The 1,032,032-nt window shown below is 42.9% G+C and overlaps 5 protein-coding genes and 1 long non-coding RNA gene across 16 annotated transcripts; 4 read left to right on the top strand and 2 right to left on the bottom strand.

Moving 5' to 3' along the window:
* The first annotated feature begins 20,546 nt into the window (after window positions 1-20,546).
* LOC116876073 (nucleoside diphosphate kinase A) lies at window positions 20,547-28,421 on the top strand. Of its 2 annotated transcripts, none has more exons than XM_032872041.1 (5): window positions 20,547-20,659; window positions 22,572-22,701; window positions 26,046-26,147; window positions 27,172-27,284; window positions 28,111-28,421. In XM_032872041.1, exons 2-5 carry the CDS (start codon window positions 22,576-22,578, stop codon window positions 28,226-28,228), a joined length of 459 nt encoding a protein of 152 aa, XP_032727932.1. In that variant the 5' UTR covers window positions 20,547-20,659; window positions 22,572-22,575; the 3' UTR covers window positions 28,229-28,421. The 2 variants fall into 2 exon arrangements, with proteins under 2 accessions (XP_032727932.1, XP_032727931.1); XM_032872040.1 differs by having other exon boundaries at window positions 20,636-20,659; window positions 22,558-22,701.
* Window positions 28,422-32,119: 3,698 nt separating this feature from the next.
* On the top strand, window positions 32,120-36,165 carry LOC116876072 (nucleoside diphosphate kinase B). Its single transcript, XM_032872039.1, has 5 exons — window positions 32,120-32,246; window positions 32,524-32,652; window positions 33,419-33,520; window positions 34,235-34,347; window positions 35,904-36,165. Exons 2-5 carry the CDS (start codon window positions 32,527-32,529, stop codon window positions 36,019-36,021), a joined length of 459 nt encoding a protein of 152 aa, XP_032727930.1. The 5' UTR covers window positions 32,120-32,246; window positions 32,524-32,526; the 3' UTR covers window positions 36,022-36,165.
* Window positions 36,166-41,873: 5,708 nt separating this feature from the next.
* MBTD1 (mbt domain containing 1) lies at window positions 41,874-108,653 on the bottom strand. 9 transcript variants are annotated; one of them, XM_032872030.1, is made up of 19 exons: window positions 108,512-108,653; window positions 107,524-107,583; window positions 83,492-83,693; window positions 75,927-76,066; window positions 74,505-74,619; window positions 73,355-73,437; window positions 63,897-64,014; window positions 60,687-60,821; window positions 60,305-60,393; window positions 59,856-60,090; window positions 59,186-59,241; window positions 58,739-58,843; window positions 54,111-54,258; window positions 53,163-53,245; window positions 52,446-52,680; window positions 51,867-51,944; window positions 47,987-48,178; window positions 47,743-47,827; window positions 47,001-47,652 (listed from the first exon to the last, which is right to left on the bottom strand). In XM_032872030.1, exons 3-19 carry the CDS (start codon window positions 83,643-83,645, stop codon window positions 47,580-47,582), a joined length of 2,124 nt encoding a protein of 707 aa, XP_032727921.1. In that variant the 5' UTR covers window positions 83,646-83,693; window positions 107,524-107,583; window positions 108,512-108,653; the 3' UTR covers window positions 47,001-47,579. The 9 variants fall into 9 exon arrangements, 8 of the variants coding, with proteins under 8 accessions (XP_032727919.1, XP_032727926.1, XP_032727923.1 ...); XM_032872029.1 differs by lacking the exon at window positions 108,512-108,653 and adding an exon at window positions 108,226-108,488; XM_032872031.1 differs by lacking the exon at window positions 107,524-107,583.
* A 210-nt stretch (window positions 108,654-108,863) lies between these two features.
* UTP18 (UTP18 small subunit processome component) lies at window positions 108,864-151,420 on the top strand. Of its 2 annotated transcripts, none has more exons than XM_032872037.1 (14): window positions 108,864-109,318; window positions 111,484-111,596; window positions 112,697-112,795; window positions 117,303-117,370; window positions 121,349-121,437; window positions 123,523-123,648; window positions 123,982-124,156; window positions 129,062-129,162; window positions 129,610-129,700; window positions 132,966-133,089; window positions 142,848-143,022; window positions 148,260-148,402; window positions 150,422-150,460; window positions 151,230-151,420. In XM_032872037.1, the coding sequence occupies exons 1-13, from the start codon at window positions 108,980-108,982 to the stop codon at window positions 150,444-150,446; spliced, it is 1,668 nt and encodes a 555-aa protein (XP_032727928.1). In that variant the 5' UTR covers window positions 108,864-108,979; the 3' UTR covers window positions 150,447-150,460; window positions 151,230-151,420. The 2 variants fall into 2 exon arrangements, with proteins under 2 accessions (XP_032727928.1, XP_032727929.1); XM_032872038.1 differs by having other exon boundaries at window positions 150,422-150,467; window positions 151,222-151,420.
* A 251,129-nt stretch (window positions 151,421-402,549) lies between these two features.
* On the bottom strand, window positions 402,550-893,640 carry CA10 (carbonic anhydrase 10). Its single transcript, XM_032872027.1, has 9 exons — window positions 893,323-893,640; window positions 810,671-810,745; window positions 688,415-688,557; window positions 511,849-512,034; window positions 426,969-427,064; window positions 422,632-422,704; window positions 407,800-407,954; window positions 405,205-405,379; window positions 402,550-402,775 (listed from the first exon to the last, which is right to left on the bottom strand). Exons 1-9 carry the CDS (start codon window positions 893,381-893,383, stop codon window positions 402,753-402,755), a joined length of 987 nt encoding a protein of 328 aa, XP_032727918.1. The 5' UTR covers window positions 893,384-893,640; the 3' UTR covers window positions 402,550-402,752.
* On the top strand, window positions 504,575-514,978 carry LOC116876069. The gene is made up of 3 exons (XR_004384317.1): window positions 504,575-504,615; window positions 504,786-504,861; window positions 514,863-514,978. It is a non-coding gene; the product is annotated as an uncharacterized LOC116876069 (long non-coding RNA).
* Window positions 893,641-1,032,032: the final 138,392 nt, after the last annotated feature.

Below are 1,032,032 nucleotides of genomic sequence, written 5' to 3'. Positions count from 1 at the left end.
TGAAAGACAGGAGAGAAGGCCTTAAGATTTAGTCCCTTTAGGGGTACCTGGGTGGCTCAGTGGGTTAAGCCTCTGCCTTTGGCTGGGGTCATGATCTCAGGGTGCTGGGATCAAGCCCTGCATCAGGCTCAATGCTCAGCAGGGAGTCTGCTTCCCCCTCACTGCCTGCCTCTCTGCCTATTTTGATTGCTGCCCGTCAAATAAATAAATAAAATCTTTAAAAAAAAAATTTAGTACCGTTAGTCAATGTTACATTAATTACGTAGACAGTAATCCTACCTCCTATACTTGACCACCTGGATAAATTTCCAGCACCCACTAGGGCTGCGATTATTGTTAAAGACTAAGAGTCATTCAGGAAAACAGGTCATGTTATGGACTTTAGAGTAAATGTTTATTCTTGATTCCTAAAAGGAAGGAAATTCCATTTTAAGAGATTATTCGGCCTTACAAAAATAGTGAGGACACTAATGGGGGCAGCAGAGGGGAGGAGTTGATGGAGGCAGGAAGGGAGGTGTTTCTTCCTAAGCACAATAACTATAATCACGGGAAGACTGAAATTACTAGTCCTGTTGTTTGTCTAGCCTTCTCGAACTTTTATGGTTATTTCTAAGTGAATCAATTTCTCTGCTTTCACAAACTATATTTTCCCATAGGTGGAGAGAGGGTCTCTGAAAGAGGAAAAGAAAAGGCTCCTAGTTCCCAAGGCCTTCCATCTATGGCAGTGTGAAATGACAAATAATCACAAACTAGATCACAAACCAGAAAGTCCTTGAGGACACAGTCTTGCTGTGGAATTCAGAGTTCTTGGAAAGTTCCAGAGGACTTTTCTCACCCCTCAGTTTTTCCTTCGAAATCCTTTTTAAGGGGTGCCTGGGTGGCTCAGTGGGTTAAGCCTCTGCCTTCGGCTCAGGTCATGATCTCAGGGTCCTGGGATCGAGCCCCGCATTGGGCTCTCTGCTCAGCGGGGAGCCTGCTTCCCCCACTTTCTCTGCCTGCCTCTCTGCCTACTTGTGATCTCTGTCTGTCAAATAAATAAAAAATATAAAAAAAAATAATTTTTAAGGTGTCAGCATGAGATGGATAAATCTGTCCAGGTTGTAGTTGCAAGAAGGTCTCTAGGCAAGTGCTATTACATTCAACACTCCCCACTTGGAACTCTGGACTAGCAGAAATTACCTCTAAAATGAGGAAGCTGGGGTACCTGCCTGGCTCAGTTAGAGGAGCATTCAACTCTTAATCTCAGGGTCCTGGATTTGAGCCCCACTTTAGGCCTAGAGTTTATTTTAAAAAAATAAAAAAGAAGGGGGTTGGGGGATGAGTGAACCTGGTAGTGGGTGGAACACTGGGTGTTGTACATAAACAATGAATCTTGGAACACTGCATCAAAAACTAATGGTGTATTTTATGGTGACTAATAATAAATAATAAAATTTTAAAAAATAAATAAAATTTTTTAAAAATTAAAAAATTAAAAATAGGGGCACCCAGGTAGCTCAGTTGGTTAAGCATCTGCCTTCGGCTCAGGTCCTGATCCCAGGATCCTGGGATAGAGCCCTGCCTTGGGGCTCCCTGCCCACTGAAAAGCCTGCTTCTCTCTCTTCCTCTGCCCCTCCCCCCCCAGCTTGTGTTCTTTCTCTCTCTCTCTCTCTCTCTCTCTGTTATGAATAAATGAAATCTTCAAATAAATTAAAATAAAATGAGGAGGCAGAATATATGGCTGAAGCAAGAATCCCAGTACATAAGGCTGTTTTTAATGGGTCCAAGGAATATCGGTCATATTTGTATTAAGGGCTATTTTTTTCTCCACTTCCTTCTGACTTGGGTTAAGGGAAACAAGAGGCTCATTGCCCACCTCAGCATACTTTTTACACATAGAGCTGAAGTTCACTCTGGGAGTAAAAGATTTTGGTTTTTTTTTTTTAAGATTTTACTTATTTATTTGACAGACAGAGATCACAAGTAGGCAGAGGCAGGCAGAGAGAGAGAGGGAAGCAGGCTCCCTGCTAGGCAGAGAGCCCGATGCAGGGCTTGATCCCAGGACCCTGGGATCATGACCTGAGCCGAAGGCAGAGGCTTTAACCCACTGAGCCACCCAGGCGCCCCAAAGATTTTTTTTTTTTTAAGACTTGATTTATTTATTTGTCAGAGAGAGAGCAGGAGCAGGGAAGAGGGACAGAGGGAGAAGCAGAGCCCGGCTGAACAGGAAACCTGAATCCAGACTCGATCCCAGGACCCTGGGATTATGACCTGAGTCAAAGGCAGATGCTTAACCAACTGAGCCACCCAGGCATCCCAAAAGATATATTTTTAAAATAGCAAGTTGGGGGCACCTGGTGGCTCAGTGGGTTAAAGCCTCTGCCTTCAGCTCGGGTCATGATCCAGGGTCCTGGGATCAAGCCCCACATGCTTGTGCCTCTGCTCAGCAGGGGCCCTGCTTCCTCCTCTCTCTCTGCCTGCCTCTCTGCCTACTTGTCATCTCTGTCTGTCAAATAAATAAAATCTTCAAAAAAAAAAATAGCAGGTTGGATTTTCCCTCCAATTACAGACACATGCAGACTCACTATAGAATATTTGCTAAATACAAAGAAAATTAAAATCACCCATAGAGTCCCATCTTCCAGATGTCACATAGTTAACATTTGACAATCTGTAGAGTGATTCAGGAAGTCTTCATTGTCCTTGGGGAGAAGAGTCAAGTATGTACAAGAGGACTTCTTTCTCTGGAGTGAGTAAGCACCCAGTGAGACTTGCCAGCAAGAAACCTGAATATTGGTCCCCCACTCCACCCCCACTCCCTCACTTGAGTCTCTTAAATAAATAGATGAGAAAGACATAGATTAAAATTTTAGGAAACATCAGACAAACCCAAAGCCCATTTCCAAACATCTTTAAATAGATTTCATTGGGGATAACATCGCAAATTCATTCTAGTTTAGGAATTAATTTTGACACACTAACAGTCATGCTGGGAAAGGAATGGAGGTGAGAAGAAGCTATTTCTTCTAAATGCAGTTCATTTGTGTATATGATTTGGGGGGAAGATCCCAATGATCTAAAACATCACTCCTGAAATCCACCATCTTTAAGAACTCAGTGCAATTCAGCCAACACTTACTGCCTAGGAAGTGATGGGTCCTGTGCTAGGCCCAGGGTGAGGGTTCTAAGCTAAGATGAACATAGATCGGGCATAGTACTTGCCCTCAAGATGAGCAGTCTAGTAAGGGAGGCAGGCCTGGGAGGCATAAACCATGTGCTAGTGAAACCTACATACATACAAAGTACCGTGATGGCAAAGAGAAAAGAACAGTTAGGTCTGGAGGTTATTTAGGCAAAGGCATCCCGAAGGATTCTGCCAAGGGGAAAGTAATCTCGACAGATGCTTGGCTTGGAGGTTAACTCTCCGATTCAGATAAACAATGAAAAATGATTTATTTGTTTTGTCTCAACCAAATCTGGCTTACTCCTGAGATCACAATCACAGAACAGACCTAGTTCAAAGGAAAGCTTGGTCTAGAAGGATTATTGAGGGGCGCCTGCGTGGCTCAGTGGGTTAAGCCTCCGCCTTCAGCTCAGGTGATGATCTCAGGGTCCTGGGATCGAGCCCCACATCAGGCTCTCTGCTCAGCAAGGAGTCTGCTTCCCTCCCTTTCTCTGCCTGCCTCTCTGCCTACTTGTGATCTCTGTCAAATAAATAAGTAAGATTTTAAAAAAATAAGAGGATTATTGAAACAGTCCCTTTAGGTCACAAGCATGTGTGGTCTCTTTTAAATAAAAATAATGAGTCCTGGGGCACCTGGGTGGTGGCTCAGTTGGTTAAGCATCTGCCTTGGGCTCAGGTCATGACCTCTGCTCCGCACAGAGTCCGCTTCTTCCTCTCCCTCTGTGTATCTGTGTTCTCTTTCTTAAATAAATAAATAAAACATCTTTAAAAGAAGAAGAAGAAGAAGAACACCATCTTTTGGCTAACCCCTACCCCTCCTGAAACTCCCCGTAAGAGCACCGACAGTAAGAGGGCTAAGTATGTCTTTAGGCACTTGTTGGAGGAGGGTAAAGGTGAATGGTCTCTGGCTGGTCTTAAGCAAGTCATATTCTTGTGTGCCTGGGCCTTCAGAGTTAAAGTTTTGAGCTACTACAGCTCGTGCCCCGCTCCCCATCCCCCATGTATCACTCCCTGTTTCATTTGGCCTCCTTCGACTCTGATGTTATGTGAGATGTCTCTGAAATCCGGCTGGGGTGGCAGCCTTCCCTGCAGCTCTCACCTCAGAGCCAGCTGCTGTCTACCATCCGCTTCTGCCACCAAGTCCCCAGGCTCGGCTTGCAGAGCTAAGCCTCTAGGCCTCCCAGGGCCTGACCCCCCAGCACAGACAACTTGATGTACCTGCTCCCTAGGTTGGTATGTGGGGTCTTCAGGGAAGCATCTTCCTGAGCCCCAGATGCGGTGAGGGTAGAGTCCTTAGTGGTACTTTCCACTTATTCAACACCCCTCTTACTCTCTAAAACAAAGTGTGGACTTCCAAAAATAAGGATGAACATCTGATAGTTTTATGGTCTTCATACCTGTTCTCCTTTCCTCTATCCTACTGATGTTCCAGTCTGAATAAGTGAGGCCTTTTCCCATTGTTGTTTCTCCATCTCAACTTCAGACTCCTGGTTAAATCTTACCAATGATCAGTGATTTTCTCTACACTTTGGGTGACCTGCTGGCAAGGCCACTAATATGCTGGAATGGGGGGTGGGTAGAGAGGGGGCCAGAATACTGTGTGAGTAAGGGGCAAAAATTTTGTCTGGTTTGCCAGGTTAATGTCTTGGTGTATATGCTTCAACTGATTTCAGATCTTTCCCTTAGCATTCCATGGGCATCTGTCACTCTCTCTCCCTGCCTCCCCATCCCCATGTTACTTAAGGTAATAGCCATGGTTAGGGGTGTGAGAAATATTTGAAAGAGTCAATGGACAGAACTTGCTAGATGTAGAGGGTGACAGAAAGGGACCCACAGCTTTCTGGCTTGGCAAGTGAGTAAATGGTACCACCAATCAAGAGAACTAATTCAGGAAGAAAGGTTGCTTTTTTTTTTTTTTTTAAGACTTTATTTGTTTATTTGACAGAGAGAGAGAGAGATCACAAGTAGGCAGAGGCAGGCAGAGGGAGAGGGGGAAATAGGCTCCCTGCTGAGCAGACAGCCCAATGCGGGTCTCCATCCCAGGACGCTGAGATCTTGACCCAAGCTGAAGGCAGAGGCTTAACCCACTGAGCCACTCAGGTACTCCGGAAGGTTGCTTTTTTAAAAATAAAATAAGTTTGGGGGCGCCTGGGTGGTGCAGTCCATTAAGCGCCCAACTCTTGGTTTCAGCTCGGGTCCCTGTCTCAGGGTGGTGAGATCAGGCTCTGCATTCAGTGCACAGTCTGCTTAAGACTCTCTCTCCCTCTGCCCCCACCTGCTTGTGCTTGCTGAGTCTCTCTCTAAAATAAGTTAATAAATCTTTAAAATAAAATAAGTTCGCTTTGAACACTTTTGGGCTGAGGAGCTTCTGGGCTGGATCACAAAGAAAGATAACAGGTGGATAAACCATTCAGAGTCATTCGTTTATGAATGTAGGTAAGGCTTATCTGTGGATGATACTGCTAGGGTGAATCATTTAAACACATGGTCCAATTTCACCCCTTATATTTTTTAATTTTTAAGACTTTTTTTTTTTTTTTTAAGTAGTCTCTGCACCCAACATGGGGCTTGAACTCATAACCCTGAGATCCGGAGTCCCACGCTCTACTGACTCAGCCAGCTAGGCACCCCCTTAGCCTTTATATTTTGTTTAATCAACTAATTTCTAACAAATAGCTAGATGAAATCAGCAACCCCAAGGGAATGGGTATTTTATTGGGGAAGGGAAAGAAGCCTGAACTAATTTTGGAGTTTATGTCATTGTTTCTTAGGAAGGCAGATCTGGGGGAAAAAAAGTTAGGTTAAGAAAGAATGTTAGTTGGGCGCCTGGGTGGCTCAGTGGGTTAAAGCCTCTGCCTTCAGCTCAGGTCATGATCCCAGGGTCCTGGGATTGAGCCCCACATCGGGCTCTCTGCTTAGCAGGGAGCCTGCTTCCTCCTCTCTCTCTCTCCGCCTGCCTCTCTGCCTACTTGTGATCTCTGTCTGTCAAATAAATAAAATCTTTATTATAAAAAAAAGAAAGAAAGAAAGAATGCTAGTGAGGCACCTTGGATGGCTCAGTCGCTTGAGAGTCCAACTTTTGGTGTCTGCTCAGGTCATGATCTTGGGGTCCTGAGATCAAGCCCTTCACCCAGCAGGGAGTCTGCTTCAGGATTTTCTCTCCCTCTGCTCCCCCGACTCCTCTCTCTCTCTTTTTTTTTTTTTTTTAAGATTTTATTTATTTATTTATTTGACAGACAGAGATCACAAATAGGCAGAGAGGCAGACAGAGAGAGAGGGGGAAGCAGGCTCCCTGCTCAGCAGAGAGCCCGATGCGGGGCTCGATCTCAGGACACCAAGACCATGACCTGAGCCGAAGGCAGAGGCTTAACCCACTGAGCCACCCAGGCGCCCCTCGACTCCTCTCTCTTAAAAAGAAAAGAAAAGAAAAAGAAAGAAAAGACGTTTAATGTCTTTCTCCTCCCATTTTATAGCCAGTGAAACTAAGGCCTAACAAGTGAGAAGCTTCAGGGCACCTGCTCTTAATCTTGGGTCGTGAGTTCAAGCCCCACATTGAGTGTGGAGCCTACTTTTAAAAAGAAGAGAGAAGCTTTGATTAGAAAGCTGAATGAGGGCACTGGCCACAGGGATAGGGGGTGAAGAATGGACATCCCAGAAATGAAACAGAAAAATCCTCAGAAACGAAATAGAAAGATCACCTGAAAACAAAACAACATTACTTTAGGGGTGCCTGGGTGGCTCAGTGGGTTAAAGCCTCTGCCTTCGGCTCAGGTCATAATCCCAGAGTCCTGGAATCGAGCCCCACATTGGGCTCTCTGCTCAGCAGGGAGCCTGCTTCCCTTCCTCTCTCTGCCTGCCTCTCTGCCTACTTGTGATCTCTGTCAAGTAAATAAATAAAACCTTAAAAAAAACCCCAAAAACCAAAAACAAGACAACATTACAATTTCGCCCAGGATGTATCCTGTCCTGATAAGACTTTACTCCCTCTAGAGAAAGCTGGGAACTCGTCCACGTGTTGCCACGTCGCCAGGGCCGTGGCTGACTATTCCAAAGCAACTATGCATATATGCATATGTAATCACTATGCAAACTGTGGTCGTTAACACCAACGTTAACATCAATGTCTATTCCCCCAGAAAAGTAACAAATCCAGCCGTAAGGACGAGGCCAGTCCACAAACAGAGAACAGGATATGAACAAACTGAAACACAATCAAGGACTGTTGAGTCGGTTTTCTATTTAAGGTCTACGGCTTATCTAAAATAAAACAGAAAAAGAGAGGCTGGTTGGGAACAGGGTGCAGTATCTGCTCAGAAGGGAAATCATCGCACGCGGGGCCACTGTGACCTTTGTCACTTTGTTCCTCCACATAGGCATGTATGAAAATGACTCACCCCTCACACCGGCTGCTTATTTTTAGTAAGAGCAGCAGAGCCAGTCAAACACCTAAGCATGGCACCGCTGCCCATCAGCCTCACACACAAGAAGCAGGGAACAGATACACAACACTTGTTCATTTCAGCTTGATCTGCGTGACTCAAGAGGCACCAGAGAGTCCGCCTCTTTCAAGGTAGAGATTTGCTCTTGCCTTCTGCCTCGGTGCTGGGAACTCCCCGCAGAGATTTAATCCTCTGGACGTGAGATCTGAGCAGGAGGAGGTCCCTTCGCGAGCAGTGGAATCCAGTTCCTTCCTTTTACAACTGAGGAATCACCCACGGTCACCTCTGGCTGCAACGAAGCTCATATCAAGAACACTGGACTCAGCTCAGTGCCCTCTTTCCCCCTCTGTTGTTTTTTTTTTTTTTTTCAAATTCTGAAGTCAGAAGCCAAATAATATATATCTGCTATGAGATCATAAATCTGGAAGAAAAGGACATATTCTGGCCTGTGTCTCATTCTACTATTATATAAATGTTGCATATAGGGGTGCCTGGGTGGCTCAGTGGGTTAAAGCCTCTGCCTTCAGCTCAGGTCATGGTCCCAGGGTCCTGGGATCGAGTGCCGCATCGGGCTCTCTGCTTAGCAGGGAGCCTGCTTCCTCCTCTCTCTCTGCCTGACTCTCTGCCTGTTTGTGATCTCTGTCCATCAAATAAATAAATAAAATCTTATAAAAAATGTTGCATATAAGGGAGTTAACATTTTGTTTACTATCAAATTAGCAGAAACCAAGACTCAGAGAAATACATGCTTTACTGTTTTGTAAAAATGTTAAAAACTCAAAATCTCCGCCAAGCACAAGACAATAAACACCAGTGACTGCGAGTATACAAGGGGTTTGGAATTAACTCCTGGGCTCTGAATTATGCTTCTGCCACTTACTGGCAGCACTGCTTTAGACAAGTTACTCTCTTGTACCAGTTTCCTCTTCTGTAAAATGAGGTTGAGCATAAGAGTACCCATCTCCTAGGGTTGTTGTGAAGGTTCAATGAGACAATACACATAAAGCACTTTGAATAATGGCTGGCACATATGTATTCAGTAAATGTAAGCTACATTATTAATTCCTGTCAAATTATTAGCAAGGTGCCAAGCCCAGCTCCATCTCCTATGGGTATCTCCTCTTACTAGGAGTCACTATTTCTGTCTCTCTCTCTTTTTTTTAAGACTTTATTTGACAAAGAGAGCATGCGAGAGAGCATAAGCAGAGGGAGAGGCAGGCAGAGGGAGAGGGAGAAGCAGACTCTCTGCTGAACAGGAAGCCAGATGCGGCCTCAATCCTAGGATCCTGGGACCTTGACTTGAGCCTAAGGGAGATGCTTAACTGACTGAGCCACCCAGGAGTCCTCTAGGAGTCACTGTTTCAAAATCACAGCCTGTGTGTCTGTAGCAGTGTCTCCTTTCTCCTGGAAGGATTTCTGCAGGATGAAATCACCCCTGGAAAACTACAGACACCAGATATATTCAGGGGGCAAGTGGCCCAGCTGGAGATGGGACTTAAAGTCTTGACACAAGAATGTTTGAAGTAATTGAACCTGATGAGCTTCCTGAAGACAGCCTCTGAGATTACAGAGCTGGCTTCCAAAAGCGTGTATCCTACGGGAGGACTAGAGACAGGATTATAACCGAAGAGATGAGGGTTGCAGGGTTCTCGTCCAGGAAGTCGAAGAATGAATCTCAGGGACACAACAAGGTAGAGTGATAGTTTGTTAAGTGAAGGTGAGAAGAGATAGAAAGCTCTCTAGAGTGAGAGTCGTTCTGCATGGGTTACCACTGAGGGCTTTATGGTTGGTCTTTTACAGAAAACTGACCCAGGAACTTGAATCTTCTTCTTTTTTTTAGATTTTATTTTTATTTATTTGACAGAGAGAGAGCATAAGCAGGGGGAGCAGCAGGCAGAGGGAGAAGCAGACTTCCTGCTGAGCAAGGAGCCGCATGAGGGGCTAGATCCCAGGACCCTGGGATCATGACCTCAGCCGAAACCAAAAGTCAGACTGAGTTAGGCCCAGCAGACTGAGCCACCCAGGTCCCCCTTTTTCTTTTTTTTAATCAGTGGGAGTTGTCCAAAAATGGTTGGGAGGGGGCAGCAGGCAGGGGGTGGGGGGAGGTAGTGGGGGCCCCCTGGCCAGCTCCGTCAGTAGAGCAAGTGACTCTTGTTCTCAGGGTTGAGTTGGAGCCCCCCACTTTGGGTGTAGAGATTAAATAAATACATCTTTTTTTTTTTTTAAGATTTATTTGTTTGTTTGAAAGATTCAAAGAGAATGAGATAGTGAAAGATCACAAGCAGCAGAGGGAGAGGGAGAAGCAGGCTCCCCGCTGAGCAAGGAGCCCAATGCAGGACTCATGAGGGATCAGGACCTGAGCTGAAGGCAGACACTTAACCAACTGAGTCACCCAGGAGCCTCTCAAATAAATAAATAAAATCTTTTTTTAAAAAGATTTTATTTATTTATTTTTATTTTTTAAAGATTTATTTATTTATTTGACAGATCACAAGTAGGCAGAGAGGCAGGCAGAGAGAGAGAAAGGGAAGCAGGCTACCCGCTGAGCAGAGAGCCTGATTCGAGGCTCGATCCCAGCACCCTGAGATCACAACCTGAGCTAAAGGCAGAGGCTTTAACCCACTGAGCCACCCAGGCGCCCCAAGATTTTATTTATTTATCTGACAGAGAGAGATACATCGAGAGAGGGAACACAAGCAGGGGGAGTGGGAGAAGGAGAAGCAGGCTTCCTGTGGAGCAAGAAGCCCAATGCTTCCTGTGGAGCAAGGGACCCAAGGGGTCCCAGGACCCCAGGATCATGACCTGAACCGAAGGCAGATGCTTAACGACTGAGCCACCCAGGTGCCCCCAAATAAATAAATCTTTTAAAAAAATCATAAACATATTTAAAAAATCATTTAAAAATCATTTATAAAAAAAATCATAAACATATAAAGGCTGTGAATGTGCCGCCCCCAAAAGAACACCTCTTGGGCATGTGGATTATTTTGAGCTAAAGGCTATTAAGAACTGGTAGACATTGGGGTGCCTGGGTGGCTCAGTGGGTTAAGCCTCTGTCTTCTGCTCAGGGTCCTGGGATCGAGCCCCGCATCCGGCTCTCTGCTCAGCAGGGAGCCTGCTTCCCCCTTTCTCTCTGCCTGCCTCTCTGCCTACTTGTGATCTCTCTCTCTCTGTCAAATAAATAAATAAAATCTTAAAAAAAAAAAACTAAAAAACTGGTAGACACAGGAATAGCTCAAATACAAGGTGCAAGATTTCCTGTTGTAAAGGAAACTTCCACTTATAAAAGAAATTTCCATTTGTAAAAAGTGTATCTCTCCTTCTTACAGGAAAGAGGAGGACTTTTGACAGCTCCTATTATTGGAGAAAGTTCCCACTTAAATCTGCATAACGAGCCTTCCTAAACAACAAATATTTACCAAACTCTTCCTGGTTACCTTCCCATAGCTTGCCTCCCCTACCCAGAAGCCCCAGCCCCCTCTTCGTTTGTTTAGCCTTAGATGGGCTATGAACCCCAATTTTTTTTTTAAGATTTTCTTTATTTATTTGACAGACAGATCACAAGTAGGCAGAGAGGCAGGCAGAGAGAGACGGAGAAGCAGGCTCCCTGCTGAGCAGAGAGCCCGATGTGAGCCTCGATCCCAGGATCTTGGGATCATGACCTGAGCTGAAGGCAGAGGCTTTAACCCACTGAGCTACCCAGGCACCCGAGGATGCAATTCTTGAACTCGGGGTCATGAGTTCAAGCCCCACCCTGGGGGTAGAATTTACTTAATTAAAAAAAAAAAAATATATATATATATATAGTTTATATAGAGAGAGCTTATATATATTTATAATTTATATATATGTCTATATAGTTTATCTATTTATATATATGTACACACACATATATAAATATGTATATATATAGTTTATCTATTTTTTTTAAAGATTTTATTTATTTATTTGACAGAGATCACAGGTAGGCAAGAGGCAGGCAGAGAGAGAGGGGGAAACAGGCTCCCCACCGAGCAGAGAGCTCGATGTGGGGCTCGATCCCAGGACCCTGGGATCATGACCTGAGCCAAAGGCAGAGGCTTTAACCCACTGAGCCACCCAGGTGCCCCAATAGTTTATCTATTTTTAAGTAATCTCTTCTACCAACATGGGGCTCGAACCCACAACCCCGAGATCAGGAGTCCCACATTCCACCAACTGAGCCAGCCAGGTGCCCCGTACTAATGCTCAGTCTGATCAGCAAGTAAGTGAGCTGTGGAAGAGGGAGACCCGTTTCTACCAGAGAGCACTGGTGCCCCTTCCCAGAGGTCTTTTTATCTGATCTGTATTAAACTTTCTTAAGGAGACAGTGAGCCAGGGGAGGCTCCTGGACCTGTCTTCAGGAGAACTGGTTCACCTTGCTTTGATCCCTTCAGTGTTTCTTCTGTCTCACTTTCTTTACTCCACTCCAGAGAGAAAATGTCTCTTGGGCTTAATAACTTCAATTTCAAGTTCAGGAAGTTTAGGAGGTCTTTCCAGACCACTCTCTGCTGGGTAGGTCCTGGAAAATGACTAGATGCAAAACAAAACAAAACAAGACACAGGGATAAGGGAGACAACATTCAAGCTACAAGGCATGACAGTGAAACACAGGGTCATCTGGCAGGAGATAAAATACTCCAAAGAACAAGCACTGGATTAAATTATAATTTGTTGATTTGGAGGTAGAAGGTTAAAGTCCAAGGTACAGGCTAACAGCTGGGACCGGGACTGGGAAAGGAAAAGACAAGATTGCAGCATACAATGCGGGGATGAGAAGAAAGCAAAAGACCTTTCCTGCTCACAGAATGCCATGTGGTCCTCCCTATTTCCCATCTCCCTTCACGTTATGCAGGGCCATTCCACTAGTGCTGGTCCATGGGCTCAAAGGAGCAGTGGCATCCAGGCCAAACCAACAATTTAAGAGCTACCGTGGGACCCTCCCTCTCCCTCAGCTTTCTCTGTCCTGTGGTTTGGCATCATAGAGGCCTTGTACTGAGATGGTGGGGGAGTGGTAACAGCCTCCTGGAATCACTGGAAGGCGGAGATTGAACTGCAGAGGTGCTGGCCCTACAGCAAATTTGGTTTTGTGCAGTGCAAAGGGCTCGGAGTCCGTGTTTCTTCCAAAATTCATATAGGGAGGAGCGCCTGGCTGCCTCAGTCAGAAGAACTTGTGATTCTTGATCTCTGGGTTGTAAGTTTGAGCCCCACATGGGGTGCAGACATTACTTAAAATCTTTAAGGGGTGCCTGGGTGGCTCAGCCCTTAAGCATCTGCCTTTGGCTCAGGTCATGATCCCGGGGGCTTGGGATAGAGCCCAGCATCGGGGTCCTTGCTCAGTGAGGAGCTTGCTTCACCCTCTACACGCTGCTCCCCCTGCTTGTGTGCATTTCTCTCTCTGACAAATAAATAAAAAATAAATAAAATCTTAAAATAAAATCTTTAAGAAAAAGAAAACATAAAAAAAGCAAAATTCATATAGTGAAATCCTAACCCCCCAGGCTATGGTATTAGGAGATGGAGCCCTTAGGAATAGGATTAGTGCTATAGTGGGTCAAAGGCCAGCCACCCCAAGGGGACCATTTTAGCATGACTTTTTCAGAGCTGAAGGCAATTAAGACCCTGTGTGCTCACGAGAAACTTTTTGCCCCTCCTTTAACTACCTAGAAGAATCTAAAAAAAAAAAGAGAGAGAGAGAGAGAAAAGAAAAAGTTTCCAAAATTGGGGGTGTTTTCCAGAACAATGATTATTAGCTGGGATAAATTTTATCTGAGTGACTCATCTGTAGGGCAAACATCTAATTTCCAAACATATGCTCTTTTTCTTACTGCCTTATGAATTGCATTCCTTCCCTTAGAAGTTACATACCCCTTCCCCCTTCTCCTTAGTTCAGGCTGACATATAGACCTCATTTTGCTTGATCTGTATTAAACTCTTTGGAATTTCCATGTCTGGGTGGATTCCCTGTAGGAATGAAATTAAATTTGCTTTTCTCCTGTTCATCTGTCACATGTCAGTTTCATTCTTCGTCCAGCCTTCAAAGGACTTTGGACGGGGACAGGAAATTCTTGCTCCCCAACACTGCCCTTCTGGAAAACCTCCTTCTACCACATGAGGTTCCAGTGAGAAGATTGCTATCCATTAAGAAGGAGCGTCTCATCAGATTCAGTGTAAGCATTCAGTTCATTGCACTGAACAAAACCAAACTTACCCAAGATCTGCTGATGCGGAATCTGTCGGCATCATGATCTTGGACATCCCCCTGCTCCAGAACTGTGAGAAATAAATGTTTATTGTTTATAAGTCTATTGTGTTTTTGTTACACAAACCTGATGGACTAAGGCATTAAACCACTGAGACTTGTGATTGACTTTTTGCTCTAGCACAACCTAGCTCATCCCAACTAATACACAAGGCACTATGATCATAATATTACAGAAATTACAGATTATGTGATGTTCGTCCCCAATCTAGAGAGCCTGGGGAGACAAACTGAACTGAGTCCGGTATTACAACCATCTTCAGTGAAGACAGAAGGCACCAGGCCCATGACTCCCAGTAGGGGTCCTGGAGAATCAAATCACAAGAAAGTAGGAGGGAGATGAACATGAAATCACTGCTCTGGACCTTGCACCTCTTTAGCCACGAAATCCTTCCCCCAGAGAGTTTTAGTCTGAAAGACTAGACCAGAGTCAAGGCAAGCAGAGAGACTGTTACAGGCAAAGAGCTGGTGTCTTTGCAAAAGGCTTTATTATATCTAAGTTTAGAAAGTGGAAACGAGGAGGGTTGTAAGAGAATGTAAAAATAAATGCGATTGAAGAGCTTAAGGAGAAAAAAAATAAAAGGTATTAGAGTCATCGCTCTCGTAGTTAAGAGCAGAAAACTAAGACTGTCAGAGGAAGGCAGTGTTGATGAATAGAAAAAAAATAGATGACTGATCTCGCTTGGGTTGCCCAGTGATCCTTGGGGGGGTCTCATTGGGCCGGGAAGTCTAGAATTCCTGACATGATGTTCTATGGCACAGTGTGGTGGTTACGCGCACAGGCTCTGGAGTGAGAGTGACACTGATCCACAAGCAGCCTCGGCCTCTTAAGTGGTTTTGTGGTCTGGGCTAAACTATTTAACTTTCCTGGGCCTCATTTTTCCCCATCTGTAAAATAGAACTTAGAATCGGGCCCACCTTGTATAGCTGTTGCACCAGACTATGTGAGGAATCTTTTAGGACTTCCTTCCCCAATTAGCAAATTTTGTAGGTTTCCCCCCAAACCTCTTCCTCCCCTCCCCCACCAAGGATCAGGCCTCACTCAGAAGACTGAGAGGTAGTTTCCTTATGCATATTTCTCAGCCAGACTCAAGACAAGGGACCTGTGTGCTTATTTTTGTTTTGTTTTGTTTTTTTCAAAACACAGGCAATTACCTTCACCAAATGATCCTGCTGTTTGATTTGTAGTTCGATTCTGGAGTCAAAAGTGGGAGGGTTCATACTTCATTCTTGATTATGGGCAGTGAAGATTCCCTCGGGACTCATTCCTAACCAGTATTATGAATGGCCTCTCTTTGCCCTGCATCCCAAGATGCCTTTCTGTTTCTCACACGTGGGCATAATGCATTAGTTGCTCTGATTCCTTAAATCATTCATAGCAGGACAGTCATGACCTGAATCAATTCTATTCTGTGCGCAGTGTTAGAGCTAGCTGTCTTGTTGGTTTTGAATGATGATTTCTTCGCACCTCACAGTGATCTCTCCTGAAGGTGAGACTCTGGAATAAAGCCTTCCCCATGGTGAAGAAGGACACATGTAATTTAGAGCCAAACCGCTGGCCCTGGGCGGACTGGCTTTAAATCCTGTATCCACTTCTTCCGGCTGTCTGAGTTTGGGCAAGTCATCCACCCTCCGTGAGTGGCAGTTTCCCCACCCAAAACACGAGAACAATAACAGTATTTACCTCACGAAGGGGTTGTGCAAATTACTATAAATAAAGCACTTTGTGCCTGGCACAGAGCAATCTTTTTTCAAGTTGTTTTATTTTATTTTTTTCTTATTTTTTAAAGATCTTATTTATTTATTTGACAAAGACACAGCGAGAGAAACACAAGCAGAGGGAGTGGGAGAGGGAGAAGCAGACTTCCTGCTGAGCAGGAAGCCCTAAGCGGGGCTCCATTCCAGGACCCTGTGATCATGACCTGAGCCAAAGACAGACGCTTAACCACTGAGCCACCCAGGTGCCCTGGCACAGAGCAATCTTTCAATATATGTTGTCTATTATGGTTCATTTTTGTGTAACAAATGAATGGCAGTCATTGCTTATTGCTCCTTTTAAGATAATTTTTAATACTTATAGATCACTGGGTGGCTCAGTCTTTTAAGCATCTGTCTTTGGCTTAGGTCATGATCCCAGAGTCCTGAAATCAAGTCCCAAATGGAGCTCATTGTTTTGTGGGGAGTCTGCCCCTCTCCCCGCCAGCTTGTGTTCTCTCTCTAGCTTACTCTCTCTCAAATAAATAAAATCTTAAAAAAATCTAAAAAATAAATCACAGTATAATTAATGTCAGTTCCAGATAATATATATTATAATACTAAAATTATTTTTTATAGAATTACATTTCTTTTCATTTAAGATTTATTTATTTATTTATTTATTTGAGAGAGAGAGAGAGAGAGAGAGAGAGAGTGAGTATGAACGGTGGATGGGGCAGAGGGAGAGAGAGAATCTCAAGCAGACTCCCCGATGAGTGGGGAGCCCAGCATGGGGCTCCATCCCACAACAATGAAATCACGACCTGAGCCTAAATCAAGAGTTGAACACTCAATGGACTGAGCCACCCAGGTGCTCCTATATAATCTCATTTTAAAGACTCTAGGCTTAGCAAATTATAGCATATAATGTATCATTGTAAAAATTCTAGAGGACACATTTGGCATATTGTTAGTATGCATATTTGGTTGGCAAATACCATTGGAATTCATACCTGCACCATCACAAGAAGTCTGCCTTTAAAAAAAAAGAATATTGTCAATGCTTTCATGTTCAGCTTCAAGGTATTTAGAGATCATTTTTATGCAGATAATCCCCACATGTCTCTCCTTAGCATCTCCTCTGAACCCCAGATAAATGTCTTTAATTGGTTACTGTGTATTTTCTCTCTTGCATCACCCTCCAGCAGATGCATGACAGGAAGCTCATCCTCCTCCAGCTGGCTCTTTCTGGACTTCCCTACGTCTGTTAATGTGATTATTATTATTTTTTTGTGTTAATGTCATTATTGTCACAATTGTTAGGTATAAAATTCTGTCACCCATAGGTATAAAAAACCCAAGCAACTATTTATTATTTACAATGTGCCATACACTGTGTTAAATATTGATTACATTACTTTATATAATCCTCACAACACTCTTTTGATGGAGTGAGGATGTAGTATTTTGATGGAGTATGACTCCCATTTAACAAATGCAGAAACAGAGTTTGGCGATGTTGAGTATCTTGTCTGAAGTCACATAACTGATACGTGGTTGAGCCAAGAATCACCCCCACATCCCTTGAAAACAGACTCATGGTCTTCAGCTCTATCAGTGCTATGACAGAGTTCCTCTCCAGCTCTTTTAATCATATTCAATCAGTTCCCAAACCTTGTTGGTTTATCCTATGAATTTTAGCACAAACATCCCTTTGACCGCTTTAATCCTCATGCCTTGATTACTGGTGATGTCAGCATCTTCCTTATGGGCCTCTTTGCTTCCAGCCTCTCCCTATCTAATCTGCCCTCCACACCATAGCTAGATTCCCTGTTCTAAAGCATAGCTTTCCCTATGTATTGGTGTAATCTTCAATAAATCGTGTCATCTCTTTTGGTCTGTGTGTATGTCTATAAAGGGAGTGAATTAGATAGCCACAACAGTTGTATTGAGTTCTAGAATTTAAAATGTTTTTCAGGTCACTGTTCTACCCTCAAAGATTCCATGAGTCTGCATTAACTATGACCCCCGCTTCTTAGACTAGCGTTCAAGGTTTGCCATTCATCTTGTGGTCTTATCCCCCACTATGCTAGAGCACTCTATTGGGAGTATCTAATCAGTTTTTCTGAATTTTTCAACTTTTCCCTGCTTGCATCCTTTACACTTGGCTGTTTTCCTTGTCTCCCAGTACCTTTAGACTTATCCACATCCTGATCATACCTCTATGAAACCTTCCCCCTACTCTACCCAGGCAACGCCAGTGACCACTCTTTCTCCATAATAGTTGAAGTCATTAGTGCAATTCACTAAACATTACTCCTTTTATTATTTTTTTTTGGGGGGGTGAATATATTCAATTTGCAAGTTTATTGTTTCACTGTTGCTGTTGTTGCTGTTTAAGCAAGAAGAGGGTGGAAGGCCAGGGATCTGATATTTGAGGTAGTGAATTCCCATTCTTGGAAGTTTCAAGAAGAAACTGAAACCCTTTACCAGGGTTTCTGAAGAGATTGGACCATATGTCCTTTAAGATTATTCACAGTTCAGGGGCGCCTGCCTGACTCAGTCAGAAAAGCATGTGACTCTTGATCTCAAAGTCATGAGTTTGTGTCCAATGTTGGGTGCAGAGATTACTTAAATAAGTACATAAAACTTAAAAAATATACTACTGTTAGCTTTAAATTCTTATGGTTTTCTGATTTGGTTTGCTGAAACATTAACCTACAGGAGCCTGAAGGGTTGTGTGTAGGGTTGGGCAAGGAAAGGTAGGGTGAGTCATGTAATTAGGATGGCTTCCAGGAAGAGATGAAATCTTCCCATTTTCTAATGCCCATTCCCCTTCTCCAGCATCTGCCTGGGCAAGATCCTCCTGCACCTTCTGAGGCTTATAACATCTTTAAAAGAACCTGGCTCTAGGACATGGTCTTACAAAGTCTGTCAGTCAACAACATTGGAATCATCCAACTCTCAGGCTTCACTAGACCTAGTGAATCAGAGTTTGCATTTTAACAATTCCCTGTGTGATTTGTTTGTACACAGAGTTTTTAGAAGCACTAGTGCAGTGGACCCCAACAACTTATAAAGGAGCTTTGTAGGTAACTATTGAACTGATATTTAATGTACCTTCTCCAAAAAAAAAAGAAGGAAGAAAGGAAGGAAGGAAGGGATAGAAAGAAAATTAGGAGGTACCTGGGTGACTCTGTGGTGGATAGTGCAACTCTTGAATGGAGGGTTGTGGGTTCGGGCCCCATGTTAGGTGTAGAGATTGCTTAAAGATAAAATCTTAAAAAAAAAAAAAGGAAAGAAAACTAGGAGCTAATATCTATTTTTTTCCTCATGTTCCATATTCTATCCTTCAGTAAGACCTATGGCCTTAACCTTGAATATATATCCTGTAACTAACCCGTTTGTCTCTTTTTTTGTCATTACATAGTCCAAACCACCAGCATCTCCCACCTGGACTAACAGTGTAGTTTCAATTAGCTCTCCTGATTCTGTTTAAATAAAAAAATCCCCCCCCCTTTTAAAAAGATTTTATTTATTTAATTGACACAGAGAGAGATCACAAGTAGGCAGAGAGGCAGGCAGAGAGAGAGGAGGAAGCAGGCTCCCTGCAAGCAGAGAGCCCGATGTGGGGCTCCATCCCAGGACCCTGAGATCATGACCTGAGCCGAAGGCAGAGGCTTTAACCCACTGAGCCACCCAGGCGCCCCACATTTTTTCCCTTTTTAAAGTAAACTCTACACCCAATGTGGGACTCAAACTTACAACCTCACCACAGTTAAATCAAGAGTCCCCTGCTCTCTCCTCCCTGTGCCATTCCCCTTACTTGTGCTCTCTGGCTCTCTCTGTCAAATAAATAAATATAATCTTAAAAGAAAAAAAAAGTCTCACGCTCTACTCACCGAGCCAGTGGTGTGCTCTTAATTTTTTAGCCATTAAGATAGGTGTGTAGTGATATCTCCTTGTGCTTTTTTTAAAGGTTTTATTTATTACAGGAGAAAGCGAGAGAGAGCAACCATGAGTAGAGGGGAGGGACAGAGGGCAGAAGGAGAGGCAGTAGCAGATTCCCTGCTGAGGGGGGGCCCTAGGCAGGACTCCATCCCAGGACCCTGGGAACATGACCTGAGCAAAAGGCAGATGATTAACCAACGGAGCCACCCAGGTGCCCCTCTTCATGGCTTTAATTTGCATTTGCCTAGTGATTAATGATGTTGAACATCTCTTTATGTTCATCTCATGCCATCCGAAAATCCTCTTTAGTGTAATGTCCGTTCTTGTCTTTTGTTCGTTTTCTTTTCTTTTCTTTTTTTTTTTTTTAAAGATTTTATTTATTTATTTGACAGAGAGAGATCACAAGTAGGCAGAGAGGCAGGCATGAGAGGGGAAGCAGGCTTCCTGCCGAGCAGAGAGCCCGACACGGACTCGATCCCAGGACCCTGGGACCATGACCGGAGCCGGAAAAAAAGAGGCTTTAACCCCCTGAGCCACCCAGGCGCCCCTGCCCTGCTTTTTCTTAATGGCACTAACATAAAGCAGTGTATTACATATCAGTTTGCTTGTTTATTCTTTGTCCCCATTCCCAACCCCACCAAAGCCTCCTAGTTTACTGCCATAACCTCAGGCCCTGGAATAGTGTCCCGCACACAGCAGGTGCTCAATAATGCAGCGTTGATGGGCTGGGAAGAAGGAGCACACGGAAAGTGAGAAAGACCCACTTCTAGGTCAGGTGCCCGTTCGGACTTCGCGCAAAGTGGGAGCGCCACCTCTCGGGAAGCCAACCTACTCGAGAACGAAGGAAGTGAGTCAGAGAATCTTCAGGGGTGGGGAAGCGAGGAAGGGCCGCGTGCCGGAAGAGCAAGAAAAAGCAGTGCCGGAAGTTAAACGTCGGAATGTTGCTCTCTAGAATGACATCCGACTCCCGAGAGGAAGCGTGGTCGAGTGGTGTTCTGCAAAATGGGCTCCCTGGCAGCCGATCCGGAAAGAAGCGTTCCGCGCCTGTGGGTGCCAGGAACCACGTGGGGCTGGGGCGTGTTTCCGGTGCCGGCGTCCCCAGAAGGAGTTGCAGCCTGAGCAGCTGGAGGGGTGAGAGGGGTATGGGGTCCTGAGAAGGAGGAGGGATACTGGGATTGGGGGAGGGAGGAAGGCGACGGGATCGCATGAATTCGGCCCTGAGACGTGGCCAGAGGGATCGGATGGGAGGGCAAGGCAGGGCAGCGCGGGTGGGCAGGTGCAGACCTGTCAGCGCACGTCCCACGCCACGTGGACTTGCCTTTGTCCGTGGCTGGCTTTCCCATCGGGCCGCGACCACCCGGGTTGTGCCTTATTTGTCTCTGTCGCGTGCAGTGCTGGGCTCGGAGTTGGGGTTCAGCGAGTTCTTCCTGAATGAATGAATGAATGAATGAGTGTGTGTGTGTGTGTGTGTGTGTGTGTCTCAGCTGGTGTGGAGGACATTTATAGGTGTACAAGGTATGGGTATAGAGATGATCTGTGGCTCGTTAGCCCGAATCCATGCTTGTCTCGAGCTTGCATTGGGAGTTCCTGCCAGTCCTTGGGTTTTGTCTCTTTTTCTTGGAGGGGCAGGGCGATTACGACTTAAGTAAGACATTTTCCTTGCTCGTGTCGAATGCCAGGCCATGTGGCTGGGTACCAGGGAGAGACACAGGCACAAACCAGCCCCGTATACAGGCCGCAGGCCAGTGGGGAGACAGCAACTCGAACAAATTAAAATATATTAAGGTGCTATAAAAAGAGATTAACTGAAGTACAGGAAGATAGAGCCAGGAGGTGGTCTAGCTATCCTCATTAGGGATTGTCTTTCAAGGTCGGGGGCCTCCTCATTTCCCATCTTGTGGAATCACAGCAGGTCATGAGCCCAATCTTCTCTGTAAAAGGCAGGGTCAGGGATGGAGGTTGTCTGGGCCTCTTTCCTGCCTGATGTCCCATCTCAGCTATTACCAACGTCTCTAGTTCTCCCATCATTCCCCTTTTACCGGCCTGAATATTCATTATGTCTTATGATGTAGCATAAATTGTATTGGTTTGGGAAATCGGGATTTTGGACCTCATTCTGGTGCTCTAGATTTGTTTGGTAGTAAAATTAAGGGGATTATAACGAAATCCTCTCTCAAACCTCTTCCATTTCTAATACCATGACTGTGGCAGTGGGTCAAACTGTTTCACTCTGCCTTGCACCTGACTGCCGCTTTATTGCTGTAGTTTCCGTTCTCTGGGTAATTCAGAAAGCGTCTTTTTTTTTTTTTTCCATGTCCCCTCCCTTAGTTCTGCCACAGTATTGAATACAAAATAGATGTTTAATAGTAGCTTTTAAGCCAAATGGGATAGAATTAATAGTCCCCGGTTTTTTGTTTTTGCTTTGTTTTTTGTTTGTTTTTTGCTTAGAGAAATTTTTTTTTCCTCCTTAGGAACATTTTTTACACATGTGCTAGTCCAGAGTTTTTTCAGTGCTGCTCCTTGTGGCGAACACATTCATACTGTGCAATGGCGCGCTATTCCTTTTTTTTTTCTTTCTTTTTTTTCAGGTTTTATTTATGTGTTTTAGGGAGACAAGAGCTGGCACGCCTGAGCAGGGAGGGGCAGAGGAGGAGGGATAAAGAATCTGAAGCAGACTCTGCCCTGAGCGCAGAACCCATTGCAGGGCTTGATCCCCGACCCTGAGACAGGACCTGAGCTGAAATCAAGAGTTGGACACTGACTGGACCGATGAGCCCCCCACCCCCAGTCGCCCCTATAGCACACTATTCTTATTGGCAAATACAACTACCATTGTAGGAACGTTGTTTATACCTATTTCTTTAAAATGTGCCTTCAAAGTAGCACAGTATGGTGAACACACTAGGAACTGGGTTCTTAACAGGGAGACTTGGAGTTGGCACGACAGATTTAAACCAGCTTTATGGGGTAATCCGATTGAGAAGGATAATGATGTAGGCAGGATAGTCAGTGCTGTTTCATCCTCCCAGCTGTTTATCCTCAGGACCATGGCCAACTGTGAACGCACCTTCATTGCCATCAAGCCTGATGGGGTCCAGCGCAGCCTCGTGGGAGAAATCATCAAGCGTTTTGAGCAAAAGGGATTCCGCCTTGTTGCTATGAAATTAATTCAGGTAAGTGGACTTCATTCTTCAAATTTCTGTTCTCTTGGAGGTCAGAAGATGATTATAGGTTAGCCTCCTTGTTTTTCCCCTTCCCTCTTTTTTTTTTTTTTTTAAGCTTTCTCCTCAACACATAAGTCCAGAAACCTGGAAACTTCTTGGTGCCCAGTAGGAATCCTACAACAAACCAAGTTACTGGGACTTTGGGAAATAGCCTCCCTTTTCCCTTAGCAATGCAAAGTTCCGCATATTACTGCAGCACTGTGATTTCTTTCTTTTTTTCTTTTTATTTATTTTTTATTTTTATTTTTTTAAAGATTTTATTTATTTATTTGAGAGAGAGACAGTGAGAGAGAGCATGAGTGAGGAGAAGGTCAGAGGGAGAAGCAGACCCCCCATGGAGCTGGGAGCCCGATGCGGGACTTGATCCCGGGACTCCGGGATCATGACCTGAGCCGAAGGCAGTCGTCCAACCAACTGAGCCACCCAGGCGTCCCTTTCTTTTTCATTTTTTTAAGATTTTTATTTTTTTACTTAATTTAATTTATTTTTTTTTTAAGATTTTATTTATTTATTTGGCAGAGACAGAGAGAGAGCACAAGCAGTGAGGAGCAGCAGAGAGAGAGAGGGAAGCAAGCTTCCTGAGGATCAGGGAGCCTGATGCAGGGCTCAATCCCAGGACTCCAGGATCATGACCTGAGCTGAAGGCAGAGGCTTAACCCACTGAGCCACCCAGGTGCCCTTAAGATTTTTATTTTTAAGTAATCGCCACACCCAGTGTGGGGCTCAGACTCAGCCAGGAGGTCGGGAGTCACATGCTCCACTGACTGAGCCAGCCACGTGCCCCTTTTTTCTTTTCTTTTTTTTTCCCTTCAAATTTTTTTTTTTAAAGATTTTATTTATTTATTTGTCAGACAGATCACAAGTAGGCAGAGAGGCAGGCAGAGGGAGGGGCGGGAAGCAGGCTCCATGCTTAGCAGAGAGCCCGATGTGGGGCCCGATCCCACTGGGATCATGACTTGAGCCGAAGGCAGAGGCTTTAACCCACTGAGCCACCCAGGCGCCCCCCCTTCAAATTTTTATTTAAATTCTAGTTAGTTCACATACAGTGCGATACTGTTTTCAGGAGAGCACTGTGCTTTCCGACTCAGAGTCCTGGTGGGTGTGTTTGAGCTCCTGGTCTTGAGCTTCCTGAGCAAATTTCAGAGAACTTCTCCCCCCTCCCACACCCCCCTCGCTGAGCCAGGTTGATCCTCAGCAAGGAGATCTTTCCATCCTTATTTACAGTCCACTTAGTGTCTAATGTCTAGTAGGCATCATCAGGGCATGTTGGGGGGAAAGCTGTGGTTTTGCCCTTGGGAGGCCTGCCTGAAAACAGCAGAGAGCAGAAACTCTTGCAAGACACCTACCTGCAAGGCAATATTTCAGAAAGTGAAAAGGAGGGGCCACCTGGGTGACACAGTTGGTTAGGTGTCAGACTCTTTGTTTCAGCTCAGGTGGTGATCTCAGGGTCATGGGATAGAGCCCCGTGATAGGCTCTGTACTATCTGTACTATTGAGGGGTGGCCCTAAAATATTTTTTAAAAATTAAAAAAATAGGGGCGCCTTGGTGGCTCAGTGGGTTAAAGCCTCTGCCTTTGGCTCAGGTCATGATCCCAGGGTCCTGGGGTCGAGCCCCGAATCGGGCTCTCTGCTCAGCAGGGAGCCTGCTTCCCTCTCTCTCTGTCTGCTTCTCTGCCTACTTATGATCTCCGTCTGTCAAATAAATAAATAAAATCTTTTTAAAAAAATTAAAAAAATAAAAAGGATGTGGGCTTGAGGAAGAATGAGGGGAGGGACAGCTGCCAGGAGTTTGCCAAGTTGTTTATATCTGACATGGGGGAGGGAGGGGAGGGAAAACTTGATGTTCCCCCTCCAAAAAAACCCTGTAATCTGTCCCGCAGACTAAAGATAACCAACACTGGGGCACCTGGGTGGCTCAGTTGGTTAAGCATCTGCCTTCAGCTCAGGTCACGATCCCAGGGTCCTGCCCCGCATTGGGCTCCCTGATCAGCAGGGAGTCTGCTTTTCCCTCTGTCCCTGCCCCCTGCTTATGCTCGCTCCCTCTCTCTCTCTCTCTCTCTCTAAGTAAATAAGTTAAAAAAATCTTAAAAAAACAATAAAGATAACCAGAACCCCCCCATCCCCCCAAAACCAGTTTGAACCAATTAGTAGAATTGAAAGAGTGTTGAGGGAAGGACAGGAGCAGTGAGCGTGTGCTGGGAGACCACCACTACCAGTCTTCCTTTGGGACTGGGGCGTGGCCACGGGTGAATTGCTGAGGGGGCATGGTCACTTGGCTGTGTCCTTTTACTCTGGCAAGGAACGGCCAACCGGAGGCAGAGTGATGGGCCGCTCTGGCTGTGCTTTCTGGCAGCGGCTGTCTGCAGTTGTGGGTGTGAGTGCAGCGTGCAGGGTGCAGAACTGGGAGAACGAAGGGTCCTTGTCAGACCCTGAATGAGCCTGTGTGCCTTGAGAGAGCCTGGCTGAGGGAGTTGGAATCGCCAAGCAGCTGGTTTGCTCTCTGGCTGACTTGTTTTGTCCCCACACACCAGCCTCGCAGAGGGAGTTTCTAAGTCCTTCTTCAGCACACTTCTTTATTGCTGGATGTCATGTACTTTTGAGTGGTTTTTGAAATACTTGTGGGGACCACATAGTTGTCCCGCCTGGTCCCTGGCCTTCCTCTCCTGAGTAAACGTGCCATCTCCCTGGGACATGGCTGGGTTCAGTTTGCTTCCTGTCGAATGCCAAGACCCCACCACCCCCGACTTCCCTCTGACATTTGAGCTGAGGCTTGCTCTCAATGAATGGAAATTCATCGTATTGTTAGTTTTACTGTCTAAAGTGGCATGGCCGGATCTGATTCTAATGTCCTGTGGTTTTATTCCCATCAATCAAGGCCAATAGGGGGGGAATTGGCACAAAGCTGAAGCACTTTGAGTCTCTCTGGCATCACTCGCCTCTGGTACTGGTGGGAGTAGATTGCGTTACAACAGAATCCGTGAACTAAGAGCTCACATTTTATTTTACTGATTTATTTTTAAGATTTTATTTATTTGACAGAGAGAGACACAGTGAGAGAGGGAACACAAGCAGGGGGAGTGGGAGAGGGAAAAGCAGGCTCCCCGCTGAGCAGGGAGCCTGATGCGGGGCTTGATCCCAGGACCCTGGGATCATGACCTGAGCCCAAGGTGGACGCTTAACGACTGAGCTATCCAGGCGCCCCAAGTGCTCACAGCAGTAAGTGGGAAATAACTAGATTGTTAGTTCTTAGAAGGCTTGGGGGGCCATTTCTCATTCTTTGTCCGGCACAACAGGCTTCTGAAGACCTTCTCAAGGAGCACTACATCGACCTGAAGGATCGTCCCTTCTTTGCCGGCTTGGTCAAGTACATGCAGTCAGGGCCCGTGGTTGCCATGGTGAGTGTGCATGGGTGAGATATGGATGTGAATGACTCCACTGGGAGCCGAGTGTGAGTCATGTGATTCCTGCCTCTGATGTCAGGTCCTCACTGATACAGAGGAAATGGGGGGTGGGAGGATTGGGCAGTTAGGATATGAGTTAGCTCTCTGACCCACCGAAGGCACGATGCATTTGTTTGCTAAACTGAGGACCCACAGTGACTCATAGCTGGGAGCAATCAGGAGACGTAGGCCTGATTCTACACTTCAGGAGGGCAACGAGATTGTGTCTTGCTTCCTGCAGTAATTTTCCTCCAAGTATGTATTGGTTATCATTGTACCAGGCTCTCTTCCAGACACGGGGGATACAGTCATGAATGAGACAAATAAGTACTTATTTTCATAGCTTTGCTCACCTACACATCTTGAAGGCAAATAATGAAGAAAAAATACATATGTATATGCTAATGATTAGTGATATGCACAGAAATGAGATAGGGTGATGGGACAACAGTGGGCCACTTTAGATTGGGTGGTTAAGGAGCACGCCTTTTGAACTGAGATCGGAGTGAGAAGAAAGAGCCAGACTTACACAAAATCACGCTGAAGAACAGTCTCAACAAGAAAACAGCATGTGCAAAGGGCCTGAACTTTCTGAAGTACAGAAAGAAGGTTGGAGCAGTTGGAGCCTGGTAGGTGAAAGAGAAGGTCAGATGACAAGAGTTCAGAGGCATGGGCCTGGGGCAGATCAGGCAGGGCTGTGCTGGCCATGCACTTCCTGAGCTCGGACGGACGCTAGGGTAGGTCTAACGAGGCATTTCTAAAAGGCTGCTCCGGCTGCTCTGTCAGGAATGGATTCTAGAAGAGCAGGAGTGGGAGCAGGGAGACTAGTATTCCCGGTGCTGGAACAAGTAGCTGCTCCATAATTATTCCTTCAGTGTTAAGGGGGCTTTTTGTTTTCTTTTTTTTTGAATTGATAGATTCCAGATTTTCTGCTGGGGTGGGTTTTCTTTCTTGATCATATATTCTTTTATCCTTGGAGGTCTGGGAGGGCCTGAATGTGGTGAAGACAGGCCGAGTGATGCTCGGGGAGACTAACCCTGCAGACTCCAAGCCTGGGACCATCCGTGGGGACTTCTGCATCCAAGTTGGCAGGTGGGAGTGGATGCTTTTGCCTTTTTCCAAAATCTGAGTTAGATGACATAAGCATTTGGGTTCCTCGGGCTCTTGGCTGGCCCAGTTGGTAGAGGTAGAGCATGTGACTGTAGATCTTGGGGTTGTAAGTTAGAGCCCAGCCCTACTATGGGTGTAGAGATTACTTAAAAAAAAAAAAAAGAAAAAGAAAAGAGGGGCACCTGGGTGGCTCTGTGGGTTAAAGCCTCTGCCTTCGGCTTGGGTCATGATCCCAGGGTCCTGGGATCGAGCCCCGAATCGGGCTCTCTGCTTAGCGGGGAGCCTGCTTCCCTCTCTGCCTACCTCTCTGCCTACTTGTGATCTCTGTCTGTCAAATTAAAAAAAAGAAAAGAAAAGAAAAAAAGATCTTAAAAAAATAAAACAATTGGGTTCCCGAGGTCGGGATGGACAAGATACCGTAGGCAGATCAATCTAAAATCAGTTCTTTTGTTTCTTTCTCTCTGAAATTGGTGCTTGGCTTGGTGAGTTCTCTGCCCTCGACCATCAGCATCCCTGTGGTTGCGCCTGGCTTGGGAGGGTAGAACCGGGTACAGCACAAATGCCGGCCAGAGTCCCCTCTCTGCTTGCGTCGGTGTTGCTCCGAGGACGGAACACAGAGAGGGCAGTCTTCACCCTCATCTGAACCACGGCTGTGGGGTTTTTCTTCTACTGTGGACTTGGGTCCGGGGGCCTCTGGCTTTTTCTGCTGCAGGGGGCTGTCCCCTTTCTGGCACTGGGAGCCGGCAGGCTTCCGGGCTGTTGAATCCTTTGGGTCTCAGTAACGGGGCCCTCTCTCTCCCCCATCCAGGAACATTATCCACGGCAGCGACTCCGTGGAGAGTGCGGAAAAGGAGATTGGCTTGTGGTTCCAGCCTGAAGAGCTGGTGGATTACAAGAGCTGTGCTCAGAGCTGGATCTACGAGTGACCGGAGAGCAGACCTCCATGCTTTGTTCATTCCGTTCCCTCTCCCAACCCTGAGCTGGGGGCCAGGCTCTCACAAATTCACTTAATGTTGAGACCTTCCTTCTAACCTGGAGGGCATCTCCTGGAGCTGGGTGTGCTCACTGTACAGTATTATGTGCTGCTGTCAAATTAAAATATTTCATCCCAACATAGGATTCATCGAGATGGTTACTTTGTAATGCCCTATTGCTTTGTATTCTTTTTTCTTTCCCATTTACGCTGGGTAACCTGAGGGGACAGAGAGTGTAAATACTATGTAAATTATTTTTGTTGGCCTGAGATCTCTTTCTCTCTCTCTTTTTCTCTTTGCCCATCCTTCCTTTTACTCCTGTATCCCATCGGCTTTTGGCACCGAGCCAGTCAGTAGTTATCTAGGAAGATCTGCTTGTTGCCGAGATTGTACTGGGGGCAGAGGATTCCCTGGAAATAAGAGATCTCCTTCCTGCTCTTGAGAAGCTTTCAGGGCCTCAGCGGGTGGGGGAGTGTGAGAAGTTGTAACTCCTCCCAAAACAGAAAAGCCGGATGGATAGTGGGCCTGGCCCTGGAAGAATGTCAGAAAAAGCAGGTGAAATCTTGTGAGTAGCTTTGATTTGTTAGGGCGCTGATTTGGTTGCTTTAATAGAGGCAAGATGAAAATTTCCTTCTCTTTTATTTAAAAGTCTAAACTAGAAATCTAACGTACAGCCCTGGGTCTGTTGTTCACAATGCTACGTCGTGTACTTGAAATTTGCAAAGAGGATAGATCTTAAATGTGCTCACACGCACACAAATGAACATGGTAATGATGTGAAGTGTTACGTTCCATAGCTTAATTGTGATCATTGCACAGTATATGTAAATTACAACAGGTTATATACCTTAAATACGGAACGCGTTTTGTCAGTTATACCTCAATAAAACTGCAAAAAGTCCAAGTGGCTAAGTAGGGGTGGTGATGGCAGTGAGGTTCTGATCCTTGAGGTTGTCCGGGGGCTGATTCTAACCATGCCTTGTCCCCTACGTGTGCCTAATGGCAGGTTGGTAAGGAAAGTGGATTGTTCCTTTCTTTGAAGGGCGTCACCGTGAATCTACCACCTTCACTCCCCCTCCCATCTCATTGGCCAGAACTTCACGTGCAAGCCTCCTGCTGCAAGAGAACGTGGAAAATGTTTTTATCTGGGCACCCTCGTGGCTAGAGAATACTTCAGAGCTCGCCTATGAGAAGGGGGAAGCTAAGAATACATCTTGGGGACAATTACTTTTGCTACAAACTTCAAGGTTTCTTTCCTGCTGTTTTCCCTGTTCACCTGGCTTTGGTAGAGGCAGGGGAGCTGAGGGGAACTGGGTTGGGGGCTGCTGTGTTTCTCCACCTTCATTGGGGTGCACCTGACCAAATCGTAAGATTACTTGAAGGGTGCAGGGAGAGTTGACAGATGTACACACTTCCTGACAGCGTGCAGGAGAAGAATGAGGCACAAACAAGGCAGCTGTAAGAGAGAGGGAGCTGGGACACAGCTGGAAGGACTGTCACCCGGAACAACTCCTCAGTCCCCTGTTTATCAGATACAAGATGACCAACAAAGGAGAAGAAGATTATAATTAGCCATAGGTCTTGTAGGTAAATAAGAAGGAATGGGAGTCATATGTTGATCACAAGTCTTACAGGTAAACAAGAAGAGGAGAGGTATGTCTGGTCCAGCAGCATGGAATTTGTTGAGCAAGTGCAGAGGCTTTCTCTGAGGCAGGGGAGGCTACGAGAAAGGGACGCAGGCAGGGAAGCAGGGGGTAGTCTGCCCTGAGAGAGCGGGGCATCCCTGGCTGCTCTGGCATCCCCAGCAGCTAGGCTTCAGGGATGGCTTCAGGGACGTGTATCATCCTCTCCACCAGAGGCCCGCTGGTAGTACATATTTTTCTCAAGGTCATCTTTTTTTTTTTTTTTAACATTTTTTTTTTTTTAGATTTTTATTTATTTATTTGACAGAGATCACAAGTAGGCAGAGAGGCAGGCAGAGAGAGAGATTGGAGGAAGCAGGCTCCGTGCCAGGGCTTGATCCCAGAACCCCAGGATCATGACCTGAGCTGAAGGCAGAGGCTTTAACCCACTGAGCCACCCAGGTGCTCCTCTCAAGGTCATCTTTAAGCATGCTTGCGTGACCAGTAAAACTTCTCATTAGTTTTATTTATTTATTTATTTTTAAGATTTTATTTGTTCATTTGACAGAGAGAGAGATCACAAGTAGGCAGGGAGGCAGGCAGAGAGAGAGGAGGAAGCAGGCCCTCCGCGGCGCAGAGAGCCCGATACGGGGCTCAATCCCAGGATCCTGGGATCATGACCTGAGCCGAAGGCAGAGGCTTTAACCCACTGAGCCACCCAGGTGCCTTTCATTAGTTGTATTTTAAGCAGTATATTATTCTGAGGTTCTAAGGGACAGTTACATTGTGAAAGGATTTCCTCCATGGGGTGGGGGGGGGGCAGTGGGGGTGGGGGAGCTACTTTCCTTCCAGACAGCTGAGAACTAGATGCATTTCTGTTTCCCTGTTGGGGGAAAGTACTCGCACCTTTGGGGAATGATTGTGTGTGCAGGGAGGTGGCGGGGTCACACCTTGCCCAGTTAAGGGCTGTCTTTTCAGGAAGGGCAGGGAATGTGAAAGGCAGAAGGCTGCTATGGTCCATACTGCAGGAGCTAGAGTGACAGGAACAACGGGGCAAACAGCTCTCCAGAGAAATCTCCAGTGAAATTCCCAGACCCTGTCCCACAGTTGACATTGGATAACTCTGAAAAGGAAGCCCAAATTAGGGCTCTACCTTGAAGCCAAAGGGAACATTGGCTGTCTCTTCTCCAGAAGGAGAATTGTGTTTTAATGCTTTGCACCTAGCAGTGTGGGAAGGCAAGAAGGTGTCACAGAGGGCTGGATTGGTCCCTTGCAGCCTAGGCCAGGTTTGCAGGTTGGCTGGGGGGTGGGTGGGGATGGTGGGGCAAACAGACCAGGTTCCACACTCCGCACTGACAAAACCCAAAGGCAGACCGGTTGAGGCGGAACAAGAAGAGAATTTATTTCTGGAGGCCAACAAAGACTAGACCAACATCTCTCTCAAAGACTGTCTCCCAAGTGCTGAAAATACTAATAGGTTTCCATATGGAAAGGGACAAAGGTCGGTGTGTACCTGCAGGTGGGCACTGAAGGTCAAGTCCATCAGTGTCTTGGGGTTGGTTCTGCAGAGTCCTCCCTGCTGCTTGAGGGGGTAGTATCGGTCCCCATCAGGGAATGCTTTGCCCGCAGGGGCTTCTCCCAGAGTTAAGTGATAAACTAGGAAGAGTTTAGTCACCAGGAGCGTTTGAGGTCAAAATGGAGGTAGCTGAAGTCTCTCTACCCGGCGGGTACTGGTTATCAGGGCGGTCACTGCCAGCAGTCAGGTGAGGCCCGCGGGGCCCACCGTCAGCTCACGGTCCCGAGCAGGGACAGACACGAGGCCTGGGACCATCTCAGGGACAAGCATTGCTCGACTGCTGTCCGCACCGGCGGTAAAGAGGGGCTCGCGGCCTCCGCACCGAAGCCGAGCACCGCCCGGGGGTGGGGAGCTGTGTGCGGACGCGCCAGGTCTGATTGCTGGGAGACCATCTAGAACCGTGTCAGGATGTGTCTCCGGCTGGGGCAGCTCACCGCACAGGGAGTATGAGTGTGTGCGCGCGGGCCTGCGCGGAGGGCTGCGGCCCGGACCCGCTGAGTTCCCGCCGCGGGGCAGCGCCCCCTCCCGACACTACCCCTCCAGGACACCCTCCCCCCCAACAGGGAGAGGAAGCCACTTCCTGCTCCCGAGCCCCCTCGCCTCCTCGCCTGCCTGGGGCGTGGACAGCGGTCTCGGGCCGCGTCGGCCTCGCGGGTTGGGCGGCGGGGCGTCCGGGGTGTGGCCGTCGCGCGTCCCTCCTCCCGATCGGCTCCCGGCCCAGCCGCTAGCTCCACGTCTCGGTCTCCCGCCCCGCCGCGCAGCCTGCTTCCCGGTAAGGCGCTGGGGGCGCTTTTCCTCGCCGCCCCTCGGGCACCCCTCCTCCGCCCCCAGCGGACGCGCTCGCCCCCACCCCCTTGCCCTCCCCCGGGCCCTGCGCCGGGTCCCGTTCCGCGGGGCGGCGGCCGGCGGGCTCGTGTCCTCGAAGAGCGGACGGAGGGGCCGGAGCGCCCGCGGGGTTGGGGGCGGGGGGGGAGGCACGGGCCGGGGGAGGGCGGCCGGGGTCCTGTGTCCCCGAGGCCGCGGGCCCTGAGCCGACCTGTTGCCCGCAGGCCATGGCCCACCAGGAGCGCACGTTCATCGCCATCAAGCCGGACGGCGTGCAGCGCGGCCTGGTGGGCGAGATCATCAAGCGCTTCGAGCAGAAGGGGTTCCGCCTCGTGGCCATGAAGTTCCTGCAGGTAACGCGCCCCCCCCAATACCCGGCTCCTCTGCCGGCATCCCACGGCTGCCTCCCGCGCCCCGAGGACCTCCCTTCCTCCCCCTCGCGGCCCCCGCGGCGATCGCGGCCCTGGGGCCAGCGGGCACAGGCGCCCTCGCAAGGTTAAGCGGAGGTGACATGACGGCCAGGGGAGCAGGGCCCGCGGGGAGCGGAGGAAACTGTCCTCTGGCCCGGCCACGCGGGCCACACGTGCCCACGGTGCGGGCAGACGGAGCTCCCTCCGGTTTAGGGCAGAGCCCGGTATTTCCACACTTTACATGTGGGCCACAGATCTGGACCTTTTGGGAGAGGTATTGAAATCTTAACCAAGCCCATCTGGGATGAGGAGAACATTCTCGGTTAGCGTGTGAAATGTTGCAAAGGGAGCTAGAAATGGGCCAGAAGAGTTGACATGATCTCTCTCAGCCGTATCTTGCTCAAAGGCAGCCAATGCTTAACACTCCACATCCAGATTCTCAAACCACGTGCTTCTTAGGATGATAATATCCCCCCTAACAGCATGGACATTTTGAGGCTGTCTTCATGATCAGACCAGTGTTTCGGCTACAGAAGTATCAGTGTCGGGGTTTGGGTGGGATTTCGATATATACCTTATGAATGTGAGCTAACATATGGTACAGGACTTGGCGAACCTGTCTTTGGGGATGGGGGCTTCTGAGGATGGGACAGTCGTACTTCAGCCTTTCCAGCGTACTTCCTAACGGCGACCTCCTGTTGCATGCCAGGCCTCTCAGGAGCTCCTGAAGCAGCACTACATTGACCTGAAGGACCGTCCCTTCTTCCCGGGGCTGGTGAAGTACATGAACTCCGGGCCGGTTGTCGCCATGGCAAGTGCTTGTGGGGGCCTGGACTAGGGGCCGGGAATAGGGGCTGGTACAGAGCCAGTCATCTTCCCCAGCCACTCCAAATTCCTTGTTTTACAAATGGAGCCTGCTGGAGTTACTCAGTGAACAGAACAACTAGGAGCTTGGGAAGAAAAAGCAAGGAGAAGCAGAATCAGACCTTAGAAAAAGTTCTCTATGGCCCCATGGTAGAAATGGAGCGGTCCCTTTCCTCCTCTGGCACTCATGTCCAGCCGGGAATGAAGAGGAGTAGAAAGTTCAGGAGGGAGGCACTGAAGTCGGGCCCCGATTCTCAGAGGACAGCTCTTGGTTCTTCCTGTTCTTCCTGGACTGCACCTAGGCTTCCGTGGGAATCCTCACCATGTCCTGTACTAATGTCCCCTGACCCTTCCAGCCCGATCACTGGCCTCTACCCCTTCATCACTGTTTGTTCTCCTGCTGGTGGCTGCCTGAGGTTCTTCCGTCCTGTTCGGGTGGGAAGTCCCCAAGTTGGGTAGCGGGGTTCTCTGTATGGGAGTAGTATACTGGGCATGGAGCCCGGAGCATCACTACAGGCCTCTGCTGTCTAGTGCTGGGGAGAGCTGCTTAATGGGTCATGGATGGGTCTGCTGGAAGCGAGCCCTGAGGCGGGGGTGAAGGTTTGTACCGAGGGGTCCCAAGTGACAGATCTGATGCCGTTCCTCTTTCCGACTGTTCCAGGTCTGGGAGGGACTGAATGTGGTGAAGACGGGGCGGATGATGCTTGGGGAGACCAACCCAGCGGATTCTAAGCCAGGCACCATTCGTGGGGACTTCTGCATTCAAGTTGGCAGGTAAGCCCTAGGGCCGCGGATGAATTTTTCTCAAAGGCACTTCAGTGGGGGTGTGAAGCATGGTTGGCGTATACCAGATTTAGGAACATTGGAACTTCTAAAATTAGGTGGTGGCGATCACTGGATGGAAGTTTCTTCCATAGTTACTTCCCTAGGCTACCTAAAATTTTACCTAAGGCCTCGCACAAGGGATCTGCGTGCGGTAGGTCCCGTGGGACACAGCAGAAGGCGAGGAGTGTGGGGAGAGCCTTGGCCCTGCTCCTAGTGGTGCAGTGGCCGTGGGTGGGCTACTTAACTTTTTGGTTTCCTCACTGTATAAAATATGTACAAACATGGGGCGCCTGGGTGGCTCAGTGGGTTAAGCCTCTGCCTTCAGCTCAGGTTATGATCTTAGGGTTTTGGGATCGAGCCCCGCTTCGGGCTCTCTGCTCAGCGGGGAGCCTTCTTCCCCCTCTCTCTCTGCCTGCTGGTCTGCCTACTTGTGATCTCTGTCAAATAAATAAATAAAATCTTTAAAAAAAATTTTGGACAAACACTTGGTACAGAGTTTTAAGATCCAAATGGAATAAAGGGATTTCAGGGAGCATGAATGTTTGGGCTGGGCTTTGCAAATGAGTGTTGCAAGAAAACGCCTCAGAGATGACCCTTGATCCTGTCTAGTTTGGTTATTGGTCTGGTTATCCCTGTGTTTCAAAATTCAAGAAGTAATGTTTTGTGGCAGAGCAGTCTTGGGGTACAAGCCCTGTTTTAGAAATTTGGGAGTATAAGAAAGTTGAGCCAGGGGATACTTTTGATCGAATACATATATAATTTTATCTATTTCCTTTCTTTTTTTTTTTTTTTTTTTTTTTTTTTTTAAAGATTTTATTTATTTATTTGACAGAGAGAGATCACAAGTAGATGGAGAGGCAGGCAGAGAGAGAGAGAGAGAGGGAAGCAGGCTCCCTGCCGAGCAGAGAGCCCGATGCGGGACTCGATCCCAGGACCCCGAGATCATGACCCGAGCCGAAGGCAGCGGCCCAACCCACTGAGCCACCCAGGCGCCCCTCTATTTCCTTTCTTTAAGAGAGAGCATGTGTGCAGGGGTTTGGGGAGTGGGTGGGGGAGGGACAGAGGGAGAGAGAGAATCCCAAGCTGACTCTGTGCTGACTGCCCAACTCCCCTCATGGGGCTCGATTTCACGACCCTGAGGTCACGACCCAAGCCGAAATCAAGAGTCAGATGCTCAACTGACTGAGCCACCCAACCCTCCCCAACCTAATATTTTAGTTGCTTTTAAGAGGAAATACTTTGGGGGTAATTCAAGTGGCAATTTGGCCAAAAAGGTCTGTAGTGACCATCCTTTGCCTTAGCCATAAACACTTTGGCACTTTAAAATGTGGTAACCCGGGGTGCCTGGGTGGCTCAGTCAATGAAACAGCTTGACTCTTGACCTCAGCTCAGGTCTTGACCCCAGGGTTGTGATTTCAAGCCCATGTTGGGCTCCATACTGGGTGTGGAGCCTACTTAAAAAAGAAAAATAAAATGCGGTAACTAGTAATTGTTGTTTTTCTTAGGAACATCATTCATGGCAGTGATTCAGTGAAAAGTGCGGAGAAAGAAATCAGCCTCTGGTTCAAGCCTGAAGAGTTGGTGGACTACAAGTCTTGTGCTTTTGACTGGATCTATGAGTAAAAGGTGGACAAAGCCTCAGTCCCCTTTGGCCCCACTTGACATGTCCCTGGACACAGCTCTTCATTCCAGTGACTTGGAAGTAATAGAATCAAACTTTCTTTTCTAAAACCTACTTACCAATAAAGCCTTTGGAAACTGGTGCAACTTCCTGTGCTTACTTGATATTACCCTAGAAGAAATGACTTGGTTCCTCGGCTTTCATAGCTTTCCAGAACGAAAATGCTTGCTGCTTGCTGTAGAAGAATGATCTGACCCTTCTCAGCAAAGTGCCAGACCCCGGGAGGTAGAGTAGGGAGGCTGAAGAGGACAAGCGTGGCACGGACCGTGTGTCCAAACTAAGAAGGAAATAATGAAAATATCCTGACTACCTTAGAGGATGTAGAAATGCCTATTTTTGTACAGTGAATTTGTTGAAACCCGGGTGAAACACAGAGTAGTCAAGTTGTCCAGATTTACATCTTTGTTGACTGATCACTGGGCAAGTTAGGAGGAAGTGGAAGTCTAATGATATCTGTAACATGAGAATCACACGGCTGCACTGCAGGTTTAAGAGAAAGAATGCACGTAGTGCCTGGCCCCAGGTAAGGTGTGCCTGGCAACCCTACCCTACTTCTTCCTTTTCCCTGGGGTGAGATACTTAAACCTGTTTTCTGGGCTACATGCAGTGAGTGGCTACAAGATTCTTATTGCCTGCTTTTAAGGTTAGTTTCCCCGGGACGGCACAGTTGTATGGTAACACCAAATAGTACCCCTTACTATAAATGATTACTATCAGGTTTATCAGACTGGAGTCTTGAGTTTTATAGGCCACCTGGCTCAATTGGTTTTAAGTATCTGACTCTTAATTTCAGCTTAGGGCATGGTCTCAGGGTTGTGAGATCGAGTCCCGGTTGGGCTCTGGACTGGGCATGGAGCCTGCTTGAGATTCTCTCTCCCTCTGCCTCTGCCCTTTTATTTTTTTTTTTTAAAGATTTTATTTGTTTATTTGACAGAGATCACAAGTAGGCAGAGAGGCAGGCAGAGAGAGCGGGAAGCAGACTCCCCACTGAGCGGAGAGCCCGATTTGGGACTCCATCCCAGGACCCTGAGATCATGACCTGAGCCGAAGGCAGCGGCTTAACCCACTGAGCCACCCAGGCGCCCTGCCTCTCCCCTTTTAAAAAAAATGGAGATGAGAGAAATATGTGGGTTTATGAATAGCTGTTTTCCGCTAGGCATCTGGAGAAAGCTTCATATGCTAGTGGCACATAAAAGACTCAAAAGACACAATATTTTTTTTATGCATATGGGTTAGACGACAAGACAATGACAAAAATACAGTGACAGTTTGGTGCAAAACCTGTCAGGATTCTAGCTTTAAGTCAACACTTCACAAGTTTTAACATTTTCTAAATTATTTTTCAACTTCACATTTAATATATCTGTACATGCTACATGTTCTTACCACATTAAGTAGTTTGATTATTACAATTATGGATGGAGCAGGCTCACAGATCTGCATTTTAAAAATTATTTTAGAGAAAGAGAGGATGAGTGGGGGAGGAGGGGCAGAGGGAGAGGGAGACTCTCAAGCTGACTTCCTGCTAAGCTGGTCTTGGGGCTTGATCCCAGGACCCCCAAGATCATGACCTGAGCCACAACCAAGAGTTGGACACTCAACTGACTAAGCCACCCAGGCGCCCCATTGGATCTGCATTTTTTTTTTTTTTTTTAAGATTTTATTTATTTACTTGACACACAGCACAAGTAGGGGGAGCAACAGGCAGAGGCCGAGGGAGAAGGCGGCTTCCTGCAGAGCAGGGAGCAGGATGTGAGGCTCGATCCTGGGACCCTGGGATCATGACCTGTGAGCCCACGGCAAACGCTTAACTGACTGAACCGCCCAGGTACCTCTGCAACTTTTTAAAAAGACTGTATTTGGCGGTGGGGAGAGGACAGGGAGGAGGGGCAAAGGGAAAGAGAGAAGCAGACTCCCTAAGAGAGAGAGAGAGAGGAGGGAGGAGGGGCAGAGGGAAAGAGAAAAGCAGATTCCCTGCTAAGCATATGCAGGGTCCGATCGCAGGACCTGAGCTGAAGGCAGACACTTAACTGACTGAGCCACCCAGGTGTCCCTGGATCTGTATTAAATTAATTAATATTTTATCTATTTGTGAGAGAGAGCACACAAGCAGGCAGAGCAGCAGGCAGAGGAAGCAGCAAGACTCCCCGCTGAGCAAGGAGCCTGATGAGGGATTCGATCCCAGCACTCTGGGATCATGACCTGAGCCGAAAGCAGATGCTTAACCAACTGAGCCACTCAGACATCCCCAGATCTGCCTTTTAATGTGTCTGGAAGTCTTGCAGTGACTCACAGGCTGAGATACTTGGATGGACAGCAGTTACGGGCTTACTCTGTGTCAAGGCTGTTCTAAGACTACACATATGAATTTATTTATAATCCTTCCGACTCCTAGGAGATTGGGCCCAGTAGCCCCATTTTACAGCTGAGGAAATGGGAGTCAAGTTATAGAATTAACAAGGATTGTTTCAGTGAAAGCGGCTGGCTTCGGACCCCATGCTCTTGGTCACTGTCCTTTACCACCTTCACCTTTAGTGAAAATTTTGAGTTTGGAGGGTAACTGAAATCAAACTTGGAGTGGGCAAAGCTGAGAGGAATGGTGTGAACTTTGGAACAAATAGTGAGTGAGAAAGGGTGGACTGTGGTGAGATTAAAGTTACTGCCTCTGGAGTAAGTTTGGATTTTGGACCTCATCCTATCACCCAGCTAGGTGTGTGAGAGCAGACACCTCCTTCAGAACCTTTTATGCATTCCATGAGACTTTTTTGGGAACGCATATTAAACGCACTGGCCTCAGTAACAGTCTGCAAGAAGAAATCCTTTACTGTTGTCCCCAGATCTCACAAGGCTGGATAACACCGCAAGAGTAAAGTTAGTTTCAGGGAAACACTTGGTACTCTCAGAACGTATGTTGGGCATAAAGCACACCAGGAACCTAGTTTTCCCAACGGGCATGTAATGGTTTCAAGAATAGTACGTGTATCTCAAAGCTCATGGGACTGTAAATGAGAGCCAAGCTGGGAATTCCAACGTACTAGGCAACCGTGGAAGCCATTTAAGGGAGAAAGCAGGGCAGAAATTAGGATCTACTTTTTTCTTGCAGTGTGTTAAGTTTTTCTCAAGTGTGATGATGGAATTAACCCCGGAAGCCCCAATCCACCTGTTATCTTAACATCCGTAAAATTCTCTACAAACTGCTTTTCTTTTTTTAGTAAAAGTTGAATAATTTACTAATGACGTAGTTGTTGGTAAAGGAGGGAGTCTTGCATTTCTTCCTCATGGAAACAGCCAGAGCCAGCTGGGATGACTTATTTACATCTTAAGAATTTTGTCTGCTGTTGAGGTTAATGGAGCTTAAAAAAGAAAGTTCCCCAGCAAGCACACCAACCCTGTGCCCCCATGTTCTAGCTACAGTGATGGACTCCCCCCACCAGCGGTCCGCAACCCCTCTGCCGTGCCATGGCTTGGCCATGTACCTTTGTGCAATCCTGGCTCAAACGCAGCCACGTCCACACAGCTCCCCGCATATTGTTCCTCCCCTGCCATCCAGGAGTAAATGTGCCTGCTTTCCCCTCATCGGGTCACAGGTTCTGTGAGGAAGGCAGGCACCTGGCTCGCCTGCAGAAGGCCACTCAGTATCTTGAAGAAAAAAGGAAACCCCTCAAAGACCAAAGTGTATTAAAGAATTGCTCCAATACAACTTAACTTTAACGTTTTATTTTGTGTAAAAAAGGGCAATTTAGTGAATTATTTTCATCTTGTACACAAAGTTATAATTTTAATGCTTTTCACATCCATGCTGAAAATTTGCAGTTTGGTAAAAATGAAAGGAACATAAGTTTCTCTGAAGGAATTTTTCACGCCATTATATACACTTCATGAGAAAGTCTCAAATACTTCCTCAGTGATCACAAGTTACCAAGAAAATAAAAGATTAAATTTGTACAGATATTGATCTATATATCAAATACATACAGAAATGATGTAAAAACCTTATGCAGTTTACTTTGACCTCTGTCCTCAAAAGATTTGCCCAGGGACAGATGCTTTTCTTTTGTATAAATGACTGTGGCTTTATTTAAAATATGAAAATCAAAGGAAGCAACCCAGTTTCATCACAGTATTTTTAAAATCCCTTCCCAATAGTAAAGGATCATTACCAAATATATAGCACCATAATACAAGTATTGATGGGAGAGGGTATTCACATCACGCAAAATTAATATAATAAAAACAAACAAACACTGAAAACCCGTGTTAGTATCCGTAGAATAAGAAGATAACAGCTTTAGCTTTCCTCATACACAGCAAGGAAAAGGTTAAAGAGTTTAAACTACCAAAAATCCCCAAATAATTCTAAGAGGAGAAAAATGAAAATAAACCCAAGGTCAGCAGTACGTTTTGAACCGTAAAAGAGAATGGGGCTATTGGGTCATACGACTGGAATTATGGCTAAGACATCACTCTCCTCTGCACTAACTTGTTTTCTGTTTATCAGCAGCAGGAGTTAGAGCCTGAACAACAAGGAGGGCTTCAGACTGTGTTGAGACCACAGGAAGTCCTTGCCAACCTTTAACTGTTGGTCATGGGATCAAGACAAGAAACATTTCACGAACAGGTGGGACATTCAAAGACACTCAGAGCCTGGTTTTGCGATATGACTGGAAGCTTCTAAGACCTGGCTACAAATGAGCATTGCGCACAGAACTAACTACCAGGCTCCAAATCAAATCCCTCCTGGTTTTACCCAGTTCCCCACAGGGCCCCTAAGCCCCAGGTATGGCCAAGCACGCCCTGCAGCTCCTGTCATGGAACCAGAGCCTGAGAATGAAGACCGTGGTTAAGCCCTGCTGTGGAAGTCTTCTTCTAGGCTTTATGTTTATGGGAAGATTCTTAAAAGTTAAAGATTTGGGAAGTGTGAGGATGTCACATTTACAGTAGGTCCCTCTCAGTAAGGTTGTTTAAGATAAATATCCAGTAATTTAACAGCTGAATTCACATATATTTGACACATGAGAATCAACTTGGCGTTGATATGATCTGCATTTATGCCCCTAAAGAGTCAGTATTAAGAAATGTTGACATGCGATTCCATACATTCTTACACTATAAAGTAACAAATTTTACTTCCAGTAGCAACTACAAAACCTTATGTTATTAACCCCTCTTGCATAGAATGAGGTAAACCTGTGCGTATTACCAATGCTATTATTCCCAAAAGTAGAGCAATATTTTAGAAAATAAATTGCTGGTTTTTAATGTTCTATGCATTTTAAAATTCAAACAAAAATCTTACCTAAAATGGTCTCCTGGGGCTTTCCATTACCATTTTTTTTTTTTAAAGCATTCCATAGGCTGAAGGACTTTAGAGGTTAATCATTTTGATTAATTTCTAATTAGCCCTACCTATATTCCAGAGGAGATGGTCAATGTTACCACTCTAAAGAGGCCAGGCTAAGACCCAGAAGCACTTCTAGAACAGATGCAATTAATTCCTGAGAGTTTAGTTTATGAACCTCACTGGTAAACGCTAGAGCTCTCTCATTCAGTCACAACTCAGAAAGTTAGAAAAATGCAGAGAGCAAACCTTTCACCAATTTACCCTTGTATCCTTTTGTTTTTTAAAGGAAGCCATGTGAATTTTACAGTAGGGAATGTTTGAAATGGTCCAAATCAGTTATTACTGTTAAAATTAATTTTGAATACAATTAAAAGACGATTCATACCATATATACATACCTATATATATGGAATTTTAAGAAAATTAAATTCTCTTTCTAATTAGTTTTTTTTTTTTTTTTTTTTTTAAACAAATCCAGGATAGTTAAAAGCAGAGCTGGAATGATTTTGAATTCTAAACTGATTTTTGGCTTTAAACAACTTTTGATTTGATTCTACTGGTTATACAGAAGAACATCTGTTTTGGGGTGTGGTTATATTAAGTATTATCTAACAGATGGAGGGAAATGGCAGAGAACTGATCAGAATCCCTCTTGTGGGGGGTCTTTTAGTAAGGAAAAGAAAACGAACGAAGGACAATATTATACTTTCCCCAACCCCTCAACGTGTACACTGAGATCCTGTTCATCTGGTCAACCATTCCAGTTTAACACTTTAGTGTTAGGATAATTTTAATCATTTTTTAATTAAAAGAGAACATATAAAAGTATTAGAGTTCTTCCAGTTTCATATAGAACTCCAAATAAATTTTCACAGAATGAAAAACATTTCTGTACAAACATTTAAAATGGGCTACAACAAAATGCCACCAAGCGGATTTAATTCCCCTTCCATGATCTATGTGGTGATGAACCCTCCACGAGAGGCGGGCTCAGTTGCATATTTCTGCAGCAAAGGAAGCTGGAGATGTGACTGGCCTAACTTCTAAAATCCCCAAGATCTCCCAACAGGTACCAAAAAAGGTTCATTTGTAATGACAGTTCATTTGCATTTACAACTATATCCTTCTTAAATCATTTCCTTCAATCCTGCTACCTAAACTTTAATCTTACCAAAAAGTTAGAATTTCAGTTGTTAACAATGCACATAAATCCAAACTTGGAAAATATTACAAAATTCTTTCAAAAGCTTCAAATACAACACAAAAATTGTCCATCTTTATAAATTGAAAAATTTCCCCCCACGACTAAAATAGTTTCCCCACCCACCTGAAAAATCTGGAACTGAAATTTTCTATGTTTAGCAAAATGTCCCAGTAGAATAGCCCCGCTGTACAGCTCGAGGGATTATAAATCAGTCCTGTGTAAAATTCTTCCCCTCCCGCCCTCAGTTTTGGAGCCCTCTCAGGGCTCTTGTTTGATGTAGAAGTTGGCAGAGCCATTGCTTTCCTGATCAGATGCTCCTTGGAGGAAATTATAATCCTCTCCGTCTATCAACTCCTCCTTCAGCTGCAATGTAGTCACTGCATGAAAGGGATAAATGTATGCGATGTTATTAAGCCTTTCTAGAATATGCAGATTACTTTCAATCTTCAGGTTCCACCAACTTTACATGTCTTCAATAGCTCCAAAAATTAACCCCCCAAAGTAGGAACATTTAATTCATTTTAATTTTCGAAGTGTATCAGCAGTTAAGGAAAGTTCCGTAAAGGAACTGTAAGATACTGCACAACAGACATCTTCAATGAAATGGTCAAGGTCATAGCACTAATTTGGCGAGAACACTTAGAATTTTTCTTACAGTGAAGTATTCACTTTTATGTCAAGGTCTGTACAATGACATATTTCTCACATTATTCTGAACTATAATATTTAAAATGAGTAACAACCCAATAAATAGGACTTCAATGCAGTCTTATTATTTCCAAGGAGTACCTTTATTAAAAAGACTCCCTGTAGAAAAAAAGATATAAATATGATAATATTAAAATAGTACTTATAAATAAATAATACAAAGATTTCTATCATCTATAAGATGGGTATTATGTATATATATAATTTACATATTTATAAAAACAAATGATAACTGATATTAGATCACCTGTATTAAAACTAAAATCATGGAAAACTTGAGTCATCATTTTAGGCAAAACGGAACTTGTCTGACATTGGCAATGAGAAAATCACTGGTGCAAAACAGTGAACACTGCCAATGGCATCACCTAACAGCAGTACTGCTGGAGTCCTTATCTGAGGACTTCCTTTTTTCCTTTCCTCCCCCCTCCCCAAATTTTAAGTAGGTTCCACACCCCACAGGGGGCTTGAACTCTTGGCCCTGAGATTAAGAATAGCATGCTTTACCCACTGAGCACAAACCCAACAGTACAGGCAGTCCTCAATTTATAAACAGGTCATATTTCAGGAGGTCTTTTGTGGACAACTGTTTTCCAGTTTCTTTCTTTTTTTCCTCCAGTTTCTAATATTTTCAGTGGGGCTTAGATTTCTTTATAGCCACTGAAGTCATACTAGTTAGTTAGAATCCTCAGGGACAGGAGGGAGGGCAAAGATGATGAGAAAGAGAAATTTCTTCTTTGGGGGGCCCAGCAGTAGCCTTGGGCAAAAACTTCAGGCTGTTTAATTCTGAGATTTTCCTATCGACGTCCCTACTTTTTAAATAAAAATTATCTAACTACCAACCTTTCAGAGATGTGTCCAGGTTTCTTAAAAATATTACTGTTTAACCAAAATTGAGCTGGTCAAATTCCAAATAATTGAAAGGATGGGTGATCCAGCATGCTAACAGTAACACTGACTGGAATCTAATCCTGTGGTGAGCAGGGCTAGTTTCCTTCTCCAATTTCTTCAGCACACAGATGTGTTCCATCAGAGGTCACAAACTGTGTCCTTCCTGCTCCCTGGCCTGTGTCCCATGGTTCTTTTGAATTTGACTGACTGCTCTGAGACAAGAGATTTCACCTAAGACCTGGGAAAGCAGGGAGACTTGGCACCAGGAGGCCAGCCATCTCCAGGGGCTGTGATCAGTGGGAACTCCCTGACTGCTGTGCTCTGTAGCTGGGCGGCCTGAGCCTCCCTCTGCCACGGTGCCTGCCACAGATGTGGATGCGCTGCATGTGGCCCCCGCTCGTGCTGGTGTGCTCATGCTCCCTGAGAGTAGCTGCCTGCTGCCCGCAGGCACGAGCTCCAAATAAAAAGTGCGGACTTTTTGTTTCTTCCACTGTGGATCTTTCCATCATGACTGGAAAGACAGGATGAGCACATACACAGGATGTAAACTGGGAACTGCTTATACAGAAAAAAGTTCAATTTATGAGAAGAATTAGGACTCATAGAGTATTTAGATAAATAGTGAGCTAAGTTTTCATGAAGTACTAACTAGACAGTGTCACCATGTGGAACCATATTAAAATGGTTACAATTTTACTTTCTTATTTTTAAAGATTTTACTTATTTTTCCGAGAAAGAGTGAGAGTGCAGCTCATGCGCACACAAGCGAGGGGGAGAGGGAGAAGCAGACCCACTGCAGAGCAGGGAGCCCAATGAGGGACTCCATCCCAGGACCCTGGGGATCATGACCTGAGCCGAAGGCAGACACTTGACCAACTGAGCCCCCCAGGTGCCCTAAAATGGTTACACTTTTAGAGTCAAACAGTACAGTCATAGAAAAATATTTTCCGTCCTGATCTTAGTTATAAAAGATTAGTTCCAAAAATACTGGTTTCTGGGGTGCCTGGCCGGCTCAGTCTGCAGAGCATGTGACTCTTGATCTCGGGGTTGTGAGTTCAAGCCCCACAGTGGCTGCAGAGGTTACTTTAAAAAGAAATCTTAAGGTCTTTGACACCTTACTTAATAATTTCAAAATACTCTTTTGAGAGATGTCAATTCATTTCATTTTACTTTGGTACTTGTTTTGGTAATGGTGTTAAGAAACTTCATAGCCCAAAGACAGAAAAGCAAATACACTATTCCTATAATAGCAACAAAACAAACACGAATCAGACTATTGAAAGTCAAAGCAAACAAGACTGTGCAGTTCTTTTCTTTGTAAAAAAAAAAAAAATAATAATAATAAAATTAAAAATGCTTTTATGGAGAGTATCAAGTATATATATACTAGTTATCTTTCAAATCTAACCAACACACATTAATTGTTAAGGACATTTGAACAATGCTGTGAAAATAAACACATGGGAAAGAAAAACCCAAGGTCATTAAAGGTGCAGTACCCACGATAAAAGGTTGGTTGAAACAGTATCTTGTTATAGGATGGTCAGATGGCTATATGAATGAGAAAAGAACTCCAGTGCTTCAAGACCAAACACGTTCCATTCAAACCGATGTTACTTTGTTTTTTGTTTTTTTTTGAAATGTAAGAAAGGTAAGCTGAGATTCTAAACAGTTCTGAAACTATTTGCATTTACTATTAACAATGAATTTCTGGATTATGCTTCTACACATGTTAAAATATGGAAACAATGTGCTTAAAATAAAGTAACTTAAGATAAAGGTGAAACCGTTCACTCAGATGTAGAATGCTTTCATGCAAAGTTTCACTGTTCATGGAACCTAAAATAAAGCCTGTCTGGTGTCTTCAGACTAATCATTTCTCTTTTCCAGGCCTTATTCTCAATGAATGATGGATGAAATAAAATGCCAACTTCCATGCAAGTGCATCTCCTGAGCACCGTTTTTTAAAAGGAAGTCACTTTGTGGGCTCTACTCACTAACATCTCAAGAGATAAGCTAATGGAAATCATATTTTCCTAGCTGGGGAAGTCCAGAAATAATAAATTTTCAGTGGCTAATGAAACTGCAGCTTTCAGGTAGTTAAGACAGGAATGCAGTCCCCCACACACTTTCAGCAGAGAAAGATCACACCATGTCCCAAGAGATGTGCCCCCAGCTGAGGCTGCAGTACAGACACCAGTGGAAGAAGGGCATCAAGGAGACCCCCTGGTTTCCATCCCACGCGTCTACTCTGAGTTCTTGGGTTTTGCCAATCCTAGAAGTTCTATTTTACATAAATCAGTAACCTCTCACAGAACCTGACACACACCTAAGTTAGTCCAATGCTTAAAGAAAACACCTAACACCCAATAAAAATTCAAACATATTCAGAGCTCACAATATCTATAGTTAATGACTTAGGTTAAAGAAGAGTATGTCATAAATAACAAGTACAAAAACAAAATCAGAGACAAACAAGAGAAACTGAAATGTTCTTCAGACTTTGAACGTTTTTCCACCCAGGAGCAGATAAACTTAAGTTTGCAGTCCTAGTCTATTTTTTTTAATACAAAAAAGGCATAGTAATTTCCTCTAGATATAAGGATATCAGAGTATCTTCAGAGAGACAGACTAGGAAGGATGAAGATGACCTAATACACTGGTAGGGAGGCAAAAGCTAAAGAATACAAGGCAAACCACCCCCCCCAACCTCCTCCCACAAAATAAACCAAAACCAAAAGAAAAAACCAAAATCCACACCCATGAAAAAAAGCCAAAAATACCCCACAAAAGCCAAAACCCCAAGAAACTTCAGACATAAAGACATTATCAAACAGAGGAAGAAGAAAACAGAGCTAAGTATCAAGTCCCATCAGGGTTTCCAACACACAAAAGGCATTGTGAAGACCGCCGACTGAATAAAACCACCGAGTTTAAAAGCAACAGCTAGGATAGAGCAGAACACATGCCAAGGCCTGTAGGACTCAGGCTGTGAAGCCGTCTCTCCCGACTCACTCCTGAAGTTCATCACATGCAAGGGAAGCCTCTCGGGTACTCTATGATAACACGTTTGCTCTCAGCAACTACGAAGGGCTAAACCTTTTGCAGTTTTCCTTACAATGTACTAGCTTGGCCAGATCAATTAAATTCAAATTAAATGTCACTTACTAAATCGGTGTAAATACAGAAACATGAAGTTATGAAATTTTACTCAAATTCAACACCAAAATTATACAAGTATTTAGGTCCAAGTTCACGTTATTCAACTACAGTGGTGGTCACAGGGTTACCACCAGACCCCAAATTCCACAGGAACACAAAACACATCCTTCCTAGTGAGTGAGAGACGAAAAGCCTCATCTTTGGGTCTGATTAATCAGGCTGATCCCTCGTGGTGTCCTTCTCCCCCAGGTCACACCACATGGAATTCTGCAATGGAAAATGTTCAACTAATTTAATGAAACCACGGAACACTACAAGTTGTCTCACAATTCCAGCAACTGAAATGATGAGCTTTACTTTAAAGTGAGGCTCAAGAAGTGGTTTAAAAGAAAATAAAAATCCCTCCCTGATGATTCAACTTCAGTGAAGTGACTCCCAAGGACTAGTGAAGATGAAGTTTTTAGTTGAAAAAAAAAAAAAAAAAAAAAAAAAGAAAAATTTAATGAGTCAGCATCTGTCATGCCGGACCATGCTTTGTCTCCCACCGCCCTGCCCAGACTTTCAACCCCTGTAGTACCTGAGGTGCGGAGGGGACTATTACCTGTTTTGAGGCTGGGACTGAACTCTCGGCTAGTGCTGGGAGGTGGGAAGGCCTCTGGGGCTGTCTGTGCTGGAAGGGTTCGATATGGAGGAGGAGTCAACTCTTCGTCACCAGAGAAGCTCCTCCGCACCCCACCTGTCATGGGCAGGCTCGACAAACTGACAGGCTTCTTCCCAACTGGCATCTTCCTCTCTAAATATCAAGTCAAACTGAAGTAAGCTTTTACTTACATGTGTGGTAAGAAAAGTGCATTACAACTAGGAAAGACTGTGTTGCATAGGATACTCTGGAAAGAGAACCGACTATGCAAGGTCTGCATTTCGGGAAACAAGGACTGTGAGGGTGTGTACGTGTGGGGGTGTGTATGTTCAGGGTGAATGATGGGGGAGATTACTTCTGGTCTCTGAGAGCCTGGGAATCCTGGTTCCTGACTCTTACATCAACTTAAAATACAACGAAGTGGGGCACCTGGCTGGTACAGTCCGTGGAGCACACTACAACTCTTGACCTCGGGGCTGCGAGTTCGGGCCCCACATGGGGCCCGAACTCGCAGTTTAAGTTTTTTTACTTAAAAACAAAATCTTAAAAAATAAAATGAAATAAAATACAACAAAGCAAAATGAACCCCCAGAACATTCAGTGTGGAGAATAGCAGGCTAACTTCCTTCAAGAAAATTTTATCTTGAAGGAGGCTGAAAATCCAATGGAAGAGAGAGAAAGTTTTAGAACCCTACTTGTAGGGTAGCATTTCACTGCCATATAAAGTGAAAGGATTGGCTTTTGGGGAGAATTAAATGGCTGAAAAAATGTATTATCTAGGTGGCAGGATTTACTGATATGAAATGTGCTCTCCTACCTTTCGGATTACAATCCAGTCTTTTAGAAAACACAATTCTTACTCTGAAAAGCATTTCTAAAATCTAAAGCTTGTTGCCTGCAAGTACTTAAGCAATCTAATTTCTTTTGAAACACCTTTTGGTCATAGTTTCATAAGCAAATATAAGCCTTTGAAGATTTATACAATGCTTTCACCAGCAAAAAATACTCTAAACTTTGCAAATACTGAGCCAACATACTGCGTTAGTCAGGCTGAAAGCTGAAGGATACTTACATACCTCTGGGACTAAAAATTATATCTGTCTTCTTCCAGAGCATATGAACGATCAAAGCAAGAGCAATCAGAAATTACGCTTCACGAAATCAGGACTAAAAGATAAATCTAAGTCAGACAGTATTCTTCTGTAAAATGGTCTGGAGACTAAGCTAGTAGTGAGTACACATTCAACTCTCAACTGCCGAACCAAAATCACATGCAGCAAAAATCATTTAGACTTTTCCTAATGTATGACACACTCAGAGGTAAAAATCCAAGGAGGATCTCCAGCTCTCTACTGCTTCAAACAGTCCCCTAAAGATGGTTCAGAAATTAGTGTGCTGGGTTTCCGGCTCTCGAATTACTAAACCTTGAAAAAAAATAAGGCTTTTCATATTGGACAGACCACACGCACGCAACTGTCTATCTGATTCTCTTGGCAGAACACTGTCGTTATTCAAAAGCACTGGTCAATGATTATCCCTTTGTAGCATGAACACAGATCACTTCAAAACAAGCTGGAACAATGAAGCCAATCAACTATTTCTGCTAAAACAAAACAAAACGCAAAACAACCAAACAAAAAGCAACACTACCAAAGAACACACCAATGGATGATTTTGAGTACAAAAAGACTGAGGAGCCCGAAGATGAAACCAAAGAGCCCGAATACAATAATCTGTAAGCAAACTTAAAAAGAAGAGTCTGTGGCTGATCTGCTAATGATACTGCATGCAATGGATAAATTACATTTATGGACTCCAAATTCTTTCTTATTTGGGCAAGTTTTGCAGGAAAAATGTCTAATGAACTATATGGTGAGCTATACAAAAACAATAAAGGGAACAGGGAGTTACAATGAAGACTGCTGCTTCTTCACTCATATGGCACTGTAATTCCTTATCCTCAATTCCAAAATTCAGCTTTCCTATAAAACTTCGGCAACAAAACCAGACCTCACTTGGTGATACTCTTTTTAATCTTTATTTGGCCCACTTAATGTAAACATTTACATATATTTTGCTTCAGAAAATGTGCCAGAGTCTGGAAGGGGTGTTATGTGATATATGCTATGCTGTACTTTCCTAAAATCTGAAGAATTCTGAATTCCAAAACACATCTGGTCCCAAGGGTTTCTAATAAGGGACTGTGGGCTTACTGTCCTTTTCCTTCCTATGCCCAAAGAACGATTTAAAGGCATGAGATGATGCCATAATATTAAGAGCTATTACAAAACATTACAGTTAAAGAACACGGTATATTTACACATAAATTCATTTCCCCAACTAATCAAGAAATGTGGTACCATTAAATGTCCCTATAAACTGGCATACTGATACTATCATTTCTTTAGTTTCATACTTCTTCCCATGTGCCTGGCCCAATTAATTCAAAATCGTTAAACCCCTTAAGGTGGAAACAAACCCACAAAAGTCACACAGAGGGAGGCATGTGAATGTGAGGGAGGCATGTGTACCCAATGCTCAGATATTTCTAAAAAATATGTCATGTAATAATAAATGTTCTTAATGCAACATCTTGGAAAGAAAATTCTGAATCTCAGTCTTGCCCAACAGAAAGTGAAAAGGCGGGCTAACACAGCCTGTGCTATCCAACCTCACAGAAAGCTTAGTGACCATGTGTGCTATGGCTAGTCCACTGACAAGAGCCTCCATGTGAATTCTTCCTCCGTGTTTCCGGAGGCATGGGGATTGCTTCGATCTGCCTGCCTGGCAATGTTCTCTAGAGTTCTTTCAGGTGAGTATCGAACCTGACAAGCAGCTAGTGGGAAAAGCAACTGGACAAACGGGAGGCCTGTATCTCTGATATAAAAGAAAGAGTGAGAGAAAGGCCTGGAGGTTATCAGTGTTGAGGCGGACGTAATTTCATGCTGGAAGGACACGAGAGCACCATGGTAGTGGCTGGTAGAAGTTTTTTGTCCCCCAGTGCGGAAAAAAACAGCAACTATAAAACAAGTGACTGTAATGAGAAAGTAAGGGTATGTATGATTCTTCATGCTGCTTCAGTCTCTTGGTGGTTAATGAGACAGATTAAAACTTATCTGAACATATGGCAAGTCAGCTGGAAAAATATGTTTTAGTTTTAACCCTTAAATGTACTCTTTACTTTTAAAAGTATCTTTATATAAAAATAATCTTATCTCAGAATGAAATAGTCCATGAGGAGTGTCATGAAGAGAAAAACCTGTGGCTTCCTATGTGGGGGGAAAAAAGATGTTAAAAGAGTAAAAATTAAGGGCTATCAATATAGTCTATATTATTTTGACTATTAATGCCAATAACCATTCATCGTAAGGTAAAAAATAATACAGAAAGCATATTTAGAAAAAAATTTTTAGGCCTTTGTTAGCCACCAACTTGAATTTCTTATAAAATCTTATTCTAGAAGGAGAGTTTTGATTTGTAAGGATGGGCTTCTTAGGCTCTAAGTCACTGTAAATATCAAGTGCTTCCCTTTTTTAAGTTTTACAAAAAAGATTAAAAAAATTAATTTTCAGTAGGTTTACATATGATTTCGAGAACTATTTGTGCTCTCTTCTTCACCATACATGTTTTAAAATATTACGGTGATCATTTTTCCTGCCCACTAATAGAAGTGTTTCTCATTACTGAGGTTTGCCTTTTATGGCATACTGCACCTTTAAGCAAAATACATAATGAACAGTCACCGGCTCTCACAAGGGATGTTAGTTTCTGTGCGAGAATGCTGTGACCCTAACTGGTTAACAGCTTAGGAAATGTATATAAACACCATGTGGTGACCCACTTTTCTTATGTCCTTTGTATTGCTGGGACTTAGCCTTTTTCTTCTGTTTTGAAGAACCTGATTGGCTTTCTCTTGACGCTGAAAAATAAAAAGGAAAATTGGTACCAGATAAGCACTCTGAGCACACGTCTCTAAATACAACTTAGACGAATTATCTTTACCAAAAACCATTATGCTTATAAAAGTACATGATGCTTTGAAAATAAGGGCACCATGTTCCTGTAAAATCCAAGATACCAGACAGATTCCATTATTTATTCAGTAAGCACTTATTCTGTAAAATACATTTTAGCCTATCATTTCAAACTTGTTAACACAAGTCTAGCTGCATTTGGAGGTTGCTCTTACTATGGTGTTTCTGTCTAGAGTCATTATGTAACTGGCTACTGGGTTCACACTGCTGTGGTACCCATGGTCTGAGTCTGTGATAGCGTTGTTCAGTCTTACGACCTTACCTGGCAACCAATCAGACAAAGGTATATTCTTGTCCTGTGAGCTCACAAGATGACTTATGTGAAACAGTCCTCTGGAGAATTGCTGATTTTTACAAAAGGACACCTTTTCTGTATACCAACTTACACTGTGAAGCCGGAGGCTGTAGCTGATATCCAGTTAACTGACACCACCCTACAGGATAGAGGTCAGGGGACTCACAGTCTACCCACTGATCGTACTCTTCTTCCCATCCGTCGAAGTGTATCCTCAAGAGACGATGAATAATTCGAGTTACTGTGGCTACACATATCAACCGTGGCTCCATGAGATCTACTGCTTCTAATTTCATTCCTACACGAAATCCGTGATTTGGAACATCCTGACATAGAAGAAGCAAAACATTACCACTGGTGAAAAGAAGGCAGCATGAGTCCACTATCACCAAGAAAGAAGGGGGGGAAAAAAAAAAAAGCAACGTAACCAAATAGCCCAATTTAAATAAACTAAAAATCCCTAAAAAATTCTTTAATTATTAAAACATATGAAGGTGAATAATCCATTATATGTTAATAAAAAAATTTAAAAATTAAAAAAAAACACATGAAGGTGAAGTTACATAAGAAACTAGTTGGAAAATGTATTCATTTCTATTTTACTCAGATTAAAAATGAAGCCAACTTTGAAAACGAGCTTCATATCCTAGGTAAAGAAAATATATTGTTTTATTACTGTATATTTGTTTATGTAAATCTCCATTAATAAACTCTAATGCAAAGCAAAGACACTTTGATCAACAATGATTTGCATTTGCGAGGCATCAAAAAAACTCCACATAATTATTATGCCATTATTTCAACTTACCTTATTAAATAGTTTTACTGGTGCTGCAATGGAGCCAGTTTCCCTGAGGTAGTCAAACCATTTAAAAGGAAGTTTTGTGTAACCTGAAAAACACACCTCATTTAACTAGCAGTTCATTTAAAATTAGTGAAAGATTAAAATGTAGATAAAAACTTAGTATACACTGAGAGCTCAGGTTTTAGATTATATAATAAACTTTTAACTCTTGCTCTAATATATTCAAATGCAACCATTCCTCCATGTTTCTTTTGTTTCTAGACAGACATAGGTGCACTTTCGCACCTAATTCAAAAGTGTCTCTCTCCTGTCTACCACAAGAGTTCCAGAATTTTGCATTTAAAATCCTAGACTTAGGACAATCTAGCATTTCATACTTCACAGTGATACTTTTCTGTCTTTCCAAGAAAGAAAACTGGTTGGGGAAATACTATTTTTACAGACCTCTGTTTTAGTTTCCCCCCCTTCTTTTCTTAAGAGAAAAACCCAAGGCTCTGATACTGAAATTAGGAAAGACACTGGTTATGCCTTGAGAGATATTTAAGGGTATGCCTTTTTTTTTTTTTAAGAGTCACATGATACTCTAAAGATGGAAACTTGCTTTCCCTCAAAGGCTTTAGCCTGTATCTATTTTTAACAAAAGTTTATGTGTGCAATTACCTACCTCACCATCTCAATAGGGCTTGGAGAATACCAATTCATATTATAAAATGTATAGATGTTCAGGAAAAATTCTATACTAATATAATTTATTAAAGCTAGCTAGAATACAGTGCTTTATATTTTCAGAGCACCCCACACCTCTTGTGTATATGCACGTTTATCTACACATAAGCACATATCGTAGGTTCACACAGCACCAAATTCAGGGCTGGGTTAAATGATGTAAATAGATACCATGTAAAAAGAAGGTAAGGATGAAGAACCAGTGTACATATTAGGATGAAGTACCTCTAGGTGGAGTAAGTTCAATCATGTTAATTTCACAGAAACCAACAGGGAAAATAGAAGGGGAGGTTGCATGGTAACAGAACCAGTCAGATCCATCTGCTGCTTCTGAGCCATCGATCCCAATCATCAGGAATCCATCAGCCAGCACCTTTTAAATTAAGAGAATTCCAGGTATGTGAAATTAGATACCACTATTATAAAAGCAACCCTTTAAACTGACATTCTAAAAGAAAGGAAAATCTATTACATAATGGTCTCTTCAAAGTGAAAAACGCTTCTTCACTGAATTATGTTACTAACTGAAATGATAATGAAAAACCTCTGTAGATTGCACCGTGTACCAGAACAAAAGCAGGGTTACATAGAAGTGACTTCAGAGGTCTAGGACAAATTGTGCCTTTGCCAGTGGGTAAAGTGCTGGCTGCTGTGGCCCCATGAAACAAGGCTGAGTTCTCCTCTCCAATTTAACTGTCCTGTCTCGGTGAGCTTTGAAGTTCCATTCATCATAACTTTACTTCTTTCTTCTGATTTAGCACACAGAGGAGTTTTTCCAAACCTTTTCCAGCTTTGTCATGCCTCTGTTTTAACTCTCTTATGCTACACACACCCATGCTCCTTTCTAACAGAAACTAAGGTCACCCTGTGCAAGGGTTCCCATATTCCTTTCTTTTCCCCTGTTTTAAGACGTGGTACCCTACACCCCAAGACAAACTTTTCTATCTTGTCCTATTACCGCTGGTACTTTTCTCCAAAAATACTATTTCTTATCTTCTAACGTCTCCCAATTTCCATTACACTTAAGCTATTAAAGATACTTTGTTTTGAAACATGGAAAAGGTACAAGAACAGTAAGACGAACTCCTAGACACTTCAGAGACCCACTTGCAGGTGTGTACTATATGTCTTTGCGGTCTGATTTGTCCTGATCCCTCTAGAATGCTAAAATCACCAGTGACCAAGTCTGACCAGAGGGTGACCAAGTACCTTTCCTCCAACTCGCACCCTCCTCAAACCTCAGTGTCCCTGAAGTATTCCCACACCTGCTGACTACTCTCAACTTTCTGAAACGGTTTCTCCCAGACTCTCATTACATTACAGTCTACTGCCTGTTCCTGTTGGTGGTGTCCTTTTACCTCCAACCCTTACATTTCTGATCTTGGCCCTTTTCTGTTTTGGCAACGTCATCTACACAATTGTTTCAGTAATCAACCTCCACGCCCACAACTCCTCTCCAGGTCTGCTGGAAGTCTGTATCCCTTGCAAGGTCTTAGTCCTGCCTTTTCCCTGTGTGCTAAACATGCACATGTCCATGCAGGGTGTCAAAGCCAGCTTTAAAGGTGAGCAAGCACCAGGTCCCACGACTCCTCCTTCTATCTGTGCCATGAACTCTCTTTCCACTACATGGTATGAGAACTGCTTTCAGCCTTCCTCTTTGGACAGTTCCCGTCTTACACAGCTTAACATTTCATTGGTATGACCTCTGTTCACATCAGGAAGCTCTGTTCACCAGAGAAAGCTCAGAGGACCTGACCACATATTCAAAGCCTGCATGACTGGGTGTCTGGGTGGCTCAGTTGGTTAAGTATCTGCCTTCAGCTCAGGTCGTGATCCCAGCATCCTGGGATCGAGCCCTGCATTGGGACTGGGCCCTGCATTGGGACTGAGCCCTGCAATGAGCTCCCTGTTCAATGCGGAGCCTTCTTCTCTGTCTCCCATGGCCATGGCACCCCCGCACCCCCGCCGGCTCATGTCTATCCCTCTCTCAAATAAATAAATAAAATCTTAAAAAAAGAAAAACCAAAACAAAGCCTGCCTCACTTGGTTCCACATTATCTTTTAGTTTCTATCCCAAAGTGCCCTTTTCCCTAGTTGTTTCTACTATGTTGGATATGTACCCAGTGAACTTCCTCTTTGAGTTTAACAGCCTTGCCTACACTTTTGGAAAGGGCTACCCTCACTCAATAGGACTCCTTTCCCCTTTTCCAACTACAGCTGACCAGAGTGGGGACTAGTATCTAACTTAGAGGACCGAGCCAGAGGCTGGGCTCAGCTAGACTCTCTCTGGGGATTAGGATTAAACTACTTGTCAAGTCAGGGGCTGGAGCTGGAAGCCCGTCACAGAGAATGGAGCCAGCAGCCACACACGGAGACTGAGTGAGCAGAAGCCACCCACAAAAGTGAAAGAGCAGAGAAGAGGTGGGACAGAGGCCCTGAGAGGCGGAGAGAATTGCACTGGGTTTACGGCTTTCTGGTTCTCTTCCTGCATCCTTGCATGTCTATGAGACTGCCCTGGCCTCAGGGCAACTTTCCTAAAGCTAACCTGAGTGGGTTTCTGTTCCTTATGTAACAGAAGTTTTGGCCAGAATACTCAGCACAACCTGTATTTTTGGGGGAGGGGGCAGGCAGAGCAGCGCGTTCGCAGGGGAGGGACAGACGGAGAGGGAGAAAAAATCTTAAAAGCAGGCTCTGCCTGTGGAGCCCAACACGAGCCTTGATCTCATGATCCTGAGGATCACGACTTGAGCCAGAATCAAGAGTCAGACGCTCAACCTACTCAGCCCCCCAGGCGCCCCCCAGTGCAACTCGTTTGACGTGTACTGTGTGAATGACCTGTCTCTTCCAAACCTGGCCTGTGCTTTCCTATCTTCATGCTTTTGGTCACACCCTCTTTCCACTACAGTTTCCTCCCTGCATCTCTGCGGGGCTGTTTTTCCCAATGCTCAAGATGACGTTTTCAAATACCTTCTCTTCTATAGAGCTTTACCTGATTCCTCTGAGACTATGTGATCTCTCCTTTATTTGAATTCCTTCAGTACTGTGTACCTTTCTTAAGTCACAGTCGATCCTCAAACAAACTTCTCTTCATGTATCTTACCTTATTTTACAAGACTGTAAGCTTTTAAGAGTCCAGACCAAACCTAGCACAGCCGAGTATTAACTAAGCAATTCCTGAGTGAAGTCTGATGCTATACTCACTGGACACTTCATTCCATTTCATGCAACAGAGCATGGTACAATGGCACTGGTTCCCAAACCTGACTAACAGAATCACCTAGAGAACTGTATCTTTTTTAAACAAATACATTATTGTGTAATACTTCTTGTGATTCTGACTGAGTAGTCTGGAGTAGGTCATGGAAATCTATTATTTATTTATATATTTATTTATTTTTAAAGGTAATCTTTTTTTTTTTTTTTTAAAGATTTTGAGAGCGAGAGTGCATGCATGTGGGGGCAGGGCAGAGGAAGAGAACCTCAAGCAGGTTCTGTGCTGAGCATGAAGCTTGACGTGACCCAGAGATCATGATCTCTGAATCTCATGACCCTGAGATCATGGTCTGAAACCAAGAGTTGGACACTTAACCAACTGAGCCACCCAGGTGCTCCAGAGATCTGCTCTAAATCATACTGGGTGATTCTGATCACTAGTCAGGTAAAGAGAAGAACAAAAGCTTGGAGCAGGTCTCATCTAACTGTGTGATCTTGAGCCTGGGACATGGCAACAATCATTACTGTTTTTAGTTCTTTTGGCTCAAGGCTTTAAACTGGGTTGAAATGCAAATAACAATTCAAGCTATGCTCTTATATAAGCAGATTCTGATCAGTGGTTCTTATGGCTGTAACGGACAATTACCTGGGGACTTAAAAAAAATAAGTCAATACCAGGGCCCCCCAGCAGATTGATGAAATCAGAACAGGGATGGGGTAGACACTTAAGAGGTCTAGTCACTTTTATTTTTTTTTTTAAGTTTCCCAGGGTATTCATATTCTTATGCCTACTTGAATTGAGAACCAGTCTTCTTCTTCTTCTTCTTTTTTTAAAATTTTATTTACTTATTTGGCAGAGAGAGAGAGACAGTGAGAGCAGGAACACAAGCAGGGGAAGTGGGAGAGGGAGAAGCAGGCTTCCCACCCAGGAGGGAGCCCGATGTGGGGCTAGATCCCAGGACCCTAGGATCATGACCCAAGCTGAAGGCAGACACCTAATGACACAACCACCCAGGCAGCCCAAGAACAACTCTTCTAAAGCCTTTCATAAACGGAGCTTCAGGAGAGAGGAAAAAAGAAAGAAATAAAGTATTATCAAAAGAAGAAAAAAGGCACAAAACGAAAAAAACCAGGAAGCTGAAGATAAACTTGGTCTTGTTACAATTCTGTATTGGATTAGCTTTGACCAGGAAGTAAACTCAAATATTCTTTAACTCAGGATATACAGCTCCATAAATAAAGGCAGCAGACTCAAGATGAAAATCTTGACAAGCTCTAAAAAACACTGATATGAAAACTGGAATTTATTTTACTAGTATCCTTCCCCCTGGTGAAGGTCAAGATACATACCTTTTATGTCAGAAAGAGTATTTTTTTTTTTTTAAAGATTTTGTTTATTTATTTGACAGAGATCACACGTAGGCAGAGAGGCAGGCAGAGAGAGAGGGAAGAAAGCAGGCTCCCCGCTGAGCAGAGAGCCTGATGCGGGGCTCGATCCCAAGACCCTGAGGCAGAGGCTTTCACCCACTGAGCCACCCAGGCACCGGAATCGAATGAATATGTTAAGGGCCTCCTTCTCCTATTACCTTAAACCCAATTCTTACAGTTGCATTTCTGAATTTGAAAACCTATAGTCTTACCTTTCTAATAGTCGCGACACATATTGTGGAAAGATTTAACGGGTCTATAGCTTCCAATTTCATTCCTTCCTTGAACCATTCCCCACTCTGGTCTACTTCTTTTACCTAAAGAATTACATGAAAGCACAGCCACTGTTACAAATGTTATCATTCTAACAATTAAAATATTACCAATTTGAAAACACTTATCAGATGAAAATATCAAATGCCTTCTCCTACCTACCTAATATTATAACTCAAACTTCCGTTAGAGAATAGAGAGAACTCAGGCAAACAGAGAGAATTTAAGAAAAATTATAATCAATAGTTGTGACACCTATGGATCACAAGGTCTTAATTCCTTTTACGTGAACAAATGTAATTGTGATTTCCATAATGTTAGGAAAAAACCCACAACCCTCTTTCAAACCTAATTTACAAATGAGGGTTCTTATAAAAACTTCTTACCTTAGCAAATAAATGTGGTGGTGTATCAAAATGTCCATCCTGTTTCTTTGTAATATCTACAAGGAAAAGTTACATACTAATCTGTCAGCATTTGTGAGAAGACCAAAAACCACGTTTCTTTGAAGGTTTCAAACTCACAAGGTATGTATACTCTAAAACATGGCAGAAATACATGCCTTCCACATTTATGGTGAAAAGTATCTTCTAATAGTCTTTCTCTCTTCAGAGTACATGTGCTATTAAATACATTCAGCCAGTCAGAATGCTGGTAATTCCCTAGTTAGGGAATCACAACTTCAGAGGTATGCTTTAATGTGTTTAGTATTAAGTCTAACCACATTTAATCTTGTTCTTTTGATTAGAACTGAATGCAAAGGGAAAGGCTACCTTTAGATCTTTCAAATGGGCCGGCTAGGAAAAGTGTTAAGACAACAAGTGTAGTTGTGACCGGAAGTGCATTATATTTGAACTGAGAACAAGTGGAAGGAATATAAAGGAGTCAGGACACTCCTATTCTGGTGTGAACCTTCCCTAATTAAGGCAGAATGAGCAGCCCAGACAACTAGAATGCTATTTCTGATCTCTGCTATTCTGTAGAGCAAAAATAACCAGGTAGTACAATTTAGCCTCAATGATGTTTTCAACAGGTGGTCCTGTGATAGGTGCTTACCAGATCTTTTGAATCGATGGCCTATGCTTCGAGACCAACCGATATGATGGATTAACGGGCTGTGCATATGGCACCAGAAGTCATCTGTTCTATCTTCACTCTCTTCATACACTAGTCTTAATCTTCCTCCAATTACACTTTCCACCACTGCCACTCGCGTGCGACACAAATGCCTCTTGTCAACCACTTCTACTCTCATGCAAGGTTTGAAAGGATACTGCATACTCTCTGAAACCTTAAACAAAAGCAAACAAAGACTGTTCGGAATTCATGACAAAGGTCTACAGATAATCTCAATATTATACCATTAAAAATACTGAGTGCACTCGACATTTAGCTAGATCATCTGGCTCACTAAATTAAAATAATTCCTTAAAAAAACTTCCAGGCTATTCCTTTTTTAGAGCTCTCAATTGACACTTCAGTCCTTTCTAAGATCCTGTCTTTACCTTCTGTGAGAAATCGGGAGGAAGTGTTTTGGCACCAGTAAGTCGTTTCACTAGAAAAGCTTTCCAGTTTGTATACTTATGCTGAATAGCTAAAACAAAAGAAATAACCAGTTACACTTTAGCAAAGAGCAGAATTGCTTCATAAACTATTTTTTCAAACCACAACAATTTCCCCTGTAATTCAGAGTATTAAGGTTCTGTAAGAAGAGTAACAAAAAAACCCAAAAAACAAACAGAAAAACCACAAGTATATCTTGCGAGCATGTAAGATGTGAAACCAAAAAGTATTATTGTAATTTTGATATCCCTTGAATATTACTATGTGTGACACTGCACTGAAGTACAAATATTCAATTACAATAGGGGTCAAGAGGCCACTTACTTCTGGGAGGGACAAGGGGCTTTCCACTGGCTGCACACCAGCCGACTGGATGGATGTCAGAGCCACAGACATTGCACCAGAAGTCCAGCCCAGGGTCATTTTCAAATCCTTCATATCTTAAAAGGGCATTGTAACCTGAAACCAACAAACCAATCACCACATAATAAGAAAATGCGATGAAACAGAACACGACCTAGCTGCTGGCAGTGGGTGTCAGCTGTTAGCTGTACCCGCGGCAGAACCCCGTGCAGGGTGTGCGAGCGGCAAGATGGCTGCCCATCCCCAAACTCTGACACTCCACAGAGCTTGGGGCAGAGTGAGAACAGGCCCTGCTAACCCGTCCCCAGGTGAAGCTGCTGCTACTGCTGTACTGATCAAACTTTGAGAACTGTTTGTGTAATGTCATTAGTTTAGCGGTTTTCAGAGCACGGCTTCCTCCCCTTTAATGTATTTTAATTTGACCCTGAGTTTCTTAAATTCTAGAAAAGAAATTCTTAGTAGAAATGGGGGTGGTAAAGTCCTACTAGAATGTGTAGTTTTGAAAATAAAAAAAAGAAGGTTACGGTAAGTCACAGAAATCCAGGTAAAGTAACAGCTCACAGAAACTGCTTTGTTGGGGTGCCTGGGTGGCTCAAGTCTGTTGGGCGGCTGCCTTTGGCTCGAGTTGTGATCCCAGGGTCCTGGGATTGAGTCCTGCATCGGGCTCCCTGCTTAGCAGAGAAGCCTCCTTCTCCCTGTCTCCCTGCCTACTTGTGCCTTGTGCTCTTTATCTTTCTGTCTCTCTCTCTCTCACACACAACTTTAATTAAAAAAAAACAAAAAAAACCAAAACTGCTTTGCTTAGATGAATAAATATTTTGGATAATTTGGATGTGGCTACCTCAAGCGCCTAATTTTTTCTGTCCTATTTATTTGGAAATAAAATGTGAAAATGCTAGGTAAAAAAGTTCAAAAAACACAAATAAATGTATATGAAAGGACTTAAAGACTGTACATGCTAAGCAAATGGGAAGCCTTACTTCTTAGAAAGAACAAAAAATGTTACGATATATCCTGTTTATAATAAACCTTCTGTTGGTAACAGATTTCAATTTTATTTAAGGCCTTCAGGGGAGTAAAAAAGGCCCAACAAATTTATATTTCGGGCAGGGAGCTAAGTTCAGTCAGCATTTTCTTTCTTTTTTTTTTTTTTTTTAATTCATTTATCTGACAGAAATCACAAGTAGGCAGAGAGGCAGGCAGAGACAGAGAGAGGAGGAAGCAGGCTCCCCACCAAGCAGAGAGCCTGATGTGGGGCTCGATCCCAGGACCCTGGGATCATGACCTGAGCCGAAGGCAGAGGCTTAACCCACTGAGCCACCCAGGCGCCCCCAGTCAGCATTTTCATGTGTTAAAAGCTATGATGAAAATTTACAGCATTAAAACCTTAAGTTTTAAAATTCAGTAATTCACAGACTATGAGTCTGCCAACTGTTGTTGAGTTCTAGTTCATGATTAACATCAGGCTCAATTCTAAAATGTCATTAAAGTGGCTTAAAATAAGATATATGATAGGGACGCCTGGGTGGCTCAGTTGGTTAAGCAGCTGCCTTCGGCTCAGGTCATGATCCCAGCGTCCTGGGATCGAGTCCCACATCGGGCTCCTTGCTCGGCGGGAAGCCTGCTTCTCCCTCTGCCTCTGCCTACCACTCTGTCTGCCTGTGCTCGCTCTCTCTCCCTCTCTCTCTCTGACAAATAAGTAAATAAAATCTTTAAAAAAAAAAAAGATATATGATATAATTAGATAAAATCGAAATGTAAAACTGGAGATGGAAGGTATAAATAATTCTTGGATATTAAACACACTGATCTTTAGAGCTATTTAAATATAACTGCCTTAAACACCTAAGACAGAAAGACTATGTTGTTTCAAATTACAGTGCAGAGAACAACACAAGCATTTAGAGAATACTTGTATAGTTGGGGGAACGTTTCAAGGAAAAGCTGGGAAACGAACTGGGTAAAATGTCTGTGCAAAGGCACAGAGGTGCTAACAGGCTCTGTGAGGGAGGAGGGAGAACTCGCCTTATCCGAACAGAGATAGCATTTCTGCTGGGAAGCAACCAAACTTTGGCCAGGGGTCTATGGAGAAACTCATCAATAACTATAAATGCCAACCACCTCGATTCTTTAAGGATGAAGAAGTGATTAAAGATGCTTGAGCAGGAAAAAAAAAAAAAGACGCCTGAGCAAAAAAATACAAGATCATCTTTAGTAAATCAAGTCTGTCTGCAGTACGTAGCGAGCAGGGTGTTTGGGGGAGGATGGCTGGAAAGAGGACTAGAAAGAGTAGGATGCATCAGACCTCTGACTAACTGAAGGACAACTTAGCTGAGTGGTTGTAGGCCCCATCCCTGCGTTCCGATGAAGGGACTACAGTGCCCTACCGCACCACTCACCGAGCGCCTCATCATAAATGCAGGGAGCGTTTGGCAGATGGCAGCTCATGGAATAAACGAGGTGTTATACTTCTGCAATCACCTGCCCACAGTGTGTAACAAAGGACATACCTAATGCATTTATGTGATAAGTAATAAGGTAGCAAGGACTAGGGGACATGGAAAGCAGTGGGAGTGAAGAAAAAGAACCCAACATAGAGGAAATTATCAACACTAGTTTACTTTTGGTATTACGGACCTCACCACTCTTCTTAGCACCTCAAATTTTTGTTACTTTTCCAAGTATTTCCCTACAACCAGGGTGTGGCACACTATATAGTGGCCCACAGTCTGGCCTACTGCCTGATGTTTCTTACAGTCTGCATTTCAGAATGGTCTTACATTTTTAAATGGCTGAAAAATAAAATCAAACACAGAATAACATTTCATGACACGTGACAGTTATATATGAAATTCAAACTTCAGTGCTCATAAATAAAGTTGTCAGTAGCACATAGTCATGCCTATTCATTTATGTCTTGCCAAGGCTGCTTTCACGATATGATTGTCAAGCTGAGGAACCATGACAGAGCTTGTACTGCCAAAGCTAAAAGTATTTACTTGTTCAGTTTTTTATTAAAAAAAAAAAAAAAAAAAAAAATTGCTACTCTCTACCCTATAACCGCATTTCTCATTTACTTGGCAATATTTGTGAAATTTACAAATATGCTTTCTTACAAGTTAATAAAAACATAACTGGCATTTTCTGGTAAATTATTACATGTGCTTTCACCTGCTAATTTTACAATTCCAGCAATCCAGAAGACTTTGGTAGGTAGGCTGCAGTCTGTATTGGGAACTTCTACTCTCACATTTTCTGAGATATCACCCCAGCAGGTCCCCATAGGTGCCTGTCATATAAAAATTATTAAGTTATCATCTTATTAACATAAAGCCCAAAACACATTATGTAAAATAAGCATTCCCATCAGTAACGGAAATATTAAATTAAAAGTGGCATTTAATTCATTCATTTTTCTCTAAAAATAGAGTTGTTATTTCCCTTTTCACAGAATTCTATTTGGAAAAAGCCAGTGTGAGGGGCAAGCTTAAGATGAACAGAATTTCACATATATTAGAATAGATCCATGCCAACTTCAAAATTCAATATTGTCCTAATATAAGACCCGAGCAGCAATTTTTGTAAAAAGCTATCACAAACTCAGTAGATTTCACAGGACAGAGCAGAGAAACTTATTACTTTTAAAATATATGCTTAATGAATGCACTTTACCTTAACCTCTAATTTTAAAGGGTCTGTCCAAAGAGCAGAAAGAAAAATACTTCCAATCAGCAATGGGGTTTCCAGTAACAGGAGAAACAAAACTTAGTTATCCGTATTTTCAAATTAAGATAAATTCATAAAACAGAAATACAGTCTGTTCAAGTGGACATGTGGCAAAAGCACCAGCTGAAGTTATTAAAAAGGTGGAGTTGAAGAGTTTCTGGAGATGCATACCATGGGGCAAATTGTTACATAATTTATTACTTATAAACAAAGAGGAAACATTCAATGTTAGAACTGGTAATCACTAGCTTCCACACTACTTGGTTAGGATGAGGACTCAGAAAACTGATTAAATAAGTATCATGAAGAGATTTTCCCAAGTCTAACATGCCCAAATTACAATTTCCATTACATTTTGATCCTTAAAACTTGAGGCCATTTATAATTATTTGAAGTTTAGGCAACGGTTAATTAAATCAAGTAAGTGAATTTAGGAATGCTGATAATACTAAACAGTCTCTGTGGCTCTGACAATCAGCTCCTTGTTAAAAATAATTTAGAACCTTGAACATAGAGAAAAAGATATCAAAGACCTGATCATATGAACAAATCAGGAAAAGACAAAACAGCTTCAGAGCTCAAAGATGACCAAAGACATCTAGGAGTTACACGATCTAGCCAATTTGAACATTGGGTAAATGTCTTCCATGCAAGGCTTCTCATACTTTGGTGGATGCCAACCCAACAGGAGGGTTAGCCTAAAATAGTACTCAACCCCTATCCTCTCAATAGTTCATGGCATTTCTGAAGGAGAGGAAGAAAAAGTCAAATAATCCTGAACTAGAGTACATCTGGGCACCAAAGACAGAATCAAATTATGGCTATTACTTTAAGTAGCACAAGCAATGAAGTACTTGGAGACAGCGGCCTATCTCAAATATTTGTGATTCTGGAAGGGTCCACGTAACTATCTCCCTAACTCTGCAAAAAACAATCCATCTGTTATGACTACCTCTTTCTGCTCTTTTTGAATTGAAAGACTGGACTCTTCAGGCTCTGCTATCTCCCCCTATATCATTCTAGACTGTAGGGCCATCCCTATTGCCAGCAGATAGGATCAGAAAAGGAGAGGCTGGAAAGATGACAGGTAACGTAGGTTAAGCTAAGATATATTAACATAAAGACCATGTTTTCATTTCTGTGAGGATGAACCAATTAGAGCAGACAGATGCAGCTGAATTTATGCTACAATAAGGCAGGGTGTTCGCCCCTCTTTGTTTGGCTGCCAAATCTTGTGGAATGGGTTTATTTTTTGTTGAGAAGAAAGAAGCCTGGTTATGCTGATAAATTGGGGGTTAGGTTGGCATACTGCTAAGTGAATTTGGCATAGAGTACTCCTCTCAGAGCTAGATATGACAATTTCACCAACTTTTTTTTTTTGGCCTTAATTATTTGCAGAAAATAGTTTTTAGTCATTTTATTAAAGAAAATAAAGGGTCAATAGGCTTATTAAAAAATAAGGATAATATTCACTTTATTGGGGGATATTCTGTTTTTGTCCCTACAGTCTGGATTGGTATAGGAGAAAGTAGCAGAAAGTGACATTTGTTCTTGCCTGTAAGGTTGTGGTTCTGCTAGGCCCTCTTAAACCAATCCATATGGTTCACTCTAAGAAACAAAAAATGAAGAAACAAAAACAACCAAAAAGAGCACCGTAGTTTCTACATAGCATGTGCTCAATGTGTTGAAATAATAAGGTAATTTCACCGATATATCTGCCCTTTTGTTTAAAATGAATACTCTTAATTGTGGAAGACGAAATGACCCAGGGCTTGACAGCCATCTTCATCCAAGTCATCTGTCTTCTCTTGCTGGCAGGAGGGATACCTCTGAAAGTCTGGATTGGCATAGCATGAACTAGCAGAACCATAATTTACAGGTAACAACAAATTTACCTTCCAGACTCAGGACGAGAGGTCCACCTCAGGCTCCTCCCAAATCAGGAAGATCTGCTTCACCACTTCCTGCTCCAGGGCCACTCGTGAGGGCTATCTGGGAGCGACTCTCCTTCCCTGCAAGGTAAGCTGTCATCAGGTCCTGCAGGACATGGCCAGATCCAAACACTGAGGGCTCCCCAGCACAAATGAATGACAACCTCCACCTGACTGTCTATAAAAAAATAACTGGGTGGGAAGTCTTATTTCCTGCACTTCAAGAACATTCCCAGACAGTCCAACAGCCCAGATGGCTAGACTCTCAGAGGGCTGATACATTGTACACATGATGCCTCATGGCAGAAATACAAATTTCCCTCCACAGAACTGCCAACCTATTCTGATAACCACCCACAATCTTCAACAAGTGGGCAGAAGTTAGGCCTGAAGCTGCACAGAGGTAACCAAGAAAGAATCTATCCCAGCGATGGTATGACAACTGTACAAAAAGCCACCAATGAAAGACTAACAGGCATATGAGTATTAAGATTCATCCAGTAGAGAAAGATGAAATACTTTTTGGCCAAAAAGGGAAGAAAACATTACAGGAAATTAACTAGACAGAAAGGAGAACTCCTAAATGCTACTCATTGGAATTGGTTGGTTGAAATAAGAAAAAAAATTGTGCCTTCTCCGTAAAGTCCACTCACCTTTTGATTTGAGACCAGAATCTACTTTTTGAGGTGGTGGCAGCAGGATGAGGGGGAGTGTGAGAAGAGCATAAAAGGAAAACGGGATGCGTGGGGTGGAAGCAAGATTAAGAATGGGAGAAGGCTATGTATGTGTAAAAAGGGATAGGAAGCAGTGACTACTAATTTGAAAGGCGTAAAATAGCCCACCATTAAAAAAACCAACAACAATGTATTAAGTCAATACTGTTGAACAATCAGGAGATCAAATCCAGAACCACTTTAGAGAACAGACTAAAGTTAAAATAATCTAGACTATTTAGGCTTTCTTTAAAACATAAAAACATGACAGGTGATTTCTCTTATTCTAGTATATGTGCTGCCAAAGCGAGCACGATTTCTCTTATTCTAGAGTCCACTGTTTGCCTGTACAAATTCTACTGCACGGTGAGACCCGTGACAGCTAACTCAGCTGGAGCACTAATAAATGCCAGGAACTAACTGAAGCTTTATTTGCATTAGAAAGAAATTCTGCAATCTAGGATGACATCTTGGAGGTTCTCACTTAAGTGAGAAAGGACATGAGTAATTCAAACTTTTAGTGGAGTCCTGTGTATGTGTAATCAAGGTTAAGGGAAAAAAGCCAAAAAATAATTTTACTTGAAATGCATTATTCTACTAATAAACACATACTTGAGAAATGGATCGTAAGTTTTACTATGAAGAGAAACTACTGTTACTGTACATACACAAACAAAAGTACTTGTGCTTTTGACCTTAAAATCCAAAACACACTTGTGATATGTGTTGCAAAGAAGTGCAGATAACCTTACCTTCTCAAAACACCTGGCATATAGTTCAGGTGTCCAAGAGAGGATTAGAATGTATCATGTAAGTGATACCAGATATATTTGTGGAGGCAGTAAAGTCAGCTTTATTCTTTTAAGTTTTAAAATTTTTTATTTTTTAAAGATTTTGTTTATCTATTTGACAGAGAGAGAGATCACAAGTAAGCAGAGAGGCAGACAGAAAGAGGGGGGGACGCAGGTTCCCCGCTAAGCAGAGAACCCGATGAGGGGCTCGATCCCTGGACCCTGAGGATCATGACCTCAGCCAAAGGCAGAGGCTTAACCCACTGAGCCACCCAGGCACCCCTAAAGTCAGCTTTAAAGTTATGGTATACATGTGTACAAAGGGCCTTTTAAAAAAAACTAACAAAACTACAACTATTATCAAGAGAGAAAAAAGAAGGATGATTTCTGGTCTTAGCAAAGACACCAGAGTATACAGTCCAGTACCAAATGAAAGAAATTTCAAATCTGTAAGTACATGACTAAAGTCATGTGTGTTTTGGATTTTAAGGTTTGGTTTATATGTTTCACATCCACTTGATAGTAGCATATTTTGTTCTGTGCTGTAATGTCTAGAAAGAAATGTTTACTTAACTTTAAAAGGTAAGTCACGGGAAATAGGACTGCTTCAATTTAAAAGACTAAACTCTTGTGGGGGTGCCTGGGTGGCTCAGTGGGTTAAACCTCTGCCTTCGGCTCAGGTCATGATCTTAGGGTCCCAGGATTGAGTCCTACATCAGGGTCTCTGCTCAGCAGGAAGCCTGCTTCCCCCCCTCTCTCTGCCTACTTGTGATCTCTCTCTCTGTCAAATAAATAAATAAAATCTTGGGGCACCTGGGTGGCTCAATCAGTTAAGTAGTTGCCTTGGGTTCAGATCATGATCCTGGGGTCCTCGGAGCGAGCCCCACATTGGACTCCCTGCTCAGGGGGTAGCCTGCTTCTCCCTCTCCCTCTGCCTGCCACTCTGCCTACATGTACCCTCTATCCCTTTGTCCAAAAAAAAAAAGGACTACAGTCTTTAAAAAAAATTAAGATTGCTTTAAAATTCAATGTTCTGCATACACGCTGATCAACTGGAGGCTCTCTTGGGTTCAAACATAAATTACTAGAAGAAAATCACCTGTGAATTTCATGAATGTATACTGTACACCTAACTGGCATTGGTACTTCAGTAATATAGTGGATTTTTCCAGTTAGGATAGATATGGATAGTGAAACAATAGGAAATATATATTGAAAAAAATAGAAATATATGCAGATACATATATATGTGTATGTGTGTGTGTATAATCAGTCTCTGCTCCTGTTCCTGGCACAGAGCCCTTAAAACCCTTGTAATTTTCTAAGTGATAAGAGCACTAAGAGCATCTTTTGTTCTTACATTTGGTTTCTGACCTGGGTCCTGACATAGAGCTCCTCAATGGTTTGTAATCTCTTAAGTGATAGGAGCACCTTTTGTTCTAATGAGGAGACTCTAGATGGGCTCCTAGATAGCCTCAGGATGGGACTGGTCACCATGAAGACCAGCCTATGAGTAGAAGCTTAGAACTCTCAGCCCCAGTCCCCAATCCCCTGGGAAAGGGTGAGGGTGTGGAGACTGAGCTCATGGCTGATCATGCCTATACAATGAAGCCTTCATCAGAATCCTAAAATACAGGCTTCCCCTGCCATCCGGAAGTAGATAAAATCAATCTTAACTATAACTGTTAAACCTTTTGCAAGCCAAAACAGCATAAGGTGAGGAAATGCTTTTTGTTTCCTGAAAGCAAAAATCCTTTTCTGGTTTCTTTTGGTTGGTGACAGCGAGTACTAATGCAGGCCTTTTGTAAAAGTGAAGTAGTAGAAAGCGGACATTTGGATAAGGAATCTGTAGATGGGGCTCAGAGAGCTTCTGGGCTGCTGATTACATGGGGCTGGTAGGAAGTGGCATAACCCAGAGAGAGCGGGAAGTTCCATGCGCCTTCTCATAACCTTGCCTTATGTATCTTTTCATCTGGCTGTTCACCTGTATTGTTTATTATCCCCTTTATAATCAACTGGTAAATGCAAGGATTCGTTTCCCTGTAAGCCATTCCAGCAAGTTACTGAACTCAAAGAACAAGTCATGGGAACCCTTATCTGCAGCCAGTTGGTCATAAGCATAGGTAACACCTGGGACTTCAGATTGGTAACTGAAGTGGGGCTAGTCTTGTGGGACTGAGGGATATGATTAACCTGAGGGATATGATTAACTCCAGGTAGACAGTGTCAGAACCAAGTTGACTTGTCAGACACCCAGCTGGTGTTGGAGAATTACTTGATGTATGGAAAACCTGCACGTCTGGTGTCAGAAATACTGTGTGGTAGCAGTGTATGAGTAAAAGAAGCACAGGAACGTTTTCTCTATAAAGGCTTAATTAAAAACTATGAAAAAAAACCCCCAAAACAAAATTTAAATTATGGAAAGAAGGTCAAAGCCCAAAACTGAAATATAATCCAGCTACTGAAAAAAGTAGCAAGAGTCTCATTTATAATAAGAGACAGATTAGATGAACTAGATGATTTTTAAGATATATTACAGTTTTGTGACCACATGATTTAGGATTAATTAAAAATGTTATTACCCAGTTCCGTGGTTTCCAACTCCTGAGACCGCCAGAAAAGGGGAAGCCAAGGGTCAGGGGCCAAGGTTTTGGCTACCCCACCCCATCCTTGCCAGGGCAGTCAGTACAGCTTCCTCTTAACCTGACTATGTCTATTAGGGAAAAGAGTAATAATTCTGAAGCTTACACAAACAAACCCCCAAAAATCAAAAACCAGAAAAAAGAAAAAGTCTCAAAACTACCAAACTACGACCTACACAGAATGAAAGATATACTAGGTACATGGCAATCATGATACACAGATTGGAAGCAGGTATATTTAATAACAGTTGAGGCTCAATTTCCTTTGCTAATTATACAAAATGTCAACATTGCTGTAACTGAGTAACTCAGTGAAGCACTATGAATAATTACAGTAATTATCAAAGAGGACACAGTCCTACGATACACTTCGCAGAAACTTTATTCCCAGAAGTTTAACGATAGACTGTGGAAAAAAAGAGATCCACTGCTGAAATCCTATGATTTTAAAACTAATCAGAATCACACTTAAGTGCCAGGAAATATAAAGTGTTTGTTTCCCTATGATCCTTACTCCAGAAGAGGTTGGGTTACCTTAAAGTGGTAAGGCACTCAACTCAGGGCTCGGACACTGCTCCCAGCCCCAATTTTTGGTTCAATCAGAATAGTTATGCTTTCATCTTACACACGGGATGTTTCTTAAAATTATGTTTGGAAAATAATCCCCTATGAGCAGGAAAAGGCCCCCAACGTGTGCTCAAGTTGGGGACAAGGCAGAAGTGAATCTAGAAGAAGTTGGCCTTACTGATCAACCAGTGTTAGGGCAGGCAGTTTGAGTCTTAGAACACTAGGAGATGGATGAAACAAGGCAGGGACTTGCGCTCCCAGCAGCTCCTGACAACAGACTTCCTAAAGCCAAAGCCAGTAACTCTCCTTGGAGACCTAGAAAACTACCTGGGGGAAGAACGAGCTCTGAAGGATAAAATCAAGTGCAGCATGAGGTCTGACCGAAACCAAAGGGATTCAAGTGAAGATACTGGTTAAGGCAACAAAGCAAACTCATTTGTACTAAAATAAACTAAGAAATTATCGTTATCAGTCGCTTTCCTACTCAATGAGAAAAAGGCAGTAAAGAAAGATGAGTGGAGAAGGAAGACACTGGGTGACAGATGCTTTGCTCCTGAGTGAGAAATGGGAGTGCACACAGTATCATTACTGATAATACAATAAGGCTAGCTGCTTTAATCTATATGATAGAACACTTTAATCTTAAAAAAGCCGAGTTGAAAACAAAACCAGTTTCATTATTATAGTAGAGATTTTTCTTACAAAGAACTTTAATAGACATGGACATGAAATTAAATGTGCTTCTGGGATTTTGAAATGCTTTTAAAAAAAAAATATCTTGACTACTTACATAACACAGCTTTACATGGTTTGTGGTATCAAAATATAAACTAACCCCAGAATACTAAAGACAGGAAAAGAGATAAAGGCTATTCAGAAGAGACAACAAATTTCCAGGTATCTGAGATGAAGGAGTTAAATTGTAATTGAGAACTTATGCTGAGTTTGAGTTTCTCAAAAGCACAAAGAACTGTAGAGAGAAAGAGAAAGATCTGCTTTGCCGTTCTTTTCTGTTGCTGTGTATTTATTTAATCTATTTCACAAACGTGACACTACTATCTACCATACGGTGAAGGACGTCACCTACTTTGCACTGAATAAAGTTATCTAGGATCCCACTTATACCACCAACTAAGGCTGAACACCTGTACTTTCAGGAAAAAAAACTAGCAAATTAAGGAACTCAGCTTTAGTTTATATTTCTACCACTGCTTTCATATGCTCTGCCTTGATCAAGAGTCTGTATTGGCCGTGAACTAATGAAAATTCATTTGAGTTTCCACAGCAAGAACTCAAGCTCAGTTTTGCCCACATGCTGTTATTTGAAAGTGTAAGTCCTAACTTAAGAAAATGTTTAGTGTAAGCAAAATTTCATTCATTAATTTTCTAAATTCTCTTTTCTTTTTGTACATAGTAGCAAACAGATTTTTTTTTTTAAAATAGCAGATAGAATCTTTAAATATAAATTAAACTTGTAGTAAGGTCAAAAAAGTATTGGAGAGAAGTAATCACAGATCATTTAACAAAAAGGAAGAGGAGCAAAAGGAACAAACTTATCTTTGGATAATGTTTTTAACCTAATTCTGAATTACTTCATATACTCTATAAGAATCTACTTGCCAAAAAGGACATCCTGCAAAGGGTTTTCTGGTATGTGTCACATATTTCAGCCCACAATGCTATATTACTAACAGTTCCTTCTTTGTTTTTGTGATTTTACCTTTGGAGGCAAAAACATAACTGGAAGAAAGATCCTTCCTTTTCTGAACTATCAGGTCAGCTCACAAAGATTTAGGTAACGTGCAAGATGGACGTTTGTGTTACGCTGAACCATACAACACTGCCAATACACATGACATACAAAACCAGCAACTGTATATGGTTCAGCTTAATATGAAAATTAGAGAAGACTAGTACTTTTTCCTATTTGAGTAATTTCAAGTTATAATTTACTTTTTTATTCTTTTTGGTGGGCAGGAAAGCAAGGTTTATTGAGCAATAGCAAAGTGATAGCACAAAGCTCCCAAAGAGGGAGGTCCTGGGACCTGAGAGGGTTGCCCACAAATGATAACTTCTTTAAAGAACACTTGCACAACTTCTAGAAATTGTTTTTATTACTAATAAGTATAATAAAAAGTAACATTTTTATGACGAAGTATAAAATAAAGACCTTCTAAAGACAAGATACTTCGATGTTATTGTATCTTCGGCTTTAAACAATGACTACGCGTTTCAGTAGGTGAGAAATTCCGTACTCACATGTTTAAAGCAGGTAACCGGAGCTGCTATAAAGCTATTGCTATTGATGTAGTTACCCCAGCTGAAGCCCTCCATGGATACTGCTGTGGGGAAAAAAAAATACATGTAGATGTATTACAATTCTCAAACCTTTTATTTACAAGACAATGTGAAATGACACAAAATTAACTTATCACCTTGAAAGAAAATTTTCTTTTTTTCCTGTAAAGATTTAAGAACTTCTTTGAATAAACATGAACTTTTGCATAGATCATACCTGCAAACAAATAGCAGTTTAAGTCTTCCATACATAGTATAAGCTGTGTGGAAAGCGAAGGAAGAAAGGCTCTTCAGTAATCAGCGGGGAAGAACAGCTGAGAGCAGAAGTGTTCAAAGAATGCCGTGATGGCTTTTGGGTTTTTATTCCCAAGCAGCTTTTACTGGGTACCTCAATGAGATCTCTATCCGGTATCTGCCACAGATACCTTCCGGAGGGTTTTTCATTGCTTTACTCCCTGTTACAGCTCCCTACTTCTCTGCTTTCCTGTCAAGAATCTTCTTCTTCTTCTTTTTTTTTTTTTTTAACATTTTTATTTATTTATTTGAGAGACAGGGAGAGAGAGAGCATGAGAGGGGAGAAGGTCAGAGGGACAAGGAGACTCTCCATCGAGCTGGAGCCTATATGGGACTCAATCCCAGGACTCCGGGATCATGACCTGAGCTGAAGGCAGTTGCTTAACCAACTGAGCCACCCAGTCACCCTCCTATCAAGAATCTTCTATTAGAAATGATGCTTTCCTCAATCTCTTCTTCTTGCTAGTCTCTTCTCCCCACTCCCTGCAAATATTGCTAAATGTCTTATTTTTTTGCTTTTTATCTCCTCAACGTTCCCCACCATCCACAGCATAGAGAACCTGTACACAGAAAATAATAAGCCAAATAAAAAATGCTAAGGATACTGCCCCAAGCACTGTGAACTTGGGAATACAACTACTCTCTTCTAGAATAATTTACTGAAACCAAAACAACCATGAGGAAGCCTAATGTCATAATACACTAGTTGGGCCTAGAAATAGCTTAGTTAACAAAAATGCGAAATTAAAATGTCATTAAGTCAAACTAAATGAATCAGTATCAAATATTTCACCTCTATTACATTCGCCGATATTACCTGCTTTAGTCTTTGCTTGATTTTGCAAGGTAGCTTGATACTGAGCATAGGCGGCTAGTTTAGCAACTAAAGGTTGTTTCTGAAGAACTTTTGCTTTCTTTGTTGGAGGCTTACCCTGAAACAAGAAGAGTTAAGTAAATAGGATTCTTTCTCATCCACCCCCCCCACCGAAAAAATTAACCTGATTGCATACTACTCATTCTGCTTAAGTAACATCAAGGGTTTAGAAAATTATTAAAGCAGAGGAAACATACAAGATATTTTAATATGAGAAATTTTTTTTGAGTTCTGCTACAGTGTAGACATCTAACATGGGTAGCAGAGCTGGCACAGACTACAACAGCAATATGCAAATTAATATGTTAATAAAAAATTATATCCCATAAGATGTTAAACATAGGCTGTGGTGGACTTGATTCCTTCTTCTACTAGATAAAACCAGTGGTTATTCACTCATGCAGGTTGCAAAGCATTGCTATTTATATGGTAAGAGAAGATAATTTAATGTTTAAAGAGCAAGTGACTGAGGTTTATACCTTTAGTGCTAACGCAAAAGATCAATGACAAAATGATCATGGGCCAAATTCACAGTGTGACAAACTGCCATCCATTTGGGTACAGACCACTGCTCAGGATCTTACGTACTGTCTATCTGAAATATAGAAATACATCTAAGTGATGTATTTCCTTAATCTGGGGAATTTATATAATCCTTTCAGTGCTATGTAATGATCACAGTAAGTTAAAGCAGAGTAAGCAAAATGTGATCAAATAAAATATATTACAGAAATCAGTTAAGTGCCTTAATAACATTGTTTATATGCTATAATAGTAACAACTTAGTCAAACGGTCAAATCTCCATTTTGTAGGCATTGCTGTGCATTTAAAGAAAGATGAATTTCTTTTTATACCATGAACGTTCTCAAAAAGGTTAGTTGGATTAACCAAACACATTTGTTCAAGGTATCAAACAGGCTGCAATCTGGAGTACAACGCAAAGATGATGGAGAAATAACACCAAAGGGTAAATCCTTTCCCCCCAAATACTGAATGATTCTACCTTGATATTAACTCAAAAGAAAACAGGGGGAAGAAAGGCTTCAGTTCCTGTACATAACAAGGTGTTTATTATATTTATGCTTATTCAGAAAAAGAAGACATTTTTTCATTCACTTATAGAAACAGTTCATAGTTTACTTTGGATAGTATGCCTTGTCTATTTATAACAGCTGCTCCATTTTATGGACGGAGCAAACTCTGGGGACCATATATTTCCAAAAAAACCCCCAAACGAACAGTGGGGTATAAAGTGGGAACTGGCCAACTGGGTAGAGTGGAGTGCAGTGAATCACAATCAAATGAAAGGTAAACAGTTAAAGCCATAGAAATAACAGATATTAGGAACAAGAAGGTTTCTGTACCGTTACCTGAAGTCTGGCCAAAATGCTTGCCTTCTTGGAGTTTGACGAATAGCTTCGTGAACATGAAACGCTACAGAAACGCTTTGTTTTGGAGTAAAAAGCATCTCGCACACCAACCATCCCACACATTTCGCAGGTAGCTAATGAAGAAAACGAAAACACGGGTGTCACGGTCATAAAGTAAAACCATTTTTTAATCTCACAGTTTTAATAACTTATTACCTAAAGGTTTTATTTTAAACATGAGACATACAATGTCTTCTGTTACACAAACGATGGAAAAGCCTCCACGAAAGTTAGAGAAAAGACTGGTATGATGCCATGGCTATGGAGCCAGAAAGTCTTGACCGTAGCTCAAAGTCTAACAGGTTTTACAAAGGGTCCGAACCCACAAACAAATATAAAGCAGATTCCACTTACATGTCCTTAGTGCTCACCATGTGCCAGGCATTTTCATAGACACTAAGAGCACTAGCCTTTTGAGAGGATTATAAACAAAACATAAGCAGAAGTGCAATGCAACGTTTAACATGAAGCACGACCTTGAAAGAGCCAAGTCTCAGGAAAATGCTAAGGGTAATACACAGATTCTTTCACGTTATGTTCAGAGGACAAGAAGGAAAGGACAGGCTCAAAGCTTGAGGTAGATGCTTGATTATTCCCTCTGATAAGAGGAAAACAAGACTCTACTTCCTAATGTGCCTCTTTTGTAAATTTGCACACTGGACAACAATCTGAAAGGCAGAATTAGAAGAAGGGTCACAAGAACTGAAGTTCAAAATAGGTAAGCAGATATGAACTGGGGAGTGGGACTGCTGGGTCAGGACAGTTCTAGTTTCAGTTTTTCGAAGGAACTGCCCGACTGTGTTCTGTAATGGCTATATACAGCTTTACATTCCCATCAGCAGTGTGTTTCCTTTTTTCCACATCCTCACCAGCATTTGTTATCTCTTATCATTTTGGTAACAGTCATCCCAACAGGTGTAAGGTGGCATCTCACTGTGGTTTTGATCGTTATTTTCCTGATAATTAGTGATGTTGAGCCTGTTTCATATACCTGTAGGCCATCTGTATGTCTTCTTAGGAAAAATGTCTATTCAGGTTCTTGTCCATTTTTCATTTGAATTTTTGTTTGTTTTTTGCTACTGAGTTGTAGGAGTTATCAGATATGATTTGCAAATATTTTTTCCCATTCCGTAAGATGCCTTTTCAATTTACTGCTTCCATTATTGGGTAGATCTCCTTAGTTTGTTATAGTCCCATTTTTTTTTAAATTAAGATTTTTTAAAAAATTTGACAGACAGAGATCACAAGTAGGCAGAGAGGCAGGCAGAGAGAGAGAGAGGAGGAAGCAGGCTCCCTGCTGAGCAGAGAGCCCGATGAGGCAGAGGCTTTAACCCACTGAGCCACACAGGCACCCGGTCCCATTTGTTTTTGCTTTTGTGTCTAAACCAAGAAATCACCAGTGTTTTGACCAGTTTTGTCAAAAAGCTTTCCCCTATTTTCTTGTGTTTTAATTTTAGGTCTTACGTTAAAGTCTAATCCATTTCAAGTTAATTTCTGTTGAGTGCTGCAAGGATCCAGTTTCATTCCTTAGCATGTGCATATCCAGTTTTCCCAACACCATTCATTAAAGAGATTGTCCTCGTCCTATTCTGTATTCTTGTTGCCTTTGTCAATAATTAGTTGATTGATAATCAGTATTTCAATCAAAACCTGCATTCCCGTGTTCACCGCAGCATAAGTCACAAAAGCCAAGATAATGAAAACATTTACATGTACTCTGATAGATGGAGATATAAAATGTGGTGTGTAAATATATATACACACACACACATATAAAATACTATTCATTCACAAAAAAAGAAGAAAATTCTACCATTTATGACAACAGGGTTAAACCTGGAGGGCATATGCTAAATGAAATCATGTATGGGATTATTTACACGTGGAATCCTTTAAAAAAAAAAAAAAAAAGGCCGATTTCATAGAAATAGAAAACAGGATGGTGATTGCCAGCCTCTGGGGGGTTGGTGACATGTAGGTTAAAGGGTACAAAGTTTCAATTATAAGAACAGTAAATTGTGAAGATCTAACATACAGCATGGTAAGTGTAGTTAATAATACTGTACTGCGGGGATGCCTTTTGGTTGAGTGTCTGTCTGCCTTTGGCTCAGGTGATAATCCCAGGGTCCTGGGATCCAGTCCCACATGTGGCTCCTTGCTCGGCAAGGAACCTGCTTCTCTCTTTGCCTGCGGCTCACCCTTGCTTGTGCACGCTCTCTCTGGCAAATAAAAAAAATCTTAAAAAAAAAAATACTGTACTGCATACTGGAAAGTTGCTGGGAGTAGATATCATGTTCTTTTCCACTACCCTACACACAGAAGAAGAACTATATGAAGTGATGGATAGGTTACTTACCTTGATCTTGGTAATCATTCCACAACATGTATGTATGTGTGTGTGTAAATACAGAATCATCATGTTGCACATGTTAAATACATACAACCATATTTGTCATTTATTCCTCAAAAGAGGGGGGAAAAAAAAAACAAACCCAGAGGGGCGCCTGGGTGGCTCAGTGGGTTAAGCCGCTGCCTTCGGCTCAGGTCATGATCTCGGAGTCCTGGGATCGAGCCCCTCGTCGGGCTCTCTGCTCAGCAGGGAGCCTGCTTCCTCCTCTCTGCCTGCCTCTCTGCCTGCTTGTGATCTCTCTATCAAATAAATAAATAAAATCTTTAAAAAAAAAAAAAACAAACCCAGAAAGTAACACAGCAAACAAATGCCTGAGTGGGTTTAAATCTCCACCCAGTTAAACTGGAGGGAGCTGAAGTTGCATCAGTACTTAAAAATCTCTTGTGAAATCATGAAAGAAAGATAAGGTACCACAGGATTAGAGATGAAGAAAGCATGTTTAAAGAGAGAAAAAACGGAATGGTTCTCTGTTGAAAAAATTATAGAACAGATAAGTAAAAAGGTCTGTGACCATCTAGATAAAGAAGTAGTGATCCCAAGGGACAGTGAATCTTTGTCAAGAATTCTACATATCCAACTATGATTCCCAGGACGAGTCAGTAAGCACCACCAAGGCAGGCGCTATTCTGTATTGTTTCTCTCTGCATCTCTAGTATTTAAAACAGACCTGGACACATAAAGTCTCAATAAGTCTTATTTCCTTTTGTGATACTAGTATTGGACTGGTAAAACTAAACCATGGCAAGAGTATAGAGTTGACCCTTGAACAACATGGGTTTGAACTACGTGGGTCCATCTGTATGTGGATTTTTTTCAATAAATATGGTACTGTAAATGTATCTTCTCCTTCTTATGGCTGTCCTAAAAATCTTTAGAGAAGCTTACTTTTTTGTAGGAATACATTATATAATGTAAAAAACATACAAAACATGTTAGTCGACTGTTAAAGTTATCAGTAAGGCTTCTGGTCAACAGTAGGCTATTAGTAATTAAGTTTTTGGGGAGTCAAAGGTTACACACATATTTGACTGTGTGAGGGATTGGCACTCCTAACCCGTGTTGTTCGAGGGTCAACTTATGTATTAATAGTTTTTTTTTTTTTTTAAGAGTTAACACATTTAGGGGCGCCTGGGTAGCTCAGTAAGTTAAGCGTCTGCCTTTGGCTCAGGTCATGATCCCAGGGTCCTGGGATCGAGCCCCACGTTTGGGCTCCCTGCTCAGTGGGAAGCCTGCTTCACCCTCTCCCTCTCCCTGCTGCTCTGCCTACTTGCACTATCTCTGTCAAAAACAAAACAAAACAAAACCCAACTTAAAAAGAGAAGAAAAAGAGTTAACACTTTGATAAAATCTCAGGCAGCTTTGTCAATAGTGACCAAGAAATTTAAGGTGAAGTAGAAGACATCCAGGTAGGTTTTAACTGACCACATGACCATACCTAGTTAGTTGGTCCTGATAAATGACAGGAAGTTTTTTTTTTTTTTTAAAGATTTTATTTTTAAGTAATCTCTATACCCAATGTGGGACATGAACCCACAACCCCAAGATCAGAGGTTGCATGCTCTACCGACTGAGGCAGCCAGGCAACCCCAATTTTTAAAAAGTTTTATTTATTTATTTTTTAGTAATCTCTACGCTCAACATGGAGCTCAAACTCATGGCGGCCCTGAGATGAAGAGTCACATGCTTTTCCAAGTGAGTCGGCCAGGTGCCCCAGTGATGGGAAATTTTTTGATACGGCCTACCTCTCTGTACCAGGCTCTGTGTTGTTCAACTTTTTAATTGAAAGACTAGAATATGACCTATAGGGCATTATCATCAAATCTGCAAATGGCACAAAACTAGAATATTATACAACACAACCTTCAACATTAAATGACAGAATCAGAAATAAAAAATTTCTAAAAAGACCAAAATTTAGTAAGAAACAGGTTTTGTGAAATTATTTATTTATTTATTTAGGAGTGGGGAGGGGGTGAGAGAATCTTTTTTAAATTTTTTAATTTTTATTTATTTATTTTTAAAGATTTTATTTATTTGACAGAGAGAGAGATCACAAGTGGGCAGAGACGCAGGCAGAGAGAGAGAGGGGAGGAAGCAGGCTCCCTGCTGATCAGAGAGCCCGATGTGGGACTCGATCCCAGGACCCTGAGATCATGACCTGAGCTGAAGGCAGAGGCTTAACCCACTGAGCCACCCAGGCCCCTAGGGTGAGAGAATCTTAAGCAGGCTTGACTCTGAGCTGGATCTCATGACCTGAGCAGAAATCAACAGTCAGATGCTTAACTAACTGAGCCACCCGGTTGCTCCCAGAATAATTTTAAAGTCTTAAGCCTTGGATTTAAAATATCAACTGCAGGGGCACCTGGATGGTTCAACTGGTTAAGCAGCTGCCTTCGACTCAGGTCACAATCCCAGGGTCCTGAGAATTAACCCAGTGGCGTGCCCCCAGCTCAGTGGGGCATCTGCTTCTCCCCTTTCCCCTGACTTGGGCGTGCATGTGTGCTCCCTTTCTCAAATAAATAAATAAAATCTTAAAAAAGAAAAAAAAAATCAACTGTAGCTGGAAAGGGGTTAGAAGGTTTGTCTCAAAAGGAAAGCCCCCAGAAACTTTTCTGTTTCCAAACCCAGAGCCTGTCCTTTGGGGACTGAGGAAGTGCCTCATTCTTACCAGATATCCTGCCACACTCAGAGAGAGGTCTCCGAGGACCAGCACAGTGTGCAGCTCATCCAGTATCCAAAGGGGAAAACTCTGCAGATATACTTGCTGCCCATCATCCTGATGGACAGGCCTGCGGAGGTCAGCGCCAGTCTTTTGCCCTTAGACCCATGGCGAGGCCTCGGAACCTGGCTTTTGGCAGCTGAGGTTCTGACAGTTATTTAAGCTCTGATCACTGCTACTCTGCTTCCCTTTATCAAGAGAGCCATTAAGAGAAATGTGAAACTAATTTCACTACAGCCTCAACCTGGGAGTAAGTTTGAAATCATTCCTGGGTCCTCTTCAGGCCCTGAATCATTCCTCAATTTTAAAATCAGGATGGTATCATGGCGGACTCACTTCAGAATCTAAGTGGTATCAAACAAGGCTGGATCCTATTCCCATTCGGTGTTCTCAGGCATCTCTGGTGTATGCAGCCCCAGATGGGGCTTTTGGGGATACTTCCCTTACCCCTGCCTTCAGGCCACTCTGCCTAGCAGGTAACCACAGCTCAACTGTACAGACAGAAAAACAGGCTCACTGGGTTAGAACCCTGCCCAAGGCCAAAAATTTAACTCCAAATCTGCTTAATCTACCTTCTTTCCCCTGTGCCTAAGTCTTTGTGATGTCCTTGGAGATGACCTTGTCTGGCTCCCAAATGAAGTGTGAGTGTGTCCCTTAGCTTTTGCCAATATGAAGCCTTTTTGCTGACAGCAAGTATCAGAAGCCTGTGGGAGGCCCTCAGTGAGCACTGACTGATTTAAAAATATGTTTTCAGGCACTGCAGGACACAAAATGGTTGTATTTCCAGGTCTTTCATCTCTCAGTGATGTTTCTTGTGGTTAGTCGCCTATGTGTCTGCCATAATTGAATGGCCCAGCATTATTCCTTCAAAGTCCTACCTCCCAACCTTTGCTAGTATAGTTCCCTCCTTTCACAGGCTTCTCCCACGCCTTCTACCTTTGTCCTTCAAAGCTGGCTCAAAGGCTGCCTGCCCTGTGAAGCCTTCTCTGGTTGGACCCAGTGAAGATTCAGCATGCCTTTCATGCTCCCATAGCCCTTGCTTGTGCCTTTCCTAAAAGTATATTCAAATTAGCCTCATACCATTTATTGAAAAACAGAAAGCTGCGGTCCCTGGCTGGCTCAGTGGTGGAGCATGTAACTCTTGATCTTGGGGTTCTAAATTCAAGCCCCATGCTGGATGGAGAGATTACTTCAAAATCTAAAAAAAAAAAAGTTAACTGTAAATGCACAAAACTGGTTTAATTGGTTTACTGGTCAAGTTGTAGAAAAGATGAAAGAGTTTCAGCTATATGCAAAATCAGTGCTACTTTAAAAAAAACTAGAGCAGGGGCCCCTGGGTGGCTCAGTGGGTTGAAGCCTCTGCCTTTGGCTCAGGTCATGGTCTCAGTGTCCTGGGATCGAGCCCCTCATCGGGCTCTCTGCTTGGCAGGGAGCTTGCTTCCTCCTTTCTCTCTGCCTGCCTCTCTGCCTACTTGTGATCTCTCTCTCTGTGTCAAATAAATAAATAAAATCTTAAAAAAAAAAAAAAAAAGCTAGAGCAATTCAGGGGCATGAGTGGAAACACAGTCCCGAGAAAGGGAGATGAAGGCAGAACTACCTTCTGTCCTAATTACATAGGTGACCAAACATTTGCTTGAGGTGCTTTCTAGGGTAGAGGACTTTTAATCCTAAAAAGAGGACAGTCTCAGGCAAGGCAGGACAGGCTGTCACCCCATTACCACTAATTCAAAGTATGCCTAGAAGATGGTGAGCAGGACATACCGATGAATTAAAATACACTGTAATATTATGAGAAATCACTGAAGCAACTAGAGTTACTCAGAGTGTTCTAGTGGGAAGGGAGACCACTATAACAAGGATTAGAATTATTCTGTGTAGCTCTAAAAGGCAAAATTAAGACTCAACAACAAAATCCAGAGCATGGATAATTTTGGTGCAATATAACGGATATTCTGGTAATCACAGATACCGTATCAATGGAAGTGTTAACAGAAAACATCCCATGAAGAATTTCTGTAGAGAAGCAAGACTCTACCCTGCAAGCGTCTGTTAACTCTACAAGCCTGTGATCCTACACACTTTCAGTTACATGGGGATTTACTATCTGATGACTGAATTCATGTCCACATTATGTTTCTCAGTAGCCTTTTGTTTTTATTTTGTTCTCCTTGCCTTCCGCCAGAATACGGCAGGTAGGCAAGATAAAGAGTTCAAACCGAAATCTAGGATCTCATCTCCCAACTGTAAGCCTCAGACTGTGTTTCTTTTTTCCTTAAAAAATTCTAAGGAAGGGAAATGACAGAAGAAATCAAACTAGAACATAACCTCCATCATGAAGCTGAGTAACAGTGGAAGGCTGGAAATACTCACCCATGCCAGATTTACCATCGGGGTACGTGTACACTTGTCCATTGTTTTTGATAATTGGGAGGTTCGAAGGTAAAGGAGCAACTTCTTCTTCACTCTCCTCAGAGCTGGAACTGCTACTCGTGTCCTCACTGCAGCTATCATAACCGTCAAACATCCCGAATGAGTCTCTCCTTTTCCTTTCAGAGCGTGAAGAATGTTCGGTCTTGAAAGTAGAAGAAATCAATGATCCATGACACAGAATGAATACGCCCCCAACCCCCTCAATTAACTTAGTTCAAATTGTAGTAAGTGGTATCTGAAAAATGAAGATCTAGCCCCCAGAAATGATAATTTTATTTTGTAATGAAACGCTTGTTTCAAAAACAGAGGCTTCCCTTTCTATAAGGTGCAACTTCATCAGCTACCACGTTAGCGAACAAGAATGTCAATGGTGACAGCAAGAACGCTGAGTAGGATCAGAAGATCACCACGTAATTAAAGCTTTGCCATAAACTAGGTGGGTCACTTCTCTATAAAAAAGAGTAGGTTAGGGGCGCCTGGGTGGCTCAGTGGGTTAAGCCTCCGCCTTTGGCTCGGGTTGTGATCTCAGGGACCTGGGATGGAGCCCCGCATTGGGCTCTCTGCTCGGCGGGGAGCCTGCTTCCCCCTCTCTCTCTGCCTGCCTCTCTACCTATTTGTGATCTCTGTCTGTCAAATAAATAAATTAAAAAAAAAACAAACTTAAAAAAAAAAGAGTAGGTTAGATGGTTTGTCTTTTTTTTTAAATTGTGGTGAAATATACGTAATAAACAGATAAATGATTTCTCAATTTGCCTTTCAGCTCTGAAACTGTAGATATCTACAATAATACAATAATACACCGCAAAACTTTGAGATTAGTGAGAAGAAAGTAGAAAGAAAACAGGAAAATAAAGAGAAACAAAATCTTCAGGAAACAATAATCTATAAGGAAATAGGAGCAATACAGGGAACAAAAAGAAAACTTCAAAAAAAATGACATAAATATACACAGTGAGTTACAACTAGAGGGCAAAGTATCAACCAATCTTTAAAGTCTGGCACCCATCCTTATTCTTTTGCTTCATTTAGTATTTTTTGGGTATCATTTTACACTTCTTGCTCAATTTCTTTCCAGGTCTGGTTTAACTTCCTACCATGACCAATAACCAAGCTGAAATCTGTTATTCAAAGCCTGACAAAAATAAAATCAAGGAAATGCATCTTTTAGTTTGAGATACTGAGCTACTGAGCAATTATTTTTAGGTACGCAGGTATGGGAAACTGATTTTCCCATGTATCAGGTATAACTATGAAAGTGACACAATCCGTTTCTAAATCCACACAATGGAACTATTTTATACCCAAATGAATACTTTCTTTTAAGAAGGCCCCTTCTTGGGGCGCCTGGGTGGCTCAGTGGGTTGAAGCCTCTGCCTTCGGCTCAGGTCACGATCCCAGGGTCCTGGGATGGAGCCCCGCATCGGGCTCTCCGCTCAGCGGGAGGCCTGCCTCCACCTCCTCTTTCTCTCTCTGCCTACTTGTGATCTCTGTCAAATAAATAAATAAAATCTTAAAAAAAAAAAAAAAAAAGGAAGGCCCCTTCTTCTTAAAGTATCCTTCTTTTAGAACTCTCTTTTAGATCTGGTTTTAAGAAGAAAACCGTATTGTATGTGGCTACTTTGTAATTCCATTTCCCTCAACAGTTTTCCCTAGCTTGACTACCTAACAGAATAACTTCCAGGTATTTAAAAAAAAAAAAAAAATGTATTTTCAAAGAATCAAAATCTGCTACCACCAGATTTCAAGAGTAAGATTCTGAGGGTAATGCCAAAAGAAAGTCTAGCCACATTTTGAACTGATAAGGTGGTAAGGAATGGGATAATCCTTGTTAGAGTGAGGGGTGGTGCTAACAGCACAGAATTCGGATAGCCCTAGGTTTGGGTCGTGGCTCTGCCATTCATTGGCTGTGAACTCAGCTGTGAAACAAGTTTTAAGCTTCTTTCCCTATTCACTGAACATGCAACAACTGTTTATCAAGCATTTGTGTGTCTCACAGTGGCAGAAGCTAAAGACAGAGTAATGTAATAAAGCATACAAGACTCACGCTTTTTACACGGGCTACCAGTCTACTGGCAGGGGGGAATCCAAGCAAGGCCACGTGAAGTCAGAGTCAAACTGAGGCAGGAGTGGTCAGCTAAGATTCAGGGGTGAGGAAAGGCCTTGGTGAGATAAGACCCTGATGCCAAAAAAGGCAGTCAATTGAATATTTGGTGCTGGAATATTCTAGGCAAAGAACAAGAACAAGGTTGGAACATATGTGGCACACTGAAAGGCCAGTGTGGCTGGTGCTGTGTGAGAGGTCTACGAGATGGGGTTGCAGGAGGATATAGAGGCCACATCATGAGAACCCTTGAAGGCCAGGGCAAGAAGTGATACATTCTTTTTTCCTGAGGGGAATGGAAAGACATTATGAAATATTTATCACAGTGTCTGGAATGCACACTTAATAAACACTGGCTAGAATTTTAAGTTCTAGTAGATTCATATGGCTCACATCCATGCAGAGATGATCTTTTATACCCATTTTCCAGCCAGCCCAGTTAGCAGCTAATGCATATTTACTGACCCCTAAATGTCAGTGCAGAGTATCTTATTCGGACTCTACTTGCCAGCGAATATAACCTTGTCGTTTCAGGGGGTCAACAATGATAAACATTTCGGTTTCAACATTACAGGCTGTTAACGTAAAAAAAAAAAAAAAGTATTAAAAAAAAGTATTACGCTCAAATACATTTAGAAAATTTTTCTTATTTCATGGCCTCTTTATTTATTTATTTATTTATTTATTTATTTATTACAAGATTATTTATTTATTTATTTGACAGAGATCACAAGCAGGCAGAGAAAGAGGAGGAAGCAGGCTCCCTGCTGAGCAGAGAGCCCAATGCGGGGCTCGATCCCAGGACCCTGGGACCATGACCTGAGCCGAAGGCAGAGCCTTAACCCACTGAGCCACCCAGGCGCCCCTCAAGGCCTCTTTAAACCTTTAATATACTTATGAACATCATGGTAATTTAAGAGGGATATAGAATATGCAGTCTTTTCTGTAGTTCCAGCACACAAAGAAAATGATCAACTGTACAATGCAAGGGTTATAAGCCCCTGAATGTACCTAGTCTGAGGCCTCTGACTATATCCCAAGCACTGCAGGGATGAATTAACTTGACAAATCCAGGACACACTAGGTGGGGAGCTACATTCTACTTGGGAAGTGGTGTTCCTTCAGTATTTTTTTCTTAGATTAGGAAAGAATACTAATGAACTATACATATGAGCTATAATCAACTTACTCTATGTTAAACTTACCATTTACTGCACGGGAACTTAATTGGAAACCCCCGAGTGAGACCAAAATCCCTAAGGAGGCTGCGACTTCAATGAAAGGGTAGGTAGGGAAAAAAAAAATCTGACTACATGCAAAAGAGGACCTACAAGTGAGTCTTTTCTGCCCATGTTCTGGGTGGAGAGGCTACTCTGGGACTTTATAATCACAAGCCTGCTCTCCTGTACCTCTGAGGATATAACTTACACTACCCTAGATGGTCAGGGAATCCCCAGCTCAGGACATTAGTTTCAGGCCACTAGTGCCCCAGGAAACCCAGCAAAAGCATCCTGAATCATTTCAAGAAACAATCACCTACAATTCAGGCCTTTTAGCACTCCCACAGATTTGACCAAGTATGAGTACACAATCAAGAATCCAACCTATAATAAGCAATCCATCACAAGTGTCAGTAGAAATAGATTAGGAATCCCAAATAGGCACGGAAATTGCTAGACAGAGTATAAAAGAACTATTCAAGAACTGTTTTTCGTTTTTTTTTAAAAAGATTTATTTACTTGACAGAGAGAGGGAGGAGGAAAGAGTGAGAGGGAGAAGAGGCTCACAGCTGAGCAGAGAGTCCAATGTGGGGGTCGATCCCAGGACCCTGGGATTATGACCTGAGCTGAAGGCAGATACTTAACTGACTGAGCCACCCAGGGGTCCCCAAAATTGTTTAAGATGAAATAAAAAGGGGCACTTGGGTGGCTTAGTCTGTTAAGTAACGGACTCTTGATTTTGGCTCAGGTCATGATCTCATGATTTGGGATGAGACCTGCATTGGGTTTCTCATTCAGCAGGGAGTCTGCTTGAGATTCTCTTTCCTCTCCCTCTGTGCCACCCCCGCCCTCCTCCCACCACACATGTGTGTGCATGCTCTCCTCTCTCTCCGAAATAAATAAATCTTGGGCGCTTGGGTGGCTCAGTTGGTTGAGCAACTGCCTTAGGCTCAGGTCATGATCCTGGAGTCTCAGGATCGAGTCCAGAATTGGGCTCCTTGCTCTGCAGGGAGTCTGCTTCTCCCTGGAACCCTCTCCCCTCTCATGATCTCTCTCTCTCTCTCAGTTAAATAAAAATCTTAGGGGCGCCTAGGTAGCTCAGTGGGTTAAAGCCTCTGCCTTCGGCTCGGGTTGTAATCCTAGGGTCCTGGGATCGAGCCCCGCATCGGGCTCTCTGCTCGGCAGGAGCCTGCTTCCCCCTCTCTTTGCCTGCTTCTCTGTCTACTTGTGATCTCTCTCTCTCTCTGTGTCAAATAAATAAATAAAATCTTAAAAAAAAATAAAAATCTTAAGAAAAAAAAGAAAGAAATCTGAAAAAAGGAAATTATTAAAAAATGAAAAGAATAAAAAGTCATCAGGCAGACCTGAAAAGAATCAAATATAACTTCTGTGAATGAAAAATATAACTGCTGTAATGAAAAAAACACCCCCCACCAAAACACCTCAATGGATAGATCAAACATGGCTAAAAAAGAAATAGGGAAATGGAAGATTAAGAAAACAACCAAAACACAGCAAAGAAAAACAGAAATACAGAAAAGAGGTTAAAAGGGCATAAAATGTAAAGATCTAATAAATGTCTAATATGAATTCTCAGAGGAGAGAATATGGAGATGTTGAATGAAAGACTGGCTGAGAATTCTGCAAAAACACTGAAAACAAATAAAACATGAGAAAAAGAAAAACACCTTTAAACAGATCATAGCACCAGTGCAAAGCACTCAAGATTTAAAGAGGGACCAATCACCGCAGTGAATCTTATTCCTTAAAAAGACCAACCTCAGGCTCATTCAGTACGATCAGCAGCTTAGTGACAGGCAAGGATCACCAATCATTTAAGAGAAGCCTCTGAGGGGCCCCTGGGTGGCTCAGTGGGTTAAGCCTCTGCCTTCAGCTCAGGTCATGATCCCGGGTCCTGGGATCGAGCCCTGCATTGGGCTCTCTGCTCAGCGGGGAGCCTGCTTCTCCCTCTCCCTCTGCCCCTGCTCGTGGGCTCTCTCGCTCACTTTCTCAAATGAATAAATAAAATCTTAAAACAAAATAAAACAGAGGCCTCTGAGAATGTGAAAGACCAAAACAAATCTTCAGGAAAAAACAACCTATAAGGCAACAGAAGCAATATAAGGAGCAGAAGACAAAACAAAACCAAACCTTCAAAAATAAAATTAATGGGGCACCTGAGTAGCTCCGTTGGTTAAACATCTGCCTTTGGCTCAGGTCATCACGATCCTGAGGTCCTGGGACACAGCCCTCCATCAGGCTCCTTCTCTGTGGGGAGTCTGCTTCTCCCTATGCCCCTCCCCCCTGCTCATGCACACGCTCTCTCATAAATAAATTAAAAAAAACTTTTAAGAAAAAAATGAAATTCTTCAGGGATGTAAGAATAGAACACCGTCAGTGAACAAAATCTTGAAATATAAAAACAGAAGGGGCAAGATAACCTCTATGTTGTACACCTGAAACCAAGGTTAACATTGTGTCAACCACATCCAATTAAAAAAATTAAAGAAAAAAAGAGAAAAGGTAATTTGGTGGAAAAAAAGATAGTCTTTTCAACAAAAGGTGCTGGACTGAATAGATTACAAAATTAAGAAAACAAAAAGAAAACCCAATTCTGATCTATACTTCACGTCATCTACAAAAATTAACTCAAAATGGATCACCGACCTAAAAGAACTGAAACTATAAAACTTCTAGGGGAAAAAAAAAAAATTGGAGAGAATCTTCATGACCTTAGGTAGGCATAAAATTTTTAGATATGACATCGGAAGTATGATACATAAATGAAAAATGCTGACAATTTGGACTTTATCAAAAGTAAAAACTGGTCCTTGAAATATACTATTAAGAGAATAAGATAAGACACAGACTGGAGAATAGTTACTTGCAAATCACATGTCTGATAAAGGATTGGTATCTAGGATATACAAAGAACTACCCAAATTCAACAACCGAAGCAGTCCAATTAAAAAAACAGGTACAACAACACAACAAACTACTCACAGATATATGGATGGTAAACAAGGTCAGGAAAAGATGCTCAAGAGCACTGGTCATTAGGAAAGTGCAAATTAAAACCATGAGACACTCTTGTACATCTATTAGATTGCCCCAAATTAAAAACAAAAACAAAAACAAAAACACCAACCCTCTATGGTCTAGGCAGCAAACAAGAACTCTCAAACACTGCAGACGGGAAGGTAAAATAGTACAAAAGTATTTTGTAAAAGAGGCAGTTTGTTAAAATGTTAAATATATGCCACTTATCACCCATTCCGTTCCTATTTACTGAAAATAAATGAAAAGATAGATCCACACACATACATGTGTCTGTGCGTGTACACACATACATGAATGGTCGTACTAGCTCAAAATTGGAAACAACCCAAATATCAACAAGCGAATGAGTAAACAAATTATGGCATATCCACATAGTGATTCCATATTGCTGCTCAGCAATAAAAAGGAATGAGTTGATACACACGACATGGATAAGTCTCAAAATAATTACAATGAGCGAAAAACCAGACAAGAGCACATGCTGTATGACTCCATTTATATAAAACTTTAGAAAATGTGAACTATTTTTGCATTTCCTTCATTTTTACTTAATGTTCTATTTCTTTTCCAAGCCTCAAATAACATTGAGTTGTCATGTCCCCTAAAGCTCCTCTTGGCTGTGACAATTTCCCAGGTTTTCCTTTCCTGGTTTTTGATGACCTGGACAGTTTTGAGGAGTCCCTGGTCAGGTATTTTGTTCAATGATCCTCTCCTGAGAGTTGTCTCATAATTTCCTCAGGATCAGGCCAGGGTGGTTTTTTGGAGAAAAGATCAGTGGTACTGAGAAGTACCCTTTTCATCAAATCATATAAGGAAACCTACTACTAACGTGATTTACCCCGGTTGGTATTGACCTTGATCACCTCTACCTGAAGCAGTATTTTTCAGGTTTTTTGTATAAAATTACTCCTAACCCCTCTACACACTATACTTTCCGGAAGCGACTTTGTGAAGTCTACACTTGTGAAGTGGGGAGTTGGGCTCCCTCTCCTTGACAGCTGTGCATCCACACAAATAATCTGGAGTTCTTCCACACAGATTTCCTTTCAGGTTTATGTGAGTTTTTCTCTCCTGTTGTACGTCTTCAGTTAACAAGGTCTCTCAGGGTAGCGGTAGCAAAGCCAGGTGATGGGATTTCCACCTGCGTCTTATCAGTGATGAGAAGTTTGAAGACCTGGTCTAGGCGTGGTCTGGTTTTCCACTGCAGCCCTACTATTTTCCCTCTTTTAATAAGCAATCTACAGGGAGATACTTAAAGTCTATACAAATACTGTTCATCCAAATTTCACTCTAGATTTAGCATCCAAAGAGGATCTTGCCCAATCTGTAACTAGATTTGCCAGCCTCAGAATTTCTTCCATATTCTCAGTTGGCATTCTTCTGTAGGGAAGATCCTTCTTTTTTCTCTTATTATGGGTATTCACTCATGGATTCCTACTTTTCAGTGCCCTATAATTCATTATAGTCCTTAGTTTTCTGGAGCTCCAACTGTTCAGATTTAGCCAATGGGAGCCCATCCAGCTGAGTCATGTCATTCTGACAAGCCTGTATCATTGTTTGAGCAACTCCCTACTTTCTGGCATAACAAGATATTCCAGGTTTATCTGACACTCATTTTCCTGTCCCAACCCTAGAATCAACCATTTCTTCAGAGAGACCCAGTTTCTTTCAGTGGGGGCTATCGGAAATAAAGATGTGGGGACTCCATATGCTCAGCACTATTGAAGTCTCTGTCTCTGGGTCCTTCAGTAGATGGAACTGGAATATATCATACATAGATATGCTATCTCAGGAAATCATGAGTTCACACTTTTAACTCCAATTCCAATCCATCCTTTAGGGCTTTCCCTTATCTTCCCACATCTGTATTTGGAGCTCTCTTCTTCCACAGTGAAAACCCTGGCTTCCACCCAAATTACACGTACTCATTCGCTCAGTCCTTCCATACATTTTAGTAGTTGCAGGATTACATCCATACTGCTGAAAAAAACAAACTTATGAGTCCAGAATTTCTTTGTAGTCCCATCTCCTTAAATTAATGGTCAGAGTATTGAGTTTTAGAGTTGCTTGGATTGTTTATTTCTCCCGCCTTTACTGTGGTTATGTTACTGATTTGAAATAAACTGAGTTTGGTTTTTAGTCTTCCCTGCCATCCTTACCGAAATAATTTCATTTCTGGGGCCTATCTAAAACACTGTTCTGCTTCCAAATATAAAGAACTATAAAAAGTTGCAACTTGGAAAAAATCTTCTGCTTCACCATCCACCTTTGCAGGCAGGTAACCAACTTTATTGCTTTCTGGTTCACCCTTCTTGTGTGTGTCTATTTTGAAAAGGTAAATAGGTGTATTTATTTCCTTATTCTTCTTTCTTACAGAAAAGGCCACACACTAAATTTCTCTGTCCTTTGCTTTTAGTAATTCAGAAATATATCCTAGAAATTGTTCCATTTCGGTGCATAGACATCTTCTCTTCATTCTTTTTTCAGCGGTACAGTACTCTGCTGTGTGTGTGTTTACTCAATCAATCTCCTTTGGACAGACAAAACATCAGTGGTTTGCTATTACAAGCATTGCCTCAATGAACAAACTTACGCATTTATGTATACATATACATTTAAAACTGCCTGAGGTATACTTTCAGAGTATATTCTTTGGGTAGAAGAGTGAATGCGCATGTAATTTATTTAGGTATTACCAAATTTTCCTCCATAGAAATTTTACCATTTTGCATTTGCATAAGCAACAATGAGATTATTTCTGCCAATGTAACAGATGAAAAATGGTATGTTAGTGTAGTTTTTTTTTTTTTAAACTTTCTACTTGGGAAGAACTTCAAACTTCTAGGGAAGTTGGACAATAGTACAATGAAATCCTGTGTACTCCACTGAGATTTGCCAATTATTAACATTTTGCCTCATTTGTTTTATTCTTCTCTCTAAATACATAGACATTTTGTTAAGCCGTTTGAGAGTAAGTTGCATAATTAATATCTATTTGTCCACCCCAAATTCAGTACGCATTTTCTAAAAATAAAATTGTTCTCTCATAACTACCACAGAGTTAACAGTTTCAAGAAATTTAACATTAATGAGATACTTTCCCCCAATTTACCATCCATAGTCCAATGGACCCAATAATGTCCTTATATAGCCTTTTTCCATTCCATCCAGGATCCCATGTCCTATTTGTGTCCTTAGCTTCCTTTAATCTGGAAGATTACTTCTGAATAATGCAGGCTCTCTCTCCACCTTCCTAATAGAATGTTTCTCATTTGATGCTCCTCCTGTTTCTGCATTAGATCAAGTTATATCCCCATAATGCTACATAAGGGAGATAACCTTCTCAGAACATTACATCCAGAGGCATAAGATGCCTATGCGGCCCTCTCCACTGGTGTTAATTTTAATCATTATTTCAAGGCGTTATCCAGTTTTCCACTGTACACTTACTATATTTCTCCTTACAACTAATAAGAAATCTTGCAGACGTATTTTAAAATGTGCAAATATTGTTTCTCATTGAAATCTCACTCTACCCCACCCCTAAAGTTAGCATCCAGTAACTCCTGCCAAACCAAACATTACTATGATGGCTACAAAATAATTTTGTAATTCTAGTACTCGTTTACCAGTCAGCACAAAATTCTTCCATCATCCTCATATATTTGCCTACCTATCTAGCTTTATTATCAGTATGAATTCACACCTCTTTTTCACCCCAATGGTTTATAATCCATCACTGTCCTCAATTATTTTGGGGCTCAAATCATCCCATATTCAGCTGTGTACTCCACTGAGTACACATGGTACTTGGATTCCCTCAAACTGGCTCCTACATCCCTGTGACATGCTCCCATCATTACTTATTAAGTGTTGACTTACTTTCTGGCATATCAAGATATTCCAGGATCATTTTCTATCTACATTGTTCAACCATTTCTCCAAGGAGCTCTCATTCTTTTCAGTGAGGAATGGTATTAAAAACCAACATGTGGTGGTGCCTGGGTGGCTCAGTGGGTTGAAGCCTCTGCCTTTGGCTCAGGTCATGATCCTAGGGTCCTGGGATTGAGCCCCACGTTGGGCTCTCTGCTCCGCGGGGAGCCTGCTTCCTCTCCTCTCTGCCTGCCTCTCTGCCTACTTGTGATCTCTCTGTGTCAAACAAATAAAATTAAAAACAACAACAACAACAAAACAACAAAAAACAAACCAACATGTGCTCAGTATTGTTTTACACAGAGCCATTTTTTATTTTCTTTTGTATGTTGATGCAATGTGTGTTCTTTTACTTTTTTTTCTTTAGGGTTTTTAGTCTCTTAGATTTTTTTTTTTTTAAGATTTTATTTATTTATTTGACAGAGATCACAAGTAGGCAGAGAGGCAGGCAGAGAGGGAGAGAGGAAGAAGCAGGATCCCCGCCGAGCAGAGAACCCGATGTGGGACTCGATCCCAGAACCCTGAGATCATGATCTGAGCCGAAGGCAGAAGCCCAACCTCCTGAGCCACCCAGGCACCCCAGTCTCTTAGATTTTTTTTTTAAAGTTCTGTGTATTTAGGAACTTTGTAATATATAGCAAGTTTTGATTTTGCTTATAAAGTTGTCATATAATTAATATTTTAAAAATAGTAAAATTTATCAGTATTTTATTGTAACTTGGTTTTGACTCATTGAAAACTTTTCCTTATAACCACTGTATAGAAAAAAGTTCACCCATATTTTGCTATCTGTACATTTTTTTTAATATGTAGACCTCTGATCCACTTGGGAGTTTATTCTTATGCATGATGTGAAGAACTGACCTACGTCATCTTTTCCTAAGTGGCTGTCTAATGCTGCCACGTTATTAAAATGTCCCTTTTGGGGGCGCCTTCGTGGCTCAGTGGGTTAAAGCCTCTGCCTTCAGCTCAGGTCATGATCCTCAGGGTCCTGGGATGGAGCCCCGCATCCGGCTCTCTGCTCAGCAGGGAGCCTGCTTCCCCTTCTCTCTCTGCCTGCCTCTCTGCCTACTTGTGATCTCTGTCAAAATAAATGAATAAAATCTTTGGGAAAAAAAAACATGTCCCTTTTGTTTTAGTGATTTGAAATACCACTTCAATAAAGCATTAGGTTTCCATATGTAGCTGTGTCCGTATCTGGACTTAACAGTGTTTTACTGGTCTATTCATGTGCCAGTATCTTGCTTTTCAAATTATAGAGGCTTCCTAATATATTTCGATATTTGGTAGGGCTATACTCCACTCAGAGATCTCCCCGCTTAATGTTTTGATATTCTTGCATGTTTATTTTTCCAAATGAACTCCAGTACTAAGTAGTTTAGTTCTACACCAAAAATCATTGATATTATTAGGATCTCATTAAATTTATTAACTCAGGAAGAAAGTGACCTCATGTGGTTGAGGTCTTAACCAAAAACAAGGAATGTTTCCCCAATTGTATACTGTGTCTTTAAGAAATGTTTTACAGTTTGCTTTATGTAGATTTTCATTGTTAAAACCAAATTCTTAGGAATTTTTTTTTTTTTGCTTTATAAAAGCAATTTTCTCTCATTATATTGTGTAACTGGTTACTGAGTACATGAAGATTTATTTTATAACCTTCAATCTTGCTAAATTACTTTGAAATAGTTTTGTCATTGATTTTCCAGGGCTTTCCAGATGAACTATCATGCCATCTGCAAAGAGACTTTTATTTCTTTTCCCATTACTATGCCTACAATTGTTTTCTCTTTCCTAGCTGCACTTTTTTCTTATCTGCAGTACAATGTTATATACCAGAGACAATGCACATCCTTACTTTGTTTCTGCCTTTAGTGTTTATCTTAAGATGCTGGCCTTAGGATTTAGGTAAATGTATGCATATATGTGCATGTGTATTTATGAAAATCATGTTAAGGATCTATCCATTCCCATTTTTTTAAAGGAATAGGTGCTGAATTTTGCCACAGACTTTTTCAGCAACTATAAAGAGAATGATTTTTCTCCTTAAATCCATTTATATGGTGAACTGTATCAAGTATTCCAAATACTGAATCATCCTTGTACTCCTACTATAAACCTCACTTCATCATGATATATTTTCTTGATGTAGTGTTAAAGATTGCACAATATTTAGGATACTGCATTGATATTCATAAACAGATCTCTAATTTTCATTTTTTGTACCATCTTTAACAGGTTTAGAAATTGCTATTACTCTTGCTTCATAAAAATTGGAAAGTCTGTAAAAAAGAAAATTGAAAGTTTTTCTTCATTTTCTATGTTGTGAAGTAACTGATGTAGTGTTTGGAATGTATGGTCTCTAAAGGTTTTACAGAATTCCTTTGTGAAATCACATAGGTTTGGTGTTTTGTGGGCTAGCTCCTTGATAAATGTTTCTTCCATTAAGTTGAAAATAATATTTTATAAAATCTCTAGTGAGGTTTTCTTAAACTGTATTTTCCTAAGAATCCATTTCATCTAAGTTTCCAAATTTATTTCCCTAAGTGTATAAAATGGTTGCGTATGATTTTCTCAATTTCTTATCAAGTTCTTTTTCCTTTGTCATTTATTTTGCATATTTTGTGCTTTCTCTTCCTCCTTGATTAAACTAGCCAGTAGCTTACCAGTTTTGTGGATATCCCCCTAAAGGTCCAGGACTGATTCATCAATCTGGTGTACAGTTTTTCTGTTAAGTCATATATTTCTAATTTTATCTTTAGTTTTCTGTGTTGTTGTTGGGTTTTTTTTTCCTTTGGTTTACTTTGTTCTTTTTTCATTTCTGAGTTGGGATTTATTAATTAATATTATTACTATTACTTTTACTGTGATAAAGTAACCAGATTAGGTCCAAGATGGAGTTGCTCAGGCTAAGCCACCTCAGCAAACCAAGAATTTAGTACCGAAGTTTCTATATGCCTCTCTCCCTGAAAAGGCAGGCTTTGGTAAATTATCAGTGAGTACCCGCTCAGCATACAGTGCCTGACCTAGGTCCAAGACTTCCCTTTGCTCCAATAAGAAAAGCAACCCAGCTTTAACCAATTAGCAAATACCCAGTGTACTTCCTTGTTCCCACTCAACTTGGGTCTATAAAAATATCTGCTAGATTGGATGTTGCACAACTTATTAATGACCGAATAAAGTAAGATTTTAAAAATTTACTTGAATTTTATTCTTTTTTTTTTTTTTTAAAGATTTTATTTATTTGTCAGAGAGAGAGGGAGAGGGAGAGCGAGCAAGCACAGGCAGACAGAATGGCAGGCAGAGGCAGAGGGAGAAGCAGGCTCCCTGCAGAGCAAGGAGCCCGATGCGGGACTCGATCCCAGGACGCTGGGATCATGACCTGAGCCGAAGGCAGCTGCTTAACCAACTGAGCCACCCAGGCGTCCCTTGAATTTTATTCTTTAACAAACATTTAGGACTATGAATTTCCCTCTGCTCATTATTTTCAATGTATGCCACAGATTCTTATATGTAGTATTTTCATTATCATAATTTTTTAGGAACTCTGTAATTTGTTTATATTCCCCCTTTACCCAAGGGTTTTTTTTTTTTTTAAATGAAGCATCATTTCGAATGTGTATTGAGATGGAGAAGTTATCTGTCACTCTAAAAAGCACCCTCATGTCCTTTCCCATCTTCCTCCTCCCCCAGAAGTTCTAGTACTATGGGTTAATTTGGCATACATTTAAATGGAATAAAAGGCTACAGACATTTTTATATCTAATTTTGCTCATACAGCATAATATTTTTGAGATTTATCCATATTATCATATGTATGAATGGTTCATTGCTTTTTACTGCTAATATTGCACTTTTTTAAAAATGAAGATTTTATTTATTTCAGAGAGTATGTGTGCGCACAAGCAGGGGGAATGGCAGACAAAATGAGAAGCTGAGCAAGGAGCCCAATGTCCCAGGATCCTGACTTCATGACCTGAGCCAAAGCAGACGCTTAACCAACTGAGCCACCCAGGTGTCCCGCTAATAATGCACTTCAGCAATATATTTGTTTATCCATTCTCCATCCGTATTTGACTACTCTGAATAAAGTCACTATGATCATTCTTGTACAAGGCTGGAAATTCTTGTTCAAGGTGGAAATGCCCTTTTGCTTTTTGTTTTCTTCTATGGGACCTACTGATGTTTTCTTAACAATGAAAAGACTTTTGTGAATATTTTGTGTTTAAGAGAGAGTATATTGTATTTAGGATGCTATGATAGATATACCTGAAGACGTGTCTCATTATGTTTAGATCTTTTTTATCTCTACTTTCTGTCTACCGCACCTATCTTGTGGTGAGTGGGTCAGTGTCCAATTTTTAGTCCTTTTTATTACTGGCATTTCTTTTTTTTTTTAATTTTTTTTTTTTTAAAGATTTTATTTATTTATTTGCCAGAGAGAGAGAGAGAGAGAGAGCACAGGCAGACAGAATGGCAGGCAGAGGCAGAGGGAGAAGCAGGCTCCCTGATGAGCAAGGAGCCTGATGTGGGACTCGATCCCAGGACTCTGGGATCATGACCTGAGCCGAAGGCAGCTGCTTAACCAACTGAGCCACCCAGGCGTCCCTATTACTGGCATTTCTTCTAGCTTTTGTTTTGTCAAGATTATTGCTGTGACTTAGTGCATATGTATTTTTAAGTGTTAATATCTTTGTTGTAAGTTGTGGGTTTCAGTATTACAAACTATCCTCCTTTGTTGTTTAATGCTTTTGGTTTGGCTTCTACTTTGGTTTCAGCATTGCCAATCCTGCTTTCATATTATTTCTATTTGCTTGGTTGATCTTTGTCCGTCTTTTTAACTGTTTTTAAGGGCCTCTTAAAGTTGGATTCTGATTTTGTTCCTTTTATTTTTATTGAAATATAACTGACATATAATAATAGTTTATTGGATTTTGATTTTTGAGCCAATCTGAAAATCTTTTTATTGGTGAGAGAATCCTCATTGATGTGACTGGTAGGTTTGATTTCAATTCTGTCATATTATTTTGTTATACCGTGGGCATCATGATTCTCCATGATGGTTTTCTTTGGCCTTTTAAACATTTCAGTGTTTCTAAAGGTTTGTATTTTTTTTTTTCCTAAAGCTTACCTTTAAATCTTTTATGTTTCCATATATCATTTTCCTTAGCTAATCTTTGCTTTAGGTTTCACATGAGTCCCTTGTGATAACTAATCTATAATTATTAGTCTTAGTTCTTTTCCTTTCCCCTCCCACATTTTTTAGCTGCCCTTTCTACTTTGTCTGAACCTGTAACATTTATGTACTATTCTACCTATGTCCCTACTCCTAATTTTAACCTTAATTCAAATATACATGCAATCACTATCCATCTTTTTTGCAGAAAATTTCCCACACATCTTTAGATGAAACTTATACTTCAACAGTTTCCTCAGGAAGGGCTAGTGAGTGCAGTATTCCCTGAATTCTTGGCATGTTTAAAGCTTTTTCTATTGTCTTAACCCTTGAAAAAAGCTGAGCGGATATAAAAAATCTTTGCTTAGCATTTTCTTTCCTTATGCTACTCCACTATTGTCTTGCTTTGTATGTTGCTTTTGAGAAATCGAATACCAGTCCACTTCCCCGGCCCTTTTAATGTACTTCATCTTTCGCCTGGAAGCCTGGAAAATTTTTCTGTATCTTTAAAGTCCTACAGCTTTACTAGAATGTATCCTGCAGTTTACCTTCTGGTATGAACTTCTGATGTAGAGATTCAGATCTTTATTTCCAGAAAGTTTTCTTGGATATTATGGCTTTACTCTTCTTCCTTCTTGAGAGGCAACAACTACATATTAGACTTTTTGGACCCATCTTCCACTTAAAATGTCAATTAAAAAATAATCTCATTTTCATTCTCTTGACTGTCTTCCTGCTGCTCTTCCATGTCATTTATTACATTTGCATTTGAATCTGTTTGGTATGAACCTTAAAACTTAGTCTTCAGTTCTGATATGTGTTTTTCTGAGTTTAATATACTCTGATCTTTTCCTTGTTTCTTGCTGTTTCTGTTCTTAGTTTTATATTTGACTCAAGGTTTTCTTTTTTCCCCCATACCCCAAACACTGGTTTGAGGACATTTATTTTATTTTGAGTGTTGTGTCAATTTTCTTCTGCCTTATGTTTTTTTGGGTGGGGGAGGGTAAGATTTTCGCTAGTTGAGATGTTCTGATTCACATTTTTTCCTGTAGTAGAAAAAATTCCTATGTATTCTGTCTACGTGTAGTCCCTTCATTCCTATTGCCATTCATTTCACAGTCAAGAGTTCCTGGTTCAAGAACACTCCTAAGTTGACTTTCTCTTTCTTTTTCTGAAAGAGTATTAATTTCTCCTCTTCCTTCTTTCTCCTCACTGCCATGTGTCCACCCCTTCCCTATAAAGTACTGCTTGTAACTGAAGTTACCGATTCTGGGCACTGCTAACTTTCAAGCCCCCAGCTGTGGCTAAAGCTGCAAACTACCAAATTTCAAAGCTGTGTTCAATACTTTGGACCTCAGTGGCAGATTCTCTTTTGGACGTGATATTCTGGGCTACATCGAAGTCTTGCATGGCCCTAAATTCTATCAGTGAACCTGCTAAGCCTTCTCTCTCTTCCTCTTCACGTCCACAGGATTGGGCAGAAGTTCTTGGAATCTGATTTATTTAGAGGTAATCTGAAGGTCTTGGTAACCTGTTTCTTAATAATGCTGAAGGCATGGGTGATATGTGATGAATATGCGCTCTCTGTTGGCTTTAAAGATTTACAGAAAGGTGGATGGGAAAATTGATCAGGCTGCTGCCACTGTTCTCCAAAACTGTAAGTCTACACATACGTATTTAAGTATTACTACCTTAGAAACATTGGTTTTCCCATTTTCTGAAACACTTTACCTATCATTATCAGATTCACTTTTTGTATCACCTAACAGTTTCCTAGAGTAAGTCGTCTTCATTTTCATCTAATTTGGCTCAGAAACACATTTTGCTCTATGGGAGTTTTTTCATAAATCCCATAATAGTGTCTTACTGGACTATTTTTGCTAGTGATTTGTAAAAGGTCTCTTATGATTAATATAACTAATATTTGTAGGATGCTCAGTATGTGCTAGGCACATTCTAAGCACTTAATGTATGGTAATGTATTTAAATCCTCACAACTATTTTTACTCCCATTTTATAGATGAGGAAGCAGAGGCTCAAATAAGCTAAGCAACTTGTCCGAGGTCATATAGCTAAAATGAATACTAGCAATATGAGTCAAGAAAATAATCTTAGATCTATGTTTAATTTCAACCTTTCTCTTTTTTTCCCTCTTAATTATTTTTCTGTCAGCTACCTTCTATAAGCATAGGTAATAAGGATCAAAACTATTTCAAGTAATGTGCCTTTTTGAACACTTTGCTCTTCAAAATAAAAGTGAAAAATCATGTTAGGTAACTATTTAAGATTTTGAGTAGATGCTGATGGGATGATTGGAGGACGAAAAACCTCACCTAGTATTTGGGCATGTATGGTATGGGCATATATGGACCACAGAGAAAGTCAAAATACCTAGGATTCATATGCTGAGTGATGTATGCCTAATATTTAGAATTATGGAGATATATTCTAGGTGAAAAAACTGCAAGAATTATAAGTACTTGTTTTATGAGGGCTGTATAGGGAAGAGAAAGAGACTGCTGTAAAGGATCCTGTTTGGGGGGCACTTTTAACCATTGTTTAACATTGTACTATCGAGTACATTCATTATTCTTATAAAAATAAAGGTCAATTTCTACAAAGCATAAATTACCTTCTTAAAATTCAAGATACTGATAGGAAGGAAAACTTATGCTATCTTTTTGGAATGCAATCTGACATTGTTTGTGAAATCTTTAAAAAAAAAAAAAGGAGTATGCCTTTTGACCATGTAATTCCACTTTTTCAAGTCTGCCCTTCAGAAATACTCACAGGACACAAAAATCTATATGGAAATATGTTTCTTGAAGCAATAACATAATAGTGAGAAACCGGAGGCCATCTAACCACCAGTAGGGGAATGATTAGTAACAGGCAAGATACTGAGGGCAAAAAATAAATTGCAAAATAGAAATGGTATGACTCACTTTTTATTAAAAGAAACAACGTATGCTATATACGCACAGACTAACATATCTATGTTCACATATGCATTTAGGAAGATCCTAGAAGGAACAGCTAAGCTATTAACAGGCTGACAATGGAATAAGAGGATGATTTTAACTTTTCTATGGTTTTCATTTTCTTTTTTTAAACAGTAAATGTGTAATACTTCTATAGTGAAAAAATAAAAAGGTTTTCATAGCGACAAAATGTAAGGAAGAGTCACAGTTAAATTTCACTTCCCTACTCTAATTATCACCCTGAACCTTCCACCCTATAAAATCTACAAAGGAGTTGAAAGATAAAACTTTTCTAGGAAAAATTTTACAGAAAATATTTGAGATTCTAAATGCAAGCACAAATAAATATACAACAAAGTAATAAGAGCATAATTTCAACATGAATAAACTCATCATTAAATTAATCAATCCTCCCATTATCCAAACCAATAGGGTTCAGTAGCCCACATAATTTCCCAGGATTTAGTCATGAAGTGTCCTAAATACTTGAATTTGTGAAGGTTTTATGTGTGAACTCACAAAGTTAAAACTAAGAAATTAAGGGATCTATGACAGCTGGACTCAGTACGAGCTAGAGAGCTATTTCACTCTTGCTGGTTTTCGTCATTTTACCATCAGGATGAAAAGCAGTCTGGCATGGTGATACAATTCACAGGCCTTAAGAGAAATGCTTTCCTTCTTTCCCACCTTACTATTAGGAGAATGATAAATGGTGAGGATTTGGGATTACTGGGTTTTTGTTTTCCACAAGACCAATGTGAAAGAATAAATTCATGTCAACGATACAATCAAGAGAAAACTGAAAACAGTAATATACTAAATAACTCCCTTAAAGAAACTGAAAAGTAACCAGGGAATGACAGGAGAGGACAACATTCTACACAACAGTATTCTACAGCTTAAAGCAACAGTGAGCAAAAGGAACGTTTTCTTGGATATACAAGAAATACACATTTCTGTCTGGGTTCAAGTTCTGGTTCTATCACTTATGACTCTGGATGGAACAATTACTTGGGTATCAGTTTCCCTCTCTTCTAAATAAGGAAAACATCACATACTACAACAGGAGTGATGTCTGATAAAATAACTCACATAAATGGGCTTTCAGTTTTTCAGAAAAAAACTATGAATTCTTAATTATGAACCTAAAAGCTAATTAAAAAAAAGATGACCGCATCAAAATTAAGTCTGAAAAGCAGTAGCCGAGAGGGACTTTAAGATCATCATTAGCTATCTTCTCTACCATAAATAACAGAATTTGTACTAAAGCTGGGGCTGCAGTGCAAATGCAGTCTCAGCAATCAAATGAGTTCATTTGTTAGTATGTGAACACAGCAAAAAATAAGTTAAACAGATTTGATATAACCTAAAAACACTGACCTAAGGTGATGATATTCTCTTGGTGTTTATCTTTTTTTTTTTAAGATTTTATTTATTTATTTGTCAGAGAGAGAAGGCAGAGAGGCAGGCAGAGAGAGAGGGGGAAGCAGGCTCCCCGCTGAGCAGAGAGCCCAATGTAGGGCTGGATCCCAGGACCCTGAGATCATGACCTGAGCCGAAGGCAGAGGCTTAACCCACTGAGCCACCCAGGTGTCTCTGGTGTTTATCTTTTGAAAATATATTTGGAGCTGGTCGTGTAAAAGATACATTTTCACTGGATAATAATAACCATGGGGTATTAATAATGAAAAAATTAAAAATAGGGTTAAACACATATGTGTACAGAAGGAGGTCATCTGGTGTCTAAAATAATCTGCAACCAACTAACTAAAGTTTTGAAAATTAAAAGTAAAGCAATGGGCTATATCATCCAATATATATTGAGCAATATAAACAAATCATTATGCTAAGCAATAGAAATACAACAAAGTGTTAGATTTACTACACATGTCCTCGACACAGACTACAAACTATAGCCAAATAGTTGGGGGGGAACACGAAATTACTAAATTAGGGGCACCTGGGTGGTGCAGTGGGTTAGGCCTCTGCCTTTGGCTCAGGTCATGATCTCAGGGTCCTGGGAGTGAGCCGGACATCGGGCTCTCTGCTCAGCAGGCAGCCTGCTTCCCGGCCCCCGCTCTCTGCTTGCCTCTCTGCCTACTTGTGGTATCTCTCTGTGACAATTGAATACATAAAAATATATATATATAAAAAAAAAAAAGAAATTACTAAATGAAGTGAGTTACTGTATGGGACCTATTCCATAAGAAGTAGTAACAGGTTAGTAGTGAAAAAGGGAAAAGAAAAAGGGATTTTGAGAAGACATCTTAATACTTTACAGCAGCTCACAATTTCTTATATGCTGGTTATCACATCTGATTGGCTTTACAGAAACCCTGGGAATTGAAACTCAATCCAGAATTAGGTGAGAAAGAGGACGCCTAAAGAGGTTACGAAATTTACTTAAGATCAGAGGTCAGGAGGTGGCAGAGCGAGAGCCTGGCCAGTTTGCCAACTTTGTCCACAGCTTATTTCCACTATATTACATTTTAAGTCATCAATACTCAAGTGAGAACTGGGGTACCTCCCTAAGCAATCTGATAAAAACTTTGTCAGGCATGCATCTATAGGCCCCACTATAGACCTACTGAATGATAATCACTGGGAGAGAGGTTTTGTATGGTTACAAGAGCCCCAAGAGGTGGTTTTAATGAGTAGTTAAGTTTGGAAAATGCTCTTGTATATCTGCCATGTCCAACATGGCAGACCTATGGCTATTTAAATTTACACCAATTAAATCAAAAGGAAAAACTGGGTCTTTCTGCTGTACTAACTACCGTTTAAGTGTCCAACACAGCCATGTGTAGCTAGCTAGTGGCTGCCATACTGGATAACACACACCTAAGACATTCCTATCACCATACAAACTTCTATCGGACAATGCTGGTTCTAGACCAGCCCTTCAACTATGAGGATGAGAAAATGAGGCCCAGGATTTAATCTGACAAGTACTGTGAAGCTAGTCAGTGGCAGAACTGGAACACTATCCTAGTCTGCCAGTACCTCTCTTACTGTATCATTTCATCCCACCTCAATCAGGCTTTTTCATATGGGAATTATTTCCTTTCCACCTCTTCCTGGGGGCTCCAGCAAAGTAAGAAGCAAAAGTCTAAGTGTGTGTGTGTGTGTGTGTGTGTGTGTGTGTGTAAATCTTAAAAAAAAAAAGTCATTAAAAATGATTAAATGTAAAAAAATAAAATAAAAAAATAAATGTAAACTGGGGTGCCTGGGTGGCTCAGGTCATGATTTCAGGGTCCTGGGATAGAGCCCCACATTGGGCTCTCTGCTCAGCCAGGGGCCTGCTTCCCCTTCTCTTTCTCTCCCTGCCTGCCTCTCTGCCTACTTGTGATCTCTGTCAAATAAATAAGTAAAAATCTTTAAAAAAAATGATTAAACGTAAACCAATCTGCAATTTTTGCATAAAACTAAAGGTAGTGTTGGACAGTTACCAATATCCTAGTGTTAGGAGGAATATTTTACCTTGCTTATTTTAATTCCTTCCTCTTCTGCTGACCTCATGTTTTTATCTTTCTCTTGAATCGAAACCCTGAAGTTAATGTTCATTTTAACTGGCTTAACCTTAATATTTAAATGCGAAAAGGTTACATCTTATTCAGCAAACATTTTAAAGATGAAAACGGAGAAAGAGCAATCAAAAAATAGTGACGACTAATTTTAGAATGTGGTCACTCAAACCACTGAGCACTCCTGGCTTTCAGTAATCTAGTGGTTTTGTATTTATGACATTAATATGTTGTTTTCACTTGTAACCTACAGCTCTACCCTCTTTTGACTATTATATCTTCAACAATTTGAGAGCCTAGAAGCATCTGTGTAGGAAGGTTTAGACTCTAACCAGGACAACATATAACCAGTCACAAAAAATACAACAGTGTCTTCTTTAGAAATAAAACCAGTTGTTCCTGTCTAGTATGATCAGAATGCAAATGTCTCCAAAGTCAGTCAGCTTAAGTCATGACAGTTCATGTTTAAAGTGAGCAGGAAAATAACTTGGAATTCCATGGTAATTAGAACTTTAAAGACAGAATTACACAGCTCTATCAGTTTTTTTTGTATACCTAGTATTCATTTCCATGTTAAATTCTAGTCATTAGATTAAGATGAAACTGACATCAAACTCTATAAAATTAAAAACTGGATTGTTGAAAAACATGGCCCAACATAAGATACTTATGAACAAATACTTATTCAAGACAGTTCTGCTGTAATTTGCAAGGCAGCCAGAAGCCTTGAGATGGGGTTCTATATAAATAGAAGTTACTTGTTATTCAGAGAAAGAGATGGTGCAAAAAAAACAAAAAACAAAACAAAAAAAAGACCCCCCCGCCCCCCAAACAGCTATTTTCTTTCTAAACACTCACTGATGTTGAGGTAAACAAACAAAAAAAATAAAGTCTAAGTAAGCATAGTAGAGCAGAACAAGAGTCTCAAGTCATGACAGGGGGAAAGAGAAAAATGTTTCAGTATTTTAAACAGGGGACTGGTAGCTTTAAGAGGAAATTTATTCTCTGGCTTTTAGACCAAATCATTAATTCTACATCTTATCTGTTACGTCTTGACTCCACTTCACTATATTAGGAAGAGAAAAAACAAGTGCCCTGAAGATTTTATGCCAACAAAACTACTTTTGGAGGCAGCACAGCTCACCAAATGAAGAACATTAGAAAAACCTTAACTGACAACAGCAGAAAGGGAACCATCTCAACGACTGAGTGATAAATGGCATATACTAATGTAAAGAACATGAAAACTATTGCAAACTGTACGCAAATAGAAGCGCTACAAAAAATTTAAATCTCATCAAAGAACCACAGAAGTAAGTAATAAAAAAGAAATGAAAGTGCTGTGAAGGAGGGACTTGAGAAGGAAGTCCAGTTTGAAAGGAAGACACAGGTCAAAAGGAAGGGGGAGGGGCGCAGTACTGGCCACCTCTGTACGAAGAGATGCTTCTAAAAGCCGCAGTACTACCTCCCAAAGACAATTTTAGACAGCTTTAGGGAAAATTTAGGCACAAACAAATGCACTTTGAGAGAGTAATACAGAGTTGCTGCGGACTTTTTTTTTTTTTTTGCCTTCGGACAGATGCACTAGCGAGAGAAAACAGCCATGAAATCCCAGACTGTAATTCCCAAGCTTCCTGTAGAAAAATATCAACCATTCTCAGGCATACAAACCAGCGCATTTGAAAATGACCCAGCAAAGTTTTCAGCTGGCCCTCACTCTCACTCAAACCCTCCTTCCTCCACTTCCCTGCTGTTCTTTCCTGGCACACAAAATATAGGCCAATGAGCGGTGGGTGGGTGAGGAGGATGTGAGAGAAAATTTGAGAAGTAAAAAAGGGAGCAACTTAACAAGGACATGAATGAGACTAGAGGGTCTAATAAGGGTAGGCAAACAACAATTCAAAAGCAACGGGCTTTCCGGGGCAGCAGTGAGCGTTCAGTGTTGGTAAAGGTTTAAGCAGAGACCAGACTACCTACCACTTGTCAGGCTGCAGAGGGGACGGCTGCTTTGGGTGACCTCTAATGTCTCTTCCGACTCTGAAATGTTAGGATTCTCATTTCACAAAAGAGAACGCAACGGTCCCGAAAGCCCACCGACCTAGACCCCTTTTAAATAAGCGACCCAGGTGGCTGCTGCCCAAACACCACTCCCACCTCTCCCTCCCACACGTGCCCACCCCGCCCCCTTTCAATATTTCCACCTCCACGTGCAAAATGCCTCGCGGCACTCGCCCCGGGGCCGATAAGCACCTTCCCCCGCAAAGCACCCAAACTAGGCCCCTCTGGGGCAAGGGAGGACTCCACTCTCCCACCTTGGACGGCTAAAAAAGGAAAAGTCTCCAATCCAGCCTCCCTCTCCCCCCGACCAGCAGCCAGAGCTGAAGGGGGAGGGGGGGCGGGACGCAGAGAAAAACTTTCTTCTAAAATTTTTCTCCCAAAGAGTGGAGGGAGTAGAGAGAACCCCCGCCAAGTCCGGGGCTGAGGGGGTGGGGGGAGGGGAACCCCCCGAATCGTTTAACGGCCGGTAGGGGGAGGGGGACTCTAGAGGTTGAGGGGGCGTGGGATGGAGAAGCAGGCCTGGGAGTGGGGCTCAGGGAGCTGCAGGGGTTGCTGGGGTCGGGGAGCTGCAGGCGTCCCCCCCACCTGGCACACAAAGCGGCTGCCGCGCTCGGCTCTCACCAGATCCTTTGTGTTTTCCATCAGGGCCTCATGGGTAGGGGTTGTCCGTGCTCCCCGGGCCCGCGGCGCCCCCTCCCCGAGCTGGGGGCAGGCGCCTCTCCCTGGGACTACGGCGACTACAGGGGGGGCCCCCGCTGTGCCCAGACCGGCGGCGGCTGCGGCAGCCCCCGGATTTCCCCCCTTTAACTCGGGTGGCCCCAGGATATCAACAACATTAGCATAGCCCTCCCTCCCCAGCGCGCCTGCGCCGTGACCCGCGCCCCGATTGGCCCACTTCCCTACATACCCTCCTCTCTCTCTCCTCCAGCGTGGGACCCTCTGCAGGCTCCGTACTCCAAGGGCCGTACCAAGACAAGGGGGTGGAAAAGGCAATCGCGGCTCGTGTTAAGTCGAGTGGTTAAAAAGTAAGGAAGAAGAGAAGTTTCATTCAGTCATCCCAGCTTATACTCTCGCTTTCTTGTGCCCCCTTCAATCAGTTGCAGCTGCGAAGTTGTGTTGGAAAAAATTTTCCACTCCAGTCACGCCGCTTCCCCCTCCACCCGGAAAATCGGTCCTCCCGGAGGAACTCCCCTACGGGGAGGGGTTGCTGAGGGGAGTGGGCGTTACGTAGGGAGAGAGTGTTGGTCACGTGCTAACAGGCCGCGCAGGCTCCTTCCGACCCCGCGGGGCCTCAGCGGCGGCGGGCAGCAAACCGCCTCGGCGCACGCGCAGCGAGGTTCCACGTGAGCGCCTGCGTTTCTTCTCCAACCCAACGATGCCGCCGGAACGTAGAAGCCGAACGAAACCGGAGCGGAGGCCCGGAGTGAGTCTGGACCGGAAGAGGCGAACGAAGCCGGGCCGGAGAGCCGGAGCTGGGCCGGGCGGGCCGCCCCGAAAGGCTGCTCCTTCATCCCAGCGGAAACCGCCGGCCCGGCCGAGCGCAGCAGCCGCTGCGATCGCAGTCGCGGCGGAGGAGGAAAGGCGGCTCCGGCAGCGGAACCGCCTGACGCTGGAGGAGGACAAACCGGCCGTGGAACGGTGCCTGGAGGAGCTGGTGTTCGGCGACGTCGAGGACAACGAGGACGCGTTGCTGCGGCGTCTGCAGGGCTCGCGGGTGAGGGAGGCCGCGGCGCGCGGGCTGGGCGCGCTCAGGCGGGGCGCACGGTGGGCGGTGAGCCTCCGGGGGCGGAGCCTGGGCGACCTGGGGCGCCGAGAGCGCTCAGGTCGGCGGGCGCCCGAAAACGCGGGCGCCGACGGGGGCCAGACTGGAAGTCTCCACTGGGCGGAGACCTTGCTTTTCCCCGCCCCCGGGGTGGAGGGGCGGGGGGAGCCCCTGCGCCGGGTATCCATCAGGCGCTCTACACGTCTGTGTAGCCTAGGGCAGTCGTGAGCATTTTTTCGCGGCTCAGATCGAAACCCTGTGTTTCTTTCTTTGTGGCCATTCGATCCCCTGCCTCAGTACCTTGTTGGGATTCAGGAGTTACGGAATCAGAATGTGCGTTTTTAACAGCTTCCCAAGTGATGGACTCGCCAGCTTCTGAGAATGATCGTGCATTTGTTCGCCAGATCATTGTTCGTTTGTTGGGGGCCACATATTTTTTCGAGCAATGAAAACCCTGCTTGCTTTTTATTATCATCCCTTTTTACTCCCTTTGCACATTTTTTTAATTTTTTAATTTTTTTAAAGATTTTTATTTATTTATTTGACAGAGAGAGATCACAAGTAGGCAGAGAGGCAGGCAGAGAGAGAGGAAGGGAAGCAGGCTCCCTGCTGAGCAGAGAGCCCGATGCGGGACTCCATCCCAGGACCCTGCGATCATGACCTGAGCCGAAGGCAGCGGCTTAACCCACTGAGCCACCCAGGCGCCCCCTTTGCACATTTTTAAAAAGAGATTTTATTTATTTGACAGTGAGAGATCACAAGTAGACAAGAGAGGCAGGCAAAGAGAGAGGGGGAAGCAGGCTCCTGGCTGAGCAGAGAGCCCGATTGGGGCTGGATCCCAGGACCCTGGGATCATGACCCGAGCCGAAGGCAGAGGCTTTAACCCATTGAGCCACCCAGGCGCCCCCCACCTTTGCACATTTTAAGTCACTTTTTAGGAGCCACTTTTAATCATCTCTTTTATGCTACACCTGATATTTCTTCCAAGATAGGGAGTTCCAGGTCTTGTTCTAGGCAATGGAGGAGGCACAGCAATGGACAAAAACACAAAAGTCCCTTGCTGTTTTAGACCATGTGTACTAGTGGCGCAAAAAGAAGATAAAGTAAAATGCAAATATGTCAGAGACATATGCTGAAGAGAAAAAAAAAGCATTAGGGAAAGGAAGACAAGTGTTTGTAGAGGCCAGTGAAATTCTACGTGGTGTGGCCAAGCAAAGCCTCACCGAGAATACTGTTTGGTGAAAGAATACCCACCTCACAAGTGGCCAGTGTCATTTGATTGTCAGTATCTCCTTTGGGTGCTTATGAGGGAGTCTGCAGAAATCTCTTTGGCAGATAGAGAACTGTTATTGGAAAACTGCTGGCCTTTGGGACTTTTTATGGTCAAGAACAAAGGAACAGTCTTTGTGAGGTGGGATTTATCGGGCTTTGAAGGATCATAGACTGGTAACAGAAGAGCGAGAAAATATTTGGACATGTCTATTAGCGGTTTTTGGGAAAGCTCGAGCTCAACTTCTGGGAGTTTTCTGTGGTGTGGATTTAGATTTAATAGTCTAGGGTAAATTTTCTTAAGGAAGGGGGTCAGGAATGGTTATGAACAATGGAGAAGCAGTATGTCTAAGACTAATGAAATGCCAGTTAGTTATAGTATTCAGTCACATAATTTTTGGTGTTAGTCTGCCTCTGGTCCCATGATTTCTGTAGTTCCTGGATTTTTCCAGCTCATTTTCCTCTTTTGTCAACTTATCTTTTGTTTTTCTTATCTTACTTGGTCCTTTCTTTTCAGCATGTCAGCTTTTCCTTGACTGTTCATCCTGCCTGCCTGTCCAGCATACGGTGCCATTCTCTCCGCATTTTCTATTCTGCTTCCAGCATTTGCCATGGTTTTGGCGATGTTCCTAGGAAGATGTTGCTGCGGCTGAGGTCGAAGAGGTTGCCGCCTCTGTTCTCCTCAAGGATTTTGATGGATTCCTTTCTCACATTGAGGTCCTTCATCCATTTGCCATGGTTAACATTCTGTCCCATTACTCCATCAGAGGGCCTAAAGAAGCATTCCAACTGTAAGGTGTGTGCGTCTGCTGAAAAACTCAGTGCTTGAGGGCATCTGTCTTCTCTAGGTTCAAGTGCAGGAAGACTCAGGTGACTCGGAAGTGGAGAATGAAGCAAAAGATAATTTTCGGTTTCAAAAGAAGCCAGTTTGGGTGGATGAAGAAGATGAAGATGATGAAATGTAAGTTGCCTATTTTTTCTTCCAGATTCCCTCTGGATATTTAAAATAATATTTTGTAAGTTTTAAAGAAGTTCTCTTTACAAATATATGATTACGTGAAGATTTGAAAAATACTGTAAAGCAGAGAAAGGAAAAGGTCATTCATAAACTCACATCGAGGGAGAACCGCTGTTAGGTATTGGCATTCTTCTCTCCTGCCCTCTTCTCTTGTGTGCTGTATTGAATGGCAAAGAAAGCGTAGTGTTTGGTGTCACGTTTGAGTTTGTCTTTTAATGTGGCCGGTTCCTAAGTGATCAAGGGCAAGTTTGAAACCTGCCTTTTCTCTTTCGGACAGAGATAATAATAATAGTAATATCAGAAGGCTCTTGAGATTAAGTGAAATAATGTATATGGAGCTCTTAGCACAATGTCTGAAACTGAGAAAAGGCTAGAAAAAAAGCTAACACACTCAATACTGTGGTTTTAAGAGATGAAAATGCATTGTCTTGCAAGCGTTTATCCCCACTGAAGAATAAAAACATTTATAAATGATTTTAAATGTATTATAGTCTATTACATGAATTAACTACAATTTATGTAGGTATTGTCAGATAGGTTTTCCTGTTTTTCCCTTTGATAAGTTGATGTTGAGACAAATGTTTTTCTGCATAACCCTTTTTCTCCTTTCTAATTGCTTCTGTAAGAAGGATTTTCTGAGGTAGAATTACTTAATCAAAGGGCATGAGCATGTGTCAGAGTCTTGATAAAAACTGCCAGACTGACCAGGAGGTTCTCCCAGTTTACCTTCCCATTGAAAGGTGTCCATTTCACTCCATTCTTAAAAACAATGCTTATCTTTTTTTTAGACTTCGTCAGTTTAATGGGTGGGAAATAACTTCTTTATTTGTGTGATTTTTGTTATTAGTCATTGGTATTTTTTCAGAGCATTCTCTTTTACGTGTTTATCTTTTTTCAAAAATTAATGTGTATTTGATACTGTGCACCTCACAGATCTTGACCTATATTTGGTTAAATGTGTTCTCAAATTTTTAAAGGCAACAACTAGTTACGACAAATCTTTCAAGGTCGTTTAAAGCATACTGTTGTTCTGTTTTTAATAGGGTTGACATGATGAGCAATCGGTTCCGGAAAGATATGATGAAAAATGCCAGTGAAAGTAAACTTTCAAAAGACAAGCTTCAAAAGAGACTTAAGGAAGAGTAAGTGTCCTTTTCCTGGTGATTTACCAAGCTTTAACTTACAATGAGTGGTTTATTTGGATTCACTGAGTCTTTGGCTAGAACAGTTCCTTGGGTAGTGAGTTTCCATTTTGAAGTAGTAAGAGCATTGCTACTGGAAGAAATGGTTGAAGTTTTAGTATTTTGGAGGGAGAGGGAATACAAGTACAAAAGAGTTTTTGGGGGGTGCCTGGGTCGCTCCGTCGTTAAGCGTCTGCCTTTGGCTCAGGTCATGATCCCAGGGTTCTGGGATTGAGCCCTGCATCGGGCTCTCTGCTCAGCCGGAAGCCTGCTTCTCTCTCTCCCACAACCCCTGCTTATGTTCCCTTTCTTGCTGTGTCTCTTTCTGTCAAATAAGTAAATAAAATCTTTAAAAAAATTTTTTTTTTGGAAAATCTTGTAATCCTACCACCCACATATAATCAGTGATGGTATTGCTTACTTGCTTGTTTGTTTGTATGTGGTAAACCATCTCTTTTCCATTACTTTTAGGTTCTTTTAGTTAAGCAGAGCTGGGAAATGTATGTATATTTTAAAATAATGACTTCATGGGGCGCCCAGGTGGCTCAGTTGGTTGAGCTTCTGAGTTAGGCTCAGGTCATCTCAGGGTCCTGGGATTGAGCCCTGCATTGGGCACCAGGCTCAGTAGGGAGCCTGCTTCTCTCTCTCTGGCCACCTACTCCTTTCTCTCTCTCTCTCTCTTAAATTAACAGATGAATAAACTCTTTAAAAAAAGCCTTTCTCTCTTTAAAAAAGATAAGTAAAATAAAATAAAATGATGATTTCATTGTGATTCTTCCAATTCAGACTTACCGATCTTCAAAAATATTTTTTCTTTCAATATTTTATTTAAATTCAAGTTAGTAAACATGTAGTGTAGCATTAGTTTCAGGGGTAGAATTTAGTGGTTCCTCACTTGCACACAACACCCAGTGCTCATTGCGAGTGCTGTCCTTAATCCATATCACCCATTTACCCCATTCCCCGACCATCTCCTCTCCAGCAACCCTGTTTGTTTTCTATACTTGAGAGTTTCATGTGGTTTGCCTTCCTCTGTTTTTTTTTTCCCCTTAAGATTTTATTTATTTATTTTAGAGCTCAAGTGGGGGAGAGGAGAGGCAGAGGGAGAGAGAATCCCGAGCAGAATCTGTGCTGAGTGCAGAGTCTGACGAGGGGCTCGATCCCAGGATCGATCGATCGATCATGACCTAAGCCAAAACCAAGAGTCAGTCACTCAACCAACTGAGCCACGCAGGCGCCCTTCCCTTTCTGTTTTTAACATACTTTATTTTTCCTTCCCTTCCCCAGTGTTCATTTGTTTTAGTTATTAAATTCCACATGAGTGAAATCATATGGTATTTGTCTTTCTCTGACTTATTTTGCTTAGTGTCCTACATTTTAGTTCCCATCAAAAATAGAAATTTTAAAAATTTAATTTTACATTATAGTGATTAAGTAACTGGTTTCAACTTTCAAGAATATTTAAGTATTTGAACATTGAGTATTTGAAAGCTTGGTACTTTAACTTAACCTCATTTATTTTTCTTCTAAACCTTTATTTAAATTCTAGTTATGTAATACACAGTGTGATATTAGTTTCAGAAACAAAATTTAGTGATTCATCACTTACGTATAACACTCAGCGCTCATCATAACAAGTGCCCTCCTTAATGCCCATCACCCATCTAGAGCATCCCCCATCAGTCTCCCTCCATCAACCCTTAGTTTGTGTCCTATAGGTAAGAATCTCTTACAGTTTGTTTCCTTCTTTCTTTTTTTCCCCCATCCTGTAAATTCATCTCTCTCATTTCCTAAATTCCACGTATGAGTGAAATGATACGGAATTTGTTTTTCTCTCCCGATTTCACTTGTGTAATGCGTTCTGCCTCCATCCACATTCTTGCACATGGTAAGATTTCATTCTTTGATGGCTGAGTAATATTTCACATATATGCCTATATACAGCACACCTTCTTTATCTGTTCATCAATTGATGAACACTTGGGCTCTTTCCATAGTTTGGCTATTGTTGATAATGTTGCTATAAACGTCAGTGTGCACGTACCCCTTGAAATCTGTATTTTTGTATCCTTTGGGTAGTAGTGGTGCAATTGCTTGATCATAGGGTAGCTCTATTTTTAACTTTTTGAGGAACTTCCATACTATTTTCCAGAGTGGCTGCACCAGTTTGCATTCCCACCAACAGTGCAAGAGGGTTTCCCTTTCTCTGCATCCTTGTCAACATCTGTTGTTTCCTGCGTTGTTAATTTTAGCCATCTGATGGGTGTGACATGGTATCTCATCATGGTTTTTACTTGTATTTCCTGATCATGAGTGATGTTGAGCATTTTTTCATTTGTATTGGCTCTGAACTCAGAGTCCTTGTATGCTAATTCTTTCATGTCTGTCATTTCTGTGTCTTTCTGTTGACTGATTTTTTGTTCTGGTTGTGGTTCATATTTTTCTGCTTCCTTGCATATCTAGAAATTTTGATTGGATTTTGGGCAGTGTGAGTGGTAAATTGATCAGTGTCTGGATTTTGATTTTGGCTTTTAATGAGTGTTTAATGAGTGAATGTTGAATGAGTGAGTACTTTTAGTGACTTTGTCTAGGCAAGCAGTTGATTGGCTTGGAGATTAGTTTGATCCTTTCAGGATTTGTTTTTAGTTTTGTTGTAGAGTAGCATTTGCTCTAGGCTGGTTTAGCCCCATGTCTAAGATGTCTTTTGCCATTTCTTCTGAATGCCCTGCGTTTTCAGTACGGACCTTCCCATGACTGGTTGGAACTTAAGTGTCTGAACTCTGGTGTTACGCAACTTACAGCTCCCTGCTGGTTCTCTGCCTGGTCTCATGGAGTTTCATCCTGTGAATGTACAGCTTAGTATTCAGCAAAAATGTCTGTGGACCCCAGTGCAGATTTTTGGAGCTTTTTGTAGGTTCCATACCCCGCATGGAGCCCAATGCGAGGGCTTGAACTCACGACCCTGAGATCAAGAGCTGAGCTGAGAGAGGAAGAGTTGGATGCTTAACCAACTGATCCTCCTGGGTGCCTGCTTATTCAAAAAAATTTACTCTTTTTTCTTTCATTTATATTTTAATAAGGTGAATCCTTTTTAAAATTAAAAAAAAATTTTTTTCTTATTTTTAAGTAGGCTCTACACCCAGCATGGAGCCCCAGTTTGGGGCTTGAACTCAAAAGCGTGAGATCAAGACCTGAGCTGAAATTAAGAGTCAGTCACACAACCTGCTGAGCCACCCAGGCACCTGGAGCTGTTTCTTTTCTCTTCTGTTGTTCAGTGCCCCTCAAATTCCAGTTCTCTCAGCCTCTTTCAAGTCTGACTTTTTCTCACTGGTTCTGTGCCAGGGTCTCAAAAAATTGCCCCCCGGGGAGAGATCCTGGGATGGCAGCACTCACCTTGTTATTTCCTTTCTCTCAGGGATCACAATCTTATGTTTTTTTTCCAATTTTTGAAAACAGTTTCAGATGTTTTGTCTCATTTTCTAGTTGTTTATGGCCAGTGGGCTGAGTTTGGTGGTTTTGTCTGCACATCTGTAATAAACAATTAGAATGACTCTGCACTTTTCCGGAAACCGGCATTTCAGAATATGCTTCTCATAAAGCTAGCTTTTTTCAGAGTGAAATGCTCCAATTTTATTCGAAGGATTTGTGATTGTGTTTTGTATGTTCTTTTTTTTTTCTTTAAAGATTGTATTTATTTATTTGACAGACAGATCACAAGTAGGCAGAGAGGCAGGCAGAGAGGAGGGGGAAGCAGGCTCCCCACGGAGCAGAGAGCCCGACGTGGGGCTCGATCCCAGGTCCCTGGGAATCATGACCTGAGCCGAAGACAGAGGCTTTAACCCACTGAGCTACCCAGGTGCCCCTGTTTTGTATATTCTTACCAGTCTTTCAGATGTGTTTTACTGTGTATTCTGTTACTGTAGCTTTGGTTTATAACCACATAGAGAGTTCTTCACTTAGTTCCAAGATCTGAGAATTGTTGATATGAGCAAATAAGTAGACCTGTAACTAGACAAAAATAATTAACAAGTATGTATCCAGGTGTTCTATATCCAAGACTAGTTTATACAGTTAGAGGTTCACAAAAGTTTCCCATATTGGCAAGTTGGGACTATTCTTTGTGAGTACCCTTTCTGTTAAAATTGATAATTTTTTTTTTAAGGATTTTATTTATTTGACAGAGATCACAAGTAGGCAGAGAGGCAGACAGAGAGAGGGGGGAAACAGGCTCCCTGCTGAGTAGAGAGCCCGATGCGGGGCTCGATCACAGGACCCTGAGACCATGCATGACCTGAGCTGAAGGCAGAGGCTTAACCCACTGAGCCATGAAGGTGCCCCAAGATGATAATTTCTTTGGCAAGATTGTATACATGCTCTCAAGGGTGAGCTAATCTATACCCTTTAAGTCTTTGAAGTTTGGTGAACATTTATTAGTTAACACAAAATTTCAATTTTGTATTTCGCTTAGATTCCAGCATGCCATGGGGGGAGTACCTGCCTGGACAGACACTAGTAAGCGGAAGACATCTTCAGATGGTGAGTACTGATACCCGTTTAAGTTAGTAAACGAATCTCTGTTCCTGTTCTGTTCTATGAGCTTTCTCATGAGGCTCGTTAAAACCTGATGTTTCAAATATGTCCCTCCCTTCCCGCCTTTAAATGTTTGGTTTCAGAGTCTACCAGTTCTCTGAGGGAAGCTCTTTTACAATATGTAAGATTCATTTTGTAGTATGTTCTCTGTTGTATGGGCAATAATGCATGAATTTTATGTTGTTTGGTTCACAGTAGAGCTATGTTGCATTATGACATGGGGTTAAAGAAAAGTAACGGTTCTTCATCCAGTGCTCCTTCTGAAGTTATTGTCAGCTAGTACGGCTGTCTACTGGGAAATGGGATTTCTAGGGAGCACATGTCCAGTCGGGCCCAGATGATCAGTCACTTTGTAAAAACTATTCTTTAACTCCAGATTTTAAGTTTGGCTTGTCCCGTAACTGTTCTCTCCTTTTTAGATCCTTCAGTTTGGGTATTATAAATGTGGATAGCTTCCCAAGATCTGATTTGTGTGCTTGCAGTTATACATTTTAGACTTGCAATTGACTTTTGAAATCCTTTAGGGAGTCTGCAGTATATCCTCCCACACGATGCAGGAGCTCTCTTCTTAGCATCCTTGATTTCTGATGAGCCTCCGTTTGGTTATCACTACCACCTCTCCCTCCCTTCTTCCCGGCCCTTTGAGTCCAGGCCTCATGGTATTCAAGTACAAGGAGTCCATTTAAAGAACCAGTTGTTTTCTGCAATTCTGTTAGAAAACCCAATCTGTTACTAAGTCAAAATTTACCTTCTGGTTTCCAGCCAGATGCTTTTAGAGGTGGGAGGAATCTTAGTGATACAGCCTGAATTTATCCACTGCAGGAATCTTTTTCTACAGCATCTGTTAGATGGTAATTTAGCCTCTGCTTAAACACATCAAATAATGCTGTTTACTGGACTGGTTTTCCCTCTTCTCTGTTTCTAAAGGACTAATTGTTAGAATTTTTTTCCAGTTTCGAGATTTATCTCCCTACATTCTGTAGTCCTACCGTTTAAAAGTATACAGTTTAAAAAAAACTAAAAACAGCATACAGTTTATTTTACTTCTTGTTTCATGTAAAACTCTGTTGTTGAAGAAATATCTTTCCAGGTTTGTTTTTTAACAAGTTTAACATCCCTGATCCTTTAACCTTTTTTTACATTATATGATTTTAACCTCCTTAGTTACCAGTTTGCCCTTCTCGATGAAGTATAATTTTATTACCCATTTTAGAATGCTGCATTCATAGGCCATTTTATTTTATTTATTTATTTTTAAAGATTTTACTTGTTTGAGAGAGAACATGAGCAGGGGTGGGGGTGACAGAGGGAGAGTAGCAGACTCCCCGCTGAGCAGGGAGCCCAACACAGGGCTCTGTCTCAGGACACTGGGATCATGACCTGAGCTGAAGGTAGACATTTAACCAACTGAGCTACCCAGGTGCCCCTTCATAGAACGTTTGGATCTGTGTAATTAATAGGTAAGGTTATGTTGGCTGTTGAAACAGAAAACCTTCCATGTCCCATTGGCTTAATCCAATAGAAGTTATTTTTTTCATGCATGTAAAAATTGTGGTGAGGAGGGGTTGGTGTGCTTTAGGGACCCAAGAGATTCTGACAGCTTCATGCTGGGTTTTTCAAAGTTTCCCAAGAGGTTGACCTCCAGGTGGCTTATAGGTGAGTGGCTCACCCAAAAGAGACTTTTATTGGCCTGTCCTGGGAGTGGTACATGGACTTTTGACTTAGATTTTATTGGCCAGAGCTCAGTCACAAGGCCACGTTAACTTCATGGACTCCCAGGAAATGCAGTTTGTCTTTGTATTCGTGAGAAAAAGGAAATGGATTAGGTTACTTATTAGCCAGTCAGCTACCATCAGGATATCCTGGTCTACTACCTAGGACCAGGGAGTGAGGTTCAAAAAGATAAAAGTGACTTGTTCAAGGTGTACTTCTTATTGACACAGTGCTGACCAAACCCCAGCTTTACGTGTTATCTTTATTGGTAAATATTTTGTACAGTGTCTTTAAAAGGGAAATATTCCCCACTTTAAACATAATTAGAATACTATCATCATAGGCCTTTGGAAATTAATAGTAATTCCTTAATATGATGGATTCTTTTATTATTGCTATTTTGTTCATTTATCTCCTCCCCCTCACCCCCCAACCTTGGATCCTTCTAGCTTGCTTTGTATTCTGCCTGGTCTTCACAGTGCTTTTGAATCTAGCGTGATGTCTTTTTTAAGTTCTGGAAATTCTAATTGTCTTCAAATACTGTTTCTGTTCAGTCTTCCTTTTCTCCTGGAACACCAGTTGGTGTGTGTTGAATGTTTTTATTTATTCTTTTAAATGTGTTTTGTGTTCTTTTCTGCATTTTCGATCCTTTTTGCTTTCTGTACTATAGGCTGGATGTTTTTTCTGATCCATTTTCCAGACTACTAATTGTCTTTCTAGCTAATGTTTATATGCTGTTAAAAACACCACTGGGATTTTAATTTTAACTACTGTAGTTTTCAGTTCTAGAATTAACATATGGTTCTTTTTTTAATAGTATAGTTCTCTGGCTCAGTATCTGAATATTCATTTTTCTTGAAAATATTAAACATAATACTTTAAAAGCTTAAGTCTGAAAAACACAATTATTTATATCTCCTGTGGAAATTGTCTGTTATTCCTTAGGTTTTTCAATCAAGTTACCTTACCTTGTCATTATTAACCTAGTTACATTTCATTGAGTGCTGAGCACAGTATATAAAAAATAGTGCTGCTTAGTAAGAGGACAAGGATATCTTTCTCCAGAGAATTTGTACATTTGTTTCTAGGTAGTGGCTGGGTAAGGGGCACTGCAGTCCCATAGCATCTTACTCGAGTGAGAGGTGGTAAGGATTCAAAGCTGGGTTTCAGTTTATGGAGGATTTTCTTTTCTTTTTTTTTTTTTTTTAAATTTATTTGACAGAGAGAGAGAGAGCACAAGTAGGCAGAGTGGCAAGCAGAGGGAGAGGGAGAAGCAGGGGCTTGATCCTGGGACTCTGGGATCATGACCTGAGCCAGAAGGCAGACGCTTAACTGTCTGAGCCATCCAGGTGCCCCTGTGGAGGATTTTCCTATAATTCTTACAATTCTTTGATTTCACCCTTAATCCTTGGTGTAGACTTCTGTGGCTCTAATTAGAAGCCTGATAGTTTACCAGACCCCCTTAAGAACCTTAGAGGGCTTTTAGTGCTGGCTTTTACCCTCTTCTTCCTGCGGGTGTTTTATTTATTTCATTAATTAGTTAATTTTAAAAGATTTTATTTATTTGACAGTACAAGCACGGGGAGTGGCTCCCTGCTGAGCAAGGAGCCCAGTTTGGGGCCCGATCCCATGATTTTGGGATCATGACCTGAGCTGAAGGCAAACACTTAACCACTGAGCCACCCAGGCGTCCCCTGTGTGGGTGTTTTAAAAATGTTGCTCAGCTTTTTGGCCCTCTTTACTAGAATCCTCAGGAGAAAAGCAGCCCTGTTAGCTCTCTTTGAAGTTCTGATACACAGTTTGCTGATCTTGATCTCTCAGTCAACTAAAAGTGCTAGTCCTTGTTCATGTGGGTTAAGCCAGATCTGCTGTCCACCTTATTGCCAATTTTGCCATAATTATGAATTGTTCTTTTCAAATTAAATACTGACTTCAACTTTTATTTTTTTCATCCTGTTTTAGTCATTGTGAATGTGTATCTTTCATTCCAGAGTCAAGCTTGTATTTAACCATATATACTGGACTCTGTGTCATTTTCCCCTCCCTTTCAAATTTAGTTTGTTTTACTTTTACCAATTGCAGTTGAAATAAAGTGATTGAGATTGGAGGCTGGAATGGGGGGAGTCGAAGTTTGAAATACGGAGTTGTTTGGGGAGGTAATGGCCATCTCATTGATTCTAAAACTCAGCCTTGTGGGTTTGTTTGACTTAGATGAAAGTGAAGAGGATGAAGATGATTTGTTGCAAAGGACTGGAAATTTCATATCTGCATCAACTTCTCTTCCTAAAGGAATCTTAAAGGTGAGAGTCAGCCAAGTTAGGCCCCTCCAGCTGACTATCTCTGACACCCAGTGTATGGGTTCATGTTCTCTGTGGGATTAAACATGTTGCTGTCATTTATTACTCTTCTGCAGAAATGATCAAGAAGATTAAATTATGTTCCCAGGGACCTTTTACCAATTGTTTGATTTCTCCTTTTGCGTTTCCTTGAGTTTCCATGGGCACTAGCCTGGTTCATGCTGCCATTCTCTGTTAGCTCGTGCACTGCAGTCACTTGGTGACTGGTCTCCCGCTTCCACTCTCCTCTTCCTGTTCTTCATTAGTAGTAGCCAGGAGGGGCTTCTTAAACTTCAGGTCATGTCACTTTTCATCGCTTTTTGAAAACTTCTGAATTCTTTATCACGGTCTCCACTGCTCTTCATAATCTGGCGTCTGCGTATATCTGAACTTCGTCCCAGAAGTTTCCCCTTTGTTTCTGACCCAGGTTCCCTCAGGCCTTCTTTTTGTTTCTTGAGAACACCGAGTCCTTTCTTGCCTCTGAACTTTTGCTCTTGCTCCTGCCTGTCTGTCCTTCAAGCACTGCTCATGGCCAAACCTGTCCGTACCCTTTTGCTCAGAGGACACTTAGGAAGGTTCTTCCTGGCTCTCTTGTGTAAAGTGGTCTGCACTAGTTAGACTGTATCTGACTTGTTCATTGTGGTAATAAGTACCTGCCCAGCCCAGTGCTTCAGTTAGATATCTGTTACAGATCTCTGACATAGGTATTTTTCTACATTATAAAATGGTAGCCTCCTTTAGATGGGGGAGGGAACCCTATTAGGGCGGGTTACTAGGAGACAGAGTGATTGTGTTTCCCCCACCTTATGAAGACAGTTCAGTCAGCTCTTCGTAGGGTAAATTCACATCCACTGATAATGCAGTTACCGTAAGAATCTAAGTTCGTTTCTTATAAACAAAACATAAACTTAGTACTCTATTTTTTCCTTTGAGTTTTTTTTTTTTAAAGATTTTATTTATTTATTTGACAGAGATCACATGTAGGCAGAGAGGCAGGCAGAGAGAGAGAGAGGAAAGGAAGCAGGCTCCCTGCTGAGCAGAGAGCCCGATGCGGGGCTCGATCTCAGGACCCTGAGATCATGACCTGAGCCGAAGGCAGAGGCTTAACCCACTGAGCCACCCAGGTGCCCCTGAGGTTTTTTGTTTTTTTTTTTTAAATTTTATTTATTTATTTGAGAGAGAGGCAGTGAGAGAGAGCCTGAGAGGGGAAAAGGTCAGAGGGAGAAGCGGACTCCCTTTGGAGCTGGGAGCCCAATGCAGGACTCGATCCCGAGACCCCAGGATCATGACCTGAGCCGAAGGCAGTTGCTTAACCAACTGAGCCACCCAGGTGCCCTATAATTGAGTTTTTAATGGAGAGAGAGCAACCTGTAAAAACTAGGAAATAACTGAAAATAGCCTAAATGCATGATATATGAGGTCATCATTGCTTTAAGCTAGGAACCATGTATTCTGAGAGGAGAACATAGCTGTCCATGCCAACCACAGAATCATGGGGACGATTACAGAGTGCCTTTTATTTTGTGCCATGAATGCAAAAATGCTAGAGTAGCAATTTTAAGTAAAATATCCTTGAAGTCAGTCTCCTAATCTGTATGGTATATCATGAGGAAATGACTGTCCTGGTCCCCCAAGACCTTAACTATTTCATCCCCTTGTTAGAAAGATGGTAAAAATGGATTATTATTTAGTAAAATGACTTGCTAGTTGGTAGTAGAGCTGTGGTCTTGTGGTTACCATACCAGTGTACTTCCTTCTCAGCATAAGCTATGTTGAAATGTCTTTCCTTCATGCTTTAAAGAAAAGAATGTTGGGGCTCCTGGGTGGCTCAGTTATGCATTTGCCCTCGGCTCAGGTCATGATTCCAGGGGTCTGGGATCAAGCCCTGAATCTGGGCTCTCTGGTCCATGGGGAATCTGCTTCTCCCTCTGCCTCTGCCTGCTTGTACGTGCTCTCTCTCTTCCTGTCAAATAAATAAAATCTTCCAAAAAAAAAAAAAGAATGTTAACTCATTTGAATTGATAGAGTTGTCACTGTCTTTTTCTACAGCTAAAGAATTGTCTGCATGCTAACGCGGAACGTCCTACCACGGCTCGGATCTCGTCCGTGCAGTTCCATCCTTGCGCGCAGGTCGTGATGGTTGCCGCGCGAGATAATGCTGTGTCGCTGTTTCAGGTGTGCATTTTTATTTATTTATTTGTTTATTTAAATTTATTTATTTATTTATTTATTTATTTATTTGACAGAAATCACAAGTAGGCAGAGAGGCAGGCAGACAGAGAGAGGGGAGGAGAAGCAGGCCTCCTGCTGAGCAGAGAGCCTGATGCGGGGCTCGATTCCAGGACCCTGAGATCCCGACCTGAGCCGAAGGCAGAGGCCCCAAGCCACTGAGCCACCCAGGCACCCTGTGGTGTGCATTTTTAAATGGAAACTTGTGGTGAGAAGTATTTACTCACAGGATACAGTCTATGGAAATAACCAAAAGGAATGTTTTGCCTCTCCTTATAGGTTGATGGAAAAACAAATCCTAAAATCCAGAGTATCTATTTGGAGAAGTTTCCAATATTTAAGGCCTGTTTTAGTGCTACTGGAGAAGAGGTTTTAGCCACGAGCGTCCATAGCAAGGTTCTTTATGTCTATGATATGCTGGCTGGAAAGCTAATTCCTGTGCATCAAGTGAGAGGTAAGGTTTCTATTGAACGTGTCGCCCATCACCCCTCTGCCCTGTCAGCCCCACAGCTGAGTTCATTTAACAGTGTTTACGACCACTTTTCCCCCACAGGATTCTTAAAAATAAGAATCTCTTTAGTTTAGTATTCAGAAAATGTCATTGTGTTGAGATGATACATTTGAATGAAAATAGTGAACTTTTTATAGAGCACTTCTGGGAAAACTGGAATTTGGGAATCTGTATCTCCCTGAGCAGAAAAGCAGTTGCAAACGCAAGGCTGTAAGATTGGCAGTGGATGCCGCAGAAAGAGCCTGGGCGCTAGAAGACCCGAGTCCCAAGTCCTCAGACAGAGTATCTCCCCTCTCTAGTCTTCTGGAGATTTGGATTCTCTCTTGTCCTTCTGGTGTCTGTTATAATAGATTTTTGGTTTATGTTTAAAGGAAATAAAGCACTGCTTTTGGAGATCATGATGTATTTTCAAGACTGCTTAAGAAAATGTTTTATTATTTGAAAATTTATCTTCTTCTGCCTTCCCCATTCTTCCCCTGCATGCCCGTCCCCGCATCACCGCAAAATTCGGTGACACCTTCAGGAACCCTCTGTGGACCAAAGCCCTGTAGTGGGTTGGCTGGGTTAGCGCTTATATGCCCTGGGAGGTGGTGATAACAGCGCTGTGGCTTCCTGGCAGTCTCCCTGTTAAACTGGGTATATGTTTGGGGCTGTAAAGGACAGGGGTAGCTCTGTACAGCCTTTTTTCTGCTAATGGTTCAAAGTGAACAAGCTCAGCTTCAGAAACATTTATGGGGTTTATCATCAGTGTTTCCAGTCTTCTGCTTCCTGTGTTTCCTGACAACTTCGGTGACCCTTTCCGAGTGGATTCGTAGTTTAAGTGTGCTTTACAGCAGGGCCTCTCAGACATTAGTGTGCACAGAAGCCTCCTGGGGATCTGGCTCAAGTGCAGAATGTGCTTCTATAGGTCTGAGGGGGCCGGATTCTGCATTTCTCACAAGTTCGTGGGTGAGGCTGGTGTTGCTGGTCCGTGGACCTCACTTTGAATCGAAGAGCCTGAAACAGTTTCCCCATACTGAAGCAGAAAACAGTATATAGTTATTAACTGTTTTCACATATTATTCCACTAATGAAAAGGAGTGGGCTTTTGTCCATCCTTGCCTTACATCCTCTTGGGAAAAGCAAATCCCCGGGGTTGGTGAAGATAGAGTCAGTGATGTTGACGGTGGATCTGCAGGTACGCCGGAGTGTGCATCTGATCGCCAGCTTCTAAGATGTGGCATTTATCTTTCCCTCTATGCTCTTTCCTCAATGAGCATAGCTTGGCAGTAATGATGATAATGCTAAAGTAAATGTATTTTTTTTTTTTGTTGGCTTGGTTGTTGAACGCTATTTTCAGTCTCATTATGAAACACTATAACTAACTCAAAATTAATTAAGGACATTGGTTAGAATATGCAAACTTATACATTTGTAAACTCTTTGTCTTAAATGTAAGTTTGAAAAATGAGGAGTGCAGAATTGATGCATTCTGAAGAATTCTGAATTGATGGTTTGTCCCATTAACCCGATGGGGTTCATAATGGGGTCCACGGATTTTCAACATTCTCTGATAGAATTTAGAGGCCAATGAAGTCATATGGGAAAAACATTACATCTATTTTCACCAACATAGTACTGAAGTTTAGCGTTTCCTTTGGTTATTAAAGTTTTTTTTTTTTAAGATTTTATTTCTTTATTTGACAGAGATCACAAGTAGGCAGAGAGGCAGGCAGAGAGAGAGAGGAGGAAGCAGGCTCCCCGATGAGCAGAGAGCCCTACTCGGGGCTTGATCCCAGGACCCTGGGATCATGACCTGAGCCGAAGACAGAGGCTTTCACCCACTGAGCCACTCAGGTGCCCCTGGTTATAAAAGTTTTTGAACAACCACAGACTGACACACGAAAAGGTTTGGAACCCCAGATTACTAATTGAGACTCCAAAAGCAATTTCTGCTGCATCATTTAGAAGGACAAGTCGTAAGAGAGACACCTTGTTCTAGGTAAACACATAAGGAATTTGACCGTTTGGGAATAAAATTAGTTGGTCAGGCCACCATTTTGCTTATAGGCATTATGGTTTGGTAATATCTGAGCTTCAGCTTTCTCTTTCTATAAAGTCGAGGGTCCTAAATATTAAAAGAGATCATTTTTAATTTTTTTAGTTTTATTTTCTAGTTCTTATTTTGATTCCAGTTAGTTAGCATAGTGTTTTGTTAGTTTCAGGTGTACAATATAATGATTCAACAATTCTATGCATCACCTGGTGCTCATCACAAGGGCCCTCCTTCATCCCCATCACCTCGTTCACTCATCCCCCCACCCCTCGACTCTCCTTCCCTATAGTTTATTCAAAAGAGGTAATTGAGCGCTCGTGGCACTTGGTGGGGGCTGCTCCCACAGCAAAAGCAGCGTAGGGTCTATCCCAGCACAGCAAATCCACTTGCTGTCTTGGGGAACCTGGCATTGTTGTAATAAAATTGGCCATTCTTTTTTTTTTTTTCTTTCTTTTCTCTCTCTCTCTCTCTCTTTTTTTTTAAAAGATTTTATTTATTTATTTGACAGAGAGAGAGATCACAAGTAGGCAGAGAGGCAGGCGGGGGGCTGGGAAAGCAGGCTCCCTGCTGAGCAGAGAGCCTGATGCGGGGCTCTGTCCCAGGACCCTGAGATCATGACCTGAGCCGAAGGCAGAGGCTTAACCCATTGAGCTACCCAGGTACCCCAGCCATTCTTTTTCTTACCACTTGCTCTTTAGTTGACCTAAAAATGTCATTCACAGTTCTACAAAAAGATTTATATCTGACATCTTCAAAGCATTGTATCTTCTTTCTCAAAGTCATACGTTTTGTCTGGTTCCTATTTTGGAAGGTTCAGTGTTTGTAAAAAGCAATTACAATATTGATATTAGTGTTTATTATTTTTTGTGAGGTTAAAAGCAAAATGCTGTATACATATTACTGGTATTCTGTAAGTTTTGGATGAAAATGCGGTGGTTTTTTCATTTAATTTCTATATCAACTGCCTGTCTTTATTTGCTGCAAGTCTAGTATTTCCTTGTGGAAGACACTCTCCTTCCTGAATTCCCTCAGAACAACAGGATTCCTTAGGCTACAAGCAGGAGGTCTTCGAGCCACCTGTGCCAGAGAGCAGGCTTGATGTAACGAGCCCTCTGGCTATTGCCTCTGTTGTTGCCACACTGGGTCTGTGTGCACAGAGTGAGGGAACTCTTCCCTGCTGCTCTGACAATCCGTGCACAGTCTGTAGCCCTCCATGGCTGTGGGGATCCCCAGCTGTAGGCCTCTGAGTTCTCTCTTGCATTCCTCCTGTCCAGTTCTGTGTCAGTAGGGTTAGGTTGGGGGTGGGGTGTGGTTTCTGGCTGCAGCCCCACACTGCGAGATCTAGCCTCCCTTCCCTGCTTCATCATGTGATGGGATTTTCCTTATGCTTGGAGCTGTTTCTGTATATTGTAGTCAAAGCAAAAAGCTTGCCCAGAAAGGGGGATGAAAATTACCCTAGAGAGGAGTAGGTTCAGAGTGAACCCCATTAGCTGGAAATATGTGTCTGGATTGAGTTCCCTCAAGAGACCTAGGGTATAGTCTTTGTGGGCAGCACTGGAGTGGGAGGCCTGGTTTGTAGGATTGTGAACCATCTGGATGAAAACTGTTCATAGGATGGAGGCGGTCTGTGGCAGCCTTAGCCAGCATTTTCCTGTAGGGGAACAAGGATTTCTCACTAGAGTTTTCTCAGTTTATTTATTCTGATGAATGTTTTAACTTAGCAACTTAAATATTTTTTGAAATAATTTTTTTTTTTAAGATTTTATTTATTTATTTGACAGACAGAGATCACAAGTAAGCAGAGGCAGGCAGAGAGAGAGGGGAGGAAGCAGGCTCCCCGCGGAACAGAGAGCCCGATGCGGGGCTCGATCCCAGGACCCTGGGATCATGACCTGAGCTGAAGGCAGAGGCTTTAACCCACTGAGCCACCCAGGCGCCCCTGAAATAATTTTTTTTTGACCAAGCAGAACATTCATGTGGTGCAAAAATCCAATATATACAAAAGGGTGAGGAAGGAAAACTTGACTCTGCTCTGTTTTCCCTGGCCACCTGCTTCCCTTCCCTACAGGGGGCCAGTGGTATCTCTTCATTCCTTCAGCACCCTTTCTGTCAGGCAATTTCGTAATGAGTAAGTTTGCTCACTAAGCAGTCCTGATGGAAGGAGTCTCCTGCATGGTCAGTATGAGCCTTTTAGGGATAGAAAAGGAACGTGTCCTTTGGGAAATAAGTAAATTGACTGGTTTATATTCTTAGCTCATGTGATTAGGTTGCATGAGTCACATTTTGGGAAACTAATCAGCTCTTGAATATACTGACACTTTTTGAGTTCTTTTTTCTTTTTTTCCTTTTTGGATCCACGAAGTTAAGACTAGACTCCGTCATGGGGTGTTTAGTTGGTGGCCAGCAACTAGTCTCTACATGTTACTGTGTTTTAGCTGTTTCTGATGGCCGTGCATTTCCCTCCTGGTAATGAACTTTGTGACAAAGAAGTATAATTTATCCTTTTAGTTAATTACAGATGTTACCGTTCACATTTGGAAAATTAGTTGGTATGTTTACTGTTCATAGAGCTGAATCTTTGGCCGCAGTTCAAATGGTGACTGTTAACCAAGACAGGTAAAGGAAGTACGTGGTAATGACCTTATACTTGGGTCACACTCAGTGATCCATAGGGTCAGACTTATTCAGAGTCTGAGCCTACTTTTGGTTTAGTTTGAGGCAGTTAGATATTTTAAAAGAAATTCTCAATTGCCAGTGAAAGATAACATTACTGAAAATCGTATTAATCTTTATTAATTTATCTCTTCTCTCAGGTTTGAAAGAGAAGATAGTGAGGAGCTTCGAGGTGTCGCCAGATGGGTCCTTCTTGCTGATAAATGGTGTTGCTGGATATCTTCATTTGCTGTCAATGAAGGTCAACTATTAATAGTGTCTGCTTGTTCGTTCAGGATAAGACATCAGTGTAGGGATAGTCTTTTTTTTTTTCTTAAAGATTTTTATTAATATATTTGACAGAGATCACAAGTAGGCAGAGAAGCAGGCAGAGAGAGAGAGGAGGAAGCAGGCTCCCCGCTGAGCAGAGAGCCTGATGCGGGGCTCGATCCCAGGACCCTGAGACCATGACCCGAGCTGAAGGCAGAGGCTTAACCCACTGAGCCACCCAGGCACCCCAGTGTAGGGATAGTCTTGAATGAAATCTGCATCTGAGTGGAGGGGCACAGTGGGACTTGGGGAGAACTTGTGAGTTTAGGGACAAAGTTTAGTAGGTGCTACAAACCAGAACTAGATTGTTTTTATTCCCAGTGTGATTCTTCCATGCACCTGCTAACAATTGGATAGGTAATATTTGTTATTCTTTCAGACCAAAGAACTGATTGGTAGCATGAAAATTAACGGAAGGGTTGCAGCATCCACGTTCTCTTCAGATAGCAAGAAACTATATGCCTCTTCAGGTGGGTTAATGACATGATCACCTAAAGCTTTTTTTTTTTTTTTTTTAAGATTTTATTTATTTATTTATTTGTCAGAGCGAGAGAGAGAGAGAGAGAGAGAGAGAGAGCGCGCGCGCGCACACAAGCATGCAGAGTGGCAGGCAGAGACAGAGAAAGAAGCAGGCTCCCCGCTGAGCAAGGAGCCTGATGTGGGGCTTGATCCCAGGACTCTGGGGTCACAACCTGAGCTGAAGGCAGCAGTTTAACCAACCGAGCCACCCAGGCATCCCTCACCTAAAGCTTTTTAAAAGCTTTGGATGTGTTTACGTTTCAGATTTAACCCAAAACAGTGTTTGAGTTTAGATTTCTTTGTGTTAGAAAGTAATTTTTATTTTTATATTTTTGTCATTGCCTTTTGCCTTCTTATTTACTAACTAGTAATAGTGAAGAGCTAACCATTTAACCATGTTACCGTGTATGGGGAAAAGACGGGAAGAAAATGATTATTTAAAAGATGATTCATGTTCAGTCTTTCCTTTTGAAAGTCACCTTTTTCTTTTAGCAGTACCTTTTCACTTGGATAGTGTTCGGAATGTTCTTCATTATTGACTGAAAACAATTCCGGTTTCACCCTCTGACATTCCTGTGGTGCAGTAGAATAGCTTTCACCCCGACAGTCTCTAAATCTGGCACTTTTCTGCTCTCCTGCCTTGCTGATTGTCCTGTGCCTTCTTGGGCTGTTAGTCCCTTTCCTATAGGATCTTGGGGCCATCATAATCTCAGTGTAGCTCATGATGCTTGGTAGTGGGAGGCATCAAAGTGGTTCTGCCTGTGACTACTATTGTCCAGTCTCTGTGGGGCTCTTTGGCAGAATTTTTGCTATACCTCAGCTAGCAGCACTTGAAAATATATAGCGTTAGTTTTTTTTCTTTCTTTTTTTTTTAAAGGTGTAAAAAAAAAGGTGTAAAAAAAGGTGTAACTGACATACAACATATTAGGTGTACAACGTAATGATTCAGTATTGGTGTATATTAAAAATGACCACCACGATAAGTCTGGTTATCATTTGTCACTACACATAGTTAGGATTTTTTTTTCTTGTGATGAGAACTTTTAAGATCTACTCTCTTAGCAACTTTCAGATGTGCACTACTGTATTAGTAACTGTGGTTGCCATGTTGTACGTTGTCTCCATGACTTATTTTATAACTGGATTAAAAAGTTGTGTATGTGTTTTTTTTTAAAGATTTATTTATTTATTTTAGAGAGTGCACGAGTGGGGGAAGGGGCAGGGGCGGGAGAGAAAGAGAGAGGAACTTCCCTCCTGAGTAGGGAGCCAGCCATGGGGCTTGATCCCAGGACCCTGAGATCATGACCTGAGCCGACACCAAGAGTTAGACACTTAACTGGTTCAGAGTCAGAGTTCTGTGTTCCTAATGAAATCGCTCTCGGATCCTGGGAGGGTCAGAGTGGGAGAGAGGAGATGGAGGGTCAGAGATACTAAAATTTCTGTATGAACTGGATGCAAATGTAAAATATTTACAGATTTGGTCGTTACTGTGGAGGTCTTATTTTCCATAACAAAGGTCCTAAAAGCATAGGGAAGAGTAACCCAAAGTCTGGCTTTGGTAACATCTAGATGACCTTCCCACGGTTGATCCCCTTTCTTCCCATTTTAGTCTGTTGCCAGCTGGGCTGATAGTAAAACTACAATGCCCTCCTTTATTGTAACATTACTGTACAGACAAATGCAAAGATTTTCAAATTTGACCCTGTTTAGTTTTTTCAAACGTATTTTACTACAACTTAATCTACACCCTCATGTCAGCCTGGGAAATCATCTTTGTCAAGGAAATAGTTGAAATAGTGAGCTTAATTGAATTCTCACTGGGAGGATAAAAATACAGAAAAGCGAACTTTAAGGGTGCCTGGGTGGCTCAGTTCATTGGGTGACCGACTATTGGTTTTGGCTCAGGTCATGATCTCAGGGTCCTGGGGTCAAGTCCTGCACCACCTCACACTCTGCTTGGAATCTGCTTGTTCCTCTCCTTTTGACAACCCCCTCCCAATAAATAAATAAGTAAATAAAAATCTTAGAAAAGTGAACCAGAGTGCAATATCCACAGAAAAGGCAGAGATGAAATGGGTGCGTGAGGAACACCTTTGTGGTGAGTGTAGGGTCATTAAGAAATCTTTAAATGGGCGTGTGAGGAGGAGAGTGATCATCAGTATCATGGGCCCATAGGGGAGGGAAAAAAGAATGAAGGTGGACTTTGGCAATAGTCATCTCTTTCTTTTTTTTTGTAAGTTTATTTTTTTTTAGTAATCTCTTTACCCAGTGTGGGACTCGAACTCATGACCCCCGAGATTAAGAGTCGCATGCTTTTCTGACTGAGCCAGCCAGGCTTCCCAGTGGTCTTTACGGTCATGAAAGTATTCATGTTCCCTTCACATTTAACATACTCCTCAGTCTTACACACATTTTCCCTTCCCTAAACTGTTGTGCTTATTGGTCACAGCTGACATTTATCACTTTTTTAAAGATTTATTTATTTAGTTTAGAGAGAGAGTGCATGCACTTGAGCAGGGGGCAAGGGGAGGCCAGAGGGAGAGGGAGAGAGAAAATCCCAAGCAGACTCCCCTCTGAGCACAGAGCCCAGAGCAGGGCTCCATCCCACAACCCTGAGATCATGACCTGAGCTGAAATCAAGAGTTGGAGACTCAACCGACTATGCCACCCAGGGGCCCCTCACAGTTGGCATTTATTATTGTTTAAATGACTTGATAGTAGGTAAGTTGTATGTATCTTAAATCATAATTCCCTTGTGGTCTGGATCCCTTCATTCTCCCTTCATCATGACTATCATCATCAATTTGGTGTCAGTATCCTGGCCGCACGTGAAGGTGCTCTAGTGCCTGTTAATGGAGGTTGGAACTTACTATGGTGGGTATTTTGTTTTTTTGTTTTTTTCAGATTTTCTCCCCATAATTCATCTGAGTGAAATGTGAAAGTTTTTTCTGGAAGTTCAACTCAAGCCAAGAGTTTGTGATTTTCACTCTAAACTAAAAGATACTTTTATTAACTACTGATTAATGTGCAGTTTTCTATATATGGGAATGTTTACCAGAAATATTTTTAGGCCAGTTTTCTAGACCTAGGACATTTATAGTGACTTTTTGTTTGTAGTCCCTTCTAGTATTAAAGAGGGGCTAAGAATGGTAAGTTCACTTGGCTTTCAAGTTTAAAACAAAATTAACCAAACCCTTTCTTGGCTCTTTCATGCAGGCGATGGGGAAGTTTATGTTTGGGATGTGAACTCTAGAAAATGCCTTAACAGATTTGTTGATGAAGGCAGTTTATATGGATTAAGCATTGCCACGTCTAGGAATGGACAGTATGTGGCTTGTGGGTAAGTATAAAGAGGTTTCTGTGACCTTAATCATGTGCTAGTGAGAAAATGCTAAAGAATCAGATATACTAGGGGCATCTGGGTGCCTTAGTTAAGCATCCGACTCTTGATTTTTGGCTTAGGTCATGATCTCAGGGTCATGAGATCGAGCCACACATTAGGCTCTGTCTAGGCATGGAGTCTGCTTAACATTCTTCCTCTTCCTGTGCTCTTCTCCTCGGTCGTACTCTCGCTCTCTCTTTCTAAAAGACATACGTAAGTAAAATTAAAAAAAAAGAAATATACTAAATAGTGCCTAACTAGTTCTGTGTATAAACTCTTCAGTAATAGAGAGTCAGTACACCCAGGTGTTTTGCATTTTATCATCTTAATGCAATGTTTAATAATGTTAATGGTGGCTTATGAGCACTTTTGACAAGGAAATACAGGACTGCCTTATGTCATTATATTTTTTCCTTATATTTGGAATATTCATTTGATCACATCAAGTTTTCTTATTGCTATTTTGGCTTCTTGCCATTGACAAGGAAACAGAATAACTTAAACCTTAGGTTTAAGTTTTAAAGGTACTTAAGCGGTTTTTCTTTGTTTGGCTAGTGGTACAAATCAAACATAGGTTCCTTAGAAATACTGTTCGTTAGTATTGTGGAAACTTTGAAAATATTATCTAGAACATGTTACTGTGTTACCACTGGAAGGAAATGGCTATTACACTGGGGGAAAGATGGCTCTGAGACTTACCTGGATTTCTGAATTATCTTACCGACCAAATCACTTATCAGTCCCTGTAACTTTAGAGCTGCCAACAGTGGATTTTTATGACTTTCTTAGACTAGACACAACTTTAGTCAAATCTTCCCAGTTGAGAGATGCCATCTGGAAGCACAGCATAGTCCCCACTCCTTCTTCACTCCCTCCTTCAAGGTTAAAATTGGGGCAAATCCTCATAAACATCCCCACCACCATTTGAAAATTGGTCACCTCCTACCTTTGGGGCATGTGGGAAGTAGGACCAGGCTGTGGAGCTTAGAGATCAGGTCAAAACCAAGGCCTTTGGAGATTGCTCAAAATGTTGAAAATAGAACTACCCTATGACCCAGCAATTGCACTACTAAAGATACAAACGTAGTGATCCGAAGGGGCATGTGCACCCAAATGTTTATAGCAGCAATGTCCACAATAGCCAAACTATGGAAAGAACCTAGATGTCCATCAACAGATAAATGGATAAAGAAGATGTGGTATATATACACAGTGGAATACTATGCAGCCATCGAAAGAAGTGAAATCTTGCCATTTGCGACGACGTGGATGGAACTAGAGGGTATCATGCTTAGCGAAATAAGTCAATCGGAGAAAGACAACTATCATATGATCTCCCTGATAAGAGGAAGTGGAGATGCAACATGGGGGGTTAAGGGGGTAGGAGAAGAATAAATGAAACAAGATGGGATTGGGAGGGAGACAAACCATAAGTGACTCTTAATCTCACAAAACAGAGGGTTGCTGGGGGGAGGGGGTTTGGGAGAGTGGGGAGGGTATGTGCTATGGTGAGTACTGTGAAGTGTGTAAACCTGGTGATTCACAGACCTGTACCCCTGGGGATAAAAATATATGTTTATAAAAAATAAAAATAAAATAAAATAAAATTAAAAAAAAAAACAAAAAAACAACCAAGGCCTTGACAAGGGCCCCTTCATCTCCTGTGTTCCCTAGTCAACGTACCTGCTACAGACCTGTAGGGAGGGATATCTTAGGGAGGAGGGGGGAGCCCAGTGTTTGCCCAGAGTGTGTGCACTATGGCAGCGGCCCATGGTTGCCAGAACTTCTGGCACTAAGGCTCCTTTATTTTTTTGTTTTTTGTTTTGTTTTGTGTTTTTTTTTCCCCCCTCTGGAACTAAAACTCCTTTAAGATGAAGACTGGTTTGAAACTAATTTTAAGCAAAATTGCCCCAAAATGACCTTCACTTAAATTTGTGTAGTTTTCTTCTGATCCTTTGCCTCTCTTTTTTGAATCACTTTTATTATTTTAGTCATTGGGCCCTTCGAAGGACCCAAAAAGGAAAGAATCTAATACTAGTTTAAACTCATTTGATTTTAATTGTGCTCAGTGTAATGGAATTCTGGTTCTGATATGCTTGGTTAAATTATTAGTTTGTTATTGTTATACCTGTAGAGAAAGGCCTTAACCTTGTTAGAGGAATTTCTGAGGTTATTAGGGAGGTGGGGAAGAGTTACTGGTATTACAGAAGCTAGAGGCAGGAGAAGCTGAACTCCACTGGGCTGGCTTGCGTTCTCTCCCCTTCTTCCTCATTCTTCCATCTCTGCCCTGCTCCTCCTCTCTCTGCCCTCTGCTGCCCTCTCTGCTCTCCTCCTAGTACTGCTGTGAAACCCCTCTGTCTTGGCCTCTGCTTTTAGGAGTTGATGCCTTTGATTTAAAAACCCACGTTTTGTATCTTTTAATTCTTTTGATTCAGTGTCCTGACATAAGGTAGATGCTTTGTTTGTAGTTTTGCTCTGATAGGGGAGTAGGCAAACTGTTGAAAATAGAGAGCTCTCTTCATTTATGTTACTGTTTTTTTAAAAAGATATTTATTAATTTGAGAGCGCGAGCAAGTGCATGAGCAGGGGTGGGGCAAAGGGAGAAGCAAACTTGGTGCTGAGCAGGGAGCCTGATGCGGGATTCGATCCCAGGACCCTGGGACCATCACATGAGCCGAAGCCAGATGCTTAACCAATTGAGCCACCCAGGAGCCCTGCGTTACTGTTTTTATGCCATTTGTTAATGTAAGGATTACTATATACTTTTAGAAAGCTTTCATATTAATTCCTGCAATATCAGAGTTAGAACGTACTTGGGAAATCTCTGGACTACACTTCATTCTGTAGACACCCACTGATGTCAGGATTGTCCTGGAAGAGACCCCTGGAGTCGCTGACAGAGTGATCTGGAACCCTGCGGTCTCACGGTTTCAGGGGCGGTCCTCTCACTCCACGGGGTGCAGTGTGTAGTTAGAGTGTACCTTTGCTGCATCTTGTGTCAGTGTGTTAGGGTGTCTTGTTTTGTGACTTCCTAGCTGGTCTGGAAGTCAGTCAGTTCAAAAAGGAAGAGACACGTGACTGTCCACTAGGTACAAAGCACTGTGTATTGAAGAGTGGAAAAGAGTTGAGACATGGCATGTTCTCTGTTGTGTGTGATGGCGCTTTGTGGGCAGGGGCCTGTAGGACCTCAGACAGCAGCTCACCAAATTCAGATGACCATGTAAGGTAACTTGGAGAATCTCTCTTGTTTTATTTTATTGTTCCAGTCTCTCTGCTACTGTGGGGGAATTGGGAATGTCTCCTGCTGCAGCCATGGCCCAGATCACAAGATTAGTCTCCTGCCTTTACTAGGGGTGCAAGCTACAAACCACTTTGGGGCCTTTGCATTGTGAGAATTTTAGGTCAATGCCATTGAAATACCTATTTTTGTATTTTCAAATCAAAGTTTTATCAGTGATGAGAGATTTGTTGACTGTAGTCTTCATCAGCTTCTCATAAATACACAAATTAAAATTGCCTTTTTTGGGGCACTTGGGTGGCTCAGTCGGTTAAGGTCATGATCCCAGAGTCCTGGGATCAGTCCCCTCATTAGGCTCCCTGCTCTGCTTCTTCAGAGTCTGCTTCTCCCTCTTCCCCTGCCCCTCCCCTGCTTTGTGCACGCTGTCTCTTTTGCTCTCAAATAAATTAAATTCTTTAAAAAAAAAATGAAAAAAATAAAATTACCTTTTTATTGTGGTTCCCATCTAGTAGTTTCAGACTTTGAATCATAATTATAATAAAGAGATTTAGCAGCAGAGTTTTTCCCAGTGTTTACTATGTGCTAAGGACTGTTGTTTTTTTTATGTAACTATATATGTGCATATATGGGTGTATATTGATTAAATATGTATGTGGGTGTGTGTATATATTTTTTACATATAAAGTAACTCTCATTTCCTGCTTCACAATATAGGTACTAGTCTCTCCGCCTCATAGGTGTGGGAGTGGAGGCACTGTGATTAGGTAACTTGGTTAAAATCGCACAGAGAGTAAGGGAGAGCCAGCTGTTACAGCCCAAATAGTCTGGCGGCAAAGCCAGAGCTTTTAACCCCTTTACATCTGTTTTGAAGGTACATCTTCCTGCGTCTATGTTTTTAAATATGTGAAGGTACAGTGTACTAGGAGTTTTGTAAATTAAAAAATCTTATAAGAAACAAAGAGAATTTATAGTCCAGTTTGTCTTGAGTATGAATCCTTTTGTGCCATGTATGTAATCCCTTTGGAAGATCTACTTCAAGCATTCTGTGTTTCAGGTTTTCCGTAGCTTTATCTTTTATCTCTTTAAATCTCTAAATGTACCTTGGATTGCTGTTTCTCCTACTTACATCTGGGTTTTAAGCCCTCAGCTTAAGACTTTGCTTTAGGATTTTTTTGATTTGAGTCACCTCTCTGGCTTTGGAAAATATGAGAGCTAGTCTTCTGGAACTTAAAGCTAATAACCCAGTGTCTCTTTCATCTTAGTGCTGTAGGATATTTTCAGTGTTTTTATTGTCTTGTTTCTGTTCCCTCCCTTGTATGTATCTGGATGGCATCTTAACCCATTGAGCCACCCAGGCGCCCCTCTGGATGGCATCTTGATCTAATCCTGCACGTCCATCACAGTTGCCACTGGCCACATGTGGCTAGTTAAATTTAAATTAATCAAAATAAAAATGTGTTCCTTAGTGACACGTGCCCCATTTGAAGTGTTCGGTAGGCACACGTGTGTCTGGTGGCTCCCATGTCAACAGTGCAGGTGCAGCGCATTTCTGTCATCACAGGAAGGTGTGTTGAATCGAGCTAGTTCAGTCCAGTCACTTTATTGATAGGGAAGCTGAGGTCTAAGAATTGGGTAACTTGAGTTTTCTTTATTGGTTGTTACTCATTAAACTGATTATTGGCAGAGCTGGGTCTGGAACTCAGGTTGTCTGGTTCCCAATTCTGTGTTCTTTCCACACTGCACCCCCCTGAAGTTTTTGATTTTTATATTCAGAAAATACTGGATAATTCAGGGCTATGGGAAAATAAGAAATTCATTGGTATTTAGGGCCTGGAGTTAATAGTCCTTTAATTTTAACTCTCTCCTTGAACATATAAAATGATTTTCATTTTAGTTCATCTAGAGAATCTTCAGGACATACATGTTTTGCAGTGTCAGAAAAACCCATTTTATTCGGTGATGTGTTTCTGCCTTGGTTTTCTCATTTATAAAAATGGTGACCATTTAGCTAGGGATTGTGAGATAGAAGAATGACAGCGTGCCATTGCATTCTCATAGTTCATGGTCCCATGGTGAGGACAGGTGGATCCATGTGGCTCTTCCCAGACAAGTCATCAGGAGGTCTGTGGTTGAGATACAGTGTCTCTTAAAAGTGTAAGGATTGGGTGAAGGCTGTTGTAATAGTCACTTGGAAGAGTATTTTTATAGGTATTGGCACTTGAGCTAAGCTTTTGGAGGGCCAGATAGGATTTAGAGAAAGGTGTTGCAGGTAGTGGAAAGGAAAGGTATGGAGGGGAGAGGATTCAGATTTGGTTTCTGAATGGAGTGCAGATGGGATGACTCCTGAGGGCTTAGGTGACAAAGGGAAGCAGGAGGGGGGCAACTTCTAGAGGTCTTCTCACTGTGTCGAAGAGTGTGGACATTACATTGAGTGGAAGGAGAAAACATCAAGGGTTTTTTAAGTAGAGGAGAGTCATGATCATATCTAGATTTTAGGGTTTGAAGTAGATAATTCCCATGACAGCTTTTGGGGGGCAACAGGTGCAGGGAGCTTTGAGGTCATTGCAATGGGGCCATCGCTAAGGACAGTGGGAATGGGAATACGAGAGAGGCAATGATGTTTGTGATGTAGATCAAAGCTGCTTAGAGAATTGGGATGGGAGAGAAGCAGTGACATTCTCAGGCTCTCGGCTTGAGCAGCTGGAAGGGTGGGCTTGTCCTTGCATGAGGGGGGAAGAGGAGAAAGAGTGTGGGAAGACGTGCATTCGTGTCCACAAGCAGTTAGAAGTGCGGTGTGTCTCAGAGTAAAGGCACTTATTTATTTATCTATTTATAAAAAGATTTTATTTATTTATTTGAAAGAGAGACACAGGGAACACAAGCAAAGGGGAGTGGGAGAGGGAGAAGCAGGCTTTCCGCTGAGCAGAGAGTCCAATGCGGGGCTCGATCCCAGGACCCTGGGATCATGACCTGAGCCGAAGGCAGATGCTTAAGGACTGAGCCACCCAGCGCCCCTAAAGGTGCTAATTTAGATGTGATTGGAACTAGGTGGTCCATAGGAGTAAGCGAGATATGAATGAGATACTAGACGTTGAGGTAGATGGGAAATAAAACCTTGGGGACAAGAGTCCATGGAGAAAGAGGTGACTGAGGATAAGAAGAAAGTCAGTAGAGTTCAGTCTCAGAGTATTCAGCAGAGGAGAGGATTTGAGTTCTGTGTTCGGCCTGTTTGCTTTAAGTTCTGTAGGCTGTCTATGGCTATGGTGACCCCCTAGTTGTGACAGTTAAAATGTCCTCCCAGGGGCAGAATTGTCACTCGTTGATGACTACTATTCTACTTTATAGTTTCTTCTTGCTCATAATATTAATTTCTTTGTGGCCCCTGTGTGCTCTTCCTTTATGCCTTTTTAGCTTTCACACCCACCACCGCTGTGGTTCCCAGTCCTAGTCCATAAGACAAACCCTGATCCGGCTTAAGTGCCATCATTCCTCTTTGTGAAGATTTTTGTGTACCGGGACACTCTGTGGTTGCTGATCTGCTAATGGATTGACTGCCTGTGACTCAGGAACTTGCTTCTAGCCCAGTCAGCTGTGGTTGTGGGTGGAAGGGTAGGAGTCATGTCTGTCGGCTTCTTTAGGTTATGTCCTGGGATCATGAACTGAGCCCAAGGCAGACACTTAACTGACTGAGCCACCTAGGTGTTCTGTTTGTTTGTTTGTTTTTTAGGATTATTTATTTATTTGACAGAGCACAAGCAGGGGGAGTGGCACGCAAAGGGGGAAGGAGAAGCAGGCTCCCAGCAGAGCAGGGTTAGCCCGATGTGGGGCTCAATCCCAGGACCCCGGGGATCATGACCTGAGCCGAAGGCAGTTGCTTAACCAACTGAGCCACCCAGGTGCTGTCCCTGGTTTGTTTTTTGACTTAATGTCTGCCTTCCCCATCTGGAGTCCTGTGTTGTCCACAAACTTTAATCTGGTCCAGCTTCACTCATACTAATTTCCCTCTCTTTGATGTTATAGGTCACAGACAGACCTTAGTGTGCTGTATTCTATCCTCTTGTCTTTCTGGCTATTTCATGCAGGTATATTTTTTTCTGGGATAAATTCTTTCTGATATTTTGTATTCCTGTATTACATAGTGTTGGATATACAGGTCTCATTCAATAAATACTGATTCAATAAATACTGTAATATATATATATTATATATTATATATAATATATATTAGTTAATAAGTAACTATTAATACATTCAATAAATACTGATTACTCTAAATGACATATTGGAATCAATTATATCCATTTTTTAATAAAGATTTTAAAATTTATTTTAGAGAGAGTGAGCAGGGGTGGTCGGGGAGGGCAGAGGGAGAGGGAAGGGGAGAGAGAAACTCAAGCCGACTCCGCCCTGAGCACTGAGCCTGATGTGGGACTGGATCTCATGATCCCTGAGCCCAAACCAAGAGTTGGATGCTCGACTAACTGGCACCCAGGTGCCCAAGAATCAATTATATTTTGTTAGCAGAAATACCACTAATAGAATAAGTTTCCATATATCAAAGTAATCAACTTGTGCCATTTTTCTTCCATAAATTTAATCAATAGTCAAATAAGAATGGGTAGGCATTTAAGGAGCCTCTCACATTCATGATGGTAAGATTTGATATAAGGGGGCATCTGGGTGGCTCATTCGGTTAAGTGTCTGCCTTTGGCTCAGGTCATGATCCCAGGGTCTGGGATCGAGCCCCATGTTGGGCTCCCTGCTCAGCAGGAAGCCTGCTTCTCCCTCTGCCCATCACCCTGCTTGTGCTCTCTCTCTCACTGTCTCTCAAAGAAATAAATAAAATCTTTAAAAAAAAATTGACGTTTAGAAGAGAGCCATATGGATTATAACTTTTTGTCCTTAGTTAAGATGGATTTAGCCATAAATCAGTGTTTAGCAAGAGAAGAGATTTGGTATAAATACAACCAGTAGATATTTTGATCCAAGTCAAAAATACAAATAAGGAAAAGAGGAAATTTGTCTTTGTCCTTTCAGGTTGCTATAATGAATACCCATAGACTAGGTAGCTTATAAACAACAGAAATTTATTTCTCTTCCTTCTGGAGACTAAGGTCAGGGTACCAGCACAACTGGGTTCCGTGGAGACCCTCTCCCAGGTTACAGACCATTGACTTCTTGTGTCCTCACGTGGAAAGAGGGAGAGAGTCTCTGGGGTCACTTTTATAAGGGCTCCACCGTCATGAGCTTAATCTCCTCCTAGAGGAGAGGCCTTCTCCTGGAGGCCCTACCTCCTAATAAGGGGGTGGTGCTTAAATTTCATCATAGGAATTTTAGTGGGGCACAGATACTCAGTCCATAACAAAATTAAATAAACCAAGGATATTTGTTTTGTCTCCCGAGTGCTTATGGTTACCTCCTCTTAAAGGGTTCTGAGAATCAAATGAGAAAATGTCTCTGTAAGTAGTTGGAGGACTCCGAAGCACTCACATCTCGTTTGTGTGGTTGGCTGTCATTCAGGTGTAGAACGCTGTGTGTGACCTGAGTTGGTCTCGTTAATGCAGTGTGTCTGGCTCATTGTAAGCAGGCAGTATGTACCGAGAGAATAAATGAGGATGTTTGAGTGGGAGTGAGAGCACATTTAGTGGAAGGTCCGTGTGTCACCCTTGTCACTTTGAGGCTTTAGCTCTTGCATCTTTCAGGTTTGTGTTGCATTTGCTAATGAAGTTTGATCTAAGTATTTGAGTTACAAGTACCTGGTCCCTGTTCCTTATAAATGGTACCCATAACAGGAGGTCGTCTGAACATTTACTGAAAGTTCCTCTCTGTGAATGATTGTGTTAATGGGCAGGTCATCAGGATTTACTTTTTATGAGCACTGGATGTAATTCGTTGCTGTAAACATTTCAGTAAACAGAGTGCGTGGTCGCTTCTGTAATTCTTGACTCTGGATATTCCCAGGAGAGCGGAACTAAGATACGTGTTACAGATGCTGCGCGACACCGTTTTAGCAGTTCTCCCAAATATGATAGAATAAAAAGAGAGAAGAAGAACTCAAATAGGGAAAGGACGGCTCTCATTCTCATTTTCAAATGTTTGGTTGGCCATAAACACCGTGGGAGTGGCAGGCGTGGTCTCAGTCTTGTTCACCTTTGCATCTAGTGCCTGGCATAAAGTTGACATTCAGTAAATATTTATTGAAGGAATAAACAATGGAGAATCTAGGCTTTCTTGGATTCTCTAGCTCACAGTTGAAAAGCCATTGGAGTTAACAAGAGTTTAGCAAGACTGTGGTAGAACTGGTAGAATGTGTCTGGCTTTTTGCCCTAGGTTAAGGCCTACAGCCATGGTCCCTTTGTAACACAACATGCTATGAGTTCTGCAGATACCAGTGTGTGGGGTTCAGTCTCTTCATTTAGGTTGCGAAAGCCATTTGGTTCTTTTTTTTAATTGGTTGTATTCCCTTTTCTTTCCGCAGTTCTAATTGTGGAGTGGTAAACATATACAATCAAGATTCTTGTCTCCAAGAAACAAATCCAAAGCCGATAAAAGCTATAATGAACTTGGTTACAGGTGTTACTTCTCTGAGCTTCAATCCCACTACAGAAATCTTGGCAGTTGCTTCAGAAGAAATGAAAGAAGCAGTCAGATTGGTAATATACCTTTATCTTTAAAAAAATCAAATCATTTATAATCCTTAGGCTCCACACCTAGTGTGGAGCCTAATTTAAAAAAAAAAAATTTGAAATGTACTGAAGGATATGTAGTAGCTTCCTTCCTCCCCCCAAAATCTTAGAACTAAGTTGAAAACATGGAAAGATAATAGGAAAGAGTGTTGGATTATTTTAAAAAGAGTAGCTTCTTTTGATGTAGAAATTACAAGTATTGGGGCTTTTGGGGGTGTGGTTGTAGAAGTGGTGATGCACAGTAGCCCCCAAATTTGCCTTAAGGAATTTGTTTACGGCAAGCACTTTATTTTTCTACAGTTTTCTTTCCTAATCCCTGCCTTTTTTAAGGCCTGCTGTCATAATGGAGGAGGGGAGGCAGTTCTTAGATTTTGAACATAAATTGAGCTTGAAGGCAGACTCTGTAAGCAGATTACACTTTAAATGGCTAGCTCGTACTTGTGCGTTTGCCTCCCTGCCAGTGGTCCCCAGGACCTCCCCCAGGTTTGTTGATTTCCTAGGACTCAACAGGATTCAGTGTGTGGTCTCATTCGTGGCTGAGAGTCACTCCAGGGAAAGCATGCGCAGTAGAGTCAGCCAAGGGAAGGCACAGGGGGCAAAGTCTGGAGGAGACCAGGCACCGGCTTCCAAGGGACCCCTCCTAGTGGAGTCACAAAGGCCATGTCTCATTCCTCCAGCAAGTTGTGACCACGTGGGTGGAGTGTGTTCTGTCTGGCAGCCCCTCATTAGGGGCTGTGCTCAAGGTCTTTATTGGCGGTTGGTCATGGAGCTACCCTCCGCCTCACATGCACCAAAATTCTGGGCTCCCTGAAGTAAAGGCAGGGGTTCAGCGGAAACCACGTTGTACAAATCCTTCAGGCCTGGTGAGCCTCCTTATCCGTTAGGGAAAGTGTCGCATCAGTGCAGAGAACTGTTTCCCAGTTAAGTTGCCAGACGTGATCGAAGGGCCACCCTTGCAGCTAGGCCTCTCTGAGGATAGCAGCCTCAGGTCTGTCTGAACTCCTTTCTGCCCAGCCTCAGAGCCCAGCTGACACGTCCCTGCATCTCTGAAGCTTCCTATGCTGTAGGCAGAACTGGTTTCTTCGTTATTGAACCGTTCTTTGCCGCAGACACCAGGTACCCGCGTGGCCCAGAGCTCTGAATGGTGGTACTGCCTGTGGCGGTATTACACGTATGCCGCCAGACTGTAAGCACCCTACAGACACTCTAACCTTTATCTCGTTCGCTTGCCGGAGGGTCTTGCATACTTTATTAGCTTCGTGTGATAGTGTATAGTTCACAAGGATTCACAAAGAGGTCTTCAAAAAAATTGTGTGCCAAGTGACAGTCCTCCGAGGATGAACTCACCCAGGGTCAACAGCCAGTAAAGGGCATGTGCTTCTAGGTTCTCCATTCTTCCTGGGACATCCGTGGTTTCCCAGCTGAATTCCTGTGCTCCCAGAAGGTGTACAGAACTTCAGTGGCAGGTGGCACAAAGGAGGAGGTGAGGTCCTACCTGTAGCACACCGAGCAGCTTCGCTGTTGTCCGTGGTGTCCGTTGGCATTCTCCAGAAGCTTTTCTTGGAGGGAAGAAGGATTCTGTTGGAAAGAGTGGGAAGTACAGTACTGTGTTTCATTGCCTTTGTGCTGAATGAGTCCTTTGATGAATGAGAAGGTTCTCATTCAAGTCAGTTTTAAAATCCCCATTCCTCTAATGGGAGTAGTGGACTAGCACACATTAACCTTTTATCATTTTAATGGTAGTAAATTGTTTTAGAAAACCATGGGCTCCACCTCCTGTTGACATAATACATCTTGCGAGACACGTAGTAGTTAGTTCTGCCTCGGTGGTTCAGTGATCACGGCAGCATTTATGGTTTTTTTACTGTGGCAAAGTCACACAAGGAATTCATTAGTAACAGCCAAATCCCATTTTTTAAATGGTAGTCAACCGTAATATCTAATGGAAAGAGGCCAGGCATGGCAGGCTCAGAATGCCTCAGTGAAACAGCCTCAGTGTCATTAAATGCAGTCTCTCAGAATGATCCAAACAGCTCTGTTATCCCAGCACAAAGCAGTGAATGTAAATCCGAGCCGTTGCACCAGTAAGAGACACAGAAGTTAAATTGTTACTGCATCTACAGTCTTTGATGTAGTAGGAAGTTGTGGAACTTCTTACCCATTAAATAAGGATGAGTGAGCTTTTTACTTGTTGAATTTTGATACCTGGGCCCTTAAATGTAATGACAGATACGGTGTTGGAGGGAAAGGGAACTTTCTGAGGTAAAGAAGTTAGGTTTTTATGTTTTTTTCCCCTTTCTTTTAAAGATTTATTTATTTTAGAGAGCGCGCATAAGCACAGGGCAGGGGTGGAGGGTACGGGCAGAGGGAGGGAGAGACTCGATCCCACAACCCTGGTATCATGACCTGACCTGAAATTAGGAGTTGGCCTTTTAATCGATGAGCCACCGAGGAGCCCGTGGGTTTTTGTTTAATTAACAGTTCAATAATAGCTTTTAATACAAGGGCCATAAAGAGAATTTCCTCTCAGCAGGTGGGTGGGAGTTTGTCTGAGGGAAGAAGTGCTGATTCAGGGGGAGACTCCACTGGGGAACTTCAGAAATAGATACAGCTGGGTCTCTTGGGAGACCATTGTAAACATGTTTTTGCTTTTGATATTCAAATCTAGAGGAGGTAAAATGTAAAAATAAGTTGTTGATGAGGTGGGGTTTCTCCTCCATCAGAAGGAGCACACTGGCCTGTTGTGTGAAGTTGGGGCTGCTGTGTACAGTTGTGTAAGTTGTGAGGAGACACCATTTATATCACATACTTTATTAAGTGTGTATATTTACCACAGTATTTCTGATACTCTCTTCTGTTCATTTGGCTACAAAAATAACACCATGACCTTCTGGTAAAAATGGGCTTTAAAAAATTGAAATGTGTTTTTTGCCCCAATTTTTGCCTCACATTGAGCTCCCTAGTTGTAATAAGCAGTTGACCCAAGTTTGAAGTTACATGAATCCAAATTAGGAGACTGTTTTTTCTAATTTAGTTTAGAAAATAAAGGGCGTGGTTTAATATAATTATCTTGAGGAAGTCGTTCAAGTGGAAAGGTGGTTCTGGTTTGTTTTGTTTTGGAAGAGTCAGAAAAGCGGCTTCCAAGACTTCAAAGTCACGCCAGCAAAGTTAAGGAGCAAATATCTGGGGCATAGTGTACAAGTACCAGGTGACATATAGGGAGGAAGCAAAAGTTGGACATAGGACAGTCCTCTTGTTGGCACTTGTAGGAAATGGTGATTTCCTGATTGTCGGATCACCTGTTCAAAGTTGGCACATGGTTGGAGGATGCAAATTTCCGCTAGCCTAAGCAAAACACAATTGAGAAGCCAACCACTTACCAAATTCATATAATTTCCACATTGCCAAACTAAGTGTAAATAAATTCTGCAATATTTATATTGTGGCTTCTTTCCTAAAATAACTACTCTGCTTTATTAAGTACTTCTTTTTTTTTTAATGAAATTTTCAAGGAACCTTTATAGAGAGTGGTTTTTAAGAAGTTTAAAAGTGAAGATCAAGGGTGCCTGAGTGGCTCAGTGGGTTAAGCCTCTGCCTCTGCTCAGGTCATGATCTCAGGGTCCTGGGATCGAGCCCCGCATCGGGCTCTCTGCTCAGCGGGGAGCCTGCTTCCCCCTCTCCTCTCTCTCTGCCTGCCTCTCTGCCTACTTGTGATCTCTCTGTCAAATAAGTAAAATCTTAAAAAAAAAAAAAAAAAGTGAAGATCAAGTCTAGGTACTGCCAACTCCGTGGCTTTAATGGGTCTAGACAGTTCTCATTAGTACTGATGCCTCTGCCTTGATGCCGTGCCATGCAGGAAGAACCTGCTTTCTGGGACAGTCGAGAAGAGTCGAGATGGCTTGGAGATTCCCTGTGCGCTGTACTTTCTTGAGGAAAGGCTCAGTAGGTCTCTTCCAGAAGGGGGAGGGCCTAATGAGTCATCCAAACCTGTTTACTAGGTGTGTATATCACTGGGCTTTACCCAGGGTTGGTCTGTGAAAATCACCTTGGTTGGATGTCTTAAAGCCTCATCTTAAAGTGTGGCGGGTGACAGACCACCAGGGTGAACAGCTGCGTGATAGCTGTCCGTGCGCGCCGGAACACGAAGGGGCTGTGCTTTTTGTTTGTTTGTTTTGTTCTGTTTTGTTTTAAAGATTTTTATTTATTTATTTGACAGGCAGAGATCACAAGTAGGCAGAGAGGCAGGCAGAGAGAGAGGAGGAAGCAGGCTCCCCGCCGAGCAGAGAGCCGGATGTGGGGCTCGATCCTAGGACCCTGGGATCATGACCTGAGCCCAAGGCAGAGGCTTAACCCACTGAGCCATCCAGGCGCCCCAGGGGCTGTGTTTTTTAGAAGACGTGGAGGGTATTTGAAAGCTAGAGTTGTTGACCTTCCAGTCTCCTTCAGGTGACTGTTTTTGTGCCGGGATTTGGTTTATCCACAAATCGGATGAAAGCTTGTGTCAGCCTTGGGCTGGGGCTCGGGCTTCTTTTCCCCAGAACTAGACTGTCTTGGAGAAAGAGACTGTGCCTTCTCTTGTCTAGGCCTGGCCCAGAAGTCAGCTTTTGGCTCTGTTTAAATCAGAACACAGTTGCACTCGATGAACCAGGTTTTCTCATGAGTTTGTCCTTCAGAGGAGATTGGAAAAGGCAAAGAATACATAACAGAGGTTGGAAAGGAAAATTGTAGAAAGGAAATCATATGCTATTGGAATAGTAAGGTAGGCCTTTCCTGGGCCTCAGTTATGTAAAATAAGACTCTTTATAATTAAAGTGTCTGTGTCCTGTGACCAAATTTTAGTATTGTTCACTGTGGTTGTTAAGTTAGAACATTAATGGGTACCGCTGTTGACTTTTTACTTGAGTGTGTTCTTTTTTTTAATTCACTTAGCAAACACCGGAGTCTCGTAGAACACCATGCTAGATGCTAGATTAGAAGGATCAAGGAGATACTTTCTTCTCTTCCCTCCTTTCCCTCTCTTTCAATAGCACATGGAAAAGCCAATTTTAATTTCAGGACACTTTGGTTCTTTGAGATAATTGTACATCGTGTGTACTGCAATTAAAATGAACTTTTTGTTCCAGCAGAAATATAGATGAAGCCTAAAATTTAAGAAAGATGAGTTCACAGTTGTGATTTTTAAAGCTTTGTGTTTTTTCCTACAGGTTCACCTTCCCTCCTGTACAGTATTTTCAAACTTCCCAGTCATTAAAAAGAAGACTGTTTCTCTTGTTCATACCATGGATTTTTCTCCCAGAAGTGGGTATTTTGCCTTGGGGAATGAAAAGGGCAAGGCCCTGCTCTATAGGTGCGTATTATTTATGTTTAATCATCAGAAATACCTGTCACCTCCTGAAAATATGAAGAGATACTGCTGTTACATTCCCAGTTCTGCGTTCACATGTAGTTTATTAATTCTATAGCTTACTGATCAGCTACTTTAATTATTTAATTAATAATCAGATAAATTATTAATTGTAGCATGTTTAAGTGGACTGTCTTCATTATCTAACAAATTGTGTTTATTTATTTATTCAAAGATTTTATTTATTTATTTGGCAGACAAAGAGACAGTGAGAGAGGGAACACAAGCAGGGGGAATGGGAGAGGGAGAAGGGACCCCAATTCGGAACTTGATCCCAGGACCCTGGGATCATGGCCTGAGCCAAAGGCAGGTGCTTAACTGACTGAGCCACCCACGCGCCCCTGAAATGTTTTTCTTTTTTCTTTTTTCTTTTTTTTTTTAAGATTTTATTTATTTATTGGACAGAGAGAGATCACAAGTAGGCAGAGAGAGAGAAAAAGGAAGAAACAGGCTCCCTGCCGAGCAGAGAGCCCGATGTGGGACTCACTCCCAGGACCCTGAGATCATGACCTGAGCTGAAGGGAGAGGCTTAACCCACTGAGCCACCAAGGTGCCCCTGAAATGCATTTTTTTACTATAAAATGTGACTAGCAGAAAAGTTCACCTGGAGATTTATTTATTAATTTTTAAAAAAAATTTACTTATTTGGTGGGGGCACCTGGGTGGCTCAGTGGGTTAAAACCTCTGTTTTCGGCTCTGGTCATGATCCCAGAGTCCTGGGATCGAGCCCTGCATTGGGCTTTCTGCTCAGCAGGGATCCTGCTTCCACTTCTCTCTCTCTGTGCTTGCCTCTCTGTCTACTTGTGATCTCTGTCAAATAAATGATTAAAATCTTTAAAAAAAATTTATTTGGGAGTGGTTAGCTGTGTTTTGAGAATGTCAGTTTGAGGAAGAGTAGCCACTTTAAAAATATTGCCACTTTGTTGGTGATTTCTGTTTAGATTAACCTTTGCTGATTTGACAATTCACTATTTACTCCACTAGATTTAAGTGATTTTTTGTTTATTTGTTTTCGGAAAGAGGCGCTGCTTTCCCTGCTTCCCTGCCAGCTGTAGGCTGTAAATAAGGGTGTCAGCCACAGAGATGTCTAAAAGTTATGCTCTGCCCAAGTTCTTTTCTGCACTCAGCATGCTTGGCTATAAAGCAGGAACAAACAAACCCTAGTTGCACGGTTGCTAGAAGAAATAGGTGACAAGGCGGCTCTTCCCGGCGAGCTGACGAGCTGGGAGCCTGTGACTTCACTCAGAGCACTTGTCCTTGCTCCCTTGTGTTGGTGGTGAATGCTGCGTAGGACCCTGTGTTTATGTTTGTATCAGAGAAGGCCTGCTTTCAAAATACTGAAATCTGGTGTGAAGAAAAGGAGGATTATAAATTGGTTTTGAGGGGATAATTGTGAAGAGAGGATATAGCAAACAGTAATAGGGTCTCAAGTTCTACTTTGAAAGGAAAATGGGATACACTGGGAAATTGATATATCCCATCATTCTCAGTCCCAATCATTTTTGGAGTGATTCTTTCAGTTCAGGTTTTATAAAAAGAATTCAGGTTCCTACTATGCCTAGAAATTCTCTCCCAAAGCTTTGGTTTTATTATAATTGAATCTTCTTTCCTCTAAGTTTAAGCACCAGAGGCCATTAGAGTTTTCTTGAAAGCATTGCTGTCTCGTGAGACTATTTCTAGCAGGTGGCTTGGACTGACACGTCTGCTGGGTATGACTGAGCAGGTATTTCATACAGTCCATTTGATGCTTTGCAGTAAGCTTAATGCTTTTACTGAAATCTGAGGAATTAGCTTTAGGATCCTTCAGGATGTCAGGTTGAGAAGTCTTAATCTAGCTGCCCCGTGAGAATGATTATGATTACATTTTTTTCCTCCCAAAATCTTCCTAACATCATTTTCATTGACAGTACTCTGGGTAATCATTTCAAAGTTACTTAGATAATTTGTCTTTTACTTTTTCAGGTTGCACCATTACTCAGAATTCTGAAGAGAATATTTGAAGTAAGAAAATCCTTTTTTATTGATTCTTCAGGTTTTAGGGTTCACACCTGTTGCTGTCATTTGGCAGAGGGACCACATTGTCTGGTCTTTGTTTCTTTGCCGCTGGGTTGCTGTATCTTCGGGTAGGGGAGTAGGGTGGAAGTAGATCAGGAAGAGCCCAGTTGGACCTGAACCTTCCTTGGGCATTTTTATTCCAAATCACAACAGTCTGGATCTGTTTTTCTGAGGTCTGATCTCTAATATGGTGTTCAGTAATGGTCATCAGAATTGTTATTACTGAACATTTAATCCACAAAGGATAGACATAATCACAAGAGATACATCTTAAGATATAATTATAGCTTCCATGAGCTCAAAACCCCTTATTTTGTATGTTTCTTGAGAGATTAAAAGTAGCCTGCCCCGTGGCTAGTTAATGGTAGCTTGTCACAGAGCTAGTTAATGGCTGGTCATTAGTATTGCTGCCCAATATTTAAAACAGTGGGATATGCTTCCCTTTCCGTGGCTTGATCTTTGACTCGGAGATGTGGTAGTTCTGAGGTTGAGCTTTGCAGTTGGCCTATTTGTCTCTTTTCTGAAATTCGTAAACATTTTCTACAGATTGAGGAGACTCGGAGCGATACAGGGTTAATTGTTGAGCCAAACCACATTAGCCAAGAGGGGAAAGCAGCCTAGCTGTCCTGCCTCCCCAGTTACACAGCCAGCCGTACATTTGTGGGTGACCAGCAGCCGTAAATCAAGTGTGTAATTTCTTCTGTTCTTTTCTCAGATCCAGTTGAGCCACAAGAGAAACCTGTCTCAATAGATCTTCTCAGAAGTTTTCTGAATGTGTGATAACATATGTATAATGATGTATCGAGCCAGCCGTGCTTATTTAAGTCAACAGAGGTGTCTTATAAACAAATAGCAACTTTTGTTTGAAAATAAATGTATGTTCTTTCCTTCCCTCCTACACACAAACACACTGTCTTGGATGCATTTCTTTTCAGACTGAACATGAGAGATTGGAAACACCTGTCTGTAGCCAGAAATAATACAGACAGATATTCTTCTGTTTTACCCTAATTGCTATTTCCCCCTTTCCCAGCAGAGAGCTCTCCATGTTTCAGGGTATTTCAGGGTATCAGCTAACAACCTCTGTTGAGCTAGTAAGGTCATTTGGCTTCATGTGAGAGCAGTGAGAAGACTGCATGGAATGAATTTTGAACTTCTAGGTTTTCTTGAAATGGTGATAATGGAAATGAGAAGACTCTTCTGGGCGTTTTTTTTTTTTTTGTTTTTTTTTTTTGTTTTTAAAGATTTTATTTATTTGTCAGAGAGAGTGAGCACAGGCAGACAGAGTGCAGAGTGTCAGGCAGAGGCAGAGGGAGAAGCAGGCTCCCTGCTGAGCAGGAAGCCCGATGTGGGACTCGATCCCAGGACGCTGGGATCATGACCTGAGCTGAAGGCAGCCGCCCAACCAACTGAGCCACCCAGGTGTCCCTGGGCGTTTTACTTCAAATGGTTGTCATTGGTGTTTGTTGGAGAGGGGTCCCATGAAATCCTGGCACATGTGTCCTACTGATTTCCTGGAAATATTTAGTACATCAATTTAAATGTTCCATTTAATTTAGGTTCTGGGGTTGGCAGTTTGGTTGCACAATTCGGCTGTAGTATAACCTTGCTTTAAACTGATACTAGACCATGTATTTAAGGAGTATTAGTTGTGAAAAGTATCAAGTAGGGCTACAAACCTTCACCCCACCTCCTTGCGAACACCTGAGAAAGTCAAGTTAGAGGAGGAAGTTTTTCCAGTGACAAAGAATGGCTCTGATTCTGCCCAAAGAAGTGATGGATCCCAGTTACCTATATTCAAACAAACAGCTCAGGGAAGGGCATCTTCTGCATCTTCAAGGCCTTTCCAGGTCCGCTGGCGATGACCTAGAGCAGCCCTAGATGGTGTGTTATGGAATGACAGGATCTTTCTGAAAGGACATTTTCTGTTAAGGTGGGCTATTTGTGTAATTGTAGAGGCCCTCCCCTATCCCCTCTTCTTGGCAACAACTTCATAGTAAATATTGGTGCTAAAAATTTCAATCCTGAAACCAGTGGACTTGTTAGTGTTACTCCTCTCGAGAAGTGCTAGAGGGCAGCATTGGACCGTGTGTGTGCCAAGGCAAGGCTCTCTATAAGCTGTTTACCATACTTTGTGTTTAACTTGAGCTACATCATTGTTTATTTCAGATGTGGACACCAAGCCTTATATGTGCTTATTCTGCATATGATTTTCAGTTCCTAAGAGTGTAAAGATTTACAGGAATTTATCATTCTAGAGAAAATGATGGAAGTCGGAGTTGAAATCTTAACTACTTTTTAATGCCTCTAGATCATTTTTACACTCTCCTAGGGGCAGAGCAAAGAATCCCCAGTTCTAATCTCTAAGATAGATTAATGTGCTCTTTGTTCTCCAGACAGTTACGCCACTGAACCTGCATCTTGTCTTTTAATGTTTATATACCCTTGATGAGAGTTGGGAATTTGAGTCAGGCTCTCATCGTTTCTTGTTGTTGGTGCCAGGCTAAGTCCTCGAGGAGATGAGAGCCACCGTCATCTCATTTACACATTTCGCTGTTGGCACTTGCTACAATAGCATGGATGTGGCTTCTGTGTGTTCGGGGGCAGACGTTTTGAGCTTTGGGGTGATATGTTGCCATCCAGAGCCTCACAGGATGTGCTCAGTTTATCTGGAGTGATGATGAGTTGAGATCTTTGGTGTATCCTACTCTCTCCCCTAGCCCCACTAATGGTCGGTGAGCTAAGGAATTATTAGTCTATTGAAATCGTTGGTGTTGTTTGAACAAATCAAGGTGAGAAGTCTTAGCAGGTGCTAAGCGTGCATGTATGTGTCTCTGGTGAGGATAATGGGGCCCTTTTCAAGTCTGCACAGAATGTGTGGCCCACTGGAGGGCTTGTAGCCAGCATCTCTGCGCTTCAGCCAGCGGGTGGGATGGGAGCAAGCAAATGCTCGTGAAGGGAAGCGCTTGCCACACTTGTAATCAGCTCCCGATTGGCTACTTGGCCTCCCATGTACATCTCCAAAATCATCACAAATTATATGAGACACAAGCATCGTCTATTCCCTTATGAGGAAATGAGGGCTGGGACAAGAGGTGTGGGGAGAAGGTAGAACGTGGGGTGGGAACAGCGTTTTGGAGCCCCTGGCACTGTACTTTTGCTGATGTCAGTATATACATGTAATCTCATGAAATTCACATTGTTCCTCTTAAGGAAAGTGATAACTTTTTTTTTAATAGTCACAACTTTTTTTCTTTATTCATTTATTCTAGTGCTTGAGCAGGGGGTGGGGCAGAAGGAGAAGGAGAGAGAATCTCAAGCAGACTTCCCGCTGAGCCCAGAGCCTGACACAGGGCTCAATCTCAACGACCCTGAGATCATGACCTGAGCTGAAACCAAGAGTCCTATGCTTAACCTACTGAGCCACCGAGGCACCCCGATACTTCCTTTTTATAGGGAAATAAATTGAGGTTCAGAGACGAACATCTGAGTCGCTAAAGCCATCATCCTTACATTGATCACTGATCGACAGAGCAGGGCATGCGTACTCACAGTATATGGTGCATGATTGTGGGAAGGAAATAGAGCTCCCGTGTTGTGCAAAATGTGTTTATACTGCAGATCATGTGGATAATCTGTAAACAGATACGTTTCTTTGGGGGGTATATACTCAAGGGTCTTCCACGAAAGGGCCATTCGTTTGGAGACCCAACCTATTGCCACAGCAAACTTGACACACCCCAGCTGAACACATTTCCACACCCTTCCTTCCACTTCCCCAAGCTTGTTTTCGTATTCCCTTTAATGTGAGCAGTTCCTCCATTAACCCAGTCACTTCTAAGCTAGGTACATGAGACTGAATTTAAACCTGAGATTTTTCTCTGTTTTCCACTACAAACCCTAGTTACCAAGCAATTTAATTTTTCTCTCAAAAGTCCTCTTTATTTTCTGTCCTGCTGCTTCCCCACCTCTGATCAGCTTTCATCTATTAATCCCCTGGCTGGGTGTCATTACTTCCTGCTTCACGGTTTTCAATTGTATGTTCATACTGCAGTTAGTGATTTTTTTTTTTTTTAAGATTTTATTTATTTGTCAGCACAGGAGAGCGAGAGAGCACGAGCAGGGGGAGCCGCAGGAAGAGGTAGAAGCAGGCTCCCTGCTAAGCCAGGGGCCAATGTGGGACTCGATCCCAGAACCCTGGGATCGTGACCTGAGCTGAAGGCAACCACTTCTCCAAATGAGTCACCCCATCAGCGATTAAAAAAAACAAAACAAAACAAAACATTTATTAGGAAAAACTTCAAATGTATACAAAAGGAGCGATACTAATATAAATCTCTTTGGAAGGATCACTCTGCTTCGACCACAATCAGCTCCTGGAAATCTTCATGTCCCGCCCACAAGCTCTCTCGTTATTTTGAAGCCCAGCCAAGATGTATCACTTCATCTGTAAATATTTGAGTACGTATAGAGATGTGCTTCAAAAATACAAATCTTAACACTCTCCTCTTGCTTAAAATCCTAAACAGCTCATTTCTCCCAAACCCTTTAGTTTCCCCAACTATGGAAAAGGCGTAATAACAGACTTGCCTTCTAAGACTAGTTATCAGGCTCAGAACAGCCCCTGGCCCAGAGCGAGCGGTCAGTGAGTGTGAGGCGCCACCATTATAATCATCACGACCGTAGTCCTGTAAGAGGACACTCAAGCTCCTTCGCTTGGTAGAGAGGCCCATTATCTTGGTCTCTTCCCATCTCTCCAGCATCCTCACTTACCTTGTGCTCCAGAAATCTTGAGCTACTTGAAATTTCCTTGAATAAGCCCAGCTATTTTTCTGCCCCATACCTTTGTTCTTGCCAGTGCTCCCTCCTTGCCTTTTCCTTCTCTGCCTTTCAAACACTGTGCATCTAGCAAGATGGAGATGGACTTTTGTCACACTACCTACACCCTTCGTTGTATTTGTTTCTTTGTTTATATGGTCTCTTTTTAAAAAACATTTTTGTTTATTTGACAGCACAAACAGGGGGAACAGTCAAGGGAGAAGCAGGCTTCCTGCTGAGCAGGGAGCCTGACATGGGGCTCGATCCCAGGACCCTGTGACCATGACCTGAGCCAAAGTCAGATGCTTAACTGACTGAGCCACTCAGGCACCTCTCTTGCTTTTGATCAAAGGAGAAAATCTCTCCTAGCAGTCTCCCTGCAGACTTTCCCTCATGTTTCCTTGGCAGAATAGGGTCACAGGCTGTAGACCAATTACTATCAAAAAGGATGAATTTTCCATAAAACTGATCATGCTTCATCCCGTGGGCTGGCAGTGGGGCCTCCTGTCCCTGAGCACATAGCTATTTGCCTGTTGCTTGCGGGGACAAAAAAAGCGCTAGGCATCTGTTTGCAGGAGGACAGGGGAGTAGGGAATGACTTTCGGGAGAAAACAAACTGCTTGCCATGGGTACACACATGCATGCTTTTTATTTATTTTTAATTTAAAAATTTTTTTAAAAATTTTTTGTTTTATTTTTAAACATGAATGGTCCCAGATTTTAATACTCTCCAACAGCTATTTTCTTTTAATTTCACTTATCTGGCAGAGGTGTTAGTTAATGGATTTAGTAACTTTTGTATCTTTGAGGAGGAGAGTAACATTCTTATACTGGTCTCTTAGTATGCATGAGTATTTCTCCAGGAGAGACACCTGAAGTGGAATTGCCAGATAAACACGTTTAAAATTTTGATAAAAAATTTTGATAGAAATTCTTCTCTTAAGTGTCAATGACAATGACATTAGCACCGACAGTCAATGAGAGAATTCCCAGTGAAGCAGTGATAAAAATGTTATCATGAGATATTATTATAACCTAATGAGTGAAAAACGATAGCTATCATTCTAGCTTGTGCTGTGATTTTTGATTTCACCCCCTGAAAAAGGGACAACGAACGCTTTCTCCTTCACACTGTCTCTAAGAGAAGTTAATACCAGTTCCTCAGAGAGAGCAGTCTCCCCTCCCTCCTTCCTATTTGTGAAGACGTTTCTCTCCTGTTACTACTTAATTCATCTCTGTCCCTCCAACATTTGGTTCGATGCTTGATCCATATGTTAGATGTATAATTTTATGAGCTTAAAAAAATCGGACTTAAATATGGACAGAACATATTCTGTAAATGTGGGGAAATGATGACTGAAAGCACGGTTCCTGAATCCCTTATCAGGATATATGGCCTGACTAAGGGTTTTTGTGCTGCTTTCGGATGTGAGAAGCCAATCTGAAGGTATAACATGAAATTAGAAATGATGAAACTGCTAAGGTATTTTGATGGTTTATGTATTCAGCAGGTGAGAATATTTGGAATTGGGACTATTTGAGAGGTTAAATTGTAAAGTAGAGTGTAGGAGGGAATCCTGAGGCATAAGGAGAGATGAACTATTAGGAAGCCGGAGGCGAAGCCCAAGTCAGTAGTTTTTAAAATAGATGATGAGTTGAGAATAAACCGTGAACCTTTGAATCAGCCAGCAGCCGGCGAAGGCATTTTCTCATTGACAGCTAAGCAGTGATAAAATTCCCTCATTGTAGGTCCTGCCTCCCCATCAGAAAGCCTGGCATAGTAAAATGAAATAACATTTCCAGAAGTTCCAGCAAGATGGTATTCTGTTATTTTATACGCTGCTGTTCTCCCCTCACACCCCTACTTCTTCAAATGTAGTTTCTTCCTCCTGTTGCTTTCTCATGTGGATTTTCAGATCATCCATCCCCTCTCCTCCCCACCCCCATCTCGAGCCCCAGAGCATCTCAGCTGAGCCACCATGTGTGTGAGGCTCTCTGTTCATGCAGGATTCCCAGCAGTCCTGGGCGGATACAGCTCCCACCCTCCTGGAGAGTGAGTCACACCTTAGACCGATAATTACAAGTTCCAAGAGTGTGGTCACAGGGGATGGACGCAGCACTTTGGGAACATGGCGTGAGGGGGAAACCTGACTTGGCCCCCAGGTCCCCTAGGAGGCTGTGTTGAAGTTGGGTTTGGAAGAGTGAGTAGGAGTTGGCCAGGACAGGAGTATTTCAACCCCAGCCCTCCAGCCACCTCACTGCCCTTCTCCCCAAGGCATGCCCTGCATGCTTTCTGGGATCCCCAACCTCTTGCGAAGACTCCCTGTGCATTCCCTGACTGCTTCTCTTTCTGTGGCAGCCTGGGTCCTCCCTGCAGCTCCTGGGTCTCCCTTGAACCTCTCTCTCCTCTTTGATTGCTCTGCCCCATCCCGCCCCCCTTCTTTGCCCTAACATGACTTGGAAAGAGAAATCATTTTGTTTCATTTCCCAGTTCTGGATAACTTATCTTTACAACATTCATAAGACACTTCAGTATTGAGTCCAGCACAGAGGAAGCCCTTGGAAAGTTCTATTACTGCCATTATTGTTATTATTATTTTTAAAGAGGTTTTTTTTTTTTTAAAGATTTTATTTATCTGACAGATCACAAGTAGGCAGAGAAGCAGGCAGAGAGAGAAGAAGGGAAGCAGGCTCCTTGCCGAGCAGAGAGCCCGATGCAGGGCTCGATCCCAGGACCCTGGAATCATGACCTGAGCTGAAGGCAGAGGCTTTAACCGACTGAGCCACCCAGGCGCCCCTTAAAGAGTTTATTTATTTATTTGACAGAGATCACAAGTAGGCAGAGAGGCAGGCAGAGAGAGAGAGGAGGAAGCAGGCTCCCTGCTGAGCAGAAAGCCCAATGCAGGGCTTGATCCCAGGACCCTGGAATCATGACCTGAGCTGAAGGCAGAGGCTTTAACCCACTGAGCCACCCAGGCGCCCCTGCCATTATCATTTTTTTAAAAGACAGTACATTGCACATTACAGACACATCGTAAGAGCGGAGTCCCTTCCTCTGTCGCGGGACTGCATGGCCCAGGTGGGGCAGAGAAGATGGGACCATGGGAGTCACATATTCAGTAGGGCACTTGGAGCTCTTTGGGTCCCCCCAGCGGATACCTAAGGTCACACAACTTGTTAATGTCAGAGCCGACTTAGGACCAGGTCTTCATACTCCCCCTGCGTGTCATGCGTTCTCTACTGTGGTATCCGTGCTCCGCAGTCGCTGTGGGGACTGTCGGTGGAGCTTGCTGTCTTATCACCCAAAGGGTGACAAATGCCTTGAGTCTGCGCTCTGAGAAGCTCCTCTTGTCTCCTCTGCAAAAAGCAGACTGTCTTGTGCAGCCCTGGAAACTCTCTCCTCTCCTCTCGAGAGCGCATTGCTGGCTGCCCCTGGGGGTGGGGTGGGACACGGAGAAGACGCAGTGCCCACTCGTGCTATTTGCAAAGCTGTTCTGTAATGTGGGTGTGGAGGACTGACATTGCTAGAGCTCCCTGTGCCCCTTAGTCTTGGCTTGGAGCCTGAAGCCTCCCTTCTGCTTTGCTTGTGAAGAAGCCCGAGTGTTGCCCGGTTTTAAAGACACGGGGCCTTCTTTAGGATGGGTGCCAGGAGGCAGTATGGCCTAACTGTCAAGAGCACAGAGTCCGTGAACTTGCTTTTAAATAGCCCAGATCCTTGACGCTCTCCAAGCTTCAGATTCTTCTCCTGGAAAAGAGGGACGCCAACAGTATACAAAGAGGCACAACAGTATACAAAGCCACGCCCCATTCCTGGGCACAAGGCAAGCATTCAATAAATGCCAGTTATAATTATTTTCTCCTGTGATTCTACAGCAGCCTGGAAAGGTAGGCAGGGCAGGTGCTATTAACCCTTTTATACCCTGGGAAGGCTCAGGTTCCGAAAGGTTAAATGACTTGATCTGAGGTCACAAATCCAGTAAATGGCTGTCAGGACCCCAGATGTCCTGACTCTGAGTTCAGTGCTCTTTCTGCTCTCGCAATGGCCTTTGGAATGAATGGTATTTCCCTTGGGGACCTGCCTGACCCACATTCATGTCTGTGAATTCTCTTTTCGGCTTCTCCTCTTCTGCCAGAATTTTGCCTGGTGCTCATCTCCAGAAACCCAAGAACCAGACTTCTGCCTGTGGCTCAGAGGCTGCTAGGACGGGGTGGTCCTGTGGATGGAGGACGCTAGGTCTCTCTCAGGAGGGATCAGGAAGGGTGCTCAGAGGCTATGAGGCTGGTAGCTTCACCCCTAGAGAGAGTGCATTGAATCTTCAGCTGGGCATTCACTTGGTTGTCTGTCGAGTGGATTTACTTTGAGTCCCTTCAAGGACCTATCTATTTGATCATGCATTTAAAAGTTTCAGAATCATTTAATACTTAGATGTTCTAAAAAATATCTATGATACTGCTGAAAAGATACTAATGAATTTTACACTATTGCACTTTCTACAAAGGATAATTTCTCATGCAAGACCTCTGGGCTTCTTGCTCGTATATGTCACCAGCAGCATTCCATTTTGTTCAGTAAATCATTGGGTTTCATCCTTCTTCATTATTTGATACATTGACAGGGTAGATACTAGTGTTTCCTTGTTCCCTTATGTCTGGAGACCTAGTTTCTGAAGTGAGAAGTTCTTTCACTTAGCTATGACTATAGTCTTGGCCAAGTTGGCTGTTTGACTCTGGGTAAGTCATTGAACCCCTCTGAGCCTTTGTTGCCACATTGGAAGTGATGATAATTATCTCACAGAGATGTGTAAAGGGCTCAGGGAGAGGATGTGTCCAGAGTGTGTCCTGAAGTACTGTCCCTGACATTAAGTAGGGGCTCAATTAGCCTGTGTTCATCTTTATCTGGGCATGTCTGTAGACCTTCACATTTATCCATCCAGAGCCACATTCATTATTTTATTTTCTTCTGACCCTGTGAAGCCCATGGGACTGGTGTTAATTTGTATAGATAGATATGGCTATATTGCCTTACAAAAACCTTTATCGGTTAATATCCTCATTGAACCTTCGTGAAAATCCCTAACTGACTCATTACTAAAGCATATTGTAGCTTTTTATGGAAAAAGAGAACACAGATACAAAAAGCCACACGTAATGAATGCATGGTTTAATGAATTATTATAAGGTCAATACCGCCCAGGTCAAGAAATAAAATTCTGCTCCCGTGCCAAGAACCCCTCCACGTGCACTGTCCCAATCCAACACCCTCTCTCCCCATAAATAACCACTGTCTTGATTTGCATAGTAGCTAGTTCTTTGCTTTTTTTCATTTTCTTATGCAAATATGTGTCCTGGACAATGGACAATGTCAGTTAGTCTTACCTAAAAATGTTAAAAAATGTGATTTCTTTTTGGGTTATTTTTAAGATTTCTTTTTTATTTGAGAGAGAGTGAGAGAGAGCATGGGCTGTGGGGGGAGCAGCAGAGGGAGGGGGAGAAGGAGAAGCAGGATCCCCACTGAGCCAGGAGACTGATGTGGGACTCGATCCCAGGACCCTGAGATCATGACCTGAGCCAAAGGCAGAGGCTTAACCCACTGAGCCACCCAGGCGCCCCCTGGTCTTTCTTTTTATGCCTAAGTTCATTAATACTTGCAAAATGGTGATATTCTAATTCCATTATTTCTTTTTCATTTATTAATTGGAAAACTTTTGTAGAGTGATACCCTCATTTATTATTTGGTTATGACGTGTTGGTAAGTAGTCATATAGGAATGGCAGGATAAATGCTGGGGTATTTCTCCCTATTGAACAGTTTTTAAGACTAGTTATTTTCCTATCATCCTCTGATGGTTTCCAATCTTTAAAAAAATGTATATATATAAAAAATTATTATATATATTGTATAACATATATATAATTATAAACCTACAGATTTAAATATATTTGATGGGTTTTAATCCATTGCATTTGTTGTCTTGGGCCAGTGGAAGCTTCTTCAAGTTTGTCCCCGAGTCCTTTCGATAAACTCTAGTGGTTTGTTGTTGTTTTTGCTCTAGTGGTTTTTTATTATTGTATTATTTTAGTTTTAAAGATTTTATTCATTGATTTGACAGACGGAGAGAGTGCACAAGCAGGGTCAGCCGCAGAAGGAGTGAGAGGAGATGTGGGGCTCGATTCTAGGACCCAGAGATCATGACCTGAGCCAAAGGCAGACACTTAATGAAGTGAACCACCCAGGTGCCCGTTCTAGTGGTTTTTTAAATTGTTTCCTCGCTGTTTGGTAGGACAGAATGTCCCAGGTTCATCTTGCATATTTCCTGCTCCAGACCTCACGGGAGCCGTATCTCTGACAATCACTGCTTTCTTTGAATGAGCAATTGTATTTTAGGACCTTATACTCTGGTTGCTAGTGTTGCTTATGGCTACTGAGGTTGGTTACTGTGCCTAGACATTTTCCGTAGACAGAACTGGGGGTGGGGCGGTGAATTTAGTGCATGTTGATAAGTTTGGTCCTGTGTCTTTGTTGGAAGAGGTCACTGAGAGGATGTGATCATGGGTCCACCTGTCAGCTGACTGGGGCAACCAGAAGCCCCTCACTCCCTCCGCTGTCCTTGGAGTGGGCCTCCCACTGGCCTCGCCCACCCTGGAAGCTGGCAGCAGGTCGCAGCCTTGAGACCGAAGTCTGTTGCAATCTGGATGAAAGACACGGTTGAACCCCATGGAGGCCTCCACAGAAGCTTTTCAGGTTCCGGTGGGTGGAGGTGGAGATCTGCTCGTTTTGCAGCTGCCTGAGACCAGCCTAGGAAGGAAGTTCCCTTGCTTAGGAACCCTGCACCTGGCTCTGGGGGTGGCCTGCCTTTTCCCTCTGGCTCTCCTTGCCCACCCTGTCTTGGGGCCCGGTTTCAGCTCCCATGCTGACAGCCATCAACGCGTGAAGGTCAGTTTTACCAGACACAAAGTCTTGGCCTCTTACTTCCATTCCTCATGTATCTTAAAGACGTCACTCCTTTTCCTTTCTGCATAAAGTGTTGCTGTTGGAAAATCTCATAATAATCTGAAATTTTTTCCCTTATGAAGTCCAATGCTCTGATTTTCCAGATGGTTGAAGGCGTTTTTCTTTTTTCTTGAAAAGTCCGGGGTCATCATACCAGAATGTCTTGGTGCTGGTCATTCTGGGTCGGTATTCTCAGGTGTGATGTCTGCTCTTTCAATGGGAGGTTTCAAAAATTTTTTTTTTTTTTTAAATTTCAGGGAAGTTTTCTTTGTTTCATTTTTTTTTTTAAGATTATTTATTTATTTATTTGACAGACAGAAATCACAAGCAGGCCGAGAGGCAGGGAGAGAGGGAGAGAGGAGGAAGCAGGCTCCCCGCTGAGCAGAGAGTCCAATGCGGGGCTCAATCCCAGGACCCTGGGATCACGACCTGAGCCGAAGGCAGAGGCTTTAACCCACTGAGCCACCCAGGTGCCCCTCTTTTTTTTTTTTTTTTTAAAGATTTTATTTATTTGACAGAGATCACAAGTAGGCAGAGAGGCAGGCAGAGAGAGAGGAGGAAGCAGGCTCCCTGCTGAGCAGAGAGCCTGATGCAGGGCTCTATCCCAGGACCCTGGGATCATGACCTGAGCCGAAGACATAGGCCTCAACCCGCTGAGCCACCCACGTGCCCCATGTTTCTTTCTTTCTATTAAGTGTTTTAATATTCTAATTGATTAAATTCCAGTGTAGTTGACATGCAGCATTCTATTAGTGTCAGGTGTACAATATAGTGACTGAGGAAAGTGTTCTTGAATTCTCCTTCACGGTATCTGTTCTGTTCCCTTGGGTGGATTTTCTTCAGGAGCTCTGCTCTCTGTCTGATATTCTTACCTGTCTTCAGTATTTGTCAGTCTTGCTTTTTTATCTGTTCTTTATTTCTTTTTATTTCAATGCTTCCCCACCCCTGCCACCCCCACCCCCCGCCCTCGGCTGCTGTTTTCACCTTCTATTTCTTTTAAGAAACATGTGTCTATCTGATCTTGTGTTCCCTCTGGTCTAGTCTTTATTTCTGAAATGCTGCTTTCCTTCCCTTTTCTGTTCTTTCCTGGGTATCTCACCTCACTTTTGAGTCTTTCTAATTTGGACCCATAATGTTCTTTTATGTCTGGTTATTTGAAAAATGTGTTTGAACTTGATTGGAACCAGTCATTGGTTCATTTTGTTGAATGCACATGCCTTTCGTGTGCACCGTGTGTCCTCGAGAAGTAAGCCCTTGGCCTTCACATCAGACCCCTTCCTCTCACCCAGGCTTGGAGATGGCCAGACTCTTCCCCATGGCAGCTGCTGTTCTGAGATTGGCCCTCAGTGTCTCTTAGAAAACACCTGTGGCCTCTATCAGGGTTCTCAATGCTTCTCTCTACTTCCTCCTGGTGGATACTCACAGTGCCAACAGGGATGGTCTTTGTGGCCATTGTGGTTTGCCCCCATTCATTTGTATTTTGGGGTTCACGAGTATACCTTGTCACATTTTGATGTAAATATTGGTCATTTCTGGTTTTGTTATCTAGTTGCTTCTTTTTTCTTTAACTTGGAGATCATTGAGAAATTATGATCCCACTTCTACCATCTTTCCAGAATCCTTTTTGTTTTTTTAAATGTTTTAAATGTATTAATTATTTTTATTGACATATAATATATCATTTGCCCCAGGGGTACAGGTCTGTGAATCTTTAGGCTTACACACTTCACAGCACTCATCATTTCATATACCCTCTCCAATGTCCATAACCCAACCACCCTCTCCATACCCACCTCCCAGTAGCAACCCTCAGTTTGTTTTGTGAGATTAAGAGTCTCTTATGGTTTGTCTCCCTCCCGATCCCATCTTGTTTCATTTTTTCCTTCCTTAGCCCTCAACCCCCCCCGACTCTGCCTCTCACATTCCTCATATCAGAGAGATCATATGATAATTATCTTTCTCTGATTGACTTATTTCGCTCAGCATAATACCCTCTAGTTCCATCCATGTTGTTGCAAATAGCAAGATTTCATTTCTTTTGATGGCTGCATAGTATTCCATTGTATATATATACCACATCTTCTTTACCCATTCATCTGTTGATGGACATCTAGGTTCTTTCCATAGTTTGGCTATTGTGGACATGGCTGCTATAAACATTCAGGTGCACGTGCCCCTTTGGACCACTACATTTGTATCTTTAGAGTAAATACCCAGTAGAGCGATTCCTGGGTCATAGGGTAGCTCTATTTTCAACTTTTTGAGGAACCTCCATGCTGTTTTCCAGAATGGCTACACCAGCTTGCATTCCCCACCAACAGTGTAGAAGGATTCCCCTTTCTCTGCATCCTTGCCAACATCTGTCATTTCCTGACTTGTTAATTTTAGTCATTTTGACTAGTGTGAGGTGATATCTCATTGTGGTTTTGATTTGTATTTCCCTGATGGTGAGGGATGTTGAGGATTTTTTCATGTATCTGTTGGCCAGCTGGATGTCTTTGCAGAAATGTCTGTTCATGTCCTCTGCCCATTTCTTGATTGGATTATTTGTTCTTTGGGTGTTGAGTTTGACAAGTTCTTTATACATTTTGGATACTAGCCCTTTATCTGATATGTCATTTGTGAATATCTTCTCCCATTCTGTCAGTCGTCTTTTGGTTTGTTGACTGTTTCCTTTGCTGTGCAAAAGCTTTTGATCTTGATTAAGTCCCAATAGTTCATTTTTGCCCTTGCTTCCCTTGCCTCTGGCAATGTTTCTAGGGAGAAGTTGCTGTGGCTGAGGTCAAAGAGGTTGCTGCTTTTGTTCTCAAGGATTTTTATGGATTCCTGTCTCACATTGAGGTTGTTCATCCATTTTGAGTCTATTTTTGTGTGTGGTGTCAGGAAATGGTCCAGGTTCATTTTTCTGCATGTGGCTGTCCAATTTTCCCAGCACCATTTGTTGAGGAGACTGTCTTTTTTCCATTGGACATTCTTTCCTGCTTTGTTGAAGATTAGTTGCCCGTAGAGTTGAGGGTCTATTTCTCTATTCTGTTCTATTGATCTATGTTTCTGTTTTGGTGCCAGTACCATACTCTTGATGACAACAGCTTTGTAATAGAGCTTGAAGTCTGGAATTGTGATGCCACCAACTTTGGCTTTCTTTTTCAACATTCCTCTGGCTATTTGGGGCCTTTTCTGGTTCCATATAAATTTTAGGATTATTTGTTCAATTTCTTTGAAAAAAGTTGATGGTATCTTGATAGGGATTGCATTAAATGTGTAGATTGCTTTAGGTAGCATAGACATTTTTGCAATATTTGTTCTTCCAATCCATGAGCATGGAATGTTTTTCCATTTCTTTGTGTCTTCCTCAATTTCTTTCATGAGTGCTTTATAATTTTCTGAGTACAGATTCTTTGCCTCTTTGGTTACATTTATTCCTAGGTGTCTTATGGTTTTGGGTGAATTGTAAATGGGATCGACTCCTTAATTTCTCTTTCTCTTGTCTTGCTGTTGGTGTAGAGAAATGCAGCTGATTTCTGAGCACTGATTTTATATCCTGACACTTTACTGAATTCTTGTATAAGTTCTAGCAGTTTTGGAGTGGAGTCTTTTGGGTTTTCCACATAACATATCATATCATCTGCAAAGAGTGAGAGTTTGACTTCTTCTTTGCCAATTTGGATGCCTTTAATTTCTTTTTGTTGTCTGATTGTTGAGGCTAGGACTTCTAGTACTATGTTGAATAGCAGTGGTGATAGTGGACATCCCTGCTGTGTTTCTGACAGCTCTCAATTTTTCCCCATTGAGAATGATACTCAGTGTGGGTTTTTCATAGATGGCTTTGATGATATTAAGGAATGTACCCTCTATCCCTAAACTTTGAAGAATTTTGATCAAGAAAGGATGCTGTGCTTTGTCAAATGCTTTTTCAACATCTATTGAGAGTATCATATGGTTCTTGTTCTTTATTTTATTAATGTATTGTATCACATTGATTGATTTGTGGATGTTGAACCAACCTTGCAGCCCAGGAATAAATCCCACTTGGTCGTGGTGAATAATCCTTTTAATATATTGTTGGATCATATTGGCTAGTATTTTGGTGAGAATTTTCACATCTGTGTTCATCAAGGACATTTGTCTGTAATTCTCCTTTTTGATGGGGTCTTTGTCTGGTTTTGGGATCAAGATTATGCTGGCCTTATAAAATGAGTTTGGAACTTTCCCTTCCATTTCAATTTTTTGGAACAGTTTCAGGAGAATAGGTATTAATTCTTCTTTAAATGTTTGGTAGAATTCCCCTGGGAAGCCCTCTGGCCCTGGGCTCTTGTTTGTTGGGAGATTTTTCATGACTGCTTCAATCTCCTTACTGGTTATGGGTCTGTTCAGGTTTTCTATTTCTTCCTGTCTCTGTTCCTTTTTGGTGTACTACTTTTAGGTTCTCTCTTTGCTTAGAGGACCCCTTTCAATATTTCCTCTAGGGCTGGTTTGGTGTTTGCAAATTCTTTTAATATTTGTTTGTCCTGGAAGCTTTTTATCTCTCCTTCTATTTTCAATGAAAGCCAAGCCAGATATAGTATTCTTCGCTGCATATTTTTCTCATTTAGTGCTCTGAATATATCATGCCAGTCCTCTCTGGCCTGCCGGGTCTCTGTGGATAAGTCTGCTGTCAATCTAATATTTCTACCATTGCATGTTACAGACTTCTTGTTTTCAGGATTTTCTCTTTGTCACTAAGACTAGTAAGTGTTACTATTAGATGCTGGAGTATAGACCTATTTTTATTGATTTTGATGGGTGTTCTCTGTGCCTCTTGAGTTTTGATGCTTGTTCCCTTTGCCATATTAGGGAAATTCTCTATTATAATTTGCTCCAACATACCTTTTCCCCACCCCCTTTCTTCTTCTTCTGGAATCCCAATTATTCTAATATTGTTTTGTCTTATGGTATCACTTATCTCTCGAATTCTCCCCTTGTGGTCCAGTAGTTGTTTGTCTCTCTTTTGCTCAGCTTCTTTATTCTCCTTCATTTGGTCTTCTATATCACTCATTCTCTCTTCTGCCTCATTTTTCCTAGCAGGAAGAACCTCCATTTTTTATTGCACCTCACTAATTCCTTTTTTGATTTCAGCTTGGTTAGATTTTAGTTCTTTTATTTCTCCAGGAAGGGCTTTTATTTCTCCAGACAGGGTTTCTCTAATATCTTCCATGCCTTTTTTGAGCCCAGCTAGCACCTTGATAATCATCATTCTGAACTCTAGATCTGACATATTACCAACGTCCGTATTGATTAGGTTCCTAGCCTTTGGTACTGCCTCTTGTTCTTTTTTTTTTTTTTTTTTGTGGTGAGTTTTTCCGCCTTGTCATTTTCTCCAGATAAGAATATATGAGTGAGAGAATAAAATACTAAAAGGGTGGCAAAGACCCCAGAAAAATGTACGCTAACCAAATCAGGGGAGACCCCAAACTGGGGGGAAAAGAAAAAGGGTAAAAATAAATTAAAAAAATATATATATATTAGACTGGTGAATAGAACAGAGCCACCCACTTGATTTTGGGTGTATTTTGGTCTCTTAAAAGAAACTATCTCCCAAAATTTTAAAGATTTTTTTTTTTTTAATTTGACAGAGAGAGAGAGAGAGAGAGAGAGATCACAAGTGGCAGAGAGACAGGCAGAGAGAGAGGGGAAGCAGGCTCCCTGCCAAGGAGACAGCCCGATGTGGGACTCGATCCCAGGACCCTGAAACCATGACCTGAGCTGAAGGCAGAGCAGAGGCTTAACCCACTGAGCCACCCAGGTGCCCCCTTCCCAAAATTTTAAAGAAAGAAAACATATATATACAAAAACAAGGGTAAACACGATGAAGGGATAGAATATGACTGTAAAGATGAAAATTACAAAAAATTCTAAAAAAGGAATTGATAAGATAAGTTGGTTGGAAAAAGAAAGTGGAGAGAATGTGCTCAGGCTGGAGACTAGAACAAAGCCCTGTGCTAGATTTAGGGTATATTTTGATCTATTAGAAAAAATTGTATCCCAAAAACCTTATATGTATACAAAAAATAAAGTGAGATGCAATGAAGGATATAATATGACTATAATAATGAAGGGTTAAAGAGATTTTTTAGAAAGGTATTGTTAAGATAAACTAGTTTAAAAACTTTAAAAGAGGAAAGAGGAAATTAAAAAAAATAGAATAAGAAAAAAATAAAATTAAAAAAAATTTTTAAAAGATTTTTTAATTTATTTGACAGACAGAGATCACAAGTAGGCAGAGAGGCAGGCAGAGAGAGAGAGAAGGGAAGCAGGCTCCCTGCTAAGCAGAGAACCCGATGCGGGGCTTGATCCCAGAACCTTGAGATCACAACCTGAGCCGAAGGCAGAGTCTTAACCCACTGAGCTGCTCAGGTGCCCACAAATTAAAAAAAAAAAATTAATTAACTTTGTAAGACTAAAGAATCATGAGACAAAAGCCATGAATTCCATGTTTTGTTTTCCCCTCCTCTGGAATTCCCCTGTGCTCCTTGATCAGTGAGCTTGGTCTTGGCTGGATGTTCTTGCTGATCTCCTGTTGTAGTGATTCTCAAATGTCTTTGCCTGAGGTGGAACTGCACTGACCTTGCCAGGGGCCAGGCTAAGTAATCTGCTCGGGTTCACTTTCGGGAGCTTTTGTTCCCTGAACACTTTCTGTAGAGCTGTGGAGGACAGGAATGAAAATGGCAGCCTCCCAATCTCCGGCCCAGAGGAGCTGAGAGCTTGGGGCCCCACTACTCAGTGCACCCTTGGAGAAAAGCACTCAATCCCTCCCATCTCCCTGGTCTCCGGCCGTGCCCCAAGCTCACCTGGCCTGTGACCGAGCATTTCTGTCTCTGGCACACAGCCCCATTTGGAGTCTCCAAACCCAGCTGATTCCTGTCTGCCTCCATAGGAGGAAGGTGAGTATCCCTGGATCTGCCACTTGTGGGGACCCTGCTCAAAGAGCAGTGGTCTGATTGTGCCACAGATCACAGTTTAAGGTAATCCCAAGCTGAGAGCTCCCTGCTTGGCTCCATCTCTGTAGCCGGCTTCCCCGCTCTAATACCTGCGAGCTCTGCTATACTCAGACACCCCCAATCCTTCTGTGACCCCGCAGGACCTGAGACAACACTGTCTCCACAAGGGCTGCACCCCCGCTTAGCCTCTGGAGTGATGTTCCTCAGTGGAGCAGACTTCTAAAAGTTTGGATTTTGTGCTCCATTGCTCCACCACTTGCTGGGAGCCAGCCCCTCCCCACATGGTCTATCTTCCTGTCGCTTCGGATTCACTTCTCCACATGTCCTACCTTTCAGAAAGTGGTTGATTTTCTGTTCCTAGAATTGCCTCTCTTCTTCTCTTCGATCACCTGTTGGGTTTGTAGGTGTTCGGAATGGTTTGATAACTATCTAGCTGAACTCCTGCTACCTGATGTCACTTCAGTCTGCTACTCCTCCGCCATCTTGCCTCTCTCCCAGAATCCTTTTTATAACAATTTAAGCATTTTTGTGTTATAGCAAGTACTGAAATTAGGCCTAACCCATAAATAAATAGACATAAGATAGATATAAGAAGATATAGTATGTAATAATTACTATATAACATATAAGGTATATAATCATATATGTATATCTATATACATATATACAGTTTTATCCCACAGCAAAATGTAACAAAGGGAAAGAAAACAATTACCCAAAGCCCCTAGTACATAAGTTGATTTCTGTTCTTCCTCTAGTCTTTGTTCATCAGGCTTTTTGTTTCATGTCATACTTCACTCAGATTTAAAAATTTTTGTGAAAACAATATGTATGATTGAGAAATCAAGTGATACCAGGGCACCTGGGTGGCTCAGTTGGTTGGATGACTGACTCTTGATTTTGGCTCCAGTCATGATCTCAGAGTCATGAGATGGAGCCCTGGGTTGGGCTCTGTGCTTAGTGTGGAGTTGGCTTGAGATTCTCCCCCTTTGCCCCTCTCCCCACTCACATTCACTCTCTTTCTCTTTCCCTCAAATAAATAAATAAATCCTAAAAAAGAAATCAAGTGATAACCAAAGGCTTGCGGTGAAAGGACACTCCCTGCCTCACCTCTGCTAACTCTTGGTCCTAATTCTTGGAGGCTGCCATTTTGAATCCCCTTAGTCCTTCCTTCTGGTAGTTGCTTCTATATCTCTAAATAATATGCCCATGCTACAATTTCATGATCTATCAGCTTTAGCCATTTTCTGTTTTCTTCTTGCTGTAATAAATGAGGATTTATGTCTGTTGCACCAGTCTCCTCTTCCGTATTCAATCCTTCCAATATGGCAATTTTGTTATTTTTGGTTAAATGGTATTTCCATTATTATGACTATAAATATTATTTACTGTAAGTGGAAGTGGTGTATTTTTATTACATTTAATTTCTTGCATTGCCTTCCTTTATATTCACCCCACCCCACTCCCACCCCAAGCTGTGCCATTAAATCAGGTGTCTGCTTCCTTCCGTCTACCCCCATCTGGAATCGGGGATTCTCCTTCTGTTCTCTTGGTTGGTATACCTGTGTTTCCTGGTCCCACATTTTTCTTGGCTTGGCTCCTTGTTTTGCTCTAGCACATTCTCAAACAACTTCCTAAAATAAGGTGTATTAGAGAATTTTTTAAAAAAGATTTTATTTATTTATTTGACAGAGAGAGAGACAGTGAGAGAGAGAGAGAGCACAAGCAGGGGGAGGGGGACAGGAGGAAGCAGGTTTCCCACTGAGCAGGGAGCCTGACACAGGGCTCAATCCCAAGACCCTAGGATCATTACCTCAGCTGAAGGCAGATGCTTAACCACTGAGCCACCCAGGCACCCCAAGAGAATTTTTTTTAAGAACGTGGATGTTTGAAAATATCTACGTAAGTCTAAAAATTAACTCCCTTAGAATTTTAGGACATCGTTCTTACAACGTACAGTATTGTTACTGAGAAATTGGTTAATATTAAAGTTCTCTTTCTTTCAAGGTAACTTAGAAAAAGATCTTTTCCTTTGGAAACTTTTGGAATCTATTCTTTATTTTTGGTAACACAAGGTTTTCTAGTGACATGCCTTGATATGTGGCTTTCTGCATCCCTTGTTCTGGGTACTCAATGGAACTTTCTATCTGGAAACATCAGTTATGGGAATTACCTTGAACTATTTCATTCATAGTTTCATTCCCTCTAGTTTCTCTGTTCCTCTTTTCCAAAACTCTTAAGTCAATAGGTAGACTTTGGACCTTTTTGTGTACTTGCTGGGTCTGGGCATTTGGCTGGTTGCTGGGCATTGTGAGGGATATGAGGTAGCCCCTGCCATTAAGCATCTTGCTGAAGGCATTAAATCTTTGGAGAGGAATTTATGGTCAGAAGGATCTTTCTGGAAGAAATACTAGCAGGAAAACCCACTATCTCAGAAGGTGCTGTCTCATCGGTTACCTTGTTTGAGTAAGTTCAGGGTCACAAGCCAGGAAGTGGCAGGTATTCGGACAAGGACTCTGAATTCTAAAGCATCATTGTCCCTACCTCAACTCATCTACTCCTCAACTGTGGAGCCTTGGCCAGTGGGAAGAGACTTCCTTGGGTGTTCTCAAGATCTGACAGAAAGCATTTTCTATGTGGGGATTTCTGATCCCATTCCTCAAGAAGCAGTAGGTCAGAGCATGCTTTTGTAAAATAACTTCTGGATATTTTCACAGTTGGAAAGGATCAAGTTTTGGCCGTTCTGAAGACCCCACTTGGATTCCAGTCCCAGCTCTCAGGAATCTCAGGTCCCCTCCCCACCTTGTTTCTTCCTGGGTCTCATTGTTTACTTTTTCCATCCATGATGGGGAGGGATGCCTCCCCACCTCCATCCAGCCTGTGGGACTAACTTGGGAGAGGATGCTCTGACCTGTAGTTTTGTGATTGGTAGCTTTGATCATCGCAAACCTTAGGGAGCTGGAGGGACGTTGAGGGTGGGGGGAGTGGGTGACAGCTCTTTTTTTTTTTTTTAAAGATTTAATTTATTTATTTGACAGAGAGAGACAGTGAGAGTAGGAACACAAGCAGGGGGAGTGGGAGAGGGAAACCAGGCTTCCTGCCGGGCAGGGAGCGCAATGTGGGGCTTGATCCCAGGACCCTTGGATCATGACCTGAGCCAAAGGCAGATGCTTTACCATATGAGCCACCCAGGCGCCCTAGGTGGCAGCTCTGTTAAGAAAGATGAGACACACGTAATTGCCACTGACATTTACTGCTACTGTAAATCCTCTCACAGAAACCCTGTGTCCCTAATGGGATGCTTTCATAGAGAGATGAGACCCAGCTTGATGTATCAGTTGTGGCTTCATTAGTCTCTCCCTGATATTTAATGGTAGCTGATACCCAGCCCTCCAGGGGCCAGGTCAGGCAATAACACCAAGAGGAAGAGGATCAGGCTGGGAGCATTCAGATCAACATGGGAAGGGGCTGGTTTTGCTTGTGTTGAGAGCAAATCCATTTTTTTAAAAGATTTTATTTATTTAGGGGCCCTGGGTGGCTCAGTGGGTTAAAGCAGTCAAATAAATAAAATCTTAAAAAAAAAAATTATTTATTTATTTGACAGACAGAGATCACAAGTAGGTAGAGAGGCAGGCAGAGAGGGGGGGGTAGCAGGCTCCCTGCTGAGCAGAGAGCCCGGGGCAGGGCTCGATCCCAGGACCCTGAGATCATGACCTGAGACGAAGGCAGAGGCTTAACCCACTGAGCCACCCAGGTGCCCCAAGAGCAAATCCATTTTGTGCTTCATTACTGAATCAGTTGCTACAAGGGAAGATGAAGTACAAAGGCAGAGAAAGAAGCAAAAAACTCAGGTAGAAAGATAGAAAGTAAGGGAAAGAAGAGAGGACATGTGAAGCACTCAATTTTCTCTGGAGCTCACTCTCTGGAATCTTCTGGAACTTCTGTTACCGACATCACCTCACTTAATTCTCACCACGTTCCTGTGATTATCTTCATTTTAGAAGAAATGGAGATCCAGGGATGGTAATAGTTTTGCCTGGCTCCCCAGGTGTAGGACTGTGGAAAGGCAGAGTTTCTTTCTTTTTAAGATTTTATTTTTATTTATATATTTGAGAGAGAGAGAGAGTGAGTCGGTCAAGGGCCAGAGGGAGAAAGAATTTCAAGCAGATTCCCTGCTGAATGTAGAGTCTGACCCAGGGCTCGATTGCACGACCCTAAGATCATGAGCTGAGCCAAAACCAAGAGTCGGACGCTTACCAACTGAGGCACCCAGGCGCCCCAGAGTTTATGTTCTTTGAACCGTTCCAACATAATACAACCCATCTCTCAAAAATCAGAGGTGGGCAAACTGCCACTGACAGGCTAAATTCACCTGGCTGCCCGTTTCTGGACTGCTATGGCCTAAGAATCATTTTTATATTTTTTTAGTGGTGTAAAGAGAATCAAAAGCAGAATCATATTTCATGACACATGAAAATTATATGGAATTTGAATTTTGGTGCCCATGAAGTTTTGTTGGAATACAGACCTACTCATTTTTTTTAATTTGTTTTAAGGATTTTATTTTCAAAAAACATTTTTAAAAGACTTTATTTATTTGAGACAGAGAGAGAGAAAGAAAGAGCATGAGCTGGTGGGTGGGGAGGGGAGGGGAGGTAGGGAAGAGGAGCGAGGGAAGCAGACTCCCCACTGAGCTGGGAGCCCTACCTGGAGCTTGATCCTGGGACCCTGAGATCATGACCTGAGCCGAAGTCAGATGCTTAACTGACTGAGCCACCCAGGTGCCCCTTAAAGATTTTATTTTTAAAGCAATCTCTACGCCCAGTGTGGGGCTTGAACTCATGATCTTTCTATCAAGAATCACATGCTCTGTTGACTGAGCCATCCAGGCGCCCCTGCTCATTTGTTTATAGATAACCTATGGCTGCTTTTGCCTTACCGTGACAGTGTTGAGTTGTCATGACAAAGACACTGTGGTTAGCAAAACATAAATTATAAAAAACATAAACATCTGGACTTTGATAGAAAAAAGTTTGCCAACCCTTTTCAGACAGATTCCTAGACACCTTGAGTGACAGAGGCAGAGACAACTGGAGTTCAGACATGGATGCACACTTTATTGATAACCGACTTGGTTAGACATGATTAAGCACCTGAAGTTTCAGAAAACACCAGACGCGGTTCCATTGCCAGCCAGCAATGGCCCTGTAGGGATTTTAGGATTTCTAAGTCTCATTAAATGTTACAGTAGAGATTGTTCAGCCATTCCAGTGATTTGCCTTGAAGGTGCTTAATGTTTTCATGTGAATGACAGGGATGGGGTTTTGAACGCAACGTGAAGGGTTTGTGAATTTCTTTGTCTCTTGATTATCGTGTGTGTGTGTGTGTGTGTGTGTGTGTGTGTGTGTGTGTGATTAAAGCAAAAAAATAGCTGCTTTCCCCAAAGTTGCTCAGCTCAGGGTTTGTGGCTGTCTAATTTGTCAGTGTGGGAGGGATAGATCACATTTGGCCATTACAGGTAAAAGGGGAAGCAAAGGAATAAAGAAAAGAAGACAACTCATTGGAGGCTCTTACCAGATCCTGGGTTTGATCACAACGTACTTTTTGAAAGAATGTATATGAGCAAGTGTCTCCCTTTCCAATCCAGGAAAGTTTGATTTCTCTGTGCTGAAAATACCCTGACCTGACGAGCAAACACCCAGAGAGGAGCTTAGGGGAAGATTCTTTCTCTATTTTCCAATATGGTTTTGATTTCAAGAAAGCTGTCCTGTCATCAACATCTCTTTCCCGCTCCCAAACCCCATGAAGATCACAGGTAGACTGCGCCTGTCCCATGCCTTCTCCCTCCTCTCGCTCTCTTTCTCGGATTCTGGATAAATCTTATCCCTCATGGTTGCCATTTTATCTTAAATACCCACCTGCCCTATCATAAGATACATGTCTTATCATGATACTTGTCTATCGACCGAGCTATTTACCCCCCAACCATGGGCTTCTTCAAATGCGCTGTCTTTAAAAAAAAAATCTGCACCCCTCACGCCCAGATGGTGGCCACCACAAAACTGATCCACACTAAATATTCACCCACCATATGAATGGATGGGGTCGGGGGGCCTTGCCAGGGAGAGAGCCCACTGGGCTGAAATTCACCACCTTCTCCTCTGGATGAGAGAGAAGAGACAGGATGTGTCAGGCCTCTGAAAACGTCTTCTGTTGACCACACTGCCCCTCTGAACAGAGGGCAGTGAAAATATGGTTGAAAAAGGTGAACCCGAGGACAGAGGCTTTAAAATGAGCCCACAGGGGTTAAAGCTTGGGTGGCTCAGGGGTTAAAGCCTCTACCTTCGGCTCAGGTCAGGATCCCAGGGTCCTGGGATTGAGCCCCGCATCAGGCTCTCTGCTCAGCGGGGAGCCTGCTTCCCACCCCGCCCCCACCACCGGCCTCTCTGCCTGCTTGTGATCTCTGTCAAATAAATAAAATCTTAAAAAAAAATAAAATAAAATGAACCCACAAACCTGATGGCAGTAGCAAGACTCACTTGTGCATACAGTGGCTGTCATTGCCACAACCCCATTGGGACCTCATAAGGACCCTGGGGGCTTGACGTTGTTTTCTGTATTACAGGGGAAAGAAAACAAATTCGGAAAGATTATCTAAATTCCCTGATCCTGTTAACTTAAATAAATAGCTGAGTGGGGACTCAAGCTTGGTCTTTGTCTAGAACCTTGTTCTAGAACCTAGAATGAGAAAATCTGCCTATCTTTACAATGATGACTTTGCAGAAGAATCTAAACACTTCCCATTCTTACTTTCTGGTAATCTGGAGTCACATAGATAAAATTGTCACATTCTCACACATTTACTGTTCTTCCCCCAAAACAAAACCAAAAACTGATGCCTCCCTGCTCTGGATCGCAGGGATTTTTAATTATTCTCTTACACTTGTCTTAACGATAGAAGCCTGCCTTGCAGGAATAGTGGGATGAGCCAGAGGAAGAACAGAGTCTGGCCTCATGGTGTGCGAGGATGGACAGCCAAAAGGCCAAACATAGTCATCAGATGGGGGCCCTAGATGAGGGGCTGCGATGGGGATATGGACAACGCGTGAGAAGATACTGGAAACTGGTACAGAATGGACGCTGACAGCAAGGTCACAACAGCTAAAGGGGCTGAGACAGTGGCTGACAGTGCGTCAGCATGGGAAGGAAGGTCCACCTCCACACGAGTGTGGGAGCCGTGCCTCTTGTCTACACTGAATCTAGAATGGGGCCTGGCATTTTCTGGGACAGATGGGACGTGAGATGCACTCTGGCCCGGTTCTGAGTACAGTCAAGGGAGTAGTGAGAGCATCCATTTCCCCGGGTCCAAAGCCAACCACCTATCCTGGCTCCGCCTGTCACTCTCTGGTCAGTGATATGGCTGTAATAGCTTGTAACTGTGTCCATTGTTCTCCACCCTGTAGCCACAACCCTTGTCCAAGGAAATGCCACCTTTCTCCGGGAGCTCTGTATTAGCCTCCTGCCTGCTCTCCTCTGACTTCCTAGAGCACATAGCTTCTCCTGCTGCCACCACTCCCCACCTCTTGTCCCAGAGCCCTCCTTCCAGCCCCATTCTTCAGATCACTTTCCCTAACTGGGTCAGGTCCTTCTGTTATCTGCTCTTAAAGCATCATGATTATTCCTTCCAAGCCCTTATCATGATTTCTCTCTCTCTTTCTCTCTCCATATATATGTATATATATGATTAATTTCTTTCTCCTCCACTAGAATTTAAATTCCACAAGGAGAAGGACAGCATCTATTTTTTGCTCATCTGTGACCGTGTTTCCCAAGCAACCAACACACTCGATGACTTGGTGATTGTTAGATAAATAGATAAATACATTTCAGCGAACGAGGGAATTAACCAGTACCTGAGTGGATGATGCCATCGGGAGTCACGACTCGAGGCAGCCTGCTGGGCAGGGGTCAAGGGCAAAACTGAACGAGGTAGAACCCCAGGCTATGACCTCTGGCCTCCTGCAAGAAGATGGAGACTCATTTTTGAAACACTTACTTAAAAACATGTTTCATTATTCTGAAATGCTTTCCTAAATGGAGGTAGCGAACCAAAACTGGGAATCACATAGTGAATCTAACAACAAAAACAACAACAAAAAAATGAAGCAAATTGGTTCCTATCTAGGCAGAGATAAGGAGACCAGAAACTGAAATATAACATTCATGGACCTTTTAGGACGGAGAGGAGGGGAGAGCGGGATAAGGAAGGTGAGAGTGTAAGATGAGCTTATACTGTCCCGTGTGAGCTTTCTTCAGCCGCTTGGTGCTCAAATGATTTTGGCTTTGTGCCAAAGGTGCTTGCCTCGTGGGCTACTGCTCTCCAGAAACCATGTCCTCCCTCCGCCTGTGCACCTGCAGGATTCATTGCCTTTAGGGATTCAGGGAAGGGTGAATTGACCACGCTTTACAGATGGGACCCCTGTAGCTGGACAAGCACAATAACTAGGCCAGAGGCAACAAAAACATGTTTTCTCCTTCGTCCAAACCCTCCTTCATCCAGGGCATACATACCCCTCCATAAATGAGAACCGTTCTTAGCCGTGGCCTGGAAGCCATCATTTCTCACTGGTCTATTCCCAGCCCTGTTTCTAAGCCCCCTTCAGTCAGTGCTTCGTGAGCAGGCTGGGAAGGGGTCGGGCAGTGGAGGTGGAGAGGTGGGGGAGAGGTACACAGTTGTGCCAACGAGTGTCGACAGTGTGGTGGAAAGATCCCAGGGTTTGGAGTCAGCTAGACCTAGGTCCGGATCACGGCGTCCCTTGTGGTGATTTATGGAGCCTTTCTGAAAGCTTCTGCCTTCTCATCTGTGAAAGGAGGATGATAAGATGAGCCTTGCAAGATCCCTGTAAGCACTGAGTGTGCAAAGTGGCCAGCCCAGGCTTGCTTCTGGTGGGGACCCGCTCGTGTGTGCTCGGTCCCATTTCTGTCATCTCTCCTTTAGGAAGGAGCCTGGTCCAGAGGGTGGGTGTGAGTTTCACAGCCAGACCTACCGGGGGTGGGGGGGGGGGGGGGGGGAGATCCCGCCTTGGCCACGGACTGTGCAGGTGTGGTCCTGTGCAGGTGGCTTAACCTCTTAGATCCTCCCTTTTCTCATTTGTAAACTGAGGATAGCAGGTGGGGTGGGAGGATTTCCCATGCAGGCTGAGCCTTACACAACCCAATACAGGCTCAGTGACTGGGGCAAAGTTGGGAGTGAATTCATTCCATGCAAATTTCCTCTTCCACAGTCCTTTATGGGTTGATGGAGCGAATCCTGGCTATTTGCCCACCAAGGGGTGATCAAGTCTTACAACACACACACACACACACACACACACACACACACACACACACATTTTCAGCAGGAAATGTGAGCCCTGGAGCTGCCCCGCAGCCTATGAACCGAGATGTTGGCTCTCCCAGCCTGTCTGCGCGGAGGGCTGTTTGTGGACCGCCCCCCCCAAACACACTGGTGTGCCAACTGGGTACCCACATCACGCCTCTGTGCAAGGCGGAACTCCTGCCGCGGATGAACACGGCTCTGTTGGAGCCACGCAGTTTCCGAGACATCCTGATGGCAAAACTCCCTCTCTGTTATTCCACGAAGTGTAGCTCCTTTCATTTCATTTATAAAAGTCTCTATGAAAAAGGACCCAGCTCGCACACCCTGAGCGAGCCCTGAGGGCATTTTTCTACATTTTGTCCACTGATGGGATAAAATGTTCCCTTTCTAAAGGTGTCCTTAGTGCCAAGGTTTTCTGAAAACAGGGGAAGGACCGAGTGTCCTCCATGCTGAAGAGACAAGTGCTTTCCTCTAGCACCGCAAGTTCTCTGGAAGCTCCCAAAGCATCCATTTCTCATATCCTCCCTGTGAGAGGCAGAGAGGCGTGGGAGGGCTGTCTGCTGAACTTCTGCCTGCTTGTGTTTTCATGAAGCCTGGGCTTTGTTCTCAGACCCACCTGCGTTTAGAACCTCCCTCTGCCATTTCCTTACCTTGAGCAGATGCCTTAATCTTTGTGGACCTCAGTGTCCACATCTGTAGAATGGGGGAGGGAAGAGAATGGGGAACGGCGTCACCACTTGGCAATGTTCCTCCGTCCTTCCCCTCATTTCTTTAGGGTCTGTTGAAAGGTGAACTATGGGGCGCCTGGGTGGCTCAGTCGGTCAAACATCTGCTTTCGGCTCAGGTCATGATCCCAAGGTCCTGGGATCGAGCCCCGCATGAGGCTCCCTGCTTGGGGCAAAGAACTTGCTTTTCCCTCTGCCTGCCGCTCTTTCTGCTTGTGCTCTTTTGCTCTCTCTCTGACAAATAAATAAATAAAATTTAAAAAAAAGGTGAACTAATGAGGTATGATAATGCTGAGCTTCCCGATACAGGGAATGATTCTTGACGGCCCCTGAGCCTAAGACGACAGCGGCTCTCCAGATCACCTCCAGGCACAACTCGCAGGGGCCCAGGACCTGCTTTCTTCAGGCTAGTTTGTCTCCACGGCCCAGGCTCAGCACCTGTACGTGTAACTTCTGGCCGCGATTTAACCTTTCCGAGTCTCAGGGTCCTCACTGGCAAAATCAGGGGAGTAGGCCCGTCTCTGCATTTTCCAAAATGTCTTCCATGTGATCCTGGCTTGGGAGGAGGCTACAGCTGTCCCGTGAAGAGTGTTCCTCGATCAGGGCAAGATAAAGACTCTTCTTTCCTCTCAGACTTCCCTTCAGGCAGTTTGAATCTTAAAGAGGGGCCTGGGATATGGTAAGAGTTCTCAGGTTTTCTTACCACCATAATATCCCCTGAGACAGGACAGGAGATGTAATGTAGTGTAGTGGGGCGAGGACACAGACTTGGGAGACAGATCACCTGGGGATAAGCCCTACCTTTGTCACTTACTAGCTGTGTTGGTTATGGACTGTTGTGTAACGTCTTCCCACACACCTAGTGGCTGAAAATAATACAGATTTACTATCTCACATATCTTTGGGTCGGGAATCTGGGACCAGAGCTCAGCTGGGTCATCGTTTCCGCATCTTTCACAAGGCTGCAGTCAAGGTGTTGGCCAAGGTTGGGGTCTTGGCGGAAGTCTCTGCTGGGGAAGGATGGGATTCCGAGCCCGTGGGGTTGTTGGCAGAAGGGAGTTCCCCGTGCACTGTTGACCAGAGATTGCCCTCAGTTTCTTGCTATGTGGGCCCCTCTGACATGACAAACCGGCTTCCTCAGGGGAGCAATCTGCTAGCAAGGTGGATGTCGCAATCTTACGTAGCCCGATCATGGAAGGGACAGCCTGTGAGTTTGCCATATTCCCTTGGTTAGAAGGAGTTACTGGGGGACACCTAGGTGGCTCAGTCGGTTAAGTGTCCAAATCTTGGTTTCGGGTCAGGTCTTGATCTCAGGGTCGTGGGATCGAGCCCTGCATTGTGCTCTGTGCTCAGCATGGGGTCTGCTTGAGACTCTCTCTCCCTCTCCCTCTGCCCTTCCCCCTGCATGGAGCAAGCTCCGGGGACGGCTGCTCTCCTCATCCTCAGGATGCTGCCAAGATCAGAGGCCGTGAGTGTGTGAAGCTCCCGGCACTGTCCCTGGCGCACCCCGGGTCCCCAGTTGATGTTAGCTCCCTATTCCACTCCCAGGTTTGTCTGTCCAGGCTGGGTCTTACTGCCTCAGAGAGGTCAGGTCCTGTCTTCCCCTCTGTTCACCTCCAACCCCTGCCCATTCCCCGCCATCCCCCCCACCACTCTCTCCTCCCCCAATAATCATTTTCTTGCTACAGTGGCTGGGATGAGGCCCGAGCAGTCTTGTCTCACGGGCCGCAGGGTGAGGCTGGCAATAACAATTAAGTCATTTGAGGTGCCTGAGCAGTGATGGAAATGAGATGAATGGGAAGAAAGAAAATAAAGGTCTAAAGAAGTGGAAAAAAAGAGACAGGCAGGACCACTTGGAAGAGCAGGGCTGTTTTGTTTTTTTTTTTCTCAGTGAAGTCTGAGGTGTTTTCATCTTCACATTTAAAATCTTTTTTTTTTTTAAGATTTTATTTATTTATTAGTCAGACAGAGAGAGCGAGAGAGAGTGGGAGAGTACAAGCAGACAGAGTGGCAGGCAGAGGCAGAGAGAGAAGCAGGATCCCTGCTAACCAAGGAGCCCGATGCAGGACTTGATCCCAGGACCCTGGGATTATGACCTGAGCCGAAGGCAGCGGCTCAACCGGCTGAGCCACCCAGGCGTCCTTCCATCTTCACATTTAAAATCTTAGAGACACTGACCTATGTTCTTTTCTTCCATCTTACCTGCTCTTTTTTTTTTTTTTTTTAAAGATTTTATTTATTTATTTGACAGATCACAAGAAGGCAGAGAGGCAGGCAGAGAGAGAGGGGGAAGCAGGCTCCCTACTGAGCAGAGAGCTCAATTCGGGGCTTGATCCCAGGATCCTGAGATGATGACCTGAGCTGATGGCAGAGGCTTAACCCACTGAGCCACCCCGGAACCCCCATCTTACCTGCTCTTAATCACTGTATTCAAAGCAGGTATCCCTTCCCAGGCTTCTCCTCAGCACATCTCTGCACAGCATCTACCTTTAAGTGAATTAAAATCGACTCACTTTGCAACTTTCACGACACCCCAGGAGTTCACAGAGAGAACTGACATCTGGCCCATGCTCTGTATTTGTAAAGTACCTCCGTGCCCAGTACCCTAGCTGAACTTTGCAATGACTGGGCCGGGTGTGGATGGCTCTTGTCTTTGTTTTGGGGGTGGGGGAGGGAAACCCTGGGCGACTGAAATGAATGACCTTGAGCGGAAGTCAGCTCCGGACCCTGTATCACAGCATCCACGTCCAGCCAAGGCATGCCTCTCGCTCTGTTAGTCTGTTATCCACAGGCTGTTACTGGGAGGTTAGTCAGAAATTGTGGGAAAGAGACTCAGGCCTTTAGACAACAGTGTCATTTGCTGGTTGCCACTGGAGGAATGATCAGTGTCGAGGGAGTGTTCTGACACTGTCTGCTAGGCCTCCCTCAGTCTTCCAGACACACTTACCTTTTATTTTTCTTTTTTAAAGTAAACTCTGCACCCAACGTGGGGCTCGAACTCATGACCCTAAGATCAGGAGTCACACGCTCTAGCGACTCAGCCAGGCCCCTGGAAACTTTTCTATTTTAAGCTACCTTCCTTCAACAGCATAGGAATGGCTGGTAGGGCAAGGGGAGAGGCTCCCAGGATAGTTTTCTTGGCTTGTCAGGAGGGCTGTCTGACATCTGTTGGCTTCTGTCTCCCACGCTGGCTGTGGAGCACATGCCTTGCTGGGATGCCAGCCACTGGGCCGTGTGTCCTGGGACTCAGGCTACTCCTGTTCCTCCCAGTGCCCAGAAAAGTGACAGCCTCTGGAGAGGCTTTGCTGTCTGGGAGAGGCCAGTCGGGAGCACGGTTTTCTCCTGGAGTTGGTGCTGGAGTCGGGGGGCTGGTGGGGACGCCTCCCCCAGGCCCATGCTGCTTTAGTCTCGTGGTTCTCAACCAGCGGTGACTTTGCCTCCCTTCCTACCCCCTGGGGACATTCAGCAATGTCTGGAGATGATGTGGGAAGAGAGTTTGGGGTGTTATCTGGTGGCTGGAGGTCAGGAATGCTGCCAAACACCCCACGGCGCCCAGGACAGTCCCATCACAACAGAGAGGGACCTCACCCCTATGTTGGTGGTGCCAACGTTGAGAAACCCTGCTTTGCTCTATTCTTTTAGAAGGTTCAATGGGACTAGGGGTTCGGGTGGAAGAAGGCAGGATACTCTGTGGGGTGGGCTCAGACTGCTAAGTAGGTACTTGTCTCCAGGGCACCCCACTGCTCCCCACCCCTTCTGCTTATCAAGCCCTCCCTTGTCTGTTTTAATTCTGTTGGAAAGCAGAGCTGTTTGACAGGGCAAAAATGTCTTCCTCCTACTTTCTACGCCTGGCCTGCTTTTGGCCGTGGCCTTGAGGCTCTGGTTGGGAATTCATGTGTTACTGTTTGGAGAGAGTCATATTTTTTACAGCAACATAACCCATTTTACCTTTATAGTAATTGTTTTGGAATAAGAAGTAATCATCCAGGACTGACCAACTTGCTTTACTAAGCGTTCCTTTCTCACTCCTGGCAAATTGCTTTGAGAATTGAACAAAGCCCGGCTCAATCATGCAGGATATCCATTCCAAAGGATGCCAGGGAAGTAAATCTCTGTTAAGCTAGCCCGAGTTGTGCCTCCTCCTCCTTCTGCCCAGGGATCAAATGGGGAGCACGCACTTCATTCTGTATGCCCATGGTCTCTGGGATGGGTGCCTTAAGCCGGGGGCTTGACTAGGGCGTATGTGATACTCACGGGACTGCATGGGAAACGTGTAGCAATAGACTGTTCTATTAAAGAGCTTTCAGTCCTCGGGGCTGAGGTCAGAGTCGGCACTTTCCACGTGGCTGTTGAAATCAATTTGTGGCTGTCTTTCCCTGACAGGGTTCTGTGGAATGTTAAATAGGTACAGAGTGAAAGAAGTGGTCCAATGAGTTTGTTCTTTACTGCAGGACTTCTCAGTGTCTTTACATTGTTAATAAGCTGTGTGAAGTGTTGAGAGGAGATACAGGCTGGGGGGGGTTGTAGGGGTTCCCCAAATTTATTTGGGCTTGGAACCCTTATCAATATGGAGCCTGTCCCATCATTAGTGATCTGCAGAACAGAATTTTGGAATGTTAGAAAGGGGAGGGATGAGATCTCCTCTCTTTTTCCTCCCCCCACTCCCCACCACGCCTGAGCATTTATTTGAAGTCCAAGAAGAGGATGGTGATTTTTCAGTGCTTGTAGGATGCTGGCGAGGCTAAGAATGGTTGACAAAGTCTGGTCGTCACAGAGTCCCGTGCTGTGGGTGTCTTTGTCCCCATAGCAGCCTCTGCCCCTGCCCAGCGGTGCAGGGAAAGAGCACTGGAAGGGGAGTCAGGAGTCCAGGGCTCCAGGCTAAGTTTTGAATATCTTCCCAAGGCCTGAGATCTGTGATTAAGCAAGAGGAGTTAGACCTTGATCCCTTGAGTGAATTATCCCCATTTCTGTGATCTCCCCATAGACCCTGTTATAGACACTGCCACTGTCTCAGTTGTTCACGACATGACTGGGGTCAAAAGGAGCAGGAACAGCATGAGCTAGCCTCCCTGAAGCAAATCTCAGCAGCCCCGGGGGCCTGTGGTCTTAGGACACTGCTGAAACCACAGGTCTTCTCTTCATTCTCTTAACCACTCAACAGATACTGAACTGGGTTTGAGTCTGAGTCAGGCTCCCTCCGTGCTGGGTGCAGGGGACTCAGATATGAATAGGAAGGGGTCCTTACCTCCAGGGGCGTCATCATCCATCTCTTTAAACCAGATACTCCACTCTCTCCCCAATGGCACCTCTGATCTGCAGCCAGATACCAACAAACCTCTCAATCCATTCACTTTCCATCTCTGCTCCTGGGCTTTCTAGACCTTCCAGTTGGCTTCTTGCCTCCGTGGCCCAGCCCCTTCCTTTCCAGGGGAAGAAACTGAGGGTTCTTTCTCCTCCTTTGCCCAGGCACCCAGCTTGGCCTGGAGAGGAGGGAACGCCTGCTATCACGACTCTCCACTCAGGGAAGGCGGCCCAGGAGCATCCTTTCTCTGGCCTCTTACTTATTTTTCTTTACTGAGGATTGGTTTGGTCAGGTTTTCCTGGTGAGTAGGGCCCCTGGGGTCTTTTTGACCTGTTCGCCCCCACAATCAAGGAACTCTGTCCTCAACCATGCCTGTCGGAGGAGACAGCCTCCTGTCCTGTGGGTTTCTAAGCTCTAAATTTGGGAGGGATGGGAGGCTTCCACTCTGCCCTCTGTCCAATTGTGTTTGCCCTTCTAGCTTTGTCAGAAGGCTCTTCCTTTTGGCTGTTATTGGGTACAAAGCTGGCTATTAGTACCAGACTTGAATTCCTCATGGGTCCTTGGTGGCTGGTCAGCCAGAAGCGAAGAAGGACAGGCATCCATGGTCCATCTCCAAACCTACCCCAGATCGCTAAACTTAGAGGCAGAGGCAGGGAGGGCCTCGCTCAAGGTCCTGGGGACTCTCGGCAGATGCGGGACTTGAACTGTGGTCTTCTGACTCTTGGCCTGGTGCTCTTTCCCCCCCCTTCTCCCTCCTCAAAGGAATAGAGCTCGTCAGTGATGCTCTGCTTGCTGAAAAGAGAATGAAACTGTCTAGACACGGTAATAAAAAAATGGGCTCTGGATCCAGAGAGAGCCGGGTGTCTGAATTTCCAGTCTCCTCTCAGTTCTGTCCTCTGGATATAGGCTTCATTGTGGCCCCTTCCTTGGGGCGTGACGATGAGCATGAGCTGAGGCGACCCATGCCGAAGGCACAGCCCAGTGCCCGGCACAGACTACCTGCTCGGTCAATGTTACCTACTTTCCTTTCCTACCAATGAAAACAATAAAAAGACTTGCAAGACAGAAAAATGCAGGCCAAGAAAGGAAAACAGAGTCTGGCTGATGTAGAGGAGTGGCCGAGGTGTTTTCCTGAAATTTCCTGGAATTCCCACCTGGAATTCTTCTGGGCACTGTAACTGCTCCCTGCTTGCTGTGTTGCACAGGCCTGACGCTCTCGGTATAGACATCTAGAACACCACGGGCGCTAATACCTATAAATAGAGAGGAAGCCGTAAACGAGAGCTCATTAAGTTCTCACTGACTGCTGAAAAGTAAATTAGAAAAAATAAACGGAGCTGAACATTTGTGTAAACCTCAATCTTTCTGATGTTTTTCAATTAGCAGAGTCATTTTTCATGTGAAAAATTAATGGCTGTCATGTGCCACCTGGCTATAGAATCAAGTGACAAATTTGTTTTAATGACCACTGTTACATCTCTGGACTGAGAAAGGAGGACTAGTTACTGGCCATCTGGGGTGGGAGGAGGCGAGAGAAAGGGAGTTGGCCTTTGGGGAGCCCTCCCTATGTGCCAGCTGTGGCGTTCCGCGAGGATGCGTGCCGTCCCTTGAATTTTCTCCATGGCCGGGTGAAGCTGTTGTCCTCATTCTGTAGACTAGGTTCAGAGAAGTGAAGGAACTTTCCCAAGGTTGCACAACAGATGGGCAGGGCAGTCTGGTTCTAGAGTCTGTGTCTGTTCCCCTAAGCAACACTCTGCAGAGGGAGAAAGATGTGGTGGGAAGGTGAGAGAAGTCCAGTGAGCTCTGGCAGGCGGCCTGAAACAGGGGTGGGGCTGGAATTCAGTGAAGAGGGTTGACGTGGGCAGAAACCAGCTGCAGGAACCCTGGTGAGGGAGATCCTTAGGATTCTGTAGGTGTGGTGGTCTCTCTCTGAGTAACAGAGCACCTGCCACCAAACGTCTCTGGGAGAGGGTCAGCAAGAGCGAGGCTGGCACCAGGCAGGATAGGCTGTCTGTGGGAGGAGGGCCCTGAGCTGACAGGTGCTCATTAAATATTCAGTAGGACCAGTGAGCCATTTACGAGAGCGCGCTATTACAGGTGGACAATGGGGTGAAGGCCTAGCCCCAGTGCTGGAACCTCCCCTCCTGGGTGGGAGGGCAATGAGGAAGGCTGGATGGTGAACCTGCTCTTCCATTCTGAAGCTGATTTTGCTCTGGGGCGTGAGGGAGCCATGTGGACTTCCTAGACTCATGTAGAGCTGCTGGACCCCACTATTGCTGCTTACTCTCCGTTTTGGAAGTACATGACTGGGCAAGAGCAGGAACCTGCCAAAGCGATCCTTTGATTTTGGAGGGTTTCTCCAAGGTTTGGGGATGGGCCCCTGGGACCTGAGCAGGGGTGAGCCTCTGCTCTGGGGGAGGGTGGTTAGGAACATCTCGGCCATGAAGCAGGGCACCCCCTTGTGGCCTTGGTAGGATTTCTTGGAGCTGCAGCCATCTCTCAGGGGTTTCCCGGATTGGTTTGAATTTGACTTTGAACCTGGTGGTGGATAGAGGTATGAAGGTTTTTCATAGGTCTCCCCATTTGGCTTCCTCTTCTGTTTCTTCTTTCTTTCTTTCTTTCTTTCTTTTTTTTTTTTTTAAGATTTTATTTATCTATTTGACACACAGAGAGAGATCACAAGTAGGCAGAAAGGCAGGCAGAGAGAGAGGAGGAAGCAGGCTCCCTGCTGAGCAGAGAGCCTGATGTGGGGCTCCATCCCAGGACCCTGAGATGATGACCTGAGCTGAAGGCAGAGACTTAACCCACTGAGCCACCCAGGCATCCCTCCTCTTCTGTTTCTAATTCCCAAGGTTCATAATTACCCTGTTTGCCGTTTTGCAGTTTGGTGACTGTCATTTCTTGTTGCTGCCATTTCTTTTGAATCAATTTGAATATTTTTTGATGTATACCCCAGTAGCTTCCTTGAAACCACACTGTTTTTTCCTGACATTTCTGGGGAGACAGTGTTTGTTCCAGGCCTGACCTTGCTGGTCGACTGTTAAACATTTGTTCTCCCTGTCTCTGTCCCTTTCTCCTTCTGCTTTTATCTAACTACCAATTTATCCAAGCATCGATTCGGTCATTTATCTAGCTAACTACCCCCCTAGTCCCCTGTGCATGCCACGGCTCTGAATTAGCAAGGATTAAGGTGCTTGGTTAAGGGATAACCCTTGTAGATCATTCATGCTTTCCCGTGGTCATAGAAAGCAACGAGAATGAAAAGAATAAAGAAAATTCCATTAGTCCTAATCCTCATCTGAATTTATAGCCTCTCTTTCTTCCCCTAAAATGTTCTCTTCTTGTCTGCGTTAGAGACAGGAAGAAAGAAGTCAGCCGTACGTTGCCTGGGGTTTTAGTTGTATCTGTGGGATGAGGCGAGCTTAGGGTCCTCCTATTGTGTCGTCTTCCCAGCCTCCTTTTTTGAAGGGGATTTTAGATCCCATTTGTAAAGGGCAGATTTTTAAGACTGAAGAAAGGTGGGGAAACACCCAAGGACCTCGAGATAGGATAATCAGGGACAAAAGTTGCTGTGATGACCGGGCTCAATGATTTCTCCCAACTCCCCACCTGCCAGGCCTCTGGGGCTTGTGCCCGAGGTGAGGGTTCGGGAACCATTGCTCAAACTTGACGAGCTTGTCCCTGGTTTTCAGTATAGCTCCTCGATATCCATTTCTGATTCTGTGATAAGTAGCCTTGGCCCTGGGAGGCTGGCAACGGGACCCTAGGACATTGCCCCAAAGCCTCTTGTTCCCATGTCCTCGCTCACCGGCAGAAGGATCAGGAAGAAGCTCTTGGCCATCCAAATCTTGGGCAGGTGCCTCCAATCAGCAAAGCCTACGCTGCAGCCTGAACCCTCACTGCAAGGGCGTCTGGCAAATGTAGATTTTTAGCTTCCCCAGCTCTGCAGCATAGGAAGACAGCCTAGACTGAGTAGGCCCTCCTTTATGTGGTCCTGGATTCTGACTCACGGTGATAGGGCTGCACTGTGGACCCAGAAGTTCTAGTGTCAGCCTTAGGGGAGCCTCTCCCGGAGTCAACCAGTCCTCATTCGAGAAATCAGTCTTGGGCACCTAGAGGAGGACCTACTCATCCTGACCTTCCAAGTGAACTTCGCAGCAACCCGTTTCCTTTACGAAATCTCTCCTTGCTTCAAAGATCCAGAGTCGCTGAAGTCTTCTGCACTGACTTGGGCAGATCCCAGTGCCCCCTCCCCCGATCCCCCACTGGTTGGTGGGAGGGTTCAGGGAGGTCCCGAATGCCTTCCCTTCCTGGACCTGGGGGTACAGCTGAAAATGACAGATCAGGGGCACCTAGTGGCTCAGTCAGTTGAGCGACTTCAGCTCTGGTCGTGATCTCAGGGTTATGGGTCTGAGCCCTACGGTGGGGAATCTTCTGGTCCCTCTCCCTCTGTCCCCCCACCCCTGTGCTCTCTCTTTCTCAAATAAATAAATAAATACATAAAATCTTAAAAAAAAAAAAAAGAAAATGACAGACAGGCTTCAGCTTCTGAAAGATCTTAGAGTCCAGAGGACTTAAAATGAGATTCACTTTTATGAGCTGATCTTCATGTTTAATCATAATTCTTTTATTCTGAGTTCCCTCACCTTTTATTTTTTCCATGACCGTGGGGTCCCCAAGCCTGGGCATCTGTGTCCTGGATGCCGTCCTCCGCTGCCTGCATAGCCTCGTTCTCAGAGGCCAGGCCTCATGGCTCCGGGAGCAGATTGGTGGGCTTCAGGATGCCAGGGAAAACAGAGAGCACAGCTCCTTCTATCGCCCGCCTGCACTTGGCCTGTGACGGACAGGAGCCAGTCTCCGGGTAGGAAGTGGGATGAAGGAATGACCTTGCCTGCCACTGCTCCCCGCCGGACATCTAGGCCGGCGGGTTTCAACCATGCCTGGGCATTAGAATCATGTGCCGGCTTACAAAATTCTGATGCCGAGCACTCAGATTCGGACGTCATGATTTAATTCATCAGAGGTGTACTGTCGAGCTCTGAATTTTTAAAAAACCCTTTGATCCCTTGCCTCCCACCACCAGCCTTAATCATCACATGCTTAGCTGTAAGTATGTTAATCTTAATCCTATTAGAAGCCATTGCTCCGGTCTCAGTCATCTGCTGGGAAGCAGCAACCTTAACCAGTTTGATTTTGTCCCTTTAGGGACTTTCCCGCCCTTGGAAGGGCAGGCGTCACAAGGTGTGCGGTGAAGACCCAAGGACCCCGTGAGTTTATAGAGGTCCCCATTCTCTCCGTTTCCAGGGTCTGTGCTGGGGCCTCACTGAGGCAGTCTTTCTGGTACCTGCTGAAGAACTTGGCTCATTCTGACTTGTTGGGACTGGCAGGAGGGAAATCCTCGGGAAAGACAACTCCCCACCCCTCAGGAACACAAAGTAGACATTCTGCTATTAGGGTTGAAGGTGTGATTGTTGCTGGAGCCTTTCATGGGTTCCTAATGCAGGGAGAGGAGCAGCTTTGCCAAGAGTCTGTCTGCATATTTGCATTCTTGCATGCTTGTTCCCAGAGTCTCTGGTTTTGGGGTTTGGGTCCCTGTATCCATGCAGCTTGGTGGGCAGCAGCTGGAATTCACTCCAGTCCCTGGAGCCAGCCTTTTGCACCTGCTCTACTGGGGACTGGGGAGTCAGAGGTGGCCAAGAGCCAGTTTCCGCCTTTCAGGCATTCATAGCCTGGTTGGAAAGGGCAACAATGAGAGGGCAACTGTGGCATCTACAACCCCAGACACAGTTACAGGGAAAGGCAGAGATAGGCAAGATTGACTCACTCTTTTCTGGTTGAATAAGGCTAGAGACTTTTGGATATGTGCCAAGTGGAGAAGGAGGGGAAGGGCATGTTTGCTGGAAGGAACAGCATTGGCAAAGGCACAGAGGCAAGTTGTAGGGCCCAAAGTGGGAGGGATGGTAGCAGAAGTAGGGAGGGGCCAGGTCATGAGGATCCTCCCAGCCAGGCTCAGGAGCTGGGATTTGGGCCTGGGGGAATGGGGAGCCACAGAAGGGTTTTAAGCAAGGCAGGGACATAATAGATTTGTGTAACGGAGAGATTCCAGGAAGAGCTGGTGTGGCAGAGAGGCAGGGGGCTGGAATCAGGTCCTCTGGGTCCTTAACCTGGCTCTGCCGTGTCACCAGCTGTTCTTGGATTAGTTGCTTTCCTTCTTGGACCCTCAGTGTCCTATAAAGTGGGCACAATGATAACTTATAATGTCCTCCCAAGGCTGTCCAGGGGCCCCAGTACAGAAGGAGAGGAAAAGGGAATGTGAGAAACTGTGCTTGGGCAATCGGGACTATTGATGGTGCTGAGGTCCAGGCTTTAGAATCCTTCGAAGTGCCAGAAAGGAGGAGGTAAGACGTGAAGTGGGCTGGCCCTGCTTGGTGGGGCAGCCAGGGTGAGGCCGTCTACACTCCTGGGAAATCTGTGCCTCCCCATCTGCTCACCCTTGCACGGCTCCTGTCCCACCATAGCTGGCTTGTCTGGGATGTCCGCACAGAGCCCATTTCTCGGTGGCACATTTCTCCTTCCTCCCCCCAGAGAGGGATGAGGTGGGGACAGTCTCAATGACTTGACTGTCCAGCCGGGTGTGTGGAAGGGGTAAGCGTGGTGGGCAGGGGCCCAGAAGAACTTCATCATTCCAAGGATGCTTGCATTGAAATGAAGGGAAACCCTGTCAAGGAGGTTCTTGCTGAGGCCAGTGGTTTGGATCTGGCACGGATGAGCCAAGAGGTGGCACAGAGAGGCCTCGTGGGCAGCTCTACAGAGAGCCCACGTGGGCCTGCTACCGTCCTGGTCACGTGTCCCTGTGTGGGGCAGTCAGGACTCGCATCATTCCAAGTCCCTGCCTTGCCACCTGTTTGCTGGGGGACCTTAGGAAAGTCCCACAACCTTTCTGAACTTTTGATTCTTCATATGCAATTGGAGCTTTTGAGCGTCTTTGCTGTTCTAAAGATCTGTGATAATAGTAACTGTCCCTAGTAATTGGAAATAACAACTGGACTTCAGGAATAAGAAATTACACATGAATTAAGACGCTGGAAATAACACAACACTTTCTTTCACTATGTTCAGGGGTCCTGATTCTTTGTTATTGTCTATTCCTCTCCCCCAGTCCTCTGAAAAGCCTCTAATTAGCTCATAGGCCTTTGGTATGATCCGCGATTGAACATGCGTGTGAGAGGCATTCAGGCCCAGTGGAGGGGTCCCCAGGGTAGCACGTCTCAGACAACAGCAAGCTCCAGAATTATCAATGCCCAATACTTGAGGGGGCCTGAGGGAGACCCTTACTGTATTAGTCTACTAGGGCTGTGGTAACAAAATGCTACCCACAGGATGGCTTAACAACACATTTATTTTATCACAGTTCTGAAGCTGGAGGTCTAGGTTGAGGTTAAGACAGGGCTGGTTTCTCCTGACCCTCTTCCCTTGGCCTGTCTCCACTTTGTCGTTCTGTTTTCCCATGGCCCTTCTTCCGTGCATGCTCTCTCCTGCTCTCTCTCCCTTTTCGTGCCACAGACCTTACAAGGTCTATTGCGTTAGGACCTCACCCTGATGGGGTCACTTAAGCTGTAATTACCTGCTTAAAGCCCTACTCCCCGTATAGTCCCATTGGGGGTTAGGACTTCAAACTGTGAATTTTGGCGGGGGGACACAGTTAGTCCATAACACCCACAACTGAAACCCGTGAATTTTGGTGGGGGGGACACAGTTAGTCCATAACACTCACAACTGAAGAACTGTAGCGTTGTGGGAAAGTAGAATTCAAGCTAGAAGACCTAAGTTCAAGTTGATTCCTTCCCAGACTCTGTGATGCTCTTGGGATAGCTCCTCCCCTCTCTGGGCTTGGTGTTTGAGTAAAATGAGGGGGTTTGAGCAGAAGACCCCAAAGGGCCCTTCTCGCTGAGCCGTTCCAGCATCTGGAGGGTGGGGTTTCTTTGTCATGCTCATAGCCTGACGGTTTCTGAGAACCAGTCCCAGTCAACCCCGTTTGGATGTGACAATCTTACAGAGGCAAGCGAAGGAAGGAAGGATTCTTCTAGGAATCCTGGAGCAGGCTGCGCTTGGAAGTCTTAGGGCCTAGCTCTGTTACATATTTGCTTACACAACCTTGGACTTGGATAGTCTTCCTGGCTTTGGACCTCATTCTCTCTACTGTAAAATGATTTTGGTGAGCTCATTGACCTCTCAGCAGGGGGAATGGGAAATGGTTTATTGAGATGTACAGTCATCTCCCTTTATCTGAAGTTTGTTAACTGTGGTCAAGTGTGGTCTGGAAATAGAGGATCCTTCTGACGTATTGTCAGAAGATCAGTAATAACCTAACAAAACTTCATAACACCTACGTCATTCACTCACTTCCTCTCATCGCGTGGGCATTTTGTCATAGCACAGCCCCACAAGAAGGGTGACTATGGCACAGTGAGATATTTTGAGAGAGAGGGAGAGAAAGCACATTCACATAACTTTTATTACAGTGTATTGTTATAATTGTTCTATTTACTATTAGTTAATCTCTTCTTGTGCCTCATTTATAAATTAAACTTTATCATAGGTATGTATGTGTAGGAAAAATCATAGTACACATAGTGTTTGGCATGATCTGTGGTTTCAGGCATCCATGGGGTGGTCATGGAATATAACCCCCATGGAATGGGGGGTCTGCTGTAATTGACACATGACATTGTGTAAGTTTCAGGTGCACACTTAAATACTGTGATATGATTACCACCGTAGTGTTAGCTAAGTCCTCCTTCATGTCGCAGAACTACAATTTCCTTTTTGTGGTGAGAACGGTTAAGATCTACTCTCTTGACAACTGCGAAGTATCTAAGGCAGTATTTTTTTTTAATATTTTATTTTTATTTATTTATTTGAGAGAGAGGGAGAGACAGAGAGAACATGAGCGAGGAAAAGGTCAGAGGGAGAAGCAGACTCCCCGTGGAGCTGGGAGCCCAATGTGGGACTCGATCCTAGGACTCCAGGATCATGACCTGAGCTGAAGGCAGTCGCTTAACCAACTGAGCCACCCAGGTGCCCCTCTAAGACAGTATTATTGGATTCCCCCAAACTTATTCATCTTGTAACTGGAAGTTTAGACCCTTTGACCAACATCTCCCTATTTCCTCCCCACCCCCCCAGCCCCCAGTAACAACCATTGTAGTCTCTGTTTCTATGAGTTTGGCTCTTTTAGAAAATAAGCATAAGGGAAATCATCCAGTGTTTGTTTTTCTCTGGCTTATTTGACTTCACATAATGCCCTCAGGGTCCATCCGTGTCGTTGCAGATGGCAAGTTACCCCTTTCTCATGGCGGACTAAGTTTCTGTGGTATAGATTAGAGATAGCACACCTTCCTTATCCATTCATTCACTCATGGATCTAGTACGTCATTTAAAGCCTTTATTTCCTGGCGCCTGGGTGGCTCAGTGGGTTAAAGCCTCTGCCTTTGGCTCAGGTCATGATCCCAGGGTCCGGGGATCGAGCCCCACATCGGGCTCTCTGCTCAGCAGGGAGCCTGCTTCCTCCTCTCTCTCTGCCTGCCTCTCTGCCTACTTGTGATCTCTATTATGTCAAATAAATAAATAAAATCCTTAAAAAAATAAAGCCTTTATTTCCTTGTTAATCTTTTGCTTGGATGATCTGTCCATCTCAGTGAGGGGGGTGTTAAAGTCCCCTACTATTATTGTATTATTGTTGATGTGTTTCTTTAATTTATTATTTGATTTGTTATTATTGTTATTATTTGTCGATGTGTTTCTTTGATTTATTATTTGATTTGTTATTAATTGGTTTATCTAGTTGGCTGCTCCCATGTTAGGGGCATAGATATTTAAAATTGTTAGATCTTCTTGTTGGACAGACCCTTTGAGTATGATATAGTGTCCTTCCTCATCTCTTATTGTAGTCTTGGGCTTAAAATCTAATTGATGTGATATAAGGATTGCCACCCAGCTTTCTTTTGATGTCCATTAGCATGGTAAATTATTTTCCATCCCCTCACTTTAAATTTGGAGGTGTCTTTGGGCCTAAAATGAGTTTCTTGTAGACAACATATCAATGGGTTTTGTTTTTTTATCCATTTTGATACCCCGTGTCTTTTGGTTGGGGGCATTTAGCCCATTTACATTCAGGGTAACTATTGAAAGATATGAATTTAGTGCCATTGTATTGCCTGTAAGGTGACTGTTACTGTATATTCTGGTCTGCTACTTCTAGGGTCTCTCTATGCTTAGAGGATCCCTTTCAATATTTCCTGTAGGGCTGGTTTGGTATTTGCAAATTCTTTTAATATTTGTTTTTCCTGGAAGCTTTTTATCTCTCCTTCTATTTTCAATGAAAGCCTAGCTGGATATAGTATTCTTCGCTGCATATTTTTCTCATTTAGTGCACTGAATATATCATGCCAGTCCTTTCTGGCCTGCCAGGTCTCTGTGGATAAGTCTGCTGTCAATCTAATATTTCTACCATTGTATGTTATAGACCTCTTGTCTCCAGCTGCTTTCAGGATTTTCTCTATGTCGCTAAGCTTGTAAGTTTTACTATTAGATGCCAGGGTGTTGACCTATTTTTATTGATTTTGAGGGGGGTTCTCTGCGCCTCCTGGATCTTGATGCTTGTTCCCTTTGCCATATTAGGGAAGTTCTCTATTATAATTTGCTCCAATATATTTTCTGCCCCTCTCTCTCTTTCTTCTTCTTCTGGAATCCCAATTATTCTAATATCGTTTTCTCTTATGGTATCACTTATCTCTCAAATTCTCCCCTTGTGGTCCAGTAGCTGTTTGTCTCTCTTTTGCTTAGCTTCTTTATTCTCTGTCATTTGGTCTTCTATATCACAAATTCTCTTCTGCCTCATTTATCCTAGCAGTAAGAGCCTCCATTTTTGGTTGCACCTCATTAATAGCTTTTTTGATTTCAACTTGGTTAGATTTTAGTTCTTTTATTTCTCCAGAAAGGGAGTCTCTAATATCCTCCATGCCTTTTTTGAGCCCAGCTAGCACCTTGATAATCGTCATTCTGAACTCTAGTTCTGACATATTACCAATGTCCATATTGATTAGGTCCCTAACCTTTGGTACTGCCTCTTGTTCTTTTTTTTGTGGTGAGTTTTTCTGCCTTGTTATTTTATCCAGATAAGAATATATGAGTGAGAGAGTAAAATACTAAAGGGTGGCAAAGACCCCAGAAAAATATGTGCTAACCTAATCAGAAGAGAGCCGAAACTGGGGGGAGAAAAAAGGGGGGAAAATAAAAAAATAAAAAATAAAAATAATATATATTAGACTGGTGAATAGAACAGAGCCACCCACTTGATTTTGGGTGTATTGTGGTCTCTTAGAAGAAACTACCTCCCAAAATTTTAAAGAAAGAAAAACTTATATATATAAAAGTAAGGGTAAAAGGATGAAGGAATGGAATATGAAGGAATGGAATATGACTGTAAAGATGAAAATTAAAAAAGATTCTAAGAAAGGACTTGATAAGTTGGTTGGAAAAAGAAAAAAAAAGAGGAGAGAATGTGATCAGGCTGGAGCTAGATTTAGGGTATATTTTGATCTATTAGAAGAAATTATATCCAAAAATTTTAAAGAAAAAAAACCCTATATGTATACAAAAAACAAAAGGTTAAATACAATGAAGGGATAAAATATGACCATAACCACGAAAATTTAAAAAGATTTTAAAAAAAGGCATTGATAAGATAAAATAGTTAAAGACCGTTAAAAGAGGAAAGAAGAAAAGTTAAAAAAAAGAGAATAAGAAAAAAATAAAATAAAAAAAAAAAATTAACTTTGCACGACTAAAGGATCATGGGGAAAAAGCCATGAATTCTATGTGTTGCTTTCCCCTATCTCTGGAGTTCTGTAGTTCTCATTGAATAGTGAGCTTGGTCTTGGCTGGATGATCTTGCTGATCTTCTGTGGGAGGGGTCTGGTGTACTGATTCTCAAATGTCTTTGCCCGATGTGGAATTGCACCACCCTTGTCAGGGACTGGGCTTAGTAATCTTCTTGGTTTTGCTCTCAGGAGCTTTTGTTCCCTAAATGGTTTCCGTAGAGCTCTGGAGGATGGGACTGAAAATGGCAGCTTCCCAATCTCCAGTCGGGAGGAGCCGAGAGCTCAGGGCCCCCACTCCTCAGTGCGCCCTCAGAGAAAAGCAGTCAATCCCTCCCGTCTCCCTGGTCTCTGGCTACGCTCTGTGCTCACCCGGCCTGTGACTGAGCATTTCTGTCTCTTGCACACAGCCCCGTTTGGAGTCTCCAAACCCAGCCGATTCCTGCCACCCACTCCTGCACCATTCCTCCTAGGGAGGAAGGTGAGTCTCCCTGGATCTGCCACTTGTGGGGTCCCTGCTCAAAGAGCAGTGTCCCGACTGTGCTGTGGATCATGGTTTAAGGTAACCCTGAGCTGAGAGCTCACTCCTCGGCTCTGTCTCTGTAGTCAGCTTCCCCGCTCCAATACCTGGGAGCTCTGGCACACTCAGACACCCCCAATCTTTCTGTGACCCCGCGGGTCCTGAGACCACACTATCCCTGCAAGGGCTCCATCCCTGCTTACCCTATGGAGCAATGTCCCTTAGTGGAGCAGACTTCTAAAAGTTTGGATTTTGTGCTCCGTTGCTCCACCACTTGCCAGGAGCGGGACCCTCCCCCGTGGCCTATCTTCCTTCCTGTCACTTTGGATTCACTTCTCCGCATGTCCTACTTTTCAGAAGGTGGTCTATTTCCTGTTCTTAGAATTGCTGCTCTTCTTCTCTTCAATCTCCTGTTGAGTTTGTAGGTGTTTGGAATGGTTTGATAACTATCTAGCTGAACTCCTGGGACCTAATGCTATTTTAGTCTCCTATTTCTCTGCTATCTTGCTTCCTCTCTATTTATATATTTTTAAGATTTTTTTAAAAAATTATTTTACTTGAGAGAGAGAGAGTGAGAGTGAACATGAGCAGGGGTAAGGGGTGGACAGAGGCATTGGGAGTGGGAGAGGGAGAAGCTGGCTCCCCGTTGAGCAGGGATCCTGTCCTGGGGCTTAATCTCAGGACCCCAGGATCATGACCTGAGCCAGAGGCAGACACTTAACTGGCTGAGCCACCTAGGTGCCCCCTGAGCATGCTTTAACTCAGGAATTCCTGCATCACATCTTGGTGCCTATCTTGGGCTGAGGGAGTGGAGTGTTGAATAGCTGTTGGCTGGCCCAGTAGGAAGGGATGGGTGAGTGATAATGGTCAAAGTCTAAGCTGGTGGTTCTGGGGTGGGAGCTGTGTTTCTGCATTTCTAGCAAGGTCCCAGGTGACACCAATGCCATGTGTCCATGGAGCCCATTTTGAGTGACTGGCTCCCAGAGGCCATCCTAGATAAGACACAGTGGCTGATGAATCAAGTGTGGGTTCTTGATTCTGGCCACACATTTGGACCCTGGTGAAGTTTTGACATACCAATCTCCAGGTCCCATCCCAAGAGAGTATTGATTTTGTAAAAACCTGTTAGGTAATTCCATTGTATGGCCAAGGTTAGGGGCCACTAAGAATGCACATGCAGAAGGGGGGCCAGCTCTTTTGTTGCAGTGAACTTCTTCCTTTGGAAACCCCGTGTCTGGCTGTACTGACTTCTGTTGCTGATTTTGACGCTGACTTTGGAGCCAAGCAACAAGGTCTGGCTCACCTGGCTAGAGGGGATGGGATGAGGGGCTGTCCTGTGCTGTAGAGCTGTTTATGTCAAACCACTGCATGCCCAGTGGCAGGCTGGTGGGTGTGTGAGTTTCCCTAGGGACCCCAGAAAGCAGAATGTTGTTATTTTCTGGCTGGAGTTCATGTCCCTGTTGATCACCTGAAGTGTCACCTGCCTTGTACACCAAGCCCCGGCTCTCATGTTCACCAACTCACGTCCCCCACTCTTGGGGGGACTCTGTCACTGGATAAAGTCTGCTCCAATGGGCAGTATATGGATTGTGATGCTTTAACCTCTTTCCCTAACACCCCCAGCCCGTTTAACCCAGATTTCACCCCTGAGTCTCTGCTCTTGACCATCATAATCTATTACAACTCCTTGTGGGACCCCATAGTGGGAAGTGGCTCAGAGCAGCAGCCCAGAGCTTTGGCCTCAAGCCTGTCTGGGTTTGCAGCTGGGCTCTGTCTCTCTCCAGCCCTCATCTGTACAATGAGGCGAGTGGTATCCCTGTATCCCAGGGAGAATGAGAACTGAGTGGCATAGCCTGTGGAAAGCAGTCTTACCATGGAGCCTGCACACGTAAGTGGGTATGTCTTCAGAGCACGAGCGTGCTGGAGCTGGGGTGAGGCTGAACTTCCCCAGCCCCCACCGCCCCTGAGTCAGGATACTGCCTCTCTGCTTCTGTGCTGTGAGAAAGTGCAACGTGGGCAGTTTTGCAAAGGGGTGTTTGGGTCAACTCATTTCTCATAAGGTCTGTCTGTTTCTTTCCATTTGTCTCTCCTCTGCTTTTATTTTGATTGATTGATTGATTTTTTTTTTTTAAAACCACCCTTCTTAAGTAAATGACATTGTCACTCAGGGAGAAAATAGGGTGGAGTGGTTAAGCCCATTTTCTCTGGAGGGGCCCCTGGGTGGCTCAGCTGGTTAAGCATCCGACTCTTGGTATCAGCTCAGGTCAGGATCTCAGGGTCCTGAGATCGAGCCCTGTGTTGGGTTTCACGCTTGGTGGGGAGTCTGCTTGTGGATTTTCTCTCTCCATTGGCCCTCTTGCCCCTTCCCCTGCTTGTGCTCTCAATTTCTCTCTAAAATAAACAAATAGAACTTAAAAACACAAAAAAGAACATTTACTTTGGAGCCCACCCTGTGGCCTTGCCATTCAGAGGCTATGTCATTCTTGGGCAAATTCCTAGCTCCTTGGTGTTTCTTACTCCTTGTCTATGGAAACAAAGATAATAATGATACATGTCTCCTGGGAGATTGTGGAGATAGTACAGGTAAAGTGCCTGGGACAGGGCCTGGCTCCCTGAGGGCACCCAGTCTCTGTCGGCTTTTATGACCGACTGCCACGTCCCCTAGCAGCCTATAGTAGGAGGCTTTGCATCTCCTTCGATCCCACAACTGCCTGTGAGCTAGGAGGTATTATCTCACTTCACAGATGAGGAAACAGAGGACTGGGCATTTGGGAACTGGCCCAAGTTCATAGAAGTAGTAAGTGGTAGCATCAAGATTTGAACTTTGGACTTTTAACTAAAAAGCCCAAGTCTTTTTTTTTTTTTCTCCAGAGTTTTTAAGAACATCTAGTCGATTATTTGTAGGTTTCCCTGGGTTTGGGGATTCTTTTGAAATGCTTTAAAATTGGGTGTTTTTGTTTGGGAGGGCAGGATCTGTTGCTTTCTTTAGACCTACAGAGTGAACCATTGCATTGTGTTGACTTTCTTATACGATAGAAAAACTATTTAATTAACTCCAGATATAAGAAATTGCCATTGCTGAGGTCATGTAAATAATTGGGCTCTAATACATCTGAATTCCTAGAATTGATGATTTCCACATTCTTACTCTGTGCACGCCGTATTACTGCCGCTAGCACCCTTTTGACCCCACTGGTCCTGGGAAGTCTGATTCAGAAGAGAGGATAACCCAGAAAGCCTGAACCCACTCCTGAAGGTAGACCCGGAGTCCTGGGCTTCACTCCCAGCCTTGTGTCTTCTTCTGAGGGCTTTATCTCCCTTGTAAAATGTGGGGATTGTCCAGATGGCCAGCAAGTCTCCCCTGACCTTCTGTGGGCCATTTTGCTTATGTCGTTCTTTTTAAAAAAATTTTTAATTTTAATTTAAATTCAATTTAATTGACATGTACTGTATGATTAGTTTCAGAGGTAGGATGCAGAGACTCATCATTTGCAATGAGCCCAGGGCTCATTCTATCAAGTGCCCTCCTCAATGCCCATCCCTGTGACCCCCATCCCCCTACCCTGCTCATGTCCTTCTTATATGAAGTCAAGGCAAAGATCAGACATGTCTTTTTCAATCAAAATGCAGGCATATTTTTTGGTAGACAGGATGAGGGCAAACAGAACCAGTTAGTCACCCATTTGGTACATCTAGGGATGAGCTCAGCTGAGTGGGAGCCTCAGGAGAACTCCCCCTCTCCAATACCCCACTTGGGTCTCCACAGAGGACTGTAGAGTCCGATTTAGAAGAGGCCACGGAGGTAGCTCTTCATTTATCCTCTGTGCTCCTGAGCAAACGAAGGCCCAGAGAAGGGGAGTGATTTGCATAAGGTCACAAGGCTAGTTAGCAGCTGGATTGAGACTTGAACCCAAGTTTTCAGACCCTGTATCCAGTGTCTGTTTACAAAGCCAAATGAGTACACAGAGATCTCGGGGCCCCCTCGGGGCTACCTGAATGTGATAAATCTATGGGCTAGTGGGATTTCTGGGAATGCTCTTCTTCTCCTTCCCAGTGCCTCATTATACGGATGTGGTCTTCCACTCCTTGGAAGGAGGGAAGCAAAGGTGAAGGGGACAATGTTGGCCCCAGAGTGTATGTCCCTGTCTTGGGCAAGGGGGAGTGCCCATGTCCTCAGCCCCTGGGGCCCTGATCAAAGGCTGGCCCTTGTTGGGAGCCCATTAGCTTGCTCATCTCCTTTTCTCATAGGGCTAGGGCTCTATAAGAGGAATTAGACATAATCCTTCCTGCCTCCTTCCTACGTGTCAGATCCCAGAATTTCCTTATTGATTACTCTCCCTTTGCTATAAGAACGGGATCCGTTGGAAGAGCCTGGGAGTCAGACAGCATGGATCCTGAATTTAAATCCCCAGCTGTGTTACTTACTAGCTGTGTGCCCCTAAGTAAATTTCTGACTTTCTGACCCTCAGTTTACCTAACCCGCAAAATGGAGACAGTAAGTCAGAGGATGAGTACTTCCTGCTGGCACTGGGTTCGAGCTCTGCGTTATGGATCTCATGTGTTCATAGAAAGCAGGAATCCCGGCGGAGTGACTTCTCAGTGAGGGACATGCCCTGCAGGGGGCTCTCTAGGCCTGGCCTTCCAGGTCCAACTACCAGCCACTGGTTCCTTCAGTACACGTGTCCGAGCATCCATGAGAAGCCAGGTGAAGAGAGAGGAGCCAGGACAAGGTGCGTGAGAGCCAGTGTCCGTGCTCAGGGACTTCAGAAATTTGTGCCAGCGGCACGATGGCTTTTCTCTCCTAATTCTGTTTCACCCAGGTTGGTTTTTAGCACTCCTTTTTCCTGCTGAGTGAGAACTGCTTTAGTGGGTATTGGTCCTGCCAGGGGCAGCCTCCCTGGGGCCATGCTGGTGGCTGGGGACCAGGAAGCAGCCAGGAGACACACAGCTGGTCTCTTGGGGACCTAGGGGGATTCAGCTAAGCTAAGGCTGGGGACACATGGCTGGTCACCTAGGGACACAGGGGGATTCAGCTACTCTGTTCTTCACCTCTCCAATTGTGGATTCTCCATCCCTACCCTTACCGTGGTCCATACTTCTGCTTTTCTTGAAGTAGTATTGCAGATAATGGTCTCTTAGTTTCAGATACACAACATAATGGTCAGATATTTGTACATATTATGAAATGATCTCCGCAGTAAGTCTAGTTGACATCCATTCCCACACATACTTACACATCTTTTTGTGTGTGATGAGAACTTTTGAAAAAGATGTTTAAAAAAATTTATTTGAGAGAGAGATTGACCAAGAGTAGGGGGAGGGCCAGAGGGAGAGGGAGAAGCAGACTCCCCACTGACAAGGTACCCGACACACAGCTCGATCCCAGGACCCCAGGACCATGACCTGAGTCACAGGCAGGCACTTAGCCAACTGAGCCACCCAGGCACCCCTGTGTATGAGAAGAACTTTTAAAATCTACTCCAAGTAGCTTTCAAATACGCAATTCAGTAGTATTGGTAGAGACACTACACTGTACATCACATCTCCATGACTTACTTGTTTAATAACTTCTAACTTATTTTGTATTTTTTGACCGCTTCCCCCATTTTACCCGTCCCTGACCCCTTGCCTTTGTCAGCCTCCAGTCTATCCTATCAGTGAGCTCCTTTTTTTTTTTTTTTTTGGTTTGTTTGTTGTTTTACATTACACCCAGAAGAGAGATTGTATTTTTCTTTCTCTGTCTGGCTTATTTCACTTAGCATAATGCCCTCAAGGTCCATCCGTGTTGTTGCAAATGGAGATTTCCTCCGTTTTTTAATGGCTGAGTAAAATTACATTGTGTGCATATATATAGATACACTACATTTTCTTTATCCATTTATCTCTTGATGGACACTTAGGTTGTTTCCATAGCTTAGCTATTGTGAATAATGCTGCAGTGAACACGAAGGTTCATATGTCTTCTTTTCTTTTCTTTCTTTTTTTAAAAGATTTTATTTATTTATTTGACAGAGATCCCAAGTAGGCAGAGAGGCAGGCAGAGAGAGAGAGAGGAGGAAGCAGGCTTCCCGCTGAGCAGAGAGCCCAATGTGGGGTTTGATCCCAGGACCCTAAGATCATGACCTGAGCCGAAGGCAGAGGCTTTAACCCACTAAGCCACCTAGGTGCCCCAGTCTTCTTATTTTCTTCAAACTAATGCTCAGATGTGAAACTGCTAGATCATATAATGGTTTTATTTATTTATTTATTTATTTATTTATTTTTTTAGAGAGTGAGAGAGAAAGAGAGAGAGGGTGGGAGGGGCAGAGGGAGAGGGAGAATCTCTAGCATTCTCCTTGCTGGTCTTGGAGCCTGATGTGGGGCTCGATCTTATGGCCCTGAGATCATGACCTGAGCTGAACTCAAGAGTCGGATGCTTAATTGACTGAGTCATCCAGGCGCCTTGGTAGTTCTATTTATTTATTTTTTTAATGTAAGAAGTAACATGTGTAGTTAAATGTCCTTCTCAAAGTCTACTTTGCTCTCCATCTGTTTACCCACCTACCATAATAATGGCTGCTGTGCGAAGGTTTTCCAGGGCTGTGCCCGTGCTTCATATTTCAGGGTTGAGCCCTCACAGCCATACGGAGAGGGAGCTGCCACTATTACCTGTGTTAAGATGAGGATACAAGAAATACAGGGGGTAAGTAGCTTGCCCAAGGAAGTGGCACAGCCAGCCAGGAACCCCTGCAGCCCGAGCTGCTGGAAGGCACTCTGTGTCTCTGCTTGAGGGTGGCAAGGAGAGACGCCCGCAGTGACTTAGCCCAGGTACTCATGCGGGCAGTTCTGAGTGGTGGATTTGACTGTCTTCTTCAAAGTGTTCAGTACTGCTTTAACTTCCTAATAATGTGCATCTACCAGTTTCATAATAATGAAATAAACTAAAAGAGGGTTGCAGAGAATCCACAAAGTGTATGATTTGCGGGAGGCTAGACTGGAAGCAAGGATTTGTGTTTTTATTTTTTTGGTGTTTTTTTGGTTGTTGTTGTTTGTTTGTTTGTTTTGGGGGGGCGCAGGCAAAGGAAACGGCTTTGAGAGGCAGTGGGAGGAAGCAATGTTGATCTTGACCATCCTCTTTTGGTGCTCTTTGTTGGCTGGGTCCTCCTATTGCTTACTGGGGACACTCTGCTGCCTTGCACTCTCCCTACCACAAGATGGCAGTCACAGCACATCGATGGACCCAGCCTGCGGTCTCTTCGAGGGACCTCTGAGCCTCCCCAGCCCACAGTAGAGGAAGGGGCTTTTAGAGAGGGACTACAAAGCCGACGTGCCCCACTCACCCAAATGCTGGGCAGCTGGGCAGATGTGTTTGGATGTCCGCATGCGCAGCAACCACGGCTCTCCCCAGAACAAGGCTCCATTATCCATTTTGCTTGCTGATGAAAGAGATGCAGAGACAAAGTGACACAGAGGCTTCTGGGCAGGAAGGAGAGCCGCCGAGTCTGCTGAATGGGTTATTTGTAATCTCTGGGGCTATTTATCTTGTGGCTTGTGTAGATTCTTTTTGCACCGTGGAAAGAAATTGGTGCTGGCCGCCCAGGTGCGGAGGCTCCTGGGCAAGTCCCTAGAGAGGAAGCTGGTAGCATTCCTCAGAGTCTTGCAGGGTGAGAAGCTGAGTGAAGCAGCTTTGGCTGGAGCTCAGCTTTTTGGCCAGTCCCCAGGGAGGAAGACTGCCAGGTACCGGCCTGGATCATAGGCTATGCAGTGAAATAGGGGAAAGTCACGTGTGACCAGGGGATGGAAGCCTGGAGTGCAGCGGGTAGGGGAGGGGGACACTGCATGTCTAGCACCTGAGATGCTCAGGAAGGACTAGATTCAGGGTGGAGACGGGATTCAGGCGGTGGAGACGGGATTCCTGTATCAGTCCACACTAGCTGCTGTAACAGATGTAGCTTCCAATCTCAGCGGCTCACAGCAAGTCAAGTTCATGTCCTCTACGCGTGATGTTCAAAATGGGTGATCCTGACCAGCGAGGAGTTAGCTCTTCTCTAAGTGGTGATGCAGGGACCAAGCTTCCTTCTAACTTGTGGCCCTGCCATTTTCAACATGTGTCTTCCGAGGACTCTTAGAAGAAGGGGAAGGAGGGTCACCTGGTGGGGGGTGTATTCAGCTGAGTGTCCGACTCTTGGTTGTGGCTCAGGTTGTGACCTCAGGATTGTAGGATCAAGCCCTGTATTGGGCTCCATGCTTAGCCTGGAGTCTGCTTGAGATTCTTTCTCTCCGTCTCCTTCTGTTCCCCACCCCTCCTCATGCTCTCTCTCTCTCAAATAAAGAAAATAAATCTTTAAATTAAAAAAAGGAGAGAGACAGAGAGAGAAAGGGAAAGAACATGGGAGAACATGCATGGGAAGTTTCCTGGGCCAGGCCCAGCCTGAGACATTATTAAAAGAGCCAGAAATGAGTCTCAGGCCCACACCTCGCTACAGAGGGCCTGGGAAACGTAGCTTAGTGTGTGGCCAGGACGACGACGTGGGTTTTGTGTATAACTAGCCAGTCCCTGCCAAGACTCATTATTGAAATGATCAGACTATAGAGTGATGGTCAGGTTTGCACACAGATGCTCATGCACGAAGATGTTCATCACTCTGTTATTATAAAAGTGAACTTTTGGAATAGGCTTTAGGATTTAGCAATAAGGGATAATAGACCTTACGGTTTGTTCACACAAAGGAATTCTATGCTGTCCCTAGGGATGCGTCCATGGTCCTCAAGTGCTTTATTAAGTAGTAATTCCAGGAAGCCAGGACTCCTGTGAATCAAGGATAAAATGCAATCAGGCATTATTATTACCATTGAAACGTTCTACCACTTAGAGTCAAATACGAAATATTTACTTTCAATGTAACTCTTTAAGATATTCTCTCTGCATTTTTAAGAACAGATTTCCTCAAAAGCAAAATGTACAATGGAATTAAACGGCAGATGGGTCAGAGGTTATTTCTCTTTGATCGCCCTGGTTCCATGTCTGAGCCCCCACCCCCCCGGAACAGGCAGCCCCCCAGGGCAGAGACCACATCAGGCTTGTTCGACGCCCCACACAGCACAGGACTGCTCATAGGCATGTGGCAAATATTTATTGACTAACGTTGAATTGAATGTGATGACGTCAAATAAAAAAAAATTCGAGTGGGAAAATAACAAGAGAACCCCCCCCCCCAGACATTCAGCCTGAGGCTAGTTAGGTAAGAAGAAGTTCACAGATGTGTCTAAAAAGATGGCAAAAAACCATGTCAGCCTCCTTGCACTGTATCATGTTCTCTTATTTAGAATTTTCTCTATTTTCTAATTTTTTTTACAGGAAATTATTTGCATAATCATTCACATCTATCATTTGCATAGTCAAAATGAACAGAAGCAGTTGTTCTTAGAAAAGACAGCTGCTCCGAGGCTGTGCCTTGGAGAAGATGTCACAGGGTGAGCAGCACAGGACCTTCTGGTGATGGTGGCTGAGGTTTGGGGGGCTAAGTAAGTTATTTATGCTTAGCTCCTTGGTCTGGGTGCTGGAGAACCCAGCCTGGCTGTGAGGAGGTAGGGAACACAGAGGCGAGGAATACGTTGGGGAGGCTACCCTTTCTCTCTTGGGTACTCACCCCGAGACCTTGACATTCCCTCTGAAGTGTGAGCATGTCCCTCGTCTGCTCTGAGGCTTTTGTGGGTTGAGTCTCTGGTGACAGGTGTGGGGTAGAGGGGCTGTCAGCGGGGCATTGTGTATCCTTTCTGGGAGCTTCCCTGCCCTCTTAGGGTTGCTAGATAAAAATGCAGGATGCCTGGTTAAGCTTTAATTTCAGATACACAATGAACCATTTATTTTTGAATAAATATGGCCCAAAGATTGCATCCTTCACGTAACCCGTTGCACAGTCCGTTCCCACGGTGTGCCAGGCACCGGGTGGGGCATGGCTAGGGAGGGAGGGAGGTGGAGGAGGAGGGAAGCAAGGCACAGACACTCCCCAGCTGAGAAGCCAGGCCCAGAGAGAGGCCTGCACCTGGATCCATGGCGGTGGTGGGGAGACTTGACGAACTTGCCAGCACATGAAGCCAACAGAGGTTTGGATAAGGGTCTGAAAAGGCCAGCTGTGAGCCCCCCCGCCTGCCCCGCTGTGGGAGCCGTCAGGTCCTGAGTGTAATTGGAACAGGGCTTGTTTCTCCCAGGCCCGTCGCTGACACTTGTCAAATAAAAACCAAACAGTTCTTTTGGGTTGCTGGTTGGTTTTGAAAGGCAAATTTTCAGAGAAGGGCAGTGAATAAATCGCCCAAGAATGTGGAATTTTCTGTTTTTCAAAACATTGGGTCAAATCAATTGAAATTGCCAGTAGTTCTCTGCTTTGGACTTTAGATGTCATAATTAGAACACTACACCCATCCACAAGATACCCAGACGTGCACAAAGACATACTGTCGTGTAAAGACAGAATTGTGGGGGGTTAACGAAGGGGCTCAGAATGACCAGCCCTGCCCCAGACCACTGTCCCAGCAGGTGAGGAGATAGGTATCTCCTGGCGTTTTTCTCAGAATTGTAAACTGAATCGAACAAGTGTGTACCACCTCCTCTGTTTACTCCGTGCCTTCTTCTGGAGAAACCGTTGGGGTCAAGTTCTCTTTGCTGCACAGCCATGACCTTCTGAGGTGTCCGTGGGTGAGAAAGAAAACAGTAAGAGCCTAAACATCCCCAAGAACGTGGGCAGGATGGAGCAACCCCATCCAGGTTGGTAAAGCAGCTCTGGGCCCATGCCAGTTAGAACAGCAGGAGGCACAAAGTTTCAATGAGGCTGCTGATAGAATGATCTGGAAAAGTCCAGAAACCTGGGTAGGAGAGTGTTTGGTCTATGAGCATTTATGTGGAAAGCAGTCTGTTGGGAGGGGGTGGTTTCTTCTTTAACTGTCCTACCATAGTTCCTTCATTTGCAAGCTGTGTCCCAAGGCCAGTTACTCAGCCCCTCTGAGCCTCAGTTTTCTCATCTGTAAAATGGAGAGAGTAATTCCTACTTCATGGAGTGGTAGTGAACATCTGATGAAGAAAGGTAAATGGAAGCATGCTATAAACTGTGAAACCTCTATGTCAATGTCTTGTCCCGTAAGCAGTGAGAATTCCATCCCTGGAGGGGAGTTAAGGGAAAGAAGAGTTAGTTTCTGTGAGGCTTGGAGAATCAGACCATCAGGGAGTGATCCTAGTAGCCTAGGGAGAAAGAATGGACTGCCATGGCAATGGTGGGTGGACAGGGAGGGAGCAGAGTTGCTAGGGAACGAGGCTCAGCCCAGCTGGGATGAAGGACGTGATACAGGGCACCAAACGTTCACGATCATTCCAGTCCCTTCTGAGCTGCCAGCGTTGACGGAGGGTTCCTCTGCATGGCCAGGACTCATGGTGTAGCTCCAGGCTGCTTTTCTCTCGAGTTTCTGGAAACACAGAAGCCCTGGGAGTATGTGCCTTGTAGACTCTTCTCCAGTGGTTTACGGTATGTCGTGGTGTAGTGTTTCTCAAGCATCATTGACCATAAACATTTAAGAAATCATCACGTAGTGATTTACAGCAATAACACTTTGAGCATAAACGTTCAATAGTCGATACTGAAATCTTGCATATGCACGTAAATTATGGGACGAAGTACCTCGTACAGCCTGTGATCTTCCAGGAGATGCTTCTGCTAGGAGCTTCTATGTCACACTCCCTCCTTGCCTTGCTGTAGGGCTTATCCTCCTTGGAGGAAAAGGGTCTTTAAGAAAAGTGATGGAACACAACTCAAACTTGCTGAAGCTAAAAAGAAGAGAGTTTCTTGGCCCAGTCACTGGAAGCATCAGTGGGGCAGCTCATTTTGGGGCTCTGGTTCTCTCTCAATTTCTTGGACCAGTTATCTCCATGGATGGGCGGATCACCAACCTCCAAAGTTTTCAACCTTCTGCTTAACAACACCAGTCCAAAGACAGGGCTTTGCAGGATAGCAATGGCAGAGAAGTTCCAGGGAGAGCCTGAATGGCTCATTTTTGGTCACGTGTCCATTCCTGAACCAATGATTGTGATCAAGAGGTTGGCGGTTTCCTGACGGACCTCTTGGAGAGAGTGGGCGGAATCAGCCTCCCTTCTGTGCCACAGAGAACGCATCCCCTGTTGGAAAGGGGAGTTCTGTTGCTAAAAGAAAGGGAGGAAAGGATGCCAGAGGACAAAGCACAGGGTCCTCTTGTCATGCTTTAATATTACAGCTTGTTAGCTGTCCGCTCCAAGCCCTCACCAGACCACCCTCAAAGCTGCTTCTATATCTGCTGAATTAATGAACAAATGAACAAGTGAATGAGCTGCTTCGGCTCGTCAGGTGGTAAATTCTCCATCTCTAATGGGACCTCCTGTTCTTCATAGGTATAGCACACTGTTTCCTTTTTTTTAATTGAGGTGAAATTTATATAACATAAAAGTTAACCATCTAAAGATACATAGTTCAGTGGTATCTGGTACATTAACAATGTTGTGCCACCAGCACCTAGATCGAGTTTGAAGACATTTTCATCATCCTCAAAGAAAAACCCTCTACCTATTAAAGCAGTCACTCCCCACGGCCCCCTTCCCCCCCAGCCCCTGGAAACCACCAATCTGTTTTCTGTCTCTATGGATTTACCTCTTCTAGAGATTTCATGTGCTATCTTATTTCTTAAGTACATTTATGGGGTATTGTTCTTACAGTTACCAAACAAACTGAAGAAAAAATATTGTTTTTTTTTAAAAGATTTATTTATTTGACAGACAGAGAGAGAGAGCATGAGAGAGAGCACAAGAAGGGCGAGTGGGAAAGGGAGAGGGAGAATCAGGCTCCCCACTGAGCAGGAAGCCCTATGGTAGGGCTTGATCCCAGGACCCTGGGATCATGACCTGAGCTGAAGGCAGATGCTTAACTGACTGAGCCACCCAGGCACCCCAAACATGCTTTCTTTTATCTTTTTAAAAGATGCATTTATTTATTTTAGAGAGAGAGAGAGACAGAGGGAGTGTGAGCGGGGGAGAGGGAGAGATAGAATCCTCAAGCAGACTCTGTGCTGAGCACAGAGCCCAACATGGGGCTGGGTCTCATGACCTAAGCTGAAATTAAGAGTCCGACACTTAACATTACTTATAATATATGGTTGCAGACAGCACAAATTAGCTTGAGCCAGCTTAACTGAGAAAGGGTGGGGAGGCGTTACCAACCCATCTGAAGTCAAGCCTGGTCCAAGGGGCTGGTTGCCAAGGTCTGAAGACTTTCCAGAACTCTCTCTTTTTTTTCCACTTCTTCCCATCCATCAGCTGCTTCTTTCTCTGCTCAGGTGGGTTTCCTCTGCTCTTCAGAGTATGTGGCAGAAGATACTCTCTCCCCCAAAGCCAGGTTAATATCCCTTCTGTTCTCACCACATTCAGAGGCTCTGTGTCCACTTCCTAATTTCTGGGAGAGGGAATCGAGTGGTCCAGGGGTCTCATCCCTCTCACTCCCAGCCCCATCATCTACCAAGGGTCTCGGGGGCAGGGCCATCCTATAAGCGGTCGAGATTGCTCTATGGAGGGCAGAGAGTGACATGAGCCCAGGCCAGCAGGGAGAGGACCAGCAGCTACTCAAAGCCCAGGGCTTCTCATCGGGAGACCCGCCTGTTGCTCAAAAGCCGAAGGGCTGCTCTGGCCTCCCTGAGCATGGCTATAATTGATTTCGCTTCAGAGGATTTCCTGACCCTTCTTGAGATAATAAAAAGGACTAACATGAAATTCTCCCAAACAAAATCAATTGCTTTCCTTTTGCCCCCAGCAGTCGGAGGCAGTCTGCCGTTTCTCTGAGTGAGCAGACTCCTGAAGCGTGGAACCCAGGGCCCAGGGGAGGCAGGCTGCCTTGGTCTGAAAGGGGTCTGTGCCAGGGTGAGATAGATTTCAGGGGGTGGCCAGAGTCACATGGGTCTGAGCTGTGTGTCCCTCCTTGACCTTTGCCCTATAGCTTGGTCTGGATGGTTTTCTACACCTCTTGACAGAAGTCTTTGAAGTTGGTGGGTTTCCTAGAGCTGGAGGAGGAAAGGGGTGCCCCTGAGGCTCTGGCATGGCGGGGACAGGTTTAAGGTGGGGACTCCCAGCTACTGTGTTCATAAAAGGCACCTTCGGGGCAACGGTCAGGAGAAAAGTCTCAGTATCTTCAAGTGGCCATTGCTGGCAGCTAAGCAGAAAGAGTTCCTTGCTCCAAGAGCAAGCCCCAGGGGCTCAGCAGCCCACCAGGACCTGTACTTCCAAGATCCAGATGACCCGTGGCCCCCACACCAGCCCAGAGTGCCTCTCTAGACTCCCCAGGTCGAGGAGGGAGAACAAGCATGCACTTTGGAGCCAGGCAGAGCTGTGGACTCAAGTCCTGCTGCTTACTCATCACGTGACACAGGGACACTGCGGCCTCAGCTCCCGCATCTATGAAACGAGGCTAATCACATCTGTCTTTTGTTCTCTTGCCGTAAGGATCAGATGAGGCACAGAGCACAGCTTGGTAGTACAAAGGAGTTATGCTTATCCCAAAGAAACCCAAAGTGTTGAGGGTATCACTGTAGTCGGTTAGGAACCACACCTGCTGGTCTTGCTTCTCCTGTGTCTCTCTGCTGGGTCCTAGCTCATACCTGAAGCTGCTGGTGGTCTCTGGGCAAGGGGCTTCCATGCTTTTGGCCTCAGTTTTTTCATCTGTAAAATGAGGTTGTGGGAGAAGATTATCTTCTAGGTCTCTCTTGGCAGGAAAGCCCAGGTCCCGGGGGTCCTCTGGGAAAGAGCATGAGTTTCCCAGAGCCCAAGCCTCAAAGGCTGACCACCTAAAGATGGCTAGAGACTCAGCATGCCTCTCTCTGAGCCCCATGGTCTGGAAAGACCCGAGCATGGAGGGAGTGTTTTCTGTGTGTGTGAAGGAAAGAGGCTGACCAGCCATTTGACTTCCCAGATTTGATGCTTTGCTTATAGAGCTTGAAGTTGCCAGTCCAGAAGCCTTGTGAATTACAAGGAGTTTTCCGGAGCCAAAGACTACTTGAATATGCTGTCAAAGATGCCTTGTTCACACTGGCAGTTATAATGAGTATAGGGCGTTATCCTTTGAAAATGACTTTTTCATGCAGTTTCACAGTGGAAAATGCAATATTGTGGAAGATGGTTGAGAACAACAGAGCAGTGTCGCCCTCATGTAATCTTTTCCTTGGACATCTATGAAACTTTGTTTGCAACACCCAAGAAATGGGTTTGGGTGTTATGCAAGAGCCAGTTTATTTGCTCCATCCCTCCTGAAGCTCAGTTCACGGTGGTCATGCGACAGGGTCAATCATTTCTCCTGGGACTCCGGGCTGACCTCAAGCCTCATGGAGTAGCCTGTGCATGGGCATGCTGTCTGAGCAGAACTTCCCGGCGCCAGGTGAGGAGACCTACCCACGTAGGGAAAGGAGCCCTGGAGCCGGAGACAGACGCTCTCTCTCTTAGTTCTGGCACATCTCCTTTGCTGTGTGGTTTTGGGCTAGTTGTTTCATCTCTCTGAGCTTTGGCTTCTTGGTCCCCAACATAGGGAGATGGCTTTGCACTCCCTCCCTCCCGCAGAAGGGGGTCAGGAGCAGGGCAGGAGGCAACATATGTTGAAAATGCTTTGCAAGGTGGAAAGCTCTATACCTCTATGCTATGAGGTACTCTGTTTTTTGCAATCACTGTTGCTAGTGGATTATTATGGTTACCTGTCAGTACCATCAGTCTTTGGAACGAAAGATGGGATTCTGGGAAGACTTGGGGGTCTTGGGGGCAGGTTGTTACTTCGTCACATCATTGATACATGACCACCCAACACGAAAGTGAGGGTGTCAGCCTTTGACCTTGCCTCTACCCACGCCAATTCAAATCCCCCCTTGGCTTTTGAGCTCTGCTCTGCGGAACCCTAGATTGCTATAGAGGCTTCAGGGATTCCACAAATATCTGAGCATCGCTGCTGTAGAAGCTGAGGATATAGCAGTGGTGTTATTACTTAATGTAATAATTACTTAACTTAAATTACTTAATAACTTAATTATTTAATAACTTAAATTACTTAACTTAGTGTTCTAAATGGTGGAGTTTGAACCCACGTGCACCGCTGTGTCCTCGCTGATCCCCAAATATGAACGTCCCCGAGGGTCCCTGAACATCATGCTCAGGAAAAGCCTCCAGACCTCTCTGACTGCATAAAGCTCCCTCTGCCTCCCTTTCCTGGGCTCTGGTGAGCTCCCGAAGAGGACGTGCGCCAATGGTGCAGCTCTAAGTTTTTGAGGTGGGCAATGCGGGGAGACAGCCGGGGACTAGTGGGATGCTCATCCTTGCAGACTGCAGGAGTCATGAACGTGGCAAAAAGAGGGAGCAGAGCAAGCGGGGCTTCATCATTTGGCAGCTTTGCCTCCTGAGAATACCTTGTGGTTCGGGAAATGACCCTTTAGGCTCGCTGTAGCATTTTTCTTTCAATAAATGACAAACATCCATCATGTAATATATCCCATGCAACATTTCAGCCTGTCACTAATGACCTTATTGGAAAGAACATTTGATTTAAGATTTAAACCTTTCACGACAACCTCTCTTAGCTTGGGTACATACATTTGAAATAAAATTAATATGGTTTTAGCCTGCGGTCAAGTAGTAAATCCATGACTTTTCCAGGAAAGAATCAGCAATCTCCTCTTCCCCTGGCCCCCACCCTCGCCTTCAATTCTTTAAAGCCAATGTGCTTAAATCAACCCCTGCTGGGTCCTGGAAATACGGTTAGATGACTTCATCCATTTTTGACCAACTGAGGGTATATTCTCCGAGGTGTCAAAAGAATTATTATCTTATTTTAGGAGTCAAGGTTGGAACAGCAAGTGTCTGTTATTCTCTCTGATGGCTGTACATCAGATTCTAAACTGATGGTCTCTGTGGCTGAGGAAATGATTCACCTCTGGGGAAAAGACACTGAATATCCCAGTGGCATCTGATAGCTTCTGTAAAACTGAAGAGATGTTGCTTCTGGTAGAACTTTTACTTTAATTAATTCACACCCACCTGCAACACCTTCGTGCAAAAGTTTTTAATTTCCGATGGCAGCGACGTGGCCCTGACTTTGGTCTTTGCTCCGGATGTGCAGGTGTGTGTACTAAGTGTTTTCTAGCTCGGCCCATCTGTGGGTGGTAGGTACAGGAGTGTGGCGTTTCTCTGCTTGAGGAACGTGTGGCCTCTCCTGGCTTCTTGCCAGCTCCTTGGGGAGGTCTCTGGCACTGGAGGGCAGTGAGGTGCTCCCTTATTGACAGGGAGTTGAAATGGGGAGCATGCCTGCGCTGGTACCACAACATTCTGGCATGTTGTGGGTGCTCTGCACACGACAGTGAACAAGGCCGATGTGGTCCCTGAGCTCATGGTCGTGATGTCCATGGCTGGGGGGAGGGCAGATAAGTCAACCGGCAATTACTAGGAAGTTGATGAACTCAGAGAAGGAAGGAAGCATAGGGCCCAGTGGAATATATGGAAGGGGAACTTACCTGGTCTGGGGTTTCTGGAGGCCCTCGTGGAGGAGGTGACATTTATGCTGGGGCCTGTGGTATGGAAGGGTGGAACAGAGGGTAGGGAGCAGAGCTGGCTGCTTCTCACATCACCTTGCTGAGATTTTCACACTGCTTTTATTCCAGCCAACCCCTCTTCGCCGGGCCTGTGGCCACAATTGCCCCCATCCCCACCAACTTTTCCCAAATGTTTATAGACCTCACTTCCTCTTCTCTTAGGTGGAGATCCCACCCCCCCACCAGGTGGCCCCCATTTCTTCTCTGCACACCGATCACTGGTGGGATGTCAGTGAATCTTTGGATTTCCCAGATAAACCTAAATCCTCTGTGTTTAACCCTTCTAAGACGTCTGTCCTGGATGAAGAAAGTATACAAATCTGAGGGCTCAGATTGACCTAACAGGTCATGGGTCCACAAGAGTGATGCAAGCTCATCGGGGGCCTCACGGGAGGCTTTGGGACTGGCTTAGCCTGAGAGCCATGGTCAGGGTTGCATGGCCCCAGACCAGCCAGCAGGCCGAACTCCTTCAGGGCTCAGGTACCTGGACCAGGCAGTCCTTGGTTGGGAGGCTTTTGCTGAGTTTGGGGTATAGTGCTTCTTCTGTGGAAGGAGAACAAATGGGCCTCCTTTTCAGAATTAATCAGAAATGTTCTTCCTGAGTCAGCCCAGGACGTCCTCAGCCTGCCTGCTGGCCCCCTTGCCTTTAGTACCCACTGCCCTGGGTAGGGGTGGAGGGATGGTGGCCGTCTTCTCCAGAACCTTTCCCAGAGGGCCTTTATGCTTTGTTGCCTCCCTTTGCCTTCCATCCTAACTGGGCTCTGTCTCTGCTCCCTACACCTATTGGTCTGGCTTTCCCCTGGATTTCTAGTCATGTCCTTGAATCTGACTCTAGGTCCTTGAATCTGACACTAGGTTCTTCCTGTGCCCAGCCTTTCATGCTGACCTCCCAACTCTGTCCTCAGCATAGGGTCTTTGCTCTGGAAAGCCTGGGACAGGCTCTTGGTGGCTGGTCCTGTCCCTTTCAGCATAGGCATAGGGTGCTGAGAGATAACCAGGTGGCGGCAAGAACTCCAGGGGAGAGTGAGCCTCTGGCCTGGAGACCCAGATGTTGGGAGCAGGAGCAGGAGCTTGGCCACCAGAGGGCTCAGATGGTGAGGAATGGGCTGTGGGCTTGGCCTAGGGAGGTAAGAGCCATGGGGGGAGGGGGAGGGGCACAGGAATGACCTTTGACCTCTAAGAATTGGCTCCTCCTTCCTTCCCTGGTCCCCTTTCAGCTCCTGCGCTCCCCCATTTGCTTATTATAGTAGAAGTAGGGAGCTTCCTTGCCCTGCCACCCATCCAATCCATCCCTGGACTCTTCTCCTGAAACTTCTGGAAACTGGTCAGCTCTATCTAGCTGCCTCTGGCTTAGCCTGAGTCCCTGTCACTGTTACCTCTCCCCAGCCCTTCAGACACATTGTCACTCCTGGCTTCTCTTTTTTCTTTCCTGAGAGCCTCCTCAGTCTAAATGAGAGGAGGTCTCTCTCACACTTCCTTGTGCCACCCCATCCTTTTCCTTCATTGCACTTACCGCAATTTGCAATAACAAACTCATCAGAGGGATGGTGGTCTGTCTCTCCTACCTCTGGACACTTGTGACGAAACAGACAAGGAATGTTTTGTTCAATATCCCCAAGCAGAGCCCAGCATCCGGGAGACTCTGGTATTTACTGAATGACAGACCGATTGAAGGAATGACACTCGACTCTGCCATCTGTGAGGGCAGCCACTAGCCACGTGTATTTATATTTAAAGGAAGAAAGTTACATAAAATAGAAAGATTCAGTTCCTCAGACACACTGACCACAATTTAAGCGCTCACCAGTGGCTTGTGGCTCATGGCCACAGCGCTGGGCAGCACAGAATGTTTCCACCACTGCAGAAAGTTCTACTTTCTGGGCCACACAGTGAGCCAGTTTGACTGTTGTTCTATCTGGGTCCCTCTCCCCTCCTCCTGTGGTGGGACAAATGCTAGGAATCTCAGGGAATGCCAGAGTTCCTGGTGGCCCTTGGTGCTGTCCAAACGGTCACTCCGGAGGAGACCTCCTCCTCTAGACGCCGGCCCATGAAGAGCAAACAGTGCTGGAAGTCTTGGAATGAAAAAAGAGTAGCACCAGCCTCCCTCTCCCCCTCCTCAGCTTCTTCTCATTCCCCCAACAGGCACCCTTTTCCATTAAAAAAAAAAAAAAGTGGTTTCTCCAGGATTGTAAATAATCTGCGTTTATGGCTCTGTCTTGATTTTTCCACTTCAGACATTTTCTGCTTAATTCCTATTACGGGAGATGAGAATTTTTTTGCTTTTGTTCATCCTCTTCAATTCTCTCCTACTTTCAGTTTTCTTTTCTTAGAATTTTTTTTACAGCACAAAGTGTTACTATAATACTATTATTGTTCCCTGTTGAATGCACTATGATCCTATATCATTTTTCGAGCAGCCCTTTTAAAAAAGTTAATAATTGTGGGGTGCCTGGGTGCCTCAGATCTTTAAGTGTCTGACTGTTGGTTTCAGCTCAGGTTGTGATCTCAGGGTTGTGAGATTGAGCCCCGCGTCAGGCTCCATGCTCAGTGGGGAGTTTGTGGGGAGTCTGCTAGAGATTCTCTTTCTCCACCCCTCCATCCCCCACTCTCTCTCCCAGAAATAAATGAATAAATCTTTAAAAATATTAATAACTGTGACTTTTTTTCTTGTTTTCTTTGCGTTCCTAGCAAAACTTCCTCACATCCTCTAATAATTTGCTAGGACAGTTTTTAGTGCAAATGTGCATACAAACCTTTTATCCACCCACTCCCCTCCCCAGAAGAAAAGGACTCTTGGAGTCCTCTGTGCTCTCAGACCACCCAGTCCTGGCCCACTGAATGGCCATCCTCCTGGGGTTCCCCTCACTTCTCACCTATGCTGGGAACTCTGTTTCCTTAACCCCGTGGCTCTATTTGTCATGATTTAGGCCCTTGTTTTGGTAAAGCACAAGCTGCCAGCAGCTCTTGAGCCAGGGGTCCATCAGAGATAAACTTTTTGAGTCTATGAATGTCTGAAAATATCTTTATCTTAGCTTCACCCTTGGTGGATAGTTTCACTGGGGCAAGAGTTTTAGGCTGAAAATAATTTTTAGCCAGAATGTTAAGGTGCTGCCTCAGTATATGCTGCCTTCCGACACTGCTGTTGAGAAGTCCCAAACCAACCCATGGAGGTACTGGTGGGACACTGAGAGAAAGAGAGAAAGAGAGAGAGGCCCACATGGAAGCTGCAATGTATCTTTTATAACCTAATCCTAGAAGTGACTTACTTCTGCTTCTGCCGTGTTCTGCCGGCCACATAGACTGACCTTGGTCCAGCGTGGGAGGACACAACACAAATGTGTGGGTAGCAGGAAATGGGGAACGTTGGGGGCCATCTTGGATCTTGGCTATCATGGTATCTTGCTCTATGTGTTCTTATTTGACTTTCAAGAAATTTACCATTTACGGTGCCCCACATTCCCAGCTATCTTTTGCCTCCGATCGTTTTTGCCTTTCTATGACTCTGAGGTGATGAACTGGTTTGCTTTTCATGATCTCTTTCTCTGGCTCTCAGCTATGACCTTTCTCTGCTGTGTCATTTTTCATTCCTTTATTCTTTGCTATTTCTATATGTCATGGTCTGACTTTATAGATAACTTGTAGCCTCATTAATACAGCGTTTCTGTTTCTGTATCTTGCTCTCCTTATTATCTTGGGATGAGTTTTGAGGAGAGAAGGCAGGGGGTAGGAAGATTTTTGCTCTACAATTTTGGAATCAGAAGTCTTTTCAGGAACCCGCTAGCTAGTCTGGTCCAGTTTTGCTCTCCTTCATGTATCTTCTGTGCTTCAAATCTACCTAGGATTTATGAATTTTCAGTTCAGAAGCCAAGAATGAACTCATTTGTTCTCTGTATTTGGCTATGTGATCCCTTCCTGGAGATGGTTAGCATAAAATGAATGCTCAGATTTGTGAAGAGAGAAGGACAAAGGGTAAAAGAAACATATGGAGCTGGGGCATCCTGGTGATTCATCAAAATGTGTTATTCTGTTATAACAGTTAAAGATGAAAAAAATTAAAGATCAGGAACTCTGGAAACTCCAGAGAGAAGCTGGGCGCTTAGTCACGAGATATGCTTTCAAATTTAAAATAGAATCCATAGGAATACTCCAATTTGAATGTTAGAAATGAAGAGAAGGAGAGCCACCAAGTTAACAAACTAGCATTTGAAGACTCAGGCAAAATCTAGCTAACGTGATCATCTCGTCAGTTCACTCACTTTGCAAATGGGGAAACTGAGGTCAGGGAAGGGACTGGACCAAGGTCAAGAGTCAGTTAAGAGAAGAGATGGGATCTGAACTTTGATTTTCACTTTGGTGCTTTTATCATTGCGCCAAGAAGACTTTGACCTTTTTGTGATGTCCCTCCTTTCTTTATCATTTGGGGATGGTTTTGACAATTCTCTCCCTGCCTCTTTATTTCTGAAGAGCAAGAACATAATTTTTGCCGATAGCCAGATGGCCTTTTCTCTGCCATCAGTCTTGATAATGCCAGTTCTGTGCAGGGAATAAATATGGAAGTTTGGGAAGTGCAGTTTGTGGGTAAACAGTCATCCTTATGGTAGGACGTCTCATATATGTCAATGTACGTGGTAGGTCTCCAAGAGACATGTGGTCAGTAGATTGGTCTGCTCAGGTCACCATCGTAAAATACCATAGACTGGGTGGCTACACCAACAGAGATTTATTTTCTCACAGTCTGTAGGCCAGAAGTCCAAGATCAAGTTGCTATCAGGGTTGGTTTCTTCTGAGGACTTTTTTCTTGGCTTTGAGATGGCTGCTTTCTGACTGTGTCTGTTTTCATGCGGTCTTTCCTTTGTGTGCGTGCCTCGGTGGTGTCTCTCTGAGTCTCCAAATTTCCTCTTCTTATAAGGACACCGGCCACATTGGATTAAGACCCATTCTAAAGACCTCATTTTAACTTCATCACCTCTTAAAACCTCTGTCACCAAAGGCAGGCACATTCTGAGGTCTTGAAGGTTAGGGCTGCAAAATATGAATTTGGAGGAGATACAGTTCAGCCCATAGCTGTTAGTGCTTTCCCGTCTTCGTGGGTGGTAGAATTCTTCACAGTATTGAGGAGTTTGTGGTTGAGGGAACATTCTTAGGAGATGGTGCTCTCGGGAAACAAAACAAGTAGGCCACAGCTTAGAAGATGTGGGACCCTCTACCAATGTCCAAGGTTTGCTGTGACTGGTCTTGTGATGAAAATCAGGAGCATAGGATGGTGGATGTCTAGGGGAAGGGACAGAGCCGGATAGAAACAGCAGCTTTTTAACATTTTTAAATTTTATTTATTTGTTTTTTAAGAATATGGGTGGCACATAGAATAGAAGGTGAGACTCTGGGAACCAAGACCCCATTTCTCTGTGTCTCTAGGCCTCTTTGCATCACTCTGATTTCTGTCTCTCTCTGCTTGACTTCCTTCAGTTTCACTCCCTTTTCCTGTGGGTGGCTTTCTCTGTGACCCCCGAACAAGAGATTATACAACATAAGACTCTCATGGCCCCACCTTGGGTTACACTATGGAGGGATATTTAGTTCTTTTATTGGCTGCGGACTGGATAACATTGAGAATGGGGGGGACATTTATTTGCCTCAAATTCAGGTAGAAAGTGACATTGCCGTGACATTGGAGGAAGGACACAACAATCCAGCGGCAGGATGTGCAGAACTGTCTGGGAAGAGATGTCTTTTCAGTGTGAATGTCATGTGAGTCAGGACTTTTTCTGTGTGTTCCTTCAGGTGATGGTCAGTCAGGAGTAGCCACGAGAGGAGACACAGTAGAGGCTCAGGAAAATAATGTTTATTATAGTCCCAGGTCACAGAAGTAGGAGGCATCCCACGCAGGGCCAAATGGGGAAGCACTAGTGTTCGTCCAGTGGTGGAAGGGCAGGAGTGAGGGGAAAGACAAGGCCATGGCCTTTATTGCAGTTTCTATGGGAACGGTAGGGCAGGGCAAGGTAAGCAGTGGAAGATTGGCGAGTTTAATAACCTTGAAGGGCTCCAAGCTGTAGAGCTGGTCCCTAGTTGTCTGGTACCTGGCCCTGGGGATGATTAAAGCAGAATATTGCCTCTTGGGGTGTATGGTCAGATAGAGGGGGTATGGCTTTGGATAGGTTAGTTTGCATATCAGAGGCATATTCCTGGCTGAATCTGCTATTGCTAAGATTTGGCTAGGTTAGGCATGAGGGTGAGTCCTGGTAAGAGATAATCTAAAGGTAACACATTTCTGGGTAGCAGGCCAAAAACACTTGAGATGCCAAAGTGTGGTTCTTTTTTTTTTTTTTTTAAAGATTTTATTTATTTGACAGAGATCTCAAGTAGGTGGAGAGGCAGGCAGAGAGATAAGAGAGGAGGAAGCAGGTTCCCCACTGAGCAGAGAGCCCAACGCAGGGCTGGATCCTAGGACCCTGGGATCATGACCTGAGCAGAAGGTAGAGGCTTTAACCCACTGAGCCACCCAGGTGCCCCGCAAAGTGTGGTTCTTGACAAAGGATTTGTGGCTGAGTGGTGGAGTCAATCAGCACTTCTGTCCCTCTGTCCTTCTTTCCTTCCACTTTTGGGGTTCCTGCCTTCAGAATCCCCCTGGATCCTGTCATGCTCAGTGGTTCCTAAATTAGAGAGCAGCAATGCCTGTCTTGCTTTGTGTCTCATTCATCCATTCAACAGTGTTCTTTTTTTTTTCTTAATATTAATTTATTTAAGAGAGAGCAAGCGAGTGGCAGGAGAGGCAGAGGGAGAGCGAGAAAAATCTTGAGCAGACTCCCCACTGAGGGTGGAGCCCAAGGCGGCCCTCGATATCACGATGCTGAGATCATGACCTTAAGATCGTGACGTGAGCAGAGATCAAGAGTTGGATGCTCAACCAACTGAACCACCCAGGCACCTCTCCAACAACTTTCTGAGAGTAGATTGCATCTTTGGCTCTGTGGAAGGTTCTGGGAATACGGTTCTGACCCTTGGGAACATGTGGTCAAATCAGAGGGCAGATGAAGCCTAGTGATCCTGTTCAGTGGGGTGTGGAGTGATTATTGGTCTTTCTCTGGGTCCCCATTGCCATTTTCAGACCATTTCTCATTCATCCTCATAGAAAAACACCTTTTTTCTCTACGGTTATCTTCATCAGGCCAAAAGACCAAAACAGCTTGAGAGAGGAATTGTCAGTGGGTGGGGCCCCAAAGGAAGGGCAGTTCTTCCAGCTGAAGAAGATGGGGGCGTGGCTAAAGAGGGGCTGTAGAGACAGAGCAAGGAGCCGGTCAGATATATCATTAGACTATTAGGCTGCTGGGAACAGCTCTGTTTCCCTTAGTTTCCAATGAGATTACCCTCCTGGTACCAGAAGAATGCCCCATTGCCCATCCCCTGGGGGGAATATCTTCCAGTTGAAGCTTTCTCAATCTACTTTACAGAGTTGAGTCTCCTAGGAATCCTCTTCTAGGAGCTTTGGTCCTTGAGGGCAGCAGAGAAAAAGGAATCCATGAACTACAGGGTCCATTTAGCATTGAGACCTACTTAAAGTGGGAACGGTACAAGGATGCATGGCTTTGTGCAAAGTGGAGTTCTTTTTCACAATTGTGTTTGCATAGATGGCTCATGGCTGAAGATTTTCCTCTGGAAAAGGTTGAGTCTTCTTCTTCTTCTTTTTTTTAAACCAGTCCCAGAAGAAGTGTAATTGACACGAAGTCTGTAGGCTCACTCAGTAGTTTAACCCATTTATAAAAGCAGATCGTAAATAAAAAAAAAATAACAATACTGGCTTGATATTTTCTGAGTTGTATGGTGGTTGATCACCCATAATTTCAGGAACACTGATGCAGTTAAGCACGAGAAGAAGCCTTTGATTAGATTTAAATGGACATCTTGAATAGAGTCTAAAATGGGAAAAGAAAGCAGAACTGCCCTTTGATTCTACAAAAATAAAACCAATTTGCCTTGAAAAAACTTATCTCATTTTCTTTTCCTTTTCATATTTGCAAGTTAAATAGGATTAAATCCCCATCAGCCTTTCATTATATACTTGCCAAATTCGTCGACTTTGACCTGGCTGAGTGTCAGATCTTCTCATGGCCAAGTTGAGTGTCAGGTGTTTTGATTTACAGGAAACTTCAGGATCCGCTTATGGATCCTCTTTTCCTAGTCAGAAAATGTGTTTTTCCACCCATCCCTCTGAATTTAGAACTCCATCTCTTGCATCTGTAGACAGCATATAACTTATGAGAATTCAGAACATGACCAGAGATATTGGAATGCATACCGTGAGGCAGCCTAAAAGGAATACATAAATTCAAGGTATCTAAAATCAATGGCTACTCACCAAGGTCTAATAGTCTATATTTGGGTAATTATTTTCACTTCTATTTCAGTTTTGAGACCCCACAGAATGAGTACTTACTTAAGGTTTTTTTTTTTTTTTTTTTTCCTTTGCCACCATGGATAAGATGTTTTGGAATTGAAGAATTTGCTCCTGTGGTGGCCAACTTCCAATGATAAGCAAAGTCCTTTCCTAACGTGGTCACCTGGGGACTGAGACATCAGAGTAGATAACTGTTTGAGAGAGGAAATGAGATCTCATCAGCAGTCTGTGTGCCTTCAGACATGGTCAGATGGTCTTTATAGGATGGAAATAAAAATGTCTCTTTTCTTTCTTTCTTTTTTTTTTTTTTTTTTTTGGAATGAGAATTTGGCTAAAATAAGGCCAGGAAGACCTCTGTGCTGAGGACTTGGTAAAGGGACACACAAGGGATAAATGTGTGTACATAGCTGGTTCACTGTACCCAGAATTTGTTCTCTGTATTCATAACCTGTGACTGCCCTAAAGGGACAGATTAAAATTCAAAGCATACAGATCCTTGGCTGTTTGATTTCAGACACAAAATTGGAAACGGGCTGATAAACATACACAGCACGCATCCTACTCTCATTCCCTCTGTGTTCCATTACACTGGGCTCAGCAGAGGCAGAACCGTGTCAACTTGGGCTGAGAAGGGTCTCCCCTTTCTTCCCTGATGGCAAGAGCCTGGTTGTTCCAATCGCCTCTCCTAGACTACTTCTGTGTCTCCGATGTGTTTGAAACAGATGAGGTCTGGAGGGACCTGGGTGGGAGCGACCTCTCATTTATTCCACTGCGTTTCCGTGGGCCGGGGGAAGCAGGGGGGGGCTTACTCACATGAGAATATCCACCTCCCCTTTGGGACAATAGCCATTGGTCATGAGACTCCCAAGATCTTAGTGATAAGTGACACCATTGGCACGGTGACCCCATCTTCATGATTTCAAGGATGAGGGTGAAGTCTTTCATTGATCAGATTCTTTCTCTTTCCCTGCCTGCCATTTAATTGTTGGCTTTTTGAGGTCAAGACTCAGCTCTGTATTTCCTTAAATGGACAAATTTTGCATTAATCATTGAAAGATCAGGCATCAGGGTTTAGGTAACTTGTCTTGCCGGCCAATGACGGTCTTAGGTCTAGGAAGATAGAAGGACATTCCTAGAGTCCTGAGATCAGGCACTTCCATCCACGTTTTGAGCTTCATGGATCCTTGGGGGACATGGACAGCGTTGCTTTCAGGCACAGAGCAGCTGGCAACATTAGATTCTGGGCCCTGTTGGTGTCTTTTACTCTACCGGGCTGTCAGCTGTAGGGCGAGGAAGTGGGGATTTGTGATTAACAATTCATGGAGTTCTCATTCTTAATGATTAGGCAGTTTATTATTAATGATTCCCAGCTATTCTGAGCACTAATAAAACTAATGATTACTGTTGAATATGAGCAGAGTTGTGTGTCCCTTTTAGGGAGGGATGCTTGTCAAGTACAGATGCTTTAGAGCAAGTGTCTAGCCCAGATTGCCTTTTTGGAAACTGCTCTCTCTCTCTCCTTCTAAGAGCCTAGATTTGGGGCCTGTGATCTTGGCCCCTTAACTACATATGGCTGATGGAATCGTGGGTGGACTCCTAACTCCGGGAGATTATTAGGGACTGAGTGTCTGTGTCCCTATCCAAATTCATATGCGGAAAGCCTACCCCCCAAATTTGATAGTACTAGGAGGTAGAGCCTCTGGGAGGTAATTTGGGGTTGGATGAGGCCCTGAGGGAAAAGCCTCATATAAGGGTTACAAGAGCGTTTGCTTCCTTTCTCTCTGCCATGTGAGGATACGATGAGTAGTTGGCCATCTGCGACCTGGAACTGGGTTCTCACCACAGCCTGACCATGCCTGTACCCCGATCTTGGGCTTCCAGCCTCCAGAACCGTAAGAAGGACTTTTCGATAGTTCTGAGCCACCGAGTCTATGGTGCTTCGCTATAGCAGCCCAAACTAAGACAGGCATCTGGGATGCATCCAGTCAATCCATTATTTCTATTGGTAAGTTGAACAAAAGGCTGTGGAGACTGGCTTGATGAGACGGTACTGGGCAAGGAAGACTCGCAAAGCTGTTGGGGCCAGAGCTGGTGCTGTGATCGGCCGGACCCATGGGCCAGCTGAAAGTGTAGGGAGAGACCCCAGAGCTGGTCTTGGTGGGGCGTGACATGGGCCAGGAGAAGCCAAGCCACAAGAGCATGTGGTCCAGAGGGAGAGCTGTGGGGACTGCCCTCAGCCCACTGTGGCTCAGGTTCCTGTCCCTGGATACTCACCTATTGTTGTTTCCTGCAATGAACGACTCCATCTAGTTCGACTGGGTTTCTCTCGCTTGCAAGCAGACAACCCATCACCAGAAGAATGGCCTCCGCTGGCCAGAGGGGACTCATCTCAGGGCCAGGGAGAGTCCATTTCAGTGAGAGGATACGCAGCTTCCAGATGGGCCAGAAAAGTCTGTCTTGGAGCTGGTGTGCCCCATTTATGCCATGTGATCAGGACAGGTCATGCTGGGTGATTGTTGCTCTGGGACAGGTGTCCTGTGGGGAGTGGGGAAGAGGGAAGGATGGGAATTGTCCGTGGGCCTTTTGGGTGCCAGGAACTATGTTAGGTGCTTTTCATATAGGACTTCTTTTGTCCTTTTATGGTCATAGTAGGTTGCATAATTGTCCCCCATCTATGTCCACATCCTAATCCCCAGAAAATGTGTAACTTTATATGGCAAAAGGGACTTTGCTGATGTGATTCAGTGAAGTCTTGAGATCGACAGTGTGCAGGTGCACCCAGTGTAATCACAAGGGTCCTGGTAAGACGGACGCAAGCAGGTCAGAGGCAGAGGGGAAGGCATTGTGATGAAGCAGAGGTTGGAGTGATGTTTCCGCCATGGAGGAAGGGGCCAGGAGCCAAGAAATACGGATAGCTACAAAAAGCTGAAAAAAGCAAGGAAATGGATCCTCCCCTCAGAACCTCCAGAAGGAACCAGTCCTGCCGACCACCTTGACTTTTATTTTTTATTTTTTTTAAGATTTTATTTATTTATTTGACAGACAGAGATCACAAGTAGGCAGAGGCAGGCAGAGGGTGGTGTTGGGGAATAGGCTCCCTGCTGAGCAAAGAGCCTGATGTGGGGCTCAATCCCAGGACCCTGGGATCATGATCTGAGCTGAAGGCAGAGGCTTTAACCCACTGAGCCATGCAGGCACCCTATTTTTTAATTTTAATTCTGGTAACGTTAACATACAGTATTATATTAGTTTCTGGTGTACAATACAGTGGTTCCACACTTCCATACACAACTCAGTGCTCATCAGGGTAAGTGAGCTCTTTAATCCCCATCTCTGTGTTCCCCCCTCCCCCCACCCACCTTCCCTCTGGTACCATAGGTTTGTTCTCTGCAGTTAAGAGTCTATTCCTTGGCTTCTCTCTTTCTCTCTCTCTCTCTCTAACTTTGCTCATTTGTTTTGTCTCTTAAAATCCACTTAAGAATGAAATCATATGGTATTTGTCTTTCTCTGGCTGACTTTTTCACTTAGCATCATACTCTCTAGCTCCATCCATGTTGTTGTAAATGGCAAGATCTCATTCTTTTTGTGGTGGGATAATATCCTATTATGTATTATGTAGGATATTGTACACAATATCCTATTGTGTATATATATATATACATACTGCATCTTTATTCATTCATCTGGGTGGATGCTTGGGCTGCTTTCACAATTTGGCTATTGTAAATAATGCTTCAATAAACAGAGCGGCCCATGTATTCCTTTGCATTGTGTTTTTGTACTTTGGGGCAAATACCCAGTGGTGCAATTACTGGATGGTAGGGTAGCTCTATTTTTAACTTTTTGAGGAACCTCCATGCTGATTTCTACCGTGGCTGCACCAGGTCTCATTCTCCCCAACAGTGCACGGTGGTTCCTTTTTCTCCACTTCCTCACCAACCCTTGTTTCTGTGCTGTTGATTTCAGCCATCTGAGAGGTGTGAGGTGATCTCTCATTGTAGTTTTGATTCGCATTTCCCTGACGCTGAGTGAGGTTGAGCATCTTGTCATGTGTCTCTTGGCCATCTGGATGTCTTTTTTGGAGAAATAGCTGTTCATGTCTTCTGCCCATTTTTAAATTGGATTATTTGCTTTTTGGGTGTTGAGTTTGATAGGTTCTTTATATATTTTGGATACTAACCCTTTATTGGATATGTCATTTGCAAATAGTATTTCCCGTTCAGTGGGTTGCCATTTAGTTTTATTGGTTGTTTCCTTTGCTGTGCAGAAGCTTTTTATTTTGATGTAATCCCAGTAGTTTATCTTTGTTTTTACTTCCCTTGCCTCGAAAGACATCTCTAGAAAAATGGTGCCACAGCTGATGTCAGAGAAGTTACTGCCTGTACCTTCTTCTAGGATTTTTATGGTTTCTGGTCTCACATTGAGGTCTTTAATTCACCTTGGATTTAATCCACCTAGACCCCCTTGACTTTAGCCTGGCGAGTCAGACTTCAGATCTCTGACTTCCAGAACTTTGAGAGAGTAAATCTATGTTGCTTGAAGCCACTAAATTTGTGGCAGTTTGTTGTAGCAGCAATAGACACTGATATGGAAGTATTTTTACATTTCCCATTTTTACAAACAAGGAGGCTCGGTGTGGTTGAGTAACTTTCTCAAGGACACACAGCTCATAAGAGATGGAATAGAGCTTTGGTTCCAAGCCTATCAGACTCCAAACTGCTGTGGCAAGTTTCCCACTATCTGATTTTGCTGCCCAAGGAATCTTTTTTCCTAAGCACATCGTTGAGCACATCAAAAGCTCCATCTGTGTGCAGCAGGTGAATGCAGCCTACCTGGAGCCAGAAAATGGGTGGGATGACCTCTTAGCATCCTCCATTCCAACATTGCCAGGAAGCGGATATTTGCCACCTCGTACAGAAGTACATGTGACCTCCCCGGGGCCCCAGTGGCTGGGCCCTCCCACCCAGATCTGGCATCCGGGTCTCTTAGGTGCCTGCTTCTTTGAGGAGCAGGAGTAGGTCTGATTTATTACGGTGCCTTCCTCAATTTCATGCCAAATGATTCAATTATAGTCACCCTCGGCACTCAGGAGAGGTTTCCTGCTGGCTCACAAAGATGAGACCCGGGTGGCCTGGAGCATGTAGGGAAATTTCACCTTATTATTTATTGGAGGGGAAAGTGACATTTCTCCCACTTCGGAGTCGGTTAGTTAATCACCACGTATGGGAGAGGAGGAAGGAAAAATCTCCCTGTTTCCAAAGTGAAGCCAGGTTTTAATGAGGAAATATGACAACGTTTTTACTTTATATTCCCCGGCCACCCCCATGCCTCTCAGCTCAGGGTTACCTCTGCTCCACCAAAAAGGATGAATGTTTACTGGCTTCTCACTAACAGAAGAACGATGGTTTGCATTTATAAAGCACTTGGTATGTGCCAGGCACGGTGCTAGGCAATTTGCAAGCAATCCTTCACCTGAGCCTGCAAAGTAGGTATTCCTGTGCTCATCTCATACACTGGGAAGCCAAGGCTCAGATAAATGAAGGAATCTGCCCAGCAACACCTAACAAACAGGTCAGCTAGGATTCAAAACTAGATTTTCCTGAAACTCGAGTATTCTTTCCAGAAATGACGGCATGGTTTTTATCTGGGTATTTTAATGCGTGGCCCTCTGCAATCCTACAGGTCCCAGATGTCAGTCCTTCCTGCAGTCTGAGCCCTCAAGTCCAGGTCCTCCTAGATCCTGGGTGCTTGTCCACTCGGTGCTATGTTTTATGCTGGATGGCAACTGTCTTCTTGTCATCCGGGTCCCCACTATACCACAGACACTGGAGAACAAAGCCTTTGTCTTTTCCACCTTTGCATGTCAAGGGCCCAGCACGGAGCAGACACTCAGTAATTGCTTGTTGATGATATAAAGAAACAGATCACACAGACACACACACACACACACACACACACACACACACAGTCACACGAATGCTGTCCCGTGAACTTTAGATATCATTTGGAGAAGACACCATAATTTGCAAAGTATGTTAAAATGTTATCACTTTAAAATGTATGGCACTGGGCACCTGGGTGGCTCAGTCCGTTAAGCATCTGCCACCAACTCAAGTCATGATCCCAGGGTCTGGGGATCAAGCCCCAGGGAGCCCCTTCTCCCTCTCCCTCTGCCCCTCTCCCTGCTTGAGCACATGCTCTCTCTCTTTCTCACAAGTAGATAAAATTTTAAAAATGTATGGCCCTTTGAGGTGCCTGGGTGGCTCAGTCGATTAAGCATCCACCTCTTGATCTCAGCTCAGGTCTTGATCTTAGGGTCATGAGTTCAGGCCCCATGTAGGGCTCCACACTGGGCGTGGAGCCTACTTAAAAAATTTAAAAATGTATGGAACTCATAAAAGGTGATAGAAATGACTCATTATGACAAGTTTATTGGAAGAACTTTTTGGTGTTTAGCTAAACCTTAAAAGACTTAGGGTATCACATGCAAGAAAATTCCCTGATGTTTGATGAAAATGTATAGCATTGGTTTCCTTAGCACCAACCTTCCCTACAGACTGGCACAGAAGGGCTGTAAAAAACACGTTCTTTGTTCCCAGAGTATATTTGGACTTCTGTTTTCAAAGCAATCTTTTGGATGTGCTCATCCCATTCGCTCGCTCCATTTCTGGCTCAAGATTTATTCCCTGGGTGCATTTGAAAGCAAGCACATTAAGGGCTCTGTCTCATTCCCTGCCATGTGCCCTGGGCACCTAGGATGGTGTCTAGTTTATGGGAGGCTCTCAATTCATATTTATTGCCTAACTGAAGAGCTCCCTCCTTCTATTCAATATGGTGAAAGGGTCAGAGAAGGGGAAAAGGTCACATGCAGGAACAGTGGATGGGAAGGTGGGAACTTGTCTCCCGGCCTCCCCAGCCAGGTGGAATCAACCATATGGAAGGATGGAGCCCCATACTCCTTTACACCAAGTCCTGAATGCCAGAGAATGTTCTAGGCAATCACTCAAGTCTTTCCTCACTACTCACTTTTGCCATTGACTTCTCCTTTTCATTTTGTCTCCTGGTGCCAAACCCCTTGACGTGGCCACAAGCTCTGGTCTTCAGCTTTATCCTGGCTCGTGGTCTTTCCTTGGAGCCAGAATGCTTGGGTTTGAATTTAAGCACACCTCCTGTCCAGCTGTGTGGCTCTGGGTAAATTTCTTAACCTCTCTGTTCTCCAGTTTCCTCATTAGTAAAATGAGGTTAAGAGCTGTGCCGCTCAGAGGGCTGTTGAGAGGAGTCGATGAGCTAATATTCGTAAGGTGCTTAGACCAGCACCCAACACACAGTAGGTGTTAAGTCCCCACTTGCTGTTATTATAATCCCGATTGCTATTATTATAACGATGTCCTTCTTGGGATCTCAGTGGGCTGTCAGAGAAAGGCAGGCAGAATGACGGCCCAGGAGGGAGTCCTTGCTAATATCCATGACATCTGCAGGGGTGTGTGATGAGGACTATTGCCAGAAGAAAATTCTTACCCACAGCCAACTACAAAGAACACACTGATGGGTAAAAGCTGTTTCTTTGCTGCTGCTTTGGCTTCTCAGTTGCCAACTCCCTGGAAGGCTCTTCTCTCTCTGACTGTCCCCCTTCTTTTCTGCTTCCGTTCTGGGATCCTCCCGGTCTTTTCAGCCTCTCGATTCTCCCCACAGAGTCCTGACTCCATCCTCTCATACTTCATTCTCATTACAGTCCCAGCCTTGTCCTCCAGGTTCTGCTGAGTCGTCAGAGTGAAGCCTCCATAAGACCAAAAATATGTGTTTTGCCATCAGAGATAGCTGCTTAGGGACAAACCAGGGGGATCATTATCCTAGCCAAGTGCCTCTTTTTTTGCCTTACCAAGGACCTGCGCTCAGGAAGGGGTGAGTGTGGGCATGAGGGAGCAGGGAAGGCAAGCAGAGCACAGGGACACCTTTCCCCGGGGTGGACCTGGGGGTGCGCTCTTCAGCCTGCCCCCCTGCACCCCTGGAGGAGTTGAATTTCAAAGCAGGCAGCTGGAGCCTGACTCTGCTGCTAACAAACACCTGCTCTCATCACCATGCAGACCCTGATGGGAAGAGGCATTAATTTACAAAAGGGCGCCAAGTAGCAGACGTGTGTCAATATGCGACTTTCGACTCAGGAGAGGAAATAAATCTCATTTTGGAATTGATGTCATGATTGACTTTAGAGCATATAAACTTGTTATGTAATTGATCTCTGAGCAAAGTGGGAATGTGACGGGCGGGTACAGGTTGCCTGGCTGACATTTTGTTCCTGGCTTTTCTTCCCCGTTTTATCCTCTTTTCTCCTTTCCCAGGGGTGGCTGGCCTGGACCAATGAGAACAGATCTGTTTTTTCCTTTGTCATGATACCTTGGGGGAAGGTATGCCAAAGTAACAATGGACTCCTTAGCCTACTGTTGGATCCCTCATTCTGGCTATAAAGTTACGCTCTAGGTCAGCCCCCTGCATGCTACGTTCTGGTCAGTTTCTATTAATTTCCAATGGCCAATGAACAGCAGTAGGTCTGAACCCTTGAAGTGGTGGTTGTCTTTGGTCTGTCCATCCTTAGACCCATCCAGCACCATCGCCATTGTGCCCCCTCCCCTCTGCTCATGTCCTCCCTTATTTCTACCACGATCCTCCCCCCATCCCTTCTCCATTAGATCAGTCAGCGGTGACGGAAAACTTGGGTCCCCCTGATGGGGAGCATGATGTTAGCCGAGAGGAGAAGCATACCACTAAATTTTAGGCGTCTGAACACCCTGGCTCTGAAGCTTGGTCTGATTTATTTATGTGCTGGCCTCTGTCACCCAGGGTACGGCATTATATCAGCCAGCGTGCTGAAGGTGCCCCCAGTGGTTTACGGCTGTGATAATGGAGTTGTTATGGGCTCCGGTGAGATGAAATTTATCAAGGCCCAGGTTTTTCCTGGTATAGTTGGCTCTGAGGTGTCCCTTCACCTCTGTTCATGACAATAATAGTAAGAATAATAAATAAGAAGACCGCAGAAGAAGTAATCATCATAATGATGATGATGGTGATAATAATTATAATAATAAAATAGCTCATGGCTACCAAGCCATTACTATGTACCTGGCACATATGTTAACATGTATACATTATTTTATGCTCCTCCAACCATCTTTACCATCTTTAAGGCTGATGTCGTCCAGTCACTAATTTACAGGGGAGGAATATTGAGGTTAAGTGATGCCCCCAAGACCACATGGGTGGTAGGATTTGAGCTGGGAATTCAAATCCAGTTTGAATCCAGTGTTTTTTATTTTGTCATTTATTATTATTATTTTTAAAGATTTTATTTATTTATTTCAGACACAGCGAGTGAGAAAGAGAGAGAGAGAAAGCACATGAATTGGGGGGTGGTGAGGCAGAGGGAGATGCAGACTCCCTGCTGAGCAGGGCTTGATCCCAGGACCCTGGGATCATGACCTGAGCCGAAGGCAGAATGCTTCACCAACTGAGCTACCCAGGCACCCCTATTATTATTATTTTTATTATTTATTTATGTATTTTAAGTAGGCTCCATGCCCAACATGGAGTCCAACGTGGGGCTTGAATTCATGATCCTGAGATCAAAAGTCAGATGCTTAGCTGACTGAGCCACCCAGGCACCCCTAATTTTTAAGAATCTTAATGGGTGTTATTCTGAGTGCTGTATTTGCTCCCCAGAATAATAGCCTCTGTGGAGATAAACAAAGGTGACTGAAGGGAGAATAAGCGCTACTTCTTGATGGCAAGGGAGTCGGCCACCACTACCGCTGGCGTTTGGTGCTGCGCCCTTAGCCACAGGCATTTCTAATTTGAACTTCATGTGCCCTGGTAGCAGGGAAGGGTGTGTGCTGGTTAAGGGACTAGAACATTCTGGTTACAAAAAGAGGAATGATGTCCCCCATGAGGAACAGGCATCTTGGCCTGATTTAGAGCTAGTTCCTTGTGAGCTTGGTTACTGGGAGTCTGTCCCATGGCTAGTTAATTAACTGTTGGTGCTGCGTGCTCCTCAGCCAGACCCAGGGGTGGGGTAGTGTGGCCGAGGACCAATCTGGCTAGAGCTGGTCAGCTGGCCTTTCCCTGGCCACATCTCTCCTTGGGTGTAAGTGGGATATGCTGGAAAGAGCTTGAACTTGCAAGTGATGGACCCACAGTGGAAACCTAGCTCTGTCATTTCTTAGCAGTATGTGCTGATCTGCTTACTTAACTCCTCTGAGACTTGCCTTTCTCATCTGAAAAGTGGGCATAAGAATACATTTGGAGTTCCTCTGGGGATCAAATCAAATATGGAATGTAAGATTTGTGGTCCCTGGTTGGCACATTATAGTGATTGGTTAGTTCCCTTTTCCTTGTTTATCTGCAATGTCAGGGAGGGCAGGGATAAGAGAGAACAATATCCTTGTTTCTGATCTTGGATCCAGAAAGTGTATGTGCTTTGCTGTTTGACACAATAAAACCGGAGCATGGCTCAGGTCTCCTTGTTGCCTACTGTGGTTTCCACTCCAACAGGGCCTTGGATCAGTCTAGAGCAGATGTTGGCAAACCTATGGCACCAGGGCCAAATCAGGCCTGTTGCTTATTTTTGTAAGTAAAGTTTACTGGAAAACGGTCATGTTCATTCATTTCTATATTGTCTATGTCTAAACAGCAGAGTTGAACTTGAATGGCCCATAAAACATATAATTTCTACTCTCTGGCCCTCTCTAGAGAAGGTTTGTCTATTCATGGTATAGAAAGTCATTGCCCTCTTAGGTGGGAGGAATTTCAGAGTGGCGAATCACAGACTCAGGAAAGTCAGGAAACCCTCAAAAGGTTGAAGGAGAGAAGCATTTGGGAGAAAATACTGGCTTCCAGGGAAAGGAGGGAGGGGAGTGAAGGGAGAATATAGACCTTCAGCAGACCTGGCAATAGCCCCAAAAGATGAGCCAGGAAATATTAGGAAATCGATAAATCTGCTCCCTTTAATTCCTTTGTCTCTGCAGGGGATGCGAAGCTGTTTGCAGAGATTATGAGAAAATATGTGTTGAATGTCTGGCAAAAGGCCAGGTCTCGAGATGGTCCTTCTGCAAGCCCGGCTGGCGACAGGGCTCGTGCCTACTATTTGTCTTCCCTGCCTCTGGGCTCTGGCTTTAGGACCCCGAACTTGATGTTTCTTAGAAATCCATCATCCTCTATAGCCAATTGGTCCCCAAGCCCTGCCTACTCTGACTCCTTAAATATATCTTCAGTCTGTCCCTTCCTTTCCATCTCCACTGCCACAAACCTAGGGCCTCATCATCTCTCACAAGGATTATTGTAACAACATCTGCCTGCCCATCCGTCTGTCTGTCCGTCCGTTCATCCATCCATCTATCCAGCCAGCCATCCAGTTGTACTGAGTCTCTGCTGTGTGCCATGTACTGAGCTAAGCCCTGGGATAGAATGCTGAGCACGATACAGTCGTTATCTTCAAGGCTTGAGAGCAAATGGTCTTAATAACTGAATTTCCCCTTCTAGCCTTACCTCCACCCAGGTCCTTCTTCCTCCTTGTTTTCAGGGTGCTCTTTTGGAAGCACCTGTTTGATTCTGCTCTTCATCTGGTTAAAACCTTCTAATAATTTCCTGGTAATTTGCCTATAACTCCTCAGTCCTTAGTGAGACATTTAGGCTCCTTTGCAAATTGATCCCTATTTATCTTTCCAGTCTTTTTTCCCCATAGATCTAAATTTCGGCGAACAATTTCTAATTATAGTTCAAGCCCAACTTGAGGTTTTGTACTGTATTAGTCAGGGTAAGTAATGATAGACTCTGCAGAGGTAACAAATAAACCCTGAAATCTCAGTGCCTTAATGTGGTAAAACTTAATATATCCCCTATGTAAAGTCTAATGTGCTGTTCCCGGGCAGCTGTCCTCCACGCAATGACTCAGGGATCCAGGCTCCTTCCATCTCTCAAAGTATCTGCAAGCTCATCCCAGGGTCATCCAGCCAGCAGAGGAGAGGATGAAAGTGCATGGAGGGGTACTCAGGAAGTGTTGGGAGCCAGATCTTGCCCCACTTTCATTGGTTAGAGTTCAATCATGTGACCCCAGTTAACTGGAGGGGACACTGGGAAATGTAGTTTAGCTGTGTGCCCAAGAGGGGGAAGAAATGGATTTGACAATCAAATAGCGTTATATCTATCATTTAAATCTGTGTGTCTTTGTCCCATCCACTTCTATTCTGGGCATGTGGGCATCTCCTTATCCTTCCAGGCCTAGCCTGACTTCACCTCTCCTGAGCCTGACTTTACCTCCCACACAGGCCCATGTCCATTTCTTTGTTTCCACAGTGGTTTGTCTATTGTTAACACTTGATCAGATTTTTCTGTGTGCCAGGCCCTGGTCGGAGCTCTTTACATACTTTAACCCTTGTGGCCCCTACACAAACTCTATGAAGTAAGTACTATTATTCTCCCCAATTCAAAGATGAGGAAACTGAGCCTTGTAGGAAAAGGCAAAGGTCCAAGCACTTCATTGTAACATCACAGTGCACTTTATGGATTCGTTTTCCTGTTTCTCACTCCTCTGGGACCACAAATAGGCAGGAGCCTGGTTTTCTTCATCTTCTATGCCTGAACATGGTGTGTCCTCAGCAACTATTTATTGTATGAAGAAATGTTACCTTTTTTTTTTAAGATTTTAAAATTTTATTTATTTGACAGAGATCACAAGTAGGCAGAGAGACAGGTGGAGAGAGAGGAAGGGAAGCAGGCTCCTGGCCAAGCAGAGAGCCTGACGCGGGGCCTGATCCCAGGACCTTGGGATCATGACCTGAGCTGAAGGCAGAGGCTTTAACCCACTGAGCCACCCAGGCGCCCCGAAATGTTACCATTTAATACGTTAATATATACTGGTGAATTTATTTCATATGGACCCATAATGGGGTATGTTCAACAAATGTGTATTCCCGGTTGGTTGAAGAACTGAGTCATCGGTCAGTGATGGATGGCTCATTCTTTTAGAAGGAGCACATGACCAGTGGGACACTCCAGTGTTGTTTGCCGATGCTGCAGCTGAAATCCATTCCTGACACAGCACTTGCTTTGCAAGCTGTTCCCCCCTGGTCATTGTGGGCTTTGCATGGCGATCTTCAAACAGCTGGGCTCCATTGTGATCCATCATGTGCCAAGCTTAGACGCATTTGCTCCTGACCCTGAGACTTGAGACAAATCAGGTGTCGCACGCCTTCAATTTGACCTTTGGAAAAGCTTGGATTCCATTCCTTAATAGGGTAGCCAACAGCTCCTTTCGGCTCAAAGAACTGGCAATGCAGTTAAATCGATCCAAATGAACCAAGTCTGAATTATGTGCTACCCCTTGAGGGAGGTATGGATGGTGTAAAGATGAGTAAGGTGTATATGGTTCTGACTTGTGAGTGCCCACAGCCTGGGACTGAAGGAGGAAATGGATGGTCAGTAGCACCTCCCTGAGAGGGTTGTTGTGAGGTGTGAATGGGACAGTGTGGCAGGGGAAGCCCATAGCCTGGGACTGGCCACATTGGTAAACTCTCAGGTAGTATTAGCCATTATATTATCATGACTATGTGGTGAGTGTTACCTTGGTGACATGTATGAAATACCTTAGGAACAGAGTATCCAGTTGTATCTGGGAAATTCTGGGAGGCATTCCCAGAAGTGAGATTGGAATAGGGCTCCAGTGGATTAGGAGGAATGCTTTTTAGAGAAGGCAATATTGAGGGTGGGGATGGGCATCGGAGGCTGAGGAAACGAGGGGTACAAGATAAATTTTCTTTTTCTCTGAGGACAACAGGTAGCTTTGGCAAAAAGTGGCACTATGGGAGAGCGGGAGGAGAAATGGAAAGTATGGTGTGGTAGGCTAAATATGGCTTTCCTACTGCCCAATGCACGTGTCCTAATCTCTGGTATCAGTGAGTGTGTTACCTTACATGGTGATGGGGAGTTAAAGTTGTCAGTGGAATTAAGGCTGCTAATCAGCTGGTCTTAAAGTGGGGAGATGATCCTGGATTCCCCAGGGTGGTCTTGGTGTAATCATAAGTGTCCTTAAAAGCAGAGACAGGATGCGGAGAAAGGGGAACCCTCCTACACTGCTGGTGGGAATGCAAGCTGGTGCAGCCACTCTGTGAAACAGTGTGGAGGTTCCTCAAAAAAATGAAAATAGAGCTACCCTATGACCCAGCGATTGCACTGCTGGGTATATATCCTAAAGATACAAACGTGGTGCTCCGAAGGGTCACGTGCACCCGAATGTTTATGGCAGCAATGTCCACAATAGCGAAACTATGGAAAGAACCTAGATGTCCATCAACAGATGAATGGATAAAGAAGATGTGGTATATATATACAATGAAATACTATGCAGCCATCAAAAGAAATGAAATTTTGCCATTTGTGACAATGTGGATGGAACTAGAGGGTATTATGCTTAGCAAAGTGAGTCAGTCGGAGAAAGACAACTATCATATGATCTCCCTGATATGAGGAAGTGGAGATGCAACATGGGGGGTTTGGGGGGTAGGAAAAGAAAAAATGAAAGAAGATGGGATCAGGAGGGAGACAAACCATAAAAGACTCAATCTCAAAAAACAGACTGGGGGTTGCTTGGGGGAGTGGGGACAGGATAGGGTGGTGGGGATATGGACATTGGGGGGGGTATGTGCTATGATGAGTGCTGTGAAGTGTGTAAACCTGGCGAGTCATAGACCTGTACCCCTGGGGATAAAAACACATTATATGTTTATTAAAAAATTAAAAAAAAAAGCAGAGACAGGAGAGGGAGTCAAAATGATGCAATGTAAGGAGGATAGAGAAAGGAGCCATGAACCAAGGGATGTGGGTGGTCTGTAGAAGCTGTAAAAGAGAAGGAAACGGATTCTCCCCTAAAGTCTCCAGAAATGAGCACAGCCCTGCTTACACCTTGCTTTCCCTCCCATGACACCTGTGTTGAACTAGTAACTTCTAGAACTGAGAGATAATAAATTTGCATTGTTGAGGCCACCAAAGTTGTGGTCATCTTTTATAGTCATAGCAGGAAACTGATGCAGATCAGGAAGATGGAATGAAAGAAATGAGTCTGAAAGTTGGGTTGAGCCAGACTATGTAAACCTTCCTAGGTTTTGTTCCCTGTTCCTGTAGGACAGAGATTCTAAACAAGTGTTCTGTCCCTTGACATGTCCTGCAAACAGTCCAGAGATAAAATGACTTTGGGTATCATCATATGCTCTAGCCCTCAGTTGAAAATTTATTGTAAACATTCATAATTTAAAGTCCCCAAGAAGTTCTGCAGCAAAGAGATCTGTTTAACTTTGTTTAATCAAATATTTCCAAAATTTGTTTGATCATCAACTTCTCTTTTTTCACATCAAGACCTGTTTCTTCACATACATTCTCTTACTTTGGAAAATCCCGCTGGAGGTGATGAGAACCCATCAGAATTTTAATTTTAATAAGTAAATTTGCTTTTTTGGAAAAGTTGTAAGATACTGTAACCTCATTTTGAAAAATAGAGATGGCCAGTGCATAGCAGCAAATTAAAGAATTGTGACCTGGAGCTGAACAGGGTTGCGACTGGTTAGCACAAATCCTCTAGAAATGAGATGAACATCATGGAGTCACTTATCAAAGACCTCTAGACTCATGTTGTCGGTAAGCGTGGAGGGAGGGAAGGCTTTGTTCTTTACTTTTGCCCCAGAATGAGCAGGGACTTTATGAGAACTTACCAGAATTCAAACATCATGTGGTAGAGAGAATATGCTGAAGGGGTGACACGGTGGCACAGGGAGACTGGGGGATGAATAAGGACTGCATGTAGTATGAAGCTATCACTCTGCTAAGGGGGTGGGACACAATTCTCTTTCTCAGTTGTAGAGCAGGTGGCATGGGCTTGCTGGATGCCATCTTGGATATTGAAATTTTGGAACCAAACAGCTGTCAGAAAGTATTGAGCCAGAGCCTTTGTTTGTTTCCATGGGGTTGGAAAACACATCAGACCTGAGGCTGAGCAGCACCATTCCCTGGTTGAAGCAGGAGTGGGGTCATGTGCATTACTGCTTGACCACTCTTGTGGATTCAGAGAGGTAGCAACTAAAGCCTTGGTGTGGCTTTTCCAGCCATTGGCAAACACCCTACAGAGTCCCAGTGGAAATACCTTGAGAGCCCCACGTAATGACTCCAGTATAGCAATGGAAGCATCTCCAGTGTACCAGAGGAACTGCCTACAGTGTGCCAGGTTTTGTGTCATTTCTGGGGGGGATTTGGGAGGATGAATAAGACATGGCCATCCTGCAAAGACCTCAGAATCCAGGATATCTAGAAAATATAGGAAACGGACAGCTTGTCTGATAAAGCTCAGGCATTCGGAGGACAAGATGGGGGCTTGTCACAGAATGTGGGAGTGTTGAAGAAAGGTTCTTGGGAGAGGTGATGCCTGAATGGGGCTTTGAATGGGTTTCATCAGCCAGATGAAATGTCTTGGCAGGTGAGGATAAAGGGCATTATGGGCACAGTTGAGAACAACACCCCCGAGGGGTGAAACTGTGAGTGGGAGGCAAGAAGCATGTCTATGTTGGCAGCAGGAAATGTGTGAGGTGGGAGAGGTAAGAATCAGGTTATGAGGGATCTGATTACCATCCCAAGGCACTAGGGCTACCCTTAGCCTATGGTGACTGTTTTTTTTTTTTTTTTTCAAAGTTTGATCCCCATACTCTCAGCATCAAAATCATAGGTCTTAGGTGCTGGTTAAAAACCAGGATCTAGGGGCGCCTGGGTGGCTCAGTGGTTAAAGCCTCTGCCTTCGGCTCAGGTCATGATCTCAGGGTCCTGGGATCAAGTCCCGCATCGGGCTCTCTGCTCAGCAGGGAGCCTGCCTCCTCCTCCTCTCTTTCTCTGCCTGCCTCTCTTCCTACTTGTGATCTGTCTGTCAAATAAATAAAAAAATCTTAAAAAAAAAAAACACAGGATCTATTGGAGTGGAAGCTTTGGAGGAGGCACCCAGAAATCTGCGTTTCGTAGAAGCTCCCAGGTGATCCTGGTGTACGCCGACCTTAGAACTGCCACTCCAGGAGAAGTGAGCCGCTGAAGAGTTTCGAGTGGTGATGTTGCTGCATCTGTGGTTTAGATGATCGCTCTAGAGTCCTAGAGTTGAGTGTAGGTTAGATTAGATAAAAGCAGGGAGATGAGTCTGGAGTCTCTTGAGATTATCCTGGTGGAAGTTTGAGGATGACCTGACCATGTTGGAGGTAGCCAGGATGCAGAGACTCGCTGATGACCATGGAGACAGGCATACAGGTGAGCACTGAGCACTCACTCACTTGGGGCCCCCTTGGCCAGTTCCTGTTTGGGAAAAAGCACCCAGCATGGACTCCCTTGGCTGATGGGGGCAGGGGGAAATTGGGTAGGGTAGGAGTAATGGTCTTTGGAAGATGTAGGCAGTAAAGTGATTCTGTATTGATAGAACTTGAAAGTCTGACTCAAGCTCAGTGTCTAGGTTAAATAAAATAATACTTTAAATGATGCTGGCATCTGAGAATCACCAACTAGCAGGATGCATGTTTATACACATGTGCATGAGGGAGCACAGGACATCGTCTTCACTTATAAAAGGGAAGATGTTCAATGTTTATGGAAAAGGTTGGAGACTTCCCGTGGGCAGAATGGGGTCAAATCAGAATGAGCCAAATGCAGAAGTTCCCAAGTGGTGGGATCTGAATTCTCTTTTTCCCTCCTCCCCCTCAAGGCCAGTCTTCTCCCCAGATGCATCTATGATTAATACTTTGGTGTCTAACCCTTCAGACCCTCTTCTATGCATGCACATAGGTATAATATATTTCTATGGAAATACATAGTTTTATTTTGCATATGCATGTGTTTTTTATGGTTGATGTAAGAGATTTTCTTCCTTTGTTAAATAACCCCCCCACACTGTTTTATTGAGATACAATTGACCTATGACATTGTATTAGCATAAAGTATACAACATAATGATTTGGTATATGTATATATTGTAAATTGATCACCACCATAAGCTTAGTTAACATTTGTCACCTCCCAATTATGATTTTTTTTCTTGTGTTAAGAACTTTGAAGATCTACTTTCTTAGCAACTTTCAAATATGCCTCACAGTACCGTTACCTATAACGTTACCTATAACGGTAATGTTAACTATAGTCGTTATGCTGTACATTCCTTCCCCAGGACTTATTTATCTGGAAATTTGTATCTTTGGGTCAACTCCACCTATTTCTTCCATCCTCCACCTCCTACCTCTGGCAGCTATCAGCTTGTTCTCTATTTCTATGAGCTTGGTTTTTTAGATGCCTCGTATTGATGACATCATAATATTATTTTTCTCTGTCCGATTTATTTCACTTTGCATAATGCCTTTCGTCACAAATGGCAGGATATCCTACTTTTAACCATTTATCCCTCGATAGACACTTAGGTTGTTTCCATGTCTTGACTCTTGTAAATAATGCTGCAATGAGTGTGGAGATACAGATATCTCTTTGATTTTGCTTCCTTTGGATATATGTTCAGAAGTGGAATTGCTAGAACATACAGTAGTTCTATTTTTAATTTTTTGAGGAGGCTCCATGCTGTTTCCCATAGTGGCTGCACAGTTTCTATTCATGAGGGTTCCCTTCTGTCCACATCCTCACCAACACTGAGAGTCATTCTAACAGGGGTGAGGTGGTATCTCCTTGTGGTTTTGACTTGCATTTCCTTGATGATCAGTGATGTTGAGCACCTTTCCCTGTACCTGTTGGCCATTTCTATGTCTTCTTTGGAAAGATATTTACTTGGTTCCTCTGTCTATTTTTAAATTGGAAATTTTTTTTTGTTGGGTTGTATGGGTTCTTTATACATTTTCGATATTAACCTCTTATCAGATATATGATTTGCAAATATTTTCTTTTATTCTGTAGGTTGCCTTTTCATATTGTTGACAGTTTCCTTTGTTGTGTACAAACTTTTTAGTCTGATGTAATCCCCCTTGTTTATTTTTGCTTTTGTTGCCTTTGCTTTTGGAGTCAAATTAATGTGTGTCTTTTGTAGGCATGGAATAGTGTAGATAAGTAGATACACTGTGACTGGCTTTTTTCTTTTAATGATGTGTTTTGGGGATTTATCCATGTTGGTTTTATGTAGATCTGATTCATTCTTTTAAAAAATGCTGCATTTTCCTTGATACAGATATGCTTTTCTGTTTCATATTCAAGGTTGATCCAAATGCACAGCCACTTCCCTTGCCCCAGCTAGGACCAGGAACATCCTTGTCTTTTCCTCCCCATAGCTCCCCCCAGATGCCAACAATAGGGTTTCCCTTCTTGTTCCTTGCAGTCTTCATCTCACTGCAGTTAAATCTCTCTCCCTGGCAGCCAGCCAAGCCATACCTTAGAGATGCCACCTGGCTATATCCGAGTGGGAACAAGACAGTTTGCTGTCTGCATTCCTGTTCTTGAAGAAAGCCCTCATGGGGAATGATTTGGGAATCCTACCCATGGCACATTGACTTGTGGGCTTTTAATAGACACGGTTTATCTGGCCCATTCTCATCTGAACTGAGACATAGAATCTCTTTCCTATTCTTTTACCACGTACTGTTCTGTAAATTCAAGAATCTGTGAACAGAGGGAAGCTATTTATTGGAGAGAGAGAGCCCACAAGGAGGAAAAAGACAAGTACTTGATAAAGGATTTCATGATTTGGAAAAACATATTTATAACTTCAGCCCTTGAAAGAGATGTTAAGGTTACAGAAGATTTGTCCTAACCACATCTCCTCACACAGACATTTCTGTGGGTTCCTTGTAACAATACCAGGCAAGGAGATGAGATATTAGCTAAAAATAATTGGAAGGTCTATGTGAACCATGGAACAAGGGTCGCTGAGACATCTTTGGCTTCTCCACCCACATGCTAATGGAAGAGTTTTGTGGGATTTAATTTAATTGAGAGAGTCAGAGTGGAAACCGCTGAAAACCTGCTGCTTCTATTTATTCTCTAGGTTTCTATGGAGAGATGAGCTCTGAGGGGTGATTCTTTTAAAGAGCGCTATAGGAGGAAAATAGTTCCCTGGTGGTCTGGGAGGAACATGGGCTTGGGTAGCTGCGGGTGACTTGAGGGGTGCTGTGTGGTGACACAAATGGAAGGAAAACAGAATTTATGTCTCCTTGAGTTTCATCAATAATAATTATAATAATAAAATAATAATAGGTTTTTTTTTTTTTTTGATTACTAACTGGATTCTCTCACTGTCTCACTGTCTCTCTCTACTATCTACCTGATAGGTATATGAGTCTCACAGTCCAGGGGTTCTTTCTAGGGTCTTACAGTATTTCATCACCCTCTCCCACCGCTTGACATCATGAGCACCCTGGAAAGTGTATATTCTCCTTAGAGACCATGGCTTAGGAGTCCCAAGTTGTCCCCTTTCTTTTATAGGGATCAGGAGGACAGGAGCACTAAAGCATCTTGAAAGGAGTGTTTGAGCATTCTGGACCAGACAGAGGCCCTGCTTCATGTAGACTGACACTCCTGAGGGTAGTAAAGAGTAGTCTTCACGGTGTGGGATGGAGGCAACATCCGCAAGTCAGAGGAGGGAGGAGAGAAAGCGCCATGAGGTCAGGAGGGCTTGGGACTGGAGCAGGTTGGGATGTGGCGTGGGTGGAGCAGCCAGTTCTGAGGTTATGAATGGGATGTGAAGGGTCTGCCTTTGATGTAAGGGTGCTCTCATGAGAGAGGATTGCTCCCTTAAAGGGGCGAGCAGGTGGGCAGGGCCCAGGACAATGCCTTTAACACAGCATTAACTATGCCTGCTATTTGCATGATGTGTTTATATTTCCAAAATGATTCCATGCAATATATTTGCTACAGTAAACTGAATGAGGTGGGATCTCTGTTACTCGGAAGTTGATATGTGTCCGTGCCCGTTATGATACTTTTGGAAGAAGTCTGTGACTCTGATGAGGTTTGGCACATCAATTCAACTTGTGGGGTAGCTTACTATTGTTGTGGTTATTATTATTATTATTATTATTATTATTATTTAAGATTTTACTTATTTATTTGTCAGAGATAGAGAGAGAATGAGAGAGAGCACAAGCAAGGGGAGCAGCAGGCAGAGGGAGAAGCAGACTCCCCACTGAGCAGGGAGCCCCATGTGGGACTTGATCCCAGGACCCTGGGATCATGACCTGAGCTGAAGGCATTCGCTTAACTGACTGAGTCACTCAGGCACCCCTAGCTTATTGTTTTGAAACAAGATGGCAGGAAGTATGTCCCTGTGACTGCACTGGAACAAGTCTACAGTCCAGAACATCATAGAAGAACATACCAGGGCTGGCTCCCTCTCGGTGAGAGATAGTGAGCAGGATAGAGCTAAGAATTACCTTTGATGTAAAAGGGGGACAAGAACTTCCTGGCACAGGGAGTCAACAGAGGGACAATACCTCTCACTGTTGACCTCTTTCATCTCTAACTCCACCAGCCTTTCATCTGGTTCTCTCTCTTTCATACTCTGTCTCAGCATATTGAAATGGAAATTCTTTGTTTTGGGGCCACCCAAGCCCATTCCTCCTTCTTCAGGTAACAACACCCAGATCCCCTTTGGGCCACCCCTCCTCCCTTACTCTCAGGCCCTGGCTTTGCATGAAGATGACTCTATTTCAGGCAGTGGAGGGACATCATGTGACCATACACAGTCATTGGTTCAGGGACGGGCTTGTGACCAGGATTTAGTGGGCACCTCGGGGAAGGGAGGAGCTCCCTGTGGCCTTGGGCCTTGACGGTGTGAGGATAGGGGCTGTGGAGGTCAGTAGCCATCTTGCCCTGTGGGGAGAGCAGGAATATTCAAAAGGGCTTCAGTGAAAGGACTATTTACAGAGGCGTGAGGGAGGATAAAGGAGACTGAGAAGCACAGCAAAGGACCCAGGGGCTGGCCACAGTGGGGGGTTATTGGTACCCTGAGTCCTGAAGGGGCGGGCTGAGGGAACAGTGTTACCAGAACCTAACAAGGGCTGGGGCCAGGGCAGAGGAAGGCAGCCACTGCCAGATTGACAAGGCAGGGAGGAAGTGGGCACGGGCTGGGAGGAAGTAAATACTCTGACGTCGCCTCCCTCAAGGCTTCCAGTCTTTTGCCAGTACTTACATTGGCTGGGCCCCAACAGAGATAGAGATCAAGCCCAGGTCAGCCTCCTTCCTGCAGAACAAGGCTTAGAAGGGCAGAAAGCAGAAGTGAGGTGAGGGAGGTGAAATGGGGAAAACAGCACAAGGCTGTTCTTGAGGTTCTGTTTATTAGGGGAGGCAATAACCTTCCTTTTGGCTCAAGCCAGGTTTGTGTGGCTGTTCTATCATCTGTATGGCCAGAGTCCCACGTGGCACATGAAGCTGACTAGCTAGCTACTGTAGTTAGTGGTTACAGCCATCCTCCTGATCTTTGGCTTTGCTTTCCATGGTTTCAGTCACCTGAGGTCAGCTGTGGTCCAGCAGCACACGACCCTCCTTCCGACTTATGTTCAGAAGGTTAGAAGTAGCCTAAAGCTGCATCAGGATGTCTAGGCGTTCAACTCACCTTGTCTCATCAGGTAGGCATTTTACCGTCTCACGTCATCACAGGAAGAAGGGTGAGTATAACCTAATAAGATATTTTGAGAGTGAGAGAGAGAACACTCACATGACTTTTATTACAGTCTATCGTTACAATAATTCTATCTCATTATTATTCTTGTTAATCCCTTACTGTGTCTAATTTATAAATTAAACTTCATTATAGGTATGTATATATCAGAAAAAAACATAGTGTTTGCAGGGTTTGGTACTCTCCAAGGTTTCATGTATGTTTCATCCTCCGGGCTATACTCTCAGTGGTGTCTGGCACAAAGCAGATATGTGGCAAATGCCTGCCGGAGTGAATCACACTGACTCCTAGGGCAGAGAGAGTGGCTTAGCCAAAACAAGAGGTGCACCCACCAGGATGTTGAAAGAGCCCATAGAAATCATCTGATAGGGTCCCCAACATGTGAAAGTGTGAATGTGGGTTTGGGGCGGGGGTGCGGGGAGCAGGATGATGACTTAAGCACTGGCATTGGGTTGATGATCTAGGATAATGTGCTAATACTTTAGGAGAAAAAGGAATTCCAAAGCAGGGTGAGAAAAAAAAAATCAAGGAAGGGTTCTGATTGGCCTGGCTGGCCTCAGTCCCTGTCTGTTCCACCAATCCCAGAGGCCAGGAGGTCTCGTGCTTCTTTCTGCACCAGTTACCAGAAGCCGTGATGGAAAGGGAGCTGGGAAGACACCAATGAGGTTTATTGATATTTCAAACCATTTCTGCCCATCTGGAGCTGAGATCTGTATCTTGTATTTTGCAGAGAGCATTGCAAAGATGGCATACTGGAGGGGTAGTCTGGGGTTTTAAGGGACCATGAAATGGTATAGGCAAGAAAGATGTGGGATAGTCTGAAACCATGGGCTAGAAATGCGAAGGAACACAGTCAAACCCTGAATGCATTTTGGGCATTCACATGAGTATGCCCTAAAGGCAGTGTTTCTCCAAGTGTGGTCCGGGGATCCCTGGGGGACTCTGAAACCCTTTCAGAGAGTCCTCAAGGTCAAAATTATTTTCGTAATAATATCGGATGTTATTTGCTTATCTCACTCGCATTCCCTCACGAGTGTACAGTGGGGAAGGAGAGGGAGATGTTCTAGGGAGTTCTGGCCTGTGCTAATGCTACACATTGAATCTAGAAGCAGGGATGACAACCCTGAAGCCAGACATCAAAGAGATCCTCGAAAATGTAAAACAGGCCACTCTTTGCATTCTCTCCTGTCTTGTTTGTGAAATTACTTTACATAAAAATAAATCATTTATGTTAACCATGCAATGGGTTCCTTGTTATTTCTGAGATTAATTGATATATAAATATTTTTAAAAAGTCCTCAGTTTTAGTTTCTGATATGGTATTAATAGATATAACCCACATAAACAAAAGCTCTTTGGAGTCCTCATTAACTTATAACCATGTAAAGGGGTTCTGGGACCAGAGAGTTTAAGAATCTTTGCCTTCAGTTTGTGTTAATTCCCCAGCAATGAACTGGGGAGGGGAATTCATGTTTTTCCCGTTTGCGTTTTTGTTGCTGGCGGTTGGTTTTAATGCTGAGGTTATACAAACGAATGATAATACTCGCCATCCTGTGGAGAGAATCCCATGCCAGGACTAGTGGAAAACATCGTGCATGGAATTTGGGCGGACCATCTTGTTTTTAAGTTCCTGATCCTTTGGAGGACGGGTCATGATCAAGTTACTTACTATTTCTGAACTGCAATTTCTTATGACTCCATGTGGATGGGAACAGCTGCCCATCTTGCTGGAATTTTGCGAGGATGAGAGGAGGTGTTTGTGAGAGCGTCTCGCCGATGGCCAGGAAATAACAGGTGTTCCCTCTCAGGTGACTCAAAGGATCAGTCACTTCAGAGTCTCCAACAGGAATTCTTGTTCTGAGTGGTTCCCAAAGAGAGTTCCACCTGGTCTCTGGCATCGTCTGGGCCCATAGGTCTTGCCTCTGAAGAATCATTTCACTGGCTCAAGGGAATGTAATTAATAAATTAATGAATTAATGAATTAATTACAAGGGCAACCCCACTGAATATTTCCATATAGATATCTGTTTGGGAGATTTTGTACAAACACCCGATCCTCTTTCTTCAGGATCTGTATTGGCCTGAAAAGGAGGGAAAAAGTCCCCCAGAAGGTTACCTAGCAACTATTGGGGTTCAGGTGAATTCTGCTAATTAGATTGCTATGAAGTGTGGTTGGCGGGGGATTGCCCAGCAACTGGAGCCTCCTGGACACCCCCTGCAGATTTTGGTGGAGGGACATCCATACCCTCCAGAAGGGTTCCCCTGAAGTTGCTGGCTCCTGGAAGATTTCAACCAAATCGATCCACCCTGACGGTCTCTTTCTGGTTCTCTCCATCCCTTTCTCTCTCCTACCCCATACCCTTTTCTCTGTTTCTCTTCATCAATCAGTCCACCTGGAAGCTAAAAGAAAGTTGAACTTTGGGGGAGGCAACAAGGCCAGGTGGAAAGAGCATGAACTCTGGAGCCAACTAATATGGATTTACAACCCACTGTGCCACTTACTGGTTCTGTGAGTTAGATAATCTGCCTCATTTCTTCGTCTATGGAACAGGACATGATAGAGCCGGGCTCAGAAGGCTCTGGTGAGGTTAAAATTCAATAAGACCCAGATTGCCTGCCACTCACTAAAACGTTGCTTCCTGCCACTCCCTCTCTTTGCAAATTAGATATTCCTGACTCTGCAGGGAATCAATCAGAAGGACTAAAATATTGGAAATACATGCCTGAGACATAAATACTAGAGAAGAATATACTAGAGTATTCACACAGAATACTATATTTTATATACATATATTGAGGCCCACTTCTCCCACCAGTTCTTCAAAACTGGACCATTGGAAATGCAAAGAGAGAACAAAATACATTTGAATATTGGCAAAGGTTTTTTTTTTTGTTTTTTTTTTTAACCATTGTGCCATGGAAGATGCTATCAGATCATGAATCTGCTTGCATCAGAAGCTTTAGAATGCTATGGTAGGCAGAAGAATGGTTCCCAAAGATGCCCATATCCTAATCCCCACAATCTGTGAGTAGGTTCCCTTATATGGTGAAAGGAATTTTCCAGATGTGGTTAAGTGAAGGATCTTGAGGAGATTATCGTAGGTTGTCATCAGGGTCCTTCTAAGGGAAAGATGGAAGCAGGAGGACATGTGGACAGAAGAGGTGACCCTGCTGGTTCTGAAGAAGGAAGGGGTCACAAGTCAAGGGTCGCAGTGGTTTCTAGAAGCTGGAAAGGGGAAAAAGTTCTCCCCTACAGCCTCCAGAAGGAATCCAGCTCTGTTTAAGAGCCTTCAGCCTGGTGAGAGCCATTCTTGGACTTTCCATCTCTGGAACAGTAAGATAATAAATTTATGTTGCTTTTAAGCTAAGCTTACGATAATTTGTCACAGCAGCAATAAGAAACGAATAAGATGCCTTTGAGAGTCTGGTGGGGGGAGGGGCGCTCAGACACCTGGAAACATGACCCCGCTGTGCTCCCACACCTGCCCCTGACTAGTTGAGACAAGTTGATTCTTTTATCCGAAGTCGTTTTTTAAGCCTCTTTATTGAAGATATTGGACTAAAACAGGTCTCTCCCAGGTCTCTCCTGGGCCCCTTCCAGTGTGACTTTTGTTTGGCTCTGTGCTCTGGGACTGTCTAGTGGAGACAGTTGCAGTGCATAACTGAAAACATTCCTAGATTCTTTGGGGGGGCCTGTGTTCATTCAACTTAGTAGGTGCCAGGTGCTGTGCTAATTGCTGGGAATATAAAGACAAATCACCTGTTTCTGTACTTGCAGTAATCATAGTCCAGTGGGAGAGGGAGACAGGAGGATAAGACCCAGGTGCTGGGTCCGGGGGGGATTCATGGGGTGAGGGTTTGGGGGGTGGGTGCTGGGCTAAGGTGCCTGACTGGCATGAAGTTGCCTGCGACACTCCCCAGAAGCAGTGAAGGATGTAGCTTGTGTAGCAGCAGGGGTAGAGGAGGGACCGTGTGCCCCGTGGGAAGGCAGGGAGATGTGAGTGCTGGCTGTGTGGGTTTCAGCAGAGCAAACGCAGCTGGATGAGTGGAGAGGAGGGAGTTGTGGGCTCCGGCTGGGGGCAAAGGCAGAAGTCAGAGCCTGCAGGGCGTTAGAAGTCACACCAAGGGCAGCGGGGAGCCCCTGAAAGCTTTCCATGGGGCGTGGCCAGATATCCTTCATGGGCTGTGATTATTTCTCGCTTTGGTACTTTCAAACCAAGGAGGCTTGCCAATGAATTACTATTTCACTCTAGATAATAAAAAATGTGAAGACCTAGAGAAAAATACATCACAGCATTAACTCTGGAGCTAAAATGCCTGGGTTTAGATCTTAGTTCTGTGGCTTGCTAGCTGTGCAACCTTGGGCAATTGTTTAGCTCTTTGGTGCCTCAGTTCCCTTGTTTATGAACTGGGATAAGAGTAGAATGGATTCAGATAATTCAGTGAAGATGATAAAATGCTTAGGACACCGCCTAGAATATAGCTAATGTCCTATAAGTCTTTGATATTAAAATTTCTCATAGGGTCCTACACATTAGAGTCCTCTTGAACATGACCCTCAAAAGCACACTGTTTGGTTTAAGGGCAGTGGTTATCCTAAACCATGTCCAAGGGGGCCTCATTACGGCACAGGACAAGGTCACCAAGGTGGTCCTTGTTAAAATACCTGTTCTCTTTTAACTCTGTTTGGCAGCAGAGACTCCAAGGAGGCCATTAAGGTGACACTCTGGGAGACGTCAGGAATGTTCTCTGTATCCTGGTGTCCCCACCTGGGCAGGCCTGCCAGGGTAGCCCAAGGCAAAACTTGTGTGGAGGTCACCCTTGTCTTTGGCTTCCTCTACTCTCCGTTAAGAGGGTGTGCCAGGCTGTGTGACCTCAGGGAAGGTACTCCACCTCTTTGAGGCTTAGCTTTCTCACCCCTAAGCAGGGGATCGTGGTAATACTGCCCTTCCCTAACTCAGAGAACCATTCATTCATCGTATTAGCTCCCGTCACTGTGTGCCAAGTTATACCAAAATGTAATGTCTGCAAATAACAAGCATTTATTATGTCTGGGTTTCTGTTGGCCAGGAAGCTGGGTCCAGCTTAGCTGGCTGGCTCTGACTTTGGGTCTCTCATGAGGTTGTCATTAAGCTGTGGACTGAGGCGACAGTCATCTCAAGGCTCAACTGGGGCTGGAGCATCTGCTTTGCAGATCACATGCATGTCCTTGGTCCTTGTCTTAATCTGTTAGAGCTGCCATAACAAATATGCCACTGGCCGGATGGCTGAAACAGCGGAAACTCATTTTCTCACCATTCTGTTGATTGGAAGTCCAAGATCAAGGGGCCGGCAGGTCTGCTTTTCTCTGAGGCCATTCTCCTTGGCTTTGCAGCTGGCCACCTCCATGGTGTGTCCTCACACGGCTTTCTCTCTGTGTTGTGCTCCCCGGCATCCCTTTCTTCCACAAGGACAGCAGTCATGTTGGATTCCAGCTTCTTCTCTTATTATTACCATTTAACCTTAATGACCTCTTTGAAGACCCTATCTCCAAATTTAGTCATAGCAGGGGTTAGGGCTTCAAGACTTGAATTTGGGGGGAGGGGAACACAATTCTGTCCATAACAGTTCCTCACAACATGGGCGTCTCCATCATCTGCCTCAGTGTCCTCACAGCATTGCTGCTGGGGAACATCGAGGGTCAGAAATTCCACCCTGAACACAGTCTTTGGGTAACCTGATCTTGGAGGTGACCTCCTGTCACTTCTGCTGTATCCAGTTTGTTAGAACCGAACCCACACTCCAGGAGGGGAGAGGACATGGGGGCATGCAAACCAGGAGGAGGGATCACCGGGGCCAGCTTCGAGGCTGCCTATCACATTCATTCATAGAACGAAACTTTACTGACTGCCTGCTCTATCTCTTGGTGCAGCAACAGCAAATAAGACACATAGAGCTTGCATTCTGGGAGGAGAGAGAGGCTGTGTATGTACAGCTAGAGCTAGAGCTAGCTATCTAGATCTGCATCCATTAGAAGAGGGAGAGCCAGATCTATCTGTCTAGAGAAGTAGATACACACACGGCTCTGTCTGTATTCAGGGTCAGGAAGCGACCAGTGCTCTGTAGGCACGTAGAGCAGGGTGGGGACAGAGGGATGGAGAGAGCTGTGTCTATTGATGTGGGCGCCGGAGTCACCTGTTAGGACGACAGAAGTCTGAGGTAAGGGAAAGGGATATCTGGGGGGAAGAGCCTGGGCTGTTCTGTTCAAATTCTGTACAAATGAAGCAACATCGCAGTCGAGGAAGTCCCTCGCCCATGCAGAAGCGTCCTGCAACTGTAACAAGGTGTTATTATTATTGTTATTGTTCACAGGTTTTGCTGCCCGGCCACTCGTGCCTGCTTCAGCCAGTCTGCCTGGTGAAGAGATTAGCTAATAAATGCTGAGAAGGTTATTTGTCCAGAGTTATTGCTTTTTTTTCCTGCCCCTGTAGAGGGGATATCTTTGCTGTTTCTTCTGATTACATAGTGATACACACTGTGTATACATTGTAAACCAAATCCAAACAATCCCGGCCCTTAAACTGTCAGAAGAATTTTGTGACCAAAAAAGCCTTGACTCAGAAATAAAACATACTGAACACTGCTGATCCTGGTTGCTGCTGTGGTAGAACATCACAGGGGAGCTTCCCCATACCCTGGAAGCTGCGTGTGATCACCCCAGCTTTATGGAGGGGGGAGGGAGGCTCTTGTGCCCCATATCCACAGTGTTGGGATGTAGACCAGGGTCCCCATCCCTGCTTCTTCCTCCAAATGGTGCTGCCCTCTGTGAATAAATGTCAGTGTGTAGACATCTGCAGACTGGGAGGGACATTGGCAAGATGTTGTTTTGAACAGAGGTGACCATGGACTTGCCAGTTCCTGGAACAGAAAGGAAGGATATGGCAGCAGGGTGTCTAGAGTTCAAATCCTGTTTTCCTTTTTTTTTTTTTTTTAAAGATCTTATTTATTTATTTGACAGAGACCCCAAGTAGGCAGACAGACAGGCAGAGAGAGAGGAAGGGAAACAGTCTCCCTGCTGAGCAAAGAGCCCAATTCGGGGCTCCATCCCAGGACCCTGGGATCATGACCTGAGCTGAAGGCAGAGGCTTTACCCCACTGAGCCATCCAGGCGCCCCGAATCCTGTTTTCTGACTCAGATGGCCCTACTGGTTGTTATCTCCATGAAGATGTTTTCTGTTATTTTTCATAGAAAAAGACAGAAGAGAAATTCCTTAATGAGGAATAGGTGAACACATGATTTGAGCCACTGTACAATATACATCATTAAATATGAGACCATACACTAGGGCAGGAAGACTTGACTACCCCACATCATCTGGCCTCTCTGCCACCAGCTCCTTTCTTTTAGAATATTAATAGTTAACATTTACTGAACATGTACTATGTACCAGGCATTGTTCTAAACCCTTTTGAGGAATTATTTAAATCTCAGATAAATGCCTACAGATGGAGTGCCTGGATTAGAGGGTAGATATATGTTTAACTTTTTAAGAAACTGCCAACCATTTTTTCCCAACTGGATATCCCATTTTACATCTCACCAGCAACATACAAGAGTTCTGGTTGCTTTATACCCTCTCCAACATCAGGTGCTGTCAGTCATTTTCATTTGATGAAGTTTAATGTGTATGAAATGGTATTTCATCATGGTTTTAGTTTCCCTCAGGACAGATGATAATTGGGTATTTTTACATGTGCTTATTATTTGTGCAAAATTCGTTTCTTAAATCTTTCTTATAATTAAATAATAAATAATTTAGGGGTGCCTGGGTGGCTTAGTTGGTTGAACATCTGGCTGTTGATTTCAGCTCAGGTCATGATCTCAGGGTCCTGAGATTGAGTCCTGTGTTGGGCCCTGTGCTCAATGCCAAGTCTCCTTGTCCCTTTCCATCACCCTGCTTGCTCTTCTGCTCTCTCTCTCTCTCTCTCAAATAAATAAATAAAATCTTAAAAAAATAAATAATTTAAGGCTATGAATTTTCCTCTGAGAATGGGTTTAGCCATACCCCAAAGGGATTAAAAAGGAGAGCTCTAATTTTTTTGATCCTAAATAATTTTGTCATTTTATTTCTAATAATTGTTTCATTTCCTAAGTTGTTTAAAGGATCATTTCCTGGTTTACTCAGTGGTTAAAACTTTTTGCTTGTTTCTCTTTAAATTATTTGCTTCTGAATTTATGACATTGTAGTCAGTGAGCATGACCTGTAAAATATTAACTTTTGAGAATAAACATACAGTTGTGGGCAAGTACATGATCACTATTTTTCAATCTTCTATAGGCATGAAGAATATATTCTTTTTTTTTTACATGTACTTGTGTACATGGTTCTCTTCCTATACCTCTATTAAATTGAGATTGATAATTATGTTGTCAAAATAATTTAAATACTTATTCCTTATGTGTCTGTTTAAATAAAAAAATTTTGAAGAGAGTGTTTTAGATTGTCTTCCTGTGTTTCTCTCTCTCTCTCTCTCTCTTTTTAACTTAATTGTCTTTGTATTCCTAAGAGCCATTGCCTTGAATATTGTTTACTGCATCAAGTTTCATGTATTTATTATTATAACTTCTTCATGGAGTGACAGTCATTTATAATATCCTTCTTTAAGTTGTTTAAATTTTTGGCCCAAAATCAGCCCCTAATATTTCTATCCCTGCTTCTTTTTGTTGGCTTTTCTCAATGTCTGTTTGCTCATCTAATGTTTTTCAACTTCACTGTGTCATTTTGTTTTAGGTCCATCTCTTTTAAATATTTTTATTTATTTGTTTATTTGGGGGGTGGGAGGAGGAGAGGGAGAGGAACAAGCAGACTCCCCACTGAACAAAGAGCCTGATGACATGGGCTGATCCCATGAGCCTGAGACCATGACCTGAGACAAAATCAAGTATTGGGCACTTAAGCCACTGAGCCACCCAGGCGCCTCCTAGGTTCATCTCTTCTAAACAACACATAATTCCATTTTTATTTTTCAGATCTGTTCTAAGAATCTTGACTTAAAATTTTTTTTTTAATAGCAGAATTCAACTCTCTTAAATTTATTTGGCTCCCCCGATGTGTGTTGTTATTCTTTAAAAATTTTTTTTAAAAAAAGATTTTATTTATTTATTTGAAAGACAGAGATCACAAGCAGGCAGAGAGGCAGGCAGAGAGAGAGGAAGGGAAGCAGTCTTCCCGCTGAGCAGAGATTCCCGATGCGGGCTCCATCCCAGGACTCTCCAATCATGACCTGAGCCAAAGGCAGAGGCTTTAAACCACTGAGCCACCCAGGCGCCCCTTTTCTTAAAAAATTTAAAAAAGATTTTATTTATTTATTTGACAGAGAGAGAAATCATAAATAGGCAGAGAGACAGGCAGAGAGGGGGAGGCAGGCTCCCCACTGAGCAGAGAGCCAGAAGCGGGGCTTGATCCCAGGACCCTGAAATCATGACCTGAACCGAAGGCAGAGGCTTAACCCACTGAGCCATCCAGGTGCCCATGTGGTTTAATTTTATGCTCTCTCTTTGTTATACTTTCTATTTGTTACCTCACTTCCCCATTACTTGTATTTATTAAATTGATGAAATATTCTTTATTTCTTTTCTTTTTCTTTCTGGTTGGAAATTGGAAGTTCTAATATGCATTTATATTCTGCTAGTGTTTACATTTAAACATTGAATAAACATATTTAAGCTTACATTTTGCTAAAGGTTACACAAAGGAAATAATAACCATGCCCCTTCAGTTCTGTTGAAATAATTAGGAATTTTAGTTTTATGTTAATTTTCTTTCTTCTTTCTTTTATCTTTCTTTCTCTTTCTTTCTTTCTTTCTAGAAAGAGAGAGAGACAGAGGAGCAGAGGGACAGGGAGAGAATCTTAAGCAGGCTCCACGCCCAGCATAGAGCTTGATTTGGGGCTCAATCTCACAGCCCTTAGATCATGACCTGAGCTGAAATCAGGAGTCGGAAACTTAACCAACTGAGACACCCAGGCAGCCCATGTTAACTTTTTTCCTTAGATCATGTCTTCTATAGTTCATGAATCCATTAACAATTGCACTGCAGTTTTAAGTCACGTTTTCATCTTTTACTTAGATTTATTTATAAATAAGTATTTATTCAATTCATTGTAGGGAGCATTTGGGCTCTTTGTTCATCTGCTTGAGGACATGGAGCATTAAAAGTATAGTTTCTTGGGGCACTTGAGTGGCTCAGTCAGGTAAGCATCTGCTTTCGGCTCAGGTCATGATCTCGGGGTCCTGGGATCGAGACCTGGGTCCTACTCCCTTCTCAGTGGGGAGCCTGCTTCTCCCTCTGCCTCTCCCTCTGCCACCTATGTTCTCTCCCTCTCTTTCTCTCTCTCTCAAATGAATAAATAAAATCTTGAAAAAGAGAGAATAGTTTCTTATATTCACCCAGAGCCTTACACATAGTAAGCAGTTCACAATGGTAGTGTGATGTTGGATACGTAGAATTGACCCTGAAGCTTGACCTGTGTTTGTCTCAGCTCTGCCACTTGTCAGTGTCATGAGCTTAAGTAAACTATTAACACCACTGACCCGCAGCTTCCTCAGCTCTTAGATAATAACACTTGGCAGGCTAGTTCATAAGGATGAGAGGATCAAATCTGCAACGATTTTGAGACCCACGGTGCACAATTGCTGGATAAACCAATGGATGTGTGGGAAATGAAGAAAAACAGATACAAAGCCTAGAGACCTGAATGTGAAGATCGCTTTCTGTAGCTTCTCTTTGCAGCCTTTGCTTTTTAGCTGACAGTGTTTTGTGGGAGCCCAGACAAGAAGGGGTTGCTCAGTGTAGGTGGTGGTGCTGGCAAAGGTGTGGGGTTTTGTGAGCCTTCATGGGCAATCAGGTGGGGTCCCCATTTAGAGGTAGCCTGCTCACGATGCAGGGTACCAGCCTATGATGTCCTGCTGCTTACCAGGGGTCAGTCTGGCAGAGGCTGTCTGAAGGGTGACAAGGGCTTGCTTCATTTCCTGTGAGTCTGCATGCTTAGATTGATTTCTGCTCACCCCTGACCTGAAGGGCCTCTGTGTTCATCTTTCTCCCCTCCCCACCATTTGTTTGCCTGATCTCTTATCTCTATTTCTTTTTTTAAGATTTTATTTATTTATTTGAGAGAGAATGAGAGAGAGAGCACAAGCAGGGGGAGATGCAGGCAGAGGCAGAGGGAGAAGAAGGCTCCCCACTGAGCAGACAGCCCCACGTGGGGCTCGATCCCAGGACCCTGAGATCATGATCTGAGCTGAAGGCAGACGCTTAACTGACTGAGCCACCCCGGTGCCGCATCTAATGTCCTTTCCTATCTCAAGATCCAGTTCACGAACCCAAATTGCACTTAGTTATCATGGACCCATAGCCTCCCCTCTTCCTTGATAGTTTCTCAGTCTCTTACTGCTTTTCATGATCTTAAAGGTTGTGGAGAGCACCTCATTTTAATTTAGGGGAACACAAGCTCTCTTGCATTTGGAAGGGAGGAAGAACAGTTAATTCATTCTTTTCCACCTTCTCAGAACAGAAATCTTCTCTTGCATAAGCCATTTTCCTGGTAGCAGCGTCAACATTCTCAGAAGGTTACTTAAAAGGCAGTCAGGGCAATGAATTTCCTTCCCTCTCCAGAAATCTGGCTGGGCAGTAGTTAATTCTTTATCTCCATGCCCCCGACTTAGTATATGAACAGAGAGTGCATGGAGTTGGCAAGTTAATGATGTCCCTGCGTGATATTATAGATGGTCGTGCCTGCTGTCCCCACAGGCTGCTTAGCTGGGCTAAGATTTGCAAAGATGTGCATCTTTCCCGGGACCACACCCCCCTGGCAGCTGGGGATACATATTTCCTTCTGTCTCTGCCTCTGTGGGAATGCAGAGTCTGAATTAGGATGACAAGCAATGGTAGCCCAGATGTCATAATCCAAGAGACCAAGAACCAACATGGCCAGCTTCATCAGAGCATGGCACCTGGAGCTGTCTCATAGAAGGCTCTGCCGACCTCCCCACATCGGGATCCTGGGAAATGTGGTTGCTATGACTATCAAGGCCACCCAAAGGGGAAAGGATGGAAAGATACAGCAAAGAAGCACGACATGAACCCTGTAGGGAGGAGCAAGAACAGGGAGCAATTCCTCTTCCCTGTCAGGTGTAATGCGTGCCCATGGCTGTCCTGTTGCTGGCTGAGGTGCCCCTTCTCTTCCTCCCCCTACACATGTGAATGGCTGGCTCCTCAGGTGAAGGAGGCTCCACAAAATCCAGAGTAGGATGATTGGCCTGATTTTCCAGAAAGTTCTCTGGAACTGCATGGCATCTGGTTTTGGGGTTTAGAATGGGTGGTGGTGCTTCTGGACAGTGGGCTGAGTTTCACACTGTGGAAGAAGCCATGGCTGGTGCTGGCTCTGCGGCTCACCGGTGGTGAGATCTGAGGTCAGACACTATCTCTGGTTTCATTGTTTGTAAAAAGGAAAGGGGGAGTGCATTAGATAATGCCAGGTTTCCTTCAAAGTCTAGCAAACCGTGATTCTTATTTCGCTCTGTCCACCCCCAAGGTAGCGCGGCTTGCCCCTCACTAGAGGACTCCCTTTCTCTGAGTGCGTGGCGTGAAAACTTCGGGGAGCAATGTGGTAGCAGAGGATTTTGGCCGTCCAGCAACCACTTTCCATTCCTAACAGCACCCGAAATCTGTTTGGACAATTACCTCTTCCCCAGTGCCTTCTAGTGGCATCCTGTCCTTCCATAAACAGAGGGACATGTTACCAAACCCGGTCAATCAGATGATCCTTTTCAGGAATTTGAATCTTGAGCAAACCAGAAAAGGCTCCAAAAGTCTGGTGTTTCCCGCTCCGCTGGTGGTGTCTTGATCTGGTCATGCCTCTCCTTCCTGCTTGCAGGAGCTGTATGTGCCCTCACGGTGTCCCAGACCGGCTCCCAGCCTTCCCGCTGACTCTGAGAGCACCGCCACCCCCCACCCGCCCATCACCTTTGGTGTTACTCCTTTTTGCATACGTTAGGCAAGATCAGTTTCTATTGTTTGCAACCACAGATCCGTAAATAGTAAACAATGTTCCACTTCACTTCTGAAATGTGAACTTGTAGCAAGAATCTTTGCTTTTTCCTTTCAGGTATTTCCAGAGTTCTGGAAAGTGCTGGTCATGCCACCCAGTGATATTCAGGCTCTGGAATGAAGCAGACATAAGCCAAATTGGCTGTGACATCTAGTGGCCTCATCAGTAGGCAGGACTCATAGCCAGCGCTCCTGCATTTTGTTCTTGAAGTGAATTTCCATTGTGTTTATTGCAAACCGTCAGGCAGCTCCTGTTTTCTGTTGGCTTGACTTCCTTCTCATTAAGTTACCAAACTTCAAGGATCGGGGAGGGCAAGCAGGAAGCGAGGTGAGACAGGGTTAAAGGAGGATTCTGTTTTCAGCAAGTAAATGAATTTCCCAGGCAGCTGTTCCCACTTAGTCCGGATGTACTGACAGGATGTGAAGATGGGCTTCCTCGCTCTGCCCTGGTTGCAGCTCTGAGGATAAAGATGGGCTCTCCTCTTGGGGAGCTGGCCCCGGGACCAGACATCTGCTGCTGAGGCCAGCAGGAGGACTGGCCAGGGCTCTGGCCGCACGCTGGCACAGCCGAGGGAGCTGGATCAGAGCCGTGGGGCGTATACATTGGCCTGAACAAATTGTCTGGTCAAGCAGCCAGGGGTTGGGGGGGGCGGTGTACTGAGAGCGTGGCGGGGTGGGGGGTGTCCACCCAGAGCCTGCTAGGACAGTGGGGGACACAGTCGCTGTCTCCTTCAATACTTACTTCATTTAATCTGCTGGTCAACCCCAACTTTATTTTATTTTCTTAGTCTATAGATGGGAAACCAAAGCTTGGGGAGATGACATGTATCTGGGAAGGATATAGAGCCAAATCAGGATTCAAGTTCAGATCTGCTGGACTCCAGGGCTCTTCCTGAAATCTGCTTTTCCTTTGGGCCCTGTGATAGGACGGCTGGGTCCTTTCTGCTAAGATTTCCATCTTCGACCATCCCTTGAATGGAATACCAGAAAGCAGATAATGGATGAAACCCACGGAGAGAGGGGAATGTCCTGGTGTTGCATGTGGTGGTTGAAGAGGAGGTGACCTCACTGACGTGAGGGGACGTCTGTCGCAAGCACAGGGAAGCCTGGACTGAAAGCTTGGTGCCTGGGCTGGAGAAGCTGAAAGAGGTTGGAGGCCCTTAGTCATTTGGGGGCAGTGGTTCTCCAATGGTGGTTATTTTGGTAATGTCCGGAGGTATTTCTGCTTGTCGTGCTGGGAGCGGAGAGGTACGATCAGCCTTCAGCGGGTAGACACCCATGGATGCTGTTGAACGTCCCACAGGCACAGGACAGCCCTCCACATCACAGAATACACTGACCTAAAATGTCAAAAGTGCCAAGACCGAGAAAGCTCGGGCTTGGTATCCACAGGTGTGTAAACAGCCTCTGAGAGGTGAGGTGCCCTCCCCTAGGTAACGGGGCTTACTCGAGGCAGAGGTGGGGCCAGAGCCTGCTTTCTTGTAGCCCAGGTGAGCGACAGTCATGCTGTGCCGAGTGGCCTCAGGCAAGGAATGCAGGAAGGGGCCTCCGTGGGAGTGAGGGGTCCAGTGGGACTCAGTTCAGACCATCAGGCTGGGTAGCCCCTGCACAGGTGTCTTCTTGGGGAAGAGGTGCTTCCGGTCTCCTGATTTGTCTCTCTGGGCCCAGGGCCTATGGGAGGGATGGGTGCTATGGGGAGTCCTGGGAGCCAGTGCTGGGAGCCAGTGCAAGCGGGGGCTTCTGAGAGGGGCTGACTGGAGGTTCTAGTTGGGTCTTCCTCGCCGGGCCCTGAGATGCCGCTTCCTATGCTGGCCTGCGGTGACCTTCACGGCCCTCTGGGGGGAAGATGGGCACCACTTTAGTCGCCAACTCCTATTGATAGTTAGAAAGTGCTTTTTGGGGTGCCTGGGTGGGTTAGTGGGTTAAGCATCTGCCTTCGGCTCAGGTCATGATCCCAGGGTTCTGGGATTGAGCCGTGCATTGGGCTCCCTACTCAATGGGGAGCCTGTTTCTCCCTCGGCCTCTGCCTGCTGCTCTCTCTGTCTCTCTCAAATAAATAAAATCTTAAAAAAAAAAAAAAGAAAGTCCTTTTTAACATCAGGTGTCCTTGACCCAGTGCGGTAGGCAGAACCCACGTGATTTTTCCCATTTTAGAGACGACGGGCGTGGGGCTCCGGAGTTAACTTGCCGAACGGGAACCCTTCTGACTCATGCCAGCTGCTCTTTCCACTCTTTTGCCACTTCCGTCGAAGGGGGACACCTTCGTGGGTGTGCTGTGCTAGCTCTTGGCCTCGTTTCTGTCCTTCTCTACATCCCTGGGTGTCCTCCGTTTCCCCATGGTGTATCTTAACTTTCACACTCCAATTAATGAATACGTTCAGTATTTAATTTTTCCATTTTGATAAAGGAATCTCCCAGTTGAGACATTGGCGTTTGTGAGGGCTGGTGCTACACAGTGGGGACACGGCATTGACTGACCCTTACAAGCTCAGAGCACAGGCAAGACAGAGACAGACAGAGAGACAGAGAGACAGAGACAGAGACACAGCGGTTTGAGAGTCAGTCGGGGGAGCCACGGGAGTGGAGCCCAGCCCCCAACTCGGGCAGTAGCGGAAAACCAATGACCTCCGATTATTGCTTTATAATTGACCCTGTGTCACTCCTTCCTCAGGACAGAGGGCGTTTCTTTTCACTCTTGTCTCTCTAGCCCTTAGGAGAGTGCTGGGCACACTGTAGTAGCCTAATAAACGCTTCTTCCTTGCTGTTCCCTTCTAGGGGGCAATATAGAGCCTGGTTTTTGGAGTCTCAGTCCTGTAATGTATTTGCTGTGTGACTTTGGAAAATAAATTAATCTCTCTAAGCTCAGGTTCCTCGCCTGGAAAATGGGGATCAAAGTGATGGCTACCTCACAGGCCTCCTGTGGAGGTTATCCGTGTCAAGCATTCAGCACTGTCATGGTGTGTGACACGTAGGAAGATGTCCAATAAAGACAGTCGCTCTGTGAGCGATGATGTAATTGGCAACGGGATCTGTCTGCCCAGCACATGGACCAGCGCTTCTTAGATCCCAGTACCCCTTGCCTGACTTGCATGGTTCTGGCACCAGCGTTGTGAGAGTTTGGATTTCACTGGTTATCTGACTTAGAGTGCTTTATAGCTGGAAGTGAGACGAGTTGTCGACATGCTAAGAGGTATTTCTAACGTCCCCCCGGCAACGTTAGAGAATTGTTGTTAAGGCGTGCTAGAGATGGGTCTGGATGAACCCGTCTGTCACAGCTGGAAGACATGGGGCCAGCGAGTCTTAGGTCCGAGAGCTTGCTGCTTACTGGTGGCCTTCCCCCTGCCTGAGCCTCTGAAGCCCACCTCTCATCCAGGAAGGGATCTGCAGTGCCGAGCTCCAGGGTGCCTGGCTTCTGTCCCAGGGGCACCTGCAGCGAGCTTAAGGAGAGCTCCAAGCCCAGCATCCTCAAGGCCTGCACTGCTAACATTCTCTGCCCTTCCCTGGGTCTGCCCTGTTCCCTTTGCTGAGCACCAGGAGACAGTTGGCCTGTTGGTCTACAGCCACCTCCACGGGTAGCCAGACAGTGGGCAGGATTGCTGATCCTGGCTAAGGCTGTGCAAGAAGCCCTGTGACAGAGGTGGAGACCTCTCCCCCTCCCCTGAGCTGTGACTATCCAGGGTGGAAGCCTAGAGTTCTGGTCGCACCACCTTGACCCACCCTGAGGTGGGCTGATCTCTGGAGCCAGCTCAGAATTTCCATGCTGTCCCCAAGCAATTGTTCTCTGCACACACATATGAAGAGATATCCCCCCGCCCGGTGGTACATGGTCAAAATGCTAGCATCTGGATGCCCCCTCCCTCTGCATTTCCAACCACCTGCTTTGAGTGTTGTTAGGCAGTCAGCCGTGAGCGCAGAGGCACTGAAGCTGAGGCAGACATTGACTTTGAAGCTGGGGACTCGGAGGCTCACTGTCAGCTCCACGCCTCCAGTGTTGTAACAACATCTGCGGAGCATGTCTAACCAGACACTGGAATGATCTTCTCCAGACCCTGCATTGCCTTTTTTTTAGAATTTCCCCTATGCCGTAGCATGCGTCTACTACTGATGAGTCTGTCGAGCCCCTGATTTCTTTCTACGCACCAGCCAGTCTCTGCAGACATGGGCCTCAGCAGGTAGAGCTGGGTAAGGATTTTTGATCAATCTAGAAAGAAACTACAGCCCTTAAATCCTGGGCCCACTTCCAGGGGCCTCCTTGGCCTGCCTTTACCAGAGGGAAATTTCTGGACCTCAGTCTACGTGTGCCTGGCTCTTGCTTAGGTTATCTGTACCCATCCCCACATTGTAAGGTTGACCTCAAAGGGGTTTCACAACTTACCTCTGAATTTTGGGAGATTTTCCTAAGGGGACTTTCTAAAGTTAGGAAAAAGGGGAAGGGAGGTGGGGTATGGACAGTGAGGACAAAAGCGGGACAGATGATGTTCTTGAAGGTAGAATCCCACCTGTCGATCACCCAGTGATCTGAAGCTAAGCCTGGGGTCCCTTGGATCAGTTGATGGAACCGAGGCTTCTGTGCTGATGAAGTGACATTAATGTCACACTAATGTCAGTGGTAAGAAGAAATCCCTGTAGAGGGCAATGAATCAGGAGGGATGTTTCTATAGGGAGAGTTAGAAGTTCATCCTTTATCTTGAATCATTTTTAGAACCCTTGCAGGGTGAAATGAAGACATCACCCATGTAGACCAGTGTTCCGTGGAATGCGGTGACCCTCCATGTCCATCTTGAGGCTCCGCTTGGAGAAGACTCTGGCTGCTTCAGCTGTACAATGTGTTTTGGGGTACCCAAATGACCCAACATGTCACCATTACAACGAGGCTCAAAGAACATGACATTTTTTTGAGCAGAGTTCAGAGGTTCTCAAATACACAAAATAAATATGAGGAGGATCTTGGGAGATGGAGAAAGTTCCAGAGACCTGGCTGGAGCCTTGAGTCTGCTGAGAGAGGAATGAAGAATAATTCCTATTGCTTGCAGGGCAGTGGCAGGGAGAGACAAAAAGATTTTCGAGAATGGCTTTTTTTTTTTTTTTTAAGTAGGCTCCATGTCCAGTGTGGAGCCTAATGTGGGACTTGAACTCACGACCCTGAGATCAAGACCTGAGCTGAGATCAAGAGTTGGATGCTTAACTGACTGAGCCACCTGGGCACCCCAAGAATGGGAATTTTTGATATGAAATTGCAAGCTGTCTTTTTGTGAAATACATCATTATCCTTTGCAACAAACCCTCATCAAAATTTTTTTAAAAAGACTATTTATTTATTTGACAGACAGAATTCACAAGTAGGCAGAGAGGCAGGCAGAGAGAGAGGAGGAAGCAGGCACCCCGCTGAGCAGAGAGCCGGATGCGGGACTCGATGCCAGGACCCTGAGATCATGACCCAAGCTGAAGGCAGAGGCTTAACCCACTGAGCCACCCAGGTACCCCGAAATTCTTCTTGACATGTGAATTGCGGTGTGGTTTTGGGCAAAGTCAGGAAAAAGGAAACTTGCTGCACATTAAGATCGGTGAGAGTAGAGGAAGGAAGAAGTGGGGGAAGGAATTCATAAACAAGATATAGAATGTGGTAGGAGCAGGGATGGAGACCAGCAGAGGTCATGACAATGTGCGTTTGGGGATTCATGAAAATCTTGAGGGAGGCATTGGATCTCCTGCAGGGTGTGGGTATGGGCACTGGTGCTAATTTTATTTAAATCGTAAAGCTTAGAAAAACCTCCTGTGATATTTGAGTATGTGTGGAAGCTCATTGACAAAGGTTGGGAAGAAAATGTTCAGGGAGACTACTGTTGAGTTGCCTCTTGCGGGGGAGTGTAACTTTGTGTGAGTGCCCTGGAAGGTGAGGGAAACTTCACTGTTCCCACCATGTATACCACGTATAGTTCAGTATTATTTCATTTAAGTTTTTTTTTTTTTTAAGATTTTATTTATTTATTTGACAGACAGAGGTCACAAGTAGGCAGAGAGGCAGGCAGAGAGAGAGAGGGGGAAGCAGGCTCCCTGCTGAGCAGAGAGCCCGATATGGGGCTTGATCCCAGGACCCTGAGATCATGACCTGAGCCGAAGGCAGAGGCCTAACCCACTAAGCCACCCAGGCACCCCCAGAATTATTTCATTTAAAGACAGGTGAATTTGGGGCACCTGGGTGGCTCAGTGGTTAAAGTCTCTGCCTTCAGCTCAGGTTATGATCTCAGGGTCCTGGGATCAAGCCCCATATCGGTCTCCCTGCTCAGCAGGGAGCCTGCTTCCCCCTCTCTCTCTTTCTGTCTGCCTCTCTGCCTACTTGTGATCTCTGTCTGTCAAATAAATAAATAAAATCTTTAAAAAAAGGCAGGTGAATTAAAAATGTACCATTTTATAATTTAACAGTGAAAAAAAAGGGTGCAAATCATTCATAGTCTCACTGCCCGGATGTGATAACTTTTAACATTCAATGTGGATTCTTCCCAATGTGTTTCTCGCTTTATGTAGAACATGTACCTGAATGTGTGAAAAATGAGGTCATCCCAGCCTTGTCATGTAGCCCACTTTTGAAACCTAATATTGTACCTTAGGCATCTTTCCGTGTCTTCAGAATACAGTCATACCCATCATCTTTGAATAGATACCTGATATCCCATTGTGTATGTGTCCCATGGCTGATGTAACTGATATTAAAGACATTAAGGTTGTTTACATTTTTCCCTACCATACACCATAAATATCTTCATGGATGCTTCTTTTCACATTTTTTAGTTACGTTCCAGAAGACATTCTGAGAGGTAGAATCACTGGATCAAAGAGAAGTCGTGTTAAAAATTTTGTTACGTATCATCCAATAAAGAACCAGTTTCCACTTCAACTAGCTCTCAGCTCTCACGTATTTTTTGAACTTGAACACTGAAATAATATTCCAGACAAATAAACATTACTTTTGCCCCAAGGGGGTTTCCATTATCTTTGGTGGCTTGTTAGCACACGCTAAGATTCCCTGTTTATTTGACAGGTACTTACACCATCCTTACCGTGAGCTGGATAGTTTTCTGAGGACCTTAAAATATTAAGTCATTTAATCCTCACGGCAGCCCTGTAAGTCAGTAGTAGTATTTCCATTTTACAAGTGAAAAAATCGAAGCAAAGACGTTAAGTAGCTTGCTTAAGGTCTCACTGGCGATAAGTGGCAGACCCAGGAGTCGAACCTACAAAGTGTCCTGGTCCCAGCATCTGTTTCTTAATCCTGTGCACAACAGGTAATAAACCTCTCAGCACTGAGATGATAAACCAGTGGCTTGGTAACCCTAGATTCAATCATGGACGCTAATAGGGGGATGGGCTTCCAGTTTGTCAAGACCCTCGCTTTAGGGCCAGGCCTGAAAGGGGCCCTCAAGGGGCGCCACTGTTCCACGTCTGGGCAGTTGAGGATGGAATGGAGGAGCAAGGATCATGGAGTTTCGCCTGGAATTTTGTATTACAAGGGTAGCATTGGAGGAAACCCAAGGATGGGTAAACTAGCTAGGGCCTTATGGCTGACAAGAAAGATGGAACTCTTTTTGGAGGTTTGAGTGGTGCACTGATTCTGAAGAAGGAGGAAAGCTAGAGTATGAAGAGGAGAGAGACAGACAAGGAGAGAGACAGGATGAGATAGGAACTCTACCTTGGATGAAGGTCTGAAGGCTAGAGTACAGGGTGTGAGGGCCAGTTGTCCTGGGAAGGGATGGCCAACCATATGGCTGGAGAGCAAGTGGCAGATGGGGTAGGTGGGAGATAAGGAAGGGTAGTTGGTTTCGAATCTTGGAAAGCTCTGAGCCCAGGCAAGGGGTTGGACTGAGGACAATGGAAAGCCCTTCCATGTTAGAGCAGAGAAGTGGTGTGACCCAAGCTACTTTAGGAATATCTTTTTTTTTTTTTTTTTTTTTTTTTTTTTTACTTTAGGAATATCTTAAAGAAAGTATGGGAAGATTTATGAAAACTGGGATGAGAGATCACTGCAATGGTCTGAGCTAGACAGATCTGGGGTTCGATTTCAGGCAGAGGCAATGGGAGCATGAAGATGGGCAAAGATACCAAGGCCAAACGAAGCTGAAACTAAGTTTACATGACTGACTTTTGTGAAGCTGGAGGGCGAGTGAGTGAGGAGAAAACATGATTTTGTGATTTTCAGCATGAGCAGGTGGCAAGCTGCTCCTATCATTAGCTGAGATGGGAAACCCAGGACTAGGGTAGGTGGAGTGTGGGGGTGAGAGAACAGAGACTCCTATTTTGGATTTGTTGGTACAGAGCTCTGTGAGCTGTCCCAGGGGACAGGGCCAAGCAGAACAGCAGAAGGACATGCATGTTTGGAGCTAGGGGACAGAAGGTAGTTCCTGAAGGAGAGTCCTGGAGTCACCAGCCCAGGGCACGGCTGTGAAGCATCTAGTAGGGATGAGGTCCCACAGAGACAAGATGCAGAGCGGGAGGAGCAGAGGACAAAGGGCTGGTCTTTGAGAAGCTCTTCTGTTTAGGGGAGTGGTTCTCAACCGTGACCCCATCTTGGAATCACCTGGAGACTAGAAAAGCTTGTGGTGCTCTGATTTCGTTGACTTGGAAGGCAACCAAGGCATCAGACATTGGAATGCTCCCCAGATAATTGTACTGTGCAGCCAAGGGAGAGAGCTAGTGATTGACAGAGGTGGCAGGAGAGGGATAAGATAGAAAGCCACCTCAGTAGAGCAGGTGAGCGTTTAAGTGTTTTCATTTGTTCTATAACATTCGCTGAGAACCTAATAATAATAATAATAGCTACCGTATGTCGAAGGTTTGGCTCTGTCAGGCCCCGTGTTGAGGGCTGTACACATGTCATCTCGTTGTAGATGACATGAGATGGACACAATACTGCAAGATGGATAGCTTTACCCTCTTTACAGGTCAAGAAAGTAAGAATCAGAGAAACACAGGAACTAACAAAAGTTGCTCCTCTGAGTGGAGGAAGCAGGAATTAAATCTACTATTGAATGTCTTCGAAACCCTTGGAGTTAATCGCAGTGCTATGCTGCCCACTGCTCCCCAGATCCTCAGGGCTCTCAAGGGCCTTGTAATTGGATGGCTACTGGAACAGTTATCCACCACCAGGTCACGGAAGAATGTACCAAGCGTCCTGGGTACCAGGAGGAGGAGGCTCCCATCATCCTGGAGGGCTTAAGAGCAAAGCTTAACTATGTGCTAATACCAAGGGTGACATTTTCTGTTTATTCCTGCACCCAGAAAGAGGTTCTGTGTCTTTTTTTTTTTTTTTAAGGTTTTATTTATTTATTTAACAGACAGAGATCACAAGTAGGCGTACAGACAGGCCGAGAGAGAGGAAGGGAAGCAGGCTCACCGCTGAGCAGAGAGCCTGATGCGGGGCTCGATCCCAGGACCCTGGGATCATGACCTGAGCCGAAGACAGAGGCTTAATCCATTGAGCCACCCAGGCGCCCCAAGGCTCTGTGTCTTGATAGGAGGGCGGTATGAGTGCGCAAGGAAGAGAGAATTGATGGCGGCCAATGCCGGCATTACACAGCTCTAGTGTTGGTCCACACATGGATGTTCCTGAGAGAGGCTTGGGAACTGGGTTAACTTTCCTTTCAGACCCTTTGGCTTCATAAAGCCTCTCTGATGGATGGCAGCCCAGTTGCTCTCTGTCTACTTTTAAGTTACCCTGGATCAAGAGCCATAACCCCTGGAAGGAGATTCTAGCCTCAGTAACATGGAAGAATTCTGCATGGGTAGAGCAGCCCACCACGTCAACCATTCTACAAAGAACAACTCGGGTAAAGTTTGGCACCTGTCTTGGGAAGGTGTCCTCTAAGCCAATGTGAATTTACTGTCTCTGGAAGGAGAAAGGGCACGTTGAGGCTTTAGGAAATGGGAAGGTAAAAGTGGGCATTAGTCAAAGTCATCCTCTTATAGATCAAAATTAAGATGGTGTTGATGTCATTCTTGACCGCATGAGTCAGAACATAATAAACTTTAAAACCGCCAGACCAAAGGTAGATGCTCATGCCTAGGATTGATGACAGAAATCACGAGGTGTTTCATTAATTTCTCCACTGCCCATTTGGTCACAAGATGTTTTCAGAGGGAACCAAGTTCGCTCATGCCTCTTAAGATCTTGTCCTTGGCTTCTGGTCTTGACTGAGAATGACACCTGTGTATTAATCACCCTGACCCTCCTCTCTGCTCTGCCCCCGAGGCTTCTCAAGGGAATCAGCTGGTAAACAAGTTTAATTAAAGTTCTTGAAAAGTCAGGGATTTGAGAACTCTTTATTTGAATGCAATCACTGTATCAATTTAAGAAATAATTAGTGACCAAGTATACAATCTCATAGAAGTGGCCCTTCCCAATTTGCAGAACTATTTTTTATTGAACTTAGTGAAATTATTCGAGTCTAAGATGTAAGGCATTCAACACTTAGATGATTGAAAAATGGCAAAAATGTCACTGTATTAAAATTAATCAGATGCGTACACTGATGAAACTTTAAATGGGGTGGCTCAGTGGGTTAAAGCCTCTGCCTTCGCCTCAGGTCATGATCTCAGGGTCCTGGGATCGAGCCCCACATCAGGCTCTCTGCTCAGCAGGGAGCTTGCTTCCCCCCCGACCCCGCCTGCCTCTATACCTCCTTGTGATCTCTGTCTGTCAAATAAATAAATAAAATCTTAAAAAAAAAAAAACCTTCAAGGGATTAACGTAAATTCTGATGACCTTTTACTAAGTGGTTCATGATTTTAAAAATCTTTTTAAACATTTTTTCAACAGTCAATCACTGAGTGTCCGCTATCGGTCACGCTTGTGCTAGGTGCTAGAGATCCTGAGCTGATCAGGATGGAAAGCCCCTGCCTTCAGGACGCTTCTGTTCTCATGGAGGAAAAGAGACCATACATGAAGCTCTGTGAGAACTACAAGATGCTATGATTGTTGGTGAAGGGGGCGTCTCCTCTGAGAATCATGTCAGGTGAATGGTGAGAGTGTGTTGAGGATTTATGGGGGGTCGAGAGCCGGAAAACGACTCTTTTAAGAGGTATGAGGCAGAAGACCAGAAGAGAGAGAGAAGGGAGTCTTTGGAGGGATGTATTGGAAGAGGGGAGGAGGGTGTTTTGAAGATACAGTAGAGTTGAGTGCATTTAAGTGTAAATATGAGGGTGAGAGGAGAGGGAGGCAGGCAGAGAGAGAGAGAGTGAGCGAGCGAGCGAGAGCATGTGCGCACCAGTGAGTGAGAGAGATTAATTGTAGGTCCCAAGAGAGTGAGAATAGTCGACAAGTCTGAGAGGACGGCATCCAGGGCACAAGTGGAGAGAGTTGTGAGTCGGGATATTGTGGTCACAATCCACCCTTGTTCCCTCAAATCTCTTCATGTTCCATCAGCTGTAAGGGGTTGGGGCTCGTCTTGCCATTGCTACTTCTTTGATACCTTACAATTCTCTTTTGTCATTTCCAGCCACCTACTTAACCATTTTTCATAGTAAGTGCTCTTTTGTACAGACAACTGCTGTGGTTTATGTCTCCTGACTGGGCCGTGCCCGATACACTAGCAGCCTCCTTCAGGGCAACTTCTGGGCTGGTTCTGGCTGGAATTGGGGATTCTGGGGCTGGGGCAGACTGCCCTGCAAACCTTCCACTGCAGCGCCTTCTTGCCCCTTGCCATGGAAATCCCTGGTCCAGGGTGCCAACCAAGATGCCCAGCTTCTGCGATGCTCTCCCTTCCCCTCCGCTGGGCACAAGGGACTTTCTGGGCCCCCTCCATGTCAGGTGTGATTGGCAAGGAACCAGGGGACATTCTTTACCATTTCTTGTCTGGAAGCCGTGCACACGGGGTGCCATCTTTTTGCTGTCCCGTCCACATCTTGTGCTGGGTGTGGCATCGGTGAGACTCTCAGTTTCTAATGTCAGTCAAGAAAGAGCACCTTAGGAGCTCCTGGTTGGCTCAGTGGGTTAGGCCTCTGCCTTTGGCTCAGGTCATGATTCCAGGGTCCTGAGCAGGAAGCCTTCTGTTCCCTCTCCCTCTGCTGCTCTCTCCTGGTCACTCTCTCTCAAATAAATAAATAAAAACCTTAAAAAAGGGGAAGAGCACCTTGGTCCACTCATTTTCAGGTACACTCAACCTCCTGGGCATTCTCTCATAGTTTTCTTCCCTTTCCCCTGCTTCCCTCTCATTAACTGGAGGATCTCAGCCACTTTACTCTCTCTAACTTGTTTCATCTTTTGTCAACCCTTGTCTCTTGTTTCTAGGCCTCTCTATCTTGCCTTTGGGCAGAGGGAAGAAAAATCAATTCTCCCAATTCGCACATTCTCTCCACCGATTTGTCTCATGTGGCTCCCTATCTACTGTGTCTAGCACCTTGGGACCTTCCCCCACACCCCCATAGAAAAGATTTTTGTAAGGGTTTCCTAGAAACAGGGCATGTGATGTCTTAGTTTACCAGTTGGCCACAGATGAATATGCCAGGTAGCATTCTGCTTTTATCATATGATACTTCCATTGGGGTGAACAAGACAGGAGTAGAAAGACCGTATAAGCGCCAGTAGGTAGCAGATCCATCAGATGGCCTGGTCTTTGGGTTCTGCCATCCTGTTTCTGTGGATTTTGAGTGAAGGGTCAGCTCTCCTAAGCACCCTAGCCAAAGCTCAGCCCTTCCGTTCCATCCAACAAAGTCCCCAGCTCAGCCTCTTTTCCACTGCACTTTTGCCCCAAATGCTAATTGCATTTAACTAATCCACAAATGAAACCTCCACACAGAATTCCATTTTAATTAGCATACCACACTCTTTGTGCAAATTTGCTCTCGGAGGAGTCCCATCGCAACCGTGTGGAGACAGTAATGACAGGGCCCCTTGATGTTTTCCCGATAGCTTTTAGCTGCAAAAGCATTTGGGCAGCCTGCCACGAGCATCCTGCCTGACTGTATTACTGGGGAGCACTCCATTGGTTAGAAGTTGGTCCTCCTGCAACTTTCTGAATTTCTTGACACTTACTCCTGAACCCCAGATGGGCCACTTCTTAGGAGGTTGCCATGAAAGGTCTAGGTGTCTAGGATGAAAAGAAGAATCAGGCTATAGACGATTTTCTTTTCTCTGGGCCATGAAATTTCAATGCTGAAAGGAGATTTTAAAATTATTTTGTCCAACGGGTTTATTTTATAGTTGGGAAAACTATGGTCCACATTCTTTTAGCTTGAACGGGGACTAGACTCTCCACTGAGGGCCTCCCCAGTGGTTCTTAATGCTGGATACACATTAGAATCCCCTGGAAATGTGAAAAAAAATTACCAGTGTCCCACTGGTTTTGGTGGGGACCTGGCATTGCTGTTTTCTCTTTCTTTCTTTCTTTCTTTCTTTCTTTCTTTCTTTCTTTCTTTCTTTCTTTCTTTTAGAAGGGGAGCAGAGGGGGAGAGACAGAGAGAGAATCTTAAGCAGACTTCATGCCTAGCTTGGAGCCTGATGGGGCTCGATCTCATGACCCTGAGATCATGACCCGAGCCAAAACCAAGAGTTGGAAGTTTAACCAACTGAACCATCCAGGCACCCTCTCCCCTGCATTGCTGTTTTTCAAAGCTCCATCTTATGGGCTGAATTGTGTCTTCTCAAAATTGAATAAATGATTGGATCAGTTTGTCCATGGGCTAAAAGATCTGAGAGCAACATAGGGCCAGAGATTGGCAAACAGTGAAAACTCAAGTAGCTGACCAGCTGCCTGAACAAATGAAGGAACTTACAGATCACGTGGTTCAATCCGTTCATTTCATAGATGAGGAAACCAAGATACATCACATTCTTCAGAGGAGAAGCTGTGGCTCATCTTTCCATCTGAGTGAATAAAGAGAGGCCACTAACAACCTGAACTGAATATAAAATGTAAATACTACAGGATGTAACAGCAGTTAATGCATGAGGCCCTTTCCCTGGTTAGCAGCTCGAATACCCACACTTGAGGGAGAATGCCCCTAGCAGCCAGCTTCAGAGAGTGGAAAGATGGTGCACTCAGGGACAGAAGACATGGTTTCTTCTCATTGTTCAGTGACCTTGGGTTCTCCTTCACTTTTATCTCTCCTTTTCCTTAAAAAAAAAAAAGGCAAAAAAAGGGCACTTGGGTGGCTCAGTTCATTGAGTATCTGCCTTTAGCTCAGGTCATGATCCCAGGGTCCTGGGATCGAGTCTCACATCGGGCTCCTTGTTCAGTGGGGAACCTGCTTCTCCCTCTGCCTGCCCCTCCTCCTGCTTGTGCGCTCTCTTGCTGTCTCTCTGACAAATAAATGAATAAAATCTTAAAAAAACCAACCAACCAACCAAAAAACTCCCCCAAAACCCAACCACAACAAAACAACAGAAAAGTAGGGAGGATAATTTAACAAATATCTGTAGTCTAATAGCACAAAATTAAAAATGATTTTATTATATTTGCTTGTCATTGAAGGTAGGAAACACCGCAGAAAAAGGTGAGCTTCCTTTCATCACCATGCACAAATCCATTCCTTCTCTCCTGATAAACAATGACTGAATTTTTAAAAAAATTGAATTTGATATTCTTCCAGCGCTTTTTTCTCTTCTCCTGTTTTTGAGCACAGCTTTGTATTTTGTCCTTTTGCTTTTTCATGTTAACAGTGCTTTATGGAGGTATAATTTATATGCAGTAAAAAACAAAAAACTTAAGCGTGCTTACGGAGCAATCCTGAGATCAAGAGAGAACATTTCTTTTACCCTCGAAAAGTCTCCTTCCAGGCAGTACCATTTCCCCCAAGAGTTAATCTGATCTGTATTCCACTGTTTTCTGTGCTTGAAGTTGGTCTAGACCCACTCCTATAATGTGTTTTCTTGTATCTGGCTTCTGTTTTTCAACACAGTGGTTTTGAGATTCACGCATATGGATACGTGTACCATTAATTTACTGTTTTGTGTGACTGAATACCATTCCATTGCATGAATGTAGGACAGTTAATTTGTTTATCCCATAACTATGTATTTTTATAGATTTAAAATATTGTATCTAACATTTCGATGTTTTTGTAGTGGAAGGCGATGTCTGCGTGCGTGTTTTTGCCTCTTTTTTTTTTAAATTTCTTTTCAGCGTAACAGTATTCATTGTTTTTGCACCACACCCAGTGCTCCATGCAATCAGTGCCCTCTCTAATACCCACCACCTGGTGCCCCCCACCCTCCCCCCCCCCCACCCCTTCAAAACCCTCAGATTGTTTTTCAGAGTCCATAGTCTCTCATGGTTCACCTCCCCTTCCAATTTCCCTCAACTCCCTTTTGCCTCTGACTTTCTTAACACTTACAAGCATTTGTCAAATGATTGTGCTGAATGAATGTGCCCCATGAAAGGACCATTCTCAGAACTGTCTTTGAAACAACTTGGAGCCATGATTTCCAACCTCCGAGTCACCTGGGGGGCTTAAAAATACAGGTGCTGGACCTCATCTTGAAGATTCAGAGTTAGGAGGTCTAGGGAGGCTTTCTGGCATTTATTCGTGTGGTTAAAAATGGTTGCCTGTGATCTCCATGGATCCCTCTCCATTCTAAAGAGCTAGACTGAAATTTTATTTTTTAATACTATTTTACTATTCATTTGACAGAGAGAGAGAGAGCACACAAGCAGGGACAGAGGCAGAGGGAGAGGGAGAAGCAGGCTCCCCACTGAGCAGAGATCCTGATATGGGGCTTGATCCCAGGATCCTAGAATCGTGACCTGAGCCCAAGGCAGACACTTAACCCATTGAGCCACCCAGGCACCCCTAGCCTGAGTTTTTAAAAGAAGCCCTCAAATCAAGATTCGCCCTTACTTTACCATGAAAAGCCCCAGTAATATAAAGCCTACAGCAAGCAAACACATAACAACGTGACAAGTATGAGAAATCAGTAGGAGGAGAAAGGGTGGGTGTTTTAAAATCAAACTGAGCCCTTTAAGATGTGTTGGGCAAGTCCCTGGCCTGGAGTTGGGAGATCTGTGTCCTAACTCTGGCTGCGTAGACTGGGGGCAAGTTGCTTAACTTCTCTGGGTCTTGGGGTTTCCCCACTGTAACTAGAAAACGTGGGGGCTGGACAGTTCCTGAGATTCTCTCCAGCTCTTGTCCTCAGTGCTTCTCAGGTTCAAGAGGAGGCCTGAGTGAAAGGATTTGGCCCTGCAGTCTCCTCTCACTGTGCGGGTCACCCAGGCGGGGCGTGCCTCCTTCCTGCTGGATTAATTCTATTTTTAACAGGTCTCCGAAGCATGCAAAGACTTTGATTCACATGACTTCATTGCAAGACAAAGTATGTAGTTTGCAGCTGTAGGAAATAAAAGGACACTGCTAAGCCAAGGAGAGAGGGACTTGCACTCTACTGCAAGGTTGGTTCACATCTCCGTCTGCCTGCGCAAGGGATTAGCTAATGATTTGCTCACAGGAGTCAGAATTTGCCCATCCCTCATGCAATAGTGGTAACGCTGCACAGAAATGTGCACCACATCCTAGAATTACCATCTGCAGAAACTACCACAGTGGTTGGCACGTAGTAGGTGCTCAAAAAATATTTGATGAATGAAAGATCGGTTTGGAGTTTCTTTGAGGATTCTCCTCTCTCAGTCTGGATAGAGAAGGTAGCTGTTTCCTCTGCTGTCACCAATGCAGTTTATATTCGAGTAACAGGTTTCACTGTTTGCTCTTGCTTTTCACTCACAGAGGAGTGTTGGAAGGAGTAGGTTTGGGGGTGGGTGCCGAGATTTAGGGGGACAAAGTTCATCCAGATTACCATCAATCTGAGAAAGGAAGTGGCTACCATGAGAATCCCTTGAAAAGCAGCCTGCTTCCCAAAGATACCTAGATCAAGCCCCATCCCATTTAAAATGTCTTTTTTACTTTTTCCTCCACCCCCCCCCCTTTTTTTTGCAGTTAACATGCACAAACTAAAAAATTGTGGCACCAGCAGTTTCCCTGGTGATACTCAGGTATCACCAATGCTAGCTATTTTTTTTTTAAAGATTTTATTTAATTTTTTGACAGACAGAAATCACAAGCAGGCAGAGAGGCAGGCAGAGAGAGAGGGGGAAACAGGCTCCCCACTGAGCAGAGAGCCCGATGCGGGGCTCGATCCCAGGACCTGGGATCATGACCTGAGCTGAAGACAGAGGCTTAACCCACTGAGCCACCCAAGCACCCCACTATTTTTTTTAAATAAGGATTTATTTAATTTAGAGAGAGAGAGCCTGAGTAGGAGGGGGAAAGGGAGAGAATGTCAAGCAGACATCCTGCTGAGATCATGACTTGAGCTGAAGCTAAGAGTCGGACGCTTACCTGACTGTGTCACCCAGGTGTCCCATCTCAACTGGTTTTAAGGGTACAATTCAGTTAAGTATATTTACATTATTATGTAACAGAGCCCCAGAACATTTTCATCTTGTAAAAAGGATACTCTCTATATCCCTTCTACTTCACTGGAAAACGCATGAAAAATACGTTCTAAAGAGGATGAATTAAGCATGCAGTCTAGGTGGGTCTGGATTTACCCAAGAGGTGCCAAGGAGGAAATTAACAAATTAATATTTATTGAGCACCTGCTAATATTCATTGAGCCCCTGCACACAGCATATCCAGGCACTTGAAGTCCTGAGATCCCATGCTTCTCATTTTTGTTGAATTTGTTGATCGGAGGGTGCTTCAAGGGGCTATAATTTCATTTTTCATGTTTTTTGGCTAAAACCTGACTCTCTGTGTGATATGTAGAACTTGGGGAACCTGTCAGTTTTTTTTTTTCCAGGACTCTGACCACCAGCATTGCCCACCAGCCTTGCTCAGCAGACCCCCTGGGAAAGGAGCCTGGGGGCGATGTTTGGGGGGCAGAGCTCATTGTCTCAGTATCTGTGCTGATGTGCCTTCAAGTCCTGGTTGTACCTTTTCTAACTTATGTGTTCCTTGCTGCATTTCTAGAAAGCATTCGGATATGGCATGAGAAACAAATACTGATCAGCAGTTTAAATAAGGGATAAGGACATTTGGACAAAGGGGAAAGAAGGCAGGGCAGTAAGATAAAGCTGAGTGGGAATGCTGGCCATAGAGCCTGTGTACAGCTTTCTGGCTCTAAGGAGTTCATTTACATCCATCAGCTCTCTTTTAAAGATGGTGGAGAGGGGGTAACTGGATGGCTCAGTCGGTTAAGTGTCCGACTCTTGATTTCAGCTCAGGTTATGATCTCAGGGTCGTGAGATCGAGCCCTACGTGGGGCTCTATCCATGCTGGGCATGGAGCCTGCTTAAGATTCTCTTTCTCCCTCTCTCTCTGCCCCTCTCCCCTCTAAAAGATGGGAACCAAAACTTACCTTAAAAAGTCATGAGAATTACTCTAGAAAGCGCTATATTAATGAATTATTAATATTTTAACAAAGATTTGACAGAGAGATAGAGAGCACAAAAAGGCAGAGCAGCAGGCAGCAGACAGAGGGAGAAGCAGACTCTGCACTGAGCAGAGAGCCCAATTCGGGGCACGATCCCAGGACACTGAGATCATGACCTGAGTTGAAGGCAGCTGCTTAACCAACTGAGCCACCCAGGTGACCTAAAATAACTCTTGTCTATAGACTTTCAAATGTTGCCTGTGCCTCAAAGAGGGCGAATTGGCTTTCCTCCCTCACTGGGAGAGAAACCAGTTTTGTTCCTATTTGCCCATTCATTTCAATATTCTTCGTCTTTTTTAAAAAAGATTTTATTCATTTATTTGACAGACAGAGGTCACAAGTAGGCAGAGAGGCAGGCAGAGAGAGAGAGGGGGAAGCAGGCTCCCTGCTGAGCAGAGAGCCCAATGCAGGGCTGGATCCCAGGACCCTGAGATCATGACTGAGCCGAAGGCAGAGGCTTAACCCACTGAGCCACCCAGGCGCCCCAATATTCTTCATCTTTAAGTGTGTCTGTTCTTTGGTTTGTTTTCTGGAACCAGGTGTCACCTTTTACTGGTTTCCTCATTTGGTAATGAGCTGAATAAAATCCTTAACATATATTTATTTAATGCCAGTAAGAGAGTCCTGGTTTTACTGTTTTGTGGGGGGACAGGGGGGCAGAAATGATCCTTTACCACTTCCTCATTTTCAGTGAATCCTTCCACCTGTGTCACATCCTGCTCTGTTTAACATGTATCTCTCTCCTGCTTTGGATCATGTCCCACAGAGTCAGAGACAGACTGTTCTATGCCAGATTGAGGGAAGGTAGTCTGTGGGACACAACAGCTTTTATAAAATACTTGTGGGGGTGCCACGTGCAGGAGGGGCTGAGCCATTCCATGTTTCCTCTGGCAGCTGTCAGTCAGAGGGAGACAGATTTTGGCTCCACAGAGAGATGGACTCCTAGATGAGCTAATCATCACCATCGTCCAGAGGCAAAATGGCTGCCTTGGGAGTTTTGGTGGTTGGGGTTGGGCAGGTAGGTTTGGGTGGCCTTTAGTGGGATGTTCTACCCGGGTTTAAGGAGAAAAGATTGGTTGGAAATTTTAGGCCCCTTCTAGTCATGTGGATTACTAAGTCGAAGATCTAAAGATAAAAAGACACCTCTTTGCTTCTCCCATTTCTAGCCCTGTCTTGCCCTCCCTACAAAATTCCAGATTCCTTCTTCCTTCTCCTCTAGACCTGTTTCCAGCTTCTTAATCATTCCGTCCATTCCCCCCTTCAATCCTGAGATGCCTCTTTGGGGGAGAGGCCCTGCTTTCTCTTCGTTAGCTTAGCTTCCCCTGGCCGCCAACCAGACGGGGGCTGGAGGGAACGTTTAGAATCTTTGTCCTCTGGGCCTGGAGGCTTCCAGTTCTCAGGTTGTATTTGACAAAGATGTCAAGGTGTCACTGGTAAGTGGCTGAGAGACACCGTGGATGGGGTGTTACCTCCTGACACACTCTCTGGGGCTGCAATCTAGCAAAACTCGGAGGGTCTAATTAATGCCATCCACATCTTGTCTAATGTCATCATAAATCTGCCTGTGATGGCTTCTCATGGGCGTTTTCTGACTCTTGGTGCTAAGCTTCAGAAGTCACGATCACTGCTTCCCAGGCATGTCATCATTTTGCAGGTTATAATTTGCAAAACGAGAGACACCTATTAGCATGGGGCCAGTTCAGGTGGCACCATGACTTCATTATACACCACACACCTTGCAGCTTTGTAATTACACAGTTAAAAAAATGAAAAAGGATTGCCAAAGGCAGTCACTTGACATAGATATACAGTTCCAGGCCACAAGAATCATTGATATAATTTTGTTTTGCCTCCCTTTATTAAAAAAAAAAGTGGATTAAAAAAAATCAGTGATCTCTGTCTGGGTACAGCAGGCCACCCATTATCTTCAGGGGATATGTTCCAAGCCCTCCTCGTGGATGCCTGAACTTAGGGATACAGACAATGCTTTTTCCTATGCAGATCTAGAATAAAGTTTAATTTATCATTTAGGCACAGTAAGAGCTTCAGCACCATAACTAATAATAAAATAGAACAATTATAACACTATGCCTTAATAAAAGTTAAATGAATGTGGTCACTCTCTCGAAATATCTTCCTGTCCTGTCCTCACCCTTCTTCTTGAGATGACATGAGATGATAAAATGTCCACGTGAGAAGATGGAGTGAGGTGAGTGATGTAGGTAGGTGACATGGCCTCAGGCTACTGCTGACCTGATGCTAAATCAGAAGGAGGGTCATCTGCTTCTGGACCACAGTTAACTATAGGTAACTGAAACCACAGATGAGGGGAAATCCCAACACAGTTTCAATGCCTGGACTTTATAGGTTAACATAGGTAGTATCTTGGGTCTTTTAAAACATTTTTTATTTAAATTCTAATTAGCTAGTGCCACCTGAACTGGCCCCATGCTATTAGGTCTCTCTCGTTTTGCAAATTATAACCTGCAAAATGATGTGTTTCAGGAGTAGTATCTTGGATCTTTAAAAAAGTGTAATTTGTGGGATGCCTAGGTGACTCAGTCAGTTAAGAGGCTGCCTTCAGCTCAGATCATGATCCTGGGGTCCTGGGATTGAACCCCACATTGGGCTCCTTGCTGGGCAGGAAGCCCGCTTCTCCCTCTCCCTCTGTCCTTCCCTCCACTCACGTTCTTTCTCTCTCTCTTAAGTAAATAAACAAAATCTTTTAAAAAAGGTTCATCTGCTGCTCTTGCTGCAATGGAAGTTAAACCCTCTCTTCATTTATTGTTGGGGATCTTTATTCTTTTGAGATGCTGTGGACATAGATTGTGTTGCAGATTTAAAAGGTGATGGTGAGCTATGCCCTTGACCAGGGGCAGGCTGCTGGTTCTGAGTCCTCCCTGGGGGCAAGTATGGGACTCTGTCCCTAAATCCCAACTTGTGAGCTTGAGTCTTGTAGCACAGCGTTGCATGGCCCCAGATCACCAGCGTGCCATTGAGTCAACCAGAAAGACACTTGGCCAGCAATCCCACAGACAGCTGACTGTCTTTCCTCATCACCTTATTCCCTCTGGAACCCTTCTGTCAGCAGCCCAGGGTCCATGGCCAAAGGGGAGTCTGCTTTACTGAGTCTTCAAAGCCAGAGGTCCTGCCTTCCTTCTTTCCTCTGACTCTTTTCCAGAAACTCATGTTTCTATCAAGTCCTAGTCCCTGGATACCTTTCCTTAATCTACTATTTATTCCATCATGTCTCATTACATCTCAGCCACAATTAGAAAAGTCACTTGGAGGTTTCTTCTCCCAGGAGATGGGTATTAAGTCTTTTCTTGTGACTTCTGGCTATTTCAACAAATTGAGAAAATTGCTGGCTCAAAGGGTATTCATACTTTAAAACTCTTTTCCTTCTTTTCTTTTTTAAATGAGTGTTTAACTTAAATAATATAAAAAAGAATCATTTTCATGCCTTACGGAGACCTAAAAAGAAAATACTATGCCTTTTTTTTTCTTTGCAATTCAAGTATACATTTATCTCCTCAGGGGTCATGATTCTGAAAAAGCTTAGGGTAAATGGGATTCATATGAACTAAGTGTTATTCACTATGAGTTTACATGATCATCTCTGAGCTTAGATTTTAGCTTAATTTCTCTCTTATGGTCATTCAGTGAGTGCCCCTAGTGATCTGCTCCCAGGGCTCACAGTCAAGTAGTAAATGATCTGCCAAGTTACCCTTTCATTTACTGAACACTTGATATTCACTGTGTAAAAACCATTCAAGGCAAAGAACTGGAAGGCAACAGATCATACCCAGTTTCTATCTGATAAACTCAGATGTCTGTTGGTTGGATGTTCTGGAATGCAATGCATGAACAATGGGGTGTCAGGGAACCTGCGTTTTAGGCCTGACTGTGCTGCTAGCTTGGGTTACACTCAATATCTGTACATATTTGACATACATCCTGCTACTCCTTCCACTTGGCCATGGCAGACACTGTTAATTGATTAGGGTTACTAGAGATGAAAACCATTTGCCCCTCTAGCTCAAAGCAATCGTTTCCTGTCCAAAATTCTGTAGTTGTGTATGATGTATAATCAATGCCCATTGTTTTTTTTTTTTTTAAAGACAAACTAACAGAAAAATGCTGTTTTCTCCTATCTGAAGAATTTTGAATTTCCAAGAGCCACAATTCTGATGGGATCTTCGTGGGATGTACTTGGAACCTCAGGAACTTGGATCCTGGGGAGGTACCAGAAGTCAGGACTGAATAAGACAGAAGCTGATAGTCTGTTGACTCCCCTCTGTTGCCCCAGAGATTCTGAAAGGGCCCTAGGCTAGATTCTAAGCCTTCCAGCCTCAGTCTGTGAGGAGTCCAGCTTGTTTGGGTGCCCAGTGGGAGACACTCCTTGTCTGAGCCTCAGGAAATTCTGAAATGGCCCTGTAATCAGTTTCAGGTCTCCAATCACTATGAGAGAGCAGTCCAGGCTGCCCAGGAATGTGGAGAGAGACATGACCACCTGTGCCTCCAAAGCCAGGTCTGTAGACCTCAATCATGGGTATGGATCCTAACAGCCCTGGGACTCAGTTCTAGCCCCTCTCAACCATGGTCCAGGGCTAGTTTTGCCCACCCAGGGACCTAGCCAGTGACTTGGCAGGTGCCTTCCCAGAGATGTGGTGGGAACCATACCCATCTATGCAGCTGGTAATAGGTGAGCTGTCTAAGGACCCACCTGTGGACACTTGTCCCCACACTACCTTAATCAACAAGATACTGGAGGCATTGCCATACACCCAGGGACTGAACAGGACTCATGCCATCTTGAGCCTCTAGTACCAAGACTGCCCAGTGCAGAACCCACTGCAGACATAAGTCAGCCCCAGCCCAGCATGACTGTGATTCTAGAAGTAATCTCATCAGCCTGGGGAACTGACAGAAGGTCTTTACCTGCTAAGACTAATCTGTAAAGACGGAGAGGTATTTCTTCTTTCAAATGCAGAGGCACCAATGCAAGACTACAAGACTACATGGATCATAAAGAATCAAGCAAATATGACACCATCAAAGGAAACTAATAAAGTAATAAAACTCCAGAACTGGGGATGCAAAAATTAGCCCATGCATGTATTAACTAATATTCGACAAAAGTTATGGTTATATGGTTAATGAATATTTGACAAAGGAGCCAAGAATAGTCAATGTGAAGCTTTAGTCTTTTCAGGAAATGGTGTTGAGAAAACTGGATATTGACATATAAGAGAATGAAATTAGACCTGTCTCTTACACTGCTTACAAAAATTAACTTGAAATGGATTAAAGACTTAAACATAAGGAGAGCCTGGGTGGCTCAGTTGGTTAAGTGCCTGGCTCTTGATTTCAGCTCAGGTAATGATCTCAAGGTTGTGAGACTGGGCCCCACACTGGACTCCACACTTGGTGTGGAGCTTGCTTAAGACTTTTTCCTCTCTCTCTCTTTCCCTATATAGGGGAAAAAACTTCTGCAAAGTGGGAAAAAAATGTCTATAAACTTCTGCACAACAAAAAAGCCAACAAAATAAAAAGGCAACCTATGGAATGAAAGAAAACATTTGCAAACCATCTATCTGATAAGGGGTTAGTATCTAAAATATATATGGCATGCATACAACCAATTAAAACATGGGTAAAGGACTTGAATAGTATTTTTCCAAAAAAAGATGTACAAATGGTCAACAGGCACATGAAAATGTACTGAACATCACTAATTATCAGAGAAATGCAAATCAAGACCACAACGAGCTATCACCTCACCCTTGTTAAGATGGCCGAGATCAAAAAGACAGTAAATAAGAAGTGTTGGTGAGGATGTGGAGAAAACAGAACCCTCCTGCACTATTGGGAACATATTTTGATGTGAACACTATGGAAAACGGTATGAGTTTCCTCAAAAAATTAAAACTGGAACTACCCTATGATTCAGCAATTCTTCTGTGTATATATCCAAAGGAAATGTAATTTCTGTCTTGAAGACATATCTGCAGTCCGTGTTCATTGAAGCATTGTTTACAATGGCCAAGATACAGAAACAACCCAAGTGTCTGTGATGAATATATGGAAAAAGAAAAGGTCACACACACACACACACACACACACACACACACACACACGGACAGTCATAGTGGGATGTTATTTGGCCACAAAAAAGAAGGAAGTACTTCTCAAGGGCATTCATGCTAAATGAAGTAAATAGGAGAGAAAAAGACAAATACTGTGTGATTTCAGTTATATGGAGAACCTGAAACAAATAAAGTCAGAGGAACAGAGGATCGATGGGTGGTTGCCAAGGGATGGGTAGGGGCTGGGTGGTTGGAGGAAATGGATGGAGGGGAGTCCAAGGGTACAAACTTCCAGTTACAAAATAAATAAGTTTTGGGATGCAATGTACAACAATATTGTATATTTGAAAGTAGCTAAGAGATTAGATCTAAGTGTTCTTACCACAGGCAAAAAAGGAAACTATGTCAGATGATGGATGTGTTAATTAACCTTATTGTTGTAATCATTTTGAAATACATACATACATCAAATCATCATGTTGTACACCTTAAACTTACATAATGTTGTATGTCAATAAAGCTGGATAAAAAAAGGAAAAAAAAAGATGGGGGAAGACAGAGACCAGGGACACGGATGAAACTATAGCGAACAGATTCAAATAAGGGTGACTTAGAGATCCAACTCCCATGTTGAAATGGCTGTGAAACATTCGAGCTTGATAGACCAGGTGGTAGAACTCAGCTTCGTGGGCCTGTGAGCAGAAGACGGCCAAGGATATTCAAATTTTCACCTTCCTTCAGGGTTTTCAGCCAGTGAGCAAGGGACACAAAGAAGAGGGTTTAGCTGCCTGGGGAAAAGAGCTTGCAAATACAAGTCAGATGGCAGAGCTGTAGCCACAGAGGGTGGGCTAGAGTCGAGATGGGGAGCTAGAAAGGAAACATTGCAATCTTGTGTGAATGCAGGAACTCAGGGCTTACCCCCAGCACACTCAACCCTCGGGCCAGGACAGAGATGCTAAACTTGACGTTAAACGCTACAGGGAGGGTCCGAGAAATCTGGGGTTGCTGTCACCATCCTTGGCAAGGATTTCATAGCCTTCATATCCCAGGAGTGTGTGCACATAAAACCAAGGATCCGCCTGACTTGCAAACACTTCTACAGTGTAGCCAACTCTCTCAAAGTACCTGAACAAAAGTGCTCAGTGCTGGGAGTACAGGGTCTTCCCCAAGCTATTCTGGAGATGCTGAATCGGAGGACATGAAGTCTTATACATCTTGTCAGAACAATTCTTTGATTGATTTTGGGTAGGAAATTGAGTCCAGTAGAAAGTGTGGGTCGTGGTTTTCTTTCCCCAGATGTCCCTTGATGTGCTCTGGGGACCGAGCTCAACTGAAGGTCTCCAGCTGAAGTCGGGGCTGTCTGGAAAACATACACAGCTTGACATGCTCTTCTGTAATCATTGTCACTGTCCCCCACGGTGGCCCAGTTTGGAAAAAGACTCTTCCTTCTTTGGACCCAGTTTGGTGCTGCCCCTTTGGGGTCTGTTTGCAAAGTCAGATCTGCTTATACTTGGGGCTTAGGTTTCAGTTCTGCCCTTCCTTGGTGCCATGAGTCTCAGTCTGGGCTGCCATTTCATAATTGCACAAAGAGCTTTAAAAAACAATCTTATGGGGTGCCTGGGTGGTGCAGTCGTTTAAGCATTGACTCTTGGTTTTGGCTCAGGTTGTGATCTCAGGGTGATGAGTTCAAGCCCCGAGTCAGGCTCTGCACTAAGCAAGTCTGCTTAAGACTTTTTCTTCCTCTCCTTCTGCCCCTGCCCCCTGCTCTCTCTCAAATGAATAAATAAATCTTAAAAAGAAAACAATTTTATGGTTGAAGTAATCTCTTGTTATCAACACTTCAACTTCTATAATTTGATTAATGAGAGCCCCAGGGAATTAATTTTTAACAAGCAATAATGTAAAACATTTTATTTCCCAAGTATTGTCAATGAGCATTTCTTCTTTTCCCTTCCCATTGCTTTATTTTCATATCCCTTCCTTTCTAACGGGGTTTCCCTTTCATTGTTTAGTGAGTATGAGGTCAAGAAAATCCTTAACAGGAAAGTACCAAGTGATTATAAATGTTAATATAACTAATTAATATAATAAACAAGTTAGGGGCACCTGGCTGGCTCAGTTGGTATAGAGTGTGCCTCTTGATCGTGGGGTTGTAAGTTTGAGCCCCATGTTGGGTGTAGAGATTACTTAAAAATAAAAATCTTAAAAAAAATGTAATAAGCAAATTAACACAGGCATTGAAAAAACAGCTTTTCTGCAAAGAAAGTAAAGAGACAAACATTTGTTAATTAATTGAAAATAAAACCATTAAAATGGATGCCTGTACATTTGTAGCAATTAATGTTCAGTTTTACAAGCTTTGCATGCAGCAGTTTATTTTAAAAAAGGGATTTATTTATTTATTTATTTATTTATTTATTTATTTAAGAGATAGAGCTCACATATGAGTGGCAGGGGAGGAGCAGAGAGGGAGGGAGAGGGAGAATCTTAAGCAGGCTCCATGCTCAGTGTAGAGCCCAATTCAGGGCTTGATCTCATGACCCTGAGATCATGATCTGAGCCAAAATCAAGAGCATGATGCTTAACCTACTGAGCCTTCAAGGTGCCCCTTAAAAATTTTTTTTAAAATGCATTTTTTCTGCACTTTGACATTTAAGAACAACAAATAAAGAAAAAAGCCAACACCTGGACCCATCCCACTGGTTCTGATATAATTCATCTGTGATGGGGCTGACCATTGGTGTGCTTTTTTTAAAGCTTCCCAGATAACTGTAATGTGTACTAGGGTTGAAAATCCTGTTGAGAATCTCTGGGATAGTTACTAGGCTCTAAAAACAGTGGTTGGGGTTCCTGAGTGGCTCAGTCATTAAGCGTCTGCCTTCGGCTCAGGTCATGATTCTAGGGTCATGGGATCAAGCCCCGCATTGGGCTCCCTGCACCTCAGGAAGCCTGCTTCTCCCTCTCCCACTCCCCCTGCTTGTGCTCCCTCTTTCTCTGTGTCTTCCTCTGTCAAGTAAATAAATAAAAATCTTAAAAAAATATAAAAACAATGGTTAGTTTTGACAAAGTCTGAGTTAATTATATGATGAAAAGAATGTGTTAAAAGGGGCATTGACCCCTATAGTCTGACCATCTTAATATGGCAAGGGACCCATTTAAAACAGGCCAACTTACTAGAACAGACAGCTTTGTCTTGTTCTCCCACAGTGGCTGAGTGGTGGAGAAGAGACTGTGGTACAATTATACTAGGCCATGCAATAGAGGAATCTGCTGTAATATAGCTAATTTATTTCCACATTTCTCCTTCTTGTTCCAAATCAATAATTAATCACCTTTTTTTAATAGTACTTTATTGAGGAAAAATTTACATACCAAAAATGTACACTTTTTGTTTACTTTTTGTTATTATTGTTTAAAGATTTATTTATTTATTTATTTATTTATTTATTTATTTATTTGACACAGAGAGAGAGAGAGATCACAAGTAGGCAGAGAGGCAGGCAGAGAGAGAGGGAGAAGCAGGCTCCCCGCCCAGCAGAGAGCCCGACGCGGGGCTCAATCCCAGGACCCCGGGATCACGACCCGAGCCGAAGGCAGAGGCCCCAACCCACTGAGCCACCCAGGTGCCCCTGTTGTTATTTTTTAAAAGAGATAAAAGTTTCTTGAATATGCTGCAAGGGAGTAGCAGATAGGACAGTAAAGGAAAGACTGTCTGCCACACACAATTTGATTGCACAGGTAAATGAATATTTACAATGTGACCACCACTCAGATCAAGGTATAGAACATTTCTAACATCCCAGAAATTTCCCTTGTGCCCCTTTCCAGTTGATAAGATATACAGAAGTAACCACTCTTCTAATGAAAATCTGTTGTCATTTGAATTGGTTTTCCCCTATAGGCAAGGTGTTGTTTTCTCTGGCTGCTCAAGAATTTTTGTCTTTAGTTTTCAGAAATTTAATCATGATATTTCTTAGAGTGGATTTCTTGTGGTTTATTCTGTTTGGGTTTCACTCAGCTTCTTGAATCTGCAGGTTGATAACTTTAATCAATTTTGGAAAATTCTTGGCTATTATCTCTTCAAACATTTTGAACATCCCAATGTTCTCTCTTCTCTCTTTCTGAGGTTCTGATTACATATGACATTGTCCTAGAGTTCTCTGATGCCTTTTTCTCCCTTCCACTCCCCTATTATTTTTTCCTCTCTTTTCTTCAGTTTGGATGATTTCTACAGACCTGTCTTTAAGTTCATTAATCCTGTCTTCTGCCTTGTACAATTTGTTATGAAGCCCATCCAATAAATTAACTCACATATTTTATTTTTCAGTTTGGTTATTTTTTGGGGTTTTGTTTATCTATGGAAATTGTCCATATTTTATCCAGTTTGTTTGTTTTTCTTTTCATTTATCTACCATATGTATAACAGTTATTTTAAAGATATTTTCTTATTCTAATAAGTCATTTGTGGGTTTACTTGTGTTGGTTGCTTTTTCCCCTGATGATGGGACACATTATATAAAAGAAGATAGTGGAATCTGATAATATTTTCCTCCAGAAGGAAATTGCTTTTTCCTTCATCAGGCAGCTAGGTAAAAGACTGGTCTCTTTTATTTACTCAGGAGATGAGTTGGGTTGGGGCTCATTTGTTGCTTAATTAGCTTCAGGTCTTCTCTGGTTTCAGGTGACTTAACAATGGGATCAATCTCTCCTTTCAGTATAGTTTTGGGATATAAATACTATAAGTTCATGAAATATCTTTCCATGCTTTCCAGTCTAGCCTTTGCTTCTGTACCAACACTTCCTTTGCTAAATTCCCATGGAGGAAATTGTCTGGCATAAAGAACTAGCTTAGCATTTGGAATTTCTTCATATTCCAATATGCTCTATTAGCTCTCAGATGACATTTGACTGCTTCTTCTTATTATTTTTACCCCAGCAAATCCCTCAATCTCTGGCAAATATGATCCTCTCCTGCCCTGCCCTGCCTTGACTTAGTCAATGCCTCTGGAGACAAAAAGTGATTACCAGTTTTTACTCATCTACTAAGGGCTTGTCCTTCTCTAGAATTTAATTCATTTGGACTTTATGCATTCATGGCTTTTTGATGGTTTTAAAGAATGTTTACCTATTGTTGTGGTAAAAGCAATGGTTTTTTGTACATCCTACTCATCTGTGTTGGCAAAAATTTTGGCTAAAGACCAGTGGGCATTCTCTTTTTCTTTACAGGCCTCAAATTAAGTATAGATTCTTGAAATAAGACAGTGAGTGAATGGTTCAGAACTCTAAGATAGAGCTATTCATCATAAGTGTTTTGAAATACTTTCTTCATTTCCTGCTTAAGATAATGTTAAATAATCAGAATTTGGCCACAATGCATTCTCAGCTCTTTGTGGGTGTTATCTTGCCTTGAACTGTTTGTAGTATCTGAATGGAGTTGGAGAGCATCCTATTCTTAGTTTCTTTTATGAGGGTAACATAGAAGGAGGATAGTTTTGTAGACATGAGTAAATCATTGCTGCTTCTTCATGTAACCTGCCTATTATATACCCTGGGTGATTGGCAATGATGTCATCCAATTATAGATTTTCCTTTTCCTTTTGGTATCGAGAGTTGATATTTCTAAATTCTCTATCAGAGATTTTACAAAAAAATTAATAAGTTCACAGAAGAAAAACTATTGAACTCACAGGTATCAATTCACTTCCTGTTGTAATTTACCTAAATTAGTCTTTTGATTGTCTAATGAATATTTACCCCATTCACAGAGAGAAGAGATACTGTCTTGTGGCAAAGAGCCAAAGCTTCCTGAATGTTCCCTATGTTGTCATTAACTACTGTCTGGATCTTAGTAGACTCTAAGTTCCTTGAAGTCAAGAGCTGGGTTTGGTTTGCTCTTCCATTCCCTGTGTTTAAGTAGGGACTCAATGCATATCTATTGAGTAAGTGAATTGGCAAGAGACTAATTTTAATGTCCAGGAATAGCATTACATATGAAATAGAGTTATCAGGAGTTATATAAAACATGCAAAATTCAAGCCCAGACAGAGGGCACCTGAAGAAATGAACCAAGAGGCTATGTATGTACCTTATGTACCCCAGAAGGATTATTGTGCATGGACTTTCTGACTTGACAACCAAATCCTACACAGGTCTTTTTTGCAATATGCTGGGGGCAATAGAACTAGTGAACCATGGCCCAGCGTGTGTGAAAACGGTGACAAGGAGGAAGAAGTTTCTTCTGAAGAGAGATGAAAATTTATGTGGTTGGGTAGGTACCAGGGGGTTAAGGTTAAGTCCATGAAATTTGTAGATTTTAGGGTCCCCAGGTAAAAACATAGGTATGTGTATACAAATGGCCTAGGGCTGTCTTGTAAAGAGGTTTGCCTTTCAAGACAATGAAGAGCTAGGCTGTTTATGTTTGTTTGTTTATTTGAGAGAGAGAGAGAGAGCAAGTGTGTAGGGCAGGGTCGGGGGAGAGGCAAAGGGAGAGGGAGAGAAAGAATCCTCAAGCTAACTCCCCCACTGAGTGCCGACCTTGACTGGGGGCTCCATCTCACGACCTTACCCTGAGACCATGACCTAAGCCTAAATGAAGAGTCAGACACTTAACTGACTGAGCCACCCGATGCTGTTTATTTTTTTAAGAACCTAACAGAAAAAGGAAAAATTGGCAGCGGATGAATGAAGTGATTAATAGCCAGGGTTAATTCTGGGGACTCTTCTGGGTTGTTCCCAAGAGAATGTCAGGACGTGGATCTTTCTGCCTCAGGAGGGAGCTATTTTCAGCATGAACTCCAGGCAAGAAGAAACGGCCCACCTAGAGAACTGAATACCTATGTTTTCCCAAGATTCATATGTGGAATCCTTAATCTCTAATGTGATGGTATTTGGAAGTAGGTTCTTGGAGAGATAACCAGATCATGAGTGTGGAGCGCTCATGAATGGAATTAGTGCACTTAGGAGAAGAGACATGGAGAGGTGATCTCTCTCTCTCTCTCCTTCACTTGAGAACACATCAAGAAGGCAGTTGCCTACAAGACCGGAAGAGGCTCTGCCCCAAATCCGACCATGTTGCCAACCTGCTCTTAGACTTCTGGCCCCAAGAATAATGAGAAAGAAATTTCTGTCTATGACCCTCCTCATGCCCTGAGTAAATGAGGGAGACAAAGGGCAAGACCTACATTAGCACAGAGTCCTTGGGTTGGAGCCACTGCCAAGAGCAGACATGGCTATCAGATGGCAGCGTGAGCTGGGGGAAAGAAAAACCTTTCCCAGCTGCCAGTTAATAAAGACCTTGTAGAACTGATGTTTAAGATATGTTTTTGCTTATTCAAGGTATGTCTCAAGAGCGACAAGAATCTCCACCATTGTAACATATACTTTTCTCCATAAGTATAACTGAAAAATTTCAGTGACTCTTAACAAAAATGATTCATGACTCACTCATTGAACAATTTCACACTGGCTATAATAGGTCCTAAAGCAGTTTTACAAATTGCATTTTTGTTTTTATAGAGAAGGCATAAATAGAGCCCTTCAGAGTCTAGATGCTGCCAAACTTGACATTCTCCCCTCAACGTATCCAGTGTTTTGATCTCTGATAAGAACCAGTACTTTCTCAGCTGTCTTCACTTTTTCTTCGTTTTTATTATCATCATCAGCAGCTGGCTGACTTTCTTTTGGGAGCTACTTTTCACACAGAAACAAAACTTGAGTCACTTCCTAAAGGTTATGTCATATAAGACAATAGAGGAGAGAATGACTGAATTCTATTGAGATGCAGAATAAGGGACTGGTTAGGGTTATTCACTAGCCATGTGGATGGCTTGTTTCAGACCACTGATCCCGCAGAATATAGGACTGCAAATTTGTGTCTTAGAGATGCTACAAAATACCACATGGCATGGACCTCTTGGGCCATTCAAGAGATGGTCAACACTGTGAATGCTAAATCCAAAAGGCTTGGAACTTCAGCAGAAGTCTTCAGCACTTAAAAATTGTGTATGAAATGGCTATAAGGTGGATAAATAAGAAGCATCATTTGCCAAGAGGTATCTGAGATAGAAACAAAAGGATTTGGAGCAAATATGAACTCCCTTGAGCCTGTTGCTTGACAATTACTGCCAGCTTTGCCATGTGTATGAAATGGGAATTTGGGATGAGAACCTACTGCATATCCTGTCCCTTGTTGTGTATTGACAAGCTGAGTAAACTGCCTGGTGTCCTCACTGCAGAGAAGGAACATGCTCAGAAAAATGATTTCGTCACCCTCACAAAATTTCAAGTTAAAGGATGTCTTCAGGTATTGGATGCAGATAACCAAGCTGGGTGAGTCTGAAATGATTATTATAGTCAAGATTCTGATCCTCACAAGGACCAAATAAGAGGACCCCTTCCCCTCCTCGTGCCCCGCAGAGTTCTGCTTCAGTGAGGTTTTTCTAGAAGCAGTTATTTCTATTTGTGGACTTGTTTGACGTGCTTCCAGAAATTCAAATATCCAGAGATTTAACGTTATACACAGTTCAAAGTTTATACTACAAGAAGTTCCTTTAGAAATCGTTGCTCCATTAAAAAAAATCATGACTCGGGGTGCCTGGGTGGCTCAGTGGGTTAAGCCGCTGCCTTCGGCTCAGGTCATGATCTCAGAGTCCTGGGATCGAGCCCCGCATCGGGCTCTCTGCTCAGCAGGGAGCCTGCTTCCTCCTCTCTCTCTGCCTGCTTGTGATCTCTCTCTGTCAAATAAATAAATAAAATCTTTAAAAAAAAATCATGACTCAATATACTTTTAAAAAGCTTTGGCTTACCAAAAATCAATTTGTGAGCCCTCGTTGCATGCTAAACCTCGCCTGTTGGGTCCCAGATGTTTGTTCAGTGCCCTTGTCTTGCTCTTAGTCTATATAATTTTGGCCCATGTGGGATTCAGCTTTTGATGAGAATGATGTTAGCTGCCTCTTTGGTGACTCTGTTCCCTCCAAGTTCAGTGTGACTCAGTACCCTCAATGACCCTCTTTTTGTTCAAGAGCGAGGCCTCAGGGGCTCTGTAAAGGTGTTTCACCTCTGTGCCCCAGTGCCCGGGGATCTGCTCTTGGCAAAGACTCCTGAGCCTGCCTGCTGTGTCTGGCCTGTGTCCGGGTGGAGACCTCTAGCCTTGATTCAGTGCTGTCCTCTCTGCCTGCTCCCTTAGAACGGATGATCTAGAGGACTCCCTGCTCCCTAGAGCTCTTTGTCTTTAGCATGTTTTCTCATTTCCCACAGGCACCGGCCTTGCCCTCCCACACATCACAAGCTCCTGCAATCCCAGCCTGAGTGGGGGGCCCCACTGGCCTGGGAGGGAGCTTAGACACCCAAAGTGACCCTCTGCATGCTCGTGCATTCCAGTTATGTTGGCTTTTTCCCAGGTGGGCCTGAGACCGCTCATGAGCAGGTGGTTGAGGGAGGTGGTACAGCAGCTGCTTGTCCAAATTCTCCTCACGAGTCCTGACCAGGCCTCTGGTAGAACTTCATTCCCTTCCATTTCCAAACCGTAACTCTGCTGCAAGTGTGAAAGTGAATGGAATTCTGTACCAGGGAGGATGTCCGTTCTCATTTTACTCACATGTTTGGAAATTTAGCTGTAAAGGCTGGGTACGAAGTCCACTCTTCAAATCTTGGGAGAATGACTACCTAGGGTTTGGGGTGTGTGTGTGTGTGTGTGTGTGTGTGTGTATGTTTTCTTTCCTATACCTGAGATTTCAGATTACCTTCTTTCCTACTGAATTATCATACCCATGGCCTGGCTGCAAAGAAGAGGGGGAACAAGGTTCTGACTTTCCCCCTGGGGAGGCAGTAGTCCTAAGGTGGAAACTTTATTATAAACTCAGGAAGGCTACTCAAACAATACTGGGTGCCAGAAATTATGAAACATATCTTTGGTACTCACTGTTCAGGGTGTCAGGTCGATTCTGAGCTTCAACAATGACTTTGTAATGGAGATAATGCCTTTCACCCCTCATTACTGCCTTAGGCTCCTATCATCTTACATAGATTGATTGCCATAATTTAAAAAACCACTAGATAGAAGAAAAAGAGACTACAAAGGAGTCCTACTTTTGTAAGAGAGTCTTTTTGTTTTTGTTAAAAAAGTACATGCCCATAATTTTAAAAAGTCAAGCAGTGCTTAAAGACTTACCTAAAAAATACTTGGCTGTCCTTTGCTTAACAGCCATCCTTCACCTCTCCAGAAGAAATGTCTTTGAACTTTTAATCTTTTCTTCCCATATTTGCCTCCATATTTCTAAATATGGGTACACTGCTGTCTCTTGATTAATCACCATTAGACATTATTTATTACCTTCCTATTATGGGGGAATGAGAATTTGAAATCTCTACTATTCCTTTCTCTCTTTTCACACTACTAATAGAATGAGAGCACTATGCGTTATAACTATAGTGAAGTCCATATTTACTATTACTAGTATAACTTTAATATTGCCCACTTCCGGATTAAGAGTCACTATTGTATTTTCTACTTGGACAAGTTATTTTTCCCTAGAATGAATATATTCTATGAATATATAGAATGAATGAATCTATTGCTTTTTATTTCCTTGACTTTCTGGGATCTCTGGCTAAATCTTCTCACATTTTCCCGTAGATCTATGAAATTCAATTCAATTCAATTTTCTTTGCATGCATCTATCAGATAATCTATCAGTTAACAATTTAACTTTTCTTGGAGTCTGCTCTCCTGGAGTCTTCTTCCCTTATTTCAATCATAACTATCTGTTCCCTGGATGGTTTCCTATCCTGGATATTCCCTTTGCCTTTCTTCTTTTTTGCCTCTTTTTTTTCCTAGATCCTTTGTGTTTTTTTTTTTTTTTTTTTTTTTTTTTTTTTTTGGTTAACTCTGTTATTTTGGTGAGGTATATTCTCTTGTAGCATTCTGATAAAAGTAAGTATGAGAGATAAATTGTATGAATCTCTACTTACCTTATTCTACTTTCAAAATGGATTGATAGTTTAAATGGGTATAGAATTTTATGCTGGAAACCATTTTACTCATAAAGTATTCTGCTTTCTTCTAGCTTCTAGTATTGCTGTTTAAAAATCTGATGCCATTCTCATGCTCAAATTTTGTATATGATTTTTTTCCCACTCTGGAAGCTTTTAACATCTTTCAAGATCCTTTCTTTATCCATGGTGTTTTGGAATTTCACAAATGATGAGCTTTTATTCAGTTTGTATACTTGGTGGGCTCTTTTATTATTTATTTTTAAAAAAGATTTTATTGCATTTATTTGTCAGAGAGAAGAGAGAGAGAGAGAGAGAGAGAGAGAGAGAGCAGAGGGAGTGGCAGGCAGAGGAAGAAGCAGGCTCTCTGTTGAGCAAGGAACCTGATGCAGGACTCAATCCCAGGACTCTGGGATCATGACCTGAGCCAAAGGTAGATGCTTAACCATCTGAGCCACCCAGGTGCCCTGGTGGGCTCTTATTTCTAAAACAATTGTATCCTTCAGTCCTGGAAAATTTACTTGTAGTATTTCTTTGAATAATTCTCCCCACCATTTTTTTCTATTCTCTCTTTTTGGAATTCCTATTAAGCAGATATTAGGCCTCTTGACTGATCCTCTACTTTTATTATCTTTCTTTTCCTAGTGTCCATCTCTTCATATTTTTGTTGACTACTTTAAGGAAACTAGACATAATATTTAATTTTTAAGAGCTTATTATTGGTCTCTATTTTCTTTAAGAAGATAGCAGGCTATCTTTCTTCATTTGCTGAAATCAGAGAATTGCTTATTTTTTTTTCTAACTTCTTTCTTCCTGTTTGCTTTTGCCTCTTTCAAGTTTCCAGCTGCCTCCAAATGCCTGCTGTCCATTCATATTTAAGAATGAGGCACTAAAAAGGTAATTAGGCTTGGTCTGGTCTTGTTGACTTCTCTGGCTTTCATGTAGGAAAATTTGTTGGCCAGCTAGATTGTCCCCAAATGTCATTATTTGTAGGTCTTTTTTTTTTTTTTCCCCTCCGCTGAGGGTGTTTATTTTTTAAATCTTCTCAAGGAATATAAAAGTAGATAACAGTGTTCTAAAGCTGGAATAAGTGAGAAGGTTGCAGGGTTCACCTTCAGAATACAGTGTTCCGTTAATTCTTCCTGATTTGAGTTTAGCATCTCATGCATGCCTTCCTCTGTGCCTGGTGTCCCTGAGATGGATCCAGCCTGATTCACGCTATCCTAAGAATCTACATCTATCTTCCAATGGGACGGGGGAGGCTAATTGCTTTGAAGCACACAGTGAGAGTTTTACTCTTGCCTGCTGGCACTTGGTGACTCTAGTTTCTTAGTATTTCTTGGGCTCTTTAGGTAAGTTAGTTCTCTCCTTGTTGGTTTCTCCCTTTGAAGACTTGGATTTTGCTTTACTCTGCCCTGCTAAGAGTGCTTCTCTCTCTGCTTTCTGAATTCATCTGTTTTAGTTCTGCTTTACAGACATCTTCTAGTCACATAAAAATGGGACTTGTTCATGGTCCTTTTTCTTTTTCTTCTTGTTCTACAGTGTTTTCCAATAAGAGGCTCCCTTTATGAACACAAGGATATGGGGTGTTAGGAAATGAGTGTGCAAGTTAGCTCAATTTATCCCAACAAAGACCTTAGAACTAGGGTGACCATATAATTTGTTATCTGAACTGGGACTCTTTAAAATTCATCTGGGAGAGGGAATAAATTTCCATGATGAGAAAACAGGTGTAATCTTGGACTGGGCTGAGAAAACTGGGATATATGTCTCCCTATGTAGAACTCAAACTTTAATCTCTAGAGTACCAACTTTATCCTAAATATATTTATTTAAATAAATACACATGCAAATGTGTGTGTGTATTTTTTTTAAAGTAAAGTATCTCCTGTTAGAATTTATTCTTTAATGTAGTGTGCAGTATCTTTCATCTTGGCTTCTGTCATGAATCCACGGGACTCTACTAGACAATGAGCTGAGGGACAGCCATTGTGCTGTGCTCAAAATTGCCCCTCCTTTCCTGACTCATTATTCTCTTTAACCCAGACTTGTTCCCTTCAACTCTTTCTTCCCATGGAATGGATTATGTCTTAGGAGACTCCTTAGTGCTTTTTGCAAACTGACCCTTGGAAGGTTTGCCCCACCAACCTTCCTCTCATACCCAGAGGTGTTTGAATCATAATGAATACAGCTTAGGGTTTTAAGCCTGGACACTCTGTGAGTGTCATGCTTGTACTGTTGCCTTGGGATCTGCAGGAAAAAAAGGGATGGCAACCAGTGAATTCACAGGTCCTCTTGGGAAATTTATACCAGGCAGCAGATATAAGTGATGACCCCATTATGCTGGTGCATGCACACATGTGCGCGCTCACACACACACACACACACACACACACACACACATCATTATACTGGGACCTTGAAGCTCCTCTTTTATGTGTAGTACCCAAGCATATATCACCATTCCTTAATTCAATATAATTCAGTTTATTTAATTCATGCATTTCAACATATATCAGTGCCTACTGAATGTCAGACAGTAGGTGGGGACTAAGTCCAGGAGGTGAATTCTTGCTCTCAATGATGTTATAGTCTAGCTGGGCATAGATGTAAGAAGGTCAATATTTTTGAGAGACCTTCCTTAGAGGTCATTCCTTTCATATAGACAAAGGAGGAAGAATGACTCCCTTCTGGTGTAGGAGGACGGAATTTGGGGGTAGAGAGAAGAAGCACACAGAGGAGTTTGGGAAAAACCTAGTTCAGGAAACATCTTCCTTATTCTACATTGTCATGTCATAGACTGAGACAATTGTAAGACCCTTAAAGATGTTCCACTTTCACTGAGGTACCTGATAACATGGTGCTGGCTGGGGGAAGAATGTAGATTGGAAATGGCTGGGCAAGTGTCCATATAGCTGGGCCTGAGACAGTTTCCAGTGCTCCAGCATCCACATGTAATGTCTAGGGAATCAGAGGTTCCTGAGAGCTTCAGTGTTGGAGGGGGTAGGGGTAAGGGGGGGGGGTCATGCAAGTACTGGAAAATTGATGGGCTGAGGAGGCCTGATGCTGGGACAGGAAGGCCCTAGCCTCAGCTATGGATGCCTTTGGCATGCCCAAAATGAACTGGGCAGAATTAGTTACGTGGTGGTAGAAGCCAGCATAATAGTGGCCAGACCAGGTCAGCCATTCCTAAGAGTATCCGATTCATCACATTCATGGCTAGATCAATAGTCAAGTTGGAGATAGGAGACAAACCATGAGCTGATAGATGATAGATGTTATTAGATAGTGGCCTAGAGCAAGAGTACAGAGAGATGGGTTGGAGAACACAGAAGTCATATAAAATGAGGTATTAGATAGGAGAAGTAGACGGTCTCAAAATAGAGCTGGTTTGGGGTGAATGTGGGTCTGTGGGATCGTGACCAGAAGCACCCCCTCTGATCCCACAGTTGGATGTCGTTTTGTTTCCCTTTTTTTTTTTTTAAAGTAGGTTCCACACACAGCATAGAGCCCAGTGTAGGGCCTGAACCCACAACTCTGAGACCAAGACCTGAACTGAGATCAGGAGTAGGATGCTCAACTGGCTGAGCCACCCAGGCAGCCCTGTTTTAGTTTCCTATTACTGCTGCACCAAATTACCTCCAACTTAGTGTATTGTCTTACAGGACTGGAGGTCAGAAGTTCAAATGGATCTAATTGGGTTAAAATCATATGTTGGCAGAGCTGCTTTCCTTCTGGAGTTTCTAGGGGAGAATCCCTCTTGCAGTCTCCAGCTTCTAGTGACCATGCATTTTTGGCTTGTAGCCCCTGCCTCCATCTTTAAAGCCAGGAACATAGGGCCAAATATTTCTCATGATGCCATCTCTCTGGTCTCTCTTCGGCCTCCCTCTTACCCTTACTCTTGTGATTACACTGGGCCTACTAACTAATCCAGGATAATCTCCCCATTGCAAGGTCAGCTGATTAGCAATCTTAATTCTCTGCAACCTTTACTTTCCTTTGCCATGGAACCCAACGTATTGGTGAATTCTGGGGCTTGAACATGGGTATCCTTGTGGGAAAGCATTGTTCTACTTTCTGCAGATGTTCTCCCAGAAGGCCACACACATGACTATAAAGTAGCAGGCACCTGTCTGGCTGATGGCTTTGTGGAAGAGGTGACAATTTAGCTATGTTTTGAAGGAAAGGTGGAGGTTGGCAAAGTTGGATGATGAAGAGGGTGAAAACCAGGTAAAGGAGAAAAGTGAGTAAAGGATCAGAATAGGGAATGTGAAGAACAGAATGCAGGAAGTTTGATGACACCAGAAGGTACCTGTGGGGGAAGAGAGAGAGATGAGATTGGGAAGGATGGTAAGAGACAACTGTTTAGTGCCTTGAATTTTAGATGGAAGGCATTGGAGAGACATTGAAAGCTTGCTTGGGATCAGGTAAGAAAAGATGACAAAATAACTATGTAAAGATATATGGTCATTAAATCATTCGGTTCCCTCACTCAGGTAATCTTTGATTTTATGCTCTTGACTCTTATTGAAATTGTTCAATAAGACTCATTTTGCACAATTTACCAAAATGTTATTGATGAAGTTCATTTTGTGGTTTCTCAAAGATGTGGTTCCATGTGATGAATGTTCCCTGCCCTGAGTGCCAAAGTTTGTCTTTTGACATTTATGTTTTCTAACTCAGGCACCATGAATTGTATCAGCTGGTGATTTTTGGTTTGTTTGTGTTTGTTTGGCTTCCATGAACCTCAGAGCCAAAGATTGAATTGCTATATACCTTATTTCTCTCACTTGTACATTTATATATTTTCTAACTCCAAGTTCTCTCTAATTTTTCTTTTATGTCTCTGTGAGGGGTAATGCTAGTTATTAACCCCAAATACCAGGGGATCAAATACAGTGGATATTTGTCTTTCTCACATGCAATATTCCTGATTCCAAGTATTCTTGATCTCAAGTCCCTCCAAATGGTGATTTTCCTTCTTGACACCTCACCCTCATGTAGGCCTATGGAGTTCTCTGGATGCTAGTGGAAGATGAGGAAGGCATGGAGGATTGTGTATGGGCCATATGAGGAAATGGTGCATGTAACTTCTGCTCATTTCCCACTGACTAGAGTTCAGTCACCGCCACCTAACAACCAGGAAAGCTGGGAAAGGTAGAAAACTTGTGTGCTGGAAGAAAAGGAAAACTTATTTGATGAATAGTTAGTCAACCTCTGTTATTATGGACTGAATGTTTGTGTCCCTACAAAATTCATGTATTGAAGCCCCAGCAAAGGTGGGGCCTTTGAGAGTTAATTAGGTTCAGATGAGGTCACAAGAGTGGGGTCCTTATGATGGCATTAGTATCCTTCTAAGAAGAGGCCAGAGCATCCCCTCTCTTTCCCCACCATGTGAGGATACATCAAAAAGACGATGGCCTGCATGCCAGGGAGAGAGATTTCATCAGGGACTGGAACCAAATCAGCCAGAGCCTTGATCTTTGACTTCCTAGCTGATCCAGAACTGGGAGAAATACATTTAGTTTTCTGTTGTATAAGCCACCCATTTTTAAAAAAAGATTTTATTTATTTATTTGACAGATATCACAAGGAAGCAGAGAAGCAGGCGGGGAGGGGTATGCAGGCTCCCCACTGAGCAGAGAGCCTGATACGGGCTGGATCCCAGGGCCCTGAGATCATGACCTGAGCTGAAGGCAGAGGCTTAACCCACTGAACCACCCAGGCACCCCATAAACCACCCATTTAATGGCATTTTGTTATAACATCCTGAGCTGACGAAGACTTTTGTCAGATCTATCCTCTAGTTACCAGGTACCTATTTTGTCCTTCCCACCCATGGAAGATACTCTCTCCAAGAGCGGCCATCCAAAGCCTCATCCAGTCATGTCCTCAAAGTCCAAGAGCAGGATCTCTGGCTGATGATATCCACTTGTCTCCATTAGGTTGGCAAGTGGTCCCTATGGACCTACAAAGATAAACTGAAAAGATGATCATCAGGGAGAACTGCATGTGGCCGGTCCAGAGCAAGGAGAAGATTTTTGTCAGGGAAGTGGGGTGAGGCTCCTCTGTCTCACAGTGGGAAGTTTCTTGACCTGACTCTGATTTGAGTGAAGAATGTCCTTGTTCATTGTGTTTTATGGCACAACAACATTGTGTTGTATTGACCCTCTGTGAGGAAAGTCCCTTTCCTCCACAGCCCTCTGAGTGGGCTTTGGGAGGATAGCCTTTCTTGGGGGCTGTGGAGTTGCCTGGCCTGATACTCAATCACATGAATCTGGGCAGTCACAGTCTTCTTTGGGGAAAAAAACCCCTCAAAACTCCGTTCTCTTCTTGTCTTTTTGCTTCCAGGGGGTCCCAAGTACCAGGAACCATCCTCCAAATCCCTTCTAGCCACAATTCTCTGACCTGTCTTATTTCTTTGTATCCTTGCCTCAATTGGATGTCATTTCCAAAATATGCTTTGGTGGTGCCTCTCTTTTATCTAACCTTTATCTCAGGGCAGAGTCTTTCTCTAAAAGGCAACCTACAGAATGGGAGAATATATTTGCAAATGACATAACAGATAAAGGATTAGTATCCAAAGTCTATAATGAACTTATCAATCTCAACAACACCCAAAACACAAAAAATCCAGTCAAGAAATGGGCAGAAGACGTGAACAGACAATTTCTCCAAAGAAGACATACAAATGGCTAACACGCACGTGAAAAAAATGGAGAAAGAGTTTGGATGGTCATGCCCGGGAAGTATCTATGGACTAGCCCTGGAACTGGCACGCATTTCTGCTCACATTTTATTGGCTAGAACTCAGTCATTCCTATTTACACAGGAGGTTCTATGGAATTGCCAAAGAGGTTGGGAAATGTGGTCTGTTTTATATCTAGTAAGAAGAGAAAATGAGTTGGATAAAGAGCAAGCCAGACTTTGCCAAATATCTTTACTTAACTGCTTTATGCACGTGCTTTAATATTGTGACTCACTTCAGATCCTTTTGGAAACAGTCACGTTATAAATTAATTTTAAAAGACACACGATCTGCCTCTCTTTTTCCAGAATCCAAGCCCCATAAAATATAGGGCAGGGAAAAATTATTTCCTGGTTTGTTCTCAGTTTGGGAAGTCTATCAGTTTGGGTCCTTCAGTGGTTAATTGTCAGACCATCTGAAGACTTCTGAGCACCTATTTACAGTTTAGATACTTTTTCCAGGGTCAACTTCCTTCTTCCTTTTCAAATGGCCTTGTTCTTCAGCATCTCCTTAATCACTGACCATCCTCTCATCTAGCTTGTTTTGGATTCAAGGGTGAGGCTTTTGTCTATGTACTTTCACTTTGATTAATCACTCTTTCTTGCAATTTCTTCTTAGATTCACTACTTGCACCCAGTTAGCCCTGGGCCTTTGCTCCTGCTTATCTGGGACAAAAAAGTGTGAAGGCTCTGGTGTTCCAAGATGACCTGTCCTGGACACAACATTTGGCAGGCTGTGCACTGACGAGGTCTGGTGGATGGCAAGATCCTTGTTCTGGGCTCATGTTTCACCCCCTCCCCTGCACCCTGTCCTTTGGTCTGGCTGCCCTTGCAGCACTCAGGGACTACCCAACTGCCTCCTGATGGGCCATCTGTAGGTACATTTGCTTTCTGGCAAATTTCTTTGCATAAGCGGCTTTTAAGCATGATTTGTGTGACTCATCCAGGTTTCTGATTTCAAATTACATCCTGAATATTTATTGTCCCTCTTTTTTTCATTATTTCTACAAAACTGGAACCCTTTTATTCCCCCCCTCCCCCTGCCACCAATATACTCTTCCTAACCTTTTACATAATAAAAAGCTCAGGTTTCAGCATTAATCATTGTGATTAATGTGATTCCACTAATAACCTTTTTCTACTTGGGAAGGCTCCAATTATGACTATATTTTGTGTTTGGCCTTGGGCCAGTTTCTAACCCAATGATCCAGGTTTTCATTGGTTTCATGATTCCACAGCATGGACATTAACCTCTCCTGATCTACTTTCTCCTACATATTTCAGGCCGAGCCAGTCCTCCAGACCTTCTGCTGACCCACCCTTGGATATAATGAGGCTGGCTGCATGGGGAGGGAAGGTCTGCCTCTCTCACATTCTCAGTATGTTCAGACACAAGCCTATTCAGTGATTCTTGATGTTTTCCCTGAAGGTGTTATCAAGCCACATTTAGGCTTTATAATTCTTTGGCTTACCATTCACCCTTATAATTAATAATGGAACTCTGCCAGAGACTTAAAAAAATAATGTTCTTCAAGGAGAATTTTCAAAGGACTCTTCAGTTTAAACTCTTCAAAAGCTCCGGACTCCTTCTCTCAGATACAGTAGAGGAAATAGGCTACCTCTTCAGAGACATCATAGGAGAAAAGAACATGGTCTTCAAGGTTAGGACTAGTTGTGAGACGTTGGGAAAATTATTTAACTTCTATGAGTCTCAATTTGCTCATTTGTGAAATGGGACTATGATTATCTTGCAGGAATGGGATGAAGGTTAAGTCGAATAATGTATCTAAAGGGACTTGTGCTTTCATTTCCAAGAATAAAATAATCTAAGTAGTCTGATAACCTTCCTACAAGAAAATGCCTAGAAATGCTGAATAGACACTAACAAACATCCTTTGAGATGTCTAGAAAGTAAGAGGGAATTCCCAGGAGCTGAAAATAGAGGGGACCAAAGACAAGGGCTGATGGTCCATCAGTCTTGGGAAGTGAGAATTGATGGTTTCTGGTAAACAAAGGTTTTGCATTCTAAAGCTCACATAGAGATGGGAGATGAGGTCTTGGGCTCTTGTGTGGCAGGGAATTGGAACTGAGACCACTGAAAATATCTGGGGCATCTGAGAGGCTACATCCTTGGAGAAATGGTTAGATCCTCGGAGAAATGGTTAGATATTAAAGCTCATTGCAGAGAAACTGAAATGGAATTTATCTGTCTCCTCCTGGATTCTGAATAGGGATCAATTTCCTCTTGAGAATTCATAAAAGTAGACCTTTATAACAGACTCCTTGCACAAGTCTGGGGTTCTAATGTATACTTCCTGCAAGGTCTTAGAAGCCCCTAACCCCAAAAATGAACATATTACCACTTGTTCCAAGCCGTCATACCCTTGGAATGACTATAGTTGTAAATACAAAACTACCTTAGAAACCTGGGTAGATTTTTAACTCTGCTCACTTGGTACTTCAACAGATAAAGCCCCACTAAAATTTAGCTCAAACACCAAATTACAAAATGCACGAGGAAACCCCCTGCCAAATCTGAGTTATCAGGCAAAACATACAGTAGGATTGGAGTCCAGAAGCTTCCACTCACAGAGCTATTCGATGGTGACCATGAAATGAGTATACTCAAAAATCATTAAAGTTATAATAGAAAGAGGTGAGAAGCTGGGAAAACAATGAAGCAGGATAGGCCAAAGAGAACGTGTAGAAATGAAAAATGCTATCATTGAGATTAAAACTCAGTAGGCTGGGGCGCCTGGGTGGCTCAGTTGGTTACTCTGCCTTTGGCTCAGGTCATGATCTCAGGGTTCTGGGATTGAGCCCCGCATCGGGCTCTTTGCTCAGCAGGGAGCCTGCTCCCTATCCCCCCACCCCCACCAACCCCACTGCCTGTCTCTCTGCCTACTTGTGATCTCTGTCTGTCAAATAAATAAATCTTTCAAAAAGAAAAAAAAAAAACTCAGTAGGCAGAGTGAAGAGTGGATTGTCTATGGCGGAAAGAATATGAGTAAACTCACATGCTTCCAGTCAGTAGGTACTCAGAAATTCCCAGTGATTTCTCTTTGGGAAACCTTGAGTTTCCTTTCTCTTCATGGTAAACTTGGGAGATGAGGAGGGATTAGAAATGTCCTGGTCTGTCATTTTCAGATCTGGAAATGAAATTGTGAGTTGAATGTGCCTTTAGTGTGGCTGATTACTACTGTGGTACCATTTTCCCTATGGTGGCTCTTTCCTTTTCATCTCCCTTTATTCTTAGCAACCCAAGGTGTTCATGGACTTATGCTTTCACTCCACTTCCCCTGCCAGAATGCCATCCCAGCAAGGACCTTACAGATCTACATACAGCAGACGGTGCTGGAAAATATTCAGGACTAGGAATCAGAAAACTTGGGCTTAAGAAGTGGGTCTATCCCTGAAGAGGTAATTATAAAATTGGAATCATTTTCCCTTTTCTCATCCTACAGAGTGATTGACAAGATCAGAGAGATCTTGTTGTGATAGTATATTGTGAGTGGTAAAGCATAATACAACGTTACAAAATTGCTATTATTGCTGCTCATATCAAGAAATAAATAGAAGGCTCAGGGGCTATTTCTCTCATGACCATTTCTTTCAACAGGGAAGTCTATAAACTAAATGAACAGGTCTCCTATGGTGAGAGTTCAGACACTGGTGGGCAACATGGGAAGCATTTTGTGGAGTCTTCTTAACAATGCTGAAATCACACCAAATAGGCAATTATCTATCTTGTTCAATTTGTAGCTCATATATTTCACATGTGATTTGGGAGTAGGATAGTGTGGGACGATAAGCTTCTGCAAAGTGACTGTGCATATCAAAATTGACTTTTGAAAGGCAAAGTTGGGCTTATGGAGGGAAATTGTCTGTGTCTCTGTTCCTCCCTAGCACAACTGAGTTCTCACAGTTGACCATTTTAATGTTTTCTGTTTGCATTACATACTCCATGAATAGTAATGTTCTTATTCTGTGCCAGTTTTCTTCTTTCTGTTGGGTTGTTGGTCTTCTTATTGATTTTACAGGTGCTCTTTATATATGAAAATAATTATGTCTTTATTTGTAATAGTATTTATAAATTTTTCTCTGGTTTTGTCTTTTAACTTGGCTACTGTTTCAAAGATTTAGAAACATTTTTACTTCCAGGTTTTGTGCCATTTTATTTTACTCATATGGATTCTTTTTTTTAAAAAAGATTTTATTTATTTAGAGAGAAAGAACATGCATATGTGCGAGAGGGGAGGGGGTGCAGAGGGAAAGAGAGAATCTTAAGCAGACTCCACACTGAATCTGAGACCCAGACCTGAGCCAAAATCAAGAGTTGGATGCTCAACTGACTGAGCCACCCAGGTGCCCCGGCACAAAACTTCTGTGGTTGCACTTTGTTGTGAGATGTGAAATATGGGTCCAAAAAAGAGTGAAGAGGTTCTTTGTATCTAGATGAAGTTTCTGTGATTTCTGCTTTCCCTAAAGAGTTCTTAGAGGTCTGAACAATCTCTTTCCTTTCAGAAACTTCAGAAATCTCTCTGATACCTCAGTAGATTGGGTTCTAGCCTATGCAGTTTTGATGGGAAAAGGGATTTTTTTTTATTCTATTTGCTGTGCCCCTTTGAGAATTCTTCCCAACAGAGACCAGGTTTCACTATTATTAAATCTCTAAAAAATTTAGTGGGTGACATAAAGTCATAGATGGATTTCAAAGCCCAATTTATCAGCTAACCAGAGGCAGCTACCGCAAGGCTCTGTTCAGCAGTAAATGTGATGCAGGGAGAGGGTGGGAAGGCAGAGCTGAAAGAGGTGGAGGGCAGAGCTCCTGGAATGAACAGGGTTCACCCACAACGTCGTAAGTAGTGAAGCAGATTCCTGATGCAGTGTGTAATCGGTCCCTGTTGCCTATGACAAATACAACACTCCTCCTTTTCCAGCTCACTAGAAAAGGGAGTGGTTAGCTATGTGAGGTTGAGGTTCTTGGACAGAGCCAGTGGGAGGAAAGAAAATACCATGGACCTCAGGATGTTGTATATCTGAGCAAGACCTCACTTGTGACCCTATGAGCTTTTCTCATTCCCCTCTTCTTCCCATTTCCTTCCTCCCTTCTGCTTCTCTTCCAGCAGCTTCCGTGGGAGTCTGTGTGCAGTGGGAGGTGACAGAAGTGATGGTGTCTTCTTCATTCTTATTGGAGGTCAGCTTGCCTGCCCTCCAGAGGTTGGGGGACCTCTCTTGACACAGGAGCGCTGATCACATCGAAACCTGGGGGTTCTTGCTGAAGTAGATCAGGTATGTCCCCTTAGAACCACCACTGCCTTCCAATCTTCTTTCTCTTTCTCTTTTTTAGAGAGGGAGAGGAAGAGAGAATCTCCAGCAGATTCCCTGCTGAGCATAGTAGAGTTCCTCTGCCTGGCTCGATCTCACAACCCTGAGATCATGACCTGAGCCGAAATCAAGAGTCAGACGCTTAACTGTCTGAGCCAGACGCTTAACTGACTGAGCCAGACAGGTGCTCCTTCTAATCTTCTCTTTATAGAGGAAAAAAGGAGCTATTTTCATTTTTCCAAAGTGTGATGGTTCCTGAAGTGATGCCTCTCACAGGTCCTTGATGGAAGACCACCACAGCAATGCTCCCCTGTCTGCCAGGAACAGAGGGTGGGGGATGGGGTCCAGGAGAGCAGTATCATATGACCTGGATGTATTCTGGCTAAGGATATAGCATGGAGGCAGAGAATTTCAGGGTCTTTGCAATGATTGATTTAAGTCGTCTCATTTTGCTGGTAAGAAACAAAAGTAAATCACTTAGTCCAAGGTCACAGAATTAGTGGCAGAGCCAGAACTTGATCCCAAGTCTTTCGACTTGAGTTCATTTAGTGTTGTGACAGGTCATGCATGACTTGAAGTCCTAGATTGAAAGGTGCCTGATTATTACTATAAAAGTGTCAGAAACTTCTAGATGTGTTACATGGGGAGGGGATATGATAATTCCTTACTTGATATCTCTTCTCCTTTCTTCATTATTAACAGAAGCCCTGCCAAAGGTTAGTGGTGTGCCCACTAAAAAAGCACATTTTCCAGGTTTCTTTGCAGATGGGACGAACATGTGATTTGTTGTAGACTCGTAATGTCTACTTTCTGACTTGATTAAGCCACCAAAAGTAGATCTTTCTGTTATTCGCATATTCCTGTGATATCATCCAAAAAGAAATCTCTCTCTCTCCCTCTCTCTCTCTCTCTGTATATGCCCTAATTCACAGAAAATAGACTTATAACATTATTAAACACCACCAAATGTGTTAGCAAACAGATTATTAGAGGGTGAAATTATTTACATTACCAGAAGATTTTTCACATTACAAAAGGATCACAGGATCCATTTCAACTGCATCTTTCTAAGTGTTTGTTTATAGATCATTTCATACTTAACAGAGGAGAAACTAAAAGCTGAGACATTCTGCGCTATTGCTGATTAAGAATCAATCAGAAACAAGATAAAAAAATCTGAAAGTATAATGCTCAAAAAAGACATTCATACTGTGAGTTATTCTCCTCCTCCTCCTGCTCTCCTTCCTCCTCCCTGCACCACATTTCCCCACCCCCTCTTTTTTAACCAGGCAGGAAACTCAAACATGATGTGTCCTGGTTCGATGCCAGACGCCTGGATTCCTAACAGAGTGAAACTGAACACATTTCTTACCACGCATCATTCTTTACATGAAACTTACTCTTTAAGTATTTTCCCCCTTTCTATTAAAAGCCCCTCTGGTGCTCAGACTTGAAATCTCCGTCATCTTTTCTCTCCCTACCCTAATGTTCAGTCAGCTGTCAAACCTCACGTGGGCGGAGTGGGGCATGGGGGAAAGGATCCCAAAGTGGATCAAGGCAGTTGTTCTCCGTAACCTCAGTCACACACACTCTTTGGTCTGACGACTCATTAGGTGCTTGCATGGGAAATATCAATTTGTGTGATGGTGACATTTGAGGCTTACATGATTGCTTTGATATATTAGTTTTGGAGACCAAACACTCCAATTATAGCCAACAGAACACTTTTAATTGGGACTCAGAGGTAAAAGGACTTTCTGTTGCCATAGTTTCAGAGGCACACATGTGGTCAAGCTGCCGAAAGCTGGATTTATTTTCAGATGTAAGATATTACTGACAGCGAGCTCTGGTGATGAAGGGACATCTGCTCTTCTGGTAGGGGTGGAGTGTGATCTTGAGGCTCAACTAAAATCAAGCTCTTAGGCAGGGCACATTCTATAATGGTGGTGCTTTGAATGCCTTCAATTTCATTTCCTTGGGTTGTGAGTATGTGTCCGAAGAGGAAACATTAACCTATACTTCTATGAGTACTTTGCCAATAGACTAATGTTCTCAGCTTTAGAAGGAAGGAAGGAAGGAAGGATGGACAGAAGGAAGAAAAGAAGGAAGAAAAGAAGGAAGGAAGGAAAAAAAAAGCAAAGGGTACTTCTAGGCAAGTTAGTGACCTTAGCATCTTGCTCTAGTTCCTACATTTGGAGAATCTCAGGGAAATGGCCAAGGATATAAAAAGGAAGAAAAGCCGTGCATTGGACACTAGACATGCTTCTAGCCATGCAGCTGTGAGACACCACAGACTTGCTGCTAAGAATGGATCAAAAGAAGAACTGAGTGGACTATTGATTTCTTTTACACTTAAAACCAGCTTGCCTAGGAGGTGAGTAGGAGAGACTTCTTCAGAATTGAGCAACGCCCTTTCATTCTGAGAGATGCCAACTGGAGGCAAGGGTGGGCTGCAGGCAGTTGGAATCATATTGGGATGCTGCAAGAGGAAGCTCATTAAACACCCTGTGTCCATGGTACCCCCTTGGCACTTGGCACAGATGCCCCCGTCAGGCAGAACATGGGGCACTCCCCAGCAACTCTTGGTGGCCACTCCAGCCTGGCAGAGAAGACTGTAAACACAGAGACAACAGTTTTGCTGTGGTATTTGACAGCTTCAACTCCTTCCCTCAGTCTGCAGGTTCTCTGGAATTCTGCAGTAAATCTCTTCTCTTCTCCCTTCATCAGGCTTCAAAGACTGGTTAAAAACTTAGCTATGAAAGTGTCTCACATTCTGAAACCAGGAAATCACACACGTTGTGTTTTCTTTTTTTTTTTTTTTTAAGATTTTATTTATTTATTTGACAGACAGAGATCACAAGTAGGCAGAAAGGCAGGCAGGGAGAGAGAGAGGAGGAAGCAGGCTCCCTGCTGAGCAGAGAGCCCGATGCGGGGCTCAATCCCAGGACCCTGAGATCATGGCCCGAACCGAAGGCAGAAGCTTTAACCCACTGAGCCACCCAGGTGCCCCACATCATGTTTTCTAAGCACAACATTATTAATAAATAAGAATTGCACCAAAGCCTCAACCACTTGAAAATTAAAAACAAAATACAACCCATGCAAGACATTCACTTAAACAATGAAAAGGTCAAGGGGTATATGAAAGTGCAATTAGAGTATAATTAGACAATGATGACATTAAAGACACTGGATATGAAAACCTACAGGATGACTAAAATTGTACTCAGAGAAAACATGTAGAATGAAATAACTTGCTTTTAAGTAAGGAATAACTGCGTACAGGATTTAATTCTATAATTGGAAAACAAAATAGACTTAAGTAAAGTACCTCAAAATTATGGCAGACTTAAAAAGTCTGTACTATAGTAGACAAGTTGCTAGCCACTCAAATCAAGAACTAAAAGAGAATGTAAGCACACAAAATGAGGCATTAGAAGGAAGATATAGCAACTGACACTTCACTGGGATATTTAGATCTACTACATAGAAACAAATTTGAGATTCCAAGAAATGCATGAATTTCTGAGATAATATAAATCACAATAATTTGCCCAATGAGAAGCAGAAATCCTGAATAGCCCATTAATCAGGGAAAAGTTTTATTTGTTTTTTCTTGCTTTATTAAGATCTTATTGATGGGAAAGTTTCAGTGCACAAAGTAGTGATATAGGTATGTATCAAAATGATAATGCATGTCAAAATTATATGTTTATCAAAATGATTACCACAATATGGCTAGTTAATACTGCCATCTTCTTGCAATTTCACAATTTTTGTGTGTGCTCTTATAAAAGAGACTCCAGGGAGTGACTTTGCCCTTTCTGACATGGTGAGGACACAGGGAGAAGACAGCTATCTATGAACCACAGTGGACTCTTGCCAGACACTGAATTTGACCAGACTTTGGTCTAGAACTTTCCAACTTCCAGAACTGTGAGAAGTAAATTTCTATTATTTAAGCCACCCTGTCTATGGTATTTTTCTTATAGCAGCCTGAATGGATGAAGATGTGGACCTTAACGGGACAGTAGGTGAAAGTCTGGAATTTGGTTAACAGGAACCTAACAATGTCCATTGCTTGGTTTTGACAAATGTATCCTGGTGAGGTTAAGAGATTGAGGTCGGGGAAAACTGGTGAGGAGTGTACTGGAAACTTCTGCACTGTCTTTGCAATGTCTCTGTAGATCTAAAACTCTTATAAAACTAAAACTTTATTTAAAACTAGAGATGTTGCCTTACTCTCACAGATACTGTGGTAATGAATGGTCGTACCCTAAGGAAGCACATAGTGGAGACTCAATGAGGAATAGTAGTACTGAGCTAGCTTTGCCTTGGGCTGGAGAGATCTCTGTTTACGCCCTTGGTGCCCCTCAATAAACATCAATGTAGGGAATAGGTGCAGTAGCTTTCCCTCTTGCCTTGAGATCCTTTCTCCCTGCTCCTCATCCTGCCAAACCCCTTTCCAAGAGGAGAGCAGTGGAAATCTTCCCACACAGCTATGGCAACTTTTTAGTAGCTTGAACCAAGATCTATTATTGTCAATGGCCAACAGCCAACTGCTCTTTGTATTCTTTTTTTTTTTAATGTATGAATTTTTTTTTATAAACATATAATATATTTTTATCCCCAGGGGTACAGGTCTGTGAATCGCCAGGTTTACACATTTCACAGCACTCACCATAGCACATACCCAACCCCAATGTCCATAACCCCCCCAAACCCCCTCCCCCCATCAACCCTTAGTTTGTTTTGTGAGATTAAGAGTCACTTATGGTTTGTCTCCCTCCCAATCCCATCTTGTTTCATTTACTCTTCTCCTACCCCCTTAACCCCCCATTTTGCATCTCCTCTCCCTCATATCAGGGAGATCATATGATAGTTGTCTTTCTCCGATTGACTTATTTCGCTAAGCATGATACCCTCTAGTTCCATCCACGTCGTCACAAATGGCAAGATTTCATTTCTTTTGATGACTGCATAGTATTCCATTGCATATATATATATACCACATCTTCTTTATCCATTCATCTGTTGATGGACATCTAGGTTCTTTCCATAGTTTGGCTATTGTAGACATTGCTGCTATAAACATTTGGGTGCACGTGCCCCTTCGGATCACTACATCTGTATCTTTAGGGTAAATACCCAGCAGTGCAATTACTGGGTCATAGGGTAGCTCTATTTTCAACATTTTGAGGAACCTCCATGCTGTTTTCCAGAGTGGTTGCACCAGCTTGCATTCCCACCAACAGTGTAGGAGGGTTCCCCTTTCTCCGCATCCTCGCCAGCATCTGTCATTTCCTGACTTGTTAATTTTAGCCATTCTGACTGGTGTGAGGTGATATCTCATTGTGGTTTTGATTTGTATTTCCCTGATGCCGAGTGATATGGAGCACTTTTTCATGTGTCTGTTGGCCATCTGGATGTCTTCTTTGCAGAAATGTCTGTTCATGTCTTCTGCCCATTTCTTGATTGGATTATTTGTTCTTTGGGTCCTGAGTTTGCTAAGTTCTTTATAGATTTTGGACACTAGCCCTTTATCTGATATGTCGTTTGCAAACATCTTCTCCCATTCTGTCAGTTGTCGTTTGGTTTTATTAACTGTTTCCTTTGCTGTGCAAAAGCTTTTGATCTTGATGAAATCCCAATATTTCATTTTTGCCCTTGCTTCCCTTGCTTTTGGCGATGTTCCTAGGAAGATGTTGCTGCGGCTGAGGTCGAAGAGGTTGCTGCCTCTGTTCTCCTCAAGGATTTGGATGGATTCCTTTCTCACATTGAGGTCCTTCATCCATTTTGAGTCTATTTTCGTGTGTGGTGTAAGGAAATGGTCCAATTTCATTTTTCTGCATGTGGCTGTCCAATTTTCCCAACACCATTTATTGAAGAGGCTGTCTTTTTTCCATTGGACATTCTTTCCTGCTTTGTCGAAGATTAGTTGACCATAGAGTTGAGGGTCTATTTCTGGGCTCTCTATTCTGTTCCATTGATCTATGTGTCTGTTTTTGTGCCAGTACCATGCTGTCTTGATGATGACAGCTTTGTAATAGAGCTTGAAGTCCGGAATTGTGATGCCACCAACTTTGGCTTTCTTTTTCAATATTCCTTTGGCTATTTGAGGTCTTTTCTGGTTCCATATAAATTTTAGGATTATTTGTTCCATTTCTTTGAAAAAAATGGATGGTACTTTGATAAGGATTGCATTAAATGTGTAGATTGCTTTAGGTAGCATAGACATTTTCATGATATTTATTCTTCCAATCCAGGAGCATGAAACATTTTTCCATTTCTTCGTGTCTTCCTCAATTTCTTTCATGAGTACTTTATAGTTTTCTGAGTATAGATTCTTAGCCTCTTTGGTTAGGTATATTCCCAGGTATCTTATAGTTTTGGGTGCAATTGTAAATGGGATTGACTCCTTAATTTCTCTTTCTTCTGTCTTGTTGTTGGTGTAGAGAAATGCAACTGATTTCTGTGCATTGATTTTATATCCTGACAGTTTACTGAATTCCTGTACAAGTTCTAGCAGTTTTGGAGTGGAGTCTTTTGGGTTTTCCTGCTCTTTGTATTCTTTATCCCACCATTGTCTCTTTTACTCTTTTTTTTAAAAGATTCCCCATGTAAGTGAAATCACACAACATTTGTCTTTCTCTTTCTTTTTTTTTAAGGTTTTATTTATTTATTTGACACACAGAGAGAGATCACAAGTAGGCAGAGAGGCAGGCAGAGAGAGATGGGGAAGCAGGCTTCCCGCTGAGCTGAGAGCCTGATGTGGGGCTCGATCCCAGGATTCTAGGATCACGACCCAAGCTGAAGGCAGAGGCCCAACCCACTGAGCCACCCAGGCACCTGAACTCTGTACATTTTTAAATCAGAGATTTGTTTGTTTGTTTGCTTTTGAGTTGTAAGCGTTCCTTATACATTTTGGATGTTAAGCCCTTATCAGCTATGTAATTTGCAAATATTTCCTTCCACTTGATAGGTTGCCTTTTCATTTTGTTGACAGTTTCCTTTGCTGTGCAGACATTTTTTAGTTTGATGTGGTCGCACTCATTGATTTTCCTTTTGTTGTCTTTTTGCTCTTGTAGAATCCAAAAAATCATTGGCAAGATCAATGTCAAGGAGCCTACCACCTATGTTTTCTTCTAGGGGTGTTATGGTTTCAGGTCTTAAATTCAAGTCTTTAACCCAGTTAGAATTAATTTTATATGTGATTTAATATGGTGGTCCAGTTTCATTTTTTTTTTTTTTTTGCATGTGGCTATCTAGTTTTCCCAATATCGTTTATTGAAGGGACTGTCCTTTCTCTATTGTGTATTCTTGATTTCTTTGTTGTAGATTAATTGACCATATTTATGTGGATTTGTTTCTGGGCTCTCTGCCCTGTTCTATTGATCTGTGTGTCTGTTTTTATGCCAATACCATACTGTTTTGATTACTATAGCTTTGCAGTATAGCTTGAATTCAGGAATCATGAGGTCTCCAGTTTTCTTCTTTCTCAAAATTACTTTGAGTATTTGGGATTTTCTGTGGTTCTATACAAATTTTAGGATTATTTGTTCTATTTCTGTGAAAAATGCCATTGGAATTTTGATAAAAATTGCATTGAAATCATGGATTGCCTTGGGTATTATGGGCGTTTAAACAATATCAATTCTTCTGTTCCACAAACAGAGAATATCTTTCTATTTATTTGTATCTTCTTCAATTTCTTTCATCACTGTCTTATAGTTTTCTGTGTGTAGGTCTTTCACCTCCTTGGTTAAATTTATTCTTTTTTAAAATATTTTTATTTTATTTATTTTATTATTATTTTTTATTGTGTTATGTTAGTCACCTTAGAGTACATCATTAGTTTTTGATGCAGTGTTCCATGATTCATTGTTTGTGTATAACACCCAGTGCTCCATGCAATCTATGCCCTCCTTAATACCCATCACCAGGTTCAAACATCCCCCAATTCCCACCTTTTTAAAGCTCTCCATTTGTTTCCCCGAGTCTATAGTCTCTCATGGTTAAATTTATTCTTAAGTATTTTATTCTTTTTGATGCAATTGTAAGTGGGATTATTTTTTAAATTTCTTTTTAAATTATCTTTACTAATTGTTTTCTGTGTGATCTTTAGCAAGTTTTCTCCTATGTTTATACCTCGAATTTCCTCATTTTTATTTTATTTCATTTATTAATATTTTTGGAATTTCCTCGTTTTAAAAATGTGGTAATAGTACTGACCTCACAGTGCTGTTGTGAGGACTCATTAAGCATATATGTGTATACACCTATTTCTGTGCCTGCTACACAGTAAGCATTGAGAAAGGACAACCATGCCTCACAGATACACCCAGTGAGAACCACAAAATGTTGGCATTGCTTGTGTGTGGGAGCATGACCTCCATGAAGGGAGAGAGTGTTACCTCTGTGCTGGGAATAAATCTGTGGGGATTGGGAATAAAACCTTTCCACCAAGCTTCTTCAAGGTAGTGTTCCTATGGGAAAAGTCCTATGTGCAGAGCAAGGGGTGTGTTTGTAAAAATAAAGAAAAACCTCACTTAAAGTGGAGTTGGGGAGCCCTGACGGGGGAGCTCTCATGAACATCCCATTCATGATGGCCTGTGTGACTAGTGGGAAGATAAGAATTATTTTGACAAGAGAGGATATTTTACACATAGGAATCTCATCTCCTGGCTTTTAAGAAAAAGGAGGAAGATCCCTCCCTACCCCAGCAACAAAGCACTGACCACCACTGGCAGCCAATCAGGAAACCACCACAAGCTCAAGCTGTTGTCCTTCTCCAATGAACTTCTGTTCAGAACCATCCTCCCCAATTTCCTCCTAAAACCTCATTAAAGCTGACTTCTGGTTTTGTCTCTTCAGACTCGCCTATGGTTCTTCATAGTCTGCTTGTCCTGAATTGCAATTCCTCTTGTATTCCTGAGTCAACTCATTTTGTCAGTAAGATAACTGGCTATTTTAAGGTTGACATGTTTTACCAGTAATGATATATGAGTAAAATGAATCCCAATTCACAGCTCAATGGGGCCCTCCCACATCAAGAGGTCTTTCATTTTTCTCCCTGTTAAGTTCCATGACGAGAGGGAGAGCGTCTTCTTTTTTGACTGCCCTCGATTCCTATTGTCCTACTATATAGTTCCTGGCATGTAGAAGGTGCTCAAGCAATATAATCTGTAGAATGGATAAATGAAATGTTAAGAGGATGGGGCTATGAGAAGGGAGAAGTTGGCCCGGAGACTGTATTAGGAGGAAGATCATAGGACCCAGCTCCCGTGGATAGGGAAGGAAAAGCTCTCTTCTCTTGACCTTTTCTGCATCAGTTGGAAGCTCAGGGTTATAGTTTGTGTTACTGGTGGTAGCAGAAGGAGAGGAGGAAGTGGACTACTGAGAACGCAGCCAGCAGTCACCAGCGAGACCTTAGGGCACAGAAGGTTATGTGGGGACCTTCTCATGCTAGACATGACTGCAAGAGACCCTCACACACCACAGGTCCCCAAGCAGTGCACCACCGGGCTGCAGGCCATTACAGGCTTCCATGAGAGTAGCTTTAGGATTTCCAGAGGGTTGCCTGAACTAGTCCTCAAAGAAATGCATATTTTTATTTTTTGTCCTTCCTTTGCTGCCTTTCATGAGGTGAGCACTTGGTTTCCAAGCAGTTATGGCAAAAGGACTCATATAAGGCTTGGGCTCAGCTCTTTGAGAGACATTTGGATTTCAAAGAGCCTGTTAAAAACCACTGGGTTACTGGAAACTGACAGGCAAACTATTGTGTGCTTTCATTGGCTGGACATGTGCAGCCAAGTAGAACAGAGAGTGCTTTTCTTTGTGGTAATTGTTTGCTTATTCCCTTGTTTTCCATTTATTCTAAGTTGCCAGGGGTTAGAGGGGAACAAGCTATTCAGGAGACATAATCTTTCAATAGCGTCTTTTAAAAAAAGGAAAGAAACCAATATTTTATTATAGGTCTATAATGTCAGGCATTTTACATGTAATCAGTCAGCCGACTCTTGTAGCTCTTTTAAGATCTAGTTACAATTGATTCAAAATGCTATTCCATGAAGCATGGAACATCTGAATCCCTCCCCCAGACTCATGAACATTTCCTGGGGGCTTAAGCTCTCATAGTCTGCTCTGGCTCTGAGCTCACTTTCCTGCTGAAAATAATCATGTTGTTTGGAGCGTCTTGGTCCCTGTTAGGCACCCTCCCAACCTAGATGTGGGATAATTCTCTCCATGTTCTCCTCCCCACCCTCCAGTGAGGAAGGGTCTTTCTGGGGCAACAAGGGCAGAAAGAGAAAGTTGAGGAGAGAGGAAGGTGTTATATCATATCAATGTGAGTCATTTCAAACAGCTATTAAATATCTCTATTTTTCTGTCTCTGTTGCCCACCCTTATGAGGTTGCCGGCTAAGCCAGGTCACTCTGCTCTTAGTCTCCTGCCAGCACTTGGATTCTTTTCTCCAGGTAAGACTCCATTTATTTAAGTGGTTTTAAAGTTGTTGTTCTCTCCCATTTAATTACACACATGTTATCACATTTAGCACATGACTACTGCGTGAAATATGTACCGCTAGTCTCATCTTGTAGATGATATCTTGGAGCTCAGAGAGGTAAATAATTTAACGGAGGCCGTATGGCTCATTGTCGAGAAATTGGATTTCAGAGTGAGGTTTATCTAGCTCTAAAGTCCATGCTCTTTCTGTCTTTCTCTTTGTATTTATAAATGTGATTGCTTTTAAAAAGCACCCATGAGAATTCCAAGACCCTCCATCATTTTATCATGAGGAACTCTTATCTTTGAAGTCACTGTTTGAGCAGCATTACATTTTTTTTGTAGGCTCATTTACTCCTCCATGCACTCATTCAACACAGTTCCTGTGTATCTCTACCAAGTGATAAGCTTTGTGAGAACTGTTAGATGCCTCACACAGTCCAGAAATGGGACTGTGGCAAAATGACTCATGAGTTGGAGAAGACAGTGTTGTTCTCAAAAGTTGGCTTCTTTTGGTCAGAAAAGATCATCTCATCCAAGCCCTGGCCTCTACACAAGACAGTGCATAATCAGGACAGATGGGAGAGGATCTCATTTCTTTAGGATTTTTAGTCATGTGTTAGTAGAAGAGGGTACAATGCCTACAGCATAGGCTCCTTAACACCAAGTCCCATCCCCATTCTCCCACTGGGCACTATGACTGACTTCTTCCTGTCAGGCATTGCTAATAGGATTTTCTGAGCAATGTGATGTTTTATGCACTAGTCCATGAGCCCCAAAGCACAATGGGAGTAAAAGCTGGGTACCTGGACCTTGGAAGACGAAAGAAAGTTGAAGGTGGTAGAGTCCTCCAGATAAGAGGAGGACTTACAAGAAGCGAGGTGGTTTTGCCTGAGGAAGAAGTGGTGCAAAATGATTGACTAAATTCTAGTCCCTTCTTCATCCTCTTCTTCAAGATCTTGGGTCAGTCGCTTTGTCTCTCTAAGCTTCAGTTTTATTTGCAGACCAAGATTCTCCTGAACACTTCCAGGTTTGATGTTTTCTATTTTTTCCACAAGTGTTGGAGACAAGGATCCTTGCCCACTATTGGCGGGGAAGACTTGGTGCCCTGCTGTTCTCTGGAAGCATTTATTTGGCTCTCTGATTGGCTCTTAGTTTGGCTCTCTTTTCCTTGCTGTCGTTGGGCTGGATTCCTTATCTCTCTGCTGGAATTTCCTTCCTCCTCTTCCCCCTTCAATTCTTTCTTCTTTGCCCTCTGATTGACAAATGATGGAGAAACAGGCCAATGGCAGGAATCGGAGCTGCCTGTGGCTGAAGGGGGCTCTGCTCAAATCACTGCAAAATTTTTAAATTGCGTGCCTGTGGAAGTATTGATTCTGATTTTATTTTTTCCTTTTGGTGAGGAATCTTAAATGAACTGTGGGTAGCCACGATTACCACGGGCTCACCCCTATCAAGTCCCAAACACACGCTCTTGAAATTTCTGCTCAATCAATACTACCTAGTTTCAATGAGAAGAGAAAGGTTACAAATTTTATATATAAAAGTGGGTATTGAAAAATTCCTCTGGTTGGCTCCAGGTCAGCATCCAATTCGCAGCACTTTATGAGAATAATTCTTTCAGAGAGAGATTTTTCAGCCCATGGAAGTGACTTTCATGAGATATAGGGCCAGCTGGGATGTCAGCATGAAAACTCTTCTTTGTATAAAAAGCTGATGGGAGTTGGGAAGAATCAGCCAAGCCTGTCTGTGTCTGGCTGGGTTTGGAGAGAGGCAGAGGTTGATAGTGGGGTGGTCCTATGGACAATTAGAAGGGGGCTGCCAGATGCCTGGAGGAGAACTGCTCTCTGTTCCCTCTTCTGTTTTCTTTAACTGCCAGGAGGAAATACACGTTTATCAAGTCCTTCCTAGCTAATGATCAGACAAACTTTATTTCATTTCATTCATCCAATAACTATTGAGTATTCACTATGAGCCAGGTGAGGGACATCTAGTGGTGTTTCATCTTTGTCAGGGAGCTCAATCCTAACAACAAACCTATATTGGGTATTATCATAAGGATTGCTCTCCTGTTGCAAAGCTTGTAAGAGCTTTGCTCCTGGAGTAAGATGTGTTACCTTGGGTCCTTCAAGAAGCAGACACCAAATGAGTTAGACTTGTGAGAGATTCACTGGGGGAAACAGTGGTGAAGGAGAGTGGGAAGGGAGCCAGAGAAGGGTGGGAGAGCCATCTGGTACAGGTCTGGCCCCTATGAAAGAGAGAAGGAAGAGAGGGAGGGAAGGAAGTAGAAGACTGCAGTATAGTTCTAAAAGCCAGGTTGATGAGGAATCTTGATTCAAAGTCACCCAGGAGAGGAGTACACATTTCCCAGGAATAGGCTTGCCTTTAATATCCCTGCCATGCTCAGTCACTGACCAAGAGCAGCATGTGGCATGCTTTGCCTTGTGTGAAAGTCCTGATGAATTCTGGAGTACAGCACTGGAGCTGCTGGTCAACCCCAATCCCAGTAGTATGGGATCTAAGAGGCACTTTCATAGTCCAAAGCCCAGTCCTGCCAATCACTCTCTCTGTGATGGTGGGCAAGTTAAGTAACCTCTTTAAGCCTCATCTTTTGTCTCCTCTAAAATAAGAGAATTCATACCTCATAGGATTATATGGAGGAATACAGGAGATGATGCATATAAAAAAAGCATTTTGCACAGCTTGGCACCATAGTTCATTCTTGAATGTTAAACAATCACTAGGTGTTATTACACCAATGATTCAAGCTTTTATTTTCTTCTCCAAATGAAATGTTCCTTAAAAAATAAACACACACATGGAAGTCAGAGAGGAACATTCTAGTCGAAAGGGAATGGGAAGCCGGTCTGCTTGGTCTCCTCCATACTTGTACTGTCGCCCTCAGGGCTTCTCTGAGGAGCCCTAGGGTTTGGGGAAACATCAGGAGGAATCATATCATGTAGATAGTTTATGTGTGTGTGAGTGAATGTATTTTTAATTTTTTATGTTGAGGAATTAAAATTATTTTATTTTATTTATTTTATTTTTAAAATTAATACACAGGAAGATTGACCTTTTCAGGGTGTACAGTCCTGTGAGTTTTAAAACATGTGTTGATTTGTATAACCTCGACTATGATAGAAACAGATCAGTTTCATCAACATCGTCGTACCCTCCCCCACTCCTCACCCCTGGTAACTACTGGTCTGTTCTCCATCACTACACTTCTGTCATTCTGAGAATGCCAAAAAATAGAATCCTACAGTATTCAATCTTTGGGGCCTGGCTTCTCTCACTCAGTGATAATGCCTTCGAGATTCTTCCAAGTCTTTGTGTGTATCAGTCGTGGATTCCTTTTTTGGTTGAGTGATATTTCAATATATGGGGACACCATAGCTGTTTATTCATTCTCCTGATTAAGGAAATTTGGGTTGTTTCCCGTTTAGAACAATGCCTGGTGGATAGTTGAAGGGATCCTAAGCAACGGCTGTGGGACTAAGTTGTGTCCCCAACTATAGCTAAACACACGCCTAGGACGGTAGGACTAGAGTGAATAGCACTTAACTTTCTCTCCCAGATGCTTCTAGTTTATATTCCTAAGCCACTCACCAATGGTGTACCCTTTCATCCATCCCTGCTGACATTTTTCAAGCATTTTAGTGACTCTGACCTCATTCCGTATTTAGCAACTTCATCACCTCAGTCCCCCGTTGTTAAAAATTTATCCTCACTAATATCAACAATCATTAGGTTTATTTGAGTAATGAAGACACAGATGCTATTTGAAACTGCGACTGGCATTGAAGGAAAGTGGAGCTGTTTAAATTGAAGGCCTTCCAGCTCATGCTGCTCCCAAGGAACTAGGTCTGGCTCTTCAAAGTCAGTCTGGAGCCGAGTTTGCTGTTTGGAGATGTGGAAAGTTGTGAAAAGTTGAAAGCTCTCTACCTCCAAATTCTACTCACCAATGGAGTGAGAAGAATTTGGGGCTTCTGGTGGCAGTCCTAGAGCTTGAGTATCAGCAGGAATAAAGGAGGTAAAGCAAGAGAGAAGAATCTGTGATATGCACTAGGCTTGGAACCACATGGGATGAAGTAGACAGTGAACCCCCACCCCCACCCCAATTCCCTAGAGGTGAGACTTCACTCCTTCCCCTTTTTACTCTGTGATCCAGTAGTCACACTTTAGTACAGTGCTGGAGATATAAACTATTAGTTAACTACCCCTCCTGCCCTCTGGGCTCTAAATGGCTGAGAATAGATACCAGGAGTTGGTTGTAGTAAGGATGTTCTCCTAAGGTCAAGGCTGTCTGGGGTCCAATTTGAAATTGTTCATATAGACTCCTTTGCTAGCCCTTCTCTTCTTGGACTTCTTAGTAACATCTAACACATACCCACATGACTCCTGCAAATAATCTTTCCCTGGAAAATAGAAGAGCCAGCTCTCATTTCTATGTCAACAGTGGGGCAGAAGGTGTAGAAGTTATACAGACCTAAGATTAATACAGGGGTTTAATCTGGTGAAAGCAGGAGTTTGGAGCTGGAGAGGTGTAGTCTCCCCCTCGATTCCCACTTTTCCACCATCAGGGACCCACATCATGTTGAGCAGAGCTTAGTACTTTCATAGGATGTGGGAAAAGTGGTGTTAGGGACTGAATTATACCCTCCCCCCAAATTCATATGTCTAAGTCCTAACCCATAGTAGAACATGTATTTGGAGATAGGTTAATTAGGTTCTATATGCCCATAAGAGTGGGACCCTAATCCAATGGGACCCCACTCCTATACCAGGACTGATGCCAGGGCTGATTGTACACTGAGAAAAGGCCATGGACATAGCAAGAAGGTGACTATCCACAAGTCAAGGAGAGAGGCCTCTGGAGAAACCAACCTTGATCTTGAACTTCCAGGCTCCAGAACAGTAAGCAATCAATTTCTCTTGGGTAAACCCCCCAGTCTGTGACATTTTGTAATGACAGCCCTAGCAGACTGATACAAGGCATTCGAGAATCTCACCTAGATTTCAAGAGGCAGGGAGCTCTCAGCTGACATCTGAGAGATTCTGGTAAGAACTGATGTCTCCATCTTATTTATATGGTGCATGACAAAGAAGCAGCAGCCGGGGTGAAGGGAGCAAAGTACTGATATATAGAGTCAGGAGACACCGCTACTCGTTTGGCTTGGACACTCACCAGTTTGTGACCTCCGACAGCAATTTCTTGAGCACCACTCTCCTCCAGCAGGAACACGAGGAGAGCAAACCTGGCCATGACTGCTTTATAGAGCTCTGTGGCTCCAGAGAGAACACATGAAAGTTTCTTATTACTTGGGAAGCATAACTTTTGCCCAAGCTCTCGTGGAATCACTTGTAGGCGTGACCAGGAATAGTGATACACAAATGCCTATCACTGGGTAGAGGACCACCTTGAGAAATACTTCTGTCATTTCTTACAGAACGAAGACGTGCCCTGAATGAAGAATTAAAGTAGCATCCTTTCAACTGCTAAAGCGTGTGAAGAACCAACACTTGAGTTCTTACTAGTAAAGAAGACTCCAACATTTGGGCTGCTTCCATAAATTATTATGACTTCAGCTGGTAAAATCTTTTTCAAACAGCAATTTGTTTCATTTGGGATCGGGAGGAAGACAAACCATAAGAGACTCTTAATCTCACAAAACAAACTGAAGGTTGCTGTGGGGGTGGGGGTTAGGGAGAGGGTGGTTGGGTTATAGACATGGGGGAGGGTATGTGCTATGGTGAGTGCTGTGAAATGTGTAAGCCTGATGATTCACAGACCTGTACCCCTGGGGCAAATAATACATTATATGTTAATAAAAAAAAGAAATACAAAAAAACCCACAAAAATTCCCAGCAATTTAGAAAAATGTATCAAAGTCCTTAAAAATCTTTGTATTCTTTGACAGAGTAATTCCATTTATCATAACTTATTCTAAGGAAATAATGGGAAATACAGAAAGTTGTACACTTTAGGTGAGATGTTCCTTGCAACTTTATTTACTATGGTATAAATTAGGAAATATTTTAAATCCCTGACATTAGGAGAATGGCTAAGAAGTCGTGGTATCTTTGTATGGTGGAAGATTACATAGTCATTAAAAGTATGTATGCAAAAGTACATACAGAGAAATGAAAAAAGTCAGACTACAAACAAAATTGAAAGAAAATACAACAAAATGATAGCAGTTGGTGCCAGAATTATGTATTTTTATTTTCTGCTTTATGCTTCTGTTTCTGGTAAATTTTCCACAGTGAACATGTATATTTTTTAATAGAAAAAAAAGAAGTAAAGGTCAAAGACGAAGGTAAGAACAACAATGTATTAACAGTTTCCTTCCCTGTGACATGGAGTCCACTCTGCCTACCTGTTTGCCACTCAGGAAGTATTGTGAAATTCAAATGAAGTAGTGTGCAGCAACATTTATTCTCTTCCCACATCCTTCTTCAACCCAGAAGAGAATAAATAGAACAGAACAAATCTAGCCAGCAGGGAAGATCCAAAAAGAGACCATCTACTCATTCATCCTCATCCTTCTTTCCAAGGGTGGTCAGTGCTAGCAAGACTCATGACGCAGGTGAAGCCCCTGACATTCATTAGCCTAGTTTATCAATTGGGTCAAGTTCACATTTCCTTCTGCTATCTTGGCCTAATTTGGAGATTCCCAGCCCTGGCCACACATTAAAGTCACCTGGAGGAGTTTTTAAAAGCTATTGCTAAGAGGCCTCACCTCCAGTGATCCAAACTCATTTGATCTTGGATGAGGTTCGTTTCCAAAGGTGATGCCACCATGCATCTTGGCCAAGGACCACTGGATTGATTGAATCAGGCTCTTTGAAATTCCAGCCTCTTAGAGGGTACACTAGACCAGGTAGGACCTGGTAGGACCTGCCTTTTTCTCAGCCTCCAGGTCTTGGCTTTCTCTGTTCCAGCCTCTTAACCTGTGAATGGTAGAAGAAGACCATGTCAGGTTATTACCAGGGGATGACTGTCTTCACTTTGTAAGTCAGGGAGCAGGAAGCTTCATTTGAGGCTCCATTCAATCATTTATTTTATTTTTAAAATTAAAAAAAAATGAAATTGTTTATTTAAATTCAATTTAGGTAACATATGCTGTATTATCAATTTCAGGGGTAGAATTTAGTGATTCATCAGTTGCATATAACACCCAGTGTTCATTCCATCAAGTACCTTCCTTAATGCCTGTTACCCAGTTACCCATCCTCCCCGACCTTCCAGCAACTCTCAGTTTGTTTCTTACAGTTAAGAGTCTCTAAAGGTTTGCCCGTCTGTTTTCATCTTATTTTATTTTTCCTTCCCTTTTGAGGCTCCATTCAAACTATCTTCTCCAGCCTAGTTTTATCATTAAGGAGGCTGATTTGACTCTGAGCCTCATTTGATTCCTGGTATCTGTTCTCAACCGGTTAGAGCCAAGAGGGCAGGAAAGGGAGTTACTTGACAGTTTATATCTCCAACATAATAATAATAATAATAATAAAGTGTGATTACTGTATCACAGAGCTAACAGGGAAAGTAGTGAAAAACTTTGCAAGGGAAACAAAGGGAGGATTTGCCAGGTTGTGTTTGAATGGAGCATATAGATCTCTAGGCCAAGGAGATAAAAAGAGGAAGGCTATTTCAGAGGGAAAGCATGGAGATGTGAAAATCCTTACAGGGTCGTGGATCAGCAGAAAGTCTTATGATTGGAGCATAGAGTAAACATTTGGGGAATGTCACACAAGAATAAAAATGTATTTTTGGAGTTTTGAGTGCCATGCTAATGAATCTAAATTCTGTCATGAAGAAACTATCTAGCCATTAGAGAAACTTATGCAAGAGTCACATCTATATTCAGAAAGTTGTAAGCAGTGGCCAAGGGGGACATGGATGCCTATGTTTTATGTGGATTTAAAACACATAATGTGTTTTATGTTTTATGTGTGGCACCTGACAGTACCAGAGGTGGTATTTTTCACTTTTGCCTACTTGGTAATTCACTTTCCTCTCTCAGCATCTTTCTTCCTGTTCTTTCTGCAGAAATTCAAGAAGTAAATGAGCCATCACAAGCAGTGTTCTGTATAAGGCTGGCTCTAGGCAGATCTTTCAAGTGGGCCATTCTAGGGGCACCTTCAGTTTTCTCCAGCCTTTTCACAACTTGCAGGCTCCTTTCCCTCCTCATACAGACAACCTAGTAACTGCCTCTATCAACACCTTCTTCCTGTATGTGTCCATCCATTCATATGTATATTAAATTAACTCTGAGTTCATGTTGATTTCTTTGACTTTCATGGAATAACATGGGTCATTCGAGCCTCTTCCTTACTTATCTGTAACCACCCACTCCAACAGTGAGAAACCTGGCTCCTGCCATCTCCCACCATCTTTTAATTGTTCCATTCTAGTATTCATGTACAGTGGTTTCAGGTTAACTTTGTCCTTATGTGGGAAACAGCTTTATCGATTATAGTATAGGGCTAATATACAATTCCTTTGGCCTTTAGCCCTGTAGACAGTCCTCATTTCCAAAGTTATTTAGTTCAACATCTTGTTCTTCCATCCCCTTCAGTGAGATTAATTCATACATTCATACAACAATACATCAGATCCATTCTGGGAGCTCCCAATCTCCAAAATCAATTTTTAAAAATTTGACATATTAAGATTTACTCTGATTTGGAAATCTCTATGGGTTTGTCAAATGAATAATGTCATGTATCTAGCATTAGAGTTTCATATAGAATAGTTTCACCACACTTAAAAAAAAAAAATCCCTCCTTCTTCCTAAACCTGTGATAGGTTCACTGAGTTTGCTTATATGACATTCTAGAATGTCATCTTAATGGAACTGCATACTATGTAGTCTTTTGAGACTAGCTTCTTTCACTTAGCAATGTGCACTAAGGATTCATTCATGACTTTGAATGGCTTGATAGTTCATTCTCTTCTTATCACTAAATAGTACTCCAATGGCTGGATGTATCGCAGTCTGTTGGTCCATTACCATTACCCGATGAAGGATGTCTTGGGTGCTTCCAGTTTCAGGTGACTATGAATAAAGACACTATAAATATTCATGTGTAGGTTTTGTCAAGGAATAATTGCAAAAGGTAAGTTAAACAGGCAAAGAAGACCTTTTTTGAGACTGTTGCCACTAGGGAGAGAGATTGACCTCAACTCCACTGAAACAAAAGGTGGAATTTTTGTGTGCTGAGAGGTTCAGTGGTGGAATGGTTGGGGGATTTTTTGGGGGAGATTGCTGGGGGGAAGTCTGCTCAGTGTGATTAAGCCATCTGTTTGCTGGTTAGTACTTACCCTCCCACAGAGACAGGGAGATAGGGGACCGATCTGTCTTTATGATTGCATTACAACGGCATGGCTCCCACAATCTTGAGGAAAATATTCCTGGCTTGTAAAACTGGTAAGAGCCTGGGAGAAGATTTACAATTCAAAGGGGCAGAGAAAGAATTTACATTTGCAAGATTTCTTTTCTTTTCTTTTTTTTTTAAGATTTTATTTATTTATTTAACAGAAAGATTCACAGCGAGAGAAGGAACACAAGCAGGGGGAGTGGGAGAGGGAGAAGTGGGGAGCCCAATGAGGGGCTTGATCCCAGGACCCTGGCATCATGACCTGAGCCGAAGGCAGACGCTTAATGACTGAGCCACCCAGGTGCCCCATACAGTTGCAAGTTTTCTAATGTAAGTGCTCTAAGAAAAGGAAGGGCAGGATCTTCTGGTTAGGAAGAAATCTGTCTATCCAAGATCTATAAAGAACTTCTCGAACTCAACATCCAAAAAACAAATAATCAAGTCAAAAAATGGGCAGAAGACATGAACAGACCCTTCTCCAAAGAAGACATATGAATGGCCAACAGACACATGAAAAAATGTTCAGCATCATTAGTTATCAGGGAAATTCAAATCAAAACCACATTGAGATACTACCTTACATCAGGTAGAATGGCAAAAATTAACAACTCAGGAAACCACAAATGTTGGAGAGGATGTGGGGAAAGGGGAATACACTATTGGTGGGAATGCACGTTGGTACAGCCATTTTAGAAAATAGTGTGGAGTTTCCTCAAAAAGTTAAAAATAGAGCTACCTTGTGACCCAGCAATTGCACTCCTGGGTATTTACCCCAAAGATACAGATGTAGTGACAAGAAGGGGCACCTGCACCCCAGTGTTCATAGCAGCAATGTCCATAATAACCAATCTGTGGAAGGAGCTGAGTTGCCCTTCAACAGACGAATGGATAAAGAGGATGTGGTCCATATACACAATGGAATACTAGCCATCAGAAAGGATGAATATACCCAACATTTGCATCAACATGGATAGAACCGGAGGGGATTATGCTAAGTGAAATAAGTCAAGCAGAGAAAGATAATTATCATATAGTTTCACTTATTTGTGGAACATAATAGCATGGAGGACATTAGGAGAAGGAAAGGGAAAGCGAAGGGGGGGAAATTGGAGGGGGAGATAAACTATGGGAGACTGTGGACTCTGAGAACAGAGGGTTTTAGAGGGGAGGGGGTAGAGGAATGGGAAAACCTGGTGATGGGTGTTAAGGAGGGCACGTATTGCATAGAGCACTGGGTGTTATATGCAAATAATGAATCATGGAAATAAAAAACTAATGATGTACTGAATATCACTAACAGAACACAATAATGAAAAAAGAAAGTTAAATTGCTATATAAAAAAAGACTGTCTAAAGTTTAGTTCAGCTGAGGGGATTGCTAAGCTATTCGTGTCAGTGTTTGTGTAGACTTAGGTTTTCAAATTCTTTGAGTAAATACCTATGAACATGATTGCTGGATTGTATGAGACTATGTCTAGCTTTGTAAGAAACTGCCCAGCTACTTCCAAAGTGCTTTGCCATTTTGCATTTTCACTAGCAGTGAATGAGAGTTCCTGTGGCTCAACATCCAGCCATTGGCATTGTCCTTTTTTTGGATTTCAGCCATTTAAATAGGTGTGTAGTAGATATTCTTCTAAATGGGACCCCAGGCTCCAGTGCCTTGGGGACTTCCCTCTCTCAGACTTCCCTCCCCACAGAGGCTCCTTTCTTCCAGATGTCTGGTCTGCTCAGGCTCACTTCATGGACTCCTTCTCCAACATCCTGCTACTCTTTGCACTGATCCCCAGGACTCATCCCTACCTGCTTCAAGCCCAAGGCTAGGTAACCTAGGTAACCTAGCCTTGGGCTTGAAGCAGGTAGGGATGAGTCCTGGGGCTCTTCCTGCTGGGATGAGTCCTGGGGCTCTTCCTGCTGAAGCAAAGAGGAGACCATGGGCTGGTGGCTATAACTTCAGGGAATGAGGGGAGTGACTCTGAGGTTTCTGAGTGGTCAGATGGGCGAGGTTGAGGGTGGCTGAGCCAAATGGAGTGAGCTTTGGGGGAAAATGAGGAGAGTAGGATAAAATCTAGAAAGTAGCAGGGGATCCAGTCAAAGTCCAATTCTGGCTTGATGTGGAGTGGGTTATGTGGGATTCTTGAGTGAGGATCAGATTTTCTTGAAGGTGCAAACGAGGAGCTTCTGCAAAGAGGCTGGGGATACAGATGTGCCTGTTAACATTAATGATGGAGTGAGCTTTGGAGTGGACGTAGTTATGAGATGGTTTGTTTTTGTTTTTGTTCATGTTTACTAGGCAGGTTCTAGTCTAGAGTTAAGACTGAAACATTCTAAAACAGCCATGGGACGAAATATAAGAATGAAGAGATGAGAAGGCTCTGCTTTTCTTTGGGTGATCGAGGATAAGCTGTCTAGTGGCAAGTGACTTGCCTCCAGTTCCCTAATGCTGGCAAAACCCAAAAAATTCTGTGGAAAGAACCAAGGTGCCCTTCAACGGATGAATGGATAAGGAAGATGTGGTCCATATACACTACGGCGTATTATGCCTCCATCAGAAAGGATGAATACCCAACTTTTGTAGCAACATGGATGGGACTGGAAGAGATTATGCTGAGTGAAATAAGTCAAGCAGAGAGAGTCAATTATCATATGGTTTCACTGATTTGTGGAGCATAACAAATAGCATGGAGGACAAGGGGAGTTAGAGAGGAGAAGGGAGTTGAGGGAAATTGGAAGGGGAGGTGAACCATGAGAGACTATGGACTCTGAAAAACAATCTGAGGGTTTTGAAGGGGCGGGGGGTTGGAGGTTGGGGGAATCAGGTGGTGGGTATTGGAGAGGGCATGGATTGCATGGAGCACTGGGTGTGGTGCAAAAACAATGAATACTGTTACGCTGAAAATAAATTAAAAAAAATTAAAAAAAAAGAAAGGGCAAGAGTTAAACGCCCAAAATAAATACATACATATTTATACCACACACACACACACACACACCCACACACAAAAACCGCAAAAAATTCTTGATGGAAGATTTGGTCCCAGGAATGCCTGAGGATCTGACAGAATGAACTGGCCTGGTCTTGGAAAAGTAGTGACAGCTGCCATGAGGCTTATAGATAGAGACAGAAAGGGCCCAGCTGTGGGCCCACGTTGTCTCATGGTTTGAGATGTGATAGCAAAGGCCCAGGCTAGACAATGGCTCCCAGGGTAATGGAGCTGCACGTCTACACCCATGGGCAGGTGTGGCTGTGGTAGAGCATGGACGTCAGGAGGGTATATTACAGGGAGAATGGTTGGATGCGGAGACTGCCCTTCCCCCAGGTGGCTTTCATCCAGTGATGAGTGCATCAGGCTTACCAGGGAAGCCCCCTTTCAGCCCAATGCAGGACTCCTCTAACGGGCAGCTTTTGCTTGGGGACATGCCATTGGCCTGGTCAAGATGGTCCCAGAATGACGCTGCAGCCTGTGGCTCTTCCTATGCCATTCTTCATCCTCTTTCCTTTCCCAGCTCTTGGTCTTGCACAGTGGACTTGCATGCCTTGCCCTGCCCACATGCCCGTCATCCTTCGTGGCCATTCCCCTTGCGCGTTTCATCTTGGGTTGGTGGCTGCTTCTCCGAGGTCCTGAACTGACAAGGTAAGGGAGTGTGAGGAGGACTGTTCTAGGCAGAGGCTGCCTTGGAGGGTTCAGAGGGGCTTCTCCCTGTTCAACAGTTTGTCTTTGTCATCCCTGAGCCCCTTGTATATGACACCTGGCATTGTTCCTGTGGCCATGACCGGGATTTCTCTGCCTTGCAGAATTTGCCTTGGGCAACCTCTCCTGGTGCACTCTGGCTGTGGAAAATTCCTAAAATTCCTCCCACTTAGGCCTCTTATTTGTGGAAGGCATTCCTTCCAACTTACAGGAGCCCAGGAGCAGGAATCAGATGATGCTACTGAATGTGTGTAACTCCCGCAGATCAAGGATTAAAGTGTTCCCAAGGTATTAGCCGTAATGCGAGCTGGTTCTGCCACAGATGTCTGGCTGTCCTAGAGCCTGGACCTCGAAGGAGAGGGCACACCTTGCAAGGTGACCAGAAGCTCTCAGGAGCACACTGTTACATAGGCACGCATGTAGGGCCCCAGAATGCTCAGGGTGTCCAGGAGGGTCTAAAACCCTATGAGATGACTAAGAAAGCTTCTCACAGGACCTGCTGGGAGGGTTATCCCTCCATTCTCATCCCCTTCATCCAGAATTGTGGTCTGATACCCTTACGGCAAAAGAAGTTCCCAGAATGATATCTGAGGAGTTATAGGGCCACTGATGGGGAAATGGGTGACAAATTTAAAACCAGGGGTCTTAGGGACAGTGGCAAATGGGCTGGTGCAGGAGGTGTAGGGGAAGTTCACCATAGGGTCTGACCCTCACGAGGGTCTGATCCTCCTGAGAGCACCAGGGTCTGGTTTACTGGCTGCTGGCTGCATGGTGTGAGGATGGGCTCGCAGGCTGAAAGACTCAGGAAGGGGCTGTTGCCGGGAGGGTCCGTGGAGACAGTGAATATGCTCAGGCAGCTTGTATGCTGGAAGGCCCCCACAGAGTTAGGGTCCAAAGCCCAGGCCCAGGCCTCACCAGAGTGGACCTCTCATGAGTCATGGCCCTCCTTGTTTCCCAGTCGGAAATCCTACCCACAAGCCCCTCCTTCCTCGGAGCCTGGTGGAAAGGAGTCGGTGAAGGAGCAGGAAGAACAGAACGTAGTTTGTTCTCTACTCTTTCCCACCAACATGGGCTCCGCATGGACAGGGCATCTGTTATAGAGACTGTTAAAGGCTCTTGAAACACATTGAGCTGCACTGTGTGGCTCCTTCCTTCCTGTCAAGTGAGCAGGCCCGGCAGTGGCCACGTCCAGCCTCCGTGGCCTCTGTGGCCTCTGTGGCCTCCCAGAGGGGACCCCAGCGTCTGCAGAGGAACCAGGGCGAGGTGAGCAGATGAGGCCATGCCCTGCTTGAGGAAGACTGAAGGAAAAGACTCTTGTATCTAATGTTTGTTCCTTTCTTCTGCTTTCTTGGTCTTCATTCCACTCTGCCAAGTTACTCTTATTTAAAAAGAACTTGATTATGTTTTCCAAAAATTATGTAGTCTAAGAGTTGTTATTGAGACACATCACAGTTGATATTAATGAAGTGCGTGCTCTGTGCCAGATGCTGGACAAACACTAGAAGGAGAAGTTATTCTTATGCCCATTTTACAGATGGAAAAATGATAACTTAAAAAAGCAGATAAATTGCTTGAGACATGAGCCAGTATTGTAGAGGAAAGAACTGAAACTTTTCTTCAAAGGCCCTTCTTTTATCACATACCTTAATGCTTTTTCCATCTGTAGAAATAAAGGCTGTTACAAAGAAAGAAAGAAAGGCAGTCAGAATTCCATCAAAGCAAACTGTTAACATGTTGGCATATAACCTTCCAGATATTTTCTATGCTATTTCAGTTTTTGAAGTGTTCTTTCATAATGCCTTATGAACACGTTTCTAAATCAATAAATATGACTTCACAGTATTCCATGATATGAAGGCACCCCCTAATTTTTTTTAACTAATCCCCACTTCTTGGGTGCTGCCAGATTTTGCTCTTAAAAACAGTGCTTTGATGGCCATTCTTTTTTTTTTTGCATGGGCTCCATGCCTAGTGTGGAGCCCAGTGTGGGGCTTGAACTCATGACCCTGAGCTCAAGACCCGAGCTGAGATCAAGTGGGACTCTTAACAGACTGGGCCACTCAGGCATCTCTGTGAAGTACATTCTTGTTTATGCATCTTTTTTTTTTTTTTCAAAGATTTTATTTATTTACTTGAGAGAGAGAGAGACAGCAAGAGAGAGAACACAAGCAAAGGGAGTGGGAGAGGGAGAAACAGACTTCCCACCGAGCAGAGAGCCCTATGTGGGGCCCAATCCCAGGACTCCGGGACCGTGACCTGAGCCGAAGGCAAATGCTCAATGGCTGAGCCACCCAGGCAACCCTTGTTCATGCAGCTTTGAAAACTTGTCCAGCATTTTCCATAGCATACTTTGCCGGCAGTGGATTTGGGAGTAAAGTAGCTGGGCACCTTTTAGGTGGGACCTGTTGACAGGTGACCATCCAGAGGGGACCTGCAAATCACGCTCCCACCAGCAGAGGGTCTCTTTCTGAGAAAAGTTTGAGAAACACCATTTAGAGGGATCTCTCATTTTCCTTGGACTTGCCAGCACTCACTTTGGTGTCTGTTCCTCTTACTTTTCGACTTTGCAACTTTGCAAAACTTTCTGGTGCTGAGGACGCCTGCATGTTTCTCTGATGCTGTTTTTGTTTAAAAATGACTTCATGGAGGCATGTTTTGCTCATCACGTAATTCACTCTTTTGAAGTATACAATTCAATCATTTTTATTAAATTTACCAAGTTGTGCGGTCATCCCCAAAAATCAGCTTTAGAATATTCTTATCACTTCAGTAGGATCCCTCATGCATATTCACTACTAATCCCCCCACCCCCTCACCTTCTCTGTCCCTGCCCCAGACAACCACTAATCTACTTTCTGTCTCTACAATGTTGCCTTTTCTGGACATTTCATATAAATGGAATCATACAATAGGTAGTCTCTTGTCTCTGTTTTTTTTTTTTTTAAATTATGTTATGCTAGTCACCATACAGTACATCATTAGTTTTTGATGTAGTGTTCCATGATTCATTGTTTGGATATAACACCCATCGTCTCTGGCTTCTTTTAAGTTTAGCCATTCTAATAGGTACGTAGTGTTTTAATTTACATTTCCCTAATTACTAATGATGTTGAACATTTTCATGTGCATATTTGCCATTTTAAATCTTTTTAATTGTTCAAATGTTTTTGCTTATTTTTGTAGGTGGTTTTCATACTATTAAGTTTTGAAAGTTCTTTTGTATTTTGTCTACAGATTATTTATCCAACATATCTTATTTGCAAATATTTTCTACTAGCAAATATAGCTAGTCTTTTGTTCTCCAAGTAACACCTCTTGCAAGGAAAATAGGTTAATTTTGATGAAGTTCAGTTTGTCAATTTGTTAATAGATGGTGCTTTTTGTGTCATATCAAGAAAGTGTCATGTAACCCAAAGTTTTCTCCTATGCTTTTCTGCATCTATTGAGAAAATCCTATGATTTTTCTTGTTTAGTTTTTTAAAGCGGTTTATCACAATGATTGATTTTCAAATGTTAAATCAATTTTCTGTTTCTGGAATAAACACCACTTTCTCATGATGCATTATCTTTTCCACATATTTTTATTGTATTCACAAAAACTTTTGTTTAAAGGTTTTCATCTACATTTATGAGGAATAGCTAGCTATCTGTGGTTTTCTTTTTTTGGTAATGTCTTGCTATCAAAGAAAATTTGCCTCATAAAATGAATTGGGAAGAGCCCCTCCTATTTAGTTCTTTGGAAGAGTTTGCAGAGCATTGGTTCTCTATTTTTCCCTTAAATGTCTGGAGGGATTTCAGTGAAGTCATCTGAGACTGAAGTTTTCATTGTAGGATGGTTGTTAACTATAAATTCCATTTTTTAGGATAAAAGTCTATTTATTTATTTCTTCCTTATTGAATTTGGTGGTTTGTGTCTCTGAAGGAATCTGTTCATTTCACCTGTTTCCCAATTTATTGGCATAATATTGTTTTTAATTGTTAAAAACTGTCAAAGGCTCTGGCTTCTTTTAATGAGCATAATGTTTTAAAGGTCCGTCCACGTTGTAGCATTGTAGAAATGGAGCAGTGGCCCATTTCCTTTTATTGCTGGATAGTTTGTCATTGTATGTTTATACCTCATTTTGTGTAGCCATTTACCGGTTGATGGACGTTTGAGTTGTTTCCAATTTTTTAGTGTTATGGATAGTGCAGCAGAGAACATTCATGTGCAAATCGGTGTGCACATATGTTTTTATTTTTCTTGGGTAGATACTTAAGAGGGGAATTGCTGGATCATATGGCAAATTTATGTTTAACTTTTTAAGACATTACCGAACTGTTGTTTTCCAAAGTGGCTGTGCCATTTTATATTCCCACCAGCCATGAATTCAGGTTTCTGGTTTCCCACATCCTTACCAACCTTTGTTACTGCCCATCTTTGCCGTGCTAGCTATCAGTAAGTATGAAATGGTATCTTGCTGTGGGTTTAATTTGTGTTTCCTTAGTGACTAATGATGTTGAGCATTTTTATGCCCTTTAAATATTTTAAAAGTAAAGCTATCCATTGGAGAAAATTTTTTAAAATACAGAAAAACTAAAGAATCAAAGAAAGAACAACCCCAGTGTATCTCCACATCTGGATATAACCATTTGTCAATTGATGTCTCTTCAGTCAATGTATGTGTGGGTCTTTTTCACGAATTGGTGTCTTACTGTATATGTGGTTTTGAAAATGATTTTTTTCCCTCGGCATTTCTTCACATCATTAGACATTCTTCTACAACCCCTCCCTCCTCAATATAATCCTTCATACAAGTGAAATCTATCACGGAATCTCAAGCTACAACACGGGAAGAAGAGCATCTCTGCATAGAGGCTGGGGGGACGGCTCCTGCCAGATCACATGCCCCCTGCCCCTCCCCCCACCAAAGGCCAGCTTTCAAAACACTTTTATAGATTATGTTTAATGGCTGCAACTAATTCTCTACTGTAGAATCTTAACATTATGAAGTGATTAAGAAGGTTCCCACCTTAATTCCCACCCCAGCCTGCTGGGGTTTGAATCTCAGCTCTGCCACTTATTAGCTATGTAGTCAACTGTGCCCTTGGCCTTGGTTTCCTTGTTTGTACAATGGAAATAATAAAGTCCCCACTGTCATAGGAGAGCTCTGTGGGCACATATGCCAATATTTTGCATATTGCAAAATATGCATCTCAGGTTTGAGTTACTTAATTTCATATATTTGTATAACAAAACTTAAGGATGACCATTTAAAAACATGACTTTTTAAAAATTTAATTTTATTTTTTCAGTGTTCCAAGATTCGTTGTTTATGCACCACACCCAGTGCTCCATGCAAGACGTGCCCTCCTTAATACCCACCACCAGGCTCATCCATCCCCCTACCTTCCTCTCCTCCAAACCCTGTTTGTTTCTCAGAGTCCACAGTCTCTCATACTTCTTCTCCCCCTCTGATTTCCCCCAATTCACTTTTCCTTTCCTTCTCCTAATGTCCTCCGTGTTATTCCTTATGCTCCACAAGTAAGTGAAACCATATGATAACTGACTGTCTCTGTTTGACTTATTTCAATCAGCATAATCTCCTCTAGTCCTATCCAGGTTGATACAAAAGTTGGGTATTCATCCTTTCTGATGGAGGCATAATATTCCATTGTGTATATGGACCATATCTTCTTCATTCATTCTTCTGTTGAAGGGCATCTTGGTTCTTTCCACAGTTTGGCAACTGTGACCATTGCTGCTATAAACATAGGGGGTACAATCTGGCCCTTCTTTTCACTACATCTGTATCTTTGGGGTAAATACCCAGTAGTGCAATTGCAGGGTCATAGGGTAGCTCTATTTTTAATTTCTTAAGGAATATCCACATTGTTTTCCAAAGTGGCTGCACCAACTGCATTCCCACCAACAGTGTAAGAGGGTTCCCCTTTCTCCACATCCTCTCCAAAACTTAACTTTAAGTGAACATAGTAACAATCATTGCTTCTCTTAGAGGCCACATGAACTGGTCAATGGGCTAGTTCAGAGAGAAAATCAGTGTATGCTTTAGTTTGAATTTTCTATACACAGAGGGGATATGAGGTCTTGAATAATTTATCTTTAGGATCCTGATAATTTCTGCAAAGACTTTTTTTTTTTTGATGATTTGTCAAGAAGAATGACACAAGTAAGAAGGTATGATGTTCAGATTCAGAAATGGCATTCAAAACATGAGTGTTTGCATAATACAGTATTTGGAGGTTGATGTGCCCAGAACAACAGCATGCCAGTGTTTCTTCAAAAATTTTTTTCAAGAGAAGGGTTTCTTACTAAAAGAGAGTTCTAATGCCAACATGGATGGCTTATTTTGGAAGGAGATATAGTCTACATTTTCTGCTCATCATGCTTTACAACATATATTAATATTTAAGCCATATATGTCCTTTAAATTGCTCCCTCTTTATTTCCTGTGAGACTTTCCTTTATTTTCCTGATTTTTCAACCAAGGGTTTGTTGATAAAATGAATGACTAACTCTGTCTGTGCCACTTATGTCGTATGAATCCTGCACGTTTTATGTCTCTAGATGTTCTTGGTCAATAGTTCTTGGTCAATATCATAAATGGAATATTTCTACCCAGTATTCCATTCCATTTCCAACTGGTTACTATTGGTTTTGTTGATAGACAAATATACCTGAACGGCCTTAGGGCAGCTGTTAACAGTGCCACAGTGAGTGGAACCCAAGGATGACATTCAAAAACACTGAAAAACAATTAAAATCTTCCCTAAAGGCTCACAGAAGGGTGTAAGGGAAGCCTTATAGGGCCTGGTGCACAACAACACGGGCTGGGTTCCTCTTCATCTGTCTTACGTCAAGCCAGCGTGCTTCTCTCTCTCCATTTTCTTCTTCCACATCCAGTCTGCTCTTTCTGGGGGTAGCTCCAGGCCCTTTTAATGTCACCCAAATGAAGTTATTTCTAGGTTTATTACAACTCTATCTATTATTCTGATCAGCACCACCCCCAGCCAAGACCCTTGGTGGCTGGAGTGACAAAGAATGCTGTATTAGTTGTCTATTGCTGTGTGACAAATTACCCCAAACACAATGTCTCAAAAACATTTATTATCTCATAGTTTCTGTGGGTCAGGAATCTGGGACCAGCTAGGCGATTCTGGTTCAGGTTCTCTGAGGTTCTGGTCCTGCTGTTAATGGGGACTATGGTCATGGTCACGTCAAGATTCAGCCAGGGTAGGGTGGGCAGGGAGAGGAGCTGGGTCCAAGCTCTCTCATGTGGCTGCTGGTGGGCCATATGTCTTTGCCATGTGGACACCTTCCTAGGCAGAGATAGAGAGAGAGGAAAAGAGAGAGACTTCCCAAGTGAGAAGACAAGGAGAGTGGAATTAAGCCCACCTCTTGAGAGAAGAGGTATTAAAGCATTATGGAATATCTTTAAAATTGTCATGAATCTTTTCTTATAATGGGTTGGGAAAGAATGAAAATTATTATAGGCTATTTTTCCATACTTCTCATGCATACGAAAGCTATTGATTTCCATGTTTGCATCTTCCATAGCCAGTTTGCTAAACTCTTACTAAGTCACACATTTGCAGTGAATTATTCTGGGATTTCCAGGTAGATAATAATGTTTTTCTTTTCCTCTATTTATACTGTTTTTCTCCTTCTCATTTTCCCTATCACTAACTAGAATGACCTGAATAATAACCATAAATAATAAAGATAAACAATGGTGGTGTAGCGGGCATCCTTGTTTCATTTCATTCCCTTTAATGGGAATGTCTTTATGTTTCAGTGATAAGAATGACATAGGCTGCTCTTGGTTTATGACGTTAAGGAAGCACCTCGCTTGTGCTAGTTTGCTGAGAATTTTCGACTCTTCCTGGTTTTCGGAGCTTGGCTTTTTTGCAAGGTTTCAGAGCAGTGAGCATTCTTGGATTTCCTAGAGCTTCAAGTGAAGAAGTCCAGGCTTGTGGAGTCCTAGCTCTTGGCTAGGCCAGCTCCCATTTCCATAGGGTAAGGTAGGGAGATTCAGACATTTTGCTTTGAACTGAGTGGTCCCAGGTTCCTTTTTTTAACTCTGTCCTGCCACTCTCTTTTAAAAGAACTCTTTGGGGGTGCCTGGGTGGCTCAGTGGGTTCAAGCCTCTGCCTTCGGCTCGGGTCATGGTCTCAGGGTCCTGGGATCGAGCCCGGCGTCGGGCTCCTTGCTCAGCGGGAAGCCTGCTTCCCCGCCCCCCTCTCTGCCTGCCTCTCTGCCTGCTTGTGATCTTTCTCTGTCATAAATAAATAAAATCTTTTAAAAAATAATAAAAGGACTCTTTGTCATACTCCATTTGCTGGCCCTGGAAAGCTTGGTACTAAGGAAGAAAAGGAAAGAACTATATGGACAGGAAACCACTCCTATATCCATTGACAGTTAAGATTGGAGTCACCTAGGGCTCTGCTCAGCCCCACTGTCCTTTGGAAGGAGTTGGGTGACTCTAGCCAGTGTTGGAGATCCCCTAATGTCTTCTGGTCATTTGTGGACCCCATGGTTGGCAGTGTGGTATTTAGGGGAGCCTGGAAGCTGGCTTTTCCTACAAATCATTCTCCAGATGGACCACTCTCGTCCTCGGCCTTGAACAGTGGGGATCCTCCTTTGTAGAAATGTCCTGCGTCCTACGCACAGGGACCATGTTGGCAAGTTCAACCCTTGCTCTACAGTGATCTCTTCCTTGCTGACTCAGGGGAAAACTGATTTGCTGTAACACTTGGATAGAATGACCCTCATGACTGGCCCAATTAAAAGATGATTTCAGCCTTTCTCCTCCAAGGGTGGACCAGTAGCCTCAACATCCTCTTGGGGGTTTGTGCTGGGAATGCAGACTCTCGCGCCTCAACCAGGCTGGCAGAATCAGAACTGGCATTTCCTCAAGACCCTCAGGTGATTCTCGTGCACAAGAAGGTTTGAGAAGCCCTAGTCTAAAGCATCTTGGCTGCACGTTAAGTCATCTAGAGAGCTTTAAAAAACAATCCCAGTGCTCAAGTCCCATCCCAGACCAGTGGGTTTCAACCATGTTGATTTTACCATCCCGGCCCCCACGTTTGCCAAAGTCTGGGGCCAGTTTTGGTTATAATGACTGGCGTACAGGTGCTTGGTGCCCAGTAGGTAGAGGCCAGAACTTCTTCAAGCATACAGGATAGTCCCCCAAAACAGAATGTTATCTAGCCTCAAATAACAGTAATACCAAGGTTGAGAAACTCCGCCCTGGAATTTCTGAGGACAGAGCATAGGCATCACAAGTGATTTTCAGGGTACCCCAAGAATCCCTTGGGGGCACTTGTTAATTATATAGCTCCCCACACCCTTCCAAGGACAATTCTCAGTCATTACTGGATCTGGGATAGGGCTGGGATTCACAGTTTTATCAAGTATCCCAGAGGAGGCTTATCATCGGGGAAGTATGGAAACATTAGTCCAGGGCCAGAAAGGGCAGGCATTGGGTTATAGGTTGATTTAGGAACTACGTCCTAAAGATGTGCTAATGTTGAATGCTGTTTGGAGATAAGTCTTGGGACCCAGTCATACATTCTCAGGAACTAGGGTGTAAGGGAAAACTGCATTCTCTACTCCTGCTCCATCCTCATTTCCAATCTGAGAGGTGTGTGTGTGTGTGTGTGAGTGATTCATCTAGAAATGGGTTCAAGGGCACTGGGGACATGACCGAGACAAAAATAGCACAGTGTCTTAAATGTTGACAGCCTTGCCCTCTCCCAGGTTTTCTTGGTCCTGTAAATCATCCACCTTGTTCCTGACCTTGTTGAGCTGATGGGGAAAAGAAGAGGGAGGCTTAGCAGGAGGCTGGAGATTTGTGATATTGATTTACCAAGAGAGGGCGGTAGTGAGAGGCAGTAGTGATTTTTCAGTGTGTGTATTTTTTGGATCATAAATTGGAGGTTTTTTTTTGTTTGTTTGTTTTTTACTGTAACGTTGAAAATAGCCACAAGGTGGCCCTGTTATACTCAGACACCCTCCCATGCAGGTGGACGATGGACTGGACTTAGAGACCCAGAAGGGCCTGGTCACTCACAGCATGGTCCTGTTTGACAGATAGCTGTTGGGTTGGTTGGGGAAGGCGGAATCATGAAGGGGAGGGGTATCAGTTAATTTGCGGACACCTAGATGGACTGTACATACTTGCTTCCCCTGGTCTTGAGTAGTTCCTGCTTTGATATCCATGACTTTTCTGTTTCTGAGAAAGTTTTACATTTGAAGGTGAAGCTGCCAGTGAGGTTATGTACCCCACCGCACCACACTCAGGGTACCCCACACACTACAAATAGATAAAATCTTTAAAAAAAAAAAAAGACAAACAGAGGTAACTCTTCAATCTAGGATTTTGATACCTTGATCTTGTTGCCATCCTAGGGAGTTTTTACTCCAAAGTAATCAAAGAGGGAGGTTAATAAAAAGGGCCCTGAAGATGATGTGACCTTCTAACACCCAGTGATGCCATTTGGAGCCCGTCCTCGGCCTTCTAATAGCTGATACACAGGAAACAGCATGGCCTTTGGGCACTGGGATCCTCCTGCTTTGCTTGAGGACATCCCCAAATGTGTTTTGGGCCTGCGTTTGACCAAACCACTGGTCAGGGGAATCATGAACTGAGTAGGACAGCAGAAATCCTGAGAACCTAATTTTCTGAGGTGTAGATGATGAATTTCTGACAGACCTGTGCTATATAAGACTGTTACCTATCAACAAGACTGTTCAGTCTTTCTCAAGGAGTTGGCCTTCTCAAATTGGAAGTCCCCAATCCCTCATTCTGCTCACGTCTACTCTCTGAAGTTCATCTCCTGATTTTCCATAGTCTCTGACCCTAGAGTGGACTCTCTAAAAGGAAGGCATGTTGCAGGATTTACTTCCATTTGACCCTGAACCTTATCAAACAACCCACCGACTGTTAAGAGTCTCATGCTCTACCGACTGAGCTAGCCGGGCGCTTCCCACCGACTGTTAAGACTGAGGTCTAATTCCACTGTGTGGTAGACAAGAGATGCCTTCATCCCCAGGTCCCCCCTCAAGGAAGGATTTGCCTCTGACCACCAGCCGCTTCTGCCACTGGGTCTTCCACTGCTATCTCACCTGACACCGCTGGTGACAGAGAGAGGTGGGGATAGAAGGGGACATGAAGGTCTGACATGGACATTTTAACAGGAAGTACTTGATCCCCACCTGGATTGTAGTTTGACTTTTTTCTCTGCCTAATCCTGCATCCCCCTCCCCACCCTTTGCAGGGGTTGATCCGTAATAAACAACTTTTACCTCGAATTACATCTCAGCATCTTTTCCTGGAGAACCCAACCTGTGACACACGATATTGCTATGGGGTGTGTGTGTTCCCCTGTCCTTATTTTTTGAGAAAGCTGGTCCCAGTGGATGTCTATTTCCAAGCAGAGGCGGTAGCTTCTGGTGATTGAGGCTATTTTGTGAGGGAAGACACTTTCTTATCATGATGATATTCAGGGAGAATGTGGTCAGATTGTTGCTGCTGGGCCAGCCAAGGCAAACCCAGAGGCCCCCTTGATTATTAACATTTTCCTAGTATAAAACTATCCCAGACTTGAGCTAGGAGTCACCTCTGACCCTCCTTCTTTTTCTTTTTCTTTTTCTTTTGGTCCTGTTTCTGCCCTTTGTAATTTTCCTGGCCTGTATCCTATATCTTCTTCCTCCTGTGAGGGGTGTGTGTGTGTGTGTGTGTTTGTGTGTGTGTGTGACTTCAATTTGCAATTTCAACATGGGATGAGGAATTTTAAAGTAAATCTGGGCTTAGTGAGACAAATTAAAATCCAATTAACGAAATAAAATAGCAAACAGAGAAGTACCTTGAGACGTCGGTGGGGGTGAGGGTGGGTTTGAGCTCAGAGAGGCGCTGAAAATTCCCCGAAGGGGGCTGAACTCACAGTGCAGGCTTGGGCGGCAAAGCCAAGGAAGGGGCAATTACAGGTGAGAGTCTGTGAACATGCCATAGAGAAGATGAGAGGAATGGGTTGCAGGGGAAATTCATTTGATTAAAAAGCAGCTTAGCCTCTTGAAGAAGGCCAATTTGGAATAAAAAAGAAAGCAAAGCAAAGCAAAGAAAGAAAGGGAGGAAGAAAGAGACCTATAAAGTTGCCATAAAACTTGCTATGAGGCAAATGGCAGAGGAAATGTGGAAGTGAGTGTCCTTGTTTATACGTCCCCCCAGGAGATCCTAGGGGACTTGAGATCCTGCCCGGTTCTAGGTGCTGTGTGAGGTCCTAGGGATACAGACGCTACAGATCCCATCCTCACAGCTCAGACCACACTCTCTCGGATAAGCAGGGAGACCCCCAAGTATTTGCTGGCAGGAGCTGCTGTAGATCTGAGAGGAGAGGCTTTGGGTGCTGGTGGCCAGGGGGGACAGAATGACAACACAGAGAAGCAGGACTTGACTATGGCGTAGCAAAGGAGGCATTCAGCTCAAGATAGATAATATTCTAATGCAATATTTTTTTATTCTTTATATTTTTAAAGATTTTATTTATTTGACAGAGAGAAAGAGCACAAGCAGAGGGAGCAGCAGGCAGAGGGAGAGGGAGAAGCAGATTCCCTGCTGAGCAGAGAGACTGATATGGGACTCCATCCTAGGACCCTGGGATTGTGACCTGAGCCAAAGGCAAACGCTTAACTGACTGAGCCACCCACGTGCCCCCTAGTGCAATATTTTAAAACATAAAAATCAATGCAAAAAAAAAATCAAAATATCACAATTTTACATGAAGACAGGATCAGCATATCTGATTTGTGCTTTGCCTCAGGCTTTAAGGTGGCTTGGGAAGGCACTGTTATTGACCTTGTCGTCATTTAGAATTTTATTTTATTTTATTTTATTTAAAGATTTTATTTATTTATTTGAGAGAGAGAGTATGAGAAGGGGGAGGGTCAGAGGGAGAAGCAGGCTCCCTGCCAAGCAGGGAGCCCGATGCGGGATTCGACCCCAGGACTCCAGGATCATGACCTAAGCCGAAGGCAGTCGCTTAACCAACTGAGCCACCCAGGCGCCCTTCATTTAGAATTTTAGTATTTTGTTCATCTTGACATTTTTGCACACCATTTGATTTTTTAACATATTGCATTAATGTATGATTTATCTTGACTCCCAAACTTATTGTTATCTCCTTGAAATTTGCACCCAAGGCCAAGTCCCAGCCCCTTGAGATAGATAGATGGTGTTTGACCCTAAGGTGGCTCCCTGGACCCATTCTGAGCCTTCTGGAATGAGAAGAGCAACCGTTGAAGGTGCAAGGACTGTTTTTACCAGGGTCTCATGGGATTTGGAAACCAGAGAGGCTTTACGCCCAGTAACAAGGTGGGACACAGCTTTGGGCAAGGGGCATTGGTCCTCTCTTGAAGAAGCCAGGGCGACTGGGGGTGCTAAGAACTGAAGGGTGCACAATAGGTTGGGGGTTTTGGCAGCTTTGGGAGCGCGGCCTCCTTGAAGCACGTCCCTCGCATGATGTGTGGTTGACCCTTTCATCCATAGTTCCTGACACCCTATAGGCACTCCGTGTCCATCGGGGAAAGAATGAACGTGATTTGTGTGATTTGTAGCTCATACTGTGGTGGGATGAGACCCCCAGGTACCCCAAGAGGATACTGAAGAGAACTATCTGTAACAATATTATTTCATCCCACCCCAGAAGTGCAAGGAACCCTCTTCCACTTCTGCAAGCTTATAACTACAGGATAAAATTCACCATGTTCACCATTTTTAAGCGTACCGTTCGGTGGCATGAAGTTCACGCACACTGTTTGTACAACTTGTCACCACCTTCCTGTCCGGAACTTCCTCATTTTCTGGAAGTGACCTTCTGTGCTCATGAAGCACTAGCGCCCCCTCGCGGCTCCCCCAGCAACCACAGTCCTGCTCCTTTGTCTCTACAAATGCCCCCCACCCCACAACCTCCTACAAGCAGAACTGTACAGCACTTGTCCTGTTGTGACTGCCCACTTTACCTAGCATAAGGCATTCAGCGCTCCTGCATGGAGTAGCAGGTGTCAAATTCCCTTCCTTCTCAAGGCGGGACGATATTCCACCGCATGTATGTATCACATTCTGTTTATCCACTCATTCCCTGACAGACATGGACGGTGCTTCCACCTTTTGGCCATTGGGAATCATGCTGCTTGGAACAAACTCTCCCACTTTTTTTTTTTTTTTTTAAAGTAGGCTGGATGCCCAGCATGGAGCCCAATGTGGACCTTGGACTCATGACCCTGAGATCAAGACCTGAGCTAAGGTCCAGAGTGGGATGCTTGGGGCACCTGGGTGGTTCAGTGGGTTACGCCTCTGCCTTCCACTCTGCATGATCTCTGGGTCCTGGGATCAGACCCTGCGATAGGCTCTCTACTCAGCGGGGAGCCTGCTTACCCCTCTCTCTCTGCCTGCCTCTCTTGCCTACTTGTGATCTCTCTCGGTCTGTCAAATAAATAAATTAAAAATCTATTAAAAAAAAGAAAAAAGAGTGGGATGCTTAACCAACTGAGCCATCCAGGTGCTCCCACACTCTCCCACTTCTTCCTCTAAGGGAAATGAAAAGGAAAGCAGCCCCCACAAGGCTGTACCTCTGCGGATTCTGTTTAACTCTTGGGTGCAGGCTTGGCTTGCCGGACAGTCAGCCAGCTGGCTTTAGACCCTTTGAGGACCTACCTCCCTCCCCACCCCCCGGTTGGTAGGCACTTCATTTGGTGTTGCAGACGCAACATTGACCAAGACATGTCCCTCCCGTCTGAGAACTTGGTTTCATGCAGGGGCCGATTCCTCAGCAAATGAACTCTGCTTGAGTCCTGTTTGGGTGAGAGAAGCCATTGCTTCTGTTTATTCTTTCGGTTCTCGAATGAGCAGGTAACTAACTCCTGTAAGAGAAGAAGGTTTAGCTAAAGTAGAAATTCTAAGAAATGTGGAGTGGCAATCAGTATCCCCTTTTGAATTTTGAGGCACGAGACTGGGGCCTCCAATGCTGGGAACAGAGGGTTCTCATGTTTGTGACCCCTGTTTGGCTCTCCCTACCTGGGGGTTCCCAAGCCAGGGAGATGAGGAAGCTGCTTGGCAGAGAACTTGGCCCACGCATCATGCCCCTGTTCTCTCTCTCTCTCTCTCTCTCACACACACACACACACACACACACAAACACACACATCTGTTCCCGGAAGGGAGACGAGCTTCAGAAAGTCCTTGAAACCAGGAGTCTGTCAGCCGATTTCATGGGAATGCTTCATGGCTGAGGGAAAACCATCCAGCCTATTAAAAGTCATATACCCTCTTTAATGCCGATGATAAAACTTTAATTAAAGTGGTGATTAGAAACAGAGTAATAATGACCGCTAATAAAGTGGTTTATAGGGATCGATAGCTTTGCAAAGAGCAGTTCATCCAATTGCTGGGGGGAGGAGGGGGGCTGCTGCTGGAGGGACCCCAGAGCATGAGCTGTGGGCAGGGTAAAAGGATTAGGGGAAGGGTTTACTGGAATAGAGAGATAACATAAAAGGCAATTTATAATGTGTGACTCCAAGCGATGAGCTAGGGAAATGGAAAGCTGTGATGTGGATGGAATTGGTTGTACCTTCGCATTATGAATGAGCTTTACAAGATTTCGGGCTATAGTGAGGATTTGGTTACTTGTGTACAAATGAGTGTTATCTGCATCGTTTTTCTTTTTTGTTGTGGTCCGTGTATCTTAGGGTGAAGGGAGGCCAGACGAGCAAAATCACATCTGAGACAGCCATTAGCCGTTGATGCTGTACTAATAACGGTAATAGTAATAAAGGCCAGAGTCATAACAATAACAATAACAATAATAATTAATAATAATAATACGGAGGTAATGAGCACTTCAGTGCCAAGCACTTTCATATTTCATCTTCAACCCCACTGTCTCTCCTGTCAGGTGAAGGGTAAAAACCCTCCCTTTACCAAATGACACAGAGGCCATACGTCAAGAAACCGGGTTGGAAAGGGAATCCAGAGGTTTTCTGGAGGGTGAAGTTTTCATTTAGGATCTGCAAGGCAGGAGAGGGAACATGGAGAGGGCATTCCACATGGGAAAGAATTTTCTGGAAGCATCCTTCTCCGGGGACTCCCAACCCAGTTCCTCCTACTATAAACACAGCAGTGTCTGGTATCTGGAATAGGACAGGTGTGAGGTCAGACACCAGCTCTGACACTCCCTGGCTACTAGACACTGGGGGAGGGGAGAGACTCTTCGAGCCTCAGTATTGCCATCTATAAAATGGGGCTAATATTTACCCCACGGGGTCCTGGTGAGGATCAAAGCAGAGTTTAATGAGATATTGATAGAGCAGGTAAAAGGTGCGTGAGGGCTGTTGGTTTCCCACTTAAGTCCCAGAGCTCCGTGAACGTGGCAGGGGCTGCTGGCCTGTGGTTACTGGGGTCTTTTTGGCCAGAAGTAACCCTTTTACTGTCCTCCTGCTCTTTGTCACTTTGTCATTGTTTTCTTTCTCATTGATACTTACTACTCTTAGAAATTTTCCTGCTATATCCCTGTATCTTTATTGTCTCTACCTTCCCTTTGCAAATTCAGCTTCCAGAACAAACTTGTCAGTTTTGCTAGGGGAAGTGTCCTTAACCTGGTTTAAGGCTAATACTGCTACTTAAACCCTGGATCCTGTCCTCTCTCACCCCCTCAGGGACTCTGCTCCAGGATGGTCTATTTTTCTCTAGGTAATCGATTTCTCCCTCAATGTGGGGTTATATCCAGCAGCACATAAACATATCATGTCACTCATCTCTTTTTTTCTAAAGATTTTATCTATCTATCTATCTATTTATTTCAGAAAGAGAGAGAGCACGAGTGTGGGGGAGGGGCAGAGGGAGAGGGAGAAGCAGACTTCTCGCTAAGAGGGAGCCTGACATGGGGGCTTGAACCGAGGACCCTTGGATCATGACCTGAGCCAAAGTCAGACACTTAACTGACGGAGCCACTCAGGTGCCCCAACACAGTCTTGTCTAAGTGCCTCCTCCTTGGTATCTCCTCTTGGAGGTTTAATTGTCATGTCTGAGGAAATGTGGCCAAATGCAACTCTTGTTGACTTTCCCCCAACTCCATCCCGACCCAACTCTCTGAGTCTGGGGAAGGAGATCCTCATCCATCTCATTGCTCGGGCACTAACTGTGGGGTTTTCTATTCTCTCTCTTCATGCACTCACAGATGCAATCCATTATTATATCCCATGGGTCTGTGTCTATGTTTTTCCATCTCCGTTGCTCCTAGCCAGGAGAAATCATTACCAATTTTTGTGGGACTCTTGCAGAAATGTCTTTTTTTTTATTTAAACATTTTTTAAAGATTTATTTATTTATTTGAGAGAGAGAGAGTTCACACACGCGTGCATGAACACACTGGGGGAGAAGCAGAGGGAGAGGGAGAAACAGACTCCCTGCTTAGCGTGGAGCCTGACGCAGGGCTCCATCCCAGGACCCTGAGATCATGCCCTGACCCCAAATCAAGAGCTGTCCACTTAACTGACTGAGCCACCCAGGACCCCCTCCTGTAGCAACTTCTTCTTTTTTTTTTTTTTAAGATTTTGTTTATTTATTTGACAGACAGAGATCACAAGTACACAGAGAGGCAGGCAGAGAGAGAGAGGGAAGCAGACTCCCTGCTGAGCAGAGAGCCCGATGCAGGGCTGGATCCCAGGACCCTGAGACCTTGACCTGAGCCGAAGGCAGAGGCTTAACCCACTGAGCCACCCAGGCGCCCCTTGCAGCAACTTCTTAATGTGTCTCTCTGTCCCTGTTTCTGCCTCTGTCTCTACCCCGTCTTCTCTGCCCCTTCCCCCATCCATCTTCCATATAGCAGCCAGAATAATCTTTCCATGGTAGGCATTGGACCCTGACACTTGCCTGCTTAAAACCCTTGAATGGTGTCCATTTCATTTAGGAATCTCTACCCATCCCCTGCATATTTTGTTCCATGATCTTCAAAGACCCTATAGGATCTGGCTCCTGCCTACCTCGCAGTCTTTTCTGTCTCTCTTTTGTCCTTATGCATCCACAGTGGCTTTCTGTCTGGCCATTGAACATGCTGAGTTCTTTCCTGCCTTTGTTTAGAGATACTTGCCCTGCCTCCTCTAGAACACTCTTCCCTCAGGCCTTTCCACAGATACCTTTCCCGTCCTTCAGCTCTTTTTTTTTTTTTTAAGATTTTATTTATTTATTAGACCAACAGAGATCATAAGTAGGCAGAAAGGCAGGCAGAGAGAAAGAGAGAGAGAGAGGGGAACTAGGCTTGAGCAGAGAGCCTGATGCGGGGCTCGATCCCAGAACCCTAAGATCATGACCCGAGCCAAAGACAGAGGCTCAACACACTAAGCCATCCAGGCGCCAACCCTCCCCCCACCCAGTCCTTCAGCTCTTAACCCAAATATTCCCTCCTTAGAGGACCCTTTTCCATCAACCCTGGTTAACCGCTTCTTTTTCCAGTCTACCTGATCTGTACCTTATTACTCTGTCTTATTTTCTTGATTGCACTTAGCACCTGAAAGTACTTCATTCATTCATTTTCCCTTGTTTGATATTTGCCTCCTTCTATTACCATATGCATTTTGGGGAGGCTGTATTCCCAGGTTCTGGCATAATTAACCCCCTGCACATAGTGGGAAGCACAGTGAATGTTTGTAGAATGAATAAACAAATGCTATTTGAAGAGCCTGTTTACCCTGCGGTGTAATGTCAGATTTCTATTCACCTCTAACTCTTCCCCTTGACTCGCCGTGCTTTTCCTGCCCTCCCTTTACTCACTGAATACAAATTTCATAAGGATTTGGACCACAACACAGAAAGGCTTGGGAGGAAACACTGCATAATCCAGTGATTTTAAGGGTCCCTAACTTCTAATTAGCATGGTGCACGGCAGTGGTGTTAAATGGCCTGTAATTGTCTTACCAGGTCAAAACCCAGCTTTGTAGGGCAGCCCGAAATAGAAGCTGTGCTCTTTCTGTCTGTAGTGGGGCAGCCCATGGAGGTCTCTAAAGGTGTATCAAGGTTTAATAGGCAAATAATGTACTTGGTAGAATTGTGCAATGAGAGAGATGCTTGCAAATTCTCTGGGGTGTGGCATCCAGATATTGAAGTCTCTTTCAGGTGCATTTGGGGCCTGCCTGGATGGTTTCAATTAGAATTCAATTAGCATCAATCAAGGTGAACTCCTGGGGCAGCCAATGCTCTGCAAGTGCCCCAGGCCCACCTCCCTCCGTCTCCTCTCTCAGGGCAGTTCTGAAAGGAAGCTCAGTGAACCCACAGGCGAGAAGAGGAAGTGTCCCTCAGTTCTGTTCAGCGTGCAGGTAGGAACCCTTAACCATCCTAACTCGGGGCCCTTGGAGGACCAGCTGGCCTGTCCCTCCCTGGCCACACTACCCTGACTCTCTTCTGGCCCTTTAGGTGGTTGGTCCTCCTCGGGTTACCCAGTCTACAGCATGTAAAAGTGTGCTTCTAGAACCTTCTCACATTCACAGTCATACTTCTGAACCATTTGTGGCAACGCATCTCCTGACAACTCATTGTCAGTCTCCCTGGCTTCTGACTTGAATATGGCCTCATTCCGAGATTTGACTTGGAAATTGCCTCTCGCAGCTTTTGGGACCCAATGCTTCTGGGTTTTTCTTTATGTAATCCTTAAGAAACACCTATAACGATATGTAGGTATGTGTGTGTGGGGGGGGGGGACTCTATCAGGGCAGGGTGATTTTGAGAGAGATGAATAATCTATCTGCTTAAGCGGGAACTCTGGCTCTAGGGAGCATGTCACCAGGAGAACTGTTTGCCTGGGGATTTTAGAGACCTCTGGGATGTTAGAGAAGGGTACTTCAAAACTGATGGTTGAACCTTGGGAAGCCAAAACCAAGTCTCATCAACAAAGAGAGGGGGGCAAAATATATTCCCTGGAGTTCTTGGTATAGGTTAGAAGTTCCCCTGGAAGCTGAATCTTCTGTTTCTTGAGACATAAACGGATTACTAACAAGGATAGAGACATTGTGCACAGCACTGACAGTGATGTTCAAATACCCCGCAACGCAGCTTTGGAGGGAAACTTGTCTTGGGTATCTTAGTGGAGAACAGTCACAATGGGGGAATGAAGTACCCACTGTCTTAATCCTGGTGGGGAGAGGGCTCTCCCTCCCCCATCTCCATGGGAACACGGAAATGGTAGGTCAACAGCTGGGGCCAAGGATTTCCTGGTGTTAGTATTAGCAGCAGCAGTTGGTGAAAATACCTTTTGGCAGAACAGGGAGGGGCACCCATAGTACCAGGCAGAAGATTTTAGTGGCTAAGAAGGAATGCTATCTTCCCAGAACCTGCTAGATGAAAACTCCCAGAACTTGAACAAGGTGAAGGTTTAAGGCCTTATGGATTGTTCTTTCCACAACCCCCAACCACAGCTTTTGCAGATTTCTTAAGCAGGTTTGGCATCTTAATTAGTGATATACATTGCTGTCTTTGCTTTGGGTGGGGAAGTCTGGGCCCACTGTAATGCCTGCATAGTCACTTTTGTACAGAAAGACAGCAAATAATAAATACATGTTAGATGCATGTCAGAGGCTTGATGCCCAGGCTTTTCCCAGGGCTTGCAGCATGTGTGAAAATGCCAGCTCTATAGCTTGGAAAAATGGGTCAGCTCCTGAAAGAGAGGTAGAAAGTGAGGCTTAGCAATAGAAGAGGAAATGTCAAGCCGGGGCCTGGCGGATCCGTGTTCACAGTAGTGTAATTGTCCTGATTGGAGCCCTTGGCTGCCAGCCAGGCCCAGCCGTCAGGTGACGGGCAACAGTGCTCGTGACCTTTCAGTCCTGCAGCCGGGCCTTCTGCCAGAAGAACTAGCAAACCTCATCTGCCCCCTGAGCTGCAGCAGTGGAGGGAGCCTGTGGGGCCAGGAATTTCTGTATCCGGGGTGTAAGTGCGTGCTCCAGGAAATCACACGCCCTCTTCAGAGACAGTCGTTTTCTCTCCTGAAGCCACCCAGACCTCCCCTTCCAGAGCAGAAGGGGGCCCACCTTACCTCAGCCCCGGGCCCAATGTTGTCTTTAGTGAGTGCCGATAGTTTCATTTACTTTTTTTCACCTCTGATTGGATAAAAGTCCAATGTGTGCAAGGAGCATCAGCTTGAGATCAGTGGGACTGGGATTTGAATCCTAACTGCCACGTGATAGCGGAACGACTTGGGCACATAGCACTCTGAGCTTCCGTTTTCCCACCTATAAAATGGGGAGAAACAGTACAGGGGCAGTGGGAGGAGGAAGAGGAAATACTGCTCCCTTCCCCTCTTCTGTGTTTTCCTTATTGTTACCAGAGTTGGCTCTTGACCAAATAAATGGTAAGACCACCATCTTGGCAGGCATCTGCCTTCTTGCTGACGGGTTCTATACTCCATGTTGTTTTCTGCTTATCCGGGAAATTCTCTGGTTTTTGTTTTCTTCCTGTCCACCGCCCCTCATCAAAGCTGACCCGTTATATCTTGCATTTCTTTTACATTCCTTTCTTGGTCAAGAAAGGAAATTGTCATCCCATGCCTCTTTTTACTACAATTCCTGAAAGGGATGAGGGCTTTGGTCTTTAGGATAATAGGGAAGAACAGCTTTGATACCCTTCCAGATCTTGCCAACCCTTCCCCTGGAAGTTGGGTTCATTTTGCATTTGTCACCATCAGATGGGTTCTGTTCTTATGGGGCTCATTGCCAGGCTCTGCACAGATCCTCCTGCTGCCAGTCCCACACTCTGGGTTTGGCTCCCTTGTATCACAGGTATGGGCCAATCAAGCCAGAGACCACCACATCCTGTTGGGTCATGGCTTTGGACGGATGATTTCCCCTTCAGTGGTCAGCTCTCCTGCTGAGTCACTTTCACCTGGAAACCCTTTTCATCTGGGCTCCTCTCTTGGCCACAAAGCCCTGGGGCTAAGGGCCCAGAGTGCCTCATGTTCCTGCCTTGTGGTTAAGCTCATAAACAAATCCTACCAAGTATTTCAGGCAGCTTTAAGGAAACAATCCTTAAGATTGAGTCACTAAATGGAAGAGATGGATTGGAGTGATGCTAAAAGCCTAGATTAAAGATATTTCTGTCTTTGAGAACCACATTTTCAATAGAATTTTCTAGCAGCCAAAGTGAAAAGGAAAATACAAAGAGTTGTATGGTCCCATTTTCTGGTTAATGGTGGTGTGCTAAGATCTTGCTGAATGTCACTTAATTTTATATTTTTAGGCTAAAACAGTGCATTCTTTCAGTTAGAATTTCCTAGACATTCTTGAGGAATGATTTGGATGGCAAAATTTTAAGCATCATGATAGCTCAATTCAATTCAAAGAACATTGATTTATTTTTTTAATTAAATAAGCTTCCTGAGCACCTAATTTATTAGCATGAAGCATTGTGGCATATGCTACAGGAGACAGAGAAATCCAGAACCTTTCCTTGAGGAGCTCACGGTGTAGAAAGGGAGATAAGAGGCACACCTATAGGTCTACAAGACAAAATAGAAAGTGGTAAGAACTCGAAGAGGGGCAGGGACACTGTACTAGGCAAGTCTAGAAAGGAGGTCAGGGGTCCAAAGTTTCATAGAGAAATGCGGTTGAGATAGTTAGGGTTTGTGCAAGTAGAGGTGGTGGGAGGGGCGAGTGTCAGGAAAGGCCATTTGAAGTTGAAGGAATAGCATGACTCAGGACACTGCTATAGAAATCATAGGGTTGTGTTCAGGGAAAAGGCAGGGTCAGGAAATCCATGGCTAGTTGACTGGGAGCTAGAACGTCTGCTTGAAATCTATGAAGGGCGATCAAGGAGCATGAAGGCAGCTAGCCAGGATGGAATGTGGAAAGCCTGGAATGCCATGCAGAGGAGTCTGCAAGAGTGAGGTAGGGAGTGGAGGAACCATGTTTCCTGAACTTGAGGTTTTATTCTGCAGGCAGGGGGAGGCGGGGGAGGGTTTTAAGTCAGCAAGGGATACATCCAGACTTGGGCTTTAAGACAATTATTTAGTCAGTTGAACACTGGACAAATGGAAGACAAGGAGACGGGGGGTGGGGGGGAGGTGGGAGGGTGTGGTGTGGTAGGGTGGGCCGGGAGAGCAGGTTTGAGGCTGCCGCTCCAGTTCAGGTGGGAAGGGAACGGAGAACGAGCTGGAGCTGGGCACTGAGGATGGCAGGGAAGTGGGTAGATTCAAGAGACATCACAGCTCAGTGTCTTCCCCTGAATTCTGACCACTGTCTTACCTGACTGAGCAAGACACAGTGTCATGGAGAGGTGGAGGAGGTGTGAGCCACAAGGACCAAGGTTCAAATCCTACCTCTACCACTCACCAGCAGTATGATTTTGAGCAAACCACTTCATTTTATTTTCTGAGTCTCATTCTCAATGTGAGGGTGAGAACATTGCCCCCCCCCCCCAAGCTGTCATAAAGATTAAATGAGAGAATGAATGTAAAGCGCTTTCTGTGATGCCTGAGAAGGTCCTAAATAAGGGGTTGTCATCAAAATTTATCTCTGCCGGTCAGATGTTCTCCTGGATTGTGGTCTGCTCTGTGCTTGCCCGGATGCCTGTAGTTTGCTTGTTTCCCTGACCTTGGACTTTGCCTTTCTGTGTGATGTAGTCTGTCTTTTCCTGGCCTCCCTGGAGCCACTCTGTTGGCTGACTCTGACCTTGGATACCTGGATTCATCTTTGCTCTCAGTCTGTGCTGTCTCATAAGTAGCCACAATGATCACTTGAAATGGGATGTAAGCCTGAAACACACATGGAATTTCAAAAATGTAGTTTGAAAAAACAAATGTTAAATATCTTGTAAATTATTTTCTAATAATGATATTTTGAATGTATTGAGTTAAGGAAAATATATAAAATTGTTTTTTTTTTTTTTTAAAGTGGTGGCAATAAAGCGAAGTTTAAGGGAGACTCGCAATGGGCTAGGCACTGCTCTAGGCACGTCACGTGGTTTGAGTTGTTAATCTTTACTACTGTTATTAGCCTGATTTTGTGGTTAAGAAAACTGAGGTTTGAGGAGTTTAGGATAAATATTTAAAGACTTTTTTTGTTTGTTTGTTTTACTTTTTAAAATCTGGCTACTAGAATATTTTAAATTGTGTGTGTGCCTCTTGTTTTTGGATTACATTTATATTTAAATAACATGTCTATTACAGGGTGCTGCCCTAGCCTAGAAGTTGGCAAACTGCTCATGAATCAAATCTGGTCCTTTGCCTGTTTTTGTGTGGTCCATAAGCCAGGAAGGTAGCATTTACATTTTTAAATGCCCCCCCCCCCCGCCGCCAAAAAATGAAAAGAAGATTGCTATTTCAAGTTTCAGTGTTCCCAAATAAAGTTTTATCAGGACACAGCCACACATATTCATTTATACTGTGTATGGCTGCTTTTGTGTTATAATTGCAGAGTCGAATGGTGGCAATAAAGACCATACAGCCCATGAAGCCTAAAATATATACCATCTGGCCCTTTATAAAAAAAGTTTGCCAATCCCCTCTCTAGATCATTCTCCTGATTTGGACCCTTCCTCTGTCCTGACCACTGGCCCCTGGAGCCTCTACTGGATTAGTATTACCACTCTATACCTTATCTGGATTCTCAACATCCCCAGGACCCGCCATACTGTTTTTGGCTCTGTACCCATGCTCTGCTCCCATATGGAAACCCGGTCTGGACAGAAGGTCCCTCCCTCTCAGTCACTTGTAGCTGCCACATGAGGCTCAGACTGAGGTGACTTGTATGTGATTATGAAGTGAGCCATTCTGCTTCGGGCTGGTGTCCTTAATGGTGCCAACTTGGTGTTTTGCCTCATGTGGGTGGTGATTTGCCATAAAATAAGCCCAAATGCAGTGAAAACACCAGCTTCTGAGGCTCACAAATCGCTACGGAAGACAGACAGGTGGCAATGCTGCCGTTGCGATGGGAGCCGCCATCTGCTGTCACCAGCATGGAGGATGTCACTCAGGAAGCAGAATGCGGAGAGCAGAATGAAAACATCTGTTTCCAAGCTTGAACGTGGTCCCTCCGAAGAGAGCACAAGACAGTAACACTCAACAAGAGGAGAGGTTCTGGGTCCCAGGAGAAGCTTCACAAAGGATCCCTCCTTCAACCTTTGTAGCCCATGACCACTGTAAACTTTCTTTCTTTAAGAAGGTTTATTATTATCATTACTATTATTTTTACTATAATAGAAATAGATGGGCATTTTTTTTTAAAGAAGGGGTCTCTAAGGATACCCATTAAACTTAGAATAATCTACTCCCCTGACTTACAAAGCTCTGCATGATTGTGACCCTACCCACATTTCTGTCCTCATTGTCTTCCACTCCTCTTCCCACCACACCCAGCCCTAGTACCTTTCCTTCTGTCCCTTGAACATACCATGTTTGATCCTGTCTTTGGCTTTGTGGTCCCTTGCCCTTCGTATAGTTGACCCCTCCTTGACATTCAGATAGCGGCTCCTTAGAGGGGCCTTCCCTGGTTACCCAATTCAAAATAGCTACCTACTTGCAACATCACCCTGTTTTCATTCTCTGCATTGCCTTCTTTCTACCTGATGTCCTTCTTGTGGTTTAATAGATGTCATCGCCCACCAGGGTGCCCATGTGAACTGGAACCTTTCCAAAGGATATATCTCATCCCAGCACATGCTTTGACTCCTAGATGGTATCAAGAGATCTTCACTGAATGAATAAAGGATGGGATGAATGAATAATTGAGAGAGTCAGAAAACTGTGCAGGTCAAAATGCGGAGATTTCCATTCCCCCCAAGGAAGAGAACAGAAGTTTCCTGTCCTTGTCTCGAGCTATAGAGAAGAGACGTTGAAGAAATACTAGGTGACTTCTCTTTGACCTGGATAATCTGAGTAAACAAGACCATCAGCTCCCACTACCAAAAGAAATGGACTCTGGTGAAACCTACAAGCATGGAGGAACCTTGGACACTCTTGTTATTTGGGAGAATGTGGATTGCTTTGCTGAAGTGAAGAGAGGCAGCTGTGGAAACAGTTTGCAGTTGTTCTGATGAGCAAATCTGATAGACCTGGAACAGGGCATGACATAAGAGATGCAGAGAGCAGTGTATGAACTTGTGGCATGTCTTCTACGAGAGTGAGAAGGATGGTTGATAAGACTGGACGTGGTATGAGAATAGTGTTGCCCCTCAAGAACAAAGATCTAATTTTGATGTGATCTTTCTCCTGCTCATTGTTTCCTGTCTCCTCAAAATAAATAAATAAATAATAATGGGTGGAATCTGTGATTAAGGTGATGAAGTAAAGGCATTTTTTATCCCAATTCCTTTTCTCTCATGTTTGGGGACACAATCAAAAATAAACAAAAAGTGTCAGTTTCCGTCTGTGATGAAAGAGAGCAATGACCACAGCCCCCAGTTATGAGCTGTCAAGGATGCAGGCCTTCCACGGAACAATCTGGGCCCACACAAAAGGAGACTAATGCTCTCCCTCAGATCTCAAGGAGGAAATAAATCTCCTGAAAAGTGAGAATCATGGTCTTGATAGATGCTTCTCTCATCGTTTGACTGGAAAGACAGTGTAAAGTGAGCTCAGCTCTGTTAGAACCACAAGGAAAGTCATGTATCAAGCACAGTGGGACTGGAAGCTGGAAGGATCCCAGGTCCTTGTTGACTTTCTTGACTAGCTGCACCAGCCCTGGATTGTCTTCCTCTGGGCTTCCTGTTACATGAAAACAATCAGCTCTCTTGGGTTCAACCACTAATACTAGGTTTCTCTGAAAGGCAGCCTGTGGGGCAGTTGCCCACCTGGCAGCCCACATCCTGATGAGCATGGCTAACCTGTTGAGGATTGATCACAGGGTACCTAGGCTTAGGCAAATATGAGGTCATCTAGATTCTGTTCCCTTAAACCTTACAACTCATGGGCAGCTCCTGGGTGGTGTAAACATGTGGCATCCCTCTCCTCATGATGGTAAAAATTCATAGTTTCCCTTGGCCCAGCCTTGTAACTTGCTTTCTTCTCTGTTCCTTATCTGCCTGACCATCACCTTCGGACTTTGTCTCTCTTTTTTCTACCCTGGGCTCACAGCTTGGGCCAGGGGTTCTCAATGGGGGATGATTTCGCCTCTCCCCTCCCAACCCCAGAGGACATCTGGCAATATCTGGAGATATTTTCGGTTGTTGCAATTTAAAGGGAAGTGTTACTGGCATCCACTGGGTGGAGGACAGAGTTGCTGATGCAAACCCTCCAGTGCCCAGAGCGTCCTCCCCCAGTGGTAATTACCTAACCCAATATGTCACTAGGGCTGTATTGAGAAGCTCTGCATTAGACCAAGCAACCAGTTACATCATTTGGCTTAAAACCTTGCCTGTCTCTTAGCTTACACTCAAGTCTGTCCCCAGTAACTTCTGGCTCTGAGGGATTCTACTAAATGTAGCCCCAGCCTGAGAATGCTACACTGTTTGGTCATCATGTTCACTACCTTGGACCTTGGAAAAGGGACTCAGATAGGGATGAGTGTGCCAGAGCAATTTAGCTTGTTTCCCCAGCAAGCCCAGGGAGAAAGAGGTTAAGACAGAAGACATTAAGATGAAGTGTAGGGGAGTCCTGTGTAAGGACTAGAGATAAAATAGGATCTTGTGTCAGGTGGAACTTGGAGGCAGTTCCACAAAAGGACTGGAGATGGGTAAATGGGTAAATGGCTGTAAAGCTGTAAAGGGTAATTGATACAAAGCAGTATGCAAAGGAACTAGTTAGGGTGGCTTAAGAGGAGATAAATGGGAATGCAATGTTGCTCAAGCTATCACAAGGCACAGAAAGTGGAAGATGGTAGAAGGGAGAGCCCAGGAGATTGGCAGAACAGAGTGGGTAGATTGGGCTGCAAAGCCCAGAGGGCTTTGAAAAGGAGACAGAGCCTGTCTTAAAAAGCCTCTAACACTCTTCCAGGGTATCAGAGAATAATTGCTGGGTGTACAGGGCCTAACAAGCCTGTGTTCTGGAGGTAGAGGCCCATGTAGGGTAGCCTTTCTGTTCCTGCAAGTCCAGAGGTTCCCAACAAGGTCAAAAGGAATTTCCTCTCATCTACCCAGATCTGCTCTGTCATCTTCATAGGTAAACTCTGACACACTACAGGCTGAGGAATCGCTTTGTTGTTAGTTGGACATTTTTGTTTATAAAGAATTAACACGAGGCTGCAGAATGATGGCAGACTTTCTGGGCTTAGAGTCCAAAGACAGGGTGCTCTTGCTTCTAGTGAGTCAGAGCCATTAGCCAAGCTTCAAGTTTTGAATCTGCTAAATGTGTGTCATACACCCATGTGGTCTTGTGGGTGATGATTCAGGGACCAAATGAGGTGACAGATTAGGAGAGCTTGGGAAATTAGGCACATGAATATTTAAAGTACTATAGTATTACCACACGCACCAGTCATGAACTGCTAGTTTGAAAGGATTAGAAGAAGATAAAGTACACGTAAAGGTCGAGCTGTACAGATTGGATTTTATTTCCTCAGGATACGGGGTATTTTTTGGTATGGAGAGAAGGCAAGAGTGGAATCAAAGTAAACACAGACATTCAAACCCACTGTCCTGGGTTTGGGCTCTACAGGGAAAAATCTGGAGTTGGCCTCCCACTTAGTGAGACACTTAAGATGTTCTAGACCATGAGGAAGTATAGGTCACAGAGGTAAGCATTTGGCCTAATAAAATGAGAGGATTTGTGTGTCAGAAGGAATCTGAGAGGGAGTGGGGTATGGACACCAAGAAGCAGAAGTCTTTGGGGACAGAGAGGGCTTACCAGCCTGGTGAGAAGAAGCTTCTCACTGCTTCAGATCCTCTAACACGTTTATGACTTCCTCGGAATGACTTGAGAGGGTCATTGTCACGTTGGGGCAGATAGTGGGCATCACCATAGAAAAGGGGCCAAGTTCCAGATCTGCATCAGTGAGGGGCAGAGAAAAAAGAGCTGCTATAGACGAGGGGGGTGAAACCAGATTTACCTCTGGAGCCAGAATGAGGCACCATAATGGAGAGTAACCATCAGGGGACTCTTTCAATGTTAGCACTGAGAGTCCACATCCCAGAAAATCCCCTAGCCCCAGACAAACTGGGATGATTGGGCACTTTCTAAGTGATGCTGGAATGAGGAAATTCAGGATTTTCAGAGAACTTGGGATGGTCATTGGACTCCCTTGCCAGGCACGGATAGAGGAATGAGGCAATTAAAAAATCTCTAAAGACAGTGTGACATCTTGTTCTGTATGTGTACCTGAGTGTTTGGGTTAATAAAGACATTTGGTTGACAAAGGAGGGAGAAGAGAGCATGGTTTTTGCTGTTTTCTGTAATGTTTAATAAATTCCACTAATGCTGGAATTTCCTGGGCTGTTGTTGCTTTGGTTCATCTTAAAAGAGCATCTCAACGCTCTTGCTTGTGAAGTTCTGGGTAAATGAAGTAACAAGACTCTATGAGCACTCATGAAAAACCCAAAAGCAAAAAAAACCTTCCATTTTATTTGGAAATCAACTGACAGAAAGGCCACCAAGAAAATAGGATCACACAAAGAGCACCAACATACCCCTTTATCTAGATCGCCTATTGTTAGCATCTTACCCCCACTTTTTTAATTTTTAGATTTATTTATTTTAATATGAGAGAGAGAGAGAATGAGTGGGAAAGGCAGAGGGAGAGGAAGTCAGGATCCCAAGCAGACTCCTTACTGAGCACGGAGCCTGATATGGGGCTCAATCCCATGACCCTGAGATCATGACCTGAGCTGTGCCACCCTGGACCTTCCCGCCCCAATTTGTTTTATAATTTGGACAATTCTCATTTTGTCTCCCTATTTCTTAAACACACACATGCACACAGACACACACACATAATTTTTTCTGAGCCATTCAATACGAGGTTGTGCACGTCATGCCTTTGTACCCCTAAATGTGTTAACTCCTCAGAATAGAAAAATCCGCTTATATGTCACATTCAGGAATTGAACATCAATACAGTCCTTTTCCTCTAATCATCCACGCACATTCCAGTTTGGCCAGTTGGCTCGATAATGTCCTGTATAGCGTCTCCCCTCTGTTCCTCCAGTTCAGGACCATATGTAGGCTCAAGTGTTTCATTTTGTTGCCACATTTATTTTGTCTCCTTTAGTCTGGAACATTTTGTAGCCATTCTTGGTCACTTGTGACATTTTGGAAGGTATAATCCTATGTCTCTGTTTGATAGAAAGTTCCTCACTCGGGGGTTTGTTGGAGGTTTCTTCTCGGTTAGACTGTGCCCCCAGGTTGGTCTGCTGCATAGGGATCCCATGTCTCTCTCAGGCATCACATCTGGAGGCACCCACTGTCCATCTGCCCCTCACTGATGATGTTAATTTTCACTGTCCAGGCGAGGGGTTGTCTGATTTCTATGCCATAGAGTTCTATGGTCAACCACATACACACATATTCTTTTTTTTTAAAAAAGGATTTTATTTATTTATTTGACAGAGAGAGTTCACAAGTAGTCAGAGAGGCAGGCGGAGAGAGAGAGAGAGGAGGAAGCAGGCTCCCTGCCGAGCAGAGCCTGATGCGGAGCTTGATCCCAGGACCCTGAGATCAGGACCTGAGCCGAAGGCAGAAGCTTAACCCACTCAGCCACCCAGGTGTCCTCTTTTTTTAAGATTTTATTTATTTATTATTTATTTATTTATGGCACAGGAGGAGGGGGAGAGGCAGAGGGAGAGGGAAGAAGAATCTCAAGCAGACTCCTCGCTGAGTTCAGAGCTTGACTCGAGGCTTGATCCCACGACCCTGAGCTGGAATCAAGAGCTGGACACCTAACCACCTGAGCCACCCAGACGCTCCTCCAGCACATACATATGTTCTTAATCAATCCACACAGAGATGTTAGCATCACCTATGATTTTCAGACCTGCACTGTCTTAGCAACCATGAGCAGGTAGAAGGCGTTGTGACATGTTTTGCTTTCTATTTGCACTAAAGGAGCAAAGGAAGGGGAAAAAATAGAGATAGGGAGACCAATCCTGAAAGAGACTATTAACTGTAGAGAACACACCGACGGCTACCAGAGGGGAGGTGGGTGGGGGATGGGTGAAATAGGTGGTGGGGGTGAAGGAATGCACTTGTGATGAGCGCTGGGTGATGTGTGGAGTTGCTGAATCACTATATTGTACACCTGAAACTAATATAACACTGTGGGTTAACTATACTGGAATTAAAATTAAAAAAATCTTAGTGTCTTTTTGTAAAATTCAGAGTGCAGGCGCATTAGTCACGGCTACTGCTGCTGTCTTTTTGCTCTTCGCTTCTCACATGAGAAGTCAAGGAAAGAATTTTATCTTAATTGAGAATGCTGGTGAGAGGAACAGAAGGGGCATCCATCAGTAATGGGCAGGAAAGCATTTGTTTCCACCAGCTGTAGTAATTCTGACTTGAAATGTGTTTTCTTTGGGGAAGTTTATTTTATTTTATTTTATTTTTTAAGATTTTATCTATTTATTTGACAGAAAGATACCCAGCGAGAAAGGGAACACAAGCAGGGGGAGTGGGAGAGGGAAAGCAGACTTCCCGCTGAGCAGGGAACCCAATGCGAAGTTCAATCCCAGGACGCTGGGGTCATGACCGAGCCAAAGGCAGATGCTTAAGGACTGAGCCTCCCGGCTGCCCACTTTGGGGAAATTTAAAGAAAAGGTTGCTTTGGCACAATTTTTTCCTCCCTTTTTCTTTCTTCTGTGTTCATCATTAGATGTTGATATTGGAGCTTGTTTTATATACCTTTCCTTAACTTTTCTCAACATTTATCCTCCTTTTGTGGAAGGGTATTATAAAACCCTGTAAAGGATTAATTTTAGTATTCCTGACTTTCCCACTCTGTTTTCTTCATTTTTCTCTGCTGAGGGTAGAAAATGCTAGAAAAACATTGTTTTCAGGTGAGAATAATGTAATTTATTGGTGAAAAGTTTGGTTTTGCTAAGCTCTTTTGGAAACCATCCAATTATCAATGTAAGCACATCATGTAACTCCTCTAAACGTCGCAGAGCTCCCAGACCTCAAAACCACAAGTCCATTATCTGAAATCATGGGGAACTCTGTGTTGTACAAGTCCTCTTGCCAAGTATGTGTACATTTGGACACTCCCAGATGGCTCTTTTGCTTGATCTTGTCCTCCTGGCTACTTCGTCCCAGGCAGCCTTATGGTTAAAGGAGCAGATTTCTATCCAGGGACCATAAAGTTACATAAAAGCTCATAGAAAATATAAGTATAGATACAAAACCCCACAATATGGTGGTTGACTGGGAAATTTTTTGCTTTTTCACACAACCAAGCTCAGTTTCTTCCTCCTTTAATTATATATGTAGAACAGACAAAAAATTTTTTTCATCTATTAGTTTTTGTTAGTCTTTTCCACTGCAAACTTCTGCCAGCGAAACTTTTGCGCTTTCTGTTTGACTCCTTCCCAATCTTCCAATGCCCATTTTCCTTCCATCTTAGCCACGGTTCATTTGGAAGAGAGAGTAAGGGAGAAGGGAGGGAATGGAAGAACACAGGTGGTATTAAGGTAGGCAGGACTTCTCACCCCAGCTGCTTGTTAGAATCTTCTTGGGAACTTTTTTTTCTAGAATTCTTGGGGTATTTAAAAACTGTCAGGGCATGGGCCCCTGATTTAATTGGTTTGGACACTGGCATTTTCATAAAACTGCCTTGGTGATTCAATGGATCTGCCAGTTGAGAACCCCTGAGGTTGATTCTTGATAAATGAGAGGATGGAAAGGAGGAAGGTTCTAGAGTAGCTGTGGCTTGTGAGAGAATTGGAAATCAGGATGATCAGGAGAAAGGGGACTTTTAGAAGTGTTAAGAAGTAGTGCTGTGGAGTATACATTGGATCTTTGTTTATTATTATCTTTTATTAATTCTTGAAGTGTTCGGTAAAATTCACCAGTGAAACCATCTTGTCCTGGGCTTTTCTGTGTTTAGAGATTTTTGATTACTGATTTCAGTCTTCTTGTAATTGATTTGTGCAGATTTTCTATTTCTTCCTGACAGTCTTTGTAGGTTTCGTGTTTCTAAGAATTTTCCCATTTTTCTTCTAAGTTGTGCAGTTTGTATATAGTTGTTTATAGTAGTTTCTTTATGACCCTTCATATTCCTATGGTATCACTTGAAATGTCACCTCTTTCATTTAAGATTTTGTTGATTTGGGGACACCTGGATGGCTCAGTGGATTAAGCCTCTGCCTTCGGCTCAGATCATGATCTCAGGGTCCTGGGATCCAGCTCTACATCCAGCTCTCTGCTCAGTGGGGAGTCAAATTCCCCTTCTCTCTCTGCCTGCCTCTCTGACTACATGTGATCTCTCTGCCAAATAAATAAATAAATAAATAAATAAATAAAATCTTTATTTAAAAAAAAAGATTTTGTTGATTTGGGGCCACCTCCCTTTTTTTTTTTTTCTTGGTTAGTCTAGCTAAATATTTGTCACTTCTGTTTATCTTTAAAAAAATAACTTTAATTTTATTGATATTTTCTATTGTTTTCTTGTTCTCTTTTTCATTTATTAGTGCTCTAATTTTTATTATTTCCTTTCTTGCATTAACTTTGAGCTCAGGTTTTTTTTTTTCTAGTCCCTTGCAACGTAGAGTTAGGTTCTCTGTTTGAGATTTTTCTTGTTTCATCAACTTGCCTGTTACAACTGCTTTTGCAGCATCTCATAGTTTTAATATGTCAAGTTCCCATTTTCATTTGCCTTAAGGTACTTCCATATTTTTGTCTTTGATCCATTGGTGGTTAAGGTGAGTGTTGCTCAATTTCCATGTATTTATGCATGTTTTAGTTTTACTCCTATTGTTGATTTCCAGTTTCATACCATTGTGGTCAGAGAAGAGGAAGGAATTAAAATAAGGAAGATAAACTATGCCTCCTAACACTAGGATATTGGTAACTGTCCAACACTACCTTTAGTTTTATGTAAAAATTGCAGATTGGTTTACATTTAATTATTTTTTAAAAAGATTTTTATTTATTCGACAAACAGAGATCACAAGTAGGCAGAGAGGCAGGCAGAGAGAGAGGGGGAAGCAGGTTCCCTGCTGAGCAGAGAGCCCGATGTGGGGCTCAATCCCGGGACCCTGGGATCATGACCCGAGCTGAAGGCAGAGGCTTTAACCCACTGAGCCACCCAGTTGCCCCTAAGGCGTGATTTCTGTCTCCTGATTGTATCTCAACTCATACAGTAGAACTGATATAAGGTGAGATAAATAGACCAAGAAAAGAGAATAGAGGGAGCCCAAGGGGACCCATGCCATTTGTGGACACTTGGTTTATGACAAAGTTGACCCTGCAGAGCAATGGTGAGAAAAATGGTCTTTTCTATATATGGAGCTGCTCTCTGACCACATCTTTAACTACCCTTCTCTACTGCACTGTGTTTTAGCCTCTCTGGCCTCTTTGTTGCTTGTTAGACATGGAGCTTCTGTGTTGTTACTCCCGTCCTTGGAATGTTCTTCCCTGGATATCTGCATGGCTTCATGTAATTCTATGTTCAAATCTCGGTCCCTCAGTGGGACTTTCCCTCTCAAAACTGGGAAATCCCGAATATCATTTCCAGCTCTTCTTTAGTCCCTCACTTCATTTATATTTTGTCATCGTTCTTCTTCGCTAAGTTTAAATATTTATGTTTGTTTATTGAGTGTCTTGCTCTTAAAATGTAAGATCCATCAGAAGATACTTCATTTCTTTTCTTTTCTTTCTTCTCCTTCTCCTCTTCCTCCTCCTTCTTAATTTACTTCTGTATGCCCATTACTTAGAATAGAATTTGCAATAAATATTTGTTGAACGAGCAAACAAATGAATGAATGAATCACACTGACATGGGGCCATGTGGGCCTGGGTTTATTTGAGTTTCATGCACATTTTCTCTAAACTGATGTTTTAGCCTCACTCAGGGGAAAGCTCTGCTGCTTCCTGGCATCCAACTCCTTCTCCAAGATTACCTGTCTTAAAGATTGACTGCCATTCTACTGAAGATTTTAAAACTGATGTTGAAAACACAAATCAGATTATTTCACTTCCATGCTTAAATCCTCAAATGACTTCCCCTGGCATGTGGGATAAAATTCAAACTCCCTGTTCTGGCCTCCTGGTCTGGACACTATCTGTCCTCTTTCTACTTTTCTGACCTCTTCTCCTTTTACGCTCCCTTCTGTTCTTTCTCCTCCAGCCCCACTTTGTTGCCTTCTATTCTTTGAACAGCACCCTGACCCATTCCTTAGGATCCTTGAACTTGTATTTCCCTCTACTTAGAACACTGTCTTCAGATTTTCACTTGTTCAACCCATTGTCATTCAGGGCCACTGTCCCCTTGGTGGAGAGGTCTTTCTTTCTTTCTTTTTTTTTTTTTTTAAAGATTTTATTTATTTATTTGACAGTGAGAGATCACAAGTAGAGAGGCAGGCAGAGAGAGAGGGGGAAGCAGGCTCCCTGCTGAGCAGAGAGAACCTGATGCGGGGCTCGATCCCAGGACCCTGAGACCATGACCTGAGCCGAAGGCAGAGGCTTTAACCCACTGAGCCACCCAGGTGCCCCAGGAGAGGTCTTTCTTTATCTCCTCGTCATCCTGCTTTATTTTCCATGTAGTACTGGTCACTGCCCCCCAAATTACCATTTATTTATTTGTTTACTCTATCTCTCTTCTTCATCGGAATCTTGCTTTGATGATAATTACTAGTCTATTCCTAGTGTTTAGACAAATGGTGATCGATATTAATAGGTGCTCAATAAATATTTGCTAAATAAATGAATGTTTCATCAGTAATATCACCTAAGTGTCAAAATGCTAGCTTCCGTGGGAATATGGATCCTCTTAGAAATAATGTGAGCACTTTGCGGGGGGTCTTTCTGCTTGCAGTAACTTATAGTAAACTGACTTTCTTCACATTCACCCATGCCTTTTTTAAAAAAATTTTTTATTTTTAATTTTTTTTTAAATTTCACCCATGCTTTTCTATAAAAGCTATTCTTCATCAAGAAAGAGGACACTTTAATTCCTAGTTTTTTGCTTATACATAAGACACATTTTGTCACTCGTCCTCTTTCTTCGAAGACTGTTTCACTATGATCTGTCCTTCCCATCAGAACATTGCCTCTCCTTTATGATTGAAGGTGGGCTGATATCTGCAGCTGATCTTCCGGGTCTTTTTCACTTGGCTTCTGGTTTATCAGCGTCAGGCAGCGCCTCCTGCTGTTGAAGAAGAGAAGTATTAATCTTCTTTATTTATTTTATGTATTATTTACGTCCCACCCGCTGCCACACCAAGTTGAGGCAGCTGACTTCCCTTAATTACTTTCTACCGTTGCCCTTTGAAGCTTCCATCCAGACCTGGTAAGATCTCTCAGCGGTGCCCCTGGGTCTTTGATTCCTTTTTGGAGGGGACGATGTTGGGTGGGTGGATTGGATGATCTCTGGGCACTTTTATAACTGACATATTGAACCGCTCTTCACAAAGTAGAGACATTTAATGACCCTTCATCCAGGGACCACTTTGTACTCACCCACTCATTTCTTCCTGGGTAAATGTCTTCACCACTTTTAGCTGCACTTCAAGGAGACCAAGTTTGGAACATGACATATAGAAATTTCCTTTTTTTAGTAAAATGGGAACTTTTGAGTTGTTACATATAGAGCATATAATACCATTTGTTGAGTACCTACTATGTGCCAGGCACTGTTAGTTACTTTATATAAGTTATTTCAATTAACTTCTTTTAAAAATGATTTATTTATTTATTTTAAGGGAGAGAGAGCACGTGCACATGCAAGGGGGGAGGGGCAGGAGATGAGAGAGAGAATCTCTAGCAGACTCCCTGCTGAGTGGAGAGCCTGATGCAGGGCTCAATTTCACCACTCATGAGATCATGACCTGAGTCAAAATCAAGTTGGATGCTTAACTTACTTAGCTACCCAGGTGCCCATATTCCAATTAATTTCTATAAAATTTCCATAAGGTAGATATTAATGCCCTTATTTTGCAGAAGAGAAAAAATGGGGATCAGAACAATAATTTACACAAGATAAAATAAACGGTAAGGGGCAGTAGTGGGATTCGAACTCTGGTCCATTCAGTCCCTTAGTCAGATACTCTGAAGCTTGCCTCTGTAGAGTTATCTAATCCTATGCATGAAGCTCATAGAGGGAGAGGGTGTTGGGTCAGGAATGGCCAAAGGAAGCTGAAACAGCTGTGGCAAGAAGTGGTGACTTCTCTACTCTGGGTTACACATACTTGTGTGAAGATGTGTATCTGACACAACTGTTATGGCAGCAGTAGGCCAAAAAATGGCAGAATGGTTGAGGTCGCATGTGACTGGGGTCATAAAGGTTTCACAAGACTTAGCTCAGTCAACAGGATGGAAGTTGAGGTGAAGAATGGGCTTTCCAGGCAGAAGAAATAGCATGTGTGAATCCCTTCCAACATGGCGCCCTCCAAAACTATGCAGTTGGGTGAGACCAGAGTATGGCATCTGTCTGTAGGTTGGAGAAAGGCCTGGAAAAGAGGCTGCAGAGATCAAGAGAGACCAGAATATGAAGAGCCTTTGTGTTTTGCTAAGTAGTTTGGAATGAGTCTCACAGGGGACAGAGGATCACTGAAGAATTGAAGGGGAGTGACATGATCTGGCTTCATTTTGGAAAGCTTTCTCTCTTCACACATTGTCTGTAATTCCTATGACTTGACTAGTGTCACTGGCCAAGTATACGGGGAGTGCCCTTTGGGGGAACACCTTGTCTCCTTGGGGGGCCAAGGATTCTTACCATGCTAACCCCATGTCTGGGTATCAAAGGTGATATGTCAAGGACAGACCACATCAGAGACTGAATGGGGCTTTGCAGGTGGAGGCCCCACCACTCAGTCTTGAAAGGTACTTTTCTATGGCACTTGAGATTGGCCTCAAACGTCAATGCTTTCTGTGGGTGGATTTTCTGCTGAGGGAAATCGATGCCAATTTGAATTCATGCAGCAAACTCTGGAAAACAGAATTAAATTATTGGCTCTCTTTCCCCTCGAAGCTTAAGTGAGCTGAATACTTGGCCTCATGTTCAGAAATCTGGAGGGGAGGATGGACAGCTTTGGGGGTGAATGAGAAGTCAGCAGAGAGGAGGGGTGAAGACCTGGAGGGGAAGGCTTTGTTTGTGGCCTCATGGCACTGGACAGGATTCTAACCCCAAACACTTCCAAGCCAGTGCTTTTGAAAGGCAAGTGTAATGAGCACTTGCCAACTACCTGTCAATTTGTCCAAACACATGGCCTACAGTACCTTGGACAGTGCTCTTCAACAGTTGGACGCTAGAAAGTGTGGTCAGAAATGCTTCAGATAAGAGCTTCCAAGCAGGGTACGTTTAAAAATTATTTTAGATTTATTTTTGATTCCACAACCTCATCAAAGTTACTGAGTAGCAAAATTGTTGGAAGGCCCTCCCTGCCACCCCAGTCTGGCAAACCATTTCAATTCCATTGTAAAGGCCGTGTGGAGCAGGGTGACTGGCAGGCCTTTCAGCCTGGTAGTCAGGCAAACCTGGCTTAGAATCCCAGCCTGAAAACTTGAGTGTCCGTGTCCAAGTCACTTCATTTCTCTTAGCTTTAGTTTCTCTTCTTTAAAAAGGGTCAACACTACTTATCTTATAGGGTTGTTATAAGGATTGGATCGGAGCAATTATAAGGGCTCATTATTATATTTGGCAAGTAATAAGCACTCAGTAAAAGGCAGTTGGGGTGATCATAGTTGGGATTCTTGAAAGTCAGGTTTCCCAGCACCAGTCCTGCTTCCCCCTGATCTGCTGTGCAGACCTCTGTTGATTCACGTCCTCTCCTTCCTGCTGACCTGAGTCCTTCTCTCCATCCTCACCTCAGATAAATACTTCCAGCTCTGATGCCAACTTGCTTGAACAGAGTGCCCAACTTTTGCATCAGTCTCCTGATTCTTTTAGTTCATCCTTCTACCCTGACACTAGTGCTTACAGATGTCTTGGTAAGGACCCTCCCTGACTCCATTATTTCCCAGCAGCCTCCTGTCACGAGTGCCTGTGTTAGTACCTGTGGTAGGCAGGCTAGTGTCCTCCTTTCCACTCCCAGAGAAGTGCTAATTTCCAAAAACTGTGAATATGTCATGGTGCATGGCGGGGGGGGGGGTTAAGTTTGCAAATGGAATTAAGGTTGCCTACCAGCTGCTCTTGCATGGAAAGATGATTCGGATGATCTGGGTGATCATGATGTAATCACAAGTGTCCGTGTATGAGAGAAAGCAGGAGAGTTAGGGCAGCAGAAGGTGTGTGAGAGAGATTCCAAGGACCATTGTTGGTGATGAAGGTGGAAGAGGCGGTGAGCCTATGGGTAGCCTCCAAAAGCCAGGAAGACAAAAGAACAGATTCTTCCCTAAAGCTTCCAGGCAAAAACACAACTCTGCCAACACTAATTTTAGCCAAACAAGACTCTTTTCAGAGTTTGGACCGCCAGAATGGTAGGGTAATAAATCTGTATTGTTTTAGGCCACTAAGTTGGTGGTAGTTTCCCATGGCAGCAACAGGAAATGAATACTCTGCCTTTTTTAGGCAAGCTACGTACTTTCTGGAGAATGGGTCCAGTCTTAAAGACAGAAAGACGAGGAGTGCCTGGGTGGCTCAATCTCTTGGGTGTCTGACTCTTGATTTCAGCTCAGGTCATGATATCGGCGTTGGGGGATTGAGATCTGTGTTGGGCTCTGCACTCAGTGGGGAGTCTCCATGAGATTCTCTCTCTCCCTTTGCCCCTCCCCCTACTTATGCACTTTCTCTCTCAAATAAATAAATTAAAGATGGGAAATGAGGTAACATGGAGTTCAGAATAAACATTTCCAAAAGGATATGGTACACAGGCAATTTATTATAAATAATATCAATTCAATGATTATCTCAGTTATCCACTTCCCTTTCCAAGTGGAGAGAAAAAAATCCTCTTACTTTCATGACTTGCCACTAAATACCACGTTTGAGTATTTAGTTATTTACTAGTAAGTACCATACAATAATCTTCCATATTTTCCCTGCTGCCTTTTGATTTTAGCTGCAAGTATTGCATTTTCATTTGACAATTTTTTAAATGATTAAAAAATTCTCTTAATATAGAATCATAGGATATTAATTTTTTTTACCACTTTTTAGCTCCTTAAATAATGTATGCCTTCTTTTAAATAAAATGTTAAGTGACTGAATATTATAAAGCAGATTATGGCAAATTGTTCAGGTAGAGATGGGTTGCCAATGGGGAGAGAATGGGATCCCCAGTATCTAGCTTTATCCTCTATGGCCCCTGAAGCATCTCACTGGAGCCTCAGAAAAATCATTGTTCTAGGTTTGAGCTTTCCATTTGACAGATTGGAAAACTGTGGCCCAGAGGAAGAGCATGGGCAGCTGAAGTGTACATGGCCAGTTACCACTAGAAGATTGATACCTGGGCCTCTGGACATGGCTCTCCTATGGGTTTCTCCTCTTTGCTACATTAATCTAAACCCAAATTCTTGTTTCAATGGATTTGTTTCCCCCTCACTGATAAGGTGAGAGATACAGGCATTCTCTGGTGGGTGGGTAGAAGAATGTTTTTCAGTCAGAAATTTCAACCTCAAACACATATCTCATGTTCTCATCTTGTCCAGACATGTACTAGCTGCTGAAATAATTTCTTCGTTCTGTTACAATCATTCTTCCATGTGGAAACTGAGACTCGGAAGGATTAAGTGGTATACCTTCTATCCATTTTCAGCTCACTTCTCAATCAGCAAATGTCTCTTCCCATTCAAGGAGATGAAACCCTTTCCTTTCATCTCTGTGTGGGCACTGTGGAAAAAGAGTCAGAGAAAGAGGAAGATTTCTCATGGATGGGAATCCACCAGCCAGCATTCCACGCTTATTGGATGACATTAGAAGAAAGGTGTGCCTTTCCTAAAAGTCTATTAAAAATGATGAAATCCTTCAAGATGTCTCTTGGAGCAGGTGGGATTAGTGAAAGGGTGTGCTGTAAGAAGCCATCTTGGGAAATGATGGGGGAAGGCCTCCAAAACCTGAAGGAAAGAGGATTTAGCCCAAGCCAACAATGAGAGTTATCACCAGCCCTTCCTGAGAAGGACACATGGACTGGTGTCAACTTCGTGTCTTCTTCCAGGTCCCTTAGGACATGTGTAGAGTCAGTCATCCTCATTTCAGAGTGAGGCTCCAATAGTTCCCCACGAATCCACCCTAGACACTGCCAAGTGTACTAAGGTTAGTGTCCCGCTGCTGCATACCTGTGGGGCTTACCAGCAGGTCTCTGTTCTGATTGGCCAGGGCCTACAGCACTGGGTCGTTTCAATGGTCCCCTGATACAAATACCAGGGCAGTCAAGATTCTGGTATCTGTAGTGAGCCAAGCTAGGTAAGCAAGATCACTTACAGATTTTTTTTTTTTACAAAATTAATTTTGATAGGAGTGCTGTAGTAAGCGATGGCACCAGAATGTGAACGCCTTCCTATCTGGCTCCTTCGGCTGTAAGCTCCTCAGCACCGTGCGCTGTGTTTCAAGTGATGAAAAGCATTTTTCAATTTGATGGGTTTCATCTGCATTTTATTAGTCTATTTCTGGAAAAAATACCATTTGTACATCATTTTGCTTGCAGACTTGTCTTTATTATTCCTCTCCCCACCTCATGTGGTGGGCTGAGGATTTGATTTTCTCTCGGTTTTTGGCACATTTCTCATCCTCTCTCAGAGCAATTTACCCTCCGTGACAGTCCATCTGTCTCTCCTGCCCCCACTTACAAATACTTTGCCTTTTCCAATTTTCCTTATTTCCTTTTAATATCATCCACCCAGTCTTCCCTGACCTTTTCTGACTCTTCAGACGTGCCGTTGTTCCTTAGCCCTGCGGTGTGATTGGTTGGAATCCCACAGAAGCTCTGACAGCATCTCTCTCAGAACTTGCCCTGTCACTCTCTCTTAACGGTCTCATTGACCTTTACTTGTATCTTAGCTGCTTGTGTTTTTCTCTTATTAAAAAGAAAAAAAAAGGAGAAAAGTACAAATATTAAATGCATGGCCATTGTCTGAGTGTTAGCATTTGAGAGAGGATCTGGGTGGGAGCATATCCCCCATCTTGTACCTGCTGGAGCTGGAGGGAGTGACCACATGGACCTGTGGCCTTTGGTGGGCCACCTCTGAGGCTTGTGGAGGTTTTTGGATGGGCAGGTGGTCACTGTTGTTGAGTGTCACCAAGAGGGGAAGTATGCTTATTCTCGTATATCTGGGGTCAGTAAACTTTTTGTGTAACGACTAGATAGTAGAATGTTCAGCTTCTCAAGTCATTTGGTCTCTGCTGTAGCTACTCAACTCTGTTGTTGTTCAGAAGCAACCAAAGGTGACACATGAAGGAAGAGGCAGGGCTGTGTTCCAGTAAAACTTTATTTACAGGAACAGGCAGTGGGCCAGATTGGGGTCAGGATACTTGGTTTGCTGACTTATGTTTTAGTCACATTTCACCTTCTAGTTTCTTCCTCTCCTCGTATATTTGTGCATTTGTTGTTTGCTGGAAAGTGCCTTTTCAGACATAGGTTAAGCATTTTACCCTGGGATACTCTCAGAGGTCACCTTGTTAGGGAGAGGCAGGCAGGGGAAAGGGCGTTTGGTGCAAGGAGATACCATGTACTATGTTTTGGCAATGACAGAAAGGGACCCTCATTAAGGCCTGCTGGAGGATGCTGGCCTCCTTGTGGTTGAAGGTAACTCGAGTCGGGAGATTAAAGATTTAGTTCTGACTCTGGATATTTTGTTTGTCATTTCACATCTTTGGATTTCAAGGTTCTTAACTGCAAAATGGGGTCATTATTATTGCTGTTAATTTTCTTTCTTTTTTAAAAAATTTATTTATTTGAGAGAGAGTGAGTGTGCCAGAGGGGGAGGGGCAAAGGGAGAAGGAGAGAGAGCATCTCCAGCAGACTCCCCACTGAGCACAAAGCTGGAGGCAGGGTGCAATCTCATGACCCTGAGATCATTTCCTGACCTGAAACAAAGAATCTGATGCTCAACCAACAGAGACAACAAGATGTCCCCAGTGTTCTTATTATTATTAAATTTAATATTCCATAATATTTTATTTTACACCTCTGATTATCAGTTGCTAGCTGGTGCAAAGTTTTCTAACTTAAGGGAATTGTTGTCTTTTCATATCTCAAGGATAATGTAGAGTATGTACTATAATGAAGCCTTCATGTAACAGAAAATCCAAATTTTGGAATTATGATATAGATGTTTATTTTTCTTTCAACCAGTTATCTAGAGCTAACATGGTAGCTTCACGATGCAAACCAGGACTCAAGATCCTGCTGTCTTTCTGTCCCCCTACTCTCAGTATATGGCTTTCATCCTTAAGGTTGCTTCATGGTATCAGTAAGGCCACTGTAGCTCCAGCCATCACATCACATTCCAAGCCTCAGATCAGAGGAAGGGGCAAAGGCAAAAAGGAAGTCTCTTAAATAAGTTTCCTGGAAACTCCACCAAATGACTTCCATTTATGTGCCATTAGCCACCCTCATCTTCCAGGAAATGCGGTGTTTTAGCTTGACACATTACTTCTTTCTGTAATATGTAGGATAAAAAAGAAGAATGGGTATTAGGAAGGCAGATAGCAGTTTCTGCCATATACAGATATATATAATAGCCCCAGGTGAGAAGCAGAGAAATGCCCCAAGCCACACCTGTGACACAGCATTTCTAGCTCGCCCTTTGACATTTTTTCCAACAACAAAACAGGTGAGTGTATATAATGGGTAGTGCAATCATATTATGATACATTTCACTAAGAAGGAATTCTGTAAGTCATCTTGTTTCCCTTCATTTTTCTCATTATAGACACCAGAATCTTAACTGTGCATATCAGGGCTACAGTTAAAAAAAATTAACAATGGGTCTGTCATCAGCCTTGACCATTCAGAATAGATGCCAGTTAGCAAGACAGGTAAGTGTGTACCAGTTGCTCTAAAGTAATGCATGGGACGGATTTGTGAAAAATGGGAGCCTCTTTCTGGAATAAAAATTATTTACCATGCACACTTGTCAGAAATGAACCAGAAAGACACATAAATGTTGAAACCAATCTATAGCTCCTCCTCAGGAGAGCGCTGGTGGGAACCCTCAGTGTTGGTCTAGGATAATTCTTCTTCCTTAGGTTTTAATGATTATCTGTGTTTCCTAAATTGGCTTCTTACAATAGACTCTAATAACGAATCCCACCTTCTCAAAGAGAAGTCTTTAAGGACTTAGTCATTTTTCATCCATTTTCATGGAAAGCAAACCTTTCCTGTAATACAATCCAACAAGAGCAAAATGCTGGCTGTGTCAGTATCAGTGGGAAATCTTCATATTTTTCTAACTCTCTCACCAGAAGGCTCAGGTTGGTCCCCACACTGTGCAAAAGGGAGAAGGTTTTCATCGCCTTGAACGGGAAGAGATGCTTGGGGATGGAGTTCTGAGCTAAAAGTCGATTCCCCCATTGTGTTGTACTCGCAGGATGAGAACAATATAGGATTATACTTCCCGTGCATTTCCATCGGACAACCCCACTCTCCACCTGCTCGCCGCAAGGGCAGCTCTGAACTTCAGTCTAAGCGTGGCATTGTGTGGTGGCTTTCATGAGTTGGACAGGAATGCCCCCCAAATAGTACTTCTATAGTAGCAGTGTTTTCAGTCTTTCCCAGAACACCAAAATAAATCCTGTATAAAAGGGATCAATTCTTGATTTTTTTTTTTCCTGATTGGAGAGTCAGGAAAGCAGATTTTGGGGTTAGGGAGAGAAGGGAGAGAGTGAGAGAAAACCAGTGCTAGGCCAGGAGTGGCTAGGAGTGGAAAGAAAGTTTTTTTTTTTTTTTTTAAGTTTTTTTTTTTCAGTCAATCTGGTCTATCTTTGGATCCCATTCAGGCTTTTTGAGAAATACAGGTAAATGATTTTTTATTACTTTTAGTTGTTGGATTGTCCTTTTTTGGTCGTGATGCTTTCCACAAGTTAACTATGAGGAACCCCTACAATACAGATTATATCTTAATAAAAAAGCAAAGCTTTTTCTTATTAAAGAAGCAATGCATGCCGTTTGTAGAAATTGCTGGAATAGGGTGACAGATCTTTAAGAAATTGCTATTTACAAATTGCAGCTTCCTTGTTTTGGTGGACCACCAACCAGACTTAGAGCAGATCTTTTTTTAAGGAAGAGTTTCTCAGGTGAATTTGAAGATTATACAATGCAAGATTGATTAGTGGCTACTTTTCATCCTTGGGAAAGGGTGTAAGATGACCTTTGTCACCTGAAGAGGCTGCTTCCTGGGGATACAGTTTGATATGGTTGGTTGGTTGTTTAGAAAATGTGGATCCACTTGCCCAGGGGTAAAGGAGCCATTGGGAAGAAAGGGATCAAGGCCCCAGATAATTCCTTTTTGAAAAATTGAAATATATTTGGCATGGAGCCCTGTGTAAGTTTCAGGTATACAACATGTTGATTGACACATTTGTATATTGCAACATTATTGCCATTGTGGACTTAATTTATCACCCCTCTCACATCACATAATTATCACTTCTTTTTTGTGGTGGGAATAATTAAGATCTAGTCTCTTAGCAGGTTTGATGTTTGTACTACAGTATCGTTGTCTGTAATCATTGTGTTGTGCATTTAATCTACAGGATTTATTTATCTACTAGTTGCAAGTTTTTACCTTTAAACATCTCCCCTATTTACCACCCCCAAACTCCTGGCCACCACCATTCTTCTCTCTGTTTTTATGAATTCAGCTTTTTTGGTGATACACAGGATTTGTGTTTCTCTTAGTTATCTCTCTTAGCATAATGTCCTTAAGGTCCATCCATGTTGTCTCAAATGGAAGGCTTTCCTTCTTTCTCGTGTCTAATATTCCATGTGAAATCTTTATCCACTCATCCGTTGACAGGTACTTAGGTGGTTTCTATATCTTGGCTATTGTGATCAGTGCTGCTAATGAACATGGGAATGCAGATAGCTCTTTGAGACTTTTCTCCCAATTCCTTTGGTTAAATACCCAGAAGTGGGATTTGCTGGATAGTATGGTACTTCCATTTTTAATTTTTTGAGGGACCTCCATATTGTCTTCCAGAGGGGCAGCACCAATTTACATTTCCACCAACAGTGCACAAGTGTTTCCTTTTCTCCACATCCTCGCCAACCTTTGTAATGTTCCTAAAAATAGCCATTCCAACAGGTGTGAAAGGAATCTAGATGCTTCCTTCTGAGGTTCAAAGTTAATGGACATTTTCAGGTATGTTGCAATGATCCCCAGGGAGATGCACTGATGGGAAAGAGTAGCCAGGCTTCCAAGAAGCACTCAGGAGAGATGGGAGTCTGGATTGTGACAGAGCCTGGAAGGAAAAATGTGAATGTGAGACACAGACCCAGAACTCTGGGCGCCCATGCCTGGACTACCTCAGCTGAGGTACTATGGAAGGAGGGGATTGTCCTTCCTCAAAGGATGCCCCTGAGCAAGGATGTGGACCAAGGAGGGGATCAACAAGGAAGTGCCAAGAAGGGCAGGCTCCAATTTTAGCAGCAAGAGAACATCAGAATTGTCAGGAATTTCTCTCTCTTTACCTAGCAGCAGGTAACAGAACTACTTTAAGTCTGAAGATTCCTGGACCATTTAGGAAGGGGGTCAAGCCTGGGAATGAGAAAAGGGGCACTTTGCTAATGTGGGAATGTGTGAGAGATTAACTGACTTATCAAAGAGCACAAATAGAGCTTATCTGTACCCTGACCCGGCAGGGGGTTCATACCCAGTGACATCAGAAAATACAGATAAACGGAGAAGAAAATTCACAAGACCTGTGGCAATTATTATAATACCTCAGCATATAGTGTCTTCTAGATTTTTCTGTCATACTGATACACATATGAAGCCTATTGTCTTCAAAATGCTGGTTTTCACTTAATAATATTTTATAAATACTTTTCTTATCAGTGAATATTTTGGCATCATTTGTAATAGCTGAAAACATCCCACTTACAGTTACAGTACATTTTATATTCTGAAGGTAGAGTCATGCCTTTTTTTTTTTCCCTCAATAAAGACAATTACATTACATTACTCTGCTTAACTGTGGGCCTGAGTTCAGGAAGCGGTAGAGGATAATGGGTCAGAGTAGTGGCTTTGGATTCTGGATGACCTTGACATTGTTTCTGGATCTGCCGTTTCCACCCCATATGATGTTAGAGAGTTCATTTAACTTCACTTACCTGGAGTTTCATCAGCAGTAAAATATACGTAATAACTTCAACTTAATCATGTTGTGAGGATTTGATTGCATGAAGAATGTAAAGTTCTTAGCCCAGGGCCTGACACAGAGTAGTTACGTACCCAGGGTGTAATTCATTCATGCATTAGTGAATTTATTGAATGCCTGTAGAGTTTCAGTCACGGGGATGAATGCTTAGGCTAAGAAGTGAGAATATGGACCCATCTTTACCCTTAGGAATCTCACTGATACGTAGAAGCACAGTTACAGACTAAGGAGATAAGAGCTGCCATTTCGAGCAATTCTGTCGGGACCAGGAGATATGTAGGCTTCCTGGATGGCTGTCACATAAAAGACACAGTTGTCATGCACTCTGAGGAGTGTTGTTACTTTCTCTTTTCTCCAGGAAGCAGAAGAAACCAGTGTCAGCCTCACAAATGTGTTCCTTGTGTGCAAGCTCTGACATGGGCCATTCCTCCTTCATCCCCTAATTCCTTATGTGTTGGAGACATTGCTCAAGGCCAAGAAAGACTCAGCCTTCTGATGCCTGAGCCAGCCACGCTAGCCAATGGGCCATGAACAGACCTGATGGAACAGTGCTCATTGAATGGAAAAGGCTAGAACAGAGCACACGAAGGGCCCTTTGGAGTTATTAAGCCAGGGAAGAGTTCTGTAACTCAAATGAGAAATGGAGACTCCATAGAGAATTCTTGTTTTTCCTGAGGCAGATGATTTCTGGCATCCAGGGGAGATGACCTGTAGGACAGTTGGAGGAGAATTAGAACAACCAGTTACACACAAATGGCATGATTATTTGTATCAAGGAGATTCCATTTGAGAAATTCTATTTCTATTTGGAAAGGAGAGAGAGGCTATTGCTTTTGTTTGACAACTAAAGATGAATTGACCCACTTCGTCAAGGGATGTTGGGGACAAGCTAAATATTAGAGCAGGAACATGATACCTGTGTAGCCACACCGAAAGAGGGACCTCTTAACCCTCAAGAGTGAGGGTTGAGCAGGGGCACCTGGGTGGCTCAATATTAGAGCAGGAACATGATACCAGTGTAGCCACACTGAAAGAGGGACTTCTTAACCCTCAAGAGTGAGGGTTGAGCAGGGGCACCTGGGTGGCTCAGTTGGTTGAGCAGCTGACTCTTGATTTTGGTCCAGGTCTTGATCTCAGGGTCCTGGGATCGAGCCACACATTGGGCTCCATACTCAGTGGAGAGTCTGCTTGAGATTCTATCTCCCTGTCCCTCTCCCTCTGCCCCTTCCCTCAAACTCTCTCTCTTTCTCTGTCCAAAACAAATAAATAAATCTTGAACCAAGATGTCCTTCAACAGACGAATGGATAAGGAAGATGTGGTCCATATACACTACAGAGTATTATGCCTCCATCAGAAAGGATGAATACCCAACTTTTCTATCAACATGGACGGGACTGGAAGAGATTATGCTGAGTGAAATAAGTCAAGCCGAGAGAGTCAATTATCATATGGTTTCACTTATTTGTGGAGCATAAGAAATAACAGGGAAGACATGGGGAGATGGAGAGGAGAAGGGAGTTGGGGGAAGTTGGAAGGGGAGATGAACCATGAGAGACTATGGACTCTGAAAAACAACCTGAGGGTTTTGGAGGGGCGGGGATGGGAGATTAGGTGAGCCTGTTGGTGGGTATTATGGAGGGCACGTATTGTATGGAACACTGGGTGTGGTACATAAACAATGAATTCTGGTACACTGAAAAGAAATTGAAAAATTAAAAAATTAAAAAAAAACAAAACCCAGAGTGAGGATTGAGCAAGGAGTCTTGTACTTTGTTCTGTTTCACACCCATCAGACAGATGGCAAGACTGGGATTGTCTTCTTTGTATCTGCACCTAGGAGGAGTTCTGGAACATTTACCTAGAGATCAAGGACTGAGGGGTGATGTTCCCTTGGATAGAGCCAGGCTTATCATATATCATGTGCATTTCACAGCTGATGTGGCAAATAGGTTTAGGGTCATTGGCCAATTTTGGTTTATTCAGATAGCTACCTGGATCATAGCATTGACTTAGATTCAAGGGCCGTGTTCAGGCTCAAGGGCATAGAAGGTCATGCTTGTTTGGTGAGTCTATCACAGGCACAGGAAGAGGCCAACAGTGGCAGCTATTATGGGATAAATAATATGGGTATAGAAGTCTTTGTAGAGATTTTTTATACATTACAAGAAATAATCCTATATAAATTAGAGATGCTTTGCAAGTCAAGCTTTCTATTTTTTAATTTTTAAATTTTTTTAAATAAACATATAATGTATTATTAGCCCCAGGGGTACAGGTCTGTGAATCGCCAGATTTACACACTTCACAGCACTCACCATATCACATACCCTCCCCAGTGTCCAAACCCCATCACCCTCTCCCTATCCCCCTCTCCCCGGCCACCCTCAGTTTGTTTTGTGACATTAAGAGTCTTTTATGGTTTGTCTCCCTCTTGATCCCATCTTGTTTCATTTATTCTTTTCCTACCCTCGAAACCCCCATGTTGCATCTCCACTTCCTCATATCAGGGAGATCATATGATAGTTGTCTTTCTCCGATTGACTTATTTCGCTAAGCATAATACCCTCATTCCATCCACATCGTCGCAAATGGCAAGATTTCATTTCTTTTAATGGCTGCATAGTATTCCATTGTATATATATACACCACATCTTCTTTATCCATTCATCTGTTGATGGACATCTAGGTTCTTTCCATAGTTTGGCTATTGTGGACAATGCTTCTATAAACATTTGGGTAAATACAGGGTAAATACCTAGTAGTGCAATTGCTGGGTTGTAAGGTAGCTCTATTTTCAACTTTCTATTTTTCAACTTTTTGAGGAAACTCCATGCTGTTTTCCAGAGTGGTTGCACCAGCTTGCATTCCCACCAACAGTGTAGGAGGGTTCCCCTTTCTCCGCATCCTTGCCAGCATCTGTCATTTCCCAAGTCAAGCTTCCTGCTTAAGAAGTAAAAGGGGTGATGAATGAACATACCTAATAGACACAGGATTATTCTTTCTAACATATAAAGAACTCCTACAAATCAGTGAGACAACCCAATAGAAAAACAAAGTGTGCAAACAGGTATGTCACAGAAAACAAAATAAAGACTGCCAATAGGTATCTGAAAAAATTGCATACCCTCTCTTAATAACCAGGGAAATAGGAATTTGAATGATATCTATTTGAAGACCTATCAGATTAGCAAACATTAGAGAGTGATCCAGTCCAGGATCGGATGGGTTGTGAGGACATAAGAGCAGTCATATACTGTCGCTGGAAGTATAAACTGGCTGTCTTTATGGAAGGCATTTTGGTAGTCCCTATTATAATTTTAATGAACTTACCCTTTAGCCCAGAAATGCCAATTCAAAATTTTTGTTCTTGAGATACATTTATACATACACACGAATATGTATGAGGACATTCCTTGCAGAATTGCTCACAACTGTGAAAAGCAATTAACAATCCCAACACCAATCATGTGGAAATTGATTAAATAATTTAATATATTCATAATATGAAAAATCAATTTAGTTCTTGGGAAGAATACAATAGATCTACAGATGTACAGACAAGGGAAGATCTCTAAGATATAAAGTGAGAATGAAGTTTTTTTGTGTGTGATACATGTAATCCCATCCCATTAATTATTTTTTGACATCAAAACACTATAATCATACATGTAGTGTGTGTGTCCATAAAGTTTCTAAAGACAGAACCTAAATTGTGATGTGGTTCCCTTGGGAAGGGGGTTGAAATTGGTGGTCAGAGGTACTTTAATTTTTCCACTCCACATATTTTTTTATTGTTGAAAATTTTAATAATGGGGGTGTGTTCCTTCATTATTTTCTAAGAACCAGAGTTGTGAGAGCACGTACTTCATTCCAGAAACTACAAAGGGGCTGTTGGAAATGGTGTGAGGGCAGCAGACTGTGAGAGAGAGCCCTATATGTCAGGTTCAAGTTTAAATGAATTCTGTAGGCTATGCAGAGTTATTGAAGGGCTTAAGCAGAGAAGACAGGGAATCAGATGGGCTTTTCTGATGGTCGCCCCTGGCAACAGTTGGGGGATGGGGACACAATGGGTGCCCAGTGTGTGTTTATTGGATGGACAGCCGGGGAAATGACTGATTTCGTACGGAAAAGCCTGAGTGTGAAATCACAAATGGCAACTCTTGAGATGATTTTTTTCTCCTTTTCCAAGTCAATTCAGAGAGTGTTATGAGTGGTTTTTGGGTAGCTTGGAAAAATGAGGATACTGGATTGGAGACAAGTTAGGAGGCAAATATGTCATGCTCCGTATGGTGATGGGTAACAGCCAGGTCTTGGTTCCTTGGGGAGGTTTGTCACAACCAATATTTTGGTAGTAACAAAGTAGTAATGTTTGCACATTGTTTACCTAGTAAAGAGAGAGTAGCCTAAGATTATGCCTATGAAAGTACCACACCACTCATGGCACCCGTGTGCTTTCTTCAGTGGAGGGAGAGGGATGGGTACAGGCAGGGTAATTAGAAATCCAACTGAGGCCAGGACACCCACAGGAAGGTGTCTTACTTGTGACAGGTGTGTTGGAATAGGAGAAAATTTAAAGAACGCCTGTCTGAAGCAAAGGAAAATGTACCCTCTCAAATTTAAAGCACCACAGAATTGAGTTGTTCTGACAAAGAGCTTCCCCTCCACTCGTGCTATTCCCAGGGAATGGAATTCTTGGAACTAATACGACCCTCCCACTGTGGTCACTACCAAGCTGGTCACCTCGCCCAGGATGTGCTGGTAAACTAGAACTCTGGGAACAACAGCAACGAAGCGAACTATGATATTGTGGTTTATGATAAATACAGATTTGGTCTTTGTCCTGTTGTGGCACTGAGTTCCCCCAAACCCTTGGAATTTCCCAAGTGATAGAGCAATAAATGTGAAATGAGCATCTTCCCTTATTCATAGCAAGCCCCTTTCAACCACACCTGAGTTTATGTTAATGAGGTGACTTTTGGAAAGGACTTAGGAGGCTGAGTGGTTGCCCTGTGATTAGGGGGCTGGAACTTTCACATCTGGTCCCCCCTCCCCAAACCTCTGGGGAGAGGGGGAAAGGAGCTGAAGGTTGAGTTAATCACCAATGGCCAATGAGTCAAATCAATGATGTCTTGGAAATGAAGCCTCCATAAGACCCTTGTGGAAGGGGCTTCTGAGAGCTTGTGGGTTGGGGAACACATGGGGGGTACTGGGAGAGTGGTGTGTCCTGAGAGGATAAAGGAGCTCCATGACCCTTTCCCTATGCTCTGCCCCATGTGTCTCTTCCATCTGGCTGTCCCTGAGTTATATCCCTTTGTAATCAATAGCTAATCTAGTAAATAAAATGTTTTCCTGAGTTCTGCGAGCTGCCCTAGCAAATTATTGGCCCTGGGGAGGGGCAGGGAGACCTCTGATTGAAAAGCAGTTGGTCAGAAGCAAGGAGACAGCTTGGACTTGCCATTAGCCTCTGAAGCGGGGGCAGGCTTGTGGGACTGAGCCCTCAGCCGGTGGGATCTGATGCTAACTCCAGGGAGACTCTCAGAATCACACTAACTGTAGCACTGCCTGAGACTTGCTTGCTGGAAAGTCCCCAGATCTCTGGTGACCAGCAGTGAAGTATTCTGTGAGTCGTGTTGTAGGCGTGGACAGAGACATAAAGCACCGGGAGGAGAAACGCTGAGTTTCACAAACAAACCTTGACTTGTAGTATTTGCCAGTCCACACAGTGTCAACACGTTCACCATGGTCCAATTTCAAGTCATCATCAGTTTAAGAAACTGGCTTATAGCATTCCTGAACGTTTACAAATCAGTTTTCCATGAGCTCATCGGGGTGGTTATCCGCCTGGAACTTCCCGAGGCTGAAAACTCTCATCATGGATTCTGGTCTAACTTAAAATGGCCAGCCTTCGGTGAGGAGGTGTTATTAACCTCTTTCTCTCCTGTATCTTTTCTCTGCTTGCATTCGGAAACTCTTTGTTTGATGGCACCATAACCGAAATGGTAATAATCTCATTTTATGAATGAGGAAACTGAAATTCAAGAAAAACTGAAATTGCCCAAGACTCTGTACAAGACAGTCCCTCTGCCATTATGAATGAGCCTTCCCCAAAAGTCCAAGTGTACCAGTGCCTGGACATCAGCCCCTTCAGCTCAAACGGGGGAACTCAGGGGAAGTCAATTTGGTGTGGTCCTCCACAGTCAAAATAGCATGAGGGGAGGTGTTGCTACAACGATTTAATTCCTTTTTTTTTTTTTTTTTAAGATTTTATTTATTTATTTATTTAGAGAGCACGTGCATGTGAGTGTAGGGGGAGGGGCAGAGGGCAAGGAAGAGAGAGAAATTCCAGCAGACTCCATGCTGAGTGTGGAGCTGGGCGCAGGGCTCAACCTCCCAACCCTGAGATCATGATCTGAGCCAAAATCAAGAGTCGGATGTGCTCCACCGACTGAGCCCCCCAAAGATTTAATTCTCACAGCAACATGTTTGTTGTTTATGAAAACACAAAGTGCCCAGTGATTTGTTAAGTGGGAAGTGCTGAACAAAAGCAGTTATAAGTGTTAACAATGAAAGTAATCTCATAATCAAGGCCTACGCCATAGATAAGATGTCCCCCAGGTTGGAAACGAGGCCAGGGGTCTGAGGGGATCATTCAGTTCTTGGGGCCCCGGAGTGTGGAAGGGGCTGATCTGCCAGCTGTGTCTTCAGAACCCAGCACATTCTATGACATTTCTTCTTTGTCTGTGTCCTTTCTTCTCTACTGGATCATAGCCCCTCTGAGAGGAAGGCCCTCCTCTAGCTCTCCTGTCTTTGGATTTCTACCTTGTCAAAATGAGTTTTGATTTGCAGGAGGTGGTTTTGTCCTGGCCTAGGTAACAGGCTTAGCTAATGCAGTCAACCAAGTGATTCTCACACAAATTTTCAAGCTCTCCACAGGGAGGAACCCAGACAAACCTTTCATAACAGATAAGGCACTTGGAAATTGCCAGCAAGTAGAGAAGATTGTTTACTGCCTTCTCCCTGTTACTGAAAGAACGACCAGAGTTTCCTGTAACAAGTGGAGCTTGAAGCATCATCTCTCTGTGGACGGTGACACAAGTGTCTCATCCCTGACTTGGGATGCCGGCTTCGGGCCTGTGCTTGTGAGTCATCTGGTCACCCTGATACTGTTTACAGGTTCCATCAGGAATCACTTGCCTGACCTGCTCATGCTTTACTTTCCTGCCTACACCCAGTTGATTCGCTGGCCTCTAACACCGGGGCTTATTTCTCTGGCTCATGGTCAGTCATTAGCAACCTGCTGGAAAACAGAAGTCAGGCCAGAGTGCAGCAAGAGATGGGGAAGGTGGCAGGAGTTGAGCCTGTAGAGGTTCGTGGGGATGGTGTGTCATATATACCGCCTTGCATTCAGATGTTTTTTTCTAGTGTGTACATTTGTTTTTACAACTATATTTTTCATTCCTTGGGGGTGAAACCAGTTCCTTTTCCTCAGAGTGAACAGCCACAGTGAAGAAAGTAAATATTTATCGAATGAAAACAGTGAGGTAAGAGGTGAGAGGTAGCGTAGCCGTAACAAACCACTCCATGTATCAGGCCGTCACTTTGATAATCTTAAAAAAAATGAAGGTTGAACTAAAAACTCCCCAAAGCAGCAAAGTTGAAGGCAAGGGTCAGTAAAAATTTCCTGTAAATGTCCAGGGAATCTAAACATTTTAGACTTTGCAGCCCATATGGTCTCTGTGGCAACCATTCAACTCGGCCTTCAGGCAGGATAGCAGGCACAGGGCGAGTGAACATGACTGTGTTCCAATAAAACTTTATTTACAAAAATAGGCAGCAGGCTGACTCCTGTGCAGGCGAGAGGGCTTGAGTAGGAGGCTTGGACCCACATGGGTTTGACCCCAGCTTGGACACCAGCTGTGAGACCTTAGGCAAGTTAATGAATTCTTCCTCTCCTGAGGTGGTTCTGTGGTGGAAATCACGATGATGTTCTTACAGGAACGGTTGCTGTGGGAATGAGGTGAGTCTACGTCCAGTACTCAACCCAGGGCCTTGCGTAGATGTAACTGTGGCTCCCATGCGAACTTCTACGTCTCCAGCTCTAATGTTCAAGCAGTCTAGGAGTCTCCAGATTCTGCTGGTAATTTCAATTCAAGCTTTTCTGAGACGTAAGCTGACAGCTCGTACGTGACATTTCCTCTGAGAAACAATAAGCAATTTGAGCGGATTCCTTATCGAAACTTATGCCATGTGGATAGATACAGAGAAGCTTTGGGGACAGTGTTCTAAGTAGTTTGGGAGCTTTATTTTCTAAAATGCCCAGCCGGCTGGCCTCTGGCCTGCTGTTCCAGGTGGTCTGCACTCCAGGCTGCCTGTGTGTCTCTTCCCTCCCAGGTCCTTCCCTGCCCTCAGCATGTCCACTTACCCACCATGCATCACCTTGGTGTTCTCTCTTAGGTGTTCTTTCTCAAGGTCTCCATCAGAGGCCCTCAGTCTTGCCTCTTGGGTGACAGGAAGCACAGACCTTGCAGGCCAGGTGCAGGGCACTGAGTTCAGGGAGCATCATTTTGTTCTAGGCAAGGAGGGGAAACTGAGGCAAGTCCTTCTGACCTGGGGAGCCATGAGGGGCAAAGTGGTGGCAGTATCACTGAGTTGGGAGGCTATCATGTAGAGGTTGGGTGTATGTTTTTTGTTTTTTAAAAATTTTATCTATGCATTTTTTAAAAGATTTTTCTTCTTTTTTAAAAATTTATTTGACAGAGATCACAAGTAGGCAGAGAGGCAGGCAGAGAGTGAGGAGGGGAAGCAGGCTCCCTGCTGAGCAGAGAACACGATGCGGGGCTTGATTCCAGGACGCTGGGATCATGACCTGAGCCGAAGGCAGAGGCTTTAACCCACTGAGCCACCCAGGCACCCCTTATCTATGCATTTGACAGAGATAGAGGGAGAACACAAGTAGGCAGAGCAGTGGCGGAGGGAGAGGGAGAAGCAGGCTCCCTGCTCAGCAGGGAGCCTGATGTGGGGCTCTATCCCAGGACTCTGGGATCATGACCTGAGCCAAAGGCAGCCTCTTAACCCACTGAACCATCCAGGAGCCTCGAGGTTGGGTGTGTTACTCTGAGGTCCAATTACCTAGGTATGAATCCCGGTTCCCTGCTCACTAGCTGTGGGACCCTGGGCAAGCGAGTGTCGGTTGGATCTGGAACACAAGACTGCACTGAGGACTAGCTAGGGCTGTCTTCTCCATCTAAGGACCTGCTTGATTTCCGGCAAGTGCCAAGGGACCTCTTCCCTCTCATTCCAGCTTGCCCAGGACCCCCGATGCTCACCTCAGTCCCGGAGATTACATGACCGTTTTGTTGTATGAATGAATGCGTCCGGCTTGATTTCTAACTTGCTTCCCTTAGCATTTACTGGTCATTACTGTAGTCTTTTGTTCCTTCTGCACTGATGGGGCTTCTGCTACGTGCCAGGCCTTATGCCTGGGCTCAGGTAAAAAATAAGACCTGGTACCTGCCTCCACGGTGTTGCTCACCTAGTTATTTATCCAGACACGCAAATAATTCCAGAGCAGTGCAAACGAGGCTGTAAGGCAGATGCACAGAGACAGAAGGGCGCTGGCTCAGTTGACAGAGTCAGGAGGACTTCTGGGAGGAAGTGGCAGTTAGATTTATTTTTTAGTAAGTGGGTGAGAGGTGGACAAGCTGGGGAAGGGTGTTCTAAGCAGAGAGGAAAATATATACCATGGCTTGAAATACCGTGATTTGCTTAAGGTTTTATAAGTAATTCGCATATGAGAGCATGAGAGCATAGGGTGGAGGGGAGAATCTGGCATCCTGGGATGGGGAGGAAGGAGGGATCGGATAATCAAAGGCCTCATGGACCAGACCAAGTGGCTTGAATTCCTTCTTTATTCTGAGGGCATTGGGGAACCACGAAGGGTCCAAGCAGGGAGTGGTGAGTCCCATAGGTCAGATAAGGGGGTGTCACACTGCCCAGAGCGACAAGGAAGCCTCCTAGAGAATTCCTCAATAAACCTGCTCTGTGACCAGTGTAGTCTGAAGCCCAGAGTGTACAGTGTTGTTGTTCTCCCTCTCTCTTTGCATTCTTTTTTGTGTTTTGGACACACCATAAGAAAATGTCATTTGCACTCTGAAGAGTGTTTTGCCCGGGGCAGAATTGGACGTCAGTCCCAGGCTGCTGTACGGTGACAGGTTGCTGTGTGGAAGGAGGTACTCGGTGTGAATAGGCAATTAACGGTCCCAACTGCTGGATAGGAAACCCGGAACTTGTGCTCCCTCACGATGCATTTTTCCATTTCCCAAGTTCATAATTGCTCCGTGCACTGCGCTCCCTTGGTGAGCCGCTCGGGGCTTGGGTTCTGTGCAGCTCCCCTGCCCCTGCACCTGTCTGAGTCACAGGCCAGGAAAAGGCACTTGTGTCCCTTGTTGGGCTCCTCAGCACCAGGCTGTCCCCCCTCCCGCGGCACGCTGTGGGGCTGCTTGCACCCGCGGATGCCTCATAATGTGGTTGTTTCCAATCTGCAGAAAACAATGCCTCTTTTATTTTACCAGTGAGGAACTGAAGAGGGAGGGAGGGAGGAAGTTGACATATATCAAAGGCTCCTCTGTGGCAGGTGTTGTGCTCCGTCTACAGTGCTCACTGAGTCCTCAGGACAGGGAGAGTATCACCCTATTTAACAGATAAGGAAAATGATGCTCATAGTGGCCGGGGAATCTGCCTCCATTTGTGAAACAAATTGTTGACCCAAATGGGTCTAGAACTCAGGGTACTTTCCAGAACTTCCCATGGCCTCTTAAAGGCCTGAGGCTGCCGTGGGACATAGAGGGGGGGTGTCCATATTACATTGCGTCTTTCAGCCTTTGGGTCCAGAGCCAATTCCTTTAGCCTTTGGGGCTTTGATGGGACGTGGCTACTCTCCTTGTGGAGGTCACCGGGGACCCAGACAAGATGGAACCAGCACACACAATGTGAGTGCCTTAGCTAGGAGAGCATGGTGGGGACCCCTGTCATAGGCCAGGGAAACATGGGGCTAGGGAGGGAGCAGCTGCCCTCAGAGACCTGTAGCTCCAGGAGGAGGCTGGTCACTGGAGCTACGGCCTTCGACAAAACGTGCAGACGCTCAGCCTGCCACCCAGGAGAGAGCTGTGGGAACACATCCTTCCCCTGACTTCCTCATTTCCTCCAGTCTCCTGCTTGTGATGGGACCCACAGCAGGACCCAGATGGAAGTGAGAGAGCCACAGAGCCTGTTCATGGATCCATGGGGCCAGGAGCCCACAGAGCAGAGCAGGGTGAAAGCAGGTAGGGAGTGGGTCTGAAAAGCAGATTCTGTAGCCCCTGGGGAGGGGAGGGACTTCTGTCCTGGGACTTGTCTGGAGAGGGGGTGGGACACAGTATCTGAAGGCCTATCCTTCTCCTTCCACTCTTGGGCCCCTGTGAGGAGGGAGACCTTTGTTATGTTGGGCAGTATCTTTCCTTACTCACTATCTTTCACATCCCTGAATTGGTTTTGCCATTCCCTTTCCTAAGGGCATAAGGATAGAAAGAAGGTGGGTTGTTGAAATAGAAAGCAGAGCTGGGGGGGACCTGGGTGGCTCAGTCAGTTAAGTGTCTGCCTTCGGCTCAGGTCATGATCCTGGAGTCCCGGGATCGAGCCCCGCATTAGGCTCCCTGCTTATCGGGGAGTCTGCTGCTTCTTTCCCTTGCCTCTTCCCTGGTTCATGCTTGCTCTGTCTCTCTCACTCAGTCTCTCCCAAATAAATAAATAAATAAATAAAATCTTAAAAAAAAAAAAAAGAAAAGAAAGCAGAGCTGGAGTAGCTTTAAATAAATGCATTCTATATAGGGTGTCTGTGGTAAGTGTCCTTGTGTCTGCAGAGACACGTGCTGTCACGGGTGCCCCTCCCCTTGTGAGGCGGGTCAAGTCTCCCTCTCCGAGGGCTTGCTCAAGGAGAAGGCTAGGCAATCTGGCACTGAGCGAAATTCTCACCTCCTACGTGGGAGGCCCAGCCCTCTCTCAGGATAGGCCCTGTCCGACCAAAAGTGGGCAATGCTGCTCAAGAGCAGGGCTGTGTCACAGCTGCTATGTTTCTTAAGGCAATGGGTGGAGTGAGCTAGCCCTCCTCCCTGCAACCTTGCATTGTGTCAGGGGGAATGTCACATGCTTATCAAATTGTGTCCGTGGTCCTCCGGTAACACAGGGAGACTACATTTCCCAGTTTCCCTTGTAGCTTGAGTAGGGCCATGTGACTAGGTTCTGGCCAATAGGATGTGGGGAGAATGATGTATGCTACTTCCTGGACTGGCCTGAATTGGAAGAACCTGGATCCCTGAGTCACTCACTGTTTAGAGGGGAGCCACCAAGGAGATTAATCTTGGCATTGAACTGTGATGCAAGAGAGACATAAATCTTTCTTACATTAAGGCCCCGAGATTTGGGATTTGATTGTTACAGCAATTAGCTTTCATTAACCTCACTAATATACCATCCTCCTCCTAGTCATTGGTTAGATTTCCTCTCATCATACCTATTGATGTTGTCCCAAAGGAATGTTAATGTTGTTGAAAACTGACCTCTGTGCTCTGGAGCCAAAATATATGACTCAAAGAGTTTGGGTATAAAGAAAGAGGCTAGTTTATTACTTTACAGGGCAAAGGAGGCTCATCAGGAGAGGGCCTTTAAAAATACTGCAAGCTAGGGGCTCCTGGGTGGCTCAGTGGGTTAAGCCTCTGCCTTCTGCTCAGGTCATGATCTCAGGGTCCTGGGATCGAGCCCTGCATTGGGCTCTCTGCTCAGCAGGGAGTCTGCTTCCCTCTCTCTCTCTCTCTGCCAGCCTCTCTGCCTACTTGTGATCTCTCTCTGTCAAATAAATAAATAAAATCTTAAAAAAAAATACTCCAAGCCCACCCTCGAGGAAGGGGCTGGGGGGTTTTATAGAGAAATACAGGATCTAGCCGGTTTTGATAGAAATTGTATACCTACAACCAGCCTCATTCTTCATGTCTTGAGGGTGGTAGCAGGTTCCTGAAACAAAAGATTGAGAAGGGAGAGGGCAGTTTTGCAGAAGAGAGGAAGAAGTTGACTTAGTTTAAAATCTAGCCTCCAGAAAGCATTAGTGCAGCCATTTTGATTTTTGTTCAACTTTATGCTTTTAAGCAGTTTCATTAATAAGCCCTGAAATGGAAGTATTTGGGGGGGGGGGCTGAGGGAGTGGGATATCTACTTTGTGTGTGGAGAGATAGCACCTCTATTTTGGGGTTCCAGTTTTAGGGGAAGATGAAAGTGACATTTTTTTATAGGCTTTTAAAAAAATATGCTAGGCATTTTCACACATGTTAATTCACTTAATCCTTTCAATATCATGAGAGTTAGATATTATTTAGTATTCATGATTCCTATTTTGCATGAGAAGGCACTGGCTCAAAGAAATTAAATAACTCCTATCATCTCACAGCTGGGAAGCTGTCAAGTTACTAATAATCTGGAGGGAGAGAGATGACCCTCAGGGGGAACAACAGAAGACTTTCAAAATGGCATCTGAAGAAGACCAAGGCAGTGAGGAAAGGCATTATCTGCTCATGCAGAGGGGGCCCAGAGCCAAAGAGCTGTGAGAATTCATACGGCTTCACCAAGCATTAGCAGATCACATGTGTTCTCAGGGAAAACACTTGAAGAGAATAAAAGGTGATGGCTTCCTGTCTTGAATGAGAACGCTGAAGTTCATAGAGGTCAACTGCCACGTCCAGGGGGATCTGGCCGGTAAGAGGAAGCACTGGGATTTGAACTTGTGCTCGATGCCCTTGGTCTTTTTCTCTACTGATGATTGAAGGTGGTCAATCCCTAACTAGGGATTGAGTGGTCAGTCCCTAATCAAAACTTGTAGAATCATTTGGGCTCAATTTTATAAATAATCTACGATGTAGCCACATTTCAACATGAGGGGAACCATGCTTGGGGTGGGGGCTTGGGTCTGAATCTCTGATGGGCAGGGGAGCTGGTACATAAAGATTCCCAGTTCTGACAAATCTCTCCACCCAAATGAAGTCATATCTTCGCATTGCGATTGCTAATATTTTTCGTCCTCGGTCTAAGAACTATCAATAGCAACTGCTGACCTTAATTATATTTTTCCCCAGAGTTACCAATTTTATAGCTGGTGCCAAAGGAGAGTCCAACAAGGTACATGTTCTTCTTCGCTGTTGCATGGGCAGAAGTGCGGGGTATGGGGGTGGAGGGGAGTACTAGTTATTTCTTAAGGTTTCCCGTGCTCAGGGTCACCAGATTTCTCCCATTTTTCATCAAATTTTACTGTCCTCCTAAGCTTCCCAGAGGGTCACCAATTCTCCCCAACTCTGGCTTTTCTGGGAAGCCACTCCAGCGAGGGTTAAGCCGTCCAGGTTCCTGGAATGTGGCCGTTTCTAATGCTTTCTCCTTGTCAGTGCCCAGTCTCCTTTTGAAAAGATTTATTATCAATTTTTCATCCTCGGCTTCAGCTTGGGCTTTTGACAGATCCTTAGTTATTTCCACACTTTTGGACACTGCAGGAAGGAGTCTGGGTTCTCTTTGTTGCTGGGCTTCTCACTATAATTGGTTTGGGTCTTTAATCACGCAAACTTTTCCTCTGAATAATTCTGCAGCAAGAGTGTGGAAGATGGCGTCAGCGGTTTGACAGTTGTTTTAATTCACTAGAAAAACAAAACAGTTGCCTTGAGCGCCCATGATTTCTCCTGTCTATCTCTGGTTCGGGAAAGAAAATTGGAAATGGCGTGGCTGAGCTGCCCACTGCTAGTTCAAACTCAGGCTGGGGGGCTCTGGGACACAACGCTGCAGGGAGAATGAGCTCACTTCTCTTTGCCTGGAGGATGGTAACATGCTGGGGGTTGGGGGGGGGTTGTCGCTGGCTGTCTATACTAGCAATCTTCTCAGTCCCAGAGGATCTCGGTCGGGGGAGGGATTCTGAAGCTCCAGGGACAGAGGGAGGGAGATCCTAGGGTAAAGTGTGGAACAGAGAGAACTAGGTTTGAATTCTGGCTTTGCCACTTCCTCAGAATAGGCTGTTGAGCAAGTTACTTACACATTTTGAGGCTCTGTTTGGCTCACTGTGCTTGGGGCCAGCATGTGTTTATACTACAGAAGACCATTGGAGGATTGAATAAAATAATGCCAGGAGAGGGCTTAGCACAATGTCTGGCACAGAGGAGGTGTTCAGTGACGATCAGACATTGCTCTCCACTGTGTTTTCCCATCAACCAAGTGATGCCACAGTGTTGGGCTTAAATAAGCCTGGTGCACAGATCAGAGGCTGACTATTAATTCTACGCCTCTCTATAATTCCCTCCTCCATCAAGTAGGCGTCTCCATCCCTAGCCTTGTTTGTCCTGAGCTTTGGGCTTTGGTTTTTCCTCCTCTTCCTCCTTCTCCTTTCTACCCCCCCCCCCCCCCCTTCCTCTGAATTTGAAGTGAAATCAGTATAACTTAAAGTGAACCATTTTATTATTTTTTTAAAGATTTTATTTGTTTATTTGTGAGAGAGAGAGTGAAAGCGAGAGAGAAAGTGAAAGCGAGAGAGCTCACAGAGGGAGAGGGAGAAGCTGACTCCCCGCTGAGCAGGGAGCCCGATGTGGTGCTCCAACCCAGGACCCCAGGATCATGACCTGAACCAAAGGCAGACGCTTAAACCACTGAGCCACTCAGGCGCACCACTGAACCATTTTAAAGTGAGCAATTCAGTGGCATTTGGCACATTCACAGTATTGCACAACCACTCCTCTATCTCGTTCAAAACCTTTGATCACCCCTAAAGAAAGTCCTGTACCTGTTGAGCTGTTGCTCCCTATTTCCTCTGCCCCCTCCGCCAAGTCCCTGGTAGCCACCAATCTGTGTTTTGTCTCTATGGATTTACTTAATCTGGGTATTGCATATAAATGAAATACATAGCCTTTTGTGTCTGGCTTCCTTCCCTTAGCATAATGTTTTCAAGTTTCATCCACGTTGTAGGGTGGATCAGTACTTCATTACTTTTTACAAAGGAATAATGTTCCATTCTTTCATTGTATGGATATACCACCTGTTGTTTATCCATTCATCCACTGCTGGGGAATTGGGCTCTATACACCTGTTGGCTATTGTGCTATATGTGCGTGTGCATATACTTGTTTGCGTCTCTGTTCTCAGTTCTTTGGGGGTATATACTGGTTACCTATTCTAATTCAGCTCTGCTGGGCTTTTCTGACATTTTCTGTGCAGAAAGGTGAGGTGCGAGGGCTCCTCCGGGGCCAGCTCTCTCCTCGGCTACTTCCTGGTTGAGTGAGGAGCTTGGCTTCTCCGCACCTCCGGTTTCCCTTCTGTAAAGTGCAGCCGTAACCACAGTTCCTCCTTTACGGCAGTTTTGCAACATTGCACTGGACCAATGCCCACAGAGCTCATAGTCTGTGCTCATTACTGGTCTTTCTAGGTATCACCACCGGTCTCTCCCTCCACTGTTTCCTACCCGGCGTCTCGTCTTTGATCCCCACTTGTTTAGGGTCTCCCAACATCTCCCGGAGCCCCAGTAGCTGAAGTTTCTTCCTGGACAAGGTGGCTGAGTTACTGGGCTCTCCCTTTAACATGGGGAGTCTCAGGACCCAGGAAGTCTAGGACTCTGAAGCAGGAAGAAGCTTCAGAGGAGCGAGCCTTTCAGCATATTCCTGCCTGACCCATAGGAATCTGAAGTCGCCTTCTTCCTTCCTGCTGAAGTCCCCCAGTTCAATGGCTCTGTTGTATTCCAGATCCCATATGACTGTCTTCTCTCTAGAGGAGGTGCCCTTCCTCAGGGCTGCCAGGTGACTCATAACTTTTCCCCCTTCTGGTCATATTCCTGCTTATGGAATGGCTTCTTATTGCTTCTTACATTAAGACTGTTTCTCTAAAACCCAATGAAGTAGGTAGCTCTCTTCCCATTTTATTTCAAAAGCAGTGTCCTCTTTTTTTTTTGGATGAGAAATACTAAACTCTGAGGCACAAGGTAAATGTCAGGGTCACCAGCGAGTGAACTGCAGAGCTCAGATTTAAACACTCTAGCCAAGCCCAGGAGCACCTGCTCCTTCAGGTTTGCACACTGCCAACCACCCTGGCTTCTTGATACCAAACCCAGCTGACTTTTCCTTGGTCCATTTTCATCTGGTCTGTACTAAGCCAGTGACGTTTCATCATGCTGAGAGCACCTGCCAGGCTTGTTCTAGCCCCAGATCTTAGTCCCAGCTGTTCTGCTTATCTAGAATACCATACCTCCCACCTATGTCAATCCTGCCACCTGGCAGGCCTAATTCAAATCCCTCTTCCTTCACTAAAGTTCCCCACTGAGCTTTTCAATCAAGATGTTGTTCTTCATTTTGGAATCTCCTATCACTCTTAAAGTTGCTGTCTTTCGGGGTTTCAGCTATCACAAGCAATGCCTTTGTGTGAATTACAAGAAGGCATTCATTCCCTCTAAGCTACTGAATTGCAAAAAGATGTCCCCTGTCACCCTTTCAGCTGAGCACTTTTGTGCAGTATACAGACTGTACAACCTCATTTGGCCACCTTGCCTATCTGACAATTTCAAGAATGATTGATTATCTTCTGAGTGTAAAAATATTCCTAAGTCACAGAGATGATAAGATAAGGGTTCCACATTCATTTGCTGTTTCTCACAATTAGATTTTAAGCTTTTGAGGGCAAGAATCATAGTCATCCTCCTGTTTCCCCCACTGTGCTCTGTCCAGAGCCAGCTGTGTAGTTGGTGCTAGGACCTCAGTGTCCAACCAATGAAGTGACTCAGCAAGTGTGTCAGTCCTTGGCTCTGAAGGAACCCAGCAAAACTCTCGCAGGTAAGATTTGACTGACACCTACAGGTGACCTTGGGGGACTCTGTCGCACTCCAGCCCATTTCTCAGCTTTGGAACACATCCAACCTATTCCTTCAAGCTCCTGACTTTCTGGAATGCTGCTCCTTCTCTGTTTCACCAGACACACATGGAGACTTGTCAGCTCAGACATCCCCTCCTCAGGGAGCCTTCTCTCCCAGAAGCCTCTACTGAAATCAACTTCTCCCTCCTTCAGTTCCCCAGGTGGTCTTTCCTTTCTAACCCCCCATTCCTGGTTTTTCAAAGTGCTTCTTCAGAAGCAGCTCAAGTGTTCATTTCTGAATTATGTTGGCATCTGGGCGGTGTATCCCAAAATATTCGAGGACCTCCTGCTCTCCACTTCTGTCCTAGGTGTTTCTGAGGATTGGACCTGTGCCTGGCTCTCAGTGGCTGTTGCATCAGCGGCCATTCGGGCCCTGGCTGCACATGTTTTCCAGCAGCGCACCTCTCTTCACAGCAACAGAAACATTTGCATCCCTCGATTAGCATTGCCTGACACTTGGTTGACACGTTTCCCAAGCTTTTTCTCACCCCTTCTCTGGTTTTGTTTTCACAACTTGTAGGAGATGAGAAAAGAAATGATTATTTCTATTTCACTCATGAGGCACCTTCCATCGGGGAGGCAGATATCTCATTGTCTGGTGACGGGGGCCTGCCACCACTCGCTCACTGGGGTGTCGGGAGCTCAGTGGACCACTGGGGAGTGGTGACAGCATGGCTTTAGTTTCATCCTCTTAACTCTTGCCTGAAGTTAAGCATTCGTTATCCTTCGAATTCCCACTGCACGTGAGCCCTGAGGTCCGGAGGCTGACGGGGTGTGAGGATTGAGTATCCTTGTCAACTCCAAGATCTTATGAGTACAGCTCATGGGAGTGATGTTAGAACCCCACATCCTGGGTGTCCAAAGGGGTCCTGCTTTTCTTTCATCCAGTCTCCGTTCATTAATTCTTTTGGAGTATCTCTTCCAGGGGCAGGCAGCCTAGAGCCTGTATTTGGGACTGTTTGGCAAATGTCTTGGTATAGCGTGGCGGGTCTGTGTCTCGGCTGACATAGGCACTTTTAGAACCACCCACACTTGGCACCTTTATAAGTCCCCCCAGGTGTCTCTGATGGCAGCTGACGTCGAGAATGGTTCTCAGTGGCCTGGCCTCATAATCAGAGACTCTGCTTTAACCAGGGGATGGGAGCCATTGGCTGGTCTCTGTGCCATGGGTGCCATATAAAGAAAAATGATGGTGGTCTCCATGGGAAGAGCCCTTCCATTCTAGACCAGCCGAGAGCAGGTTCACTTGATGCTTGTCTGGGATCCGTCTTTGCTAACGTTGCTCAACAACAGTGTGATCTAGGCTAAATTTACATCTCTGATTAACTCGTTTATCTATGGAACAAAGCCATGAACTACATGGCAGAACCTCTATGGCACCAAATAAAAGAAAAAGAATATATGGAAAGTATACGTGAAAAAACCTGGGACCATGCCCAGTGTGTTCCTGGCACAGAGGAGGAACTCAGCCACCCTGAATTGAAAAGAATCACATATTATCCTGCCTCCCATAGGAAAATTCTACATATCAACCAACTACCTTGTTCGAGGACTTTCTATTTACAAAGAATTATGATAGGATTTAAAATTATTTTTCTTTCTGTGCATAGGAGGGAGAGATGGAAAGATGCATGAAGGGGTAATGTTAGAGAGTGTCTTGCCTGGCATAGGCAGACAGGAAAAGAGGGAACCACATGGAGTTCTATCTCTGTAACACACACGATTTCTGCCTCTATATTCCTACTATATAGAAATCTATATTTCTACTATATAGTAGAATGTAGTAAAGGTTAATCAGAGATAAAATCAGTAGGTTGTGTGGGGTTGCCTGGCTGGTTTCAGTTAGTTAAGCAGCCGACTGTTGGTTTGGGCTCAGGTCATGATCTCAGGGTGAGATCGAGCCCTGCTTCAGGGTTCATGCTTGGCGAGGCATCTGTTTGAGAGTCTTTCCCTCTTCCTCTCCCCTCCCCCCGCTCGGGCATGTGTGTGCTTTCTCTTTCACATAAATAAATTAATTAAATATTTTTAAAAAATCAGTAAGCGATGTGAGCTCAGGGCAAGGAAAAAACAGTTTTCCTTGGGGAGACGGGGGATGCCGGGGTAGGGTGGCATTTGAGCTGGGTTTCTTGAAAGATGTGCATTTCGGCAGGTGAGGAAGAACCAGAAAGAGCGTTCCAAGCCAAGGGATGACCCAGATGGAGGCTGGAGGCTGAGGAAGGAATTTGCAGGCATCTGTTGAGAATCCATTAAGGGAAGGCTTTGCCTGCTTTGCTAAGGAATTTGAACTTTTAACCTGAAAACAAGTGGGGACTGTTGGAACGTTGCATCTTAGAGATAGGCTCCAGTTGGAACTTTTGGTTCACCGATCCTAAAGCAGGCTGGGAATGTGACATGACGCTCAATGTCTTCCTCCCCACCCTGACCCATGGCAGATTCTTTCTGAGGGGCAGCCGAGTCTACTTCCCGGCTTCTGCTTTCTATCCTGGGGTCCGGGTATGGCATACAGGTCCTGTCCTTTTGCATCGCTCCTGGACTTTGTTTCTTTATCAAATTGGTTTTAGAGTGCTACCCCATTGGATTATCTGCTTAGCTTTGTGTTTTGGTGTGTCTCCTGGAAAGTGTCTTAGATTATCTGCTCCCCCCACCACACCCCATTTATCCTAAACTTCCCACAATCTTTATCCAGGGTGGACTTGTATGCCCCTGATCTGAAAGCAGTCTGGATATTTGCTTTGGTGCATCTTGGCCTGGGGTGGTTCGCTTGTCTGTAGACTGGAGGCAGGAGGACCTACTAGGTGGATGTGAATATAAGTGTGGGTTGAGATGATTATGGCCAGGACTGGGGCTTGTCACGGGCCTGCCAGGTTGCAGGGAGGGAGTGCTGCGTGGGAAAGACACCACGACGTTAGAACCAACAGCACTGTAACTTGCCTATGACTTCATTATGCATCCAGCTTATCTCACTGAACATCTGGTCTCCTGACTCACCATTTGTTTTCACTTGTTCACTGTGGTCAGAAGTCTTGAAAATATTACCTACAATCTGAGTCATCAGGACTAGTGACCTGGGGTGGGTTCTGGAGGGTTGGTGTATTTTATTTTATTTTAATTTTTTAATAAACATATAATGTTTATTAACAGCCCCAGGGGTACAGGTCTGTGAATCGCCAGGTTTACACACTTCACAGCACTCACCATGGCACATACCCTCTCCAATGTCCATAAAGCCCTTATTTTAAGTGCTGATACCTCTTCTACTAAAAACAGGGAGATTTGTTATCCAAACATCAGACCTGTTAACTAAGACCTGGGGCAGAAGGAGGGGACCAGGAGACATTCTCAGACCATCCCAAACAGTGACTATGCATAGAGATTGGGATGTGATTTTGAAAACGAAGTCCATTAGGTAAGGCTGACCTCTAGGCTCCCATGGACCCACCTGACAAGGTGAGCCCTTCCCCGAGCAGGCCCTTCAGACAGGGATGTGGTTCCCAATGTCGCTGCACATTGGAATCCTCCAAGGATTTTTTCAAAACACAGACAGTTGGCCGTCACCCCGACCTTCTGACTTCAGTGGTACGCAACACAGCCTGGGCTCTGGGGTTTTTAAAACATCCCAGGGGAGTCTAATGTGTAGCAAAGTTTGGGAGCCTCTAGAGTAGAGGGGAGTAGGAACGAGCACACTTGAGCCAGCACCAGAATCACCAGGAGGACTCGTTTAAAAACACACATGGCCGGGCCCCACCCGGGAGTGCCATCTAAGAATGTGCATTTCTCTCCAGTTTCCCAGTGATGCTGACAGAGCCACACTCTTCAGAGCCACTGGTGTAAGAGAGCTGGGTCTGGCTTTGCCATTAGGAGCTGTGCGACCCTGAGCACGTCCCCCAGTCTTCAGAAGGACGGTTCCTGCTTTTATAACATGAGGCAGCCATGGTGATTAACTCGTGGGTCTCTGTGTGTGAAGTGAGATGATATTTGCAAGTTGCTGAACCCAGGGCTTGGCCCACAGAACCAGTGCAACCCATTATCGGTGTGTCTCTGTAGGTCCCCTCGTGCCAGGTGGTGAGTGATGTCCATGTGAGCCTCTGCCCCTGTGGGTCCCATTTTCAGGCTTTCTGGAAAAGGAAAACTGTTACTCTCAGGGTCTAGGAGTGCTCTGGGGTGGGGGGGCATCCAGCAGAGTAGGGGCTCACGCTGGGGGCGTAAGCCCATGCTGTTCAGTGATTGTCAGCTGGGCCCTTCAGCCGAAGCTGGGTGGGTACCAGCTGGATGGAGTCCTGCCCTCCTGCCCAAACTCCACATCACTCACTTTCTGGCCCATCTAGTGTGGCGAGTGGTGGTCGTCCTGGCGTCACCATGGAAACCAAACAACTACCAAGGAACGTGAGAACTGGCTCTAAATGGTGTTGGAAACCACGCTGTGTGTCCCCGAGAGAGGCATGGGGGATCGCCACGCCATGTCTTCCCTTTTTCTCGTGCAATTTGCCCGGCGTTCTCTTCTTGTATATTTACTTCCCCTCCCGTTTTGCTCAGGAGGGAACTGAGGCACGGCATGCACATCCCTGCTCATTGTATGTGGACAGGATGCCCATGTCAGCCTGCTACTTTGCAGGCCAAGCCGGCACTGTGTTCATCCCCTTTCTGAATGTCACACTGAGAAGTGGATTTTCCTTCCTTAATGGCTTTACTGGGTCAACTCTCAGGGACTTTTTGATATGTATAAAATTTCTATGTTTTGTTTTTTTAGAGTGGTGTAAATCTGGTAAATCTTTATCACTTCCACATGGTTTGAGGGCAAAGTGCCCTGATTTCCATTTTATAGTTTGGGCCATGCAGAGGATGGGGAGAAGACACGTTCAGGATCGGCCCAGGAGGTGAGAGACTGGCTAGCTCACTCCATTTCCAGTTCTCTTTGGCCAGAGTGAAATTCTGGCCGTGCCCAGGGACTCCCAGGGGTGTCAGCCTGGGTTTTCTTCTGTTCTCCCTGGACTGAGACCTGAATGAGAGAGAGAGTTAGGGAATGACTGTAGAGAGGCCATGGGAAGTGGTTGTGGCCAAGTTATTCCTAGATAAGGGCACGTCCCTCCACCCCTCCAGGGGAGTTATTTTGCCTCACAGAGGATGCTAGTAACAGAACAGAGCCTAGACACCCGCCCCCTGCCTGCCTTCCTCACTGGGGTTCCTTTCCCTGTGCCCTGACATGCGCAGCCATTTACCTATGCCCAAACTACTGGGTATCTGTTACTCTCCTTTGATATTAATTGATGGCTTTGTTATGACCGATGCCACACCCTTCCTGGAGAGGGGGGTAAGATATGGTCCACAAAAACCCTGCCCACATGAGCCACACACATGGCCTATAGGCTCCACATACAGAACAGTCACTGGCGTTGGGCTGACTGCTCTAAGTAGCTGTGTTTCATTTAAGCCTCACAACTCATGGGGGCAGTGATTAGCCTCCCTGTGCCCAGATCAGGAAGTAAAGCGACTCGCCTAGGATGACACAGCAAGCAGCAGGCAAGTGGCAGAGTGAAGGTTTAAAGCTAGGTTTGGTCGATTTCCCAATATTCTTTAGCCATTGTACTACACTGCTGCCTGACTTGCAGGCTCAGGAAGATTCTGTCTCGGAGAGAAAGCAGCAAGCCACACAAAGGAAGACTGCCCCCTGTCCACCCTGAACTTTTGCAGACAGATCTGGTGTTCTGCAAAAATACAGTTGCTCAGAAATTGGCTCCTAGAGCATCACAGAGAAGGCCATCCTCTGACTCACGTTGGTGCAAAAAGTGAAAAAACTTCAATTAAGTGTATTATTTCAAATATGAAGCATTTGGCTATTTGATCTTTTTTTTTTTTTTTCCCCATCATCAATATGACTAACGTGTCACTTGTCTGAAGTTTCCTGTTCACGTGGACCCTGCCTGCCTGCACGCTTCCCTCTTTCTGGGGACCGTGACAGAAAGGAGAGATGGAAGTTTATTTTTAATTTGGCCACTGAACGAACATCAAAATCTTCCCTTCCAGCAGCTGAGCCTCTGTGTTTTCTCACCAGGGTATTAATTACCTGATTCTGGGAACGGCCAGCCGGGCAGTTCCCGTGGCTCCACAGCCCTAGTGGCCACAGCGCCATGGCTCGTGGACGCAGCAGGACTCAGAGGCTTCCGCAGGGAGCCTCCTCCTCCTCAAAAAACTCCAACACAGGTATGGGCTAACTTGTTAAACACATTTATTGATTTCTTGACAGTACCCAAACACAGTGAGTGACCATTATAAACAAGGAAAGAAAGGCATTCGTTTGTATTTTGTGATATCCGGCTGCACCTGGAGAGAAAAGACACCCCCTTCCCAGGAATTTACAAGGCAAAGTGCATTCCTTCAAGGGAGCATCACAGGGGTGGGAGGGGGATGGCAGTTTTGAAACGCAAGATATCTGTCGCCCGCTGTCTCAGGCGGAAGCTCACCTTGTATGAATGATCGAGCCATGGAGTGGAATTAAAAGTTATACTTGCTTAGCAAATGCATTCCTGATTGCCACAAACTCAGTCAAAACTGGCTGCAAATGAACAGAACATGTAGATGAAGGAACAAGTGAAATCAAAGAATGCAGTTGTAATGGAATCAGGGCTTCGCTTGTAAGGAAGGAGAACAGATCAAAGGCGGAAAAATGAAATTAACTCGTTAAACACATTTATTGAGCTGTTAACAATAACCAAACACAATGTATGACCTTTGGAAAACAAGAAACAGTGAATGGATCAATTCTGATCTTGGCAAATCCTATTACAGATATGTGACGAAGAGGGGAAATAATTCCATTTCTTTATAGTCTGCAGTGATATATATACAATGTGTATCTCTTCAAGGTCTGTCCTTTTCTTTTTAATTTTTTGGGGGGAGTAAACAGAAGAATAAGTGTCCTTGGCCAACTTTATCCTGGTTCACCTGTCACCAGAGGTTCCTAGGACACCACCCGAGATAACTTGATGCCAAGAACAAAGTCCGCTTGATGCTGTCAGAGCTATGTTTTCTCCTCTCTCTCTTTTGGAAGAATTTTGTATGTACAAAGGCTGAAAAGTCTCATTGGGTAGATTAATTAGTTCAGGAAAACAGTATCAAAATTGTAATCAGGTTAACTGGTTGTTTTCTTTTAAGACCTCTTTTGAACAAGCCTGTATTTTCTGAAACTTGACTTCCCATCCTGGAGGCCATGTGAGTGTTTCTATGTGTAGATATGTTTGCATATGTGCCCGTGTGTGTGTGTCTCTGAGTGTGTGGAAGAGACGTGTTCCTCTGCCATGGTTTTGCAGATACTTTTCATGAAGAAAGGGCCAATCCAAAGAGTGAATGAGGCTTGAGGGAGAGAGGGAGAGAGAAGAAAGAGGGGGGCATTCTAGGTTACATCAATTCAAAGTTGTAGCATTTCTTCTTGAGATTCTTCTTGGTCTCATTCCCTACTTGAGGAGCCATTCATTTACTGGAAGGAGAGAAAAAGGAAAACACACACACAAACAACACAAAACAAGGCATAGTTGAATTAATGTGCACAAAGTATAGGGGGCTTACTTGCCTAGGATGACACAGCAAGCAGCAGGCAAGTGGCAGAGTGAAGGTTTAAAGCTAGGTTTGGTCAATTTCCCAATATTCTTCAGCCACTGTACTACACCACTGCCTGTCCCAAAGGGGACGGGACAGTTCTGTAAATTCTGTGTATGTGTCCCAACCACCCACTCTGCTTCCTCATAAACCTCTAGGCCCAACCCATCCCATAGGGTTGTTACTGGTCACAGGTGGCTACCATAAATTCAAATTAATTAAAATGAAAACTAAAAATTTAGTTGTGTTGCTTACTAGCCACTCTTCAAATGTCTGACAGCCACATGTGGCTGGTAGCGACCATATACTGAACAATGTAGATATAGAATATTTCCAGAGTTGTAGAAAGTTCCAGTGGATGTCAGTGCTTTAGATGAGGGGACAGATGACAGCCCACAGACCAAATACAGCCTGTGATCTGCTTTTGGGGATTGGCCACACCCAATAATTTTCATATTGTCTATGGTTGCTTTCACTCTACAACATAAAAATGTAGCAGAGACTATATGACTTAAAAGCCCAAAGTGTTTACCAATTGCCCCTTATAGAAAAATTCTGCAACCCCTGCTCTAGACTGTGAGCTCTGCATGGAGGGGGCCCTATCTGTCTTCATCCCCACTATATTCCTATCACTTAGCTAAGTGCCTGGCTAGGCTCATCATAACTACATGTTGAAAAAAGGGAAGGCTCAATGAATGACATCTTTTTCTGGTAGTTCTGGCAGGAAGGGAACAGATGATTATAGTTTTGACACTTTGCATGTGTCTGACAGAGAAAAAAAGAAAGAAGGAGATGCAGGGGAAGCAGGAGAGATAAAGTGGGGGACAAAGGGGCAGCTGCCTGGTAATGTCCATAGCCCCCATATTTGGGTGGCACATTGTTGTTACAAAGGGCTTCCCCATCCAGGCTCTCATTTGCTCCTTGCGAGTCATGAAGTAGACAGTATAGAGATTGTCATGAAAGAAACCAGGTCCAGAGGGGAAATGACTTGGCTGGGTTTACATGGCTTGGTTATGACAGAACCAGGCCAGGAGCTCAGATGTGTGGATTCCTTGTTGAAGGAATTCCATGACTCCGTTCTACTTCCATCTTCCTTTCTATGTTGAGATTTTACCAGAATGATCAAGAGATACTTAGCGTGCGTAGGAAAAGACAGCTGTGTGTGGACAAGAGGGTTACAGGAGGCAGGAGTCATCTTAAATGTCTCCTTTAGTAGGGAAAATTGTCACTTCTAGGGACATAGCACCGGAAGAAGATGTGCTCACACGTGTTACCTCATTGGATCCCAATGGCCCGGCATCCAAAGTATATGCTCCCCTTTTGGGAGAAAGGGAGTGGGAGTCCATTGTGCCCATAGCTAAAAGCTTGAATGCTTCGTGCTGTCCTGTTCTAACAGATAACATTGGAAAATCAGCCTCCCTGGGCCCTTGGGTAAAATGGCAATAAAAATGCTGTCTTACGCTAAGCAAAACAAGTCAGTCACAGAAAGACAAATACCACACGATTTCACTCATATGTGGAATTTAAGTGACAAAACAAACGAGTAAAGGAAAAAAAAAAGAGAGTGAGGCAAACCAAGAAACAGACTAACTACAGAGAACACACGGATGTAAGGGAGGGTGGGTGAACCAGGTGGTGGAGATGAAGGGGTGCACCCATCGTGCTGAGCACCAGGTACTGAGCGGCAGTGCTGTGTCACTATGTTGTACACCTAAAGCAGATATCATGCTGTATGTCAACTAGCTGGAGTTTAAAGAATAACATAAAGAAGAACAAAAAGGAAAAATACCTCCCTGGCTCCCATCCGTTTAGAGTCCTACGGTGCTGAATATACTAGAGGCTTAAGAAGAGGTCTGCAACTTTCTGCAATGTCAGTGTAATGATTTGTAACTATTTATGCAGAAAAATGCATATAACCCTACACCAAATATTCTTTCATGGGAGTACTTTCTTCCTTGTGAAGAATCTGTATCCCAGGCAGCTGTCCTAATCCTAATGGGGGCTTCAATAAAGCTTCCTTCCTCCCTCCCTCCCCCCCCCCCTTTTTTTTTTTTTTTTTTTTTAATGCTGTGGACCGGGAAGGCATTTGAAGGTTTGGCACCCCTCCCCCAGCCCCATCTCTGCCTGTCTGTCTCTATCTCTGCTTATCTCCAATGATACAGAGGTTTCACCAGCAGGAAAGCACCATACAAATGGAAGGTTGGGTGGGGGGGTGGGGGTCTCACTGTCATTTGTGATCGCGATTGTAACAAGAGACGCCCCCTGCCTTCCCCGGCTGGGGCCTGTTGCCCTCTGCGCCAGTGCACCCACCTCTATACTGAAGCTTCTGGGCTCGGTTGTTGGGACAGTCCTTCCCCTGTAAACTGAAGTTGATGTTGGTGCGGATACAGCGGTTGTTGAGTGGCTGCACGGGTCTGAAGTTGTCACTCATGCTCAGAAAGATCTGAGACGGCTGGTTCTGGCTGAGCAGCCGTAAGGAATGCATCTGTGGAGAGAGACACAGCTGAGTCCCACATACCCTCCTAAATGCACTAGGGAGGGAGTGGGACAGTGTGCCCAAGCCAGGCGGTCCTAGCTGCCTGGGACGGGGGACATGTGAGCACCGCAGAGACCCCTGTTTCATGGACTCGGGTTGCTGCGCCTCTGTACATGGAACGAGCCTGGCTTCGACCTCACCAGGTCATGCATGTCTCTGAGCAAGTCCTTTGCTCTCTCTTAAGCTCAAATGCGCCGTCCGTGGAAGCAGAAAATCCATCTAGTTGTTCTCCAGGGTCCCTTTTCCCTCGGACACCTCATGGTTCCAGAACTTCCAATAATTCAGGGAATTCTATTTCCCCCACATGGATGTTATCCACACTGTAGTGGTCGATCCAGGGGTCAGAGCTAAAGGAAGCTGGATCAATGTGGTTCCTTTTCTGGGACTATTGGGCCCAGGCGGCTGTACTAAAGCATTTTCTGCCATGTTCCAGCCCAGGACTGCAAAGCAAAGGAAGACTTTCCTGTCTCTAACAGGAAAGAAGAACAAAGCAAATGTGTAATGAGGAGAGAAAGAGAATGGAGAGGACAGACTTCTCATGACTTCCCGACATTGATTTCTGATCTCAACTTCCATAAGATGTCCCAATATCTCTTGAATACCTCCTTTTTTCTAAGTAAGGATCTGGAGGGGGTCACTTGTCACCAAAAGAATCCCAATAAACACAGATAGGGTTGGAGCCTTCAAATGGTTCAGGTTGTTGGGTTGTGAGTACTGTCCTGTCAAGGAGATTGGATTCTGGGGTGTCCGGGTGGCTCAGTGGGTTAAGCCTCTGCCTTTGGCTCAGGTCATGATCCCGGGGTCCTGGGATCGAGCCCTGCATGGGGCTCTCTGCCCAGCAGGGAACCTGTTCCCACACCACCCCCCCCGCCTGCCTCTCTGCCTACTTGTGATCTCTGTCAAATAAATAAAATAAAATCTTAAAAGAAAAAGAGATTGGATTTTGATTCCTTTGCTCCTCTTCTTTTGAGTTTTATACACGACTGTAGAATGCCGGAACCAGAGTGGGTGTCATAACTCCCTTGGTTATAAAAAGAGAGGCACATTCATTTCACATAAGTGGGGGGTGATGGTTGTGGGAGTGCACAGGGAGCCGGGGGCAAGGCTCGCACCCAGTGCTCAGACCTAGTTCTCAGGTAGCTCAAGGGCATATGAGTCCCGTGAGATGTTCTAAAAATACTTCACATTTCAACAGTTTGTGAAATGCTCAACATCCTCTGACGTTAGAGACTGACATAGGTATGATCAATTTAAAGACCCTGATAAGTTTCCCAGTAAGGAAATCTATTTAACTTTTTAAATTTTATTTTTTTATGTAGGCTCCATACCCAGCATGGAGCCCAACCCCGTACCAGGCTTGAACTCAACGACTGTGAGATCGAGATCTGGGCTGAGATCAAGAGTTGGACGCTTAATTACCTGAGTCACCCTGTTGCCCCTATTTAACTTTTTAAAAATCTCTCTTTTTCAGATATATTTGGACACTCCATCCATTTTGCTCATTTGCTGTTTGAACCTAACGACTGCAGAGCACACTCTGGGAGCTGACCTTGCTGTCTTTTCTCATTCAGACATGTGGGATGCTTCTATAACTCATCCATGCTAAGCCATTTCAGATGCTGGTTTTCTTTTCTTTTCTTTTTTTTTTTTTAATTTACAGATCTTGTTTATTTATTTGACAGAGATCACAAGTAGGCAGGGAGAGAGAGGAGGAAGCAGGTTCCCCGCCAAGCAGACAGCCTGATGCGGGGCTCGATCCCAGGACCCTAGGATCATGACCTGACCTGAAGGCAGAGATTTTAACCCACTGAGCTACCCAGGTGCCCCGAGATGCTGGTTTTCAAACCTAGGTGTGGTGATTTCAGTTGTGGACCTCCAGAATTCATAAATTGAAGTCCTAACTCCCTAGTATCCCAGAATCTGACCTGATTTGGAAATAGGGTATATCACATAACTAATGTAATTAGTTAAGATGAGGTCATTAGGGTGGGCTCTAATTCAGGGTGACACAGGTGTCCTTATAAAAAAGGGGATTTGGGCAGGGGAAGAATGCCAGGTCAAGATGAAGGCAGGGTGGGCAGTGCTTCTAGGAACCAAGGAACACCGAAGATTCCCAGCCACCACCAGAAGGACAGGTGGGGGGCAGATTCTTCCGTACATCCCTCAGAAGGGGCCAACCCTGCTGACTCCTTAATCTTGGATTTGTAGCTTCCAGAGCTGTGAAGCAGTACGTTTCTGTCGTGTAAGCCAGGAGTTTATGTTACACTCTGTCAAAGCAGTCCTAGCAAACTCATCAACAGGCCCTCCATAAACCCAGCCGGGCTTGACGCCGTCTTCCCCATTAGCTGAAAGACTGCAGAAGGGCTCACCTGCATCCTGGTTATATAGACGGGTTTGTTCATTATTATCCAACTTGCCGTCTCATAGCAGGGTGGGATAGTCATTGACCCGTCATACGTAATGAAACTAGAGGTCTCTGGATATAGTTCCTCTATATTAAGTCCCTGTAGTAAATATGCATCATCTAGAGAAGGAAATCAGAAAGACGTTAAGAGTTAGGTTTCTTGAGAACAAGCTGGGATGGCTGATCGTTTCTTTTTCTTTTCAGATTTCAGAAGACCGTATCTGCCAGGATAGGCGACAAAAACGAGCAGCCCTCCTCCCCCGATCACAGTTATTTTCAACAACAGAAGCTTATCTCTTGCTCACATACACTTTCACCCTAAGTTGAAATAGAGGGAGCTTCCTCCATTGTCACTGCTGTCCACAATCTGGGACTCAGGCCCTGGGAGCAGCTGCCATCTAGACCCTTATGAGTAGCAATGATAGAAAGCAACTAAGATGAAGCGTATGTTGGCTCTTAGCTCTCCCATCCCAGAAGGGGCACCTGTCACTTCTGCTCACGTTTTGGTAGCCAAAGAGGTAACACGGCCAAGGCTGACATCAGGGATTCAAGGAGGAACATTTCTCCAGCAGGATGGGGCACCGAATATTGGTGAGGCCACAAGAATGACCCAAGTCCTTGCTTGTGGTCCCTGAGACCGAGAACCATAGCATTACGGTCATAATGAAATACACAGTTAAAGACTTCAGGGCCAACTGAAACATTGCCTGGTCGCCATTCTCATTTACTCCCTTTGCTTAATTAAAAGAACATTAAGAAAACACTTTCAGGAAAAAAAAAAGCAAATCAGGCCAAATCTATCATGAGATTCAACAGTTAAGTCCAATAACTTTCAATTTTTGTCAGTCTCTTCCCTATCGCACCCATGCACATAGCCTTTTCCCTTTTTATGCCTATTTGAGGTAGTCCCATTCATATGTATTTTACTATTAAGTATGCTTTTTCAATTACAAAACTGACATAAGTACATATCGGATTATATGGAGAAAAGAGAGATAACAAGAAGATAATCAATACCTCAGTCATCTGAAGCAGTGGCCACGAGCATTTTGATTTATTTCATTCTGATTTTTAAACTCAGTGCATGGGTTATACCTTTGTGAACGCTGTAACATACTGAAGTTTTCAAACACCCACAAATTCCAGTGAATGTCTCTCACCCTCCTCCTCTCTGTAGGATCCCTCTCCTTCTCTCTGCACACCCTTCCTCTCTTCTCCTGGCTTCTAAAATGCCATGCCTGGTATTCCTAATTTTCTGGCCATTCTTTCTCAGGTTCTGTTGCTGGCTCCTGATTCTCCACCTGCTTCTCTCAGTGGAGACAAGCAAGGGACAAGTCCAAGGCTTTTTTTTTCCTTCCTCACTCTTCAGTGAGCAGCCCATCTACCTCCATGGCTTCTGTTGCCCTCTGTATCCCAGTAATTCCAGATCATGAGTGTCCACCGCTGTGGCTGGTCTGGGAGGCCAGGGGAACCCAATGACTGGCAGGTGGAGGGAAGAGCCTATCTCCTCCAGTCCTCTTGGATTCTCTCATCCATGTCTCCAACTCCCAATGGAAAAGGACTAACTTCTTCAGTGGTTGACATAACCTCTCAGGTTTAGGACTGTGCACGTATGAGGGTACAATAAGGGACTTTCACATACAGCTAGAACCTCACAATGACCTCTAAGACTGGTCAGGCAGATAATAACATCTCCATTGACAAGATCAGAGAGGCACAGTAACCTCCCTAATGTCTCAGAGCTGGCTGGGGACTACAGAGCAGAAACCGGAATTCAGCTCTCCTGACTTCCAGACCAAAGTCACTCATTCACTCAACACGTGTTGGATAAGCACCAGCTGGTGTTGGGCATGGGGTTAGGGAGGGTCTGGGAAGAGAGCAGTGAACAAGGTAGATGCGGTGCCCACCCTCACTCTAGTGAGACACACAAAACCAGCCACATAAATGAATGTGGCCTCTCCTATCAGGTGGTGATGAGTACGCCTCGGCCAGGCCTGTTCCTCCCTTCGGATCCTGAGCATCAGGGAGGCTCACCCATTTTCCTGGGCAAAAGTCTCCTTCCTTTCCCATCACTTCCTCCAGAAATTGGTCACTCAATTTTCTCCGATAAAAAAGAGTCATCTCTGCCAAGGGTACTTGAATTTCAGGGCTCCTTCCCTCATCAACAGAATTAAGAACCAATCAACTGATTCAGTGGTTTGGAATGATGTAAATAAGACCACTGTCTGCCTGCTTCCCCCCACAACTGCTCCTCCTGGCCTCTGACAACCCCGGTGGGGGGGGGCCCTAACGTCTCCAGAGCTATGTCCACAGCATGACCATGAGACGGACAGAGTGGTCCGGCTGGATCTGGAGGCTAACCCTAGGAGAAAAGACTTTCACTTTGCATTGAAATGTGTCCACCCTCCCATCTGAACACCATGGACTCCGGACAAGCCCAGAAGAGACACGGTGACGAGACAATGGCTGCCCTGAGGGTCTGGACTCTGGCCTGTGGGGGCAGATGCTTTCCTACAAGGCCACAACGTCCAGAGCACGCACTGATGGGACGCTCCTAGGGAGTCCCATCCGGGCGTCAACACAATCCGTTTCCGTTGAAGCGCCATCCCGTAGCTCTGTTTCTTAAGCCCCTAATACGCATCAAGCACTGAGCTACAGAGTGAGTGAGCACGATGTCGTTAAGTGAGTGCAGCAAGGAACCACAGCGATGGCGACATAGATCTGTGCTGGGAACAGGGAGAGGTGGTCACTTCTGCCTGGGGGTGGGGACTCTGGAGAGTATTCATCGAGGAGCTGGTCTGAGCTGCATTTTGAACGACAGGAGGTCATCAGTGTGTAGCTGGCAGCAGGGTGGCTGTCAAGGGCACTGTAGACATTCCTGCTAGGGAAAGAACTGAGGATGGAGGGAGAGAGGCACACTGGCTGAGGGTCGGGAGTGCCGGGAACTGCAGGGGTCGGGGGGGGGGGGGGGGGGGTGTTGTGCAAAATGAGGCCAGGGAGGGCACAGGCCACACCGGGGACATCCTACTCTGTGCTGCTGGGCGTTGGGGCTTCCTCCCGCAGGCAATGCAGAGCCACTGAAGGGTTTAGACCAGGGGAGCACGATCAGATCTGCACTTAATGGTGCCTGTCCTGGTCGGCGGTTTGGCCCAAAGAGGAACATACGGGAGGAGAGAAGGAAGCATTCCGCTCATCGTTACGAAAGGTCAATGTGATTTGTTTAACCAAGCTTGCACGCAGAGCATATTGGGTACTCTGGTGTGCGGCAATTACTGTATTTTATTTTATTTGGGGCGGTGGGGAGGAGGGAAGGAAGGAGGTGGTGGAACGAGGGGCTTTCCCGGTGTGGCTGGGATAAAGGAAAATAACATTTATGTTTCTCTGGAACCAGAAGCAGCCTCTGCACTGCATCTAGGCTCAAGGCAAGTGTTGGGGTGTATTTGTGTGTATGTGTGTTGGGGGGCAGGCGAGGAGCAAGACGTTATGTTCCGGGATGTAACCCACACAGCAGGGTGACAGCGTGCTTCCAAAACACTGTTGCGTCCATGTCCCCGACTCCATCTGCTGGTTTCCTGCCAGGAGGTTCCTCTTCACCCATGTCCCCTGAGAGATGCAACACTCCGTTCAAGAACTCGGGCAGCTTGAGGGCCGTCTTAGCCTCCCACGATCCTTATTTGCCACTTGGTTCTTTCCATGAATCTTGCAGATTTCCACTTCACCATTTGCTCTTCTTCTTCTTCTTCTTCTTCTTCTCCTCCTCCTCCTCCTCCTCCTTCTTCTTCTTCTCCTTCTCCTTCTTCTCCTTCTTTTCTTTCTTCCTTCCTTCCTTCCTTCCTTCCTTCCTTCCTTCCTTCCTTCTCCTTCTCCTTCTTCTTCTTTTAAAAGATTTTATTTTTAAGTCATCTCTACACCCAACATGGGGCTCGAACTCACAACCCCCAGATCAAGAATTACGTGCTCCACGGACTGAGCCAGCCAAGTGCCCCACCTTTCTGTCTTTTTTATTTCCTCACGCTCCAGAACTTAGAAAGACCCAGTGTGAAAAGTGTGAGCACTGGACTCAGACCTGAGTTCGAATGCTGATGGGGCTGCTCCCCTTCCATGTGACCTTGGATGTGCAGGTAACCGTGTGAGCCTCAGTTTCCACATCTGTAGTATGCAGGTGGTTGGGTAGTCATAGAACTGAATGCATGTGTCCCCCTAAAATTCATATTTTGAAGTCCTAACCCCTGATGTGATAGTATTAGGAGGAAGGGCTCTGGGGAGATCATTAGATCGAGAGGATGGAGCCCTCTCAGACGGGATTAGTGCCCTTGTAAAAGGGACCACAGAGAGCATTCTCACCCCTTCGTCCTTGCGAAGAGGCAAGAAGATTTCCGCGACCCAGCAGAGGGCCCTTGCCAGACCCCGGCCGCGCCGGCACCCTGATCTCAGAATTTCAGCCTCTAGAATGGTCAGAAGTAACTTTCTGTAGCTTGTACGGCACCCATCAGTGGTAGTTTAGGAATGCAGCCTGAAGGAACTGAGACAGAGTCCTTGCCTCTGAGCTGTTTGAAGAACAAATAAGACCACAGTTTTCCAGTGCAGATGGTCCCCAACTTAGGATGGTTCCATTTACGATTTTTCAACTTTATATTGGTGTGAAAGCCATCCTCCTTCAGTAGAAATCATACTCCACATTGTGAATTTGGACCTTTTCCCAGGCCAGCTGTCCTCTAGGACCCCTAGGATGTCGGGCAGCCAGCTGAGGCTCCCTGTCAGCCCCCGGAGTGTGGGGGGTCAACGGCCTGGAACCTCCCGCCGTTCTGTACGCACACACAACCATCTACATTCAGTTTCCCACTTTCAGCGCAGTATTCAATAAATTGCATGAGATAACCAATGCTTTATTATAAAATAGCTTGCGTGTTAGATGATTTGCCCCACTGCAGGTGAGCATAAGGGTTCCGCGAACACGCGTGAGGTCAGCCAGGCTGAGCTGTGATGTTTGCCACTAGGATGTTTTCAACTTACAATGGGTTTATCGAACAGAACCCTACGGTAAGTCAAGGAAGATCTGCACCTGGCACAGGATCTGGCATACGGCACTGGGCAGCACTGATGTCACAACCCCCCCTTCCTTGCCCAGGATGACCTCTTCCCTGGGATAAGCACTGCTTGAGCTCCCTGAGGTCTCCTGGTGCTCCCCAGCTGGGTTAGGGCCTTCCTTTGTCACTGTATTTATTGAGTCACTGCCAATAATTACTCTATTTAAATGTCCCCGCCACCCTGTAAGCCTTTGGGAGAACAGCTTCTGTCTTTGACCTCGGCATCCCCAGGTGTCGGCACGGGGCCCACCACATAGTGGGTGCTCAAGGAACACTGGAGGAATCGGTAAAACAGTTTCTGCCCCACAGCTCCACCTGCTGATGGTGCTGGGCAGAGGCTCAAGGAGGAAGAGGCAGCATCATTCTTCAGATGATGGAGAAAGATTTCTGAGGCTCCAGTCCGTACCCCTAGCTTAAATACATGCTGCCCACCCCTCCCCCCCAAATAGGGCACCCCACCCAAGATATCAGGGCAGGAGTGAGACTGCTGCCTGTCTCCGTCTGGCATCACCGTGTTCCCACACCAAACACATCTGTTTACACTACTGTATTTACATTCCTGACATCAGCGTGCATTTAACATGTCATGTTTATCCCCACGACTCCCCCCACTCTGCCTCGGGCTGCCGTTAAGTCAGTGTTCCAGCTTCTAGGGATTGGAAATTGAGAACCACAGGCTACCTGTTTACATCCTCTGTTCTCCCCACAGAGACTTGCTTGGTGCATTTGGTGGGATAAAGGCCATGGAAGCTGAGAAAAGAATATGGACAAACCCCGCAGTTTCCAGCCCTCGGGTCAAGGAACGCTGCGGTGCATTCCAGGGCTGATCAGCTCAGGAACAAACAATCGCCCGCTCCCTCTGTCTATGCAGCAGCTGGCAGAAAACCATCAGTGTGTACATGTCACCGTTATCCTCTGGGCCCTGAGACAGAAAGGAGCCTAAGAACGAATGCACTTGGTGGTGGGTTCTGCTCACCGAACCCTCATGGGTCCGTGTACTCATCAGTAAGAACGGCAAAGATCTAGAGGTCAGAGTTGTTTGTGGATGGAGAGATACAGAGTTGAGAGGAATTTCAGAGACCAGTGGGGTGGTCTGTTTGGATTAAGGATATTTACTGAAAGGAAGCGATGGAAGAAGTTCAAATAAATTTTCATGTTTAAAGAGAGGTTTTCTGGGGCACCTGGGTTGAACGTCTGCCTTTGGCCTGGATCATGATCCCAGGGTCCTGGGATCGAGCCCAGCATCGGGCTCCCTGCTCAGTGGGAAGCCTGCTTCTCCCTCTCCTTCTCCCTCCACCTGCTTGTGTCCCCTCTCTCACTGTGTTTCCCTCTGTCAAATAAATAAATAAAATCTTTATTAAAAAAATAAAGATTTTCTTTCTTTCTACCCCCCCCCCATTTTTCTGCCTTGTCTTTTCTTACCATCTTTCCATCCACCTAACTTCTGTCTATCCAAACGTCATATGAGAATGTAGCTCAGAGGGGGCAAAGCCCTGGACTTCAAGCATGAATCCTTATTCGAGTTTCAGTGCCACTTGTAGCTTTGCCAGGAACTTCTTCCTTGGTGGCTAAGTCCCATGACCTCTTACTGTGGGCACCAGACTACTATGCTGGAAAATTGCTCAAGTCATCTTCAGGCGGAAACAGTCCCTGGACCGCCAAACATCCTTCAACATAAACAAGCTTCTGTAGACGCATCTATCCTCGGTCGGTCCAACTTCTGTGATTCTTTATGCATCAGCTACATCTCTATAGTACAGGAAGGCCCCTGGGAGAATCGCTAGGGAGAGATCAGTTACCTGCAGTTCGTAGCCCGATTTTGTTCTTTGAAATGAGTGGAGAAGTTGACAGATGTGCTCTTAATTTTACGACATGCTTTTACCAAATCTGTGATTTATCTTATACTGAGTTCTCAGGGGTGGATACAACTCTCATGCTGAGTTTTTCCTTCTTTTTTTTTTTTTTCCTAAAGATTTTATTTATTTATTTGACAAAGAGAGTGAGAGAGAGAGGGAGAGAGAAAGAGAGAATAAGCAGGGGGAGGGGCAGGGGGAGAAGTAGACTCCCACTGAGCAAAGAGCCCGAAATGTGGGACTCGATTCCAGGACTTTGGGATCATGATTTGAGCCAAGGGCAGACACTTAACCCACTGAGCCATCCAAGTGCCCCATTTCTTCCTTTCATTTTTTAATAAGAAAAATGTACTGGGGCACCTGGATGGCTCAGTGGGTTAAAGCCTCTGCCTTCAGCTCAGGTCATGATCCCAGAGTCCTGGGATCGAGCCCCGCGTTGGGCTCTCTGCTCTGCGGGGAGCCTGCTTCCTCCTCTCATTCTCTCTGCCTGCCTTCCTGCCTACTTGTGATCTCTGTCTGTCAAATAAATATATAAAATAAAAATCTTTAAAAAAAGAAAAAAAGAAAAATGTACTATGATGACACGCCTAGGACTAAATAGTGGGAGAATCCTTCCCTCTGTCTGAGCTTCAATGACAGACTCTGTTAAGTGTGTCATGTTTACTTATGTGGATTTAACATCGCCTGGCGCCCTGCTTATGAAGTTCCCATTCGGAGAGAGTGGTACCAACAAGCAAAAGACATGGCGTTTCCAGAGATCGATACCGGGCTGGCTTCTGATCAATAAGGAACTATTTGGCAATTTTCTCATATAGAATGACATTTCCTTTTGTAATCTGAGGCAAATCCGAGTGAATTGAAGAAAGGCAATTACCAAAGAATAAAGTAATATGATTTTTTGTTGTTGTATACCAACCTCTGGTGAAAAATAGGACCTCCCCCCCACCGAGAATTGGAGTTGTGGAGGGAAGCCCCCCGCCCCCTTTCCTGTCCCTCATTTCCCGGAGTTTCTACTTAGATTGCAACATGGCAAATGGTTGCTGCATTTCTCATTCCCTGAAAAACATTTCCAAAGCCATTCTTTTGAAATGAAAGTACAAGTTCAATTAAGCACAGAGAAAGGCACCAGAAACAATGTGCTTAAACTCCTGGGTATACTTGGTCACACCCAACACCACCGCCCTCTGAGGAGCAGGAGCCCAGAAGGCTTCCCAAGGACCTGAGAGGTACAAGTCGCTCTCTCCTTGCTTTTAGCTGGGGTCAGGGCAGGGGACCAAATCAAAGTTATAACGAGGCAAGACAGAAAAAAAAAAATGTTTTAAGGGGCTCATACTGTGTGTAAAAAAACACGTTTAAAATCTCTCCTCCAGGGGCGCCTGGGTGGCTCAGTGGGTTGGGCCACTGCCTTCGGCTCGGGTCGTGATCTCGGGGTCCTGGGATCGAGCCCCGCGTCGGGCTCTCTGCTCGGCGGGGAGCCTGCTTCCTCCTCTCTCTCTGCCTGCCTCTCTGCCTGCTTTGTGATCTCTCTCTGTCAAATAACTAAATAAAATCTTTAAAAAAAAAAAATCTCTCCTCCGAGTGCCTTTGGTTGTGTATCTTTTTTATTTCCCTGGAGGGAATATTTTAAGACAATAGCAGGATCTTTTTAAATTTGGACTCTGGGATCTTTCGGATTCCTTCTGGGCTGAAGTTCACCACTGTATCTACAATCAGTGAAATGAACGGAGTATGCGAAATTGAAAGGGAACGAAGTCCCCGAAATGATACACTGTGCTAGGACATCAGAAGAAAGCCTTCATTTGTAGGTAATGTTTTATTAACTACTCCCTGTTCCGCATTTAAGAAGGCTCTTTGCACTCCATTAGTTACTGGTTTCACCCTTGAAAATATCATAAAATCTCTCTTAAAAAGAAATAACGTCAGCTCGGTGAAATCAGGTGGATAGTAACATGATAAGAACGTTACCCTTTATGCAATTGGAGCTCTGCAGGTGCTAATTAAATAACACAAGGAGAATGGAGGGATATTGGCATTCTTGCAATATACCACATTAAAAAATTAAAATACTTCGAGTAAATTACTGATATCTCCTCCAGAAAATCCATTCAGAGAATCCATTTTTCAATGTCGTGATTTCAGTCTTGACCCTCAGTCTATTGAAGGGGAATTTAACTTTAATAAAATGGATTTTCTTTAGAAGACTTTCTAAATTCAGTCTGAAATTAATTCTGGCTGGTCTTTTCCATTGTCGGTCCTGGTTCGTGAGAGTGTTTTATAAGGTTTGTTCAGACATGTAAAAGCTAAGCTTCCAAGGAAAGTAGAACCTCTCTACGCCATTACTAGCTGCTGCATGGCTTCATAGACAGGAACTGGGCGTCATTTAAAGTAAGTCATATTGTGTGCCCAGGATTGCATTCGCCGAGAACATAGTTTTTTATTTGGCATTTTGGTGACCTATCTCCCACCCTTCAGGAAGCTGGATTTGACCGCCATGTACCTTTGGACAATTTAGGAACACCCAAAGTAATGTACTTCGTTTATACCAGTCATTGTCTAGGCCATGGACTGATTGTCTTGCTTAATCCTGACCCCAACCCTCAACATCAGAGTAATTATCTTCATTTTACTGATGAGGAAATCATGACTTCAGAGTCAGTAAGAAACTTGCCTGAAGTCACACAACCAAGGAAGTGGTAGAGCCGGGAGCCCAGGTCTGCTACATTCCATCTCTCTTCGCTAGAACACACTGCTTTCCGTAAGTATCATGGTTTCACCACCGTGGTATTTGGCTTCCAAAATTTCCAGTCCTTTTGGCAAGATTCTCCATCTTTTCTTTTACGGATTCCCTGGCATTGATTTTCTTAACTGGCTCAATAGAATGATTTTGCCAATTCCTTTTTCTCCTAGTCCTCTAGTTTGTGACCAACTCAAGCAATGGACTGCGTACCTACTAGTTGCCGTTTTGTGGTCATTCTGCCCCACACTTCCATACTTGTTCCCACTCAACGGGAACCTTTCCAGCTAGCTGATGAGACAGACATGCAAGAGCCTCTTCCAGGGTGGGATTTAAAAGATATCTTTAGAAATGATTTGCAATCCTAAGTCATGAGGCCATGTCCCGCCTCTCTCCTCTATTTATTCTCACTCATGATTTCACCCAGGTTTAAATGCCATCTGGATCCCAATGACTTCCACATTTATATCTGCCATTCTCTCTCCTGAAATCCAGACTTGTGTATTGAACTGCCCACTCCTCACCTCTTCTTGGATGCCCAATAGACATTTTAAGCTTACCACGTTTGAAACTTCTGATTCCCTTTCCTACCCACTAATAGGCTTCATCACAGCCTTCCCCAACTCCACTGATGGGAATGTCTTCCCTCCAGGTGCTTAGGCTAAAGGCTGTACAGTCATCCCTGACTTCTCTCTTTTTCTCACAATGTAAATCCAGCCTATCATGGCTCTCCTTCAAAATATACCTAATCATTCCTCACCATCCCCTTCGCATTGGCCTGGGATCATGACTGACATTGTTGAATCATTTGGATGGTTGCAATTATCTCCCAGCATTGACCCTAGTCCCTCTACAGTCTCTTTCCAAATATGTAACCAGAATGATCCTTGTCAGCAGATCATGTCACTCTCTGCTCAAGGTCTTAGACTGATTTCTCATTATAATGGCCTCCAAGAGAAAGATCGATGGGGAGGACTGACCCATCTGGAACAAAAGCCTACATATTCTTGGGTAACTGTGTGCTAATGAAGGTAGTGCTACGGTGTCCTTCTGCATGATGCTGATTTCCACCAGTGTTCCCATGCCATGGCACAGGCAGGAGTTGCCCAAAGCTTGGGATGGGATGAACAAGAACTTTGAACGTGCCCATAAGTTCTGTGGTTAGTTTCTGTCCCTTCCAAGTGGAAACAAATGCAAAAAGCAAGGAGATGGCTCTCGAAACTGAACCAAAGTTAGAATTAAGAAAAAAAACATGCTGCCCAGTTTCATGCAATGCAAAAGTACCATCATTACAACTAGGTTTAAGATCTCAGAGCTAAGGTTTTCTCCATCCCTAGAGAGGAAGCATCATGGGAAGACGAGGGCATAGAAAAGTTCCCAGGAGGACCTGTGTTTGAATCCTTGCTCTCTCACTATGAAAGTCTAGATTTTTGTTTAGGAAGTGTTCACTTCCTTCTCATCCTGACCTCCACGGGTGGATTTTGATGTTGGCTTGGCCATGTCTCTTGTTTTGGCCAGTTGAAAGTGGATAGAAGTGATGGTTTGTGAGTTTCAAGTGTAAGCCTTAAGGAACATCACATATTTCTGACCTCCACCATGAGAAATACTTGCCAAGGTATCTATCCTGATCCCATAAAAGAAGGGCCATGTGGAGCCAAGCTGCCCTTGCTGACCTGCAGGCCTGCAGCTGCGATGGGAGAAATCAGTGCTTCTTGTGGAATGCTTGTTCATTATGCAGAAGTTGCTGACTTATACAGCTACTTACTAAATGGGTGTCCCTGCCACATCGCTTCACTTCTTTGGTTTCCTCAGATGTAAACTGGGACGGCAATCAGACCCACTTTGAAGGTGGGTACTTTCACCAGCTGGGTGCCCACGCTGCAGAGTGGGTGCCACATCTGAGTGAGAGGGTAAGTTGAAGTGGTTCTGGGGAGCAGCAGAGTGGCTGGGGGTCGAGGTCAGGTGTCCCCGGGTAATGTGGTTGGGTGGACGTGGGGGCAGGGATCATTTTCCTTCCATCTCACTCAGAAGTATGGAAGCAGGAGACTCTGATGGATGTCCCTGAGCAGGTTGTGTTGTCTCCCCCGGCACTCCGGGGGCTAATGCCATCATGTCTCCAGAGCCCCTGCGGAGGCTTCTGGGCTTGTGTTTCCCACCCACAGGCTGCTTACGAGTGAATGATTCCCGTTTCAGAACCCCCTCCCCTTGCCACCAGGCCAATCTTCCACAGGCTGGCTGCCTCAGGGACTTGAGCAGATGGAAGAATGCTGGTGCTCTCCCGCTGAGCAAATCAGTCCCTTTCGGCCACAGTGTCCTGGGCGTAGTGGTGTCGAGGCCATTCCCACTGGTAGGGCCATCATTATCCCTGTGGCTGTGATAAAGCTGCTGCTGGGGAACACCTCCATGATTGCCCAGAGTTTAAGAGCACAAATGTCTGTCATTAGGAGGCCTCAAGCCGTTACTGCTCCCCACGTGGGGTCTCTTTACCTTGCTTTCATTCCATTTTTCCTTGGCCATGACAGATAGATTATGAGGGACTGAAGGAGAACGGCTGTTCCCACTCCCTTCTATTTGCATTTCTAGGGTAATTTCTTCAAATTGGTCTTCTGCCTAGACTCCTTGGAAGGCATCAGGACCCCTCAAGACCCAAACCACATTTCCTGTCACTCCCTCTGTCCCTGTCACTGCTATGGCAGGGGCCACTCATGCCTCCATTAATTCAGGCCCTACGCATGTTCATTGTATATACTATGGACACTGCAACGAACGCTGTGGAAGGGAGTGTTTCTCCCTCTGTGCTCTTCACAGTCCTTGTATGCTCTCCTCACTTTGGATGGCGCTCTCTGTGCTTGGAATGTCCTCCTTCCTTCCTTCTCTTTTTCCCTCCTTCCGGCCTGCCTTCCTCCTTCTTCCCCTTCCCCCACTCCTCCTCTGCTCACGTCTCTCTTTCCCCAGAAAATAGTCATTCATCTATTCAGTCCTTATTGACATGGCACCTGCTTTGTGCAACCTTGCCATGTGTTCTAAGCAGATTTTCTGTGATCCCAAAGATTTCTCTTTAGATTTTTCACACTGTGCTTGTTACAAAAATGTCTACGGTGCCCTACGATCTGTCTCTCCGCCTAGCGAGTGAGGACCTGGTGGACCGAGAAAGTGTTCTATTGATCTTTCTCATGGCACCTAGGACCCTCTCAGTAAGGATTTGTGGCGTGAGTGAGAGAATAGCTGAAGGACAGTCTTGGGTTTTCCCACTGCTAACCCACTTCAGCTATGGCCGAAGTGCATCCTTCTCGGTTCCCAGGAAGCTGATGGGGCGGCAGTCAGCGGGGATGCTTCATTCCAAAGAGATGTAGCTGAAATTTTCCTCAGCCTCAACGTGGCCATCCTCCATTGGTCCCAACGAGACCTGTCCCACTGGCTCTCCAGCCCCTTGTTTGCCCCAGAACTGGTACCTGTTCCTGAGGAAGGCCACCCTTCTGTGGCATGGACCCCTGTGGGTGCTTTCATTTTCGGCAGCAACCATGCCACTTAATAGGCATGAGACCCGGGTTGGGGGTGGGGTGGGGAGGAAAGTCCCGCTAATGATGGACTCTGCAGCTGGCAATTGGTTAGAGTGGGTGTTGGGGCTTAATGTGTAATTTCATGGTTTTTCATGGTCTCTACACTGCAAATTTGAGATGATTGAAAAACATTTTATTTAATTTTCATGCTTTTTTAATCAAAAAAGTTAAAAGACTAATAATATTTTATGGGCAGTTAAAAATGTGCTATTTGCACTGGAGACAGAAATGCCTTCTCCGGAGGAGTGACCCGAGTGGGCATCTAGAGAGGACTCCACAGGGGCTCTGCTGAGGAAGTGTGGGATGGTCTTGGAGACAACTCATTCTTTCAGGTGATGTCCATTTAGGTGCCCTGGGATTCTCCAAGTTCATTCACCGCCCTACACCCCATCCTTTTCATATGGAAGTGACTCAGGAGTGAGCACCTTGTGGGGAGGGCTGGGGTCAGGCCATCTTTACGTTTGGGGAGCCTCGCCTGGTGTCTGTCAGGGGCAGAGGTGCAGAAAATGTTTTCTGAATGAATAAATGAAGCAATGTTTTCCATACTCCCCCTCTGGCAGTCCAAGGGGAGACCTGAAAGCATTCACTCTGTCTTTTCCCCATTGCCACTGGAAGCAGAAGCAGCAGGCACAGCTGAGCTCCTCGCTTGGCGGAAGGGGACTCTGAGGGCATGTGGGTCTAAGAATGTTGGCATGCTGCTTTTTACTTTGGTGAATTCATTATTTACTTGTTGCTTAATTCAAAAATCCCAGACCCAGAAGGACCCGAGAAACTGGGAGTTCAATTTCTTCACTTTACAGATGAAGAAACAGAGTTAACATGGAAGAGGCTCCTTGTTGGGACTTGAATCCCACTTACCTGCTCCCTCCTAATTAGTTAAAAAAATACTTTCTTTTTCTATAATACTTTTTTCATCTCTTGTCGTGAGCTGTTACTCTTCCCAAATTCTGGGATTGCTTTGGGAGAAATAGCCCCTTTTTCCTTCTACCCCCTGCAACTTTGCACAGTTCTCGTTTTTCTGCTTAAGGATTCTGGGGATAAAACCCTCTGGAAACCCAAAGAAATGGACAAAGTCCTCTAGAGAAGTAGAGCACATACAGCAATGCAGAAAGATGCCCCAGTCTGAAAAGGGACCCAGAGACACAGAGAAGGAGATTTGGTCCAGCTCTGGAAATGTTGAGGTTGGAGCCAAACTACCTGGTGAATGCTTTTTCAATCATATAATTGGCAAAGCCCCAAATGTGGCCAGCTGATATGGCAGAGTTTGTCAGCTAGTAGAGCCCCCCAGCTCATTACCAATCCATGGGATAACGATGACCATCATCATAATAATCATTATCGCCTTAGACAGGCGTGGATGACAAAGGCACCCCGGGGACGTCCTTTTGAAATGAGCTGCTTCTTAGCCAACCCTGACTCTCCAGAGTGACTTTCTAGAGAATTAGAGGATCATGAAGCTGGAAGAGGCCCTCCCCTCTGAGATCATCAGTTCTGGCTTTCTGCCTCCAGACAGGACTAACCTTTACAGAAGAGTTGCTGTATAGGAAATCAAACCAAACTTACTTTTATATGTTATTCTTGTGATAGTATCTCTGTTGAGCATTCGATTAAGAAATGGGTTTGATGAATCAGAAACCTAGGAGAGAAAAGACAATATTAACGACTGGGCCCTGCTATCTCAGAATACACATGCCTCTGTACATTCGCTTATTCATTCGTATTCATTGAGTGCCTACCCGGTGCCACAGAGCATGGTGGCTGGAAATTCAGACATTCAAGGCACACACTCTACTCTCAAGAAATCCCAGTCTAGAGAAAGAAGACAGGTGAGTAAATGAATGGTTGTAATGGACTATGAAGATTGCTATGATAGAGTTGCAGGCATGATGATATTAGGGGAAGACCACCCACTGGGGAGTCTGGGGAGCTGAGTGAGCTGGTTCTTGAGGGATGGGTGGAAGCTATAAGGTGCTTTGCTGGTAGAGTATGTAAAGGAAAAAGGGTAAGGAAATAATTGCATACAGAGGGTCTGTGCATATGGACACGAGAGTGAGAACTAGGTATGCTCAGGCAAGTACTCCTATGTAGCTGTTGCTGAGGGTACAGGGGAAGGATGGAAGGTACGGCAAGAGAGGTAGGCAGGGGCTAGCTCATATGAGGCTTTGAATGCCATGGGAGGATATTTAAGCTTCATTCTGTAGGGATGAGAAAACATCAACAAGTTTTAAGTAGAGGGTAGGGAGTGACATTTTAGGAAGGGGACAGTTACTCTAAGAAGACAGTGAGAGAGTACCCAGAACAGAAGCATCAGGGGATGAAAAAAACCTCTAAGACATAATATAGACCCTTATATCACTGCTTATTATTACATGACTCAAATATATCATAAGCCATGCCATTCCATCAGCCAATCATTCATCCACCCATCCATCCATCCATCCATCCATCCATCCATCCATCCATGTGCCCATACATCCAATAAATATGTACCAAATGCCTATTATGGGCCAAACATTGTACTAGATGACCAGGGATCAGTTCCCATTTTGGGCCCAGACCCCAGGTCTCCAAATTCCTTCTTTGGGAGAACAAGGCAAAGTTTAAGGGGCTCAAGCCAGAGGACCAACATTTAGAGACTGTGATGTGCCCCCACTTAACTGTGTACACTGTTTCTTAAAAACCTCCCTTCTACTCAGTCTTTTCCAAGGTGCAAGGGTTTGTCTCAGTCAGTTCTCTCCTACCTCTCTCAGCCCTGCTCTGTAATTTACGCCTCAGCTGCTAATCAGATGCTGTGACACATCAGCATTTTAAATCTGATTTATTCTGAGGGTTGGAAAAATTATAGCAGATGATTATTATTATTAGGTAAGCAACAGGTAATTTTTAGTTTGGAGAAAGCTCATTCTGTTTACTTTCCCTCCATCTGTCTCTCCTTTCCCACACAGTTTCCTGGATGTGCTGTGGTGAGACACACTCCGGGGGGCAGGGGGGAGCTCTGTGAGTGACAATGCTCAGTGGAGTTTGTCAGAGCCCCCCCAAATGGAGAAAAGTCCCAAGGCAAACACTGCTGCTCCCCAGTAGCTTTCAGGGCCAAATTTAGCTTCCCCTTTGGCCTCCTCGTTGGCCATTTGAAACATAGCTTGATGCTGCCTGTTTGTGCTAATTCACATGAGAGGGAAGACAAAAATATACTGTCATGGTCAGTAAGGAATGTGTCATGCCCCTTGTACCTTGGGTTCCTGGTCCCCAGGGAGTCTGGATGGTACGAATGTTGGGACTGGACCTTTTGGGCCGATTAAAAATAACTGACAAATTTCCAGAGTGCACACAGATGATTTGTGGGCTCTGGTGTGTTGGCGGCGTGGGAGGGAGGATGAAGTATGTACTTGGTATAAGTGAGCTTAAGTGGGAAGTTAATGGTGTGTGATTGAGCAGTAATTACAGCCAAATCTCAGTTCCCTGTGGTCATGGATGGGAAGGATGGGGGAACAGGAGGGGACAGAGATAAATAAAACCCACAGATAAACAATTCTCTTATTTTAGCCAACAACTCTGAGCCTTGTATGGCTCTGGTTTTGGCCAGGGTGCCATCTCTAGGGATCATCTGACTCAGAGGAGGGAGCCTCGCGTTTGCTGTGCCTGCCTACCTGGCAGCGAGCTGAGAAGAGGGGCAGAAAGACCAGAAGGAGGGGAGAACAACCAGAGGTGGGGTGCCCTTAGAGCCAAGGGCTCTGTTCATCTCATTTCTAGGTATGTGCCTAGCACAACACCAGCCTGTGTCCCACACTCAGTCGGTGTTTTGGGATGAGTGAGTGACGAGTCTTGGCTTGGATAATTCACTGTGGAGCATGTGGGAGTTGGTTAAGTTGGACAAAGAAAGGTTGTGGCTTATTTTGAGATCCAGTGAGAAAGCTTCAGGTTTGCTGAGGGAAAGAATGGAAGCATCCCTAGGGAGCCCAGCTGGCCTGAGAAGATGCAGGAGCTGGTCCCCATCCTTTCACCGAATGCAGAGCAGGGAACATAAGTTCCTCCCAACAGCCCACTGGGATATAGGCAGCTGGGAGCTGTGTCAGTCATCTTCCTGTAAGTGCTTGGGAAACACACCCATGGTCTGCTGTTGAGGGAGCTGACTTCCTGGCTTATCCAGCACCCTGTCAGCTGTAATGTGTCTGAGCTTGCGGGACGACAGCTACTGACTCAAGCACTTGGAGCAAAGTGAGGTACCAGCAGGGGCTTAGGCTGAGGCGCCCACCCAAGGACAAGCAGTGTTGGGCAGCTCAGGGTGGCAGACATGGAACCCTGGCACTGGGAAGGCCAGCAGGGGAGGTGAGCTCCTGGACACGCACAAGGCAATATTGTGACAGATTTGCAGGCTTCCCAGCACTGAGCATGGCCCAGGATGAATGCACCCATTGTATCAACATCATGACTGAGGCTGGTTGAGGGATACAGAGTTTGCCCTGTGCTTATGTGTGGCATCAGGGCATGGGGGGAGATGTTTACAGGTCATGTCCTCTCTTCTTCATCTCAGTTGTTTCTCTGTGCTCTGTTGGGGAGGCGTGTGGTATGAATAAGGTCATTAGCGTGAAAGTCAAGCAAGACCTGGGCTCCTTTCCTGGATGGGCTGTCATGAGCTCCATGCACTTGGGTGGAATGCCAAAGATTCTTTGTGTCATTTTCCTCATCTGCAAGATAAGGATACTGATGGCCGCCTCATGGGTTTATCATTAGGGTTAAGCCGTAAAATATATGGAAAGTACATATCTCAGTGCCTGGAATTCGGAAATCTGTTGTTCATTATAACAGGGTCTGTGACGATGGCAAGAGATGTAGTATAGGGACTGGCAGGATCTGTGCCAGGAGAGGGAGGAACAGGCAGGGCCAAGTGTCTGTGGCAAAGGGTGATGCTTTTGGGGAGGAAATGGGGGTAGTACCTGGGGTGCCCCCGAGCCCAGTCTCCTGGTCAGTGATCATGTCACCATGAGAACTCTCTTAAAGCCCCCCAGTGGCAAATGCTGGATTTCTACCAATCATATTCATCAGATTCCAAGTTCTGACTGGTCTGGCCTCCCATGGTCTGGCCCAAACTAAGGGGCTAGCACAGTGACCACCAGCTTTTGAAACTGTCACACATTCCTTTTTTTTTTTTTTCTCTTTTTCCAATTGGAAAGACATTTCTTCTTTCTTCATTTTCTTTTAAATTTGCATACCTCCTTCCCTCCGTATCTGTCAAAATGTTAAAGGTGATTATTATTATTATTATTATTTTTAATAAACTGGAATTTTCTTGGCTGGAGATCTGTTGTTGCTGTTGACTGTTGGGGAGATGTGGAGCCTCCTAAGAATGTCATAAAGTCAGCCTTGGTGATCTTCACTTAATTTCTCCCAGGGGTGCTTATGAGGGAAAGAGAGAGGAAGATGGGAGATGTCGTACGGAGCAACTTCAGGGAAGCTGGAGGGGACTGTTCAGGGCAGTGCCTGGAGGGGAGGGACATCTCACATTTCCCTTCCAGCTCTGTTTCCAAGGGGCCACCGAGGGACAGGAGCTTAGTGCCGTGGGGTGTCAGTGAGCCACCACTCTCCTTCTGTTGTTGCATCCTTTTGCGTGCTGTGGGACCTGAAGCCTGTCCCTAGCTCCAACTCCCCTTTTCTCTCTAGAACAAAGGCTGCCGAATCCTCAGGCTCCGAGGCTCTGAAATGGTTCCATCATTTCTGAATCGTCATGAAAGGGACCTCATTTGTCATAAATCTCATGTGTATCAAGGTCACCCTCCTGCAGCTTTTCTTGGGCATGGACCTTACCCCTTGGGTTATTTCAGAGATCCAATAGAGACCAAGCTGGTATTCTGACCGGGCTGGGAAATGGCAAGAAAAGACTGAAAGAAGGCAAAGACACTTACTTTTATAAATATAGAAACTACCACCAATCCATTAGGGCTCTTTGCAGCTTCTGTGACATTTGTATATAACTCATGGTTATAGTGGATGAGCTGCACCTGGCAAGAGGGAAAAACAAGAGTAAGAACAACAATCTCGCCCAAAAGGTGGGAGGCACGGCGTCTCCTCCCTAGATAAAGGTTCACTCCAAGGTATATTGTAGAACAATTGAAAAGACAATCTTGTAATTGAAAGAGATTCAGGAGGTGTGTGTACATGGATGTGTGTGTATAATGCACACACACACACACACACACACACACAAAAGTACCCATACATCTTTGCAAATGTTTTCTGGTAACAATCATGCCTTTAATAAGTTCAGTGCCCATCTGGCTCTGGCTCCGAGCCAGGATATTTCCCCTAAAGCACGTGTAAAATGAAATTCACTTTAGGAATTCTCTTATTAGGAGTATAACTGCCCTGCAGGGGCAGACATGCCCTCCCAGCTGCGTCCACAGCTGCCACGGGCACTGAGCGAATCTTCCTCGTGGGCTTGGGCGAGCAGGGAATGGTTAGGTTCTGAGTCAGCCCAGTGACTCTGAGAGGATAGTGGCCAGCCTATGAGATGTGGCATCCTGATCAAGAGAGAGTGGTGGCTCAGGCTGCCAATGCCCCAGCCTGCCAAGGTCATCTGCTGGTGCAGGACTCAACTTCCTCCTTGCTGAAGGTCAGCAAACTGCTTGTTAAGCCCTCATGCAATAGTTAGCATGGGCAGCAGACAAAGTCTTGGATCTGGGTTCCAGTAAACTAGGTTTTCCCTCTCTTACCTAATTCTTTAAAAAAAAAAAAAAAAGCTTTTTAAAGAAATTGTGAAACATAGCATCCATATATGTCCAAATGAATGCCCCACCAATTTTTAGCCACATGAGTAATAAACTCCGTCTCACTGGAACTTGATTACTTCCTCTGAAAAACAGGTGTGATTGTCTCTCCTTAGAATTCATCTTAGGCTATGGTTTTAAAATAGATTTTTTTTAATAGTATGAAAGTATAATTTTTGTAACAAACTAAAAAAATAAAAAAAGGTGATAGTTCCTCCCCCACCTCTGTGTAATCCCAGCCCAAGCAATATGACTATTAACACTTTAGCATATGTCTTTCCTGATTTTTTTTTGTGCTTATAGATCACACACATAAACATGGAGGGTTTTAAAAATAATAAAAGATCCAGGGTCTATACATTTCTAGGATTTTCTAGGATTGAGGATCCTAGAAATTATCTAGGATAGATAAATTCCGAGAAACATATAACCTACTAACACTGATCTAAGAAGAAATAAAAATCTGAACAGACAATACAAATAAAGAGATTAAAGCAGTAATCAACCCCTCCCTCACCCCCCAACAAAGAAAAGCCCCGGGCCAGACGGCTTTGTGGGTGAATTCTACCAGTCATTCAAATAATTCACGTCCATCCTTCTTAAACTCTTCCAAAAAATGGGAAGAAGAGGGAATACTTTCAAACTCATCTGAGGAGGTCAGCATCACCCTGATACAAAACAAAGACAGACACTTTAGGAAAAGAGAACTACAGGTAATTATTCCCAATGAACACAGATGCAAAAAACATCAACAAGCTGAATTGAATAGCACACTGAAAGGATTATACGTCATCACCACATGGGATATACTCCCATGCAAGGATGTTTTAACATATGTAAGTCAATCAGTGTGATACACCACATTAGCAGAATGAAAGATAAAAACCACATGACCATCTCAATAGATTCAGAAAGAGCATCAGACAAAATTCATCATCCTTCATGATAAAAACTCTCCACAAAACAGGTATAGAAAGAACTCACCTCAATGCAATAAAAGCCATATATGAAAAGCTCATAGCTAATATAATCAATGGGGAAAAACTGAAAACTTTTCCTCTAAGATAAGGATACCCACTCTTGCCACTTTGATACAACAGAGTGCTAGAAGCCCTAGGCAGAGCAATTAGGTAAGAAAAAGAAATAAAAGGCATCCAAATCAGAAAGGAGGAGGGAAAATTTTCTCCACAGATGACATAATCATGTATGAAGCATACACTGAAGACTTGCCCACAACAAAACACTGTAGCACTAATAAATGAGTTCAGTACAGTTGTAGGATACATACTCAGTATACCAAAATTGATGGCACTTCTATATACTAACAAGGAACTATCTGAAAAGGAAATGAATAAAGTCAATCTCATTCACAATTGCAACAGAAAGAATAAAGTACAATTGACCTTGAACAACACGGCTTGAACTGAGCTGGTCCGCTTACATGCAGATTTTTTTTTTTTTTGATATATACAGTACAATATTGTGAAGGTATTTTCTCTTATGATTTTATTTATTTTAATAATTTTTATTTTATTTTTTCAGTGTCCCAAGAGTGTTCATTGTTCGTGAGCCAAACCCAGTGCTCCATGCACTACGTCCCCTCCCTAATACCCACCACCAGGCTCACCTTATCCCCCACCCCTCTCTCCTCCAAAACCCTCAGCTTGTTTCTCAGAGTCCACATGATTTTCTTCTTTTTTTATTAAAGATTTTATTTATTTATTTGTTAGAGAGAGAGAGCGCGCGAGCACAGGCAGACGGAGTGGTAGGCAGAGGCAGAGGGAGAAGCAGGCTCCCCACCGAGCAAGGAGCCCGATGTGGGACTCGATCCCAGGACGCTGGGATCATGACCTGAGCCAAAGGCAGCCACTTAACCAACTGAGCCACCCAGGCGTCCCTGCATGATTTTCTTTTCTTTTTTTAAAAGATTTTATTTTTTATTTATTTGACAGAGATCACAAGTAGGGAGAGAGGCAGGCAGAGAGAGTGAGAGGGAAGCAGGCTCCCTGCTGAGCAGACAGCCGGATGCAGGACTCGATGCCAGGACCCTGAGATCATGACCTGAGCCGAAGGCAGCGGCTTAACCCACTTGAGCCACCCAGGTGCCCCCCCGCATGATTTTCTTAATAGCACTTTCTTTTCTCTAGCTTATTTTATTGTAGAATACAGTAGTGTACAAAATATGTATTAATTGACTATGTTATCAGTAAGGCTTTTGGTCAACAGTAGGCTATTAGTAATCAAGTTTTTGTGAAGTCAAAAGTTAAACAGGAATTTCTGACTGTATGGGGGGGTTGGTGCCCCTAACTCTTGCATTGTTCAAGGGTCAGCTATACTTAGGAATAATCTTAACCAAACAAATGAAAGATTTGTACACTGAAAACTATTAAACATTGATGAAAGAAATTAAAGAAATAGGTAAATGGAAAGACATCCCATGTTCATGGGTTGGAAAAATTAATATTGTTAAAATGTTCATACTACTGCTATTCAGCTCAATCCTTATCTGAATTCCAATGGCATTCTTTATAGAAATAAAAAAAAAATTCCTAAAATTAGTATGGAACCACAAAAGACTCTGAGTAGTCAAATCAATCTTTTATTTATTTATTTATTTTTAAAAATATTTTATTTATTTATTTGACAGGAAGAGATCACAAGTAGGCAGAGAGGCAGGCAGAGAGAGAGGAGGAAGCAGGCTCCCTGCTGAGCAGAGAGCCCGATGCGGGACTCGATCCCAGGACCCTGAGATCATGACCTGAGCTGAAGGCAGAGGCTTTAACCCACTGAGCCACCCAGGCACCCCTCAAATCAATCTTGAATAACAACAAAGCTTCCTGGTTCCACAATATAGGTCAAAGCTATAGTAATAGAAAAAAGTATGATACATAAAAACATACATATAGACCAATGGAACAGAATGGAGGATCCAGAAATAAATCTGTACACTTATGGTCAACAGATCTTTGACAAGGATGCCAAGAATACACAATGCACAAAGGATAGTCTCCTCAATAAAGGATGTGGGGAAAGCTGGGTATTCCCTGGAGAAAAATGAAATTGAACCCTTATCTCATGTCACATAAAAAAATTAACTTAAACTGTATTAAAGACTTATTTACAAGACCTGAAACTGTAAAATAGTAGAAGAAAATGGAGGGGAAAACTTCTTGACATTCATTGGTCTTGGCAATGGCTTTTGGGTCATGACACCAAAAAGTACAGGTAATAAAAGCAAAAGTAGGCAAGTGGGACTGTATCTGAAAAGCTTCTGCATGGCAAAGGAAACAAAACAGTGAAAAGGCAACCTACAGAGTGGGAGGAAATATTTGTAAGCCAGGTAGCTAATAAGGGGTCCATATCCAAAATACACAGGGAGCTCATATAACTCAACAGCAAAAACCCAAATAACCTGGTTAAACATGGGCAAAGGATGTGAATTGATATTTCTCAAAATAAGACATATAAATGGTCAATAGGTACATAGAAAGGTGCTCAACATCACAAGCCATCAGGGAAATGCAAATCAAAACCACAATGAAATATCACCACACACTTGTTAGAAGGACTATTAAAAAGACAAGAGATTATAAGTGTTGGTGAGGATGTAGAGAAAAGGGAACCCTTGGACACTGTTGGTAGAAAAGTAAACTGGTATGTCACCATTATGGAAAACACTAAGGAGGGCCCTCAAAAAATTAAAAATAGAACTGCCATATGATTCAGTGATTCCACTACTGGGTATGTATCCAAAGCAAATGAATTTGGATCTCAGAGAGAGACATTGGCAGTCCCATGTTCATCACAGCATTATTCGCATTAGCCAAGATATGGAAATAACCCAAGTTTCTGTTGATGAATGAATGAATAAAGAAAATATGTGAAGAAAAATAAGATGGAATATTATTCACCCACAAAACGAAGGAAATCCTGCCATCTGTGACAACCTGGATGAACCAGGGGGACATCATGGGAAGTGAAATGAGCCAGAAAGAGACTTACTGTATGATCTCACTTATGTATAGAATCTCAAACAGTCAAACTCAGAGAAACAAAATATAGCTTGGTGGTTGTCAGGGGCTACAGGGAAACAGAAATGTGATGTTGGTCCAAGGGTACAAAGTTTCAGTTACGCAAGAGACATGAGTTCAGGGGCTCTGAGTACGGCATGGTGATGCTAGTTCGCAATACTGTATTGCCTACTTGAAGTTTGCTAAGAGCACAGATCTTAAATTAAATCCTCTTGACACACATGCAAGAGTAACTATGTCGAGGTGAAGGTTGTGTTATTTAGCTTGACTGTGGTAATCTTTTCACATTTTATTCATGTGTCAAAACATCAAGTTGTACACCTTACACATACACAATTTTTATATGTTGAAGAAATCTCAAAAAGTTGTCAAAAAATAAAGAATGAAACAACTCAGTAACAATGGAATCATTTATAATTATGACTCTGAACTTGATTTTTTTTAAATGTAAAACTAGTTGGTGGCTATCTCTCAAAGACAGTGTGTATAGAGCTACCTAAGTTTTTATAATAGCTGTAGAATTTCCTGTCGCATGAATGCCTGGTGACACGTTTAAGCACCCTCTCACTGGCTTTTGGTTTGTTTCCAGGTTTTCTTCTGTCTTGTAAACAATATCAGGTCAAGCTCAGCATATATCTTTCTGTAGTGGTGTAAGCATTTTCCACAGGCTGATTGGAGGATCTAATAAGACAGCACCTGTAAAAGTGATTTATGACTCTGAAAGAGTCTAAGTGTATTATTATCAATATCCTCTACTGCATTAAAAAAAGGAGGTAAAGTTTTAGAAGCCGAGAAATTCAATGATTTTTTTAAAAAGCGATTTTCTTTGATCTTTGAAAAAAAAAAAACACCTCTGATACAGTGGTTTGAAACCTTCACTGTGCATTTAAATCCCCTGGGTGCTTCTAATACCCACCTGTGCCTGCTCCCCCAATTCTAATTTCATCGATTTGGAGTGGGAACAGGGCACCGAGATTTGTCAAATGCTCCCCGGCCAGCGGGCAGCTGGAGCGGTGAGCCAGGGCAACACAATCAATGAACACCCACATCCCATCGGTGCCCAATCAGGTGGATGGAAGCATGGTGTTGCTGGTCTTGAAATACCCTATTTGCTTTTTGCTTTTTCACTTCTTGTGCGTTTTGCCAACGGTGGCAGATGGTCCTACAGCAGCTCTTCTGCAATCAGAAAGGCAACCACAGACAGGGACTGGCAACTCTCCTTTGCCTGCACAGAGAAGATCGGGCAGGTTTTTCAGGCCTAGGCCGATCATTTGCCTCCCTCCAGCCCACCCGCCCCCATCTCAGCCCACGCTATCGGCAGGTGGGGAATCGTTGCCGTGTAGAAGAAGCAGGAGCTGCGGGGGACCTGCCACACCTCCCTTCAGTGTTGAGTAAGCTTCTTAATGAGAATCCAAACACATCCTGCCATCTGCTAAGATCTTCCCACCAGGTGACCTAAAAAACCACCTGGGGATGGGCCAGTGTTGCAAGGCATGCGTGGAAATTTCAGCATGTTCTGAGAATCAGGCATTGGAGAGCTGGGAACTGGAAAGCGCTCCAGTGGTATGGTGCTTCTCTCCAACTTGCACGACTGAAAAATGCAGGACAAAGTCTCTTGAGCCACCGGGTGACCCACAGGGTGGCTTTCTGCAAGGGCCAGGGACTATGACAAAGGGGCTGGCAAGCAGAAGGGTGAGGCTGTGCTCTGCTCGAGGCTTGAGTTGGCACACTGAGAATTTTGATCTGATGACTTGCCTCCTCTTTATTACAGGATAAGTTGGCTAGGATTTTGATCTCATGAGCTTGGGTTTCCATTGGGAGTTACAGATGGCCTGCTTCTTACCTGAGGGTCGAACCGTATGAGATTGACTTTTTGATCTACCAAACTGGTGATTTTATAGAATTAATGTAATCTTAAAATAAAGCAATTTAGAATACAATGTCATCCCTCTCCCAAGGCTCACACATTAGATGTTAAAAAGACCCATAGTGGGCACCTGGGTGGCTCAGTGGGTTAAAGCCTCTGCCTTCAGCTCAGGTCATGATCCCAGGGTCCTGGGATTGAGCCCCACATGGAGCTCTCTGCTTAGCGGGGAGCCTGCTTCCTCCTCTCTCTCTCTCTGCCTGCTTCTCTGCCTACTTGTGATCTCTGTCTGTCAAATAAATAAATAAAATCTTAAAAAAAAAAAAAAGACCCATAGTGCTTTTCTACTCAATGCACAGTACAGGGACCAGCAGCCGCCATAGCATCTGGAAGGGAACCTGTTAGACACGTAGAATCTTGAGCCCTACTCTCCATCTCCTGAATGAAGATCTGCATTTAAAAAAAAAAAAATTCCCTGTGATTTGAATGCAGATTAAACTTTGAGATGTTCTGTTTTCACAGATACTCTTGGTTGGTTAGCAGAGAGCCCTGTCTTGTCTGGCTGTTCCCTGCTCTTCTGGTTCAGGTAAGCTGGGTTGAGGGGTACAGGTATCATGGATGTTGGAAGATAGGCTGAGCCCACATCATAGGAAGCCTAGAACAAGAGCTATGGAAGGGTTTTGAGCAGAGGGTAAGATAATCAGCATGGACTGCCAGAAGGCAGATTCAAGCCTGCAGAGCCTGGAGGTAGGGAGGGTGTCGTTTCAGGAAGTGGCCATTAAGGTGGACAGTGTTCTGTAGGAAAACCACAGAATGTGCATGTTTGGCAAGAGTCGGGAAGAGTGGGCACCAAGCGAGCCCCTAGGCCTCAGGACAGTTAGGAGCCCCAGAAGACCCTATGAGGCACCTTGGCAGTGGCCGGGCTTCTTGTTCTACCTGTTACAACACAATTTTGGCATCAAAGGCAAGAAGAGCAGAAGATGCATGGGGCCTGCACAGTCCATGCAGGACTTAACTATGAAAAAGAGCTGCTTCTCTCCCTAACTTCCAGATCCCTTGAGTGGCAATTATAGTTCCTGCAGCTGATGATTTGTTCCTCCCCAGCCGGGCACAGTGGTGCCGATCCAATGCCCACTAACCACACACAATGTGGTTGGTGTGGGTGGGTGGGTCTAGCGGAAGAGGGTCTGCTGCTTGTTCTACTATGAATTTGTCCACCTTAATGGCCGAATCATATCCTGCTAGGAAGAAAGTATCAGATTGGTAGGAGAGTTCTGAAAGTGATGTCTATGGGTAACTCTTTGCCAGTTATAGGCAATATTTTAAAATCTCCATCCTACACATTCAGAATTTTTAATAACTTGGATGAGCACAGAGATGTAGTTTGAGCCTCAACTTTGTGGCTCACTTGAGGGGATCAGTGTCTGACATGAAAGAGGTGACAGTAAGTGGATGTTTGACCTCTGAGCAAGAGCAAGGCAACTTCAGAGGGTGGAGGGACAAAGGGCAAAGTGCTCACAAAAGCAAACTCTCCCCGTGCTAATCCTGATATGGTAATTAAGCATCAAGTTTAGTTACTCATTAAAGAGCTTCCCCAAGGGCTTCCGCCAGCCTCGTTGGAATTACCATGTGAAAAAGCTAACCCTGGATTACAGGAAATTATTTTATAATCTTGACTTCTTATTAATTTAGACAGGTACCCTCAATGAGGGGCTTTCTGGAAATGCAAGACTGAGACATAATTGTCTTCAAGGAAGAAGCAAGATACTGTTGGCTTTTTTATGATGCTCAGATGGGGCTCAGAGCCTGACACCAGGATCCTAAAATCCTTCCTGACCTGATGTGAATCTTCCTTTCGTGGTACTGGCTTGAACCTTGTGTTTTCATCTCAGAACATGCTGTCTCACTTGATCCCTTGCAGACACCTGGAATACACTTGTTCAAGAGATCTTGGAGGGCCAGCTATGTGCCGAGGCCAGCTGTATAAGACTGATGAAGTCCCTGACCTCCTAGAGGTCATTTCAGAGAGCACCCAGAGCTTTGAGGCAACATACAAGACTTTGGCCTGCAAAGTGAATGGCATAGTGTGGGGGTGGGGGGAATGGAGGCAGGGCATGGAGGCGGGGCATGTGGGAGTAGGAACGAAGTTGGGTAGTGTATAGTTAGTTGGTGAAGGTCTGTCCGCAGAGGTGATGGACATCTGAGCTGCATTCTGATGATGAAAAGGAGCTGGGCATGGAAGACTGGAAGGAGGCAGGACACTGGCAGAGAGCGTAGCCTCTGCAAAGGGGTAGGGACAAATGGCTGAACATGGCTGGGGAAAGATGTAGGTGGCTCAAGATGGTACCAGCTCATGGGGGGCTTTGCAGACTATGGTAAGGAGCTTTGACTTTATTCCAAGCACAACAGGAAGTCAGAGGAAGAAATCAGTTGATCCGATGTGTGTTTTTGAAAGATTTCCCAGGGAAGAGGAGAGACAGGGGAGACCTTACCTCCCCTTCTTTACCTTACAGTTCAGCTCTGGTCTCGTTTTCCCTAGGACATCTTCCATGAATCATTGGCCTTGAACATCAAGTGTAGCTCCTCTCTGCTCCATGGCGCTCTTGTCCAGGGGTCAGAGTTCAAATATCTCACAGCTGGGATGGCAGGGGTACTGAGCAATCAGGACAGGTGTAAGTCCTAGACAACTGGTACCATCGCATGGGTGCTGAATGTCATTGTTGACATTAGTCACCAGCGTCATTTGTCAATCATCATTGCCAACATTGGATGCACACTTATTTGTGCCAGACGCAATGCCAGCAGGAACATCACCTCATTGAACCCTCACAGAATTCCACGAGTTGTGCCATTCTGTCCATCTGAGTCATGGGGACACTGGGCCTCTGAGAGATTCTTTGTTCCAGGGAGTGGAAACAGTTGGAATTGCCCTAGTTCCTATGTCGGTAGAGTTCATACTCTACTCACACTCGTGCACCATGATATTCTTTATGAAGTTTTCCTTTTCTCTACCTTTGAATAAACATCTCAAGGGCAGGGGTGTCTTGTATCATATCCTCTCCCTTGTGCCTGTTATGGGACTTGCTTGTAGGAGATGTTGGCAATGTTTGCTGAGCGAATCCCAGTTCTGCATCCTGTGGGTTCTTCATCCGGGAGAGGCTTCAAGGGAAACCCAGGCCAGCCACTTCTTTGATAAATGAAGAAACTGAAACCAGAGAGGGGCTTGCCCAAGATCAAACAGTCAATCGTACATCTGTTCATTCAACAGGTGTTTACTGAGCAACTAATAAGTGAAGGAGAGTAGTGTGGGTCAAAGTCAAACAGGGAGACGGGGCCAGACCATGGAGAGCCTGGAAGGCCAAGCTAAGGGGTCCGGATTCCATTCTAAGGGTGATGGAGAATCGTGTTTATGACTATACTCTCAAGACCACAGGCAAAGCTTCCGTGCCCCATCATGGAAGTGAGGAGCCTGACAAGCATTGGTCTTTGGTGACAAGTAACTCAGCTCCCAAGCTGATGGAGAAGTACTCATCTTTACTATGTGAACAGAACTACCGCAAGCAAGCTTCCACGTTGACCACAAGCTATCCTTGCCATTGGTCGGGTGGAGAGCACTGTGTGGTGCAAAGTGCTCACACCAAGTTCACACTGGGCAGCAATGAGGTGATTCACGGGCACGTGCCAGGCTGCTGCTCGCTTACCCTTCATGCCTCAGCAGAGTGTCCAGCTGTGTCCTCAGACCCTGCTGTAGACGCCCAAGTTTGGTTTTCCCAGGCAGATGCTCCATTAGTGGGAGCCCCTTAGTGAACTTGGGAAAGAGCAGCCTGGTCGTGGAAGGCCACACACACGGCATTCCCTGCTTGGACACCTCAGTGCCTTCCTGTTGCTTCGGAGATGGAGACAGAGACCCAGATCTGGGCACAAGCCTTGTGTGGCCTCTGGCATTTCCCACCATGTCCACTTGTTTCATGCGCTCTGGCCACAGTGTGGCCAGAGTTTCAGTTTCCTTACATACCATGCTGCCTCCTTCCCAAAAGCCTATGCATATGCTATTCCTTCTGCCTAGGATGCCCTTCCCTCCCCTCTATGCCTGCCTTTTATTTACAAACTCCTTTAGCTCTAAGTTCAAGGGTCACCTCTTGAGAGAGATTCCCATGACCCACCCTCATGGCATCCCATGCCTTTCCCCTTTGAAACAGATCACAGTTCTGTTTCAATTCATTGTGTGATTGGTTAATGCTCGCCATTTTTGATTGATTTTGATTGATTAAAGTCACCACTATGATGACTTTAAGCTTCATTCAGGCAAGGGCCATATCTGATGGGTCCTTGTGACGTCCCCATGCCCAGCACAGAGCCTGGCATTTTAGCTATAGCAACATAGAAACAATTGTTAAGTGAATGAGTGAAGCCATGCAGGCTGGCAAAAATACAGTAATATGTGATGTCCCCGAGGGACAGGAGAGCAACGCACTTGGCTGAGCTGGTAAAGGAACATCCTGGAATCCTAAAGATAGAATCTCTAATGGGAATGCGCCACGGGGTACCCTAGGGCAAAGCTGGCCTCTCATTTACAAACAGGGACAATATTATTAACTACTTCACAGAACTGTGGTAATGATTTTATGAGACAAAATATATAAAGTGTTGAGCCCAGGGCCTGGCATCACACAAGCACTCAGTAATTAGCTCTTCAGGATGACTAACCAAGCGACCGATAACAGAGCCTTCAGCTCCTGCAGGAAGAGGGGGTAGGTGTGTGCACCCCGCTCTTCTGGGTCCTCACTTTGAGCCTGTTCTCCCATGGAAGCTCGAGCAAAATGTTGCCTGTTCAGAACCCGGATCATTTTCCAATTTCTCTTGTCCTGTCTAGACACATATGGAGCACCCTGTGTTCTAGGCACCAGAAGAGGTGAGAGCTTTTTTAAATTTCTTTTCGGCGTAACAGTATTCATTGTTTTTGCACCACACCCAGTGCTCCATGCAATCCGTGCCCTCCCTAATACCCACCACCTGGTTCCCCCAACCTCCCACCCCCGGCCCCTTCAAGACCCTCAGGTTGTTTTTCAGAGTCCACAGTCTCTCATGGTTCACCTCCCCTTCCAATTTCCCTCAACTCCCTTCTCCTCTCCATCTCCTCATGTCCTCCATGCTATTTGTTATGCTCCACAAGTCAGTGAAACCATATGATAATTGACTCTCTCAGCTTGACTTATTTCACTCAGCATAATCTCTTCCAGTCCCGTCCATGTTGCTACAAAAGTTGGGTATTCATCTTTTCTGATAGAGGCATAATACTCCATAGTGTATATGGACCACATCTTCCTTATCCATTCGTCCATTGAAGGGCATCTTGGTTCTTTCCAGTTTGGCGACTGCTGCTATAAACATTGGGGTACAGATGGCCCTTCTTTTCACTACATCTGTATCTTTGGGGTAAATACCCAGTAGTGCAATTGCAGGGTCATAGGGAAGCTCTATTTTTAATTTCTTGAGGAATCTCCACACTGTTCTCCAAAGTGGCTGCACCAACTTGCATTCCCACCAACAGTGTAAGAGGGTTCCCCTTCCTCCACATCCTCTCCAACACATGTTGTTTCCTGTCTTGCTAATTTTGGCCATTCTAACTGGTGTAAGTTGGTATCTTAATGTGGTTTTAATTTGAATTTCCCTGATGGCTAGTATGATGAACATTTTTTCATGTGTCTGATAGCCATTTGTATGTCTTCATTGGAGAAGTGTCTCTTCATATCTTCTGCCCATTTTTTGATATGATTATCTGTTTGTGTGTGTTGAGTTTGAGGAGTTCTTTATAGATCCTGGATATCAACCTTTTGTCTGTACTGTCATTTGCAAATATCTTCTCCCATTCCGTGGGTTGCCTCTTTGTTTTATTGACTGTTTCCTTTGCTGTGCATTTTAAAAAGGAAGCCGATGCAGGCAGGAAGGGTGGGGAGGAGCTCCAAGGAGAGGGCGGGATGAAGGAAACAGGCATCTTTTATAATACCCCAGGCACTGTGCTTGGCCCTAGAAAACATCATGGCATGAATCTTCTTGACACTCAGGGAGGGTAGCTGTTGTCACACTCCTCTTCAGATGAGGAGCATTGGGTTCAGAAAGGTGAAATACCTTCCTGAAGATCACACAGGAATTCGGTGTAAGGCCGGGAAACCGAGTTCTGGTGTCCTAAACTTGAAATCCCAAACAATTCCACGTCATCTTCCTCCCTCCCTTTTAAAGACATTTTACCTTGAAGAAACTAGAATAATAGAATAATAATGCAGGAGGGTGTCTGGGTGGCTCAGTTGGTTAAGCGACTGCCTTCAGCTCAGGTCATGATCCTGGAGTCCCAAGATCAAGATCAAGTCCCGCATCAGGCAGGGAGTCTGCTTCTCCCTCTGATCCTCCCCTCTCTCATGCTTGCTTTCTCTCTCAAATAAATAAATAAAATCTTTTTTTTTTTAAAGAATAACAATGCAGGTAGATTATTGACATGGCAAGTTACTGCCGTAGGGCTCCTCATTACACCCCCTATTAGCTACATCCCACACTAGCCTCCTTGAATCCTGCTGAACCAGGAGACATTTACCTTGTCTTTCTCTTCTCCATCCTCTCTACCCGAAGACAGCTTTCTCTCACTTCCCTTTAACTTTATTATTTTTTTTTATTTTTTAAAGATTTTATTTATTTATTTGACAGAGAGAGAGCACAAGTAGGCAGAGCAGCAGGCAGAGGGAGAAGGAGAAGCAGGCTCTCCACTGAGCAGGGAGCCGGACGCAGGGCTCCATCCCAGGACCCTGGGATCATGACCTGAGTGGAAGGCAGACGCCAACAACTGAGGCACCCAGGTGTCCCTCCCTTTAACTTTAAAATGTGCTTGAACCTTATCATATGGAGACAGGAAGAAAATACATATTGAAGGAATAGCAATATTAACCTCTCCCTCTCTTTAAATGACGATTACCACTGTCACATTTCTACAGTTGTTTAAACTTCTCAAGGGCAGATTCAACTCCAGGAGAGTCTGACTGAAGTCAAGAAACAAGTGCCACCCGTTGTAATGCCAGACCCCAGGCATCCAGAGATGAGCACTCTATATTCGACTACCCCATTTGTTCCTGACCTAGGCCAATGATGAAACAAAAAGGCACAGAGAGGTTAAACAACTGTTCGGATATCACACAGCCAGGGGACTCTGCTCTGCTTTGCTTTCGAGCGTACACACCTTTTCTCCCCACGAGAAAGGAAAGAGGCAAGGAAAGGAGTTTTATATCTGAGGGCAGATCACATTTCAACAGCGGTTGCTGGAACAACAATTATAAGCTAGAACTTATTTATAGAGCATCATTAACAAGCTCGTCTTTACGCGTAAGAGCCCACACAGTCTGCGGAGGAACAGGCGGTTTCATATCTACCAACTGCCACGTTCTGGCCCTGGGGTTCAGCAATTATCACCGGTCTGCCTGGTGACTGTTCATTTCCCCCCTTTTAAGACATGGAATGCAATTACAGCTGAAGATAAAGAGAAGTGCCTATAATTTCATTGACTAAAGACCCCCGAATATGGGCCAGCGATCACAGCAACCTATAAAACCAGAGTGAAATATGGTATTCCTCCCCACCTCCTGAAGATAACAAAACCTGGATTTTTAAAGCCTGGTGTTTTTCACTGAGTTGCACGACCGTTGGCACACATGTGGAGGGGTCTGTTTAGACGCAGGAGGCTGCTGGAAAAGCCATTGCTTTGAATCCAGCCAAATATCTCTTCTGTCCAGATAACGCTGGGCTAGTCGTCGAGCCCCTCTGGGCCTTATTGTCTTCATCTGTGATATGGGAATGCCCCTAAGGATCGTTGTGAGAATAAAACAAAAACAACCACCCCATGGTCTTTCAGGAACTAGGCAGGGCATAATCAGACACACAAAATAAATGTTGTGACACATACAAAGTAACACACAGAGGAGAGGTGGTTCCAAATGTTCCTTCTTTTTCCTTCCACAATGCAAAGATTGGACACACTTTCCTTCTTACTGGTTTCTGGGCTTGAAATCTCTTGTCACACAACAAACTGCATTCCAAGAATCTTCTGGATCATTCTCTCTTCTGAAGAGACGTGTTTCTCACACGTTTTTCAAGAACCACCGAGTTGGGCTGTTCCCTGATGCTTTTCTTCCCCCCTCCACCCCCGAAACATTTTGAAATAGCCATTTCTAGAAGCCAAAGTCTTCCTACGATCCTTTTTCCAAAGCATCTGCATCCTTTCCAGTGCTCATGGAAGAAGCTGCAGAAAGCCGAGGCCGGATGCCCTCCTCTAATGAGGTCCGGATCCTCCCAGAAGGAACGTTAGGCAGGGGCTGCTGCCTTCCAGGATGGAAAGGTGAGGTCTGCAGGTATGTCTTGAACCTTGGCTGATTTTAATGAAAGCTCTGCCCCCCTGCTCCCCACACTTCACTGCTCCTGTCCCTCCCCAGCATCTGCCTACTTCCTGCCTCTGCTCCCATGACATCAGATGCATCCCAGCAAAGGTCACGGGTGAGGCTCATTCACTGGCTCTGAAGTCAAATGTCCTGGGTTCAAGTCCTGGGTTCTTCAGTCTCTTTGAGCCTCAATTTCTTCACACGACTCCCGTGTAACCTTATCCAAAGTGTCGAGATGATTAAATGAGCTGAAACATATCAACGAGCTTTAGTGTATCAATGAGATAAAGCAGGCTTTCGCAGCTGTGCCTGGCACAAAGCAAATGCTCATTAAATGGGAGGTTTGGTTATTACTATTAGGCATGTCTGGCTGCTGGGGCTCAGATAAGGGACAGGAGAAGCCTGGAAGGATGAAGTGACCTGTGACATTCCATAGATTACAGCAGAGCCCGGCCATGAACACTTAGAGACTGTATTTCTTGAAGACAAGGTTAGTCTATTATTCATTTTTGTATCTTACTTTATCTTCCTGTCATTTGCTGCCAAGAAGATTCTGCCAGTCCTTTCTGTAGTTCATATGATAAAAATTGTAGATGTGCCGGGACACATTGTCTCCATTATCCATGCACTGCCTCTCAGCCTCATGGTCGTCCTTGTGGAGGAGCCCGTCTCTGGGATGAAAACCCATGTTCTGCTTTGTTCCATGTTTCTTGAATAAGGAACTCCAGAGCCTACATAAACAGTATTAGATCGCTTTGTTCTAATTATTGTAGGGACATGTTACATAGTTCCTTTGGTTAAGATAAGAATCTTTTTTAAATTTTTAAATTTTTTTAATTTTTTTAAATTTCTTTTCAATGTTCCAGAATTCATTGTTTATGCACCACACCCAGTGCTCCATGCAGTATGTGCCCTCCTTAATATCCACCACCAGGCTCACCCAACGCCCCACCCTCCTCCTCTCCAAAACCCTCAGTTTGTTTCTCAGAGTCCACAGTGTCTCATGGTTCATCTCCCCCTCCGATTTCCCCCAACTCATTTCTCCTCTCCATCTCCCAATGTCCTCCGTGTTATTCCTTATGCTCCACAAATAAGTGAGACCATATGATAAATGACTCTCTCTGCTTGACTTATTTCACTCAGCAGAATCTCTTCCAGTCTCGTCCATGTTGACACAAAAGTTGGGTATTCATCCTTTCTTGATGGAGGCATAATATTCCATTGTATATATGGACCACATCTTCTTTATCTATTCGTACACTGAAGGGCATCTTGGTTCTTCCCACAGTTTGACAACTGTGGCCATTGCTGCTTTGAACAATGGGGTACAGATGGCCCTTCTTTTCACTACATCTGTATCTTTGGGGTAAATACCCAATAGTGCAATTGCAGGGTCATAGGGAAGCTCTATTTTTAATTTCTTAAGGAATCTCTTTTCGACTTCTAGTGCCCACAGAAAAGCCTTGGCTAGAATGGGTTTATAAGTATGTTCCATAAGACTTTTAAGGGGCAGCCAAGCTACTGTCTCTTACATTCTTATGTGCAAGAAGCCTAAACAAATACTAGCTACTAGAAAACAATATTATGGTAAAAATTATTTGTAGGATTATCTTACTCTATATATTTATCTTAGGTACTTCATTTTATTATTTTATTATGATCAAGTAAGGCTCACATCAGGAATCAAGAATCAACAGTGGGAAAAAAAAAATCTTCCAGTGTGGTTGAACTTGGTTGAATTTGGTCATTGAACTTGTTGACACTTGGTTGAACGACGTGAGGGGAAAAAAAAACCACGAACATTTTTCAGGAGGGATGACCTACATTTCAGTCATCCCTATACCAAAGTAACACCCATTTTAGTGGAGTTAGTTCTCCTCTTGGCCCAAGAACATGGCTTTAACAGTTGCGTTTTCTGACTTCTCCGATGGGATTGCTGGTCTTGTGTCTCTTAGACACCGTAGAAACTGTTAACATTACTTCTGTTTTATTGTCTTGCTTAAAATAACTTCAGTTTTAAACTTAAAAAAGAAGAGTCCAGTTTTTCAACCTGAGGGCCAGGATATCTTTGCTTGAGGTCTGATCTCGGGGTGTGGACAAGGAAGCAGCCTCTGTATGATCACGTGATGGCGCGGGCCAAAGCATGTCCATGGGAGACCGAGTCAGGCTCTGAAAACTTGCTTCTCTATTGCTCGGGGCCACCACCCACAACGCAGTGTGAATGATGTTTCAGGGGACCACAGTGAAGGTTTCTAACCACCCACCATGATTTGTAGATGTTCACGGATTCGCTAGTTTAGATATAATTCAACAGTAGAGACACACGATCTGTCAAATATCCACAGGCAATGACCATTACTAGGGGCCCTGCAGCAGGTGCATGCCAAGGGCTTGACCCAAAAGACTTCTGAGCTCCACTTCGCAGTCGGTCCTGGGACCAGCCAACCTCACATCAGTGCAAAACAGAGGAGCGACCAAACTCTCCTTAGTAATTGGATGGTGTGAAGACCTCAGAATCTCAAGTTCTAGTCCCTGGGGTCCAAGCTCTGTGCTTTATTGGCTTGGTGACCTAATATTTTTCTGTCTCAGCTTCCTGATATGTAACATGATGCCAGTCACTTGTGCCTTCTAGGCTTTGAAAAAATAATGGATTATACATCCGGGTGGATTTTCAGCATGTGGGACAGTGCCTGGCGTATTCTATGTACTTAGATACTTGAAGGAAGAAATGCTTGTATGAAAATCCTCCACAGAGATATTTCCTTTTTATCCTGAACAAGGGAGGACTCAATCTTTTCAGGACTGCAAGGAATGATGCCTACAGGCATCCCAGTGGCAGTAGTAGCAGGGGTGAGGAGGTAGGGATTACTGGGACAACTTCTTTGGAAGAAAACTAAAAACAGCTCATGTGGAGAATAGAAAGATTAACAAAGGTTAAATTAGGCACATTACTGGGGACAGAACCTGTTGCTCCAGGTTCGACCAGAGCAAAGGAACCACTGGGCCAAGAGTAAAAGCCCTTCTTTTTCCCAGATTCCAACTCTGTCAGCAAGTAACTCTATCAAGACATGGATGATGTATCATTCGGTCCCATGTGCTTTCTGCAGAGGCTGTAAATAAGCCATCATGGAGGAAGAAAGACAAGATCCTCTTGCAAAGCCCCCATGTTCAGTCAGTGCTAACTCAGAAGAGTTACCTTTGAGGAGTACTCTCCTGCCTGTCGTATTAATGGAAATCAAAACACAACATCTATTAAATACGAGAGGAGGGTTTTTTCCTCCTCTTATAAATCAAGCCGTGGAGCAATTTGGATGAAATTGTTCTAAAATGAGGCTTTATTTTGCACACATTAATTGCATAAAGTGTAATACTTAACTAGATACGTGTACTTTCAAAGCCATTAAATATACATAAGTACAGTCCACATGACTGACTCTGGGGATGGGGAGTAGAGAAAGCCCCCAGCTGGCAGTCAAGGGGACTGGGTTTTAGAGGATAGTTCTGCCCCCTCAGTAGGGTGGATCCCTGTTCCCTTTTAAACCTCGGGGTCTTTATCTGGAAAACATAGAGATGTCAAGGACAGGGTTTTGTGATTTTTTTCTAAAAAATGCACATGGGTGGGAGGTGAGGGCTGTTGCCTCCTGAGTTTCTGTCGAAGTCAATTAAATCACATAAAACTGAAACCAAATATTTATTTGAAATGTTTAAATGAAAGCTTCTGTGAAATATTTAAATGAAAGTTGCAGGAGACAGCATGTGTCAGCCTGTGGTTGCAGGTGGAATGACTCCAGAGGGCCAGGCAGGTTGACAACAGAAGGGGGCCAAGGTCAAAGAATACCTGTGTGTAAGTCAGGAACAGTCTCTGGGCTTCCTGGCTGCCAGTCTGTGACCTCTGGTTTGATAGTGTTTAGACTAAACCCAATCAAACCCAAACACAGCAAAATATTCCAAACCTGAGAACTGACTCTCATGTTTTCATTCATTCACTCAATGAATAAGTATTGAATGAGTGATTCAATAATCACTCATCTGTGCCTCCCGGGCCCCAGGCACTGTGCTGGACATGAGGTGATCAAAAGAGGGAAGGTCTCAGAGGCAGAAGGAAGCACATGTACAAAGGCCCTGTGTGGCACTAGGGAGGCATGGGTAAAAAGAAATGACTGGAGCCCAGAAGGAAAGGTGAGCTAGGAGAAAAAAAGGTAGTCTTGGAGATCCTGATAAGAATTTTGCCTCTAACCGAGGAAAAAAGGAAAATCATCAGAAGTTTTAAGACCAAGGAAAAGGTGTGTATGAAAGGATGGAGAATGGCGATAACATTAGATTTGCTTTTTGCACAGATCACTGAACCAGAATGATGGAGAGAAGTCTGTAAGTAAAAGAGACTTTCACTATAGCACATTTCCTCACTATGGTGTTGGACCCATCTAGGTTCTCAGTGAGCCTGGCATTCCAAACCCTGGACTCAGATCACCCCAATTCAGTAACAGATCTTGTACCACTGTGTTTGACAAGTTAAAAATAATTTGAATATCTGCTTACATTTTTTAATCATAAAAGGCATGGATAATTATTTTGTAATTCTCTTTCTTTAAAAAAAAAAAAGAGAATTCAAAGAACAATGTATTAATCCAGATTACAGGGAATGAAGACCCTCAGACAAGATTCTGAAAAATCAGAAAAAGTATTCAGGAAGATAATAAGAGAGGAGTAATGAGTACAAAACATCTTTTGGCAAACACAGAAAAGTATTAGCTTATTCCAAGAAATAAGATAAGGTCAGCCAACCACTCTAAAACAAATAGCAACCCCTGCCATGCAAAAAAAAAACAAAACCAAAAACCAAAACCAAACAAACAAAAAAACCCAAAACCAAAACCAAAACCAAAAACCCAAAAACAAAAACAAAAAACAACCACTCAACAACCAAGAAAGCCCTAATACTACTTACAAGAAAAAATATAAAAGCAATAATTCCGGAACTAATTTGAATGACACAGAGATGGCCATATTGGTTCCAGGCTATTGCTACAATTTACAAGAAGCTAAGTGCCATGGGATAATGGGGTCTGTTGTGAGGGTTCTCGCATGCCTCACAGGACGGAGGAAGCCACAAAAACATGTCAATTGAAAAAGAAAGAAGAAATTATGGATTGCTGATGGGCCCATTGGCCAGACTGATAGAGTCCTAGAAGTCAGCCCTCCCTCTGCTACCCAGGCAATGTTTTACCATCAGAGAGCTGCGCTTAGTAGGCTCTGGACCAGTCTTCATTGCGTGTGACTATCTCATGCATTCCAAGGCCTTTAGAACAATGGTACCCCTCCCACTAATTGCTTGTAGGCCCCACCAATCATGGTGACAATCCTAAATGCCTCCCACACATTTTCAAACAATCTCTCCAGTACAAACACCTTGGAGTGTTGACAGGAGTTTGGCCTGGGGATATTGCTAAGACTGAGGGGTATGGCTGGGAAATTCAGCTTCCTTAGTTGTAAGTTGGAGGTAATGATGGGCTTCCCATGCTACATGTCTGTGCTATACATCCTCGTGTAGGTTGCAGGGTTCCAGGGGTGAAGCAAAAATGACCTTGGGTTGCCATACCCTTCCTGCTGTGCCCCTGTGTGGTCTGATCATCATTCAACACCAAGTCTTTGCAGGATGCAGCCAGCTCCTTCCTATCCTGGTGGCTCTTGTTTTACAGAAGGATCCTTTGATTCTGTTGAAGAGGGGTGGGTTGGAGCTGACCATGGGGAAAAGGGGACAGAAGAAGGGAGCTGAATTACCCCCACTATATGGCCAGGGAGCCCAGTTGGTGCCCTTGTCTTGGGCTCCCAAAATATACTCTTGGAGGGGAACAGAGACAGCATTTTGCTGACAGCATTTGGGAAGAGGCATGTGTGCAGTCTATATTAAGACTTCTGACATCCATTCCCAGACTATCTGTGTGCCTGGGAGGGCACCTTGGCTTTACTTGGCAGACCACTGGGCCTAATATCTCTGGGGGCAGAGCTCATGTCACCCTCTCCCTCCCATCTTGTAAGCCAGGCCCAACCATTCCATGAAGGGTTTGGCCCCAAATCATGGCTCCATCTGGGACCTCCATCATTTACTAGGACAAATGTTGTTTCCAGAAGAACCAGGTCAGTCAAAGGGAAAGGTTGGAGTCCCTTGTGCAACTAGAGTCTGGGACATTCCTGAGGGGGAGTGGGGTTCATGCAGTCACATCCCCAGAAAGGTAGTGCCCACTCTGTGCCGGGAACTGTCTTGGGGTGGAGATTCCAAGATGGAAACCAAGTCTTGGCCTCAAGCAGTTCCCAGTCCATGGAGGCCTTCCTAATTCACATTGGCTCCACATGTACATTTCCTCCCTGGACTCACATAACAGCCCTGCTGTGAATTAGCCCAGAAAGCTTTGAAGCTTATGTTCAGACAGGAAACTGAGGACCCAAAGCCACTCGGCTGGCAAGTGTAGATCCTAGACTCGAATTCAGGTCTCTGATTTTCCAAACAGAGTCTGTTTCTTCTCCCTAGACTTTTGTTCAAGCTGCTTCTTTCATCTCATGTAGCCTCCTCCTCCAACCAAGTCTCTCCACTCATCCTCAACTCACCTGATGGTCAACTTAAAAACCGTGAAAGGAGCTGCCATGTACAGAGAGTTTCACAGGCCAGCAGGGTCAGGAATACCCTGTAGACTCCATCTCATTCCTGTAACAGACGTCACGTCAAAACAGGAACTGCTATTCTCATTTAACAGGTGTGGAAACTGAGGTCCAGGGTGGGGGGTAGAATAACTTGCTTGAGGTCCCCAAAATGGTAAAAGGTGGAACCATGAATCAAACTGGCCTGGGGGGTCCACGGGAACAGCCTCTGCCTCCCGGGGATCAGCGCGGTTGCTCTGCCTGCTTCAGGCCTCCTTGGACGAGTCTCTGGGACACCCACACACGTGGGAACCTGGGGAGGTCTCCTTCTTTTGCTGGGCCCTGGGAAGGGGCTGGGTGATTTTGCAGCTCCATTTCAGCTCTGCCTTTCTCTGGCTCTGCCCGTCATGTGCACACTACCCCCAGGTTTCCAGGTTTCAATGAGTAACAGCGGGAACCAGGACAACACTAATGAATGTTATTGAGCCCTTAGTGGGTACCGGGACCGTGCCAGCCAGTTCACGTGCATTATCTCATAATCTTCACGCATGAGGACCTCACCATTACCTCCAATGCACAGATAAGGTAGAGGGCTGCTAAGTAATGCAGGACACGCCATCATTCATGGATGGAGCAAGGCCTGGAGCCTGATGCCAAAGATAACACGCAGACCGCTAAGCTCTACATCCCCCAAGTGGATGCAAATGTTCTGGGACTCGGTTGGCCAAGCTGACGGAGGGACTGGCCAAAGAGATGAATCTCTGCAGGGTGAAGGCCTCGTGCACTGGAGTTTTATCCTAATTGCCAGCTGCAGAGACAAAGGCACAGGGGTCCATTCTCCCCCACATTCTGTCATCAGCTCTAGGAGCTGGGCATCCTGTCCTCTAAAGCTGGAGGGAGTGGGCTTGGTGCAGGGTCAGCCTCAAGGAGGAGATGGGAGCCACCCCAAACACACCACTAACCCTTCCCCCATCAGCTCCGGCCTCCAGCCTCTTCAATTTCCCAAGTGCTAATGCAGCCTCCTCCTTCCCGCCTCCAGACCTTGGTGAGCCCTCGGGGCCCTCCACTGCCAGATCCTGCTGTTTTTGGCCTCCTCTTGCCTACTTCTCTACAACATACAACTTCTCTTCAAGGGGTTCCTTCCTCTTCCTGCATGTGCCTCATAGTTTCACAACATCTAGCCTGGGCTCAAGCTGTCTGTCTCCACCTGGAATGGCTTTTTTTTTTTTTTAAGCTGTCATTTCTGCAGACTGAGAGCCCCTCCTAACTGCCATCTCCTCCATGCTGGCTCTCTGGATTTTCCTCTCTTTGTTCTTTTGAATTCTCCCCATACTACAATGTAGATTTCCCTCTGCTTTAAATGATGACTTTTTGTGTCCTTGTCATGATTCTCTCCCTTAGCCTCGAAGGAGTAGAAAGAGGTGGAAATCTGACCCTAGCCCTGGCATGAACTCTGTGACTTAGGGCCAGTGAGTTAACCTCTCTGAAGTTGAATTTCTTCCTCTTTGAGATGGGAATAATACTCCTAAGTTTTCTAATTATTTTAAGGATTTGATAACTTGATGCCTGTAAAACACTTAGCACATGCCAGGCTAGCAACAGGTGCTCAATGGCAAAATGTAATTTACCATTCCGCCTCACTCTCCTTCCTGACTCTGCCCCCCCATACATATACTCACACACAGAGATCTACACACCCACTGCCATGGCCAGCACCAGCACAAAATGGCTCGTTGCTGGTGTACATGGGATCACAGCACGGAGAGCTGTAGGACTCATTAGCAATCCATTGTTTAAGTCATGGTTTTGCATTTGAGTCACTAATACCTGGGTTGGGGGTCATTTGCTCTTACTGCACCTAAGTTAGTACAGTCATATAGCTAACATTTATGGGTTTCCTACAATATTCCAGGCACTGTGCTTGGTGTTTGACAAGCATCATCTTACCTGATCCACCTGATAAATCCTATGAGTTCAGGTAATAACATTCCCATCATCCCTATTTTATAGAGGGGGGAACCCAGGCCTCAAGAAGTCAAGCAGCTTGTTCAATACCTCATTTTGCTAATAAGTTGAAGAGCTAGAATTTGAACCCCAGAGTTTAATTCTAGAGCCCGGCGCTTACCCAGAAGCTTAAAACAAAAGTGGACCCCAGATATCTTATATTCTTCCCAGAGTCCTCTCCAGGGCCTCAGGAAGGGCTGAGGCAATTCAGAAAAAGCTGATTTCCCAATTCCTCTGCCAGGGCTATTTGCCCAGCTCTGCCCAGCGAAGCTGAATTGAACAGAAATGAGTTTCACTGGCCAGCCCCTTGCCTGGCCAGTCTCCTCCCTCAGTAACTAGAATAAGCTCCCGAAGGCCTGGCCGCTTTCTAGTGGGGAGCTCCTTCAAGCTTTGCAGGAGAGGAGGGCTGCCCTTAAGGCCTGCCACAGATGGAGACTCTCAACTTTATCTTGGGTTGACACAAAACATGAACCTCTCTTGCTAGTTATTTGGAGGTAAACAGGCTTGTGGTGGGCCTTAAGGTCTGTTGAATTGCATGGATGCCAGAAAGGGCTATTCTTAGCCTTCTGGGACCTTGGATACAGAGCTGGGTAGAGCAGGGAGAAGCAAAAATGGCTTCCCAGGCCGTGGCCTGGAGCCTCTTGTGTTCATTTCCCTTCTTTGGTATTTGGAAAGCAGGACCCCTGAAGACCAGATGGCTGAGATCCAAGGCTAACTCAAGGCAGTCCCATAGAGCTGCCCCTGCTGGTGGTGGTGAATCATGGCGATTCATGGCAAGGGAGACATCAAGCACTTGCAGCAAATTTCATACCCCAAATCTCAGACACACTCAGGGTCCTGCCACTGAACCTCCTTCTGGATCTGCCCCTCCTGCATCTGCTGTACCAACACTGCCATCTTGCCAGCACTGTGTTTATGAACCTGGGCACCTAGGAAGACTCCACTGTCTTCCTTACTCTGGGGAGCCCTTTGGTCACTGCACCCTGTGGATTACAGAGGTATTTCTTCTTTTTTTTTTTTAAAGATTTTATTTATTTATTTGACAGATAGAGATCACAGGTAGGCAGAGAGGCAGGCAGAGAGAGAGAGAGGAAGAAGCAGGCTCCCTGCTGAGCAGAGAGCCTGATGTGGGGCTCGATCCCAGGACCCTGGGACCATGACCTGAGCCGAAGGCAGAGGCTTTAACCCACTGAGCCACCCAGGCGCCCCTACAGAGGTATTTCTAATAGTTCTGGTAAATGTCCTCATCCCCATTCCCAGAGCCATGACTACAGTTCAGGGTCTCACCTAATCTTACCCGGAATGTTCCACAACCTTTTAAGCGGCCTTGCTGATTCCAATCCAGTCTCTGCAAAGGGTCATGGTGATGGTTCTAAGTGCAGACACTTCACTCCCTTGATTAGGGAACTCTTCTGTGGCACCTCATTTTCCTGAGGGAAACATCTAAGCCCTTTTGCATGTACCACGAGGTGCTTCACAACCTCCATATTTTCCCTTCCTGTCAAACCACACATGCTGGTCACCTCAAGCCACATGGATAGACCCAACTATTTGCACATCTGTATCTCTGACTGTGTCTTTCCCTCCACCTGACATGTCCTTCACCTCTGTGCTCATCTGGCACTCTTATTCATCCTTCAAAATGCTGCTGAGGCTTCATCTTCCAGGTAGAAATGAGCTCATTGTACCTCCGGGCCACCTTCCTACCCACAACATACCTCTATGATTGTTCATAGGAACATCCCCCAGGTTTTCTAGAAAGCAACTGCCCAGGATTGAGCACAAGCCCTGTTGTATCACAGGCACTAAATACACTTTGTTGATATGATTTCGCCAAACTGATCAAACGGATTCCTCCCACCAAGTACAACCACCACGGGGAAGGAAAAAATCCTCCTCTTACTTAGGAAAAAAAATTACGTGACATGTCTTAAAACTGTAAAACCCATGAACAAGCGCTTTATCCTTCTTTTTTGCGGTTACTTTTTCTTTTTTATTGCTTGGCTGGAGCCTGGATAAGCTGCCTGAGTTTTATTCATTCTCCAAACTCTGATCGTTATCTTGGGGGGTGGGGTGGGATGAAACAACAAACAATATGTTGTAGCTTTTTCCTTTCCCAGAGACATATATAGAGCGGCCTCTGAAGAAGTATTAATATTGAGAAAGATGCTATTATCTGCATTTTATTAATTAATCCATACATCTACCTGTCATTCTTTCTTTTCTATGGCCTTCCTCACAGCAGTGGTGCACACTTCTGCTGTTGGCAAATTGACACAATAAATCTGGTGGGACCACCTCTATTTCCAGCCGTTCACTTAACATTTTATCACGCGGCTGTGGTCTCAGGATTGAAGTCAGTTAAAAAGATTAATACCATTTAATACCACCCAGAAGGAAGATGCCAGAAATCTGCTTAAGGTCTCGTTATTCATGTCTTCACTCCCTTTGTGTGTGTATTCTGATAAGCATAACCACCCTTTTTAGGCTGCTGCTAATAACTACTTAAAATGATTAAGGTAACTAGTTATTTCCTATAAGAAAATTGCTCTGCTGTCATTAACATGGAATTAAAACGGCTCCTGTTTCATCTTCAGCACACAGCCTCTTGCCCCCCAGTTGCCTTAAATAAACAGAGAACCATCTCGAGGAGGCTGTGTGCTCCTTTGTAAGAGACGAGCTCTGACAAGGCAAGGAGAGGGAGCACAGCTTTGCAGAGAACCCCGCTATGGAGGCGGATGCTGGGAAGGATTACCTGGCTGGCACCCGTGCTCTAAGCCCATCCCCCCTGACCTCCCATGGGGTTTGCAGGAGTAGGATTCACGTAATTGGCATAATTGGTATTATTCCCATGTGGTCTGAGCAATGTGAATGGGGTCCAGGACTTTCTCAAATCTTCCAGTTCTCTGGACCAGGGGTTCTCAACTTTTCTCTTCCTGAACACATACATGACATTCCCCTGTGATACACATACACTCCCACGGGGACGTTCTGCTTTGGGAGAAAGACCCACAGATATATCTTACCGGGACAGAAACGCCATGATCATTTGCAGCTCCCCTAAGTGGTAATGGTAAGTGAGGAAAGATGGCTGCTTATTAGGGGTTTTACACAAAGAAGTTTGACCAGGGCTATTTAAGGTGGAGTCTAGGAACATGCCTTCTACCCGTTTGTCTGATTATCTGTCTTCAGTTCTGGATATACATCTGGGAGTGGAATTGCTGGGTCATATGCCAATGATATGTTTAACTTCTTGAGGGTCCCCCAAGCTGTTTTCTTACATAAACAGGACTTACCTGTGCCAGGCATGGAGTGAGAGCTCATAAGACAGTGCATTTGGACAACAAAGGTTTAGAGATGGGAGACCAGCGCAGCTGGAGGAGTCCGGATCTTTATGGATCCGTCACATTGTCCTTCTCACTCTCTCTCATTTGCCCTTGCTCTCTCCACCTTAACTGTTTACCACCAGCAGCCGCACCCAGTACCAGCCTCACCTGGGAGATTGTTGGAAATGCACAATCTGGGGCTCCGCCCCAACCTACCCTATCACCGTCTCACAAGGGGTGGGGGTGGAGCCCAGGATCTGTGTTGAAGCAGGGGTCCAGGTGATTCTGATTTCTCAGGTTTGAGCAGTTCTGAGACAGACCCAGGTGCAGCCTCCCAGCCACCCTCTTTCTCTTCATGCTGGAAAACCTCCCTGCAGCAAAGTGAGTGAGGGAGATACTGCATTAGGGATGGTTTTGGGTCCATTCTAATTTATATAAAATCAATCATTTGCAACACTCTGCGTGCCCCACTTCATCTACATTTACAATAGTAATACTAGATTATTTTGGGCAGTCCTGCGTGAAGAGTCACTTTGGGCCCATGTTATGCCAGTGACGCTCAGTTGGTCTCTGCAGAAATAATCCACGATCTTCCTAGTAATTCCTAGTAATTCTAGGGACTGTGCTTCTCCTCAGTGCCCACGCCAACCTGCAGGTGTGACAACTGGTCTACAGAGGCATCAAATGCCCCTGGTTAGCCCTCTGTGGCTTCCTGAGAGCCCATGACAGCGGTGACCTGTGATACTTGGTGCTCATGTTAAGTCCTTCACATCTCTGCTGTTCAAGAAGTAGCGATGCCGTGGAGTGCTGAGACCATGCATTTTGTGTCAGGATAGACCAGGATTCACACCTGCCCCTTGAACTTGAACCTGTTTCTTAATTCTTGAAGAAGTCAATATCCCGCCTCCAGAATGGGTTCATAATCTCTACCACATGGAATGTGTCCAATAAATAGTGGTTATTATTGTTATTGATCCTTGCTGATGATATGTGTGGGAACTCTCCATAGTGCTTCTGATCTCCCTCCCTTTCTCCTTTTAATAACAAAAAACAAACAAACAAAAGAAATATACAGAAAGAGGCTGGTGGTTAGGTAGGCTAGAGAGAGCAAGAGAGAGAGGTACCGGGGAGGAGTCAAGATGGCGGAGAAGTAGCAGCTGAGACTACTTCAGGTTGCGGGAGATCAGCTAGATAGCTTATCTAAAGATTGCAAACACCTACAAATCCAACGGGAGATCGAAGAGAAGAAGAACAGCAATTCTAGAAACAGAAAATCAACCACTTTCTGAAAGGTAGGACTGGCGGAGAAGTGAATCCAAAGCGACGGGAAGATAGACCGCGGGGGGAGGGGCCAGCTCCCGGCAAGCGGCGGAGCCACGGAGCACAAAATCAGGACTTTTAAAAGTCTGTTCCGCTGAGGGACATCGCTCCAGAGGCTTAACCGGGGTGAAGCTCACACGGGGTCAGCGTGGCCTCAGGTCCCGCAGGGTCACAGAAGGATCGGGGTGTCTGAGTGTCGCAGAGCTCGCAGGTATTAGAACGGGGAAGCCGGCTACAGAGACGGAGCCGAGGAGTGACTCTCAGCTCGGGGTTACCTTGAACCGGTCGCAGGCTCGGTGAGCTCAGAGCGCAGCCGGAGGCCAGGCAGACGGGAGTAATTGGACGCTGTTCCCTGAGGGCGCACTGAGGAGTGGGACCCCGAGCTCTCGGCTCCTCCGGGCCGGAGACTGGGCGGCCGCCATCTTCATTCCCGTCCTCCGGACTCTACGGAAAGCGCTCAGGGAACAAAAGCTCCCGAAAGCAAACCCGAGCGGATTACTCAGCCCGGCCCCTGGTAAGGGCGGTGCAACTCCGCCTGGGGCAAAGACACTTGAGAATCACTACAACAGGCCCCTCCCCCAGAAGATCAACAAGAAACCCAGCCAGGACCAAGTTCACTTACGAGTAGTGCAGTTTCAATACCAAGGAGAGCAGCGGAATTCCAGAGGAGGAGAAAGCAAAGCACGGAACTCATGGCTTTCTCCCCATGATTCTTTAGCCTGGCAGTTAATTTAATTTTTTTTTCTTTTTCAATTTTTTTCTCTTCTTCTGCCAAATTTTTTTAAACTTTTACCCTTTTCTTTTTTAACGTTTTTTAACTAGTTTATCTAATATATATACATTTTTTCCTTTTTTATATTTTTTTCATTATTGGTTTTCTTTTTTTATTTGTTTCTTTTTTCTTTTCTTTTTTTTTTTTTCTTTCTGAACCTCTTTTTATCCCCTTCCCCCCCCCCCCCCCCTCACGATTTGGGATCTCTTCTGATTTGGCTGAAGCATATTTTCCTGGGGTTGTTGCCACCCTTTTAGTATTTTACTTACTCCTTCATATACTCTTATCTAGACAAAATGACAAGGCGGAAAAATTCACCACAAAAAAAAGAACAAGAGGCAGTACCAAAGGCTAAGGACCTAATCAATACAGACATTGGTAATATGTCAGATTTAGAGTTCAGAATGACTATTCTCAAGGTTCTAGCTGGGCTCGAAAAAGGCATGGAAGATATTAGAGAAACCCTCTCGGGAGATATAAAAGCCCTTTCTGGAGAAATAAAAGAACTAAAATCTAATCAAGTTGAAATAAAAAAAGCTATTAATGAGGTGCAATCAAAAATGGAGGCTCTCACTGCTAGGATAAATGAGGCAGAAGAAAGAATTAGCGATATAGAAGACCAAATGACAGAGAATAAGGAAGCTGAACAAAAGAGGGACAAACAACTACTGGACCACGAGGGCAGAATTCGAGAGATAAGTGACACCATAAGACGAAACAACATTAGAATAATTGGGATTCCAGAAGAAGAAGAAAGAGAGAGGGGAGCAGAAGGTATATTGGAGAGAATTATTGGAGAGAATTTCCCCAATATGGCAAAGGGAACAAGCATCAAAATCCAGGAGGTTCAGAGAACCCCACTCAAAATCAATAAGAATAGGTCCACACCCCATCACCTAATAGTAAAATTTACAAGTCTTAGTGACAAAGAGAAAATCCTGAAAGCAGCCCGGGAGAAGAAGTCTGTAACATACAATGGTAAAAATATTAGATTGGCAGCAGACTTATCCACAGAGACCTGGCAGGCCAGAAAGAGCTGGCATGATATATTCAGAGTACTAAACGAGAAAAACATGCAGCCAAGAATACTATATCCAGCTAGGCTATCATTGAAAATAGAAGGAGAGATTAAAAGCTTCCAGGACAAACAAAAACTGAAAGAATTTGCAAACACCAAGCCAGCTCTACAGGAAATATTGAAAGGGGTCCTCTAAGCAAAGAGAGAGCCTAAAAGTAGTAGATCAGAAAGGAACAGAAACAATATACAATAGCAGTCACCTTACAGGCAATACAATGGCACTAAATTCATATCTCTCAATAGTTACCCTGAATGTTAATGGGCTAAATGCCCCAATCAAAAGACACAGGGTATCAGAATGGATAAAAAAACAAAACCCATCTATATGTTGCCTACAAGAAACTCATTTTAAACCCGAGAGAGAGGTACCTGTCAGGGTTCCCTAAAAGCTTCTGGAAGTACTGCAACTTTCTGGTCTCCTCCTGTCTCTAGATGTTTTTCGTTCAAGTGCACTCTCTTGTGAGCTCTTAAATCCATTGCCTGGTACAGGGTAAGCGCTCAATTCAAAAATACAGAAAAATGGTTTGGTGGTTCCTCAAAAAGTTAGACCTACAATTACCATATAACTCAGCCATTCCACTCCTGGGTATATATCCAAAAGAACTGAAAATAGGTACTGAAAAAAAACCTTGTGTGTGCACATTTATAGCTACACTATTCATAACCGACAAAAGGGGAAAACAACACACATGTCCATCAAACGGATGAAAGGATAAACAAATTTTTGTCTACCTATACAATGGAGTATCGGTCAGTCATAAAAAAGGAATAGAACACCTGTACATGCTACAACAGGGATGAAGGTCGAAAACATTATGCTGAGTGAAAGAAGCCAGACACCAAGGGTTATATATTATACAATTCCATTATGTGCGATAACCTGTAAATCTACAGATAGAAAGCAGATTGGGGATAGCCTGGGGCTGGGGGCGGGGGGCAGCACGGGGAGTGACTATCTAATAGGTATGGGGTTTTATGGGGGGGGGCTGACAGAAGTATTTTGTAACTAGATGAAGGTGGCGGCCACACAATTTTGTCACTGTACTAAGAGCCAGAGAATTGTCCACTTTAAAATGGTTAATTTAATGTTACTGAAATTAAAAAACATATGCCTAGACGCTAAAAAATGAAAGGTTGAGTTTGAATGATTGGTTTCAGTATTCCTAAAAGTGCAACCACCAAACAGGATCTTCTATTTCTGTTGCTCCTTGCCATGACTAAAAACCCATCAGTCCGTGCGGGGGAACTCCAGTGAGGGATGTATGGCTCTCTGGCCGTGACTTTGGCCTTGCTGGTGCAAGGATTTCAGGTGAGAACCAGGAACTGTGGAAGCTGTTGACAACCCAGCTGTTTCCAAGACAGGTAAGCATCTAAGACAGGGCCATGGGTAAGGTTTAGTGCAGTCAGGAGAAAAATGGGAAGGAAATGCATGTAGGCAAGCCCTCCCAAAAGACCAGATTCAGGGGCATAAAATTGGCAGTTCTTCTCCATTAAACAATTTGGAATGATCTGAAGTCTCCTCCAAGTTCCTGTCTTTCTCTTTATCTTAATTAGCAAAGCAAAGTCTTAGGTGCAGTAAGCCCTCGCCTTCCATAATGGATTAGCTGGAAACTAGGAAGCTGAGCATCTATGAGAGTCTAATAATCAAGGGGTGAAGGAAAGAAGGACAGGATAGTCTGCAGACTAAGAGCTCTGTGCTAGGAGGCGAAGGAAGCTTTCCCAACCCATTAATTCGCATACAAATTCATTCACCTTCAAAAACAATTGCACCCCTTTTTTTGGTGTACTGTATGACCCAGTCTTTCTCCATCCTTAAAGAGTTTACTATCTGTTGAGGGCTGAAGGGGAGACGAGGACACAAACAATTATTAAGCAAACCCAAGTGGCGCGTGTCACACTATATTGTGCACATGGATCACTTGGGGATCTTGCTAAATTGCAGGTCTGATTCCCTATGTCTGGGGTAGGGCCCAAGATTCTGCGTTTCTCAAACTACTGAGGTGAAAGCCACGCTTCTGGTCTGAGGACGCCCACTCCACACAGCAAGGAGCTAGAACATGATAACAGAGTGATGACATAACGTGGGGTTCAGCAAATTCTGGCCTGTGGGTCTCCTTGGGCTTGCTGCCCGTTTTTGCATGGCCCACGAACTAAGGAAGATTATACACTTTTAGGTGGAAAATAAAGGAAGGATGCTCTTTCATGACATCTGAAAATTCTATAAAACTCAAATTTTAGTGTCCCTAAATAATGTTTCATTGGAACACAGATGCACCCACTTCTTTACCTATTGTCTATGACCACTTTCTCACTGCAAAGACAGAGTTGAGGATTTGTAACTGAAACCATATGGCCCATAGAACCTAAAATATTCACTCTCTGGCCTTTTATGGGAAGTTTGTCTACCCCTGGCATAAAATAATATGGGATTTCAGGAGGGAGGGAGAGACTACTTCTTGCTGGATTAATGGGGGAGACTTCAACGAGGAAGGGCATCTGAGGGTCTTGACTGTGAATAGAATCTGAATGGTAACCTTTGGGGAAGAAAGAAATCCATGAGGTACAATGTCGTGGGAGTGGGAAACACAGGGGACATGAGAGCAGATCTCAGTGTTAAAACCACGAACAAACCAGGCCACTATTGGGGCTGCCAACATGGAAGCATGCTTAAAGCTTCCCCTGGAATGGGAAAGAAAAATGGTCTGATAAAAAGAAACCCATTTCCCCTCCTACACTGTTGGTGGGAAAGCAAGCTGGTGCAGCCACTCTGGAAAACAGCATGGAGTTTCCTCAAAAAGTTGAAAATAGAGCTACCCTACAACCCAGCAATCACACTACGGGGTATTTACCCTAAAGATACAAATGTAGTGATCTGAAGGGGCACGTGCACCTGAAGGTTTATAGCAGCAATGTCCACAATAGCCATACTATGGAAAGAACCTAGATGCCCATCAACAGATGAATGGATAAAGAGAATGTGGTATAGATATACAATGGAGTACTATGCAGCCATCAAAAGAAATGAAATCTTGCCATTTGCGATGATGTGGATGGAACTAAAGGGTATTACGCTGAGTGAAACAAGTCAAACAGAGAAAGACAATTATCATATGATCTCCCTGATTTGAGAGGCAAAGTGGGGTGTTTGGGGGGTAGGAAAGGAAAAAAAATGAAACAAGATGGGATTGGGAGGGAGACAAACCATAAGAGACTCTTAATCTCACAAAACAAACTGAGGGTTGCCGGGGGGAGGGAGGTAGGGAGAAGGTGGTTGGGTTATGGACATTGGGGAGGGTATGTGCTATGGTGAGTGCTGTGAAGTGTGTAGGCTTGACAATTCACAGACCTGTACCCCTGGGGCAAATAATACATTATATGTTAACAAAAAGTAAAAAATTAGAAAAGAAAAAAGACATTAAAAAAGAAAAAAGAAACCTGTTCCAACTCTGGGAAGATGGAACCAGCCAGGTAAGCATCTGGTGAACCGCGTGTGTGTGTGTGTGTGTGTGTGTGTGTGTGTGTGTGATTATTTATTTTATTATTTTTTTCTTTTATTATTAATACTACATATTAATTAATATTAATTAAATGTGAGTATTTGGGACCCAGTGGTTCTCAAAGCTGGGGATGTCTCCCTGTCCCCCCAGGGAGCGTTTGGGAATGTGTCAAGGTGTTCTGGATTGTCACAATAATTAGGGAACCTCTACTGACATTTACTGTCCAGGCTGGGGAAGCTAAATAGATTTTCAGTGCGATGCAGAGGACAGTTGTTCTTGGCAACATTGAACTAGTTTCTCCTAAATACTGAAAGCCCTCCATCAACAGAGTTAGGTTGGGGACTCTTCTTAACCCACTGAGCCACCCAGGTGCCCGAGCTGGGGACTCCTCTGCGGTGTGGAAAGGCCATGGGTTGAGGAATGAAAAGACAGAAAAAAGGGAATGGAACCTGACTGGGAACTGATGACTGGAGACCAGGCTGGAGGGTGTATTGATGCCAAGGCTCGGCCATCAGACCAGAAATCTTCCATTCCCTCCTTCCCACCAGATTCCTGAATAGCCAGAATGCCAAGCTAATGTACAAATTCCAAGAGAATCTATGTGCAGAGGATGGAGTGCTTCCTTTCATGACCCCTTTACCCACCACCACTCTTACGGGTTTCATCTGCATGGTGGCCAGATTGCTGGTTTTGGAGCCAGGAGGAGCTGGGTATGATTTCTGCTTTGTTTCTTCCTAGCTGGTGCTGCTCCCAGGTGAGTTATTTCAGTTTTCTTAACCATAGTTTCCTGACCTGTAAAATGACTACAGCGAAGGATTTTTGTACCATTAATTAAGATACTCCACGGGGCAGGCTTAGTGTAATACGGGGGCCCATGGCAGTGCCCGGTAAATGTGTTTCCTTCTCTCTTTGCTTCAATGAGCAAACACTGATTTCTGCTGCTAACGGTGCTATTATTGGTCAGTTGGCAAAATGAGAGGAGAACAAGTTTTAGCCGAGCATGTCATTTATAGGTATAAAGCAGCTTTCTCACCCCCCAGCACTACTGATGTTTTGGGCTCAATAATTCTTTGTTGTGGGGGCTGTCTTGTGCATGGTAGGATGTTTCTCAGCATCCCTGGCATCTACACACTAGACACCAGTACCATCCCACAGCAGATAACCCAAGTTGGCTCCAGACATTGCCAAATGTTCCCAGGGAAGCACAATTGCCCTTGGTTTGAGAACTGCTGGTTCATAGTGGCTGTTTTGGATGAAGGGAGAAATGTGGGATTGCTTTGTTTTGTTGTCTAAGCAAAAATTCTGCCCATAAACCTCCAAACTCTAGTCTATAAATACCAAACGTAGCATGTTTTTGCTCAATGCTGGGCAATGCCCTAGGTCCTGGGGACAGACAGAAACAAGGCACGGTCCCTGTTTCCCAGGCATGAACAACCTGCTTTGCAGAATCCCATCTGGGGAAGGTTCTTGAAACTCTGGCCACCAAGCAGCCATTCATTTTCTAGGCAGGGCCCACCATTAGGCCTCGGAAACATGTGGTTGGGCAGCTGAAATGATAAGATGGGAGGCTACGTGGATTTATGCTGGTGCTTATTCTGAGAGTTGGACCAAGGCACAGGTTGAACCTGTTGGCAAAATGAAAGTTCCCTTGCCATGGTGGGGAGGCTGGATTTATCTCAGGGGATATGGTTTGCTGACAAGACTGATTATGTGGGGGTATATTGTTTATACAAGTGTTATGTACTCAGGGCTCAAGGCAGAAGGTGGGTTTTATAAATCAGCAGATAAGTAAAATAAATGCATGGGCTAGATACTCCTGCTGTCTGGATAAAGGTGAAAGGGGATGGTGAAATATAGTTATTCAAGGGAATTCAATAAACTTAGTGGATTCTTCCTTAAATGATCAGTGACTACCACCACCCAAAAGCTCCCCCACCTACTGCCCCCAAGGCCACATGCTCTATGAGAAAGTTCTAGAATTGGAAAGAGAGGATCTTGTTTTCTTTTTTTCTTTCTTTTTCTTGGAGGCGGTGGGCAGAAGGAGAGGGAGAGGGTGAAAGTTAAGCAGGCTCTGAGGTCATGACCCGAGTTGAAATTAAGAGTCAGATGCTTAACCGACTGAGCCACCCAGGCGCCCCATGAGATCTTGTCTTCTTGACACCAATAATCAAAAAGTCAAGAAATGGAAAGACTACCTGATGAGGGTGGGTAGAAGAGAGGAAACGCCATCATCAGGAAGGGCTACTCTGTGCCAGATGTTTGATATTGGCATAGACAGCATCTCATTTAATTCACATACAAATCCTGTGGAACGACTATTTCCAAATTCGTCTACTTATAAGAACCACCAGGCATGCTTATTACAAATCTAGAGATGTGAGTCCCACCCTTAAACCTTCTGACTCTCTCTGGGGCAACAGGGGAAATCTGTATTTTTACACCACACCTTCCAATAATCAGGGGCTTCCGAATGATCCAGATAGTTAGGGGAACACTGCGGCAAACCGTAATTTATCATCTCAAAGTTAGAGAGATAGAAACTGGGCTTTGCCTGACCCCAAATTCTAAAAGACTTTTTGTGGCTTCGTGCTGCCTCCTTGGAAATGACAGGTCCAGGTAAGACTCAGACAGGACGGGCTGGAATTTTGTCTCTGCTTTGCATATTAGCTCCTTGGAGCTTCGAGAGATGGCATAGTGAGGAGGAACAAGGCTGTGATTGGAGTCTCGGGACCTGTAGTTTATTGTGACCTCGGGTGAGTTACTGAAGCTCTCCTGGTCAGTTTTTTTCATCTGTAAAACGGTGATTAAAAAAAATACTTGCTCCAACTGCCTTGAGAATCACTGTGTGGATCGAATGAGTTCTGCACATGGGAAAGCCATCTGTGAGGGCTTCCTGGGATGGAGTCCTGAGGACGTCCGTGCCCAATTATCCAGGTAACCAGTTCCTATTTTGAGCAAAGCCTTTGTGAAATCTGACCTTTCCTTCTCATCTTTGGATCACTCCCCATGGTGTGGTCCATAGGAGGACAAGGAATTCACATGTTAATTGACAGATTAATGCATGAAGAGTGCTCCCTCCTCAAAGTTGGCTCCTCAGTATAGGCCGCCTTCTAAGGGCAAATGCACATATGTTGTGACCTCCAAAGAGACAACAGCAAACGTGCCTCTGGAGGCACCTGAATAATGGATTATTACCCAGGCCACCACTGGTTAGTTGTGGTGAGGATAGTTACATCGGCTGCAGAATGTGAGGTCACCTGCTAGTGGCTGAGGTCGTCAATGCACGTGACACCTAAACAGGGATTCTCCCACCTCGTGCATTGTGGGAGAATAGATGTTCCCAAAGATGTCCATGTTCTGGTCCCTGAAGTCTGTGACTATGTGACCTTACGTGGAAAAAGAGACTTGGCAGATGTCATTAACTGAAGGCTCTTGAGCTGAGCACATTAACCTGGATTATCCAGGTGAGCTCAATGGGACCACATGGGTCCTTGTAAGTGAAAGAGGGAAGGGGGAGGAGAAACGAGGACATGGGATGTGGGAGGCAGGGACTGGAGCCATCCAGTATGAGGAAGACGCAATAGGCCTCTGCTGGCTTTGAAGACAGACTCTTCCCCAGAGCCTCCAGAAGGAATGCAGCCTGACCAGGATCTTAATTTTACTCTGTGAAACCAATTTGGACTTCTTTTTCTTTAAAGATTTTTTATTTATTTATTTTAGGGCGAGAGAGAGGATGCGCATGAATGGGGGGGGGCAGGGGCAGAGGGAGAGCGAGAGAGAATCTCAAGCAGACTCCACGTTGAGGGAGGAGCCTGACTGGGAGCTTGGCCCCAGGACCTTGAGATCATGACCTGAGCTGAAACCAAGAGCCGGAGGCTCAAGGGACAGTGCCACCCAGGTGCCCCAGCCAATTTGGACTTCTGACCCCCAGAACTGTAAGGCAATAAGTCAGTGTTAAGACAGGGTGTTTGTGACAATGTGTTACAGGAGCACCAGGAAACAAATTCACCTCCTCTTTCAGGGTTTAGCAGTGGGGTGCTCAACAGCACGTGAGTGGAGGCTGGTCCCAAGCACTGCAGGGCGCCCAGGGGCTTGTGGGCACTGAATGCCGGTCTCCTTCCTGAGTCACTGTGACCACACATTCCCAAAGGCCCTGTGGTGGGAGTGGGCATGCTGCTGATACGGGTTGGCCCCTTGGGCAGGAAAGGTACATGTCGGGGCGAGCCTCCGAAAAGCAGAATTAAGAGATTCATGTAAAGCTCAATGGTCCTCATTAGCATTATTGGGTCACCTCTGGACCACAGACTCTTCTTCGTGCCTCTGTGTCCCCTGCACACCAGGGCTTGCTGCTGGGCCCAGAGTAGGTGCGCTCTACGTGTTTATGAAGAAAACAAATGGGTTCTTTTGATGAATTATTTTTCAGGCCTCCAAGAGGGATTTATGATGCCTTAAAATATTAAAATGTGTGGGTGCCTGGGTGGCTCAGTGGGTTAAGCTGCTGCCTTTGGCTCAGGTCATGATCTCAGGGTCCTGGGATCGAGTCCCGCATCGGGCTCTCTGCTCAGCAAGGAGCCTGCTTCCCTCTCTCTCTCTCTCTGCCTGCCTCTCCATCTACATGTGATCTCTCTGTCAAATAAATAAATAAAATCTTTAAAAATATATTAAAATGTGTAAGCTGAAAATAATGTAATACAATCTCACTAAAAGGAGCATAGAAAGAGATGTCTGGGCACCCGGGATGGGAGGTCTGAGGGATGTAGGGGGGTTGGGGTCCCATATCTGAATGCCATCTCTGGCCTTGAATTTCTTCTTCTTCTTTTTTAAAGATTTTATTTATTTATTTAGAGAGATAGGGAGTGAGGGAGAGAGCATGAGCGCAGCTGGGGGGGTAGGGGGGGTGGCGGCAGAGGCAGAGGGAGAAGCAGGCTCCTGGCTGAGCAGGGAGCCCAACACAACGCTTGAGGACCCTGAGATCATGACCTGAGCCGAAGGCAGACACTTAACCAACTGAGCCACCCAGGTGCTCCTGGCCTTGAATTTCTGACTGCAAAGAGTTAAGACAGGCAACACCTACTTAAACATGACCCGAGGGAGACTTGCACACTGGGAACGCAAATGTATGTTCGATCTCTGAAAGCGTCCCTTACCATTAGGCAAGAGACAACTGGAAAACACACCCAGCTTGATTAGAGATAGCCAGAGGCCTGCTGGTGTGAGCGGGTTTATTAAATTATTGAGATGTCTGGAGGCTACAGATGCCGGAGAGGACGACGTGAGGAGTCAGAGTTGGAGTCTGCAAATCACTGGAGACCCTCTCTTGTCAGTGGCAGGACAGGAGGAGAAGCTCTGGCTGGGGGAGGGGTGGGGTGTGTTAGGGTGTCACCATGTCCTCCAGACAAAGAAAACAAACAAGCCCACAGGCAGCCCCTTGCGTCTCTTCCTGCCTCTGCAAAGCCACCAAGTACGGCTCCTCCTGTTATTGATGCTAATGACCCACCTAATGGCCCTGCAAGAAGGATTTCAAATTTGCAAATGATGGCTTTCACAGGCGCCACACATCGTGCAGCCTCACCGTCAAATGCAAAGGGGCCCAGATCATTGAAGGACTTGGGATAACGGGTGATAAAATGTGGTTTAATGCAGACAAATGTGGAATAATATGTCTTGGAACAAACAATCAGAAGGAGGAACAGCTGCTAAATGAATTGCTTTACATTACCCTGATCAGGGACTAGAAAATGGCCCTTTGCAGCCACCAGAGTGTTGACAGGGGAAAAGGCTGTAAAGAATGTTGTCCATTGCTGCACAAGAGCCCCAGAAAAATAAAATCTTAAAAAAAAAAAAAGTACGGGGGCACCTGGGTGGTTCAGTGGGTTAAAGCCTCTGCCTTCAGCTCAGGTCATGATCCCAGGGTCCCGGATCGAGCCCCGCATCGGGCTCTCTGCTCAGCAGGGAGCCTGCTTCCTCCTCTCTCTCTGCCTGCCTCTCTGCCTACTTGTGATCCCTGTCAAATAAATAAAGTCTTAAAAAAAAAAAAGAACCCCAGAAAAGCCAGAGGTAGGAGAATAACCAGGTTGGCACCTGCCTTACAGGTACTCAATGCCTGAGTTGGGTGCTGGCGGCTGCTTCTCAGGCTCCTACTCTACCTCCAAATGTTGGGCTTTAAGGGGTGACGCTGGGCTTGGACCTTGGCTTTCTCTTCTCTAGTCTCATTGTCTCTCCAGAGAATCTCAATCAGGTCCTTGACTTGAAGTATCATCTACACCCCAGAGACACCCAAAGTTAAATCTTCAATTGACCTCTCCCCAGGTCAGTGGGTCTCAAAAGTTCCTACACATTAGAATCATCTGAAGGATATTTTTAAATATCCCAATCTCCAGACCACACCCTAGAGCAATGAGTCAGAATCTCTTGGGTTGGGACTCAGGCACCAGTTTTTACTCTATAAGAGATTCCAAAGAGCAGTCAAGTTTGGGAACCACCACTCTAGACTTCTTTATCCAAATGTCTACTTAATTTCTCCTCTTGGATATATAAAAACTTAATGTAGCAAACAAACTTGATTATTGCCCCCGCTCCACACCTAGTCCTCTCTGGTCCTCACCACCCACTGATTGCTCAAGTCCCAAATCCAAGCTTTATTCTATTTTTTTTTTCTCTTTCTCTCAGTTCCTACATCTAATCCACCAGCAAATTCTTCAGCATTAATCTGAAAATATCCAACACCATCCTGCCATCAAGTCCTAACTGAAATACTGCAACTTTTTCCTTCCATTTGACTTCTCTCCAATCCATTCTCCCTTTGGTATCCAAGGTGATCTTAAAACCAAAAGCAGACCATGTCATTCCTTGTTTAGAAGACTCTGATGGCCTCCCTTCCATGTAGAATAAAATCCAAGCTAATGATCCTGACTTCTGAAGCTCTATTCTGTGAAATCAGCAGGATATTGAGTAAATGTATGTGACTTCCCAGGCAACATAATAAAACATCACAACCTTCCCTTATGTTCTCTTGGATCATTCGCTCTGGGAAAAGACAGTTGGAATGTTGTGAGAACACTGCAAGCAGCCCTGTGGGGAAGTGTGTGTGTGGTGAGGTCCTGGGGTCTCCAGCCACCAGCCAGTGCCGACTCCTGATCCACATGAATGTGCCATCTTGGAATTGTATCCCTCACCCCAGTCAAGCCCTAGGATGACTGAAACCCCAGCTGACATCTGTCTGTAACTTCTTCTGAGACTTCTAGCACAGCTGCCCAGATTCCTGACCCATGGAAACCATGAGATAATAAATGTTCACTATTTTAAGACACTAAGTTGTGGGATAACTTATTATGTAGCAATGGATAACTAATATGTTGATTCATAAAAATCCAAGAGTCTAGAGACCTCTGCATTCATTGCTCTCAACTGGTCTGAACCATGGTTTGTACGACTGTCTAGTTTTATCATGAAACATCTTTAAGCTTCAGCTTTCTTGTCTATAAAATGGGGATGATATTTGTCCCTGCCTTTTAGGTTGCTGTGGAAGATTAGAGGACACGATGCCTATAAGTGAGAGTAATATTTGTTATCATTATTCTCATTCTTTATTATAGTTACAGGCTGTTTTCATGCCTTCCTCAGTTCATAGCACTGTTTTCTCAGCATGATCGGCATTCTTTCCCCCATCTCCCTGCAGAACCATTCCTTCTTCCAGAAGCATGTAATCAAAATAACAGCCACCATTTATCATCCGCTACGTAACACACTATGCGGGGGACTTTACAAAGCAGGAATTTTTAACTCTCCATTTGCAAAGGAGAAGCCTAAGGCTCAGGGAGGCTGACTCACTTCATGTAAGGTCCCTAATGCTGGTGGGAGCGGCCAGGATTCCAGCCCAGGGTGATTCTAAAGGCCATTCTCTTTTTGGGGCAACAGAGGATGCTCAGTAATCTTTGAATGAATGAACATGTGAGACAATATCATTTGTTATACAAAGAGCAGAGGAGAACTATGGATGGTCTCTGTGCCCTCATTTCCACTTTGACATATACACAACCACATGATGAAATGATGTCACAGGAAGTAGAATTTTGGCTTTGTACCAGACATTTTGTTTCACGTGATCTGGGGATTGCCGGTGACAGTTTCGACGATGCAGGCTGACATCCTGTGCATTCTAAGCGGTCCCCACTCTCCATAGGCCCTGTGATGCAGGGAATGTACCCTTGCTTTCATTTTGGCCTGAGTCATTCTCAGAGTTTGCTGAGAAAAAAACACTCCCAACCAACAGGAGTGTTTGGAAATGAAATACGGCTTTGGAAACTTGATCTAAAAGCGTGTGTGTATGTGTGTATGTGTTTTGGCTATGCAGAATAGTTCAGTAAACCATATGATAATTGATTTTAACCCGGGCGCATCATCTGTAGATATCCAAGAGGGGCCTCAAGGAGGTAAGAATACGATGTACTGGAAAATGCATCATGTAGACCTGGACTATTCCTACGTGCTATATGCATATGGGCAGATTGCTTAAACTCTCAGAACTTCCATCTTCTCCTCTGTAAAATGGGGATAGTAACATCTCGTTCAGTTTTATTGTGAGGAGGGAGCATATATCAAGTCTTACCTGATCTGGGCCTCCCGTGCTTTTCTGAGCTTATATCCTATGATATCATCCCACTGCATACTCCTTTTCGCCTGTATCAGCCTCCTGGTCATTCCTTAAACTCATGAGGCAAGTGTCCACCACAGGGCCTTTGTAACAGCTCTTACCTTTGCTTTCCCCTTCAGATACCCCTTCAGATACCCAGTGGTTCACCCCTACATGTCTTGGCTTCCATGTCCCCTCTTCCATGAGGTCTGTTCTGATTACATTAATTAGTGCTGTACCCTCCTCCAGCCACTCCAGCCTCCACTTGCTTTGCTTTTTCTTCTTTCCCTAGCATTCACCACCTCCTTATATGCAAAACAATGTATTTCTTACTTATGATCCATCTCCCATTGCTAGAATATAAGCCACGTGAGGGCCAGGATCTTTGTGCTTTACGCACTGATGTAACCCCAGCACCTAGAATGAAGCCTGGCACAGAGTCGACATGTCACAAATCCCTACTGAATGAATGAATAAATAAGTACATGAATGAATGCATGAATGAAATCATGCACAGCAGTGTCTGAAATATTGTAGATATCCAATACAGTTATCTATTATTGTTGTATTGTTGTAACATGGATATCCCTAGTCTTTCTCATTGTGGAGCTACAAATAATTTTAAATGCCTCAGTTCCACTGCCTAGCACCCCTGCACAGTGTAGGACCTCATCCCTCCCCCTGCCGCTTCCATGACTTCCAGTCATTTCTAAGACTCCCACAGGGGCCCAGGCAGCCAGTCTGCCTTGGTTGAACAGCCCCACCCTTGCCCTGGTGTGAGATGCTTGGTCCTGTGGAGGCAGCCCCCTCCTCTGTTGTAACCCCCCACAGGATTCTGCTTCCCTGCCTCCTTGGGCCCAGGGGGCTCTGGAGCTTCTTTCCCATTGCACTGTGAGCAGCCCCTGCCCCAACGCAGCAAATGCCACCAGTACTGCTCTCCCAGCGGCCCCGACACCATCGCTGTGTGCTCCCTGGAATCAGAAAAAATGTTGCTTCCTCCACCCTCCATTTTGATGGCTCACCTGGACCCTGAAGCAAAACAGCCTGCGGTCCTAACCCTCAAGGTTGCTGCTAGACAAGACACACCCCTTGAGGTTTTACTGAGGACCAGCATCTGACAAAGAGACACCAAAGAGACAGCACTGCTCTCCATGATCTTGCCTTCCCTCTCGTCTTTGCTCCAAGCTTCCTTTGAACCAACCTCCTTCCTCTTCCTACAACCAGAGACATGCAGGGCCCCCAGGCCTCCCCATTCATGCAAACTGCTGTCTGCCTGCAGGGGTCCTCGGACCCCATACTTAGTCTTTGCTCAGCTTCAGCCAAGAAATCCCTCCAGAGCGTCAAAAACAAAACCAGTCATCATCAAAATGAAATTAAAAAAACAAAAAACAGCACAGCAGAAGGATACAATGCTTTAAATTACTGCGTGTTGGTAGACCGCCGGTCCCTCCAAAGGTCTGGCTGTGCATGGCAAGGTGACTGTCACAACCCAACAGATGGGCCCATAGTATCAGAGCAGCACTGATCTTGTTACAGTGAAATCCACTAAATGAGAAATTCTCCCCAGCAGGTGTGCACAACAGTTTTACACCCACGTGGGAATCCATCTCTTCATGAAGACATAGCTTTGGTGGTATTTATAGGCTGATGGTTGCAGGGTGAAGGGAGGGGTGACTGATATTAGTATTAACTGCAATCACTCGCATTTATCTAGTGCTTTATGCTTTCACGAAAATGCTTCCACAGCTGTTCCCTCATTTGCTTCTTGCAATAGCTCTATGAGGTAAGACATTAGATTGAGGGCAGTGAACCCAGGAAGGCAGGCACATTTCCTTCCTTCTCGGTGAGGTCTCAGAATAAGTTTGCAGCCCACCTGCGGTGGCCTGGAGGCCAGCCTTTGGGTGGTGAGCCTGCCGGCCAGGGGATGTTGCAGAGAGAAGCAGAAGGAGCAGGAATCCCAGCCCCACCCCCTCCCTTGCAGGGCGTCCTTGGGAACCTGGTGGGGATCCCTGTAAAGGCTGTAGTCTTAGCGGGGCTGCTGCAGGCTCCTTCAACAGGCCTCCCCATCTCCATCCTTGCCTTGCTTCCATCTGTTTTCAAGGCAGCAGCCACAGGGAACACACCTGGGTGGCCTCAGTCTGGTGTCTGCCTTCGGCTCAGGTCATGATTCCCAGGTCCTGGGATCAAGTCTGATATTGGGCTCCTTGCTCAGTGGGGAGCCTGCTTCTCCCCCTGCCTGCTGTTCCCCCTGCTTGTGCTCTTTCTCTTGCAAATAAATAAATAAAATGTTAAAAAAAAAAAAAAAAAGCAGCATTGTCCTAAGTGTCTTGGGCCAATGATTCTATTAAAAAAAAAAAAAAAAGAAAAAAAGACAACCCTATTTCAGACTGTGTCACTGCAGCGCACCCCTCCCCAACCTACCCTAACTCCCAGTGAGGGTGGAAGGGCTCACAATGGCTACAAGGCCCCCCACCCTATAGCCTGGCCCCACTACCCTCACGCCCCGGCTCCCACCTCTGTTTGCTCCCACTCCTGCCACATGGGCCTCCCTGGTATTTCTCAAACATGGCACAGCCCACCTCAGAGCCTCCAAGGCACCTGCTCTCTTTGCCTCTCACATTCTTCCCCATCGCTGTCGGGCTCACACCTCACCTTCTCCGTGGCTCCCGCCCCAGTCCTGACTTCCTCTTTCCTGCTCACGTTCCTTTTTCCTTCCTTAGCCCTCTGGCCTTGCTCCACTGTTGCTTTTCTCTGTGACACTTAGTTTCTTTTAACATATTATATGTATTCACTTCCTCAGGTGGCCATAACAGGTTTCTGTCTTCTATGGGTGTCTGTGTCCACACTTCCCTCTCCTTATCAGGACATTCGTCACTGGATTAGGGCCCACCCTAATAACTTTATCTTAAATCGACTGATGCTATCCACAAAGACTATTTCCAAATAAGGTCACATCCACAGGCACTGGTGGTTAGGATGTGAACATATCTTCTTGGGAGACATAATTCAATCCCCAACACTGTAGATTTAAAGACATGATTATGTCTCTTGGGTATGGTCTGTTACCTCTGTGAGGTAAGCTCTGTGAAGACTGGGGTCTTTGTTACATGGGCAGGTTAGATCCCAAGATAGTCCACGAATGTCAGCTTCCTTCCCTCAAGTTCCTCATCCTTTAAGTGTAATTTATATCTCCCCATGAAAGTCTCATAATAGTTAATTCTCAATTATCCACCCATACTTGGGAGTTGGCCAACGATGTTCATAGTCGTTTCTAATATATTACCAGAAGAACCTTACTTTGACAAATTGGGCATTCTATCCAAATTGCTAGCTTATATTCAAATCCCATTTTCACAGAGGCTGCCACAGCCTGTAGAGAGGCTATGACTTGGGCAAGAGTCTTAGATGAATTGTTTCCACTGAGACTCCCTTTCTTTTGCAGACCCTGCAGTGACCCGCCCTCCAACCACCATCCCACCCTACGCCTCGCCCAAAGTTTGATACCTTGCCCAGATGTCACAGGCCCTTCCTTAGAACCTGACAATCAGTCCAGAGAATCAGATCCCTCTCATCCGAGAGTCAGAAGGGATCCTAGGAACTGCTCATTCACTCACTTGTTCCATAATATATTTCTTGAGCACCTACTAAGTGCCAGGCATTATGAGTGTCCCTTTCTGTCCCCTTTAAGCTTCATAGCACCCTGCAATGTGGGCAGTAGGGTCCCTGACTTGCATGTGAGGGCTCAGAAGCTGAGAGGGGGAAGGACTGAGGTTACCCAGCTGGTAGGTGGGAGATCCAGACCCACACCCAGGATGCCCGGGTTAGAAGCCCCTTGAATGACACTGTCTTGTAACCCAGTTCCTCAGGGTTCTGTTCAAAGAGGAGAGACACAGATTCTATTCTGCTCTTCTTTTAGATTGTAGATCACTCTCATCCCCTTCTTGGTGACACACTGACTAGCTCAAAGAAGACTGGTGACAGGAAGTTCTTATTCCCGGGTTAGAAAACAACTCTTTTTTATCTTATTTTCCTAAGGCCACTTTGTTGCTGATTGAATAGGTACCAGGTGCGCCTCCAGACTCCCTCTCTGCCCTCCTCCTCTCTGTCTGGGACACTCACTGTGTACTCTGTCTTGGCTGGCTCTTGTAGGGTTCTGCCAATGGCAGCCCCTGGGGAAGAAGGAAGAGGGAGGAGGCCAGGGAGATCAGAGTCCTTCCGCACCTGGTCCCTGCCTCATGAGGCTGTTTGAGTGGGCTGTGCCCCAAAAACCACTGCCCGTCTCAGGGCTGCCAAGCCCACAAGAATCTCCCTCCTTCCAGCTTCTGGTAACTTCTCTCGCCTTTGCCCCTTTGGACCTCAGGGTAGTAACAAACACGGGGTTAGCATCTGTGGATTGGCGTCTTGTCCCCGGGGGTTGTCTCACGCTCGCACTTTGGTAATATGCCTTCCTCAAATGATCCAATAGTGGGGGTGCCATTTGTATCCTGTTGGGAATCTGCAGTATACAAATAACTGTGCCCATATGGTAGAGCAGGACCCCCAGGCTTAGGAGGCTAAATGTCTCCCCACCACAGGTCATATTCGGAGGAAGCAGCTGTCTGGGGGCCGGAATGAAGTCCCTTGTTTCGTGCTCTGAGATCCGAGAGGAATGTCCAGTTGGCCTGAGATAAGCCTCTTGGTGGCACATCAGACCCACAGAAGACTGCGGACAGGTGGTTCTTGTTCTATGCCTGCATATAGTAGGTGACCCATAAATGTTGGCCGATGGCAAAGTACTCTCTGTTCATTAGTTACGATGATTACCTTCTGAATAACCACAAGTAGGAAGTCAGCCTGTTTGGAATATCAGTATCGTGGCAAGGAAACTGGGACTGTTGTGCCTTGTAGATCTAAGTCCGAATACTGGCCTGTGGAGGGCAAGGCCCTGAGACCCTGAGCTCTCACGCTCCTCATCTGTAACTGAGACAGCCCCGCTCTCCAGCACTGCTGTGGGCATCCAATGCGGAGACCCCTGTCAGGGCCATGTTTTGGCAATATCCCTTCCGAGTCCCTCCAAGCAGTCCTGAGCTTATCGTCACTCGCGATCATACGTCTTCAGCATTTCACTCTGTGTTCCTAGTGGGGTGCTGGATGAACGGGAGTCATGGGGTGGCAAAGAATGAGCTCCAGAGGAAACACTTGGGAAACTGGGCTTTCTGCCATTAAAAGAAACAGATCTTTATGGTGACCTAATTCAAGTTTTTAGAATTCAATTTGGACGGTTAGCAAGCTAGGCTCTGTTCCAGTTGGAATAAGGACTCAGTGCAATGACCCAGCTGATCCTGGGCTGCCTGCCATCTTGAGTAACAGAGCGGGTTTATCAGCTTCTTGCAGGGACCCCACTTCCGTGGGGCCCAGTCTTGGGAAAGGAAGGTGTCCCATGGGATCACACTGATGTCCCGGCCCAGAGTGGCTGCCATGACTTAGAGGAGGTATATTTTGGGGGAAGGGAGTCATGAAGTATGGTTCTCACCCAGGGAAGGGTGATTTCTCTTTTGTGAACCCTGACAGTTGTTTTCACCCTTTTGTGTAAGGCAAGTGCCTCACATAAGCTTTGATTACTGAGGCCTCTGTTTGAAAGGGACTGTCTCCAATAAACACACCACTGGATAAAGGGCCAGGCCACCATCATCACCAAGGCTCCTTTGTTTTAGTGATCTTGGTTGATTTCAATAACAGATCATTTGGGCCATTTATCATTGCTCTTTCTCTGCATTAAATTCCTGCTCTTAAGTTTCAAATTCACCAATAAAGAGTGGGTCTGGGAAACCCAGGCTCCCACCTTCCACCCTAATTAAACCAGGCCTTTGTGTGCTTTCTCTCTACCTGCAACCCGGCTGTGTGGCCCCAGGTGTACCGTGTAATTTCCAGGGCCTGTAAGTAATAAGTCTGTGTTTTTTCAAAGTTTCCTAATGGTTATTGCTGAACCACAAGGGCTGACCCAGACTTGACATTGGTTATTGATAGGCTGAGAATGGTACAAAATATCTTTCCCCTGTTGTTATGGAAGTTTAGGGAGTCTAGAAGAAACAGCATCCTTTCAAGTCACCCATCCACCCAACCTTCCATATTTCCATCCATCCTTCCATCCATCCATCTACCCCCCTACCTCTCTGTTCATCCATTCAACGTATACTGTCTGCTTATTCCCCTCAAACACTGGAGATAAATACTAAATATAACACCATTCATACTCTGAAAGAGCCAAGTCTTTATGCAGATACAGATGACTAAAGCAGTGGTTGCAATCGCAAGGCTCTGAGTCAGAAGACTTGGGTTTGAGAGCTGACTCTTATTTAAGTGGCCACGTGGCCTTGGGCAAGTCGCTTCTCTCTAGGTCAAGTTTCTCCTCCATGGAATAATGCAGCTGGACTAGAGGAATGCACTCTAAGACCTCTTCCAGGTCAGATATGCTAAGATTCTCTGTCCAGGCAAATTCCGCATAAAACAGATTATCTTGTGTGTGTACACTGCGATTATCTCTAGTAAGGGGTCTCCTCTGTCCACCTCGCCCCACCAATGTGTTTCCTGTAATGTAGGCCGAGGGGGCCTGGCTAAAGTGAATATCATTATTTCTCTTTTCACTCATCTTCCAAAGGGTCTTTGGTCTTTAGCCTCTCAGGCTAAAGATCGAATTCTATATCTGGTGGCCTTGCCTAAACCTTTACCTCATTTTGCAACCAAGCCTTGACTGGCTTTCTTTGCCCCTTACACTCATCATAGCTCCCCTTGCTACAAGGCCCCTGTCTGGACCACTTATTTTTGCCCCCACCCTCCATGCAAGGAGAACTACCCACCCTCCGGAAAGCAGCCTGCTCACCGTTTCTTCAAGGACACTTCCTTTTACCATTCAGGCAAGGCCTGGCTCCTTTGTCATTCGACATGCAAAATCATGTTTCTTTCCTTTAGACCACAAACGCTACTCCTGCTCTAAACCCTAAAAAAGGGGTCTCTTGGTTTTAATGTCTGGCTCCCCCAATAGCCTACATGTAGTCCCATGAGATCAGGGGCTGAGCCCAGTTTGTTTACCAGAGCACATCCTAGCACATCGCCTGTCACATAGAGGGCGCTCAATACCCATTTTTTTTCTTTTCTTTTCTTTTCTTTTCTTTTCTTTTCTTTTCTTTTCTTTCCTTTTCTTCTTTTCTTTCTTTTCTTTTCTTTCTTTTCTTTTCTTTTTTCTGAACAGTAAAGAATATGGTTAGTGTCCTAGGCTGATAGATATAAAATCTGCCACACCTGGAAATGAGCCTGGGACATGGTATCCTCATTGAGTGAGTTCACTTGGGGGAAAAGAAACTGCCTCAAAAGCTTCCCATATGTTACACACTTGCTGCAGAGAAGACCAAGGGGCTCACTCTCCCCCATCAAATGACGAAGGGGGCCCGTCAGATCTCCAGGGAGAGGACTCCTCTGAACCACAGGGGATGTCACCCCAGCTGGGACTCTGAACCCTGGGGCCTGTCACCAGCTATGGAGCTCCTGCTGAATTGGGGGCAGGGGATCTGGGCAACAAGGAAAACAGGATGTAAATGGGAGACCAGAGAGTGAGAATTTGATGAGGGGTCTCTCTCTGGCACCAGCCGACGGGGGAGCTATTCTCAGTCTGGAAAACCAGTTCTGTGGTTTATTTTATTTTTTAAAAAGATTTTATTTATTTATTTGACAGACAGAGATCACAAGTGGGCAGAGAGGCAGGCAGAGACAGAGAGAGGAGGAAGCAAGCTCCCTGCTGAGCAGAGAGCCCAATGCGGGGCTCAGTCCCAGGACCCTGGGATCATGACCTGAGCTGAAGGCGGAGGCTTTAACCCACTGAGCCACCCAAGTGCTCTGGTTCTGTAGTTTAAAAAGCCTTCAAGGAAGAAGGACAATTCATAATTTTTCTTGAACTTGGTGAAAAATACTTCAAATGTGATTCTGAGTAGCATCATCAATGGTTGAGAGCATGAGCTTGGAAGTGGAGCTGGAGGCCCTGTTCCAGTGCCGGGCGGGGGGCCTTGCGCCAAGCCTCAGTTTCCTCATCAATGAGGACAACGGTGTGTTTATTACAGGGTTCTAGGAAGCAGGAAGGGAGTTATGTAGGCTCAGTGGCTCACACAGGACATGGTACATATTCAGTGCTCTGTAAAGCGAAGCTGCTCCCAGTAAGACCAGGAACTCCCTTTGTGCTCCCTTCCGGGTCCCTCTGGTGCTCCTGATTCTGGAGTGGACCCGTCTGCTGGAAGTGGGCTCCCATGGGAACTGTTTGCTTTCATGGCCCCAAAAACCCCACAGTGCGCCAGGTCCGTCAGCTACCAGAGGTGGCGCTCTTTTGCAACTGTCTCCAGAATCCATGGCTACTCCCCGGTCTAGGCTGCTGAGGATGGCAGCAGCCTCCTAACAGGTCTCCTCCCTTCCTATGCCTTTTGGACCATTGTTTCCTGGTATGACGGCCAGAAGAAGCCTGTTAAAATCTCAGTCAGGGCGGGGGTTGGGAGGTTGAGGGTGGCATCTGGGTGGCTCAGTTGGTTAAGCATCCCTCTCCTGATTTCGGCTCAAGTCATGATCTCAGGGTTATTAGATGGAGCTGCACATGGGGCTCCGTGCTCAGTGGAGAGTCTGCCTGAGACTCCCTCTCCTTCGGCACCTCCCCCAGCTCATGCGTGTGCATGTGCTCACTCTCTCTCCAATAAATAAAATCTTCAAAAAACCCTCAATAGTTCCTGCCACTCCTCTGCTTGAGAACCTCTAATGCCCCCATCACACTTGGAATGAAACCCCAGGCTAGACCCTGCCCTCCCAAACCCTCCTGATCAGCCCCAGCTGACCTTTCCAATCCTGCTCACTCTCCCCTAACACTGGCTACACTGGCCTCACTACCACACACTGTGCACATCCCTGCCCGAGGGCTGGATACCTCGCCACCTGCCAGCCTGCATGCTGGCATCCCAACGTCCTTCATGTCTTTGCTCACGTGTCACCTTCTCGGCCAGGCCTTCCCCGACCACCTTAGTTAACACTGCAGTCTCCACACAGTACCCTTTTCCTTATAATCTGTCTCCCATGTTACTTTCGCCATTGCACTTGTCAACCATCTGATGTACTATATACATTTTACAAACTGGTCTGCCATCTGTCTGTACCTCTAAGTTCCAATAGGAGGGAACTTTTGTTCTGTGTTCCCTGTTGTGGCCCCAGTGCCCAGATCCTCATGGAAGCAACATGCTGGGTGCTTCTGAATGAATTCAACAAATGAATAAATATTCACACATTCACTTATATTTAGTCATACGTTGTATGACTATATGAATGAGTGAGTGGTCAGCCCAGTTCTTGAGGTGTGGACGCCTTCTGTGTAGACTCAGAAACTGTTCTGGATTATACAGTAGTTCTATCAGGATCCCCAAGCTGCTTCTTTACAGGATGGCTCTACTATTACCCAGTTCCTGAATTTTCTGGGCTGCAGAGCCAGTCCTGGACCTCAGATGTCCCTCACACAAGCCCAAGCATCGCCACACATTTTCACAATGGCCGAGAATGAGTCAGACTCTGATATGCTATAAATATTTAGCCACTTGCCTTCTGAAGGTGAATTCGTTGTCTCAGGTTCCCAGAAATATCTCTTGGTTCTCTAAAGCAGAAACACACTTTCTGGTGTGCATAAATTGCCGAGACAGGTAAGAAAAAGCAGTCTGATGCTTGGCCACCAAGCATGATGATAAGTGGGTAGGGAAGGGAAGTGGATAAGTATATATACATTTGTTTCTCATATTCCTATCCTTAAGTAGAACAATGGAACCCCTTCTGGAAGACTGGCTGGCTAAATTTGGAGCCATACTTTCCATTTTAGAGAATAGTGGCTTTGGTTTAAAGAGAAATTGGAGACAGCCCTGGGGAAGGGGTGAACTGTGTTCCCAGTGGCCCCCAGAAGTACCCATCAGGCTTGTTCACGTCGGGATGCATGGTGGCCAAAGGATGAGTGTGGGGAGATTCATGATAATGGCACTTGCTGGGGAAGGTTTTAGGCAAATTAAAGGAGGACATCAACCCAGCAAGTATCTGGGAGTAGGGATGAGCAGAAAATGGTGCTTAAAGTAGTAGAGAATCCTAAGACATAACCACTCCATGCTGCTTTGGTGATCATAAGTGCTCTTGAGTAGTTATTCTGATCAGATTCTACTCATAACCAGTATATTATCTAAATGCTCCTCTGGGAAGCTTAGATGGGAAGGCAAGGGAACAGGGCAGGAAAGGGAGGTGCTCTTACACCTCCACTGTGCTTGAGAGTGGAGTGGGAGGATGCGGGTTCAGGACACGAAAATATTGGCTTGCTGGCAATGGCCACGTGTGGGACATGTAGGAGAGGACATTACAAATCTACAGTTTCACAGAACTTCTAATATTGATATGATGATGCGGTAATATAAATCTTTAGTTGTCACTCATCAAAATTCTCTGCATTCTCATGTTAGGAGGACCTAAAGCAGAAAATGATGGTTGTCAGTAGAATAAACATATTCTCCCTGAGTGTACTGAGGCAATCATCAGGGAAAGTATACTATCAAAAATAGGAACTTGGACTAGGAATCTCATTCATTCACTCACTCATTTACTCATTCATTCATTTATCTATCCATTCATTCATTTATTCACTCACCCAGCAAATATGTTTTGAGTACCTACTATATTTCAAGTATACGTTCTGATGATATAGAAGTGAACAAGATGAACAAGATTCTTGCTATCTTAGAGCTTAAATTCTGGTGTATGAGGACAATAAACTAATAAACAAAAAATGGAAAAGACAACTTTTGATAGTGCTGAATATTACAATAAAATCAGTGTGTGATCCTAAAGTCTGGGGGTTAATGTTCAGGCTCCTTTCGAAGGGATAGGCAGGGAATGTTTCTCTAGGAAGTGTTGTTGAAGCTGAGACCTGAAAAATGGGGAGGACCCAGTCACATGAAAATCTAAGGTGATGGTTCCCATGGAGCTTTTGAAAATAACGGATGGTGGACCCTCTCTCCAGAGGTTCTGGTGTAATTGATCTGGAGATGAAACCCAAGGGTATCCTCTTAGGTACCCAGGGTTGCCAACCATATATGCAGATTAGAAGAAGGAGAACTTACTAGATAGACTAGCATGTGCAAAGGCTCTGAGGTAGGGAGGAGCTAGGAGTGTTTCCAAAGCAGAAAACTGAGTGTGGCTGGAAGGGAATGGCTGAAGCAGAGAGAGGTTAAGAGAATTGGAGGAGGCAGGGATTGTACTGGCCATTGGTAAGCTTGCCATGGCTTTAGAAGTGGGCCCCTGAAGTACAGAGGAAGAAAGGGTTCCTGGCTACATGCAGAGGACGGTATTGTTCTGAAGGCAGCCAGGGAAGCAGGATGGATGGTAGGGAGTGAAATGTGTCCCTAGGACACATTTCACTTCTTCAGTGTCATCAAACAGCAAACTAATCTTAACTGCAGAATTTCTCTGGTGATCAGCTGCCTGTTTTCCTGGGGTGATCAATCTATGAAAAGTTTCCAAATTGTGTTAAAACTGCCAGTTTTTCGGCAAACAGCACAGAGCACAGTTTCCAGGGAGAAAAGTTCAATAATTAAAATGAGTCAGCACTGAAGGACTGGAGGGCGGTTTGATCTAGTTCAGCAGCCGACATTTTCTTAGCAGAAAAATGCAATATCCATAATACATTATTTTGCGCCAAACAGAAGTCAACTAGAACAGAACTGTCTCGGGAGAGACCACGGCAGCTTGCCAGAAAATCATTTTGAAAGCAACAGGAAACTGGGTTTTCAAAAGCTGAAGTTGGGGAGTGGTCTCGGAGGCTACTGTCTTGGGTACCTGCTGGTTGGAGATGCTCCCCAGATCTGTTCCGACATGCCTCTCTCCCCCTCGGATGGCCCTCGAAAGGGCACACAAATACAACCCCCAGGCCATCTGAACACCTGCGGTTCTGAAGCCTGGCTCCCATCCTCACTCCCAGCAGAAAGATTTCAGTGCGGGGCAGCTCTTATCCTAGGGGTCAGGGTTGCATTTGCTTGGCGTGTTGCTGCGGGAGGTGGGAGGTTGGGGTGATTTTTGTTTTGTTTTGTTTTCCTGAGATTTGAAGAGCTGTTAAAAGAGAAAAGTGCTTTCTCTGGATGGCACGCGTCCCTGCAAACATCCCCCGACTGAGCTTCTATGATGAGTGAAATCTGCCGAACCTGACAGTGGCTTGGCTTGAAGTCCAAGTCATGGTGAGAGGTTGTAGGAGTCTCCTCCCTATGCTGGCTGCACTGTCTCCCTTCCTGGGGTTGGTTCTCCAACTTCAAAGGGAACAGAAATTGGCTCCATTCTGTCCTCCTGAAGTTCATGCAATTATGGGCCCAACTAAATTTATGTTGGATTATGCCAAAGACTAAACAACATTTTGCTCTATTTTTTATTTTTTGCTTCACTGACAATAGTCCAAGAGAGGAAGGCTTCAATTAGAGTAGCAGAAAATACTGATTAGAATCAATCAACACCTCTAGAAGTTTAAACACTTAAGTTAATTAAACGGTTCAGTAAACTTGAAGAGAAACTTGCAAACAGAAATTGCAATGTATAAAAGGATGCCTAGATTTTTAAAAAAACAGATAATTATCCAACAAGCTCAACATCAACCTCACCAAAGGCTCTGTGGAAATGATCAGGCAGTGCATTAATTTTCACTGCAGCTCACACTTATGTTAACGCCAATGCTCCAAAGGGAAAACTCATGATTCCAACTGGGGGTGTGATGTTCTCAAAAAAAAAAAAAAATCAAAAACCAAAAAACAAAAACAAAACTGGTTTAGACCTAGACTACCTAGACTATTGGGAAACTGGTGATGACCATGTGGTTTTTGAAAAGTTCCGAACATTATAAGAGACCACCGTTCCCTCACCTTCAATATAAATAAAACCACGCAAATGGAACTAGATCTTGCTGATTTTGTCTAATGTAGAAGAAGACCCAATCAGAATGCTGAACATGGCATACATGTTATTTACAAGGACCTATACTTTGTAAACTCTTCTGGTACAAAATGAAGTCAAACTAGGTGTCTTTGGTCGGGTTCCCTTAGACAGAGTCTGAGATGGGGAGTCCAGTGATTTATTGAGGCTGAAATCTTCTGACAAGGCGGGGTCAGGGAGCAGGACAGAGCAGAAGCAAATATCTAAGTAAGGGTGCAGACCGGGATGGAGACTGTTTCAGTCTGAGCCCGGAAGGAAGAGTTGGAGTGTGGGTTACACACTAGTCCCACCTAAGTCAAGGAGGGTCAGCTCATTACGCCCTTGCTGTACACATAAGTCACTGACTATGGGCTTCCATCGGAGATGGGTGGGACTGGTGGGGTGCGGTCTTGTGGGCAACAGAAGGAGTTAATTCCCCAGGAAAAGGGACAGCTATACAGCTGTCCGGTGTGATAGGACAAAGTTACAGCCAGTGGTGTATGGACACAGTGGCTACCAGATGGGATCTGGGCTGGGGGTCAACTCTATTGGGCCAAGGAACTTCTATCTCATAGAAATCACTGGGTGATCTTATATAAGTGCAGTGCTGCTAGTTACTTCGGATGAAAAAGCCCATTCTCAAGTGTGAGCTCCACCAAGATACTGTCTTGTTCACCTCCGAGCATATGAATGAGTCGGTGCATTAAGTGAACGATGAACAGATTGATTATAGTGTCAACTGGAGACAGAGCAGTTTTCATGCCCTTTCCAGACATTTCACAAACACCCATTGGAGATTAAACAATAATATGCTACTTGAGGTTCAGTCTTATAAGGATATATAGGTTGGAGCCCTGCTGTCGCTTGTCACTGGGTTTGTGGTTTTGGACTTCAGTTGTCAAATCTATAAAATACAGTACAACTTCACCGGGCTCTTATGGGGTTTAAGAGAAATGGCAGATGGAAATATTTAGTCATTTGTCTTTTTCTCAGAAAATGCTGTCCTTTGGCACAGAGGCTGGAGAGAAGGAACAGAGATACCTAAAGCTAAAGCATTGGAAGACTATTTAATAATAAAAATTTACTGTATAAGGTTAAAGCAAAACTAGGTCCATGCTGTAAGTCAACAGGCACCACGAATTGATACTGATCTGCAGAACACACTTCCAGGAATGAAGCTACTAGATAAAGTGAGGTAGACCTAGAGCAAACATCTCATTGTTTTATTTCCTAGACTCATTTGCAGCTCAAGCTCTGAAATCTTCTTAACTAGAGAAATTGAAAGTTGTAAGTAAAACATGGGTTTCCCTTGTGTTGGCCATTTGCAAGTGCACAACACTTACTACTCCTTCTCAGACTATGTGGTGTGACTTATTTTGGGGGTTGCCAAAACAAACACTGCCTACCACCCATCAAGAAAGCAAAGGGAAAGTGAGTGGGCTTGTCAGGATAGGGCATGGTAATGCAGGTGCTCTGTGCCCTGGTGTGCCAGCTGTCTGGTGACCTATCTTGGCCTCCACGGACTCTTCTTCCCAGCCCCTGTTGGGCGACTGTTCATGGGTCCAGAATTGGGGTCATCACAGAGACTCACCCAAACAATAAATCAGAGATCATATTTTCATTATTTGGGACTATGAAGACTTCAGTTGTCCAACTGAGTGACTTCTTGAGAGTTTTCCCTATTTTAGAGTTCCTGACGAGTTGGGAGCTACTACTCAACATGACCTTTCTTCATCCTCATTGAATGGTCTGAACACTGTCCTCATTGACTCAGGGACTGGACTGATGGTCGGACTTCACATACAGTCAGAAGGATGGATGAATGGCCACTTCTTGACTTTATCATGAAAATGAGGGAATAGGTGTCTAACAGGCAGGTATAACAGGATGATTAGAATTCTGCATTGACTGAGCCCATCAGAGATGGGGACAAGGTAGGGCACCTGAAGACATTGGTGATGCTAAGTCATATGAGAAGAGTAGGATCTGAAAGAATATGAGTTTCAGCTCTGTATCTTTTTCTGAATGTGCCTTCCTAGCTATCACTTAAGCCTAGAACCAAAAGCAAGATTCCCTGACCACTAGACTTACCTTGACTAGAGCAAAAGATGGAGTCTGGGTAATGAGTATTCATTGTTTTCCTGCCCAGTATCTCTCTATCCCCCATTCTCTTGATAATAGCTTCCTTCCTTTCCTTTGGAGAATGCCTCTACCTCATTCCATGTGGCCACTGGGGAAACACCAGTCCTGGCACCCTGCTCCAGGGTGGGTCCATGATTGCACATTTAAGCCAGATTTAATTTCCTGGGAATTTGAATTATAAGTGGAGTGAAATGCTGATGGAAGATAATTGACTATTTGACGTCAGTACTCAGAGTCAGTCTGCAATCCTTGATGCTGATCTGTTCCTGACCTTCTCGTGGTCCTTGAGTCTATGAGAAACCTGGTATCACTTAAAACATTAAATGTAATCCTTGAATTAGTTTGAGTAGCTTTTCTGCTGTTTATAACCAAGGACATCGAGAGTTCCAGTATAGAGGGCCATAGTGTTCCTAAGGAGAGAAATGTCAGTCTCTCTTTCTTCATGTCTCTTGCTCTCGTGCCACATGCATGCACATGCAATGGTATGAGCACTGATAATAGTCAGGCCTCAGTAAACTTTACTCCAGACCTCTTGTCTGTTTGAGAGGTGAGGTGTGATATTATGTGTTACCTTCCATCCCTGTCTTAAAGAGATAGTCTCTTGGAAAGAGTACAGATCTTTGCAATCAAAGAAAAGTGGCTTTGACTGCCAGTTCTGCCATTTGCAATTCACGTAAACCTGGGCAAACCTGGATTATATATCCTTTTACTGTCTCCACCTATAAAATAGGGACAATAATGCTATCTTTTCACAGGTTGTGTGAGAATTAGATAAGACAATGTATACAAATGACCAAGTATTGTGATTTTCACTAGAACAAGTAATTCCTGTCTGCCCTTGGAGCTCTCTGGGAGGTGGGTTGGGATCTTTATCACCATGGTTATTTTGCAGTGGTGGGCCTTCTTAGGACACTTGATGAGGCCACGCTCAGGGGAACGAGTTAGAGACTCTTTGTGGTTTCAAACATGAGAGATAACAATTGAAATGGTGATATGGACCCTTGTGAAATGACAATGGAGGAGACTCAACTTTGATGTAAGCAAAAGTGTGCTCAGGTGAAGAGAGAAGTCTACAGATGGAGAAATCTGCAGACAGCATATTTTCATCTGATATCTATGTGGGAGAGTTTCAGTTAGGGGCCTGAGAGGGGGCAGTGAGGAATCAGGACTCATGGGTCCCTTTCCCCATGTGTGATCCTGTCAACACAGGTGCTTGATACCCAGAGAACATAAAACAGCATAGCCTCTCAGCACAAATTCTCACTGTTTCATGCGTTCTGGCTTCTCAATAATCATAGTTCTCATAGTGCACACTCTTTTAAGTGAATGGTAGGGGAAAGAATAAAGTAATGGTGGGGCGCATAAAAATTTTTTTTGAGGGGGTGCAGTTTCCAAGTAATTGTATGGAGGATTTGGTGTTTGTTTTCCTCAATCAAGAAATACTGCATGCAACAATGTAAAATGGCCACTATTTTCTTCCCCTGCTCCCCTCCTGAGGACAGGCCCCTGAGCCCCCTCACTGGGGGGTGGGTTCTCCCTCCAGACGTGATCCAGCAAATAAGGCCGAGTGACACATTACAGCCCCTTCAATCATCTTCAGAGGAATCTGGTTGAGGTGGGGAAGTCACCAAATTAGTATGTTTTGGGGAGAAGAGGGGTAGAAACTACATTAAAGAAAGGAATGTTCTAAAAGGTTCACCGTTTCCTCTTTTGCGACAAAAAGTGACATTTATTCAGAGATTTAAAAAAAAGAAGAAGAAAGAAAAAAAAAAGAAAGCCAGGATGTTCATTCCTGGGCTCCCTTCCCAGCCCCTCCTACAGCCCCTCAGTCCTCCAGGACTGATCCCAGGCTGGAGTAAGTTGTGCGCTGCCCCTCCGGTGACGTCAGCATTGGGGGTCAGGTACTGCGTCAACACTTAACTAAACGGATGAACTTGGGGACTACATTTTGCCACTCTCAGCTGAGATTCCTGCCATGTTATCTGGTAGGGGCATCAGTCAAATATATGCTTGGCTCCCCCAATGAATTGTAAGCCTGTGCAAATGCTGCACTGAAACCTTTCCCTTACAGACCCTTCAATCTGAAGGTCTGCTACCAAAAAATTTGGTTTGCATTCAACAGAAAGCCTCAAGGGTCACCAGGTTCATTGTAGGACCCACATTTGTTCATCAAGTTTATGGTCTTTGGGGCTTTGGCTGTGTAGGCAAGGGGATCTTAAGTATGCTGGGGACGTGGAAAACATATTAGAGTATTCTTTGAGTAATCTGTGAACTAGGTTGTTGCTGTCTTTGGAAACCCACTTCTTTGAGGTAGTTTTCTGTACCTCCTTTTACACCACAGCATCTGTAAACTATAAGCTGTGGGCATTTCCCCAAATGGTCACTCCTTTTCCTCTGACCTTACTCCAGTCCCTCATTCCTTTCTGAGATCTCATCTGAGTAGACCACACATCAGCATGTGTGCAAAAGTACATTATAGGGAAGAGGGATTTGATGAATCATAAAATCCTCCTATGGTACCAGAGAAAGTGCAGGATAAATGGACTTTGAATAAAATAAATGCCACCAAACCCCCCACATAAATGATGCATGACATTGCCTGCAAACTGAGGCATGAAGGCATGAAAATTTAAACTCCCAGATGGCTTCCCCTCTGTTTCTTTTCAGCTTGTCTTCACAAAACTACATCACTCACTGTTGAACTTAGAGGACACTTGAACTCAGCCTGTTGCTGAAAAGCAGGCTGGGAAGTCAAGTCATTGGGGATCTGAAGGCAAGATCCATATTGTACTTGCCCCCATAGACTCAGTACCTAATACAGGACTGGGACATGGTCAGTCTCAGTAAGTGTTGCCTGCATGTTTCTAAAAGGGGAGGAGAACTGGCTCTGAGAGGCGTTAAGACCCATCAGCAGATGTCTTTCCTTCATGAAGTAAGGGGCTCAGAATGCGCAGATGGGGATAAACCTGCTGTTGCCAGCCTTACAGGAGGCAATGAAGTGGGCTTTGAGACCAGATAGGCTGGATGTTGGTTCTCAGCTCTGAAATAGGCATCTAAACTCTGAGACCTTGGTTTTCCACCATTGATATAGGAGATAGTAGTAGTAGTAATAATAATAATAATAATAATAATAGTAATAGCTCTAATATTAATAATAATTATTATAACCAATCGCACCTTCAAAGCATTATTTCAAAGACTGAGCTAATTATGCAGCCCAAGGGACCAGGACCCAGGAGACACCTTATGAATACTTCTTCTTGCTCATGCCTTCCCTAATCCCTTCACTGATTTGGCCTAATTCCACTGGTCCCATCAGTTGCTCCAATATCAAGGTCGATTCCAACCACGGGGATGTGTGACATTTTACTCCTAACAAGCATCTTTTTAATAGGACAGATATGAGTGTCCTTTTAATCCAGGTCTATTCTGGACAGTTTGAAAGGGAAGTTGAAGAAATGAGGAAGAGGGGCATCCTTCACAGTCACAGTTCGTGTCAGCGACTCTGTTAACCTTTAGGCTCTGAGATGCCTTCAGGGTTTCCTGTCCCTGACTCCCTTACCAAAATTAGTGTGCCATGGACTTCCATGCATTCTCATATATGACATTCATAACAGCCCTTGGGAGAAAGTCTGGACTAGACAAATTATCACTATTTTCCACATGAGAAAATGGAATCTCAGAAAGACTTGTAATAAAAGAATCAAAGCCTATTAAAGCTGGAGGGTGTCTTGGAGATCACGTGGCACAATCCTGTCATTCTCTGACTGGAAGATGAAGCCTGGATCAGGAAGTGACTTGCCTGAGACCACACGGCCATTGGTAGAACTAGGACTGAAACCTATTTGTCTTAATTCTTAGTTTGGTACTTTCCTCTTGGTTACATCTGTTAGGTCTCAGATGCAGATTTTTTTCATTTTTTTTTTTTTTTACAACAAATCTAGTGCTTACCCGCACCCTAACCCCTTAATACCACCATCTAAGAGATGGGCTTTTCCTGAAGTCAGTACCTCTCCTGTTGAGACAAAGAGTGGCGGGTTGATTGAAAAAAATACGGTTTGATGGACAATACCAATTCAGCTTTCAAGTTGCTGTCTGGTTCTCACTTTGAGGATGGGGTCCAATGGGAAAGGAGCCCATCAGCCAGCCCGGAGGAAGGAGCATGCTGGGGAGGATCCCAGCCAGCCATGTATTTGTTCAATTTATCTGAGAGCATGTCATTGGCGGTGGAACCTGAATTACATGACAGGGCAATCAAGGTTACCAACGGATTCACACCAAATGTCACATCTAAAGGGTGAAGGTTGGGATAAAATTGGAGGACAAGCCACGAAGTGGATGCTGAGAGCATCAAGAGCAGGATGGATTCAGTATGAAGAACAGTAGTTCAAAATCAAGGATGTGAATGGCCACTGAGGACTAACAGTGCCTGCGATGTGGGGTGGGGGAAAGCATGCCACCTGGAGGTGCCAGGCAGGACGGGTCATGTCCACCGGGCAGTCTTGGGCGTGTCATCTTTGGGAAAGACACACATTTTAGGCAATTAATCAGTCATGATCTTAAAGAATTACATATATAACAATCTATATTTTATTACATATATTTAATAATATATATTAATAATATATAATATTACATATTATATATATTTTATATATTTTTTTAGGTCTCTAGGGAAGATTTTTGAAACTCAGTTCACCTTCCCTTTGATGTGAGAAAAGCAGAATCAGACTGCAATCTTTTTCTAACCTACTTGCCATTCGTCTGGGGTGCTTGCTGACCCTTTTATCTTTGCTGAAATCAGAGTCCTTTATGTCTGATGAGCGTGCTAGTGCAATGCTGTTTGGGCTTCGGCATGAGGCTGTTTTTCCCCCCCTCTGTCCCCTTCCCCCATCTGCCATTACATTTCTGAGCACAGATAAAAAGTCTGGCACTCATTAGCTGGGCACCGCTGCAGCCAGCCAGCCCGTGTTTACTCATGCCCATGGGGCACACGGCATCGCCCTGGGCACCTGTGTGAGCCGCCCATGGCCCTGCCATCCTCTGCCCTCAACCCTGGCTCCCAGTGGGGCCGCAGGGCTGTGTGGGCCTGGCACAGAGCAGCGGCAGACAGCCAGGCCTGGCGAAGAGTAATCGGGACTATGAGTGGGCCTGGGAGTTTGGAATTTTGAGAGGGCTCAGTGGTGAGAATTCAGAACTGTGAATGATTTTGTAAACAACCATTCTAAATGAAAGTAAGAGCATCCAGAAATGCAGTTTCCATCGATGTCCTTAGAGAGTAGCAGGCACCCCCCCACCTGCTGTGCATTCTGTAACTGATACAATATGATAGGAAGGAATATTGTCACAATAGAGGGTGTCCCTTGGTTGGGAGATGTGTTGAGACTCTCTGGGCCTACCCACTTATTTTCTATTTAAGGAAACTCTTTTCTGTTTACTCTTTCTGCTTAGGAAGGTCTAGTAGGGGTACGTCCTTTTGAATAGCATGAACGTTGGCAATGAGCTTTTTCAGTAAACACTGGCCACTGCCAACAGAAATGTAGGAGGGGCTGAGATCCTCATCTTTTGGACAAAGAAAATGAGGCCCCACTTTCTGAATAAAATGCTGTCTCTGTCTTTGCCTAATGAAATTTCACTTGCCCTGAACTGGGAAATAAAAAACGGTTTGATTTTGGGAATGGAGGACTGTGGGTGACTTTTTCCTCTTTTATTTTGTTTTCTCAGAATATTATGATGATGACCTGCTCTTTCAAGGAACAAGTTAGCCATTGAAAATACAATGTAAGACAGAATATTTCCCTTCCTGGTTTGGGAATGAAAGCAAAGTATGCCTATCCCTGATGACCTGGAAAAATTCTGTCTGCTTTGTGAAAGTCCTCTCTTAAATATCTCTGTGCTTCCCCAGGCCCAGCACACTGGTGGGAGCCCAGAGGTCATTCAGTGAATCCTTGCTGAAGATGAAGGGCATAGTGATAGGTAGTGATAATGATAACAGTTTCCACTGTCGAGGGTCTACCAGGAGCCAGCATGGGTGGGAACTGCCTTATAGCTATCATCTCTGGTCCTCATGATAGGCCAGCAAGGGAGGAGTGACATCCTAGTCTACAAATGGTCAGTCTGAGAATCACAGAGATAAGGTGGCTTCATCAAGGCCACACAACTAGTAAGTGGCAGGATTGGAACTTGATTTGTTGGACTCCAAAGGCCTTGCCCCAGGGTGGTGGTTGAGGGGGGAGGAGATCGTGGTGGCATCCCATGGAACCAAATACATATTAGTGTGGCTGGCCAGAGTGCTCCCCTTGATTCCCACCTGGACAGGACAAAGATTTGTGAGCATTCCAGAATCCCTTTGAAAATAGCTTCTGAATAACCCATCTAAGAAAGGACCAGTAACTCAGCCTAGTTTCTTGGGTTTCCCATTGTTCTGGCTTGAACTTTAATAGAATCTACATCTTCTCCTCTTTCTAGTTTCACTGAATGTCAAGGTTTCATCAGCATGAGCCATGCTTTCCAGGGAGGGAAGTGTGCACTGCTGCCTAGCATACCAACAAGAAGGAGGAGTGCTTTCCCAGTAACCAGCTCAATGTCAAGGCCGGTGGTGCAGTCCTCCTGCCATGCTGGTAGCAAGTGGGAGCAGGTGCATGGGAGAAACCCCAGAGCCACCTGCTGGCTGAGAGGGGAAGGATGATTATTGGTTTTTTTTTCCTTCCCTAGCATCAAGGAGGGTGTGTTTACTCATTGACAGGATTCTTTTTCTCTTGTGATTTCTCTCTCTCTCTTTCTCTTTTTTTTTTCTATATTCATCCTGCATATCTATCCCTCGGGTCTGAGTAGAACGCAGATGCTGATGGCCAGTCTTTGCTCATATATTCATTCATTCATTCGTTCATTCATTATAGAATGCTTCTGCTGGGCATCGCATCTTTTGCTAGAGATAGATAAAGACAGGGACCTTGAACCATCTTGGAGATGGAAAGACTCTCTAGCTGTAAAAGGATGTGATGTGCAATAGGGACACACTGACATATTCTGTGGGAACCCCGAGGCGCTCTCTGCCTGGGGCTGGAAATAGTGATGCCAGTGTGGCTGGGGGCACAGAGAAGTCTTCAAAAATCGGGTGCACTTCTGAACAGGGTCTTGAGGGAGAAATGAGATTTGGTAGGCAGACACACAGGGCAGGAGTGTTGGGTGTCCTGGCCAGAGGAACTGCCCCTGTGAAGGCTGGAGATGTCAATGAACATGTCATTTTTGAAGGAGTGACAGGACATCTACTTTTCTGTTCTCTGTTTATGGGAATATGATGCATCCTTAAGGTCCAGCACAAATCCCACTTATGTAAGAGGCTGATCTGACCTTGAATTACCCCAGGAGATAACTTTTTAAATAATTCTATAGAATTATTTGTCTACACTTAACCATCTAATGTTTTGTATTGCTACATAGCTTTCCAATGCATGTCTATTATCTTTCCTAAGCACTTTCTGGAGCTCTTAGAAATATTTAATAAGCACCTTGAATGACCTAGAGAAGGACTTAAAGATTTTTCCAGAGATCTGCCCCCGTGGGACAGAGGAGAGGCCCCAAGAGATAAAATGGATTGCACACATTTATGAAACCATGTGGTGGCATCAGAACCCAGGGCTGTTGATTCTAACAAAGTGGCTTGTCTGTTGCATCAGCTGTTTTCATATTTGTTGAGCAGAAGGGTGGGCGGTGGATGGATGGACAGACGGATGGATGGGTGGACACCATGGTGTATGACGTGCTTTCATTGCAGCCTTACTCTTTGGTCACTTGCTAAGTCCCTAATGCCCCCACATTATCTGTGGGGAGGAGCATTTCTAGAAGCTAAGACTACATCAATGGACTATCTTCCACAGCGTCTTCTAATGACTGCTTTTCACGGAGTAGTTGGCATTTAGGGGTGGCAGGAGGAGAGGAGGTGTGTAATCTGCTTTCATTTTCAATTCTGCAGAAAGAAAGGTCTTCTCTTGTCTTTGGCAAGCGTTTTCAGAATGATACTCTGTGGAGTAAGAGGGGGTGACCCACACATTCTTAATTCAACCCAGATTAATAAAGTGTCACCAAATATATATATATATATATATATATATATATGAAGTGTCACCAAGATGATGTTTTTTCTTTTAACTTTTAAATGACGTGTCTCTTGTCTCGGAGCCTTTGAGTTGGAAAATTTTTATGAACAGAGTTGGCTGCAGGTCAGGGATGCCTAGTAATGGCTTGGTCACATAGAGCGGCTCCCAGGGATCCTGAGCTAAGTTGTCGCTTTCTGCAGCCATGACCCAGGAAGTGGGCAGTCTTTCCCCCAGTTTAAAAATCAGAATGGGATAATAAGAATATTCTCTTCTATTCATGAAGAGTGACTTGCAAAGCACTTGAACTGCTTCATGCACTTTTGAAACTATCATTACTGAGCTGAGTGTCCATCGTATTGATTTATGGATATTTACTGAGGTCCCATTACGATCCTAAACATTCGGGGCACAGCAGTGAAAAAGACCCACAGTGTCCCTGATATTGCAGAACTTGCTCTCCACCCAACCATTTTATTTTGAAATTATTTTATATTTACGTAAGAGCTTTAAAAACAGTCCAGGGAATTTGCGTATGTTTCTCATCCACCTTCCCCTAGTGTTTCATGACTGTGGGACTTGTATCAAAATGAAGAAATAAACATCGGCACAAGATTGTTAAGAAACCAGAGACTGTGTTCAGCTTCCCCCTGGTTTTCCCACCTCTGAACTTTTCTGTCTTACATAGTTGTCCCTTCTCCTCACTACTCCCCACCAGTCTCTGATAATTCTGCCGTGTTTCCCTGTTTTTCATGATCTGAGTGTTTTTGAAGGATGCTTCTCAGATATTTCATAGAAAGTCCCTCAGTTTGGGTGTGTCTGAGAGCATATCCTATATCTATTCTGTTCCCCTCCTAGGACAGGGGAGACAATTTCTGATGAATCGTATGATTATACCCCAATAATGGAGTTCTGGATGCCACTGCAAAGGTAAAGTATCTTTCTTCTCACTTCCAGAAGCAGCCGATATCCACATGGTATCCCCGGTAATGTTAACCTTCACCATTTGGTTCAGGCGACTCCTCCGGAAAGCTAGCATTTCCCCCCTTTCCATTTCTTTCTCTTGGAAAGCAGGTCAGTAAGTCCTGTCCATGCTCCAGAGGGGAGGAATTAGCAGAGCTTACTTTCTGATGAAGGGAGTTAGAAGATCTACAAATAAGTAGGTACCTGGGGGAGATTATCAGTAAGTGATAAATGCTGAGCCAAGAATGAAAACAGGGTGATGTGACCATGTAGTTAGGGACAGTTACAGCTGAGATCTGAGTAACAAGGAGTCAGACATGAAAAGGGCAGGAGGAAGAACATTCCTGGGAAAGGAAACAGCTTCTAATGCACGAACAAACTTGGTGTTATCAGACCATGTCACTCTGCTCCGGTGCCTCCCTTCTCATCCAGAAGGAAAGCCAAAGTCCTCACCTTGGTCCCCCAAACCTGCATGATCTGCCTTCCCCCATTCTGCCCCTCTGACCCGACGGCCCTCTGCTCTATCTCACTGACCACCACCCTGTTCCCCAAACGCACCAGGCACAGTCCGTACTTAGGCCTTGGCACTGGCTGCTCCCTCTGGGGAAACTCTCTTCTGCCCCCTGTGCTCATGGTCGGTCCCCTCACCTTTCAGGCTGTGCTCCAATGTCATTTTTTCAATGATGCCCACCTTGACTTTCTTATTAAAAAAGCAGTATGTGCTCATTGCTGGTACTTCGGAGCTGCTTAACCTGGTCTCTTTTTCTGCATCACCTTAAACCTTGCAACGCACACCCCCACACACCCCAGACCCAGGGAGTGAGCAGGTAATCCCATAATTTGGAACTCAAGCACTGGGCGAGAAGGAAGTCCCTTGTGTCTAATCAGGTCGTGGGCGCTTTCTTTAGCTAACGAGGCCTATGTGACAAGCCACTAGGCTTGCATGACTCTTTCATTTCCACCTCCTTAATGTATTTTTTTCCCTGACAGTTGCCACTGCCATGTTTGCCAGCAATGAACCCCCTCTCTCCCTGCTTCAGTCACTGCCTACTGTTCAGGCAATAGCAAATCCTTTTGCTCCCTCTTCATTTGCTGGTGACTGAAGAGCCATCTGCATTGTGTTCCCCACCAGCCTATGCATGAGTAAGCTATTTTTAGGGAGAAACTGCCATTTTGCGTGGAAGTTTCCAGTATTCCTGAAAAATGTAAAATCTGGGATTTCTTCAGTTTCCTTGATGGCCATCTCTTTGGTCTATCTTTTGCCCACCCAGCCAATATCCAACCTCTGCAGCCCTCTCTGAAGCATTCCAGTGGGGTAGACCAGCTGACCGGTTAGCAACCACACAGCAATGGCAGAGAAAGGGTGCTCAGAAAGATCAGGAAAGCAGACCAAGAACTGCAGTTGACATATGTTATTCTGTATCATACCATTTCTGCTAAATCTCTCAGATCCTGGTTTTCTATGATGATGGGGATATTGACGTGGCATTAATTTTCTGAAAACACAAAGCTTAGGCCAACGCATGTGGTCAGAGAAGGAGAAGTAAGTTTCGAATAGACGTCTCTCTGAAATGGCCAACAAATCAGGACAGAGGGTGAATCAGTGAGGCATAAGTTGGTGCCATTATTATTCCCATTTTAAAGATGAAGAAGCTGAGGCAGAGACCTGGGAAATAACTTGCCAAGGGCTAGCACCAGCAGTAGAGCAAGCATCAAGTCCAAGCAATCCAGAAGTGCCCATAATCCCCTGCCCATGGGTCTGTGTATTCCCACCTCAAGCAGTGCCATCTCTTACCACAGAAATTGGTGAGAAACACTAAATGTCTCCTTGCTAGAATGGAAACTCCTCAAGGACATGGATTGTTCATTATTCATATTTGAACCCAGAGGCTGGGAAAATTTTTCACAGTAAAAACCCCAATACGTGTCTATGATGAATAAATATAATTCATGACACAGAGTTTTGGGGTTTTTCATTATTTTGAATTAGTGGTTTTCTGTTTCCTTGATGAGGAAGTTATTAAACACACCAATCAGACTTTGTCAAACCTTGTGATGCAAGAATATTTTCTTCCTTGTTGGATTATTTTTCTGAACTCGGCCATTATTTCCTGGTAGAAATGTTTTGTAAATGTGGCCCCCAAATCAACAGGGACTCAAGCAAGTTTAAGGGATAAACATGTATTTGCACCGAAGCAAATCATACTGCATAGCTAGGGAAGTAGTTGGTTTTGCAAATTTAACCCTGATCCCCAGCTCTTAACTCAAGCAAACATTCTTTTTTTTTTCCCTTTTAAAAAAGAAATTGAATATATGCCAGTATGAAAAAAAATGTGCATTCAATATTAAAGGTCCACTGTAAATGAACTTTTCTTTTAATTAAATCGAGCACCCAAATTAAATAATATAACCTTCAATGTTGAAGCGCAGCCCCTGCCCAAAAAAGCTGTGTGTTTCTCACCTGTTGGCATTTTCTAGAACACGAATAACAAGAAAACTATCCCAGTGGGGATATCCTGGACTTTGAAACTCCAAAGGATTTTGGAGAACATCCTACACCTGGGGCTCTTAAGAAATTAAGTCAACACAAGGGACAGAATAATTCCTTGGGTTGTTTCAGTGCCATGGAAGGGACAGAGATTAGATACAGTTGTCATATACTAATCATCTGTGCCCAGATAAGATGGTCCCCGACTGAGGTGGGCAACAGGGAGCTCGAATTATCAGCCCCACTGGATGCTCATTCGAAAGGCTTAATACCAAGTGAGTGAAAGTGACTCCAAGCCAATGAGCAATTGTGAACAATACAAACAATTCTTCCTCTTCTTGCTCTGAGTTCTGGAAACTGACAGGCAAGAGGTGAGAACACATGTAAAGGTCCACTAATTATTTTAGAAATGTTCCCTCTTTGGATGGGTGGGGAAGAGTCCTTATTTTAACTATTCTGTTCCAATGTTAGACCACATCCCTTCCAAGTCTGTGTGTTTTTACCCAAGACATCTCATCAGCCCATTTCTGGAGAAGACAACAGATAGAGAGGGAAGGTGCTGGAAATAAACATTCTTGACATCCCCTCTGTGCCAGACACAGTGCTAAGGCTCTTTATCGCAAACTGCCTTATTTTATCCAAACAACAAACCCTCTGAGGTTGATATTGTTACTATCATTTTTCTCATCTTGCAGGTGCCTAAATATTTTTGAAGGGCACACAGGAAGTGGCAGAGCTGGCATGTGAAAGTGGGTTTGCTTGATGCCAACCCCTGGGAAACTTTTTTGAGCCCACCCCATTTATGTATTGGCAGAAAGGGAAGAGAGGGAAGAGCAGTGTCAGCAGCCAGGAAGATGAGTGACATGGCTGTGATGTGCCACTGATGACCCCACAACGGGTGAAATTATTGTGAAAATCACAAGATGCTAAATTCTTTGAGAGCACACCATGGATTGACTACCTTTATTCTTTCTATTAACAGGTGCTATTCTATTTGTCCGGGATACTCTCATCCTATTTCAGCCACATTCATACGTTTCTTTCAAGATCTTGCTCATGTCCAAAAGCCTTCTCCAACCCCAAGATTCGCGTCCAATATATCAGGTGGATTTTGTTGGGCTAAGCAGGAAAAAACTTCGTTCTCCACCACAGTCAACATTTTGGGGGGCATCCATATGGCTTACAGTGACGGCTTACTCCGAATTGCTCTCCTTCCTATTGGGGAAGGTCCTCCCGGACCTGTTTTTCTACATGACGCCACCTCACACGCATAGATGGTTGGGTCAGAGAGGACATCAGATTTAGGTTGGAAAAAATCAAACCTCTCCTCTGGAGAATTTGGAATTGGGATGAAGAGCCAGCCAGCCAGTCAGGCCAGGATGGTCTTGATCCAAGAGGGCATAAACTTGGGAGCCTCAGGGGGGGTCATTTATTCCCTGCATGGGCACAAAGAATTGCAAGAAAAGGACAGCTGATGGAGAGAATGAGAATAAAGCAGCCATGTGAAAGAAGTGGGGTTGGAGTAGTTCCCAGGGTTATGACCTTGTTTCTCTTCTGGGTTCCAGTCTCTTCACTGGCCCAGGTGACCTTGAGTCCTATGACATACCCCAGAGGCTTTCCATAGATTGCTTTGGTGGCTTCCCTTAGCTTAAGGGAGTTCCTATGACTTGCATCCCAAAGCACACCCCTTAAGATGTCCTTAGGGACCTAAACTCCATGAGGATGGTGGCTGGGTTTGTTCACTGAACAGCCCTAGGCTGGAGCTGTTCTTGGCTCAACTGCATAGAGTTTTGTTAAACGGCCCTTGCTGATGATACAGCTTTTCCGTCTAAGAGATAGAGACAACGTTACCTGATCCTCCTCCAAACCATCATCTGCTCCCGGAAATTAAAAGAATTGAAACCAAGGGTTGGTTGGTTCTATTGAGAGATTGGGGCCTCATCCCCTGTCATTCCATCCCATTTCCAGTTTGAGAAGGCAGGTAGGGTGAAAGCTGAAAAGTATCCAAAAGCGAGAACAGCAGGAAAAAGTGACAAGTGAGACAGGGTATGAGGGGCTTGTTTTGTTCTGTGTGCTTTGGCATCAACTTGTTCTTTAATTAAGGGGGAAAAAAGTCACCCTCCAGCTAGTAAAGACACCCCTAAGAAAATTAAAATAATGTAAATCAAGCTAAATGAATACTCCAGAAGCAGCACCAGAGCTTGGTGGGACTGAGTGTTTGGATGCCCCCGAGGCTTTAAGAAGCAAAGCCTGCAACCGCCTTTTGGAACAGAAACCCTCTCCCTTTTGTTTGATGGCAAAGAGGGCTAAATGCTGACACCAATAGGGATTTACAGATGGGTTTACGGTGACAGAATCTTCTTGCTGTTCTGGCTCTCCAAAGACCAGAATTGAAACAAAGCCTAAGTGGAGGATAATGATAATTCCTGGGGTTTCTTCCTGGGGGTGCTCCGTGTAGAGAAATCATTTAAATTGTAATTAAAATACACAAAGCAACATGGTTCGAGGGGAACCTCTGGCTTCTAGTAAAATACCCTAGTAACCACAGGAACATTTTACCTGGGAGAGAGCTGAAGGACTGAAGCCTTGTAGAACGTGTGCGTGTGTGCGTGTGTGTGCACATGTGCTAACTCTGTTAGTACTGTGGCCACTGTAACAGGGACACAAGGAGGAGGCTCAATACTTCAGGCATTATAACAAGTGAAGGTGACATATCCAAGTCAGCAGAAGAAGCTCAGCTTTAATTTTTGGTGTCACATCAAATGTCTTAATTTCCCAAGCTTTTACCTTGAAGGACATACAATGTTGGCCAGTTATAGAAGCTCTGCAATGTAGCACAAAGATTTTATGGGAGACCCATGTTTCTGACCCTCCACACAGCACAAGAAATCCCTCAGTCCACGTTTATATGTGATGATAAAATTACGCAGGAAGATTTTACTTCTCTCAGCCCCTTGGTGCTGGAAGGGCTCTAATTGAGGTACTCCAATCCTCTAATTTTCTGGGCTAGAGGAGGGAGATCCAGAGAGGTTAAGCAGCTTGCCCAAGGTCTTCTAGACACAGGGGGACCCGATGATTCATTGTACAAAGTGAGGCATTTTTGAGAGAAAAGGAGATGCTATTTCAATGATACCAGGACCAACCTGCCTCAATCTTGACCGCCCTAAGAGCATGCGATCATCCTATTCAGTCTAGACCGCCTTAGAAGAATTCGATCATCCTACTTAGATAGCTCAAGGTTTTGTCTCAGACACAGAGCATGAGAAAATGCGGTACTTGCTGGTGACCTTTGCAAGAATGAAGGAGCCCTTATCTGGGGAAGGGGAAGGGCGCTCCCAGAGGCCAGGATGGGGATTGCACTTCCTTGCACATGCTCCTGCTGAATGCTTTCCCCCACACTGTCAAGCTGGTGTTGGCAGGGGCTGGTCTGGTCTGCACAGGGCCCTGTGATGACTAGAAAAAGGTGCAGTTCTTGAGGACAAACACCTTGCCCAGTGGGTGGCACATGTGCAGCCCTCTTCTAGGGAGTATTGATACCAATAAGAAATCAGCAATCAGAAAAGGTGAAATGTAGGCAATTCACCTGCTGCACAGATGCCACTCTGGATTCTTAGATGGGGACAGAGGGTAGAAATGTTGACCTTGACAGATGGACCTTGAAGAAGCATACTGTTGCCAGTAAATGCTACTATTTCTGAACGCTCACTGCACACCAGACACTGTTCTGGGCACTTTACATATACCAATACTCTTAATCCTGAAAACAACCCTACAGGGTAGAATGGTTCTGTATCCTAATTATGATGATGGTTATGCAAATCTGTACATGCGAAAGTTCAGAGAACTGTATGCCAAAGGAAAACAGTTAATTTAAATGTAGATCATTTAAACAATAAAGTTAAACAAAAAGGCAACCCACAGAATGGGAGAAGATATTTGCAAATGACACTAGAGACAAAGGACTGATATCCAAGATCTATAAAGAACTCCTCAATCTCAACACTCAAAAAACAGATAACCACATCAAAAAATGGGCAGAAGACATGAACAGACACTTCTCCAAAGAAGATATATACATGGCTAATAGACACATGAAAAAATGTTCATCATCATTAGCCATCAGGGAGATTCAAATCAAAACCACATCGAGATACCACCTTACACCAGTTAGAATGGTGAAAATTAACAAGGCAGGAAACCACAAATGTTGGAGAGGATGTGGAGAAAGGGGAACCCTGTTACACTGTTGGTGGGAATGTAACTTGGTGCAGCCACCTTAGAAAATAGTGTGGAGATACCCTAAGAAATTAAAAATAGAGCTACTCCAGGGTGCCTGGGTGGCTCAGTGGGTTAAAGCCTCTGCATTCAGCTCAGGTCATGGTCTCAGGGTCCTGGGATCGAGCCCCGCATCAGGCCCTCTGCTCAGCGGGGAGCCTGCTTCCTCCTCTCTCCCTGCCTGCCTCTCTGACTACTTGTGATCTCTGTCTATCAAATAAATAAATAAAATCTTAAAAAAAAATAGAGCTACCCTATGACCCTGCAATTGCACTACTAGGTATTTATCCCAAAGATATAGATGTAGTGAAAAGAAGGGCCATTTGTATCCCAGTGTTCAGAGCAGCAATGGCCACAATTGCCAAAATGTGGGAAGAGCCAAGATGACTTTCAACAGATGAATGGATAAAGAAGATATGGTCCATATATACAATGGAGTATTCTACCTCCATCAGAAAGGATGAATACCCCACTTTTATATCAACATGGACGGGGCTGGAGGAGACTATGCTGAGTGAAGTAAGTTAAGCAAAGGAGTCAATTATCATATGGTTTCACTTACTTGTGGAACATAAGGAATAACATGGAGGACATTGGGAGATGCAGAGGAGAAGTGAGTTGGGGGAAGAAGGAGGGGGAGACGAACCATGAGAGACTGTGGACTCTGAGAAACAAACTGAGGGTTTTGGAGGGGAGGGGGTTTGGGGGGATGGGTGAGTCTGGTGGTGGGTATAAAGGAGGGCATGTATTGCATGGAGCACTGGGTATGGTGCATAAACAACGAATCTTGGAACACTGAAAAAATAAAATAAAATTAAAAAAATAAAATGACTACATACTGTATGAGTCCATTGAAATTTGAAAAAAGCAAAACTACAGGGAGAGCACATCAGTGGTTTCCAGGGGTGAGGGGCTTGACTGCTGAGGGACATGAGGCCACCTTTTGTGGTGATGAAAGGGCTTGAGATCATGGCCGTAGCAGTGGTTACATGACTATGTACTTACGAAGATATATTGACTTGTACAGTTAAAACTGCTGACTTTCATTGTAGGTAAACTCTACCTCAATAAAGCTGGGGAGGGGAGTCCCACCGATGGCCATTGCTGTTAATCTCATCAATAAGGAAACTGAGGGACAAGTAGGTTGAGTAACTTGCCCAAGGTCACAGGTGTGTGTGACAAAGCCAGATTCAAACATAGGAATGAATAACTCTGGCAATTTTAAACTCTGTGATTAACCACTGCTCATGTAAGTAGGTCCTAGCTCATCACCTGGAGGCAGGGAAATATATCAGCCCTAGACAGGCAGGTGCAACAGGAAATGTGTGATCCCCACCAAGGACCTCACAGAAACAACAGTTTTTCTGGGTGGCTATTTGGGTCTACCACAATGGTCTTTCCTGAAGCAGACACTGCTATTTCCTTTGAAAAACCTGGAGCAGGGGGCTGAGTCCTGGGGCAGGTATCTGGTGATCGCTGGGCCTTCCCCTTTTTCCTGGCCAGGAGTGTGATCTAAAACCTCCTGGCTAAGCTCACTTTGCCAAAGAGCTCCTGCAGGGTCCATGTTTAAGTCTCAATCCAGAAATTTCTAGGTCAGCAAATAGATCCACTGTAAGAAAATACATTTGCCCAAGCCACCTCTGAGACTAAGGAATAAGGCTTCCCACGTTTTGCAGAGGGAAACAGATGTGTTTGTACAGAAACGAATTTACAGATAAGCAATACCTTGTTTATTGTGTTTCAAAGATGTGCAAGAAAAAAAAATCACTGTGCATCTGTATGTAACATCCCAATTACTGTCCATCTGAGAGGGGCAGGTGGAGGGACCTACAGTCCTCAGCAGGTGCACGGAAGTGAATATTTCCCCTTGCAGTGCATGCCACTTGGAGAGATAGGCTTCTGTCTCCCTTTATAGCCAGAAAAAGTGCAGATTACTCCTGAGGCTGGTGTAGCATCCTCTCAGGTGACACACAGGGCACTTGTGATTAGAGAAAAGGAGCTTAACCTGTGATCAAGCAGCTACTTAGAAGCAGAACCAGTTAGGTGCCCTGACTTTGCATAGCTGAAGCCAGAGACCTGGGTTCAAATCCCCACTCTTCCCCAAATGGACCATGTGACTGAAGCTGGTTCTTTAATCTCTCTGACTTTTTTTTTCCTTTTTGTAAAAATGGTACTTCCAAGTGTTAGCTCACAGGTTCATTGTGAGCCCTGGGTGTGAGAAGAAATATGAACTATGAACTGGGTCATAGGACATGCTTGATAAATGAAAGCCGACGGTAGCAACCACCTTGGCACATTGTGATTATCTTTATATGTCCTCTCTGCGAAGACTTTGGACTAGATGACTGGCACAGCACTTTATAGCTTAAGAAGCCCTATCACAGGAACGCTTTTTCTCAATACACAATCAACCGATTGCATCTATGGGACTGGTATTATTAAACCCAGATCAGAGTTTTAAAAGGGTAGGGAAGGCTAAGTGATCTGTCCCGTTTTGACCTTCCTGAGATCACACAGCTAGCAGGTGTCAGAATGGCATGTTGAAGGCAGATCTTTGAAGTAAAAACGTTAGCCCCCATCCAGTACAACAAGTATCTGACTCCCAGGCCACTGTCCCTTCCCCACGGTGTGCTTGCCCCTGCTTCCCTGCAGCCCTCTTCCGGACCAAGCAACTACTGCTCTTGGAAATGGCCTCTACCAAGCTGATCCAATAATCATGAGAGCCATCCTAGTGTTGCCCTTTTACTGCTGAGATGGGGATAGATTTATAGAGGCTGACTCTGGCTGGTATTTGGGAACGGATAATTACCTTCACTTACTATATCCTAGGCTGCTTTGGCTAAATATTTACTGCCCAGAATTCTGCCCTTTCCAACCAATTCTGAACACGAGCATGCCACAGGCAACTAACTGGTATAATTCATTCAGGGCGACCGTAAATCTAAGGCTTCCACCAGAAATGATGCAAAAAATTAATGGAACATGAAATCAAGTAAATGGAATTGAGTACAGTAATTAGTTCATATTTTAATCCTCAGGTCGGTTTATTATCCGTCAACTGGCGAGCAATTAAGTCAGCACCATTGAGATGATTAGCTTTGTTTCAGCAAAAGTTTATCGATATGTCAGAGCAAATGAATCTGAGGGTTTTAAACGGCTTTATTTTGAATTGTATAGCAGCACATCCATGGAGCGGCTAGACATCTCATGATTTAATTTTGCAATATTATTATCTAGATTACTTATATTTAATATTACGAAGCTGTTCTAGATGTTTATGGGGGAGTGTGGGCAGAAGGGGGGATTCAGACTGTAGAAAAGCATGGCTTCTATTCTCAAGTCCTCATGATTGCCTTTTCATATTAAGACCAACTAAAGGGTCTTTCAGGAATTTTACTTTCTATTTTAGTCTTCCAGTCTTTCATTTCTACATTTCTTGCAATCAGGCACTATTACAGTTCTCACATGGGTGGTATTTTTGTTGGGGGTGATTTGGTGTCTTCTAGAACCCTCTCCACAGGGATGCTGATGAGTGCTCATGTTTGGAAAGTAATCTTCCATGTCTCTGCCTTTTTGAGGCTGTCTGCATAAATGTTCTTGTGATGGGTTCTGCTCACTAAGCTAGGGAATCTGATTATCAGACTACACCTGCTCTGCGGGGCAACTAAACCAGATGGACTCAAAGGGCCCGCTGAATCTTGGGATTGTACATAATTTACATTTTTATCTGAAAAATTTTAAATCTCAAACTAGGGCGCCAGGAACTTAAGTTTGGGTCCTAATTCTGTCACTGACTCTCAGTGACTTTGGGCAGTGCTCTTATCCTCTCTGTCATCTGATTTTTCTATTGTACAGTAAGTGGTTTGGAAGAGGTGACCTCCATGGGACCTCCAATTGTAACACTTCAGACGGAGGCTTTCAGCAGACTCATTCTTTTCAATAGCAGGTCTATCCCTTGAAGTAGGAGATGTGATCTTTGGTGGAACCTCTGCAAATTTTGTGAACACTTGACAGTGGTCAGAGTAGTAGTGAATTGGTCACTCTTACTTCACATCTTTCTTTTCCAGCTGATTTTATTCCTGTGGCTTTGGAAAGGGGTGTAAAATGTACACCTCATTGGTAGAAGTGTCGGGTCCAGTACCCTCCTTAATTGCAATGTCATTGGTTACTAAATAAAGAAAGACCACATTTGACACTTGTAAAACCAAACACTGATGGTCTCCATGGTGACCATTATGTTCTAGGCTGAACCTTGATCAAGTCCCAGGTAATGTCTTTTACATTAATGTCTTTGTAATATAATAAATGTAAAAATGTAAAATAATATAATAAATGTAATAATGTAATAAATAATAATATAATAAATGTAAAAATGTAAGAAAATATAATCTTTTACATTAATGTCTTTGTAATGTAATACCTCCTTCCCTGCTTTAGACGGAACACCAGGGAGAAGATTAGAGTCCAGTAGAAGACCATGGTGGCTGTCATAATGGCATCCTGGCAGGACCAGGTCAGAGGTATGCTGCAGGTTGGAATGGGAGCCCACGGGATAATGAGTTGACCTCAGCAAGTTGTCTTTAACTGCAGTGTTTCTCTCCTTGGCTGCCCCATGGTGTCCATCTAAAACTAGCAATTCAGGAAGCTGCTGACTTGATTGAGTTGTCCCTTCCCAGAAGTAATTATAAGAATGTCCAAAGGCAAGACTCTCTATCCTTAGATCATAGTCTTCATCTACTTGCTGGCATCATCATAATAGGCCCTACCACCATTTGGGCTTCCGACTTCTGTTTGCTTTGCTTCTCAAAGGCCAGTTTGCTAACTCTGAGTGGGAATGGCTCCTGGGATCCAGAACTTTGGCTTCTAGCATTGGCAAAGATAAATTCCCTGGTCTGATCCTGGGAGTAATTCCAGGGCCTGAAATGAGGAATCTACATGAATTTTTCTAGCATGTTGGCTATCCATTGTTCCATTCCTCCTCCCAGGGACTCTGAAGAATTCACTTACTCTGCATTTGTGAATAACTTAACATATGTAGAACTTATGTTGATATTGACATTAACTTTATAGGTTTGCCATTACGATGATAGAACTGAATTCATGATAGACTGGGCATAATTTAGACACTCTTAAAGTTGTCATCTTTTAAGTTATCTTCATTTGCTCACTCAATCTTTTCATTCAGTAATATCTGTCAGGTGCCTATCACATGTATGGGGACATATTAAAAAGTACAACCTAGGGGCACCTGGGTGGTTTGGTGGGTTGGGGCCTCTGCCTTTGGCTCAGGTCATGATCCCAGGGTCCTGGGATTGAGCCCTGCATTGGTCTCTCTGCTTGGCGGGGAGCCTGCTTCCGTCCCGCCCTCTGCCTTCCTCTCTGCCTGCTTGTATCTGTCAAGTAAATAAATGAAATCTTAAAAAAAAAAAAAAGTATAACCTACTCTGTGACTTCTGGGAGCTGACATTCTGGGAAGTCGGGGTCTTTGCCATGGTCTACAGATCTTTGAAATCCCCCCTGGGCTGGGGCCCAGAGTAGGTGAGCAGTCACTACTCTGGGGTTTATGGGTAGGTAAAGCTTGGCTTGTTTAAGCGATGTTATGAATCAGAGGACCTGAGCTAAGCCCAATCTCGATCATTTACTGTCTGCATGGTCTAAGGCCTTAGATTCTCTAGGTTCAGAGGGAGACAATACTAAGAGGTAATTTCACTGAGCTAGTGTTGGGTGATTAAATGGGAGAATTTGTGTTGTGCTTCGGAATTCATTGAGAATAACAGCCAAAGTCCATACAAAGCACATACAAAGTCCATACAAAGGAAAAGATGACCTGATGTGGACTGGCGCCACACCCCCCCTCCCCCGACTTCTCATGCCCTCTCATTTACCCTGCGCTCATGCTCCTCTCCCTCTTCCTAGAACGCTCATAGCTTTCTCCCACTTCAAAGCCATGGTACCAGCTGTTACCTACTGCCTGGAACGTCCTTCCCCTAGACATCTCTATGGCAACCTCACAGATGGCATTGTCTCAATACAGCTTACACGGACCACCCTGCTTACCCTTGTAACTCATTACCTTCACTCCTCATGCTCTGGTCCTTCTTGACTCTATTTTTCTCCCATAACATTGATCCTCTTCTAACTTATCACATGCATTGACTCATTTATTATGGTTATTATTTATTATTTGTCCATTTTCACTTGATTGCAAGCACCATACAGGAAGGACTTTTATCTATTTTCTTCACTGGAACATATGGTAGGCACTCAATATTTGTTAGCTGAATGAATGAAGGAGGGAATGAATGAAAAGCAAATCAGGAAGCACATCAACAGTGGCCAGATGTTAGCAGTGAGACTCCATAACCACCTGTGGACGAGCCGGGCAAGTTCTGGGTTGTGCTACAGAGTAATTGACTCAAGTCTCTGTCTTGCTCCTCCAAGGTGACACTTAATTGTTCAATCATTTTGTGTTTTTTACCACACTGAGGATAGGGCTGGGTTAGGACCTTGTTAATAAATTTTGAATCTCTCAAAGTATAATCCTTTCTTAAAGAAAGCCCAGAACATGCCTTCATGGTAGCTGTGAACTAAACCACTCTTTCTCTTTTCCAGTTTCTAACAGAACTCAGTGCTTTGGACAGCCTTTATCGAAACCCTTCACCTTCAATTTAAAGGAAGTTGCATATTCCTGGTGTAGTCAATGAATACAACACACCCAAAATTCCAGGAAAAAAGCCTTTAAGTTTTGAATTCCTAGGTTGCCAGTAGTTGATTGAATTATGGGATTCAGTGACTGAATGACTCATTCCACAAACATCAATTAAGCACTTACAGAATGCTGGGTACTGTGCTAGGTGTATGGTATACAAAGATGAGTAGTGAAAAGGGTCTCTGTCTTTAAGGGGTGAAGGAAGATGATTTATTCTTTCATTCAGTAAACACTTATGACTCTGCCCTCATGTGTCCGACAATGTACAAAGGGCTGGGAATAAAGCGATGATCAAAATAAAATCTCTATCAACAAAGAACTCCATTTCGAAGAGAACTGAGAGTAAACAGTTATAAAATCTACAGTGATGAGCAATTTAATAGATTGGGGTCAGCAACATTTCTGTGTAAAAGATCAGATATTTTGCAACTGTTTCAGCTTTGGCAGGCCACACAGGGTCTCTGTTGCATGTTCTTCTTTGGGGAAAAAAAAATCCTTTAAATATGTAAACCATGCTTAGCTACTTGACTGAATTTGGTCCATAGGCTATAGCTTGCGGACCACTAAATTGGTGAATATGGAGGATTCTCTGGGAGTCACTGTCTGGGAGGAGGGAAGGAGGCTTGGAAAGCTCTTGGGTTGGGGATGGGGGGCTGTGCGGGAATAAGGAAGAGAGAGAGAAAGCTGGCATTCAGGACAGAGGGAACACCATTACCACGGCTCTCAGGGAGCTCTTCCATATGTACAGCCATGTCCCTGTTATTCTTAAACATCCCAATTCTCATTCCCCTTCAAAACTCCACTTGTGCCAATGAACATCTCTACAAGGAGGTCCCAGCCTCCCGGCAAAGCGCTAATTACATTGCCTGAGTACCTCCCTCCAGAGCCATTCCGTGCCTAATGGGGCCCTGGTTCTCCGTGATGTGCTCCTCAGCGCTTTTTATACTCTAGCACACTTTGGAACAATTCAATGTTGCGTATTCCTCCAAATTTGTGAGGCTTCAGCGCAGCCAGTCTCTAAAGGATGCATGTAACTGACTCCTGGAAGGGGACAGGGCCTGCATTTTCTGCACTTCTCAGTTGTTTGCATGGAGATAATTATTTTCCCTTTCCTGGTTCAGAGCCACTAAATAAATAGGTAAGCCAACCAACAAGCCACCAAACACATAAATAAATATGACTTTTGTTCCCCCTTTTAAAGGAAGCAGTCTTTTCACATTCATGGCCATAGCTGTGGACCGGTTCCTTGCTCAGATGTGTGTGAGCAGACTTAGAGATTTGAGAGGCTGAGCCTGGAAAGGCTCATGTTCCTAGCTCACCTTCAGTGAGAGCAGCAACCATGCCCGGCCACACAGGCGTCCATCTGTCCTCTACTTAAAACAGTCCCAAGAGACCTACTTCATAAGCCTCTTCCAGAAGCATCCTCAAATACAAGCCATGTGACACTGTATTTTAAATATATGTGTCCCTCAGTAGACTGTCTGCTATGCAGGGCTGTGGAGCTCAGCACACAGCAGGAGGACCGGAGGCATGGGAAGATGGATGGCACGAACAGGAGGACCTGGCAGAGGTTTTCTACAAAATGGCGGGCATGAGTCTCAGTATATACCCTCCCTTGGGCCTTCTGAAAGAACTTCAAGAAAGTGTTCAAAATGAATCTTTCCAACCTCCCCTCAATAAGAAAACTTATTTTGTTTTTGTCTAGCCTCACTATTGTAACTTCATCCATCCCCATGATTCTTTTCAAATATTATCTTCTGCCTGGTTAATGCATTTGTTTCTTTTCATAAATACCCTACTTTAGAGAGGACATGAATCTAACCAGTTAGACACGATTAGCAAGCAAAGGGTCTTCCTTATTAAGAACGGTTCATTTTCCCTTCTTGAAAAAAATGGAGATATTTGAATCCCTGAATATACTCATTTATCACCGACCCCCAACAAGGCGTCCAGGAGTGCTCCATGTAGGACATGAATAATTAAAAAAAAAAATGTGGTTGCAGACTGTGTCGTACATCCACGCAGCTTTATAAAACAAAGCAAATGATTACCATCAATTACAATAACCTCACTAGACAAGACTGCAATTAATCTACAGCTCTTGAGATAACGACTGTTGCACTGTGCCAAGGAAAATGCCTGGCATTAATTGACTTATCACGATCAGTGATGATAGATGGGACAGATGGCGATGTGATTATTCATTGTCAACAAAATAAACACACGCTCTGTTGCTAGAAGTGTCTACTTAGGTGCTCTCAGAGGATAGCCAAAAACAGAGACCAAAGGTGGCTTTGAGGAGAACACAAAATAAAAATAAGACACCGACCTACAGGATGGGCTATATGTACTCTAACTGAGGCTAACACTCAGTGGAATCTGGTTGGGGGACATTTTCTAGCAGGAAATCATGGATTGCATGGGATTTCAGCACTAGAAGGTGCATTCCTTGCTCATGAGGATATGAGGTGAGTCATTCTTATGAAGTCCTCAAATTCCATTCCATGCTTAATAATTCCAGTGATGGGAATTCACTATTTTCAGAGGCAAACTCATTCCAGCAATGGATAGCTCTCACTGTTAGAACGTATTATTTATTTTGCTGAACTCCATCTGTCTAGGACTTCCATCCATGGACTAGGTCTTTTCCCTCATGCCACAGAGAAGGCGCCAAACTTTTCTTGGTCACTAAACTCTTAAATATCTCAAAGGCTAATACTTAGCCACGTGATATTATTTGGGTGCTTCTAGCATTTTGATTTCTTCCACCTAAACCCACACCAGTTCAGAATCCACTCCATACTGAGACCACTCATACTGAGGGGCTTGGAAAGAAATATGACATAGCTGATGTCGTCTGCCCACGACCAAGTGTGAGAGTTCTTGTGCTGAGGCCAAGGCTCTGGCTTGCCTTCTTGGCAAGCTATTCCCCAGATCCCATCCATCTAGACAGCACCCAGCTTTGCCATTTGCAATGACACCTGGGTGCCCTTTTTAATTCTTGTACAATATGGTTTGGTTGATTAAGTTCTCATTGTTTAGAAAACTGGGATAATTCCAGCAGAGCTAGGGCTAGAAGTGGCCCAGTGGTCACTCACCAAAATTTCTACAAGTGTGCATAGCTGGACTCCACTCCTTGAGGCCCTGATTCAATTGCTTTAGGATTCAAATGTAAATATTTTGACAATGGTCCCCAGTTAATTCTCACTTGCAACTCTGTTTAGAGGCTCTATTCATTGAGAGCACTTAATAATGTGCTAGTGGAGTGAGTGTTTCACAAACCTAGTCAACAGACTCTCCTGGGGGCTTTAAAAATGCAGATTCCTTGGAGTGCCTGATACCTGCAGTCTGGGTATGTCTAGGAAAATTAATACTTTGAGAGATCAACTTGTTATATGTTTCCCTTAAGGATTTTGGAGAGACTCATTTACTCTAAAATTGTAGTTCTTATACAAATTACAATGCACCCTTTATCACATATTGAAGAAAAGGCAATTCTAAGGAATTCTACAAAGTAAAGATTTTAGCCAAGTAACCACCCACATTTTTTTCACTCATTCATTGAATAAATTCATTAATAAATTAATTTTTAGTTGGAGGCAACATTATGATAAGGAGAAGAATGTAAAAGTTCAGTGAGGGAGAAAAGCAAAGAAATGACCAAGTAAGCCAACAAATAAAATAGTTACAAATCTTGAAATAATATGTATATATAATAATATGTATAATATGTAAATAATATGTATTTATAAAGGAAGTGTTTATCTAATTTAGAATAGTCCCTAATTCAGACTGGTAGTCCCCAGTCACTCTCAATTCATGGACTTTTGCCCTGCTTTCATCATCTTCCCTGCTCTATACTCTAGCCCAGAAACTGCAATTCTAGGGAGTTTTTCCATTAGGGTCCCTATACTCACCTACGAATATAGTATGAGTATTAAAAACAATGCCAGGTTTAAACACGATGTTGATTGAAAATAAAATTAAAAAGACCAAGTCAATCGTGAGATACATACTTCTGTTATTTCACAGCTTTCTCGACATCAGTTACCGAGGACTTTTAAAGAGAAACAGAGTTACTGGCTATTTAGCATATAAGCACCCTGGACTCCTGGTTGATAACCACCGTAAAGTGTAAGAGGACAAATTAACTAGACCGTGCTTGTCAAGGGTCAGAACCCGGATGATATCTGTTTAAACCATAGCTCTCATCCTATAATTGAAGCCATTTTGGCTCACTGCTATGGTCTGAATCCTATCTGGGTTGATGGTGGCACACAGTGATACTCATCATTAATGGTGACATACAGTGACATTTCCAATCTGTAGAAAGTCAGGCAGACCATTTAGTTGCCTGACATTTGTTTCACAGTAAGTTATAGTTTTGTGCAAATAAGACCCATTCTGCCAGAAGGAAGAATTATGGAGCCTATACCCTCCAATGAGAGGCTGATGGTCCAGGTAGGTCTAAGTGAAGGTATGCAAGAAAAGTGAGGGTTTGGGGTTAAAATAATGCACCAGAGACCACTGTAGGGCGTGAGTCATGAGAGCTGCGCCAATGTCTCAGAAGGAAATACCTAGTTCCATTGTGGTCTTCCCTAAAAAAACTGGAAGCACGTTTATAGACTTCCAGTCAACTTGCAGAAAGACAGATGGAGAAAGGAGGCACTGACCTTCTCATTTCACAGATTTAAAAGAAAGCTTTCCATCTGTTATCCCACCTTGGGTATAAATAGGCACCAAGCCTTATTAATTGGCACTCAGCTTTAGGACTTCAACAGCTCCACATACCTCCCCAGAGAAGGCTTGTCCGTTGAGGAGGTGCTCCGACCCTTGGCTATCCTCACTCCCGAAGTGTAGTCGGATCTCCTCCAGCCGGTGGCTGTATGTCATGGGTCCTCCTGATATGTTAACCAAGTGCTCCTTGTCCAGGCGCAGGGACACATGTCTTCCAGTGTTGTACATGGTCCCACTGACCTGCAACACAATGCACAATAAGTCAAGCAAGGTTCTCTTTCTGTGTCTCACCAAACCCAGCGTGGTGCTTAGACAAATGCCTTTTGCCTCCTCTTGATGGGCAACCATTAGGCTAAGTCTCTATTTGAAATGGGGAGTAGCAGTACCTGGAGGGCATTCCTGCCCTACCTGGCTTATGTGGTACTTTCCACGAGGCACTAACCATATTTACAATCACATGATCATGTAGGAATTTGAGGTAGGGATTCAAAGGAAACCTCAGCAATTGTGATTAATATTTTGAACATTGCACCTTAGAAAAAGTCACTTGTTCCTCTTAACAACAGGTGTTGGCAAGGATGTAGAGAAAGAAGAACACTTGTGCACTGTCAGTGGGAAGGCAAACTGGGCCAGCCATTCTGCAAAAACAGTATGGAGTTTCCTCAAAGAGTTTAAAAAAGAATTACCCTTTGATCCAGCAATCACACTACTGGATATTTACCCAAAGAATACAAAAACACTGATGCAAAGGCACACAGGCAACCTTTGTTCTTAGCAGCAATATTTACAAGAGCCAAAGTTGGGAAGCAGCCCAAGTATCCATTGATAGCATTGATAGATAAATGGATAAAGAAGACACACACACACACACACACACACACACACACACGGGGGGTGTGTGGAATATTACTCAGCCATAAAAAAAATGGAATTTTGCCATTTGCAGCAACGTGGATGGAGCTAGAGTATCAGGCTAAGCAAAACAAGTCAGTCAGAGAAAGATAAATATGATTTCCCTTATATGTGGAATTTAAGAAATAAAACAAATGAGCAAAGGAAGAAAAAAAAAGAGAGAGACAAATCACGAGACAGAATCTTAACTCTAGAGAGCAAACTGATGGTCACCGGAGGGGGGGCCAGGTGGGGGGATGGGTGAAATAGGTGATGGGGATTAAGGAGTATGCTTGTCACCATGAGCAACAGGTGATGTATGGGATGTTGAATCACTCTATTGCACACCTGAAACTAATACTACCCTGTATGTTAACTATCCTGGAATTAAAATAAAAACAAAAAAACAACTTGCCTCTCTAACCTTAAATACTTGGAATGTATAGAGTCACTGTAAAAGCTAAAATCTCAGGTGTGAGAAATTGGAGAAAGCAAGAGATGCCACAAAGGCCAAATGAGAGACAAGGAAGCCAAAATGGGTGAATAGGAGCGAGCTGTGGTGGGAGACTGAAGGCTTTGGTCCGAATTCTCAAGTGTGCAGTCCCGTTTGCCTTTGTTAGTTCCCTCTCTTGCCCCTGCCACCAGATGCTGTGCAGAATGTGAGCTCTGGGGGGGCGCCTGGGGGGCTCAGTGGGTTAAAGCCTCTGCCTTCAGCTCAGGTCATGATCCCAGGGTCCTGGGATCGAGCCCCGCATTGGATTCTCTGCTCAACAGGGAGCCTGCCCCCGCCTTCCCCCGCTGCCTGCCTCTCTGCCTACTTGTGATCTCTGTCTATCAAATAAATAAATACAATCTTTAAAAAAAAAAAAAGAATCTGAGCTCTGACCCCCTTCTCAGAGCTCAGGGATTCAGTGCTGTGTTAAAGAGATGGATCCAAGTTTCCCATTTCCCTTCCTCACTCCTGATTCCATCTTGCTTCAGCCTCTCAACTGCTGACTTTACTGCTTGATGCTCCCTTTCCTTCTTTTCTCTTTGAACTTGATATTCAGCTTTATTTTCTTGGCTTAGGACCTCTCACCCCTTGATCCTAGAGCCCCGATTCCTACCCTTGACTCTACTTGCCTTCGTCTCCTGGGTTGACTTAGCTCTTGGGGCAGAATGGAAGATTAAAAGAGACACTGAATGGGTCTGAATGGAATGCTTCTGGATTCTCAGAGGCTGAGATACTTGGATTTTCTTCCTGCTTACTCTGACTCTTTTGGGCCTATCCTTCTGCCTTAGGGATTCCTTAATGGCTTTATGTAATGTCTGATACCTTCCTTCGTCATGTTTTTATATATTTTCTCGCTAGCACTATCCTTATCTGCCCCTCCACTTTTCTGACACTAGTTTTGTGAATAATCAAATAGGTCTGTAGATGGCTCACTGTGGCAGAGACAGTAATACCCACTAAATACTCCATTGACTCATGATTCTGCCATTTTGCTGTAAGGTGGAGCCCATGTGACTGATTTTGGCCATGAAATGGGAGAGGACACGATGGATATCACTCACAGGGTGAAACAGTGGAAAACTTATGCACAAATCTCCAGTCTCTCTCTCCCCGGCTGCCTCAATCCCTGGGGCCATGTGGAAATATGTAAATGTTATGTAGCTACAAGATGGAGCTCATGTCAGCCTGGGTGCTTGGCAGATTAAAGGGCAGATTGCAAAAATGGCCAGAATTCTTCCCCTCCCTGTAACTGCATTCTTTACAACAGGATTCTGTAGCTGCTTCCATCAAGATAGGGGTCTGCTTCTCTCCCTCCTGACTCTGGGCTGGCCTTTTCACTTGCTTTGGCCAATATGGAACATGACATCTGTGCTTTCTCCTTCTGGGAAACTTGAGACCATGTCAACAAGGGCTAGCCTGCTGGGGGATGATACAACACTGAAGAGAGTCATCCAAGGAGAAGTCATCACAGACTGACCACCCCATGGCTGGCCTGCCAGCTGACTGGCCCAGCTGAGGTCAGCTTAGCCTGGCCTGGACCAGAAGAACTGCCCACAGACCCACAGACTTGGAAGCTAAATAATTGGGGTTTTAAGTCTCTAAGTTTTGGAGGTAGTTTGTAATAGAGCAAAAGCTAACATATACACTAGGTGAATAATATTCCCCCTCCTGAATCTGGAACTAGCAACAGAAACTCTGTTGAGGGCCTGGCACTGTTGAGTACCTAAACTGGAAAGTCACATGGAGTCCAGAGACTCAGCCTGCTGGGTAGCTGGAAGTCAGACCAGAGAGAAGCAGATGTGCCAGCAGTGACAGAGGAAACCATGCACTGGCAGAGAAAGAACAGCTACTTGACGTTCAGAAATCCTTCACATCTCCTTCATGAGGTCTGAGCTGCATTTTCTCATATGCTTTACATCTTACCAATAAATTAATTTTTTTCTCAAGCCATCTATTCTTTGCAACCAGATAATCCCAAAGTGTGCACGCCTCCAGTCTCAAATAAATGCATAGTCAGTATGAGATCATGAGGGCTTGTCTTTTCTTCATATCCCAACACATGAGTTTCTTGGCAGTAAAATGATTAGAGATAGGTTTGTGTTTGACATTGCATTTATTGTTAAGTAAAATTTACTTTTTCTAATTATTAAGATAATATACAGGTATTATATATGGTTAGAAAGATATAGAGAGGCTCAAGGAAATAAAAATCAGCCACAATTCCACAATAGCCCAATGATCATCACTAACATTTTGATATATATAGTCTTACAACTATAAATACTATAACATATATGTATGACTATCTATACCCATATTTTAACAAGATCACTTTATATATGTGTCTGTATAATCAGATGAGTGATTTTTCACATACATGTATATATATGAGTTTGAGTATATAAATATATACTACTATTTATAATATTTTATTGTAATATTAATATAATAATGGTATTATGTAGTATATATTTATTATAGATTAATGTATAAATCATTAATTGAGACAGGAATCTATCAAAATCCTAGAGGAGAACATAGGCAGTAACCTCTTCGACATCAGCCACAGCAACTTCTTTCAAGACATCTCTCCAAAGGCAAAGGAAACAAAAGCAAAAACGAACTCTCGGGACTTCATCAAGATCAAAAGCTTCTGCACAGCAAAGGAAACAGTCAACAAAACAAAAAGGCAACCCAAAGAATAGGGGAAGATAATCGCCAAACTGTGGAAAGAGCCAAGATGCCCTTCAACAGACGAATGGATAAAGAAGATATGGTCCATATATACAATGGAATATTATGCCTCCATCAGAAAGGATGAATACCCAACTTTTGTACCAACATGGACAGGACTGGAGGAGATTATGCTGAGTGAAATAAGTCAAGCAGAGAGAGTCAATTATCACATGGTTTCACTTACTTGTGGAGCATAAGGATTAGCATGCAGGACATTAGGAGAAGGAAAGGAAAAGTGAAATGAGGGAAATTAGAGGGGGAGATGAACCATGAGAGACTGTGGACTCTGAGAAACAACCTGAAGGTTTTGGAGGGGAAGGAGGCAGGGGGATGAGTGAGCCTGGTGGTGGGTGTTAAGGAGGGCACATATTGCATGGAGCACTGGGTGTGGTGCAAAGAATCTCGGAACACTGAAAAAAATAATATATGATTTTTAAAAATCATTAATTGTATTTACATTAATATATAAATAACATACCATGACAAAGTATTAGATGAATGCAATATTATTTAATATATAATAAATAATATATATTATTATATATTAACTATTTTATATACACAAATTCTATATATATTATGTACACAAATACAATATGCTTATTTAACTATATCACATATATTATATAAATTATATATTATACAAATTATATAAATTATATATTTTATATATATATGTACATATATATATATATATATATATAATTTTCACAAACATGAATATTTCCAGGTCATTAAACTGCTCTTTTGTAATAATACTTTGAAATGGTTGCATAATACTCCACTGCAAAAATACAGAACTTATGGTTGACTCTTTACATCCCCTTCACTTTTTCACTATTGCAAAAATGTACTGCAATGAGTATCCTATGGCTAAATTAGTCTTATTGATCCAGGGATATTTCAGTTGGCAAGTTCTGCATCAAGTGGTGAGCACATAACTATCTACGACCACAGCCATCGATGTGGAAAGCAGACCCCACAGAGCAGAGCTGGATCTCTGTAATTGTCTTCAAATGACACAGCACCATGACATTCAACCAGTAGCATCCGTGGGCACCTATTGTGTGCGAGGCAGTGTAAAAGGAACTGCTCTGAATTTTTTTTCAAAGACTTTTATTTATTTGAGAGAGAGAGTGAGCGGGTGGGAGGGGGCAGAGGGAGAGGGAGAAGCAGACACCCCGCTGAGCCAGGAGGCTGATGTGGGGGCTCGATCCCAGGACCCTGAGATCATGATCTGAGCAGAAGGCAGATGCTTCACTGACTGAGCCACCCAAGAACCCCACCGTCCTAAATTTTTAGAGGACATATGCTCTGTTCCATTAGGCAAGTATCTGGGGTTTTCCTGCACTTCTGGAAATCTTTCCATCTGTGCCTGTCGAATGTCTAACATTCCTAAGAAAACTGTTGCACACTGAAACAAGGCAGGGGACGGGTGGTACGCTTGTTTGAATTTCCCCAGGACTTAAAAAAAAACATACTGGCACATAGCAGGTGGGAGAAGGAAGGACTCTTGAGTCAAAAGATTCCCAGTGTGCCTCTTGGTGACCTTGGGTGGTTCAGCGAATTTCCTGAACCATCTACATAATATAGAGATAAGAACCCTGCTCCCACAGGCCCCCCATGAAAATGGATAGAAAACTCTAAGGCATATAGGAAACACATGTCAAAATGATAGAAGTAAATCATCCTCATCAGTAATTATTTTAAATGTAAATAGATTCCACTTATATGAGGTCCCCAGAGTAGTCAGAGTCATAGGGATAGAAAGTGGAATGTGGTTGCCAGCAGCTGCTGGGAGAGAAACAGGGAGTTGTTACTTAATGGGCACAGAACTTTCAGTTTTGCAAGAGGAAAAGAGTTCTGGAGATGGTTGGAGGTGATGGTTGCTCGGCGATGTGAATGGACTTAAGACCACGGAAATGTATATATAAAAATGGTTAATATGGTAAACCTTGTATGTGTATTTTACTGCAGTAAAAAATGCTGGGGAAAAATTCCCTCATGAGTTGTGACAAATAAGTAAATAATACATGTAACAGTCCAACATTTTCATTCTCTTCCTTCCTCCTCCTTTGACTTCTGCATGGGTGCCTCGCTGATGTCCAGGGACCCATGCGGATCTTCCCCACTTCCCAGTGCCCATTGGGATACAATGTTGCTTATTAAACATCACAATGAAGGACTTCCACTGATTCCTGCATTATGATGGTTCGTTTGCCCCTCATTTAGGATTTTATTTATTTAATTTATTATTTTTTATTTTATTTTATTTAATTTTTTATTTAGAGACCATGTGAGGTGGGGGAGGAACAGAGGGAGGGAGAGAAAGAGAGAGAGAGAGACAGAGGATCTTAAGCAGGCTCCATGCCCAGTGCAGAGCCCTAGGTGGGGTTCCATGCCACGACCCTGCAATCATGACCTGAGCCGAAATCGAGAGTCCGAATAACGCCTCTAACTGTGTGCTAGGAGCTGAGGATGGCATGGTGACTAAAACCAGGCACAGTCCCTGCCCTCACGGAGCTCACACTCTCCACCAAGCAGAGACCAGAGAAGGGGAAGGGAGTTATGAGGAATCCACCTGCAACTTGACCATTTGCCTGTGCTTTCTTACTGCTAGATGCAACACCCCCTTATCCCCACCCTTTCCCTAGACACTGAAATAACATTAATTTGTATTAATCAAAAAAAGCTGTGTAGCCTGGGTATGGTTTGTTGCACTTTAATTTAAAAATAAAAGCTTGACAACATTATGTATGATATCTAATGGTACATCTGCACTGTAGTAATTAACATTGCAATAGTGTCATTTTAACTGTAATGCTAATTACAGTGTTTCCAATGAACTACTTTGGTGCACAACATGTTGAAAAAAGTTGTCTCATGCTGACCAGGAAGCAGAGCTGAGCAGAGAAGTTGAAGCTGCAGGGGAGATCCCAGCTGCCTCTGGCTGCTTCCATTGTCCCCCCTCTATGTTTTATTTTCATCCATTGCAGAATGAGTTGAGAGGCATAAGCGATGATTACTTTGCAAGGGAGGGATGTAAGTGCCATTGCTGATGGCTCGGTGACTTATCCAGGATGACACAACGGGCAGTGGTGGCAAAGCCCACCAGGTGTAGCGATCTTGATGTGAGCACGGGCAAGCATCACAGCCCCTTCTAGATGGAGGCCACGTGGGGAATTGTGATTTCCCCTCCAGTCTCTAAATGCAGGGCTTAGATGGGGCAGAGGCAGCGAGGTTCCTTTTCAGGAAAATAGGGGACCAGAGTGGATACTTGGCCGCTGAAGTTCATCCTGGGAGGAGACCTGGAGAAATCTGTAGGTCAGGGAAGTTCATTGATTTCCTGGCCTGCAGACATTTCCACCGGTTGGAGACGGGGTGGACCCGTATGTGTTGGGAGTAGGTAACAGGAGGTTCACAGAGGGACTGTATATCACTCAATGTTATCCTGATCACTTAAAGCCATCTAAAAGCCATGCGTTCTTTTGCAAAGCAAAGAATTAACCTCAGGTTACTCATTTTGTGAAGTTGGATGTCTTCTTATAGCAAATACAGAGGTTTACAGTAGTTTGTGGTTGGTCAAGTCCTGTTATTAAATGGATTCATATCGTTTATGCTGATGACACCACTGTATTAGAGGAAAATAAATCTAGCCATTGTGTTTTTAGGGTCAAGACAAGTTTGGTTCTTTGACAGTCAGCAATGATCTTGTTCATAACAGCTGCCATCTTGGTTCCAACTGTTCTTTGGTGTCAGGTACCGTGCTAAGTCCTGAACCTGAACTTAAGGATGTCTTACAATTTCTCCCTCACCAAACCCAGCACCAAACAAGTGTGGTACTTAGACTCATGCCATTTGCTTCCTCTTAAAACGGTAAGATAGTGGGCTAACCCCACCTGTGGCATGGAGGCCTCCCACAGGCAAACCTGTCCTAGGCCTCTGGTCATTTTCCACCGGAAGGCAAATGGGCCATTGGTTGGGGAGCTGGGGATTGACCCCACATATCTCTGGCTCTAAAGTTTGTGCTTTTAGCTGCTGGGAATGATTAGATTGTGCAACTAACGACCTAACAGTGCAATATGACAGGTTTTCTTTAAATACGAGTTGATGGTATAGGAGTCCCACAGGGTGTTTGGGATTGTTTACTGCAGTAGTTAGAGTTCTCTGGAGAAAAGGAAACCCGTAGGATGTGTGTGGCAAGTTCAAATTCTGTAGGGTGGGCGGCAGGTTGGCGAACCAGAGAAGAGCCAATGGGGCAACTCAAGCGTGAAGGCCGTTGGCTGCAGAATCCCTTCTGGCTCCAAGAAGCTCAGTCCTTTTGTTCTCATCAGGCATTCACCTGACTGGGGGCACCAACCCACATTATGGAGCACAATCTGATTAATTCAAAATCCACGGATATAAATGTTTGTCTCATCCAAAAATACCCTCACGGAAACATCCAGAATGACGTTTGACCAAATATCTGGACACAGTGGCCCAACCAAATTGACAAAGAAAATTAACCATCATATTTATCTTCACATCCCATTTGCTTTCTTTGTTATATCTTGTTTAAACTGGTCTTGCCCAGCTATGCTGATACTATACGTAGCACATCTATGTGTTATATACGTATAATATATTTATAGATATTATTTATTTTATTTATATTTTAAATATATCAATATATTATATATAATATGTATGTGTGTGTATATATATGTATATATATATCTCATATATTTTTATATCACCTAATTTAAAAAGTCAGCTGTTCTAAACTATTCAGCAAACCTCAGTCACAGGGAGGGAGAGCCAGTTTGAAATAATCTATGTCTGAGTCCTAGAATAATCGTAAAGAAATGATTTAACTCTTCTTGTTAAAAGTTTTGTGCACAACAAGGTAAATCTATCCTTGAGTCTGGAAGAGAACTCAGAGACAATTCTGGTGTACGTCCCTCATGTTGTCTATCTTCCTATTTCCAGATTGGGAAAAAAAAAAGAGGAAGTGCATCTTTTTTAAATGACCCAATTCACAAAATAATCATAGTGAAGATTTTTTGTTTATTAGAGATAACACTTACAGGGTTGATGTTTATTGAGGACAGCTAAGCATAAGTAAACCTTACCCTCAGAAATTCCAGAAGATTCAATAAAATTATCTGCCTGGTACGACACAAAGCTAATGTGAGGTTTCCTTTCTATTCTCTCTCAAGGAAGCATGACCCAAATCTCCTGTAATATACTCAGAAATAATTCCCTACAGCTTAAATGGAAATGTTAACACTACAAATGGAGGATCTGAGAGGAAACAGAATCTCAATCTCAGTTGTGTGAAAGGAAGAGGTGACCATCTGACTTGGCAGGAAAATGACTACATTCTCAACAGGGTTCATTAGGGAAGCCATGGGCAGGATGCACCCACAAATTTTGAGGACCTACTGTGTATCAGACGCTGTGCCAACTTTTTGAAATTTTAATTCCAGGGTAGTTAACATATGGTGTTTTATTAGTTTTAGATATACAATATAGTGATTCAACGCTTCCCTACATCAGCCAGCGCTCATCAGGATTAGTGTGCTTTTAACCCCCCCATCCCCCATTTCACCATCCCCTACCCACCTCCACTCTGGTAACCATCTGCTCATTCTCTATAGTTAAGGGTCGGTTTTTGGTTTCTCTCTCTCTCTTTTTCCTTGTTCATTGAAATTGCACTTAGGAGTGAAATTACACGGTATTTGTTTTTCTCTGACTCATTTATTTCACTCAGCATTATACTCACTAGCTCTATTCCTGTCATCACAAATGGCAAGATTTCATTGTTTTTTTTATGGCTGAATAATATTCCAGTCTATATATATTATATCTTCTGTTGATGGATGGTTGGGCTGCTTCCATCATTTGGTTATTGTAAATAATGCTACACTAAACCCAAGGCTGCATGCATTTTTTTGAATTAGTTTTTTCATATTCTTTGGGTAAATAGTCAGTAGTGAGATTGCTGGATCACAGAGTAATTCTATTTTTCATTTTTTGAGGGACCTCCATACTGCCTTCCACAGCAGCTAAACCACTGGGCCCTCCCACCAACACAGCAATGCTACTTTGCAGATCAGGAAACTAGGTACAGATAGGCTAAGAACTCTACTCAAGGGTGTGAGAGAAGCAAGTAAGGGAACCACAGCGCAAAAGAAGTCTTGATGACTCAAAGTTCATGGTCTTCCTACTGTCTCAGAGAGCAATTTCAAAGCCACCAAGGAGAGGCAGCCCTCCATTTCTCATGAGCCTGTAAATCTCAGAAATATAATAATGGTCATTTTAATTATTTATTTTGGAGTTGGCATATGAGTCCTCTTCACTCGTCATGCAGGGGTGTTGGCATTCTTACCTTTAAGATACAGTCTTACTCAGCAGATGGTCTACTGTACTTGGAGTGAACACAATGGGCCAATGGATGTCACTATAATATTCACCACAACAGCTGTGACTATATATATATATATATATATGTATATATATATATAACATTTTTTTTTCCAGGCCCTGTACTTATCCTTTCCCATACATTATCTCCTTTAATCCTTACACTACCCATGTGAGGAAGGTATTGTTATTCATATCCCACAGCGGAGGAGATGGAGGCTCAAGGACTCATAACTAGAGTTAGAAATAACAGAGAAATTGGCAGAGTCAGAATTCCAACCCAGGCCTGTTTGAATTCAAGTTCTCTAGCTCTGGAAGAGAAGAAGGCTGGAAGTTGGTGGAAAGAGTTTTGGGGAAATCATGTAGCTTCTAAGTAGCTTCTAGGATTGGGGATAAAGTTGTAAAGCCCAAATATGGGGTCCCCCTCGGTGTGCCTGAATGGGTACAATTTGGCCAGTCCTAGCCTGAATAGCCTTGGTGGTTTCTTGACCCAGGACAGCATAGCCCCTACTTGCTGGGGCTTGAGGGGTGGGCCACACCTACCTATTCTATTGTTGGCTTAGCAAGTAGGTGGCCAAGACTGTCATGTTGGCTCAGTGCCTAGAAGGGTTAGTGAAGGAGGTCTGACAGCATGCTCTATAAATTAGGTGTCCTTTCATTGCAACTGAGGCTTCCTATTTTATGTCTCTGACCGCTCTGCTGAGGTGTGTAATAGGTCCTTTTTGAATGTAATTAGTGAGCCCAAGAGATTTAAGAACATCCCTTAGTCTGGTTTCTTATAGAGTAGCTCGAGATGCTGAAGGGCTGGTGTGTAAAGGCAGAAGGCAAGAAACCAGTGGGCTGCTAGCTCACATGGGCACTCCAGTGGCATCATTCCAAGGAAAAGCAACGTGGCAGAAATAACTGGAGTCAGTCATTGATCTCTCTACATCACAGCATATACATGGCTTGGAAAAATTCAGGTACTATGAATTCTAGAGCTGAAAGGACTTCAGAGACAATCAAGCCCAACCTTTTCCTCAAAAAACCCAGAGGACTGGGACACAGAGAAGTTGAGAGGCTCATCCAGGATTGCACAGCAGGTAAGTGGCAGGTTCAAGACTAGAAATTAACCAACCAACACTGTTCCTTGCTCTGGGAAGCATATCTTGTCTTCTTCTTATTCTTTTGTTTTTCTCCTAAATTATTTTAGGCAGATTGTACATAAGCATACTGACTCAGAGACTCAGAGTTGGAAATGCTGGGTGTGTATACATGAATACCATAACCCACAGAAAACTAGAAAAGATTCAGCCTGACATCTGGGCATAGCATTTACATGATGTCAGTCATCTGGATTCAGGGCTCTTCTCAGTGCTCGTCTAGACATTTTGTGCTATGTAGATTTCAGAGTAATAATTAGACATTGAAGGGATTAATTGTTAAGAAAAGAGATGAAAGTAAAGTAGAGGATATGGAACATTAGGAGAAAGCATTTTTTTTTTTTTTCAACGCAGCTTTGAAAGAAAGAAGAAGAAAAGTATTTGGAGCTCGTGGGTTGGGGCTGTTAGGAAGGAAGTGGCTGAGATGTGGGTAAGGAACAAAATGGAACCCAATCAGAGAGCTCTGCTTTGAGTTACCATACATGGAGTTGTGGAGGAGGGTTGAAGAAGTACTTCCAAGATCTCGCCCACCACTCTTAACCCTGCAGGGTGGATTGAAGTTTCTTCCTTAGCAAGACTAACTTTACTCCAATCTTTCTCTATACCATCCATCTGAGTCAGTCTGTTTTCCCTACAGGAAGAGCCCAAGCTTTTGGAGTCCATGTTGAAAAACCAGATGAAGTGATCACATGTACTTCTTGTTATTATATGGATCCTATTATCATTATTATTAAGAAAAAAGTTGAAGCTATGTAACATGGCAGTATTTACTTTTCAAATAACAGATATGCAAACACTAGGCAGCGCCATGCAGCAAAATCTCTTGAACGTGAAGGGCACTGGTGGGGATGACAAGAGGAGCAGAGAACAGTTGTGAATGATGTTGTCTGTTCATGTGGGTTACGCGAAGATAATTCCCTTTATCCTCCAGCTTCCTCAAGGGAATGTATGGCAGAGGGTTGACATAAGGCTAGATATGTTCTGCCACACATTGCTTTTGGCCCTGAAGCCCTTCGCCTATATCTCAGCCCTTGGTCTCTGACCAAGGAGGGGGACCCCAGAGAATGTTGTCTGGAATGAGTTTCTCCCTCCAATTCTGGTATAGGGATGTTTAGATGTGAATACCATATACCACTTGTTTCCTGAGTCAATGTTGCCTACCAATGATTACATTAATTCAATATTATTTTAATAATTTAATATCATGAGAAGAATGTAATAATTTGTCTCACGTGTGTCCTTACGTGGTTTATGAACATTTTAAATCACTACACAAAATCTGCAAGGTAGATGTGATCTTCCCATTTCACAGATGAGAAAACTATCACCAAGAGGGTTATGTGACCTGCCCAGTGTCTCACAACTAGTGGGTTAAAGAGTCACGAGTTCGGACAAAGACTGTTAGATTCCAAAGATGGGTCTCCTGCTTCACTGTGCTTTGTCTGTGACCACAGTTCAGTATTGGTTTCATGCTTAGCTCCCCAATTCCCCCAGATGGACCAGCACTCTGTTTGAAATCTTAGCCCGCTAGGACTTTGAGAACCTGCAGAGTTCTTGCCAAGCCTCTCATGGCTGGTTGTCTGGATCCAATTTTTTTTGACTCCCTAATGAGTGGCCCATTGGATAGAACAACCAGACTCAAGATGGTATCAGCTGATTGGCCAGCAGAACTGCCTCCATGGAAACCTCTGTTCCTTTGGTGGTACTGGGGCCCCACCTGAGTAATCTTCACTGACTCCTGTATATTTAAATATATCTGTAATTTTTGGGAAAAGATAACATAGGCATGTTTACACTTACCTTTCCTGTTTCCGGCTGCACTCCCAGCATGTGAACAGTGCTTGGTTTCTATTTGTTGCAAAAAATAGACCTGGTGGTACCCAGCAACATCGGGGTGCCTTTCCCAGCTCCGCCCTCTAGTCTGCCTCAGTGGGTCTGAGGTGGAACTCAGGAAACCACCATCTTCCTCCTCCAGTTTCTCTTGATGTTCTCTCTAACCCAGTCTGTCAGATAGTCAATGTGGGGGACAGGGGCACAGTCATACAGAGGAATTGTCTTTACCTTTTCCCATCCTCCAGGCTCTAAGGGTTGCTCTGATAATTATAAAGACAATAGCATTAAAATTCTCTCTAAACACAGAGTGGGTTCTAAATGGATTCATCTTCAGGCCACTGTTTTTCCCTAAACTGAAAATTCAAGGTTAGTCCCCCTTAATTAACACACTAAAACTTGCCTTGGAAAAGTTATTTCTAGCTTAATGTCATTTCACTCAATCCCTGATTCATGAGGCTTTAGGCAATGAACTCCTCATCTCCAGTTATCTCATCTCCAAAGTGGAAAATGCATTTTGAGGGGAGTTGGGGGTGGGGGGAGGACTCAGTGGCACACAGGTGCTAACACAGCACACAATCACCTTCACATTCCCTTGTGTGGGTGTCGCTGGTCCCACCGATTCTATTAGAATCACTGATGCCTATTTTTCAAAGACATGAGAAATAGCAAATGTTTAGGGGATAATCAGATAAGAAGTCCCTTTGTTCGTCCCTCATGTCCTTGTGTGCAAGTGAATTGCAACATTTATCTCCCTCAGTGTCTTTGCTCTTATGGACCCTTGTCCACCATGAGCTGTCCCCCCTCTAGGGCAGATTCAAATGCCCACAGAGGCCAGCAGGTGATGCAGATAAGTGAGACAGGCCGGTGGGAGACAACAGGGAGTGGTGGAGACTGGGGGAGACACTGGGCAGTGTTACTTTTTGGATATCTCTGGAAGGGTATACAGCACACTAAAGGGATCCTTGCCTCTGGGGGAAAACCCAAGAGGAATCAGGAAAAGGAGGGCCAGGGGTACAAGACTAATTTTCACCTTATGCCCTTTGCATTGTCTGAATTTTCCAAAGTCAACAAAATAACTTTTTAAATAAGATCCATTTAAAATTGCATAATAAGGTACTCTACCTTATCACATCTCATGCTAAAATCTGGGCTTTGGTACAATGGTTATGATGTGGGCCCAGGTGCCATTCTAGAGCAGCTGTCTGTAGAGATAGAAAGCAAATCTACATCTGCAATTTTAAGTTGTCTAATAGTTGCATTAAAAAAAAAACCCGTAATGAAATGAACATGAAGAATTTATTTCATTTAACCCAATATTATTTCAACAGGTAATCTATACAGAAATGATCAATGAGGTAGTTTACTTTCTTTTTTCATAGTACATTTTTGAAATTCAGAATATATATATTTTGCACTCAAAGCACATTCCAACTTGATCTGCAGGCATCTGAAATGCTCAACAGCTACACGGGGTTAGTGGCTGCCATATTGTACAGTAAAGCCTGATCAGTCTTCCTTTCCAATGTGTTCTCCCTCATGCAAACAGACCTATATCAAGGAGTGGGCCAACTGGGTAGCTGCTGAGGGTACCAGACTCTAAGGGGCACTGAACGCCCCAGGAATACATGAGGAATATAGTGCCAGTAACTTATACCTATTACTCATCTAAGCAGACAAGGCCCTATTTGTGGTGTCCTCTCCCCCTTCCATCCCCTCCCCTTCTCTTCCTTTCTTTTTTCATCTCTTCTCCTTCCCCTTCCCTCCTTTCTTTGTGATTCATATCACAAATTTTATGGGGCGACCATGCATGGGAACAGACAAATGACAGTCGCCTGGATAGTTAGAAGCTACTGACCTTGAAAGCCAGGAAGGCATGGCCTAGTTCTATTTACCAGGAATGTCTACTATGTCCCATTATCTGAATGATGCACCTCTTAATATTCCTCCTCAGATGTTAGCTGAATCTGAAAATCGTGAAGTAAACTGAGAAGCTAAATGACATAAAAGTAGGAAACCTTTTGCTCACAGGTGTCTTTGTTGGGGGGGATCCCAGAAGAATTACCAAATGCTTCCATCTCACGGCTTCCTCCTTTTCCCAAGACCAGAGACCCCCGTCCCCATCTGGAAGGTCACTTATTCTCTATTCCCTGGAGCTCTTTGTCTTGTCATTTGAATGACTATGCATTTGCGATTTTCCATTGTTGTCCAGTTCTCACATGCTTTGCCTTTCTCAGTGGCTCTGCAAGCGTAATGAACATTTCCTGTGCCCGGGAAGGAAGGCTTACGGTCTTAAGCTGATAAGTAAATATCATCCACAGTCCAAATCCGAAGATGACTCTGATGCATTTATTCTGTTGGATTCCTCACCGGGGCCACTTACAACCATGGCCTCTAACCAGGGGGGAGGTGACCATGAAAAAAGAGACCTATTTCTAGAAATAGTATGCATCCTTTCCAGAAGCAAGTGCCCACGGAAATTACATTTTCTGACTTGAGATCGCATCTGGATACACTACTGCTATGACGACGCCAACATCCCTCCCTCTCTCGAGCCCCGTGTGTCTGCCACTGGGCGTGCATGAAGCACTTGATCCTTGCCACTGCCCCCAGGAAGCACATGTTTTTCTTATCACTCTTTTTATGAAGAAACCGAGGCTCAGCTAGGGTAAATAAGTCGCAGATCTCCATATGTCAGAAGTAACGTATGCGAAAGAGCCTGCACGGACCGCATACGGAGTTGTTCTGTTGGCTCTGCAGGGAGAGAAATGACTTCCATCCAGGGATGCTGGCATCTCAAGTAGCCTTGGAGATGGTAGGATGTGGATGCCCAGAGATACCTAGAATACATCGGCAAAGACCGGGGATGGGAAGACACAAGTTGTGCAAAGGGAATGGTGGAGTGACTGGTCCCTGTTGCCAGAGTGATTGAGACACGAGCCACCCAGGGTGGGGGTTGCACCAGGAGTCTAACTGGAGGTATCAGACACCTGCCACGGGACGGACTTCCCTACTGGTGTTTTACAAAGGTCGTCCCATTTACTTTTCAGTGGAACAGATGTGAGCAGCGGTTATGACCATCTCTGCGTTACAGATGATGAGAACCACCATCTGGGAGAGGTTCAGTGACTTGCCTCAGTCCCCAGCCAGCAAGCGAAGGATGGAAGATGTGAGCACATGTCTGTCCTACTCTTTCTGCGACAATGTGAAATCATGTCGGAAAAGGACACGTTTCCTAAGAACTAATTTCCTGCTGGCGAGCTCTGTCCTCCTACACTGATTCTCCAGATTTGCCACATTCATCAGAGAGAGCAGGGCCCTCCGTCCCCCTCCCGGGCGCCCCCCCCCCCCCCGCCCCGACCTGCCCGGGGAGTGTCCGCCATCCCTGCCATCACCACCCTGGCAACCCTCTTCTCCCTCTTCCTGGTCCTTAACTAAAAGAATAAAATCTAAACATCAGCAACCACGGAAAGCCCAACAAAATGATTAAGTAGCTGTCAGCACCAACTAGAATCTCACCTTAGGGATGAGAAGATGAATACCGCAATAACCCAAATCTCAGAAATGTGTGGCTCCATTTTATGCAACTGATATTCCCTTTAATGGCTCCAAAGCCACAGTTGACATCAGCCAGTTTGCGTCCTTAATACGGTAAAACGCCTACAGAGGAATGGCTGTGAGCGAGCGTGTGGTGCGGGCTGGGGGCTCTTTATTGAGGATCCTAGAATCGGCTCACTGGGGATCCAGTATGCACAAGCAAATAGTCCTCTCCCACCTCGTCCATGACAAACATGCTGAGTGGCTCCAAGGTGATCTGTCAATTGATTCAGCTGATATTAGGACAGTGTATTTGCCAGATACGTTAGAGCAAATTACATGCAGAAGACAGTTTTCAACCTAAAGGAAGGAAATCATGCAGTCCCTTTCCCGACCCCCTCCCCATCTGGCCTCCATCGTCCTGGTCCACTGAAAACATGCACAGAATTTTATTCCGTGAGCTGCCCTCACGGCGACTTTCTGGTATGTAATTCCCCATGTTCCTTTTATGGGCAAAGAATTTAAAATATTCACAGCAAAACCTGTTTTTACTAGTTTCTTCCAGTTGTTAACACACACACACACCCACCCACCCCACAGAAGAACTCTCTTCTTCATCCCTCACATACATTCAACAATTATAAAAATCCCACCTCCTAGAAGCCTCCATAATCTGTCCCCTTCTTGCTGTCTCTATAGCCACTACCTCATCTTCTGGTGTCCCTTTATTTTATGCTGTCCTGTCCTGTCATTTCCATCCTCCCCAGCCACTGCCTAATTTAAGCCCTTATTTTTCTGTATTTTCTCAAATCTCAGAAATGAAATATTGTAAAATACACCATGATGTTATGCCCCACCTCGAAAAGAGAAAATACCACAAGTGACACAGCACCTTTCACAGGCGGCGTCCTCTTTAAAACATAAAGAGAAAATGTGCATCTTAAAAATTGACAACGTATAGCATCTCAATTAAACTCATCTTGTCTCCTAGGCTCTCACCCTTCATTCCTGTCCTGGCTCTTCCCAGTCAGGCCCCGAGCTACTTCTCCTTTTCTTCTGCTTGGAACCTCCCTTCTCCCCCTTCCAGGTCACCTTCTCAGGGTCCCCCGAGACCCCGTAGCCATGGTGATGACATTTCCTCGCACTCCCTTGGCGTTCTGAACATGTTCATGTAATAACAGATACGCATTGCTTTGTAATTATTTGCCTATGTGTTTTCCCCCCTTCAAGGACTATGAGGAATTTGAGGACAGACTGTGTGTCTTGTTCAGCTCAATATCCCCAGTCCCTGCCAGGGGCCGTGCTGGGAGAGAGAGCGCTGAACACAGCAGAGGGCTGCGAGCTGTCGCTTGCTTCCAGGCACAGCCACTAGAGAGCAGTGTGGAACCATTCCATCGCCCAGAGCGTTGGTTCCCTAGGAACGCAGGTAGGAAAGGTTGAAGGAAGCCGGCCTCCTGTGGGCAAGCTGGCTGAGAGCCTAGGAAGCTCTGTAGCTCCAAGGGCGCCGTGGCGCTCCGCAGAATCTGCTTTGAGGATGCTCCTTGCATCTCCCTATCCCTTGCCAGCCCGCCCACTCTGGGTGGCTGCCTCCGCACATTCCTTTACTGAGAACCAAACGCTCTTCCCTGCTTTCCATCCTGGGTGGAAGGGGGAGGGAAAGAAAAGCTTCCTTCACATCCCCATCCTCGTTTCTAATAGAGACAGCCTTGCCGAGAAGGGCCTGGAGTATAATTGCTCCGCTTTGAAGAACAACAGGTAGCAGCATCAATATTTGATTTTTAAAAGGTTGTGTGAACAGTTTTAAATATTAAAGATAAAGGCAAAGACTCAGATTGCCTTTTCATCTCAGCAGTTGGAGCATTTTAAACGAAAAACGGTGCTAATGAGCAGAATAAGACTGTTTGCCCATCAAATGGTATCGGGGCACGATAAAGCAAAATCATTTTGAGGTGGGGTTGGGGGGAGGCAAGGCGTGAGGAGTGGTATCTGTACCGGGGAAGTTCGCGGTCATTATTTCTGTAATGAGAGAAAAATAATGCAACTCTGCCAGAGTAACTTTCTTCCATCTCATCGTGGGCTGTTTAGTTCCCTCAATGAGTGGTCTGGGACAGACTCCGAGGAAACCTCATAAATTAACTATTCAACTTCCTGGCTAATGAGCCCAATATGTCAATTTCCAGTGATCAAAATGATGCGATTCAATAAAGCACAGTTCATTTTGTAAGGAAATATACTTTTAATAGGAAGAACTGCAGGGTCGTGGTCCTCCCGAGATAATTATGGGCCAGAGGAATTAGAGGCATGGAGCTGTTCTTACCGTCTAGAGATACCCCATGGGGTTTGTGTGTCAGAGAGTGTGTCTTTTAGGGACAATAAATTCCTTCATTATATTTCCATTACAGCATTAATGCAGCAATCTCTGATTTACTTGTAACCAAGAAGGCTGGTTATTCCTGAAACTTGGCATTTAATGCTAATGAGTGCTTGCAAGTCAGGCAGCTCCCTGTGTGTGTGTGTGTGTGTGTGTGTGTGTGTGTGTGTTGGGCTCAGGCAATCCAGCAGGAAAGTCAGGAGCATGGGAGGGAAGGGTTCAGAGGGCTGCTGTGACTCAGGCCAAATAGACAGATAGACACCTGGAAAAGTCAGGAGTAGATCGTTGAAATCACCCCTGAAAAGGGAAGCTGAGGTCCCCACTAGGTAAGCAGTACCCAGTGTGAGATCCAGACCTTAAGGTAAGGCAAACAGGACACCCTTGAAAGACAGGACTGCTGGGCAGCAAAACGGTGGAGGACCCAAGCCCAGAAGGAAAAGAGAGAGCTGGGACCTTATGCCAGTTCAGGGTTGTCTATGCAGTGTAGGGGCCTTGGTGGTGATGGGGCCAAGGGCAGCCCAGCACAATGGGTATCTCTCTAAGAAGCTCCACCTGGATAGAGAAAGCTCCTGTAAGAGCAAGGACTCCATACAGACATGTGGGAAATGTTTGATTCTGCTCTCTGTACCCAACAGCGAAAATATACCTATCTGGTTTATAAAGATAGAAGTAGATGGAATGAATTTCACAAGCCTCCATGCAGGTCAGAATGGCCCTCCAACATGCTACCCATCCCAAGCTGGGAAGCTCTCCTTTGAAGGGAAAAACCACTTAGGAGAGATGAGTTCCATTAGCACTCTTCAAATTGACTCCAGTGGAGCAAATAGGTGCCATCGCAGGAGACAGGACAGTTTCCGGAGTCAGGCTCAAGTTCTGACTTCTCCGCTGTCAGCTGGGTGGTGTTGGGTAGGGTGCTCAGCTTCTCTGAGCTGGAGTTCCCCTAACTGACATTTAATTTAATTTCAAGGGAGATGGGAAGATAAATGAATGTGTCAGTTTGCTTACTTTTATTTTTTATGTATTTCTCCAACACCAGAGATAAGGAAAAAAAAAAAATGTTACAGACAGAACCAGGATTTTTTTCCCTGGAAGCAATTCTTATCCATAATGGGACTTACCTAGGGCAGTAAGGTTGCTGTTAATTCAAGTAACTTGGAAAAAAATTGTAAAGAAAGGATTTTTTCCATGAGTCAGAGGGCTGAGATGATTATGCACTAATTAGAGGTGTTTACTTAAGGTGAGAAATAGATGGTGCCAAGTTCAACCTTATGTAGAGTCTTGCCAGAGGTCCCTGATGGGCAATGAAAGGCAAAGCTTGTTCTGTCCTTGAAATGAGACTCTTGGTTGTCCAGAAGTTGTGAGAGGAGACTTGGCAAGGATTTTCTGCTCTTAAAAACAAAACAAAACAAAAGAAAACAAACCCTCTTTTTTGGCTTTTGATGCTTATCTTGTTTTCACCTTTATAAATTCAACTAATGGGCACTGAACATTTACTTCTTGCAAGTTTGTCTTATATGCTCTTTTAATCATCATAATAATTAAATAAAGTGGGTTTAATTATGCCCCATGTTTAGAGATGAAGAAACTGAAGTTCAGGCAGGTTAAGAACTTAATCACAGGGACAGCTAATTTGAGGAAAGGGGACTCCATATTCCTGCCTCTGGATAAACTCTAGGTCTTACTTCCTTTTTCACATTTCGCGTCTTATTTCTCAGTGACCTCTGGATTTGATTCTCTTAAATTTTTTTCCTTTTCTTTATTTAAATTCAATTAGCCAACATCTATTATATCATTAGTTTTAGATGTAACATTCAATGAGTCATCAGTTGTGTATAACACAACTCATCACACACAATACTCCTTAATGCCCATCGCCCAGATTCTCTTAAATTTTTAACATTAACTTTATATTTTGGAATCATTTTAGGTTTATGGAAAAGTTGCAAAGTTCACACAGAGAGCTCCTGTCAACCCCTCACCCAGTTTTCCCTAAGGCTCACATCTTCTATAACCACTGTACATTGCTTACAACCAAGAAATCAGCATTCGTTCATGGCTATTAAGTAAATTACAGGATACCACACAGCATTCAGTGATTCTCAGATGCAACTTGCTTCATTTGGAAGAAGGTTGGCAGAGAGATCAAGTTTAAAGGCTCACATTTTTGTAGGCTATACCCACTTGTGAAGATATGCTAGTTTTTTTGTTCGTTGATTTTGCCTTTAGTAGAAGCACTTCTTAAAACTCATTGCAAATGACACTTTCATCCTGGCTTGCAATCTCAGCTTGTTTGTACCACAACTGTGAAGGTTTGGGATTGAGATTCAGCTTTCAAAAGCAACTCTCCATCATTGTCTTCTTTCAAGGACGGGAAATTTCAAATCAGCTCTAGGCTTCTGCAGGCACTGTGCCAAACATTCTTGAAGTTTCCACGATTGCCAATAAGTAAGACATTCCATCATCTTTAAGGCGTCAAATTTTCTGATAAATTGAATTTCATAAAATATTGCTTTATTGATCTTAGTGCTTAGCTTACAATAAGGCGAGCCAGCCAGAATTGCTAGCTGGAACTTTCTGGGAGGAAGATGTTGTGTACTTACATGGATAGGGATATTTATGAGGTCAGGGTCCTTGACACTAAATTTTAGTTTCTGACACTACCTCAAATCCAAACCGATCCGTAGTGACCCCTCCATTGCTGCCCCCTGAACTTTCATAGTAAAATTGGTTTTTGGCTTATAAAGAGAGTGTAGAGGAGCTCTGTGAGTTTGCACAGTAGCTAGCACTTGGCACACAGTGGGTGTGCAAGCTGTGTTAATGCTCCCTTTCCTTTGAGAACAAAAGGAATTCAAACCTGTATCAGAACTCATAACTCAATTTTGAGAGTTATCACGATGACAGAAAGGAAAGGGCCAGGGATGAAGATAGTGTGGCAAGACCAGAAAGAAAAAAGTCAAAGCACAGTGTTTTCCCCACACCAGCATTCCCAGGGCTGATCTTAAAATAGTCTGCAGGGATGTGCAGGTTCTCTTAAAAATTTTTTAAGAACACCAATAACATTTTCATACTTTTCTAATGACAAAATGTCTTGAATGCCATCTGTTCCTGCCATTTGTTAAGGCAACTCAATGAGAGAAGAGTGTATGACGACTAATACTTAGCTGGTTCCTAGTCTTTTATAAACGGGTGGACAGCTTCCCTTGAGATAATATCCCGGGATCCATGGCAAGCTCGTGGAACGGGAAGGCTTAAGGTGGGGCTTTGTCATCACTAGACAACTTGGGTCATTCAGGCAACATTTCTTGAGCAACTATGATGTGCCAGACCATGTGCTAGGACCAGAGAAATAAAGATGGAAGAGAGAGAGTCTTCTAAGGCTGGTGGGGACTGAGCAGCAAATTCATGATTGTATATGAAGGGTTAAGTGCCATGACAGAGGTCTGCCTCTGGATGCCACTGGAATATATAAGGAGGGATATATAAGGAATATATTATTCCTTATATATATATTACTATATAAGGAATATATAAAGAGGCCCAAGACTCAGTCTGAATGTGTGTGTGTGCTTGGGGTGGGGGGTGAGAGGGGAGAAAGAGGAGCTCCGGAAAGTTTCCCTGAAGATGTTAAAACCCAACCTGAGTCTAGCAGAACTGGGAGACATCAGCTACATGTAAAAGAGGGGGGTGGGCGCAGCTTCAGATGAATCTGACGGGATCAACTTGGTGCATCAAGGACACACATGTAGTCTTCTGTCTATTTTAACTGGATCCGAGAACAGAAACATTCAATAGAGCTAATAGGTCAAACACTGTTTCCTGGGTGCTCATGAGTGCAACCTAAAACAGCTGATTGACACAAACTGATTGCTCAGCCCCAGAACAGAGCAGGTGAAACAGGGCTATAAGACAAGACAACACAGTGCATGATGGGAGGGCGGTCACAACCTCAGGCCCCAATCAATGAGAGGCAGCGTGTGAAATATGGACATCCATATTTGTGCTTCGGGAGCTGGTATATCCTATGATAGCCCAAGGCCATGAAGTTGTTACTTGGGATTTTTTCTTAAGTCCAGTTACTAGAGGCTTCCTCTTAAATCTTGTGTTTTTTTTTTTTTTTTAAGATTTTGTTTATTTATTTGACAGAGAAAGAGAGAGAGAGAGAGAGAGCACAAGCAGGGGGAGCAGCAGAGAGGGAGGGAAAAGCAGGCTCCCCGCTGAGCAGGGAGCCGGATGAAGGACTTGATCCCGGGACCCTGGGATCATGACCGGAGCTGAAGGCAGATGCTTAACCAACCGAGCCACCTGGGCACCCCTCGAACCTTAAGGCTTTATCTCCATTGTTCTCGTAGATGACTGAGGTTAAACCCTTTTTACAGAACACTTGTCGTTTTTGCTTTGTTTTCATGTCCGAGCACTATCTGGGAGTACCTGTCTTTTCCTAATGCATGGGAATGCAGAGTAAATTGCAGTAAACTGCTCATTGTAAAACTGCATTGTCCCCCTCCCCCCACCCCCAGAAATAAAAAGCTTTCAAGGCAAGACTTCCATGTTCTCTGAATCATGGTTATCTGTGGTGGGCAGCCATTGCCATGTGCAGCTGTAACATTCTGGGTTCTCTCCACATACTACAGAGGAACAAGGAATCCTAGGACAACAAAGCAAATAAGATACCAAGCCCCTGGGAGCTTGAAGGGTCACAAAATCACACCAACATTAATGCTGTGATTTGCTAAACTGCATTGAAGGGTTCCTACGAGCTAGACCCTGCAATGAGCACCATGTCCCATGCAATCATGAGAGCAACCCTATGAGCAGGTACTAAGATTGTATTTACTTTACAGATAGGAGACAGAGGCTCAGAGAGGGTCACTGAGCTGTCCAAGACCACACAGCTAGAAGGGAATGAAATGAGGTTACCAGTCCAGGCTTGCCCCTTGCAAAGCCTTTTCTTGATCATATCACCCATGACAAGTCAGTCAAGGGAGCTTCCCCATGCCCGACTCAGCAGTGCCAACTCTCTGTACTGGCGTGGTGGAACTGGGGACCCTCTGTCCGTGAAACTCAAGAATCATGTCCATGGAATTCTCTGAAGTCCATCTTTCCCGCTATGGTCCCGGGTGACTTTCCTGCCATGTCCCAGCCATGTCACTCATGCTTCCTATATTCAAGAAAGGGAAAGTCCGCCAGCCCCGGCTCTTTCCTGGTTTGTCTGGCAGGCACCGAGTAAGCCTGCACCATGTGCCAATGTTCTAGGCCTACAGTGATGGCGAAAGGCCAGGATGGGTGGGAACCAGTGAGATGAGACTTGACCTATAAGGAGCTGACCACATTGCCATGACTCCTTACCTTTCACAGAGCTATTTCCCAAGTCTGTTCTCCTCTGGCTCCCAGAAAGAATGTTCTGCAGGGGGAGCAAGGCAGCCTGGCTCCCTGAGTTTAAGCTACTCGTCTGTGGTCATGCCACCTGCAGAAGCAGGGTTTGACACCATCCATGTGATGGCACGCGGAAGGCTCTGTACCCCCGCTCCTCCTACCTCTCCTCTTTTTCATTCCCACATACTCAATAACCTCCCTGGGCCTCACTTTCCTCATCCATGAAATGGGGAGAGCAATGGTAGTACTGGTTTGCTGTGATGATAAATAAGGTACTACATGTAAAAATAATACATACGGTAATTGTTTAACAAACATTAGTTTCCAGCAGTCACTTACTACCTACAGGTGTTGGAATCACTGTTACCGCTACCACTACTATATGGACAAACAAGAACTAAAAAACGATTATGGAGGTCATGCAAATTCATGCAAATGAGCCCAAGCACTTGCTTATAAAATATAACTGTTGGGTGATATGGGGTAAAAGAATGAGATAAAATACGGTTTCCCAAACTTGGTTGTACCGATGCATAGCTCTAACAGTTCATGCTTCTGTAACGAAGGCCACGAGGGGAAACAAAATATGGATGAAATCCTTAGGAAGTCCCCAAATGGGAAAGACAGACAGGCAGACACACACATGGTGAGCAGGTTAAAACAAGGTGGGGGCCACCGTTTTCAGGGGAGCAGGGAGGAGGAGGAGAGGGGCTAACACACTCAGGCAACTGAATTCTAGTAAGAGTCATGAGAGACAAGTGGTGTTGCCCCCATTTTACAGATGAGGACATTGAGACTCGGCCAAGTTAGGTAACTTGTCAAGGTCACAGAATGGAATGGAATTTTCACACAGATGCTTAACTCCAAAGCCCATGCTTTTTCTAGCTCATGAATGACAATACTGTAATTCAAGAGAGCTTGTGATTTCTTCCATCTCTGGACTCTGAGAGCACTTAGCATCTGGAATTTACACACTCACTCGCAAATGCAATATTCACACACAGTGTGTACTGAGTTATTTGCATGTGTGAGGGATCTCTACAATTAGGCTGTTAAGTTCCTTGAAGGTGGGTCAGTGCTATAGTTGCTTTTATATTTCCCACAGTGCCCAACATGTGGCCCTGGGCATGGTACGTACCTATTGAATGACCTGGTAGAGAGGAGAGATTCTGTGTTGTGCAAGACTGGGGAGGAAGCAAGGACTTTCATAAGCAGATGTTTGTGCCAGAGTAAAGGCAGAGTCCTTGGCAATGTCCTCAGAATATAGAACCTTCTGGAAGCCAGTTGTGAAGTACAACTTCCTCCCCTAGGCACAGGTGATTTGACCAGGTCTGATTCCCCTCCAGAAGTCGGGCTGTTCAGGTTCTCTTCTTACTCGTCTGAGACTGGGACTCGGAGATTCAGTCTGGGCTGGTCTCTTCGATAAAGGGGATAAAACTTGGGAATTGTGGGCTGGTCAGCTCCTGCCTGAGAAGCAGACAGAAGGATGGAGCCCGCATTCAGAGACAAGATGTCCTCCCAGCCTAATGGAGAAGTTGCCAGACTTCTGCAGGGTGGAGAATCATGGAAGGAGACCACTGGGTCTTTGGAGCCAGAGTGCCTGGGTCCAAATCCTGGTTCTGTCCTTTACGGTCATCAGTGTGACTAGAGGAACACTGTTTATTCCCCGTTCCTCAGTTTCCCCTTCTGGGAACTGAGGATGATAGCACCTTCTTCGGGAGCCCAGTCACCTGCCTCAGCACTGAGTTGGAGACTTCATCCACCCTTGGTGAAGAGAAGCTACCATTTTCAGGTTGTACCTGCATTTTATTTGGCTGGGTTTTCCATCTGTATGTTTCTGGCATCTTGACTACTTTTTCTTCCTCATTTCAGAACTCTCGGAGGCTCAATTGCTACTTGCAGCACAAAGCAAATCAAAGCCCTCTCGGTCGCCGGTAGAGAGACCTGTCTCTTCAACAGCTACTGCCAGAGCATATTTATCAGTACTAGCCGGAAACACACACCTGTCTTCTCGAAAGTGACACCCCAGGCCCCAGCACATTTCAAAGCACAGACCTTCCTCTCCTCCGACAGAGAAGGGGCTCTGCGAGTTTGTTCTCTTTGATTCTCGGGGCTTCTTATTAACTGGGTACAGGGCTGGGGATATTAATGTCCTCCCTTTGTCAAGAACATTCTCCCAAGTCATGAATAATCATGTTGTCATGCCTCTGTGACTTAAAATACAAAAGGTGCAATTTATGCAAGTTTTAAAGTTACTTTTTCAAAAGAGTTCATTCAACCCATGGTGCTGTCAGACTGTCAGAATATGGGCACCAGACTAGATCCTTTGCTGTTACTTATGAATTTTCAAAGGACTTTAGCACATTTTTAATTGGAGTTGTTTCCTCCGCCCCCCTCAGCCTGCAAACCGATCTGTTTGGCTATTACATCTCGAGTGGGGTGGCAACATAATGCTGGGCTGCTGGGAGGGGTGGGTGGAAAGCTTTCTTCATTTCTTGCTACCTTCTAGGCTCAAGGCCATAGGTCTGAGACCAGGTTTCTCAGGCAATGAGGCATTTTTATTTATTTTTTTTTTTTTTAAAGAAAGGTGAGGAAAGAAAGCAGGATGCCAGCCAACTAGGTGTGTGTGAAGTTTCTTAATAAGGGCTTATTTCATAGTACTCCTCAGAGCAACTCGCACATACCCCAATGCACTTGAGTCTCCCAGGAATGGTGCCTATTCTCATCCCCTTACTGAGGAGTAAACATTTTTCCAGGGCTCGGGGAGACCTTGGCTCCCCATGTCTCCTGACTCATGAGGACGGACTCTTCCCAGACAAACACTTTTGGTCCATCTGTCCCCTCTTCGCTCCTCCCCAAGGAAGAGTGGGCCGACTTCTCTGCTTTGAGAGGGAGGAGTGAGCCTGGGAAGCGCAGTACTTTGCTCTCTGCTCAGAACGACCTGCCTGCGCAGGGGGCCATGCTAGTTGGCTCTCTTGGTCATGCTGGGACCTCCGTGGGAGAGACCTGTTCCCCCTGAGGTCAGGCCTATGGTTTAGGAGGGTAAGTTCAGTTTGGAGCAGCCTGAAGTGGGTGGTGTTCTCAAATTCACTTCATAGCCCACCACAGCCACATCCTCCAAAGGAGTTCTCATCATCGAGAGGGCTGACATTTTAAGTCTCTAACTCTCCGGCTCCTGGGTTTACATCTTAAGTCATGTGAACCATGCAGGATACAAGGGGTGTGGGGATGGGGCGGGGTAAGGTGCATTGTTTATTAGCCCCCTCAAACACAAGTAAGAAGACTCAAATCCATGATTAGATAGCAAATGGCGAGTTTGTTCCTCTATTTCTTCCACACATATTCATGGGGTGTCTCCTGTATGTCAGGGCATAGGTTTTTTTAAAGGAAGAACCCTTGGGCTGCCTGGGTGGCTCAGTGGTTAAGCCTCTGCCTTCAGCTCAGGTCATGATCCCAGTGTCCTGGGATCGAGTCCCGCATCGGGCTCTCTGCTCAGCGGGGAGCCTACTTCCCCCTCTCTCTCTGCCTGTCTCTCTGCCTACTTGTGATCTCTCTCTGTCAAATAGATAAAATCTTAAAAAAATAAAATAAAATGAAGAACCCTCAACAAACCTATTTTTTCGTGCTGGAGAAAGGCGGCCAATAATTAAGTACACAATTATGTAGTAATAAGAATGAAGCAAAGGAGGACAGGATGCTCAGGAATGTATAATGGGGGATCTGACATAGTTTTGTCTGGAAATTGAAGGCTGTCTTCTTGGAGCAAGTGACAGTTTAAACTGGGTTCTGGAGGACAGGCAGGAGGAGGTAGGCCAAAGTATTTATGTGCAGGGGGATGAAGGGTGATCCTAGCATATGGCCCCTGGGACACTGAAAGGCAGCAGGTGCAGCTGAAACAGGAAAACGGGAAGGCACTGGGGCACACGGCAAGATGGGGCTGGGGAGACAGGCTAGTTGTGCAGGATCTTGTAAGTCAGATTTAGGATAGTCTTTTTTTTTCCCCCTTTTCTAGGATCAACAAGAAGGCATTGAAAGGATTTTAAGCAAGAGTGGGATTTGTTGGGCGCCTGGGTGGCTCAGTGGGTTAAAGCCTTTGCCTTAGGCTCAGGTCATGATCCCAGGGTCCTGGGATAGAGCCCCGCATCGGGCTCTCTGCTCAGCGGGGAGCCTGCTTCCCCCTCTCTCTCTGCCTGCCTCTCTGCCTGCTTGTGATCTCTGTCTGTCAAATAAATAAATAAAATCTTAAAAAAACAAAAAAGAAAGACTGATGTTGGAAATAGAGTTTGTAGGCTGTGCAAAATGAGGGGGGGAAGGAGGAGAGGCAGAAAGGGAGAAGTAGAGGAAGAGCGGGGAGAGAAAGAGTTGGGGGGAGCGAGAAATCAAATACGGTGTGTAGTTCATGGTTTACAGTTGTGTGGATAGTAGGTACATTTACTGAGATAGGGAAGATGGGAGGTGGGGCCTTAGTTTGAGAATAAAACCATCAATTTAGTTTCAAATATTTGAGTTTGAAGTTCCTGGGACATATTTACGTAGAGATGTTGAGTTGGCTTCGGGATAAATTGGCTGAGAGATCAAGAAACATGTCAGAACAGTAAACCTGAAATATTATAGAAGAGCTCCCGGACTCCACGCACGATAGAGCAGTGTCCAAACTACAGATAGTGACACTTCTAGAATGTGGCCAGCGGTGGGGTCTCATGTTTTGTGGCAGGATTGGTTCACGGGGCATTGCTTAGCTTGGGGCAGAAAAATAATCCATCAGGAATGCATATTCTTTGCCCTGAGTCCAGACTCCTCAGGGCCCTTTTTCTTGACCAGTGAGAGTGGAGAGGGGATTTTCAGATAAAGGAAAGAGTTATCAGAAAGTTCTCAGTAACAGCAGCTTTAGGGTTACATCACATCCAGATGCTTGTTCACTTTGGGCCAATCAATCTCCCTGGGACCCATCAACTCTGAGTGTCCTGGCCCATGAGACAAGCCCAGCACTAGGCACACAGATGGTGCTCGCCTGACTCTACTGATGGCCTAGCCCGCAAGTCCTTCAGATCCAGTGTTGTTTGGAAGTCGAGCCTGTCTGTCTGGCTTACAGGCTGGTTCAGGGGCACAAACCATCACATGGGTACCCCGCAGACAGGTTTCTAAGGATAGGGCCACCGTACGTGATTCAGATGATGAGGTCTTACAGGATTTCACACTTCATTAGGAGGTTTTGTTCCATCGGTTTGGATGAGATTGCAGAAAACACACCTTGACCACATGGTAATAGCGCCAATAGTCATACAATCACACCGAACACCTTTACGACAGGGGAAATAATGCAGTGCTCAGTCATTTGTTCAACGTGCAATTGTAAAGTGCTGATATTTTTCCAGGCCTTGTGCTAGGAGAGGAACCACAGGTGAGCAGAGCAAGGTTTCTGCTCCCATTCAGGAGGGAGGATCAGTAAACCAGCAGGGTAGAATGTGCTGAAAGGGACGATGGAGGGGTCACAGAAATGTGGCATTCTAGCTCAGGCTGTGCAGGGAGGAGGAGAAGGGGACGTTTCCCTGCAGAAAGCAACCTCTGAACTGGGATTATGGAGGGATCAGGAGTACAGAAACCCAAGTTCCTGGGTCAAAGAGTCAAGAGGGGTCCCTGGCAGGCCCAGAGCTCAGTTTCCTGCCTCCTGGAACCCTCTGCCATACATCGGGTGGTTGAACCAAGCACCTTCCGATTCACTGTGAGATCAAGAGACAGTCTATGGTGGAAAGTGCAGGATCAGAGTGTTCAGTAAAACTGAAAATCAGAAAGGGGTCAGAGGCAGTGAGAACCTTTCACAGAAGCAATGGAAGCACAGGCATTTGGGGGCTGGCAGGTTATAGGCTCCGTTTTCCTTTTTCCAAAGAGAGAGGAAAGAGAAGTGGGCAGTAGAAGCTGGATGGAGAGCCCCATCACGGGGCTTGGCATCTCCGGGTTCCTTCCTACCTAGCAACCCCCCTCTGCTCCCCTAGTCCCCACATCCCCAGACTGGGTTCTGGCCTGCAGATGAACACTGGATGCTTTTTAAAAAATTTAATCTTTCCCCGCCTAGAATGATTCATTACAAATTCTGTGTCCATGAGATGCATTAATATTGATTAAGAAACAGGTGCTCTCCGATTCAATTAACAAAACTACAATTATTCACAGAGGGTTACGCTGGAAAATTGGGCAAAATATGCAGGTGTGCAAATGAGCTCTCCCCGAAGGCCCCACGGCAAGGCTTGAAAAATGCCTCCCCTCCAGCAAGTGCTCTCCTCGCCTTTCCCTTTGTTTGGGTGACAAATGGAGTTGCCATTTCGGCTGAACAGCAATGATGAACCTCGGTGGGTCAGGGTCCCATAGAACTTCACAGTTGGAATCCAAGTGGATTCCCAAACTGGCTCATCAAATCCCTGCTTGTGAATCCCTAGAGCCCTCAGCCCCACTCTGGGTGATTCAAGTTCAAGGAATCGGGTGAGGGGCTCAGAATTTGTAGCTTAAAGTGACTCATGGGACTCTTGTTACAAGTTTGGGGAATGTGATTCAAGGGAAGGCTGGGGCTGGCCAGAGCTATGAAATGCCATCGGTGGGGATGGATGATGGCAGGACATGGGAAGGACTTCACTGTCGCTTCTGGCTGGGCCTGGCCATATGTCCTATTCCAATGGCTGTCTCTGTCCATGGATGCTGAGTAAGGAGTGGTTTAATCCAACAGGCATGAAAACAAGAAGAGGGTATTACGATTTGCTAATCAATACTCTTCTTTTATAAATAAGAAAAGAGGGGAAGAGAAAATAAACAGCTTTCTTTGGGAGTGGAGTGATGGACACCCAGCTTGGACTTCCGGAACACTTATGGGATTCTTGCAAATAAAATGTCCTTTGACAACAAGACAAGAGCATTTGTGGCTTAGATGCCTTCCTGGGTAACTGTTTTTCTAACCACAGACCCTCAGCCACAGACATCAGAGTCTCATGGAATTTTTCCTGCAGTAAGGATATCTGAGATAATGGAGTCCCAATCCTTTACAGTGCAGATGAAGAAAGGCATGCTGTCTTGGGGGGCACTGGGGAATATGCCACTTGGGTGTTGAGGTGTGAGATACCAAAGATCTTCCCAAAGATGGGAGAAGAGCTGCCACATTTCATGAACCTGGGTTCTGGCTGTCAGTGCCTTCTTCTGGTATATCTCACCACCGCTGAGACTTTCTCATCATATAGCTACAATAAGCTCAGGAGTAGGGAAGGCAGGAAGAACTTCAATTTGCTCAATACATGTTAAGAGAGAATCCCATATGTTCAAGGAATTGGACAGCACCACGAGATGTATACAATAAGAGCCCCATCCTTTAGGTCACTCAGACATGTAAATGAACAATTGAAATAAAATCTGACAAATGCAAAGTAGGAGTATACATAGAACAGTGGTAACTCTGGGCGGGAAGAGAAATTAGGCAAGTCTGCTCAGAAGGGTTTGAGTCAACAGCCAGAGCTTGTCCCATTCAGAGTCTGCAGCTCACAATAGGGGAATTGTCTCTGATTGAGAACCGAAAGAAATCCATCCATGCCTCATAAGGAGGTAAAGACCGATTCCTTCTACGGGAACCATCAGCACTGTAGTGCCACCAACTTGGTTGGCCAGACACAGATGAATTCTTCATGGTGCTAGCCAATAGGGTGCTATTGGCTCTTCTGGATCAACTACCGAGGTGAATACTCTCTTCCATATATTAGGATCCTGCTAGCCTTTGAAGCCCATTTAAAGACTTTCCATCTTAAATAAATAAATAAATAAATAAATAAATAAAGTCTTTCCATCTTTGGCATTAATTTATGTTCCACGTGAGGCTGTAAAAGTTTGAACCTGTACTTTACTACCTCTTTCACTCTATCTTGGGTCAAAATTACTTGTGTGTATTTTTCTTTTTCCTACTAGATGGTAAGTTCTTGGAAATAAACACATCCCCACCTCTACGCAGAGGAACGTCGTACATGATGTGTAGGAGAGAAAAACTGAAGCGTAAATAAATGGATGAGTGTGACGTCCCATCTATTCTTATTTTGGGTTATTATGCCAAGTGCTTTATGGATATCTTAGGTACTTCTCACCTGAGAGACAGGCATGACTTCCTCGGTTTTCCCAAAGAGAAGATGAGCACAGGAAGGGGTCAGGACTTGGTTCAAGTGATGAAGACAGCAGACAGGGGAGCTTGAAATAACAACCTAATTTTCTTTAGTTTCCAAGTCTGTTCTTCCACTTTACCAACTCCTTCCTATGCTCTGCACATAACAGAGGATCAGTGATTTTTTTTAAAGATCTTATTTATTTATTTGACAGACAGAGATCACAAGTAGGCAGAGAGGCAGGCAGAGAGAGAGAGGGGGATGCAAGCTCCCTGCTGAGCAGAGAGCCTGATGCAGGGCTCCATCCCAGGACCCTAGGATCATGACCTGAGCCGAAGGCAGAGGCTTTAACCCACTGAGCCACCCAGGTGTCCCGAGGCTCAGTAATTTTTGAACCATGACCAGCTTAAACCCAATAATGGATAGAGGGTATGTATGTGATCACCGCTACACAGAATCAAATTCCATTTAACAGCCTCAACATACTTGAGCAATAGAAGAGAGGTTCCAGCATCTGTGTGTCAGAATAACTACATTATGAGAAGCCGGTTCATTTAAGTAAGAAGCAAAGATTGAATAAATGAATGATGATTAGTGGAGGAGCTCAGCCTCAGTTGCTGGGTATGCGTAAAGCCCGCATCATAGCATGCTGCTCATTATGTTCAAATCAAAAGTAAATTGACTATTAATTATGTTTTTATACATATGGAAAAGGAAAAAAAAAAGTAGGAAAATAAGCACCAGGTTCAACAGACCCAGTAGAGATGCTGGTGTAGATTAGGCAGATAGAAGCCATAAATCATGTAGGAGTGAATTTTAGGAACTATCCATGTCTCACCCCACTGCTACTTTACAATTATAACAATATCTGATGTCTGTGCAGCTCGTCGTAGTTTAAACAGAATCTCAAACCCCTCATCGATGTTAACCCAGAAGCTCAGGGTTTCAAGCACCTTGCCCAAGGTTGCCCAATGTTAACGGAAAAGCAGGGAGTGCATACTTTCAAGGAACTGTTTTTCCCCCCAAGGGTTTTACTATTTCCACTACGACACACATAGAGAAATGGATTAGTCCCATCACTTTATTCCTATCTAATGCAGCTCCATCTTCCATCTTCTCTCTGTGGCCCCTGCTGCTGAAAGCCCAGCCTGGCTTACACCGGAGGCCACCTGAGTTGAAGAAACAGGAAAGATGCTTCATAAACTTGGACAGAGGTGAGGGTGGAGAGAATCTGAGGCCATGAACTTACAGAGTCTGGAATTCCTGACAACTTCTTTGGGACCAGCGGCCATCTGGGGGGCAAAAATTCAAAAGAACAACAAACACAGGATGTCTGTGGGGAAACCACGTGGGTATGGTTTCATGGGGATAAGGGCGGGTCCAAGATGATTTGCCTGTCCCCTTGTTTTACCACATGACATACACCAATTAAAGTCTAAAAGTCACTGCTGGTTAAAAACCTAGGAAAGTTGGGGCGCCTGAGTGGCTCAGTGGGTTAAGCCTCTGCCTTCGGCTCAGGTCATGATCTCCGGGTCGGATCAAGCCCCACATTGGGCTCTCTGCTCAGCGGGGAACCTGCTTCCCCCTCTCTCTCTGCCTGCCTCTCTGCCTCCTTGTGATCTCTTTCTTTCTGTCAAATAAATAAATAAAATCTTAAAAAAAATCGTAAAAAAACCTAGGAAAGACGACAGATGACAACAAAACCAAAGAATGGGCTATGGCTGGAACCAGAATTCTCAATAATCTTTCATTTGGTGCAAATCTATTACAGTAGTCCCTGGGAGGCTGGGTACCCCACGGAAAGTGGGTTTGGCCCTGTGTTGAAGCTATTGGCTAAGATGAAACAAGTGGCTTTTGAGTAGAGTTTGGGCTTAGAGAAATCTTCTGTAACTCGGTTATAAACTTATCTTTGGTACGGTGGACAGGGGAAACACTGGGCAGCTGCGGATTGGTAAATCAGTACACAGACCCACATGCTATCTGTGGAGCGAAGACAATTTCTTTTCCCCTTGTGTGTTTTACACAGATGTTTGGTGTTCCTCGCGCTTTCTCTCCTTACCATCTCATTTCTGACCTTTCTTTGTCAACTGTTCGTTCAGTGGAGGGTTATCATTTCTCCACCTGCTGTGTCTCCATCTGCCTCCAAACGCCTGAGCATGCTCTGATTCTGGACATTGGATGCAGTCTGATGGGGATTTGCTTTTCAGAGCCCCTTTCTCTTTGTACACAATACATCGAACAGCCAACGGTGACTGTGGGACCCACCTCTGCAAAGTGAACAGATGCCAGCGAGTTGTTGGGAAGAAGGCTGAATTGAACTAGGCAGGACAGATATTTGCAAATGAAAACAACTGCTTTTCTGCCCGGGTTTTGGTTGAGTCTCACAAGGTGCAAGGAGAGAAGTTAATTACACCAGTCACCTTGAATTTCTTGAGAATCACAAGAGGGAAAGGTGTATTTTTAGTTTGTTTCTGGCTCCGCTGTTCACAAAAATGAGTGTGTAAGTAGGGCATTCTGCTGCCCGGGCACCTAAGCGTGGAGATATCACCTGGGAGCTGGAAGGAAAGCTGCTGGAAATGCCCCTTCTCCATTTTACTGGTAGAAAATTGAGGTCAGGGAGGTTACAGTCCTGGCTCAAAGTCATACAGCTAATTGGAGACTGGGGTGGAAGTGGAGACTAGGACATTTTACCCCTGGGTCAGCAGGTGTCATCCCACTATATTGTATTAATTTTAATTTCTATGTATTGGGCTCCAAGACCTTCTCCTGCTCAGGCAGGGATCCTTTTTATATCATAAATTCAATTGTATGATATTTAAAAATTGATACCAAACAAATAAAACCAAATAAGTATCATGTATAATATATACACTAAATATAATATGCAATGTTATAAATTTCCTCATTCTTTCAACAAATATTTATTTAAGATGTTCATGCAGCACTGGGACAGAGATAGTCAGAGTTTCAATAAAAGAAATTTATAACAGGGTGGAAAAGTAGGGAAAGAAAAAAGTAGACAGTGCAATCCGGGAAATATATTCATGACAGTAGAATCAAGGATATTTCCATACATAGAAGGCAAGACATCCAAGACTTTAAAAAAAATCTGAAAGTTCTCACATTAAGCAGGACTGAGATTAAAACTCAGTTAATTAGAAGGGAATTCCCCGGGACTCTCAGTTAATCAGAACTGGATTGCCCGTTCTGCTTTGGGAAAAAGAGAAAAACCACAAAGAACATAAGGTCTGGTAAGCAGGATGGCATCTAGGAAGGGCTTGGGTCCAGATGTAGATTTCCAGAAGGCTTAATTTTTCTATCACTCAGTTTCTTCTCCTGTAAATGGCCAGTGTGAGGTGTCACCAAGTGGGTGGGAGGGTATAGCATATGTGGGTATCCAGCCCAGAGCCTGGCTCAGTAAAAGGTCCCTGTCTCCCTTATTTCTTAAAAATGCGCTTCAGCAGAGGCCTCTGGGTGGCTCAGCTGGTGAAATGTCCAGACTCTTGATTTCAGCTCAGGTTATGATCTCAGGGTCCTGGGATCGAGCCCCATGTTGGGCTCCCTGCTCAGTGGGGAGTCGTTTTTTCCCCTCTCCCACTGTCCCTCCCCCTTCTTTCTCTCTCTCTTAAATAATTAAATAAATCTTTTTTTTTTTTTAAATGCACTTCCAGAGAACATTACTGCATTTGGTCCATATTTAGAGCTGTGGCTGGCATCATCTTCCTTGTTAGATGGAACAGTGAGGGCCAATATTTGGGATTATGTGATGAGGCTCGGGGGGAGCCAAGGCTATCCATAATGGTTCTAATGTGTTCCACTTACCAAAGGAGAACAATGGAATTACACATTTTGGAAATGTGTAGGCATCAAAAGGTCAACCGGAAGATTCAATTAACCAGAGCATGGCTGGTATAAGAATTGTGGAAGATGGAGGTTTGCTTTGTATGAACCTCACAATGTTACCTTCAGAGGCAGGTCTGTGTGTCCTGGTATCAGCTTCCTCCAGGAGGTAAAGTTCCCATGTGCCCTGACTAAAAATAGTCTCTGCTCGATCGGACAGGTGCTGATGGAGCTTGGGGCTGACCACGGGGAGGAGCGCAGTGGCACTGCCCACACACGTGGTGGTCACAGGACAGCACTGTGCTGGGCATATGCTGATGCTTCTCAATGTTTCAAATCCCTTTGCTTTCCAAAAGTGGATTGGGAGGGTAGGCGGGAGTGGGGGAGACTCCAACCAAAGCACAGGAAAATCATGGCCTAAAAAGTCCCAGAGAGAAAGCGACCTGAAAGGCTACATACTCGTTGATGCCAACTGTATGACATTTTGGAAGAGGCGAAATTATGGAGACAGCAAAGAGATCAGTGGCTGCAAGGGGGTGGGGTAGGGAGGGTGGGGAGAAAGAGGCAGGTCATGGAGGGTTTTTTGGGGAGAGAAAATACTCTGTGACATGGCAGTGGTGCACACGTCATTATACGTCTGTCCAAACCCATAGGATGTACACCCACAGTGAACTCAATGTAAACTACATCATGTGTCAATATAATAAGCTCATCAATTACAACAAACATATCACCTGGTAAGGGATATTGACAATAGGGAGGTTAGGTATGTGTGGAGACAGGGGGCAGGGCCTTATGGGAAATTCTATGGACCTAAAACTGCTTTTAAGAAAAATCCTTTCAAAAAAGGTCCTAGGATTCAGAGTGATTTACCTGGATACTGTATTTTATAGAATGAGAAACTGCACTCTGGAAAAGGACAGAGGTTTCCAGGAAACAGTGGCAGTGGGACCAGAATCCAGGCATGCTAATTTTTCACTCAGGTTCTTCCTGCCATCCCTCTGACAACTGGGATCTTGAACGATGTTCCCAGGGCATTTCTGGACCACTCCCAAGGAACTGGATGTTACACATGGAAGGTGTCTTAGACACCTTTGGATTCAATTCTCTTCTTTTTCAGAGGAGGACCATGGGTTCCAAAACGGGAATGTGCCTTGCCCAGGATCTTATGGAAGTTAGGGGGAGAGCCTGACCAGAGCTCACCTCCTCTATCATGGGCCCAGGGCTATATTTTTATTCTACTCTGCAGAGGCTATGGACAGCCAGACTTCATGGAGGACCAACCTGCTCCCACCACTTCCAGGAATGGCGAGTTCAAGTGCCATGTCTCTGGTATCATCTTGCTTGTCGGATGGAAGAGCGAGGACATTCTAGGGTACTATGCAGAGAAAACTATATCCTTTGGGGTGAAGGAGATAGGAAGGAGATGAAGGCAAGAGAATAGACGAGAAGACCTACTATCCTCTGGTTTAAATCTTTTTAGATAATTCAAGTAAAGTTCATGAATCCTGGACCACTCTAGCCTGGGATTAAAGCTAAACTCACAAGGGTCACAGAAGTGATCTTCTCTAGGCTTTTTCTCTATTTGCCATCGGGCTGCTTGGAATACTTCAAATCAGGAAAACCATCTCCTGCTTACAATGTAGCATCTGTCATTCCATCCCCTTCCTCCCCAAAGTCCTGCCCATTGCCAAGGCCTTCAGCATCCATGCCAAGAGCATCGGTGCTTTCCCTAAAGCCACCAAAGCCTGGGAAGGTGACTGCAAAGCCAGCTCTTACAGCTGCCAGGGACACTGGTACTTTTTTCTATAAAACACAGAATGAATATCTTTAAAGATGAGGGTGAGGTGACCTCGTTAGCAATTACTTAGTCATTATCTGCATCTTTAAAGGCATCTTTTCTCCCCTTCTTCCCAGAAGCATCCCAGGTATACTACGGCTTCTACCCACAGGCCATCTGCCAGCGGCTTCAGCCAGGACAGGTACTCGTCAGGTGGAAGAGGGACCCGGAGAGCCTCCGCACAGCGCCACAGGGCTTTCAGACATCGGGGAGGCAGGCAGGCCCGTCACAGACGGCCCCAGCTGTGGGTGGCCAGCACAGCCAATCTGGGCATGGAATAGGGACTGAGGGCCTTCAGGCAGCATGAAAACAGATGTGTATTTGTCCGCACTGTGCAACGTGATGATGTTTCTGTGGACTTCCCAGGCTCAAGCTGCAAACTCCATTCTATCCTAATTCATCACACACACACACACACACACACACACACACACACACACACAAACTCACTCACTCACTCCTGGAGTAGTGGTTCTGGAAGTGATCTGAGGATCATTTAACCCAGTGGTTCCCATGCTTGACCATGCCTATTGATCATGCTAATGGCCTGCTGATCTTTTAGAAATCACAGATTCTTGCTCTTAGAAATCACAAGTTTTCAGGCCCCACCCTCTGACCTAGTAAATAAGAATAAAGAATATCTAGAGGTATATATATGTGTGTGTGTGTGTGTGTTGTAATACACACACACACACACACACACACACATTTGAACAAACTTTCCAAATGATTTGGATGTAACCAGCCCAGTATGCATCTACACATTAGTATCTGGGGTCCACTGATTGAAATCCAAATACCCTCCTTCCAGTGCTATAATTTTACTGAAGAGGACCCAGTGGCCCTGGGAGAGAAAGTGACTTGCCTTGAAACCATGGTAAAGCCCTGATAGAAACAGGCTGAAAAGCAACTAACTCAACTTCTTCTGTTTCCTCCCTCCTACCAGTCTACTGCCCTGTCATTAACGGCCAAACCTTCCTTCTTATTTTTCTTACATTCATACCAGGGCACAAGCATGTTTGGCAAGGCAACCACATCTGCTGATCAAAACATATCCTGCCTCCTGTAGAAAGCTCAAAGTCTCCCTGTACATGAGTCTTCTGGAGAGCCCTCAAGGCTTTTAGAGAGACCCTAGGGCTTCAGAGACCAGTGTCTGAAAATGTACATCGACTGTTGTATACAAACATCTGTGCTGATTTTTTGGAAGAGGGTTCATAGCTCTCCTCAGACTCTCAAAGACATCTATCTATATCTCTAAAATGGCTAACACCTCTGGTTTATAATACCTCTGATAAGAGGTTGTTCACCTATCATTTTGAAGGAGAAGGCTTAGAACTTAAAAAAAAAAAGAAAGAAAAGAGGAAAAAAAAAGTTTGCTTTAGAGATGCAGCTTGATGTACTGGTTTTTGGCACGTCTTGCTGGGCTAAGCGTCATGAAAGTGTTTGATAAAGTGTCCACATAGATTATATGATCCTAAAAGCTAATGCAGCTTGAGAAAAAAATTTTTTTAAGTTGGCTTAAAGCTGCATTATCACTAATGTGAAGCAAAAGGATGGTCAAACCAAAATGCCTCAAGGAAAAGGCAAGAGAAGCCAGAGAAGGCTTAAGACACAGAGTTGGAAGGATAATAAATTGTTTTATCAGGGAAGGACTTGGGAGGAATGTGAAACAGTAACTTTTAATTAAAGTTATGCTAGTACACTAGCTTGGGCAACCAAGATTCATAATTAAAATTTTATGCCAACTCTGCGCATCACCAAACATTTTTAATGGCTCCAGGAAGACCATGACGTGGGTACAGGATATGTCATGGTGTACATCAAGGTAGCCAGTTAAAATGCACAAGGTGAAGAAATGGGTGGGAAAATCTAGGAAGCTTTGTCACCAATGCTCTCAAATCCTCCTTCTTCTGCAAAATGAGCAGGGATTGCTTCTTAGTCAAAGGAGTGTCCAAATGTCTTTCATAGCACAGACTGAAGTATAGTCTCGCTCCTTGGTACTTTTTTGCCTTCCCTAATTCAATATGGTTTCCTGAGGGCAGGGACTGCATCTCTCATCCTTCTATCCTCAGTACTTAAGATATGTCTTATCTTAGTTATCTGGTCCAATAATAACTCTGCCAAAGAATCACAACAAATGTAAACAAATAGTTAGCTTAGAAGTCCTTGGGGTTCAGGTGATCCAGACTGGATTTGCTTGTGGACCCATGATTAGCTTCAAGACATCTAGACAGCTTTGCCAAACTTGCTGGGTTCACTCACACATCTGGGGGATGCCTGGCTATTGGTTGATCTACAATAGTCTTCATTGGGATGATGGGGTACCTCAGCCCAGTGCCATGTATCTCATTCTCCAGCAGGCTAGCTTGGACATGATCTCCCAACACCTCAACAGACAAAGCAAGACCTATGGCTAAGTTGTGAATATGAATGAGAGGGTACTACCAAATTACTTGGCAAAGGGCAAGATACAGACCGAACTGAAGAATTGGGGCCCCCTAATGCAGTCAGCCTCCTACATGCCTCACATCTGCTGAAGGTTCAATAAAACTTCATTGCAAAAAAAAAAAAAAAAGAATGTTCCCCAAAGAAGATATTCAAATGGCCAATAAGCCCAATGAAAAGATGTTTAATATAATTAGTCACCAGAGAAAGGCAAATCAAAACCACACTGAGACGTCACTTCACACCTACTAGGATAAGTATTTGTAAGGGTGTGCAGAAATTGGAACCCTTATACACTGCTTGTAGGAATGTGAGTTGGTGCAGACACTCTGGAAAACAGCCTGGCAGTTCCTCAAAAAGTTAAACATAGCATTATCACTTGACACAGAAATTCCACTCTAGGTATATACCCAAGGGAAATAAAAACTTGTACACCAATATTTACAGCAGCATTATGCCTAAGAGCAAGGGGGTGGAAATTATCCATGTATCTATCAATTGGTGAATGGATAAGTAAAATGTAGTATGCCTGCACAGTGGGGTAGCATCCATAAAGAAGAATGAGGAACAGACACATGCTACCCCATGGATGAATCCTAAAGACATGAGACTGAATGAAAGAAGCCAGACACAAAAGGCCATGTACTCTCTAATTTCATTTATATGAAATGTCCAGAAGAGGCAAATCTATAGGGCAACAAAGTAGATTAGTGGTTGGCTGCCTAGGGCTGGGTGGGTTGGGTGAACTGGAGATAGCTTTTAATGGGTATAGGGTTTCTTATCAGATGACAAAAACATTCTACAACTGTGATAGTTGCACAACTCTATCAATGTATAAAAAACATTCAACTGTACACTTTATAAGGGCAAACTATACGGTATCTCAATAAAGCTTTTACCAAACGAAGAAGAAGAAGAAGAAGAAGAACAACAACAACAACAACAACAACAACAACTAAATGAAATAACTCCTATAAAGGTACTCAGCCCAATGTCTGGCCATGTTAACCACACTTTATAAAATCGGTGATGCTGTAGACTGTAAGATGTATCATTATTTTATGTACCATCAAGAAAGAAAAAAAATACTGCCAAGTAAACTGTGACAGATCATCAATTATAAAATAGATTCTAATTTTGGAGACGTTAAAATGTGGAAGAATGTGTGTCTTAGCCCCATTGAAATATGGCACACATTGAAGAAGTTAGTAGCATCTGAAATTAAATCTATTCAACAGAGAGACAAATGGTTCTGTCTTCAGATTCAAATTTGGGACTCACACATCTTTCCTAGAGCAATGGTTTTCTGGGTATCCATTCTTGACTCCCACTCTCCATCAAACTCAGCGGGTGTGTACAGGTGAGGTGTCTACCCGCCCTGGGCCAACCCAGCCTGTCTAGGGTCCAAGTCCCCAGTCTGCCTGTGTATATTTTTGTAGGGAGGGAGGCCTGGGCAGGGAGTGAGCCTGTCCTTCCCTCAGGGACTGGAGGTCATTTCTTTCCCTGAAGCTCTTCAGGCATCTTTTCTCTCCCCCAGGATGGGATGTGACTGGAATAAACAGGAAGAGTGCTTTGTTGTGGCGAGAGATGTCTGGTCCCCAGTGGCAGCTTCTGCTGAGGAGAGAGTGAAAAACCACACACACGTTCACTTTTGTTTGGGTGATGAGCAGTCAGAGCTGTTGACTGACCGACAATGGGATGAATAAAAGCACGAGCCATCCATCTTTCGGTGGTCAGTAAATCTGTAGACCCCCTCGGGAACTGGGGAGAACTCTTTTCTCCCTCCTGCAATTGGCCAGTCTTATTTAGGACAGATAGCAGAATACTTCATCGTGGGCAGACTCTCACGTACTTTATTAACTTCTAATTTTCAGGCTAGAGGGGGAAAAAAACCAACTGATGTTCTTCAGTCCTCTCTTCCATATATATGAACCTCATATGAGCTACAGAATGTTCTTGTGGGGAAGGGCAATTAAGACAAAATAGTGCTCAGGGGCACCTGGGTGGCTCAGTCAGTTAAGCAACTGCCTACAGCTCAGGTCATGGTCCCGGGCTCCTGGATCGAGTCTTGTGGTGGGCTCCCTGCTCAGCAGGGAGGCTGCTTCTCCCTCTGTCTGCTGCCTGCAGTTCCCCCTGCTTGTGCTCTCTCTCAGTTTGTCAAATAAATAAATAAATTCTTAAAAAAAAAAAGTATTGCTCAGAAGCAATCTTTCTCAGAAGCAAAACCTAGAAGGAGAACAATGAGAAGCAGCATGGACACCATGGCCACGTGAAGACCCTTCTCCTGGGGCTACTCCTTTGTTCTCCATGATTCCAGGTTCAGAGTATAACGTCACAGAAATTCCAGTCAGAAAAGAAGGCACCTAACGTGAGACGACCAGTGTTTTATGGAAAGTATCTGATCTGAGGACGTCTCGACATCTTGGATCATGGTGTCCGAGTGGCGGCGCATGTACTGGAAGCTTCTGTTGTCCTGAACTCTTCGTGTCAGCCCCACCAGAGACATTGCACAGACAATAATCCCAACAGATCACAGTGGACAAAGCTTCAGGAGGGGAAGGACCGCCAGGTGTGGTCCTCTGGATGCCCGACGGTGGTCTGTCATAAGTTGGGGTAGGCAGATAGCTTCATTTTCCCTCCATAGTCCACAGGGCAGCACGTGGCTACTTGCCACGCCATGTGGAGAAGGATTCAGAGGCTGCTTCAGAATAACAATCGGAAAAAGTGCACAGTTACTGATCACACCTATCTCTTCTTTCAGCAGGGGCTGTGGATACAGCTGGGTCTGTCTGCTACGATGCTTCTCATTATTCCTTCAGGGAGACAGCATCCGAGGAGGGAAAGACTTGGAATGGGGTCCACCTGGTTTCCATCCTGGTTCTGCTCTTTGTCATGTGACAGTGGCTCTGGTTTCTCAGTTGCAAATGGCAGTGATCATAACACCTGTGATTTCTTATACCTTGTTCGCTTGGTGCCGGGCACTGTTCAAAAGGGCTTTGCGTGTTTTAACTCATGTGGTCCTCACAAGTGCCTAGCACAGTCGATCTTCAGCATCATAGATGGCAGGTGCTTTCCTCAAGGGAAAGTTCTTCCTCCTCCAGCTGGTGTCATCCGACCCAGCCCAGTGCACTCTACAGGCCCTGCTTGGATGGAGGACATGTCTGAAACATGAAGAACGAGGAGCGTTTCCTGTCTTCAAGCCCAAGGGCATCGGAAGATGACGTCTGAAGCGAGAGGGGGTTGCTGAGTCTGGATTCAACCTGAGGGGCAAAGGGCTCTGGGCAACCATAGAGTGTCCTCACCTCCAGTCAAGGGGCAGATGACACTGGAGGCTGTGGTGAGGAAGGACCCAGCCACCTCCTTTCCATGCCTACAAGGACATGATACCTAACAGCTGATGCACAGCTCTGAGACCTGGGTCTGCTTTTCTATAGCCGAATTGTAACTGCTTCCCCATTCTGCTTAATCTGCCCTATCCTTCCACCAGGAACAATAAAACAGCCATCTCCTGATAGTAAATGCAGAGGAGCAGACCACAGGCTCATATCCTCACCTCTCAGGATCCTGCCAGTTTTTCCCAGATACCCTACTGGCTAAACGATGAACATACTACTTGTGGTTTAAACGGGGAATCATCCCATTGCTGTATAAGCCAGCTTTCCCCTTCGAGTCCCTGACATCACTTGAAACCCTGCCAGGAAATGGACAGTACTCAGATCTCTCACTCATAGGCAACTAAGACAGTCTAGCTGGGAGGCAGTACAGGAGGGGGTGGGTTAGAGAAGTGGGCTTTGAGAAGCTGATGAGGATGGGGAACTCTGCCTAACATTTTCTGAAGCAGCAGCCTTGCCCTCCATCTTCCTAGGATTTAATCTTTCCTTCCTAAGCCTTCCCTGTTCCAAAATGGCAGAGGGAACCAGGCAGCCTTCCCCGCTGCTTCTGCTTCCCCTGCGGTCCTGATTTCCTGATTTCCAGACCTCACTAGAGATGTCATTTCCTCTTTACTGTCTCTTCTCCCCCAGTCCTGACCTCTGTTTTCTCTTCCCCAGCTTTACGATCAAACCTAACAATGAAAAATGTCTGGAAATTTTAAAATCATGAAGGACTTTTGGTTTATTTCTACCTTTTCCCTTTCCTTTATTTTTCTGGTGGTGTTTGGGCAAAAGGCTAGCATGGAGGACTAAGCAAAGAAACCCCATGTTTAGGAAGAGTAGAAATCTACACAATGCCTGTTTTTAAGTGCCAGTTTTAGTCAACTTTAGGAACATAAGGCATCTCTCTACAACTCACTTTGCTAATTAAGTGGGGGATTGGTATATTAAATTTTTAAGTATAATTCAGTCAGATGATAATTACCAGTGAACTAATTAAATTTGCTTTCAGTGGTTTCAACTTTTGCCACAAATGGAGCTACAAGTTATTGAACTGTAAGGAATTTAGCATCTTCCCTTTCATCAGTGAATAAAAAGCAGGAGAAACAGACTTTCTTTCTACATTGTATTGTACATGAATCCGATGGCAGGCTGTGTGATCTCAACCAAGTTACTAAACCTCTCTGTGCCCCATTATCTTCCTATTAGTCAGTACCCATCTCACAGAGGTTTTCCTAAGGAATACATGAACTGGTTCTTCTAAAAATTTTAGAATGTTGCCCAGCACATGCTAAATGCTAAATGAGTGTTATCTAGGATGATTTAAAAAAAAAATCTTTATACTTTCTGAACTTAGCTCCCCTAACGTCAAGCCCACTCAAAAATATAAATTTCTAGAAATGGATCTGGAGGGAAAAAAGGGAATGAGAACCTAAACTCACAGATGATAGCATCTGCTAGTCATTGTTAATTTGTGATATCCCTGCCCACATTTCTGCTTCCAATATTTCTCACTTGTCCCTTTCATAAATTCTGAACTGAAGTTTGGAATTGATGAGAATTGCTGGTTCATTTCTTGATTTGGGTCAGGTAAGGACCTTTCTGGGAGCAGTAATGGAGGTAATGAGAAGACAGGAGCATTAAAATAAAAAATGCTTGAAGTACTTGGACAATACGCCAGTTTCTTTCACATGCTTCGAAATATGGGGGAATGGGAAGTTGGCAGGAGGTGGGGGAAATGACGTTGGTCCAAGGCATTGGTCACCTTGCTCTGGGAGGTGCCGGAAGCAGTCACGGATTGGATTCCTAGCTGCATTCTTTGTCTTGGCTCTACGAGGTACCTTTCCAGCATCAGGAGTGAGTGTAACTTGTTTGGTAATCCACATTCTAATTAATGGATAAAGTGTTTGCACAGTCCAATTAATAGGTAAGAACTCCCTGGCTCCCAGAAGAGTTCAAGCCCTTTCTGACTAGCAGACTTGAGCCTTGCCAACCTTTTTACCCTCATAAAGACCATAGCATGATCACACCTGAATGGAATTTGGCATATTATTTACCCATCTCCAAAGAGAGTATGTTTTTACTCCCTTCGAAAAATTGGTAGGGTATCACATATCCATAAAACTTGGAAAAGTTTTATGTAAACCATGGAAAACACAAAAACTTAGTTTCTTTCTTAACCAACTACAGGCTCATGCTAATATTTTTTGTGGGCTTTATTCAAGCAAAGTTAATCTTCTACTGACAGCTGTTACATATGTCATCATTTGTGAAAAACTTTTCAGGAATAATCAAAATCTTTGCAGCTCTCATTGACCTCTTCTTGGCCTTTACCTTGACCTACTGTGGATTTAAGTTGCACATTCTTAGTTACTGACAGTCAAAATCTGCACTGCAGTGCTGTTAGGAGACCTAGGCTCAGTGTGAGACATTTTTTTGAGAAAGCAGATAACTATGTTTAGTAACAAAGGGTTTTATTGGGAAACCTTTCTTTGCTTACATATTTATGATCTTAGACTTGTGATCATCTTCACACAAACTCTCCAGGCATAGAAAATTGAATGATTGTCTTCTACGATGTCACTAACTAGGAGTTGCTGAAACTGACCAATGGTTGTGCCATAGAACTCTTCACACAGATGACTGCTTGACTGTCAACTATACCAAAAGTTAAAATCACTTTTGGTCACAGGCATCCTCGAAAAATAACTGAACTGAATTCATTAACTCTGTTCAGTAGATCAATTTGTTGTTGGCATCCTTTTTTATTCCTGTTTCTGAATTTTCAGCCCAAGTGGTCTATAGTTGCATGAGCTCCCACAAAGACCTATTTAAAGCAGGGAACTGGGATGAGGAGTGCCTAGTGCGAATGACATTTGCAAGAAAACAAGGCAGATGCTGTCTTGCTGAGCCCTGGGCAAGTTCTACCCCAACCTGCATATCCTAAACTATTTCCTCAAGATCTTCCAGCCCTAGACTCCCATTTTGGTCCACTGGATCCTCTCCTTTGGAACCGGGCCCTGCAGCCCTTTCATGGTCAACTTTCGACCTCAGGTTGGACATTTGGTTCCTCCTGGAGTAAACCTCTGCTTCACCCCTCTCTCTCCCCAAGTCTTTACCCAGACATGGCCCTAGTTCCCATCTTCACTCTTCCAACTTGGATGGAGCACCAAAGAGAAAAAAAAAAATTTGCTTTCCCAGGAGAAAATTATCTGCAACAAGGCAAAATGAAGTTATACACATCTAATTGAAAATGGGGGAAGGCGAGCCTGAAAACTTCCTAGCCCATTTTTAGTAATTAAATATGTATGCAGCATCATTTATATTTTATACTTTATTATTTAGTAATCTGTCTGTTGTTCTATCTTAGTGAATGCAAAAACATCAATAAGGCTTGCATAGGCTTATGGGTGAAAGGGCTTTAAATTTTGCCATAAAGTCTTTTTTTCCCCTAGCTTTGAGATATAGTTGACCTCTAACATTGTATAAGTTGAAGGTGTACGGCACAGTGATTTCTTATAGGTATTTATTGCAAAACGATCACCACAATCAGTTTAGGTAACACATCCAACACCTGTCATAGTAACAGATTATCCTTTTGTGGTGAAACAGAAGGTCTACTCTTTTTAATAACTTGTATATGTATACAGCACCATATCTTGAACTACAGTCGTTACACCATACATGACATCAGCAGAATTTTTTCATCTTATAACTGAAAGTTTGGACCCTCTGACCACCTTCACCCGTTTCCCCACCCCTCACCCCTGCCCCTCACAATTGCCTATCTGTTCTCTGTGTCTATGATTTTTTTTTCCATTTTTTTAGATTCCACATACAAAGTGAGATCATATAGTATTTGTCTTTCTCTGCCTTATTTCACTTAGCATAGTGCCCTCAGGGCCTGTCCATGTTGTTGCAAATGGCAGGAATTCCTTTTTTTAAATGGATGAGTCATACTCGATTTCATATATATATATATATATATATATATATATATATATATATATTCATTCCACATTTTCTTTACCCACATTTTCTTTATTCATTCATCTGTAAACAATACTGAGCTTGCTTCCAAGTCTTAGTTATTATGAGTACTGCTGCAGTGAACACAAGAGGGCAGGTGTTTCTTTTAGATTATGATACAAGGTTTTCAACTCCTTTGTGGCAAACTTTTCCACTCTGAGGGTGCACAGTTAGGGAGGGGAAGGACCATACTTTCCCTGGAATCTCCATTCCATATTTCTGGACTCCTGTACTGAATACCTCTAATTCCTATGTCTGGGGTCTTTCTCTCTTGCTTTGCACAGTTAGATGACGCTCTTGCTGGACCCCTGGTCTCAGGGGCCTCTTTCGGCCCCAAGAATGATTTTCACAGATGCCGGTTCGCTGTCATGGGCAGGGCTTCAGCAAACATGCTGTGTTAACACACGGTGTTCCTTCCTATTTCTGTGCTTTAGTGGGGGCTTTCCCTCTCTCCCCCAATTCTCTATCCATTTACTTAATAAACATATATGACACAGCTACCATGTGCTAGCTGCTGGATGTTCACAGGTGATCTGGTAAATATTTCTCCCATGAGGGAGTTTTTATCTACTTATTTATTGATAAATATTTTATTTATTTGAGAGAGAGAGAGAGAGAGCGCAAGCAAGCACAAGCTGGGGGAGGGACAGAGGGAGATGGGGAAGGAGAAGCAGGGCTCGATCCCAGGACCCTAGAACCATGGCCTGAGCTGAAGGCAGACACTTAACTGACTGAGCCACCTCAGTGCCTCAAGGGAGCTTTTATTATGTGTGATCAAGACAGTAACCAAGTAAATGATGGAATAAATAAGATAATTACTACACTGTGGAGGCAACAAGTTGGGTGAAGACAGAGCAGTGGTTTTCAGTTATGGCTGCACACCTGTATTGCCTAGAGAGATTTATACATTTATAGGTGCTTCTGCTCTATCCCCCGATCAGTGACATCAGAAATTCTGGGAGTGCGGTCCAAGTATCCAAGTACCAGTATTCTTTAAAACCTCCTCAAATCATTTTTTTAAATGTTATTGAAAACCTTATCAGAATCTATAAACTTGTCAAATCACTATGTTGCATGCCTGAAACTAATGTAACATTGTGTATCAACTATAGTCAAATAAAAAAAAACCTTATTTAAAAACTTTATTAAAAAGTTTCACTGACATATAATTTACATACCATTCATTCACCACTATAAGTATCTGGTTTGATGATTTTTAGTCAACTACAGCTGGACAGCTATAGATCAGTTTCAGAACATTTCCAACACTCCAAAAGATCCCTCCTGCCCATTTGTGATAACTGTGCATGCCCGTCCGCAGGCCCAGGCGGCCCCTGATCTACTTCCCATGGACTTGCCTTTTCTAGAGGTTTGCCGGGTACTTGCAGTGTGTGCAGCCTGGGTTGAGGAAGGCCAACACAGAGTGAGAAGAGGGAGTGGCTAAGCTGGGTCTGAAGGATGAGAATCAACCAGCCAGGCATGGGGAGAAGGGCACTCCTGGCAGAAGGAACAGCAAAGGCAAAGGCTCAGAGGAGGGAAAGACCCTGGCACAGCCCGCGAGTAGAAGGGAGGCCACTGCATGTATCGAGCAAGGGTGAGAGCAAAGCAGGAGGCAGGATGTGGAACATGAAGGGCTTCGAGGCAGGGCAAGGAGCTGGGGTTTCCTCTGAGAGAGATGGGAGATTACAGAGGATTTTATGTAGGAGAAGGACAGGTGGTGATTTTCCTTTAAACAGGGTTCCTGGCAGCTCTGTAGAGGTTAGGTCAGAAAGGGGCAAAAGGGAGAAGCAGGGAGGCAGTCAGGGGGCTACTGCCACGTGGCTGACTTCTGCTCCTCCTGGAATCTTTGATTCAGTGGGGCCTGCCTTGGGAGGCTTTCTCTGTGTCCCGGCTTTTCTCCCACACAGCTCCAATCGCGCTTCCATTAAAAGCCAATTACAAGGGATTGTTAATAATCTGTTTACTTGTCTCTCTCCCTGATAGGTTATGAATGCCTTTGCTGGATCTCACGGGGAAAGAAAATCTCACAGAATCAATAAATTAATGGAAAATATAACAAACAAAAAATGAGAAAGAGAAAAGAATTATGTGTTATTTATCTTTCTATTCCTAGCACTTGGCACTGCCTGGTGCTGTAACAGGTGTTCAGGAAATAAATGTTTATTGAATTGAACGATGCATCTCTTCGAGGGCTGTGACCATACCTCGTGTTTGCATCCCCTCAGCAAGTAGCGTGATTTAGTGCACGAGATGGACGATCTCTAATTTTCATGTTGCACAAATGAATCTACCTTGAGATGTGAGTCCATCAGCACATGGAACGGAATATGCAAGGATAACGAAACATTCTTGCAACAATGTATAGTTCTCAGAGCACTTGCATCATTCAGAAAAGAGCTGAGCATCCACCAGGAAGCAGCCACTGCATTGGGTGTTGATGGGTGGTACCTGACAAGACAGAGGTTCCTTGCATGGGGCTGTCCTCTTGCTGGAGGAAGCTGAGCATCAGGGTATCATACAGCAGGCTTGAAGTGGATGGACCGAACCTCATTACCCCATTTTACAGATGAGAAAACCAAGGCAGATTGAGATACTTATCTAAGGGTTCAGCTGAGACTCCAACCTGAGTCTTCTGGCTGCCAATTCCCTTTGCTGGAGAGTGGGAAGAACTGCTACATCTGGGACACTGGGCCTTTCCCTGAGGAAAATAGCAATTGTCTCTGGGGTACAGACCATGTTGGACTCTTCTGAAACACGGAATTTATAGCTGGAAGGGACCTGGAAGGGAGCATTTGGTTCAATAGCTTTTTTCATAGATAACAGAAATGATTTTCCTTCACATTAAACAGGTATTTAGTCAGAAGGCCATAAACTCTAGGAGTGAGAAGTCCTCAGATATGTTCTATTGAAGAAATTTAGAACCAGAGACGTAAAATGATTTGCCTAAAATCATACAACCAGCAAATGGCAGAACTCCAAAAAGAACCTAGCTCTTGGTTCCCTGCTCTTACTATTATTTGTGAAAAACCTCAAAGCTTGTATCTGTTGTTCATCAAAAAACATATAAAAAGTGTCCATAGCATCTTTAATCATAATAGCCCCAAAGTATAAATAACAAAAGTTTCCATCGATGGTAGAATGGGTAAAGGCAATACTAAGTATTCAGGGGAATACTACACAGCAATGAAGAAGAATGGGCCATAGCTTTACAAAACCAGGTGGGCTGATACTAACAGATAAAGTGACCAGCAAAAGAAGTCAGACCAGAAGAAGAGTATGATTTTACTTTCATGAGGTTCAACAATAGGCAAACTAGTGACAGAGGTCCCGACAAGAGTTACTACACTGGTGGGCTGTGGTCTGGGAGGGGTCATGAGCGACACGTCCAAGGTGCTAGAAATGTTCTGTGTCTTGGTCTGAGTGGCGGCAACACAGGTGGAAACATGTATAATTCCCCAAGTTGTCGTCTTCTTCTTCTTCTTCTTTTTAAGATTTTATTTATTTATTTGATAGAGACACAGTGAGAGAGAGAGAGAGCACAAGCAGGGGGAGTGGGAGAGGGAGAAACAGGCTTCCTGCAGAGCAGGGAGCCCGAAGCGGACTCGATCCCAGGACCTTGGAATCATGATCTGAGCCAAAGGCAGACGCTTAGTGACTGAGCCACCCAGCCGCCCTCCCCAAGTTGTCCTCTTAAGATCTGTGTGTGTTTCCGAATGCCAGTTAGATCTCAACAGATAGGATGAATGAAAAAAGAGAAAAGTTTCTCCTTGTTCTCTCCCACTGTTCACCACAGCTCTGGGAGGGAAGGCCAGTGTTGGGAGTAGAAAGGGTTTTGCTCAGGGAATTTGCTGGTCAACCCCACAGCCCAAGGAATGTGCTGGCCCAGCCACAGCTTCGCTCAAAAACTCAGAGGGTTTCAAGCCTTCAGCCAGCCAACAGAGAGAACGTTTTAAGTTTCTGAGAGAGTTTATAAATGTGTTAATTACAGTCATCAAGATTTTGTATTGCAGTGAATGCTTATCTAATGGGTTTAGATTAGGCAATTTACTCAACTTGCTTGTTATTTCTCAATTAACTTCTGAAATCTTTCTCTGACTTTTCAACTTATACCAGTGGAGCCCCAGGAGTTTGGATAGAAGGAATTTTTTTTTTTTAAGTACTATATATAATTTGCTTTACCAGCAGAGAGTGGTGGAGGCAATTTCACACTTATACCTGCCTCTCTGTTGTTTGAATTTTTGGTTTGTCTTGCTTTTCAGGAAGAATCTTTATCCACACAAACACTAACTGCAGCTTTATTTATAATAGGAACTAATCAGAAGCAAATAAATGTCCAATGATGAAGAATGCCTACATGAACTATGAGCCATCTGCTAGATGGAATTCAACGTGGGCAGTGAAAATAGTCAGTAGCCTGAGGAGTGCCTATGGAGGTTAAGGGAAAAAAAAAAAACAAGGAAAACTGTACATACAGTGGGTCTCAACTAAGCAAAGTTACACATGTTTAAAAATATATAATAGATATTATGTATATTTATACATATACTTACACTGAAATGTCAACACTGATTATATTTAGCTAAGAAAACTAGAGTATTTTGCTCTTCTTTCTCCTTTTCTGTATTTTTCAAATTGTCTTTAATGAGTACGTACATTTATAGTTAAAAAATGGTAGCTTGGAGGACAAAACAAATTAATTTTTTAAGCCTTTGTGGTGTACTCTCTAAATATCCATTTTTCAGAGCTATTGAGTGCCTCACACTATTAATAACATTGTATTCTTTTTGCTTTGAGGTATTATTTTTTTTCTAATTGAAGTAGAACTAAGAGACAATGGTATATGAGTTTCAGGTGTACAGCATAGTGATTTGACAATTCTACACACTGAGCTAAGCTCACCATAAGCAGAATTACCACCTGGCACCATACAACATTGTTAAAATATTATTGACCCTCTTACCCAGGCTGTACTTTTCATCCCCATGACTGATTTATCTTATGACTGGCAGTTTGTAGCTCTTAGTCCCCTTCACCTATTTTGGTCATCCCTCTAACCCTGGCTCCTCTGGCAAACACCAGTTTGTTCTCTACTTATGATTCTGATTTTGTTATTTTGTTTTTAGATTCCACACATAAGTGAAATCATATGGTATTTATCTTTCTCTGTCTGACTTGTTTCACTTAGTGTAATACCCTTAGGCTGCAAATGGCAAGATCTCATTCTTTTTCAAGGCCAAGTAATATTTCTCTCTGTGTGTGTATCTACATACTTATCTATCTTCTTTAGTCATTCATCTACTGATGGACACTTAAACTGCTTCCATATCTCAGCTATTGTAAACAATGCTGCAATAAACATAGAGGGGCATATACCTTTTCAAATTAGTGTTTTCATCTTCTTTGAGCAAATACCCAGCAGGGGAATTATTGGATCATATGGTATTTCTATTATTAATTTTTTTGAGGAACCTCCATGCTGTTTTCCACAGTGGTTGCACCAGTTCACATTCCAACCCACATTCTCCAGGACAGATCACATGTTATGCCACAAAACAAGTCTCAATAAATTTTGGAAGTCTGCAATAATATCAAGCATCCTTTTGACCCCCCACAATATGGAACTAGGAATCAATTCCAAGGGAAAAAAAAACTGGAAAAAACACAAACACGTGGAGGCTAATCAACATGGTGGTGAACAACCCATGAGTCAATGAAGAGATTAAAGAGGAAATAAAAATAAACACGCAGAGACTAATGAAGATGAAAACACAAGTCTGAAATCTCGGCTATGCAGCAAAAGCAGTTCTAAGAGGCAAGTTTATAGTAACAACATTATACTTTTTCTTTTTTAAAAGATTTTATTTATTTATTTGACAGACAGAGATCACAAGTAGGCAGAGAGGCAGGCAGAGCGAGAGAGGGGAAGCAGGCTCCCCGCTGAGCAGAGAGCCTGACATGGGGCTTGATCCCAGGACCCTGGGACCATGACCTGAGCCGAAGGCAGAGGCTTTAACCCACTGAGCCACCCAGGCGCCCCACAACATTATACTTTAAAGCCAGTAAACTGAAGCTTATTAAACCATAACGTTGTATCTGAGGCTTCTCAAAGCACCATATCGGTTAAAATAAAAATGGAGCAGAGCAAATAAGAGTGACAAAAGCAATGGGAAAAACAGGCTAATGGAATAATGAAAACTAAATTTATTTTGACCCATCTCCTGTTAGTTAAAATAAGATATCTTGCTGGGGCATCTGGGTGGCTTGGTTGAGTGACTCTTGATTTTGGCTCAGGTCATGATCTCTGGGTCATGAGATAGAGCCCCGAGTCAGGTTCCCAGCTTAGCGGGGAGTCTGCCTGTCTGTCTGTCTGTCTCTCTCTCCCTCTCCCTCTGTCCCTCCTCCTGCTCCTGTTCTCTCTCTAAAATAAGTAAATAAATCTTTAAAAAAAAAAACAAGTCATCTCCAACATATTGATTGCTGAAGATGGGTATGATCCCATTTGTTGATTCCACAAGCATTTCTAAGCACTTATCATGAGCCAGACACGGTGTTCCTCGGTGGGGTTACAAAGATCAGTAAGATCCAGTTCTTATAGTTGTATGTATGCAAATTATACATAATGAAAAAAGTACAGCCTTTTATCTCAAGAGAGCTCCCCATGGAACAGATGTGAAAAACATTCAGAGAAGCTAAATGACTTGTCCAGTGCCCACCCCCCCCAGAAAGCCAGTGCTGGAGGAAGGATTTCAGTGGCTCCCCGGGACATCCTGGTACTACAGTCCATTGAGTGATGTGGGTACGGATGCCGCAGGACTGGCACTGAGGAGCTGGTAAAGGCTGATGATAAAGGATGATCTCCCTGGGCCTCAGGGGATAGGGTGTGGATACACAGATGTGCCAGGGAAGATAGTCCCACAGGTCAACAAATCAGGGAGGTGAGAAGGATCCCATGATCCGATAGTCTTATAAGGAAAGGGGTCCAAGTAGACAGTGAGGTTAGACTCTGTGACAGGCTGTCTTTTCATTCAGATTTTGGCCTCCAATTGCCACCTCTGCAGAAAGGCCTGATTTGAAACAACCATCCACTCATTTTCCATAGGATCTAATCTTAAATCTATACAGACCATTTATCAGTATTGGTTATGTTCCTTGGTTGGTAGCCTTTCAAAAAAGCATTGCTTATTTCCTTCCATTGGAATGGAAAATCCAAGACCATGTGTGTCTTCTTTGTAGCTTAATTCTTAGAGCCTGAAGCAGAGCCTGGGAAAGAAAAGCTTCAGTAATATTTGTTGAGTGAATTCATTGGTTCTATAGGAGCACCAAGCAGGGTTCCTAGCCTGGACAGAAGTAGGGGGGCAGATGTCAGGGAAGGCTTCCTGCAGGTGGTGGCAGTTGAGATGGGCCTTGATGGATGAGTAGGTTCTTTCCAGAGTCAGGGTAGGAGTGAGAGGGCTGAGGGAAGAAAGGAAAGACTGAAGAGCACAGGGACAGCCCAGGCGAGAGATGGTGGAGAAGAATGGTGCAGGAGGAGTTAGAAAGCATGAGTGGGGTGGCGGGGCGTCCCTAAAGATGAAGCTCAAAATGAGGCAGGGACCAGGTTCCAGCATGAACTGGAAGCTTCCATTTCTTTGGAGGACAAGGAAGATCAATTGGAGGTTTCCAAGTGGGATGTGACACGATCAGATCTACATCTTAGGAAGGTTGTCCATACAGAAAGACACACTGGGGTGACACAAGCCTTGTGGGGAGGACCCCTGGCCCCCAGGGCCTGGCCTGGAATTATTAATCAAGTCTTGGCATTCTCCTGATGAACAGAAACCCTTATACAGACCGCAGCAGGTAAGGCCACTCGGCAGCTCTGTTGGGTCCAGGCAAAAACAAGGCCCCCCCATAATGGTGTCTGGACACAAGGCACAGTGTCCAAACTGCAGAAATGACCAGACGCTCCCCTTTTGTGGCTAGTGTAAGTGACTGCGCCTTCTGTATCCAATACAGTTCTTATGGCGCTTCGTTCTTCCAGCTTTATGGGTAAGATTTACCAAAATACTTCATCTTAGAATTACCCCCATTTCCTGGATGACAGTCCAGGGCCAAGTCCTGCTTCCTCAAACCCTCTTCCAAAGCACTGAATACCAGTCTTGCTCCTACAAGTCCCTCTTGGCACCTCTTACCGAGACATCTTGTGATACCCCATTCCACATGTGCTGCTCCCTCCCTGGAAGGAGCAATAGATTTTTTCACCTGCAGACCTGTTCCTGGTGGTCTTGGCTGGAAAGCCAGGACATGAAGCAAGGACATGGCTCAAAGGTTGTAAAAATCAACAATGCACCAGAGCCCACTGTTATGTTTTCAGGAGTTTTGCAAACTGGTGGTTAAACATATCACCATAAATAATTAAATTATATAAACTTCCAATTAAATAAGTCTAATTACATTGAGACAATAGTAATACATCCTTGAAACTCATTACTTCGTAATTCTTTTATTACATTTCACTATCCTCTATCCTCTGAGACTATGCATATCTATCTTATCTGCAGGGTGGAAACAGTAGAAAATCAGACACTACTGTCCCCTCTTCCCAATCTTGTGTCTAGTGATGCCATGTTGTGAGCTTGACATCTGCCATAGCAGGAGTATTTTTACCATGGAAATGGGCAAGCACTACAAATCAGAGCTTCTCCTGATCTCCTTCCTCCAGCTTGTTGGTAAACCAGGACACCACCCTTATGTTAAGCTGCAGATGCTGAGGTCTTGCACCTGGGAACCAAGAACAGGGCAGAGCAGTGGGTGAACTCAAGGACTATTTAGATGATATGAGAATTGATAGGGAAGGGAATTTATTATCTGAGTTTTTTCTCTGTCCTCTTGTATGTAAAATACAAAACCTTGGGATTCTTTTGCCTAAGGAGGCCTGTCTTTAGTACCAGGATATTCCTGATTCCCCATAGATTGACCCGGGTCGCCCCTGCTACCGGCTGACTTCTGGCCTTTGCCTTGAGAGCCGTCTGGATGAGGGGACCCTGCTTAGCCATCTCCCAGATAGTTCACCATTATCAATTAAAAGAACAAGACAAGCTGCGTCATATATTTACTGCGAGGGATGGTTTTGATGATGCAAAAAGTTTGTTTACTTTTTAAAATGTTTCAATCAGCCTTAAAATTTCACTTAGACTAAATCAGATAACAGAAAAGCATAGGGTGGATAGAAAAAGATGAAAAGAGAAGTCACAAATAACCTTAAATATCATGGCACTGGATGGGGAGCAAGGGCAGTATGGGCTGAAGGAAGGGGCTTCCTCCAATGATGGTATTCAGCACCTTAACAGTCCAGGTGATTTTGGTAATAAAATACTTCCAAAGCATAAAGCACTGCATCAGTGCTGAGATATTCCTGAGCCATTCTATCACAGTGGGAGGGGTCAGTACGAGTTCCACTTCTTGCGTGGAGCCCTTCTAGATCGAGATCTTCCAGATCCTCCTAGGAGCCTTTGTCAGAACCCCAGCAGCTCTGTACCCTTAGGGTCAATGTTGCTGCAACAACATGGCAACAAGCCATATGTAGGCTTCCCTTGGGGCCCTGGCATCCTGCTCCCTGCTTCTGCTGCCCTCTGCACAGGGCCTGGCCCTCACAGGTTGTACCCTTAGGGGACTCTCCGTAAAGCTGTGTGCAATCACATAGTGAGCCTGAAGGGTCTCCGCTCCCATATGATAGTCCTGATATACCAACCCTGCCAACCCATGGAATATTCCAGTTCTTCTACGCACTCTGGGAGTCAGGTGTTGTATAAAACTCCCACTTTATAGGTTGGAGAGCAGAGGCTCAAGAACGTCAAGCAGCCCGTGGAAGACCTCAAGCCTAGCTCCCGCTCAGTCTAGCACCCTTTCCCCGTTGTTTCCAAACAGCTGTGTAGCTTCTGCCCCTGACTCATTTCCTCCTGCCTTGCTTCCCCACGATGGTCAGACCAATCTACAAACACAACTTCCCCTGTGGAGCGTGTTGTCCCCAGCTCAGAGCGCCTCCGTGTTTGTCATCTTAATCTGCACTGTGACTCCACTTCTAGCCTCGTGACCTTGGGCAAGATCTTAACCTCTCGGGGCCTCTGTTAACTTCAATTACCACATTCATCAACGCAACATCCAAGTGAGGCAGGGAAGATTTTATTAGTAGTAAATTATTAATAAGTATGCATTAATAATGACCTCTTAAACTTTTATAACTGTTCAGAGTTTACAAAGCACTTTCTCAAGCGTTTTCTCATCTCTTCTTCCAGTCGCTCTGTAAGGCTGATGGAAAGGCAGACGAGATGGTACTGTCCCAACGTGAGGGCGAAGAAACTGAGGCCTACAGAGACTCCGGCAGCATTTTATAAAGTATGTTTTTGGGAGCATATCAATCCCTGGGGATACTTGAGGGGAAAGGGCTAAGTGGAAAATAACTGCATGCTATGTCATACCCTGCTTAGAAAAAGTGTACAGCATGTTAAAGGCCCTGATAAGTCCTGCAGTAAGGAAACCTGCCGAATTCTGTTTAAACTATGTTTGCATAAACTTACCTAACCACAAAAGATTCCTTTGCTCTCTGAACAATTATCAGTATTTTGTGAAACTGAGTTCCTGTGGAGCTCCTGTTCTGTAGAACTGACTTTTAGTATTGTCTGGACTAAACAATTCAAGCGAGATTGTGTGGCCATGAGAGATGATCTTCTGCCTCTGAGTCCATATGAAGTTGAAGGGGTCATTAGCAGAAATGAATCACAGCCCTCTGTTCATAATACATTGAACTACCTTTATGGCTCAGTTTCCTGTCTGCTTTGCCAAGTGAAAGTCATTGTTGCCCATGAAATGCTGAGTCTGGGTACCGAGCTAACTTTACATTACTGTGAGGCTGGCCCAGACTTCTCCCGTGTCTGGGGATGCATTCCTCCTTAAACGTCCAGCCATGAGTACAGGTGTGGGAGATTGGGAAAAGGTGTATTGAAGCTTCTGTGTCCCAGGCTTTCAGGTTTAACAAGACTGTGTTGTATAGATATAAATTCAGGGGTCTTCTTGGCTCTTCTTTCTTAGTTGTTCTGGATATTTGAGACAGTAGTCCAGATACTGAACACCGACAATTAGGTAAAGAGACTAAAATGGTTGCTCACAACCAGGAACAATCCTCCCCTCCACCCTGTTCTTTCTGCAAGGAACACTTGGCAGTGTCTGGAGACATTCCTGGCTGTCACCACGAGGAGGTGCCTGAGTGGAGAGAAGCCAGGGATGCTGCTGAGCACCTAATGCTGAGTACCCAATGACAGGCCAGCCCCCCACAGCAAGGAATCGTCCTGCCCCAGATGTCAACAGTACAGGTGTACCCCCAATGATTGAGGCAGTGCAAAGCAGCGGAAAGAGAATGGGCTGCTTGTCTGAGAGCCAGGGTTCACGTCTTGGCTCCCCCAGTGTGAGGGAGACCTCTGGGGCTGGTTGGCAAGCCCCGTCACCTAGACTTGGTGGTGGGCCACAGGTGAGTCAATGTGACCCCCTGCTGAGCCTGCCCCCCCCCCCTCCCCCATGCTGTCTGTCCAGGAGACCTTCCATCCTCACTCTCTTCCACCACCTGTGGGCTGGGCACCCACTAGAGCATTCTGGGGTCCCACTTGGATACCAGATCAGGGGTTCTGAAACTGAGGTCCTTGAATCCTCCAAGAGGGTCACAGATGCTGGAACTTAGGAGTGGGAGGGGCATGACCTCTTTACTTTCACAAATCTCTCACTGAAAGACTGAATCATCAAATCTCTCATTTTTTCAACTGCAGTCTAACTGTACCTGTGACGTCTTTTGCAGTAGGACTCAGAGATTTTCTCGTATCACATCGCTGTTGTTAAACGGATATCTCAAAACATCATTTTTGCTAGTCGCTATTTTGTAATTACAGTGGTTACTGGACTGGCTGCTAGCTCTTGCTTAATAATGCACAAATATGGAAGCACACATATTACTATAGCATAATTTGCTCTTTTTATTTTAATATTTTGATAAGCACTTCACATTTGGTTTCCTTCATTATCCTATGTATTTTATTTTACTCATTGGCAAGCATTCAGCAGAGAAGGGTTCCCAAGCTGCACCAGACTCCATGAGGGGTTCCTGGGACAAGAAGTTTTGGAGCCACTGCTCTCTGAATGACTGCATGAATCACGGTCCTCCCTCCCAGGACAGCCCCACACCGTTCCTGGGAGGCCCTGCCAACCCACACTGGGGCACAGTGTGAGCAAGGCATGAACCTTTCCTGTGTTGAACCACTGGGATTTGGAAGACGGGTGTCACAGCCCTTAGCCTATCCTGGCCCCCACTGACTAACTCTGTCAAGCTTGTCCACCACCTCCAAGCCTGGCTTCCAAGCTTCTTGGGAAGAATCCTGATTGTCCATCTGGTGGCTGGGAAGGTAAGGGGGTAGAGCTCGTGTGGTGAGTGGCACAGGTGAACGGGTTACTATGAATCACCAAGAGGGGATGCTTTTCCCTAAGCCAGGGGTCGGCGAACTATGAGCCACCTGTTTTTGTAAATGCTGTATTGGAATACAAGCCCTCCTGTTTGTTTATGGGTCATCTGTGGCTGCCCTCATGGCAGAGCTGGGTGCTTGAGGCAGAGACCAAGGGGCCCCTGGAAGCCTAAAATATTTACTCTTGGGCTCTTTAAGAACAAGTATGCCCACCTCTGCCCTAGCCCTAAGCCCTGCTTTTCTCATTTTGGAAAAGCTGTAGTCCCTTTGTGTGGATAAAAACTCTGGGGAGATGCTATCCTCTTCAGACCCAACTGCGAGGTTGGGGGTTGGGCACCCAGCAACAGAGAGCATGCTAAGAGCACCAATGGGATTCTGAGCCCCAAATGGCAGCCCCTTTGCCCCTTGCTTGAACTGGTTCAACATAGGGATGCTTCCTGGGGCTTGTTGCCTTCGATCAGGTGGACAGACGACCTTCTATCTGGAGGACTTGCCCAGGGCAGAGAACCAAGGGTAGTTTGTTCTATATCATTCCGGCGATATTACTCGTCCTGAAGATAGTATCACACCCAGTTTACGGATGAGGAAACTGAGTCATGATGGGTTACGGGACTGTGTGAAGGAAGGTACCAGATAACAGACCAGTGCCTTCAGTGATCATGCACTTTCCTTAAACTGCCACTATTAGAACGCAGGTTTGGCAGGGGGGCTGGTCCCAGAATTTGCCCCAGATGGTATAATCAGTAGGCAGCAGAGCAGGTGTGTTACCTTGGTCTGGTTTCATGGCCACGATGGCGGACCCCACTCCACACTGCTTCCTGCATCACTTTTGCTGCCGCTGGAGTCTATGTCAAAGGACCTCTGTGCACGTGGTTACCGAGGAAAGCTGTGGCAGAGCCTCGGCCATAATCCAGTCTGGAACGGCCTATCATGTGACCCCTAAGTCAACTCTTGTTTGTCCTCTGCTATTGAATGCTGTGTGGTCCCGAGTCAGTCATTTAACCTCTCTGAGCCTCAGCTTATTCAACTGTCAAAACAGAATCATTATAATCTTTATCCTTCCTAGCCGGGTAATTTAGCACTCATTCAAAGATTAAAAAAAAAGGAAAAAAAATGATGAGTTGAGTAGATTTTTCTTTTTTTAGCTTCAGCATGGAAAAAAAGTATTTTTCTTTGAAAGACTCGTAACACTGACAGCTGCCAAAATTAGCATCTGTGGCTCTTTTCCTTTTATTTAAATATATCTGATTTGATCCCGTTATTTTGGCATGCGGTCAGATGATACGATGCCAGTGCAAGAAGGACGTTTAAGAGATCCATCCTAAATGATGAAGCCAGCTTTTGATTTAGCAATTGGGGAGATGGGTCCCAGGATGGCAAGCAGTTTGGTTTGGGCCCCCCAGGAAGTTTGAGCTGAGGCTGCAACTCCAGCCCTGGATTTCCAGGGACTGTGTTCTCATCCTTTTACTGTATCTTGAAGGAAGGATCTGTTGCAGGTGCTCGATTTCAGGACGATGGTGCGTCAAGCACGGAAGTCGCAATTGACGGGTCCCACTCCTTTGGAGGCAGGGGCACATGCCCTGTTCAATCCACCAGCTCTGGCTTTAAGACCTGGGTGGGAAGGGTCCCTCTGCCACCGAGAGATATGAGACTGTGGGCTCATTTTTTACCCTTCCTGCAGAGTCTTTGTCTCCCTGCCTCCTGTCAAATCGGGATTGGGCTAGTTCCTACCTCGTAGATGCTGAGAGGCTGAATAAGATGAGGGGGAAAGCCACGCCCAATAAATTTCCTAGCATATGGGAAGACTCCATAAATGTCCACCATACTGCATTGTTCTGGCAGCTAAGGTAAGTCCCAACTAGCACAGTCCACTCACGGGGCAGGAAAGAGGCTGTCATGCGGCACCCTGAGGTCCATAAAAAAGAAGCCCAGAAACAAGGCATTAGTAGCCATGGTTATTTGCTCAGTTTTATGATTGAGAAGGACCACGTGCTAGAAAATCCCTGTGCCTTGAGGTCTCTTACTCAAAACTCACTAAATGCAAGTTTAAGTACATATTTTTTTGAGGAACCTCCCCACTATTCTCCAAAGTGGCTGCACAAGCTTGCATTCCCACCAATGGTGTAAGAGGGTTCCCCTTTCTCCACATCCTCTCCAACATTTGTTGTTTCTTGCCTTGTTAATTTTCTCCATTCTATCTGGCGTAAGGAGGTATCTCAGTGTGGTTTTGATTTGAATCTCCCTGATGGCTAAGGATGATGAGCACTTTTTCATGTGTCTGTTAGCCATTTGTATGTCTTCTTTGGAGAAGTGTCTCCTCATGTCTTCTGCCCATTTTTTGACTTGATTATTTGGTTTTTAGGTGTTGAGTTTGAGGAGTTCTTTATAGATCTTGGTTATCAGCCCTTTGTCTGTAGTGTCATTTGCAAATATCTTCTCCCATTCTGTGGGTTGACTCTTTGTTTTGTTAACTCCAAGAAACAAACTGAGGGTTTTAGAGGGAGGGAGGGGTGGAGGGATGTACTGGCCTGGTGATGGGTATTAAGGAGGGCCCGTATTGCATGGAGCACTGGGTGTTATACGCAAACAATGAATCATGGAACATTACATCAATAACTAATGATGTGAGATGCCTGGGTGGCTCAGTGGGTTAAGCCTCTGCCTTTGGCTCAGGTCATGATCTCAGGGTCCTGGGATCGAGCCCCACAATGGGCTCTCTGCTCAGTGGGGAGGCTGCTTCCCGCCCCCCGCCTCTGCCTGCCTCTCTGCCTACTTGTGATCTCTCTCTCTGTCAAATAAATAAATAAAATCTTAAAAAATAAAAAACAACTAATGATTTACTGTATGGTGACTACCATAACATAATAAAATTTTTTTTAAGTATACTATTCTTGTAAAAAATAAATATTTATTTCCTGTTCTGATATCCGTGAGTAGGAGCAGTGAGGAAATCACCCATAAACAACTTAAATCTTCTGAGTTCCATCTTCTGCAGGAGGGTTTCTGGGCAGCAAATGGTTAGCCCTGAGCATCTGATTTCCTGTGTACCTGGGGCCCCCACAGTGGCCGCCTCCTTCCTGGCTGCAGAACTGGGGTTCAGCACTCAGTGGCTCCTGGGATCCAGGGCACCCCAAATCTGCGAACTCTGACCAACTGTGAAAAATCTTGAAGTGGTAAGCTTTGATGAGCTTGATGCCCAGGAACTGGGCCTTTCATCCACTGATGGAAGACACAGGCTTTCTGGTTTGCAAACAACCAAGCTCTCAGTGGAGGCCTGCAGGGGTGGGAGCTGTTTGGGGCTAATTAGCCTCATTAAGAAACTGTTTGATGAGCTAATGGAATCGAAATGTAGTCACAATCTGAAGTCACTTAGCAGATTTGCAACCTAAAAATAAAGCCACTTTCTGGCAGATTCCCAGGGTCTCAAAGTACCATGTTTGTATTTACCTCTGGGAGGAAATAGTTCAGGTGAGGTCTTCCTCCTCAGCTGAGCAAGAGCCTGCTGACTGGAGAGGCTCCTGGTGCCCTTTTGAACTTCTTCTTCTTCTTCTTCTTCTTTTTTTTTTTTTTTTGGACTGAGAGGTCTGTCTAGCAGAGTTCCCTACCCACTCTTCTCTTTGCATCCGGATCCAAACCCTGGAGTTCTGCTCAAATCTGACTGCCTATTTGAACTGTGTGTTTTTTTTTTTTCTCTCTCTCTCTCGTTCTTTCTGTCTTTGGTGATCTACTCTATGCTGGGTTTTCCTATGAATTTTCTTATTTAATCATTATAAAGACCATATGACATGGTCACTACCATCATGCCTGTTTTATAAATGAGACTCAGAGAGGTTAGGTGACTGTTCCCAAGTCCCATGGCTAGTAAATGGCAGACCCAGAATTTGAACCCCCACCAAAGTCTGACTCCAGGACCTGAACCGCCCCCCCCATGGAAGACTGCCTTCAACTGTGAGCCCTTACAATGTTCTCATTCTGCATCCACGTGTTCTTGTCTTGTGCATGGACAATGGGCTTTCCCGACCGACACACACATAGCAGGCATTCGGTAAATATTTGTTGCATGACTCCATAGGTTATAAACTTCTTGAAAGTAGTGATTTTGTTTTATAGCGCTGCGACCCTCCTCTGCAAATTCCTTGTACTCTTCTGAGCTCATAGTTTGAAGCTATTACATTTTTCCTATCAGATAGTCCTATTTATTGGGCAGATTCTTTCTCATATCTCGATGAAATCTCTGACAAAGCAATTTAAACTCATTTCCTTTAGTCTGAGCCATGTTTGAAAACATCCATCTGAACCTGAAGACTACTGAACACTGAGCTACAATAATAGGAGAGAAAATCATGGAGTTTAGTCGGAGGACCTAAGTTTGAATCGCATTCTGAAACCTGTTCACGGTGACCTTTGGCCGCTGGCTCAAGATCCTTGCATCTCAATTTTCTCAATTTTTCTTGATCACCCAGACCACCTCATAGAGCTGGTGTGGGGATTAAATTAGATAATATGCATTGCTTCAATTTGTACATCAGTTATTATTCTTTTGACCACAAGCTGGTGGGGGAATAATTGAGTTGTGGCTCCTTCTGGTGAGCAAAATCGTAAGGATGACTTTCCCAGATCAAACTACTAAGGAGAGGGGCTATGGATGCTTAATTCTATCTACAATTCTCCCTTCGAGTTTTTATTGTGCACTTACTGTACTGTAGGTCCAGGATGCTAAATGTTGGATATTCTAGATGCCAGATATGCAAAGCCATGCAAGACAGAGTCCATGGTGCCTATAGTCTGAATGAAATAGAGACAGGTGAATCCCCAATCACCATGCTCTTGGTCAGGTTCAGTGAAACAGGTGGAAGGAGAGAGAACTAGTGTATCATGAATATCTACTAAACCTTGGAATCGTCCTTGACTTTTCCATTTCTCTTACATCCCATGGCCCATCTCCCAGCCAATCATGACAGCTCTACCTCAAAATACATAATAAATATGACCATTTCTCATCTAAAATTTCCATTCTTTTTTTAAAAGATATTATTTATTTGTTTGCGAGAGAGAGAGAGAGAGAGAGAGAAAGAGCATGAGTCAGGGGCAGGGAGCAGAAGAAGTAGGCTCCTTGCTGAGCAGAGAGCCCGACGTGGGGCTCAATCCCAGGACTCTAGATCATGACCTGAGCTGAAGGCAGACACTTAACCGACTGAGCCACCCAGGATCCCCTAAAACCTCCATTCTTGACCATCCTATCTATAACAGCACCCACATGCTCTTGTTATCACTACCCTCTTGCTTAATCTATCTTCAAAGGACGTCATGGTGCTGCACATGCACTTAATGACTTAGGTGTAATATTGTCCTCCATCCCAGAGAATGGAAGCTCCATGATGGTTTGTTTGGTTCACGGATGTCTTCTTAATATATAGAACAATGCCTGGCACGTGGTAGGTATTCAACAAATATAAACAGATAGAATGTAAAAGACGGAACACCAGCAACAGAGAGAAAGGGCATCTCACAGGACTTGGGGGGTGGGCAAAGAAGAAGGTGCCACTTGCTTTGAGATTTGAAGAATTGAAAGGTATTAGCTAGACAGACAGTGGGGGAGGGGGAGTGTAGTTCATGGAAGGTCCAGATACTGTATGCAAAGATCCAAAGACCAAGATGCCTTTGGGGAACTTTGAGTGGTTCTAGATAGAATGACATCCAGAATCCTTCTACAATGATCTCAGGAGGAGAGTCAGCCTTTTCCCCCATCACCTTCTTTTCTTCTGAATAATTCGCCACAGATTTAATGAACTGACATAGTTTTATTTAAATCCTTTTTCCAAGCTCTGCCCTTTCCAATATGGGCAATTCTTTATTTTCTTTACTTTTGTTTTCCCTTTTCTTAGTCTTTAACAGGCATACATGATCCAGATGAAGAAAAGACAACTTTCATTTCTTTCTTTACATGCTGTTTTGCTGGTGCAAACACCAGGAACTAAGCTGGTGCAACGCCAGGATCGTCCCATCCAGAGTGCTGGTGGAGGGCCGTGTGGGTCGGGACAGGCCAGATCAGCCAACCCACAGGAAGCCGTAGAAGGATGGAATCCCCATAGGATGGCTCCTCCAGCTCTAGCCAAGGGCAATGCTTCACCAATGTTTTCTGCCCATGGCTGGATGTTGCTTGGGAAATGAACCACATTCACTTTGGAATACCAGTTACTGTGGGGCTGTTTCCCAGTTCTGCTCATCCTTTTTACTTCCTCAGCACATATGGTCTTTCTCCTCTGTTCTCTCCGGAAAGAGTAGGACGAAGGAGACTCATGAGGGAGGGAGAATGGGGTGAAACTTTTTTTCTGATAATTGCATTTTCTGGGCCTCAGAGCCAGAGGCCTCCAGGCTCCTAGAGTTGAACCAAGTGATGAAGACAGCTATTAAACTGTAGTGCTCTACCTGTGCTCCTAGTGGTAGAATTACCCAGAATCCTGGCATTTTAGCTTCAAAAATGGCGATGTATCCATGTCCGTTGATCTGATCTCCCTTTCCGAACTTAGGTATCCCTATGCAAGCAAGCTAAACAACCACCATTTATTAAGGCATTAAGATGTCCCTGGCATCATCCCACACACTGGAGATCATGACCTCCTTTAATCTTCTCCCTAACCCTTCCCTAAGCTAGGGCCACCCCCCCACACACCCCCTGCTGCCATGACGTTTGGTGAGCCCACCTTATTGACTGGCCTTCTAAGCACTTCCCATAACTCTATTCCATGAGATAATGTATTTGCTTTTTTTGAGCATTACTCTCCTACATGAAAATGAAAATGTCATAAAAACAAAGAGACTTTTGTTTTGATAACTGCTATCTCCCCAGGCTTCCAGCACATAATAGGTACTAAACAAACATTTGTTGGTGGGTGAGTGTTTTATTACCCTTTTACGGAGGAAGAAACCAAGCATTTAAAAGGGAAATAAATGGCCCAACATAACAGACTGAGGATGAAGGTGAAGGGAGAGTGAGGCCAGCATTTGATCCCAGGCTGGCTAATCTCAATATATTCATATATTTTAATCTTAGCCTTAATATATTCCTTTATGCCCCCTATGTGCGAAGAGGACCAGGATTAGAGTGAGGCAAATGAGGCACTCATCTCAGTGCAGAATTGAAGGGGATACCAAAAATTTAGCAATTAAAATGATATTTTAATGCACTATTTAAAAAAGATGAAAAATTCTAATGCCCTAAAACCATGATGCACGAAACTTCCAAAATTATAAAGAAAGAAAAAATTGGTATTACTGGTTCTTCCTTTTGCCTCAGGCTCCAACGTGATTCAGCCAGCAGTGATGTGTTCTTACTTAAAACACGGATATCACCCTGACCCCTGCCTGGTGCTCCAGTCAGTTATGCAGTAAACCTCTTGTTCCTCCGGCGTTTCTTCCCTCCTGACCTTTGCTCACACGTTCCTGGACCTCGCGATAATTGCCTCTTGAACCACTAGCACCTTTCTGTGTTCTGCAGATCTCGCTAAGCCATAGTGGATGGTCACGGGCCACGGCGTGACATTTCCCATGCACGGCTGCTCCGGGGCGTGGATGGCACACGTTCTGCCTTCCTCACTTCGCTAACTGGTGGCCACCATGTCCCAGGATGGCCTTGGCATTGATCCCCCATGCTGAGTTCTGACTATCAGAATTATGGTCAGTCCTGCTATGTAGTCCAATTACTGGGCTGTTCCGTTGTACTTCCCTTACTGTTTTGTGAACGAGTGGAAAACAGAAAAATAAAAGAGCTGAATCTAGCGAGAGGAAGCATAAATCTTGTAATCTAATCTAATTGGAATAAAAATGGAAATCATTAGGCAATGCTTCCTGAGCTTTCATCAGAGGCTTGCTGCAGCTGCCTGTTGACTGGGTGTCTACATGTGGAAGAAAAGAACAGAACTAGAGGGAAGGTACGGAAATGATATATTATCAAAGACTGAGTCAAAAGGTGAGGTTTACTGAGGACTGTGATACCTTTTTTTACCATGATATCATTGTATAGTTGACTCTTGAACAATGGTGGGGGCGGGTTAGGGACACAGCCTTAAATCCACATGCGCTTTTGACTCCCCCAAAACCCAACTTCTACAGCCTACAGCCCATGGGAAGCATTGCCAATAACATAAACAGTCAATGTGTATTTTGTATGTCATATGTGTTATAGATCATGTTCTTACAATAAATTAAGCTAAAGAAAAGAAAATGCTATCAGGAAAATCATAAGAAAAAGAAAAACATCTACAGTATTACTGTATTTATTGAAAAAAATCTGTATCAATGGACTCATGTGTGCAGTTCAAATCTGTGTTGTTGGAGGGTCCACTGTAATTGTTAATCCAGAATGTACTCCATGTCAGGCACTTTACATGTATTAGTTCATGTAATCCTCCTAACAATCCTAGGAGATAAGTGCTAATGTTATCATTTTTTTCCATTTATCTATTACGGATGAGGATACTGAGTCACAGAGATACCAAGTAATCTGCCCATGGCCACACAGCCAGTGACTGTCAGAGTCTGAATTGAATCCTAGCACTTAGGACACCAAATCTCTTATGTAACACGTAGGTGGATGGACTTCATGTAGTTTACCTATGTTTTCATTATTAATTCCCTAAGCATTACATATAGAAGTAATTCCCTATGCAGGGCTCTCTCCCATTTTTGCTGGCCCTAGTGCCTGCCCTTTTCCAGGGTCTGGGTGAAAAGCTAGCTTTTCACGTTGCCTTCTCTGACAAGCTAGAAGTAGTCTTTCCTTCCAGAACACCCTATTACACTTTTATTTCTTCATCTCTCAAAGTTCTTTATTATTCTTTTATTCAATACATGTGTGACTCTCTTAATTGATTGTGTGGACTGCATCTTTTCCTTGTGCAAAATGGCAATGAAGGAGGAACGGAAGGATGGGATCTACCCAGGAGAAATGGCCTCCACTCCTCAAATCCAGAGATTTCCATGGATTTTTTCCATGACTTCTCTACATAGTGGGTGGAAATCATAAAATGCTATACAGTTATAGAAGTAAAGGGTACCAGCTACTGAGAAGTACAGCTACCCATGACTAACAGTAACACCCTTTCATGGAGATGACCCTTCAAGGACACTGTCAACTAAGTATGTCCCAGACATGCTAGAATCAGCCCTAGGTTCTTCCAGAAAATTCCACCTTCAAGTCCCAACCAGGCCTCTGAAGCTCGGATGTGGGGAAGGCAGCTTCATCATGCATAAAATATGGATAATCACTCCTGCTCTATGTTTCTCCTGGGGTTGTGACAGCAAATGAAAGGAGATACAAAAGGACCCCATATGCTCTAAAGTAACAAGGAGTCTAGGCGGTGATTGTATTTTCCCTGGGTGGATTGAATCGTTCTCAATCCATGTTCCACACATCCTTCAAAGCCTGTGCAGACACTGCACAGAGAGGAAGGTCCTGCCTCTGTCCTTTCTACCTGTCGATGCTCTAGAAGACTGGCCCTGTGCTTATCACTGGCTCCCTTGCTCTTTGGCTTGCATTTGGGTTTGGCCACTGAGGGACACTGGCAGAGACTGGAGCAAGGAAGGAGCAAAAGGCCAGGGTATTTATTTCATTCACCTGGCTAGCCTCTTAAGGCTGCCCTGTCTACCTGGCCATCTCCTTCATTTATCTCTTTAGGTCTTAGGATAGTGACCACCAGTGCTGGGCACTGCACTCTTCCTGTGGTTTTTCTAACCTTTCCCCAAACCTATATACAGAGCCCCTCTACCAAACCCTCCTCCACTTATCCTGATTTGTGTTATCCTTTCCTACTGAGACCCTCACTGATTCACCCACTCAAGGTCCTACACTTCCTTCATGAGGCTCACCAATCCAGCAGAGAGCTAAGCCACCTTGCTCTGAACTCAAAGATCTCATTTTTGGCTTAAACCAATTTTTGGCCAAGTGAGTAGTCAAGAGTCTCATATAGTTTGTCTTCCTCTCTGTTTTCTTCCCCTTCAGTTTTCCCTCCCTTCCCCTATGGTCCTTTGTGCTATTCCTTATGTTCCACACATGCGCAAAACCATATGAAAGCTGTCTTTCTCTGATTGACTTATTTCACTCAGCATAATCCCCTCCAGTTCCATTCATGGAGATATAAATGGTAGATATTCCTGTTCCAATATCCTTGGGAGACACAGGTTGAGCAGACCCCAAAACCATCACCACTCCTTTTTTGTCTGTGAGACTTTTTACAGCACTAAATTAGCTATTATGCATATTAAATGCCAGTGGGAGAGAAGACACACACATACACACACACACACACGGACACACACGGACATGCACAGTATAACTGTAAAAAGCTACTGATTGTAAAATGTATTATTATTTCAGAGCTATAACAATGTGAGAAAGAAAAAGATCCTGGTCTTAGGATGGGTGGGATACAGTAGTAGACACATCTTCCAGATTTTCTTGTTTGAAGAAGCGATTTAGGTAGAAAATCTCACCAGAACAGAGTACTAACAGATACATTTTGGCAAAGCCTCACCCGTGTCTTTTACCAGCTAACAACATATCTAGCTCTTGTGCATTTCTTTTATGACTGCATTGTTGTTTAGCTATAAATCGATTCCTGATCTCCTGCTGGCAGGTAATCACTATTAATTCCATGTCTAGACATAGCGATAACATCCTCTGGGCTCCGCAGATACTCGGTGGCTCCCAGATTCTGGGCAGGGGCTGGCTAGCTGTTTGCCAGGCTGGGCTCTATTTCCTCCCATGCACACAGCTCACTGCCCTTCTCAGCCTTCCTCCCAGTGAGCTGTGGCCGTGTGAGCTCTGCCCAACAGATAGCAGTCAGGGATGATGTGCGCCACTGTCAAGCTTGGCCCATATGACTTTCCCCCTTCATGCTTTCTCCTCCCACTTGCTGGTGGGACAGCAACACCTGGGGTGAAGCTGGAACCATGAGTTAAGGACAGGAGGCATCATAAGGGTACATTTCTGGACACATGTGCTCCCACTCCATCCATCTTCCCATCACTACTGTTGGGACTCTGAGTGAACAACAAATACCTTTCTGCTGTACATTTCCCCTGTGGGCTTCCCCTATTACTGTGGCTGGTACCGGACAAGCTAACACAGCCTCCTCGTGACCATGGAGTGGCTGGGGCTAGGAATGTGGCCTGTGGCTGCAGACTGCACATAGCCTTGGCCTCTAAACTCAGAACGTCCCTCTTCCTCCAGCCTTCTCCTCTTAGATGGCTTCTCCAGGTCCCAGCTGCTGGCTCCTCCCTTCCCATTCTTCTTAACTCTTTTGGGCTTTACTAAAGTGCTTATTGAGTTGCATTTCATCTCCCTGTGAGCATGTTTATTTCCCTCACCTCATTACAAATTCCAGAAGGTCAGGAACCTTGATGTATCTATGCCCCCTGTTCTAAGTATCCTACATAGGGATTGGCACTAGGTGCATACTAAAAAAAAATATTTTACTGAATGAATGAGTTACTTGGACTTTGGATGGTCCAATAAGGCACCTTGGGCCCTTCTCCATGTATTTAGAGTACCTCCAAGTAAATCCCACCATTCCAACAAATATGTAACAAAACTAACCTACGATCCTCCAAGAAGAATCAGAGTTTGGAGAAAAGCAGTCATTCAAAGCGAAAATATCTTTCATCCACAAACTTTTCAAAAGGGTGGTTCCATCATTAAATACCCCTCATTGAAACAAGATAAATCTTCCAAAGGGGTATGGTGGGTCATGACCTAAAACTTGGGTTCTGCAAACCATCCAGTTGCACAACACTGAGAGGCTCGATTGTTTTTGCTTCCTTTTTGTTTTCATGGGTAGTGCGGGAATCATAATAAATAGTGCAAAGTTCTTGCGGAGAGTGAACACAGAGGAAGTGTGTCCAAGAGTGCACAGCACGCAGTGAGCACTCCCTAAATGTTAGCCATTTGTTATTACTTTGCAAGCAAGCAGTTTTATTCCCTGTTTTCATTAAGATGTCTGGTTCTCCCCTGCGTTAGCAAAGCCTCTAAGTCAGGTTCAGCCCCCAGCCTGTGTCTGTGTGGCCTTGCAAGCTAAGAACAGTTGGTGCATTTTTGTTTTGTATTCTTATTTTTGTTCTGCATTTTTGTTGCATTTTTGCAAAACAAAAACAAAAATGAAACAGAATATGTGATGGGCCCTATGTGTCCGGAAAAGTTGAAGATATTTATTTTCCACCCCCCTGCTGCTCTCTCCACTTTAAAAACCGCTCTTTACTTGTGGGAAGGCCAGGGTCAGCCCTTCCTCTTGAGAGCAAGCATGGTAGAGTGGGGAGCTTGAGTACCAACCTCAAACCGTCGGCTCTTTCTAGTACATTCACTTGCACGTATTATGTAACTCTTCTGAGCCTGTTCCCTCACTGTAATAGGCAAAATTTAATGTTGTCCCTGTAAACAGGGGTGGGTGGGTGGTCCTCCCTGCTCCAGGGGCTATTTTAAGAATTTTACGATGAGAATGTGTGTTGAGATGCTCCATCCAAGGCCTCCCCCAAACTAGGGCCTCCATGGGCTACTGTCTTCTTTCCCCTTCACATCAGTGGTCTTCTACTGGACCTGGAATCCCATGATTCTTTTTAATGAGCCAAGCTTTGGATTCAGAACACAGTATGAGCATTGTGCACAGAGCCTTTGGGAAGCCTAAGCGAGATTGCACAAGCCCCGCTTGAGAGTCCTGATGATACAGGACAAAGGAGGGAGTCCTAATCACACATCCCCACGGGCCCCCTTTCAGGAACTGATCTCTGGCTTTTCTTGGCTCCTCCTGATTCTCCTGGCACGTGGAGTCCTGCTTGAGGGTTGAAGTGATTTTGCAGGAATGAAAGCTGTAGGCAGGAGAGGTTCATGTTATTCAAAGACCGCCCCCCACGGAGGTATTCCCGGCCTGAGAACAGCACACAGCGGGCCCCCCTGTGGCTGCCTCCTTTAATTTTTAAAGCATTTGAAATCTTTACCAAGTTTGGGGACTTATAAACATTCATAATAGACAGGGAGTGCTGGAGCCTCCCTTCCTGCTCCCACAAAACTCCAGCACAGCAGGCACAGAGCCAAGGGTCAGGGGCCGCCAGCCAACTGCAGGGAAAGAATGAGGGGGTTCGTTGGGGGCTTGGAGGACCACTCCTGTGACATCTTGCAAAGACAACTCCACACAAATAATGACAGCAGTGAGGAACAAGATTTAAAGGCTTTGTGCTAGAAATGGAATCGTGCCATTTGCGACGACATGGATGGAACTAGAGGGTATTATGCTTAGTGAAATAAGTCAATCAGAGGAAGACAATTATATGATTTCCCTGATATGAGGAAGTTGAGAGGCAATGTGGGGGGTTTGGGTGTAGGAAAAGAAAAAATGAGACAAGATGGGATCGGGAGGGAGACAAACTATAAGAGACTCTTAATCTCACAAAACAAACTGAGGGTTGCCGGCAGGGGTAGGGGGTAGGGAGAGGGTGGTGGGGTTATGGACATTGGGGAAGGTATGTGCTATGGTGAGTGCTGTGAAGTGTGTAAACCTGGCGATTCACAGACCTATACCCCTGGGGCTAATAATACATTATATGTTAATAAAATAAAAAAAAATTATAAAGGCTTTGTGCTAATACTTAGGAAAAGGGGGTGCATAGACATACACATGATTGCAAACCACTGCAATCCCAGAGGAACCATGGCAGGGAAGGGGAGCAGATGGGGAACTAGCATCCAGTAGGTGCCTACTATGTGCCAGGCAGTGTGTGAAATGCCTTCATGAGCGGGTTGGCCACTCAGGTCTCATAGTGGCCCAGCCAGGCGGTTACACAGTCATCACTCCAAACTGACAAAACTGGAAGCTCTGGTTTAGAGAGGCAAGCGCCTGTGTAAGGCCGCACTCAGATAGAACAAGCCTGTGTTGATTTCCAAGCCATTGTTTGGTCCTAGAGCCAAAGGTGGATTGACACTCTGTTGTGGGGTTTGGGAATGACCCTGACCCACAGTGTCCGTGTACACACAAACCAGTCAACAGAGTACACAGTCAGGGCTGAGGGCGAGCGTGATCTGGGGTCGCAAAGCAGTTCCCTAACTTCAGAATACGATAGATTCGTGTGCCTCTGTCTGCCTTCTTTCTCGTTCTCTAAGATGCACGTGATTTAGAAAAAGGATTGTGCTTTTTAAGAATTCATTTCTGAGATCTGTGCCAGCTTTATAATTCTATGCTCCCATGCTTTGTAGCTCCTGTTATCCTTATTCATGAAAGGTTTATGACCAGCTGGTGCCAGTAAGCGGCACCTCTTGAAAGCTTCAGGAATTCACCTCATTAAACCGCTTTTGTGTGGCTCTGGGCTCGCAAGGTGGGGTCCCAGGAATTCCAGGCACAGAAAGCCAACACTGCTTCAGCAAGGAGGCCAGCATGCAACTCCACATCAGGGGAGAGGAGAAAGCCAGGAAACGGAATGCCTGACACTGGTCCTTATGTGGGCTGATGGCACGTGCCTGTCTCCCCTCGTGGATATTTGTCACTTGGGACTGCCCCATATCCCTTCCCTATATATAGATCTTTTTTCTTAAGCATTTTTTTTTTAAAGACTTATTTATTTGACAGAGAGAGAACACAGAAGGGGGAGCAGCAGGCAGATGGAGAGGGAGAAGCAGGCTTGCTGAGCAGGGAGCCCAATGCGGGGCTCGATCCCAGGACTCTGGGATCATGACCTGAGCCAAAGGCAGACGCTTAATGACTGAGCCACCTAGGTGCTTGTCTGCCCGCCCCCCATTATTTTGGTTTCTATCCTATTATATGTCATTCCTTCTCAAGAATAGATACCATGAAGCCCATATCCCCAGACTCCCTTGCAGCTGGAGCACAGATCTGAGGCCGGGTTTCTACCAGTTGGCTACACCCATGTAAGACTTGGTTTCCAAAGTGGGCAGCTGAGGAGGCGGTCGGGTATGGGGCACTTAAATAGGCCAGTGGTCACTATGATGGGGATTTCTACTTCTTCAGAGCTTCTAGCATCCAACACTGAGGCTCAGGGACAATGACTGGGATGGTGATGTTTTCCCTAAAACAGTTCCCGCGGCGTGGTTGGACACCGTCATTATCTCTACAGTTCCAAAGCCTGGCTCTTTGGTCCTCCTGTGGAGTCTGTGAGTCACCTGATGTCCTTGTAAAATTATTGCTTTTTATTTAAACCAGCCACAGCGAATGCTGTTATTTGCAGCTCAGAACCCTGAGTAGTGCCATCAAGTGACAAGGAGCAGGTGGATCCTGGGTCAGTGCAGAAGCTCAGAGTATCCTTAAAGATTCAGCCTCTATCCTTTCAAGTATTGTGTGTTTACTTTTTATCTTTTTTAAGATCGATCTTTTTTTTTAGATCTTCATCTTTTTTTAAGATCGATCTATCTATCTAACTATTTAGAGAGTGCCAACAGGGGGAGGGACAGAGGGAGAGAGAGAGAATCTCAAGCAGATTCCCCGCTGGGCATGGACACTGACATGGGGCTTGATCTCACGACCCGGAGCCAAAACCAAGAGTCGGATATTTAACTGACAGAGCTGCCCAGGCACCCCCTGTTTACATTTTGTCTTAAGGTTTGCTGTCTTATGGTCATTCTCAGTGACCAAGACAAATAGCAATGGCTCCCAACATCACATCTTCATACTTCATTGATCCAAGTAGAAAAGAAATGAGCAGGCAGCAAAGGAGCTTCCTTTCTTTTAAAAACATTTTTATTAAAAGTAAAATATTTTTTAGAAGTTCCTCGATGCTGTCTCCTATGTTTCATTGAGCACAGATGGGTCATAAAGTGCAGCCTGAGAGTTGCAAAGGCATAGTTGACAAAATGGAAAGTGATAGCCGCTGCAAGCTTAGGGTAACCATTACATATCACCAGGGGCTAGAAACTCCAGATCCTCTTATGGAGAAAGGAGACAGGGGGTGGTTGCTGAACAGGCAATGGACTGTCTACCACCATTACATTCCAAGCTTCTCCTCTTGACGAACTTGGTGGGGGGAACCTGCTCTTAAAATGGGAAGACTTCCAAATAGGTTCTGGTTTCTGTTTCCCTGAGGCCAACTTCCAGGCACTTCAGAATTTTCCAAAGGACCTTTTTTTTTTTAAAAAAAAAAAAAGATTTTATTTATTTATTTGACAGACAGAGATCACAAGTAGGCAGAGAGGCAGGCAGACAGAGAGAGGAAAGCAGGCTCCCTGCTGAGCAGAGAACCCAGTGTGGGGCTTGATCCCAGAACCGTGGGATCATGACCTGAGCTGAAGGCAGAGGCTTTAACCCACTGAGCCACCCAGGTGCCCCTCCAAAGGATCTTTTATCAGAGAGATCTGGATTTGAATCCTGGCTCTGTCCTTTGCCCTGGTGGAGCCCAGGCAGGGAGAGTCTCCCTTCTCTTCCTTCATCTGTAAAAGGGGGGATAGCGATCGTGTGGCCTCATGGGTTACTGTGAAGACTGGAGCTCTGGTGGCACGATTCCTGGCATCTGGTAAACAATAACTATTTTAGAAAGAAGGTCGAGTACTACTGTTGAATGTTCTGACACACAGTCCTTCCTGGGAGAGTGGCCCAACAATACCCATGTATAACCTGATTTTAGAATAGAGTTGGTTTGGTACCAGTTACAGGGTAAGCTGTTCACCAAATGTGTGTTTATGAGTGTGTTATAGGGAAATGTTATGCACATCATCTCTCTTACTCTTCATACAGCCCCCTGTGTGGAGGTGAAGAATCAGAGGCTTAAGGATGTTCATGATAGACGTGAAGGGACAGCTATAAATGGCAGGGCCAGAATTACTCACCCAGGTCTCATGTGCTTTTTGCATTCTACCTTGGCAACTGGAAGCTGACCATGAAGGTCCATAGCAGATTTCTGATTTGAAAACCACTGAAGATTAATCCAGAGGAAACTCAGGAGCATTATGGTGGTTGTCTTTAATTCCATCAAAATTGGCTTGTGGGACAGTGATTTCTTCTACGTTTTTAGGCTCTCCATATTATAGGAGAGAAGTTTTTTATTTTTGTTTTTTAAGATTTATTTATTTTCGAGAGAGGGAGAGAGTGCAATCGGGGGAGGGGCAGAGAGAGAGAGAGAAAGAGAGAGAGAATCCTCAAGCAGACTCCCCACTGAGTGTGAAGCCTGATGTGGGCCTCGGTCCCAGGAGCCTGAGATCATGACCTGAGCCCAAACCAAGAGTCAGATGTCTAACTGTCTGAGACCCAGGTGCCTCACAGGAGAGAAGTTTTGCACAACAGAAGGGAGAATATGGAGTATGAACTAAGCAATAGAAGAATGAGTGACATTGGTGAGAAGTGAGTTACCAGCCACTAGAGGTAATCAAGTAGCACTGGTCTCCTGTAGAGATGATTCATGCATTGTATCAAGGCAGGGAAGCAAGGCTGAATGAGCCTGCGGACCTTTCCAGTTCAGAGATGGAAGATTTTGGGAGAGATAGTGGCAGAGCCACACCAGCCTCATGGGAAGTTCTGGGGTGATTGGAATCTGCCCATCTAGCGGGAAGAGTTGCTGATCTTAGAGCATCTGGAGTCAAACACAGATTTGATTCCTCTGCCCTCCCATCAGTGCCTCTGTTGGGAGATGCCAGTAAAGTCTTTTGGGTATTCAGGTTTCTCCCTTGGGCATTAGCGGGAGTGGCTTGTTCTAAAGGAAAGCTAGCTGACCATTCTCACTGGTGGATCTCAGTAATGCCACCAGCCTAGAGGCCAAGAGAAACCAATGCTCTCTGTCCTCCTCCTCTCAGCCTTCCATGCAGATTAAGAGCTTATTTTTCAACAGCCTTTGACTCGTTTTTAAGCATTATACCCTCAGGATTATTTCTCTTTCTCTCTTTTGTTCTCCCAACTTCCATCTAGCTGATTAAAATTCTAGTTAAATTGAAATACTCTTTCAAATTGGGCTATTCAGAATTAAGCAGAAAGCACCAAATTTACTAGAGCTCTAGCACTTTTGATTAATCTTTAATTAACACTTCACTTTAATTTTCAATGCTACCTTTAAAACACAGAGCTGTGTTCAAACCTCAAACTCATTATCCCATCATTTTGAAAAAGGCAGGAATGTCTGCCAGAGAATAAAAAAAGAATGCTGAGTAGTAGTCTCTTCCTGGAAGTCAGCATTGTAAAATCTGCATTGACAGACAGTGGTCCTAAAATATATATCTTTTAGTAGACAACTGTTTTCTGAAAGATCTGACAAGAATCAGCTGGAGAAAGTTATTGTAACACAGGGCAAAATAATATTGTACCATGTTGACATTAATTTATCTTTGTTATTCACCCTAATGATTTTACGATTTTATTGGTATGCTACATTGCCAAAAGTGTGGCTTATAATTTAATTTCCACTGCCAAGTCCAGAGAAGCCACTGCAGGCACCATAATGATGAAAGAAGCACCATGGTAGTAAGACCACGGAAAAGGATACAAAGATGATTTATGTAACTTTCTTTTCCCATTTGCAGTTCATTAAGTCTCTGTCTTCTCGCAGTGACCAAGTGAAAATTAAAGCACTTCAGAGAAGAGCTTGGGGTTCAGCATCATTAAGGGAAGAGAAATGGGTGCCTGATGAACTTGACTGCAGAAATCTATAGAGCACAACTTAATCAGCCTCTACATTGATCTTGGATGCTCAGAGGCAGGTTTAAGACTGAACAAATCTTTTTAATGCATATTCTCTCCCTTTGAAAAGCAGCATATGATGCATGAGAATGATTTAGAGATTATCCCAGACTTCAGTTTCATAAAGTGAAAGTACATGTAGCACTTTCCAGGTTCGTGGAGAAACAGCGAGAGAATGGATACTGTTCACGGAGCCGCCTCTTTCCTGGGATTCTCTGTCCATGGTCCTAAAAATAATCGTCCGGACAATGGCAATTACTTAGGAGAAAGGGAAATTGCTCGCTGTCCAAATGATCATAATAACTTTGGGCCTCCAGTGTTTTACTTCGTTTTTAATGGAGGTTGAGAGGGAATCTGTGTATCTGCACTGGCAAGGACTGTACTCTTCTCCAGGAGTACATCATCTCCCATCCTTGAAGGGAGGGGCAGCTGCCACATAAGGCAGGTAGCAGAGGCACTAAGGTTTTGGTGCCAGACAAGCTGGGACTTGAGTCCTTGCTTCCCCACTGACTGTGAGTCCTTGAGCAAGTTACTTCACTCAGTTGGGCTCCAGATTCCTCACCTGCTGAAAGGGCTGATGAAATTCCTCTACTATGGTTAGAGAGGGAATTAAAGATGGGAACTGGAGGGAATGGCACCCATCCCATGTCACGCAGAAACAGGCTTTATTGGGGGAATTTACCAACAAAGGGTCAGCAAGACTGATCACCCACTCTTTCCTTTGCCGTAGAGAGGCATCTGGGCCACGTTGGCTGCACACGGTGTGAGGCTGTGCTCCACTACTTTGCTACTCTATCCTTTCATAGGCAGAGTGTGTGAGAGTTCTCCAAAGAATGGCAAGAACAATCTGGTATGTACTCTACTTGCTCAAGGGACTTGCAGATAAATATCTTATAGCTGGACACCAGCTCCTCAGAGGCGGGGATGTTCATTCCTGGGGTAATATCGGCCCTAACATGCGGGAAGTCGAAGTCCCTCCCCCTGGAAGAGATAACAGTCGGCCACCAAGAGTGACGTAGGCTAGAGTTACAGGAGAACCTCTGAGGAGACGGTGGCAATGTCTGAACCCAAGCTGAGGCAATTGAGAAGAGAGGCCACTTTCCATTGATGCATAGATTTTGCGAGTCAAACTTTACTTTGGGGCCCCTTTGATGCATAACTGTGGTCTGCTGATGATAGAGCTATACTACTGGAATATTCTAGAGATCTACGTCTTGCTAGTCTCCACCAGCTTGGGCTTTCTTCCTCCGCTACAAAGTGAATCCGGTCCAGGCACTGAAAGCAAACTAGCTATAAGGCAAGATGTAATTACGTTTCTAAGAAAGGTGTTTTTGTTGTTGTCTTTCAATTCCATAAAATAAACATGCACATCATCGTACCTTCTAGGCACTAAGGAATATAGTCGCGGGCTGGGTGTAACACCACCAACAATAACTCCTAACAGTTATTGAGTTTTAGTGCCTGTAGGCAGTGTTCCAAGTACTTTCTGTGTTTTATATAAAGAAAAAAACCTAACACATAACACTGGCCTTTGAGTTAGGTGGGCAGTGAGCCACTTAACCAACTGAATGGGCCACACTAACACTAAGTGCCACGAGAGAATAATAGACAGAAGGCTCTGGGAGTCCAAAGAAGGCTTATGCGGAACATCAGTGAAGGAGACATTAGAGCTAGAAGGGCCAGTAAAAACTGGCCAGATAAGAGAGCAATGGAAAGAAGGGCACGGCAAAAGGCATGACGGTGACAGTGATGATGATGAATAAAATCCAAGGAGGAGGAGGGAAAAGAGAAGAAGGAGTAGAAAGGGAAAAGATTAAAGAAGACTGAAGAGACAACAGACTCCCCCCACCCCCCCCCCACCATTGGCACACCTCTCAGTATAGACTTTCAACACATATTTTTCATTCATTGACTTGGGAGGGACCAGGAAGTGCAAATATAAAAGGATGACTATGTCTTTGCCAACTTGGCCAAAAAGTGAGCCATCTGTTCTGCAGGCTGAAGGCTGGCTCTCCATCTCTCACCTGCCATGTTTGCTGACCAAGGTAAACAGAGGAGGAATATCCTAACTTCTCCTGAGGTCTTTCTTCACAAGATCCCATAATCTCTTTGTAAATCCAGTGAGATGCTCTATGTAGAAGCACTTCAAGAAAGGTACCAAGACCCAGCACACAGGCAACACTGGTTCTGTAAAAAAAGTCAGGTTTTTCCTTTAGAGTCAGAGCACACAGGATGGAGACAGCCATGGCCAAGCAGTCTACGGGCAGAGCACATGGTCCATGGGTAACCCAGCTCTTCACACTAGCCTGCAGGGCACCGTTTTAGTGCTCTGTCTGCACCCATCCTCACTAGGCAGTAAAACACTCAGAGTGGAGAAAAACACAGAGGTTTAATTTCAATCATTCACTTGAAGACTAACATTTGTGGAGAGCCCATGCCAGGTGCTGTGGATGCCATGGTCCAGGATCTCCCAGTGTATGAGGAAAATGGACCCATTAAAAAAATAATTGTGGGGGCACCTGGATGGCTCAGTGGGTTAAAGCCTCTGCCTTCAGCTCAGGTCATGATCCCAGGGTCCTGGGATCGAGCCCCACATCACGTTCTCTGCTCAGCGGGGAGCCTGCTTCCTCTCTCTCTCTCTCTCTCTCTCTGCCTGCCTCTCTGCCTACTTGTGATCTCTCTGTCAAATAAATAAATAAAATCTTTAAAAAAATAGTTGTGTATTACATGTCCCAAAGGTTATGAAAGTGGGGTGGTATAGAGAAGGAAGATGGCTTGGGGGGGGGTGGTGAGGTTTGACAGGTTTCTTGCTGTGGGTGCAGAAATCCTCCCCAAAGGTGGACACACTTGAGTATGAAAGAAGAGAGAAGGAGGAGCTTATTCTACATTTTCATTCTTATGCCATATATTTGGTTCCTACTGCATATGCTCGGATTCTTTCACTTATGCAGGGGGTAAAACCCTCCACTGAGAGTAAAGTGGTAATAAAAGAGGGAAGGAAGATGTGAGGAAGAAAACCAAAGAGTGAAATGCTGTGTGAAGCTTTATAATATCATAAGAAATGGTACCTATATACTGTTACCTATATACGGTTTTCAGATCACACACACACACACACACACACACACACACACACACACACACATATATCTTGGAGAAAGAGTCAGTGAAATGCGCTGTGAAGGGTGCAAGCCTTCTGGACAATTCTTTGAGGAGGAAGCATCAGGAGCAGAAGACGCATAGCCGGACTTTGTACAGCCTTTCTTGGCAAGCTGACTTTCCATAAAGATATGTCTCCTCATTCAGCATTATCATGGCATCCACTATGAAAGTAAGACTCTCTTCTACCAATTATAATGCGGAGCAGGAGAAAAGGACCAACATTTTTGAGGGTCCATCCTTTGGCAGAGCTATGTATATAAAATTGCACTTATTTCTCATGATACCCTATAATGTTGGGTATGAAAGACTAGGTCCTTTGACCAAAGGCTGCAAGTTGTGACCCGGAGTTTCAGAACACTTTGTCTAAGGGCCTACAGCTGATACAGGTCAGGCCTCTTTTATTCCAAAGCATTTATTCTGTCGACTATGTAAAGCTGCCCTGAAAACATTAGCCAACAACTTTATTTTGATAAATAGTTCTTTGTATGTGTACATGACCAAATGTGAAAATGTAAGATGTTTCTTGTATGTCAGGTACCTGAGGGATTATCATGATTATTTGTTGAAAACTTTCCATTGTTTACAATTTCTGAATTTTATTTTTGAGTCCTTAGGAGGCTTGATTCTAGGAGTTTCTAACTAGCTAATTATCTCATAGAAGTGAGAACACCTGCTCTTCAAGGGAATATTTTTTTCTCTCCTGGTCAAGGGCAAACTTGCATTATGAAAGAATCCATATATTCTGCAACTCGGAAGTCCTTAAAGTAATATTTATCACCGCCGATTTAAAAATTGGAGTGCAAGTGTCTTAAAGCATTTTATCTTTTCAATGTATAATTAATTACCTTGTTTGAAATCCTTATGAAGTAGGTGGTACAGGTATTATAATTCTCCTCTTACATTCATTCATTAATTTATTCATTTTACAAATATTTATTAACAGATTAAAAATATCTAAAGCTACAGAGAGATAGTTGATTGCCTCTGAGTCAACAGAAAAAGATAATGGCAGGCTGGAATCAGGGCTCTGGGTTTTAGAATTTGGGGGAATTTCTCATTAAAGAGTCTTGCATGGGTCTTCATTCTAATCTAGATCTTTTGGACATATAATCTTGATGCCCTAGCTGGTTCACTTTATTGTAGGAAAGATCCTAATGAAACCAGTACTTTCTAAATCAACTCTCATTGGCCTCCACACACCCCCTCCCCCACCCCCGCCATGGAATTACAGCTCTTCAAACTGCTGGAGCTTTAGAAATCCTGAGGAATGCATGGGGTGGCTTGTGTGATAACTCAATTATGGGGGGGGGCTGTTTAATTGCCACAAGAAGCTGAACACAGTTATTACTCGGAGTGAAAGAGCCTTATTTCTTATTTTCTTTGAAAACTGACAATTATCTTCTGGAATGACTCGATGCAGTACCAAAACTTCCATAGAAATGCAGTGAGACATTCCACAACAGGGCAAGTTTACATAGCAAATATCTCTGCATACATATCCTGTACTTCTCAGAAAGTAGATGGGTGGAAAATACACAGTTGTGCTCAAGGGAGTGTCTGGCACCTTCTGTGACCTGCTCCTGTCTATTCCTTTTCCACCTGACCTATCAAAGACTGGACAATTCCTTCCCATCTACCACCAGTGAGCCCTTTATAGAATTCTCTGATTAATAGTTATTTTGTTTTTATCTCTTATTTTATCCCCTACTAAATCACAGGTTTCCTAAAGGCAGAGGTCTTGTTTTATTAACATTTGTAGCCTTGATGCCTAACACAGTGCCTGACACAAAACAGTCATTGAAGACACAAAAGCATGAAATTGGGGAGGCATAGTCCTTGGTTAATTACACATTCATTGTTAAGTGAAAGAAGAAATGAGCAACAGGCTTTGAATATTTCCAGCACTTTCTCACCATGCACAGAACACTATGCCTAAAACATCCTACCTTATAGAAAAGATAAGTGAACATGTAAATGATGTAAGAAATATCATTGATTTGTTCATTGGATATTAGATAAATCCATACTATGGCACAGGCACTAGCTGCTGACTCATACACAAAGGAATGACAGAGACTCTGGAGGGGCTTAAAGCTTGGAAGGAAGGGGCTGGGCTATAATCAAATAATAAAACTAAAGTAAATCGATGGCCTAATGAAAGGGAGGACTGAGAAAGAAAATTGGAAAATTTCAAAAAAGATACAAACATAGCTTTGGCACAGGAATTCACATGAAGACCAATTCTAGGAGTTAGTATCATGACCAATGATCAATGGGGTCACTAACACTGTCAGAGTGTATGGTAGGACCAAAAGGCTATTCTAACTTACTCCTTCCACTAGTCGTAGAAAGTAAGCACTGGTCTAGAGACAGAAACTTGGGATCAAGAAGATAAAGCAAACAGAGGGTATGGGCCAAGAATACCAGCTTTGGAATCTGCAGAACTGGGTTTGAATGATGGGTCCATAACTTAACTGTGTGACCTTGGACAAATCATGTCGGGCTTCAGGATTTTCACCACCAAGAGGGGCAAATGACAGCACCCACCTCACTGGTGAGGCAGGTAAGCTACTTATTAGCACACTGCCTACTGTAGAACCCACCAAGCGTTGACTACTTCTTTAGTTCAAGACCACACAGCTAGCAAAGCCAAGGGAAGGCTTCATATATAGTCCTTCCTAATTCCAAGGCTTATGCTCTTTTATTATCTGATCCTTTTCTAGGAAGAGTAGATGATTTGACATACACTCATTAGATGAACCAAAGGGCAGGATGCAGTTTCAAATATATTGGGTCTGAGTTTTCTGTGGATCATACAAGCACAGGAAGGTACAAATGGAAAAAACGTGGTGAAGGCATCATCCGCAGGAAGTAACTACTTATGGGAGATGGCCGGGAATATGGAGGCAAAACATCAGGACCACAGTTAAAAATGTGTGGCCTGTTATCAAGATGCCTTGAGCAAAACAGACCAACATGTTTTGAAACCAAAGCAGCAATAGAGGCAGACCTTGGGGAGAACAGACTCACAGTTTATCAGTGAAGAAACAGAAAGCAAAACAGAGCTGAATCTACTTCATGGGACCCATGGGGTTGTTCAGAAGTAAATTAACATCCTTCAGAGTGACGTGACAGCGGTAGAGACAGACAGTGATGGCCTTCATTCCCATCAGACAAATGGTTAGGATCCTGCTTCCTTGGACAGGACCAGACTCTTACATGACACAGGGCCCCTTTGCTTACCCTTAGGAAGGTTGTGCTCTTTGGGTTCCTTCCCCTCTTTTGCCTGTAGCAGCCAAAGTCAGGACTTCGCCCCCCCACCCCCATATTAGGTCTTCAGTCCACGTACCATTTATATTTGCCATCCTATATGACTTTGGTGTGTATATACTGAGAATTGGATTTTATAGTCTCCTTTCTGGTTTCATGGCCTCGGGACAGTATCCATGCTGCTGTTATTATCTCTAACTCTGGCAGCATATCCTCCAACAAGCCAATGTGCACAAGATTGCAACGTTTGCTGGTAAACATTTAATGGCGATACTATGTCTATAGCACCCCACTTCTCTTTCTAGTACAGATCTGGCCCTTCTGCAAGGCAGCTCCCAATAGAAGTGTGAGAAGGCAAACTTAAAGAGAAGCCCCAGTTAAAAGGATAGGGATGCCTGGGAGATTGGATGAGGGAGTGGCTCATTCCCCTCTGAAGAGTGAGCACCTTGACCAGTCTTCAAAATCGCCACGTAAACTCTGGGGGAAGCTCCATCCAAGCAAAAAACACAGCATGGGTTGATTTATTATTTAGTTCCTATGTCTAAAATACATTGGCAGCAAGTGGCCGAAAACTTGGGACTTGACCGGCTTAAACGTAAGGAGATTTATTATCTTACCGAGCAAGCTGTCCTTAAGTAGGAAAGGCGCTGGGCAAGGTACGTCAGGGCTCTGAGCCCACTTCACCATGGTCCCCACTTCCTCTGTGAGTTTTGCTTCATCAGCAGTTGCAGGCATATCAATGACTAGGGACTGTCTCCTCCTTGTGCCTCTTTCTAGCGGCAAGGGAATATTTCCCATTAAGGTACCAACAGTTTCTCACCTTACTGACCTGAATGGAGTCATGTGCCTGCCTCGAAGCCAGTCACTTTGAAGGGGTTTGAAATGGCCATGGTGGTGTTAGGTCATTTGGGATTTGTCCCCTGAGCGCTCACGTTGGCAGCCACCCGGACAAAATCAGTACTCCGCAACGAAGAGGAAGACAAGAACATATTGGAAGTGGGTGGCTGATAGGGTCTGCTCTGTAGCCACTCTCTGCGTATGAAACTTTTTACTTTAAAGAGAAAGAACAAAAATACAAACAAAGAGTGCTCTGAGAAGAGGACCAGACTCGGGAAGGTAGACTGATTCTGGGTGAGGGACTTGGATTCCAGATGGCACGATGTTCTTACAGACAAAATCCAGAATTTAAAGAGCTGGCTGTCCGTGAGCCTCAGGTGCTCAAATATCACCGTTGTCTTCTATGTACCCGGTAGACGTGCTGTGACTGAGCATTGCCATGCCCGCTGACTGTGCTCACCTGAGATGGGGTGGGGTGTTAGAGTTGACAGTTACTGTGTTGTAGTTTGTGTCAAAGTTTCAAGGATTTAGCAGTTACTAGATGTATTTGTCGGAAACATGACCCCATAAAAGATATGGCATCACTAGGACGACACTCTCTTCTCACATATACACTCACACAGAAAAAAAAATAGTATCTACATATATAAGTAATCACTTATTTTTCATGTATATTAAACCATTCTTGCTTTTAGTAAAAGTCATATTGATAAATCAATAAGTAATTAAAATTTAAGCATTCAGTCTGAGAAGAGAAACGGAATAGGGAGCCATATAACCCAACTCCCTATCCTCAGCTGGCTTTCAGGTTTTACAAACAAGCCTATGAGAGACAAGCAAAAATTCATCTCTGTTGCCGATAAATGAGCAGAGTGGGGGCTGCAAATGGGTTATTTCCACAGGCTGAGCAAGAGGAGTGCTTACACACAGTTCGTTTAAGTAACCTGCAGATGATAAATACTGTGGCTGTACCCACTGGTGCAAATTTACCATGTATGCACTGAACTGGGGGTTGATGGAGATGTGAGATGTCCAGCCATATTCACCTAGAGATAAGCTAAAGTGATGGGGTGAAAACAGCTGCAGAGAAAATGAACGACAGAGACATCTGCAGCTGAGGAAGTCTGTCCCTTGAAGCTAGTGGCGAAATTATGAGCATCTAGCACATTCCAGATGGGTAGATGGAGGCAAGGGGTACATGAAGAAGGTCACTATGAGAAGGAGCCATTGTGTTAAGGAGAGAGGGACAGCTATGTTGGCCGGGCCCTTAATATTTGGTTCAGAAAAGTTCTCTAATTGACATCTCTCCAACCACACAGCTTCTGAATAAACCATTGCATTTGTAAGACAAGACAGACTCATTTATTTTTGTCACTCTAATTGCTTTGAACACTGGTTCACGACTTCATCTGGAAGACTTTTAAAGGACCAATTCCAGATCTCCGCGACAGGGAAGGTTAAACTGGAATCATTGAATGCTAGATGAGTTTTCTCCCACACACAGTCTCTCTTGAAGCTCAGGCATTATACCTGGTTCTCTGAAATGACATGGGCCATCAGAAAAGAAATTCCTCATAAGGGGTGCCTGGGTGGCTCAGTGGGTTAAAGCCTCTGCCTTCGGCTCAGGTCATGATCCCAGTGACCTGGGATCCAGCCCCCGCATCTGGCTCTCTGCTCTGCAGGGATCCTGCTTCCTCCTCTCTCTCTGCCTGCCTCTCTGCCTGCTTGTGATCTCTGTCTGTCAAACAAATAAATAAAATCTTTAAAAAAAAAAAAAGAAGAGGAAAAAAAAGAAAAAAGAAATTCCTCATAAAATTCAGTCCTAGTAACAGTCTCCAGTTGTACACACTATCCCTTTCCTACACAAATATACCAATACCTAATGTTATTTATTTATTTTTTTAATATTGCTTTAAAGAAGATGGAAAGATCTTAATGATACCTTTAGTGGGATGGAGCAAGAGTTGTAAAAAGAAGAAAAAAAGTCAGAGAATCTTTATTATCTCAGTTTTCATGATCAAAATCTCCTCAGTTGCAAGATTTCAGAGAGAAGTAAATTCACAATAGCATGAACATATTCATTACTGAATTGACCACTTATAAAATCAGTCCCCATTCAAAATCAGTCCCCACTTAATGCTAGAGCCTTAGCCAACGTCATTACAAATCTCTCATTGACTCTCATAAAACACAGTCTTATAAATATACTTTGGGAATGGTTTTATACATTTAAAAAATTTTTCCAAGAAATGGAAGAGTTCCTGAAGTTAAAAGAGATGCTGTTGAGGAACAGTTGGAGTCACATGCAGAATTATTGACGAAGATGTGGCAGAAACACAAGTAGACATTATTTAAAGAAGAAAGAAAATCCTCAAGGATAATGACAGCTTAGGCATTATAACAGAATGTTGCGAATACCAAAGGGATTAGAGAATACTGGTAAAATCCTTGAATTTTGCAAAAATGGCCTTTCTGATTATGCTAAGATAGGCTCTATTGTGACATCATATGATTTCGTTGGAAAAATTAATCCAAAGGGGGAAGCAAAACAAGACCATTCTTTTCAGAATTAGTGCTTAGAGTTATAACTTGATTTTCCCCCCAAATTTAAGTAAAGTACATGTATTTTCATAATTTTTCATGATAAAATCCAAGCGAAAACATTTTCCATTCAATTTTTATAAATTCTGGTCTCCATTTTAAGAGAATTCACTTTAAATGGCCACTTCCAGGTATCCATTATTGTTAAATAAAATGGAACTTCCGTAAACATTCTCTTGTCACTGGGCTACATGACCTCATATGAGACTAGAAAAGTCTAGTATTAAGGATTTCTGGTATGGAAGCACAATTTCTGTCACCACTGTGATGGTTTCAAAATATGTCCACAAATCTTTGGACACTTGTCTCTTTAAAAGGCAGTTCTAATTTCTCTTTCTTGAGTGTAGGCTGGATTGGATGATGCCCTCCTGATGAAAAGAATAACAGAAGTGATGCTAGGGGTACTAGGTTGAACGTGTCCCCTTCCCTCCTCAAAAAATGAAAATTCATGTCCACACAGAACCCCTACTTGCAAATAGCGTCTTTGCAAGACATAATTAGTTAAAATGTGGTCGTAGTGGATGAGGGTGGGCCCTTAATCAAATGAGTGGTGCTTTTCTTTCTTTTTTTTTTTTTAAGATTTTATTTATTTATTTGACAGACAGAGATCACAAGTAGGCAGAGAGCCAGGCAGAGGGAAAGAGGGGGAAGCAGGGTCCCTGCTGAGCAGAGAGCCCAATGCGGGGCTCGATCCCAGGACCCTGGGATCATGACCTGAGCCGAAGGCAGAGGCTTTAACCCACTGAGCCACCCAGGCACCCTGAGTGGTGCTTTTCTGAGAGAGAAGACACACAAGGGAAGGGCAATCACATGAAGATGGAAGTAGAAACTGGAATGGTGCAACTATATGCCAAAGAACACCCAGGGTTGCTGGCGACCACCAGAAGCTAGGAAGATGCAAGGAAAGATTTCTCCCCTCGAGTCTTCAGAGAGACCATGATCTTCCTGACACCGTAATTTTGGATGTTTCACCTCTAGAAGCATATGAAAGAATACATTTCTATACTGTTGAAGCCATTCAGTCTGGGGTACTTCATTATGGGAATCTTAGGAGATGAATGCAGAGATAACTTCAGATTCTAACCCTGTAGCTTCTTCTGCACTCTCTCGGGCCTCTCACTCTAGGGGAAGTTAGACGCTTTTGTCATGCAGATACTCAGGCAGCCTCTAGAGAGGCCCCCTCAGTGAGGAACAGAGGTGTCCCGCCAACGGCCATCTTGAAAGAGGACCTTCCTGTCCAGGTCAAGCTTCTGCCAACATCGCGGTGGCTCCCACCTGAGAAACCCAGAGCCTGGCCTCCAACTAAGCTGCTTCCAAATTTTTGACCCACAGAAACAGTGTGATAATAAATATTAATTGTTTTAAGCCACTGAGCCTTGGCACGATATTTTATGCAGCAACAAACAACTAATACCTTTGTTCCCTCAGATCTAATTTCCCTACCTCCAAAGTTCCTGAAGATCCAGCTACAAATAAAACACATTTAGAATTAACCAGAGATTTCTTCTCCCAAGGCTATTACAATTTTCCATAACTTTATTTCCACTGCTTATCCACCTCCTATTTCTGACAGATTAAAAAACAGCCTTCTTCTCACACAGAGCTCACTCGCTCTCTCTAACAGAGCTCTACCATCTCTCAGATGTAAAGATTTAAAATAAAGGGTGGTTGCCACTTTTATACATGAGTTATTAGTTTTATCTCCTCAGATATTTCAAAAGAACCTGAAGCTTCTCCTATTCCATTGGGAAATGCTCTTGGAGGCAGATTCAAACACTGGCCTTCTACTCAGTAAGCTTCAGAGGATGTTTAGTGGGTGCATTCTTGTGGAAAATGGCTGCTCTCTGGTTTTCCTGATTCCTCAGAAAGCTCACTGAGGGGGCTCAGCTGCTTTGGTGGCTTTACCCGTGAGTATAATAAAAGAGGGAGGGGCGTCCCCGAGAAAAAACGCTCCCAAGGAAGTGACACAGGTCCACAGAGTTGGGTATTGGTCACTTGCCTGATTTAACAGATTTCTTTTTGAATGAGAGATAGAGAGAATGCATGAGAGTGGGGGGGGGGGGGCGGGGAGGAAGGGAGAGAGAGAATCTCAAGCAGACTCCATGCCCAGTACGGAGCCCGACACAAGGCTCTATCCTACAATCCCGAGATCAGGATCTGAGCCCAAATCAAGAGCTGAACACTTAACTGAGAGACACCCAGGCGCCCCTGATCTAACAAAGTTATCTAGTACCTGATAAGCACCAGGCACCGAATGTTAGATCCTTGGCAGACAAGGAAGAATAAGATGAGGATGCACCACTGTCATCAGACAAACCCACAGAAAGATCACTACAGGATATATGGTAATGGCAGAAGGGAAATACATACAAAGTTCAACAGGAACCAAGAGGAGATGAGGTGAGCTTGAAGAATATTTTTTATTTTAGAATCTATTTGCCTGCAGGTTAGCTGATGGAGTCTATATGGGAATTGCCTTCAAGGTGATAACTGCACCCATCTGATGTTGAACAAGGAGAGGGCAGGGAGAGGAGGAAGAGAAGAGGGGAGGAGGAACAAATCCATTTACACTGCAGGCTCGGTACTACAGGCTCCTGCCACCAGGGACAAATGAACACGAGGAAGGTCACCTGTGGGTTGGAATCCTCTGCTGGGCTGTCTCTGGGCAGAAACGCCAGCTCATGGTCTACACCACGTACTACACAATATTCTAAGGGCTTTACAAACATCAGCTCATCCAATCCTCTCAACAACCTGAAGAGGATGGTATTACTAGGATCTGTATTTTACAAAGAGAGAAACCAAGGCAAGTAGGAGGCAGAGCGGGACTTAAACCCAGGCACTAGGTCTCCAACAGAGCCCGCCTGTGCTAATCTCTCAGCTGTCCTGAACACCAGCAGAAAAGAGGTTTATTCTTTAGGATGGCTGATTAGGAATTTTGATAAAGGATGGCACAAGGCAGAACTTTAAACGTTTTAAGCAAATCATCCTGGTACTACTCAGGTGATCTTGCTATTACAACCTAAGGCTGATTCGTGTCTGCTTGGTGGAGAGTTTTAAAAAAGTCAATGAGGGGGGTAGGCAGACTCAGCTGTTTCGTGTTTTGTGACCATTTCCTAAAAATGGTCAGGATGCCCATGGCTGATTCAGATCAACATATCACTATGTCTACTTTAAACCTAAATACATTTGAACGCGATATCTTGGGTGCAATTAATTAGGTGTGCTCCAAATTGTCTGGTGGGGTGGGCGGATCCCACGGCTGTGGAACAGCGTGGACACTTTAGTCTTATGTCATGAACCTGGAGCCATTCTATGAGGCTCTGGAAACCAGCGAGGGAATCTTGGCAGCTCATCACGAATTTTTTTTTTTTTTAAAGATTTTACTTATCCATTTGACAGAGAGAGATCACAAGTAGGCAGAGAAGCAGGCAGAGAGAGAGGAGGAAGCAGGCTCCCCGCTGAGCAGAGAGCCGGATGCGGGGCTCGATCCCAGGACCCCGGGACCACGACCTAAGCCAAAAGCAGAGGCCTTAACCCACTGAGCCACCCAGGCGCCCCACGATTTTACTTTAAGTGGAAGCTGTGAAAGAGAAGAGCTTCTGAGTCTCAAGTCAGCTGTACTGCATTAGCCCTTCTCTCCCTAATCTGTGGCTCCAAATAATTCTGTAAGCAGATAAAATTCTTAACCCATCCAAGAATAATATAATCAGACAACTAATACCGCAATCTTTCTCTCTCGGGGAGGCCTCTCCAGGGGGCAAATGAAGCAGAGACTTCCTAAGAATTCTCAGCCTTTCTGTTGGTTTTAAGTTTTATCTTCCTTGCGGGAATCACATCCACTTTCACTGAGCTGAGGGTGGGGAATGGACTCTGGGATATTGGGAGATAACAGAACGCCCTAATCTTTTCACATCTCTCACTGCAGTGCACCCTTATGTCAACCGCCCCCCCCCAATGTTTTTCAATGTCACGGTCACGTGGGATCGGATGATGATGTAATACTGTATTTTTAGCCCTGTTTATCCCAGTCCGAGACACACCCAACTTCCCACCGATAATGCCGTCCGATTGCTGTCATCCTGATGGTAGCAGGAACCTGGCTATCAGATCATGCTGTTTCCTATAATGGCTGGAATTTGGGGATACAATGAATGACGGTATTTGTGACGCACATTGGGGTAAACGTGTGAGGTTGCTTCTGGCCGGAGGCAGCCAGTGTAGGGGCTCGTGTAGCCCCAGGTTCTGGCCAGCACCCACTGGGGACTGAGAGACTCAATATCCCAGGCATGCCTGGGATTAATTTGTGACACTCCAGGAGGGCCTCTCTGCCTCCTCAGGTCTCAGACACTCTGGGAAACAGAAATCACAATGGCACTTTCCTCATAAGAGCCCTTTGCAGGCCTTCTGTGAGTTTACGTACCTACAGCCCATTCCCACAATATGGTATCAAAGGATTTTCGTTACTGCCATTGGCTTTACAGGGCCAGGGCCAAGGCCAGGGGAGGCAAGTGAGGCATTCACCTTTGATGCAAAACTTACAGGGTTTCAGAATCTCAGTGACCAGGATAAATATTTTCATGCAATATTAAAAAAAAAAATCTTAGGGGAGCCTGGGTGGCTCAGTCAGTTAACCGTCTGCCTTTGGCTCAGGTCATGATCCTGGGGTCCTGGAATCGAGCCCCATGTCAGCTCTCTGCCCAGCAGGGAGCCTGCTTCTCCCTCTCCTTCTGCCTGTCGCTCTGCCTGCTTGTGCTCTCACTCACACTCTCTCTGTCAAATAAATAAATAAAAATCTTTAAAGAAAATCAAAATTTTTAAGTAACAACAGGATCTGTCTCTTCACTGGATGACACACTTCATTCATTACTTTAGCCTCATCCCTGCCTTGTTGGATCCCATGTTGATTTTTTTACACATTGCATTAATATATTCTATATCTCAATTACAAGGTTTTCTGGTGTCCCTTGACATTTTGTGCCTGAGGCTAGCGCCTCTTGTCCTGCACCCTAGTCCTGACTCTAGGTACATTTCAGGTGCTGGACTCCCTTTCACTCAGGCACTCATTCAGCAAGCCTCTGTTCTCTGCCGGGTACTGTGTTGGGCACGGGGGATACAGAGGGGCGGGACCTAGTGCTGGCCTGTGGGAAACACTGATATGCAAACAGATATGTGCTGTATGCCCATTAGAAGTGGTACAGATGGATTCCGTCATTGATTCATTCCACTCTGTTCAGTGGATGCCTCCCTTGTGTGTGCCAGGCACTCAGTACAAACTGGGTACAACACAGGATTCAGGAGGAGAATAGTTCCCTCTGCGTGGGTTGATAGCTCCTTGTAAAACACACATTCCCAGAGGCCTACCAGGATGCAGTGAGCACTCTTCCTGGAATTCAAAAATTGCTGGGGTTACTTCAGATGCCTCACGCCCCCCCAATGGTGCCTACCACGTTAGACATGCTCAATAAGGAAATATTTGTGAAATTGAGGGCTCAAACTAACGGATTCCTGTAAGTAAGATGGAGATGATAAGTTACAGTCTGCCCACTTGGAATCCCTCTGTTTGCTCTGGATGCTGCCAGGCTTGGCGCACTGGGAACAACTGGACTTAGCAGTCGATGGATCTGAACTTGAAACTTGGCCCCACCACTTATTAGCAGCGTGACCTTGGTCCATTTGCTTAATCCTTCTGAAACTGTCTCCTCCAGTAAGGTTAATCCCACCAAACTTGCAGGTCTTTAATGAGACGATGGATCTGCAAAGTGTTTCGTAAAGTCTGGCTCACAGGACAGACTCCGTAGATTTGCTTTTCTTTCCATTCCACTTTGTTCCAGAACCTGATGGAAGTGCAGGTCAGAGACTCTGAGACAACCCTGGGCAAAGAAAACCATTTGGGAAGGGGGCAATGAGATTTCACCACGGCTGTCATGCCAAGGGCTCTGACCACGCAAAGAATAGGACCAGTCTGTTTCTTCACATTGATATCCCATCAGCGAGCTGGATGCGGCGTTTGAATTATTCAAGCCCATTTCCACGAGACAGTCACAAATGGACTGGCTTCTCCAGGAAAGATGCCAAACCGGGGTCTGAAGAAATGTGGACCCAAAGAAACGTTTCAAGGGCTGAAGAGACCCATGTGCCGAAAGTGGGAGAGTCCCTACTGTTGCCGCAGAGACGCAAATTGGGGCTGTGTCAGGAAAACACAACTTAAGCCATAAAATGTCACTTCGCATACAATTTAAGAGAGATCTATGAGAAATAAACTTTAGAAAAGTGCTCCCATATATCAATGTATTACAGGTGCCTGGCAAAACATTTCTATGAAAATATGCAGTATGGCATACGTATAAATCTGTCCCGAGTTTTATGGTTCCATATACAGAGTCATAATGTATATAAAGTAGAGGAACATGGGGAACCAGTTCATTGCTTTAACCCAGGCTGGTCACATGGACTTGGAATGGTCCATGAAATTTATACAGCATCAAACAAGTACAATCATCATCTTGGAAGGTTCCAAGCAACAAAGGCGGGGGTGGTCGTATTTATGTTATGGAGAGGCAGGTGGGTGGGGAACAGATGGACATTTCTTGAGCACCTGCGACAGGCCAGGTCTCTGCTAAGCACCTTCCCTGTATTATCTCACTTCAGCCTCTACACAATCCTTTGAGGCAGGTACTACTGTTCCCATTTTGCAGATGGGAACACTGACACCCAGAGAGGTTGTGTTATGTAATCAAGGACACAGAGGCAGCAGATCCTGCACTAGAATGGGAGCCCTATGCAAGCAAGGGGATTGTACACCACTGTTCGCTCAGCTCTTACAACAATGCCAGACATTTAATAAGTGCTCAACGTTTGTTGAGAATGAGTGAGGGAAGATGGCAAACCCAGGTTAAGTTAAGTCTCTGTCTGGTGTTCTTCGCCTGGGGTCTGTGCAGTGAGGAAAGGAATAAGGCAGCTCATCTGCATAGAAGAGAGGGTTCACGGGGCACGATGAGAGCTGGAGCGTCCGACAGGCAGGTTATGGAGACCTTGAGAAATCTCACAGTTTAAGGAGCAAGCTGCCTCTCTTCCCCAGTGCCTGTCCTGGCCACATCTCTAGACTGGGCTGAGCCCAACGCCCCCTCCTGCTGATCTTTGAGTACCCCTGAGGGCCAGAGTGGAGGCAGCATGGAATCCAGAAAGAGCCTGATCATTAGGGGCAGCAGCCCCAGTTCCAAGTCTTAGCATCGCCACTTCGTAGCGATATGACCCTGGAGATGTTATCCAAGCCTTCTAATCCTTTAGCTCCTTGTCTCTGCAAATAGTATATTACCCCTCTCTTATTATCTTCTGGGCTAGACACAGCCACGCAGGTCGTGTACTGAACAATCCATGTCCTGGAGCCTACAGTGGGAGTGGTGGCCCCTGCAGGTGTGCAACACAGCAGCCCTGCTCCCAGAGGGGACGCAGGAGAAAGAAGCCACACATGGAGCCAGACACACCTGAGTGCAAATCAGCTCTGTCACTTTTAGGTGCACGGTCTTGCCTCAGGTGCCTTCACCTGTAAATGGGAATAAAAGAAATAGGTGCCTCCTAGGGTTGTTTCGAGGATGAGATGAATTGATACATGGGATACACTAATAAGGCATGTAGTAAGTGCTCAGAAACATTTTGCTATTATTATTTTATGTTATTTTGCTCTTTTCAAATTCTGTGTTAAACCAACCTGTTTTGGGTCAGCTTGCTTCAATAGACTGGAAGCTTCTAGAAGGCAAGGATTGTGACCATGTATCCAATTATCGCTAGTCTCCCAGTGCTGTGCACATACTGGACCCCTGATCAATATTTGTGGAACTCAACTGAACCAGCCGTTGGCCAAGTTCTGAGTTCTGGGGCCTCGTCCCATCAAGGACTGTCTTCCTCTGTGTCACACTTGAAACTTGAGCCAAATACTTCCTAATTTATCGTAAAGGCTTAGATTTGACTAAACTTCAGATTTCACTAAAAATTCCTTTCTTGCCCTCAGTCCCAACTCAAATCCTTCTACGTTGAGAGGAATGAATGGAGAGCTCTTTCTGGCTGTCAGCCAGCAACCCACACATGAGAAGGCCTCCCAGCTATCCTAAAGGAATTTTTTCTCTGCTCCTCTTCTTGGGGTCATACAATTAAGCAGAAGAAATAATGGGCTACACCATCTACCTGGGGCCCAGCATAATGCAGACTCTATATCCTCCAGGGCCAGAGTAAGAATCAGGGTCATTTGGCACCCTACGAACCATGTCCATGTTTGTGGGACAGTTTGGGGACCCTGGTCCATGACCACAGTCCAGCTCTATTCAAGCAGATCTCAGCTTCACTGAATTAGAAGGGGAGGGCGTTGGGTTTGTCCATGGTCTCTACACTATGGTGGTGAGTGGAGGTGACTGATGGCCAAAGAAATTTCAGACCAAAAAAGCCCCTATTGCTTTTCTGAATTATTTAGCATTTTGGATGACCACTTCTAAGGACTAAATATATGACAATTATAATACTTTTATAGTACCGAGCACTTGCTTATATATTATTTAATTTAGTCATCATGGAAATTAAGGCAAGGATAATGAGCCTCCAGGTCACAGACTCAGAGAGGTTAAGTAACTTGCCTGGAGTCACATAGTTGAAATTCAAATCTAGGTCAAATTTAAATATTGTGAGCAGGGTTAAGCACTGGGGCTCTGAAATCAGATGAATCTAGAAGCAAATTCTAGGTCCATTTCTCAATAGCAGTATTCCGTTAGGGGACCTAGTAAACCTTTCTGAGTCTCAGTTCCACCGCATGTAAAATGAGTAATAGCTGTATTCATCATACAGAGGTGTCCTGAAGGTCAAGTGAGATAAGGCATCTGACTCACTTAGCATGAGTGTTCCTCAAGTTTAGTTATTTATCACTACATTTCAAATGTACTATTCCTACACTGTGCCATGGACATAATTTAGACGTTCCCCATTCCCCTCCTTCTTAAGAGATCAATGGCTTTCTGGGTTTTTAATTCAGAATTCCTAATCTTCCTCACCTGTTTTATTTAAATGAGAAAGTATCTTATTTAGATAGAGGGGGATTTAATCATATGTCCTTGAGAAAATTGAAAGGGGTAAGCTTGAGTCTACTTTACTGTTAGACATTAGCCTGAATGCTAATATATTAGTTGTTTAATAAAAAAGAGAATATTAAAAAGGTCCCGATGATATTTAAGTGTCTAATAAAACCCAGAGAAACGGCTAGATAGAGAGTGGGCGACGAAATTCTGCTGCAGTCTAACGAAGTTAGAAGCTATGGTATTACCACCCAGACAAGGGACTCCCTGGGCTGCTCTGTGGGAGGTTGGAGAAGGGTCAGCTGGGGTATGGCTGGCAGCCCATTGTTGTCCCTGCTCTGGTCAGCATGCCATGAGGCAGAGTGCTGCCCCTTGAACTGACCCCCACCAATTCCTTTAAGTGTATGGGGCCTGCCCACACTGGATCACCCTTGACCCCTAACAGAAGCCTGTGGCCATGACTCTGCTAAGCCCAGGTCACCTCCTGGTGCGTTCACTTTAACCTGAGCTGCACGCCACACTCCATCCCCAGGTTTTGGCATCACTTCCGGCTCCCCAGCTTTGGTGACCTGCTATGCAAATGTGTTTTCTGACTCAGTCTCTGCACCTGCCCTCAGGCATGCTTCACCATGGATGACAGGCACCTGCTCCCCCACAGGATTCCAAGGGAATGCTCAGCCAGTCAGCCTGCTCACTAGGGGTCTTCCTTCATGGTCCCTCCCAATGGGGGTATGCTGGCCAACCTATAGTCCAGAATGAGGAACTGAGGCCAGGGAAAGGAGCTGAGGGTACAGCGTAGCAGCGGCTTCACCCCTGCTGGGCACTGCTAATTTTCAGTGAGGTCAGGCTGCCTCTGGTCACCCAGGAGACACAGGGTTAGGAATGGGCAGTGGGCAGCCATCAACCTGTGACTAGAAAATGTTCTTGGGGAGGGGAGAGTGAGATGCATTTCCGTGCAGTTTGTAAATGGATAGCAGGCAATGAACCTCTTGGGTTTACGAGCATTAGTGTGGGGAGCTTCTAGGGGCTAGTCTGGTGGGGAGCTCCCCTTTGGCTGGGGAATATGGATGAATGGAGGGGCTGGCTTAGAAGTCACTTCTTGGTGACCATAACATCTGAGGAAGGCAAGCTCTGCGGAGGGCACCTTCCCAGGACTACAGAGGGGGTCCCGGCAGGCAGAATCTGCAGCCCCCTCCTGCTCTCTTGGAAGATATGATATAGTCCAGGGCACCCCAGAAGCTTCTGAGCACATGGCTTATGACCTGGGAGGAGGAGCTGAAGGCCACCTCTAAGCGGAAGATGATGCCCACAGGGGATTCAGCAAAACTGAGAATGACGTGCTCACATTTACTGAACTCTCGGGGTATGCTGGGTCAGTTCCTGGGGCTTTACATGCTTAACCCTCACACCACCGATCTGAAGGTGCTATTTTCATCCCCACTTTAGAGAAGAGGAAACTGAGGCATAGAAAGATCAAGTAACTCACCCAAGGTGAGTAGAGAATCTGTTTTCTTATGTGGCCCATTTTGCTACCCACTTGGCTGGGGGGCAGGGGTGCGAGGTGGACAGCAACCGCCAACAGGAGGAGAGGCAGAGGGAACATTCACTCTAGATTAAATCCGCCCTGGATATGGCTCTGGCTCCGCAGCCCACTGCTTTGTGACTTTGCAAAAATTGCTTTACCTTAGTTTCGTCTTCTGTGAAATGGGGGACGACGCCAGCCTGAAGAGTTAGTATGAGACGGGAATAAGATAACTGGTGTAAACCACCAAGCCCACAGCGCCTGACACACAGGGGCCATCTGTATAGGCTGGCTCTTATTACTATGTGGGAAATCACTTTGTGAAATTCAAACTATCATAGGCATTTTAGCCCTGCGGTGGCAACACTGCAATATGTACCATCATTTAAGCAAAGAAAAAATGTTGACAAACTATCACACACCATTGAGGGGAGGACAGACCTCAATTTCTGTGATGCAAAGATGCTAATTATAGTGTAATATACCTATGGACCAACAGCCTAAAAAGAATGTAGGTATGTCTCCCCTCCCCCAGCAAGGCAGGGAAGCAATGCCAAGAAACAGAGACAGAGCTCCCGTCTTAGAAGGAGCGCAGGCGAATGGATAAAGAAGATGTGGTCCACATATACAAAGGAATATTATGCCTCCATCAGAAAGGATGAATACCCAGATACAGATGAGGACGCTGAGGTTCTAAGAAACAACCTAAGACCCATATCATGGCAGAGCAAGGACCAAAGAAAAGGCTCTTAGATTCTGAAGGCTGCATTTTCCCAGCTGCAGTAGACACCACTCACCGTGTGCTACTGATTTTATCAGACAAAACAATGACCCTGTATTTTAACAGAAAGAGCCTTGGAAGAAAAGCTCCCTCATCAGCCTCACTCTTCAAGTTTCACTCTTAGGAATACGAAGCGCCATACCATAAGGCGCTGTACAAAAAGTCAGTCCAGGTCCCAACACGGGCCGGGTTACCTGCTGTGATGTGGCTGGTTACCCATGACTTCATTTTCCTTCTGTTCTAGCAACAAACTGCTGTTGGGTTAGGGGGAAGAGCGACATTCCCACATTCTGTCCCTGTGGCCATTCCCATATGAGAGGGCTGGGAAAAGAGTAGAGTCTGTCTTCATGATCTGAATGATAGAAGAGGCCGTGGATGACATAAGTGCAATGGTCGATTTCCATAATTTTATGATTTCTGGTTTAGTCTGCAGGGGCAAGCATAATAACAATGCTTCTGATTCTGTGATAGTGTCTCCGCTTAGAAAATACTCATTTCTGGCCCAGTTAGAGCGAAGATGGTCTGCCAAGGCCCACCTTCTCCAATTCAGGGGAAAAAGAGCTCAGTAACCCCACCTGGTTGTCCTTCTTCTGAATATTCATGACTGTGACCTGCAACCACAACTACATTATTATGTAAATAGGGAAATGGAGGAAGGAAGAAATGACTCATCAGAATTCTCCCGGGAACCTCCATCAGAAATGCAAATTGTAAAAGTTTCTGGATTCTAGGTAGGCACCTGGAATCTCAGCTTGTCGTTTTCTTGGGGCGAAGATTAAAAATAAAGAGAAACCATACGTTCCACTTTAGCGAGCAAGAGGACGGGGACTTAGGCATTAAAAACAGAAGTAAAACATGCAGAGAAGAGCTTCATTCTACACTGAGAAAGCAAGGGGCGCCTTCCCTGGTGTTCTTACACCTCGGGTCCTGGTGCAGGCCAATCCCATGGGGAGGATGGGGAGAATGTGCCCGGGGCCGAGACAGGGAGTCCCCACAGCCTACACTTTCCACCGATTTTCAGTGTTTTCCTGAACAGATTTCCCACTGCAAAACCCTCAGCTGTTGTGTAATCGCTCCAATGACAGCTGAAAATGTTAGTCATTTCATTATACACACTCCGAAAGGGGTATATAAAAGTTTTTTACAAGGGTGAAGTCGTCATTCTGAACACTGGCTCAGAGAGATCCTTCTACCTTGCCATATTTTAATTCCTTAAACCCGCAGCTACAGTAACACCTTCATAACTGCCAGCATAGGATGTTATTAAAACACGTGGCTCCAGTGTGTCTGGGCCCTTTACCCCTGCCCGAGGGCCGTCAATGGTCACGGCCAGGCTTTTTTGTGAGCCCACCAAGAGAAACATCATGTTGGAATCATTTCTGTGGCCAGTAAGAGGAAGGGAAGGACAGACTTCGGATCTAGGCCGAGCGATGCAGTGATGGAGAGGATGGGTCTCGGAGTCAGAGGAAGCTGGAATCCTTGTCTTTCCTCTTAATCCCCGTGTGAGCAGGTCCCTTAGCTTCTCAAAATCTCTGGGGGCCTGTGTGTCTGCATGTGGGAACAATACACCTACCACAAAGCATGTGGTGGGAAGTAACTGAGACAGGAGGTGCCCAGGAGAATTTAGGTACATCACCGTTATTGAATTAGTATCATCTTGTCTGCATCAGAGCAGGGTTCTGGAATCTGGGCAGAATGAAATTGCACAACCATATCCCCCTGTTGCCATCACTTACTTAAAAAAAAAAAAAACAACTTTATTGAGAGAACTTTGATATATGAAAATTGTATATATTTAAGGGGTACGACTGGATGTTTTGATATATATCTATATTATGAAAAGATCAGCATAATCAGGCTAAGTAATTTATCCATCGTTTCTACATAATTATCATTTTTTTTTTTTTTTGGAGTGTGTGTGTGTGTCTGTGTGTTGAGAAGATTTAAGATTTTTCCTCTTAGCAAATTTCGAGGGTACAACACAGTATTGTTAACTCTTGTCCCTGTGCTGTATGTCAGATGCCCAGAGCTCATTCATCTTGCATAACAGAAATTTGTATCTTTTGACCAGCATCTCCTCACTCAACCCTCCTCCTCCCTCTCTCCCCTGGCCCCTGGCAACCACCGTCCCACTAGTCTCTGCCACTTTTGGTTTGACTGTTTTAGATTTTACACAAAAGTAAAATCATACAGTATTTGTCTTTTTGTGTCTGGCTTATTTCACTCAGCATAACGTCATCCTTGTTCTTCCCCAACTTGCTGTCACAAATGGGAGGGTTTCCTTCTTTTTTAAGGTTGTCTATCATGTGTGTATGTGTGTGTACATCACATTTTCTTTATCCATTGGCCCTCTGACACATAGGCTGTTACCCCTACCTTGACTGCTGGGAATAAGACTGCGGTGAACCTGGGACTGCAGATGTCTATCTGGGATCCAGATTTCATTTCCTATGAATATATTCTCAGAAGTGGGATTGCTGGATTGTAGGATAATTCTATTTTTAGCACTTTGAGGAACTTCCACAGTGTTTTCCAGAATGCCTGTAATCATTTTTTTAAGGGAACTGAAAGTAAGCAAGGATGACCAATGATTTATGCTACCTTTTCCTTCCTTGCCACAGGGGTCCAGCCTCTGGCAAGATTTATACTCCTACCTGGCCTCCTCTGTGAACAAAGAAAGGCAGGACCCAGCCTACAATTCTTAGCATCCTGCTAAGATGTTAGTACTAGTATGGGAATACCTCCCAGCTGCCATGTTCGTTGACCTTTTCCCTCAGACTAGAAATTATTTGGCCCACAAGGGTGTCTGGGATTATACTCTTGGCTGGGTCTGGATTACAGCCTTGAGGGACTCAACTACCCAGGGAGGCATACAATTCCCTGACCGACATTTCACATGGGCTACTGCAAGCCTGCAAGTATTGGAGTCTGGAGAGCTGGGTTTAAGCCCCAACTACTGATGATGTAATCGTGGAGAAATTACATATACCCTCTTAGCCTCCATTTTCTCATCTGAAAAATGGATATTACATTATTATTTATTTCAAAGAATTTTCATGAAGACTAATGGATGGGACACAAAACAGTATTATCAACTGTAAAGTAACACTTGTTATTACTTTTGGTGAGCAGGATCATCATTGTCTGATCAGTTCCTTATAAGAAGTCAGAGGGTTTCTGTAACTGATGATGGGCAGGATACACCTAAAATACAGATGTTGTATGTCTTACTCAAATGTCAGAGGCAGGGTACCTGGGTGGCTCAGTGGGTTAAGCCTCTGCCTTCAGCTCAGGTCATGATCTCGGGGTCCTGGGATCCAGGCTGCATCAAGCTCTCTGCTCAGCAGGGAGCCTGCTTCCTCTCTCTCTGCCTGCCTCCCTGCCTACTTATGATCTGTCAAATAAATAAATAAACTAAAAAAAGTCAGAGCCGTGGATTGGCTGAAGACAGGACACGATGGTGAGAGCCAGGATTCCTTGTCAAGGGCTATGCCAGCCTACGTGGCTATCGAGAGGCCCATGAGCCAGGGCGAGAGGAAGATTTGCTTCCTTCTGATTTATTGGAATTGAACTCCTTTACATTTTTCTTTCTTCCTTACAGACATATTCCATTTCATCCTTTGGTCCTTTCCAAATCCCATTCCTGGAAACCCTTTCTCTTCCAGTCCCTTGAGATCCCTCGGACTTAGCACTCACCGAGCATTAATTTTTAAATGGTAGATGCTTTTACGGGTCCCAGTACTGACCCCATGAAATTAGTCCTTCCTATTTGGAACCACCTCATTCTGGGGAGGCTTGAGCTCAGCCAGACTTGCAATACTCAAGGCCTCACTGGTCTGGAGGCCTCGTTTGCAGCCTTCTCTTATTTTCTTACCTGAAACACCCTGCAAATTAAGTGACTGGAAGTCTCGCTGTAAGCACAGGGGAGGGGAGGGGGCCAAATCTGCGGTGTGCATTTTGATGGCCTGGAGGAAGCAGGCCTGCTCTTTGATGCTGCAATTCTGCAAGGACAGCTGTCTGAGGGGAAGAACTGGCTCATGAGGGATAGTTGGCCACTGCGCATGCTCCATCCACACTCGCTGTTCTGAGAGATGGTCTGGGGGATGGATGCGTTCCCTGATGTTAGGTGTCCCAAATAGTTCCTGGTGACCCTGAATTTGGAGGACCAGCAGGAAGTAGGTTTCCTCTGCCTCCTAGACTTTCATCCATGCAACAGAAACATGCGAAAGACTTGTAATGATATTATGCCAATAACAGCAAAGCAGCTATTGACTTCTTTACCTTATTACAATGTCATTGGCGGGGGTTTGGGGGGGGCAGTGCTCAGAATATAAACCCCAGCAACAGCCATCCTGATGGGATGAAATTTGGAAAACAAGATAGAGATGGAGAATGGGGTCAAGAGACATTGTACTAGGTACTTGATTTCCTCCCATCCCTCCTCCCCATTACTTGTGAGCTGTGTTGTGCTGATCTACTAAGCCAAGCATAGCCACTTTACTTTTTGAAATTTTAACATAAAACACGTATGAAGCTATTGCCTCTCCGCTTCAAATCCAGCTTTCACACCTCATTTTGTGAGGCCCAGGGCCTGGACTCTGCAAAGCACATTCTGCCTTTGCTGGCTGGAGCCATGCCAGGTTGTGCCAGTAGGGGGCGCTGGCGGAGCCCGCGAGGCCCAGGAGAATGCAAAGGTTGGTAAGCTTCAGGTCCCAGGTCCCCAGCGCGTTGCTGGCAACTGTACTGCAGGCGTCCTTGGCCTGTTCTACACCACCAGCAGCAGTCACGTCTGGTAAAAGCAACTTAATCTAGTTTGCAGTTTCCCCAACGTCACAGAGCCTACCTCAAGGCGACCCTACATAGACATCAGCCCCATTCGGGGTCCTCAAGGGTCTGGGTCTTCTCAGCCCCGAGATGCCAGCATTGGCCAAAGAACTCCCACCTCTCAGAGATCCGAGTTTCTGTGACACTGGCCAAGCTTCTAGGTTTCACGCTTCCTTTTATTTTCCCTAGTCCTTGAACTGTCACGTGCTCCATGCAACTGTTGGCTCTGTGATACCTTCGTATTATCCCTTTGCCTTTCCAGATATTCATGTGTGTTTTCTGTCTCTGCATTGGACCCTGACAGCTGCATCCTATTCGCTCTCTGACATGCCTGGCAGTGAGAGCTTACAGCATTTCTTTTTAATTCAAGACACAAGTGTATGCTCTATGGGTTGTCTGTTGAAAGCCCATAAGAGACAGCTGATATTTGAGAGAGATACTCTAGGAACCATAGTAACTATTCATACCTGAAAATCTCCATTTTTCATTAAGCCAGAACCTCCAAAGCCACATGCTGGGATCGTGGAGGTACGTACCTCCCTCCCAGAGCTACTGGGGATATTAACTGAGATAGCCATATAAAGTACTTAGCAGATTATTAGTCTCCAAAAATACTAGATAATTGTGTGTGTGTGTGTGTGTGTGTGTGTGTGTACAGAAATACTTTTTAAAGCAGGACTGTGCTGTTTCCTGCAACATTGTTATAGGGAGTGATGCCATTGCATTTGGGGAGTTAGGAAAATAAATTGGAAGCTGTATCCCTCTGCCTGTTTTTGCTATACAAAATTAGCAGGAATAAAAAGGAGATCACTGATACACTCCTTTTAGGCCAGAGAAGAGAGGGCTTGAAGGGAGTGGAGGGGAATGACTTGAATCTCTTTTTTTTTTTCTTTAATTTTAAAGATTTTTATTTATTTATTCGACAGAGAGAGACACAGTGAGAGAGGGAACACAGCAAGGGGAGTGGGTGAGGGAGAAGCAGGCTTCCCGTGGAGAAGAGAGCCTGATGCGGGGCTCGATCCCAGAACCCTGGGATCATGACCTGAGCCAAAGGCAGACACTTAACCACTGAGCCACCCAGGTGCCCCTTGAATCTCTTTAATTATCATCAGAGGTCTGAAGAATATGAGAAATATGGTATGTTTTCCATGGCCCAAAAGGTCAACGGAGGACTGATAGGAGAAAAAGAATACTTTTTGCTTAAGATAAACAGAAATTTGAGGAAATATCCAGAGGCTGACTGGCTGGAGAAGCAGAGAGTTTCCCCATTAGATGAGGAAACTAATCAAAGCTGGTGTCTGCTAGGTTAAAACAGTGGCTTTGAGCACGGATGGAGGGACTCCTGAAAGTTTTTTCAAAACCAACGCTATTTCATCTTCTGGGTTTGGTCTAAGTTTTCTAGATTCACAGGTTAAAATTGCAAATGTGGAAAAATAATGAGGATGTGAGAGAGAAAAAAAGTTGAACAGATGCAAAGTATAAGGTTTGAAAGGCATCAGGAAAACCTACACCTGTGAAACAACTTTGTTTTTTCTCTTACTAGATTTTAAACCTGCTGAGTTGGAAAAATGAGAACTAGGGCATGATAGGTGGGTTTTTTTTTAATGAGATGATTTGGGTCAATTTTCTATATACCAACTTTACATACCATTGTTTCAAAGGCGACTCTTGGAATAGCAAAGAGAGAACATAATAAAAAATTCATGGACAAAAAAGTTGCAATCAATGTAGAATAAGCCTTTGAAAATTAGCTAATTAATCTGGCTTTGCTTTGTTTCCTCATATCGGGGGACTTGATTTACATAAAAGAAGTCTAATGTGAACAACGAGCATACACACAGAAAATAAGAGTTGAATAAAGGATTACTTATGTATATGACTAGACGCTTCAAACACTCAGAGTGAATGATGAATCAGTAAAGGCTACGTCTCAAATGAACTCCAGAACCATGACTTTCTTAAACAGTGATGAATTCCACAAGGCTGGGAAGGGTCCAAAATGGAACTGCGACACTTCATGTACTGTCCACCATGAACAACAGTTACCCTCATGCTAGACACGATTTCTTCCTTAATTCTCTCACAGGCAGAGCCAAAATCGACAACACAAGGTAAACTCCAACCCCTTGGAGAAATTCTCATATGAGGCTGATCTGTATGAAGGAGGTACCATGTACCAGGAAAGGGAGTCGTGCTCAAGTTGGAAGAATCTAGAATCAGATGGGGATACTCGCCCAGAGATTTTTAGGTTCTTTAGCAACTAGTGCAGTGAGCAAGGACATGGTACAATAGATATCTACAACTCTATTCATTCAAAGAAGAGAATTTTTAGACAAATCCAGCCCTTAACAGGACTTTTTTTTTTTTTTGCCTCAACCCTATCACCATCCCCACCCGTGTGCCATTACACTCCAGAAGAGACCCAGTGTCTTATACTGAAATATCATACAACAAAACACCACAGACTGGATGACTTAAACAATATAGGTTTATTTTCCCACCGTTCTGGAGGCTGGAAGTCTGAAATCAGGGTGCTGGCCTGGTCAGAGTCTGAATAGGGCTCTCTCTCCCTGTGCTCATGTGCCCTTTCCTCAGCTCACGTGCAGGGAGAGAGCGAGAGAGAGGGCAAGCGCTCTGGTGTGTCTTCTAATGTAAGAGTAACATAATGTGACGTAATTAGTGTAAGGCACTGATCCGACTGTGAGGGCTCTACCCTCATATCTCAGCTCGTCCTCATGACCACCCAAAAATGCCACCTCCAAATACCATCTCAGCAGGAGTTAGAGCTTCAACATACGAATTTTGGGGGTTGGGGCAACAGAAACATTCATCCCATCATAAAAACTGAATGTGAAGCCACAGTATGCTGACTTACTAGTTGTGTGACTTTGGCCAAATTGCATATCTAAATCTCAGATGCTTTCACTGGAAAATGGAAACTCCAACAACCCCTTCCTGACAAAGGTGTTGTGGAGATTAAATAAGTCAATAAACACAAAGCGCATTTCACATAAAAACAGTGCAAGAGATTTTCGTTGCTATGACTGTCGTTGTTATTATTGGTATTATCATTAATTCAGATGGTACAAAGATGATTCTGAAAGTTGTTCCAAATGCTGCTCTCTGTTCTGGTCTTGCTTTGCTGATTCCTCTCTGTGCTCGAATTCAGCTTATTCTGTGCAGAAAGCTACCTCGGATTATCTCACCATGAGTTAGATGGCACCTACTCTGCTCTCCCCCGACTAAGCCTACCTGTGTGAGCAAACAGCTTTCTCACTTCCTTTTGAATTGTGATTTTGGTCTTCTGAGCCGCTCGATGGACTATCCAGAGTTAGCAAACTTCAGGGGTAAGGGCACAGTGTTTCACAGGACTGGTGTCACTTTGGATACCGGTCACAAGTTCAAGGTCCCCATGAGTCTTCCTCACTTCTGATTAGCTGGTTGTAAACTCAGGGGTCCCCCAAAGACTCCTTCAGGCCTGAGAATTCATTAGGACAACTCACAGAACTCAGGAAAACACTATATTTAGGATGAAAGTACAAAACGGAATCCAACCAAAGAAGAGACACATTGGGTTAAGTCTGGGAGGGCTCCGTATGAGAAGTTCCCATCATTCTCTGGGATGCATGACCCTCATGACACATCCGTGTGAGATAATACACAGACTACAGCCAAATGGGAATGAAATCCTGAAATCTGGTGCCCTGAGTTTTTACTGAGCCTTCATTATACCTGCACGATTGATTGAATCATCGGCTACATGGCTGAACTCTTTCTCTAGACCTTTTTCCCTGCCCAGGGCTGGGCTGATATCAACTGGATCAAAGCCAATCACATGGTTGGTTTTTCTATGCTGAGTCTCCCCATTAGCATAAGCCATCAGGTGCAGGTGTGTGGTCCAAAGGGTCCACCATGAATAACAAAGACACTCCTATCATTTAGGAACTTCCAAGGGTTTAGTGATTACCTCCTGGGAACCTGGGGCAAAGGTCAGCCAAATTCTATATGCTGCAGGAATAGAGATTACAGCTTCCTGAGTGGTTAGTAGAGTAGATGGTGGGGGGGGGGGAGTGGGGAATTAGTAAATATTTGTGGAATAAATAGTAGAATGAGAAATAAAAGTCAAAACAAGGCTACTGTTTTAACCCCATGGAAAGAAAGAGTTGGATGATGACGTTTATGGAGGGGGTCACTAGATTTATTTCTGGCATTTGAAGTCCTCACAACTCTCATTCCATTTCCTCTTCTACTTTCTCCTATTTTCACTCAGTTCTTCCGACTATCACGGTTCCTTACTACTGTGAAACAGACTTTTGAGTTCCTCCTTAAAGCTCTGCCTTTGCCTTTCACACCTTTTCAATGGGATTTTGCAGTGCTCAGAGGTGAGGAAGTGAGACAGAAAACACCAAGCCTAAGAAGATCATGTTCCTCTCCCCGTGGCCGAGGCACTTTGATGCATGACAGCATTTCAATCCTGGTGCTGGCTCCTCTCCGCATTATATTGTCACTCCACTTGCCACTCCATTACTTATTAGTTAAATCAATAAGCAACCTGTAGGTCTGGGGCTTACTGCCTGTCAAACTGAGGCACGTGGGGGAGCTGTTAACACAAACTGACATTTCAGGTGTCAAGGGGCACAATGGCAGGCGCCTGCGTGGCTCAGTGGGTTAAAAGTCTGCCTTTGGCTCAGGTCATGGTCTCAGGGTCCTGGGATTGAGCCCTCCATGGGCTCTCTGCTAAGTGGGGAGCCTGCTTCTTTCTCTCCCTGTGCAGCTCCCCCTGCTTGTGCTGGCTCTCTCTGTCAAGTAAATAAACAAAATCTTTTAGACAAACGGGGCACACTGGCTCTTGAGAGGGGTGTGGGGTAGGCAGTTTGGCTCAACAAGCAATTATTGAGTGCCTTCGGTTGTGTCAGATGTTGTAAGAAGGCACAGTTTCTGGCCTCGAGGAAGCTAATACCTAGAGGATGATGGAGATAGGGGACAGGCAGAATGGATTTTCCCTCTGTGGTTCTTTCTACCCAGTAGAAATTTCTCAGGGTCCCTACATCAGCTTCTGAAGTGTGACTGGCGCATCTGAGATCCTAGTTCTTCCCCTGCAGTCTGACACTCCTCACCTTGCCTCTCTGCTTTCCTTTCCTCCTGCGGTATTTGTCACCACCTGGCATCCTACATAATTTGCCCATTTGCCTTGCCACCTCCCACTAGAATGGGAGCTCCATGAAGGCAGGAGTTTTCATCTATTTTTACTCATGGCTGGATCCCCAGTTGTGAAATCTATGCTGGGAATGTAGTAAGTGTTCCATATCAGTTTGTTGAATGAATCTGCAGACTTTTTTTCTTTTTCTTGGAAAAGCTCTCAGAGCCGGACGCTGCATCATGTACTTTGTACGTGTTGTCTCACTTAATTCTTAATGAGGAGAGAGCTAGCTAGTCAGGGAGCTGGCCTCTGCTCCACACCTCACCAGTGCCAGCGCTGAGCTCCAAGACCGGTAACTGTGGAATTCCTCGGCCCATGTTCTTCCCATCCATGATGTTGATAGGCAATCTCTCTACCATTCTACCTATCTAATCTGTCTATCCCGGTGAATGCCAAAAATGATCAAGGCTGAAGGCTCTGACAGAATTAGCTGGACAAACCTGCACTCAAGAAACCACACTGGTCTGTAAGGTTAGGACCATGCCCCCTTCACACATTCATGGAAGGCTGGACAGGGTGGATATGAAGAAGCTGTGGGGACTGAGTGGTTGGCTTCCCTTGTCTCCATGTTGACTGTGACCCTGGAGACTCACTGTCAAGAGAGATCGAGAGAATAAAACTAGGGAGGAAAAAAAATAAGCTATTACCACCAGGTGGTGGGTATTAGGGAGGGCATGGAATGCATGGAGCACTGGGTGTGGCGCAAAAACAATGAATACTGTTATGCTGAAAAGAAATTAAAAAAAAAATCAACTCAAGAAAAAAAAAAGCTGTTACCAAATTTAAAAAAGACAATGTTTTAAAAAATCTCTGTCACGTCTGCTAGTTCTTGACAGCTCTCATAAACCTACTACAGAAGTTCTTAATCCTAATAATCCTCTCGACTCCTCTCGATGAAAGACCCCTTAACTTCCCCTGTTCTCCCCATCTCCAGATCTGAGCCAGTAAAGCCCCAGTGAGGCACTAAGTTAACAACCTTTCCTCTAGCAGAGAGAAAGCTCTGAACTATGTATGCTTTCTCCATGCCATGCTTCAAGGTAGACTGGAGCTCATGGAACAGCCGCTCCATGGAATTGCCCTCCCTCCTCCTCCCCACTCCCTTGTGGCTAGTCCTCCTGCTAGCTGGTTTTACTCTAGTTCAAGTGGTCTCTAAACTCTGCTCTAGTTTCCAGTGGTCTCCTCATTTGGCTCTTGTCAGTACTTCCTCAAGATTGGCCCATACTTCCAACATACCCCCAGCCACTGGGTTTTTCTGGATAAAAGCAACTAAGAGATGCTAAGATCTCTCCTTCCTAAGAGTTTTTGCTCCTTCTATACCCTGAAAATCATTGCCCACCTGGACTGGACTGACACTCAAGATATCCCCCTGGACTTTATGATTCCTACATTCTCTAGACACAACAGCAGGGCACCATTTTGGCTCTTTTATTCTTCAGGCCCTATCATACCACCTCCCCAATGGAAGCAATGCTAGATGTCTTCTAACACAGTCATATGGCTTATGATGTTTACTTTTAAGGATTCAGTAGAAATGTTGCCCCACTTAATGGTCTTTAGACCCCACGAAGAAACATTGAAAATATTTTTAATGCAAGTTAGAAAACTAACAAAAGAAAAATTAAAGGTAAAAATTGAAAATAATGGTAGGCAGCATAGCTCCTCAGAAATAGTCCCTTTGATTGAAAAGTTAAAACTCAAGAAATACCTGGGTTGCACTCGGCTGATGAATCTTCACCATGAGAAATGACTATAATAGTTTATTTCTGTTTGGTTGGCAATAAGATTGACATATTTCCTTGGCTCCCCTGTGCTATTAGAAAGAAGGCCTCTAAAATTGAGACTACTGCCCATTTCACTAAGAAATGAGGCCACATGTCAATAGAATATAGGTAACTAGACATTTATAGCACTGGGCAGTGATGCAGAATTGATTATCAAGTGTAATTGCAGTAAGTAAGATGCTCTCTGCTCCTGGTAATGATGACTCGTGGCATATTGAGAGGAAAAAGCATGATTTGCAAGGAAATGAGATTCCCAATATTAAGATTGGGTCTAAAAGCACCCAAATAGAATTGGAAATAACCAAACTATTGAATGAGGCTGTAGAGTGTAATGGTGAAGAGCATGGGCTTTACAAGGAGACAGTTCTGACTTCAAAGATCAATTTTAACATGTATTCCTTTTTTTTTTTTTTTTTTTTTGGACAGGTAGCAAGTTCTTTAAACTCTCCAGGTATCTGTCCCCCCTACAAGGAAATGGGAATGCTAATAATGTTTACTCCTCTAGGTGATTGTGAGGATTAAAAGAGAAAATGCAAGTAAAGCAAAGTCTGTGTCTCTCACACAGCAAGTGCTCAACAAGTAAAAAAGAAAGTAAGGAAAGAAAAAAAAACCCTATCTATGATGTTTTATTGGTTCACCAGAAACCCCACATACTAGGAAGCCACCACTGAAGCTGTCAGCCTACGGATGAGATGGACTTTTGTAACTGATTAGCTTCAGATCTAGAGGTAACTGACAATCTCTCGTCCCTCAGGACAGGATCTGAGGTTCTGCCTTGTGAACCCAAGCTGCAAGGAGCAGGGAAAATCTTCTCAGAATGGGGAAGTGCCAAAGGTGTCTAATTATTTCCAAACAAATTGTAAAAGCCTCTCAACATGCATTTTGCATAAATGTAAATCCAAACAGTTGGGTGATTCATAGTTTCTAGGTTATTCAGTCTTTTAAAAATAAATCAATTAAACAATTCTATCAAGATTCAAATAAAACAGGTATAAGATGCAAAAAAAAAAGAAAGGAAGAAAGAAAAAGAAATTTCGGGGAAAGATACTGTACTTCGGCTTTCTGTTATATCTGGGAGACCATTCATCTTATCTCCCGCACACGCTCGCTCTCCTTCTCATTTTTAGTAAACATTAATCCTCACAGATGGTGAACCATGGTAATCTCTGCTACCAGCTGCAGAGAGGAATTTTTAATGAAATGGGAATTTGAAGGTTTTTACACAAAGCACTAGAATCTCTTCTACTTTTTCTCATAATGCTCAAATTATTTTTACTGCCGTGGGTTATAAATGCATGATGGTGGCATTGCTTCTGGAACACACTGATCTACTACTATGCAGAAGGGGCTGATGCCTTACACATTCTATCTCTTGCCCCACCCCATATGAGGGTGCCAAGTGCCCCATAAAAGGCACTCAGTGGCTAAGATGACAAGGCTTAACCCTGAACTGCCTGATCTTTGTCTGGTTTTTGTAGATATGCCTCCCAATCTGATGACCTCCCTTTTAATAAACTCCACAGAATTGTGGCCTTGATTTTGTGGTTTCTCTAAATCTACAACTGAAAGATTTCTCCCCGCAACCTCCCAGTTTTTTTCCCCTGGCCTAGCACTGCTCAGACTGACCACATAGTCTTTTGACATCTCCTGCTTTATGTTAAGACCCTCCTTTACATACAAAATGGTGAGCAACTTTGTGGACATGGCTCAGTGCTTAATCACTCACTTGACCTCCTCAGTGCCTGCCCAAGATGGTCGATGCTAGGCACTTAGGATCATTCTTAAAGAAATCTTATCAGGAGGAACTACAAGTTAGCTGTAAAGCCTAAGACTTTCTGTAAAAAAACCTTTATTAAAAAGTTATATATACTCACCTACACAAGCACACATGTGCAAAAAATGAAAGTCAAATAATATCTAACATAAGTTATATTTACCACTTTTAATAGGGACGCATTACTTTTAAAAAGATTTATGCACCTTTAAAAACATTCAAAACATGGTGACACAGAATGATGTTGATGCTTATAACAGTTCTTAAACATAAAATACAAAGGGAAAAGAGTCAGAAACTGTAAGCAAAGCAGGGTGGAAATTATTATCTGCTAATTAAGGACAGACACAAAAGAATACTATAATCTTAAGGTTAAGAAGTTCATCTCTATTGAAGTTAAATATTGAAAACTTCCGTCTTGAACACTGAATTCTCTTGTGTACTCCTTCGATGACCAGACCCAGTCACAGACCATTTCAAATGCACGGGGAGAATCTTTCAAGACAAAAGGAGGCGAACAGAGGAAACTCATTGCATGGAAAGACTATCAGGTTTAGGAAGCCAGGGATCTAGTCTCGCAGAACTTACTTACTTACTTACTTACTTACTTTGTGATCCAGGCTGAGTTACCACGCCTCTTGAGGCCTCAGTTTCCTGATGTGTAAATTTACCTGCATGGCCCTCAGGCCTGATTAAATAAGAGTTCATAAGAAAATAATGCAAAACTCACCCGGAACTTGAACAGGAGACTCTCTCCCAGATCTTTGATATTATGTCATTGGATGGTCATGGAGAAAGCAGGTTTCAGGACCCTGGACAGAGCTACTCCGACTCAGGAAGAGGGAAGGAGGAAAAGCAGCTTATCTGACAGAGCAGAGAAAGTCAGGGGGATGAGAAAGGCTAGCTGTCAAATCTTTGGGAAGACTGGCCTCAACTAGTCTTGACAAAGATGTCTATTAGAAACATTGTTAACCTCCCTGGCAAGATCATAAGCTTCTTAAAGCAAGGCTCCTTGAGGTTTAGCGCTCACATGAGCCTTCTATCTAGAGATTTCCATATGCAGAAATGTGCATTTTTCACAGACCCACTGGTGATTTTGATGTGCACTGATGCCGGAGAGTTTTGATTTTTTTTTTTTTTTAAGATTTTATCTGAGAGAGCGAGAGAGAGTGAGCAAGAGAACATAAGCGGTGGAAGTCACAGCGGGAGAGGGAGAAGCGGACTCCCTGCTGAGCAGGAAGCCAGAATGTGCCCTCAATCCCAGGACCCTGGGATCATGACCTGGGCAGAAGGTGCCTGGCTGGAGAGGTTTTAAAAGCAGAGCCCAGGTCGTAATATTAGGTCCCTGGCACCTACTAGACTGCCCAAGAAGAACACTAGAAGAATGGATGTGCTGAATGAAGCGATGTCTTTCAGATTCTGCAATCCAGCATAAACAATGACTTTTATGGGACAAATTACTCGGGCACCAGGCAAACTTCCATAGGTGGTCACTATCCCAGAAGATTTTTTTTTCTACGAAGCCAGGTGAGGTCGTCTGAGGTTATACCACATTGCAAAGAATGGAAGGTTATACCACTATAAAGAACATTTGTTTCCTAGGTAAAAAGAGTAAAACTAGCCAGGTAAAAACTAGGGCACCAGAAGAGAAGGATGTAAACCTTGGAGTTTAGGTCTGATTTCTCAAGTGGAGATAAAAAGCAGAAGTCAGGAATTATCCAAAATCAAGCCTCAGACCTTTCTGCCCAACCATTCTTTAATTGGCATTTATTAAGAACACTCCATTGCTGCATGATCTTTCAGGATTCAAGAACCTGAACTATAATCACTATGCTCTGTCTTACACTTTCCCTGTAAGGAAGCCAAAAGCCAGAAGAAAAGAATCACATGGAACTGAAGCCAATGATACAATTCTAGCAATGGCTGACTGTGCTTATATAGCTAGCAGCCCCTCCTAGGAGGTAGCCCTCCTGGTCCAAGAAGAACCCATAGCTTTTCTTGGGCCATGGCTTTATAGGACATGCTATGCTATTTTGCCCATCATGCAAGGGCTGGCAGTCCACAAATCACCTGAGGGCAGGATCACACTCTGAAGTGACTTGAGCAAATGATTTGTGTAAGTTAATGTGTACCTCCTATAGTTGTGCTGTCATCAAAACACTGGGTCAAATCAAATAAGTCCATCAAGGTGCTATAAAATATGCATGCAAAGAGAATGGATGTGATGTTGTTGAGAATAATAAAACAGTCCATAAAAGCTATGAAATAAATCAGCTGTTCTTTCAGGCATGGAATACCAAACACCACATACAGCCATATATATTATATATGCTGTAAGCACACATATATTATATATGAGCACTTATCGACACACTCGGAGAAACACAAAGCGATTAAGGTGTTTTCATCATGGAAGCCTTTGCTCTCAAGGAGGCACTGGCACATTGAATGAAACAATGCTTTAGCTTCTGATCAATGGCTCCATCAAGGACAATCATTCTGGGGAATACTTCTCATGGGGAACAGGTGTCTCCCTAAAGAGGACAGCTCATACATAGGAAATACAGGGACATTACACTTATGTCATGAAAGAAGATTCTCAGGTAGGTAGCTAGGTAGCTCTAAGATGTTTTAAAGTGATTCTCTGCCTTTCTCCGAAGCCATGTTTTTAATCTCAGATCATGGGGCAGATCTGAGATTAAAAAGATCAGATCACCTTTAGACCAAGCAATGAATGAGTTAGGAGGTAGAGATCCTTCCCCCACCCCTTCCTTACATAATTCCTCCCTTCTTTCTTTCCCACCTCTCTCTTTCCTTCCTCTCCCTCTAACTCCCCTCCTCCTTCTGGGGAGAAAAGTGTACTCTAAGACCAGGTGCCCTTCTGCACACTGCATTACCAAGGCCAGGTTTGTTTAGTGACTATCTGTAGGTGACAGGCTCTTTGTTATGCAAGCAGAATTACAGGCATGATTGAGCTCCTACCCTGCCCTCAAAGAGTCCATCATCTACTGTGAGAGAAACATATATACACAATTAATGATAATGCCAGTAAGGATGAACTGTGTAATTTAAAGGCAAATATAAGCAAAAGAAAGAAAAACTAATTCCAACTGCAGAGATTTTGATAAATCTCATCACCCATGAGATGGAATATGAACTCTGGCTGAGGAACAGTATTTTTCCAGCTTGGGAACAGCATGTTAAAGACCTAACATAGAGAAAGGCAGCAGTAATTTTTCCCTACAGAGCACCACGGCAATACTGGTGCTTACATGAGTCTCTGGAAAGGAAATGCCCCCTCCTCCTTCTAGCGAAAAGGACAGGGGCTTTTCTACAGAGTGACTTGGAACCCTAAAGACAGAGGTTGGATTTCCAGCTTCAGCACTCACCTACATGTGGGGAGGGAGCTCTCCCACAAAGTGACTTGAATCCCTAAAAATTTCATTTTCTCTCCATTTAGTGCTAGTTGTTAATCCAGAGGTCCAAGATCACGGGGATTCAAGAATCACCCCTCAAATCCATATCCTCTCAGATAGTACTGAGCCCATCTTACCAGGATCATGCTATCCTTTCCCTGTCTCAGAACTCTTCATCTCTCCCTGCCATTTGCCTTCTATCAGAACCTCTCCAGTGTTCAGGTATCTCAACACATGCCAGCACGCCACATGTAGAAAGAATGTAAGTTTCCTTGCAAGGTTATCCCAAGTCCTGAACAATAAGGAATATTTGTAGGACTATCTGGAGCTGTCTCCTTCTGGCTTGCAAGAGTCAATTATCATCAAATTTTCAGGAATTTTGTGAGCTGGTGAGCTTGAAATCAAACACAGTAGGAGGACTTATGCCATGGAAATTGGAAAAGACTACAAATCAAAGCTCTTATTTTCAGAGAACAGGTTGTTACATTTTTTTTTTTTTTACCAGTACCATACTGAATATTTCTTTCTTCAGAGTCCCCAAATATTCCACACCAGGGAGCTAAGGATATGCAAATGACTTTCAGAGAATTACCACCTTACTCCATTACCCTATGGAATGTTGGTGCCCTGGGAAATGTGGAGAGATGGATCTCAACAATGGTGCTGGTCCAACATCCTCTGTGAAGGACCGCAGTGTGCTGCAGGGAAGAGAGAAGCACGGAAGCATCGTATCTAAGAACACTAGCTCTATTCCTTATTAACTGTGTGATCTAGAGCAAGTTATAGAGGTCTCTACTTTGTTTTTCTTTCCTGCAAAATGGGGACGAAGTGGTTGTCAAGATTTGAAAAAATAATATCTGAAGGCACTTCGAACAATGTAACAGAACAGAGCTAAGTACTCAATAAGTAAATCTGGGGAGATTAAGTTAGGTTCAAATGCAGGTACTACTCCTTTCCAGCACATACAACCCTGTTAAAGTTATCTAACTTCTTTGGTTTTCATTTCTTCATATAAAGAATAACACTACTTTGCAGGATGCAATGAATTAGGGGGTTGGTACTCAGCATCCTTCTCGTCTTCTCAGTATTGCAGAGGCTGGAAGGCTAAAAGTCTACACTTTTCAAACTCCCTTGCAGCCAACATTCGGAAGGGAATTAAGTTCTACTGATAGGAAGCATTTGTGTGGGTCTGAAACACAGATAAAAGGCAGAGACCAGATTTGTTTCTTGGCTTGTGTTGTTGGTAAGTGCAGTTGTGGAGACACTGGGCTTTTCTGCAGTTGAGTTCTGCTGCTCATGACTGGCCAGAGGAGTGTTGAGAAGCAGCTGTACTGGCTGGGGTGGGTTTCTGATCCTAGTGCTTCTGACTGTTGCAGCGGGGGTAGCTCCCTGCTTTCCATAATATTGTTCTGGAAGTTGTTCCCGGAGGCCCAGCCTACAGTACTCCTCTGTCCCTTCCAATGACACTGCATTCTTCTTCTTCTTTTTATTTTTTTAAAGATTTTATTTATTAGAGAGACACAGAGAGACCACAAGTAGGCAGAGCAGCAGGCAGAGAGAGAGGGAGAAGCAGACTCCCCGCTGAGTGAGAAGCCCGATGCGGGACTCAATCCCAGGACCCTGAGATCATGACCTGAGCTGAAGGCAGTTGCTTAACTGACTGAGCCACCCAGGTGCCCCCATGCATTCTTCTTCTTCTTTTTTTCCTTCTCCCCCCCTCTTTGCCCTTCTTCTTCTTCCTCTTCTCCTCCTCCTTCTCCTTCTTTTATTATGTTCAGTTAGCCACCATATAATACTTCATTAGTTTCTGATGTAATGTTCAATGATTCATTAGTTGAGTATAACACCCAGTGCTCATTCTGTGTTAAATTACTCTAAGTTGCCAAAGAGGTGTTTGTGTTCTGCAGCTGAAACCTGACTGATAAACGAGCATGGGGAAGACTTCATAGACTTAGGACAATGTGCCTAAAACAGCTGGCATGCAACAGATTTTTAATAAATGTAAGCCTCATTTTCTTTCCATATGTATCAATTCTCCTTCTTCTGTGGAAGACGAAGACCCAGCTCACCATGGCTTATAATCAGCATAATCGGCTTTATGACCTTTCTGTGCAGAGTGTGGGGGAGATGTGAAGGTATATTCATTTCCTGAAAAGCCAGAACTCTGCTCTGAGTCCATTTTTATACATGTCAATCCTCAAAGGATGCTAAACAATGTTATAAGACTGTGGTCTTCATGAACAAAACTATAGGGTAGTTGCTGAACTTGGGAGATAAGACCACCCCTTCTGGAAACTGAAAGAAGATGGCATTGCTTGGAAAAGATTTCCATGGGACCCAATAATTAGTTCTGTGTTAATATACGACTAGTCCTAGTGGAGGTGGTATCGAACCTCAATATTATCCTATTAATTCCATTTTAAAACATTGCTATCTGAGCATCTACTCTGGGAGTAATTATTAAAAAACAAAACAAAACTCAGTTCTCCTTCCTCTGCTCTTTTATTCAAGTCCTCTTCAAGTTGTTTCCTAAACATTAGTAATTGTTTCCATGATTAAAATGTCAGGAGGTGGGCAAAGCTGATTAGAATAGCCTCTGACCCCATGTACCAAAAAGCCACGTAAGAGAGAGCTAGATCTGTGACTATGACCTCATTATTAACACAGTATATTATATTAACCTTGTTCTCAATGTAAAATGTGCTGAAAACACTGGTCCTCAGCTCCTCCTGGTTTTGTTTCTGGCACCTCAGGCAACTGCTCACTATTAGAGCTAAAAACTGCAAGAGTATTACAAAATGAAGGCCTGGAAAATGAACTGGACACACAAATTGAAATAACATGATGACATGAGACGCCGTGTCTGCTCTCTCAGTCCTCTAGAAGGCTTGCTTTACCCAATGGCACTGCATTTGGAACTGGGTCTCTCCCCTTGGTGGCACATCTCCATGCTTACTCGTGGGCATCCTTTGTGAGGTGTGATGAGGGGCAGTCCAAGTGGGGAGGGTGGTTTTAACCCGTATCTGGATTTTTATTCGCAGGCATCCAGAGAGCCATGTATTATTTCAAGGGTATGCAAGTCCCCATGAGTAAACATAACCCTCTCGATAATTAACATGACTGAACAATAATACCCTTGATCCTCAAAGTCATTTAAGCTCTGCTCATAGCTCGACGTCCTTCCCTGTGCAGACACCTTTATGTAAAGGAAGGAGAGTTGCCTCTGCAGTCATAAGGGATCTGGGTTCTATTTCCTGTTCTAACACTTCAAGCTCTGGGTCATAGACAGGTCTCTCAGAGCCCATTGCTTTGTTTTTTTTTTTTTCAACTTTATAATGATTAACATATAATAAAATTCACTTTTGGGGGGAGCATATAGTCAATGCATTTTTAGTGTATACATAGATTCATGTGACCACCAAGATCAGGACACAGAACCACTCCATCATCTCTGCCACTTTGTACCCCTGGAAACCACCGATACACTCTATCTTCTCCAACCCTATCGTTTTGACCTTTCCAGAATGTCACACAGATGGAAACATACAGTAAATAATTATCTGAGACTGGTTGCCTTTGCTTAGTATAGTGTATTTCAGGCTCATCCATGTTGCACCCAACCAGCAACTCTTTTTTTTCATTGCTGAGTAGTATTTCACTGTAAAGGGACATCCATTCACCCACTGAAGGGCATTAGGCTGTTTCCAGTGATTATGAATAATGCTCATATAAACTTTTATGGGAAAGTTTTCATGTGAATGTAAGTTTTCACTTCTCTAATGCAGAATTTTTTAATGGCTGTATTATTTTGTGCAGAATTTTAATTTGGGTAATTTTTTGATGTGAGAGGCTGTCTTGTGCTTTTTAAGATGCTTAGTGGCATCACTGGATTTACCCATTAGATACCAGGGGCACCCTCTGACCCAGTGTGACGGCCAAAAATGTTTCCTCTCATTACTGAATGTTCCAGGCAAGGCAGGGCAAAAATGCTCTCTGTAGGTAACCAGTGCTCTCGGGTAAAAACCCATAAGAGAGATTGCTGGTCTATGTGGTAAGTATACATTTACCTATTAAAGATACTGTTACGCTATTTTTGTCTAGATCATCTCTACCATTTTGCTTTCCTACCAGCACCGCATGAGGTCAAACTACCCCACATCTTTGTCAGCACTTGATATTAGCAGGTTTCTTAAATTTTAGCCATCCCTTCATTTTTAAAATAAGGGATAAAAATACAATCCTATGTTCGATGTTAGTGCAGCTCACTGATCTTTTCCATTCTGTGATGCCTGTTCCTTGAGAAAATTTTATTTCCTGATCCCATTAGGCTTATTTCACTCTGTGAGTTACATCAGCCAAAGAGTGTCAGTGAGTTGGGTCCCTTCCGGATGGATGCATGGAAGAGCTGATGCACTCTGCTCTTTCCTCTTCCCAGCTTTGGCAACAAGTTACATTCCAGATGGTGGGGACTTCATCAGCCAACGTCCTTGAGTGAAACTGACATGGAAGAGACTCCCCTGCCAAACTTCCAATGGACATGACGTGCGAGCAAGAAATAAACCTTTGTTGTTTTAAGCCACTGATATTTTGAGATTGTCTGCTACCTCATCATATTTAGTCTATCTTGACTAAGACAAATTCTTATGTGATAGACACATCATAAGCATTTATGAGATAAATGTGGTTAATGCATTCAGCACAGTTCTTGGCTCAAAATAAGTGCTCAGTAAATGGTTGCTATTATTATAACTCTTTATTCTTTCCTGGCCATCCTATCTCAGGGTGGTTCTTCCATTTATAAACACAGATTTTATTCTCTATAATGCTTAATACAACTACTTCAACTCCTTCAAGGTACTCTGTGAACAGACTGGTCTCAAAGAGACAGACTGAAGCAAGCGCACATTTCATTGGCCACCTGCCCATAAGGTGTGCTATACACCATCAAGGGTTCAAGGACACAGCATCACTGGGATGCTGCAAACATATTATTTTGGATGACAACAATCTCAAGTCATTTTACAGCCTATCTCCTTTAGGTCATTTTATGTTTTGAAGGTCTTTCATTGGTCAGCTAACCTTTTCACATTTTCTATCTACTTACTCATTTTCCAAGAACATAAAGAGGTATAAAAACACAATGGCTCCCAAAGCTGACAGTGCATCAGAATTACCAGCAGGAAGTTGAAAATTCTGATTCTTAGACCTAATCTCACTGAGATTCTAAAGTAATAGATCCAAGGTGAGGTCTGGGGTCCAGGGGGTGGGGGGTGTTGGAGATGGGCAAGGAAGAGAGAGAATTTTAAGCAGGCTCCATGTCCAGCACAGAGCCCAATGTAGGGCTCACTCTCACAACCCTGAGATCATGACCTGAGCTGAAATTAAGAGTTGGGCACTGAACTGACTGAGATACCCAGGAGCCTTGGACTTAATTTTTAATATTTATTTTTTTAAAAAATATTTTTTAAGAGTTCCCTACATAATTTTGATGAGTAGACAAATTTGGGAGCCTCTTCATTATTTACATAAGGGGAGGAAGTGTGACCTCAAGAATCCTGGTAAGACTCTGAAAAACTCCTGAAATTATCCCAGTCATTCAGGAATGCCAACGGAAGTCCCTTCTACTCACTTGGAGGAATTTTAAGCTGCCATAGCATTTTCTTTCAAGTTATTGCCCAACACTGAAATTATTCCTGGCTCTGCTTTAAGTTGGCAGAGAGATCTTAGGCAGAAAACTTAGCTCTTTGGGCACCACACCTGAGAAATGCGTGAGACCTACAAAAACCTTTGACTCGGTATCTTCTATAATCAAAACATTTATTCTGATTATCCAACTAGATTGCTGCATGAGTTGATTATTCCTCTTCTCAGAATTTTAATGCATGATATGGGCCCAGTAGATGTTTTTCAAATTTATAACTCTTCATTCCCTAACAAACAGGATGTCTGCCTGAGTGAGGGTCTCATCAGTTCAGGTTTGATTTATATGTATATATGTGTGTATTTCTTATTTGCTAGATCTTTAGTTTATTATAAAATGATACAAACTGTGTTTATCCAGGTGGGAGAGAGGCACAAGGCAAGACATAGGGAAAGGGTGTGGAGCTTCCAGGCCTCTCTGTGTGACCCACTCTCCCAGTACTTCCATTGTTCACCAACCTGGAAGATCCAGGTTTGGCTTTTAACATAATACTTTTTTTATCATTCCAAATACAATATACGCTCATTATATAAGATAGGAAAAACAGTTATAAATAATTGTAACATTTCATAATTCCAACATGCAAAAATGCCCATAGTTAATAGCTTAGATTATTTTCATTTATTAAAATAAAATATGCAATAAGCTGATGCAGCCACTCTGGGAAACAGTATGGAGGTTCCCTCAAAAGTTGAAAACAGAGCTACCCTATGACCCAGCAATCACACTACTGGGTATTTACCCTAAAGACACAAATGTAGTGATCTGAAGGGGCATGTATACCCAAATGTTTATTGCAGCAATGTCCACAACAGCCAAACTATGGAAAGAGCCTAGATGTCCATCAACAGATGAATGGATAAAGATGTGGTATATATATACAATGGAGTATTATGCAGCCATCAAAAATTGAAATCTTGCCATTTGCAACATTGTGGATGGAACTAGAGGGTATTATCCTAACCAAAATAAGTCAATCAGAGAAAGACAATTATTGTATGATCTCTCTGATACAAGGAATTTGAGAAACAAGGCAGAGGATCATAGGGGAAAGGGTGGGGGATGAAACAACATGAAACCAGAGAGGGAGGCAAATCATAAGAGACTCTTAACCTCAGGAAGCAAACTGAGGGTTGCTGGAGGGGGGTGGGAGGGATGGGGTGGCTGGGAGATGGACATTGGGGAGGGTATGTGCTATGGTGAGAAAAAAATAAATGAAAAATAAAGTATGCAATATATAGCTCTGCAACCTTTAAAAATTTTCTTTCCATTATCACATGAGAATTTTGTCATGATTCAATATTATTCAAAATCAAACTTATAGTACCTGGCATAGTATTTTATTATATAGTTATCATACTTATGTTACCACTCCTCTCTGTTAGATATCTTAGGTAGTTTCCAATTATTCTCCATTGAACATCATGCGATGATGAATATTCTTTGCACATGTATTTTTATGTGTATATTGCTTTAGAATGAGCCACTAGAATTGGAATTACTGGGGAGTCAAACAATGCAAATAGTGGCACAAGCCTCCTAAATGGCCCCCCCTCTCTTCATTCTTCCTCTCCTCTCATCTTTACTGCTGCCAAGGTTATCTAACACATGGATTTTATCCCCTTTCTCTCCCATGAGACTAGAGCTATGATGGGATCCCTGTTCAAGATGGCAGTAACCTTCCCTCTGCCTCCAATATTGTTAGAATGAGCAAAAAGATACAAAGTAAAGAATTAAGTCAATTAAAGCTCTAGAAAATAGGAATGAAGAGACAGACATTTGGAGTAACTTCTGAATGCTAATGAAGAAATGAGATAGGTTTGGCAGAAGTGAAGACTATAGCACAGAGTGACCCAAAACCTATCAAAAGAAAGAAAGAAAAGGAAGACTGCCTGCAGAGAGGAGACCCATTTGCTCCCAATAGAATCCTGAAGAAATTCCATGGAGATATCTACATGTCTGAGAAGCAGGAATGGAATAGAAAGATGTTTCTCAAAGCTTCCTTTTCTTTCAAAAAGGAAAGGCAGTGAAATATGTTCAGGAGTATATGAATACACTAAATGTATTAATTGTCTTTTATATTCCGTATTCTGATGCTTTGACATCTGGGGCTGGGCTGATCCAAGAGGGAATGCCACTTCCAAGGTTAGCCAATTTCTAGATACAAAAGGAGAGTGAGAGTGTGCTTTTCATATCAAACCAACCTGAGAGTGTGCGTTTCATATCAAACCAACCAATCCAGGGTCCACACCCCTCCCCTCTCCTTTATTGGGTGTTTATACTCCCAGGCCAATATTCATTGGCCCAAATTACCCCAGGGCTGGGTACCAGACAACTAGGGACTGCCCCTCCGCCCCAGAGTCAGTGATATTATTTAGATGATTTAATCCGGAATCTGTTTACCCTGCCTCCATGGTTCCTTCCCAAAGAAACCATAATAAAGCCTCCTGCTTTCTGTTCCCTCCTCCCCCTCTGCCCATGGTGACAGACCATGGTGCCTCCTGGTGTGGCCTCCCTTGGCATGGCCTGCCTCTGATCTCTTTGGAACTGTAACAAACTCTTCTCAATGACAATCATCTCCTGATTGGTTGGCCTTACTGTACCCTTCTATTAATGCACTCTATTTTAGGACAAAGGATTCTTTATTGTGTAGAACTCTTGGTGTTCCCAACTCCCTGCCCAATCCCCTATAAGAAATGGTCCTTATTGGCATATCTAATGGGTTTCGGTAATAAAAGAGCAAATAAGTAGGTAAAAGACCTGTGCAGAAGCATGATGAAAAACCAATGCTAGGTGTGCAAACATATGGAATAATATGATAGCAACAATTAAACCTTGCGGTATCAGTGCATGAAGAAATGAGAGACATGAAAAGAGAGAGCACTGTACAGGCCTATGCACACATGTGGGGACTTAGGCATATTTCAGATGGGATCTGTGGTTTATTCACAAAATTGAGTCACTGGAAAACGTTAGATAGATCTCTTTTTCTAAGAGAGACTAAAAATAATCTTGAGATGGATTATAAACATAAATGTAGAAAAAAAAATCCCACCATGATTAAATTAACAGGATAATGGTTTTTTTTTTTTAATAATCTTATAGTAAAGGAGGTTTCCTAAGCAAGAACAAAACCCAGAAACCACAAAGGAAAAGATTTACAGATTTTAGATCTTACAAATGGAAGTTTCTGTGCACCAGCAAAAGTCACTATAAACCCATTTAAAAGACAAATGATAAAATGGAAAAAAAAATTTGTAACATCTAAAACAGAAAAATGGTTAATATTCATGATCTATACAACAAACTCATAAAAATCAATATGAAAAAGGCAGCCTATCTAATAGAAAAAAAGAGCAAGGGCTATGAATAGGCAATTCACATAAAGTACAAAAGGCAAATAAACATGAAAAGGTGAAGAAACTCACTAACAATCAGGGACATGCAAATGCGGTCTACAGTAAGATAGTATTTTTCACCTAAGAGATTGGCAGAACTTTTAAAGACTGAAAATCTCCACGGATGGCAAAACTAAGGGGGAAAGAGAGCACTTTATACTGATGTGGGAGGAAGACAGCTCTGGGGAGGACGATTTTGCAGAATCCTTGAAAATTACAAGTTTGTGATTTTTGAGCTCAGCAAGTCCACTTCTAGTGACATAACCCATTATATTGCTTGCTCAAGTGCATAAAGGCATGAGTGCAAAATGTTAGACGCAATAGTGTTTGTAATAGTAAAGAAGCGTGCTCAAGGCTTATCAACAGAGGCATGGTCAAATACCTTGGCCAACTTTCACCGTGTCTCAAAAGAAAGAACAGACTTATATATGGACTTATAGACTTATACTAATAGACTTATTAAAGCCCGACTTTAAAATAGACAGGTACTTATCTTAGAGTGTTGGCTAAAAAAGGAAAAAAAAAAAAAACCAGAATGAAAGAAAGTTGCAAAATAATGTAACATGTACATTATCATCTATTTATATGTACATGCTTACCTCTGTAAAAGATATGTTCGTATATTTAAAGGTGTATATTTATACAAGTATATACATATAGAAGTATAAATAAAATAACTGACAAAAAACTTCATAAAATCATAGTACTACATCATCATATCCCTTCTCATTTTCCCCAGCTGATCATTTGTGTTCCATATGTTTTAGTATAAGGAAATCTAGGATCTCATTTGTGGTTGCCCATCCCACAGATTGTCCAAAAACCCTTGGAATCTCATGAATGCCAACTGTGAACTGTGGGGTATGTGTGTGTGTGTGTGTGTGTGTGTGTGTGTGTGTGTGTGTTTGGGAAGGATGTCAATCCAGCTTCCAGATCCAAAAGATGCAGCTGAATGGGGCTTTCTTAACATGTCACTGTGAAGACTGGCCTCCCACAGAGGGGTCTGTGATAGTGATGCTTGCCTGTAATGATGCTCCCTGACCTAGGCATCTGTACTTGGTACTTGTAGGATGCATTCTCCATGCCTTTCAAGATAAGGTCAGCTGAGAGTGAGGCTTTCCATGCTCAGCTCTCTCAGTTCCTGTGCAAACAACTTCCAGGGCTCCTGCTGGTCAGAGTGCACGGAGTCAAGACTGAAATCTTCCAGATTTCATGGCATTGCCGTGAATTACACGGCATTGCCACCCTCCTTCCCTTTCTAGGACATCCACCAAGGGGTCCAGGCAAGTTTGCCTTTTAGAACCTCAGAAGTCATTATTTATTCTCCTTTCTCAGAACAGAGTAATAGGTTGGCACTTCTCTTTGAAAGGAGAGCTTTCTAGAAAGGAGAAATTCTCATGGGGTCGAGCTTAGTTATGGTGCTGATGGACAGGACAGATTTGCTGTATATTGCACAGGCCTGGGAGGAACCACACCAAACTATTCTAGGGGGTCATCACCTTGTAGGACAGTGGGGATTGGGGAGAGTGGTATGGTCATATTTACTCCATAGTACTTTGAACAGACTAAATTTTGGGTTGATTTTATTTGGGGAGGATCAGTGAAGTTGTGCATACACACACACACACACACACACACACACACACACACACACACACAATTACCTATAGGCAAACCAACTTAAAAATAACCAAAACGTTTCTTTCTCTCACCTGGGGCATTTCCATCCTCTTACACGGATGCCATTATTCCTTTCAACTGAAAACAAATCCCCCCATGATCACTCTTCCCTCTTGAGCTATAACCATATTTCTCTGCTGCCCTATACAGCAGAAGTCCTTAAGTTGTCTTTATAAATCACACTAATGATGATTTCCCCCTTCACTTGCTACTACTGCTCTCATCAAGGTCATTAATGGCCTCCATAGTGTTGATCTGGTGGTCGGTTTCAGTATTCATCACACCTGACCCATGAGCAGCTCCGTCCATTTTCAAGTATGTTCTCCTGGTTTCCAGGATACCAGCACTTCTAGTTTTCCTGCTCCTTTCCTGGCAGAGCCATCTTCGTCTCTTTTACTGTTTTTTGCCTTCCCATCTTACCATTTGGGAATCACAGGGCTCACTCCTTGAGTTTCTTCTCCAGCGTGATTTCATCAGTCCTGGCTTTAAAGAGCATGTATGGTCCTCATGGCCCAATATTTCACTGTGAGCCTAGCTTGATGTTCCTGAATTTCAGATTCTTATATCCTGTTGCCTATTCAACACCTCTACTTAGAAGTGTAAGTACGTCAAACTCCACATACCCAAAACCAAACTCATGATGTTCTCTCTCAAACCTGATCTAATAACTCCAGCCTTTCAATGGCTCAAGCAAAAATCTTGGAGTCCTCCTTGACCCCTCTCCCATTCTCACATTCCACATGCAACCCAACAATAAATCTTGTTGACTTTACCTTCAAATTATATCCAGAATCTGAACACTTCTCACCAACACTTGTGCTACCTCCTTGGCTCAAGACACAATCACCCTCCCCGTGAATTGTTGCCAACAGCCTTTTCACTGGCTGCCCTGACTCAGCTTTGAGTCCTTTCAATGACTCAACACTGGGTGATTCTGTTATATCCTAAGCAGACTGTTACTTTACTCACAATCCTACAGAAATCCCTCATCTTTCTCAGAGTAAAGCAGAGTCCTTACACGACATGGCCTTAGGTTCTCTATGACCCCATTGCCTTTCCCTCCCCTATCCCTCATCTTAGCCTCCCAGCTTTCCCTAGGACAGCTCATGCAAGGCTTTGCCTCTAGACCTTTGCATTTGCTGTTCCCTTTCCTCCATTTGGATCATTCTGCCCCAAATACCCAGAGGCTTGCAGATGGCATACAGACCCATTCAGGTCTTTGACTTGCCCTGTTCTCAGTGAGGTTTTCCATTATTACACTATTTAGAATAACATTCCTCCCACCCTCCTGGCATTTCCTATGCCCCTTTCCAGTCTTTTCTTCTTCATAGCAATTATACCATCTGTATTTGTTTCCTAAGGCTGACATAACAAGTAATCACAGACTGAGTGGCTTAAAACAACAGAAATTTATTGTCTCATAGTTCTGGAGGCCAGAAGTCTAAAAATCAAGGTGCTCACAGGGTTGGCTCCTTCTGGTGGCTGTGAGAACGAATCTCTTCCTTGCTCTCCTGGCTTGTGGTTGTGCTGGCAATCCTTGGTGTTCCTTGGCTTCTAAATATATCCCTTTTATCTCTTTCTCCATCATCACATGGCCTTCTTCCCTATGTGTCTGTGTCCCCACGTTGTCATGTGACATCTTTATTAGGACGTCAGCCGTTAGATTTAGGGCTCACAGTAATCAAGTACAACCTCATCTTAACTGGATTGTATCTGCAAAGGCTATTGCCAAATACATTCACATGCTTGGGCACCAGGGTTTAGACCTCAACACACCATTAGGGGACACAATTAGCCCACAGAACCACCTGACATACAACAAATTTTACTTACTACGTTTGTTGTCTTTCTCTTCATACAAGAATGCAAACTTTCAGAGGGCAGAACTTTTTTGGTTGTTTTTGTTTTGTTTTGTTTTGTTTTGTTTTTCCCCACCATTATCCTCTCAAGGACTAACATGGTGCCTGGGTGGGATGTACCCCACAATGACTTGTTGAATGACTAGAGTATCCTGCTAGCTCCCCAGGATGAAGAGGATAAAGTCTCCACCACTGGATAGAGCATTCACACGCTTGAATAATCTGTCCCCCCCCACTTAGGTTTTCACGTGTAGCTCCTGTCTTCCAGCTCTCATCTCTCAGGGTCCTCAATTTCTACCAAAATGAACTCCTGGCGCTTCAAAACAAACTCTTCTACAACTGCCTATATTTGCTCTTTCTTTCCACCTCTCCTAAAATATGCTCCTTCTTTTCCTCACGACTCATATTACTCAGTTAAAATCTCATACATCCTCCTAAGATCAGCTCAGTCCTCCTTGAAACCTCCTCTGAGCCCATATGCAATTTATAGCCTCCCCTGGGTCCCTCCCCACCGTGCTAGCTTTCCCATTAGAAACCGAGTTAGATTTTCATTTTATCACATGACTGTATTGGCTTTTTATCATGACCACCCTGACCTTCCCATTAAACTGAGAGACCCTTCAGGGAGGGACCAATGCCTTCCCTAGCGTTCCATCTTCCCTTTGCTTCCACCTCCAAAATCTACCTACTGCTTGGACTGTACTAGCCAAGAGCTACAAACCTGTGGATGGAATGAAGGAAGCAAAGCAGATTTGCCATCCTGGGATGTGAAGTGCCAGCAGATAGAGTGTTGGCCACGGGCCCCAGAACATCTGTCCTAGAGAGTCAGGCAGTGAGTAGAGCAGCAAAGATGAGGTTTTTCAGACTTTTTTTTTATAAAGTCACCACATGCCTTCCAGGAAGGTCCTCAGTCCTGGGCAGAGACTGCAGAGCTCAGCACAGGAACACTCAAAATAGATGGTGCACGAACCACAACGGGGCTTTGTCTCTCCAAACTGTCTACCAGTGACAGCCAGTCCAGTAACTGGGGGTGGGGCAGAACCCTCCTCCAGCCACCTGCACCGTCTCCAAAGCCCGTCACCTTAGAGCCATTCGCAGAGGTATTCTGAGTGCTGTGGGTGAATTTAGCAATGTGGTCTTGGGCACAGACGAGCCTCAGTGGCTACAAAAATTGCAGCTGCCAACTGCCCAAATTTCCTAGAGGAACAATACCTCCTCCAAAGTAACTGTAAGGTACAATTGATCTGTTTCATCTTTAGGCAGTGTTCCACAAAGTCTTAGAACTACCCACATTATAATCATGTGAGCGCTTCTTGAAGATCTAATTCCTAGGTCCTATCTGAGTTCCCCCCGAATCAGATCTTTGGGTGCAGCAGTGGAAGCTGCCTTGTCATTGAGTCACCCACACCCCCAACCCTGGAAAATATGACACACAGGGAGGTTTGAAGATTCCTTTCTTAAAGGAACCCACTGCTAAATCCATCTGTGGGCGTCATCATGGTCAATTGTATTCCTGACAAAGCTGGAAAGAGAAAGGAGTGAAACAAATAGCAAGTCTTTGGATCAAGCTGGGGTTTCCCTAAATACTCCTCCATCTCCAAGTAGAACTAGTCCTCGAGAGTGGGTCCCCAGCAAAGAGACTGTGGGCAGACGTAAGCGGGCCTACAGGGCTGGGATGTGGAACGGAAGTGACAGCAGTTCTTGAGGGCATGTTATCAATCACACCCGAAGACAGACAGGGATTCTGAGATGAGGAGACACTCTGGACAATTATTCTGTACACTTTCTTGCAGCCTGTGGAACTGAATATCAATTCCAGATACAGGTGGTCTCATGCAAACAGTAAGGTCTTTGGAATAGGATAGAACAAGGTTTTAATTCCTGCTTTAACAGTTCTTTCTGGCTCAGTGAATCTGGCCATGTTATTGAATTGATCTCAGCCTCAGTTTCCTCATCGGCATATTAGGAACATTACTGCTTGGCTGGATTGTTGTGAAGATTCAATGAAATAAAGAGCATGAGATCACCCACCATGACACTTGACACTTGGGAAGCCCCTGAAATAAGACTTCTTCTAGATTCATTTCCCACATCCCAAGTAAATGGTGATCAGAGGTTGGTATTGATAGTAGAAGCTGGAGGAGGAGGAGCAGAAAAGGGGGAGAGGGAGGGGAGGAGGAGGAGGAGAGGAAGGAAAAGAAGGAGAAGCGGGCAAGAAGAAAAAGGCAGAGAAGGGGGAGGAAGAAAGGAATGAAGGGAGGGAAAAGGGAGAAAGGAAAGGTAGGAATAAAAGAAGGGAAAAGAAAGAATGAGGGGAAAGAGGAAAAGAAGAAAAAATAGTGAAAGAAAAGAAAATTAGCTTGGTGCAGGTTTGGAGATATTAAACAAGTTACCGGTATATAAAATGTTCTACTGCATATTTCAATTAAAACATCTGAAGGATCCATCATGTCACTGCAGACTGCTCCAAATAACCACACAGTAGAGTAAGACTATTTTCTGTAGCTCCGAGTGAAATAATAGGGAAGTAAACATTGGAAAGCTTTTAAAGCATCCTAAATTGTTTTTTCTTCCTTCAAATGTCAAAATGCCTGTCTCAATAGATATTTTTAAATTGCATTCCTTTTTCAAGATCCTTCTATCCCTAGTGTTGCGCTTAGGAATGAAAGAAATAACTTAGTCAAAAGCTGCTCAGTCTGGGGTGGGATGGGAAAGGTGTTTAAATAAATTTCAATTTGACCATCTCCTAGATCTTGGTGGCTATTGATTATGTTTCACCACTGAGTTTTGTGGAAAGTAGAGAGAAAAATAATCTTTTGATATTTTCTACAGCTCCCATTATCCACTGCTACCTAAAAAATCATCCCCAAACTCAGTGGTTTAAAACAATAATTCATTATTGTCACACATGCTTCTTTAGACTGACCGGGCTCAGTTGGGTGGCTTTCCCTTGGGGTCTTTCATGTGGTTGCCATCTGGGACTATAGGGTCTGAAGGCTCTCTGGACTGGATATTAAGTTGGATCATTCCCCAAACTGACCAGTCGGTTTGAGAAGTTGGCTGGGAGTCAGCTGGGGCTGTCAATCAGAAAACTTATACATGGTCCCCTCAGGTGGCTTCAGTTTCTTGGGCACAGTGGCTGGATTCTGAGAGCAGAAGCCCCAAGGGTGAGCATTCAAAAGACCCAGGAGGGGGCTACAAGCCTTCTCATAATCTAGCCTTGAAGCCATGCAATGTCACTGCTACTGCATTCTATTGGTTACCTGGGGCCAGCCAAGAATCAAGTGCAGCAGTACCCGAGTGTGCAAGAGAAGGACTCCTGGGAAGCCGGGTTTGTTGGGAGGCTACCTTGAAGACTAGCTGCCACATCAATTATCTGGTAATTAGAATTCTCTGTTCAGGGGGGGCATTTCTACCTTTACAAAAATCATTTTAGCACAAACTCCAAATGGAATTTTCACCTGCATGAAAAGAAGGTTACCATCAAAGGTAACAAAACACATGACCAAACATTGCCCGCTAAGCCATCTGTGAAAGACCTTTTAGTTAATGGGGGTCCACTAGAGATATCTATCCTTTGTGAGTTTCTGACCCCAATCCCTAGGCAGAAAGGGAATTGGAGTCTCCCAGCTGCGAAGGGGTCCGGAGGGAGAAAGCTGTCACAGATAAGCCACTGATATTCAGTACCTTGGGCAAGTCACTTCCCCTGATTTCTTCATCTGGAAAGAAAAGTGGGAGCAAACTAGATGATTTTTGAGGTCCTTTCCCTCCTGACATTCCATTAATGTGCCAGTGGCTTAGGAAACTTCAGAGAATAGAACATTTTAGTTAACTTATGGTGATATTTAAAGCTTCTTCTAGTCTACTTAACCAGAGATTTCGGAATTGGGAGCTGGTTGACAATTAATAATGCATTTTTCTAAATCACCTCTTTTTTATCTTTTGGTTCATTCAAGAAAATAGACAAGCAGGGTGCATGGACCCATGGTTCCATCACAGTATGATGGAGATCAGAGTATAGACATGGAGTCAGTGGGAGCTAGGTTTGAGTGTGGGCTCTGATATTTACAAGGGTGGGACCCATTCCCATGTGCTCAACTTTTCTGGTCCGTGTCTTTCTCATTCGTAAAAAATACTGAGCCCATGGTTTTGTTGGAAGGAATAAATGAAATGAAATTTCGGATCCTTTTTACCACCAGATCTTTTTACCACTGGGACATTTTTGTTGTTTGGTTTTGTCTTTTAACTTCACTTGAATGGCTTAATGGTTATGGCATACCTGTAGTTTTTAGTTACCACAAATCTGTTTGAGAAGTAGCCAGGGTATGAATAATATACATAAATAATAAATGAGTGAACCACATTTCAAAGCAAAGCAACCCTATGTGAAAATGTGAACTCAAACCACAGTTTCAAACCAACCAAATGTATTTCTTGGGTCACTAGCACTCAGAAGGTGCTGTGCAAGTCTCCGCAGAAGACAAGGCTCCCATTAGGTCTCTGGATTCAAAGCTTCTTCCAGTCTACTCAGCCAGAGATTGCTGAATTGGGAGCTGGTTGACAGGCCAGCAGCACAGATCACTCTGTCTGCCAAGGAGAGAACTGAAAGCTTCCTTTGGCTCACTACCTAGCAGATGGCTCAGAAAGAGTCCTGCAAAGCAAGCACTGAACACAGCGCCATCTCTCCTCCTTTCCAGGTTTTCACAAGTAGGTCAAGAATAGTTCAGGAAAGATGTGCTTCTGCATCAGAAAACTCTTCCCACTGACCAAGACTCAACTTTGTCCCTAGCAGGAGGGATAAATAAAGGATTATCGATGACTGTCTTTGGTAGTTAAAACAAAAAGAAAGAACCCCAAACTATCACATGTACTACCACGCATCCATTCCTACAGAGGTACTGAGGGCCCGTCTGAGCAAGATGCTGTGTGGGAACTGAGGTGTCCGTCTGTGTGTGTGTGTGTGTGTGTGTGTGTGTGTGTGTGTGTTGGGGGGTTGCATGAATAACACAAGACTTTTAGGAGCTTACACAATGGGGAGATACCTAAATAACCATAATTCAAGAACGTGCTAAGGACTAGAAAAGCTCCAAGTTCTGAGGACTGAGAAATGACAGCAGTCAGGGAACAAGAGGGAGAGTAGTTGGGAAGGGATGTCCTACTCCAGCCTGGCCATGGAGTAGAGGGAGCAACAGGAAGGGATGTGGCTTAGAGGAATCACAGTTTAGGAAACAAAAGAGGAGGAAGAAGAGTCTGTAAAGAAGATTGAAGCCACAGTCTGGAGCATTTCCAGTACTGACCTCATGGGTCAAATGGCAGAAAAACATAGAAGACGTGGTTTGAATGAGAAGGCAGTTTGTTTAGTCCACGCAAAAAAAGTTAGGGGACAGGCAGTCCAGAGTCAGGATCCTGGCTCAACCGTGAGTCTCCCACAGGGTATGCTGGCTTTTTCCATTTGCTCTGTCCTGTCATTTTTAACAGGGAGTTTTTGTGTGTGTGGTTTTTGTTTTGTTTTTATTTTTATTTTTTGGTCTTCATGTTTGTCACCTCATGGTCATAATATGACTGCTACACCTCTGGCCTCTGGTGTGTGTAACAGGCAGGAAGAAGGGCTCAGGATGAAGGGACATGCTGGTCAAGCTTCTCCTAAGACTTTCACTTACATTTCACTAGAAATTTGTCATGCCATCCCGAGTTTCAGGGGAGGCTGAGATCTTTGGACTATCTTGCATTTTCTGCCTCCGTGATAAAGCAAGCTAAGGGAAAAAAGGACTGTGTCCCCTTTTGAGGACATAGTTCATAGCATCTACAATAGAACTATTGATGGTTTTCGGACAAGGGTATGATAGAATTGGAGCTATGCTTCTTGATAAATAATTTGGCTGCTATACATAACCAAACTTGGAGAGAATGGTGGCAGACAGAAAGATGAGAACTCAAAGGACAGACAGATTAACTGATGGGTTCATAATCATTCATATATTTGTAAGTAGTGGAACCGGGATTTGAATCTGGGCTGGTGGCTCCCAAGCTCTTTCCAACCATCTTTCTAAGGACTCCAAAGATTTGAGCCCTATGATTGACAGTCTTTAGGGCCCTTAATAGAACTATTTTCTACATAGAGTCATAGGCATAAGCACCAAAGTTAAAGAGCCAATCATTCATTTACTCCTTCACTCCTGCTTTAATTAAGCCTATTGGTGTGTTATAAACAACCCAGAGAGAGAGAGAGAGAGAGTGTGTCATAAAGTGGAAAGAATGGGATTTCAGAGAAAGATGGAGACGGTTTCAAATCCTGGCTATTATTCCTCCTCCCCAAGGTATGATTTGGGGTTAGTCCCATAAATTCTTTGACCTTCAGAATCTTTATTAAAATGGGAAGGAAAATAACAATAAAAGAGCTTGCAAAATAAGATCATGTGAGTATGCCAAACATATGGCCAGCATGGGTTAGTTAGCTGGCCCAACCCTCATTCTTAAATTTCTTCTCCTAGACAATTCCAGCTAGGATTAGTTGTGTGTCACCGATTAGATGCAAGTGAATTTGGGTCTATTTCTAAGTCTACTTGTCTTACATAGATTCTTTCCTCTTCTCCTTTCTTTGATGGGAAGCATGACAGCTGGACCTGATACAGTCATCCTACCACTATAAGGAAAAGGCCATGACAATTCTAGCAGTTTCATCATGGATAAAAATGAACAATTGGACTGGCTCTGAAAGCTGCCAACCCCCTGACCTCTCATTATATGATCAAAATAGAGCACTTGTTGAAGAAACTATGGTTTCATTTTCTATTACTTTCAGTTAAAGGCCCTTAAAATTGATATAGCATATAAAAGCACTTGTGCCTAGCTGGCAATAAATGATGCTTGTTACTACCATCATTGATATTATTGTTATTATTACAGTAAGCATTAGACAACATCAAACTAATGTTAACTTGCGGAGGAGAAGATTATAATCAGAATACAGGAACAAATATGTGATATTCCCATGAAAAGATGAAAACAAAGTCACCACCGAGGAATGAGAGCACCATAAGGCCATGTTGATTCTGCAGGGCTAGAAACTGTCTGTACATATGTTAGGAAAAGCCAGGCTACAAGCCCAAATCCAGGATTATAGGAAAGGACTCCCTGTCCAGATGCAGGAACAGAGTGCGCATGGCAGGGGATAGAGGGAGGAAAGGCTTTCTCCTGGACGATTCTGAGTGACAGCAACAAAATCGGTCCTCCGATTCTGGAAGATTCTTTCAGTGGTTCTAACTTAAATTTAGTGCTCATGGGGTGGAGAGAAATCAAACTGGCAAAGAGAGACTGTGGTTTCTGGTAAGGAATTTAGAAATCAGGGAAGCCATGGTCCATGGAAATGCATTCTCTGACCTTTAGAATTCCCTAACCAGCTACTGAATGAGATAAATTGTTAATCTATAATGCATGTTAAATGTTCAGATTTTCATGAACCTGAAGTGCCAAATTAAATCCTATGAATAGTAGACATCAAGAACAGACAGGTCATTAAAAACAAATGAACAAACAACCCCAGTGCAGAGCAGAGGCATGTGTGTGTGTGTGTGTGTGTGTGTGTGTGTGTGTATGTATACACACATATATATACACTTAAGTGAATGATCCAATAAATCATGTAGGGTCATTCAGACAAAATCAGAAATTCTATATTCATGAGATCAATAGATCAAAATTTCCACCAATCTATTTGCCATCTATCTATACCGCTTCTATTTATACCTTCTCAAAAGTATTTGTTACAATTTATAGAAACACATGCACAGCTATGGAATAAACAATGGATAGAAGAATTCTGCAGTTTAAAATCGTTGACTATGTATGTCTCCCACCTTACATCCCATTAAATGACACAAAGTACATGAAATAGGGACAAAATTATCCCTGAGAGAAGTATAGGGAGCTCGCCATGAGCAGATCAGAATATTCAGGAATTTCTGAAAGGCTGAAGACAGGTGGTAACATCTCTAATGGAGAAAGGCTAAATAACCCAATACAATAACAATAACAATACAAATAACAATACAAAATGGAGAAAAGACAGGACCAAGAAAATAGGAGAGTTCCCAGCCAAATTCTGGAGGGTCTTCAAGATCAGGGGCAGGGAAAGTGAGGAGTAACTGAATGAAGGAGCTGTACCTTCTAGAAGGCTGATGCGGCATTTGTTCCTGAGGAAACCAGGGTAATGACTCATTGATTAGGGTGAATGATCTGTGATGGGCCCCCAGAGTAGGCAGTAGGGTCCAAAAAAATTCAGCATTGTGCTTCCAAGTAACTTTGGTTACCACGGTGAGCCACTAACAGATAAATCCCCACATCTCCTAAGAAAAGGGCTTCCCAGTTATAGTCCCCACCTCCTGTAAGGGCTCAGGGCTTCTGTTCTCAGAATCTGTACACATTGTTGGAGAGACAATGATTTTTACACATGATCAGAATGCTAAACTCAAGATACCAATTCTGTTCATCTAGGTCCTGATTTGTAAATGTGAACCTGTAACCCAATCATTAACACTGAATGAAATAAAAAGTCTGAAGTGACTCCTAAGAGGAATACACAGAAAAATCCCTTAGGAGAAGGCGTTAATGCATAAAATAGAAAAAAAAATTAAAGTAAGTAAAATTAGCATCTTCAGAAATAATTGTAAGTTTCCTCCTAGTTTCTTTAAAAAGATGAATCAGAATTCTTAAAAATTAAAAATATCACTGTGGAAATAAAATGCATGCATATTTTTGGGATCTGAAAAAAACAAGATAAAGAACTCTTACAAACAAGACAAAACAAAAACAAAATAAAAAGCCTAAGAGATGAACTTCGTATAAAGAGTAAAGAGACTCATGTGGGGGGCAGAATAATGGTCCTTCCAAAAATGTCCTTATCCAATCCCTGAAAACTGTAAATAGGTTACCTCATGGAGCAAAAGGGATTTTGTTGGTATAATGAAGTTAAGGATCTTAAGATGGGGACAGTCTTCTGGATTATTCCAGGGTGGGCTCAATGTACCCATCTTCCTTAACTTACAGTTGGGATAACCATAATGTCCCAATAAACCCCTCCTAAGCTGAAAATACTCTAAGTGGAAAATGTACATAATACACCTACCATATCAAATGTCATTGTTTAACTTATCTGACCTGAACCATGCTCAACACTTACATTAGCCTATGGTTGGGCAGAATCATCTAACACAAAACCGATTGGACACTCAAGTATTGATGACCTCGTGTGATTTATTGACTACTGTACTGAAAGGGAAAAACAGAATTGTTGTGTGGGTCCAGAATGGTTGTCAATATGTTGGTTGTATACCCTCATGACTGTGAAAGCATCAAACCTCACATCACTAGCCTGGGAAAAGATCCAAATTTGCAATCTGAAGTAGCTTCTACAGAATGTGTCTTGTGTTTGCATCATTTTAAAGTTGGAAGATTGTAAGTCACACCGTCATGAATTGGAGACCGTGTGTAATCACAAGGGCCCTTGGAAGTGAAAGAGGGAGGCAGGAGCATCAGTCAGAGAGAACCTTAAAGATTATGGGCAGCTGGGTTTAAAGAGAAAGGAAGAGGCCATTAGTCAAGGAATGCAGGTGGCTTCTAGAAGCTGCAGAAGGTAACTGAGTAGTTTCTCCCCAGAACCTCCGGAAGGAATGCTGTTCTTTGGACACCTTGATTTTAGCCCAGGGAATCACACTCTAGACTTTGAAGCCCCTGAACTTTAATATAATAGTTTTTTTTTTTTTTTTTTTTTTTTTTTTTTTTTTTTTTTAAAGCTGTGAACTGTGTGGTCATGAGTTACAGCAGCCAAGGGAGTGAAAGCACATGGAGACCATTCCACCGACCCACAGGCTGTGTAGGGAGAGTTCAGGAGAAAAGACGTATGGGTGGAGGGGAGGATGCAAACACATAAATTTCTGAAGGAATGTCTCTGAGCTGAAAGGGGCTTGAGTTTCCAGAGAGAAAAAGGCCGAATGAGTCCTTTATGGCAAAACTGTAGAAAACTGGGATCCTTTAAGGGTAAAGAAAAATCCGGACATGTTTCCAGAGAGGGGAAAAAATAAGGCTGGTAGAACTGTTCTCATTCTCATCACTGAGTCCATTATTCATTTGTGCTCAGTATTTTCTTTAATCTTTGCTAGAGGAGGACTCTGTATCTCACACATATGCATGAGAAAGAAGAACCTCACGGACAGGAGGCAGTTCTGCAGTTATGGGTAGAAAGGGATTAAAAGTCAGGTCTTCTCCTATTTCTAAAACTTGTAACCTTAGATGCTCACGCCAAGCTTCTCATCTATATTAAAGAAAGCAGGAAAACAGGGGCGCCTGGGTGGCTCAGTGAGTTAAAGCCTCTGCCTTCGGCTCAGGTCATGATCCCAGGGTCCTGGGATCCAGCCCCACATCGGGCTCTCTGCTCAGTGGGGAACCTGCTTCCCCCCTGTCTCTCTCTCTGCCTGCCTCTCTGCCTACTTGTGATCTCTGTCTGCCAAATAAATAAAATCTTTAGAAAAAAAAAAAGAAAGCAGGAAAACAACAAGCTAATGCTAAATACATATGTATAAATATCTATATTTATATACATTTATATAAAGAACTGAGGAAATGTGTTTTGATGCTGGAGTCCTATATTAAAGTATGGGGCAGAGAGTCACAGCAATTTTAGATATATAAGAACTCAGCGAGTTTATCATCCACATAATCTTTTGTGAAAACAAAACACCAAAAATGATAAAATTTCTGGTTGTACTTTGGCAAAATAAAGCCGAGAAACAGAGATATCACACAACATACCAATAAACTGAGCAATGATATCAGTAAAACTTATAGTTAATACCAAGTAATTGTTGAAAATATGGCAGTGAAATTTAATGGAATTGTTAAGTAGGTATTCATAAAACAGAAGAGGCACAAAGTAAAAAATTAACAATCTGGAACCAAAATTGAAGATAATTTTAACACTACAGAGGAGGCAGTAGGGAAGAAATAAAGGAAAGATATAAAATAACCAATGAGACAACTTTTGCTTTGTTTCTGTGAGGTGGCTGTAAGTATTCCTTCATTTTTATGGAGAAAGGAAAATGACTTCTCGATTTGAAGAGTTTAAGGATGACCACTAGCAGGACAAAAATACAAGCTAACACTTTTAAACTACCAAAAGGTAAAATGTAAAATAATCAAGAAAATATGATAAAGCATGGAAAACATGAAATAACAAACATGTCAGATGTTATAAGGAATGACATCAGCTGAATTTTTGCACTTAAATGACTCTCAGTTTAGAGTGGCGGAAACAAGCAAATAAGACAATCCCACTACATTTAAGGAGAAGTACCTAAAATAAAACCACATAAAGAAGTTGAGAATAATAACAATAAAGGAAAAAGACAAAGATTTCTCAGGTCAGTGCCAGTACAAACACAACTTGAGAGTTAGAGACAAAGTAGAATTCAAGACTAAAAAACATATATACAAAAAAGAGAGAGAGAGCACAATTTATATTGATAAAAATGTGTGTTCTAATAACATAATATGTATGAATGTTAATAACCAGGGAAGTACAGTTGACCTTTGAATGATGCACAGGATGGGGTAGGGGCACTGATGCCTCACGCAGTTGAGAATCCACATATAACTTTTTTAAATCCATGAGCCTGGAATTTTTTTCCACTTCTTTGTGTGATCTTCCATTTCTTTCGTAAATGTTCTATAGTTTTCAGAGTAGAGATTTTTTACCTCTTCAGTTAGGTTTATTCCTAGGTATCTCACATTTTTTTGTGTGTGTGCAATTGTAAATGGAATTGATTCCTTGATTTCTCCTTCTGCTGCTTCAGTATTGGTGTATAGAAATGCAACAGATTTCTGTACATTGATTTTATATCTTGCAACTTTACTGAATTCGTGTATCAGTTCCAGCAATTTTTTGGTAGAGTCCTTTGGGTTTTCTACATAGACTATCATGTCAACTGTGAATGGAAATTTGACTTCTTCCTTGACAATTTGGGTGCCTTTTATTTCTTTTTGTTGTATGATTTGCAAATGACATATATGATAAATGGTTAGTATCCAAAATCTCTAAAGAACTTATCAAACTCAACACCCCAAAACCAAATAATCCAGTTAAGAAATGGGTAGAAGATATGAATAGACATTTTTTCCAAAGAAGACATCCAAATAGCCAACAGACACATGAAAAGATGCTCAACATCACCCATCATCAGGGAAATATAAATCAAAACTACAATGAGACATCATCTCACACCTATCAGAATGGCTAAAATTAACAACTCAGGAAACAACAGATGTTGGCGAGGATGTGCAGAAAGGGGAACCCTCTGACACTGTCGGTGGGAATGCAAACTGGGGTAGCCACTCTAGAAAACAGTAGGGAGTTTCCTCAGAAAGTTAAAAATAGAACTACCCAGGCACCTGGGTGGCTCAGTAGGTTAAGCCTCTGCCTTTGGCTCAGGTCATGATCTCAGGGTCCTGGGATCGAGTCCTGCATAGGGCTCTCTGCTTGGCAGGGAGCCTGCTTCCTCCTCTCTCTCTCTGCCTTCCTCTCTGCCTACTTGTGATCTCGCTCTGTCAAATAAATAAATAAAATCTTAAAAAAAAAAATAGAACTACCCTATGACCCAACAACTGCACTACTAGGTATTTACCTAAAGGACACAAAAATAATGATTCAAAGAGGCATTTGTACCTCGATGTTTATAAGAGCATTATCAACAATAGCCACATTATGGAAAGAGCCCAAATATCCATCAACTGGATGAATAGGTAAAGAAGATATGCTTATATATTCAAGGGAATATTACTCAGCTATCAAAAAGAATGAAATCTTGCCATTTGCAACAAGTTGGATGGAGCTAGAATATATTATGCTAATGAAATAAGTCAGTCAGAGAAAGACAAACACCATATGATTTCACTCATTTGTGGAATTTAAGAAACAAAATAGATAAACATATGGGTGGGGGGAAAGAAAGGGAGGCAAACAAAGACACTGTTAACTATATAGAGAACAAACTGGATTGCTGGAGGGGAGGTGTAGGGGGGGATGGGATAAATGGCTGATGGGATTAAGGAGAGCATTTATGGTGATGAGCACTGGGTGTTGTATGCGAGTGATGAATCACTAAATTCTACTCCTGAAACTAATCTTACACTACATGTTAACCAACTGGAATTTAAATATAAACTTAAAAAAATAAACTGGTTCAGATTTTTGGTGGGAAATTTAGCAGTACTTATCCAAAATTTTAAAAACATAGATCCTTTGATGCAGTAAGATTACCTCTAGGAACCTGTCCTGCAAGGTTACTCAAGGTGTGATTATTTGAAGAAAGAACAACTGAAGATAAATTTAGTTCTAACAACAGAATGGCTGGATCAAGTACATTTCAGCTATTTCACACAATACTAAGCAAGTCTCGAAAATAATGCAGTAGAGATCTTTATGAACTGCTGCAGAAGAATGTCCATATATTGCTGAGTTAAGAAAAGCCTGCATGTGCCTGCATGCATGACCCCCACCACGTATGTATGTATATATGTATATACATATGTGTGTATGTACACATGTTACTTACATGTGACTATGTCTACAGAAAAGTCTACATACTGCAGAATTGTCAACAGTGACTGTCCCTAGAGCATGACACTTGGGACTTAATTTTATACAACTGTATACGTGTATCTATATATGTATATCTATATTTATATCTATATTTTTTTTGCCTGAACATGTAATGTTACTTTCAAAATTCCAAAATTAACAAGAGATAAATTAATTTAGGTTGGAAGGTAAATTTATAGTAGTAAAAGGCCACTGAGGGTAGGTGAGTTTACATAAATCCAGGGCATTTGTTAGGGCTCGGTGGGCCATTAATCTACCACTGAGCCTCCTAAAAGTCAAAGCAAGAAGAAAACCGTAACTGGTATATGATTAGAAAAACCATAATAATTATGCAAAACACATTTGCCATATTCTTGAGAGGCACCATTTCCCCAGGCACTTTGGTCTAAAAGATATTTTTCCTGGGGCTTCATACAAAGCACTGATACAAATGAAATGAAAAACCCTACCCATAAGAAATACCCTGATTAATTTGTAAAGCTGCCTCTTAAACTGACCACATAGTCATTCATAAGATAGTACTAATGAGGAGCAAAGTAAGTCCTTCTTCCTTGAGAAAATAGCAGTGAATCCCAGTTAAGTTCCTTCAGATAGAAACGTCCATAGCAGTAGCGTCACTGAAAAAAAAAATTACTATCTACTTGCACAAAGTGAAAAATAAAGGAGTTAACAGCCGGTGGGACATCTGAGAGGAAGCAAGTCTGAACTCACAAACTCCCATTCAAGAATTAGAACTCTTGGGGCACCTGGGTGGCTCCGCTGGTTAAGCATCTGCCTTTGGCTTAGATCATGATCTCAGGGTCCTGGGATCAAGCTCTGTGTTGGGCTCCATGCTAAGCAGGGAGTCTGCTTGTCCCTCTCCTTCTACCCCTCTCCCTGCTTGTGCTCTTTCTGACTCTCTCTCAAATAAATTTTTAAAAACCTGAAGAAGAAGAAGAAGAAGAAGGAGGAGGAGGAGGAGGAGAAGGAGGAGGAGGAGGAGAAGGAGGAGGAGGAGGAAGAGGAGGAGGAGAAGAAGGAGGAGGAGGAGGAGGGGGAGGAGGAGGGGGACGGGGAAGAGGAATTAGAGCTCCTTTTATTTTTTTTAAAAGATTTTATTTATTTATTTGACAGAGATCACAAGTAGGCAGAGAGGCAGGCGGAGAGAGAGGGGGAAGCAGACTCCCCGCTGAGCAGAGAGCCCGATGCAGGGCTCGATCCCAAGACCCTGAGACCATGACCTGACCTGAAGACAGAGGCTTAACCCACTGAGCCACCCAGGTGCCTCTAGAGCTCTTTTTAAATCAAAGCCATAACCAACCTGGGTAAACAACATGATGACAACTTGGAGATGCATAGCTTATTCATACCTGCATATAAGTAAATGTGAGTAATTCATTCATTTATGTTAGCAAGTGACAAATTTGTTCCTGAGCAGAACCAACAAAATGCAATAATTTATTACTTAGAAAAAAAAATCAGGCCAATAAATTCCAAAAAAGGGACTTCTGTTCTCTTAGGATGTCCTGTCCTCGATCTGTTAAGGTAAGGAAAAGTATGCTTCATGCCAAAGTGATGTGAAATGTTTACCTTGCCTTGTCTTAGGGTGGGGTGTAATTATTACCATCAATGTCACATTTGTTTCTTTGCCCTCCTAGCATCTGAATCAGATTTGCCACTTCATGAAGCACGAAATTGCCTTTTCAATACTAATTCAATAATAATGTTGAGAAAACCGTGAGCAGTTATCACTCGAATCAGGAAATGCTGTCTTCCCACCTCTGTCACTTTCCAGTCACTAAGAATACAGCTCTGTTTGCTCACACCACAGACTGGGATGACATGGATGAGATGAATACTTCCAAATCTAGATGAGTAAGAACATTCCAAGGGTTGGAATCCCAAGCCCCTTGTCTAGACATTTCCTGCTTCATTGGATCCAACAGACTGGTTACAGAGTTGTCATCTTTATTAAGTAAAAAAAAAAAAATCAAATCAATTATTAAGTTATCCCCAGGTAGCAGAAATTGTGAAGAAATGTAAAAGAGATTTGGGCTGCTTTCTAGTAAACTCTTATACTTTGAGTTGGGATAAAATCTTTTGGAGCGGTTAGGGAATCAGATCACAAAATTCTTGATAAAAAATATAATAATAATAACTATAACAACAACAACAGTAGTGATAGTAATATGATAGTCATTATGGCAATACTAATAGCAAAAATCAAAACTGCCCTTTAATGAATTTTTCCTTTTTTCCAGGTACACTGCTAAGTGCTTCATTAATATTATTTTATTTAATCCTGACTGCCATTCTATAAGGTACAAATGACAAAACCGAAACTTATAGAATTTGGGAAGTTTCCCCAACATCACAGAACTATTCAGTGATTTAGCTGAGACTGACACCAATGTCTGTTGGAGCATTCATTCTCTTTCCACTCTCCCATTCTAGCTGAAAAAGTCTCAGAAAACACCAAATTCATGACTGTGCATTTCTATAATAGATGAAAAATCAAGAGCCAAAAATACTCAGGTCTCTGATTATAAATGTTCACTTTGACAGCATTGTCTAGAACCCAGGCCAAGTGAGGGTGAAAAGGACCCTTAAAGACTCTACTCGAGGATTTAGGTAACATTCAGTACATTTTGTTTGGGTTCATTGCTATTTCCTAGGTGGTGTGTTGGGTAAAATTCTGTGGTCTCTGTCCCAGTGGAGTTTATAGTCTAGTTGGGAAGACAGATATCATTTAAATAATTATATAAGGGAAGGTTAAACTAACTGTCATCATTGCTTCAAAAGAATGGTAAAAGGTTCAGTAAGAGATTATAATATGGCTGTGGTAAGGAATTTTGTTTTTGGCTTAATTACTACAGGACATTTTTTTCAAAGGTGTGAAACAATGCTAGTGTTGGAGGTCAGGAAATTATAATTTCAAAATCTCTGGATTGAGAGAACAGAGGATGAAGTAGAAAGTAAGTGTGTTTGGGGGGGTTGGTAATACCAATTAGAAGATTATTAAATTGTCTTCAAAAGGGACAGTGGTCTGGATTAGGATACAGGATACTCTGGGAGTAAAAAGAAAAGTGAAGGGATTCTAGAAATAGATAAGAGGTAACAATGACATTCATTTTAGGCAAATCATAAGCAAATAATTCTTATGAAATCAAGCCTAGACTGCATTCTCGCCAAAAAGTGATTTTCTTTCTTCTGATTTGTGATGGGGACTTGACCCATTTATTTGAATCCTAATTGGTTTTGAACCTGCTTAATAAGCGTTAAAAAAAAAGTCTCTGTTTAATGGAATGCTAAGTGATTTTTTAATGTAATTTTTTTCTGACTAATTTTAGCTAAAAATCAAGAGGCAAAAACTTTTCAAATTGGTTTACTTTATGGTTGAGAGAGATATGGGCTCTATGGGTCTCTCTGATGTACAAGAAAAACTCAACCCATAGCTTCTGCTCCTCAACCAGGAAAAAAAAAAAATGAAACACCATTGATGGTTTTTCCTCAGTATTTCTGGCTCACGGGGTGGTGTGTATATACTCTTCTCTTTTTTAGCCAATCTAGAACAAAGCTCCTCATACCAGATGTCTCCCCTAGATGGCTCACTTATATCTCATACTATACCATGCATATGCGGTATATACTATGCCTGGCTGGATCATGCATTAAAGAACAACTGAGGGGTGCCTGGGTGGCTCAGTGGGTTGAAGCCTCTGCTTTCCACTCCGGTTGTGATCTCAGGGTCTTGGGATCGAGCCCCGCGTTGGGCTTTCTGCTCAGTCTGCTTCCGCCTCTCTCTCTGCCTGCCTCTCTGCCTGCTTGTGATCTCTCTCTCTCTGTCAAATAAATAAATCAAATCTTTAAAAAAAAAAAAAAGATATGTTTAAGTTAAATAGTTCGTGTTTTGTCAATAGCTGTATATCTATCTATCTATCTATCTATCTATCTAACTATCTCTGGCCCTACTTCTCCCCCCATCAACTTTTTATTTATTTCTTTAAGTCACAAATGGACAGTAGTGAAAAGTGGATTGTTTGGCTAATAGATCCATCTTTTGTCAGGGTCCCAATAAAAGCCAGATAAAAATAAACCTTTGACAGAAAGTTCTCACATTTTTCATAAACTTGGTCTTAAATTTCTCTCCACAAGCCGAGCTACTCTTTATCCCTCATTCTTATGACAGATGCCTTTTCTCATGTTCTTATTATTAGCCCTACCCTACCCTTAAGATTTCATACTCAGTATGTCTCAGTTCCTTTTCTTGGTTGTAAGTGATGTCTCTGTCTTATAAATGTTACCTCAGGTCCCTTAGAGTAGGAGGTGGAAGGGGAAGAAGCAGAACTGGGATTCCATGTGTACCCAGAGCCCATGTGCTTAGCCACTGGTACACTACTTCTATGAATAACACTTCTATTTCAGCGTGTCCCCCAAAACCTACTTTTGTGGGCCCGCAAGTCCTGCAGGCCCCAGGGAAGGAGGAACTGTCTAGACATAGTTCTGGATGTATATCGAGGGCCCAGCCTAGAGTCAGCTTCTAGTTAGTGTTGCTTATGAATCATGATGACATGAAGGCAAAGGTATACTGTAGGATTAGACATTCTAAGCTACAATGCTGGCACTCTCGGGAATACGAGCACCAGGAACTTGTAAGTTCTCCCAGGCTTTCTGGTATCCCAGCTATAATAACCCAGCACTCTTGTGAATCTAGTGCAGCAAGGCTAAAGGAAAAAGAATTATTAGTATCATTATTTTTTTAAAAAAATTTATGTTTCTTGCTTTTGGGTAGGTTTTAACAATCATGATAACTCCTCAGCATTTTAGAGAAGTTTATTAAAAAAGGAGTTAGGAGGGAGGGAGGCACCTGGGTGGCTCAGTCAGTTAAGCATCTGACTTTCAGTTTCAGCTCAGGTCATGATCTCAGGGCCGTGGGATCAAGCCCCTCGTGGGGCTCCACACTCAGCGAGGAGTCTGCTTGAGATTTTTCTCTCTCCCTCTCCCTCTGCCCCTCCCCCCACCCTTACACATGTGAGTGCATGCCCATGCTCATGTTCTCTCTCTCTCTCACTCACAAATATAAATAAATAAATAAATAAAGAGGTAGGAGTCTAGAATTTACTCTTAATATCCAAATTCGTAAACACTCTACACGGCCAACATAAGAGGACACTGAGTAAGCTATGGCAATGTTAATGATGATGATGTCATCGCTGATGACCGCAGCACCACACACTTATCACGTCCTTACTAGGAATCACTAAGAATAGGTTCACCTCCTCATTTCATCTTTGCAACAACCTTATAAAGCTCAGTCGTACAGTCAATATACGATCAATATAAGTCAATATATGATAAATATAAGATGATGTCGCCAAGAATTTATGATGAAGTGGAGAAAGTTTTTTAAAAAGTAGGACATAAAATTCTTTCTTTTACAAGAGAAAAACTAGTTGTTGGAAAGAACTGGAAAGAAATACAGTATAAAATTGCTAGGGGTCAATTTTCAAAGATGGGGCTGTGTGTCCCTTCTCTTTCTTCTCTTCCTGAATTTCTTGTTTCTTACAAACCCTTGTTACTTTTCCATTGGGAAAACACATGACATGTTATTTAAAATAAACATATGCTGTGTCATTTCTCTTCTGAAGATGACTAACTAGAAAATACTTGGTCTCAAAAGGTCTTGGGGGTTCTCCAGAGAACCTAGGTTAGATTTTGTTCTTCAGCACATTGAAAAACCATTGATTATCACTCTTTCTTGGAGGCACTACTTCAAAATTCTCCCAAAGAGGAACATAGCTGTAGATCTCTCAGATTTGGAAAGATGCTGCTGGTGAACCAAAAAGCACAGGACAAAAGACACCTCAGGTGGGTCTGGTGATTTATACTCTTCTCAGCAACTTCATTTTCCTCTTTTCCCCCTTGTCCCTCACAAGACCCCTATGAGACGCCAACACCAGGCACTGTTATTGTCTTTGTTACAGATAGTGAGAGACAATGAGAACAGCTACCTGGCCACACAATGAGCTAGTAAACACCTAAGACTGGAACCTAATCCCAGCTCTTAATTCAGTGCCTTCTTTAAGGACAAGGGCCATCACCCAGAGTCCTGATTACCCCTGGCAGGAAAGACAAGATTACTAGGCCATCCGCTACATAAAATGTGGATGGATGAAGGTTCTATGTCATGTCTGTTGTGAATTCACTATGGTGAAACCTCTGAAAAATTAAAGACATAGCACTTGTATCTTATTTTTTGATTCAGCCAGTTATGCAATACCCATTTCTTGCATGCCAAGCACTATGAAAGTCCTGGGGATTCAGTGATGGCTCCCTTCATGTAGCCTACTGTGGGAATAAAATTTAGTAGTATAATACAACAGGTTGAGTAATGTAAAAGAGATATAACAAGGTGTAACAAGCTCTCAAAAGAGGGGAATGGTCCTCATTCATTCACTCATTCATTTTACAAATTATCATTGACTGCCTCTTGCTGTGATGCTTTGAGCTGGGTTCTGGGATCCACAGTAAAGAACATGTAATCTTTACTCATGAGGATTACCATCTAATGGGGAAGCCAGAATCAGATTGATTGTACAGACCTAAATTAAATCAGAAATGAGATAAGCGTGGCAAAGGATAGTTAACCAGTGCTGTAAAAAGCATATGTTCTACATATGCTATATACTTTTGAATCAAGGGAGAGTTTCTTTGCAACCCTCTACTAGAAACAGACATTTTGTAGTTCCTTGAAGGCCTGGACATTCATAGGATAGTTTTCAGGTGCTGACTGGAAGGAACCTACTCAATAATGCTCATACATTTATGGTAATAATTTGATAGACTCACTGTTTCTTAACACAACTGCTGCTCTGTTTTCTCCTCTCCACCGTTGCACAGAGTAAATGCTTATCCTCTTGCCCTCAGTTTAGAGATGGAATGTAAAGTTGGAATGTTCCTCTCTTCCTGAACAAGCCAGGCACACATTTCCCCCCCTTCCTGCAATCATATCACATTATTCATAGTAAAGCATTAGCTCCTAACCTAAAGCATCCTCCGCTGAGGCGAACAGATGGCATCGGGACGCCTATGCTAGAAGGAGTGGAAACCTGATTATACTCTTTCTAATTTTTTTCCCCTCCTACATGAAGCACGCTATCGCCACCTCATCGAATATGGTGATGTGTCAAAACTTAATTAGCCAACACTTGTACCCCATCTACATTATGTTGGAAATGATGTTTTCAAAGGCAAGAGAAAAGAGCTTAAAATATTCTGGCAAGAAGGGAATTCTTAGGACACAAAGGAGAGAGAATAATGCAATAAGCCATTTTATACTCCCAAGGCCTTCATACTTTCTTAGATAAGCTGAAGCAGGAGAAAATTTCTTGGGTCCTTGGATACAGGTTGGCATAACTTCTACACAAAAATGGGAAGTGCTGGCATGTCTATGTGTACTTATAGGGGATCAGAGACTAGTATACATGAATGCAGTATAGTTCCTGCATGTTGGGCATGCTATCATAGGGTGACCAACCCTCCTGGTTTGCCTGGAACTGAGAGGGTTTTTGGGATGCAAGAATTTCAGTGCTAACACTGGGGAAGTCCCAACACAAGCTCATATGTGTCTGTCACCTTCGATGCATGTAAACAATAGTCATAAAAAGGCTTTCATTACAAACTTAAAGATCATGTGGACCAGTTCAGTGGTTTCTTCTGTTCTCCTTTGATCATTTGGAGGAATGAGGCTGACTATTCCTAGGAACATCAGAGGAGATGTTTCTTGTTCCTAAACTGGCTCATCCGTCCAAACCCTGTCTCTGCCATTTTTCTTCTCTTCTGGCCCTGCTCCCCATGTCCTAGCTCCCACCCTCACAGCTTCCTGGGCTGAATACAGTCAATCACTCACAGCAGCACTAGAAGGGTCTCAGGCTCATCCATCCCCTGTTCACAAAGCAGCCCCAGAGCTCCTTCCACATTTTCTAGAGATTTCTAACCAGGGGATAGGAAAAAAAAAAAAATGAGATAAATGTTCAAAGTGACAAACAGCCTCAAAACTTTTCAATAAAAATACACTTCTGTAATTCTCTAACACATACATAAAGTGAGTTCTATCCTAGCGTCCTTATTTACTAATTGTGTGCCTGAGAGAGTCAATCCCATCGGGACTCCATTCCTAACTTCTCTTGGCCTCTACGATTTACAGGCTTAGCAAAGAGGTCTCCCTCCTAGGCTCCTTCCACTGTTAGGACCATAAGGGGCACTGAATGTATTACAACCCACACGGATTTTAGGGCCCTCTGCCTATTCAGAGCTGGTTAGCTGAATACTCTTGGATGAATTCCTGAATAAACTCTGAACCTCGGTTTACTCATTATATTGCCCCAGAGATGTAAAAAAAATTAAAAAGTCATATTTACATGTTGCCAACCTTCTTAAGGTGGCTGCTTTGTTTGTTCTGATGTTCAGCATGATAGATAATTATGAAGCACAGAAGAATCTCAATAAAGATGCAAGCACATTTTCTGTATTTACTTCATTAAGGCAAGAAAGTGGTTGATGATTTGCCCCAAGTTTGGAAATCCAAAGGGTTATTCATCAGTGTCCCAGAATTGGCAGTTGACCCACCCATGTAGCATGGAGAGAGCTGTGGAACTGGAAGATGAAGGTTAGGCATGGAGTTAGAAGCAGTGGGGCAAATGGTTCACATTGCATTTCAGGTGGGGATAATTCCTCTTGACCTCACCAACTTGTAAGAATTAATCAAGAACAGATCTAAAAGCGTAGGACACAGATCATGCATGGGGCACAGACCATCTGTGATCATTGGTAAATTTGGGCAGACCTTTTTTTCCCTTCTGGTAGAGGAAATCGAAGGGTCGCATGGCTAGTAAGCAGCATTTCTATCACTCCCTTGCTTCCCTTCTTTCCTGCTTAGCATCCATGGTCCATCACCATGATCAGCCCCTTCCCTACAACTCAACACCTTTATTACTGTCATACCTGATAGCTGGCTGGGAACTAGCTCTCCGTCTATCTTGTTCCTGTCCCCAACTACAGAATGAGTTGGGATAAAAACATACAACTATATTTTCATGTGTAACCATAACTCTCAAGTATGTCCTTAGTACTCCCTAGCAATGCTTTGGTCCATTTATGACCCTCATTCAGGGGTATCTATTTGATACCTCCCCCAACCCTCCTCAGATTTCCCATTCCCATTCTTTGCTCTCAGTTGATGACCTTGATTACTTGACAGATAATACAAAACAATCAGACACAGAGGTACTTTACCCTCCCATAACCAAACCAACGTCCCCAGCCCCATCTGCACCCAGATTCTCTTCACCTCTTCAGTTACAGGAGGGAGATGCCCTTTTGTCCACCTGTGGCCAGCACCTCCTTTTTGCACTGGATCCCACCTTCTCTTGCCTAAAGGAGGTACTTGACGCCTACAGGAAACCTGTCTTTCCTTTCCTTAGCATTACCAGTAAATTGGATTATTCCCACTAGCATATGATTATATCCTAATATATATCCTGCCTGAAATAAAAAACGACATCTACTTTGATCCTCATTCCTCTCTAACTCTCTAAATTCTCTCTCTAGTACGTATATTATATATCTGTATCTATGATGCATGTATACATACACACACACACACACACACACACACACACACACACACACAGTTGCTGACCAGATCCCCATTGAAGACTCTAGGACTTACCCCCCACCCCCTACCCCAACTGCTCTGAGTCTACAGCTGGAGTCCTATTACGAGCTCTCTCCCAGAATTGATTTTAGAGGGTGAGAGCCTCCTGCCCAAGCTCAAGCCCCCTTCCTAGACTGCCTGTGTACTGGTCTAAAGGTGAGGGCCCCCAGATTCCCCTGGAGGATCATTCTGCAGGACCATCCTAGCTTCAGAGCTTGCCATGGGGTCACCTACATTGCAACCCAACTTCTTCTGTTCGGTTTCCCTTCATTCCCTTCCCCCATGGGAGTCGAGCCTGAGAGCCGTCTTCAGTCAACTTCCTACCCACCAATGCTCATCTCCGAGTCTTCTCCTGGGAAACCTGACCTGTAGTACTTTCCTTAAAATGTAAGTTCCACCAGTGCTGGGACCTCATCTGTCTGTTTTTCAGCCAGACGCCAGACTTTGGAACAGTACCTGGTACATAGCAGATATTCAAGGAGTAGCTGGTAAATGAATGAGTCAGATGGCAGAGCTGGCACCAGGAACCAGTTCAGCAAGATTCCCAGCCAGTGCCCTCTGCCCCCCAAACACTACCACAAAGAAACTTCCAAGCTATAACTTTGAGATCCAGTTCCATCTGAAGCTCTGCCCTTGTTCAGCAGGCACCTGGGGCCAGAGGAGACTTGTGCTTCGCTAACACATGGGGATTCATTGGAAGAACTTGTTCTCACACATGGGGAACCTGACTTTTTAATTTTTTTTACATCTCTGGGGCAATATAATGAGTAAACCGAGGTTCAGAGTTTATTCAGGAATTCATCCAAGAGTATTCAGCTAACCAGCTCTGAATAGCTTCCTCATGCATGGCTGTGGAATTACTTTGGTGGCATCAATACATCAGGAGGCCCCTGGAGGGTCCAGAATCCAGCTCAGCCCAAGAGCCTTCTTTCTTAACTTCGAATTTCCTTGGGCTTCTGTCACTTGAAGTCAAACAACATCATTTTAAAAGATTTTGAGTGTGTGAATAATTTCTTTATGTCTTCTGCCCTGGTATGTAAACCGATATTAAAGACTAGAATATTTATCATGTTGACAGCTCCCGCCTGCTAGATTAGATTTTGTTAAGGAGCTGAGTTTTCCTCCGAGAGCATTCAACTCCGTATCTTCCTACTCTTACCTTCCACTTTAGATGCTTTTCATATTAGCTCGCTCTACACCAGAATAAAATGGGAGGCGGCCGATAGAAATAGTGGAGGCTATGGGCCACCTTCCTTCCAGACTGCTGGGGAAATACAAATTTAGTTATGAAATAAAAAGCCAATTCGGTTAAGGAAGGATGCTGTATCTTCCCCAATGACTCCTGTCACATCCCCTGGATTAAAACTCACAGCACTGCAGCTCCTATCCCAGTGAGGTATTTGTTGCTGACTTTACCAAATCACCGGGAAAACTATGTGCTGTGACATCTGTCCAAATGCAGAGAGAATCGAACTCCGATTAAGCAAATCTGATACCGATGCAAGGACATTAGCGAAACAGGCTACTTTCACTGAATAAAATGTCCTTGACTTTCAGAAGGGCTTTCTTGACTTGACTTCATCTGGTTCTCAGCAAAAGCCAGAGATACAGCTGCCCTTCTATTTCGGGGGAGACCGTAACTCAAAGGAATGCACGCACAACGTCTCTGAGCAGCCGTCTCTGAGCAGTTCTCCTTTCCCAGGTCAGAATAAATGTGCCACCATTTCCTTGTGACAGGTGAGACAGAAGGTGGAGGGTGTTCCCAGACACTCTTTCCTGGCCTTTGTTAAAGATAAAAATTCATTTTCCCAGTTAAAGCCATACCGAATAAGACTGGATGCTATCTCTATTTCTGCAAAATTATAGTGAAGGGAAGCTCAGATTTCTCCAGAACTGGAGGTCAAGCCCACAAAATTATTCACTATTTATCTACAGACCGATCGTGGAGCTGCCTATCATGATTTCAGGAAATGAAAGTCACACAAGGCAGGTGGAATTCAGAGGTAAACACTATCAGTGTCAAAGAGGGGAACGGGGTGTCTTCGCTCTTTTGACTGAATTATTTTGAGACACAGGAAGATAGTGGAGAAACACGGACAATATTAGCCATGAAAAGCAACCCCCCTTTGATGAGCAAAATGACAGCTTCATGATGCGACTGTACCTGCCAATCTCCAATCATCATTGAAAGGACAAAGAGCCCATTTCGGGGAATCTTCTACAGATGTTCTTTTGATAAGCTGTTTCTTTAATTGTCAACTCGGGGCTCAGCTTTTTATAATTTGGTTTCTCAGGAAAAGCATCACCTTCTCTTAGGAGAGCATTTAGCACCTCTGAGACTTGTTGAGGTCTCACTGACCTCAACCTCAGAAGGTAAACGAGAATGTTGAGAAAGAACCCCCCCCTCCAACAGCCTGAGGCCAAGTCACAGCCCCCATCCTCTCTTTTCAGGGTATGGGATGTTCCTAGATTACTGTAACTTCTTCCCCTTTTGTCTACAATTGAGAATATTTTCTGCTTCAATGTTTGAAGTTGTAGATATGTCATAAAATGTGGCCCAGTGCTGTTTTGCTTAACCTATCTGCTCCTACTTCTGTCTGTTGCCCTTTATTTTCAAATCCTGGGGACTGAGCTATTTGAAGCAGACCTCCCCATCGGAAGCAGGGCGACAGGAATGAACAACAGAAGGGGAAACTCCTGTCCTTGTGTGGGTTTGGGCTGGAGGGTGGGGAGAAGAGAGGCTTAGGGAGGAGGATGGTGTCGGAGGGAGAGGCTTAGAGACAATGCACAGAATCCCCTCTGATCCTACCCTTAAGCTCTTTTAGAAAACCTAATCTCCGAAGATTTGGTTTAATTTTGATTATAAACAAAATATCTTTTCTACCAATGGTAATTAATAAAACGAGAAAGCAGAGAAACAGACCAGCTGGTTTCCCTCTTCTTAATTAGGTACCTCTGATTTATTTAATTATTTGTTTTGTTCTTCTTTCTATCTTGCATCATGCCACAAAAGACTTCCTATGGCTTACAGGGGGAAAAATTATATATAACGAAACTATCAAAGCAGGTTAAAGACAGAATAGAATAGCAGGACCCGGAGAGTAATTCAGCAGTTATAAATCACCACTAATTTTATTACAGGTGAAAATTTGGCTCTGAAGTTCTTTATACTTAAAAGGAAGTGAACAACACAGTTCTCATGGAGGGAAAAAGCACGTCAATTGTGTGGAGGGAGCAAGGCTTTTCCTAACGCTTAGTGTTGAAGGAAATTTCTTACTGAGGGCTTCCTTCAGGAAGACCCAATGACACAATGTCCTTTACAAAATGCCAGTGGCAATTTAAAGGGTAGATACTTCCCCTAGATTGTTCACAAATTTGAGTTTTGTAAGGCAAAATGAATCTTAAAGGTGTTTGTCACTGGTGGAGGGGAGGAGGGGACACATTTTGGTCTGTAAGTTATCACCATTCAGTTTATCACTTTTGTTCACTGTGGATTGTTTCATGTAAAATTTTCTCAAATACAGGCCCATCTGGATAGTGGAGGGACTGTGGCTATGTGACTGGGCCTGGGGAATGTTGAGTAGAAGTGACAACAGCCCAGGTCTGCCCCTAACACTTAGGCAGTACTGTGTGCTTCCACTCCCTGCTCTGAGAACATCTGATCTCAACTAAAAGGTCATGCTCTAGGTAGTTCCTGCCCCTGCAGGCTGGGCCACAAAGCCTGGCTGACCTTGACTTGAATAAGACCTGACTCTGGCAGACTCCAAAGACCCTTGCGTAAGAAATACATGCTTTCGAGATTTTGTAGTTATTTGTTAGATTATGCTATTAAATAGTGTTATTGTGGCAACGGCTTGCTAATACCCTGCCCTGACTATGCCACGAAGTTGTTGTGAAGGTTAAGTCAGAGAATGATCAAGGATATTATTTGCATAACCAAATTTAATGAATTATAATTGCTTATGTCTCCGGCGTTTCCTCCAATATACGGCTCATAGAGTTGACAGCAGATCTGCCTTTTGCTTGCTGGCAAATGAACTGCTCCTGGGACAGTCACATACCCAGCAAGCACATCGTAGAGGAGGTGGTTCATTCTGCCTGGCATTGAGATACCCGTTAGTTGACAGGGTAGGTGGAACTTTGTGTACTGGGACATAGTATGGTGTCTATTTGGCCCATTATGCACAAACGGGAGAGTGAGTTGAGACTGTTGGCTGGAGGGACACAGAAGAACAATCCAGAAGAAGCTGGAAGGACTGGGACGAAACAGTAAAGAGCTACTAAGAGGAGTCTAGAAACCCAAGTACAGGTCTGGCTCATCTATACTTAAGCCCTTATCATTTGCTATGGTGGAGATTACTTTGTTCAATCAGTAAAAATCTGAATTACCTACTTGTCCTTTCCTGGGGGTCACCCTGGGAATTACAATGATAACATCCACATTTCTGCCTATCTTTTCTAATCTACTTTGGTCATCCGAGCCCAGATTAAATACAATAAACATTGAGCAAGCAGCTACCAACAATTTCAGTGCATGTTTATTGGACACCTACTATGAGTCAAACCCTACGCAGCTTCAGGAATAAGCAAAATAGACCATTAGACGTGGTTAAATATATACCAGATTATAAAATACATGATGACTGTACTCCATGAAGACTAAGAACTACAGCTATCACCGATGGGGACCAGGACACACCACCCTAAAATACGCCCGTTTGGCATAAGAATTACTTTGAGCTGAACTCATCTGGGTCCCTGATGTCCTTTATCTTCCTAAAAGCAGGGCCTCCCCACAGAACTCAGTTGTCATAAAGCCTTCCCCTGAATAACTCTAATTTCTCTTCTGGGACAGCACCACACTCAGACAGACGTCAAGTCACAAACTATCCCATCTCCCATCCCCTCTCTTAAGAGCGCATTTATGTTTCCAGAAAGTCACTTGTTTTTCCATCAGTTCCCTCTCTCCCCCTCCCTTTCCCCTACTAAGTTAGTTATACAGATCCCCAATTTGAACCACCCCTTCAAGTTAGTCATCTCTATCCCCGTATTATTGCCATTTATTAATAGGCACCACACACATGTTAATCAACTTCCATTTGTTTCTCTCTTGTTAATCTGTCTTTTGTCAGCCTAATCTACAGAGCCCCAGCTGGAGAATCTAGGGCAGAAGGAAAAAGATATATTGTTCAAAGCTTATCATCTATTATATGTTTTACTATGTTATATGTACTACCCTTCACCTCTTTCTATAACTCAAAAAGTACACAAATACTGATGGCATAAATAAAATTGACTTTGAATCACAAGCATATTATTACTTGGGTACATATTATTACATGGGTATCATTACTATGGTGACATAATTCCTGGGTCAGCTATTTCTCTGTTAAATTAAAATTAAATTGCAGAAATGCTATGTGCTAGACACAATGATGGGAAAATCCCAATAATCTGTGATTTTCGCCGCAATTCTTTAATAGTAACTCTATAGACCAGGAAAACAGGCTCAAGGGGATAAAATAACTTGCTTCAGGGCTGTTAGAGTCCAAGTGCATTCTTTTTTTCTCTGCATCCTAACACCCTCATAGTTTACTTACTGTGCTCCATATGGTGCAGTCAGTAAAAAGCAAATGGCAACTGGAAAAAAAAAAAAAAAGGAAACAGCAACTCAACTTGCCTGCCATTTCTCTTCTTCATAGCTAGAGAAAGAGTTTACTAACATCAGTGTCAATGATCATAAAGCAAAACGTCCTAAGCCTTAAATTTGCTTTTCAAATACCAGTATTTCAGAGGCAGATTACCTGACTCCAATAATAAGCCTCAAACCTTGCACAGTAGGTACAATGAGAGGGAATATTTTCATCCATTAGAAGAGGCTTGTCAGGGGAAAATATTTTCCTGATATCATACCCAAGAGAACAGCGTGTGGAGCAGCATTATCATATTTTATTGAACTTTCATATACTCCATGCAGTATAATGTATATTTTATCTTCTGAAAAGCCTTGGTAACAAAAGAATAAAATATCTACCTAAAACTCAAAGTGCTTTCTAATAATGCTGCACACACATTAATAGCATTAAAAACAGTTCACAGGGCACTGGTAGCTCACTGGTCTGTGCAGGGAATATATGAATCTCCTTCAATTACAGGAAGGAAAGCTCCGCCCTGTGGCTTTGCTCACTCTTCATAGCAGGGGGCAGGTGGAAACTAAGGGGCAGCCTTTCATAAAGGCTCCCTCCCAATGGCAAGATGGGGGAGGAATGCCCTGAGCAGGAGTTAAGTACTAGCTTAGCTTAATTTGCATATTCATCCAGCTTTGCCAGGGTATTGACTCTAACCTCTGAGAGACAATTTACATAAGGGTTTCAGAGCATTCTCAGGAAACTGGCAAGGAGGACTTTGGAATGGACAATGATAGTCTTAAGAAAAAGGAGAAAGAAACCAGCTGTGGGTAGTTGCGGACGGACGGGAGGCTGGGTGAATTACTTAGAGGTAGAAGAGAGTATAAAGACGTGAGTTTGGCATGAGGTATCCTTCTGTTGGTGACCGAGCGCTTCCTGTCTGATTCCCACCAGGCATGGTCACTCAAAGGGCTTCCAGACAAGTCCCTAGGGTCTTGGTATAAACTTTTTGTCAGAGATTCCCGCGGAATTGGAAAAGCCATGCGATCTCCTAGGGACTCAAAAGAAAGTTGAAGTCCCTTCAAGGTCAGAGCAGTCGGGCTTGGGATAAAGGTCTTCAGATGCTTTGGAGAAATGCCATTGTCAGGATGGGAGTGATCATTCGTATTTCAGCAGTGCCCGCAAGAGCCATGCAGAGTACAGGGGCGGGGGCAGGGGAGGGTCGCAGGGGAGGAGTGACCCCATCTACACAGGCATGCATCCCAGGAAGCAGGAGGCACCCAGGACCATGCAGAAGGGCGAACCTGGGAGGCTGGGTTAAGCTCCCAGCGATTGGCTTGTGGGGAGCACAGGAGGCAAAAACCATTGTAATCTGAAATCTTTGCTTTGACTGTCCTCTTCCCGGGATGACTTGAGAACTGAGGGTCACCTCTGAATTCCTTTCGGTCTTAACAGTGGATGTGGAGAAGAACAAACCTAAAATTTCTAACCATTATCATCATTACGATCCACAGAGAACGAAGGGCAGGCCGAGAAATGAACGGCAGGGATGTGCCAGCTTCGCCCCTGTTAAATTATGCACATCATATGAAATGACTTAAAGGATGAGTGCCCAGGAGAAACAGGGACAGGCCATTTACACTGGCCAGTCCTCTGAGGCTCATGACTTTAAAAGTTTCTCTTGATCTCCTGTGAGCCCTGCAGAACATGGAAATGCACCCACTGGGATTTCCACTGTGCAATTCTTGCTCTTTTGGGGAATGCCCTGCATGCAGAGACACCACGGCGTGTCCTCAGTGCAAAGCAAGAGAGACAGAGCAGAGCAGACGGAGGACACAGACACAGAGAAAACGCTGCCACCTTCTATGCAGAGAGAAAACACCCATGTCTGTGTCCTAGAAATGGAAACTGTCTGTCTTTCTCCTGACTTAGTAGCTGCCCGATCTGGTGTGGCGATGACAATAACGATCTGGGGCATTTTATGTGGCATTTTTTTGATGAAGGATGTAGGAAAATTAACTACCCATTTAGAAATGACATTCAGGACGTGCTCCGCCACCTTGCCAGGGAGGAGAGTAGCAGCCAGATAACAAAGCAGACCTACAGCATCACCTCGAAGGATAAAATATGTACGATGCTAGAGCCAAAACAAACGGGCTGCAGAGAGGTAATTAACAGGCAGAACATGGCAGGAACCCAGCATAGGCAACACCTTCCCTCATTCTCGCAAATGATGGCAAAGAGAAGCAAATTGGCTGAAGGTCAGGGCTCTTGTGATCCCAGACCCTCTCCTTCCTGAATCCATGCTAAAATGGAATATGTTTCCCCTGTCTTCAGCTTTAGTGCAACATTCTGGAAAGGGACACAGTGGTTCAGACAGACAAGCTAAGGTTGAAACTCAGCTCTTTTATTTATTTATTTATTTATTTTTTGTCTCCCTTATAACTGTGGGTAAATTATTTAACAACCGTACATTTCAGCTTCCTGGTCTACAAAACTGACCATCTCAGGTTGTTTGGGGAATTAAATGAGATAAAATATGTATGTATAAATGGATGTGGTAGGTACTCAATAAATCTAGTTCCTGTCTCTCTTCCCATCTATTTGTAATTCCAGGATTTGGGGTGTTTTTCTTTTTTTTCACTTATCTATTTATCATTTCATTCAATAAACATTTATTGAGTGTCTTCTTTGTGCCATGCACTTTACTGCTAACCAGAATTTGTCAGCCACGGCCACGAAAATAAGTGGGCCAAATGAGCCCAGATGGCAGGCTGAAAGGGGCTACCCTTATTTGAGACCCTATACCTCATATCTGTTGGTGCTTTAAGCACACAACCCATGGGGAAACGCCAGACCACATGGTAATTATCAAGAACAAGTTCGTCCAAACAAACAGGCTACAAAGATGCATGATTTTGTTGCTCCCACTTGAATTTGCTTCCACTTGAATCAAAGGACTCTGGCTGAGGTTAATTCACCTGTGAAAGGTGATCAAGGTATACACTTTTCTCTTCCCTATATGGGTGCCAGTCTTTGAAAGGCAAATTAAAGGCTTTACCAAACATAGGATTATGGGTGTTTGTGTAACATTTGACCTTCTCCTGTCTTCACAATCCTTTGAATTTTATATTTCTAATCACAGAGGGTCACAATCCAGAACACACAGAACAGTTTGACTCTATTAGTGAAGTTACTTATTTATATATTATCTGTGATCACTTGCTTTCCTCCATTACATTCTTCCAAGTGGGTAACTTACTGTTATTAACTTTCAGGAAGTCCCTATATATCACAGCATCATACCATTAAGCCTTTTGGAAATTCATCACAAATCAGTATACAGATGACATTGATGTCTTATTGCTATTCATTCCTCCTGGGCCGTTTTTAGCAGTTCATTTTTTATATCCCTGCAGTGCTGAAATATGGCTCACTCCAGTATCTGTCCTTTTTGTAATCGCAAAAGGAAAGCTTGGCAGTTGTTGTATATTACACTCTTGAGAAAAATGCTAGTAATACTTTGAATTGATTTAACAGCGTGGACTCAAAACTTCCTGGCACAGGGCTATTTCCTCACTCATATTCAGATTAAAAAAAAAAATCATACCTTTTAGATTCAGAAACTGTAAAATCATCATCATAAGACAATGTGTTGAATAAGGATCACTTGGAAAAGCCCAGAAGCTCCTCCCCATTTCTTCCCTTTGCACCTGCAAATGTGTTTATTACATGTGTTTACAGTATTGCCTGCTAGTCCTCTGGAAACATACTATCACTGACAAGAAGCTGGGAGAGTGGGGTTGGGGAACTGGGGTTGTGAAATAGCCCAGGACATCCCTAGTTCTGGGGCAGTGGCAGCTTAAACTGGAAAAGTTCTTGGTGACATTGCTTTGTGATTGCCAGGGAATTGGGTAAAATGCTCCCTGTATGGCAACCTTAGTCTGTAAAGACATGATTAGGAGGAATGTAGGCTTGTAGAAGGCAACCAAGTAAAGATGACATATTAGAAGAGGAATCAGAATGAAGGTAAGGAAAGTCAGAATTCTCTCTACTCATTTCTATTCCTCCCACCTCCTCCCCAGGGGGCAGCTGGGCTTGGGGAGGGTAGAGTACATGGCAGCCCAAGTGGACTGGTAGTTAAGGAGGCCAAAACAGTCATTGGAGTCATTTCCAAGATGAATCTGTGTAGCAAATCTAAAACTTCCAGTACTAGCTATGATAAATGCTGTTATGATCCACTCAGATCCCCTTTTCTGAGAGAATGGGCAGGTCTCTCAGCTACTCTGAGTGTTGGCTGCAATCAACTTACCCTCCTCCTGGGAACTGCCCTTGGTCTGTAAGAATTGTGGCGCCCTGGTAAATACTTATCGACCAGCTCTCTGGGGGGGGGGGGGTGCTGTTGTGTAGCACTGACAGATTTCTTTGGTATAAACCCACCTACCATGGGAATTTCAACTTACCCACTTGATGTCACTGAACATAGAGGTGGGAAGAGATGTCCGGATGGGCTCTGGAAAGCCAGTGGAAGCGAGATTCTCCAGTGCAACAGTGCACAAGAGCGCCTTGCCTGGGAACACCAGGGAGGTTATACCCCTGTTAGCTGCCTCCCTGGTCCCTGGGGGTAAGGGGACGTCTGCTAGGATGGTGGTTCCATTCACGCTCTAGAGCTCCCTGTGGGATCAGGCTCCAGCTGGACTCCCATCTTCGCTGAACTTCCTCCCTGCTCTGCTTCCCTCACTTGAGAACACTTCCTCAGCAATTCATTGGTTCAAGAAGCTGCATCTCAGGCTCTAAAAACTTGGGCTCAGGGAAGCATCAGACTCTGAAGGGGTGATCCAACACTTAATTTGAATCGATAATTTTGCCCAAATCTTATTCTATCAGAGTCTCTCCAGCTCAAAATAAGTAATTTGGGAGTCTTCAAGCACTGAGCTGATTTCTATATTTAAGTTTACCTAGCACACGAGCACTAAAGAGTGACACAGTATATGGACTGCATAATCCCTTCTATCCCAACACAAGCCATGCATGTTGTTCCTAGTGAGAAATCAGTGAAAACAGCTACTTGGCTAAAAAAAAAAAAAAAAAAAAAAAAAAAATGCTTTCTCTCTCTATGTATATATATTCTGAATATTTCAGGGGAAAATGCAAATTAGGAAAAGTCTCTGCTCCACAGAATTGGATGGGAGGCCTATTTGGATTATGAAGGTGGGAGAGAACATTTTCAGGAGGTGAGATGCTGCGAGTTTGACAGGTTTCCATTGACTCCAACACACCAAAGTGTGTGGGGGTATGTATTTTCATTCTTGGTAAAAATGAGATCATGCTCCTTCGTCATATAATATCCCATGTAAGCATGTTTTGTAGATATGGTCAGAGCCTGTGGGTTTCAGGGATAAGGGCCAGAAATGTCTAATATTATGGTATGTCACATCTGGTGAAGAGCTCAGTAAACACAGAAAAGAATCTGTTCAGAGACGAAGTAGGCAACGCAAACATTAACCAAATGTCCTATTGAATAGACACTAGGTTTATTGTATGAAAAAAACAGATGCTGGGCTGAACTAGCTAATTTCTTAACATTTTTTATTTACCCTTTTAATAAAAACTGTATATATTTAAGATGTGTAACATGAGGATTTTATATACACATGCATTGCTAAATGACTACTACAGTTACACTAACATATCCTTCTTGTTAGCACTGTCTTGTTATTGGTGAAATCTACTGCCTTTGTGCATTTCCAGGATTCAATATGGCATTATTATTATTATTTTTTAAAGATTTTATTTATTTATTTGACAGACAGAGATCACAAGTAGGCAGAGAGGCAGGCAGAGAGAGAGGGGGCGGGAAGCAGGCTCCCTGCTGAGCAGAGAGCCCAATGCGGGGCTCGATCCCAGGACCCTGGGATCATGACCTGAGCCGAATGCAGGGGCTTTAACCCACTGAGCCACCCAGGCGCCCCTCAATATGACATTATTAATGATGGTCATTATGGTCTACAATAGATCTCTACACTTACTCATCCTACGTAACTACAACATGGGGGTGGGGAGGTGGGGGAAATGGAAAAATAAACTGACTATTCTTAATTTTCATAGGGCTTAGATCTTGGCCCTCACATAGTACAGAACAGGGATTAGAATGTCTACCTTCTAAAATGATAAAATTTGAGATATTGGAAAGAAATGGATTATTTTAATTATTCTTACTCCTTCATGAGACATTAATACTGTTGCTTCTATATGACATTAAATTTTCATAAGGAAAATTGGGGCACCTGGGTAGCTTAGTTGGTTAAGCATCTGACTCCTGATTTCAGCTAAGGTTATGATCTCAGGCTCCTGGGGCTGAGCCCCATGTCAGCCTCCACACTCAGCACGGAGTCTGCTTGAAGACTCCACTCCCTCTGCCCCTCTCCCTACTCACGTACTCTCTCTCTCTCTCAAATAAATAAATAACTTTAAAAAAATAAATTTTCATGAGACAATTACAAGTCTGATAGTTGCTCTGATGTTCAATTTTTTATGATGCATAGACTCCCCAAATCATGCCTTTCATTCTAGTTTTCCAGTCTTAATGTAGTTCTTTTAATTCAGAAAGGCAGAAATAGAAAAAAATTTGTATTTGTATTTTCTTAAGTCCTTCACACAGAATCTACTTCATTTTTCCCCCCAGAAATGATGGGGACATTATTATTACTTTTTATTTTCAGACCAAAGATACCTGGTTTCTAGGCAATCATGGCCCTTGAACTGGGCTCAAAGTCTCTGAAGTTCAGGCAGGGAGAGCTTGGCTGGTCTATGCAGCCAAATGGCCAGACTTACAAGGAACAGACTGGCCAAGTTCAGAGCCTTCCTGGAGAGAATGCACAACTGATATCAGATTTTTAACATCAAAATTCAGAACGCTTTGGTATATGACTGTTTCTGTGTCATCCAGGTGTTCTGCCAGTTTGATCTTCTTGACTGTGACAGAGACACTTGTTCTGGAATGCCTGAGAGATAACACAAGCTGGGAGAAGTCTGTAAAAATTGGGTTGTCTTTTTCCCTTTTCTTCTGCTCTTCTCCCTCATTTTTACATGGATGGGAAGAGAGCTGAAGTACAAGCAGTGTAGGTGAATAAGACATTTTGTCACCTATTTGAAAGGGCAGTTAATTTGTAAAATGCCTGTTGGTTTCATCTGTGGAATCAAGCAACCAGACAACTTAGGTGGTACCATATGATTGACACTTAACACCCATGAAATCCCTGGAGGAATTCATCTGCCTCTAAATTCATTAGGTTTCTTGAGTCAATTCCCTCATACTCTCTCATAAAAATTGTTCTCAGTCTTCAAATAACTTGAATTTTCTTTTATTTAAGTGTTGCCACCAAAATCCTAAAATTGTCAGTCCTTCTAAAATGTGTGAAAGGGGGCGCCTGCATAGCTCAGTTGGTTGAATGACTGCCTTCAGCTCAGGTCATGATCCTGGAGTCCCAGGATGGAGTCCCCCACTGGGCTCCCTGCTCTGCAGGGAGTCTGCTTCTCCCTCTGACTCTCCTTGCTCTCATGCTCTCTCTCTCATTCTCTCTCTCTTTCTCAAATAAATAAATAAATTCTGAAAAAAAGAAGAAGAAAAAAATACCTTAATAAAAAATAAATAAAATGTGTGAAAGGGGAGTATCTATTCCAACCTGATGCAAAAGAGAGATGGCATGGGTTCCTTGGTCACATGAACCCAGGACCAAGGGGAAGGAGGGAGGAAAGGAAAGGGGGGACAGAGGAATGGGACAAGGTGAATGGGAGAAAGGAGATGGGGGAGGGGAGAAAAGGGTAGGAGAGCCAGAGTGACTGAGAAGAGGAAGGTAAATGAAGAGGTAAGGAAGGGAGAGTGAGAGAGAGAAGAGACCAAGAAGCAGGAAGGGAAAGCGAAGTCTTTTCTAATACTCACCAGAGGAATAAAGAAAGACACAGAACTAAATCTATTTATAAAATACTAAAGCCAACATCCAGGTGTTTCCTTCAAAGGCTTGCCTAATGACCGCATTGGTGTTCTGGGCAATGTCAACTACTGAGAGGGTGAGCAGTAATCCTGAGGCCAGCTCTAAGCTAGGCGATGGTGCATGAGAGCCTGACGCCAAACCACAGAATGCCTCTGCTCTGAGCCCATGCCCAATTTAGGATACAGCCTCAGTCCCTTACAGTTTGCTCATCTTTCATCACAAGGCACTGAAACCTTCCGCTGCCTGCAAAACGCGCTGCTCTGAGTATAAACACAGTTACCCTGGCCCTTGTTTATTTATCTTTAATCAAAGTCCTTTCTTGTAACATTCATTTTGCCCTGGATCCTCCATTCTAGTGATTCAGAGCAAAATATCCTAAAGGAGAAAGAGTACGGTATCCAGCACTTTGAGGAGTCATTTGGATAGAGGATGAGGAAGAGGAGAAGGCAGCTTTCTTCCAAACCAGTGCTAGGGCTTTTAAAGGGAGTTCTCCTTTGGGAGTTAAATGCACATTTTGGGAGTTCAAGCCACAAGCCTCAAACAAACATTATTCCGTGTGCCCATCTAAGCATTGTTTGTACAGTTTCCAGATTAGAAGGGGCATTCCAGGCCAGGTCAAGGCTCTCCTCCAATGCTTGAGCTATTCTAGAGTAGGAGGTAGACTTCAGTCCCTGCGGGAACTCTTTTTATGCCGGGGTTCTCAGTGGAACACATGCAGGTCATACACCCTTCATGGGGCTCGAGCTCTTATTTTGAAATAAAGTCTGGTGCATGCCATTTCCAAACACTAGCTCTCTGTGTCTGAGGCTGCACAGGACAGGTATCATTAGAAGGCACCTGTAATCATATCTTGGAATGTTGTTCTTTCAGACAGAGAGAGCAAGAGAATTGGATATACAACATACAGAACGGTTGATTCTTCTCATCAACACTTTGTTCCTCTTCTTCCACATTCCACTTGGTCAACCTCTTTTCCATTCGTTATTCTAACCACCTGCACTGAGGGATCCGATGGCAATATCCCAGGTAGTCTCTTCTCACTGAAGGTTATTATAAGGACAACGTCCTCACTTACAGAGGAGTACCTCATGTACTGTGTAATTAGGTTGAATTCGTCTCTTGGCATCTTCCCTGTGCTATTTACTCATGCCGATCACATTATCCATTAACTGCCTCTACTTTTCCCGCATGTAGTGATTTTACGATGAATCCAGCCCAGTCTGAATCTGTGCAGCTTTTTTATAAAGATAGGCGTGAGAGGAAAGCTTTACCTTCATGCCTACGGACTTTAAAGCTTTCGGATACGGGTTGCTGGCAAGGTGGTTCTGGAGTCATATTCTGTCACTCACTTCACCTCCCAGCATACACGTTACTGATTCTAAAGGGAATAGGAGTTTCTTTGATGAAGAAACTCCGGGGGAGATTAGGTTGTGTTTTCTCCCTTTTGGAATTCCCAGCCTCCAAAACTGTGAGACGTAAATGTCCATTCTTTTTTTTTTTTTTAAGATTTTATTTATTTATTTGAGAGAGAGACAGTGAGAGAGAGGATGAGCGAGGACAAGGTCAGAGGGAGAAACAGACTCCCCATGGAGCTGGGAGCCCAATGCAGGACTTGATCCCGGGACTCCAGGATCATGACCTGAGCCAAAGGCAGTCGTCCAAACAACTGAGCCACCCAAGAGTCCCGTAAATGTCCATTCTTTAGAAGCCACACTGTCAGTGACAGGTTGATCCCAAAGCCTGAAGGGACGAAGACACTAGCTAACTACTGTGACACATTTCCTTCTTTGCCAGCCATTGGCCTGATAATTCGAATTATCACCTGTCTACTGTGTGTTAGTTCACGGAATTTCTTCCACCGCAACCCTGCAAGGTGGGTACAATTACGTTCTCTCTTTTACAGAGGAGGGAACGGAAGCTCAGAGAGGTCAGGCTTCTCATCTCTGGGTGACAAGTGGTAAACCTAGAATCCAAAACTGAAGTGGAACATCTGTGGGTATCTATTCCCTCCTTTCCCCCAAATGAAGGTCTATATTGTCTTAATGTTCCTGCTTCCTCTAACTATAACTTTAAAAGACCTTTCATTCCACCACCCTAAACTCATTCTGGACCTTATTCTCCCTGCAATGATTGTCAAAGTTTCCTTCCACTTTTGTCCTCCTCCTTGGCTATAAAGCCCTTTCTCTCACATCCTTTCCCTGCCATTTAAAAACATTATTTTTGGCAAGACTCCCTGTTTGGCCACATCTGTAGCCTTAGCTCCCACCACTTCCTTTTTTTTTGGGGGGGGGGGAAATCATCATTTGTAATTGTATTACCATAATTTCATTTTTAAGAGCTTCCCAGTCCTCTAGAGTTACCTTCCATGAGGCAGAGAGATCACATCTACTTTAACTATGATTTCAAAAATCTGCCTTTTGAAACTTCTAGGATCCATGTCTGAAAAAGCTTATTAGCATTATTTTTAACTTTGGCCACCGTATTTTCTAAGATAACACATCCACTTTCTTCCAGAATTTTACTATCCATTCCATATCACTGAGCTGCTTTTCCTTGTTGGTTAGAATTAGATTCAAATAAGGAGATCCTTTATTGCATCCTTCTGAGAAAGGATATTGTCAGTATGGCAAGTCAAGAAATTTATCAAACCACAAAATACAAATGAGAAAGAATTACATTCACTTCCTCATCAGCTCTTAGAAATCTACTTTATCCCATGAGCACACGTAAAATTATATGTATCATTTCCATACCAGAGCTTCAGTATAAAAAGACCCATTGTACTTAAAGATATCTAATGAGTTTCAAATGGGAAAGAATACTTATCTATGTAAGTTTACTATCACTTATCCAATAAAAACCAGTACCACCGTAACATACTTAGATAGCAAAATGGATCTATCCTTACATTTTCTTCAATCTTTCACACGTGGAGCCAGAACGTCTTAACATTTAAAGACCCCCCTGCAAACAGAATTTCATTCCACCTACCTGCCCATGCTAACTCACATTCTAGCACTCCATAAAGCCTGGTTCAGCCAACCCAACTTCTTACCACCATTAAATACTAATGTCAAAATGGTTGATTTGCTAATTAATCATTTCACTACTTCCTTAGGATCTCTTCCACTATTATCTCAAGCAGTTATTTAAATCAGCTAGTGTGATTTAACATCTGTATATCTATATTTTCTTCCCTAATATATCGTAAAGTCCTTGAAGGAACATAAATGCCTTACTCATAAAAGGTTTCTTAACATAGCAATGTAGACACTGCCATGATTAATTGTGGTTAACTAAATTTTGCTATCAGGTTCATGGGGAAATTTAAAAATAAAAAAGCAATAAGATTTTAGGCACCTAACCAATTCACAGTCATTATTTTTTTTCAACATATTTTGACCACGTTTCAGGAGAAGTACAATAACTGAAAATTAGTTCCTAATGACAGATTCTGTTGATCACAAGGTTACTTTTCAGCATGGGAGTTTCTCATATTTTTCCCACCTTGAATCAAAGCAACTTTTTACTAATTCCACATAAACCTTTTGTTTGGTAATCAAAGATAGTCTTGGTTCAGTTCAAATCAACCAGCACCATCATAGATAAACACAGGGATATAAAATGAAATTATGAAAGCACATTTATCAGGAGGAGCCCTTAATCTAAGACAGGAAAATGAGGTGGGTAAGACTGATGTACTATAGGTCAAGGTTCGGGTCCTAAATGAAAGATAAGCAAGTTACTTAAGAAGGCAAATGGAGAGGGATTTCACCAGTCATGAAAGACATCAAGAGGAGTGTCATGGCAGGGGAAGTACTGGAGCCACAGAGACTGAATGATAGAAGGGTAGGGATGGGGAGTGCTGAGTTACAGAAGGTACGTAAGGTGAAGGGTTACATTGTGGCCAAAGCACAGATGACAGGGAAAGATGAGATATGGTCAGTTAAGAAAAAAGTACCACAGTCTCACACTGGGAACAAAGGTAGGCATAAGATGTAAGAGGAATAAGGCTCTGGAAGGGAGGTTTGGGGCCATATTGCAAGGACTATGAATGCCAGGTTGAGACATTTATACCTAATTTTATAGGCAATGATGAGTTTTATTATCTCATATTCATTTAATGGGAAACGTGCCAATGGTCATGTAGATGAAGGGTATAGCCTTCTGTTGGATGTCTTCTAACTGCCCCTTCAAATCTACCTTCACCTCATCCTGTGGCCTGGAGGCTGGCTTATGTAGACTGAATCAACAGTCTTGTCTTGGTCTCTGACTTCTCCCCAGAGGGAGTCTGGCAAAGGGCAGGTGGGGAGGAGTGCAGCTGGGGTCTTCTGTCCTCTGCTCCATCCCTCTGCTTGCATGAGATGGCAACCAATCTCCTTGAAACGGTCATCTTACATTCTGGAAGTCAGAGGTCAAAAATCAGTTTTGCTGGGCTCCAATCCAGGTTTTAGCAGGGCTGTCTTCCTTCTGGAGACTCCAGGGAAGAATCTATTTCTTTACCCTCTTCCAGCTTCTCGAAGCTGCCCACAATCTTTTGGCTCATGGCAACACATCTCTCTGACCTCTGCTTCCTCTGTCACATCTCTTTTTCTGCCTTGGACTCTTCCTCTGTCTGTTCCTTGTAAGAACTGTGTGATTACAATGGGTCTATCAGGATAATAGAGGATGATCTATCCATTTTAAGATGTTTAACTTAATTGCATCTTTCAGATAGCTTTTGCCCACATAAGATAACATATTCGTAAGTTCTGGGGGTTAGGAGATATAATATATATATATATATATATACATATATATATATATACATATATATATATGTATATATATATATATCTCATATATATATATATCTCATATGAGATATATATATAAAATCTTTAGGAGAGGGCATTAGTCCATCTACCGCATTTGCCAACTCTAAGTATATTTTTGCCTAAAACAAAGGGATGAATTAAAAATCTATACATGTTTTTCAGATTATTAAATTAATGCAGACTTGTTATAGAAAATCTAGAAGCTTTAAGAAAGTAGAAAGAAACAATATTACTCTTAACACTGGTCTCTTTTCTAGGCATAGCATGGATACTTTTTAAACAAATTGGGATCATTAAATGAATGATGTTAGATGCTACCTTTTACATTTAATGTATCATAAGCAATGCTCATGTCACTAACACCTGAGATGTCCATTTTATTAAAAGAGCAGAAAGATGAAGAAGGATACCAGAACTGATTTTTGGTTACAATGGCAGGATCAGCAAGTGATTTCTAACTCCATTTTAATATACTTTTTCTTCTTTTAGATATTTCAGATCAGTAGAGAGGTTATCTAAAAACTACACCTCTTCCATGAATGCTAACCTCACCTCTTTTTTTTTTTAACTTTTTTTTTAAATTTTATTTTTTATAAACATATTTCCCCCCCCCAGGGGTACAGGTCTGTGAATCTCCAGGTTTACACACTTCACAGCACTCACCATAGCACATACTAACCTCACCTCTTAATCCAGAAAGTCTCCAGCACCCACCTCACCTGTCTCAGAGAATGCTCCAGGCAAATATCTGGAGGAACTATTATACCCCAAAATGATTAAGCCAGGCCATTCATAGTTTGCTATTCAGTAACATTCACACTCTACATTGTTTTCGCATTACCAGGAAGCTTACTTGGGTGAACAGCACACAAAAGTTAAGACACAAACACATAAGGTACACCCACTTTGATGTGAGGAAAAAGACAAGGAAGGTAAAAAAAAATATTCGAATCTGTGTAAGTCCATTGACTATCAAGGGTCTCCACCTTTAAAACAGTCCATCAGGCTTGAACTGAGCTTAAAATACCAGATGAATCAGAATCTAATTTCCCACATACAGGGATTTTAAATGATCTGAGACTGTGAAGGAAGAATTATCTCCACCTGCCTACTCTAATTCCTGGGTTCGCTCAGTAGCTTTCTCTAAAATAGATTAATTAACTCCAAGATTAAGAAAAAGAAAAACAAAACTGTTTAGACTATTAGGAGTCAAGTTGAATGGGGTCAAGGGTGGGAGACTGAGTCTAAGGAAAGATTCTTGTGACCATACACAACTCAACCTTCAGTGAATATTCTTTAAAAAGCACAGTTACTTTAAATTTTGCCCATAAGAGTCCTATGTGTCAGATATGAACGGGGTAAAAAACAAAACAAAACAAAAAACCCACTCTTGTTCAAGAAAAAAAACAAAAACAAAAACAAACCCAAACATTACTTAAGAATTACCACTGAAAAGAAGCAACCTATAAAGAAAAAGAAATACCATTATTCAAGTACAATGAATATACTCCGTTATATCCAAGACACGATAAGTTTTGATTGCCATATATTATTATTCAGGTCGAATTTCAGCCCTTGCCCATGCTAAGATAAGCCCTTCATTCATGATTTGATCCCCATGCTGGGTCAGACACATTAAAACGAACACAGTAACACAAGTCAGAGGCTGCGGCGGGGCCATTCACGGACTTGGGCATAAGGTACACTGAAACATGAGCAGGAATCATGCTCAGGGATAAGAATGTGACATAAAACACATAATGACTGGGACGCATTTTACATGCTGATACCCAGCAGACCTCAGACTTCACACTGTGGCACCTTGCCCACGTTCTACAAAACCTCCCAGTTCTGCAGGGTGGTCTTTACACCTTTTGATACCTATCTCTTCAAGGCAAAACTAAATTCACAGCAGTGATTTGAATACTCACTTCCAAAGTAAGTCTCCAACTCATTAAACGGCACCTTTAAAAAGCTGGCAAATGTGGTTTAGCTACTGTCTATCACGTTTAGACATTTCATTACCAGTTAGTTTATCCTCCTACCATCTATATTTTATTTTCCACCTTTCACTAATGTAAAGGAAACCACCAGACAGTTCTCAGCTCTTCAAACAGCTGACAACACAAATCGTGCCAGATATAAATATTTACATCGTTGAGAGTAAATGTTTCCAAAATTCCAAACTCCAGTGCATTTGAAAATTGATTTGGATCAGGTACACTTTACTGAATTGAAAATATATATTAAAAAAAAAAATCTCTGTCAACAACAAAAAGAAAAACCAAGCCAAAACTTATGAGTGCTTTTTAACACCATGCAATTGTCCCATCTCATCTTTCGCAATAAATTTTAGGAGAAGCTGTCTTGAATTAGTTTGTTTTTTTTTTTTTTTCACATCAATATTTTCCTCTAAGATGGGCTGATGGAAAAGTGAAACTTATGGGTCCATTATTTGCGTCAGCTTGTCACCTTTCCCATCCCGGGTCCAACATATTCTTGACCTAAAATGCTTCAATCACTTGCCATAACTCGGGAAAAAGATCCAGTTCCTTCACACAGCCTCTAGATTTGGCCCCATCTTCCTTTTCCATCCTTACCTCCCACATCCTCCTCTTTGTTTAAAAAGGAGTGCTTCAGTGCTTCAGTCTTGCTGGCCATCTTTTATTTTTATTTTTTTTTTAAGATTTTATTTATTTATTTGACAGACAGATCACAAGTGGGCAGAGAGGCAGGCAGAGAGAGAGGGGGAAGCAGGCTCCCCACTGAGCAGACAGCTGGATGCAGGGCTCGATCCCAGGACCCCGAGATCATGACCTGAGCCAAAGGCAGAGGCTTTAATCCACTGAGCCACCCAGGTGCCCATTGCTGGTCACCTTTTAGCTGATTTCTGGAACTCAGGTACCAACCCTCATTCTGCATTTTTACTGCTTCACCCTTTGTCCAGAATACAATTATTCCCTTCATCGCCCTTTCCAAGAAGGAAAGAGTGATCAAAAAGTCAAAACTGCAACTTGCCTTTTCTGAACACTGGTCACTGAGCCTGTCCATGGTCATGACTTGAAGGAGAGAGGTATGTGTAGGACCCACGGCAAATTCCCTTGAGTTTATAAAATGGAGTTAAATATAAAAATAAAAATAAATATATGGAGTTTATAAAAATAAAACTTCAAATGGAACAGTAATTTGGGTAGGTTAATTTCCATGGAATCAGAGCGATAAACTACATGACCTACATAGGACTCTTCTAGAAAAATGCTTCTCAAGTCATATTCAAAACAGCACACAAACACTACATAGATAGATAGTCTCAATCATGTGCAAAGCCTTTTAAAACCCACTTTGCGACCTGAGTCAAAGTTACTAACATCTCTGAGAACCGTCATTAGAATTTGGGTTTATTTTTTTGTTTGGTTTTCTGGGGACAGTTATGTAATAGGAAAGAATACATTCCAATATATCAGAAGGAGAAAAACTTTCTTACAAACTCCACGGTAAGTAAGGCAAACGGACTGAATAAGTAGAGGGCAGAGCCTCAGGAACGCAAACCCTGGAGAATCGGCTGCCAGCAGTAACAAAGACTGTCCATAATTTTAATCCCAATTTCTTGGACACAAATGATTTTCCATTCCTCTTGAGTTCACAATAACTAAATCACCTTCAAACACAATTTGCTGTGTGTGTGTATTTCCCACCTTCAATGAACTACTCAACAGTAAAAGGTAGCCAGAAAGAAATTAACCCACAAGAGAAATGCTAGAGCCCAACAACAAGAAACCCCACGGGCATTATGACCTTCCAAAAATTAAGGAGGAACATCTCACGGCGGTGGGGGTGGGGGGATGGGAGGTGGGGGAAGGAGGGACATTGGTGTGAGAATCACAAGGTATAGCTCAGCATTTCTGGACAAGAGCTAGGATTCTTAGCCAGCCAAGATGCCCCTAGAAAGATTAATTATTGATTTTCTTATAAATCATCTAAGGTGATTTTTATTTGTTTTTCCTTCCAAGATGATAAATTTCTGATTTTACTTTTGTTAAAGCAATTCCCCCCTGCCCTACTTTGTTGAGGTTAAAAGAAGCCCCAGTAAAAAGGAGGCATTTTCCCAGTGTGATATGCTTGGGAAGCAACACTGCTTTCTGACCTTCATGAGGTACCAAGGGATAGGGCCTTAGGCAACCTCTAGGGGGTACAAAGTAATTAGAAGCATGAGGGTTTGACTAGCTAGGAAAGAGAAAGCACAATTCAGACATAATTACACTGGTTGGCAGCAGACCTGAGGTCTGTGATTTTACTCCTAGATGGAAAGGCAAACTCATCAGAGAGCTGGAGACCCAGAGGACTGGCTTTCAGAATCAGCATCTCCCGACATCCTTGACTTCACAATGGAAGTACCATGGCTGCTTACCTTCCTGCCCCCAGTGTTGATGCGCAGGGGCGTCAGAAAGGGGTCGAAGATCATGTGACTGGTCTCTATGTTGACCGGTGACTGCCGTTTCCCCACAGAGCAAAGATTCCAAGCTGAGTTCACCAATCCCCAGAAAGAAGGAACTAGAAACAAAAAGAAATTGTAGAATTAGTCTGGGTGGAAGTTTTAAGAAACAATGCAAGAAGAGCCATGGCACCAAAATGGTGACATCAGAAAGGGCCACCTGGCGTTTCCCACCTATAGAGACCCTTGGGTGTCACTAGGGTGTTTTCCCGGCCTGGCTCTTGGTCAATTACTAAGTTTTACCTTCAGATTTTCTTGTTTCAGACCCACTCATCTTGTTTCAGACTTTGATGAGTACAGCTAGCATTAACATCTTTGTGGAAAGATGGCGTAGTCCACCCACATGATCTTTTGAAGTACACTGAATATTTAGTAATTCCTGAGCTGATGCTCTGCTTTTCCATGTGGTAGGAATGATACGGGAATCACCCTTGTTCTATACAGAAGGTTTTGAAAGCTTTTAAAAGAAAGTAACATGTGACATACACAAGGTGTTATTCCGTGAGTTGTCAAAACCGAACTGAGGGAATGTATGAGTTTTATGACCCCCAATCAAGGCCAGACGGGAGCTTGGCAAAATGACCTTGTTTTTGTTTAATCCAGCACTGTGTCACTAGCCTAATGTACCAGTAGCTCAAGAACGCATTGATTTGATAGGCAGAAGAAACGACATGGAGTGTTGGGGGCAAATACCCAAAGGGGAATGGTCTACTCATCTTCCATGCCACATTAAAATATCTGTGAAAATAAATTTCTGTGGCAATTTCCAGTTTCCTTCTGCTTAAGAAAGTTAGCAGAGCAGGGGGAACCAATTATTAATTTTACATCAGTAAAGATCACAGACTGTATCTTCAGCCTTTTCCTGTCGCCCACCTTCCTCCGTGCTCAGTATTTCCACTGAGGCTCTGGATCCATGTGTCCACTATGTGGCTATGAGCCTGTATGATTATTCATTCCTTCATCCATCCACAGTGTCCATGGACAGTACAATGAGCTCCTGTTGCATGCCCAGCCCTGGCTTAGGTAAATTTAGAGTAAGGCAGATATGTGTAAGAATGATTCCACTTTGCAGGGAGTGGGGTGCAGTGTTGCAGAATGAGGTGAGTGGGTTATGCATCGCTAGGTGAGGGGCACCGCACCCTGACACAGTGGGTAGTGGAGTTAGGGAGTGATTTCTAGAGTAGATGAAACTAACAGGTCACAACCCTCTCAAACGCACTTGTCCTCTCAGGAACTCAAATTTAATTCAGCCTTTATTTCAAGCAGCCAACAGTCTTTCTCATGTCACGGATGGAGAAAATTGAGGCAAGAGAGGAGTAGAGCAAATCCCTACCAAACATAATCTATAAAAGACCCACATTTCAGGAGAAGGATCAGGCTGGAGAGTATGTCTAGTACCACTGAAATCCAAAATTCTACCAACCTTTTATTTGTTACAGGCCATTGCTGGGCAGAAGGGGGAGGAAAGCCAAAAGTAAGTTTCTCAGATTCTTAGAAGAATGTTTCAACACCAAAGGGGGGCTTCCTTGTAAAATATGGCGAATACTTAATTTGCCTTAACCCATGGCAATAAGCCCATTGGTTGGTTCTTCTATTCCTTTTAGTTTAAAGACTTTAAGTTGGTTTTCTAACTCCAACTGACTTTCAAATGGCAGCCATGGGTAGACTAATAAATATAGAGAGAGAAGCAGAGGGGGTGGGAGTAGGAAGAAGAGAAGAACCTGTACCTGTGTTCCTTAGCACTTTCATTTCCCATCAGTATTTAAATCATGTTATCCCTACAAGTCACTGAACATCTTTAGAAGGTAGCACGCCCTAGCCAAATGATAATATTTAAAGAAGCTCTTGAATTAAACATGCATTTTTTAAAAATACAAACTTCTGTCTCCTCTATACTGCTATTTTTAAATCACTGACAATCCTATACTTACTCCTCAATCATTTCCAGTTTGTTATGCAAATAAAGGCCCCGTCAGGCCTGCTCCTACCCATCTTTGTCAGTGATGCACAGAAACGTGGCAGATAGGAGGATGCTGGGATAAGGCCATGGCACTGCCCCAGAGGAGCTGGGTGGCTTTAGATATATCATTTATCTTTTGGGCTTTCATTGGTCTCTATAGCCTTAATGGCAGGCTGGATAATGGTCCTCCTTCAAAGATGTTCACATCCTAAGATGTTAAACTTCCATAATAAATGACACTGTGTGGAAATAATTAAGGGTACTGAGATGAGTTGATTATCCTTGATTGTCTGGGTGGGCCCAATGTAATCCCAAGGGTCTTTTTTAAGAGAGAGGTGTAGTAGCGTCAGAGACATAGAGAGAAGATCTTGGGTGGAAAGAGAGGGCAGAAGATACTGGCGTTGGAGATGGAGGAAGGGGACATAAACCAAGGTGACCTCTAGAAGCTGGGATGGGCGAAGCAATGGATTCTCCCCCCCTTGAGCCTCCAGAAAGAACACTGGCATGCTGACCCTGATTTTTAGCCCCCCCAAGGTTCATTTAGGGCTTCTCACCCCCAGAACTATAAGATAAATAAATTTGTGTCATGTTAAGCCACTAAGTTGCAGTTACTTGTTATAGCCACAACAGGAAACTAATACAGCCCCCTTTGAGCTTTAATACTCCTTGAGACCCTCACCTCTTTGACAGTGCGCCCATCTATGACGTCTGGGGGTCTTCCCCCGGAAGGCAGCTGCATAATAAAGGTAGTGAGAGCTAAGTGCAGATTGCATTTCATCTATTCCATGAAAATCATTACCCAAAATAATTCCAACCCCATAAATGGGTTGCAAGACTGCTAATATATGGCAACATAGGGAGGGAGATGCTCTGAGCCTTACTAATAAACTTAACACCCCGAAAGCACCCCCACAAAAACACAAACAACAAACACTTTATGGGAACATCTGCCTGGGCTTTTATTGGGCATGCCATTCTTTATGACAAACAGTTTCAGGGTTTTATATTCCCACTTCACTACTGAGGCCTCTGAGTCTGGTTCCAACCACCTGCTCAGACAACGGAGGAACAGCTGAGAGCCACTCGCCCCTGTTCACTAGCTCCACTCCTGAAGGGGTATCTAAGTTTGCTCACTACTGGACTGCTCATTTATTTTCTTTCCCTTCCTTTCTTTCTTTCTTTCTTTCTTTCTTTCTTTCTTTCTTTCTTTCTTTCTTTCTTTCTTTCTTTCTTTCTTTTTAGATTTTATTTACTTATTTGACAGCAGGAGAGACAGCGAGAGAGGGAACATAAGCAGGGGGAGTGGGCAGAGGGAGAAGCAGGCTTCCCGCCAAGCAGGGAGCCTGATAAGGGGCTCAATCCCAGGACCCTGGGATCATGACCTGAGACAAAGGCAGCTGCTTAATGACTGAGCCACCCAGGTGTCCCTGGACTGCTCATTTGCAAATAAGCCATGAATTCCTCATCTTTCAGAAATAGAAGGTGCCTTACAGACCATCTGGCCTGAACACACACATCAAATGAAAGCCTTACTGGCAGAGGGTCAAGTCCCTCCTTCCCAGCAGGCTCCACACAAGGGCAGATTATGGGAGCCAAGGAGTATCAGAGTTAAGTATGGCCTTGGCCATTGTAAGACTCTGCTCCCAGTTTCTCTTTTGGCAAATCAAAAGTAACATCGGTAACTGTTTTCTGGTTAAATTAAATGTCAAGTTCAGAGACTCAAACCAACCTGCTTTGGACGTCAACCATCGCAAACAAAATGAGGATTTTTAAAAAGCCATACAATGGTGGCTGTGTTAGATACAAAGTTTTCAATCCAGGCAAGAGGGGATTTGCTTGGGTCTCCTCTGCAGGGATGTCAAGGAGATCTAATGGGGACGACAGCTCATGAAGAGCACCTCTAGGGATTGGTGTCTTGGGGCCAGCTGGGCTGGGGAAGGTTCTGGTCCAGATGAAAGAAGTCCATGCTTTTAGAATCCATGTTAAGTGTTGGGGGACGATAGCAAAGGTGTCAAAACTAGTCTAGGGAACTTAGGTGCTCAAAGGACCAGACTCAGATGTCTGCAAATGTGGTGTCATCTAGGTTCTAAGGAAATACATTAGGAGGAAGCCTCTGGAAACAGGAGGGCGTGGAGATGCCACACTTCCTGCCGCATGGGAGTGAGCCAGCAGATTCCACCTGCACAGCGAGGCTGGACGTGTGAACCAAGGCTTCAGGATTTAGAGTGAGAAACTCTCCCTCTGGATTTGGGCAGAACATTATCGCCTGATTCTGACATTAACTACCCGCCATGCTATTGATCCTTCAAGTTGCTACACACCCCGTGCCACCCCTGGGAGCAAAGGTGGCACCGCGGGATGCTATGACACAGCTTCTACTTCCAAATTGAGAGAATCACGATTGAATTACTTTTCTCTTAGTTTCCATGACTGTCCCCATCAATCAAGTTTTTAAGCTCTGTGTCATTTTTTTAAAAGCATCAGTTATAGTGGCATATTGGCTAATGCTGTATCTTCTTCTAGCTCGACTGGTTCAATGTATCATTAAGAAAAAAACCCTCAAATGTAAGTAAAGCAAAACTGAGTGAGAGTCACTCTAACCAATGAATGGATGACTGGTCTGAAGTTGTCTGAATGGCATCATTCCTGGTATCCTTTTCCCACAATCTTCTAATTTACATATAAACTAGAACACACAACAGACCTGGATATTTTTGCAAATTAATTTTCACAGAGCCCAAACAATGGCCCTTAAGGGCTGTATCGCAGCTCTGTGCTATTTTGCCAAAACATCTCCCCAATGGCAATGCTGTATTGTTACCATAAACTACAAATCCCAAACAGTCTCTTGGCTCTGGGAGCAGTGAGCTATGAAAGACACCCAGTGACCGCGATTTCAGCTGCTTAAAATATGAGCCTTGGAAAACCCAAAGCAAAACCCATCAGCTGCTTGTTCAAAACCAGTGAACCAAGAAAAAGCCCCAGTTTGGTTTATTAACACATCATGGTAACCCCCATACAAAAATGGAAAAGTTCTCACTGAAACAAGAAACTGATCAGGAGAGCAAGGAACCTGAGGACTCAAGTTTGATATTGAGAGTTAAAATTTGCCCTGGGACCTTTTTTTTTTTTTTTTTTTTTTTTTTGGATCCTAGAGATGATGGCCCAGCATCTTGTCTGAACTCTTAGACATCCTTTTTATTTATGTGTCCTAAATTTTCATTTCTTGTCTCAGCAGAACTTTCATAGCCCATGCGGTTATGGGCAGGGAATTTGGCACTGGGAATTAATTCATGCAGCTTATGTGAATTTGCTAAATCTTAAAGGAGGAAGACAAACTCACTTAAAAAGTGTCTACTGACAGCCTGTGACGTGCCAGGAGTTAGGCTTGACACTCAGAACTCATGCAGCAAACATTTGCTGAGGACCCATTATGGGTCAGACCCTACTATCAGTTCCAGGTAGTTCAGCAATGAAGGAGAACAGCTCCCAGTGGGGAATACGGGAGATATTGTTTATTATTTATTATTTATTATTTATTTATTTATTTATTTATTTATTTATTGTTTATTGTTTATTGCTTATTGTTTATCTCCACACTTGCATTTATCCATGGAGTTAGCATTTCTGGTGAGCACGCTGTAGAGACAATTAGGATGGTCAACGTACTGGGACACTTGGATGGCTCAGTCGGTTAAGCGTCTGCCTTTGGTTGGGGCTGTGATCATAGGGTCCTGGGATGGAGCTCCTCATCGTCATTGGGCTCCCTGCTCAGCAGGGAGTCTGCTTGTCCCTCTCCCTTGACCCTTCCCCCAGCTGGTGCTATCTCCCACTCACTCTCTCTCTCTCTCTCTCTCTCAAATCAATAAATAAAAATCTTAAAAAAAAAGATGGCAATGGATTACAGAATAAAGCATGGATAGAGACATAGCCTCGTCACAGATAATTTCTCTGGAAGTGACATCTAGTAGCCGTGGAAGGACTGAGAGGAGTCGTGCCTGAAGAGTGGCAGGGAAAAGTGTGTCACAGACAGAGGAGCAGAACTGATCTTGGCAGAGAAGAGCCTGATGTGTTCAAGGAACCAGGAGGAAGCCAGTTAACTTGAACCTGATGAACCAGATGAGAGAAAAGGCGAGAGGAAAGGGGGTTGGCTGGGTAGACAAGGGACTGATGTTTCCGAACTCTGCTGCCCATAGTGAGGACTTTGTGCTTGACTCGAATGTATTAGAAAGCCATTGAGAGTTTTAGGCAAGGGAGAACCATGAATTGATTGATGAATTAAAAGCATGTATCTCCTTGGTTGGAATATAGCCAAGAGTGAGCTTGATTATCCTTAGAGCAGTTGGAGTGGGAAAAGAATCGGTTCCTAAGCAACAGTTGGGTTTTTACGTGAATTTAATCCTATTGCTTTGGATTTGTTTAAATTCTATCTCAAAGGCAGAACTAATTGAATGTTTTAAAAACTATTCTCTTCAACATATGTGCCAATAAAATAGCATTTTTCCTAGAATCCAACAAGCGCTCAAAGTCACCATTCGAAGCAAGGGATATTTTCATGGAGAGACTCCGCTAAGGCAATCTCTTTTTGCTTTCAAGCAATAAACTAAGTCCCCAACTTTTTGGCCAAAGGAAAGCAAATGAAAGATGGGAAAATGAATACTGGCATAAAATGTATCTTTGGTGAATTCAATCCTACAAATAAAGCCTTCCACTTCAATACAGCAATCTCTACTATAGGGTTATAAAGCACATGAATACATTTTAAATAAGAACTCATATCTCTCCCTTGCTCTTTTCCTCACCAATGCTGATTTACTGTCCCTTTCCCTATTCTCAACTGTAATAAATCTCCACTTTGAGCCATTATTAATAAGCATGTTTAAAATACCCACTGCTGTAGGCTTTTGGCCCCTTTCTGATTTCAGATTTATTTCATAAGAGGAATAGCATTTGAATAACTCTTTTGCTTCTGGATTCTTCTTCTGTTGCTCGTCCTCTGGTTTGTATTTCACAAAGGGCATCTAACAGGGGCTTCCTGTTCTCTCACTTGGGGACCTCTCAGGGGTTGCAAAGTAACCTGCTTAACACATAATCATTAAGTTGTGCATTCATCTGCAAATTAATGAAACATCTCCACTGAGTCAGATTAAAAGAAAATGCCCGCACTCTTAAGGACACCCCATAGGGTGGGAAGATAGGCACACTAACAAACAGTTATCATAAAACATGGTAAGTGTTATAATTAAGGTGTGTGCATATTAAAGCTTAAATGCAGAGAGGGGAGTAAATGGACTCTGACCCTTTCCTCTGGTGCTAGGAAAAGCTTTCTTACTAGAGGGGATATGGAGTTCAGTCTGCAAGTATGAGCAGAGGCTGCAAACCACAGAAGACTTAAAACTAGTTAAAAGCCAAAAGTTCTCCCTTACGCAGAGAAACTTGCCATTCTTAGTACCTAGGACACACTACCACGGGACTCTGAATAACGGTTATGCAGAGAGAGAGTTTAAGCCACTGGGTCTTCTAACTTCTCTGATCATGAGCTACCATATCCTCACCACGGAACCTTCAGTAGGTGGCTACACTTCTGTAGTCTTGGTTTCTCCATTTGTAAAATGGGGGTGACAGTTGTTTCAGAGAGGTGCTGGGAAGATTAAGTGGGAACATGTTTATCAAAGGACTAGCATTATGTGGTTTTTATAGTAAATATTCTGTGATAGAGATGGGGTCCAGTGAGGGGATCCTAGAGAATGATATGGATTCCCGACACTGGTCCCACCACTGCAGCATCCCAGAAAGGGAAAAGATGAGAGATCCAGACAGGAGTGGAGAGGAAAGGCAGCTTTCAGGTGCCCACACAGCCCAACCTGGATTCAGAGTGGGGTGCTGTCTAGATCATAGGATTGACTGCTTAATTTCACACCCTGAAGGCACCATATGCAATTATTTCTTGAATCTGTAACTCTCGATGTCTGGATGAATTGGTGGTGGGGGGTGTTGTGGTGAACAGTAATGTGAATCACCCAGAGTGGTTTTAACTCCAAAGACAACCATTTTTATTTTGCTTTTAGAAGCTGTTGGGTTAATCGTTTGTACAGCACCTTGATCCACCTGTTGGTTCCAATGTGGGGACTGGCTTGCATTTCTGAAAACATCACTGGAGCAGGTAGAGAAAGGAAGGAAGAGGGGGTTTGCATTTGCTAGTCACGTACCATAATCTCTGTGCCACGGACCTGACATATCTTATCTTCCTAATCCTCCCTACAACTCTGGGAGATCCTATTATCATTATTTTATAGATGAGAAAAGTAAGACTTAGAGAGGTTATGGGACTTTCCAAGGTCACTTGGCTAGTCAGTACAGTGACTAGAATTTGAGATTAGTTCCTTTCTTTAGAGCTAACAAACAACCAGACAAAATCATGCATGGATGGTAGCCGGGGAAGCAATGCCCAGGTGTGTAGATCAAGGGGTGATATCTCCCTCTTCTTCCTTCCAGGGACACCTTATGGTAATCGGTGTGAACACTTGGTCAGGCATCTTTCACTAAGCTTACCTACACATGCCCCAAATGTATCCATAAATTTAGAGAGGTTCTATTTGTAAAACTATTTATTTATTTAGCTCCTGTACTAGTGGAGTTGGGGGTAGGCGTGGGTTGGGGGAGAGATAGAATCTCAAGCAGGCTCCACACTCAGCACAGAGCCCAATGTGGGGCTCGATCTCACAGGATCATGACCTTGACCAAAATCTAGAATCAGATGCTCAACCCACTGAGCCACCCAGGCGCCCCTGTAAAATGACTTTTTGTTTCAAGTAACAATATGTCGTGGATGTCCTTCCTGTCAGTGCTCCTTAGAGCTTCTTACTCATGTGTTAGGAGACAGAGCTTCCATAGTTCGGATGTACTTCTCTTTTCTCAGCCATTCCCTAGATGAAAGACAGGAAGGTGATTTCCATCTTTATTTTACCAAGCTTTTCATATACTTTTCACACGAATGCCTTCACTTCAGGAGGAAAGATTCCCTAAAGGTAATACTGTCCAGTCAAGGTAGGCACATGTTTTCACAGATGCTGCCAGGTTCCTTTAAAAAATACTGACACTGTCTATAAATATTTATGTTCCTATCGGCTATACGTGTGTCCCTTTCCCCCATAATCTCCATAGCTCTGGATGTTATTTATTTATTTGTTTATTTATTTATGGAGATCTAACAGGGAAAATGAGATCTCATTGATTTAATTTGCATTTCCTAACTGCTGCTGAGGTCGGGCGTCCTCTCACACGCTCATGAGCTATCTGCATTTCTCTTCTGAAAATATTCTTCATGCATTTTTCTCTGGGTTATTTATATGTTTCATATAAATTTTTGCTGTAATTTGAACTGTAGAAACATTTACTCTTTGTCATGTGTGGTAAACATTTTCTCCTCACTTGTTATCTAGTTTTTAACCTCATTTTGGGTATTTCTATACTGGGATTTTAAAATTTTATATGGGTGGATACATTGATCTCTCTCTTCATAAGGTTTCTGAGTTTCCTCTATTACTTAAGAGTGTATCTCCAGGTACAGATTATAGAAATTTTTCTAAATTATTAAAAACTACTTTTATTATTATACTTTCTATGATGTGACTTTTTAAAAAAATCTATAAGAGATGAAGTTGCATATGCTATGACGGCGGTCTGAGATTTTCCAAGATAGAAAGTGAATAATGCCAGCATTATTTATCCAATAAATCATCTTTGTCCACCAAAATGAGTGTTACTTTAACCATATATTAAGTTTCCATATATATTAGGTCTGCATCTGGACTTTTGAGCTTGTTCCACCTAGTATTTGTATATTTCTGTGTCCGTGCCATATTGTTTTGAGTATAGTAACATTTATGGTAATTTATAAGATCAGACTTCCTGATCAAAAAGCCTGTTCTTGGGGGCACCTGGGGGGCTCAGTTGTTAAGCATCTGCCTTCGGTTCAGGTCATGATCCCAGGGTCCTGGGATCGAGCCCTGCATCGGGCTCTCTGCTCAGCAAGAGGCCTACTTCTCCTTCTCCCTCTGCCTCTCCCCCTGCTTGTGCTCCCCCTCTCTCCGTGTCAAATAAGTAAATAAAATCTTTTTTCTTTAAAGCCTGCTCTCTTTCCCTGCTATCTCTAGGGGATCAAAAATATCTGAGCTCCAGGGTAACCTGCTAGGATTAGTGATTCTAGATATGGAACACAGATGTAGCGTTCTTGGGGACACCAGGTCGTTAGAGTCTATGTGACCCACTTATGAAGACAGGTAGTTATGCACTTGAATCATACGTGATAGAGAAGACAGTGCTTGCCCCTTTCCTCAAAAAAGCACTATAAGTGCAAAAGGTACACTCAAAAGAAATTACAGAAGACTCCTTGGAAGACAGGGTACTGAGATAGAAATAGCACAGCATTTAGGGCCTGTGGAACTAGGTCCTGGTTCTGCTAAAAAAAAAAAGTCACATCTACTGAGTACTTCCCATGTGTTCACCACCACACTAAGCATTTTCCATTCATTAGCTCATTTAATAATCTAGGAGGCAGATCTTGTTATTATCCTAATTCTTACCAGGCCCTATAGATATCTGAGGCACAAAGACATTAAATAAGTTGCTCAAGATTTAACCAAACAAAAAACCCAGCTTGCCAGTGATGAAGTCAAGGATTCCAGACTCAGATTAGCCGGCCCATGTCCTTGATCTTAATCCCTGTGTTACCCTTCCTTCTTATCCTGGTCCACTGACTTGAGCCAAACACATTTTTTTTCTTGAACGTCAGTCCCCTCATTTGTAAAATCAGGATCATAGGAAGATACACTTCACTATACTTGTGTCCATCTAAATGACAATGAAAATGAAAATGAAAAAAAAAAAAAAAGCAAAACCTGTCACAGTCCACTTACACATGAGTCATGGATAATTGCCACTGGGGCTAGCCTGGAAAGAGACTAGCTTTACACCATGTTGTTCCTAACTGTAGCTGTCAGGGACAGCTATTACTTGTCCTGTGTTACAGATGAGGATCTGAAGCTCAGAGAATTGAGGGTTTAACCAAGTACACTTAGCAAGCGCACAGCTGAGCTGGTGCTGACTTGAACCCAGGTCTCACTCTCACGTCCCACATCAAGCACAGAGCTCAGTAGAACAAAGCTGCCAACATTTTTTTTCTCCTCAGTATTTTCCTTTCTCAGAATTCACTCACCAATGAGTCAGGATGACTTGTTCTTGAGAACCCACAGGAAGGCATAAAACACAGTCTGGGTTATGTAGGCATTAAGCTCCGTGCGTCTGTCTTAGGTTTAAGATTTAAGCCTGACAATGGTGTTAAGCGTTATCCAATTGTATTTCGGTGGAAATTTTTCTTACCCCATGTAATTACTGGTGCTTCAGATAAAATCTGAAATTAGTCAACTGAAGTTGGTAATTAAAACCACAAAGAGAAGAATGACCCAATGCATGTCAATAAACCAGCCCATTAATTATTTCCGCCCATTCAACTTTGAAGAAAATGACCAGCCTGATGTCTCTGAAAAACCACACACCTACTTGAAATTTATATAAAAGCTGCAGCCTCTTTGCTTCAAGAAGTGCATATCACTAATGTTGAAACAATCTGGGGCATGAGAATCGAGCGCCGAGTAAAACGCATTTTGCCCGTGAAAGTAGCTGATCTTCTTCAGCCTTTGGAAATTTGGAAAAGTTCACTAATATAGTACCCGGCAACAATTTCCCACAAATTCAAACATCTGGTGAAACCCTTTTAAAATCCTGCAAAACATCTGGATATCTTGGACTATACTGTCCTTGGTCTAGTTGAATGTGTAAACAACTTCTTTTGCCTCTTCCTCCCCGCCGTATAAATGCACAAAATCATCCCCTTATACAAATGTCGAAAGGGGGAAAGCTTTGCTACCCAGATGTGTGGAGATCAGCTGAGCTTTGCCTCTGTGCATCCCAGTGGTGGGTATCTTAGCCTTTTGAAATATCTCACTGGGTTCACATCTGTGTCAGCCCACAGAAACCCCTGGCTGTTCTAGTCTGCCTTGAGTTTGTCATGTATAGGGCTTTTTCTTTATCATCTGCCCAAATAACAGGTCTCTGTTACCTTCATGATACATCAGGAAAAATCATTGTCATGCCATCAGTGAGTCTTGGGCCCTAAACACAATGGAATCAGTCATGGAACAGGGAATGAAGACACACAAGTGGTCTGTTGGTCTTCTCCTGATTTTGTGCTAGGATGGACTGTCCAATATGTCTGCAGTGTATTTTCTACTGAGATATCAGATTTAGTTTCTCTGATAGAGTTTCTTGACTAACACATTTAACTTGTCCTTTTACCTTTTTTTTTTTGAAGATTTTATTTATTTATTTGACAGAGAGAGATCAGAAGTAGGCAGAGAGGCAGGCAGAGAGAGAAGGGGAAGCAGGCTCCCTGCTGAGCAGAGAGCCCGATGCGGGACTCGATCCCAGGACCCCGAGATCATGACCTGAGCCGAAGGCAGCGGCTTAACCCACTGAGCCACCCAGGTGTCCCCCTTTTACCTTTTTTATTTGACTTTTACATCAACATGCTTCATATTAGCACACAAGAAACCACGCAGGCATCTTCCTAACTGTAGATCTCTGTCAAAATCTTACAAACAATTAAATCTAGGTGAATTCTTTGCTTTTAAAAGCCCCTTTTCCAACCTTGGCACCTCTAGCCTAAGCCAAGCTCCCCCTGTCATGCACCTTATTCTCTGCAACAATTCCTTAAATTAATTCCCCAGCTCCAGGGTCTGTTACATCTCACAAATGGGGTGACAGCTGAGCACACAAGGAAGAACCAGGTCTAGAAATTGTGCCAGATCTGTGGTCCACAACAGAATTTAGTACACAGCAAGAGTCAGGATTAGGTTCTTCTAGACTTTTCCTTGTGGCCCTAGAGCTCTGATTTGATGCCACCATTATATTCTCAATGCTTGGCACACAGTAGTCACTCAATAACTTTATGAAATAAGTAGATACACAGATGGATGGATGGAAGAGAGAGAGCAGGATGGTGCTGTCTGTTTTGCATTCCATTTTCCTCTTGTGCTTGTTCTGTTGAAGTCTTTTCGTACAATTTATGGAATGAATGGCTGCACATCACTCTGTTTCATTTCTATACCCTTACAACACAGTGTGCTCATTCCTACTTCCATGCTTTTGTCACTCCAACTTCACTAAGATATGACAGACAAGTAAAAATATACACCTGTAAAAATTATACGCCTGTCTCAGGTGTATAATGCGATGATTTAATATGCATGTTCACAATAAGATGGTTACTACAACCAAGTTAATTAACATATCCACATAGTTTGCATGTGTGTGTTGAAAACACTTAAGATCTACTTTCTTAGCAAATCTCATGTATATAACCCAGTATTATTAATAATCGCCATGCTATACATTAGGTGCCTGGAATGTATTCATCTCATCATTGGGAGTATGTACCCTGTGACTTATTTAGCCCCGTTCCCCCACTCCCTTGCCCCTAGCAACCACCTGTCTACTGTCTAGTTTTAAGAGTCAGAATTTTTATTTTTTTTTAAGATTTTATTTGTTTGACAGACAGAGATCACAAATACGCAGAGAGGCAGGCAGAGAGAGAGAGGAGGAAGCAGGCTTCCTGCTGAGCAGAGAGCCTGATGCGGGGCTCGATCCCAGGACCCTGAGATCATGACCTGAGCTGAAGGCAGAGGCTTTAACCCACTGAGCCACCCAGGGGCCCCTAAGAGTCGGAATTTTTAGATCCCACATTTTTCTTCTTCTTTTCTCGATTGACCTTCCTGTAATAAAATCCTACACATTCTACAATTCCTAATTTAAATCCCAATCCCTCCATTGTCATTCTCTACTGTTCAAGGTCATCATTCTGGATCTCTAGGGAAGCCAGTTAGATTCCAGACCATTTCATACTTAACTGTGTATGGCTATATCGTTCACTGTTTTGCAAACGCATTATTATCATTTCCTAAGTAGAATAAAGCCCTTCAAGATCAGAAACTCAAACACAGCACAGCACTTGATTACAGGGCCCAGGCTCATAAAAGATGATTTCTGAAGTGACTGACCAAGATTAAATGTCTCTAAGAGGCTTTTAAATAAAAGGATTTGTATTTGAAAAGACACCAGCAGGGAAACAGATTTAGTGGTATTTTGACACTTCTTGCCACCCAGGGCCCAGACATTTGCCCAGCTCTAGGAAGCTCCTTGCAGTTCCACTATGCAGTGGCTCCACGCCTAGAATGTCCTTCCCAACGGCACATGCAGAGAGCATGTTCTCCTCCTTCAAGATGAAGGTCTCTTTTCCCATCCGCTCCTCCCTCTACTCTTCCTCCTAGAGCCACAAGCCCCACACCTGTGCAGCTTGGGAACTCCTATCTTCCAATACTCACATCTTTTAATTTTGTACATGCCTATCCCCCCCATTCACAATGGACATTTTTTGAAAACATTCTGTCTCTAAATCACTATCACTAAGCACAGTGCCTGGGGACTAGTACATTCATAGGTGATGTTGTTTGAATAAAAAACAAATGGATAAAAAGGAGCCAAGACCTGATATACACTAGTGAAAGAGAAGGCAAAGGGTGAGGAGTGGGGCAATCTGTCATTTTACTGAACATCCACAGTATGACAGGCTCAGTATTAGGCATTTACTCTGTGTCTGATCCCTTTACCCAGATGAAGTGGGAGAAAGGGCCTGATCCTGGCGACACGGTCTTCTTTATCCAGGTAGTGAAGTATGAATACCAGACATGGTGGGGATTTGATGGTATTCTTATCAAGGCCAAAATTCAAAGTTGGCTTGCCATGTAGAATAAAGAAAAAAAAAAGAATGATTCACGATGCAAAATCAAAGGAAGAAAGTAGATGACTGGTGAGATTTGCAGAAGCAGTAGGAAGGAGAATAAAAGAATTTCATGAGTCAGCAATAAGGAGACAGTAGCATTTCATTCATTTGTATGTCCATGAGCATGGTATGTTCTGAGCTTTCAAAAGTGTAGCCCTGGGGCAGCCATTGGATCCCTCCTTCTACTAATTATGAAAGGTGGACTGAAGGCTACATCAAATGATCAGATTGCAAGGACTAGAATAGTACTGCCACAGGAGACCCTGACACTGATGAACATGGCTTTAGAATATAGAAACTCCACTGGTACTTACGTTTCCATTTTGAAGGCATTGCTCATTTCCACACAGTACTGTGTAAAGATTCAGTAATAAACAAATGCAGAAGTGCTTTGTAAACTGTTACACAGTCTTAATTTCTTAATTATTCATGCTTGCAGTGCAGTATGCTTACAAACGACCAGCCCTCTCTTGGTCAGTTGGCTCTCTGAATTTCAGTTTGGCTCTTCTGGCAGGACGACTCAAGCTCAGGTACTAAACACAAGGAACAGACCTTTGTTGTAATGTTGGCTCAAACAGACAGCATGAGTGTTAGCCTTTGCTTTATTATTATTTCCTAAGGGAAAAAAGTGAGGTACTTAACAAACTATACTCCAACTTGCAGCCTCTCTAGGAGATCCACGACAGCGCACCAAAAGAAACTCATGCCGATTTAAGTGAAGCTTTTAGTGACTGATCCAGCTTCGAAGACTCTCTTGAATCAATGGCTTGGGACATTAAAGTCCAACATCCTCTTTTTGATACAGCAAAAATCTGAAGTTTCCTCATTATAGTTGACGGCTCCCTGGTCTTCATTGAGAAGAATCTGAAATGCCCCAAGGAAACACCAGTTCATGGTGACAAGAGATTAAAAGAGCATTTGAGTTTTAAAGGCCCCAAATGCCTACGAGAGTCAGCAAGGACGGCTCAGAAATTTAATCAGCAGTGAACACATCCTTGAACATTTCTTCTGTAAGCAGCCTCAACCTCAGCTCTGGGCCTGTCATAACACTGTCCCCTCCTGCCTTTCTTGCCTTTGTCTGTGCATTGGGAAATCAGAAAAATCAGCAAAGCCCTCACTTTTGCAACACTTTAAAGTTTATAAAACATGTTCTCAAAGCATGCAACTCCACTACTTCCTGTGTAGTGGTACACGATTTCATCAACAAGCCAATTTAGCAGGTCACTCAAAACCCTTGTGTAGTCAAGGTCACCAAATATGAGAATGTACACCCTCTTCTCTCAGAAGGAGGCAACCTTATAAAATTCTCTGTGATCTTCTAGGAAGCAGGACACGACACCCAAATCCAGAAGCAATCAGAGGGGATGGATTACTGGTCACTATAGATGGACACCAATGGAATCTTAGCATAGTGATGAAGCATTAATTTGGGGTCATGGCAAGAAGCTGTGAGTAGAGGAGGCACTCAGTTAATACTGGTCCAAGTGAGGAAATGGTGGGGGTGGTAAATAAATGTTCTAAAAGAAGGGGAAATGGGAATATGGCTCCAGAGTCAAAGTCTTTATAGGATGCTCTATGGAGAGTTGACTAATGAATGCAATGATGGGATAATTAACTTTTATTAAGTGCTGACTCTACTTCAAGCCCTGTTCTAAGTGTTTATGTATATATTGACTCACTGAATACTCGCAGCAGTCTTATCATGTGAACCCAACCATTATCCCCATTTGACAGGTGAGGAAATTAAGGCAGGGGGAGATTAAGTTTTGTAGAGAGAAGGTAATCAATGTGAGATTCAAAGGCAAGAAGTCTGGCTCCATACCTGCACCCCTTAAAAACCAGGTGAGCTTACTCACTTTGAGTCTTGATCTTTAAGGATGCACAAAAATGGGGAGTTTGCCAAAAGACCGAATAGGGACCGTTACACCAGAGATTCTGATTAAATAAATTTACTGTGGAGTTCAGAGATCTGCATTATTAACAAGCAGTCTAGGTGCCTCCTACACTGGTTGCTCCTAGACAGTAAGAATGGGAAAAGCCAGCTGATAAAGTTAACATCTACTGGGAGAAAGAGAGTCTACCAGATTCACAAGGTCAGCATCGGGAACAAGGGCAGATCCAAGGGCAAAAACATCAACTGAAGGGTTGATAAGAAAGACTAAAGCAGAAACTCCTGCATTGTGCTTCCTGCCTTGCCACAGCAGAATGGCATGAAATTTGTTTCCTGGTGGAGATACAATAGTAATATTTCACAAGGGCCCACCATAGCCCTCAACTTTATCCACCATCTTTTGCTCTAACTCTTTGTCCTCCAAGCAACCCTTGGATAAATGTTCCCAAGTGTTCTAATCTCAAGAAAGGAAAAAAAAAAGTGCTAGATGGTAGACAGAAATAGTTCTGTTACTAAAGGAGAGGAGGTCCTAATTTCCCCATTACAAAGTAAGTTGTTGTGATGGCTTATTTATTGGCCTATGCTATCTTTATAACTACCAATCAGCTCCAACAATCTGCTCACCTGTGGATATACCAAAACTATTTGAGAGTCTACACATCAGACATCAGGCCATGAGGTTTTGACCAACTCTTGGCTTCCGACACAGGCATTGCCAGCAAGCAGACCACACCTCTTGGTGGCTTGCCTCTGTGGCAGCCTCTCCTCACCCCTCACTTCTAAAGTAATGAAGAGTCCACACTCTTCACTATTTTAGAAACTATAAACAGCATTTAAAAACCAAAAAATGACTTGTGTGCACAGAGATGTTCACCAGAGCATAATTTATAATAATGAAGCACTGGAAACAAATTAAATGTGCAGCAATAACAGGGGGATGGTTTAGAGAATTAGGTGGGTTCACATAAAGAATATTTGTGCCATCGTTAACATAAATTTTAACTATACAGCAAATTTTTATATATTGAAGTATTATGTAAAGTATATTATTGAAACAATATTTCAAGTACATGCAATGATGTGTACTGGAGGGTAAAAAATAACCAAAACATGGCTAGAAGTTATCTATGGGTAGTGGGATTATAGGTGAATAGCAATGGGTACATTGGTACGATGTCCCAAGCTTTCTCCAAGGAAGAGGTAGTATTTTCATAATTAAAATAAATAAATAAATAAAACAAAACAAAAGAAAAAAATCAAAGACTGCTTATTTGGGCCATATTTTAACCTTCCAAAGAATTCTCTTCTGTTAAACTGAGATTAATTTTCTTATCATACCTGTTTCAAAGGTAGGAATGATAAAATAATAATAATGATAATAAAAACCCAAAAGACAAAAAAACCTGTCTACCTCCCTACACCCACTTTCCAAATTTCTGGGATGATCTGGGCACACCCAGGCATAAAATGCAGGTGACGCCTTCCCTAATAAGAAAAGAAACGGGGATCAGACTTAGCTACTACCAAGCGGGAGACATCAAGAACCTCAATATATTGAGCAAGAATTCTTCCTTTTCATCCCTGCCCTTGGACATGAGAAGTTAATAGGGATTTAGCTAATTGGTTGGTTTTCATCCTAATTGGCTAATGAATCTATTTCAATCTCAGGGAAAACCAAAGAGGTGGAAACAAATAACAGGAGGGTTCCGATGCTGACTGATGTTTAGAAGAGATTGCATTTTAAGTGTTGGGAGGTCTGAGGTCCTGAGGCTCAGAGCATTAACTCCCTGGAGGGTTGGGGCTCCATCAAGGAAGGATGAGTTTACCTGCCAGTCACCCTAGGTCTTCCCATCTCTTTGAAGACAAACTGAAACTGATGGCACACGTTTGATTTTATCATCTGACACAGAATTCAGCTTCAGCAAAGGCTCACTCGCTCTGGGCTGTGAACAGAAGTTCCAGCAAGGCTCAGGCTCTTGGATCACACGGTCACCAGAATCTTCTAGAAGGTGCAAGGTAAATCCATTGAAACTGAGTTTGCTCTCTCTTTCCTGACACCAATTAGTTCTGCCATTTAACACAGGGATTAGCAATCTCATTTCCTGGGACTGATTCATCAAAGGATCAGGATTATGCTACTTAGTGGAGCTAGTCTTCTGCAAAAGTTTGAGGTAGGTGAAATTGGTTTTTTTTTAATCTCTTCACCTGCCTTTGCAGCGTCCTTCCTGCCCTGTTCCCTTCCCAGGGAGTCTGTGTTTCCTTTGCTCTCTTCCGTGTCGTCTACCTCTGCTACCACAATCATAATCTGGACTACGGCTCGGCCTTTATGATCACACACATGCAAACACACTCTTAGGAGGGGTGGAAGAATGCTTGAGACTAGTGTGAGATCAGAGAGTCAGGCCAGGTGAAAACTGACAGAAGGAAAAGTATAAAAAGTTAAAAAAATATATATATATATATACACACATACACACATACACACATACACAGAGTGGAGGGGCGCCTGGGTGGTTCAGTGGATTGAGCCTCTACCTTTGGCTCAGGTCATGATCTCAGGGTCCTGGGATCGAGCCCCATGTTGGGCTTTCTGCTCAGCAGCGAGCCTGCTTCCCCCTCTCTCTCGGCCTGCTTCTCTGCCTACTTGTGATCTCTGTCTGTCAAATAAATAAATAAAATCTTTAAAAAAAAAAAAAACAAAGTTGAAGGGAATATGGGAAAAATCATATGGTGAGAAGAGCTAATGGACCACCAACACTGACCTCCAGATCAGGTGACAAAGGTCCCAAGGCTCAGGCCATTTGTTACTGCAGCAAATGAAAAGACTCCAAGGACAGCTGGGGGAAGAACCCAGAATTCATGAAACATAGAATGAAGTCTCTTCCTCATTTGTCCCTTTCCATTCCTTCTGTACACCTTTTGAACCTCCTGTCTAGTCTGAAATAATCACCCACAGGAGGTCTTACAACATTCAGTTTCTTCTTGATTTCCTTTCCTTGGCACTGAATCGTCATTTGTTTGTTTGTTTGTTTGTTTGAAGATTTTGTTTATTGATTTGAGATAGAGATAGAGTGAGACAGAGAGCACGAGCTAGGGGGAGGAGCAGAGGGAGAGGGAGAAGCAAGTTCCCCTCTGAGCACGGAGCCCAACATGGGTCTTGATCCCAGGCCCCTGGGATCAGGACCCAAGCCAAAGTCAGATGCTTAACTGACTCAGCCACCCAGGCACCCCATTCCTGGCACTGATCCTAACTGCTACATAGTTTCCTGGGGCCTCCTTCAGTGAGGCTTTCAGACTTTCCACTATCTGGAAGGAACTTGTCTTTGGGGCTTACCTCCCCCTGCCCTTCCCCCCACACCTTGGCCTCTAGCTGAACAAGAACTGTCAAGCCCAGGCGACCTGGGCTTTCGTCTCTTCAGCTGAACCATGCTCCTTCCCTGATACTCCTAACTCATTAGAAAGCCTAGTCATTCCAAGGCTGGACTCTTTCGGGAATCTCCCTCAATGCCACCTCATGACGTGGTCCTCCCTTTCTCCTCTGAAATTCTGTTGTATCCCTTATCTCTCTCATGTCACGTCTTATAGTGTCTCTTACAATAGTGGTAGAAACCATGTTTTTATGTCCTAATAGTTCTTGTAGCTTATGGTCTAATTAATGGGGTACCAGTGGTTTGATGAATGCTTGAACTGAACGAATGCCGCCACGCCATAGGATGGCGGGTTCTCTTACTCTCGCTCACTCTCTGCTGCTCTCAAATGCACACACATATACGCTCACATGTTCTTGTCCATGAGGACAATTCAGAAATCTTAATTGAAATATAAAAGATTGATAAGCAGAGGGAAAAATAATTAAAAAAAAGAAAGAAAGAATGGTTAACACTCCCATTCTCTCAAAGAAGACAGATCTTTTTCTACTTGGCTTTTAGAACATAATTAATTACGAATTCCTGTACTTGAAATCCACCCCATTCCCCAGAGGCCTTTGGGCTTGTTTTTATAATGCAAAACCTTGATTTTAGGATGTGCATCTTCACATGGCAAAAAAAATACTTGATCTAGACTTTCTGAGCTACCTCTAACAGGCTGGTGGTAAAAGACTCAAAGAAAGAGCCCACATTTCCGTAGAAATTGGTCAACGGTAGAGCGGTACATGGGAGGGGCTCATTCAATCTGACAGCGGTTCACCTACTTGAGGTTTGTAAACAGAGCATCTGTTCTCATTGGTATAGACATGACCTTGTGTGTCTCTTTGCAGACTATATTAGTACTGTGCAAATATTCTTACTCAGTTGTGAAGGCACATTATACTCAGGGAAATTATTCTCCCAGCAAACAGACAGATGTTTAACTTCACTTAATATGACACTGTAGTCTGCATTCTTAATGTGAGACAAGGGTCCTTTGCCAGCTAGTGTAAAATTTCGTATGCCATGTTTTAACATCACAGCACTCGCTCTATAGCAAGGATTAAGTCATTACCTCCTTCCGACTAGAAGCTGCATTTCTTTCAACTCCCACTCAGCAATGTCATTGGCAGAGGCCATGGTGTACCTCGAAGACCTTGGGAATCCCAAGGTGAGGCAGCAGGTGTCTGTGATGGCCTTTTTCAGCCTCTCTGAGAACTTCTAAACACTTCTGCTTGCAAATCCCTGTGGTGTAACATAGTGGGACTTATTTCCAGTTGCAGGAGTCAGATCCAGAAGAATACAAAACCCGCCTTTTCCAAAGATGCTAGGAAAGCCTAAGAAACTCAAGAAGGTGAAAAAGGGGTGGGTGGGATTAGACCAAACACACAAATCTAGATTTATTCTTGGGGGCTTTGGCATACGATCTGCCTGTCTGCTGGTGGTTATCAAGGACAACTATCCTTTGGAACTTAAGCAGAAGGGACCCAGGGAACTGAGCTAGACCTGGATTTGACACAGCAGAATTTCTTTTAATGCTGGGACTTAGGATGGCATGAACCCAACCCCCCCCACCCCCAACGTAAGGTCCATACAGCTTTTAATCTATCTTTCTACTCCACTGGGCTCGACAGCCACGTTTGTCCTTTCTCAGCGGGCTTCTACAGACTCGGGTGATATACCAGAAGGATTTCATGAAGGACCTTCTCCTTCCTGTCTGCAACCCCTTCCTGCTGGCATTACCCCCAGGATGGCGCCTCTCCCTGGCATCTTTACTGGGTTCTATTTCGCTGGGCTTCTATCCCATACTCTCAGGACTGGCTCCATCACACTCTCTTTGAGACACCAACACCTGTGCTCCCCAAAGCTCTGGGTCCTAGTTTTCAGGGACTTCTTCCACCCAGGTGCTCCTAAAAATGCATTTCTTAAAAAATAATCCGAAGGATCACTATTACTAGCCCGAACAATGTACCTGATAGATTGATAAAAGCAAATGCTTTTATAAGTGGCAAACATTTGTTTTGTAATTAGAGAAAGATAAAGGGAATGGTCAAGAAGGATAAAATAACAGGATACTGTCGTCCCTGAAAGAGTTCTTTATTAGTCCTGTTAAAACAACTCAAAATATCTTTAACATATGTAATTGGAGCACTATGATTTTTTTTCTCCATATTTAGCTGAGATTACAATAACCATAAAACAATTAAGATGTAATTTTTTGAGGCTTTTGCCACAATTTGAAACTCAAAATGTTTACATAATATGCTTAATTCAAAGGCATACATGCTACTGTGTCTAAAATTTAACTTTTTAGCTAAATATAGCAAAAACCAACTCACATTAAAGTCCACAGCTGGGAAAGAAGAATTAGCAAAAAACTTTAATTATGGTCTCATTGACACTTCTATTTTCAAGTCCATTCATGAATTAATTTTAACTCTGTGCCTCTGCCTTCAATCAAACTGTAAGCACCTGTCAGAAAAGGACGGTGTTTGAATATCTGCACATATGTTTGAAATTTCCACATCTTGATTCCTTTGTCAAAATTTCAACTTTGTGCCATGTGGGGAAGGTTCTAAGGCAGAGGCAGCAAGACTCGTCTCTGAACGTGGCCAAGATTCCCATCCAGAGAATGCTGATTTACTCTATAAACCAAAATGGAGCGCCTTCTTTTTTTTTTTTTTTTTAAAGATTTCATTTATTTATTTGACAAAGAAAGACACAGTGAAAGAGGGAATACAAACAGAGGGAATGGGAGAAGGAGAAGCAGGCTCCCCACCGAGTAGGGACCCCAATGTGGGGCTCAATCCCAGGACCCTGGGATCATGACCTTGAGCTGAAGGCAGATGCTCAATGACTAAGCCACCCAGGCACCCCTGTGGAGCTCCTTCTTAACAGAGCTGACCTCTAACACATGAGAAGGCAGGAGGGGAGCACAATGTAGGGAAGCAAGCACTGAATAGGAACTTCAGGGTACCCAAGTTCAAGGCCACGTTCCATAATGTGACATCAGGCTAATTCAAGTCTATGAAAATGGGCACTGAACTAGTAGAGCTTTGTTGGCAACTGTGCAGCCTGTCACTATAATAAGATCTCTTACCTGCAAAGTTTTAAGCACTCAGTCTACGGCCCTGGTTGTCAAAATTCTGGATAGCATAGCGCTCCCTACTGGTGAAAAAGAGAGTTCAGAATGCAACCTCCGTATCAAAAGATTTGTTCATAAATTAAATATGTATGCCATTGTACTAATTATTCCTAGTCCTGGGTCTCCTCTAAAACAGTGCCTATCAGCCAGCATCCTCTCATTCAGGTGACGCCACACAGGGCTCGTTTCCGACCCTCCACCTTGCCAAGCCCGTTCCTACCTCCCCTACCTCACCATGTCTGCCCGGCCTTCTTCAGCTGCACCTTGGTTTGCACCCTCAGCTACTTCAGGTCTTTGCTCAAGGGGCACTTTGTCAGAGGCCTTCCCTGACTCGCCTCATTTAAATGTAAAATCCTTCCTAGTTCTGCCCCTTGCCTCCCTCTCCCCCTTCTTGCTTTATTTCTCTTCAGAGCACTGTTGATCCTGGGGATTCCTCTTCCTCTTTCTCACCCCTTTTCTGTGCCCACAGAGGCTGTCCTCCATGGATTATACCAACTGGGCTCTTTTGCTCCCTGGTTTTCAGTTTGAGTTGGGCCATGGAAGGCCCCACAGCAGGGGACTGGAGGGAGAGAGGAGAGAGAAGCCTGGGGGCTTCTTCCCTCAGTAACTATCCTACAGGGCGGAGGGCTGGAAAGGGCTGCTTTCCTCTCCCAACCTGGTGGGAGTCCTACTCCTCCATCCACAGCTGCCACTCTCCCTTCTGAGAGCTAGGACACTGCGTCCTCCCCTGTGGGGGACAGCTCCCCACTTCCTGTAGCCCCTGAGTTGTCCCACCATCCCTTGTTGGTTTCTCTTAAACCCTGACTTGCCCTCCATAAGCAGCTCTTCCTCAATCTCTCCTCAAGGACTTATGTTGAGGACGCTGCCTGTTGCTTTTCCAGGACGTTATCAATATTCATATTGATAATCTGTTTCCTCTCACTGGAATGTAAAATTCCTGAGGACAGAGATTTTTCATCTGTTCTTTGCTATGGCTCACTGCCATATGTACAGTTCCCAGCACACAGTAGGTGCTCAGGTAAACAGATGTTATAATATTCCAGTCCTGAATCCCCGTGGCTTGTCTTGCACATGCTGTCTTGGGAATCACTAGCCGAAGGCACAAACATATACTGTTCTTCACCTGATTTTACAAACTCCTGGACTCATTTAGCCTAATTCCCATCTAATAACAGAGCTCTGATTATTTTTAAATTGTAAGAAATGTAATTTAGTATCAAATCCTTCCGGAGGATCCTACTTGCCTCCCACAAGATTCCTATAATAATGGCCCCAACAGATATTGAGCCAATCAAGGGAAAGACTTTATTAGTTCACCTTTCTAAGCTGTCTTTGAACTAGCAGATTTGTCCTTCTCCCTCCTGATTTCTGCTTTAAGATCCATCTTCCTTTCTTCCAATGAGAAAGATGAAAACTGCCCAAGGAAAATAGACACGGCTGGTTCATTTTGTCCCTGTGCACACAACAGGAGAAAATCACTCCATATCTTGTTCCCCAGCTCAGTTACTTAATTTGCATACAATGCTCCATTATTTAATTAACTTATAACTTCCAGGGCTTACTTGCCCAGATCAGACTTAACAAAATTGTCTTTAGTAACAACATCCCTTAGAGCAGAATAGCTAATTACACAGAATTTTTTTTTTTTTTTAAATCAGAGGCACATACATATCCTTTTCTGTCCTTCAATGTGAACATTTGGGTAATTACTTCTGACTGAATTACCTTCTGTCTATTAAACATGCCCGTACTTCACTTTTGGATAAACCAGATCATTTTTCACACACCTAAGTTTCTTTCTCTGTGTTAATCGATAAATGCAGCTGGGTTCTAAGAGTCGCTTCTGTACTGAACAGAACCTGATCTTCAAGACAATTTCATGGAACCTGCTGAGGTTGCTTTGGAAGGGAGAACATAAGTGGCAAGAAACTGCTGAGTCCTGCATCCAGGAGGAAACATTTTGTAAACTCAGTATCTTCCCCATACAGTGGGGCTCCATTTTTAAACACTGTGCTCATCTCTGGCTATATATAGCGGCATGAGTAAGGGTTTTCTTATGGGGTTTTAAGTTTCTTGAGCTGCAAGTCAAAACACTGCGATGCTCCATCTTTGGGAAGAAGAAGACATTAACTGCCAATATTATTAAAATGGAACTCTGCTTTCCATTACAACCAAATGTACCGACAGCTTGTACCGACAGTTGCGCAAAGAGTAAGATAGAATTTTCTTTCATTTGAACTTAACATTTATATTTTCCCACTCTTGGGAGTGGTCTGACCTCCAATGCTGTATCAGTGTTCTAGGTGGGCCATACCAAGTAGTGCTAGCTTACACACCGGAAAGGGATGGTGTCCCAGGTGTGGAGGCTGGAAATTCAAGATCAAGGTGTCAGCAGGGCTGGTTCCTGCTGAGGACTGTAAAGGAGAATCTCTTCCATGCCTCCTCCTTAGCTTCTGGAGGTTTGCTGGCAATCTTTGGCCCTATCTCTGCCTTCGTTTTCACTTGGCGTTTTCCTGGTGTGTGTGTCTGTGTCCAAATTTCCCATTTTATAAGGACACTGGTCATACTGGATTAGTGGCTCACCCTATTCTAGGATGACTTAAGTCATTACATTTGCAATGACTCTGTTTCAAATAATGTCAAATTCTGGGATACTGGGGACTGGGACTTTCAATGAGTTTTTTTTTTTTTTTTTTTGGGGGGGGGTGGGGGAGGCAAAATTCAACCCTTAACAAATGGTCAAAATTAAATTTTGTGTCGAGAAGATGCTAAGAGATCACTGTATCCAGCCTCTTCTGTTTTTTAGTGAGAAACAGAAAGATAAAGTGACTCATCTAGGGCTGGCTGGTAGAGTGGTAGCACAGACAGACCCAGAGCACAGGGCTTCTGGCTCTGGTTCTGGTGCTTTCCTAAGCACTGTCTTAGTCTTCTTCCTGAAGAGGAGACTCATTTGCATTTACAGAAGGCAAGGGGCAGCAGCAGCCATCCTATTTGGAAAAACTGCCCAAAGACAGATGTAGCACATCTATACCAGCTTGTTTTTTGAGGGTCACCCCCCTCAATAGGCAATTAAAAAAGGAAAAGCTAGGTGTGAGGACTGAAAAATAAACCTCACTGAGGGAAATACAGTGCACATGGCATTTGCTCTGCACTCTGAGCAATTCTGAGTTAGTAAGTTAAACTGATTTTAGTAGTCCCAGGAATTACTCCCATGTACTTAGAGCTTCCTCTGTAGAAAGCGTTTTCAAACCCATTATCTCATTTGTTCTCTGCCCACTCTGAGACAAGCATCATTTCTATTTCACAGAAAGAGAAACTGAGGTTCAAAGATAACCATATATATATATATATATACATATATATATGTATATATATATATATATTTTTTTTTAAACTAAAGTGTTACAGCCTGACTTGATAAAGCTTGTATGTTATCTCAAGTTGGGATTCAAATTCCAGTGCTTTTTACTGAATTCTTATCATTCTGAGCAAAACTAAGTTAAATGTGTTTAAAGTTTACAAATTCCTTAATATATAGGCTTGAGGTTTTTTTTCCCTACTTCTCTCTTGAAATAACTGGGGAGAACTTCTCACACGCCAACCAAGTGCTTTAGGTATCCACTGCTTTGTACTCAGCAGATGGTTATAAAATCTGAGAAAAGGATGACAATCCTTCTTCAGACCTTAGAGAGGCAGAGTCACATAAGCTTAGGATTTGAACGAGCTTAGAGGCTTTCTAAATAACACTTTTTTAAAAGATTTTATTTATTTATTTGACAGAGAGAGAAAGATCACAAGTAGGTAGAGTGGCAGGCAGAGGGGGAGGGGAAGGCAGGCTCCCTGCTGAACAGAGAGCCCTGGGCGGTCTTGATCCCAGGACCCTGGGATCATGACCTGAGCCAAAGGCAGAGGCTTAACTCACTGAGCCATCCAGGTGCCGCTGCCCCCCCCCCCCCCCCCTTTTAACAGACAAGAAAGCTATGGCTCTAGATCCTACAGCAAGTTAAAAATCCAGCATCCGGAGTTCTCAAGGCTCTCAGCCCTGTGTTCCTAATGACTGTAGGATCTATCACCATTTCAGTAAGAGAAAGATTGGATGGAAGAAAGTTGCGATCAGATTATACTGCTTTTATCCCCCTTTCTCTGAAGGCAAGAAAGGTCTTTAAAGATGCATGGGAGAGACTGCAAAAGAGTACAATACTGTACAACAGTGATATTCAAAATTATTAAATTGGTGGCCACAGTGCCTTTGAAGGCACAAAGCAGCTCCTCTGTAAGGTTATAAAAAGAGGTCATATGTTGTGGACTGAGGTTTCTTTCAACAGAGACCCCATTATGGTTCCAGAGGAAAGGACATGAATTCCTTCCAGGGAGTCTGTATAAAAGATAGTGTATGCTTCTCTCCTGGTGTCAAGAGTTACAAAAGGGATAGGAATTGTGATGCTCTATTACTGACGACCTTCCCACAGAATATCCTGCATCTCATTTTTAAAAATAGCCTCGCTTCTATTGGGTGGATTATTGGATGGCCTTCATAAAGAAACTGAAAGCTTTGACAGGAATCTTGAAAGGGATAAAGAGCAGAACAGAGAGAAGGAAGAGGCCAAGAAGCTGTTCCCACTGCTCCTAGATCTTTCTGGACCTCAAAGGGGCCATGTGTTTGACCTCAGGGTCTCACCGCCTCGGAATGGTTTTCCCCATGGCCTCAACTCATCTCTGTCATTCTCCTCACTGCTAAATGGGTTGGGTTTTGCAATCACCTCAGAAACCTCTGTTTTCTCCACACGGTAAAGTCTTCCTTCCTCAGCATGGCCCGCCTGGTGCTTGGAAACCCAGCCTCTGCTCTACCTCATCTCCTGCTTCTCTGTTCTAGTAACTCAAGTCTCTGCCACACTCAGGCACCTGTGACTCCTCAAACACGTCACTTGTGGCCACCGCCTTGGTGTGCCCTTTGTTTTCTTTCGTCAGTGAAAATTCTCCCTGAGAACAAGGCTCAACTCAGGAGCTCCCTTCTGTGAGAAATCTTCTGGTCAGAAAGAATCACTCCCAGCATGAGCTCCTTCTTGGGAGCTCAGCTCAAAAACCTCCTACTTTAAGCTTCGGCTCTTTTGATTAGACAGAAAGACAAAGCCATTTGTAAACCAATACCAAGCCTAAAAACCCTAAAAAACCTTTTTCTTTCAGACTAATTTTAGATTTATATAAAGGTTGCAAGGACAGTGCAGACAGCTTCCCCTGATAACTTTTTAGAATCACAAACTATTTTACAGAAACATATAAAGAATGGTATCACAAACATTTATATCTTCATCTCCCATCTTTATCAAATATTAACATTTTGACATTGGCTTCAGATTTTTTTTTTAAACATAAAGCATTACTATTATTTTAAAAGTCCTCTGTGCTTATCTTTTGTTCTCAATCTGTTTTCCTCCTCAGAATTAATCATTGTCTTTACTCGGTGCTTACGATCAATTGGCATGCTTCTGTATGTTTGTTACACATGTATGTAATCCCAGAAACCATATTGGATTGCTTTGCATGTTGTCAAACTTTATACATATGGCACCATTCTTATACATCAATCAGTTTTATATATTTTGCTTTTTCACATAAAATGTGTTTGTGATTTTGTAGATCTAGTTCATTGGTTTAATCTTCTGTACAGTAATTTATTATAGGAATACACAACCATCTATTCTATTCAGTCTGCTAGGCATTTCAGTTTCTCATTTATTTTTCAGTGTGGACAAGGGGAAACATACTACAGTGCACACTGCAGCACTAGTTTTATTAGCAAAGCCAGGGAGTGGATCTGGGTGGATTAATCCATGAGCTCATAAACTTTCCCACCATGGAGCACCATTTAAGCCCTTATGAAGGAAAAAAATATATAGAATCAAAATAATATTTTTGACAGCAGTGAGAAGTTTCTTGTTCATTTTTTAAAGATTTTATTTATTTATCTGAGAGAGAGAGAGTACAAGTAAGGGGGAGAAGCAGAGGAAGAGGGAGAAGCAGGCTCCCAGCTGAGCATGGAGCCTGACCTGGGACTTGATCCCAGGACCCTGAGTTCACGACCTGAGCTGAAGGCAGATATTGAACTGACTGAGCCACCCAGGTGCCTCTCTTGTTCATTTTTGTTCAGCAGAAATCTTTTTTTTTTTTTCTTTCTCTTTAGATCCATTAAAAAAAGCAGGAGGGAACCCACCAGCAGTTTTTAGGAAAAGACATATGTACCTTTACCTCTGCCAAGCTCTTCCATATCTCCAAAATGAAGGTAGAAGGCGCTGTTCATACTATTATACAAAATTGTAGAATGAAGTCCAAAGGGTACCTGGAGTCTTATCTCTCGAAATTCTAATTTCCTATACCTAGAATTGGCCCAGATTTCTTTAAAATTCCCTTGAAATAATACACTCTTTAAAAAAAGAAAACCAGATACAGGTGATATCATTGTTTTTTCCCCCAAACAGTTTTAAAATATGCCTATAAATAATCCTATAGAAAAGAGGAGAGCAGACAGGCTCAAGTATTTTGGGAGCTAATTAAAGCAGAACTTGCGTTTTATTGCTTAATGATTTTATACAAATTGGTAGAAAGGTGAGGAATGTTATTCCAAAGTGGTCAGGCAGGAAAATAGATGCCTTGTCTCAACTCAGAGATCCCCCTGGTTCCACGGGGACATCTGCATGTACTGTAACCTTTTCCTCTCGCTTACTGGGGTAGTATGTGATCTCACAGGCATGGTGGTAGGATTGGGGATACTGGGGTGAATAAGGTAGGTCTGCTTTTAAGAAGCTACTGGCCACTCTATGAATATGTGGAAACAAAATTGAGAGAGTGGGGGGGGAGGGATGGCATGGCTCTTTGGGAGGAGGCAGGATACTGAGTGGGGGTGCCATATAGAAGGAGCTGGAGCAAAGGCAAGGAGCAGTAACAAACTTTCTTTGGCTCTAAGGAACACTTGCAACAGTGCATCTACTTGGAACCTAAATCCTGGTTTCCATAGTTTTGTTAATTATACAACTACCCTGGGATACCTGGGTGGCTCAGTTGGCTAAGTGTCTGCCTTTGGCTCAGGTCATGATCTCAGGGTCCAGGGATCGAGCCCCACGTCGGGGGTCCCTGCTCAGTGGGGCGTCTGCTTGCCCTTCTCCCTCTGCCCCTGCTCATGCGCTCTCTCTCTTACCCACTTTCTCTCTCAAATAAAATCTAAAAAAAAAAAAAACCCATACAACTACCCAAACCATGATGTAGAAGAAATAATACACCCAACTCAAAAGTATAAAAATAAAATGGAGTGCTCCACATGCCAGCTACATTGAACTATTTTGTATCCCCCAAGCCATGAATTTTCAAGCCACAAAGCTTTACTTACACCCCTACTTTGACGACATTCTCTGCGTGCTCCACTTCCTTCTAGACTAATGCATCCTTAAAACTCATTTGAAACCTCACCTCCCTAAGAAACCTTCCTCACACACCCCAGAGGGGTGAATCATCCCATGTCTGCTCCCAGGGAAGGCTGCTTCTGTCCCTGTAAAGTATAGCCCTCAGCACAGTCTGACAGATAGTCTCTTAATTGTGTAGGACTCTGTGTCCTCCACTCTTAGGAGACAGGGATTTGTCTCATTCATCTTTGTGGGCCCCTCAGTACCTGGCATAGTGCCAGCTGTAGTAAGTGTTCAATGTGAAGTTCATTAATGACTTCAGCTATCTGAAAAGAAACAGCGCTGGGAACCAGAGTAATCAACAGATCCCAGTAGTACAATTGCCTTAGATTTCAGGTGGATTGGATCCTTTTGGAAAAACTGTGTTTTTTTTTGTTTGTTTGTTCTTGACAATTGGCATTGACTCAGCTCTACCTGGAAGTCCTAGGTTTAATTCCCTGGACAAAGAAGCAAGCTGTGTATGTTTGAGTGGGTGTATGAAGGTAGTCTTCATGGATCTTTTCTACAAACTGTTCAAAGCAGGCTACTTTCTACTAGATTCCTCACCTTTCCTAGATAGGAAACAGTAGAATGCTTATTTTAATTAAAGTAAACAACTATGTCAAAAGTATGTCCAAGAATGAAAATTGAAAAGGCAAGAAGGAAAATATCAGACATAACCTTTAAAGGGGAACTATTTTTCCTTCAACTTTATGGTTTATTATATATCTTGAAATAACTGTGAACGGCTTTTCTGTAGGTAATGTTAGGTATTTGGTGAGGGTTTTTTTTTCCCATTTTTCTCTAGAAAAATTATAGGAATAGAGAAACATAGCTTAGCAAAGAAGGCTGAGGATTATTTTAAAACTCAAACATATCAGGCCAATATAATCATGATATAAAAATGAAATAAAACAAAGCAAACAAACAGATGAGCAAAAATTAAAACAAAACAGGAAGAAACAAATGAGAGTACCAGTAGAAAGCAAAAAATAATATAATTTTGTTTGGTTACAGTTTGGGCTATGATGAAGTATTTATCTTTACATCTCCCACTGATTACTACTAAAGACATAAAGGCATCCATGAGAGGACTCAGAAAAAGTAAATGATAGCAGGTGAATTAGAGAAAGAAATCAAAATTGAAAGTATGGCCAATGTGATAGTGAATTTATGAGTATTTTCTTTTTCTTCCTAATCTCCCAGTCTGGACTCCAGAATAGCTTAAGTCCCAGAAGTGCACACTAGGCATGAAGAGGAAAACTCCCCAGAGAAATAAATACATTCCCTATTTTACTTTTCAGAGGACTGGGAAGGAAAAGTATATGGAATATACTGGGGAAGGAGATCCCTTCCTTTGTGTGTTTTTTGTTTTGTTTACCTAGCTCAGTCCAGACAAGTTGTAGTCACAAAACTGTAAACTAATGGATGCAACAGCTCTGAATATACCTAAGATTCTGGGAGAAATTATTTCTCTTTGAGCAGAGGAATTGGAAAACTGGTCCCTGTAGTCCAAAGAGAGTATGTTTGTGGGAAACTGTCATTATTAATTTTCTTCCTCTTCTCCTTCTCATTGTTTTGCTCTCAAGGTGAACCAAGTCATGGAAAGTGTGAAATAGCATAGGAACCTAAAGCTCAGACTTTTAAGAAACCCTGGAGACTGAGGAGGAATGGTGGGGGCTGTAGAGGAATGCAGGAGAGAAAAAGAGCCCCTAAATCTGTGCATGAATTCACAGGCTCACCACTTAGTTGCACATGCATTGAAATTACATGGGATTGAGCATAATGAATGCTTCAAAAATTGGACTACAACAAAACAAAGGGTTGACTCCTGGGTTGTATATATATATGGAGCAGACAGAATAGAGCTACAGATGCTTTGAAAACGAAACTGTCATAAGAACCACAACCTGTAGAAGGCAGGTGTGGCAAGAATCACATCAGGTTGATTATCTGAGAATACACGCAAAAAACAAAACCAAAAAAAGGGGAAAACATTACCTAGAGAATTTAACAGGATGAGTAATAAACATAAATCTCAAAATGTCTATGATATAATCTAAAATTACTAGACATGAAAAGACCCAGAAAAATCTCACCAACTCTCCAAAGAAAAGACAATCAAGTAATAACTAATCCCTGAGATGATCCATATGTTGAAATTATTGGGCAAAACTTTGAAAGTAGTTATATATAACTACATAGTTATATAAAACTATACTCCATGAAGAGAAAAAAATTTTTGGAAATGAATGAAAAAATAAAAGTTCTGAGGCAAGAAACATAAAATATAAAGGAGAACTAAATGAAAATTTTAGAAATAAAAATATGATAACTAAAATTTTTACCAGATAAACTCAATAGTATAGTGGAAATGTCAGCAAAAAAGAGTCATTGAACTTGAAAAAAAATAGTAGAAATGATCCTTTCTGAATAAGAGAGACAAAATTTAAAAAAAATATATATATATGTTTTTTTTTTGTTGTTTAAAATAATTTTTTATTGCCTAGGATATTTTTTTCTTGTGTCTTTTTTTTTCTTTTTTAATAACTATAAATTCAAGCTTTGTGACACTTGCTTTGTCTTTAAAACAACAACAACAACAACAAAGCTGTTCTATCATTTGCTAACCTGATCTCATTTGAAGAGAGAGATACTCATTATCTTGCAAGAATAAAATTTATACCATGAATGATGCTGGTCTAGGTCTGATGGCACTAAAAGGAGACCATAGCATTGTTGACAAAATTATAATCTGCTGGTGGCATTTGCAGAAAAGAAGCCCTTGCAAATTTCTAAATAACAGTAAACTCTGTTAGGAAATTCTAAAGTGTCTTACAGACCAAAACGGGAATGAGGTTAGTAAAATGCCTAGATAGATAGATAGATCTATATAGATATATACCTCAGAGCCTCATAGACCTGTAGGAGAGATCTCACATTTGAGTTACTAGAACCCCAAAAAGAGAGGGAAAAGATTGGTGCAGAAAAAATAAACCCCAAAATTTTCAAATTTGGTTGAAAGCCATAAATGTATAGATTTAAAAGTCTGAAAGTACCCAAAAAAGGGGGGGAAATCACATGCAGAGACATCATAATCAAAGTGCTAAAATCTAAATGTAAAGAAAAAAATCTTGAAAGCAGCAAATAAGGACTCCAACACTTTACATATAGGAGAACAATTTAGTGACTGCATATTTCAATGGAAATCACAGAAGCCAGAAGACAAGGTAATAACCAATTTAAAGTGATGAAAAGCAAAGAACCATTAACTCAGAATTCTATACCCACCACAAATATTCTTAAGGAAAGAAAGGTGAAATAAAGATATTTTTGGAAGACAGAAACAGCTAACAGAATTCATAGCAGCTGATCTTCTCTAAAAGAAATTATGAAAGTTTTTCAGGTAGAACAGAAATGATACTAAAGAGAAACTTGGAACTTCAGGAATGAAAGAAGAGCAACAGAAATGTCAACCACCTGGGTAAACAGTCTTCTTATTTTTCCCTCTTAAGTTCTTTAAAATATGTTTGACTGTTGGAGGTAAAAATTATAGCATTGTGCGGTGAGGTTTTCAATTTTTTTAAAAATAGACACTATATTTGGTACCTATCGCATAAAGGAGGGAGCAAAAAAGAACCTATATGTTTCTGCTTTTTCTACATTTTTCTTTAAGTGGTAAAATCTGAACTCTACATAGACTGTGAAAAGATATATATATCTCATTTGAGTAACCACTATAGAGAGTCAAAAAGTAAGTACACAAAATGGAATACTAAAAAAATCATGTAATCAAAAGAAGGCAGAAAAAAAAGATGAATGAAAAACAGAGCAGGGGTGCCTGGGTGGCTCAGTGGGTTAGGCCGCTGCCTTCGGCTCAGGTCATGATCTCAGGGTCCTGGGATCGAGTCCCGCATCGGGCTCTCTGCTCAGCAGGGAACCTGCTTCCCTCTCTCTCTCTCTCTCTCTCTCTGCCTGCCTCTCTGTCTACTTGTGATCTCTCTCTGTCAAATCAATAAATAAAATCTTTAAAAAAAAAAAAAAACCAGGGCAAACAGAAAAACAATAAAATGACAGACCTAAATCTGATCATATCAATAATTAACATGAAATGTAAAGCTACTAGGCAAATTAAAAGAGAGATGATGAGATTTGAAAAAAATGAAGAATCAACTGTATGCTATCTGCAAGAAAAACACCTAAATATAATGATATAGATAGGTTAAAAGTAAAAATAAGAAAAAAGACAAACCATGCAAACAGTATTCAGAGGGGAATTGGGATGGGCTATATTAATGTCAGATAAAATATACTTCGGAACAAGGAAAATTACTGGGGATAATGTAATGATGAAAGGATTAATTCACCAAGAAGATATAACAATCCTTTATGTATATGTACCACATAACAAAGCATTAAAATGCACAAAGTAAAAATGGATGAAGCTGGAAGAAATAAACAAAGGAAAAATTACAGTGAGATTAAAACCACTTCCCTTTGTAATTAATAAATAGAAAAAGGAAACACGAAGTCATCAGGGACATCAAGTTTTCAACAAGACTCAGCCGACTTGACATACATAGAACATCCACACAAGAGCAGAATATACATCCTTTTCAAGTGTATATAGAACATTCACCAAGACAGACAAGATCTTGGGTCATAAAACAAACCTTAAGAAATTGTAAGTGACTGAAATAATACTATGTTTTCCAACCATAATGCAATTGAACCAGAAATCAATAACAGAAAGATGTTGGGGGGAAAAACACAAATATTTGAAATTTAAATAACATGCTTCTAAATAATGCATCTGTCAAAAAGAAAGTCTCAAGAAACATTAGAAAATAATTTGAACTAAATGAAAATAAAAGTATTACATGTAGTGGTCAGTTTTATGTAGCCAACTTAGCTAGGCTCTTGTCCTTGTTATTGAGTCAAACGTAAATCTAGTTTCTGCTATGAGGTACATATGGTTAAAGTCTACACTTGTTTTATGTTAAGCAAGGAAGATAATTCATTGGAAAGGTAAAATAGATATTTCAGCAAAGTGTCCCTCTCTAAAATACCTTCCCTGAACTCCTGTGCACATACTGAATGAGACAATAGAGCTGAACCATAAGAAACAGTCCAGTTCTTACTGGAACTCAACTATGTATTCTTTCTTCCACCCAGATGGATACTTACTGTGGGCCAAGTACTGTGGTAATCAATGAAGATTAGACCTAAAATTAAGATATATGAATGAATGAATCATTTTTTTTAAGATTTTTTTATTTATTTGACAGAGAGAGAGAGAGATCACAAATAGGCAGAGAGGCAGGCAGAGAGAGAGGGAAGCATATTTGCATGCTCCCCACTGAGCAGAAAGCCTGATGCAGGGCTTGATCCCAGGACCCTGAGATCATGACCTGAGCCAAAGGCAGAAGTTTCACCCACTGAGCCACCCAGGTGTCCCGAAAGAATCTTTTTTTTTTTTTTTAATAGATTTTATTTATTTGTCAGAGAGAAAGAAAGCACAAGCAAGGCGAGCAGCAGAGGCAGAAGGAGAAGCGGGCTCCCAGCTGAGCAAGGAGCCCAATGTGGGGCTTGATCCCAGGACCCTGGGATCATGACCTGAGCTGAAGGCAGATGAATTAGCCAACTGAGCCACCCAGGTGCCCCTGAATGAATGAATCTTCAAGGCACTTCTGTGTGGAATTTAAAGAATGAGTAGGGAATAAGCAGGAAAGTCCTTTTCAGGCAGAAGGAAACAATATAAACAAAGAAGCAGAAACAGAATAAGAAAAATTATGCTTTGAGAAATTACCCTTTCTGCTCCTCTGATGCACTTTTCTTCCTTTCACGGGTCTCTGACATGGGGAATGAAGGCAAAAGTGCAACGAGGCAGCCAAAACAGATGGAGTTACTAAGTGGGCTGTTTGTAGAGGAACAGATCACAGAAGAGCTATGTAGCCCAAGGAATGGGAAGAAGAGAGATGGAACACTCCTCACAGCCAATGCAGATTTTGTGCTCCCAATGGAATTTTTACAGCATTTTTAATTTAAAAAAATACTATGCAAAGCTGGGTGAAAACTTGTCCAATTCCAAGCTATGCAGGCTAAGTCTCGACTTCATTTAAATCCTATTAAAGCACAATCTTCTCAAATATCCTTTTATGATGTCTAGAAAGTCTAATTCTTCAATTTAATTTTATTGGAGTATGGATTAAAAACACTTATAAAGAACAAAGGGATTTACCCAAAGAAAGGCATTTCCTGGAGGGGAAAAAAAAAAGCCCTCCACACAGCAAAAGGAGTCTTTTAGTTTTTATTATTTTTACTTTTTCTCTCCCTCTATGTATGAGGAATAGAGAATCGGAATTTAAACTCTCACCAAAGTATACCTTTTATTTTATGCGACATGGCTTTAACAGAGGAAAAGTGACTCTACTACCATCTGGCATAATTTTTGTAGAGGAAGCATAGGTGTATTACTGCTCAAATGCTGGGATGACTATGTGGCTTATTCAAAATTATTTGAACTATTAGCTCCTGCAGGGTAAGCACGCTAAGCATTAATGCTTTCATGATCTAATTAATCAGCCTTCGCAAAGTCACTAAGACAAATTCTTCAAAGATGCTTTCAAAAATCCCTTTATCCTAAAAGGATTCATTGTTTTATTCTGCTTATCCAAAATCACAGATAAGTTACTTCCTCTTTTCCTAGCTCCTTTTTAAAAAATAAACTAACATAAGCAAAACACCTACATTCCAAGAATGAAACAGCAATAGAGAGGAGTAAGGAAGCAACCAGCAACACCCATAAGAAGTGATGAAAATTGACCTGACTACACTATGGACCCGCACCAGGAAATATTGCTCTAAAAATTCCGTATCTGAATAGGTATTACATGGCAATTGGACTTAATTTGCTAATGGGTGTGATTGAAAAAATGATTTCAAATATTCCATGTAATAAATTCTAGATAAGATGTTTGACTGCTTTGGAAAATTGTACTAAATGATTTGGTGGCAAAGGACCTAGAGCTGTGACTTTGTCTCAGACCAATGATGAGCAGAATTGAAAAATGAACCTGGAACATAACAGGCATATTTGCATGCAACGGTGAGCTTACAGTTTATTTTCCATAAATGGCAACACCATGCTTATTACCTGCATAGGCTTAGTGGCACAAAAAACATACTCTACTTCTACAATCTGTTACAAATTGTTACAAAACAATTTCTTCCCTAAGAAGAACAAATACCTAGAGAGATTGTGTTTAAATTTATCCTTGGGCATGATGAATAAAAATGTATCTGCTGTGAGCTCTGGATCTTTTATTACAACAGGATTCTTTAGAAAGTCTACCCCTTCCTTCTTGCAGGAGAAAGCTTAGTCAGCATTATTTGGGGATGATCAATCTGGATAGAAACCACAACAGAAAATTAACATTTGCTAATCAGAATTTACAATACTTCAGATAACATTGATGTGGAAGTGGAAGTTACCCTTATCTAGATAATTTTCAGTAGTAGTTAAAAACAGGGAATTATAACAAGATAGTAGAACTGTTCAGAAATATTTACTGTATATTTTTTAGCTTTCTACTTCTACCACTTTATTTTATTTTTCTTCTTCTCTCTCGCTCTCTCTCTCTCTTTTTTTTTTTTTTTTTTTTAGGGAGAAGGAGAGTGTGAGTGAGGAGAGAGATGAAGGGAGAGGGAGACAGAGACTCTTAAGCAGGCTCCATGCCCAGCATAGAGCTAGATGTGGGGCTCAACCTAATGACCCTGAGATTATGACCTGAGCCAAAATTAAGAGTCAGATGCTTAACTGACTGAGCCACCCAGGCATCCCTCTACTTCTACCACTTTAAAAGTAACTCATATTTTACATAGCATCTTATGTTAATAAAAAGTCACTATTACCTGCTTATATATAGAATAAAGCCACTATAGATCTATTGATTTTTCAGATTATGCATTCAATCAAAGTAAAGCGATACTTTAAAAAAATCTAACCACAATTACTTATCTCAAATACCGTATAGTCTTAGATGAAGGAAAATACATGGGCATATGCAATTATAGAACCCATATTGAATCAGAAATTATAGAAAATGTGATATGGGAGTTACATAAGGGAAGGATGCTATTTGAGGAATCAGGAAAAGAGCAAGGTCTCAAAAAAGATGAGAGATTTACTCTGGCCCCCTCCCTTTTTTTTTCTGGTTGCTCCTAGAAAAGTTCATTCATATTGTAGACTATAATACTTTTTGGAGACCAACTGAAAAACAACATTCTGATCATAATTTGCCTTTTCTCTTTATGTACATTGATATTCATGACTCTTCAATCTTTATCCTTAGATTCTATATCTAAATCGTGAATACATAAGATTAGAAGTGATATTCTGATTTAATTTTCTATATAAACTTTTCTGAGTATCTAAAAATCTGAAGGACAACAGTAGTGCTTGTATAGAGATTAATAAGAGAAGACTTCTGCCTTAAGGAAGGCAACTGTCCTTTGGGGAAACAGATTCATGAACAGATATAAATTTAACATGCTGTGATAAGAGCACAAGGTACTAGGTGAGCAAAAAGGATGTTTTTGAAAATGTCATACATTTCTGAAAATTATGTCTTGTAACAGGTGGAAATAAGTGAAATATGCAAGAGTTGTTTTCACCTCTGAAGACAATGAAAAAAATAAGTAATAATTAAGGACAAGAAATGACAGGGAAAAAAAAAAAAAACACAAAACCAAAACCATATTAAGCAGTACTGATGACCAGCTTAATTTGTTTTGTGTGACATCACCTATGGCATGTGATTGTTTAAATTGAGTGACCATCCAAATGCCTCCAAAGCAAAAATGAAAACAAACTGCAAGTACAGCCATAAAGAATCATGGGAAGAGACTTTCCATGACTTCATTTCAGGCTGAAGTGACTCTCCATTGCCTGGTCAAGTAGGTTACAAAATGCTGCAAACCTGGTGTGTAGAGTACTAGCCAACTGCTGAGGCAGCATTCTACAAGGTCGAAATCTAATAAAGCATCAAGATTCAGTTTCTGACATAGCAGAGTAATAAATATCAGATGGACTTTCTTGCCATAAACAACTATACAACTAGACACAACTATTTTCAGGCATCTGCAAGAGAGTGCAAGGCTGTGATCTTGGAGAGAAAAAATACACATAAAATAAGCTCCATAGTTATCCTGAATTTCTGCCAGAGGGCACATTCCAAGCCTTGATGTATGGAAGTGGAGTCCAAGAAGAATGACACTCTCAGCTGGGTGAAGGAAGCAGAGATTTGCTACAGGGATGGTGAGAAGGCTGGAGTCCTCAGGGCAAGGTTAGGGGAGGAGGGAGCTCTGAAGATTAGGAGCCCCAGAAATCTGCCTCTTAGAGTCTCCTACACATGTGCAGTCTGGCAGAGAATAACTTCTGGGGAATTGTGAGAGTTTCTGAAGGGTGTTGATGTGGGAAAACATTGGAGTTCTGTCATTCAGAGTAGGAAGATGTCCTCAAATGCCCAAGTAATCAGCTAAAACTTCATAAAAAATTATTTAAAGATTATGGCTAATTGAAGAGTATGGGTACATTAGCCCTAAAGTATCCTTTAGATTTATCCTAATGAAGCCCTCAATAGCCCTGAGAGCGTAAAGATGATTCTTCAGTTATTTACTTTCCAGAAGAAAAGAATCAATTTTGTTTAAAGACAAGAATATTTAAACTCTAAACATGAGTCAAATACACACACACAAAAAATAAAAAAGTAAAAAATTACTAGAAAATGAAGCAGGGAAATATAACATATAACTAGGAATTAATATGAACAGACAGGCCAATGTTGTTGTAATTAGCAGGTAAAGACTTTAAAAGTAGCTAGTACAGGGGTGCCTGAGTGGCTCCACCAGTTGAGCGTCCAGCTCTTCATTTCGGGTCAGGTCATAATCATGGGGTTGTGAGACTGAGCCTTGCATTGGGCTCCATGCTCAGCATAGAGTCTGCTTGAGATTCTCTCTCTCTTTTCTTTTCCCTTCCTCTCTTCCCCTTTCCCTGTTCTCACACACACACATTCTCTCTCTCAAATAAAGAAATATAATCTTAAAAAATAAAAAGTAGTTCTTATAAATAGGTTCAATATTTTAAAAAAGATTGAGAATCTCAGCAAAGAGACACTACCAAAAAAGCACAACAACAACAAATAGAAATTCTACAATAGAAAATTACAATAGCTAAAATAAATAAATTAATAAATGACCTTAACAGTAGATGGACAATGCAAAAGGAAAGAATGGTGAACTTGAAGATAGGATGAAAGAATCTACATAAACTAAAGCTCAAAGAGAAAAATAAGCTTGAGAAAGGAACAGAGTCTTAATGAATTGTGGGACAACATCAAGCAGTCTAACCTGTGTAACTAAAGTATCAGAAGGACAAGAGAGAGATTAGGCAAACATGTTTGAAGAATTAATGATTAAACTTTTCCAAATTTATAGAAAAATTTCAAATTACAAATGCAATAAGAAAAACAAACCCCAAGTTGCATAAACACAATCAGACAGACACATACATCATGGTCAAGTTACTGAAGACCAGTTTTACTATTTTACTGAAAATAAAAGGAAAATCTTAAAAGCGGTAAGAAAAGGCACATTACATACGAGGAAAAAAATGATAGGAATTATCACTGACTTCTTACCAGAAATAATGCAAGAAAAAGGACACAAAAAAGCTGAAAAAGTTTCCAAAAACCATTTTTCAAGTACAAAGGTTAAAAAAAAAAAAGTTCCATAAAAACTAAAGTGAAAAGAATTTAAAACATGAGAACTGTTAAAGTTTTTTTTTTTCTTTAAGAATATGGAACACAGATTTAGTTGAAAGAATAAAGAGCCGAAGAAATGGTAAACTATGTAGGTAAATGGAACTTCTTTCTTGTTTCTAAGGGAAATGATTTTTTTGAAAGATTTTATTTATTTATTTATTTGACAGACAAAGATCACAAATAGGCAGAGAGGCAGGCATAGAGAGAGAGGGGGAAGCAGGCTCCCCACTGAGCAGACAGCCTGATGTGGGGCTCGATCTCAGGACCCTGAGATCATGACCTGAGCCGAAGGCAGAGGCCTATCCCACTGAGCAACCCAGGTGCCCTGGTAACTGATATTTTTTAAGGTAAACAGTAATAAGTTAAACATGCATATTATAATGTACAGCTCAACAAGTAAATAAAACACAAAGAAGCATGACAGAAATGTCAATATAGGAGATGAAATATAATACTGAAGATTACTTATTTCACCATCAAGAAGGTATGAAATTTCTTATGAAATTAATACACAGTTAAGATGTTTTCTACTCTTAATCTCACAAAACAAACTGAGGGTTGCCTGGGGGAGGGGGGTAAGGGGAGGGTGGCTGGGTTATGGACATTGGGGAAGGTATATGCTATGGTGAGTGCTGTGAAGTATGTAAACCTGGCGATTCACAGACCTGTACCCCTGGAGCTAATAATACATTATATGTTAATAAAAAAAAAAAAAGATGTATGTCTTCTTGATGAATTGTCAATATTACCATTATAAAATAATTCTCATTATCCCTGATAATGCATTACTGACTGATGACCTATTTGTCAGATATTAATATAACTACATTGGTTTTCTCATGATTAATGTTTGCATAATATGTTTTTCTCTATTCTTTTACTTCTGATCTGTCTGTGCTTTATGTTTAAAACATTTTCTTATAAACAGCAAATAGCTGACACTTGTTTTTCTATCCAGTCTGACAATCTTTGTGTTTTAAATGGGGGAATTTAGTCCATTTACACTTAATGTTATCATTTATAAATTTAAATATGCCATGTTTTTGTTTTCTATATTTTCTATTCATTATTTCATGTTTGTTTTCTTTATGTTCTGTCTGCTCTTCATTTCCACCTTTCCTGCCTTCTTGATGGTGAAATGAGTAATCTTCAGTATTGTATTTCAAAAAGAGATAATCAGTACAGACATTATAAAGATATAAAGGTGAGTTATATACAACTTTGTGACAGTGAATTATATAACTTAGATAAAATTAACAAATCCCATGAAGCAAAACTTAGCAAAATTGATACAATAAGAAATACGAAGTGTGATCAATCCTTTATCCACTAAGAAAATTTAATTTTAATTCAAAATTTTCCACTCCGGCCTAAAAATCTTTACTAATAAATTCTATAAAATCTTTAAGAAATGTATGATATCAGTTTTATGTGTACTTTTGCAGAAGATAGTGGAGATGAAACCACTTTCTAATTAAGTTTATGAGCCTAGCATATGGTTGATACTAAATCTAGACATGGACATTATTATGTAGACCAATACCTCTTATGAAGCTAGACACAAAAATCCTTGTCAAAGTATTAGTAAACAAAACCCAGTATTAATTTTTTTAAGATAATATATAATGACTAAGTGATGCTTACTTCAGGCATTCAAGTTTGGTTAAATACACAAAATTCAATTAATATAATTGCCACATTGAAAGATTATAATAGAAAATGCATATGATCATTTCAATTGCCACAAAAAAAATTTAAATAAAAATCAATACTCTATCATTGAAAAATTCTCAGCAAACTATGAATAGAAGGCTATGTCTTCAACCTAGTAAAATGCATTTGCTAAATAACTTATAGCTAATGCCACACTTAATTATAAAACATTAAAAACTCTCTAGGATTTTTTTTTAAGTCCATTAGCAGTACTTTTATTTAAATACTTTACTAAAGATCCTAGATGGTGCAATAAAATAAGTAAATAGAGCACAGATTACAAAGGAACAAATAAAGCCATCTTAATTTATAAATGACATAATTGTGTACATATAAGAAATATAAGAAATCTATTTTAAAAATCTGCATGAACTAAAAAAGTACATCTATCAATACCATAGATATAAACGAATACAGGAAAAAGTAATTGAGTTCCTATGTGCTGGTAATAAATATTTAGAAAAATAAAAACAGAAATACCACTTACAATATCATCCAAATGCTAAAATACTTAGGGTTAAATTTAATGGAACCTGTGGAATAGCGCTATGCTGACACTTAAGATACTGCCAAGAGAAATTAAAGACCTCAGTAAATGGAAAGATGTATCATGCTCTGGGATTGGAAGCCTCAATGTCATTGAAGTCTTTTCATATAGATCTAAAGATTCAATGCATTCCTAGTTAAAGTCCAGTGGGTTTGTATTTTTAGTAGAAAAAAAAAAAGCTGATTCTTAAATTTATATAGAAAAGCAAGGAATCTAGAATACCCAGAAAAATTCTGAGAAAGGACAATGTTGGAGAATTTCAAAGCTTAGCATAAAGCTACAATAATCGAATCATGAGGTACTGACATAAATATAAACAAACAGATCAATGAATAGAATTGAGATTCCAGAAATAGATCTACTCTTATATGGAGACTAGATTTTTCCTTTTTTTTCTTTTTTGCAAAGGCATCAAAGTAATGCAATAGGAAAAAAGAAGAAAGAGAGAAAGAAAGGAAAAAAGAAAGAAAGAAAGAAAGAAAGAAAAAGAAAGAAAGAAAGAAAGAGAAGAATAGAAACTCCTTTCAACAAATGGTCCTGATACAACTAGATATTCATATGGGGAAAAATCAACCTCAACTTCTACATCACCTCATGAACAAAAATTAATTTAAGGCCAACCATGGGCCAGCTTAAACTAAAAATCAGAGCAGAAAGTCTTTTTGACCATATATATTAAGCAAAGTTTTCTTTAATAGTGCACAATAAAGCACTAATCATTAAAGGAAAAAAATTCACCAAAATAAAAAATCTTCTACTGGTAAAAAGACCTTGTTGAGAAAATGAATAGGCAAGTAGGAGATTGGAAAAAATATTTGCAAATCATATTCCTGACAATGGACTTTTTAATCTGTCAAACTAAAAAATGAATTTCTCAACATTATGGATAAGACCAATATAAAAAGAGCAATTGGGTTCCCTATAATAGCACTAAATGTTTGAAAAAATAAAAATAAAAAATATCATTGACAATATCATCTAAAATATAAAATATTTAGAAATGAATTCAATGTAATGTTTAGGAATTCAATCAGTAATTCAAGGTTGGTTAAATATACAAAATTCCACTAACGTAATTCAATTAATGTATCCAGAGTAGGTAAAAACCCAATAGCTAAAAAACAACCCAACTTAAAAACATGGGGGGAAGCCTTGCACAATCACTTCACAAGGGTGCTTAATAAATGAATAATACATGTGTGGAAGTGTTCAACATCATTTGTCTTCAGGGAAATGCAAATAAAAAATACAGTGGGTTACTACTACCCACCCAATAGAATCAATAAAATAAAAAACCCCAGCAATACCGAATGCTGGAGAGAAGGTACAGCAACTATAATACCTACACACTACTAGTGTTAAGTATAAAACAGTACAATCCCTGGGTTAGAGGTTCTGGTAGCTTCTTCAAAGTTTAATCATATAGCCATCATATGATCTAGCCTTTACACACTTAGGTATGTATTCCGGAAAAATGAAAATATATGTTCATGTAAAGATTTGCACATCACTGTTCACAGCACTCTTATTTATCATTTGGAAATAGCCCAAATGACCATCAAAAGGAGAAATGATAAGCCGTGACACAGTTATACAATAAAATATTGTCCAAGTGCAAAGGAAAACAACTACTTGCGACATGCTACAATATGAATGAATCTCAAAAACGTGATATTGAGCAAAAAAGTCAAACAGGAAAGAGTACATACTGAATGACTCCACTGTACAAAATTCTAAGTGGGGCAAAACCAAAATACGATGGAAGAAATCAGAACACTAGCTCTTTTTGAGGGGAAGGGACACAACTGATGGGGAAGGGAGACCAAGAAACTTTCTGGAGTGTCAAAAATGGCTTATGATGGGGGCGTGTCATACAGGTATTCACACTTGTCAAAACTCACTGAGCTTTAGAGTTCAGGTATGTACATTTTACTACACATACATTATATCTCAAGATTTTAAAAGTCTACATCTGCATGGGATTACTGATGAAAGTGGATATTTGCTTCTGCCTGCCCCAGGACGGTATTTAGTCTTTTTTTTTTTTCCTTTTCTTTCTGTTCTGAGATATCTATTAAATAATGAAAGTAGCAAATCTTATCAATACTGACATTGGGGGATGCCTGGGTGGCTCAGGCAGTTAAGCTGATGCCTTCAGCTCAGGTCATGATCCCAGGGTCCTGGGATTGAGTCCCTTATCAGGTTCCTTGCTTGGCAGGGAGCCTGCTTCTCGCTCTGCCTCTGCCTGCTTGTTCTCTCTCTCTCTCTCTCTCTCTCTGATAAATAAATAAATAAATAAATTAATTAATAAAATAAAATAAAATCTTAAAAAAAATACTGACATTGGTCTGGCCACTGGGGATAGATCAGTTAAGATGAACGAACTCATTTAAATGTTAAGAAAAAATGGGCTGGATGCAGAAAAATCAACTGAATTTACTTATTGTCTCTTCTCCCTAACCCATTGCATAGGTAAGGAGAACGTAATACGTAAAGGTATGAAGAACATAAAGCATGCTTGGAAAATTGTTACTCAGCCTTACAAGCAATGAAACAAGTACCAGAGGTAAAGATAGAGTCCCAATCATGAAATTTTAAGTTCTCATTCACCATCAGGCTATAAAATTCCTTTGAACTTTTCCTCTCTCTTACTTCCAACACTTAGAACTATGGTGGCTAGGTACACACTGAGGAAAAAAGTGATGCAAAAATCGTAGAGACACTGCGTCTCTCAGTGCGTGCTTATCCTGGTATCTAATATCTGCCAGCACATCCATTGTGTACAAACCTCCCCTGAAAATTTAACTGGGGTGGCCTTGGAGGCAGGAAAGTAGAAAAGAGTCTCATCATCATTACCAACAACAATGTGCTCAGTTTATTGATGGACTGAAATTAGGCAATCAGAGTCTCTCCATGCATTCAGTTACATTCTGTCCAATGTTATAGAGCATTTTGCATCTATGAGTTAAATGTATCCAGAGAAAGAAACATAATGCCAGATTCATTCGAACCTTCAAGGATAAAGCACTGAAAAGAGAAAATACTAAAAGAGATTCCAGCTCTATATTCAACCTTGGCTTGTACTGATTTATAACTGCAAAGGCTTTTCCGAGCTACACCTGGTACTCAAGACTCACCGTGTCCTCTCATCTCTTTTCCTGTTTGGAATATTCTTTCCCCCTTTCTCCACAGTTAAAGTCCTACTCTTGACTCAAGGCTGTGCAGACACCACAACCTCTCCCCGATCAATTACGTCACAAACTTTAGGTATTTTTAGTATATGTGCCCACATCTCTGTCTTTTCCAGAAGACAGGGAATTCACCAAGGGAAACACTTTGTAATACTCATCTTCGTGTCCTTGTGGTCTAGCTCACAATAGGTGATAAATAACTATTTGATAAGGATGAAATTAACCATAGGAAGCAGAGAGTTGAGAACACTGTCTCCCATAGGATCTGATTAGATGTCAACTTCATGAAGGTATTTTAGCTCAAAATATTCAGTTGTTTTGGATTTTTTTTTAACTTTTTTTTTTTTTTACCCCAGTAATATTGCTTTTTATCTCCAGCCTAATCTGGTTTCACATCTCAGAGTTGGCTTTCAATTTTGCCATAGGAAATGATATATTTTGTTCTATTTTCTGGATTCCAAACTCTTCCATGTTTTATATCTGGTCACCCTTAATGGAGTATGTCATTTATCCACCATAAAACTAACTCTGTCCAGATGACTCATCTTTTAATGTTCCCTGTCAGCTTTCTGGGCATCAGGAAACCTGAACACTTTTCAAGCTATATGCCTATCTAGGACATTCATAACAGAGAGTGCTTTCTGCCATCATGAATAACTTTTCTTTCTCTCCTTGAAACAAATTGGGGATTAATGTACACATTCTCTCTCACATCAGGCTTTCTGATTTGTTTGACTGATTTCTTCCACTCTAGTGTGCAATATCAAGAGTACCATAGAAATCTCAATAAATTATCTGCACCTAGAGTGCCTCTTCTCTGTCTCTTGAATCTGCTATAATCTACTCTGCTTAAATAACTCTGAAAATGGATGGCAGGTCTTATTTGTTTTCCTGGGTCCGGTTCCTCTAGTTTGGATTTTTTTGTTTGGTTGGTTGGTTTTTTGTTTTGTTTTGGGTTTTTTGTTTTTGTTTGGCCAGAAGACTATATAGGTATGTTGCCTCTTATGTGTTTACTTTTTATTGATTTAAAATCTTATGCAAAGGCGAAACAAAATAAGACACTGCCTGTGGCTGCACATCAAGCATGAAAAGAATACTATCATTAGATAAAATTTCAGCAAAGCTCCGGCAACAAGAAGGTCTAGTTAACTCCACAATGGAACCAGAAGCCAATGAGACTACTGGTTATCCATTCACACCTTCATAACTGATGATATGTGTGTGTGTGTGTCTCACACACACACAGTTGACATAGTTGACACATGAACAACACTGTTGTTGAATTGTGTGGCTCCACTTATGCATGGATTTTCTTTTAGATAATACAAGTAGTGCATATTTTTTTCTTGCTTATGATTTTCTTAAGAGCATTTCCTTTTCTCTAGATTACTTTATTTTAAGAATGCACCATATAAAACATATATGCTGGATTTATATACTATATATAAAACCTACAACATATGTATTAATCAGGTATTTATGTCATTGGTAAAGCTTCTGGACAACAGTAGGCTATTTGATATGTTTTAGGGGAGTCAAAAGCTATCTGGAGATTTAGGAAGGATTTGCACCCCTAACTTCCATGTTGTTCAAGGATTGAGTATACACACACACACACACACATTTTAAAGGTATGCCAACAAATCAAGAACATTTAGCTGCACATTCACTGTCTGGGTGGCTCATTGTTTTTCTGTCAGGTCAAAAGAACATTTTGTAGGAGGACAATTTTCAGGGGTACAGGTGCTGCTGTGTTCTCCTAGATTATTGGGTACTACAATTATTACAGGAGCTTTGTGGCTAGAATATGGTGAACAAGTAAGAAAAGGAGGGTATGTGTAGGTGATGCAAAATCTCATCCATGTCAGAAAGAAAGTGGACTGATAGGGACAGGGGACACAAAATCCATTACATCAAAAGCAGAAAGAGCCCACTGTGTATAAAGTCTAGAGCTCAGAGAGGGAGGAGAAGTTTGCCACATAACAGGGTGGTAGAATTTCCTCACCCACTTTGAGCCTTGTCTTTTGTTCTCCTTGGCAAACATTCCCAACCTAACGTCTCTATATGAGCATTGACTGTGATTGATACGACTGTCACAGCTGTTGCCCTTTAGTTAGTTTTCCCCAAATTATTTTATTCTAGTACTTCTCAACCTTAGTGGCTTCTAGGTCCATTCAATGGCATGATTTAACCAAAAAATGCACATCCACCCATCTATGATAATTTATACAATTTTAAGGAATAACATGATGGACACAAATACACAAAGCAAAAGGCAAACAAAAAGAAAGTCAATGTCACAATATGAAAAGCAAGCCCAGTTGGATTTAAGACAAGAAGCATTAAAATGAAAATAGGAGATAATTTCATGCCTAAAGTCAGAATTAGAACCATGACTGTTTTGAACTTTTATGTACAGAATAACACTGCACTGAAATACCTAAAGCAAAATGACATAGAATGCCAGAAAATTTTAGGGAGAAAGTTAAGGAAACAATGTAGTAGAGGGGACTTTCATATTTCTTTCTTAGTTTTTGACTGATAAAAAAAACCAAACCAAAGAAGAAAAAGGAGCACATAAATAATATAATTTAAAAAGCTGATCTAATAAATGTATGTGTTTGTGTGTGTGTGTATAATTCTACATTCTGCAAATATCTTCTATTTTAGTACTCTTGGAAAGTTTACAAAAATTTACTGTATGTTTTTAGGCCACAAATACCTCCAACATATATGTATTTTATATATTTAAATATAAATGTTAATGTGTAACTAGTTGAAGCAGAAACAATAATAGCTATTCAGAATTAAATCCCTCTACCAGTTTTTATGTCAAAAGGAAATTAAGTTCATTAAAGATTATCAGTAAAATGACTGAAATATTACATATTTGACCTATGAAGGATATCTTAAGGTCCACTTAGATGAAAGTTTAGAAAATTTGATGGGTAAATCATAACCTCAGAAGATATGGAAAGAGCAAAAAAAAAAAAAAAAGAGAGAGAGAGAGAGAGAAAGAGCACGAAAAGATTTACTAAGAAGTCCATTCAACAAATATTTATTGAGAATCTCCCACAGAAAAACTACAGATTTAAGTACCAAATCTGAGAATTTGTTCTATGGAGAAAAAGATACAGCGGAGCACCTGGGAGGCTCAGTCGGTTGAGTGCCTGAGTCAGTTTCTGCTCAGATCTTGATCTCAGGGTCATGAGATCAAGCTGAGTCGGGCTCCACACTCAGCATGGGGTCTGCTTGAGAATCTCTCTCTCCCTCTGACCCCTCCCTACCTCTTGCTCCCTCCCCTCACTCAAATAAATAAATAAATAAATAAGTCTTTAAAAAGGTACAGCAACAATAAAAATACAAAAATAGATTAACTATTCACCAAGCTAACTAAGAAAGGAAAAGAGTAAAGCACAAATACCTAAAAATGTAAATTCAAAAGGAAAACAAAACTCGAGGGAATTTGTTGTCTGCAGATCTGCCTTGCAGTTTTAAAAGAAGTTCTTGGGGCGCCTGGGTGACTCAGTGGGTTAAAGCCTCTGCCTTCGGCTCAGGTCATGATCCCAGGGTCCGGGGATCGAGCCCCGCGTCGGGATCCCTGCTCAGCGGGGAGCCTGTTTCCTCCTCTCTCTGCCTGCCCCTCTGCCTAGTTGTGGTCTCTCTGTCAAATAAATAAATAAAATCTTTAAAAAAAAAAAGTTCTTTAGAAAAAGTAAAATGATATAGGTTAGAAAAACTACCTAAAGAAAGCAAAAGTGTCAGAGAGGAATGTATGAAGATAAACCAAGATCTTTTAATTTCTTATCCTTAATCACCTTAAGAAATAACAACTTGGTCACAGTAATACTAGCAATCATATTTAGTGATTATGACCTATGAGTAAATGAAATGATCAATGACAGACGTGTTATGAGGGATGGAGGGGGAATAGGGAATACTGTGAGGTACTTGCATTACCCAGAAGTGGTTTAGTGTTTGTTATTTGAAAGTAGACTTGAATTAATTATAAATGTATTTTGCAAACATTAGGGCAACCACACACATGCACATGTGTGCACATAAACACACACACACACATGCACACACACACACACATAAGAAAGTCTAGGTAAGAGACAGAAATCAAGAATCAGGAGCTGGGTTATAGATACATTAACTCCGAGAAACATTCTAAGCATGGAAGTCCAGCAGGTGGGGCGGATGAAGAAAAATGAGGAGAGAAAATGAAAAGTAGCCACCTAACTGGTGAAGTGAGGAGGAAACTGAGAAAGGATGGTTTCCAGAGTGCTAGTGAAGAAAGTTCTTTTTTTTAAAAGATTTTATTTATTTATTTGACAGACAGAGATCATAACTAGGCAGAGAGGAAGGCAGAGAGAGAGGGAGGGAAGCACGCTCCCTGCTGAGCAGAGAGCCTGATGCGGGGCTCGATCCCAGGATGCTGGGATCATGACCTGAGCTGAAGGCAGAGGCTTTCACCCACTGAGCCACCCAGGCGTCCCTGAAGAAAGATTCTTATAAAAGATTAAAAAGTATATTAAAGTGCATAAAAATATTGAACAAATATAAAAACAGAGTGTGAGCAGTGATTGCTTTGATGCAGTGGGTTTGTGGGTGATTTAATTTTAGGTTTTCTGTTTCAATCTCCCAAAACTGTTCTGCAATAAATAGCAACACCATAGTAATAAGAAATGAGACCATGAAAGTTATGCTACAAAATATCGGGCCCCTTACTCTTACTCAGGAGTATATATTCTTCATGTCTACCTTCCTAGTAAAGTCAGCTCCTAGGAAAAATGCTTAAGGAGATGCCCATGTTCCAGGAAAATCTGTCATTAAAATGTTCTTGAGCAGCACTGCCCAGTAGAAATACAATGGGAACCACATATAAAATTCAAAATTTCTTAGGGGGCAGACTGAAAAAACAAATTAAAAGTGACAGATGAAATTCATTTTAATAACATTTTATTTGATCCAGGATGTCCAAAGTATTTCTATTTCAACACATAATCAATAAAAATATAAATGAGCCAGTTCATCTTTTTTTTCTGAAGTCTTCGAAATCCGGTACCTTTGACAATGACACTACATCTCAACTCGTGCCCAGGGCTCTAGAGCCACCTGTGGCTGACTCCTACCTTACCAGACAGTGAAGTTCCTTCTAGACTTCGTATGGTCTGCAGGCCAGCAGCATTGGCATCACTGAGGAACTTTTGAGAAATGCACCATCCCAGTCCCCAGCCTGCACCTATGGAGTCAGAATCTGTTTCTTACATACTGTCAAGTGATGCTGATCTACAGACCACACGGTGAATAACAAGACTGTCGTTTCCAACTCAGTCTTTCTCTGCAATTTCTGCAGTGGTTCCCTAACATATTTCCTGCCACTATTCTCTCTCCCTTCATCTCCATCATTTCTCCAAGCCACATTTATTATGTGCTGGTTACCTTTAAAGTCCTAGTGTGCCCATTTTACAGAGGGACTGATAAGTTATGTCTTGTGCCCAAGATCACCCAACCCAGGACTCACCTTGGTCTAAGTGCCCAAACCTACCTAGTACTGATGGGACTGGATCTGAAACCAATTAGTCTGCCTCCAGAGTCCTACATCTTAGCCAACAGTGATCTGTTTACATCTTGTCTCTCCTACATCCAGCTTTTCAAGGACATATGCTATATTTTGCACATCTTTGCTCCATAACACATAATAAGCTAAATGTTTTTGGAAGGGAGAGAAGGAGAATGCCTATCTGTTCTCCTTCTAGGGCTGTCCTTCTAGGACCAAATGCCCTGTAGCGTCATCACGCAAGCCTCCAATATTCATGATCTCCACTTTATGAATGCTAGTGGACACGGTATGACCGTGTCATAAGCTCTGGTCCACGCACCAGTTTTGTTTCTATTATCTTGCATTAGTATTAAGCAAAGTGACTAATCCTACTTTGAGATGTTGAGAAGGCTTTGGAACTGGAAGTAATAGATAGTATCCAAACCCAATTTTTGCTTAGGAAATGTTTCTTCCTAAATATTTAGAAGAGGAGTTTTGTCTAACTGATAATATAACTGGTCTGAGTTCTACGAGAGGCAGTTGTGAGAACTCATGAAATAACCATAGAGTAAGTAGGAGATCTAAGGGAGAAAGTAAGAAGATGGAGTAATTCCAAATCCAAACAACTACCTTCTTGATATCCCAGGGATAATGTTTATTGTTCATCCAGTGTTGAGCTTTTTCAGATTCGCTTGTTTTTTGCACTAATTTCATCAGCCCGATTCCATTTATATTTTCTCAGTTAACATGTCTGCCCTTTGGAAAGGGACCAGTTCTTCCTTTGGTACTTTGGACTCCCTCTTTCTCACCTGGCCACACTGAACTGGCTGAAATGCCCTCCAGGACATGGAGCTGTGGGTAGGGAAGCACCCTGTGCCCTTTGCTAGAAGCTCAAGCCGGCTGCCAACATCCAGCTGCTTTTCCATGGAGATGCGGCCAAGTCAGGAGAACCACCTGCCTCACAGATGGCCTCAGTATCTGCTCCAACAATGGCAGAACCCCCCAAAGGGGGAGAAGAGTCTGTTCCTTTATGAGCAGGTGTAGAGATGGCTACGGTGTGATATACCTTCCGCCATTTAAAAGCTGTGTGCCCTTGGGCAAGTTACGCAGACTCCGTGCCTTAGTTGGCTTAAATGTGTAAACTTGGACAACAAGTTTACTAAAAACCTCAGGTTTCACTTATAATAACGTGGCATTTTCACTTAGTGAAATGGATTTTCTAAGAGCATTAATGGAGAACAAAAGATATGAATAAAATATATAGTGCAGAGCCAGGCACCTGAAGAATGCGGTCTCATTATCATCCCCCTGCAATTCTTTCCTAACTACAGGAGTTTTGAGGCTTCGATAGTATCAGTATTTTAGGCCTCTCAATGGCCAACCACAGGTTTCGATGCCACCCCATTCTAAGATGCATTTATCCTTCAGATGCATTTCATGCTCGACACCATTTCCACACAGTGTTCTACTGTATTTACTTACTCACCAACACTATACTGTGAACAGATAAGGTCTGGGTCATTTCATTTTCCTTCTTGGGCATCTCATACAATGCCAGGAATGAACAGGTGCTCAAAAAAGGCTTTTTGATAGCAGGCACCCCCAATGTCTTTGGAAAACCTTCCATGAATCCCACGGTTTGGTAACCACTCTGGCTCTCTCTCCCCTCTTGTCCTACCATGATATCCTCTCAGACCTGACCTCATTTCCTGCAACTTAGGAGTTGTTATTATAAAACATTTCAAATGTACAGGGAAGTTAAACCTCCATGTCTCTACCACTCAGGTTTCATGAATGTTGGCACTGGGTCATATTATTCAAGGTCTGGTTTCTAGCGATCTGTGAATGTTTCAGATGCAGTCATAGACGTTTCAACACTGTTTTCTGCCTCCTCCCTGTGAGGCGACCATTCTCTCATTTTTACTTTTTTGTAAAAAAAAAAAAAAAAATCTCTTTATCTCAATAGCTCTCTTATAGGATTGTGAGGATTAAGTAAAAATAAAATATATAATGGGCTGATAATAAGCTAATGGCTAAACAGTTGGAAGTATCATCACCATTACAAGTATTGTCCTCCTCATTATTTTTCTCTGCCTGTTTATCTGTTTTTTTTCCAGTTGAGCTATGCTTTTTTTTTTTTAAGACCTGGAACTATCTTTTCCCTCTATATACCTACAGCCTGGCCCAGTTCCCAATACACAGCCAGTGCACATAACTTATAAATTAAACAAACGTTCTAAAGGCTGGACTGCTTGCCACTCATTCTCTAATTTCAGGCATGATCTTAAAACACATCAGGCACAGCCCTTTACCAATTCTCCAGAATGGAAACTGGGCCATAACATGCAGGCTGGTATTCACTCATCTCGAAAAATCCAGAGGACCGATAATCTCTTAGTTCTTTCAAGTAGCCCTCATTACTCATTCGTTAGTATCCTTTCTTCTCCAGTATCTGACTCAGAGGACGACAGGACAAAATTAAGGTTCCTGACATTGAGAAGCTGAACTAAAAGATGTCCAGGTAGCGGGCAAAGGTGCACCCAGGATATCCTCCAGGTCCTCTCAAGACAGAAGCATCCTTTTTGTTTGTTAAAACCCCACTTGCTGTCTCCTATTCAATTACTGAGATTTACAGACAGAAAAAAAGCAGACTTGCCATTTTAAATTATTTGCAATAAAATTCGATTTTGTTTACTCGACACTAAATACCGACAGTCAAGGAAGCGGCAGGCGATCTTACTCGTTTCCCACTGTACACTAATTAAACATTTTAGTGCAGAGATCAGCATAATTAGAGAATTAGGAAACAATGAGAAGTGCTTGGGATAATTTGTAATATCAGTGCACTGATGCACTGGGTCCAGATACCAGCATTTGATTGGCAGGACTTTATTAAGTTTTGGCAGCCCTTAGGTAGGCTGGGAGCTCCTTTATGAGGCTCTTGTACATTAATCCGGGCTCCCGTTCTCGTTAATACTGATGAGTGAAGGCAGTTAATTGAATTATGTATGAAGCACTGCTGATTAAATAATATTTCATTCCCCACTATAGAATTAGCTCTGCTGGATTAACATCCACTGTTGTCTCTGACACTGAATGTCATCAGGACCTCTTCTCAAGCACACGCTTTGATTCTTTTCCATCTGTTCAACCGATGCAGCACCTCGGTTAGCCCTGGAACCGACTACCCTTCAGCTTTGACATCATGTCACTCTGGAGAAACAAGAGGTATTTATTAGTATCTGGGTAACCAGGAGCAAAAAGTCCTCCCCGGTGCCTCCAATATTCTGAGGATATTACTATTCAAATCTACTGCGGAATGTGAAGGAAAATTCAAATAATTTATCACTGTATTTGCATTGCATAAGCTAATAGGAAGAGAAAATAACGGGGGATGGGGGGCATCTTCCAAACCAGCCTTGAAAATTAAAGCTATTTTGAGCTGCGTTATGTGGACTCTGCTTCCATGTTCTGCCCTTTCCTCTTCTCATATAATCTCAGTAACTGCTGTTGAGTAAACAGAAGCGTCTCCCTGTGGAAGTTGCACTCAAGTGTCTTTCCTCTCTCCTGCCCTCCCTCCTTTCCCTCTTTCTCCTGATCCATCTCATCCTTCACTGTGACAACACAAAGTGGTGGACACGGTGACGGGTTCTGGTATGCAGAGACAAACTGTGGTTACTCTCTTAGACAAGGTCATGTCTTCTGAGGCAATAAGATAGTATGTAGACATGTAATAGCATGTGATATGCACATACTAGTGATATGAATGGGGCCGGAGAGGGAGTAAACTAATAATACTACTGGATTAGTCCTAGAGACATTGGAAGGCTTTGAAATTGGAAATTACAGATGGGGTGGGTCTTGAAAGATGGAGAGGGAATTTTCCAGAACCTTACTCCATTGGAAAGAAGAAAAAGAATACAGAGAGCACTAAATGATATAGAGACCCATCAATCATTGAGGCAGCAGAGTGGGGATTTGACTACCAAACCAGGAGTTTTGTTTCCCCCTATGAATTAGATAAGATTTGTTGAGTTGCTCCTCAGTTCTCTGGGGATTATGCTATATTCTGAGGCCTTACCGCGTAATGGAAGGAACAGATACCCGGCCAGAGGTCCAATTTGCTTGTGACATTTGTCAAGTCACCTCTGTAGTCTGGGCTTTCATTTCTGCAGCTGTAACGTACAGTTTGGTCAGGACAGGTCCTATGGAAGATCTGCAGAAATTCTGCCCAATAGTGGGGAATAAGATTGGTCTATCTCCACAAGAGGTAGGCTGGTGTGTTCCCTAGGGGCATTCACTCTGGATCAGGGTCTGGCTTCTCAAGTGTGCAAGTCTAGAAACCCTCTTATCAGTGCTGGACTTGAGTACCTGATTTACATGAACTAAATTTATAAGAGATTGAGGTATGTATAATTCTTAATCTATGATTGTTCTTATCAGCCTACCTTGAATTTTTTTTTTTTCTTCTTAAAGAGAAACTATAGGGAAAGCTATATTTTAATCAAAGCTTTCTTCAGCATGAACTCAAAGCAAGGGGAATTGAATGATTTAAATATTTTATGACACAAGATCCTGAAAGCACCTGTCTGACTGCATCCGTCTCCATGGGAGAATTTTGTCTGTCAAGAGGAACTCTTTTTAGTAGGCAGGGACAGGAACTCCTTTCTTAGCATGGTGTTAAAGAATCAGTGCCAACGTTCAGCTCCCAGCCTTTCTTTTCATCTAAACTTTCATTACTCGCCACTTTTTCTTTCTTATAGATCTCAGTAAATATGTGCTATCACTCCTGTTCTCTCAATGAAGTCCATGGGGGCATTTGTTCTCCTTAAGATGACTGCCTATCTCTAATGGTCCCATGAGTTGATTTGATAATACAAGGTGGAGAGGATAATCTTATTTTCTCAAATAGTTAAGTTCTTGGCGATCCCTTGTTATTCCTTACCCACCTATATCCTCCAAGTCTAGAATTTTAAGATATAAAATATCTTTTCATGGGGCATCCAATATTAAACCTATTGAAGATGCTTAAATGGAGTTGAATGGCAACCCAGAAATAAACATATAGCCACAGTCATATTTTTTTAAAAAAGGAATAAAGCTGATAAAATGTTAAGATCATGACTGACACACAAAACTATCTTAGAAGAGTAAAACCACATAAAGCATTTTACCTCTCAAATCTCAAGTTCATAAAATACTTAATAGAAACAAAGCAACCAAGAGAAGAAAATAAAGCCCAACATTCAGCATTTGGATTATTAGAAAAACATCATTCCTTAATTAAAATTGTTAATGGCTTTTATGCTGTGCTTCACTTATTGCAAATAAGTAAAAATATTCAGGAAATAAAATGCTTGAAACACAACTGCTGAATTTTCAACTAAGAATTCTGTTTATGTGCTTTAGCATTGCTTCAAAAAAAAAACTTATGCAAATAATAGTTTAACCAAATAATTGAAGTTTGATCATTAGAAGACATTGTTCAACCATTAAAGGAATGTAAAAAGCCTCAGCAAACCAAATTAACATTTTCATTAAAGTTATATTCGAGGCTTACATTCAGTGGCATTCTCTAACTAAAGGAAATGGGTCTAACAAAAAAAGGATGTATGGAGAAAAGCATGGCTGAGGTTCATTCTGAAATTTCTGTAATATCTGAGGAAGTTGTGTGTTCTTCATGCAAATGTTCTCTGTCCATCCAGGACTGAGGATGACCCAGTCGAGTTAGCTGGATTTTCAGAACTTGTTTCCGGTGTTATTCTTGCTTTCAAACTTTCCCATGGCTGCCTTCCAGCAATGGGACCAAACTAGGTCAGCTATTGGGTGCCTCACATATTACATTTCTTCTTCCCTTAGGAGCCATCACTTCTCTTCTCCTTGAAATTAATTCACCTAAAGAGTCAAAGCCATTCCTCTCAATCAACTTCCCATCGTTCTCTCTGGAGCCTTCAGAACTCACCATTATACTGTCAAAAGTGTGCCATCCATGCATTCATGAAAGCACAACTCTTGAAAGCCGAGTAATAATCATGGATACTATTTACTGAACTGCTCGAATATGCCTTGCCAGCTGTGCTGGAGATCCAGTGATAAACAAAGCATTTTTGCCCTTGAGGAGCTCCCAGTCAGCCAAGAGAGGCAAACAAGCAGGCAGATGTTCGTTGCAGAGAAGGTCTGTGTTGGAAAAGCACAGATGAGGGAGGAACTCACTCCAGTGGAAGCCAGGTGACTCTCCCACATCTCCTTTTCATGGCCTCATCATCTCCCCTGCCCCCAACACCTCAGTGTCACAGCCATCTCCTCTGTTGTCTTTTCCCACCAAATGGTGGTTTCTGCTTCAGAAATATCCCTGACCTCTCTTCTGGTAGTCAGTGAACTGGGCTCTCGACATCTCGTCACTTGGATGTTACAATAACATCTTTGCTCCTCCTATCTTCCCTCCAAACATTATTATTGAATTTTAAGCAGCACGAATTCAAAAATTGCCACTGGGGTAGACTGAATGAGGGATGGGCAAAATGGGTAAAGGGGAGTTGAAGATACAGGCTTCCAGTTATGAGATAAAGAAATCATGGGAATAAAAGGTACAGCATAGGAAATATAGCTCATGGTATGGTAATAGCGCTGTGTGACGACAGATGGTAGTTACACGTGCGGTGAGCATGGCATCATGGACATTTGAATCACTATGTTGTACACCTGAAACTAAAGTAACGTTATATGTCAACTATACGTCAATAACAACAACAACAACAAGAGAAACCAGAGAGACCATGCTGGCTACTAATAAAACCATGATAACATGATGCTGAGTTAGGAGCTCTTCCCAAGAGGCTAGAACTTTTGCTCAGGAAAGAGTCACAGGAATTTCTCAAAGCCTTCTCGAAATTAACAAAGTAAGTTTGCCACTTTAATGGAATCATTGCTGAACTCAAGATGCTAGCTGAATAATTGAATAAAAATGTGAACAATCCATTTGCAGTTCTTCTATTTTTAATTTTCTTCTTTTTTAGACTCACTATTATGTGGAGTTTAAATAAAATTTCAAGAAAATTAAAAAAAATCGCCATTGGCTCTGACTTGTTCACAAGATTTAAGTTCAATGTCTTCAGTGTGGCCCAGGTAACTTGTACAACCTGGCCCTCATGCATTTCTTCAGCCTCATAGCCCACATCATTCTCCAGGTGACACCAAACTTTTAAGTCTCTCGTCATGCCATGTTCTTTCCATTATCTGGAGCTTTGAGCATGCTCTTTTCTCTGCATGGCGTACCTTTCTTCCTGGCTCCATCTTCCTGGGAAAATTCTTATCCAACAGATCAAAAGTCATTCCCACTTGGCCTTTTCAGCATCCGACTTGCAAAGTCTACCAGATGGCCACTCACCCCACAATTGCAGGCCACTCCACAGAAAGGCAAAAACTTGACTTTTAAATAACAGCTGAGGACCACACTTTAGCCAAGCACACAACATTCACATGTGGCAAAAATGTCACCAAGAGAGCTGCTATAACACGCTTGACTATTTTCTATGGATTTAACGATGTTAAACCATCTCTCAAAATATCTACCTTTCTTACAGCCAACAGGTGCAACCTGGGATTTTAGAGCTTTATGGTGACGGAGACTGAATTATTCCCTAAACTTCCTAACTTCAACCCCCTCAGTATTGGCTGTTTCCTGTTCATTCTTCAACTTTTGGCTTATATTAAGACTCTTTCAGAAATCTTTCTGATACTCTTTCCAGGATAATCTCTGCTACCATCTTTCTTATAGAACCATGAGAAAGATTCTTTTCATTTATAGCACTTACTGCAATTTATTATTATATATTTATTGTCTGATTTTGTCTTTTTCTGCACAAGTCTGTAAACTCCATAGTGATACGGACCACTCTAGTTTTATTCATTCATATCTACCCAGCACTAGCCTGGCACAGAGGAAGTCTCAATACATATCTGTTGAGTGACTACAATTCCATCTTGTATCATGCTAGATGATGCAAAAGCATTAAAAAACAAAACAAAACAGTAGATGACATGACAACCAAAGTTACAATTTGATGGCTGAAGAAATCAATTACTGATGACGATCTACACATACCCGAGTAGCTAAGTAATTTCTTTGAATTTTATTGGCATGAAAACCCGATGGAGGTCCTGAGAGAAAGAGAGGAAAAAGAAGAACTTTGAAATTTGCAATTATACTCTCTGGGTGACAGAAAATTCATCCTGACGTAGAAGAAAATCAAGTTGCCCAGGTTTCTGCCATGAAACATGATGAGTTTTGGTAACTAAGCCATCTTTTTAGATGTAACACAGCATGGGAACAATTAAATATTATCTGACTCAACTCAATAAATATTATCTACTCAATAAATATTATCTGACTCAACAGAAATTCTCTTGTATTTAACATATCATGCTCCAAGAAACTAAAAGAACAGGGCACTATTTTAGAGATCCCCAAACAAGACTGACACCACTGAGGAAATATCTCACTTCATTCCCTGTGAGAGAAGCACTTGGGCTAACAGAAGAGAGGCAGCATAAGCTACGGTAGTAATGTCAGCCTCCAATGGCAACCCCAAGGTCATCTTCCCAGTGAGAACCACAGGGACACAACAATCAGGGGATTATGACCACCAAATGGCAAAAAGAAAAGCAGCATGTTCATTGTAATATCTGCCAAGGTAAAAAATGGGTCACCCTGGTACCCCAGCCCAGTGAAGAAAGACAAAGAAGGTGTTGGGAGGCTCCACTGTTCCTCTGGGTGGGGACCCAAGTCAAAGCAAATGTTCTTTACAGAGGCACTGGCTGGCCATGTTTTTTGTTCATCCATCCTAGACTGCTATATCCTAGGGAACAAGGAATATACACTACATGAGAAAAGGAAGGAACAATAAAAGTAGTAAAATAATTTTGTGCTCAAATTACATGTACAGACTGCCGGTGCTACAGATATTGTAGAGATGAGAGAAAGAGCATCCAGAAAAGGAGAGATAGAAATATTTGTTCTCCTGCAATCCTTCATGGAGAGAGTCGGCCAAGGATAAATTTAACTTTACTTTGTTTTAAATACCTGTCCCTGGAAATTCCTTATCCCATAAAACACCAACCTCATAAAATTACGGCACCATCCCATTTTCCTCTGATGTATTTCTCTTCCTTCCCATTTCCCTTTTATCAATTAAAACACACTGCTCACAATTCTGAGAGTATCTCCTTTCACTCCAGGTTCCCCTGGGTCCACTTTTTTGCACAGCACATCAATTTATTTATATTTATTTGTCCTAATATATATTTTTCAATTGATTTCTATTATGCAACACACTATAGGGAAAGAGCCTGGCATTAAAATCACACTGTGTGGTTTAATTTCACTTCATCGGCAGGACTCTGGTTTTAATAAACTTATTTTGGTCACAGAATAGTTCTCAGTAATCATCTAGTGGTGTCAGGTAGCCATAAGCTGGGAGTAATCAAATGAGTCTCTCCTCCTCGTTCCTCTCCCTCCCATAGGGAGTAGCACATTTCTTCCATTCCACATAAACTAGAGCCAAAGCCAGGTTCTAAATCGGTCTGGTGACATCGTCATTGAATCTCCATTACCCCTACTAGTAATGGGAATCAATGGAGTGGATAATCCAAAGTAATGGTTGGTTCCAAGTCAATCACTGTTGTCTTGAGGAATACAATTTTTATGTTTTTTTCTCCCTTAAAAGATTTACTTTTCTTATTAATAAACTTTCCTTTGTCTCTAAGGGGACATCAAGGAAAAAGAGACAGCACTATTTAGAAGGCCAAGCAATACTGGCGGTGCTTTATAAACATCATCGTGGGCAATCACTTTAGGAGGAAGGTGTTACTATTTCCAGTTTGTAGAGGAGACAATTCAGGGGCAGAAGAGCATTGTGGGAAAATCTCTGGGCAAAGAGCTAGGGAAAACAGAGATCAAGTTCCAGATCACCATATGCCTCCTGAAAATGTTGGAAATGCTTCTTGCCCATTTAGCTATCCAGTATTCAGCAAACTCAGTTCCTGTTGGGCATTGTATGTGTGCTTAGTGCTGTGAGGAAAGGATGCCTCCTTTTCCTGCAGGTGAGTCCATCATCAAGGTTGAAGTCTTCAAGGACGTGTGAGAGCATCCTGAGTTCAGGCTGTTCTCATGAATTCCAGCTTGTCCACCTTGTCCTAGCTTCCCTCTCTGCACATCCATCTTTCCTTCCTGATGGCTTTCCATGTGGACTCCAGGTTCCAGCACCAGAGAGAGAAGCAGCAACCTCACGTAGTCTACTTACGCAGCCCCACAAGTGTGTACGGTCCAACCTCTACAAGAATCCATTCTTCTCTACAGTGCCAATTCGATCTGCTTCTCTGATCAAATCTGACCCATGCAGGGAGCCATCCTAGGAACTCACTTTCTCCTTTACATCAGTAAACAGCTCATGGCTCTGTGGGGACAGTGAAGGGTGATCGAAAATATGCCAAGGAGATATTCTTTTTGTTCACAAATAAATCACAAAATAGGTAATCTGCATGTGGACAGCCACAGGCTAAAGGAAAAGATGCTTTTGTGAAGATAAGAGTCACCATTAGGCGTTAGGTCATGCACTTCATCATGGGGACAGTGGCGTGCTCCAGCCCAGAGCCACCCATGTTAACAAGAATGCGATGGAGATAAAGGTTGAGAGCAGGATCCATGGTTGTTAAACCCCCTTTCTTGTAGGTCCAGGGAAGGCAGTAAATCCACACATGTATCTAGCACCTTGCTTCTTTCGAGTGCTTTCACACTAGTGCCCACACTTGTCAAAATACGTGCCTAATGGATTTGCTGTTAGAAACATATTGATAATACATGTGGAGACTTCAGGATGAAGCTAGGGACAAAATAGTGAATAAATGGTTATGATTTCTTAGATTTGTATGTTTATTTGACTTTTGCTGGCTTTCCTCAGTGAATCCGTGGGGTAATCTTCAAATGTTATTATCACCCACTTTCCTTAAGAGGAAATAAGCACAAAGCATGTGAATGCCTTGATCGAGGTCATACCAGGTACTTACCAGGACCAAGAGCAAGGGATAGAACAGGGGCCAATAAGTTGATCCACTGAAATCGTGATGATAAAGTTGATGTGCGTGGAGCATATGTGATTATATGGTGCATCAGACAATGCCTACATATTAGCTTGCTGCATCCTTACTGAGAAAAAAAGCCCCAATACACTCTAACAAGCAAAAATATGGTCTCTCTTTTATAGATTATGAAACTGGGGTGTAAAGATTAAGAGAAGTTACATTCCTTTGGCTCCACAAGTAAGTGAAACCATATGATAATTGACTCTCTCTGCTTAAGGAGCATAAGGAATAACACGGAGGACATCGGGAGATGGAGAGAAGGGGGTTGGGGAAAATCGGAGGGGGAGATGAACCATGAGAGACTGTGGACTCTGAGAAATAAACCGAGGGTTTTAGAGGGCTGGGGGCAGGGGGATGGGTAAGCCTGGTGGTGGGTATTAAGGAGGGCACGTATTGCATGGAGCACTGGGTGTGGTGCATAAACAATGCATCTTGGAGCACTGAAAAAATAATTTTTTTTAAAAAAGAGAGGTTACATTATCTGTTTTAGGTTACACAGAGGTAAATGGTAAATGGGGACGAAAATCTGGCTAGCAGATGAGCAAGGGTCTGAGGGTCGAGCGGGGGTGGTGCCCCCAGCATTGGTTTCTTAACAGTGGATCCGCATGGTACCTCTCTCAGAATGCTGCCCTGAGGACTGGACAAGGGAATGTCAATAAAGCCTCTTGTGTTACACCTGACATGTTCTAAGACTTTTCCTTACTCAGTTTAAGCAGAACTGGTGCTTCTATTGCTTATACCAAAGATTAGAAAACTGTGTCCTCTGGCCCAAATGCACCATGCAGCTTGTTTCCACATGGCCCGTAAGAATGATTTTTTACAGTTTTAAAGGGTTGGGACAAACAGAAGAATAAGCAACACAGACCCATGTAGCTCACGAGCTGGAAGCATTTACTGTCCAGCTCTTTACAGAAGAACTTTGCCAATCCATGGTCTATACCATGCTGCTTCTTTGGCCTTGAGACACAGAAATGAAAGGACCATAAAGGATCCTCCCATAGTTTGGTTATTGCTGACAATGATGCTATAACCATTAAGGTGTGTGTACTCCCCCAAATGCCCACTGATGATGAATGGATAAAGAAGATAGGCACACACAGGAATATTACTCAGCCATCAAAAAGAATGAAATCTTGCCATTTGCAATGACATGGTTGGAGCTAGAGTGTATCATGCTAAGCAAAATAAGTGAGTCAGAATAAGAAAATACCATATGATTTTGCTCATATGTGGAATTTAAGAAACAAAACGGGTGAACATATGGGAGGGAGAAAGAGAGGGGAAATGAATCATGAGAGACACTTACTATAGAGAAGAGAGTGAGGGTTGATGGAGGGAGGTGGGAAGGGGGGTTAGATAGATGGGTGATGGGCATTAAGGAGGGCACTTGTTGCGATGAGCACTGGGTGTTCTGTGTAAATGAGGAACCACGGAACTCTACTCCTGAGACCAATATTGAACTGTATGACAACTAACTAGAATTTAAAGCAAACAAACAAATAAAATCCAGAAAGGCTATACTGATTTACTCTAAGAAAGGCAGGGCTCTGCCGAGCGAATGAACAGATCTTAAAGGAGAGAGGGAGAAGGTGAAAGAAGCAGAAGGAAGCCATGTTTGGTGTTTTCCAGTGCAGTGAATAAAAATAATGAGAGGCCCCCACACCAAGCAATTACAGCACAAAGACAGCAGAGAAGTGGATTTTTTTAGAGGATCTTGCTGCCTGTCATGCCATGTGATCTTCTACCATTTTTTTAAAAGATTAATTTTATTATTTTTAGAGAGAGAGGTGGGGGGAGAGGAAGCTCAGAAGCAGGGGAGGGCAGAGGGAGAGAAGCAGACTCCCTGCTAAGTGCAGAGACAAATGCTGGCTCATTCCCAGGACCCTGAGAGATCTGACCCAAAATCAAGAGTCAGCTGCTTACCCAACTGAGCCATCCAGGCACCCCACCTTCTACTACTTTATGAAAGAGTCTAAGAAAGACTTATATTCCTTTTTTGGAGATGGAATCGTAGATAATTTTACGCTATTATGTTGTATGGAAACAGGCTACGTGGCAGCCCAACTATCTTAGGGTTGCGTATGTATCTTTCCCAAATGGCCCTGCAGATCTTTCAGTTTCCATTTCTGCCATCTTTCTAGGATAAAAGTGTGTGTTTGGGAGATTGTATTCATCCTCATGAAAGACACAAAGAGAAGCCAAGCCATTTGCTGGAAGATCCTGGGCTTCAATCAGCTGGGCTAGTTGGGTTTTCCTGGGGGTTAGAGTTACCTGGAAGTCTCAGACTACTGGCGTGGGTTCCAGATCAAAGAGAAACTGAAGGGTCTAGAAAAGCTCAAGACATATATCCTGAGAGCCACTCTGGAACCGATCCTGGTTTTACCTGAAGCGTGATGAAGGGGATAAAGAGAGGCTAGAGAGATGGTCTCCCCATAGGATGTGGTAAGTCACAGGGGTTAAAGACAGGGGGATTTGATGGGGAAGTCTACAACTCAGGTAGAAAACAGGACACCCAGAGTTTACACGTTGGGGAAATGGGAACATTTAGATGCAATAACTTTCTTTAAAGGCAAAGGCTGAGAAAGAGCCCACCCATCTGCTCTTTTGAATTGTATCAGCTTTGAACTACGTGCAGGACCAGGGTAATCAATCAGCATCCCTTCTCACTTCCATATGCATGTCTAGGGGAATAAACTCTTCCCTAAAAATATTCAGAGTAGTTACTTACAAGAAAAAAATAACACAACACATAAATAAGTTAGCCGTCTCTTACCGGGACAACCACCAAAAATAACATCCACCTCCCACGGGGCTGCTTCCTACTTATATTAATAAATCAAAATATCTACTTATGATGATTTATTTGTAGATCTGAATGCTGAAAACTCATTTATCATTTGCAATGCAATTTGCCCATCTCTACAGATCATAAAAATTCATTGAATTATGCTTCTTTTATGGTATAATTTAATATCTTGTTTTTTCAGCACCAGAATAAATCCCCATGATAAGTATATAATTTCCCTATGTTATCCTTTAGCAGCCAGTCACAAACAATGTATTTTATATTCGCACATGCATTTCATGAGTTAGTGAAGGGAATGTCTCACATCATAATTTCTTAAAATCAAAAGGTACAAAGAGGAAGTATCTAACCTATTTAGGAATCAGAACAAAAATGCCCAGTTAACAATAAAGCCAGCTGTGTGTTTCCGGAGTAAGTACGATACCTTGCTGAGTCTACCAGAACTGTGATTTATAGCCAATACTGTGGAAAAGACACATATATGTGATTTCTTACAAGGCGAAAAATAGAGAATTTTAGCACTCCCATTCTGTTTCTTAAACATTAATGAGAGTTATGGCTACTGAAATAAAACGACATCCAAGATCTGAAATAGAGTTTACGAATTCTGCATTAATTGACAAGCCACCACCTTACATTATTTTTTCTCCGTTTCTACAGAGATGTGTTTCAATAATTAGCAAGACTTTTCCCAATGTCTTAGAGAAACTGAAGCATACCAAGCTTCACAGAATACCTCAAAAACTAGAATAATGTAGTGATAAACAGTATTTATCGTCAACCAGTCTAGTTTTCGTTTTACAAGAGAACAGGTAAATGATATTCTTTAATAACGAAAAATTTCTTTTTTTAGCATAAATTATGAAAATACCAACTTATTTTTTGTGTCTGAAGAAATTTGCTAATTGTTCTCAGACATCTCAAAGCCAGGTCAAGAACAGGCTTTCAGTTTTCTCATTCAAATATTAAACTTGTCCAAAAAACAATTAAGCCTTGAGATTCTTGGATATGCAAATTTTTAAAAGTTTATTTATTTATTTATTTGACACAGAGAGAGAGAGATAGAGTTCACAAGCAGGCAGAGAGGAAGACAGAGAGAGCGAGGGGGAAGCAGACTCCCTGCTGAGCAGAGAGCCGGATGTGGGGCTCGATCCCAGGACCCTGAGATTATGACCTGAGCTGAAGGCAGAGGCTCAACCCACTGAGCCACTCAGGCACCCCTGGATATGTAAATGTTTTTTCAACTTCACTGGCATATTAGCAAGTTATTCTAAAGTATGTTACTAAGAAAGATTATGACCTGGACCTTCGTAAATCCCCAGAGTTGTGAATAGCTCTACAATACATCTTTTCCCCCATGAAATGTCATAAAGTATAATATAACAATTTAGTTGATCTCTGAGGACCTTAATGATTCTATAAATACACTAAAAAAATAATTTATAAAACCATAAAAATAAATTCTGCTTCCAAAATAAACTCTACACTTCATTATGCTTCCATGATACTGTCATAACATTGATTATAGACTTACTGGAATCTTAAGAGAAACTTTCTATCTCCATTAAGTATCTACCTCTTGTGGGTTATTCTCTAAGCAGTAATAGACAATTTCCAAGCTCATTGAAATAAAAAGCGTGGGCCATCCACTTGGGCCAAGTGATTGGCTCCATTACCATACACTGTGTGTGTCTTACCCATCCTCTTTGGCATTATACTTATCCAACATTATGGCTCTCAAAAGGCACTATGTCATAGTAAACACAGTGAATGTTCTATCTGGCCTAAAATAGGTCTATGTTACTGGTATGGAGAGTAAAAGGCACTACATGGATGACCAATTCCTTACCAGACTTTCATGGTACAGAATAGCTATAATGGAGGATTGATGAAGATCCGATCTACAATGCTGATGTAATAATAAGCTTTCCAAAAAAAGCCTTTAATATCATCACAAATTCTTGGCTTCAGAGGATTTTTCTTTGAAATATATGGATCTCGGGGCACCTGGTTGGCTCAGTGGGTTAAGCCTCTGCCTTCGGCTCAGGTCATGGTCTCAGGGTTCTCTGCTCAGCAGGGAGCCTGCTTCCCCCTCTTTCTCTGCCTGCCTTTCTGCCTACTTGTGATCTCTCTCTCTGTCTGTTTTTTTAAATCTTAAAAAAAAAAAATTATTGATCTCTTGGCTCTACTGGCCCATACTAACTAATCACATAAGAAATGACCAGGGGCTGGGAAATTTGTGTCATAAGCCAGACTTATTTTGAACACTTGGGCATGGAAGGAGAAAAGTGACACATGAAACAATAGGGAAAAAAAAATGAAAGGAATCTGAGTTTAAGGTTCAAGGAGAAAAAAAGAGGATGAAAAAATGCCCTAAAGTAAAAATAAACAAACAAACAAAAACATCACACACAGACACACAGAGTTTCTGGTCTTTGAACTAATGCCAAGTTGCAACTTTCAACATCTGATGTAGACTATGAGGTAATGAGTTTCAGAGAGAAGAAGATGCATAAAGCACAAACTCTAAAATATCTGATGAACATTGAAATGATCAGGTCTTTGCCTCTCTAGAAGAAATGGCCCCTGATAGTGTTCCTGCTTCCACCTAAACCTGAACTTCAATGTTGACAGAGCTTGAAGGCTATAGGATGAAACCAGCAGCTCCCATAGAAGAAAGGATGAGGTCATGACATACAACTCACTCTCTTCTCTACCCTTAATCCCAACCATTTAAACTCAAAAAGGAAACGGGGCACACCGGTGCTTAAAATTCTCAATTATGGCAATAATACAGAAAATCATTACAGGTGAAGGGAATTAAGACATATAAACTTCCAGTTATAAAATAAGTAAGTTACAAGAATGAAAATTACAGCATAGGGAATATCATCATTAATGTTGTAATAACTTTGTATGATAGACAGTGACTACACTTACCATGGCAAGAACCGTGTAGTGTGTCAAATCACTATGTTGAAACCCTGAAACTAATATAACACTGTATGTCAACTATACTTCAATAAAAAACTACAGAAAATACAAAGAATAATATAAAAGTACCATGTACCCTCTGCTTTACACCCAGATTTAACCAATGTTAACATCTGCCATTCTTTCAACAGATCATTCTTGGTGAAAAACATGCAAATGCAGTGAAAGATCCATTTTCATCATTTTTAAGCCCATTTTTCTCTCTCTCACTAGAGGTAATCAATGTCCCAAAGCTGTTTATGGCATATATTACCACTGTTTTTATATTTTTAAAATATATATATGCTCAAATTTTACATGAATGTAACCATATAGTTTATTTGGCAACTTGCTTTTTCACATAAGATTGGTTGTATTGATATGGGTGTATTAATTTTAAGTGCAGTAAAATATTCCTGAGTAAATACCTTTTCCAAAAATGTCATGGCAATTCTCGTACCCTCTTGGGATTTTGATTGAAATATTACTGACTTGATGAATCTGGGGTGAATTAGCTTCTTCATTATATAAACTTTTTCCATTCATGTTTATTATGATTTTTTCCCTTTCATCCAAATGTCTAGTTCCTTCCATCACATGTTGTAATTTTGTGGTTGTTGTTACAAGCCTTTGACACATATTATGTGCACAGTATAGGTTCCTTGTAGTCATTACGTCAATGGTACTTTTTTCCCCTATTATATTGTGTTTCACTATAACTGATATATAAAAATGCCTTCAATTTTTGCCTTTAATCTTATATCCAATAAACCTGTTCAATGCTCTTTAATAGTTTGGCTGTAAAATCTCTTTCAAATTTCTATATAATTATATCATATTCAAATAATAACAATTATTTTTTCTTCTTGTCCAATCCCTCTACAATTTATTTATTTTTCTTGTCTTTTCATGGCTGAGACTTCCAGTTAACAAATTCACAGGCTAGCAGTAACACTGAATGTCTTATCACATACCTGTCTTTAATGGAAATATTTTTTACATTTCATCCATGTAAGGTGTTTGATATAAGATTTTTGTGGATACTGTTCACTAGATTCAGAAAGTTCTATTTGATCCTTAGTTAAAAAAGAATTTTATTATGAATAATGCTAAAATTTAGAAAAATTTTTTGGTTTCTATTGAGAGGACCATGTGATTTTTTTTTAAATTAATTAATGTACTGAATTACACGGAGGGATTTTTTTAAAGATTTTATTTATTTATTTGACAGACAGAGATCACAAGTAGGCAGAGAGGCAGGCAAAGAGAGAGAGAGGGAAGCAGGATGCCTGCCAAGCAAAGAGCCTGATGTGGGGTTTGATCCCAGGACCCTGGGATCATGACCTGAGCCGAAGGCAGAGGCTTTAACCCACTGAGCCACACAGGCGCCCCACACTGAGGGATTTTTATGATGTTGTCCCACTGTCACTTTCCTGGAAAAAAAAAGACTTTTAAGAAAACATTAGTGTATTTTTAATATTCTGTTCAATTGAATTTGCTAATATTTTATTTGAAATTTTGTACATGTGATCATACATGAGAATAGATTATATTTTCTTTTCTGTTTTTATTGGGTTTTGCTACTAATATTATAGTAGCCTCGTGAGTCAGGCAGCTTTCCTTATTTTTCTATTCTCTGATACAGTTTTCATTATGTGTGAACTAACTATTGCTCATAAATCCATTTATATCTATAGTTTTCTATTAGAAATTTCTATAATGTTTACTGGTTCATTTTTTTGAGTGTGCTTATCTCTATTTTTCTAGAAAGTTATCCATCTCCTAAAATTTTAAGTAAGTGATCAAAATAGTATCAAATTTTGTTTTATCTCTTCACTGTATCTATGGTTACTCTGCCTTTTTTTTTTTTTACTACTCATATTATTTACTCATGCAGCCCCTCTTATTTCTTAATCAATCTTGCTTATTTATTTTGTAATACAATTTAGTTTGTTTTTCAAAGGGCCAGTTTTGGTTCTGTTGATGATCTCTTGTTTCCTATTTCATTACTGCTTCTTTCCAGAGGATTCCCTTGCAAACAAAGTTGTAAAGCCCTCAAGGAAAAACTCGTACAAAGGAATTCAATAAAATCAGCAATTAGGATGTGAATATACTCTGGAAGGAATGAAAATAACAGAGGAAACTAAAAATAGATTTAAGATGAGAAAGTTCAGAATCCTTGATAAAAATATAATAACTATGTTTTTTTAATTGAAAAGATAAGGCTTTAGACAAAAATTACTAGGAAGTTGGGCATGCAAAAAATGTCTAATGCATAATCATTTTTTGGTGGAACGCAGTAGAGAAAACAAATAATTTGCACTTTGGTTAAGTAAGTGTGTTAAAAATGTAAGGGTGTACTCTTAGACTTTCTAATTTCTCTTTTTTTTCTTCTGTTGCTATTCTGTGTTTGAAGCAGAGTGGGGCTTGAAAAATGAAGTTACAATGTCCACGTCATTTTGACTAGAAATCAGTAGTGGACATTTTCAGAAGTTTCAGATCTTCCAGTGCCCACTTTGACTTGAAGAAATTTTGAAAGACCCTCTCAGTCTCAAGTGTCATGTAGACTTGATACACATAGGGCTCTTCAAACTTATTAAACTGAATTTAGAACACGAGTGTAGTAGCTTTTCTATCTGAGCTTATTTCCTACTCCAGCTTGGTTGGGCATAGCGTCCCCTATTCCTAACAGAAAACAGTTCACCCTTCAACCATGTGGGGGATTAGAAGCACCAACAGCTTGGCCAGTTGAGACTCCACAGTGGAAAATCTGTGTATAACTTTTGATTCCCCCCAAAATTAACTACTAATAGTCTTGTGTTGACTGGAACCTTACTGATAACATAAACTGTGGATTAACATGTATTTTGTATGTTATATGCATTATATACTGCATTCTTACAATAAAGTAAGCTAAAGAAAATGTTATTAAGAAAAATCATAAGGGGGCACCTTGGATGGCTCAGTTGGTTAAGCATCTGACTCTTGATTTCAGCTCAGGTCAAGATCTCAGGGTCCTGCTTAAGATTCTCTCCCTTGCCCTCTGCCTCTCTCCCCACCAACCTTCTCCTGCACATACTCGCTCTCTAAATAAATAAATAAATAAATAGAATAAAAATCATAAGAGAAAATACATTTACAATACTTTATTGTATGTATCTAAAAAATTTCCATATATAAATAGACAGTTCAAACCTGTGTTGTTCAAGAATCAACTGTAGTTGGTCTTCCATTCTGCCTTTGTCTACACCTTCCACGTTCTCCTCCTGTCCTGCACCTGTACAGTAGACTGCGGGCTTCTGGAACAGGAAGTGCTTCTCATGCTTTTGACTTTAGCATCAAGTACAGTGTCTGGGCACATAGCACTCAACCAAACCAGTGCTTCTTGGATAGATAAAAATGCTTCCTTCAGGCACTAATATTAGTCTGTCTATCTCTAAAAGTATGAATACCAGACCATAAAGACATTTCAAGTCTAAATCCCCCTCCTACATGAATCAGCCATTCTCTGTGATAAGGCTTTCCTTTATACTCCCAACTGGAAATCATGTTGTTCCTTTTTTAATTTGTAAACTATTTTAGCATACTTTTTATACCACATTACTCTTCTATGTTCTAGGACAGTGATTTATGAATAGATTCTCTTTTTTTATAGGACAGCAAAACTCTAGACCAGACTCTAATTTGTATTTCATACACAGCAAAGCAAATTATAAATATGTGCTGAATAGTTTAAAATATAAAGATAACATTTTAAAACTGAATTTTCCATTTGTTCAATCCTTGATCATTATTTTACCAGGTCTCTGTGAAGGTTCCTAAACTATGGTTTTGACATGTCACTTGGAGAGAAGATGTCTTACAGACATTAAATATTGCTTTTCTTCCTTTCAAAGAAGAGTATTCTCCTCAGCAGGTGCTTGGGAGTAGGGCTACACACAGTGCCCCAGCTTCTGGATGATCTCTACAGCAATAGTCAGTTGTAATCTTCGAGGGCCTTTCTCTTCTGATTTTATGATTTGGAGATGTTTAATTTTAGAGGATTAAGAAAAGTTCATGATTCAAAACTCACATTTTTAAGCCGAAACATTAAAACACCTATTTGATTTTTACAGTCTGGTCAAAGTGTATTTATTAGTAGTACCTTTATGTCAGAATAATGCATTGCTCTCCTTTTTCAATTAAATGAAGGGAGACTGATGTCATCAAATTGAAGTCCTACATTCATTACTTCATTAGATACATAATTGAAGTTAAAGTCTTGGGCTCAGAGAATGAAGTCAAGTTTCAGTACATTTCCTGTACAGAATGAGAAGTGGCCACTAGAGTAGAATACTTGGATATGCACACACAGTGGGGCCAAGAAGACCAATGGCTCACTTCTGTCTTGAGTGGGTCAACTCCCAACATGGGAAGGTCATTTAAGCTTTCTGAGTGCTGCTTTCTGTGCTGGAAAATTGGGAATTGTAATTTTGACCTTGCAGAATATTTGTGGTGGTTACAGGAAAGTCTGTATGCCTCTGAACACTGTAGTATGCACCAATCATTCATGGTATAATTTATGATTATGTATCATGACCATTTATCATGATATTTATCATGATGATGGTGATACTGATGATACATGTTCACTAGATCAGCAATGTCTCCTGGGCTTAGAGGCCATGCGATCAACCCTATAAACTTAAGAGTTGAGTTTTTGCTTTGATCGGGTGGTAATAAGTACTTTATTCTCAGGGTCATCAACATGACAGTTTGTCCTGGTGCAAATACTTTGGGCAATTTAAAAAATTACATTCTCAATGGCTGGGGCATCAATTTTTTATAGCTGATCATGATAAAGTAGAATAGTTCATCACAACAGGAAGATGATGCTAAATAATTTTACTCAGTTATATTAACCAATATGTAAAACATGAGATGCTTTATTAAAACAAATGAGAATAAAGTCTACTTTGCAAAAGTACATTGAGATTTCTTCCTCCTCCTCCCCCTCTCCTTCCCCTCCTATTTCTCCTCTTCTTCTTCACTATTATCAATAGTCTGTAATGCCAGCTAGACGGTTTCACATTTTGTCATGGAAATGTACGTGAAATGCACAGAGAACACTACAAGGACAACATACATTGTAAGGGCATGACCTAGGAAAAGCTACAGGGGAAACAGAGAACGGCTTAGGGATTTGCGGGTAAGAGAGAATCTTTGAAGGTCCAGAAACAAGATGTACATGCTGATAGAGAAATGACTTCAGCAAAGTCATTTTCTGGAAGAGCAAAGTGGAAACTCAAGAAGGAATGGGCATTGTTCCCTAGGTGACAAGCTCCAAGGATATGGCTGTACACAGAGCTGTGTTTTCACGTCTTCCATGGCCAAGGAACCAGAACTACTTGTGAGGACAGACAGGACAGAAGGTAAGCCCATATCCAGGGTGAGCCGGGAGTACTGGGGGCATCATGCACCAGGTACCTGGGCTGAGGAAGAAGCCTGGTCAGGAAGACACGCCTTCCTGCCCCACTACATTACGAACTAACTCAGTTATCAACTGATAACTAACTTACCATTTGTTAAACACAATCTTAATCACTTTTTTTTTTTTTTACAATTTCTGTTATAATTCTTACAAGCAGTGATGATGATTATCTTAGAGATGAGAAAAAGGAATACAGAGATTAAGAAACTTGTCCCAATGCTTTCAAAACCCTGAATCCTCACAAAAATCTTACAAATTCAGCATTATTAATCTTACTTGCAGATAAGACAATTGAAGTTTGGAGATACTGAGCAACTTAATAACAGATGAAAGAGCCAAATTTGAATAAAGATTCGTGAACCCAAAGAGAAAAAATGCCACTCAATAAATGTTGCATTGATTGGAAAGAACAAATTCCAGCTTCATTTTTCACAGATACGGAGATTTGGACATTTTAGTGGTTTAAAAATAGGGTCATAATGCTAAGTGAAATAAGCCAGTCAGAGAGACAAATATCATATGATTTCACTCATATGCAGAATTTGAGAAACAAAACTAATGAACATAGGGAAGGCAAAATAAAATAGGATAAAAGCAGAGAGGGAGACAAACCATAAGAGAGCCTGAACTATAGGAAACAAACTGAGGGTCACTGGAGGGGAGCTGGTTGGGGGCTGGGGTAATTGGGTGATGGGCATTAAGAAAGGCACTTGATGGAATGAGCAATGGATATTGTATGCAACTGATGAATCACTAAATTGTACCCCCAAATTAATAATACACTATATGTTAAATTAAAATATAGGGTCAATTTTCTCATTGCCTTTATCCTCTTTAACAAAGAAGATAATCTTTCTTGTAAAATTCTATTTTTTTCATGGAACTCAATATAGCCATTTGTTTTAATTTTATAGCTTATAAATATTTTGATTTTTTTTTTTCTGAACTGATCCTAATGCTGTGTCACCACTTCTGCCATTCTGAATACTGAGAGAGAAAGTTTAGCTTTGTTTTGTTTGATTTAGGCAAATCCCTACAAACAGCTTCAAGCAGCTTAAAGCAATTTGGGGATTTTTTTTTTTAAATAAGGAACAATCTGAACACACATTTTATTTATTTTTTTAAAAGATTTCATTTATTTATTTATTTGAGAGGGAGAGAGTGAGAGAGAGAGACAGAGAGAGAGGCAGAGGGAGGGGCAGAGGGAGAAGCAGACTCCTGGCAGAGCAGGGAGTCCGATGCGGAGCTCAATCCCAGGACTGTGGGATCATGACCTGAGCCAAAGGCAGATGCTTAGCCACCCAGGTGCCCCTACTTTTCATAAGTTTTTTTTTTTTAAGATTTTATTTATTTATTTGACAGAGAGACAGATCACAAGCAGGCAGAGTGGCAGGCAGAGAGACAGGAGGAAGCAGGCTCCCTGCAGAGCAGAGAGCCTGATGTGAGGCTCGATCCCAGGACCCTAGGATCATGACCCGAGCCGAATGCAGAGGCTTTAACCCACTGAGCCACCCAGGTGCCCCTACTTTTCATACTTTTAACTTAAATCGATGCATATTATACATGTAGACAAGTGCGTAAACCACAGGTGTACACAGCCTGAGGAATTTTAACACAATGAACGAATTTGTGTCTTTAGAACCCAAGGTCTTTGGCCAAGAAACAGAAAACCACCAGCACTGAAGAAGCCCCAGAGAGAAACAAGGAGAGGCAAGAAATAGTCTGGAATCTTATCTGTAATTTATCTTTTGACCCATGGGCTACTTAGAAACATGTTTCTTAATTTTCTAATATTTGGACATCTTCTAGTTATATTTCTGTTGTCGATACAGAGTTTAATACCCCTATGAAGAGAATACATATTCAATCTTCTATATCTTACCTGTTAACATACAGTGTAATACTAGTTTCAGGTGCAGAATACAGTTATCCAACACTTCTACACAAGACCCGGTGCTCATTACAAGTGTGCCCATTAATCCCCATTACTTATTTCATCTGTCCCTCCGTCCATCTCTCCTCTGGTAACCATCAGTTTGTTCTCTATAGTGAAGAACCGGTTTCTTGGTTTGCCTCTCTCGCTCTCTTTTTCCCTCTTCACTTGTTTTTGTTTCTTAAGTTCCATATGTGGGTGAAATCATATGATATTTGTCTTTTCCCGACTGACTTATTTCACTCAGCGTACTACTTTTTAGCTCTATCCACGTGGAAACGGCATGCCATTGCACATGGCAAGAGTTCATTTGCTTTTTTAGCTGAGTAATATTCCACTGTGTGCATGTAAACATATACGCACACACACACAGCTTGTCTTTTTTATCCATTTATCCATCAGTGGACGTTCGGGCTGTTTCCATAATTTAGCTATTGTAAATAACGCTGCTGTAAACCTAGGGGTGCGTGGACCCCTCTGAATTAGTATTTTTCTATTCCTTGGGTAAATACCTAGTTGTGCAATTGCTGGGTCATATGGTAGCTCTATTTTTAACTATCTGAGGACCCTCCGTACTGTTTTCCAGAGTGGCCGCACCCGTTTCCATCCCCACCAACAGTGCAGGAAGGCTGCCCTTTCTCCACATCCTTGCCAACACCTGTTGTTTCTTGTGTTTTTGATTTTAGCCGGTCTGACAGGTGTGAGGTGATAGCTCGCTGTGGTTTTGATTTGCATTTCCCTGATGACGAGTGATGTTGAGCATCTTTTCATGTGTCTGTTGGCCATCTGGATGTTTTCCGGGTTTGTTTTTGTTTTTGTTTTTGTCATATTGGTTGCTGAGAGATTATTAAAATCTCTTACTGTAATCGTAGATTCCTCTATTTTTCTGTAGTTCTGTCAATTTTTGCTTTGTTAAATTTGAGGCTACGTTTTTAGGTGAGCACGAATTTAGAACTCTTATATTGTCCTGGTGAACTGAAACTTTTATATTTATGAAATGTCCTCTTTCTCTCTAGTAATGTTTCTGGCCTTAAAGTCTACATTATCTGATATTAAACTGTTTGGGAAGTACATTTTTTTTTCTACTTGTCTATATTTAGTCTTATCTTTCCTTATTTTGAAGGTATTTAACTTGTTGGTTAAATATCTTCCAGTCTTTTCAGTTGTTGAGATCATCACATCAATACCTATACTGAAGGTATATAATACTAATATATTAGGTTATAATACTAATATAAAGTAGTATTTTTGCAAGATTCTTAGAATGTTTCAATTCCAATGATATCCTTCACACATTTTATGTTATTATTTAGGGGGTATTTTAACTCTGCATACATTCAAAATACAAAACAATACTGTTAATATTTTATTTTCACTATTGCCTTAGAAAGCATTAACTCAGAGGCACATTTTTCCTCTTCACACATTACTGAATTTTCTTGCTTGCATATGGCACCATTTTTCTGTTTGTTTGTTTGTTTGTTTTTAAGATCTTATTCATTTCTTTATTTGTGAGAGAGAAAGAGGGAAAGCATAGAGGGAAAGTGACAAGGAGAAGCGACTCCCCATTGAGCAGAAAGCTCAACGTGGGGCTTGATCCCAGGACCTCAAAATCATGACCTGAGTAGAAGGCAGACGCTTAACAGACTGAGTCACCCAGATGCCTTAGGACCATTTTCCTTTTGCCTGAAGCATTTCCTTATATTTTCTTCACTGAAATTCTGCTGGTTTTTGTCTAATATAGTATTTGTTTGCTAGTATAGAATTTTGTCTGTCTAATAAAGAATTTTGTCTGTCTAGGGTAGAGTATCAGGATTTTTGTAATTTTCTTTAATTCTTTAAAAATGTCATTCCATTTACTCTGCCTTCCATAGGCTCTGGTGAGACGGGGAAGTCTGTTTTCTTGCTTCTTCTTTGAAAGTAACATTTTTCTTTCTATATTTAAGATTTTCACTTGGCCTTTGTTAAAAATTTTACTATGCTATCTCTAGATGTATTTTTCTTTTCTTTTATTCTGCTTGCAGTTTGTCAAGTTTCTTAGATCTGTGGGCTAGTGTATTTATCAGTTTTAGAAAGTTTTCAGCCATCACCTCATCAAACTTTACTTCTACTTCATTCCGCACTATGCTTCTGTCTGGGATTCTGGCCTCTTAGGTGTGGGCAACGTTGGTCACTCTATGATCCCTTGAGATATTTTCAAAATATTTTATGCATGTTATCTAGCTCTCAGCAAAAGGACAGATCTGATACAAGCTAATCCTTGGTAGCAAGAAGGAGAACAAACATCCTCTTTGGAGGTGAGATTTCTCACACTGTACTAATCTCAGTCATGGGCTGAACACACAATCTTCTTATTCTTACTTAGACATGGTCACATACACGAAATGGGAGCCAAGTTTAAGGTATTAAGTAATAATGTCAAACCTATTAAATACAATTTAGATCTTCTGCTGTCCCAGCCACCAGTGACTCTAAGGTTCATTCACATAGGACTAGGGCATTGTGACCCTCACTATAAGTCCACGGGTACTGGAGGGGCTGCCAAATCACAAGCTGGGGTCATGTGTAGGGAAGCCATTGCCAGAAATCCCAGGCCACAGAGAAGCAGAGGAAGTAAATAAGGTCAAATGAGAAATAGAGTGATGTAGCAGAAGATACCCAAATGGATATCGGGGACCCTCACAAGCTACCTTCTCATCCACAGATGATGCTCAGGCCTCCCTCTACTAAGAGCAGATAACTTCCTGTCTCTAAGGTTCACATTGCCTAAAATGATGCTAATCAGGAACAATCATCCTATAGGTTTGTGGTGACTGGAAATAATAAATCTGCATAGTGCTTAGGAGAGTGTCTCGTTTATAGAGATTGCTTAGTGAGTCAGAGCCATGCTAGGGGATAATGACGATTGTGATGATGACCCTGAAATGAGAATGACCATCATTATTATCAGGAGGGAGTCAGAGGATATCAGAGTACACAGTTCTGATATGTTACAGCTGACTTTCCATGGGGCATTTGTTTGTTTTTAAGATAAAATGGGAAGTCTAGTATTTATTGATTTTAATATACATGTTCTATCCTAGGGGCACCTGGGTGGCTCAGTCGATTAAGTGTCTGACTCTTGATCTCAGGGTTGTCAGTTCAAGCCTTATGTTGGGCTCTATGCTGGGACCGGTGCTTCCTTAAAACACACACACACACATACACACATGTATACATATATGTAATATATTTATTCTATCTTAAAGTGGTGATGCTCCTGAGGCTGCATCTGAGTGAAGGCAAAGTCCTGTTTGGGGGAACCCTATCCCAAACAGATTCCATGGGACACACGAGATGTCACAATGATGGTCCTGCCTTATCATCCCCCATAACTAATAAGAACAGGAGGGGATAAAGCTAACTCACTTATTGCCACAGATTTTGGAGTAGGACTCAATGCTAGTTTATATGGCTCAGAATTTCACAATGGTTATTACACAAGATCTCAAAGGAGAAACAGAAAAGACCTCAGAATGGACACTTTCCTCCTCGTGGCTCTTGCTGAAAAATACTGATAATAGAAAGCAATTTTCCTACGGCTCATTCACATAGGACTAGATAGTTTTCTGCTTCAAATACACTGCATTTTTAAAAGAGGATAATTTGAAAAAAAAATCTGTCACTTACACCAAATGGTAAGACACCTAGATGGAAAGAGACAAAATCAGGACACTGCCATTTCTATTCACGAACACCTTTCCTGTCCTCATTTATCTTAAATATTTTTTGATTGTAGAGAAGTGAAACATGCATAAAATACCAGCCTTTTCAGAATGCAATAGGCAACTTTGTTGAGACAAACGGATTTGATAATTGCTTTTCAAGCTGTGGATAAAGAGGGGGGTGGTGCTAACAGGGAACAGGTGAGATACACATACGATGAAGAAATAGATAGCAAAAGGAGCAAAACTTGACCAGGATGGACATTTACACTTTTTATTTTTTGATGGTCACGCAGAAGGTTAAAAAAAATAAACAAACATACAAATAAGTATTTAAAATATTTTGTATATACATATATTTTTATTGTAACATAATTTAATTTTATATATTTTATATTATTTATAATTAATTTGTTTTAACATAATTTACATATATTTAATGTAATATAATTTATATATATACATACATGCATATATTACACATACATAAATACATATACATGTTATATAGAGTGTACGTATATATAAATAAAGTGAAAAGTCTCTCTTAAATGAAGGGGACCACATCAGTCCTTCTCCAGCTTGTCTGAGGTTAAGATTCTGGCAGATGTGGGCCCCAGGTCATGAGTGAACTTGCCTCCGTGAAGACCGAGGAAAGAGTCTTAGAAATGAAAGGACCTTCGGCGGTAGTGGGGCACAGGGATGCGGGTTAGGGGGCCACATACAGGTGAGGATCCTGCTTCATAAAGTGGAGTGTGCCCTTAGGCAAAATCATATCATCCTGAAGCTCCGTCAAACCACCACTGCCTTCCCAGACTTGGGGAGTCCTACCTTTTCCTCCCACAGAACTGCACTGTCCTCTGCTCACTGGCACCTGCCACCGTCCGTTCTATTCTACTTCAATCCTCTCAAAGACCTCAAGTTTTCATACACAAAGGCAGGTGCCAGAAAGGAGGAAACCTCCTCAAGGAAAGGAAAGGCAACGAGTTGGCTTCCTTCTTGGACTCCCATCCCTGGATCTCTACTTTGGCCTTCTGTAGAAGGAGGAACTTGAAATAGAATTCAGCAAAGCTGATCCTAGCAGGGAGCTCTGGGAGTCCAGAATTCCATGTTTTCTCGGGCTCTTCCCCTTAAGTACAAAGACTGGAATTCATTCCAACCATCCCAAAGCAACACACGTTTTCAGAGGCCTGTTGCTCTAGGTTCTGGGATGGGATCATGAGAAAGTTGAAATTCACAATAAAATCAGGGAGAGAAGACATTCTCCCACATAAGTTAACTTTGAAAAGTCTATGTAGGTAGGAAGGAACCCCTAAGGTCGGGACAGACTGGCCTTGCCAAATTCTGTGGAAAGAACAAGACAAGGACCCCACCACCCCTGCTTTCCCTCACTGCTAATCAGAACGAAGGTCAGTCTCTCTTGAAAAAGAGTACCTTTCTAGAATTGAGGTAGATAGTACTCTCTGCACTCTTCCAATGGCATAGCTGTGAGCCAGAGAAGTTGATGTTTTGCCCAAGGTCACACAACGTCTCTAATAAGTGGAAGAGCAGGACAAGTAGAGGACAAGGGCAGTCCCTTTGTAGAACCTCACTTGTCTTAGGCTTCTGTACCCAGGGCCTCTGGGATCAGACTTCAACAAACACTGGTGGGCTAGACTAATTTGGGCCCACCCAAGTTCTCTCTGAAGCCCTTTCGCTGACCATCGCTTTATGTTGGCTGACCTTTCAGAACGTCCCCCCTGTAAATGCAAGTAATAATATCTGACTTCATGCCTCCCAGGGATGGGAAGATAAATGAGATAATAAAGGTGAGAGCCAGATGACCTCCTTTTAATGTCGGTGCTAAAAACCCCATGGAATATTATGGTGTTATTAACAAAATGCAGGGGTTGCAGAGTTATATATGGCCAAAATCTTATACCTCCAGTTTTTTAGGAGGGAAACACCGATGTGGAATCGGTATTTACTAATACTGAAACTGAGAGCCAGCGCGATTTCACTTTCAAATGAACCCATTATATGCAAACCCAACTAATAGCAAAAGGACACCAATAGGTGATTTTATCGGTCTAGAGATACCTTATATGGAACTACTCAGATTTTATTAAAAGGAGAATTCTTCGATATGTTTCATGCTTTGGAGAATTTCAGTGAAGCTGCAATTATAAAACAATGACTGAGGCCAAGTCTTTCAAGGGCACATCTTTGGTATAAAATGGGTCACAACTGAAGTTACCAGAGGGTCTCTCCTGGGATGAGATTCTACCAGCTTATTGCATCATTGGCAAATGTTGTCAGGTGTTGCCCTGGGCTAGCTTTGGAACCCATAAAGGCAGCTAGAATGAGCTGTGAGCCACCGTACTGCAAAGGGGCAGTGACAGTCAAGACAAGACAATGGACATGATCTTGACTTGAACAGACTGCTCCCTTCTCTAGGGTGCATCCACAAAATCCCACCTCTTCACATGCCCAAGAAAGTTCTGCTTTGACGGCATGGCTTTTAGGGCCATGAAGAGCCTAAGGCTAACTGTTACATTTCAATTTTTACCTTTCTCCCTACATGGCTTGTCATTAAAACTCTCTTCCCAGCTGGTGGCCTACAGAACATATTTTCCTAATTTTGTATCACCCGCCCCCACAACTCTGTTCAATTGTATTTTTCAGAATTACCAGATAATTTCTTTTAAGGATGCTATCATGGCCCAAACATGTCAGCGTATAAGGTTTTCCAGTGATAAACGCTCAACATCTTCAGTTTTCCATTGGAAGTTCATCAAATAACTTAATTGAGTCCTTCAATGTTTATTCCTTGCTGAGATTCCCCTCAAGTCTTTCTATCTCACGTCTCCTCTACCACATCCCAAGAAATAAAAGGGACCCAGTTAAGCAACCTGGACCCCTGCCTTGCCTAATTTAGGGATGATGATCACAGGAGATGGACAATTACCATTTCAAGATTAAGCTTTTAAGAGATCATCTCAAAACATCCTTTGGTCAATAAATCCTTAGTCCAACAACATTTGAGTACTCTTCTCTTTTAAAAGATTTTATTTATTTATTTATTTGAGAGAGAAAGAGCACAAGCAGGTGGAGGACAGTGGGAGAGGGAGAAGCAGACCCTCTGATGAGCAGGGAACCAGACCCAGGGCTCTATCCCAGGACCCTAATACCATGATCTGAGCGGAAGGTGGATGCTTAACTGACTGAGCCACTAGGGTGCCCCTTGAATGATCTTTCTGGTTTCCAGAGTGAACAACACTGGTCAAGAGCATCATATGGCCTTACCTTGACCAGAATCTTATTGAGACTGAAGCAGTAGTACAAGGACAGAGCACAGGACGTGGAACTTAGCAGGCCTAAATCACACAGCCTTCAGCAGGTTGCTCAACCCTCATGGCCTCATCTGTTTCTTATCTAGAAAATACCAAAGATTCCTTTCCTATCACACACAAATGATATTCCTCTCATTGTTGTGAGAGGTTACTAAAACACAAAGTACATGGCCTGGTGTCTGGCCAACAGTGGACACCTCACAGTCCGCTTGAATCTGAATCTCCAGATGGGAGTAAAGCAATTAAGAAGTCTAAGTCATTCAACTCTGTTCCCAAATATTTCCAAGAAACTTACAAGTCCTTAGCCATTTGAAAGCCATGTACTTTCAAATCCAAGTATAAAAAAGCCATGTGAACTAAAAAGTAGACTTACTCTGTGGCATACTGTACACAATATTGCATGTGTATTCATCTCACACACCTTATATACTCTTAGAGAGAAACATTTTTTTTTAAGTCAAGAATTTTTATGTCAAGTGAGGGCATCTGCTCATTTGCACAGAGTGCATATTGCTTTGTTCCTTAGTGCAGAGTAATGGCCTGCTTTCCCCACCCTCAAATTGAGTCGACCCATGATGGAAAACAGGCTTTTGGTGGCAGACCTTTCTGTCCAGCTAAGCAGTAAATCTTAGCCTGTCCTGATGATTGTAGGAACGGATTCCTGGCAGTAATTCTGATGTCATTATCCTCTCCCAGAAATGCATGAATGATTCTGGCCTTTAAAAACAGATTTAAGAGAATGCATTTATCTCGACATTATCAGCCTTTTAAAGATCACGCAATAGGGCCTGTGGACCTTTCTGTCTCTAGGATGAGTTGCAAAACCACTGGATAACATTAATGGAACGGAGTGAGAAAGAGTGTGTACTCAGAAGCCATCCCTGCGGCGGGGAAGAGGTGAGAAAGAGATCTTCAGGGTGATAACGGGAACTCGCTGCAGTTCTGTGGGAACTGAGGAGTCACATGTAAATGGAAGCAAAGAAGTACAAAATGGACTCCGTTTCCATTTCTACGTCGAGTGTCAAGTCTGTGGGCGTACATGAAGGCTTGAGCCAAGAACAAAACATCTGGCTTATAATGAAGGGGGTGACAATGACCCCAACTCTGAGACACGTTTCCTTTACACCCAATAATGTAAAAGTCTATACTTTAAAACGAATACATAATGCTGACCAATTCACCACCATACACTGGGAACACAATTGGATTCTCTTACTAATCCTGTGGAAGGATGCATGCAAATTGCCTCCCTTCTCTACTACTGAATTTCCCAATTTTTAAAATTAATTAATTAATTAATTAAAGATTATTTATTTATTTATTTGACAGAGAGAGAGAGAGAGAGAGAGAGAGAGCAAACAAGGGGAGCAGCAGAGAAAGAGAGAGAGGGAAAAGCAGGCTCTCTGCTGAGCCTGATGTGGGGCTCAAGTCCCGGACCCCAAGATCATGACCTGAGCTGAAGGCAGCCATTTAACTGACTCAGCCACCCAGCCACCCCTCAAAATATTCTTTTAATCAAGGTTTTTGGGGTGCCTGGGTGGCACAATCGATGGAGCATCTACTTCTTGGTTTCAGCTCAGGTCATGATCATAGGGTCATGAGAGCAAGCCCTGTACTGGGGTCCATGCTGAACAGGAGTATCTGCTTCAGATCCTCTCTTTCCTTCTCCCTCTGCCCCCCCACCCAAATAAGCAAATAAATATTTTAAAAAATTAAAAAATAAAAAACCAAGGGTTTCTAACGTTTGAAAGATTAAAGAAACTACTCATTAACAAATTCTTCACACAGTGCCTTGGTCCTATCATGGGTTCAGTAAATGCCAGTATCTTTCCCTCTACACCCTCTTTGCACCAACTTGCTCAATCACAAATCAAATGGTGGAACACACTGATAAACTTAAAAATTAAAAATTGAGATTATCTGATTCCCTTGGCATCTTTGGGATATCATTACCACAAACACATTTTCAGTGCAATACAGAGTTTTAACAGAGGTACAGGAATTTAAAATTGGAAGCATTCCGAAAAATACAGGAGCCGCCATGGGCACAGCAAACATCTCTAATCTCATACACACAAATAAAAACGGATTAAGTTAAAAGCACTGACTGTTCTGCCTTCTAAACCCAACAGGGAGGTCATATCAATGCACAAGCTGCAATGCATAATTCTATGCTTACCCACTAGCACTATAGCTCAGTGAATGTTTTAAATCCCAGATATGGTTAAAAATATAGCTGGGTATATGATTTTCTTTGAAACCTAATATAGTGAAATGAACATACTAACAGGAGCAGATGAACCAGTATTTCCATGGCAACCAAAGACTATCAATATCACTTTATTATTATTATTTTCACTTTGCAAGGCACCTTCTTTGACGAGCAATTCCCTTTCTGTATGGGTCTACTTGATAGCTCCCTGAGTAATTCTAGTCCATGAGGCTTTGTATCTTTTTTTACATGCTGGAAATACAATGGCTTATTCTAATTATCTCATGAAACTCAACTCTTAAATAAAACTTGAAAGTAAAAACATAAAGAAGCCACCTTCTTTAACTTTAGCTATTGGTTTCATGGTGCCTTCCCCTCAGCAAAGAGCCTATAAGAAATGGGACATGCCTGCTGCAGGGAAAGGGTTCTTAACACTTTTCCCTTGCGAGAAAGAGAGTTTGGGCTCAGTCAGGCTCCATTAAAAGAGAATAAGACATGAATAACCGAAAACCTTCCTTCTGGATGACAAAGGAGTGGCTGGCTGAAACAAACATTAATTGAGCAACTACTAGATGTCAGGCACTTTGGATGAACCTATCAATGGTCTAGGAGAACTCAGAATGGCAAGGGAGGATAAATGGGCACACGTGGATATCTATAAACTCTGATACAGGTCATAATGGAGTTAACATCAAGATTACTATTGATTTGTTGTCCAAATTGGGACACTTTTGAGAACGAAAGAGAGAATGAGAGACAATTTTGACTGCTACATGTTAATAGTTATGCAAGGACAACGGACAGAGATGTTACCCCAGTTAGGATCATAGTATATTAAACAAAGGAGTAAAATACATGTGGAGGAAGGAAGACCATCAGGGGTTTCAGAGGAAGCTTTGAGTTTGGATCATCAAAGAAAAACAGATATTATAAAGTGGAGAAACAGGAGATCATTCCAGGCATAATGAAACGGAGGCACAAAGATGTGAAGCATTGTGTGGCTCTACCCATAGGAGCCCAAAGGAAACAATCAGGAGCTGAAATTTGGTCCCACCCTAATGAGAAAATTCAAGAGCGTGACAATACCCAGAATTAATAAGGATGTTGATTAATACCCCATATATGAGCAAAATCAATCTGGAGAGAATTATGGAAGTATCTATTAAAATTGAAACTATGTGTAACCTTCTATCTGGAAATAAAATTCCCAGTATATAACTACATTTGTGCCCAAGAAGAAATATAAAGGAATATTCACTATATATTATTTGTAATACTGACAAATTAGAAACACCTTAATTGCCCATCAACAACAGAATGAAAAAATAATGTAGTAAACCCATATAATGGACTACGATTCAGCAGCTAAATGAGCAAAAACCCAATACATCGATCAACATAAATAAATCTCACAAGCATGTTTGGTGGGAAAAAAAGAAGAAAAAAGCTACAGAAAGATATATCTTATAGGATACCATACCAATAAAGATTAACAGCATGGAAATCCCGCTATCAATTTTTTCATGGGTACATAGATACAAATACAGTAAAAATACATGATAAAAAAGTGTGCATGAGAATACTAAATACAAAATGTTGGACAGTGGTTTGTTTTAGGTAGGAAATAAAAGGAAGAGGATTAACAAGGTACACAGACGCCTTTACTGTAATCCAGCTTTATTCCTAGAAGAGACAGAGAGAGATGAAACAAGTAGGGAAGCAGTTTTAATGTGACCGAGCTGGGCGATGGGTAGAGGGGGCCCAACATATTTTAGTGTGGTGATTAGTGGGGTCTGAAGTCTGAGTCCGATCCAGTCCCCTGGCTCTACCACATCACCAGTGTGTGACCTTGAGAGAATGATTTTTTCCTTCACATCTCAGCTCCTTGCCTGTAAAATACGGCCCATGACGGCACCCACATCGTAGGGTTCCTATGAGGGCTGAATGAGTCAGTGTTTGAAAAGAATCTTAGAACACAAAGTAAGAACCATTATTTGTTTAACAAAAATGAACAATGAGTCTAGGGCACAGTTCAGTGTGGCAGAGAACAGGACAGCTGGGATGGGTCATGATGAATGGTAGGGTTAAAGCACAGGTCCTCGGAAGGCAGGAAGCTTCCCGGGAAGTCATTGAGTCGGAGGGAATATAGATGATAAAGGAAGAGTTTGCACTCAGAACCTTCTTGGAAGGACTGTAATTCAAACTATTACTGTATTTGGAAACAGTGTCTGGGATGTAAATAGTGCTCAAAAAACAAATATGTTTCTTCTCTTTATTCCTCTCTCAACCTGAAATATTCCAGGGCTCCATCATAGCCCTGATATTAGGGGTCATGACTAAGTTCCCATTTAGAGGATGGTTATGTCCTGTGCTTTCCAGAGTGGCTATCAGGGGCATGAGTGGACCCATGGCATAGCTAGATAATCAACATATTTACATCAGGCAATTCTTCACAGAGAGATGGACCTGAGGATCATCAACCTTACTATGCTGGTTATTTGCCTGTCTTTCTGCTCTAAGACTCTCCTTTCCCCCTTTCAATTCTCTGTTCTATGATGCTGGGACTCTATAGGCTGCATTTCTTTTCCTTTTTTTTTTTTTTTTAAGATTTTATTTATTTATTTGACAGACAGAGATCACAAGCAGGCAGAGAGTCATGCAGAGAGAGAGGAAGGGAAGCAGGCTCCCTGCTGAGCACAGAGCCTGATGCGCAGCTCCATTCCAGAACCCTGAGATCATGACCTGAGCAGAGGCTTTAAATCCACTGAGCCACCCAGGTGCCCCTCCTTTTTTTTTTTTTTTTTCTTTTTTAAGATTTTATTTACCTAGTTATTTATCTATTTGAGACTGAGAGAGAGATAGAGGGTACAAGGATGAGCAAGGAGAAGGGCAGAGGGAGAGGAAGAAGCAGATTCCTCACTAAGCCTCATTCCCCTATGGGGAGCTCAATCCCAGGACCCTGGGATCATGACCTGAGCTGAAGGCAGATGTTTTAATCAACCGAGCCACCCAGGGGCTGCTGTATGGTGCATTTCTTATCTGCCTTCTAGCTGGCTTCATGTGAGGAGGTTCACATTTCAGCATCTGTCCATGTGACTGCAACAGCAGCAAGTTAGGAATATGTCCTTCAGCTTCCCTCAGCAATCCCAGGGCCCCAGGGGAGTACCACCCTGCTGTAGTCTCCAGAGACAGTGGCTACCCTCCAGGTAACCTAGCATCTGCTGGGCCACAGCTGCCTGATAGTCCAAACGCTCACTGGGCCATGCTCTTTAACTAGTTCCTGGAACCAAAGCTCAGCCTCCCTGGTCCTCCAAGTACCAGCCTCCAGTGTCCTTTTCTTTAGCTGTATGAGCAGTGTGTCATCTGTCTCCTTAGAGAGTTAAGTGACAGACCCTTAAGGCCCGCCTCCCAGGTCCCAAATTCTTCCTTGTGACCTCTTCCTTTCTGATCCCAGAGTTCTAAGAGTCAGAGCTGCTTTCTGGTTTTATTCATGCCATGTTGCCTTGGCTCCCTCTTTTTGTACCTTTGACTTCCAAACATCTGTGCCATTCCCTGTATTAACTTTCCTTTTTATGAATTAGCTGGCACCGTTTTTTCTTTTTCTTAACTGGACCCTGACTGATTCAGCGAGCTTACCCTCATGTCATTTCCCAAGATGAGAAAACTGAGCTGTAGAGAGTAGAAATAACTTACCTTACAACAAGGTAGGAACAGATGGTCTAGAACCCAGGTCTCCTGACTGTCAGCCCACCATCAATCAGGGATAATACACCAGACTTATCACCAAGGAATGAGAACAGAAAGGTCCATCGGTGATCTATCATTTAGCGCAGGTTTTTTTCTTTACAAAAATAGGGCTTGGGTGGGATTTGGCTCATGGGTCCTCAGGCCCTAGTTTTCCAGTTGCTAGTGTGGTGGTTTTTAAATATCGCCATGCATCAGCATCACCTGAAGAGCTTGCTGAATAGAAGTTTCTGGGATCTACCCACAGAGACTCTAATTCAGCGGGTCTGGGGAAGAGCCCTAGCATTCTGATTTCTAACAAAATTCCCAGGAGACAGAAGAAACTGATGCTGATAGTACACGCTTGGGGAACCACTGCTATGATCCAACTTCTTTATTTTATACGTGAGGAGAATAGTGCCAGAGATCCTGATTCAATTTCTCACCAGAGGTCACACGGTCAGTCAGTGAGGGAATTGGGGCTTCGATCAAAACCTTATTTATTCTGAAAGTATGTATGAAGTTCCGACCCTCTTCTGGGCACTGTGCTAGGTTCTGGGTATGAAAGGATGAAAGCCATGTGGGCTCGCAGTCAAGGGGAAGAAAATGAGATGAGAGATCATGGTGTGTTAATGCTCCTGAGAGCACGGGAAGCGACGGGACCACAGTGAGGAAGTACCTGGCCTCTTGACAGAGGTGACAGCTGAGGCTTTTTTTTTTTTTTTAGATTTTATTCATTTATTTTGACAGCAAGAGAGATCACAAGCAGGCAGAGAGGCAGACAGAGGGGGAACCAGGCTCCCCGCTGAGCAGAGAACCCGATGTGGGGCTTGATCCCAGGACCCTGAGACCATGACCTGAGCCAAAAGCAGAGGCTCAACCCACCGAGCCACCTAGGCGCCCCCAGCTAAGGCATCCTGAAGAATAAATAGTAGCCATCCAGTCACTAAGCAGATGGAGAAGGACATCCCAGGCAGGGGGAACAGCTTGCGTGAGAGGAGTAAGAAGCAACATGGCGTCATGCTTAGCAGTAGGAGTTCTGGCTGTGGCTCTTAGTAACTGCAAGCCTAGGTGAATTACTTAACTTCCAAGCTTCAGTGTCCTTTTCCAAAAATAAGGACACTTCAAGTACCTACCTCAGAGGGTAGATGTGTAGATTATATACAATACCGAAGGCAAGATACCGAAACACAAGTGGCCCTGCATGGACACGAGCGATTGGCATTGTGCTTGTAGCACATGTCAGAACACACCACGTTCATGGTCATGAACAGACCCAGAGTACCAAGTGCAGGTGAGGCTACGGAGGCAGGCTGGGTCAGACAGGGAAGGGCTATCTGCAGCAGTGTCTCTTCATGTGGGGCCATGAACAGCCAAGGAAGAATTTGGGCAGCAGAGTGACCTGCAAAGGTCCGCATTCTACCCGGAGGAAGGGAGAAAGGTGGGGAGGCGTGCTGTGGTAATCCCAGGGGTGCGGACAGATTTGGAAACAAAGATGATGAGGTCCACTTTGGAAATAAGTGGGATAGTTCAATGGAAATGTCTAGAACTCCAAAGAAAGGTCTCAGCTACGCAAATCGGGGAGCCCTTAGTGTGAGCCGCGCCCCCAGGAAGTCAATGAAATGCCTGAGCGAGGCTCTGTGGAGAGAAGAGGGTGTGCATGCAATGCTCACGCAGGCAGCACTGAGCAGTAGAAGGGAAGACTCATGAAGTATTACCCCAGCGGTTCAGAGAGAAGAGTTTTAAGAAGATACAGTCTGTGCTACAGACATTTAGAGATCAAGCAAGAAGGCGATCTATGAGGGATCCCTGGATTCAGAACCAGGATATGCGGTTTTAGAATCTGCTTTTTGTTAGGTGGACTCCATGATGTACATTTTGTAAAAAGAACAATCGATTTGCTCATAAGAAGGTAAAGAGGATAGACCGTAATTAGTCAAAGAGCTAATAAGATTTTTTTCAAAATCAAGGGACGCCACGGTGGCTCAGTTGGTTGAGCCGCTGCCTTCGGCTGAGGTCATGATCTTAGGGTCCTGGGATGGAGTCCCACATTGGGCTCCCTGCTCAGTGGGGAGCCTGCTTATCTCTCGGCCTCTGCCTGCCACTCAGCCTGCTTGTACTCTCTCTCTCTGACAAATAAATAAATAAAATCATTTTTAAAAAAAGCTTTTTTTTTTCCTTAAATCAAGCAAATTAAAACATCTTTTGCTAAAAACCTGGAGAAAAAAAATAATTTGAATATTTTACTCTAATTTTCTACCCAAGGTCATGCATGGGATTCCAGGCCCTCTGTGATCTGGCCATTGATGATGCTAGTGCCCTCCCATCTCACCCCCACATCCTCACATCCTTCCCCGAAGACTGTCCCAGCCACGCTCACAGTATCTTCCTCATCCCTGCCATGATTTTGTGACTCTCCAAGCCTTTGGTCACTCTGTTCCTTACCTCTCCCTAAAATGATGAAAAACTGTGAGTAAAAAAAAAAAAAAATCCACATACACTTGAACCTTAATTTCTGTGCCATGCCGGACTCTCACGTTACCCACCCCCCATTATCCTCTGGCCCAATGCTCTGTTTCCTTCAGAGCACATTTGCACAAGTGATATTTCATTTGTTTCCTTACTCTTTAGTCTCTGTCTCTTCTCTGGAAAGTCTGAACCACCAGATAAAGGACCACTCTGGCCCAGGTCTGTGTTCCATCCAGTGGTACCTACTACATCCTAGGGACTGGTATACAGATGGATCTCAATCCACAGTTATGGAATGAATGGAGGCAACAGTGTGTTCTGATGAAAAGGACACTTTAAGATCATTTAGGACAGGTGTAAGAAAACTTACACAAAGAAGTAACGCACATCTACTGGAGAGTTGAATGGGATCAGAGGACTGAAGTTTGGGGAAAGCAGACAGGGAGTACAGAAGGCTTGTCAAGAGGAGAGAATCACCAGGTACCTACTAGACACATCCCTCATTCGTAATTTTATCCTCACAGGAACAACACCGAGTAAGTGGTATTTTTCTCATTTCATGAAGCAGAGAAGCTTAAAGGGGTTACTAACGTGTTGCCCAAATCACACAGCTACTAAGTGGCAGTGCGGAAATGAGTCTGATTCTACAATACCATGGCTTTTCATGATGGTGTGTTGCTCTCATGAATGAGAACGCATAAGAGCAGACTGAATTAAAAATTAAACAAGATGTGAATGGAGGATTGGCCTCCATTAATTAACCTAGTATACAATAACGGTCCTACACACGTAAGAGCAGGTAAACATATAATTCCAGGATGGATCATAATTAATCACTGTGTGCAGTGAACACAACCCTGAACAAGGCTTATTAACCCAAATTTTGCTCACGACTCCGCCATTTAGAGCTGAGTTGCCTTGTTTAAGCCCCTCACCCCCGTCGTGCCTTCAGATCCCCCCTGCCTACTTAGCTCATAGAGTTGTGATGAGGAGCAAATAAGACAACACATTCTGCAAGCATTTTGCACACAGAAACAAGCTATATGTGCCCAAGGGATCATTAATTCTAGGCCCCCTGCCTTCTTCTCCACCCTACACTCTTTGAAACATGTCTCTCACAAAATTTTTGCTTATCCTTTCTTGTCTTAATTACATTCACGTGAATACAATTATGTGTAACCATACTGTTTTTCGGAGCCCTGTTCAAGTAATTTTAAAAGATGTGTTTCAAGAAACATTCTGAATAATACAGCAGAAATTTGGGCTGCCAGATAGCCTGTTCTGCCACATACCGACTATGTGGCCATGTGAGAATAACCTTCCTTCTCTTGCTCTCACTTGTTACCCACCAAGTGAGCAGAATTAAATGATTTATAAAATATTTTCCAAGTCCCCCATTTTATGTCTAATTATGCCTCTGAAATTAACTTGATGGGAAACATGGTTTAATTTTTCCAAACTGGTCCTTAAGAATCTTAGGAAGTATTTATTTTCTACTCCCACAATGGTTCTAGGAAAGGATATACCTATTAGGCCATTTTCTCTATGAAAATCCTGATTACAGCATTGAAATCTAGTTTGAGTGAGTTTCTGCATAAATATTAGATTGACTCCACATTCTCCCTGTTAATGGGGATTTTGAAAAATACTTCCATTCTTCTCATGGCACCTTTTGTCAACTGGAAACTGATAGAAAATTTCAGGGGAGAAGTGATCACCTTAAGGAGAAGGCACCTGCTTTAATTCAGGGAATAAAAGTTACACTCATTTTTTTTAAGTGATCTGAAACCAGCACATATCTCTACCTAAAGCCCAGACAGATCGATGAACCAATGGGCTTCCTGTGATCACCTCTGCTCCCCACACATGAACAGGAGTGGGAAATAAATGTGTTTTAAATTACTTACCATTTCAGATATACCCAAGAAATTGAATCTCTCCACATTCAAAAAAAGTTAATATACCTTAAGCTGTATTAATAGAAGTCTAGTTCACTTGCCACGGGAGATAATTGACCCATTTAACACTATATTTAAAGTAAAGTATTTATTTCTGGCTATCAGATGTTAAGCATAAAAGTAACACATTACAGTTTATCCAAAGGGTAAGTGACTAATATGGGGAGAAGCTCTGAAAGCCATGCTCTTTATAAGAAATCAGAGGATTTTAATCCAGTTTAAAAAAGACTTGAAGGAGATTGCATAATGGTTGTCAATTATTTAACACAATATATTCTATGTTATCAAGGGATGCAGAGCAGATAAACAGGAGGAAGATAAAGGAAGAGACATTTGACTGGTACAGAGAAGGTTCCAAAAGACCAAGCAACCCTGTATTAGAACAGGTCCTTCCAGAGGTGGCACTGCCTGGACACAGAACGTATGTAAACAGAGGGTGGGTGGCCATCTATCAGAGATGATATGGGTGGAAATAGCAAAGTTTCCTTAGAGCATTAAGATTCCCCTTTCTTTTTTTCCCCCCTATTTTTCAATTATTCAATAGTGACTTTCAAAATCAATTCCTTCAAAAACCCACCATATCTATTGGAGAGAAAGTGTGGGTTTCATTGTTCATTTAGAACCATGGGATTCTAATTCCTAATCAATGTCAAGGACCTGGTCTACCTATGAATGCTCATTCTTGTTCTGCACTAAGCAAGTCTTTTATAGTAGAGGTACTTGGGCCCTGACATCCTTTCCATCATAGTCCTTTGCTTTGCATTTTGCCTTTCAAGTCTTTTCTGCATTCTACAGATGTTGAAGGTAGAGACCAAAATAGAGAATGGATAAAGAAACTTTTATTTCAGGCCTGATGGAATGGCTGGGATCGACTACCTTCCTCCCTTAAACAAGCAAAAAACTGGAAGAGATTTACAAAAAATGGATTTCAGACACTGAACAACAAGCTGTGTAGGGCAGTCGTTCTTGAAAGAAGGAAAACAAATAAGATGAGATATGTGAGTGCCCCTAGATCACCACCTGAAAAGTATTTCCAGGTCAAAGCATGAAAGGGAGGGACCCAAACAGAACCAGGTGGTCTTGTTGAGTTGAGGATATAGAATTCAGTGTTTAGAGAGGCTAGGGTGGCTAGAATTTGTGAGCAGTTTAGTGAGAGGAGGGAACCACACCAGAGAGGAGCAGAAGGGACACTTGAGTTCTTGGCTGAGTACTAATCTTAGTGTACATGACAGAAAACCACCCAAAGCTAGAGAGAAAACACTGGAAAGAGATAGTCACAATAATTTCTGAATCTCAAACATGGCTGGGAGTAGTTTGTATTCACAATATCCAAGTGGCAATACATGGGTGTGTAATTCAGAGGGCATCAGGTAGAACCTATAAAAGGGGATAGTCTGGGTGGTAGAGCTAAACTAGTCCTCAACTAAAGGCTTCTCTGGCAAGGCTTCAAAGAAATCAAAAGAATCCAAGTAACTTAAGCGAATGCTTGAACAAAAGCCAGCACTAGAAAGGGAAGATGACAAAATCCAGCAATGAAAATGTGAAATTGCTACCAATTCAACATGGCAAGCTATACAAACAGAAAAGGATAACTTAAACCCTGATGAAAAATCAACGGAAACAAATGCAGAAAGACACAAAAGGTAGAATTTTTGGACAAAAACATTAAAACAGCTATTATAATTATCTTCTATATGTTCAAGAGTATAGAGGAAAACATGAGCATGATGAGAAATGAAAGCTTTAAAAAATACACAAAGACATCTTCCAGAGATGAGAAATAAAATATCTGAAGTGGAAAGCATACTTTACGGGATCAGCAGCAGATTAGACACTGCAGAAGAAAAGATCAGTGAAGTTGAAGAAACGGCAGTAGAAACTATCAAACATTAAACAGAGAGAAAAAAAGAACTTGAAAATTGAACAGAGAACCTCAGAGACTTGAGAAATAATAGCAAGCAGTCTATGAAACATAGAACCAGAATTGCAGAAGTACTTGAGGTGGATGAGGGGATGGTGGGGAAAAAAGTGAAGAAATAATGGTTAAAAAATTGTCAAATGTAACAAAAGAGCTATAATCCAAGAAGCACAAATGAACGATGAATAGTTGAACATAAAGAAAACCATGATAAAAAAAAATCATAACTAAAGTGATGACAGCCAGTGAGAAAGAGAAAAATCTTAAAGTAGCCAGAGGAAAAAAAAAATTACATTATATACAAACAATAAAGATAAGAATTTCAGTGAAATTATTTAAAGCTATGCAAGCCAAAACTCAGTAGAGTGATATAAAGCACTGAAAGAAAAATATAAACAAATGTTCAAACTTGGAACTTGTTATCCAGTGGAAATACATTCTATAAATAAAAGTTAAATAAAGTATTTTTCCAAAAAATAAAATATGAAAATATTCATTGCAGGAGATCTGTTCTGAAATAAATACTAAGAATTTCTTCAACCAGAGGCAAAATAACAGCATGAATATTTGGATCTACACAAATAAGAACATTAGGAAAGGTAAATAGTTGGATACATATGAAAGACTTTTTTCTCTCATTCTTAATCTCTTTAAGGGATAACTGTTTAAGGCAAAAATAATGATGTATAATAAGTTCTGTGACATACATACAAGTAATATGTATGACATCAATAGTACAAAGCCAGGAAAAATGGAAAGATGTGTACTGTTGTTAGGTTCTTATAATAATAAGACAGTTTTAAAACAGAAACACAAAACAGAAATCAATGGACCTGAAAGAAAAAAATCCAAACATCCACGATGAAATTGGAGATCTCAATGCTCTTCTTTGAATAATTGGTGTAACAGTGACAGAATCAGTTAACACATGGAGAACTTGAAAAACACTTCCAATGAATGGAATCTAAATGACATTTATAAAACGCCCCACTGAAAGAGTACCAGAATATGCATTCTTTTCAACTGCACATGGAACATTTTCCAAGTAGACTGTATTCTGAGACATAAAACCAATCTCAACAAATTTGAGAAGTTTGAAAATATACAAAGTAGTATTTCTGATCACAACAGAAATGAACTAGAAATCAATAATGGAAAGGTAACTGGTTAATTGAATTTAAATAAAATAAAATTTAAAAAAATAATGGAAAGATACCTGGGAAAATTCCAAAATATCTGGAAATTAAGCTGCATACTTCTAAACAACTGATGGGTTAAAGAAAAATCACAGAGAAATCAGGGAATGGTTTGAATGGCATGAAAATTAAATCACAATATATTAAAATATGTGGTATGCCATTAAGGTAGCCCTGGATGGAAATTTGAAACATGAAATGTTTATATTAAAAGGAATAGATAAAGATATAGATTATCTAGCTTCCATCTCAAACAAAACAAAACAAAACACAAAAGCCAAAACAAGAACAAAACATCTAAAAAGAGGAAAGAAAATTGAACCCAAAATTTTTTTAAAAAGGAACAAAATAATAAATATTGGAGTATAATCAGTGGAATAGAATATAGAAAAAAATGATACCAAATGTGATCCAAATCTGTGATTAGTGATACCAGTGATTAGTGATTAGTGGTATCAGTGATACCAAATCTGGCTCTGAGAAATGACCAAAACTGATAAGCCTCTAGTCAAACTATTTCAGGAAAAAAAGAAGAAAAGGCACCAATTATTATTTTTGTAAGGCACAAATTATTAATAGCACAAAGCAAAGCAGGTCATCAAGAACCTACAGACACTAAAAGTATAATAAATAACTTTATGCCAATAATTCTGACAACTAGGATGAAGAGGATGAATTCCCTAAAAACACATCAACCAAAGTTTCCTTGAGAAGAAACAGGTAATCTGAATAGCTCTATGATTCTTCAAGAAATTAAATTAGTAGTTAAAAATTACGTTATCTTGGGCACCTGGGTGGCTCAGCGGGTTAGGCCTCTGCCTTCGGCTCAGGTCATGATCTCAGGGTCCTGGAATCAAGTCCCATATCGGGCTCTCTGCTCGGCAGGGAGCCTGCTTCCCCCTCTCTCTCTGCCTGCCTCTCTGCTTACTTGTGATCTCTCTCTGTCAAATAAATAAATAAAATCTTTAAAAAAAATTAAATTATCTTGGCCTGGTGGCATCATTGATTACTTCTACCAAATATTTAGACTTCCAGAAAACAGAAGTTGATGGGACATTCTTAACTCATTCCATGAAATAAGAATCAAAATCACTCTGGTCCCCAGACTAGACAAACACAAACACATTATGTGGAAAGAAAACTTCAGATCAATGTATTTCTAAACATAAACACACAAAGATCCTTAACAAAATATTAACAAATAGAATCTAATAATACATTAAAGGACAGTAGACTGTGACCAACTATGCTCTCATCCCTAAATACAAGGTTGGTTCAACATTCCAGAATCAATCAGTAATTCACCATATTAACTGTTAAAAACAAAAGGCCATACGATTATCTCAATAGATGCAGAAAAGAACTTGATGAAATTTAATTACTGTTCAAGATAAAAATTCTTGGGGCACTTGGGGTGGCTCAGTTGGTTAAGCATCTGACTCTTGATTTTGTCTCAGGTCATGATCTCAGGGTCAAGAGATTGAGCCCCACATCAGGCTCTACACTGAGCAAAGAGCCTGCCTAAGATTCTCTCTCTCCCTCTCCCTCTCTTTCCCACCCTTCACTCACACTCTCTCTCCTTCCAAAAAAAAAAAAAAAAGAATTTAAGAAAAATTCTTAGTGCACTCAAAATAAAAGGGAACTCCCTCAACTTGATAAAGAACATTTATTAAAAACATTTAACCATAATTAATCAATCATTATCATAATTGATTGGGAAACATTGAATGTATTCTCCTTAATATGAGAAACATGAGGATTATATTTTCTCCCAAATCTTATACAATACAATGTCATAGAAGCGGTGGCTATGCAATAAGGCAAGGAAAACAAATAAAAGCCATAATATTAGAAAGGAAAATGTTACACTTTCTTTATGTTTTTCATCTAATGTAAAACAAAATATTTATAATAAGTGAGTTTATCAAGGCCACAGGGTAGGAAGTCCATATATAAAAATTATATTTCTACATAGGAGAAAAAAACAAAAATTAAAGATAAGAAATGAGTATAATTTATGTTATCAAAAATATGAATACTTAGATAAATTTAGCAAATCTGAGAAAGACCTCTGTACTGCAAAACATAAAATACTGCTAAAAAAAAAAAACTTAAAAGACCTATATGAATGTAAAGGAATGTATTATGTTCACGATCAGAAGACTTAATTGTATTAAAACAAGAATTCCCAAACTGATCTAGAGATTCAATTCAGTCTGTCAAAATCCCTAAAGCCTTTTCTTTTAAAGAATTTGATGAATTATTTACATAATTTTATAGAAATGCAAAAATCTTAGAAAAACTAAAACAATTTTGGAGGAGATAAATAAAAGTATAGCAGTCATATCACCTCAGTTTAAGATTTCTTATAAAGCTACAGTCATTAAGATGATGTCTATTTGGTGAAAAGATAGACAGCAATTGACCAGAATAGGGTCCAGAGGTAGACCTGCACAAAGGGTGTTAACTGACTTCCAACAAAAGTATCAAGTTATTTAAATGGGAAAGGATTACATTTTCAATATATTAACTGGAACAATTAGATATTCATATGCACCCTTAGCTTAAATGATATGCAAAAATTAACTCAAAATACATCACAGTCCTAAAACATGATCTATAATAATCAAACTTCTAGGAATAAACATTGAAAAAAATTGTTATCTTGGATTAAATCAAAACTTTTTACCTCACAGAAAGTATGAACCATCAAAGAAAGCATCCTTTAGCTCACAAAAAGCATGATAAATTGATTTTCTCAAGATTAAAAAAATCTGCTCTTCAAAGCAAGAAAGTTAAAAGATAAGCCATGGGTCCAAAAAAAATTTTTTTAAGTGTATCTAATAGGTGACTTGGATCCATAGAATATAAAGATCCCCCATAAGTCAATAAAAATAAGAAAAACAACCCAATTCTTTAAATGAGCAAAATATTTAAATAGATACTTCACTAAACAAGATATATGAATGGCAAATACGCACATGAATAGATGATCAACATTATTCATCACTGGGAAAATGCAAAATTATAAATATAACAAACTATATTACTATACACTCACTAGAATAGCTAAAAATAAAATGACTGATAAGACCAAGTGTTGATGAGGATGTGGAGATACTGGAACTCTCACACACTCCTGGTGGGAATGTAAAAACGGTACAGCCATTTTAAAGAAAATAGTCTGGTAGTTTCCAATAAAAAGAAAATACACTTACCAAATGACTCAGTAATCCCTCTCCTAGGTATTCAGCCAAGATAAATGAAAATATATATTCAGACAGGGACTTGTACATGAATGTTCAGCGCAGCTTTATTCCAAACAGCGTAAATCTGGCAACAACTCAGATGTCCTTCAGTAAGTGCATGTGGTATATTAGTATAGAATAAACCACTCTTCGGCAACATAAAGAAATGAGCTACCAATACAGTCAACAATGATGAACCTTACATCATGCTAAAGGAAAGAAACCATGCACAAAAGACTCTATATACCTACAATCTACAGTTCCATCAATAACCTACAATCTATAGTTCCATCAATACGAGCCTCTAGAAAAATGTAAAATTATATTGATAGAAAGCTCCCAGTGGGGCATCTGAGTGGCTCAGCTGGTTAAGCAACTGCCTTCAGCTCTGGTCATGATCCCAGAGTCCTGGGATCAAGTCCCACGTCAGGTTCCCAGCTCCACGGGGAATCTGCTTCTCCCTCTGACCATCTCCTCTCTCATGCTCTCTCCTCTCTCTCTCTCTCTCAAATAAATAAATAAAATCTTTGGGAAAAAAAGCAAGCAAGCAAGCAAGCTGACCAGTGGTGGTCTGGGACCAAGAGGTATGAAGAATAAATCAGCCAATGACAAAGGTATCCAAGGAAAATTTTGGGATGATAAATATGTTACATATCAAAGATAGTGGTATTAGTTACAGGGCTGTATACATTTGCCAAAACTCATGGAATTATACATTTAAAATCAGAAATTTTTACTATAAAATTATATCTCAATAAAACAGATTTTAAAAAGACTATGAGATTTTCAAAGTCCTGAATTTCACATAGCATTTCTAAAAACAAACAAACAAAAAACCTCAACACCACCTCCTTTCCCACAATTCTTCTGTTAGAATAGAAGCTGTATTTTTAGTAAGCTTTTACCATAAAAGTAATGTCTGCTAATTTTTAAGCAATTAGAAAAATACAGAAATATAAAGAAAAGAACCCCGTCAACCAGCGATGTACATGTTTTTTCATTCTGCCATTTTTCCTTCCAGGGTTTTGCTTATATAGTTATGACAGAGTATAAAAAAATTAAATGATACTATATATTTGATTTAATATCTTGCTTTTATTACAAAAACTATAAAGTTAAAACTTAATATATGGTGTTTCTTTTCCTGGTCAAAATATGTAGTTCATAAGTGTTTATTATTAAAAATAAATTCCAGTTAGAAAATATGTCTTATGGTTAAAAAAATAAATACTGTGTTAATAAAATGAAAGCCTGAAGAAGTTCCATTTATTCTTATTTGGATGAAAATAAATGAGTTTTCAGTTCTTGGTTCCCATTTATAAACTGATATCCCCACCCCACCTCCCAAAATCCCTTTTTAACAATTTTGTTTCTTTTCCTGAAGCATCTGAGAGGCCATTTGCTGAGAGGCAATCTGTGAGGCAGGGGGTCGGGGTGGGGGTGTGGGGAGCAGTCTTGCGCAGAGTTCATCCAATCTGCAAATGGCTTAATTGGGGAGTCAGCCACTTGGCATCCCTGGTTTTAGTATATATTTGGGAAACACGTGGAATAAATCACTGCATGCTGTGAATGCATCTGGGAAACAGAATCATTCCACGGGAAAGCCAGGCAGAGGGGCTGTGCTCTTCAGGTACGACTCAGACAGGGAAAAGCAGCCAAGAGGGTGAGGTTGCATCTGGTTATGGACTACTGTGACACTTTAAAGCACCAACTGTTGGCCAAGCACAGTGCACACATTCTAGAAGGTGGTGGAAAGATACAGACAACCTGCTTTCTGAGACTTGACAATCTGCATGCACAAGTTCCCATAATATTTAGAACCCAGTGACTGCTATAAAAGGAACAAGGGATGTTTAAGGGTTCGGAAGAGAATCTGATCAGTTCCTGCTGGAAATTATGGAATGGTGAAGGGAGGACGAGAATACTGGGGGATGAGTCAGATTCCAACCAGCAGGAGCAAGAACCTCCGGGGCGTGCTAGAGTAGGAAGAGAGATTCTAAAGATGCTGGAAGGCATGACAAAGTTGCTAAACCAAGAAAACCTAGGGTGGACTCAGGGAATAGATAATTAGTCCTGGCTGAAAGCCACAACTCCATGCTGGGGAATTGTGATGCATGAGATTGGAAATTGAGGCCAGATTACAGGTGCCTTTGGATACTGGGAGAGGCATGTAAACTTGATTCTGTAAGAAATGCGAGGTCACCGAAGGTTTTTGATCTAGGAAATAGTAGTCTGTGGTTGTGCTTTGGTTAATCTGGTTGCAGCGGGAGAAAGTGATAGGAGCAGGAAAAAATTCAAGACCACCTAGGAGTTTATCATAATATTCTTTTTTTTTTTTTAATTTTTAAAAAAATTTCTTCTCAGTGTTCCAGAATTCATTGTTTATGCACCACTCCCAGGGCTCCATGCAATACGTGCCCTCCATAATACCCACCACCAGGCTCACGCAACACCCCACCCCTCCAAAATCCTCAGATTGTTTCTCAGAGTCCAGAGTCTCTCATGGTTCATCTCCCCCTCTGATTTCCCCCAACTCACTTCTCCTCTCCATCTCTCTTAAAGTCTGAAATTCACATGATACAAGAAATATAATGAAATAACAGATGTAAATTATTTTTGGAGTTCAAAGTCTGTGGGTTTAGGCAATAGATGGATTTAAAGGGGGAAGAGTTAGAAAGAATCAAGGTCTACAAAGCCAACATATATCCATCCCCACCTTCCACAGTCACGGACGACCAGGTCTCACCAAATGCAGGTGAGACAGCAGGGTGCTAAGAGGCACCATGGAACAGTAGTTAAAGAGGATAATTCTAGACATAGTCTGCCTGGGTTTGAGACCTGGCCCCGTCATCTACTAGCGGTATGACCTTGAGTACGACACTAAACTTCCACATGCTTCCATTTCTTTATTTGCAAAATGGAGATAATAACCATCACCACTTCGTGGGATGGTTGTGAGGAATGAATGAGTTAACATTTGCAAAGTTCATTTCCAAAAGAACATTTGGAATCACGCCTGGCACAAAGTAAGTGTGGCATAAATGTTTGTTAAGACCTACAAATGCTCATGTACTCCTACACGAATGTGAGTTGTCATAGAAGGTGAAACCGCTTCCATGGCTGCCCATCTCCTGAAAGGCTGGCTTTTCTCCATGTCTAATCTCCTGTCTGTGAGTTCTATTTTGTCTTTAGGCAGTCTCATTCACTCCATAGCTTTTAAATACCATTTGTATGTTGGCAGGAGGCAAACGCATATTTCTCCTCAGACATCTCTTGCCAACGTGTTGCCTCCTCTTGAGTGTTTCGTGAGTGTGTAAGAATTAGCATGGCTGAAACAGAACACTGGATTCTCTCCACTCCAGACCTGCCTCTCCCATGGTTCACCAGCTCAGATGACGGCTCCACCATTCACCAGATCAATCAAACTAAAAATTTAAGATTCATGCTCCATGACTCTCTTCCCATCCAGTCCATTAGAATGTCCTGTCCACACTACCTTCAGAATATTCCCAGAATCAGCACAGTCACCTGTGCCTTCACTCCTGCCTCTGTAGTTTCTAGCCACCATGACTTTGCACCTGCCATTTTGCAAGACTTTCTCTAGGTCCACTCTTGCTCTCTTCTAGTCTACTCTCCCCACAGTAGTTAAAAAGATTAAAACAAAATATATCATTCACGCAGCTCCTCTGTTTAATACTCTACTTGCTTACTACTAAGTAAAGACTTACTTATTTAAAGATTTCATTTATTTATTTGAGAGAGAGCACACAAGCAGAGAAAGGGGCAGAGGGAGAAGCAGACCCCCCCACTGAGCAGGGAGCGTGACACAGGGGCTCAATTCCAGGAACCCAGGATCATGATCTGAGCCAAAGGCAGATGCTTAACAGATGGAGCCACCCAGGCACCCCCTGAATAAAGATTGAAATTTCAGTTCCTTACATGGCCTATGAGCCTCTTATTCTCAGTTTCTATTCTTTTTTTATGTTGCTCTGTACTTCAATCCCATCACTGGATTTCTCTACCAGGTCCCAATGTGCTGAACTCTTTGCAACCTCAAGGACTTCTAATGTTCATGTTCCATCTTGTTGCGACCTTCTTATCTTGCTGGTTTGCTGGCCAAATTCTACTCACCCTTCAAGGCTCCCCTAAAATGACATTTGACCAATAAGGCCGTCTCACCCTTATTTCCTTTGTGGACTATACCATACTTTGTAAAGATGTATTTTTGTCATGTACTTATTTGATTGATGTCTTTCTCCCTCACTGTTATAAGCTCAGAGAGGGCAAGGCCATATTCATATGTTTACTCCTATATACCCAGCCCCCTTCCAGTGCCTAGACAGAAAGATAGTTTTCAACAGGAAGGAGAGATGGAAGGAGGCAAGGAAAGAAGAAAGAAAGAAAAGCAGTTACCAACATTGATCAATGGCCATTAACTTTTGCTTCTCTGAAACATGGAGGCATTCAAATAATGGGAGAACTGGAGAGAAAGAACTAGTTTAGCAGGTAAAGAGGACTTATCCCAGTTTTGGCTCACTATCATTTGGGGCCTGTGTGTTCATTCTCTCCACCCATACTTCCCAGATATAATTACAGAAAAGGTATTAGAAAAGGGATAACTATACAACAACTCCAATAAAAATGAATGAGTACCATTTGCGGGACCAGGAATTAGGAGGAGTTTTCTGAAGATATTAAGCAGATAAGGAAGGATAAATAACTGAGAGAGAGAAAGAATGAACTCCTTGCAAAGGTAACAGTCCTCCTTTCTACCTTTTCACTGGCTTCCTGGAGAAAGGCCAAGCCTCAAAGGGACAGGAAGCAGGAGCTGGCCAAACACAGAGCCAGGATTAGAGTATGGCCTGTGGAAGGGTTAACTGTTTTGGCTGCTCTTCCTCTGTCTTTGTGTTAAGGTTGGTAATGGCATTTGCTCCTGTGCTGAAGCCATGAGAGGAAAGCCCCTCCAGGGAAGCAGACATCAACTGTGTGGGGTGGGGCGGGTAGTGGTGGCAGTGGGGGTCCTCCCAGCATGTACCTAGGGCCAGACAGAGAAGCTGAGCAAACCTAAGTACCTTCAGAACCACAGAGCCAGTACAGAGATGAAACATATGAGGGCCAACTCTGTAATAGCATAAGCTATAATGACACACACCATGCCCTTCAAAGAAGTACTTCCTGGGGCACATGGGTGGCTCAGTCAGTTAAGCAAAATGACTCTTGGTTTTGGCTCCGGTTATGATCTCAGGGTCCTGGGATCAAGCCCCATGTCAGGCTCTACACTCAGTGGGGGAGTCTGCTTGAGATTCACTCCCTCTGTCCCTTCCCTACTCTCTCTCACTCTTTTTCTCTCTCTTTAAAAGTAAATAAATAAATTTAAAAAAAAAAAGAAAGAAAAGAAAAGAAAGGTTTCCTGACTTTGGAGGCTGAGATTCACCAGCTTGTCATTTCATCAACTCTTCCCCTACTTCAAAGAAAGGAGGGCCCATCAGCATCTTCCATTTTGACCCCCTCATTCAAGGTTAGAAACTTATCATAGCAACCGGTGGGCATAACTGTTGAGAAAACCACACCAGTTTCCAATACTAAACTACTCAGTCCTTTGTTTAAAACATGAACACAGTGCCAACAATCACCAGGCATTTGAGGGAAGTCAACAACATGAAAGAGAAGAACCGTGATTAACAAAGAGAGAGAGCACTGGCGAGAGAAGAAAATATGAAAAAAAAAAAAAATCTCATCAGTATCTTTCTAGGGAGTTAGGTAGATAATGGATCCATAAAATAAAATCATGAAAAAAGATAAACTGAAAAATAGCAATCGTTTTTAAAAATTAAAAAGTGATTGCCAAATTTCAAGTTAATGAAAGTCCTATATAAAAGAACAGACACTGCTGAAGGCCAAGGTGAACCACTGAAAGGTAAGTAAAGGAAATGTCCCAGAGCTTTAAATAAAAAGAGAATGAAATGAGGAGAGCAAGCAAAGGATGCAGAAATTGTGCATGGAAAGAAAAGAAAGGCCTTGAAATTAGATCCATATGTTCCCAAACCTGTCCAGAATGTAAGAGCAGAGGGAACAGATGGCAGAAGGTAATCAAAGAAATAATAGAAGAAAATTTCCCTAAAATAAGAAGTGACTTGAATACTAGTTCATTTAGCCAATTAGATTCAGGGAGCTCTTACTTTTTGTCAGAACTCTTCTTAGCATTCATAGACCTGTGAACAAAACAGAAACAAAACAAAACAAAGAAATAAACAAAAACCTCTGCTCTGTTCGAAACTGGATTACAGCATGCAGAGTGCAAATAATGAAAAAAGACATAACCGTGTCTTTTGGCTATCTCCCATGACATTTCTGAACTTCAAGAATAAAGATAATGTCCTAAAAGCCACTAGCAGCTGGGGTTGTTAGGAGACATTTATCTACAAAAGCACCAGACTTCTCATCTTGGACACCACTTGCAAGTTGACAGGAGAGTAATACCTAGAAAAAGCCAAAGGAAGGTGCTTTTGAAACTAAAATTCTATTACCAAAGAAACTATAACTCAAGGGTCAGGGCAAAAGAAAGACTTTTTATTGGACATCTGAGGATCCAGAATACTGATCACTCTTACACATTTATTGCCCCCCAAAAAAGAGCAAAACTTAAAATGGAGTTCAGAAAATTATAAAGTAAAATTAAAAGTATGTCACAAGATATGAGAAAGAGTAGAAATAACCCATGAAGTAAAACTCAGACAAACAAAACAAAAGCCAGTGTGATAGCTGAGCAACATAGAATGTAATCAGTCTGAATTATAACAGAATGTTAAACAGAACCAAGGAGGATGTCTTCAAGATAAAGTAGCTGCAACCACAAAATGCGTCAATGAAAATCAGTAAGTATATAATATATTGTTATACTGGTACATTATACCAGTTATTATACCATGGCATGTTAAATAATGTCATGATAAAAAGATGTGTTATTTATATATTTTCATCCCAATGAGATGAAAGCAGAATTTCTTCTGATCATCCTGGGTGATATTTTCCCAGGGAAACAAATGTGAGAAAGGGGTGATCTAAATATGAAACATTCTAGAAGGAGGCATGATTCTGGGCAGCTACTGCGGTGTTAGAACACTCTGGGGGAGGGAAAAAAAAGAAAACAAAAATCTGCTTTCCAGGAGTAAGGCAGAAAGTCCAAAATAAAATATAATAGAGTATACAACTGATTTTATATGAAACGCTGGTGATGAGCCGGGAGAGCTGTTCAAAAGCTTGGACGATGAGGATGTCACTGAGAAAAGGCTAGAACCACGGGTAGAGATGTTGGAGCTGTTTGCACGAAGCAGGTGGCCACCAAGGCCATGAGAAGAGTGAAAAGGGTCAAGGAAGAGGCTCCGGAGCACCATTCATGGACAAAGGATAGGTATGGAAGGTTGCAAAGGAGCCCTCCGATCTAGAACCTGTGGATACAACAATGTGCACTCTTCCAGAAAGAAGAATCATCGGTGATCCAAGCCTGGGCTGAAAAGGAGCCAATGGTATGGCACTTGGCAGGAACTAGTGATCCAGTTCTGGTCGGTGAGGGGAGAAGACAGCTTGCCGGGTAAACTAGAGATAAAATGCAAAAATCATCACAGCTGCCCTGTGGTCCGGTCATAAGGAGGCACGGCGTCCATTGGGAGAAAAAGGAGTCGCGTCCTCCGCCACCCCCCCTTCCAGCCCTTATCACCACACTGGGACCCTGCCCCCCAGGCTAGGGTCAAGGAAAGGGAGTTGTCCCCCTCCTGCTGCCAAATCTCCAAAGAGCCCCCAGCAGGCACTGGATACTTGCTGCATAAAAGCCTTTGCTACATAGTTTATCTTTTTGGGAATGTTGCCGAATGTTGTAGTTTGTAACAAAGTCCACAGGCACCTCCCTGTCATCCTTTGGCCGGTATGAGAAGAATTCCTGGTTGGGGTTATAGTCTTGCTGCCTTTGATTATCTTCCGCCTGACAAAGAGTATAACCTGAGGGTGAAGCAGCTGGCTGTGTATTCAGTAAACAATCCCATTATCACACAATAACTCAATGAGTAGTATTTACCCTTACAAGGTACCTCTCAACAACTCACTGAGCTGCTTTTCAACAAAGCTATTACCTGTGGCTTTTGATGGTAACCCAGGCATGTCTTTCCAATGGGAGGCACTGCCAGGAGAGGGAGGGAGTGGATTTTCAGCTGGCTGGGATGGCCAACACCATGCATGGGAACCCAGTTAGCTTCACTCAAAGAAACCAGGTGTTTTGTGGCCAGAAGGCAGCCACGAGCTCCACTTTGGGGTTGTTTATTCAGAAAATGTCCAGGGGCACCTGGGTGGCTCAGTGAGTTAAGCCTCTGCTTTCAGCTCTGGTCATGGTCTCAGGGTCCTGGGATCGAGCCCCGCACTGGGCTCTCTGCTCAGCTGGGAGCCTGCTTCCCCCTCTCTCTCTGCCTGCTTGTGATCTCTCTCTCTCTCTCTGTCAAATAAATATAAAAAGAAAGAAAGAAAGAAAAGACAAGAAAATGCCAAGTTACTGAACCTAAGGCTGTATACAGGGTCAAACCTAAAGCATGTGACTAAGGAGCTTATTTTTTTTTTTAACTACCCCTTCCTCTGAACAACACAATTATCCTCAGGTACAACTATGCTAATTAATAACAGTATTTCTCTTCTGTAGCTTTAAAATACACAATCAAAAAAATTTCAGCAGTAAAAGCATTATTCAGATTCACTAAAACATTTCATGTCTGAACTGAAAACTGCACTGACCAAACGAAAATATTATCCCTTGCAGTTCCCATTCTGCCTCCGTGTTTTAAATTTCAAGTACAAACAAAAACTCCAAGTAGTCACACAGAATGACGTAGGTGAAGTAATTCACAGTCTGCTTCTTTGTGTTTACAATCACAGCACTGTTGCTGTGCATTTTGAACAAACTGTTTAAATTCAGGAATATGTAGTACTCTGGGGATTGGAGGCAGGGACTGCCTTACCTACCATGAACTCCACCCATTCTGAACCTGAACCTAAACCCTCAGGACTGTCCTCTAGGAACAAACATACAGAGCTGTGTCCCTGTGTGTCAGAAGCTAACTGAGCGACTGAGGGTTCCTCCAATTACTGTCTGTGTAGGATACAGGGCTCATTCAAAGACAAGTAACCAAGATGTGCCAACTGGAAGATTACACGTGTATTTTTAAAACATAACAACAACCCTAGGAATTGTCTAGAGCTCAGACCAACAAACTACTTTCTCAGGAGGAGTATTTCATCATAGGCATTTGTTGAATTTCCAGCACATAAGGATAATAAGAAGCAGATCAGACTTTCAGGGGATTTCATCATTTGCTAATTCAATTCTCCAGAGAGAGTGCACCCCTTCCTGCCTACACCCAGTGTGGAACACTGCCATAGAGCCTCCCTAGATATATTTCCAACAGGATAGGTCCTGAAGCTCCACAAGTATTTCCATTTTTCCTTTCTTTCTTTCTTCCTTTTTTTTTTTTTTAAGATTTTATTTATTTGAGAGAGAGGAAGAGAGAGCACAAGCATGAGCGGGGTTGGTGCAGGGAGCAGAGAGAGGGAGAAGCAGGCTCCCCACTGAGCAGGGAGCCCCACACGGGGCTCAATCCCAGGACCCCCGGATCATGACCTGAGCTGAAGACAGATGTTTAACCAATTGAGCCACCCAGGCACCGCCCTCCAGAAGTATTTCCAAAGTGGTTGATTGGCTAGAGCCACCTGTGCTGATGGGACCAGGACCCTGTGTGTGGCACCAGGAAAGACAAGTGCCTCTGAGAAGGCTGGGAGCGAGAGCGATACTTCATATTGGTTGGCTGCAACCCGGCCATCCTTGCAGTGGAATATATGTACAAGCTGCAAATGTACTTGTGTCCAAATTGTTTCTTTTTGCACAATGGGTGACCGTTAACATATCTTCAAAAGGCTTCCCATGCCTTCCTGGATTAGAAGGATGTATTAGGAACTCGGAATAGTAGTACAACCAAGCAGGGCCCTTCCTTGCCAGCTTAAATAGCCCAGTGCAAAATTACGGTAACAAAAAGAGCCATACCTTTGTAGTCTTTCAGAGTTGACAAGGCCCGTCTAGGTCTAATGCAGACGGTGGTCCCTCATTACCTGCGGTTTCGTTTTCTGGGTTTCCTTTACCTGTGCTCAAGTGTGGTTGGAGAGCAGATGGTCCACCTTCCGGCTTATCATCAGAAGGTCCCTACTAGCCTAACCCTATGTCCCATGTCCACGTCATTCTCACTCCACCTGACCATGTACACATTCTATTGTCTCACGTCATTACAAGAACAAGGATGAGCACAGCACAGGGAGATATTTAGAGAGAGAGACCACAGCCGCATTAGTTCTATTATAACATACTGTTATAATTCTTCTATTATTAGTTATTGCCAAGAATCTCTTGCTGTGCCTAATTTATAAATTAAACTTTATTGCAGATATGTGTGTGTGTGTGTGTGTGTGTGTGTGTGTGTGTGTATGTGTGTGTGTGTGTGTGTGTGTGTGTTTAGGAAAAAAGATGGTAGATACAGGGTTCAGTATATTCTGCATTTGAGGCACCCACAGGGGGGTCTAGGATCTCGCATCCTCTACAGATAGGAGGCAATTACTACCATTTTATTTTTACAGAAATATTGGAGACAGAGGTTTCATTCCTAATTTTATAATTGAGTAAACTCACGCTCTGAGAAGTTAGGCAATTTCTAAGCATCACGCAGCTGATACACAATGGGGCGAGACACAAAGCCTGATCTTCATAGTCCAGGGCACTTTCCATGATACAGCTTTCAAGTATAGTCCTAACAGGGGCTGTCATACAAGAGATGCTTGCAAGAAGTTTACAATCTGTTACTTAGTAGTAGGTCAGATTCCATTATGTTTCATCCACCAGCAGTGCCCTTTTCTATCTTGTCGACCTGACATACTCTTTCATTATCTTTGAAGACCCTATGTCAAGAGATGTCTTCATCTGCAAAGCCGTCTCTGACCTGAAGGCAGAGCTCATTGTTCACCTTTTTTTTTTTTTTAAGATTTATTTATTTGACAGAGATCATAAGTAGGCACAGAGGTAGGCGGCGGGGTGGCGGGGGAAGCAGACTCCCTGCTGAGCAGAGAGCCCGATGCGGGTCTCGATCCCAGGACCCTGGGATCATGACCTGAGCTGAAGGCAGAGGCTTTAACCCACTGAGCCTCCCAGGCACCCCGAAGGCACAGCTCCTGGTAACTTTCTCCTTTGTCTCTCCACGCAGGTTTCACATCCTCTACAAGGCTAAACTGTAATCTCCTGTTTGCAATCTGCCTCTAAACTTGTCTGTGAGCTCCTTAAGATTGAGAGCATTTATTCTTATTCGTATCCCCAGTGTCCAGCAGGGTGTCTGGCATCTTTCAGGCTCAGAGTAAATTTTAATCTCTACACATCCCAATTTCTGAGAAAAAAAATCTAACTAAAGGTATTTATAATTAAGGGTGAGTCCCTGTGGCATCACCTTGCTATGCTGAGAAGAATACATGCATTAAGTTCTATTTGTTTTCACATAGAGACCAGAGATCAGATATCTAGAGACATGCTTACATCACTGACTCCATTTCCAAATACTGACACTGAGAACATAATACAATTATCCTGTGAATGAAATCAATATTCTATTTCTTAATGCTACTAAATGTATCTCTCAAACCAATCTTATATCACATTAGTAAACTTTCAGAGAATATTGGAGCCAGCATGGGTCTTTGAAAATAACACAGCTGAAGGCATTGGTTTCATACACAAGGAAATCAAAAGCCCGAGATACTAAATGACTGGCCTGAGATTACACATTTGGTTAGTGGATGAGCCAAGCCAGTGAGCACTTTGCCATATCCCTTGCTGCTTCCATAACCCAAACAAGAAGATTGCTAACAACAGAAGTGAAGTTTGGGGCAGTGTACTGGTGTGCTTTCTCACCCACTCCCCACTCAAGTGAAGGAAACAGATAAAAGAACTTTTACAGTAAGGAATGATTGCCTCCAAGAGCAGAGGGTTATTCCCTTGACCAAATAATATGCAACAGGACTCTGTAAGATTCAAGTTTTATATAGAGAAATTAAAATGAATTCTACACGCCAACAGAAAGGTTTGCATACACCTTTGTGGCAAAGAAATTGATGCCATAAAGGGAGATGTCAGGAGGGGCTTGATTTTAGAACATCTATCTTCAGAATTATAATAGATCTGTGGGTTTCGAGCCATTGCTTGTGTAATTGGTTATGACATCAACACAAAACTAATACAGTAACTTTATAGAACACTTATCAAGTGAGGCGTATCAAAGGATGCGGGAGGGTGGGAAGGTTTAGGGGCTGTGAGATCGTCTTCCCTTCAAAGGCAGACTGAGTAGGGTTGGGTGAATGCCTCAGTAAATGCCTGAGGGGAGAAGGCCCATGTCCCAGTGTCAACAAGATCCTGTCCCTTGAAGGTGGAGGAGGAGCTTGGGAAGATGATGGAAAGCAAACACTGAGTGTGAACCAGCAGCCAAAGAGTAAGATCGCCCAATGCAAGGACAAGGATCTGATTGGGAGAAACATCAGAAGCCAAAGTGTGAGGCCATACAAGAGATGTCCTACAAGAGATGCTTGCAAGAAGCCAGAGGATAGAAGGCCAAGGAAAGAGGGGCAAGGGGAAATGGCTGGAAGAGCAATTTGGGGTGGCATCTGGCTGTTGTCCACAGGGAGACTCTCCATGCTGTGCCCCCCCCCCCCATCTCACTGCTTCTTTCCTATTTCCACAAAGGAGAACAATTCCACCCTCCAGCAAGTTGCCCAACCCAGAAGCCTGGGAGTCTTGTAGAGAATCCTTCCCTCTCCCTCATACTTGACATTTGTTATAAATCTGGGAGCCCTGGCTGAGAAATTTGAGCGCTGGTGTGGGGGAGGCTAGCATTGGTTATCACCTGAGCGGACTCTTGAGGGAAAGGCAACAAAAACAATATCTAATCTAAAAAATACTATTTGTCACCTCTCAATCTGAAGATTTATTCTAGAACAGTGTCTACTTCATCTTCAAACAGCATTGATTAGAATGATATTTTAGCAGCCTTTTCATTTTAAAGATTTTATTTATTGGGGCACCTGGGTGGTTCAGTTGGGTAAATGTCTGTTTTCAGCTCAGGTCATGATCTTGGCGTCCTGGGATTGAGCCCCTGTGTCAGGCTCCCTGCTCAGCAGGGAGTCTGCTTCTCCTTCTCCCTCTGTTCCTACCCCTGCTCATGCTCTCTCTCAAATAAATAAAATCTTTAAAAAAAAAGAAAAAGGTTTATTTATTTATAAAGGGGAGGAGGGGCAAAGGGAGAGAGAATCCCAAATGGGTTCCCCGCTGAGTGCAAAGCTCTATGCAGGACTTGATCCCAGGACCCTGAGATTAAGACCTGAGCTGAAACCAAGAGTTTGGACACTTAACCGACTGAGCCACCCAGGCATCCCCATTTTAGCCCCCTTTTACCGTTTCCTATATGTGAATGAAGGAGGTGCACAGCTTAGTACACAAGAGAACACCCACACTATTTACCACACAGAGGAATGAAGGCCGGCATGCCACATTCCAAGATGGCCTCCAACGTCCTCACCTTCTGGCATACACACCCTCCCTGAGTATGAATCGGATTTGTGTGTAGGATAGAATTTCACTCCTGCAATTAGGTCACGTGGTATGTGAGAGATGAAGGGATTTTGCAGATCTGAATGAGGTCGTCCATCAGCTGACTTGGAGTTGATCGCGGGGAGATTATCCTGGATAGGCCTAACTTTTAAAAGAGAGTCCAAAACCTCCCAGAAGAGAAGGGAGAGATTCAAAGGGAGACACTTTCCTCTTGGCCTTGAAACAGTCAGTCATGTTGTGAACTTGGAGAAGGGACAGCCTATAGGAGCTGAGGGCCTCAATCCTATAACTGCGAAGAACTGAATTCTGTCCAGGAGCTGTGTGAAGTTGGCCCTGGAGGAGAGGCAAAGAGACGGACCCCTTTTGCAGCCTTACAAGACCTTGAGAAGAGGACCCAGCTAAGCCCTATCCGAACTCCCAACCCAAGGAAACTGTAAGACAGGAAATGTGTATCTACTGAAGGCCCTAGTTATATGGTAATTTGCTACAAAACAATAGAAAACAAATATTGGGGGCGCCTGGGTGGCTCAGTTGGTTAAGCGACTGCCTTCAGCTCAGGTCAGGATCCCAGAGTCCTGGGATGGAGTCCCACATCAGGCTCCCTGCTCCTTGGAGAGTCTGCTTCTTCCTCTGACTTTCCCCCCTCTCATGCTCTCTCTCACTGTCTCTCTCTCAAATAAATAAATAAAATCTTTAAAAAAAAAAAAAAAGAAAAGAAAAGAAAACAAATATTGGCACCATCTACTAGAGGGAAGAATGCAGGGAATGCGTGACCCCAGGCAGGTCTTCCTACATCACCCACCACTCCACCATCTGCCTGCTTCCCTGCCCAGGAGGACTTCAGGGAGAAAAGAGAGCTCGCATTCCTTACCAAGAGAAGCCTGTCTTAAGTAGGGAAAATTTTAGATAACGCAGGTAATTAGGTATTGGTGCTAAACCACAGGTGGCTGCCCATAGATATAATTCCTGCATCTTCTAACAATCTTGAGGTTTTAAACCTACCCAGCAAGGCAGGTGTGGGAATTTGCGTGCTGGGAGAAGTGACTGTCCCACACAGACCACTTCTCCTGGATTTTGAAGAACGTACCAGAGCATGGTGCAGTGGGCCAAAGCAGCCTCCTGAGCCCCGCCTGATCAGAAACGAAGCTTCGAGTTCCTCTACTGATCATTCAGACAGTTAGAAACTCACTCTCATGATCCCTGGGGGCCTCTCCAGATCTCGGAGGAAGAGTGAATTGCTTATGGCTTCTTACTGTCCTCCTGTTGTTCCTGGGATCGCCGTGCCCAAGTACATGGAGGCTCCCGACTGCCTCCATTCTCAAACCACTCTGCTTCTGATACTCTACGTTCTGGCCACAGAAGTTTGTTCCATTTCTTACACATATCATGCCCATGCATACCTCTGAGCCTTTATGCAGGTGCACTCCTCCGCTGGGAACACACTTCGAAGCCTACTGTACACACTGTTGCTCCCAAAACCTTTCTATATTCCTAAGTGATGAGAGGCCTGGGAGCACCTCTTGTTGTAATGAGGCAACTCAAAGGGGGCTCCAGAATGGCCTCTAGATGGGAGCTCGTCGACAGAAAGACCGAGCCATGGATAGAAGCTTGGAATTTTCAGCTCCCCTCATTCCCCCCAACTTCCCCAGAATGAGGAGGGGGGCTACAAAGAGAGTGAGTAATTGATCACACCCATGTGAGGAAGTCCCCATAAAAATCCTAATAGAGGGGGGGGTCTGGAAATCTTCCTGGTTGGTGAACCCACTCATGTACCAGGAGGGTGGTACAGCCCAACTCCACGGGGACAGGAGCTCCTCACCCCATGTATTTCTTCATCTGGCTGTTCATCTGGATCCTTTATCATATTCTTTAGTAAACTGGTAAACATAAGTTAAGTATTTCCCTGAGTTCTGAGAAGCATGCTAGCAAATTAATCAAACCAGAAGAAGAGGGTGTGGGAACCTCTGATTTGTAGCCAAGTCAGGCAGAAGTCATGGGTAACCTGGGGACCTACTATGTGTAATTGGCATCTGAAAGGAGGGGGAGGGTGGCTGTCTCATGGGACTGGACCCTTAACCTCTGGGACCGGACTCTCCCTCCAGGTATAAAGTGTTAGAATTCAGTTGAATCGAAAGACACTCAGATGGTGTCGTGAAGAATTACTCGCTGTGTGAGCATAGCTCCACCCATTTGGGGACCAGAAGTGTCAGAAGTGAAACTTGCTATGGGAGGAGCAAAGGAGACTCAGGTAGGACATGGGAGGTTTTTCCTCCCTACTTGGAGCCCTACTTCCGGTGGTGGTGCTGGGTTTATTTTGATGCTGATGCTCATGATGATTCACACATGGCTTCAAGGAGCAACAATTCCTCTGTTTTTTGTTTTTTGTTTTAAGATTTTATTTGTTTATTTGACAGACAGAGATCACAAGTAGGCAGAGAGGCAGGCAGATAGAGAGAGGGATGGAAGCAGGCTCCCCGCTGAGCAGAGAGCCCGATGTGGAGCTTGATCCCAGGACCCTGGGATCATGACCTGAGCCGAAGGCAGAGGCTTTAACCCACTGAGCCACCCAGGCGCCCCAATTCCTCCGTTCTGATCCAAGCTGATATAGCAAACGTGGAGCCACTGCTGTATGCAAGGTTTGTGCTATGTCCTGGAGGGGTAGGTGTAAAGGGAGACAAGGTTCCTGCCCCTCGAGGCTAGACCCTCTTCAGAGTTCCCGCTGTTCCTGTCTTAGCTCACATCTCCCTCATCCTGAATCTTGCATTAGCCTTCATCCCTCCCTTGGCACTCCAGTGCATCCAGGGTAAAATCTAAACTGGCAGCTGGTATGGCCTTTGATGCCGGGACTCCTGCTGCCCTCCTCAGCCCTAAGTCCCCCCAGTTCTCCTTGCACAGTGAGCCTCTCTCTTCCCGGCCTCCAGGCCTTTGCCCACCTCCCTCCCCTTTCTGAAGCATCATTTCTTCCCTTTCTGCCATAGCACAATCACACATGGTACCCTTGGGGACCCAGTTTAGGCACTTCATTGGCGGGGAAGCCCTCCATGCTCTCTCAAAGTGGGCAACCCCAGACACCCTCCATGGGAATCCTGGCAACGCTGTCATGTCATGGATAATTACCTATCTCCGGCTCTCTCACTATCCTCAGCATCTTGGGACCACAGTGGAATGTCCTTTATGTCTTTTTTTAAAGATTTATTTATATATTTTAAAGAGAGTGCACCCACGCACATGCAGGGGGAGGAGCAGAGGGTGAGGAAGAGAGAAATTTTAGCAGTCTCCACACAGAGCATGGAGCCTGATGCGGGGCTCTATCTCATGACACTGAGACCAAGACCTAAACTGAAACTAAGAGTTAGCAGCAGCTTAACCAGCTGTGCCATCCAGGTGCCCCCTTTGTGTCATTACCCACCAAGGATGAAGCAGAAAGGAAGCATCTGGAGAAAGCCTGCTGGATGAGTGAGTTTAAGAGGTCAGGTTCAGCACCCTGAGAGCAAGCCTTAGGAGGTGATGATGGAAGAGAGATTCTCCACCTGCTCTAGGGTTTCATAAAGTTCTAAAAACATATACCCTAAGTGTCATGATTTAAAGCTTTCAAACAGAAGCAAGCCTCTCGACTCTGATGTCCTAGTCTGGAAAGAGAGAAAGTCCCCATTCCAAACACAGCCAGACACATGAAGCAGGTGTTGGGCTGAGAGGCCCCTTTTTACTTTGAGCCACTGTCTCTCCCACAAGACTGAAAGAAGTCAGAGGCCATCTCTTTTTTAAAACCCCAGCTCCTAGCATAGTGCCTCCTCTATAGAGAATGCTGATTCCCCTACTGTTTTGGATAAATGGAATGTGAAAAGACAGTATTTGGCACAAATTTTTCTGAAATGTGTTAAATGTGTGTATTTATGCTAAATGATAAATGTGTTATCTACATGTGTGAAAGAGAGATATACTTTAAATGTCACTAAACAAACCCTAAGCCGAATCCTTCAATAACATGATTAACGCAGCTTTGGGGTTTGGTCTTTGGGTTTGTTTTTTGCAGTTTTTGTGGGTTTTTGTTTTTGTTTTTGTTTTCCCCCTCACTATCTTAGTATAGGTGCCTGCCATCTCTTACCTGAATGATTTAAAAAAGAAAAAGAAAGAAAAAAAAGCTCCCTATGAATCCTTGTGCCTCTGATATTCTTTTTTTTAAATATTTTATTTATTTATTTGACAAAGAGAGAGAGCAGCAGAGGGAGAAGCAGACTCCGTGCTGAGCAGGGAGCCTGATGCAGGGCTCCAGCCCAGGATTCTGGGATCATGACCTGAGCCAAAGACAGATGTCTAACAGACTAAGCCACCCGGGCACCTCTCTAATACTCTTATCAAAAGGCACTACATCTCCATGACTATAGCCAGAGCTGACTTTTTATTTTTTTATTATTTTTTAAGATTTTATTTATTTGACAGAGATCACAAGTAGACGGAGAGGCAGGCAGAGAGGTGGGCGGGGGGGAAGCAGGCTCCCTGCCGAGCAGACAGCCTGATGCGGGGCTCGATCCCAGGACCCCGAGATCATGACCCAAGCTGAAGACAGAGGCTTAACCCACTGAGCCACCCAGGTGCTCCCAGACCTGACTTTTTAAAATATGCATTTGGTTATGTCTCTCCAGAGGTTAGCGAGGTCTTATAATTCCTCCATTCTCAAAGGGAAAGTAAGTTCTTGAACACAAAACACAAAGATTCTCATGGCCTGGCCCCTGAGGACATGCCGGCCTCCTCATGCATGACCCCACGGTGCGCCCTGCTCTGTGGATACTCTCCGCACCCACCGTGCATTTCCACCCCACTCCGCCGGTGCGGTTCCCTCCGACGCTGTCCACCTTTTCCTCCTTCTCCACTGAGAACCCTGAATCTGGGAGAATGCTTTGTTTGGGCTGCAAGGAGCAGAAAGCGGGACTCAAAACACCTCCAACAGCAGGAGCTCAGTTGTCTCACGTAAGAAAATGAGGCCATTCCATGGTTAATTCAATGCTAAGGAAGCCGCACAAGAACTACATTCATTCTGAGTTTCATCTTCCTCTTTAGATGGTGGGTTCACCCTTGAATCAGAACCGTGAATCAGTCACCTCTTGATATCAACAGCCCCAAGCATGGTGCTTCCCATTGCGGGGGGAGGAGAGGCGACTCTACAGGTGCTTTGAACTGACCAAAGGGGGTTATTCTGCTGCTAAATCAACCTTGTGCTTGCCATGGCCAGAGAAATCCTCTATTTCTAGGCACCACGAGCTTTGTTGAAATCACAGATTCACAACTGTTGTGCCAACTTTTTCCTAGATACTCTTGCAAAGAACTTACGAGGCAATAAAACTTGCTCAAAAAGTCTGGTCATACAAAGTCCTCTTCTTTGTCACACATCCATCACATGAAGAAAGTCCCGGTGGCAAAGCAAAGAGCACTCTTAACCTTATACTCCGCAATGAGAATAAGAGATAAAGGGTCCACGGTTCGCCCTGAGCACCAACTCAGATAAAGGAGGTCATTTGGAATGTGTCAGAGGCTAGAGCCTCAGGTCCAATTACTTAATTCAAAAAGTCTCATGACTCCTCTCTTAACAGAGTGGAGTACCCCAAAGCTTAAGAAGTAAAACCATCAGATACCAGGCTTCTTTCCCAGGAGGCCAAAGGGCCTTTGGGACCATTAAAGGCAGAGGATGATAAAGTCACTTCTCAGTTGGCCACTGCCTAGAGACCAGCTGAGCTCACCAACCCAAGGAACAATCACTGCGCGTCTTCCGTGTTCCACGCATCATAAGAGACCCTCATTTACATTATTAGGTTTCCAGTTAATAGCTCTCTGCCTTTGCCCAAGCAGAAAAGTAGCAAACATCCAATTGTACTGCTATTCATAAAATAATAACAGTAATGCCCAGAACGACTGACTTGTACTCACACCATGGGTCAGACATGACCATAAGCACCTTATCTTGCGTTCTATAATTTAATCCTCACAAAACCTCATAAGGCTGACTGGGTCCTTATCTCCATTTTAACAGATGAATAACTGAGAGGTGGCAGGCAAGTTGCAGACAGAACTACCAGGAGGAAGCCGTAGGACCCCCACTCAGCACCTGGTGTGTCTGACGCGAGAGCCCACACTGCCCATTTTATACATATTATCTCCCATGAAGCTGGCAAAGAGGGAAAGTTCAGCTTTTTTTAAAAATCAACACATAAAAGGAAAAATAAAACTTTTCCTGCGGCTGTCTCAGAAGCAACAACCAAATCAAAAGTGGGCTTTGGACACGTGTAGAGAAGGGATGTGCCAACGGAGGGGGAAACATCAAAAATAAAATGTGGGGCAGGAAAGCAACACTTTGCAGGGTTTATTCAGTATTATCCACGAGCACTTCAGTCACCACAGAGGATATTCTTAGTTGGACAAACTCATGATAACCTGGAGGGAATGCCCTTTGTGGTTCTAATTCCACAATTGCAAAGCATGTATGTATGAATGCGGTTTCTGGGACATTTTGAACTTGAGAAGCGGATTCCTCAGAAAAACAATGAGCATGCCATCCACTGGCAAGGGATGTCCCAGCTGTTAAGGATAAAATGCCATGTATCTAGATCAGGCCACATGAATATAGCTTGTGACAATCAAGTTGTTAGAAACCTGATCATTTCTGGGTGAACTAATCAAGACCAGTATCTATGCCCCCTGGGCCAAGGAATAAATGTGCCAAAGTCAATTTGTACGGTTAATAATCTTAATTTATGAGGCTATTCTGCAGTCAGCTGGCTTTTTCGTGGGTTGCCCACCGCACCTTCACCAAGCTGCTCTCCTCCTACCGGAAAGCCTCAAGAGCATGGGTTACTGTCCTACAGTTCAGCTGAGAAAGTGATGCTCGGAGGGGTTTAGTAACTTGCTGTGCTCTGCACAGCTGACATTAGGAACTCCATAGAAGAACCAGAACATAACAGCAGCCAAGGCTGAACGGGTTGAGCTGGGGACGTGGCTCTTCCCACCTGCCACCAAGTACCAGGATCTCCACCGACACGGGAAGCTCTCTGTGCTTAGCCCCTAAGTGAGGACTCCATACCGACTCCTCCCATGTGCTGCATTTCTTCCCATCCCACATCTAGGCAGTTAAAAATACTTTGAAATATCTCACCCGCCTTTCCATCCGTCCTTCTCCTTAACATTCTTGTTTTTTTTTTTTTTTCCTCTTGCCTCTCTCCCCCACTAAAGTCTGATACAGAAGAAAGGGGAGGGCTGTGATTAAGGTCAGAGTGGTGGGGGGCCACAAGGACCCTCCAGGCTTCCTTAGACCCTAAAGCCATTGTATGTTTCTGGCTCTAATTTGCCTTCAGTTCTCTCCCCTACTCCCATGGTGACAGCATTCACTCCAGCCGTTATTTTTAGCCCATGCTTGGCCCAATCTGCTGAGTTCTGACCACAGATGCTACTCAAGTGACATCAGTGACAGCATGCATCCCAGCAAGCCTCACTGTCATGGTCAGCCTTTCCAGACTTCCTGTTTCATTAATGTTAAAAAAAAAAAAAATGGCTCTTTCTTATTTAACGAAATTCCAGCAGAGCTTCCACCCTTAGTTCTCCACAGCCCTCCTGCTGGCAGAGCCACCTGTAGAGAGAAAGGCCTTGGGATGTAGGCTCCCATGGAGCAAGGGGATCTTGGTGAAATTGCCAGTCTAGAACAAACTGGCCCTTGATGGAAAAGTCTTATATCCACCATATACAAGAGACGCTGCTGCTCCTTGCAATGCCTTCTTTGCCATGCAGCAAAGGCAAAATTCTGGAAATAGTATTCTATTTCATTCAAATTCAAATTCCTTCCTTAAAAAAATAAAAGAATATGAATAAATGTGTATTTACCTGGAACAAAGCTTCCCTGGACCACCTCCTTGTACGCCCACCAGCCTTCATGGATTTTTGGTGAATTCTGTTGAGCTGTATAGGGAAAAAAAAAGGGGAGAGACACTGAGAGGCTAACCAAGGATCCCTGTGTCCTGGCTGTGGAAGAAGAGTGAATATACATACAATAATCTTCTTCTACCCACAAGTTTTCCTACAAAATGCAACAGCCACCCTCCCTCTCCTTTTTTTTTTTTTCAGATAGATTATTAACCTGGAAATATCTTGTCATCGTATTTTTATCAAAAAGCACTCAGTAGATTTCTATTGAAGGGAAATAGACAGTAATTATGTATTTAAGTCTATTTCAATTCCCCTGTCACTTGTCTCTACCTCCGACTCATCTCTTTTCCACACCTACCCAAACCCATGAGCGCACACACACACGTGTACACACACGTGCGCACACACACACACCCTCCACTGGGATCGAGGAGAGGAGGCTGATCCCACCCACAAGCCAGACAAGGGGTGCAGAAACCCTTTAGGAATGGAGAGGTGGTAGGGCATTTGCTAAAAGGGCGAGGCTAGAAGAGGGAAGAGCTTTCCTCAGGCCCCTGGAAAATGAAAACAAGAATATGAATCATCATGGTGAGAGTTTTTGCCATCATAGGGAGAAAAAGGGGAAAGCCCAAGAAATTGGAACATACATAGCACAGGGATCTGTGAGCTCCTGCAGATGGGACCTCAGGATAATCTTTGACCTTGATGACAGCTGGTGGGTGATCAGGGTGATTCTATTACAGGTGGGTATCTGCCCCACAGTGCTGGAGGCAGACATTTGTGTGGACGCTTCCACTACTGAACCGCATCCACATGTCACCTGTCAGTCCCACTGAAAGAAAATAAGGTAACTTCCACCGTATTTGTAATTCAGCGGGGATATAGCTAATGTTAAACCTTGCTTTGCATTGCATTTCTTTAAATCTTGGTTTTGTTTTTTGTTTTTTTGTTGGTTTTTTTTTTCGGTCTCCTTCAGAGGCATCATTCTCAGTGAGAGAACATGGTCCAAAACAATGCGTTTGAAAGCACAGCTTTGCATAGAGAGAGGATCTACCAAATTCCTTTAGCTTCCATAGGAGTTTCCATCCCTTAGCTCCAAGAGTCTCCCATGGTAGAGGGAAGATATTTTTCTGCCTGGGACATTAAGGCCACTGAGGCTAGTAGTTTTGTGATGAAGAATGGTTTATGACACAGGATGAGTGAAAGAGAAACCCACTTCTTCTGGAGAGGGCAGTGGGGTTTGAGGTATTCAGACACAAAGAGAAGAGGGGAAAAGACCCTACTCAAGGTTCTGGAAAGATATCCTGCTCCAAGTTGCCTAGCGCAAGTCTAGGGCTTGGGAGGCATCAAAGGACAATGGGTTACCCAGGATCCTATTTCCATGTGGAATGGATAGAGCTCCCACAGCCCTTGAGGACAATCCTAAAGGCAGCTGAGTGGAAGGCCAGTGATCTGTTCTGGGGCAGCAGGCAAAGGGAGAAGTGGCCTCAAAGCAGAGGCTGGAGAGACTCCAAGTATTTGTGACACTAGGGAAAGAAAAGGAGATGTGAAATCAGCTAGGAATTCTTTACACCAGACTGACTTAAGAAAGTTATATGGTTGGAAAGTTTACCAAGTAGGCAGATGGTGGACATTTCTCTGGTTCAGAGCAATTCTGATGCTTCCTCTAAGCCTTAATATTGCATAATCCACCCTCCCCTTCCTTCCCAGATCATTGGACAGTCATCATAGGAGAAAGAGGGGAATGCCAAAGGTTTAGAAATCTGTGAGATCAGATTCACCTAATGCACTCATATCCAGTGGCCCATTTTTTAAAAAAAAAATATTTTATTTATTTATTTTAAACAGAGAGAGAGAAAGAGGGGGAAGAGGCAGAGGGAGAGAGAGAATGGCAAGCCAACTCTGTGCTTAGCATGGAGCCCGACGTGGGGCTCAATCCCAGGATCCTGAAATCATGATGTGAGCTCAAACCAAGAGTTGGGCGCTTAACTGAATGAGCCAGTAAGCACCCCTACAGTGACCCATTTTTGAAACAAACATTCTGTAATGCCACCTTGATAATTAAATAAAACTCATAGGCAGTAGACCCTACAAAACAAACAAACAAACAAACAAAAACCACTCTGATATTTCACTAAACTTTAGCCTACCTCTGCTGGATATGAAGCATGTCCCAAGTCCGGAAGAGATATACTTATCTGAAACCCCAAAAGTATTGAACTGCAGACACCACCTAACAGCTTTGCATTAGAGATAAGCCAGGATTGTTTTTCCTTATCAAAGACAAGAATTTCTGAGTTTTATCAAAACTCACCAAATTTTACCCAATCAGGATTGTTGACTCTCTTGAACAACGTAAACCATAAATACGACCGTCTTTCTTTATTCTCAGAGGTAGTTGTTGGGACAGCCACACTCACTTTTTTTTTCTAATTTCATTTTGCTTAAATTCAATTAATTAACATATAGGTATTATTAGTTCCAGAGGTAGAGTTCAGTGATTCATCAGTCTTTTATAATACCCAGTGCTTCTTATAACATGTTCCATCTTTACTGCCCATCACCCACTCACCCCATCTGCACCGCCCCCCCCAGCAATCCTGTTTGTTTCCTATGATTAAAGTCTCCTATGGTTTGTCTCCCTCTCTGATTTTGTCTTGTTTTATTTTTCCCTCCCTTCCCCTATGAACATCTGCTTTGTTCTTTAAATTCTACATATGAGTGAGATCATATGATAACTGGCTTTCTCTGATTGATTTATTTCATTTAGCATTAATACCCTCTAGTTCCATCCATGTCATTATAAATGGTAAGGTCTCTTTTTTGATGGCTGAGTATTATTCCATTGTATAAACATACCACATCTTCTTTATCCATTGATCTGTTGATGGACATCTGGGCACCTTCCATAGTTTGGCTATTGTGGACACTGCTGCTATAAACATTGGGGTGCAGGTATCCCTATCCCTTCAGATCACTATGTTTGTATCCTTTGGGTAAATACCCAGTAGTGCAATTGCTGGGTCATAGGATAGCTCTATTTTTAAATTTTTGAGGAACCTCCATACTGTTTTCCAGAGTGGCTGCACCACTTTGCATTCCCACCAGCAATGTAAGAAGGTGCCCCTTTCTCTACATCCTCACCAATATTTGTTGTTCCCTGACTTGTTAATTTTAGACATCTGACTGGTGTGAGGAAGCATCTCATTGCGCCAAAAACTAAGATACTCAGGAATAAACCTAACCAAAGAGGTAAAGGATCTTTACTCTGGAAACTATAGAACACTTATGAAAGAAATTGAGGAAGACACAAAGAAATGGAAAAACATTCCATGCTCATGGATTGGAAGAACAAATATTGTTAAAATGTCTATACTACCCAGGGCAACATACACACTTAGTGCAATCCCTAACAAAACACCACCATTTTTCAAAGAGCTGGAACAAATAATTCTAAAATTTGTATGAAACCAGAAAAGACCTAGAATAGCCAAAGGAATGTTGAAAAAGAGTACCAAGATGGTGACATCACAATTCCCAACTTCAAGCTCTATTACAAAGCTGTCATCATCAAGACAGTATGGCCCTGGCTCAAAAACAGACACATAGATCAATGGAACAGAATAGAGAGCCCAGAAATGGACCCTGAACTCTGTGGTCAACTGATCTTTGACAAAGGAGGAAAGAATGTCCAGTGGAAAAAAGACAGTTTCTTCAACAAATGGTCTTGGGGAAACTGGACAGCCACATTCAGAAGAACAAAACTGAACCATTTTCATACACCACACACAAAGATGAACTGAAAATGGATGGAAGATCTAAATGTGATACAGGAATCCATCAAAATCCTAGAGGAGAACATAGTCAGCCACCTCTGTGACCCTGGCCACAGCAACTTCTTGCTAGACACATCTCCAAAGGCAAGAAAAACAAAAGCAAAAATGAACTATTGGGACTTCATCAAAATGAAAAGCTTTTGCACAGCAAAGGAAACAGTCAACAAAACCAAAAAACAACTGACAAAATGGGAGAAGATATTTGCAAATGTCTTATCAGATAAATGGCTAGTATCCAAAGTCTATAAAGAATTTACCAAACTCAACACCCAAAAAGAAGTAATCCAGTGAAGAAATGGGCAGAACATATGAACAGACATTTCTCCAAAGAAGACATCCAAATGGCCAACAGACACATGAAAAAGTGCTCCACATCACTCAACATCAGGGAAATACAAATCAAATCCACAATGAGAAGCCACACTCTGGTGTATATCTTACCATTACAAGTGAGGATCTTCAAAGCACTCAAAAATATGTTTTACATTAAATATTTTTACCAAGTTGTTTTACAAAAATTTTTGTTGATAGTAATTACACCGATCCATTTCAAACAATTAACACAGTACTTTAGCTATAAAGTAAAGAAGAAATAAAAGAACGTAATTCATAATAATACATATTTCAGTGTGTTTGCTTGAGCCTGATGCCTTCGAACAGAGACTGGTAAATTATCATCCACTAGCCAAAAATGGCACACTGACTCTTTCTGTACCACTCAAAAGCTAAGAAGGCTTTGAATTTTCAAGTAGTCAAAAACAAATAAAAAAGAGTATCTTGTGACATGTGAAAATTATATTAAATGGAAATTTCAATGTCTATAAAGGTTATTTTTAAAGATTTTATTTATTTATTTGACAGAGAGAGATCACAATTAGAGAGGCAGGCAGAGAGAGAGGGGGAAGCAGGCTCCCCGCTGAGCAGAGAGCCCAATATGGGGCTCGATCCCAGGACCCTGGGATCATGACCTGAGCTGAAGGCAGAGGCTTTAACCCACTGAGCCACCTAGGCGCCCCCAATATCTATAAAGTTTTATTGAAACACAGCCATGCCCACTTCTTTACATATTGCCTATGGCTGCTTTCTTACTACAATGGCAGAGTTGAATAATTGTGACAGAGACAAACTGGCCTGCCAAACTTAAAATATTTCCTATGTGGCTCTCCAAAAAAAAATTTGCGACTGTTATTTTAGGCACTTAATTTCAAAAAACAATCAACAGACTATAATGCTTTAGCTGTAATATAAAGGATAAATGCATAATTTGTAATAAAATACATTTCAATTTGTAAATACTTGGTTGATACACCAGAAGAATGAAGAAGTTGAATATCTGATTGAAACAGGTACCAATAACACAGTTGGGGGCGTGCCTGGGTGGCTCAGTCAGTTGAGTGTCTAACTCTTGATTTGAACTCAGGTCATGATCTCAGGGTCCTGGGCTTGGGCCAGCATTGGGCTCTGTGCTTGAAATTATCTCCCTTTCCCTCTCCCCTTCCCAGCCCCCCACCTCTCTCTCACTGTCGCTCTCAAATAAATAAATAAACCTTAAGAAATAATAACATAGTTGTACTCTATTGGAGAGGCCACAATCCACAAGAGGCATTGCTCTCAGTGGTGGGATTTTCCAAAATACAGAACAGCTCTTGACGAAGTTCAGAACAAATGAAGTACCATCTTCCCTTGATATACACAGTATTTGCATTGCTGGAGAAGAGCATATACTGAAACTATGTAAGGGATACTTTGTGTTCATATGCAACAGGGAGTTTATATGCTCAGATAAACAAAAGTTTACACTCACTTGAATGTTGGCTGGGACATAGGACAATGTATCACTGTTTGAAACTGTCAAATACATTGTAGAGCATGTTCTCAGCCTGCCCTGACCCAGTTGGTGCTAAGTGCAGTATCTTTCATTCAAACAATGTCACAAGGATGCCTGGGTGGCTCAGTTGGTTGAGCATCTGCCTTTGGTTCAGGTCATGATCCCAAGGTCCAGGGATCGAGCTCCACATCAGGTTTCCCGATTGGCGTGGAGTCTGCTTCTCTCTCCCCCTGCTCTTCTCTCTCACTCTCCCTCTCCTTCTCTCTCTCTCTCCCTCTCTCAAATAAATAAATACAATCTTAAAAAAGTTAGAATAAAACAATCTCCTGCTGCCCCTCTTGTCAACCACTGACTTAATGGGATTATTTATGGCACTATTTATCTATGATAAACAAAGATAAAGCATCATGTTGAACACTAATCAGAGGATAAGGCACATTTCCCTATATATCTAAATTGTACTGTCAAATCCACATGCCACCGCATTACCTATTTCAATATTTTTTTCTTTATCTTGCCATTTGACCATATCCTTAAGAAACTATCATTTCCACCAAAGGAAAAGCAGTGAGGAAAAAAGAGAAAGCAAAGATGTTTGCTCTTAAGATGATAAAAAGGGAAAGCTAATTCCAATACAATCCTAAGTAAAATGACTAAAATGACTAAGTTTTCAGATTTTTAGATACATTCATATTCTCATTCTCTTCCTTCTGTATATATAGCCATCCCCCATTCCCTGCACACACATACAGAGGCCCCTCATAAGGAAGACCAATCAATCTGACTGAAGCACTGATTTAAGAGAAGTCACCTTTTTTAAATAAAGATTTTACTTATTTATTTTTCAAAGAAAAAGAGAGAGAGAGAGCACAAGCAGGGGGAGCGGCAGGCAGATGGAGAAGCAGGCTCCCCACTGAGCAAGGGTCCGGATGTGGGACTCGATCCCAGGACTCTGGGATCATGACCTGAGCCAAAGGCAGAGGCTTAACCGACTGAGCCCTCCAGGCATCCCAGGAGATGTCATTTAAAAGGTAGAAGAAAACAAAGTCCTTGGATAATTACAAGTATTGCAACGGACAGAAGTCTCACCGCGAGCTTCCGTTCTGGCCACAGAGCTGCAGAACGTCTTGCTCTCCCTACGTGTCCCATCATTGATCCTTCAGATACCCCAGGCACTCAGAAGTGAAATCATGGAAGAGTTCAGCAGGCGGCCAGACAATCAGACCATCTGAATGAAGTCTGTTCTAACGACAGAACGGCAGAGCTTCGTTTGCTTTCTTTGACATGCCCTGTGAAGGATCCAAACTTGCCCAGCAAAAATCAATCAGGCCTGGGCCCACGTGCCGTCTGTCAATTACAGAATATGATACCTGCAGGCTAGATGGGAAGAGAAGGAAGGCGTTTCATACGATGTGTTTCTGAATGCCTCATGCTGTTGGGCCATTTGGAAAGCTAGGACAGCATATTGCAAAGGCATCTCATTTAAAGCTTTGGTACAGGAATGCCTGGATGGCTCAGTTGTCACGTGTCTTCCTTTGGCTCAGGTCATGATCCCAGGACCCTGGGATCAAGCCCCACATTGGGCTCCTGCTCAGCGGGGAGCCTGCTTCTCCCTCTCACTCTGCCTCCTGCTCCCCCTGCTTATGCTCTCTCTGACAAATAAACAAAATCTCTCTCTGACAAATAAATAAAATCTTAAAATATATATATCTAAAACTCTGCTACCACAAGCATGAGCGGCTTGTCTGTAACAGATCACCAGGAGGAGTACTGGCTTCCCATTTTAAACCTGCCCAGCCAGATCCTCCCTAGTCATCTTGTTTACATCTATCTGATAGCCAGTGAGCTGTGAGCAGCCAAGCCAGCCGGCTGAGAACTCCTCCCAGCAAACAGGTGAGCAGAAAGGAGCCTCAGCCTCTGTAGCACTGTACCGAAGCATCAGATCTCTGCACTTAACATGCAACCAGCCCCTGGGAAAAATCCAGGTGTCTAATCAAAAACATTGTGTTGACAGTAAAAGCTGTCATCACTGCCAGATGAGGAGATATACATAGCAAGGGTCCCTCTCTTGGTAGTAAGGAAAACATATTTCAATTTTCTTCTCCCTTTTTTCATTGTGGCAGTTTGAGAACTTGTGAGTTTCAAAAGAAAATTCAGAGTCTTGGGATTCAGAAAGAGACACAGAATTCATTACTCCGATCTCCTCTTGGGCAGTTGAGGAAATGGACGAACAGAGAAGAGGTAGAAGGGATGTCACTAAAAAAAATAAATAAAATTAAAAAAAAATATATAGGATGTCTTAGAACAAGAGTCAGCAAACTTTCTCTGTAAATGGCCAGATCATAAATATTGTGGGCTTTGAAGGCCGTACTGTTTCTGCCCCCATGACTCTTCTGCGCCACTGTAACACAAATGAAGGCATATACAATCCAGAAAGGAATGGCTGTGGTTGTGGGCCAATAAAATGATATTTACGGACATACCTCAAGGGCTGGATTCAGCCCATGGCGGGCAGAACTGTGTTGATTCCTGTCTTACAGCTAGAAAGGATTTTTGTCATCTAGTTCTGCTGCCCTATTCAAATGTTTAGAAGTGAGCTACTTTAAAAGGCAAATTAGAATTTGGAAAGAGATGAGCTTCTAATTACAGGAAAATGGCATCTGATCAGTAAGCACCGTAGAATGGATATGTAAGACTAAATCTTCTCCGAATTCCCTGAAATTGGTCACCAGGGTCTACATAAAAATCAATACACGCCCCCCCACCACCACCAAATACCATTTCTATTCTAAATCACCAAACTTGTAGGGGTCTCACATAAACACTGCCCACACCCCCATGCTGGGTTTTTCAAACAGTCCTAAAGGAGCTGACTGATTCTTGAAACCCTTATTACCCTTCCCTTAAGTCTAGAAAGCACATTTCTGAGTAACTCCTAAGGATTCTCATCTGTGTCCATACATAAAGTAATTCTATTTTTACTTGTTAATTCTTCTACATCATTTTGAGATGAACTTCTGCAACTCTCCTCTCTCTGTATTTTCAATCCTTATCCGTACCTTAGGTTTAGAGAAAACACAACTTGGGACCATCTCCATATGGAAAGTAGAGGGGTCTCTTGACCTCATGGAAAAGAAAACTCAAGAGCAACACTGAGAGTGGCCGATGTGGTCGGGAGGGAAATGGTGCAGGATGGACAGAAGAACTCTCACAGAGGGATCCTGCAGGGGAAGGGAGAATGCTTAAGGAAACTCCCACCGAAATGCACCTAACAGTAAGCACACACATTGCAGAAATGCACTTCCAAGCCATTGGTCAGTGCCACGTCATCTGTGACAGGTGGTCTATGATAAGGGAGGACGGAACCAAGTATAGGGGAGACACACTTAGACTACAGGTACTACTGTGCTATTTTGTTTAAATGGGCTAGAGGAGCTCCGAACAGTATAGTTTCCTCAAGAAACTCTTTTTCTCGGCCTAAGGAGGTAACATAAGGAGGCACTGATCCTGTTGGATCAGTAGAACACCAAATGCTGGAAGGGGAAAAAGCGCTGCCATCACTGGATGCAGGATGTGAAGGATCACATTCCCTACCCCCAAGACAATCACTATTTTCCCTTAAACTTCCCTACACAGGAAGCAGGAACATGGAGAAGAGCATGGATCACTAGGAGAAATGTAAGTGGCCATCCTGGTACATTGCGTGGCACCCACTGGACTTGCCAGGGATAATCCTCTCCCCGAAGTGCTTCACTTCTATACACGCGGTAGGTCTCTCTCTCCTCCATGCATCTTTGATATTAGGAGTTTTCCTACATGTTGGCATGGAGATAGTGCCCCACATTTACCTGTTTCCGTGTCATTCTTTCACATGATACAGTAACTTTCTTGAAGCCAGAGAACATGTCTTCTTTTGAAATCCCACTATTGATGCAAAACATCACCAATAAGAGATGCCCAAGAAAGTTGGATGAACCCAGGAAAAACGCTGTCGTGAAGTCAAATGTTATACCATTCAAGGCCCGCTTGAACAAACCTCGAGAGGTTTTAGTTTACATCCAAAGACTCGTTGGTGTGATGCCTGTACTTGTGGTCAGTGGAAATGTCAACAAAAGCAGTTTCAAGGGGCATCTGGGTGGCTCAATGGGTTAAACCTCTGCCTTCTGCTCAGGTCATGATCTCAGGGTCCTGGGATCGAGCCCCGATCGGGCTCCCTGCTCTGCGGGGAGCCTGCTTCCCCCTCTCTCTCTGCCTGCCTCTGCCTACTTGTGATCTCTTTCTCTCTTGTCAAATAAATAAATAAAAAATCTTTTAAAAAGCAGTTTCAAGATGGTGGACAGGCCCACACTCACTTGGCAGAGGGAGGAGCACCATGAGCTGACACTCTGCCTGGGGAAATCAAAGCCAGAGCAAACCCTTTTATTTACCTCGATGTGTTTCATTTAAAAGTATGGTGGGCATGAGGGTGATACCATGTCTCTGAGTACTTACATCTGTGCCATTCTTGACAGTTTTGACGTTGTCAGACAAGAATGAGACTCATTTCTATCCCTCTACCCTACAGGACCCTCATTTACCGTAAAAACCAGACAGAACACTCAGATCGAGGATTGCACTGGCTAACTGGGCCACACACTGACTACCCAACCATTGGAAAGGTATACAAGCTAGAATCACCTTGCACATTCAACCAGACTCAGGCAAGCAGACGTCAAAATTGTATGTGCATTGGGAGATTAAGGAAAAGGAAAAAAAAAAGGGGGGGGTGGTGGTGAAACAGACTGTATTACTTTCACCTAAAACCCTTAGGATGAGACTGCAGTTAAGAGGCTCAAATGCAGTTGAGGTCAAAAATCAACAAGAAGGGGGGCACCTGGGTGGCTCAGTGGGTTAAAGCCTCTGCCTTTGGCTCAGGTCACGATCTCAGGGTCCTGGGGGCGGGGAGCCTGCTTCCTCCTCTCTCTCTGCCTGCCTCTCTGCCTACTTGTGATCTCTGTCTGTCAAATAAATAAACAATTTTAAAAATCTTTATTAAAAAAAAAAATCAACAAAAGGGAAAAGTCCCTAACATGGATGATTCTTAGTCCCTTTAGCTGGTATTCTAGAATCTCTGCCATTTGCATTGACCCCTCAGTCTGCTCTCATTTCTTGTAATCTTTATGAAATTTCTGCTCTATCTGCTGTCCCCAAGTATTCGTGTTTATTACTCTTCCTACACCTTTGCTTTATTTAGCCTCCCCCCCCCCGCCCAAAATTCCCTCTTTATCTACTTCTTCTTGACTAGTCTTACTCAATTCTCAAAGACTCACCAACTCCCATTCCTTTCCAGAAACTTCTGATCGCTTCAGTTCCACTGGGATCTCTCACATCCCTGAATTTCAGAATGTTAGCATCTACTTCTCACTTGTCACTGTCATTATTTCAACAAACATCACTGAGTACCTACAATTGTCAGGCAGTGTCCTAAGCATGGAACATGCATCCTGTTTTCTAAGTACTTGTATTCTATTGGAGGGAGACAGGAACAGAAAAGTAACTGAATTAAACTAAAAAGAGAACATTATGTACAGAAAGTATTCTGCAGTATAATTAAAGATTGGGACAAGATAATAGGAAAGTGACTGGAAGGACACCTTAGATTGTGGGACAGTTGATGGCCTTTCAGATTATGACACTTAATCTGATTTTTTTTTAAGATTTTATTTATTTACTTGAGAGAGAGAGCATGAGACAGGAGAGGGTCAGAGGGAGAAACAGATTCCCTGCTGAGCAGGGAACCCGATGCGGAACTCGATCCCGGGACTCGATCCTGGGACTCCAGGATCATGACCTAAGCTGAAGGCAGTCGCTTAACCAACTGAGCCGCCCAGGCACCCTTAATCTGAGATTTAAATGACAGTAAAGATCCGGCCTCATGAAGATGAGGAGCACTAGTGTTTCAGGTGGATTCAAGACGCCAAGAAGGCAAGAAGGAGTTGGGTTCAAGATTCAGCTGAGAATTTAGGTCGCGATCCAGTGCCTTCAACTAGGATTGTGTTGGTGAAAATAGAAGCAGATGGGCACTATATCACTTAAAGGAAAAGTGAAGAGAATGTGCTGATGGAATGAATGAGGGAAGTTGAAGATCACAGATCAAAGATAACTCCTGCTTTTTTTGGCCTGAGTGATTCAATGTTGACAGTTATTAAGATGACACAGGGGACTGAGGAAGAGCATCTCTGGTGCATGAAGTGACGTCAAGAGTTCCATTTGAGATGGCAAGGGAGCATTTGTGGGGAGATGCCAAGTAGGTGGCTGGATATAAATTGAATTCTGAAGAGGGTCAAAATGGGATCTACGTCTATGACTCTTTGACATGGAAATGATATTTAAAACCTTGAGTTTAGAAGAGGTCATCAAGAAGAAAGTGAAAATGTAAAGAGAGAGACCAAAGGAAGAGAGAACAGAGCTCTGGGATGTTCAATACTTAGAAGTTGAATTGAGGAGGAGAATCTGAGATGAGCTTGAGAGGGAGAGGCCACTAAGGGTGGAGACAACAAAGAAACAGAAGAGAAAAATAGTGGTCTGGTGCTAGTCCTTGTATCTTTATTTTTGATAGATAGGGATAATTTTAGAAGTTTTAGTTTCACAGAAAAATTACAAAGATAGAGACTTCCCACAAATACCATACCCAGTCTTTTTTATTATCACTATCAGTTTCAACAGTAACTTTGTCACAATCAAGGAGCCAGCATTGATATATTAACTAATGTCCATACTTTACTCAGATTCCCTGTGTGTTTAACTTGAAGTTCTTTCTCTGTTCCCAGGATCTCATCAGGGTCCCATGTTCCATTTAGCTGTCACCTATCCTTGGTCTTCTCATGGCTTCAGCAATTTCTTCATATACTTTTTAAAAAAAAAGTTTTCTGTGTTTATTTTAGAGAGAGAGAGTGAGAGAGAGTACAAGCGGGGAGAAGGACAGAGGGAGAGGAGAGGGAGAGGGAGAATCCTCAAATAGACTCTCTGATGTGGGGCTTGATCTCACGATCCTGAGATCATGACCTAAGCTGAAATCAAGAGTGGGATGCTCAACTGACTAAGACCCAGGTGCCCCTATAAGTGATTATTTTTGAAGAGAAATATTGGGGTAACCTCAAGACAAAGAAATAGTGATAGAATAATGCTAATTCATTAGCATTATTTTTTTTTTATTATTTTTATGTTATGTTAGTCACCATACATTGCATCATTAGTTTCTGATGTTGTGTTCCATGATTCACTGTTGGTGTGTAACACCCAGTGTTAATCCATTTAAAAACAATCTGGTATTTGACAAATAGGCCAACTATTCAAGAAGCACTGTAACTGTCTAAGGAATGATTCTGTTCCATCACAAGTTGCTGTGATGCACATATAAGTCGGGACACTTCTTGTATTCTTTTTTTTTTAACTGTTATTTATTATCTTGGAATCTGGTATAAATGTATTTTACATAAATATCATTGATCAACCCTGTAGTAGGTTCTGTCTATGTTTTAAAACATGGATGAGGGGCGCCTGGGTGGCTCAGCGGGTTGAGCCTCTGCCTTCGGCTCAGGTCATGATCTCAGGGTCCTGGGATCGAGCCCCGCATTGGGCTCTCTGCTCAGCGGGGAGCCTGCTTCCTTCTCACTCTCTGCCTGCCTCTCTGCTTACTTGTGATCACTCTCTGTCGAATAAATAAATAAAATCTTAAAAAAAATGCATGAAACTTCAGGCCCCCAAAATTCAAGTTCACACCGAGATTCACCCTGCCTCCTCCATCACGGGGAGAAGGAGAATGTATGTGTGCTGTATTCAGACCACTGACAGTATTGATACAATGAAACAATTTTAAACTGCAGTTGATAAACGATGGATAATTCCTAACATCAATGAGTTAGCCAGTTGTGGGATAAATCTCATTTCGTACGAAACTTTCAATCAAAACTAGTAGCTTTGAATGAGACTGAAACTTTTTCATTTCTCTCTTGAGCTTTTCAGCAAGGCTAAGTCAAATGAAAAGAAACACGCAGGGTTGTTGGCGTCTTTTGAGAAGCAGTGTGAGATAATGGAGACTATGCAGCATTCTGGAGTTGAATCACAAATTTACTACTAAATTTTGTGTCACTCTGGACAAATTATTTCACTATTTATTTATTAAAAGTTTTTATTTATTTGTCAGAGAGAGAGGGCACAAGCAGGGGGGAGACAGGCAGAGGGAGAAGCCACTGAGCAGAGAGCCCAATGTGGGACTTAATTCCAGGACTCTGGGATCATGACCTGAGCAGACACTTAACTGACTTAACCACACAGGTATCCCTTATTTCACTTTTTAAATGCTCAGTTAAGCACACATGAAACACCTCAATGTTCTTATCTGAACACTGGGAATAATTATCTTGAAGGACAGTCAGAAATACTATGCTAATGTATGTAAGACAATACTTTAGGGGCGCCTGGGAGGCTCGGTTGGTTAAGCACCTCCTTTCAGCTCAAGTTATGATCCCGGGGTCTTGGGATCCAGCCCCACATAGGGCTCTGACCTCGGCGGGAAGTCTGCATGTCCCTCTCCTTCTGCCCCTCCCTACCCCCACTCCCGTACTCATACGCGCTCTCTCTCTAATAAGTAAAATCTTTTTTAAAAAAGAAAATATTTTATGTGCAATAAATGGCACCCATTACTCTTATTATTTGATGTCAGTGGTGGTGGCCTTGGTGGGGAGGAGGGTACAACCAGAGGCAGAATGGGAATCTAGCAAAAGGAAAAAAGTAGAAAATGCTCAGAAGGAAAAATCAGAAGCTAGGATATAATTTCATTTGAATCTGGTTGAAATTAAAAAAAAAAAATCACAGCCTAAAGAAGAATTGATCTGTATACTCCCCATTCTCTAAATTCTGAGCCAACTCATAGAAGGAAAAAGACAGCCCTGCCAGACTGAGGGAGAGCTCAGGAGTCCCTAAGGACGCTTAGAACATTTGCAAGTCAAAGTGCAGTCAGCAAGGAGCCTTGGGAAACAGGACAGGAGACCTGAAGCATGAAAAGAACACTTTCTGGGAACTCAAACAGGGAACCTGTGCTAGTGGCTGGGACAAAGCCTAGAGAAGCCCGAGACCCAGAAAAAGCTGCAGGGGAAGCAGACAAAATGACCTTCTATAGCCAATTAGCCATGGTGGGACAGAGGGTCAGATGGAAACCTGAGGGAAAGACCAGCATGGTTTTATTAATTTATTTTTCTCATCTATTAGCAGCTCAATATCGTTTTGTCCTTCTTTCAGATTCTGATCCCCCTGAGTGTTTGCTGACCAGGCAGTATATAACAGGGACTGTCACAGACTTTGTAAGTCTTGGAGCCAGTGAATTAGGAGCCTATCTGGGCTGTCCAGACCAGTGGAACTAGAGTTTCATTATTTAAATAACAAAAGATGAAAGTAAAGTTTGGAATCTGAATTACCTGGAGACTTGGAACCGGAAAGACTTGATCATTCTACCTATTGTAGCTACTACTCCAAGGACAGGACTTGAAAATCTGTATTCCTCCCTGGGACATCTCATTCCAGTTCCATCCGACCTTTTCAGCGGCTCACTCAATAGGGCACTGCTCTTTTTCCAGAACTTCGCAATCCCAACAGTTGTGTTTTGCCCCTATGTCAAACACAGTAAGAATAATGTCCCAATAGCCATATTCCTCTTCTCACTTTACAAGAGAAGCCCTGGTTTTTAGGAAGGCACGGGATTTCTCAGAATAAAGACAATATTTCTCTACTTTCCCTGTAACAGAGTGTGGACATGCGACTAAGTTCTGGCCAATGAGAGCTTAGTCAGATCCAACAAGTGTTAAAGGGAAATGCTGTGCCTCTTCTCACCACTTCCGGAAAGCTACCATGTGCATATGATGGCAAGACTTCAAGCAGCCATCTTGAACCATGAAGCAAGTCTCATTTCCAGTAACAAGAGAGAAGGAGCTAGAATCCCTACACTGCCTACATTTACAAGAAAAAAATAAATCCCCATCTTATTTGGTATTTTCTGTCACTCACAGCAGAAACTAATCCCAACCTATATACACCCACTGCTGATACTGAAGAAATCAAGACTTGATTCTACATCTGCTATAGCTTTAATCCATTCTTTTCTATACATTTATAATCCCCAGGCACAAGTGCTTAATAATTACTGGCATGCGCAATTACAACCACATAATCACAAGACTCCCCAACTCCATGCTCCCTGCTTCTGTTCCACACCTACCCCACTATTAAGATTTCTCCTCCTACGGGCATCTGACTCTGGATTTCAGCTCAGGTCATGATCTCAGATTGTGAGATGGAGCCCCACATCAGGCTCTATGCTCAGCACGGAGTCTGGTCTCCTTGAGAATTCTCTCCCCATGGCCCTCCCCCTGCTTACACATGCTTTCTCTCTCTCTAAAATAAATAATAACAAGATAAATAATAAAAAATAAATAAATAAAAATAAAATAAAATAAAATAAAAATCTTACAAAAATTTCTCCTCCTAGAGCAATATTTTGCTCTTGTCTTTCACTGACCCTTCAAAAATCTTCAATTACTCCAACTCTTTATAAAACAATGTCCAAACTCCATCACACCACATCCCTTCAAGGCTCCCAATGTTTACACAATAATGAATGGATGTTCTAGGGAGGCTTTCCATGGCCTGTATGGTGGGGTTAATTCTTTTTTTTTTTTTTTAGATTTTATTTATTTATTTGACAGACAGAGATCACAAGTAGGCAGAGAGGCAGGCAGAGAGGCAGGCAGAGAGAGAGAGGGGAAGGAAGCAGGCTCCCTGCCGAGCAGAGATTCCGATGCGGGGCTCGATCCCAGGACCCTGGGATCATGACCTGAGCCAAAGGCTCTAACCCACTGAGCCACCCAGGCGCCCCATGGGGTTAATTCATTTTTATTTTTACTTTTTCTAAACTCACTTTAATCTCTTTTGGGGGTCTTCTCTTTGTTCTCATAGCATTTATTACATACTTCCATCTCATCATATATACTATATTCTTAAATTGTCTCTTCATAGGTTTTTCCTCCTGCCAGAACAGTTCTCTGATAAATATTTTGAACTGAAGTAAATTTAGACATTTGTTTTTCACTGACTGACTCTAGGTCTTAGTCAGACTGAAGTATCAGCTCTTGTTTATGTGTGTCAAATGCTCATGCTATTTCTTTTTCCTTTAACATCATTTTCTTCATGACATATCCAATGTAAATCAATTCTTCAAATACCAGCTCAAAGACTACCTTCTCTTTGAAACCATCCATGTTCCCTCCAGAAGAAAGTAAGCTGTACCATCTCTGAAGTTTACTACCATCTTATGTACAATTTATTTCATTTCTCTCCAACTCAGTAAGATTGAATTCAATCCAATCGAAAAAAAAAAAAAAAAAAAAAAAAAAAAAAACCAGTTAGACTATAATCTACATTTGACTACTTCTTCTGGGTTTCTATTTTGGAGAGGCTTACAGTTCAGTGAGAGGGAAAGAGATGTTTTTGACATATTTGAGGCAAACATTCATGAGGCACATGAGTTAAGATAACATTTAGTGATGATAATGCTAGTTTCCCTGTTGTAACAGATCACCCCTAAAGTCTCAGTGGCATAGGACAAGTTTACTTCTCACACATGTGAAATCTTAAACTGTGTCTCCTGACTGAGGTAAGGCTCTCAAGTACAGGGCCCAGGCTCTTTCTACCTTGTAGCTCTGCTGTCCACACCACATGGATTCAAACCACCATGCTGTGGACATCAGGCCAGAGGGAGGAGAGCATGGGGGTAGCTCTCATAGGTTGTTTTCGTGGCATCAGCCTGGAAATGTTGCTTATTACTTCTACACGCATTTCATTGACTAGAACTTAGTCTTCTGAATACATCTAAATGTAAAGGAGGCTAGCAATGAACTGCATAATGGGGTTTGACTGGACAGAACCAAGGTAAGTCTTGTAGAACCCTCCGTGATCCTCAATAACACTACAGAGAATTTTGAAAGCTTCCCATTCCCCTGAGATGAGCCAAGAAGAGAAAGCAATATGTTTTGGGGAAGATAGACCCAGGGTGGCTCTAACTTTCAATCTGCCTAGGCTCTTCCTAACTTACCCTGATTGTCCAAAATAAGTATAAATAGGATGCCCTTTTGCTCTCAGAGGTGTCCCAGTTTAGATGGTCATCCCTACGCACAGCCATCATCTTCGTCATATGTAGCTTCAGCTGTTTTGAAGAACTTGCCTGCAGGCATCTGGAGTCATGTCAGATCATCCACATAATGGCCAATAGTTGGTCTTGTCTGGACACTGTCCAACCTCAATCAAGAATGTATGCCTTCTCCTTCTCCTCCTGTATCCTCTGCCTTTTTCCTGCTTTCCTTCTCATCATCTGCTCCCTAACAAGTCAATAACACCAATTTATTTGACCACAGAAAAGACCCAATTACTAGAAACCTGGGACCCAGATACTATCCTTTTATTTAAATGCTAGGTGAAAGAGGCAAATTTCAAGGAATAAAGCTTTCTGAAGGTATTAAAGCCTGGGTTATGATGGGGCTGAGTATGGGGAGGATTCCCTTTTCTCTGAGTAACCTTTCTCCATCAGCAAATATTCAACATGACCCCATTCTTTCTTCAACTCCTGTTTTATACAAGGGAGAATGGCTACTGGAATGAACTATTGTGTGAGAGAGTGAATGTCATGAGTCATAATTATCTTATAAATAAACGATCTGGGACGCCTGGGAGGCTCAGTTGGTTGGACAACTGCTTTCGGCTCAGGTCATGATCCCGGCGTCCTGGGATCGAGTCCCGCATTGGGCTCCCAGCTCCACGGGGAGTCTACTTCTCCCTCTGACCTTCTCCTCGCTCATGCTCTCTCTCACTGCCTCTCTTTCAAATAAAGAAATAAAATCTTTAAAAATAAATAAATAAATAAATAATCTAATTAGATTTCATTTTCTTCTCAATATGGGCTAGCCTGTTCAGAAAAATGAAGGCATGACCTAGAATAACAGATGTGGAAGGGAGCTTGGAGATCTTGTTTTCTGTCCCATTTATCAGATGGAGAAACTGAGGCCCACAGGGGTGAAAGCCTTCGGAGGAGCTCAGAGTACGGCAGAGAGGCAATGCTATGACTTAAAATCTCTGGCCATCCAACAGCTGCTCTTCCAACTTTAGATATATATAAAAAGAAAGCTTTCTCAGTCACTTATAAAAGGGAAGATTCATTGTCAGTCCAACAGAACATCTAACCTCAGTTATTCCGGATTATTAGTTCACCATCAGTAAATCCAAGCTTCTCTGAGAGCACATGCACTAATTCCACTCAAGAAATCTGCAGAAATGAGATTTTGTCCTGATGGCCTGTGCAGCAGGGTTCTAGAATAGAACATGCACTCTGTGTCTAGGAAAACCAAGTGCAAGAACCAAGGTTGATGAGAAATCTTCCTTTGTGCTGCAATCGTCCACCTCCAGAGATCCATGCGACTACCCTCACGGCCTACCCACTTGTAAAATCAAAGGCAAATTATTATGAATGAAAAGACAGAACTATGGAAGCCTGCATTCTCTGAGATCCTCTCCAAAAGTTAATCTTTAAAGGAACAAAGGCAAATGTACTTTAAAATGACATCCCCCACCCCCTGAAGCAATAAGTTCTCTCAAACTTCCGGGAATGCCAAGAACATCCTATCTGGGTAATAAGCATTACATGCCGTCATTTAATACCAAAACCAAGAGAGGAAAAAGAAGGAAAACCCTTACAAACAAAGACTGTTTTATCACACAAGTGAGGCAAATGCCATTCCTTAGAGCTAAGAGAACACTTGGCTTTCAGAAAGAAAAAAAAAAAAAAAATCACCAAGCACAAAAGTGGAAAAACACCCTAAGGATTTCAAAAAGCTCAGTCAATAAAATGCTCCCATCATCCTGGCCAGATTTCCCAGACCATATTTTGTTGAGAAAGTAAGCAAATGCTCTTTCATTGTTAGTTAATGCTCTGCAATTCAACAAATCTGATTCCTCTGGAACATCCAGGGTCATGCAACTGTAAATTTCAAAAGGTAGACAAAAAGAGACACAGTCTGCGTGCAGCAGAAGCAAATGCTGCGCTCTCATTTTCAAGGTCAAAAAGATCAGATTGGAAGACTGAAGAAGTTCATGTGAATTACACCAATAGTGACCTCCACTGAGCTTCTGAGTGCACACCTAGCTGCTAAACCTAGAGATGCTGGCTTGGGGGAAGGGGGTGGAAGGTGTGTGAATGTGCCATGACAGGGGTCAGGGCCGGCTGGCAAAGGGTTATGGGCTTGAGCTGGACTCAAAGAGCTTCTCAGTAGTCAAGGGTCAGTCAAGAGAAGAAACAGTCATAATAGCTATCATTTAAATAGCTTTTACTAGTAGGTACTTTTCAAGCACTTTATGTATATTGACTTGTTAAACTCACATAGACCCTCTGTAGGGTTAACTTCCATCTTACCCCATTTTATAGGTTTGGAAACTAAAATTAAAGACGTGAAGTCATTTGCCTAAGGTCTCCCTGATCGTAAGTGGTAGGGCTGAGACTTTGGCACCCGAGCAGTCCGGCTCCTGAGTCTGGGCTCCTAACCACTCACTATGGCCAGGGCTTTTCAAGATCCGTGGTGTAAATACAAGGTTTATCTTTAGAGAACTGTAATAAAGAGAGAGAGAGAGAGAGGCTCATCAAATGCCAAGAGGTAAAACAGGACTCGAGACATTCAGAGAGAAGAGGTCACCGGGACTGAAGAAACAGAAAAGGAACAGGTGGGAGGCAAGAGGACTCTGGCCAACAGCTGGACCATGTTTAAAAAGGCTTCACGTAAAGGCACAAGTTCAGACTGACACTCAGGAAAAGACCTATCACCCCTTCACCAAGGCTGTCTTCCTCCTGTCAGATGATTCCATCTATTCAGAAGACTGGACATTCTTGTGAATAAAGCTTTACTGTACCTGTGCTTAATTCCTTCAAAAATGCTTTAGAAGTAGAGTGATTTGGGTCAAAGGGGAGAAATAACTTAAATCAAAGGGCATTCCCATCCTAATCAGAAAGAAAACAAGGATGATCAAAATAAGTATGAAAAAGGGACAGCTACCATTTACTGGGTCACTGTCTCATGCCAGCTGATCTTCTGGGCACTTCGTATATACCATATCTCTCAATCAAGACAAATGTACAATACAGAAAACGTTCTGGAGATTGAAATTCAGAAACATTATAGAACTTATCCAAGGTCATAAGCTCTTCAATGGCTGATGCGGGATTTAAATGAAGTCTGCTTGATGCTAAAGCTCATGGGCTTTATTATCTATATTGTCTGCAAGCTCTGAACAATCAATAAAGGAGGACTGGGAACCATAACCATAACTATGGAAAAGAAATGGGGAAAAATCATTATGTGTACACCACGCCTTGTCAAAGGAAATGTATAACTTCAAACAAACAAACAAAAAAAAAGAAAACAAACAAATAAACAAACAAAAAACGAAAAAAGCAATGAAGGAAACAAGCCAGTAGAGTCAAGAATGGAGAAAGAAGAGACAGACACACACACACACACAGAGCGGAGGAGGGGAGATCACCCAGGAAAATCATACTGATAGGAAACAAAAGAGGAAAATAAATGCAAATATATTAGTCATCCCTAAAAATAAGACATAGACTCTCATGTTGGATCTTTTAAAATTAGGTATTATGTATTCTAACAATGTGCCTGAATAAAATGGCACAAAAAGACTGGAAGTGAAAAGTGGAAACAGTTGAAATATTCATCAGTATAGGTCAATCAATTGTCATATCCATATGCAAGAATGCTGTACGGCAATGAAAACAAATGAACTAGATCTTTAAGTATCAAGATACACCTACAATTATATTAAATGAGAAGGCAATTTGTCAAAGATAGTGATTATCTAAAATATATAGAATATAACATAATATGCACACCCTAAAACTTACAAAATGCAACTGTACATTTTATGCATGTGTGCATATATAGTAAACTTATAAAAACCTAGATATACATTAACTTCAAGGAAGTGATGATCTCAAGAGAAGGACACGGAATGGGGAATGGAATTGCAAAGGGGGGATACAGATTACTACAAGTTTTATTTATTTAAAAGTATCTGAAGCGATATGGCAAAATGTTAATATTTGCTTTTTCAGAGTGGTGGGTACATTATTGTTTGACATATCCTTAGTGGTTTTGTGGCATGCTTAAAACAATTCATAATTTTAAAATACATAAACAGAAATAGGTAAGGTGGCAAATAAACGTGTTATTATATAACCTTAAATACCTATTTTTGAAGATCACCTGGGAAAAACAACCTTAGAATAGACAAGTAAGACAGAGTAGAATCAGTGAGAGCCTCATGTTTCTGGAGTGGTAGAATACACAGATGTCAATTCTTCCTAAATGGATGTGTCGTTTTAATGATAATGTCCTTCAATATCAAGAGATTTCTTTTCATAATTCAAACTGTTTCTAAAGTTTATATGAAAAAATAAACAAGACTCTTTAAAAAGAATAGTCAGGGACTTACATGTTCAGATATCAAAATCTTAAAGCTACAATAACTAACATGATGAATTATTGATAAGCAACTGGCAGATCCATGAAATGGCACCGATGCTATTGGTGCTGAAATATTCCCTAGAAACAATAACAATTGTAACTCAAAAACATATACTTAACCCTATGGTTACTGAGCATTACTATTTACAGCAGTCAAGACATGGAAACAACTCAAGTGTCAGTCCATCGATGAATGAATAAGACACGGTACATATTTATGATGGACTATTACTCAGCCATAAAAAAGGAATGAAAGCTTGCCATTTGTGACAGAATGGATGGACCTAAGAGTATTATGCTAAGTGAAATAAATCAGAGAAAAAGACAAATACTGTATGATTTTACTTAATGTAGAATGTAAAAAAACAACAACAACAAACAAACAAACCCTAAGACTGGAAACTGGAAACAGACTCAAAAATACAGAGAATGAGCTAGTGGTTGCCAGAGGGGAGGAAGGCGGGGTGGGTGAATGAAATAGGTGAAAGGGATTAAGAGGTATAAACTTCCAGTTATAAAATAAACAAGTCACAGGGATGAAGCAGTTAGTAGGAGTATACTGTCAATAATATTGTAATAATTTGTAGAGTGACAAACAGTAATTACACTTACCACGGTAAGCGTTTTGTCAGGTATATAATTGTCAAATCACAATGTTATATACCTGAAACTAACATAGTACTGTATGACAACTACCCTTCAATAAAAAATAGGTAATTAAAGCAATTTTAAGTTAATGTAGGTCACTCTCTTCCCCTAAACCTAGCTTGTTTATGAATTCTAGGTAGACTAGCAGCTCAACCTTCATAGAACATTCAAAGAAATGGAAACAAATGTTGTCCATGCCTTTATGGGAAATAAACTGAAGCCCGGTTTAAAACTGGGCTGCAGGCTTGTGTAGATTATCTAGTGGGCTAGAGTCCCCTGAAAGAAACATAAAAGCACCCCTTCTTGGAGATTACCATGAGCCCATGAAGTCAAAGACATATGTAAATGAGTGCTGACTATACTCTTATTATTAATAAACCTGAAAATGACTGAATGTTGAACAAAAGAGCTTGAGCTCTTTTGTTCAACATTCATATCACGGAACATCCATCCATACAATGGAATATTTAATCATGGTTTTTGAAGATTAAAGACACAGAAAAATCCTCACCAAAAAACAAAAACAAAACAAAAAAAACTCTATGGAAAAAGTAGAACATTAAAAAAAAGGTATATAAAATATGATCCTGATTTTGAGAAGCGACAATAAAATCTGGAAGGAAATATAACCAAAGGTTAAGCAAGGCTATTTCCAGGTGGTAAAGATTATGAAGTGAAGTGAATTTTCTAACTTTTATTTTTCTGTATTTCCCAATATTCTCCAGGAACGTGCGTTTATTTCAAATGATTAGGATAAAAAACATTATTAAAAATCGAAAAGGCAAAACCTCCCACTGTGTGCTGAGCTTCCCAGAGCTGGTGACCCAGATTTCAGGGAAGACCCTAACAACTTCTCTTCTTAGTCATAAAAATAATGAGTTTTCCAACATTAATATTTAATTTTCAGACCTATAGGTAGGAGCAAGAAAACCCAAAGGACAATCATTCTTGAACATAATTTCTCACTCTCAAACACTGACCACTATGCTGCTGGCTAAACAATTTCCCCCATTCTTAGTTACTCATTTTGACTCATGCATAAAAGATACATGTCAAATCAGAGAAACCTCCTTAAGGGCAATTACAAAGGAAGGGAGCTTGGAGTGCTGCTTCAAGCCGTTAACTCAGGAAATGTGATAACATTTTGGACTCAATTTTACTTTGCTGCTGTAAATGACAGCAGACCTCACTCTGGGGAGCTTTGTTGTTTATGCCAGCTTTCAATTTACCAGGAAATCTTGACTACTGTTAGCAAACCCAAAACCCACCTCCATGACGTGAGGGCTCCCTAATAGGATAGCAACTGCACTATGCGATCTGTTCTGGAAGGCACTGCTCTCTGCAAAGCTAATGAAGTTTCACGGGGCTTCGTGAATAAGAGGAGCAAATGGGATGCAGGCAGGGAATGGAACAAACGTTGACTGTAAGAGGTGAGTGCTGTCAATACTTTTCATACACGCCGGTGGTTCTAAAGGACTCCCCAAACCTCGATGTATGTCCCTAAGAGAGGGAACAGTTAAAACAACCTCTCCGTTTCTCTGTGTCGGTTCTGTCTCCTCCTGACTCTCTGTGTTTTTGATTCTTTGTCTCTCTCTTGTGTCTCTCTGCATCTCTGTGCTCTGTGGGTCTGTCTCTCTGTGCATGTCTCTCTTTCTCCATACAACATCCCTTCTCTTCGTCCATGGAATCTAAACACAAGAGTTGGGGGGGTGGTGCTGGCTAATATACCTATTTTGCCTGGCACTGTGTTTGTTCCTTTATATATATTATTTCACTGAAGCCACTCAGGAACCTTAAGAGGAGAAATGGAGGCTCAGAGAAGGATGGCATCCAATGTCATAGGTAAGTGGTGGGGATGGGATTTGGACCCTGGTCTGTCTGTCCTGTCTGCTCAGAGAAGACGAAAGACAGCTCTCTGGTACTGAGCCACTCTGGTCACCCTCTGGAGTAACACCATCCTTGGCCTGTGGATACACTTGGCGTAGGCACATTCTCTATGATGGAAGCACTTGGTTCTCATAATCTATAAACTGGGAAATCTACGGCCAACATGTGAGCTGACCTAGCCAAGGGTTTAGAGAGCCCAGCAACCAGCCTTCCATCCCTCCTACCTCCGCTGCCTTCCCACCTGCTGTTTTTAAACTTCCTCCAACCTGATTTTTCTTCCTAAAACAATCTGACCTTGTCTTTCCAAGGGTCATACTAATGTCCAAGACCCAATGGCCACAACTCAGTCTTTACTGTATTTGGCTCTCTCTCAAGACTGAGCACCATGAAGCTCATTTTCTTAACTTGCTCTGTCCTTAGCCACTATGATATGATACTATATTCAATCATTTTCTGTTTATTTTTTTAAAGTAAAATAATATATGCACACACATATATGTAACTAATGTATACTATGTAGACATGTATGTTACATATATAGACATGCATATATATCTATATATTATTCTGTCTTTTCCTTTTTACAGAGATACATGCATATATACATATACATGCATATGTGATATATACACACACACACAAATGTATCAGGGATTTAAATGAGAGCATGTCATTGGGAAAATCAAGTGTCATAAAACTGGCCACATAGTAGGTGTTCAAAAAATATGTGTTGACTTAATGAATGAACTAGTTATTCATTAATTCAACTAGTGTATTATTTCCCATTCCCTGTCTCGACAAATCTTCACTCCGGCCACCTAGAAAAAGTGCCTCCTATCCATGTCATTTACTTTCTTGCTCACTTCCACAGCCCCTCCCGAGAGAATTCCCCGTCCATTTACAAATGCTGTTCACATCCTGGCTCAAATCACTGCACCCACTGAAAGTCTTCTTTGCTACTTTAGATTGAAAAACTGCTCCTCTCTGAACATTTCTGGCAATTTTTGCCTTTTGGCAATTTACGCTGTACTCCTCTGTGAATAATCTTTCAATGATTACCTAAGTCCTGTACTGTGATTTCATATTTCCCTTGTTGTCCCTTCAAATGAATGAATCTTAGTTTTTGTGTCTTTGCTGTGCTCCTCTCACAGCCAAGTACGTATTCAGTACACATTGGATATATTACTACGGTGCAGTCAGGAGACAAATACCTCCCTTTTATGTGACAGAATGCGGGTAAGGGGAGTAACAACATTGGCTGAGCTTCTCGTGTGCCCTAGATAACTTACATATATATCTCGTGTAATTCTCACTGCCAATTTATTAAGTGGGTTTTATCTCATCTACACATAAGGAAACTGAAATACTTGATGAGGTTATTCATCTGTTTAGTAGGGAAGTTGGGATGTGAAACCAAGATTCAACGGGGAAGTTCATGTTCCCAAAATTACATCACACTAAACAAGAAAACTCTAGAAGAATACATACAAGAGTATCTTCAGAATTTGAAAAAGGCCAAGGTTTCTTTAACAGAACACAAATAGCCCTAACCAGTGGGTGGAAAAAAGGTGGATTACCTGAACCTCATCAAAATCAAGAACTTCTATTCATCTGAAGATAAAATTATAAGGCAAAATGGGAAGTCATAAACTGTAGAAAATACTTCCAGGCAAATATAAAAATATTAAAATTAATTAATTAAAATTAATTAATTAAATCCACAAATTAATAGGGAGAAAACAAGCAACCCAATTTTTTAAAAAATGAGCAAAAGAAAAAAGGGGGGCAAAGACTTGGGGCACCTCTCTGGCTCCGTTGGCAGAGCATGTGACTGTTGATATTGGGGTTGTGGGTTTGAGCTCCAGGTTGGGCACAGAGATTACTTAAAAATAAATAAAAACCTTAAAAAATTGTTTTAAATAAATAAAAATGGGCAAAAGACTTGAACAGGTCCTTCACAAACAAGGACATCCAAATGGCCAGTGACCATATGAAAACCTGCTCAAGGTCATTACTCATCTAGCAAATTAAAATCACAATGAAATGCCACTAACACCCACCAGAATGGCTAAACTCGAAACAACTGACAACACCAAGTTTTGGCAAGGATATGGTGTAACTAATTTCATATGCTGCTGCTGGGGAGTATAAATTGGCACAAGTACTTTGGAAAATTGTTTGGCAGTTTCTCCTAAGAGTTAAAACTGCAAATTCCACCTACAGTATGACACAGCAATTACACACCTAGGCATACATGCTAAAGAAATGGGCGTGCAAATCTACCAAGACATGCCCAAGAGTGTTTACAGCAGCTTCACTCATCATAGCCAGACTGTAAACAACCAATGCCTACTGACAGCAGAACAAAATAAAAATGTTTGTGTAGTCATACAATGGCATACTACACATCAATTTTAAAAAAGGAACAACTGGTATCTGCAAAAAACAGGTGAATCTCACAAATTGTTAAATGAAAGAAACAAGAAACAAAGAGCATGTATGATACTGTTTATACCGAGTTTAAGGACAGGCAAAACAAGTCAATGTCGATAGAAGTTCTAACAGTTTTTATCACTCTGGTGTGGGAGCGGAGAGGTTGCTAATTGACTGGGAGGATGGAGGAGGAGGAGGAAGAGGAGGAGGGGGAAACCTACTGTGGGACTGTAAAGAAGACGTGACATGTAACACACACACACACAGAGGAATATTATTTGGACCAAAAAATGGGATTTTGCCATTTTCAACAAAATGGATGGAGCTAGGGGTATTAGGCTAAGCAAAATAAGTCAGTCAGAGAAAGACAAATACCACATGATTTCACTCATATGTGGAATTTAAGAAACAAAACAAGTGAGCAAAGGACTGGAAATATTTCATATTCTGATGTGGATGTTGATTACATGGGCATATATTTATATATAATCCTATATTCCATAATATATAATCACATGTATACCCATGTAACCATATAACTTTATATAGCCATATCAGTAAAATTAAGATATATAAATCTATACAATTAATATTTACATATTTCATGTATCTCAATAAAAATCAATAAACAAACAAATGAAACAACACTGTCTCCCAATGAGGACAGTGTGGTAAATGAAAATACAAATGTAACTACAAGTTTCCTTTATAAGAATTTATGTGATGGATCCCTCTTATAATTAAGGTCCAGGGGAAAACAGTTGCCTCTCCTGTCATGCTTCCCTTTATCAGACAATAAAACCATAAATCCTGCCATGTCTTACCGTGCCAATAAGCACACACTAACTCAGTACTATTGATCACTTTCTTCGACTGAGTGTTAGTACATTTACTCTTATTCCCTCTTTCTGCTGCCTACCCCCAACCTCCAACCCCATTTCCATTTGATAAATATCTTTTATGTATGCCTTTTGCCACCTCAAAACCACACTGGATGCAGGTAGGGGCATAGCACAAAGAATGTACTGAGTGAATAAGGTGCTAAAGACAGAGCTGAAAGATGAGAGAAAAAGGATAATATTCACTCTGGAAATGTTGGTTTGGGTCTCCAGTCTCCACCTTGTTACCTACAGGCTCTTCTCACACCAGGATGCCCTGACTTTATATCACAGGATAACCCGTGTCAGAGTTCAGGAAAGCATGGCGGTAGCATTCACCAGGCATTACAGGGGTGCATGAGCTGAGGTCAGGGAAGGAGCAAGTCCGAGCGTCACCACCACCGACTGAGGACCTCATTGCTCTCCCCGCATCACGTTTCCTCTGACCTACATTTCCTTTTAGGAACTTGGTGGGTGTTTCCTCTAACGATACAGACCTCCTGCCTGTGAAAGTGTCTTGAAAGGCTTGACTGGATAATGACCATGGAACTTAGAACCTCAGGTACAACCTTCTTTTCTCTCCCCTTAGAGAAAAAGTCCGGGACCAGCCCTCCACATCCGCTCACAGAAGAAAGCCATGGGAACCAGCTCCGAGCACAAAGTGAACAAGCTGAGGACAGAAATGAACTGATGCTCTGATCCTCCAACACCAACCCCCACCACCGACTTTTATTTTTGGACTGTTTGACAATGGTTCCTTTTAGTTTCCAAAACTCATTATGTGTTGCTGGATATCAAAACACTTGACAATAGCTTAATAGACACCGATGTCTCCACTACTCTTTTGGAAGAGAAGCTGATGTATGTTAAATGCGCTAGGATCCCTTTCTTTAAAAAAAAAAATATATATATTATATATATATATATTTTTTTTTTTTACAGGTAAAGCTGATGTTCCACTACCTATCTCCCCCTTCTTACCTACCCCCCCGCTTAAGATCCCTCACATCTGAGGTTGGTACAAATCATTGGCATGCATCCTTTTGGATTTCTATGCATAATCCCCCAATACTATTGTTTGGGGGTGTCATTAAAGTTAAATAAAATGAATCTGGCCATACCCAGCCCCTCAAACTCGCTTTTCTCACTTGTCATATCGCAAACTCCATTCATTCCAACCACTGTATACGCGGTCATTGATTTGTCCATTCCTCTACTAATAAATAGTTGGATTTTTAGCCATTTTAAATTGTGCTGCCATGAATATCCTTGTGTAGATCTCATTGTTTATACTCTCGGATATCCCATTAAAAAAAAAAAATCTAGAATGGGTGCTGAACAGCAGAATGGCTGAATTATAGAATACGTTTATCCTGAAATAAATTAGAGCTTTCTAAAGCAGTTACAACAATTTAAACCACCATATCGTTTGCCCACAGTTGGTGTAATCAGATTTTAAAATGTGTGCCAATACGATGGGTTTGAAATGGTAATCTACTGCAATTTTAATTTCCCCTGAATCCCAGCGAGACTGAGCACATTCTTCATATATTTATGGCTAGTTGAGTTTCTTCATCTATAAACAGACTTGTTTATACAGTTTGCACATGCAATGGTTTATTGGACTCTCTGAACATATCTGGTGCCAGGGAATTTGACTCCTCCCAGGGACGCTCAATCCATTTTCTCACATCTCTAATTTCAGAAGTTTCTTCTTTAAAGTCAAACCCAAACCTGCATTGATATTTCCACCCCGCACACTGGGTTTGCATTCTGGGATGACCCAAGGTACATCTGGCCTTTCTTTTATACAACTGCCTTACTCACATTCATTTGTTCACTCATTCATTTGTTGATTTCTAAACGCTAACTAAGTGCTCAGCAAGGTCAGGAATAAGACCTGGGTCATGCCATCAAGGAGACAGAGTCTGGAGGGGGAGGGAGACATTGCATCAGCTAAGAACACAATTACATGGTAAGTCTAATAATGGAATATCTACAAGAAACAGGGATAAGGCAGAATGAGGATGATTTCAGAAGATATTCACCATTTCAATACATAATTTATTAAGATATTAAGATATTTACATAAAGTGTACCTATTTTAAATAGCCATTGCATTAAGCCCTCTGTGAATCTCCTCCTTCGATCTCCTGGCCAGCCTGGCACCTTGTAGGGACAGACCCTCAATATCTCAACATTACTTACAGGGGAGTCACAGGTTGGGGGGCTCTAGGACCCCACACCTGTGCTACAGTTGGCCCCTGTTCCAGCTGGTTGGTGCTCAGGTCCATTGTTACGTTATTTAAGATTAATTATTTGAGAGAGAGAGAAAGGGGAGGCAGAGAGGGAGAGAGGACCTCAAGCAGACTCTGCATTGAGCACAAAGCCCAACATGGGGTTCGAACTCATGACACTGAGATCATGACCTAAGCCCAAACCAAGAGTCGGACACTGAACCACAGAGCCACCCAGGCACCCCTGTTGTTCTTCTGACTCTCTTCCCTGGGAGGGGGCTACCTTCCCACGTGACCTGCTTTCAGATATTCTCATCACCCTCTCTGGAGCTTGTCTTATCCCTCATAAATCATAGCACCCAAAGCAATACTTCCATCTGTGAGGAAATGGCCTAACCACAGTGTTTGTTGGACTTCACTGTGGGTCTGGAACATCTAAGGATCTTGCTAAAATGCACACTGATTCAGAAGGTTTGGGGGTGTGGCCTGAGATTCTGTATTTCTGACAACTTGCCAGGTGAGGCCAATGCTGCCCGTCCGGGGACCACATTTTGAGTAACAGTGGTCTCACCAGCTTGAAATATGGTATGGCTTAACACCACCCTGTGTCACATCAGCTTTTTGGCCAAGACACTATTCACACATATTGACTTAAGTCCCCTAAGTCTTTTAAAGGAGGGAGGTTAAAGTCTACTCTTTCTCATCTCTCATTTGTACAAAGATGTAATTTTGTGCAAACATAAACCTTTGTGTTTGCACTGATTTGGAGGCTAAGGAAGCTGCATTCTCATTGTTACTCGCACAGGCCACTTTCTAGAGAAGTGATACCCCATGTTGCTTCTGACAATGCACGTGAGCTTCTGCTATTCTGTTGAGAGGTCCACTGCTGCGTGAAAGCAACCTCCCAGTGAGCTAAGTTTCCAAGATGTAGCATTAGAATGTTTGGTTGTTTTTTTTTTAAGATTTTATTTATTTATTTGACAGACAGAGATCACAAGTAGGCAGAGAGGCAGGCAGAGAGAGAGGAGGAAGCAGGCTCCCTGCTGAGCAGAGAGCCCGATGCGGGGCTCGATCCCAGGACCCTGGGACCATGACCTGAGCTGAAGGCAGAGGCTTTAACCCACTGAGCCACCCAGGCACCCCGCATTAGAATGTTTTGTTCATCATTTTAGCAAGGGGTTTTTGAGCACTCATACGCAGCAGTCACTGTTTTAGGGACAGAGACAAAGTCCCCTTTCCTCATGGAATTTACATTCTGTTGGGGCCAGATCTACTAAACAAAGAAAACCAATCTGAATAAAGAAACAAGAAGAATTTCATATGCTGAAAATAAGAGAGCAAGAAATGAGTGAGTGGCAAGATGGATTGGGTGATTTTAAAAAAAGAAAAAAAAAAAAAAGGCCTCTCAGCATTTTCTCATTTAGTCTGAGGTCTTCTGGATCGAGACTATAAGGAAGAAACCATACAGCAATTTAAAGGGAAAAAAAATACAGGTAGAGAAAATACACAGAACCAGACCCTGAAGCAAGAAAGAACTTAACATGTTCGCAGATCAAAAGGGCCAGTAAGCTGCCTGGAGCATAACGAGTGGGGTAGGGCTGTTATACACTGACACTGGAGGTAGGGAGGGAAGGGCCAGGTCCTGCCACGCTACAAAAGTCAGGGTAAGGAGTTTAGACTTTATTCTAAGTGTGATGGGCCACCACGAGAGATCCTTGAAATCTTTGGATTTGTTTTAGAAGTAGAGTCTGTAAGATTTGCTTCATATCGAATTACCAGGTATTGTGTTTTGTTATTTTAGCATTAGCCATCGGCTGAGTGTTCAGGCCCTTTACTTGAAAATTGTAACATGGAGGAAGTTCATGGGGGAAATGCAAGAGTTTCATTTAACCATGGTCAGCTGGGGATCCATGCCAGAGATCCATGTGTAGATGCCAAGTCCGTTGTGGGACACTGGGACACGAGTCCTGGAGAACTAGCAAGCTACTGGGGTTGGAGCAAAAGGCCTGGCATATACAGCAGCTGGTTCCCAGGAAGACCCATAAGAGACGCCACACTTACAGACGGACTAGAGGTAGAAAGGCCAGTTCAAGAGGAAGAAGAGTAAAGTAAAGATGTGGAGCCTTGTGAGCTCTAAGAAATCATCAAGGAGGCTGTGACAGACTGTATCTGATTCTACTTTAAGGTCACAGTAGATAAGAACAGTGCATCGCCTGCCAAATCTGGCAATGCAGAGATCACTGGTGACCTTGGCAGTCATGCCCCCAGCAAAGTGAAGGGAGGGAAGTCTATCAGGTGAGTTGAGAAGAAAATGCTAGCGAGGAGCTAGGACGAGGGATGGTAGACAAATAGCTCAAGCTTTTATGTGAAGGGAGCAAAGAGAATAGAAGCTGGAGGGAAACAAAAAACATCAATTTTTTTCCCTGTAGGAGATCCTGGAGCATATTTGAATGAGGACGGGAATGAGCAAGTGGGGAAGGAATAATGGGCTGACTCAGGAGTAAAGGAAGATACAATTGCTGGAAGAAAGACTTTGAGAAGGTGAGAGAGACTGAAACACCATCTCTATAGAAACAGGGAGGAAAGAAAAGAGGGTACAGATGCAGATCGGCAGTTCTGGTGCTGAAATGTGGAAGGGTTCTTGTCTTCCTCCATTTTCTCTATGTTTGAGATTAAAAAGGCAAGACCTACTCTCCAAGGAAAACAGACAAGCCAACATCTTGTATGACCCCAAAATGGCTACAAACAACTCTGTGTGAAAGTGGGCAAAAAAGAGGTAAGCACCTTCTATCCAGAGAAATCAGGGAGAAGAAATGTCATCTCCTCAAAATTCTCGAAATAGGTTCCATCATGTCCCCGTTTCCCATGATCCCATGACTGTTCCTGACACTTTAAATGTCCCCTTCCAGACAGCCTTTTCCTCATATTCTGCCTCTAATCTTGGTATGTTGAGAATCTCATTCATCTTTAAAAGCTCACCTCACGTGTATATCCCCCATCAAGCCTTTCCTGATATCCACCCAATGCCTACCAGCATTGGTACCTATCTTGCCCTCTTCGGATTTCTCAGTCTCCTGACATCACTTAGCAAAGTCATCCCTGAATGAGAATGATCCACTAGTTGCCAAATATGCCGTGTGTGTGTGTGTGTGTGTGTGTGTGTGTGTGTGTGTAAATATATAATTTGTTACTCTGATTCATGGTCCTGGTATCACACCTCAGACCTTTAACAGATTCCCACAAGAAGTCTAGGCTCAGAATGCCTAAGAATGGTCTAAGCCAGTATGGCCATTCACAGGTAGCCAGACCTTTTGGGTACATACCGATGTCTTCCAGTAACAAGACACAGGCTGGGGCTGTGTCCCCTCCCCAACCACGTGGGATGCTGCAATGCAAACATGTTTTGACTGATTTCTACAACACACACAGACTTGTGTTTATGAGCACGTGTACAAGAATTCAGGCCTGGTGTGCTGGTGAGGCACCATCTCTCTGTTCTTTGATGCTCTCAAGGGTTACTGGAGCCAAATGTGACATTTTATCAGCAGCAGAATTCAGCCAATCTCGTTGGAGTCAGGCAACCAAATCCTCTGATAATTGGCTACATGTAGGACTTAACTTGAGCCCTAAGTAAGCTGAAGGCACCACTAGAAAGGAGTATAAGGCTTTGGGGCTTGTTAGATCCTCATAGCTCCTTCGTTCAAGGGCGGTAGGCTTAAATGATATCTCTAGCCGAACCATGCATCTTGAATGTCTTTCATTTTATCAATAAAAATTGATTTCTAACAACTCTCATGCTGATCAACAAAATCTCTAGGCGTAGATCTAGATATGGAATGCTGACCGTGGTTTTGCCTTTGAACCCTTGACTCCCCAACAGTGCCTTGCAAATGCTACCCTCAGCAGTGTGCATTCTTTTCCAGGACACTTCAAATGTTGGCTGTTCCCAGGGCATGGGTAAACTTACACACATACAACTTACACACATCTTACACAACTTACACACATCTAGCACAGGGCTCAAATAGGAATGTTCTAAAGTAAATGATAGACACAAGTTAACAAATTCAGCTTCCCCACTCTGTTTTCTCCCGTCCCCCTCTCCCTTTTTCCCCTCCCCCACCTCCTCTGTTCCCTTCCCGCTCCGTTCGCGCTCTCTCCTGTTCTTTTTTTCTTGGCAGTCTATACTGAAGAGTGATGGAGTCATAGGAAAAGATCATGCTCTCAAGTGAAATGCTTTGCACTTAAAATCCAAAGACAGTTCTTTTGCACTTAAAATCCAAAGACAGTTCTCCTCTTTTAAACCCCTCTCAGCCACCATGCTACACTGGCTCTTTTCCCAGATCTTGTTCCCTCCCTTGGGAAATTTCAAATTACTTTTGTATAGAATTCTGCTTCCTAACACAACACTCTGAGTCCTTAACTTGCAAACCCAAACACCAAGATTCTTGGGAAAACAGAGGCTCTTGGAGGACACATTACCTGGCCTCATTCAAAAGCTACGGAATTTGGGGCGCCTGGGTGGCTCAGTGGGTTATAAAGCCTCTGCCTTCGGCTCAGGTCATGATCTCAGGGTCCTGGGATTGGGCCCCACATCGGGCTCTCTGCTCAGCACGGAGCCTGCTTCCCCTTCTCTCTCTGCCTGCCTCTCTGCCTACTTGTAATCTGTCAAAAAAATAAATAAAATCTTAAAAAAAAAAAAAAAAGCTATGGAATTTGTAGAACATCTTTAATGCCTTAAACATGTCTTGGAGGCCTCCACCTCTCCCCAGCCCTTTCCTATGCAATTCTCGGAGCATTTTTCCCAAACAAATACAGTGTTCTGCTCAAGAAAAATGCTGGTAAATAAAATTCAACTGCATTACAGACTTAAGAATGAGAAATCATTCTTAATCATTAAAGCCTTGAGCAAAATCCAAAATGCATCTTATCCCAGAAACAGACTCACCTATCCTCTATGTTTACGGAAGGAATTGACTCTTGATGTGAAAATAATATAAATATTCCAGGGCTTTCTAGTATTAGTTTTTTGGGGGGCTTTTTGTCTGTAAGCCACATAACTTCTTCATTTTTTGTAAATTTCAGCTTTACTGAGGTATAAATGACAAAACTGTAGAATATCTAAAGCGTATGTTCTGATGATTTGATATACATATGCCTTATGAAAGGATCCCATCTAGTTAATTACCACAGACTTTGTGTTGTTGTTGTTGTTGTTTTCAGTGAGAACAGTTAAGTTCTATTCTCTTAGCAGACTTCCACTATACACTACACCATTCTCAACTATAGTCACCATGTTTTACATTAAATTCTCGGACCTGATTCATCTTACATGTGATGGCTTGTACCCTTTTACCAATCTTTCTTTACTTCTTCACCCCCTAGCTCCTGGCAACCACTTTTCAATTCTTTTTCATGAATTTGAATTTTTTTTTCTTTTTCTTTTTCTTTTTTTTATTTTAAGATTCCACATATAAATGATACCATGCAGTATTTGTCTCTCTGTCTGGCTTACTTGACTCAGCATAACACACTCAAGGTCCATCCACGTGATCATGTCTGAATAATATTCCATCATATACACACATATACCTCCCATGTCTTTACTGATTCATCTGCTGGTGGACATTTAGGCATTTCCATGTCTCCATTGTTGTGAATGCTGCTGCAATGAACAAGGGAGAGCAGATATGTCCTGGATTTCTGTTTTCCTTTCCCCTGGGGAGATGCCCCAAAGCAGGGTCGGGGAGTCACCCTCCTCACTTCCTTTTGTTATTCTGTGACTTTAAGCATTTAGAATTGTAGCACTCAGCCTGCAGTGATTGGAATGAGCTGGAGAGATTTTGAAGCTATCCAAGAACATCTCCAGATCTTCTCAATCAGCATCTGCTGGTCTGTTTTATTTAAAAGAATTTGTTTTATAAAACCATCTCCATGAGGAATTTTGGAGCCAGCCCTGATTAAGCTCATCACCCTGGAGGAACTTGAGGATTTTCCTTCTCTGGGCACCGGAATACTGCTTCCTGAGGTGAGGTCGAGACTTGAGGCTTCTGGTGACCTTCCACACAACTCTGTCCCTTGCCCCAGTAGTAACTTGCACGTTTGTGCTCATCGGCACTTTCCGTGGCCATATCACTGGAGGTCACTCTGATTTCATTCTTGCCCCCCACCCCCCGTTAGGGAGCTGGTCAGCCCCTTCCTACTCAGATGGACTCATGAACCTGTCTGTGCCTGAGACATTGACCCTTAAACTTGACCTTAGCTGGCTCCCCCGACTGATGCGTAAGTGGAATGCTGTACTGGGACTGCACTGGAAGCCACTGGGTGCTGCCTACACAGACTATGCACACTTCAGCCTTGAAGCTCTCCTTCAGCCACAGATCTGGTGACTGACCACTCCTTGGTGAGCACCTCACCTACCGGAGGAAGAACGACGTTTAGCACGGTCCTTCTTCCAAGGCTGTCCCACTTGTGCCAGTCCCACCATCCGAGTTTCTCCTCACCAGCAGAGGCCCATCCCTCAGCCCTCGGGTGGCGGTTAGCTCTGGGGAGCCAGCCCAAAGGAGGGACCCTGGAGTCAGACCGATCTGGGTTCAAATCCCGGGTCTGTCACTTAAAGCATTGTGGCGTTGGGCCAACAACCAACAACCTGAGATTCCCATTGCTATCTATGAAATGGACAGCATAAGACAGTAAAACTGCCTCAGGAATTGAATGGAACCTCAGGAATTGAATCACCCACCCCTAGATTCAACCTTTTTAAAAATCTCTCAACTTTATCTTTCCTGGCCTCCTCTCTCTTCCTCAGTGACATCTCCAAATCTAAGATGGTGGACTCAGGTGAGGCAGAGGCAGTGTCTGGGCTGCACAGTTCAGGGATTCCCCGCATTCCCACACAATCACGACAACATGTGCGCCCTTAAATCCAGCATCTAGGCACCTCACTCTAGTCCTGACCTGCTGGGGACTTCATTCCCTCCATCCCCCTGAGCTGCACTGAAGACAGCCATTTCCTTTCTCCTGGTAGTTTACTTTAGCTTAGTTAACAGTAGGGCTTAGGCCCCTTTCTCATTGGGGTGAATGTCCAAAACACAGGTTCCCGAGCTCCAGCCCAGACCTTTGAAAGCAGTTCACCCCCTGGGTAAAGGTTAAACTTACTGGAAGCTGCAACTCCCACCTCCAGGCGTTCTGGTTCTAATGATCTGGGGTGGGGCCAAGCAGGTCATTTAAAAAAACCTTTTCAGATGCTTCTTATTGATGATTAGGGTGCAAGCCCTAGAATGGGATCAAAGACTATGCCCCCAGGTGATTCTTACACTCATTACAGCTTAAAAATCCACCTGCGTCCTGTTAAGCACTCTCCCTCTGGAAAAGAGACTCTGGTTCAGATCCTGACTCTTGCACATGCTGCCATACTACCTTGAGCAAAGGTATTTAACCACCTCCTCGCCTATAACAGGACAATAGCACCAGTCCTTGCACCAGACCACTGATGGCCTTAAATAAGACTTAAATCACTCAGCATAGCATGTGACACATAGCAAGTCTCATTAAGCCATGGCTATTATTATTACTAGCATGTTCTTAGCATTTTAAGCATCGATTTGGCTCTTACTGTGGGCGAGCAGTATGTGTTCCTGTGTGTCTAAATATACAAATGACATAATCGTGGACCAGTTACCTAATACCCCTGTGCTTCGAGAAATTATCAACAGCATCTATAGGATAAGTATACGATGAGGAGTCAATGAAATATTGCATGTAAAGTGTTTAGCAGAGTCCTGGTACCTGGTAAATGACCAGTACATTTCAGATGTTACAACTACAAAGAGAACTTCAATGAAAGTTGATATTCCTTTAGTATTTTTAATGCAATTATTATTCAAGAAAATGGTCCAATGGTCCAACGTGGCTCCCTCAATGAAGCCAGTTGTCTTACTCCTATTTTTTTCCCCCAGCTTTTAGCACAGTGGCTGGTACGCATCAGGGGTTCAACGAATGGTTCCCAAATGCATGAATGAATGAATGACCGGGGAATTTGTATTTACCTTCACTCTCACACTCATCTCGCCCATGTCCCTAGATTGTGAAAACCCCACTGACCATGGGCCATTCATTCTGTTTCCAAATACTGCCAGCGTGCCCAGGGCTCGAATCAAGAGCAGACCTGATTTATGCTGCCTGTGGAGTGAGCCTGGGAGGCGGAAACCTCCACCACTGATCTGTTTATCGCTGAGTCCTTGAAAATTGAATAGGGAGGGAGAGGGAGGTATGAAGAATGAATTAAGAGCTACTCCCCTTCACATTTGATAAGAGGGCCTTTCACTCCGGCAGAGTATGGCTTTGTGTTGTTGTTAATATGAAAATTCTACAAATGTTACAAAAACACATGGCAAGTCCCATGCCTGTCTTCTACCTGTTGGTCACCAGAGCCTTGACAATGATGGAAGACGAGCTGCCTGGATTTCAGGCGCTCAATGAATGAACTGTTCTGGGCTGTGCTATAACTCCATAATACTCCTCAGTGAATGACTACGGTATATAAAGCAGAATGTGTTTCCTCCTTTTAGTGGATATTGATTAAAGGGTTTATTTTAAAACATTTAGGCTAACTTGATTCTTTGTTTTATTTATTCATATCTGTACATTAATTGAAAGCCCAACAGCTCAGAGAGATTGTATTAACTTGATCGCCCTCTACTGGCCAAGAGATGGGGTACACACCTCTTTTTGACCAGATCCTACCAAAACTACAGCCATTTTTAGAAAGCACTGGACTTTTAAACTCCAAAATGCTTTCTTACAGATCAATTATGAATACAGTAGAGAGACCCGGCTACACGAAACCTCAGACTATCTGCCTTATTTTGGAATATTCTGCTTCCTGAAAGGAGAGGATCTGATTTTATATATTTGGTGATTAAAGAAGAAACATGGTCAGGAGCCAGGAGACCCAAGTTCATAGAAGTCTGTCTTCTCATCTGTGAAAGGCTCAGGCTGAGGTAAGACAAGCCCAAGGCTCCTTTTGAGTCTCCCCAACTGCTGTGGTATAGACAGCACGCCACATGCCCTGAGGTCTAGTCCTTATTCTAATTTTTACTCTTGCTCTCAAGTTAAAAAAACAAGAGGGGATGGAATCTCTATGGTTCCTTTGAATTCTGACATGTTATGACCAAGTCACACTAAGCCTGAGCATGTATAAATGATGGGGAGAAATTCTCAGAAGGATGATTCCAGTTAAAACCCTTTGTGTTTTGGGGTTTTTTTTCTATGAGTATTCTCTGGAAAATACAGAGTTTATCCCTTATAGGAACACATATTGTCAATAAAACAACTGTCTCCACGTGAACAGTCTGAAGAAACTCTAACAATTTTACTGTCTAGAAGACAGGGGAGGAAGAAAAATCCAGACGCTAGATTCTAGATGCAGGTTTTCATAAATTGAAAAAAATGATGTGAAGAGGACTTTCATGTTCAAGGAAGAATAGCCACCTCTGAGTATCTAGTCATTTGGAGAAAAGCTGGACCACTTCCCTCTACATAGCAGACCTGCACTGTCATCAGCAGGCAAACTTTTGCTCCCCTTCATTTGTGCTAGACTCCCCAGCCCCAGCTCACTGTTCAGAGGAGACATTAGCTCAGCCCAAGGTGAAAGTGGTGGGATTCTCCATCCTTGAAACAAATTCTGAGAGCATGTAAGAAAGTCAGAGCAAGGCAATGCTGGAAGAAGGTCTTTTTCCACCATGGGTGGGCGGGGGGGGAAGCCACCTAAATCAACATAAAATTGAGGGACCTAGCAGTGATCTGGCCCAGATCAAAGTCACCAAGTTACAAGAATTAAGAGCTTTAAAAACCACAACTTCTTTATATCAAATTAGCCTTTTCTTCTCCCGGGCACTTTCAAATGCATCCTTTCATTTGCTTCTTAAAACAACACTGGAAGGGTTCATGGTGCATTATTAGGCCCATTTTGTAGATGAAACTGAAGAGCATACGTATCTTGCCTATAAAGACCAAATCACACAAATGATAAGTACTATTTTTAGATATTTAAAATCATGCTCTAATACTTTGGATAAACATGCAAGTCATTCTAAGGAAGTTAAGGTTGTATGTAGGTGCGCAGGCATGAATCTGCTTTTCCAAGGACAGCAAAAAAGAAATGCATATGGATTGCCAGGGGCAAAAGTAGAGAAATGGAGCTGGGAGAGGAAGTTTCTTCAAAACAAGAGTTCTGTCCAATGTGAAGGTCACTCAGAACATTGAGTGAGCACCCAAAAGGCATTGAGTGGGAAACATGCCTTCCCTTCCAAGTTCACTGCCTGGTTGGGGAACAAGCTTGGCAGATGAAAGCAGATGAAATCTTGTTCTCTAGGAGGCTTGTGGACAAAATGGCAGCCATTTGTTCCACAGGGTGGGAAAATAATGGAGAGGAAACCTCATGCAGGTCATATCCAATCCCACTGGCAAGTCTTTAAAAAAGCTACCAGCTCTAGTTCAAAATATGTCCCAAATCTCATCATTCTCTCCATCTCCACTATTACCATTCCAGACCAGTGGTATAAAAGGTGAAAATAGAACCACTGAAGGTATGTTTCATGACTTTTTGGTGGCCAGTGTCAGAGACAGGAGCATCAAAGAGGAGTCCTCTTCTGATCTATTAAAAAAAAAAAAAATTGAGACCTTGTTCCTGTTTTCTCTGGAATCAGGAGGTAACACGTGATGCCATGCCCCTAAAGTTTTATCTGCAACAGGCTTATGTAGGAGCTCTTACAATAGAACTACGTGTATTCATACCTCTTCAATCTCACCCACGTGTACTCTGCAAGGACAAAGCTTAAAATACACCAGACTAGACACCAGTGTGAGTCCAGCTGGAAAAACTGAGACACCAGCATGATCTCTGAGGAAGCATGTGATAAAATCTCTACAGAAAGTCATCCTTTTCATCTGGATACAAGCTCTCCCTCCTCTGAATCCCCATAACCTTTCTTGCATCTCTCTGACAATATTTTTGCATTTGCTTTCTCTGCCTCTTGAACCGTAAGCTCCTGTGGGCAGGAAACACGTATGATCATGTCTCTTAACTCTTCCCCGGGCAGCTGGATACAATAAGGTCTACGGAGTCTGACACGCCTGCCCCAGAATGCTAGTCTCCCAAATGTGGAATGTGGGAGCCCTTCATTAACCTCTCTGAGCCTCAATTCCAACAGCAAAATGGTCACTGTGAAGATCTAATGAGCTCATACATGTGAACTGCCTAACCAATGCCTTGTCCCTGATAATGGAGGCAATGTACTCTGCCTTCAGTTGGGCTTTCCAGAGGCCAGATCTGAGATGGGGATTTGGGTACCTGTGGTTTGATTGAAGGAGAGGTCCCCGGAAGGAGGGGAAGCAAGATAGGGCAAGAGGAGAAGCTAAGCCGAAATCCAGCTTCAACCTGATCTCAAGGGGAACTCTGGAGCATAAAATCCACCATAGACTTGGATCCAACCTGAAATGGATCTGGTACTTTGTAGAAATGCCCCCCCACCACCAACAACTAAGCTCTCTATCTCCATCATTCATTGCTACGGGATAGCCCCTCAAGGTCAGAGAAGACAGATTCCCTTCTCCATGTCCAGATAGCTCCTATTTGGCTGAGGACAATTCTCTGGAGAGGAGGGCACCTGTGGGCTTGACAGCAGCCAATATTCACAGCAACTGTGTAAGACAGATCTGGGCAGGGCACCAACAGCACCCACTACACTATTATTATCATATTTATATCATCCCATGCCTAGATCTGAGCTTTTGATATGACAGGGACTCAATAAATGGTTATTACACTGAATTAAATTAAAGGCTCCAAATTATGGAGAGTATGCCAGACCTGCACGAGTTGTACAAACCTCATCCAGGGGTCCAAGAGCCTGGGAGGCAGCCCTCACATTTTTCCCTTTCACTGGCCCTCAAAATTGCCAAGACAATGCAAGATTGTAGCATGTCCCTAAGGTCCTGGGCACACTGGTTATATCTGAAGTTAACTGTGAATTTCCTTGCTTTACTTGTTTCAGAGATTTTCTGGTGTTAATTACACCTATACTTCCATCCAAATATTTCATTGTGATGCAGATTATACTTGTAAGTGCATGAATTATTCTTCGAAGGCAAAAGGAATTAATAATGTTTCACCACTCACTGTGACATGTTTCTAAGCACGTAAGTGACAGATGCATTTTTAAATAACGCGCTTTCTCTTCTCCCTGACATGTAAGGACTCATATTTAAAGAGATAGAAGATGTAAAGGCATTGCCTTCTGGATCTACTGATGTCATGCTTGGATTTCCATCTCCATCAGCAAATGCATGAATAAGTAATGGGCTCAGGTCCCAGTACCTGCTCAGATTAGATTGTATCAGCAGCCTTACACTCTGAAACACCATTAAAACAAATCCCCAGACACCCAGAGAGGGGAGGGCTGAGGAGGGGGGAGTTGGGTTTGTCATCAACAGGACTATGGGGAAAGGACTTTGTAAACTGGGACGTGCTTTAAGAAGGTCAGTTATTAGTATTAATATTAATTTTTCTATCATCAGCGTTATGTTCAGTGCTGTCCAAATCCCCTAACCCCACATTTTCTACTGATTTAATCAGCCCCTGGCAAAGATTTACTTCTGTTCCAGTGACTGGGTTCAAATGAAAGAGAGTCCAACCAGGTTCAGTGACCAGCTCTTTTCTTACACTTTCATCTGATACTCTTTCTTGGTAGGGATCAAATGGAATTCAGAAGATAAGTCCCAGCAGGAGCTGGGGGAGCCTTAATAGTGAGCAGCCCCTGGTATCATATGGAAAAGGAATGGGGATTCCAGACACAATCATCATTATCATGAGTTCAAGGAAATTAATGCCCAACAACCAGGTATTGAGTCTGCGAAGCAAGTAGACCTACCACTCTGATTCACCAGATTTCTTTTTTACTTCTATCAGAACCACAAGGTATTGGAAACAGGAAGAAAAAAGAAGAAACAATACCCACAATTTCGCATAGATAATCCATAAAATAACTAAATAATCCCTCAATTACACATATATGTAAATTCATAGTAATGGGAAAAAATGGGGCCAGTGGGGGGAGCAGACTCCAGAAAGGACAATGAATAGGCAAATTGAGCTCCAGAGTAGGGGATGGCAAACCCCTGGCCAAATCTGGCCCTTTGTCTGTTTTTGTAAATGAAGTTTTATTGGAACAGGACAATACCCACTCATTGACCTATTCTCTATGACTGCTTTTACTTTACAACAGTAGAGCTGAGAAGTGAGACAGAGACCATCTTGGCTCACAAGGCCAAAAATATATTCACTATCTGGCCCTTTACAGAAAATGTTTGCTGAATCCTTGCTCTACAGCCAGACTCCTTGGGATTAAATACCGGCTCTTACACTTAATAGTTATGTTACCTTAAGTAAGTTCTTCAGTCTCATCATGAGGAACCTAACACTACCTAACTGCATAGGGCTGATATGAGTTAAAATACTCAAGGCACCTAGAACAGTGTCCAGAATATGTCAGTGAATCGATAACTTAGCCATTATTATTATAAATAGCAAGATCAAACCTCCTCCTTTTCCCCATATATGTCATTGGCTCTTCTGCCAAAAGGACCACCTGGATACCTTTGCTGCCCTTTCTCATGCATAAATTTGGGATGTCATTCAGACACAACTTACTACGAATGCAGACAGATCGCCCTCTAGGTAGTCCATAACAACCATTCAGAGAGGAAATCATTTTCTTTTCCATTCCTCACTTTATTTCCATAAGAGGACTCCAGTCCAAAGCTCATGCAGAGATTAGAAACCCCCTTCCTCTGTCTGCTACTAAAATATTCAATCACCAGTCCAACAACTGCTAAAATAACAGTTTGCTTTCCCAACTAATAGTGTCTCTTCTCACTTTTAAAATCAGTCAGAGGCTCAGCAGATATTGTACAATCGGGGGACTATGACTTAAAACACCAACCCTGACTCCCTAAGAGACGTTATTAGTGTGTAGCGATTAGCTGCTCAAGATGCAACGAGAGCTCAGCCTCTATGAAGTCCGAAAGCAAGGGAGGAGGTAAACTTAGTACCAGTCATGAATAACCCAGCTCTGGAAAAACACAGATGGATGAGGAGATGACTCCTTTCTCTTTCTCCCTCCCTCCCTCCTCCTCCTCCTCTTCTTCCTCCTCTCCCTCCTCCCCATCTCCTTCTTCCTCCTCCTCCCCCCTTTCTCTTTCTCTCTCTCTCTCTCAGTTTCTTTCTCCCTCTCCTCCTGGCAGTGTTCAGTAATAAAAAGATCAGAGTTGTGTGTAAAAGAAATTATACAGATACCCATATGTGCAAGGTACTGCTGTGGGGACCACAGGAAAAAAAAAAAAAAAAAAAACCCGAGGTATAATTCCTGTCCTATGCAGTTAATAATACCCTTGGGAAGACAAGACAGGCCCATGAAAACTTAAATAGCAATTAATGAGTTCAGCGACAGTACAAGACAACAATAGAAAAGATACTGCCATGTAATAAGTAATTAGGTGCTAAATGCTTTCTTTAGATAGTGAACATTATAGAAATTTCAGAAGAGAATAAGATCCACATGACATGTGAATTTGTTACCCAAAACAGGAGAGAATGGCCCTCCTACTTCCTCCTACTGAAGGAAGATGAAATGCCAAAGTTAAATATGTATTTACATTTCAAGTGAGTAATTTAAGGTGTTTTAGTTTAAAATGAACATTAATTAACTAGCTTCCCTGGCTAACAACGTGTGTTCACCAGCCACTGAACACTGTTTTCTAACTTCCGTTGTAATGTTTTTGGACCAATGTAGGTTGGACCAAAAGAGGCAGAAGCATTGTGTGGAGGAGCTTTGAGAAGAAGACAGCTTTCAAAGCCACCGCAGGATGGAAAAAGGACCTGAATAGTGTTAGACAACCCAACAGCTGAAGGAACATAGCAGAATTCAGGGACCAGCCTCCCTAGACTCAGCACAAATGAGCACGTGTGGCTGAATTCTAGAATGTTCTTGAAAGACCAAGCTGAAACCTTGCAAGTGAGGCTCCTGAATGAAGCTTCTCTATCCCAGTTACCAATTTCACTGTAGGCGTTCTTATTTCCCAGTGTGGGAAAGGAGTTTATTCCCAGATGTGTCATCAAATTCAAGTTTAACCACATATCCAGATTTCTGTTTCTTTTGGACAACTGAAATTCTAATCTGGGTGCTTCAGTGATCTATCGGCTCACATAAACCCCATGGTACAGTGGTGAAGAACATGTCTCCAAAATCAAACTGTCTGCGTTCAAGTCCTGTGTCTGCCACTTTAGTCTTGAGCAAGGTGTTTAACCCCAAAGGGGAGGACGATACTACTGAACTCTCAGGATGTCACTAGGACCAAATGAGGTCATACATGTGAGGCTTTTAAAAACCATTCTTGGTGGGGGGTGGGGGGGCACCTGGGTGGCTCAGTGGGTTAAGCCTCTGCCTTCAGCTCAGGTCATGGTCTCGAGGTCCTGGGATCAAGCCCCGCATGGAGCTCTCTGCTTGGCATGGAGCCTGCTTCCCCCTCTTTCTCTGCTTGCCTCTCTGCCTACTTGTGATCGATCTCTCTCTCTGTCAAATAAATAAATAAAATCTTTTTAAAAAATTTTAAAAATTAAAAAAAAAAAACAAAAACAACTATCCTTGGTACAGAGCACCTAGCAAGTATAAGCTTCCATACCCTTGTCACAGTCTTTCTCTGTTACTTAACCTGCCAGCTACAGGGGCAGCCCTGCCTCTTTCTCTGGGACTAACATAGGCCTTACAAAGGGGTACCTAACAAGTCAGAGTTCATTCAGTAGTCCTCTTTCTCGCCCTGTGTATGTATCTTACTCCCATCCTGGTTCCACCCGGAGGAGCTAATTTTAGCAACTTGATTCTAAATTTCTCTTCTACCTATCAGATCCTGGTCTCAAAGTACTGCATTTTCTCTGGTGAGTGGAATTTGTATTGACCTGTGTCAATCATTCTTAGACCTGGACCCAGTCTTGGCATCCCAGTCCCCTCCCACTGCTGGGTCCCTCCAGTGCTGTGCTCTGCTCTCTCCTGGGATCTTGTCTATGGCAGGACTGCTTAGATGATGACTGTCTGCCTACCAGGATATCTTCCACTGTCCTATTGAAACCTTCCCCCATCACTTCCAGTGCCTCTAAGAATCTGATGGGTTTCTACATTTTTACATCTGTGGTTTAGCATCTACTCAAGTACGGTTAGTTTTCCCTATGGCAGGTGACCTGAAAAGGCTGGGCCACCAACTGTTCTGCAGACATTATGGCAAAGTCACTGAGTTTCTTCCAAGCGAAGGATTCACTGTCTCTCCATCATCTCTTGTTCAGCTGATTTGACAAAATGAGAAGACAAGGAAGACATTCAGAGCTCCTCTCAATTCTACTGTTTATGGCAAGACTATTCATTGCATGAAGACAAGGAGATGACACAAATGGTGTGGGATATTGTCTCCAAAAATATGACTGTTGCTTAGCACACAATCTAAAGCCTGACCCAGAGCATGCACACAGAAAAAAGTTGCTCAGTAACTCTTATCTAAATCACTCTGCAGACCTTAGGTATGTGAAACCATGAACCCATTTCCCAATTCTCACTAGAAAGAGACCTTCATGGAAAATGAAAAAGAATTGCAGCCTCTTGGTAGACATTCTCCAGCAATCACATAAAGGGAGGAAAATTGAAGGTGTTCTTGGCTATCACACACACACACACACACACACACACACACACACACACACAGGACAACCCAGCAAAATCAAATGCTGGGTATTAACTTGCAATCACTGTTTAGACACCAGGTCTACCCTCTCTGGCACAAGCTGAACTAAAAGTACAAGCTGTGTTTCAATAAAAAAAGACGGTCTCCCCAGCACCACTCTTGTCCCTGTCACACACCTGTGCTGCCCTCCCATCCAACAGTCTCCAGGACCCTGTAGGCGAAAAGCTGGTCACTGGGAGCCTTGACCTTCTCACTCATCACTGACCTCTGGTCCATGTCTCAGGATATAATAATTACTAGCCTAGAACTGGGATCAGCAAGCCAATATCTCTTCCACAAATATACTTCTTACTGCCTTTTATTCCATAGCGAATATGACTTTTGGCACTCTTCAATCAGAACTATCCTAATAGCTGTTAACCTAGCTTGGACAGGGAGAAGAGTAAGAAAAAGTTAAAAAACCACACAAATGCACTGCAAAGCCAAATTTGTATGAAGAACCCTCAGATGCTGGGGACATCCACAGATGATAGAGTGAGGTGAGGGAGGCAGAACTCAGCCACTGAGCTGAATAATATTTCACTGCAATATTTTTAAAAATCAGAGTTAATGCAAAAAATCCACTGTGAATAGGATATCTAAATTTTAAATAAGAATGGAAATCAGTGGTGCCGTGAGGAACCATCTTTGTAGCCAATAAGACCAAAGGAAAAAATCAGTCGTTCTGATCCTGTCTTTATTAAAAATTTGGATTATTTCATCCATTGTGGGTTTTTTTTTCTTAAAAAAAAATTTCATTAAGGTATGACTTACCTTGATTCCTAAGGTTTTGGGGTACCTCTCCCTTTTAATCTGTACCCCAGGCAAGTGCCTCATTTAGCTTACCCTCATCCCTGCCCTTCTGCAAATTATTGAGAATCGTCATATCACCGGGAAAAGCAAGGGTACTGGCTTCTGGAATACTGCTACCCACTTTGTTAAAAAATAAATTAAATAAATAATAATAAATAAATTAAACTTAAAAAATTATTCAAAAAAAAAAAACAGAAAAAAAGCAAACAAACAAAACAAAAAAAGAGGTCCCCACAAGGAGCACAGTGGAACAGAGGCCAGTTCCTACTGAAGCATTATTAGACAGGTCAAACATTCCTCTTGGGTTCAAATGCCATGGATTTTATTCAAGAAAGACTATTATTGGAAAGCCCCAAATTTGACATTAATTTATCCATTTCTATTGCATGACGGGTCCTGTATTGCAAAGTCCTTTTTAATTGGCAATTTGGTCTTTGCACCGTCAAAGACGTTATTTCTCCCCACCTCTGACCAAGCCCTGAATACTGAAAAACATTTTCTTCCCAGACATTTATTAATCCATTATTAATATATTTTGTCCACCATCTTAATAGGCTAAGATGTCTACAGCTGCCAATCTCATCTTTTGATTGGTGGGGGAGATAGTCCATGATGGCCAGGTTGAGCTGACACAATTATGACCAAAGGCAGAGAAACTTGACCTTCCAGTTGGCCGGTGTGGCTGCATCATGGATGTCAAACTTTTTTTTGTCAGCTATTTCAAAATTTGGAGAATTCTCAGAAACAGTTATGATGAATTATCAATGAAAAGGAATGACATAAAAAATGGTACGTATGCTATGTTTTCACCTAGGTATACAGAAAGATTATAAATATATAAAAAGAAAAGTTGTTTGGTGTACTAGTAATAGGATTTCAGATCATTTGTTTAAAAATCATGTGGCGTTTCCATTCAAAAGTAGAAAAAGAATCCAGATCTCATTACCAAATTCTTGGTCTTGTTGGGGCCTGAGGATTCCCCCCAGGTAGAAGCCTCGTTCTACTGAAAACAAATCAGTGTTGGGGGAGAGACTGAAAGCGAACTGGTAGAATAATAAATTTCGAAGCAAATTCATGAACAGAAGGCTCATGAATATACAGTAAGCAGGCCAAGAGGTCAAAGGCCAATGACTGAAGCTTGATATATTTCCTTAAGAAAATGACATTTTCAGATGCCTTTCAAGATTATACTCTAGACTGTAAGCTCCCTGAGTCCATCCATGTGTTCCAATAAATATCAGCACAGAGCCTTCCCAGGACAGAACAAATGAATATTTATTGAGTAAATGAATGAGTGAGTTTTTATTTCATTGCCATTTTTTCACATATGAACGTACTTCAAGAGGCCTCAAAGGGGCGCCTGGGTGGCTCAGTGGGTTAAAGCCTCTGCCTTCGGCTCAGGTCACGATCCCAGGGTCCTGTGATCGAGCCCCACATCGGGTTCTTTCTGCTCAGCGGGGAGCCTGCTTCCTTATATCTCTCTCTGCCTGCTTCTCTGCCTACTCGTGATCTCTGTCCATCAAATAAATAAATAAAATCTTTAAAAAATATATTAAAAAAAAAAAGAGGCCTCAAGATCGGAGAAGTGTGCCTTTAAAACATAACACGATAAAAAAAAATTAGAGAGAAAAAAAAAGACAGATAGATACAGGCTTGTCATGGAAGCACAGCCTTGGGCCCCTTTTGTAAAAAGACACCTTGTCTAGAACAACCATTAACAGATAGCATGGCATACCTCTATTTATTTATACCTATCGACTAACAAACTGATGACCTGTCCCACAGATCCTTCCTCTTGCACTTGTCCCCACTGGACTCTCTGGTCTCCTGTTTGCGCCAGTATCTCACCCCGTCACACCCTCTTAATTTCTTCCTTTTGACTGTGTGGCTCCTTCCTGTACTTCCTGGCTCTCCAACACCCTAGCTGACCTTCTCTAGACCTGCATTTACCTCTTCTCTTTCACCACACCCCTTACCGCATGCAGAATTTGGTCCAACTTGGACAGACTCTTACAAACATTTTTACTGATCCCCACAACAATCCTATGAAGTTGGCTAAGCAAGCGTTATAGCTGGTCCCATTCTATGGCTGGCAAAACTGAGGGTCAGAAAAGTTAAATGCGTTGGCCCCAGATCTCAGTAAGTAATGTATCCAGGATTCAGCACCAGGCCTTCTTTCCCCAAGTCAAGCCTTTTACCACTACCTTCAGATGAGCATAGGGTTCTCTTATATCACTAAGGACTCAGCCTCGTACATAACACGTAATCGATCAGAGCCTGATGTAAGAAATGACATAACCAGTCATACAGGAAGGTTCAGAAGATCCTGGAGAACACAGTATCTTTCTCTCCCTATGGAATAAAATAGTCATTCTTCAGCATGATCTACAAGATTCTCATAACTTGGATTGTCTGACTTTCCAGCTCCTTCTCCACCATGCCCCATGATTCACCCAGTGCCCCAGTCATGCTGACCTTACAGGATCCCTCACTTCTCTCCTGCCCTGCTCACCTGACAAACTCCTATGCATCCTTCTAGAGCCTGCTTAAGCAAGACTCATGAAACTTTCTGGGTAAGACCTGCTCTCCTATGTGCCCACAAGTCCTGTTACTCAAGAAGCTTCCCACAGCTCTCAGGTTAAGTCTGGACTTTCATTCTACGCGGCTTGCCAAGGCCCTCTGTGATCCAGCTCTTACTTACATCTTCAGCCTTATCTTTTCCTGCTCCTACCACGCTCTCACATTATTCCCTATGCACACTTGACCACTTTTGGTTTTCACTTACATCACTGGCTTTCTCTCTCCTATAAGCTTCTGCACATGCAGCCTCTCTGCCTTTCCTTCCTCTTTGCTGGGAGAATTCCAACTCAATATTCAGTTAGTTTCAGCTGAGAAATTATTTCCTCCAGGAATCCCTCTAGAACCAGGATTGGTGGCAGTCTTCCTTGCATCGTGGCACCTCTCCACCATGTAAAGTACTTTGTGACCAACTCTCCCAATATCACCTCTGATTGTTTCTTCCTTGATACATTCCCTGTTTGTCCCAGGAGAGAGTCCATGACCAGATTCTCCTTGATTGTCCTCACTGGAGATGCCTCTCCATCTTTATAATCATCACTAAAAGGTTTTGGGGTGAATGTTGTGGGGGAAAGAATGCTGAATTAGGTGTCGGCTCAGTTTCGGGTCCCACCCATCCATCCATCCACCCATCCACCCACCCATCCACACATCTTCCCATCCATCCATCCATCCATCCATCCATCCATCCACCCATTCAATGGCTATTTATAGAGTACTTCCTATCTATGTGCTCAGCACTATTCCAGGCAATGAAAAGAAAAGGCAAAGCCCCTGCCCTCATAAAATTTTCATTCCAATGTGGGAGTCAGAGCAAAACAAAAAAAGATAAATACACAATGTAATGTTAGTGATATGTGCTGTGAGCAAAAACATGGCTAGGATACTACCCACGCTAACCTGGACAGACCTATTAAATCTCTCTGAAACGCAATGTCATCGTGTATAAAATGGTGTGAATAATATTTGCTCTAAATAACTAGCAGGGTTCCTTTGAGGTTCAGGTATGCAGAAATATGGATGCAGTTTTTTAAAACACCCCAAGCACCCCATAGGCTATGACAATTACTAATTTTGATGTAATGTGGTCTCTACTTACTCTCTCCAACAGCCAACACATGAATAAAAAAGAAATCCATCGGTCATTTAGATATTTGAAAATGAACAAATGTCTGGCTGATGGCTGCGGTCTTCACCTGAATGTTTAGTTAACGTACCTGTGTGGCTGGAAAAGTCCCGTGCTTGCTGCTGTGCACATGAAGGCATCAACCTCCAGAATTATTATTTTTCCCCACACTATTGAGATAATGGTAATTTTCCTGTCTAAATGTAAATTTAAAATGGGCATTTTCATGCTCGTCTGGGAAAACAAGCTAAACAGGACTGTCCATCTCACATAAATGTTATTTATACTTCTGTGTAGCTCATTTTTATTTCGGACATATGTACATGCCAGCAATGTGTGGGAGAACATTAAATCATTCCCCATGAAACTTGGGAGCCAAATTTAATTTTGCAACTGTTTGCAAAAATTTTTAAAAAATGGCAACATTTTTTTTTTTTTTACTAGCTTTAAAAGGGACAGCACATGAGAATAAACCAAGCTTTTTCCATATTGCATTTGCTAAAGAAGAACCTGACATCCACCATTTTGAAAGGTGCATAGAGGCGGGTGCCTGGGTGGCTCAGTGGGTTAAAGCCTCTGCCTTTGGCTTAGGTCATGATCCCAGGGTCCTGGGATTGAGCCCTGCAACTGGCTCTCTGCTCAGCAGGGAGCCTGCTTCCCACCCCACCCCCACCACCGGCCTCTCTGCCTGCTTGTGATCTCTGTCTGTCAAATAAATAAATAAAATCTTAAAAAAAAAAAAAGGTGCACAGGAGTGCTGCAAAGATATGGCAAATGGGGGTGAACACTTGAGGCTTCTTTATTTTACTTATGTACTTTTTTTTTTTTTTTTTTTTTGCAACTGAACGATACCTCATGATAATTCTGACCGCACCTGGAAGGCTCAGGTACCTCTTCTCTCCTCACCTCTGCCATCATACCCTCACTCTACCTATAAGGTAATCACAGTTTCCAATTTTGTGTGTATCCTTGTAGACTTTTTAATATGTATTTACAAACATACACACATGTGTCTACATGAAGCACATACCATGCTTATTGTCCAGTAAGGCTGTTTCTTCACCTGTGTTCTAGAGATCCCAGCAGGTAGGCATGGAGAGGTCCGCCACAGACTTTTGCAGCGTTGCATGGTTTTGTACAATATGGTTCCATCACATGGTGGAATCTTAGCTAATCAGAGTTTATCTCATTCCTATGGATGGCTAACTGGGCTATCCACAGTGTCTTTATGTTCAAATTATACAACACTGACTATCTGGGATATGCTTCCTAATACACATGTGTGCATACCACTCCAGGCTGCTCAAAGAGAGGCATAACTGTGCCTTTGGGGACATTCATCTTTTTTCTTCATTTAAATTTTCACAGACACCGCAAACTTGCTCTCCAATAATGGAATATCTACTTACACTCTCACCAACTAGATCCATTCTAGTCAGAGGACATCACTGTGTTATTTAAGGAAGAAGCAGAAGAGGAAGGAGAAGCTGGTGCCCTCTAGTTTTCTGGGAATTACATACAAACCTTCAGCAGGTAAATCCTGAAAGAGTAGAAGGGGTTCAGCCTGGGAACAACTCTCCCTTTTCTATTACGCTGAAGTTAATTCCTCCATTATGCTACTTTGCCCCTTTATTCCACTTTCACCTGCCCTGATCGCTGACATCAGATATCCTGTGGCTTTATATTCCCCTGGGATATGACCCTAATGAAACCGTCCTTTGGAATTAACAGCAACTATCATTTACTAGGTGACACACACTTCACATCCACTATGTCAGCTAACCCTTGAAATGGTTCAGTTAGATAGGTACTTTTTGATGCCCGGTTCACAGATGAGGATATGGTCCAAGAGGCTACATGTACATACCCAAGGTCACAACATGAATCACATGGCACAGAAATCTGGACCCAGGGGCACCTGGGTGGCTCAGTGGGTTGAAGCCTCTGCCTTTGGCTCAGGTCATGATCCCAGGGTCCTGGGATCGAGCCCCACATCGAGCTCTCTGCTCAACAGGGAGCCTGCTTCCTCCTCTCTCTCTGCCTGTCTCTCTGCCTACTTGTGATCTCTAATCTTTAAAAAATCTTTAAAAAAGAAAGAAAGAAAGAAAGAAAGAAAGAAAGAAAGAAAGAAAGAAAGAAAGAAAGAAAGAAAGAGAAATCTGCACCCAGGCAAGGTTGGTTCCAATGCAGGCTCTGAGACTGGAAGTCACTAGATACCCATGCAAACAATCATTCCCTCCTCAGGCTCTCTATCTCTGCCTCCCTTATGTCAGGCACTGCTTTCCATCTCACATTAGTTATTTGTGAATAGTATTTATCTTATCTTTTCGACTATTAGCTCCTTGAACAAAAGATGCATGGCTGAGTCACCTGTCTCCACCAGCATTTCAAAAAATCCCAGTCCCTCAAATACAGCAGAAGCTTAATAAATACACTTTAAATGAAAGCCATACCATCCACTCTCATAACATTTTTTCCCATACCATCCCGTATCACTGAATGCCCCCCATGCTGAATCTGACCATGGCCTTCACGGGTCACCTACAATGGATCCATCAGAGGGATGATTCCCACATTGGAACGGCTAGACCTAGATCTTGTCTAACACCATCTCGGTCATTAGGAACTATTTGCCTTCTGGTCCATTTCCCCAGGACTCCAGTGATGTAGATCTCATGGCTTAATTTGAGTTAATTTGTCTGATGTCTTTTTTTTAAAGATTTTATTTATTTATTTGACAGAAAGAGATCACAAGTAGGCAGAGAGGCAGGCAGAAAGAAAGGAGGGGAAGTAGGCTCCCTGCTGAGTGGAGAGCCCAATATGGGGCTCGATCCTAGTACCCTGAGATCATGACCTGAGCCGCCGAAGGCAGAGGCTTAACCCACTGAGCCACCCAGGTGCCCCTCATCTGATGTCTTAATTAGAATTCATTTGCCTTAGGGCACCAGGGTGGCTCTATTGGTTCAGTCTGACTCTTGATTTCGGCTCAGGTCAGGATCTCAAGGTCATGAGAGAGGGCCCTGTGTCAGGCTCTGTGCTCAGTGGGGAGTCTGTTGGGTATTCTCTCTTCCTCTACTTCCAGCCCTCTGTTCCCCCACCCTCTCCCCAAGCCCACACATGTGCACGCATGCTCTCTCTCTCTCTTTCATAAATATTTTACAAAAAGAATTTATTTACCTTAACTTATCAATCACAGCTTTTTGTAGCTTGCTGCTCCCCATCTCTATGCTCTGTTGTCCATCTTTCATGCCAAAGCCTCTTGCTCTAGCAATTATTCCCAATTTCCAATCCTTTGGGTTATGCCTTTATTTTGCCTTCCAACTCAGCTGCTCAATGGAAGCTTGACTGGACTGTCTGGCTTCCAGTTCAGCTCTACCACTGGACACTATCTCTTGAATCATTTTCCATTCCATGCTTTGCTATCCAAGGGAAGAATCAATCACACTCTACCATGACTAATGCAAGCCCCCCACATTTCAGCTTAGATCCAGAATCCTGGGCTTTGTTTATGAGGATGAAAACATGGCCAATAGGCATTAACAAACAAGGACCATCAGCGCTCTGAAAGTGGAAGAAAGCAGCCCACATGTCAAGGACACTAGACTACCACTTTCCCCTCTACCTCTCTCTAGCCTACTCATCCCAAAAGCCATGGCCAAGTTCTTCCTCCATGTTGCCTTTCCCAATTTTCCCCAACAATTACTGAGAATCTCATTAGCCATCTTCTCTCCATTTTCCCAACTAATATTTAATTACATAGGGTCTCATTTTGTTTCATGGGATTTGTGGTCTGCTTCTATAGACCAAAAGCTTCTTGAAACAGGGACTATATTATCATATTTTCCATAATCATCATGATCAATAGAGCAAATATTTAACACTATGTGCAGAAATGCTTTACATGAATAAACTCATTTAATCTTCATAAGAACCCTAAGATATAGGTACTATTATCATCCCCACTTTGCAGATGAGAATACTGAGGCATAGAGAAATTAAGTAACTTGGTCCAGGTCACGTGGATATCAATGTGGTAAAGCAAGTGTTCAAGTCTGGGCAGTCTGGTTCTAGAGTAGTCTATGAGCTTAACCACTGAGATCTCTTCTTCCATGTAATCCCATGATAGTACCAAGAACAGATGAGCACAGAGATATTACACAATAAATAACCATAGGCTACCTGGTATACAATGATACTCATTGTCCTTTCAGTGTCCTTAAGTGCACTCTACAATCATTTTGAGACTCAACTGAACATTACTTAATTGGCCATTGTCCAACTGTGGAGTAAGGGCTCAGAGTGGAACGGGATTTGCCCATAAGGGCTCTGAAAGCTTCGGAGAAAGCAGACCCAGATGAAGAGGCTGTCCAGACTTGGTTTGGCTGAAGAAGCACTGAGTATAACAACAACAGAATAGGCTCCAGTTGAGGCAGACAGCCAAGTGCATTCTGGTTAAGAAAATGGGCTTTAGAGCAAGGCTTCCTGAGCTAGAACCCCCATGTCATGGGACCCCTTTCTTGCTGAGCTACCCTAAAGGCATGGGAGTTCACTCTTCTCAAGTGCTCAGCCTAGTAACGGGCAGATTAGGTGCCCTGTGCGTGTTAACTGCTCTTTATTCATATTAATCAGAATGGAGAACAAGATCTAGGATCAGGGTTCCTGACTTCTATATGGGACACAGCGAGGGAATGAGGCACAGGGGATTTTAGAATTCAGTATCTTTTGCTGGGGCTCTGGAAACATGAGTCCTTTGGGTTCCGGTGAACTTAGTCATAAGTCAAAGAACCACATTTTGGGTGGGCACTGGACCCTAAGCCTAGAGATTCCAAGATCCCTGTATAATGCCTGTAGAAGGTCAGACACTAGGGGCTGGGAGAGAAGCTCCAAGTCACGATCAAGCCAACATACAGGTTTTGGTGCCTGGCGGAGGTGAAATCTCATGGTTCAGCCGAGACATAGGACCGGAGCAAGATGGCAGCAAGGGTACCTTGGAACCGAACCCACCGTATATGGGGTGGAATGGGCCTCCATCAGCCCTGCCTCTGCTCAGGAATAGCCCCGAGAACCCAGGGCAGGCTGAGCTTGCATAAGAATCACATGACACTGAAGCTGAGAGTGAGTCTGGACCTGTTCCATGCTGCCTGGGGCTGCCCCACCGCCCCGTCCAGGCCTTACCCTGTTGGGGAGCCAGCAGTCTGGTGCCGTGCCCTTTGCTGAAGGGAGGTGCGCAGCAGGTGCCTCACCCTGGGGGGCGCAAACCAAGCTGTCCGTGGGCACAGCCTACAGGGCAAAAGCTCAAATGCCAAGCTGGCAGCCTCAGGGGCCCTAGCAGTGGGGCCCCCGTCCTCTGGGCAGGGAGCGCCGATTCACACAGCATGAGAGCCGTAACATAGCAGGAGACCCACAGAAGTCTTTTAAATGTCTATTTTTTAAAGTGGTTAGCAAAGCAGGGGAGAGACTGTCAGAGAGCCACAATGAAGAGTTTAATTCAGAGTCAGCAAAGAGGTGAAAGGAAGCAGAAAGAGGAGACAGTGAAAGAAGAGCCTTTAGGATTTTGGAAGAGAGACGCAAAGCCCAGGAACAGGAGGGAAAAGTAAGAGCCACATCTCAGAAATGGCTCAAGTCGACATTTGGGAAGACTGTTCTCTGTTCTGCTTCTGCAGGCAGCTTATTTGCTCTGCCAGGAAAGCCCCCTCCTCCATGCAGCTGACAAATTTCTCTGTGTTCTTAACTCTGGCTCGGGGTTCAGCTTTGACAAAGCCACACTCTCTATCAGGCTCTGTTTTCGCCGTTTCTAATAGCGCATCTCAAAGTCTAATACAACGGGTTATGAACTCTCTGCACTCCAACCCCCCACAGTCTCCTGAAGGGCTGTTTATCTTTCTATCCCCGCGACCCTCAAGACTTAGTACAGTGCCTGGCACACAGTAGATGCTCAATTGATGATGACTGCAGAAACATGGGAATAAAGAAAAAATAAAATAAAAACAGGAAGGAAGGAGTGAACCATGGAAGGAAGGAAGGAGGGAGGGAGTAAGGAAAGATCTTTTAGGGCTCTAAGTGCAGAGCGCACAGAGGGGAGGCAGAAGGTGAGTCCACAGACATATCTTAGCATGTCCTAAGAGTCATGTGGAGCATGCTAAGTATTTAGCTCACCGGGCGAAGTAGTATAATCAAAGGTTATAAAGCAGAATGATATTTGAAAAAGCTATTGCCAATGCCCTCCTCACCCTACATGTTATTAATCTCATTTCTTTGCTCCCTACTTCAAATTAATGTACTTGTGCCCAGAGATTTGGCATCCATGGCCTCATTCAAAACCAGCAGACCTCAACTTCTCCAAGAAATATTCTTAAAATGACCTCCTATCCAACTCTTTGTTATCTCAGTAATTTTTTCTTAACTTATATCCTTCCAACCCTGCACCTGTTCATTTGTCCCTTGGGGTGACAGCTTTCCCTGGGAGTTAAATGAGTTTATTCTTTACAGCCCAACAAACTTGGGTTCAAATCATAGCTTGGCTATTTGCTAGCTTTCTAACTCCAGCGAAATTACCTAATATCTCTGAGCCTCAGTCTGTTCAGCTATAGCGGGGTGATGAATGATGCCTATCAGCATGGTTTTTGTAAGAACTGAAGGCTATTTAAGGTTTAGATATATACTAAGCAATCAATAGCAGCTAGTAATATCGGTGTTGCCAGTATTAGTTAAAAATTGTAGTCATAGTAGGTTTGTTGGATCTTGTGCCCTGCTATACTCCCTGGTTGGGGAGACTGTCTTCTCTTTCTTAAGTTATTATTTCCTTTTCTCCCCCCTCCCCCAACTCTACATCACCCTCTCCCCTTCAAAGTGTCTTGCAATTCTCTGTGACTCAATGCACAGTGCCTGCAATCACAATGGTTCCCCTTTGCCCTGTGCCCTAGCTTCATGAATGACACAGTCATCCAGAAACCTAGGTCTCGTTGTGACCCACCATTCTCTCTCTCCTCCTGCCATACGCAATTTTACTAGGCTCTGTTGGCCCGCATCCTAAACAGCTTCCGGTTCTCTCCATTGCCCTCCATATCCACTGCCACCTTCGGCTAGTGACCTCCATCTCTAACTCTGATTGCCAGCGGGGGTCTCCTGACTCCCCCTCTCAAGATGACCTGTCTCCCTTAGCCCTCTTGGCTGCCAGTCAATTCTCTATTCTGCAGCCAGAGAGGTCTTCTTAAAATTCAAACATGATCATAAGACCCTCTTGTGGTTTCCTATTGCTCTGAGGGTAAACGCACAACTTGTTAGCTTGGTTGTTCTAGAATCAGACTTTATTACTTGTGTTGGAACTACCCTGGTTACTATCAGGGTCCCTCTTTGCAAGGGGTTGTCATCTTTCCCTCCAACAAGCTCTCCAAAGCAAGAAGCCTTGCATAGCACTGCCTCAAAAACAAAGGTAAGCCCTGACTCTGGGCTCTAGGAAGGTCTCTTTTTGGTTCAGGATATTGTACATAACTGATACAAAACGCTGTGTGAAGACAAGTCTCCAAGAAAAGGACCAAGCTTGTAAAGTACAAGACAAAGTGATGGATGGAGGAGATGGGTGCCTAAAAGCACTTCATTTCACTTTTCTAAATGTGCCCTGTCAAAGTGAAGGGAATAGACCCAGCAAGGCTTAAGTCAGTGGATGCACAAGGAAGTAGAATATTTATCTTCACGCTCTTGAGCTGTAGACCATTCAGCTAGAAAACACCATCAAGTCTGTCTCCCAACATGCCTGGGGCCCTGAGAGTGGGGAGGATTCTGATTTAATGAGCAAGGCATACCATCTGTCACAGGACCGCTGAGCAGTAACTCAGCCAACAGCAGCTCCTGGACCCCAAGGAGCAGAATGCTTGGGCACCATTTGGGTAAGATGTAGCCCTGGGCTCAGTGGTCAAGACCTTACACACCCTATCCACCCAACTTAGGAATGATGAGTGAGATCTGTGTGTCCTCCCTCACAGCCCAACCCAGCCTCGACATTTTCCTTGTAGGTGATTGATAAGCCATTGCTGAGGGAAGGCCTCCAGCTTAGAATAAGGTGTTATCCTTAACCGTTACACTTTCTGTCAAGAAGCTTCCAGTAAACAATACTACCGACCAAAGCATTTACCTTTATACAACTATGGGTGGAGGGAAAGAGGAAAATGGGGAGAGTATAATTCATGCATATTCCTTATGGAATATGATTTTAGAATTGAAATATCTAGAATACATTTTCTATCTAAATCGGTGAAAGTAACATGGGGCTTGCTCCTATCTCAACAGTAAAATAATTATGATCTTTAACCAAACGGACCAGAAATTATGTATCCAAATGACAGTTTTACCCATTAAAAGCAGTCACCTTAGAAAGCTATGTAATTCTTTGTTTGCATTTCCATAGATCATTTTACTTACTAAATTCTGAGGTTGACTTCTCTGGGGATGTTTTCTCTTACACATGTGAATCTCAAGCCCCTAACCTAGTGCTTGGCACACAGGCAGAGCAGCAGACAATCACCCAGCAGTCAGATGACCAGAAGTTCATATCCCAGTTCTGTTAGCTAACAATGTGAATTTGGTCCTTTGTTCTAAGCCTCAGTTTCCTCATCTGTGAAATGGGGATGACAACTGTCCATAACTCATAAGAGTTTATATAATTATATGAAAATAAAGCAAATAAAATACTTAATATCATCTTTAACAAAGAAATGCTGAACTAATGTTGACTACTGTTTTGATAGTCATTAATTTTTTTTTAAATTAGTTATTCCAATTATGATATCTTTTTACATAAATTATTGGGGCTCCTGTTCTGAGATCACTAGGACATCCTAATTCCCATTCTTCAAAGCTATCTTAATGTATGTTTTTAGTGGGATTTGATATGTAGAGACAACTGAAAATTGGCTAAATTTCACTCAGTGTCTATGAGCATCTCAACGTTAGCTTGAAGTCTTACTCTCTTATTTTCTTTTGTAACCATAATATCTCTCACAGTGCTTGGCACTTAGCTCCAGTAAATGTTTATTTAATGAAGGGAACATCTGTTGAATAAATCATGGAATGAATAAAGTAGGTGAACAAGATGAACAATCAAAAGAAATTACTCAGCTTTTCACCCAAACTAGCACGGGGACTCTGTCGGAACACCCTCAAAAGATGTGAATAGGATGTGGGGAACAATCTTTCCACCCTTCCTTTAATGCTGCTGTGCCAGACATTTTCATGTGTTCTAATCTCCCATCACCTTGTGAATATTTTTTTGATGTGTATGAGTTTCCTACTGCTGCTGTAATAAGTTACTACAACTTTAGTGCCTTTAAACAACACAAATTTATTATCTTAATATTTCTGGAGCTCAGAGGTCTGAAATGGGTCAAGATCAAGATGTTCCTTCTTGAAGCCCCAGGGGAAAGTTAGTTTCCTTGCCTTTCCAGCCACTGGAGACCTATTGCATTGTGTAGCCTACGATGCCCTAACTCCTTCTTCAAAGTGTATCATTCAACCTATGCTTCTATTATCTGACTTTATCTGACTCTGACCTTCCCACCTCCCTTGTCCAAGGACCCTGGGCCTGCCTGGATAATCCAGGAAGATCTCCGTATCTCACCATCCTTAACTTCATCCCATCTGTAAAATCCCTTTTACCATATACAGTAACACATACACAGGTTTCCAAGATCAGGATGTGGACATCTCTGGGGGGGCCATTATTCCACCAATCTAACCAATTCACTGTGTTTGGAGTATTTCCTGCCTTTAGTGTTCAATCCCACCCAGGCAGAATCTCTTTTGATAAAACATAGGCATGTGACTAAAGCTGACCACTCAGATGTCAGCCTCTTCCATTCTGATATTGGTGATATGAGGAAGGCGGTCTGATAGGGCATCCATTTCCTGGTGAGACTGACGGCAGAAGTGTCCAGCTCTCTGGACACCAGCAGTGTCTAGTGACCCCTCCGCATGGGTTACAGGATTTGGCAATCTCTGCCCAGCAGTGGCAAGAGCAGGAGTACTTTCTAGAACAATCCCATAGTACATTCTTGCAAGTGAACCCTCCAGTTCCAATTCTTCTACCTACCCATAGATTCTGGGAGCACCCCAGATGCTTTCATCAACATCTTGTCTGTGCCTTAGAGCTCTGGTTTTTAAATCTAGTCATCAACATTTTTTAAATTAGAACATCAAATTGATTTACTTTCCAAATAATAATAATAATAACAACAACAACAATAATGTTATCTTGTCTGCGTACATGAGTCTTAAAGAGGTTCTATTATTTAAAACTAAGGACCCCAGTCTTCATAGTCACCTGTCCTAGGTTATAAGAGCCTGCAGAGAGGGTGATAGAGTGGTCCTAGAAAATGGGAACAAGGAAGAATATTTGGGGGTGCCTTTCAAGGCCCAAGTACTTAATACAAAGGCTCTGAGGCAATGCCATCGTTCAAACCAGGGGTTGGTAAACTGCATCATCCTTTATAATAGTAGGATGGAGTGAGGAGGAGGAGAGAAAGGGAACATGCTATGGGCCTGGACCCTCAGACTTTGATTTTCACCTCTTCCCAGGTAGATAGAATGCTGTTTGGGAGGGGACAAGAAGAAATTTTATTTATTAATGCTGGTCATCATGGACGCACCCCTCAGTGTTTTTTAAAGCACTCTACCGCCATTTCTTATTTATATGAAATTAAATAGCCTTGGCATTGCCATTGGGTTAGAAAGCAAAAGTACGACTGTCTCAAGACTGCCACCCTCACCCCTGCCACCCTCACCTCTGCCACCCTCACCCCTGCATTATCTACAGCACGCTCCCCTAGGGCTCTTAGTTCACTCTTTTGCAGAACAGGGGAATTTGGTTCTTCAAAAGAACGTTTTTCACCTGCTCTCTGCTCTGTGCTTTCTGGTTGCAGTTTAGCAGCTCAAATCCTGACTCTGGATTTGAGTGACTCATAGCCGGGTGACTCGGGACTGTCATTTAACTTCTCTGAGCTTCTTTTATCTACCATGTGCTCACATGACGACCCCAGGCGGGTTTGTGGACAAGACTAAGCAAGCGTATGGGATGGCAGCTGAGCTCCAGCCCTGGATTTAGACAGATCAGGGTTCAAATCTGGAGTTTACACTTTATCAGCTGGATGCCCTTTAGCAAGTTAATCTGGGGGCCTAGGATCCTCTCAATAAAATGGAAAATGGGTAAGCACTCCCTTACAAGGTTAAGCAATTAAAGGAGATCACAGACGGAGCTCCCAGCACCCTCCTGTCAGCTGCTAATATTGGAAACTGTGAAGTAGTTGGTCTTAGTGGGTGTTTGTAGTGAGCTAAGGAAATTTCCCATGGAAGTATGAAATCAACTTCTTGTCTTCACACATCCCCAGCCACCACCCTCCTTTAGTCTCCAGTGTTCGAAATGCCCAGGAAACAGTCATTTAAAAGCTGCTACTATTGACAGAGATCAGATCTGCAGTTGCCTGAGTTCGAGGACTGAACTCACAGTGGGACTGACTCCAAAGGCGCACAAGGCAATGCAGAAATGTCTGCTTACATGAGTCTTACTCGTGGAAATATTCTGTAGCTTGATGGCGATGGTTACATAACAGCATTCTTTCCTAAACTCATCAAACAGTAGATTTAAAATGAGTGCATTTTATATATAGTACACTTTGAGAAAGCAGATTTTAATTATCCTATCACAGGCACACTAGAACAGGGGTTGGTGAGATTTTTTTCGGTGAAGGGCCAGATAGCAAACATTTTAGGCTTTGCAGGTTATAGGCTCTGATACAACTACCCAGCTCTGCCGTTGTTATGCAGAAGCGGTCATGGACAATAGATAATACATAAATGAATGGGTGGGGGTAGCTGGGTTTCAATACGATTTTATTTACGGACTGAAATTTGGTTTTACATATTTTTCATCAATCATGAAATAGTCTTCTTCTTCTTCTTCTTCTTCTTTCCCCCCCAATCACTTAAAAATGTAAAAATCATTCTTAGCTCCCAGACTTCTGAAAAACAACCAGCAGTCTAGATTTGGTCTGGGAGGGGGGGCACTGTATTTGCCAAGCCCTGCTCTAGAGTTCGAAAGAGCCCCCATCAAACAGCATTCTGAAATCTGCTTTCACGGCTTTTCAGGGCAGATGCCGTGTCTAAGAGGGCTGGGAATCCAGCTCCCGTGAGTCCCGCGGGGTCCTTGCCAGAACCGACCCCTCTGCAGCCAGGCGAAGCCACCGCTGCCTGCTTTTAATTTCCCCATCTGTCCCGGAAGGAGGACCGCTATCTCCCAGAGCCCAGCAAAACTCATTCAGCTTGCTATTTGGGAGAAAATGCTCTGCCCAAGTGCAGAAACCGATCAGGGCAGAGGGGATGTGTCTGGCCTGTCTGAATCATTGGGGGGAAAGGTTTGATTTTTCAGGTTGTCATTCCTAAGATTGCTTATCTTTCCAGGTGATGCTCTTATTTCTGAATGTGGTCTGACCTTCACATTCCCTAAAGAGGAGGGTTATTTATTTTTTTTTTCCAAAGGGCTGGCAGCAGAACCAGACCCTCAGAAAGCTAGCTCCTTCCTTGCCAAGTGGCCATCCATGGCACCAACCATCCCGTCCGGGAGGGTACCCTCCCCTCAGAGTGTTTGCCTGGGCAGGGCCAGAGCTACTCCAAGCTCCAAGCAGAGGAAGTGTTACAAATCCAAATCAGCACTGACTAAGAGTTCTTTTTCAGTTTCTGACAGTGGTAGGTGCCAAAGGAACCTGTTTGGGGTGGTCAGGACTGCCAAGATACCCACAAAAGTCAAGATTCTTCTCTAGTTCAAAAGCCTCAAGGTTTTAAAAAATGTTTTTGAATATTTCATATATAATTTAACTAATCTTTCATTGAAGAAGATGGATTACCCAGGCACCCAGTTTATTATTCTAGCTATAGGAAGCACTGAAATCAATTGTTTGCACTGCTAGGGGTTGCAAACTTCTTCCATAAAGGGCCAAAGAGTAAATATTTTAGGTGTTTCAGGCAACACTGTCTCTGTTGTAGCTCCTCAGTTCTGTTGCTGGGGTATAAAAGAGCCACAGACAAGTGACCAAATGAGCATGGCTGTGTTCCAAGAAAACTTTATTTGGGATGTGAAGTGGCAAGCCAGATTTGGCCCATGGGCGGCTGCTGTCTGCTGAGCCCCATCCCAAGTGGTAGTATCTCAAAGAGGGACTGGGTGGGAAGAGGTAATAAAACTTAAATCAACAAATGCTATCTAGATCATCTTGTAATTATCACTACAGATCAGGGAGATAAACCCACCCAACCCACACGTTGTGCTAGGAGTGAGAACAGAGAATGCAAGTAAGCTAGACACATCTTGACCTCAATGAGTTTGCCATCTGACAGAGGAAGAAAGGCAGGTAGGCAATGAGCAGCATTGGAGACAGGAAGAGCCAGTGGGGTGTAGAGGTTCAAGAGAGAATCCTAACTTGAGGGATCATTACAGCCTTCACAGAGAAGGAGACCCCACCCCAGCTGAACTTACAAGATGGGATGGTTTAGGGGGGGTAAGGACCAGGAGGGGAGGGCAAAACACGCAAAGCCACAGAGTAAATATGTGTGAAGTGTGTTCGCGGGGTAGAGAGTAGGCAAGTTGGAGCAAAGTTGGAAGGATGTTTGTGGGGTATGACAGACAACTTGGAAGCACCAGTTTTCAAAGTGTGAATTCTTTTTTTATGGAGTCAGGGGGAGAGATGGTTTCTGAACTTCTACAAAAATATTCCCTACAAAGCAGGTAACTCAAAGAAACCGCCTCCTTTACAAAGATGATGTGATTGTGTGAATACCACATTCATACGTGTTATGAATGTCATGTTCCTAATGGGTCACATTTATTAAGCCATTGTTACATGCCCAATAATAACATACTAAGTGCTCTACTTTCATACGCCATGGAATACTTACCAAAAAAAAAGAAAAAATCACTGAGGTGGTTGTTTTTATCCCCATTTTACAGATTAGAAAACAGAGATGCACAAGAAGTTAACCTAACCAAAGCCTTCCAGCTTAGAGGAGGCAGTGTGTGGGTTTAAACCTCCATCTGTCTCAAATAGCTTACCAGTGCATTCAAACATATTTCTGTGTTTTAACAGTTAAATGATACATTTTTTAAAAACCTCATTTCTAAATTGTCTCTTCCTAGTGTTTTCCTACTCAAAAATCCCCAATACTATGATTACATTTCTCATCTTTTTATCTCCCTACTAATTATTTTTTTCAAGAGCAACAGATTCATAATTAAAGATTTAGAAATTTAAATTACGTTCAAATTTCATCCAATATGAGTTCACTAAGTTAGCATAAAATTGTGATTTTTATCAATCCCATATCTATCCATCTGCATCCATCACTCTTTTCATATTGGTTTTGTCTACATGTTAGGCGGGACTTGCTGTAACACAAACGTATTTATCTCACGTGACTTTTGTACAAACGTAATACCAGAATGAAATTTAAAATAACTTAAAAAGCTTACAAATAAAGACCTAGAGGAGAACAGACTATTAATAACAGTTGCATTCAGGTTATGTGATTCCAGGTAATCTGTTTCCTTTTCTATTCTTCTCTAAATTACTTAAAATTGGGCTATATTAGGGTTATGCTTTTAAAATGCAATCATGTAAAAATGTTCTCAAAAAAAAAAAAAAGCTTATGAAACAACACATTAAAATCTAGTCTAATAGGCAATTAACAAAAGAATTTCCTAATGCAAAAAGGGACTGTGTTCTGTGAAGTTTCCATGACTCTTGCTTACATGTACTTAAAGCTATTAGGTTTCATTAATTCACTGGGCTCTAATATCAGGCTAGCTGGTGTGGGTGTATCTTCAGCTCCTCTAAATTCAATCAATTTAAGAGAAACAGGAGTAGGGGTTTAGTGGATTAGCTACAACAGGCCATTAATCTCCCCATCCTCAGTTGTAATCCAGCCTCTACCAATGTGATTGGGGAGAAAAAAAAAATCCCACAAAAAAACCAAACACTCAGAAAAGCTCCCAAGCCGGCTGCCTCGAGATAAATACGATTAGGTCACAGTTTGCTTGTCTTTACTTAACATCAATACAGCATTTGTCATCTGTCCTATTTCTTGTTGGTTTTTCTTTTATGCCTTTTGCTGAAATTCTCAGATCAGATATATTTGAAAGGGAACCATGTCGCAATCCCAGGAATAGCTCAACATTTAATTATCATTTAAAAAAATCATTCTCTCAAGTGGCCATAAAACATAAATCAAAACTATCGTTTCATGTTGCAACTTTGTTAAAGAAACATGGTTAAGGTTACCACATGCATAAATTAGTGGTGGGGGAAGCTGGGAGACTGAATAATGAAAAGAAAATAGAGTAACCAAATTCCAGTAAAAAATGAGCAAGGGGTAGTTCTAGAACATGTAAATACTATATCTTCTATCATAAATGGAAGAGATCCTAATACCTCATTGCTTTATTGCTCTGGCCAATGAGACAACAGTTACTCATGCATCAAGCCGGAAAAAACTATGAGCAAGTTCCTGACTCAGGGTTTTGTTGATGCCACCAGCCTCAAGGCCAAATATTTACTGGATTCCACGAGATCACATACCTGTATAACAGACCTTGATAAGTCTAAACCCTCATTGCAAAATGAAAACAATGTGGCATTAAATATATGTATTTTCTAATTATTAAAAAAATGTGGGCTAGACACAGTAAATTGCCTCTGAAGACCATTTTATGAAAAAGACATGATTGTCTTCTTTCTTATTACCTTTAAAATATTCCCCAAACATCCTAGCTTCCCCTGGTGAATCAGATTCAACCAGCCTCAACTGATTATATGTTACGCACAGGCACTGTGCTAAACACTTCCACATGAATTGGCTCATTTAATCCCCATGTTTTACATGATATTGCCAAATTCCTTCCTACTTTTGCCCAACATTTTTTTTTTCTTTTAGCTTCAACCATAACAATACAGACCATTTACCAAGTGCATTCTACGTGCTAAGCACCTTATTGCGGTTTAAAATTTCAGTCTCTCTTAACTCTAAGGATAGATGTTATTACTTCCAGTCTACAAAAGAGGACACCAAGGATAAGAGATTTTAAGTAAGTTCCAGAGGTCACAAAACCCGAGGTGAAATTCTAAGACTCCAATACACAGACCACATGATTTTCAGTATGTGCTTTGATGAAGCAGCCAATGATGACTGCTTGACTCTTTCCCAGGGTCTTATTAGAGAACCACAAGGTCATCTTTCTACAAGTATAGTTTCGGTTATCCTCTTATCCCACACCTTAGCTGATACTTGTCCATCTCGGAAGTCATCCGTCACTCTCCTCCCCACTCACAGTCAGGAACATTCTTCCTGCAATTTAATTTTGCTGCCTCAACATTTCCCAAACTGGAAAAGTTTAGCATCACAGCAAACTTGGATAACTTTCTGTAAAGGTTTCTTAATATGATAAAATTTCCAAGTTGGAAAGGGACCTAGAAATTGCCTAGTCCAATATCCGTTTAAAAGGAAAAAACTGGGGCCCAGGCCAATAAAATGATTTCCCCCAGAGCACAGAGCTAACACTAACTATGGTTAGGGTTAGGGTGGGTCACTGCTGAAAGGATCACTATTCTTCATACTTGTCTACTTCCTAAAGGAATTCAGGGGTACTTCTAGAGACCTATGAACAGGTTGTGCATTTCCTAAGGATGTATTGTGGTAAAACAACAAAAAACTTCACGCTGTTTTACCCAGTTACCACAATACTGGGAAAATTTTAAAGAAATAGTTCAATGGAAATAAATATCTATACTTCTTTGACATAAGCCATAGTAACTTCCTTCTAGATATGTCTCCTGAGGCAAGGGAAACAAAAGCAAAAATAAACTATTGGGACTTTGTCAAAATAAATAGCTTCTACACAGCAAAAGAAATAATCAACAAAACTGAAAGGCAACCTAGGGAATGGGAGAAGATATTTGCAAATGACATATCTGAGTGGTATCCAAAATATATAAATAACTTATAAAACTCAACCCTTCAACCATATAAAAACAAATAAATCCAATTTTAAAAAATGAGCAGAAGACATAAATATACATTTTTACAAAGAAGACATACAGATGCCTAATAGACACATGAAAAGATGCTCTACACCACTCATCATCAGGAAAATACAAATCAAAACCACAGTAAGATATCATCTTACACCGGTCAGAATGGCTAAAATAAAAAATACACTAAAACAACAAGTGTTGGTAAGGATGTGGAGAAAACAGAACCCCTCTTACACTGTTGGTGGGAATGTAAACTGGTGCAGCCACTCTGGAAAACAGTATGAAGATTCCTCAAAAACTTAAAGACAGAACTACCCTATGACCCAGCATGATCCAAGAATACCAGAATACTAATCCAAAGGACAACATGCACCCAAATGTTTATAGCAACATGATCTACCAACAGCCAAAATTATGGAAACAGCCCAAGTGCCCACTGACTGATGAATGTATAAAGAAGATGTGATTATATATATATATATATATGTATATGTATAATATATATATATATATATATATATATATATATATATATATACTCAGCCATCAAAAAGAATGAAATTTGCCATTTGTAACAACATGGATAGAGCTGAAGAGTATTATGCTAAGAGAAATTAGTCAGAGAAACACAAATACCATATGATTTCACTCATATGTGGAATTTAAGAAACAAATGAGCAAAGGGGAAAAAAAGAGAGAGGAGCGAACTAAGAAACAGACTCTTCACTATAGAGAACAAACTGATGGTTACCAGAAGGGAGGTTGCAGGGGGGTGGGAGAGATGGATGGGGATTGAGGAGTGCACTTATCTACATTGTACACCTGAAACTAATATCACAGTGTATGCTAACTAACTGGCATTTAAATAGGAACTTAAAAAAATATATATCTATAGACCAAAGAAAAAAAAGCCAAAGAAATGGCAAAAACTAGAAACACAGATCTCAAAAACAGGGAAAAAAGATAACTATAAATGATGCTATTTTCATTGAATATATTATATGGGACTATTACAAAGAAAGTCATGAACATTAAGGTGGCAGATGCCAACTAATTGTTCACCACACCATTTTCCCTCTGCAAGTAAATACGAGGCTAGCTGACAATTCCCAAGCTCTTTTGCAATAAGAAGTGGCCATGGGACTGGCCAGAAGTGATGGGCACAGCTTTCCTGCTTGGTCTATAAAACCTCTCCCATGATCCTTCTCCATATGCTTTTTCCCCATCTGCTGCCATTGACTCCAAGAACAACACTCGAAGCCCCTCTTGAAGAGAGCAGAGCCTCCGTGGGCCTTGAGACTTCCAAGTCACTGCAAAGACAAGATTCCTACCCTTTTATCCCTTCTCCCCTCACCATGCCCTCCCTTATACACCTTACACACACACACGTGTGCACACACAAACATCTTGACACCAATGAGCAAGTAATGTGAGCAGGAAGTAAGCTTCTACTGTGTTATGTCACCAAGATTTTGCTGTTTAGCTATCACCAAGTCCAGGATTTCTTAAGCTGAAGTAACTATGAAGTAACGGGGAAAATACTTAAAAGATACAATGTAAAAAAATAAAAATTTTTAAAAAGATACAATGTAAAGTTAAAAAAAGAGAGAGAGCAAAGATCTGAGGTTGAAAACATTGCAACTGCAAACTTCGGTAAATAAACATTTAGTCTCTAAGGAATCTGTTTTCCTCCATTTCCTTTGACACTGTGAGTTGGCATTAAAATGAACTAGCTCCATGACTCCCAATCTTGCTCTGGCGTGTGGCGCCAAAACACACCCACATTTAAAGGCCCCCCGGCTCGCAAGGAGCACGGACCAAGGAGGAGCATTTCCCTGGAACACGGCTCCAGCCTGAACGGCAAGTGCACCAGTATAACTCTCAGTCATTAATGTGTCCAACACCTCTCCCCTGGAGGTTGGGCACATTACAAGCCTTTACCTGGCTTGGTCAAGCTGCAATCTAGGCATTTCTGAGAGCAGAAGAGGAAAACAAAGGTGGTGTGGGGGGGTGGCACACCACCTCATGCACTAAAAGGCATAGGAGACTCATTTAGCCACAACACAGCACTTCAAAGACTCAAGCTAAAAGGCCACAAAGAACTTCTTCACCACAGTGGAAAAACAGAGATGGAGCTTGTTACAGACACAAAACATGACTTCCCTCCTTTACATTTCATTCTGCAGATGCTGAGCGGCTGGGACTTAGATCTGGGATCATCACGGTGATCCTAAGAGTCAGCCAACCAATGGCACTCCTAGTCACACCAAGGCAGTACAACAGACACATACTACTCACAGACGCCCCACTTTCTGTTGGTATAATTGCCCTGTATCTATGAGGAAGTTAAAGGTGGGGGCCTTTTTGGGGGGCAAGCTTCCCTTCTTTCTTTTTTTTTTTTTTAATTTTTCAGCATAACAGTATTCATTGTTTTTGCACCATACCCAGTGCTCCATGCAATACATGCCCTCCTCAATACCCACCACCTGGTTCCCCCAACCTCCCACCCCCCGCCGCTTCAAAACCCTCAGGTTGTTTTTCAGAGTCCAAAGTCTCTCATGGTTCATCTCCCAATTTCCCTCAGCTATCTTCTCCTCTCCATCTCCCTATGTCCTCCATGCTATTTGTTATGCTCCACAAATAAACCATATGATAATTGACTCTGCTTGACTTATTTCACTCAGCATAATCTCTTCCAGTCCCATCCATGTTGCTACAAAAGTTGGGTATTCATCCTTTCTGATGGAGGCATAATACTCCATAGGGTATATGGACCACATCTTCCTTATCCATTTGTCCGTTGAAGGGCATCTTGGTTCTTTCCACAGTTTGGCGACCATGGCCATTGCTGCTATAAACATTGGGGGTACAGATGGCCCTTCTTTTCAGTAAATCTGTATCTTTGGGGTAAATACCCAGTAGTGCAATTGCAGGGTCAAAGGGAAGCTTCCCTTATTTCTTTCTTTGATTACATTAACAAGCAAACTAACAACAACAAACCATCCAACTGAGCATTTCCCCACAGCTGTGGAGATCAGCTAGAAGATTATAGGCAGAATGCACAACCGGGAATTTCAAATTACTAATGTTCCTTCCATTTCTAGGCCCCAGGGTCTCCCTGCTGGGAAGAACTAGTGAGTGCCACCACAGCTCTGTTACCAAAGACCAGAGGGAGAAGTCAAGTTCTCAGATGCAAGACTGAAAACACCTTAAGAACCAGAGTCCAGGGAGCCTGGGTGGCTCAGTCGGTTAAGCGCCTGCCTTCAACTCAGGTCATGATCCCAGGTCATGAGCCCCGTATCAAGCTCCCTACTTGGCAGGAAGCCTGCTTCTCCCTCTCTGTCTGTTGCTCTGCCTACTTGTGCTCTCTCTCTCAAATAAATAAATATTTTTTTTTTTTAAAGACCCCAAGTCCAGATTAAAGAGTGGGTGGGCTTTTTACCTAAGGCACTCTTACCGCAATGCTATAGGGCAGTGACCTTTCTCAAGTACCCGCTTCTCCCAAGCTAGAATCCAATAAGAAAATGCCCTAACCTAAACGATGTCCTTTAACAGGAATGAGATGACATGGAAAGAGGAACAGCAATGCCTCTGCTGATCCTCAGCCCTCCTGGTTCGGGTCATACAGCATGGAATCACCAAACACAAAGGAGCCAAAATACATTTTAAACAAGTGCCCCCAACCGGCACTGGGTTTGTCAAATGCAGACAGGAGTTGAGTCTGAGAAGGCAATAGAAAGCTATCAAACATATCGCTCCCTGGGAAGGTGCCAGTCCTCTCTGACTCTCTGTGTGCTCAAAGAACCCCATGCAGTAGAAGGGAAAGGGCAGCTAGCAGAAATCTTCTTCCTCTCTCCTCCCTCCTGGCGTCAGAGCTTGTCTCCCATTCTCCCTTGAAAGCAAGAAACCACTAAACCTCTCTTTGTTATTCACGTATGTGCTGATTCACTCCTTCCTTATTGAGCGTCTACTAAATGCAAGGCACTGGGTAGAGCAATGGGGACAAAAAAACAAAACACAGTATTTCTGCATCACCTACTACCCATATGCTATGAGGGCGAAGATCAGGGCTGCCTTGCTTACCATATTGCCTGGTCCAGCACCTCCCTCAGAGGAGGCATTCATTAGCATTTGATGAATGAATGAACCCACACATTGAACAGTAGGGGTGGGGGGACCAGAGCCCTTCCACAGATATGTCACTTTAGTTGTTCATTTCAAGAATCCTGTGAGGTATTTATTATTATTCCAACGTCACGGAGGAAGAATGGCCAGTCTCCTTCGGTAAGTGCTGCCATCACAATGGTCTTCCTTGAGGGTGAGAGGTAGCCCTGTTCGGTAGGAAGAGGGGGCAGCGGAAGGGGAATATGTTGACTCATATCCTTCAGTAAATGTGTTTATTCCGATTCTGGCTTTGCTGCCAAATGTGTTGCGAAACCAGCAGGACTTGGCTCTGGAAAACGCACCTGAAAGTCACAGGCTTCATTTCCTACCGCCAGCCCCTTTCGCCACTGGGTATGAAATATTGGACCAAGTTAAAGATTAATTCTGCATTTTTGGTGACAAAGGTCATGCCTCTCCCAGATGAGGAGGCAAAGGCATTTGTAGGCTGTCTCCTTCACAGCCGCTGACAATCTCTCTGCCGTCATCCTGATGGTACCTTAATGCAAATGTAATCAAACCCAAACACTGGCTGTCCCATTACCCGGCCAATCTTGCTAATAAAGAGCCATTAGAGCTTTGTCATAAAGGCAATCCCGGACTATTTCTTACCACTCGCAGCTCCCACCCCAGGCCCTGTGTGATGGAAACCCTCTAAAGTTTTGTTTAGGGTTACATGAGATAAAACTGCAAAAAGACTCAATTATCAAAGAGAAGAAGGTAATTGGCATACTGCCAACTCCGGGCTCAGCCAATGGGGTTCTGGCTTTTTCCTAGGGTCCGAACACCTGGGGACAAACTAAGTAAGGTGGTAAATTCTGTAACGTGTATCTGGGTTATCTCAAAAGTTTCTGGGAAAGCCACCTGGCACAAGAGGGGACACTGGAAAATCACCAGTGATCTGGGACAAATGGAGCATTGCTGGGCCCGAGCCCAAAACCTTACCCTAAGCTCATCAGCTCCCAGGGAAGAGAAAGACGTAAGCTAGAGCTACTTCTTGGGGCCTTAAAGGATGCCTTCCCTGCCCAGGGAGGTGCAAGGGTGGTTTCTGTTGACAGTTTTTAAATGTAAGGTGTTACTGTTACCACAGTCCTCTCTCCTCAACCTCCTAGATTTCAGCCTCATCTATTATACCCCACTCTCTAGTGGTTGCCTTGTTGACCTCTGGACAGTCCCCCAAATTCATCCTGGGTCTCCTCTCATGGTCCTGTCTTTGCAAATGTTCTTTCCTGTGATCACCCCTCCCCCATCACCCTCCTCCCAGTCAATCAGCAAATCGGCAAAAATCCTCCATCTCTCCACGACTCAGCCCAAGCATCCTTTAACACTACTTTCCTTCCACCCTCCCACCTCCAGAATGAGTCAGATGTCCCTTCTCCATACTTATCGGATTCTGCTGTCGCTACAAATATTTTTTTTAAATTGATCTCTTACTAGATTGTGAATTCCTGGAAGGGAAAGATCCGAGTCGGACTCCTGTTTTATGTCCAGTGCCTTATGTATAGTGTCCCCTCCGTAAATGCTGAATGATTAAGAGGACAAGGGAAGACATTTCATTTTAGGTCTCTACACTTGATCTCTGGTAACTGGACCTTTGAGAGGGTAAAATGGGTATATAATTTAGTGGGCCATGAGTATACGCTCCCAAGCGAGCGGCGTCTATCAGAAAGACAAGTGCAGAGCACAATAAGCAAAACTGATACAAAGTGCTTTGCGAGGCTTCAAGCATCTGTCCTATGTCACCTAGTGCATCTACTAGGCGCACACGGCACAAAAGCATGCGTGGACTGCTTCACTTCCCTTAGCCTTCTTGTAACATTAAAGACGTTACTATTAATGTTACCATTGTTATTCAAGTGCAAAATTGGAGGCATTTGCTTCACATGAAAATCTCAAAGATGAGGGTAAATCAGGTCCATAACAGATAGGACAACTGTCCCTCAGAATGTTCCATAATGGCTTAATTGATCTATTACACCATTCTTTTTAAAATGGGTGTTGTGAGCAAGAATAAAGACTGACAAGAAGACAAGGAATTGGGTTTCTGAGTTATTATTGGAATCAAAGTTTAAAAAGAATTGCACATAAACCTTTTTTTTTTTTTAATGTCATTTTCCTTACCTCCATCTTAACTCCTCATAACTAAAAGAAAAAGTCTGAACTTCTTAACTTGGCTAATTCGCCCCTGCCCACTGGTCCCAGGTTATTCTTCTAGTCCTATCTACAGTCCTTTATTGCAGCGCACCCACTGCCTATGCCCAGCTCACCGCACTTCTAATCCCTGTTTTTTCTCATTCCTTCCTATCAACCTATTTTTGCCTCATGATATGTCTTTTTTTTTTTTTCTTTTTCCTGTTCTTTTGAAATCTCAGGTATTCTTGCAACCTCGTTCAAATGTTCCTCTATGGAACCTTTACCATCCCCACTTTTTTTTTTTTTTTTCAAGAATTTATTTATTTGTCAGAGAAAGAGCAAGAACACAGTAGGGGGAATGGCAGGTAGAGGGAGAAACAGGTTCCCCGCTGGGCAAGGAGCCAGATGTGGGACTGGATTGGTGACCTGAAGATCTGAAGGCAGAGGCTTAACCCACTAAGCCACCCAGGCGCCTCTCCCTTCCCCACTTGTATCCACCAACATGTTCCTTCTTCACACTCCTGTAACACTTTGTGCACACTTCTATCTCCTGTCTTGGAAATATCGAGGATCAGAGGTTGTTCATTTTTGTGATTCTTATCCCTGGCACATAGTTAGCCGACAATGCTATTTTGTTGAACAATGAAGAAATGACTGAATGATTCACTGGAATTTATAAGAACAGGTCCAAAGTGTCAATAACAAGAATAGTTGTCGATGACAATGATGGTGATGATTTTATGTGGTAGCTGTCATTCACTGAGTCACTACTACACGTCAAGAGCCATGGCAGGATCTTGTTTTTTTTTTTTTCACTCCTCATTTTTACAGATTTTACAGAGGCTCGGAGAAGTTAAACAACTTCTCTAAGACCACATAGCGGGAGAAAATACCAAAGGAAGGAATATTATGTACAGGTCTGTCTCGGTTCCAAAGTCCATGCTTACTCTCCTATGGTATGGGTAATCTGGTCCATGGTAAATGTATTCCAGACACCCTGTTAGCATTTTACAAATATTGTTCTGCTCCTTACAATTATCCTGTAGGATCAAAATCCTTGGGAAGTAAGTATCATGTCCATTTTACAGAAGAGAAAGCTGAAGTGTCTGCCAGACTCAACCATCTCCAATCCCAAACTATGCAAAGTACAGCAGTAGTTAGAAACTTGCAACAAGAATTTAAAACCCAAAGAAATGGTGAGATTTCAAACAAATTTTAACCAAGTTCAGTCCACTGAATGCAGGCAAAGATCCATAATTAAAAAAATAAAAATCACCGGGGCGCCTGGGTGGCTCAGGGATTAAGCCTCTGCCTTCGGCTCAGGTCATGATCCCAGGGTCCTGGGATTGAGTCCCGCATCGGGCTCTCTGCTCAGCGGGGAGCCTGCTACCCACCCCGCTCTGCCTGCCTCTCTGCCCACTTGTGTTCTCTCTGTCAAATAAATAAATAAAATCTCTTTAAAAATTAAAAAAAAAAATAAAAAATAAAAATCACCAAGAAATTAAATATCTGAAGACACTCCATATGTTTTCCTCAATTCAATAGCTCCCAACATGGGCTCATCCCAACTTTCTAGCATCCTAAAGGGAACTTTTATTCTAATTGGGACTGTCTTCCCTGTACATCACTTATTCCTATTCCTCTGCTTTGGATGAAGGAGTCCCTCCATCTCTTCCTTCCAAACCTCCAACATCTATCCAATATCCTCCTTTCCCTTCATGTCTGGACTTCTCTCTTCTGTGGCATATATGTCCTTTATGAAATAATAAGACTAGCTAGTCTTATTATTTCATATCACGACAACTTTGTGCATCACAACTTTGCTCTCCTATCTTAACGATTAAGCACTCATTATTCACCTGATTTTATAGCACTCTACATTATGTGTATGTATCGCAACTTTGCTTTTATATCTCTACCTTAAGTGCAGATCATTCCACAGTACAGTAAAGACACAAATGCATTACATTTGTGCAACCCAAAGAACATTCAGGATCTCCCTCTGTTGTTCCCTCAACAATCCTTTGGACTGGGCAAAGAAGTGATCATTTTTATTTTACAGAGGAGGAAACCGAGACTCAAAGCGTCTGAAAGAATCCCCCAAAGAGGTAATTAAGGAAGAGTATGACTGCAGGGTGGGTCTTCCAAGTTCCATACTCTTTCTATGAAGGCTTGCCACCATAGATTTTTTTTTTTTAAGATTTCATTTATTTATTTTACAGACAGAGATCACAAGTAGGCAGGCAGGCAGAGAGAGAGGTGGGGAAGCAGGCTCCCCACTAAGCAGAGAGCCTGAAGCAGGGCTCAATCTCAGGACCCCAAGATCATGACCTGAGGTGAAGGCAGAGGCTTAACCCACTGAGCCATCCAGGCCCCCCACCACCATAGGTATTTATGATGCCTGGATCTTTTCCTGACCTAAACCCCAGGTGCAAAGATGTAATGCTTAATCATCAATGCTTAATCAATAATCAATCAATTAATCAATAATCAAAGGCTGAGGTATTAGGTACTGATGGCCTAGGATGGCCATCCAACCTCCTCTCCTCCCCATCCAAGAAAATGATTCTCCACCTTGACATCTCTCCTTTCCCCCGGGGGCTTTTTATTACTCGGAAAGACTCTTGTCTCTGGGACAAGAAAGTCCCATCTCTGATGATGGGATCTATTAGTGACTGGGCTCTATGACATCACACAGCAAACTGGATTTAAACAAACCAATGAGAGCCACCTGGGTGGCTCAGCGGGTTAAGCCTCTGCCTTTGGCTCAGGTCACCATCTCAGGGTCCTGGGATAGAGCCCAGCGTTGGGCTCTCTGTTCAGCAGGGAGCCTGCTTCCCCGCCCCACCCCCCACCCCGCCTGCCTCTCTGCATACTTGTGATCTCTGCCTGTCAAATAAATTAAAAATCTTAAAAAAAGAAAGAAAGAAAGAAAGAAAGAAAGAAAGAAAGAAAGAAAGAAAGAAAGAAAGAAAGAAAGAGAAACCAATGAGATCATCAGATGGGGGGGCTTTGTGGGGATGGGGGCTCTTTTCGTATTTAATGGAATGTTCTCTTTCAAGTCATATTGATAGCTTATATAGTTTGCCATCTTGGCACTTGTAAGCTGGGTTTATACAGAGTGATAATTTACAAGCAGAAGGAGGAAAATTCTGTTGCTCCCCTGGGTATTAAGTACGACGTCGTTCCCAGGTGATGTATTAAACGTTCCAAGCCTCACCTCAGTACGGGGCTCACAGAGATAAAGTGAGTTTTACTCATAATAGGCACCAAAGCCCAATGCTACCAGTTTCATTTATATGAGAAAGAAAATTAAGAGATTGTTCAAAGTCGTTAGGCGAAGCTGTCCTTAAAAGTAGGAGGAAAATGCTCAATGTTAAAAAATGCGCTTGCTCATGATTTTCTTTTTGCTTTTAAACACTATAAAGTGAGGAAGGTAAAGGCTCTGTTCTGTCACAGCCTCAAAAAACCTGCGCAGTGCCTGATTTGTAGGAAAAAAATTATATTACTGCAAGCTTTCTCTGCCTCAGATATTGGGCCAAGTGAAAAACATCACTGGACGCATTATCTCATTTAATCCATGTCGCAAAGGTGTGGGGTATGGACAATTATCCCCTCTCTAAATGTAGAGACACTGAAGGGAAACCATTTTATTTTCCAATTTCCCAATTAGGAAAAGAGTATAGGAAATATTCCTTGCTTATAGGGATGGCTGATCCCAAGGGGCTTGCAGTAAACCCAGGTAACAGTCTCATCCGTTTGCCTGACAGTCATATACAACTCAAATGCTACCTTATGTCCAGGACAGAACAGCAATCACCCCGAGCTTCCACTTCCAAACTAAGACACGCATCCATTTAACGTAATTCATTCTTTCAACTCAGAGACATCTCAATAAAAAATATATATATACCGAATAAAATATTTAAAGAAATCCTGAGCCAGAAAAATAAGTGCCATCCTGAATTCTGACTCAGACCTGGATGCGAATCCTGCCCGCGGAACCGCTGTAGGCTTTGGTGGCCTCGTCTATAAAATTACCCTACAAACTCTAAGAAGAGATGAATGAAAATATGTGCCATGTTATGTAATATTGATGAAAGCACCACATCATTTTAATTGCTATTGCCGTTATTATGATGAATAAACTGACAAAGATGTAAAGTTACATAGAGGCAAGTAGGATGTGTTGTGGAAACGAAATCAAACAGCTGTCTCTGGGCCAGGAAATTCTCTCCCGGTGCTGCTAAGCATTCATTCTCACTGATCCGAGCTGCTTTTGTAAGAATGGAATGGTGCTCTAGCTAGCACAGGAAAAAATCATCCTCATTCTCCTCTCTCTCTTTCCCTCTCTCTCTCTGTCTCCTTCTCTCTTCTTCACAGATCTTGACTGCCTTACACTTTTGGCAAAATGATATCTGAGTCTGACGGGGAACAGAAGACCTCCCAGATCATGACATTCCCTCTTAAACCTAGCTGTGCTGGCCTCCAGTAGCCAACATGGATATGATCGTGCAAATGGAAGGCACGCACGCTCCAGCCTCAGCAGCTGGCTAAGGCGGATCAAGGAGAACCAACCCACCCCCCCGCCCAAGTCCCATTTGCTGACAGCTTCATCACGACCAAATGAGGAGCGCAGAGCCATCAAACATACCAAGCCCAGGGCTCTGTATTTTAAGAAATATATGCACACAGACCCTGAGAGAAAATGCTTCGGGGGACACTTAATTGGCAGAATGGGGAGAGCTAAGTGTGGGAATCTTTGCTTAACAAAACACAGAGCAACAAAGCACCAGAGTGTTTCTGAAAGCCAAGGCTACCAAGTGAAATTCAGTCACTAGAGGCCAGATCTACCACCAAAATTTTCCTTCTGCATAATGTTTACACTGCAGACTGCTTTGCTGACCTTTTCTAATAATGAAGTCAACCCTACCCATGCATCAATCACTGAGGCTTGGTAACTCAGGAAGAATTAGTACCCATTTACTGGGTAGGATAATTTACCCCAAGATGGGAGAGAGGTGCTTTGTTTTTTTTAATTTTTTTTTAATTTAAGATTTAGTAGAGTCTATGATCACAGGGTTATGTTCCTTTTGGTAAAGCTCAGTCGTTGAGTAAATTAAAACTGCAAATCATGGAAACAGAAATGAAAGACCCACTAAACTCTCCCTGAGCCACAATTATTCAACCTTAGTGCCCTGCATAACTATACCTCTTAAGGCTGCTAGAGGGGAGGGAAAGAAAAAAAAAAGTCCCCAAATCATGGCAACTGTGAATCATAATTATATTATTAATCAGAATTAGTACATGGAAATAAATCACCGAATGGGTAGTTGTTTGGGGAGGGAGACCACCTTGGCTGTGGAGAAAGAATAGCCTTTGAAAATTAAGTTCATGGATGTGTAAATGAAGAGTACATAATGTCACAATTCTGCCTAAATGTCTTCACAAAGCATAATTAATTAATAAATTAATGCAGAGCTTAACTAGGCATTTTGAACGCTAACATAGTTTTCTGTGTTTGGCTAATAGCTAGCAATTTTGCTTACACCTTTACCCCCTTATTACATAGCAATGAAGACTATTTAGTAAATACATGTGAAAGGCCACATACTTCACCTCTTCTGGGTTGGAAATAACCCCCTCCTAATACTTGTATTTATAGAAGTTAGTTACAGAGACACCAAATCAAGTAGAGCTGTGATAAGGTGTCCACTAAGTTATCTTTTGGAGGCTCAGAACGGACCCAGTCTCTGAGGGTTCCCCTGTGATGGCCTGGCCAAGTGCAGGGTAGGGGCTGGGGAGAAGGGAGTTTGGGGGATCCAGAGCTTCAGTGAATTTTAACCTTTTGTTAACCCTAAATGGACTCAGCTGGCTTGGCTGCTTTATGAATTACTTACGATGGTGGAGAGAGGCAGGGGAAGGCTATTTTCTAGCTAGTGAAATATTACAGAACAAGAGAGACCAGTTTGAAAGAGTTGTGGAAAAGAAACATTTAAACTGTGCTCTTGTAAGATGCTACCCAGGCCTGGTTATATGTCTGGTACGAACCCTTATAAGTCACCTGGGAATTTTTCCTCTTTGATGTAGGATGGGGTAAAACAGGTCCCACTAGAGGATTTGGGGTGGTCACAGGCACTTTTTATTGTCTTCCGAAAGTATTACAGAGGCAAAATTTTTAGTTGGGTGCCCAAAGAGAATGATTTTGAATAGAAGATTCCCTATTCCTGCCCTAAGAGGAGAAAGTTGAAACTGAACAGTGGTGTTTGGAACTAGGTCCAGGGTAAGCACAGACAAGGATTTTTAACACTCAAAACCAGGTCTGGGTTAGGAGGTAGGGACTGGCTGGGCTGAAGGAAGAGGCAGGAAACAGGGCCCTCCACCTCAATCCTGCTACAGGGTTGCTCACAGGGGCAACGTTCCTGCCCTCCTCTTCTGGTGACTTTATGGGAAGTTGGCTGAGTCCCCACTTATGCAGGGGGAATGCAGGCACAGGGGTGCCCTGCAAATGGGTCCTACCCTAGCCGCTTTAATGACAGGTGGGAGGTGAAATCCAGGCGACACTGTCAGTGGGAGGAGGCACTGAACTGAACTGGGAAATACTGCTGATCCTGGGGCTTTTTCTCAGGGCTCCCCTCCACACCACCAACTCCCTGCACCAACAAAGACACTGCTTGGAAATCAGAATCCCCTCCAACACACAGACACACAGGCGTAGGCAGGCACAAGCCCTACCTCATTCACCTCATCACTCCTGAAACCACAGACTGGTGGGACTAGCCGGAGGTCAGTGAGTCTGGGCTAGCACATCCTGGCCACCGGGAATCCTACAGGCTACAGTCCAGAGTGGTATTTATGATACTGTATTGTTGCAGGCAGATTTTGCCTTTACTTGTGGAGCTGGGCGTGCTAGCATGTTTCAGACCATCATGGCCAGTCCTGATGTGCTTGGGGAAGGCATGGAGAACCTCCACATCCCTCTGGTCCCTGCTGGTGGCAGTCTATAGTCCCGCATCCTCCCGCAGTCTCTCGAAAGTGCCTAGATACCAGGGCAGGGCTCTGCGTCCATTTTGCCAGCCAGGAATCACCGAGTTTGGGAACTTTGAAAAACAGGGGGTGGGGGTGGGGGTTGCCAAGGCTCAGATTTCGGGGCCAGAGTTCTCAACCAGGAAAGCAGTTGAAAATCAACACTCATCTATCTGCCTTTTCTTTCTTATCCCTCAATGCTTCTATGTTCCAGGACTCCACACAGATACTAACCACACCACACACAAACAGACACACAGACACAGGCGCGCGGGCGCGCTCACACACGCGCTCGCGGGCGCGCGGGCGTACACACACACACACACACACACACACCCTTGGGCTTAGAAGGTTTTTTAATTCCGAAGGCAGCAAACCCAAAGAGCTAGCTGCAAGGGTCTCTGCCACCACCCCCTTCCCCTCCTACCCCGCGAGGCTACTTGACAGTCTATACACAATAAAACCCCATACATTCCAAACAGCACAACGTAACCGAACCCCGCCAGTGACTCCAGCGCGTCCCATACCTGATATGCAGACGATGAAATTGGCTTGAAGAAGAAAAAGCACCTCCCAGACTATTTCCATCCTCTGATTCTCATTCCAAGTGCATCACTCGACGGGAAAACAGGGGGGGAAGGGGGGAGCCCGACACGGCACACACACATACAAACACGCACACACTTGCGAGCGAGCGCACACTCGCACTCCCACCCGACAGCCGGCCAGGGACAGTCACCCCCAAGATCAATATCGCAGTTTGAATTGTTCCGGCAAATCTCCCCTCGGGCTCGACGGATGTGCGCCCCAGATGTGCTGACACATGTCCGACGTCTCGCTGCCCCGGAGGTCTCCCCGATCGCCGGTCTCTGCTCCTCGCACGAGAGGCGGAAACAGCACTAGCAACGGCGGCGGCAGCCACCTGAAGCCACCAGCGCCGGGCTCTTCCTGCAAAAACGAGACCCCGATCCGCCTGGCGCCCCAAGAAGACATAGACGATAGCCCCCCGCCGGGCCGCGCCGCACAGTTCCGGGCCCCCGGCGCTCGAAGCTCGCTGGCTAAGCCCAGGTAGTCCGCGACAAGTTGCCCTCGAAGTCCGCACCCCTCACCGGGGCATGGTCAGAGGCTGGCTGCCGCGCTCCGGGGCCGCTCTCCTCCTGCTTCCGGGGGGCGGGGGTAGGAGACGACACCGCAGACAGGGGAGACAGAAAGAGAGGCAGGAATTATTGCCCGAAACCGCCGGCAGCCTCCGCGGACCCTCCCTGCTCCCCAAGTCCGCGCTCAGCCCGCCGCCTCTGAACCCGGCTGGGGCGGCGCGTCCAGGGCGCAGAGTGCAGAAGGCGGGGAGCCTGGGACCCGGGCGCGTCAGGGGCCCACCGGCTCCCCACGTCGTGCGCGCGCTTCCCGTTCCTCTGCTATTTTCCTGGGCTCCCCGGAACCCCCAGTTGCCTCGCTTCCATCTCCCGCAACTAGAGCCGCCGCCGCCGCCGCCGCGATTTTCCGCAATGCAACTGCAGGGGTCGTTATTTCCTCGCCTACGGAGCCCGGCGCTGCCGGATTCGGAGGGGAGGAGGAGGGCAGGTGGGGGCGGGTGGAGGGGAAGGAGGGGGCGGCCCGGCCAGGTGAGCGTCCCCGCTGCCGCCAGCTTCCGCGGCAGCCCCGCAGCCCGGGGGGGCGGAGGCAGGAGGTCGGGCTGGGGAGCCGAGGCTCAGCGCGGCCAGAAGGAGGAGGTAAGGGCTGGGCTTCGGAGCTGCGGACCAGCGCGGAGACGCCTGGGCCCCCGCCGCTCGGTGGCCCTCCAGGATTGGGGAGTTTCTCATCTCCTTGGAAAGACTGGAAAGAACTTCGCGCCAGCCGCTCGGGCGCGGGAGACCCGGGCGGGACTCAGCTGGGGCGCTGTGATGCGCTCTCCCTCTGCTGCAGAATAGTGGGGATTTTTTTTTTTTTTTTTGCATAATTCATTCCCTGCCCTCTCCCTCTCGTCCCTCTCCTGCCCCCCCCCCTCCTTCCCCCTTTCAGCTCCAGTGCCAGAACACTACTTACCCCAGAGTTCTCTCTGCACGTTCCTAGACCAGGTGCAACTCTCGCCCGCGAGTCCCTCACCTCCCTCCTCCCCGAAGGGGGAAAAAACCGTCTTTCCAAGTCCGGGCGCGAGCAGTGGCCGCTGCCAACTGCGCCTCTGCTCGGCTCCGGGCGGATCCGAGACTACGGGAAACCCGGGCTTCACCGGAGCGGGCTTCCCTTCGTTTCGGTCTTTTATTCTGGTTTTCTTTCGGGAAGCTCAAGTGCTTTGGAGGCTTTTGCGGGGCTCCAGAATACTCTCCGCCAGCGACACTCAGCAGCTTCCACCGAAGGAGATTCCCCCACCAAACCCGCGCGCGCGCGCGCACACGCCCAGCGCGCGGCTCTCCGAGGCCCCGGGGGAAGGTGGGGGCGGTGTGAGCACCACCCACCGCCGTGGCGGTGGCCCAGGCCCAGGCCCGAGGCCGCGGGTGCGCAGAAGGGCTCGCCGCGACCCGGGGAAGGACGAGCACCCGGGCAGCGGCTCGGAATGCAGATGCGGGGGGAATTGGGAGGAAATCCTGCGCTCGGGACTGTTCGCCCGAGAAGAGGGCTGGGAGCGAGAGAAGAGACAGATCGTAGCATATTTGCATTGCCTCGGTCGCCGCAGCAGCGTTTTGAGAAAGCCCCAGACCTACCTCTTTGGGAGTGCTGAAGAAGAGAAGGGCAAGGGAGGGGGAAATCCCTGGAAAGATCTCGGATTTCTCGGCGCGCTTGTCCGGATTGCAAACTGTGACGTTTGGAGATTTTGCACAAGCGCGGATGGACACACACAACAAACACAAATATACACGTAACCAGCGGGGGATTTTTTTTACACTTTTTTTTATTTCTGGTGTTTAGAATCCATTTCAGTGCGAGTCTCGGGCTAATAACCGCAGCAAGGGTGGATAAGTGGAAAGGGAGAAGAAGTGAGGGAGGGTACCGTACATCCGCACACAAATTAGTGAGGCTTCCAGGCTGTGTGGCGTCTGGTGGGGCAGGGTTGGAGCCCAAGGAGTAGTAACACTGCGGCGCTCCCAGGCTTCCTGAACGGACTCCAAATGCCCAAGGAGTCTGGCGGATCTTTTTGCAGAGTGGCGGGGGTGGAGGTGGCGGGGAGCGGGGGAGGAGGGGTGCGGAGCCAACCAGCCTAAGCATCCTGGGTTGGGCCGGTTTAGGGAGCTGCGTAGTCCTGATGCCCCTGGGGATTGGGAAGAAGAACCACCTGGAGGACTTGCTTTAACCGGGAGATGTGGCCAAGGACTCCCAAGTGGTCAGCACCTGAAAAAATCTAGGCCCAGATGAAGAAAGTCCAAGATTCTTAGGCGGGGAGTTCCGAGGCTCTCAGCAGGGAAGTCACTGAGACCTCAGAACATTTAAAGAATCTAAGATAGTGAGAATTAGCCCCTTTGGGAAATATATGGGGGGTGTTTGTCTCTGTGCCTTGAAAGTCGACAGTTGGAAAGGGATTTTTAAAAAGAAAGAAAAAGTAGTTCTCTAAAAATGAAGAAATCCCACCCTAGCCAGGATTTGGAAACATGGAGAGTGACCGACCCTTCCGTACTAGGGAGTGGAGTTTGCTGCCAGCAGGAGAGCTCTCTCTGGAAGCAGAAGCAGGGTGCCTGGATTTTTATACCAAGACCCATTTATTTATTAATGAAGTATGCATACATTATGCAAACACCTTATATGTGGGAAGCACTGTAGCAAGAGGCTGGAGTTTTGTAATTGAAAAATCCATAATCCTCTCTTTCAAAAATGCTTACAGACCATTTTTTTCTTCTACATTTTGCCTTAAGAGCCAATGCCAGTAAAATAATACTTACTTAATATTCCCCTTTTCAACTTGTGCACTGACCTTCTGCACTCTCACAGAATATTTAATCTATTCTCTGCCACCAAGTCCTTCCAGAAAAAAAAAAAACAAAATCAATCCATATGATAGTATTTAAGTAAAAATAGTGGCATGCATCAGTTCTTTGCTATATGTCATGCATTGCCAAATCCTTTATGTGAATTATCTTAATTATCATTATCTAGATGAGAGAAATATTATTACTTCCATTTTACAGATGATGAAACAGAGCCCCAGACTAGTTATTTGCCCAGGGTGTAACGGTTATTAACTGGTAGTGTAGAGATGAGAGCCAGGCATTTCAAACTCAGTGGACATTCCACACCATCTCCCTTCATGCTCTGCAAAATGAAAAGTATCATCTTGGGGAAGTTATTTTGTATTTAGGTAAAGCAGAAGTCCATTTAGGTAAAGCAGAAGTCCATTTAGGTAAAGCAGAAGTCCTTAAACTAAGGCAGGGTGGAATGTAATGGTATCTTATGCAGTTTAGAACTTAACTGCTGTTGAATTGAGAGGAAGACAAGATCACTGGGAATTAGGGATAATCAAAGGCATTTCTAATGAAAGAACCTGAAAGCCTGCTAACTGCCAATTCTGTTCTCAGCACTTGGAAGACAGCACAGAATACAACAGTTCCTCAATGCTTAGTTTCAATATTCTCATTTTTTAGAAGAAGAAAAATTTTTTTCTTGAGTCATTGCTAGGCTTAACCTGTATGTTTTCTTGAGAAAACCTCCATGTTAACCCAGAAGATAACTCAGAAAAAGCATGTACTAAGTAGGAAACTGCTGTCTTCACTTCTTATTGAAATGTTTAGTTTTTTAGTCTACAAAACAAACAAAAGAAATGAAAAAATAATTGGAAAATATTAATTCATAACAAGTTTTTTTTTTCCTATTTTAATGAGCTTATACCCATATCTTGATAACAACAGAGAATCTCTCTACCCAATATCTGCTTTCATCTTTTGGCTCTGTCCTACCCTACAGCTCTCCCCTACAAATTCAGTGCAAGTATGCTGCACATACAATAGAAAGTCTCTGCTGAGTCCCACCAGGGGGCCAATTCCAGTTTCCCATAGAAAGCAGGATATTACAGTTCTCCCCAGGAAAAGCCAATATTGAAATCCTCTGGATTCTCTTTCTACTTCCTCTTTTGGTCAACCCTATAGAAAGAAGAGCAGCTTCTTTGGTAAAATTTGTACAAGCTTGACATCCATTAAGGCACATTCCCCAGAGGCTGGACATCTGTATTAGGAGCCAAAGCAAATACATCTCTCTCGACGTACCTGTGTTCAGGCACAGTGGGCTCACTATTTCACTAGTCTCCTTGCCATATCTAATTCAGAAAGCAGAGTGATTGTCCAAGGGAGACAGAAGGAGAAGTTACAAAGGACCACAAGGAAACCTTTTATAGTTAAAAGATCTATTCAGGGGACGCCTGGGTGGCTCAGTTGGTTGGGCAGCTGCCTTCAGCTCAGATCATGATCCCAGCGTCCTGGGATCTAGTCCCACATCGGGCTCCTTGCTCGGCGGGGAGCCTGCTTCTCCCTCTGCCTCTGCCTGCCACTCTGTCTGCCTGTGCTCGCTCTCGCTCCTCTCTCTCTGACAAATAAATAAATAAATAATCTTAAAAAAAAAAAGATCTATTCAGTATCTTAATTGTATTGTTGGCTTATGGGGTGTATATATATGTCAAAGTTATCAGATTGTGCATTTTCAACATGGGCAATTTTTTTTTTTTGTCAACTACATCTCAATGTTATGCCTTCAAATGGATGATTTACTTTTACAAATATAAAACAGAGACTGTAATCATAAATAGTCACAAATAGATGTATTTAATAAACCATGGCTGGGCTAGGCTTGTAGAACTTCAGCGCACTGTTGTTGTTCTTTGTGAAATGCTACTTACTACTAAATTTCTCAGACTTTGAGAAATATTAAATACTAAAGGAGTTGTTCTTTCTTTAGTTTGGAAGCTGTGTAAAGAAGGGGCTCTGATGTTGTATCTGTGTCTTTATCTGTTTTACAAGTATTGTAATAGGATGTTATAAAATCATTATCCTCTTGGAAATAAATCTGCCCCTAGTATTAAGCGGGGAATGTTCCCTCAAAGGTAGTAGAAATCATCCATTCAGTGATTCCTGGAGAGAGGAGGACCTTGGAGCAGAAATGAAAACTTGGGAGGTGAGCCTTACAGTGAGCTGATCAAGAAATACTTCTTTTCAGAGCTAGGATGAGAGGCAAAGGAGTCTGTCCATTCGGGAACGTGCTCTATGGTGATGGGAAGTGCCATCCTGCCACTAAGACGGAGGCTATGACCTAGGTGGAGAGAAAGACTTAGAGGAAGGCAGGAACATACTGTGAGGGAAACCAGTAAGATTGGCATGTCATTCTGTTATCTGAGAGCAAGCACACCCAGCAACCATTTGAAAGTTAGTCCCTGAATGTTTTTCCTGTCTGCTGTCTCTTCAGATGACTACCGATGAACATTGTAACAGAGTGTGGGAAAATTTCTATGCCGACCTGGGCTCTGAGGCAGCCCTTCCAAAACCAATATGGAGATGGTAGCAGAAGCAAACTCTTGGTGGTACCCCAAACTGAAGAGAGTGCTGACCAGTGATGCCAAGGGCACCCACTGGCAGAACAGAGAGCTACGTGGAAGGAAGAAGGGGGCAATGGTGGAAACCTTAGTGATGACATGGTTTGGGAGCACAGATGAGTTATCCCTTCATGGATTCCTTAAGAGTTAGTTGGGGACCTCAAAAGGGGGACTAGGACTCCACTATCCGGCATGCAGGTTGAGGCCATCAAGTGGTGTATGAGTTTCCTGTTGTTGCTGTGGTAAATTATAAATTTCCTGGCTTAGAACAAACTCTTTATCCTGTGGCTCTGGAGGTCAGAAGTCTGAAATGAATCTGACTGGGCTGTTATCAAGGCGTCTGCAAGACTGTGGTCTTTCTAGAGGTTCAAGGAGAAAACTCCTATTCCTTGACTTTCCCGGTTTTGAGAGGTCATTTACATTCCTGGGCTCTTGGATCCTTTTCAGCAATGGCTTTACTCTGACTTTTGTTTCCATCTTTATTCCCTGTTTTCCTTATAAGGCCCCCTGTGGTCACATTGGGCCCACCTAGATGATCCCCGTGTAGTCTCTCCATCTCAAACCCCTTCACTTAATGGCATCTGAAGAATCCCTTTTGCCATGTAAGGTGGCATATCTACGGGTTCTAGGGATTAGGGTGTGGATTTGGGTCACATGAAAAGTGCCAAATGTAGATCAATGGAACCTCTCCAGAGGTAATTGCGAAAAGAAAAGCTTGATTCTCTTCAGCACCACTCAGTCATATACTGTCTACTTTTCAAGAGTGAGCTCATGTGGGTTATTCGAGACAAGGGCATGAGACCTTTATCTCTGTAAATGAGTCAGTCAAGAGGAGATGTTAATGTATTTGAGTGGAGGCAGTTCACTTCTCTGAACAGAGAATGTGAAAGTGTTGAAATGGCATCTATCACCAGGACAACGGCTTATTTCCCTCTCTGACATCAGACTGGGTAATAGGTTCATTCCCACCCATGCACATTATGTTTTTCTTTAAAAAAAAAAAAAAGACTTTATTTATTTATTTGACAGAGATCACAAATAGGCAGAGAGGCAGGCGGGAGTGGGGGAACAGGCTCCCCGCTGAGCAGAGAGCCCAACTCGGGGCTCGATCTCAGGACCCTGAGGTCATAACCTGAGCCGGAGGCAGAGGCTTAACCCATTGAGCCACCCAGGTTGAAACAGGATTTCTTCTCATCCACTCTAATTTGTGACCAACACGAGGGAATTTTATTTTTTTCAAAGGAGATAGCAGACATTTTATTCCTATCAAATGTTATACCTTATTTGGTATTTAAGTTTTGGCAGATGGACAGTAACTAGGAAATGATACACACGAACTTCACAGCATGTTGGCCAATGATTTGGGCATCATTTTGGAAGTCCATGAAAGCCATGCTATACTTTTCGTCTTTTCATCCCAGTCCATTTCTCTTAAACATCTAACCTCCTGAACTTGAGCTCTTACAAATGGAAGACTTGTTTGCAGTGAAGAAGTAGCAGAAAACTTCTAAATGATTGCTGAAAAACTGAATAGGTTTATTTGTTTGTTCATGTAAATAGCTCCACGCTTTCTTGCGCTTTTGTCACAAATTTGATGGTAGATGTTTTACGGTCCATTTCAAGTGCACATTAATAAAATTTCAGACCTGATCTCACCCCATAATTTTCCGGTGAGAACATGAGGACCTAATTAAATGATGTGCCTCAGTTCAAATATAGGCAGAAGCAGAGGGAGAGTTAGAATTTGACTCCAGCCTTCCTAATCATTTGTGTACCCTTATTGGTTTGCAAACTGGTCTCTGTACACAGAGGGCAAGGGAAGACTGAAGAGGCAGAGCATTCCAGATCCAGATCCATAGGTAGCAAGTTCAATGAGTAACAGAGCTTAGACGCAAGGCTTGTCTTAGGTGGCTGCAAGCTGAGCATATCTCAAGTCAGCTGACAGTTGTGTCCTCTTGATGACCTGTAACAACTTAGCATCCCCAACCTACTTTATGTTGTTACCAAGTAACACATTGTAACAGCTGAAACACAGAAGAGAAATACATTATCCAAACCTATACAACTCAGTAGAAGATGCTTTCCCTGGATTTTCTGCTTTTTGTCCAGTGGACTTTCAACTCTGCCTTATCATATGTGTGTGTGTGTGTGTGTGTGTGTGTGTGTGTGTTTCTTTGACATGAAACATTTTCCAGTGTTTTATACCAATAAAACTCTGCTCTTCTCCTTAAGCCAGATGCAGTACCTTCAGGTAGCAGTTGTAGATCAATATAGAGGATTTTAGCTTCATAATGGTTCTAAGGTTTAAAGAAAGGCTTCAATTAGAACAACAGTCTGCTCCTCTCTCAGCTTGTATAATTTTGGAGTTAGCAACTAATGCATTAGGTTTCTAAATTATTTGCCAAGATTTTTTTTTTTCACATGGCCTCCCCAATGATTAGCATTAAAATTAAAAGTATTAAGTTTTGCTTTTTTGTTTGCCCTTGAAAAAAAACATGTTCTGGTCCAGGACGCAACTTTTTCTTCAGGCTGGATTAGAAAGAGTCTTATGTCTCATTTAGTTATTAGGAAAACCCACAAATAGTGAGGGTGGCAGATAGACCCACCCCAGATATTTGGAGGTTCCTGTCGAGAGTAAGTCTGAGGGAGTCTCCAGTCCCCAAGCCGTGGCCCTCGCTCCTTCTCTTCTGCCTGCCAACGCTGTCTCACATTGCCAGGGGGCTCCTGTGGGGTCTTTCACGTGCTCAAGTGAATCAAGCCCAAGCTTGGGGTTTCTCACACACACTTTCCTGGCCACGCCCTCAGCCCTGGGTGTGCACGCTCCCACCTTTCAGTTGCCCTTGGGAAAGCAGACCCACCCTCCCGCAACAGTATTAGACATGAGACTCAAGGGCGCGTGTGAAATTAACAGTCCTTTTCTTCAAAGCCTTGAAGATGTTCAATAGCGAGGAAAACCACACCTGAAAGGTTCTAAAAGGAATCCCATTTCTGGACCAACACAGAGCTGGGCGCCTGGGTGGCTCAGTGGGGTAAGCATCTGCCTTTGGCTCAGGTCATGGTCTCTGGGTCCTTCAGCACCCCTTGGAGCTCCCTGTGCAGCGGGGAGTCTGCTTCTCCCTCTCCCTCTGCTCCTCCCCTGGCTCATGCTTATGTGTGCTCTCTCTCTCTCTCTCTCTCAAATAAATGAATAATCTATAAATAAATAAATCAACACAGGGGCTGAGAACTTGGTCTCCACATCTCCATTGTTTTTTTCTCCTGCGCATGGAATTTCTGGATTTTTATCCAACTCCAGCCACAGATGTTTTTCTTCCTGATACGACCCTATGGATTTAAAAAAGCAGGAGTTGAATTGCCGTGGTAGGGAACCCACCAAGTTCTGAATCTGTTCTCTGATTGTTGTCAGACAGAGAAGAAAACTCATTAAAGCAAAAAGAACCTCCTGCCATGCAAAACAGGAGAGGTATGAGTAGCCATAACCCTACGACAGAGTTAACAATACTTGAGACCAAAGGGGGTTGTAAGACTGGAGCTTTCGTTACAAAAATATAAACATGCCTTTGTCAGAGGCTGTAAAATATCAAGATTGCAGCAAATGTCACATAAACTTAAAACCAAGTGATGGTTTTCGTCTCTCTGACTTGAGTACTTTCTCTTGATGAAATCTTTTAGGACCTTTATGAGTGAACATTATCTTATGTTGAATTTTCTCTCGGGAGGAGGAAAAACGTAAATAGCCCACATGAAAATAAAGCTCATATTAATCTCCCACAAGTTATTATTTTTTTTAGGAACATGGATTTTTAAAGGATATGAATGAAATCTTCAGTGTCTTTTAAATGATCAACTATTTAAAAAGAGAGCATTCACTGCACATCACTAACCCCTCTCATAATAAAATAAGAGTTCCTGATGGCCATTCCTCACTATCCTTCCCACAAAACGGGAAACCAACGTTCATCCTACCCTCCTCACTTCAGGCGTTTTGTGAGAAAGAACGTGAGCAGAATGGGCTCTCTTTTCTCCTCCTGTATAAGTGAATTTTAGGAGGTGGTGGTTGTAATTTTGGAGGTGTGGCCATAATAATTTTTTGGATCCTTGCATTCAGGTCAATCAATAACTAATTGAATTAGCTGGTTCAATAGTCCTCATTAACCAAAGAAAGAGAATAGGGCTCCTAATAATGCAGAATATGAGGGCCGGTCTCCCACTCTCAAAGATTTCTCATTTACATTCAGGAATTTCATAAAATTTTTGAAGAAAATTGATTTTAATATACTTGATTTACAATGCCTTCTAAGGGGTGTAGGGTGATAGAGTCATAAAAATCAAATGGTGGAAACCTTGGATAAAGCCCATTGGTATAAGGAAGTCGAGTCTACGTTGGTTCAGACAGGGACTTTGATCCAAATTAGCTCTCAGGGGAGCTCACCACCTGCCACGAGCTCTCTAAACCAGCAGGGTGCAACCTTGAGTCAGCCTGGATATGCCTTATCCCTGTGGAGAAGCAATGACCAAACTTAGAATAAAGCTCACTAGGTAAGGGAACTTGCAAGCCTCCTCCTAAACCATTCCCCACTGAGGGGAAGACATTTCTGGCTACTCTACTGGAAACCCAAGCTAGATAATGCAGACCCAGTGAACCAAGCAGGATCCTGTCAGGAACACAAAAATCCACTCGTTATTTTTCTGAGAGAATTTAATGTAGGGAATTGGTTGAACAGGCATGGGGAGGACAAAAAGCCAACAGGATACACTAAGTCAACACAGAGAGACTAACTATAGGGAACAGCTGCCATCATTATGACTGGGGAGACAAAGCAAAGGTGTTAGGGTTATCAGAAGCCTGGAAGAGGGGTTCCTGAGGGTTTGGGACCCCTACCGCTCAAGAGAAGGTGCTTTTCCATTGGTGCTGGCCCCTGAGAAGCTCTGAGGTGAACCTGTAACTCAGATCCTGAGTTGGGGGGTGTTCTCAGCTGCGACTAACTGGAGATACTTGCAAAAATTGGTTGCAAAACTGAATGGGTCAAGGGCTTACCCTGCCTCCTGCCTTCTAATCTCCCTCTACCACCCCCTGTTGGCAAAAACCTCACAGAGAACAGCCTGGCAAGAGAGAAATGTATGTGATACAAAGACCCAGCCACAGCGTAACAGAGTCTGGAAGAAATTGAACAGAAAGCTGATAGGTTAATAACGAACACCCATTAATGACAACAACGACAGGACTTTGATGGAGGAAAAATTACCCTCTAACGTTACAGAGCTACATCGGTTGCTATATCATCCAGGGTTTTGAAAATGAAGTGTTGCCTCTCAGAGCTTCTCTCAGGGCTTGATGAGACTGAAGCAGGACTCTTCTGTCTGATTCACCAGCGGTTCTGATATGTTACACATAACTTTGTATATCCCTCATTTCATTTTCCAAAACCTGTTTCTAGGTGGATTTCTCACTGCCTAATGAAACGAAGCAGCCTACACCAAAGTCTCTTTCTCTGCCTTTGAATTTGGCATGTCATAACTTTGGTTTTTTCCACCATATCAATCAAATGCTAAGCCCTCCTCAGAATAATGGTTGGGACCAGCTTCCAAATAGCCAGTGACCCCTCCCCACAAAGATGATTCTTTAGTTCCATGTGTCTAGAACCTGCCATAACAGTGTTGACGCAAAAAGAAAAGACATCTTGTAGTCCGAAGACTTGATCCTGAGGTCATCTGAATTAGATAGGCAATTCAGCTGGGCTACAGACTTAGAAAGCATTAGAGGAACTCAGAGAAGAAACGTCCAGTATGCACCATGATAGCTGGGAAAAGCTTGGTGGCAGAGGTGAGTCAACCTAAATTCAAGGGTATGCTAACTTTAGCAGTGCAAGGAACACATAAAGGGGCACTGGATCTTGAATTGTAAGACTGGCATCTGAATCTGAGGTCTACCATTTCACCATCTATGGGATTTCCAAAGACACTTGAGTCCTTTAAGCCACAGTTTCTTCTGCAAAAGCAGCATAAAAAAACATCTTTCATACTGAATTGTTGAGTTAATTACATGGGACAGTGTATATAAAAACATTTAATATATTATAGATACTTAATAATTATTCATCGAAATCTATACAGAACAGTAATTGGAAAATCCGATACGTGGTTTAGGAAACATGCCAGCCTGGAATTTTAAAACAACTACCAGACACTCATCATATGCCAAGTTATGGTTCTCACGTATCCTGTTCTCTATCCCTTTCCACCCTAGCTAGTACAATGATGCTTGATTAGATGGTGGGGTTCTGGGTTCGGAAGGTGGTATAAAAGAGAGTAGACAATTATATAAACAGAAATTTATAGTTTAAGCAAATAGTTGATGTGTACTAACTGAACTTTTTTTTCTTATTCTTAGATTTTACTTATTTATTTGACAGAGATCACGAGTAGGCAGAGAGGCAGGCAGAGAGAGAGAAGGGGAAACAGGCTCCCCATTGAGCAGAGAGCCTGATGTGGGGCTTGATCCCAGGACTCTGGGATCATGACCTGAGCTGAAGGCAGAGGCTTAACCCACTGAGCCACCCAGGCACTCCTTTTTTTCTTATTCTTAACAGGGAGGAAAAACCCCAGGAAGATACTTGAAGGAGAACCGAGATAAGACTCAGAAAGCATGAAGTCACTGCTTTGCCATTCAGCAGTTATGTGGGCAAGTTACTTGACTTTTCCCCAAATAGATTTTTGTTTTACTTGTTGTTTTTATTTATTTACTTATTTATTTTTTGACTCTGTAATAGGTGGACCAGTATCTACCTCATTGGGCAGTTTTGAGAAAGAAATGAGATAAGACATGCAGGTGCCTGGTGCAGAGTCAGCCCTAAATTCATGGAGGTTAGCCCTTTCAGCTTCTGAGCACTAGGCTTTCATGGATGGATCAGTGAGAGAGAGGTTTGAGTCTTGGCTTTGCCACCTACTAGTTGTGTGATCTTAGGTAACTCACTTAAAATCTCCTGGTCTTAGTTTCTTCGTGTTTGAAACTAAGAGACAAAAACTGAAGTCTCCCTACTTCGCAGGGTAAATGGGTAATGCATCTGATGAAAAAATCATTGCAAGACACCTTATGTATGTGTGCATACATATATACGTTTATATACATATACCTACATATATACGTTTATACCCCAATATGTCTGTATATGTGTATATATCTATATAGTGCATATACTTGTATGCATATCTGTATATATGTGAGCATACACATATGTATCTTTACATACACATACATACACATGCACATACCGATAGGTCTTGATTCAGACCTTCATTTGGAAATGTCCAAATATTACATAGTTTATCTACAGTAGTCCTGGGACTGGGATTTACTGGTTAAGGCAAGGGAAGGGCTTCAAATTCCAAGCCATGCTGTGACAATTGAGGGGAGCAAATGTAGCCTCTCACTTGTTACAGATAAACATTAATATCTTTATTCCATTCATTAATAATTAATTGCAACAGGCTCTGTTTCAAGTATACTTGTACCTTACAAAAGCCCACAGCAGAGAAATATTGTACAAAATGCAAAACACCAATTTTATCATGAGTAATAAAAATTCAATTAAGTTTAGAATAAATGTGTGAGTTAGTAACCCAAGCTTAACATAAAGCCATGGAATGTAAATAGATTTTGGAAAACAAAATAACAAGCGTGTGACAATTTATAAAGTGTGTGAGAAAATCCATCATTCCTTTTCACACACAGGCAAGAGAAGGCCCACATTACAGGAGAGGGGAATAATTTTTGACATTTTCATTGTGCTTTATAGCTGGAGCTGTCCAACAAGGAAGGTGACTAGGAGGTTTCTTCTACCGTGTGGCTTGAGGGGAAATAAAAAGTAAATCTCCTAGAATTATTTCTTCCATGTACCTTTGTTGGGGCCTGGAATTCTGAAGTGTTGGTGAGGGTCTTCCCTCTAGAAAAAGATCTTTTTCACGCTGGGTGAAAAATACGAACATGAACATGAACATCGGAGGGTTGGGACCTGGTCTACTCTCCTCTATCTGCTTTGTAACTATGGACAAGGCCACTTAACTTAATATGTGATTTTCAGTTCACACATTCGAGAAAAATAAAAGCACTGATAATATTATTATTATTAAATGTGTTATGAGAGGGTAAAATGAGGTGTTAGTGAAAGCACTTTGCATATACTGTGGAGGTTAACGAGTGCTGTGCAAAAGGTGAGATGATAATGTAATTTGAGGATTTTAGTGTCTTTCATTGTTTGTTTTTTTATTCATGCAGAATTTTCATGTTCAGATAACTTTGTTCTTCAAAAGAAGAACCTCAGAAAAGGATTTTTCTGCAATTCTATCATTTCTCAAAAGAGTATGGCAACTCTTATCTGAAAAATGGATTTTAAAACAGTCATGCCAAAATAAAATGGCTAATTTACCGTCACGACCACTATTTTTGAAAGTAGAAAATGCATAAACAAGTTTTATCACTCACTTTCTTCGGTAAACTTGAGTTTGTCGCTAATGAATATATTTTAAGGAATAGGTTAGAGATTTTGAGAGCAGTTTCCAAGAAAGGCTGTGTGCAGTACTCTGAGCAGTGAGAACATAGGTGGAATCCTTATTGTTAGAGCACTCAGGAGCTGGAAAGGACTCTCCGACCACCACCAGCAGCTCTCTCTTAAAGCCAGAGCTCTTCCCTAATTGTGCTCATCACTGGTGGTCCAGGCTGTGCTTGCATACCAGAAAGGATGCAGGACTCACTACTCCACATTGTAGCCCATTCTACCTTTGGTGACTTATGTCTTTTGAAAATCCTTTCTTACAATGGAGCTGAAATCTGTTTTCCTGTAACTTGTATTATAAAATTTCCCATCTGTCTTGACTCCATCCATGCTCTGTTTACTTCTCCTTCAAGTAGCAGATTTTCAGGGTTTCAATGACATTTTCATTATGCTCTTAATTATTCTTTTTTTTTCTTTTTTAATAGCCTGGCTTCTTCAGTCTCTGCAACTAGTAACCAGAATTAAATATATCACTTCAAGTGTGTTCTGACCTGAGTGGGTTGTGCCTTTGTGTGTTTACATCTGTGTGTGTGTTTGTGTTATGTATGTACACATGTCTGTATATATCCTCTTGCTTTTACCAGGCTGTGAAGGAAATAACGATGTTTATTTATCCATTTGACAAATATTGATTAAGGTCTTTGTACATGCCTAGTGCTGCTCCTGATAACCGTCAAAGACAAACACAATAGATATGTTTGTTGTTCTCAGGAGGCTTATATTTTAGTTCAAGAGTGACAAATACATTAATATATGATTAAGTAGCATCTAGATAAGCATTGAAGAGAACAGTAGAGTAAGGTAACGGAATATTTGATGAGGAGAGGGTAGCTCTTTGAGATCAGGAGATCAGAATAGGCCTTGCTTATGATGCAACTTTTAAAAAAAATCAGCATATCTTTTAAAAAAAAACATATTATTGAGGTATAATTGACATGCAGTGTTATATTAGTCGTAGGTATACAGTGTATTGATTCAACAATTCTGTAAATGACTCAGTGCTCAACAAGACAAGTGTAATCACCACACAAAGTTATTACAGGGGTATCGACTATATTCCCTATGCTGTATTTGTCATCTCTGCTGCTTATATATTTATTTTTGGTGGAAGTGCAGGTGACACACAATGTCACATTAGCTCAGGTGTGTGACTTAGTGACTTTACAAGTCTATACATAACATGACTTATTTATTTCATAACCGGAAATTTGCACCTCTTAACCCCCTTCCTCTGTTTCACCCATTTCCCTAACTCCATCCCCTCTGGCAATCACCAGTTTGTCCTCTGTATGATGTGACATTTAAAGAAGGCATAGAACAGAGCAAAGGAATGAACCAGTGGGGCCTGAAGGAAGAGCATTTCTGGCAGAGCAAGTAGCAAGTGCAAAGGTCCAGAAGCAAATGAGCTTGGCATGTCTGAGGAGCCATAAGAGACCTGGGTGCCTCTAGTGCAAGGCCAGAGGGGGCGTGGTAAGAGATGAGGTCCAAGAGATAGGCACAAATCAGATGCTATCAAGCCTTGTAGGCTGGGATAACAAGTTGGGATTCTATTCCAAGAAGGATAAGAAATCCTCTTGGGTTTTTCATAGAAGACTGTCATTTTGAGATCACTGACTTTGGCTCCAGGGTAGAGAATTGACCCAGGTGACCGTGGTAGGGAGGCCATGGAGAGGAGAAGTGGGGAGATCACCTGGGAAAAGTGACAGCTGTGGACGAGGCAGGTAGCAGGTATTCTGATAACCAATTCCAGTGTGTGTGTGTGTGTGTGTGTGTGTGTCTAAGTGGCGGGGTTCCCCACAAGCAATGCTCAGGATACCCACTGGGTGTCTTACAGTTCAGCTCAGTTTTGACACTATCTGCCTGGAGACAGCCTCGGATTCCACAGGTGGAGGGCTGAGTCCCCCAAGCCTCCCTCTACCAGTACTTCAGACCCCAGTCCTTAGCTCAGGCTGTGACTTATACTTCTGATCCACTGGTGATAGATCAGAGGTTCCCACAAGCCCCTCAGTGGGTTCAATTCATTTGCCAGAGCAGCTCAGAGAACTCAGACAACCTCGTTGCTCTCTAGATCACTGATTTATTGTAAAAAGATATAATGTAGGAATAGGCAGGTAGAAGAGATGTGTAAGGCAAGGCATGGGGAAAGGGTTCTGAGCTTTGTTGCCTTCTCCAGGCTTGGCTTTCCCAGCACCTTCATGTGTTCACCACCCAGAATCTCTCTGAACTCTGCACTTTTGGGTTTTTATGGAGGTTTCAGTACAAAGGCATAATTTATTAAATCATTGGCCAATGGTGATTGATTCAACCTTCAGCCCTTCTCCCCTCCCTGGAAGCATGTGGGTTGGGGAGGAGGGAGGAGGGACTGAAGTTCCAACTCTCCAATGGCTTCCAAGGCAACCAGTCCCTCAAGTCACCTCCTTAATATAACATAGGATACTTTTCTTACTCTTGTCACTTAGGATAATTCCAAGGATTTTTGGAGCTCTCTGCCAAGGATAGCAAAAAGACTAAATATATATTTCTTTCTTTCTTTCTTTTAAGAGAGAATGAGTGAGGGAGGGGCAAAGGAACAGGGAGAGAGAGAATTCCAAGCAGGTTCTACACCCAGCATGGGAGCCTGAAGTGGGACTAGATCTCCCAATCCTGGGCTCATGACCTGGGCTGAATCAAGAGTTGGAGGCTTAACCTATGACCATCCAGGCATCCCCCTAAATATGCATTTCTTATGATAAATCACAATATCACAGCAAAAGATCTTGGGGGTTTGGACTAGGGCAAGTGGTTGAATTTGGGATCTATTTGAAGAGTAGTGTTGATAGGACTCGATTGTCATAGGGATGACTGAGAGACAGAAGAAAGAGAGGGTTAAGGATTTCATTGTGGAACCCATGCATAGTGGTTTTTGCAAACAAGTAAAGAATCAGTGGGTCCAAAGAGAAGTTTTATTGACATGTGAAAAAGAATATCCTGACACATCCCATTCACAGCATGGTATAACCAATGCAGCATTGGACTAGGAACTCATACTTTTCTAAGCCTTGTCACTTAAGATTTAGACTTGAGCAAGAAATTTCCCATCAGTAGGCACCTCGGTTTTCCCACATAATTAATTAAAGGGTAAAAATTAAAGGGTAAACTATATGTTCTCTAACAGTCCATTTACTTCATTTGTGCAATGTCTCTAAGGATTAAACACAACCTTTATTTGCTAATAGAAATTCTGAACCTATTAGTGACATCGCTGGTGACTTGGCTTCATAAGGGCCTGTAAGGGAAGTATTTCCCACAGGAAAAGTGTGTAGAATTTCATTAGCAATGTACCCAATGAATTGAGATGTCATTTAAAGCTTACACAGAATCCTATTTTGATGACCTGACCTAATAAAACAGAGTGAATAAACAGAAATTTGCCTCACTAATGCCTTGGGCACAGGAAGAGGCTCAATCTGGTTATTATACACCACTATGTGTTTGACAATGTTTCAAGTTCTTCAGCCAAAAGATTAATCTAAAAAGTTAGTAAATGTTTGTTCAGTGGGGAAAGAAATCATGATGATTGAATTACATATTATAGCTTCATTGATTGACAGTAAAAGTACTGAGATATTTGGCCTGGTAAATTGAAACTCTCTTGCACAGGAATAAAAAAAGAAGAAGAAGAAGAAGAAGAAACGTTGATTTGTAATCAGAGCATGTTAACACACTGTTATTATTTCAGATATGTGTTCTCTCTCTTTTGCAAAAAAAATTAAATAAATAAAAAAGAGTCTTGGTTTGTTTACATGAAAGATCCCATAGGCCAGGATCATGAAATTTAAATAGGAAAGCAGCAACAGCTAATGATAGAAGAAAGGTAGAAATGGGAAACATTTGGGCAAGGTGGGAGAAAAATGCAGGAGAGCAGGACAGAGAGCAAACCTGAATGTTGTACCATTCTCTTATCTTCCACTATTACGAGTTAGTGAGAGAAAGGAAATAGGAAAACAAATTTCTCCGTAATCTTGCTAAATTCCTCTTATCAACTCTTTAACTGTTCCTGCCTAGAGAAGAAGTTCATTTTTTAAAAAGATTTATTTATTCATTTGAGAGAGAGAGAGAAAAAACACATACAAGTAGGGAGAGGGAGGGCGCAAGCAGCCTTCACGCTGAGTGCAGAGCTCAATCCCAGGACCCTGAGATCATAACCTGAGCCGAAATCAAGAGTTGACCTTTAACCGACTGAGCCATGCAGGTGCCCTGAGAAAAAGTTCATTTGGAAGACTTCCTTTTAAAACCATCCATATAAATAAGAAGTGGATTTAGTGTGTCTTCACTAGCCTTCTGTCAGTGGTTCTCAAGCTGTAATGACCGTAAGCATCACCCAGGGAACTTGCTGAAAATGCAGATGCCATGATTCCATCCCTAAAGATGCAGACTCCGAGCTTGAGGCAGAGCCCCTGGCTGAACTTTTTGCCAAGGATCCCAGGTGATTCGGATGCAGGTAGGTCCACGGACCAAATTGGAATATCCGTCTTATAAGAGGCAACAGAGTATGTAGTCAGGTTCTTTCCCGTCATTGTATCAAACTTGAGCTGAAAAGGATAATTTTTCTGATTAAAGGGTATTTACCTTTGCTGAAATTCTATAGATAGAGGGGAACTGTTATCAAACTTGCTGGCTGGATAAAATGCAAAATTCAATCCTATGCTGCTTAAGAGAAATGCACGAGGAAAACGAGGGCATCGGTGAAAATTTTTATTCCAGCTCGGTAGAACTCAAGGTAAGAAACATTCAGTGGGGAAAAGCTGGTTATTTTATACTAGTATAAGTACAGTCTCCAATAAAGAGGTAACAATTGTGAACATTTATGTGCCAATAAAACATTAAATATATAAAATATAACTTTTAAAAACAAGGAAATTTTTTTAAAATTCTGAGAGGTTTTAACATAATCATAAATTATAGAATTGAAATAATCTTGTAGCTGATTCTATCCAGTTTCTGCTATATTTAATTTGTATTAAAGGCAACGTAACCCTCTTATTGATTTTGGTAAAGTCATAAAAATTACTCCATGCTTAATTTGGTAGTGAAAACTACAGCATTAAATGTGAGCAAAAGAAAAACAACTGAAAATACCGTTTATTTGGAAACAAAGATGAAATAAAAAGCCAAGGAATAGCCAAGGCATCAGGTTAATCAATAGCATATAACAACAATCTTAAATGAGTGAATTTAGCAGACCCTCTGCCAGAGATAAAGGGTAGTTTTTAGTTATCTAAATGGACTTTGAGTGGCTTTACTCTTTCTCTCCCTCCAAATGTAATCATGTTTATGTTACCCACCATAAATTTATGGTGTGTGTGTGTGTGTGTGTTACACTAACAGGGGAGATATTAGTAGAAACACAAAATAGTGATTGATGAGAAAATCATTTCCCTTTGCTTCCAGAATATTTAGTAAGTAAAAAAGCAACATAGTCTTTGTGGGACTGATTGATTGATTGATTGATCGATTGATTCCAGTATAGTCTTTGAATACTTCCTTGTTTTATGGTATGAAGAGATGTAATTAGCTAATCCTGTACAACTTTTTTAAAAATTATTTTTATTAACATATAATGTAGTATTTGCCCCAGGGGTACAGGTCTGTGAAGCATCAGGCTTATCCATTTCATAGCACTCACCATAGCACATATCCTCCCCAGTGTCCATAACCCAACCACCCTATCTGTACCCCTGCACAACCCCAGCAATTCTCAGTTTGTTTCCTGAGATTAAGCATCTCTTATGATTTTCTCTTCCTCCCAATCCCATCTTGTTTCATTTTTTCCTTCCCTAACCCTTGCAACCCCACACGTTGCCTCTCAAATTCCTCATATCAGGGAGATCATATGATAATTGTCTTTCTCTGATTGACTTATTTCACTGAGCATAATATCCTCTGGTTCATCCACATCATTGCAAATGGCAAAATTTCATTTCTTTTGATGGCTTCATAGTATTCCATTTTATATATATACCACATCTTCTTTATCCATTCATCTATTGATGGACATCTAGGTTCTTTCCATAGTTTGGCTATTGTGGACATTGCTGCTATAAACATTCAGGTGCATGTGCCCCTTCGGATCACTACCTTTGTATCTTTGGGGTAAATGTCCAGTAGTGTGATTGCTGGGTCCTAGGGTAGCTCTATATTCAACTTTTTGAGGAACCTCCATGCTGTCTTCCAGAGTGGTTGCACCAGCTTGCATTCCTGCCAACAGTATAAGAAGGTTCCCCTTTCATTGCATCCTCGCCAACATCTGTCATTTCCTGACTTGTTAATTTTATCCATTCCAACTGGTGTGAGGTGGTATCTCATTGTGGTTTTGATTTGTATTTCCCTGATGCCGAGTGATGTGGAGTACTTTTTCATGTGTGGTGTGTTGGCCATCTGGATGTCTTCTTTGCAGAAATGTCTGTTCATGCCCTCTGCCCATTTCTTGATTGGATTATTTGTTCTTTGGGTGTTGAGTTTCATTAGTTCTTTATAGATTTTGGATACCAGCCTTTTATCTGATATGTCATTTATGAATATCTTCTCCCATTCTGTCAGTTGTCTTTTGGTTTTGTTGACTGTTTTCTTTATTGTGCAAAAGCTTTTAATCTTGATGAAGTGCCAATAGTTCAATTTTGCCCTTGTTTTCCTTGCCTTTGGTGATGTTTCCAGGAAGAATTTGCTGTAGCTGAGGTCGAAGAGGTTGCTGCCTGTGTTCTTCTCAAGGATTTTGATGGATACCTGTCTCACATTGAGGTCCTTCATCCATTGTGAGTCTGTTTTTGTATGTGGTGTAAGGAAATGGTCCAGTTTCATTTTTCTGCATGTAGCTGTCCAATTTTCCCAACACCATTTGTTGAAGAGACTATCTTTTTTCCATTGGACATTCTTTCCTGCTTTGTTAAAGATTAGTTGACCATAGAGTTGAGGGTCTCTTCTGGGCTCTCTATTCTGTTCCACTGTTCTATGTGTCTGTTTTTGTGCCAGTACCATACTGTCTTAATGATTACAGCTTTGTAATAGAGCTTGAAGTCTGGAATTAGGATGCCACCAACTTTGGCTTTCTTTTTCAAAATTCTTCTGGGTATTCGGGGTCTTTTCTGGTTCCATATAAATTTTAGGATTATTGTTCCATTTCTTAGAAAAAAATTAAAGGTATTTTGATAAGAATTGCCTTAAAAGTGTAGATTGCTTTAGGTAGCCTAGACATTTTCACAATATTTGTTCTTCCAATCCATGAGCATGGGACGTTTTTCCATTTCTTTGTGTCTTCCTCAATTTCTTTCATGAGTATTTTATAGTTTTCTCAGTACAGATTCTTTGTCTCTTTGGTTAGGTTTATTCCTAGGTATCTTATGATTTTGGGTGCAACTGTAAATGGGATCGACTCCTTAATTTCTCTTTCTTCTGTCTTGTTGGTGTATAGAAATGCAACTGATTTTTGTGCATTGATTTTATATCCTGACACTTTACTGATTTCCTATATGAATTCTAGCAGTTTTGGAGTGGAGTCTTTGAGTTTTCCACATAAAGTATCATATCATCTGCAAAGAGTGAGAGTTTGAATTCTTCTTTTCTGACTTGGATAACTTTTATTTCTTTTTGTTGTCTGATTGCCGAGACTAGGACATCTAGTATTATGTTGAATAGCAGTGGTGATAGTGGACATCCCTGCCATGTTCCTGACCTTAGGGGGAAAGCTCTTGGTTTTTCCCCATTGAGAATGATAATTGCTGTGCATTTTCCATAGATGGATTTGATGATACTGAGGTATGTGCCCTCTATCCAGACACTTTGAAGAGTGTTGGTCAAGAAAGGATACTGTACTTTGTCAAATGCTTTTTCAGCATCTATTGAGAGTATCATATGGTTCTTATTCTTTCTTTTATTAATGTATTGTATCACATTGATTTGCAGATGTTGAACCAAACTTGCAACCCAGGAATAAATCCCACTTGGTCATGGTGAATAATCCTTTTAATGTATTGTTGGATCCTATTGGCTAGTATTTGGTGCAAATTTTTGCATTCAAGTTCATCAAGGATATTGGTCCTTTTTGATGGGGTCTTTGTCTGGTTTTGGGATCAAGGTAATGCTGGCCTCATAAAATGAGTTTGGAAGTTTTCCTTCCATTTCAATTTTTTTGAACACTTTCAGGAGAATAGGTATTAATTCTTCTTTAAATGTTTGGTAGAATTGCCCTGGGAAGCTGTCTGGCTCTTGTTTGTTGGGAGAGTTTTTATTATTGCTTCCATCTCCTTACTGGTTATGGGTCTGTTCAGGTTTTCTATTTCTTCCTGGTTCAGTTTTGGTAGTTTACACATCTCTAGAAATGCATCCATTTCTTCCAGATTGTTAAATTTGTTGGTGTATAGTTGCTCATAATAAGTTCTTACAATTGTAGTATTTCTTTGGTGTTGGTTGTGATCTCTCTTCTTTCATTCTTTATTTTAATTATTTGGGTCCTTTCTCTTTTTTTGATAAGTCTGGCCAGGGGTTTATCAATCTTATTAATTCTTTCAAAGAACTAGCTTCTAGTTTCATTGTTCTACTGTTCTTTCAGTTTCTATTTCATTGATTTCTGCTCTAATCTTTATGATTTCTCTTCTCCTGCTGGGTTTAGGCTTTCTTTGCTGTTCTTTCTCCACCTCCTTTGGGTGTAGGGTTAGGTTATGTACTTGAGAGCTTTCTTGTTTCTTGAGAAAGTCTTGTATTGCTATATACTTTCCTCTCAGGTCTGCCTTTGCTGTGTCCCACAGATTTTGAACAGTTGTGCTTTCATTACCATTTGTTTCCATGAATTTTTCAATTCTTCTTTAATTTCCTCGTTGACCCATTCATTCTTTAGTAGGATGCTCTTTAGTCTCCATGTATTTGAGTTCTTTCCAACTTTCCTCTTGTGATTGAGTTCTAGCTTCAGAGCATTTTGGTCTGAAAATATGCAGGGAATGATCCCAGTCTTTTGGTACTGGTTGCAACCTGATTTGTGACCCAGGATGTGATCTATTCTGGAGAATGTTCCATGTGCACTAGAGAAGAATGTGTATTCTGTTGCTTTGGGATGGAATGTTCTGAATATATCCATGATGTCCATCTGGTCCAGTGTGTCATTTAAGGCCTTTATTTCCTTGTTGATCTTTTGCTTGGATGATCTGCCCATTTCAGTGAGGGGGTAGTTAAAGTCCCTTACTATTATCATCGATGTTATTAATTTTGTTATTAATTGGTTTATATCATTGGCTGCTCCCATATTAGGAACATAGATATTTAAAATTGTTATATTTTCTTGTTGGACAGACCCTTTGAGTATGATATAGTCTCTTTCCTCATCTCTTATTATAGTCTTTGGCTTAAAATCTAATTTATCTGATATAAGGATTGCTACCCCAGCTTTCTTTTGATGTCCATTAGCACGGTAAATTGTTCTCCACTCCCTCACTTTAAATCTGGAGGTGTCTTTGGGTCTAAAATGAGTTTCTTGCAGACAGCATATTGATGGTTTTTTTTTTTTTTTAATTCATTCTGATACCCTGTGTCTTTTGATTGGTGCATTTAGCCCATTTACATTCAGGGTAACTATTGAAAGATATGAATTTAGTTCCATTGTATTGCTTGTAAGGTGACTGTTACTGTATATTGTCTCTGTTCCTTTCTGGTCTATTACTTTTAGGCTCTCTCTTTGCTTAAAGGACCCCTTTCAATATTTCCTATAGGGCTGGTTTGGTGTTTGCAAAATCTTTTAATTTTTGTTTGTCATGGAAGCTTTTTAATTTCTCCTTCTATTTTCAGTGATGGCCTAGTTAGATATAGTATTCTTGGCTGCATATTTTTCTCATTTAGTGTTCTGAATATATCATGCCAGTTCTTTCTGGCCTGCCAGGTCTCTGTGGATAAGTCTGCTGCCAATCTAATATTTCTACCATTGGATGTTACAGACTTCTTGTCCCGAGCTGCTCTCAGGATTTTCTCTTTGGCACTAAGACTAGTAAGTGTTACTATTAGATGTCAGGGTGTGAACCTATTTTTATTAATTTTGAGGGGGGTTCTCTGTGCCTCCTGGATTTTGATGCTTGTTGCCTTTGCCGTATTAGGGAAATTCTCTATTATAATTTGCTCCAATATACCTTCTGCCCCTGCTCTTTCTTCTTCTTCTGGAATCTCAATTATTCTAATATTGTTTTGTCTTATGGTATCACTTATCTCTCAAATTCTCCCCCTCGTGTTCCAGTAGTTGTCTCTCTTTTGCTCAGCTTCTTTATTCCCTGTCATTTGGTCTTCTATATCACTAATTCTCTCTTCTGTCTCATTTATCCTAGCAGTAAGACCCTCCATTCTTGATTGTATGTCATTAATTCCTTTTTTGACTTCAGCTTGGTTAGATTTTAGTTCTTCTTTTTCTCCAGAAAGGGATTCTCTAATATCTTCCATGCCTTTTTTGAGCCTAGCTAGCACCTTGAGAATCACCATTCTGACCTCTAGTTCTGATATACTACTAATGTCTGTATTGATTAGGTCCCTAGCTATCGAGACTGCCTCTTGTGCTTTTTTTTTTTGTGTGTGGTGAGTTTTTCCACCTTATCATTTTATCCAGATAAGAATATATGAATGAGAGAGTAAAATATTAAAAGGGTGGCAAAGACCTCAGAAAAATATACGCTAACCAAATCAGAAGAGACCTGAAACCAGGGGGAGAAGAAAGGGGTGGGGGGGGGAAATAATATATATATATATATCAGCTGAACAGAGAGCCCGATGCAGGGCTCAATCCCAGGACCCTGAGATCATGACCTGAGCCAAAGGCAGAGGCTTTAACCCACTGAGCCACCAAGGCACCCCTAAAAAGATTTTTTTAAAGGTATTGCTAAAATAGTTTAAAAATGTTAAAAGAGGAAAGAGGAAAAGTTTGAAAAATAGAGTAAGGAAAAAATAAAAATAAAAAAATTTAACTTTGCAAGACTAAAGGATCATGGGAAAAAGCCATGACTTCTATGTGTTGCTTTCCCCTATCTCTGGAGTTCCACTGTTCTCCTTGATCAGTGAACTTGGTCTTGGCTGGATGTTCTAGCTGATCTTCTGGAGGAGGTCCTGTCACAGTGATTCTCAAATGTCTTTGCCCGAGGTGGAACTGCACCTCCCTTGTCAGGGGCTGGGCTGAGTAATCTGCTTGGGCTTGCTCTTGGGAGGTTTTGTTCCCTGAACACTTTCCGTAGAGCTCTGGAGGTTGGGAATGAAAGTGGTGGCCTCCCAATATCCAGCCCAGAGGAGCCAAGAGCTTGGGACCCCACTCCTCAGTGCACCTTCAGAGAAAACGGCTCAATCCCTCCTATCTCCCTGGTCTCCGGCTGCACTCTGAGCTAACTGGGCCTGTGACTGAGTGTTTCTGTCTCTGGCGCATGGCCCCGTTTGGAGTCTCCAAACCTGGCAGATTCCTGCAGCGCAATCCTGTGGCACTCCCCCTGGAGAAGGGAGGTGAGTCTCCCCAGGTCTGCCACTTGCAGGGTCCCTGCTCAAAGAGTGGCCCAACTGTGTTGCAGATCACGGTTTAAGGTAACCCTGAGCTGAGAGCTCACTCCTTGGCTCTGTCTCTGTAGCCAGCTTCCCTGCTCTGATACCTGCAAGCTCTGCTACACTCAGACACCCTAGATCCTTCTGTGACCCCGCGGGTCCTGAGACCACACTGTCCCTGCGAGGGCTCCACCCCCGCTTAGCCTCTGGTGCAATGTCCCTCAGTGGGGCAGACTTCTAAAAGTTCTGATTTTGTGCTCCATTGCTCCACCGCTTGCCGGGAGCCAGCCCTCCTCCAACGGTCTATGTTCCCATTGCTTCAGAGTCACTTCTCCACCCATCCTACCTTTCAGAAAGTGGTCAGTTTTCTGTTTCTGGAATTGCTGCTCTTCTCTTCGATCTCCTGTTGAGTTTGTAGGTGTTTGGAATGGTTCGATTACTATCTAGCTGAACTCCTAGGACAGAATGCTATTTCAGACTCCTACTCCATTATCATGCTTCCTCCTCCATCCTGTACAACTCTTGTTCAAGATCTAAAATCAAAGAATTTCTTGAAGAGCTGAGTATTTAAGACCAGATAGGTACACCTACCTGTCTGGTAGGTGTACTGGTTGCTCCACTGTTTCCAGGTCTTTCTGATGAACAGAATTGGGGGGAGGGGAATATGTGTGTTTATGTATATGCAGGTCCACATGATGCCTGTGTGCACATATATGAAAACATGTGTCATTGCACACATATACATGGGTATCTATTTACATATATTTATATTTAAGAGAAAATGCATACTTCCAATTAAAATTTAGAGTTACTGGGGCGCCTGGGTGGCTCAGTGGGTTAAAGCCTCTGCCTACGGCTCAGGTCATGATCCCAGGGTTCTGGGATCGAGCCCCGCAGGGTTCTGGGATTGAGCCCCGCATCGGGCTCTCTGCTCAGCAGGGAGCCTGCTTCCTCCTCTCCCTACCTCCTTGTGATCTCTGTCTGTCAAATAAATAAATAAAATCTTAAAAAAAATTTTAGAGTTACTAAGTTTTAAACTTAATCTCCTCAATCTTAGCCCTATAGAACATTCTCTTATGTCGAAAAGCTTGGCTTCCAGGTGTCCCCAATATAATAATTTATGTGTGATGTACCAAAATTTATGACTATCTTCCTCAAATTTATTAATGTTACCTCAAAGGCATAGTTATTAAGATTTGTTTAAATATCTTACTCTTGGGGCGCCTGGGTGGCTCAGTGGGTTAAGCCACTGCCTTTGGCTCAGGTCATGATCTCAGGGTTCTGGGATTGAGTCCCGCGTCGGGCTCTCTGCTCAGCAGGGAGCCTGCTTCCTCCTCTCTCTCCGCCTGCCTCTCTGTCTACTTGTGATCTCTCTCTGTCAAATAAATAAATAAAATCTTTAAAAAAAAAATGATCTTACTGTTTTTAGGATGTATGTTATTAGGGATATCCAATATAATAAATGTTTTATATTGCTTGAAATAATTCTTCTATGTACGGCTATGCTACTAACTCAATACACACCAAGGTTCCTTTCTTTCACTCTGATTTTGATTTTTAGAAACTGCTTTTTACATTTTATTTTTATTTTCTTTTTATGTTAATTCTTTGATCGTGCAATAAAACAAGATATATTTAGAGATCTCTAGCTTCAATTTTTGTTGCTTATACCCTCTTCTTCCTTCCCATAGCTTACCATTTTTATTTTTCAGTTTATTGATTATTTTGTCAAATACGTAAACAGCACACACATGTGTGTACTATTTTTAAACACTTTTCTCTACCTTGTGTTTTTTCACTTTATGATACAACATAGAGACCCCCTCTATAATGGTAAATAGAAGAACTATGTATTTCTTGTTCTGACTCTTGCCATTTCATTCCTGTAACACACATCAATCTCAAAATGAGTAGGTTATTTAAGTTAGGGACTCTGATCAAATTTGGTGCCTCCAGGATCCTCACATTAGTAAATGAAACTGTGTTGGAATGGCTCCAGTCTTATCCTGACACCCAAACCAAGAAACCCAGTACTTTTGGCTATTTCACAAGAGAGGCTTTCTTGCTCCGTACATTTGCTTTACTTTCTTTCAAATCAATAAATGCTTACTGAGAACTTCATGCCGGTTACTAGGTATACCAAGATACATGAGACGCTTTCTGGCTTCAAATAGTTTAAACGTGAGCAGAGAAAATAGACTTAACAGTGCCGATATGGTGTGGGAAGTGCTTGGCTTGTGGTGCCTCATTTCCCCTGATGGCTTTGGGGATGGTACAGCCCGTGGGGGGCAAGTCGACAGACTATAAGGGGCGTCTGGCTGGGCTTTCATGCTGGCTGGAAGGTACAAGGAGGAACACATGGTAGACATTTAATAAATAGTAATGTTTCTCTTCTCCCCTCTCACTTCCCCAAATAATTTCCTTCCTGTAGAGCTAAGTGTTATTCCATCCTCTGACTCACCATTCTCCCTAACAGTCACACTCTCTGCATTAAGTATAATCTTTTCAGACAGTCACCCCATTTCTATTTATCACTGTGAACCTCTCCTTTTGGTGCCTCCCCTTTCCTGCCTACCCCTCCTTTCTATTTTCCTAATGCTTCTGTTTTATAGCTGTTCTGGTCTTCCCCACTGTTTACTCTTTTATTCTGATGTAACCAATCCCACTCGTACAAACTCAATTCATTCCAAAAGGAGACTTAATGTGCCATAAAACTAACAGGAAGATTGCTCTCAAGGTGGGCAATAAGCTGACACAGCACACAGGTAATATTTATTCGGCAGTACTACTTCAAGAAATACCAGCCTCTGCACCGCTTGCAAATCACAGGGTAATTATCCGCGTTAGGTCTTTAATCACTGGAGCAAAGCCCTTCATAAGTAAACACAAATAGCGAATGTGAATCTGGACGCTAAAGACAAATGAGACAAGGCAGAGACAACCTCTGGGGGCAAGGCCAGGAGCGGTGGAAGTGGCCCTCCCTGTGGTCTTTCTGGAGGCAAGCAAGCACCCTGGTCAATATCAGGGTCTCAGAACGCAGAGAGGAGGGTTTAGATAATGTCCTGACCCTGGGCCAGTGTCTTCAGTGAGCTGCGCCTTGCTTCTGTTCCTTAGAAGATGGCCATGTGGGGCTCCTGGGTGGCTCAGTGGATTAAGCCTCTGTCTTCAGCTCAGGTCATGAGCTCAGGGTCCTGGGATCCATCCCCACATCGGGCTCTCTGCTCAGCAGGGAACCTGCTTCTCCCCTTCTTTCTCTGCCTGCCTCTCTGCCTACTTGTGATCTCTGTCAAATAAATAAATAAAATCTTAAAAAAAAAAAAAAAAGATGGCCATGCTACTCCTGCCTTACTGATTAGCGGAGACATGGCTTTTCACGACATGTCTAAAGTGCTGGGACTTAATAGACACACACGTGTTTCTTCTTCTTATCAATATCGCCATTGTCTTAATCTATAACTACCAAGGTTTTTTGTGTTGTTTTTTGTTTTTTGGGGGTTGTTATTGGTTTTTGTTTTGTTTTATGAGGGAATTTTTTTTTTTTTTTAATCTGGAGGAGTCCCAGAAGAAACGAGCATTTGTGCTGATCTCCACGGATGCCCCCCAGCTCTTGCTGCCCAGAACACGTAGACCGTCAGGATCTCCCTTGGAAGAGCGGCACCTGGGGACGCACTTCCAGCTTGCGGGCGCCACCAACATGCAAATGCGGGTGAAGGTCTGAGTGTTTGCAGGGAGGCACAATGGTGCCTTTTCAGAAGCTGCGCTTGAACCCCAGAGCCCACATCAAGTCCTGGCCTCTACAGACCTGAGAGCTAACGTCTAGAGCCTTCCAGCACGTGTTAGCGCCTGCTCAACAAAGACGTCAACCCTCGCCCTCCAGTTTTCAGTAGGGAATCAGAAGTCTTAATTTTGCAACCAGGTAATTTGTTCCAACAGCTCCAACTCTTGCTGGAAAACTCTCAGATGCTTAAAATGCAAACAGGAAGAAACAATTTTTTCTTAAGGTAAAGCCCCATTAAGCTTTACCTCCACAATTAAGAAGTCCCCCTTTATATGTATTTTCCTTGTCGTCTCTGCTATGATTTCTGTTGGATATTTAGTACAGGCTGGAGAATCCTAGGCATTTGGAAATAGGTTCAAATTTGAGAATGGACCTCCTGACTATCTCAAGATAGACTTTTCAATTATTAAAAAAAAAAAATGACTGAGTCCTACAATAGTAATAGCTCTCATTTATCAAGGGTTGTTACATGTCAGGCTCTGTAGTGAGAACTTGTATTAATTCACTCACTGCACTCCGTTACTTGTGAGATAGTTATGATTATTTTATATTTTCCTGGTTTTATTGAGATATAATTGGGATATGTCACTGTATGAGTTTCAAGTGTTAGCATGAAGGTTTAGTTCCTATACATTGTGAAATGGTATCCATACTAAGTTATGATAATGCTCATCATCTCATCAAGATACAATAAAAAGAAATGATTGTCTTTATTTCATAGATGAGGAAACTGAAACATGAGGAGTTAAGTCACCTTTCCATGATTATATGCTACGAAATAGGAGCCCAGACATTGAAAGCAGGTGGTCTAGAGCAGATAGAGCCCACACACCTGACAGCTGTAATAGCCTACCTCCTCCAGGGAAAGGCAATGTACAACGTCTTCAAGAGCTCAGAGAAGCGATTGCTCAGAGGATGAGCTGTAAAAAGCAAAAGGGAATTTTCAATACCTAATAGTATCATTAAGTTATTTATTTAACTTTTTTATTGACATCCAATTGACATAACATTATATTAGTTTGAGGTGTATAGCATAATGATTTGATATGTGTCTATATTGTGAAATAATTGTTATGATAGGGCTAGTTAATACCATTATTTATTTTTTACTTTTAGAATTTTAAGATGTTTATTCTTGTGTGTTTTTAAATATTAAAAGAGATTTATCCCATCAGGTCCTGATTCAGTTGGCAAATTTGACAAGAATGAGGGGTTTCAAAAGACTCTTTGGAGTCTATGTCTGATATAGTTAATATATAGACATCCAGAGCTGGAAATGACCTAAGAAATTATTTTCTCTTACCTCTCTCATTTAGTAGATAAGAAATAGCCATCAAATGAAGTGACATACCAAAAGGACACAAGCAAAGTAGAGACCAGAACTCTGCTCAGATTTCCAGTGCTGTTTATTCTCTTTTCTTATTCACCTTTTAAATAGGTTTGAATTCTAATAAATTAAACAACCATGCATCTGGCTTTGATGTAGACCAGGTAAAGAAAATTAGGACAAACCTTAATATGAAGATGATTTCTATGTTTTAAGAAGCCACACTGGGTTGGCCATATCCAGCTAAATAGAATTTGGACACAGGGATATGATGATGTGTTAGGCAGAGAGGAATAATCCATGATTATTTACTTTAGTGACCTACAGTGAAGATTTTCATTGTTTCTAAACTATTCCCTTGCATTACAGGGAAGAAGGACCTCAGACCTGCCTCCCATACAAGTAATACGGTGTCCTAGAGATGTCACTCAAAGGTAAAGTAGTGCGTGTCACACGTCAGAGGACTGGGGTAACAAGTCCTGAAGGACTTGCAAATGTTTCACTTCATGCAAATGTTGCAAACAACATGCTTAGTTGATTTTAAGAGTAGATGGAGTCACTCCTTATAAACATTCACACTGTGATTTCTATATCTGAAACAAATTCCCTTGAAATCCTGTTAAAAATTGTAGCAGCAATGTTGTAACAAGCAGAAGAATGCCTCCCTTCCCCAAAATGTCTACATTGGAATATCTGGCATATGAATATGTTTCTTAGATGGTAAAAGAGACTTCGTAGAGCTGATTAAGGGTATGGACTGTGAGAAAAGAGTAACTTGGATTATCCAGGTGGACTCAATCTAAGCACATGCTTTCTTAAATATTGAAGACAGCAACAGAAAAGTCAGTCAGTGAGATAAGGACAGAAGGAAAAGGGGGGGACTTTGCAAGCATGAAAGGGATTCAACCCAATGTTTCTGGCTTTAATGATGGAGGAAGGGGCCCCAAATCATATAATGCAGGCAACCTCTAGAAGCTGGGAATGGCCCTCAGCTGACGCTCAGCCAAGAAATGGGGACCTCGGTCCTATAAACACAAGGAACTGGATTCTGCCAACAATTTAAATGGAATCGCTTGGGTTAGGCTACTCAGGGTTCATTGAGTAGATATGTGGTCAACCCAACCCAGTCTGGAAAACTGAGATAGAAGGTCGGGTGGTTTCCAAAGGAAATTCAGAGTCTTTTTTCCAGAAGGAGGAGAAATGAATGCCAGGCTGACAATGACAGGCATCCTAGAAAGTACATCCTTTGCTATTCAAAATAAATCACACAGCTACTTTTCCCAACATAAAACTCACACAGAGGGAGAAGGTTCAAGTCTATTATTCCTCCTTAGCTAGTATGTAACTCTCTTGGCCACATGGGCACATAGCATCTCCTTGTCTTTTGTTATATGTCTGAATTATACATTTATTCACACCTAATTCATCCAGCATGTTGTGGGGTGTCGATGGTATAACCCTTCCCTTTGGAGAAGTAGATATTGGTAAATAATATACTGCGGTCCTGTGTCCATGTGGCTCATCACATACCGTAGGTCAGAAGGTGGCAATGCTGATCCCCAATAGAGGAGGGGATTTCTTGGTCAGTCTGGTAATCCTTAGTTCTGTTCTTCAGTTGGATTCTTCCTTTTTCATTGCACTCTGTGGTCATATTGTAATATGGCCATTGGCTGGAATTCCCTTCCTGTATGTGGGTTTTCCCTCTTTGGTAGCCCTCATGGCACAGCGTGAGTTCAGGGGCAAGGAGATTCTTTTAGGGGTTTAATAATCACAGACAACAGACAAGCTTGTGTTGTTTTGTTTTGTTTTGGTTTTTTTCCCAACTCAATTCTGTGAACTGCTTGGGATATTTTTGTCTATTTACTTTGTTCAAACCAGAGAGCTTGTTGAGCCACCATCTCTGAGCCCAGAACCTGATAAGGGAATTGTGGTTTGCAGCAACTGACCTCAGACAGTTTCCTGCCTACTTTTCCAAACCTCGCTTCAATGGCTTCCAAATTGGGCTGTGCTTTCAGACAATTGAAAGCAATCGATTAGGGAAGGAGAGACCACGGATCTGCTCCTTGTCACAGACTCACCCCAGCTGCATCTTCCCTTGGAGAGAATATGTTTTACGGTCCAGCTTTCCAGCTTTCCCCAACATACATTTGGGAAATCACTTGCAAATTTCTAGGGGCTTGCTCATTTTTATTTCCACTTGAAAAAGTTGGCTTTTTCTATTCACCACCTGGTGTGGGGTGGATATGAGGATGAATGTGGGAAAATTCTACAGCGAGCTTAAATGTCCTTGATTGGAAGCAAAGTGCTTTCAAACACTACTAAAATGGTATCCTTATGGCCAAATTATCAAGGGTGGGGTGGGGGGAGTGGATATTTGTGTTCGGTTAGTAATGAGGTAAAAAGTCTCCTGTCTTCTCCTTAGTGTGTAACATATAAATGCGTTATTATTTTAAAAACCGCATCTGAGACTTTATTTTCCCTGATGACTATGGAGTTTGTTGTGACTATTCATATATTTGGGGTGATTTTTATCATCTCACTTTGTACTTTTTATGATTTTGTTTTTCTTTTACCTCTTCCCCCCCCCTTCATTTTTTACCTTCTTAAATGAATTAAGTAGTCTTTTAAAAAAAGATTTTATCTAGTTATTTGAACAGGGAGCCTGATGTGGGACTCGATCCCAAGACCTTGAGATCATGACCTGAGCCCAAGGCAGGCACTTAACGGACTGAACCACCCAGGTGCCCCAAATTAAGTAGATTTTATTCCCTTTTTCTTTTCTATTGTCTTAGAGTTATATGTATATGCATACATTGTGTGTATATTTTATATATGTGTGTATGTATATATATACATATATATACTTAGATGTGTAATATGCTTCTTAACTGACTCTAAAGTTAACAAATATTTTACCCTCATTTAATCAATACAATAACCTTAAACTGCTTTAAGTCACTGACCTTACATATTGATTTTGTCCCGTGTTTTTATTCCTCCATGATTTCCTACACTCAACGTTATAATTTGTTATGGCTTGTGCAACATATGATTCTTGCTCAGTAAGTGCTACTCTCTTCCTGGGCCAAATATGATTCCCTGCCCCAGGACTCTGGGGTCCATCATGCGACTTGCTGTGACTCATGAGATATTCAGAGATGGCATATGAGTAGAGCTTGACAAGTTTGCACAGTGGGCTCTGACCTTTCTTTTTCTTTTTGTTCTTGAGACATAATTCGCTTACCTTAAATTCACCTTATTAAAGTGCATGACTCCATGGATTTTAGTATATTCACAAAGTCATACCACCATCACCGCTGTCTAATTCCAGAATGTTTCATCATCCCAGAAGTAACCCCATGTCCGTTAGCCATTCTCAGTACCTGCTTCTACCAGCTCTTGGTAAGCACTAATCTTTTCTTGGTCTCTATGGATTTGCTTATTATGGATATTAAATGTAAAAATGATATACCATATGTGACCCTTTTTATTCTGGCTTCTTTTACTTCGCACAAAGTTTTCAAGGATCGTCCCTGCTGCAGCATGAACCAGCACCTGCTTTTTTATGGCTGAATAATATTTCATTGTATGGATTTGCCTCGGTTGCTTCCCCATTCATCAGTTGATGAGCCTTTGAATTGTTTCCACTTTTGCTAATACAAATAATGCTGTTATGAACATTTATGCCTAAGCTTTCGTGTAGACTTGCTCTCAATTATTTTCTGGGACAGAGTGGAAAATTGTACATAATAAGGTAACTGCATGTCTAACTTTTTGAGGAACTTCCAAACTATTGTCTGAAATGGCTGCACTAAATTAAACTTATAGTGTGAGGGTTACAATTTCTCCATATCCTCATCTCTACTTGTGATTTCCATTTTTTTATTATACATATTTCAGAAAGCGTGAAGTAGGAGCTCATGGTTTGGTTTGCATTTTTGTGATGAATAATGGCATTGAGCATTTTTCCCATGTGTTTATAAGTCGTTTGTGCATCATCTTTTGAGAAATGTCTATTTAAAACCTTGGTCCATTTTAACATTGGGTTATCTTTTTATTGAGCTGTGAGAATTATTTTCATATCGTGGTTATTAGATGCTTATCAGACACACGATTTGCAAATATTTCCTCCCATTTTGTGAGTTCTTTTCATTTTCTTGTTTCTTTTGATGTAAGAAAATTGTAATGTTGATGAAATTCAAAGATTCTGTTTTCCTTTGGGGTGCTTTTGGTATCCTCATATCTAAGAAATCCTTGCTAAATCCAAGGCCACAAAGACCTATTTCTCTGAAGGTCTTACCAGATACATGGTAAATCTTCTCGGTAGCCTCCAGGCTTAACTTCCCTTCTATATGTTTTTTTTTTTTACCTTTTAATTATTCAGTGATTCGTGATGAGGAGTTTTCTACCATGTGTTCTCCAGCTCTCTGCAATTGTGTCCAATGTGTTCTTTAACTCGTTTATTGAGCTTTAATTTAAATGATGACGTTTTCTATTTCTGGAAGTGTTTAGTGGTTATTTCCCAAATACCTCTTTCCTTTTTTTCATAGACTATTTGTATGCCTTAATTCCTTCTTTTACGTCATTAATCATTTTACACATAATCATTTACAATTTCATATTATTCTACAGTCTGATTTTCTCAGCAGCCTAATTCTGTGTGTATGTATAGGTCTGCCTGTGTGCATGTATGTGTGTATGCTGACTCTTGCTCATGGTTGCTTGTTTCCTCGTGACAGTTATATTTTTTTTAATGTGAGAGCTTCCTTACGCTGGCCTTCCCTGTGGAACTCCTGTGTGATCTGGCTGCTAGGCATGCTTTTCTAAGGTGGTTTTGAATTTTCTTTAGCCTAGAACTTGGAAGCATTACAAATTGGGATCGATTTTAATAGTCTGTTCTTTGATTAAAAGGGCACATACCATGCAGGTGGTATATGTTTGACCCCAAATGCATGTGTTGTAAATTCATAGATACAAATGTTTAGGGGGAAATCTGTTTTCTCATTCACATACCTAGGAGATTCAGACCAAGTCTTTTTGATATGTTTCACTAATCCAGCTGTCAAGGGTCTCAGCATTATGTAGGAGTCTCTTTCATTTCCCTCTTTCCCATTGGCCCAAGGTTTCATCTACCATGGTAATAAAATATAAGAATATAAAACACATCATTGAGACTGACAGTACCTCCTCAGGCCATTGAAACCTCTGCTCACTTACTTACATTTGTAGTTTTCAATATTCTCTTTATATCCAATCCCTGAGAATTTCTCTCACTCACTCACAATTTTAGCTAGGAGTTTAAAGAATATTTGACCTATTTGTTTCGACTTCCTAAAGTGTTCTTAGTAAGGACATTTTCTGGTTTTCCGGTCTATTGTTCTGGCAAAACTGGAAGCTTGAGAACAGTGCTGAAGACTAAATTTTGGCTGCAGAAATATTTCAGGATCAATCTAGCTGTCTACCAATGCAGACCAGTTGTCCTCCTATGAAAAGAAAGTTCACAGGTTTCTAGTCCCTAAGGGGAAATCAGAAGCTAGAATGCCTGTAATAGGATGTAGGCTACAGGATACGCAAACACTGATTTTCGTTCTCTTCTTGATATAGATCTTAGAACTGTGTGATAGACTTCTTGCCAAAAATTGCACACTGGTTTGTTTGGTCCTTTAAGAGAAGTGGGTGAAAATTAACTTAGTGCATCTCCTGTTAGGATCAGATCTGGAATTCCTGTTCCCTGTGACCACGACCAGTATCAGAAATCAGGTGTTTCCTAGGAGAGTGTTCTCATTATCTCTGTTGCTCTGTCTCTCAAATCAATGAGCTGGCAGAATTTCCCATCTCCCAAGGAGAGCTCCATTGAGATTGTTGTCTCCGATAGCTTCATCCATTTGATTTTGTTTTTTTACTGAAATATTAGAAACTTACTATTTTAGATTTTGGTATTTTAGATAATGTTGTCTTTGTACATTTGTATGAGGTGTTAAGAATGAGAAACAATTATACTGAATCTAGGATTATAATTAATAAAGCACCACCTCCAAAAGAAGTAAAGGAGTTTCTTCCAGCTGAGATGGACAAATAAGTTATATCAGCTTCTTCCTTCAATTTTAAACACAGGGAAATGCTTGATGAAAAAGATGAGATTGTGGTGCCTGGATGGCTCAGTCAATGGGTTTAGTGTCTGCCTTCGGCTCCGGTCATGATTCTGGGCTCTTGGGTTCGAGCCCTGCTTCAGGCTCCCTGCTCAATGGGGAGTCCTCTTCTCTTCCTCCCCCTCCCCTCTGTTTGGGCTATCTCAAATAAATAAATAAATAAATAAATAAATAAATAAATAAATTTAATAAGAAAAGAAAGTGATGAGATTGTAATAATTATCACCATAATTTAAATATGGAACCAAGCCAAGCTAAACAATTTTTAACATCTTTACAAACTATTCTAATGGAAATGTAATCCCAGAGGTGTGTGAAATTGTGTGGCTGGTGGGGCAATTGCACGGGATATATGCCAAAACAGCTGATGTCTAAAAATATTCATAGAAATTTGTATCAAAGTCTCAGTCCCCTTATATAATTGGAAGAGGAGCTACGGTTCCTTTTAAAATCTGGACAACAAGAAGGGAGGCTCTTTTGGAAAAATTCAACCTATCCCTTCAAGGGTGCTTCACAGAAGTAAGTAAACTCCCCCAAATTGTGGCTATATACAGAGTTAACTGTCGGAAATTGAATGAAAAACACTGAACTGTATATGACTGTAAGGCTTGAATTCTTATGCCACACTTTTGTGCAAAAGCCCATTGATGGAAAACTAACATCATTAGCCCCCAGCATGGATTTTCACAGAACTGCCCGTTAGGGGCTTCTCCAAACCAGGAACATCAGCAACTCTCTTAGAAAACCATTCTGAGAGACCACTGAAGATCAGCCCACAGACAAAACTTGCAAAGCACACAATTTTTCATACAGTGCTATGAAAAATAACAAATGGATGGGGCAAATTAGAGAAATCATGGGAAATGAATTTTGGAAAACAGAACACTCTGATATGGGTGTCAATTACGTGGAAATGTACAAAGAGATAAAATAAGGTGCAGAAACAATGAAGAGAAAGAGGCAATTGGCGGGGGGGGGACCCATAGTTGGAAAGGAGCAAAATACAAATTTACAAAAGATAAAATGAGCAAGCAAACACCTCAGTAGAGAGATCAAAGAGGACACTAAACATAGCTTAAGAGGGAATTCATGGACTGGAAGGAAAAGATTGATGAGTAATTACTCTACATGGAACAGAGGGCTAGAAAGATGGAACATGTAAGACCATTTGATAGATAAAGAGGAAGGAGTAAAACACCACAACATAATTCTAATAGGTTTTCCAGATATGAGCTCTAGTTTATTTTTTAATTTTTTTAAAAGATTTTATTTATTTATTTGACAGACAGAGATCACAAGTAGGCAGAGAGGCAGGCAGAGAGAGAGAGGAGGAAGCGCTGAGCAGAGAGCCTGATGCAGGGCTCGATCCCAGGACTCTGGGATCATGACCTGAGGCTTTAACCCACTGAGCCACCCAGGCACCCTCTGAGCTCTAGTTTAAATATTTGGAAAAAGGTGGAGCTAGAATTCAACTCTCAGTTTTCCTGAGTGTAAAGCCTGTGCTCTTAAGCCCCATGTGATACCCTCTCTTAGATGCTGAGTGGGTGCATTGGATTTGGAGAGACAGACTCAAAGAGGCTGTCATTGCCTGGTGAGGCAGAATTTTTGGGTGAGAGCTCAGTGATGGCAAATCACACCCATATACATCTTTATAATTTATAAAATTTGTCCCATTTTATCCTCCCAGCTATCTGTCTCATGCAATACAGAGCTTTGTAAAAGAAAAATACCTCATAGGTAAACAAAGTTAACAAAACATTTTTATACTTCGAGTTAATGTTATTTACATGGCATTCACGGTACTTTATGGTCATTATCATAATTTTACAGATGAAGATGTTGAGTCTGATAAAAGTTATTTGGTTCCCAAAGTCATACTTTTTTTTTTAAGATTTAGGTATGTATCACACACACACACACACACACATGCATGTGTGAATGGGTGGGAGGAGGGGCAGAGGGAGAGAGAGAATCTCAAGCAGACTCTGCTATGAGAACAGTGCCGCTCAATGTCACCACCATGAGATCACAACCTGAGCCAAAACCAAGAGCCAGATTCTTAAGCAACTGTACCACCCAGTTACCCCCCAAAGTCACATTCTATGAAACGCCTAATCTGACTTGCATCAAGATCCTCAGTTTCCAGATTCTAGGCTGTTTCTTTTACAAAATACTATGACCATTACTTCATGCTATTTTGCTCTAAACTTGCTGTCCAGTCATGCCACTCTGAAGGAAAACTTGAGATTTTAAAATGAATTTCTGGAAGCCATGTGCTAAACGGCATCTCCCCAAATGGCCCCTGATGGCGAAATGATGAAAAGATTGCCAGTCGGGGCGCCTGGGTGGCTCAGTCAGTTAAGCGTCTGCCTTCAGCTCAGATCATGATCCTGGGACCTGGGACTGAGTTCCACATCAGGCAAGGAGCCTGCTTCTCCCTCTGCCTGCAGTTCTTATGATGTGCTCTCTCTCTCTCTCTCTCTTTCTCTCTGTTTCTCTGACAAACAAATAAATGGAATCTTTAAAAGAAGAAGAAAGAGAAGGAGAAGGAGAAGGAGAGGAGGAGGAGGAGGAGGAAGGAGGAAGGGAGTAAATCTGATGACTGTGTGTACCAGGTACTTCCCTGCCTCCCACTCCTGCTCAAGTTAGCCACGGAGGCCCAGGAGTTGGTTGTCCCCTTTTAATCTGGCACCGTGGGAATTGGAATCCAAATTTATATGCTGCATTAAGGTTGACCTGTGCCTAGATCGCACTTGAATTACTGGTCGAGATTAAAAACTGCATTAGCAAAGAAGCACTACTCAGTGGACCTGTGTCTGACAAGTATGGCTCTACTCCTGCTGAATGAGCAGGACAATGCCTCCACGGTTAGACAGGCGGGTGCAAGTTCTGTCTGCCCCTTTTTGGTTCTCGGGGTTTTGATTAATGAAATCGTCGAGGTTTTGCATCCTCTTCTGTATTGGAGATACCAACATTTTTGCTTCAAAGAGTGGCTGTGAGGGCCAAATAAGCATCATGCATTTTATAAACTGTGTGGTGCAGTCAGGCTGTCTTAAGTATTTTTCTGCAGCCTGGGCATGAATTTTATTTTCCAGCAAGACTGGAAGACTCTGAGCTTATGCTTCAGACATACTTTTGTTTCTCCTCCAAGAATATGGAGTCGATGCTAGGCTTTCAGTACTTACTTACTAAAATCATGGAACTAAATATCTGTGTTCTCTTATTAGTTCATTGCATGCTTGTTTCCTATCTATTCCTGACCAGAATATCAATTTCATGAGGGGATGTTTACTTGTTTTGTTCTGTGTTCATTTGCAAACACCCTAAAACAGCACCTGGCCCATATAGACAGTTATTCAATATTGAATCATGAATGAATGAATGAATGAATGATGCTCACTGAACTAGGAGTTTCTAGAGTGGGAATCCAATATAACTTCTTTTTTATATTTTTAATACCACCAACTTCCTTTTCTTGCCCATTTGACACTTAAATGACGGTTCCTGGATGAATTTTAAAAACTCTCACAATTTGTGAACGCTTTGCTGCCTTCCTGTCCGTTCTCACCGTCTTCGCTCTTCTTTGGGTGAAAATTACATCACACTCAGATTATTTTTGTAAGTCTCCTATTTCCTGACTCTACTCATTCTTCTCTAATCCATAGTATTCTATGTTGCCACAAAAATCTACCCTAAAACACAGATTTCAACTTGTTACCTGGCCCGAAAATCTTCAACGCCTTCACATCATTAAAAATCTCTTTCCAGGGGCGCCTGGGTGGTTCAGTGGGTCGAGGCCTCTGCCTTCAGCTCAGGTCATGATCCCAAGGTCCTGGGATCGAGCCCCACATCTGGCTCTCTGCTCAGCAGGGGGCCTGCTTCCTCCTCTCTCTCTGCCTGCCTCTCTGCCTACTTGTGATCTCTGTCTGTCAAATAAATAAATAAAATCTTTAAAAAAAAATTTCATTCCAGCATTCTGAACCCTCAATAGTAAATCCATCTGACATTTCATTCCTGTCCCTGTGATTCCCTCCTGTTTCTGAAACCCTGATTCCAGCCGGCCCATCTACTCCTTGCATGTCTTTCATTTTCCCACTCTTGCTCCTTTGATCATGTGAGTTAGCACTTAAAAATGCACTTCCTCCTTATCCAACATGCCCATGAAATCCAGCAACCTTTAGTTGTGAATGTTCTGTCCTAAATCATGTGATATTCATCCCATAGTCCCTTTGGTTCAATTTAAAATTTATTTGCAATAAGATCATAGCGGATGACAAACAAATGTTGTTTGTTTGTTTATGTTTTGCTTATTTGCTTATCAAGATGCACTTTCAGAAAAGAGTTGAATTTCATTCTCAGGGTTATGGAAAGCCACTGGAGTGATTTCAGCAGAAGAGTGACATGATGTAATGAATGTTTTAAAGCAGAGTGTCCCAGGGCGCCTGGGTGGCTGAGTCGGTTAAGCATCTGCCTTCAGCTCAGGTCATGTTTCCAGGGTCCTAGGATCAAGTCCTGCATCAGGTTCTCTGCTCTGTGGAGAGCCTGCTTCTCCCTCTCCCTCTGCTTGTCGCTCCCCATGCATGTTCTTTCTCTCTCTGTCTGTCAAATAAATAAATAAAACCTTGGGGTGGGGGGAAGCAGAGTGTCCCAAGTGCAGCGTTACGGGCATTTTGGGTCAGATAATTCTTTGCTGTGGGGAGTATTCCCATGGGAAGTGGGAATGCTTAGCAGCATCTGAGGCTTCTACCTACTAGATGCTGGATAGCACCCCAACCCCCCACTTGACAGCCCAAATCGCTCCAGACATTACCAATGGTCTCTTGGAAGGTACCCCACTGAGAACCCCTTTTAAACAACCCCGCCGCCAAGGCTGCTCTGTAGAGAAGAGAACAAGGAAGAGAAGCAACTGTTAGATACCCTCACCATCTGTTTTCTCTGACCTTGGATGTGAGGCAAGGAGGAGAGAAAAGAAACGTCCCTTAGCTTTACTGTGATCTGAGCAGAGATAAATAATGTAGCAATAACTGACCCTTGTCCAAAAGGTGAGGAAGAAAATATAACAGGTGCAAAGAATCTAATGAGGAAATTTGTGCTACTACATGAGCTCTAGTTGTGTACACGCAGTGTACTGTAATCTGAAAACAGAAAATACATAATTTTGCAAGTATTTCTTTTCTGTCCTGGAAATTCACATTTGTCCTTCTCTGGGGAGCAGACTGAGACCCACCCAGGAAGCAGTTTTCAAAGTTGAATTGAGAATGAAACAATAACTTACATCTAAGAAATGTTTGGAAAGTACCACCAACCATCGCCATTTTCAGAATTTGAAAGGTTTTGGGACGCCTGGTCAGCTTCGTGGGAAGAACATGTGACCCTTGATCTCAAGGTCATGAGTTCTACCCCACCCGCCCATGCTGGGCATGGAGCCGGCTTTAAAAAATATGACACAATCAGATAAAACACAAAGAATTTAGAAGGTTGGAGTCTTGATCGTTTTTGAGAGATTTCTTCCTGAAATCCAATGTAAATAAAGAATTCTTCATTATAGATGACAGGAATATCTGCTCTCCTTTCCCATAGCCTCCGACTGGGGCGACGATATCTCCTTAATCCTAGCCTGCAACACAGGACACCCTGCACTCTGAGACCAACCCTGGCTCTGGGCAGGGGAGATAGAAGGGGCGCCCTGTCCTTTACTCTTTGGCTCAGTTTTTAGAAGGTATCACTTCCGGTCCTAAGCCAACTTTGGCATCAGCTTCCCTGTGCTCTGATTTCTCATTTTTTTTTTTTAATCTCTCCTAATGCTCGGATTTAATGTGTTGTAAACCAATTCTCCTCACCTTGTTGAAATCCCTGCCACTATTCTTCTGGATTGTAGTACACTTTTTATAGTTGGTGTTTTTTTTTTCTTTCTCCTTTTCATTGAGAAACTGAAGGCTTTTTCTATAATAACTGAAGTTTTGCAAGCATAAGCAAGTTTTTGAATTATTTGCTGGGGAAAAAAATGACAAACATTTCTTACAGAAAGACACAGGCCTTTAAAAATATTAGGAGTTTAGCTCTGAGTGGGGAACTCTTAGCTCCAGTTCCACAATAGCACAGAGATAGTCATAATGATAGCAAGCATGACAGAACCAGGGATACAGCAGAAGGCATATTTTTTATATTCCGTTCATCCTTTCTGGCTCTTTTTTATTTTTTACGGGATTGAAGGTGTCCAGCCAGGAAGATGATGAAACAGAGACCTTGTTTATATAATAATAATAATAATAATAATAATAATAATGCTCCGAGAGAAAGAGAATACAGGTTAGAGAAGAGATTGTCTGTCTTGAATGGGATTTCCTCCTTAGCAGAAGAAGGCATCCGGTCACCATCCAGAGCATTAAATCTGAAGACCCTTTCCCTCTTTCCAAAATGAAGCATGGACTCTTGCAGAAAGGGGTAATGCTAATGAAGGAGGAAGGATAAGCGACCAGTGATTCAAAAGGCTCCTAATAATGAATGATTGCATGAGAAAAGTAAAGGACCATTTTGCTCCCTCTAGTACCTGTGAGTTCAAGATTGCCTACCAGAGTTTTTTCCCTGTTGGTAATAGGCACTTACGCTGCCTCCCACTAGCTAAGGAGGAAACACCACCATTTCCAGAAGACATCTAACATTCATGGAAGGCTTATTTAAAGTCCCTCGCCAGGCTTTCCTCTGTGCCCTCACAAAACCTGGTCTTCCTGCAGACTTCCTTCTCTGCAGATTGGGAAAGCCAGTGCCAGCTGCGTGTACCGAAATACCTTGGAGACGCTGCTGCCCGGGGAGTTCATGAGCAGGGACCAAAATAGGGCAGACTATTTTTTCCTAGGAGTCTGACTACCCAAGGGGCTGCCTGCTTGGCGTTGACACGGCTTTGTTCGTTTCTCAGGGACAAGAGCCTCGTGGCTGTCAGGACAAGATCCTTGGAAGCCCAGGGCTGACTTCAAAGGCAGTTCTCCCCTTCCAGGCTCTCACCAAATCCTTGTTCTCAGAGGATCAGCCTTGCACGAGCTCTGGGAGGCACCCACTGGGCTGTGTGACTCCCCAGTCTTGTCACCAGTGCGGAGTTTCACTTGGTGGCCTTGCAGAAGGCCAATTAGAGGGGGTCCTGATGACATCTTGAAAACCTGGCTGCAGGTGTTTTGGGCTAGCTCTGGGGATACCTCCTCCTCGTGAAAGGGCATGGCACCCACCCCTCTCCCTGCACACCCTCAGCCCCGCTGCCCTCTACCTGTTACCACTAATCACCACCTCGAAGTTTTAGGACTTTACAACTACTGTTTGGTGAGCTCCATCTGAAGGGAGATAAATTCTCAAAGTGAAGGCAATTTGTCAACGCGATATTAAAACGAAGTGTGGAGAAGAAACACTTCAGCAAAAGCCAAGCTTGCTAACCTTTCAAAAGGAAGTGTATTTAATTTGAGCTGAATCAGGAAGACTGTTTGGATGTCTTCTGTATTTATAAGCGTTATGTGTAGGCTTCATGTTACCCCAAAGGCTGCTTGTAATTCTGTCCTTCTGCAAAAAATGTCTTCTTGAGCTCTAAGCTGCATTCTGAATTCTCACTGGTCTGCAATGCCTCTGTGCTTGTTCAAAGCACCTCAAGGCCATTTCCTGAATGCCACTTCCTACCTCTGTCTACCCCTTCCTCGGCCCTTACCATGTCACCCAAAAGAAGGCTGCTAGATATACCTCAGAGATGGGATTTTTTAAAAAGATTTTATTTATTCATTTGACAGAGAGAGATCACAAGTAGGCAGAGAGGCAGGCAGAGAGGGGGAGGGAAGCAGGCTCCCTGCTGAGCAGAGAGCCCGATGCGGGGCCCAATCCCAGGACCCCAAGATTACGACCCGAGCCGAAGGCAGAGGCCCAACCCACTGAGCCACCCAGGCGCCCCAGAGATGGAATTTTTAATATAACATCTTCACTCGTCTTCCTGTCCCCAGTTTCCGCCTCTCTTGCCAAAAAGCAATACAAACTATTCTCCACAGGGTTGTGAAAGAGATATTCCAAAAATATCTATCTATGACATTGCTCTCCTGCTTAAAACTTCTATGGTTCCCTATTGCCTGTAGAATCGAGTCTAAACAACTTATCACGGAATCCATGGTTGTTCTCTACCTCTACCCACAGCTGTGTGGCTGCAAAATTTACATGCCTTCCACGCCTCTGATTGGAATACTTCCACTGTTCTATCTCGGGACTGGGGAAGTCCTATTCATCCTGCAAACCCCATACCAGCACTCATCTCTTCTAGAACATCTTTTCTGACTTACTGTCTGTGTGTTTCATCATTTCCCTCTCGCGATTATTTCTACTTCTTGTACCTGCTTGTCGTGGTGCGCTCATTGGAGATTATAATTGGTTTCTCTCTCTCTCCTACTCAGTTACAATTCCTTGAAGGTACCGGCTGTGTCTTACTCACTCCTGTGTCTTCAGCATTAGCATAGCACCTACCACACTGTAAGCTTTCCACAGTTACTTCTCAGATTGATTTATGCTTATTCACATCTCCGGCGGATGTTTGGCGAAAAATAAGACAGCATACAAACATGAGAGGAGGAAATAGGGCTTGAAGCAGTGGAATCATAAATCAGGTACGGTCATACCAGATTGATTCCATGGTTGCTTCCACTCAGATAAGCTGAAGGAGGTGACCTCTTGCTGTTGAGCTCAGGGAAAATGATCGCATTTCTCTTTTCATCTCCAGTGTCTTCTTTTCTGTTCTGCCCTCAGTTTTTTCTCTCCTTCTTAGAACTAGAGAGCACCTGCTCTGCGTGCAGTCCTTCCTCATCCCCCCCTTTTTTTTTCTGTAGGTCTTATCCTGAGACCATGACATCAGGTTAATGCAGAAAGGTCCCTGTCTACTCGTACTAGTTTCATCCCAAAAAGTAGACCCCTTCACTCTCAAGTTTTAGGATTTGAACAACAACAAAAAAATTCATGGACATTTGCATGTACACACACAAATAGAGATAGAAAGAGCAGGGACAGAGTTTGAGGGGACCAGGGGAGGGGAAATGAGGGCATGGTTCTTGATTAGTGAAGAAAGGGAGAAAAAGATGGCCACCTCTTGGAATAATAGTGATAAGTAATTCTTAGGATGTGACATGGTTTTAAATTCTTTTTTTTTTTTTTTAAGAGAGAGAAAGCGCGCACATGCAAGTGGCAGGAAGGCAGAGGGAGAGACTCTCAAGCAGACCCCACACTGAGTGTGGAGCTTGATGCGGGGCTTGATCTCATGACCCTGAGATCACGATATGAGCTGAAGTTAAGAGTCAGGTGCTTAACTGACAGAGCCATCCAGGTGTCCCTAAATTATTTTCATGTGCATGATCTCATTGGGTTTTCACAATCTGATGCGGTAAATGGAACAGGAAATAGAATCCTTGTTTACAAATGAGGAAACTGAAGGCTCAGTTGGCCCAAGTTTGCACAGTAAGTAGCAGCCCCAGGATTTGAATCTACATTGTTCTAAATATAAGCCCACTACACTGTTTATTATGATTTCATAGCCATATACATTTAATTGCTGATGAAATTCAGTGACTAAAGAATGGCGACTCTTTCTGGTAATGTTCTGTCTAGAACTGGTTCCGTTATGGCCGAAACCTACAGGGGGTGATTGCCGTCCTTTCCCCACACCCTCCCCCACCTATCCTAAGAGTCTACTGTCCCCAGTGCAAGAAAGAGTCTCAGGCAGATCTTGCAGGGCACAGAGACTGAAGAGAGACACATTTCTAGCACATTCCAGGCATAGGCCCCATAAAATAAAGATGGATAGCAATTGAGATATTCTATTCATGAAGAGGAGCTCTTAGTAGATACTTATCTTTGTCTGGCTTCTATTACCTAATCTCCTTCTCAGCTGCCATCCATGTTCTCTGCCTGGAGCTTTATTATCTATAAGAGCAAACGTCAGCCCATATGCAGGGCAGGCCGGAATCGCCAGGGAGTTAACACCCCTGGGAGCAGAGTTAACCCTCTCGGGTGTCAATTTCATCAATGACTAACAGTTATCAGTAGATAAATACCCCAGCCTCCTTCTCCCCTCACTGAGGGAGCGTCCACTCTGAGGCCTGTTTGGCACCGTCTCCTGGAGTTCCCTAGGGAAACTGAACCTGAGCTGCCCAAAGGGGGAACCTGCTTATTCAGGTACCCTGTGCTGACTCCCTTGTCTTCTTCATGTCACTTCCTCACCTCCCTCCTGGTGCTTCCTGGTATCACCTTCCAAATAAACTACTGACACTGACATTCCAGTCTCAAGGCCTGCTTCCAGGGGTACCCAATTTAAGACTTTCCTCCTTAAGAAAGACAATTATCATATGATCTCCCTGATATGAGGAAGTGGAGATGCAATGTCGGGGGCTTGGGGGGTAGGAAAAGAATAAATGAAATAAGATGGGATCGGGAGGGAGACAAACCTTAAGAGACTCTTAATCTCACAAAACAAACTGAGTGTTGCGGGGGGGGGGCGAGGGTGTAGGGAGAGGGTGGTTGGGTTATGGACGTTGGGGAGGGTAGGTGCTATGATGAGTGCTGTGAATTGTGTAAACCTGGCGATTCATAGACCTGTACCCCTGGAGCTAATAATACATTATGTGTTTATAAAATTTTTTTTTAATTATTAAAAAAAACGACTTTCCTCCTTAAATATTGAACTTCGAGCTCTTGGAGAAAGAGAATGTTAGTTCTCCCCAGTGAATACATCAGCTTGGATTCAGAAAGCAACCGGTCTGCATAAAGTCACTTCCTTCCGAATGAGCACAGAAGGAGACCAGCGTCAGTGGAGACCAAGGGCCAATGACCAGCGGTCAACAACTATTGGAGAGGCTGTCTGTCACTCCCTAGTCAGATGCATACTAATTCCGGTTTGTCATTCAGATGCTTACGTTTGTCACCAGATTCTACAGTTGGCGCACAGTACAACAGTCCCACTGTTCTAGGTGACTCTGTGTGCTGCTTCCTACTCAGGACTCATTCTTTCTCTACTGGTGTGGTGATCCCATCCTGCTTACCCCAGGGACCCTTCTGCATCTCCTTAATCTCTCTTTTGTTCTTACAGTTCCCTCATCCCTGGAATCTTTATTGTGTTACAAAAATGACCCTGGTACTTTGGGATGTTTTCTTCCTCTTCCAGGCAAGATTCTTAAAAAGAATAGATTCCTTTCCCTATTGTTTCTCACTTCCCAGCCACCTCTCGGCCCACGGCAATCTGGCTTCTACTCTTACTACTTGGCTGAGACTCCTTTTTTTGGAGGTCGACCGTCACTAATTATTGGCCAAGATAAAATCCAACTGTAAATGTCCAGCCCTTATAACACTTGACCCCTTCACAGCAACTGACCATGCAGAGATGAAAAGTAATATTACATGTATAGTAAGGGCTTCGTAATGTCCTCTGTTAAGGTTATTGCTTACTCCCTAACTTTTTGAGATCTATCTTAAGGCTTTCTGGAAACAATGCTGTTTGCTTTGCTCCTACCCATCTGATCTCTCTTACTTCATTTCCTCTATTGGATCTTATGCCTTTGCTTGCTTTTTTTTTTTTTTTTTTTTTTTTTTTTTTTTAATGTTTGCATTCTCTAGAGTTCTATTCTGTGGTTTTCCCTCCCTACTCATGTCCTGGGGAGGTTCCATTTAGTTCTGTAACTTCAGAAATTCATTTCTCTAGTCCAGAATTTTTTTAATGAATCGTGGATTTTTACTTCTGATTCTTTTATGAGTATCTCTACCTGGATGTTTTAAAGGGCCACCAAACTCAGCAGATGCAATGTGGAATTTCTTTCCTTTGTTATGCCACTCTACCCGCCTCTACTACTCCTTTAGTATTGCTTATGACGAAGGGCACCACCACCTCCATAGAAGCCCAAGCTGAAAAGCTCCATGAATTCCTGTTTTCTTCCTTCTCACACACCACTCCCATCACATCTAGTTGTCTATAATAGCCCGTAGATAATAATATTTGAAGATCTCTCCAACCTGCTTCCTCTTAACCAGTCTATAGTCATTACCTGAGTCTTAGATCTCATTAGATCTTTCTGGTAAGATTGCCCCAGCAACCTTCTCAACCTGCCCCTAGTCAATACTTTGCTACCTGTGTCAGAGGAGATTTCTAGTTTACTGTCTCATGCCAGAGAAGTATTCAAAACTATAATTCTTTATATAATACGATGTCTATAATATAAACTCCATTGTTTGTAACCATACACAGGAATATAATACCCCAGGCCCTACAAGAACTTTTATGATCAGATGTGGGCAGTTCTGGAGCCCCATAAACTGCCACTTCATAAAAGTATACACAACCACACAAAATTGCTTAGTGACACACCCTGTGTTTGTGTCTGGGGCACTTTCCTGCACTCACCCCTCATCCTCACTTCCCCCCAAAATAATAATTACTCATCCTATACTACAGTGTACATAGATCGCATATGACAAATTCTATAGCTTGTTTAAAGTAATTGATTTAAAGGATTGTCTTTCCTAGTGACCTTTTGAAATCCTCAGAATAGGATATTTTATACTATTCACTAGAATAATATAAAATAGATGATGAGTTCAATCATTTTTATCCAATTCCTGTTATCTATCGAAAGACTTATCCATAGAAGTTATCCAGGAATTGTTAAGAACATAATAAATCCATGAGGACAGGAGTTTGTCATCCAATATGAGCTGATGAGACTCAACTGGGAGTTGGGGTTAGAGGCTAAGTGTGCAAGTCCTGACTTCTACTAGATTCTCTTACCATGAATGTAGACAAGTTGTTTAAATAAACCCTCTGAACTTGAATTGGCTCAGCTTTAAAGTCAGGCTAATGATTCTTGTCTTAGTATCCTCTTGTGAAGTTTAAGTGAGCTCATTTGTGACAACAACTTTGTAAATTGAAGAATGCTTTAAAAATACAAGATATTATGATCATCACACGTAAATGGTTTACAGATACCAAAAACACAGTTTCTTGATTGTTTGGAATGATTTCAACTGCAAGAACCCAAACCAGAAAAACAGTGGCCTTAGAAACAGAAGTCTATTTTTCTCATCAGCAAGAAATATGGAGGTAAAGAGTTGGTTCAGCTGGTTCAGTAATGTATCAGAGACTTGGGGTCTGTCTCTATTTTTACTCCATCATCTTGAGCACATTGGCTTTTGTCTTCATGCCTCTTGCTTCAAAGATGGCTGCAGCAGTTATAGACTTGACATCTTCATCTCAGGCAGGTAGAAGAGAAATAAGAGAGAAAGCACAAGATCTATTTGTTCTCTTTATTAGAAAGCATAAGCTTTTCTGGAAGGCTCCATCAGAATTCTGCTTCCATCTCATTGCCTGAAACTGCCATGGAAGTTGCCACTTGGAGCACCGAGGAAGACAGGGGACTTCAGGTGAGAAAGGAAGAAGGAGCTTGAGAGTGAATGTTGGGCTTGACATCAAACAGTGTTTGCAACAGATACTTTTTTGAACACCTCAGTTTTTAACAAGCTGTTGAGCAATCAATAGCATTGTGTTCTTAGAGAAGCTTCCAGTGTGCAGGGGTAGTTATCATTAAGGGTGATTAAGAGTCAGCATGTTTTGGCTCAGTCGGCTAAGCAGCTGACTCTTCGTTTTGGCTGGGGTCATGATCTCAGGACCCTGAGGTGGAGCCCTGAATCAGGCTCAGTGCTCAGTGCTCAGCAGGGAGTGTGCTTGAGGTTCTCTTCTTCTCCTTCTCCCTCTGCCCCTCTCTCTGCTCTCTCTCTCTCTCTCTCTCCCTCTAAAATAAACAAAAGAGTCAGCATATCTTTTCTGTTCTCTGGTCTTTCCTTCAGATCTCAATAAACTTTAAATAAAGATCATAGAGTTTTCCCTGTGACAGAAGAGAGGGTCACCCTAGCTCTATACTTTGCCTTCAGGAAACACACCCATTAAAAGCTGATCTGGAATATTAGAGAAGAAGGTGCTCCCTGAGAAGTAGTTTCCCACTGCAGTGTTGGGTCCAATCCAGTGTAGACAGATAAACACAAAAGCATTATAGTCAGGAGAAGATTTAGAAACAGGAAAGAGGTGTCAGAAGAAAGCAAAAAAAAAAAAAAAAAAAAGACAAAACAGGACAAATGAACAAACAAAATCAAAATAGTTTCATTTCTCTCTCTGCTCAAGTTCCAACATAACAACATAGCTCTTTATAAAGAATCAGGCAGCCTCCTTCTGTGGCCCCCTCTCCTAGCTGGATGGAACTGTGGGAAACCCCAGTGGTCTATCTGATGACTGGGGAGTTCGCTAGAGGTATTGCTGTCTTCCAAGTCCGAGATAGTTATAAGCAGCTTCTTCCTTTTCATTTGTTCTATCAAATATAAATTGAAGGCATCTTAGATAAGCATCTTGAGGAAGTTGCTTAAAAACACACAGGGCCGTGACTCTGTCCAAGGATCAGCATGGTCAAGGAATGTGCCTTGGGCTGCGAATATTATACTGGACCACACAGCACTTTAGAGTAGAACAACTCTGCAGCCCCAGCATTTGGCTACTTTCTATTTCTAGAAGAGCCGACTTGGGATGCCTTATTGCTTTTCATCTTGTTGAAAGGTGCTCTAAAAATTCCAAGCTTATATCCAAGCTCTTCATCTTTCTCATTCAAGCTAGAGCAAAAATGCATTAAAATTAATTTATTATTTAAAATGGTAGGAACGGAAGGTTTAATGTCCCACGCTGAAACATAGGAATTAATTCTAGTGATAAATCTGAGACCAGACTGCAAGATCATGGTGAGCTGTTCTGTCTGCCCCACCATCATGTGAAAAATTACCTCGTGGAAACAGTTTGTTATGTATTTCTGTCCAGGCCTTCCCATCCCCACTTTCTCTTTCTTTATCTCCTCTCCCTCCTCTATGGAGTTCTTCACTTAAGCCACAAAGACAGGGAGAGAGGCGATTTTGTTAACAGCTGTCTGTGTGAAAAGCACCCAGCCTCTTCTTTGGAAGGTCTGTGGAAGCTTTTATCTGCAGGACTTTCTATGAGTGTTGCCGCTGCCAAAGCTTCCGTGAAGAACACAACCAAGTCCGGTCTCCATTTTTCTCATTCAAATGATCTAACAACATTTTCATGGCTAAGTGCTAAGACACCCATCCCTTAAATTGAATTATCTTGAAAATCCATTTCCAGCTGAAGATGAGAGTTGGTTTTATTTACTAGGTGTATTTATTTATTTTTTCCATTGGTCAACAAGGCTTCAGAAAGACCTCCGTTGTCAATTTTCAAGTACTATAATTGCTTTTCTTTTAAGTTGCCTACATGTGAAAGACATTGATTAACTTCTTGGGATATGCAGACAGCTGGACAATTTTCCCTTAAGAAATAAATTTGAAAAATGAAGGGGTAATTCTTATGGCTTCTTTGCAAAAAGCTTCATTATATAAAGAGCATGTGCTCTAAAGAATTGGATAGACCTTTAGAACTGGGAGAGCTGGAAGATACTGTGAGAGTTTAACTTCTGAGCTTCAACCCTCCTCACTGCTCCTCTGTCTCTATTCCTTTTTAATTTTTTAATTTTTATTTATTTATTTAAAGATTTTGTTTATTTATTTGATAGAGCACAAGCAGGGGGAAGGGCAGAAGGAGAGGGAGAAGCAAGTTCTCCACTGAGCAGGGAGCCCCACTTCGGGGCTCAATCCCAGGACCCGGAGATACCCAAGGCAGATACCCAACTGCCACCCAGGTGCCCCTCTTCTTCCTTTTTACAAGTAAAAAAAATTTCCCAGGCAAGTGAAGGTCCTCCCAAGGTCACATGACTCATTGGCATGCAATCTCAAATCTCATTTCTGATCAGTGCTCATTCTGCTAAAATTGCTTTTCACTATGAAAAGTATCTTTAAAAAATGTTGAATGTGTAATATTCACATTCAACTCAAGTCAAAGGAAAGAGCTAATGTTTAATTGGTTGTATTAAAAACTTCACAAAGCAAAATTATATCAAAATGAATCATCCTTTTCAAACACTTCTCAGCAGAATATAGTGTAAGATACACGCACTGGGGAGTCAGATTGGAGTTTCCAGCTCAGCCCTGTGTTGTGACCTTGAGCATGTAACTTACCTCTCCTGAGGGTAAGGGTACTGATGTGCAATGTTGTTGTGAAAATTAGCAGCACTGCATGTGAAATACATAGCACGGTACCTGGGATGTAATAGGTCCTGAAAAAATAGCAGCTTTTATCAGGTAACATCAAACCTAGCTTAGATAAGTGATGGTGAGGGTTACATAATCTTGGGGACATGGAGAAAAATGGGCACCGTACAGGTGTCTGTGGAAAGTGAATAGACCAATAAAAGGAGTCAAGGTAAATGCAGCGTGCTTGTAAATTAGTTCCTGTCTCTCTTGGCATGAGTCAGTTCCAATGTTGAAGGCTCTTTCAGCTACCTTGCCTAGGTCCTTAGCCAAATCTGAGGAAGATAGGGGACAGAGCAGCAAAATCAGTTGCTCTCACTGCTGGAACCTGAAGAAATTCTTTGTGTCCTGAAGCATATTAATCAATGTGCTTAGGAGCATGGTTTTCTACTTTCCTCCTTATCATTAGTTTGTCAGCCTTGAGCCTCAGTATCTGCCTTGGTGTCCTGATTTGCATGCTGGCTCCTCTAGTGGAGTTTAGGACACTTTGCTGAGATGATAACAACGTGCCTAGGGCTTCACACCTATCCCTTTCACAGATGAGACTGTAATTCGGAGCCCTCAATACCGACTGGGTCCTACCCCATGTGGATAGAGAATACTGGATCAGAATAAGTTCAAGCTCACCTCGTCCTTCTGAATATTGTGATAGGATTGTGAGTCAACACCGTCAGGTGCCAATCCTCCATTTTATTGAACTCATCCTCCTAGATTGTCTACCAACCCAGCTCCTTCATTTTTCTCTTGCTGGTAAATTTAGATAGCTTCTCAGACCAAGCTGTCCTGAGCTAAGAAGTCTTTGGAAGATCTGTAGGTAAAAAGACAAGTTTGATGTAGATATCATGCGGAAGCCGATCTGTGCAGGACATCAATATTCCCATACCATCTTTATTTTCCTTAAGCCGTGACTCTGTTCCTCTCTGATGTAAAGCAGTGACTAAATTCTCAGAGACTCGTTGTGGAGTTTCAGTGATGTAACTCCTTCCCTTCACGAGGTTTGGTGGAATAAGGAGTCATGGCCAGGGTCAGGTCTTCCTTCTGATATGGAGCCACGTTTCTCAGACAAGCTTTGGGCACCCCAAACTTTTCCTTTTGTTATTCATTTTATCGTCCAAAGAGCCTCGCATATGTACTTGCAAATACCTGATTGGGAGCTCTTTTACAAACACTTGGTATAACACTACAAAAGAAAGCCGGTTCTAATTTTGACGTTTATTTACACGAATGATAACAGAAGCTTAAAGAGGTCTTGGGTTCAATGCTTGGGTATTGAGGGGCACTTGACTGAGAATGAGTAGAACACAGGGGATTAGGTTGCTGCACTGTTGCCCACATTTAATATGTCCTTTCTCACAGGCGAGAGCGATTGCTTTTGCTCGTGTGAAGAGTAGGAGCAGAAGCTCTGAAGGACACCCTGAAAGGCAATCGTGGACTGCAATGTTTTCTCAATAAGGGCTGATGACTTTGACCCTCAGGCTTGTTTGAGGTCTTGGCTACCACTTTGAGTTATTTTTAAAGTAGAGAACGAATCTGGCATGCTACCATATAATTTTTAAAAATTAGGTGTACAAAGATCACAGGATAGACCCAACCCAGGTAAAATGTAGGCTTTTTATTGTTATTCCAGAAGGAGGACTGTTTTTCTGCCCCAAACTTTTACTCTTTCCCCGGGTTCCCATTACGGCCAATGACATGGATCAACAGGTGCCAGGAGTCTCATCAGTAATCATGAGCCAGAAGAGATGGGATGAGAGAAAGGACCAGAAGGGCACAATTGGGACACAGATCACCACAGAGCCACCTGTATTTGTGAAGGTTCTTTTGGTCACATGCACCAGAAAATAATCCTGGGAAGCGCAGGCACAATCAAAAACATTTTATCGTGATCATAATGTGGTTTTTACAGAACTGAAGGAAGAGATGAATAACCAGGCACAGAAGGGGAAGGAATGAAGGCAGCGTGAACACATTATCAGCAAAGTTTGGGGCCTTTTTCTTGAGGTGACGACCGATCCGTTTCCATTGTTGTGTTTCTAAATTTTGCTATTCCAGATGTCAAAACCCCATCATATTATTTTGTGTCAGGTGACTATCTTTGGATTAGATTGTTAAGTCTGGGGGGTCAGGTCACATGGGATGAACACAGCTTGTGGGACACACTCTGGTGGCCTGGGTTCAGTCTCAGGGAAGAGGATTCGTTTTGAGCTGCTTAGCTACCCACCCCACCCCCAGACTCTATGTTACACACCTTATATCCCAACCTTAATTCTTACAATCAAAACTTTCCCAAAGCTCAAGTATAGATCACATGAAAAATGAAAATGAACCACACACACACACACACATACACACACACACACAAAATCCAAAAGGGAAAAAAAATTGTGTCAAAGCAATTTGGTGCTTTTTGCATCAGTTTTTTTGCTGAAGAAAAAAATCATTCTTCAGCTCACAGAGTGTTGTTTATGGGTTGGGTTTGTCCCTCCAGAATTTGTATTTGAAGTCCTACTCCAGAACCTGACTTTACTTGTAGATACAGTCTTTACAGAGGTAATCACTTTCAAATGAGGTTATTGGGGTGGGGTCTAATCCAATATGACTGCCATTCTTTATTTTTTTTAATTTTTTTTTGTTTTTGTTTTTGTTTTTTGTTTTTTGTGGGTTTTTTTATTTTATTTTTTATAAACATATATATTTTTTCCCCCAGGGGTACAGGTCTGTGAATCGCCAGGTTTACACACTTCACAGCACTCACCATAGCACATACCCTCCCCAATGTCCATAACCCCACCCCCCCAACCCCCCTCCCCCCAGCAACCCTCAGTTTGTTTTGTGAGATTAAGAGTCACTTATGGTTTATCTCCCTCCCAATCCCATCTTGCTTCATTTACTCTTCTCCTACCCCCTAACCCCCATGTTGCATCTCCTCTCCCTCATATCAGGGAGATCATATGATAGTTGTCTTTCTCCGATTGACTTATTTCGCTAAGCATGATACCCTCTAGTTCCATCCACGTCGTCGCAAATGGCAAGATTTCATTTCTTTTGATGGCTGCATAGTATTCCATTGTGTATATATACCACATCTTCTTTATCCATTCGTCTGTTGATGGACGTCTGGGTTCTTTCCATAGTTTGGCTATTGTAGACATTGCTGCTATAAACATTCGGGTGTACGTGCCCCTTCGAATCACTACGTTTGTATCTTTAGGGTAAATACCCAGCAGTGCAATTGCTGGGTCATAGGGTAGTTCTATTTTCAACATTTTGAGGAACCTCCATGCTGTTTTCCAGAGTGGCTGCACCAGCTTGCATTCCCACCAACAGTGCAGGAGGGTTCCCCTTTCTGTGCATCCTTCCTTTCCTGACTTGTTAATTTTAGCCATTCTGACTGGTGTGAGGTGGTATCTCACTGTGGTTTTGATTTGTTTTTCCCTGATGCGGAGTGATGTTGAGCACTTTTTCTTTTTGATGTTGAGCACCTTTTCATGTGTCTGTTAGCCATTTGGATTAATGACTGGCATTCTTATAATATTTTTAATAAGATTTAATTTATTTACTTGTGCACACACAAGAGAGGGAGTGCACTTGCACACAAGCAGGGGGAAGGGTGGGGGGAGAGGAAGAAGCATGCTCCCTGCTGAGCAAGGAGCCCAATGTGGGGCTTGATCCTAGGATATCCCAGATCATGACCTGAGCCAAAGGCAGATGCTTAACCGAATGAACCACCCAGGTACCCCTAAAATGGGTAATTTAAAGACAGATGACAGACACAACACACAGGGAGAATGCCATGGGAAGACAAAGGCAGGGATCTGGGTGGGTGATGTATCTACAAGCCAAGGGACACCAAAGATTGCCCCTAACCCACCAGAAGGCAGGCAGAAGCATGGAACAGCTCCTTCACCACCCTCAGAAGGAACCAGCCCTGCAGACATCTTAAAACATGGACTTCTAACCTCTGGAAATGTGAGACCATACATTTCTGTTATTGAAGTCACCCTGTTTGTGGTAACTTTTTGTAGCCAATCTATCAAAAGAATACAGCATTATCAAAATGTGAAAGGGTATTGGTTATACATTGTAAAGTGGCCCAATTAAACTTAAAGTTTTTAGAGACAAAAATAATCTCATAAGAATCTCTTTATATGTGATGGTTGAGTTACTTTTCTGCTGAGGCTAGCCTTCACCTTCATTCCCATAGGATGACACGTGAGCATTTAATTAAATTCTCCAATGTGTCACGGACCAAGTAAGATTGGGTAAGTGTGCTGTTAAGTAAATGTGCTCTCAGTCATGTATAGAGATACGGCCTGGAATTCTTATGTTCTTAGGGAAATCTTCTAAAGTGAAGCTATTCTTTTCACAGAATAATAATTAGGACTTGAGCTAAACAGTCACTGGAAAGTTATAAAGAAATAGATTTTGTTGCATTTTTAGGTCAACAGTGGACTTTTTCCTCTCTGTAATTACTAACATTAGCTCAGCCATCTGTCCTTTCTACCGGCAAACCCATACATTTCAAAGATTCCAGCTGAGAAGAGCTTGACTATTTCTCTTCTCCAGAAAATATAATGATTTCTAATAATCTGTAAATGTTTGAAATAGCAAAAAATCTCACAGAAATTACAATGATTTGTGTTGAGGTTACCCAGCCCCAGATTCACTGGCAAACGACATGGCTTAAAAGGAGAACGTGGTTCTGTTATTAAAGGAAAAAAAAAAAAAGTTAACACTCACAGACTTTTGGTGATGAGCTCAATATGAAATTTTGTAACTCAGTACCAGTGAATTCTGTGGCGGTTTAGCATGTTATCGTAATGGTACTTATCACAATCTGTAATCACCTCTTTCATAGGTTTGATGTTTATCTTACAACCTTACAAACTCTACAAGGACCAGGAATATATTTGTCTTGGCCTCCACCACGTCCCATAAATCCATCATGATGCAGGGAATTTAATTAATACTGATGGGATAAAAGGATGATGAAGTATGAAAAAGCAGTGATTATTGCAAGGTCTAGGCAAAATATTACCAGTTTGATACAGATGATAGATAACTTTATACTTCAGGAGATGGGTTTCTACCGTTCCTTCACTGACATAAACCTACTAATTAAAAAAAAAAATTCTCAATTTGGATATGCCTTACCTTGTTTTTGTTTTTGTTTTTAATAATAGGTCTTCATTTCTCATAGCACAAAGTTCAAAATCTACAGAAAACAATTCTGCGTACAATCCGGCTTTGATCAGCACATCCAGCCTCCCCTCTTTGCAAGTATCCAGTCGTTCTCCTAGCTTTTTTATTCACTGTGTTCCTTATGAGCTAGCTCAACAGGGCTATTTTCAACCCTGTATGTTCTGTGTACCTTCCAAGCTATACAGTAGTGTTCTTGCCTAAGCTGGATGTCTCCTTGAACTCTACCTGCTGCAGCTCTATTAATCTTGCAGGATTCACCTCACTGCCTCCATAGAAACTTCCATGAACTCACTTCTCTCTTTTTTTATAAAATTAACCACTTGCTCATCAATGCCTGGCAAAATAATTTTTTTAAAATTTATTCATTTGACAGACAGAGATCACAAGTAGGCAGAGAGGCAGGCACAGAGAGAGGGGGAAGCAGGCTCCCTGCTGAGCAGAGAGCCTGATGTGGGGCTCGATCCCAGGACCCTGAGATCATGACCTGAGCCAAAGGCAGAGGCCTTAACCCACTGAGCCACCCAGGCACCCCCGGCAAAATAATTTTTACATAGCAAATGAATTATTTTCTCTTGATATCTGTATAGCTCTAGTGTTTGTCGAAAACCCCTTTAGTGAATCTGTTTATCGCCCAATTCTCTGAACCTAGCTCAATGTGTGGAATTTGGTAGGTGCTTAATGGATGTCAAATTGATTCTTCTTTGGTGTTCTCAGAATTCTTATTTTTAAATTCATTCTTCAAAAAAAAAAAAAAAAAACCTCGATTCTACTTCCATAAATATATTTAACCCACATAGAAGAGCTCTGTTTACTTGACCAGAGATGACTTGATGTTTTACAAGACAATATAAGACTCAAACTATTGGACAAGCACATCCTGGTTTCAGCTCATTTAAAAATAACTTAAAGAAACCTACTCTTAATGGCTCAAAACAGCCTAGTATAGATGGCACATCTCAGTGCTGTGGGACTCTTCAAATTTTACATTTATTTCTTTCTATTTTTACAAAATAGTCAAGCTAGTAAAATAATACAGTTTCTCATTCCTATTATACCCCTAGACTAATTGACTTGGATTCTCCAGAGTCAATTAAAACTGAATATGTTATCCCACCCAGTCATGGGAAATGCATGCATCCTTCTATTTTCTTTGTAGGTTTATATAATCTTCTGTGGGGAAATGCTCAAGGCTGTGTATCTATAAACACACTCAGTTTGGGATAGAATTTGGTTGAAGTTGGGAGGGGGGACTCCTGTGCATCAGTTGGGCAGCTGCCTTACTAAAAATGCCACTGAGATATTTCCAGATCGTTCCCAATGTGCCAGCTGGGAATGAGCTTAGCAAACCCTGAAGGATATCAGAGCCTCTACCCCTGGGTCTGCTGTGGTTGTTCAGAGAGGTACCCAATCGCTTGAGAGAATGTAAGTGGAGAGCTGAGTACATCTATCACCTTGCACCTGAGTTTTCCTATAGATCACATGGTTTGAGCTGGTGTTACTGATCTGGCACAAACTCTTCTGCATTGTTAATGGTCTCTTAATTGGAAAAAATGCTATTTTAAGAACATTCTAACACAAGTACAGTTGTTACAGAAAAGTGGGGAAAATTCAACAGTATGGCAAGCTATTAGAGCAACAGAAGTGTTTACTCCTTTGGTGAAATGGGTCTTCTCACTGTGGACCCAGAGCAACAAATACAATGCAGTCTCTGGCTCTTCTGCTCAGGAGTGTGTCCACCATTTTTAGAGGCAGTTTCAAATTTTGATGCTGAATATTAGTTAGCTAGTGCTTGAATTCTTACAACAATGTTTAGCGTTTGAATATTGCAATGCAGGTTATTGAAATATTTTCCTATGCATAATATTTTTAGGTTCTCATTGATCCCATGATTTGGACGTAAAAGGTTTTGAGAGATTACATAATTTATTTAAGACCACATAACCATGAAGTGGTATTTCTGGTAGCCACACCTGGGTTTTCTAAGTTCCAAGTCCATACTCTTTTATTAAATGGTGTGAGATATGGTTCACAATCATGCAGCAGGAGCACACATCCACTTGTGGCTCTGACTTGAGAGAAATTGAAGAAGGCCTATCATAAACCATCTCTCCTAGTGCCTTCAGGAGACGTGGACATTTTAACCATGTAAAAGCATTATGTTACCTTAAACTGTTCCAGGATAAGCAGCTAAAATCATAGCTGATTCAAGAGATGTTTCTCGAACATGGTCTATATCCCAGGCACTGTGCTAGGCTTTGGCATTGCAAAGATGGGTGGGGCATGGTCCTACCCATGAGCATCTAGCTCTGACCTCGTTACACAGAGGATACATTAGAAAAGGGAGAAGCTCTGAAGGATCCACTATCATACCAGCCTCCAAAAGAAAGTTAACTACCTTTCTAGTCTGTCACTCAGAACAAAGGTAGAGGTCTTTACAATACCCCCCTGGCTTGCATAGCCTACCCTTCTCATCTCTCTGACCTCGTCTCCCCTTACTCTCCATCTCCATGATTCAGCTACAGTATCACAGTTCTCTTAATTATTCCCTGAATGGCCCATTGGCAGTAGCCATTTCTTCTGGCCACAAGTCTCTTCTTCCATTTATCTGCTTGGCTAACTTCCTTATTCTGTTAACCATCATCTTCTTGAATATTCCAGCCACATCTCCTCCCTCACCCTTCCCTGCTCTCCTCATTCTCCTGTTTATGCTTCACCTTCCCTTTGCTTTTATCCATAGCATGGATCACTCTATAACATAGTGTAGACTTTACTAATTTGTCTGGTGTCTATTATGTGACTCAACATTCTAGAATAGCACTCCAGGACTTCAGATTCACCAATGTATCCCAGGCCTCTAGAAGAAAGAGCATCTAGCACTCTTAGTATTTGTTCAATAAATATGATTCATACTTGGCTTTGTGTCATTAGCCTTCTTATATATATCACTGTCATAAGCTTACACAGTTCTGGACAGCAGCTTTTACTCTCCCCATTTCACAGATATGGAAACTGAGAGCCATAGAGCTTAAGTATGCTGACTAACCTCATACAACTGACCTCCTATGCTGCCTTAGTCGGGCAAAGAAGGGTGTGGGCATTTCTACATAACTGCTATGTCTGGGTGAAAGGAGTAGACAGCTCAGGGCAAAGAATACACAGGTATAACTGACTGGCTGGCAGTGGGTGGAGAGGGAGACTTCAATATCTGAGTCTAGGTGAAACAATTTGGGTAACAGGAAAAGGGCCAGAAACATCCAAGAGCAGAGCTGTACCATTGAACCATGATCAAGATCATTCCGTGTAGGAATCAGGTGGAGGAGGGTGGGAGGCAGGTCTCCCAGGGAAGCTAGAGCAGAGTGGAAACACTGAAGTTGGTCTCAAATTGAAAGTTAAGCTCCTTGAGGTCTTTGATAGATGGAGCTCCCTGATGGAGTCTTCATCCTACTCAACCTAGTGTGCATCTAGACCATTAAAAAAATAATAATACATGGGGCACCTGGGGTGGCTCAGTGGGTTAAAGCCCCTGCCTTCAGTTCAGGTCATGGTCTTGGGGTCCTGGGATCAAGCCCCGCATCGGGCTCTCTGCTCAGCAGGGAGCCTGTTTCCCTCTCTCTCTCTCTCTCTCTCTGCCTACTTGTGATCTCTCCCTCTCTGTCAAACAAATAAATAAAATCTTTAAAAATAATAATAATAATGATAATACATGGTAATTACAGACCTTATTCATTCTGTGTATTACCTTCCCTTTGGATTAAACACACTTCTCCATGTCTCTCTCTGGCCATTGAATCACCATCTTTTTTGGTACATCAATTCTTCAGAAAATTTCCAACAGTATCTCTTGGAAGAGAACCATGAGGCAGGTCTGTGGAGGGCAACAATATGGTGAAGAGATCGGGCAGACTCAGACCCATCTATTCTGAATTCTGGCCTCACCACTTGCTAGCTGTATAACCCAGGAAAAGTGGCTCATGGGCGTTAGCCTCAGTTTCCTGAACTGACAAATGGGCTTAATCATATAAAACTGTATAGTTGTGAAGGTTGAACATGTATAAGAAATTTGCATCAAGGACACAGTATGGTAACCAGCAAATAACAGGAGTCTTGAACAATGGTGGTTATTTTTGTTTTGTTGTTGTTGTTGTTCTCTTGAAAACATTGCCAGGATTTGGCCTTCCTGTTCAATTCCGAAAATGAACTTCTGGGGTCATTCAGGAAACTTAGCCACCATGCCGCGGGCAGAAAGGACAAACATAATTGGGAGCAGTAGGAGACAGTGGAAAGAAAGCAAAACTTAAAGAAGAGCTGCCCCTTACTCTTACTATTTACATAATCAAGGTGTTTGGAATTTTAATGTTTGGAATTTAAATGAGAAAGACATTTCAGGCCTGACTACAGGTGTTTAAACTGCAATTAAAAAGATTTAGAACTCTGACCAAAGACAAGAGATGCTCCGTTATAGCTGAGACCCCTCATAACTTGAAATGAATCAGGTACCACTCAGATTTTTATGGGTCCAAAGTGAGAGGCACTTCTTCTGGTTTCCCCTTTATCCTAAACTGTACACATTAAAGGAGTCCAGAATGGTATCTGAGCAGATGGCTATTTGCATAATTTTTAAAAATGCCGAAGTGCATGTCACAGTTGACCTAATGTTTCACTTGGTGTCCGGTGGTCCTCTGGATGAAATTATCAAAATGCCCAACAGGTCTTTTTCCTTATTAAGGTGCAAAGTTCAGGACAGAGTCAGTGGAGAAAATGAAAAATATAAACTGATTCTAGTTTAGATTTCAGTTAAGGTGGGCATAGGTAGATTTCTAGGAAGGAAAATAATGTGCTAAGTCATTCATTCATTTTACATTTACTGAGCATCTATTATGCAGCAGGCACTGCCCTAGACCTTGGTGAGTCAGAAACAAACAGAGAAGACACATCTTTACACTTATGAAACTTAGAGTCCTCCTGGGAAAGAGACGAGACTCCGTGCTGTAAATCCAAGAAGTGTTGCTCATACACTGGTACAGGTCTGTGTCAGATATATTTGTGACTTGAAGGAAAGGCTTCAGTTTTCCCTGAGGAGTGGTCAGGAACAGGCTTGATAACATGAGCTGACTTTTAAAAATTAAAGAGATATTCTGTGGGTGGATGAAATCAAGGAGGGGATTCTGGGAGGGAGACATTTCAGCAGGATGCATTTAACGATCTGCAGGTTACCTGGTATGCCAAGAGCATAGGACTCGAGTGGAAGGTTGAGGAGGGAAAACACAGATCTGGAGGGGTAGGAAGGGCAGGTCCTAGAGGGTTGCACTAAAAGACCGCTAAAAGACCAAGACATTATCCTGAAGGCTTGAGGCTCATGCAAGGACGTACATCATGCATGTCAATCAGCTGTGACATTTAGAGAGATGAGCCCTGTAGGATCATGAAGTTCTGGAAGGTGTAAGCCCAGAAGCAGGGGAAGTTTGTAGGACACTTTCGGAGGAATCCAGGTTAAAGATATTGAAGGTCTGTATTGCAAGCTCTTGTGTTTGAAATGTTTTTAAAAATCCTCCCAGGTTTTTCTCCTTTGGGGGCATTCAGTGTGATGGTCCCCACCATCTCTCAGTGCTCCTGCACAAACTGCACTGTCCGATGAGTAAAAAGCAGGCAATCAGTTTTGACCAAGTCACCAGAACAGAACACGGTACACAGAGACCCACTTCTAGCTCCTCCAGCTCTCCCAGCCAGGGATCTGAGAACGTATTGAGAGAGGAAAGATATGGCAATTAAGTTTTTCATTAGTGAAAGTCCAGAGAAACAGCTGAGGCTAGAAGAAATGTTCTGTTAGTGAAGCCAGCAAGAACCAGAGATGAGAGAAGAAAGAAATGAGAGCGGGTGCATAGGAATCCAGACGCATGACCCTTACAGACCTTGGCATCTGAGTGAGAGCCAGACAGAAGAGAAGTAGGGTTTGGAATCCTCACTTTTATTTTAGGAAATCTAAAATGGTCCGGCGAGAGACACCGGAAAAATAGAAAAAAAAAAAAAAAGTCTTATTGTTCTGCTGAGAAAAACAGGAACACTCAAGTAGAACAAATTTCACCCCGTGCTTCCCCCCCATCTCTCCCATCCCACCTCTTTCTTTCTTTGGAAAAAGAATGCAGAGAGGGTATTTACAAGTGATTCTGTTGGGTGCCTGTGAAATTAAGGAGAAAAAAAAGAGCAAGGAAATGAGAGAAAGCAACTATATTTGAGAAGGCTTTGGAGTTGTTTTTAACCGGGTTGTTGCCTTGCTGGGGCACGAGGAGGGCTGATGATAAGTAGAAGGTCCTGGAAACGGACCTGTGTTAAGTGGAGAGCCAGAGACACATCAGTAAAGATGAAAAGTTTTCGTTTAAAACACACGAGGCTGGACTCTCCTGTGGCTCGCACTGTGTGGGACTTGGATTTCCAGTTTCTTGCTCTCCACTCTTCCTTCCTCAAGTTCATGTATTTTATTGAAATGGTATTAAGACGTGTGCACTGGGTTGTGTCTATAGCAAAAGATATACTGCCCAAAGTCTTTGAGAACAGAAAGTCCTGGCAGATCTTGTAGATAAAATGCAGCCATGTTCTGTTAACTGTACTGGAAATAAACAAAAATGCAGAAGTGAATTTAACAACTCGCTCAACTTTAAAAAGGCAGCGTATTTCAAGCAGGAGGAAGGTGGGGGGTAAGCTATGGTCTAGGACATTTTAAAGAGTTCTATGTCAAAGTTTTATACCTTACCTGTGAAGGGGTTGAAGAGAATAAAGAAATACTTGGTATTTAAAAGCCAGCAGCACAGGGCTTTGATTCTTCCTTATTTCTACTAATCATTAGAGATGTTGTTCCTTAATTATCTCTGGTGCCTGGCTAGCGGTATCTTCTCCTGTAAATCCTGGAATGTTAGACTGGAAAGGCCCTTAGAGATCTCAGGGAAGTCTCTGTAAATGAGAAAACAGGGGCCCAGAGAGAGATGGCTAATTTCAGGATTTAATGATTGCCCTGGTGAGAGAATATTTACTGAATCCAGACTCAGAATTAATCTCAGAGCTGGGAATTTGGAGGGGAGGTGCTGATATATATATATATTTCCCCCCCCCCCCCGGTGCCTCTTCTTAATTTAGTTAAGTGATAACTTAGGCAGCCCTCTAAAGCAGCAGTTAGAAGAAAATGCTGGGTTGTACATATTTCCCTGATTATCGGAACAAGAAATGGAACCATAGACAGTCAAATGACCGTGTGGGTCAGTCTGCTTGTTTGAAACCCTGGGACAGTTGTTTTCTGAGTTTAAGGAGAATGTAATCTTGCTCTCTTGCTGGCAACCATGAAAAATACATAGGCGGTTAACAACTTCATCATGGAAAGAGGCCAGAATGGTGCTTAGGGCATAAGATTCTGTCCCTTAAGGTTATAGAGATTAAGCGATGTGACCAAACTTCCAAATAAGAAATTGAAGGCCAAAGGAAGAAAATGAGTTCTCCTTTCAAGATCTTCTGTTGTGTTTTACTTTTCATAATAAAATATGGACGAGGATAAATTATGCATTACTTTTTGCTTTCTTATCTCCCCTTTGACTCCTAGTGTTTACTGCTGAAACTTACCCAAATTATCTCTGCACAGGATTAAAAAAACATGGTAAAAACCACTGGCATTCGAAGTGAAATCGTTCCTGCCATTGACATGCAACTTAATGAAATGCCATTTCTAGTCCTTGATGAAATCCATTCCCACCCTGATTGGCTGTTTACCCTCTCGATACTGCCTTCTTGCTTGCCATGAACAATTTAGTTCTTTGCTGAAAATTTGGGAATCTTGGGTCATTTATACAGAGTCTGATGTTACTGATCAGTTGACTCTATATGGATAAGGCAACCTAAAAGAGAGAGACCTTTTTTTTTTTTAATGTAAAAGTTAACTATAGCTTGTCTATCCCATTCACTTATTTAACACATTTTTCCTGAACCTACCATGTGCCATACTCTCCTCACTGTTTGCTCAGCCTTAGTTTCTTCCCCCATGCTACCACCATACGATTTTCTGAAAGCTCTAAATGTGATTGTGTCACTCTGTTGCTTTAAAACTCCCTAATGGCCTGTAGCCTGTAGTCCTCAACATGATTTCCTGGGACTTGAGCCCTACCTAAGTCTTCAATTTCACTCCCTACCAATCCTATTTCATATTTTCTAAGCTCTTGTTATACCATCCTATTGGCTATTCTCATTGGCCATGCCAACATTTCTGCCATCATCCATCTGGGGAATCTTAACTCATGTTTGAGAGGAAAATCAGGTATCTCACCTCTGATGTAGACTTTCTTAACCACCCCCATCGGAGCTTTTCCTCCTGTCCTATCACTACACCACGTGCATTCTGTCATTTAGCCAATAAGAATTTACTGGAAGCTGACCATATGCTAACTGCATTCTAGGCATGGTGAACAGCGCATGTAGTCCAAGTCATTGGGGAGACAAACCATAATTAATTAATTACAGTTACGATAAGTACCAGCAAGGAGAGGTGCAGGATTCTTTAAGAGCATAAAGCAAGGAGGAAGCATGTTGTTAGGATGTTGGTGAAGACTTCTATTATTATGCCTATTAATCTAATATCACAGCTATTAAACTCTGGTATAACTGTCAACTTATTTTACTTCATCACCTACACACATGACTTCTCTGGGGTTAGAGACCTGTGTGAGTCATCTTGCTATTACCAGTGACTAGCAAAGTAGTTGACATATTGTAGACACTCAGAATATGTTTTCAAATTCAACACTTTATGCAAGTGGCCAGACCTCAACTTTGCCTTTATTAATAAGTTTTGCTGTTTTCTATGGGGAATGATGAAGTATTTGTCCTGTGAGGTAGGTTTTATTATGCTCCTTTGATATATGACAGACTAGAACTTTGAGAAAGTAAGGGTTTTCTTTTTTTTCAAGTGTTTATAACCCTGAGATATCTAGTTCTCTTACAAATTGATACTATTTGGGTGCACATAGGAAGAAATGTAGGCAGATGAGTTGAAGAAGAAATATGATTGGCTCATGAGTATATGAAAAGATGTTCCACTTACCTCAATAGTGATCAAGGAAATACTAATAACAATGCGATGATAATATCAGATTGCATTCTTTTCTAATCACAACCAAACCTCACTTAAGGATTACCATTCTTTTCCAAGTTCACAGAATGCTTTCTTCTACCTGGTTCTTCCTTTGATTTCCATGCTTGTCCTCTTCATGCTAATTTATTTTCTGAGTGTTATGGATGTGGGTGGGATAAATTTTCTGTCCTTTTCTGTCTTATTCTTTTGAAAGGCATTTGATCAATTATCTGTTTTTCAGCAACTTGAATTAAATCAGATAAGCAAACTAAATCATTTGAGAACTATGGAATTTTCCAAAGTTAAATAGCTTCTCTCTCTCTCTGCTCAAACCTGCTACCTTTGTGTCTGTAGTTATATACGTCCCATATTAGGAGCATTTTCATTCTTTTTTTGTTTATGAAAATGGATCAGTTAATATTATTTGGTAGTTTGTTTTCTTTAATCCAAAGCAAACTGCGAACACTTTTTCAAGTCAATACAATTACAGCTATGTCTGCTTTCATAGATCTTATTATTATCTAGTACAATATATTATTTTTTTTAAGATTTTATTTATTTTTTTATTTGTCATAGAGAGAGAGAGAACAAGCAGGCAGAGTGGCAGGCAGAGGCAGAGAGAGAAGCAGGCTCCCTGCCGAGCAAGGAACCCGATACGGGACTTGATCCCAGGATCCTGGGATCATGACCCAAGCTGAAGGCAGAGGCTTAACCGACCGAGTCACCCAGGATCCCAATATATTATTATGAAAATATGCTCCATGTGATTCAGATTGATACCAGTGTTTTGCTTATATATGCAATTCATCAATCTGTCCTTATCTTTTTATATTTACTCACTAGCATTTTATTATCAAAAGTTGTATCATTGAACCAAAATGTATATGCACTTTTAATCTTATTATTTCATTTTTTTATTTGATTAGAGCCAACACACAATGGTACATTCGTGTCACGTGTACAATAGTGATTCACCTTCTCTCTGTGTTATGCTGCGTTCACTACGAGTGTAGCTACCACCTGCCACCACAGGATGCGATTCCAGTATCATTGACAAGATTCCCTTGTTGTGCCTTTACTCCCATGACTTCACTTCTTGATTTTAATAAAAATTGTCAGATTACTTTCCATCAGTGTGATAGATACTTGTTGTCTCACCAAAATATATGAAAGTGTCTGTCTCCCAACATCCTTCCCAGCACCTGATGTTTATGATCTTTCGTTTTTGCCAATTGATAAGCAAACAATTCCCATTCCATATTTGCTTTGCTTTTCATTCCTGTCAGTATCTATGAGGTGAAACATCTCTTCAAATGTTTATTAGGCATTCATATTCTCTATGAATTGCCAATCATATTCTTAACATTTTTTTACTGTTGGACTGTTGGGTGAATAATCCTTTATTTGATATGTTACAAATATTCCCTTTTATGGTTAATGCTTATATATATATATATTTTTTTTTTAAGATTTTGTTTATTTCTTTGATAGAGAGAGAGAGATCACAAGAGGCAGAGAGGCAGACAGAGAGAGGGGGGGAAGCAAGCTCACCGCCGAGCAGAGACCCCGATGTGGGGCCCGATGCGGGGCTTGATCCCAGGACCCTGAGACCATAACCTGAGCTGAAGACAGAGGCTTAATCTATTGCGCCACCCAGGTGCTCCAGTGCTTTTATATTTTATAGTCAAAAGTCATAAAATATTCTCCTATATTCCCTTCTAAATTATTTAAGTTGGCTTTTCTTATTTAAATCTTTATTTCTTTCATCTATCTCTCCCCCACCCCCCTGCTGTGTTTTAATTTTGGCTTTTTTTTCTTTCTCTGAGCACAGAGCTCTTAATGGTCACTGACATTTGTCACTTGTGCTGCTAGGCATCTCCTATATGGTTATTGAATTCTGGCTGTATGTTCAAGGCATGAATGGGGAACCATTGATGATTTCCAATCGGGGGAGGGATGCCACCATTGGCTTAATTATTACAATTTTCTACCATAGTAAACACAGCCCCTGTGTATCGAGTGCCTATAGCATTCTAGAGCCTTTATGAAAATAATTTATAATCCTCTTAGCAGGCCTGAATCGTGGCTGCCATTAAGCCCATTTCCCAGATGAAAAGATGGAAATTCTGAGTTTGGGCCAGGGTCTGGCATGCAGAACGAAATAAACAGTGAGGCCAGGTTTTGTGTCTGTCTGATTCCAAGGGACAAACCACCCTACCTCTTCACCACTGTTCAGTTCAGGTAAATACCTTTCTATTTTTTTTTTTTTCAACCTTGTACCATGCCGTTTCTCTCTGCTTTTCCTCACCGAATTCCCTCATGTTGTAATTCTGTCTTTCATCCTTGGGGCGTATACAGAAACAGAAAGGGTCGGAAATGCAAAGGTCAGATCTGGGAGTCGGTAAGACCCCACGCTGGGCAGAGGAAGGGGGCACACGGAGTTAACAGGGCAAACAGACATCAAGGGAGTGTGAGAATCCAGGTTCAAGAGCCATATCCACCACGTATTAGCTCCGTGAGGCTGGTGAAGGTGAAAGTGGCTGACATTTAAGTTTTGATCCCATATATTTTTAAATCTACAAAGTAAAGTTAAAAGTCATGGTTAATGATAGTTGTCTTTCTCCGATTGACTTATTTCGCTAAGCATGAAAGACAACTATCATATGATCTCCCTGATATGAGGGAGAGGAGATGCAACATGGGGGTTAAGGGGGTAGGAGAAGAGTAAATGAAGCAAGATGGGATTGGGAGGGAGATAAACCATAAGTGACTCTTAATCTCACAAAACAAACTGAGGGTTGCTGGGGGGAGGGGGGTTGGGAGAGGGGGGGTGGGGTTATTATGGACATTGGGGAGGGATGTGCTATGGTGAGTGCGGTGCAGTGTGTAAACCTGGAGATTCACAGACCTGTACCCCTCGGGAAAAAAATATATGTTTATAAAAAATAAAATTAAAAAAAAAAGTCATGGTTAATGTGTACGGCTATTTTATAACTCATTGGATAATTTTAGTGAACTATCAGGCACTTGTGAAAAATGCTTTTTTAAATGGTAAAATTTTTAAATTGAGCTTTGAAGTTTTCTTAGGTATAGGTCTTGTCTGTCTACACCACTAGCTGTCCCTAGCAAATGATGCTGCTGAACTGTTGAAAGCTGGCAGTGACGGGTTGCAAGTTTAAGATGCATACCAGATTTTTACAACTTAGTACAAAAGAGAATGGAAAGAACCGTACTAATTTTTTAGTATTTATTACGTGGCGTAATGATAATACTTTTCATATGCTGGATTACACACAACATACTCAAGTTAATTTCATCTGCTTGTTTTTACTTTTGCTTATATGGTTACAAGAATATCATAATTACACACATGCCTTGGTTTCTATTTCTTTTTTTTTTTTAAGATTTTATTTATTTATTTGACAGACAGAGGTCACAAGGAGGCAGAGAGGCAGGCAGAGAGAGAGGGGGAAGCAGGCTCCCTGCAGAGCAGAGAGCCCGATGTGAGGCTCAATCCCAGGACTCTGGGATCATGACCTGAGCTGAAGGCAGAGGCTTAACCCACTGAGCCACCCAGGCGCCCCCCTGGTTTCTATTTCTATTGGAAAGCACAGATATACATAATGCATTTCTTTGGGGCACAAACCCTGAGTTTTGCTGAATGAATTGGTTTCCTTGAGTCTAACTTTCCTCTTCCTTTTTTTTTTTTTTTAAGATTTTATTTATTTATTTGTGTGTGTGTGAGAGAGAGAGAGTGCACAAGCAGGGGGAGTGGTAGGCAGAGGGAGAAGCAGGCTCCCCTCTGAGCAAGGAGTCCACTTTCTCCAGTCACAAGTTAACCTCTCTGAGAGTTTATAGCTCAGCTTCTGCAAGGATATGTGCTGTGGGTGATTGTAAGGGACTTCTGTCCCCAGATCACGTGACACTGGGCCTTACAGAGGAATGAGAGCCTGTAAGGCTGAGGGAAGGTGTTTGTTGTGACATTCACAAAACTCCTCGCTTCTTTGTCTCTAGAAGACACAGATGAAGGCTGTTCTGCTCCCAGATCTTTTGATAAGGTTCTGTTTGGAAGCAAAAGACAGCGGTTCTCAGCAAGGCTCCTTATGGGCCCTGGCTCGGCCTCCCCACTCCAGGGGTCCCTTTGTTCCTTGGCCCTGCAGGGAGGCCTTGGGACGACTCCTCTTGGCAGAGGTACATTTACAAAGTAAAAATGGTATTTTATCATGCCTGGAAACAAGAAACGATAATCACTAATGAGATTTATGAAATTCAGCCAAGCCAACTTTGACTTTCCTAATAAAACATATACCTCACCTTAGCTGGCCCACACTATTGTCATAGTGAAAGCCTCTGGGGGCTGAGGCACGTCCTGCTTGAATTATGGATTGATTAAAAGGAGCACAATGTGTTATTTGAAGGTTGTGTGAAGGCTAAATAATCCCATCTGTGTAAGACAGGATACGATATTTTATACTGTCTGTGGAGATTTGTCCAATTATGTTTTATGGTCGAGTCTCCCAGATTCCAGCTTCTTATTTTATTTAACTCTGCAGGTGAATGTTCAGTCAGACATACACTCCCCTGAGGTAGAGAAGGGAAGATGGGGAAGTTGGGGTCTGAAAGTCATAATTCAGCTTCAAACCGAGGCCGTTTGATGGGATGAGGAACTCCCTTTGAATTCTTCCACTGAACCAAATAAGAAAGAAAAAGATGGGGGCAGATCCTGGTCTGACCATGGAGCTCCTAGTCTGATCTGACCACGGTGCAATGCCAGGGGGCGCTTTCCACATCGCCGAAGCCTGACTCAAGATGGCAGTGAGCTTTGCAGTCAGTCACCTCCTGTTTTGGGGCCCCAAAGAGGTTGGTGTTGGGTGAGACTTCTATCGCACAACACTGTGAGGAGGCAGTTGCCCTTCTTAATGCCACATGTGTTTCATTTGGCCCTTGTTTCTGGATAGTCCAACTCACTTCCCATATTTATCAGGTGGTGATTTGGCCAATTCCTAACAGCAAGTTTGCACTCGTAAACGATGGTTGAATAAATGAATCAGGGCTTGACTTCTACAAATTCATTGAATGTCCTCATTCCAGAAAACAGCAGACCAGGTGAGAAGGGCATCATTTGTCTTATAGGTTATCCGCAGACAAGCATGCTCTTTCTCAGGGGACTACACTTTATTTACTGTAAGATAAGAGTTCTGAGAAGTGGAGTAAACAGTATCAGACTTTCTCAGATGCTCTTGTCTGCTTTCTGGAGCAAGTGATGTGCTTGGTTTCAAACATAAATTATTGAATAAATAATTAAATGTGAACTACCATCTTCTTAGATACCCTTTTTCCTGCAAGAACTAGTTGACCCACGCTTGGAGACCTGAGCCAAGCTAGGCTGGTCTGTGTCCTTTTCCAGGAGTTTTAAACTTGGGACAGGAAACCCCAGGTCCTCTCAGGAGGTGAAATTGAGTGAAGAAAGGTTCAGAAGCTATTAGGTTCAGGTTCTCTATCTTGTGGAAAAAGCTTCTGTCAAAGACAGGGAAGGTGACCTGCAATAAATGTTGGGCATGTGGGGGTGGGGGAAGGGGCGGGGGCAGGAGAGAAAGAGAGAGAGAGATGAAGAAGGAGATGGAGGAGGAGGAGGAGAGGGAGAAGGAGAGGGAGAGAAGGAGGAGGAGGGGGGAGGAGAAAAATGGGGGGAGGAGGAGGAAGAGGGAGAGAAGGAAGAGGAAGAGGGTGAAGAGGGGGAGAGGGAGGAAGAAGAAGAAGAAAAAGCTGCCTTAATTTCTTTTTCTCACAGAGATTAGTCTTATTCCTGACCCTTACTTGGTTGTATGAGCCAATAAATCACGATTATCTCCTAAACCCATCAAGGTTTGATTCTGTCACATGCAGGAACCGACTTCCATCACCAACATCAGAATGGAATCTTCTGCCACTCTTAGCAAAGCCTCTTCCAATTGCCCTGGACATTTATAAATCAACTTAGTGGATTTTTAAACATTTGCTATTTCTCTTTCTCTGAAGTCAATAGTCTACTTCCTCAGAAGGATGATGTCCCAAATCAGACTTATTCTCTAGCTAAGAAGTAGCCATATTTTTATAGTGCTTGGTTTAGATCTGCCAGACCGAGTCTTCCCAACTTTTTCCATGTGGACAATCATATTCAGTGGTCACTGAGAAAGAATCTGGTTAAAACAGAAAATTACAGCTTTCCTTTTTGATAGGGGTACATGTTGGGGCACAGACTTCTAAAATGTAGACCCCAAGACAAAATAGTTACTCAAGAATGATAGTTTCTCTTTTTCCTTCTCCTTTTCTACTCTTTCTGTCTCTCAGCAATGCAGTAGTATATGAGTTGTCAAATGGGGAATAGATGGGCAATTTTGTTCCATCAGGGTCCCAAGTTCCTTCTTTCTTATTATCCTACCATTCCTTAGAATGCTGATTGAGCTAGTACATCAACAAGTACACTTTCCAGCTTATGGGAAAAGGGAAAGAGCTCACACAGAGGGCAAGAAAACTTTACTTAAGGAAAGGATATGAAAATTGCACATATTATGGCATTGATGAGGACTGGCATATAGGAGACTATAGCAGGGGAGACTGGGATGAGTAGCGCCTAGCTGGGCAGCTTTGTGTCTTGCTGACACACAGGATGGTAAAAGGGGTTTATTACTAAAAGGAAGAAGGGGAGAATGGGTACTGTAAGAATATCACCAGTCCTGCCGTTGTGTTGCTGGACTATTACTGTAGGGAAATGAATGCGTTTTCTCCTTAGCAAATGGGTCACTAGAATTTCCCATGTGCTAAAAACACATAAATCGTAGTTTGCTATCCTCTCAAGCTACTGCCCTCTTTTCGTTTTGTTCACCACCAAAATTCTATCAGATAATTACCTATACTCAGTGCACCAGCTTTCCTATCACCTGCTTCCTCTGTAACCCATTGCAATCTTATTTCTGTGCCTATGTCTTTTATGAACAAGCTTTCTTACGGGTCAAGAATGGCCCCTAGCTCCCTTCATTCTCTCACCTGCATTGGTTGCCATGGAAGATTATTCCCCTTTGGAAACGCATTCATTAATTCCTATGACTCAGTGCTATCCCAGTTCTTCTTCTACTTCTTTAACCATGACACTTTTATCTTTCTCTTTGACCATCTTGTTCATTTTATAATGAACCATCTTGTTCTCATTTTATAAATGTGACATCATCTGTGGGTACAAGTTCTTGAATTCTTCTTTACCCATTCTTCAGAAGTTTCTTCTGTGGATTTGGCTAACTTCTAGGTTGACCTAAATTCCACGCCCATATTCCCTTTGTGTGTGTGTGTGTGTGTGTGTTGTTGTTTTTTTTTTTTTTTTTTTTTAGAGAGAGAGAATGTGCACAAATGGGGAATTGGCAGGGGCAGAAGGAGAGGGAGAGAAAGAATCTCAAGCAGGCTCTATGCCCAGGGTAGAGCCTGGTGCAGGGCTTGATCTCACAACCCTGAGATGATGACCTGAGCCAAAATCAAGAGTCAGACATTTAACTGACTGAGCCAGCCAGGCACCTCACTCCCTTTGCCTTATTACAATTTGCCTTATTCTCCCACATTAATGATTCAGAAAGGATCTTGATACAAATCCAAGCATGGTTCCTAGTAACTTCCAATGACCAGGTGTGCTCTGTGACTTTCTGGTTCATCAGAGCTGTTTGGATTCCAAGGAAAGAAATTGCCTGAGCAAAAGAAAAGGATTCAGAGAGCTAGAGCTATTCTGGGGACACCCAAAGGTGGGCTGATGCCAGCAACAGACGAAAGAGGGGTCAGAGCTATCTTCTCTCTTGCTGCTGCATATGCTTCTCCCTGCCATGGCTCCATCCTCTGCGGGACTAAACAGGTCCAGGTAGGGTGTAGCTCCAAAGGTTTCTTATGCTTAATTTCATTCATTCAGGGCAAGACTGACTTTCCCCATCTTAGTCTCTGTTTCTAAAATCCATGGAAAGAATCCCAGTGGAGGCAGAGGAAAGGAAATACTCAGAAGAAACCAGAGGGATAGTATCCGCAGAAGAGGACATTTTGGGGAACCCATATCCCGTGAGGTCAGTCATCTCTTAAATCCAAGCACTAATATACATCGAACCTCTAACAGAGTGGGAAGAACATCAGACTTAATGTTAAGAAATCTGCATTGTTTCAGCCTGCCACTGTTTTGGCCGCATAGTTTGACAAGTTTATGAGTGCCCATATTTTCATCACATAGTGATCCTTAAACTCTGTCTTTCTTGTGATAACTGAATGACATTATAGACATGAAACTGACTAGTATAGGACCCAGCACATATTAGACATTTAGTAAATGTTAGTTGAATCTAGTTGGCCAAGAGATCCCTAAAAGAAAAAGAAAAAAAAAAAGTGTTCTAGTAAATTTGGGCAACCACTTTCCTCCGGGCTGGAAAATAACACAAAAGTCCTCTTTCCCAATAATCCTCATCTACGAAAGACAGAGTATTAATGCATCTCTCTGTTCTTCCTTGGGTGAACTGGCTATGGATATTCTATGTGGTGCTTAATTGGTCTTGCCAGTTCATTAGGAACTGCAGAACGGCGTCACAAACTTCCAAAGGAAGATGGATGGCGGCCTGCTTGCTCACATAATAGGAAGCCGCACATCAGCTGAAAAGTGCACAAAGAAAAGTTTCCTGGCTTTGTCTGGGCAGGAGAAATGTTTTGGTTCAATTCAAAGCAGACTTGTGGCCTCTTTGCTGTATTATGTTGGATATAGTTCTCTGAACAATGGGAGTGTCTAGAAGATGGGACAGGGGAATGCAAGATTATATCCTCAAACCTGAAGGTATTGATTATGTTTGTTTGGGAATGAAAAGAACAAGGGCCTATTACTTGGGAGTTTGTGTTTCTGAGGCTTTGGGTTCACAAAGGGATGGTTATTTGTACCCTTTAAACTTTTAGCTTTTCCTAAACTCTGCTCCTAAATCCTACTGAATCAAGATGACACTAAGGTCTTGTAAGCCATGAAGTGGGGAGAAATGAGAGAAGACAAGTTGTGTATGTCCATAAAGCCAGTGCGAGTTTCCAGTACTCTTGGGAATAGCAGGACAGGGGGATTGCCCGTCTTTGTTCATAAAATTCTTACAGGCTTGCAGTTTGTTTGCTGATTGTAAGGGCATTGAGGGTCCCAGGTCAGAGTTAATCAAATAGGCTCATTAAGTGCCCACATTTCACGAGTACTTGCCAGATAAAGCAGGCCGAGACCTCTAGCACATAGAAGTACATTAAAATCTACTTTCCATGTGACCTCTTTTGACCTGCAAAAGAACAAAGTCATAAAGTTCAATCACACACATACACACATCTACACACAGACATATATATACATGCATACATGTACAATATTTTTCCCACAATATAGATATAAAATTGTTTATACAGGATATGTATGTACATATGTATAGAAATATACATATACACACAAGGAATTGACTAGGCAAGGTTCACATCCTCAAGATAGACCACCAGGAAGAGCAGGCTGGAACTCTTAGGCATGAGTTTAAGCTGCAGTCCACAGGCAAAATTTTCTTTTCCTTCAGGAAACCTCAGCTGTGTTTAAGGTCTTTCAATGGATTGAGTCAAGCCAATCCAGGTTTTTAGGATAATCTCCCCTTCCTTCTGGTGAACTGATTATGGACTTTATTGTGTCTACCTTTGCACCTTCACAGCAACGCCGAGATTAGCGCTTTGTTGTGTAATTGGCGTCATCCTTAAAATTTCAGGGGTGCCTGGGTGGCTCAGTGGGTTAAAGCCTCTGCCTTCTGCTTTGGTCATGATCCCAGGGTTCTGGGATCAAGCCCCGCATCAGGCATTGGGCTCTCTGCTCAGTGGGGAGCCTGCTTCCCCACCTCTCTCTCTCTGCCTGCCTCTCTGCCTACTTGTGATCTCTGTCAGGTGAATAAATAAAATATTTTTAAAAAATAAAAATAAAATTTCAGTTATTTTACTAGCAAAATGAGCTTATTTGTGAATAGGAAAGGAATTAAAATTCAGAATGTGCAAGCCATGCAGAACAGTAGGCAAACCCAAAAAAGACAAAGGGAAGGTCAGCTTTTATTAGGTTTTGGGAGGAATTTGGGGAAGATTATTCTGAACAAAAGTTTATTGGGAAAAACCAAGAGTTTAAAGTTGTAGAGCTTCTCATTGGCTGCTACGGTGGTCAGGGCTTCGTTGCTGGGGGCAGAGAGGGATCTTCCTAATTCTTCTTCAAAGCAGGAGACGAAATCTGATGTCTTCCCTTGTCAAAGTTAATTCTCCTCTTACTTCTTCCTGCTGGTCACACAGGCTGCCAGGAGTGGGACATGCCTGAGAGCTCCCATGTAAGGACTTTGGGCTCCATAGTGAGGTTTTCTTTACTTTCACACTGGGGAGTGTGGTCCAGCCAAAGAGGACACATCAAAAAGACCATCACAGAAGTTTAGTTAATAAATCAACAAACTGCTGTGAAGAAGAAATGTCTATCTCATTGAATTTTTTCGTAATTTTATTGACATTCATGTGCGATGTTCAAATTACAGTATTTGGTATTGCTTCTAGCTTAGAAGTATTTAGCTATTATGTTTCTGACTATATTTAAATAATAAAAGATATATATATATAACTATGTTAAATATTTCAGACAAATGTTCCCCTTATTTTATTTGAATTAGCTCATTGGTTATGTCTTTTTTTTTTTTTAAGATTTTATTTATTTATTTGACAGAGAGAGAGTACAAGTAGACAGAGTGCCAGGCAGAAGGAGAGGGTAAAGCAGGCTCCCCACCAAGCAGGGAGCCCGATGCGGGGCTTGATCCCAGGACCCTGGGTCATGACCTGAGCCGAAGGCAGCCGCTCAACTGACTGAGCCACCCAGGCGCCCAATCTCATTGGCTATCTTGTAGATTGTTTTGCAACTGACTTTGCATGAAGGAAGTAATAATGACTGGACCGTTCTGGGGATTTCACATTTTTCTTCATTCAGTATTTCCAAGAATCCTGTGAGATGGGGGTATTATATTCATTTTTGTAAGTGAAGGAATTGAAACTTAGAGAGATTAAGTAACCTGTCCAAAGTCACAGAATCAGCAAATGGGTGGGTTCAAGATTTGAATGGGGTCTAGCTGATTCCAAGGCTTGAGTTCACCCCCATTTGACTTCTTTTGCCTATGGTCAATGTCTACCAATGAACGGCTTATTGTGTCCCAAGAATTGCAGTAAATGACCACATCTAATATTGATTGGTCCTCTTTGCTTTTCAATATCACTCTAGTCTAATTATAGAATTAGATTGAGTTAATAAAACAGAATAAGCAGATGCTAACAGCATATTCCCTCACCCCAGAGTCAGTTAACTGGCCTCAGGGATGGCTGGCAGGAGGGAAGTGGGTCAAAGCTGACCAGAGATCAAATGAGCGAAGAAGGAAGGGGTAAATAGTAAGAATTTAGGGTTAGCTGCATTTAAGAATTTAAATAGTCACATTTAAGAATTCTCCTTGGAGGGGCTGTTACTAGATATGTTTGAGAAATGTACTAAGCTTCTGGAAGAATGGTGACTTTAAGAAGCAGAGTCCTTGGGATGCCTAGGTGGCTCAGTCAGTTAAGCATCTGCCTTCAGCTCAGGTCATGATCCCAGGGTCCTGGGATGGAGTCCCACATTGGGTTTCTTGCTCAGCAGGGAGACTGCTTCTCCCTCTGCCTGTAACTCCCACTGCTTGCTCTCTCTCTCTATATATATATCTCTGATAAATAAAATCTAAAAAAAAAAAAATGAAGAAGAAGAAGAAGCAGAGTCCTGGAGAAGTCCCAATTCTGAATTTATTCCTGATTATTTGATTGACATTGGACAAATCATTTTACCTCTCTCTGCCTTCATTTCCTCTCTTGCAAAATGCAGCAAATTTTCTGGAACTCGCTCTAAGCAGTCCTCAAGGGAAGATATGTGGATAAAAACCAGAAAGTTGTGAAAATTCTTCAGAAAATGTCTTTTATTTTCAAGGGCTGTCCAAATATGGTGTGCGATTACGGACGCAGGGTGCAATCTTCATTTCTTATGGTTTGAGTCATCTCTGGCCAAATCCTGCCTGCCCATCCTCCATCCTTCTTTGACCCTGTGGCCTCTCTATGACTTGGGTCTTTGAGTTTCCCCGGTATCCCTGCAGCCAGCATGGCATGCCTTTTACCTTAATACTTCTGGCTGGGGTAAATTCATAAGCAGCTCTTTTGAAACTAGAGCCTCGTGCTCACTGTCTGAAATACCTCCTTTATCAAAACCTCCAGGATAGGGCAGATCCACCAGGAGATGTCATATACAATGCTTTCTTTTCCTGAAGAAGAACTGTGTTTTTTCAAAAGAGATGCCTTCAGATTCCCTCCTCTCACTCTCTCCAACCAGTTGCTTTCTGTTGCACTATTATTAGAACCAGCTATAGATGAAACATCTGATCAGGCTCTTTCTTCCACTTGAGCATTATTCTTATAATCCTCCCCACAAGATCAGCTTAACCTTGATTTATTTGATTTTTTTTTTTTTACCTATATATGTTGACTCGCGATTGCCTATGGAAACCACAACATTGGGGATGAGGTTTGATAACCACAGTTGTCAAGCTGCAGAATAAAAACTACACTTGTGATTTGCTTTCTCCTATAGAATACAATAGAAGTCATGGGGTGTCACTTCCAAGACTAAGCATCAGCAATTCCACTTGCTTTCTTGGAACCCTGCCACGTGAGCAAGCCCGGGCTTGCTGGAGGAAGAGAAGCACGTGGCTTGGTTCTGTGCACCATCCCGGCTTCCAGCCAGCCAACGGCCAAGGGTGTGAATGAGATCTTCACAGGCACGCCAACCTCTAGCCACCCTGCCAATTGACACGGCCCAGACAAGATCCGCTGAGACTTACCTAAATCAGCAGAAACACCCAGCTGACCTGTAATCTTGTCAACATTAATAAATGTTTGTTTTTTTAATCCACTGAGTCTTAGCATAGTTTTTATGCAACAATGGGTGGCTGATACAGAGGTCATCATGAACCAAACATAAAACAGAATCAGGAGAAATTAATTTCATCAGTATGAATGCAGCCTTGTCGGAAGGAAGTGATCTGGGGGTACCAGAAACAGAGCAGTCACTTGGGCTTTCCCAGGGCTTAGGTGAGACGTTACCCAAATTCTGACTCCTGCCCAGAGTAGGCAGTATGAGCTTTGTAGGTACTCAGAAGTTATAGCTTTGTTGCTAATATACACTTGGAATTCGCATTTTTGTTTTCGATCTAATGTGAGTTTGGCTGATCATCTTGAATGGGCTATAAGTGAATGTGTAGTTTCCCTTCATATGGAAACTTGCCTGAAGGAATACCTCTGAGTCCCTTACCAGCACTGACACCCTCTTTGGTGACCCCAAGCATAGAGCTCCTCTGGTCAATACAGATTCTTTTTGGAGTAATGATCTGCCCGTATAACAGTAGCAATGGGTACTTAACCAGGACGATTTGTCCCACAGATACTTGCTTGGAAAATAGAAGGATGTTCAGCATTCTGTTTCAGTATGGTGAGAAGATATAGACCCCGATACACTTTAACATAAATATAAATTTTTAAATAGAGAGGTTTTGAACTACGTTTGTATAGCTTATGAAAAATGTCATCTTTGGGGGACGCCTGGGTGGCTCAGTAGTTAGGCATCTGTCTTCGGCAAAGATCATGATCCCAGAGTCCTGGGATCGAGCCCTGTATTGGGCTGGTTGATCAGCAGAAAGCTTGCTTCTCCCTCTCCCTCTGCCCCTGCTTGTGTTCCCTTTCTCACTGTCTCTCTCTGTGTCAAATAAATAAATAAAATCTTAAAAAAAAGAGAAAAGAAAAAATATCATCTTTCATTAGCAGATCAGTCCTGGTGTGGGCAATGTTTTTAGAGTACGGATTTTGAAGAAATGGTAATAAACATTACTATTTGATAAACAAACTTAGCACACACTAAGTTCTTTCGTTCTTATATACAGAATCAAAGGCTGGTGAATGTCAAAGGAAGCTATCGTCTTATGTGGCTTTGAACAGATTTTCCCATAAAATGAAAAAGAGAATGTCAGTTTTCAGCATGACCGTAGTTCTCCCCGAGATCTTAGCAGAAAGAAACGGCAAGTTCTACCTGAGGAGCGCGGGAAGAATTTCCAGAGGAGTGACATTCATATTGGTTATAGAATTAAAAGCCAGACTCTTTGAGGTACAGGAAGGAGGAGCTGCTGTGTGCATGTGTGCACGTGTGTGTGTGTGTGTGTGCACACATACAAGTGTGTATTTACATAAACAAAAATATGTATGGGGAATAACAGCAGGGAAGATCACTTAGCAATTTCATTAATCAGAATTTTTTAGATAAAATTATGTTAACTTGATGAAGCAAATAGTAAATATCTACCATCCATATTTAAAGTAGCCAGTAGTGTGAACCCAAGGACTCATGGCCGGGATGGCTGTTTGCTTTATTGTTATTATTTAATGATGTGAATTATGGGAATTTAGTCCTCTCACTCTGAGTGACCATGTATTATTATTCCGTTTGGGGTTGGGCACTCACACTCTGACCTTATTAGCTGTCAATGGACTCCAGATCCAGCTTAGCTGTATTTCCCTTGGGAATGGCAACCAGCCTGTTAAAAGCCTGGCCTTCCAGGGCTTGAACACAAGGAATCAGGCAGTGGGTTCTGAGTCAGGGAAAGGCAGGAAAGAGAAAGCAAACTGTTTTTCTTACTTCTCATTAAATCTCTTACCTCATGCTGTCATAAACATGGGTCAGACTCAGCCCTTAGTCAGGGCTCCATAACTGGCTTATTGGAATTGGCTGCCCGGAATGCCTGTCCCAGGTGTAGACAGAATAATGACCTGAAAAGCTGGCAGGGTCTCCTGGATTTTGACATTTGCTGCGTGGGATCTCCATATGCTGTTGCCAGTTACTGAATCAGGAGGAAAAGGTATGAAATTTCAAGTAAAATTAGCTGAAATTCTGTAAATGGTTATCCATGGTCACTTTTCTCTTTCTGAAGGGGAAGTGTGGGCAGGGAGATCCAGGTGGTCTGAGTCCTCTGGGGACTAGATTGGGGTGGGGGAAGAGGGAATGTTCAAAGGTAAACATCAGAGTTGGGCTGAAGAGGAAAGTCCAAAACAGAGTGTCCGAGGCAAATAGGGCTGAAGCAACAATCAGAAATTGAGGTGGAGGGCCAGGGAAGATGGATCTCAGGAGACTGAAGTTCAAATCCCGATGTTGCCATGGATTAGCTTGGAACCTTGGTCAAGTGCTTAGTTCTTCAGCCTTATTTTCCCCCGCTCTGGTAAGTGAGGAATAAAAATAGTACCTACCCCACAGCATTGTATTGGGAAAAGTCATATAAAAGGTTTAGGAACGTGTCTGGCATGACGTAAATGCCGTCTGTTTATTTATTTATTTTAAAGATTTTATTCATTTATTTGACAGAGATCACAAGGAGGCAGAGAAACAGGCAGAGAGAGAGGAGGAAGCAGGCTCCCCGCTGAGCAGAGAGCCCGATGCGGGGCTGGATCCCAGGACCCCGGGATCATGACCTGAGCCGAAGGCAGAGGCTTTAACCCACTGAGCCACCCAGGCGTCCCAGTGCCGTCTGGTTATTAACGCTGACCGTGATAAGGGTGATGACGGCGGTGTTGATAGAGAAAAGTTAGCTAGTATGTACGGAAACGAATTAGACCGAAAGGATTTGTACACTTAGGCTAAAGCATCTGGCTAACCAGTGTGAATTTACCCGGTGAAAGACCTTCGGTTTCTTTGATGGCAGATTCAGATCTCACGATGTAATTACGTTTATACATGAGTCACTGCTCTGGGTCTTTTTCTGTGGGTTTGAAATTGATCAGTAACGACCTAGGTAGTTGTAGGCAGCATTTCCCCCGGCCCCTTATTAGCCGGTGGTGCTGCCTGCTGAGAAAGGATGGAGACTGGTTCCATGCTGATGTTGTGTACTCTTGGTGCCCATCAGTATGTACATACCGCTGGGCGGACACGGATTTCCTCCTCTTTCACTTTAATAGGTAAGTGACCAAGTTCCAAAGACTGTTTTCTGTTCAAAAACTCACTCTTTCTCCATAGACATATAAGCAGATATCAGGCAGTTCGAGGGCAAGAGGGAAGAAGCACTGGTTTCTGTATAATGCCTTTTTAGCTTAGAGTATACATTTAGGAATTGAGGGGGGGAAAGGTATGAGCTCACAATTCTCACCTTTTACAGACATTATTTCCGAATCTTATGTGGATCCCCATAGTTGTAGGGCCAGCTCAGCATAGTAACATGAAAAAGAGAGAGAGAGAAAGAAAGAGACAGAGGGAGAATTTTAATTGTAACGTTTATGGTATGATTTTTCTTCTGGTTCATTTGGTCCCATGATGCCTGTTAATAAGACAGGTGTATCTACTCACGTGTATGAAGGCATTTCTATTAGGGAAACCAAGCTCTGGCATATTCATTATATTTCTACTTATGGCAAAGGGATCTCTGTCTTTTGATGAGTCATTCCCTGATAATATTCCTCTACAACGAACTGGATTTACATTGCCTTAAGTCTTTAGCCTTACTTCTCATGCCTTAATACACAAACCTTCTATTTGCCCCAGACTTGGCTTTCTCTGCCAGTGGCAGGTGGATTCACTAAAATCTGACCCACAGATTCAGTGCTGACCTGTTACTGAATTAGTTCTGCCTGGGTAAAGGATTAGTATCCAAAATCTATAAAGAATTTACCAAACTCAACACCCCAAAATCAAATAATCCAGTTCAGAAATGGGCAGAAGACATGAATAGACACTTTTCCAAAGAAGACATCCAGATGGCCAAGAGACACATGGGAAGATGCTCAATTGTCAGGGAAATACAAGTCAAAACCAGGATGAGTGATCACCTCACACCTGTCAGAATGGCTACAATTAGCAACACAGGAAACAACAGGTGTAGAGGATGAGGAGAAAGGGGAGACTTCTCACACGGTTGGAGGGAATGAAAACTGGTGCAGTCTCTCTGGAGAATATTTTGGAGGTTCCCCAAAAAGCTAAAAATAGAACCACCCTATGACCCAGCAATTGCACTACTAGGCATTTATCCAAAGGATACAAAAATACAGATTCGACAGAATATATGCAACCAAATGTTTGTAGAAGCATTGTTTATCAACAATAACAAAACTATAGAGAGATCCCAAATGTCCATCAACAAATGAATGGATAAAGAAGATGGTGTATGTGTGTGTGGGGGGGTGTGTGTGGGTGTATATATACACAATGGAATACTATGCAGCCACCAAAAATGATGAAATCCTGCCATTTGCAATGATGTGGACGGAGTTAGTGTATTATGCTAAGTGAAATAAGTCCGAGAAAAACAAATACCATTTGGTCTCACTTAAAAGTGGAATTTAAGAAAGAAAACATGAACATATGGGAAGGGGAAAAAGGAAAGAAGGAGAGATGAAAACAAACCATAAGTGAATCTTAACAATAGAGAACAAACTAAGGATTGATGGAGAGAAGGGGTAGGGATGGGCTAGCTGGGTGATGGGTATTGAAGAGAGCACTTTTGATGAGCACTGAGTGTTGTATGTAAGTGATGAATCACTGAGTTCTACTCCAGAAACCAATATTGCACTGTACATTAACTTAGTTGAATTAAAATTAAAATGGAACATAAATAACTTTTTATTAAAAATTTAAATTAATTTAAATTAAAAATAAATTGAAATATAAATAAATTAAATTTACTAAATTTAAATTAAAATGATTAAATTTTATATTACAATAAATTTACATTTAATTTAAATTAAAAATTAAATTTAAATTAAAAATAAATAAATATGTAAATGAAGTTTTTTAAAGTTTAGAGACAAAAATGAAAAAGTGTGTCCTGAACCCCATCTCTATCTATAAGTGGCATCAAGGAGAACTCTTGCTTCCCTAGGTTTGGAGTCTAGCTACCTGCAGAATTTCTTTGGACCCCCACGTTTCATTGAGATGCAGTCTAACCACTGCCATGTCTATTTTTTTTTTTCAATTTTATTTATATATTTGACAGAGAGAGAGCATGAGCAGGGAGGGGAGGGAGAAATAGGCTCCCTGTCCAACGAGGGGCTCCATTCCAGGATCCTGGGATCATGACCTGAACCAAAAGCAGATGTTTAACCAACTGAGCCACCCAGGCTGCACTGCCATATCTATTTTGTCCACACATAGAAAAAAAATGTCTGTGGCCTTCCCACGGTTGAGGAGCGTGGTATTATTTGAACAGTCAAGTGAGTTGCCAACATTTAGAACTTGGGGTTCTGAAACAAAAAATATTTAGATTTCTAGCTCAGATCTAGCAATGCCCTTTTATTTTTGCACACAGCATAAATCAGATGGATCTGAACAGCGGCTATTTGGGAGGGGGCACCGCCTCACTGATCTACTGCATCCACACTTGGACTGGAGCTGTAGACATGGGAGCACGGGAGCTCACCACCCCTGATCTGGTCGATATGATTCCGTACATTTTGGACCATGCACATGAACCATAGATTTTTGGTTCACATGTTCATTCCGGAGCCCTGCTTAGAAACTCAGCCTTCTTGGCTGGAACACTGGCTATTTGCTGAGCTCTTGCTGACCCCTTCTCTCTCAGAGTCAGGAGAACTGCTGTCTTTCTGCCCTACTCGGGAGAGATAAACTGCATTGAAATGAGAGAAACTATAATCTCTTGGGTCAGCAGACAGTTATCTAAGCCTCTTTCTCTCTCCCTGCACTCACTGCATGAGACCTTCCTGGGTATTAATATTGTTCAAATACACAAGACCTTGGCTGCATGCTCTCATTAGATTTTTGGACAATGCCTTCAACAGTCTATCCTACAGGCTGGTCAATTCCCCAGCTCCAGGTAAGCCCATTCATTCCCAGATCCCTTCCCTTGCTGCTCAGGCCACTATCAAAACCTCAGCAAAGCTTGCAGCAAAGCTCAAGGGAGTGGGACACAGTCACAACCCAAGGACGTGACCAGTGTGTTTATCTTGTTATGCGTCTCTAGAAAAACCACTAACTCCCACTGTTCCCAGACTGCCCCAGTTCCTGGCATCCTTCCAAACTTAAGTCCTACCTCCTTTGTAAAATTTTTTTTTCTTTTTTTTTTTTTAAGATTTTATTTATTTATTTGACAGAGAGAGATCACAAGTAGGCAGAGAGGCAGTCAGAGAGAGGAGGAACAGGCTCCCTGCTGAGCAGAGAGCCCATTGTGGGGCTTGATCCCAGGACCCTGGGATCACGACCTGAGCCGAAGTCAGAGGCCTTAACCCACTGAGCCACCCAGGCGCCCCAGTAGAATTTTCTTTTTTATTTATTCATTGAGCAAGGATTTTTTAAGTGCTTCTATCTGATGGAGTAAACAGGGTGACAAGTTTAGAGTAGGACAATACAGATGAAACTCTTCGTTAATGGGAATGTCACTCTAGTGACTTTGTCCACTAATGAGTGACAAAGCATGGAAACGAAAAATAATTTCAGAAAGTTTAAAAAGTGCTATTAATAAAATAAAATCAGACAATATGACTGCCAATGGGGTTAGACAGAAACAATGGAAAATTTAGTGACTGTGTGGTGGTGACATTTGGGTTGCCTGACTTTCTATCAGTTAAAATGATTTCAGTTTTAACAACAAACAATCAGCTTAAATAATTGGATTTTCTTCTCACATGATAAGATTATGAAAATTAATAAGAGGAAACTTCATTTAAAATGGAGTCAGGAGATCAGAATCGGGAGCTCTTGCACACTATCCCTCCTGGTCCATTGCAGACCCAACAGGAAGAGATGGACCTTGCAAGTGCCTGGTATTTTAGCTACTACTTGGCAATCCCAGCAGGAGGAGGAAGGGCTTTCCTCATCTCTTCTCCCCACCCCAGCAACAACCCAGCAAATGAGAGGCTGACACAACTCAGCCAATGAAAAGCCAGTATGCTTGGCACTCCCCCAGTTTGCTCCAATGGGCTTTTTTTTTTTTTTTTTTTTTTTTAAGATTTTCTCTATCTACCTGACAGAGAGAGATCACAAGTAGGCAGAGAGGCAGGCAGAGAGAGAGGAGGAAGCAGGCTCCCTGCCTAGCAGAGAGCCCAATGCGGGGCTTGACCCCAGGACCCTGAGATCATGACCTGAGCTGAAGGCAGAGACTTTAACCCACTGAGCCAGCCAGGTGCCCTGGGCTTTTTGTTTTTGACAGGCCTCCCAACTACCCCCCTGGCTCCTGTAACAGAGCCTTACTATCCTTTGTTCTCAGGATTTGCTTATGGTTTCACTGCAGTGCGCTTGTCTGGGGTTGTAATTATCTGCTATTCAAAAATAAACCCATTTTTGCTGGTAAAATAACTGGCAGCTTTATTTTTTTGTAAGATTTTATTTATTTGTGAGAGAGAGTGGGGAAATAACAGTTATTATTAAAGTAATAAAAATTACTTTATAATTAAGCTTTAGCGTAAGAATGAGAGAGAGAGACAGAGAGAGAGAGAGAATGTCAGCAGACCCCATGCTGAGTGCAGAACCTGACTCGGGGCTGGATCTCACAACCCTGAGATCATGACCTGAGCCAAAATCAGGAGTCCCTAGATCACTTAACCGACTGAGCCACCCAGGTGTCCTGGCAGTTTTATCTGTAAGGTAATGAGATATATATGATATGAGAGCTTCCAGGCTTGGCTCTCTGGGAATTTAGCTCCACCTCCCTGAAAATCTGCCCCCCCACCCCCGACTTCAGCCTGTTGGGCTCATCCTCAGGTTGGTTGAAAGATGGCTGCAGTGTTCAGGATGTCATATCCACATACCTAGGTCATCTGGAAGACAAAGAAGGGTAGCCGCTCTCCCTGTGTATCTCTTTGGTCAGCTAAGAACGTTTAGGTTCTTCTTAGAGGGATGTCCCCTCACATTTCATTGGCCAGGATTGGGTTTTATACACCTTCTTAAACCCATACCTGGCAAGGGGAATAGGATATCCTTGATTGGCTTAGAACAGGAGTCAGTGAACCTTTTCCATAAAGGGCAAAAGAATACAGTAAGCCCTCTCCCCCACCCATGGTTTTGCTTTCCACCGTTCTAGTTACCGATGGTCAGCAGCACACCAGAAATATGCTTCTCTTTCTGAGGTATGTTCAGAAGGTCAGTAGAGCCTAATGCTGTTACGATGCCTACGTCGTTCACCTCACCTCATCTCCTCACAAGAAGGAGGGTCAGTACAGTACAATAAGCTATTTTAAAAGAGACCACATTCACATAACTTTTATTACTGGATATTGTATAATTGTTCTATTTTATTATTGTTAATCTCTTACTGTGCCTACTTTATAATTAAGTATATCATATGTATTTTGTATAGGAAAAGCATAGCATTTGGTCCTATGCAGTTTCAGACATTTACTGGGGGCTTAGAATGTATCCCCCGCATGGATAAGTGGTAGGAGCTGCTGTAAGTGCTTTTAGCATTGTAGACCATGTAATTTCTGTTGTAACTGCTTACCTCTGTTGCTGTAGCACAAAAGTAACCATAGACAATATGCACTGGAATGAGTGTGTCCAATAAAACTTTATTTACAAAAGCAAGCATTGTGTTTGACCATCAAGTCATAGTTGTTGACGGCTGGCTTGCACTAATTGGGATTTGCCCATGGATAGAGTAACTCCACCATTTTTAGTTCCAATCTGGGCTCTTTGACATTGAAGGGGGATGCTATTAAATTTTATACTTAAACAATAGGTATAAACTGGGACTGTTCTAAAGGCCTCCTATGGGTCATATGACGCAAGGCTAAATACCTTTACACAATTGGATTAGGACCAAAGTGTGGCATTGCTGCTGAAGTAGCCAACAGTGTGTGCAATGAGTGATAGGAAGAGGACAGGGTGCGTGGGAGCCGCTGGTTGACTTACGAGAATGACTTCTGTTTCATGTTAGGAAGATACTCTGTTTGCATGTACAGAATGGCTCACAGGTGGCAAAAGTGAAAGCAAAGAGACTGGGTGGGACACAATTATGCTACTACAGGCGAGAGAGGCTCATGGCTCTGACAAGTTAGTGGTGAAGGCAGAGAGATATAGGTTGGTCTGGGAGATAATGTTTTGAGGAACTTCAAAAGGATTCAATGAAAGATGGTGCATAAGTGCATGTGGGGCTGTTGGAACTGGGGCAGGTATGAGAAAGAGTGAAATGCAGAATAAATATGCTTCTATAACATTTATTTTGTGCCAGGTTTTTGCACATATTAATTCATTTGGCCCTTTTAACAACTCTTTACTTTAATTATGCTCATTTTTAAAACCTTTTTTTAAAGATTTACTTATTTATTTGAGAGAGAGCGAGCAAGCGTGCATGCACAGGAGTGTGGGGAGAAGCAGAAGGAGAGAATGTTAAGCGGACTTCCTGCTGAGTATGGAGCCTGAGGCAGGGCTCAATGCCATGACCCATGAGATTATGACCTGAGCCAAAATTATGAATCAGACACTTAACTGACTGAGCCCTCCCTGTGCCCCTATTCTCATTTTTTAAATAAAGGATAGAGGCACAGAGTGGTCAAGTTACAAGTCCAAAGACACACAGCTAGACAGAGCTAGAACCTGAACATAGGCATTTGGCTACAGAATCCATGCTTACACTTCTTATGCTGTTCCAGTTTTTTGTGCTATATGTGTTATTCTTATGATATTCCTATGACCTAAGGATGTGTGTTGAGCCATTAGATAAAAGGAGCTGTAATCTGCTGAGATGGGCAGTAACAACACTGCCACAGGGAATAACTCCTTGTGAGCCTGTCCTGCAGATCACAAAAATGCATTTGGCAATGTCACCCAATAAGGATCACTCTTAATTATTATTTGTGTTTATTTGATCACAAATTGATAGTTGTTGAATTTATCACATTATTTTAGATCTTGGCTCTTTATTGGACTAGAAGTTCCTTGAGGAAAGAAATGGCACCTTCTTCATTTATCTGTTATATCTACCACGTAACCCCACTTTCTGCAGGCAGTAAATCCTCAGTAAATATCACTTTATTTGATTTGTAAAGCCCTGTACGTGTAATTCTTTAATATGAAACTTGGTAAAATTCTACACATTGATTTTTATTTGGAGCCTAAAGAGAAAACACTACTGATTTGAAAGGTCTGTCTGAATATTATAATATTCTTGAATTTAATTTTTCTTTTTCCCAGATTTTTAGGTTTTCCAACACTCAAGTTTTTAATTTATTTTGAAAATGTTAACTTTTTTCTTTTCTGAAAAAAGTCACCAAAATTGTGCAAGGAATTCCCTTGTTCTCCTCACCCAGATGTCTCAGATGTTAGCATTTTATGTAACCACGGGTTATGTACAACTATTTATGACTGATGAGCACTCTTTCCTCTGCAGATGCTGCTTACTGTGTTGATGACTTTCCACTCTCCTGTTTTCCTCCTGTCTCCTTCTCAGACTCCCTTGTTGGCTCCTTTCCAATCCTTTAACCTCTTGGTGTTCCTCAGGGTTCCATCCTTGTTCATCTTCTCTCTAGGGACATTCTCTCCCTTGATAATACCGTGTAGGCTCATGTTTTTAAGCATAATTTATCCTGAAAGATTCTAAATTGCTATCTGTAGTTCTGGCCTCTCCCTTGAGCTCCAGATTTCAGTATCAGACTGCTTACTTGACTTCACCACATTGCCTAATAGATACCTTGTATTTACTATGCCCAAATATCACACGTGACCCCTTCCCTACTGCCCCCTTCAACCGCAACTCCATCGTACTTCCCATTGTGTTAAATAGCACCATCATTTACCATATTACTTGGGCTCTGAATCTCTGCTTAAATGCCCAAGTGCTCTGAGATGTCTTCTGACTACCCAGACTGAATATCTGGACCTTGTCATTTCAACACGACTAAGATGGAAGCTCCATGGCTGCAAGAACCTCATTCTTTTGTTTTGCCCAGTGCCTCCCCAACGGCCTGCTGAATAGTAGGTCTATGAATTTTTAATGAATGAACGTGTATCTGACAAAATAAAATTCAATAGCTGTTTCTTATAAATCTTAGATGGGGGATTTTTAAATTTTAGGTAATTTGTTCTGAAGGCAAGTCCCAAAACCAATATAGGTTAGTTGTAAGTGCCTTTAAAATGTATATACATGTAATACAATGGACGGAATTTGTTTTTACTCTTCTGCAAACATATAGCTTTGATACTTTCTTAAGATACTATGAATGAGAGTGCCTGGGTGGCTCAATCAATTAAGCCTCTGCCTTCAGCTCAGGTCATGATCTCAGGGTCCTGGGATTGAGTCCCACATAGGGCTCTCTGCTCAGTGGGGAGTCTATTTCTCCCTCTATCCCTAGCCCTGCTTGTGCTCTCTTGCTTTCTCTCCCTCTCTCTCAAATGAATAAAAGCTTAAAAAAAAAAAAAGATAGTATGAGTGATACTCTCTTAAGATAATAAAAAATGTATCATACCAACAACTAATGGTGAAACAAAGCCTTTGTGGTAAAACATTTGAAAATTAGCAATAAAAAAAATAGTCAATAAAACTGTTGTTATACAATATTTTCCTGAAAGTTCTGGCAAAGCAATAATGCATGAAGAAAACAACAATAGCAAATATATATAGACATATATAAATATACATCTATATATACCATTTTAATTTTAAATATTTTAATTATTATTATATTTATATATTCGTATCATACATTATATTATGTTTTATTATTTTAATTTTAATGTTTAATATACAACATAAAATTTATATTATATATAATTTAATTTAATTTAAATTATATGTTTATAGTTTTCTATATTTGTATATAATTTATATTTTATATAACTTTACAAATATTTTATAAATATGTAAATTAAATATATATTTACTGAGTATATATCAGCAAATATATACATATATCTCAGATTACAAAAAAGTAATGAGATTCCTGGCAAAAGGCATATACCTGTAAGAACATGATCTCTTGGAAGCACAAAAACAAATGGGAGACCATTATTTGTTAGGTTAGCACTGATCATTTATCATGCAAAACTCACTTACAGACCCAAGAAATGTGAATTCTAGGCTGCCAGTAGGGAAAACAGTGAAGCAAACTAATTTTTACTGTGGACCATTAAAAGGCTCAGAAATGAGTGACAGTGGGTATGGGTGATATGACCCTTAAAACAGGAAGAGGGATTAAAAGTCTGTGTAAATTCCCCAGCCTGCCCCGTCCTCACACAAATACGTGATGCCCTTCACTATTGTAGTAGCAGAAGCCTGAATGTATTCCCGGCAGAGGATAACTATAGGAACTCCCAGCCTCCTTTAAGAGTGTTAGTACAAGAAGAAGGACATTATAGGTTATACATTTATTCACCAACTATTGAGATCTTCAGCTTTCTTCTCTCCTGGTGGCCCCTTGAAGACAGAGGACCAGTTAGTTTACATCCTTCAGGCAGGAGACTGTAGGAGGCTTTTCTAGTGAATTTGCCCAGTTCAGGGGGAAAGACTAAAAAAATATAACACTGAAAAGATTTAAAAAAAAAAATGGTTCAATCATATTGTTCCATTGTGAATAGGTCCTACTGGTGTCCCCAATGTTTCCAATAAGTTTTTTAGTTTTTGTTTCTAAAATATGAGAGAATACAGAGACAGAATCTACCATAAACATGAAAGGAACTTGGAAGAAGAAATTATTCCAAGAGAAATTTTTACTTATTTTTAATTTTAAGAAGTTTTAAATTGAATTTTTTATTAAGTATGATTGACATACAGTGTTAAATTTGTTTTAGGTATTAATATGATTCAATAATTCTGTACATTTCTCAGTGTTCAACACCATGATAAGCATACCCTGATCCCCTTTATCTATTCCCCATCACCACCACACCTAGAAACCACTAGTTCTCTGTATTTAAGAGTCTAGTTTTTTGTTCATTTGTTCCTTTGATTGTTCCTTAAGTTCCACATGAGTAAAATCATGTGGTATTTGTCTTTCTCTAACTGACTTATTTCACTTGGGATAATACTCTCTAGAGTATTCCTTCCATGTCATTGCAAATGACAAGATTCCATTCTTCTTTTATGACTTTAGTAATATTCTATTGTATATATACATATGTATATATACGCTATATCTCCGTATATACTATATATAATTATATACTATATATAATAGTATATATATAATATATACTATTGTATATATACATATACATATGTATATATACGCTATATCTCCTTTATCCTTTCATCCATCAATGGATACTTGGGTGCTTCCATATCTTGGCTATTATATATAATGCTCATATTTTTAAAGAGATATTTTTAAAAAATAAATCAACAAGAAAACCCACCCAACCCTCAAGAACACGAGTAAAATCAAATAACATCTTGACAGCAAAATCAAGTTTTAGGCAATTAAGCCTATAATTTCATGAAGGCAGAATTTAAAAGAACAACTGAACAGTAGAACTGAAGCTGTATCTCAGAATGTAGAGCCAGATCTCAGATGGGAAAGAGAAGAGAGAGAGAAAAAGAATTAGAGAAAGAGACTAGGAAGTACAACAATGGAGAAAAGTTTCAGAAAAAGAGAAAAGAGAAAATGGGCAAGGAAATGAAAAATTAAATAATTCAAGAAAATGAAGGAAGATTTGAATGGAAGGGCTCATGAACAACTCATGATGCCAGAGTTGAAAGGCTCACTGAGTACCCTGAAGAGTAGATGGAAGTAAACCCACATCTCACTGTGAAATTTCAGAACACATGGGAAAAGAGGGGATCTTTTTTAAAAGCATTTATTTATTTATTTATTACAAGCAGAGAGAGGGAGAGAGAGAATCTCAAGCTGGCTTCATGCTGAGTACAGAGCCTGATGCAGGGCTTGATCCCAGGACCCTGAGATCATGACCTGAGTTGAAGTCAAGAGCAGACACTTAACCAACTGAGCCACCCAGACACCTCGAAAGAGGGCATCTTAAAATCTTTCCCAAGAAATAAAACAAGTTTATGCAATGGACAAAGAGTCTGAATGGCAAAGTATTTTTTAAGAAAGACACAAGAAACTGGAAGACGCTGTAGAAATGCCTTCAAAATTTGAGTGAAAATAATTTCCAATTTAGAATCGTATACTCAATGTCACTATCAACTAAATGTGAGGGTAGAATAAAGGCATTTATAGACAAGCAAAAAATTACCTCCTTTTCTTCAGGAAGCTACTAGAGGATGAGCTCTACCAAAAATACGATAGTAAAGCAAGAAAGAGGAAGAAATGGAATCCAGGAAACAATGGACCCAACATACCAGAAAGATCTTCAATAGCAAAGAAAGACCAAAAGAAAAACTACAGGGAGAGAGACCACACTTGAAGTAGACTTGAAAAACTTGTCCAAAAATATGAACATGAAAGAACATTTTATGTTTTTGGATATCTTAAGACTATTTCCCACCACTGGGAAAGGATAAAGAGCAGCACATGGAAAATGATGCCCTCCTCTGTCCCTCTAAAAAGAAAAACCCACCCAAACAAATGAATAAAAACAAGACAATTACAATTCAGAATAAAAGGTTGACCAGGAAAGAAAAACTACTGCGTAGCTCTCTGGTAACATTTACATAAAAATAACAATGTAAGCCTTGATCAAATAAAAAGAGATTGAGCAAAATGGATGGAGGGGGTCAAAAGTTATAAAATAAGCCATGGGGATGTAATATATAGCCTGATAACTGTATTTATGAATATTATCTTACATATTTGAAAGTCGCTGAGAGAGTAGATCTTAAAAGTACTCACCACAAGAAAAAAGACTTTTTGTAACTATTTATGGTGACATGTTAACTAGACTTACTGTGGTTACCATTTTGCAATATATAAATATTTGTATATATCATCATGTTAAATGTCAATTACATCTCAAAAAAACTTTTGAGGGACAAAGTGAAGGTGTTGTAAAAGAAAGTTTTACTTGGACTTTTTTATGGGAGGGAATCAGTAGACAGCCCTTAAAACTAAAATAAATCAATAAATAGTAATGTAAGCAGTAAGTAATGTAATTATTTAGAAATGTGGAGGTAACTACCAAAAGAATCAGCTCAAAGGTTTGAAGGTTTCTCCTAGGAATGAGGAAATGTGCAGGTGTGTGGTGTGGGAGTGTTCTTAGTTGCAACAACTAAGATGTATTTGACCCTTTTGCTCTCTGTATGTGTATACATTTTGATAAAAATAAAAATTTAATGACAACAGCTAAAAAGAATTACTAGAGAGAAATATCAGTTCATAGTAGTAAGAGAACCAAAAATGCCCAGGGATAACCATGAAGAAAAATGTGGTGCTTTTATGTGAAGAAAATGGCAAAACTTTACCATAAGGAGATATATATATACATACATATATATATATATATATATATGTATATATGTGTGTGTGTGTGTGTGTGTGTGTGTGTGTGTGTGTGTATATATAGAAATGTAGTGTATTCCTGAAGAAGAAGACTATTTTAATATTGTCTATTCTTTATTTATAGTTTTAAGACAATATCAATTAAAATATTATGAGAGGTTTTGGAGACTTTGGTGAAATGATATTAAATTTAAGGGAAATAAATAGGATAATTTTGATTTTAAGAAAGCAAAAAAATGGGGAATCTGCTTTTTCAAGTAGTAAGAGGTATATTTAAGTTAAAATTAAAGCAGAGTGGAACTGACATCTTACCTGAGTGAGAGTACAAGGGGAAAGAGTGAATAGCTTTGAAAAAAAACCCATACTTTATATAAGAATTTATATAATTATTTAAAATGCCAAAAATGATGTTTTAAAATTTGATATTTGAAATATTAGGTGAGATCTTATGATATATTAGAAAATATATTTTCAAGGGATTAAAGTGGGAAATGTTTAAAACTGAAAATATTATATGATAAATAAGCAATACTTAAATTGATCATAAGTTTAGGTGAATTTTCTAAGCATCAAAACCAATGGAAGTAATCCCACCACAAAGAGAAATAGGTTGCACTGCATAAAACTGAGAAGTTTTGAGTGTTAAAACAGAGTACCCTATGCTTGCTCAAGTGTATTGGCATGACTTTATGGTAGGCTGGCGATCATGCTGGTGACCCCTACCCCATCAGTGGCGTGCACTTTACCTGAGCTTGTTTTGGTCCCCCTCCCAGTCTCTCCTCCTCCACCTCCTCGCTGCCCAGTTAGGGTAGCTCTCCCAGTTTACCCATTCAATTTCTTCATTTTTAAATTTTAAACAATTTAGTTTTTAAATAAAACTATATATATTTACGACAAAACAACATAATGATCTGATATACATACACAGTGGCATGATTCCTACAGTCAAGTTAACAGATTATCTCCCCACGTAGTTACCAGTATGTGTGTGTGTGTGTGTGTGTGTGTGTGTGTGTGTGAGTGGTTAGAGCTCTGAAACTTAATCTCTCAACAAAGTTCCAGCATTCACTACTCTCTTGTTAACTATAGTCATGGTGCTGCACATTCGATTTCTAGACTTATTCATCCTCCATAACTGCAACTTTGTACCTTCTAACCAAAATCACCATTTCACCTACCTCATCACCACCTGGTAACCACAATTCAACCTTCTGCTTCTCTGTATCCAACTTTTTTAGATTCCAGATTTTAGTGAGATCATGCAGACTTTCTCTTCCCGAGTCTGGTTTGTCTGACTCAGCCCGGTATTCTCCAGATTCTATTTGTTTGCTTGCTTAGGTGGGACTACACACCCAGCTATGTCTTATTGGAGATGGCATGGGGAGCGGTTGGGGATGACCCTCAGGGTTTTTCAGGGAATAGAGGTAGTCTTTCTGTTCATGTTCACCCTTCCTCTAGTCAGTAAGACCCTCCCTGGAGGTCTCCTGGGCAGATGGGTTTCCTTTACTGCTTACTCCCTACTTGAGTTTCTGGGTCCTCTAATTTGCTTCAGTTATCAACATGCTTCCATCTATTTTTTAATTTATTTGTTTAAAGCTTTATTGCGATATAATTAATATACCCCCAATGGCATATATCCAATGTATACATTTTGATGAGTCTGGACATAGGCATATACCCATGATATGCTTCATTTATTTTTGATAGAAAAAAAAAATCTTGAAGTTTGTCCTCTGCTGATGCTCCCCTTGTGTTCTTTGTGTCCCTCTGATTTTATTTCCTTTTTTACTGCTGTATCATAATTTTTGGGAACTCAGGAGAGAAGGAGAAAAACACTGTTGGCTCAGTCAGTCATCTGGAACCAGTAGTCTTTTAATAAATGTAGGAATATTTGATTTAATGGAATGGAAGCATACTCTGCAACATTTAAATAAAATGCCAAATAATGAAATGAGTCTAATAAAAAGTAACATTTCACAAACGGACATTTTTATAAATCAATATAAAAAACAGTAATGAGGGGCTCCCCGGTGGCTCAGTTGGTTAAGCATCCAAGTCTGGGCTGCTGCTTAGGTCATGACCTCATGTATCTTGAAATTGAGCCCTGCATCAGGCTCTGTGCTCAGCAGGGAATCTGTTGGAAGATTCTTTCCCTCGGCCCCTCCTCTCACTCACTTTCTCTCTCTCTAAAATAAAATAAATGAATCTTTAAAAAAAAAAAAAACAGTAATGACTCAGTAGACTACCAGGGTCAAGAAATAAACTGGAGAAATTCAAAGAACCCATAGTCTTTGGGAATATTTTAAACCTAATTAATCAAATATGTTTATATAATGAAGTATTTTTTTCATGTGTTAAATTGAAATTTTAAAAATTTCATTTTACTTAATACTGAGTGCTGGCTTCACGGACTGCCAGAGGGCATGCACATTTGAAATGTCTGGAAAACACTTAAGCAAGATGTATTAAGGACACTTTCTAATATTTCTTTTTTTTAATCAGAAGATCCACTTCCAGGTATCTACCTTATAAGGACAATAAAAAATATGGGTAAATCATTGTAACATTACTAGTCTAATAGAGGGAAGGAAATGACAACAACCTCTATAGCTAACAGGGGTAGAATTTAAAAATAAATCATAATAAGTCCATGTACTATTATGTAGTCATTAAAAGAATATTTCAAAGAATAATCTCATTAGAAAATATTCGTGATAAGTTAGATTTTAAAAAGGTACTTAGGACGCAAATTATGTGAATGATTAAAGTTTTCACTTTTGGAAAAAAACGTGTATGTAAAGAGACTTCCCTGTTTCCATAAAATGGAATGCCCAGGCTTTTTGCTTCCTTAGCATTCCATATTTAGAACTGGCTACATTTTCTACTAGAGAGTATTTGTCTTGGTTGATGACAAGTTCTTTGACAGAAGGGGAATACTTTGTTATTCTTTGACTGTGATTCTCATCAGGGGGCCTGACACATAATATATGTTCTGTAGATATTTGTTGAATTATTAAATGAAGGGATTAGTGAATGAATGACTGATTGAATGAAAAAGTGTATAATATAGTACTGGGAATGGAAGGCTAGTTGGTTGGTGGTAGGGTCTAGGGCAGGTAGAATGGGGAGGTAAAAAGAAAGAGACAGAAGGAATAGGAGTGAAGATATATCTTTGGCCAGAATGGCAATAAAAGGAAATTCAGTTAAGCTGAGCTATGTAGAGAAATAAAGACAAAGAGACCAAGAAGGGATAATAGAAATGTATCATGATATTGTAGAAAAATATGGGCTTTAAAAACAAAAGTATCCAGGCTTAAATTTTAAGTTCATCTTTGTTGGCTATGTAATCATACAGTAGAAAACAGACATGACAGTTCTTTCCTAGTGGAGATGAAATGAGATAACCTGAAAAGTTCTTGGTGCTGAGTAGGCCCTTGACAGATGAAAAAAGCAACAGATTCAAGGAGACAAAGAAAGAAAACTCTTTCGATGAGGTGTAGTATCAACACAAAGTATTTGGAGTGAACAGTATTGTTTCAGGGAAGAGTTACTATAAAAGCCACTATCTTGGATAATAAGGAAGCATGCATTTTTGCTGCTTTGCCATCCTGTTCTCAACACCCTACCATTTATTTGTTGGTAATCCACTTAGATTATATCAGCAGCAAATAGGTAAAAATCGAAGTTCACTAAGAGTCAAGTCTATAAAGCAAAATCCTTTTAAACTAGGCTTCCTTGCCTGTCATGGTATTTACTCAAATTATCTCTCACTGGAGTCCCCAAAAAAGTATTAAAAACAATTATTTATGCTTCTTGATTTTTTTTTAAATGGGAGTAGAGGATGCATTATATCTTTTGATTTATGCAGGGAGCAGTGAAATGGAGAGATAAACATTGGTTGTGTTTTTGACCCCAGCCAAGTGTTAAAAGCTGTATCTTGCAGTGAATCCTCAATCCTTGTCAATGAGATAGTTTGGTTGGTCCTGGACTTTGAAGACACATGGTTCTGGGTTCAAATCTCAACTTCAGCACTTACTAGCTCAGGGACCTTGAGAATGACTGTTCAGTCATGGAGTCAACATTGCTTTTATCTGAGAAGATCACTAATGATAGCAATTTCCTAGGATATTATAGGAATTAATGAAATGTATATAATCTTCCTAGCATTACCAATATTGCCTGGCTCTAGTGAAAATTTGGGGCTTCATATGTTCTTTGGGAGTTTGGGTGACCTACAGACATTAGAAGAGAAATTGTTTAAAAGTACTTATCCATGTATCATTGCAATTGATACATTTCCCAGGTTTTGATCTGGATTTTTCTGGGCAATTCTGCAAAGGATGTCTGCCTGTTTCCTTAGGATTTTTTGATGACAGTCTTGCTTGCTTGTTCTTCAGGTGAGACAGAGGCAGTCAGGAAATATTTTACCAGGGTGGAAAAATGAGCATCTATTTCTGACAAACAGCAATTCCCTTCTTCAAGTGAATCTTTTAGATGTAAACAGAAGAGCTAGAAAAGTACATGTATCTCATTCATCACCACTTCAGAGAAGTGGATTCTATCATTCTGGAATTAAAAATGAGCATTCAACTTGAGAAGAAGAAAAAAAATCAATTATGCTGGTGGTATTAAAGCATCATAACAAAGAAACTAGGAGGTACAGAATGAGATGTTACATTTTCTTTAAGTTGAAAAAGCCAAGCTTCCATTTTTTTATACTTGGAAAGAACATCAATGAGATTGATTGGGAAAGGCTAGTAGCATGTTAAAATTACACAGCATTTTTGCAGCTTGACTGTAATCTGTATACACAATGGGCTATTACCTATGCATTGTTCTATGGGAGAAAAAAATTAATTAATTGCTTCTTCCCTTCCCTCTTCCTTTCTAAAAACCTGATCAAGTCGTTTATCTTCAAACTTAATTGCAAGGAGTAGTTTCGTTACTTTTAAATTTTTAGTTGTTTTCTTTAGGGAAGGTGATACCAAATTAACAAAGAAGTTTCTGATTTTCAAAATTCTCTTTGGGCATAGCAGTTGCTGGAGAATTAGTCTGGCTCATCCCACATCTTTCTCTGGACAGTCTGTTGGAGTTCAGATTTTTTTTTTAAAGATTTTATTTATTTATTTGACAGAGATATCACAAGTGGGCAGAGAGGCAGGCAGAGAGAGAGGGGGAAGCAGGCTCCCTGCTGAGCAGAGAGCCCCATGCGGGACTCGATCCCAGGACTCTGAGATCATGACCTGAGCTGAAGGCAGAGGCTTAACCCCTGAGCCACCCAGGCACCCCGGAGTTTAGATTTTTAAGAGAGCCAATTCGTATCCATGTGATGCAATGCTTAGAACAAGAAAGAGGGAATTGGGTTTAAGAATTTTCAGGCTCAGTGCCTGTATCACTGTATCATGTATATCTACCAAGTACAGTCTGTTCTTGCTGGTCTCAGTTAAAACCTCGGTGCTTCCCCTAGCATACCTCATGACAGTCCTCTTCTGGAGATTTTGGAAAACCACTTCACCAGCAGACACTTACTGAGAAGCCACTTTGTTCACTGTCCTCTGTAAAGGCTCTGAACTAGTCTAGGATACTCATCCCATAGCTTACTCTATTTTAGCCCCAGGAATGATCTCTTCCCTGTGGATAGCCCTGATCTCAAACATAAGTGGTACCATGAAAGTCTAAAGGATCTGCTCTCAGGCAGACACATCCATGCTCCTGCGCTGACAAAAAAACTTCCTGCTATGGGACATCAGGTAAATTAATAGTGGAAAATGCAGAAAGTATTAACTCTTTGGCAAGTATGTCTTCATTAGAGTTGGAATTGAACGTCCCTCTTCTGTACTCCCTTTGGAACTTATAAATACTTTTATTACATGAACTTCTGGCTTGTTGGAGTTGGTAATTTACAAGGCTAGATCCTCTGTTAAACCATAAGATCCCTGAGACTCGGGTCTATACCGTATTCATCTTCATAACCTGAGCACTTAGCACAGTGGTATGTGCCCTCTAGATCCTGAAACATCTTGGAAATTGAGTGTTAGTGTAAATCAGGTTACTGGAATTCAGAGCCATGAAGTGTTAGCCCTGGAAATGACTGCAAGTCCATTGTTGTTATGCACAATGATACATGTTTCTTACTGAGACATATTTATGTTTTACTAATTTTTTTACTATTATAGATAATATCATATTGATTATATTTGTGTTTGTATTTTGCAAACACATGTAATTATTTCCTTAATATATGCATGAGTCTGTGTGTGTGAGCAGCGGTATGTTGGGTCTAGTAATTTGCAATAGAAAATGTTGATGTAAATCATCACTCTGCCCTCCATAAACATTGTATACGCTCTCTAAAAGTGCATAGTTTCTCCACAATTTAAAAAAATGAACATTGGATATTTTAAATCATTTGAAGTATTTTTCCAAACTGATAAATACAAATGATAACATCTTGCTTTTTTATTTGCGTTTCTAAATATAGTTGACTGACTTATATTTTTGTTGGCACTGATAGCCTTTCATGAATTTGAGTTCTTTACCCGATTTTCCTTTGATCGTGATGGGTTTCTTTTTCTTACTGATTTGTCGTATAAATGGATCATACGCTATGTAGATTTTTTTTTTTTGGAATTCTGCCAGTTAGGAAAATGTGTTTGAGGTTTACCCCTGTGATATATAAATCAATAGTCTCTTCCTTTTGTTTTTGATACACAGAGCTCTGTGTCTGGCTGTATCACAGTCTGGTCATACATCTAGCAATGGAAGGATATGGGGACTGTTCTGAATTTTTGGCTATACAACTGAAGGTGTCATAAACCTTTCTGTAAGTTTTTTGTGTGAACATAAGCTTTTATTTCTTTTGGGAATATATGTAGGAGAAGTTTGGCTTGATCATAAGTGTATCTAACTTTATAAGAAGCTGCCAGATAGTTTTTAAATGGCTATATAATTTTACATTTCCACCAGAGTGTATAAGAGTTACACTTGCTCCTAAGCCTTCCTTTGGTATAGTAATTTTAAAAAAAATTTTAGGGACACCTGGGTGGCTCGGTTGGTTAAGCATCTGACTCTTGATTTTGGCTCAGGTTATGATCTCAGAGTTGTGAGATCAAGCCCACATAGGACTTCATGTTGAGTGTGGAGCCTGCTTAAGATTCTCTCTCTCAGATATTTGCAAATGACATATCAGATAAAGGGCTAGTATCCATAATCTATAAGAAATTTATCAAACTCAACACCCAAAGAATAAATAGTCCAATCAGGAAATGGGCAGAACTTCAAATAGCCAAAGGAATATTGAAAAAGAAAGCCAAAGTTGGTGACATCACAATTCCAGACTTCAAGCTCTATACAAAGCTGTCATCATCAAGACAGTATGGTACTGGCACAAAAACAGACATATAGATCAATGGAACAGAATAGAGAGCCCAGAAATAGACCCTCAACTCTATGGTCAACTAATCTTCAACAAAACAGGAAGGAATGTCCAATGGAAAAAAGACCACCCCTTCAACAAATGGTGCTGGGAAAATTGGACAGCCACATGCAGAAAAATGAAATTGGACCATTTCCTTACACCACACACAAAAATAGACTCAAAATGGATGAAGGACCTCAATGTGAGACAGGAATCCATCAAAATCCTTGAGGAGAACACAGGCAACAACCTCTTTGACCTTAACTGTAGCAACTTCTTCCTAGGAACATCACCAAAGGCAACAGAAGCAAGGGCAAAAATGAACTATTGGGATTTCATCAAGATCAAAAGCTTTTGCACAGCAAAGGAAACAGTTAACAAAACCAAAATACAACTGACAGAATGGGAGAAGATATTTGCAAACAACATATCAGATAAAGGACTAGTATCCAAAATCTATAAAGAGTTTAGCAAACTCAACACCCAAAGAACAAATAATCCAATCAAGAAATGGGCAGAAGACATGAACAGACATTTTTGCAAAGAAGACATCCAGATGGCCAAAAGACACATGAAAAAATGCTCCACATCACTCGGCATCAGGGAAACACAAATCAAAACCACAATGAGATACCACCTCACACTAGTCAGAATGGCTAAAATTAACAAGTCAGGAAATGACAAATGCTGGCGAGGATGTGGAGAAAAGGGAACCCTCCTACACTGTTGGTGGGAATGCAAGCCGGTGCAACCACTCTGGAAAACAGTGTGGAGCTTCCTCAAAAAGCTGAAACTAGAGCTACCCTATGACCCAGCGATTGCACTACTGGGTATATACCCTAAAGATACAAACGTGGTGATTCAAAGGGGCACGTGCACTCGAATGTTTATAGCAGCAATGTCCACAATAGCCAAACTATGGAAAGAACCTAGATGTCTATCAACAGATGAATGGGTAAAGAAGATGTGGTATATATACACAATGGAATACTATGCAGCCATCAAAAGAAATGAAATCTTGCCATTTGCGACGATGTGGATGGAACTAGAGAGTATCATGCTTAGCGAAATAAGTCAATCGGAGAAAGACAACTATCATATGTTCTCCCTGATATGAGGAAGTGGAGATGCGACATGGGGGGTTTGGGGGGTAGGAAAAGAGAAGATGAAAGAAGATGGGATTGGGAGGGAGACAAACCATAAAAGACTCAATCTCAAAAAACAGACTGGGGGGAGGGGGGGTTGGGAGAGGGTGGTGGGGATATGGACATTGGGGAGGGTATGTGCTGCAGTGAGTGCTGTGAAATGTGTAAACCTGGTGATTCACAGACCTGTACCCTTGGGGATAAAAATATATGTTTACAAAAAAATTTAACAATTAAAAAAAAATGGGCAGAAGAAATGAACAGACATTTTCACAAAGAAGACATCCAAATGACCAACAGACACATGAGCAAGTGCTCAACATCACTTGGCATCAGGGAAATACAGATCAAAACCACAGTGAGATACCACTTCACACCAGTCAGAATGGCTAAAATTAACAAGTCAGAAAATGACAGGTGTTGGTGAGGATGTGGAGAAAGGGGGATCCTCCTACACTGTTGGTGGGAATGCAAGCTAGTGCAGCCACTCAGGAAAAGAGCATGAAGTTTCCTCAAAAAGTTGAAAATAGAGCTACCCTATGACCCAGCAACCACACTACTGGGTATTTACCCCAAAGATACAAATGTAGTGATCCAAAGGGGCATGTGCATCTCAATGTTTATAGCAGCAATGTCTGTAATAGCCAAACAATGGAAGGAGCCTAGATGTCCATCAACAGATGAATAGATAAAGAAGATGTGAGACAATACACAATGTATCCCATTGTGTATGTGTGTACACACACACACACACACACACACACACACACATAATATATACAATAGAATATTATGGAGCCATCAAAAAAATGAAATCTTGCCACTTGCCATGACATGGATGGGACTAGAGGGTATCATGCTAGAGGAAATAAGTCAATTAGAGAAAGAAAATTATCATATGATTTCACTGATATGAAGTATTTGAGAAAAAGACAGAGGACCATTGGGGGGAAGGAGGAAAAAACAAAACAAGAAGAAACCAGAGAGGGATACAAACCATAAGAGACTCTTAATCTCAGGAAACAAACTGAGGGTTGCTGGAGTGGAGGGTGGTGGGAGGAATGGGGTGGCTGGGTGATGGACACTGGAGACGGTCCGTGCTATGATGAGTGCTGTGCATTATGTAAGACTGATGATTCACAGACCTGTACCCCTGAAACAAATAGTACATTATATGTTAATAAAAATAAATAAATAAATAAATAAATAGATTTTCTCTCTCTCCCACTCCCTCTGTCCCCCACATACACTCTCTCTCTAAAAAATAAAAAAAAAAAATTTACTACTATAATGAGTGTTAGTGGTAACACACTAACACACTATGGGTTTAATTAAAAATTTCCCAATGACCAATAATGTGGAACATCTTTTCATGTACTTACTTGCCATCTGTATATCTATTTTGGCAAAGTTTCTTTTTTTTTTTTTTTAAGATTTTATTTATTTATTTGACAAACAGAGATCACACGTAGGTAGAGAGGCAGGCAGAGAGAGGAGGAAGCAGGCTACCTGCAGAGCAGAGAGCCCGGTGTGGGGCTTGATCCTAGGACCCTGAGATCATGACCCAAGCCAAAGGCAGAGGCTTTAACCCACTGAGCCACCCAGATGCCCCTTTGGCAAAGTTTCTTTTAAAATCTTTTGCCTATTTTCTTTAACTGGGTGGTTCTCTCATTTTTCAAGTTTTGAGAGGGTTTTTTTTACATATTTTGAATACAAGTCCTTTTTAGAAATATGATCTACAAATATTTTCTCCCAGTCTATCACTTATTTTCTCATTCTATGAATGGTTTCTTTGAAAAATTGAAGTCTAGTCACACAGAATGCATGTGGTGTCCATGCGTACAGCCTAATGGCGCTGTGCTCACCATCAGTGTAGCTACCATCTGTCATGTCCAATGCTATTGCGGTACTGTTCACTGTATTCCCTCTCCTGTGCCCTTTATTCCCATAACTTACTCATTTCATAGCAGGAAACCTGTATCTCCCACTCTCCTTCATCCATTTTACCCATCTCCCCAACTTCCTCCCCTCTGGCAACCATCAGTTTGTTTCTATGGGTCTGTTTCTGCTTTTTATTTGTTTGCTTTATTTTTTAGATTACACATGTAAGTGAAGTCATATGGCATTTGTCTTTCTCTGACTCATTTGATTGAGCATAATACCCTCTAGGTCCATCCATATTGTTATAAACGGCAGGATCTCTTCTTTTTTTTTAAAGCTGAGTAATAGTCCTGTGTGTGTGTGTGTGTGTGTGTGTGCATGTGTGTGTGTATGTGTGTGTATTTACACATCTGTATCTATTCATCTATTGAAGGACACTAGGACACTAGGGTTACTTCCATATCTTGGCTATTGTAAATAATGTTGCAAAAATATAGGAGTGTGTATATCTTTTCAAAATTGTATTTTCATTTTCTTTTTTTTTAAGATTGTTTTTATTTTTTGGACACAGAGAGAGGCAGTGAGAGAGGGAACACAAGCAGGGGCAGTGGGAGAAGAGGAGCACACTCTCCGCTGAGCAGGGAGCCTGATGCAGGACTTGATCCCAGAACCCTGGGATCATGACCTAAGCCGAAGGCAGATGTTTAATGACTGAGCCACCCAGGCACCCCAGTATTTCCATTTTCTTTGGGTAAATACTCAGTAGTGGAATTACTCATATGATATTTCTATTTATAACTTTTTGAGCAGATCATGCTCTTTTCCACAATGGCTGCACCCGTTTGTGTTTCTACCAAAGTGCATGAGTTTTCCTTCTTTTCTACATCCTCACCCACACTTGTTATTTCTTGTCTTTTTGACGTTAGCTATTCTTACATGTATAAGGTGATAGTCTCATTTTGATTTTTATTTGCATTTCCCTGATGATTAGAGATGTTGAACATCCTTTCATGTTCTGTTGGCCATCTTGAGTCTTCTTTAGGAAAATGCCTATTCAGTTCCTCTTCCTATTTTTTAACTTGATTATTTGTCGTTTTGGTGTGGAGTTGTATCAGTTCTTTATATATTTTGAATACTAACCCTTTATCAGATATGTCATTTGCAATTATCTTCTCCCACTCAGTAGGTTGTCTTTTTGTTTTGTTGATGGTTTCCTTTGCTGTGCAAGAACTTTTTGTTTTGATGTAGTCCCATAGTTTATCTCTAGCCTCAGGAAACATATTAGAAAAATGTGATTACAGCTGATGTTAAGGAAATTATTGCCTGTGTGTTCCCCTAAGATTGTTATGGTTTTAGGGCTCACATTTAGGTCTTTAATACATTTTTGCATTTATTTTTGATGTATGGTGTAAGAAAGTGGCCCAATTTCACTCTTTTGTGTGTAGCTGTCCAGTTTTCCCAGAACCATTTATTGAAGAAACTGTCTTTCCTAATTTATGTTTTTGCCTCCTTTGTCATAGATTTAATTGACCATTTAAGTGTGAGTTTATTTCCAGGCTGTCCATTCTGTTCCATTGATCAATGTGTCTATTTGTGCCAGTACCATAGTATTTTGATTACTACAGCTTTGTAGTGTATCTTGAAATCTGGAATTGTGAAACCACCAACGTTGTTCTTCTTTCTCAAGGTTGTTTTGGCTCTTTGGGGTCTTTTGTGTTTCCATACAAATTTTAGTATTACTCTAATTCTGTGAAAAATGCTGTTAGTATTTTGATAGGAATTGCATTAAATCTGTAGATTGTTTTGTGTAGTATGGACATTTTAACAATATTAACTCTTCTAATCCATTAGCAGGCAATATCTTTGCATTTGTTTGTGTCATCTCCTAAATGTTTTATCAGTGTTTTATAGTTTCCATCATACAAGGCTTTCACATTCTTGGTTAAGTTTATTTCTAGGTATTTTATTCTTTTGGGTACAATTTTAAATGGAATTGTTAATTTCCCTTTCTGCTACTTCATTATTAGTGTATAGAGATACAACTGATTTTGTGTATAAATTTTGTATCCTGTGAATTAACTGAATTCATTTATTACTTCTAGTAGTTTTTGGAGGAATCTTTAGGGCTCCTATGTATAGGATCTTTAATGGTGTCTTTTGCACAGGCAAATTGCTAATTCTGAAAATCTCCAATTTATCTTCATGTTTTTCTTATTGGATCATGCCTTTGATTTCAAATCTAAACTTGATTTGCCTACCTCAAGGTTGTAAAAATTATCTCCTGTTTTCTTCTACAAGTGTTATAGGTATTAGGTTTTGCATTTAGGTCTATGGACCATTTTTAGTTAATTTTTATACTTAAAATGTGAGATATGAGTTGAAGGTTAAATTTTGTTTGCACATGGATGTCCAATTGACCCAACACCATTTGTTGAAAAGATTATCCTTTGCCCATAAATTGAACCTTTGTAAAAAATCAGTTGATCTTATTTGTGTAGGTTTTTTCCTGGACTCTCTATTCAATTGATGTTTGTACACTTTCACCAAAATTACTTTGCCTTGATTACTATAGCTTTATACTAAAACTTGACATTGGATATTGTGTGTTCTCTAACTTTGTTCTTTTTTAAAGATGTTTTGAGTTCGGTTTAAATTAAGGTAAGGGAGTGATATCATCAAGATAGCAACGTAGGATGGTCAGTCCCCTTCACAGAGTAAAGTTGGAGACATCACTGATTTCAAACTATGTTATGAAGTTATAGTACCAGTCAAAATAGTATGGTGTTTGCATGAGGGACGCCTGGGTGGCTCAGTTGGTTAAGTATCTGCCTTCAGCTCAGGTCTTGATCCCAGGGTCCTGGGATCAGAGTCCCACATCGAGCTCCCTGCTCAGCGGGGAGCCTGCTTCTCCCTCTGCCTGCTGTTCCCCCTGATTGTGCTCTTTCTCTCTCTCTGTCTGACAATAAATAAATAAAATCTTAAAAAAAAAAAAAACACATAGTAGCTATCCATGGACAAAACCCCATTATGAAAATCCCAGAACCCAGGGGATGAGGCTGAAGCTCCCCTGTGGATAGCAGAGACTAAGTCAGACTGCAGCTACAATTTGACCATGTTGCCCCTCCTGAGGCTGGATCATGCAGCACCCTGGTGGCTCCCCTGGTTGATAGTTTTTCTGGTGGGAAAATGAGAACCCCAGCCTTGGGGGACACTTCACATCAACTGTGGATTCAAAACACTGGGGATCAGATAGAGACTGAGAATGAGGATGGGGCTTACAGCCCAGATCCCCAGCCAGGCCCTCTGTCCATCTGTGGAGCAGAACCAGTGTCCCATCTGGCCAGGAGCTCAGCTGGAAAATCACCCTGATTCTGAAACCTAGCCAGTCGTCACCAGCTGTAGAGTATATTCTAAGGTCCTGCCTTGACAGGGGACCAAATCTGTAGCTTGCCCAACTACGGAGCATGACCTCTGGTGTTACCCTTCCAGGAAACATGGCCACAGACATCCGCTAACTGTGGACCACTCCTCCAGCCCATTGAGGCAGGCAGTCAAGTCAGCAGCCTGGCCTAACGGTTGAAACACCCTCTGGTCCTCATAACCAGGGAGTCTGAACAGTGACCCTGAGCACCCATGGAGCCCAGCCCATGTCACCACCCAGCCATGGACTGAAAACAAGCAGCAGAGTCCAGCATACAATCCTGTCCGCTTACTCAATGGAGCCTGTGGCTTCCCCTAGGAAGGCAGCCCATCTAGAGACCCTGCCCAATAAGGGAACATAACCTGTTGCCCCACCCAACCAGAAAGCCCAGCCAGCAACCTCATCCAAGGGCTTAGCACAGCCAGAGGTGTACCCGATCACAAAGCCCAGCTTGTGCCCTTATTCAATTTTGGGACACAGCCTGTGGCCCTCTCCAGCCATTTGCAATAACTTGAGGGTATTATGCTATGTGAAATAGCCAGAAATTATAAATGTTATGTAATCTCACTTATATATGAACTCATGGAAGAGTCGATTGGTGATTGTCAGGATGAGAAGATGGGGGATGTAAGTGGAGTTGGTGAAAGGGTACAAACTTCCAGTTATGAGTTGAATATGTCCTGGAGATTTAATTTACAGCATGGTAAATACTAAAACTAACAGTACTGTCAGCATGGTAAATACTATAACAGTACTGTCTCATAAACTTGAAAATTGCTAAAAGAGTAAATCTTAAAAGTTCTCGCCAAAAAAAAAAAGGTAACTATGTGAGATGATGAGTGTCTTAATTTACCTTATTATAGTAATCATTCCCAATGTATTTATCATATAATCACATTGAACACTTTAAATTTATATAATGCTATGTGTTAATTATATCTCGATAAAGCTGGAAAAATAAAAATTAAGGTGAGGATCAAAATCATTTTATTGCTACTTATTAAAAATACCACCATTCCCCCCAGTGATTTGTAGCGGTATCTTTGCCATCAGGTGAATTTATTTGAGTGGGTCTGTGTCTAGATTCAGAATTTTCTTCCATTCGTTTGTCTATCATTTTATCAATACCTGTGTGATTGTTTTTAATTGCTCTCTGTTCACACTTCTGTTTTATTTCTGGGATAGCTTTTCTGTTCCATGATCTATAAGCCTGTTTTTATGTCAACACCATGCTATTTTGATTAATACTATAGATTTATAACGTATTTTGAAGTCAGGAAACGTGATGCCTCCAGCTTTGTTCTTGCTAAGATTGCTTTGGCTATTTGAGGTCATGTGAGTTCATATGAAGTTTAAGGTTTTTTGTTTTTTGTTTTTCCCATTTCTGTAGAAAATGCCATTGAAATTTTAATAGGTATTGCATTAAATCTTGGATTTCTTTGGGTAATATGAACATTTTAACAATATTAATTCTTCCAACCCATGAGCATGGATGTTATTCTATTTGTTTGTGTCTTCTTTAATTTTTTTTCAACAATGTGTACATACAAGCATGGAAGGCTACTGTTGGACATTCTATTATATTCTGTGTTCAGTATTGAATTAAAACACATCAGGTAAACTGTATGCAAAAGAGTAAGAAAAGAGTATTTGGTTTTGTCAGTCTTCACCTTCTGGGAAGTCACATAGCATTATTGGACCCCGGGTTTTGTTTTTGTTTGCTGGTTTGTTTGTTTGTTTGTTTTCTACCTCAAGAGTAGTAATGTATGTGAATTGCTGAATTTTTATGATCAGATGAACAACAGCTAATTTTAAATACACACACACACACACACACACACACACACACACAACACACTTTGTAAATGGCAAAGCCCTATGCCAAAATAACTTGGTACTGATAAAGATAACTTTTCCTTTACTAAATTCTGGGGCTAGATGTCTAGAGACTTTTCGTAACCTTATTTTACTGTGGGGTCTCTGATTTGATAACAGGATTAGATGTAGAGAAGATAGACGGTGTGCATTTTTGTCTTCTATCAGATCTCCCTTTTCATGAACAAGAGGACATATTCCCCTGAAACTAAATCTGGAGGAATTGTACCCATGTTTCCCAAAATAAGGCTGTGTGGAAAGTAATTGCAGACCTCCTGTTTGCCAGCCAATCCATCTCCATAATTCAGAAACCCCTGGCATGGTTAGTATCATTCATTTGTACCAGCAAAGTCCAGGCCATCCTGCCACAGAATTCTTCCAGCTGTCATAAAGGGACTCAGGTACTTCTGAATACCATATGCTGGCAATAAGTCTAACCTAATAACCAAGCCCATGGTCCCTTCATTGCTTTTAAGTCATTCCTCAGCATCACAGGGACCCCGTCAAAACTACCATTTAGCTGTCACACATGTCAGCAGATGAAAGCTAAAGGATGATAAATAACCACATCACCAAACACAACTTGGGCCACTATGTTCTCTGCCAACTCTCTTTCTCTAAAAATGCAGAGCTTATGTAGCATTAAGACGGTGAAGTCAAAGGCAACACTGTCAATGAAACTCCCTTAGCAGACCATTTCTCTTCAACATCCCCCATCTACTTAGCTCACAAGGCCAAGGATGTTAGTCTTCTTGAAGACACAGGGTGTCAGGAAAGATTTAGGAGGGAGCAGCTGGTCAGGGCTCTGCAATGAGCAAAGGGAATACAGACCCTCCTAGCTAAGTCTTTATCCGTGTAAGAGATTTAATGTGGCCTGAGATGGGCCTGTTGCCCTTGGTGGAATCAGTTATTAGCTTGGTGTTCCAGGTCATGCCCTGTACTTTATCCAGGTGACCTTTTGCCTTAAAATATCCTTTCTCCATTGCTTCAAGCTCATGATCTCCCCATAACTTCTCTGACCTCATCTCTTACCAGCGCCCCTCCCCCACCCCCTGCCAGGGTCTTTGTCCATCTCCAAACCCCAGGGGTCTTTACTGTTGCTCTTTTCTGGTTGAAATGCTCTTCTCCCAGTTATGTGTAAGACTGGCTCTATCCTTGTCCAGTTGACGTGTCAGAAACACCCCCTCTCCTCCATTTCCCTTTCCCTGTTTTATTTTTCTCCATAGCAGTCATCACTGCTCACTTATATACTTACTTATTGATTGCTTTAACAACTGCTTGTCATTGTTCCTGTCTTTGGAATGTGAGTTCCATGAGAGCTGGGGTTGTGTCTATTTTTGCACTGCTAGTATAGAGAAGCAATTCAAATATTGTCAAATATTGGAGGCAGTGCAACACCTTCCTCAAATCTCAGCTAACATGCCCCTCACTTTATTAAGCCATCTCCCATCCCCAACCTCTATGGTTCTCTCCTATCTTCCTCTGCCTCTATAACACTTTATTAAGACACTGAACACTTTTTTAACCTGATTGCATGCCTAATTGTTTTACAGGTAATAGCTGTTACCATTTCATCATTTTGATTAGACTAGGATGTGGGCTCAAGGATGTGGGCTGTTTGATTAAAGTTTGAATTTCCCATAATCCTTTACTTATGTTAATTATTAGGAGAATAAATGAGTGGCTATAACATAACAAATTCATTCACTTGCTCATTTACTCATTTGTTTAGCAAGAGCCTGCTGATCACAGCTCTGGGCACTGGAGAACAAGGCAGAACAAAACAGGAAGAAAACAACAATGGTAAGTCATAAATTAAGTACCTAGATTTTACTATTTTATATAAGTTATTGTTACCTGCATTTAATCCTTATGATAGTTCTATATGACAGAGATTATTATTCCTATTAAAGTATGAGTAAACAGAAAACACTAAGCTATTGAAGGGTATTTTTTCTGGATTTAATTTCCATCTCTCCAATTCCAAGTGCATGTGTTAAGCGATATGCCATTCTAGCTTTGTGCAAAATCCTGAGGTCTGAGAACAAGTCACTTTGGGACATTTGATGATGATGTTTGGATGACACTGGCACAAGCCTGTTGTGAGCTGAGGATGTTGCTGATTTGGAATAATTACTTCCATATACCCTTTCCCAGAGGCCCTGTGAGAAAATTCAGCCCTGCTGCCCAGAGGCAGTGGTGCTGTCTGAATGGACACTCCCCGTGTTCCAAATCAGCTCCCTTTTGGTGTTTCCAGCCCCTTTCTGGGCTTCGGTGAGAGTTTCCTTCAATGGCTTGAGTCCGTGGTCCCTCTTTGGAGGCCACTTTCAAGCCACTGGACCCACTTGTGCCTCAGGTACAAAAAACGGAAAATACCTGAGAGTTGGTCTCCCCACCCCCATTTCCAGGGCTGCTCAGCCTGTGTGTAAGTTCTGGAAACACGTCTGAACTTGCACTCTTGCTGGACCTCTTCCCTTTGCCTTTTTTTTTTTTTTTTTTGCTTTCCCCACTCTCTTACGGAGTTTTCCTCAAATTTACTTAATAAAATCACTTGCTCACAAATCCTTATCTCGGGGTCTGACTTGAGGAATCCAGTTGAAGGTAGTCTCTTAGTTGAAAGCATTAAAGAAAATGTTTTCCCTAGGAAAGGGAAAGTCTGTGCCACCTGGACTCAGTTCTGCCTTTTTGGAGGAAGCAGTTTGCTGCTGGGTTAGGACTGGTCCTTGAAGGTGTCCCTTGGCTGTCTCTTAGAGAGCAGTCCTCATCTAACCCTGATGGGCAGGAAAAATAGATTTGGACTTATTTACTTAGATGTTGTCTATGGTTGCCCCAAACACACACACACACACACACACACACACACACAATCAAATAAGTATTGAAAAACTTTTTTTTAACATTTTTTTAATTAACATATAATGTATTATTAGCCCCAGGGGTTCAGGTCTGTGAATCGCCAGGGAAAAACTTATTTTTAAGTCCATTCATTCATCCCATCTAGCATTTATTGAGTATTCTTCACTTCCTAACATTATACAAAAATAGTGTATATTTCTTACCCTTGAGAAATTAATAATATGTGAGACAGGACAGACATGTGATTAATAAAAAAACACAGTGCAGGTGAATGAGTGATACAGAAAAGATTGGTGTAAAGTGTCAGAGACCAGAAGAGGGAGCTATAAATTCAGGTAGGGGAAAAAAAGAGGAAGATTTCACTGAGGAGATGACATTTGAGCTGGTCTTAGAAGGAAGGAGGGACAGTTTTGCCTAGGTAGAGAGAACACTGGAAGTAAAAAAAGCATAGTTTATTAAAGGATTGATTTGTAGTGTTAGTTGTTGTTCCCCACTCCAACAACACTTCCTTTCCATTTTTAAGAAGACAGCCAAACAAATAAACAAATGAATAAATAAATCAGGAGCATTTTGCTTTTGGGGCTAAAAGGTGTTATCTGAAAGCAACGCCTGTCCAGTGGGAGGGATGCTGTGAGAAGTGGGGATGCAGAGCTGGGGTGTTGGGGGGAAAGGAGAGAAGGGGAAGCCGAGGTCTGCAGACCCCCTGGGCTTGGACAGCAACCATGTCATCAGTGAGCATGATTACCACAGAGGAGCTCTTCTGAATATTCTGCTCAATATAAAACTTTAAGGAGCCCTAGGGGAGGGGACGGGGCGGAGGGGGGAGAGAGAGCCCCAGTATGACTAAGATTGAATTTACCTTCAACTGGGTAAAATGGGTGCAACATCAGATGTCATTTGATTCAAAGAGAATAAGGAAAGGAGTTATTTCTTGGATATACGTTTTCAGAGTAAAATTCAATACCTATTTCTGGCTTGATGCACATGAGGAACTTTGAGTGGTTGGCATGGCTTGCATGTGAAATGAAAGGGGAGTTTGGGAAGTTGGATGGGAGGCAGGTTGTAAAGTTTTTGTGTACTGTGATGGTTTTATGCCCTGATAAGAACCATTACGTGTCTTAAGTGGGAAAATATAACGGGCTCATGACAGCGCTTGGGAGGGAGTCAAAATTGGGTATCACTGTGACAAGCACATGTGATGTAAAAAGGTAGATCTGTCCTTGTCTAAAGGGCTTACGTTTTTTCCACGGAAATGAGATATACTCTAAAGAAAGGTGTGTAACTGTGCTCTAGGGAAGAGTGGCCATCAGAGGCTACTTTCAGCTCCTGGTTTGTTTTCTGCCTTTTGTTGCTTTATTAGAATTTGCTGCTGAGTAGTAGAATCAACCCTACCTTAGTGGCTACAGACTGAGCTGTTGGCTGGGGGCTCGGTTAAAGTCATAGCACCCAATCCTTGGATGTAAATGCTGAGCCATATCTATGGGCTCCCACACGCCTTGCCATATCCTTGTTTTACCCGAGTCTACTTCTGCCAACCTGACCCAGACTCCAATACTGAGTAAGTCAGTCTTGGTCCTCGTGCTGTAGCCCTCCCTACCTCTTGAGTTGGTTCACTCCTATAGATGGGATCTTCATCCCTCTACAGCCATACACTACTCTTTCTCTGGAGCAGATCTCTACCTTTATTCTAGAATTGGGCTTCCCATCATACCATTCAAAACACTGGGTTGGGGTTCTACTGTCCAGCTTAACTTCCCACTGACTGCTAAATTCTCTATTCCATGTTCTTACTATGTTTTCTGATGAACTGACACATAGGAGCAAATCATTCATGAGATGCATGAATCAGGATACTTGGCTCTTAAATTTGTGATGCTGCCTTGATCTCTGCAGTGTTGTCTTGATGTGATGTCCCAGTGCTGACCCCTTTAGGATTTGGAGAAGTTTATGTCATACTCACTTTCTTCAGATCATGACTCCAAGGCCTCCTTTATAACCGAGTAGACTTCTTGGACCCTGATTGTCTAGAGTGTTGTTTATTGCCCCTCCATACACGGTGACAACATGGAAGGAATCCCAGCAGGAACTTGTGAGGCACAGGATTAGGGAGCTGTGGAGAAGGAACTGAAAGAAAAGGAGATGGAGAGAAGAGATATCTCAGACCTCACTATACTTTTGAGGTTCCCGGTAAATACTCAGATTTTGTTTTACATTTGATCTGCATCCATACAAACAAACTCCAGTCTTCCCAGGGAAAGGAGGTTCTGAAGGCTTTGAACAGGCTGTGGCAGAAGCTAATCCTGCCATGGGACCATCACATTTCATGGTGACCGAATGGAAATGGTGCTTATGGATTGGGTGCTGAGCAAAAGAATGATTGAGAGCATTTCTGTGGTGATGTTTTGCCATATTAAAAGGATCTGATGCTGGTTCTTAAGAGTAGTAGTTTTTAACCTCTTAAACATTTAGCACTGAAACCCTTCTGCCCAAGGAAACCTTATGTAGAAAATTAATTTAGTAAACGTCCAGACAGAGCTGCTCAGGTTGAAGCAATTGTGTAGTTCTTGAGCACTGGCCAACTGGCTTTCCTCTCCAGCCCTCTGACTATGGTGGCACCAAGGCCGGCAAAGCTCATTGTCATGTCCACAGAGCAGAGGCTACAAACTGGCATCCTGAGGGCTGGATCCAGCACAGAGATGTGCTTGGTTTAGATCTCACAAGGGGTGCATGGGTGGCTCAGTGGGTTAAAGCCTCTGCCTTCAGCTCGAGTCATGATCTCAGGGTCCTGGGATCAAGCCCCACATCGGGCTCTCTGCTCAGCAAGGAGCCTGCTTCCTCCTCTCTCTCCGGATCTCACAATATTTTTAAAAAACTTGAGTCAGTATTTTTTAAATGATGTAATTCACATGGAAAGTTTCATTCAATGTGGAACCTAAATTCTCACATAATAACACTAGTTGGGAAAAGAAGAACAGTATATTAGAGTTCTCCAAAGAAATAGGACCAGTAGGATGGATATATACATTCCTATATCCATGTATCTCCACATATATTCTATGGTTTTCTACCATCTATCTATCTATCTTTCTGTTGACATTGTAGACATGGATTATCTATCTATTTATGTATCTACAAAGAGACATTGATTGATTTTAAGGAACCAGCTCACACAATTTGGCCCAGAGAAGTGTAGCTCAAGTCTGGAGGCCTCTAATGAAGCTAACCTCATCCACATTATGGAGGGTAATCTGCTTTACTCAGTCTTCGTACTTAAATGTAATCTCATCTAAACATCTCATCTACAAAATACCTTCACAAAAACATCTAGAATAATATTTGATCAAATATCTGGGTACCGTGACTTAGCGAAGTTGACATCTAAAATTACAAGCAGCTTGTGACATATCATAAGCTGCTATCTTTTTATTTTACTTATTAAAAAGTTATTGACTTAAATAAATTTTAAATACAAATTTTTTAAAATCTTTTAAAAAAGGAAGGGGGTGCCTGGGTGGCTCAGTGGGTTAAGCCTCTGCGTTCAGCTCAGGTCATGATCCCGGAGTCCTGGAAACAAGTCCCGCATCGGGCTCCCAGCTCCATGGGGAGTCCGCTTCTCCCTCTGACCTTCTCCTCATTCATGCTCTCTCTCACTGCCTCTCTCTCAAATAAATAAATAAAATATTTTTTAAAAAATCTTTAAAAAAAATTTTTAAATAACTATAAATATACAGAAAACATGGAAGTACAGTACAAAGAACTTTATTTTTCCCTAAATAAATACAGACTAGGTTATCAACCTAATCCAATCATTATTAAATACTTTGGCATATGTTTTGTACAAACAAGGTCATTCACCTACAAAAACTCTATCCAGCTACTAACATCAGGACACTGACATTGTCATAGTACTATACCAATCTTCATTCCCTATTCAAGTATCCCCATAATGTTTTATATGGTAAAAGGAGCCTGCTCGGGATCAGGCATTTCATTCAGTTCTCATGTCTCTTTAGTCTCCAGTCTGGAAGAGCTTCTCACTCTCTCCTTTCAAAGATTACAGGTCAATTATTTTGGAGAATGTCCCCTAATTTGGGTTTGTTTGGTATTTCCAATTAGATTCATTTCATGCATCTTTGAGGAGTAATACAGAAATGATGCTTATTTCTCTCGGCTGCATCCTATCAGGTGGAAGGGGGGTTATCTGAAATTAGAGGGAAAGCTTACAGCAGATGTGGATAGTTGAGTCTTCTAGCCATGAGTTGAAGCAGCCACAGATCTTTGAAATCTATGTGTCTGTGTGCGGCTGTGCCACATTTTATGTATTTCTCCTTAACTGGGTTCAACTGCATGTGGTTTTCTGCGTTCACTGAAGTTTCTTCCTGATAAAACTACAAATAAGCAAATGTGACATTTGCAGTATACTTAAATTATTCCTTTGTATATCAATCACCTTGGAACAAATTTATATTTTCACAACAAGTATTATAGTAAAACTGGTTATAAGAGAAGTCTGAATAAATCTGCTTTTACTTTATTTGGATGGTTTAACTTTTTTTTTTTTTTCCTTTGGTAAAGAAAAAAATTTTCCAATGGAAAAAGAGACATCTGAAAGTGGTGCTGGGATCAGCCAAAATGCTTTTTGAAGAGTGTAATAATGTCCATTAACAGCAAAGACACGTGCCGTGAGTAGATACATACCCTCCTCTCTTTGTCTTAGGACTTTTCCTAGAACATTTTATACCCACGGTTACTCTTTCACAGCTATCAATTTACCATGCAGAAAAATGGTAGCAGAGTAATCTCTCTCCACGATGTAGGCATGATCTGCCTGATAAATATCTACATGGAAAAAGAATATTTCTGCATGGAAAAAAAAATACAAGGAAAGAGCAACCCCATAAAAAATATTACCAGAATTTGTATCTAAAAGAATATGCACTGTATAAAAGGAATTTACATGCTAGAAGGAACCATATGAGATGATTCACTGCTATAGAACCAGAGTCATTAACACAGACACTGCAGGCTTGCACATTAATTTCCCAAAAGATCCAGAAATAGAAATTTGGATAAATACAAAAAATAAAAAAATAAAAAAGCAGCTGCAGCAGAGTTTATAACTTTTTTTGAGTTTTGGTTTCTGTACCTCTGAGAGTTTCCTTTCTCTCCTTTCCAGCTGATTTCAATAGCCCTGTCTTTTCCCTGGGCTTTTGACAAGTGATGAGACTCATGATTCTTGACAGCCCTCAAGCTTGGATTTTACTGAACAAAGTAAGGCTTTAGCCGAACAAGTGGATTTCATATTTAGAGCTTCCTCAGGTAGAGATGCCAGTTTAGGGAAAAAAACAGAGACTGTAATTGTTCTTTTAGCACCCTACATCCATCCTTTTAATACTTCAGAGTTCTCCTGCAAAGAGAAAACACGTTTCATTCTAGGCTTGAGTCAGGCCATCTTTGTGGTGGCTGATATAGCTTCTTTTTTTTTAAAGCATATGACTTATCTCTTAGAGAAAAAGAGAGAGCTATCAGCCTTTTGGCCAAAAGGTGCACTTTCAAAGAGCAGGCTAAATGGAGCAAGGCACAGACCTGCTGTCTCATTCTACAGTTGGGATGGTAGCATTAAAGATATCACTGGACAAGTATGCTCATTAAAACATTATTTGCCATAGGAAGAAAAGGTCGCATAAAATCTGGAAGCAGACTGAATGTCTATCAAGAGAATAAATTATTTTTACCCATTGGAATTATATGCATCCACTTAAAGTTATCTATTTCTTGACATGAAAAGAAGTTCATAACATTGTGGAAGGAAAAGAGATGCAGAAGAGTATTCAGATTAATAGCATGAGTGTGTGTGTGTGCGCGCGCGTGCGCACACGTGCGTGCATGGCATGTGTGTGCACATTAAGTGCCTGAAAAGATGTTCAGCCAACTGTTGATGGAACTAATTCTGATTGGTGAGACTTGTAGTGATGTGTTTTTATTTCTTTGATTTTTTTTAAAACATGGTACATGTAGATTTCTAGAATAAGAATAAAAAAATAAAATAAGATTCCCCTCAAGGGCAGAAACAACCTATTCATTTCACTGGGTCTTGAAACTACATTAAATAAATGATCAACACACAGGATAGGGAATAAAACATCATCAACAGCAACAACAAGAAGCAACTGAAACTTTTGTCCCCAAATTATTTAAAGTACTCACAATACAGTGAATTTTCTCTCAAATCAAGAAGACATCCAGTGTATTCATACCTCTCCAGATTTCAGATAAGATGTATATCTCTCTGAAAGTTAAACTATCCTGGGAGGGCAGATGAGTAAGCGTCTTGTAATGATGAAGGGGTTCAAGGAGCCCGTGAATGCCTGATGTGTGCCAGCTACCATTCTAAGTGTTTTAAGTTCACTGGTTTATTTAATCATCTTATACTTTATAAGGCAGATACTATTAGTATCCCCGTTTTATGGGGGAGGTAATGTATATGAATCATAGGGGGCAAGCCAACTTGCCTAAGAAACCTAGGGGAAGCTAGGATTCAACTGAGACAGTCTGACTCCAGAGACAGGTCACTATCATTTACAGGGAATACAAAAATCCACAATTCAGATTGGTGGAAGAGGCCGGGAGAAAGGAAGGGTGTGCAGAGTGACATCCTTGTTTTATCAGATCTAGATTTGGTAGAGAAGAGATGGGGAAATAGCAGTACTATTGCTCATTCCTGAACAGTGGTAATCGAGCAGAGCTAACTGGGTAGTTTATCGTTAAAAATTCCTATGAGCTCTCGAAATTTACTGATTCAAGCTAATCCTCTTTCTGACTGATATGATACCCCATAAAAGAGGGACTCTGACCCTGAGAGGGAGCGGACTCACACTACAGAGTGTATTGCAGTTTGGAGAACAGAGTATGCTAAGACAACAAATCAGAAATGAGGGACTGCGTTCTCCAAATAAGTCTCTTGTTCCCTCCTGTTTTGAAAAATAGAGGTCACAGGTGAACTGTTCTTATGCAGAAAGCAAATATGCAAAACTAACCTAATAAAAAGGAGAATTAATGAAAGACAAATGGAAAATATGTATCTTAAGAGTTATCTAATTAATAAAAGGACATTTTAGATAACCACTCTCATACTCTGGAACATAAAGAAACAAGCATTTCAAAAATTACAAGGGATTGAAGAAAAGTCATCAAGTATGCAAAAGAGAATGAGTGAGCTGCTAAATGTCAGAGAAGACAGAAATGAGATATTTTGTGTAAATGACAGCCCCATGAAAATGTAGAAGGAGTTTGAGTAGATACTGATACAACACAGGGACGTGGTGAATTGGATTGTGAAACTTACATAAAATAGAAGGTAGGTAGTAATAATAGCAGTTAGAGAGAGGCTGGGGTATTTGGAGGGCACAAAAAATATGTTCAACATATAGATAACCACTATGCTAGCTGTTCAAATAGAGAAAACAACATACTACACACACTGCATATGGACCAGAAAAAATATTCAGGAATATAATACAAGAAAGCTTTCCTAAGATGAATAGAGCCATAAAATCACAGATTGAAAGAATACTATGTGATCCAAGGGAGAAAAAGTGCTAAAGAATGGCAATCACTAAAACATACCCTGATCAAGTTATTGTAATTCCTGGATATTAAAATTAACACTATTGTCATCTAAATAGAACAGAAATATCTAAACAAAGAAAAAAAATCAGACTGGCTTCACATTTCTCCTAAGCCATATTTCAATAGAACAATACATTAGAATAATATTTTCAGAGTTGTGAGAAGAGCAAATACAAGAATTTCATCTCCCACTGAGTTATTGTTCTTATAAAATGGCATAGAAATGGAATGTCTGTAATTTAAGAATTTAGAAGAAAATTGCACTTAGCTTGATTGACTGGATAAATATCTCTTTTGAGATCTGGCCAACCAGAAGAAAGAGAAGGAGAAACAAAATGAGAAACTTGGAAATTTGGTACCTGAATGATAAAAGAAATAGCAAGGATCACTGAATGTATATAAATACAGAAATTAGACTTTAGAATCCATATTAAATGGTTTACAGAAGAGAATGCAAAGGGTATCAGATGTGACAATGTGAAATTTTATACTAACAAAAATCAAAGAAGGGAAGTCAAAATAGGTAGGAGGCACTTTAAGTACAATGTTGTCCATATTTTTCAGGGCAAGTTACCAACAGATATTGTTGAAATTGCTAAACTAGGAAATAAAATTGAGGTGTGTTATTTTAAAGTTGTTAGGTATTAAGAGAGCTACTGGAAAATCTACAATTTTAATTCAAAGTTTTGAAATTACCAAAAGGGGGAAAAGCAAAAACAAACAAAAACCACAAAAAAAAAAAAAAAAACAACAACAGCAAAAAAGAAACCTCTATCACAAAGCAAACATTTGAAACCAAAACCTCATTAAAAACAAGACAGGGGTACCTGGCTGGCTCAGTCGGTAGACCATGTAACTCTTGATTTGATTTGGGGGTTGTATATTTGAGCCTCCTATTGAGTGTAGAGATCTCTCATCTTTTTCCTTTGGATTTACTCATTGACCTCAAGAGGTATTGGAAAGAACTGTTTTCCATTTTATTTTTAGGTGTTTGCTTTTGGGGTTGTTTGGTTTTTTCTTTGTTAACATTTTAAGTGATCAGAACATTCAGAACTATAAACATCTATATTCCCATAGTGGATTTCGCTGGTGGTAAATGTGAATATATTCTCCCTTTTTTCCTTGCTAGAAACGAGATTTTGCTATCCCTCAGACCTCCAGTTCTATTTCTCACAACAAGCCAGGGATTGGCCTGATGGATACCATGGAACTGTCACCTCCCTCTGCTAGGGACAGGGTGAGGAATGATCATGGGAATCAATTCTGGCTAACAGTAGGGAAGAAGAGGCTTAAGCATCTATAGACTTCCAGGAAAGTTTTTCCTTGTTCTTGAGTGAGCCAGAGAATGGCAATCGTGAATGAGGAAACATGGAGCTCTGACTGCTACAGGAACAAGGGAGATTCATCTTAGAACACAGCCTCTACTGGCGACCACAGAGTAGAGGGACATGGAAAACCTTGAGCCTTGAAAACATCATGGAACTGCCCATAAATCAACCTGTAAGTCCATCCAAGAGATGAGCTCCCTTTAAGCTGTACTAATGGATGTTCTCATCTCCAGTCAATTTGAAGTGGTTTTTATTTGCTTTGTTTTACATACAGTGTTATGCATCTAACTGATATAATTAATGAAAAGAATAAGTCAACTTAATAAGTCTATGAGCATTTATCAAATAATTGTTATGTCCTATGCATAGAAATAGGAGTTTAGTAAATACATATGCAGCAAATGTACACACACATGTATATACACACCCATTTATAAATATAGCAAACGTATACGTACACACATATACATAGACCGAGGGTAGACAGGAAAAAGATGAGAGAGATCTGGAAGGATATAGGACAAAATGGTGATAGTATATAATATTCCCCATTAATTGCATTCTTGACAAGCACATATTACTTTAACAACAACATATTCTTTGAAATTTTTAAAGATTAAAAAAAATCTATTTTCATTTAACAGTAAAGAAATCCCTGCTGTCTCTAGTATCTGCCCTTACAAAAAATGTCAACATTGTGTCTTTGGCTATAATCCACTGGTGAGAAGGTCCCAGCAGGAATACAGCAGAATTCTGTAGTCTGGCTGGGCTTAGATTTCCTATTTCATCATCTGAAAAAAAAAAAAATCATAGAACAAAATGCTTCAACAGCTCAACATTTCTGGAACATTCATATATGCAGAAGAAAGAGACTAAACCTCATTTTAAAAAAGAAAAAGCTATCCCAACAGCACATTCTGCAGAGCGGGAGCCCTATAGGCACACACATTGTACTGGTCTAAAATAAAGATCTTGTTTATCAAGGGCAGCATGTTTTAATGGCTTGGGAATTAAAATCTGGTTTCAGCCACCCCTCTGCCCCATCACAGTAAATTAAATTTAATGCTGACAGGAGTAATACCCATTAGACTCCAGAGCAATAAATTTAAGCACCAAATTAATGAAACTGGACTGAAATGAAGGGTCTGGGAAGAACATTATGGACAGAGCAGACTCTTTTAATGATTGTTCTTTTCATAATGGAGAAAATCAGATCGAGGAAGTAAAAGTGCAAAACCACCCACCATCTCAGCAGCTTCCAGGACTGCTGACGCTGGTGGGTATGTTTCTGTGGAACCTCCAGGAGCAGCATTTCATGTATATCTTGTTAGTCCTTTTGGGTGGAAGAGCACCATCTGAAGAGAAGAGAGAATATGGTCGTCAACAAAAGGACAATGGGGGGAGGGCACCTGGGTGGCTCAGCGGGTTAAAGCCTCTGCCTTTGGCTCAGGTCATGATCTCGGGGTCCTGGGATCGAGCCCCGCATCGGGCTCTCTGCTCAGCGGGGAGCTGCTTCCTCCTCTCTCTGCCAGTCTCTCTGCCTACTTGTGATCTCTGTCTGTCAGATAAATAAATAAAATCTTTCAAACAAACAAAAAACAAAAACAAAAACAGCAACAACAAAAAAGGACAATGGGAAGTTGTCCTGAAAAGTTCAGGGAGAAACTGAGGATAATATTTCCTTAATACGGTGAAAAGCCTTCTCTTTTTTCCCCTGCATCATGAATATAAGCCATCTCACAGCTTTGAATTTATTTTTTAGAACAATTTAAATTTCAAAATAATGCAGATCTTGAGTTTATAGGAGTTAAAAGCTCTACTGAACTTCTGGATTTTTTACAGTGTTTTGGGGATATGGTTGATGTGTTTAAGGTATACAGCATAACGGTTTGACTTACATATATTGTGAAATGATCACCACAAAGTTTAGTTAGCATCCATTGACAGACACAGTAAAAGAGAAAGCAAAAAGAAAAAAAAAAAACCCGTTTCCTGTTAATGAGAACTCTTAGGATTTGTTCTCTTAACAGCTTCCCTATAGATCATAAAGCAGTATTAGCTAAAGTCATCATGTTGTACATGTAATTACACCCTGAACCTTCCTAGTACTTATTTATCTTGTAACTGAAAATTTGTACATTTTCTCCAATTCCCTGTCCCCCTGCCTCTGGTAACCACAAATCTGATCTCTTTTTCTCTGAGACTTTTTTTTTTTTATTCCACATATAAAAGAGTTCATACAGTATTTGTCTTTCTCTGACTTATTTCACTTAAGATAGTGTCTTTAAGATCCATCCGTGTTGTCGCAAATGGCATGATATCCTCATTTTTTTATGGCTGAAATCGACATGAACACACACCTTTATCCATTTATCTATTGATGGACACTTAGGTTATTTCCATGTCTTGGCTATTGTAAATAATATTGCTATGAACATGGGGGGGTGTGGATATATTTTGAAAACCTCTAGATTATAATCAGAGTAGTCAGAGGTGGAAATGATCTTTTTGCTATCCCGCTGCAAATACCTCCATTTTCTTGTTGATATTCCTGTAACATCTCATCGAATATTGTAGCATCTGCATTGTAACATTTAGAATTGTGGTGAGCATCCTGGGACCACTGGGGAAAAGAGCTCAGGAAGAGCCCCGGTACTTGATAATAATGTTGACATCAGCTAGAACGATTCTCCCTCTAGACTCCTTGATATGTAAGACAAAACATTCCTGGGTTATTTAAGCCTTTTTAAGTTATTATTTTTCTCATACTTGGAGCCAAAATTATCCTTAATAAAGAGGAAAAGGAACCAGAGCTTTTATTCAGTCACTTAGAACAATTTTGATTGAGTTCCTACTATGTATAAGCCAGACACGGTCCCTATCTCATGGAACCTACAGCTTAGTGAGGATTCCAGGCTTCGAAAACACAATCAGGATCTCCAGGGAATCATGCTGAGTTAAAAAAAAAAAAAAAAAAAAAAATCCAGTTTCCCTAAATGGTTACGTACAGCATGATTTTGTTTAAATGGCATTTTTAAAAAGTAATAGAATGATGGAAATGGAGAACGCATTAGTGATTGCCAGGGTTAGGGTTGGGGGTCGGTGGGGGTGGCCATAAAGGGGTAGTTCAGGGAATCTTTTGGTTCTGAAGCAGTTCTGCATTGTATAGGATAAAATTGCATAGAATATCACACACACACACACACACACACACACACACACAAGAGCATGCCATACTGAAACTAAAAAATCTCTTTGGACTATGCCCATATCAAATCCCTGATTTTGCCATTTTACTAGCTATGCGAGGGGTTACCATTGAGGGTAACTGGGTAAAGGGCACATGAGACCTCCCTGTACATTGTTTTGCAACTTCCCATGCATCTATAATTATTTCAAAATGAGAGCAAAACACAAAGAGTTACAAAATAATAATAATCAGGAATTCCTTGCTAGGACGATAGATTGAACATACACACCTAATTTCTCCTTTCTACTTCTCCAAAAGCACCATTAAAACTACCAGAAACGTGTATTTTCCTGAGGATTTAAATCCAAAAGTGCAGGGAAAACAGAAGCAAAGTAACATTAACGGGGTTTTGGAACCTGAAAAGCAGATGATGGGCTTATTACACCAGAGAAAGGCAAATCCGCAGCCAGCAATACAGCTAGAAAGCAACTCAATTAATACTGTAAAACCTCTAAAAGGCTTAGGTTCTGGCAATTCCAGGAACTTTTAGAATTAGGGGAAATGGGTGAGGGGGGAGCTAAAATGTATTTTCTTGAGTAAAATACTTTTGAAAATTAGAAATCTAGGTCTGCTCTCTCATGCCACGGGGATGAGTGACAGTGAGTCCACCCTCCTCCCTGGCAGAAGAGTGGATCTCTGTTTTTTGATAAGATGTAATCTCATCAGGATTGAGGGGAAGATTCGAGAACATGGGTACCATCTGAAATACAGGACAGGGGTAACTGTTAGCATACTGAATGCTGAAACCCTCTGGGCCTTTTTCCAGTTAGGGCTCAGAAAGCAGGCTGACGGATGTTGACATCCAGATAGGGGTTTGGAAGACTCCTTCCTGGAAATTGCACAAGCCCAAATTTAAAAAGATCTGATCATGTACTGCATAGCAAACCACTGAAAAAATGGTGGCTTAAAGTAACAGCTTATTATTTCTCACAATTCTGTGAAATTGTGCTTCTGCCATTGGCTAGGGTACGAGGATGGATGGAAGCATGTGAAGTCTCAACTGCGAGCTCAACTGGGAGCTGTCGGCAAGAGGCATCCGTTCCCCTCCCTGTGGGTCTCTCCATGTGGCTGCCTGGGCTGCCTCTCATCATTCAGTTTCCAAGTAGTGTTTCATGAGGGAGCCGTTGAAGAGGGAAGCCCAGAAAGGGCCGAGCACTGACACCGTTTCTCTTCTGCCATGTTCTATCGAAGAAATCAGTCATAAGCCCAGCTCTGAGTCACTGTGGACATCCACGAATTCCAGGAACCATCATTCATTGGAGGTCACTGATGTAACAGTCAACCTCACCAACATCAAGGGCTCCCTAATAAAGAGCCCACCTGGACCATCCTAAAGTGAAGCTTAAATTACATATACTGTCAGAGATCCCGATCAGATTTTTAGTTGCCTGCTATTAACTGTGGGCAGACCATAATCCACTGATACCTGAGACAACTGAAGAAAGCCTCCAACAGATGAGACCAAAAAATAGAATGAAAGGGCGGGGACAAAAAGCAAACTGGAGGAATTTGAAGACACACACACACACACACACACACACACAGATTATGTGTTTCACAATTTAGAAACTATGTGAATATATTCATACACATATAAAAATATATTCAGAGAGAACAATAAAAAAGACCTAAGGAATTGAAAATACACTGGAAAATGAAAAACTAACTGGATGATTTGGAAGATAAAGTTGGAGATATCTCTCAGAAAGTAAAGCAAAAAGATAGAGTTGTGGAGAAATATAAGAGAAATTTTAAAAAATAGAAACAAGGAAACAGTTTCAGGACATTTGAATCATGGGCACTCTGGAGGGGAAAATTGAGGATCTGGAATAGAGATTACCAACAAAAAATTATAGTCAGTCTCTAGAACTGAAGAACCTGAATTTTCATAATGAAAAGGATCTGTAAGGGCCCAGAATTAAGGATGAAGATATACCCACACCAAGGTAAATAGTTTATAATTTCAGAGTACAGAGGAAAAATGAGTTTTCAGAAATAAGAGGGAGGAAAGCAACGAAATAAAACAGAAACCCAAATGGCTTCAGCTTTCTCAAAGCAAAGCTGAAAGCATGAAGAAAATGGAGCTCTGTTCTCAAAACTGAAAAAGAAGATTATTTCACACTTAAAATCCCATTTAGCCAAAAATGCCAATTAAATATGTTGGTAGAATAATGACATTTTTAACATCTTAAGAAATAATCTTTCATGAACTCTTTCTCTGGAAACTCCTGGAGGATTACTTCCACTACAATGAGTAAACCAAGAAGGCAAGAAGAAGGGGAGATACATGAGTGAGGCAAAGGGCTTCTGTAGGATGCCCGTGCAGGAAGAATGCCAGAAGACAGCTGGGACCCAGGCATGGAGGTGACCAGTCCATCTGGAGAACGTGACTCAGGATCCAAGGACTGCCATCATCATCCCCTGTGCCATGCTACCATCTTTTTAGCCTGAGGCATGAACTAGAAAAAGGACTCCATGAAAACAAGAAAATAAATCCAGGAAGAGAAAACAACAACAACAAAAGGGGCATAATCAAAATCAAAACCAAATTCTCGGAAACAGAGAATGAAACCTAAGAGACAGGCTAAGGGAGTTCAGAATTAACAGCAGAAGGGGAAGCTGGGGTAACAGCTGTGTCCTGCATCTACTCTCTGGTCCTGGAGAGCAATCAGCCCAGATGGAAGAGGAACAGAAGTCTATCTGAGGAATGACTTTGAGAAAAATAAAACTTGGATCTAATGGAGGCTCTAATAGGTTGGAGTGGATGGAAAATTATAATGAAAGGTTATCGAAAGGTGGAAAGAATTTTAAATAGGCACAAAGAAATTTTTTAATGAAAAACTAAGACTTTTTTGAAAAGATTATTTATTTGAGAGAGAGAGAAAGAGAGATAGCACAAGCACTGAGCAGTGGGGCGGAGCAGAGGGAGAGAAAGAAGCAGGTTCCCTGCTGAGCAGGGAGCCTGACAACTCGGGGCTCGATCCCAGGACCCCGAGATCATGACCTGAGCCAAAGGCAGATGCTTAACTGACTGAGCAACCCAGGCACCCTGAGACTATTATTCTTAAAAAAGGAAAGAAAATCTAACTGGGGTACCCAACAGTGCTCAGCTGTGAATAGTTTTTGTCTAACTATAGAAACACAAATACCGCATATTTTTAAACCAAAAGGCATAACTCCCACCGAGAGGATGAGGGGGCACAGAGAAAAGGGCAGTGTAAGAGAGCTAAATCTTCATTTCGCCTAACAGGAAGTTAATAGATAAGAGAGAAGTATAAACCTAATATTTAGAAATAGCTATCTGCTTATATTATTTTGACTGCATAAAATTAATTCAAAATAATTGATATTAAGGGGGAAAAGTATGCTGTTATTAAGAAAACTATGTGGTGGGCACCTGACTCAGTTCATGATCCCCGGGGTCCTGGGATCCAGGTCCTCATTGGGCTCTGTGCTCAATAGGGGATCTCTCCCTCTCCCCACTTGTGCTCTCTCTCTCATGTAAATACACAAAATCTTAAAAAAAAAAAAAAAAAGAAAGAAAGAAAGAAAAATATATGGTTTACAGCCTCACTGAAGGACCTGGGATGGTTTCCCTAAGGAAATGTTCACTATGAGACTTACCTAGTGATTAGGAATTAGTAGGGAGGAGGAAGGGAGAGTGATAAAGGAAGAAACATTCCAAGCAATAGGTACTAGCATATGTAAGAACCATCCTGATGGCAAAAGTCTGACACAATGAAGATTCTGGAAAAACAAACAAACTAACAAAAAACCTTTGTGGCTTGAGCAGAAAAGACACGTGACATACAATTAAACTAAAGCAACAATAAACAGCCAGAGCATAGGGAGCCTTGTGGACGTGTGAAACATCCCAGACCTCATCATTAAGCAACGGGAGTTCATTGACTGGCTTTCAACCTTAACTTTTTTTTTTTTAATATTTTATTTATTTATTTGACAGAGATCACAAGTAGGCAGAGAGGCAGGCAGAGAAAGAGGGAGGAGGAAGCAGGCTCATCGTTGAGCAGAGAGCCCGATGCGGGGCTTGATCCCAGGACCCTGGGATCATGACCTGAGCCAAAGGCAGAGGCTTTGACCCACTGAGCCACCCAGGTGCCCCTCAACTTTAACTTTTTAAAACACTACTTTGGCTGCTGTCTTGGAGCCTGGGTTGCAGGAGGCAAGGGGCCATGCAGAGATGATATTTACAAAGATGGTTCAGTAGGTAAGACAGGACAATATGGTGAAAGGAAAAGCCTGAAGCCACTCAAGATTATCATACAGAGTCCTGTCTACAACCGCTTGGTGGGCTCAGCCAGTAGAGCATGCAATTTTTGATCTGGGGCTCATGATTTGCAGCCCCATGTTTTAACATCCATAGCCAAGATCCTGGATCCGTAGGCTAGCACTTGACCTCTACCCTGCATTGCAAGATGACAATTTTAGCTTTAATGTGAAGGTGAGGATAAAATAAAAAGATTGGAAGTAAGATGGAAATGTCTATTTCTAGGGAAGAGAAAAACTGTCTATTAGCTCATGTTAGTATTTGGAGTTGCTGACTTAATTATTCATTCAGCAAGTATTTTTAAGCACCAGCTATATGCCAGGCACTATTCCTAGGAATACAACTAGAAACAAACAAACAAACAAAAACAGAGTCTCTGATGTCTTCCATTATAGAGTTGTCATTCTACCTGGGTAGACAATAAAAACTATGAAAAAAAAATCAATTAAGATTGAGGAGATCGAGTTGCCAGAGTGCAGAATGTGAGGTACTGTTATAGGTAAGGTGGACAGAGAGGCTATCTATAACATGATGTTTGATAGGATGCCTACATGAAGTGGGGGAACCAGTTAGTTACATGGGAGAAGAGATTTTGCTCAGAGAATAGCTTTCCAGGCAGAGTTGAAGAGTAAAAGTCTTGTACCAGGAGTTTTACTAGACCTGTTGAAGGTACAGCCAGGTTGGACTGGAGGAAACAAAGGTGACTAATTGATGATGAGGTTAGAGAAGTAGCCAGGACAAGATAAAATAAGGTTCTGCCCATACTAAGTCTTAATAAATTAAAGATAAAAAGACTAAAGGCAGTATTTCTACATCTGTACAATGGTAACAGACTCCCGGCTGATTTTCTTGTCTCTACTCAGCCATCATGTGCAAGATTGCCAGATAGATCTTCCTAAGGCATAGATTTTATCACATACCTTTTTTCCTCTTAGGAAACTTTACTAGCGTTGCCAGTTCAAAAACAAAGTCCTCAACTCTAATATTTATCTGCTAACCCCTTCTCAGCCAGCCCTCTTCCTTCTACACAATCCAGAAAGGGTTCCTTAGTTCAGTCTCTCCATCCTCCTTACTGTCCCCCGAAAACATTCTGTGACTCCTGCTTCTGTATCCTTCAGGGCTCAATACAATTCATGTTCTTCACTGATTCAACCCTGTACTCAATATCCATTTTCTAATGTCTGATGCATGCAATGCAATGCACTAAAAGGAAAACAATATGGTTCTTGCACTCAGAGCACTTAAATGAAAAGGAGAAGATACTAATCACTGTAATGTAATGCTAGAAAATGGGATGAACCATTGAAAAGGAACACTTGTTGTTATGAAAATTTAAGAAAAGGGTGGGAGAAGAAGTCTCTTTCTTTTGAAGCTCTCCAGGACAACTTCAACCCTTGATAAACTTTATTACCTTGAATTCTTGGAGGGCACCATTAGAGAATACCTTGGACTCACTTTCTTTCTCATGAGTGTTTGTTTTGCCCCCTAAACTAGACTATAGCCTCCCCGAGGTCAGGAATGTGGTCTTCTACTTTCCAGTGGTTACCAAGACTTCCCATGGAGTCTAGCATGCCCATGTATTCTCTAAATGCTGACAGGGTGAAGGTGGGTTGAATTTGAATCCAAAGCACCAATTACACTATGACATGATCTGACTCAAAGCAACTTCTCTACACCATAGTCACCACCCAGTTGACTGACTGGGGATTGGAGTTTAAAATCTTATTAATAAAGAATGTCTGAGCACCATATATATTTGGTCTTTTGATTTGGACTGACAACCCATCTGCAATTCTTCTATTAAATTTAAGTGTGTGAATCACAGTTCATTATGGTACTGATATTGGGTATATTTGAATTGAAAGAGTGTTCAATCTGAGCGATAATATGAATGGAAAGCAGCTGTTATGTTCAAGTTAAGTGATGTGAGCTGCAGTGGGGCTGTGGATAACATACCAGGAACTTTGAACATGATGCTTTTAATTTTTTAACTGATATAAAGATCTCACGGGACCTCGCGATTATGGGAGGACACTGAGAATCCGTAATCTAGTCCTTCTTTAAGGATAAGGTGGTTTGGGTTTGGAGAGAGGAAGTAATTTACCTAAGATGACACAATGATCTGGTTGCAAAGCTGGAGTTAGAGCTCTGGACAGCTGCTCTCGTGCTGACCCTGTTCTCGGCACAGTCTCTTCGGAGGGAGGGATGCTCAGAAAAATAATAATTCACATGACTTTGTCTCCACTCACTGCCACTCTCTCCTATCAGTGGGCACCACCTGGAAAAAAGGCAGCAGGGAAGCCTAGTACACAAGGTTTTTCCATTTTACCAACAGATTGCTCTCATGCTTTTGGGGAAAGAGTAACCTTAAAATGATGAATGTTTGTCCTATTAAAAGCTCCTCCAGCACAAGCATTATTGATAGTGTGTAAAAAGGCCATCCATTTTAGTGCAAATGAAAATTGAAATGGAGAGAACATCATGTCTTTTTTTCTAATATATGATGCTAGCTCGGGAGCTGTGTGATTGGTGTAAGCTGAAAACAGCTGTCCAAAGTCCTTGCGACCTTCGCCTTCTGCCTCCCCACTGGTGATCACAGGGACACTTGATCAGAAAGCAAGCCAGTTTCCAAACATCTATGTAATAACGTCTGCAGGCCTCAGTAGGGCATTCAAGGACTCTCATAATCTGGTATCAATCTGCTCCTTGGATGTATCTTCCATCACTTTCAGTCTCCAAATCAACCTGCTAGTCATCTGAGATGATTCCATTATTATTTGTAGGTCATTCTATGTTCTTCCAGTCTCCTACGTATGGTGTTTCCTCTGCCTTTTGATCCCTCCCCATGTTTCCTGCGAGACTGAGTAATTTCTCTTCTTGCCCAGCCCACCCCTCAGTGACCCCACTGGGTTCTTCTCCACCCCTTCCATTTTTTAAGTTACATGAACTGCTGCATCATCAGGACATTTCCCATGCTCTTTAAATGTATTAAGGGTATTCGTGTTAATGGAATTATGGTCAGTATACTTCCGTCCCCTTATCTAGCAGGCATATTTACCGTGAGCGGACAGCTGAGGCATCTTTGTGTCTCCAGTGTCCCTCAGGGCCCACAGTGCTCAGAAGACAGCTGGCAATTGAACATCTGCCTAAAGAAGGGAACTTGAAGTGAGTGCTGAGTAAGATTGGAAAGCTTCATCCTTGCGGATACTTCTTTACGCAGACCATCTCAGCTCTCAACTCAGTCTTAGCTATAATCAGTCCCCATGATCAGGAATTGAGAGCCTCTACCTAGGCTCTCAGCTCAGCTGCTGAAAGTTTTGTCATCTACATATCACCAAGCAATAATTTTCTGGCCGTGATACGGTGCTCACCTAAAAAGAGGTTCATCTTTTAAAACAGAACGATCTTTTTCCAATGACATGACGGAGCACTTGGGACCCTCCGTGCTGCATAATTAACATCCATGCATTAATCTTTCTACTCTGTCCCTGGGTTTGAACCCTTCGCTGGTGATCATTATCCGCTGGTATGAGAATTTCAGAGTAAACCGGCAGTTAATTTAACAGCATTTACAACTAATGAGAGCAAGGGTGTCGAGATGAAATACACATTTCTTTGAAAACTCAGGCAACTCCTGCAACTATTTTGAAACCTGGCTAAGCATACAAACCTTAAAAGCAGCAGGATGAAAGGGCGGCTGAATTGTGGTTTAGTTCAGACAGGGAACCATTAGGGAGGCAGCATGGAAAAATGAAAAGAGAATTAGGCTCAGAGCCAGAAGGTCTGGTCTGGATTTGAAATCCCTGCTTCACCTGTGCTCAGTGGGGCCGCCTTCGCTGCCTCTGCCTCTTTTGTCTATAAACTGTGCATATGAATTTCTACATTGCAGCACTGTTGATGATAAAGTGTGAGATATATATATATATATATATATATATATATATATATATATATATGCCAAATCTGGCATGCAATTGGTGCTCAATAAATGTCCCTCCATTTCTCCTTCAAAAAGAGAACATTCTGACAGGACATTTGTTATATCGCTGTGTCCTTCATGAGTGTGGGAGAAAGAGCTGATTCAGAAACGGGGATGAACAGGAATCAAATATGCATAAGGAGGTAAGATCACTCAGGAGCTTACTAAACCACTTCAGACTTATTTCAAATTGAGAGAAATCAGAGGGTCTACTTAATCTTAACGGCCCTACTGGTGCAGCGGCTGAAACCTCCGGGTAGATAAAATGAATAGGGCATGTCTAATACCGAGAATAGCCTCTTAACTCATAACTCAGACTTAGAATGGAGGAAAGATCAGGGGCTTTGGTAGCCGGCCGGAACGAAGTTCAAATTCTGGCTTAGCTCCCTTCCTGACCACAATGACACTGAGAGTCATTTAATGCCTTTGAAATGAAGTGACCTACCTCTCTGAGTACAGTTCTCTTGTTGGTAGAGGTGGGGTAGGGTCCTTACCTCAGAAGCTGGCTCTGAGTATTACATTTGATAATGTGTATAAGCAGCTAATGTGGCTCTTGACCTGTAGCGGGTTCATGACAATCTAGTTTTCTCCCCAACTTGAATCTTAGTACTGGTTTTCCCTAATAGAGTGGGAATTGGTTGCTTTAAGTTATTAGAACTGAATAGGCTCATGGGAATCGTCTCCCCCAGAATTTGAAAGTCCTATCACACAAATCCCTGGGGTTTCTTGGAGATCAAGACCTTGGAGACCAGAAGACCAGACCTTCTGGCTCTGAGCCTAACGGCAGAGTTCTCCATTTAAAGTCCTTTTGTGTTTAAAAGAACTAGTGACGCTACTAACAGAGCAAATGTCAACAGAAAAGAGGTCTGCAAACCAAAGATCTGTCATGACCCCTCATTTGAAAACAGAGAGAATTCAAGCCAGGGAAGGGTTAGGGCTTGCCAGAAATCGGATACTTAACACAGAATTGGGTTATGTTGTTCTCAGATCCATGATGTCATGTAAGATAATTGAGGAGAGACTCTTCCAAGGGAAATTTCATGTTTCCTACCTTTTGTGAGTTTTTCTTCCCAAATCCCCTCTTCTCTTTCCCCAAACCTCACAATCTTGCCTAAAACCAATTCTGTTTACAAAGCAATTTATATAAGAGATGATCAAGTATTTCTATCGCATTGTTTACTATGTCATATTATTTAGAAGAAAAAGAACAGTGTCCCATATCATGGGTGACACACTACAGAGGGGGAATGGCATTCGGATCTAGGATGGGGTGGAGAAATGATAAACCAGCAAACGATCTTTCTAGGACAACTGAAGTTAGTGTCCCACCATCTGTGGAATACAGTATACTCAGCTTTCTGCAGAAAGAAGCACCTAAACGTATGGATGCCCTTGCATCAGGTCTGGGTATCAGGGCTGAGTCACTTGCTTGCTGTGGACCTTGAGCAAGACGTTTCACCTGTTAGTCCTTCCCTACCTGTAAAATGAGACATATGAACAAGTATTTTGATGGTTCCTCCAAATTCCAACATTCTCTGATGGTGGCTGAAAATGACATCTATCTTCTTCCACTCCACACCTGTCATATACCAAGATCAGAGAAAGTTTGTAATAGAGGACCTCTGAAATTTATCCACCCCCAAGCCTCTTAAAGTGACTTTCATTCAAGTACTTGACTCTCTTGCTGGGACATTGGTTTATCAGAGGATGCCTTCTTTTGTCCCTGGTCCTGTCCTTTGTGGTAGCAGCAGCAGCAGCAGCAGCAATAAAATGGGTCAATTAACCTAGGAAAGTTATTTTACTAAATTTGCTTTGGTTCCCATATGGTCACAGCCCATCAGTTTTGTTTCCTCCTCCTCCAGCACATAGCTCTTGTTAGGAAGTCCATCAAACTTTCCTTCCCCGACTGAATTTGGGGTTCTTCTTCTTCTTCTCAGTCTCTGTAGCCTTCAACTCAGCAAGGTTTATTCTGGATCACTCCTGTACAATATGAGCAAAGCAATTCTCCTAATGTTGGGCCCACACTAGTTAGAGATGTTAAATATCATTCCTGTTTCTATGATATATTTTGCTGGATGATGGCAAGACTGAGATTTGTTACTAGATGTCAACTTATTGTCTAATGATTCTTTATTAATATTCTTTAATATTTGGCATTTTGTTCTGTACGTTTTAACGTTGCAGCTCATATCACCCATCCGAATTGGCATTATGGTGAGGCAGTCCAGCTTACAGTGTGGGACATAATTGTCTTGAGAGAATTGGAGATGTTACACATTGTGGCAGGCTGACATGAAATAGATTCTCTTTTAGAGGTTGACAGAGTATCTTACATAATGTGCTGTTACAGATGACTTCAATTTTACTTTTTGGCTGTTTGTGGGAACCAAGAAGAACTTGAAAGAAGGATCAATATTTGCCAACTTTATGAATATGTAAAATCATTTATTAAAAGCCTGCCAGGAGTCAAATCTCATAAAAAAGCAATGTAGCCCAGAAATGAAGGGTGCTAAGTTTATGACTTGCAATCTCCTTCCACGGAGCAGCCTCCAGAAGATTCCAAATGATCTGGCTCTTTCTTCTTCTGCCATTTTGTCTGCAGTTTCTCTCCCACTCACATACACGCTGGCTTCCTCTCTTCTAGACTGGGTCTTTGCACAGACTGCCCCTGTCCTTGGGGTGTACTTGCTCTTTCTCCTGCTTCACCGTGTCTAGCCAACCTCTAAGCTCTAACCGTAGTCTCAGCTGATATGCTCCTTTCTCACACTGAACCTCGTCTTCTCCATTTTCCTCTCTCATGTCACTATGATCCACTGTCTTCTCCATTTTCCTTTCTCATGTCACTATGAGCTCTGCCTTTGTAGCATTTACTCTATAGTTTTCATGTGATTATTTAAAATACATCCAACCTTGGGGCACCTGCGTGGCTCAATGGGTTAAGACTCTGCCTTCGGCTCAGGTCATGATCTCAGGGTCCTGGGATCAAGCCCCACATCAGGCTCTCTGCTCAGCGGGGGTCTGCTTCCCTCTTTCTCTCTGCCTGCCTCTCTGCCTACTTGTGATCTCTCTCTCTCTCTCTGTCAAACATAAATAAATAAATCTTTAAAAAAAAATACATTCCACCTCTTTCTCAAAAGTTGAAACTACGTCAGGGACCATGCTTATTTGGTTTTACCCAGTAACTCCTATTCGGGACATCATAGAAACCAATAAATATTTCTGTGTCAATGAATATTTGCCTTCCCATTGCTCATTCATTCAACTCTGGACTCAGCCTCATATGACTACTGTACCTTTGGATGTGGTGGATACCAACTTATTATAAAAATGGCAACTGATGAAAAGTTTAATTTTATAATAAACACTGATCACAATATAATCCTCATTACTTATATTTCAAATGAGTATTA

The sequence above is a fragment of the Lontra canadensis genome, unplaced genomic scaffold (genome assembly GCF_010015895.1).
Source record: "Lontra canadensis isolate GAN:19392208 unplaced genomic scaffold, GSC_riverotter_1.0 scaffold43, whole genome shotgun sequence".
NCBI classification, from domain to species: domain Eukaryota; kingdom Metazoa; phylum Chordata; class Mammalia; order Carnivora; family Mustelidae; genus Lontra; species Lontra canadensis.
Note: the sequence above shows the minus strand (reverse complement) of the source record. Positions and strands in the feature narration are given on the sequence as shown.

What these genes read in the sequence shown, in the direction of transcription:
- LOC116876073 (XM_032872041.1), top strand. Translation starts at nt 22,576, where the DNA reads ATGGCCAACTGTGAACGCACCTTCATTGCCATCAAGCCTGATGGGGTC. An exon ending in TTGCTATGAAATTAATTCAG is followed by an intron (nt 22,702 to 26,045) that starts GTAAGTGGACTT and finishes CCGGCACAACAG; the next exon opens with GCTTCTGAAGACCTTCTCAA. An exon ending in TTCTGCATCCAAGTTGGCAG is followed by an intron (nt 27,285 to 28,110) that starts GTGGGAGTGGAT and finishes TCCCCCATCCAG; the next exon opens with GAACATTATCCACGGCAGCG.
- LOC116876072 (XM_032872039.1), top strand. Translation starts at nt 32,527, where the DNA reads ATGGCCCACCAGGAGCGCACGTTCATCGCCATCAAGCCGGACGGCGTG. An exon ending in TGGCCATGAAGTTCCTGCAG is followed by an intron (nt 32,653 to 33,418) that starts GTAACGCGCCCC and finishes GTTGCATGCCAG; the next exon opens with GCCTCTCAGGAGCTCCTGAA. An exon ending in TTCTGCATTCAAGTTGGCAG is followed by an intron (nt 34,348 to 35,903) that starts GTAAGCCCTAGG and finishes TGTTTTTCTTAG; the next exon opens with GAACATCATTCATGGCAGTG.
- MBTD1 (XM_032872028.1), bottom strand. Translation starts at nt 108,246, where the DNA reads ATGGAAAACACAAAGGATCTG. An exon ending in CGGTTACCTGCTTTAAACAT is followed by an intron (nt 64,015 to 73,354) that starts GTGAGTACGGAA and finishes TTTATATGACAG; the next exon opens with GCACCTATGGGGACCTGCTG. An exon ending in ACAGCCTCCGGCTTCACAGT is followed by an intron (nt 51,945 to 52,445) that starts GTAAGTTGGTAT and finishes TTTATTTTTCAG; the next exon opens with CGTCAAGAGAAAGCCAATCA.
- UTP18 (XM_032872037.1), top strand. Translation starts at nt 108,980, where the DNA reads ATGCCGCCGGAACGTAGAAGCCGAACGAAACCGGAGCGGAGGCCCGGA. An exon ending in GCGGAAGACATCTTCAGATG is followed by an intron (nt 117,371 to 121,348) that starts GTGAGTACTGAT and finishes TGTTTGACTTAG; the next exon opens with ATGAAAGTGAAGAGGATGAA. An exon ending in GAAACTATATGCCTCTTCAG is followed by an intron (nt 129,701 to 132,965) that starts GTGGGTTAATGA and finishes TCTTTCATGCAG; the next exon opens with GCGATGGGGAAGTTTATGTT.
- CA10 (XM_032872027.1), bottom strand. Translation starts at nt 893,383, where the DNA reads ATGGAAATAGTCTGGGAGGTGCTTTTTCTTCTTCAAGCCAATTTCATC. An exon ending in TTTCATCGTCTGCATATCAG is followed by an intron (nt 810,746 to 893,322) that starts GTATGGGACGCG and finishes TTCCCTATACAG; the next exon opens with CTCAACAGAATTCACCAAAA. An exon ending in CCAGAAGCTTCAGTATAGAG is followed by an intron (nt 402,776 to 405,204) that starts GTGGGTGCACTG and finishes CTCTCCTTCCAG; the next exon opens with TAAATGAATGGCTCCTCAAG.